At 43.5% G+C, this 1,153,433-nt stretch overlaps 2 protein-coding genes across 4 annotated transcripts in view; both read left to right on the top strand.

Annotated features, from left to right (window-relative positions):
• Nucleotides 1-224,567: 224,567 nt before the first annotated feature.
• Nucleotides 224,568-811,403, top strand: NLGN1 (neuroligin 1). 3 transcript variants are annotated; one of them, XM_063131963.1, is made up of 7 exons: nt 224,568-225,400; nt 225,866-225,925; nt 417,436-417,495; nt 436,981-437,133; nt 796,270-796,455; nt 807,023-807,812; nt 810,463-811,403. In XM_063131963.1, exons 1-7 carry the CDS (start codon nt 224,908-224,910, stop codon nt 811,295-811,297), a joined length of 2,577 nt encoding a protein of 858 aa, XP_062988033.1. In that variant the 5' UTR covers nt 224,568-224,907; the 3' UTR covers nt 811,298-811,403. The 3 variants fall into 3 exon arrangements, with proteins under 3 accessions (XP_062988033.1, XP_062988035.1, XP_062988034.1); XM_063131965.1 differs by lacking the exon at nt 225,866-225,925; XM_063131964.1 differs by lacking the exon at nt 225,866-225,925 and having other exon boundaries at nt 796,270-796,482.
• A 324,590-nt stretch (nt 811,404-1,135,993) lies between these two features.
• Nucleotides 1,135,994-1,153,433, top strand: part of NAALADL2 (N-acetylated alpha-linked acidic dipeptidase like 2) — a 762,753-nt gene continuing 745,313 nt past the window's right edge. Inside the window, exon 1 of the mRNA XM_063131966.1 lies at nt 1,135,994-1,136,221. Coding sequence (XP_062988036.1) covers nt 1,136,179-1,136,221 — 43 coding nt within the window. The 5' untranslated portion in view covers nt 1,135,994-1,136,178. The remainder of the gene's footprint in view (nt 1,136,222-1,153,433) is intronic.

Below are 1,153,433 nucleotides of genomic sequence, written 5' to 3'. Positions count from 1 at the left end.
TAGAGGACACTCCACTAGCAGCTCTTCAAATAGAGAACTGTCCTCTGAAAGAGAGGACACATGGCCATTCTACTTCTTTGTCCTAAGTCCAACCCTCTATCCACTGCACCTCACAATCATCGCAGAAAAAGATGCACTTACAAGACCCGAGAGACCTTCATAGGTTTTAGCCTTGTATGAAATGCAACAGCAGAAAGAGCTGTTAAAACTCAGGAGCCTCCGTCTGGTGTCTACGCAGACTAGAACTGAGTTGGGGGACTTGCAACCAGTTGTGCAAATGCAGTAGAAGAGCCTCACTGGTTTCTCCTGAGTCTCTCCCACCCCCACCCAGCATTTCTCAGTAGCAACCCTCCATTCTCCATGCATTCTCCAGCCCGTTTACTAACAGGGACTGGCCGACGAGATCACATCACAACAGTTCTTTTACAACTTCATTGGCTGCCAGTCCAGGTCTGGGCCCCGATTCAAAGTGCTGGTATTGACATTTAAAGCCCTAAACGGTTTGGGGCCAGGTTATCTGAAGGAACGCCTCCTCCCATATGTACCTACCTGGACCTTAAGATCAGCTACAAGGGCCCTTCTCCGTGAGCCCCTGCCAAAGGAAGTGAGGCAGGTGGCTACTAGGAGGAGGGCTTTCTCCGCTGTGGCACCCCGGTTGTGGAATGAGCTCCCCAGAGAGGTCCGCCTGGCGCCTACACTGTACTCCTTTCGTCGCCAGCTGAAGACCTTTTTATTCACTCAGTATTTTAACACTTAATTTTAACTTAAATTTAAATTATACTGTTTTAACTCTGTATTTTAACCTTATATCAATTTTGCTGCGTGGTTTTATCCTGGTTGTGCTTTTTATATTGTATTTTGTATTTGTGTTTTTAACTTGTTGGTTGTTTTATGATGGTTTTAATTTTTGTGAACCGCCCTGAGAGCTTCGGCTATTGGGCGGTATAAAAATGTAATAAATAAATAAATAAATAAATAAATTTGAGTCTACCTTGTCTCAGACTCTATGGCAGTCTGATGCTGTTTTCAAAGGACTTCGATGCTGAAGAGCCAGGTCCAAACTCCTTATATTTCTCTGGGCTTAAATCACAATTTTTTCCTGGCTGTCTAAGAAGGCACCACATGTTTGGGATGGCTAGCCAGATTTCAGGTTCAGAGCCCGCGATGTCATGCGGACTCCAGGGCTGAACAAAATGGCCATCTCCACATAGAAGGGTGATGTCTTTTGGAATCTCCTCAGAATGGCCAGACTGCCTCATATCTAATGCCACCATTACAGAGCACAATATTCCATTCCGTCTGTTCCTCCCATTGCAGTGATTGAACAGTTGGTCTACATTGCCTTTCTCATAAAGAGCTCTTGGTGTATATTTGTAGGAGCTAAGAGGAACCTGGATTGTACTCAGATTGGCACATTATGTCTACGCCACTGATGTCCAAATGGTTGGTCAAGTCCCACCTGCAGGCCATCAGAGCCTTGTGGATTGTATACCAGGCTGCTGGCATTGGTGGCAACATAGCTGAAGAGTTCTAGCTGTTGGATTCATCATAAAGCATCCCCAAGCAGTTACACAGGGTCCCCATTTGTCATCCATTTAGAACAGGGGTGGGAAACACATGTCCCGTGGGCTACATGCAGCCCGCCATGGCTGTCTTTGCTCACAGACCCACTATGTTCCTCTGCTGCTGCTGAATTTATTTATTTATTTATTTATTTATTTATTTATTTATTTATTTATTTATTATATTTTTATACTGCTCAACAGTTGAGGCTCCTGGGCACTTCACAATTTAAACCATAAAATACAACAAGTCAGAATAAATTTTAAACATTAAAAGTGTTTTTTTTTTAAGTCAATAAAAAAACCATATAAGTTATAGTCCAGGGAAAGCCTGTGTGAAAAGATGTTTTCAGGAGGTGCTTAAAGGATGCTACATTTCCCACCTCCCAAATTGCATGAGGTAGGGTTTTCCAGATGGTGGGTGCTGCTACAGAGAAGGTGCACCGTTGAGATTCCTCATGGCCACATTCCATTCATCTTGGAATGACGAGCAGGACCTCCTCTGAAGATCATAGACGTCATCTGGGTGACTATAAGGGAAGGTGGTCTCCTAGGTCTCCTGGTCCCAAGTTGTTTAGGGCTTTATAGGGTAACAACAACACCTTGTATGTGACTCAGTAGCTAACAGTGCTGCAGGGGCAAGAAAAATCATGGTGATTTTGTGGCAAAATAAGGCACAAAGGTTGCATATTCCTTGTCTGCAAGCAGAAGCATGCACCCAGAAGCCTCCCAAAGGTATGGCTGCAATTTTTGCCACTGTCGCAAATTTGCCGGTGGTGGCAAATTTGGTGGGGTGAGTGGGCTCCCTTGGCTTCCAGGGGGCAAGGCAGCCCCCAGCTCCCAGAAGCTGCTCACCCCTGATTTAGGGTCCCTGAAAAGTGTCACCAGTTCATTCCATTATAGTGTCTCTTACAATGGGGTTCAACAGAGCAACAACATTCCCCCAATTTTGCCTGTGTAAAGAAATACATATCCAGTGAATTGCAGTTCACTTTTGCGTTGCTAATACTAATGCACTTCGAATGAAGCAGGATGATGTGTTGATGGGGTATATAAACACCACAAGAGAAGTGCAAACAGCAGCTAAAGTCTGGACAGGCACCACTAATGCAAAAAATACAGAATGGAAGCAAGAAAAGCCAAACAATCTTTCCACTTTGCATTTCCGTGTTGCAAAGCAGGACCTAATTGCTAAGGGGTCTCTTACACTTATTATTGCTCCAGGACCGTCAGCAGCTTTAATCTGAAGAACCATGGGAGATTTATTCTGGAACCAACAAGTAGGTTACAACACAAAAACAACGTTCTCCCAGGAGGTCCTCTTTGGAAGACTCAAGCTCAGAACACAAGAAATCTATCTTTATTCTGTAATCCGTTTTAGTAGTCTTACAGTAAGCATGTTGGTATCTTAGAAACAGGGTTCTGACCATGTTTGTGAACAAGGGGGGGATCCCTCATACTGTATTGCAATGTTATTTTGTCACTTGCAACTACCTACACAGAATCTATTCTCAACTGCTCTGATTGCCTCAAAACTGTAAGGAAAATGGTATATAGTGCCATTTGCTTCAAAAATATGTAACATTTTGAAAAAATAAATCTGAAGAGGTGTGTGTGTGTGTGTGTGTGTGTGTGTGTCTGGAAATCACTACCCTAAGCAGTCTCAGGTCAGGCTGTGATGATTCCCCGCTTGTTTTTGAACCCCAGTTGACTGAACAGTGAGAACTCCAGGGTTGGAAGTATTTTCCCAGGGTTTTGTTTTTCTTTGAACTAGGTCACTGGAGGTGTACAGTAGGGCCGGTGATGACAGACCCAGGTAAGGGGGTGGGGGTGGGGTTGGCTTACCTGGTGCCACCACCATTGTCCATGTGGTGGCGGCAGCGGAGCCAGATCAGGCCATGAAGTGGATTGGGGGGTCCGTGCACAGCCCTAGTGTACAGTGTTTATGTGATATATGGATCATTTACACATCTATACAGGATGAGCATAGATGGAGGTTCACAACAGCTACTGCCCCCATTAGGTTTCTTTCTTGGCTATTGCACCCTAAAAATGCTTTCAGGCTGCAGCTTCTGAATAATTTTTAAAGGCAATGTAGAGTGCACTGCAGTTATCTAAGTTGGAGGTTACCTGAGCCAAGTTATCCCTGTCCAGAGAGAGGCAGAGTTGGGCCACTAATCAAAGCTGGTAGAAGCCACTCTGTGACACTGAGGCCACCTGAGCCTCAAGTGACAAAGATAGTTCCAGAAGAACCCCCAAACTATGAACCTGCTCCTTCAGGGGTAATATATAACACCATACAGAACAGGTTGAGCACCCTTCATCCGGTCAGAAGAAGCACCCACTAATAACATCTCAATCTTCACTAGATGGACCTTCAGTTCAGTGGCCCTCATCCAGTCCATGGTCAAAGCCCAGATTCAATCTAGCACATCCACAGCCTCACATGACAAATAGGAAAAGAAGAAATAGAGCTGCATGTCATCAGCATGCTGATGACAACACACTCCAGAACTCCAGATGACCGCACTCAACGGTTTCATGTAGATGTTAAATACCGGGGGAGGGGGCTTCCAGATGGCCTGGGAACACTCCTTCCATTGAGGAGCTCTAATTAACCCCTTGACCCAGCTGGCTGTCCCCCCAACCCTGCCAGTTTTCATAAGCCAAGAGAGGCAAGGATCCAATAAAGAAGATGTTGCATAAACTTGGCCAAGCACCTTGTCAATGTCCTCTAGCTGTACCAACTAAAACTCATCTCTGGCCCCGCCAAAATCAGGACAGGGCTGTACTCTGGATACCTCATATCATTCACCTGCTGTAACACGGGAATCTAAATCCTGGTGGATGCAAAACATTTTATCTTGGAAGTGCCTGGCAAGAGTATTACCATGTCCTTCAGATGGATCCACAGCACCCTTAGGGCCAGCATGTAATAAGCCCCGGATGACCTTGAATAGCTCTGCTGAGTGGCACAAAGAGGATAGAGGCAGTCAGATATTGGGCCTGTTCAGACAACACACTAAGCCATGGTTAGGCTTCTAACGCTGTTACAGCAAATGGTTAGTGAGTATGTTTAAACCATGGTTATGTAGCCACCATGGTTGGGAATAGTTCACACGACACGCTAATAGTTCACATGATGCACTAAGCCATAATGTTTAGCTCAAAATGCTTAACCACTGTGGCTTACCGTGTTGTCTGAACAGGGTCATTATCACTCTCACTGCCTCTGAACGTACATGACCATAGGCACACACCAGTGTTTGATTGTATCTGCTAGGACTTTTTCTCCATCTCAAGCCATCTCCTCTTTCGCTCCATCGCTTTCAGCTCTGGAGTGTATACCATGGAGCTTCATGAGCTATACTCTAGAGGTCTACTCAGGTGCAATCATGTCAATTGCCCAGGTCGTTTCTGCATTCCACAGATCGACCAGGGTGGACCTGAGGTCTGACCTAGCTGGGCTCTTATGTACTTACTGGCAGTGGGGAAATGCCTTCCTGTAAAAATTATCTCCCCACCTTCAATCTATAGTACACTTTCCCTACCAGGTCATGTGTGGGAAACAGAAAAGAACATGCCCCACATGTAGCACAGAAGTCCCTCCCCCAATCACTAGCATGCTCCAATCACTCACACACATGCACACATGGGTGGCCACTTACATATCACCGGAAGACTGGGGCTGCAGAAAGGGATAGTTCTTGGAGCAGGGCCAGTGTCAAGGGTAAGTATGGTTGGTCACCTGCCAAGGTACCACACCCCAGCAAGGGCCCACTGACAAGAGCTCCCTGAACTTGTTCCTCCTGTGCACCATTGCAACCTGCCTTTACTTTGGCCCAGGCAATGGTGGTGGTGGTGGTGGTGGTAAGGAGCAGCAGCAGTTGCTACTGCTTGCTTGCTCACTGGCTTTCTGCCCATGAGGTGGACAAGTCATAGCAATGAGGAGGAAGAAGATGAGGACTAGAAGCTGGTGACAATGGTGGTGGGAAGGAGACTCACTGAGGGAGGGGGGTCATTGAGGGTGACTTGTTCGAAGACCCTCAAAAACCTGGAGGTGGCACTGGTCCAGAGATTGAGTTTGATGCGGGGTCCCCTGAAAGACTCTGTTGCAGCTGGGGAAAGTAGTAGCGCCTCCAAAAGCGGAAATGTGTCACCCCAAAAAAGAGCAAGAGAGAATACAGAGCTGTATGAAGTTGATGCATGCATAACTAATTTTTATGTATTGATGCCTGTTTAGAAACTGATTTAAATGGAAACACAATACCACAGTAGGGAAGATTGTGACCGAGGGACCTGTGTGCCTTATCACTCTCCTCTCCCTCTCTTGCACAATTCTTGCACACTTGCACAAATCATACTACACATATGAGCTGGGTTGTAGCATAATGGCAAAGAAAGTGGATGATGAACCTGGGCTCCTCCAGTTTGAATCTTGCTTCTGCCTAGAATTCACTAGGAGCTTCTCTGTATAAGCATTTTATTGCACGCTTATGATTGGCCACTTACAGAAGTTTGCGGGTCCTTTAAATGACACCATCAACTTCCAGGATGTCTGCCACACTTTCCCCCCAGTAATCTCATTTAAAAAAAATTGACATAATGCAGTATTTAAAATAATTGCAGGATTATTTCCACCACTAGATGGCAGTGTTTAATTGAACTTTATGGAGCACTGCCCAGAGAGGGGAAGTTTTCAATTATGAATTGCATAGTCACCATTGGTCACTGTCTAAAGGAGCCCATAGTAAATGCAGAAAAAAAGCCTGGTAAGGATGCAGATTTTTTCCCTTAATGTAGCGTTAGGTCATGTGTGTTGAACCTCTTTCAGACCAGGGGCTGAATTCCACTTTGGAGAAGCTCTGGGGACTCCATTTCTGTGGTGGGTGGGGTTGTAGGCAAAAGGGCAGGGCAAAGTACCCCAAATGACAGCAAATGTAAAGCTCTTCCCGCCTGTAACTAGGAGAGGCATTGCAACCAAAAGCTTGGAGAGGTCATGGGCCACACATGGGAGGGGGCACGGCCACCTGGTAAATCCAGGAGGGCTGGATTGGGATACCCCAGGCCTGGCTTTCTGCATTCCCGCCTTAGGCAAACTACAGCTTCAGTTTACCACTTCTGCAAGATGGGGGTGGGGGAAGATCATCATATTTCAGCAGCCTTCTCTCAAGCTGTTTTGGACTCAAACACTCAGCCTTCCTAACCACTGGCCATGGTGAGCGATGAAATCCCAAACATCTGGAGGGCACCAGGTCAGGGAAGCCTGCCTTACAAGGTTGTTGTAAGGACGTGCCATTTAGACAATGCACGGGAAGCCCTTTAGGACACTTGAAAGTGCTCTGTAAGTGTTAAGTATTATCACCATCACCTTCATCCGTTGCTACCCACTAACTCTTTCTTGATGCTCTGTCTCTGAAAGAGGTGTGTGTGTGTGTGCATGCGTGCGTGCTCGAATGAGACTTTAGTACCAGAAGAGCATTAGCCAGTGGAGGCTGGTAGCACTGATTCCAGTGGGGTTGTAAATCCAATCTGGGTTTCAGTCAGGGTCAGCCGGAAGTCTGAAGGAGCTATCCATGGTGCTGAACCCTGCCCCCAAATCGGCTCAGCGCCTCGCATAGCTCCTTTAGAGTCCTGGCTGGTTTTGACTGAAACCAAGAGCAGAGTCTCAACCCCGCCAGCATCCACTGACATTAGCAAAACCGGCTGCTGCTGCTGCTGTTTTCGCCACCTCTTTTTTCTCACTCACTCCCGCACACATTCATCTGTGCGGGTTCTCCGCCACGAAAAACAACTCATTATTACTATTTCCCGGTTCCGCGTCGCACTTGACGTTGGGCCCTTTCTCGCCCCTCGGTGCTGCCGCCGCCGCCACGCCGCTGCCGGCCAAAAGCGGGGAGAGCGCGGCGGGGTTCGGGGAGTGCAGGGGGACAGCGGGGGCGGGTGGACGTGTGCGCACGCGCACGGCAGGCAGGGAGGCAGGCAGGCGCGCGCACACACACACATACGTGCGCGCGCGCGCCTTTACGCATCCACACACAAACACATACGGGGGATCCCCTCACTTCCCCGGCCCGGAGGAGTGTTCCCCCCCCCCACAACCCCAAATCACGGGGTGGGGTTGGGGGTCGGTCCATAAAGGCCTAGAGAGAGAGAGATTGAGGAGGGACGCGGGAGCAAAAAGGAAAAGCCCATTTGCTATTGCTGCTGCTGCCGCCGCCGTCCACACGCGTCCGCGCGTACTTCGCGCCGTCGGGAGGCTGCTCTGTGTGCGGGCGTCATGTGCGGGCGCGCGCGCGGGGGGTGCGTGCCCGCGCCGGAGCGTGCCCGCGCCTCCCTCTTATGTCTACAGGTAGCAGCAGCAGCAGCAAAGGAAGTGGGGGAAAAAGGCAACTCAGCTGCAGGAGCGTCTTGCTCGGATTTGGAAGCGACTCTCTTTGCGCACACGGATCGGATGTATAGCTAAGGAGAGCTTTCCCTGGTCTGCCTGCTCCGGTCTCCTTTGGCCAGTGTGTGTGTTTCTTCTTCGGCATCCCCTTTTTCTCTCCCCTTCCTTTTTTTAAAAAAATCATCCTGGGAATTCTGTATATATGTGTGCGCGAGTGTGATTTCCGCCTTTTGCAAACGACTTTTTTAAAAAAAAAAATTAAAAAAGAATTAATTATCCTTCTGAGTAGGAAACCCGTGGATACGTTTGGCTTGCCAAGTTTGGAGCGAGACACGTCTTCTGAAATTTCTCTCTCTCTCCCACTTATTATTATTATTATTATTATTATTATTATTATTATTGAGGCGGGGAGGGGGCGTTAGATCTACCACCGTAACCCCTGCTGTACGTAGAGACACGGAATTCGATTTTTCTTCCATCTGCCCCCCCTCCTCTTTCCACCAAATTCTCTTTAATATCCCCCCCGCCCCGCGCGCCTCCTCCTCTCACCGCTTCTCTTTCAAGACACTTGGAATCCTCTAGGGAGCTAATGGATACTAAGGAATCGGCTTTACACTGTGTTTCGTCGAGTCCCTTTTCCAAAAGAGAGTCACTGAAGACATACACGTCGCTTTTTAAAATATAAATAGCTATTTTTTAAGAGAGAAAGAGAGAGGGGTGTGTGTGTTGAGAAGCCTCCAGCCGTCAACTTAGCCTCCTCGTCTCCAGGTATTTATGATTGCAGATCAGGTACTAAGGAGGAGTAGTTTGATAAGGTAAGGCATCTATTTCTGTCCTTTCCGACGCCAGCATGTTATATATCTTGGCTTTCCAATAACTTGTTCGTTCTCTCCTTCCCCGTCTCGGTCCTAGCTCATTTTCCCAATGCAATTCCCTCTTGTGCCTTTTGATATCTGGATTGTTTTTGCTTCCACTCTAGAGTGAAATCTGAGCAACCCCCTTTTCTCTCTCCGCCCCCCCCCCGCTAATATTTTAGGAGTTTATGTCTGCTCCACACATGTTTTGTCTATATTGAAGAGCTGGGTTTCAATAACACCAATACCTTCTGATCAAAGGAACAAATAGAGTCCCCCCTCCCTCCCCCTTTTCTGGGGTTTACTTCCTCTTCCCTAGCAGTCTGTATTAACACAGCATACATAAGCAGCATGGAAAAGCCTGCCTTATTATTATTATTATTATTATTATTATTATTATCATTATCATTATTATCATCATTTTTTGGTCCAGGATAACTTGAGAAGTGGAACTAAAAAGTGTTCAGATACACACATACATGCAGGCACACACATGTATCAAGGTGTTCTCTGCAGCTCTGTCAGCACACTCAGTTTGAAGAAGTCCTTTCAGCAGAGCCAGTTAGAATAGGATGGAGGAGATGGCTTGGTTCCTGTAGGAACGGGGTTGGGTGGGGGGATGTGTATTGATTCAGGCTTTGGTTGAAGGGTTGGGACTCTGTGCATCTTTAACCTCAGGGGAGAGGAAGTCCATCAGCCTTGCTTCCAAATGCCATGAGCAGCACTCAGATGTCTGGTTCCCCAGTACATCCCCCCCATTTGCCTTCTAACTTCTCCCTCTGCCTTGAAAATGCACACATTCGTCTTGACCCGGCTCTCCTGCTGAGGTTCTCAGCCTCTGTCTGCAACCTTTTATGTTATGCTTCACCTAGGTTTGACTCCTCAGCGACCCACTCCATGTGTGTGTGTGTGTGTGTGTGTGTGTGTTTGGGAGGGACAGAAAAAAGTCTTGTTGGGGGACAGATGGGTGTCCCCAGAGGGGGCTGCATTTGTGGGGGCCAAAGAGGAAAAAAAACCCACCGAGAGAGGCGTGGTGTGTAGGGTGTGAGAAGATCAGGCGAGTGCTGGTGAGAACCACAGGGATGCCAATTTAAATCCTCTGTGCAGAGTGCTGTTTGCTGGCAGCTGAAGGATGACTGGGAAAAAACAGCCAGGAACAGGAGGAGGAAGGAAAGAGGATGTAGAAGAAATATAGAGGAATCAGACAAGTCCATGGGTGGAGAGAGAAAGGAAGGCATAGGATAAAAAAACAATGTGTAAGCTTTTCAGTCACACAAGGTTCCTTTTCATCAGGCAGAACTGTTAAAAAAAAACTCTGTTTTTTTAAGCCCAGCTAAGCACAGTGAATTGTCAGTCATTTGGAGGTAGCTGAATAGATGCTGCTGGTATGTGCGCAAGTGTGCATGCACTCATGTGTGTGCACTAAAAGCTGCCTTACTGGCTATAGAGAGACAGGTGAAAGCATCACACGAGGAAACAGCACTCACTCCAGTTTTGTTTCCTTTCTCCGGATCTGGCGCCAACCCAAAGCTGGCCTCGTCTTTTTCGTAACATTGCTGTTATTTACATTATACCATCCCTCTCCAGGATTACGTTATACCATCCCTCTCCAGGATTTCCTCCTGGGTTAGTTTCTAGCGGGCAGTTGTCATCTGAAAAAAGGTTCCGTAGAAGTCTTACTCTTGTCTCACGAGGGGCAAGTTGTGGGGTAGAGAAAGGGATGACGGGAAACATCCAGTCATTTTTTTCCCTTTACATTGCAAAGCATCATTTGAACTGGAATTAACTTTCCCAAGGCTAGAGCTACATATTTCCCATGAAAGCTATTAGAACTGAGGCAAGGGAAAGGTGACAAAAAGGGGGAGAGAGAGAGAGAGAGAGAGAGAGATTAGGCTTGGCTTTTCAACAATATAGTTTCTTGTTCTCCCATCAATGTGCTCTTTGGGCCATGTTTTATATCCCAGGTTCATACTTGGGAAAGAGCATGGCTTTCAGCAAGCAGCTAATTGCAGAAATATTCTGCATTTTATGGGATGTAATGGTCGTCTTCTTCTTCTTTTTTTTGGTGTGTCTTAAAATGAAATCTCTCTGTGCTAATAAAGCAGACTGTATCTGTCACAAATGACTCCTGCTTCTCTAAGGATAAATGTTAACCTTTTTAATGCATCTCTTCCCCAAATAATTAATTGCTGTGAACAATTACTAAAAGGTTCATGGTAATAAAGGTGTCGTCAAGAAATGGTGGATGGTTATAGATCTTTTGCTCAGATTTCCTTTCTTTCCTTTCCTTTCATAAATAATGCTGGTTCTGTGTCACTGGACCACCAGTGGGAACTGAGGACACATTTGATGAGAAGAACGTGGTGATTAGGAAGAAGGGCTCATGCACCCAAAAAGGCACCCAAAATTTACATTGTCCTTGGCTCAGACAAAGAGCTAAGTCACCTGAAAGACTGCTTTTAGTGACTTACACAAACCCAAGGGGGAAATCACCGTTTGGACCATCTGATTCTATGTTTTGATTAAAAGGGGGTGGGGTGAAACGTTGTTGTAAGCCGGCTGGTTCTGGTGTTAGCCTTTGCAATCCTCTTAAATAAAAAGCAAGAGCTGTGGCATTCACTTTTTCAGCAGAATATATTTAATGCTCCTGCAGTGCTGGAGGAAGTGGTGATGGTAGCTTATATACATTCTATCCTTATATTCGATCCCGTCTGCCTTGATTTTTATAATTCCTTTATTAATGGGATTTTCTGGGGAAATTCTCCCCCCCACACACACACTTCTTTCCTCCTTTTTAATTTATTATTTGCATTTAGAATGAACAATAATATGAAACAAAACAAAAACAACCCTGAATGCTATTCTTTTGACAAATTGAGAAGGCCCAGCTGCTGAAGTCTTTGCTATTATTATTATTTCAAAAATAAAAGAACCCAGCAAAAGATTTTATGCTTACCCAAGTCTTCCCTGCCCTCCCCTTCTGTTGCTTCTTTAAAACATGCTGTAACTCATGTTCTAGATGTATTGGACTACACCTCCCATCATCCACAAGTGATAGTCCAAAACATCTGGGAGGTGCCAGGGCTGCTGGAGCTGACGCAAGAGATAACAGTTGTATATCTGATTACCTCCAATCATTTGTTTTAACTGTATCACGCCATGTTTCAGCTGGAGTTCCATTTAACAGTATTGACAAATCATTCATTGTGGGAAAACATCATTAGAAATGTAGGCTCCATTCATCACGTGAGCTCTCTAGGCCACCCGTGTATTGAATATAATTAATCAATGAAACTAATTTCTTAACTAGAGAATTACCTTGTAGCTTTTCTGTGAAATATTTTTGTGGCTTTGGATAATAGCTTGGGAGGCCTGCTCAGGTGGTCAGGGGCTATGGCGCTGCTTGGGCAGAGGGGTATTTATTTATTTATTTATTTATTTATTATTGGTTTATTTCATTTATGACTGCTTAGCCCGTTGGGAAGGTTTTTATGGATTGCAATCCTTAGACTGCTTACTCTAGCACAGAGTTCCACTGACTGAGCTGTGAACCAGGAAGTCAGTCCCTGATTCAAATCTTGCCTTTAATCTGAAGCTACTGCATGGGCTTTGGCCAAAGCATATTAAGACTATAAGAAGAGTCATGCTGGATCAGACCAAGGGTTCTAGTTCACACATTGGCCAACCAAGTGCCCATGGGAAACCCACTAGCAGGACATGAGTACAACAGCACCCTCCCACCAAGGTTCCCCAGCAAGTGGTGTACATAGGTGTTGGAAAAGTGCAATTTTTGCAACATAGGCATACCGCCTCTGATACTTGAAGTAACTTATAGACATCGGGATTAGTAGCCATTGATGGCCTTCTCCTCCTCTCTCTTTTAAAGCCATCCAAATTGGTGCCCATCTCTACGTCTTGTAGTAGCGAATTCCATAATTTAACTCTGTGCCATCTCTGCTTTTTGTCTGCAATGTACAACGTTCCTGCCTGACTTTCCCAACACTCTGGGGAAGTTCACATGCTGAAAGAAAGCATGAGGGCCTCTGCAGGCTGGTACAAGCATGCTGAGGTCTTGCCCTCCCACCCACTGTGACCCATGATGGAAAATCTTCCCAACCCTCTAAGTGTTTGGGCACATGGGAAAGGGCTGTCCATGCATATTGATACACATGAGTAGGGCTTCTCCATGTGAGGAGGAGTTCTGGCTTAATCAGGGCTGGAGCCCATTCCCAAATTGTTTAACGATGGACAGTGGGGAAGCTTTTGTGCCACAGGTGATGGTAACTGGGCCTGTGGAGGCTAGGGGAGGGGCTAACCTGTGGGGTTGTCTCCTGACAAGAAGCAGAACCCAGGATGGGACTGTGCATATAGGTGTCTCCTAGATTTTCAATGTCTGGGGTCACCATGGGCAGAAGCAGATATAGGTCAATTCTAATGGTCAGCATTGGTCCTAGATCAAATGGCATCCCAGGCAAAAAGCATCCTTGCTGCCCCCTCAATTCCTTCAGCTTTCAGATACCTTATTCTCTATGGCATTTGCGTTTAATGACTTTGATGCACGACCTACATGCATGATTTATCCTTGTCATACCATATGATAAATTTGTAAGCTAGGAGCTGTAAATCTGTATTTATTCAGGCTACATGAACTTTTCGTACTATTTGTATCAACTACTGAGTGGAGAGTGAGATAGGCCCCTGATGGGTGCCTTTGCCCCCAGCCCCAGCCCAGTCGGTTTCCTGGGACACAGGCCCTGAAATCTGGCCCTGCCAATGTGTCCCTGGCTGTACCTCTTTAGTGAACTAAGCAAACGGATGCCATTAATTTTTATGGGGAAAAGGAAAGAAATGTGCCTCTTGGCACCCAAAAGCTGGAGAGAAGAAGAGCTCTGCTAGATCAGGCCAAAGGCTTATTTAGTACAATGTCATCTTTCAGTGCTGGCTCCAGGATTTTGAAGGCCCTTGGGCAAGTTCTCCTCAATGACCCCTCTTCCCCAGTGACTTTACCTTCCCCCCATCTTTGTTACCAGCTGCTATTTCTTCTCTGCCTCTTTCTCATCATTGCTACCACTTGCTTGTTTGACAGGCAGGGAACCAGGAGGCAATTGCATCTCCTCCTCCTCCTCTTCACCATCACCATCACCATCACCATCACCATCACCATTGCATGGACCAGAGTGAGAGGCAGGTGAAGAAGTGGGTTGCAATGATGAAGAGGTGACACAAGTCCAAGGAGCTGTTGTTGGTGGACCGTTGGTGATGACTTGGCTCTTGGCAAATGCCTGACCATGCCTACCTGTGACGCTGGTCCTACCCTCTTTCCCAGTGGCCAGCCAGAGACCTTTGGGGAATTTGGAGAAGTTGGTCAGGTCAAGTCCACCCTATGGGGAATTTGGAGAAGTTGGTCAGGTCAAGTCCACCCAACTACTCCACTTGTGTAGCTAGGCATATTGAATGGTAGAGTAGGGGATGGCTGGAAGAATTTCTCTTCTCCTACTTATTAGTCACTATGGCAGTTGTAATTGTGGCATGTGGAGCAAGGGGTGGGATAGTGGCTGTGGCAACTATTGAGTTGCCAACTCTTGAGATGAAAAATACTAGAGGCTTCAGAACCGGCAGGAAAGGCTTTGTTTGTCTAAGATGTACAACACTTGCTGCATGATTTCCTTGCCTCTAAGGAATACCATCCATACATGATGTCAGGGCAAAGCCCCAGTAAACAACACCAATTCCAACTGCAACTGGGCCATAAAAATCAGAAAGCAAGAAATAGACTGCAGAGCAGGTAACTCAAAGGAAGTGAGCCGAGCCACAAACTATATGGCTCATCACAGACATGTGTTGCATATGGACAGGAATTATGCACCAAGAAAACATTTATTTATTTTTTACATTTCTATGCTGCCCGATAGTCCATGCTCTCTAGGCAGTTCTCCCAAAATAACCTGGAGCCAACTAGTTTTCCAAAGGGTAATATGTGATTTCATAGTTGAGAACTCAAAACACATGCCTAGGGAAGATCAGTCAAGAAAATGAGCTGAGGTCCCTCCCTCCTACCCCACCCCACCCCACCATGTAATGCTACCACCTTGTCCATCCTTTTGTTGACTAGGGTGGCCGTGGGTTGTGTCCAACTTTACAGAGGACAGCCCCTTATTTTGAATGGCTGTCAATAGAACAGTCCCAATTTGAAAGCGTCTCCTCTGTGAAAGGGCTCTCCAGTCAAAGATCGATTTAAAGATTAAAAAAACAAAGTAATAATAATCAAGACTTGAGAACAGGTACTGTTGTCACTGCTCCACAGTTAGCCAGCTGGACAGTTGACTAAGCAGGCAGGCAGAAAAGTCTTCTGGTTACAGCCTTCCCCATGATGATGAGATGTATTTCTGTTTAACACAATCACTTATAACTTATGCAGATCTATGTCCTCTTTTATGGTGATGCAATTCCTCTTTGTGTGTGTGTGGCGGGGAGGGCACCCAAGCTGACTTAGCTGTGCCTGTATTGTGCCTCCTCCTCCTTTGCTTATGGATCCAAGAGGCTGCCTTATATTGAATGAAGCTATTGGTTGGTTCCTCTAGCCCATGTTGTCTTCTCTGCCTGATAGTGTTTCTCCAAGGCCTTACACAGAGGTTTCTCTCCAAGCCTGGCTGCCTGAGATGCTTCTAACTCAAGGTGCTGGGGATCAATCTTTGGGGCTGCATGCAAAGTCTAAGCTCAACCACTGAGCTATGGGCCCTTGCCATGGGGATGTAGAGTCATGCAGCTAAAAGGCAAGGCAGGTGTTGGGTTGGTGGCCGGAGACCTCTCAGGTGGGTCTGGGCTTAAGGCATGAGCAGCACAGCAGTGTACCATAGCTCCTCCTTGCCCTCCATCTCCTACTCCTCCTTTGTCACTGCCATGCCACTTTCAGGCTTGCCTCCATCCCAATACAGCTTCATTGTGGAGGATCAGAGAGATGAACGATGGCTGGATATGGTGGGCATTTGAATCCGGAGGTGCTACATGTGCACAAAGATGGCATGGTCAAGATAAACATACTAAAAAGGAAAGAACACCTGTGAGGTGGTTGGGTTATGTGGGCTTGGGACTATTCTACAGAGGACAGAATGGCCTCAGCGGAAGTGGCTGTTCTTCATCTGAAGAATTCCTGGCAGTTGTTTGTCCAGCCTTTGTTCTAAACGCTCCAAGGAGAAAGGTTCCATAGCCATCCTCAGCCTTTGAAGCCTTGCTCTCTGGTTTGCCACTAAGAGATGCAATGTAGTTTTAGTGTGATGATTTTATTTGGTATTATATTTTGTTGTGAATCTTTGTACACCACCTCATGTGGGCAAATGTGTCCTGAAGGGCCATTTTAATATCTGTTAATAAATCAATACAAATAGAAAATGTTCAGTTGCTGAACATATCATTTCTGTTGTACGTACTCTTTCTATAACAAAATATTATGTTGGGCGAGGGGCAGAAAGGCTGAAAGGAAAACTAGTGATGGGCTGAAATAGTTATTTGTGTGCCCAAAATTTTCATCATTTTCACAAGTTACATAAATTAGCACAAAATTCAGCTGTAATTTGCGCACCATAAAAATATGAAAAATTAAGTTAGGTTCCCTACTGGAAGGTGGGCTGAAGTCCAGGGACAGGGGTGAACCAGCTTTACCCCACAAATGAAATGCTCTGATGTTCCTATCTAGTGCTTTCTAGGGCTTTTGGACTTCAGCTCCCAGAATTCCTGGGAATGCCCCATCTTTTGAAAATTACTTTGAGTTCTCCCACTGAAACTGGGCAGCATGTTGTCAAATTCAGAGAAAAGATTTTCTGAAAAATGCAGATCTTCATATAGTGAGTCTGATAGTGTTGGAATAATGAGAATAGTAGGGTACTGTTAGCAGAACTAGTGTTTTGTTTGTATTCACTCTCTTTGTATACAGCTGACTCAGCTTTCTGGAAGACTTGTCTGTAGGGTACCAGGAAATCTTTTAGGTCCCTGTGCTCATGAATGCGGCAATAACAAGAGATCCTTAAATGACAGTGAATTGCAGGCAAACGCTAAAGTTCACCAGGTCAACTCAGCAATTCATTATTGCATCGGGAACATTGCTGATCTAGGTGTATGGTAAATTAAATCTCTTAAGGGTAACTTCTGGTAGAGGTAAAATACTGGTTCCCCATTTGCTCTCGTCGTTAAGCTAGCAAAAGAAGTTTCTTTAGAATGGGAAAGGGGAAGGCTGTGGAATTGCGCACAACTCCTGACCCCATGTGCTGAATGAACCCCACCAGCCATACATTATAGACTGCTTCGTACAACTTTCTCCCTGCTGTTGCAGCCCGAAGCAGGCAGCAAAACCAAGGGTTGTATCAAGTCTTTGATGGACAGGAAGTCGGGGAGATAGGTCCGAAGTTTGTGCAAGCCCTGGTTACTGGGGCCTGATTCAATTCAAAAGGAAAGCTGTCTAGGAATATCCATGGTCTTGTACAAAGGAAGAGCTGTGCCCATCCATTCATTTCCAGATGGTTGCCTTGGCCTAATCCCGTTTTAAACTGGTACTGATAATGCTTTGCATGTAAGTGGCAGTTTCTGGTTGAGCCTCTCAAATCATTTTGCAATTGGCCTAGAGTAGCCTTCCCCAACATTTTGCTCTCCAGCTGTGCCATACGACAAGTCCTATAATCCCCAGCTAGCATGGCTATGCTGGCCGAGTTGTAATATGACACATCTGGAGGGTGCTGAGATCAGGAAAGGTGCCCTAGAGACAGGAAGCAGAGTAGAAAGCAGGAAGCATCTAAGGGCGTTGCTAGACGAGGCCTTAGCACGCCTTGAGAACTGGTTTCCTTGCTGTGCTTCCACATGACGCACAGGGGAATCCGGCCCCATGCCACACTGAAGCCTCCTCTAACGCGCCATAAGCGAAGTCGCTTATGGCGCGCCTTTTCCCCAGCCCTGGCCTGAGGCCGGGGCTGGGGAACGTCTAGCTACTTCTTTGGCTTTTTGCGGCTACTCGCTTACTTGCGAGTAGCCACAAAAAGCCGCGGACTGGCCACAGCGCTGAGCGCTGTGCCCATAGGCCGGGGGGAGATCCCAGGAGGGAGAAGGAGGAGAGACGACACAGGACACACACACACACAGAGGGAAGACGACACAGGACACACACACACACACGGAGGGAGGAGGAGGAGAGACGACACACGGGACATGGAGGGAGAGAAAGATCAGGAAGGGATCAGGAGCGGATGGGGGGGTTAACTAAAAAAAACCCTTACCTTCTCTGCAGTCTTCGGGCCGCACGTGGCCCCTTTAAACTTAAAAAAAATGGCCGACGCTGCAGGGATCCCGATGTCCCTGCGGGTCCCGTGTCTGGAAGCCTGGGCGGCGCGCACTAACGTCAGCGTGCCGTCGCCCCGCCTCCCTGCCGGCTTATCCCGGCAGGTCTAGCGAGGCCCCAAGCTAGCTGCTCCATTCTGCTGGTCTTGATGGCTAAAGCTGCCCCAGCGTGTGCTACTCTTTTTCAAAGAGGATGTGGCTGAGAAGAAAAATCAGTAATGATGGACCATCTATCCTGAAATATGGTTGACCAGTGTTTACAACTGGTTTATCTTCCCCTGCAATGTGGAGTTGCCAGATATATTGCAGCAGTGCCAGAAGTGACCCAGTTTCCTCAGCAGATGCCTAGGGACTCCATGGCAGGATGATAGACGTGGAACAGGTTTCTGTGGGGGTTACCTCACAATTGATTATATTGTATATGTCTAGATTAGTATGTCTTGTAAGTAGGGAATATTAGAACTGAGTGGGTGTGGTTTATGATATAAGAGGTGGGGTGAAGAGGAGTATATAAGGAGTGTGTTGGGAGTTTTTGAGGTGTTTGTGTGTTTTTAGGTTTTGTTTTTCTTGTGTTTCTTTGTTTGTAAAGAAAGAAAAGTTTAGATTCTAGGGACTTAGGATTGGTGTAAAGAGAGGGAAGTGGTTGGTGTGTAGAGAGTTTAGATTAGACAGAATTGAAAGTATTATATTTTTATTTAAAGTTTTTAAATAAAAATAAAGTTTTTATTATTTTGTTAGCTACCAAATACCACGTGTCAGCTTGGCATTATTTACCTGCCTTACAGTTATTAAACACCCACCCCATATTATACCCACATTATATTTAGAGCAGATCCTGAATTAAACCTGTTTCCCTCATAGCTAGGGGAAAGGTTTTAATTAACCCTCCTTCAGGTTTTCAAGTAGTGGTGCTTGGCTTGAGAAGGGATTATGCGACGGGCCTAGTGTAAGGGTTTGTTACGTCACAGTTTCCTAAGGTCAGGAAGTTGGCAACCACTGGCTTAGGCCTTCCATGCCATCATAGGCTTGATTTTCAGTGGCCATGCTTAAGCGAATGCCGAGTGTTTTCACTTCTTGAAATCAGATGTTTTCTTTTGGTCTGCAACCTTTGCTAAACCAGGTAAATTAATTAGGGTGACCATATGACTGGATTTGCCTGGATTTGTTCAGGTTTTTGGTGACAAATCCGGGAGTGGGAGGGAAAATCCGAATTGTTCCAATCTTCCCCAGCCAAAGAGCAGCTCTAATGGGAATTAACAAAAATGCTTATAACTCTGTCATTTTTAAAGATAAAGACATGAAACTTGGCACGATGGTAGCTCTTAGGAAGGGCTTTAGACATTCCAAATTTGAAACAGATCCGTTCATCCATTGATTTTTTAGGAATTTTTTAATAATTGAGGTTTTAAAATTATTATTTTTAAAATTGTCATTTTTAAAGATAAAGAGATGAAACTTCACACCATGATAGGTTTTAGGTAGAGCTTTAGCCATACCAAATTTGAAACAGATCCATTCATCCATTGATTTTTTTTAGGAATTTTTTAAAAATTGAGGTTTTAAAATTATTTTGTAGAACAGATTTGTCTTAAATGTGTGCTGTAAAATCAGACATGTGACCAAGGCTATGTTTGGGTGGGCATGCCCCCTTGGTGCTAGACATGCCCCCTTGGGGGCTGACCATGTTGTCCTCCTTTTTGGTTTCCAAAATATGGTCACCCTAAATTAATCAATTAAAAACATTTAATTGATTAAAAAGTCATCCTTGATTAATTGGTCAATACCTAGATATAGATAATCTCTCTCTCTCTCTCTCTCTCTCTCTCTCTGTGTGTGTGTGATTGGATCCAGATTTAAGCTGGATCAACTGTGCTGGTGGAAGTGGAGTTCCCCACCCTTCCCACTGGCAGCCTCCCCAGTCCCCTGAAAATGCTATACAGAGAGTCCAGAGACCCTGCTGAAGAGGGTCAGCTGTGGTGTGGGGACGAAGGGGGTCCCCAAAAATTGAGTAGAGGGACTCCCTTCCTCTCATGGAAGGCAGATCCTGGATCCAACCCAACATAAGTCAGAGGTGAAGAACCTTTCTCCTGTCAAGATCCACATTACCAATTTGAATCCTCATTCCAGCAATGGACATGGCCAGAGCCAAAAGTATGTGGAACAAGAACCAAAAGTGGGCAGTGATGGATATGATGCTTACCTCTGTTCAGTGTGCAATGGGAGAAAGATATTTGCATACAGGCAATCTGCTTCCTTCTCCTACTTGTGCAAGGTTCTCTCCATCAGCTTTATAGGTGGTGGGCAAAGAAGCAAGGAGTAAAGATCATCAGTTAGGGAGAGCGGGGCCAGTGAGAAAGCAGGGCCTGTGTAGAGGGTCCAGATGTCCAGACTAAGAGGAACATAGAATGCTGTCTTATATTGAGTGAGACTGTTGGTCTGTCTAGCCCAGTATTGTCGATACGCATGGGCAGCCGCTTTCTAGGGTTTCAGGAAGAATTTTTTCCTAATGCTATTTGGAGATTCTGGGCAGGGCCGGTGTTACCATCAGTTTCCCAGACGACCTTTTCTTCTGTCACCCCCAGATTGTGGAATGGCCTGCCAGAAGAGATTCGTAAAATTAACTCTCTGTGTGATGTTAAGGCGGCTTTAAAAACTAGCCTTTTCCAGCAGGCCTATCCAGATCAATGTAAAATCAAGAATTTTTAAGATGTATTGATTCCTGTTCTAATGTTGTTCCCCGCCTCGATCCAAAGGGAGAGGCGGGTAAGAAATAAATAAAGAAATTTATTATTATTATTATTATTATTATTAATAATAACAATAATATTAGGCCAACTAGACAGCCGCCTAGGGCGCAGACCTCACAGGGGCGCAGTACTGCCCTTTAAGGGTCACAGTTTTATACAAATTAGCTGTTTTAAGAAAAAAACAGAATAAAAGGAAAATATATTTCCTTTTATATATATTTGTGAACCGCCCAGAGAGCTTCGGCTATTGGGTGGTATAAAAATGTAATTTATTAATAAATAAATAAATAAATATAATAGTTCAGAAACTCTTCTTGAACAGCTGAATCAAAGTTGGCAATTTCGTGTGTGTGTGTGTGCAAGTAGCTCACATTGCCTAGGGCACAAAACAGTCTGACACCGGCCCTGATTCTGGGGATTGAACCTAGGACCTTCTGCATCTAAAGCAGGTTTCTCTACCACTGAGCTATTATGCCCCCTCCTGGGGGGTCCTTACCTGCTCCTTAGGCTAGAGATTCCCCATCCTTGATATAAGTGGATAAAACTACAGATCAAGAGTACCTTTCTCTCACACATGGGAAAGCACTGCTCCTGGGGGAGAAATGCTGTACCATAAAGGGTGAGCTATTCCACCTGCTCCCCTGGAGCTGAAGGTTGGGAGGCGCTGCTTCAGGGGGTGAAATGCTGTTCTAACCAAGCTTTTTTCTTTCTTTTTAAAAATCTTATCTGGTTTGTTTTGCTGTACACGTGTATTTAGTATATTTTTGAATATTATTGTGATGTTGCTGATTAGTATATTGTTAAATATTGTTGTAGTTTTGATTTTTGTAAACCGCCCAGCGAGCTTCGGCTATTGGGTGGTATAAAAATGCAATAAATGAATAAAATGAATGAAATGAAGCATACCTCTTCTAAGAGTGTGACTGCTGTGACCATGAAAGCATCAACGAAGTATGCTTTCCCCCATTTGCATATGTAAAGGTATGCACATTTAATGGATTAATCAATCAATGAAAAGTCAATTAATTAATAGACCAGGGTTTCTTCAATCAGAGGGCAGCCCTACTTTATCCGATATATTTCATACCCCAATTTGGTTTAAACATCTTAAATGTTTACATTACCGAAGGAAATGAGCTCCACACCAAAACAGTGGAAAATTGAAATTGCTCATAGATTCCTAAAAAGAAATGTAGAGCTGGGACCAGGAGGTCAAGTGTTGTTTTGCCACAAAGGGCGATTTGTTAAAGTGTCCCTTTTAAGTGCTGGTGGATCTGGAATTGATTGCACCACCCAATCAATAAGGAAACTCGAGGGACCAGTGCATCTGGTCTGGACTGAGGACGCACTGTTGGCCTGACCCGAGATGTAATTATTCCAGTAGCTCAACTGATTCATTTGCAAAACCTGAAAATGGATTTCCATCTCTGTGTCGTATTTAATCTGCTTGGTTTAGTATCCTTTTTCGTTGAATCGTCAGTTCGAGATGTCCAAGGAAAAATGTTACTGGTAAAGTACAAGAATGGAGTATTCCAATCGTCATCATACCACTGAAATAGTTTATAGCAGGGATGGGGAACCTCTTTCAGTCTGAGGGCCATATTCAGTTTTGGAGTAGCTCTCGGGGGCTACATTCCAGTGATGGGCAGGCCTGAAGGAAAAAGGGGCGGGGCAAAACTACAAAAACAAAACAAACTACCACCCCAGCATGTTGTAGCTTAAAATTGTTACTACCAGTGACTAAGGCCTAACTACACCAAGTAGGATATTGCACTATGAAAGCAGTATGAAAGTGGCATATAAAAGGCTGGAGCCACACCACTGCTTTATAGTGGTGTATAGTGGTATTGAAGTGCACTGACAACTGTTGGGTCCCATTGACACATACCATATACCACTTTCTTCCTGCTTTCATAATGTTATATACTGCTTGGTGTACCTTAGGAGAGGCAGAATGGGGAACACAAGCTAGGAAACCATGCATTGATTGGGATTGGAGGAAGGGGGCGACAGGCAGGGGAAGGCTGAGTGACCCTTTAGTGATCCCCAGAGGGCCAGATTAGAATACCAGGAGAGCCAGATTTGGTCCTCACACCTGTGGTTCTTCACCCCTAGTTTATAGTCTAACAGCACCCTGTAAGTACAAATACTTTGTAATTGCAGAGTGCTGTATGATGAAATGCATTTAATATTAATATTAATAGGCATGATCCAGCCATGGTTAAGAATTTAGGAAGAATGTGGCTGCAAAAAAAGGCAAATGCTATTTTGGGCTGCATTAATAGAAGTATAGCTTCCAAATCACGCGAGGTACTGGTTCTCCTCTATTTGGCACTGCTTGAGCCTCATCTTGAGTACTGTGTCCAGTTCGGGGCACCACACTTCAAGAAGCATGCAGACAAGCTGGAGGGTGTTCAGAGGAGGGCAACAAGGATGATCAGGGATCTGGATACAAAGCCCTATGAGGAGAGACTGAAAGAACTGGGCATGTTTAGCCTGGAGAAGAGGAGACTGAGGGGAGACATGATAGCACTCTTCAAATGCAGTACTTGAAAGGTTGTCACACAGAGGAGGGCCAGGATCTATTCTCAATCATCCCTGAGTGCAGGACACGGAATAATAGGCTCAAGTTACAGGAAGCCAGATTCTAGCTGGACATCAGAAAAACTTCCTGGCTGTTAGAGCAGTACAACAATGGAACCAATGACCTAGGGAGGTCATGGGCTTTCTCACACTAGAGGCCTTCAAGAAGCAGCTGGACATCCATCTGTCAGGGATGCTTTAAGGTGGATTGCTGCATTGAGCAGGAGGTTGGACTCGATGGCCTTGTAGGCCCCTTCCAACTCAACTATTCTATGATTCTATAAACATTGCTGTGATAGACCAAAGGTTAATCTAGTGCAGCATCCTGTTTCCCACAGTAGCCAACCAGATGCCTATGGGAAATCCACAAGCAGGACATGAGGGCATTAGCCCTCTCCCACACTTGTTTCCCAACGACAACATCCTAGAGCAATCATATAAGCATCATGACTAGCAGCCATGAATGGTCTTAACTTCCATGCATTTGTCTAACCCGCTCTTAAAGCTGTGTAAATTGGTGGCCATCAAAATGTCCTTTAATAGGGAATCCTAGAGATTAACAATGTACAAATCCAAATTAGTTTGGATTTCTAGGAAGTCAACCTGTGAGTTCTGCAGCAGATCAGCTTTTTCCAAGTCACACAAACTTGCAGGACATTTTTAAAAACTTTTTCTTTGCGGGGTGGGTTGGGGGGTTTGCACACCTTCACACTTGTGCCAATATGCATTAGCGGAAGTGATCATTAGCACCAATGCACATACGTGCAAGTTTGAATTAGCGCTAAGGTGCATTAGTGCAGATGTGCACTTGTGTTAATTGACATTAATGCTAATTGCACTTGCACTAATGCTAATGTATACTAATTCACACTTGTGCTAACACTTGTGTGACTGCATACTTGCCCAAGTGGTATGAAATACTCGACCATCCCTAAAAATAATAATCTAATGTCATCAATGTTGACATTGTTGACGGCATGAAAGACAGCTGACACTCCACGAAACTCAGATGGAGCAGATTTAACAAAACCATAAACCCCTAACTTTGTGAAGAAGTGCTTACTTTTGTCTCTCCTGGATCTCCCATTGTTCAGCTTCATTGGATGAATGTGCATTGCTTTACATTTACTTACTTTGAATAACGTTTGCCATTTTAATTCCCATTCCTCCCACTTGAAGAGATCTTTCTGGAACTCTAAGCAATCTCATTTTGTTTTTATCACTGTTAATAGTTTGGAATCATCTGCAAACTGAGCCATCTCACTGTTCACCCCTAACTCCAGATCACCTATGAACAAGTTAAAAAGTCTCAGTACAGATGCTGCTTCAGTGATCCCACTGTTTGCAACTTTTGATTGTGATAGCTTCCAGATGAAGCTTCTATTGTATAAGTCCACTGCTTCATACACAGAATTTTAGGAAGGGATCCAGATGTCATTGCCCTCAGTTTGTAACCCTCCTGTGCTTTCCCACTGTTTCTTCCATCTTTTTTTCTGACCCATTGACAATCATCATTGCAACCTGCTTCTTCACTTACCTTTCTGTCGCTCTGGCCCAGACAACAGTCATGGCGGTGAGGAGGAGGAGCAGTAGATGCCCTTGTGTTGAGTTTGGGTTCTGGTTCTGCCAGATGCAAACTCAACCAAAGGACCAGATTGAGTTTGGAGCTGGAAGAACCAGAACCCAAACTCAACACATCCTTTGCCTGTTTGCTCACTGGCTCTCTGACTGTCAAGCATACAAGTGGTAGCAATGATCAGAAAGAAGCTGAGGAGCAACAGCATCTGGTGACATTGGCAATGAGAAGGTAGATTCAGTGAAGGAGGGACCCATGGAGGGTGTGATGCCCAAGGGCCTTCAAAAACCTGGAGTCAGCACTGTGCGGGACAAAACTACCTCCCCCATGCATTCAATGCTACATCAGTCTTCATCCTAAGTTAGAGATCAGAACCCTGCTTTTCTTAAAGCCTTACTGTAGAAAACTATTTCATAGGACAAGGGGGAATTATTATTATTATTATTATTATTATTATTATTATTATTATTATTATTATTTTCCACCTTTTCCCCAGTACTATATCTACAGGCCCATTGGATATCCAGCAGGGAGCTCCTCTTGCATTCTTTTTGAAGTCCGTAGGAGGCACACATTGTTTAAACCTGGGGAAGTTGACAAAAATATTATGCAATGCCATCTACATTAATGCACAAGATTCCTCTCTCTTCTTCCCAGAATTAATGGAATGAAACTTTAACTCGTCAGACTTAGAAAGTTCCAATAAAAGGAACTTAATGCAATTACACTCTTTAAGGGCTCCACATTAGCTGATGGTATTTGATGGTGACTACTTCTTGTCTCATATTTTCGCTTTGAGTTCAGCATTTTCTTCTGCAGAATTAACTTATCTTGCTGTTTTCAATAAAGTCCCACCTCCAGCTGAGAAATGTTTAGCGTAAAAAAAAAAAAAACTTTAAAGAAGGAAGAAAGGGGGAAAATCCTCTGTGCCACTAATTAAGCATATTTATTAGAAAATTAAAGTTAAAAGGGGCTTAACTGCAGATGAAACTCCAGCGAAAGCCATATCCGGCTGGCAATTTTTATTGTTAAATTGGTGGTACGGTGAAAATGAAAAGTCACTCTGTTAAGGGAGAAGAGCTTTTAGATCTATTCAGAGGAGCTTTATTGTTAGTTACTGCTCATGTTTCAGGGGCACTCAGAGGCCTCTCTAAAACTCATCAACGTGCTGGGCCTAGCTGTGTGCAAATACTTAATGCAAACCTGTCTAGTGAAGAGGTGCCTCACCAGGCTAAGAGATAGGTTGGCATCTCTAAAGGGCATATTGGACATATGCAGTAAGTGGGCTATGGTGATTTCAAGTCAAGGTCTTGAAATCATTTTACTCTCATAATATGAGAGTAAGGATGTGTGAAACACTAGTTCGTTTCAAGCATGCATGTGTGTTTGTGCATGTGAAAGTAGTGCTTTCTGGCTGGTGGTAGTGAAACATTTCTAGAAAAGGCCTTAATTATGAGATCCTTCTTCCTTTTTTTTTTTTTTTTTTGGTTTTGACCTGTTTGCTCCTATTGTTTCTGTATTCTTCTGATGCTTCAGCATCTTTTCTGTTATTTAATTTGCTGCATCCTCTTCTTCCTGGTTTAAGCACATGGGCAATCCCAGCCAATTGGGCAATCATGTATTGCACGGGGGTGGGGGGTGTCATCATATCCTAATATTAGTTTTGGCTGCTGTCCAGTGGAGGCTAGTGGCTCTGGTTTCAAGTGGGGCTGTGATACGATTCTGGGTTTCAGCCAGAACTAGCCAGACCTTTATCCAAGATGCTGAATCCCTTTGGGGGATAGAGTTCAGCACCTTGGACTGCTTCTTTAGGGCTCTGGGTGGTTCTGACTGAAATCAAAGGGACAGACAAAAAGGATGTTTTATTCAACGGAAACAAATCCAGCATGTTTCAGACCATACACAGGTCCTTCTTAAGGGCAGTAAAAAACCCCCACAAGACATAATTTTTATAGACTCACCAATCTACTGTGTGCAATTCCAGGTAAGAATTAAGCATCCTTTTTATCTACAACTTTGCTTTTTGGCTTTTTTTTGGGGGGGGCATTCCTCAGAGTTTCCTTTTTGTTGGCTCCTGGTTCTGACTAAAACCCAGAATGGAATCACAGCCCCTCTGAAATCGGAGCCACCAGACTCGGCTGCTGCAGCTATTGCCAACGAGGGCAATGAATGTAATTGAAAGCAAGAGATGGTATCACAAGAATACATAGACAGCCAGTTTTAGCTATGTGCTAATGTCATTGGGGGAAACAAAGCCAGTTTAGGAAGCATTACCTTCAATCTGAATGGTCGCACCCTTTCAATTTGTTTCAAAACTATTTCTGAAAAAAAAAATCACCCAAAGGGGGCTGTTTTCGATCCTGCCAAAATATGTTTGCAAGAGGTGCAGAGGATAAAATGATACACGGGACACACAGGACACACAGGACAGCCCTCTGGAATCTAGATGTCTTGGGCCATAGCTAGACAGGGTGAAATCCCAGGGCGATCCCTGGGATCGTCCCTATGAGTCCACATGATCCCGAGACTGCGGAACGTGTGGGCAGGTGATAGTCCTAATTTATAGAGAAATGGTTCAGAATCTCTTGATTGCTGCCGGGATTTTGGTTGCCAGAAACTGGAGGAGTAATGCTATCCCCACGCTAAAAGAATGGCTGTGCAAAGTCTGGAAAGTAGCAGAAATGACCAAGCTAACGGAATACGCTCGTCTAAGAGACGGAAGTCTAAAAACTGCTTGTTTTTCCAATGCTTGGCACCCTTTCATTGTCTATATGAGAGACAGATATAATTTAGACATCGATAGATATAGCTGCGTTTCCCTGTTATAGCTAGACCAAAGGGGGAAGCGCCCTATAACCTCTGTAGTCAGCACCACTTTATACCTTTGTTAATTTAAAAATCTATTGATGTTAAATGCTATTGCGGCTTTCTTATTAATTTTGAAGGAAATCAATTTTCAGTTTTTTCGTTGATCTTATTTAAAGATCTGCTATTGGATGTAAATGAACGATGTAAAGACTTTGATTTGTTTGCATTGAACTCCTACAGTTGAACTCTATCAGTACTCTAGTAGATGACTGTTCCAGGCTGTTGTGTTTCATTTGGCTTCTGGATATGAAACTTCTGATATGTAATTTATGAATGCCAAAATGTATATATTAAAATTAATAATAATAAAAAACCTTTAAAATGTTTGCAAGAGGTGTAGAGGATAAAATGAAACACAGGACACACAGAACAGGTCTCTAGAATCTAGATGTCTTGGGCCATAGCTAGACAGGGTGAAATTCCGGGGCATATCCTGGGATCGCGAGGAGCTGGAACCCGTGCACGGGGCACAGAGCAACTCAGGAGCTCTGCACCCATCGGGGGTGGAGTGGGGGAAGGGGGGAAATTAAATTTAAATTTTAAAAAACCTACCTTTCTGTGCACGAACATTCATGCACTCTTCTTCTTTACACATGGCAGATCTTCCCCTCTGCCGCGTGTAAACAGAGGGGGAGATCTCATGATAAAAACATAGTGAGATCTTCACCCCTCCATCCTGCTAGACTGCTAGCTCTAGCTGAGGCCTTGGACTATACTCTCCCATAATACTAGAACCTGGGGTCATCCCATGAAACTGATTGATGAGAGATTCAGGACAGATAAAGGAAGGAGTTCTTCACACAGCACATAGTTAAACAATGGAATTCACTACCAGAAGATGTGCTGATGGGGTGTTTAAATTCCTGGAGGAGAAGGCTATAAATGGCTACTAGTTGTGATGGCTAAGTGCAACCTCCAGTATCAGAGGCAGTAAGCCCATATACACCAGTTGTTGGGGAACATGGGTGGGAGGGTACTGTTGCACCATGTCCTGCTTGTGGTTCCTGGTCAGCTGGTAGGCTACTGTGTGAACAGAGTTCTGGAATAGATGGACCCTTGGACTGATCCAGCATGGCTCTTCTTATGTTCTTATGTTCTTGCGCCCTACATCCCCAGCCAGCACAGTCATTTACTGTGCTGGCTGAGGATGGTGGGAGTTGTTGTCTAACACATCTGGTGGGTTTCAGGTTGCAGAAGGCTGAACTAGATGTTATATATGGGAGCATGTAGCAATATCAGTCTTAAAAATTGAATGGAGCATTGGGAATAGTGCACGTGCATACATTGGCCTTTCCCTACCAGCTGTATTCTGCAGTGCATGTTAATGGGGGTGGGGTGTCTTTTTGTTTTTGTTTTTGTGAAATTAAAATTAGTGTTCTGCTGAAAATTTCAATAATTCAGTTTTTGGCATTTTGTGGTCTGGGTGGGTGGGGAAAAGATGAAAACTCTGGTGACAGAGGCAGGGGGAGGTGAGAATTTCAGAGAATTTTCTTCTTGGGGAGGAGGACAGGGTTTCCGTATACCTTTTAAAGTGTAGCTGGTTGTTGAGGGGTCTTCTTTCTTGGGAGTTCTTTCTGAATGCCTATTGGAGAGGGTTAGGTCACATGGTCTCCAATAGACATACAGGAAGAACTGTCAGGCTCCATTAAATGCTGGGGCTGTTTGAAAAGAAAAGAAAGAACCCCTCAACAACTGGCTACATTTTAAAAAGGTGTGTGAGTGGAAATGATGTCTGCTTCCTTAAGGAGAAAATTCTCTAAAATTCTCCCTCTCCCTGCAAAAGAGGCAGAAAAGGCAATGACTCTTTCACATGGAGAGAAAAAGTTCCCAAAAATAGGGGGCAGGATTCAGTACAGCACTAATTAAAACAGAGCTTTGCCCTTGGTCTCCAATGGATCGTTTTTGACTGTTGCTGATGAAAAATATATATAAAAAAATGGAGAGCCATTTCTAAATGAAATGCAAGCTCTAATCAAGGTGGCTCTTTTATTTGGTCATTGGACATGGGAAATTCAGAGATCATTGTTTCATGCCCCTTATCAAAGTACCGTAGCGTCGTCCTGTCCTTTGCAAAGTGGCAAGACTCCTATCATGCTCCGCCTTGATCACTGAGCTCCCCAGAGAAAGAAAAAGGTAGAATGATCCTTTTCTTCCCTTTCCTTGAATAGAATTCAGTTGCCTCCTAGGGTAAACACTGGATGTTCTAACATGGCCAGCCTCATTTTTGTACAGCTTCATGGATATTGATCCTATTTCTGCTTGGACTCCTGAGATGGTGCCTGCTTTTGAACCTGTTCCTTCAGTGCCAGAAGGGAAGAGCTGTTTTTGTGCAGGACTTCTTACACCCCATCCCTGCATTTCTGTGCACTTTAGCTATTCTATCAACCTTCATGTGATGCAAACGTACATGAGTTGCTATCTTAGGAGCAACCCTGAATCGTAGCTTCAGATCTCAACGATTCCTGCACCACAGGTTGCTGGCCCTGGACCAGTTCAGACATTTGGCTTCCAGGGAGGAAAGTGAGAAGTCTGGCTGTAGAACAGATGAAAAGAATCCACTTTGTCTCTGGAAATTCCTCTGGCTTTTTAGGGCAGCAACCAAGAAGAACCATTCCAACATAGTGTGAAATAGGCTTTTTTAATCAGTTGTAATAACTGTGGTGAGAGACTCTGAAAAGGAAACATACTCTAAAGCACACTTCCCCAACCTGGTGCCCTCCAGAGATTTTGGACTACAACTGTCAGCATACCTGACCATTGACCGTGTTGTCTGGGGATGATGGGAGTTGAAGTCCAAAACATCTGGAGAGCATCAGTTTGGGGAAGGCTGTTCTAAAATATGTGAGTTGCACACTGTTTAGGGACCCATAGAGTAACATGTTAAACTATGCCTAGGAGGAAGTCAGACACGATTCCAGTCCCCACCATAATATGGCTCAAGTGATTGAAGGCGTGCACTTTTAAAATAAGTAATTTCTTCCTTGGTCACCTGGAGGTGACTTTATTCACTAGTGGTGACCAAAGAAGTGGTTTTTTTACAAGTCTGCAATACAGATAAGGGAATAAAAGGATGCTTCCAGACAAGTGCTAGTGCAACTTTAGCCCAAACTGGGCATTATGCACCAATATTTGTGCTTGCATTTTAACATTCTTTTAGGGTCCAATCCTATGTATGTTTAGTTAGGAAAAATCCCTACAACTCACAGACTGCCCCCTTTAAGCATTCTTAAATGAGATCTTAAACATAGGCCTTAGCTAGACCTACCTGTTCGGCCTTAGCTAGACCTAAGGTTTATCCCAGGATCGTCCTGGGGTTGTCCCTGCCTGCTCCCGGGATCCCCTGTGTGTCATTTACATGAACAGGGATCACCCCGGGATGATCCCGGGATAAACCTTAGGTCTAGCTAAGGCCTTAGTCAGCAATGGAGGGGTGAAGATCTTGTGACGGTTTTATTGTGAGATCCCCCCCTCTGTTTACACATGGCACGTGACGACCTCAGATGGAGAGGCGTCGTGCCCACCATTTTTTTTGCAGTTAAAGGGCCAGCAGCGCACGAACGCTCGTGCACAAAAGGGAAGTTATTTTTTTTAAAAAATAATTACTTCCCCCGCTCCCCCCATCCCATCCCCGATAGGTGCAGTGCTCCTGAGGAGTTCTGTGCCCCATGCACAGGTCCTGGCTCCTCGCGAGGAATCGCAAGGAGCTGGGACAAACTGTGGCACCCGGCCACACGTTCTGCGGTCTCGGGTTCAGCCCGAGACCGTGGAAAAACCAGGCCTAAAGGGGAGGGCAAGATCCTGGGGCAAGGGAGGGATCATCCCTCCCTGATCCTTGGATCCCTTGTGCATCATCTGAATGCACAGGGACAATCCCAGGGATCATCCTGGGATTTCACCCCATCTAGCTATGGCCTTACTCTGGGGTCTGTGTATGTAGAGCAGAATGATATATAAAATATTTCGTTTCCCAGCTGGCAAACTGAACTGACAATTTTTTCTCTCTAATCCCATTGACAAATTTTTAACAATTGCAAATTAAATGATTGCACGCCTTCAGGCATCACAGAGCTGTGCGGTAAAGGCAGCACTAATGTTCGTGGTCATAAGACCTTCCTCTGCACAAAAATTTTAACGTGAAACTTAGTGTGCCTCTGGCATATTCAGGCATGTGGCATCCCTTCCAGAAAATCCAGCAAGTGATGTCTTGACGATGCCTTTGATTTTACTTTGAAGATAGTAGTTGGGCATGTCATCTAATAAGTCTGAAGAGCTAGAGTTTTAAAACTGGCTGCAATCATATACCCATTTACCTGGGAGTAAGATGCATTGAGCTCAATAAGATTGGCATTGGGGTTGACATGTATCGGATGGTGCTGTTCATTGATTAGAACAGGTGGTATATCCTTAATGCATCAGTAACTATTTGTTTTCTTATGCCTTAGACTCCTCCGCACACATCAAGGTAGAGGTAGAAAGGGATCCTGGTAACACACATCATGATATCACTCCACTGAAAAGCAGCCGCTTGAGTATTACCAGGATCAGGTCCCGGGGGGGGGGGGAGTACATAGCAAACATGCATAGCCCAGACTATGCATTTTGCTGTGTTTAAAGTCTGGAAATGAAGTGAATGGTCATTCTAAACTCTTCCATTCTCACTATTTTCTCCTCTCCTCTTTTTTGTCACGACGGTATATTTAATACGATTTTCTAACAAAAATATATATATCAGATAATGTGAAGCAATGCCACCAATAGGATGATATAATGGGCTGCCTTCTTATGCAGCTTTCAGAACTGTAAATAAAGAGACAATGTTGAAAGTTCGTAATTGCATTTTGAAGTTTAATCTGTGGTTCTCCTGATTCTGCTAAGTGGTGTCTCCCTAACTATCTGGGAGAAGAAATTTTATGACGTTGATAGAGGTTTTGGCACCAGAGGGAGCCACTTGCTCACCTCTTGGTGAGAGAAAAACTTTTGTGATGGGAACTGGCAAATAATAAATGACACCATTTAATCAATGGGACATTCTGTGTGTTTTGCATTTAAATCCAAAGTTGCACATGGAAGAGCTGAATGCTGAGTATATCAAGATATTGTTCTTTAATATTTCGTCGGTAAACGGTGGTGATCACTCCATACTGCACAGCTACAAGAAATCAACAGATCAAAAATGATTTAGGGATCTGAATGACAGTGACTAATATGTAATTGTTGGCCATCTTTTACTGTGCAAAGACAACAGGGCATTCTAATTTATTATTAAAAATAATACATGCAGCAGCAACTTGTGTTGTGCAAATATTTTAATAAGTCTTGACCTATATTAGAAACGATATCCACTATAGAATGGGATGGTAGAGGCCTAAATATTTATTATATCTATGTGATGAAGTGCTGTGCAGGATACACATGCGGCCAATTTCAAAAGTTCTAGTGTGTCAGATAAATCTTTACTTTGGGCCACTATGGCATAAAGAGAATCAAATGGTGAAGGTATTCTTTGACACTACTCTTCAGGCTGCGGATGGAGGCATGCTCCCTTAAGAGAACAATATGGCTTCTGCAAAGGCAAGTCCTGTCTCACCAATCTACTAGAATTCTTTGAGAGTGTCAACAAACATGTAGACGGGGTGATCTGGTAGACTCTTTTTTCTTTTCTTTTTTGGACTTCCAAAAGGCTTTTGATAAAGTCCCCCACTAAAGACTCCTGAACAAACTTAGTAGTCATGGAATAAGAGTCATGGAATAAGAGCAGAGAGTAGGAATAAATGGTCAATTCTCCCAATGGAGGGAAGCAAGTGGGGTCCCACAGGGATTGATAGTGGGACCAATTCTTTCTTATTCATAAATGATCTGGAATTAGGAGTGAGCAGTGAAGTGGCCAAGTTTGCCGATGACACCGAATTATTTAAGGTCGTTAAAACACAAAGGGATTGTGAAGAGCTCCAAAGGGATCTCTCCAAGCTGGGAGAGTGGACATCCAAATGGCAGATGTGGTTCAATGTAAGCAAGTGTAAGGTGATACACACTGGGGCAAAAAAATCCAACCAAGTATAACCTAATGGGATCTGAGCTTGAGAACTGCCAGTATCATACTGCTGGATTCCAACTTCCATCATTCATGGTCATGCTAGTTGAAGATGTTGGGAATGGTAGCCCAAGAACATCTGGAGCTTTAAGGCTGGGTATTGCTGTGTAGGGGAGTGGCATCTATCATATTTCCTCCCTACCATTGTCTGAAGTCCCCGTTCCTCTTATACTGTTCACTCACAGATATATCTGTGCTTGCCAGACACTACTAAGTACAAGAGGCTCTAGGGCTACACCAGCTCTTTTTCATAAGTTCCAGGAATCAGATCTTTCTTGATTGAGCAATGTATTTTCTGATTCAGCATTGATGTGACATAATTTACCCAGCATGCCATGCTCCTATGAACATCTTATCCATAGGGGACACAGGCACGGCTGCTGCGTATGGACTTCTCTTTTCAACCTTTTCCTCTCCCCTTAATCCCTTGCTCTCATATGTCATTGGCAGGGCTGTCACCGACTTCAATAGTGCGGAGCAGAGCCGAAGCCGTATTGAAAGACTCCAGCGCATTCTGAGTGTGCCGGTTATGTTGTATTTGATAAGAGAAATCAGAATTGCCTAATTTATTCTCCGCAGCGAGTTTGGAAATGGACAGGCATGCTTGCCAATTTCATATATTTGGGCTAAATCAAGTATGAAATGCATTGCTTCCTCAGCTCAAGACTGTACAAGTTGTGCTGCTAGATTTAAATGATGAAGGCTGTAATCCTATACCTGGGAGTAAGCCTCATTTAACACAATAGGACTTACATCTGAGTAGACATGTGGAGTGTTGCACTGTTAGTCTGAGTATTGCCTCTCAGAGAGTGAAGAGAACAAAAGTGGCCAGGTTTCTTAAATAGTCCCCCACCCCACTTTCCATGTTTGTCTTCTTATGAAAACTTCATTTGTTCTGATCCTGCTCTGTCTCCAAACACAGCCATGGATTAGCCAGGTATTCCCAAACTTTGGTCCATATCCCCCTGGCTGTTGTTTATAAACCTCTTTAAAAGTGTTGAATGCAGATATTGGGAGAAATATGTTGTTGTTGTTGTTGTTGTTGTTATCATGATGATTCCAAAACAACTACAATAAAATTGGTGAGTGTGCTGATTCTGCATGCCTCAGTTTGTACATCACATTTCCCAAACTCTTTTTTTAAGTGGAGGCACTGTATTTTATGGATTAAAATGGAAGGCACGGAAGGTAGATACGCATGTTCTTAATCAGCTCCTGGAATACACCAATTTGGATGGCTTTAAAGGGGGATTGGACCAATTCCTGAAGGAGAAGGTTATCAGAAGACTATCAGTGGCTTCTTGTCCTGATAGCTATACTACCTCTGGTATCAGTATGCCTATGTACACCAGCTGCTGGGGAACTTGGGTGGGAGGCTGCTGTTGCACTCATGTCCTGCTTGTGGGTCTCCTGTGGACAGCTGGTCAGCCACTGTATGAACAGAATGCTGGACTAGATAGATCTTGGGCTGGTCTTGTCATGTTCAGCCCTTGGATTAATTTCAGAAGCCCTCTGGAAGTGATCATTTCAGTCCTCTGGCAAGAGTAAATTGTCTCTCTTCTGTCAGCCTGCTGAGTGGTAGAAAGACAGAATGGGTGAATGGGTGGTAGAAAGACAGACATCTGTCCAGTTAAGTGACATTCAAGTGCTCTGAATGAGGTTGCACTCCTGCAGAAGAAGCAAGTTCATAGTCTGGGGAAGCTCATAAATCCAGCTCTGTCATTTGAGGCCCAATTGGCCTCAGTGTCATGAAGTCTTTCTATCAGCTTCATCTGGTATGCCAGCTACAACCCCACCAGCTACAGAGACAACCTAGCTGCACTTACCCATGCATGGTAACCTCCTGCTTGCAGTGCATGATACATGGGATGGGAATGCCTCTGAAGAGGTCTGAAAACTTCACTTAGTGCAGAACAGAGCAGCGAGGCTGCTGACTGGCACTGTCCTCTCCAAACATATTATTCCAGTGCTGCATCAACTGCACTGGTTGCCGTTCAGTTTCTAGGCTTGATTCAAAGTGTCCATTCTGAACATTAAAGCCCTAAAATGGCTTAGGATTAGTCTACCTGAAGGAGCACCTTCTCCCATATGTTCCTGCCCAATTGCTAAGATCTTCAGAGGCTCTTCTCTGGATGTTGCCAACCTCAAAGGTGTGACCGGTGGCTACCAGTGAAGGAGCCTTCTCTGTAGTGGTCCCCTATCTGTGGAATGCCTTTCCCAGTGAGAACTGTCTAACATCACTATTGTATTCACTTAGATGCCTGGTTAAGACTTAGTTTCTAATCTGGGCTAGATCTACATTACTGGTTTATAGCAGTATTGAAGTGAGCTAATAATAATTGTTGGGGCACATTGTACATTCCATATATTGGTTATTTTGTGTTATTTCCTGCTTTTTATTCCACGTTATCCAAAATACTGCAACAAATATCATTGTGCATCCGAAGACGTATAAATGTGCTGGAAGGATATCGTGTTACCATGATGGGGTCGTAATGATTTGGAACAAGGTGTAGATCTGGCCCTGGTACTCAGATTATTTAAAGTGTCTCTTTCATATTTAAAACATTTTAACCTTTTGATATCTTCATTGTTGCGACTATTGTTTTGTTTGTTATTTATTCTTCTTTTGGTATCTTTTTTTTTAAATGAATGTAAACCACTCCAATTTCATCTACCAGTTTGATGGAATATATATTAGCTAACTAACTAATGAAATTATCTGCTCCCTGATCCTTGTAACAAGAGATGCAGGGATTGAACCCGGAACCTTGTGCATGAAATGCATGTGTTTTACCATTGAGCTACGACTCCTTCCGAAACAGTACTCATTTCTACTAGATGTTGTTATTATTTATTTATTTATTTATTTATTTATTTATTTATATAGCACCATCAATGTACATGGTGCTGTACAGAGTAAAACAATAAATAGCAATGTTGCAGAGAGATGATCTAAATGTATGGCTGGTGTTTTTGATGGCAGCCGTGCATTTAGCTTAATATCTCGCTTGTCTCTCAAACAGAAGGTTCGCCCTGCAGTCATTGTGCAGGTCCAGAAGGTCTATCAGCAGAAGTGAGGAAGGTGTTAATAAACAGGCATGGAAGGAGCTGTTTTGGTCTAAGAAGCACTGCCATCGCACAGTCTGTGTGGGCTTTGAATCATTTCTCCTTTTTTTGGCTTCCGACAACTGGAATTGTAACGACTATGGGAATGCAGCACACAAGTTAATCAGAGAGAGGGGAATAAAAAAAGCTGGTGACTATTTTTTTAAAGATATTGATTTAACAGATCTGTTTCTCAGATGACAAGTTCATGGATTTCAAACAAATTGTATTCAATCAGCTCACCACCGAATTTGGTTATGAGCTGTTCAAGTGCTTACTATAAGCCATCATGTTTCCAGCAAAATCCTATATGTTATAGTAATGAGTGCTTTGGGGATGTCTAATATGTAAAGATAAAATGCTAGAGAGGAAGAGAGGGAGAGAAAGCCAATCCACAAACCATAAAGAAAAAGCTTGATTTTTTTCTTTCTGGAATAAGTGTGTGGCCAATACAAAGGCACAGAGATTGGTGTTGGGGAGAGGACGTGGTGGCTTGGTGAGGTTGGATCCAGAAGTGATGAGGTGCTCAGAAAAGTGAGTGCGCTCCTACACTGTGGGGAAGCTTTCCAGCTATGGACTTTCCTGGTGAGAACGGCAGACAGCTGTGAAGCCGCCATTTTAAATGTCCCATAATTCCCCAGTGCTGTGGTACATTTCTTGAAATTTCAAATGGTGGTTTCCCAGACCCAATCACCCAGCTAGGAGGCCCAGGGTAAGCATCACTATTTATTTATTTATTTATTTATTTAGAATATTTATATACCGCTCCCCATTGAAAAATTTAGGAGCCGTGTACAAGGTAAAATGAAAATAAAAACAGAATAAAACAGTTAAAACAAAATTTAAAAAGAAGCAAAAAACAGAAATCCAAGGCTGCATGTTAAAGAAAGGCTTCTTGGAATAAAGATGTTTTCAGGAGGCGCCGAAAGGAGTACAAGGTCGGAGCCTGCCTGACCTCCAGAGGCAGGGAATTCCACAGGAGGGGTGCCACCACGCTGAAGGCTCTTCCCCTGGTGGATTCCAATCGGAGGATGGATCTAGGTGGAACTACCAGGAGCAGGCCCTCGGATGACCTCAGTGACCGGGCAGGTTGGTAAGGGAGAAGGCGCTCTCTCAGGTATCCTGGTCCCAAGTTGTTTAGGGCTTTGTACACAAGTACAAGAACCATAAACCTGGACTGGTAGCGAATAGGCAGCCAGTGCAGTTCCCTCAGCAGAGGAGTTACATGCTGGAAAGGGGCAGCTCCAGACAACAGCTGAGCTGCAGCATTCTGCTCTAGCTCCAGCTTCCGGAGCAGCTTCAAGGGCAGCCTCACATAGAGCGCGTTGCAGTAATCCAATCTTGAGGTTACCAATGCCTGTACCACCGTGGTCAAGCTATCCCTATCCAGGAGAGGCCGTAGTTGGTGAACCAACCGAAGATGGTAAAAGGCACTCCGAGCCGTGGCGGCTACTTGAGCCTCCAATGACAGAAATGGGTCTAAGAGTACCCCCAAACTACAAACCTGTTCTTTCAGAGGCAGAGCAACCTCATCCAGAACAGGCAATGAGCCTGTCTCCCGGACTCGGGAACCACTCACCCACAGGGCTTCCGTCTTGCCAGGATTCAGTCTCAGTTTATTGGCCCATATCCAGCCCGTTACTGAGTCTAGGCACTGGTTCAGGACCTGCACAGCCTCACCTGATTCAGTTGTCACAGGGAGATAGAGCTGCGTGTCATCAGCGTATTGATGGCATTTAGCTCCAAATCCCCTAATGACTGCTCCCAACGGCTTCATATAGATGTTAAATAACATTGGGGACAAGATGGTGCCCTGCGGCACTCCATAGTTCAATTGCCAAGAGGCTGAGGACTGGTCACCCATTGGAAACCAAAAAGGAGGATACCCAGTGGGGGGCAGGGTATATATGGGTGGGAAAGCATGATTTCTGGGGCCTCTGGAAAGCACATCATTCCCCCAGCCACATTAGTGGTGGCCGTGTGGCAGGGGGACTCCTTCTCTCTATATAAAGGGGGGGGGGATGATACACTTCCCAGAGGCCTTGGAAAGTGCACTTTCCTTTCATTCACTCCAATTGGGGTCTTAAAGGCCCTGATTGGAATGAAGGAGGGGAAAGCATGTCATTCCCACTCACCCACCCACCCACTGCTCAAATCACAGTCTTTTTATAATATTCAGGATCTTTATATAATATTTATAATTTCTCCTTTAAAGCCCCAATTGGAGCGGGGGGAGGGGGGATGACATGCCTCTGGAAAGTACGTTATCCTCCCTCCTGCCATGCTAATGGTGGCCTTAAAAGGGAAAGCATGTCATTCCTGGACATTATAGAAAATTACAGAAACACCCCCCTGACATCCAGGATAGAACAAAAACCTGGACAAATCCGGGGAAATCTTAATGGTTGGTCACCCTACTGGTACTGATGTTGGGGCTGTGATTTGGGCTGAATTTGCCAGTTTACAAAAACATATCTACAATTCTCCCTTTCCCTTCCTCTCTTTCAGGCACATACAGATAGAGAGGTACGTCTGTACCCAAAAACTGTAGTAATGTAATGGCAGTGGTGTAGTAAAGTCAGGATTCACAGGGATGAAGCATCTGAACTTGTTTTGTTAGTGGATGTCATCTGCCGCCCCCTCCACCTCAGAATTCTATATGCCCTTTGAACCTATCTGCAACCCTCACAGTAGCTGATGTAGGGGGGAATAGATTATCCCAGCAATGATGTATTGTTCCCGGTGGTAATGCAAAGTATTTTGGGGTGGCCTAGTCTTGAATAGAGAGCTTTGGCTATTGGGTGGTATAAAAATGCAATAAATAAATCAACAAACAATAAAAATAGGAAAGTAAGACCCATTAGCTTTACTAAAAACCTCCTGATGGAGAAGAAAACTCTTAGGGCCTTGCTAGATGATGCCAGATAAGCCGGCAGGGAGCCAGGGCAACGGCACGCTAACTTTAGCGCGCGCCTCCCTGCCTCCTACATGCATGACGCGCAGGGACTCCGGAAGCCCTGCAGCGTCGGCCATTTTTTTTGTTTGTTTGTTAAAGGGGCCACGTGCGCCCCGAAGACTCCGGAGAAGGTAAGTGGTTTTTTTACTTAAGCCCCCCCGTCCGCTCCTGATTCCCCTTCCATGCCTCCTGCCAACTCTGTCCCCGCCCTCTGTCCCTGTCCCCGATCTGTGCCACCCTCTGCCATCCCTCCCTGTCCCCAATCTGTGCCGCCCTCTGCCATCCCTCCCCGATCTGTGCCACCCTCCGCCCTCTCTCCCAGTCCCCAATCTGTGCCGCCCTCCGCCATCCCCCTCTCCTGCCGGTCCGGCCTCCCCCCCTATCTCCCCCCCCGGCCCGATGGGCACAGTGCTTGTGTGAGCGCTGTGCCCAGTCCGTGGCTTTTCCTGGCTACTCGCGAGTAAGTGAGTAGCCGCAAAAAGCCACGGACCTTGCTAGACGTTCCGCAGCCCCGGCCTCAGGCCGGGTCTGCGGAAAAGGCGTGCCATAAGCGACTTCACTTATGGCGCGTTAAGGCAGGCTTCAGCGCGGCCTGACCCTGGATTCCCCTGTGCGTCATCTGGACGCACAGCAGGGAAACCGGGCCTCACAGCGCGCTAAGGCCTCGTCTAGAAAGGCCCTTAGAACCAATTTGTTTACATGGTTCAACACAGCTATATGGATTTTTGGACTCTTGAGGGTGTGGCTATGGAGACTGTCATGATGAGCGCCTGCAGTGCAAAAATACAAATGATGCCAAATGCAGCCGAAAGGTTGCTGATCAGTGCTGGTTAGTGGACCCATGATGAAACACAAGTATTTAAGGAGCTACACTGTTACTCATTTGTTCTTGGGCTCAGGTCAGACTGGTTGGCTTTTGACCTTTAAAGCCCTTCACTATACCAGGAGTGACTCCTCCCATAATGCCTCTCTTCTCCCAGTGCCTTGAGGTCATCTGGGGAGCCCCACTGTGGCTTTCCCTGCCATCTGAAGTTGAGCTGGTGGTTATTATAGATCAGGCCTTCTCCATTATGGCACCTTCCCCCAGGAATGCCCTGCTGAAGTAGGTCCACCTGTCTGTCTGCATCACTCCCTTCTAGCAACAGCTTTCTCAGAAAACTTTTTGTGGCCAGACTGACACTATTGCCATTTTCCACTGGATATTCTTGATAGTTTACTTCATCCTTCTCTAACCTGGTGCCCTCCAGAACCACAAGCCTGCAGGTCAAATCTGGACCAACTGGTGTCCCAATCTACCCCTCTGAGGTTCTGCAGATGGCCACACAACCCTTTCTTTAGCTCTTCTCTCTTTACCTTGACTGCTGATCACGTGGTGGTTAGTACAGTTTTTCCCATTCTAAAAGGTTGAAATGTTTCTTCTAAGGCTTGGTTGCTGACGGAAATATTTTTAAAAGCTAAAATATGCTGGTATTTTTAGTAGTTTGGCCCTGCACCTTATACCTGTGGTTCACCTCCTTTGCCTTCAGGCCTGGCCATCATTGGAATATAGCCCTGAGAGCTTCTCTGACATTGGATGTGGCCCTCAGGTTGAAATAGGTTCAACCCCCCTGTGCTAGAACTTGTCGATACCAAGGGAAGAATGGTGCCCCAGATTCAATCCCCATCATTTTTATTTGTGTGAAGTAAGATTTATACCAAGTTCCAAAGGCCTGCTCTTGGACATGCACTCAAATTGCAAAAGATAGCAAACTATTGAGGGGAGACGTGGTAGCACTCTTCAAATACTTAAAAGGTTGTCACACAGAGGAGGGCCAGGATCTCTTCTCGATTCTCCCAGAGTGCAGGACACGGAATAACGGGTTCAAGTTACAGGAAGCCAGATTCCAGCTGGACATCAGGAAAAACTTCCTGACTGTTAGAGCAGTACGACAATGGAATCAGTTACCTAGGGAAGTTGTGGGCTCTCCTACACTAGTGGCCTTCAAGAGGCAGCTGGACAACCATCTGTCAGGGATGATTTAGGGTGGATTCCTGCATTGAGCAGGGGGTTGGAATTGATGGCCTTGTAGGCCCCTTCCAACTCTGCTATTCTATGATTCTATGATTCTATTTTGAGAGCATTTGTTGTGGATCTTAGCAAAAGAAATGCATGTTACTTACAACTGGGGATTGCTTGGGGTTTGAAGCACAAGAGCGGAGAGTCTGCTCACTGTGACCTCCAAAATGGCACCCTTGCTAGGGAAACAAGCACTAGGCACATGGTGCTTTCACTTTCCTGTGGTTGTAGAAAAGATAATTCATACAGTTTCTCTGTTACAAGATTGAGAGTTGAGCTGGATGATCTCTCAGGACACCTTCCATCTCTTTGTTTCTCTGTTTGTAACAAAAGACTGTGGAAATTGGTCAAGTGGATGAGCAAGCTCAGCCCGGCCAATTCTCTTACATCATGGAGATTATCTGATAGCTGTCATCAATGGCCAGTGAATATCTGAATGGGATGCCTCTTCCCTCATTCCAAGGAATGTGATAATCAGGGTCTCTTTAAAAGGAGGAAATAGAATAACACTTTTTTTTGTGGGGGGGAAATACAGACTAAAAGAGAAAGTAAGTTTCTCTCTGCAAGGATCTGAAGGTGATGGCTGTGGGGTTGGGGTGGTTGGGGGAATCTGATGAAGAAGCAGTGAACTTCCAGCAAGTGTGGTGTGGTGTAGTGGCTAGAGTGTTGGACTGGGAGTCAGGAGATCTGGGTTCTAATCCCCACTCAGCCATGGAAGCTCACTGGGTGACTTTGGGCCAGTCACACAGTCTCAGCCCAGCTCAGCTCAGCTTACCTCTCAGGGTTGTTGTTGTTGTTGTGAGGATAAATTGGAGAGGAGGAGCTTTATGTACACCATCTTGGGTTCCTTGGAGGAAAAAAAGGTGGGATATAAATAAATAAAGAAAGAAAGAAAGAAAGAAAGAAAGAAAGAAAAAAAGAAACTTTGGAGTGTTAAGAACTTCCATCTATGCTCAAACTGTGTATTTGTACTATTACAAAACACCGTAAACCCAACTCAGCCTATTTATTTATTTACTAAATTTATATCCCACTTCCCCAGCAAAAACGATGCTCATCGCAGTAGAATCCCTGAAACCTCTCACTGCTCAGAAAATTGGGCTGTAGCCCTTCTCAACTGTTGACCCTGATGAAGCAGGACTTATAGTGCAGCTATACAGAGACATGGGATGATAATGTTTTTATGAGGTGCTTTCAGACAGAGGAGTCCTAATTCTAGCAATCTGATGTCATTGTCCAGTTGTTCTGACTTTTTCTCCTTAATGGCCTTCCTGCACTAAGGAAAAAGACAGAAGGAAACACAGGAGGATCATGAGTTGAAGACGTCATCATCTGGACATTCCCGTAAATTTCCATGAATGGGGCAGAGTGATGTTGCCATAAAAGCCTTGACTGGAAACCCACATGGTGCTTTGTGTATGTATGCAAGCGAGGAAAGAAAGGAGAAAGAAACCACCATGATTTTCTCCTGGATCCTTCTTTCTTGCTTCTGAGAAACCACAACTGCCACCCACACATGATTTTCTCCTGGATCCTTCTTTCTTGCTTCTGAGAAACCACCACCCACACATCTGGATTAGGCATAAAGGCATCCAGGTCAAAGGCCATGGCCACAAGGCAGGCTTTTGCCTTGACAGTTACCTTGCCTTTGTGGGTTCTTTTTTTACCAATTAAACACAGCATTTTACCAAACTTTTAGATGCAACTGCATCCCCGAAAGCCAGATGATTAGGGCCAGATCTACACCAAGCAGGATACAACACTTTAAAAACGGTTTGAAAACGGTATATGTAATGTGTCCTGGGCCTGAACAGTTGTCAAAACCATTATAAACTGTTATAAGCAGTAGTGTTGATCTTGCCTGGGAAGCAGAGGTCAGCATCTCTCCATTCCTCCCCTCCCTTACCCACACGGGCACTTTTTAAAGATCAAGGGACATTCTTCCCTTGAAGCAGAAAGGGGAAAAAAGCATTCACTTTGAAACATGTGAAAATGGAAGCCATTCTATGAAAATAGCTGCTTTTGCCATCCAATCCACAGCGTAAATCCTTCTAAGATTATTATTATTATTATTATTATTATTATTATTATTTATTTATTTATTTATTTATTTATATAGCACCATCAATGTACATGGTGCTGTACAGAGTAATAGCAAGGCCCTGCCGAAGATGCTCCCAAATGCCATGTCTGAAAGGTCTGTCTAATGCATAAAACTAATTGGAACATTTTGAAGGAGATGCCTCCTAGTGCATCTTCTTTTACGGATGTTTGAAGTAGCTAAGGAGGGTGTGTGTGTCACACAACCACCATGTATGTGGGTGGCCTTAGCGAATTGTTTGAAATCACTACACATGTTGTCTCCAGGGTTGCTACCTTGCTATATGCGCACAGCTGATGCCTGCTTTTGGAAAAATGTGCACGAAAGTACATCACGCGGAAAGAAAGAAAAATGCACAAAATACAGTACAAACATAAGTCAGAATGAACTTTGGGATTTTGCTGTTTTTCACATCTTTCCTGGGACCTGCCATCTTTCCCCCTTCCTCATTTGATGGTCATCTCACTGGAAAACCTGTTAGCTTAGCAAAGGCGAGAGGTGGGCAGCCCACAGTACTGGAGTGAGAACAGGTGAAAGGAACTCTCATTGCCTTGTGTTCTGCTTTAGTGAGGCGTTTAAGGATCTTGGTTTGGTGTCCTAGATCACCACCCCGATTGGTTTCCTGTCAGTTGGGAACTGGTTGTGTGTAAGGGCTGACAATCACAGGCAGTGGAGGCTGGTGACTCTAATGTCAGTGAATCTGCTCTGAGTTTCGGTCAGAACCAGTCAGAATTCCAAAAGAGTTAGCCAAGGAACTGACCCCATTTTGGGGCTAGGTTTCAACACTTTGGATAGCTCCATTAGAGTTCTGAATGAAACCAGGAGTTGATTTACAGCCCCACTGACATCAGAGCCACCAGCCTCCACTGAATACAGGATCAGGGCTCTTTTCACACTACTGCAAACCCAAACAAAGTGTAGTTTTACAGTCTTTCATGCTGCAGTCAATGGATTGGTTTGACGACTCCCCTGCACTGCCTTGTGGAAGGCCTTTTTAAGTTGGCGCATGCCTCTTTAATTTGCTTTATGTTGTTAAATTGAAATTGCAGAAGAGTGACATGCTGGGAGGTGCTTTGGCGTAAGATTCAACTCTTACAGCCTGGCTTCCAAGAAGGGTTAAGGGATGTGGTTAGAGATGAATGCAACTCAAAGTTGTAGACTGTAGTAATAGTCAGTCTCCAGTTGTGGAGGAACCAATGTAATACGCCTGTTCAGACAACACGCTAAGCCATGGTTAGGCCACTAACTCTTTTACAGCAAATGGCTAGTGAGCATGTTTAAACTGTAGTTATGTTGCCACCATGGTTAGGAATGGTTCACAAGATACACCAGGGCCTCAGTTAGACCTACCGGTTATAGCGCAATGGAGAGGTGAGGATCTCACGATTTTTTTATCGTGAGATCTCCCCCTCTGTTTACATGTGATGCACGACAACCTCGGAGGGAGAGGACGTCATGCATGCCATTTTGTTTTGTTTTTTGTTAAAGGAGAAGAGTGCATGAACGCTCATGGGCAAAAGGTATTTTTTATTTTAAATATTTTTTCCTGCTCCTGCACCCCACCCCTGATCGGTGCAGAGCTCCTGAAGAGCTCTGTGCCCCATGCATGGGTCCTGGCTCCTTGCGAGTAAATGTGAGGTGCTGGGACAAACTGAGCACCCGCCCACACGTTCCATGGTCTCAGGATCAGCCCGAGATGGTGGAAGAAGCAGGATCAAAAGGTAGGGCGTGATCCCGGGGAAAGGGAGGGATTATCCCTCCCTGCTTCCAGGATCCTCTGTGCGTCATGTGGACGCACAGGGATGATCCCGGGGATTGCCTCATCTAGCTATGGCCTAAGTCATAAAGTATAGCTCAAAACGCTTAACCATCATGGTTTAGCATGTTGCCATTGTTTTCCCCTGCTGTCGCTAGGCAGATATGAGAATCATTCAATTTTGCTTTCTCCTACATTAATTTTTTTTTACTCCTCCCAAATTTTGGTAAAATCTTATTAAAAAGAAAAGACCTGAAATTAAATCATGGTCTATCTACAATGGCCAAATTGAACAGGTATGGCTATTCCCAGCATGGAGGAGACCAGGATGTTCCTGCATGCCATAGAACAGTTCAAGATAAGATGCCTGTCAAGTAAAAAGAGGTAGCAACCCTAATTCGGTACCATAAACTAGGGGTGTGCACGGGCCCCCCCAATCCGCCCTGCGGGCCGATCCGAAAATTTCGGATCAGGCCCGCTCCGCTCCGTGCCGCTCTGCCCATAGTCCACTCATCTTCGCTGCGGAGCTCTGGCTCTGAATCGGAGCTCCGCAGTGGAGGGGAGTGGCGCCAGGTAAGGCCCCCTCCCTCCTCTCCCTTACTTGCAGAGCTCGGTAAGGGACCAAGGGGGAGGGGGGCCTTACCTGCGTCCATCCGCGGTCCCTCGGCTTCTTCAATTGAGCCCGTGGCTCAACCAGGAAGTCTGGGCCGTGCAGCCTAGACTTCCTGGTTGAGCTGCGGGCTCAATTGAAGTAGCCGAGGGACCGCTGACAGACGCAGGTAAGGGAGAGGAGGGAGGGGGGGTTTACCGGGCCCTGCCGCTGTCGCCGCATGGGCAACAGCGGCAGGGCCCAGTAGACCCCACTTACCTTTCTTGCGGAGCTCCAGATCGAGGCGAAGGATCCGCCTTCACCTCGATCCTCTTCGCAACGCTCCGCCGGCCCCCCAATCCTCTTCACCTCCGCTTTAAGGGGAGGCGAAGCACCCCGCTCCGCTTCTAATTCGCCGGTCCGATTAGAAGCGGAGCACATCCCTACCATAAACATGGTTGACTACACAGGGATAAAACCCAAGACTTTTAGGAGCCAAGCTCTAAAAGCCCGGATGGATGAATCTATCAGTTTTGGATTCTCCCACATTTGAACTTTATTAACCTCAAGTTCTTTTTGTCCTAAATATGGAAAGCTTTGCAAATTTGGAGACATTCTTATGAAAACTACTGGAACAAATTTCTCACCCATCCCTAGACACTGCCAATGGATTGGATTGAGGTACTCATGAGGTTCTCTGTTCACTTTCTGTAATAATTATCACTTTTCCTTGTATACACGACACTGAGTTGAAAGGCCAATTTTGCTCTACCAAACCTGTTTATGCATTTTCCCATCACCTTAATGTTGGAACAAATACAGGGAGGGAAAGAGAAAGAACTGGGTGTTATAAATAGTACAGAGGTGTTTACAATGCTTTGTGGGCTTAGAATTAAACCAGTAATAAGTTGTAATAGCTTTTTGATTAACTCCTTGGCACTGCAAGTAAAATTTTACCTGGTTGCAAGACTCTCTTTCTGGCAGCAGATGCACCAGAAACCACCTGCTTCGATGGATTAATTCTGTAATTGAATTTCAGATCACTTCAGTGAATGTGCTTATGTTGTGTTAGGTCCAGATTGCAGCTATCCCTAAAGTGGGCATAGGAAAGGAAGGTTAAACTGAAACATCTATCAACCTCCTGGAGGTTGAAATGTTACTAAGGTATTGGTCGATTGAAATTGGCCCCATCATACACAAATCTCAATCTCTCTCTCTCTCTCTCTCCTCCCTCTCCCTCTCTGTGACACACACACAGCTGAAATCAGCCTGTTGTTTAACCATAGCCTTTTCTCCAGTCATTGGCTGAGCCACTGATGTGTTATGAAATGTTAACAGATGCATGTCAGCAATAGAATGATGATAACAATTCAGTTTGTGGCAGGGAAATGAAAGGTCAGTTTGGCTGGGATAAAAATAGATCTGCCGAAAGGTGCAGATCTAATTATGTGGCACCATCAATTTACACGGCAAGTTAAAGCATAGATAACTCCCTGCGCCAAGGAACTTACAACCTAAACTTAAGAGGCAAGGATAATAAACCAGTACACAGAGGACAGGAAGTGGGGAAGTAGAGGGAAGAAGGGATAAATGCGAACTTTTAAAAGCACACCTTCCTGGTGCACATGCTAGACATGAGAAGGATCCAAAGGTCATTGGAATACAAGTGGCGAGCTCACCGGTGGAAAGGGGCAAATGCCTTACGCAGATGGCCATTGGCTAAGGCAGGGTCTCAGCCACGTGGGGATGTCTTTTAAAAGGTATACATTTATGTCCTGTAATGGGAGAAAACAATATTTAGAAATCCTGGGATCGTCCAGGGGTCGCCCCTGCCTTCTCCCGGGATCCCCTGTGTGTCATTTACAGGAACAGGGATGACACCGGGACGATCTCGGGATAAACCTTAGGTCTAGCTAAGGCCGAAGTCAATAGTGCCTGCTTCTTAGAGGTCAAGAATAATAAAAAAAAATAGCTGACAGTCATCTGGATAAAGGGCAAGACAAAACGGGAGACCATCTGCCACCCACTTACTTTTCTAAGGCTATTTGCATCATCTGGATCCCTGTACTAAAAAAACAAAAACAACGCTAGTCATCTAGGGTACTTAAGAATTTTTGTTCAATCCACATTTGGAAGCCAACTGACTTGATGCACACTCCCCAAATGAATGTGTGTGGTGGAAAGCATTTATCTCTCAGATTTCACACTTCTCTGAATTTTGTGATGCAGATCTCAGCTCATAAAAAGGGGGGAATGCATTACAATAACATATTTGGGTTAATATATATATATGCAGAAACGTGTAGTTTGACTGAAAATATGTTTAGAAATGTGTAGTTTAAGAGAAAATGTGTATTTAAATATGATTTTTGGGGGGCATGGATTCATTTTAACACACACACACACACGAGAGAGAGAGAGAGAGAGAGAGACAGACAGACAGACAGACAGACAGACAGACATAGGACAGTATGGACTTTTGAATGGACACATACAACATTTCCATGAGCTGGGAATAGACTAACCTGTCCATCCTTATATCATCATTATCATCTTATTCACCGAGGACTCCAGTTCTATTTTGAAAACTGAATGGAAAGAAGACCCTGTTTAAATACACCTGAACATATGAATATCTTTTATTGTATTTTATTTACAATATTTTTATACCGTTCCACATCCAAAAGTTTTGCAAACAGTGAAGAACAGATAGAATAAAAGAATAAAAGCACCATATTAAAATTACTGTTTTTAGTTTAGTTTATTAAATGCATAGTATTATCCAAAGCAGTTCACAACAAATTTCAGTACAATGCAATAAAGCATAAATAGACAATTAAAACCCAGATAACCAAAAAAATAATAATGAATCCCAGTCTAAAAACATATAGAATAGAAAAGGCAGGTAGGAAAACATCAGAAGCAATAACAATGGCAGTATATGAATGAAACTACTTGTAGTGAGATAGGTTGCTCTCCCCCAGTATTGTCCAGTAGCATCCACCTTCCAGAGCCTCAGGCAGGGAACTTTTCCATTGCTTGCTACCAGAGCCGTTTTGGTTGGAGATACCAGGGATCTTCAGCATGCAGACTGTATGACTGAGTTCACAACACACTAGCCCACACTCAGTGGTTGAGCATTGGTTGTTGTTGCACTGCAGGTTAACTTGTTGTCCGATCACAGAGCATTTTCTACAGGGTGACTTTTTAATCATGCACGGTGTCTTATTTTTCTCACACAAGCCAAGCCACCTTGAGAACCCATTGTTGGGTTGTTCTGGGTAGTTGACAAGCCACACTGCATGTTTAACAAGCTACCCTATGGAAAATGTCCTGGGTTCCCACAACAGGCTAACCCACAGCTCAACAACAACAGTTCAATCACTGAGTGTGGGTCAGCAGGTTGTGGGAACAGCCCCTATGTGCCTTACCACTAAGCTCCGGCCCTTTTCTGTCACCACCCTGAACATGATATGCAGCTAATTTCTAATTCAAGGGACACAAGCGTGGGATTAATTCTGGGAGGTGTTCCCAAAATGCAGATCCTAATTCAATCTGGAAATATTTAGTAATTCCATTTCCTCTCCACTTAGTTCTTTCTCTTCAAAAAGGAATTAAGATTTCCCAAGTTACCAAAGCATAATTAGGATTTATGCAATTAGTTGGCCTAGCACCATGGTGGCAATGACTTGGCTTTTGTGACTTGAGGGACTAATGTTTTGGTTTTGCATAATCTGTCCCAATGGCAGGGATGGCCATGATGTTCGTCTGTTAAGGATGAAAAATAGCAAGTGTCAAGATTACACTTGACACTTGTTTGGCAGGCCTTGAACCAAACTGTAACAAACTATATTAATGGCCTCATGGCTGAAGACCTTGGCTGTGATTCCCGTACTGCTTCTTCTCTGGTGATGGACAGTGCCTAAAGAATTCTGCTTTCTCTTGAAGTGCATCCTATATCTATGACCACATCAGCAAAGGCAATCATGTCATTAGGCCCTAAAGATAAGCTTGTGTGCCCAATTATTGACATGCCTGACTGATATTTGTTCATTATTAACATTTAAATACCACATTATTTGCTAAAGAATGAGGGGGAAGCAGCAGCCAGGCACCTCTCCATCATGCCTGGGTCCAGCTCCAGCTGAGAGCCCCCTCCCTCCTGCTACCAACTGTCTCTGCAGAGGCCACCAGTGAGGGAGGAAGTAGCAGTCAGGCACCTCTCCATCGTGCCTGGGTCCAGCTCCAGCTCCAGCTCCAGCCGAGAGCCCCCTCCCTGCTGCTGCCAACTGTCAACTGTCACTGCTGAACTTTGCAACTAAAGCCATAGCTAGACCTAAGGTTTATCCCTGGATCATCCAGGGGTCAAACCTGTTCATCTAGGTGACACACAGGGGATCCAGTGCTCAGGCAGGGACGAACCCTGGATGATCCCAGGATAAACCTTAGGTCTAGCTGTGGCCTAAGATTGTAGTGCCTGAATTTCCTTTCCTTTCCCCCCTCTTCCTCCCTCCCATGTCTTTTAGATTGTCTTTTAGATTAATAAATAAATAAATAGCCATCAAGGCGGCGTACAGCAATTTAAAAGAAGAAAACCTTAATGCAATTAAAAACAACAATACCCAAGAACATTAAAAACAGCAAGACATTAAAACATGAGCATAACTACATCACAGAGGGAACAACCCTATGCATGTTTAGACCGGAAAAAAAGTCCTACCACTCCCAGCATGCTGGCTAGGGAATGCTGGGAGTCGTAGGACTTTTTTCTGTTTAAACATGCATAGGATTGCATGGGGTTGCACTCCCCCTGAAGGAGCAGGTTCGTAGCTTGGGGGTTCTCCTAGATCCATCTCTGTCACTTGAGGCCCAAGTGGCCTCGGTGGCATGGAGTGCTTTTTACCAACTCTGGTTGGTGGCCCAGCTACGCCCCTATCTGGACAGGGATGACCTGGCTGTAGTTGTCTACACTCTGGTAACCTCTAAATTAGATTACTGCAATGCACTCTACATGGGGCTGCCTTTGAAGACGGTTTGGAAGCTGCAGCTTGTGCAAAATGCAGTGGCCAGATTGATAACTGGGACTAGAAGGTTCGAGCATATAAGACCCACTCTGGCCTGCTTGCATTGGCTGCCTGTATGTTTCCGAGCCCAATTCAAGGTGCTGGTTTTAACCTACAAAGCCTTACACGGCTTGGGACCACAATACCTGATGGAACACCTTTCCTGACATGAACCTACTCGAAACTACGTTTAACATCTAAGATCCTCTTCCGGGTGCCTGCCCCGAGGGAAGCTTGGAGAATGTTAACCAGGGAGAGGGCCTTTTCAGTGGTGGCAATTGTCGAATAATCTCCCTGATGAGACTCACCTGGTGCCAACATTGTTATCTTTTCAATACCAGGTCAAGACTTTTCTCTTCTCCCAGGCATTTAGCAATATGTAATGACTGTGGGTCTGGGTTTTGTTTTTGTTTTTTGGCTTATCGTTTTAAAAGTTGTTATAGTGGTTTTAAATGTATGTGTATTTTGCTTGTTTTTGTGGTTTTTAATCTTTGTATATTGTTTTTAAGTGTTTTTATCTTATGTGAACCACCCAGAGAGCTTCGGCTATGGGGCGGTATACAAATGTAATAATAATAATAATAATAATAATAATAATAATAATAATAATAATAATAATAATTTAAATTAAAAAGGTGTGACTTCACACCCTTTCTGGGGCCCATTCATACTTCTTTAGGGAGCACATTCCACAGTTTGGGAGCAGCACAGGACATGTGCCCAACAAATGGTGCTCCGTTTCTACTAGGGTCTCAAGAGTGACTCTCCAGGAGATCTTAATAACTGAGCGGGTTCATAACAAGATAGGCTGCCCCTTAGATAGCCAGGTCCTAAGCTGTTTACTTATGATGTTCTCATAATTAGGGATGTACAAGAAATTCATTTCAGAACTTGTCCCATTCACAGCTCCAAATGTGAATGGGAGCGCATATCTCAGCCAAAGCTCCCATGTTCTTGAGCTTGTGTCCACGTTCAAACAATATGTTCTCTAGAGAGAGAGAAAACACTTTAAAACTGGGCATTTTGACACGTTTTCATGCTTTAGTCCCTGGGGGAGAAGTACACATTTTGGGTGCATGCTTAAAAAAATGTGCAGCCAAATGCACACCTTTTCCATGGCAGAGGGAGAGAAAGAAAAATAAGCTTGCGTTCAGGAACAGGAAAAGGGTGGAAAGAGTTTTGGGTTAGAAATCAGAGCATCTCAAGTCTCACTGCTTCCCCTGTCTCTACTCGTAGTTGTGTTGTAGACTATAATTTCAGTCTAGCTGCAATAGCCACCATGTTGGGACCATTAGCACCCGCTGGCTCAGCTGGGCCCGAAGCCCTGCCCAAGAAGGGGAAGTTTCCACCACCCACTTCCCAACCCTTTGCGCCTTCCGATCTACAACCCAACCCAGGCCCTTGTAATTTTCAGCCTCTTAATTGATATTTTTTAACTAATTAGCAGCACAGCTCTACCACTGTTGCTGTAATTATTAATGATCAATTAAAGCAGTGTAGGATGCTTTGAGTAGGAACACAAAGAAAATTAAACTCTCTCTAGCATGAAGACATAATGAATTTTGCGGAAGTCTCAGTTGCCATGGCTACTTGATTTGCTCATTCCCAGAGCTTCAGTCGCCTTTAAAAAACAACAAAAACAACAACACCAAACTCGGCCAAATTCTGCAGGTGCTGGACAACCCAATTAAATGTGGAATGTGATTCTTCTAAGGGAGCTAACTTTTAATCCCACCGGTGTTTGGTTTTTTGTTTTCTGATGCTCTAGTCTTTTCTTGCTGATCCTGGGAAGAGGATTGTATGCTGATGGATGGCATATCATGACTAATTAGATAATGTTAGGTTGTAAGCCCTAATAGACACAATGCATCTTTAAGATTAGTTGTTTCTTCTGAAAAGGGCAGCACACACACTGATGGAACAAAGCCATTCATTTTAGATCTGTTCCATTTGCAAGCCATCCTTCACTTGAAATGGAAACAAGGTGTATGACATGCCAATTAACACATGTTAAGAATGCTGGAGCTTTTTCTCCAATCCCCTAGTGCCACCGTGACTGCCTGATGATAAAGAGGCTGATTTAAATGAGGGAGCCAATATATGGGGAAATGGGGGCATTGGCTCAGTTCCGACAACACATACAGTAAATGCAATAAATAAATAAATAAATAGTCAATGCAGTGTGAAAACTCCACTCAACGGTTGAGTTTTTAGGAGGTACTCCCCACGCAACATGTTATAACTCCACCGTTGTGTGACCGTGAGCTACCATGCAGCTGAGTAAAATTCCAACATGGTGTTCAGTTGACAGTTCCTCCACCCTCTCTCCTCCCCCGATCCTCCTGATGGTATCCCATCAGCAATTGCTGCATATATATATATCCTGGCAGCTCTCCTAGAGTGGCACTCCCTCCTTTCGCCGCTCTTGACAGAGAACTCTGTAGCCAGTGGGAAAAGTCAACTCAATGCAATGGAAAACGCCACTGAGCCCTCCACACAATGCAATGGTTGTGCAGGAACTCTCCTCTGCACAGCATGGATATTCAGCGGGGAGTGTTTTTTTTTTTTAAAAAAAAAACCCACCTCCACCATTTCGTGGAGTTTCTCCCAGACAACACATTTCTCAACGGTGGTGTAAAAACTCCACCGTGGAGTTTTAAAACCACCATTGAGAAATGTGTTGTCTGAAATGAGCCAAGGTGTCTTCGGAAGGGGGGAAAGCTATGACCTGCAATCTACAATGTGCAGTGCCAACAATTAATGGTCAAAGTCATGGATGTTGATAACTCATCCCGGCAATTCAAAATGGTCTAGGGCAACTGGGCAAGAGAATCAGAACTTTCCCAGTAAGGTAAAAGAAAACTTCAAAGAATGTCTTATTCACTTCTCTCTCTCTCTCTCTCATCATTGCTATTGGGTGGCTTTAAACAAGGGGGAGGGAACAGAAGGAGGGGATTAGTTTCCTGCTGCGGATTGGAAGATAATGAATGGAATGTTGAGAGATTTGCAAAAGAAGAGAGAGAGAGAGAGAGACTGTTTCGACTCAAAACTGCTTCCCGCCACCCCATTGTCCACGAGCCTTTGCTACCACATGGGTAGCTGCCATGTAGAACTGGGTTAGACAAGGTTGTGTTTGTGTGTATTCACGGAGACAACTGTGCCTTCCGATTCCAGAAAACATTGGAGCGTTTTGTGAAGATCATGGCTTTTGGGGGAAGAGAGGGTGTTTGGGTTTTCAGCGTAACAATGTCAGCTGAGTGCTCTGAATTCTTGAGCAGTTGAAGGGAAGGCAGGTGGGTGGGTGCGAAGGCCTTGTGGATTAAGATCACAGAGAGTAAAACGGTGCGGCGCAATGGGGCTGCTAGAGTTTGTAAAGAGGTTGTCTCCAGAATGCCGAAAAGCTTTCCTTCCCCTCTCCCTACAAGAAATAATCTTCCGACAGCCTCTTTCAGCATTTCCTCCCCCCACTCCTCTGGCCATGGCGAAATGTGTGCTGCATTTTCCACAGCTGGTGCAGTGCCAAGAGACTAATAACACAGTGTTCCCTTTAATGAGGTGGCAGCCTTCCTATTTCGGAAAATTAGGAATGTCAGTTTGCAGTAATCTCTGCCCTGGAGAAGCTGTGCTCATATCACCGTCTCCCAGCAGCACCCGGAATAAAGCTCGGCTACTATTTTCATTCCCAGGTCAAGCTTGAATTCCTACACTGAATATATCTTTAGCTCACCAATCTAGTAAACAGCCCCTGCTATACAATGTGGAGAGGTAATTCTTTCTTGCGCAGAAGTCAGTATCGGCAGTTCTTCCCACACTGGTTCCATAATGTAACAATGGCAAAACCAGGAAAGGTGATAATGCCATCAGGCCAACCGAAAGAACCATGCAAAGTTTTGAGGAACACTGAATTCTTACACAGCTTTACTCAATGATGTAGAGTTACCCACAATGTGAAAATGCATATGTAAATGTATATGTATAGTTGAACATTGAGCAATAATAATGTATTTAAATAGAAAGACAATACATCTCACCACAGTAGAGATGACAGATTAGATGGACCCTGTGTCTATTGCTTGGTCTGCTGACTATTGATGAGCAACTTTGTGGTTTCTGCTGCTCTCCATTTCTTATGGTGCTTTGACCTTGAACCAGATTTGGATTGGACAGCCCATCAAATAGAGGACACTTTCAAATAGAGGACGGTTCTCTGCCAGCTCTCCAGAATAGAGGGCTGTCCTCTGTAAAGTAAGACACCTGGCATTTGTTGTTGCCTTGTCCTAAGCCATTTCATCCAGTGCTCTCAGATTTGACTGTTGTGAGCTTTTCATGGTCTCGGGAAGAGATTTCTCCCAGATCTCTGGTCCACTTAACTGCGTATGCTGGGATTAGAACCATGGGCAAAACTTGTGCTCTGTCACTTAGCTTTGCCTCCCATCATTTTAGAAATTTATTTATTTATGTAGAGGTAAGAGATGTGCTAATGATGAGAACTCTCGCCTTCTGAAGAAGAAGGCAAATTGTTCACACGTCTGCTTCCCTGATTTAAGGTAGGAATCCACAGAAGATGAATAAAATAATGTAGAACTCAGCTTTTCGCATGGAATATATAAAGCTGCCTTATGCTGAATTGTACCATTGGCTCATCTAGCCCAGTGCTGCCTACTTTGACAGGCAGCAGTTCTCCAAGGTCCCAGGCAGATGTCATTCAAAGCCCTGCAGCCAGAATTCCATTTAGCTGGAGATGCCAGGAATGAAACTCAGCACCTTCTGAAATTGAAGCATGTGCTCCAGGACTCAGCCATGGGACCTTGCCTTATCTTCATCTATTGGCTGTTCCAAGAGACCAAAGGAGATAACAGAAAAATATGCAGTGGCAAGATGGATTCCTGTTGTTGGAGAGTTAACAGCAGAGGCGGAGAACCTCTTTCAGCCCAAGAGCCAAATTCAATTTTGGAGATGCTCTTGAGGTTCACATTCTAGAGGCAAAAGGGGTGGGGCACGGCTGACCCCGGGAGGGCTGGATTTGGGCCCCGGGCCTGTAGTTTCCCAACCCTAGCTTACAGTCATGGCGAGCAATCCTACGTGTGTTTTCTTGGAAGTACATCTCCCAGTATTCCATGGAACTTACTATGGGCCTTGCTAGACTACCATAAATTCTGAGCATGTGGAGGGGCCAGTCCGCGCTAGAAGTAGCGCGTGCTGTCACTCCTATCCACATGTTGATGCGACAGGGTAAAGGAAAGCCCTGTCATGTCCGCCATTTTCTTCAATCTTTTAAAGGGGCCATGTGCGCAGGAGTGCACCAATGAGAAAGGTAGGGTTTTTTTAATTAAAAAAAAGGGTTCCCCACCCCCTGCCCCCGATTTCCCCCCCACGATGTCTGATCCCACCCACCCACCTGCCCGCGAGGTCTGATCCCCATCCCCCCATCCCCGGCTCCGTTTTCCCCACATCTCCACACCCTGCCTTGATGGTAAATGCGGTAGCCGGGAAAAGCGGTGGAAGGGGCTGCACCCAGCTACAGTTCAAGTGGGTATAGTCCTCCCCTAAGCCACACTGGATAAATAACAATTCTTTTATTATTAAGTAACAGTAACAATTCATGTTCTAAAATCAGATAATAAAACCAGCACACACGAAGATACCACACTCCTTTTCCCTCCTTTTGCTTCTCACTCCTTGTAACCCGAACTGCCAAAACTGGATCTCTCTTTCTCCTTCAATTTTCAGCCCCCACAGACCAATCCCAATTCAGGAATGAAGCTTAATTACCATAAAGTTCAACCATCAGTACAGCTAAGCCCAGCAATACATGTAATCTGAAGTGTGGCATAGTAGGATTTGGCACGTGGCACTAGCTGAGAAGCTCACTCATCACCGAAGATGGATTATAGCACTGGCCAAGCAAGATGGTTTCCTAAAGACCTGACTTCGATTTTTGACAGAGATCATTTTGGAGAGATCTAATGCCTTAAGCCTTATGCAACTCTTTCTATTTAGAGTAACTTTGGCACTACAAAAGTGAATGGGCATGTTTATACAGTATAATAAGCTCTTGTACTCTAAAGTATTGTTAGAAGTTTTGTTTATCTGTTTAATGGATATATACATACACACACACAAACATGCATACACTCACCCCCAACTGTTCCCCATTTTCTGCACTTACTCCCATGTAAGTGCACATAGGATTGCAGCTCAAATCATGATGTAATTTAGAAGACCACAGAATGCAAATGATTTGTTCAGAATAGAAGTGTAGATGACTTACAGTGCGATCCTATACATATTTATTAGGGGTGTGCACGGACCCCCCGCTCCGCTTCACTTGCAGATCCGCCATTTTTCGGAGCGGGTCGCTCCGCCCCGCCCCCGCTCCGCCCACTTCCGCTCCGCTCCGCTCGGAGCTCCGGATCGGATCCGGAGCTCCGTTTTTGCCCCCCCATAGGCTTGCATTGAAAGCTAAAAAAGTAAACAACTTTTTTTCCGTTGAAGTTAGAAACCTCACGTTTGGCACCATGACACCTCATGGGCGTATACACACACACGCCAAGTTTCAAGGCAATCCCATCATCCCCTGATTTTTGGCGAATTTTTGAAAATCGGGCACCCCATTCACACCCCTTGGGATAGCTCCGTCAATTTGCATGTTACAAACCTCAAACTCGGCACCAGGGCAGCTTATCCATGTGTCCACATGCACGCCAAGTTGCAAGCAAATCCCATCATCCCCTGATTTTTGGCGCGGCTCTACCCTCTAACGCACCTCCCATAACCCTAATTCACACCCCTTTAGATAGCTCCGTCAATTTGCACGTTAGAAACCTCAAACTCAGCACCATGATAGCTTATCCACGTGTCCACATGCACGCCAAGTTTCAAGGCAATCCCATCATCCCCTGATTTTTGGGGAATTTATGAAAATCGGGCACCCCATTCACACCCCTTGGGATAGCTCCGTCAATTTGCATGTTAGAAACCTCAAACTCGGCACCAGGAGAGCTTATCCATGTGTCCACATGCACGCCAAGTTGCAAGCAAATCCCATCATCCCCTGATTTTTGGCATGGCTTAACTCACCCCAAATTGTCCCATTCTACAACTACGTCAATTTGCACGTTAGAAACCTCAAACTCAGCACCATGATAGCTTATCCACGTGTCCACATGCACGCCAAGTTTCAAGGCAATCCCATCATCCCCTGATTTTTGGGGAATTTATGAAAATCGGGCACCCCATTCACACCCCTTGGGATAGCTCCGTCAATTTGCATGTTAGAAACCTCAAACTCGGCACCAGGAGAGCTTATCCATGTGTCCACATGCACGCCAAGTTGCAAGCAAATCCCATCATCCCCTGATTTTTGGCGCGGCTTAAACTTTTTAACTCACCCCAAATCAAGTCCCATTCTACAACTACGTCAATTTGCACGTTAGAAACCTATCCTTTGGTCCCATGACAGCTTACCCATGTGTCCCCATGGACACCAAGTTTCAAGGCAATCCCATCATCCCCTGATGTTAGGGGAACTTTTGAAATTTGAACACTCCAGTATGTCAGGGATTTAAAGTTGCAATTGCAGACAGCTCAATGGGGCCAGTTCCAAGGCAATCCCAACATGCCACGAGATAACCCTAAATCTTCTGGCACATTTGAAAAAGGGATTATTGAATTTGATAAAGTCTAAGTGAGCGCAGGAAGGACTTCTCCCCTGAGTCAAAGCAAGACACATACACCATCGCTGCAAGGCGGGAAGGGGAGAATTATTATTATTATTATTATTTATTTATATAGCACCATCAATGGAAAGCAGGCAGGCAGCATGCATTGTAGTGCCGCAAGGATGGCTTGAGCACTAACGCATAGCAAACCAACCCATAAGTGGGCGCAAAGTGAGGCAAAGATGGCTGGTTGTTTCTTTCTAAGCCAGCAGTTACGCCTTGAGGGGCACAGAGGAGGACGATTGGGAGCAAACCAGGCACCAGGCGGGCAGAGAGGCAGGCAGAGTAGGCGAGGAGTCAGTCCTGGCAGATGCCCCACCACAGCAGCACCCCGGGGGAGGCGGGCAGGCAGGCAGGCAGGCTGCGGGCATTTCTGGGGGCACAAGGAAGTGATGGCTGGTTTCTAAGCCAGCATTGCAGTTAGTCACGCATTGCAAACGCAAACCATCCCAGCGAGTCGGTCACCGAGGAGGACAGGCTAGCAGAGGGGCAGGCAGAGTGACATGTCATAGATCTAGTATTGGGGAGGAGTCAGTCCCGGCAGATGCCCCAACACAGTAGCACCCTGGGTGGGCATTGGAAAACGCCATCTTGTGGGTCAATACTTCCCCCACCCCATGTCCTGCAGGGTTGCCTGCCTAACCCTTGTGGGGATGGGAGATGGAGAGCTTAGAGTGGCAGTGCCAGCAGCAGCCTTCGGCTTTCCCCTGGAACCAGTCGCCTTGCCCGCCTCTTTCCCCAGCAAGATCGCCTGGTGCTGCCTATGAAGATGCATCTTCATGCTGCTGGTTCCATAATGCCCTGTCGATGAACCCCTGCTTAGGCTGAGTTTGCAGTGGCGACAGACAGCAAAGCGGGGATCCGCTCCCAACTCAAAGTGGTCCCACACGATGCTTGTCTTTCGTTTCTGTGGTGACACCACCAATTGCCCGCCTGAGCTCTCTGGTGTTGCCACAGAAACAGGGGTGTGGGATGAGACTGGGGAGAGAGCCTCGGCCTGCTGCTGCTCCTCCTCAGCCCCCACATCCTGGAGGCCCACCGCCTCCTCCTCCTCCCCCCCCTCCACTGTGCTGAGGACCTCGTCTAGGTCCATCAGCGGGCTCGTGGGCTGAAAGGAGAATGAAGGAGTTGGGGATACTCCTCCTCCTCTAATGGCACTGCTGCCACGTGCCTCTTGCAAACGGGCACTTTTCCCATTCCCACCCTCAAAAAGAGAACGCCGGGCACAAGTTGCAGAAGAGAGTGGCTCTGCCTGCTGCTTGTCCTGCTTCTGTTTTGGAGCAGTCAGCCAAGGAGTTGCCCGTTTGAGTTTCACAGGAGGAGAGGAAGCCCTGCTGGCAGACTGAGCCTTGCTGCTTTCAGCACGCCTGCTTTCTCTTTTCATGATGACTAACAAAATATTAATACTACTAATACTATGTATAAGGTACTACTAAGAATATGTATAAGAAGAATATAATATGTTTAAATGTAGGGAAATGGGACAAGAACAATAAAATATACTACTACTAATATGTATGAGAATATACTACTAAGAATATCTACAAGAATATAATAATATGTTTTAGAATATTACTAATAAATGTAGGGAAATGGGACAAGAAATGGGACAACCACTACTATAAGAAGAACAAAATATGAATACTACTACTAATATGTATGAGAATGTATACTAATAGACTACTAAGACTATGTCAAAGAATATAATAATAATATGTTTAAGAATAGGGAAATGGTGTGCGTATGCTTTCCCCAAAATGCTCAATCTGTGGCTGCCTGTTGAACTTGACAAAAGCAGCCCACTCCGTCGAAGTTACACAGAGAAGAAAAAGAGAATCCAATTTTTTTGGTATATTTGGTATATAGAAGATAGAAGGAAACACAATCAGGATTTAAGAGAGGGGAGGGGGAAAAAGAACCAACCACTACTATAAGAAGAACAAAATATGAATACTAATATAATATGTATGAGAATATATACTAATGGACTATGTGAAAGAATATAATAAAATATGTTTAAGAATATAAATGTAGGGAAATGGGACAAAAAGTGTGTGTATGCTTTCAAAAGAAAGCTTTCACAAAAGCAGAACAGTCAGGCTTTAATACAGGGAAGGGGGGGGCAACCAACCCAACCACACACTCCAAAATTCAAAAATAAAGTTTATATTAAATCAAAGTAAGGGGAAAACACAGGGCAAACTAAGCTACAAGTCAGAAAGAAGCAAACAAACACACACACGCGCCAAACTAAACCTATATTAAATTAATCTATCTCCAAAGCAGGAGCACTAGCTAAGTAAGTGTTCCCTCCACGAACGCCAACCCACAAAGAGACACAAAACAGAAAGTTCTCAGGGTGGGTCTGCCTTAGTCCCCCCTCCAACGCTGGGATTGGAGGAGGATGCTTTCTGAGGAGATGAATTCTCATCAGGATTGGGAGTTGAATGTGCCTGTCATCGCTTCCAAAAAAATAATAATAATAAAAAAAAAAAACCCAAACCCCGATTTTTAAAAAAATATTGCACGTGAACCACAGCACGCAGAAAGTTGAGAGTGGTCTCAAAATGACCCCCATCCACGACTCTCTGTGCACAAGAATTTTCAGAACGATAGCTTAAACCCCCCCCCAGTTATCCCCGATTCTTTCCCTCAATGCAATCCTATGGGCGAAAAGCCGAAACGCCGTTTGAGCCCTGCGGTTAACCCGATTTTTAAAAAAATATTGCACGTGAACCACAGCACGCAGAAAGTTGAGAGTGGTCTCAAAATGACCCCCATCCACGACTCTCTGTGCACAAGAATTTTCAGAACGATAGCTTAAACCCCCCCCCAGTTATCCCCGATTCTTTCCCTCAATGCAATCCTATGGGCGAAAAGCCGAAACGCAGTTTGAGCCCCGCGGTTGACCCGATTTTTAAAAAAATATTGCACGTGAACCACAGCACGCAGAGAGGTGAGAGTGGTCTCAAAATGACCCCCATCCACGACTCTCTGTGCACAAGAATTTCCAGAACGATAGCTTCAAAAACAACGTAGTTATGCGCGATTATTTGCCGCAATGCAATCCTATGGCGAAATGTTTTCAAGATGGCGACCGGAGCGCTCCGACTGAACTCGGAGCTCCGAAAAATGGTCGCTTCTCTTCGCCTTGCTTCTAGGGGGTCCGCGGTCCGCTCCTACTCCGCCTCTGGGTAAGGCGGAGCAGGCCAATCCGCTACTGCTTCTACGCTCCTAATCGGAGCGGAGCACATCCCTAATATTTATTCAGGAGTAAGTTCCACTGTATTCAATGGGGTTTACTCTGTCATATGTGTATTGGAGATTTGATGGATTTTAGCTCAGCGATCAACTCAGAGGATCAATCTTTGGCACCTCGTAGGATTGGGAAAGGCTCCTGCCTGAAACCCTGGAGAACTGCTTCTGTTAGCCAAAAAGCCAGGAACTTTTTCTAGGAGACAGCCAAAACTCTCGTAAGAACGCACAGAGTCCCAAGTCAGGTATAACACACCTTTATTTCTGATCACAGTTGGCCGAGTGTGTGACTCTCTCTAGCTAAGTGCTGGGAAGAGAGTAACTCATGGGTTATTTTGGAGCTTCCTATATAGTAAAACAACTTACATTGTAACATACATTGTGGTTTCATGTCAGCACATTCCTACAAAGACAGAATATAGAATTTTGTTTGAGCTGCCTCAATTATTAACTCATGGTGGGGGTTGTTCGTTATTCCAGCAACTAAAACAGAGCAAACAATAACTTTCCAAGCGTCTCTTTGTCAATCAGCTATAGAGATAAGGTATCAACTATAGAAGAACAATGGTTCATGCAAGCAAAGGTCAGTACACATCTTGGAGCATCTTGTGATTAGAATACACATCAGCTGAATTCCTCATACCTTAGTAAGCATGTTTCTCTTAAATGCAGGAGAGAGGGGTACATATGGAAACAGCAAAATATAGCTGAACATTGGCTCATTAACAAAGATGGGGTCCCCTTAGCTAACACTTCCACTGAGTGAAGACAAGACTGAACAAAATGGATCCAAGATCTAACTTGGCAGGCAGTACTCTATGGTCCTACACTGGAGCCTAAGACTGCACTTCTATGTGTGGTTGCCCAGAGTTAAGCTTTGTTGAGCACAGTGGGACTTAGGCCATTGCTAGACAAGGCAGTAGCCCGGTGTGAGGCCCGGTCTCCCTCCTGTGCATCCAGATGACGCACAGGGGATTCCGGGGTCAGGCCGGGCTAATGCCTCCCTTGAACCAGGATAAGCGGATTCGCTTATGGCCTGGCTTTTCCGCAGCTCCGGCCTCAGGCTGGGGCTGCGGAAAGTCTAGCAACTTCAGTGGCTTTTCCCGGCTGCTCGCTTACTCATGAGTAGCCAGGAGAAGCCACGGACTGGGCACAGCGCTTGGGCCGGGGGGGGGGGGGAATTATAGGGGGGGAGATGTGGGCCGGGGGAAAGACCGGACCCAGCGGGGGGGGGAAGAAGGACGGGGACAGGGCCTGGCGAGCGGGGACAGCTATGGCGGTCGGGGGGTGGGGGAAGAAGAACGGGGATGGGCATCGGGGACGGGGGGCGGGCGGGAGAAGAACAGGGATGGGGACAGCCATGGCGGACGGGGGGAGGATGGGCAAGCGAGTGGGCAGGGGGGGCATAAGACATCGTGTGTGGGGGGGAATCAGGGGGAGCGGGGAACCCTTTATTATTTTTTAAAAACACTTACCTTCTTCGGTGGTGTGCTCCTGCGCACATGGCCCTTTAAGGGGGAAAAACCGGAGCACGCGATGGGGCGTGTTAACATCTGGAAAAGGGCGACGGCGCGCACTAGCTGTAGCGTGCCGTCGCCCCTCCTCCCAGACGGATTATCTCCTAGGTCTAGCAAGGCCCTTACTCATGAATAACTATGCAATGGAGTGATCTACACCCTACTGAAGTCAAAAGCAAATCTCCCATTGATTTGCCCGGTTGTGGACTGCATGCATCATTTGTAGAATAAATATTAATTGCCACATAGCAGATGATCAATTTGTACTTAAAGCAATCAAGGAGTTCAGGAACTTAGCATTGAAGGGGATTTGTGAAGAAATTCTGGGGGAGGGTTTTGTGATTGATCTGAGAATTTGATTACATGTTGTGTTATAATATTACTAGAACCTAAAGCTGCAGTGAAATGATTCCAGAAGTTTGCATTTCATTTTTAATTTTGGCAAAACAAAACAAAAAACAAACAAAAACACAAACCTTTGTTTTTCAACAGGAAAAATTAGTTGATTTTCCTCCTACATTTTAAAGATGTAAATTGCCAGCTGGGCCCAGTACCTCACTCTGAGGAGCCCTTCCTCAAAGTGAGGCATTTGGTGGGCATTCCAGATAGCCCCATCCTTATTTTTCTGCCGTGGAAAATGACACAGCAGAAAAGTTCTCCAGAGTGCCTGCCAGTCCCAAATAAGGCCTCTCACCAAGGGTACTTCCTCAGCTTGTGGGCATTGTGGACGAGGTAGCCTAGGAAGGGATCTACACTAGTCAAGTTAGAACGTGTCTTACCGTTTTTAAGTGTGCATTTGCTAGTATTTCGCCACATGACGTTCAGTTTGAGACGTTTTATTGTCTGTTCTCCATTTTTATTTTGAACTTCTCTGAAATAAGTCGTTCTATTTGGTATGATGTGGCCAATTTCATCGTATTAAATGGGTTTCCTGTAATTCTTAATGAGCCAATCACATTCCTGGGGGGGCATGTTTATGTAATTTCCATGCCCAAAGTTGGAGCCGTGTTTTTTTTCCCAAGCCTCTTTTTTGCAAACATTTTTTAGTTTCAGTTTTGAGAGGCTGCTTCCTGGTTTGTTTGCCGGTGGAGAGAAGAGGAAGTGGGAGGGGAAATTGGCAGATGGGGCAAAAAGAACAAACGGATTTGTTTTCTTATTGTGGCCAAAAGGAATGCATTCCCACGGAAAGAGAAAAGTAAGTAAACGTTTTAAAAACTGCTACGTTTTAAGTCGTTCAAAAACAAAATGTTCAATGACTGTAAAAACAACATTTCATGTACTAGTGTGGATCCCCTCCTGGGCCACGTCTACACAGCGTTCCGAAGGCGCCCCGAAGCCCCTTGAGGGCGCTCCGAAAACGCTCGTGTAGTACGTACCTTAATCATCCCCAGAAGAGGCGGAGGAGGAGGCGTGCTTGGGCAGTGCAGACTGCGGGCGGGCTGCTCCAGGCTCCGTTTCCCTTTAGCCAGCAGGCCCTGCGAGAGCTCCCAGCAGCGGGGCTGGGTCATGGGAGGGAAGAGAGCGGACAGGCGAGGAAAGGGGAGGGTGCCTCCCACGCCCCCGGGACCGCGCAGGGGCCGCCGCCACCGCCGCCCCTTTCCTCGCCCATCCGCTCTCTTCCCTCCCACGACCCAGCCCCGCTACTGGGAGCTCTCGCAGGGCCTGCTGGCTAAAGGGAAATGGAGCCTGGAGCAGCCCGCCCGCAGTCTGCACTGCCCAAGCATGCCTCCTCCTCCTCCTCTTCTGGGGACGATTAAGGTACGTACGTATTGATGGGCAAGGCCACCTGCTCTAGGTGGCAGGGCATCTTATGGTGGCACTGGCTGTGTGTCATTCTGAACTTTCTTTCTCTACCTTTGTGGCATCAACAAAGCTTGTTGATATGAAAGGGAAGAGAAAACAGGAAAGGTCAGAGGGGGAAAGATGGAGCAAAGCAGAAAGGCTGTGTTTTTATTTATGGTTTTACTAAGAGGTGCAGGGTCAAGGAACTGGGCTCCAACTATTCCCTGGAGAGTTCTGTCATTTGAGTCTGACCCATGATATGGGGTGACTCACAAGTATGACATCATAATGATATATTCAAAGGAGCAGCTGCTGACAATCAGGATAACAAGATGGACTTGCCCACATAGGATACCATGGATAAATGTGATAGCTGAATCTGCTCTGTATAATCTTGAAGCTACTCATTGGCATATGATCTAGGGTGAGCATATGAAAAGGAGGACAGGGCTCCTGTATCTTTAACAGTTGTATTGAAAAGGGAATTTCAGCAGGTGTCATTGATATATATGGGGAACCTGGTGAAATTTCCTCTTCATCACAACAGTTAAAATTGCAGGTATCCTGCCCTCTTTTAAATCTGGTCACTAGTATAGCTCCTGCAGCTTTAACTGCTGTGATGAAGAAGGAATTTCACCAGTTTCTCCATATATACAAAATAATACCTGCTGAAATTCCCTTTTCTATGCAACTGTTAAAGTTATAGGAGCCCTGTCCTCCTTTTCATATGGTCACCCTAATTATGATCATTACAACTTTGTGCTAAACTTTTAGACTTGGAACATGGAACTTTTAAAACTTAGAATTTCTTGGTAAACTGAGAAATTGTCTTTTCTACAAAGAAAAGAAAACAATTAAATAAAGTATGAAGTGCTTTTCAATTTGTTCTTCGTAAGAGTTAACTTCAAGGCAATTTCCTCTCCTGTTGAGAGGCCCATATTATTATTTTTTGAAAACAAAAGAGAATAAAAAGCAAGCAGCATTATTCATCACCAAATCTTTCAGCCTATGTGTAATCCAAACAAAATTATGTTTTTAATTTGCTTCCTTTAACATTTTCTTTAGGTTTTATGATGAAGTGTGCGCCCTGTGAACTTTGTCATTAAATGCTATATCCTGCCATATAGCCTGCATTGATTTTTTTTCTGGAGTTATTATAAATTATACAATCAATAAGATAAATAGGTTATATTAAACGAAGGATATTATTAATGTTTACATATTTTGTAGTTGATATTAATCATTCAGCATAGTATGAGTGGCTATGGCAGGTGTCACCAAGGAATATTTAAACCAAGACCATATGAATAATTCCTTCAGCTTAACAAATAGTTCATTGGCTAGTTTAGATGTTTGCAAATGATCATGCACAACACCTGGGTTTACTTGAAAGTAAGGAGAGAGAAATCTTCCTCAATCACCCTAGAACAAACCACAGTTGCCCACAGCATGAATTTTGGTAACCATGACTTGTTCTAATCACAGTTAGTTTGGCTCACAGCATGGGGTGACATCTTGGTTTGTTAACTAACTGTGATTGGAAGAAGCAAGAGTTCTAACTGTGGTAAATAACAGAGAACTGTGGGTTGTTCTGAAGTGAAAGTGGACTTTTTCTCCCTCCTACTCTCATGCAGAAAAGTGGATGAAAGGGAAGACCTGCAACCTCAACATCAGTGAGGTGCTCAGGCACCTGCTGGGGTTCATGTGCACCACCAGGGCCCACTGGAGTTGATTCCTTGCCTTGTTCCCCACTACCACCTCTCTCCACCCATCTGGAGTGCCACCTGCTATGATCGGTGCTTGGCGGGGGGGTTACTGTTATGGTTTAAGTCCCACAATGTGATGAACAGTGTCTGATGTCCCCTGCAAGGCATTGCACTACGAGACAAAGAACATGGCAGCTATCTGAAACTGATCAAAGCTGTGGCCGCACAACTCTCAGCCCATTAAGAACATCAGAACATAAGAAGAGCCATGCTGGATCAGACCAAGGGTCCATCTAGTTCAGCATTCTGTTCACACAGTGGCCAACCAGCTTTTGACCAGGACATGAATGTAATAGTACCTTTCCGCACATATTTCCTAGCAACTGGTGCACATAGGTTTAACTGCCTCTGCTATTGAAGGTAGCACGTAATATTGAGTAGCCATTAAAGTACCACCAGGTAAACAGGTCAACTGACAGGGAGGCTGGAGATTGAAGCAGGACTGTTGGTGTTGTTGGAGCCCAGAAACAATGCTGGCACTGGTCAACACTAGGGTGAGGGTGGGGTAGGATTGGTACCTGGGTCTAGTCACCAGTCCTGCTGACTACACCAAGGCCTCATAGCTTCATCATGATTGCTGTGTCACATGTCTTAAACTCCCATGTAGGAATGTGTAGACATTTGCATTAAGATCTTTCTGTTAAAATTCCTTGGATGTTTAGGCTAAACAGAAACATCCAATTTACATCAAAATGTCACGTAGGGTGACATTCATTGCAATAATTTTGTTGTAAGCTGCATAACAGCAGCTTGACATGGAGGAATTACGTAGGTGAGTTTTCCCCCAACATACAGAGAGGTGAGAAGGAAGTCTTCACTTGCTCAATCACTCTGCATCTGGCTGCTGGAGAATGCAGTGATGGGCCAGGCCCCCCAAGTCCGATTTGTAATTGGTCTGTCAAGACAAATGAATGAAGAGGACATTTGCTAGATGTCTGAAGTGAATCAATGTTTAATGGATCAGTTATGCTTCAGGGAGGGCTCTAGGCCCTAGAGCCTTCCTGATAGTAACAGAATTGCCCTGGTGACTAGCAATTTCCGCATTCTCTCCCCATCTTCTGACAGGGACAGGATCATCATCCCTGTTGCTTTCTACTACTTATTGGTGGCAAGAGGCATTAGAAAGGATTCCATCCAGGATAGGAGGGAGGCAAGCTAAAGGCAAACCTTCTATCCGGGTTCCTTTTATGACCTGGACCCTCAGAGTGACTTCTTAAGGATCTGTTGCCTCCTTAAGCATCCCACATTTGTTCTTTTTTTTACCTTCTCCTTCCCGGTAATGTGGGGTTTAGGCTGTAGACGTGGGGTGAGTGACACTCCAGACACTCCAGGTTTAACATGTTTACTAGTAAAGTAAAACAAGCAACTTACAACTAAAGGTATTCAGTTAATTGAGCTAAGTGACACCAAGGCATTAAAAGAAAATAAAAGTTGCAAAAAATGCAAGTTCTTTTACCCTAAGCTGCACTTAGACTTCTTCAAGCCACATCCTCCTGCTTCTTCCTCATGGTCTGGTCGTCCCTAGTGGCTCTGATCTGTCTCTCTCTGGTCTTCCCAGGCTCTCTCATTCTTTTATACACTTTCCCCCCAAAAGAGAAAGTACTGTTCCAACCTTGAAGAAATGAAACTTAATTAGACAAATGAATCATAACTAGGGAATGAATATAACTGGAGAAATGAAACTACTCTCAGAGATACCCCCTCCTCACAGAACCCCCCCCCCCACAACCCCAGGCCTCTAAAGCCTGACTTTATTACCTTGCCTCTGTAGGCTCAAAGCTTTCACAACTTCATTGCCCCGTGCCCTTTGTGAAGCATCTGATGTATTCATGGTTCATGGATGCTCTTTGCAGTACTGGATCCAGGATTCTGTGGGTACCTTGAGTGCCCCCCCCCCCCACAATCTGGAAGAGGCAGGACATACATGATGAGAATTCTTCTAGGCTGCATCTGAGGCCTTAGCTAGACCAGGCTTTATCACGAGGCAAACCCCAGGATCGTCCCTGTGCGTCCACATGATGCACAGGGGATCCCGGGATCAGGGAGGGATCATCCCTCCCTTGCTCCATGATAGAGCCCTCTCCTTTGGGCCTGCTTTTTCCACGGTCTTGGGCTCAGCCCGAGACCGTGGAACATGTGGCCCATTGCCATGGTTTGACCCGGCTCCGCATGATTACTCGCACGGAGCACCGAGCTGCACACAGGATGCAGCTCTACTCAGGAGTGCTGCACCCATCAGGAGTAGGGTGGGGGAAGCGGGGAAATTAAATTAAATTAAAAAAAAACCACTTACCTTCAGCGCACGAGCATTCGTGCGCTGCTTCTCCTTTAAAAATTAAAAAATAGTGGGCACGATGCCTCTCTTCCTGAGGTCATTGCGCCTCATGTGTAAACGGGGGAGGGATCTTGCATTAAACACAATGTGAGATCTTCCCTCCTCCGTCCTGGATTATAATGTAAGTCTAGCTAAGGCCTGATCTTCTTGAATACTTTGTGCAAAGTGGAAATCATAGCACCATCAGAGTGGTGGGTCCTTTGGTGATTTTGGGTCCCTGACAAATGCTCCCAAACATTGTAACCCTCTGATTGACTGGAAGCAAGTTCAGTGTTTTCCCAGGAAATATTTCAGACAATCAGATTTCATCCTTAGGCAGGACCATAACTGTCCCTTATCTTTCCAGTCACCAACCCTGGTGTAACACTACAACTTGGGAATGCCCAGGTGCAAAGGCCCTTGTACCTGATCCTGTTCATCTTCTCCTTGTATAAAAAGGCCATTGGATGAGTCTATATCTTCCAGATATATCCCAACTTCCATCATTTAACTACTCGGCCATGCAGCCTGCCAAATTTCTGCAATAGGAGTACACTGTACATTTTCTTGTTTTGATTTTTTGTACCTTGTTATTTTCTCGGCAGTGAGACCATCTTGTGAAGGAAACCCCTCCCCCTTCCAAAAATACCCCCAAATGCTACTTGGCTTTAGCAATTATATGCTTGATCGCCCAACCAAGGCAATCTCTTTATATCCTACTGTACAGCAAGTAAGTGTATCAAACAGGGAACACTGTCATGCTTATGAACAAATTTATTTTATGTTCTCTTCCCTTTTTTTTGGTATGTAATGCAGTCTTTGAAGTGGAAAACTTTCCCAGTGACTCCCCCTCCCCTCTTTTTTTCATTTTTCAATTTTTTATTTAACCTTTTGATGGAGCTCAAAGATCTAATGCATCTTTGTGTGAACATCCCTGCTAGTGCTCTTCACCACTAGAGAACATATTTGCCTTTCTCTGGGAATTGAGGATGACAGTTTGCTGTTCCTTCCATGTGCTCAGTTGACCTATCTAAACATGTTTTTAGTATAGACAAGTTGATAAAAAAAAGGTTTGCCTAATAGATGCCATTTCTCTTTGTCATATTTTTTTTACTGTGCTTTTCTATATGGATAGAAAGCAAAGCAAACTCTAGAAAATATATAATTATAATGTAATAATAATAATAATAATAATAATGACAAAACAATACCTTGCAACTGACCAGACATAAAGGTCATAGACAAAAAAGAAAAACACACATACCTCATCGACATAGCAATACTAAATGACAAAAATGTTGTTGAAAAGGAAGAGGAAAAGAGAAAAATATATACACCACTGGACATGGAAGTCATAGAACTATGGCAACAGGAAAAGGTCACAACTATTCCTTTAGTCATATCAGTCTTTGGCATCACATCAAAAAAGTATACAGAAAACCTTCAGAAACTGGGCCTACCAAAATACATCCACACCAGAAAGCAGTCATAATCAAAACATGCTAAATAGTCAGGAAATTCCTGAATCTGTAAAAGACAGCATGACTTGGCAGAGCCTGTCATGTCCATCTAGCAAAAACGCCATGAGCAAGGAAGAGATATAATAATAATAAATGTAGAAATCCAAAATTCATCACTAACTTTTGGTTGTTTTTGAAAAGCCCTGCAAAATAAGTCTGTCTCCAGGCTCTTCCTAAAAATAGGAAGGGATAGATCTGATGACCTTCTCAGGAAACGATGTTCATAAGTTTTAAAGCAATATGGGGTAGCAGATTGGCCATATACAACTCATCCAATAAAAGGGCAGCAAAGGATTCCCAAATGTCCAGAGTTGTTAACAGGCTAGATGAGGGAGAATAAGCTGAACCATTATCTAGATAAAGTGGAGCTGTTGATGGTGGATGGGCCAGTTGACCTAAGACCAAGTGGATTGTGCACTCTAGAAAGCTACCATTGTGTAGTTCAGGATCTACCGTATTTCTTTGATTGTAAGATGCCATCGATTGTAAGACGCACACTAATTTCAGTATCACCAACAGGAAAAAAAAACCCTAAGACACGTCCGCGATTCTAAGATGCACCCCATTTTTAGAGATGTTTATATGGGAAAAAAAGTGTGTCTTAGAATCGAAGAAATAGGGTAACTGTGCCCATGTGGCAGATGGAAGGAACAAACCAGATACACAACATAAATGGGTTATATTCAATTGGCCACAACTTTATTATTTGTTCAGAATGGTTGGTGGAGACACAGGGCATGGATCTTGCTATCAAGCAATGTGGCTACTGTCTGATTCCCACCCCACCCCCGGCCCATCTGCCAAGAGCATTGGTGAACCTCTTTTCCCCCACCCAGGATGTGGCAAACTCACAACCACCATGTTGGCCTGGTCTTGATGCCGCATCCCCAGGATTCCATAAGCCCAATCCCGCTCCCCCTCTCCCTCTCAAATTGATGCAGCCCAATGCCTATCAGGCCCACAATGTTGTGATATGAACAAGATACAAAGCAGCGCTCAATGTATAGCTCAATGTATTTACACGGGGAATAACATTGCAGTGAGGGAGGCGAAAACCTCGCCTCCTGTTCACCAATTTGAAAGCAGGTAAAAATTCTTTCTCAGCCCTGATGACTGGTGCCTAACTTTCATCCACTACAAGATCTACTGCTACGCGGTGTGGGTGGGTGGGTTTGTCAGCAACGGCAATGGCCAAGCTGCCCTTTTATGGGCCCTGGGGTGGGGGGACAGAATGAGAACTGCCACAGCAGCTCTCACTCTGGTCCACCCACCCCCCTTTGGCCCTAATTTGCCTTCCAATTGGCTCGGTGTTTTCGCCATTGGCATGTGTTGCACCCCCAGATTCCTTCCTGTGCACATCCACAAATACAGATAAGCAGGGGATTTGGTTTCCTTGAAGGAGCTACTTGTGGGCATTTCTCAGGAAAGACAACATAGCCATTGTTATATATGCCACATTTGGAGCACTGTAAGGTGGCCATGTTGGCTGGGGCTAATGGGAGCTGGAGTCCAACAACATCCTGAGGTTTCCCAACGGCACGCACCCTAATTACTCTGGGACTAATCCTAACGGCAGCATTAAACATTCAGGGCAGGCTTAGCAGATCACATTGCTTCTTTTGCTCCTCACCGGTTGAATGCGAACAGAATACTGGGGGACTTTTTCTGGAGGGCAGCGTGAGGCCATATTGCCCAGTATATAAAGATATGTGACAAGGAAGTGCATGTTATCAGTACCTGCCGATTAGACATTTTCTCATGCAGCTGCAGAAAAGAATTGCAGTCAGAAGAACCTCCTATGGTGGCTGTGGCTGAAGGATTTTGGAGTCCAACCATATCTGAAGGGCCACACATTCCCCACCCTTGGTATCTCAGCACTGATTGCTTGCTTATTTATTTATTTATTACATTTCTATACCAACCCAAAAACTCTTTGGGCAGTTCACAAAAAAATCCTTACACTCTAGGTGGGCAGCGCCCAATGTACGGCATTGTTAAAGCAAGGATTTTCATGGGCTGCTCATGCCACAGAAAAGAATCTTGCTATCAAGAAAGAATTAAAACATTTGGTGTGCATAAATCTAATCACATATACGCTACAGATACAGTTACGTACATAGTGTAATATTTGCAAAAATCAATGTATTACAATTACATTCTCTGTCTGCTCTGAGTGGCAGGACAGGAGCCCCCATGGGTCACAGGCATAGGGTTTTCTTTCCCATCACCTGCTACCTGATCCGGTTAAAGCTGGAAATATAAATAGGATGGAATCTGGCAAAAGATATTATCAGAAACACAATAACTTTCTGTGAACCTCTGGATGTTATTGTTAGGCTGGTTGAAAGATGTGGTGTTAAAAATAGACTTTATCCTGAATGCATTGCCATTAATAAAAATAGAAACAGCTTTAAAATGGAAGTCACCCGATATCCTTAAAGGAGCCGATATTTTATGGACGATGTGGACTCTTTCAGGAATGCAAAACCTGCTGAGAATTCAAAATCGATGGTTGGTGATAGGCATGGAAAGAAGATGGAAAACTTTCTTTTTTCAGAACAGACTCATGAGATTTCAGCAGACGTCACCATTGACTTATGTGTCATCTCATGATATGAACTAGTGGAAATCTTTGCTCGTCTCATGCCTATCGATTTTGGATGGGTTTTTTTGTTTTCTTTTGGTCTCCTTGTTATATTGTCACCTGGTTTTGGGGTAGTATTGACTTTCCCTTTTTGCTTTTGTACTCTTTATGATATGCATATAATTTGAAAGAGAGAAATCCGAAAGTAACCAGTCGTAAAATTATCTGAGTTCTAAAAGGACACTGGCTCTCGTCTTCCAGTGGGAAAGTCTTTATAAGTGTGGAGGTTGGGTTTGTTTGCTTTAAATAGTATTTGAAGGTTTCCAGTGGATTACTCAAATGGGTTTACCTGTTAGGGAATTCCACAGGGAGTGTACAAAGGGGGTACCCTAATAGGGTTTTTAATTACATAAAGCTAAGCATCTGGACAGAAAGCTGCAATCAGAGCCCAAATGGGTGCAAACCAATCAGGGTGGGTGGGTTGATAGTGCCCTTGACTTATGATGGCTACACAGCTCAGATAAGACCAGCAATTTGCAAACATTGGCATCTTCTATTAGAGGTTGCTTACATGCAATAGAAATTACCCTGTTTTTGCATATAAACATGCACCCAATTTGAGGGATGTACTTGTACATAACACATTGAGAGCTCCTCCTACCTTAGTACTCTCTAATAACAATGGTGGAATGATTGTGGGAAATTGCCCTCAGGGCTGTACCACTTCAGACTGCAGGTGGGAACAGACCTGATGTGTCTTCCTCCATCCAGAATTAAAAGTAAACCAACACCTTGACATAGAAAACCATATACTGAGTGTCATTAGACAGGGGGAGGAATTGTGTTTCCCTACGGTCACTTTTCTGTCCCACAGTAGGGACAAGGAGCTTCCTCTTTCTTCACATAGGGAAGAAAGAGGAAGCCAACAACAAGCACATGGCCCGATCAGTGGGCGTTTTTATCCCGCTGTTTCTCCTGCACACAGCAGGAAATGGTGGCACCTTTCACTACACGCAAAAAAGACGGATTTTCCAGTTCTTTTTTTGTGATGGGAAAACAAGGAGAAGGAGCGGGAGATGTGCAGAAGGTGGACAGCATTGTGAAAAGGACCCATGAAAATCCGTGAGTGCCCAGTAACAAGTGTGCTATAAAATGCTTGTCTGATGACGACCATTAAGAAGGAGGAGTCTAAAGTGGTACAGCCCAGATAGAAGTTTATCTATTGTCAAGTACTAGGCCTACCCAAGAGTCAGTGAAGGTTTTTTTGCTTTTGTTTTGGTCCTGTCTGTGCTCAGTTAGCTTGCATTCAAAGGCAATACCTACCGTATGACCCAGGAGATTGCCAAATGTGTACCCTTTCAACTGCGCTAGAATTTCAGTGGGAAACAACATTTTCAAAGCATTGCATCAAATATGGCACAGGCCAGGTTTGCTCACTACAGTTAGATCACCTGGTTATTTAACACAGTCTCGATCTGTGGTCCGACTGTCAAAAAGCACTGCTTTATAGGGCAGGTGAAATGATAAGTTCTTTCTGTGGTGTTTCATATCTGTGGTTGCCCATTTGCACATGCAAGTCACTTGAGTGAATCGGCCCTGACAGAGTTAAGACGTCTCTATGAGACAGCAGATGCTGCTGTTCGATAAGGACAATATAGACTGCAACGTGGCCAATTGCGCAGGTCATTTATGACTATCACACCTAATGAACTATTTATTTGTAATGTTAATTTCTACACAGCATGGTAGGGAGTTTGGAAGATGTGAAGTGGGTCCTAATGGGTTTTGGGTGTGTGTGTGTGTGTGTGTGTGTGTGTGTGTGTGTTTTAGAAAAGGCCAAGTAAGATCTGTTCTGAGACAGAAAAGCTGCATAGATGTTCAGTGTAACCCAAAGCATGACTTCAGCATGATATTCCAGTTGGCAAGAAATGATCAGACAGCAAAAGCTCTCCATCCTTTCTGTCCTTGACTTGACGCTCTTTGCAAGCCCAACTTTCAAGTTTGCATTTTAAATTCTCCCAACCAAGGAGGAAAAAAGATCAGCTTCCACATCAGCTTACTTTGAAGTAGAACTAAAGCCAGAAGAAAAACATTGTATGAATTCAGAAGCCAGCAGCATTGATTGCTGGTCTGGTCTTTGGGCTGGACCATGGAACCGTTTCATATATTTTGGCAAGATATGAGAGAGAGAGAGAGAGAGAGAGAGAGAGAGAGAGAGAGAGAGAGAGAGAGAGAGATTCAACTTTATGTTTTAGAGCAATATGAGCCCTGTTCGTATGATATATTGTTGGACATGAATGTGTGAACAGGGGAATAACCCTCTGGTCCTTTCCCCAATTCCTGCATGTTAAGCCAAATGCCTAGGGTGGCCAGTTATGTTTTGGCAAAAAAGAGGAAATGCATCCCCCCAAAAGAGGACAAAAGATGGTCACAATCTGCATAACATTTGCACCTGCAATTGTATGTAAAAAGGTGCGAATTCAGAAATAACCATTACATAAATAGAAATAAATGGAGGAGAATGACTAAGGGACCGGGGCATCTGATCAGTCTGCTGCCCAGGTGCCAAGTGTTGATGGATAATTTCTGTTTCCAGCTTTGATTGCTGATCTCGTCCCATTATTTTTTCTTTTCATTTCTATATAGCAAAATAGCATTCATTTGCTCTAAAAAAAATGGAAAACACAAAAGCGCTGCAACTGCATTTTCTTACCGACTCCCCCCACCACACACAAACACCGCCCAGAGAGCTTGTGAACTGCCCAGAGAGCTTCGGCTATTGGGCAGTACAAAAATGTAATAAATAAATAAATAAATAAATAATGTCTGAATAAAAACTGGCAGAAAACACCAAAAACACTGGAATGCCATGATCTGGCAATGACAATGTCTGGATTCTCTATAAGAAGTGTGTGAATGAAGGACGGCAATTCCAGAGAAAAATGCTAATATGCAAGCAATACTTGCTTTTTATTTGATTTTATTTTAAATCCTGGGCTGCCTTTCAGGGCAAGAACTTTCCCAACATGGCTTACACAATAAAGTCCCATCCCGTAAAACAAGCAAACACAGAATGACTAATCAGCAAAAAATTAATAACATCAGTAATAACATCAACAAATACCAGCAATAAAACTTTTAACCTAGGGCATGTCTACACCTCCTGACATTTTGGGAGGGAGCGGGTAGGATCTCGCGATTTTCTGATTGCAGGATCCTCCCCTTTGGACAGATGACATGCGTGACATCCTGGGAGGAATGAGGGATGTTGTGCCTGCCATTTTCTTTTCTCGGGACGATCCCTAGTCCATGGAAAAGATCAGGCTAAAAGCCGTCCCAGTTATCTTGGGGAAATGGAGGGATCATCCCTCCCTGCCCCTGGGAACCCCTGTGCGTCATGTGGATGCATAGGGATGATCCTGGGGCGATCCCCAGGATAAGGCATGGTCTAGACATGCCCCAAGACACTACTCAAATCTAAAACTCAATTGTCCCTCCCACAACTCCCACCAGAAGGGCTTCTGAGGAGCATCTTTCCCTGAGGAAATGGGAGAAAAAAGTAGAAACATCATGGTGAGCTGCCACCATTTAGCTCCCAGTGGTGGCCCCTCCCTTCCCCAACTGCCACCAGAAGGACCTCTGAGGAAACCTCTTGCCCTGAGGGAATGTGAGAAAAAAACAGATTAGGCTTGAACTCAAAAGAAGAGGAACTTCAGAAGAGAAGAAAGGCAAGAGAGCTTCAGCTATCAGGCGGTATAAAAATGTAATAAATAAATAGGATTAGGCCAGCAAAGAACCAGCCAGCCCAGAAGGACAACAGATGCAGTGCAAACCTGAATTCAATTGATATATTCCCATCCATCCAGACATCTGAGTCAAGCATCACCATCACACTTTTTTCCGCCTCCACTCTCCCAGTCCCTTTCCTTGTATTTTGTGTCTTTTTATATTATGAGTCTGATTGCTGATTCTTGTAAACTGTTCTGAAATCTTTTGACTTAAGAGTGGACCAGAAATGTGTTGAATCAGTAAATGAATAAAATTGCAGCAGAAGATCAAGACAGTGTGGTATAGAATGATCAGGAAAAGGTCAGAATAAAGATATACATTTTCAGGACCTTCTGAAAAGCTTGCAGTGATGGGATCTGAAGGACCCTAAAATGGCAACCATTTCCAGAAGTGTGGGGACACAATAGAATCATAGAATAGTAGAGTTGGAAGGGGGCTATAAAGCCATCGAGTCCAACTCCCTGCTCAATGCAGGAATCCACCTTAAAGCATACCTGACAGATGGCTGTCCAGCTGCCATTTGAATACCTCTAGTGTGGGAGAGCCCACAACCTCCCTAGGTCATTGGTTCCATTGTCATACTGCTCTAACAGTCAGGAAGTTTTTTCCTGATGTCCAGATTCTGGCTTCCTGTAACTTGAGCCCATTATTCCGTGTCCTGCACTCTGGGATGATCCTGGCCCTCCTCTTTGTGACAACCTTTTAAGTATTTGAAGAGTGCTATCATGTCTGCCCTCCTCTTTTTTACTTGCCTGCCTAACTGCCACCAAAGGGGGGCAATTAAGAAGCAGTGCCTGTGAGCTCTGAGGGCTTTTGACCTGGCATCTGCCTTTCCTGCTTTATTTCACAGAAGCTGCTCAGAGGTTGGGACCAAAGGGAGCTCATGTCCTCAGGTATGCCTATATTCCAAGGCTCTGGTTGAGGTTAAGGAAGAAAGAGTGGTACCCAGCCGCTGTATAGTCAAATCTCTTCAAAAACAACACCAACTACCCAAAAGATAAAGTGATGTTCACTCTGCTCTCTGATTACATCGTATTAACTTGTGACACACGATGACGCGACGTGCTCAAATGCCAATAATCAAGGTTTGGCCTTGTAACTTGTTGTAAGCTAAATCGATAGCTGTTTGTAATTTATCTGCCGGAAATCTCGAGAAGATCTGTTGAGGATAGCTTCTGCATGCAAACCACTTCCCCCGTTAATTATGCAGTCCCTTATCGGACGCTCTGAGCTCTTTGGATAAGTCTTGCTTGATTGTTTAGTAATGAAGCTTTTTGATAATGTACAATCACACTGCCAGATTCCATGCCTCTTCATTCATGTTCTGCTTATGAGGAGGCAAAGCAAGATCAATTGGGTATTAACTAATTACTATATTGGACTATCACTACAAGATACTTGTAGTGGAATACTCAGTTGTGCATTGCACGTTCATTACGTTGGGCCTCTTCAGCTGGCCGACTATTTAAAGAACCTGTCGGTGGCTAAATATCGTATTGATTTCTCCAAGGCCAGATGCAATGTTTATTCTATTGAATTACTTTGGGGCACATATGCTGGTGTCCCTTATCAGGAACGACGGTGCCCCTGTAGGAATATGGAAGTGGAGACGATAGAGCATATCCTTCTGTCCTGTAGCTTTTATAATCAGGCCCGTCATCTTATGATCACCCCATTGTTGAGTAAACTGTCCAGAAGTTCAGACAAATTTTATGTTAAGTTTCTGTTGGAAGATAAGTCTTCAAAAGTAACTTTGGCTGTTGCTAAATTTCTTACAGTGGCAGCCAGGATTAGAGCTCTCTGTGTATTAGACGAAAGTTGACAATAGCTCTAACTGTCTGATGTTTCATGTTTGATTCTTGTTTTTTCACGGATCTATGGATCGCAATAAAGATGTATGGTATGGAATACTCAGCAGATCTCACACTCCTCCTTTTAACTTAGTAGCAAATATTTCCTGGGGGGAAATAAGCTTGTTTCAAAATAAAGCAATTCTGATCTCAGCTGCACCAGATTTTGAAGCCTTTTCAGGTATAATCTGCAGTGCAGATAAAATATTGCTAAGATCTATTTGAGAGACCTATGGATATGAAGGGAAGCAATGTTTATCTAAGAACAGTTGGCCAAGAATTTCCGGCACCATTTTTCTGTTAACTTCTGCTTAAGTTGTTGTGTTGTTGTTGTTGTTGTTGTTGTTTTCCATCTTATTGCTTAACTTCCATTCTTCAGATTCTAGTGCTCTGAATAGTTCCATACAAGTTAAGGCTGCCCCCAAACTACCTCTGTTTGTACCATTTCAAGCTGTCGGTTCTGCTAATGTTCTGCACTGTGGCCTGGGTTGCGGGATTATGCTTTGGGTCAGATCTTTAGCAGGGGTCTGGTTAGGTCAGGTTTTGCAGAGAAGAAAGGTGGGAAGAGATTAACACCATGGAAAGCTCCAAGTGGTGATGGAGACCAGACATGTGTGTCTGTATATTGCTCCAACAAGGAACAAATTAAGAATGAGCCTTAAGTAGCAGTTTGGCTGATTTTAGGTTGGTTGACTCCACCTCCACCTCTATACTGATTGAGACATTGTCTCTTATAGGGACCTGGCTTGTTCCAGCAGTCTTAGGCTGGAATGATGTAGGAGTGGCTGTAGCATGCAAACATTCTCACAGCCAGAGTATCCAGAGTATGAAGATAACAAGGCAATCTCCTTTGGACACAGGGGAGCCAACCTCCAGGATCTTTCTGGAGAACTAGGTTTTGGGGAGATGGGAGCTTCATTATGCTTTTCTGTGAACAATCCTCTTTCTGAACTGTTAACTCTGGAGCCTCCTTTGAGGACAAGGGGTTGGGGTTCTCTGAGGATGAGAGTTTGGGGTTCTGGTACATGACACTGACATTCCTTTGTGTTTGAGCCATTCCATGAAGTGTTGTTGATTTTGGGAACCATATTTTCATAGGTGTTTAGGAGCTTTCAAATTACAGCCTGCCTAACACAAGTTATTTTTTGCATGTTCATTCACAGTAACTGTTGGCATAATCCATTTATAAAAAAGGCAGCAGAAGATTCAGATGACATGCAAATTATACATATGGCAGGATATAATGCAAGTTTTAGACATGGACACGATCCAACAACACAAAGTATAACTTTTAATGCAAATATAATGCAGATTGACTGGAATCTATCCAGGTAAATGTGGCATAAGGTATTAGGTGATGTAAGAAATAATCAAAACAAATTAATCTATTCAGAGCAGGACAGAACAAAATTCAGACCTGCTGTTGGACAGACTTTAACTTCTGAATGAAATCTGAAATGGCATCCATGATGGCTTCTAGGTTTTCTCACCGACCTTTCATGTACAGGCATCTTTGAACATAGCCCATGAACTATGCACTCCCTAAATTTTTCCCCACTGGCATGGGGGCTACAAAACAGAGTTAATGGATCAGGAACTTCAAGTCAGCCCTTTGCTATGAGCTTCTGGAGGGCCAAACCAGACTTTAATAGTGTGGTTAGCAACCACATCTGGACTTAAAAAGAAGAAAAAAAGTATGTGCAGAGGTCCTGGTTCTTATCGGGCCAGAGTGTGTGGGATTGTAGCCCTTCCTGGCTGCGATTATGAGAAACCCCTCACCCAGTGTTGAAATTAGTGTTAAAAAGGAAGTTCCCATTGGCCCCGATGGGAACTTTTCTTTCTAATGTTAATTGCCATATGGGAGGGTGAGTTTTGATGGCATCATGGCTGAGCAGTGAAGGGTGAAAACCATCTCTCCACATAGAATCATAGAATAGTAGAGTCGGAAGGGGCCTACAAGGCCATCATGTCCAACCCCCTGCTCAATGCAGGAATCCACCCCAAAGCATCCATGACAGTTGATTGTCCAGCTGCCTCTCAAAGGCTTCTAGTGAGGGAGAGCCCACAACCTCATTAGGTCATTGGTTCCATTGTTGTACCACTCTAACAGTCAGGAAGATTTTCCTGATATCCAGCCAGAATCTGGCTTCCTGTAACTTGAGCCTATTATTTTGTGTCCTGCACTTTGGGAGGACCGAGAAGAGATCCTGGCCCTCCTCTGTGTTACAACCTTTCCAGTCCTTGAAGAGTGCTATCATGTCTCCCCTCAGTCTTTTCTTCTCCAGGCTAAACATGCCCAGTTCTTTCAGTCTCTCGTCATTGGGCTTTGTTTCCAGACCCCTGATCATCCTTGTTGCCCTCCTCTGAACACCCTCCAGCTTGTCTGCATCTTTCTTGAAGTGTGGTGCCCAGGACTGGACATAATACTCAGGATGAGAATTATGGCTCCCATACTATAAAACTCTTAGAAAGCCACATGGGCTGACCATGTTGCATAAAGTAACCTCTGATTTAGCCATAAGTGGCCTCAGGCAGCTCCCTGACTCAGCTCTTCAAACCACAATTGGAGATAATAACAACATTGTCCTTATGCACTTGTTCTATGGCTCACAACAATATTGCGTGTACATATGTAGCTTTTCAGAGTAACTAAGAACCTTTTAATTGCATTTTATTGCATGTATTGTAAGTTGCCCTGAAACCACTCTGATCATGTGGATACTGTATCCACATGATTAGAAAATACTGTTCTGTGCACCCCAATATTCCAAGTAATGAGGTTTCAGTAGTTCCAGTGCTTACCCTGGGTTAGTTTCCTTTGAAGGAGGTCACAGAAGACTTACTGTTGTTTTGAAGCATTTGCATTTATTGACAAATATAGAAGTTAAACATGGATGGAAATTCACAGCATTAACACCCCAACAGGTATTGCTCCTCCATCAGATTTCTCGGGGAATCACCAATTCCCCAACTCAACTCTCTCTGCATCTTTTCCAGTCTCACTCCTAAACTATGGGCTCACCATTTTGCTTTCTGCTTAGACCTGACTCATCTCCTCTTCCAGGTAGGTGTGTGTGTGTGTGTGTGTGTGTGTGATGAGTCATCTCTGCCCATCACCTATGTTTTCTTCAGCCATTTTCACTCCCCATGAGCCACATTACCTGAATAATACAGGAAAGCCTGTTATCTGGTTCTGAGGCATTGCCTCGGGGTACCCCACACTGATAGACAACAATACTTACCAAAACCTTAGAGTCAAGTATCACAGAGTCAGAAGAGATCCAGAGAAGTTATTTGGATTAACACCCAGTCCATAATGATATTGTTACTCATAGAAATGGATTCATTCATAGCAGGTCTGCACCGATCACCAAATCAAATACAGCCCACTAGCAAGCATGTATGATGGCCCACCAAGAGCATGATAAACTTCCCATTTTTGCAGCCTGCCTGGGAATTCCAAACCATAATAGAACCAGGCAAAGAATTATGTTTACCTGGTTGGCTACATTTGTCTGGTGAACTGTGCAGACCTCATTATGGTGTGCCAGTTAGCACAGCATGCTTCAGTATAGCATGATGTACTTCAATATAGCAAACCCTGTTGGCTTCAAGTAAGCACTAAGAAGGACATAAGAACATAAGAAGAGCCATACTGGATCAGACCAAGGGTCCATCTAGTCTAGCACTCTAGTCACACAGTGACCAACTAGGGGCCCACAGAAAACCCACCAGCAGGACCTGAGTGCAACAGCACCCTCCTGCCCTTGTTCCCCACAACATGGTGTACGTAAGCAAACTGCCTCTGATACTGGAGGAGGTAGCATATAGCCATCAGGACTAGTAGCCAGTGATCCTCCATTTATTTGTCCAATCCTCCTTTAAAGCCTTCCAAATTGGTGGCCATGACTACATCTTGTGGTAGCAAATTTCACAGTTTAACTGCGCTGTGTGAAAAAGTACTTCCAGAATCTCCGGGCTCATCTACACCAAGCAGGATATTCCATTATGAAAGTGATATATAAAAGGCAGGAGCCACACTTCTGCTTTATAGCAGTATTGAAGTGTACTGCCACTGTTGGGGCCCATTGACACATACCATATACTGTTTTCATACTGCTTTCATAGTGCTATATCCTGCTTGGTGTAGATGTGTCATGGGCCTCAATAGTTGTCAGTGCACTTCAGTACTACTATAAGGCAGTAGTGTAGACCCTACAGTGCCCTTCAATACAAAGCAGTAGTGTGGCTCCTGCCTTTTATATACCGCTTTCATACCGCTTTCATAGTGGAATATCCTGCTTGGTGTAGATGAGCCCTCCCACTAATCAGCTTCATGGGTTGACCCCACTTGGTATTATGAAAGAGGGAGAAGAATCCCTCCCTATTCACTTTCTCCACACCATGCATAATTTTGTTCGCCTCTATCATGTGTCCCCTCACTCACCTTTTCTCCAAACTGAACAATCCCAGCTGTTGTAACCTTCCCTCATAGGGGAGTTGTTCCAGCTTCTTGATCAATTTAATATCTCTTTTCATCCTTTCTCAGCCCATCATTCTTTCCAAGCACGAAGCAAGGAAGGCAGTTTACACATTCATCCTTCTGTTTATAACAAAGGGGGAGGGGAAACACAGTTTAAACTCAATGCATGTCCCAGGTACCTCAGTTGCCATGTAATGTCATCACCACTAACAAGCAATGCCTCAAGTAGGGGGCACAGGATTGGGATGCGATAGAAATAGTTCTGGAGCAGAGGAGGTTCAGAACCTTAGGAAGGACTGAAGGTGTTGACTCAAGGTTTATTGGCTCAGCACCATGGACAGCAATCCTACAGCTAGGTATGACAAACTCCCCCAACCCTAACTTTGAGCAACTGACAGGGCTTTTATAGCCTTATGGGAACTGTGCCTCCTGAAGTGCTGCATTTGTTTTTGTTTGTTTTTAAAGGGTCAGTGCTCCATCCCACAGTTTCTTACTTCTCATGAACGGTGAACATCTAGGGAATGTAGAGTAGGTTGGGGAAAGCTACCTAGGGCCACTCTGCTTAGTGGAGGAGTCTGAGGTCCACTTTTCAGAGTCAGAGGTCAGCTGCGCGTCCTGGGAATTACTGCCACTGGAAAACTCAGTCTCAGAGAGCTCTCAGTTCTGGACCTTCACATCTGTAATCTGTGGTCATCTTCATTTACAGCAAAACGCATGCTGTGCAAATCCACCCTTTTTCACCGCCTCCTATCCGACATCATCTTTCTTTCGAAATTAAATCTTAACTCTAAATCTTTCAGGCATATGAGTTGTACTCACTGACCTTTTCCAACATATCAGATCTCACATGAACTTGACATGTAACAGCAAAGACAGAAAAAAATAAAATGAAAGGAGGGGATTAGATATGCTTGGTGACCACAGTGGCTCTTCCGTCCTATCTCCCTTGTATGTCAAGGTATTGAAGGCAGGGAGGGGTGTAAAGGGGACAGCTGTATTATCAGATCAATTTTGATTCATCTGCTCTAACTGTGGGAGAGGAATTGTGCCTGGGAGGGAGCTCCAGGCATGTTCAAACTGTCTACCCAATTGCAAGGTGCTCTTTTGCTTCCGAATGAGACAGCCTAGAGACACTCAGGGAGCCTGAAGGGAAAATGAACATGTTGTTTCTTAATTAGGACACCTTCTGAGCAGCAACATGCAAAAATGACGGGGGACGTTTCTGCCTACACCAGCCATTTTTAATCTGTGGCTTGGGACAAGCCTTTGCGTCCCACAAAGCTGGAGCAGAGCCAAGGGTACATCAGCAAGTTCCTGCCACTCGAAAGGTCAAAGGAGCATCATGCTCCTGTGCGCGGTCCATAAATATGTCAAGGGGAAAAAGTGCTGAGGTGTGTGCCCTTGTGGTGTAAATCTGCAATGGAGATGAGAGGGTATCTGCATTGCATTAATGCACAGTCTCTCATGACAGTGACAGTGACGAGAGTGGAAAAGGCCATAACCCCATCCCCTTTGTGTGCGCATGTGTCACCGTGTAACCTGCCAACCTTCTTTGCCAGTACATGAAACAGAGTGATGGTGGGCTGGCCAGTTCTGAAGCCTATGTCTATTCTTTCCATGGTTCTTCCTGCATTACTGATTGATTGGCTGCATTTTTACCCCGCTTTTCCAGCAGTTATTGTTTCCCCGAAGTGCCTCATGTTAATTAAAAAGAAGAAGAAGAAGAAGAAGAAGAAGAGAGTCAGGCTCTCTCTTTACAAATTAGAGTGATAAGGCAGACAAGGGAAGGGGAGCAATGGGGGAAGGAGGTGGGTAGGTGGGGGATGGGGAGATCATTTTTATTAAAAGCCAGAACAAGGCTGTGCATTGAGGCCGCCCTGCCTATTTCCCAGTGAAAATACTTCTTCTGTAAGGCCTTTCCCACAGCAGACAACACTTTCCATCACACACACACACACACACACATACACACACACACACACACACACACGCAATAATGCTGTCACCAGGACCTTTGCCTCAGGTGCAACACCTTTACCTGTAGGGATGTGAGAATGCCCTGGCTTGTTATTCTGACACATATGACTTTCTTATCCCTTTTACCCTTTGGTAGCCATGAGCCATAGGCTTTTGAAAAGCAAAGAAATATTTATTATTTACAGAATTAAGGTAGGGTGACCATATGAAAAGGTGGACAGGGCTCCTGTATCTTTAACAGTTGTATTGAAAAGGGAATTTCAGCAGGTGTCATTTGTATATATGGAGAACCTGGTGAAATTTCCTCTTCTTCACCCCAGTAAAGCTGCAGGTGCCCTGCCCTCCTTTAAATCTGGTCACTCTAGTATAGCTCCTGCCTGGTCACTGAGGTCATCCAAGTCCACCAGGGGAAGAGCCTTCAGCATGATGGCTCCCCTCCTATGGAATTCCCTGCCTCTGGAAGTCAGGCAGGCTCCAACCTTGTACTCCTTTTGGCGCCTCCTGAAAACATCTTTATTCCAGGGAGCCTTTCCTTAATATGCAGCCTTGAATTTCTGTATTTGCTTTTTTAAAAAAATTGTTTTAACTGTTTTATTCTGTTTTTGTTTTCATTTTATCTTGTACACCGCTCCGAAATTTTCAATGGGGAGCGGTATATAAATATTCTAAATAAATAAATAAATACAAATGACACCTGCTGAAATTCCCTTTTCTATGCAACTGTTAAAGATACAGGAGCCCTGTCCTCCTTTCCATATGGTCACCCTGATTAAGGTGTTAAACAGTAAATAACTACCTTACTCCCCTCCTGCTCATAAATATTTGAGTTACAGTAATAAGTCACTTTAAAACTTTCTATGTACTTTCTATGTATCCCGCCCTCTCTCACACACACCACACACTCAATCCCCACTCTAACCCTATAAACACAGACCTTAGGCAATCTCCATCTCTTCCCTATCCTATTTAAACTGCACAGGCACTACTCCCTCTCCCTGTTTATATATCACACACCAGTTCACACATGTCCTGCTCACTCAGCCAATCATCTCACACATGCAAATACAGAATACCTCTGTCACCCATACCACTCACTCTCTAGATCTACTTACCCGAAAATACAGAGTCATAACATTGTATACAGATTCATAACATACAGTATATACATTTGACGTCACATGAGCAGTAAGTGGGAGTTCAGTGCACCTCAGGCTAGGCTGATCTTTGCTTGCTGGTGAATGACCCTCTTTTAGCTTGGGTAAATGGATTGGGGCCAAAGTTGTCTTTCCCCTTACTTCCGCCGTCCCAGTTGGAGCTTCATCCCATGTCTCCGTTTCCCGTGAATTATCCCCATAGCGTAAATCTGTTGTTGTTGTTAGTTAAATCACACCCTGGGCAGTGGCACTCCTAAGATCCTTTGCATACCAGGAAAAGGGTTTAAGGGGGGGGGGGGGAATGTAAAAAATCATAAAATATCAATGGATGACCCGATCTGATTCAAATCTGGTATGCTGAAAGCCCTCCTTAATATCTATTACTGTGCCAATTTTGATGACTTTATCTTTAAAACTTATGCAGATGTAAGCACTTGTTTAATTTGCTGTTTAAAAATATCAAATCATACTCCTGTGCCCCTGGTGGCCACTCAGAGAACAACAAAAGATTCATTCTTTAAAAAAAGTCCAAAATACGTTGGTTCTTTTGGCTAAGAAGCACAATTAAAGCAGGATGCATGGGAGTACTTCACAGTAAAAGCAGATTATAAGATGGAAAACTTCAGAGTCCTTTGCATGCAATTCGCAGTGATTGCACAGTGTAACGTTGGTGTGATGAAGCTATTGGAATCCGAGTGCTCTTTTGGTCAGGGAAGGAGAAGTGAGTTCCCTGTGACTGCCCATTCTCTGGCTGGTGAGTGGGTCACGTTGTTGCCCCCCCTTGCCTTGGTGTCACTCCTGGGAAGCAGGGGGTTTAAGGCTCCCACTGTCTCTCAGTCCCCTGGCTGATGACAAAAGCCAGAGAGTTTGAGTCACTTACCTGCAAAAGCAGAGAGGCAATTTTTGTAGCACAGATTCACATCACTGCTGTGCTTAGCATGTGTGGTCTTATTCACAACTGCAGTAATCACATATTTGGATGCACAGACATCTCTCTAAGGAGGATAATGAAGTCTGAGTCATTTTGCATTGTGTATTTACTACCACTACTACTACTACTACTACTACTTATTATTATTATTAATAATAATATATTGTCCCTCTTCTTATTAAAGTTCTTGTTGGTTTTGCAACCTCTGTGTGCCCTTCTAGTCATGATGCATAATTATTATTATTACTAGTAGCAATAGCAGCAGCAGCAGCAATTAGCTTAATTGCAAATCATGTTGTGCCTCCACTTGCTGACTTTTTCATAGATTTAACATAATAATAATTCCCAGAATTGCTGCACATTTAGGACACTTATAAGCAACAACAAATAGGGTGTTTTTTTGCATTAGGAACAGAAAATCATAGATACTCAGTATCTCCAATGAGGGGGCAGAGAAACCCAATTACTTTTCACGAAGCCAACAATATGGGGTGTTGTTCTGCAATTCTTTGCAATCCTTTGCATTCGTCACATTGTTACAGACCAAGGGTGCACTCCAGGGTGCGTGTGATCCAAAAAAACTTATTGTCTGCTCCCCAAGTCTCCCATACAAGTGCTCTGTGTATGGCTGCCAGATCGTCTCCTAGAAGACAATCTGGCAGCTGGAGTCAGAGAGGTCTATGACTCTCTGCTCTCTGAGAACTGCTAATGTAAGAACATAAGAAGAGCCATGCTGGATCAGACCAAGTGTCCATCTAGCCCTGCACTCTGTTCACACAGTGGTCAACTAGCTGTTGACCAGAGACCCACAATCAGGAAATGGTGCAATAGCACCTGCCTACCCATGTTCCACAGCAACTGGTGTATATAGGTTTACTGCCTCTGACACAGCTGTTTTGGCTGCTTGAGACGAGCACCATTTTTGAAAGCAAGATGAGAATTTTGCTTTCAATGAAACTCGGAGACCCTCAGCTTGGTGGAGTGGAGGAGTGTTGATCTGAGGGAAAAGGAAACATTCATTAACTTATAAAATTAAATGAAATTGCCTAATTGGGGGGAAAAGGTGGAGGTAGAGGGATACCAATTGAAAAATACACCTCTAAAAGGAGTTAAATGATAATGAATAAATGTGTACCTGTGCAAACTTCTACCTCTAGCCTCCTGATGACACTGGATGCAGCCCTTGGGACCAAAAAGGCTGTATAAAAAAGGCTGTTATAGACCTTGTGTTCTCAACTAGGGATGTATGAGTAATTAATTTCAGTTCATTTATGACCAAAATTTACCCCATTCACACCTGAACAGGAACACAAGCCGAAGCTTGCAATACGGTTGGCGGCAGGGAAAATGTGTTCGAAAAAATGCATACATTAGAAAATGCACAGGTAGAAATGCACACTTTTTAAAAGTATGCACAAGTATGCTTTAATCAATGGGAGAAGATTCGGTACTTTTGAATGTGTACCCGAGTATGTACCTACATACTGTACATTTCCAAGTACTTTGCGATTTTCATGTGAAAATAAAAAACTCACCATCTGATAAGGACACAAGTTGGATTGAGCTTCGCAATGAAACTTGGAGAACCTCAGCTTGGAGTTTCATTGAATCATAGAATAGTAGAGTTGGAAGGGGCCTATAAGGCCATCAAGTCCAACCCCCTGCTTAATGCAGGAATCCACCCTAAAGCATACCTGACAGATGGTTGTCCAGCTGCCTCTTGAATGCCTCTAGTGTGGGATTGCCCACAACCTCCCTAGGTAACTGGTTCCATTGTTGTACTGCTCTAACAGTCAGGAACTTTTTCCTGATGTCCAGCCGGAATCTGGCTTCCTGTAACTTGAACCCATTATTCCATGTCCTGCACTCTGGGAGAATCGAGAAGAGATCCTGGCCCTCCTCTGTGTGACAACCTTTTAAGTATTTGAAGAGTGCTATCATCTTCTCTTCTCCAGGCTAAACATGCCCAGTTCTTTCAGTCTCTCTTCATAGGGCTTTGTTACCAGATCCCTGATCATCCTGGTTGCCCTCCTCTGTACACGCTCCAGCTTGTCTGTGTCCTTCTTGAATTGTGGAGCCCAGAACTGGATGCAATACTCTAGATGAGGCCTAACCGAGGCTGAATAGAGAGGAACCAGTACCTCACGCAATTTGGAAGCTATTCTTCTATTAATGCAGCCCAAAATAGCATTTGCCTTTCTTGCAGCCATATTGGAAAAATGGCTGATTTCCATATTTCCATAGTTTGCTGATTTCCACAACTCTACCAACCTCCTCCATCACTTCCCTGATACAAGAGTATAAGCTGTTCACATTTCCAATGATCAACTGTCAGTTGATGCCACTTTTTAGTATGTTAGTGTGGATACAAAAATCGTTAGCACGCCAACATACTGTTCAAACATAACATGTGAATGGCCGGGAACTCCATCAATCCCTCCAGTATGGAGTTATTTTGGATGTGGATCTAGCATGGAATTAGATCTGTGTGGCGTAGGTTTGCACATTACAATTTCCCCTACACATATGCAGAGGCGAAAGTTGCCCACAGGGTTCTGTCATTATTTCCCTTTATAGGGCTGGCCTTTTAACTGTAGGGACTGTATGCAATGTGAAAATGCCATGTTATTAGAGAGAGAGACCATTGACATTTGTTAAAATTGCTGCCTGATCTACCCTGTCATAAAGCTAAGGGCTTCTACTTCTTAATGGATAAAATATAAAGGTACACCACTGAAATACATGAATATTCTTTCCCATAGCATGGACCTGAACATCCAGTAATTCAAATGGGAGCTTGCAGTTTCCGTGTCTTGTAAAGAACATAAGAAGAGCCACAATAGATAAGTCCAAAGATTACTAGTCCAGCATTCTATTCCCACTGTGGCCAACCAGATGCCTATGGGAAGCAGGTTATGAGTGCCACAGCACCAGCTGGCCTGACATACAGAGACATAATGCACCTGATACTGGAGGTAATATATAATCGTTGTGATGGGAAACCATGGATAGCCTTCCCCTCCATTAATCTAATCCCCCTTCAAAGCCATCCAAGACAGCGGCCATCACTACACTACTCATGACCTTCATTTTGGCTCTCCATGGATGCCTTGACTGCCCTTTTGACTGCTGCTGTTGAATTTCCTCCCCCAGAAATCCTGATGAAGACCACTTTTTCCTGCTGCTGCTAACAGCAAGGAAAGAATGATTTGTATTGAGATCATTGAGTGAGTGACTGAGGCAGTTTCTACACCTGCCTTTTTCCCTGGGATAGTCCCAGGATCAGCCCTGTGCATCCAAATGACACACAGCCCATAGCTAGACCAGGCGAAATCCTGGGGTGATACCCAGGATTGTCCCTGTGTGACCACATGACGCACAGGGGATCCCGGGATCAGGGAGGGATGATCCCTCCCTTGCCCCAGGATCTCGTCCTCCCCTTTGGCTCCAGTTTTTCCACTGTCCCAGGCTTAGCCTGTGACCATGGAACGTGTGGCTGGGTGCCGTGGGTTGACCCGGCACCGCGTGATTCCTCACAAGGAGCTGGGAACGCTGCACCCATCAGGGGTAGGGTCGGGGGAGCAGGGAAAATAATTTAAATTGAAACAACAACACACTTACCTTTAGCACACGAGCATTCGTGCACTGCTGCCCCTTTAATAAATTAAAAAATGGCAGGCGCTATGCTTCTCCTTCTGAGGACATCGCATCTTGCGTGTAAACAAAGGAGGGATCTCGTGTTAAACACAATGTGAGATCTTCCCTCCTCCTTCGCGGGCTGTCAGGTAGGTCTAGCTAAGGCCACAGGGGATCCTGGGAGCAGGCAGGGACGATCCCTCCATTTGCCTGGGATAATTCTTCGGTGTAGAAAGGGCCTGAGTGAAGAGGAAAGAGAGGTCTGTATCAAAATTGCTTGTGGTGTGTGTGTGTGTATGTGTGTGTGTGTGTGCATTTGTATGCAGCCCTTGGGGTTGAAAATGGTTGTCCCCTGTGTTTGAACACAGGACACATCCTAGCAAATCACGTTCATTTGGGCAGGGTGTGGAGAGGCTTCCCATTCAGATTTATGGTAGGCTGCCAAAAAGAAGATAAAAGAGGGCCGTGATTTGCATAACCTTTGCATGTGCTAATTTATATGTACAGATGCCAATTTGGAAATAATTATTGTAATTATTGTAAACTGGACAGAGATAGCCTAGCTACAGTTATCCGTGCTCTGATAACCTCTTGTCTGGATTACTGCAATGCGTTATACATGGGGCTGCCTTTGAAAATGGTTCAGAAACTTCAGCTGGTACAAAACAGGGCAGCACGTTAACTAACAGGGACTGGACAACAAGACCACATCATCCCAATCTTTTACCAGCTTCACTGGCTGCTAGTCCAGGTCTGGGCCTGATTCCAAGTGCTGGTATTAACATTCAAAGGCCTAAACAGCTTGGAGCCAGGCTTTCTGTAAGAACACCTCTTCCTATATGTACCTGCCCAGCAGGGCTGGTGCCAGACTATTTTGCGCCCCAGGCAAGGTGAGCTGCTTTCACCCCCCCAAAAAATGCCAACTTTGATTTTTAAGAACATATGTTTCCTAGAAAAAATAAGAAGCACAAAACTTGAAACTGCTAAATTTATTTTAAAGTAGAAGAAATACATCAAACAAATCGGAAAGGAACGTCTATGGGTCTAAAATGCATTATTTAATAGGAATATCACTTCCAAATAATCCCCTCCAACTCACACGCGCGCGCACACACACACACTCAGCATCACTTACTCCAAACAAACACATGCATTCACTCAAAGACCCCATGCACCCATACATTCTCTCTCTCTCTCTCTCTTCTGGGCACATTCTGGAAGTCCGAACGTGGAGCCACCCCACCCCCACCCCAGCGTCCCTGGCTTCGCTTCGGCTGGGTGGGCATGGGGTGCCATCTCGCCTGCCCAGGCCTAGCTGAATCCTCGGGCCAGCCCGGCTCACAGCCAATGTGCGTGAGTGCTGCACTGTGCCCAGCACCCCTCTCAGCTTGGCGCTCTAGGCAGCCACCTGAGTGGCCTCTATGGTAGCACCGGCCCTGCTGCCCAGACCCTAAGGTCATCCTTAGAGGTCCTTCTCCATGAGCCCCTGCCAAAGGAAGTGAGGCTGGTGGCTACCAGGAGGAGGGCCTTCTCTGCTGTGGCATCCCGGCTATGGAATGAGCTCCCTAAAGCGGCTTGCCTGGCATCTACACTATACTTTTTTTAGATGCCAGGTGAAGGACTTTTTAGTTACTCAGCATTTTAACAGTCTATTAACTTAATTTTAACTTTGCTGTTTTAAATTTGTATTTTAAATCTGTATTAAGTTCTGCATTGCTGCTCAATTTTATCCTGGTTTTGTTTTTATATTGTATTTTATATTATGCTTTTGTACTCTTTGTTTTATAGTTTGAATGGTTTCCATGGTTTTAATTTTTGTTACCCACCCAGAGAGCTTCGGCTATTGGGCAGTATAAAAATGCAATAAACGAAATAAATAAATAAATAAACGAAATGCAGATGGGACGGATTTTGCAAGCTCTTGACATCTCTACTCATGGCCGCATCTTATGGCCATGAATTCTCAGAAGACCAGTGGTATTCTTTCCCTTGGTAGTCTTTTTCACAGGTGTTTTGTTTTAAACCCTTTGGCTGCTGATGACAATTCACCATAAGGTCCTTTAGAATAAAGTGGTTTTTTCCCGACAATATGGGATTATTGGATATGGTGCATCTTCTGTATCCCTAAAAGATCAGCAGTATATCTGGTTGAGAAAGGCTTGGGCTTAACATTCGATTCTTCCTCTGGTTTCCGGGACCAGAAGTTGGCCTCGTGCCCAACATTTGTTGGGCTAAAAATACCACGTGTTTCATGAAATCCAAGGCAGGTGGTCAGCCTACTGTTATCAGTAACCTTATTCACTGTCTTCAAGAGTTCTGGCATGTGTTTCAGCTGTCCTTTAATTACAGTTGTTTGGTTATGAAGTGATGGAATAAAAATGACAGATTGCAGCATTCCTCAATGTAACAAATATTCTACAGGCGAGATCAAAGTTGCTGTTAATTATTGCCAGTTTCTGTGTGGCGTGCTTTTGATCATTATTTCCTCTCCACAAAGATCTCTGACTTCCAGGCAAAAGAGAGAGGGAGAGAGGGAGGGTGTGAAGAAACACATTGTAGATTTTTTTCCCATTATAGATCTTGCTTTTGTTGTTTTAAAATTACATAATGCACAGAGGCTAGAGGAAAATTAAGTGTTAGTTTGCTTTTGATAAATTTAATGCAACATCTTGTGTGATGTGGCTGTCACTTCAATAAACATCTAGGAGGTGGTACACGCTAAGCAAGCTGTCTCGGAAAAGATCGATCTTTTGTGATGTGTTGAGCTAATCATTCCATTTTTCCATCTTAAAATATAATTAGCAGAGAAAATGTCCAACAAATGCCAAAGCGCCAGGGCCACGGTTAGATCTCACTGGAAGGAGTTTGATGTAAGGCCGCCTTCTCCAATCTGGAGAATTCTACAGATCACTGTACTACAGCTTCCATCATCCCCATCCAGTATGACCAGTGCTGAATATAGGAGGATGGGAGTTGTAATTAAGGATGACAGAGAAATCTACAATGAAACCAAATGAGTTCACATTTTTATGAATCCAACCCCTGGATTCTGCTGCTGCTGAGCTTTTCCCCTGTTGGGCAGAGTCCAAAGACTTGCAGACCATTTCCCTAAGCCTTGGGAATTTTGTGCAAATTTTGTCATAGAAAAATACACAAATTTTTCAAAATACCTGGACAAAAAATGCGCAGTTCCTTCACAGGCTAAAGCGTGATGGTGCACATTTGGGGGGAATTTCCACACTTTGGGGGAACTGGGAAAAAATCTGATTCTGCCAGTGGGTGCCTGACAGTCCACGAAACACAGAACCGATTTGGCACAATCCATATATCCCTACTTGTTGTTCTACACATCAGGAGGGTCCCAAATTGGAGAAGGGTAATGTAAGGCAGCCAGATGCAAAAGAATGCAGTATCTTGAAAGATGGCATAGAAGAGCAAACCTAGGCAAAGGCATCATTTCTCATGCCTGTGCTGTGGATTCCCAGTTTCAAAACCCCCAAAAAACATTAAAGCAGGACTGTTGTGACCCAGCAAGCCAAGGGTAGCCCACCAACAAGGTATGCCAACTCACCAGGAGCGTGATAATTGTTTTTTGCCCTAAGAACACAAGAAGAGCCATGCTGGATCAGACCAAAGGCTCATCTACACCAAGCCGGATATTGCAGTATGAAAGTGGTATGAAAGCGGTATATAAAAGGGAAGAGCCACACCAAGCAGGATATAGCGATATGAAAGCGGTACATGGTATGTGTCATTGGGCCCCAACAGTTGTCAGTGCACTTCAATACCACTAGAAAGCAGCAGTGTGGCTCCTGCCTTTTATATACCACTTTCATACCATGTTCATAGTGGAATATCCAGCCTGGTGTAGCTGGGCCCCAAGGATCCATCTAGCCCAGCAGTCTGTTCACACAGTGGCCAACCAGCTGCCCATGGGACACCCAAAAGCAGGACATGAGTGCAACAGCACCCTCCCACCCATGTTCCTCAGCAAGCGGAGTACATAGTCATATTGCCCCTGATACTGGAGGTGCCATATAGTCATCAGGACTAGTAGCCATTGATGGCCTTATCCTCTAGGACTTTGTCCAATCCCCTTTTCCAGCCATCCAAATTGGTGGCCATCACTACATCTTGTGGTAGTGATTGCAAAACAGGAACATATGAAGATTCCTTACAGTGGGGCTGAGAGCCAGGGGGTTCTGGCAACTCCCTAGTGCATTGCCATAATTTGTGAGGGGCTGTGGGACTGCCATCTGTGCATTTAGAGAGCTTAAGGTTCTTTACGCCCATACCAGTGTCCCTGTGTTGAGATCTTCCAGCAAGGAGGCACTCTGGCCCAATCAGGGCCTTCCGCGTATGAAGGAGTTCTGTGCACATACTTTGGGACATGCAAAGAGCCCCTTCTGGTGTATTCTGAATTCATGGATGGCAACAGGCATAGCTGACAGGTGGCTGGTTGGGGTGGAGGATTAGTCAGCCTTCCTCAGATGTTCTTTCAATACATGGTGGGTTGTCTTGAGCCCTGCCACATGAATTCTGTGCACTGGATGCACAACTTACAAGCATGGTTTGCCACTGTCATATAAGATGAGAAATTTGCACGCCTGGGTCTAATGACAATCACTCCGAAGCAGTCCACTCAACAGCCACTAATGGCATACCCTTTCGTGTCAATAAATAAGAAGAAACACTGGTTCCCCCAAAGGTCGTGCCCCCTTCTTTTAGCCCCACCCCTTTTCCCCAACTGCCAATCACTTAGGGATTTCCCAGCTTCTGTGCAGCGTCCCCCTGCCCTGTTCTAAAAGGTTGAACTGCCTTCCCTAAGGCTAACAATAAGACATTAAGGCAAAATGTGGTGACTTTGGGGTTATTTTGGCAACACCCCTTTTCATGTTGGGCTCCACCAGGGGAGGGGACCACAAGAGTTGCTTGAAAATGGAATTCAACCCTCATGCTGGAAGACGTTCTGCTGTAGTTCTTATAAGAAAAGAGTCACAACAAATGCTCTTCAAATAGGCTTCTTCTCTCCTCCCCTTCCTCAAGTATTTAACTTGGAACGTTTATTGATTCTGGAAAAAATGACATCAGGCCTTGTTCCTCTGCCATGAAATCTGAAAGAGAGACTCTGTTTAAGAACGTATGAGGAAAGGTGCAGAATGGAACATTATCAGTACTTTGGTCCGGTTTCCCACGCACATCCCCTCCCCCTCCCAATTTTAATTATTTTTGATGACTTGACCCTAATCTCTCTTTCTCTTCCCCTCCCTCCCCTCCCTGTCTCTTTTCCTCTCTTACCATCACAAAGAATGTGCAAAGTTTGAAACCATTAGCAACCTCGGTAAGAGAAAAACAAAATCCGGAACGCTTCGGGAGAATAGAGCGGGTGCATTGTATCACCTCCTGTAGCATCTTTGAGAACAAATGGGCCCTGCCAACAGAATAATTGGGATCCGTGGCCAACCCCCTGAAATTGCTTGGCATCCAAGGGCAGGGAGGCCTCTAGCATTACCCTTACACAACCCACTCTATCGTGCTGGGGGTAATTTTAACAAAATCACTTTGCATTGATGTGAACAGAGGCTGTTCCTGGCCTGGCCACTGTGACTCTGCCAAGAGAGACCATTTTGGCAGGTGTCAGAGCCTTTAAAATTCATTTCTAGAATTCAAACAAGTCATAAAAAGCCAATGGGCTTAGAAGAACACCTATGCTATTATAGAACAATGGGGAATGAAATGCTCATGGTCCAAGAGAAGGGGTGGGGCTTGGGGCGCAGAAATGGAATTTGGACTCACTTGATTCCTTAGTGATATGGTAACAAATTGAAAACTGGAATTTCAAGTTTTTCTCTCTTCCATTAAGAGGCTACGCAATAGGTTTTCAAGTATTGGCAGTTTTGCAGAATATACATGTTGTAGGCTAGCAACCTTGCACGGATGAACATGTCAGTGCGGTGTAGTGGCGAGAGTGTTGGACTGGGAGTCGGGAGATCTGGGTTCTAGTCCCCACCCGGCCATGGAAACCCACTAGGTGACTTTGGGCCAGTCACAGACTCTCAGCACAACCCACCTCACAGGGTGGTTGTTGTGAGGATAACAGGAGGAGGAGGATTATGTACGCCGCCTTGGGTTCCTTGAAGGAAAAAAGGTGGGATACAAATGCAATAAATAAATAATGTCAGCTGGCTGGATATCATGGCTACGGCTGGCAATTTGTAACTGCAATCACTTTTACTAGGTGCTGCCGTAATGGGAATTGTTGCTGGCTCGCTCATCACTAGGGATGGGTGGGTGAACTCACCTGTGCCTGATCTGTCAGATGCTTGCCCTGCTACCGTCTGCCCCCACTCATTGGGCTGCATGAGCTTCCTTGGAGACTCAGAGAGCGCACAGCAGCCATCCGCTCTTGCTACAGAGATTTCTCATTCTCCCCCACCATTGCATAAATGGTGATGTCAAAGGCCAATTTTTACACAAGAGTAAAGGTGCGAATGCCCCATTTGTGCCTTTATTCCACGGACACACAGTGAATCTGTGGCAGAAGACTTGCACATCCAAATTCACCACTGCTCCCATTGAATGTTACTCGTTGAAGATGCAAGGATCAATAGTAGGGATGTTGGAAAAATCCGTTTTAGGGGTGGAGCTTGGCAGGTTTTTGCCAGCTCACCCCCCACCCCCCAGATACCAGCTTGCAGATCCCTGAACTTCCTGACTCGGTGCACGCCAAGTTGGGCAAACTCATGGTTTCCAATTTTTTCACGAGCTGCCATTTTGTGCGAAATCACAGTGAATAGCCTGATTTGCGCAAATCGTGCTATTTATGGTTGTGATTTGCGCATATCGTGATTTTCACCAATAGCTATATTCGCTTTTCAGATGGGTTGCAAAATGGTGGCTCATGGAAAAGCGGGTAACCATGAGCTGTCACCGGGAATCCGCAGACTGTCTGGCAACTCACCAGGTTCAGGCAAGTGCTAGGATTTATTTATTTATTTTATTTATTTGAAACATTTGTATCCCGCCCTATATCATTAAGATCTAAGGGTGGCGTACAGATAAAAGCATACAGTATAAAACAATAAATATACACAGGATTCTGGTGAGCGGCATGTGAACAGGGCATGGGGGAGTTCTCCCACCCCTAATATATTGTGATATCCTCTTGATGCCAGGGCAGGTGCTCCTCTGACCCTATTAGCCATGAGCTGGATCCCATCCATAAACAATGACAAGGTGTTGCCACCTGGGTTTTGCACGGTGACGTGACTGAAGCTCCAACCTGGAATATCCAGCATACTCCAGGTGGTGAATTCTTGGGAGAAATGAGTGTTCGAGCACAAAACCTTACTTTGTTGGACTTACAGTGATAGTTGTACCAGCAACCTCGGTGGACTTGGGCACTGCTGGTTAGTAGTTAAGGGAAGAGTTATTGATTGTTTTACAGAGTAAGAAGTCTTTAGCGAGTTGTAAAACTGGGGCATTTGGATCCTTTGGGTCCCTCTTCTACGCACACGGTTGTAAATGGTGTCCAATGCATTAATGAATGAGGCCCCAAGTACCCTCGGTGGTGCTTATGCACCAGATGGTGCCATATACCTTATTGGTCAACAGAGCAGGATTACAATGAAGACAAATTGAGCTAATAAAGTAGAACACACTTGTGAATTCCAAATAAGGCTGTGTACACAGCAACGCATCAGGATAACAAGGCCATCGCTGTTTTAAAAAAAGGGTGGTTGGTTGGGTGGGGAAAGAACCCCATCTAAAGTATGCAAAGGGTAGATGTAAACAAAGCCTCGGGGTTAACAGGAAAAGGATCATCCATATTAGAATATTTGAAAACAAATACGTAACAAGCAAGCGTGTTTGCAATGCTAATGGCGGCCAGGCGGCCTGTTTTCCCCAGCTGTGAATCTGGAATATGGCAGGAAAATTAGAGACTGCAGTTATAATGGAGCATTTGATTTGCAATTAATTTTAATTTGACAATTACAAAGGTAATTGATTTAGGAACATAAGAACAGCCCCAGAGAATCTAGATGCTGCCGAGCTGCGTCTCTGATCCTGTGAGGTGTTCGAATCATGAGGAATATCCCCACCGGCAAGTTCGTTCATGAGAAGTGCCCACTTCTCATGATGCTTGGACCCAGGCATCATGGGGCTAGGGGTGGCCAGGTGTCCTACGTTACAGAGGACAAACCTCTATTTTGGAGAGCTGGCAGAGGACAGTCCTCTGTTTGAAGGTGTCCTCTCATTGATGGGCTGCCCAGTCTAATTTTGGTTTAAAGAAGGGAATTTTGGTTAGGAGGGAGAGCAGGGGCCCCCAACATGGCCCATCAATAGTTAACGCCTTGTTAGCAGACACACAGCTCACTACTATAGTGAGGTGTCTTCAATTTCTATCTAAATAATTTTATTATTCCTACCATTGCACCTGTGCATAGGCATTTGTATGTACAAATTGGTGTCCTCTGGTGCCCTCTTTCCTGAGCAGCCACCGGAAGGACAGGGGTTCACAAAGTTTGGTTGATCTTGCCAGATGGTAGTCATTGCTTCTAGGAGCCAGTGAGCTTCTGATTTCTCACTTCCTGCTCCCCAGAGGCAAAGGAAGTGATCGGGATGAAAAGGGACTTTGACCTTTGAGAATTCCTCTACAGAGTGACCTGATCCTGTAATGTATGGGTAGAAACCATTTCCTGGTTATCATACTTCTTGGAATCTTGTGATGTAGTCTTTGTCTGTTTAAAACGTCTCAAAATATTGATTGATTACATTTATAGCCCACCTTCCTTCCATTGTGGAACTCAAGATGGCTACATGGGATTCCCGTGTGGTCTCCCCTCCAAGTACTGACCAGACCCAGACCTGCTTAGCTTCTGCAAGGGGGCTGCTTCATGTGCCTTCAGGCCACCTCCAAGACCCAAGAAATGGGCACAAAATATGCATTTTAAATATTTTTTTGAAAGGAAATCAACATTTAGATATACATTCAAATATGCTTTTGAGGAAAAAGTAATTTGAAGATTAATATGAAAGCTGAATGGAATAATGATTTTTTTAAAAAAAAAAGTTCAAAAGTGACCTGGACTGGGTCACTCATCCCTTCTGTACCTGCTGCCCAGTGGAGATTTCTAGGGAAAGAGCAGCTTGCAGTGTGTGTGAGTATGTGGCAATCTCTCCCCTCCCTCCCGACCCATGGCATGAATGCCATGGACTAGCACAAGACTCAGCCTGGCAGTACTTTGGAAGGGGCGCTCTGTGCCTCCCCTATACCGCCAGTTGCTTTTTCCTCTGCTGGAGTATAGAGGATTCTCTTACCGCATGCCGGAATTAAAATTATGGTCATCATTAGTGAACTGGTGGACGCCGAAGGTAACGGCTCTCCTCAGAATCACCTTCATTGCCCCTGTTAAGTACCAAATCCATGGTTGCATTCGCATGAACCTAAGGGATGAGGCATTAGCTACTTACAAGGTGGTTATTTAGGAAACTACTTTATGGTCTGTTTGTCCATCTTGCCCAGTATATCTGATTGGCTCTGGGTTGTCTTATTTATTTATTTATTTATTGCATTTATATATCTCCATAAGGAACTCAAGGACGATTACATAATCCTCCTCCTCCTCCTCCTCCTCCTCTCCATTTTATCCTCACAACAACAACCCTGTGGGGTAGGTTGGGCTGAGAGTCTGTGACTGGCCCAAAGTCACCTAGTGAGCTTCATGGCCAAGTGAGGACTAGAACCTGGACCACCCAAGTCCCAGTCCAACACTCTAACCACTACACCACACTTCTTTAGGTGAAGATTTTGCACATTGCCTGCTGCACGCACCCTTTGTTTAACTAGAGGTGTCAGGGGGCATTCTGCCTGTCAAGTATATACTCTACCCAACTCCAGCTCAATTTCGCAATGTTGTTCTTTGCCCCCTTCCGCTGACTTTATGATAAAATTGTATCATCACAAGCCTACCATTAGGCTTTTCCTAGGGGCAATATCCAACGGTGTCATTCTGCAAACTCATATAGCACTAGCAGAACTCTACCAAATCTTTTGGTTGCCCAAGTAGTTGTACATTACAGTTGCACAACCACTTGTACAACTGGTTGTGCAAGCACAATCTGCAACCGCTTGCACAACTGTGTTTGTGCAAACACAACTGGGGTTCTCCTCTTTGTATAGTTGGGAACCTATTTTCCACTAGTATAATGTCATTTGTGCTAGCAGAATGATACAATTGGATACTGCCCAGGGAATGAACTCCCTGTCTCATGTCATTTGGAGATGTTACCTGAACAGCTAGTCTTGTTCAATTAGGACAGCTGCCAATAAGAAGCTAATGTTAAATGTCAAAAAAAAAAAAAAAAAAAAAGTAGAAGTGGAAGCATCCTCTCCCTATAAAAAGGCATATTCACCTAGAATCTCCAGCATCCAAGACATTTCAGCTGTGTGAGAGAGATAACTGATTTGGACATGGGAGAAGTTCCTCATCTGGAAGGATCTGAACATACGAACACACACACATACACACACTCTCTCTCTCTCTCTCTCTCTCACACACACACACCTAGCCTTTTCCAATTGTGGAAGCACCAGATGTTTGGGTTCCAATTGGTGAATGCTTTCAATCCAAGATGGATGAGTCAAAGCCAAAGAAATAGGACCTGGCCTGAAGATGACTCTAGAAAGGCTCCTTGGCTCCTGAAGCGTCTTCATAGCATCAGATGGCTGAACACAAAATCTGGCTAGCCTAATGGCAATATTTATGACAACTTTCAAAATTTTCTGCATATCTACACTGCTCAAGCTTCAGCTTAAAAATAAAAGAAGAGAAAAATCAGTCTGGTCGATCTTAAGTAATAAGCCTTACGCTACAGTATTCTTATATAAAATGGTTGTAAGTTAGCTTTGCAAACATGGGTTGCCAAACTGGCAGGTGCGGAAGGAGCATTTTTTTTGAGAGAGAGAATCAGCAGGTGAGATGAGAGGATCATCTACCATGGACTGATGCCTAGCCTCGAATTTTTAAATAAATAAATAAATAAATATCATTTCATCTGTGACAGACACGACCAAGTGCAAGATACATTTCTATTTTGTGACCAATGAAATGTTCTAAATGCGGATTGAGTCTTTGACTTTGTGACTTGAGCCAGTCTTTTAATAAAAATGCACAGCCAGAGATGAATCAATTAAGTGAGTGTCTGATATGCCCAACACTCTCGGCACTGATGAAATGAAACCCATGTGGAGAAAGCAAGAGGGTGAATCTACTTTGCATAAATTTCCTATTGCATGAAATTTATGAGTCATCATTGACTTTATGTTAGGGCCCCACTTGATACATGGGCAGCTGTGTACCGCTAACTCCGTGGTGACAGATCACAGGTAGATGAAAATGAGTGCTGGAGGAAAGGTGGATTTCTGTTCTAAAATCCTGAAAACTTATTCTTGACTTGTGGCTTTATCTAGCAGTGCAGTCCTAAAAATAGAACTACCACATTCATAATTATGAGAGCACAGTATACGGTTGCTTATGGCCATGAATCTATAGCAAGGCCTGTGCATCTGAGATCCAAGTTGCACTTATTCTTGCATTTTCACAACTACAAAATGCTGTCCAATTCATTGTCTGAAGACTAGTTCCTGTGCTCAAAGCACAAAAGCATTATTTTCCATACTTATTCAAATGAATTCGGATTTCGAAGAATCCAACCTGTAGAAACCACTGCAGACTGGTCTCCCCAGGCTGCAAGGACTCTGCGGCCTTCCCATTTTTTAAAGAAAAACTTTCTTGAAATTTATGAAAAGTTATTTGCAGGAAAACTCACAAGTTTCTTCTAAGACATATGCCATGCTAGAAAATATATGTGGGGAACATACCTTATGTAAATTGTTATGAACTTTCTTACAGAATTATTTATGTATTTTTCTGTATCATGGGAAAAAAAATCAAATCTGTCCGTGAACAGACGCTGGGACGAATGACACTGCACAATCCATGAAACATATTCGGGGTGGATTTCCCAAAATCTACACATCCCAGATTAGAACATATGTAGGAAGCTCTCATTTGAACAACTGCATGTGCAGAGAACTCTGCCTGCATGATTGGGAACCCAGCTTTTCTGTAGTGACTCTCTAAAGATATTGTGATTATTGCAAATCTGTTGGGAGAAAATTTGCCCTTGCAATACCACTACTCTCTCTCTCTCTCTCTCTCTCTCTCTCTCTCTCTCTCTCTCTCTCACACACACACACACACACACACACACACACACACACACACACCACTGCTCATTTATTAGAATGCATGAATGTGGCTGTGGTGTAACAAACATGTCAAAGTATGGGTGAAATCTACACAGAGCTTCCAACAGTCACATACATACATTAGAGAGCTCTTGCCTCAGTAGGGCTTCCAGATGCATGCACATGAATGTTCAGTGGGAGAGAGCACATGGTTTATGCATGGAAAAGATCCCCAGTCTCAATGGCTGTTCTCTCCGGATAGGACAGGGAAAGACTCCTGTCTGAAACCTTAGAGAACTGCTGCCAGTCAGAGTTGGTATGGAGTTAGATGGACTAATTATCTGGCCTAATATACACCTGCAGCCCTTTGTGGGGTAGGGAGAGATGTTTGTGGGGTTTCCAGCTTCTGAGATCATCACTCAAGGGCCACACATCAATGAGTTCTCCCGGAATTAAAGGAGAGCTGTCCCAGGTGAAGGTTTTTTTTTTACTACTCCTGACACCTGCGCAAGAGCAGAGTTGCGATCCTGCGCGAAGCTGTGATTTAAAAACAAAACAAAAACAAACACCCTTGGTGCTGGAAGCTGCCGAGACCCATCCAAAACGTGGCGAAAATGCTCTCCCCCTCACCCCTGATACCCATGGGCTTGCCCTTGGTTGCCTGTTCGCTGATCCCCGCTACTCGTGAGGAACAGCGATGACCTCAGGAGCGGGTCACACCACCCACGGACCTTGGGATTGTCCTGAGGGGGGGGGAAATAGGGGGAACAGTCAGCAGCATCCTAGGAAAACAGAGTGTTCATCCCTGGATCACTGCAGGATCAGCTGTGCATCATGTGGCCCAGTAGGGATGACTTCAATACTATCCTGGGATAAATGGCAGGCGTAGATTAGGCCTCTGGCTTGATAGAATCATAGAATAGTAGAGTTGTAAGGGGTCTATAAGGCCATCAAGTCCAACCCCCTGCTCAATATAAGGCAGCTTCCTTAGAGAAGGTTGAAGAAGCATATATGTCATTCACACTCCCCATCTTTAATGTCAGAAACCCTGGTGTAACACTCTGGGTTGGTTCCAGATAGGCATGTGTACCTGGGCTGGCAGAAGCAGACTTTGTCCGCATGGAAGCCTCTCCAACCTCCTGAAAAAGCTGTGTAGAGGATTGCACCCCCCTGAAGGCAGTGAGCTGTCAGGTCTAGGAGAGGAGAAAGAATCCCCAAAAATTGCCCAGAAGAACTTCCTGTGTGTAGAACCCTCCTATCATGGATCCAACCCTATGATTGTAGCAAGGTGTGGAGCCACCATGATACTAGGATTTTTTTAGAATACATATTTGTGCCTTGCTTGAAAGAACAAGATTTCTAGCTGAACCTAGCCCAACAGCCATACTTGGTGGTCTCTGAGAGAACCAATCAGGTTTAAAGGTTGAACTAGAACTGAAAAGACTAGGTCTAGATCTATTCTAGTGCTTTTTATTAGGGGTGTGCACCATTTTGGGCCCAAACCCTGAACATGAACTGAGGTGGGGAAATTTGGCTTGTGTCAGCCCAAATCCAGATTGAGACCTGATCAGGCCAAGGTGGTCTGAAGTGATTCAGGCTGCCTCAACCTGACTCGGGGCAATGGTGAGCCTCTGCCCCTGCCCACCCTGCCACCCATGGGACTTACCTGAGCCATCTGGCAGCTGCCCATCCTTGATATGGGGTCTCTGGAGTTTCCTAGATCTAAGGTCTCAAACTACTGCAACCATAAAGAGCCATTTCTGGATGGTGGGTACCTGGGAATCTGCAATAGCAAATCTACTTTGTGTTCTTACTTCGGATCCAGATGTGGAGAAGGTCGGGCTGGGCCTGAATCTCCCTGAGTCAAAGTGAATCAGGAGGGCATGCACAGCCCTACTTTTTATCAATATTGAAGTGTATTGATAACTATTGGGGCACATTATGCATCTCCTGCATTTTATTCTGTATTATGCAAAATACCACCACAGGTCTCATTGGGTATGCTGAGAGTTATAAATGCACAAAAGGGCTACAGCATCACCATGATGGGATCATATAGATATAACACAAGGAGTAGGTCTGGCCATGGTTTATTTTCTACTCTAACTGGCAGCAGTGACTCTCAGGCCTCAACTAGACCTACGGATCTAGCACAGCGGAGGGCTGAGGATCTTGCGATATTTTTATTGTGAGATCTCACCCTCTGTTTACACGTGGCGCGCGACGGCTTCGGACGAACAGGACGTCGTGCCCGCCATTTTGTTTTGTTTTTAAGAAATAGAAGGAGTGCACGAGTAAGTTTTTTTTTTTACAAAAATAATAATTACCCTGCTCACCCCACCCCACCCCCGATGGACGCAGAGCACCTGAGAAGTTCTGCGCCCTGTGTGTGGTTCCCAGCTCCTCGCGAGTAACCATGAAGGGGTCGGGACAAACTGTGACACCCACCCACATGTTCCGCGCACTTGGGATCATCCTGAGACTGCAGAAAAAGCGGGCTGAAAGGGTAGGGCCATATCCCAGGCAAAGGGAGGGATCATCCCTCCCTGCTCACGGGATCCCCTGTGCATCATGTGGATGCACAGGGATGATCCCAGGGATCGCCCCCAGAATATCGCCCCATCTAGTTATGGTCTCATACACGTTTTTTCCCCACCATTACAAGCTACCTGATCCTTTTTTAAATTAGAGATGGCCAGGATTGAACCTGGGGTCTTCTACATGCAAAGCACATGCTCTATCACAGGACTATGGCACATTTTAATGATGAGGCAAGGCAGCCCTATAATTCTTCCATGTTTAAGGGCCATGTAACTACGCTCTTAGACATCAAAAGACATCCCCTTGTTTCAGTCACCGACAACGTTCAATGCCTGAAATTCAGCATTCTACCACATGGGGTGCAGTTACACAGTTGGTAAAATATGGCTACATTTCAGCATTTTCCAACTTCCTGGTCCAGAATGGGCAATCAAAGAAGATGAAGAAAAGAAAAGAGATATTCACTCGTATTTTACACCAGCTTGAGATGTGCTCCAAAGAAGCTTTGTCAGTGTGCATAAAAGGCACTGTCGTTTCATTTGTGTGAAAGAGTCATATTTTGCTTCCTTGCTGGGCATTACTCATTTCTGGGTTGGTTCACGGGCTGTATTATTATTCCACCATTTTTGGTACTGAGAGCTCCGATCTTGTGACAAAGTAGAAACTCATGGAGGAATGGTGAGAGAGATTACAATGCGGCTTTGTGACCTTTTACACAATATAGCAATTTATCCAAGATATATATATCTGTTAAAGAACCTGTTTAAGCAACGTTTATTTACAAAAAGTCTGGTTTTAGACTCAGTGGGGACGGTTTTTGCAAAGTGAAATGATTCAAAGCAGTAACAGCTTCCTGGCTGTAATATCATGGGTACTATGGCGTGTTGGATATAAATTAAGTTGCATTCTGTGCAGCTGAGATGGTGTACTGTGAGAGGTTTATTTTATTTACAAAAACATCTGAGTCAGCGTCGTACTCTGACATGCGCTGCCTTAATGTCCCCAATATATGCAGCCACAGAGCATTTACCCATTTCCACTAAATATGATCAATGCGCATCTTCTTCTGGTGCAAATTTGTTCGGTGCTGTAAGTTAATAATAATTGCATTTTCCAGATGTCAGTCCACTTAAGATGTAGTATTCCTCTCCTTATTTAACAATGGGTTATGCTGAGGCCAAAACTGTATTTCAGCTCTTAATGGTCTAGGCCACCCTTCAGTTTTAGACATTGCTACCACCATAGTGTCTGGCCTAATTAATATACAGCATGTTAATAGCTTTTCTTCCTGTGGCCTCAAAAAAAGAAAGAAATTGGGCCGGGTGACTTTAAAACGGGTTATTTTCGTCGAGGCTGTCTTTAAATTCATGGAGAAGCAGAACTTCTTTCTGCTGATATACGCCAAATACCTGTCTCTCATACTTGCTGACTTCACTTCAGTTTTAACATGCTGTAAACAGTAATTTTAGTACAGGTAGAATGCTTACGATTTTCGGGATTTAAGAGATTCTGCTGATATGGCACCGCTTCTATATAGCTTCCTGGGTCTCCAGAAAGGGAGGGAGGACAGACAACTTTTAACTCTGTAGGGCCTTTATTTTTTTTGTTGAAAGGGCAAAAGCGGAGTTGGATCAAACAGTTTTTGAAAAACAAGAGCTTTGCAGTGCTCTCCCGTAATGCATTGAAGCAGCGGGTCTGCATTTTCCTGTTTTGCCAAAGTGTCACTGAATTCTGTACAGTAATTGGAAGTTATATGTATAGAAGTTATATGAATCTTTACACTCTTCTCTTATAAGGTGGCTACTTATGCATGATCAAAAAAAGAAAAGAAAAAAAAGAAAGAGAAAATGCATCATCCGAGAAGAGGACACAGATTTGCCCAGACATTGCACATACTGTTTTATGGGTTCAATTTTAGAAAGAATTGCTGTAACGCAAGTCAAAATACAATACCTCTCCCCATAGTGGGAAAGAAAATGACGGGAATACCAGTGTGCCAGCTCAGTGCGTTAGGCTCCTGTCTTATGGTTCCTCATCTTTAAACCAGACTTGGACTGGACAGCCCTTAGGGGACACCCTCAGAATGAGGACTGTACTCTGAGAGGCCTTCCAAGAAGGACTGACCTCTGTAGAGGAGGACAAATAGACACCCTGTCATTTGCACCGTGTCCTTCCGGTTTGCACAGTGGAGGCTGGTGTCTCTGATGTCAGTGGGGTGCTGAATTCGTTCTGGATTTCAGTCAGAATCAGTCAGTACTTTAAAGGAGCTCTCCTTTGGGTGCCTTTTTAAAGTTCCTTTTTTTTTTTTTTCTAAATCAGCAATTTGCAAATGCAAGCTCAGAAATGTGTGAGCTTTTACTGTAAACTGTGCTCCCATTTGCGTTTGGGGTTGGAAGCAATGCAAATTTGAGTAAAACACGAAGAAAAACACATTTCTTGTACATCCCTCGATCTGGGCAAAGGTATATCTGACCTGTCTGTTTGGAGAGGTTCCATTTCTGGAAGCTCCATCCCTGAACTGTTTTTTGAAACTTCTCTGGGACTGGAGCTGCCAGAAAGAAAACTCAGACACTGAGAAAAAAAAAAGGCATGTGTGCACCAGATGGTGGTAAAACTGAGCAGTTAAGGTCAAGCTATAAGCTTCAATGCATTTTTGGACCATGTTCTCAACATGCTGTCAAGGAGAGCTTGGGTAGGCAGGTGGTGGCAATGCCAGTTCGTGTTTTTTTCATAAGGAGAGGTGAGAACCCAACCATCTGCCCTGGAACAGAGGCCTGCTGGTTAGTTTTGTGTGTAACGGGGCAGACAGTCATGGTTGCTCACCTCTGTGGGAAAGGAAGGCACTCTGTACATGCTCAGTGGTGTTTCGCTTTATTACTTCTTATCTGTTTCTTAAAGAAAGGGTCCTTTCCTTACTTTCTGAGGAATTTCTGGACTAATCTATTTGTTGTATAACAGGTCTTTTTTTGCATTTATTAAAACTGGGTAGCTTCGGGGGTGGGCAGATGCAGGGGCAAATTTCAAAGACGCCCCCCCCCAGAAGAGCCCATGTGGCACACACGTCTCTCCGCTGCTGAAATTTGGCAACAGTAGCAGCATAACAATCGGCAGTTTGCCTCCGAATTTCATCAGCTAACCACAACGGTGGCCCCAAAAGGCCAAATTTAGCATTAAAACAAGTGGCGCCAAAATTTCGTGGCACACTGATGATTGTTTTGCCACCGCTTGCCACAGCACCAATGGCAAACTCAGCTGCAAGGGGGTGGGGGTACATTTAAAGTCATGGGGGCAGCCATGCCTATAGTCCAGCACTGTCCTGAAGCAACCAACAATATTCATTCACTCCCGGAATTATTTTTGCATCCTGGCAATCTTGCATCAGGCTTGGTGTTAACACACGGGAACTCCCGTGGTGTTAACACACGGGAACTACCCAGTTCCCCAATGGAACCCACCACTGATGCCTGCTCTGAGTCCTCTCAAAGGAATGCTAGGCGGCCCCCAGTAAAGGCCTGGCATTTCCTAAAGCCCTTGAAGTAGCATCAAGAACATAAGAACTAGGGGTGTGCACAGACCCCCCGCTCCGCCTCGTGGGCCGATCCAAAAATTTCGGATCTGCCCGCTCCGCTCTGCGCTGCTCCGCCCATACTCCGCTCCTCTTCGCCGCGGAGCTCCGGCTCCGAATCAGAGCTCCGCAGTGGAGGGGAGTGGTGCCAGGTAAGGCCGGGAGAGGAGGGCGGGGGGGGGGTTACCGGGCCCTGCCGCCGTCACCGCCCATGCGGCGATGGCGGCAGAGCCCAGTAAGGGACCAAGGGGGAGGGGGGCCTTACCTGCCTCCATCCGCGGTCCGTCGGCTTCTTCAATTGAGCCCGCGGTTCAGCCAGGAAGTCTGGGCCGCAAGTGCAGCCTAGACTTCCTGGTTGAACCGCGGGCTCAATTGAAGAAGCCGAGGGACCGCGGACGGAGGCAGGTAAGGGAGAGGAGGGGGGGGTTACCGGGCCCTGCCACTGTCGCCACATGGGCGACAGCAATAGCGGCAGGGCCCAGTTAACCCCACTTACCTTTCCGGCGGAGCTCCGGATCAAGGCGAAGGATCTGCCTTCACCTCGATCCTCTTCGCCACGCTCTGCCGGCCCCCCAATCCTCTTCGCCTCCGCCTTAAGGGGAGGCGAAGCACCCCGCTCCGCTTCTAATTCGCCGGTCCAATTAGAAGCAGAGCACATCCCTAATAAGAACATAAGAAGAGCCCTGCTGGATCAGTCCAAGGGTCCATCTAGTCCAGCATTCGGTTCACACAGTGGCCTACCAGTTGTCCATGGGAAACTCACGAGTGTGACATAAGTGCAACATGGGAATCTCACAAGCAGGACAGTGTAGTGTAGTGGTTAGAGTTTTGGCCTGGGAGTCAGGAGATCCTGTTCCAGCCCCCAGCCTGCCACCCTAGCTCATTTTTATAGGCAATGTATTGCAATGTGAAGACACTAGGAGCTTCTTCATTAGGGCCTCCTATACATCACTTTTCCATTTCCCCCAGTTGTCCCTGCGAGTCGTCATTTCAATTCTGCTTCACGGCCTCTTTGCTTCTCAATCATTTCGGGGGCTTCTGCCTTTCAGCACAGGACAATGGAAAAGCGAAGTGGCTCGGGGCTTGCCTATCTTATTCAAATGCCTCTAACGCCTCCGAGAAACGTGGCATTTCAGAGTCGGGAGTTATATTGCATGTAGAAAAGCGGGTAGAGATCACGGAGGGAAAACAAGGGAAGGAAAGGATGCAAAATATTCATTGTACAAAATAGAAATGATTCAAACTATAGAATGCTTCCACAGGAACTAGGAGTAACAAACAAGTGGTATCTGCAACAAAATGGTGTTGCGTGGGGAGCTGTTGTTCAGGCTTCTTACCCCGCCTCCTGGTTTCCCATTCCTCCCCTTACCCAATAATCAGTCAACATTCTGTGGCTGCTAAGAATGCTCAGGCCTCACCGCATTGTTTTGGAGGATTCCAGCTTTTAGGATTTCCCAACCCCCTTAAAGAATATATATTAATGCAAATCTCAAGGTTCCCCCAAGTCTGCTGATACTTTTCTCTTCTGCATGGCTGGTGCCCTTTTGGTTACAAAACCAATGACACCCATGCCTTTAGAGAAGAACTATAGCGAACGACAACTGGGAAACTGCAACAAAATGTTGCAGTATGGAATGCTGTTATTCAGGATTCCAGTCACATTACCCCATTGCCATTTTTCTGTTCCCCCTTCTGACATTAGTTAGCATTTTGTAGACACTTTACATTCTCAGTCCTTGGCAGTTTCTACGCCTGCCTCCCCCCATCCCCAGGATCATCCCGGGATTATCCCTGTGCATGCAAATGACACACAGGGAATCCTGGGAACAGGCAGGGATGATCCCTCCATTTGTCTGGGATAATCCTTAGGTGTAGAAAGGGCCCTTGTCGGGCTGTTTTGGGGAGGTTTTCCTCTTTAGGGTTCCTCCTGCCCCAAAGATGGTTTGTGCATCTCCAAAAGTTTCTCCCAAGCCCAATGAGATCTTTCCCTCTTGGATGCGGGTGCTGCTGTTTGGGCCACTTAAGTAATGGCACTCACATCCTGCATATCAGAAACAGAGGGGATGATGATGGGTCACCATGAGTTTTGAAAGCAGTATATAAATACAACCAGGGTTGGATTTGGCATTATGCTGACTACACAAAAGACTAGCAGCACTGTCTGAATGTGCTGGGTGAAGGCTGACGCGTGCTAAATTATGCATTCTGCTGTGTGCCCTTTGAAATTGGATTCCCTAAAGTGGCCTGTGCAGAATTCTAAATCTGAGATCCCTCCTGCCAGATTTGCAACACAACAGGGGATGCAATTGCATGCGAGGGTCATTTGCATGCCCCCTCATTCTAAAAAGACAGGGAAAGAGAATCTGTGTACAACATCCATTCATAGGTGCCCTCATCACATATTACATTGTAGACATGGTAGAAGCGCACAAGTCTTCATGCTTACCTAGCTGCTTTCAGAGAGGATCAGGATCAAGCTTATCTTTGACCACAGTTCGAGGGCCAAATTCCATTTCAGAGAAGCTTCTAGTGGTGGGTGGGACCAAAGGCAAACTGGGTGGAGCCGAGGGACCACAGTCTTTGCTGACTAGGGCCCTTTCTACACCTATCACAGGAAAACGGAGGGATCGTCCCTGCCTGCTCCCAGGATCCCCTGTGTGTCACTTGGATGCACAGGGATGATCCTGGAATGATCCCGGGGGAAAAGGCAGGTGTAGAAACAGCCTATGTAACATGCCAAGAGTGACTTAATATATTATGACACTCCCTTGTCCTTCCCAATTCTTATAATAGTGTAAACTGGGGCTCTGCACACACCCCTATTCATTTTAGAAGGTGATTTGGAGCTCCCACATCAGCCCAGATTCAACTTAGGGTGCTTTGGGCCCAAGCCAGCCCACTTTGGATCTGGAGCCGAAGTGAGATCCAGACCCCCCAAAGCGGGTCAGCCATTCTGGGATCATGGGTATCCGTGGTACAGCTGCTCAACAGGCGCCTGGGGAAGCTGGGTGTGAGGCCAACCTGGAGTCCATTGGACTCTCCCCTCATCCCCCTCCCCACTAGCCCCCGAACCCAGAGCCCCTGCCCCTGCCCACCTACATAACTTACCTGAGCCATCTTCCACATTTAGGCTAAAATTGACACAATGCATATGTGTACCTGTACTGACATAAAGAAGAACAGAAAAGAGAGGAACAGCTAGTGCAGGCTATTTCTGGACCTTCTGCAAGATCCATTCCATCCCACATTAATACACAGCTTTTTGAAGAAGAAAATCCACATGAAAATGTGCTTTTAAAAACTTATCTAAATGTGCATTTTGATATGTTTTTTTTGAGACAAGAACTGCATCACAAAATTTGGAGGGGTGCAAAATCAGAAGCATGGTTGGATTCCGATCGACACATCAGTGTGGGACATGTGGATCAGGTCATTTCACTTTGAAATGCAGACCAAACAAAACCCTCTGGCATCCTTAGGCATAGCAGAGAGCATGCGTAGAATGTACAGCATCCCATATCCCTGGCATCTGTATGTATGTATGCATTAAAACACACACACACACCTTTTCAGCTGAAAAAGTCTCCCAGAAGAGCTTACATGAGATCAATAAAAACAAGACAAGTTGAAAAGATCAAGTAACAGGTGGTCTGAATGACCTTTCAGTTAGATCCCAGCCTTCCCCAACATGGGGTCCTCCAGATATTTGTTCGTTTTATTTGATTCGGGCAGTATCCAACTATGTCATCCTGTTAGAGTGAATGATGTTGTGCTAGCAGAAACTAGGTTCTGAACTTTGTGCAAGAGAAGATTCGAACTAAGGTGATGCTTGTGAAATATGTTGCGCAACCCATTGTGCAACCAGTTGCACATTCTGCTTGGATTACAACTCACTGTGCAGACCACTGTGTTTGTGGAAGAGAAATGGGCAACCGCTTGCCCAACAGAAAGATTCAACAGGACTTCTCTAGCCCTATTTGAGTTTGTGGAATGTCACCATTGGATACTGCCCTTTGTACCTCACTTTTCTACTAAGGAAATGGCACTCATAGGAACACAGGAAGCTGCCTTATACTGAGTCAGACCATTGGTCCATCTAGTCCAGTGTTGTTGACACAGACTGGCAGCAGTACTCCAGGCTTTCAGGCAGGAGTTTTTCCAGCCAGATGTCGGGGATCGAATCTGGGACCTTGTGCATGCAAAGCATCCACTCTACCACTGAGTCAGATTTAAACAATAACAAACACACACACACTGAAAGCGCAATTAAAATCAACAATAACAGAATAAAAACAGCACTCAATCCAACAGGACTGCTCACACACCAAAAGCCTGCTTGAATAAAGATATTTTTGACTGCTGGTGGAAGGAGAGAGAGAATGTTTTTGACAGCATCTATGGCCTGGGTGGGACTAATGGGAGTTGTAGTTCCAAATAACTGGTGGGCTACGAGGTTGGGGATGGCTACGAGTTCTGCCAGTCAGAATTGGCAATACTGGGCCAAGATAGACCAATGGTCTGACTCAAGACAAGCTAGTTTTGTAGGAAACGACAAAGATGCTTAGCTTTGGGCACAGGTAGATGCCATTTCTCCTCCTTCCCATTGTCAAGTAGCCCCACCTGATAAACAGCTGTCTTTGGAAGGAGAGGCAATGGGAAGTAAGCATCCATCACAGCCTCCCCCCACAATGGGCCAAGGCTGGTGCACATTTCAACTAAGTAGATGGTTCTGCACTACCGCAGCGAGCATGGGGAGGTGCTGTTGAATTTCAGGAGCTAATCTCTTCTAAATGCAGGTAAGCAACCTCATAATTTGTATGCTTGAGGATGATTTAGTGGAGCGACACATCCAAAAGCACAAAAGATCCCTGATGGGAAAGAGATAAGCAACATGCCTTAAGTACAATCTTCTCACAGGGCCTTTAGTGTTAATAGGATATTTTGTAGGAATCTCATTAGACTGTAACTGGAATTTACATATTGAACAATACAGGAGCTAAATCTTTCCTTCAGGGGGCGGTGGGGGGGGAAGTGATAGGTACAGCTGGCTCCTTGCAGACTTAAAATACACCCTAGAAATTGCTTTATTTTTTGGAGATTAGCTTGAGTGCACCTCTTCTCCCACAGACTACATTGCGCTCAATTCATTCTCAGGACTGGCAGAAATACACTCCATTGATTCCCAAGGCCAAACACAGCTTCTGAATAGGCGTTGCTTATTCATTCATTAGTTTATTTAGGATGCTATCCTAGGCATGTTTAGACCTATAACTCCCAGGCTCAGAACTCACAGTAAGCCCCAGATAGCCACGGTGGGCCATGCTAAGGTTCCAGCAGCTATACGAGGACAGCATGCATTGGCACTCGGTCTGCTGGCTGTGCATTATGTCATTTATGTTCAATCTGCATCAATCTGATAGATTGCAGAGCAAGGCATTCTCTGTCATAGCACCCACTTCGAAGTGCTCCTATAAGGCTATCGAGTCCAACCCTCTGCTCAGTGCAGGAATCCACTTTAAAGCACACCTGACAGATGGTTGTCCAGCTGCCTCTTGAATGTCTGTAGTGTGGGAGAGTCCACTACTTCCCTCGGTCATTGGTTCCATTGTTGTACTGCTCTAACAGGAAGTTTTTCCTGATGTCCAGCTGGAATCTGGCTTCCTTTAACTTGAACCCATTATTCATAGAATCATAGAATAGCAGAGTTGGAAGGGGCCTACAAGGCCATTGAGTCCAACCCCCTGCTCAATGCAGGAATCCACCCTAAAGCATCCCTGACAGATGGTTGTCCAGCTGCCTCTTGAATGCCTCTAGTGTGGGAGAGCCCACAACTTCCCTAGGTAGCTGATTCCATGTCCTGCATTCTGGGATGACCAAGAAGAGATCCTGGCCCTCCTCTGTGTGACAGCCTTTCAAGTATTTGAAGGGTCCTATCATGTCTCCCCTCAGTCTTCTCTTCTCAAGGCTAAACATGCCCATTATGTGAAGTCATTTTTTTGTTTTGATTTTTTGCTTGTTTGTTTTGTGGATGTTTTTGGCTGCTGTGATCTTTGTTACAATTTTATTGTCTCACATCTCATTTTCTAGAATGAAAAGGTGTGTATTGCCTTCTTGGCCCCATAGCCATAAAGGTGCCTAAGAGGTTTTACAAACAGATAGATGGACTTTTTCAATGATGCTTTGTGTCATTTAAGAAGAGATGGCTGAAGTCTCTCTTTAGCAGGTACTGCGGGGAAAGTTCAAAGGGAAAGACAAGCAGAATTATTGAGGAAGGAAAATTAGAATTCAACTTCTTAATTATGAGAAGAGCTTTTGCATGCGAGCAGTGCAGATCTGTGTTTCCTGTGTGCACACTTAGCAAATGGGGAATTGATTTCATGGCTACATTTCAAGGTTGCGCAAGAGCCCCGCACATTGGATGTATGGCAAATGCCGCCCTTTTCCACTATCAAGGTTACTGAGCTTCAGATTCACTTTTCCTTCTGAGTTTACAAATCAATTAGACTGGAAGAACAAAGCGCCCCCTCTTTCCCCTCCCTTTCTTTTATTTCCCACCATGCTAGAGAAATAGTGCTCATTAAATTTTGGCTTAAGGTAGAAAGACAGGTGATTCTCATCTCAATATGTATGAAATTAATTGCTCCTTTTTTCTTTTCTTTTGCAGCATTCCTCAGTATTCTCTCTCTCTCTCTCTCTCTCTCTCTCTCTCTCTCTCTCTCTCTCTCTCTCTCATTATAAGGTTAGACTGTGTTAAAAGATTAAACCCATGGGCAAAATCCAACCCAAATAAAGTGTTTGGTGAGCCCCATTGCTTTCAGCAGGAGAGAGGCAGCCTGATCCTATGCCTATTTATAAGTAAGCACCTCTGGTTTACTGGAGCTTACTCACAAGTAAGTGTGCATAGGATTGTAGCCTTAAGCAAGTGTTTTAAGCAGCAATCTTAAACCAACCTAGATGGGAGTAACCCCCATTGAACTTAGTGGTGCTTATTTTTGAGCTGGCATGTGTAGAATTGCTCTGTCTGGCTGCAATGCTATCCACGCTTATCTGGGAGAATACCCTATTGAATTAAGTAGGAGTTACCTTTAAGTAAACATGCTTAGGATTGTGCCAAATTGCTCTTTCTGTGAAAGCAGTAGGAATTAAAAAGTGTTTAATTTGGGCTGTATGATCTGATTATGTGCTGTCAGACCTGTAGCCTTATTTCCATATAGTAATGAGAAGTATCCAGATTTAGTCATGCTTAGAGTCGGCCCATTGACATCAGTGGGAGGTAAATTAGTAACGACTTGCGTGGATTGCTTTCAGTGGCTCTACTTTAAGCATGGCTAAATTTTGATCCAACCCAGAATTTTATTTTTCTATATGAGACTGTTTATACAATGATCCCCTCACTTTTCTTTCCATGCATGAGAATAAGATTCCTATCTGGGAGAAACTCTGGCCTCAGTTAGACCTACGGGTCTAGCTCGACAGAGGGGTGAAGATCTTGCGATATTGTTATCATGAGATCTCCCCCTCTGTTTACACCTCGGAGGGAGAGGACGTTGCCCTGACATCATTATTTTTTTAAAGCAACAACAACACAGAAGCAGCACATGACTGTTCATGCGCTAAAAGATAGCCTTTTTTAAAATAAATAAATAAAATAAATTAAATTTCCCCGCTCTTCCCACCCCACCCCCAATGGGTGCAGCCAGGAGTACCCAGGAAAAACCGTGACACCCACCCACACATTCTGCGGTCTTGGGACCATCCCGAGACCATGGAAAAAGTGGGCTGAAAGGGAAGGGCAAGATCCCGGGGCAAGGGGTGGATCTTCCCTCCCTGCTCTCGGGATCCCCTGTGTATCATGTGGACACACAGGGGTGATCCTGGGGATTGCCCCTGGAATATTGCCCCGTCTAGCTATGGCTTCTGATGGACACCACCATATTTGAAAAGTTCCTTCATAGAAATTTTCTTTTTGACATGGAGAAAAACAACAGCACTCGAATGAATGTATGTATATTTGGGCAGTTTTCCCAGGGAAATCATTGCACCAGCTAACAGTATTCACATTGCCCTAGAGTAGTTGATGCTGGTGCAAAGAAAGTTTCATTAGCAGTTGTGCCCTGTTGGATACAGCCTAATGCATTTGGATGGATGGACAGATAAAAAACACGTTGCCATTTTCTTTCCATAAGAAAGACAGACAAGGCAACCAGCAAAAACATTTTATTTTTTTTATTTTATACTGTAGTTTTAAACTTTTAGGCTTTTATATTGTTTTGATCATGTTGTATTTTATGGGTTTAATTGATGTGAACCACCCAGACAGCTTCAGCTATTGGGCGATATAGAAATGCAATAAATAAATAAATAAAAGCAAATTAAGGCTGGCCAATTTGTTCTAAGCATTTATTCAGAGCATCACGTTCTAAAAGGAAAGAAGCAGGACATTCTAGAACAAAAAACAGTGTTTCTTTAATGTTCATGGTTCTTCTGATTGTCAATATAGAATGAATTGTTTGGGAATGAATAGTTTCCTAGTGTTGGAAGTTACATGGAACTAAAATGGATACTGATACTTGACATCAAATTCTGGTTGGTGCTTGTGGCTTGAATTCTCAGGTCTTGTGGTGAAGCCATGCCATATTTTGGTGGATATGTGTGTGCGTGTGCAGAGCTCAATATTTTTGATCGGCATGAAGGCAGACCTGGAAGTTCCTGGCCAATCCCAGAGCACAGCCACCACAAAAGTGGTGTGTGTATTATTCATCAAAGGCAGCATGAGCCATGTTTAAGAGCCAGTGTGGTGTAGTGGCTAAAGTGTTGGACTGGGAGTCAGGAGATCCAGGTTCTAGTCCCCACTCGGCCATGAAAACCCACTGGGTGACTTTGGTCCAGTCACAGACTCCCAGCCCAACCTACCTCACAGGGTTGTTGTTGTGAGGATAAAATGGAGAGGAAGAGGATTGTGTATGCCGCTTTGGGTTCCTTGGAGGAAAAAAAGGTGGGGTATGAATGCAATAATAAAATAAATAAATGAGTCATGTTTAAATGTAATAATAATAATAATAGGAAAGATCACAGCACAGACTCAGAAATCCTTTTAATTTAATTGAACAATGTTTTATGGAAACTTGTTCTACATTTTACAGGATTAAATCTCTGCATTTCAGGGGGTGCATGAAATAGTTTGCAACAGAAAGGCAATGCCTCCTGTTCTCCCGGGCAGCTTTGTGCAGGGAAGGGAAAGTGAAGGGATTCTTATGCAAAATAGACCATTTCGTGCCCATTATTCTGAGATGTAGAGATGAAATCTTGAAAAGGAAAAGTGAATCCTGGATGCTGTCCAGGCATATGTTTTAAAAGCTTTATTAAAAGTGTGGCATAATGTTAGACTGGGACTTGGGAGATCATGTACATTGATGGTGCTATATAAATAAATAAATAAATAAATAATAATAATAATAATAATAATAATAATAATAACCTACCTTACAGGGTTGTTATTGTGAGGGTACAATGGAGAAGAGAAGGAGGATCATGTAAGCTGCTTTGGATTCCTTACAAGAGGGGAAGGGGGGGTATAAATGTCATCATTATCATCCCCCCGCCCCACAATTTACATGATTTTAGTCTAAATCTTTTGTAAACCGCCCAGAAAGCTCTGGCTATGGGATGTTATAGAATTGTAGATGATGATGATGATAGATTGTTTATTTCAGGATGAGTCAAATCAGAATACATATGTGATTGTGCATTAATGCCATGATAGAAATGGCTCAAACGGTCATATACTGGTTCCTGGGGTGGGGGTGGGAAGTGTTTGTGACTGCTAGAGATTCTCTCAGCACTAAACCTGTCAAGGGACTGAGTTATTAACTTAACCTTTTGTGTGTGCGTGTGTGTGTGTGTGTGTGTGTTGCTATTGTTGGGCTGTTGGTATGGTTTTAAAAAAAGAACACAGACCATAAGACTGATTCATTGCAAATTACACACATCACTATTGCATAGAAATACCATGATCCTAAATTTCAAAAGAAATTGGGCCAAGAGCTTGGCTGACATAAATCCCTATAACAATGTTGAATGTAGAGTCATTTTCACATACTCTCCTCTCCAGCCAACCCCTATTTACCAGATGGGATATTTTGGTCCTCAGACAAACAGTAGCTCTGTTTTGTTCTGATTTTTGCCTTAAAATTCAGGGATGATGTTAACATTTTTTGTTAGTGTACATCATGTTCCCCTCTATTCGGCACGGGTTAGGCCTCATCTCAAGTATTGCGTCCAGTTCTGGGCACCACACTTCAAGAAGGATGCAGACAAGCTGGAGGGGGTTCAGAGGAGAGCAACGAGGATAAGGGGTCTCAAAACAAAGCCCTATGGGGAGAGACTGAAAGAACTGGACATGTTTAGCCTGGAGAAGAGAAGGCTGAGGGGAGACATGATAGCACTCAAATACTTGAAAGGTTATCATCACACACTGAATTTAGGTCAGTGTCTCACCTTCCCCCCCACCCCTGATGACCTAGATTAGATCAGTCTTTCTCAACCTGGTGCAATTGGCTGTGCTAGCTGGGAATTATAGGAGTTGTAGTGCAGCACATTTGGAGGGTACTACATTGGAGAAGGCTGCCCTAGAACATCCATTCTCTCCTACACAACAAATGGGTGGAATCCACCTACAGAGCCTCCTCTTAAAAACTCCAGTGTCTTGCATTTGTCGCAGCATCCTACCTCCACAGTTTTAGCTTTCTGGGTCAATCAGAGTTGAGGAAATCCTGAATGAGATCATGTATTAGAGCTGAATCACTTCACCACTGATGGGTAACAAACTGATTAACATTTTAATTGAGACTCCTAGTAGGGAGGACAGACTAGATATAATCCACATATTTAGCTCCTGTGTGCAACAGACTGGACTGCATTAAGATGTAGATCTTAATATTTCTGGAAGGCACTCTACAGTTCTCTTTCCCAGATTGTTCTCTGTACTACCAATCTAGTAGAAATCATGGGATTGATTAGCTTGTAATGAACTCAGGGAATTTTGGAATTCTGAATTAGATTGAAGAATTGATCCATCACAAACTACAACACTAACCTTGTCAAAGAGGCCAGGGCTATGACAGTTTAAAGGTGGGATGCCATTACATTTTGTTCGGTGGCTAAATTTTCCTTGTGCCTAGGGTCTGCGTCATTAGCCTATTTGAGGCTGAGAAAGAGTTTTGTCTCGGGTTACATTACCATCAGATGAAGAGTGCAAGTTGTTGTAGTTTTAGGGTTGAGTTGAAAAGGTGTGTGTGAATGTGTACCTAATGTCTTTGAATGAGTTGAAATCCCCAGGGCCTGATGGACTGCATCCTAGAGTAATGAAGGAGCTAGCAGAAGAACTTTCAGAACCACTGTCTATTATCTTTGCAAAATCATGGAAGACGGGTGAGGTGCCAGACGACTGGAGGAGGGCTAACATTGTCCCTATCTTCAAAAAGGGCAAAAAGGAGGAACCTGGGGTCTACAGACCAGTCAGTCTGACATCCATCCATGGCAAAATTTTGGAGAAGATTATAAAGAAGTCAATTTGTAAGCATCTTGAAAACAGTGCAGTGATTACTAGAAGCCAGCATGGATTTGTCAAGAATAAATCCTGTCAGGCTAATCTGATCTCATTTTTTTGATCAGGTAACCTCCCTTGTGGACTGCGGGAATGCTGTGGACATAATATATCTTGATTTCAGCAAAGCTTTTGATGAAGTGCCCCATGATATTCTAATTAACAAACTTGCTAAAAGTGGGCGAGATGGAACAACTATTAGGTGGATTCATAGCTGGCTACAGAACCGGACTCAAAGTTTACGTATCAACTGTACCTTCTCAAACTTGGGGAGGTAATGAGTGGGGTACCACAGGGCTTAGTCCTGGGCCCTGTGCTCTTCTACATTTTTATTAATGATTTGGATGAGGAAGTGTAGGGAACGCTTATCAAATTTGCAGATGACACAAAATTAGGCTGGATAACTAATACCGTGGAAGACAGAAACAAACTTCAAAGAGATCTTGATAGGCTGGAGTGCTGGGCTGAAAACAACAAAATGAAATTTAATAGGGATAAATGCCAAGTTCTACATCTAGGAAAAAGAAACCAAATGCAGTTACAAGATTGGGGATACTTGGGTCAGCAATACTACAAATGAAAAGGATCTTGGAATTGTTGTAGATCACAAGCTGAATATGAGCCAACAGTGTGATGTGGCTGCAAATTCTATTTTCGGATGTGTTAATACAGAGTGACCATATGAAAAGGAGGACAGGGCTCCTGTATCTTTAACTATTGTGATGAAGAGGGGATTTCACCAGGTGCTACATGCATACAAACAACAGCTGCTGAAATTCCCCTTTCAATACAACTGTTAAAGATACAGGAGCTCTGTCCTCTTTTCCATATGGTTGCCCTAATTAATGGAAGTATAGCTTACAAATCACGTGAGTTACTGGTCCCCCTCTATTCCGGACTGGTTAGGCCTCATCTAGAGTACTGTGTCCAGTTCTGGGCACCACACTTCAAGACGGATGTGAACTGCCCAGAGAGCTCCAGCTATTGGGCGGTATAGAAATGTAATAAATAAATAAATAAATAAGCTGGAGCATGTTCAGAGGAGGGAAACGAGGATGATCAGGGGTCTGGAAACAAAGCCCTATGAGGAGAGACTGAAAGAACTGGGCATGTTTAGCCTTGAGAAAAGAAGATTGAGGGGAGACATGATATCACTCTTCAAATACTTGAAAGATTGTCATACAGAGGAGGGCCAGGATCTCTTCTCAATCATCTCAGAATGCAGGACACAGACTAATGGGCTCAAGTTACAGGAATCCAGATCTGGCTGGACATTAGGAAAAACTTCCTGACAGTTAGAGCAGTACTACAATCGAACCAGTTACAAGGGGAGGTTGTGGGCTCTCCTACAGTAGAGGCTTTCAAGAGGCAGCTGGACAATCTTCTGTCAGGTATGCTTTAAGGTGGATTCCTGCATTGAGCAGGGGGTTTGACTCGATGGCCTTATAGGCCCCTTCCAACTCTACTGTTCTATGATTCTATGTATATGAGAGAGAGAGAGAGAGAGAGAGAGAGAGAGAGAGAGAGAGAGAGAGAGAGAGAGAGAATGCCCTGCAAATCACTGCACCCTATTTGGTGATTGGGGGCAGCTGTAAAACAAGCAAAATATCTGTCAATACTGAATGAAGGCAGGAATAATTGCCCTCATTCCTATTTGGCTTGTGACCTTGTCACATAGTCAAATCTGATTGGCTCCTTACATTATGAAGTGATGTTATCTTTGTAATCTCTGGTTGGTTGCTGGCAGCTCAGGATGTTGTTCCCAATGATTTGGATTTTATTTATTTATTTGAAGGCAAAGGATCTGCAGGAGAAAGAAGCAGTTGTGAACAGGCATGGAAGATAGGTGAAATCCTGGTGCATCCCTATTTTTTATTTTGCTTTCTACATACTGTGTTCCTTTCCTTAACTACATTTGAGGCTCATATGTCATCTTTATCAGAATTGCCATTCTCTAAAGTAATTTGATGGAATAAATGCATTTTAAATCTTTGAAGAATGTATTAAAGGGCCCTTCAGAATTTGTATTGTGCATCGTTTCTTCCTAGCTTGCCAAATGTTTTGCTTTCTTGTTGTTTTTGGACAATAGAAATGATCAATGCATTTGACATTTATCCTTTTGCCAAGTTAGAGAGTAAAAGCCTCAATGAAATGTTACATAGAGGCTGTTTCCATGTGCGGAGAAGTGTGTAGTACTTTTGTTTCGCTAGCTAGGTGAAATTCTATTCATGGTCAAGTTGTCATTTTCCACTTTTTCAACCATGGATCACAGTAGAGCAAACCACAACTTCACCAAGTTTAGAAAGGCAGGTGATGACAGTCCAGATTGCCTTCTGTGGTCTTGAAAAACAGTTCAGACTACCAGTTCTTGCTGAAAAGGGTTTTACACAGACTAAAACAGCAGTAGCAGCAGAAGCAGCTGCAGCAGCAACAACAACAGAGTGATCATATGAAAAGGAGGACAGGGTTCCTGTATCTTTAACAGTTGCACAGAAAAGGGAATTTCAGCAGGTGTCAATTGTGTGCATGCAGCACCTGGTGAAATTCCCTCTTCATCACAACAGTTAAAGCTGCAGGAGCCCTGCCCCCTTTTGTATCTGGTCACTTTATAAAAAGGGCACGGCTCCTGCAGCTTTAACTGTTGTGGTGAAGAGGGAATTTCACCAGGTGCTACATGCATACAAACAACACCTGTTGAAATTCCCCTTTCAATACAACTGTTAAAGATACAGGAGCTCTGTCCTCTTTTCCATATGGTCACCCTAAACAACAGCAGCAGGAGCAGCAACACAAACCTGGAATTGGCAGATGTGACTTTGGGAACTGGCCCTTTACTGATAATACAATGGCTTTTACCCACCCCATTTATATTGTTTTCAATTATAATGCTTGTAGATAGTGGTGGGGAACCCCACCTATCAAGAATCAACAACTCCATGTCTCCTGGAAACCATAAAGGCAATGGTAGCAGAAGGGACGGGGAGATTATGGGTAGGGAGACAGAGCTTTGACCAGGAAGTAAGGCACATTCTGAGACGGGTGGTTTCTACACGAGCCTGAAAATCCAGGCTGGTCATGGCCGAGTCCTTGTGTGTCCAAATGATGCACAGGTCTCCTGGGGGCGGGGACGAGCATGCATTTACCCAGGGATAAATAATCCCTGGGAAAACCCGATTCCTCCCACGGACTCAGAATCGTCCCGAGACTGCGGGAGGTGTGGGTGCCCACCCCAGCTTCCTCCCTCCTTCCTGTGGGTAGTGGGGATCAGTAGAGGGAGGGAGCCAGGCCAGGAGGGATCAGGGGTGGGAGGAGCAAGGTCGGGGCTTTTCCACTTACCTTTTGCTGGAGTGTGATCTCGCTCCAGCTCCTTGCCCCTTTAAAAAAAATATGGCCACTGTGACTTGCACAACATCCCTCCTCCCATCCTGGATGTCATGTTGGCCATTTGAACACGGGGGACGATTCCAGAAGAAGGTAAGTCTGGGATGGCCCCCCTCCCTCCCTCTACACCTGTATGGTGTAGAAAGGGCCACAGGATGCTGAGGAAGGTTAGGAGCTATGAACCTATCTTGCCTGGAGTAGAAGTTGGCTCAGGGAACACATGGTCTGATTGCTTCCCTTTGTATTGTGAGAACTACAGTACCTCTTGCGTCTGCCACCAGGAGCCAAAAGTCATCAGCAGTGGCAACCAGGTGAGGAAGGCCCACCTGTGATGGACTAACGCAGGGGTGCAGACTCATTTAAGATGGGAGGGGGGTGAATCCTCCCCTGGGATGTCCAGAACTGGGAAATATGGCCCCTTTGGGGATTGCCAGATTTCTGCAGTGCCCCTGACTCGGCTTGCAAGCCAAGCAGCAGGGTTTTCCAGGAACTTTTTCTGTTATTTTTTATATTCGCATAAATAGAAATCTGCACAAATTGCAACTGCATTTTGAGTAATTGGTGGAAATTTCGGCTGCAATTAGCAGGAATTACAGTAAAAAATTGTGCAATTTGTGCACATTTTTATTTATGCAATTATTTTTTTTTTAAAAAAAAACCCTAAGAAATGGGAAATCCACAAACTGTCCGAAGCCGACTTGATACTCATTGAGTTGAGCCTCCTTGTGGGAAACGGACCGAAGTTTAGGGGCCCAAGCTATTGAAAGCTTGTTGAACATAACCTTTTAGATGGATTGCTCCAACTTCGCTCCCCTACCCCAGTCCTGCTGTGACCCAGAGAAGCAGGGTAGCAGTTGGAATGTGGGAGGCATGTCAGTGACTTGCAGACACCCACAGTATATTTGCCAGCTGGAGCCAAACCTGTGAGAGACATCACAGCTTGGGTGAGGAAGACCCAACCAGTAGCTTTGAGATCTTTCATTGAGGCCCAGAGATTCAAAAGCAGAGGAACAGCTGGAACATCTGAAGTCTGAGGGGAAATCGTGTGCACAACGGCCCCCTGTATCACTGCTGTCTGTTTAGTTGTGTTTAAAATACACTGGCCTGATTTGTAAGCTGTACATTTGCACGTGATTTTTTGTTTTGTTTTTAACCCCTGGGTTGTTGTGAATGTGGAAAGTGGATAGCCTGATCTTCCATGGATTTTCCTAACCCCTCCTTAAAAACCAACTCAGTTGGTGGCCATTGCCACATCTTGTGGCAGTGAATTCCATAATTCAAATATGCGCTATGCGAAGAACCAGTTCCTTTTACCTCTTTGTAGCTGTTGCTTTGGAAACCATGGTGGACAGCCAATTGGCGCCATCTATAGATGGCTTGACAACAAACTTGCAAACCCCTTTTCAGAGCTTTACCTTGGAGAGGTAGAATCATAGAATCATGACATCATAGAATTGTGGAGTTGGAAGGGACCATGAGGACCATCTAGTCCAACCCTCTGCAATGCGCAGAGAAACCAATTAAATCATCCATGAGAGATGGCTGTCCAGCCACTTCTTAAAAACCTCCAGAGACAGAGAACCCACAACCTCCATAGATAGACTGTTCCACTGTTGTTCAAACCTTACTGTCAGGAAGTTTTTTCTTATATTTAATTGATATGCAGAGAGAGAGAGAGAGAGATGGAAGGATAGACTAACAGAAGTATATTCAGACTGAACACTTGGCGGATACTTCCATTTTGCCCTTGCGATGTTTGACTTGATTCTTCTGTTGCACATGAACTGCTTTCGAAAGAGGCTTGTATTTTCCCTCTCGGACTGATTTGCTTTATGAAGAACAATCCCGTTAATTGCAGGTTTCATTTCCTCCTGTTCTCTGAGTCTTCCTTCATATCTGCATGTCATGTCTTTAGGCAAAAACAGGTGCCCTCTTCTGTTTCAAAAGGCAGGTGCAGAAGCAATTGCTATAAAGGCGCCTTCCTATTCCTTCACAGTCCATCGCTTCTCTTTCCCGCCATCAGTCGCTCAGTGTATAATTATGCTTAAAATGTTCTTTGGTATTAGCCGAGATTCTCAGCACTATTCGATGCTCATTTTTCAATTTGGCTTCCTCAAGTATTTTTGATTGCCTCAGGCTCTTGGCATCATTTACATAATCCTCCTGTTTCCCACATCCTCTGTACTCTTTAAGGCTGCCTTTTTTATCCTTGATATAGGCTTCTTCCTTCTTCATCTTCTCCCATTGACTTCTTCCTCTCCTCCGTTGTGAAAAATACTGCCGGCATTTTATTGGGACAAGGAGAGAGTTGAACATTCTTTTTTACTGCGCTTCGCTTTTAGTCCGTGCTTGTTTCATATCAATTTTCTCCATCTCATTTCATAGGGGAGGGAATCAGAGGCAGCATATTTTAAGTCTGTGGGTTGGGTGGTGGGTGGGGAGGATTATTTCTGAAAATATTTGGGTAACTGTCTTCAGTAACATATTCCAAAATTCGAAGTAGCCTCTGTAGCACATGTGCAGAAGCTATTTCAATTCAAGGGCCAAATTCCATCTCAGAGAAACCAAAGGCAAAAGAGCAAAAATCCCCCCCCCCAAAAAATACCAGTCTGTTTTAGCTTAAAGTTCTTACTGCCAGTAGGGGTGGGGGAACTCACCTGTGATCACCTTGGCAGGTGCTTGCCCTGTCGCCAGTTGCTGGGCTGTGTAAGCCTCAGAAGATGCTGAAAAGGCCCTGGCAAGCACTTGCCAGCTGTCCACCCACATGCCAAAATCGTGCACTTCCCCTTCCTGCATCAGGGACGTTGTTGCAGGGAAGTGTGCAATTTTGGCATGTGGGCAGGCTTCTGAGCGCTCGCCAGGCCTTGTGAGTGCTTTGGTGGGGGTCCTTGTCTGTGTCAGGAATGCTCAACTGGGTCCAGGGGGATAGACCTGGGGCAGTGTCTGGAGGACTCCCAGACCTAGTCAGGTGTTCATGGCATCCCTAACTGCCAGTAACTAAGCCTTAGTAGAAGTGTTTCAGGTGCTTTTAGAATGGGGAAAAATGGCAGAAAAGCTGAGAAACTACAAAACAGTCCATGGTTGGGAGGAAGAGGGTGGGGCCAAGCGAAAGGAACCACATAGGTCCAGTTTGGGACTCCTGAAGGACCAGGCGGCACCTGGGCCTGGGTTTCTGCACTCTTGTTCTCAAGAAAGGCTTCTCAATAATTCTCTTGGATGTCTGCCACCCCTTGTCCCACACCCCAAAATTGTGATAACATTATGAGGCCATTTTATCACTCTTGGTCATGCAATACCATAAGGGCCAGCTTCTTTTCTTGGTTCTCAGGGCTTCGCTTCAGCCATTTTCCATGGGCTACATTTGGTGGGCCAGATCCGTTTCATCAATGGGCAGACAAGTTTACTCAACGTGGAGACGGGGTGATCCAATTAAAGTTAGGGTCAGACAAAGCTCTGAGGAATGGGAAGTTTATGTTGGGGAGAAAGTTGAAGCCACTTAAGATGGTTCCAACTTAAAGGTCACCATGATCATATCATCTCTCTATACAACATATCTATAGAGGAACAAGAGGTGAAGCAACTGTGTGCCAGCTAATCTATATACTGTACACAAAGAAGCTTAAAAGCTTAGTCACTGCAGTAAGAGCTTTAAATGGAATATGCTGATATTTTGGCTTCACCTCTTTTGCTTTTAACCCTGCCCACTAATGGAATGTGGCCCCAAAAATGAATTCGGCCCTCGGGCTGAGAAAGTTTCATCACCCCTGGGTGAAATGTAAGGACTAAATGTAGGTTCGCTGTGGTGGCAAACTGTCCCCCCCCCCCCAACTCAGCTATTGCAGCTGTACAACTAGCCTGGCAGGGGGTGAGAGCAACTGGATATCATTGTTGGCAAGGCGTTTCCATGACCACTGCAGATCTGGTGGGGGGCATCTCTTCCTCATTGAGAATCATCTGTCTTACCACTATTCCAAGCCAGATTTATAGGAATAGGCAGCTGGTGTGATCCACTGCAGGTCATAAGAACAGAAGCATCTGCGATGGATTAGTGCCACCACCTTGTCCGGCCTTTTGTTTCCGAAAGCTAGCAGTCAGGCAACACTGGGAAGCTTAAAAGCAAGGCCTGATGGTTATGCTCTATTGCCTGTCCCCAGCCTCTGGTATTGAGAGGTGCATTGCATCTGAACATGGAGGTTCTGTTTAGATATCCTGCTGAATAGCCATGGGTAGACCTATCCCCCACATCTCTTTTAAAAGATCTCGTATCCAGGGACGTGTGAAGAGCTGCAACTAGCCCTGGCGGATTGGAATGGGCTGCAAAAAGAAGGTGAATGAGCAGTAAAGACATAGAAAAGACGGGATTTGATTTCACTTCCTTATTTGGAAACCTATTTGTCTTTGCTTTTCTACCCGAGTGCCTAATTAAATACTCCAGTGGAAGGAGTGACATAATGTTCCTGCATGCTCCTATCTTGGGCTGTATCACTTTGGCTTCCTTCCCCACAATTTTGTTCATCTTGGGATATGGTTATTACCCAGAGCTAACGGCTAGCCCCACCTCGCTGTAGTATTTACTGGTGTCACGGAACGCTCTGTACCATAAGCTGAAGATCAGCAAACACTGGATAAAATTCAAGTGGTTCCAGGGATAGTTGAGCTGTTATTGCTGGCTACAGGAAAGTCACACTCTCTGATTTATTTTCATTTCTCATTTGACCCAAGAGGCGAACTGCCTCTCTAGGATCGATAGACCAGAGTAAGATGCTTGAGGATCTCTGATATCTGATGTACCGGAGCGAACAAAACAGATCTAGAGCAACAAATATTGAGTTGTATCCACTGTTAGTTTAACTTAAATCCCCATCATTTCAATGGGTCTAATCTAAGACCCATTATGTTCTACACAACAATATAATTAGGATTATCGACACGGATGCCACGTATACAAGGATTCAAAATGGATATCCGAGATCATGTGGTACAGTGATGTTTGCAACTAAGTAATAAATATGTAATGTTTTGTTTTTGATATAGAAGAGTTTGCATGTGTTTCAGTTTGTTGGAGGCTTAGTAAGGGCAGTAGGTCATTCAGAGGAATGTTATGCAGTTTTTCATTAGTTCTGTACCTTCAGCCCAACACAGTAAGGCACATTCAACTATTGAATAGTGCTGCTCTGGGAGAAGTCAACTGGGGATATGTTGTTCTGAACAACATCTTCCAGCTTGAAGGAGCATCTCCACCCATATTGACAATAAGTTCATTATATGAGAGTGCCCTCCTCCAGGCAGTGCCAGCTCCAAGCTTTTTGAGGGCCCCGGGACAGACATGAATGGGCCCTCTCACTCAGCAAGTCTACCATCTCACCCCCATGGTCACTCCTAGCTGCTCTTTCTCATCATTGCTGCCACTTGCTTGCCTGATAGGCAGAGAACCAATGAGCAAGGAGGCCGTGGCATTTACTGCTCCTCCATCTCACTACCTCTGTTCGCTGGCCCAGAGCAAGAAGCAGGTAAATCACCTGGTCCGGATCTACACTACTGCTTTAAAGCGCTTTAGAACAGTTTTGACAACTGTATACCAGAGTGGGTCCTGGGCCCCAACAGTTGTCAAGACTGTTCTAAAGCGCTTTTAAAGCAATAGTGTAGATCCTGCGCTGGTAAAGAGGAGGAAGAAATACAAGGGGCTTTTGTCAGTGGGACCTGCTGAAGTGTGTGTGGACCCTTGGCAAGAGCCCTAACATGCCTACTATTGATGCCATGCCTCCCATTGGTGCCCCTGCCAAATGAAGTGAGGTGGTTCGCTACAAGGTCTTTTCAGTAGCATTGCCCTTTCTGTGAAACACCCTCCCCAGGGGAGGCTCACCTCCAAATTACCTCCCACCTTTCCGGCACTGTCTGAAGGCTTTTTGATTTCCCCAGGCACTTGAGGAACCGTTTTAGTGCTTTTTTGATTTCTGCACCGTTTTATCCTTGCAGCTGATTTTCCATGAGGTTTAATTATGTGCTACATTGTTTTTATTCCTGATGTTGGCTTTATCGTGGGCTGCTTTGCTGCGATTTTGTTTTATAGATTTCTGATATGATATCATGCAAAACGTTGGCTTGTCAGGCTTGGGGAACTTTGGTTAATCAGGTGAAAAACGTAAACAAACCCACAAACCTCCCACCCAGGAGTTCCAGTGGGCTAGATTTAACGTTGGTTTTACTGTTGAACTGTTAGTGTTGTCTTGATTATTCTGATTGAAGGACGACCTGGGAATCTTTTAGACAAGATAAAATAAAACGAATTATGTGGCCTTGAGCTTCTGATGTTACCCTGGCAATTCAAGAACATGCCATGTTTCAGTGGCTCCCACAGTTGTTGGCGTGACTCAAAAAGGCCCCTTAGTGTCAAGAGGGTTTGGCTGCCGTCCCTGTATGAAATATTCAAAGTGTCTGTAGGCGCTCTCCCAACACTTTCTTTGTGTGGCATCCGAGGCTCACCTATGCCACTTCAAGCCTGGATTTTCTTTCCATCGGGCCAAATAATTAGGATGGCCACTTATGAATTGCTAGAAAAGAGGAAGCCTGTCACCAAAAACCGAGAACAGAAGAGGATACAATTTGTATGAATTTATCTGTACGCCGCCCTGAGATCCTGATGATATAGGGCAGGATGCAGGAATGCCCTCTGCAAAAAAGGAGAAGAAGAAGAGGAGGACACATGGCCACCCTATGTTGGCATCTCTACGTTCATGTGGGAGGGCCCACAATGCATTTCCTTTTCACACCACTTTGGCTTTTCTCAGGAACTGGAGCCATCCTAACTGAAAGGAAATGCAGTCTAGTATGCTTAAGGTGGCCACAGAGGACAGTCCTCTATTTGAAAGAGTCCTCTCTTTGAAGGGCTGTCCAATCCAAATCCAGTTTACAGACAAATAATTATAAGGAGGGAGAATAGAGGCCTTGACGTTGCCCATCAACACTTAGCACCTGCATAGCAAGTGGAGCAAGCACACACAGGTCACCCACTAAGGTGAGATATGTCTTGTTCCTATTTAATTTATAGTAATTCTATGTAAATTTAAAGTATAAAATAGCACATTCAAAGTTTATGCAAACCCACATCATCTTTGGTCCTCTTGTTCAATGATGCAAATCACACGAAGAAGAAGAAGAAGAAGAAGAAGAAGAAGAAGAAGAAGAAGAAGAAGAAGAGGAGGAGGAGGAGGAGGAGGAGGAGGAGGAGGCCACCCTACGTCTGCTCCCACATGGTCTTGGACTTCCAATATTACAAAGATATGCAGGAAGAACCCCACACCGAAGCAACTGCTTTTAATGAGAAGATTGGAAGGGGTCTGTCTGCCTTAAAGAGGTCCATCATAGCTTTTAGAGAGCCCATAGTCTGCAGGGAACATACCTTTAAGCTGGAAACACCCTATTTACAACTGCATTGAGGCAATCCTTCTTGCTGAAATTGAGATAAAGTAGCAATTCCACTTGCTCTTGAACACCGTTCTTGAATTTACATTCAGCAGACATGGCCATATTGCCACATTGTTATTGGCTTGTAAAAAATAAATAAATTAAAAAAGGACACTAATGCTCCCTGACACAATTACCTTGATGTTCTTTTCGGAAAAAAATTCGACCTGCTTTTTAAAGTATACCTTCCAAGGTGCCTTACAAAACGCATCAGAATGCAAATGTGGTTCCGCCCCTTACTTTCCCCCTAAAGTAATATTTAGAAACTCACAATTAGGGATGAACAAAGATAAGCGAGATTCTTCTAGACCCTTGACCCCATGCATAAATTTGCGTGTATTTGAATAAATTTGAATAAATGCATATATTTGAAAATTGCATATTTCTAGAACACACCAAGGACTGTGGGTCTGCATTCCATCTCATTTGTGTTAAACATATGCTTTCCTTGTTCATGTATAAAATGTGTGTGTGTGTGTATTATTATTATTATTATTATTATTATTATTATTATTATTAACATTTCTATACCGCCCCATTGCCGAAGCTCTCTGGGCAGTTTACAGAAGATTAAAACAATTAAAAACAATATACAAAATTTTAAAACACGAAACATGCAACATACACAGAAACATATATCTAAAAACAACTATAAACAACTATAAAAACAGATCCAGGGTCATTGTTTAAATGGTGGTGGTAAAGGCCCCATTTATGCAAGAATAAAGATGCAAATTGGGGGGGGTACATAATTTTTGGAGCCTGGATGAAGGCAAACGGCTGAAGAGCACTCATCAGATCACGCAGGTGCTTGGCGTGGGTCTGCGAACTCACTGTGGGTGCCCAACTAGGTCTAGGAAGGGTCAATGTGGGGGGGGGGAGTCTCATCAGACTCCCAGACTCATTTGGGCGTCCGCAACATCCCTACAGGTGAAGACCTTTTAAAAAAAGATTCCCTGGTTTTTTTAGCCCTTCCGTTAAAAAAAAAGGAAAAAAAAGGCAATACTGCATTTTTAGAGCTTTGCATTGCTGTTGCCTTTTCTCTTAGTTGTTACTTTGGTTTTATTCTTTTTTTTTTAATGAATGGTTTTACATTCTGTTTTATGAGGTTATTCTATTTTATGGTTTTAGGCTTTGTCTTGTAAACCGCCCAGACAGCTTCGGCTAATGGGCGGTGCAGAAATGTAATAAATAAATAAATGAATAAAATGCAAATTCGCATGCCGAATCTCTCTTTCCTGTTTCCTTTCCCAAACGCACAGCAGCCAGGCCCTATCCACAACACCATGAGAGGTTCAAAGGTGACTGAAGCCTGGCACACTAATAAATGAATTAATAAACGGATCCGTAAATCTTGCTCTCCTGCCTTCCGTGATCCCTGCTCTTCAGCTCCCCTTGCTGCCTCTGGAGTTGAAAGGGCGAGCCTTGTCCGTTCCTTCTGCATTGGCTTATGCTGGTATGGTTGGAACAGGATGGACTAAGCTGGAACAGCTGCTGCCAAAGCTTCTGCAGGTGCCTGGGCAGAAGCTGGATGATCTCCTTTCCTTCAGCTCATGCCTGGATAAACCGGGACCTGCCAAGGTAGGCAGCGTCTCTCTGGGACTCACTGAACTTCCTAGTTTCCGTCGCCCACCTGGCTTTCCCAAAACAGGAAAAGGCCACATTAGACGACAGCTGGACAGCATGCAGTGACAAACTGTGCAGCCTGTGTGGCCATTTACGTATTGTCAAGGACAGGAGAAATGCATCCAGCACCAAAACTAAGAGAGGGCGGAAAAAGAGGATGCAGATTTGCATGAAGTTGGCAGAGGACAACTCATATGGCCAGATGCAAATTGAGAAAGAATACAATTTAAAGAGCGTTACAATTCATCCCAGCCTTATGGTGACCAGGATACCTGTGCGCTTGTTCAGTCGGTTGTCCAGTGCTAAGTGTGGATGGGCAGGGGTGAGGATCCTGCTGTCCCTTCCTCTGGCTCTTTATCTTTTAACTGAGCTTGGACGGGGCAGTGCTTCAAAAGAAAATGCCTTCAAACAGAGGACTGTCCTCTGTAAAGTAGGGCACAGGGCCACCCTAGCAGCCCACCTGCTCCAGCTACAGGACAATACCTTCTCTGTCCAGAGCCACAAGGCACTGGCAGCTTTTACACCTGTATCATTAGGCAGTCCATAATAGGGTAGCCATGCACCCTCTATTACAAAGGACAATCCTCTATTTGAAGCACTACCAGAGGACTGCCCAGTGAAGGCTGGTGGCTCCATTTTCAGTGGGGCTGTGAATCCGTTCTGGGTTTTAATCAGAACCAGCCAGAACTTGAAAGGAGCTATCCAAAGTGCTGAACCTATTTGGGGGGTTTGGGGTTCAGCACTTTGGATAGCTCCTTTAGAGTTTTGGCTGGTTCTGACTGAAACCCAGAATGGATTTAGTGCCCCACTGATATCGCAGCCAGCAGCCTCCACTGAAATTGTCCTTTATCTGAAGGGCTCCCCTGTCCAATTTCAGTTTAAATGTAAGAACTGTTGCTTGCCGCCAGTTAGCTCCTGGACAACGGACTAAACAGACTGGCAGACAGTTCACCTGGTCACAGCTTTCCATAGTATGGTGAAATGCACTGTATTTCTATCTAAATTATAATGATACTTTCTTTCTAAATTTTCACTCATACTTATAAATTAGCACATGCAAATTTTATGAAGACGTGTGTCCTTTTTTGTCCTCTCTTTGGGTGATGCATTTCATCTTTTTTTCCTCTTCCTTTTTCCAATTCATAAGCGCCTGTCGTAGTGCACCACTGTCATTTGCTGCAAAATAGCAGCTATTCTTTTTGAGCTAACAGGGCGGAGGAAATCCACAGGTACGCCAGTGAAGTTCCCCGGCTGCGATAAAAGATGTGGCGTCTCGCCCTTTGGAAATGGAGAGGGCAGACAGTAGGCCTAAAGGCATGACTCCACCTGGCTCTTGCCTTTTTTCAGAGGTGAAATTAACAGCTCCCTAGATTGCTGACTGTTTGGTTTAATAGTGGGGTCAGTTATTTTTTTGCTTCTGACTTTTCATCAGGAAGCAAAAATACTGTGGTGCAACCTTTGCTTCGGGGCAGGGACACACCATTTATTACGCTAGCTTTGCAGTATTGATCATTGTCTGAGAAGCACAGCATTGTTTTCTTTTATCTTTTTCTTTAAAACACACACACACACACATACCTTTAAAAAGATTTGTCATTGGTTTCAGGAAACTCCAAGGAAACGAATACATGGAAATGCAAGTCTTTTGGGCAGGGCTGTGCAAGCTGGCATCGGAATTCCAAAGCAGTGATGGCCATTTTATGGAGAATCCGCCATTTCGTGTAGGGCTGTGCACGGTCCCTCCAATCTGCTCCGGATCCCGATCCACTCCTTTTGGATTGGGTCCGCTCCACTCTGTGTCGATCTGCCTCTGCTCCACTCTGCTCCACTCCGGAGCTCCGGATCCGGATCGAAGCTCCGCTTTCCCCCCAATAGACTTGCATTGCAAAGGTGAAACACCTATAACTTTTTTAGTTTTTTAGTTAGAAACATCAAAATGGGCACCATGGTAGCTTCTAAATATATCCTTATTCATGCTAATTTTGAAGGAAATCAGATCATGCCCTGATTTTTTGGGAATTGTTAAAATATTTTCCCCCATTTACAGAAATGCAGTTATCTCCGTTATTTTTAAAGATACGCACATGGAACTGGGCACCATGATAGCTTACACAAAGTGACCATAGGCATGGCCACTTTGAAGGAAATCAAATCATGCCCTGATTTGGGGGGAATATTTAAAGTTAAACCTAAATCAGAAACTTCCTCACAGGTTAAACACTTCAAAAATGAACACATGGAACTTCAAGAAAACTTAAACAGGATGACCACAGTAGCACATACAAAATGCAACTGCCTTTTCATCATGAGGAAGGACTAACGCCTTGAGTCAAAGCAAGACATGCACAAACCGGCCTTCTGAGGCGGGCACAGAGAAGAAGAGGCAGCAGGCGGCTATGCCCCTGAAGCACTGGGAGCAAGCATGGCATAGGCTTGTGGGGTTGACCCACCCAGCCCATCTACATCTCCCTGGCACCAGGAGGGCAGAGAGGCAGGCAGAGGCTGGCAGAAAGGGGCTGGTATGTTGCACGAGTAAGCAATACATCTGTGGGTAAATCCTACCAGATGTGGCTACCCCACAATGCGGGAACCCGGGGAGGCGGGCAGGCAGCAGATAGCTCTGCGGGCACAAGTCAGTGAGCCAAGGATTGTTTCCAGGCCATTCAAAGGCAGAAACACAAAACGTCCCTGTGAGGCAGGAACAGCACAGAGAGATGCCTTAAATAACCCCATAAATAATAGGAGGCTAGCAGGACAACAGTAAAGCTTTGTGCTCCTTGCTTCAAAGTTGATTGACTACACAGCCATTGTTAAATCATCATCATCATCATCATCATCATCATCACAACAACAAGAAGAATTAGAACAAAGAGGCTGACTGACTTTATTACCAGTATTGGAAAGTGGACGTGCCCAGTGCCCTTGAGGAAACAGTGGACTGTGCCACTGTAGTCTACCTCTCGGTCCTTTGGCTGCTCCTGTCTAGGTTCCTGCCTTTGAGAAGCCACGTCACACATCAACTTGTGCAACTCATTGATTAGGTAGACTACAGTGGCACAGTCCACTGTTTCCCCTTTAGAGGGTTCTGACTGTCCTCAAGGGCAGTAGGCACTGTGCACGCCGACATGCCATACAGCACATCATCCACTTCCACCACTGCTATCCAGTTGTCCACCAAGGTTGCTGTGGTTACCTTGCAGTGCTGTGCTGCCTATCTTTTATTTTACTTTGTATATTACTTAAAACATTGGTAGTGGGTTCCTTTACTGGAGCAACGTAAGGTTGTGTGAGTTTGCTTGGGCTACTGTTTGCCAATCCACTCCTCACTGACCAAAGTCCTACCCAAAGACAAAGAAAGAAAAGTTTCTCTGTATGCCTTTTGCTTATTCTCTCCCCCCCTCCAAAATTGGGATTGGAGGATGCGTCACATGCAGTGATCACTCAGCATGATTGGGAGATGAAGCTGTCTATCAACGCCGAAAAAGGCTTATTTCTCCCTCCTGCTTACCCATTCAATAAAAATTCATTGCAACCCAACCACTGAACGGTTTTTTTTCTGAAAATCAACACAAATGACCCCCAATCATCAATCTCTAAGCACAGTAAGTTTCAGGGATCTAGCTTTAAAAACAAAGAAGTTATAGGCGTGTTTTCGCCCAATACAATCCTATGTAAAAAAACCATCCAAAATGGTGATTGGAACTCTGGATCAAGATGAAGTGCTTCGCAACTGAGCGAACCACTTCACCTCAATCCGCTGCCCCCTGACCCGATTCAGATCCGCCTTTGGCGGAGGTGGATCGGGTCGCTGCGCTCCTGATCCGCCGATCTGAAACGGAGCGGAGTACAGGCCTAATTTTGTGCACAGCCCTAGTGTCCATCAAAGGTCGTACAATTCCCAGCATGCTTTGTTAGGGAGGGAGGGACTTACCGGGATCCTGGAGCAATGGGAGTTTGTGGCCTCTTTTACACCTCCGATATTGTGGAACTTTTGTATATGGCCATTGTGCGCAAGATACTTTCTGTGCACTTTAAGGGGCCCGACATCGATGAGGAGCAGAGAGAAGTGTGCAGCTCTCAGGGGAGGCTGATGGCTGTAGGGCGCTTGGGGACCCTGCTGCAAGCCATGCAAGGTCTCGCTCGGCCCCAATCACACAGGTTGGTGGGCAATCGACTGGCAGCAGAAGTGAGGCCACATGCTCCCATTGCTCCCAGACCAGCTAAGTCTGTCCCTCCCTAGCAAAGCATGCTGGGAGTTGTAGGACCTTTCTTCAGTAGATACTAGTGCTGTTCATGAAAAGGTGGATTCTCCATAAAATGGACGCCAATGCTTTGGTATTTCAAAGCTGAAGCTTGCACAGCCCTATGGGAGATCTATACAATATAATAAAATGACAAAGGACTGTTGTCTATAAAGGAGGACACATGGCTAAAAAAGAAGAAGCAAATATTAGTCTGTATCTTCAGCGTTCCTGGCATCAACCACCGCCTACTCTGTTGTGTTGAGATTCTCAACTGATGGATAAAAAAGGGACACACAGCATTCTCTCAGTGTGTGTTTAAGTGCAAAGCCAATTTCTGTGCCACCGCCCCCATACGGACACTGCAGAAGAGCCTCCCCGCTCCGTGCTGTGGATGTTGAATGTGAAAAGCTCTTCGCTCGGTGCATCTTCCCAATCATGAGCAGCCCCTGCCTGTCCACAGTGTATATTATTGGCAGCGATGCGTGCCAGGTATAAAACCTCAGCTCAGGAACCAGAAAGCGACAGAGTAAGTCAACTTCACAGAGGAAGGGAAAGTGCCTGCTTTCAGACTGGACTCCTGTTTTGGCAGCTTGGCAACACTGGCTTTTGCAACGTCTTGGCAGAGATATCTGATGCATCGTTTCAAGAAACTAAAAGATACAAAGTAGGATATCATCTCACTTTAAAAAAAAAAAAAACTTCTTGGATATCAAATCCACAATCCCTACCTCATCCCAATTTTTGCATGGCTCTCATTTAAATCAGAGTGCCGAACAGATGTCAATTTTTCATCCCCCACCCCATTCTACCTGTCACAGAACCTGATCTCCTTTGCCATACAGGTGTAAAAATGTTTCTCCCCTCTTAGCCTTCAACGGGACAGTAGGATTTATTGGATCCTATTGCGGTGTGCCCAGAGCTTATGTCACTGAGGTCACCCTTTAATTTATTTGGACTGAAGTCAGAATGGATTTTGTAATATTCCAGCGCACATATTGAAGCCATGACAAATGCATCTTAAGACCTTGTGTAGATGTCAGCGATGATAAAATTGAGCTTTGGGAAATGGACCTCTTGTTTGCCCAACACACACTCACACACTCAGTGCATAGGCTGACTTTCCCTAGTCTAAATATCTTTGCATTTCTCAGGATGTTTTCTAGAAAACATGGAGTTTGCTGTTTGCCTGAAAGCAACATCTTTAGCTTTGTTGAGGCTTTCTTCCCTCCTAATACACAAGACTAGATTTCTGAAATGTATATGTTGGCCTCTTGGGGGAAGTGTTTTCAGAAAGCAGGGAAAATGGATTTGAACGAACCTGGTCGTCATCGTCATCATCATCATCATCATCATCATCATCATCATTATTATTTAGAATATTTGTATCATAATATATTAGGCTCCCCTCTGCACACAGCTTCTTCTGCTTGTGAATGTTTTTTGATGGGTAATCAAATAACAAGCAGAAAGTTTCAGAGTAAGAAATTAAGATTAACAATCCTATCTACACTGACCTAAATGCAATCGGTCTGACATCTGAGTCAATGTCCATGGGATTGCATTGTGAGACTGCAAACTCCCACCCCAGGAGTGGGCAACCTGTGGTTCTAGAGTTGCACACGGCCATCAGCCTAATTTCCAAAGCCCCCTGCCTGTGATCAAGTCAGGCCTCTGGGAAGAATCTACTGTCCCTCTCCCGGCAGTCTGCTGCACAGAGAGGAAAGGTTGTCAGAAAGAGAGAAAAAGGATTGGGAAAGAGATAGAAATGGGATGCTACCTTTAGCTTCGTCCATCATGGCCACCACGTTTATGTGGTCACCAGTAGATTACTCCAGTGGGAATCTCATCCTTGCTGTATACACTTACCCAGGGGATTTACGTCTGTGTATAAATGTGTAGGATTGTACTGTTAAGATCACACTAACCTTTTTGAGTTCTCTGAGAGTGTCAATCAATATGTGAACAGCAGTGAGGCAGTCGACAATCAACATCATTTACTTGGACATTCAAAAAGTTTTGGACAAAGGCCCTTGACAAAGACCTCTGAGCAAACTTAGCAGTCATGGAATATGAGGTGAGCATTCATGAGGAGAGAATCCCAGCGGAGGGGTGCCAAAACAGAAAAGGCCCCATCCTGGGTCATAAAATTCCTTAATGTAGCAGGGACGAGGACCCACACCAGGGCCTAGAATGAGAATCATAATGTCCAGGCAGCTTTGTGTGGAAAAAGCCAGTCCTTGAGCTATAATGTATTTACATGATATTATAGAATGTAATATAAAATAAATGGCTAGCAACAAGAACAAAAATACCTGTGCCTCATCCATCCCAGTTTCTCTGATGGATACCCAAAGCTGAATAAAGTAAGAATGAAGCAGTGGGCATGGTGGGAGGAAGTTCCCACATGATTAAATTTAAGCTCCCTGCAAGTACAAGCATAGCAGGGAGCATGTTAAGCTCCAAGCTGATGGGCTAGTTTTCTAAGTTGCAGGGAGTTGTGCTGTTGGTTGTTGTTGTTGTTAGTGTTGTGATGAATCTCATAATAACCAATCCAAGACCTTATAGTGGGGGGTGGCACACCATGTTTATTGGTATATTTGTCCCAATAAGTACCACATCCATGCTGCTAATCCGGCATCCATGCTGCTAATCAGGCTAGATCTACACTACTGCTTTATCGCGGTATTGAAATGCACTGATAATTGTTGGGGCAAAATCCACATTCCACATACCGCTTTCATAGTGTTATATCCTGCTTTTTATTCCACATTCGTAATGATTTGACACAACGTAAGAACATATGAAGTGCCATGCTGGATCAGACCAAGGGTCCATCTAGTCCAGCACTCTGTTCACACAGTGGCCAACCAGCCATCGACCAGGGATGAACAAGCAAGACATGGTGCAACAGCACCCTCCCACCCATGTTCCCAGGCCTATTGCCTCAAATACTGGAGACAGCACACAACTATCAGGGCTAGTAGCCTTTGCTTCCAGGAATCTATCCAACCCCCTTTTAAAGCCATCTAGCTTGGTGGCCATCACTACATTTGTAGATCTGGCCTAGTCCCTCATAATTGCCTAACCTGTTGCCTGCTAACTCCCAGTGGCCAATCGCAGGACTCAGGAAGATTCAGCTGGGTGGGCATTGCTCTGGAACAAGAGCTCCTGTTGCTAGAATAGTGAGTGCTGCTTTTTACTCTCCCCACCCGCACCCTGCCGCCCTTGCTGCCGACCACCAGCGTCATCTTTGGGAGCCAGGCCATCTTTGTCTTCAGGATTCTCTTCTCCTTGATTTTCCTGTTTTGCACATAACGGACAACTCATCATGGCTGCCCTTGGCCTGTGGTTCTTATGTTCTTATGATTGATTTTACGGCTCCTCTTCAGCCTTCGCATCAGCAAGCGTTTGGGAATACAGCTGATGTCTTTTACCAATTCTTGGTGTCAGCAGGTTTTCTGGGTAAACAGTCTCATACTCTCTCTCTGTCTCATGCACACACACAAACACACACTCACACAGGTTCCTGCAAAAACCAATATGGCTTCTCTTAAGCTAAGCATAAGCAAAGCCTACGAAAGGTGCTATCTTAGTAGGATTCTAAAGTACTGCATCATCATCATTATTATTGTTATTATTATGTCCACAAAAATATTTCTCTAAAGATAATTGACATACTTATAAATATTCCTCTAAATAAACAATCCATCCTAAATTGGACCATTAAGTTATCCCTAACAACATGTATGGATGTATGGTATCTTTAACCTTTTTATTCCAATAAGATATAAACAAATGCCATTTTCCCTATCAACTTTAGGGTACAGTGGTACAGTCCATTCCACCACCTCAGGAACTCTATGTCCTCATTTTCTACTTCACTCTGCTGCATTTGTGGATGTGGCATGTCTTATCTATCTGGACTGCAAGAAAGGGGATGTGCAAATGTGCATATGAACAGAGTGAATAACAATATATGTATGCTTTCTGTATTAAAAGTATCAATCATTTCTAGAAATCTGACATACAGAACAACAGAAATATGAGACTAGTAAAGCCAAGGCAAGAAAGCTCCTGCAGTCATGAAAATCAAATGTGTTTGGTTCAATCTAAACTGTAACTCAAACTGAACTCTACAAAGAGTTGCCACTACCCACTACCAACAACAACAACAACAACCCTATTGCTGGCTGGCTGAAGGTCTCCTGCAAGTTTAGAGCTTGGCCACTCAAGTTCTCCACTGAAATGAATGGTGCAATTCAATTTTTCTTTTTTTTTTATCCAGGCTTTAGACCTTTGCTTTCTAGTAACTAGCATGGAAGTTGTTAAAACTTGACAGTAATGAATTTGGATGGCCAATGGATCTGTGGTCAAAAAGGAACAATAATAGTGTCAGCAGCTGGTGATGATGAACAGCTCGTGAAAGATGGTAGCCCTAGATAGATCATTAGTGATGACTGATGTTCCAGGAGGAACCTAAAAGCAATATACCAAAGTGATATATCAGGTCACCATATGACGCTCCTCTTAGCCTGCAAATTGCACCGCCAATCACTCTCTTCTGAAGGTCTTTTCTGCCACTAGCGAGGAGGACCTGATATAAGTCTCCATTCCTAGACTGATGAATGATGATTGAACTTGTGCCCGTTTCAGTCTCAAGTATCTGGAGGTATTTAGATCAACGGCATTCATCCTTATAAAGCAATGGGGCAATGAACTGGAGGGTGCTATTGCACTTACGTCTTACTCGTAGGCTTCCCACAGGCAGCTGGTTGGCCACTGTGTGAACAGAATGCTGGACTAGATGGACCCTTGGTCTGATTCAGCAGGGCTCTTCTTATGTTCTTATGACTTGTGGGGCACTCAGTGAGATTCAAGGGGAAGTTGCTCGCCCAAAATTATCTGAACTGGGTGGCTGCTAATCTCCCCCACCCCATGTAATAAGACTCCCACACAGAATATTATGAAATTCTACTAGAATTCTGCTGGTGGGATTGTAGGTTCTATAACTAGCTGACCCCAAGATGAAATGAGTGTCAACTAAAGGCCTCCTGCACTGGTTACTGGCTTTGAAGGCCTGATTAAAGAGAAACTAGGTCAACTGTACTCCATCACAGATGAGGTTCATGGAGGAAAAGACTATCAGTGGCTACTGGTTATCACAGACATAGGTTGCATCCAGTATCAGAGGCACAGTGCCTCGGAATGACACTGGATAGAGAACATGACTGGGAGCGTGCTGTTGCACTCATATCCTGCTTGTGGTCTTCTCATGGGTACTTGGTTGGTGACTGGTTGACAAATGGAATGTTGGACGAGATAAAGCTTTGGTCTGATCCAGCATGGCTCTTCTTATGTTCTTATCAGCATAAACGCAAAAGAGAGCCTGAGATTCATTGGTTTGCCATTTGCTAGGTTTTAATACTTCCTCTGTATTCCTACTCAAGCCCTGAGATCATCATCAGAGACCTTGCTCCAAAAGCCCTTGTGTGTTGAGGCAAAGGGGGCTGGCTAGGAGAAGGTCTTTTTCAGTTGCCCTCTAATTCTGCAATGTCCTCCCCAAAGATGTATGTCTGATGACTAGTTTCTTGTGTTTTTATTCAGGCCTTTTAATCCTCTGTAATGCTACGTTGTGCTTTTAGGTCGTTTAATAACCATTGGAATTTTTAGATCTTCTTGTACTGCCAGTTTTAGTCCCTGCTGCTTGTAATTGATGGCTGTTTTTTTTAATTGATTGGCTGATTACATTGTTTTTTATTTGATTTGTATGGATTTGGGATTTTATTTGGTTCTGATTGTACATGGCCCTAAGAGGCATTAGCTGCAGGACAACTAATAAATCATCTTGGGGCAGCGCATCTGACCATCAACCCTATTTTTTACCATTGCGAGGACACTATGAGCCAAGTTAAGTCGAAAGAGTAAATGACTGACTCAAGGTCAGGCAGTGAGTTTCATGGCTCAGTGGGGATTTAAACCTTTGCCTTCCTGGTCCAAGTGCAACATTTTCACCACTGCACACCACTGGCTCTGTGATAAGTCTTGTGATACTTCAGGGATCTAGTCAAACTTCCCTTCAGGATGTCAGAACCCCCCCCTTCTCTCCAAACTACTGTTGTGGAGGCTAGGGAGACTTCACGGATTGCATTACTTATTTATTTATGCCAAACATACAATACTTCCTTATAAAGAATAGCACCCTGTATGGTGTATTCCAACTGGCAACAGATCTGTAACATCCCAGGCAGGGGTTTTCCCTAGCCTTGCTAGCCTGATTAGGGATGTTGCAAGAGTCGACAGGGGGTAATGGAGTCCAATGGACTCCTCCACACTCAGCCTCCTAGACCCTGCTTGCCAAGTTATGGGGCACTCACAGACTCGCCCGTAAAATGGGAGTTCTGGCTTTTCTGGGAAGGTGATGTTGCAGAAATGACAGCTGTAAAGGGGTCATTTATGCAACATAACAGGCATGAACGCTCCATTCATACCTGCAATGTTGTGTATAAGGGTCCTATACGGCCTCCATTTACATAACATTACCTTCCCGGAAAAGCCCGAGCTCCCATTTTTAAACAAAGTGGTGGCTCGCTAAGAGGATAGATGGCTCCCACGGTGCTGTGAGGGGCTTCACCACACTGCCCAGAAGCACATGTGGCATGGCGAGCAGGGATGGGCAGCAGCAGCAGCAGCTTGGTGGCCATCTGGCAAAACTGAGCATGGGTGAGTCTGCCATCCCTAAGCCTGATTTTTTTTTAAAAAAAATGGAGACATCGGAAATGGAATCTAGGACCATGTGCATGCGAAGTAGGGTGGCCATTTGGCCTCTTTTACAGACAGCAACCCTCTATTTGAAAGGCTGCCAGAGGATTTGAAGGTGTCATCTATTTGGACGGCTATCAGGTCCAATTTCAGTTTGAAGATGAAGAAACATAAGAATGGTTACTCTTCAACAGTTAATACCTGGATTATGGAATGATCTCCCCAATGAGGCCCATCTGGTGCCAGCACTGTTATCTTTTTAGTGCCAGGTCAAGACATTACTTTGCTCCCAGGCATTTAACAGCATACGTTGTTAACTGACTTTGGCCTGGCTGAGAGTTTAAAAATGGTTTTAAATGTCAGCTGTTTTTATATTTTTAGGGTTTTAAATTTTGTATCTTGATTTTTAATGTCCAGTCTTTTAATCTTTGTAAACCCCTCCCCCCCCGAGAGCTTCGGCTGTGGGGCGGTATATAAATGCAATGAATGAATGAATGAATAAAATACCTGGACAGCAGGCTGAACAGGCAGGCACAGAGGACACTATGGTGAGGTTTAATATATTTCTACTTAAAGTATAATATTTTTTTCTAAATTTGCATCATTAGATGTAAATTAGCTTTCGCAAATTTCATACAAATGTATGCACATTGTGCTCAACATCTAAGGGTTTCCTCGGAGGGTGAGGGCCTTCTTGGTGGTGAACCCCCAATTGACATTGTTATCTTTTTGGCATCAGGTTAATAACTTTCTCTTTTCCCAAGCATTTGGCAGCATATGATGTGTTTTAATCAGATCCTGGTTTTGCCTTACTGGTTTTGGGTTAATTGTTCAAAGTTGTTTTAGATATATGTTGTGTCTGTATGTACTATCTCTTTGTGTGTTTTTATGGAAATAGTTTTTAAACTTTGTATACTATATTTTAATGGTTTTTAATTTTGGCTATGTGTCGGTATAGAAACGTTGTTGTTGTTGTAATCATTGCCTTCTTTTGTCCTCTTTTTTGTGATTCATTCATGGTCACCCTCATGGAAAGTAAACCTTCTACTGTGATACATGCATCCCTGTGCTATATGCATCCTTTCAGTTGGAGTGTGTGCATCGTATGATATTCCTATGTAAAGGATAGGAATATGTAAAAATTCCTATGTAAAAATGATTTGCCTTTGGCAAAATGTTATCAAAACATAACTTGTTATTAATACAGTGTATCCCCCTAACTCGCTTCTCAATCAGGATGTTGATCATAGGTGTGTGCAGCACATTTTATTAGGTGGTTCGGCCAGGGATATTTTTTTTAAGGTAAACATTGATGTTTAAGGTAAACACTGATACAGTAATAAAGGAATTTTTTTTTCATTCATCAAACAAACGAAATAAATGAAAACTGAAGTAAACCGTATTTTTTTAATTAACCAATAATCTGTACTGCACTGTTGTAATTATTTGATTGGGACTGAAGTAGAGGAGCACTAATTTTACTGTATTTATTGTCTTTAAATATGGTTAAATATCCCACAGTTACCTTGCTATTCTATTTCTACAATTCTTTTTCTCCTGTCTTTTTTTCATCCTCTCTTCGTTTTCAGGCTGTATCCTATGCACATTTACCTCCGAGTAATTTTGATTGATCTCAGTGGGGCTTACTTCTGAGCAGACATACATAGGACTGTGCTGCAGCTCTGTTTTAAAGTGACACAAGATACCATGTTTACCAAAAGAACGGCTTGAAAAAAGGGGGTTGGACACCCCAAAATAAGCAAGGGCAGATATGAATTGTTTTTGCAAGCATTCTGAAAAAGGTCCTGCTGAATGAACCCTCCTTAGCCAGGAGGTCCTGGGCGGCATTGCAGTTCTCCCCCCTTCCCCCTTTCTTTTGTCTTGCTGGAGTCCAGACTGGGGGGGGGGGCAGCGATGAGGAGAGAAGGCACGTAAACATACAGCTTCTCTCTCTCTCTCTCTTTCTCCCAAACATTACAGAACCTGCAGGGCTGATGATGAGAGGAGGGCAGCAGCTCCGAAGGGGGGAGGGCAATCTTACTACTTACAGAAACAGTCCCCTCCTCGGCTCCTCCACGTGCTGCTTCCTGGCCTGGCATGGCTGCTGCTCCCACCTTGTTCAGCAACTATCGCGAGAGGTCAGGCAGAGCAGCTGGGAGCAGGGAGCGGCTGAGTGAGTGAGTGAAAGAGCGAGCGAGCGAGTGGGAGGGGGGCAGCGGCTGCACTCGTGAAAAATGCCTTCCAGAGGAGGAGAGGGGTGGGGAGCAGCTGAATTTGTCACTCTTTCCTACAGCTCCAGCTATTGGACGGTATAGAAATGTAATTAATAAAATTAATTAATTAATTAATTAGCTAGCTAGCACCAGCCCTGCTACTGCAACATGGCGGCGGCGGATTAGGGTGTTCAACTGAACCCTTTGAACCTGTTGTCCGCATGCCAATGATGTTGATGCTAATCAGTGAATGGTCTAAAAGTGAGAAGAGGGCTGGTGAATAACTTTACCTGGTGCTGAGGAGCTCCTACATGAACAGTCGCTCAAAATATTTATAACAAAGCAAGAATGGAAAGGGCGGAGGAAGAAAGGGCCCTTTTATGACACATGCTGGGCTTTGTCTGTAAGAGCTGCTGAAAGCACGAAATGTACTACAGAAGCAGTCCCTGCCAAAAGAAGACGAAATGACAATCTAAACTAGACAGACGGCGAACATGTACGATGCCCTGAGAAGCCCAGAGGAGAAAATGTGTATGAGAGTTCTTACATTATTAATATCATAGACTCACAGAGGCTCTGGAATGGCTGACTGTCAGGTAATCTTTTGGAATTACCTTCCCCCCTCCCCCCTTGGGGAATGGTATTTGTCTTAGTTGCCTGGGAATCAAAATCAAAAGATCGGAGGAACATGAATGTGGCTGAGCAGGTCGGCGAGAGGAAAAGAAAGAAGAGCCTTGGCTTCCACACATGGAGAAGGAGCTTCCACACATGGAGAAGGAGCAGGGGAGTTCTGCTGCTGGTCTCCACCCCACTGCTGGCTGCACCACCAGGTGTCCAAGCATTGGCATTGTTTGCTTGCATCGAGAAAGCCTGTGCGCAAGAACACTGGACCGGCGAAGTCCCTTGGATAGGCAGACGACTGACAGGAGAGCAGATGTAGTGAAGTAGTCTGGTGTAGCACATGGGGACCTAGTGGTCTCCCTCAGTGACATTGACCAGGCGAAGAAAAGCAGCAGATGGAAGAGCTTCATATCAGACATTAAGCACCATATTGGCCCTCTGATTCTAAGCTGTTGTATGAGTATCCCACCCACAGTTCCCTCTTCCATCTAGCAGTCCTGGTAATGCAGAGAACCAGGAGTACCTGATCTGTAGGGCTCCTGGCTTGAGCCAGGGCCAGCGTCAAGGGTAGGCATGGTTAGGCACCTGCTGAGGACCCGCACCACAGCAGGGGCCCATTGACAAGAGCTCCCTGGAGTTGCTCTTCCTCTTTGCTGCTGCAATCTGCTTGTTCACCTGCCTCTCACTTTGGCCCAGACAATTTTGGCCATAAGAAAGAGGAGCAGTAGATTCCCCTGCCTACTTGCTCACCGGTTCCCTACCTGTCAAGCAAACAAGGGATAGCAATGATGAGGAAGAGGAGGAGGAGGAGGAGCAGTAGCAGCAGCTGACAGCAGTAGTGAGAAGGGAGACTCACCGAGGCAGGGGCCCATGGAGGGTGCCTTGTCTGAGGGCCCTTCAGAACCTGGAGCTGGCACTGACTTGGGCCACACGGCACCAGATATCTGAATGTGTGACTGCTTGTTGTTCCTCCCCCACTTTGCTTCTAAAAGAATGGGGCTGAGGGTCCAAACAACTCCCCCATGTGGAGAGCTCTTCTAACAGAAGCAGAGACCCTGATTGGGCCAGGAGAAACTTTACCGGCATTTATGTGCAGGCACATCTGTATGTGTGTAGACACCATTCTCACCCTGGCCAGGCCCCATTGGATTGTGTAGTGATACAAGATGTACAGGTAGTGGGGTGTGTGGCTGCTGTGTTTTAGCAGTGGGAGCAGGGCTAAACCACATCATGACCCCCTGCCCCTCATGTCACGTGAGGTACTGGTTCCTCTCTATTCGGCCCTGGTTAGGCCTCATCTAGAGTATTGTGTCCAGTTCTGGGCTCCACAATTCAAGAAGGATGCAGACAAGCTGGAGCGTGTTCAGAGGAGGGCAACCAGGATGATCAGGGGTCTAGAAACAAAGCCCTATGAAGAGAGACTGAAAGAACTGGGCATGTTTAGCCTGGAGAGGAGAAGATGGAGGGGAGACATGAGAGCACTCTTCAAACACTTAAAAGGTTGTCACACAGAGGAGGGCAAGGATCTCTTCTCGATCCTCCCAGAGTGCAGGACACAGAATAATGGACTCAAGTTACAGGAAGCCAGATTCCGACTGGACATCAGGAAAAACTTCCTGACTGTTAGACCAGTACGACAATAGAACCAGTTACCTAGGGAGATCGTGGGCTCTCCCGCACTAGAGACATTCAAGAGGCAGTTGGACAACCATCTGTCAGGGATGCTTTAGGGTGGATTCCTGTATTGAGCAGGGGGTTGGACTCGATGGCCTTGTAGGCCCCTTCCAACTCTGCTATTCTATGATTCTATGATTCTATGATTCTTCGTGGAGGATTGCCTGAATACTCCTGTTGTGTGATGGCTCTACTGTGTGGCTGGGTTGCGACTGGGTTCACCTGTGAACAATTGACAAATAAAATGACAAATTAAAGGGTGTGCTTCTTCATACACAGCACATAGTTAAATTACGAAACTCACGACCACAAGATGTAGTGATGGCCACCAATTTGGATGGCTTTAAAAGGGGGTTGGATAAATTCCTGGAGGAGAAGGCTATCAATGGCTACTAGTCCTAATGGTTGTGTGCTACCTCCAGTATTTAAGACAGTATTTATTTATTTATTTATTTATTTTATTACGTTTATATACCGCCCCACAGCCGAAGCTCTCTGGGCAGTTTACAACAATTAAAAATAGTAAACATTAAAAGTATACAAAATTTAAAAACCATCAAAAACATAAAAAAAAGTATAAAAACAACAGTATCCATTTAAAGACAACAATTTTGGGGTCCATTAAAAACAAACTTAACGTTGTTAAATGCTGTTAAAATGCCTGGGAGAAGAGAAAAGTCTTGACCTAGCGCTGAAAAGATAACAGTGTTGCCTGTGTGCACCAGTTGCTGGAGAACATGGGTGGGAGGGTGCTGTTGCACCATGTCCTGCTTGTTCCTCCCTGCCCAATGGCTGGTTGGCCACTGTGTGAACAGAGTGCTGGACTAGATGGACCCTTGGTCTGATCCAGCATTGTATTTCTTATGTTCTTAATATTATGCCCGGTGCTTTCAGACCCAGCCCACTTCTCTTTTATGATAGCCCCTCCCCCTCAGCTACCGTGGGGTGAGAAGCATGATTTGGCCTTCATTGGAATAGCCGGGTAATCGAGGATTTCATTGTTTTGCATTGTGGCCCCACTCATTTTGCTGCCAGGGGAATGTGCCCCCCAAATGCTTCTTCAGGTTGAAAGAGGTTCATCACCCCTGCATTGAAGGCTCCCCAGAGCAGAGTATTCATACAACTCCACCAGGACTGCGACGAGTAAGCATTTAGCTGTGTGCTTGGAGAGCATCTTGGGGGAAAGGATCATGCCCAAGGGGGTGGGGGTTGAGTCTGGACAACATTCATTTCTTTACCTGCATCCTTCTCTTTGTTTCATGTTCTGTTTCTTTAGCTTCTTCATACACATCTGAAGAAGTGGGCTGCTGCCATTCCCTTGGGACATTATCACACTGAATAACAGGTCTCATTATGGGGAGGCAATGCTCCCAATCAACCCAACTTTCCTGTTGGGTTATTTATTTTCCCTTTCCTACGAGTAATATCCTAAATTACTTTCTGCCTTTTGGTGCCTACACCTCCTTTAATTTTGCTAATGGCAACTCTTATATGACCGTCGTCGTCCTCCACTTATGTTAAAAGTGTCCCACTTGGGTTTAAAAAAGTAGCACGATGGAGAAGCAAAGAGGGAAGATCAAGAAACTCAGGGGAATATCAGAGAAGAGGGAGCGAAAGATGGCACAGTGGTATTTCTGGAACAGTAGAGAGAGGAACCCAGGACTGAAGCAGGCTGAGGAGGAAGGGCAGGAGTGAAAATGGGATGAGGTAATGTTATGGGCCTTTTCCAAGTCCAAAACTAATGCAAAGCCACTCAGTGAGGGCAATAAAATAGCAACAATGCAGCCAGACCATTAGCATAAACAATAAAGAGCAGCACCAAAGGGTATATTTGAAAAACCATAGTAAGTAGTCCATGGTCTCACTCAGGCCATAGCTAGACCTAAGGTTTATCCCTGGATCATCCAGGGGTCAAACCTGTTCATCTAGGTGACACACAGGGGATCCAGTGCTCAGGCAGGGGTGAACCCTGGATGATCCCAGGATAAACCTTAGGTCTAGCTGTGGCCTCAGTGGTGGAAGACCAGTGCTGAGGTAGCCTAGCAGAACTCAGAGATGGCTCTACATTTGGGGTGAATGGGGCAGTGACCCTATGCCTTTCCCCTGCCCACTTGTGGCAGAGAAATGACCCCACAACCTGGTACATTTGCTTCAAGGCAAAGCATGCAGTTGCCCATTGCTACACATGAAATTCTCCGGCCCTCCTCTGACAATCTCAGTAGAATGCTGAGTACCTGCCCTGCTCTCTGGCCCACCAGCTCCAATGTCCACCAGCTGACAGTGGCAAAACTCCCTGGGAAATGGGTTCCACAAAGATGGACACTGCCACCAGAAAGCTTCTGATCATCAACTAGCCATTGATATGGGCAGGCCTGGTGTCATGGTAAGGCTAATGCCAGGACTCCCAGGGATCCAGGAGGGCAACGGCAGGACTAGTTAACATTGAGATGAACTCTTGATGGGTTCCAAATGTTTTCCAGGGATGACGGCATACCCAACAGCTGGGAGCGCTTTGGATCCTTCAGATGCTTGGCCAATCTCTTCCCACCTACTAGAACAACCCTGACATGCCCATTCCACCCCACCATACAACAGGAGTGGGGAATCTCTTTCAGCCCATGGGCCAAACCCAATTTCTGAGAAGCTCATGGTGGTGGCAAAGTGGGTGTGGCTAAAAGCACAAGGAGTGGGGGCAAACTTACCAAAAATGCAAGCCTATTTTAGCTTTACATGCTGACTGCTAGTAATGAAACCTTAGAAGAGGCATTTCAACCTTTTAGCTTTGGGGGAGGGGGGAAAACTGCACAGAAGCTGGGAAATCACCCCAAAAATGGTAGTTCAAGGGAAATGGGCTGGACCAGGGGAAGCCCTTGTGGCCATCTCAGAAACCCAAATAGTCCAGATTTGACTACCAGGGCTGAAGTTCCCCACTCCTGTGATAGGGTGGCTGGGCAGAGCCAATATGAGGGCTCTGACATAGGTTGTGTCCTGCCACCGTGGGATTCTTCCAAGGACAACGGGAAATGGCAGGTTGCAGGCCAGGGTGAAGGGACTAGCACAGTAACAGCTCCAAAGTCCTCACTCCTTGAGAGTGATCACTGCCCTGCTGCAGCCCCTCTGTCGGATTCAGAGAACATATGAACATAAGAAGAGCCATGCTGGATCAGACCGAGGGTCCATCAAGTCCAGCACTCTGATCACACAGCGGCCAACCAGCTGTCTACCAGGCACCCACAAAGCAGGATATGGTGCAACTGCGCCCTCCCACCCATGTTCCCCAGCAACTGGTGCACACAAGCTTACTGCGTTGGATGCTGAAGGTAGCACATAACCAGCTAGTAGCCATTGATAACCTTCTCCTCCAGGAATTTGTCCAACTCCCCTTTAAAGCCATCCAAATTGGGGGCCATCACTACAGTGGACCATGTTCTGCTGATCCCAGCAGAGCAAAGGAGGCTTCATGTAAAAAAGCAATGGAGGCACATGTTGGTTGGTTTAAGGCAAAAGGGCTTCCAAAAGATGGGGGATTAATTGTCAGCAGCTGCTCCAGGATGCTGAACTTAAAAGCAGCCAGAATTTACAAGATGATCACTGAAGATAAAACATCGTATCTGTATGCCGGATCTCATCAGCCTGATCTTAGACCCTGAGCCTTGCCCTCACCTTCATGCCTTCAATTCCTTGGATTTGGGTACTGGATTGCCTCACTGAATTTACTTCATTGAACTGATAAACTTCCCAGCCCTGCTTATAGCCTCACTTCACCTTGCCCTCTCTCCTTTCTGGCCTTGATGGGTTTATTGTCTGGCTTATTGCAAGAGATTTATTCCAGTCCTTGCAATTCAGCTTTGGTCAGCCAACAAAGCCTGACAGGTTGACACTTTTTCTTGGAGGGCTTTCCTGAAGAATCCTGTGGCCCCTGGACACTAGGGGCATAGAGTGGCTCTCTTAGGGCACAATTCTATGGATGTTTGAACAGAAAAAATGTCCTACAACTCCCAACATGCCCCATGCTGGAGTTGTAGGACTTTTTTTCTGTTCAAACAACCATAGGATCACACCCTTAGTTATTTAGAATGACTATATGAAAAGGAGGACAGGGATCCTGTAACTTCAACAGTTGTATATAAAAGGGAATTACAGCCGTGTCATTTGTATGCAGGCAGCACCTGATGAAATTCCCTCTTCATCACAACAGTTAAAGCTACTCTCTTAGAGTGGCCAGATACAAAAGAGGGCACAGCTCCTGCAGCTTTAACTGTTGTTATGCAGAGGGAGTTTCACCAGGTGCTGCATGACTACAAATGACACCTGCTGAAATTTCCCTTTTCTATACAACTTTTAAAGATACAGGAACCCTGTCCTCCTTTCCATATGGTCACTCTATATTTACTATTTATATCTCCCATAACTGCAAATGATGATGATACCGATTTTTCTTTGAATTCCCTTCACCATGTCTACCTACTGTTTGGGGAGGCCCAGCGTATAAAGCCAACATTTGACTTATATGTGCATCAGAGGAGACGACTTCACCCTGTTCCTAATTCCTGCTTCCCTGAACTGAGAGAAGTTCAGGCTAGGCTTTCCAGTAACCATCACCTCTGGAGAAAGCAACCCTGGAGATGTACAGCAGATTTACCAAAATCTATTTATTTACAAATATACAGGCTGAGAAGGAATAATAGCATCTCCTCTAACGTTTGACAAAGGAAAATAAGCACACTGGTTTTATGTTAAGTGAACAAGGGACTCATCGGAGGAGAGCCAGCCAGCCAAATGAGCTTCTGCAGGATATTGCGGCATGCTCTGCGAACTTTTGAAATATTAACGTCTTTGGAATTTACATTTCCCTACTATGCAGAGTGCACATTTTCACATTTAGAGCTTATAAATGTGAGCGCTTTTTTTATCGCAGCAATTTTGCTCCCAAATCACTAAGGATTAGTACAGATGGAATGATGACAATTACTTAAACACTATTAAGCATGTATTTCCCCTTCCCTTCAGGAATGGGGTCGAAGTCTCCCCCAGACGCGCACGCACGCACACACACACACGGCTTACTTCTGGCTGTTTTCTGAGCAAGGACATTAGCTACGATCAGGACTAATCAAGGTTCCTGACTTAACACGGGCTCTGAAACCACAGTTCGATGCTGGTTTTCTGGGAATCTGATGGCAAATGTCGGGTGTCTGGTGGAAACCTCTATCTGGACAAAGCCCTCATCTATAGGGCAGAGGTGATGGAGGAAGACTTGAGGGTGGAAGGGGAGCACAAAGGAAGCTGTGGTCCCTTCATGGAGCTGTAGGATAGCTGCTTATGAATCACCAAAAAAAGAGGAACTAATTTGCATAAAAAGTGTATATGTCAATATATATCCATAGATGCAAATTTAGATCTAATTACTATAATTTGTTGTCAAAGTGTTTCCAAATGAAGTTGAAGAGTGTACATAGGCAGTAAGCTTATATATACAAGTTGCTGAGGAAAACAGAAGGGAGGGTGCTTTGGCACCCATGTCCTGCTGGTGGGTTTCTGGTCAACCGTTGGTTGGCCACTGTGTGAACAGAATGCTGGACTAGATGGATCCTTGGACTGATCCAGCATGGTTTTTATTATGTTCTTATCTGGGTCTGACCATCTGAGAAATCTCGGGAAGGTTCAAAACCCTTCATTTCAGATACTGGGTTTCTGGATATGCCTTGCCCCATTATAGGTCACTTCTGTTAGGTCTGTAATAAAGTCTTCCATGGCTTCAGGTGTTTGAAGGTCCTTGGGCAAGGCACCTTCAATGCTCCCCTTCCCTCAGTGAGTGCACCTTCTCACTGCCATTGTTCCTCACCCTCTTCTCTTGCTCATCGCCGTCTTTCTTATGACTTGCATGCTTGACAGGCAGAGAGTCAGTGAGCAAGTAGGCAATGTCATCTCTTGTTCCTCCTTGTCTGAGCCAGGGAAAGACGCAGGTGAGCAAGCTGGTTGTAGTGGAGAAGAGGAGGAGCAATTCCAGGGATTCTTGTCAAGTGGACCGCTGCTTGGATGCGGCTCCACAGCAGGTGCCCAACTATGCCTACATTTGATGCCAGCCCTGCTGTCTTCTACTCATGGCCTGAAGGACAATCCTGATTTATTTATTTATTTTAACCAGGGGAAGAGTAGATGATGTAGCAGCATCAATTTCTTCAGATTACCAAGAAAACTTGCAATTTTTGAATTTTCTGGGAAGGGCCATAGCTTGGTGGTAGAGTGCATTCTAATGGTCCCAGATCCAAACACCAGCCTCTCATAAGAACAGAAGAGCCCTGCTGGATCAGACCAAATGCCTACAATGTGCAGCATTCTGATCTGACTGTGCCCAACCAGATGCCTCTGGAAAGCCCACAAACAGGACATGAGTACAATAGCACCCTCCAAGGAGGACTCCAAGGAGAACTGGAAGAGTCTCTTGCCTGAAACAGCTGCTGCCAGACAATGTAGACTAGCCTTCTCCTTCCTGGTTCCCTCCAGATGTTTTGGACTACAATTCCCGGGATTCATGGCCATGTTGGCAGGGGCTGCTGAAAATTGAAGTCCAAAACTTCTAGAGAGTTTTGTGGATGGCCATTTAGGAAAATGCCATGCTAGATGCACCAATGGTCTGATTTGGTACATAGAGCAGCTTCCTATCTCCCTTGGCATGAATAATATCCCCCTTCCATGCAGCTGTTGCCAGGAGCTTGCAACCATAAGCAAATCAGATGAGAAACCGTCTTCCAAATTTCAGACTTGATGCTTTCTCAACGCATCAGGTTTTCCTGCATGCGATGGTTCTCAAAAACACCCACAAAAGCCTGGAACTGCTTCTCATCTGATGGCTTAGTATGAATATTGTCTGTACAGTTGGATTCCAGTCTGGACATCTCAGGAGCTGCTTCATCCTAATTAGTTCCCCAGGCTCTTCTTAGGCCTTTATTTGGGTAAACTTACTTCGAGTGCTGTCAAGAAGCCATGGGGCCATTATCTACCTGATAAATGAAATCTTGCCCAAGTAGGGGAATTCCCCAGAGATGCCTCGTGTCAGCCAGGCTCTTCTTTGATGGTTTTCATCATTTGCCTGGTTTCCTTCTCCAGAATTAAACTTCCTGTCAATGGCCCTCAATTCCCAATTGCACATTAGGGAAGAAATATGTGAAATGGGAGAGTGGTGGCCAGTTTGTATCAGGGAAAAGCCATTTCTGGTGAGGCCAGTTGAGACTGGGGAAGCAGGCACTAGGGAGGGGCACCCAATCCTTTCTTTACTTGTTGTTTCCTTGTTCCAAATGCTTCCCCCCCCCAGCAGCTTCCCCTGATAAAGTTTTATATATGCATTTAACCGGGGGGGGGGAAGGATAGCAGGCAGAGAAAAGCTTTGCTTCCACCTCCCCAGCTTTCTTACCATCAACCCCCCCCCCCCTCCACTGGAAGTGTCCTACTCCAACTAGGTCTGGCTCTTTGCTATGCAAATACAATAGGGAAGTTGATTTAGCAGCTAAATAAACAAACACAGTTTTCCCAGGCAAGTTGGGATTTTTCAAAAAGAGTTCTGAGGTGTAGCCAAGGTCAAACACACAGGAGATTAGTCAACTAGAAATACAGTCCAAAAGCAGCATCAGACAGGAGTCCAGACGCCAGTTGCATAGAGGACCAAACAGAAATCAAGGTCAGTGTAACAAGAGACTGAAACTAAAGATACAACGTTGTTTTCAGCAATGGCTAGATAGATACTGCAGGCTTACATATATTATCAGAGCCTCTTGAGCCCCACCCAGGGCTCAGCTGCAGTTCATTATAGCCTTGGTCCTGAGGAATCACTTGCTCTTCATAGCCTTCCTTTGTAGTCAAGCACGTCTTCTTAAAGGAGCCGTACTGGCCTGCCTCTTGAAGTGACGACGCTCTCACAGATTGGGAGCTCAGCTTTTGCCTCAGATGAAGAACTCCCCTACAGTTGTGGGGACAGATCAACCATCCTCTCCTCACAGGGCCTAGGCTCCCCCAGGTCTCCTAGCAGGTGTGGCCCTGTTGCATCATCTGTTTCTGAGAGTTCTAGCTTCTCAGAGTAGAAGGATCCCTCCAGGGGAGGCATGACAAGAAATACCTTTTCAGATCTAAATGCACTGCCATCGGATGCATCTGTGTGTAATGTGTTGTTTGGGCCTTGGGTTTCAGTGATAGTAATCGAAGATGCTCTTTAGTCCTCATACCATGCTTGAATATGGCTCTTCTACTCCATAGGCTATGTTTTGCTATCTTGCTTCCATTCAGGACTTATAACCCGATGCAGCTTTGCTTGTATTCTCTAGGATAATAAGCATAAGGAGTTGATCACTGGCAAATCAGCTTTACCCACTGACTTAACTAACTTTTTACCCTGCCGCAATTAATGCCAAGTGTGTTACATTTAGCACTGTTACTTCTAACTTGGGAAGTGGGTGCTGACTATTATGCATTCATGTTTACTAATTGCATGATCTTGTTTCGGTGTTATAGATGCTATTATTGTTTGTTAATTAGCCTAAGCCATCTCTAAATCCTCCCTCACCAACTAAGATAGAGCTCCGCCTAACTTCAAGCCATATCTTACCTGTATATACATTTCCTGTACACTAAATACATTTATATTAAGTTAATAAAACAGATTAGCATAATAAGCAGGTGATTTTGTCACATAATGATAGACTGATATATTCAGTTGGGCAATAAGATTTGGCCCACAGACCCGAGGTTCAATGCCCCAGATAGGATTCTTCTTAGCATGCCCTCCATAGCTCACAAGCAGACATAGGCATGCACAAGGGGTATGCCGGGTGTGCCCAGGCACACCCTAATGTCTCAAGCAATATGTGCCAAATTGAAGGGGCCATTGAGTAGGGATCCAGATGCAGTGGAACAGTCCTCCAGCTGCTCTGCTGCCGTGCCGAAGAACTACTGCCCCCAAGAGAGCACCTCTTCTTGCTCCCAACAGCAAGAGCAAAAAGGAATTACTTTGCTTGGAGCCTCTCTGCCAGGAGCTGTGCTTCAAAGAGGCCAGGAGGAGGTCCCCTGAAGGCTAATACCACCACGTAAGCCCCTCCTCCGGCCAGTGTCACCACAATGTTCCACCAATGCTGGGGCTTGAGGAGCATCTTCTCATTCTCTCCCCCACGCCTGCCTCACCTGCAATGACCCTCCCACAGTCTGGCAATCAGTGTCTACAGTGTTTAATAAATGAATGAATAAAAATAACGTCCTTTATGACTGAGTATTCAATAAATGTTCTCCATTAAAAGAATGATTCCCTGGGTGCACATCTCTGTGGTGGCACTCCAACTGTGGAATGCCCTCCCCTTGGAGGCCCGATTGGTGCCAACATTGATTTCATTCTGACACCAAGTAAAAACATGGCTTTTTAACAAAGCCTTTGATGGTTAAACTCACTGGCACATTGTTGTTGTTGTTGTTGTTGTTGTTGGTATTATTATTATTATTATTATTATTATTATTATTATTATTATTATATTTATTTGTATCCCGCCTTTTGCCCAATGCTGGGCCTCAAGGCGGCCTTACACAGATTAAAACATACATTGGGGTGGGGGAACAAAACCATAAACATTTAAAATACACAATAAAATTATAAGACATTAACATAGATGGAAGGCCAGATTATTCTCCAAAGGCCTGCTGGAACAAAAAAGTTTAACTGTTTTAACTGTATCTATTGCTTTTAAATTATATATTGTTTTAACTTGGATCATGGTTTAATTTGTTTTTAACTGTGTATATTTATTGTTTTATACTGTATGCTTTTATCTGTACGCCGCCCTGAGATCTTAGTGATATAGGGCGGGATATAAATATTTTAAATAATAATAATAATAATAATAATAATAATAATGATGATGATGATGATGATGATGCAATGTGCTGCCCACGCCTATGCAAGCAGAGCACCTGCTTTGTGTGTAGAAGGTCCCAGGTTTAGTCCCTGGTACCTCCAGATAAGCTTAGAAAACCCACCTCTCTGACATCCTAAACAATTGAACTCAACAGGTTAATTTTGAGACTTTGAAGATGGCAGCTTCCTACATCATAGAATCATAGAATAGCAGAGTTGGAAGGGGCCTACAAGACCATCGAGTCTAACCCCCTGCTCAATACAGGAATCCACCCTCACATCCCTGAGTGAGTCTTTGGTCTACTTATCCCGGTGCACTCTATGCTAACTGACCATAGTTCAGGCAGAGAGCTTCTTTCCAACTCCATTACCCAACAGGCTTTGAATCTGAGATGGCAGGGAGAGACAGACCCCTTCCAGAGAGCGAACCACAATTCTTGCCCAAGACGAACACATGGCAGTCTTGCCCCCAAAAAGCTCCTTTAAAAATAAATGCACAAATGGTTAATCTGCTGCGTTCTGCTAGCACGACTTACACTCCCCTGCTCATTAGCATGTCTGACTCCTCCTCTTTTTATGTGCAGAAGGCTGCCAGCCCAATTTCTCATCAATGACTCATTTCCTCTCCTAAGATGTAAAGAGCCTGATTAATTATCTTAAAACAGTAATTTATGATTTAAAGGCACATTGTGTGCTCTTCCACCTACCATAAATTATGTAAAATGTGCATCAGGACCTGACAATTTCCCTAGTCTTTATTAATAGGGCTGTCTCAGAACAGAATTAATGATACCTTTTCACCGAATAATAATAATAATAATAATAATAATAATAATAATAATAATTTTGGAGGCGTTGCAGTCTAAACCTTATATTTATCCCAATTCATGTTTGTGGGGCCAGTCCAATATATATTAAGTTTTGTTCTTATGGTGTGTGAAAGTTAATGTTTTGAGATTTTCTTCCCCATACTATTTCTGCTGCAAGCAGGAAGCTCAGATTCTGTACAACAGGAGTTTATTTAATTTACTGCTTTACAGTATTTATGCTGCCTTTCAGGCCCAAAACCTCCTAGGTGGCTTACAAAAGATAACTAGCTTTATATACATAGCAGGAATGTTGTGCTCTGAAATGATTTGTAGTATAATCCACATATAATCAGTGGAGGCTGGTGTCTCCGATGTCAGTGGGGTTGTGAATCCGCTCTGGGTTTGAGTCAGAACCAATCAAAACATCTAAATGAGGTGTCCAAGGTGCTGAACCGGAGACCCAAAATAGGTTCAGCACCTTGGACAGCTCATTTAGAGTTCTGACTGGTTTTGACTGAAATTCAAAAAAGATTCATAGCCCCACTGACGTCAGGGCCACCAGCCTCCACTGCACTTTCCTGGCAGCTGGTTCTGCTGGTTGCAGACAGGCGGCTATTATTTATTTATTTATTAAAATATTTGTATCCCACCCTATATCACTGGGATCTCAGGGCAGCGTACAGATAAAATCAGAACAATGTAAACATAAACATGCACAGCTAAAAAAGTATTTAATAGTTAACAAGTTAAAACCAGTAGATTTTTTTTTAAAAGCAATAAAAATAATTTTAAACAATTAAAACTGTGTGTGACCACGGAGGATTTAGCCCTCAGAGGGTTTGATAAAGAGCCATGTTTTAACCCAGCGCTGAAATGAAACCAGTGTCGGCATCAGTCGGATCTCCGAGAGGAGGGTATTCCACAGTGGGGGTCTCACATTGGTGGGAGGCAAAGGAGGGCTCTGTGGCGTTACACCCCACAAGTCTGTTCCCAAATGTATGTCTGCAGTTTGTAAGTCTGTGGGTTTTAGAATGTTGGCCTGAATGGGTGGAGGTAGAATGTCTTGGGAGGGGGGAGGAGTGATATATAAGGGAAGGACTGAGGGGGTTGTGGGGGACTTGTTAGGTACTCTTAGATTCTTTAGTGCTCTCTGTGTTTAGGGTACTTAAGTTCTGGGAAATTTGAGGGTCAGTGTAGAGAGTGGTGTCTTTGGAGTGTGGTGTGCACATAGTTGATGTATATTAATCAATACTGATAATAAAGAAAGTTCAAGATTGATTGTGTGAGAAAAAGGAAAGCGCGTATGTGAATGAGTGAAAGGATTGGATGAAAGGTTTCAAAAAGGTTTTTAAATGTTTTATTTGAAACAAAGCTTGTGAACTTTTAAAAATAATTTTTAATTATTTGGTTTTTAACTACTACAAAAATCCCACATTTCTGTTTGGCATTTATCTTTTGAAGTTTACACATTTAGCACCCACTCTGACAATCATTCACCTCAGCACATATAACCCACAGTGTTTTATTTTATATATTAAAATCCTTCTCCATTTAAACCCTTTTCTCCACATAGTTTGGAGGAAGGTGGTTTTTATCCCTTGCCTCAGGCATATCAAGCGGTGGTGCTTGGCTTGAGCAGGGAGTAGCCGCGGCCAGGCTTAGTGTTCAGAGCCTGTGTCGTGGCAGGCCCCTCTGTCGGATCTCAAATCTCAGGCAGGCAGGACTTTTCCAGCCGTGCTGGGAAATGCCAGGGACTGAGTCTGGGACCACTATTTGCATACGATGCATGAGATCTAATAATAATAATAATACATTTATTTCTTACCTATCTCTCCATTTTGATTGAGGCAGGGAACAACAGTAAACAGTAAAATACATAAAACTGAGTTAAAACATAATATACATTGTTAAAGCATCCTAAAAACATTCTAAAAAATCTTAAAATTCCACTGGATGAGCCTGCTGGAAAAGATCAGCCTTTATAGCTTTCTTGAATGCTAGTAGACTGTTAAGTTGACGAGTCTCTTCCGGCAGGCCATTCCACAGTCTGGGAGCAGCAGAAGAGAAGGTCCTCTGGGTAACAGTTGTCAATCTAGTTTTTGCTAGCTAAAGTAGATTTTTCTCAGAGGACCTGAGTGTGCGGGGCAGATTTACGGGAGAAGGCAATCCCACAGTGCTGCAGCCATTTCTCAACACCTGATCCCTGATCCTTTAACTTGGAGATGCCCAAGTTTGTACCAGGATACACTGTCACTAACCTAGGGCCCTTTCCTGTAACATATTATTCTCGAGATAGGTTCCATGCTTTATTGCAAACCTAATATTGGTAAGGCTCAGCGCTGCTCCTCATTAAACACTGAAGTCTTGACACTGCTTGCAAGTGTTCAGACATAGTTTATTTATTTCCCTTAGGGCCACAACCTTTAATCCCAGGCCAGCACTACCATTAGGCAAGGTGATACAGCCTGCCTCAGGTAGCGCATTCTGGGGCGCCATTAAAGGGCAGCGAGCTGTCAATTATTTAGTTTATATTTATTTTAGCACTATGATGGTGCCATTTGGATTTTGTTTTGCCTCTGGCACCAGAAAGTATTGGAATATCTTGTTTCAGTCTAAACTAAAAGATTTAGTTGATAACGTGTCGAGAGGCAGTTCCGATCTGCGAGGCTGTGAGTTATTTCATGCGTGTCGCCGTGACGAAATTGTAATAGAACTTGAGTATTGTCGCACATCCAGGGCATGGTTAAAGAAAAATATTTTGCAATGATAAATCTGTATTACATTTTAAAAAAAATCAACTTAAGGGAAACAGTTGCCCTCATGTATAAGATTTTGTGGAGCAATCATATAATATACAAGCATGCCAACCATATTACTTGAATAACTTGGGAGTGCATATGTGGTTGCTTTCTAGAAGCTGAGACCTCCCACCCCTTTTTCCTGGCATTCCTTCTCTACTACCTGAGCTTTCCATCTGATGTTGCGCCTTTAGTGTTGCCTGATGGAGTGTAAGCAACACCCTGCATAAGGCAATCTTGTCGGCCTGGTCTAATTGGCTCCTGCAGAAGGAGACCCTGACTCAAGTTGAAAATGCCTGTACTCTGATTGTAAGCCTATGCGGCAGGGTCTTGCTATTTACTGTTTTACTCTGTACAGCACCATGTACATTGATGGTGCTATATAAATAAATAATAATAATAATAATAATAATAATAAGCTTCCTGGACAGGGACTCCATTGTGCCTGAGCCTTACCCGGCAACTCAGCAACACATAGCTTTATCACACCAGTGTTATACTGTGCAGTCACTGCAAATTGTGTGCAAAGGACTCCGAAGTTTTCCAGTTTATAATCTGCTTTGACTGTGAAGTACTCCCATGCGTCCTGCTTTAATTGCGCTATAAAGGGAAAAGAATCAACCTATTTTGCTACTAATTTTCGAGCGAATAATTTGTTGTTTTCCGAGTGGCCACTGGGGGCGCAGGAGCAGGATTTGATATGTTTCAAGAAAAAATAAACAAATGCTTACATCTGCGTAAGTTTTAAAGATAAAAACATCAAAATTGGCACAGTAATAGATATTAAGGAGAGCTTTAAGCAGACCAAATTTGAATCGGATTGGGTCATCCGTTGTTTTTTTATGAATTTTTACATTTCGCCCCTTAAACCCATTTCCTGGTATGCAAAGGATCTTAGGAGCGCTGCCACCCAGGGTGTGATTTAGCTAACAACAACAACAACAACAGCAGCAACAGCTTAGTGCTGTAGGGGATAATTTGAGGGAAACAGGTACGTGGGATGAAGCTCACAGCTCCAAAAGCGTCCTATAAATATGTGAATGTCAGGGAGCAACCAACAGACCTCAGATCCATCACTGACCAGGCTGCACAGACTCTCCTGTGGACTGAACTTATCTGAGGCTTGGCTGTGACCATGAGCTACTTGTTCACGGAACCTGCCACAATCAACTATGCCTTTGAGAAGGGTCCCCTAAGTCCTTGTTTCCGTGGGGAGCATGCCTTGCCCAGATACCCATCTGGAGAGGAGAGGCACATTGCTTGCAAGCTCAGGCCATCACTGCTCAGGCCATCACTGTTGAGGCAGGGCCCCCTGCTGATGGCAGCCCCCGGAAGGGGATTGTCTCTTGGTAGCAGAGCATATTGAAAATCCTAAGTTTATCTCCCAGTTTGTCAACTTATTTTATTTATTTATTTACTTATTTGCAGGTTTTATAGAATGCTCTATATCTAATAAGATTCCTGAGTGGTGAACAATAAAAAGAAGAAAGTATCGCATACAGAATTAAAATGTTTAAAATCAAATTGTGCCAATAAAACCATGGCTGGCAAGTCAGGGAAGGCTTGTTTAAATAAAATTTGTCTTCAGTGAAACAACATCAGTGCCTGCCTGCCATCAGAGTTCTACAGAGAAGGATCCGATACACTGATGGTCTTCTAGGAGCCTTGCTCCCAGCTGCTGTGTGAATGCATTAGAAATGCAGTAAAGGGATATTCCCCTTGGTCAAATATGGGTAAAAGACCCATATTGTGGTGGTGCACATGCTTTGCATGCGAAAGATCATAGAATCATAGAATAGTAGCATTGTAAGGGGCCTATAAGGCCATCTAGTCCAACCCCCTGCACAATGCAGGAATCTACCTTAAAGCATTCCTGACAAATGGTTGTCCAGCTGCATGTTGAAGGCCTCTAGTGTGGGAAAGACCATGATTCCCGTTGTCCAGCTGGAATCTGGCTTCCTGTAACTTGAGCCCATTATTCTGTGTCCTGTAGTCTGGGATGATCGAGAAGAGATCCTGGCCGTCCTCTGTGTGACAACCTTTCAAGTATTTGAAGAGTGCTATCATGTCTCCCCTCAGCCTTCTCCTCTCAGGTTCAACCCCCGGCATCTCTAGGTAGGGCAGATACGACTCCTCTCTGAAATCCTGGGAAGCTGCTAACAGTCAATAGAAACAGTATTGAGCCAGGTGGATCAATTATCTGACTCAGTGAAGCGGTTCACACCTGCGTGGGTTGTTAATAAGCCATGGTGGCTTATTTACCATTTCTGTGTATGCCACGCTTATTAACTGCTCAAGTGGGTGCAAACCTGGTCAAAACAAGGGAGCTTGCAATGTTGAGTGTTGTAAACCACCGAGAGAGCTTTGGCAGTTGGGTGGTGTACAGATGTAATAAATAAATATATACGCTTCTGAAATCTTACCTGCAAACTGAAGTGAAGATAAATTGTTGGAGATTTCCGGCCCACAATTCATTTCAGCTCTAAATCTGGAGACTGATCAGAGATCTAATATTTATGCTTGTTCACTTTTGCTGCTGCTATTTCAGTTAGTAGGAAAATAATTTCTTCCTTTCTTTCTTTACAATATTTATATACCGCTCCCCATTCAAAATTTTGGAGCGGTGTACAAAATAAAATAAAATAAAAACAGAATAAAACACTTTAAAATAGATTTTAAAAGAAGCAAAATGAAAAGTGAACCGTGGCTGGTCGTTAGAATAACAACAACACCCCATAACCCTTAGGAATATTGAAGAGGGGATACCACCACTAATGGTGAGCCCTCTGTTGGAAACTGCTGCAGACATTTCCCCTCAACAGAAAATACGAAACCCTCCCAATTTTACCTCATGTGGATAAGGTAGAGAGTTTTGTGTGAGGCCATTTTCCTTCAGCAAAACTGTCTCTCTGTCCTGGCTCTTTGTTTTTTCTGCATTTAGAATGAAAAGGGAGGTAGAAAGAAAAAACGTGGAATATAAAACATTGGTCAAAGAAGCAACGTTGATGTATGTGTTCGTCTTCTTGGAGATGCCTGCTGCTCTGTGTTAAAAGCAATCATTGGGGTGGGGGAATAAATGTTGGCTCAGTTTTTGACAGCCATGGAAGGCCCAGAGAGCGTTGCTTCTAAAAGGATGGCCCAGCATTGTGTAATAACGTTGTTCATTGAGCGAGCGTGAGCTGCGAAAATTAGTATTCTTAAAAATGTTGCTCCATAGCCAAAAGCTGCCTTTCTAAAGATTTGTAAATTCAAATGCAAGGTATCTGTCACGCCTTTTTGGGGAAGTGGGAACCAATTTAGCCACAGATATATATTTTAAAAGCATTCCTGCTGGTTCCATTGTGAAGGCTTCCGCGGCAAGCTGATTGTGAAGGGCGGGGGGAAAAAAAGACTGATTGAAAAGTGCCCCTTATAGATGCAGTAATACGGCCATATCGCACGTGGAACAATACCTTTCTACAGGGCCGGTCATCAAGTGAATTACATTTTTTCAGGTTATTATAGAACCTTGCTATATTCGCATGTGCGTGTGTGTGAAAGCCCTTCCAACTTTTTGTACAAAAAGAGTTAATGCTACGAACTACGCTTGGTTTAACTGTGCCTAGTTTTTGCCTGTGCCTACAAAATTCCTCCTTTGCATGGAATGCATAGGGGGAAAGAATTACCTGTTACACATACACATGTGTGACAAAACTCTGATTGCTACATCTGGGGGGAGTGTTCCATAGGGTGACCATATGAAAAAGAGGACAGGGCTCCTGTAACTTTAACGGTTGTATAGAAAAGGGAATTTCAGCAGGTGTCATTTGTATATATGGAGAACCTGGTGAAATTCCCTCTTCATCACAACAGTTACAGCTGCAGGTGCCCTGCCCTCTTTTAAATCTGGTCACTCTAGAATAGCTCCTGCAGCATTAACTGTGGTGATGAAGAGGGAATTTCACCAGGTTCTCCATATATACAAATGACACCTGCTGAAATTCCTTTTTCTATGCAACTGTTAAAGGTAAAGGAGCCCTGTCCTCCTTTCCATATGGTCACCCTAGTGTTCCATCATGGAGGGGGAACCACCAAGAAGTCCCTATCACTTACTGCCATCTTCCAAACCTCCCTGGGAATTGGCCTCAGATGATGAGAATAGTATATGGGTATGTTTAAATTTGGCAATACCAGGGATTAAACCTGGAGCTGTTACATGCAAGGGATGTGTTTTACCATGGAGCTCCATACCGTGGCTTTTCCAAAGCAAAGGGATTTTGGGATACGAACCCCCAAAGCTCCATAATTTGGAGCAGAGGAACAACAGTGGGGAAAAAGATGCTTAACCCTTCTCCCACCAACTGGGTTTTCGTTATGACTCCAGCCCGAAAATGCGGGCTGGTCACGGCCGAGTCCCTGTGCGTTTGAATGAAACACAGGGATTCCCGGGGGCGACGAGTGATAAATAATCCCTGGGAAAATCCAATTCTTCCCGCGGTCTTGTGATCATCCCGAGACTGCGGGAGGTGTGGCCGCCCGTCCAGCCTTCTTCCCTCCTCTCCGCAAGTAGGGGGAGCAGTAGATGAAGGAGCCAAGCCAGGAGGAATAGGGGGTGGGGGGGGGAGAGGGGTAAAGGCTTCTTTTTTTAAAAAAACACTGTTCGTTGGAGCACACGTGCGTTCAGGTCCTTTAAAAATAAAAATGGTGGGTGTGACATCCTCCTTCCTCTCGGGACGTCACACCCCATGTGGACTAAGGGGAGGATCTCGCGATCAGGATCTCGTGAGATCCTCCCCACCCCCTCTAAACTGGGCTGGTGTAGAAATGTCCAGAGAGAGAGATTGCAGTAGTAAACAAACTGTGACCCAAAGGTTGCACTATTTTGATGGGGCCCTTGAGCTAATTTCTAAAGCGCTCCACAAGCCAGAGAGATCCGTCTTTTTCCTGTCAGCTGGCTGGGTGGGGAGGAAGAAGAAGACTGGGGGAGAGAAGGGGGTGATAGACAGGGTAAGAGAGGTAAAATGGGATGGCAGAGAAAGAGAGAGACAGGAAAATTGTGCCTCCACCCACTTTTAACTCTGGCTCCACCTACCACTGGCTTGAGCTCCACCTGCCTTCTGGCCTGCAGCACCTGACAGATGAACCTTGAGGGAATATTGGTCCTCTACAGGAAACAGGCTCCCTCCCCCCACCCTCCCTGGATCTATTGTGAGCGATTGCCACCAGCCACCGTAAAAACCTAAATTCAAGAATGTAAATGCCACCGTACAACACTGGAACATTTGTTCAGTTTTACTCATTTTGGAAAAGTACCCATGATGGCAGGCAGGCTTAGAAGAGGGGTCAGTAGGTTTCTTACTGAAGACCAACAGATTCCAATCAAGGCAGAGAGATTGGAAGCAAAACCAGTTTCCTTTTGCCAAGTCATATTAGACTGACTTTTAAAAATGGGTACGGGAGCTATTTTCCTCAATGCAGGGAGTGCGAGGGCCAAATGGTTTGCATAAGCTTAAATTCTCCCAAGAACTGAAGACTGTGAAAAGCTCTCTCTCTCTCTCTCTCTTGGCAGGAAGAGGAATGTAGGGAGAACGATTGGAATTATATAACAGAATCATAGGTACAATCAACATCTCTTTCAGAGCAACAGTGACATTCACATTTTTAAAAATTGCAACCTGGATTCTTAAACATGTGGTACATCTTCAAAACACAAACGATTCAACTCATAAAGGGTTCCAGATTTTATTTGTTCCCAGTCAACAATGAAAAACTATTATGGCTGCCTTGCTTTCTGTGGAGCTCTTGGAGTTATAGTCTTGGGGAATTGGGTTAGATTTCAGGGGTGGCCCTAGAGTCTAGGGTGACCATATGGAAAGGAGGACAGGGCTTCTGTATCTTTAACACTTGCATAGAAAAGGGAATTTCAGCAGGTGTCATTTGTATATATGGAGAACCTGGTGAAATTTCCTCTTCATCACAACAGTTAAAGCTGCAGGAGCCCTGCCCCCTTTTGTATCTAGTCACTCTAGTATAGTTCCTGCAGCTTTAACTGTTGCGACGAAGAGGGGATCTCACCAAGTGCTGCATGCCTACCAATGACATCTGCTGAACTTCCCTTTTCAGTGCAACTGTTAAAGATACAGGAGCCCTGTCCTCCTTTCCATAGGGTCACTCTACTAGAGTCACATGCAGCCATTGGGCTAATTTCAAAAGCCCTCTGCACTCAATAGGTTCAGACATCTAGCAAGAGGGATCAGTCTGGTCCTTCCACCAACATGGTGGATGGGGAGGAACTGGGCATAGAAGGGGTGTTACAGGGCCAACGTCAAGGGTAGGCATGGTTGGGCAACTGCCAGGTGCTTATACTGCAGGAGGGGCCCATGGATAAGACCCCTCTGGACCTGCTCCTTCTCTTCATCATTACAACTTGCTGGTTCACCTGCCTCTTGCCCTGGCCTAGACAATGGCACCAGCAAGAAAGAGTAGTGGTAGATGCCGCTGCCTACTTGCTCACTGACTCACTGGCAAGCAAGTGGTAGCAAAGAAATAGCAGCTGGAGACTATGGGCCCATCTACAACAAGCAGTATATTCCACTATGAAAGAGGTATGAAAGCGGTACATAAAAGGCAGGAGCCACACTACTGCTTTAGTTTACAGCAATATTGAAGTGCACTGACAACTGTTGGGGTCCATTGACACATACCATTTACCACTTTCATAGCATTATATCCTGTTTGGTGTAGATGTGTCATGGGCCCCAATATTTCTCAGTGCACTTCAGTACCACTATAAGGCAATAGTGTAGATCCTGCAGTGCACTTCAATACTGCTATAAAGCAGTAGGGCTATGTGCCACGACACAGGCTCTGAACACCAGACTTCACGTCTGCCACCACTTCTTATGGGGCGACACAGACTCTGAACAACAGACCCGGCCGAGGCTACTCCCTGCTCAAGCCAAGCACCACCGCTTGATACGTCTGAGGCAAGGGATAAAAACCACCTTCCTCCAAACTATGTGGAGAAAGGGGTTTAAAATGGAGAAGGATTTTAATATATATAATAATGCGCTGTGAGTTATATCTGCTTAGGTGAATGATTGTCAGAGTGGGTGCTGAATGTGTAAACTTAAGATGATAAATGCCAAACAGACACGTGGGACTTTTGTGGTAGTTTAAAAACAAAACAATCAAAATTTTTTTTTTTTAAAGTTCATAAGCTTTGTTTCAAATAACAACATTTAAAAACCTTTTTGAAACCTTTCATACAATCCGGTCACTCATTCACATTTGCGCTTTCCTTTTTCTCACACAATCACTCTTGAACTTTCTTTATTATCAGTATTGATTAATATACTTCCACTACGTGCACACCACACTCTAAAGACACCACTCACTACACTGACTCTCAAATTTCCCAGAACTTAAGTACCATCAACACAGAGAGTACTACAGACTCTAAGAGTAACTAACAAGTCTCCCTGAAAAGCTTTTCTGAAAAGAACTCTCTGAAAAGAACTCTCAATCCCCTCAGTCATTCCCTTATATATCACTCCTCCCCCCTCCCAAGACATTCTAACTCCGCCCACTCAGGCCAACATTCTAAAAACCACAGACTTACCAACTGCAGACATACATTTGGAATTGACTTGTGGGGTGTAACGCCACACTGTGCTCCGCTCCCATTCGGATCGCGAATCTGGAGAGGAGCGACCCGATCCGCCTCTGCCAAAGGCAGATCCAGATTGGGTCGGGGGAGCTGCAGATTGAGGCGAAGCGGTTCGCCTCCCTCTGGAGCTCCGAAGGCAGGTAAGGGGGGAGGGGGGCTCACCTGGTGCCGCCGTGACAGAGCCATGTAAGGGACAGGGGACAGGGGGGCTTACCTGTGTCCTTCGTGGTCCAGCGCAGTCTTCAACTGAGGCCCAGGCCTCAAAGCAGAAGCAGGGGTGAGGGGGGCTTACCTAACTACGCCGCCGCAGTCCATGCGGCAACAGCGGCAGAGCCAGGTAAGGGGGCAGGGGGAGGGGGGCTTATTCGGCCCCCATTTTGCCCCCCTCCCCACTTACCTGCCTCCGCCATCTGCCATGGTGGAGTAAGTAGGAACAGGAGGCAAAATGTCGATCCTCCCGTGTGGATCTCGCTCCGCGGAGCGGAGCAGGGGAGGGGCGGATTGGCCCGAAGCGGTTCAGGGGGTCTCTGCACAGCCCTATAAAGCAGTAGTGTGACTCCTGCCTTTTATATACCACTTTTATACCGCTTTTATAGTGGAATATCCTGCTTGGTGTAGATGAGCCCCATGACAGTGAGAAGATAGACTTACTGAATGAGGGGGGTAATGAAGGTGTCTTGCCCCAAGGGATCTCTAAAACCTTGAGCTGGCACTGGGGTGTCAAGAAGAGATGGTGGGGGGAGAGAGAGAGAGAGAGAGAGAGAGAGAGAATGAAAATATGGGGTGGCAGAAAGAGAGAAAAGGGGTGGCCCTACCCATTTTTGCCTATGTCCCTGCCCACCGTTGGCTTTGTCCTCAACCGCTGCTGGCATTTGACCATGATAGATCATAGAATAGTTGAGCTGGAAGGGGCCTATAAGGCCATCTAGTCCAACCCCCTACTCAGTGCAGGAATCCACCTTAAAGCATACCTGACACATTCAAGCATGCCTGACAGATTACCCCAAGGAAATGAAGCCAGCATGAAAGAAATGCTACTTGTTCCCTGACCCTATCTTAGAACTACTCTGCAACCTTGCAATAATCTCCATACTGTCCGAAGACATCTTGCTGCCTGAGATAAGCGACAAGATGGCGCCCTTTCCCCCCGCCCACTTGTCCCCCTTGGCAGTGGGATCTTAATTCAATGCATAGGACAGCCTCCTCCACTGCATCTGTGAGCAGCAGGTGAGGTCAGGGCGGCATTAGCTAGGCTGTGTGGCACACACTGCTGTATCCACGGACTCCTTGCCACCTCTCCCCACCCTCCAAATTCTGCTGCCTAAGGCAACCGCTTCACTCTGCCTATTGGTAGGGTCGGCTCTGCCAGAGCTGACGGAAGGGGAGCCGTGGCTGTTTCGGTTTGTAAGGCAGACTCTTCTGTGGTCGCAATGTACAGCTGTTAAGAAACGGCAGGGAAGAGTGTTTACATCTGTGGAAGTGAAGAGGCTAAGGAAGGATGGCGAAGCATTTGTTATGTAACAATTCGTGAACTTTAAGATATGATTCAGTCCTTCTAAATAAAGCACCAAGGCAACAATTTCATCCAACGGAACAGACTGGATACAATCCAAATACTCTGCGCATTGTGCAAATGGCTCTGGAGGGGTTGAGCTCCTTTTGTCGTCGTGATGATGATGCTCAGCTCCCTATGTGCCCACTTTGATGCCTGACTCTTTGTGTTCAGGCTTATTAAGCATGGAGGGGTTTTTGTTTGTTTTTGGCTCTTTTCCCTAATTTGAGCTTTGTTGGTTGCTAGGTATATAAGTCGGGTGGAATTTGGTGTAGACGTTGCTAACATTTCAAAGGCACTGATGGCTAGGGATGTTCAAGGAATTCGATCTCGGGGGAATGCCAGTATGAGCAGACATGATCGTCACCTTCTGGTCTGTTGCTGATGGGCTTTTAATTGGTTGGAGTGGTGTTTATTCCTTCTTTTGTCTTGCTTTTAATTCCATTTTAAAATCTATTTGCTTTTAAGTTATGTTTTAATTGAGATTTTGGTTTTTAATCTGTCCATTATTGTCAGTCGCCTCGAGCGACCTTTTTTGAGGGGCGGAAAGGCAAGGTATAAAATAAATAAGTACCAAATAAATAGCAGGTGTAAATTGCAGGGACATGGGACTATGTCCAAAAGCCCCAGTGCTGTGTGCCCTGCTGCTGGCTGTGAGGAATTTGGAAGGGGAACTTCTACACGTACCGCCAGTGAAGGCTGGTGGCTCCGATGTTGTGTTGAATCTGCTCTGGGGTTTAGTCAGAACCAGTCAGAACTCTAAAGGGTTCAGCACCTTGGAGAGATCCTTTAAAGTTTTGACTGGTGCCCAGAGTGAATTGAACGCCCCACTGACTTCGGAGCCACCAGACTCCACTGCTAGATACATGTAGGATCCCTACTGTACAACATACATGCAAGATTGCAGGGAAGGGTCCTGATTCTGTGAGAGCCTACATGCAAGTGGAAGGGGCAATGGGATGCATAATATGGGGGGTCAGGGCTGGTTGGTGTGTTCTTGCTGCCCCCTCCCCACATTAGATGTACCTATGGAAGAGATCAGTTGGATACCCCAGCTGTGAAGCTAATCTTGCCATGCCTTCCACGAAGTGGGCTGGCGAATCGGGGGCAGCACGGATCAAAATGGCCATTCCCCATTTCGACATCCCACTTGCAGGTAGCGAATTAGCGGAGCTTGTCTTGGAGCCATTGGCTAAGAGAGAGATTCCAAAAGTTCACAACAGAGCTGGAGCACCAAACGGTTACTGGACTTATTCTGTAGTTCCTTCAGCAGCATGGCAGCAGCAAGGAAAGAAGGGCAGTCGCCCAGGCGGTAACTTTTAAATGTTGCCTGGGGGGGGGGAGGGGAAGAGGGAGAAAAGGGAAATGGTTTTTACAAAGAACATTTTTTAAAAGCTAAGACTGAGAAATTCTCCTAAGCTTGACTTGGAGCTTAAAAGTTATGGTGCAGACAGACAGACAGACAGACAGTACACTACCTTGGTACCGAATCTCAAAGCTGAGTTGGGACTGAATTGGACTGCCTTGGCCCGAAGCAGCTGGAGTACTTCAGGTAGCTTCAGCCCAATGGCAAGCCACTGCCCCTCGCCCACCTGCAGGACTTATCTGAACTCTCTGCTTGTGCTGGCAAGCCACCTGTCCTCCAGGAGAGCTGCTCTGGCCTGTGGTAGATCTACTGTTGCAAACTATGGCTGCCAGAAAAGGCCGTTTCTGGAAATGGTCTTTTCCAGCCACCACACTTTGCAACAGTAGATCTATGGCAGGTGAGAGCTGCCACCTTCCTTAAAGAAGGCAGCTCTCCTGGAGGATGGGCAGCTCACAGGTATGAGTGGCATAGGCATATGCAGCACATTTCATTAGGGTGTGCTCCCAGGAAATTTAATTTTTTTTAAAGGTGAACATTTATTGAATACTCAATTATAAAGGACTAAATAAATTTATTTATTAAACACTATGGACGCTGATGCCCTACTACGTGTTCAGCTTGCCTGACTGTGGGATGGCATTGCAGGTGAGGGAAGGATTGAGGAGAAGCTTATTGTTTCAGACATTAGGGTGTGCCTGGGCACACCCAGCACACCCCTTGGGCACACCTATGATGAGCAGACAGGTCAAGTAAGTCCTACAGGCAGGCAGGGGGCAGCGGCTTGCCTAGTACCGGGGGGGGGCAAGTTGTATGGACTCTTTGTCGGCCTTGCGCAGGCCCCTGGGAAACTGCAAAAGCTGCTCCTCTTTGGATTCAGATCAGGATCCAAAGTGGGCAGGGGCAGTTCCAAGGTGCCCTGAGTTGAACTGGGGCCAATTCGAAAGCTCCAAATTGGCCTCCAAGGCAAATTGAGAGTGGGGCTGTGCACAGCCCTATTTAAAAATAGAAGTAGGTACCAGAGCGTCTCCCTGGGGGATGGCGATTTTCCTACAGGAATTGTATAAAAATCCTGGTCCACTCCCAACCACTTTGTATCTCTGTAGGTTCCACAATGGGCTCATGTGACGTTGCTGTAGATCAGGGGTGGGGAAAATGTGGCCCTCCAGATGTTGATGGACTGCAACTCCCATCAGCCCTAGCCAGCATGGCCAATGATGAGAAATGTGTGAGTTGCCGTTGCAGTCCAACATCTGGGGAGGGGGCACACTTCCTCTTTCCCCACTATAGATCATCTGACCACCTGCTAAGTCACCTGCTTCTCCTCTAGAGCGACATGGAAACCATATGTCATATCATTGTTCTCAGGAACAATTTCTTTGGATTCTGTTCTGGTCTTTTTGCTTCATGGGATTCTTTTTCTTTACACGGCGGTCTCATTTATAAGTCTATTACAAGCCAAGATTGTTTTAAAAGGATTTTCTTCCTAGGCGTGACCCCCTCATTCCGATCTTGTCAAGAGTGCAGAAAGAGCCTCATCACTTCCTTGAGCTGATTTTATTTCTGGCTATGAGGAAGGCAGAGATATAAAAGATGCTGACACACCACCCACCATGGGGTCCATGTCAAGTAACCAATACTTAAAAGATTGTCACACAGAGGAGGGCCAGGATCTCTTCTCGATCCTCCCAGAGTGCAGGACACGGAATAACGGGCTCAAGTTAAAGGAAGCCAGATTCCAGCTGGACATCAGGAAAAACTTCCTGACTGTTAGAGCAGTACGACAATGGAATCAGTTGCCTGGTGAGGTTGTGGGCTCTCCCACACTAGAGGCCTTCAAGAGGCAGCTGGACAACCATTTGTCAGGGATGCTTTAGGGTGGATTCCTGCATTGAGCAGGGGGTTGGACTCGATGGCCTTGTAGGCCCCTTCCAACTCTGCTATTCTATGATTCTATGATTCTAAGTCAGAGGGCAGGATTCGCCGCAGCTACAATGTTGGCTGTAAGGGCAGCACTTAACTCTGCCGCACCCCTACATAGGAATGAATGACACCCATTCATTTCTATAGAAGGAAGGAAGTAAATGGTGGGGAGGGGTGCCCATTGGGTTGGGGTTACACCTGCTCCAGATGAGTCTGAGACAAGTGTTTCCCCTTTAAAACTGTGCACCAGTCTGATGCCTGTTTTCTGTGTCTCATAGAACCTTGGAACTATGGTGATCAAACCTGCACCTGTGGAGCTAGCTGTACCTGGTCACTTGCATAGCCATCCTTGGCCTAATCTACACCAAGCAGGACGTTGCACTTTGAAAGCGGTATGAAAGTGATATAGAAAAGGAAGGAGCCTCACCGAGCAAGATATAGTTCTGACTTTATACTGTTAGTTTTACCGTACCCAATGCCTGTTTGCATTCTCTTCCCCTCCTTATTGTTTTATTATGATTTTATTAGAATGTAAGCCTATGCGGCAGAGTCTTGCTATTTACTGTTTTACTCTGTACAGCACCATGTACATTGATGGTGCTATATAAATAAATAATAATAATAATAATAATAATAATAATAATAATAATAATAGTATAAAAGCAGTATGAAAGCGGTATGTGTCAGTTGTCAGTGCACTTCAATATCGTTATAAAGTGGTAGTGTGGCTCCTGCCTTTTATATACCGCTTTCATACCACTTCCATAATGCAATATCCTGCTTTGTGTGGCTCCTGCCTTTTATATACTGCTTTCATAACACTCACATAGTGCTATATCCTGCGTGGTGTGGCTTCTGCCTTTTATACACACTTTCATACCACTGCCATAGTGAAATATCCTGCTTGGTGTATATTAGGCCCTTGACTCTGTTTCTTGGTTTTACTGGAGTATGGGAGAACCATGGGAGTGTGTGTGTGCGTGCGTGCAGAAATTCTATAATGCATCTATAGAAGTCACAAAGCTAGGGTTGTTAAAGGGTGCACTTCTGTTCAAGTGCTCTTCAATAATTATGTTTGGGAAAATCTAAGTTTAGCACCGTGTGCTCTCACCATGTCCATCAAATTTTACTCCAGCTCGTTCCCGTCTACAGTGCAGGACTTCTGCAATATTTGGCACTGCAAGATGAAACTCCTACCTGACAATCAATACAAGCCAACTGCTTAGTTGTTCGTTTTTGATTAAGCAGCTTATTGATGTTGCATAGCTGACTCTTCCTGTAAAAAAAAAAAAAAAAAAAAACATTAAAAAAATAATCTTTGCTTCCAAGGCAATTTATTACCCAGACCTGTGATATTTACACATCTTTGAATTCCAAGAATCAAAAAGGCTTTCTAAAATTAAACTCCAAATGTGCCCGACTGTTTGGGATGGGGGGGCGGTGGTTGTTAAAGTCTACTCCAAGCCTTGAAGAGAAATTATATTGAGGTGGATATCTTGAAATGGCCCCACCACCAGGATAAAAGGGGTCATTGTCACGAGCACTGGAAATGGTGCTGAAAAGGACAACCAAAATGATCAAGCACTTGGAGCACCTTCCCTGCAAGGAAGGATGAAAGGGCCTGGGGAGTTTTAGGCCATGGCTAGACCAGGCCTATATCCTGGGATTGTCCCGGGATCATCCCTGTGCATCTAAGTGACACACAGGGGATCCCGGGAGCAGGCAGGGACGACCCCTCCATTTGCTTGGGATAATCCTAAGGTCTAGCTAAGGCCTTAGTGTGGAAGAAGAATGGCCAAGGATGGACATGATAGACATTTATAACTTTATGAATGATGTGGAGAAAGTGGGGAGAAATATATTTTTCTTGGGTTGCCATGTGTCCTACTTTACAGAAGACAGTCCTCTATTTAAAAGGGTCCTCTATTTGATGGGCTGTCACCTGCATAGCTATCTTTGACTCTGTTTCCAAGTCCAGTTTAAAGATAGAGCTATAAGAAGAGAGAAGGTACCAATTTTCCCGATGATGGTGAGATCTATTGGATGGATTTCCACTTTCTTTCTTATTTATTTATTTATTTATTTATTACTTTTATTTATTACATTTATTACATTTATTTATTACATTTATATACAGCCCCATAGCCAAAGCTCTCTGGGTGATTTACAAAAGTTAAAAACAATGAACATTAAAAACAGATATACAAAATTTTAAACCACCAAAAGTATAAAAACAAGAGTATCCATTTAAAACAACCATTTCTTTCTTAATCTGCATCCATCCCTACAAATCAGCACATGTAATTTTTATGCAAATCTGTGTCCTCTTTTGTTCTCTTTTTTTGGGGAAGCATTTCCTCTTTTTGGGCAATTCATTTATGGCCATACTACTCAGTCTTTTCGGGGTGGTGGGGGTGATGCTTAAGTGGCAACCCTTTTTTCCAACTCAAATAACACTAGAATTTGGTGGGGTGGGTGGGTGATGCAATAAACCTGGGAGCTGATCTACAAGTCAGGCAGAATGAGATGCTAAAGGGTGGAGCTCTTAGACTGTATGACATCAAGAGTGGCGGGAAAGGGGACCGCATTTTTAAATGCTCATCCATAAATTCCCTTCATACAGGAAATTAACAAAATAGGGAGAGATGTTTCATTCAGCCTTCTTGTTGATGTACCACTTACTACATGCAAGGAGTTTTTTGTTTTGTTTTTACAAAAGATAGCATTAAAAAATATGACCAGCCAACTCAAAGGTTGCAAAAATTTGTAAGCTTTTGAGATGTCCGGATCTCCTCATTATAGAAGGTGTTACAAAAAGGCAGGTTGGTGAAGCTGGAGGCAAAGGGGCAAAGAAAGGATGGTTGTTGTACCCAGGATATCTGCATAGACAGAGCATTATGATGATATGAAGAAGGAGGGTTTGCAAACATTCAGATGAGACTTCCATCTGGTGGAATGGTTCCAGGTGCTGCAAGGACTATTAGAAACAAGAACGTACTGAAGGTTCGTGGTTCTGATGAATCTGCTCTGGGTCAGAACCAGTCAGAATTCTAAAGAACCTATCTAAGGTGTGAAGCCTTGGATAGCTCCTTTAGAGTTCTGACTAGTTCTGACGGAAACCAGGAACAGATTCACTGCCCCACTGACATCAGAGCCACCAGCCACCACTGCAAGAAAGTAACAGACAATTGCTACCCTCCATTTCTGAAAATATAAATCCACCTGTTAACTCAAAATCATTAACTGTTAACAGCTGTATTTTATATTTTCAGGAATGAGAATCGACGATTGCTGTGATCTTTGTGTTGGCCTAATAAAGGTATTACACTGTATGGTTTTCAGGTTTTGTTGTCGTCGTCGTTTTTTATGGCTGACATGGTTGCCTATGTTCAGTGTGCAGAATAGCTCTAACCAGCTGTAGATTCAGGAGAAACAAAAGGAAATATTTCACACTATGCTTAACTTGATTATGATTCATCTGCAAGATGTGTTGATGACCACTAGCTTAACTAAGCTTTTAAGGTTTAGAAAAATCCAACGTCAAAGAAAAAGGCTATTAACCATGACAGCTAAATGGGACCTCCATGTATGCTGACAAGATACCAGATGGTTAGAATAAGAATAGGTGAGATGGTTCCCTACACACACAGACACAAACACATCATAGTCTACTTGTGATCTTCCTAAGAATGCTTTCCTGATGGACCTTGGCCTATTCCAGCAAAGCAGTCGTTATGTGACTAATATGGTTAGCAAAATAACTGTTTCAGCTAGTCAAATCCAATAAAAATGACAGAGCAGTTTTTATTAGCACTGGATTAAAGTTACTCAAGGTGCCCTGCTCTCTTTTGTATCTGATCACTCTAGTATAGTTCCTGCAGCTTTGTGATGAAGAGGGAATTTCACCAGGAGCTGCAATAGGGGTGTGCATGGACCCCCCACTCTGCCCCGCAGGCCGATCCAAAAATTTTGGATCAACCCGCTCCGCTCTGCACCGCTCCGCCCATACTCCGCTCCTCTTCGCCGCGGAGCTCCGGCTCCGAATTGGAGCTCCGCAGTGGAGGGGAGTGGTGCCAGGTAAGGCTGGGAGAGGAGGGCGGGGGGGGGGTTACCGGGCCCTGCCGCCGTCGGCGCAATGTGGCGACGGCGGCAGAGCCTGGTAAGGGACCAAGGGGGAGGGGGGGCCTTACCTGCCTCTGTCCGCGGTCCGTCGGCTTCTTCAATTGAGCCCGCGGTTCAACCAGGAAGTCTGGGCCGCAAGTGCGGCCTAGACTTCCTGGTTGAACCGCGGGCTCAATTGAAGAAGCTGATGGACTGCGGACGGATGCAGGTAAGGGAGAGGAGGGGGGTTTTACCGGGCCCTGCCGCTGTCGCCGCATGGGCGACAGCGACAGCGGCAGCGGCAGGGCCTGGTAAACCCCACTTACCTTTCCGGCGGAGCGCCGGTTCAAGGCGAAGGATCCGCCTTCACCTCGATCCTCTTCACCACGCTCCGCCGGCCCCCCAATCCTCTTCGCCTCCGCCTTAAGGGGAGGCGAAGCACCCTGCTCCGCTTCTAATTCGCCGGTCCGATTAGAAGCGGAGCACATCCCTAATACAAATGACACCTGCTGAAATTCCCTTTTCTATACAACTGTTAAAGACACAGGAGCCCTGTCCTCCTTTCCATATGGTCACCCTAGGACTGGAATGATAGTAATTTATCCAATGCCAGCTTCAGGTTTTTGAGGTCTCTTGGGCAAGACACTGCTAGTGGGGACCCTCCTTCAGTGAGTGAGACTACCTTCTCATCACCGTCATCACCAGCTGCTATTGCTCCTCAGCCTCTTTCTCCTCACGGGCTTGCTTGACAAGCAGAGGGCCAGTGAGCAAATTGGCTGTGGCATCTACTGCTCTTCCTTTTCAACACCACAGTTGCCCAGGCCAGAGGCAGGTAAACATGCAGGTTGCAACAGTGAATAGGAGGAGCAACTCCATGCAGTCCTCATCAGTGTGGCATTGCTGGTGTGTAGGCCCTTGGTAGTTTTCCAACCATGCCTACCTTCGATGTTGGCCCGGGATTTATCCCAAGTATATGGTATTTTAAAACAAGCAAATGGACCCTGCTTTGCACGGGTTGGAATAGCCTTTCATTTGATGCAACAAAGCCTGCTGGCACCCCTAGGCAGGGCCCCGGTCATGGTGCACACTGATAGCCCCCTGAGTGAGGGGTCTGTCCACTCCATTCCCCTGAGGGAATTCTGTCCCTCAGAATACTCCCTCATGGCATCAAACTGTATTGACCGCTGCATTGGTTAGGAAAGTCTGCTACCTAGTGACTTCAGATGGTACTGCATGCTTCAAACACATGGGCACATGTCAATTAATTTAAATTAATTGATGTGTTTTAGAAAACAAATAACCCTCAGGTGCAGACTTTCCTGTCCCCTTAGTATGCACACCAAGTTTAAGCTGTCTAGGGCCATGGCTAGACGAGGGGTTTGTACGGCGACGATCTTGCAATTTTATGATCACGAGATCATCGCCCTCATCTACATGCGGCATGCGACATCGCCATTTTGAATTGGTTACTCATGAGACGCCAGGACAACTTGCAACGTCCGGCCACACATTCCGTGGATCATCCTGAGACCATGGGGAAAAGGGCCTGCCGATATTCCGGGGCAAGGGAGGGATCCCTCCCTGCTCCCGGGATGCCTTGTGCATCATGTGGACGCACAGGGATGACCCCGGGGCGATCCCCAGGATATCAGCTGGTCTAGCTATGCCCTAGGTTTCATGATCATGGAGCTATGGTGCAGACAGACAGACAGACAGACAGACAGACAGACAGACACACACACACACACACACACACACACACACACACACACATCCTCTTTTATTATTCTAGATGATCAGCATTGCTGACAAGCTCTCTCTTAAGCGCCCCACATCCTGCATGAATCCTGAGTGACACAGTGTGTATGTGTTGATTATTGTCAAACCGGACCTCTTCTACTCTCCACAGCAAAGCTTTGACAGTATGGGCACTGTCTCCTGCCTACCTTTAGTGAGATGTCACCTACCCTACCACACAATACTTACACCCTAGTCCAATAATGTAGTGAATATCAATACCTGTATTGGAGCCATGCTATTCTCTTAACTAGTCTAGGGGCAGGAAATGTCTAGACCTCCTCACATTGGTCACACCATCAGTAGTGCCCAGTGTGGTCTAATGGGTAGAGTGCTGGATTCCGACTGGGAAGGCTTAAATTCAAATCCCCACTCCATTCACAGAGCACTATTTCTGCCCAACCTACCTCACAGGGTTGTTATGAAGTTAAAATGGGTGAAAGAGACACTGCTTTGAATTACTTACTGTTGTGTTTCCTTACAAGTGAAACTATGAACAAACTCTTCTCTCTCTCTTTTTAAGCGTAGATTGATTACAATTTGGTAGGGCCCACAGGGGCTAGAGAAAGGTGATAAAGTGGCCGGATCTGGTCCAGCATGGGCTGTCATGTAGCAATATTTTCAACTATGTGATGGTAGTGGGAATGTTTCCGGGAGGCCCTGCCAAAGGAAGCTGAGGAGGGTGGCTACCAAGAAGGCCTTTTCTGTAGTGGAATGGATTGAGCTTCCTAGAGAGGCTCACCTGGCACCTACATTGTGTTCTTTCCAGCACCAGGTGAAGAACTTTTTATTTCCCCATGTATTATAGTACTTAGTTTATTAAATCTGTTATTTTAAATTTCTTTGTTTTAAATCTGTTATTTTAAATTTCTGTGTTGTTGCTAGATTCTATTCCGGCTGTACTGCTATACTGTAGTTTTATTGTCATTTAATTTTTTAAAATGTTTTAATATTGGAATATGTTTAATATACTTTTAACTTTTGTATATCTCCATTTATAGGTTTTTAATGTATATGTTTTAAATTTTGTGATTCCGCGTTGAGGCCCAGCACTGGGCAAAAGGCGGGATATAAATATAATAATAATAATAATAATAATAATAATAATAATAATAATAATAATAATTTTAAACCTTTTTTAATCTAGTATTTGATGCTGTGTTTTGTGGTTTTAATTGTTGTGAACCACCCAGAGAGCTTTATAGAAATGTAATAAATATATAAGAATGTGGATTGCAAACTTATTTATATAGATTCTAAAAAAGGAAGATTGACTGCATACTTGTAGTAAAACTCAAGTATTGACAAGTTGCTTTTGCAGTTCACTAGTGTCCATTCCGTTCCATAATCCAGTCTTGCCCAAAGTGGTGAACTCCAGGTGTTTTGGACCACAGTTCCCATCATCCTGGACCACTGGCTTGCTGGAGCTGCCAGGAGTGGTAGTCTATCTGGAGAGACCACCATGTTGGGGAACAGAGTGTGAGTTTGTGCCTTCCTGTGATTTCTGCAAACATTTCAGCACCAATGGAAGCTGTTAATGCTTCAAAATGTACACAAACAAGCCCTAGACTGCAAATCTTTATTGTAGCGTGCTGCATTCAAAATACACGCAGGGCATTGTGGTTCCAATATTTCGGGGAAGCTAGACAAACAATTTGCCCGAAATTCTTTAGTCTCTGCCACAAACATTCATCTGCAGCTGTCTGCCACCAAATCTTAAAGCAGAAAGGAGTTTATCAAATTTCCTGGCACCTTTAGACCTTGCCTGAGGTTTTGTGCACACTGGACTTGTAATTGTGAATGCATTTGGGATGCCTGGCTGAATATGAGTAGCTTGGAGATGTGACAGTTTGGTAAAATCATCCTCCTCCTCCTCCTCCTCCTCCTCCTCATCATCTTTAACTTATTGTGTGTGAGCAGGAGCAAGAAGCCTGCCTCTTTGTGGGCTTGATATATTAGTGGTTTCCCAGAACAAGACTATTTAATGGCTACTTTTTAGCCCATTTATTGACTGCAGGGTGCAGATGGCTTTGAAATGGGGTTAGACAAATTCAAAGAGGCTATGTCTATGGCTATTAACCATGATTTCTAAGTGGATCCTCCATGTACAGAGGCAGTATATCTTGGAATGTCAGGTGCCACGGAAAAGTGTGTGTGTGTGTGGGACTATTACCTTTCTGGGCTTTCTAGAAGCAGCTGGCAGTCCGCTGCTTGAAAGACAATAGTGGATCAAATGGACCCAGCATTTGATCCAGTGGGAGTCTTCTGTTTTGAATTTCTCTCCTTTCATCTATCGAAAAGTGTCCCTTTATTCAAAAAGAGGGGTGTAGGGCATAGAGAATTGGATCCAGTTTAGTCATGCTTAAAATAGGCCCACGGAAATCAATGGGGCTTTTGTTAGCCATGACTAAACTTAAGTCCCATTGATTTCAATGAGTTTAAGCTTGACTAATAACTTGACAATGAGCATCTCTACATGAGGGATTTATCGTGCACTCGTGATTGTTGATTCATGGACATTCGCTGGTCCTTTTCATGACGCCGTCAACCTCCAGTGCCTTGTGCATTGTTTTCAAGGGATAACTCGTCTTTTTAAAACTCACCAAAAAGGCAGTAATAAACCTAAATCACGTGATAAAACAGCAGCATCTGCTGACAGTATCAATGACATATATGGGAGGGAAGCAGCCAAAACTAGGATGCAGGAGGAGCCTGTGTTTTTTACTGATTGTTAAAGAAAGACTCCCGAAGAGAAAGTCTCAGTAAGTCTGTGGGATTTTCACTAAATGTAGAGAAACCAAATAACTCTTGACAATAACTCTAAGCTTGAGTAAGTCTGGATACAGTGGGGTGTAGTGGTTAAAATCTTGGACTGGGGGCCTTGCTAGACCAGGGATTAGCGCGGTGCGAAGCCCATGCTCGCCCCTGTGCGTCCAAATGATGCACAGGGGATCCCGGCCTCAGCCAGGGTTCAAGCCGCCCTGGAACCGCGCTAACCAGAACCACTTGTAGCGCGGTTCTTCCTGCGGTCCCGGCCTCACTACCACACTTACGCGTGAGTAGCCAGGAAAAGCAGCGGACGGGCTGCAGCGCTCCCACTGCCACCAAGTCCCCAGCCTCCGTTTCCCGCCCTCCCCATGTCCCCGACCTGTGATGGCCTCTGCCGCCAAGTCCCCGGCCTGTGATGCCTGGAGTGCAGGACATGGAATAACAGGCTCAAGTTAAAGGAAGCCAGATTCCGGCTGGACATCAGGAAAAACTTCCTGACTGTTAGAGCAGTGTGACGGTGGAATCAGTTACCTAGGGAGGTTGTGGGCTCTCCCACACTAGAGGCATTCAAGAGGCAGCTGGACAAGCATCTGTCAGGGATGCTTTAGGGTGGATTCCTGCATTGAGCAGGGGGTTGGACTAGATGGCCTTGTAGGCCACTTCCAACTCTGCTATTCTATGATCTCCCGGCCGGGCATCACAGGCCGGGGACATGGGGGGGGCGGGAAACGGAGGCTGGGGACATTGGGATGGCGGGAAATGGAGACCGGGGACATGGGGGGAATTGCGGGTGGGAGACATCGGGTGTGGGATTGGACATCGCGGGTGGGGGGCAGGTGAGAGAAGGAGAACAGGGAGGGGGAAAGAAGGAGACTTAAAAAAACTACTTACCTTTCCTGGCTCCTGCTGCGTCTTTAAAAATATAAAAAAATGGCGGCCGCAACAGCTTTCCTCCAGAGCTTGTTGCGTCTCCCGTCTAAATAAGGGTGAGATCTTGCGTTATTCCTAACGCGAGATCTCCCCTCCTCTCCTCCGGATTATCAGGTAGGTCTAGCAAGGCCCTGGGACTCAAGAGATCTGGGTTCTAGTCCCCACTCAGCCATGAAGTTCACTTGGTGACTTTGGGACAGTCACTGACTTTTCAATCTAACCTACGTCATAGGGTCGTTGTGAAGATAAAATGGAGAGGAGGAGGAGGACCATGTAAGCTGCCTTGAGTTCCTTGCAAAAGGGCTGAAAGGCCGTAACAAATAATGGAAATAAAATCCGACACACAAGTATAGATTGAATTCAGAATCAAGAAAAAGAAGCAACAAATATTCACAGATATTTCTGCTTTTTTCTCCAATCGGCCAAAAGTCCAATAGCGATGAAAGTCTAACCTAGCTTTTCCCAACCTGGGGGGCTCCAGATGTTTTGGATTACAACTCGTAGCATTCCTAATCATTGACCATGCTGGTTGGGGCTGATGGGAGTTGAACTCCAAAACTTCTGGAAGGCATCAGGTCGGTGAAGCCTGACTGTTAACTTATGCTGGAGGTATAAACAGTATAATGAGAGTGATAACACTCAAACCACAAGGATAGCAAAATAGCTTTCATAAATGAATATTTCAGAAATTTTTACAAATATAAAATACAGGCACAACAACAATATTTCACAAATGTCAACATACAATCTACATAGGTGAATTATTCACATGAAGCGTCTTTTATATAAACAGAAGTCCGGTACTATTATGCTGTTTCGAGGGTTCTTCTTCAGTATAACGCTGAAAAGTAATTAAAAAACACCATACTCAGCATTTATAAGCAATAGTATATTATTATGGAAAGCAAACAGAGATTAAGTATAAACAGAGCAGGTCTTCAGGTATATCTCAGCTGTATTCTCCAGCCAGCTGGGGGTACATGCATATTGCTTGTCAGCAACTACTTTCATTGGAAACTCACTCTGAGAAGGTTCAGCATTGCATGGAGACCCCAAGGGTCTACTAGCAGGTCCCATTGCCACAGGCACATCTCCCCCTTCCACCATGCTCCAGTTTTGTCTCTAGAACAGGGGTGGGCCGCTTTCAGCCCTTGGCCTAATCTCAAAAGCCCTCCTCATATAAACAGTCCAGACCTCTGTTAGGAAGGCATCTGTTAGCCTGCTGGGAAGGAAAAAAGAAAGCGAGAGAAAGGAAAGAAGGTGGCAGAAAGAGAAAAGGAGAGACTGAAAGAGCTGGGCAAGTTTAGCCTTGAGAAGAGAAGACTGAGGGGAGACATGATAGCACTCTTCAAGGACTTGAAAGGTTGTCACAAAGAGGAGGGTCAGGATTGCTTCTTGATCATCCCAGAGTGCAGGACATGGAATAATGGGCTCAAGTTACAGGATGCCAGATTTCGGCTGGACATCAAAAAAACCTTCCTGACTGTTAGAGTACGACAATGGAACCAATGACGTAAGGAGGTAGTGGGCTCTCCCACTCTAGAGGCATTCAAGATACAGCTGGACAACCATCTGTCAGGGATGCTTTAAGGTGTATTCCTGCATTGAGCAGGGGGTGTTGTGTTTCTAAGCCCTCCCACCAAAGTGCAAAACAAAGAGGTCTGCCAAGTACTCCACAAAGCTTTTTTCAGCAAATAAACATCTCTTTGCACCTCAAGCGAGTTTAAACCCTAGGAACTTTCCTCTAGGCTAACACTTGGCTAAACTAAGGCCACAGCTAGACCTAAGGTTTATCCTGGGATCACCCAGGGTTCGCCCCTGCCTGAGCACTGGATCCCGTGTGTCACCTAGATGAACAGGTCCGATCCCTGGACGATCCAGGGATAGACCTTAGGTCTAGCTATGGCCTAAGTGAGACAACTTTCTTTTCAACAAAAGGGAAAGCCTTTTCCCTAAGCCCCCTTTAACTTCAAGAAGGATTCCTCTGAAGAAGCCTTTGGCGAGAAGCTAGCTGAGCCAGTCGCCTCTCACCTGGTTTTAGCTCTGCCCATTTGAGACTGCCATGGACTCTAGGATCAGCCCACTCTGAAGTTCCTTCCCCCTCTGAAGATTGCTGATTTCCAACAGTCTGTGTGTTGATAATATTTTGACTGATAAGATAAGGCAAAGGTTCATCCCCAGCTGGTGAAGAGACTGTGAGAATCACCTCCCCCACCTCCTGTGTAGGCCAGAATGTTTCTGGCCCTGTCTCTTTTGCTTCAGAATCTAATTCCGATTGATAGCCTGAAACGTCTTTCCCCACCCTAAGGGGAACAGGCCTGGTCACGGCAGGGGGTTGGACTCGATGGCTTTAGAGGCCCCTTCCAGCTCAACTCTTCTGATTCTAGGATTCTGTGACCCACCCACTTTTGCTCTGACCGTGTCCACCACTGGCTTCCATCCTACCTACCACTGACCTGCAGCCCCCAACAGATTACCCCTGAGGGAATGTGGCCCTCAAATGGCAAAAGGAGCTCCACACTGCCCAGTTGAGGATTTGTATATCCATTCTGGTTTTTAATCAGTACCAGCCAGAAGTCTAAATGAGCTATGCAAGGTGCTGAACCTGTTTTGGGATAGGGTTCAGCAATTTGGAAAGCTTCTTTAGAGTTCTGGCTGGTTCTGACTGAAACCCAGAGTGGATTCACCGCCCCAGCAAAATTGGAGCCAACAGCCTACGCTGACCCCAATTCTAGATTTACATGGGGTGGCTCCTTCCCCAGAATAGTATTGCCCAAGGATGCCCTCATTGCCAATCCACATTTTAGATGCTCCTGGCAGATAATTTACATTCTGTACTATTATAATGCTAGGGCTACAGCAGTTTATCAAGATGAACTGATTGAAAACATTCTGGTTGACTAACCAGATGGAAAGTTTTTTTCTTTTCTTTTTAAACAATACCTTTCTTCTTATTTTTTTTTAATACAAATAGTTATAAAAACTTCATTTGCCAAATACCATGTGAGAAGAGGCATTCCCCTTCTCCCTCACACAGATGGGAATGCCTGTTTTAGGTTATGTTGCTTGTGATACAGAAGAAAGTATGATCCCTCCTGAAAAGCTATTGTTATCATCCTGATATGCAAATTTATGCAGATTTATGGCACAGTTCTATGCATGTTTAGACAGAAAAATGTCCTACAATCCCAGCATTCCTCAGCCAGCTAAACATACATAGGATTGCACAATCAATCAATCAATCAATCAAAACTCAAACTATGAGGCTGAAGTACTATACATATTTACCAGGGAGTGAGACTTCACTGGCACTTATTTCTGAGTAAAATAGGCACATGATTCTTTGGTTAATCAACTAAGCTTTATTTAACTGGGTGCTGCCCCTAATCAAAACCAACAAATTTTCACTTTGTTTTAAAATCCGCTGACATTTGTATGACATTTGCATAGTATTTTGAACCAGAGGGCATGAACGTATTTAGTGCAAAAAATAAAATAAATACCCCACCATGAAACATTTTCCATGTAACATAATAAGGTTTATTTCAAAAGTATTAATATATATTATCCATGTTTGCATAATTAAGTGCTAAGCGATTATAGGGAGACTACTTGTCTTTGTAGATTTCCTTGTATAACATAATCCAGTGTTAAGAACAGTCATTTCTTTCAGGCTGATCCTATCACTCACTCCTTCTAACAGTGAACTTAGGTGGTGTGTGCCAACAAGATTAATGCCAAACCTGGCTCACTGGGAAACAAAAGGGAGGTTATATAGGCATGCTTGAGGGACCTCTGACATGCATAGGGTACATGAAAGGGCAACAGAAAACAGAAAACCTAAAAGTGCAATCCTATGCATGTTTAGACAGAAAAAAGTCCTACAACTCCCAGCATTCCCTAGCCAGCATGTCTAGGCAGGGGATGCTGGGAGCTGAAGGACTTTTTTGTTCTGTGCATAGGATTGTGCCCTGAGAAAGCCAACCCTTCCCATAAAACAGCCCAATAAGAATAGCTTAGCCACAGAATATAGAGTCATAATTGGAAAAGAAAAATATATATGAAAGTGACGAGGGAGTAAAATGCCATTCTTTGACAGAGAGGCTGACTGGAAACCTGAACAGGAACATTCATGTTACGACTGAGGATACACTGTAATGTTGGGTTGCAGGCCCCACTTGTACCATTTTAACTCTGGGCCTGTTCAGAAGAAACCTTAAACCCTGCTGGTTTAGGCTTTTGGTTAAGCAGCAGGGTTTAAGGTGTCTGGTGTGATGCGTCTTGCTAAACCCTGCTTACTCACTAACCACAGTCAGACCGTCTGCAGCTGGATTAGCGGCTCTAACCATGGCTTAAAGTGTTGTGTGCTACAGCACGGCTTGTGGTTAGTGCTAACCCCAGAGAACCATAGTTCCACTAACCACAGAGGCTGAAGTGTCATCTGAACTCTGTGTTGAACAGGGCAGTTAGATTTAGTTTAGGTATTCAACAGATTGAACTGGTGAGATTTTGTTTGCTCTGTGGACTGTACCACTGCAAGGTGCAAGCGGGGGTGTTGCAGGTTGGCATGCTTTGCTTTGAAAAACAACAATTCCACACAGAGAGCGAAGGGTGGGCAGATAGTATGTCTGAGGAAAGGTGAGAGCGAAACCTTCAGCCTTGTGTTGACTGTATAAACTGGTCCTTAATTCCTAGTGGGTGCATTTAGCATTGCAGACTTTGGATTAGTCCCTGGTGTGAAATTCAGTATGCAATACTATCCATCCATCCATCCATCCATCCATCTATCTATTTATCTATCTATCTATCTATCTAATCTGCACAGCTAAGTAGCAAGAGAAAAATCCTAAAGTTCCTGTTCTTTAGGCCGGGTGCTATTCAAATTTATTCTTCTAACCAGCAGCATGGCTCATTACTAAGGCTGAATAGCCATCTTATCGTGATTCCACTAAGCAAAGGGCTATCTTGAAAGAAAAAGAAGAAAAAAGAAGGAAAAGAAAAAAAGAAGGAAAAGAAAAAAAAGAAAGGGAAAAAGAAGGAGGGGGAGTTAGTGGGATACCGTGTTGTTCGCCTCTTGGCCACTAGGGGTATCTTTGTACCATTTTTCATCTAGCAGCAATTTGGAGTTGAAACCTATAATAGGGGAAAACCAAGGTTCTTGGCATTTTTTCCCCTTTTAGTGAGCCGTGCATCCAGGATCCAAAAAGAGGAACAAAATATTTCTTTTTTAAAAACAACAACAACTACACACACACACATATACTCACACACTTCTTCAGTCCCCGCGTGCTGTGAAATCGCACAACTGGACATCCAGCAAAGGAGATTCATCTGGAGGGCAATTTCAAATCGAGATAAATCTATTGGATTAGTCGGATTATCTGATTGCAGCCGAAAAGAAGTAACGTTTGATCATTTCGAGTTCTTGCCTGATGGTCGGATTTAAATGGAGGTGGCGGCGGCGGCGGCTCGTTTCAGATGCCTGAAGCGGATGAATTCCGGATAGGCTTTTGGGGGAGCTTTTCTCTTTCGCAGTCTGGGGAAGAAGAGAGAGGGGAGAATAAAATTCTATCAATCGATACAATTTGGAAGTGTCCAAGGGATGATTTAAGAACCTCGGGGGTTACAGCTGCTTAAGGAAGGAGAACGCCTGGAAGCCAAAGAATCGCGGTTTTTAGCGGTGGACATGCATTAAAGGGGGGAAGAAAACGACCCTTTGCGAATTGGTAAATACTTTGCTTCTTTCTTTCTTTTTTCTTTTTAAAGCGGGGTGTGTGTTTTTAATCCCCCCCCCTCATAGGGCTATAGAAAAGGGGAAAAAGACAGTCACTCCTTGTGTTATCTGGGCACAGGCAGGGAGGAATGGGGGGGGGGGCGGTATTACTTACAGCTTCTTTTGCAAAGGGAAGAAAAATGTCATTTTATATATACAGCTGTTACATATTCCTCCACATATATCAGGGACGGGCGTGTAGGTGCTTAGGGTGGTTGGAAATAGGGGATAATTTCTCCGATCAGGACGGGAGGGGAGGGGGGGCGAAGGATTGTCAGTCGTCGTCGGCCAGGGCTTGTGACTTGCAAAACATTGTCGGTACGTGAAGCGGGGGCTGAAAGGACCGGGTGGGGAGTGGGGGGGGGGCGGAGGGCGAAAGGAAGAGCATTCGATCTCCCGCAACTTTGCGCTGTTGTCACTGAACCATCCAGGATGGTTTTGCACCGGCACCCACTGGTGTGTGTGTGTGTGTGATATCTGGCGTGTATGTAATTAATCAGAGAGAGAGAGAGAGAGAGAGAGAGAGAGAGAGAGAAGGGGGCTGGGGGGGCGACGGGAGGGACACACACACGGCGCAGGGCTGAGCTCTCGTCTCCTGCTGCTTAGAGAAATCTTTGCAAGCGTGGGATGATGGGTGGTGGGTGAGGAGGGGGCTGGCTGCTTAATAGACAGCCTCCCCCCTTCGTGGGTGCAGGGGAGGGTGTGCGTGTGCGTGTGAAGGGAGAGGAGGGGAAACCCGGCGCCCGGCAGGATCGGCTTCCCGGCCTTTCTTTGGCCCTTGTTTGCTCTCCTCGCTCGCAGATGCAGCTAAACTTTGCTTGCCAGTAAGTCGGAGGCTGCAGCCTGGCTGTTGCTGTTATTACCGCCAGTCGTCAAATGCCCGTCCTTAGAAAAAACGGGCGGTGTGGATGTATGTGTGCGTAGAGGTATACGCGGCTCGTATACTGCAAGGATCTTGAAGGGAGAGGGGGGTGTTCGTGCGAAATAAAGATTGCATGCGTCCACGCGCGCGCTCATTGGCGATCGGGCCTGGGCGACCCAGTGTCGGGGCGATCTGCAGGGTCTGTAAGCATGCCCCCCCGCCGCCGCCAAAGCGCGCCTCATTACTTTGATCCATAGAGGTGAACGGCAACCGTGCGCTTCCTCGGGAAGGAGTGCAATGGGTGCACACAGGGACAACGTGGGGGGGAGGGAGGGGGAGTCGAACCTGCTTCCACCCCCCCCCCCTTACCCCAGCCATTAAAGCAAACCAGCTCGTCCTCTCTTCCTAGCCCCGCCCCTTCATCTGCATAAACTCACTCGAGCTTCTGTTTCTTGGTCACGCCGAAGTCGGATGCGACGTTTGGAACGGGCTCTGGGGGGCGGGGAGGGGGGAGAGAGAGAGAAGATCTCCAAGCTGCTCCATTCCCAGGTCCCCGAAGAGCCGGACGTGGCTTCTTAATGCATCTGCCCAAATGCAGGGCTTTGAGATCTCATGTAGGGCTCCAGAGAGAGGACAGGGAGGCTTCTTTGGGGAAGAATGGCGCGGTGCTCCATGCCCATAGACTGGAAAGTGTTGAGACGTGGGGTAGGGTGGGGTGGTGGCCTAGAAAAAAAAAAGGGGGGGTACCTTGCAGTTCTTAACCTGCAAGGCAATTAGGCTGCCAATGGGGAAGGAGAGGTCAGGCCAATGAAAGAATGGGGAATGGCCCAGACATTGCAGTGGGGAGTTTTGTTTTGTGAATAGAGTAGTCGAATCTGAGTTCGAATTTGCACCTTTGCAGTCTTCTTGTGGCCTTTGATGGGGGTGGGGGTGGGGGTGGTTGGCTCACATTTTGCCCTTTGACCCAGCTGGTTTGCAAAGGTGCAACTTTCAGATGGGATAAGACCACTGAGTTAACAGGGATGACACGATCTACACCAAGCAGGATATAACACTTTTAAAACAGTATGAAAACGGTATATGTAATGTGTCCTGGGCCTGAACAGTTGTCATAACCCTTATAAACCGTTATAAGCAGTAGTGTCGATCCTGCCCAGGATGCCATGGTGGAGAGATGCAATGATAAGAATAGAATTTCACTGAACCAAGTATGTTACCAACAGGTTGAAAAGTGCCTATGAGGCAGGCATTATTAAGATCCAAATTGGGATGCCTAGGAATTATATTGCAAGCACCAGAAATGGTAATTGTCCCTCCCTCTGTTTCCTTCCCATTCCTAACCTCCAATTTATGAAATTGGCCTAGAAATTATGACTTTGAGGCTGCTCAATATGGTTTAGCAGTTTATTTACTGGTCTTTATAAGATCAGTTAATTTTAACATTGTCTTGTAAAACTGAGGCTTAAAATGAGGAGTTTGAAAATCATCTTTGACAATATCTCTGATCGGGGGAGGGGGACACGACTGTAATGCTGTGCACATTGACATGGAACAAAATCTTTGAATTTATTGCTAGGTAGGAATGGGCTGCAGGGGTGTAATCATTTGACACTTACTTTGGAGTAAATCCCATCAAAGTCTGTAGCAAAACAGGCAAAGGACTGGGATGCAAGACTACAGAGCTGTATTTAGCTTGCATGCTTGAAAATTGTACGGATTCCAGCCTTTGCAGTGTTAATCTCTAAGTCTTACTGGGGGAGTTTGGGTGTGTGTGTGGATAAACCTCTGTAAAAACATTTCTCTTAAGACATTGTCAAATGTGTCTAGATATTAATTTTAAACAGTTTTAGACTATTTGCAGTTTCATCCTTTTCTGTTATAAGTAAGATGATTCAAACTTTTTAAAACAAACAAAAGCAGGCATTAGTTTGCAGCAGAAATGTAAGTATTTAGTGGCAGTTTCTTTCTTTTTCACTGGAGATTGTATTAGAACCTCATCTTTGCTTCGCTGAAGGAAAATCAATTTTCAGCAGGTTTAATTAAAATTAGTCAGATTACTTAATATTAATTGACTTTTAATTAAAGCTAAAAGTTACCTTGGAATCCGGAGAAAGGGCATTATCTCAAATCATTTTAAGGGTGCATGCTGTTGCAGAGCAATTAAGTTAAAATAATTAATTTATTTAAGCAGTTCAATTTTAACTGTGGCAATATTCTTCCTTCAGGAAACATTACCTTCATAAACCACCGTGATCCTTCTCAGACTCTTTTTGCAGCCCTTTTTTATTTTAAAGATTTCAATAAAAAGGCTGTTTCTCTAAGGTTTGAGAAGGCTTTCTTTAAAAATACAGGCTTTCTTTTAAAAATAGGACGCTTTAGACATGTTTGAGCTCCTTTGTGATGTTGAGATGAAACACTTGGCTATTACATTTAGCAAATATTTTTCAGGCAACAGTGTTCTATTCAAAAATCATTTATTATCTTCGTTTTTGCATTTATACAGCTGCCTGTTCCTTGTAAATAAACATAGGTAATTCACACTAGAAAACATTTATTCATGAACAGATTGTAAACCACATTTCAACCATTTTGAACATCTGGCTGCTTGATTGTTGTAGCTATTTTGGTCAACAGGATAGAATGTTGGACTTGGTTTACGGCGATCGGAGATCTAGTCATTGCTTGGCCATGAGGATGGTTCATCAGTTCTCAGCTGTTGGCTGCCCAGTATAATTGAAGTATAATTGAAAGTAAAAGTAATCAACTGGTCATTTTAAATGTTGAGGAGAGGAGCAACTCTGAGATCTCATCAAATGTTCCACAGGTTTTTCTTCCTTCTCATGTCAGGTAAAACTTGTGGGTTGGATCCAGATATAATTAGACATGTTTTAATGCGCCCTTCTCTAGCCTGGTACCAAAGAGATGTTTCAGACTTTGATTCCCATCAGCCCCAGCGAGCATAGCCAATAATCAGGAATGCTGGGGATTGTAACAGCTGGAGGGCACAAGGTTGCAGAAGACTGTTGGAGATCAGTTGGACTTAACTTAGTTATGACAAACGTGTCCCATTGGTTTCAATGGGACTAAAGCATGACCCACTTCGATTGGATGCAGTCTTAATATTTTGGAGCTGTATTCAAGCCACTGAACAGTAGCTAAGCTTTTGCATTCAGACATTTGGAGACCTGGGAAAAATCTCTGGCAGAGGTCTTGAAACACCACTCCCAGTAAGTACAGATGATGCTAATAATGGTCTCATTTAATATCAGCAGCTCTTATATCGTTATGCAACAGAGGACCAAAAGAGGTGTGACAATGAAAATATATGGTCTAGATTTCCCAATATTTGTGTTTGCTTTAAAGTAGCAGTGGAGTTGGGACAGAAGGCTTCAATTTTGATTGGAGCAGTCTGCTTGTCAATCACACCAGACAAACTAGTTAATCTTAACTATGGTTTGTTAGAAGGAAGCCAACTTCGAACCATGCTTCGGATAAAACACTAAACTGTGATGAATTGAAATCAGAAGGGAATGTTGTTGTTGTTGTTTAGGGTGACCATATGGAAAAGAGGACAGGGTTCCCTACAGAAAAGGGAATTTCAGCAGGTGTCATTTGTAAGCCTGTCGCAGCTGGTGAAATTCCCTCTTCATCACAACAGTTAAAGCTGCAGGAGCCCTGCCCTCTTTTATAGAGTGATCAGATACAAAAGAGGACAGGGCCCCTGCAGCTTTAACTGTTGTGATGAAGAGGGAATTTCACCAGGTGCTGCATGCATACAAATGTTACCTGCTGAAATTCCCTTTTCTATACAACTGTTAAAGATACAGGAGCCCAGTCCTCCTTTTCATATGGTCACCCTAACAAATTGTGTCATCCTACCATAACCAACGTTTCTTGTAGTATTAGTCCTTCCCCAAATTAACACCTAGGCTGTAAAACTTTACGGGAAAAAAATGTAGAAGCTAGACGTCTTAAGAGTCTTGAAAAGTTACAAGTTGTAGTCAGTTCCAATATCATTATTGATATACGTGGCAAGCACTGTCCAGAACAACATCAACCAGAATGTTTTGGTTGCTTCCTAAAACTCAGCATCCTCTGTACCCTTGCTTCTCTTCAGTGTTAGTGGCTGCTCAGCTAAGTTCACAGCAGTTACTGTCCCATGAGAACTTATACCTCTCTGACTGCTTTCCCCACATGTAACCTGTGTTAGCCATTTGAGGCCTGAAAGAAACTTGGAAAATGCCTTAGCCCGGTGTCTAGAAGGCCGTTCTTACTACAGAAGGCATAGATAAATGTCTCAATTTTAATTTCAGTCAGTTTCCCAATCTCGTTCATGCCAAATGTTGGGAATTTTTTCAACCTTGAGTTTGGTTTGGCCCAAACATTGAGAAAAAGTTCACACAAAAATCAATAATAACTTCTTCTAATGCATCCATTCTGTATGCAATTTTGCCCGATATACACATTTCCCCCCTAATATATGCAGTTTTGAATGAGCTTTTTAAATTGGAGAACTCCACTGCAAAATGTAGAGACCTATGAAGGATAAACTTATTAGTTCAAAATTGCTAAATTTGCTAAGCATTAATTTAGGTAAGAATTAGGTAAGTTGGCATTAAAATGCCACCATCCCTACTATGGACAAATAGATGAGGGGATATTTAGAACGCTGTTTGAAAAGATCCTTTTTTTTTATCTGCCAAGTTATTGCAAGCTGTCCTACTTTGAGAAAGAGACAACCTTATAGCTCAAAGGCTTACTTATTTCCCACTGTTATTTGCTGCACAGATAACATCAACAGGTTCCTTGAAAGAAGGGCAATGAATTCCACACAAACATTTTCATGGCTAGTTTGCAATAGAGGGAAAAACACACACAAAATAAATAAATCCCGGGCTGTATTAGAAGAACATAGAGGGGATATATTTATCCTGGTTTGCTGATCTTAACACCAATTTAGGTTCTTTTACAAGAGATGCTAGCAGTTCCTCTTCGTATTGAACTTACTTTTTAAATATATAAATGTGTGCGTTTGTGTATGTATTTAAATTTTATATATGGTGGATATGGGACGCAATACAAGAAATAGCTATTTTTAACTCCAACATATGGTCCCTCGACATGTGGTCATTTCGTCTTAATTCCAGCTGCCACTCAATTAAGTACAAAATAAATAAATTTGTTTTGCCATAAGCCATGGAACCTCACTAAAACATTAATACTAATTAAAATCTAAGAGCATGGTACATTGTATGTATCTCACAATTAAATAATACTTCATAGATTAATCAAAGCGGCATGAATTTTCTTCAGAATAAAACCAATACTTCTGAAGAAAAAGGGAATGTTTTCTTTGGACTGTTATGTCATTGCAGGCATTATCACAGAAGAGACTTCTCTTAAGATGGCGATCACCACTTCTCATTGTTTTTAAGGAGTTGGATTAAAAATGGGATTTGCAGAGCAGAGTCAATCTGGGTCTGCAGCCAAAGGTAGGCGGAGCTGTATCTCAGGATGGGCAGAGTTAGAACCCGAAGTGAGCAGAGCTGGAGCGAAAAGTGGGTGGAGTTGGCAGTGCTGCAGGATTGCATAGTGTGCGTGCTCTCTCTCTCTCTCTCTCTCTCTCTCTCTCTGAGCTATCATCCATCTCTCTCTGTCTAAGGCAGCCTTCCTCCACCTGGGGCACTCCAGATGTGTTGGACTGCATCTCCCAGAATGCCCCAGCCAGCTGGCTGGGGCATTCTGGGAGTTGTAGTCCAACACATCTGGAGTGCCCCAGGTGGAGGAAGGCTGGTCTAAGGCCATAGCTAGACTGGGGAATCCCCAGGATCGTCCCTGTGCATCCACATGATGCACAGGAGATCCCGGGAGCAGGGAGGGATGATCCCTCCCTTTCCCTGGGATCTCACCCTACACTTTAAGCGTGCTTTTTCTGTGGTCTCAGGACGATCCCAAGACCGCAGAACATGTGGGCGTGCATTGCGGTTTGTCCCTGCTCCTCGTGAGTAACTGTGAGGAGCCGGGAACCGTGCACGGGGCACAGAGATGTCCTCAGGAGCTCTGTGCCCATCGGTGGTGGGGTGGGGGGAGCGCTCGTGCACTCGGTTAAAAAAACAAAACAAAATGGCAGGCTCGATGTCGCGCACCACATGTAAACAGGGGGATGAACTCGCAATCATAATATCGTGAGATCCTCACCCCCCCCTGTAGGTCTAGCTGAGGCCTAAGACTATAAATACGTAAAAAGAGATATGCTGCATCAAACAAAGGGCCTATCATGTTCAGCATTCTGTTTTCACAGATTCCTATGGGAAACCTACAAATAGGGCACAAGTGTAATAGCGCCCTCCCACACATATTTCCTGGCTACTCGTACTCGTACATCCCTCTGATACAAGTAGCCATTGATGGCATCTCCTTTGTGAAACAGCCTTTTCCTCCTCTATGGACCACCCCATCATTTTCTCTTTCTCATTGCCATCCCACGTGAATTTCGTCCCAATGGCTCTGCAGCCCATGGGCTGTAAGGCTGCCACCCCAGATTTAGATGATCTGGTGGGCCTTTTCTTTTGACACCGAGGCTTCGGTCCTACGCCCACTTACCTGGGAGGAAGCCTCATTGAACACAATGGGTGCTGCTTTTGAGGTGACGTGTATATGATTGCACAGTGTGATGTAGCTGTTTCATACCTGCATACCTATCATTTCTCAGCACTTTGCGTACACACCGACTGATAAAGGAATGTGTCACTTTAAAAGTATTGCATTTGAAGTGATTTGAATTATGAAAGTAAAATCAAAGTTGTATCTGTGATGTTAGACCTGTGATGATGAGTTCTCTTGCAACAGAACAGCCTTCCCCAAGTTGGTACCCTTGTTTGTTTTGAACTACAACTCCCAGCATTCCTGGACATTGGGCATGCTGCCTGGGGCTGATGGAAGTTGAAATCCCAAACATATGGATGGCACCAGATTAGACTAGTAGGACCGCCTACTGTTCTAAAAGATGGGGAAATGTATGTGACAAGTGGATGTAATATCATGAAGCTGATGTTGGAAACACATGCACATGTATACACATGTTAATTCAATTTGCATGTAACGACTAACTATGGGTTAAACAATCCATAGTGAGTATGCTGCCTCCTCTGCACTCACTGCTTCCACTCTGAATCCTTTTTATCAAACAACCCAGAAATCCTGTTCATGGGTTGTTTGATGTGATGTCCAAAGCCAGTGAAGGGCAAATCACCCAGGGTGTGTGCCCATGGTTTATTGTTAGATTCAAAATCTGGGTGGTTTGCCTCTCAACATCCTAGAGCTCCAGGTTCAGATGGGTTCATCAGTTGTGCGGAAGTGGAGAGTGGGTGGCAGGCTGGCTCCACTGTGGGCCCAAATGCCTGTGGGTCGTTTAACCCATAGTTAGTTGTTATGTGCAAACTGGGTCATTAATGGCACAATTCTATGCATAGCTAGCTGGGGAATGCTGGGAGTTGTAGGACTTTTGGTTGTCTAAACATGCATAGGATTGTGCCCTTAGTCTCTTTTGAAAGTTACTTATTTAGGCAAGTTTGTTGAAATTAATTTGCAGTGAGTTCTAGCAAAAAGCTTCGGTTTGATCTCCTGCACAGATTCTGCAAGGCGTGTTTAGGTGAGACCTTCTGAGGGCACTACAGTAAATCATTACAAAAAGTCATGGTTGGAAGTGGGCTGTTGGCTGTGAAGAATCATGCCATGCAACAAGCCTTTCAGTCTTGGTACTTCAGTCCACCCCCTCTTTTTCACACAAATGTTTCATCAGATGATTAAAGTAGAACAGAAGTTTTGCTAATGGTAGACAGCCTGGTTTCTCCAGATGTTTTTGGACTACAATTCCCATCAGCATCAGCCAGCATGGCTAGTGCAGGATATGGAATAATTGGCTCAAGTGACAGGAAGCCAGATTCCAGCTGGACATCAGGAAAAACTTCCTGACTGTTAGAGCAGTACGACAATGGAACCAGTTCCCTAGGGAGGTTGTGGGCTCTCCCACACTAGAGGCCTTCAAGATGCAGCTGGACAACCATCTTTCAAGGATGCTTTAAGGTGGCTTCCTGCATTGAGCAGGGGGTTGGACTCCATGGCCTTATAGGCCCTTCCAACTTTACTATTCTATGATTCTATGGTGAGGGACTGTGGGAGTTGCATTCCAAAATATTGGGAGGGCTCTAGTTTGCTTTAACTGGAGTCCTAGATCCAGGGAACGCCCATGGTTTCCATTTTGGTGGGATGGAGATTCCATTCTAGGTTTCAGTTACAACCAGCCAGAAGTCTAAAGCTGATATCCAAGGTGCTGGATCTATTATGGGAATAGGGTCCAGCACTTTGGATAGCTCCTTTAGACTTCCGGCTGGTTGTAAATAAAACCCAGAACGGTATCTCTGCCTCACCAGAATTTGAGCCACCACCCTCTCCTTCCTAGAGCACAACCCACCCTGCTGTTCTATAACCTGCGTGGAAAGGAATGGGATTTCTGCAACGCCACTGCCTGACTCCTATTCTGCACCATACTTAAGAAAATAGCCTTGCCCTAGAAGAAAGTGGAACATGTCCTCTTTATTTCTGGAATGTGAACCATATGCGGAAATTGACCAGGGGAAAAAAAGGATACATTTGGGGATGATTGTATTAAGCCTGCTTGAGTGGAGAATGTAGCTGTTGACCTCTGTTTGGGATGATTAACCGAAACAAAGAGATCTAGCAAAAGACATCATTAAAGAGCAAGAGAGCAAGGAGGCCTGGTTGAAACGGGCTAAGGAGGAGGCGCCCTCCTAGTCAGGCTGACGCTGTGACAATATTTTGATAATGTTGCATTCAGTATCGCAAACAAGCTGGAGGTGGGGCTCAGAGAGGTCCTTTTGGATTATTTGATTGGAGACAGATGAAAAACCCTGAAGGGGCCGATTTTAAAGGCTGGAGTAGAGCAGGAGGCTGAGAAATTGACCCGGGAGTTGATGGTGCTACAGGATGATGGTGCTAATTTTGTTTAGATCTATTTGCATATTTCATAACCACTGACTCATCAGCAGGCACAAGTGCTGGCATTGTTCGACCTGAGTAGAGAGCAGGAGGAGGACGAGGGGAGGAATACAGAGCAACGAGCTGTAACTAACAGTTGATACTTGTTTATAATTATTTTAAAGAGAGTTTATTTCCTTCGTTAGTAGACAAAGGCACATTTCCTTTTCATCACGTGCAGCGTTTTTATTGCAATTGTCTGACTTCATTTGAATAATTTGTTAGATGCCCTATTGATGGTGCTTTGTTGGACACATAAAAAGAGAACTCTTTTGTAGTGAATAAAAAGGAGGATCAGCATGACATGGTGAGTCATTGGAACGACAGCGGTAGATAGTCGTGGATTCATTAGAAAATACTATCGGTGAAGATCCTTTCCTTTAAAAGAAATAGAAAAGCTGCAGAAATGCAGTTTAATTCCCCCCACCCTGGTAAATAGCACCATGGTCCATTATTCAACATTTTAACAATTCATACAACCATCCAGGATTGCAGCGATTCATACTCAAGGAAAAGACTGTAACAAAAGGAAAGGATTAGGTATTTAAAGATTGGTGATGGTGGTTATTTTGTCTAGTCTTAAACCAAATCAACATGCTACTTTTTTTTTGTACAGATGTGGCGAAGATTTTATCAAAAGAAAAGCAAGGGGGGAGTCTATACCAGCTGTTTATTGCAGGGTTGTATCACAGTTGTCACTTACAAGGCACATGACGTTGACCTGCTCCAGTGGTGATCTGGGATCCATCTTTCAATTATACCAGAATATCCCTGACTGCTTTTGTTGCGTTTTTTCCCAGCTCTGGCTTGTCCATTCCGAAGAATGTTTGTGGTGTGCCTCCCCTCCTTCGCGAAGTCGTTGCTGTTTGCTGCTAGTTCCAGACTCAGCGAACAGCCAATCAGCTGTGAGGGGTGTGTGCATGGGTGTCGGAGATGTGTGCGAGTGGCCCTGTCCACCGTTTCTGCCACATGTTTTGGATGGGTATTGGCATGTTTTACCGCCGAATGTGCTTGGTATTTTTTTTAAATGTAAACATATCTCTGCGCAGGAGTGCATATTCAAAAGAGTTCATATTCCCCCATGTGTTGCTGAGCGTCTGCGCTCCTGCGCATGCCTCACGGGTCATAAAAAACAATCCGTAGCCGCATCATGTGCTCAGCACCGCCCACTTTTGCCAATCCACATGCGGAACCAGCGGAACGGGGCACACGTGCTCCTGTAACGGCACTCCTGTAATTGCGGTAAACATCGGTTGCATGTGCCCTGTGAGGACCGATTGCAGAAGCGGGGAACATTCAGAACCAGCCCTCTTCTGTTGTGAAAGGCCTGCAGGTGTAGATTAGGCCTAGGTTTCTCTGGTAGTTTTGCTAAAAATGGAAGGGAAGTTAGTGGAAAGGGGGCGTGATCCAGAGAAGGAAATCTGCTTGCATTAATAGGATTATGTACATGTAAACACACTTGCATACACACATATAATGTCTAGATAGGAACCAATGGGCATAAATCAGAAAAGCCTCTAAGGATGCAATCCTAGACACATTAAAGGACATGGAATAACGGGCTCAAGTTAAAGGAAGCCAGATTCCAGCTGGACATCAGGAAAAACTTCCTGACTTTTAGAGCAGTATGACAATGGAATCAGTTACCTAGGGAGGTTGTGGGCTCTCCCACACTAGAGGCCTTCAAGAGGCAGCTGGACAGCCATCTGTCAGGGATGCTTTAGGGTGGATTCCTGCATTGAGCAGGGGGTTGGACTCGATGGCCTTGTAGGCCCCTTCCAATTCTATGATTCTATATAGGGAGCAGTAACCCCAGGTGAACACAATGGGAGTTACTTCTGAGTAGACATGCATAGGATTGTGCATGAGATGAGGATGCAGTTTGCATTTCGTGCAATGTGGCAGATCAGGGTCAAAGAATGCATTGGTGCAGGGAACTCCAGCAACCGCAGGAAACCGAAAGGCCTCCCTATGGCTTTCATAACAACCAGCAGGACTAAATCTCCTTCAACAACTGAGTGTGAAATTACTGGTATTCAGAGGAAATCATGTTGACTTTTATAGTGACTCAGCTCTGCCTTTTGCACCTGCCTTTGAAGATCTACATGTTTTCCCAACACACTCTGCTTTTCATAATTATTGACTTAATCGCTAATGCTGTGCAGTGCATTGAAACTTCAGGCAGCAGTTGGGAGTGGGTGGGGTTGACTACTAAGCAAAAAAAGCACGTGTTCCAATTTTTAGGCACTCACAGTAACAGAATCTAATAGACATTATTACTATTATTTATTTATATAGCACCATCAATGTACATGGTGCTGTACAGAGTAAAACAGTAAATAGCAAGTCCCTGCCGCATAGGCTTACATTCTAATAAAGTCATAGTAAAGCAATAAGGAGTGGGAGAGAATGCAAACAGGCACAGGGTAGGGAAAAACTAACAGTATAACTAACAGTCTAAAGTCCGAGTAACATCAAGTTTTAAAAGCTTTAGGGAAAAGAAAAGTTTTTAGCTGAGCCTGTGTCCCCCAGTCCTAGGGGTCTACGGACTTAAATCCTTTCCATCTATGTTTCGTGGATTATAAGGCATCTTTCATTTTGTCGTCCGCTCATTAAAGGAATCGTATTTTTTGGGGGGGGGGATAGGAGAATTTTGTTCTGCTTGTGCTTATTTGCATTAACTAATGTGCATTAGCGATAATGGAGATTAGTTAATTTGTGCAAATGTCCCCAAAAGTGTGTGTGGGGGGGGGATGGAAAAATGCACAAATCCCCATCCAATCTGCATTTTCAAGCTTTAGTTTATGTGGGGGGGGGGGAGAATGCACATTTTGGGTTGGTGTTCCCCTCTCCCCAATATTTTTGAATGACTACATTTATGTATAATTCCAGAAAGTAAAAAAAAAAGGAAAAAAGTGTACAAATCCACAGAATCTGAGCTGCTCAAAAAAGAAAAAAAGAAAAGAAAAAGCTGTTTTGCTGTGGAATCCATGGCTCAGATTCATAGAAATCTAAACTAATTTGAATTCATTGCCGATTTCTCTGACATTCCTACTTCAGCCCTTGGTAACAGAGGTCCAGTCAACAATGAGGCATATATTTTAATCCCGCTTTGTGAAATTATTCTTTTTTTTTATTTATAATTTTTTTTATTTTCTACAATACTTAAACATACACCAATACAATTAAAGCAAAAACAACATACTACATAAATGTTGAATAACATCAATATCATCTCTATATAACATAATCAACTTAACATATACGTGCACCCCCCCATCTCGGGATCTCATTCCTGATTCCAAAATCTCATACTTTCTTCTACTGGTGGTTTCCTACTTCCCTTAGAAAACACAAATATTAGGAACTGTTTCCAAATTCCTTCAAAATCATTTGTTTTAGCTATACCTCTTCTCCATTTAATATTACAAGTCAATTTATCATTAATAGCTATATCCCATACTTCTTTGTCCCATTCTTCAATAGAATATTCCCCTTGAATCTTCCAGTTCCTAGCTACAATCAATCTTGCTGCAGTCAGCAAATTTGTTATCAATTCCTTAATTTCTTTTTTACATTTTAAATCTTCAAATAGTGACAGTAATGCAACTTTTGGTGTTCGTTCTATCTTCATTCCCACAATTTCTTCAATCTCCAAAAACACCATCTTCCACAATTTTTGTACATATTTGCATTCCCACCACATATGTAAATACGTTCCTTTTCCCCCACATCCTCTCCAACAATTTGCTGAATGCTGATTATTTATCTTATTTAATCTAACCGGGGTTAGGTACCACCTCCATATAATTTTAAAGTAATTCTCTTTTATTCTTACTGACATATTTCTCAACGCTCTTTGTTTCCATAGTCCCTCCCAGCTCTGTTGTCCTATTTGTACATTCAAGTCTGTCTCCCAAACCATTTTACCTGAACTATCCATCAACCCTTTCTCCACCAATATTCTATATATTTCACTCATTAACCCCTTTAATGCTATTCTTTTTCCCTTATCATTTTCTTTCTTAACTATTAATTCCTCAAACTTCGTCAATTCTCTACAATCTCCATTTTCTCTTACCCACTTTTTAGTCCACTGTTCTAATTGCCAATAATTTAACAAAGTTAATTTTTTATCTTTTAAAACCTCTTCCAAATCCTCTGTTGTATTCATTTCTCTTAACCATTCCCTTAATTTCATTTTATTTTTTTCTATTAAAACTTTACTTAATCTACTCTTTAATTCCTCCGGGAAATTCTTTAGCATTATTACCGGTGATAGAGGTGAGTTGCTCAGGAGCAACTCCCCTTTATATTTACTCCAAATTTCCCAGTGAAACCTCAAGAGTGGGTTACCTATACTTTCCACCCATTTTTTCCCCTTCCCTAAAAAATACATTTTCCAAATTAATCTCTATATTACTTGTAGTTTGTAGAACTACAAGTTTGTAGAACTACAAACTACAAGTTTGTAGAACTATATTACTTGTAGTTTGTAGAATTACTTGTAGAAATTAAATAATTTCTAGAATAATTTGGTAGAATAAAATTATTTAATTTCTAAGCAAATTATTAGAAATTATTCTACCAAAGTCAGTGCGTTAAAATATTGATCAATATCTTCAGATCAATGTGCCAGAATACTCTACCCAAGTCAATGTGTTAAACACCTGGAAACCAAAAGAAAGATTTTTTCCCCTGAATCAGTTGATTCTCTGTGATATTATTTATGCATCTCTTTTACAGTGCATGTCCCCATAGATCACTCCAGAATCCAATATAAACTTCTCCTGCTGACCTTCAAAGCTCTTCACGGTCTAGCTCCTGCCTATCTCTCCTCTCTCATCTCAAACTATCGCCCCGCTCGTGCTCTCCGCTCCTCTGATGCCATGCTTCTCACCTGCCCAAGGACCTCCACTTCCCTTACTCGGCTTCGTCCTTTTTCTTCTGCTGCCCCTTACGCCTGGAACGCTCTTCCAGAACACTTGAGAACTACAAACTCAATCACTGCTTTTAAAACTCAGCTAAAAACTTTTCTTTTCCCTATAGCCTTCAAATATTGAGTTTGTTCTGACTCTATACTGTTAGCTTCACCCTACCCGGTGCCTGTTTACACTTCCCTGTGCCTGTTTGCATTCTCCTTCCCTCTTTATTGTTTACTACAACTTATTAGATTGTAAGCCTATGCGGCAGGGTCTTGCTATTTACTGTGTTATCTGTACAGCACCATGTACACTGATGGTGCTATATAAATAAATAATAATAATAATAATAATAATAATAATAATAATAATAATAATCAGGCAGCTGTGATGATCCATACTGACAAACCAGTTCTAACAGTTTTCATTTCCATCAGGTTGCCAATGCAAGCCACCACCGTGGCTTCTGTATCCACCCTACAATCGCTCTTGCAAGCTGTGGGTTGGAGGGTGGGTAAGAAGCCACTCCCCTCACACTGTGCACTGGGTTTGGACAACATGGCAACCTACACTGCATCATGGATAATTATGCAATTGGCATGCGTGGGAGCAGGAGAAGAACCCACAATGGCTTCTTTGAGCCACATGATCATCTGAACCCTACCACAATGTGTGGTCCTTCTGGTTGGCAAGTCATCAACCAGTCGTCAACCCATGGGCTGTTTTAGGGTTGTTGATGGCTTATCAGCCATCCCAACAACCTACCCTCACCAGGTTCCCATGTAACGAGAAGCTACGGTATGTCCCCTCCACACCCTGAACATTCAAAATGGCACCTGCTACCATGACAAAAAACAAAAAAACAAGGATATTCATCCACAGAGGGTTCTCATTATGTGAAAACTGGGCCGCTGGCTCTAGTTCTGAATTTCCTGTGTGAAACAGAAAGTTGAATTAGAATGGCATAAAAGTTTTGGTTTAGTTTTACAATTCCGTGAAAGAGTGAGAACAAATTTGTTCCAATGTTATCAGCTCACCTATTAGTAATATATATTTGGCTTCTGTTATTAGGTTATACACCAAATTATATTTCTTCCAAAGGCCTGTCATCAAAGAATAAATCGAATTGTGCTCCAACAGTTTTCTGACTCAGCATTTATGTGCTGAGGCTTTCTTTTGCTAATTCTGCATAGGTGGCTTTGGGTTTTCTTTAACTGAAGTTCTTGTTAATAATGTAACTCTGGTCCTCCAACCAACATTTCTTAAATCATCATTGAGCCTCTGTGGGTGTCGAAAACAATAACGACTTATTTATTTAATAAATTTATAGAGAAATTTAGAGATATTTTTTTAAAAAGAATTTTACAAAGTTCACACAAGAGAATACATTAATGTGGATTAACATACATCAAAATTAAATGTCTGTAAACCTATTAAAACCCAGTATTCACAGTTCCGTAATTAACAAACAGATTGGCATTTGTCAAGAGAGGTTTTTTTTTAAACTGGCACTTAATTGGGAAATGATGGGTGTTGCTGTCCAACACATCCAGAGGGCTCCTGGTGAGCAAAGGGAGAATTAGTGCATTGCAAGTGTTCAGAGTAATTCATATTCATTTTGTCAGTAATCCTCTCGCAATATCATTGTAAATGCAGCACCTGGAGAATTTCCCTCTTCATCACAGCCATTAAAGGTGCAGGAGCCCTGCCCTCTTGACCAGATACAAAAGAGGGCACGGCTCCTGCAGAGGGAATTTCACCAGGTGCTGCCTGCATACAAATGACACCTGAAATTCCCTTTTCTGCATAACTGTTAAAGATACAGGAGCCCTGTCCTCCTTCTCATATGGTCACCCTAACCTAGTGGGAACTTCTGGCTGTCATTGGTGCAGTGCAGTCGTATGTTTAAAGCAAGTAAATCCTGCTATGTTTGATGTGGTTTACTCCCTTAAGGTGTTTTGCATAGGATTGTGCATGGAATTGTGCATAGGATTGCAGCCTTAGCTGTTGTAGATAGTTGTGCATGGAATTGTGCATAGGATTGCAGCCTTAGCTGTTATAGATAGAGTTGTGCATGGAATTGTGCATAGGATTGCAGCCTTAGCTGTTGTAGATAGAGTTGTGCATAGGATTGCAGCCTTAGCTGTTGTAGATAGAGTTGTGCATGGAATTGTGCATAGGATTGCAGCCTTAGCTGTTTTAGATAGAGTTGTGCATAAGATTTCAGCCTTAGTTGTATGTAGGATTGTGCATAAGATCTTGCATAGGATTGCAGCTTTAGCTAATGCGCATAGGACTGCAGACTCAGCTATTATGCCACAATAAGTATCTGGTCATTGTAAAAACCAGTCTCTCTAAAAAAAAAGGGGGATTTATAGTAGTTTTACTGAGTCACCTGCACGTGGGTGAATTGTCCCGAAGGCCCCCAAACAGCAGCATCAAGAGCCCTAGCTGTGTCGCTTACAGCAGGAATAATGAAGAGGACCTGCAGAACGTGACCATAATATGGCTTGAAATTAGTTTATTTGCTTTTTAAATGTCTTTTGTCACACAAAAACTGGAGGAAATAGAAAACAAGGCAGCCCGCTTGGATAATAAGAACTTAGCATGAATTCAGGGGGAAATAGTAAATCATTGTTGAGTTTTTATACAAAAGCTTTGGGGAAATTTTATTTGAATTTTCTTTTGGTGGCAATAATAAATGCAGTCTCTGCTCTACCTATTTCTTTTTTCATGTGTGAGAGAAAAATCCCCAGTCTGTGGCACAACGCTTTACCGCTGTCATTACTGCAGACTTTATAGATCAGAGATGTGTCAGCATGTTAGCTTTAGCTGTAATGCCTTTTTGTGTGAAACCTTATGGGCCTTGCAGCCGCTTTCTCATACTGAAACTCATAAAAATGTTCAGGCTGCCGTATTTATTATTTAATTTTCTCCCTATATAAAGCGCACAAGAATATATATTGGAACACACACATGCCCCTACGTGCACTCACACACAAAATTGAACCTAGAAATGTAGACAAGCGAAGAGTGAATAGGGCTAATGAGTCTTAATAATACACGTAGTGGAGGCGGCTAAAAGGAGGTTTTAATTAAGAAAAACAAGCTAAGCATGAAATTCGTTTTTTGGGAACAAACACAAGCGAAGTTCAGCTACAGAGGGAAAAGGGAGGGATGAGACTTCAGCTCAGTGGCAGAGCGCACAAGCTTTGCGAGCAGGAGAACCCAGGTTCAGTCTTTAGCAACTCTCCTTAAGGGCACAATCCTATGGGAATGGCTGTCAACCTCCAAACCCAAAGGTTTATGGCTATCCAATGCAGAGTGGGAGGAACAGTGGAGGTGATCCTTGCCTCCATGCTCCACCCACTCTCTGAGCTCCATCAGACAAGCGTTTTATTGCACGCGCATTACTGGGCACTCGCGGGTTTTCGTGAGGGGTCCATCTCACGAAGTCGTCTGCCTACCACACGCCTCCCCCCCTTTTAGTCTTCTTTGGGCAGCAACTTGCAAGTTGTTTACTTCCGTTTTCAAAAGAGGAAGTAATGAGGGACAAACGTGTGGGCGGAGAAGCGATGGTAAGCAACTGTGATTTTCTCCTGTGATGATGCTCTCTATTTCAGCTAGACAGGCTTTTTCTCCTGTCTAGCCGAGGTGTTGGGTAGGGAAAGAAAAAAAGGTTAGGGAGGCCAGAGGATTCTTCATAAGCTGGCCTCCCCAGTATCCTATCCTCTTTACCTTCCTTCTGAGATCACTTTTTCGACCTTAGAGAGGCAGCCAGGGTGGTTCTCTTCACCCCACTGCATGGTGGAGTGGGCATGTAGCCCACTCCTGGGTCTGAGCTCGGTGCACTGACTCTGACCTTGGATCCAGCATGTCGGGTTAAGCTCCATGTGTGTAAGGAGACAACTGTGCAGAACTTTCCCCTCCATCAAAGTGAATGGGAGCACAAGGTTATAGACCAATACTGTACTTTGAAGAAGCTGTGTATGCATGTCTTCAAGATGGGGATATTAAAATTATATCCTTAAAACTGCCCCTGTTCTCTGTTTCCTATCCCTGGCAAATTTGTCTCTCTCTCATTCTTGCCTTTGAGGGATGTCTTGTTCAAAACTTTATTAATGTGATTTGCTGAAGTTATCCTTTTTGAGAAATTCCTGAGTTTCTGAGAGTTAATTGTCAAAGACAATTGGAAACAACTTACCAGGCAGGACGTTCAGTTGAACTTGGTGAGACTTCTAAGTAAACATGTAGAGCATCAGGCTGCGAGTGGATAATGGTCATAGGCGTGCATGGATTGTACAACATTCCTTCCTTCTGTGTTTCACAGATTGTCAGGTGCTTTTCGTTCCATCATCCCCGCATTTACAGAATCAGATTTTTTTCTGTTTCCGAATTTATGCCAACGCAAATTGGTGGAAATTTGCATGTGCACAAATCCCCCCCCCCAAATGTGCAAATTCCCCCAAAATAGGTCGGAGCACTTTAATCTATGGGGGAAATGTACATTTCCCCCTGCTTTTTTATTTTTGTATTTTTCTATGATAAAATTTAGAAAAGCAGTTGACAAGTCTGCCTGACAGGAGAAAAGTCAATCTGCTGCAGATGCCATAGGTCAGATTCATAAAAATCCAAACTTATTTGGTTCCATTGCAGATTTCTACTACATCCCTAGTAATGGATGCATCTTGTTTGTAGTATTTATTTATTTATTTACTGCATTTGTATACCGCCCCATAGCTGAAGCTCACTGGGAGGTTCACATATGATAAAAACATGTGCAGAAATGCTAAGTTGTCTTTGAGTTCCACACTGCAGCTGTTTCCTTCTTATTAACAAGTTACTGGGGGAGGGGGGTATGATTAAAACTACCCTGCTTGGCGTGTTTCTTAAATACTAAAGAGAAAGCTTAGATTTATTTGCTGAACAGAATATTAGAGGGTCAAATCCTGCTTGCCCCATTCTATGATTAGTCCTAGTCTGACTGAAGTTAGTTCTAATTATAACACTTAATCCTTCACTCACCGATGGCTAAAATTCCTAGCAACTTCTAGGGGTGCTTACCGAAGAAGACAGGACCCGAGTGATTTCTAACAAGGGGGGGAATGCTTCTCAATGCAAGTTCATTCAAGTTTGAAATACCAGTTCTTCACTATTGACTTGGGATGGGCTATGTTTATGATTAATAAATAATAATAATAATAATAATAATAATAATAATAATAATAATACACCATCCAGGAATCCAAGCCCTGCCTGGAAATTATAAGCACTATAAGTGGAGCAAAATTATACTCTTCACACCATCATTTCATCTTATTAGATGTACATATTAAGGCTAAATGGCTTGGCTTATAGATTCCTTATGGACCACTTTTTCCTCATGTGCTACATTAAACATATGGGGTCTTGGTCTCTGTGCCCCTGCTAAGTAAATTGCAGGGTATGGCAACTAGGAACAGAGCCTTCTCAACAGTGGTACTATTACTGTGGAATACCCTCCTAAAGAACCCCCCCCCCTCTGGACCCAATGCTGTGTGCCTTCAAATAGCAGACAAAAAAAATGCCTCTTCAAGAAGACCTTTAGATTGATTTTTGTTGTTTCACTCAGGGGGTTACTTTTCTGTTCAGGCTATTAGTAGTTTTAGCATTCTGTTGAAACAATTCTGTTTATCTGTTCTTCTGCTGTTCATGTCCTTTTGATGCTTGTACTAGAGTCACATTTATTGTCTTTAGAGACTTTGTTAGCCATGTTGGAGTTTTCCATAAATAAAGCAGGGTATGCAATTTTTAAATTAATTATGTTTAGTAATAGGAAAAAGAGCAATAGCTGATTCAAGATGGAGGTGCTCACACTAAATTTGGTTCTCTGTTCTGTTGGCAAAGGAGGAGATTGTATTGAGGGGCATGCACTCAGCACAATCTCAGAGGCACTCTCATCTTTACATATTCAAGGTTGTAACCTGGCAATGACTACATTTTTGTGGGGAGGTTCCTGGGATGCTGATGAGCAGAGAGAGAAGATGAAACTGGGATTAGGAATAGGCTGGTAAATGAGTAAGAAAAAAAATCTTTACCTTGGCTGTTATAAACCTCTCCTACATCCTTTCTGGTGTCATGTCTTAAAGATACTGCCTTCTTCATTTTAGCCCACTGCATAAGGCCTAGAAACACACATATATGCACACATTTTTAAAAAATGAAGTCTTGGAGGGGATCTACACTATTATATGAAACGTTTTTACAGTCATTAAATGTTTGGTTTTTGAACAATTTAAAACGTAGCAGTTTTTAAAACGTTTACTTACTTTTCTCTTTCCATGGGAATGCATTCCTTTTGGCCACACTAAGAAAAGAAATCTGTTTGTAATTTCCCCTCCCACTTCCTCTTCTCTCCAAGACAATCCTCCACCAGCCAGCAGCTTCCCAAAAGTGAAACTAACAAATGTCTGCAAAAAAGAGGCTTGAAAGAAAAAAAAAACGGCTCCAACTTTGGGCACGGAATTACATAAACACGGCCCCCAGGAATGTGATTGGCTAATTAAGAACTACAGGAAACCCATTTAATACGATGAAATCGGCCACATCATACCAAATAGAATGACTTATTTCAGAGAAGTTCAAAATAAAAACCGGAGAACAGACAACAAGAAAACATCACAAACTGAATGTCATGTGGCGAAATACTACCAAATGCACACTTAAAAATGGTAAGACACGGTCTAACTTTACTAGTGTAGATCCTGTCTTGGATTCCTGGGAATGTAATGCACTGCCAGATCCCACATAATTTGGAGTTGCCCATGTTAGCAGAACCACCTCCATTTTTAACAGGAAACTGTAAAATCTCCATTGCACTCCAAGCAAAATGTCAAAATGCCCTGTATGAGAATGTCTCCTTGTGTGCGTCCTTGCATCCTTGATTACTAATATAAACAAGAGTCCTGGCTCCAGCTGTCTGTGTTGAAGTTAACTCTCTGTAACTTACTGTCAGGCCAAAGGTATTGTTTACAGGACTGTTTAGCATAATTAACTATGCCTCAGTGTTATGTTCTGATTGGTTAATGCTGCTACTGGGCCCTGCCCCTTGAAAGCTTTAATACTGTACCATATTCCCTATGTCTTTTGTCTGATTGCTCCCTTTGAAGAGACCAGGCCTTGATTACTAATCAATAAAGCGCTTTTGAACCCTCTGTCGTTGGAATGGTGGAGTCGTGCTTAAGGGCTGTTTGGATCTCGTCCTTGGGTGAAAAGAACATTGATCTAACACCCATTCATAAGATCTTTGACCAAGGAAACCTGTATGGGTTCTCTCCCTCCCCCTCCCTCATAAAGGGGCTATTTTAAAACAAAACAAAACATTCTGTCTACTTTTCAAGATCATCCCAAATATTCTGTATGACCAGGAGCATTGCTGCTACATATACACACACTGACCTCGCTGTATACTGCAGCTAGTAGCACATTTACAAATCTGAAAATTGACTATAATATTCGGACCGTTTAAGAGTTAACCACAAACTGCTAAAAGGAATAAACATTCACTTCAGTACCCATTATATTCCAAGCCAGCGCATCTGTCATTTTTAATTTAAATCTGTATTACTTAGCTGTCTAAAACTTTGCACATAAGTGACAAGAGTTATCCATTCTTTCTGTTATGGGGGAAATCACAGGGTTTTTTTTGCTGCCTACTTAGTGGGCAAAATGTCACAGTTCTGCTGCACATTAGGAAACTCAGAAAATAAAAAAAAATCATCTAGGAATACAAATAATTACTTCTTCTAAAAGTAGAGTTTTGTTTTAATAGGAAAAGAGGATGCCAATAAAACTTAAATGACACAATCCTGTAAAAGCTTATTTTGTGTATGACTTGGAAACATTACGATACTAAAGTAGGGTCATTTTTAGTAACTTGATCAAACAGAAGATCTTGATGCTACTAATTAAGTAGAAGAAAAAGAAAGAAAAACAGTTTCACACAATAACTCAAAAAGACAAAATTGCAATAATTTCATAAAAAATAGATTTAAAATGTCCTGCGTTAAAATAGCTTTCTTTGGACGTTCATCCTTAAATAAGTATAACAGCAAGGAAAAAAAAAGATAATGTGCAATAGCGATTAAATAACTACATATGTTTTTTTTTAAATAAAATCTTGCCAGTTTAAGATCAGAGTTAAGGCTCTCTCATGGTAGCTGAAGTTCTACAAAGCCCAGAAACTGGAAGCTAAGGCTGATACTTCAACATATGTGCCACACAATCGATAATGAGTTTGTTGGAACTAAGATTTTTTTAAAAAATGATTAAAATGAATAAATAAATCAGGAATGATGTTACATTATGTCACAAATTGTGCTGGCATGCAACATACCCTCCATGGACTCCCATTTTTTCTTGTCCTATTGTTGTCCCATCTCTTCCCACGGATTCCCATTTTTTCTTAGCATATTTATTATTATATCATGTATGACTAGATTTATATTACTGGGATGCCAAGTTCCTATTCAGAAGACTCCTTTGCTTCAAGAAGTAATTGCGGAGTGGCAGCCTTCTGCTGTTAAAGAGCTGAAGCAATGGAGACTCTTGCAAGAAATTTCCTTTCTTTTTAAAATCTCTCTTGAGTTATGATGCAGAATGGCTTTGGCGCTTTTCATGAATGTATTGGCTTTTCATGAGCTGTGTTTTGCCAGTGTCAGTGATTCTCAAAAAGCCAATTTTGAGGTCTGAAGGTCAAGTCGGATGGGCTCATCTTAACTTGCATTGCTGTTGCATTACCTCACTCTGCTGTTGCCCAATGTGAGGGCAATGCCCTCTTTATATAGGTTCGTTTCCTTGGTTGCTACCAGCACAATGGCTTAGCTAAAGGGAAAGGGGCGTAGTAGCCTCTGTAGGGTGTGACATTTACCCCTAGCAAGGCATGAATGTAAAAGTAAGGAATACTCACAGAATAATTAGGATATGTTAGTAACAAAGAGAACGGGCTCTTATTGAGTAATGTCATTCTGTCTATTATAATTATCTAGTTTAGCTTTCATTATAGCCATGTATTTTGATATTAGATTATTTTATTTAATATTTATGCCTCAGTTTTCTATTAAGATGATGACCAAAGTGACTTGCCATAACAAGCTAGTGTAGTGTAGTGGTTAGAGTGTTGGACTGTGATGTGGGAGATCCGGGTTCTAGTCTCCACCAGGCCATGAAACTAACTGGGTGCCTTTGGGTCAGTCACTGACTCTCAGCCTAATCAATCCCACAAGGTTGTTGTGAAGATAAAATGGAAAGGAGGGGAAACATGTAGGCTGCCTTGGGTTCCTTGCAGGAGGAAAAACGGTGGGATATAAATGGAATAAATAAATAAGACAATTCATTGTGACAATATAGCAATAAAATCGCTCATTCAAATCAAAGCAAGGGACAATATCCAGCAGGGTCACTGCACTTCCATTAACTGTGTTGCACTGGCAGGAGTGACCGCTGGTGCAACAGGGATTTAACGCTTCCTAAAGCAAACCTTGAAACATGTGGAAATGTCCGTTTCTGGACTGGGACAAGTCAACACAGCTCCCTTCTGCAAGCTCTGTTGACTTGCCTTGTTTTGGAAATGAAGGTTTCAGCTCATTTAGGAGTTTGCTTTATAAAGCACTAATTCCATGTTGCACCACAGTTGTTCCCACTGTTACATGGCACAATAGGATATTGCCCATTGAAACAAACAAACAAACCCAAATAATAAGGAGTTAATTTCTTTTCTTTTCCTTTTTACAGAAGTGATTAATTTCTGTATAATGGATTTACGATGAGAAGGTAGTTCTGTGTGTGTATGTGTGTAGATATGAGTATGTACATAGTTCTGATTTGACACATATGACATGACACAATCCCTCCCACGGTATGTACTGCCAGGTGCAGCTGGATCACATATTGGTCCATCTTGCCCAATATTATTTACTTTGGGAATTGGTGACTTTCCGGGGCCTCAGAGAGTAGTGGTGGTGGTGTATTCCCCTAGCATCTGCTTCCTCCTTTTAAGTTAGTGTGGTGTAGTGGCTAAGGTGTCGGACTGGGAGTTGGGAGATCCGGGTTCTAGTCCCCACTCGGCCATGGAAACCCACTGGGTGACTTTGGGCCAGTCATATACTCTCAGCCCAACCTACCTCACGGGGTTGTTGTTGTGAGGATAACATGGAGAGGAGGAGGATTATGTATGCTGCCTTGGGTTCCTTTGAAGAAAAAAGGTGGGATATAAATGTAATAAATAAAATAAATAAATAAAGTCAAAATGCCATAGATTGCACCCATGACTTGCAAAGCCTGCCTTCTATCACCGAGTCCTTTCTTTCCCCTCCTTAGCCTATGTAGGGATGTTGGAGAAATCCGTAACAGAATCAAGTGAGTTCAGATTTCCATGAAACTGACAAGCAGATTCCACAGTGGACTGGTTTTTCCTGGGTTAGCAGGGATTCTTTGCACTTGCGGACCATTTTTGTTTTTTGTTTTATTCTCCAGGACGTTACACAAATTTCATCACTGGAAAATACGTAAAATAAAATAAAATAATAACAATTTTTTTTAAAAAAAAAAACACTGGCCAACAAAAGCACATTTCCCCCATATGCTAAAGCATGAAAATGTACATTGGGGGAGGGAATTTATTTATTTATTTATTTATTTATTTATTACATTTTTATACCGCCCAATAGCTGAAGCTCTCTGGGAGGTTCACAAAAATTAAAACCATAATAAAACAACCAACAGTTTAAAAAGACAAATACAAAATACAGGATAAAACCATGCAGCAAAAATTGATATAAGATTAAAATACAAAGTTAGAAGAGTAAAATTTAAATTTAAGTTAAAATTAAGTGTTAAAATACTGAGAGAATAAAAAGATCTTCAGCTGGAGATGAAAGGAGTTCAGTGTAGGCGCCAGGCGGACCTCTCTGGGGAGCTCATTCCAGGGGTGCCACAGCGGAGAAAGGGAATTTGCATATCTTGAGAACTGACACATTTCAGGGGTATATGTGCATTTGGGCGAATGTGAACATACACAAATGCAAACTTGTGCAAATTCAGGAAATTGGAAAGATATTGAATTACGCTGATCAGTAGACAACAGAACAGACACGTGACAATCCGCAAAACGAAGACAGAGCAGATTTTACAAAATCTATACATCCCTAAGCCTATGTGCAGAAGGATAAATATACAGTGTCTGTTCCAGGTTGTACATCACTGGCCTGGCCAGTGTCTCGTGTGAAAACTAAGGCCTTAGCTAGACCTAAGGTTTATCCCGGGATCGTCCCTGCCTGCTCCCAGGATATTCTGTGTGTCATTTACATGAACAGGGATGACCCTGGGGCAATCCTGGGATAAACCTTAGGTCTAGCTAAGGCCTAAGTGTGCTACCTACAATATCTCCTAGTATCCTCTGCAATTTACCAAGGTTCCGTGGGACTCTTCCAGCAGACATATGGATTTGGAAACTCAGAAATGAAAAAAGAATTTCTTTGAGAATTAAGGAGCAAGAACGTGACTGAAAGTAATTGTTGCTTAAGCACTATGACCATTGCTTTGTGTTTGAACTGATCTAGCTTTTCCAAAATTGTGCTTTTGCTGATCTAGCTTTCTATCCTTCTAGCTTTTCCAAAATTGGAAGTGGGAGGAGAAATAGTTTACCCTTTTGGGAACTGATTCTCTGTGATGATTCGGCGTTGCTACGGTAATCTTTGGATTCCAGGGACCATATCATTGGGGGTGGTAGTCATGCGGATCCTCCCTCCTGGCTGGGTGACAATCAGGTGGGAAGAACTCAGGATGGCTGCCCTTGATCACATGGCTGTGTCCTGCATTTAGGTGCTTATCACAGTGTCTTCAGCACCTCACCATGGAGAGAGTCTACATAGTATGCTCATTGAGTAGCCTATAGATGAGGAATAGCTCTTTATTTATTTATTTTATATATTTATTTACATTTTTATATCACCCAATAACCAAAGCTCTCTGGGTGGTTACTGTGGTGTAAATGTACACAGACCCAGTTCATATCATGACCACTGCACATCAGGAGGGGAGTGTTAAACATTTCCCCTCTACTATATTTTTCCTGAAGTCACCCTCCTTGGGGTGGGGTTAAAAAAAGGGGGGGAATTCTCCATTAGCTTCTATTTCTTTTTTAACCCTTCTTGTGTATGTGAGGTGGGGAGAAATTTCAGGAACAAAATGGTGGTAGGAAAGGTTTAATGGTGATCTCAGATTGAATCGGGGTAGCGCAGGACTGCAGGAGAGTAATTAAAAGCAAATCTTCAACTATATGCTGTGTGATTAGTGTAACATGTCATTTGGCTCCTAGTCATGCTCGAATGTGATACAAAAACATCACAAAATGCTTAAAATGTTTGGAACAGACTAAATTTTTTTATAATTGGAATGCACGGTTTGCCTTCTCTATGTTTCCCCATAATTAGCTTGCTGTCCTCAAACTAAAAGTTTATGAAAAAGAAAGAGCCTTGAAGATATAACAGTGTCCAGCTGGTACGCTAGACAAGTGTATGAAGTTGTATTTAAATGCATGCACTATCCTGCAAAAAGAAAAAAAAAAGAAAGCAAGAAAAAAGATTTTGTGCAGCTGAATCTCCGTGTTCCTGACAAATCCTTCAACTCCAATGTGGAAGAATGAAGGACATAAGCCTGCCTTAATATGGTTTCACGGCAAAGATTTTATTAAAATTAGAGGAGAGATGGAGCATGAGTGAAATTGTCAAAAAGCTCCATCTATCTCCTTATTGCTTTCTGAGATAGATTGTTCAACTCGGAGGAATTGCTAAATGTGCACCAAATTGTCTGCTGTTCTATGCAGCTTTTACAATCTCCTTTTTTTAATAGGCTAAATGCAGGGCAGATGGACTGTAAGGCCTATTGTCCTTTGAACTTCCTCTCCAAAATTACATAAAGAAGTGATAAAGTAAATTCTTATTAGAAGTTGCTAACTTTCCATTTAAAAAAAGGGTATGTGTGTGTGCATACATACACATAATGCACTGCTTTTTTAATTGTTGCAATTGTCAAACTTGGTGGAGGAATGTGTATTCTCCAAAGTTTTACATTATATTTACTTTGTTATAATGTAGAGATTGAAAAAACCCCAAACACCTGCAACTCTAGAATTTTGGAACACAAGATTGCCAGCTATGGAGCTAAGGGGATAAGATGCAACTCCTAAAGCATGGATAGGGGACCTTTCCATAATTAGTTCTGCATTACTATCAGGATCCACATTTGAGAAGTGGGCACGAGAATTTTCATTCCTCTTTGCATGTCATGTGAACACACCCTGTACACACCCTGATTACGTGAATGTGAGCAGGAACAGAATTCTCAATATATATATTTTGCAACTTCCCAAACTCGTGTTCATGTTCAAAAGTGTGTATTTGCACAAATTCTTCAGAAAATGTGCATTTGTGCAAATGTCCCCCCATCCACATTTCCATGCTATAGGTTGGGGGGATGTGCATCTTTAGGGGGGTGGGATGTATATACTGGTTCTATGCTGATCCCCTTTTGATGCCTGCCTATCTTTGAAAATTATTCTCCCTAACTTGGAAGTTTCTGCCAGCTGTAGAATTCACCTATATCTGTCACTCTTAAATCTATCAAAGGACCCCCTAGGAGCCTTAATAAATTAATCTGAAAGAAGATGAATGCCTACACGAATATTGGTGTTATTGTTGACTCAGGCCTACTTATTTACAGAATACCTTTGTCCAAACTGAAGGCCATGACAAAATACCAAGATTTTATGCCATGAAACTATAAGCTCATAAACTCATAAACAGAGCCCATACTAGTTATTTTAAAAAATAAATCATTAGAATGTAGCCTTATAAAATCAAAGGTGACAGTTATCGTAAAGCAGTCAAGTACATGCTTGGCTAAAAATGTTTGATGCTCTTTTACAGCAGCGTAAGCAAAGGAACCCACTTCTTCGGTGAACAACTCAGTTAACAAAACCTCTGTCTACTACTGAGGTAACCGTTTGCCGTTTGCTGTACAATAAATAATAGACCTGGTTATTTTGATCTTAGGGCTTTATATACTGAGCAAATAGTGCTGTGAATCTTCCACAGAACCTTCTTGGCAAATGTAACATCCCATGTGGTGACAGAAATGTTTCTATGTCTGCCTTCCAGGTCATGCTGAAAGTAAAGCCATTAAAATGAGCTGTATCGGGCGCTCTGCATCTGGGATCTAGGCCAGAACAGGCCCTAGCAATGATAAAGATCTCAGGTGACCAAAGATAGATCGGGTAAACATATGTGAAGCATGTTGGCAGCTTTAATGTCAAACCACAACAGCAGTCTGTGGCTGGGACAGGAAAACTGAGGAGAGGGAGACGTATAGGCAGAGCTCACCAAGAGGGGAAGCCAGCCCAGAACAAGACATTTTGTTGCCCGGGGCAGAGGACAAGATGACTTCCTCCCCATTCCATGTAAAGGAGTGTACCAGACTGACAGCTGAATCTTTCTTCAACACTGGTGATAGGACAGTCTCTTCCAGTGCCCCTGTGGGCAGTGGACTAGCTTATAGGGTAGGCCACATGTCATATGCATCTCTGAAAGCTTGTTGCTGTTCCTCACCCTGCCCCACCACCACCATCTGCTGTTTGAGCAATCTCTTCACTCTGCCTCATGGTGGGGGGTGGCCCTGAGAGGAAGGAATTAGAATTTCCAAATTGGGCTATAACAACAAGATGGGTAAACCTTGGTGGAGAATGACAATAGTCATAGTGGAAATCATGCAAAAAAGGGGAGAGTATATATTTAAGTTTTTAATTTGTGTGTTTATTTAAATTATTTCTATCCCACTTTTCAGGATACCAATCCTTTCAAGTTGGCCTACAAGTAAGAGAAAGATACATTAATAAAATCACTATAAATAATATTTAAAAACCACCACTCATAAGGATGGGTCCCACTGGGCAGTTGATGGCAGAAACCCAGTGGGAGAAGGAAGGGACAGTCTTTGCCTGTTTGCCTGCCTCCATCGCTCTCCTGGGATCCTTCCCACAAGGCAGTTGGTGATAATGGCCCTGTGGGTGGAAGGAAAAGTGGATCTGGAGGAGGGGTGTGAGGTGGTCTTTGTCTCCCTGCCTCCCTCCCTCTCCATGAATTCACAATCCCACTGTAATTAACAGCTGCGTTGTACATTGTCATACGGAGTATACAGATGATTACAAATGAGCCACACACACCGATTAGTTGTCCTGGAAAAGTCACTGCTGATTGGGAGGCAGCACTCATAATAACTTCCATGCTCTACTATAGTGTTGTATCTTACTAAGCCCATAACACCATTGCATCAGGCATGGTTGTATATTTCCACTATTGGTGTCTATGTGTTGAATGTGATGTCTATGTGTTGAATATGTTTTCTTGGGGACAGAAGTAATCAGACTACTTTTTGAAGACCGAAACCTCCTTGAAATAAATTTGTGAGAACCACTGCTTTCTATTCAACGTGAAGGAAAAGCAAGAAATGCTAAACTGAAGTACTTACAAAGTTAATGGAGGGGGTGGGGAGAAAGACTGCTGTTTCATAAGATAAATGTGAGCACACCCTACCAAAAAAGTTGCCAAGGGATTATGTCATCTCAAATAATGGTAGTCTAGAAAAGGAATTGAGAATAAATCTGCAAGTATCATACTGCCTTTATATAAATCTATGTGTGCAGCACAGTTAGAATACTGTGTACAATTTTGGTCACAACATCTTAAAAGGAAGAAAATAAAATAAAGAAAGATATTGTAGAGCTGCAAAAAGTGCATAAAAGGGCAACAAAATGTTCTAGAGGCTGGAGCATTTCCCCTATGAGGAAATTGTTTAGCTTGGAAAAAAAGGATGACAAGGGGAGACGTGATAGAGGTGTGGAGAATGTGGACAGAAAGACATTTTTCTCCCTCTCTCATAATACTCAAACCTGGGGGTCATTCCATGGAGGTGATTGTTGGGCAATTCAGAACAGATAAAAGGCAGTACGATATGGAATTCACTATCATAGGATGTAATATTGGCCACCAATTTGGATGGCTTTAAAATGGGGTTGGATACATTCCAGGAGGAGAAGGCTATCAATAACTACTAGTCCTGATGGCTATGTGCTACCTCCGGTATCAGAGTCACTGGAGAACAAGGGTGGTAGGGTGCTGTTACACCGTGTTCTGCTTGTGGATTCCTGGTTAACAGCTGTGAACAGAGTACAGGATTAGATGGACGTTTGGTCTGATCCAGCATGGCTCTTCTTATATTTTTATCTAACGAAAGATGTTGAGCTGGGAGGTCTAATCCTCTGTGGCACCATGCTTCTCAGTTGTATATTTCCAGGCATGTGAAGGCATCTGATGGGCTTTTTATGCACCACTAATTTTGGTTATGGTCTGCACTTATGTTTAATTAGGTTGTTTTATTATGTTTTGGTGTTCTTACATTCTGTATGTTTTAATAATTGTGTTTAACGCTGCCTTGGGGCTTTTTAAGGAGAAAGGTGACTAAGAAATGAAGTTAGAAGAAACACCAAGCGTAGCATTGTTATCAATGTATGAAAAACTTAAATGTAATCAAATGAGAATAGAATTAATAATGAAGTTGTTAACAGACGCAAGGTTAATGATATCCAGAAATTGGAAGGTTCAAGGGGATTATGATATAGAAGACTGGTATAAAGAAATATGGGATATTGCGATAAATGATAAATTAACATGTAATAGAGTTAGAAGGGGAATAATAAAAAATAACGATTTTGAAGAGATATAGAAATTGTTCTTAGAATATGTATTAGTAAAAGGGGGAGGAAGAACACCTCCAGGGGATTCAATGCAATTTTGGAAAGTAGAATAAGATCCCGGTGGTTGGGGTGCACTTATTAATGTGAGTTTGTTTAAGAAGTATAACTTATAGTTAAGAATTGAAGATGAATATTTTTTTATATATATGTATATGATTTATTATTTGTAACTATAGAAAAATCAAAATAATAATAATAATAATAGGTCAATTTTGAAAAGAATGTCTGCTATGAGTAACCAAGGAAGAAGAGGAAATGCACCACTAAAAGGAGGACAGATATTTACATGACATTATGCTAATTTGAATATATAAATGGAAATTTAGTAAGAATTACTATAATTTAAATAGAAATACAATACCTCTCACCATAGTAGGGAAGAGTGTGACCAGATGGTCTATGTGCCTGCTCACATAGCTGCTGCCTGTTGATGTGTGATTTGAAGGCCTCTGCTATCCCTTCTTACGTTTGATCATCATTAGACTGGCCCTGGACAGGCCTTCAAACAGAGGACCGTCTTAATTAAAATAGGGCACATGACCACCCTAAACCTGTGGTGCCTGCTTCACATGCAGATGGCAGTGTAGGAGTTGCTTCCATGTGTTGCAATCCCATTTTGCTGCAATGTGTATTATTATTATTATTATTATTATTATTATTATTATTATTATTATTATTTTCATTTCTATATACCCGAGGCTCTCTGGGCGGTTCACAACAATTCACAAAAAAAAAAAAAACCCTACAAAAACTACAACATTATAAACATTGTAATACAACATTATAATAAAACAGAATAAAAAAAATAAGGTACAAATATTTTAAAATTAAATAGTATTTAACTACTCTCTGGGTTGGACCAACTGAATAGTTCTTCTAATACCTTTGGTGCGCTCCAGAGTCCAGCTATCAGAAAAGTGGGAAAGGCCCATATGACTGGCTACACCCACATGGTTATAGATTCACACACATACTCACCACTAGTTTAGGTTCACTTCATGGGGGAGCATGTGTGTGTGTATGAAGGAACCAGAGAAGAGCAATTGAGACAACCCTATGCTCATATTAGAATGTGTGTTGAGTTACTTCAGATTAATGCTGTACAATCACAATTGTGATTCCAGAGGTTATTTCAGAATTGTTATCCTGAGTCAGCTAGCTACACGGAGAGAAAATTCAGCCATACCTCTTTGCAGATGGTCTTAGAACTTTCCACAGGTCACTGGGTCTCTCTCTGGAACTTTTTAGTCCACTTTGTATTTACTCCATCTCTTAAGGTTGTATAAAATTGTAATTGATTTGTGGTTCCTATTAAACCGTCCTCCGGTAACAAGTTTAAAATTGATTGCAAGTCCCTTTGAGACGTATTAAGAAATGTAACATTAAAACACACATACTTAATCCGGCTTTTGATCCATGTGTTTGGTTTCAGAAAAGTAAAATTTTAAGCTGCACTTCTGTGAAGTCTCTATCAACTCAGCAGGTGACATCATAAATAACCTGGTAATCAGTATTTTACCTGTCATTTCAAGGAACCATAAACTACTTATAGTATAATTTTACTTACATGGCTCTGGCAACTATTAATATATGTACAGTAACTTGTAAAACATCGACTTCTTATTCTGCCCATATTAGCTCTTTCATACTAATGATTTATTTTTCATTTTCTCCAGGATATAGACCTGCAGCTAACTGGAATTGATTTATAAGTGGGGAATCTGCAGTAAATGGATGCTCTCTTCATATTCCTATTGTGGAAAACAGAATTGTCAATTGAATGTTGTCTGATAAATGGGGCTGAGTGAAGATACTGCCTCGGCGAGAATGAAATCAATGGAAGATGCTTGTCGTGTGAAGACCTTTTTGAGAGTTTTCTGACGGGCTCACTTTCTGGACGCCCAATTCATACATTTCATTTCCCGGTCCCTTGAGAAGAGCACCACTTTACCCTCTCCCTCCCTGTCAAGTGGATACAAATAAGACTGTTTTCACCATAGCTATACAACTGATGTGGGACCATGGCCTTGCCAAGATCCATGTGGCTGAACTGCGTGTGGAGAGCCATGCTAGTCCGCCTGTTGCACATGGGATTGGATGCAACGTTCACTCTTTGCGTCCTTGGGTTCTTGCTTCATGCTGCTGCTGTGTCGTCACAAAAATTGGATGATACCGACCCAGTCGTGACCACCAACTTTGGAAAGGTCAGAGGGATGAAGAAGGAATTGAACAATGAAATTTTGGGGCCTGTCGTTCAGTTTCTCGGAGTTCCTTATGCCGCCCCGCCAGTTGGGGAACGTCGATTTCAACCTCCCGAACCACCGTCTCCCTGGCCAGATATCAAAAATGCTACACAGTTTGCACCAGTTTGTCCCCAGAACATTATAGAGGGAAGGTTACCGGAAGTCATGCTTCCAGTCTGGTTTACTAATAACTTGGATATAGTTTCTACCTATGTGCAAGATCAGAATGAAGATTGCCTCTATTTGAATATATATGTCCCAACTGAAGATGGTGAGTTACTTAGAGGAGAAGCAGGGAGGATTTTTTGTTTTTACTTTCCTATTTGAAGTTTTTTACTATTAAATCATGTTTACTGGTAGCCAGCACGGCTTTCTCGTCTGCATGCTAGCGTCCCCCCTCCTTTTTACATGTATGCATGTTGCTTTTTCTATGTATGCATCAGTTCTTAGCCTCTACTCCTCTTCTCTTGTCTATATACTCATTTTCTTTGTCCTTCAGCACGTGTATTCTTAGGTCAAAGTTGGTACCTAATTCTCATTCCCACCCATTGACTTCTGGGAAAGATGCATTCTTGATCCATTGCATGGGTAGGCAAAAGGAGCTGAGATTCTCCTGCACTGAACCAATAAATAAATACATAAGAAGGCCATCTCGAAGTGAGTTAGTGGTATTGCATGCTCCTACTGTCTGTCACGGAGCTCCATGTTATTTTCTAGTCTTCTATTCATTTTTCAGTCAAAAGAATATCCAAGGAATGTGCCAGAAAACCCGGCAAGAAAATTTGTAGAAAAGGAGGTATGTATAAAGTGGACACCAAACGAAATCTGGGATGGAAAAAAATAACATTAAAGCCATGCAGAGGAAAAACAGGTTAACGGCATCTTTAAGGAACTTTAGGGTGCTATTGTTGATGGTTATTGTACAGGAGGAAAAAGCATGGTTTGCAATTAATGAGCTTGGAAACCAGTTCAACAGGGGGACGTTTACAAAGCAATGAAAGAATAATTGTTCCCTCCCCACTCCTGAACCATAAAGACCGAGTATCCTTCCTTTTCCCCCTTGTACTGGTGGATTTGAGAGTTTATTTGTACAGTAGTCTGATAGAGGAATGGTGTTCATCTGCAGCTTGTGTGTTTTATATGTGATGTAGCATAGTGTCCAGTGAGTTGAAGAATTTAAACCTTGGATCTCTGTGATCCCAGCAGAAACCATTTTTTGCAGTTGCTCTATGACATCCCATATCTTTGATTAATGATCGCTCACATATTTCGTTTTTTGTTAGCTTGATGGAAAGGCTGAATACTATTTCCAGAAGAGTAGAATATATGCTGTGTTTATATGTTGGCATTATGTTTATTACACTTGTTATTCTATATTATTTATATAGCAACAGTAATATACATGGCACTTTATGCTAGGCTTCATTACTGCTAGTATTATGGAGTTACGTATCTGAAACTAGGCCATGGGTATACCAGATGGATACATATACAGTTATCAGTTATAGAGCTGCAATAGAGAGAATCTCAAGGCTTCAGAATTGAACAGAATGTTTGAGATATCTAAGGGTATACAGAGGAATCACAATTAAGATTTGAAACTTAACTCCTCATGTTTTCCAGAATCCTTGCCTATTCAGGTTTGGGATGCAAAACTTCAGATCTAGAATTCTTCAATAATATGAATAGTAGTGTTTTCTGGGGAATGGTGTGTCCTGCCAATGAAATCTAAGTATGAATTTCAGTCATGTAAGGGCTGGTGGATTAATTGTGCATAGATTACAGCAGAGGGGGAATTAATAATTTCACCCTTGTGCGATAGACTGCTGTGGTTAGGTTGGCGCAACTGATGGGAATATGTAAGATTGGTGTTTTCCCACCGGTGGTATAACAACTATAAAATGTAATTCTCCCATCCCACCAAAGCTGACGATGTCAGATAAATTATTTATACTGTGCTCATTATTCTAGAAGATCTCTTATCTAAAATATATTTTGAATTTTAAAAGTCAGATAGGCTTGCTTATTGCATTTCTCTCTATTAATTGAAAAGTCTTTAAAAGGCATTGTAGGATATTTGTGATATTGTAAGCTGCTGTATTTAGCTGCTACTTGTACTTTCTTATACCGTCATTCTCCTTGCTAGCATAATCGAACTTGGGAAAAATGTTTTTGACATTTGAAAAATGTCAGTTTAGCAATTTGCTTGCAGATTGCTAAACTGACATCATACATTTTTATGTACATGTTTTATTTAAAACAAACAAACAGTGACCTGATTCACACATAATGCTAGCTCATGGTTTATTTAACCCATGGGTTGTTGAATTCATGGTTGTCATGATGTGCAAACCCAGTCATGCTAACAAACCATTGTTTGTTAACCACAAACAAACCAGATGGAAAACCCATGGTTTGTTGTTGGGTTGTGAATTCTGTGTTGCTTAAACCATGGCTTGTCATTACATGTGAACCCAGAACTGTGGATTGTTCATGGGTTGTTTAACCAGGTTACAGAGGTGGTAGGCAAGAGTGATTAAAAAAAAACCCTACCCAGCTGTTGTGCTTGCCAGTACTCTGGTGCTGCACAGGCATTTGGGAGACAGGGAGGGAGAGGGAGAATGAGGAGGAAAAGAACCCAGGGATTGAGAAAGCAAACTACAGGTCCCCCCCCCCAATTGTCTGCTAGATTAACCCTGGGCAAGACAACAAACCATGAGTTAATCATGGGTTAAATAAACCATGGGTTTTAACCAGGTTGGTGAAATTATCTTTCGTTCACAAGCAACTGTAATTTTTAACCTAACACCAAAGCATCCACATCTATAGCAACTTGTATCATTTCTTTAGAAACTTACAAGTGTGAAAGAGCCTGTCTGAAAAAAAAAGACTACCAAAGGCCAATCTGCATATTAAAAAAGGTACATGGTACAGTTATCTTGAAATTGTACATCTTCAGAATGTGGAGGTTGATTGCATATTGGAATGTTCCCCTACCCAAAGCAGCTAAAGCACCTTCTCCCTGACATGCTGTCTGTTAATCAGCAGTATGTTAGATGTTCGGAAACTGTTATTCATTCAGTTCTCATGCTTAGAGGTGCAACATTTCAGTAATGTGGAAGCTATGGGCAAAATGTACCCCCTCCATTGTTGTCTTTCTAGGGATGGACTTAGAGTGGGTGGGAAACGAAATATATGTACTGCTTGCTTAATGTCTTTAAGAACATGAAACATGTGCATAATCAGCAGTGTAAGCCTATGCAAGTTTCTCAGAAATAAGTTGTACTGCGTTTCACAGGATTTACTTCCATGTACGTATGCATAGGGTTTCAGCCTTAACAAATATTGTTATGCTATATAAATTATGAATGTATTAACGTTATTTAAACTGTAATTGCACATATAGTTGAAGGTAGAGATGGAAGTGGTTAGATATTAGTTTATGAAACCTGGGAAAATAGGACTACAATGGAACTAGGAAGCATCATAATTACAGTTTAAAAAGGAAGGATGTGTTATCTAGGCTTGGAAATAGTTGGTACCTGCATAGAACCCTTTCCCCCATTACTGAAATAATGGATGGCAGGTGTTATATGGCCACTGGGTGTGTTGGGTATTTGAAGAGTGCTATCATGTCTCCCCTCAATTTTCTCTTCTCCAGGCTAAACATGCCCAGTTCTTTCAGTTTCTCTACATAGGGCTTTGTTTCCAGACCCCTGATCATCCTGGTTGCCCTCCTCTGAACATGCTCCAGCTTGTCTGCATCCTTCTTGAATTGTGGAGCCCAGAACTGGACGCAATACTCTAGAGAGCTTCGGCTATTGGGCGGTATAAAAATGTAATAAATAAATAAATAAATAAATAAATGAGGCCTAACCAGGGCCGAATAGAGAGGAACCAGTACCTCACATGATTTGGAAGCTATACTTCTATTAATGCAGCCCAAAATAGCATTGGCCTTTCTTGCAGTCATATCGCACTGTTGGCTCATATTCAGCTTGTGATCCACAACAATTCCAAGATCCTTCTCGTTTGTAGTATTGTTGAGCCAAGTATCCCCCCTTCTTGTAACTGTGCCTTTGGTTTCTATTTCCTAAATGTAGAACTTGGCATTTATCCCTATTAAATTTCATCCTGTTGTTTTCAGCCCAGCACTCCAGCCTATCAAGATCACTTTGAAGTTTGTTTCTGTCTTCCAGGGTATTAGCTATCCCACCCAATTTTGTGTCATCTGCAAATTTGATCAGCGTTCCCTGCACCTCCTCGTCCAAATCATTAATAAAAATGTTGAAGAGCACTGGGCCCAGGACTGATCCCTGCGGTACCCCACTCGTTGGCTCTCCCCAGTTTGAGAAGGTTCCATTGATAAGTACTCTTTGAATCCGATTCTGTAGCCAACTGTGAATCCACCTAATAGTTGTTCCATCTAGCCCACTTTTAGCTAGTTTGTTAATCAGAATATCATGGGGCACTTTGTCAAAAGCTTTGCTGAAGTCAAGATATATGACATCCACAGCATTCCCACAGTCCACAAGGGAGGTTACCCGATCAAAAAATGAGATCAAATTAGTCTGACAGGACTTGTTCCTGACAAATCCATGAGTTTGTTAGTAGGCAGAAAGATGGACTTCACAGAGTTGCAAAATGCTGGTAGTAGACCTGTGTAATTTGGCACAGTCAGTAGATTTTAGCAGGCTTTAGCTAACAAAAGGCAGGCCCCATTAGATAGGCATCTTATAGTTATCTTACCCTTTTCTCATAGAGTCTTATCTTAAGATGAGCTGGGAGGTTTCCATTCCTAACCAGGCCCTGGGAAAGGCAATTAACTCTCCAAGCTTGATGCTTTGGGAAGGTGTGAGAGGGAGCCCCCGTGCTTCTTCTGGGGGGGATGTAGCCTGTCAGCTCTGCAGAGGGAGGGAGGCATAGAGCAGAGGAGCCTTTAAGATCCAATCTGCAGGTTTTGTGCTTTGGTCTTGCTTCAGGGGGCAATGTGCATGGTCAGCCTGGAGAGCTCTTGTGGCTCAAGGAATGGCTTCTGCCTATCAAGGCGGCCCTGATACCCAGTTATGTGAGCTTAATTAGCTGGAAGGAGGTGTGGACTTTCTTTGCATGTATATATTCTGCATACATTTTCTATCAATAAACTGTAATCTTTTTGCACAAGTGGTTTGTTTCATCTTGGAAACTAAAACAATTGGATCGATGACTGGGAGCTGGCAGAGCCAGAACCCAGATCTAACACAACAGGCTTAATCTTGCAGCACTAGAAATGCATGAAGAGATTGCTAAGATGGGGATCTCTATATACCTGAACACCCAATCAGAACCAATAGCTGCTACCAGCCAACCAGAGGTTTCTGACAGCCTACAGGCTTTTTAAAGGTCCTCTATGTGAAATGAACTTCTGTCCATTTCTTATTGAACTGCCCATTCCTAGTTTTAGAAGCAACATGTAAGGCTGGTCTTAATTGAACTTTAGCGGATTCTACAAAAACGAATATAAATTACATTTATCTCCACAAAACTTAATTCTGTTATGGCCTTTTCTTTATGTTTGGTGTTGTGAAGATGCCATTTATTACCTTCCGGGGTTGCATATGACCAAACTAACGTGTACCAAGGGAAATTAGGGTACTCTTCTGAATAGCACCATCTTGCATTCCTAGATTTCCATCGTCTGGGAATAACTGCAGTAATTTACATGCCTTGTCTAACGTGCAGTGCAGTAGTGGCTGTTGTTATGCTGTTCATCAAGCATGTGTAATTAGCTGAGTGACTTTCGCCTTCTATTACCAGGCATTGATTTTACATAGTCATAAATAAAGATACAGGGTTCCGTCGCTTTTTAATGTACAAAAGCCTACCAGACTTTTTTTTAAAAAAAAATGCCCCAGAGCAATAGGAAAATGAGAAGGTTGAAAGGATGTGTGTGCAGTTGAGAAGCAGTTGAACTTGGCGGTGGGGGAGAGAATAAAAAGGCTTTTCTTCTAAATGCTCTTCTAATGTTTTTTAATGCATCCACAGAGGCTAAGCTGAATGTTCGTTAGGGAACTCTTTCAGTGAAGGTCTTTTTAGGGGAAAGTTTGCATGAACCCCCCCCCATCCTTTTTGTCACCTGTTTATGACCCTGGTTGGCGGTGATGACAGTCTCTGGTTGGCGGCTCCAAAAGATGTCTCCATTGACTGGAGGTGCCTGCAAATATATGGTTTCCGCCTTTAATCTGGAAATTTAATAGCGGGATCAATGCTCCGTGGTAGCGCATATGCATGCTTCACATGCAGAGGGATCTGGGTTCAATTCTTGGCATCCCTAGTTTTTAATGAAAGGATCAGGTAGCAAGAGTTGGGAAAAGGCCTCTGCTGGACACCCTGGAGAGTGACTGTGAGTCACAATACCTAACACCGGGCTAGACGGACAGATATTCTGACCTGGGGTATAAGGCAACTTCGTTTAATCCTAGTTAATGGCTGCTGTAGCTAATTCCAACACCAGTGAGGCAAAGTGCGTCGAGCGTGGCAACAAGAGTCAAAAACATCAAGACGCTTGCTGTAAGCACCCTATCATCACGGGTAACTACTCACATCTTCATTTTGATTATTAAATATGGAGCTGGAAAACAGATCATTAAAATCTAATGATCATTTCAACTCTATGTTTTCAATTTCAGTTTTTAGACTTGGCGTGACAAACACCACTCTGCAATATATTTCAACAAAGCCGTTTGCCTTCATTAGTTTGTGTGTGTGTGTGTAAGTTAAACATTTTTTCCTGTTGCTCTTGGTTGCTTCTGCAAGCCCCCTTTCCTCCCGCAAATATACATTTGAAGACAAAGGCAATACTGATAAAAGATTGTTCAGACATGCATTTTTTTGCCTTCACATAAAGCATTTTTCATTCCATTTCTTCTTTTTTTAAAGGATATATCTCATGACATCAACTCTGTCCATCATACGTTTTTTATTCTATGTTGTATGAGCTTCATGTGTGCAATGGAGTGAATATCAGCTGCAGAAGAATGGGGCTATCCATAAATCCACTTCAAATAGCAATCCTTTGGAAGTAGTAATCTTAAAATGTCTCAGGGATGGGCAAAAGATGGGAACTACTGATAGATCAGTGGATGATCTGAAGTAGGTTGGTAAAAGATTTCTAATTGTTTAACACTGGTAACAATAAAATCACACCCCATTATATTGCTAAAATAAGAATGGGGGGTCGGGGGCATTTAACCAGGAGTGGATTTTTGCATGAATGCATTCAGTTTACCACTGGTACTCAAAATAAATTTCTGGGCTCAGAGTTCTTTAATTCTATGGATATCTCCAGGTTCCAGCTAGTGGATTGTGGGGTTCTATGGGGGGGAAAAAAAGGAGATTGTTGTACCTCATTCTTGCTGCAAAATGGATGTCTGGCCACCCTGACTCTAAACCAAACTTTGGTATGACAAGAATGAGAGCTCCATCAGATGAGTGTTTTATTGCACACTCGTTGCTGGACGCTCACGGATTTTCACGGGTCCCTCTCATGATGTCATCTGCCTCCCACCCCTTCTAGCCTTCTTCATGCCTCAAAAAATCACCACAGTAAGTCCAACTTATTTTTAAAGTCAGAAGTTGCCGCTATCTCCTTCTGTGTGCAGGAGAAGCAGCGGGATCAAAACAGTCCACTGAATAGGCCATGTGCTGGTTGTTAATTCCTCTTTGAGAAGAGGAAGTAATGAGGGACAAACGCACGGGTGTAGAAATGATGGTAAGCCAACATGATTCCCACTGTGTGATGACGCTCTGAGTCATAGCAAACTTCAGGTTTGGGCCTTTCTCCTGCTCTGGCTTGGAAATGGGAAGCTTTCACTTTCAATTAACCACAGTTTAGAACGTCATCCAAACCCTAAGCAGTGGTTAATGGCAGGGCTGCCGTCGGTGGGCTCTTGCCCCAAAAGGCAGCCTAGAATTTTCTTTTTCTTTTTCTTGGCATTCTGTTTCTCTCCCCCCCCCCTTTTTAAAAAAGTATAATAATTTTTAAAATGGTGTTTTATTCTTTTATCCTGTTTTTGTATCTTTTATTGTTCACCATTCCAGAATCTGCCTGGATGGGGAGCAGTGTATAAATGTTGTAAATAAATAAATAGAAATATAATAAATGAATAAATAAGCACAATCTAAATTATGGTCGGCTGGAAAAAAGCCAGCTTCCTAAACCATGGTTAGTGCTCAGGATATATGCATGCAGCTTCAGATAAGTCTTGGCCCCATTCAGGCATTTAGAATCCACATTCGGTTAACACACCTAGTGGGAGGACAGGAGGCCTCTATCTACATGGTCCGGAACACTGTGACCCATTGGGTTTCAGGTCTGTGGACAGAACCCTCTTTCTGTGCATGCAATGCTATGCATTGGGGCTCAATTCAGGCATTCATTCAACAAGTGTGGGGTGGGTGGGTGAGGAGAACAGTGCCCTTTCCTTATATCTGTCTATTAAGTGTGCAGTTTCTGAGCTCCCAAGTGGGGCTTCTCCTTATCTCCAAGTGGTTTCCACCCTATCCAATTATGGTGACTGTGCAGGGGTGGGGAACCTCTTACCCACAGGCCTAATCAGGCCTGCAGAGGTTTCTCATCTGGCCTGCAGAGGCTTGAGCTCCCTCCATAGGCCCTTCCCCACCCCAAGCCCTGGAGGCTACTGGGGGCTTGGAGAGCAGACAGGGAAAGAAATTCCTGTTATCTCTGATCTGTGATTGGACATAAGGAGACTCAATGGGAATCACAGAAAGGGAATCACGGATCAGAGGTAACAAGGGGGATCCCCTGGGGATGTGGCATATTAAGTGCTGCATGTTCAGCTGATGTGCCAGGTGCGTTGTGCTCCTGCTTTTTGTTACCTGTGCAGAGAAGGTGAAGGATGAGCAAAGCCAGCTGCTCACATAGCAGCTGCAAGTGCCAACAAGGGAGAGGGCCTTTTCAGTGGTGGCCCCCCCATTATGGAATGTTCTCCCCAATGAGGCTTGCCTGGCACCAACATTGTTATCTTTTCAGCTCCAGGTCAAGACTTTTCTCTTTTCCCAGGCATTTAACAGCATTTAACAATGCTAAGTTTTTTTTTAAACAGACCCCAGAACTGTTGTTTTAAATGGATACCATTGTTTTTATACTGTTTATGTTTTTGATGGTTTTAAATTTTGTATAGTTTTTAATGTTCACTGTTTTTAACTTTTGTAAAATGCTCAGCTTTGGCTGTGGGGCGGTATATAAATGCAATAAATCAGGGGGGAATCCGCACGTCGTTCTGAGATCGCTTCTAAGCAACCCCAGTGTGGCGTGAAAGCGAGCGTGTAACTTGCCTTTTGAAGAGCCGACGAAGAGACGTCCTTCCCGCCGCCGCCGCCACCCAACTCCCTCCTCGCCGGCTGGGACGGAGAGCTCAGGGGAAGAAGGTGGGGTGGAGAGCTTCTTCCACTCTCAACCCCGCCTTCTTCAGCCGAGCTCTCCTCGCCGGTTGGCGAGGAGGTCTGTGGGTGGTGGCGGCGGCGGCGGCGGGAAGGACGTCTCTTCATTGGCTCTTCCAAAGGCCCGTTACACGCTCGCTTTCATGCCGCACTGGGGTCGCTTAGAAGCGATCTCGGAACGACGTGCAGATTCCCCCCAAGTCAATCAATCAATCAATCAATCAATCAATCAATCAGAGATCCTTCCCTTTGCACTCCATTCACCTCTCCAGTCAGAATGGTGAGCAGCTCATGATGGAGACACCTGACCAGCTTGGCTTCCCCTGCCTCTTTATTTGGCCTGAGGACCAGATGCTCCCTCCCCACATGTTGAAGCAATGCTTCAGGGATTGCAGGGCTCCATGGGCTAGCCACACTCTTGTCCTCAATGCCCGCAGAAGCCACATCCTTTCCCCCACTGCCCATACATTCATGGGGCATTGCGCATGTCCCAATGTACGTACGTAGAACTTCCCCATGTGAGGGGGAATCAGAACTAATCAGGTTCCTCCTTCCTCAATCTGAAGGAACTCTACATACATACACTTCCCATTTGGCTAAAAATGCTGTGGCATGGCCAGTGCACATATCATTGGCAGGGGCCATAGGTCCTCTCACACAGTTCCTCACAAACTGGGGAAAATGGCAGCAGCAAACTGGTAGCAACAGAAGCAGGAAGCGCAAGGGCAGCTACCCAGATGGTGGATATACTGGCAGTTGTGATCATTGGTGTGCAGACAGTGAGAGGTTTACCATATCTTCTTTAGCATTCTGCTATTTGAACACAAAGGCCCTGAAAGATGAACATTGGCTCTGTCCCTAGTTAGTCCTTCTAAGCAATATTAAAAAGAAGCATTAGAGGATTAGAGACGTAAATGATCCAAGATCCAAGGCCATAAGCAAGAAACAAAATACAGGCTCTTCTGACAGTTACTATGGCTCTATTATATGTCTATACCGAGGAACCAATTCATAAACTCAAAAGACCTCCTCCTATTGGATGGCAAGCAAAAGCATCTTTTTCCTTCCCCTTCATGCGTCTCTTGTGTCTACTTCACTGCACCAACTCCAGATAACATTTGGCCAGCGTTAATTAATTATTCAGACCCAAGTTAAGACCATGAATGGTGGAGTGGGGATCTGTCAACGGCTGTTTTCCTACAGCAAATAATGAGTGCAGATGTAGCAGATCTGGAGCCGTTCCAGAGACCCTTTAAATCCTGTGTAAGGACCATCTGTGGCCCTGTCTCCTTAGCCATGATGGTGTCCTAATGGATATTGTCTAGAACAGCTGAGCTGTGCCTCCACGAGTCACGTCGATTGCTTGTTGCGTACCCTTGGTGCAATCCCTGGTGTCCGTGCAAGGGGACAGCTTGTTTCTTGCACCAGTGTTGCTGCAGAAAGAGGCCAAATGCTTCCAGTTGGGAGACCTTACTGCTAGATTTCAGTGAAAATATAAGCACATCTGCCCCTTAACATCTGTCTAGAGAAGTATAGATTTTATGCCAGTGAGAAGTATATGTTTGTTGTAGTTGGAAAGGGAGGAGGAAAGGGAGAGGAGAAGGCACAGTCTAAATAATAATAATAATAATAATAATAATAATAATAATAATAATAATAATAATAATAATCCTATTTTATGAAGATGTTTCAATAATCATAAAACATGGAGCAACGTGGAACACTGCAAGTTGGTTCTCTGTAGACTTTGCAGTGTATGAACATGATAGTGGGTTGAGACGCTACCTCCTTGCTCTATCTCCTGACAGCACCCAACCTCCTGTGTTTCCTTAGAGGGCCTATGGAACCATGGAAGGTCTATTGTGCCTGCCTCCAAGACATCAGCCATGCAACCTATATCTTGCATAGGGTATTGGTCATATGAAGGGAGTCTTAAATGCACTGGGGGTAGATGTGGTCAGAATGGGATCTCAAGTAGGGCCAGGGCCAGTGGATACTATCCTAAGATCACAGCACTATGCATACAATATTCCCATTCAGTCTCAGAGCGTGATGACTGTTAAACAAGGCCCTGGGGGACCCAGGTTCAAATTCTTACTCAGCCATTGAGCTCATTCAGTGACTCACTTTTTCTAACCTAGAGCATCATCAGATGAGCGTTTTATTCCATGCTCGTTACTGCCCACTCATGGTTTTTCATGGGTGCTTTTGATGCTGCCATCTACTTCTTGCACTTCTCCTGCTCCTTTTGGTCTTCTTTTCACAACAAATAAGACCCCAGAAAATCCTTTTTTTTTTTAGGGCGAGGAAGTGAAATGTGCCCCCATTTCCTGCTGTGTGCAGGAAAAGCAGGGCAGCGTGGTCATTGTTTATTCCTCTTTCTTCCCCGTGTGAAGAAAGAGGAAGTATTGTGGGACAGAAGCAAGGGAAAAGTGACAGTAAGGAAATGCGATGACGTTCCTTAGGTCTGATCTACACCAAGCAGGATATGACACTTTTAAAACAGTTTGAAAACTGTATATGCAGGTTGTCCTGGGCCCCAACAGTTGTCAAAACTGTTATAAACAATTTAAAGCAGTAGTGTAGATCCTGCCTTAGTTAGCCTAGCCTATCTCACTAGGTTGTTGTGAGGTTAAAATTGGAGGGGGTAACACCCTTGAGATCCTTGAAATATGGGTGGCATAAACTACTACTACTACTACTACTAATAATAATAATGTATGTATGGATATGCCTCGCCTTAGCTATACATCTGGTTGAAACCATTTATGAACAACAAAAGTCAGTTAATATTGTAATGGAAGATGCTAAGACCTGCCTAGCATGGAAGTGAACTTTTGTAGAGAAACTGTACGTCTCTCTGTGTGTGGCTGAATGATATTGGTATTAAAACCAGGAGGAAAATATTGAGAGCAATTACTTTCGCTGCAGAAAGGCAAGGACTCTGTGTGGCCTTAACGTAAACCTGATGGGAAAGTTAGCATTTCTAGTAATGCATGTCAGCATAAAAATCCATTATTTAACTTGGTAGCACCGTGTCTGCTTCTTTCTGTCTTCTCCAGCCTGTTAGTTTTACATTCCTTGGCATCCCTTGATTTGCTGTCAGAGCCAGAATAGCCTGGTAAATATGTCATAGTCTATTATGTTCCCTGACTTTCATGCCGAGAGTTCATGTGATGTTTTGATAATGTTGTTTCTCTGCTTAATATTTCTCACCTGCTCATTAAAGTGCCTGTCTGCGTTGCACCTCAACATGCAATTTGCTTGATTTTTATTCCAACGAGGGAGAAATTGAAACTATAAATGACTTATACCCTGCTACTTTAGGGGAGCACGAGTATTTCTATGTGCCACCATCCTGTACTATGCTGTAGAATTCCTTCATATTTATATATGCCATTGTAAAGCACATTACGGGTGTCTTTACATTAAGGGAAAACCGCGTTGCTTACCCAGGGCATTTGTGCTTCCTGCTTGTTGGCAGGATTATTATGGGCTTAATTTCATGGACATAGTGGTTTGAATTGAATACCACCCCTCCGTTCAGTTCCATTCAGTTCCATTGAGACAGCACCATCTAGTGGCACCTTTTTCAGATGTTACCACTTTACAAGTGGTTCTTTCCATGACAGAATTTCCAATGGGTGCTGCTGGAGACATCCTGGTCATTCATAATGTCATTTAAAAGACCCACAAACTTTCATGAGTGGCCAATCACAAGCATGCAATAAATCCCTTATTTAGAGGAGCCCTATAGGCATATAAGAATGTATTTCCCTGTGGTTACTGGTTTTTCATAGTCTAAACCAGAGGTGGGGGACCATTTTCCAGCCTAAGGACCAAATTCAGTTTTGGAGAATCTCTCGGGAGCCACATTCCAGTGTTGAGCAGAGCTATAGAACAAAGGGATAATTACAGCCCCTCCCTCAGCATAATCCAGTTTAAACTCTTACTGCTGGCTGGACATCAGGAAAAACTTCCTGACTGTTAGAGCAGTATGACAATGGTACCAGTTACCTAGGGAGGTTGTGGGCTCTCCCACACTAGAGGCCTTCAAGAGGCAGCTGGACAACCACCTGTCAGGTATGGTTTAAAGTGGATTCCTGCACTGAGCAGGGGGTTGGACTCGATGGCCTTGTAGGCCCCTTCCAGCTCTGCTATTCTATGATTCTATGATTCTGTGCCAGTAACTAAGCCTTACAAGAGGCATTTCAACCTTTTAGAATAGGAATGTGAGCCCTCTTCACTCCCTGTTCCCTTCAAAAACAAAAACTTTGGAAAATGTTAGAGCAGTCCTCTTTCTCTCCCTGTCTAGACTTGATGTGTCTATCCCCTCTACTTCTTTAGCTCACTGTTTCTTTCCCTCTTGGCCTGTAACCTTGCCCTTTCTCTCCTCTCTACCCCTTTGCCCCATCTCCCAGCCTCTAGTTTTGCTATTTCTCCCCCCCATCATCACCTCTTTAGCTCACTTTTGACTCACCACTTCTCCATGGGAGCCATTTTGCGGTGGTGCCCACACCAGTTTCTCAAATTCCCAATGTCCCCAACAGTCCAAAAGGGTTGGGGACCCCTAAGTTACGCATTGGCAAAGAAGAGGAAATATATCACCAAAAAAGAGAAAAGAGGACATCGATTTGCATATGCTAATTGATACATACAGATGCAAATTTAGAAATGACTATAATTTAAATAGAAATGCAATACATCTCACCATAGTGGGGGAGGACTGTGACCTCTCAGCCTGCTGACCAGCTACTAAGTGCCAATGGGCAATTTCAAGGCTATCTCCCGTCTTATGGCTCCTTACTTTAAACTAGACTTGGATTGGACAGCTCTTCAAATAGAGGACACCTTTGGACAGAGCATTGTCATCTGACAGTTCTCCAAAATAGAAGACTGCCCTCTGAAAGTAGGTCACATGGCCACCCTAGCCACCTCTCCCGTCGCAACTGGATTCTAAGACCATGTTTCTCAATCTAGTGGGGAACAGATATTGACGGATATCTACATCCAGATATGGTCAAAACTGGTGTAGAGTGAAAATGGCAGGGAGATGGAAAGTTAGGCACAGCCTCTCAGCTCTTGCTTCAGCTCTGGCAAGGGCCCTTCCTAGGACTGGGGATTTGGGGTTTGCTGCCAATCAGTGGTGTAATGGAGAAGAAACCTTGGTGAGGGGCACTGCTTCAGTATTATTTTCACAGCACGAAAGATGACAATTTTCTGGAGTGGTATTCAGCAGTATTTTAAGCCTGGAGGGCTGGAGGACAGGTCTAGCCCTTCATTAGGTAAGCTAAGCTCAGACTGTGACCTGCTCAAAGTCACCCAGTGAACTTCATGGTTGACCAGTGATGTGACCCCAGATCTTCCCAGCCAACTGTCACCTGGACCCAATAATTTGTAGTCTGGAGCATCTGGAAGACTCAAGTTTGGGGAAGGTGCCCTAAAGGATCATGTCCACAGTCTGTGGTTGTTTATAGATCTGGTATTGTCACTCAAGACTCAGGTGGCTTTTGGGCTCAAAGCCCCTTTTATCAGCTTTGGCTGATGCACCAGCTGTGACTACACCTGGATGGTGGTAGCTTGGGCACAGTAACCCATGCTACCCGTTTGGACTAGTGCAATTATAACCCTGCTCGTTGGGATACAAAAAATGGGTCGACACATCTGCCTGCATTTTTTTTTTACTCTTCTTGGGGCCATCGCTATGGGGATTGTGATGATGAGAAACTATACCAATATACCACTGCAGCTGACCCGCCATTTAAATTTAAATTTCTCTTTCTCTCTCTCTCTCTCTCTCTCTGTGACCATTTCTACACCTGCCTTTTTTCCTGGGATCATCCCAGGATCATCTTTGTATGTCCAAATGACACAGAGGGGATCCCAGGAGCAGGCAGAGATGATCCCTCCATCTTCCTGGGATAAGCCTTAGGTGTGGAAAGGGCCTGTGTGTGTGTGTGTGTGTGTGTTTTGCAACTCTGAAGCCAAATTCATTCTGGAAGATCATCAAAAATAAATTTGGCCTCATAATTTCCAGCAGTGCTGCGGCAAACTACCGAGCACATCTATTTTGTTATCGATGTTTCAAGAGTTGCTTGTTCCAGATTTATTTTTCTTTTCTTTTTAAAAAAACTTTTAAAATACCACAGAGGCCTTTCCTGTCAAGGTTTTTGTTGTTGTTGCTAGTAATATACACAGTAAGATAATGAACCAAACATGGTCTGCGACAGGACTTTTATCCCTACACAATTTGAAGCCGTTGCTATCAGACAGTCGGCAGTATTTTCCAAAGGACTCGAGATAGCTTAATGTCACTTCTTTCTTTCTTTTTCTGAAATAACATAAAATGCTTAAACGAGCATCCTTTTGTGGATTCATCTTTCTGGAAAATGGTATTGCTGCCAGACTTTAAATGTGAAAATGCCAGCCATTTCTCTTCTCTGTACTGAATGAAGTCATGTTTAAGAATTAAGTCTGAACTGATTCAACTCCTGCTTTTCTTTCTTTTCATTTGCTTTTTTCCTTCTTTCTGCCTTTTTAAAAAAAATGCAGTGCCGTGCCTACTAACTAGAGCGTACACGGTGTTGGGGGAAGGTTAAATCCGTGTATTCAAGACACAGGCCTCAGCTGGACCAGTGACGATGTTGTGATTTTATGATCGCAAGATTGTTGCCCTGGTCTACACATGGCGCGCGACATTGCAGCTGCCATTTTTTTTTGTTAAAGCAGATGGAGTGCATTAGCGTTCATGCGAGAAATGGTGAGATTGTTTTTAAAATTACTTCCCCGCTCCCCCCACCCCACCCCCGCCCCATCTAGCTATGGCCTTAATGATCCTAATATATGCACAATGGGTTATATCCAAACTTACGACAGTATTCTTAAGTCTGGATCATTAGCTGTAGCAGAATGACACAACTGGATATTACCTCCTAGTCATACTGTAGGTAGACCCATTGAAATAAATGTAACTTTAAGCATGACTAAGTCTTGATACAACCCCATACGTTTGGTGTTTTAAACCCTATCCATTGTCTTGTGCATCTTGTCTGTCATCTTCTGTTCCCAGTTGGAAAACCTGTTTTGGTGTAGTCAGGGACCATGCACAAACATTTCTTCAAGTTCTCAGAATCCATTTGTCGGTAATGGAGTGTTGATAAACATTTCTACGATGCAAGTGAAAGGTTGATTTGGATCAGGAAACATTTTGCATTCTGTCTACCATGGTCCCTGGTATCTTTGTTGTGGCTTTTGCAACTGCAGTCCTCCATCTTAATTATTTCATTGGGCATCAGGACTTTGTGATGGCTGATGGCTGGAGCAATGACATTCCTGTCCAAACTTCTATGCCCAGTCCTACCAACAACATTTGAAAATATAAGTAGTAGATTTATATTCTTAGCTGCCTGTCTGTTTATCTTGAGGCAACCACCTGAAGCATGTCTCTGAAATGAAATAAATCTGTATCTAATCATTCTTTATTTGCATTTACACACATCTAATATTCTTTTCAAGATCCATGTCACTAAAAGCAACAATCCACCAATACCAACTTTTAATTCACTTAGTCCTTTCCATCAAAACTGGCACTGTTCCTAGCAATTCTTTAAGTATTCGGAGGCACATGGCTTAAATATTCTAATAAGCCATTTCTTTGAGAACATCTCTTTTATTCAAATGTTGTTAATAATCTACTTAGAGCTTAACCAGTGCCACAAAATCCTTTATTTAAAAAATGTTTGGTTCTTTTAGGCCTTTTCACTGAATGCTGTCAGATTACATGTTTTACATTTCCTTTCCATGCTCTTTCTGTTTCCTCAAGTTGATATTTGCAGTGTTGTTGATTGTATTTTTTATTCATACTCATTTTACTTGTTAAACTTAACATCAGTGTAGTTTGCACATTAAGGGCTGGTTGGGATGTAAGGAACTAGACTTAGGATCATATGTTCTGTTTTCCACTCTGTTCTCCCCTCTGTGGCAAGAATTTTCCTCTCTTTTCCCTTGTTGACATTAGCCATGGTTTAGTGGTACATCTGCAACTTCAGAAACCATGGCTGAGGCTAACCATTTTTTCACTATAGTCAGATTTGGTACCAGAAGTTTGAAGAATATTTGCTCAACTTGACTAAGGAGAAAACTCAACTCATTCAAAGAAGGCAGGTGGGAATAGCTAGCAGTTTGTGACATGTAGAGTGTTGGGCCTAATGTACGTATTTCAGCAGTGTGGTTGGTGCAAAAACCCATTTCCATGGTGGTCAAGCTCTTAGACAACATCTTTAGGACACAATGTTTTATATTATAAAAGCAAAAATCATGGGGATTATGTGGTTTCTTCTTCTTTTAGAGACTTAAATGTTACTAATGTAATACAAGAATCCAAGCAAGGGAAGGGGTAGATATTTTGGCAGCAATCATACTGCAGGAGTAATATGGGCCATGAGTAGCCATGTGCAACCCATGTAATTTTGTTGATGACATTGCAATGCTACAGGTGATATGGTATCATGGATGTCCTCATCTACATGTATATAATAACAATACACTCATGTACCTGAACAGCAGGTGTTGAGTTCTTTAACCTTGAGTCACAATGTGCCCTAACAAAATAGATGCGATTGGAAGGGGAAATAGACAAGACAATGAGCCTGAGTCTAGGGCATTTGAATTAGGGTACTTGAGCAAGTGCATAGGTAGTGTTTAGACTGGCAATGATTTGGCTAAAACTATAGAGAAGGCATGAGATGGGAAAGACTGAATGGGTCAGAGCAACATGCAGGTATTATAGGAACGCTGGGGAAACTAATGTCAAATAAGGAGATAGGAGGGAAATAGGAGTCAGATGGACATGGGGAGGAACCAAATTAGGGTGGAGAAAGGGACCAAAATGTAAATAGCACCTTTGCTGTTGGTGGCATGGGTAGCTGCTTGGAGGGCTAAAAAAAGACACAAGAAGGGTATGATTAAGAAAGAAGAAAAGGCTGTTACCTTTTCCAAGACAGAGGGGATGGAAAGGGGTCTTCTGTGAACTGGGAGACTGTTCTTTGTACCAAGATGGCTGTACCAGTGCCTGTATGCTAGTTTCAGAGGCAGTATCTTTGAATACCAGTTGCTGGGGGACATGAGCATTAGGGAGCCAATGCGTTCACGTCCTGCTTGTGGGCTTCCCATGGGCATCTGGTTGGCTCCTTTGGGAGCAGAATACTGGACTCGACAGGCTGTTGGTGTGATCCAGCATGGCTCATCTTATGTTTTACTGACGACTCGGACACCTTCTGCAATTTATTACTTCCGAATATCTTGGGAAAAGGCAGTGATGGGAAAGCTCCAACGAGCCTTTGGATTTCCTCTAAGTCCTCTACAAAAGAGGGCACCATGGGTGCTGAAGGGCCGAGGGGTCTCCTGGAGCCCTCGCAAAGCTAGAGCAAAAACTGGAACAGAATGAAGGGAGAAAAGAAGCCAAAGCAAAACTGGAATAAGAGGAAACCAAAAATTAAATGTTTTCTCTTATGTGAACCGCCTAGAGAGCTTTGGCTATGGGGTGGTATATAAATGCAATAACTAAAACAAACAAACAAACAAACCCTTAGCTCACAGTTCTAAGCGGAGTCCTTTCTTAAATACTCAGGTGCTGAAGTATACAAAAAGGGTACAGTATAAATGGTGTTAGCAGACAATATCCCCCCCTTGCATGGGTGTTGGATGCAAATGACTGTCATGTGCATCTTTTTGGTGCAGGGTCCCAACTTGGATGGGTGGTAAGGCATTCAGAGTATTGTTTTAACCAGGACTGGCTCAAGAGACTTTGCTGGCTGAAGCAAAGGACAAGAGGGTGCTCACCCCATTCTATGTAGAGAAGCATGTGTCCTCCACCACAGCTGAGGGTAGCAGGCTAGTTCACGGGGTGCGGCCACATGCCATGTACAACTCTAATGGAGCGGAATGGCCAGGGAACTTGGGAGGACTGATTGAGGGGCTGCCACTCCTGTCCCTCCAGTATCTGCCACCTGATGCAGTTGCCTCACTCTGCCTAATGGTAGGGGCAGCCCTGGTTCTTACTGTGGGTTTCACTTTTTGCTCCATGATCATTACTTCTGAGGGCTTTTGGTAGACAATCCGGCACCCTCCAGATGTTTTGGATTACAACTCCCACAATCCCTGTCCATTGGCTGTGATGGCTGGGGATGATGGGAGTTGTAGTCCAAATCGTTTGGAGGCCACCACATTGCCTATCCTTGCAATGTGGTGGCTTCCAAATGGTTTGGACTACAAGATTGAAGCCAGGTGGGGAGACAGGGCATTTATGCTTTATCAGAGGTTCCATGCCTGTTGAGTAGAGCAGGGCAATCTCTCCCTTTACCCAGGACAATAGAGAAAAACTGCTGTACTGTTGCAACCCAATTTGCTCTGCATGGCCAGTTCTAAACATGGCCTTTCGGGCAATAATGGAGACTTTGCAAAGTCAAGGGGCTAGGGAGACGCTTTAAGATGGCGTGGGACATAGTTCCTTGGCTCCAGCATGCCAGCAAAGTCCTGTGGCTCACCTCAGTCAATCTGGTTGAGCAACAGTGTGGGAAAATGAGGCAGGGCACTGTGGTGGCAAAGAAGGAAGATGTTACTGAGAAAATACAACATCAAGGGAGACAAACAGGGAGGCAAATAGCATGGAAGCAATGGCGATGTTCCAACAGGTGCGTGGCTTTTCCTCCTTTTGACTGAAGGAGAGTTGGCATGAGAGTCAGTGTGGTGTGGGTTGGATCAGGACTGTGGAGATCCAGGTTCAACTGCCTACTCAGCCATGAAGCTCACTCTGTCACCATGAGCCAATCACTATTTCTATGTCTAACCTTCCTCTCACATGGTGGTTCTTAGAATAATGGAAGAGAGGAGAATCATGTACATTGCCTTAAGCTCCTTGGGGGAAAGGTGCAATATAAACATAATTAATAAGTATACAAATAAACTGCCTTCATCAAATGTTCATCAGAACCCCTGAATGCTTCCATTGTCCTGCCTCCCTTTCGCCTTGTGTGTAATGAGAAGTTGCCCCACAACATGCCCAATATTTCTTTTACTTGCAGGAGAAGATCTGAAGTGATGGGCAAGGTAGCTTGTCCAAAAGTGCTGGTCCTTATGTGGAGAATACCCTAATAAGTTTACAATGAAACCCAGGCAGGGTCCCCTCGAGCACATTTTGAGAAATGCTGAATTCATGGCTCATTTTTAGTCCTCCGGTGGAGCTGAGAGATAGATTTCAGATAGACATGAAGACCGAACACTGTGATAAGTTTTTGACAGCTTGTTATAAAATGTCCCAGTATGGTGGTTTGGTTAGAGGTGGGAAAAAAGTGTGTGTGTGTGTGGGGGGGGGGCAGATTTAATAGGATGAAATCATACGCCATATCAATAAATGTAAATGTATATCTTTCATTTGCTGACAAGCTGCTGTAGATGACATTTTACCAGTTTTGCAAGAGGCTTCTTATAAGCAAGTGTTCGCTGAAAATCAGGTATTTATGCAATTACTGTAATTATATCTATGCATCTGCTGTGGTGTGCCTATAATTATTTCATTAAAAACGGCAATTATAACATAATTGTACGTGATAATGATGTATTTGGAGTGCATTACAAAAAATCCTTAATAAACTGGCATTGGTGAACTTGGTGCAGTTCTAAAAAAAACCCGGTACATTATTTTAATGGAAATGTCAGAAATTATCAGCATGGACTGCCAACTGGCTGCAAAAAATTCTGTGAAAAATCATAATCCTTTTCCTGTCCCCGTTGGACAAAAACATAAACTCCAAGCCAACATTTCAGAAGTCGCTTTGAGGGGTGTGTGTGTATAAAGGATGAACGGAAAGTAGAATAAACAATTGGCCTTCTGTTTCCGTTATATACTTTGGCGGGTTGAGACATAACCAACCATAGTTTGCTCTCATGAGCACAACCAGGAACAAGCCTTGGGCTCTCATGCTCCTTTTCTTCCTTTCTCCTTCCTTTGTATATTAGAGAAGGAGAAAAGAAGCTTCCAGTTGTGGTTAAGAAAAAATCCGATTGTGGTTTATTGCTAACCACAAAATCAGATAGGGCAAATGGTTTATAGTAGAGAAATAAGGACAACTTTGGGACATCCAGGACTCTCAGCAATTCTACTTTCAACTTCAGTTTCACAGTTCTTCTTACAGTTCTTCAGTTTCACAGTTCTTCTTACAGTTCTTCTTACATAGCACAATGTAAATGACTAGACCGATAAACACTCTTATGGAAGAGCTCTCAAATAATGCTTATCAAAACAGTGGGCATTATTGCAGTGCCACCTGCATTCCTCCCCTCCCTGCTCCCAAAATTTATATTTCATTGATTTTTCTTAGCTCAGGTTAAGATTACAGTGACAAAGTGCTTCAATTTTCAGACTTGCCCTGGAGGACTGAGACAATTTACAACCATTGCTACAGTAAAATTACTACCTCGTGATATTGACCTACACAATGTGGCTTTGGTGAACAAATATGGGAGAATGAAGATTGTGCCTTTCTATTTTTCTAAAATGAAATCTGTTACATTATTATTGTCAAGCCTTGTTCCAACTCTCCAAAATTACTGTGCTGGATGAAAGAAAGGTGGGAAATTTATGGGGGGGGCGGGAAGCTTTCTTGCTAACATGTTTAAAATAAAGTGAAGAGGTGGTCCATAGATAACTGGTCTATCACTAGGAATAGGCAAATATGTGATGTTCAAGCTTGTCCGAATTCCTTCTCAGAGCTGATTTTCCTTGTTCACATTCCTGAAAATGAGCATTTTGTTTTTCTGATCCAAAGAAATGCACTTTTTAATAGGAAGAAATGCACATTTTTAAATTGTGCACCTAAAATGCATACTTCCTCCCATACGCTAAAGTGTGAAAATGTGGATTTGGGGGAGTGCACATTTTGGGAGTGTGCAGTTGTGCAAGTGAAATACATAACAGTTTCAGAAGCCAATGCAATATGGCTGAAGTCAGTTCTCCACCAGCTGTAGAAGAACGCACAGACAAAAATCCTTGTGCAAGCACAACAACGAAGTCCTGAGCATTTATTCACAAGTAAGTCCCATTATTTTTAGTGAGGGTTATGCCCAAGTAAGTATGCATAGGTTCGCTGTGTAAGGTTGCAATCCTAAATATACTTACATGGAAGTAAATCCCATTAAATTCAGCCGGCCTTACCCTCTGAGTAAACCTTCTTAGTGCTGGATGTTCAGCATGTTAGAAGGATACAAATGTGCCCCTATTTCCATTTATAAAAATCTTCAGGGGAAATTTCCCTCCCCTCTCTGAATGGTAGGAGATTCAGGAGAGATAAAAGGAAGTTCTTCTTTCTATAGCGCATAGCTAAACTATGGAACTTGCTACCATAAGATGTGGTGACCAACTTGGATACCTTTAAAAGGGGATTAGACAAATGGATGGAAGACATGATTGTCAATGGCTTCTAGTTCTGATGGCTATATGCTACCTCCAGCATAAGCCAGCAGCCAGGGAATATGAGTGGGAGAATGCTGTTGCACCCATGTCCTGCTTGTGGGCTTCACACATGCATCTCGTTGGCCACTGTGAAAACAGAATGCTGGACAAGATAGGCCTTTGGTCAAATCCAGCATGGCCCTTGTGTTCTGTACTTCAAATGTACCGGGATTTTCTTCGTCTTTCTTTTAACCATTAAAAGAAGAAAGGGGACGAACGACATCAGGAAGACAAAGTAAGACCCAAGCAACAACATAGCACTCAAGCACTACGAAGGCTCCTTTCTTCCTTGCTGCCTCGAAGTGTATTATCCAATCACTTTGGCATCCAGAGTTGCCAGCAGTGCTAGTACAAGGACCCAAAAATAACCAGTGAATTGCTTTCCTCAAAACTCCAGAGAGATTGGATGTCTGCCAAGGAAGCATGATAAAACAAAGGTCCATAAATAAATTAAAGTCACTAACTACTGTAAATGTTTTCACTGCATTGGCTTGTCCCTCTCTTCTGGTTTTAAGCTTCCTTGTGCAACCCAACAGCTTTGGGATGCTCCCTCCACTCTCATGCTTCACCTCTACTTATGTGCGTGTTCATGCCATGCTCTCTTTCATCACATGGATATGCCCTCCTCACAGTTACTTATCTTATAAATAGAGAAGAGAAACTGTGTTAGTCTGTGCTAGCAAAATCCAGGCCCCACTCCAAGGGGTGTGTCAGGCTGCAGCAGAGGGAGAGATGGGATTGCAGGTCCTCCCCCATAGGCTCTGCAAAAAGACCAGCTCTATCAGGGTCCTCCCTTAACTGTCACCTACTAGTGCGCATTCCATCAGGCTGCAGCAGAGGGAGAGATGGGAGTGCAGAGCCTCTCTATCAGTTTTGCTTCATGCGGTCCTAAGAACTGGCCCCTGACTTTACTTTCCCCCTCATCACCCCGTTTTCAGCAGGTGTTATTTATATGCACGCAGCACCCGATGAAATTCCCTCTTCATCACAACAGCTAAAGCTGCAGGAGCGCTGCTCTCCTGACCAGATACAAAAGACAGCAGGGCTCCTGCAGCTTTAACTGTTGTGATGAAGGGGGAATTTCACCTGGTGCTGCATGCATACAAATGACACCTGCTGAAATTCCCTTTTCTGTACAACTGTTAAAGATACAGGAACCCTGTCCTCTTTTCCATATGGTCACCACGGTCATGAAAGTGAAACAGCTTATCTGCATGTAACTTTCATCCCATGTTGCCTTTCTTTGCCTCTCCCCATTGTGAACATTTCCATTGCATAAGGTCTTTGGGATAGGGATCTGTCTTTTACCTTATGTATATTGACATCATTGAATAGCCATACCTCAGTGGTAGATGGGGATAGGGGAGCAATTTCTTTGCTTCACAATTTAATGCAAACTAACCAAATCCATACTTTCCAAATGAACTGGGATGCAATTATTCTCCAGTTTTTGTCCCTCTCCAAATTTTTCAATGCAGTTTTCCAACAAAAAATGCATACATTAGGGAAAAAATGCACCCCGAGATGCAATTTAGAGGAAAATACTCAAAAATAAGGCATATGTTAGGGGAGATCATGTAGAAAAAACTGTACTTTTTTATGGAAACAAAAAATATAAAACTTTTCATGAATAATTTTTTAAAAAAACTATTCACAAACTGCGGCTGAATACGATGAATTGAACTTGTACTTGAATTTTTTTTTAGTGCTTTTCCACATGTGATGTTTATTCTATGCTTATCATTCCCTATTCATGGTTGTTTATGGGTTCTTTAGACAATGTTGTGACCCTTCAGTTTCACTTCTTTGTCTAAAGAACACTTTCAGTGAGGTTTTTTTTTTTTTAGACTAGGGAAAATACAATATTATTTGTGAAAGTGACAGTAAATGCTCCTTTTTCACGTGTGTGTTTCTACTATTCCACAGTTCCACAGTGCCACCTAGAGGTTATGTTGTGGAAAAGCAGGAAAGGAAACACTCGTCGTGTACTGCTCGGGTTTCAATTTGCGACAAAACCAAAAGTACATACAGCACATTAACAGCCTTGTGTAGAAAATCCTGTAGAAAACAAAAGAGAGGAGCAATGCAGAAAGTCCCAGTTTCAACTCCTGCCATGTCTAGCTCTAGCATGTGAAAGGCGCTTGCTTGAGACCCCGTAGAGTTGCTATCAGGGAGAGTAAAACACTGCAAGATTGACCAATGGCCTGTCTCAGGGTAAGGCGGTTTCATATGTTCACACATAATATGCATGCATGCTAACCTTCTGCTGAATCTGCTTAACAGCTTGTTGCTAATTTTAAAAGCAATTTTTGATGTACACATGCCATATGAAACACTGGTTTCTATGGAAATGGTTTGAGCTCAATGAGTCCTAAATAGATGGGTATTTTGAAAAATAATTAGGCAGAGGTTTTAAATAAATCCATTGGGATGATGCGTAACACTGGGGTACATTTCAGCCCAATGTGTCCAGATGAGATAACGATTCACTTTGTAACCAACTTTGTGAGACCGACTTTCCTTTTTAATTTATTTCTGACAAAAGTGCAAATGCTTTCCCCCACCCTCACCCTCCATTTCTTCATAAGCAAATGAAATTTGCATTTGTGTAAATTTGAGATCTGTAGAGTCCTATAACTTCATAATTTAGAATGGTGTCGATGAGGAATGTATGCCAGGTCCAGCTGGTCAGACATACTTATTAAGGGCATGTACAGTTGCCCCAATTCACCCCCAATTTGACCCAGAGGCACCTTGGAACCGCCCCATCCCACTTCAGATTTGGTTCTGAATCCGAAGCAGGGTGGCTGTTGTGGTTTCCTGGGTCCACGGTTGACCAGGATTCCATAGGACTCCCCCCCCCTGCTCACACGTCCCCTCTCGTTCACCCCACCACTCCTGCTCACCCCCCTTCCTGCTCACCCCCAAACCCAACAAACTGCTGCCCCCACTTGTGGGACTTACCTGAAGCCTCTGCTTGCACTGGCCAGTCACCCATCCTCCAGGAGAGCCATTCTGCCCTGCCTTCGATCTACTGTTGTAAACTACAGTGGCTGGAAATGGCCCTTTTTGGATGCTGTAGTTTATAACAATAGGTCTACGGCAGGGGAGAGCAGCTCTTCTGGAGGACCAGAAGCTCACTAGCATAAGTGGAGACTTCAGGTAAGTCCTGCAGGTGGGTAGGTTGGGAGCAGTAGCTGGCCATGGGGCCAAATTGGCCCGAAGCACTTTGGCTGCTTCAAGCCGAGGCAGCCCAATCCAGTCCCAAAACGGATTCAGGTGAAGGCAGGCAGAATTGGTCTCCTTCGGTTCAGATTTGGGGTTCAGGACTGAGGCAAAGCACACCCCTGCTTATGCACTTCTACACAGATATCAAAGGTACAGAAGCCCTCACCTCTCCCTATTTAACCTGGTCACTCTAAACAAATTCAACCCATTGATGGCCTGATGCAAGAAAGCATGTAGACCTGGCTTGTCTAAATGCAAATCTGGCCCTTCAGGGTTTCCACCCCCTTCCTCTGGCACCACCCGTCCTCCAACGTCCAATAGTTTGATGGTTTCCTGGCATCCCTCCCTCCACCCCATTGTGAAAGGTTGAAATTCCTCTCCTAACCCCTTGTAATGGGCAGTATGTGCTTTCAGCTACAATAGGCTGGCGTTTTTGGTGCCACCCACCACTGGGATGTGCCTACCCTGAGAGCTTCTCCAAAACTGAATCCAGCTCATAGGCTGAATGGGGTTGAATACCCTTGACTTTAGAGAGCTTGCCTTCTCCTACAGCGGCTGCTTTTTCAAATGGACCCCGAAGCAATGCCTTTCACAGTGGCTTGAGCTGCAGCTGTAAATAACAATGATTCCCCAGCCACGAAAACTGCTGATCACCTGCTAAATGCGGCAAGCTCAAGCCAGTATTCAAAAGGCACAGCTGCAGCTGCCAACAGAACATTTGGCAATGCATCTCTTTTCATGGCAAGGGTCCTGTGTCTTTCACACCTGCATGAGAGGTAAATATTCACCAAGGGATTGCATCTTCTTGCCAGGGATAACTGCGCTTGTTGAATTTCGGTCTGAAATTCAGCTGTTAACAGTTACAGGATCTCCAGCAGATTATATTTTTGGGGGTGGTGGGAATCTAATTGTATGTCAGCATGGGCTATGTATCGTCATCCTCACTCTCTGCCATCCAACTAAATGATCTTGAAAAATAGGCCCTTGGTTCCAAATAAATATGTTTGGGATTGAAGCAATTATCTCAATTGGAAGTTGATTCATGCCTAGACATATATTTATGTTCTTGTGTAGAGTACATAAGTGAACGCACTTTAATCCTAGTAATCCAAGCTCTTAAGAAAATACATCCCTCCCCCTAAATGCTATGTCTTCAGATCTGGCCATGCGCGGTATTAGCATACAGCTCAACAAAGTGTTGAAACCCAAGTTGAAACCCAATTAGCCTCCAATGCAAACAGGGTTGATGCCTCCAGTGCTGACATCACTTATCAGGACACTTACCAGCTGATCAGCGCAGTTGGCAGCTAACAGCTGATCAACGTTGTTGGTGTTTATACTGCTATTTAGTGTTGGTAGCTGCAGCACATCCATCATTCCCCCTGATTGAAGCCTAACAGCTGTTAAAGAGCAAGAAACAGGGGATATCTTGAGCCTGGGGGTGGGGAGGATTCTGAAAGAGGCTAATATGTTGCATTTGGATAATAGACCAATCCACAAAACAGTGTGACAGTTTCTTTGTTACATTTCAGGTTTAATCCTACCAGCTCCTGAAGGTTTACAGTTGCTATATAACGATCATCACCACTTTTCGTGGATTTAGTGCCAATGGTATATACAAGAGAGAAGTGAAATTGGCCATACCAGATGGCTCGCAGCAACCTTCCCTAACCAGTTGCCTCCCAGGTGTTGTAGACTTCAATTCCCATCAGCCCCAGCCAATGGACATGAAATCTGGGAGTTCTAGTCCAAAACATCTGAAAGGCATCAGGTTGGAGAATGCTGGACTACAGCATGTCTTGAACCAGCTCATGAACTCTTCTACTGGGGGCTGCCATGACCAGAGACTCAGGGGAAGGGTTGTACCTTAGAGGTGGAACATATGCTTTGTATGCAAAAGGCCACAGGTTCAATCCTTCATATCTCTAGTTTAAAAGCACCATATTAAGAGGTCTGGAAAAATTTGGGCCCAAGATCTTGGAAAGAGAATGCTGCCAGTCAGAGTGGGGTGGGCAGCTTGTGCCCACCCAAATGTTTTGGACTGTAATTCCCATCAGACCTTGCTAGCATAGTCAAGGCTGAGGGATCATGGGATTTGTAGGTGAAAACATATGAAGCACCACAAGGTGCCCACCTGAGACTTCATGGACAAATGGCCAGGTTTGCATGATCACTGCAGCCCAACATGGCTTATTTAAACTATGGTGAGTTGTGGTGCCTGCCGGGCAACTTTTGAATATTCAAGCCACAACCACAGCTTGTTGTGTCATCTGAACCCAGTTACCACCCAGAACCCATGGGCTGTTTTAGTGTTGTTGGTGGTTTCTTAATTATGACGACAATCCACCCATGGATGGCATGACAAGCCATGGTTGTGGCTTGAATATTCAAAATGGCAGCCTGCACACCGTCCAACCCACCATGGCTTAAATAAGCCTTGCTGGGATGCTTGATGGTGCAAACTGGCATGAAAAGGCATATATGAATCACTTTGTCATAGCTTCATCAGTTGAGGAGGAACCAAAGCTCAGTGTCAGAGCACAGGCTTTGCATGCAGAAAGGTCTTAGGTTCCAGACCCAGCATCTCCAGGTAGAGCAAGAAAAACTCATTCTCATGGCTATGCACTACCTGCAGTAGCAGAGGCAGCCAGCTTATGTACACCAGTTGCTGGGGAACATGGTTGGGAGGGTGCTGTTGCACTTGTGTCCAGCTTATAGGTTCCTGGTCAATAGCTGGTTGGCCCCTGTGTGAACACAGCACTGCACTAGATGGACTCTTGGTCTGATCCAGCATGGCACTGAAGAAATTTCATTTCTTATGTTCAAATGAAATTCTTGAGAGCTGCTGCCAGTCAGTGTCAACAATGCTGGGCTAGTTGGACCAACGGCCTGACTCAGGATAAGGGAGTTTCCTATGTTCCCAGCCTCAGGCCTGAGAGCCCAATCTGGCCCTCCTGGGATGCCGATCTGGTGCACGTCATGCAGAAAGGAACTCAGCTGGGCTTTCCGGAACCGACTCATACCACCCCAACCAGGTGGTGCAGCGAAATCTCCATCTTATATCTAAATCCCTGATCAGAGATAACAAAGGGATTCCCTTTTGAGCCACTTATTCTCTGATGGAGAGTAAGTGGCACTCAGAGATAATGGGGGCATTTCTCTCCCCAGGGGGCAGGGGCTTGCGGAGGGAGGGCAGGGAGTGGGACCCATGGAGGGTGCTCAACCCTCTGTGGTCCAGATTGGTGTTGGCCAGAGGTTGCCCTCTGCCAATCAGGGGGGAACCATGTTGGAGAAGGGTAACTTGTCAACAAAGACTTGAAAGGACAAGCTCCCCATTCCCCAACAGGGATGTTGTGTGCAAGCTTACTTTGGAGTAAGCCCCTTTATTGTGTACATGCTTATTTTGGAGAAAGCCCCATTCAACTCGATGGGATTTAATTCTGAGTAAGCATGCAAGAGGTCAGGCTGGAAATCCCATTAAAATCATTCCAGCTCAGCCTGTGTTTATGTCTGAATTCCATCGAGGTACCAGTATTATGACTCATGGCCTTCACTTTTCCCAGTTCCTCTCTGGTGGATGTCTTTCTTCTTCCTCAGAGCCATCCTGAAAGCTCTTCTCATTCCAGGCACCAATGTAATATTCATTAAAAATTTAGATGCCGTAGAAAATCATAGAAATCTTCTTATCTTCTCTCTCTCTCTCTCTCTCTCTCTCTCTCTCTCTCTCTCATGTTACACATGATTGGATGATATAATATCCAGGTTCATAGAGCTCTTAAGACAGTGGAATAAAGTGGATGCGTGTCGAGCCGTGTTTTCAGTAATATTGGCAGGCATCCTTTCACTGGCTTTCCCCATTCTAATGTTCACTTCCTATTCTGATCCTGAACTGACCTTACCGTGCTGTCATTTTGATGTAGCCTAAATGTCTGATGAGATCTCACTTCCTTTCCCACTGAAAAGGGGATGTTCGCTTTCTCCCATTCATAAAGGCACTAAAACACAATCCGCCGCTCAAGGGAAGCCACTTTGACTGCCTCAAGGGGCCAAAGTTCTTAACTCTCTTTGGGGAGGTGAATATTTTTTTTCCAGTCTTAGTTCTTTAATGGCTTTTTGTTTTGTTTTGTTTGCAAATACACACAAACACACACACGGTTTTAAATTGGATACGTCACTGTTACTGAAACATGTCCAACCATTGGCGACCTGTGCCTTAAAAACAATGTAGGAGGTCCATTTGAATGCTTACCTGAATGGAAAAATATTTAGATAGGATCTATTGTAGGATCTGTTGTAGCGGAATATGCATTGTAGTGGGTAGAATGGATAAGAATTGATTGCATCTTGTAGGTGTGGCTAGTTATGTATGTATGTATTGGGAGATAACTATGAGTAATGTTTTATCCTGTTTTATCCTGGTTGTGCTTTTTATATTGTATTTTGTATTTGTATTTTTAACTTGTTGGTTGTTTTATGATGGTTTTAATTTTTGTGAACCGCCCAGAGAGCTTCGGCTATTGGGCGGTATAAAAATGTAATAAATAAATAAATAAATAAATAAATAAATAAAATAATGGAATATATTCTTGGAAATGCAGGGAGGCTGCTACAAATGTCAAGTGCTGGAAGCAGCACGTAGCTTAACTTAGCAGGGATACCTCCATCTGGGTGTTACTGATATCAGTGGCAGACTGGGCTACATTGAGAAAAATGGGAATGGTGGTAAGACCAGGTCTAAAACTAAAGATGAAGTCATTGCCATCATGGGAGTTATAAAGCCCGGGGTTTGATTAGTTTGAGAGAGAGAGAGAGAGATCCTGTGAGAATGAGAAATCTGTCATACTTGCTGGCTTCACCCACCATGCCTTCCATTTAGGTCAATATGAAACTTTGATATTGACCTAAAAACCAAGGTTTTACTAGGGTGACCATATGAAAAGCAGTACAGGGCACCTGTATCTTTAACTGTTGTGATGAAGAGGGAATTTCAGCAGGTGTCATTTGTATGCATGTAGCACCTGGTAAAATTCCTTCTTCATCCCAACAGTGAAAGCTGCAGGAGCCCTGTCCTGTTTTGTAACTGGTCAAGACGGCAGGGCTCCTGCAACTTTCACTGTTGGGATGAAAAGGGAACTTCACCAGGTGCTGCATGTATTATTATGATTAGAAATGTTAAGTTCACATTGGCCCTAAAGTGTTAATTAAATTACTTCCACATGGAAGTAATTTTCTTCAACCATGTCAAAAGCCGGATCTACACCAAGCAGGATATAACCCTTCAAAAACGTTTTGAAAACTGTACGTAGTGTGTCCTGGACCTAAACAGTTGTCCACTACTGTTATAAACCATTATAAAGCTGTAGGGTAGATCCTGTGTGAGTCACCCAAATATTGTGCCAAGAAAAGCTCAAATTTGTAATTGCAATTACGCCAGTTAAAGATATTGGGGCCATGGAGCACTGGGAGGGGGGGTTGGTGTATATCTATTCAAAATAGAAGGAAACTAAGGAAGGCAAGAGGGTCCAAGGGGGTGGGGGTGGGGGTGGGGGTGGTGAATGGAACTAGTCTGCTTTCCAGGGAATCCCGTGTCCTGGAGTCTTTCCTCTAGACAGGAGCTCCTCTACCCCACATGCCAATTTAACACTGCCTGCCAAAAGCATATCTAGAAGTGATTGGGCTCAAACCCTGGAGGACTTCCATGGCTGAAAAGCTCAACATTTTGTCAATTGTGATGTCACTTCATAGCTCCATTGCTTTGTGGGAGCACAGCTAGGTTGCACGCATGCTATATAAGTAACCCCTTAAATAGTTAACTCAGCCTGGAGTGCAGCCAACTAATGATTGTTTTAGAGATTGGGAAAGGAACTAAGTGCTGCTTACTTTGTTGATTGCTCTCTTTTATTCTTGTATATTCGAGCCCTATGCAGATAGGTATTAAGAAGAGTGAATTAATTCGGGTGTGTGTGTGTGTGAGAAAGTGGTAACAACCCCCACCCCGTCTCCATACATAGATTGTGTCTTGTGCAATGAATCTAGAGGCCCGTTTGGACATTTGAGCCTCACGTGTTCTCCGTTACTTGAGGGGGAAACTGGGGGTATACTTGCTAGTGCTGTCCCCTTGGTCCTGCTGGCATGCCCTGACCATGCAGGGGATGAAATTCCAAAATGGGGTGCGGCTCCATGTGTTAGGATGTTTTTTAGGATGTTTTAATAATGTATACTATGTTTTTAATTCAGTGTTATGTATTTTATACTTACTGTTGTTCCCTGCCTCGATCCAAACGGAGAGGCGGGTAAGAAATAAATTATTATTATTATTATTATTATTATTATTATTATTATTATTATTCTGCACAATTTGGAACCCAGGGTTCTAAGGGTAGCATCCAACTGTGTCGTTCTGCTAGCACTTAAGTGCAAGGGGAGAATCCAACTAAAGTTTCACTTGCATTACAAAAGGTTGCACAGCCACTTTCAAGAGTGGACAATGCCCTCTTGTAGCGCATGTTCCCCTAGTGCAATGCACAAGCACTTGAGCAACTGAAAGATTCAGTCGAGCCCCACTAGCACGATTTGATTTTGCAGAATGACACCATTGGATACTGCCCCAAATTGCACGGGGAGCTTACTCCTCATAAATAGGCTCCCTGTGTAATTTAGTAACCTGTGTAGAGTAGGCTCCCCATTTCATTAGTTCAGCCCCCATGAATGGAGGGTGATCATAGAATCATAGAATAGTAGACGGCCTGTTAGGCCATCTAATCCAACCCCCTGTTCAATGCAGGCCAACCCCCTGCTCAATGGGGCCACACAGTTGGGAATGTGATGAATGGGGTGTGGTAGTGAAAACACCCCTGGCTGCTTCCCTCATGTGATGGGGAATATGTGTAGAGAACAATCGAACAGGGCTTTGAGTCTATACAGGTTGTATGTGTGCAGACACTAAGGACAAGGCATGATCTATACATGGAGGTCAGTGGCAGGATCTGCTGCCATAATTCTCCTTTCCCTTTTCCCAGGGATGGCTTCAAGATTTGAGGGGGGAACCTTAGCAGAATTCCCTATATTCTCCTGGGCCCAGGTAGGCTTAGCAGGAGAGGTGTAGCAGCAACAGCGTTGCAATTAGCACCAAGAGGATGGGTCTAAGACACCATCTAAATTTCCACAATACCATATTGCAGGCATTGTGACAAATTAAAATAGTGTGATGATGATGATGATGATGATGATGATGATGATGACAGCTTTTCTACAGAAGCCAAAACCAATATTCCAGGGAACTCTCCTAAAATAAATAAATAAATAGAAATGATGATGACATAAAAAGGAAAACTGAAAGATAAAGAGAACTGGGGTCAAGTTGTTCAGGCTGGTGAGAGCCAGTGTGGTGTAGTGGCTAAAGTGTTGGACTGGGAGTTTGTTTGTTTGTTTGTTTATTTATTTCATGTCTATACTGCCCAATAGCTGAAGCTCTCTGGGCAGAGATCCAGGTTCTAGTCCTCAATCAGCCATGGAAACCCACTGGGTGACTTTGGGCCAGTCACAGACTCTCAGCCCAACACTCCTCACAGGGTTGTTGTTGTGAGGATAAAATGGAGAGGAGGAAGAGGATTATGTACACCGCCTTGGGTTCCTTGGAGGAAAAATGGTGGGATATAAATGCAATAATAAATAATAAATCAATAAGGCAGACATCTTCTAACTCTGCATCTTCCATGTGTGAGAAATGAAGAGCTACCCGTGCATCTGTTTGGAGTCGTTTTAGCTAGACCTGCTAAAAGGTACTGAGCAAGCTGGCGACGCACAAGCCTTAGGGACCACGGAGAAATTAAATACTGGTGCTGCTTTTAAGGAGACAAATCTGTACCCTGCTGATATTGTTTATTTACCTGCTGAGCCAGGAACCTTTCTCTCTCGAAAGCCCAAAGAAAGCTATTGATGTACTCTGTGCACAACAACTTTACAGGCCCAAGAAGGAAGCTGTTAAAGGCACCCATTTTGACCCATATTGAATTACTCTTCTTCTTAAACATTTTTGTTTGGAGAGAGATTAAAAACAAAGCAAAACCCAAAAGCAAACCCAACAACCTTTGTTTTCTATAATTTCTAGTTCTTGTGTTTGTAACTGTATTTCCTGTACAGAAAATAACTGTTTTATGGAAAATGTCATAGTTCACAGGGATGGCCAAATCTGCCCATTTCAGTTTCTCCTGCAATCATTAAAAAACAAAAAACAAAAACACCCCTCAAGTTCTTTCTTTTTTCAAATATGGAGAACTTTGCAAGTTTTGGTAAATACTTGTAAAAAATGAACTGAAACCAATTTCTCACTCATCTGCAAGAGGTGCAGCTATTCCCAGCATGGAGAAGGACCATGACACACCTGCTTGCCTAATAGCTGTTTAAGATCAAGAGACTGTCAGAAAAAAAGAGGTGGCAACCCTGATTAAGCACTGGCATGGCTGAATATATGGAGATTAAACCCAGGCTTTTCAGAGAAAAGTACTCAAAGCCCTGAGCCTGGAAAGATGATGATTATCAGTAGCAGGCCATTTCTACACCAGCCCGATAGTCCGGGCTGGACACGGCCAAATCCCTGTGCATCCAAATGACACACAGGGACTCCCAGGGGCAGGGGGGGAATGGGCATGGGTTTTCCCAGGGATAAAAAACCCTGAGAAAACCCAATTCTTCCCGCAGTCTCAGGACGGTCCCAAGACCATGGGAGGTGTGGGTGCCCATCCCACTTGGTGTCTGTCATGGGCTGGGCCCATGGTTCCTTTAAGAGAACATTTTTTGCTTCATCCTAGGGAGAGGGGTTTCTTTGTGTCCGAAAAGGGAGTAGCAAGTAAAATGCCAAGGCTGTGCTGTACGAGAAGCGCCTGGCATCTGATAATGCCTCCCCGGGCTGGTACCGGGGGGAGAGTAACAAGTTGCAGCTGTGCAATGTCTGGGAGCATTCCCCCTCCCTTCGGGTGAGGTGTGGGTTGCAATGGGGTTTCTATTGGTCAGGGTGGGTCTGGTGACAAGGGGGTCCCAGAAAGGGATAAAAAGCTTGGGCACCCAAGGGTCTGGTCTCTTTCCTGTGGGTGTCAGGAGTCCAGTGTGTGCGTGGTGAGCCAGAGCATCCACGCCGGGCCGGTTGGATGGCGGAAGCTCCATGTGGCTGCTGAGGGAAGGAGTCTAGTTCGAGTGGTGTGAAGCCGAGTTGAAGTGAGCAACAAAGTGGTTGAGTTGCAGTGTTAAGTATTTGTTATGTTTTAGATTAGGTTTGGGTACAAGTGGGCAAGGGACCTTGCCGGAGTTACGGCTGGTGGGTGGTTAAGTGGGGAGTGAGTGTGGATTCAGTTGGCTTGAGTGTGTAAAGGGGGAGGGGGAGGTATTAGTCCCTGCTGTCCTGAGTGTGTTATTCCTTTGTCCTTCTCTCCCCCGCCCCAACCTCTTACGTGTTTACCTTAATGTGTGGACCCTTATGGAAGTGTGTTGTGTGAAGAATAAAAGTGTTTGGTCCCTATCTCCGGAGCTTGGTGTCATTTCCTTGAGAACCTAGACTTCAAAGGGTTAAGAAGCGGCAGTGAAGGGGCGTGTGTCTGGGCTGGCTGAGTCAGACCCCCCCTTCTCCAGCGGGGAATCGCTGAGTCAAGCCGAGCAGTTCCACCACAGTGTCGAGCTTATTCGCGAGTAAGTGCGGCACCAGAAATGGACATGGAGCCACATGGCGTGGCTCCGTGCCCATCATGGGAGGAAGTGGCAGCAATTTTGCCACCCCTGGGATGGCAGGGAGGGGGCTTGAGGGGTGGTTTTGTGTGTTTGTTTTTTAACTACTCACTTTTTCGTTGGAGTGGGGCCTCACTTTTACATGACTGGTCCTGCTCATGGAAAAGAGAGTGGCGGCCATGACATGCCTCTTTCCTCCCAGTTTAGCACGCACCACTTGTGCACCTTGGGGGACGTTCTCTCAATAAGGGTGTTGCAAGATCCTCCCTCTACCCTCCCGGAAGGTTGGGAGGTATAGAAAGGGTCTGTGCCAGTTTTGATCTCATATTCATTTTTTTTTAAAAAAAGTTTCAAGTTCTTTTTGTCCTCAGTATGGAGAATTTTGGTAAATTTTGATCAAAGCCAAACTGAAATGACCATTCTCGACCATCCCTACTCGGATGTAGTACCCATGCTTTGCATGCACGAAGGTCTCAGGTTGGATCCTTGGCATTCCTATTGAAGAAGGATCAGGTAGCACCTGATGGGAAAGACCTTGGCCTGAGAACCTCCAGAGAGCCTCTGCCAAGCATGGCCACTTACTCATCACCGAAAAGGTGGATACCAATTCACATCATATTTGCATATGCAAAGATAGGTGTATAAGTGCCCATTTAGAAAGTAATAATTGTTATTTGAATAGAAATGCAAGACATCTCAAGATGGTGGAGGAGACTGACTGAGTGATCAGTGTGTCTACTTAGCCTGCTGTCCAGGTGCTGAGTGTTATTGAGCAACTTCAAGGCCCCTGTGGCTCTCCCTCCTGATGGTCCTTTGACTTTAAACCAGACTTAGAAGGAACAGCTCTTCAAATAGAGGATTGTCCCCTTCTGGGTCTGCGAAATAGAGAACTGTCCTTTGTGAAGTAGGACACCTGGCCACTGCACCCTTGCCAGCCAGAGAAGACACTATTGGGCTAGAAGTGCAGGCCCAAAATTTGACCTGGTGAAAGGCAGCCTCCTAGCTTCCTTTGGTTCTCCCTGTTAAGGTGCAAGCGTATGCATGTATAGACAGGAAAAAAGTCCTACAACTCCCAGCATTCTCCAGCCAGCAGGACTTTTTTTTTCTGTCTAAACATGCATAGGATTACACCCTTAGATATTATTGCTACTGAAGATGAAGTATACAAATAAGTAGAAATCATAAAAATATAGAAGTAGAAAAGCAACACAGATCTCTCTCTCTCTTGTAAATACAGATAAGAATCACAGAGCAATATATCTCTATGATGCCCTGGTTCCAGTGAGGGTTGCAGTTTCCCAAAATCTGATACGAAAACATATATGGTATCACAATTTTTCTGGACTTCATGTGGGTTAGTAGTTTGTTTGTTGACTTACCTGTTTTAGGCACCGCCTGAACCCCTCAACGAGTGACTAAATCAGATGCTAGAAGAAAGCAGGGGATCTTTCCCGTCTTCTTCTTGCTCCTGAATTCCTACTGTTCCTTCCTCCCCCCCTTGGTAAAAAGAAAAAAAGAGAAGCAATAGGTTGAAGCACACTTTATTGATTCTGAGCCAAGATCTTACTGCCTTAAGCTTGTTCAGATGGTTAGTAGAGCACTGTACTAAGATATATATATATATATATATATATATATATATATATATATATACATACACACACACACACACACACACACACACACACACACACACATATAGGCTGTGCAGATCCGGGCCTCAAATTTGAATAATCGAATCAGGATGGCCATTTCATGACAGATCCACCATTTCATGACGGATCCGCCATTTTAATTCACAGCCCTAGGCCTCCATAAAGAAGGAACAGCCTACAACTCCCAACATGCACTGCCTGGGAGGGCTGAACTTACCAGAGCCCAGGGACAGTGGGCACTCATGTCCTCCCTGCTGCCTCCATCTCAATACCCCGCTTGCAAATGCGATCACTAACTCACCGTTGCGATCAGCCACCTGCCGCCATGATCACCCACTCCCTGACGCAATCCAGGATACTCCAGTCTCTGGAGGGCTCCTCATGTGTTCCAGAGGTGCCCCACAGCTGCCTGTTTCAGCTCTTGGAGGAAGCAGGCGCCTGCGGAACAGACGAGGACCCCTCCATGGACTGGAGTATCCTGGATCGTGTCAGGGAGTGGGTGATCATGGTGGTGGCAGTGGGGAGGGTACGAGTGCCCACTGTCCCTGGGCTCTGATAGGTTCAGCCCTCCCAGGCAGTGCATGCTGGGAATTGTAGTCAGTTTTTTTTTTTTTTTTTTTTTTTTACGGAGGCCTAGCGCTGTGAATTAAAATGGTGGATCCATCATGAAATGGCTGTCATGATTTGAATATATGTCTGAGATATATATATATATATATATATATATATATATGACAGACAAAGGAAAGGCTATCCTTTCTTAGTAGGCTCACTCCCTCTGTAAGTGTCCCTAGGATGCAGTGGGCCCAAAACAATAGTGAGGAGTTTTTGTACTAATATATACTTACGTACAGTATAAATCCAAACATTCAGTCATTTTCCCACTGCCTGGACAATACTGCGGTAGCTATACCAGGTGACTAATGAAACACCACGCCAGGCTTCCCATTAAATGGGCCTTTATCCTTCCTGTGCTCCTAAGGCAACCCGAGGAATGCAAAGCACTTTTTCCAGTATACAATGAATCACTCTGTAAGCCTCCACTGATACTTGCAGAACATTTGTTGCAGATATTACAGCAGTTGGAGCAAGCCACATATCTAACAAGGACAGATTGTGGCCACCTTGGCTGAGCAATGACCTTTCCATTTGTCAGACCTTAGACAAAATATTTGTAGTGGCTTTCCTAGAGAAACAGAGTTGTGCCGCTGGTTCTTTTTCTGAAGAAAATCTCATGGCAAAGCTATAACGCTGTATGGAGGATGTAGTTGGGTTTCGCTGCTATTAGGAAAAGCTAGTCGTGGATTGTATGCAACATATGGAAACTTGATGCATTGAACTAGGCTTGTAGACTCATGGAAAACATCTCTGTATTAAGTAGCTAGTCTTAGCCTGAAGTTCTGCACAGACCAGGGCTAGCCCAGCACATTTTGCTGCCTGAGAGACAAAGGCCGTTGCTAGACGAGGAGTTAGCCCGGTGTGAGGCCCGGTCTCCCTCCTGTGCATCCAGATGACGCACAGGGGATCCCAGGGTCAGGCTGGGCTAAGTCCTCCTTTGAACTGGGATAAGCGGATCCACTTATGGCCTGGCTTTTCCGCAGCCCCGGCCTGAGGCTGGGGCTGCGGAAGGTCTAGCAGGGTCCGTGGCTTTTCCCAGCTGCTCACTTACTCACGAGTAGCTGGGAGAAGCCACAGACTGGGCACAGCATTCCATAGGAGCGCTGTGCCCATCGGGCTGGGGGGAGAATCACGGTGGGGGGAGATGGGGGCCAGGGGAAAGAACGGACCCGGCAGGAGAGATGGGGGGAGAAAGAAGAATGGGGACAGGCATGGCGGACGGGGACAGGGGAAGAAGAACGGGGACGGGGGACAGGCATGGCGGATGGGGGGAAAGAAAAACAGGGATGGGGGACAGCCATGGCGGATGGGAGGAAGAAGAATGGGGACGGGGGACAGGCATGGCGGATGGGGGACAGGGGAAGAAGAATGGGTATGGGGACGGGGGACAGGCATGGCGGATGGGGGGAGGACGGGCGAGCGGGGACAGGGCATGGCAGACGGGGAAGGGCATGGCAGTTGGGGGAGGACGGGCGAGCAAGCGGGCAGGGGGGGCATCAGACATCGTGGGGGGAAATCAGGGGAGCAGGGAACCCTTTATTTTTATTAAAAAACAGTTACCTTTTTCATGGGTGCGCTCCTGCGCACATGGCCCTTTAAGAGAAAAAAAAACTGGAGCACACGACGGGGCTTTCCCTTGCCCCGTCACGTGTTTACGTCTAGCTAGGGGCGATGGCGTGCGCTAGCTGCAGCGCAGCCTCGCCCCGACTCCCAACCGGATTATCTGGTAGGTCTAGCAAGGCCCAAAGAATAAGATAGCGACTCCTCTTCCATGTACAGAAGCAGACCACTGTAGGAGTTGAAACTAACTTCAACACCAGCAATGGGATGTATCCACCACCACAATTGAGGACAGTAGACTAGTTTAGGTAGGGTGACCATGTGGAAAGGAGGACAGGGCTCCTGTATCTTTAACAGTTGTCTAGAAAAGGGAATTTCAGCAGGTGTCATTTGTACGCATGCAACACCTGGTGAAATCCCCTCTTCATCACAACAATTAAGCCGCAGGAGCCTTGCTCTCTTTTGTATCTGGTCACTCTACTATAGCTCCTGCACCTTAAACTGTTGTGATGGAGAGGGAATTTCACCAGGTGCTGCATGCGTACAAATGACACCTGCTGAAATTCCTTTTTCTATACAACTGTTGAAGATACAGGAGCCCTGTCCTCCTTTCCATATGGTCACCCTACTTTAGAGGACTCTGGAGGATGGCTCCCCCCACAGCATCTGCCTGAGGTAGCTGCCTTATTTTTGCTCACGATAGGGCTGGTCCTGCCAAAGTCCTTCAAGATTGGGGATTAGTAAGTGCCCAACTGCAAATTGGTTCCACCATTTTATTTTCCAGAGGAATAAATACAAATGAAAGGAGTGCTTTCACTGTCTGATAGTCCTGACTTTCGAGTAGAATTCAAAACACTGAAGTAGAAGGCCAGTTACCCCATATGATGTATAAAGAGATTGTTCTTTGTAATTGGCCTGTCATAGATGGATTTCCATTGGTTATTTCTTTTGTGAGAAAAATGATGTCAACATTTTCAGATTCCCAGGTCGCTGCTATATAGCTGAAGAATGGAATAGATACTCCTGATATGTCTTCTGTCCAGCAGCTATGTAGCAGTATGACCAATAAAATACACCAATTAAAAGCCATTCAATTTATCTGAATTTTCAAAGCCCCTTTTAAATACTGCAACTCAAAGGGCTAACTGCACATCACTTGGGAGGGTTACAGCAAGTAACATCTATGCTGTGTAGAGACATACTAGGGAGTTTGTTATATAATTAAAGTAGATTTGATGAATGCGTAAGTACAAGACGAGTCTGAATGAATTAATTCAAGTTTAATGCTCAGGAAATTGAAGATCTTCCTTTTCACCAATGTTGAAGGGTAAATGCTGGACATTGCCTGAATTTATTGTGATGGTTGGACATCTGTAGAGGGAAACCTACATATATGTACTCTGGATCAAAAAGCCCAGTTGCTCTGGATTCCAGATGCCATGGAGGATCTATGCATGTGTTGCTGAACCTTGTTGTGGCTGATACAGCCCTTGAGTAAATTATGGTAGAATCCAGCAAAAGTCCTACTTAGAGTAGATCCAGTAAAATGAATGGGACTAAATTAGGCCTTAGCTAGACCTACCGGTTAGTCCACGACAGAGGAGGGAAGATCTCACATTGTATTTATCGCGAGATCCCTCCTCGGTTTACATGCGACGCGCGACGACCTCAGAAGGAGAGGCGTTGCGCTCGCCATATTTTTTAAACTTAAAGGGGCAGCAGCTCATGAACGCTCATGCGCAAACGGTAAGGATTTTTTAAAATGTAAATTACTTTCCCTGCTCCCCCCAACCTACTTCCGATAGGCACAGCACTCCTGAGGAGCGCTGCGCCCCGTGCGCAGCTCCTGGCTCCTCATGAGGAATTGCGCGGAGCCGGGTCACCCTGCGGCACCCGGCCACATGTTCTGTGGTCTCGAGCTGGGGCCAAAGTGGAGGGCGAGATCCCAGGGCAAGGGAGGGGTCATCCCTTCCTGTCCCGGGATCCCCTGTGCATCATGTGGACACACAGGGACGATCCCTGGGATCACTTGGGATAAAGCCCAGTCTAGTTATGGCCTTAGACACAACTAACTTAAGCCCCATTCATTTCAATAAGTCTACTGTAAGTAGGACTTTAGTTGGATTCTACCTTATTTATTGAAAACTATCTGTCCAACATGGTTTTCAAGACCTTCACACACATCTCCACCATTGTAGACAAGCCAAGCCACATGTTCAAAATGCCATGTGGTCCAGCCGTTCTGGGTCTTTAGACTGCATGATATCACATATTTGATTCCTGCCCCACACTCAAAAAATGTCATCTACAGAAAAGCCAGCATGTCTTGAGAAGGCTCCTCATTTAGCTTTCTCCTTGACATGCTCGTTTTCTATCCGTAGAGAGTTTATGATCCTCCACTTGCATTTTACCCTGGTATCCTCCCAGAAGTGCTGCACCAGATGAATGTCCAAATAGCCTTTTGACTAAAGTAGATGTGACAGTAGATAGACAGCATGCAGAATTTTAAAGTGCGGCATTGTCCCAGCCATGTTACGTCTAGCTGAGTCCTTAATTCAGCTGTTAGCCAAGTATGCAAACATCTGCAATTACATATGGGAGAAGTTGAGTGGTGGTGCTTCCGGGGGGTGGGGGAGAGAATTGCTTCATTCCCCCCTTGTAAATATTGTAAGTTAATCGTATTGTAGTATTAGAAACTGTACAACAGCTGGATTTGAAAGAACAGGGCAGGGGGTGGGTTTGAACTGCTGGGGCACTTATCTATCACTCCAAATAACGTATTACTACTTGGATAATCAGTTTCCTCATATGTATTCCACTGGTCACACTTGGTAGCTCATTCATATGTCTCTTTGCTTCGAGACTTCGCTTCCATTTGAATGTATTCCTGCTAAGAGACTACTTTGTCATAATAATTATATATCTATATGTGTTTGAAAATTAGGGGAAATGAACAGGCGCTGAGACTATTTCCCCCACTCTGCCCCCTGCTCCCTGAAGTACTGGACCTGGGTTTTTAACAGTAAGAGAAGGTTAATGCAAAATTGATGCGTGGCCAATTTTGTCAGGGGTAAAGGGCATAATAAATGCCAGAAGCATATGATTATGGTTTAGTTCTCTGTTAATTAGATATGATCCGCTTCCTGTTAATTAAATTCCGCTGAGGGTTGGTTGCTGAAGGCATAAATCTGCCGGGACTTAAGTAAGTTCGTAGATTTGTGGTCCCCACCCATCCCCCCCGCCCTTCCCCTGGTTTTGGTGCAACACCTATTCTGCCGTTTTAGCCAAGCTGCTTGACAAAACTCCCAGCCCACGATCTGGTACAACAGTAACATGCATGCATGTCTCACTGATATCAACAGGGCTCTGCAATAAGTAACTCTGTATAAGATGCTGGGTTTCTTGCATCAGGAACTCTGGCACTGGGACCTAGGCACCTTACTCTCTGGGCTGCCCTGGGAATTCGCCAGATATGGAAGCTGCTCACTTGCTCTCAGCCCCTAAAGGGATCGATGAGGCCAGTAAGCGATGAAGTGTGAACTCAGACCAGGTGAGACTCAGGCTCTTTCTACACCTATAGGTGTAGAGGGAGGGAGAGGGAGTGATCCTGGACTTACCTGCTTCTGGGATCCTCACCCTGTGTCCACACAGCTGCGCGACATCCTGGAAGGGGCCCATTGCGACCATCTTTCTTTTTTCTTTTTCTTGTTTTAAAAAAGAAAGAACAGGAACTGGAGCACACCTGTGCTCCAGCAAAAGGTAAGTAAAAAAAAAGAAGGCCCAACCCTGCTCCCCACCCCATCCCGATGTCCCTCAACTGCCCTGGCCCAGCTCCTTCCCTCTGCTGACCCCTGCTACTTGTGGGGAGGGAAGAAGCCGGGACAGGTGACCATACGTCCTGTGGTCTTGGGACAATCCTGAGACCACGGGAAGAATCAGGTTTTCCCAGGATGATTTATCCCTGGGAAAACGCATGCTCGTCCCCCCTTGCCTCCGGGAGTCCCTGTGCATCATTTGGATGCACAAGGACTCAGCCGTGACAAGCCCGGATTCTTGGGCTGGTGTAGAAAAAGCCTGAGACTCAGACCCCAAACACTGGTGTCCCTACAATAGGTTCACCTATATCCTGCTGGGCTCACACTTGCAGGACAGAAGGGAGTGTGGTGTCTGTGTGTTTTCCTTTTCCCTATTCTCTCTCTTAAACTCTTTCCCTCTCATTGAAAACAACTGAAGCGAAATGAACTAGCCCTGGAGCTGGTGTCATTCTCCCCCTCTTCCAGTGGTGTGTTGCGGACAGGGCTATGCAGAGCTCCCCTTGATTCACCTTGGAGGCTGATTCAGAGGTTCCAAATTAGCCCTAATTTGACTCGGGGCACTTTGGAAGTGCCCCAGCCCACTTTGGATTCAGTTCCAAATCCAAAGCAGTTGTTGCAGTTTCCTGGGCATGAAGCTGACTGGGAGTCCATAGGTCTCCCCTCCCCTCTTGCTTGTCCCCAAACCCAACAAATTGCTGCCTCCCCCACCTGCAAGACTTATTTGAAGCCTCCGTTCACACTAGAAAGCCACCTGACCTCCAGGAAAGCCACTCTGACCTGCCATAAATCTACTGGCGTAAACTATGGTGGCCAAAAATGCCCATTTCCAGCCACCATAGTCTACAACAGTAGATCTACGGCAGGGCAGAGCAGCTCTTGGGGAGGATGGGAGGCTCTCCAGGATAAGTGGAGGTAAGTCCCGTGGGCAGTTGGACAGGCAAGGGCAGTGATGCTTTGGGCCGAGGCAGCTCAATTTCAACAAGAACCAGATTTTGGGCAAGTCAGGCTGAATCTGCCTGTTTCAGGTTTGGGGTTCTGGACTGAGGCAAAGCACACCCCTAGTTGGGAACACTTTGGGCATGGCTAAACGGGGCAATATCCTGGGGATCGCCCCGGGATCATCCCTGTGCATCCATATGACGCACAGGGGATCCCGGGGGCAGGGAGGGATGATCCCTCCCTTTCCCCAGGATAGCCGGGACGGCTTTAATCTCGGTTTTTCCCACAGTCCCGGGATGATCCTGAGACTGTGGGACGTGTGGGCAAATGTTCCGGTTTGTTCCCAGCGCCTCGTAACAGCGAGGAGCTGGGCATGGGGCACAGAGCTCCTGGAGCTCCATGCACATCTGGGGTGGGGTGGGGTGAGCAGGAAGGGTTGAGTTTTTTTTTAAAAAAAACTTTTTCGGTGGAGCACTCCTGCGCTCATTTTCGATACAAAAACACAAAAACAAAATGGCGGGTGTGACGTCCTCTTCCTCCTGGCACATCGCATGCTACGTGTAGACTGAGGGGGAGGATCTTGCGATCAGCATATCACGAGATCCTCCCCCTCCGCCCCCCTGGTCTAGACATGCCCTTTGTTTTTCTGATGTTGTAGAACAGGGGTCAGGAACATCTTTCAACATGAGGGCTGGTTTCAGTTTGGAGAAGCTCTCACAGGTCACCTTCTCATGGTTCGCAGGGCCTATATACCACCAAAACAAACAAACAGAAACCACCAGCATATATTCTAGTTTAAAGCTCTTATTGCTAATAACTAAGCTAAACTACCAAATGATTTGTGGTTGGGGAAAAGGGTTTGCAGCCATCTTGGGGGTCCTGGAGGTCCGAATGGGATCCTGGGAGGGCCAAATTAGGCTCTTGGGCCTGAGATTCCCCACCCCTGTTCTAGAAGCTCTGACTGTGAGCATTTCTGCAGCCTCATGGAGGAGGCTTGTGAGGTTGCGTCTCCCTCTCCCAACCTTCAGAGGGGGGATCCAAAAAATCATATGGGATGCCCACCCAGGAACCATAGGATTGCAGTCTTAATGTGCTCATTAAACGTGCTGTTCTTTATTATATTTTGTCTATGTATCATATTGTGAGTTGTTTGTTTGTTTTGGGGAATCTGTTCCTGGAAGCTTACTGAAGGATAATATTTCATTCATTCATTCATTCAATTTATACCCTGCCTTTTCACCAAGAAAATGGCACTCAACTGGAATAAATCTTTCAAATAATAATAATAATAAGTATATTTTCGCAGAAATAGGATCCATTGTCGAATTCAGCTTTGTTTTTGGCTTTTTTAAGGTTTTCACTGTGATATCAGATTGATAAAGTGCGTTTTGCAAGCAAATGTGGTATTTTAGGGGTTTAAAATCCCACTTCTTCTCAAGCAGGTTTTATGCTTTCCTTTCTGTGGTAATGAGACGGGGGTGGGTGGGGTGCCCTACATTTGCCTTCCATTACTTGGAGCAATGCCATCTAAAATAGTCTGATTTATTAATAAGTAATTGGATTCAGTATTCAAAATACCATCATCTCTTTGATCTTTAAAAATTATCTTCTCTTTCTTGTTTTGGAAAACAAACAAACAGGTGGAAGCAGGTAGAAGTTATGGAATTCTCCTTAAGGAAAGCATGTTGGGTTAGACATGGGAAGTTTACTTTACATCACATTTTGGCAGAATTCAGCTATAGATTAGGAATGTACTCAAACTGCATTCCCAACAAAGCCTCCGCATATCAACAGCAACCAAAGAAACATGTTTCTTATTTTTCACTTTCACCAACTGTCGGAGTAACCAGTGATGTGTTTTTTTCTGAAAAAAATCGAATTGGAAAATTTTCTGAGGCTCTAGAGGGATCAAATGCAGTATGTTTATTTTTTTTGTATTTAATAAACAAAAAAGCTTTTTAAATAAATAAATAAATAAATACCCCATGTTAATTTTTGGCACAATACATCACAAACATTTCACCTGATATATTTGAGGGGAAAAACTAAAGTTAGTTAATGTGATTTAAATAAGAACATAGGAAGAGTCATGCTGGATGAGACCCAGGGTCCATCTAGTCCAGCAGCCTCCAACCCATATTCATAGAATCATAGAATAGCAGAGTTGGAAGGGGCCTATAAGGCCATCTAGTCACCCACCCACCCCGCTAAATGCAGGAATCCACTCTAAAGCATACTTGACAGATGGTTGTCCAGCTGCCTCGTGAATGCCTCTATTGTGGGAGAGCCCACAACCTCCCTAGGTAACTGGTTCCATTGTCATACTGCTCTAACTGTCAGGAAGTTTCTCCTGATGTCCAGCCGGAATCTGGCTTCCTGTAACTTCAGCCCGTTATTCCGTGTCCTGCACTCTGGGATGATTGAGAAGAGATTTGAAGAGTGCTGTCATGTCTCCCCTTAATCTTCTCTTCTCCAGGCTAAACATGCCCAGTTGTTTCAGTCTCTCTCCATAGGGCTTTGTTTCCAGACCCCTAATCATCCTGGTTGCCCTCCTCTGAACACGCTCCAGCAACATGCTCCAGGCTTAATGTGTCTGATACTGGATGTTATATTACATAGAAAGTTTTATTGGAATACTTGTAAAAAATTAAAGACAACAGCATGTACTTTCCTTTCATTGTTTAGATTTAGGGGAAACCCACCATCACCACAAAGATACTGAAAACTATTGACCTCTAATTAGTTATAGCAACCCAAAGCATTGCATGGTATCATGAACAATCACTCATCCACTTCAACAGCTGAACTCAACACTTTTCTACTAAAGTTGTTCAGCCACCTTCAGTTTCGCTGTCACTCTTTAATAGTTCCATTTCACTCTGAAATATATACGTATTTCAGTGATATATATATATATATATATATATATATATATATATATATATATATTCACGTATTTGCTAGAGATAAACACTTGATAAACATGAATTACAACTGTGAAACTGCCAAGCTTGCTTCATATTGTATTTGCAATTGGCAGACATTCATTTTTTACTAATGAACTTATGAAATGGAACATTTCCCAGGAAAAAGAAAGTACTGTAAATTTTTCTGGAACATTTTCTGCCCCATGTCACTGGGTGCTGCTTTAAGTGCAGAACTTACCCCATTAGGGGTAAGTCCTCCTACCTATCATTATTTGAAGCACAGGGATTCCTTCCCCCCTTTCAGAATCACAGCAGGGCAGGGACGGCTTAAATCTCCCTCCACCCTCTGCAGTCTAGATGAGAAACAGGGCTGTAACACCTAGTATTAATTCTAAGGAAATATCCAATGTCGCTGCAAGCAGCAGAATTAAAAATGCATGTAGTCAGGACCTTAGAAACGGTGGATTGTAAAATGCCTGATGATTGTCCTCTTTTTAAATAAAATAAAATAAAATGAATTACTATAATGCTACTTTCCCCAACCTGGCATTACATTACAAATCCCATCAAACCCTGCCAACATGGCAGCAAATGCTTAGTAGTGATGCGTAGTAGCTGGTATTTATAGTTGCAGTTTTCCCTATAATAATGCTTTTTTTTAATGTATTGCATTGTGTTTGGTGTTGTTCCCCGCCTTGATCCAGAGGGAGAGGCGAGAAATAAATAAATTAAATTATTATTATTATTATTTGTGCATACCTTTCCCCTAATATATGCATGTTGGTGTGCACCTTCCTTTAATATACCCCTTTTTGTATGAATTTTTTATTTGCAAACTGTATTGTAACAATTAGAAAACTGAAGATATCACCAAATAAATGTGTTCCAGTTCATGTATAGGCACAGGAGGTGCAAATTTGTTAAATTTGCATTATTATGCAAACCGGACATGTTTCTTACTCATAGAATCCGCCGCCGCAGATGGCAGAGGCACCAGGTAAGCCCCCTTCCCACTTACCTGCATCCGCCATCCGCTGCCGGCTTACATCCGGCAGCTTCCGCTGCCAATGATGCTGAAGCCCAGAAGTAGGCCACGGCCTACTTCCAGGCTTCAGCATCTTTGGAGTGGAAGCTGCTGGATGCAAGCCAGCGGCGGCGGCGGCGGCAGCAGACCCAGGTAAGTGGGGAGGGGGGATAGAGCTAATTGGGGAAGGGAGGAGGGCGGCTTAGCTGCGTCCACCGCTGCCATCTTTCTTCTGGCTGCTTCCAGTGCCGTCAGCGGAAATGAAAGGGACTAGGTTGCACAATATCTTAAAATCGTGTGGCCTACTCCCTTTCATTTCTGGCAGTGGCACCGGAAGCTGCCAGAAGAAAGATGGTGGTGGCAATGGAGGCAGCAGGTAAGGAGACTGGTTTTGGGTGGGGTGGGGGGCCCAAAGCGCCAAGGCAGCCCGAAGCTTCTGAGCCAATTGGCTTTGGCTTTGGGCTGCTTTGGCCTTTGCCTGAAACATCTCAGATCTGGTTCAGATGGGTCGGAACCACCCAAATCTGCTTCGGATGCAGGGTTTGGATCCAAGGTGGTGCACAGCCCTACTGCTGACTGGGGAATGCTGGGAGTTGTACACTTATTTTACCTGGCAGTAGGACCAATTTACCTGAGAGTAAACCTTGCTGAGCTCAAGGGGACCTTCTTCTGAGTAGACCTGTATGGGATTACACTATAAAGGGAATTTCACAAACTACTAGTGATTGCTTTGCAAATCACTAGTAGTTTGAGGACTGAGATCTATGACTTTTATTCAGTTTCCCAAACTGAATAAAAGTCATAGATCTCAGTCGTCAAACCACATTTTTCAAAGTCGTTCCAGGCTTAAATAAATGGGAATGTTCCCGAATTAATCTAGATCAGGTTACTTCGAGGGATTTAGTTTTCAATGATAAATTGTATTGCATTCAGTTGTATTGCATTCAGTATTAATTGACCAATAAATCAATTACACAAAATCTAGCAGAACATAAATACAGTTTTATATGACAAAATTCATTGGTATTTTTACTCTTCAGTGAACTTATTCTTTTAAAGCATTAATTGATGAATAGGGCCAATTAAATCTAATGGCTCGACCCCAATATTAGACAGTATAAAAATAATAATATTCATTTTGAAACAGACAAAGATAAATTAAATCTATAGCTGATGCTTCATTTTGGAATTCTATTGGATTGTATTGAAAAATTCTGTGTTATAAAAGATCAGGACCCAAGTCTAGCTGGGTGTTAAATTTAAAATGAGCAGCAACATCCCTTCCCCTTCGCCCTGCAGACCTCAAAACTATTTTCAATTTGAGGAGTTTATATAAAATTGGATGCTGGTCAAAAGAGCACCAGCTCTAAATGTAAACATCATTATGGCTCAAGATGAAAGATGCATTATATATGAATAATACGCCACACCATAACTCACATGATTTCACCAGGCTCAGGAAAGGTAGGCTATGTATTATCTAAAAACGTCAACTTTGATCAACATTGCTTCATTATTATACATTTTTTCTGTGCCTGAACTTTCTGGTTTAGATGTAAATGACTTATTTTCATGTTAGAAGGGCTGAGGGTTCTTTTCTCTCTCTCCCCCTATGAGGAGAGCTTGTAATACTAATCTCTTTTGATCTCTGGCATTTTCACAAAGAATATTAGTGTACGGCCTAAAAATAGCAAGATGAAACTCCCAGGGAAGGTGGTCAAAGCAGCTCCAAACATTAGACTAATGGCATTGTTTCGTAAATATGATGGCTAAATTCTGCCATAACGTGCATTTTATATGGACAAAGATGTAATAGTGGATGTATATCTGATGAGCTAGTCCCAAAACAGTGGACATCTTCGGACGTGCCTAGGCACATCTGAGAAGAGTACCCTGCCTTTGAAGTGGAAGTAATGCATTTCTGGGTTAGCTTCAGGGCACATCACAATGTGTATATTACGGGTGAATTCTGAACTTGGAACACATCTGGATCTGCCTAAATAAATGCAGAAATGACTCCAAATTAGAACAAGCACAGAAGAGATGCTTGTTTTGTTTTGAGCAGAAATATCTAAAGGCACTCCGAAATACATTTGCATTGCAGATCCGCAGTAGGAAAGATGGGGGTAGACATTGAAGCATCTTCTGAGGCCTTCTTCCAGGCACCTCCACCAAATGAGATGAGGCAGGTGGCTACAAGAAAGAGGTCCGGTTCAGTGATGGCACCCTGTCTGTGGAGTGCTTTCTCCAGAGAAGCTCACTTGGCACCTGCATTATGGTCTTTCAGTGCCAGGTGAAGACTCCTATTCTCCCAGGCTTTTGAAGAACTGCTTTTGTTACTCTGTTCTGCTTCTTCAGACTGGTTTTATGACATTGTAACGGTTTCATTCCTTGCCACTGGTTTTATACTGTGCTGGTGTTGTTGTTGTTTGTACTATTATCCATACTATACATTTTAATGTATTGTACATTGTCCAGGAACATTGGTTATTGAGCAGTTTAAAAGTACAGTAAATAAATAATTTTTTAAAAAAAATAGTTTGTGCTATTCTGCCCATTATGCTAGCATTATGTACTCTCATATGTTATTACATTTATATCCCAACTTTCTTCCAAGGAGCTCAAGGATGAGTTTGTAGCCTCCGCTCCCTCCAATGTAATGTTCACACCAACCTGGTGAGATATCCTATTTTTATTATTTATTGCACTTGTATACCACTCCATAGCTGAAGCTCTTTGGGGAGTTTACATAAGATTGAGACACTTAAAAACAATATGCAAAAATTAAAAACCACAGAAATGTACAATATACACGTACATTTAAAACCACTATAACAACTTAAAAAAACTATGAGTCTAAAAAAACAGACCCAGGCTCATCACATATTGCTAAATGCCTGGGAGAAGAGAAAAGTCTTGACCTGGTACTGAAAAGATAACAATGTTGGCCCCAGGTTGGCATCATCAGGCAGATTTCTCCACAGTTGGGGGGCCACCACAGAGAAGGCCCTCTCTCTTGTTGCCTAGGCTATGTGAGTGTATTTTATTGCTGTTAGCCACTTTAAGCACCAAGTGGAGAAGAATATATATATATACACACCCAACATCACCCAGCAAGCTTCATAGCTGACTAAGAATTTGTACCTGGGTGTCCCCAGCCTTAGTCTGCCACTCTAACCATTATACCACACTATCTTTCCCATGTCACATCATACCTACTGTGCATATGTTGCCTTGAAAATCCACACATTGAAGACCATGTATTTTTTACATTAATAAGTCGCCTCAGGAAGCTGCAGTGTGGAGCAAAGGAGCCTCCTGAGACAGCTCTTTAGTTGGACAAAAAGGCAGGACCAGGGCCAGATCTACACCAAGCAGGATACAACACTTTGAAAACGTTTTGAAAACTGGATATGGAGTGTTTCCTGGGCCCCAACAGTTGTCACTACTGTTATAAACCATTTTAAAGAAGTAGTGTAGATCCTGCCTAGGTTACATGAATTGGAATATAAATGTAATTGAAATATATGGGTTGCTCCTTTGGCTCAGCATGAAAGCACCCATCTGGAATCCAGAACCTGCCCAAGAGATTTTCCTGCCTGTGGCAGAGCAGCAAATAGCCAAGGTGCAAAGAACCTAAGGTAGATATGTCAGAGAAATCTGTTTGGGTGGGTGGGTTTAGTAGGCTGGGTTTTCTGTGCACCCCCTCACTAGATGCTGTACCACTTCCTATTGTGTCAGGCTTTCTGGGTATTTCATGCATTTTCAGAGCAATTTGTGCAAATTTTGGCACCTGAGGCCGATAAATACACAAGTCCTAATGTCCCTCCCCAACAATTATTATTATTATTATTATTATTATTATTATTATTATTATTATTATTATTTGCACTTTGCTGTGTTTTCATGATACCCAGATTTAAAGCTAATGGAAGACTAACTCTGCAGGGATCGGAGGAAGACTTGGGGTAGATTCTTATTTGACACTACCAATGTGGCCCGTAGCATAATGCCCATAGTGTTTACTGTCATGATGGGTTTCCAGGAAAAATGCTATTGCTGCTGTCCTAGAGATCAGTCATGCTAGTGCAATGAAATTGACGTTGGTGGCGTCGTCAAATAGGATACTTCCTATTCAGATGCCGCTCACATTTTTGGGGGTGGGAGTGAAGACACCTTTCACACCAGCCCAGAATGAGCCTGTGTCTCGGTGAGTTGTGATCAACTGCATAACCTATGGCTTGTCTTTTATTTTCTCTTCTTCCCCTGTTCCCGTTGTTGTTGTTGTTTCAGCACTGTAAAGGGTTTGCCCAGGAATCTGTTCGTACGTTTTATTGTTAAGAGCATGACCTGTGAGGTGGAAAGTTCCCAGTTTACATTTCTGCTCAACCATGAACTTCTTTGCAATGGGGAGGGATAATAACACTAACTTACCTTGCAGGGCTGTCATGTCAGGAGGACTGAGATCATGTCCATGAATTTGACTGTATACTTCAGAGATGAGCAGCTTGTAGCCCTCCAGATTTTTGGCCTACAACTCTTCTCAGTCATAGGCCATTTCTACACCAGCCTGAAAATACGGGCTAGTCACGGCCGAGTCCCTGTGCATCTAAACGATGCACAGGGACTCCCAGGAGGAAAGAGGGATGAGAATGGGTTTTCCCAGGATAAGTACTCCCTGGGAAAATCCGATTCTTCCCACAGTCTCGGGATCGTCCCGAGACCATGGGAGGTGTGGTCACCTGTCCCGGCTTCTCCCCTTCTCTCCTCGAGAAGTGGGGAGCAGTAGAGGAAAGGAACTGGGCCGGGAGGAATCAGGGGTGGGGGAAGTGCGATTGGGGCTTTTAAAAAACAAAGCAACCCCCCCTCACATTCTTTGGAGCGCATGTGAACTCAGTTCCTTTAAAAAAATAATAGTACAAAATGGCAGGCACGACACCTTCCTCACTCTCGGGATGTTGCACCCACATTTAGACTAAGGAGAGGATCTCGTGATCAGAATATCATGAGCTCCTCCCCCATCCCTCCCTCTACACTGGGCTGGTGTAGAAATGGCCATACTCAGCATAGCCAATGATGAGGGATCATGGGAGTGGTAGGCCAGAACATCTGTAGGGCCACCAGTTCCCCGCACCTGATATACTTTGATGATTCCCAGGGCCAATGAACCCGGTCAACCATCCTTTCTATTAAGGGGTATTGGGAGGGCTAGAGAATTAAATCCAAGGGTAAATGTTGTTCTAGTCCTGCATCCTGTATAGCAAAATCTGTTGCCAGGCCTGGACGGAGGTGTTCCATAGAATTGTAGCGCACCACATTATTCTGAGCATATTTGAGTTTCAGTGCAGGGTTCTTAATATATTGAAGTGCCAAACGATTTAGCAAATGCTTTTGTTGTCTTGTCATAAATGCCATATCCAAGTATTGGGCTGGAAAATGAGTAGCTGCTGGAGTGTTTGCGTGTTTAAAGGTGTCACCATAGGTGTCTGCCTGCTGCTTTTTTGCTTCTGGCATATAGGAGAGATGTTCATCATTATGGTTGATATTTAAAATGTCAGAGGACCTGAGCATGAAGAAAAAGGTTTCAAGGGAAAACCCCTGCTGTATCAGGCTTGCTAATAAGCAGGCAGGTGAAGGAAGCTCACCTTAGTTTTTAATGCAGCAGAATTATATGTCAGCTCAAACCAGCGTGGCAACAAGAAGCAATGACAAGAGGCAGCTGAAGACTATGTGTCTTGGATTGTTCCACTACACTGACTGTCTTGTTTCCAAGACCCAGCACAATGTTTGTGCAAGGATCAAGCTAAGAATTTAGCCACCTCTCTGTTCTGCTTACCTGGTTGCTTCAACAGCAGGGCTCCTCCAGATAGGTCCCTCTCCAAGTTCTCCACTCCTGACATTGAAAGAAGGAATCCTTCTCTGTTGGACTTCAGGGCTTGTCCTTAACTGGCCGATGGTTTGGTAGGAAAATGTCCACTCCAGGTAGCCAACAGGAAGAGGCCATACACTTTTAGGTATTGATTTGATACATACTCTGCCTTTCCACTAAACAAAATGGTGCTCGCATTGGCTAGCTATAATAAAAACCAAGATTAAAACAGTCATACATTAAAAACAACTGTAAATAACAAACAGATTAAAAACACAGCCATCAAACACACAAGAGTAAAAGAAATAATAACAGCACTGAAGCCAAAAGAACCCATCTCAGCAACAGTTTATATGCCAAAGGCCTGCATGAATGAAAGGATTTTTGCCTGCTGGAGTACGACAGCAGAGACAAAGCCAACTTAGCCTCCCTAGGCAGGGAGTTGCGGAGCCTGGGAGCAGCTACCGAGAAGGCCATCTCTTGTGCCCCCACCAAATGTGGCTCCAATGGTGGTGGGATTGAGAGAAGGGCCTCCCCAGAAGATCTTAAAACCTCAGTAGACTTGTATTATTAAGCTCCACCATCCCTAGATGTTTTACATTAAAACACCACCCAAGAAGAACCTTGATGCCATCCTACATATGATGCACCAGGACTGCTCTATTGCAGTCTTTCGTCAATGCACAAGACGAGAACACATGCATATCAGCCAGCACAGTGGGAACCGAAACAACAAGTTGCAATGTATTCTCCCTTTCAACAGAAGTGCACTTCTTCGGGGTTCCAGCCAGCTGTTCCCTCCAAACAGAGCATTTCACTCCCCCCCCCCCACGTTTCTTTTTTCATCTGTCAATCAAGATTCTGTACCTACTGAGAAAGCTCAATCCTCATTGGACTGGCGAGGGTGTTGTTGTTGTTGTTGTTTGAGGAGGAAGGGTTACCCTTTTAGGCTTTTTAAAATTATGTTTTTATGTGCTTTTAGAAACCTCAGGGTTTCCCCCAGCAGTTAGATCTTTCCCTCTTGCTTCTCACAGGTCCCATTTTTCTTACAATCCTGATGGCATTTACCATCCAGACAAGACACTATATGTGCAATTAGCGTCTGAGTGTTTAAAAGCAAATTGCCTGGGCTTTGATCCAGATTGAGAATCATGGTTTGGAGGTGTAGAGGGCATTGGGGGAAAAGCACCCATTCGCCTAGGTTTGGCTTCAGCTTGCGATTGGAAAGAGTGAATTTTCTAACTAAAGTGGAATTTGGGAAGAGTGGAATGCAAAAGAAAATGAACCCATGGAACAATAAAGAATGACTGGACCAGGAGAAACCCTCTGATCCCTAGCTGTCATTGAGGTTGCCAACTGACCCCCCCCAAATAGCTCTTGTGTATTTAACAGCAGCTTCTGCCGAAATTCACAGGTGGAAATACCACTTGCTTATGTGTGTACATTAAGCTGTTATTAAAGGCATAGCTGCAGAGGCTGGCTAAACAACTGGCAACCCTGACTGTAACCCATTTTATAAATGCTGCTATCATATCCGGTATAATGAATACACACGTGAAAGGTCTAGGTAGCTTGTTAAAGCACTGGGGGAAAGCCAAGCAGATAAATCCTTTCTTACTTACTGCTGATCTTCAGAGGTAATTAGTAACTTGAAATCCATCTGCTTTGCTAGATGTATTCACTGCCCATTAACCTCAGGCAGATTTGACAAACAATACAGTGGATGCAATCTTATGTGATGCTTAATTGTAAGTAAGGCCTGCTGAAACCTTTAACACAACTTCAGAGAAAGGTGCATAGGAATGGATATTCGGATATTTGTGTGCATCCTTCTGGCCAGGTTCATATTGCTATGTGGTTCAGAAGCTGATTGGTAGGAGATTCAAGACAAGTAAGAGGAAGTACTTGATGCAGTGCATGGTTAAATTATGGAACTCGCTACCACAATTTGGATGGCTTGAAAATGGGGGTGGATAAATTCCTGAAAGAGAAAGGCTATCAATGGCTACTAGCCCTAATGGTTGTGTCCTATCTCCAGTATTCGAGGCAGAAGCCTGTGTGCACCAGTTGCTGGGGAACATGGGTGGGAGGGTGCTGTTTCACCATGTCCTGCTTTGTCGGGCCCTGGTCGACAGCTGGTTGGCCACTGTGTGAACAGAGTGCTGGACTAGATGGACCCTTGGTCTGATCCAGCATGGTACTCATTATGTTCTCATGTTCTTAGAAGACCTCCAGTTATAAAGTGTTCCAGTGTTAACAAAATTGCATAGCTCTACACAGAATTATTAGCCTAGTGATGCGTGAACCATTCTATTTTCATTCTATTTCTTTCACCTGTGTTCACTTCACCCACAAGTCCATTCGTCTTGTTTCCACGTTTATTTGCAATTTAAAGCAAACAAACAGTCCACATGAAAATTTGCATTTAGGTAGTATTTAAAAGTGAATTTTGAAATGTGAAGTTTCTCTCTATGCACTTATATTGAAAAAAAAAATTTTTTTTGGAGCCAAAATCTATATTGGAACATTCAGGAAGTGTGAAAGCCAATGTATAACTGTGTTGTGTTCCATGCATTAGGTTGTGTGGATCAGGGTGGCTCCCAAAGATTGAATTCCCCAAGTATCACTTTATTCTGTCACAGCATCAAATGGCATTTCTCCCCCTCCTGGGTCCTTTCACTGCTATTGTCACATGATCCTTTTACACATTATTGCAGAAAAAAAGACATAACATCTAAGCACTGAAGGCGCTGGAGGGCTGTATGTAAGTGATGCAGTGGCATTGCATGATCTGCCCACCACCACATCACCCAAAGGCCTGGAACACCAGCTCTGTGATCTTCCTAGCTCTGACATACCAGTGTGAAACCGAAAACCTGAGGTTATGTTCAAATTCAGATCTCACTCCGCTGGGCAGTGGGTTATGCTCCAAGCTATCATGCCTACCTGATTTTGAAGGAAAAGGTTATAGTACATGAACGGGCTAATGCAAGGGAGGCCTGTTACTTTATTTGTTAAATTCCCTCTATTTATGTTAGGGATGTATGAGAATTTCATTTTTGCTCACACAACATGCGAGCATGCCCTGATCGAAGCCTCATATGCAAGGGCGATCACGAGTCCACCCAAAATGGACATGTCCTCACGTTCGATTTACGCATATTTACCAGTTCGATTTACTAATTTGACACAAATGTGCCAGTACACTGTATCAGCCCATTTCAGCCTATGGAAGACATTTGCGCAAATTTTATGTTGGCTCTCTGCTTGATTTGTGCAGTTTTCCCATTCACACAGAGCGAGCGGCAATCACAAACACAGACAGGAATCGGGCACATGATGAGCAGCGAGACAATGCTCAGAGAATCCGAGTGATCACAGACATCATTTGTACGCCCATCCCATATGTGTGTGTGTGTGTGTATGTGTGTGAGAGAGAGAGATACGTGTGCAAGCTTTTTTCTTATACCTCCAGATGACAAAATCTTTCTTTTCTTTGTAAGGCAGATAGATTGAGAAAGCAGATCCAAAAGAAGAAATAGTTTATTTTTGCCCTTTTATTTTATTAATTGTTCTATCAAAAAACAAACACCCTCAAGACCATATGCAGCTATATGACTAAGAGAGCCCATTTTAAAAAGGTTTGAGCAAGAAAAGCAGGACACCCAGAAACAGTGGAGATATTGCACAACCATATATTCAGCCTTTATATTATAAATTAAGGAGATGGGGAAACATTTCAGCCTGAGGACCCAATCCCATTTTCAAAAAGCTTTTGAGGGCCATATCCATTATTTATTTATTTATTGCATTTCTATACCGCCCAATAGCCAAAGCTCTCTAGCTAGTGGTCGGTGGGGCCCAAGGAAAAGGAGGTTTTTTTGGGGGGGGGGGGTTTTACAAAAGAATATCAGTATAATGTAGTTTAAAGTTCTTACTGTCAGTAACTCAGCCTTAGGGGTGGCATTCCAACTTCTGAGAGTGGGGAACAGCTGTACCTATGGGAGAAACACAATCTGGCCAGAGTAAAGAGTGTGGTTTCCAAACTGCCCCCCCCTTCCTGGAGAGCTCCCAGGACTACTGTTCTCCACCTCTGCTATAAGGTTTATAGAATCTTTAAACACAACCAGTGACATGGCACCCTGGGGGAGTTGCTCCTGAATATAGACGGGTAGAGTAATCCTAAGCGGTGTTGGGGAGATGGAAGTGAATTGCAAAGTAGATGATCATGGGTCTGGAAACCAAGCCCTATGAGGAGAGACTGGGCATGTTTAGCCTGGAGAAGAGAAGACTGAGGGGAGATATGATAGCACTCTTCAAATACTTGAAAGGCTGTCACCCAGAGGAGGACCAGGATCTCTTCTTGGGCATCCCAGAATGCAGGACAGGGAATAACGGGCTCAAGTTACAGGAAGCCAGATTCTGGCAGGACATCAGGAAAAACTTCCTGACTGTTAGAGCAGTATGACAATGGAGGTCGTGGGCTCTCCCACACTAGAGGCCTTCAAGAGGCAGCTGGACAACCATCAGGGATGCTTTAAGGTGGATTCCTGCATGGATCAAGGGGGTGGACTGAATGGCCTTATAGGCCCCTTCCAACTCTACTATTCTATGATGCTATGATCATGCACCACTTCTAAAGCTCTGCTGGCTTGCACCAGCCAGGGCAGGCCACTTTTCATTATTGCTGTTAGGTTTGTTTGTCTATTTTCTCTCCCATTGCTTCCATCTCCCACTCTATTTTTGCTGTTCTGTATTCACTGAGCATGCTCAGTGAGCTGCTTTGAGACCCCTTTGGGGTTGGAATCCCAATTAAAAAAAATCTGAGCCTTGACACTGAAAGTAATGTGTAGGACAGAAACCTGTGAAACACGTCAGACTGCCTTCTCCCATATAAGCCTAATTGCATGTTAAGAACATAAGAAGAGCCATGCTGGATCGGACCATGGGACCATCTATTTTCACACAGTTGCTGTGCAGCTGTCCACAGGAAACCCACAGGCAGGACATGAGTGCAACAGCATCCTCTCCCCTACGTTCCCCAGCAACTGGTCTACCTAGGCTTACTGCCTCTGATGATGGAGGTAGCACAGAATCTTTCTTAGAGGTCCTATTATGCATCTGAGATATTCTGGGTGGCTAGATGGACTAGGGGATTGGGCTAGAGATCGTTGATGTTAGTGTAAAGTCTTTTACATTAGCAATAGTGTTGAGTTCGATACTGTCTATTCAGAATGTTCAGATCAGCCCTAGCAAACTTCAAGGCATGGATCAATTCCCATCATATGCAAACCCAAAGTGCAGATGTTGCTTAAAGCAGATGGGATTAGGTATTCAGGTCCAAAGCATGACCTAGGGATGGGGGGAAATGTGAAATTGGAGTTTGCTGAGGTTCTCCAAATGATTCCTCGAAGCTCATTTTGCGTTCTCGAATGCAAGCATCTTTTTCTCCCAATCAAGAAAAATGTGCATTTTAAAAGTGCACATTTTTCCCTGTTGAAAAGAAAACACACTTTAAAAAAACACCACATGTGCAATTTTCCCATTCGAAAATGCACGTTCCTTCCAATAGGCGAAAGCAGTGGTCCCCGACCTTTTTGGCACCAGGGACTGGTTTTGTGGAAGACAATTTTTCCACGGACCGGGGGGGTTGGTTGGTTAGGGAGGGGCCAAGGGGTGGGCCTCCCCTTTCCTTGCCAGCCGCAGCCACCCTCCCTCCCTCCTTCTCCCACCAGGCATCAGCCCAAGCTGCAAACTGCTCCGCGTTCGGAGTGCCGACGGCGCCGTGGGCCTCCAGCCCATCCACGCGCAAGGCCCGCTCCTGCCTGCAAAGGGCGGTGGCCAGGGTCATGCCCACCTGGTCCCCGAGAGGGAGGAGCAGAGCTGCGGCAGCCTCCCCACCCCCGCCGCTGCACCCGGAAGCCGATTTCCCACAGCGGCTCTGAGATGCTGGAGTGGGGCGGCGGGCGTGGCTTTGCTTTGGCTGGGTGGGCGCCCAGTTGAAGCGAAGCCAGGACGCTGGTGCGGATGGGCAGCTTCGGAATGGCACGCCCGGAAGTTGCTCTCCTAGAGCGGCTTCCAGCTGGCACGCTGTTCCGAAGCTGCCCACCCCCACCCCAGCGTCCTAGCTTCACTTTGGCTGGGCAGGCGAGATGGCACCCCGTGCCCAGGTATGCTGGGGTGGGGGTGGGTGGGTGGGTGAAAGCAGCTCACCTGCATGACCCAGTTCCTAACAGGCCACGGAACGGGAACGGTCCGCGGACCAGGGGTTGGGGACCCCTGGGCTAAAGCATGGAAATGTAGATTTTGGAGGCTATTGTGGAAGTGCTCTCTTTGGAATATGCATGCAAGTTAGGGAAGTCACAAAAAATTCCCAGGAATTGCATTCCTGCTGGCATTCTCATTTGGGATTGCGAATGGGATGGACATATTTGCATGATTTGTGAACAAGAATGAAATGCTTGTACATCCCTACCATTTCAAAAAGGGCTGTCAAGGCAACATTGAAGAGTGTAAACCTGACAGTCGCTGGTCACGATGCATTTAATATACTTACCTCTGCTCGAGTTGTTGCTGGGAATATCGTGGATGTCCCTAGAGTGATGGGATAGAAAAGGTGTTTGCCACTCCAGTTTTACTCACGGGCCATTAGGCCGTCTCTTGAGACGACATTTTGGAACCGTCAGCTGTAGGAGCCACGTTGGAAGATGTCAATACTTCTAATTCATTTAATGTGTAATCATCTCTTGTCAATCACGTGACTTGCCAATAAAGGGTAGATCTCAGAAAACTAGTAACTCTGCTCAGTGTCTCTTATTCATAGGTGCTAAATGTTTAGGTGCTCCCCCCCCTGCCCCCAATTACTTAGCTATGGTGCAGTGATGGAATTTTAAATGTAAAGATGATTTGCCACAATTTTGACACATTTCCCACTGCTTCATTAAAAGGGGGAAAAAAACTGGTGAAAGTAAACAAGGCCATTTGTTCTGACATCTTTTAAAATTCATTTTTTGTTCCTTCTGTCCCTGTTTTCCAGTTTTAATGAGATACCTATAACAATGAATAATGAAGTAATATATAAACACCACAACAAAGTCCCCTTACTCCACACACACAATTTCAGCCTAGCCAACTTACAAAAAAAAAACAAAAAAACAAAAAAACAACAACACCCAAAACACTGGCAAGGTTTAGGTTTTTTTTACAAAAATAGAAATATGTTCTTTATTAAACGGCGAGATACACCAGAATGGAACACATTAATGTGGTATACTTGTAAAATCATCCATATCATCTAATATCATATTCAGAGGTTTTTGCTGCCACAGAAGAGATCTGTACTGGATTATTTAAGGGGTCACACTCTTAGAAAGCAATCCTATGCCCCCTAGACACTATCTGAGGGGACATAGGATTGTTCGTTTTCTCGGATCCAAGGTCGGAAACAGGCTCTGACCTTGAGGCCGAGAAACCACACACCCTGCCACTCTCCCTCATAGTTCATAGAATCATAGAATAGTAGAGTTGGAAGGGGCCTATAAGGCCATCGAGTCCAACCCCCTGCTCAATGCAGGAATCCACCTTAAAGCATACCTGAAAGATTGCTGTCCAGCTGCCTCTTGAAGGCCTCTAGTGTGGGAGAGCCCATGACTACGCTGGGTAACTGGTTCCATTGTCGTACTGCTCTAACAGTCAGGAAGTTTTTCCTGATGTCCAGCCGGAATCTGACTTCCTGTAACTTGAGACCGTTATTCCATGTCCTGCACTCTGGGAGGATTGAGAAGAGATCCTGGCCCTCCTCTGTGTGACAACCTTTTAAGTATTTGAAGAGTGCTATCATGTCTCCCCTCAATCTTCTCTTCTCCAGGCTAAACATGCCCAGTTCTTTCAGTCTCTCTTCACAGGGCTTTGTTTCCAGATCCCTGATCATCCTGGTTACCCTCCTCTGAACACGTATGGTTATGGCCACATCTCTGCACTCAGAAATGGAGCGTGGAGATGTGGGAAAGGGGGTGCCCCTGGGGTCAGGGAGGGGAGGAAAACAGGGTAGCTGCATTATGAAGCTTCCTATGCAGATCCCTTCTTCCCTCCTGACCAGAAGTGCTGCAGTGGTGGCTAGAGCATGGAGGTGAGGATCACCTGTGTGCTCCAGCTGCCCTTTACTAGATCCTCAGCAGCCCCGACTATGGAGGATTCCGATTAGCTCCATAGGATTGCACACTTAATGTCTTGAATGTCTAATTCTTTATGCTGCAAGAAATTAGTTAAGACACAATTCTATGCATGTTCGGACAGAAAAAAGTCTTCCACCCCCCAATGCTGGAAGTTGAAGGACGTTGTTCTGTGTGAACATGGATAGGATTTCTCCTTTAATTTATTAGCGAGGATAGAAGTGAATTCAAATAAGTTGCCCACCCCTGATCTCACCCATGCGGACTTCTGAGTGGCTGCAGTTTTCTAAGGGCTGGGGCAGAGGTCCTTTCTAGCCATTGTCTCCTGTCATAATGGGAGATGCCAGGGATTGTGTAAATATTCCATAAAAATACCAGTTAGAGATGAAATTCCTTGTGGTTAATTTTTACGTACCGACTTCTTCTTGTCACCTTTATTTTGTTAACCTTATTTAAAAACAAAGTAAAATTTCATGAGAAAAAGAAGAAGATCAAGGTAAAAATAATAGGTATTTAAGGCGTTCGTAAAAGCCTGCAATGACAAAGCATGGCGGACCTCCGATGGGAGCTTGTTCCCAAAGTGAGGGGCCATGGCAAAGAAGGCCCTCTCCCACGTGATCACCCACCTAATTGCTCTCACAGGTGGACAAATGAGAAGGGCCTCTCTTTTTGATCTTAAAGTGCGGGCAGGCTGATATGGGTGATGGCGGTCCTTCAAGTAACTTGGTCCCAAACTAAGGCTTTAAAGCTCAAACTTTTGTCCCTTGCAATTCTTTGGGTTCTTTTTTATCTGTCCCCCCCCAATCATTGGTTCCAATGGAGTGAAAACAGTTATATCCAGCGGATCCAAGGCCATCTCTGTCCTGCCCCAGAATACCCTGTTTTAGGGCTACTGCCAGTAAACACCACCACTGGTTTAGTTATGCCCATGGAGCTTTGTACATGTGTAATTGGGGCCTCCAGGGCAGATGTAACTCCCCATGCTTGTGAAACTCATCTCTACTAGTTGACAAGCATCACTGTGCCATCCAAAACCCAAGGATTCCTGGAGTATTGTCCTGCCAATCATCTAAGAGGGCACGACCCATCAACAAAAATGCTCAGGTAAACAGTATGAGAGCAGAACCATTTGAAACAGGCAGATCTTCAGGCGGCCTGTACCATTTCAACCTGAAGTTGGAGAATTTCATGTTTGATTTTTTAAAATGTAAGCTATAATCCTTGAATCTACAGAAAATAAGGAACTAGGGTAGACTAGATCTCTTTCATGCGGCATATTACATTTGCTTGTGCAGAGCAGGTATGCAATTTATATTGTTTCATATTGCTTAGTTGTTATGTGTGCTTTCTTAAAAGTATGTATTTATTGTGAGTTTGATTGTTGTTAGCCAACTTGGGCATTTTTGATCAGTGTAATAAATAAATAAAGGCTGAAATGGTAAAGCGTGTTGACAGATAACATCCTGCAGGTGCTGTTCTGCTTTTAGACAATCAGTATTTTAGCAATACTGGGATTGCTAGTGATTTTCACAACAGAGGATCAATACAGGTGGTGCTATTAATGCAACAATAGGTGTAGCTATAGTCAACAGTTTCTAATTAGAACAGATGCTTTTCGAGAACATCATTGTGTTATCTCCATTTCAAATGTGTTCATTTCAGATCATTGATCCACCAAGCCCAGTGCTTACTCTTCTGACTGGCAGCAATCCCCTGGGATCCCAGCAGGGCCGGCCCTACCATTTGGCAGAATGAAGTAGATGCTTCAGGCAGCAGATGCTGGTAGTGGTGGGGAGTCATGGCCAGATATTGGAGGCCAGAGCTTTGTGTGTCATTTGACTTGTCCTGTGCCGCCTAAGCTAGCCTGCTGCCCTCAGATGGAGTAGAGGATCCCATCCATTCACCAGTGTTAAGATGGAAATGTCAGTTTGGATCTGCATATGGAATGGGGAGGGGAGACAGCTTGTCCATCACCTCAGGGAGCAAAACATCCTTTTTTTGTGATGAAAGCCCTGAGTTCTAATGCTGAACTTTGGCTCAGCCTTGGTATTCTATGTAGATACAGGGAAACTATGAAGATACAGGGAATGGGCACAGAGAAATATGAAAAGCTTGTTAGGATATGGACTTAGTCTGTTTTCCTGTGTGGGAGCTTTGTTTCCAGGTTCCAGTAAGCCCAGAAGGCCTGAAGTTGAAAGTATCGCTAATTGTGATGCCTCATAAATCATTGCTAGAGTGAAAGGCGCATGCATCGCTGGATGGGGAGCTGACCATCAGGTCAATGTTTCCACCTGATTTCAAAAGAGACCGCCTGCCTAATTTTTACAAAGGGGGATTTACCGAGGAAATGTTCTCATGCTTAAAATAGAACAGGAGGCAGGAGTTTTAGCTCACCTCAGGATTGGAACTTTGTGCCACTGCAATAAAAGGAAATGCTCCCCCCAAAAGAAGGGGGAGTCAGTATGACATCGTAAGTGCTAAGATGGAAAACTGTAGAAATCGGCCCGTGATCTAGAGTTCAAAATGGCTTCTAATGTAGGAAAACTGGGGATTCAGATGGAACAAAATCGAGTCGTCTGATGGGGACAGGTTTTATGTTCAATTTTGGGGTGAATCGTTCCTATGGAAATGGCACTAGGCATGAAGGGGATAGCTGACTAGTGGTTGCTATGTACTCAAGTCACAGTTCAGGAAAGAAAAAGAAAATAAGGCAGGGTATCATGGAGGTACAATAGAGAAGTATTAGAGCAAGGGTGTACCACCTTTTTGGCCCCAAGGGCTGCATCTGGTGTTTGTGAAGATTGCACATGTGTGCATGCATATGCATGCACACACACACTGGGGTGGGGGAAGGCTTAACTTCCCCTCTCCCAGCAATCCTGAGCAAGTTTTCTGGTGAGCAGGTGGGAGGCTGCTTCAAGTTCACTGGTGAAGGAGAGAAAGAGGATTTAGCCTTGTTGTTATGCCCCCACTGAAGGAATCCTCCTCAGAGGAAGAGCTGGAGATCCCAGAAAGTGAGAGTACCCCAGTCCCTCAAGAGAAAGTCACTCCTCATGAGTAGGGTTCTGAACAGAGAGTTCTAATGTACTGCAGCTGAGCCCTGGGTGGGGCTGCAGGCTTTGTTCAATGGCGGGCTAGCCAGTGTTGGAAACAACCCTGTTCTTCCAACTCTTGTGCCTTCTACTTTGCCTCCTGGACCTTGCCCTGTGATTGATGGTCTATGCTACTGACCCTTGGACTGTGTAACATATCTGACTACCTAACTGTATATTGACCTCTGCCTTCTACCTTGACCACCCCTGCTTTACCTGACCCCACTTATCTGACTGCTTGCCTGTGTGTTGACCTTCACCTGCTATCTTGACCACTCCTGCCTAGTCTGAAATCCATTGGACTGAAACATGTGTGCTTGAACATTTGCAGGCCACATTGGTTTACTTCTTGGTTGGCCCTGCAGTCAGAGTCTTTTGCAATCAACACAGGGTACTCTTCCCCTTCCAGTGACCCAGACAGGCAATGTGGAGGCACAGACACCAATTGTGGGACAGATTGGGGGCATGTTTCTGTGCTGGGCATTGAGAGAACTTCTTTCTAAAAGCCGAGCAAGTTACCAGCTTGGCAGCCCAGTGTGTGTCTGAGTTGAGTCCTGAGCAAGGGAAGTCTCTTTCTCAGCACCTAGCACAGGAGCTAGAGGAAGGAATAGATTGCTCTGAGCTGTAGTGAGTGTGAGTGGGGTGGAGTTGGGCTTGCAATAGTTTAAACTCCAGGCAATGCTGGGCTGTGGAAGCACCTCAGAGCCAAGTCTTCCCATGTGCAATGGGAAGGAGCATAGCTCAGTGGTGGAGCACACACTTGGACTGCAGAAGATCCCAGGTACAATCACTGGCATCTCTACTTAAAAAGGACCAGGTAGCAAGTGACAGAAAAGGTGTGTGCCAGAGACCCTGGCACAGTGCCATCAATCAGAGAAGATGATGCTGGACACACATGGACACACAGTCCGACCTGGTACAAAGTAGCTTCCTCTGCCTATAAGGGCTTCTTGCAGTGTTCTTGCAGTGTTGCAGTATAAGGGCTTCATGCATGCTCCAATGCATGAAGATAGACAACTGTTTGGCCTTTCTCAGGCCCTGTCATGCATCAGGGGTGTGGAATCCAGCCCACCTGGGGGTCCCATCCAGCCTTCTGGGATTCCCAAAATGGCTATGCTCTGTTTCCCTGGCCTCACATGTTTCCCTCCAACTGCGACGTGTTCAGTGATTTCCCAGCTTTTGTACAGTGCCCCGCCCCTCTAAAATGATAAAATGCCTCTCCTAAGGCTCATTCACTGGCAGCATGAGTCTTGAGGGAAAACAGGCTGGTATTTTGCCCCTGCCCCTTTCCACTTCAGCCCTGGCCACCACTGGAATGCACCTCCCGAGGTCCCATGACGCTGAGCTGCAATAGACTTGGCTACCTGGGCAAGTACCTCTCCTTGTGACAGTGGCCAAAAGAAGTGAAATATATCTCATTGGACTGAGATGGGGGCAGAGGGAATGCCACGCAGTGACACGGTGTGTTTAATTCTAATTCCTCTTGCACAAAGAGATACCAGGTGGTGTTGTCGTATTTGGAGTAAAGTGCTGTGGAGGATGTCATTCAGAAGTTAGGATGCCCGCGGGACGCGTGATGTTCACATAGTGAGAGGGAAGTATGACAGCTGTTTAAAATTGATTCTACCATTAAAATCCCAGGATGTGATGTCTCCGACTTTGCCAGAACTTGTCTGGAAATGTGTGGGTGGTTGGGTGTGCATGGGCTTAGAGGTATATTTATTTTAAAGGGGGCACAGCCATTTTCTGAGGAAGAAGGAGTTAAAATAGCCTTCCAGAATATGGTGCCCTCTTGATTAGGGATGCTGTGAGTGCCTGACTGGGTCCAGGAGTCCGGCTGCCCTCGCCCCCTCATCTGGCCCCCAGACCCAGTTGCGCCCCCCCCCCCCGGCATGAGTGCGGACCCCCATCTGAGTGCTCTGGAGGCCCCAGTGAGTGCTCGGCAGCCACACACTCACCGAAATCACACACTTCCCCTTCCTGGGTCAATGGCGGCTGATATTGACGCAGGAAGGGGAAATGTGCCATTTTGACAAGTGGATAGGTGGGTGGCTGCCACACGCTTGGCCCGGCGAGCAAGGGGTGAGTGCCCGCCAAGGTGAGCGCTCTGAGTTTGCCCAACCCTATGTCCAGATGTTTTGGACTCCCATTAACCCTAGGCACTGTGGTTAAAGGACAGGAATGCTGGGAGTTGTAGTTCAAAACATCTGGAGAGCATCAGGGTGGGGAAGTCTGAGCTAAGACATGACTCATCCCAGGAAACAAATTCCTGGTGGAGCATTGTAGCCAGAATTATGTATCCAGTGCAAATCTCAGCTCAGCTTCACTAGGTGAGGTTAAACAAGTGGTACTCCTGGCCTGGGTGGCCCTCCAATTGGCAAAATGAAAATAATATCACCGGGCGACCCTACAGTGATAGTGTAAGGATTTCCGGGATTATGTAGTGAATTGCTTTGGCCAGGTAATCCCATTTACATGCCATATGTTTTTAAATATTTGATATTATGTTGTACTGCATAGTTTTACATTAGGGAAAGCAATATTCAATCACCCAGCTAAACAATATATATCCAGAAGAGCCAAAGACAAGATATACAAATTAGTAAAATAAAGCTATCAACTCAATAGTTGCTTCTCCATCAATTCTATCCCTTTATAAGAAATAAAGCAATGATAATTTTTCAAAAGTCAGTACTGGTAGAATCGTAATGTACTCCTTAGGACTGCATAAATAATCTGAATTGCCCCATGAATGAGATTAATTCTTCTTCATTTCCCTTCTCAAACAATTTGATAATCGTCGGTGTATCTAAACCATGCCAAACCTTAATTAGCTATTGCTTTACTTGATGTAATTTCTTCTGATTTCCAATTTCTCATTTTTGCCATTATTGACTGGTTAATATTAATTGAATATACCTTATCTAGAAATAAGTCTGTTCAAATACCCTAATGAAATAGCTACTAGATCCATAAGAATTTCCCCCCTGTTATATATTTAGGCAGTTTGCATGATTGGCAGGATGGTTAACAAGCAATGATGGCTTCCTTTTACAGTCTCTAGACACCTTTCTTTGTACCTCCCATCAAGGTTCCCTGCCCCTCCCACTTTTTCTTTAAAAAACCAACATTTTTATTTATTTATTGCATTTTTATACCACCTAAGAGCGGAAGCTCTCTGGGCGGTTCACAAAAATTAAAACAATTCAAAGTTTAAAATGAACAGTATAAAAACGGGATATAAAATACAATATAAAAGCACAACCAGGATAAAATCAGCAGCAGTTCAGAAATACAAATTTAAAATACAAATTTAAAACAGCAAAGTTAAAATTAATTTTATAGGCTGTTAAAATGCTGAGAGAATAAAAAGGTCTTCACTTGATGTCTGAAAGAATATAGTGTAGGTCCCAGGCGAACCTCCTTAGGGAGCTCATTCCACAGCCGGGGTGCCACAGCAGAGAAGGCCCTCCTCCTGGTAGCCACCTGCCTCACTTCCTTTGGCAGGGGCTCACGGAGAAGGACCCCCCGAGGATGACCTTAGGGTCCGGGCAGGGACATATGGGAGGAGGCGTTCTTTCAGATAGCCTGGCCCCAAGCTGTTTAGGGCTTTAAATGTTAAGACCAGCACTTTAAATTGGGCCCAGACCTGGACCGGCAGCCAGTGAAGTTGGAAAAGGACTGGCGTGATGTGGTCTCGTTCTTCCTGTTAGCTTGAATTGCTCTGAAATAAGTTTCTGTTGCTGTTGAAAACTGTGGGTTCAAAGGACATGTTTAGTGTGTTAGGGCTCAGATCCCACCTCTGCTTTGTACTTGGTCTTCGGGGCAGGTTGCTTGTCCCTTGTCATGCCGCCATTTTGTGGTGTTGCCCAGGACAGTTTCTTAAATTGCCAAATGTGCCCATGGCCCAAAATGTTTTCCTCCCCCTGACCTCAAGCATACATTTACTCTTGCCACCAGGGATGCTGCTGAAAATGGCATCCTCATAGGGAGCATGCATGTGTGCGCACCTGTGTGGTGCAATATCCCCATCAACAGCCATCAGGTTCCAGAAGAGGCACATTCCCAATGGCTTGTAGAGGACTTGCTCCAGCATTTGTAGGGCAGGAATAATGTGTGTTCCTTCTTGTAGGGTCAACAAGTCGAGGCGGCGAGAGATATGTGGTTAGATCTCCTATGGGTATTTTAATATGCAAACGCAGACATGGGGATGGCAGTGTAATTTAGATTGGGTATGCAGTGCAAGGTGAGGGGGAATCATCTGTTGTCCCAGTTGAAATCTCTCTTCCCAATGCTGCTATTTGTATGCTGTTTGGGGCAAAGTAGACTATTGACTGTATGATTCCTTGGCTTCTATGAGCTTCTTCAGATGAGCATTTTGTAGCATGCTTGTGACTCGCCACTCATGGATGTTTGCAGGTCATTTTAACAACACAGTGATCCTCCTGAGTGTCTCCTGCTCCTTCTGCTCTTTTTTCTGTCAGAAAATAAGATCCCCAAACTCCATTTTTTCTGAGCTATAGCGATATTTGCCGCTATTTCCTGCCCTGTGCAAGAGAAGTTGTGTTATAAAATGCCCACTAGAGGGCACTGTCCCACTAAACTAAACAGTCCATGTGGTTGCTGCTTCCCCCCCCCCGTTCCCCCCCCCCCGTATGATTCTGCTCATCCCTATTGCAAAACAGGAAGTGGAGCGACAGCAAGGAAACACAATTTCCCACCTGTCTGAAAATCCTCTATAAATGTATTGCTCTAGTAGAATCATCATAGAATAGTAGAAGTGGAAGGGGCTTGTAAGACCATCGAGTCCAACCCCCTGCTTAATGCAGGAATCCATCTTAAAGCATGCCTGACAGATGGTTGTCCAGCTGCCTCTTGAATGCCTCTAGTGTGGGAAAGCCCACCACCTCCCTCGGTAACTGGGTCCATTGTCGTACTGCTCTAACAGTCAGGAGATTTTTCCTGATGTCCAGCCGGAATCTGGCTTCCTGTAACTTGAGCCCATTATTCCATGTCCTGCACTCTGGGATGATCGAGAAGAAATCCTGGCCCTCCTCTGTGTGACGACGTTTCAAGTAGTCACATCACTCCATCCACTAAACCACCCTTTCCTTCCCCATGCCTTTTGTTGCTGGCTTTATGCAGTTAACTAAGGACTCTGCCACACCAACCTTTCCCCTAGAACTGAAAATTTGGCTGTGAGCCACAAACCAGTAGGAATAACCAAGCTTCTATCCAAATAGCAGCCAAACGTTTCTGGAGTGTAAAAGCCGTTCATGTGGTCATGATCTTAAAATGTAGGAAAATTTATCTTTTTTGTTGCTGCTGCTGCTAGGATTTACCATAAACTAGTCAACTGTGCTTGAATTCACATATCATAGCAACCACTTCAGCCTTAAATTATTGACAAAATGCTTTCTATCTAATTGACCGTGAGTTAGCAGAACATATATATTTAACTTCCAACACTGCATAGGCTTCCCCTCTCCACAAAAGTCTCTTCCTCAAACTACATTAGATCTTTCATCTGTCTTTTTTTCTTGCTTTGCCATAACTTCATCCTCCTCTCCCCTAGACTTCAGCAAACGTTTCAAGTATGCCGATATTTTCAAATATTTCTGGGAAATTCAGAAATTGAACAAGTTCCCAATTTGTAAATCCTTCTCAGCAAAACCAAGATTCCTCTGGCAACATAAAGACTGAACATGTGTCCTATGACATTGTGATGCCTCAACTTAGCTCTGAAACATCCAGTCTTGATGTTGTCAGACAAGGATTAGAAGGAAAAGAGATGTGGTCAAAGATGGGGTGGAAGTTAGTTACTGCATCCAGCAGACGAGGAAAAAAATGTCCAGAGGCAATAGATGTGGTCACAAACAGGCTAGTGGTCAGGAACTTGATCAGGGAGTTCGGGATCAAAGGGTTGGGCAGTGGTGTGGGTCACACACAACCCCTGCCACACCACTGAATAGTGGCAACACACCCACCCACCCACCCTTCTACACAAAACCTGGGAGTGTGAGCACTACAAAATGCTAAAATGGTCAAATATAGCTTAAGAACTAAACTTGCCCATTTTAGTGCTCAGTTGTCTGATTTTGGTGGCCAACCAAAGATTGGGGGGGGGGGGAGATCCCTGTGGAGTGTGTTGCACCCTACAGAATGTGGCCCATGGAAGAGGGGTCTGAAGGGGTGAAAATGCCCTCTGGATCCCCCAAGTTTGCCCACTGCAGCTCTAGAGCCAAGTGTGGAATAAGGGCCAGGCAAAAGCTCAGATTCCAAGGAAGCAATAAGAAGCTGAAGAGAACGAAAGCAAATGTGAGGTCCATCAGGAATCCTGGGTGAAACAGTGGAGAGCCAATGCTGCCAGTCATAGTCAACAATACTGGGCTAGATGGACCAAAGTCTGACTCAGTATAAGGCAGCTTCCTATGTTCCTAGTCTTGAGGCCCAATGCTGACAGATGAAATCCCAGCCTGCCCTGTGCCTTTCCATTCTCGCACTGTGCACAGGGCAGGCTGGGATTTCACCTGCCAGCAATGGGTCTCAGTGTCATGGCCACAACCAAACTCCACCTAGTCAAAGCCATTGAAGTGCAAAGGCGGAAAGGAGTGTGTGTGCTGTCCGTGGTCCTGATTTTTCTCTCTGGTGACTCACATTATTGCTACCGCATTAACTCTGAATAACTATGTCAATAAGTCCTGCCTTCCCAGCAAAAGCAGACAGACAGACACACACACACACACACACACACACAAACACATTTCACAAAGTACGTATAAATACAATTAACAGCAAGACCTGCAGCAAAGTCCTTGGATATCTTTTGCAGCTAAACGAATATAGGAACACAAACAGACAGAACAGCCTGTTCCTCTGCAGTGTTGTGAACTGCAGATCATTGGTAAGCAGGTACTCACATGCTTATAGTGAGCATAAACAAAGCGGAGTGATAAAAAATAATAATCCCTCTTTAAAAAAGATGTTAGGCATAGGTAACAGAGACTGTACTATGTGTTCTCTAGAAGCACTGAACCACAGATGGGTTCCCAGAATTCCTTTCTTCTTGATGCATTTTAAAAACACACACATATGGTAACATTTCACTTTCCTTTCTCTAGATTGGGCACACAGAAATTAATGCCGTTGTGCTGTACTTCTCCCATTCAGTTTAGTGAGGCTTATCTGGTAAATCTGCCCAATTATTTGTTAAAAAAAGTATGTCTATATCAGGCAATAACCAAAACTCTCTGGGCAGTTTATAAAATAAAACTTAAAACCATACAATATAGTAGGGTAATAAAATAAATCATAATGTAAAAACATGCCAGAGTGGGGACTAGAACTCAGATATCCCGACTCCCAGTCCAACACTCTAGCCACTACACCACACTGGCTCTCAAGGATTCCTTTAAACTCCAAACTCCTACCTGAGGCCTGTATGGATTCCATTATATCATTGAAGAGGACCAGCATGTATGAAGCTCTTTTATTTATTTATTTATTTATTTATTTATTTATTTATTTATTACATTTCTATACCGCCCAATAGGCAGAGCTCTCTAGGTAGTTTTTTCACTACCATTATATGTCCCACCACTAAAAGAAGTTTGGCTTGGAAAAGTGAGGCAGGGCTTTTTGTGTGCGTGGGAGCACTCCAGTTATGGGGTTGCCTCTCAAAGGAGCTGAGAGCTAGCTTCATCCCTGATGACACTTTTGTGGATAGTGAAAACATTCTTACTCTGCTTGCTTTTAGGGTGCATCCCTATTGGGTTGCTACCTGCTAGATAAAAGTCTTTGACGTTGGAGGCTTCCAGGTGTCCTGTGCCCTGACACGCTGCTGTTGCTGGCACAGTAGAAGGAGCGATGGAGGTGATTTTTGCCTCTCCATCCTCCTTTTAATTTTTTCCCCACTAGGTAGGTCTCTGAGCCCATCTAGTGGAGTCGCGCTGGTGAGGGCAGGCTCAGGGTTGGAGAGGCCACAGGATACAGCATATCCTGGCCTATCCTCCTACCAATCCACCGGCGCTCCCTCTTTTTCCTCTTCCTGAGGTGATGACACCAACCTTGATCAAGGACCTGTCACAAGTTTTCTATGGTGGCTGTGAGGGGGGGGGCAGGGATGAAGATCTGAGCAGTGGTTTTCTCCTCCCAGGTCGTAGCTCTGTCTACAGCCTTGGAGATCAAAATCCTCAGTAACCTCTGGCCCATCACACAATGGGCATGTCTAGATGATGCCTTATCCCAGGGATCACCCCAGGATCATCCCTGTGTGCCCACATGATGCACAGGGGATCCTGCTGGTAGGGAGGGATGATCCCTCCATTTCCTTGGGATTACCCGGACAGCTTTTATCCCGATCCCGGCAGCCGTCCCGGTTTCGTACCGGCTCCTTGAGAGTAAACACGAGGAGCCGGGAACTGGGCACGGAGCTCTTCAGGCGCTCCATGCCCATTGGTGGTAGGGAGGGGAGCGGTTTTTGTTTGTTTGTTTTACCTTGGAATTTTTGCTGGAGTACTTGTGCACACCAGCTCTTCTTGTTTTTTTTTAAAAAAATGGCCGCCGCACCAGACACGATGCCCAGGACGTCGTGTGGCCCATGTGGACTGAGGGGGAGGATCTCGTGATTACTATATCGCAAGATCCTCCCCCTCCCCTCCTCTGGTGTAGACATGCCCAATGTCTAAGGGCCATAGGATAGTATCTTCAGAGGTTTTTAATATATGATTGAAATTTGAACTCTGCTCCTTTTAATTTTAAGGCCTTAATTTTAATTTCTGTTATTCAATGTTTCTTTATTATTTATTTAGAGTATTTTTTGTCCTGCACCTCAGCCCCAAAGGCTCCCAGAGCGGCTTACAACGGATCAGTAAAGAGGACAGTCCCTGCCCTCAGGCTTACATTCTAAAAAAAGACATAGAACACAAGGAAAAGGGGATGGGGAGGGCAGAGGAAGAAAAGAAAAAGACTGTTCAGGCTGGTGGGGAGGCCCTGCTTCCCTCTCTCATCTCCCAGTGGAAGGGCAGACCAAGAGCTCCTTCTTCTTCCCCACAGGGTCAAGATGACAATTAGCCCTGTGTGTGGTGGTGGTGGTGGTGGTGGTATCCAACTGAAGCAGGCCCTGATGGTCTCTGCCTGCTCCTGTCTCCCTCGCTTCTTCTTTCTGTCTGTCTTTGTTTCTGCTATGTAAACCACTTATGGAGGGGAGGGGTCTTGTTAGGACTAACGTGCAACACAAAATATCTTTACGTGTAAAGAAAAATAAAAGCTGCTTTATGCGGATTCAGATCATTTATCTGTTTAGTCCAGTATTATTTTACACTGAGTGGCATTGGCTTTCCAGCGACACAGGCAAGGGTCTTTCCTCCTCTGCGACCCAAGCTCCTTTAACTGGAGATGTCTGAGACTGAACCTGGGATGTTCTGCAAATGACTCATGCCCTCCGCCACTGAGTGGTACCACCTCTTCCTCGTGAATTCCGTGTGGTCAGAGTATTGGTATTAGAAAGAGTTCTGGATTCATATCTCTACTCCTCCATGAATCTCCCCAGATGTTCTCGGGCAAAACTCTCTCTCCCATCCTAACTTATTTCACTGGTTTGTGAGGATAGAATGGAAGGGGGGACTGTAGGATATAAATGTGGAAGGCTTAACGAGTGCGTAGACAGCAGTTGGAATAAACAAGTCCGTTAAGACTTATGGTAAAGGTAAAAAAGAAAGCAATAAACAGCTTTATTCTAAGTAAAAGTATACATACGTCGTCATCTCAGGCACTGGATACCAGAGAAGCAAAAATAAACAAACCTCATTCCAAAGCGAGGAGGTAAGAGATAAGAAACAGAGAACTGAAGGCAGAGCAGATTAGAAAGGGAGTGGTCAAGATATAGGAGCGGAAGAAAGGGCAGAACCAATGAAGGCAATAAAGACAAATTAAAGGAAGGTTAATCAGGTTAACCCTTTCCAGACAAACAAACAACTTCGTTGCCATTTCCAACAAAAACTCTGTAGACTCCCGTAAGTATCCCCAAGGAAAAGCGAGATAAAAATGTAGTCAATTGTGCAAATGTGGATATTGGTGACCTCAGCTATATTGTGACATCTTAAGGCAGGGAGTGGATGTCTCAAACCATTTTTTATTGGGAGTTGAATTGCCCCCCCCCCCCCAAGTCCTCCATAGGCTGGGTGATATCAGTGGGAAATGGGCCCCTTTATGGCTGCTATTTGCACAAAATATCTTGCTATGCAAAAGGCCGAGCCGCCATTTTGCAGCTTGGTGGACCGTGGGGACTGTCAACCTTGGAGTTCCATTTTTATGGAGCTTTTGAGGTAGCTCTCCCGTGATGTGGGTTTCTCCCTTTAAGCAGAACCTTGATGTGACTGCATTCTCTTGGTATCCCTTGTTGGTATGCAGGGGGAGCTGCAGACTCCAGTGCAGGGGCCGAGCTAGTGAAAAATTGCGGAGCTTCGAGCCCCAACCAGACGCCCACAACATCCCTAGTCAAAACTCTTTTGTTGCTTCTGTTGAAATTCCACAGATGCCTCACCCAGGCAGGAACCTTGAAATTTGCCTCCACTTAAGCAGAACTGAGTGGCAGCCGTAGCTACCAATGCCATGGTTTCTTTCTAGAGGTCATCACTATGTAGGAGCAACACATTCATTTGCAGAGGATTCAATTTTTATGGAGCTTTTGAGGCAATTCTCCCCTTACGGGTGTTTCTCCCTTTAAGCAGAACCTTGATGTGACTGTATTCTCTTGGTATCCCTTGTAACCAGCTGTCTTCACCCCTCACCTCAACACCACCCCCACCCCCACCCCCACACCCCTATCATTCCCCCCCTCTCAACCACCTCAGCATGGACTATTCTGAATCTCTCTAAGGCCATGAACCATTCTGCTGCTACTGACTGATGTGACAAGATGTGACAGGAAATTCCACAGAATAAAGCAAATTATACATTTAGAGATGTGCTGAACGGACTGAAAACAATTTGGACACCAGGCCGTAAGGAGGGAGTTGAGAAGGTTGTTATGACTAATGCAATTTTCTTTTGATGACTTCCTTCCTTCCTTCCTTCCTTCCTTCCTTCCTTCCTTCCAAAACATTACTTTAAGGTGCAGTTCTACCACGTCCACTGAGGAGTAAGAACTACTGAGTTCAATGGGACTTACACCCAGCTAAGTGTATACAGCAGCCTTTTTCAACCTGAGGCCCTCCAGTTTGTGACTACAATTTCCAACATGCCTCACAATTGGCCATGCTGGCAGGAGGTGATGGGAGTTGCAGTCCAAAACATCTGCAGGGCACCAGATTAGGGAAGGCTAGTATACTGGATTGCAATTTTACAGTAGGGGTGTGCACGGACCCCCCGCTCCGTTTCACTTGCAGATCCGCCATTTTCCGGATCGGGCCGCTCCGCCCCACCCCCGCTCCGCCCACTTCCGCTCCGCTCCGCCCGGAGCTCCGGATCCGGATCCGGAGCTCCGTTTCCCCTCCCCCATAGGCTTGCATTGAAAGCTAAAAAATTATACAACTTTTTTTCTGTTCAAGTTAGAAACCTCATGTTTGGCACCATGACACCTCATGGGGATATACACACGCATGCCAAGTTTCAAAGCAATCCCATCATCCCCTGATTTTTGGCGAATTTTTGAAAATCGGGCACCCCACACACAACATCCCTGCGAGGTGGGCAGGGGAGGAGGGAGGGAAGGCAGGCAGGCATGCAGCTGGCATTTCTGGGGGCATAAGGAAGTGAGCCAAGGATAAGCCAGTAATGCATATAAAATGGAATAAATCAATCAATAAACAAAGGAGGGGTGGAATTAAAAGCAGCAGTGTTGCTCAATAAACAACAAGAAGAACTTTTTTTAAAAGGCTATATCTGTCTTTTACCAGCAATAGGGGGACGTGCCCGGGGGAGGGGGAAGTAGCTGCCAGTTCAAGACACTGACAGCCACAGCTCCGAGAAGAAGTAAAACGCTCACTTCGACTCAGAACAGGCATTGCTCCACCACTGAAAAGTGACCATTCACTTCAACTCATGAGAGGCATTGCTCCACCGTTTTACTCTCTTTGGAAGGCTCTATGGCCTTCCAGTGCAGGAGAGAGTGGGGGCACGTCCACGATGAGATGCCCTAGGGGAGCTCATCCCCTTGCACCACATCGATTCAGTTGTTCACCAAGGTTAGGGTGGGGAGCAGTGCTGTGTTTCTATCTCTTATTCTTGGCTTAGTATATGATTTCAGGTTGTGTTTGTGCATTTGGTGGGGCTACTGTGTTAAAAAACACGGGGAAAAGCCCGTTCAGATGAAGAAAGAGAAGTTTCCCAGAATCCCAAGTTACCTGTTTTGCCTATGCCCTCCTCCAACTTTGGGATCATCATGACCGGGAGCTGACTCTGCCCCTCAGCCCTTTGAAAAAGGTATTTTTCCCGCCGATTTTTTAAAAACTTCTAGCCCGCGACCCGTACGATGCAGAAAGTTGAGAGTGGTCTCAAAATGACCCCCATCCACGACTCTCTGTGCACAAGAATTTTCAGAATGATAGCTTAACCCCCCCCCCAGTTATCCCCGATTCTTTCCCTCAATGCAATCCTATGGGCGAAAAGCCGAAAACGCAGTTTGAGCCGTGCGGTTGACCCGATTTTCACAAAAACATTGCACGTGAACCACAGCACGCAGAAAGTTGAGAGTAGTCTCAAAATGACCCCCATCCACGACTCTCTGTGCACAAGAATTTTCAGAACGATAGCTTAAACCCCCCCCCAGTTATCCCCGATTCTTTCCCTCAATGCAATCCTATGGGCGAAAAGCCGAAACGCAGTTTGAGCCGCGCGGTTGACCCGATTTTCACAAAAATATAGCACACGACACGGACAACGCAGAGAGGTGAGAGTGGTCTCAAAATGACCCCCATCCACAACTCTCTGAGCACAAGAATTTCCAGAGCGATAGCTTCAAAAACAACGTAGTTATGCGCGATTATTTGCCGCAATGCAATCCTATGGCGAAATGTTTTCAAGATGGCGACCGGAGCGCTCCGCCTGAACTCGGAGCTCCGAAAAATGGGCGCTTCTCTTCGCCTTGCTTCTAGGGGGTCCACGGTCCGCTCCTACTCCGCCTCTGGGTAAGGCGGAGCAGGCCAATCCGCTACTGCTTCTACGCTCCTAATCGGAGCGGAGCACATCCCTATTTTACAGTGCAATTCTATGAAAAGTAATTTCTATTGAGTTCAATAAGGCTCACTCGCAGGAAACTCGATATAGGATTGCTAGGATTGCAGCCTTAATATAGCAGGGCAAGACACATATGTGTGACTTAAGAGACTGAATGTTGCATTTGGATAAGATACATATGTGCGATGTAAGAGATGGAAGATGCCATTTGGATTCTACTTCTTTGGGGCAGTAACTTAACTGAATGACCCTGGAATTCCCTTGTGAAAAATATGAAATTCTCTCTCTCTCTCTTTCTTGGAGGGGAGGGGCACCATAGTAATTATATTTGGGTATTACAGCTCCTAATGTTGAGAGCATCCCAGCTTTGAGTATTTATGCAAAATATGTTCAGTGAAAAGCTCTCCCAGGGATGCCGTCCTTAGCAATGGTTTAGCCTGATATCCCAAAATCATCATGCCTGTTTGAGTCTCACTGAGATGTTTCCAGGATTGTTGTGAGGATAAAATGTTGTGGGAGGGGGGAGCAGGGAAGAACTATGCATGCACTTCTAAGTTCTTCAAAGGAAGGGTAGGATCTAAATGTAATAAATAAATAACATATCAGGATCCTGTGGGTTGGCCTTCTTGTAGTTCTTGCATTTGACCAGAACTGGGTGACTGTTCACAAGCCAAATTACTGAGGTTCAAGACTTGCTTTGGGCTTGAGTCTTGACACATGTGCAGGAACTTCTTGATTTGTGATGGCTTCTTCCTAGTTGGCAGGGTGGTCTAATGGAGTCTTCCCCAAGATGGTCCAATGCAGACGTGTTGGACTACAGTTCTTATAGTCCCCAGCCACTGTGCCCAAGGGCCATGCTAGCTGAAGATGATGGGAATTGTAGTCTAATCCATCTTGAGGGCACAAGTGGATATTGCTACCTGGAACTTGGTACCCGGAACTAGCCTAAGTTTATTAAAGAAAGTGATGGACTGGAATGTGAAAGAAAAATTAAGCTCTCTCTTACAAGGAACTCATAGGGATAGAAGAATCAACAATGTTCAAACTTGCCAAGATTCTTCAAATATCATTTTACTGCTTGTCTCTCCTTGATTTGCATTCACTTTTGCAATCGCTGATTGTTGTGCATGAATGGGAGAATTGTGGGAAATGGACCACTAACGACTATGGAAGTTGCACAAAAAATTTGAGAAGTTGTGCAAATTTCTGAAGCATGCATGAATTAAAAGTTGTGCATGTTAAGAAATGGATGCATTTTTCAAAATTTGCACAGTTTGAAAGAGTTGTGGATTTTGAGAAAGTTGTGGATTTTTCCAAGTACACATTTTGCAAACATGAATGCAAGTTCTGGAATTTGCAAACATTTTGAGCAAAAATGTGTTCCCATCCACATTCAGGATTGTGAATGGGGCATTTCTGAGTGATTTGTGAACTGAAACAAAATTCTCATATAGTCCTAGGAACTAACCAGTATGTAACTCAAGAGAGTAGCTTCCTTTGCAGTAAAGGCTTTCAGCCTTAAAAATAAGGTATCTGCAGTCCATCTCAGTTAACGGTGGTGAGAATTCTGAGCTTTGAAGATATAAAACTCATGTTGGTATGCACTTGCTCAATTTTTGAATTTTATTGCTTATTGCTTTTAGAATATCCCTAATCTTAATTCTCATTTTTGTTTAAGTGAAGCCCAAATACATTTTGTCCTATGTACTTTTATATGGAGTTTGAAATGTATTTTAGTTTCTTCTCTTTTAATATAAGGTGTGTGGTTTTATGTTTACATTTATGTGGAATTTTAAATGTATTTTATCTTGTTCTCTTTGATATGTTTTTTGGACGATTTCAATTAACTCTATTCTATTCAAGTGGATGGCATATGACTTGGAACTGGCATGCCTCCATTCAAATCACAAACTCATATAATTTATTGGTGGCTTTGACAGGTCTCTCTCTCTCTCTCTCTCTCTCTCTCTCTCTCTCTCTCTCTCTCTCTCTCTCTCTTCCAGCTTCATTTCCTAGTAAAAATGGAAATATTAATGACTGCCCGCTAGATGAATGAGCTAAGGATTGTTTTGTAAATCCCTCTCTATGCTGAAATGCTTACTAGTTGGGAAATACAATATTTTGCAGACTTCAGGAAGGGAAGGATTTGAGCATTCTTGCCATGTTTCACAATGTACATAAAACTATCCTCAGGAAAGCAACTTCGAGATCTAAATCCTGATCAAAATAAAGCAGGACATCTGGCTGCACTATTTGGCACCTGGGAGCAAGAATATCAGGTCAGGAATGTAGGTCATGATGGACTATGCTTCCTGAGCCTGAAAAATCAGGCTAGCGTTGTGTAGATGGTCGCTTCAGTATTAGATTTGTTGTCTAGAGAATGAGGCTAATCTCCCTTACTGTGTTGTCAACCAAAGCAGTGATGCAGGAAAAAAAAAAAAAGACTAGCTGAAATTGCATCTTGAAAAGCACCAAGCACCATGAAGAATGGGTGCAAAATGTTTGTGGAATTGGGAACCAAATGATAATTGAGTCAATTTTTGCCTCAGTAGCAGCTGTTGTATAGAACATTTTGATGGTTGAAAGTACTTTGCATGTATTAGCTCTGTAAACCTTACAACAACCCTGTAATGTAGGTCGGTATCTGTATACCCATACTGCAGTTGGTGAGGGGGTGGGAGTAAAGGCCTAAGGCCATGTACTACATTCATCACCGAGGTGAGATTTGAATTGGTGACATCTTGGTTCATAGCTCATCTACACCAAGCAGGATATTCCAGTATGAAAGTGGTATATAAAAGGCAGGAGCCACACTACTGCTTTATAGTGGTATTGAAGTACACTGACAACTGTTGGGACCCATGACACAGACCATGTACTGCTTTCATACCACTTTCATAGTGTTATATCCTGCTTGGTGTAGATGTGTCATCGGCCCCAGCAGTTGTCACTGCACTTCAGTACCACTATAAAGCAGTAGTGTAGATTCTGCAGTGCGCTTCAATACCTCTATAAAGCAATAGTGTGGCTCCTGCCTTTTATATCCTTCTTTCATAGTGGAATATCCTCCTTGGTGTAGATGAGCCCTTAGTCTCTAAGCTGCTCTATTCTTCATTCTCTTTCTACTTCTTTGTGTTAGCAAAGGAATAGTTGGCTATCAGATATTTCCTATCAGATCACATATATTTGTACTAGATGAAATTCTGCCATGATGAAAACATGATCAGCAGTTACATATGGTATTCTAACAGCCACACTTTTATAATACTTGTTTAAAAGCAGAAACACAAATAGTGGCCTCTGAGCATCTAAAGATCCAAGGGTTCTCCCCCACTTTGAACTTCACAACAACCCTGTGAAGTAGGGACATGAAATGCTGCCATATGCCAGGCCAGACTATCTGTCCACCCAGCCCAGTATCGTTTGATGGGCAGTAGTACTCAGGCTGTTGTTTCTTATTGAACCTGGGATCCTCTGCAGGGAAAGGATGTGCTCAACCACTGAGTTTAGGAGGGTGAGAGATGGTGACCGTCCCAAGGTCACCCAGTGTGCTTTATAGCTACTGTAAATGGTGATAAAACCCCTGATCTCTCTGAGCCAAAATACATAAGATTTGGCTCATAAAGTTAAAAAGGCCTTTGGGGTGAGCCAATGAGTGAAGTCTGAGATCACCAGGGTCAAGTCTGGACCTGGCGATATCCCTGGGATCGCCCCGGGATCATCCCTCTGCATCCACATGATGCACAGGGGATCCCGGGGGCAGGGAGGGATGATCCCTCCCTTTTCCCGGGATAAGCGGGACGGCTTTAATCCTGGCTTTTCCTGCGGTTTTGGGATCATCCCGAGACTGCGGGATGTGTGGGCAACTGTCCTGGTTTCTTCCCGGCTCCTCGTGAGTAAATGCGAGGAGTTGGGAACCGGGCATGGGGCTCTTCAGCAGCTCTATGCCCTTTGGGGGTGGGGGGAACACAAGGTTTTTGTTTTGTTTTTAAATTACCTTTTCGAAGGAGCGCTCCTGCTAGGGTGACCATATGAAAAGGAGGACAGGGCTCCTGTATCTTTAACAGTTGCACAGAAAAGGGAATTTCAGCAGGTGTCAATTGTATATATGGAGAACCTGGGGAAATTTCCTCTTCATCACAACAGTTAAAGCTGCAGGTGCCCTGCCCTCTTTTAAATCTGGTCACAGTATAGCTGCAGTATAGCTCCTGCAGCTTTAACTGTTGTGATGAAGAGGAAATTTCACCAGGTGCGACATGCATACGAATGACACCTGCTGAAATTTCATTTTCTATGCAACTATTAAAGATACAGGAGCCTTGTCCTCCTTTTCATATGGTCACCCTAGCTCCTGCGCTCATCTTCAATTAAAAAAACAAAAACAAAATGGCAACTGTGACGTTCTCCGTCCTCTCAGGACGTCGCGCTCCACATGTAGACTGAGAGGGAGGACCTCGTGATCACCATATCGTGAGATCCTCCCTCTCCACCCCCCTGGTGTAGACTTGCCCCAGGTTTCTCCAAACATCATCTCGCCACTTGTCTTGTGCCTGATTCCTGTTGGCGTTTGCGATCACTGCTCGCTTTGCGCAAAGAAGGATAATTGCGCAAACAGAGCAGCGATCGAGTGGGGAATTTGTGCAAATTTCCTTCATGGGCTAAAGCGGGGCTGATTCAGTCTGCAGAAGAAATTTGCACAAATCAGAAGGGGGATGTGGACTAGATGAAGGTGAGCACAACAACTGTGAATATTTTAAGCGGACACGTGCTTGCCTTGCGGTCGGAGCTTTGAATGGGGAATGCTCGCAGGTTTTGCGAGCAAAAATGAAATTTTCATACATCCCTAAAATATGTTTTTGTTAGCTAGGATTGAATTGTCACTCGGGCTTGACGTTTTTTGCTAAGTACAGGTCTTTGGCCTGTCCCCATCTGCCTCTCTTGTAGCACCTGATTCCCTCCTTCTCCTTCACAGATAGTTCATTTTGGTACATGCTCCGTTGTGGTTTTAATTTAGGGCAACATGTGTATACAGCCTGAGTCTGAGAAGATCCTCATTAGCAAACAGCTCTTGGAACTGTATCATTCAAAGCTTCTCGGAATGATCCTATTTTATCAACAATGTGGCCGAGGAAGGGGGGGGGGCAGGCAGGCTGGCGAGAAACCCTTGAATGCCAATATTAATTCCCAGGGATTTTTTTTTAAATACCCAGTGTTAAATGTTAAGTGCTAACCGTGAATCTATGGAGAGGGGTGTCATATTTGCAGTCTCGGTACTTTTTAAGTAGCAGGAGGTCTTTCCATGTAATTAGCAGAAAATATTGAACCTGGCCAGAAATATGGGATTTGTCATTAAATTTAGAGGCTGCTTTATCTCTGCAAGTCTAATCATGTGTGCAGAAGACTAATTGTTAATGGCATGGTCTTATTGCTCATAGCTTTCTTTTATTTTAAGTGGAATGGCCTGCTTTGTGAGAAATAATTAGGTTTTATAGTCCTACCTGCATAAAGCCTTTTGTTTAAATGCCTTCTGGTTTTCCCAATTGAAATCCTAAGAGCAATTAGCAGCAATGCTGATACTTTTCTTTAAATCACATACACATTGTGTCATTGCCATAAAATAAACCTTTTTGTTCTCTACCATCCAGCTCTGAATTTTCTGTTTGGTTGAGTTTTTAATAACCAAATCCCTGTTTGGTTGAGTTTTTAATAACGAATATAGGAAAACGAGATCTTTACGAATGATTCTTAATAAAGTAAGGGCATGTCTAGACCTAGGGATGGGAGGGGGAGGATCTTGCAATATGGTAATCATGAGATCCTCCCCCTCAGTCCACATGCGGCGCACGACATCTTGGGAGGAAGAGGACATCATGCCCGCCATTTTGGATTTTTTTATTTATCGAAAATGAGCGCACGAGTGCTCCAGCAATACAGGTAGGGTAATTTTTTTAAAAAAGATCCCGCTCCCCCTCCCACCCCCAGATGGGCACGGAGCTCTTGAGGAGCTCTGTGCCTGGTTCCTTGTTCCTCACGTTTACTCGCAAGGAGCTGGGACGAAACCGGGATGGCTGCACACATGTCCCATGGTCTCGGGACGATTCCAAGAATGCAGGAAAAGTAAGGATTAAAGCCATCCCAGTTATCACGGGGAAAGGGAGGGATCATCCCTCCCTGCCCCCAAGATCCCCTGTGCGTCATGTGATCCTCGGTGATCCCGGGATAAGCCCTCATCTAGACATGCCCTAAGAATCTGTGGTTGTTCAGTGTAGTTGGGAACCAAACACAGTCCAAACAAGATAAAAGCATATAAAATGGTATAGTATGCAATTCTAAATGGGTCTTTAGGTGATTATCTTGTGTTTTTATACACATAATCATTATCTCTTCTATTAAAGTATCCTGTATGTTGTTTATATATTTTTCTCCTTAACTTTGGTTTTTGGTGGCGTAGATTTCTGTCTAGGATAGGGTGACCATATGGAAAGGAGGACAGGGTTCCCGTATCTTTAACAGTTGTATTGAAAAGAGAATTTCAGCAGGTGTCATTTCTATGCATGCAGCACCTGGTGAAATTCCCTCTTCATCACAACAGTTAAAGCTGCAGGAGCTATAGAAGAGTGACCAGATACAAGAGGGCAGGGCTCCTGCAGCTTTAACTGTTGTGATGAAGAATACAAATGACACCTGCTGAAATTCCTTTCTCTATACAACTGTTAAAGACCAGGAGCCCTGTCCAGCTTTCCATATGGTCACTCTAGTCAAGGGCCATCTTTTGCCATTTGAGCCTGTTCATATGACACACTAAGCCATGGTTAGGCCACAAACCCTTTTGCAGCAAATGACTAGTGAGTGTGTTTAAGCCATGGTTATGTAGCCACCATGGTTAGGAATGGTTCATAATGACACACTAAGCCATAATGTTTATCTCAAAATGCTTAACCACCATGGCTTAGCATGCCATCTGAACAGGATCTTTATTTGTTGCAAAATGTAATCTGTTGGCCTTGATCCCCACCCTCTACCCCCTTCTACTTAAAATGACCAGTGGTGATTTTGGGGGGAATTGCATAAGCTATGGATGATTCCTTTACATTGGGGAGGGGGACCGGTGGCTCTAAATATTGTTGACCTACAACTCTAATCATCATCGTCTTCCACGCTTTCCTGGAAGTGAAATACTAATTTCTCTTCCATGGTAGAGAATGCAAATACAAATAGAAGCTTCCCATTTTACAGCATACAGACACAGAGAACATAAACACACGGTGAAGCTCTCTTTGAATGTAAACGGGTGCACGCAAGTGTACTAGAGACAAGATACATCCATTACCCGACTTGGAAGTTTATTTTATAGAGACCCTGGGGAGGGCGTCTGAAGATTGACACCAACTCTTATAACATATTAAACTTTAAAAATGTAGGCTGACCATATGGAAAGGAGGACAGGGCTCCTGTATTTTTAAAAGTTGTATTGAAAGGGGAATTTAATTAGGTGTCATTTGTATGCATGCAGCATCTGGTGAAATTTCCTCTCCATCACAACAGGGCTCCTGCAGCTTTAACTGTTGTGATGAAGAAGGAATTTCACCAGGTGCTGCATGCATACAAATGACATTTTTTAAATTTGAAACTGGAAATCTAGGCTAGCTACTGGGCTCACTGAGATCAGAGACTGGCAACGTAGAGTGGTACCATTAGTTCTCATGATCCAGTCACTATACTTCTGTTGTTGCAAGCTAGAATTGCATTAGCCTTTTGTATGGCAAAGTCTGATTGATAGGCTTTAGAGAACTCATGGGGTGGGGGCACCCTGTGAGTTCACTGCACTCTACTCACATGGCCCAGCTCCAAGGAGCACTTGGGAAGCTACACAAGCTTCACAAGCCCTTGGCAAAGTGCACTTTTGGGGGCCTCTGGAAAGTGTGCAATTTCACCGGCTATGCCATTAGTGTGACCAGGAGAATTGCGCACTTTTCAGAGGCTCCGGAAAGCATGCTTTGCCTCCCCCCCCCCATGCCACCCTTAAAGGCCCCTTTAACTTTACATTAACCTTCACTATGTTGATGAAGAGCCATTGATAAGTATTCTTTGGTTGGTGATATGATTCATCCACCAACTACAAACCCACCCAACAGTGGAATGTCTAGCCACATTTTACCAGCTTGTCAACATGAATAACTGTTGTGGACTTTGTTGAAAGCCCTGTAGTTTAAGCCAACAAGTAGATCAGCAAGAAGTAGATCAGCTTAGTCTATCCCAGTGGACTTCAACCGGTGGGTCGCGACCCAAAAGTGGGTCGCGAGATCAGTCCAGATGGGTCATGGCATAGTAGTTGTTGCCATGTTGGACAATGGTGAAAGTGGGTTCAGTGCTGCAGGTTGGGAGTCCAAGGTGGGTCTTGGGACTGAACCAATTGAAGACCACTGGTCTAGCCTGACTTGTTCTTGAAAAAGCTGTGCTGAGTATTTGGGATCACAGAATCCTTTTCTAAACTCTCACAGACTGACTGATTTGTTCTAGAACTTTCCAGGTATCTACGTCAGCCTGACCAACTGGTAGTTGCCTGGATCCTTTACCACCACCACCCTTTTAGAAGATGAGGACAAATTTGGATCCATCCAGTCTTGTGGAACTTCACTTGTTCTTCACGTATTCCTCAAAAATTATAGATAGAGGCTTTGAGATTACAATGGCAAGTTTTATTAGTACCCTAGGATGCAAGTCTTCAGGCTTTGAAGACTTAAATTCATTTAGAATAGCTAGATGCTCCCATAGCATCTCTTTCACATTTCTTAGGGTGCATCTCCTTCCCTTCTTTTGATCTTCTTTTGAAGCACAGTTTTCCTTTTAGGAGAAGACTGAAGCAAAGTAGACCTTGAACAATTCCACTTTCTCTCCATCACCTGCTAACATTGCTCCACCTTCTTTTCATTCTCCACCCCCTACAGGCCTTAACATCTAAACAAGGGTAATACATAACTGAATGGGTGATGTTTAGGGCTGGATGGGAGGACAGATGGTGGCAGCCCAACATCACAGCCTGGTTACTGGTGCAGTACATAAGTTGACAAGCCAGAATCACAGTCATAGGGCATGCGATACAGTTACAACCCCTCTCCTACGATCTATGACTTCAAAATGAAGGAGAGAAGTTCTATGAATGAGAGACAATCAGGGACCTTGAAAAGTCAAACCATACATATTCGACTTGTAATTATTAGAATCAGAAGGCCCAGGGAATGGTATTCTGGCATATGGTGTGATTTTACTATTAGTGCTCAGCAGTACTATTTCAATAAACTGCCTGGACAGGAGACCATGTGGGAACCATTTGTGAAATGTTCTGAGGAAGATTAGGTCACAAGTAGAGGAAGAGTAGGTTGCACATAAAATTGGTGGGACTGCACTGATCAAAATATAAATATTTTCTGCACTTTTATGTGGAATGGACCTTTGGACCTGTCTCTGAATCTTGCCCCATCCACCTTTTAAAATCTGAAAAAAGTCTCTCTGCATGAGACACAGTTAGTATTGCACCATCATGATATTATGATTTGTGGCATTGCACTTCTAATGCAATCCCATGCAATCCCTTTCCAGTGACAGACCCTAACTGGCAATTATCCTGTTATATCTTCAAACAAGCCTGGGAGTAGGCAGTGCTGAAAGACAGTGAGTGGCCCATGGTCAGCCTGCTTCAAGATTGACTGGATTTTAACCCAGGTCTCTTCTAGTTCGAGGCCAACTCTCTTATCCACTACATTGGCCTACTGTCTTGATATCACCCCCCCCCACCCCCCCCCCATGAAGGTACCAACCACAGTCTTAAAGTGATGGCCACCAATTTGGATGGCTTTAAAAGGGGTAAGAAAATTTCCTGGAAGAGATACCTATCAATGGCTATTAGTCCTGATGGCTATATATAATGTCCAGTGTCAGAGGCAAAGATGCCTAGGTATGCCAGTTGCTGGGGAACATGGGTGGGAGAGTGCTGTTGTACTCAGGTCCTCCTGCTTGGGGGTTTCCCACAGGCAGCTGGTTGGCCTCTGTGTGAACAGAATGCTGGATGAAATGGGCCCTTGGTCTGATCCAGGAGGGCTCTTCTTATAACAGGTAAAAGGAAGGGATAAAATCTCTAAGTGCACATGTTTGTTTGTTTTCAATGCGTCCCAATGGGTTTCAGAGATCGTTCTTCTGCAGGGACGTTCTGTCATAACAGGATTGAGATTAGTTCTTCAAGAGTGCCCCTGCAGAAGAATTTGTGCATCTGGAGCATACCTTCCTTTCATCTTTCCTGTTTTGATGTGGCTCAATGGGACTCATGCTCGTGAAGTGATTAGGATATCAGGCTGAATTCATCACTAAGGACAACATCCTTGGGAGAACTTTGGATTTGCTCAGGTTAAATATTCGGATGCTCTGAAACAGCAGGAGTTGTGATCCCAAGGTTTCATCTGGCTGTGAAACTCCTGAATCCCCCCCCCCATCAGTACACACACATCCACACACACACAATTGTAAAAAAGCACACTGTATTTCATAGGAAAATGGATACATGGCAGAGATGAACTCTTGGCATTGCTCAAGGAGAAGGTTTTGGTGCCCTGCATAGCCTTCTATCCCTCGCTATGACTAACATAAAATGTCATGCAAATTTGGTTTACATTGTAACGTGTATGGCGGTTTCAGAAATTCATCTCTTTCGGGTATAGAATTTGGATTGGCTTGAAGCAGGATGTCATTTCTGAGCAGAATGCAGGCTGATTTTGGATGTCCCAAAAGTTTACTGCAGTTGTCGGTCTCCTGCCAAATAGGTAAATAGGTTCCTGGATTTTTATAATGCATTTATCATATACTTAAAAAAGAAATCAAATGGAGAGAAGGGGGTGGGCGAAACCAAGCAAACAGAGGGAAACACTTTTCTACCCATATGATGGAATAGTTAAATTAATGGATAAATCTAATTAGCAACCTGCAAAATTATAGTTTGCTGGCTGCCAATACTGAATCCAATGGGCTGTGAGATTATTTTGGAATGGAGTTGCCGGAACTGTCCCACCACTGGTGAGTTTTACTGTGGTTCTGCCACCTGCCCTTGGAAATAAAATAATCCTAGCAATTATGGTTCATAATTTGCGAGTGGATTGTAGCACAGTGCTTTGACTACAGTAGCTGATTTATCATATGTTGACAAAGAGCAGGCAGAATGAAGAGCTGACAGATAACAACAATTTGCATTCGGAAGGTGTTGATATTTATTTTAATTGCCTGACAAATTATTTTCTTTTACAAGCGCATTCAAAGGAGTGGCATTGTCAGCCTATTGTAGCAAAAAATCACAGGAGTCTAATGACACTTAGCAAACAGCTACCATCTTGCAGTGTGAGCTTTTGTAAGCAATGAGCTTATTGCTGCATCAGTTGAGGGATTTCTCTTCCTGGAAAATCCAATTTGTTTTTGGCTTGACGGAGTTTCACGGCGCATACAGCTCACTTTGCGCCTGTGAGCCAAAAAGCAGGTTGTTCCCCAAACTCTGGAAACTTTTTGGCACGTTTGTTTTTGCAAATGTTGGCCATAATTTGCGCAAATTGCTCACTTTGCACAAATTGCCCACCAAGATGCGCAAAATGGCATAGTAGCTTGTCTCACTGCAGATCGAGTCGGGAGCTGCAGCAGGAACTGAAACAAAATCTAGGGGGGTGGGCGCATAAGAAACTCACAAAACTCTACCCCCCTGGATTTCTCCAACACCCCTACATCAGATGCATGAAACTGACCATGAAGGTGCTTGACATTATATATATAAGCCAGGGCGTCCATCCCTACTGTGGGTCCTATGGCCCCACAAGAAGAATCCCATAGGGGGCTACAGTACGTGGGGCTACATATACATAGACGGGGAATCTTATTTTTACATTCTGAGATTAAGTGACAAAGCAGTGATGCTGCACATTATTCAGGCCACTAAAATCAACAAGATACTTTTTATTTATTTTATAAGAATTATTCTGCTCCTTAGCCAAAATAAATGGCTCCTGAAGCAGCTTACACTCAATCGGGAAAAGACAGTCCCTGCTTGCAGGCTTACAGTCTGAAAGGACACGACACACAAGGGAAAATGGGTGGAGAGGCAAGACTGTCAGCAGGGCTGGGCGAGAGGTTTTGCTCCTGCTCTCATCTCCTGGACATCGCCCTGATCTTCCCTCTGCCTGCTCCTGTCTCCTGATGGGAGAAAATGTCTTCCCCTGGGCTTTTAACTGAAGTACAGGAAGCTGAGGAGTAGGGATGTCAGAGGAACCTAGTTCGGAGGAAGAGCTCAGGGCATTTTTGCCAGCTCTGCCCCCTGGGCGCCAACTCACAAATCCCAGAGCAGTCTTGACTTGGGGCTCTTCCACACGTCGTACTGAGGCTGCTTCTATGCGACCCCAGTGCGACCCCAAAACGATCGTGCAACTTGCCTTTGGAAGAGCCAAGGAAGAGGCGTCCTTGCCGCCGCTGCTGCCACCCACAGACCTCCTCGCCGGCTGGTGAGTAGAGCTCGGCTGAAGAAGGCGGGGTGGAGAGCGGAAGAAGCTCTCCACCCCGCCTTCTTCCCTCGAGCTCTCCATCCCAGCCGGCGATGAGGTCTGTGGGTGGCGGCGGCGGCGGCAAGGACGCTGGCTCTTCGGCTCTTCCAAAGGCAAGTTACACGATCGCTTTCATGTTGCACTGGGGTTGCTTAGAAGCGGTCTCGGTACGACATGCGGAAGAGCCCTTGGTGTGTCTCCAGTCTGGCAAGCTTGCCATGTCCCACTTTTTTATATATATGTGCAAACCCTGGCCATAAATGGTGCCATTTGCACAAAATTGCTGGCATACATTGCCCTTTACACCTGCAATGTTACACAAATCACTCCGTGGCTGCGATTTTGCACAAATTACGATTTCTTTACTTTTTTCTCATGGACTAAAAAAAGAAGACGGAAGTTCTCGCTGGGCACCCGCGGACCATCCGGCAGCTCACCCCTCCCACTCACTGGAGGTGGGCCACCGGCAGGAGCCTGGCGAGCAGAGCACGAACGGGATGCGGGGGAGCTGGCCCGTCCCTAGCGAGGCGACAGACTACCGGAGAGATGATTGCACAACAAAAGGCAGCATGATCACATACATGTTTCAGCCATAAATAAAGTAAGCACAAGAACACTGACTCATGAGAATTTGTGCAATTTTTCAAAAGCGAATGGCTTTCTATCAAATGGAATGAGTGGCTGAAATAACATGTGGATGAAATTTTCAGCAGAGCCCTTGTTCTGAGAGCTGCCAGAGCCTCCTTCCGTCCCTTTTCCAGCAGTCATTTTCCCTGTTCTTCAGTGCTGCTTCAAGAAGAAGAAGAAGAAGAAGAAGAAGAAGAGCTGATAGCTGCTATAGTCACTTGGAGTCTTCTAAAAATGTGGGGGCTCATTCAAGGGCCAGTTCACAAAGGTGCCCCTTGATGGAACAAATCCTTAGATCTACATGTGCTCATGCACACATCAAGACTTGTAGGCTGGTTCTCAGTCTGCTTATTCCAATGTATAAACTATTTAGTATTTGTGGTAAATTAACTCTTTACTCAGACCAAAAAATAAATCACTCTAAACTGATCAGTCTTTCAGGGTTATTTTAAAGGTCATAATAAAGGGGGGGGGGAGTTAAGTGTTTTAACCCACGAATGGGCAGAAAATAGATCTCCAGATGCTTTGGACTTCAGTTCCCAGAAGCCCTTGTGTCAGGGTTCCTTCTATGACTGAGACCTGTAGAGCAACTCTTTAAGGATCTCTGACTCCTCGAGAGTCTCACATTCCTTCTTTTTTCTTCCCCTTCCCAATAGTGTGGGGTTTAGGCTGTAGATGTGGGGTGATTGACACTCCAGATACTTGTGTCTTAACACAACCTTTTACTAGTGAATTAAAACAAGGAAATTACAATTAAAGGTATTTAGTCAGTAGAGCTGAATGACACAAAAGGCATTGAAAGAAAATAAAAGTCGCAAAAATGCAAGTTCTTTTACCCTGAGCTGCACCAAGACTTCTTCAGGCTGCTTCTTTCTGTTCCTTCCTTGTGCTCTGGTCTTTTCTGGCTTTCTCTCTCTGGATGCCTTTTTCTCTCCAAAACCGAGAGTACTGTTTGAACCGTGAAGAAATGAAACTTAACTAGAGAAATGAAACTTAACCAGGGAAATGAATCTTAAACAAAATAATTTTTTTTAAAAAAGAAACTACTTCTCTCAGGGATATCCACTCCCAACAGAAAAACTCAAGGCGCCTAAGGCCTAACCTTTATGCTTTGCCTCTGTAGGTCTCAAACCTTCACACCTTGCCAGCATGGCTAATGGTCAGGAAGCTGGGAGTTGAAGTCCAAAACATCTAGAGTTCCGCTTTTTACCCACCACTGCTTTAACATATCTTAAACAGCAGATAAAATGTGTTTTACCATTTAACAGCATTGGCTAGCATCGCCTCTTCATTTTGGAGTGGCACATTTAGTTTCACATTCTGTGAGTTGACCTTTTTTGCTCAAGGACTCTTCTTTCCCATATTCGGATACCTGCTTCCTGTATGCATTTCAAGGACCGCCTCAGCTACTTGTGCAGATGATGGCGATGTGAAGCATATACCCCCTACTTTAGCAACAACAACAAAAAAATGGTGTTTGAAAATGAGATTTTGTGTGATCATCTGTCATCAGTTTAGCACATCCTTCAGCTGCATGTTGATGGAGAATGCGGACATGATGTTAGCCTGCAGCCAGTTACTAAGTTTAGTTCGTTTGGTAGGGTTCAGCTTAGTTCACTTGCTCGCCTTGCATTGTTTGTGTGTGTGTGTGTGTGTGTGCGTGTGCGTGCGCGCATGTGTGAGTGACAGAAATATGATTATAAAAATAAATGCCAGTCTTGAAGTAGCACCGGCTGTTGATCTGCTTTTGGGTATTTTGATACTTAAAAAACAAATGTGGCACTCACTCCACTTGTATAATTCATGCTGGGAAACCAGGATAGTTGCAGGCAGGATAGGGGAAAGCAGAGATGCTTCCAGACAGAGAGCTACCCATCAAAAGGTGTTGTGGAGCTTCCTCTGGCTTTTCTTCCTTAATGGAAGAAGTGGTGGGAAAATACAGGCTGATTATGAGTAGAAGGCGGTATCTGGAGCCCTGGTAAAATGCCACGAAACAGGCAGGGCGATGGTGCGATAATAGCCTTGGCCTGGAAGCACCCTAGAATTCTTATTTATTTATTTATTTATTTATTTATTACATTTCTATACCGCCCAATAGCCGAAGCTCTCTGGGCGGTTCACAAAAGGGCGGTTCTTGAGACCAGATTTTGGGTTCCAGTTTAGCTCAAGCATTTCTAAGTGATCATTGGCAATCTCTCGGCCTCCTTTTCACACCTGTAAAATGGGAATCTTCCTTACAGGGGCATTGTGGGAATGTGAGACAGAGGTGAGGAATGTTTTTTGATCCAAGGCCCAAATTGCCTCCAGGCATGTGCACAGGTGGCCAAATCTCTCTCTCTCTCTCTCTCTCTCTCTCTCTCTCTCTCTCTCTCTCTCTCTGTCTCACACACACACACACACACACACACACACACACATAGGGGCAGGGCCAAATCTCTCTCACACACACAGAATAGGTTTGACTGTAAATTCCTTGGGGCAGGGGCCTGAACCTTTGTATGTGTTACTTTGTAGGATGCTTGTGTACACCCAAGGCACTATCTAAATAATACGTCTATTTACACACAAAGGGGCATTTTAATGTGGCTCTTGACACGGCCACCATCAGGCAAGGTGGAAGAGGAAAGACCTTGCTACACCATGAGGGAAGAACAAAAGAACCTGGTGGTTTGTCCCTGTACAATCCCTGACCACTTCCCTTGACAGAAAATCTATACCTATTCATGACCCAAGTGTGCAACATGAGAGCCCTTTTCAGTGTTAAAAGGGATGAAAAAGTGTGTGAGGCACTTGCAGCCCCCGTTCAAAAGGGCTACCACAGTGCTCCCCTGCCCCAAATCCTAATAGTGGCTCATTTTATGTCACTGGCCAAAAGCTGTAGTCGGGGTTTCCTTGCCTATTTTTTTCTTTCTGTTAATTTGTTAGCTTCCTATCCGCCTCCACTGCAACATCTACAGCAGGGGATAGGATCAAGCTGCTTGTGTCATTGTGGAGCTGTTTATATTCCTTTCCCTCCAACCCCAGTCTAGTCCTCCAGGAGGTTCAAAGAATGCATTGTTCATCATGTTCCTCAGTAAAGTAAATAATAACACCACTGCATTCAGGAATTTGGTAGCAGGGTTCCATCTTCCTTGCTGATGTTCAAAGATAAAGCAGTACTCTCAAACGCTGTGAGCTAAACCTCATGCACAGACCCGGTATTTGGATGCCATTTCTTCCTCACCCTGGGAACGCTTACTTCGAGGCAGGCATAGACGCCGTGGCACTTAAGAACCATTTCATGTGAGGCTTGCAAAGCTCCCATTCTTACCGTTGCCAAAACATCCCCCTGTGACTTCAGTGGTGTGTCTCTTTGTCAAAAGTGTTTGCTTTTATTCATTTCTTCCATTTCTTTTTTTAAAAGAGAACTTCTGGCATTCAGAATGTCAGGCTGTATATTTTCATACCTGCAGATCAGAATTAGGAGATTTCTTTTTTTTTAAGGGTTGGTAAATGGTTTCTTTCCAAGATGGAAGGATGAGTCAGGATGTCAGAGGATTGCTGTTGCTTTCAGCACTGTTGGACAGACAAATAAATGAGAGCATGTGTGTAGAGGGAACGGGTATGGATCGCTTTCAGGGACACTGAGGGATGGCAGGGACAAACAAGGGGAAGCCGTTTGCGTATTAGGCATGGATGAAACTGACTGTTTTGGTTTCTCCCACATTCAATTTTTCTTAAATCTCAACTTTGTTCTGTCCCAACTATGAAGAAAATTGCAGCGTTTTGGTAAATTCTCATCAGACACCAGCTGAAACCAAATCCTCACCTATCTGTAGATGTAGCTCCTAAGAGATCGAGCTACCAATCAGGAATTCCCTGGTTTGGATCTTGGCTCACCATGAACTCAGTAGGTAGCCTTAGAGAAATCACTCCCTCTTGGCCTCAGCCTCTGCACGTGTAATATAGGGGTAAGAATGCCCATTGCAGAAGCAGAACTGGTTTGAGAATGTACTCAGCAAAGAGCCTTCTGGTGGGTCCTTTGGTGGATGCCAAGCAGCACTGCTCTAATGGAGACACCATTTTAATTTCCCACTATGCTCACACCATGTCACTCTGGGGCACCTGGTTCTCATCGGATCAGGGTCCTGGACAAAGGAAGTTCTGTGGCAGGTATCAGTGGTCGTCCATTTATGCCTGAAATGTTGAGTAAATGGCTCTGTTATGACCACTATTTGCATAACATCTGAACGCAAGTCCCCATTTTTACGCAAAAGGGTGAGCCACTGAAGGGAAGGACAGCTGCCAGGCACTCGCAGACAGGTCCAGTAAGGGCTGGGGGCTCATAAGTGGGTCCATGGGAAATAAAGATGGCAGTGGCTGAAGGCCCTTACTTTACTTTGAAGCAACTGCAACTGCTGATAAGAATACTCAACTAATTATTGCTTTAAAAATAGTGGGAAGGTAGGCACCTTGGCAAGTGCCATGAAAAGTGTCTGGTGCCCATGGGCACCACATTGCCTACTCCTGACTTATGTGGACAAGGAATAAATGAAGAATAAAAATGGAGTGTTGTGAAAATGCTTGCTCTCTACGTCAACAATCAGAGGCAGTTGTATGCCAGTTGCTAGGGAACAAGGGTGGGAGGGTGCTGTTGCACCTATGTCCTGCTTGGGGGGGTGGTGCTGTCAGCAGATGGTCAGACACTATGTGAACAGAGTGCTGTGCTAGATGGACCCTTTGACTGATCCAGCATGGCTCTTCGCATGCTCTTAGGATGCCATCTTGTTATTTGCCTCAGCCAGCAAAATACCTTGGGCCAGTCCTGCTTCCAACATACCAGTCCTGTGAGCCAGATCTAGAAAAGTCAACTATCACAGCACTGAAGCCTTGGTGTACTCATCAGGGCTGCTGACTAGACTCATGTACTAATCCTACCCCCAACCCCCACTCCAGTGCTAACCACCGCCAGCATTGTTCCTGGGCCCCAACACCACCAACAGTGCTCCTCCAATCTCCCGTCCCACAGGTGGGCTGGCCTGTTCACCTCATAGTACCTTAATGGCTACTCAAGGCTACAATTCCTAAAAGCTATGTGCTACTTTCAATAGCAGAGGCAGTTAAGCCTATGTGTACCAGCCACTGGGAAACATGGGTGGGAAGGTGCTATTATATTTGTGTCCCACTTGTGGGTTGCTGGGAAAGGCCTGGATGGCCGCTGTGTGAAGAGAATGCTGGATTAGATGGACCCTTGATCTCATCCATTATTGCTCTTCTTATGTTCTTATTCAACGTTACTGTTGTTTTATGTTGTTGGCGGTAGCATTTTCCTTTCATTTTACATTTCTTTACTGGAAACTGCTTTGCAAGTCTAGAGATAACACCAGCAACTCAGTCCAGATGAATCCAAGTTTCATTAATGAACCAAGGTGATCTGTAATAGCAAGAATTCCTCACTCTTCACACCTCACATCCTCCTCACATCTCCCCTTCCCTCTCTCCCTGGGAGTAGTTTTTATTTTTGCTTAATTGCCTTCTCTTTGAAATAATGCTGTGGAAGAGCAGGAATAAGGAGTGGTTAAAGCCATCTGTTCATTCACAGTCATTTAATAAAAAGTAACTTGCAGTGGTAGCTGGAGGGGAAATCAAATAATAGAAATGAATTCAGACCAGCAAATCGAAGCAGCAGTTTCATTAGCGCCCATCAAAACAAATGGTTGGGCTGAGGGGCCTTTGCGTTCATCGCTGCCTCTCCAGTCCTCTGCAGTCACAAAAGCCTCCAAAAGAAATGTAGCAATTATTCATATTAGACTCTCTCTCAGGCAATCGAACAGGACTGCAGAAGGGAAGATTCCTAAGAAATACATGAACGCTAATAGTGTGCCATGGGAATTGTGTACTTTCCAGAAGCCCCAGTAAGTGTGCTTTGCCTTCCCCCTCCCCTCCCTAATCACGGACTTAAAGGCTGTCTTAATCCAAGAGGGCCTTTAAGGCCACGATTGGGGGTGGGGGGGATGTGATTTCTCCAAGCCTGGGGAAAACATGTATTTTTCCCCTCCACTTTGGGGAAATCACATTTCTCTACCCATCCACCCCAGTGATGGGGGTCTTAAAGTCTCTGTTAATAGGGCCTTTAAGGCACCCATCAGCATTGTGGGGAAAGAAACACAATTTCCCCAGCCTTGGGAAACTGCATATTTCCACCTGCTGCATTAATGGTGGCTGCAATTAACACAGTGGGGAAAAGCACAACTGAGTTCCGCCTGGATCTGCGCCCCCTTTATCCAGAATCCCGTGATGGGGTGAAAATCCATTGGATGCAGGAGTGTTCACTACCCTCGCGGGCCCAGGTAAATTTTGGCCCCATTGCTACTCCTAAATGGGCCATATGAGAGAATAGTATATATGCAGCATCTATGGGAGACCCTCAGTAGGGATGTGCGAATCAGCAAAACGTATTTATTTTTTATTTATTTAATTTATATCCCACCTTTTTCCTCCAAGGAACCCAAGGTGGCATACATAATCCTCCTCCTCTCCGTTTTATCCTCACCTCTCCATTTTATCCTCACAACAACAACCCTATGTTGTGAGGATAAAATGAGCATACAAATGGCGAAAAATAGAAACTGAATGAAACAGAAGTGGATGGATGGGTCTGACCCTACTTTAGAGGAAAAGCAGGGTATAAATATGGCAGATGTGAAATCAAAAGCTATTTTTACAATCCATCGTAAAGAAAATAGTAATCTTAATGTTTATGGCAATCTTAGGCCTTAGCTAGACCAGGCTTTATCCCAGGTTGAACCCCAGGATCATCCCTGTGTGTCCAGATGATGCACAGGGGATCCCAGGATCAGGGAGGGATCATCCCTCCCTTGCCCTGGGATAGAGCCCTCACCTTTGGGCCTGCTTTTTCCACAGTCTCCGCAGAATGTGTGGCCCATTTCCGTGGTTTGACCCGGCTCCGCACGATTACTCACGTGGAACCGAGCACTGCGCCCATCGGGGGTAGGGTGGGGGGAGTGGGGAAACTAAATTAAATTTTTAAAAACTCTTACCTTCAGCGCACAAGTGTTCATGCGCTCCATCTTCTTTAAAAAAATTAAAATGGCGGGCGCGACGCCTCTCTTCCTGAGGTTGTCGCTCCTCACGTGTAAATGGAGGAGGGATCTCGCATTAATCACAATGCGAGATCTTCCCTCCTCCGTCGCGGAACAAAAGGTATGTCCAGCTAAGGCCAAGCTGCCTTATAACAGATCACATAAGTAGGACATTAAAGGCAATCCTATGCATGTTTAGAAAGAAAAAAGGCTTTTTCCCCCTATCTAAACATGCACAAGATTGTGCCCATATTGCTCTGGTTGCCAGCTGCTTTCAATTATCTCAGGAAGAAATTTATTTATTTATTTATTTATTTATTACATTTTTATACCGCCCAATAGCCGAAGCTCTCTGGGCGGTTCACAAAAATTAAAACCACAGTAAAACACCCAACAGGTTAAAACACAATTATGAAATACAATATAAAAAGCACAACCAGGATAAAACCACACAGCAAAGTTGATATGAGATTAAAATACAGAGTTAAAACAGTAAAATTTAAATTTAAGTTAAAATTAAGTGTTAAAATACTGAGTGAATAAAAAGGTCTTCAGCTGGCGACGAAAGCAGTACAGTGTAGGCGCCAGGCGGACCTCTCTGGGGAGCTCGTTCCACAACCGGGGTGCCACAGCGGAGAAAGCCCTCCTCCTAGTAGCCACAAATTTCAAGGTTTGAACCCAGACAATTCTGCTTGCAAAGCATGTGCTTCTTCACTGAGCCTGAGAGGATTCTCCATAGGGATGTGCTCCGCTCCGATTAGGAGCGTAGAAGCAGTAGCGGATTGGCCTGCTCCGCCTTACCCAGAGGCGGAGTAGGAGCGGACCGCGGACCCCCTAGAAGCAAGGCGAAGAGAAGCGACCATTTTTCGGAGCTCCGAGTTCAGTCGGAGCGCTCCGGTCGCCATCTTGAAAACATTTCGCCATAGGATTGCATTGCGGCAAATAATCGCGCATAACTACGTTGTTTTTGAAGCTATCGTTCTGGAAATTCTTGTGCACAGAGAGTCGTGGATGGGGGTCATTTTGAGACCACTCTCACCTCTCTGCGTGCTGTGGTTCACGTGCAATATTTTTTTAAAAATCGGGTCAACCGCGGGGCTCAAACTGCGTTTCGGCTTTTCGCCCATAGGATTGCATTGAGGGAAAGAATCGGGGATAACTGGGGGGGGGGTTTAAGCTATCGTTCTGAAAATTCTTGTGCACAGAGAGTCGTGGATGGGGGTCATTTTGAGACCACTCTCAACTTTCTGCGTGCTGTGGTTCACGTGCAATATTTTTTTAAAAATCGGGTCAACCGCAGGGCTCAAACGGCGTTTCGGCTTTTCGCCCATAGGATTGCATTGAGGGAAAGAATCGGGGATAACTGGGGGGGGTTTAAGCTATCGTTCTGAAAATTCTTGTGCACAGAGAGTCGTGGATGGGGGTCATTTTGAGACCACTCTCAACTTTCTGCGTGCTGTGGTTCACGTGCAATATTTTTTTAAAAATCGGGGTTTGGGTTTTTTTTTTTTATTATTATTATTTTTTTGGAAGCGATGACAGGCACATTCAACTCCCAATCCTGATGAGAATTCATCTCCTCAGAAAGCATCCTCCTCCAATCCCAGCGTTGGAGGGGGGACTAAGGCAGACCCACCCTGAGAACTTTCTGTTTTGTGTCTCTTTGTGGGTTGGCGTTCGTGGAGGGAACACTTACTTAGCTAGTGCTCCTGCTTTGGAGATAGATTAATTTAATATAGGTTTAGTTTGGCGCGTGTGTGTGTTTGTTTGCTTCTTTCTGACTTGTAGCTTAGTTTGCCCTGTGTTTTCCCCTTACTTTGATTTAATATAAACTTTATTTTTGAATTTTGGAGTGTGTGGTTGGGTTGGTTGCCCCCCCCCTTCCCTGTATTAAAGCCTGACTGTTCTGCTTTTGTGAAAGCTTTCTTTTGAAAGCATACACACACTTTTTGTCCCATTTCCCTACATTTATATTCTTAAACATATTTTATTATATTCTTTCACATAGTCCATTAGTATATATTCTCATACATATTATATTAGTATTCATATTTTGTTCTTCTTATAGTAGTGGTTGGTTCTTTTTCCCCCTCCCCTCTCTTAAATCCTGATTGTGTTTCCTTCTATCTTCTATATACCAAATATACCAAAAAAATTGGATTCTCTTTTTCTTCTCTGTGTAACTTCGACGGAGTGGGCTGCTTTTGTCAAGTTCAACAGGCAGCCACAGATTGAGCATTTTGGGGAAAGCATACGCACACCATTTCCCTATTCTTAAACATATTATTATTATATTCTTTGACATAGTCTTAGTAGTCTATTAGTATACATTCTCATACATATTAGTAGTAGTATTCATATTTTGTTCTTCTTATAGTAGTGGTTGTCCCATTTCTTGTCCCATTTCCCTACATTTATTAGTAATATTCTAAAACATATTATTATATTCTTGTAGATATTCTTAGTAGTATATTCTCATACATATTAGTAGTAGTATATTTTATTGTTCTTGTCCCATTTCCCTACATTTAAACATATTATATTCTTCTTATACATATTCTTAGTAGTACCTTATACATAGTATTAGTAGTATTAATATTTTGTTAGTCATCATGAAAAGAGAAAGCAGGCGTGCTGAAAGCAGCAAGGCTCAGTCTGCCAGCAGGGCTTCCTCTCCTCCTGTGAAACTCAAACGGGCAACTCCTTGGCTGACTGCTCCAAAACAGAAGCAGGACAAGCAGCAGGCAGAGCCACTCTCTTCTGCAACTTGTGCCCGGCGTTCTCTTTTTGAGGGTGGGAATGGGAAAAGTGCCCGTTTGCAAGAGGCACGTGGCAGCAGTGCCATTAGAGGAGGAGGAGTATCCCCAACTCCTTCATTCTCCTTTCAGCCCACGAGCCCGCTGATGGACCTAGACGAGGTCCTCAGCACAGTGGAGGGGGGGGAGGAGGAGGAGGCGGTGGGCCTCCAGGATGTGGGGGCTGAGGAGGAGCAGCAGCAGGCCGAGGCTCTCTCCCCAGTCTCATCCCACACCCCTGTTTCTGTGGCAACACCAGAGAGCTCAGGCGGGCAATTGGTGGTGTCACCACAGAAACGAAAGACAAGCATCGTGTGGGACCACTTTGAGTTGGGAGCGGATCCCCGCTTTGCTGTCTGTCGCCACTGCAAACTCAGCCTAAGCAGGGGTTCATCGACAGGGCATTATGGAACCAGCAGCATGAAGATGCATCTTCATAGGCAGCACCAGGCGATCTTGCTGGGGAAAGAGGCGGGCAAGGCGACTGGTTCCAGGGGAAAGCCGAAGGCTGCTGCTGGCACTGCCACTCTAAGCTCTCCATCTCCCATCCCCACAAGGGTTAGGCAGGCAACCCTGCAGGACATGGGGTGGGGGAAGTATTGACCCACAAGATGGCGTTTTCCAATGCCCACCCAGGGTGCTACTGTGTTGGGGCATCTGCCGGGACTGACTCCTCCCCAATACTAGATCTATGACATGTCACTCTGCCTGCCCCTCTGCTAGCCTGTCCTCCTCGGTGACCGACTCGCTGGGATGGTTTGCGTTTGCAATGCGTGACTAACTGCAATGCTGGCTTAGAAACCAGCCATCACTTCCTTGTGCCCCCAGAAATGCCCGCAGCCTGCCTGCCTGCCTGCCCGCCTCCCCCGGGGTGCTGCTGTGGTGGGGCATCTGCCAGGACTGACTCCTCGCCTACTCTGCCTGCCTCTCTGCCCGCCTGGTGCCTGGTTTGCTCCCAATCGTCCTCCTCTGTGCCCCTCAAGGCGTAACTGCTGGCTTAGAAAGAAACAACCAGCCATCTTTGCCTCACTTTGCGCCCACTTATGGGTTGGTTTGCTATGCGTTAGTGCTCAAGCCATCCTTGCGGCACTACAATGCATGCTGCCTGCCTGCTTTCCATTGATGGTGCTATATAAATAAATAATAATAATAATAATAATTCTCCCCTTCCCGCCTTGCAGCGATGGTGTATGTGTCTTGCTTTGACTAAGGGGAGAAGTCCTTCCTGCGCTCACTTAGACTTTATCAAATTCAATAATCCCTTTTTCAAATGTGCCAGAAGATTTAGGGTTATCTCGTGGCATGTTGGGATTGCCTTGGAACTGGCCCCATTGAGCTGTCTGCAATTGCAACTTTAAATCCCTGACATACTGGAGTGTTCAAATTTCAAAAGTTCCCCTAACATCAGGGGATGATGGGATTGCCTTGAAACTTGGTGTCCATGGGGACACATGGGTAAGCTGTCATGGGACCAAAGGATAGGTTTCTAACGTGCAAATTGACGTAGTTGTAGAATGGGACTTGATTTGGGGTGAGTTAAAAAGTTTAAGCCGCGCCAAAAATCAGGGGATGATGGGATTTGCTTGCAACTTGGCGTGCATGTGGACACATGGATAAGCTCTCCTGGTGCCGAGTTTGAGGTTTCTAACATGCAAATTGACGGAGCTATCCCAAGGGGTGTGAATGGGGTGCCCGATTTTCATAAATTCCCCAAAAATCAGGGGATGATGGGATTGCCTTGAAACTTGGCGTGCATGTGGACACGTGGATAAGCTCTCCTGGTGCCGAGTTTGAGGTTTCTAACATGCAAATTGACGGAGCTATCCCAAGGGGTGTGAATGGGGTGCCCGATTTTCATAAATTCCCCAAAAATCAGGGGATGATGGGATTGCCTTGAAACTTGGCGTGCATGTGGACACGTGGATAAGCTATCATGGTGCTGAGTTTGAGGTTTCTAACGTGCAAATTGACGGAGCTATCTAAAGGGGTGTGAATTAGGGTTATGGGAGGTGCGTTAGAGGGTAGAGCCGCGCCAAAAATCAGGGGATGATGGGATTTGCTTGCAACTTGGCGTGCATGTGGACACATGGATAAGCTGCCCTGGTGCCGAGTTTGAGGTTTGTAACATGCAAATTGACGGAGCTATCCCAAGGGGTGTGAATGGGGTGCCCGATTTTCAAAAATTCGCCAAAAATCAGGGGATGATGGGATTGCCTTGAAACTTGGCGTGTGTGTGTATACGCCCATGAGGTGTCATGGTGCCAAACGTGAGGTTTCTAACTTCAACGGAAAAAAAGTTGTTTACTTTTTTAGCTTTCAATGCAAGCCTATGGGGGGGCAAAAACGGAGCTCCGGATCCGATCCGGAGCTCCGGGCGGAGCGGAGCGGAAGTGGGCGGAGCGGGGGCGGGGCGGAGCGACCCGCTCCGAAAAATGGCGGATCTGCAAGTGAAGCGGAGCGGGGGGTCCGTGCACACCCCTAATTCTCCAGATGTAGGGATGGGTGAAAGTGTTAAAGCAGATCTGTCTCGATACAAATTTACCCAAATTTGCAAAGTTCACTATATTGGGATCAAAAAGAAATTGAGGTTTTAAAAAACCCAAATGTGTAAGGAAGCCAAAACTAACAGATTCATCCATCAATGCCCAGAGCTTTGAGGGCATAGCTCTTAAAAGTTTAGATTTGAATTCCTGTGTATTCCGTCAGGTTAGTGCTGAACTAGGGTTGCCACCTCTTTTTTTCTGAAGGGGTTCCTCCTCTTTAACAGCTCTATGGAAGGCATCCTAGGAAAAGTTGTACCTACTGAATTTGTTTGGTACAGATGGATGAGAATGTCAGTTCCATTCATTTTCTAAGATTTTATCAAAATTCGCAATATTCTTCATATTCTGGAGAAAAACAAAACTTGAGCTTTAAATAATTCAAATAAGGGAGGAAGTGAAAATGACAGATTCACCCATTCCTAATTGGATTATACCCTATTAATGTCTTACTGAATAACAGTGATAATATCAGTAAAATACATTGATTTGTGCTTTTAATAACTCTCCCAAGACTTGTGGGGGGGGGATTCTAATAAAACATAACAGTGCGCCTATAAATGATGTACAATTAACTTCCTTTAAAGGGGCACCAATTACGCTATCTGCTTCAGTGGGAGAATTTGCTTGGCAGATTCTTGAGAAAACGGCCACAATTTCAAAGGGGCATCAAAGTCCAATGGCTTTTGGCAATTAAACTCAGCAAAATATCCCTTCCAGTAAAATGAGCTGCAGAAAATGTAGCACTTCAATGCTGTTTGAGAGCTTTCTTTTCGCACTACAGCAATTTAGCTTTCAAAAGAGGGAGAACAATTTGGAGAGTTTAAACGGTTTTTTATTTTATTTTTTGCTTTGCTTTGTTAATATTAATACATACTTGCTACAAAGTCAGAATTGGCCTAGCTCAGACAGAACAAGAAAACACAGTTTCCCACTACATGAATATCCTCCCAGTGAAGTGCACATCCTCCCTCCTTCTCAATTACAGCTGTGAGTAGTTGGGAAGCTTTCAGGTCCAGTTTCAAATTATTCACACTACCCTGTGATTGCTGAACACAGGGAACTGTGGTTTGTTCAAACTATGGTTTAAGAACAAGCCAGAATCTGAAAACATGGTTTGATCCTGGCTTATTTTCACCAACCAGAGGTGTCTGTGTTTTCTCCACCCTACTGGACTAACAGGGTCTTTGAGGGGGAAATGGTGGCCATGAGGTAGTGGGTACAGGGAGGAGCTTTATGGTAGTTAATCTGAGTTTTCCCCACTCCCAAATAGCCAGAAATGCCCCATAATTTCACCACTGACAGGGAGTCTAGGGAAAGGGGGCAGGGGCAGTTTTGATGCAGCACTACATTAAACTATTATGGCTTATCCAAAAGAGCAAAAGGAACTATAGTTTGTTTACAGGTCAGAACCTTCTCAATTGCTGTACTGGGAGTGTGAAATGCACAGTCCAGGGAACCCTGTCTGGTTTCTTTCTCAATAAAATATGGCATGTGGGGGAGGCTTCAGGGAAGGATGGTTGCTAGTGGCTCTTTTCTGTCCCTTTGATGGAGATGGATTCCCACTTCTTTAATGGTCTTATACCAGAAGATGTAGAGATGACCACCAATTTGGATGGCTTTATAGGTGGGTTGGATAAATTCCTGGAGGCAAAGGCTATCAATGGTTACTAGCCCTGATGGTTGTGTGCTATCTCCGGTATTCAAGGCAATAAGCCTGCGTGCACCAGTTGCTGGGGAACATGGGTGGGAGGGTGCTGTTGCATCATATCCTGCTTGTTCATGCCTGGCCAATGGCTGGTTGGCCACTGTGTGAACAGAGTGCTGGACTAGATGGACCCTTGGGCCTTAGCTAGACTTAAGGTTTATCCCGGGATCGTCCCGGGGTCATCCCTGTTCATGTAAATGACACACAGGATATTCTGGGAGCAGGGAGAGATGACCCGGGACGATCCTGGGATAAACCTTAGGTCTACCTAAGGCCTTGGTCTGATCCAGCATGGCTCATCTGATGTTCTAACGTTGCTCTTTGCGGTCCTTCTGCTTTTAGTTGGATCAATTGTCTGCTTCTTATTATTTCTGTTTTTATGATTGTCTTTATTACTTGTGCTTTATTATTTTACTTTAAGTAACTTTCATTTTGTTTTGTTTTTAATAGAGGAAAATGAAGTGAAAATCCTTAAAATCTATCCATCCATCCATCAGCCATGAAAAATAGGCTTTTGAATAGGCTCTTTCTTTGCCATAAACCCTGTCACAAGATAAGAGCTCCCAGAACCACACAGAATCATAAAAGCAAAATTAGGTTGAAATGGGCTTATATCTGTAATAGTCTTTAGCAGGTCCATAGCTGTGCTAGGACTTCAGCTTAGATATGAGCACCAGGCATAGAATCATAGAATAGTAGAGTTGGAAGGGGCCTACGAGGTCATCAAGGAATCCACCTTAAAGCATCCTTCACAGATGGTTGTTCAGCTGCCTCTTGAATGCCTCTATTTTGGGAGAAGCCACAACCTCCCTAGGTAATTGGTTCCTTTGTCATACTGCTCTAACAGTTAGGAAGTTTTTCCTGGTGTCCAGCTGGAATCTGATTTCCTGTAATTTGAGCCTATTATTCCAGAGCCAGCATGTCCACAGAGTCCCACTGACTCAAGGGAGGGGGTAATATCTATGCCAGCCCTGTGCTGGCATCTTTTGGTCACTCTTGTGGGCATGTCCTGGGAATGAGGGGGCTTTGGATCCTGCGGATCCACAACCAGTGGAGGCTGGTGGCTCCACTTTCGGTGGGGCTGTACATCCATTCCAGGTTTCACTCAGAAGCAGCCGGAACTCTAAAGAAGCTATCAAAAGTCCAGCACCTTGGATAGATCCTTTAGCATTCTGGCTGGTTCTGAGTCAAACCTGGAATGGATTCACAGCCCCACCAAAATCAGAGCTACCAGCCTACACTGTCCACAACCACCCCCAAATACCTGATTTTTGTCCTCCAACACCAGGAGAAGGGACATCTAACCCTTGAAGACAATTCCAGAACCTTACTGGGGTGGGTGTGGGTGGGAGGCCCCAGTGGCACAGGCATCCATCAACCAAGGGACCTCCCTCTCTGATGATGGGGCAGTACTTGCATCGCCCTTCCTACATCTGCTCAATCAGTCTCTCAACAAAGCCAGGACTGCCCTGAAGTCTTTTGCTCTTTGCTCCATAGTTCATCTCAGTTCAGCAAAGGGGGTGCTTTTCAGGGCCAGCCCATGAAAGAGTTCCCCACATTTCCCCCTCCTTGGGCTCTGCCCTACTGCTAGCCCCCTGTGATTCCTCAAAGTATCTGGAGCACTGGATCTCTACAGATTACGCAGCAGTTCAGGCTCTGTCAGTTTCCTCCTTCCCAGTGCAATTCCAACACCATTTTCAATAAGCCGGCGAACAACAGAGCCACATCCATTATCCATGAACTGCATATTAATACATAATTTATAAATGGAACCCTTTATTTCAGAATGTTGCCAATTAACTAAACAACCACTGCATTTGCAATTAAACCACAGTCCCCACAAAACTGCCAGGCACAAATTGCCAAGACTATAACCTTTAGCAAAGCGTAATGCATAAAAAGCAAGGGAAGAGGCGACATAAAATGGAGTGTGGTGGGGGTAGGAGAGAGGAAGACTCTTACTAACTTCAGGATGATGTGGACATTCCACAGCACTGCTGATGGACTCTTATCACTGGGAAAGCAACATTGAAGCCCTTCATGTTGAAATCTAGGTGCCTTGTCTTAAGAACATAAGAAGAGCCATGCTGGATCAGACCAAGGGTCCATCTAGTCCAACACTCTGTTCCCACAGTGGCCAACCAGTTGCCAACCAGGGACCCACAAGCAGGACAGAATATATATATATATATATATATATATATATATATATATATATATATATATATATATAAGCACTTCACGTGGATGAGCCTCCAGTTACTAAGCATCTTTGTAGTTCCTGACCTGAACAGCACCTTACACATAATGGAGTTTTGCTCTCCAAGAACTTGGCAATTCTTCTTGTGGGAACTCTTCACTCCCAGTAAATTACAGAATCGAAACTAGTAAGAATGCAAGAAGAGCCCTGCTGGATCAGACCAAAAGCCTATCTAGTCTAGCATTCTGTGGGAGGCCAGCCAGTGGCCAGCCAGCTGTCTGTGGGAGGCCCAGAAGCAGGAATTGAGCATAACAGCATCTTTACTCTCACTCATGTTCTACAACAACTGGAATTTAGAGGCATCCTGCCTCTGATAGTAGAGGAAATATGTTGCCATTAGCACTAGTTGCCACTGAGAGCCTTTTCACCCATGACTTTGTCTAATCCCCTTTTAAAGCCATCCAGGTTGGTGGCCATCATTCACTTCTGGTAGCGAATCCCATAATTTAACATTCATGCATAAACCTCTTCACAGAATTCTTCCACTTAGTGTCAAGGGAGGGAAGGTAAGACCAGTGGAGGCAGCAGCATAACTTTCCAGCCATGTTCATGTCAAGGGTGGGGAGGGAAGGGAGGGGGAGGGAGGGAAAATTACAGGTAGAGATGTCACGGGTGCCCAACTAAGTCTGGGAGTCCGATGGACCCCTCTGCATCTGCCTCCCCACACCCAGTTGGGTGCCCACCTGTGCTCCAAGCTCCATGAGGCTCAACAAGTGCTTGGCAGCCATCTGCCCTTGCCTGGAGCCCCCATTCTACGCCACAATGGAGGCTCCACAAATTGCGCATTTTCCCCACTGCGTAAATGGCAGCCATCAAGGTCACATATATGTATGTGTCCGTACCTTTAGTCTTGCATAAATGGGGCTTTACAGCCACCATTTACCCAACGGGTGGGAATACATAGTTTCCAGAGGATCTGGTGAACGGCTGCCAAGTGCCCATCAGGCCTCGCCAAGCCTCACAAGAAGCTTGTGCAGGCCAACGAGCAGAGGCGCATGGCAGCAGCAGCAGCGGGACAAGCGTATGCTGAATCAGACGCAGGTGAGTTTGCCCATGCCAAATTTCATAGCAGGCAACTATGTGAATATCCTTTATTTCTTCCGGATTAAAGGAAAGCTACAGGAGGACTCTTGGGTGTTGACTTAGCAGCCACATACATAATTCTGCATAGCATCTCTTCCCCTCTTATCCAGGTTGAGCATTTCATCTAAGCAGCTGGTATGATATCAGCTACAAAATTATGCTGCTGCCTCCACTGTGGTTTCTACCATGCCTACCTGCTAATACCTTGCTGATGGGAGGAGCAACAGCAACAACCCTTCCCCTACAGCAAGTATGCTGGTAGTATATGTACCAGGAAGGGGGAGTGCTTTTAGCACTACAAGGAAGTGCATTATCCAATGGTTAGGAGTGCCATTTTCCTACTGGCTAATCTTGTTATTGTCTAGGGCACTAAACACATGTATTCATTCTTCCTTAGGGATGTGTCCACCGCCAGGAAATTTGGCCCTTTTTGGGTTCGCCAGATGTCCACGGCTCACCCAACTTAGCTTGGATTTGCGAGCCAAGCCACACACTTTCCCCGAATTCCAGAGACTTTTTTTCTGTATTTTTTTCCCCATTTTCGGAAATGGACTTTTGCACTTTCATCAGCTAGACTCCCTGGATTCTGTTCCAAATTCCACCAGTTGGCGGATTTCCCCCTTTTAAAAACAAATGTGCAAATAGACATTTTGCGCAAGTTGCAGCTCTAATCTGTGTAATTTGCGCAAATTCTGGCCACAATTTGAGCAACATGCAGCCAACATTTGTGCAGACTATGTAGATTGGATCTGCAATTTGCACAAGATACTTAGCAACTGAAGGCTCATCCACGTGAAGTGCTTTTTTAAAAATAATAATATATACATTCTGTCCTGCTTGTGGGTCCCTGGCTGATGGCTGGTTGGGCACTGTGTGAACAGAGTGTTGGACTAGATGGACCCTTGGTCTGATCCAGGAGGGCTCTTCTTATGTTCTTAAGACAAGGCACCTAGATTTCAACATGAAGGGCTTCTCCGTGAGCCCCTGCCAAAGGAAGTGAGGCAGGTGGCTACCAAGAGGAGGGCCTTCTCTGCTGTGGCACCCCGGCTGTGGAATGAGCTCCACATTCCTACTCTATATTCTTTCAGATGCCAGGTGAAGACCTTTTTATTCTCTCAGCATTTTAACAGCCTACAAATTTAATTTTAACTTTGCTGTTTTAAATTTGTATTTCAAGTTTGTATTTCTGCACTGCTGCTGATTTTACCCTGGTGGTGCTTTTATATTGTATTTTATATCACATTTTATACTGTTTGTTTTATACTTTGAATGGTTTTAATTTATATGAACTGCCCAGGGAGCTTTGTCTATTGGGCGGTATAAAAATGCAATAAATAAATAAATTACAAGGCAGAATTAGGGATGTGCATATCAGCGAAACCTGAGCTCAATGATGGTCTGAATAATAAGTATTAATCTGAAGTGAGAAGAGGATTTTTTTAAAAAACAGAAAGTCCTCCAGCTGGCCTGACTCGCTGCAGACTGAGTCAGGCCAGCCGGTGGAAGACAGACTGGAGTCCAGGGAGTCGAGGCGACAAAAGTGCATCAGGCTCCACCTCCCAACCACATTGGAGTTTAGGGAAAGAAGAGGAGGAAGCTCTCACTTTTCACTTCCTCCTTCTCATTTGCCTTGACTACGTAAGCGTGCTGGGGCATAAAGTCTGGAAGATCATGGGGGGTGTAGTTCTCCTGTGGTTTCCAGACGTCATCCCCATGCATGCTGTTATGCAGGGTATCAGGAACATGAAGAAAGATGGAGGGAGAGGGTGAACCTCCTCCTATCACACTGTGCTCTGTTGCTGCTGATCCTGCCACCCCTGCCGGTTCATAGGTAGGTGAATGCAAAGAGGGGAGTGTGTTTTGGGGAATAGGAAGAGCATTGAAGGATTGTAGAGTCCAACAGGCATTTTTTCGCGCTGAGCCTTTAGATTAGGTTGGGAAAACTATGGAAGTTTCACACACACGCCCCAAGCAATTCAGGTCACAGAACCGTGGCAAGCTTGCCTATGAGGCTTCTTCAGACTGCAGGGGTGGGATCGCGTTTCCCTCCCGTCACTTCACCTCGTGAGACTGTCCCCCAATAGGTCATGCAACTTCCTCTTTTTTCACATCCTGAAGAAAGAGGAAGTAAACAAAGACTCTTTGTCCCATTCAGTGGGCAGTTTTATGGCACTGCTTTTCCTGCACACAGCAGGAAACGGCGTCACATTTCGCTGTAGGAGGGGGGGAAAGAGAGGATTTTCTGAAGTCTTTTTTTAAAAACAACAACAGGAAAACAAGCAGAAGGAGCAGGAGGCGTGCAGAAGGTGGATGGCATTGTGAAAAGGGCCTGCGGAGATCTGTGAGTGCCCAGTAACGAGCGTGCTATAAAACGCTCGTCTGATGATCTAACTAAGGTATGGTTCTGAAAATGGTTGATTAAGGATTTCATTGTTTTCATGGGGCCATGGAACATTGGCTTTGGACCAAGTGCAATCACCCCATAGATCCAGATTGTACTTTAGCTTACAACTTGAACCACAGGCAGGGTTGCTCGCAGCCCAGCAGAATTAACGTCGATATCTTCCAGGAGCCCTGATGGTGTCAGAAACCTGCCTCAACCCCAACATCCACCTCTTTGCTTTTCTGATATAAACCTCTCAGTGACCCCTTTCTGGCAGAATCAAACCAGCAAGGTCTGCAGACCTGGACTCTTGAATTATTTTAATGGCTCTGCTACGCATTTCTTGGCCCGTCCACACTGTACTGCCAATTACCAAAGCCTGCTAGGGATAACTGAGTGCTGCACTGCCCACACAATGCACTAACTCTCTGCTTTATGGAATATGTGGCTGTCACGGCTTACATACAACTGTGTTTAAAAGCAGGGAAATAGCTGCACATACCTCTTAAAGCACGCAGGTCTGTATTAAAAACAGGGCATTAGAACTGCACATTTTGCAGAAAAGAACAGTTTTATTGCTCTTTTTATTGCTTACAAAATGCAAGGAAAGTTTAAAATTAATAGCAACCAATGTACAGTAACAGAATGGAAAATAAAAGATACATTTATTGCAGAGAAGCAGCTGTATTCACCTTACCTTCCTTCCAGAGGAACAGAGAAGCTTTATGCCTTGGCAAAGAAAGAACAATGTTTTTTTTTCCCCATTTCCCTTGGCAGAACACCAGAGGGTTTTGTTTTTTTGGTGGATTATTATTTTTAACCTCCTTATCTTCTTGCAATCAAAGTTTGCAAAAAGCAGAGGTACATTGAGAAAAGAAATCCAAATTGACTATGAAAGATGGCAACTTTGGGTGTAGGATACAATATGGAGGCATAGGACCAGAAGGGAGTAGAAAATTATAATTATGACGTTCTGATCTGAGGCTGGGTCCTCTACGGCCATAGCTTGACCTAACATTTATCCCTGGATCGTCCAGGGGTCAAACTTGTTCACCTAGGTGACACGCAGGGGATCCAGTGCTCAGGCAGGGGCGAACCCTGGATGATCCCAGGATAAACCTTAGGTCTAGCTGTGGCCTACATATCCATTCCTCTTCTCACTTCAGATTAATACTTATTATTCAGACCATCATTGAGCTCAGGTTTCGCTGATATGCACATCCCTAATTCTGCCTTGTAATTTATTTATTTATTTATTGCATTTTTATACCGCCCAATAGACAAAGCTCCCTGGGCAGTTCATATAAATTAAAACCATTCAAAGTATAAAACAAACAGTATAAAACATGATATAAAATACAATATAAAAGCACCACCAGGATAAAATCGGCAGCAGTGCAGAAATACAAACTTAAAATACAAATTTTAAACAGCAAAGTTAAAATTAAATTTATAGGCTGTTAAAATGCTGAGAGAATAAAAAGGTCTTCACCTGGCATCTGAAAGAATATAGAGTAGGAATGTGGAGCTCATTCCACAGCCGGGGTGCCACAGCAGAGAAGGCCCTCCTCTTGGTAGCCACCTGCCTCACTTCCTTTGGCAGGGGCTCACGGAGAAGGACCCCTGAGTATGACCTCAGGGTCTAGGCAGGTACATATGGGAGGAGACGTTCCTTCAGATAGCCTGGCCTCAAGCCATTTAGGGCTTTAAATGTTCATGGTTGGGCTTAGCTGATGCAATGTCATTTTTTTTTGGTTCGAGTTATTTATTTTAGATATGTATGTGCCACCCTATAACCAAGTTCTCAGAGTGGCTTATATTAAGAATACAAACCAATTACAAACATGTAACATGAAATAGATTAGCAGCAAAAGATAAAAGATGTACAAAAACATTGGCAATCCATTCCTCCTGCCCTTCCAAAATCAAATTAGAGCCGGAAGACATTAAAAAATATGGGGTGGGGGGAGGAATAGGTGCCAGGTGAACAACTTTGGGGAAGGAGCTCTTGGAATCAAACACTGAGCAAAGAGAGCAGTGTTTGCGTTGGAAATAGGGTGACCATCTGAAAAGGAGGACAGGGCTCCTATATCTTTAAAAGTTGCATAGAAAAGGGAAGTTCAGCAGGTGTCATTTGTATTTATGGAGAACCTGGTGAGATTCCCTCTTCATCACAACAGATAAAGGTGCAGGAGCTATACTAGAGTGACCAGATTTAAAAGAGGACAGGGCACCTGCAGCTTTAACTGTTGTGATGAAGAGGGAATTTCACCAGGTTCTCCATACCCTGTTTCCCTGAAAATAAGACAGTGTCTTATATTAATTTTTGCTCCCAAAGATGCGCTAGGTCTTATTTTCAGGGGATGTCTTATTTTTCCATGAAGAATACGGTACACATTTATTGTTGAACAAAAAAAAAAGGTCTTATTTTCGGGGGGATGCCTTATATTACAGCGAGAGGCAAAACTGGAAGTAGGTCTTATTTTCGGGGGATGTCTTACTTTCGGGGAAACAGGGTATATACAAATTACACCTGCTGAACTTCCCTTTTCTATGTCACTGTTAAAGATACAGGAGCCCTGTCCTCCTTTTCATATGGTCACCCTAGTTGGAAAGAACCATGTTTGTTTCACAATGGGTTTGGAGGTACTGACTGGAGAGTTATTTTCAGCAAGTTTTTCTTTAGGAGTTGAAATCCTGAGGGCACTTTTAAAAAAAAATTCTTTAAATTGTTCTAGCGAAGAACATAAGCTGTGTAGGTGTAAGAGACAGGCAATCAGGCTGTGTTATAAAAGCAATCCACATGCTGTTTGAGATCTGCTAATAGTTCTTCCTTTCTCCTGGGTGTCACTGGAGGAAATGCAAATGCAAATGCATTCTGTCGTTCTGATTTGTACTTTTTGTGACAGATGCACATCAATATAAGGCACTTTTTTTTCTTTTTTAAATGTGCACATGGAAAAAAACACACAGATTTATTACACCTATAATTGGGATAATTAAAAATGAGTGAACGTTCCAATTATTGTGGTGTGTGTGTGTTTTAAAGATATATTTAGAGTGCAGTTGAGGGACCCTATACCTGAATTTCTCAACAAATGTGCACGTATTGTGATTTGCAACTTTCTAAAGTTTGAAAATATTTCAATATCTTGGGGTGAGTTTTGTAGCTAGCAACTTTGTAAGTTTAACGTTTAAAAGGTCAATGTAGCAGACAAATTAGTTGTCCAAGGAAGAGAAAATGCATCACACCCTCCCCCAAAAGGAGAGCAAAAGGGGACACAGATTTGCATAAAAAGTACATATAAATCAGCATATGCAAATTTAGAGATAAATATTCTAATTTGAAGAGAAATTCAATTTCACCGTAGTGGGAAGACCAGTGAGCAGGTGACTTGTGTGTCTACCTATTCTTTCTGCTGCCCAGCCGCTAACAGATGATGGGGCTCCACTCTCCTTTCTTGTGGTTCTTTGCCTTTTAAGTGGAATTAGACAGGGCAGATCCTCAAATAGAGGACATCTTCAAATCCAGGACTGTAAAAGAGGACACAGTGGAGGCTGGTGGCTCTGGTTTTGGTGGGGCTGTGAATCCATTCTGAGTTTCAGTCAGAACCAGCTAGTATGCTAAAGGAGATATCTGAGGTGCTGAAAATCTAGAGTCACAGATAAATGGAATTCCAGTTCTGAAGACTGGGCATCAATTGGCTAGGGAGGAGACACAAATGACTAGATGCAGCAACCAGTGTTAGTCAAGCAGACAGAGATGGGAGGGGCTTCATGGATGTAGAAGCTCCCAACATCCCCTCATGTTAGGATGGACACTTATACATCACAGGAGGAGGAGGAGGAGGAGGAGGAGGAGGAGGAGGAGATGGAGATGCATCACCAAAGAAAAAGGGCACAGATTCGCATAACAATTGCATGTGCTAACTGATAGGTAGAGATGCAAATTTAGAAATAATGCCTATCATTTAAATCACAATGCAATCTCTCTCCACATTTCTCTCCACAGTGGGGAAGACTGTGACCAGTGATTGTCTGTGCGCCTGCTCATTGTCCAGGTTCTAAGTGCTGATGGGCAGATTTCAGTTCCCTGCTCTGCCTTCTTTATCTTTAAACCAGAGTGGTGCTGGGCAGTCCTTCAAGCAGAGCTCTGCCCTCTGATCCCTCTACAGATAATGGGCTGTCCTCTCCTCCATATAGTAGGACACCTAGCCACCAGGGGAGGCTGGTGGCTCTGATTTCAGTGGGGCTGTAAATCCATTCTGAGTTTCAGTCAGAAACAGCCAGAACTCTAAAGAAACTATGAAAGGTGTCTGAAACTATTTGGGGGTAGGGTTCATCACTGTGGATACATCCTTTGGAGTTCTGACTGGTTCTGACTGAAACACCAGCCTTCACCAATGGCTGCCCTTTTGAAGTGTACTCAGTAAACACACCTGTGAAAATTGACTCCCCCTCCCCTGCCCCCAAGAGGCCAGCCAGTGATTTAATCCAGTGAGTCACTGTTGTAGCCCGTCTCTAGGCTGGAAAAGATCTAAATATGGTCCATAGCTTAATGATAGAACACATGCTTTGGGTGCAGAAGGCCCCACTTTTAGGCCCTTCCATCTCTAATTAAAAGGATCTCAGGTCAGATGGCTAGGAAGGATTTATGCCCAAGGTCTTGGAGAGTCACTGCTCTTTGGAGTAGACAGTATTGGGCTAGATAGATTATCATTTGACTTCGTACAAGCCAGAGTCCAATGCATATGTGTTTCTATTGGTACCCCTGGTGATAGTATCTGGTACCTTAACAACCAATGTCACTTCAGGTCTGCTTCCTGTTCCCATTCCCTGTCATAGCACAAGGTTGAAGAGGCTGGGCTGCTGATACCCTTTGTAAAAACTCCTCTGTCTCCTTCAAATATGCAGGATTGTGCTTCAGTTGCAGCTGTATACATTCATTCTCGCATAACTGCAGTTGTGAGAGCTGAGCTATATAAAGAGATGAAACATTGTGCAACCTTCCTTGGACAGTCTCACTTCAGCCTGCAGGTGGGGTATCTCATGTCTGGGCGTCGGCTCAAGTGCTTCTCTCTGACATTTAGGGTTCTACATGCAGGTAGGGACGCTTGAGGAATTTGACCCTTGTGAACTCTGGTATGAAGTGATGTGACCTGAACCTCCCCGTCAAATGTGCAGATTGGAACTTGGTCATCTGCTGGGTTTTACACTTCTGAATTATCCCAATGCAGTCCTCAGATCAAATAACATAGAATCATAGGATCGAACAGTTGGAAGGGACCGTGAAGGTTATGTCATCCAACTCCTTGGTCAATACAGGATCAGCAATTCAGGATGCAACTAGACTTTCCCTCTGCTTAAATACCTCCAGTGCAGGAGAACCCACCCCCTTCCGAAGCAGCCAGTTCCACTGTCAACCAGCTCTTTTTATCAGGATGTTTCTCCTAATGTTTAGCCAAAATATGCCTCCTTGCAATTTCCTCCATTGGCTCTAGTCTCTATTGGCCCTCTGGATAACAATTCTGCTCTATCTTCTGCATGGAAGTTGTTCAGCTATTTGAAGGCTGCTATAATATCTCTTCTTCATCTCTTCTCCAGGCTAAAAATATTAGCACTGTGCCAAATCCTTTTCCCTCCTTGTGAAAGAGGCATTTTTTCCCCTCCTTGGGGGAGGGGAACAGGGTTTCCACATATCTTTTTAAGTGTAGCCATTTGTTGAGGGAGGAAGTTCTTCCTGAATGCCTATTGGGCACCATGTGACCTTACCCTCTCCAATAGGCATTCAGGAAGAATTCCTCGGCTCCTCCAAGTGTTGTGGGTGGGGTTTTTTTTAAAGAAAAAGAAAGAAGACCCCTCAACAACTGCCTACACTTTTAAAAGTATGTGGAAACCCTGTCCCCTTATTCAAGAAAAAGCACACCCTCAAATTTTAACCTCTCCCAACCTCTTTCGCCAGAGTTTTCATTTTCCCTCCACGAAACCCTGAAAATTGAATAATTGAAATTTTTGGCACAGCACCATTCCTCGTAGAACTTGATTTCAAGATCCCTCACCTTGGTTATCCTTCTTCGGATATGCTTCAATTTATCAATGTCAGTCTTAAAAATGTGACCTGAACAATGCAGAATACTTTATTATTTATTTACATTATTTATATACCTCTCCCCATTCAACATTTCAGAGCAGCGTACCAGATAAAATGAAATAAAAACAGAAGAAAACACCTTAAAATAGATTTTTAAAAGAAGCAAAATGAAAAGTGAACCGTGAACCGTGGCTAGTCATTAAGGAAAGGCTTCATGGAACAAGAATAGAATGGAACTCTTATTTCTTGTGATTTGAGCACCATGCTTCTGTTAACGTAGGCCAAGATTGGATTCACTTTTCTTTTTTTTAGCAGCCACTAAAATACATTTTGAAATGTGTGTTTTGAGGGGACGGGATAGTTTTGAAATGTGTATTTTGAGAAAAAGGAGGTATAAAATATGAATTTAGTGTACATTTTTGTGCAGATTTTTTAAAATGCAGATAAAAGCAGAAATGGGATGGAATAAACTTATGGGTAAACACATACTAAAGTGACACGGAACTGATTCACTCATCCCTGCATGCAGGCAATAGTTTTACAAGCAGTTGAATTCAAACGTAAGATCCCCCCATCTGCACTCTGTAGTCCCAGCAATGCTGTGATAGATGACTTTTCTAGATCTGGCCCACAGGACTGATGTGTTGGAAGCAGGACTAGCCCAAGGTATTTTGCTGGCTGAGGCAAATAACAAGATGGCATTGTAAGAACATAAGAAGAGCCATGCTGGATCAATCCAAGGGTCCTTCTAGTCCAGCACTCTGTTCACACAGTGGCCAAATAGCTGTCAACTAGTGACTCACAAGCAGGACATGGTGCAACAGCACTCTCCCACCCATGTTCCCCAGCAACTGGTGTATATATATATATAAGCATGCCCCTCCAGTATGCACAAAAGCTGACTGGACTAGCAGATGAATCTGTCTTCAAGTCAGATGATGGCACAGCTTCCTTCATTGCACTTGAAGACAGCAGCAATGTTAGAGGGTGCAGAGGAGGCCACATTGCACACAGGTCTCTTCTCTACCATCTTGCTGACTCCTCCCAACACCTGCCACCTGACGTGACTGACTGCTTTGTTCGACCTAATGGTAGGGCCAGTGGTGGTTAGAAGACTTTCGTAGCATGGGTGGTCTAATAGACAAGAGATGTATCAAAACAACATTTTCAAAATAGCTGCTACAGTGGCCACACACTGCAGAGAGCCTCCTTCCACACAAGCTGTCCTTGTGTTTTCCAATAACATTTAAGAAATTAGGACAGGGCTAACTCTATTATAAGGAACGTGCAGGCGTGTTTTTTTTTCTTCAGAAGAAGAAGAACTTAAATATATACGTGCCATCTGGTATTTTCAGGTGTATTCCAAAGAGAAGAGCAATTTTAAGTGTGTGTTTTTCCACCTTCAAGAGACAAAGAGACATCTGCAGGTCGGGCTGTGGATGATGAATGTTCATAAACCGATTTTGATACAGAGCTTCATCGCACTACCATTATAGCCTGCTATCATGGCACAATCCATGCAAAGGACTCCCATGACGCTCACATTATTGTCTGCTATCATGGCGAAGGACTCGGATGATGTTGACTATGTCCTGTCCTGATTGCGGTTTTTCCTCCCCTTGTAGCGAAGTATTTTGAAGCTCATTAAGGGCGTTACTAGACGAGGCTCTAGCGCGCGTTACCTTCCGCAGTCACGTCGAGGCTTCCAGATGACGTTCACGAGGATCCGCCGTTATCCCGCGGTGAAGCCTCTTTCTCCCGACTTTAAAAAAGTGAGTTTTAGGACGCCTTTTCCTGCTGTCCCGCAGTAATTCGGAGTACGTGTGGGAGGATGTGAGGTCACTGCGGTCCGCACTGGGCAGGAAAAGGCGTGCTAAGGGGGAGTGGTCAGCGGCTTCGGTCAAGCCGCCTCCGCCATTTGCGCGCAGTCCGGCAGCTGGGGCAGCGCGGCGGAGCGGCTTTTTTTTTTTATTTCCCCAGTGACAGTTTGCGCAGGAACGGAGGACCGGAAAAGTGGCTGGTGACTCCTTGCGGTGGGCAGCTACCGTGGCCGCATAATGGCGGTGCTGTACGCTGCCTGTTAGTGTGGGTACCAGGCTGGCAGAGGGCAGAGCTGTTTGTGGGCTGCTGCCATGGCTACGGCCAGATGTGGGTTGGCTCCTTGGGATGGGGCAGAGGGCACAGAGGCGATCATCGCCGCCGACACCTCAGAGGCATGATGGGAGATGTAGGCACAGAGTGGCCATGCAGACGATTGACCTCGGGTCATATGACACCCGCCACGACCCCCATCAGGAAGTGAGCGCATCAATGTTGACCCTCAACAGCACCAGCAGCACTTCGGCTGGCACTGGCACTGCCGCCGCTGCCGCCGCCAGGGCCGGCGGCGGCATCGCTGACGGCTGCGCAAGTTTGCGGTCTTTCGGACGTGCGCAAACCGTGCAGCGAGCGAAAAAAAAAGCCGCGGCAATCAGGCCGGTGTGGCTGCGCAACCGTTCTCGCGGTGGCAGCAGCACAACCGGCGCAAACTTCCGCCACAAATCGAAGGCAGGTGTGGATGATGAGGCGTCACGGCTGAACGGGAAAAGCCGCTTTCACCGCTCCTCAACGACGGAACACCCGGTACGTCTAGCAACGCCCTAAGTGTGATTCTTCTTGAGCGGCCACTGGGGGTGCAGAAGGATGACGAGGGGCAGAGCCACCTGGCCGGCACCTTCGCTAGTCCCCAAATGAGCGCCATGGAGCCTGGAGCAGGCCCAGCCCTTGGAGGGCACGCACGGATTAGCAAGATAAGGGGCAGGGTCATCTGACCACCTCCCTCGCCAGCCCCAAGCAAATGCCATGGAGCCAGCCCAGCCCTCCCGGGGTGCATGCTGGAGCAGGGCAGAGGCACGTGTGATGGAGCTTGTTGACAACAACAACTGCTTTGCATGGATTACACCGTAATGGCAGGCTAGAATGGTAGTGTGATGAAGCTCACAGAGCAAAGTAAAGAATATGCGAGAAAAGATGTGCCTCTTCTGTCCTCCCACCTCAACCTTCATTCTCTGAGATGATACTGCCCTCTGATTTGTATTTGTGGTCTTCTAAGGAAGGGCCAATGCCACTGGTGGATTTTCCCCATATTTTGGGGGAAAGCGCATAGCTGGGCTCACTAATGCAGGCTGAGTTGGGGGCTCCAAGGAAACCTTAGGAGCCCTCAAAAGGCTGGAGTTCCCCACATCAGCCATCCCTAGATGCAGCATTCATGTCCTTTAGTTCATTCATATAGTCCCCTCTTCACATCAACTACAGTACCAAATGCTGCAAACTGCATATGTAAAACATTGAAAAACATACATAATCATACTTGATCCTACAGAAATATTGTTTTTTTGCAGGGTTTGACAGTGTATAGGTACATCTTTGTAACAGCCATCAGTGTGGGGAAGATGCAAATCAGATGAATAAACTGAAAATGTTAGCTAGCATTCTGGATCAGGAATTAATTTTAGGAATTCTCCTAGTCAAACTGGTATTTGGCTATTGGGCGGTATAAAAATGTAATAAATAAATAAATAATAAATAATTATATTTGGGAAGACTGGAATGGAAGACAGTACAAACTAGGGATGGGCAAATCAGACTTTTTCTAGTTCTTGTCACTGTTGCATGATTAATTCCTAAACCCATTTCTGCATTAAATTGCACTTTGGAGGGAGGGAAATCACATTCATATTGGAAACATATTTTATCTCAAAATACACATTTAAAGTGTATTTTGAGTCAAGAACTTTGACAGAACATTAGGAAAGTGTTAACATCAGGGGAGAACTAAGTTTGGATCTGCACATTTGGCCAGAAAGGGCGGATCAGTACAGTTTGTATTGGAATTTGCAAAGATTAAATTCCTCAAGCACCCTTAGAGCAAAAGCACAGAATACTAATGGAATAGAACAGAGGGAAACTGCTCTTCTTTAGTTTTGACTGGGGCCTGACAAAAAAACTAATGTAGTCGAGTCCTGTATCATCTTAGTTGGTGACTGAGTTGGGCCTCGGTTAGAAAAATACAAATTACTGATAGATGAATCAGTCTGTTTACAATCAGTATCAATTTTGCATTTATTTATTTGTTGGTACATCCTATGCTATATGCATCAATCTGCAGATTTCTTCAAAATTTTAACATGTTGTTTTTGAATGTACATTTTCACAAAACACCTTTCTGAACACATTTGACCCTAAATGTACATTTTTGTATGCATTTTACCCTACAACATGCATTTTATACACATTTTACCCTAAACTGCAACATTTTATACACATTTAGGGAAGGGATTTTTTTTTTGGGGGGGGGAGCCAAAAAACTCCATCATGACATTCAGAGGAATTAGAAAACTGAAGGGTCACGGCATTTCAATCTGCATATTAATCTAGGAAGTGCAAATCAGGTTGTACACTGAAGAAAATCCTCAAGCAGCCCTAATGTAAATACACACACCAACCTATATAATGTTGTCTCTGGGCGTTCTGATTTGCTTGGTTGCATGCATGCTGAAAAAGTGTTGGCTTCCACATGGCTGCTTACAGATTAGTTTGATGTATGTTTAAGTACTTCATAATACTGTTGGATGCCTCATGCAGTCTTCTGACCTGAGAGTGTCGATCCATCATGAAGCTTGAGTAGGTGCGGCTTTGTCGGAATAATAAGATTGAGGTTATCTTGGATATTCAGGCATAAAGGTCTCTCTGTGGTTGTCGGCTGTGTTCTGCAAAATCCTAGGCATGCTTTGTTAAGCTTTTGCACTATATATATATTAGAAGGGTTTGTTTGTTTGTTTACTGTATTTACGTAGCCATTCCATAAGACAAGTTCTCTGGTGGCTCGTGGAACAAACCCAGCTTTAAAATACAATATAAAACAATAAAAAAATATTAAAATGAAAATGCAAGTGAAACACAGTTTTTAAACTGAGAGGCCCATGCTACAAAACAAATCATTTTCTGTTAAACCTGGGTAATAGGGAATCTGCTACAAAGAAAGGCTGCCAAAGTCATAACTCACAGTGATTTGGATCTGCATGGCGAAAATTGCATATTTTAGTTCTTACAGGTAAGTTTCCCCAATATGTGATGTTGGCACAGGAAGGCAGAAATATCAGCAACCAAGGAGGCCCACTATACATACAATAAAATACAGTTAAAACACTACAGTAGCAACAGTCCCATAACAATGAATAAAAACAATCCATCAAATTATCAATAATCTCTGCCAAGGTAGTAAAATAATGTGCTAGCACAAGTAGGATAAAATCACCTAGGACAGTCATCCTCTGCCAAGACAAATGCTCACCTGAACAGTGGTGTCTTAACCCGGCACCTGAAAACAGTAGTGTCTTAATCTGGAAGCTAAAGACAAGTAAGGAGAGAGCTATGAATATCTGTTAGTTCAGCAAATTACAATGCTCAAGCACCCCTCTAAATAGCCCCTCATGTGTACCTCTACCCAGCTGGTGGTAGGAACTCAATGTGCAGATAGGTTGGCATGGCAGTTCTTCAGATATCCTGGCCTTAGGACCAGGGCAGAAAGATTCCAGGTTTACAGGTGTGTTTTTTAATAGAATCCTGAGATCAACGAATTGCAGCCTGGTGCAAATGAGATACCCTTCGAATTAAAGAATTCTGAGCTCAGGATTTTGTTTTGAATACCAGAACAATCTGCCTCCCTTTGACTTAAGGCTTTGAAAGCAAGAACCAGCTCTTTGAAGTGGTCTTCAAAACAAATCTGGAGCTGATGTAGATGTCATAATATCGCTTCTTTAATGATCTGAGAGATGTGACCCCATCATAATTCTAGCTGTCATATTCTGTACCAACTGAGGTTTTCAGACACTTCAAAGGTAGCCCTGCAGTGTGTCATTTGCACTCATCGAATCTAGATTTGACCAAGGCATGTGTGATGGTGGCTCAGTCCACCTTTTCCAGGGAAAAGTGCAGCTGCATTACCAGATGACGAGGAGCGGAAATGTCCCTGTCCACCACTGCCATCTAGAAACAATGATGGTCCCAAGTGTTTGTGCAGAGGTTGCTTGCATTAGAGTGCCTTCAGCACTTCCCCCAATCCACAACACATAGGCACACTACTGACTTGTAACTTATACAAGGAGAATATAATGCTTCGGAAAAAGCATAGGATACAACTAGAGATATACAGACTTTGTTAAATCCATTCCATCTGTGTTTCGTGGATTGTCAGGTGTCATTCATTCCATTGTCCACTCATTGACGGAATCTTTTGATTATTTCTTTTTTTAAGAATGTATGAAAATTTAATTCCACTTGCACTAAAGTGCATTAGCACATATGTTAATTTGAATAACCCCTCCCCTGAAAAAGTTTTTTTTTTTAAAAAAAGTCCACAAGTGTGCAACACAGAAGAAGCTGGTCTCCTGCAGAATCTGCAAGTCAGATTCACAGAAATCAGAATCCATTTAAACCCTTTGCAGATTTTTCTGAGATCCCTAGTTCCAGCCTGAAGCAAGCTGCAAGGCCTCAAAAACGGAATGGGCAAACAGAGGTCCCAAACAGATAATAAAACACATAGGGATTTATCCAGTGGTGTCATTCTGCCAGCAGAAGGGAAACCAGTAATGGAATGAATTTCCTCTCCCCCCGCAGGCTCCCCCATTTAGAGCAGATTTGAGGGCATGCGGGGGCTGTGGGAGGGACATAGACATCCCACTGGAGGAGTGAATGTCTGCTTGTGCGACTGTGCGACTGTTGGATCTAACCCTTACACTAGAAATATTTTCTTTTTCTGAAATGAAGCCCCTCTGATTGCTTTCCACATCACGTTCCTAACAAAAACTGTGGTGCTTTAGCCATTACTTGGTTGCCTTGGATACACAGTCTATGTAGGCCTTAGATGATTCTGTCAGAGCCACTTTCAAGCCATGGTTGTAAGTGCTGGTTGTTGTTGTAAGATGGAGTTGCAGGAGGAAAAATATTATACATTTGGAAACAAAGTAGGTCTTGAGGACGTGGACAGCTTAATTATAATGCTTGTAATATTGCTGCTTGTAAAACACAGGAGTAGTTCCAGTGTAACATTTTGCAGTCAAGAAGTGCTATTGGATATGTTTTCCCATTGCTGTATACCAGGAATAGGGAACATGTGACTTCCATCATCCCACATCCTTGGCTATTGTGGCTAGGGCTGCTGGGAGTTGCAGTGATTACATTGGCCGTGTTCCAGAAGACACCTTAAACCATGGCTTTAACCACAGTGAATAAGGCTTTTTGCTTTACACACCGTGGTTAAAGCCGTGGTTTATGGTGTCTTCTGAACACAGCCATTGAATGTAATGGGTCATCCATACAATGCGCCTTGGAACATTCATGTGATGCCCAACTGTATACAAACAAAGTAGTGGGCCATAGCTAAAGTCTTATGGGTGATCCATTTGCACCGTAACTTCTGAAGTGCAGGAAATCATAGGATTGCTTCCTCTTATGTTCTAACTTACAAAAACCTAAAAAGAGGAGACTTGGTGTGATGCCAAGCAATTCATGATTGCTACTTGTAGTTTCATTGTATGTCCTTGAACGTTCCTAGGTGTTGGGAGTTGAGCTCCACAAGAAAAAAATAATTAAGGGACCCCCAGTTCACTTGGGGAATCATATGTGCATATTGGTCTCTTGATTCTGATGCTAATATTTTAGGGCAACTGAAATATGTAAATAATATTAATGTAACTGATAGTAATTTGGAATCTCATCTTACCAAAGTGCTTCATTGATCTGCTACAGGTAATTTTCCAGAACATAATTTTGCATCCTCAGTACATGAAATGTAGTTGAGTACAGTTTTTCTCCTTGTGTGTAAGTAAAAAGTGAAAGGAAAAAATATGAAAGAAAATGTTAAATAAATTCTGTTTTTCACTTATCATGGAGAAACAACAGCCAAACATTAGGATAAAGAATACCCCAGTGTAGAATTAAAGATGTGCAGCACGTTTAACAAGGGAGATTGCCTCCTGCTAACTGCAATTATAACAGGAGGCAGGCACAATGGTTTATTGCACATATGCGATTGCGTGAGGCTGAGCACAAATTAATACTCCACCCATTGGGCTCTTCAGAATTCCGTCTCTAGTTAAACTGAGGCATTCCATTACCTATCAGAAGGGATTATTTGAGATTCCAGAGTTCTGTGTCAAAAGTAAAGATGGTGAGGAATGAGTCAAGGATAGATCCCATGGCAACATGAAGTAGCACATAATCCCAAACCGATGTCACTTGCTTTGGTGGTAAAACATTCAAGAACAGAATGCAAATTGAATCGTTGTTTCGGACAGCCTACACATTTGCTTTCCAGTAGCTCAAGATTTAATCCTAGACAGACAAGAATAACCAGAGGACCTACAGCCATGATATCAAATCCCTTTTGGAGAAAGTCTTTCTGGCTTAGACCAAAAAGAAAAAAAAAGGGGGGGGGTTCCTAAAGAATTCATAACTAAACAGACGTTAGGAAACATTGTATACTGTAAGGAGAAAAGAGAGAGATGTGCTAAAATGCCATGCGGGATACTGTATATCATGGTAATTGCAGTCAGTTGACCCATTCACTTTGTTTGTCTTCACCATTAGGACTATCTCTGGAAATATGATCTTGTGGAAACTGTCTGATGTGTCCATCCAGGCCCAGGACTTTGAGCACACAGCTCTTAAAAGTCTGGGGTTGAATCCTGTGCGTTCAACCATGTTCGTGCTGAATTGGGGTTTCCACCTCTTTTTTTCTGGCTCCTTATCATTGGCCAGATTTGGACTATGAAAGCAGTATGAAAGCAGTATATAAGACGCAGGAGCCACACTTTTGCTTTATTGTGGTATTGAAGTTCACTGACAACTGTTAGAGCCCATTGACACATACCATATACCACTTTCATACCGCTTTCATAGTGTTATAACCTGCTTGGTGTAGATGTGTCATGGGCCTCAACAGTTGTCAGTGCACTTCAGTACCACTATAAAGCAGTAGTGTAGATCCTGCAGTGCACTTCAATACCTCTATAAAGCAGCAGTGTGGCTCCTGCCTTTTATATACCGCTTTCTTAGTGGAATATCTTGCTTGGTGTACATGAGCCCTTTGACAGCTATTTGGGAGGCAGGTACATCATGGTCTATTTTATGCTGGGAATATCTGTACTTAATAAATTTGGCTGGTGCTAGCAGATGAGAATTTCATTGCAGTTAATATTTTATCAGAATTGACCAAAATTCACAAACATATGGGGTCGAAAAAACTCAAGAGTTTAAAAACCTCAATGCAGGAGAAACTGAAACTGACAGATTTGTCCATCACAACAGAAAGGGTTAACAGTGTTCGCTAGAATTCGTTTAGCACTTCCTGGAGCCAGAATTGAAATAACTTGTGTATGTATCCATGGTGTGTTTGATACTTTTTTTTTAACTGGTGTGTTTGATACATATTTTTTTTTCTTGCAATCAAATTCTCTGTACTGCAGGACAGTCTCCTAGGGAGAAAATTGTCTCCAAATGACTGATTGGCCCAGAGTTTTAGAGACGGTCTACGCATTACACAGAATGTGGTGGTAGAATTCTGAACTGATTTCAGACTGCAGGCGGTAACTCATATTTTTGAATGCTCACTTACATTAAACACTTTTAATGTAGGAGTTTTCAAAAATGCCCATCACCCCATGCTTACCTCTGACTTTCCTCTACCAATTCAATTTCCTTTCATTCTACATAAAAAAGTAAAGCAGTTCATAACTTCTGTGACATTTCATTTGTCTTTCGTTGAATGATATCCTGATACCATTTTCTCTAAGTAAATTATGTGAATTACCATAGTTTATGGGAAGGTTCATTTGGAAGGTTTTTTAGATATTGTTTGTCCTACAATTGTGGCAATGGAGGAGGGAAAAGAGAAATGGAACTGTAAAGCTGATTGCAAAATACCCAGGTTTAACTCAAAGATATTAGAAGGATTTCGTAAGATCTCTATGGGTAATGTATAAGACGGTACAAATTTAGCCTTAAAAATAAGGGGTCTGGCAATGTAGGAGATGCGGGACAATGGCTGGGAATGAACATAGCATGAGGCATTGCTTCAGATCAATCACAGGAAACTTTGTACCTCTTTAATGTCTTCTTTGCTGATTGATTGTAAGCTGCTCTGGGAGTCTTTTTTTCCATTTTTTTGGCTGAATGGGTTAAAAATACAATACATAAATAAATAATAAATAAATACATAACAGGCCTGTTCAGACAACATGCGAAGCCATGGTTAGGCCGCTAACCCTTTTGCAGCAAATGGTTAGTGAGTATGGGCTCATCTACACCAAGCAGGATATTCCACTATGAAAGTGGTATATAAAAGGCAGGAGCCACACCAAGCAGTATATAGCAGTATGAAGGGGGTACATAGTATGTCTCAAAGGCCCTCAACAATTGACAGTGCACTTCAATACCTCTATAAAGCAGTAGTGTGGCTCCTGCCTTTTATATACCACTTTCATAGTGGAATATCCTGCTTGGTGTAGATGAGCCCTATGTTTAAAGTGTAGTTATGTAGCCACCATGGTTAGGAATGGTCCACATGACATGCTAAGCCATAACATTTGGCTCAAAATGCTTATCCACCATGGCTTAGCATGTTGTCTGAACAGGGTCAATGAAGTGCAGGGTTTTGTGCAAAAAAATGGAAGTGAAGTGCTAAGTAGGAAAACAAAAAAGGACAGATCATGGGGGCACAGTACAAACTGTACTACCTCCTGCTTTGAGTACTATCTGCTGAAGGTCAAGACCTTTCTCTTCTCCCAGGCATTTTAACAGCATTTAATAACGTTAAGTTTGTTTTAATGGACCCCAGAATTGTTGTTTTAAATGGATACTGTTGTTGTTTTTATACTGTTTTTATTCTTTTTAAAAATTTTGTATACTTTTAATGTTTACTATTTTTAATTGTTGTAAACCGCCCAGAGAGCTTCGGCTGGGGGGCGGTATATAAATGTAATAAAATAAATAAATAAATAAATAAATAAATAAATAATAAGGAGGAATTTGGATCCAACTCTATAAGTTGACTGGATTGCAAATAGGGATGCATGAAAAATTCATTTCAGGTCAATTTTGATTAAGATTTACCCAGTTTGCACCTTCTGGACTGAACATGGACTCAGATGCAATCTGTGGTTGAAGTCTGTACATTTCTGAGCTTGCAATGTGGTTCGGGACCAAAGAAAAATGTTTTCGACAGCATTTGTACATTTGAAAAATACACTCGAAAAATGGTGTATTTCTGAAAAATGTTCATCAATATTGTTTAATCTATGGGAGAAGAATGTGTACACATCAAAGATGTGCAGAACTGATGAATACATCTTCAAATAGAGGACTATCCTATGCTAGCTCTCCAAAATCTATGGCTGTCCTATGTAAAGTTAGAGGACTTGCAAGGCTTTCTGCAACAGGCAAGGACTCCTCTATATTCTAACATTCGCCAATGATATCAGCATGCCAAGACCAAGGCCTCAGCTAGACCTACCTGGTCTAGCATGACAGAGGGGTGAAGATCTCGCAATATTTTTATCATGAGATCTCCCCCTCTGTTTACATGCTGTGCGTGATGACCTCCGAGGGAGAGGACGTCGCGCCCGCCATTTTGTGTTGTTGTTTTTTTGTTAAAGGAGAAGAGCACATGAATGCTCGTGCACAAAAGGTAAGGTTTTTTTTATTTTAAATAATTTCCCCTGCTCCCTCCACTGTGCCCTGCATGCAGGTCCAAACTCCTCACAAGTAACTCCAAGGAGCCGTGACAAACCGCGACACCCACCCACCCGTTCTGCAGTCTTGAAATCAGCTCAAGATCACAGAAAAAGCAGGTTCAAAGGCTAGGGCGAGATCTGGGGGCAAGGGAGGGATCATCCCTCCCTGCTCCCGGGATCCCCTGTGTGTCATGTGGACACACAGAGACGATCCCGGGGATTTCGCCCTGGGATTTTGTCCCATCTAGTTATGACCCAAGATGTATCTGAGCCAGACTTTCAGAACACCTGAGTTACTGGCAGATGTCCAGAGACATCTTCTTGAAAGTTTGAAACTAAAATCTTTACTTGCCCTGCATCAGGTTATTCTTTTTGCCATTTATCATGTGTCATTTTTATGGCAAATATTAGGGCTGAGCAGAAAATTTTTTTTGGCTGAAATTGGAGGGGTCTTGGGAAAGGTGTGATGAAAGGTCCCCCCCCCATTTTACCTGCCTCCACACATTTCACTGTGTTGGTGGTGGCAGGATTGGTGCTCCTTGGGGCATTGCCCTTCTTCTGATCTAATTACAATGCTGTGTCATGTGATGTCATCTTCAAGCAAATTAGAGTGAGGGCAGCATGTCCTGCCCTTAACCTTACAGCATCCTGAGATGAAAATGGCAGCCACCATCCACCAATACTCTGAGGAGCTCCGCCACTGCCGGCAAGAAGTTTGCCATTGACTTGAGCCCGCTTCTGCACTCCACCCCAGAAATTACTGAAACGATTCTTCCCCCAACCCCCTGCAGTTCACTTCTTTTTTGGTTCAGCCTTTGTTGGTTCAGTACATTGCATCGTAAAATACTAGAGGTGCTGAAAAAATGGAAAGGCACTAAAATGAATTTTGATTTCTAAGGATCTGACTTGTGGAATCCACTGCAGACTTGCCTCCCCAGGCTGCATGAGGTCCTTGGACTTCCAGATTTTATTTATCTTTCACTTTCCCGAAATTTACGCAAATTTGTTCTCAGGAAGATGTGTCTGCTGAGACATATGCCATGCTTGAAAATATATTCAGAGAAAGCTGAATGGAATGGGGGACAATATGCTAAATGTTACGGACTAACACAAATTACGCAAACTTTTGCGAACTTTCTTATTTGCGTATTTTCCAACATAACAGGAAAGAAAAAATAGAATCTGTCTGTGAATGGATGCCGGTACGACCGATACAGCACAATCCATGAAACACAGGTGGAATGGATTTCACAAAATCCAGGAATCCCTACAAAATACTATCAAACAAATAGGGATTGAACTGTGAGGTTTATTCAGAACTTCACTGTGAACAACACTAATGTTTAATTTGAGGGGAGGGGTTTAATCTTTTGAAGATAATGAGTGTTTTGTTCAACCCTTGTTCATCTGACACTCTATTTTGATTGCCCTGCTGTTGTTGAGATTTGGCTAAGCTTTTGGTCTATTTGGTTTTGGATTTATTCTTTAGACTTGAATTGTTTTAATTGTTAATTGCTTTAATTTATTTTGGTTATAAACCACTAGGGAGCCATTATGACTGAAAGGCAAACTATAAATAGAGTAAGAAAATAAACAGAGGCTGCAATCCAATACAAACCTACTTGGGAGTAAGTCTCGTTGAGTTCAATGGGATTTACCTCTGAGTAGACATGCATAAGATTATGCTGTGAATATGTGAAGGGTTGCCAGGCTACACTGCAGCCTACTTACTCTGTACACTTTTTCTTAACCTGAATTATCTAGTAAATTGTTAGTATAATTTGCTAGATAATTATAATCTGAATTATCTAATAAAGTGCTGCCATAAATCTATAGAATTTACATTGCTCTATGGCTGAATTTTCACATTTTGCAGTAACAAAAGAACTTTTACTCAAAAATAAATTCCTCATTGAGCAGTACGAAACTGACAATTGTCTTCTGAGCTCTTAATTGAATATATTTTTCGCATTAATGTTTTATGTCTATGTTAATATTTAAAATCATAATACCTAACAAGTGTAGAGTGTAGGCGAACAGAATACAAATTGGCTTGTTTAAGCACTCCAGAGACAAATGCTGGAATTTTCTCTTATCTTTGGTTTCTTCTGTAGTGCTGTGTTAAGTCTCTGTCACTGTGCAGGAGTGGTGAATTACTATTGTTAGATTTGTCTTAGGTGGGTATATTTCACTTAAATATTCCCCGCAGGTAATTATAAGTCTGCACTTGATTAAAGACTTGGTTATAGCTGAATAACAGGTTATAACAATCTATATTGTGATACACTAAGGAGTTTTGTGTTGGTAGTGACCAAGCCTCTGGAAATGATTGGCTAAGTTGCCCTGATGTCACAGAAGGGCAAAGGTAGGCAGGAGAATCGCTGGCTTCTTATTGGTTGAGCTACAATGATACTTTTGAGAAGGGAACCCCAACCTTTTCAGCCCCGAGGACTACATCATGTATCTGCTGGCATGGCAGGGGCTGAACATGCATGCACATTCATCCACAGCTCACATGCCCCCTGTTCTTGTCTTTAAGACAGGTGGGCAATTTATGCTGCATTCCCTTAGAGGCAGTTTACCTGTACAGCACCATGTACATTGATGGTGCTATATAAATAAATAAATAATAATAATAATAATAGTTTTAGTCCGAACCAGTCAGAACTCTAAAGGAGCTATCTAGAGTGGTGAACCCTACCCCTAGGGTGACCATATGAAAAGGAGGACAGGGCTCCTGTATCTTTAACAGTTGCATAGAAAAAGGGAATTTCAGGAGGTGTCATGTGTATATATGGAGAACCTGGTGAAATCTCCTCTTCATCACAACAGTTAAAGCTTCAGGCGCTATACTAGAGTGACCAGATTTAAAACCTTTCCCCCCTTTTCATTGTCAGCTGATGCTGGGGCTAGACCTTATGGCAAGGGCTGACAGACAGGGTTTATGTGTGCGTGGGTCAGGGAGGGGCACTGCCTGCATCCTACACATTTTACAGCCTGCTTTAGAGAGACAGAATAAGCAAAACAGGCTGTGGACGGAAGAGTAAGAAATAGAGGACCTCCAAACGATGGTGGCAGATGGAGTAAGGGCAGGAGGCAAAAGAATCAGGGGACTTGGGAAAGAAGAGTTGATGAGGAGAAAGAAGAATGACCCAAATGAATGAGGAGAAAAGGGAGCAACAGGGAGAGGCATGTGAAGGAAAGTAGCTGACAGAGAGGATGGGCAAAAAGGAGAGAGGCACATGAGATGAACATGAGATGCTGAGCTAAGGATGGCTAATGTCCACATATTGATTTGGAAGAACTAACCACTTTTGTGTTTCTAGTAGACTCTTTATTTTTCTCCTATAAATCCTTATCCTGATTCACCAAAGGCTTGCCGGTTCTAATTAACTGAATTAATTAGAATCTTCCCACTTAAACTGAAGAACACATTTTCTTCTCAGCAGCTGCGATTGCTGTGAAATATGTTTCTGTTGATGCTGAAAACTGTGGGTTCAAAGGAGTTGTTTAGTGTATTGGGTTTCCGACCCCAACTCCGCTTTGTGCCCACAGGACATACGTTGCCTACCACTGTTCTAGCATTTAAAGAAAGGCCTCTGCAGGCCTTAGTCTGAAGGTGTGTCATGAGGCTGAGCCTTATTGAGGCTAAGCAGGTCTAGAACTAGCCAGTGCCTGGATGGGTCTGAAGTTGCTGAGCTCCGGTGCAAACAATACCAAGCTAGATGAACCAATAATTGGACAGACCAATCATCAGTATAAAGGCAGCTTTCTAAGGCTTTCTCTTCAGTCACCATCTGCTTCGTGTGGATGGGAGACATCTGTGGATGGGAGACATCTGAGAGCCATGTTACAGGATGATACATGACAAGGGGCTGAAAAACACACACACATATATATTTTCCTGTCATGGGGATATGACAATACCATTGAACTTTTTTCCCCATGCAGTTGCTAGACATACACCCAGTATAAGGGGAAAGGTGGTGACATTAAGGACTATTCTTCTGCAAGAGTATGGTGCATGCTGCAGAGTTTACCTTCCAACAGGGAGCTGCAGCCAATTCTGGTTCTCTAATGAGTGTTTCTGTGCAATACACATCACTGAAAATACCTCTTTTACGTATTTGCGTATTTCCTTTTTAGGTGTACAACTAAAGTGAGTCCAGGTAGGGCAGTGAACCTCACAAACCTGAGTGAAGGTTAGGTGAATGAGGCTGAGGGCCAAGGAAATGAAGGAATGGAAAAGAGGACCATTTAGAAATGGGCAGGCTGAATTGCAAAAATGCTTGATTGAACTGCACTGTCCATATTTTGAGGACTGCGACGAGATGCAGCCTTTGGAGAATGAAGGTACAAGGTACATTTTTGCATGCAAAAGGTCTCCTTTGGTTCAATCCCTGGCATCTCCATGTAGGCCTGGGGAGGAAAGCCCTCTCTGGAGCCCTGGAGAACTGCTTCCAGTCAATATAGGATGTATTGAGTTAGATGAACCGAGGGTCTCGCTTAGTATAAAGCAGAAGCTTATATTCCTGGGACTGCAGCCAACAACTGACCAGCCCTTGCAATGGCCCAGGTGAGAGAGAACATCCTTGCTCCTTACTATTCGGCATGTGGCTGTCATGAATTGACAGCGGGACCACGGGCCTGCTGCTCCGTTTTGCAGATTGACTGAGTGTGCTTGTAGTGGCGGTTCCTCATCTGTTGGGAAGTTGCCGATAAATCTCCCCATGTTGCCTGTTCTCGCTGGAAAGCATCATATAAATCTCTCTGGGTTGCTTGTCCCGGCGGCTGAAGGCTCTATAAATCTTCCCCTGCCCCCTGTCTCTACCACCAAGGTGCCGATAGCTCTCTCTGTGCCACCTTTCCCCAATGCAGTACGTTGAGGCACAAAGATTTATTGTGGGGGAATCTGGTGCCGAATATATATATATATATATATATATATATATATATTCAAGGAAGAGATGAGACAAGGTATTTAGAATAGCATGTTGTTTGCTTTAGGTGGTAAGTTGGTATCCAGACCTCATTTAGCAGGTGCTTCCTAAAGAGCAATTAAGCTATTAACTTCCTAGCTTTAAGTTGAGTGGCATCTGATTAGCTAATACACTCTATGGATATCCAGCAGTCGCTTTTCCAGACCAAAATTTACTAGTAATGGCCTGGCGGTGACATCTGAGATGTGCCATTCGTTTCCTTTTCTAATTACAGAGTAGTAGGGATTATCAGACTTTATCACTGCAGTGATGTATGTGGGAAGGCAGCGGACGAGGCCTGGAACAGGGCCTCCACTGGCAAAAGCAAAGCAGAATGACTCCCCACTCCCCCCTCTTTGAGAATCTTTTTATTATTATTATTATTACTGCGTTTTATTTTTTAATGTATTGTACGCTGCCTGGAGAACTCCAGTTACTGGGTGGTTTAAAGGTTGAGTAAATAAATAAAACAAGAGTCATCATTGCAGAGATTTGGGCCATTTCTACGCCTGCCTTTCCCCCCAGGATCGTTCCGGGATCATCCCTGTGCATCCAAATGCCACACAGGGGATCCCAGGAGCAGGCAGGGATGATCCCTCCATTTTCCTGGGATAACCCTTAGGTGTAGAAAAGGCCTTGGAAGGCCTAGTTCTACCTGAAGCGACCAACCTGTCTCTAGGCTGTGCAGGTGGGAGCGCAAAGCACCAAATGTTCGTCTTTACTAATAAATGAAGTTTATTACCCTACGATCATCCTCAGGGGTCCTCCTCCAGGAACCCCTGCCAAAGGTAGTGAGGCAGGTGGCTACCAGGAAGCGAGCCTTTCTGCTGTGGCACCCCTGCTGTGCAATGAGTTCCCTAGAGAGGTTTGCCTGGCATCTACGTTGTACTCCTTTCGGTGCCAGGAGAAGGCCTTTTTATTTTCCCAGTATTTTAACATTTTAGCTTCCTAGTCTTTTAGCTCTGCTGTTTTAGATTTGTATTTTAAACCTGCATTTTGAGAGCTTCATCACACCAGGGTTATACTGTGCAATCGCTGTGAATTGCGTGCAAAGGACTCAGAAGTTTTCCAGCTTATGATCTGCTTCGACTGTGAAGTACTCCCATGCATCCTGCTTTAATTGTGCTTTAAAGCCCAAAGACCCGACCTATTTTGCTACCTGTTTAGGAGCGAATCATTTGATGTTTTCCAAGTGGCCACTGGGGGCGCAGGAGGAGGATTTGATATGGTTAAACTACCAATTAAACAAATGCTTACTTCTGTGAAAGTTTTAAAGCTAAAGACATCAAAATGGGCACAGTAATAGATATTACGGAGAGCTTTAATCATACCAAATTTGAAATGGACTGGGTCATCTGTTGATTTTTTATGATTTTTTTTTACGTTTCCCCCCTTAAACCCTTTTCCTGGTATGCAAAGGATCTTAGGAGTGTTGCCACCCGGGGTGTGATTTATCTAACAACAACAACAGCTTTCCACTACAGGGGATAATTCGAGAGAAACAGGTACGTGGGATGAGGGCCTAAATCTCTCCATTGCTGCTTGGTTTTATTCTGTTAATGCCTTCATATTGTGGTGTTAAGCTTCCAAATTTTATACTTTATGTAGGAATGTAGGGTTTTAATTTTTGTGAACTACCCAGAGAGCTTCGGCTATTGGGCGGTATAAAGATCAAGTAAATAAAATAAATTCCTTGCATAGAGAAACAAGCATGTCAGGGCGGAGTGGTGAGGCCTTGCCTTATCCTGGATATGATCGCTTTCTATATTCAGGGGGTTATTTTTATGTAGAGGAGGTTTCTAGCCTGAGATCCCCACCCCACCCGCCATCTGAAGTGCTACAGTTACTAGGATTTATTGAAATGGAGATGGGATCATCACTGCTTTTAATTAGGCATGAGTACCTTGGACTGATGCTCACGTTGGTTTTTCTTACTGTTGGATAAACATCAATTGAATGGGGTTCTTTACATCATCAAGACCATCTTTATCATCTGGATTGATAGAAGTGAGACCTGCAAAATAATAAAGGGAGAGGAGGGACAAAGGCTCACCTTCACTCAGTGGGGGTTGGAGGCTCCGATTTCAGTGGGGCTGTGCATCCATTCTCGCTTTCAGTCAAAACCAGACAGAACTTTAAGGGAGCTATCAAAGGAGTTGAGCCCAATCCCTACCATAGGTTCAGCACCTTGGATAACTCCTTTAGGATTCTGGCTGGTTGGGGTTGTGACAGAAACCCAGAATGGATTCACAGCCCCACTGAAATAGGAGCCACCAGGCCCCACTGCCTTTGTCTGTTCAAAACCTATCCCCGTCTTTGCTGTATATTGCTAGAGGGCTCAGTGTTAGGGTCTGCTGCTGCCAACCTTAAACCTGAACATTTAATTGCTTTGTAATTGGGCAGGGTTGGTTGGTTCTGGTGAGTGGGAAAGGGAAAATATGTCCTTTGCCCTTGTTGCTGAAATAATTGTCGTATCGATAGAACAAACGGATCCGGCTTATACCAATCAGGCTGTAGTTCCATTTATTATTCCAGTATTGTATGCTGTGAGATCGGTAGCAGCAGCTTCCTGGGGTCTCAGACAGGGGTCTCCTTGCTGCCTGTGGTCCTTTAACTGGAGATGCCAAGGGTGACACATAGGACCTCCGACATGCAAAGCACACACTCTACTATTGAGCTATGGCCTTCTCCTGGTAGCCAGAGCACATCCCAGAAGCTGTTTCTGAAGGCTGCAGTAGCACACAGCAACAGCAACAGTCCTGCAGCATGTGCTGGGCCCCAAAAACGAAAATGCATAAGAATTGCAGGATCAGACCTATTCTATTCACCTTCTGTGGAACTAGTGATTACGCTAACTATCTGCAGGGAAACACAAAAACTCCACATTTCATGCCCTGCTTTAGTTGCATTATTCTTTTTGTCTGTCTTTTGATGGGGGGGAGGGGGAGAGGGAAGGGTCTTGAATTCCAGTCATTGCTGCTTCAAAGTGGCACAATAGAAAACTGCAGCAAAAGCTTTTCAGATAATGGTTTCAAAAAGCACTTTATTCTCACCAAACATAATAAAATAGAGAAGAAGAAGAAGAAGAAGAAGAAGAAGAAGAAGAAGAAGAAGAAGAAGAAGAAGAAGAAGAAGGAGAAGATCTTCTTAATGAAAAGTGGTTAGGATCAGCGCAGGGAAAAACAAAGAGGAAGGAATAAAAATGCATGGCATTATAGTGAGTTGTACACAGCAATGCTCGGCTTATATAAGAGAGATAATAGATTTTTGTGCTATACTGTTGTTAGAAATGCATCCAGCAGCAGTTGCTAAGATAGCTGTCTTCATCTTTGTGTTGGTTATTCAAAATTATACAATTGGGACCTCGTTGTCTCCTGGGTTATTAGGGTGTTTGTTGGGGAACTTATACCATAACTGCAATCACAAGTGACTGAAAAAAATATCTAATTTTAGAAGGTGGACATAGTTTCATGGTAGAGCACATCATCTGCATGTATAAACTTCTGGGGTTAGTTCTTAGCATCTCTTGTTTGAGGAATCCCAAGTAACGTTACTGGGATTGGGACCACTAGTGTTTGCCTTAGAAGACTTCTGAGTTACGTTGTGGCTAAAGATGAGTGAGCATTTTATTTGGTTCATAAGAGCTGATCAAAATTCACATATTTCTTCATAAACAGAATGGGGGGGGGAACTTGAGATATCCATCAAAAAACAAAACAAAAAACATTTGGGAGAAAGCAAAGCTGTCGAGAATCGTTCATCCCTATGTGTGACCCATTCAGTTGAACACATTCCACTGGCCATGTCTGGTGGCATCTCAGGGGTTCATTAGTCCTCCTGCTTTGGCTGCAAAAAATAAAATAAAAATAAATGGCAGGCTTGTCAAATCTGGGCAGGCTACATATATTTGGATGTGTCCTATGCAGTGAATCACACATTGTGTGGGACTGTCCCAGCTCCAGTCTCAGGCCTTAGCTAGACCTAAGGTTTATCCCAGGATCATCCAGGGGTCATCCCTGCCTGCTCCTGGGATCCCCTGTGTGTCATTTAAATGAACAGGGATGACCCCGGGACGATCCCGGGATAAACCTTAGGTCTAGCTAAGGTCTCAGTCAACGGATGTCCTGAGCTGGTATAAGCAACTTTGTACATCTTACCTGTGGTCAGGTACAGCTTCTCCTCAAATCAGGTCATTAGACTGATAACAGACAGCAGGCTTTCTGACAATGTCAGGATGGCACTTCATGAACACGTGGCCTGCCTCTCACAATTCAAAGAGAGACTACAAGAGAGTGAAAGGTCAGAGTTTTTACCAGGACAAGGAGAAGCATTTTTTCTTCCTTTTTCTCTTGCTAGGCAAGACTGCAGGAGCGCAAAGTCTCTTGAGAGAAAGAGTCGATGTGGGTGGTACGGGAGCTTGGAAATGCCAGCTTTAAATCATGCACGTAGGTGGATATCCAGATTTTTCTGCTCCTGGCCTCCTCGCTTCCCCCCTAACCACTTTGGCTGAGCTGTACTGGGGCAGGGGTGGGCGGGGTGGGATGGGGGGGGGAGAGAGAAAAGCAGCTGAACATAATCTGACTAAATATGTTCCTGACATTAGACTCTTCCACACGGATTTGTGAGAAATAGGATAGGGAAGGAATAATAATAAGCTTATATATTTATCCTACATGCATAAAGGGCTGCCTGTCAGAATCCATTTGTCATTTTGCCAGTTACGACTTAAGGTGCCTTTCTACCACTGCGGCTCTTCCTACTCGCTTTACCTATTTTACCTGGGGGGTAATTGTACAGACATTATGCGCGATTGTGTGCAACTTGTATGCCTTAATTAAGAGGCTGCTGGCATTTCCAGAATGCTCAGTAGTATTTCTGTGGCTTGGAACCCTCACCGTGGGCTTCAGGCTGGATGTTGACAGGCAGGGTGGTTTTTTTTAAAGCCATGAAGCATTTACTTTCCCAGATTTTATTGAAGCCCACTTGAGCATTGTTTTGTTTTTGTGGCTATTTCGATGGGTAAAAGATTAATTATGGGCTTGGATTTGTTTCATCCTCGTTTTTTAAGCCCATACATTGTTTGTGATTTAATGTGATACAGGGTGCAAAGCCATGCATTTTAGACAGAAAAACGCCCTACTACTCCTAGTATTGCCCAGAGAGCACTGCATTGGGGAATATTGGGAGTTGTAGGGCTTTGTTTTGGTCTAAACATGCATAGGATTGTGCCTTTAGGATGCAATGCTAAACACACAAGGGAGTAAAGCCTTGGAAACATGCATGGAACTGGAAACATGCATAGAATTGCAGCTGTTAACTCCTGTTCTTTTCAGACAAAGGAGTTTCATGGTTGGGATGTAATGACCGTGTCCAGTCAGCACGCTAAGCCATGGTGGTTAAGCATTATGAACTAAACTTTATGGCTTAGCGTGTTGCAGGAACTGTGACTTAGCACGTTGTGTGAACGTTCCTAACCATGGTAGCTACGTAACCATGGTTTAAACATGCTCACTAACCATTTGGTTCATAAGAGTTAGCATCCTAACCATGGTTTCGCATGTTGTCTGAACAGGCCCATAGCCAGAGAGCTCTTAACCAAGGTTAGGAATAAGTGGCAGGGTTGAAGCTTTCTCCCTCCTGTTTTGGAAATGGTTAAGCAATATGGCAGCATTGGCATTAGCTACATTTAAAGCTAACGTTATTCTTTGCTTTTAAATAGAGGCAGAAACATGTTAAGAACCCCGGTTGAATGCAATACATTTATTCGTAGATACAGATAACATCAGGGCCAATGCTCCTTAACTACAGTTAAGACAGATGGGGGAATTTTGCTCTGGGAAAGAGCTGTGGGCAGAGAGTTCGGGATCCTGCAGCCCAATCCCAATCCCTTAACCAAAGCTTCAGAGAGTCCTAATGTGTAACCATCTCAAAGTGAGGAAGGAACAGTACAGATATTTCTTTAAAGAAGAGGCTATACTGAACTGTTTATGAATGGTCTGTTCATGCAAACACTATTAGGGTAGGCTCTGTTCTTCCATCTTTCTTTCTACACACACCCCTCACCACAAAAGTCCATTAAGGAAGAAAAGTCGCAATAGCTGTGCAATATGTTTTCATGGGTATCACTCAGAAATTGTCCATCTGGAAACACCCTGAATATTTAAGTGAATTACATATCTTAATTGTTCTATAGCCGCCATTGTAAAAGCCAGTTTGTTGATCACCTTTATAATGAGGCCCTAATCAAACAGAAGAAACAGAAATAAGGATACATGATTCTCTTTGCCCTATGAAGATAGCAGATTTTTGAAGGTATTTCAGCACCCCAGACAAAGAAAAGAAACTCTTCTCTAAAAAGGCCATGGGGCTGGTGCTCTCTCTTTCAATTGCTTTGATAAAAACCTAGATTGATGTCCCATTATCTACATCGTTTTCTCCCTGCAGCCCCACCCACTCATGGTCTTTTGAGAAAGGGAACAAACAGTGACACTTGAATGCAAAATATGGTATTTTGGTTTGTAGGTTTGGAGGACGTCAGTAGGATGTGTGGAAGACAATATGTTCCCCATGAGCTTAGACTGAGGATCCAGGAAGAAGAGGAAGCCAGATTAAAGGGCTTTCTTCACCTGGTCAAATATGGCAAAAGATGGGCCCAATTTTGGGAATAGGAATGTAAGATGAAGAGATGTTACCTACCTTTTGAAAGTAATGTGGGGTTTTGCGGGGGTGGAGGTTGTCTCTGTGTGTGTTTTGGTGAGAGCAGCAAATTTGAGTGGGTAGCTTAATCAGTGATTAATAGGTAGATTAATCAGCGATTAAACACTAATGGTTCATCTACACCAAGCTGGATATTCCTCTATGAAAGCGGTATGAAAGTGGTATATAAAATGCAGGAGCCACACTACTGCTTTATAGCGGTATTGAACTGCACTGCAGGACCTACGCTACTGCTTTATAGTGGTACTAAAGTACACTGACAACTGTTGGGGCCCATGACACACATCTACACCAAGCAGGATATAGCACTATGATGGTATAAATAGTATGTGTCAATGGGCCCCGACTGTTGTCAGTGCACTTCAATACCGCTATAAAGCAGTAGTGTGGCTCTTGTCTTTTATATACCACTTTCATACAGCTTTCATAGTGGAATATCCTGCTTGGTGTAGAGCCCCATGAAGAAATTTGGACCAGTGAGGGCAAATTTCAGTTGAATGGGATGCATGTTAAGGCCACACTTGCTTATGCATTGGAGTTATTTTTAGATCTGGTGCATTCCTTCATTATAGGGCAGTCACTTATGCATTGGCAAAAAAGAGGAAATGCATCACCCCCTCCCCACTTCCAAAATGAAGAAAAAAGAAGAAAGGTCTAAAGAGGACAAGGATTTGCATAAAAATGCATAGGCTAATTTACATGTTTAGATACAAATTTAGAAAGAGCTACAGTTTAAATCTAAATGCAATATCTCTGACCATAATGGGGAAGCCTGTGGCAAGGTGAACTGTAGATGGGCAGCGTCTGCAGTCCACGCGAGATACTGGAGCCAGTGGAAGATAAGTGAGGGTTAAGTGAACAAGACATGGGAGCATTCTTGAATCATTTCCTTTTAACTAAAAAGGAACAATGGGAACCTGAAGATTTGGTTGGGGTGGTGGTAGGAAGGGAAGAGTACTACTCCAAGGGTCCCGCTCTCTCTTCTTACAGGTCTTCATCTTGAAATTAAACTTGGACTGGGCATCGCTTCAAATGAAGGATTGTTCCCTGTAAAGTAGGACATCTGGCCACCTTACTTCATTATGGAACGAGAAAGAAAGGAGGGCCATCTTTAATATTTCGCTAACGACAAGTGGCAGCTTTTGTTTATGGTTTGTTAAGGCCAACCTAGATGGAGGCACCGGTTCTCCTTACAGTTTCTTTTTTTGCTGAAAAGCAGCTGTGGGGAGCTGTACATTTGATCAGAATGGCAGTAGGGAGGGGCAGCATGCTTAATTCTTACTTAGTTGGTTCCTTTTCCCAATAAAAATCTTTCTCCTTATCTGCTCTTAAACTGTGGAGGACCACTGGGGGATCTGATCATCCTATGGAATGAGAGCTTAGTACTCCTCTCCTTTCTGCCATAGCTTCACTCAAATCCAGATTCTCATAGTTAAAAAGACATGTTGAGAGACTGCTCCCATGTCGACTCCTGTTTAGCCCACAGTTAGAGCACGTCTACACCTAAGGGTGTAGAGGGAGGGAGCAGGGAGGATCGCGGACTTACCTGCTTCCGCAATCCTCCCTCAGCGTCTTGATGGCCGTGTGACGTCCCAGAAGGAAAGAGGGGCGTCGCAGCCACCATCCCCCCCCCAGAACGGAGACGGAGCACAATTGTGCTCCAGCTCATGAAATTATTATTTTTTAAAAAAACACACCTAGCAACTGCTACCCACCTCCCACCCCCGATGGGCATGAACTGCCACTGCGTAGCTTTGAGCCCGTTTCCAGAACCCCACTACTCATGGCGAAGAAGAGACAATCCAGGAGCAGCGGTCATAATGTCTGCGCTCCTCGGGATGGTCCCAGGACTGTGGAAATATCAGGAAATCCACATTGCCAGATATCCCCGAAAAGTCCCTGGTCATCTCGGGCTGCCCCCCGGGATCCCCTGTGTGTCATGTGGGCACACAGGGATGACCTAGAGACATGCCCCTTAGTTATCTTCCACTCATTTCAATATCTCTGCATTGAGATTTGGGCAACATGAAGATGCATTTAATTAGCTTAAGCAACCAAAGGCAGATGATTAATCAAGCAAAGCACTTAATCAATGGAAAGCCCTAGTCTTTGCAGACATTCAAAGACATGTTGCTACTACTTGAATGCAGAACTCTTCCCATTCACCAGTGTTCATGCAGTGACTGACGGACCAATGCCCATGAACCAGAGTATTAAATGAGATTTATCGCTTGCTTTATCCCAAGGCAGAGAGTCCTTGATATTGTTGCATGATAACTGTTGCACACGAGTCAGTGCACACAAATCTTCCATTGCTGAAGACATGAGAAGAACTTTATTCAATCGCATACAAAGCAGGTGCTAACCTTAACCAAACACTATACGCTTCAAAACCAAGAAAGTTAAGGTAATAATGAATGTATGGAGAAGTTTTTGTATTAAAGTAAAATACAAAAAATATTTTTTAAAAAATATAGAGAGAATATAAAGAGCACTCACAATGTGCAATATTCAAGCGGTTAAAAATACAATATAAAAGTGCTCCGTAAACTTTGAAAGTCCTGGTCAGACGCGTTTCGACTGGAAGTCTTCGTCAATGGCCTATTACACCACTATTTCACATTCTAGGAACTAGCTTCAAAATGGGGGCTGACTAGGGAATTCCCAAAGATAAAGGATGAAATGCATCACTCCCCTGTAGTAGTAAGTCAAGGATAACAGCTACCGTGAGTGACAAACTATCATCTATTAGTTTGTCGCTCAGTTATTACCTTAACTGTCCTGGTTTTTAAGCACAACTTTATTCAGACAACTGCAGCCCCTTTCTAAACTTCAGCTACCCCTTCTTCCCCGTATTCTCACTTCTTTCTCATTTTAGTTGCCCTTTCCTGCACTTTTTCCAGCTCTACAATACCATTTTTTAGGTGTGGTGACCAAAACTGTACACAGTAGTCTAAGTATGGTCGCACCATAGATTTGTATAAAGGCAGTATGATACTGGCAGTCCTATTCTCAATTCCTTTTTCAATAATGCCTAGCAAGGAGTTTGCATTCTTTACAGAGGCCAGACACAGGGTGGACATTTTCATCGAGCTGTTCACCACAATCCCAAGACCTCTTTCTTGGTCTCCCACCACCATTTCAGATCCCATCAGGTTATACTTGAAGTTGGTGGGTTTTTTGTCCCAACATGCATTACTTTACACTTGATTTCATTGTACCATTGCAGATATGTGTGTGAATGTTCCCCTCCCAAGTTAAAATCTTCCCATATGTTGAAAAGACTGAGAAAGGCCTTTATGATACAGATGTCCATAGCACACCAAGACTGAGCTGACTCCAGCATTTAGCTTGTTTAGAAAGATAGATTTCAGTCCAACTCTGCCTACTCAATCACAAGCATTTCTGTGGTGGTGAACCAAAGCCTTTTTAGAGTCAAGAAAGATATAAAAGCACACTCCATTACATCAGACATATTCACACCAGCTGCTTTAATTTTATGAAAAAAGGTACATCAGCATCACCGAAGTATTTTTTTTTGTAATACTGCCCCCCCCCTCCAATGTTCTAGTTCAAAAGGAATACGTAGACGGCTTTCAGTCTTTCTGTGATTGTTCAAGGGAAAATAGAAGCAGAGCCAGCAGAGGAGGAACAGAACAGAACAGAACAGAACAGAAAAGAATGAGGGCTTCTCACCTCACTAAGTCTTAGTGGTTTCATAAAACTCATTTTGCTTTTGGGATGTCAATGATAATGAAGTATCAAGCCCAGCAAGAAATCTTTGCTGTGTGAGTAGCAGTTTGCTTTTTCATGAGAGATATAAAAAATATTTTCTTCCAAGGTGAAAAAGAATTAAGGAATTATCCAGTTTTGTTTTGTTAAACACACACACACACACACACACACACACACACACACACACACACACATACACAGCAACACTCTTCTCACTATTGCAGAAAGTGTAAATTGTTGTTGTTTGTTATTAGTATTATTATTTCACCACCATCAATGTGCATGGCACATTACAGAATACAACAGGACAGGTCCCTGCCCCAAGGGGCTTATAACATAAAATTCAACTCTGGTGAAACAACAGAGGACGAGAAGGGAAGTGGAGGCACAAGGGAAGCATGGATTACTATTTTAGATTTACATACTAAAGGTCGAAACAGACATTGCATTATTTATTTATTTATTTATTTATTACATTTTTATACCGCCCAATAGCCGAAGCTCTCTGGGCGGTTCACAAAAATTAAAACCATAATAAAACAACCAACAGGTTAAAAGTACAAATACAAAATACAGTATAAAAAGCACAACCAGGATAAAAACCACGCAGCAAAATTGATGTAAAATTAAAATACAGAGTTAAAACAGTAAAATTTAAATTTAAGTTAAAATTAAGTGTTAAAATACTGAGAGAATAAAAAGGTCTTCAGCTAGTGATGAAAGGAGTACAGTGTAGGTGCCAGGCGGACCTCTCTGGGCAGCTCATTCCACAAACGGGGTGCCACAGCAGAGAAATCCATACCTGGCAGCTACATCTTCCTTTCATTTTTACCCTAGCGTATGTGCAGGGACCATGATCCAGATTGGGGCCTTAGTATATTGGGAGGATAGGGAGATTTTAAGGATCAGGTCAGGACTCCAGTACCTACTCTAGAGTTAAAAAAAGAAGGGATTGATTTCTGTTTTGGCCCTAACAGTTGGTTATATTAGGAGGCTGAATATGCAACTTGTGCCCTGGAATATTTATTTATTTATTTTATTACATTTATATACCGCCCCACAGCCGAAGCTCTCTGGGCGGTTTACAACATTATTGTAAATGTTGTAAATTGGCATTCCATGGCAATCTGATTTGCACAGAATGCAATTGCACACAGCCTACACAGCAAAAGACATCAGCAAATATTCATCCCATTGGTCCATCACAGGAGTCCAAAACAAAAGCCATATTCATCCATTCAGTCTATCCATGCTTATTTACATTGGTCTATATTGATCCTGTCTGTATGCAGTCTATGGGCTCATCTACACCAAGCAGGATATTCCACTATGAAAGCGGTATATAAGAGGCAGGAGCCACACCAAGCAGCATATAGCAGTATGAAAGCAGTATATAGAATGTCTCAATTGGCCCTAACAGTTGTCAGTGCACTTCAGTACCGCTATAAAGCAGAAGTGTGGCTGCTGCCTTTTATATACCGCTTTCATAGTGGAATATCCTGCTTGGTGTAGATGAGCCCTATGGAGACCATCAAATTAATGTGCATAGATTGGGGTAGCAACAGTGCATGTGGTCTCTCCCGCTCCCGTCCCAACTGTGTGTTGAGTTTCCAAAGGAGTGAATAAGCCTCAAGTCTGTTTTGTATGGAACAAATGTTGTGTGCATTTAGTGAACATGGATGAAAGGCACGTAGTGAATTTCACTCTAGAATATTGAGAAGGAAACTGCATTACCTGGGAACATAGGTGATGTCATGATATGAAACATGGTGGATCTATGCTAGGCAAATCCAGGATGGTTTCATTTCAAACTAAAAGAATGCTACAGATCACAATGTTTTCAAACTATCAAAAGTCCACTTTGCTTCTGTACTACTGATGTTTTTGCAGGTAGGGATATTAGAGACTGCATATGCTGAAAGATCAGAACAAAGAAAAAGATATCTGGAAAGGTAGGCTCTGGCCACATGGTTTTAGGCCAGATCTGTGCGAAAATGGCCTCTTTAAATTATCCACCCTATACTGGACAGAGAAATTTGGAAGACAATTTTGCTGAAATCCTCTAGAGTTTCTCACAGGTAGTACTGACCATTGGAAAGTGTTATAGCACAGCTTTTTCTCCCCCCTCCCGCAAGGGTTTTCAGTTTGGGGCATTACCACAGCAAGCCGAAACAGCGCCAACTGTGCTGGCATCCTGGGCTCCATTTTGCAGCCTTCACAATGCAGGTGTGAGGGGGGGGGCAGTCTTATATCAGCTTCCGGGAAGAGGTAGAGCTGGTGCTGTACAAACATTTCTTCACCAATTTCCTGAAAGTTTTCTTCTCCCATTAGAAAGAAGCTTCCATTTTTTTCCTGCCTCATTCTTGAGGCTTTTTGAATTTTATTTTGGTGATTTTTTTTAGCTGACCTAATCACTGTGATTTGGCCAACAGTGCTGGGTGTGTTTTATCTTACTGTTAAACATTTCTTCATTGCTCTTCAGCCTCCCAGGCTGCCTGCGCTGCTTGCTCTGAAAAAGCCTTATGGGAGGAATGATGAGGTCTTCCTCCAAGTGTGGGATGCCGAGGAGGCTACAGGCTGCTGGAGAGATAATTATATAATGAAAGACCGGATTCTTGTGTATGCTTCTCAGCCACCTCATAAGTAAAATAAGCTCAAGAGACTTGAACCCAATCCATGATAATGTTCCTGAATTTATTTATTTCTTGTCCTTTGAATTTCTTTTTTGAAAACAAGATCTTTACTATCAATTGATTGAGAATTTCCATGAAATGACTTTTACTCCTTTAGTGCAGGAGTAGGAAACAGTGGTCCTACGAACATGGACATTACTCCCAGCTGGCATGGACAATGCTCAGGAATGATGAGATTTAAAAAATAACCTAGTCTTGCCCTAATGAATATATTTACAAATTTGGTTGATGGATTTTTTTCTTTCTTAAATCTGCTTTTAACGTCTGCATGCTATTTATTTATATCATCTTGTGTTGTGAGGGCTTTTTTTAAGGTTTAGAATTAGGCATTTATTATTATTATTATTATTATTATTATTATTATTATTATTAAAATGTTAATTGGCATCTCTCTGTCTTTTTCTAGTCTATATCAAATACTTTGTTAGCCTTCTGTTCTCTGAAGTTTAGACTCTCATTTTAGAACAGCTTCATTCCAATTTATATTCCTAGCCCTGAGTCACTTTGGTTGACATCTGTTGCATATTTTCAGACTCTGCAATATGCTTCCTATAATCTGTCTGCCAAAACTGCAAACAAGTACTTCAAATATTATCTCGTTAGTGGATGCAAAAAAGGCCCCAGAAGTTATCACAGAAGTGTTAAGACTCCTGATCTTGTCAAAACACCACCCAAGAAGACAGAAAGATCTCAATGCAAAGTGCCTGTCTGTGACTAAGATACTTTACAAAATTGCTCGACTTGTTTTGATTACATTCCCATATATACAGTATATATATATATATATATATATATATATATATATATATGGCATCTCTAAACAAGACCTGTATAAGCCTGTATGAACCACCAAGCTGACTGTATCCCACCTGCAATGTGTTGCGCCTTCCGTATGCTTATTAAGCTCCACCTTAAGATCAAGAGCATTATCAAACCTGAGATAGTCTGCCATATATGTATGCTAAGGTGACCATAGGAAAAGGAGGACAGGGCTCCTGTATCTTTAATAGTTCCATAGAAAAGGGAATTTCAGCAGGTGTCATTTGTATATATGGAGAACCTGGGGAAATTCCCTCTTCATCACACCAGTTAAAGCTGCAGGTGCCCTGCCCTTCACTAGGTTCTTCATATATACAAATGACACCTGCTGAAATTTCCTTTTCAATACAACTGTTAAAGATACAGGAGCCCTGTCCTCCTTTTCATATGGTCACCCTACCCAGGCAGCATGGTCAATGGACAGTAATGATGGGAATTCAAGTCCAAAACATCTGGAGATATACTTTCTGCCCACCCCTGATCCAGAGAAATAGGATGACCAAGGCACAACCAGTGACTGGGCTCTTCAAAATGGCGTTGAAAAGAAAGTTTCTTTACTGAGCAGCACATTACTTGCAGCACCTGCTGAGATGTCATATCCTGAATAGCTACAATAAATTAAGAGCCATGCTGGATGAGACCAAGGGCCTTCCTAGACGAGGCCTTAGCGCGCCTTCCGACCCGGCTTCCCTGCTGTGCGTCCAGATGACGCAAAGGGGAATCCGGAGACAGGCCGCGCTGAGGCCTGGTCTTACGCGCCATAAGCCAATGCGCTTATGGCGCGCTTTTTCCCCAGCTCCGGCCTCAGGCCGGGGCTGGGGAAAGTGTGGAGACTTCCGTGGCTTTTCGCGGCTCCTCGCTCGCGAGGAGCCGCGAAAAGCCGCGGACCTGGCACATCACTCATAGGAGCGCTGTGCCCATCGGCGGGGGGGGGGGAAGGATGGCAGGGGCAAGGATGGGAGGGTGGGTGGCACGGGGGGAGGGCGGGTGCGATCGCGCCGCCGCTGCCCGAGCAAGCAGGCAAGCACGCTTGCCCGGGCAATGCTGCCCCATCCCAGGCATTGCCCGGGCAAGCGCCGCTCGGCTGCTTGCTCGGGAAGCGGCGGCGCGATCGCACCCGCCCTCCCCCTGTGCCACCCACCCTCCCATCCTTTGCCCCCCCCTTTTTTTTAAAAAAAGTCAAAAAGCCACTTACCGTCTCCGGAGTCTTCGGGCCAAACGTGGCCCCTTTAAACAAAACAAAACAAAAAAGGCGGACGACGCAGGGCTTCCGTCCTCCCTGCGTCTCTGCCGTCTGGAAGCCTGGGGGAGGTGCGCCGGCAGGTCTAGCAAGGCCCCAAGGGTCCATCTAGTCCAGCATTCTGTTCATGCAGTGGCCAACCAGCTGTTGACCAGGAACCCACAAGCAGGACACAAGTACAACAGTACCCTGCCAGTACCTTCCCCAGCACCTTCCCCAGCAACTGGTGTACATGGGGTTTCTGTCTCTGCTACTGGATTCATGTCTCCCATTCTTTTTGATCAACCTGTATGGAACCTAACTGTTGTATCTCTGCAGTAGGTAGGTGTGTTGTGTACATCCAAAGCTTGGAAACAACTAGTGACCATACGTATGTATTTTATATCTTACCTTTCTTAATACGGTGTGGGTGGGGCTCCCATGTGGCCTCCAGTCCAAGCACTGACCAGATGTAGTGCTGGTTAGGTGCAGCAAACATGAGTATGTTGTTTCTTTAGACCATTCAGCGGTGTAGAGGAGCCAGGGATGCAACGCTAGCACTTCTTTACAAAAAATAATAGTATTATTAGTGGGGATGCTATCATTATCTGTCACCTGTCTCAGAAGTCCCTGTTCCTTCTGTGCTTACCTGCAATATTCACAGTAGCTGGGGGAAATCAATTTTCCCAGCAACAATAGAGTTCCCTATTGCAATGCAAAGATTGGTCTTGAACAGGCAATTAAGACCCATTTTACATAAGACCTGCTTCTGCCGGAGATGAGAACTGCTAGAACTGATTTGTTGATATGGATCAATACAGTTGCCTGAATTCTTGAACTCTCTTTCGGGGTGGGGGGGGTGGGAGCGACGGCGGTATAAAGATTGTCATGATGAGCACCTCCACTTTAAAATTTAGCATTTCACTACTGAGACCAGGGATAGAGAAAGTGTGTGGCCATCCAAATGTTGGTGGACTGCAACTCCCATCAATCCTAGCCAGCATAGCCAGTGGTGAGGAATGGCAGGAGCTGCAGTCCAATAACAGCAGTCCAACATTGAAAGGTAGAGTGCTGTAGTGGCTAGAATGTACACTGATGGTGCTATATAAATTATTATTATTATTATTATTATTATTATTATTATTAATAATAATAATAATAATAATAATATTGGCCTGGGAGTTGGGAAACCCAATCTAGTCACAGACTCTCAGCCCAACCTACCTCACAGGGTTGTTGTTGTGGCACTTAAACGGAGAGGAGGAGGAATACATGCCCTGCCTAGGATTCCATAAGGAGGAAAAAAGGCGGGATGTAAATGGAACGAATGAATGTAATAAATATAAATACAACATCTGTAGGGCCACATGTTCCCCATCCCTGCTTCAGATCATGCCTTGATACTGGGGCATCTTTATTCATGGTTTCTAAGTGCAAAAGTTCAAAACCCTTGGTCATCAACTTCAGTGTGGTATAGTCGAGAGAGTGTTGGACTTTTGTCAGGAGCATCTGGGTTCAAATTCCCATTTGGCTATGGAGCTCCCTGGATGTCCATCCTCCATTACTCCACCTAGCCCACCTCACAATTTAATTAATTTAATTAATTAAATTAAAGGAGTGGGCCATGTGTGCATCCCTAAACCTCTTGGAGGAAGGGTGGAATAATAATGTAATTTGAAACAAAGACATGTCAAATATGTGGCGATATGATCCAAAAGCGAAGAAGAAGAAGAAGAAGAAGAAGAAGAAGAAGAAGAAGAAGAAGAAGAAGAAGAAGAAGAAGAAGAAGAAATGGAAGTACCTTATAATTTAGTGGCTCTGTGCCAGTAACTGCCTGTCTTGCTTGTTTTTAAATTTGACCAGAGGACAAATGAGAGTAACCTCATAAAAATTCTATATTTCTCTTTGATGAATATATCAATCATTACGATTGGCCAGCACAGAAACAAAATCCATAACACATTTTTATTAGTCACCTTAATGTGGTTTCCAATCGTTAAAAAGGAGAGAAGAACAGATTTCAAAAAATGTTGTTGGAAAGACTCCAGTTTTCCTTACAGTGATACTAATTAAGCTTTTGACTAATTTTCTTGCTGCTTAACCTCAAAAATAACGAGGTGGGGGCATTGGAGTCGGGTAGGTGCCATTTGCTGCAATAGTGCTTTTACTTCTTAAACTGACATTTCCCCCCCCCCCCCATGCTTGTCATTCTCATTGCTGGGTTTTTTTGTTTGTTTATTCATTCAGTCCCTTCAGACTCTTCGTGACTTCATGGACCAGCCCACGCCAGAGCTTTCTGTTGGCCGTTGCCACCCCCAGCTCCCCCAAGGTCAAGTCTGTCCCCTCCAGAATATCATCCATCCATCTTGCCCTTGGTCGGCCCCTCTTCCTTTTGCCTTCCACTTTCCCTAGCATCAGCCTCTTCTCCAGGGTATCCTGTCTTCTCATTATGTGGCCAAAGTACTTCAGTTTTGCCTTTAATACCATTCCCTCAAGTGAGCAGTCTGGCTTTATTTCCTGGAGTATGGACTAGTTTGATCTTCTTGCAGTCCAAGGCACTTTCAGAATTTTCTCATCTCACACTATTGCCCCGCTCGTGCTCTTCACTCCTCTGATGCCATGTTTCTCGCCTGCCCAAGGGTCTCTACTTCCCTTGCTCGGCTTCGTCCATTTTCTTCTGCTGCCCCTTATGCCTGGAACGCTCTACCAGAACATTTGAGAACTACAAGTTCAACCGCAGCTTTTAAAGCTCAGCTAAAAACTTTTCTTTTTCCTAAAGCTTTTAAAACTTGATTTTGTTCTGACTTTATACTGTTAGTTTTACCCTACCCAGTGCCTGTTTACCCTACCCTGTGCCTGTTTGCTTTCTCTTCCCCTCCGTATTGTTTTATTATGGTTTTATTAGAATGTAAGCCTATGCGGCAGGGTCTTGCTGTTTACTGTTTTACTCTGTACAGCACCATGTACATTGATGGTGCTATATAAATAAATAAATAAATAAATAAATAAATAAATAATAATAATAATAATAATAATAATTTCCTCCAACACCACAGTTCAAAAGCATCTATCTTCCTTCGCTCAGCTTTCCTTATGGTCCAGCTCTTGCAGCCATAGGTTACTACGGGGAATACCATTGCTTTAACTATGCGGACCTTTGTTGTCAGTGTGGTGTCTGTGCTCTTAACTATTTTATCGAGATTTGTCATTGCTCTCCTCCCAAGAAGTAAACTTTCTGGGGCTGGTGTGGGGTAATATACAATCCAGCCAAAGTTGAGTTGCGGAAGTAGAAGGCGAAATAACGAGATGAAACAACAATGTTGGATTTGAAATAGGGCCACATTTATTAAAGTTGAGCAAATGTTGATGGAGGCCTAAACGGACATCCTAACTAGGACACTTACAGGCCGTATTGGGATTGGGAGAGCCCCTGGTATCCAGATGGGTGGTGCTTGTATGTCACCACTCATCCGATTCCCCTTTAGGGATAGGGAGACCTTCCGATGTCTGTTAGTTTTACTCTACCCTGTGCCTGTTTGGTGCATTCTCTTCCCCTTCTTATTGTTTTATTATGATTCTATTATTATTATTATTATTATTATTATTATTATTATTATTATTATAGAATGTAAGCCTATGTGGCAGGGTTTTGCTATTTTACTGTATTACTCTGTACAACACCATGTACACTGATGGTGCTATATAAATAAATAATAATAATAATAATAATAATAATAACTCCCACTCACATTGCGAAACTCTAAGTAAGTGAGTAAGGTTGGCCTCAAAGGTAGCCCTTATCCCGTCATCTGGTGTCGCAGGACTCCCAACTGAGGGCCTCAGATGTTACCAATCACCTCAATGGTGCCTAAAAAAGGGGCTCACCAAACCTAACCTTGTTCCTGATGCCTGTACACCTGCCCCCAAGATAAATGCAGCCGAATAAAGCCAAATCAACTTAATTAATACTCCCCTGCTGTCTTACAATGTGAAGTAGGCAAAAAAACTCCCGATCATAAAGACATTTGACAGAAAAAAACCCTACTTGGCCCCCTGAAGGGCAACCAGTGAATGCACACTGTCTACAGGGAGGGAGGAAGGGAGCCGCGAAATGAAGGAGAGGCCAAAGGGAGGGCGATCCTCCTTATAAATGATCACCCATGCCACCCGCCTTGTGACCTGATAAGGAGGCAACCAAGCAGGTGCCGCCACGCCTCGCCTCGTTCGCCCGCCACCCGCAACTGCATCACCATGCCCTGGCAGGGCCGGGCATGGCTGTAATGGCCTTTCCGTTGATTTCATTTGTGGGAGAGATGCAAGCAGATGCTCAGCACTCCCATCAGAATCCATAGGACTTAATATGAAGGGCCTCTCATTGGCTGCTTCAAGCCCTTGTATTTCTAACCCTACACCTCCTCAAGTTAATTTTTACTGGTACGCTTCTACATTGCCTTTCGTTCCACAGCAGCAGTTTTATTGGTCTGAAACATGAGGCTCCGGAATCGCAACTTTATTCTCCAATAAAATATTATAAAATCCAAATGCAGCATGGCACTTTGTGCTCCAGTAATGAGTGCACAGTTTTCAGTGAAAGCGACCTCATCAGTCATCTTGTCCAGCCCCCTGTTGATGCAACAGATCCCCCTGTTAGCTGTGTTACCAGATTTCCCACTCAGGGTATCTATGTACCGATAATTAAGGGTAGGATTAATCGCTCACATTAGGCTCAGACTCGATGATGCAGTAGGGAACGGAGCCTGGAACACGACGGGTGGTACCTAGCAGATCAGGGCCTGGCCTCCTGATGGAATAGGAGTGGAGTTAAATGGCACTTGGTAGAAGCAAGGGTGACACCTGGTGAGTAGGACAGCTTCCTCCAACTTGGTGCCTTCTAGATGTTTTGGATTAAAACTCCCAGCATTTCCTAACCATTGCCCATGTTGGCTTGGGCTGAGGAGAGTTCAATCCCCAAAGACGGGAAAGCCATCAAGTTGGGGGAAGGCTACTACAAGGTGTCAGGGGCTTGACCTGGTCAATTCTTTTTTTTTCCCCTTCTGCCCTCCATTTTCTTTTTCTTCTTCTGTTTCTGGGCTTTCTGGGAATGCACACTGACTCACATAGACCTCTGATTTCACAATGCTACCAATCGTATGTATAGAGGAGCCTTTGCACATTGAACTGAGTGCACATAGGTTTCCCCTTCAGACCTTCCACCCTACACCCTCCAGTGGGATTGGAGCTGGTAGGGATGATGATATTGGAGGCAGAGCTAATGCATGCAGCCCTCGAGGGAATCAAGTCATGGAAGGCTGGATTGGGCGTAGAATATGGGGCGATATCCCAGGAATCACCCTGGGATCGTGCCCTGTGCATCCACGTGATGCACAGGGCATCCCAGAAGCCGGGCGGGATGATGCCTGCCTCTCCCCGGGATATCACCCTACCCTTCCATCCCGGTTTTCCCCATGGTCTTGGGATGATCCCGAGACCGCAGGATGTGTGGCCCGCCATCGCGGATTTGTCCTGGCTCCTTGCGAGTAAACGTGAAGAGCCGGGAACCGGGCACAGGGCATGGAGCTCCACAGGAGCTCTGTGCCCATCGGGGGTGGGGTGGGGGAGTGGGAGCAGGGTTTTTTTGTTTTAAAAACTCACATTTTGAGCAGGAGCGCTCCTGCGCTCTTCTCCGATTGGGAAAAAACCCACAAAATGGCGGCCGCGACAACTTCTTCCTCCTGAGACATCGCGTGCCACGTGTAGACGGGGAGGATGATCTCATAATCATAAAATCACGAGATCATACCACTCCACCCCCCTCGTCTAGACATGCCCATGGAGTCTGATGAACAAGAACAGGGCATGTTTAGCCTGGAGAAAAGAAGATTAAGGGGAGACATAATAGCACTCTTCAAATACTTGAAAGGTTGTCACACAGAGGAGGGCCAGGATCTCTTCTCGATCCTCCCACAGTGCAGGATAACAGTGCACAGTGCAGAATAACGGGCTCAAGTTAAAGGAAGCCAGATTCCAGCTGGAGATCAGGAAAAACTTCCTGACTGTTAGAGCAGTATGACAATAGAACCAGTTACCTAGGGAGGTTGTGGGCTCTCCCACACTAGAGGCCTTCAAGAAGCAGCTGAACAACCATCTGTCAGGGATGTTTTAGGGTGGAATCCTGCATTGAGCAGGGGGTTGGACTCGATGGCCTTGTAGGCCCCTTCCAACTCTGCTATTCTATGATTCTATGAAGCCGAGAACAGAGTGAAGAGCAAAAATTCTTAAGCCATGTACAAAATACTCTGCCTTCATGATTCCCACCCCTCACCCTGAGCATTGATTCATCCACCTGGAGACAAAGGCTAAACTTCTGCCTGTGAGACCTTACAGTCTTAATTATAGGTGATCTTTTTGTGGAGGACGAGAATTAGAATTAGCCCATAGACTTCATGGACTCCATCACGTACTTGCGTGTGATGATTAGTGGCATCCAATGTGGAAGTGTCTCAATCAAAAGACACATCCAGTTAGCTCAGTGAGGCCCAGAGGAGTGTCATGCTGCAATAACAGATGTGACTGCACATTGCAATATGCATCTATTTTGGCTGTTCGTGCAGAGCTCTGCTTTTTGCACACAAAACTCCCTTGCTGGGTCAGGGTACATCGCTATAGAAAGTGGTGGTTTTCAATACAGCAACATCTGGACTAAGCAACCCTTTCTGATATTTAAATCAAGCAAGATTTTAAAGAATCTTTACTAAATGGAATGGCTAAGCCAGCAACACACACACAAAAGTCAGACGTTGGGCTAATTAAACTATGTGCAAATATGTGAAATTCTACCTATTTATTTCTACTCATATTTCCATCTCTTAATCTCAGACAAAAGGGGCATAACTGTCTGATCTTTAATTCTTTCTCAGTGACTGTTCTGTGGGCTTTGGGTTTGACATTTAGCTCTGCTTTGTATTTTAGATTAATAAAATCTTCAAATAAGGTCGCAGAATGTGGCACATTATCAAATTGTGCTGACCTACTGCGATCTGGTGTTAGGCCAGGATATTTGACTTTGATATTTCTCAGAACCAGACCATTCTTTGTCATCCCCTCTTTATATTTGTGCAAGGGTGCACCCTTCAAGTTGTATTAAATAGCCGTGGGGTGTCTTTCAGCTACAGGGAAATAGACTTCAGTTGTTGGGAATTAACACGGTCTCTATAAGGAATTTCTGTGAACTGAGGATCGTCTTTATTTATACTCAGCAGCTATTAGCCCCCTAATAATAATCTCAATTGAATATATTAAATTAGTAGGGATGTGCTCCGATTAGAATCGGAGAATTAGAAGCGAATTGGCCTGCTCCGCCTTGCCCAGAGGCGGAGTAGAAGCGGACCGCGGACCCTTAGAAACAAGGCAAAGAGAAGCACCCATAGGCGGAGCGCTTCTCTTTTCGCGGAGCGCTCCGATCACCATTTTGAAAAATTTCGCCCATAGGATTGCATTGCGGAAAAGAATAGGGGATAACTGTGTTGTTTTTTAAGCTATCTTTATGAAATTTCTTGTGCTTAGAGAGTCGTGGGTGGGGGTCGTTTTGAGCCGCACTCTGCATGGTGCGGTTCGCTTGCTATATTTTTAAAAAAAATCGGGGGGGGGGAAGCGGGAGAGGTACCTTTTTGAACTGCTGAGAGGCAGATTCATGATCACATGATCCCAAAGTTGGAGGAGGGGATAGGCAAAATGGGACTTGGGATACTGGGAATCTTCTCTTTCTTAGTCTGTGAACGGACTTTTCCCAGTGTTTTTTAAAACAGTAGCCCCACCAAATGCACAAACACAACCTGAAATCATATACTAAGCAAATAAATAACAGATAGGAAACACAGCACTGCTACCCACCCTAACCTTGGTGAACAACTGAATAGATGTGGTGCAAGGGGATGAGGTCCCCTAGGGCATGTGGACGTGCCCAGTGCACAGACACTGTGTCCTGTCCTGGAGGGTCATCAGAGCCTTCCAAAGGTTAACCAGCGGACAGACTGAAGCTAATGCCTGTCATGAGTTGAAGTGACAGGTGGCTTCTTAACACTGACACTTACTTAGGGCCAGTCAACAATTGGCACAGTTCCCCCTCCCCCTGGGCACATCCACTTTCCTCTTACTGGTAAAAGACAGACATAGCCTTTAAAAAAAATTATTGTTGTTGTTTATTCAGCAAGACTGCTGCTTTTAATTCCACCCCTCCTTTGTTTATTTATTTATTTATTTATTCCATTTTATATTTACACCCCATAGCCCAAGCTCTCCTGGCTTTTCCTCTTCAGTGAAGTCAGGCAGGCTTTCATTGTGGTTCAACTCCTTATTGTTGTTGTTATTATTATTGCTATTAATATTAATTAGTACTACTATTATTAACATTATTATTTTGTTGTTCTTTAATAATGGCTGTGATCACAGTGCAGTCAATCAACTCTGAAGCAAGGATCACAAAGCTTTACTCTTATCCTCTTAGCCTCCTAGTTATGGGATGCAAAAGAAAAGGCATCTCTCTGTGCTGCTCCCACCTCACAGGGATGGTTTGGCTTTGAAACTATCCTTACCGCACTTCCTTGTGCCCCCAGAAATGTCTGCTGCCTGCCTGCCTTCCCTCCCTCCTCCCCTGCCCACCTCGCAGGGATGATTTGTGTGTGTCTTGCTTTGACTCAGGGGATAAGTCCTTCCTGGGCTCACTTAGACTTTTTGAAGTTCCAAATCAATTTTTCAAGTATGGAAGAAGATTCATATTTAGGTTTATCTCTACTCCCCAATTCATGGCATGTTGGGGTTTCCTTTGAAATGGCCCCATTGATCTGTCTGCAGCTTTAAATCCCTGAGATACTGGGGTGTCCGATTTTCAAAAATCCCCCCAAAATCAGGGGAGGCTTGGATTGGCTTGAGTCTTGGCATGTGTGTGTATACATCCATGAGGTGTCATGGTGCCAAACTTGAGGTTTCTAACATGAAAATTGACGTAGTTCTAGCATGGGACTTGATTTGGGGTGAGTTAAAAGGTTAAAGCCCCGCCAAAAATCAGGGGATGATGGGATTTGCTTGAAACTTGGCATGAATGTAGATCTAGATGGTATCTGTGAGGGTGCCCACTTCAATTTATGTTATCTGTCAAAATGTCAGAGCAATTCCCATGTTTGATAATGGGGTGTCCGATTTTCATAAATTCCCCAAAAATCAAGGGATGATGGGATTGGCTTGAGTCTTTGCATGCATATGTATCCATGGATAAGCTATCATGGTGCCATGTTTGAGGTTTCTAACATAAAAATTGACAGAGATATCAAAAGGGGTGTGATTTGGGGTTATGGGTGGTGCGTTGGAGGTTAAAGCCCCGCCAAAAATCAGGGGATGATGGGATTTGCTTGAAACTTGGCATGAATTTGGATCTAGATGGCATCTGTGAGAGTGCCCACTTCCAATTTTTTTATCTGTCAAAATGTCAGAGAACAGTCCATGTCTGAAAATGGGGTGTCCGATTTTCATAAATTCCCCAAAAATCAGGGTATGATGGGATTGGCTTGAGTCTTGGCATGCATGTGTATCCATGGAAAAGCTATCATAGTGCTGAGTTTGAGGATTCTAACGTAAAAATTGACAGAGATATCGAAAGGAGTGTGATTTGGGGTTATGGGTGGTGCGTTAGAGGTTAAAGCCCCGCCAAAAATCAGGGGATGATGGGATTTGCTTGAAACTTGGCATGAATGTGGATCTAGATGGCATCTGTGAGGGTGCCCACTTCAAAAAATTTTATCTGTCAAAATGTCAGAGAACAGTCCATGTCTGAAAATGGGGTGTCCGATTTTCATAAATTCCCCAAAAATCAGGGGACGCTTGGATTGACTTGAATCTTGGCATGCATGTGTATATGTCCATGAGGTGTCATGGTGCCAAACTTGAGGTTTCTAGCTTTAACACAAAAAACGTTGTAGACTTTTTTGGATTTCAATGCAAGCCTATGGGGGGGAAAAGCGGAGCTCCGATCCGGATCCGGAGCTCCGCAGCAGAGCGGAGCGGACGATAGGCGGGGCAGGGTGGAGCGAAGCAGCCCGATCCGGAAATTGCAGATCTGGAAGAGAAGCGGATCGGGGGGTCCGTGCACACCCCTATAAATTAGTGATCAACTAGTATCATGAGTATTGCTTCGAAAATCTGCCTCTCTATACGTGGCTTCCTTGCAAACAACTTATTTATTTCACTTTTTCCTGTTTTGAAATCTCTTTTTAAGTGAAAACGTGTGTGTATGCGTGTGTGTATATATTAGTGTTCTGATCACCTGTTCTCTCGTATAATTATATTTATTTGCGCAGAAGCAGTTGTTAAACTTCTAAATGCTTGCTTATAATTGTTGTTGTAAAGTTAAGTTGCATCTGAGAGCAAAAGCAGAAAAAGTGTTTTTGCTGTTGTTATTGTTTTACCCTGTGCTGCGGTCTTGCCAAGAGTTGCCCCCTCTGAAGCTGCTGTTTGCTCTGGGCAAGATGTTTCAATTGCCCCCAATGACAGCTTCCCTCCCATGCAAATAGCAGCTTGGGGTGGGGCGGGTGGGAGAGGATTTTTGCTAGCTTGTGCGGAATGTATTTTGCTCTTGGTCTCCCTCCCTCCCTGAGTTTCTGTTTAAAGAACCACCAAGAAGAGAGGCCACACATCTCAAGATGCTGTTGTTAATTCATTTGGGATATGGCTCTCATTTTAATGTATATGTTGGGTTGGGGTGTGTGTGCAGTTGTGTGTGTTTCCTATCTAAAGACCAAACCCCAGGCATGTTAAATGTTTAGACACTTTTTACACTGCACACTGGCCCTATTCAGACGACACCTTAAACCATGGCTTTAACCATGGTGGATGAAGCAAAAAGCCTTACTCACCACAGTTAAAGCCATGGTTTAAGGTGTCTTCTGAAAATGGCCCAGCTTTCTAGCTTAACCACTGTGGTTAAAGTCATGGCTTAAGGTGTCTTCTGAACAGGGCCAATGATACATGCGGACTGCAGCTTTAGGGGTGGGGGGAGGTTAAAGCCATCTTTCCGGACATCGTAGTCCTGATCCTTACCCTACCATCACCTTTCCCCAGATCCAACTACATGGCCATCTATCCTAGTAGTGGCAATAACTCTCTCAAGCAGAGGTCTATCCCATCAGTTCCTACCTGATTCCTTTAATGGGGCTGGGAGTGGAATTGAATCTGGGACATTCTGCATATAGAGCCTGTGCCCTGCTACTGAGCAATGGTCCCTCCCTGTAGTCCTGGATTTCTCCATGGATCTCTGCCTTCTCTGTGGGAGAGTAGCTTGCAGGAGCCTTTAGCTTATCAATGTATTTCTTGCGGCACACCAGAAGTCAGGGCTGGCGCCAGGGGATGGCATCACCAGGTATGTGCTGAAGTCCACACCGCAGCAGGAAGCCCACTGCTAGGGACATGTGCATCAGCAAAGCTTGAGTTCTCCAGATTCTATCTTAAAGCTCCTTTTAACTTGAATCCGTTATCAGAATGTAAGAGTGGTGTTTTTCCTTTCCGCATGAAAATCTGAGCTATTTCCTTATTTATTTTTCCAAATGTACACATCAATTGTGCACATCAATTGTACACATTTTCCTCTCCATAGGGGTGTGTGAACTCACCCAGGCCAAGCTCAGGGGTGCTTGCCCTGTTGTCGCTGCTGTCCGCTGGGCCACACAAGCACTTTTGAGGCTTGGCTTGGCCCGGCACGCTCTCGGCAGCTGCCCACACACGCACCAAAAACACACACTTCCCCTTCCTGCATCAATGGCAGACGCTAATGATACAAGGCGGTCAAGGGCGCAATCTGGGGCAGGAATCTTGCGAGCACTCGGGGGGCATCCATGCTCACAAAAGAAGTGCCCCACTGGGTCAGGGGGGGTGTTGGATGCAAGGGGGTCCGCTGGGCTCCTGGACCCAGTTGGGTGCTTCTGACAACCCTAATTAACGCATTATTTGTGTGCATTTTCTTCACATGAATATGCTTTGTGGGGGTAGCACCAGCCGCAATTGCGTCAGCCAGGTTTGGGTCTGGGGCAGAGAGGCTTGTGTGGTTGCTGGGCAAGGTATTCATTTTGGGAATAAATTAAATTAATATATTTACATGTCATATGGGAGTAATTGAGGTATAATTGACCCGATTTGAAGAGAAGCTGTTTAGGTTGGGCACACATGGAGGAATTTGAGGTGATTTGAATGAGTTAGCTTGCCTTCATGAAATGTACGTTCTAGTAACTCCAAGCTTCCATATACACATACAAAGCAGCTTATGTAAATTAGAAGCAATTTGTCTCTGGGCCCAGCCCCCCACATCTTTTGGGTACCTCTCAGTGCCCCTGCTGAGAGCTGTATTCAGTTTCAGAAAAGCTCTCGGTGGGGGGGAGGTGCATTCCAGTGGTGGACCGGGCCAAAGGCAAAAGGGATTTGGGCCACAAATACCAGAAATCCCCAAACTACCAGGATATTTTAGCTTAAAGCTCTTAAGCCTTAGGAGAGGCATGGCAATCTTTTATAATGTGGGGAGAAACTCTGCAACAGCTGGGGAACAGACAATTGGGAGAAAGGGGCAAGATAATCTGGGGAACCCCAGAGGGACAGATTGGAACCTCAGCCTGACCAGATTTGGCCCATGGGTTTGAGCTTCAACATAAGACATCTCTTTATCAGGGCTGGCCTAAGACATTCTGCTGCCTGAAGCAAAGGAGAAGATGACGCCCCCTCCCATTCCATGGACAAAAGCTGACTGGACTAGCAGTTGAAGCTACCTTCAACACTGCCTATGGGGCAACAACTTCTACTGCATCAGAAGGCAGCAGGCTAACTTAGGGGGCACAGGGAAGGGTGTATTCCATTCAGCCCTTTCCTTTTACTTTTTGCTGCCACTACCCAGCAACTGCCGCCTGAGGAGATTGCCTCACTCTGCCTAACACCAGGGCCGGCCCTGCCTTTTAAAGTTCTTCACAAGTCTGAATGTCTTATTTTGAAAGGGTGCTTTCTGATGAAATTGAATTGCCAGGGTCCAGTCAGTTTGCTATAAATATTACTTTTTTTTAACATTATTTCATTGTATAATCTGAATTCCAAACTCAGACCCTTGATATGCCCAGATGTTCATTGAGCTATACGCTTTCTCATCTTCTAGAAATATGGTTTTCAAGGCAGAACTTGTGGGAAATAAATTTCAAGACAGCTCTACTGACAGGCATTCAGTGTGATTCATCATAAACATAGTAGTTATTTTCTCCATCAACCCCTGCAAAATGTGTATTTTGCAGGAAACTGGAGGCTGTGAAATACACAATTTTCCCTTATGGGAAATTAACATTCATTTTTCAATTAGCACTTTGGGTGCAGATTTTGCCAACATTGCAACACACCATCCTAAGCATGGTTTCAGAGGGGCTCACTCCTGATTAAGACTGCAGAGGGCTCTTGCCATAATTAGGCTTCATTCTTTGTTTCTGTGATCCTAATAAAGTAGGGGAACTCCTTTACCATATGTGAAACTATTTGGACTTTCTAGCCCAGTATGTCTATAACAGGGATTCCCAACCTTGTGACCTCAGGTGTTGCTGCTGACTATGAATCTCATCAACCCATCCAGCATGACCAATGGTCAGTAAGGATGGAAATAGCCGTCCACCAAACCTGGGGACACAATTTGGGGAATCACTGGATTGCCACTCTGTTCTTGCTGGATGTACAAGCAAGACATTGGATGTAACATTGACTCATGGCTTTTTCTACTGAAACAGGGTTGGGCAGACATGAACCTCCAGATGTTGTTGGACTGCAACCCCCATCAGACATACTTAGCATAGCCAATGGTGAAGGATGATGGGAGTTGCAGTCCAGCAACATCTAGAAGGCCATCCTCCTCCCACTCTCCTAAAGGACCTAATGTGCTAGTAGATTGCAGCATCTTTTGGCTTGTTTGCAGGCATTTCTCCATCAAGCAAAGATATAAGTTCTATAATACTATCATGATGGACCATCTTGGCAAAAAAATCCAAAAATGAACTTATAAAAATGAAGTCCTTCTTGAAAAGGCAAGTTATGAGGTATTGCCCAACAAGAAAGCTTTACAAACACCGAATCTCTTTTTTGACAGTATTCTTTCGGGTCAAACTATGTGCTCCTTTATTGTTATTTAGAAACGAAAACAAGATTAACCCTGCCACTTTGATTCTGTAGAAAAAGTACCTGGCATGCCCCCAAATTGGCACTATGCTCCCAGTTGGTGACTCACAAACTCACAGAGCATTGTCTGGCTGTGGCCTCTCTCTCCTCAGGCCGGAATCAGTGGGTGATGTCCTCAACTATTTCCTGGCTCCTCTCAGGAAGCACAACCCATCTAGGCAAAATCCAGCAGTTTTTTTTTATATGCCCACCAAAAGTCCCTCACTTCTTTTTATCTCTGAGGATACTATTTGCACGTGTGATTTTAGTGTATGGGTTTGACCCCCATGATTTCAGCACACCACAGGCAAACTGGAAATGATCAAGATTTTGAAATAACCAAAAGTTCTTACAAGGGCCAGCTTTTCTGGACTGAGCTCCTACTCTGTAATGTAAGCTGGTTAAGGGGAAGCGATTTTTATTGAGTAGGATGTCATAAAGCTGTTAGAGCTTCCTTTCCCCCTTACAACAAAATGCAAAGCGAGTGAAGTTAATTCTCCATGTACATTAGGATGGTCTTTCCAAATGTAAGAATGCTTGAGTGGAGCTGCCTGGAAAATTACAAAATGTTGCTTAATTTAGAGGTTTTTAGGGTGAAGCTGGTTAAAGATTTATCAAGAATAGATTACCTGCAACAGATGGTTGATAGTACTGGAGAGTGTCTCTGTTTATGATATAAGATCCTCAGTAGCTTGTCCCTTGCTCATATATTTTCCTTTAGAGATCAGCCATGAACAATGCATTTGTAATGATATGTTATTGGTTTCAGTGATCACAGTAGATGGCTGATAGATGATGATGATGATGCTTATAGAATCATAGATTAGTAGAGTTGGAAGGGGCCTATAAGGCCATCGAGTCCAACCCCTGCTCAGTGCAGGAATCCACCCTAAAGCATCCCTGACAGATGGTTGTCCAGTTGCCTTTTGAATGCCTCTAGTGTGGGAGAGCCCACAACCTCCCTAGGTAACTGGTTCCATTGTCGTACTGCTCTAACAGTCAGGACATTTTCCTGCTGTCCAGCTGGAATCTGGCTTCCTGTAACTTGAGCCCATTATTCTGTGTCCTGCACTTTGGGAGGATTGAGAAGAGATCCTGGCCCTCCTCTGTGTGACACCCTTTCAAGTATTTGAAGAGTGCTATCATGTCTCCCCTCAATCGTCTCTTCTCCAGGCTAAACATGCCCAGTTCTTTCAGTCTCTCTTTATAGGGCTTTTTTTTCCAGACCCCTGATCATCCTGGTTGCCCTCCTCTGAACACGCTCCAGCTTGTCTGTGTCCGTCTTGAATTGTGGAGCCCAGAACTGGACACAATACTCAAGATAAGGCCTAACCAGGGCTGAATAGAGAGGAACCAGTACCTCACGTGATTTGGAAGCTATACTTCTATTAATGCAACCCAAAATAGCATGATGATGATGATGATGATGATGATGATAATGATGATTCAATAAAAGACAGTATGACTTGTCAAAGCCCATCATGTCCCTCTTGAAAATCCACCATGAGTGAGAAAAGAGAGAAAATGATATTAAAATAATAATAATAATAATAATAATAATAATAATAATTTTTGTTTTATTACCTCCTCCTCCTCCTCCTCCTCCTCCTTCTTTTTCTTGTTGTTGTTGTTGTTGTTGTTGTTGTTGTTGTTGTTGTTGTTGTTAAATAGTCCCCCCTTCCTCCTCCACCTCTTCCTCCTTCAATAAATTCAGATAAGTTGTGAAGAATACTATTCAGGGCACATTCTTAGCCACGTTTAGATATTTTTACAAAGTCCTACAATTCCCAGTGTTCCCCAGCCAGTATGGCTGTCTGGAAAATACTGGGAGTTGTGGGATTTTTATTTTTTAAAAAAATCTAAATATGCAAAGAGTTGTGTCCCAAAGGTCTTTTAGTTTTGTTAATTTGTATTCACATAGAGTTCTGTTGGGTTTACTTCTTTTCTCATCATCATCTGGCAAACCGGCAGCATGAAAGGCAGGGGACATATGGCATATGAAGGATCATTCTATACATGCTTTGCATGTTGTAAAAGGAGAGTTGGCATCTCATTTTAGTGGGCAAGTAGCAATAGAGGTGTTTCTCCCCACCCACCCCAAAGCATTAGAAAAAAACCAATGGGAGGGAAGCATCTGCCCACTTCTTCGTTACCTTGAGCCTGATGGACTGTTTGTTCGCTGCTTGGAAGCTAATGAATTCTCAGCCGGAGCAAAAAGAAAGAATTTCCCTGTCTGTAAACTAGAAGTAATTTTGGAATTGCTATCTTCTGTCCACACCCCCATGACTCTTGATGGCATGCGGCGACTTGAAAGACTGTACATCTGAGGAAGTCTGAAATAATGATGAAACGGGATATATAACTGGAATCCTGTAATAATAATTAATAACTTAGCACATTGAAAATATAATTCAGTCTGTTGTTATAATTTTATTGTCAAGGTATCACAAAAAGCTACCATTTGCCTTATGTTTTGTCATCCCTACAATTTTGTATGATTGAACTGTTCAAATTGATATAATTATATAAAATAGAAGTCATTATTTTGACTCTTGATACTACTATTGTCTGATTCAGTTTTTAAAATTGTTATGCAGTTGTGTGCCTGTTGGCATTCCTTATAATTGATTATGTAGTGATGGCCACCAGCTTAGCTTTAAAAGGGGATTAGATACATGCCTGGAGGATAAGCGATCATTGACCAGGATCCATTGTATTATCTCCAGGGTCAGAGGCACCATGCCTCTGAATACCAGTTGCTTGGAACAGTGGGAAGGTTCTGTTGCTCCAATGTCCTGTTTGTGGGCTTCCAATGGGCATCTGTTGTCCACTGTTGGAAATAGGATGCTGGACTAGATAGGCCTTTGATCTGATCCACCAAGGATGTTCTTATATACAGGAAGAGGTATATGTAACTGTGGTAGCTCTGGATGCCTGATCCAGACTTTGGATTGGAGACTTAAAGGGATGTGTACACACATTTATTGAGCATGAAGGAAAGGCGGGAGCTTAGTGTTAGATATGAATGAGAGAATCAGTGAGGAACACACTCATCAGGGTTCTCCCAGATCCACCTCAAAGCTTGGCCTACCTCGTTCCCATTTTCAATTACAATCTGCTTTTTTTAATCCACTCATAACCATGGCTTAGTGTGTTGTCTAAACAGGCCCCTTATGTTTTAAAAGGAGGATAAAGAAGTCGTATCAGAAAGACAAGGATTGTTGTATCTGGTCAATTAGGAGGACCAAAGCTGCATTTGTAGGAGCTGTGGACACGTAGAATTTGCTGTGCAGAAACTGGATGATGCAGAAAGTGGGCAAGGACACACTTAAATGCTGAACATCTTTCAGGCCATAGTAAAGATGTAAAACCTCCAGCCTGCATCTGAATTTGGCCACCCAAGCCTTTCAATCCAGCCTGCAAGTGGTTCCACTGAGCTGAGTAATACGATATAGGGGAGATTGTGATCTCCATCTCAGGCTGCCAACTACTATGTGTCTATATATATGTCTCTATATGTGTTTGTTTGTGTTAGTAAAAGGGTGTGTGTCCACCCAAACAAACATAGGGGACTCATGCTGGCAAGGGGGGGAGGAGATCCTGCTCACTGTTGGCATGCAGCCCTCAACATGCTTGCCCAGAGCCAATGTGGCCCTTGGCCAAAAATGACTCCCTAGTGCTGACCTAGGGCTACAATGTCAACCAAAGGGTGACCTTTGGTGACTTCAATGTCCCAGTCATCACCTGAGATATTTCAGGTATTATCCTTTCCCCTTTACCCCAGAAATTGCTCCAGGAGTTCTCGTTGTTTCAATTAAAATATATAAAGAATCTAAATAAAAGCTTATTGAAACCCCCCCGAATCTTTTACATTCCCATATAAAGCCCTTGAGTGATAATCCTTTTAAATTCAAACCTTGTTCGGGGGGAAAAAGTGTTGTTCGGGTTATGTACTAAACAGAAGATATTCCAATGTTACCCTGGGCACCATTTTCCAAGACAGATGGTTATTAATGATGTGCTTAATGCTTTTATGTCTGTGGTTATTACATAAAGCAATTCTTTTACCTCATGGAGTGTTAATATAGTTTTTGTTATTAAAGGGACACATCAGCAGATCATATGGCTAATTCGTACGTAGAGCGGCTAATGCTGTTTTAATCAAATCAACTCCTTGCTGGGCTAGAACAATAGGACTGATCCTTTCATCCCATAGAGGAACCATCATTAAAAGAAAGTTCCAGCAGAAAAGTTGAAATTCACCTTCTGTTGTCTTAAGTAGACGATTTCTTTTGTTATTCCTTAGGGGGTGGCTATAAGCACCTGCCTTCATGGCAACACAATTAACGATGGGTAAGAAACCTGGCTGGTTTGCATTTCAATGCAAACTCAATGAACTTTTACTTCTGGAACATGAACACAAACTGGAATGAAGTTAGATGTCGAGATCCATGCTTAAAAACAAAATGTGAATCCATACACAATTGTAAATTTGAAAAAAACAACACCTCACACTGTGAATTCACAATCACACTGTGAGTGTGAGTGTGAACTCCTTTTCACAAATGGGTGTGAACTCATTTTCACACTGTGAAAAATGTGTGCATTTGGAAAGCTGCACGCAAAATGTACATTTGGAAAAAATGCACACTGACATTTTGGCCACAGCTAGACCTAAGGTTTATCCTGGGATCATCCAGGGTTTGCCCCTGCCTGAGCACTGGATCCCCTGTGTGTCACTTAGATGAACAGGTTTGACCCCTGGATGATCCAGGGATAAACCTTAGGTCTAGCTAAGGCCCCAGTTCCATAGAGAAAGCGCTTACAAAAATGTGTGCAATTGAATGCATCTATTTCGGAAAAAAATGTGGACAAAACATGTAGTTCATGAGAACTACAAAAATTGCAATCCTTTGCAGGAATGTGACAGAACAAATTTAGTGGTGGAAAAGGGATAACCTGAACAAAAATCAAGCAAGATAGATTTGCCTACTGCTAAGGATAATAAAATGAACAGCGGCAAACTTCACGATGCGAATGGAGGCAGTGCACATTTTCCCTTACGCATCCCTTCCTGCAGCTTCTAGCGATTAATGAGAGGTTGCCTTCCACCATGGAACATCCCCCAGTGCAGCGCCCAAGCAGGACAGACAGAGGCCTTAGCAAGATGGGGCGAAATCCCGGAGCGACGTCCGGGATCGTCCCTGTGCATCCACATGACGCACAGGGGATCCCAGGATCAGGGAGGGATCATCCCTCCCTTGCCCCGGGATCTCACCCTACACTTTAGGCCCGCTTTTTGCGTGGTCTCAGGACAATCCCGAGACCACAGAACATGTGGGCGCGCATCACGGGTTGCCCCAGTTCCTCGTGGTTCCTCACAAGGAGCCGGGACCCACGCATGGGGCGCAGACCTACTCAGGAGCTCTACACCCATTGGGAATGGGGTGGGGAGGGGAAAAATTAAGTTTAAATTTAAAAAAAAACAATCTTTCTGCGCACGAGTGTTCATGCGCTATTCTTTAAGAAAAGTTAAAAATGGTGGCCGCGACATCATCACGCACCACGTGTAAACAGAGGGGGAGATCTTGTGATAAAAATATAGCGGGATTTCCCCCCTCCGTCCCGCTAGACTGGTAGGTCTAGCTGAAGCCAGAGAACAGATCCCAGACTTTTCTGCTGTGGCTCTTTGGCTATTTTCCCAGAGTGGCTCCGAATTGGTAGCTGCATCATATAACCAATGCAGCATGTATTCAGAGCCACCCTAGGGCTTCCAGAGTGTATCGACGGCTCCCAAGTCAGAGTATTTGTCCGACTAGCCCAATATTGTCTATTGTGACTTGTAGCATCCTCCCAGGGTCTTTCCTATCACCGGCTCCTTGATTCTTTTAACCAGAGATGCCAAGGATTAACCCTGAGACCTTCCTCATGCAAAGTGTGCACTCTCCCATTGAGCTACAGCCCTTTCCAGTGACCCACTGGCAAAAGTAATGGAACTGCAAAGGGCAATGAGTCTTTCTGGATTATGGATTTGCAGCCTCAGAATGATTGTGAGTGTGTCATTGTTTTGTATCCTATAAAATAAATGTTTGTCTGTTACCTTGTCTGAATATTTAAAAAAGCAATTGTGCTTGCATGAGCATTTTGATACTCACTTACTCTTTGAATGTAGTGTGTTAATTTATATCAGGTATGTATGTATATGTGTGTCTGAGAGCCAGTATTGTATGTACTGCCCATAAACAAGTTTCCAGGGGCCTCTCCCACTCTAAAATTTGTATTTTACCTGTTTTAGGTTGCATCACGTTGGCTTGGGAGGATCTGGGTTCTAGTTCCTGAGAGTCACTACTATTTACATACTTGGCCCATGTGCCTTTCACAGGCAGCCAAGTTGGAAGGAGGCATTTGGGGGATTTTCAAGTGTGAGGGCAAAGGCTGTGTGAAACATACTGGCAGAACTAAAAGTGGGCTAGATGGAACAACTATTAGGTGGATTCACAATTGGCTACAGAATCGGACTCAAAGAGTACTTATCAATGGAACCTTCTCAAACTGGGGAGAGGCAACAAGTGGGGTGCCGCAGGGCTCAGTCCTGGGCCCAGTGCTCTTCAACATTTGTATTAATGATTTGGATGAGGAGGTGCAGGGAACGCTGATCAAATTTGCAGATGACACAAAATTGGGTGGGATAGCTAATACCCTGGAAGACAGAAAAAAACTTCAAAGTGATCTTGATAGGCTGGAGTGCTGGGCTGAAAACAACAGAATGAAATTTAATAGGGATAAATAGAAACCAAATGCACAGTTACAAGATGGGGGATACTTGGCTCAGCAACACTACAAACAAAAAGGATCTTGGAATTGTTGTAGATCGCAAGCTGAATATGAGCCAACAGTGTGATATGGCTGCAAGAAAGGCAAATGCTATTTTGGGCTGCATTAATAGAAGTATAGCTTCCAAATCATGTGAAGTACTGGTTCCTCGCTATTCGGCCCTGGTTAGGCCTCATCTAGAGTATTGCGTCCAGTTCTGGGCTCCACAATTCAAGAAGGACGCAGACAAGCTGCAGCGTGTTCAGAGGAGGGCAACCAGGATGATCAGGGGTCTGTAAACAAAGCCCTATGAAGAGAGACTGAAAGAACTGGGCATGTTTAGCCTGGAGAAGAGAAGATTGAGGGGAGACATAATAGCACTCTTCAAATACTTAAAAGGTTGTTACACAGAGGAGGGCCAGGATCTCTTCTCGATCCTCCCAGAGTGCAGGACACGGAATAACAGGCTCAAGTTAAAGGAAGCCAGATTCCAGCTGGACAATTTTTGTGAACCGCCCAGAAAGCTCCAGCTATTGGGCAGTATAGAAATGTAATTAATTAAATAATAAATAAAATAAAATGTTGGCCATTCTGTGTAGAATCCACCATTTTGTGCAGAACCCTATTGTGAGGGAAGAGAAAAAAGGGATTAAAACCTCTGTAGCTTGAGTGATGATGTGGCATTTAGAGAATAGAAAGGGGAAGTTTAGAAAAGTTAAGAAAACGACACATGACTTTTTAGACTGATACAGCACATAAACACCTCCCACTTCAGAATTTCATCTGACACACCCTCCTTTTCTTCAGAATCCCATTTATGGAATTCCATAAATGTGTTCTTGTGTAGTTTGCATAAATTTGCATAAAATGTGTTTTTGTGTAGTTTGTATAAATGTGTTCTTTTGTAGTTTGCATAAATGTTCTTGTGTAGTTTGCATAAATTAGGAGGTGTTTATGTGCTGCTTCAATCTAAAGAGTCATGTGTAATTTTCTTAACTTTCCCGTTCTATTCTCTAAATGTCATACCACTCAAACTACATAGCCTTAGTCCCTTATTCTCTAAATGCCACATCATCACTCAATCTGCAAAGGCTTAGTAGATTAATTCCAATGAGAAGACAATGCTGCTCTCTGACTGGCTGCAATGCATGCTGTGAGGTGTAGGACTTTTCTCTCTCCTCACAATAGGGCTGTGCACAAAATGGCGGATTCTACAGAAAATGGCCACCATTCTTCAGAATTCCTAATCTTGCACAACCCTGTTAGGAAGAGCCCCACCGTGAACACTGTTGTTAATTAACTAGAAATAAAAAAGAAAGAGAGTGATGAGCTGGGGGTGTTTAGGGGGAACGTTTCGCATGTACACATCTTAACTCCCGAATTTCAGCTGGAATTTTTCATTTGAGAACTTTCAGCCCAGGTTTATGTGTGATCTGTCTAGCTCATGAGTTCTGGACCAATTGAAGGCTATGAGAAGTCATCAGGGATAGCCCTTGAACAATGTTTTACAGTAGTCAACTGGAAGTAAGATGCCTACATGACCATTATCATCCCAAATGTGTGTAGGAGTATGTGCACCTATCTACCTGATATATCGCTTTACCAATATGGGCAGGAGGGGTCCTGTCAGAAAGCAGGGGAAAGTAACAGGATGCAATGTGTTTCAGGAACTTATGATTTCTCGCTTAGTACAGAGCCTCCCCAATAAATGCCTCATCACCTCAGATAGACAAGTAACGGAATGATTCTCTCAGTACACAGTGAAAAAAGTGACAGCAGCCGGCAGTAGCTGATGAATCTACAGGTGGAAGCAAGGGCAATTGGCCAATCCTTGCCCTCTGCCCTATCTGTATGTTTGGACAGTCATGAAATGAGCAGCCAATGAGCCAATCATTTTTCACTGTCCTCTTCTCTATTTACCTATTTGAACATTCCAAGCTCACAGTGACAATCTGGGCCAGAATGCCAATGTCAAAGCGTTGCATGATCAGCACAGCGGTTGCCTGGCCAGAAGGATGGAGAACCTCCAGTCCTAATTTGGCCCACAGAGGTTCCCCGTCCGGCCTCCAAGCCCTGCCTCCTGGAGGAATCCCCACTTTCATATCTGACATTAGATCCTCTCAGTGGCAGCCAAGTCGATTCACACCCTGCCCAAAGCTGGGGAATTGCCCACACAAGACCTTCCCCCTTTGGAGAAGATACAGCATAGGCAAAGTGACAAAGCATTCTCAGCCCAAGCTGAGGACAAATGGTGCTTTTCTGCATCAGGGAGTATGGGGCACTACTGAGGCAGCCGCAACGTTGCCCAGTCTGCATTTTCCCCCATTGTGGAGGATGGCCGCAATGTTCCTCTTCCTTTCTGGGTTGTTGTGCGGCTGTCTAGATCCTGGGGGAGGATCGCAGAAGCAGGTAAGTCCATGATCCTTCCCCCCTCCCTCCTGCTACACCCGTAGGTGCAGACATGCCCATTGTCTGGGGCAGAGTGAGAGGCAGGTGAACATGCAGGCTGCAATAGTGAAGAGGAGGAACAACTCTGGAGGTCTCTTGTTAGTGGGGTCTTGCAAGGTGTGGGCCCTCAGCAGGGACCCAACCATGCCTACCCTTCTCCCCAGCCCAGGGGGAAAAGAAGCATTATCCAGTATCACGCTGGCTTGAATTATTTATTTATTTATTTATTTATCATATTTATACCCCGCTCCTCAGCCAAAAAAGGCTCTCGGAGCGGCTTACACTTAGCAAAAAAGACAATCCCTGCCCTCAGGCTTACAGTCTAATAAAATTAGAATTAGAGATATACAAACAAATGAACAAACAGAAAAGAGCTTGCATCAAAATATTAAACTGCTAGAAAAGGTCTGGTGTATTTGTGAAATGATTAAATGCCAATGTCTTGATTTTGAACTGCATCTGTGAACTTTGAACAGTTGTTTGAAAGGAACACATTTCTCTCCGTTTACCATTCTTCCTGCTTGGGGAAAAAAAATGCTTTCACATTACAGTTGTATGGAACATGAAACAATTCAGGATAGGAGAGGGGTTGGTGGTGGGGGGAAGAGAAAGAGATCCAATATACTATATAGATCTTTCAACAGCATGCTGTTTCTTATCCTGTATTGACCCCAAAATTCCAATAAAGAGATTAAAATTATTGAGAGAAATGCTTCTTTAAGAGGGCTCCCTTGTTCGGGAGATGGAATGGCTTCGTCCCCCACCCTCCCTTCCAGGTCTAAGACTGAAAGAAACTCAGTTTAGGATCAAATCATTTCCCCCACGTTGCAACATTCTGCTTGAAAAATAATAAGAATCACAACATAATTACAGCAGCTTTCGGTGTGTGTGTGTGTGTGTGTGTGTTTGTATTTAATAGCATTATCCAAGAGTGATGTATTTACAGAAAACTGCCTTGCAGCCATGTACTTAATGCATTACCTTTTAAATACAATGTAAACACGGCATAATTATGTCCCTGCCTCTGTGTTAAAATAGATATCTTCCGGCAGCAGGGTGGTAGGGATTGAATGGGGAAAGAAATCTTTTGTTAAGGTGTTCCTAGATAGAGGGAGTTTAGCAGACTTTGAATCAGTGATTCTGACACCTGGAGTCTGCGAAAGGACTGTAGCGATCCTTGCCACTAGTCCAAATGAACGAACAAGGATCAACACAGATGGCCCAGCGAGGGTGGTGCCAAATCATCTGCTGTAATGCCAATATTCTATCTCCTTCCACAGTCCTCTTTTGGATTGCCAGCTCCCCTTATGTTTAGACTAGGGGTGTGCACGGACCCCCCGCTCTGCTTCACTTCCAGATCCGCGATTTGTGGATCGGGCCGCTTCGCTCCACCCCCGCTCCTTCTATGTCCGCTCCACTCCGCTGCGGAGCTCCGGATCCGGATCAGAGCTCCGTTTCCCCCCCCCCATAGGCTTGCATTAAGCTTAAAAAGTATACAACTTTTTTTCTGTGAAAGTTAGAAACCTCACGTTTGGCACCATGACACCTCATGGAGGTATACACACGCACGCCAAGACTCAAGGCAATCCCATCATCCCCTGAATTTTGGGGAATTTATGAAAATCCAACACCCCATTCACACCCCTTTCAATAGCTCCGTCAATTTGCACGTTAAAAACCGCAAACTCACCACCATGATAGCTTATCCAGGGATACACATGCATGCCCAGACTCAAGGCAGTCCCATCATCCCCTGATTTTTGGGGAATTTATGAAAATCGGGCACCCCATTCACACCCCTTTCGAGAGCTCTGTCAATTTGCATGTTAAAAACCTCAAACTCACCACCATGATAGCTTATCCAGGGATACACACACATGCCCAGACTCAAGGCAGTCCCATCATCCCCTGTTTTTTGGCGGTGCTTAAACCTGCAGACATGTCAATGGGGCCATTTCAAAGGAAATCCCAACATGCCATGAATTGGGGAGTGGAGATAAACCTATATGAATCTTCTTCCACACTTGAGAAATGGATTTGGAACTTCCAAAACTCCAAGTGAGCGCAGGAAGGACTTCTCCCCTGAGTCAAAGCCAGACACACACAACATCCCTGCGAGGCGGGCAGGGGAGGAGAGAGGGAAGGCAGGCAGGCAGCAGACATTTCTGGGGGCATAAGGAAGTGAGCCAAGGATAAGCCAGTAATGCATATAAAATGGAATAAATAAATAAATAAACAAAGGAGGGGTGGAATTAAAAGCAGCAGTGTTGCTGAATAAACAACAAGAAGAACTTTTAAAAAAAGGCTATATCTGTCTTTTACCAGCAATAGGGGGACGTGCCCAGGGGAGGGGGAAGCAGCTGCCAGTTCAACTCATGAAAGCCATTGCTTCACCACGAGAGCTGAGGAGTAGAACTCTCACTTCAACTCATGATAGGCATTGCTCCACCGGGTTACTCTCTTTGGAGGGCTCTGATTGCCCTCCAAGTACAGGAGAGAGTGAGGGCACATCCACATGGGATGCCCTAGGGGAGCTCATCCCCTTGCACCACATCTTTTCAGTTGTTCCCCAAAGTTAGGGTGGGTAGCAATGCTCTCTTATTATTGGCTTAGTATATGATTTCAGGTTGTGTTTGTGCATTTGGTGGGGCTACTGTTTTAAAAAACACAGGGAAAAGTCTGTTCAGAATAAGAAAGAGAAGTTCCCAGAATCCCAAGTTACCCGTTTTGCCTATCCCCTCCTCCAACTTTGGGATCATGTGATCATGACTGGGAGTTGACTCTGCCCCTCAGCCCTTCAGAAAAGGTATTTTCCCGCCGGTTTTTTAAAAAATTCTAGCACACGAACCGCAGCACGCAGAGAGCTGAGCGTAGGCTCAAAATGACCCCCATCCACGACTCTCCAAGCACAAGAATTTTCAGAAAGAAAATTAGCTTCAAAAACAACACAGTTATCCCCCTTTCTTTTCTGCAATGCAATCCTATGGGCAAAATGTTTCAAGATGGCGATCGGATCGGACCGTGGAAACCGGAGCGCTCCGAAAATGGGCGCTTCTCTTCGCCTTGCTTCTAGGGGTCCACGGTCCGCTTCTACTCTGCCTCTGGGCAAGGTGGAGCAGGCCAATTCGCTCCTGCTTCTGCGCTTCTAATCGGAGCGGAGCACATGCCTAGTTTAGACCGGGGTGCCACATGCTTACTCCCCCACCCCACCCCGCCACTCAAGGCCTTTGCTGTGGTTCCCAGACACACCACCACTGAACTTCCCACCTCCTCTACTCTACTTCCTCCCGCAGAGGTCTTCATAGTATAGATTGCTCTTTCTGTGCTGCTGCTAGCAACGATGATAGAGCAATTTCCATCAGGATTGCTGGGATGTGTACAAATACGTGCACATGTTTATATGTGTGCATATGCACATATGGACCCAACACCCAAGCCATCACATGCAGGCCTTGGAGCCAAACAGGTTATGTACACCTGGTTTAGACGTTGAAACCCCAGGAGTGGTAGCTGATGGGCAGGAGGCAGAGCCTGCCTCTCTCTCTCTCTCTCTCTCTCTCTCTCTCTCTCTCTCTCTCTCACACACACACACACACACACACACACACACACACACACACACACACAGTGTAAGTCTGCTTCCTATGTGTGGATAATAGTGCTTTGTAGCAGGGAGCGTATAACAGCATACAATAATAGTAATTCTTATCAATGATTTTTGATACCTTTCCTTCTTTCTCTCTCTCTCTCTCTCTCTCAAACACACACACACAAAGAAGGAAAAGTATCAACAAAACCATTCATAAGAGTTACTATTATTGCATGCTGTTATAAGCTCCCTGCTACAAAGCACTGTTATCCACACATGGGAAGCAGGCTTACACTCTCTCTCTCTCTCTCTCTCTCTCTCTCTCTCTCTCTGCGTGTGTGTGTGTGTCAGGAGATATAAAAGAAAGAAGGACCTGTTAATCCTCGCCACCACCTAGGTTATTAGGACACTGGCAGTGACACCAGCACTTGCTGCAGAAGACTCCTCCTCCTCCTCCTCCTCCTCCTCCTCCTCCTCCTCCTCCTCCTCCTCCTCCTCCTCCTCCTCCTCTTCTTCTTCTTCTTCTTCTTCTTCTTCTTCTTCTTCTTCTTCTTCTTCTTCTTCTTCTTCTAGGCACATTGATGGACAGTGAACTCCACATTTCTGCCCACTATTTAAATTTTCCAGAGTGATTCATAGGCACTCTGGGTTCGACTGTGGAGCTTCACTCTACAGCAGTGTGCCTACTCTGGAAAAATATATTAAAGGGAAAAAATAGAGCGAAGTAGAAAGGAGATGTTGCCAGTATGATTTGGGGCCCCTCTTGGCTGTGCTTGGAGGTCTGGCCCTGGTAACACCATGGAAGCTCTGCATAGCATAAAAAGCTTTAAGCATCCATATGTATGGCCACCAGAGCTACAACACGCTAAACTGACCAACCGTCATTGCAACTGTGCTGAAAACATCTCAAATAACAAATGTGTCTTTACGACATATATTTCTCCCCATTCTGCTGTTCTGTTTTGCTGAAGCCCTAAGATGGTTTGAATGTTGAGTTTATCAGTTTGCGAATGAGCCAGTTGGATAAAGCATTGGTCTTCAAAGTGTCTACTGTCATGGAACATTTTCTACATCAACCCATCTGCTATGGGAGTGCTACACTTGTCATACTCAGTTCTCCTAGTCTTTATACTCGACCTCTCTGTGGCAGGGCATTACAGGGAAAGATCAGTAGAGGTGGACATTAAGACATTTTACAGAGCCACTTATCCACAATTACTGATTTCCTCAGTGACGAACCCCTGATTAGCTTCCAGGTAATTCCAGCCTTCCCCAGAATACGTTCTAAAGACATCTAGGAAAAAATATTGTGTGCTAATGTGAAAGGCTTAGATCTTCAGTCACTGGAATCCTTCTTCTTTCTAAAGCAATCCAAGCCAATCAGGGATCACATAATGATGACAGCATGACAGAATGTAGCCAATCAGATGTGGTTGCATGGCTACACTGTTGATGTTGAACAATGCTGACTGAGTGTTCAGGCAATGCTTCCTGCATCAGTCGCAGTTGATCCTAGATAAATGGATCATCAATATGCCCTCTGTGATGGTGAATACTTTTATCCTCTTTGGATGCAAACCCTGAAAAATCACTAAAAGTGGGTGGCTTATTGTCTCAGCTCTAACCTTTCACTTATCACACACAGTTCTTTTTTGTGGACCAATAAACAAGTCAAAGGTTGAAATGTTTTGCGCACTGAAAAATGTTATTGTAATGATGAGAACAATGATCATAATGTTTTCATTATAATTATTTATTAGTCTATGAAGTGCAGATTCTGATACTTCCTGCTTATATGGTAGCAACTTTTGAAGAGCCGCTGTTTACAGCTTGAAAAACATAAATGACAGTTTGATATTTTTTAAATATATTTTTGATCTGAGCTGAATTTTTGGAGTTTTGTGGAAGTGTGTTTGGACAGGAGGGGAAAATAAAATAAAATAAAATAAAACTAACCTGGACAGATAGTTTAATCTCAGCTTTATTTTAAGACAAGCTACCCCTCTACCACCCCTTGCCTTGGTTGCAGAGAATATGGTGGTACAGTATTTCTTGAACCACTTTTTGATGCCAACCACTCTGTTCATACAATCTCATAATGTTTATGACTTGTGGATTCCCTCCACCCCCATTTTGATGCCTTTTCCATGCAAGGTCCATTTCACTTGACCTTTATGATCCTACTCGGACTTCTCACTATTCACTTGCTTTCACTGGAAAATAGATTTACCAGTGCTGATGAGGTAAGGGCCACCCTGTGCCACTAGAAAAGTTTGTTGATGGGGGTGCTCTTTCAATGCTCAGGCCAAACTAGATGTGATGTTAAAGGCATCACATATTAGGGTTGCTGTTGTTTCAGTTCATACCAGGTAGGTGGGAGTGGGTGGGTGGATTTTAATCATGATTGCAAGGTGGAGGGAGGAGAGGCTTAATAATTTCCTCCCCACCCCCCGTCCTGACCCCCCCCACCTCAATCTGCTATTAAGCCAAGAAAAAGTCTCACTGGCACCAATAAGAGCTTTCTTCCTAGAGCTAAGAACACCCATAGAAGGAGTGATTTTTATCAGAACTACGGCAGGGGAGGGAAGGTTATATCTCTCTTCTGTGGCTTGGATCAAGAATCTCCCTTCTACGAGGAAGGGCTCTGTTTGAAGAAGGTCTCTCTGGCAGATTTTTGGGGATCCCCTCTCCCTCCAACACACTCACCACAAATCTGGTTCCAACCCCGCCATGTGCTGTGTTTCTGATGAAAATTGGTTACTACTATTACATTATCGTTATTATCACCATCATCAATTATCATCATCATCTCTTTTCTCGCTCGTTTCTGTTTTTCTAGATGGACAAGATGGGATTTGCCAAGTCATGCTGTCATTATTATTATTATTATTATTTATTATTATTTCAAAAACACTGACGTGTTTACTAAAAGATGTGCAACACATCTAGTTTAGCCTTCGGTAGGGGAAGCTTAGAAATTGGTGCGAGGGAAGGAAAGTTTCACATCAAGTTTCCAGGACTTGTGCTAGGATATATTGAAGATACTGTTGCCCCAACGTAGTATATTTTAAGAGCAATGGCTATTTCTGCCTTTAGGTGAAGCCGCTCCTAAACCATTGGGCTGCTTGTCGTGTGCTTCATCATATTACCTTTAATGCTTGTTTGCTCTCTCGGCATGCAAGTGAACATGAGAACTCTATTCTTTGCAGCTTATTCTCCTGCTGTCTGTTGGGGGGGAAAAAAGATATTTGGGGTAGGGTGAGGCATGGTGAAATAATACAGTCACAGCCAGCAATTAGCTTAATTAACTCTGATTATGGGTTGGAGCGCTCATGCAAGTTGGAGGGAAAGGTAGTGACTTGGGAGAGCTAAATACATTTGCAAATTCAACTCCGTCTGCAGAGCGAGCACCTGCAGAAGGTTCGACATTTCCCAGCTCAGTCGTAAGACATTAGAACATTTTAGCATCACCACTCTCAAGGCAGGCAGAGAGGGTTTTGTTGCTGTTGTTTTCCTCAGCACCATCCACAAAGTATTTATTAGGTCTTTGAAAAGAAAAGAAAAGAAAAGAAAAATAACCAGATCAGATCTGAGACTAGATTCACATTTCAGTGCTGGTTTTCTCTGTTCTCCTCTTAAGTGCACAGGATAAGATATGCAAGAGTTAAATTTCAGCAATCACTGTTCAGGAAAGCTTGAAAACATACAGTGTTCTGTCCATTTACGCACATTAATTTACTAATCCTTACAATAGCCTCCCACAACTTTGCAACTTCCGGATGAGCTGGACTGCAAATAATAATAATAATAATAATAATAATAATAATAATAATAATAATAATAATAATAATATAATTTATGTCTTACCCATCTCTCCATTTTGATCAAGGTGAGGAACAACAGTAAATACACAAAACTGAATTAAGAACATAATATACATTGTTAAAACTTCCTAAAAGCATTCTAAAAACATCCTAAAATTCCTTTGGATAGGCCTGCCGGAAGAGCTCAGTCTTGATAGCTTTCTTGAATGCTAATAGACTGTCCAGTTGATGAGTCTCCTCCAGCAGGCTATTCCACAGTCTGGGAGCAGCAGAAGAGAAGCACCAGAACTCTCAGCCAGTATGGCCACTGGGGTGCTGACTGGGAATTTTGGGAGTTGCAGTCCAATGGCCATACTGGCTGGGGATTTGAGGAGTTCAGGCCAGCACATCTAGCTGTAACATCCTTATACAGGAAGAGTAGTAAACATTTAATACTCTTTTGTAGTAAGTCTTGGGCAGGATCTACGCTACTCCTTTATAACAACTGTTGACACACTCAACATACGGTTTTCAAACCACTTTCAAAGTGTTAGATCCTGCTTGGTGTAGATCTGGCCCAGGTGTGTCCTGAAAGAGACTATAGGGTACTTACGTGTGATTCATCCTCAGCATCAATTGTCCACATTTTTGAAATATATGCCTTCCCCCCTCCCCATTGTGATTGTGTGCATTCCCCCCCCCCCAAACACACACAGGTAGGGATGTATGAGAAATCCATTTCAATTCATTTTTTTTTTTTTAACCAGAATTTACCCAGTTTGCACCTTCCGGAACCAAATAGTCTTGGATGCAATATGTGGCCAAAGTCTGTACATTTCTTCATTTGTGGTATGAGAAGAAAAAAAAACGCATTCTGAAATGCACCTGAAAAATGCTTGCTCTTGAAGAATGCACACCCCCCCCACAAACTTAAATCAATGCAAAAAGGCATACATTTCAAAAATGTGGACAATTGATGCATTCATTAGAGAAGTTTGCACAAAAGTACGCACAAAGTTTTGTGCGAAAATGAACACACACACCCATGTCACCAGCTGATATGGACATGAGTCAGAACAGTTTCGAAGTGGAATTCTGAGAATCTCTGCAAACTCATTTTTGCTGATTTGCACCTCGCTGACCACAGGCAGGGTACTTACTTCCCTGTGTGGCCCTGCTCAACCTGCACCACCATAGTCTTTGAAACCAGAATGTCACAACCCTAGATCCTTCCTTTTATCGTTGCTGTTACGGTCCAGTTAGCATGTTGGCCCTCTAAGTGGACAACCCTATGCATGCTTGGGACGAGAAAATGTCCTACAATTCTCACCTGGGGAGTGCTGTGAATTGTAGGGCTTTTTTCTGCCTAAACATGTATAAGATTGTGCCATAACTGCCTTTGTTCTGTTTATTCTTCCATTGCATTTTCAGTAAAGACCAATGATGTATTTCCTTGCAAAAGAGCCCCACACACACACACACACCAGCCCCAAATCCCTTCTGACTGCCAATTGGCTGTTGGGGTTAGTTAAACAGAAAGCCTATACAAATTTGTTGTAAATATTAATTTCCTTTTTTATTTGAGGCAGAGGAATGGATAGAGCCATGGGTGTAAAGGAGAAGCACTGATTAAAAAGAGCTCCCGCTGGGTTATTCTGTTTGCAAAGGAACTGATAAACAGCAATTGGTGTATTTTAATCTCTCTCCATCTGACCATGCACTGCTTTTAAACAAGACCTTCGTTCCTTTACGGGAATACAAATGACTGCTTTTCTGTGTCATTAAACAGAAAATAATTGTGTGCTCCGAAATAATTAAAGCCAATCCGTATCATGACAGAGATACCTTGCCTACGTGATATGGACCCTTGAATGTGTTCCTGCAGGTGCCACTGTCAAGTACTGAAAGGTTAAAATGTGGTGTGTCCTCCTTTCAAAATCTGGTTTCTTTAAAGCTAGAGTTAAAAGGTTGAGTTATGTTTTTAGTGATGGTAGACCAAGCAGCACACTGAAATTAAATGAGTTCAGAGTTCATTGGGAGTTCCCCATTCACATACAGTAGTCCTCTTGTTTCTGCAGTGAGGCTATTCATTGCTTTGATGAGACACAAAATGCAGTCATCCTTTTTGCTCCATTTCCCACCCACCCCCACAGCTGAAACGAGGGTCCATTTTCTCGGTCGTGCTAATGAGAATCATGAGCCTGCTGTTGTGGGAGGTTGAACCTGGCCGGGTCACTTGATTAAAAAAGAAATCACCTCTGGATCAGCATTGTGGAAGCTGAGAGTAGTTGCTTAGTTTGCTGATACATCGTGGAATGTTTATATTATATGACATTGCAGAATATCGCTTAATTAAAAAAATGATTTGGAGCTGTTTGCTGGGTTGGGTGTGTGTGAAAATATTCGAGGGGAGGGTCATAACTCATTGATAAAGCACCTGCTTTGAATGCAGAATGTTAAGAACATAAGAAGAGCCATGGTGGATCAGACCGAGGGTCCATCTAGCCTAGCATTCTGTTCACATGGTGGCCAACCAGCAGTCAACCAGGGACCCACAAGCAGGACATGGTGTAACAGCACCTTCCCACCCATATTCCCCAGCAACTGATGTATATAGGTTTACTGCCTCTGATATGGGATGAGTTCCAGATGAGTTCCTGGTATCTCAACCCAATGATGTCTGTCTGGCACGCCCAGAGAACTGCAGCCACTCAGAGTAGGCAATGTTGTGTTATACTGCCTTCTCCAACCTGATGCTCTCCAGATGGCCATGCTGCCTGGGGATGTTGGGAGTTGTGATCCAACACATCTGGAGGACACCAGGGTGGAGAAAGGTGGGTTAGACCAACCAATGATCTGGTCAGTGCAAGGCAGCTTTTTAATGTTCAGAGCTATTGCTTTAAACCGCACACCCAATTTTTATTTTAACGAGAGGGGGAATATTATTCACTTATATGATATTATATCTGATATTTTCTACTGTTAGTTTTTCCCTACCCAGTGCCTGCTTACCCTACCCTGTACCTGTTTGCATTCTCTTCCCCTCCTTATTGTTTTACTATGATTTTATTAGATTGTAAGCCTATGCGGCAGGGTCTTGCTATTTACTGTTTTACTCTGTACAGCACCATGTACATTGATGGTGCTATATAAATAAATAATAATAATAATAATAATCATGTCACCTGTAATCCCATCCTATACACAGTCACGTGGGAGTAAGTCCTATTTAACTCAGCAGGGATTACTTCTGAGTAGAGAAGCATAGGATTGCACTTTAAGAGGTTCTGAATATAACAATAAGGCTGAACCAAGAGCTCCATCACACCAGCGATTTATCACACTCTCGCCATACCTGATACGTGTTTTTGCAGCTCAGTACTCACATGACGTCCCTGTCCTGCACTCATCTTGCCTCTTCCCCTCCCTTTTCTGTCTTATTTTGGACCGGGGAAAGTCCGTTTCCCCCGTCAGTGTGCAATAAAGCCACTCCTTTGTCCCGTGTATTCCTGTCCTTGCGCTATATTGGACCATCCCGTTTTTTTGTTGGGTGTGTGTGTGTCGAAGGGCAGTCTTGCTGACAAAAGAGGAGGGTGGGGCGGTTCTCTGCACAACTGCTCAACCATGAAGGGGGAGGGAGAGAGGGAGCCTGAACACCCTGCAGAGAAGTGGAGCGAGGCTGCCACCCATGCCCAGACTCGGTCCCAATCAACTCTATGGTTCTTATTCCTGAGTAGGCGTGTCTAGTTTTCCTGACCACAACAATGTCAGCTCCCCGTTGCCATGCCAACATCGACCACAGACTTCTCCAGAAGCTATTTGTAATACTTCTCTTCACTTACATTGTTTAATATAATCTTAGGGGAAAGCATAGTGTGTTGTTTTACAGTAATTGTGCACTTTCAGGCTGCCGTACTATTGTATTTGCGCAGGAATAAATAAATATTTAAACTTCAGGGGGGAGAAGAACCTAGGGGGTGGGAGATTTCGCCAGCACAGCAGCGATACAGGTGAAAAGTTACATGAGCGGAAATAGCGCAACAACGTACAGACATGAAAGGGCCCAGTGCTCGACTTGCTATGGAGAACGGAGGGGGAAACAGCGGACTGAAAGCAGGGGGTGGGGAAGTAGGTGTGATGGAGCTCTAAGAGTAAGTCCCATTGTACTCATGGGGCATACTTCTGATAGATCTGCACAACTAGAAACTCATTCAGTCCAGATCTCTTCCAGAAATTCAAAACAAGGTCAATTTTTCTCTTTTAACGTTTTCCCATTCCTCTCTCCTTTCCCTATACCTAATTAAATGCAACCACATTATCAACAAAAAGAGTGTCCGTGGTTTGTTAATCAAGGTTTCAACTGAAATATCATTTGATTTCAATTTAGATCCTCACTCCTTTCGAGCAGTAACAAGTGCATTGTTTTTTAATAGTTGGACCTGTGGTTCACAACAGCATCCTTTATGCGTCCTGAAACTTTGATTAACTTAACAAAAGGTTGTAGCCTGCCAGATCTTTAATTTACATTAGCAGCATCCCGTTTTGGAATTCCTTTGCTTTATTGCAGCCCATCACCTACACATCTCAACTATGAATGCATTGAACCAAGGAGATCCTCCCCCCGCTTCATCTTACTGGAGTCTTGTACCACCAACACAACAGTTTAAAATAAGAGGGGGCTAATTTGGGTGGTCCAGGGGCATTTTGGCCCCAGACCCCATCCCCATCGGGCAACACTGTATCAAAAATAAATGATGTAAAAAAATGGTGGGAGAAGTGTCCAGAGAGGTATGAAATGCTGAAAATGTCAAACAGATTGTTTGGAAGCTAAGTTTGACACTTCTGGGGTTCTGTAGCAGCTATGCAGCCCTGAGAGGGTCAAATCTAGCTTGCAAACAAGATAGATTTGACATTTTCAGCATTTCATAGTGCTCTGGTTGCCAATTAAAGGGGGAAAAAAACATTCTTTTTAGGGAGGCGTTGTGTGGCAGGGGATGCATGTTGCCGACACATTTTTAAATGCAATACTTTAAGATCCTTTGAGACTGAATGCTTCAAATAACCAGCTAATTTGTATTCAGATTTCTATGATCAATGAGGAGTTTTGAGTTGATATTGAATTTTGTCTCTGCGACAGTTAGGAGAGTACTGTTGTTGGGGATATGGTTTGTGCATCTTCAGCTAGAGTTTCTGGCAATCTTTCTGTGGCATTGATGGCTGCATGATAGGCACACATTCAACAGGTACAGCTTTTCCTAGCATGATGATGCAGTGAAGGGGATAAGTTTCAGGGGTCCTTGCCAGTCATGCAGCCGTAAAAGGCAGCGGAGCCCAGCCAGAAATATGGCGGCATTCATGCTTTAACAAACACACACACACACACTGGGAGGGAGAATTGCATTTTATTTATTTATTTATTTATTTATTTATTACATTTCTATACCACCCAATAGCCGGAGCTCTCTGGGCGGTTCACAAAAATTATGCTGGTATTTTCAGAGCCAAAAGACATACTGCAGTTTGAGCGCTGGAAAATATAATATCCTTGCAACTTTGTTATATGTGGAGTCTTCACAGCAAAAGATAGAAAGACAGAGGAAAGTCAACAACTTCACATGTATGTAATTGTCTAGTCCTAGCTTTGCTGAGCTTGGCATTTTCCCAAGGCAGTGTAGATTCATTTAAAGCAGACATTTCATAGTTAGAGATGTTTGTTTGTTTGTTTGTTTTTGCATTTATCTCCCACCTTCTTTTCTCCAATGAACCCAAGGTGACGTACCTAATCCTCCTCCTCTCGATTTTATTCACACAACAACCCTGTGAGGTAGGCTGGGCTGAGGGTCTGTGACTGGCCCAAAGTCACCCAGTGGTTTTCCATGGCTGAGTGGGGACTAGAACCTGGATCTCCCGACTCCAGGTCCAACACTTTAGCCACTACTCCACACTGCCTGTCATGAAGATGGCTTTGTTTATTCCCATTGTCTGTCCCCTAGCATTTTAGCTTCAGGAATGTGTGGTTTTGAGCAGTGCGCACATTCCGGTGGGCAGGAGAGAGGTAACCCACCGTCCTGACCTTTTGTGATGTCCGCTTTAGCTAGTCTTTTTAAAAGCCTATCTAGGGGACTGATTTGGTAGAAGTCAGGGGAGAGGCTTGTGGAATTAATTAAGAGCCCCTTCCTCCCATCCCATTTGAGCACCCATTTGAACATGCTTTATATTTTCATACTTTTAAAATGCATTTACCAGCCCTGCTTTAAAAGGGTAGGGTGGATTGTGAGACACCAGTCTTAAAATCTTAAGACACCAGTCTTAAAATCTCTAAACTAGCTGCCAATTAGTTTCCAGGCGAAGTATAAAGTGTTGGTTATCACCTTTAAAGCCCTACATGGTTTGGGTCCAGGCTACCTGCGGGACTGCCTTCTCCCGTACAATCCGCCCCACACACTCAGGTCCTCTGGGAAGAATTTACTTCAGCCAACAAAAACAAGGCTGACAACTATTACCCAGAGGACCTTTTCTTCTGCTGCTCCCAGTTTGTGGAATGGCTTGCTGGGAGAGATTCGTCAACTTACCAGTCTTCCAGAATTTAAGAAAGCCATAAAGACTGAACTCTTCAGCCTACCCAGCTGAATTTTAAGATGCCTTTTTTTAATAGTGTGCTGCTTTTAATGATGCACTGGTTTTAAACGTTTGAATTAGTTTTATGTACTTTATGGTGTTTTTATTTGTGTTGTACCCCACCTCGATCCAGAGGGAGAGGTGGGTAACAAATAAATATATTATTATATTATTATTATTATGAATAAGAGTGAATCCATATTTAAAGAACCTTTGTTTTAAGTACTGCTGCTGGTAATGCTGATTTATTATGCATATTTTACGCATACTTTGCTTAGGCTATAGCTAGACAGGGCAATATCCCGAGGATTGCCCCGGGATCGTCCCTGTGCATTCACATGATGCACAGGGCATCCCGGGAGCAGGGAGGGATGATCCTCCATTTCCCTGGGATTTTGCCCTACCCTTCTAGCCCGGTTTTTCTGTGGTCCCAGCTGATCCCGAGACTGCGGAACGTGTGGCCGGGCATCACGGCTTGTCCCTGCTCCTCACAATTAACCACGGAAGCCGGGAATGGAGCAAAGGCTTCTCAGGAGCTAGTCACATGATGGCTGCCACGGCTAGTCGAAAGTGAGGTAAAGACGGATGGGGGAGAGAGTAGCAAGGCAAGAGGTAGGGAGAAATAGTAATGCAAAGGGGTAGAGGAGAGAGAAAGAGCAAGGCTGGAGGGTGGGAGAGGAAAGAAACAGCAAGGTAAACATATGTGGAGAGAGATAATGGAGTCATGTGGGAATCGTTGGTGGAGATAATGGGTGTAAGAAGGTGAGCAATATAAAATTATACTCACCCTTGGAAAATCATCATCATCATCATCATCACCCCATAGCTGAAGCTCTCTGGGCAGTTTACAAAGTTTTAAAACAGTGAACCTTAAAAACAAATATACAAAATTTAAAACCATTAAAAGCATAAAACCAGACAATATCCATTTAAAACAACTATCCTGGGGTCCGTTAAAAAAAGCTTAGCATGTGTTGTTAAATGCCTGGGAGAAGAGAAAAGTCTTGACCTGGCGCCGAAATAATATCAATGTTGGCACCAGGAGAGCCTCGTCAGGGAGACTGGGGGGCCACCACAGAAAAGGCTCTTTCCCTCATTGCCATCCTCCAAGCTTCCCTCAGAGTAGGCTTCCGGAGGAGGACCTTAGATGTTGAGCACAGTGTACGGGTAGGTTCATGTCGGGAGAGGCGTCCGTCAGGTATTGTGGTCCCCAGCCGTGTAAGGCTTTATAGGTTAAAAACAGCACTTTGAATTGGGCTCGGAAACATACAGGCGAGTAGCAGTGAGTAGTTGGAGTGAAAAAAAGTGAGCTTCCTTTGTGTGGTTCTGTTTCTTCCCCCACCCCTCATAATTCTTTAGTCCTATACTCATGAGATCGTAGTTACTAGAAGACAAAAGAGGAAACTGGATCAGTCCTTACCTAACCAAAGCAAGTTGTCAAACTATTTTGCTCCAGTAAAGGAACCAAAGATAAAGAAGAAGTGTTTTACTCCAAGGTTAAAAGAGTGTTTGGCCTCCAAAACAAACGTAGATCAGGCACCTCGGCACCAACCTGAGCATTGCTTGACTTTAATTGAAGACTGTGCTGAGAATTTAGACAAGGTACCTCTGCACCGAGCAGAGCACCTTTCCATCTACAAATAGGGAAGCGAGAGGCTGAGAGCAGAGGGGAAACTGCAGGGCAAAAGCGTTGAGAGAGAGCAAGGCTAGAGGCTCAGCGGGGGGAGAAACAGTGAGTTAAAGAGGTTGGGGGAAATAGTGAGGCTGAGAGGAAGCGGAATACAGCAAGGGTTGAAGGGAGAGAACAGCAAGGCTAGAGGCTAGAAAGGGGGAGGAAGAAGACTGCTATAAGGTTTTCCGAGGTTGCTGGGGAGAGCTTCATGGGTCCCATTGGTGGTGCCGTGTTGGGGCACCCAGGTGAAAGGTATTGTCAAAGCCGGTCATCTGGCAGCAAGCGGATTGTCGAGCCAGGAAGCAGTCACACAGGTAAGTGGGACTGAGCCATTGGAAGGTTGTTCACCCAGCCCCAGAACAACTGAATTGCTCAAGCCAAGGAACTGGAGCAAAGTCAGTCTCTTCATAGGACCTTGTGGAGCCCTCCTGGTTCCCTACATCTGCTGGGCAGGATCGACACTACTGCTGTATGATGGTACGGAAGTGCACTAACAACTCTTGGGACCCATTGACACATCCCACATACTGTTTCCAAATGGCTTTCATAGTGTTGTATCCGGCTTGGTGTAGACCTGGACCTGGTAGCTGTAATTGTACCACCCTCAGGCTACCCACAGAAGTGGTGCTGAAGTGTAGCAGCGACCAGCTACTCCAGTGGGGCAGAGAGTAAGGAACCTGGATCCTTTTGCAATCTGGCCACACCCCTTTCCTGTGGACCCCAATGATTTGGTGTCTTTTTAGTTTCTGCACATCCCCCCCTACCCCCCCCCCCCCAATTCTAAAAAGTGCAAATGTCTCACCTAAGGCTTTGTCACTAGCCATAAGAACCTTAAGCTAAAATATGCTGGTATTTTTTGGACTTTGTCGTTTTGCCCCACCTACTTTTGCCTTCAGCCACATCCTTTTGCTGATGGCCCTGCCCACTACTGGAATGTCATCCCCCCCCCCCGGAAATCTACTCTGAAATTGAATTGAGCTCTCAGGCTGAAAGAAGTCCACCCCCCACCCCTTTCCCAAGGCCTTAGGAGGCTTCCAGGTTGAAGGATCCTAGCGCTACCATTCAGAAGGCGCTGTGCAGCAATTCTGCCTACTTTCCCTTAATGGATTTTCCACATTAAGGAAAGAGATTGGCGAAGCAAAACACAGGAGGGTTGGGAGTGGAAGATGTCGTCACCTTGACCCTCTGTAAAATTCCTTCAAGGAGGCAGAGTGATGATACGATAAGAGCTTCATCTGGAAGCACACTTACAGGTATGTCACTGATTTATGTTCGTCATACGATACGATGTCCATTTCGCTCAGGGCCCATCCTACCATTAAGCAGAATGAGGCGGCTGCTTGTGTCAGCAGATGCTGGGGAGGTGTTGGAGGATACAACTGTGTCTGCTGTGCAGCCTGCCATGCGTCCCTTAAATGATCCTTGCTGCCCCAGGTGTGCTATTCCATTGCTGGCGGTGTTGAAAGAAGACCCAACTCCCAGCCGGCTTCTGTACATGGAATTGAGAATGGAAGATGCCATCTTGTCCTTTGCCTGAGGCAGAAAATGTCTTGGTCTGGCTGTGGTAATATCTCAAGATCACTCATGGGTTGGATGCATTTCTGAAACACCCATGGACAATGTTGTGGCATCTCCCTTGATTTCCATAGAACTACTCCAAAAGGTAACATTCAGAGCACTCTCTATTCCAAAAGGTAGCATTCAGAGTAGGCTGGCAGCCCCAGTGTCAACGGGGGTGGTGAATCCTCTCCAGGTTTCAGTCAGAACCAGTCAGAACTCTAAAAGAGCTCTCCAAGGTGCTGAAGGATAGTTCCATTAGACATCAGACTGGTTCTGACTGAAACCCAAAGCGGATTCACCACCCCACTGACATTGGAGCCACCAGCCTCCACTGGGAGCATTCCTGTTCACATTGCAGATTTCATGTTGGTTTCTAGTGTACAATCACATAAAAAGGACAAAGGAACCAAGAGTTTTTCAAATACAAATGTTTCAACATTTCTGTGAGCTGATGCATGCCTCTTGCCTAACCACGCTCTAGGTACCAAGATACACCTTTCATCTTGGGGTGGGTTTTTTTATTATTTTTGTCCCTTTGTTTCCTTCTGCTGTTATTTTATGCATGAGATGCTCTTCTTTCCTTTTCAGCTTTGTGCTTGGCTGACTGTTTAAACTTAAAAGTTCAGGGTTATACTGGTTTTCTAGGAAGGGGGGCAGGATGGCATGTGTGTGTATTGCATGCAGATTACAGAAAGTCATGGAACTGTGTTAGTTCTAAAAGAGAGAGAACTATACAATACAGTTTTTCTTTGTGCTTTAAAGTGTGAGAAATACGTGACATATGGAAATGATATTTTTGATGGCCTTTGACTTTCTTTCTGGGGCATTAGAAAAAGAATTACTGTCTATGCTGTGCTCTGTGAAAAGGGTCACATGCACACACCCCGCACAAAGTGTGATTAATCTCCTAACACTTGTTAATAGTATCTCTGTCCTGGCCATGGAATTATATTAAGTCTTAAATTCCTTTATTCTTAGGAATCGATTATATGATAATACCTTGACCTGCTGAGACTGTAATCAACTCTATGAAAGGAGCCCTTCTAATATCTGAGGTTTAATCCCATTTTGGTACCTCTTATTTTTAACACATGTGTCAGCAGGTATCCAAAGATTTGAAAGGATGCCTCTATTCAGGCTTGTATTTAAATTGTAAACTGATGAATGAACTGAACAAAATCCAGTCCATGCTTCTCCCTGGAAAGCAGTAGCTACCGTGCACAACTGGATTTACAAAATTCAATTTGCATTTCACATAATATTTCTTTTGCGGCAAACACTAAGGCCCATTCCTTTCAACCAGAAATGTCCCAAATCAAAACCAAGAACTAAATTTCCACCCCATTATTGGTTTACATTTTAGAAAATGAATCAGTAGATTAAGTAGAAGAAAATACTCCTTAGTTATTTTTACATATGGTGGGTATGTTTTGGTTTGTGTGTGTGGCTGTTTTTTATATATATATATAAAAATATATATTTTTATATATATATCAATATAACATTTTTATCAATATAACATTGGATGTTGTTTCATTAATTATTAGTATAATTTATCGGGTGCATATTCACTTTTTACATTAGATACTTGTAAAGAATATATGTATATGTTCAGTAAGGGATATTTTGCTGGAAAATCCTTTTTCGAAATCAAAAATAAATACTCTCCCTGAGTGTTTTTCTTGAAACGTCCTTGCAAGTTTAATATTGACTATTTTTTTGCTCAGTCTTGTATATTCTTGAATTGTCTTTTTCCTCCATTTTCTCCGTTCTCAATCCTAGGTCCCCTAACAAAGAAACAGACAGATGATTTAGGTGATAATGAAGGTGCGGAGGATGAAGGTATTTTTTTTTCCCGCCAAACTGATTTGCATGACAAGGACTCCCTTGAAAAATCTTTTTTCTCCCCTCTTTTTCGTTTTGTTTTTTGACTTCTTGTCTTTTTTTGAAGATTTGTTTTTTAATTCCCATTTTTGATGTGTTTTGTCTTCTTGCTTGTTGTTACATATTTTATTTTTTTCTTAAAAGAAAGAATGTTGTTAAGTTCTTACGATAAGAGTGTTTAAAAGAAACGGAGAGCATTTTACTTTTGTTTCCTTGGAGCAGATTCTTGCTATGTTGCATCCCCACTTTTGACTGAATTTTGTCCGTAATAACTAACACGCTTTGGAAACAGACTCTCTCTGTACACCTTCTTGCATGACTTCTAACCTCTATTTCGATATATATATATATATATATACATATTTCACTGAATACAACGATGACGTGTTTTTGTTTCTTTCTGTCACCCACTTATCTCCATTTAATCAATATTGGGAATGTTGTGTTTGAGGAGGAAGGAGTGATAAATGCTGTTATAAAAGTGTATCCCAAGCAACTGAATTGTTGAATTGTTTTGATGGCAGCTGTGTTTACTTTTGCTTCAAGTCCCAAAATGATATCCTGAACTCGCTTAAAATTTAATAGAAGGAGAGTAAGATATGATACCATGACACCATGTGCTCACCTTTTTGTAGCTTGGGAACATTTACATGGAATGCTGTACAACCACCTCATTTTTGGGTGTGGTTGTTGTGAAAGACTTGGATTTTTATAAATGACAATAATTTCAGCTTGATCCCATTGCAAAACCCTTCTTTCTTATTGAAATTACTTTAATTTCCCTTCAAATTTCTGTAAACGTTTAACAAAGCCTTATATCCCCTCCCTAGACAGTCAGCTAACTATCCATCTCCTTTAGGAGGTCCACTTACACAAGGCCAAAAAAGAGGAAACACATCACCCCCCCCCAAAAAAAAAATGTTATGCAAAAAAAAATAATGTTTGCATAACATTTGCATATGAGTCTCCTAAACTCTGGTCACTTTAAGCTAACATACTGCCACCAGGAGCAGGACTCTTTTTTTAAAATGGAATGTGCCACTATCTCCTGCTGTGTCCAGGAAAAGTGGTGCGATAAAAATGGCTCCTGAATGGGCCACAAGGTCTTTGTTTACTTCCTCTTTCCCCTCCAGGCAGAATGAGGAAGTAAAGAAGGACAAATGCAGGGGTGGAGAAGGAACGGTAAGGAAACATGATTTTTTCCCCCCATGGGATGATGCTCAGAATTTTCATTTCTATACCATCCAATAGTTTTGTGGACTGCTCTCTAGGCGGCCCACAAAACTTTCAAGACAGAAATACAAGATAATAAAAACGTCATATAAATTTCTAAAAGCTAAAAACAGTTATAGTAAGATAACAGACATAAATGCCCCATCATATGCCATCCAATGCCTGGGAGTAGAGGACAGTCCTAATCTGGTGCAGGAAAGATGATCATGTTGGTGCCAAGTGGACCTCAGGAGAAACAGCTTTCCACAATTGGAAATCTACACTACTACTTTATAGCAACATCGAAATGCACTGATAACTGCTTGGGCATATTACACATTCCATGTACCATTTTCAGAGTGTTATTTCCTGCTTTCTTTTCCACATTCTCATCAAAACCAAACATAAACAGATTTCTCATACACAGCTTGCCTAGGAATGGGAGAACAAGGTTTCAGAGTTCCCCAAGCTTCTCTGAACTCCACTTTGTAGCTCAGCTCACCACACTCCTGTTTTCATTTGCGACCTGTTTTTCTTTTCGTTTGAATGGGGAAAGTGCACATTGTTGTATAGATTTCTCAAAAGCCCACATTTTCTCCAATTGGCTAAAGCGTTAAAATGTGTATTTTTAAGGCCTGTTTCAACATGGGCATTTAAAAAAAAATGTGATTACAAGTTGAGGAATTTGAAAACTTCTTTGTCTTTAATGCTCCTGTTTGCATTCAGGATTACGAGGGGAGCAAGTTTGAATGATTTGCAAACTGAAACAAAATTCTCACACACACCCAACGTAGCCTCCTTACATTTGGCTTGTTAAGGGTAGGGCTGCTCTAGCGTGAGGTCCAAAACAGTGACTTTTGGATTCAGCCCATTATTATTATTATTATTATTATTATTATTATTATTATTATTATTTCAACAACTTGGCTCATGCTTTTGATCCACCACTTTATTTTCATATACTTTCTGTTCCATGTTATTAGTTATTCCTGCTACCCTATTAACATTCAAAGCTGTGACAGCGTTTCCTTCATTAATAGTGGCCCTTCCTGGCAACGTCGGAAATTAATCAAAGAATATTGTACGATGCCACACTTAGAGGTTTATAAGCACAGTTTTTATTCAATTAGCAGCCGGGAAAGCCAGTGTTACTCACAGATAATTTTGAGGAATCGTTTCAAACCCGAGCCATTCACTCAGCGGACCTTTGTAACTCCCCTAATTTGCCACATAATTGCTAGGGCAGGCTCTAATAGCTAAAATCTGTTGAGTTAATCAGTACCTTTCACTCTTTGAAAAAGCAGAACATTCAGACATATCAGCTCAAATCCAGCTTCAATTGGCAGTGACAGGATGGTGAGTATCAGAGGGCGGTTGCGTAGCTTGCATGAAATTAGTTGGACGGCATCTCTTCTGGTTGTGATGGATCCTTCCTATTAATACTAGGGATGCTGAAGGAGTTCTCCTCAACTTGGCTCAGACTCTAAGTTCAGGGCCTTGTATAAAGCCAGCCTGAAAAGAGAGGTGAGGTTTACAAGACCGTGGGTTCGTCTTCTGCCCCAACCTGATGCCCTCCATGTGTGCTGGATTGCAACTCCCATGATTCCCAGCCAGCATGGCCAATGAGAGAAGTTGCATTCCAACACATTTGAAGGACCCCAGATCGGGGAAGGCCATGCTAGTGAGTTCACTAGCTTGGTTATTAGTTACTATTATAGGGGTGGGAGAATTCACCCATGTTTCACTCAGCAGACACTTCTCCTCCCCACTATCCGCCCCCATCTTTGGCCTGTGCGAGGTTCTTTTGAGGCTCAACCTGGCCTGGTGAGTGCTTGGCAGTCCTCCACCCTCACTGCTGAAATTGAGCACTCGCCCATCCGCTTTGTCAATGGCGGCCACCATTGATGCAGCAGGGGTGAGTGCACAAATTCAGCAGTGAAGGTGGAGGGCTGCTGAGTACTTGTGGGGTGTCACTTGCATCAAATGCACCCAAGTGGGTCTGGAGGAGCAGTCTTGGGGGACTCCGTTGGACTCCCAGACTCAGTTGGGCGTGCACAACATCCTTCATTATTGAGTTATTTCTCATGGCTGCAGAGCAGTGGTGTCGAACCTCTTTTAGCCCAAAAGCCAAATCCAATTACAGAGAAGCACTCAGGGGACGCATTCCGGTGCTGTATTTCATCCCAAACTACCTAAAATGCCAATATATTTGGCTTAAAGTTCTTACAGCTTTTGTGCATGTCTAGACCTCCCGGTGTTCCGCGAGGGAGGGGAGAGGATCTTGTGGTATTGTGCTCCCGAGATCCTCCCCTTTGGACAGATGGCATGTGCGACATCCCAGGAGGAATGAGGGATGTCACAGCTGCCTTTTTCTTTTTTTTTTAAAGAAGATGAGCGCACAAGCACCCCAACGAAAAAGTAAGGTTTTTTTAAAACAACAACACCCAATCGTGCTCCCCCACTCCCACCCCCGATGGGCACGGAGTGCCTGAAGAGCTCCGTGCCCCATGCCCAGTTTTCGCCTCCTCGCGTTTACTTGTGAGTAACTGGGATGAAACTGGGACGGCTGCCCACACCTCCCACAGTCTCAGGACAAGTCGGGATTAAAGCCGTCCCAGTTATCCCAGGGAAATGGAGGGATCATCCCTCCCTCCCCCTGGGATCCCCTTTGCGTCATGTGGATGCACAGGGATGATCCTAGGACGATCCCCAGGATAAGGCATGGTGTGGACATGCCCTTTAAATAACCAATTCAAGCTTTTAGAGTGGGAAAATACAGTGCAAAAATTGGGCAACCAACAGAAGACCATTGGTTGGGGAAAGGGGCCTGTGAGGCTGAGGCTAGTGGGCATGGCCCTCTGGGTAACCCCAGATGGCTGGATTCAGCCCACAGACCTGAGGTTCAACGCACCTGTTATGGAGGGAAGCATCAGGGGTACTGTTTTTGTCCGTGGCCCGTGCCTCTCGTAACATCTAGCTCTGCCCTGAGAGATTGTAAATCGAATGTCTGACTTCCAAGGAGAAATGAGACCCAGAGCTAATAAATCATAAAATTTGACAGCAAGGAAACTAACTAAAGCTGCTTAGCAAATTCAAGGAGCATAAATCCAGCTCCGTAATAAAATTCATATCAGTAGATCACTCAGATATTATACTTCCAGCCCATTTCAGAGCACCACTCTAGCAATGAAGGGTACTTCAACCACATCTGTAATAATAATAGGTGAACCATTTGCCTTCCAATGTTCCTTTGCATTTTTTTGCTTTAAAGGAAAATGACAGTCACTGCCCCATGTCCGATTTTCCCCAATCCGTATAGCATGGAGCAGCAACAGAACCTGGGGCTGTACCACTAACCCAGCCCTAATTAGATCATTTTTCATGTTTGTTTTCCAAAGACCCCAAAGGAACCTAGTTCACATTACAAGCTAATGAACTGGAGTTCTACAGTTTTGTAAAAACAAACCCACCACATTCTTTTTTTTTTTTTTAAAGAGTGCACAAAGTAGCTCTATCATTTTTTTCCTTTTGCCTACCAATCGGTATGTTTTCTATGGACATTATTAACATAAATACATCATAGAGTAATGAATACCTAAATAATTAAACAAAGCTGGGTGGGGGGATTATTCACCGTTCTTTGCTGCATTTGCCACCACTGTTAGTTTTTTCAGAAGCAGCAAGGAGAGCTCTTCTGGAGGCCACTATTTGTAGCCCTTGTAGCCACTATTTGTAGCCCATAGTATTGTCTTCAGGTGACTTCAGGGGTGGGGAGGAGAATGGAGGCTATCAGGGAGAAATATCCTTGCTATTGCTGAGAGTTCCCATCCCCCATTCACCCCATTTCATCTACACATATTCACTTAGGCTGCGATGCTGTGCTTGCTTACCTGGCAGTAAGCACCATTGAATTCAATGGGGCATACTTATGAGCAGTCATGAATAGGATTGTGCCATTAATGTCCCTCCCTATTTTACCAATCCTGTCTTGTGAAAACAGAGAACATAAGAACATAAGAAGTGTCATGCTGGGTCAGACCAAGGGTCCATCTAGTCCAGCACTCTGTTCACACAGTGGCCAACCAGCCATTGCCCGGGGATGAACAAGCAGGACATGGTGCAACAGCACCCTCCCACCCATGTTCCCCAGCAACTGGTGCACACAGACTTACTGCCTCGAATACTGGAGATAGCACACAACCATCAGGACTAGTTGATAGCCTTCACCTCCAGGAATTTATCCAACCCATTTTAAAGCCATACAAATAGGTGGCCATCACTATAACTTGTGGTAGTGAGTTCCATAATTTAACTATACACTGTGTGAAGAAGTACTTCCTCTTATTTGTCCTGGATCTCCCACCAATCAGCTTCATGGGATGACCCCATTGGGTTCTAGTATTTTGAGAGAGAGAGAGAGAGAGAAATGTCTCCCTATCCACATTCTCCATACCATGCATAAGAGACATAGGCCACAGCTAGACCTAAGGTTTATCCTGGGATCATCCAGGGTTCGCCCCTGCCTGAGCACTGGATCCTCTGTGTGTCACCTAAATGAACAGGTTTGACTCCTGGACGATCCAGGGATAAACCTTAGGTCTAGCTATGGCCCGGATTTCTCCATAGTGGGGAGAGAAAGCGTGAGGCAGGGGAAGCTGGTTCCTAGTGGCCATATTAGGAGGAACATCTGAGGTGCCATGAACCAAATGATGCCATGGGGCATGGGCACACCTTGTTTACATCAGGATATGGGTCCATGCCCCATGGCATCATGCGGCTCACGGCAGGCTGAATGGGCTGCTTGCCCCTACTGTATTCATTCTCCCCTCTGCATGCAATTGCAGCCTTCACATGCATTTCCTATTTTACACACTTAGGACATGCCATCCTACATGGGTGGCTGCAGACAGCAGAGACAGGCTTGATATTCAAGGCCCACAGAACAAGCAGGTTTGGAACTTCAAGGTACCATCTGAACCATCCTAGAACGACCTGGCAATGCTAAGGTGTCAGTGAGGACCAAGTGATGGGTGATCTCAACTAGGTCCGACTCGTCTGATGTTGCTACTGCTGCTATTTCACTCTGCTCATGTGCTGCGCAAGCTTATTTGACAGTTTGGCGAGCATCCAACGAGCACCCAGTAGCCGTCTGCCCCCTTCAGGAGCCTCTGTTGTGGCACACAATGAAGGCTCCAGAAATTATGTAATTCCCTCTGCTGTATAACTTAGGGTGACCATATTTATTTATTTATTTAAAACATTTATATCCTGCCCTATATCAATAAGATCTCAGGGCGGCGTACAGATAAAAGCATACAGTATAAAAACGGGCCCACAATCACGGTCTGAGCACCTGACTGGCTGGATGGGGCAGATGCAGAAGAGTCCGTTGGACCCCTGGACCCAGCCGGGTGCCTACGACATCCCTATATATTATTTTGAGCCAGCTAGGCAAGTCCTTAGTTGTAGGCTTCCACTGCACATTTATATTGCGCAAGCTGATCATGCAAAAGAGCCTTTTGTCTCCCATTTTATGACCATGAAAATACCCAAGTTAAAATTTCAAATTATTTGTGCTTTCCATTTTGCTATCAGTTATGTTTTCCTTTCCAACAAAGATAGAGCTTATACTGAATTATCATAATTGTGTTGGTAACACTTGAAAATATGGGGAGAATAAGCCCTGACAAAGCTTTCAGGAAAGTAGCTTCCATATAATTATAGGCAATGAAGGGGCTGTCAGCATTTCCATTGTGTGGCCTGTGTTTCCAGCAGCAGGTAAGGTATAGGAGAGCTCTTGTCTCACTCTAATTAAGAACGTCTGCAGCAGCTTCCTTTTAAAAGTCTAGAACTCGCCCCTTGCATATTCCACAATTTAAATTTATTCTGTATTATTATTAATCTCGGAAAAGGGCCGGCAACTTGTCCAGTAGGTAGACTCAGAGCTCAACTTCACTATTAACCAGCCAGTAACTAATTTGACAACTTCCAGTTGCCCACAATTAATCTCTTATCTGTCATTTTCATCATGACCTGCTAAGCTGAAATGAGATACCACTGGGTCTAGTTTATTTATTTTATTTATTTATTTATTACATTTCTATACCGCCCAATAGCCGGAGCTCTCTGGGCGGTTCACAAAAATTAAAAACATTCGAAGTATAAAACAACAGTATAAAACCATAGTACAAAACACAATATAAAAGCTCAACCAGATAAAAACAGCAGCAATGCAAAATTACAAATTTAAAACACCAAGTTAAAATTTATTTATAGACTGTTAAAATACTGGGAGAATAAAAAAGGTCTTCACCTGGCGTCTAAAAGCATATATTGTAGGTGCCAAGCGAACCTCCTTAGGGAGCTCATTCCACAGCCGGGGTGCCACAGCAGAGAAGGCCCTGCTCCTGGTAGCCACCTGCCTCACTTCCTTTGGCAGGCGCTCGCGGAGAAGGACCCCTGAGGATGACCTTAGGGTCCGGGCAGGTTCATATGGGAGGAGGCGTTCCTTCAGATAACCTGGCCCCAAGCCGTTGGGCCGCCTTGGCGTCACTGGCCCAAGATTTTCCGACATTGAAACAGGGATCAGGAAGAAAAAAAATTAACAGTGCCTCACATAAAGTTCTGTTATCCTGGACTTATCCTGCCTACCAGTGGCACCACTACGGCTGGACCACAAGGTGCTATTCTGGGGCCCTTGAAACCCTCACACTCCCCTGACAAGTGGCTGTGGCATCTCTTCCTCCTCCTGGCCAAGCACTTGCAAATGGAAATGCTTTGGCATAGAGATGGATGTCCACACTGCACCCTGCTTGCTGAAACCCTGCCGCTCACCCCCCTATTTGCCAGACAGGTGCCCACTGAATGATGCACAGCTTCACAGTGCTGCCATTTTGTGAAAAAATGGCAGCTCTTTGCTTTGTGAATGTAATGCTGCATAAATGGCAGCTGTAAAGGGGTCATTGACACAATGTTATACACGCAATGTTGTGTAAGTAGTCCCTTTACAGCTGCCATGTCTGCAACATTACGTTTACAAAGAAACTGAGCTGCCGTGTTTTCCCACAAAATGGTGGCTTCGTGCACCAGCGAGGACCGCTGCACTTGCCCGACTAGGCACAGCTTCAGTTTAGCAAGCACAGCAGTCCACGGACTGGAGTCTAGGAGGCCAAGAGCGGGAGGGAGTCTGCTAGACTCCACCCCCTTCCTGGACTCCCATGCCATCCCTACTTTGGCAGTGACCCATTACAGCTGCAGCCCTGTGATGCACCATGCTAAATGCAAGGATGTTTCCTCTTTAACTTTGAATAACAGTGAGCTAAACCAATCAGGCACTGCCTCTGAGGGAACACAGCCAATGAGGGCACAGGAGCAGTATAAAGACTGCGAATTCATTTCTCCTGTGTTTTTATGGGCCGTAACCACCACCACCCCTCTAAAGGCAGTGTCTGACTGGTTCAGCTTGTGGCTATTAAAAGTTAAGAAAGAAAGAAAGAAAAAACACCCTTTAAAATGGCATGCCACCAGTCTGCAGCCTTGGCTGACTAGCTACCCCAGTGCTTCCTTTTATAAGTGAGTTGGCCAGGAGGAGGGGATGCCACAACCAGGTAAAAATAAGAAGGAAAAATGAGAGGTTGCCATTAGATTATCACAGGGAAAATATGGCTGAAAAATGGCCTAGTTTATGGCATTTGTGGCAGTAAAGCACTTCCTTCTATGTAAATTTTGGTGTAAATGGCTGCATTTACATAGAAGGAAGTATTTTATGGCCCAGATTTCCCCATGGTGAACCCCCACCCCCCCGCTGCCCCCTGAACCGGACTGGATGTCAGGAGCTTTCGTACATCCCTAGTTGAAAGGATTAGGCTAGAGCATGGATGTGAAGTGCTGTCAACCCTTGGATGTACTATGTTAATGATGATGTCAGGTCCTTGCCCCAAGGAGCGTGAAATCTAAATTATACAGATCCCAAATAACACCGGATATATATCTAAAATGCAAGAGCAAGGTGATGAGATTTCCTTGAGGGACGTTCTTGGGATGCCAGGGCTGACATCTCTGAAAAGAGATTATGTAATGCGATTTTTAATGAAAGTTTTCAGAGTCAGATTTGCAGTGGCTATTAAAATGAAGAGGGAAATACCAAGAGTCTCCCAGATCTCTGCTGATGTACAATTGGGTAGGAAGAGCTCTGATGCTCTTATGGTAATACTGGCACCTGACTCCTAATTACACCCCACGCCTTGGAAATACATTTTGAAATGTCCAGAGTACAACCTTATGATGGGCCACATAAATATATTCTTGAGCTCCTACTTCAGTTTCTGGAAGGTCCTGACAGAACTGATACGCAGGGGTGAAGGAGGTCGAAATAGGGTTGTCGCAGGCATCTGACTGGGTCCAGAAAGCTGATAGGAAAACACACACACACACCGATGTCCAGTCCTCCCGGACCCAGTCAGGCATGCTCATTGCAAGCATGGACCCATGTCCAGGCACTTGCAAAGCAACCGCGAGTGCTTGACAGCCGCCGGCCTGGCTGTCAACTTCACACATTCCCCGCCCGCTGAGGGAAATGTGCAATTTCCGGACCCTCCAGAAATCGTGCACTTCCCCCACCCACTGTATTAATTGCATTAATGGGACTCCCCTTGCATGAATGGGCCCTTTGCAGCTGTCATTGACACAGCAGGGCGAAGTGTGTGATTTCTGGAGCAGTTCCCCCCATTTTGTTAATGACAGCCACCATTAACATGGGGGGAAGGGCGCAATTTCAGGGTGGCTGTCGAGCGTTCACCAGGCCAAGCTGAGCCCCAAAAGAAGCAGGGGGCGGATGGAGGCAGAGGCAAAGGGTGAGTGTCCACAGAGGCGGACACAGGTGATTTCACCCACTCATAGGTAGAAGGGGAGGCGGCATGGGCTTTCCGTTAAGTAACCGGACCAGGTCGGTGCAGAAGACATCTCACTCATTCAAACAAGTTCCCCAAAACAGTGAGCATAATTACTTTGCAAGGGATCCTCATCCATTGTTTAAATAAAACAAGAACAATGGCAATTTCTTTCCCCTAGTCAAATTTATTTATTTATTTATTTATTTGTTTGTTTATTTATTTATTTATTTCACTTATATACCGCCCCCATAGCCAGGGCTCTCTGGGCGGTTTACAGAAATTCTAAAAAATTAAGATAAAAACAAGTATACAAAATTTAAAATTCTAAAACACAAGAACATACACACATAAAGCATTACATGAAGGTCCATAAACACTTCTGATTTAAAATGAGACTAAAAGATTTTATTGTAATTAAAAATAAGCAAGTCACTCATAGGATTGAGCATTCATTGTATTGCATTATACAATATGAAGGGGGGGAAAAACATTCTTCTTCCAATATGCTCAGAATCAATTCTGATCCAAGAATAAGCCTGAATGAAACATGGGATGGGGGTGGGTAGGTGGGTGGGTGAAATTACAAAATACATACCTTATTTATTAACGTAAAACTTTCAAGAGGAATGTAGAGAAACATAGTATTTGGGCATGTCCAGACCAACTGGCAGAGGGATGAAGATCTCGCAATATGGTGATCGCGAGATCCTCCCCCTCAGTCTACACGCGGTGTGTGACGTCCCGGGAGGAAGATGATGTTGCGCCCACCATTTTTTTTTTATCAAAAACTAGCAAAAAGGCCCATCATACGACAGGTGTAGAGGAGCAGTCTGGTGAGGTTAGTGGTTTTTGGCCCCTCTGCTAGGCCGTAAGCTTCTGACAGTTATCTTTTTCAGAACTTGGAACTTCCATAGAAGGCCGCAGTTCCGAGAAACGTTCCTAGATGGCGCCAGAGGGCAAAAACTATTTCTCGGAACTTGGAACTTCCATAGAAGGCCGCAGTTCTGAGGAACGTCCGTAGATGGTGCCAGAGGGCAAAAACTATAACTGGCTTAGCTGAGCAGTCTGGGCTTTTATATAGATAGATGAGCTCAGGAGCGCTCCAGCGAAAAAGGTATTTCTTTTTAAAAAACAACAACCTCCTGCTCACCCCACCCCACTCCACCCCCATGCCCAGTTCCCAGCTCTTCACAGGTACTCGCGAGTAGCCGGGATGAAACCGGAACAGCGGCCCACACCTCCCACGGTCTCGGGATGATCCCAAGGCCGCTGGAAAAACCAGGACAAAAGTGTAGGGCAATATCCTGGGGAAATGCAGGGATCTTCCCTCCCTGCTCCCAGGATCCCCTGTGTGTCATGTGGATGCACAGGGATGATCCCAGGGCGATCCCCGGGATATCCCATCATCTAGTCATTCTCTTTCTTTCACACTGGGATATATAATAATTCCTCTTCCTCCTCCTCCTCCTCCTCCTCCTCCTCCTTCTCCTCCTCCTCCTCCTTCTCCTCCTTCTTCTTCCCAATGAAAGGTTTTCACTTTTCTTTAAAGGTGTCCGATGTCTGGGATATCTCAATTAACCCACTATATATTCCGATATAATGCATTAATTTAGTCATCACTGCTAGGTTCCACATTCTATTGTGCCATCCTTCACAGAGGGAAGTTTCTGAGATTGCCCATTCTTCACAGGCAATCTCCTAGCAGTAGTAGTAGCAGCAGAAAATATATAAGACATTAATTCCTTGTGCTCTTGAACTACTGACCCCTCAATAAAGTTTTTTTTTCTTTTCTTTTTTTAAAGAAAAAATTACCAGGTCAAAAGGAATTTCATAACCTAAAATCTTTCCTCTAATAAGTTCATTCATCTCCGGTATTTTTGAGCTCAGGAACATTTCCACAGTAGATGAAAATAATCTGTCTTTACACTTCCAACAAATAGGAGAGGGTTTTGGGGGTTTTTTGCTTAGAAAAACTGGTACAAAATATCACCTTGTCATTATTTGTATAACAATTTTCTCTTACTGTCATGTTCAAAGAGAAATTATGACTTTTCCTCCAAATACCCCTCCCCTATATTTTGATTGACACATTCTTGTCCTCTATCTGGTTCCTATTTGGTCATATAATCTTCTACCTAGGGTCGTCTGTCACTAAGAAATCCATTTCTTTTCTTTTTTTGGCTTGACAGAGTTCCACGGGGTGTATGACTTATTTTGTGTCTGTGAGCCAAGCTGCAGGCTGTTCCAAAAGTCCTAGAAATTCTTTGTACATTTTTTAATTCTGTAAATTACACAATTTAAGTTGTGTAAATTTCTGAACAATTTATGCAAATTACGGCATAATAATAATAATAATAATAATAATAATAATAATAATAATAATTTTTTTTCTTACCTGCCTCTCCATTCTGATCAACAGCAAATATAAAATACATAAAACTGAATTAAAACATAATATAAATTGTTAAAGCATCCCAAAAACACCCTAATGCATGCAAATTATGCAAATTTGCCCAAATTTGCAGAACCTTCCCGCCAAATGTTCAAAATTCCTAGAAAAACTGCAAACTGGCTGAAACAATGTCTTAGTGGGGGGGGGCAAGCTGAGGAAAACCCATCAGACCCCACCCCCCAAATGGATTTCTCTAATATCCCTACTTCTACCTGTTACAAGCATTTCTATTAGGTCTAATGCCAACCTTCCTTATTATTATTATTATTATTATTATTATTATTATTATTATTATTGTTATCATTATTATTTACATTTATATACCGCCCCATAGCCAAAGCTGTCTGGACAGTTTACAAGTATTAAAAAGATTAGATTAAAAAGACTGAACATTAGAAACCAATATACAAAATTTAAAAACAAAAACATAAAAACAGCTAACGTTTAAAACAATTTTTAAACACTCAGCCAGGCCAAAGCTTGTTTTGGAGTCGGTTAAAACTCAACATATGGTGTTAAATGCCTGGGAGAAAAGGAAAGTCTTAACCTGGCACCAAAAAGATAACAGTGTTGGTGCCAGGCGTGCCTCATTGGGGAGATAGTTCCATAATTGGGGGTCCACCACAGAAAAGGCCTTTTCCCTTGTTGTCATCCTCTGAGCTTCCCTTGGAGTAGGCACTCGGAGGAGGATCTACTCCGATGGTGAGAGTAGTGTATGGTTAAGTTCATGTAGGGAGAGGTGTTCCGTCAGATATTGCGGTCCCAAGCCGTGTAAGGCTTTATAGGTTAAAAACCAGCACCTTGAATTGGGCTCGGAAACATACAGGCAGCCAATGCAATGTAGTTGTCAAGATTAAGCAGCTGGCAGCTGGGGAGTCCTAATTCCCATAGAATGTTAAACTAACATACAAAGGGATCTCAGCGTCCCCCTCTCCCCCCACCCCTGCACACAGAGAGACTAGAGGATCACAGCCTAGAGAGCTTCAGCTATGGGGCGCTATATAAATGCAATAAATAAGATAAACAAAATTTTCCTCTTGCACTGAAATCTCTGTTTCTGGGCTGCATTGGGCCACATCTATAGTCCTACATTGTCAGATCATGAATACTTTGCTTTGGGGTGAGCACTCAATAGGGAGATAGACAGATAGATCAGGATTAACTCTTAAACAGATCTTATTTATGGGAAAATGTCATGTAAAGAAATATCAAGCTAACTAGTGCTGTTTTACTAATGCTATATACTTTTTTAAAAAAAACAACAATAACCCACAAACCCCTTCAAAACCAGGGATCTTATCTCTAGAACCTAATCCTAACTTAAGAACCACAATTCTTTTCATTTATTACATTTCTATGGTGTCCAATAGCCAAAACTCCCTGGGGTGGGGGGAGGTATTACAAAAATTAAAATCTTAGAAATATTATATCATAACACACACACACACACACACACACACACACACACACACACACTTCTATGCTAAGAAAATAAACTATTTAACAATCAACACTGAGAAATCCCATGACCAATCAAACACCCTATCATCCGATCTCAAAAGCCTGAGAGTAGAGGAAGGTCTTTATCTGGTGCCAAAAAGATGCCCATGTTGTTGCCAGGTGGGGTCTCACTGCAAATCTCATTCCATAATCAGGCTGGGAAGCACCATGGACAATCCATTTCAGGACTGCCCTATCATGATTTACTCTTTTGTCTGAACTAAGTAAACGCTGGTTTGTCCAAAGTATAATTTGCTGGGTCCGAATGAAAGGGCAAGGAGGTATGATTTGATGCCCTACCTAGGCAGGATCTACACTACTGCTTTAAAATGGTTTATAACAGTTTTGACAACTGTTGGTGCCCAGGACACACCCCATGTACAGTTTTCAAACCATTTTTGAAGTGTTTTATCCTGTTTGGTGTAGATCTGGCCCATATATTATAGAATCACAGGGACTGAAGGGAACACAAAGATAATCTAGTCTACACCCCTTCCAATGAAGAAAATCCACTAATACAGCATCCCTGATAGGTGGCCATCTGCTCGAAAACCTCTAACAAAGGAGAATCCACCATCTTCTACAGAAGTCTTTTCTATTATCAAACAGCTTGTACTTCAGGAATATCTTCCTAATTTTTAGTTGGAATCCTTTTTTTCTTAATTGGAATCCATCAGTTTGGATCTTATTCTCTGGAACAAGAGAAAACAATTTTGCCCCATCATCTATGTGGCAGCACTTCAAATATTTGAAGATAGACAGTATGTCACCCCTTAATCATCTCTGTTCCATGGTAAAAAACTCTTTCAACCTGTTCTTATAAGGCTTGGTTCTCATCATCTTTGTCACACTCTCCTGGACATGTTCCACTTTGTTGATATCATTCTTAAACTGCGATGCCCAATCTGGCTAAACCAGAATTGAGTGGTACCATGACTTCTTGCAGTCTGGACACTATACATCTGTTGATGCATCCTAGAATTTTGTTAGAATTTTCATTTCCGTATCGCACTGCCAGCTCATATTTATCTTGTGAACTAGTAAAACCTCTGGATCCTTACCATATGTATTGCTGTCAAACCAGTTGTCACCCACTCTGTATTTCTTCCTACTTAAATGCAGAGGATTGCATTTATCTTGATTGGAAACCATTTTGTTAGTTGGGCCCTGTGCTTCACCCCATCAAGGTGCAGAAGTGGGGTGGTTTTTTTTGCTGCATAAGGAAGTGAGGGGGAAAATGGCTCATAATGCTACACTATCGTTCAGAGTTTATGTCTGCATGCTGCCTCCATCTTCTTTCAAGCCTCCAGGGAAATGGATCAGCAACAGTAAAATTCGTACTGCTCACATTTTCTGAGTGGAAAGAACCACCTCTCTGTTCACAGAAGGAGTGGATTTCCTGTAGGTCAGTGCTGAGATCTTTGACAGTGCAGCATGGAGAAAATTTATATCATCTCTATTCTTATCTGCTGTGGCATGTGGATAAATTGAGAGGAGTTTGCCGTACTGCCTGTCCTTAACCTTTTTGGAGCATAATATTGAGAAGGAAGTCATAAAAAAGGCATTATGTAGGCTGAATTTATTCAGAGAATCTTTTATACCTTGAACTTATGTTGGAATGTAAGACTTATTATTTTCTTTGAGTAAAGCTGCCCCATTTCTTTAAAATACCCCAGTATTTTTTTTAAAAAATGCCCAGATAAACCAAACCAAGCTACCAAGTTTTCATTTCTATTCACAGTTGGTGCTCTGTAATTCTATGTAATTTTAATTAAAGATGAATTCTTAAACAATCTCCTCCTGTGCTACCTCCAAGCAGACAATTAGCCGTGTACAGTTTCTGCTGCGAACAGTCATTTAGCGGTTTCAAATTAATAATATATTATTGGGTCCTTCATTTTGTGTCCATGGTAGCAAAATAAGAAGCCAACGCTGCAGGTAAATAGCCATCCATAGCTATACTTTGAAGGAACTGGAAATGGGCTGCAGGCATCCTAGTCTCAGAAACAAACATTTGATTCCATAGGAAATTAATTCTCCTTTCAACATTCAGCATGAAACACAAATGTGGAGAATAGAATCATAGAATCATAGATTAGTAGAGTTGGAAGGGGCCTATAAGGCCATCGAGTCCAACCCCCTGCTCAATGCAGGAATCCACCTTAAGCATCCCTGACAGATGGTTGTCCAGCTGCCTCTTGAATGCCTTTAGTGTGGGAGAGCCCACAACCTCCCTAGGTAACTGGTTCCATTGTCATACTGCTCTAACAGTCAGGAAGTTTTTCCTGATGTCCAGGTGGAATCTGGCTTCCTGTAACTTGAGCCCGTTATCCCATGTCCTGCATTCTGGGATGATTGAGAAGAGATCCTGGCCCTCCTCTGTGTGACAATCTTTTAAGTATTTGAAGAGTGCTATCATGTCTCCCCTCAGTCTTCTCTTCTTCAGACTAAACATGCCCAGTTCTTTCAGTCTCTCTTCATAGGGCTTTGTTTCCAGACCCCTGATCCTCCTGGTTGCCCTCCTCTGAACACGCTCCAGCTTGTCTGAGTCTTTCTTGAAGTGTGGTGCCCAGAACTAGATGCAATACTCTAGATGAACTTCAACTGTCTCTCGGGTGGTCACTTTTGTACTCTCCCACCCCTCTTGCGTAAGAGACAGATTTGCACTGAAATTGCTTATGGCAATTTAGAAATTATTACTATAATTTAAATAGGCATACACTATATCTCACCATAGTGTGGAGAATGCTAAACAGATGACATATGTGCCCAGTCTGTCAGCTGTCCAGGTGCTATTTATTTATTTATTTATTTGATGTATTCTTAAAGTACCTCTCCACTCAATGTGTGTTCACATGAGTTTACCGTAAATCTATAAAAAGAATAAAATGTAATCATTGCAAAAAACTAAAATAAATAAATCAACAAAACAGATAAAATACATGCATTGCAATAAAAAAAAGGAGAAACCCTCTAAAATCATGGAGCACCACCGAAAACCTGGCAGAATGGTATAGTTTTTTACCAGCTATTTAATGACCAAATACAAGAGAGCCATGTTAGCCCTACTGCGGAATGAGTTCCACAATTGGGGTGCTGCTATACAAAAGGCTCTGTCCCAAGTCCCCAACAATCCAACCTTTCTAGGAGATAGGACAAATCATAGGACCTCAAATGATGACCACAAATTACAGACAAATCTTTTTTTCTCCTTTTTCCCAATTCCAGCCAAAGAGTACTTTTTCTTTTCTCCTGACTGGTTCTGCCTTAGATGCTCACCCAATTTTTTAAAAAGAGAAAAAAATCCTGTAATTAAAAAAAAAATGCATGTTAAATGGACAGATTTCAAAGGACAACCTTCTCAGTATTATCAGATTGATTAAAACGACAAGAACAACAATAATAACTATGTCAATTTTCCTCCAGTAAAGACATTAACCATCAATCCTTCGCTAAGGGAAAACAACCAACTCTCCCTCCCAGCTACATGAGGGTGTTAAGCTAGCCAGTTGGCAACTCTCATGACCCAACCATGACATTAATGCCAAGCCATGATCTAGTGTGACATAATTCTTAGATATAGATTATTTTAGATAACTTCAATTGGTTTTTTAGGGTTTTTCGTTTTGCTTTCTCCCCTATAAACTATTGCCCTAGTATGCTCTCTTGGCTTAGCTGGTGATCCAGTTCTTAAATTAATTTGATTCTATTGGTGGTGAAGTTATTATTGACTATGCACTAGTGGGATTCTACTTACAAAATTGCTAGCTAACCCTTTCCCACTTCTAACCTATTGTGATAGCTATTGTAAATTGGTCATTCACAATCTATAGTATTAGTTAGAATATTGGGGAAGGGGTGGTACCAGTTTTGCTTATATAAGCTCTTTCAACAGGAAAAGTAACAAATAAATAAGCATGGCAAATGTATTTTACTAGTGTGTGCACATACATGTACACACCTTAAAATGCTACACTGGCTCCAAACACATGAATAATTCTATAAGATGGATTGTTAATAATCTTGTTACCCTGCTTTGTCCAAAGACCAGCATTCCAGTTAATCCATATGATCATCTTCGTCACTGAGCTGAAGTTACTTATCTCTTTTTGTGCCCTGAACATACCTATCATGGCAGCTATGGTTTGGTCAAAGCAACCTATCTGGTCAACTGCAGTTGCCCGCTGTTTTGATTTGCACAGAGGTTGCCCACATGCAGGGCAGGCATCAGGTTTATATGAGGACATAAGGAGAGCCATGTTGGATCAGACCAAGGGCTCATCTACACCTATGAGCCTTCTGGGATGGGGGGAGGATCTTGGGCTTACCAGCTTCTGGGATCCTCCCCCAGTGTCCAAATGCCAGCACGTCATCCTGAAAGCCAAGAGGGATGTTCCCGAGTGGCTTGTTGTTGTTGTTTTGGGGGGGAGAAGGAGCCAATTTCACAATCGTGCAGCCCCGATCCTCCAAAAAAGTAAATAATTAAAAAAACTTAAAAATTCATCACCGAAAAGCGTTGGCAGCCATCCTGGGGATGGCGAAATTGCTCCCCTCCACCCCGATGGGCATGGAGTCACCCTGTGCAGATGTCCATTTAGAGAGCCCCACTACTTGTGGGGAGGAGGGAGGACCCGGGTGCCCACCACCACGCTGCCCATGGTCCTCAAGGTTGTCCCGGGACTGCGGGAAAAACTGGAATAAAAGTCATCCATTTTATCCTGGGGAAAGTGAGTGATCATCCCTGGTTGACCCCGGGATCCACTGTGTGTCATTTGGATGCACAGGGACAACCTTGAGCTGACCCCGGGATAAATGGATGGAGTAGGCATGCCCCAAGGGTCCATTTATTCTGTTCACACAGTAGCCAAACAGCTGCCCACAGGTAACCCACAAGCAAAAGATGAATACAACAGTGCCCTCCTGCCCATGATTCCTAGCAACCGGTGTACAAAGGCATACTGGCCCTGATACTGGAGCTGGTATATAGCCATCAGGACTAGTACCCTTGGTAGCCTTCTCCTCCATGAATTTCTCCAATTCCCTTTTGAAGCTATCCTATTTCATGGTAATCCGAAATCTTGTAGAGAATTCCATAGTTTTGAGATTCCATTGTTTTCCAGAGGCTTGCAGGAGGCCCTTGGCAAAGTGCCCTTTGGCAAGCCCCAATAATTCCTAACTTGAAAATTTGACCCAGTGGCATCTTCCTTTTCCCGCACCCCTTTTTTTTCTTTTGGTCATATTTTCCCTTGACGTTGTGTTCATTCATATGTGTTGCTTGGGAAACATTTTTTTTAAAGAACAGCTTAGGAAAGAACGAAAACGAACTAGGAATTTGGTGTGCATCACAACATTCTTTGCATAACATGTTTCTCAATGTTTTTCTTCCAGACATTCGAGATAGTGGGGGGCCCAAACCAGTGATGGTGTATATTCATGGAGGGTCCTACATGGAAGGCACTGGAAATTTATATGATGGCAGTGTGCTGGCAAGTTATGGCAATGTGATAGTCATCACCGTCAACTACCGGCTTGGGGTACTTGGTAAGAAAGCATCAGATTTTAATTCGTTCTTGCCTTGCGCAACACTCTGTGTATTGGTTAGAAGTCGATGTATAGATGTGTCTGCTTTGCTTTTCCTTTTTGGCAAGGCTGCTTCTTTTTAAAAGAGGAAAAGGTTCGTATTCTGTGGATTTCAATTTGTTATTACTAACCTGCAATTATACTCCGCTTTGATGGCAGAAATACAGTGCAGATGCTCTCGGAATGATACACGGCATTGTTGTCTCCATGTCTCCTGTATTAACATTACAGTAATTAGTTGTACATATTGTCGAGGGATTTGAAACAAATGGCAAGAGCAAACTGAGATGCAATTGTTTCTGTTTGCAAGGAGACAGAAGCCTGGATATTGTGCTGACAGATTCATTATGCTTTTCTGGACTTCTGAATAGTAAGCACATTTGGAAAATGTTATCCGCTGCCAATTTTGGGTTCTGCATTTAGCTTGGTGCCTTTAAACTGAAAGCACGAGTCCAGTTTAGGATGTATCCAGAGACGATGAGCTAGTTAAGGGGGACAATACTTCGTAGCATTGGTCTTGGAGAAATCTGTTGTGCGAATTATGTTTTATACAGCCCACATGAATGCATTTTAATGCAAAACCATGTTTGGAGTAAACTTTTGTTTCCAGAATATTGCAACAATTAGATTAGATTATGGTTTAGATTGTTTGTTATAGATTGTGGCAAAGAGAGAGTTTGATGTGAAATGTTGTGTTGTTCTGAATATTCCCCACTGAACACATATCTAATTCTAGAGTCTGAAATTATCAACATTTTATGGAGGCATAAATGCAACACTTACCCAAGTAGATTGGGCAAGAGGTGGTGTGTGATTTATAAGCTGCAGTTTGCCTTACAGGACCGTTTTGATTTTCTTAGTACTAAGAAAAGACAACTTGGACATTAGCTTGTCCCTTAGTTTCTGTCGAAACATAATTTCCTCAAAAACCCATCGTTAGAATGTACCTTGTGTTATTGGATTTTTAGGGGAAAACATTCATCTGCTTTTACCTGGTGATTAAAAAGGAATGATGCAATGGCAGGAAAATGATTTTTACTTGCTCGGTGCTCTTGGCCGTGGTTAGATTTGAATGCAATCAAACTCCAGTCCTTGAAACGTGGTGTAATATTTGTCGCTTCACCTGATAATCCTTCCCCATTTCCCTGGCACACTGAGCAGTGCAATTTAATAGCTGTGTGTGACACAATGTTCAATGTCCAGGCCCTGCTTTGATTTATATCAGATTCCTTCGCATTGCTACCTGGTATCTTCTTTGCTTTCTCGGCACAATTAAATATTGACTTGGAATCTCTAGGGCCATGTTGTGCATTAATTTACAATTCACTTTTGTAGTCGGTATGCAAGATGAACTTTTTGATTAGCATATGCTTCTTGTTTTTGATTTGTGTGCATATGTTTGTGTGTGGCGGATCTATTTACGATGTATCTACCTGCTACATTTCCAATGTATTATGCTGGATAGGCAGTCAAATAATATGTTGCCTGATGATTGCATGACTAATTATGAATTCAGAGGCAGCTTCCTACTAATCATGGCAGGTGCAACTCCATACCCATGGTCAATAATCCACAAGATGGTGACCAAATCAGTAATCCAACTGACCCCTCTTGATTTCCCTGACTCACTGGACCAAGTACTGATTTACAGTAGTGATGCTGCCAAACTGGACAGGGAAGAAGCTCGTAACAGTGAATTCAGGGGCTCTCCTCTGAGCCCATCATGAGCCAAGCCACAGTTTTACTGACATTCAGCCCCAGCTCATAATGGGCTCACCACCAGCACTCCCTGCTGATTCTCCTACTCATTTTCTAACCAAACCTACTGTTGAGTAGAGACCTGGTGGCAGGGAAGGCTGGCTAGTGGTGGCAGAGGCCATATAGGACCTATCCTTAAGACCTAGTTGGTTTTGAGTATGCTCAGAAATGTCTCCTGGAATGCATGGGTTCAAAGCAGCAGCTCAGTGAAATTGATGGAAGCCATGGAAACTCTGCATTATTGACTCTTTCCAGGACTTTAGAACAGCTAGCCCTCCATACTTCCAGTTGTTCTTCCCACCACCTTTGTATGTGTAAGTGTATTTCAGGAAGAGGACTGGCAGGGAGTTCCCTCCAGATATGTCAACATTCTGAACTTTCTTGGAGAAAAAGGCTCTGTTAAAATAAGAAATCAAGTGTTCTTTAAGAAAGCTCTAAAAAAAAAAAAACCCTAGCTAATTACAATGAAGGAGCTCACCCGTCATTCATTTGTACCTAGGTTGTCCACAGATGGCCATTCGGTTCGAAATGTGAAGTTCCCACTTTCAGTCATTTGCTGCCACTATTTGGTCTGTGTATCTGTCTTGATCAAATTCTCTGATGGAGAACCAAAGCAGGCTAGTCCCTGCTCAGATAAAACAATGCCTATCTCTGTCGGTTTACTGAAAAGAATGAAAAGGTGAATCATAATTTTCCTGTCTCTGTGATTCCAAATTAGAGAGCTGTGCATCCTTGATTCAGTTAAGACCCCAAAGAGGGCATCCCAGGTCCTTTGGCGAAAATCCAGTGTTATGTAGTGGACACTGACTTAAAGGAGACTTCAAGTTCCTCATCAGCTACTAGAGAGCCTTTACTCAGTTGCTGTCTGCCTAACCTACCTCTCATGGTTCTTTAGATGATAAAATGGGGTGTGGGAAATGGCAGCACCAGGGAAAAAATATCTGGGTGGGTACAGAAGGGGAAAATTATATTTCTAGGTGGGTGAGATATGTCCCAGATGTTAAGATCTCTGAAACAAAAATAATGGCATATTCCACATTAAAACTTCTATCCTAAACATATTATTTCTTAAATAAAAGGAGGAAAGGTTACTTCTTCCTTCTACCACAGAAGGAGAGATTATTTTTAATTTTGAAAAAACACACACCATTGATTTGTGGTTAGAATTTCTTTCTTGTTCTTTATTTTTTCTTATTAGGCACCCCAAATATAAATAATAAATTCAGTTAATTTTATCTGCTGCATATCAGATACTTTTCCTTTTCCCTTAGTGGATTGTGTCACTAGTCTGCTGGCATTTAGATGAGTATGTCAGTAGCTGCAAAATGTGCAGCCTTTGTTGGATCAAGAGCTGCATCTGAGCTATAGAAGAAGAGCTACAGAGATGATAATATAGGATGCATGTGTATATGTGAAAAATGCCTTTCCTTCGAGTAATGACTGGAGTCCAACAATGGTGTGGGGAGTGGGGTGGGTAGCTTCTTGTTTGGGGAGGGCCTTGCGCCTCCTGCCCACTGTGTCATCACCCCACAATTGATTATCTTGTATAAGTCTAGATTAGTATGGCCTGGTTCAGACATCATGCTAAACCATGCATCCTAACCACAAAATGGTTAATGGAATGCATTAAGGTCAATGCGTTCCGTTAACCATTTTGTGGTTAAGCAGCATGGTTTAGCGTGTTGTCTGAACCAGGCCAGAGTCTGGTAAGTATGGAATGTTAGAACTGAGTGGGTGTGGTTTATGATGTAATAGGTGGTGGTGGGGAAGGAATATATAAGGAGAGTGTTGGGCGTATGTGAGGCATGTGAGTTTGATTGTGTGTGAAGAGAGTTGTTTAGTTGTAGAGTAAGAAGAATTTAGATTCTCGGGACTTAGGATTGGTGTGAAGAGAGCGAGGTAGTTGGTGTGTGGAGAGTTTAGATCAAGCAGGATTGAAAGTATTATATTTTGATTTAAAGCTTTTAAACAACAATAAACTTATTATTTTTTGTTAGCTACCAAATACCATGTGTCAGTTTGGCATTATTTACCTGCCTTACAGTTATTAAACACTCACAGCAGAGTATTCCCACAGTATATTTTGAGAGATCCTATATTAAACCTGTTTCCCTCAAAGCTAGGGGAAAGGTTTTATTTAACCCTCCCTCAGGTTTTCAAGTGGTGGCGCTTGGCCTGAGAAGGGTTTATGTTATGCAACGGGCCTAGTGTAAAGGTCTGTTATGTCGCACCCACCCTTTGGTGTCCCCCATCAGCATGTAAGCTATTCTGTTCCTTGGAGGACAGGCAAGGACAAACCTAGCCTTATGCCACGTGGTAATTTCAACATGGAAAGAACTCAGTGTGAATGGATAGCATGGTCTCCTGATATGGCTCTGTGGGCATGGATGTGGGTTGGATCAACAGAATGCCTTGATCAGGAACTCTTTCAAAGTACATCAGAATGGGCCACCATTTTGCCATATGGGACACAGCCATCTTCTACTTATTCCACATTCACTTTAGGAATGGAGTTGAAAACTAGCCCTTGGTTACGTGAGAACTAGCTGTTGGTTATGACGAAATAAAAATCTTTACCCTGAGATTATTCTGAAGTCATTTTCTAGGATGGAGCCAAACTTGGAGGTGCTTTCATGTAAAATGCATTTCTAACATTCATTCATTTTGTTCCATGTCTGGTTTTTCATGTGGCTACAGTATGAAATGTTTCTTTAATTGATCAAGTTAATTACCCTAATCTATCTCTCTGTGTCTCTCATACGTGTACACACACACACACACACACAGCATATATAAGAACATGTTTAGATTGTTAATTAAAAATTGACCAAGTGTCCCTGTGCTGTGAGAACAGACATATTTTCTTGCCTAAAATATGACAAATTTCCTGATCTGTGGCTGAGGGTTAATGTTCCTGGGTAACTCTTATGATAATGATCTTGAGAAGAAACCGGGCCTCATGCTATACGACTTCTGCAGTCTGGTGATTTAGGAAATAACAATCGTCATGTCTCTGCTCTGCCTTGCCTCATTATGCTCTCAGCAGATACTGCTTAAGAGAACTACAATCCTTGGGATTCTTTTTGCTATCTCAGAGTATAGTGACATAATTTTAAATGTTCACTGAAGCATCAACAGGTCTTTTTTTAAAAAAAAGAAAGACAATGTTGAAGATTCTGCCCCCCCCCCCGGTTTTCGGAATGTATATGTTACCACTGCCTCCACTCCACCATCACCACTTCTGACTTCACCTGGCCAAGCTAGGTTCCCCAAGGAAGCAGTGGTGGCAATGCAGGTGGCTTGAGGACCAGGGGGATCACAGCCCTGATTATTTATTTATTTATTTAAAATATTTGGATCCTGCACTATATCACTAAGATCTTAGGGCAGCACACAAATAAAATTATGCAACAATATAAACTATAAATATATACAGCTAAAGACAAATTAAACCATTAAACAAGCTAAAACCAGTATAGAATTTAAAAGCAGTAAAAACCAATGAAAACAGTTAAAACAGTGTGCAAGCTTGGTGAATTCATTAGTGAAGAGAGATGATCAACAAGAAACCCATTTATTATTATACCAAAGTTATAAAAAGGCTGATGTATCCCATAGTTGTTTAACAATAGTGGTGTTGGGTACTATAATACAATTATATTCCTACTTAAAGACTAGACTTGTATAGTCTTTAAGTAGGAATATCATTCCAATTATTGGTTTATTGTATTATAGTACCCAACACCACTATTGTTAAACAACTGTGGGATACATCAGCCTTTTTATAACTTTGGTATAATAATAAATGGGTTTCTTGTTGATCATCTCTCTTCACTATTATTATTATTATTATTATTATTATTATTTATTTATTTATTTATATAGCACCATCAATGTACATGGTGCTGTACAGATTACACAGTAAATAGCAAGACCCTGCCGCATAGGCTTACAATCTAATAAAGTTGTAGTAAACAATAAGGAGGGAACGAGAGTGCAAACAGGCACAGGGAAGTGTAAACAGGCACCGGGTAGGGTGAAGCTGACAGTATAGGGTCAGAACAAACTTAATATTTAAAAGCTATAGGGAAAAGAAAAGTTTTTAGCTGAGTTTTAAAAGCTGTGATTGAGTTTGTAGTTCTCAAGTGTTCTGGAAGAGCTTTCCAGGCGTAAGGGGCAGCAGAAGAAAAAGGACAAAGCCGAGTAAGGGAAGTAGAGGTCCTTGGGCAGGCGAGAAGCATGGCATCTGAGGAGCGGAGAGCACGAGCGGGGCAATAGTGTGAGATGAGAGAGGAGAGATAGGCAGGAGCTAGACCGTGAAAAGCTTTGAAGGTCAACAGGAGAAGTTTATATTGGATTCTGGAGTGAATTGGAAGCCAATGAAGAGATTTCAGAAGTGGAATGACATGGTCAGAGCGGCGGGCCAAGAAGATGATCTTGGCGGCAGAGTGGTGGACAGAGACCAGTGGACTGATGTGAGACGAAGGAAGGCCAGAGAGAAGAAGGTTGCAGTAGTCCAACCGAGAGATAACCAGTGCGTGAACAAGAGTCTTGGCAGAAGAGACAGACAAAAATGGTCGAATCCTGGCAATATTATACAGGAAGAAACGACAGGATTTAGCTACTGCCTCAATATGAGGAATAAAGGAGAGCGAGGAATCAAAAGACTACGAGCTTCCTTGACCAGAGTAAGCGTGACATCGTTGACAGTAAGAGAGAATGAGAGGTGAGGAGAAGGTTTAGGAGGAAAAACAAGCAGTTCAGTTTTTGGCATATTAAGTGGTTTGGGTAGTTGTGTGCTTTCAGACACCTAATATATATTAGTCATTTAAAAACTACTGCCTTCTATTTATTTGTGAGCTTGGTGTATTCAGCCATCAAAGGCTTTGTTAAAAAGCCATGTCTTAACTTGGCGTTGGAATGAAGTCCACGCTGGCACCAGTCGGGCCTCCAAAGGGAGGGCATTCCACAGTCGGGGTTGACACAACAGAGAGAGCATCCACTCACAGTTTTGATCCTCCTTATGAGTAATCAATCAGGGGAATTCACATTTGAGAGTCCCCAAATTGGTTTCTTCAGACTAGGAATGTTGGAGGAATCCATTTGGGGTATGGAGCTTCCCCTGCCATAGCTAAGCAGTTAGGAGTTTCCATGATCAAACACACTAAAGGATATTCTGCATGGTTTTATCCCAGCTAGGGATGGACTGACTCACCTGGGTCCGGAGGCATGTGCGCTTGTGTGAACTGAGCCACGTGAGCCCCTGAATTGTAAAGGGCCCCTTTTACAACTCTAATCTTGCGGAAGTGGCCATTTATGCAGCCATTGTGTGTAAGATCAGATCCTCACACTTTCAGGAGCCCAGCTTTTATGGAAAATGTTAGCTCACAGGGAGAAGTGGGGGGCTGTGGGGCACTCATGGATTACGCAACACTCGATGAGCGGGCATATAAGTTCCCCGTGGCTTCGTGGTCTGAGGATCCAGATGGGGAACTACCCATGGGATTCCCAGGCCCAACTGGATGCCTGCAAAATCCCTAATTCTAACACCCAGTCCCACACATCTGGGGCTGTTAGACCGAGCATAAAGTGTTTTTTCTAGGTACAGTCCACAATCTTTTTGTGATAGTTTACATTCTAAGAAACCTCTGTGGTTGTGAATAGCTGGCAACGGAGGTTCTAGTGTCAAAATTGGACAGTGTAAATCAAGGAGGTCACAATGGTCAGGTCATGAGAAATAACAGCCATAAACTAGGGATGTTATCAGCCCAGGAAGGGATGCTTGAAATGGGAAACATTGCATTGCCCAGACTAAAACACAAACATAACTACTTTGAGAAAATTGATTCATTTGTCACTGACATATCAGTTCCATATTATGATGATCACGATGTTGTCTCAAAGGCAGGTTTTGTAGCTAGAAAACCCAGTTTTGAGACCAGGAGATGTAGATTTTTAGGTAGATTTAGTAATGTGTTTATATTTCTATTGTATGATGAGGAAATACAACATCTGAATGTGCATAAGCAAATGAACATGTGTAAAAATGTGTAAAAGGCAGTCCAGTGATCCTAAATTTCAGTTTTCTATGGGAGAAGTCACTTTCTTTGTTTGATTTGGGAAGACTGTTAAGATGTCTTATTTAGTAAGATGTTTTGCTCTTCATAGGCCTTGTTAATAGAAATGTACCTGAAAGTTGTTTTAATATTTGCTTGTAACAGCGTTGCATGCTTAGTGTTTATTCTGTACTATGGATCTACTTAAAATAAGTAAAAGACAAAAAAATAATAATTACTGACCTAAAATTCTGTGCATCTAATGCCAGAAGTCATTAAAAAACTGGATTCCTAGTGGGAAATTGAGTAGGAATTTATACCTGGTGGTATAGGCCACCCAAAATACTGTAATTCCATCCCATACAATTCGAGATTTCTCACAATTTGTTGTGTAAAATCTGTTATTCCCATTCAGCTGCATCAGAAGATGCTATACAGAGAACTCTTCCTTTACAGGTCACATCTGTATTTAATAATAATATTTATTATTATTATTATTTATATCCCGCTTTTTGTCCTATACTGGGCCTCAAGGTCATCCAAGGGGCCTGCTCCTGGTGGTTCCACATAGATCCATCCTCCGATTGGAATCCACCAGGGGAAGAGCCTTCAGCGTGGTGGCCCCCCTCCTGTGGAATTCCCTGCCTCTGGAGGTCAGGCAGGTGCCAACCTTGTACTCCTTTCAGCACCTCCTGAAAACATCTTTATTCCAAGAAGCCTTTCCTTAATATGCAGCCTTGAATCTCTGTTTTTGCTTCTTTTAAATTTTGTTTTAACTGTTTTATTCTGGTTTTATTTTCATTTTATCTTGTACACCGCTCTGAAATTTTTCAATGGGGAGTGGTATATAAATATTCTAAATAAATAAATAAATAAAGTGGCATCACAAAATTTAAAACATATACATTAAAAACCTATAAATAGAGTTATTGCTTCTGCTGCTGTTTTTATGCTTTTAAATTTTTGTATATTTGTTTTTAATGTTCATTGTTTTTAACTTTTGTAAACTGCCCAGAGAGCTTCGGCTATGGGGCGGTATATAAATGTAATGAATAAATAAATATATACAAAAGTTAAAAGTATATTAAACATATATTACTCATCTTTTCCCCCTAAATGAAACAGTCCTAAACATTGTAAATTTTCTGCATAGGGGAGCTGTTCCAGCTCTTAAGCATGCTTGTCGCCCTTTTCTATACCTTTTCCAACTCTATAATACCCTTTTTGACGTGTGATGACCAGGGCCGGATCTACACTATTGCTTTAAAGCGCTTTATAACTGTTATAAAGAGCTTCAAAGGAGTAGTGTAGATCCAGCCCAGAACTGCACACAGTATTCCCAACGTGGTTGCACTATGGATTTATATAAGGACAGTATGATATTAGGTGTTTTATTTTTCAATCCATTTTCTAATTACACCCACCATAGATTTTGCCTTTTTCACCACAACTGCACACTGGTCAGTCATTGGCTGCCAGCTCAGTTTCCATCAGCGTATACGTGAAATTGGCTGGGTTCTTTTGTTTTGCCCCAACGTGCATACACTTGCTTACATTGAATTGCATCTGCTATTTTAATGCCATTCTCAAAGTTTGGAGTTATCTTTTGGGAGCTCATCGAATCCCTTCCTTTTCTTAACCATCCAGCTGTATTGGCAGGAAAAGACACCAATTGCAACCACTGTGCCAATGACAATGTCTGTGCCAGTGGTGGGACTGGATCTAATTCAAGTGCCCACTTAAGGGTACTAGTTACCCCCAAATCTCTCTTTTAGGAACCCATTGCGAATTCCTCCTATCTGCTGTACTTATACAGTGGCTCATAATTGTTAAAGTATTTAGGACTGCAAGCATACCATACCTCACCACACTCCAGAAAAACAGTCACCTTCACTTCGAGGCTTGCTTTCCAGCTATTCTCCGCTTATTCCTGACTGCTTGCTCATCCCCCGCCAGAAACGGTGAGAGGTGACGAAATGATAAGCAAATGAATATGTACCTTTGATGCCTCTGTGACCACTCTGTTCTGTTGAAATGCAAACCCCGTGCGAGCTGTCTTTTCAGTGATGGATAGTACATAGGAAAGCCTGATATCCTTGAACTCCCGGGTCTCCGAAGAAAAGCTCTGCATTAAGAGTTAAGATGATTGTGTGGTTTATTTTTTGTTCTTTAAAAGAGAAATGACTTGCAAAAGGGCATCAACACAGAAATGGGAGAAAATTTGAGGTCAACTGCTTGAAGCCCTGTAGAAAGTTCTTTCTGCTGTAACCAGAATTAAATTTTAGCGAGGGCAAGGAGGATGGGTTTTCTTTGTCTTTCATTCATTCATTAAAGAAAGAAAGGAACCCAATAGTTTACTTTCACAGCATTCAAACTGATAAACGGGGTGCCTGTGTGTGTATATCACACACAAGTAAGGTCCGCCTAAATATATAAATCAAGAAATAAATTTCAGTGCATCCCCGGTGTCTGTTCCCCTGGACCCAGTTGGGTGCCCGAGGTGCATTCTTGGGACCACGGGTCAAGCACCCGCGCAACATGACAAGTGCCCAACAGTGGTCCACCTTCACCTGGAACCTCCATTGTGCACGACTATGGAGCCTCCAGAAATTATATAATTTTTCCTGCTGTGTAAATGGAAGCCATAAAGTTCCCATTTACCCAGTGAGGAAAATGCACAATTTCCTGAGCCTTCATCATTGCTCACAGGATACTTACTATAGGTCAGCCACGGCCAACGTTGTGCTGTCCAGATGTTTCTGGATTACAACTACCATCATCTCCAACAGAAGTCAGGGATAATTGCAGTGGAACTCCAACAGTAATTTTCTTTTACTTCAGAAATGTACATCCTCTGGCAGAAGTATGTAAACATCGCAATCTTATTCTTGGGCATCCCCATTTTGCTTCTAAACTGATATGCACTCACCACCCGAGTTTGCTATTAGATGGTATAATGATATATCCTTTGTCAAACCAATATTAATTTGAACAGTGGAGTCTGGTGGCTCCAATGTCAGTGGGGTGGTGAATCTGCTCCGGGTTTCAGTCACACCTTGGATAGCTCCTTTAGAGATCTGGGTGGTTTTGACTGAAGCCTGGAACAGATTCACTGCCCTACTGACATTGGAACCACCAGCTTCCACTGCATTGAAATGAATCTCAGTGTGCAGTGTTGTTTCAACTCTCCTGTTTGAAAAGGAATAGTTCAAAGAGGAAAAGGTTTTTGTCATCCTCGATGGATAAGCTTTGCCATCTGTCTAACTTGGCACTGCCAAGATTACTGATACCAATTGGCCTTGAGTGCTGAATATCCAGCCTTCTTTTCTTGCATTACATTTTCTTTCTGCAGCTCTTGGATGGATTTCTCCCCTTCGAAGAACGGTAATGGGACTCCAAGGGAAAGAATGTTTAGGAAACCTTTACTCCAACTCATCAGTAAATCGCCTTGTGGTTACCAGGGTGATTCATGGGATTTTTTTTTCCATATTGCAAACACTAGGCACAGTTTTGTTTTTGTTTTGGATTCTCCCCCCCCCCTCTTTCAAACAAGTAGAGATTTAGTCAAAGACACAAGTATATCCACTCTCCCAAATGTCTAGCATCTTGATTTTGATTGGTTTACTTGGAAGTAAGTGAGACACACTCAAAGACAGTATCACACATGATTTGCTTTCCACTTCTTCCTATTTAATGTTGGAATGGGAATTTGCATTGCGGGAAACACAAACTTTTCTAATCCTGTGCAACGTAGACACGTGCAGGATGCAGGTTCTGCTTGCCGTCTCTGTGGTTGGCCAGAAGAACATCTAGTTTTCCATACTGGATCAGATCTTACTCATGATTCACTTTCCAACAGTGAGTAACGTAGGCACTTATGGGCAGCTGCTGATGCTCAAGCCCTCTGGAAGGCCCACCTACACCAATGAATGCCTTGGCTGCACAGATGCTCACACCTGCTTTGATCCTCCCATCTGCTTATTCCTCTAACTGCTGGCTTACCTGGTGGCAGAGCCTGGGTTTGCGAAGCCACTTGTCATTCTAAATTTTCCACAAGACTCAGAGCACCCAATCCCATAGCATCATTCTGGTACAGTGTCATCCTCCAGGGTTCTAAATGTGGCAGGGGCCCCATTTGAGTAGAAATGGTTCCCTTCTACAGATAGGATGGCCATGTGACCTCTTTTACAGAGGATGGACATCTATTTGAAGGTGTCCTACATCACTATTATTATTATTATTATTATTATTATATAATGAACCAGTGTGGTATAGTGGCTAAAGTGTTGGGAGTCAAGAGATCCGGGTTCTAGTCCCCACTCAGCCATAGAGACCCACTGGGTGACTTTGGGCCAGTCACAGACTCTCAGCCCAACTCACCTCACAGGGTTGTTGTTGTGAGGATAAAATGGAGAGGAGGAGGAGGATTATGTATGCCACCTTGGGTTCCTTGGAGGAAAAAAGGTGGGATATAAATGCAATAATAAATAAAATAAATAAAATAAACATAGCGCCCTATAGCCAAAGCTCTCTGGGCGATTTACAAAGATTAAAACACTGAACATTAAAAATCGATATGCAAAATTTTAAACCATAAAAAGCATAGAAACGGATTAGATACAATCAGTTGTTTATTATTATTATTATTATTATTATTATTATTATTATTATTATTATTATGCTCACAGTTTGCCACCTAAGATAAGAACGTAAGAAGAGCCATGCTGGGTCAAATCAAGGTCCATCTAGTCCAGCAATCTGTTCACACAATGGCCAACCAGCTGTTGGCCAGGAACCCACAAACAGGAAATGGGTGAAATAGCACCCTTCCGCCCAGGTTTCCCAGCGACTGGTATATACAGGCCTACAGCCTCTGATATTAGAGGTAGCACCTAGCCATCAGGACTTGTAGCCATTGATGACCTTCTCCTCCAGGAATGTATCTAACGCCCCTTAAAGCCATCTAAATTGATGGCCATCACTTCATCTTGTGGTATACTCTTGTCCAGCAGGTATACTCTGATTTATACTGTATTTATATTTAAATTGTAATGATTATTTCTAAATTTGCATATATATATATATATTATATTAGCATATATAACTTTTATGCAAATCTATATTCTTGTTGGAACTCTTTTTTTGATGATGGATGTCATCTGTGTGTGTGTGTGTGTGTGTGTGTGTGTGAGAGAGAGAGAGAGAGAGAGAGAGAGAGAGAGAGAGAGAGAGAGAGAGATTCAGATGTGGCCACCCTGGCTGCAGAAGTTTGGCCCCCAACATGTCAAACGCAGGAGGAATGGTGTTGGGGACATGGGGAAGTGGGAGTGGCCAAGTAGCTCGTCCTTGCATCCCTCCCCCCATATATGAAGGGAAAATGGGGAAAATGCCCAATAGGGCGAATGTCAAACGATGATCAAGGATTTAAAGCAAACATGTGTTAGAACTGTACAGCTGTCTTTTCTCCTGGAACCACAATTGCAGTCCAGACAGATACAAGATGTGATTAAATGAACATTAAACAAATACAGCAAGCAGAGCAACTATAAAAGACAAACATCCATTTTGTAATGAAATGTTGGTTATGGGGCAGGCCGAAATTTACTTCAAAATGTGAATCCACACCCCTGCAAGCTGAAGGAGTACATAACTCCCAATCTCGCCTTGCTACTACCTGACCTCATGATGCAATTAAAATACTGGCTGTCACCCCAACAAAGACATTCTCAGCCTCATGGAATAACTGACAATATCTGACCAGTTGATTGACTAATACCCCAGCCCTGTGCATCTCCCTTGCATGAGTTTGTGCTTTGGATATTATGATGGAAGAGGAAAACAACAACATTGCAACTCATTTACACTTGCCAATACCTCTGGTAAATAATGTATGAAGGGCTCAAGGTAGCATTTTCTAGGCCATCTTCCACCAGTGTTCTAATCTTGAATGGGATGAGGAAGCTACACACCAAAGACTCCTGAAAGCATTATTATGACTCAAGGAGCATGACAAGGACTTGGGAGCAGAGCTTAGCAAAGTCATGATATTCATTAATCCTCTAACACGAAGAGACAACACACACCTGCATTTGCACTGACAGGGAATATGCAACTGGAAGCCTGAGGTTTCTCAACTGGCCCTCAGAATAGCCCCTTATTTCAAGGATCCCCCTCAATTTACATTCACGCACAAACATACACAACTCTTTATCTTGCCCCTCACTAATGTGAACAGCAAAAAGTCTCTACCAAAGGTTCACTTGCATGAGCAAACCAACATGAAGGCCAATGGGAGCGAGCAATTACTGGGGTGCATAGGTACAGGGATGGAAGAACCAGTAATTTTCATGCACATTTACATTTTCCAAACTTCACTTCAAATCCCATTTCAGCTTGCTTCTATTTTCATTTTTGATGTTTTTTGGCTCATTCGAACAGGAAACGTGCACATTTTGAATGGAAAAAAGCTCACATTTCTGTGCATATTTTTTTAAAATGTGCACTTTCCCCCAATTGACTAAAAAAATGAAAAGGCATTTTTTTGGGAGGAAAAAGTGCAGTTTTGCAGATTTTCAAAGTGTGAATCCCCCCCCCCCAAAAAATGATTTTTAAAAAATTTGACTGCAGATTTAGGAATTTGCAAACATTCGTCTGAAGGAAAAATACTCCTGCTTGCATTCATATTTGGGATTACGAACACAACATGTTCACATGATTTGCAAACAGAAAGGAAATCCTCATACATCTAGGGATGGGTGAACAAGCGGTGTTTGAATTCGCCAGGATTCTCCCAACATCATCCTGCTATTCATCTCATTTCTGAGTCCTTTTTGTAATCACTGGTTGCTCTGCACGAATGGGAAACCTGCATAAATTGAGCAGCAATTGAATGGGAGATTTGCTCATGCTTCTCCAAATTTGTATAAATTTCCCCAAATTTGTGCAATTTCCCCCAAATTTGCACAAACTTCCTCCATAAACTAAAGTTGGGCAGATTCAATCCATGGAGGAAATTTATGCAAATCAGTCAATTTGTGCAAACTTACCTGAGACTTGGAAACAAAATGAATGTGAGCATGTATTCTGTTATTTAAGAATATTTTCAGCAGAGATGTGCCGGCGGTCGTATTTGGAGCTTTGACCTGGACATACTCACATGTTTTGCAAACAAAAATGAAATTCTCATATAACCCTATATACATTCCCACATCAGGGAAGAACTTTGCCAAAACAAGTGTTGTAGTTCACTCGAGGTGAAAGGAGTCATTTATGTACTTTGGTTCAGGGAGTGCTTGTTGCTGGCCTTTTAGCTCTCAGTCAATTCAATGCCCTGTTAGGAATTAGTTGCCAGCCAGGAGGATCAACTCTCTGTTCGTCAGACAAATGTATACTCGGAATTCTCTCAACACAGCATGAATTATATTTAGCTTCTCTTAATGTCCGCCATCCCCTCTTAATTATGTCCAAATGCTGTGTTCTAGTGTTATTTCAGCCAAGTGCTTTAGAAAATGTTGTATATTAATGTTAATAAACAAGAAAGGGTGATGGTCGAGATAGGTATTGCCATTTTTTTGGTTTTCTGAAATGCCCTTAGACACCTTTCAGTGTCTTTTTGTGCTTGATGAAATGAACAAACAGCTTTTACGAATCTTCATTTTCTATATGGCAGCTCAGGAGGCCTTGAGTGCTGGCTGGTTAATAAGACCCGAATGGGTATTTCGGCCCTGATCAGTACTTCATATGGATTTAATCTCACCACCCCATGGCATATGGGTATGAAATAGTTGTTGACTGAAACCTCTGTCATTTATTTTGGTTAATTTTATTAATGTTTCTCATGGATTTTGTTTGAAGCCTATGTTAAAATAAGTAGCCCTTTCATGTCCTCTTTCCTATAGTTAAATTACATACTTGAAAAAGGCCGAAGACATTATGGGGGCCATCATTTGTGTGTCTGCCCCCTTTGTAGAGATTTGTTCTTTGTGAATTCTCATACAAATAGACCTTATCCCATATAATCATGCAGATTAGATTGAAGAGATTCTTTGGGTTTCTCATTTCTTGAATTTTTGTGATACAGATCTGGGCTGAAAAACATCCCCAAATTTGTATTAATGTGCATATTTTCAGACATAAGTGCATATTTTGAGAGAAATGGAACCAATTACCTAGGGAGGTTGTGGGCTCTCCCACACTAGAGGCCTTCAAGAGGCAGCTGGACAACCATCTGTCAGGGATGCTTTAGGGTGGATTCCTTCACTGAGCAAGGGGTTGGACTGGATGGCTTTATAGGCCCCTTCCAACTCTACTATTCTATGATTCTATGGAGGTGCTAGGCAGCAAGTAAGGGTTATGCACTCAGTCTGACTGCCCCACCTGCCCCATGAAGTATACCAGTGGGGCCTTGATTCTGACCATCCTTATGGTCATAATTATTCCTCCCAAGAAGGACTGTGACATGGAATTCTTTGTGCTGCAAAGTGAATGCTGCCCTGTCTTAACTAGGGATGCATGAGAAATTTCCGTTCATTTTTTATCAGGATGTTAGTCAGTTCACCCCTTTTCGACCAAGGGCAGATTCAGATGCAATCTGAGGTCAAAGTCCATCCCTTTCTGAGCTTGCAATATGCTTTGCAGAACAAAAATGAATGCCTTCAACAGCATGGGTAGATTTGAAAAAGAATGTGCATAACCAAATGTGTACTTTTGAAAAATGGGTACAAATATGCTTTAATCGGTTTCAAAAATAAGCACAATTGATGCAAAAAATGTGCACTAAAATATGAACAGGTTTTCATTTAAAGGGCAAAAAAAAAGCAAAGCTCAGGATCTCACAGAGCTCATCTCGTTGGAATGAGCTCTGAGATGGATTTTGGAGAACTTTGGCAAGCATGGGTTTTGCATATTCACACATTTTCAAAGGTTTGTGTTCCTGTCTTTTGCTTTCCATTTTATATTTACTTGCACCATGCTAAGACTCCGTGTCCGTGATGAGGCTTCTGATAATGACGTTTATCCTTGGCAATGCCTTCGAATTTACTTTCCTTTTTTTTTCCTTTCCTTTTTTCTTTTTTTACAATTCATACTATAATATGAAGTAAAGCTTAGGAAAATGTTAAATCATTAGCATGTGAATGACTGGCACATCCATTATCTTTTATGACACATTAAAGGTGCTGTCAAGAGCTGGCATTTTATTTAGTCTCCCTCTGCAGTGCCACCCCAGGCTTTCCAACCCCCACTTTGAGCAGAAATGATAAATGAATGGAAGATTATATATTATTGCCTAATTAAAGGTACATTAAAGTGAAAGTAAAGATGGGAAATTAATAGCAAAACACATCAATATGCAGCAGTAATAGAAACTGCCTTATTTGAGCTTCTTGCGTTTCAAGAGCAGGCGGCAATTGCAATTTATAACTCTATCTGAGCTCCCTTAACAATGACATTTGAGCAGGGTTTTTCTTGGTTATTTGCACACTCTGCAACCTGCTTTATTTGATGACCACCTTTCTGTTTAACTTGGGACAAGAGTTCATCTGAAACACGGGAGTCACTCCAAAAGGACGTGTTCTCAATACTGTGCTTGCCAAGGCTTCTCTAGTGAACCTGTTTGGGTATATTCTGTAGGGTTACCATGCAAGCGTGAGGACTTACTAGATGTTAGGGTGACTACGTATGAATCACCCAAAACTAGGAATGGCATCCCCCAAAAGTCAGGACAACCCTCCACAAATTTGCATAAAAATTGCATATGCTATATGCAAATTTATGAATCATAGAATAGCAGAGTTGGAAGGGGCCCATAAGGCCACCAAGTCCAACCACCTGCTCAATGCAAGAATCCATGATAAAGCATACCTGAAAGATGGTTGTCCAGCTGCCTTTGAATGCCTAGTGTGGGAGAGCCCACGACCTCCCTAGGTCATTGGTTCCATTGTCATACTGCTCTAACAGCCAGGAAGTTTTTCCTGATGTCCAGCTGGAATCTGGCGTCCTATGACTTTTATTTATTTATTTATTGACTTGAGCCCATTATCCCATGTCCTGCACTCTGGGATGATCGAGAAGAGATCCTGGCCCTCCTCTGTGTTTGAAGAGTGCTATCATGTCTCCCCTCAATCTTCTCTTAAATGATTAATCTTAAATGATTAACGTGATGTCATCATGTTTAGCATTTCCCCGTCTGGCATTAATCCACCCCTCCAGTTCACTGGCTGCCACGTCCAAGTGACAGCAAAATGGTGAATGCAGTTATACCCTATCACACATTTTTTATTTTTGTTTTTACTAGAAGTGACTGGGGAGATGCATGGGCGAGATGTGGTTTGGCACATCTGTCTCAGGATCCAAAGCTTAGGGTATGATCTGTCCTCCTCAGAATCTCAAATAGACGGTGCAATCCTATACATGCCTATTAAGAAACAAGTACCATTGAATTAAGTTGGGCTTACTCCCATGTACATGGTGAAAAGATCTCAGTCCTGTTCAATATAGGGGCCATCAAACTAAACACCAAGTACATGACAACCACCACATTCATTCTTGCTATTCCACTCTTACAGACTGTGTTTGAGCTTTCTGTCTGTAGTCTGGCACATTGGGAGCATTTATCTACCTATCTGCCACCTATGAGCAGATGAAACACCTTGGATTGTTTCATGGGTTGCAATCCATGTATTGTGCTAGAGTAATTATAGTACAGGAATCATTGAATCCATTTCTTTCATTTATTAATACAAATATAAATTCCCATTTCAAATGCAAGTAGTGTAGTATTTAAAGCAATTAAAGCTCGACCTGGAATAATCCAACGTCACACCTGTTCATTACTCAAATAAACATTTTGGCCTAAGTGATAGGCCATTAAACCAGCATTTTCTCTTTGGATACCATCCAGGTCATCTTGACCATTATTTTTATGACAGTTACCCAGAACTCATTGTGAACTTGCTCGTTAACCTGCATCTTCTTTTAATACAATTTACTTTATTATTTATTTGTATCTCTGGATTTTCAGTTACCTTCTATGCAACATGCTTAATTCTTTGAGACTTGCAACTCCAAGACAAGACAGCTTTTGCTGGTGGGGGTGAGGGGGAATAGTCATTTTCTTCAGTAATCATTTCAGCCACATTGAGGATATTTCATGGCATATCCATGGCACCAGGCGGGCTACAAAACAAACAAACAAAAAAACAGGCTCCTAAGGAGTTGGGTCTAATGGGGTGGGTTATTGACAAGCAGGTAGTTTAAAAGGCCCCGCTCAGTAGTTTGGTTTTCATAGAGACTGGCCTTAGCTAGACCAGGCTTTATCCTGGGGCGAACCCTGGGATCATCCCTGTGCATCCAGGTGATGCACAGGGGATCCCGTGATCAGGGAGGGATCATCCCTCCCTTGCCCCAGGATACAGGCCTCCGCTTTGGGCCCACTTTTTCTACAGTCTCGGGCTGAGCTCGAGACCGTGGAACATGTGGCCTGTTTCCACAGGTTTACCTCGCTCCATGCAATAATTTGCGTGGAGCTGGGACCCGCGCATGGGGTGCAGCACTCCTCAGAAGCGCTGCCCCCATTGGGGGTAGGGTGGGGGGAGCGAGGAAAGTAGTTAGAATTTTTAAAAAACTTACCTTTGCGCACGAGCGTTCGTGCGCTCCGTCCCCTTTAAGAAATTAAAAAATGCTAGGCACGACACCTCTCTTCTTGAGGTCGTCACGCCTTACGTGTAAACGGAGGAGGGATCTCATGTTAATTGCAACGTGAGATCTCCCCTCCTCCGTCCCGGACTTTTGGGTAGGTAAGGCCTGTGAGTGAGAAGGGACTGAAGATCCAAATAAACCCTTTTCTTTTCATTCTTTCTGGGAATGGCTTTGAAAATATTTGAACGTAACGTTGATGTGGCATGTGTGTGTGTGTGTGTGTGTGTGTGTGTGTGTAAAGTGCCTTGACATCCAACTGACAATATTGTGTAAGTGTGCAGTATAGAAATACAATTAATTCATATTTCTTATTGTTTATTCCAAGTCAGTACAGAATTTAGGTTGCCGCACTACAGAATTTGGACATTTTGATTTTATTTTTTGGCAGAGAGGATACCCAACCTTCCCTAAGATCAATGAAAGAGACACAGTTTTCCTCATGAAACCCTGTTTTCATCTGAGGTGCAGGAGCTGGCTGATCAAAGGCAGCAGCATAATTTAAGGGAGAGGCAGGGATCAAAGGCCTGTGAATAATAGATGGTTGCTCTGTTGTCTTCCAGTGCTGTCAGTAAACCCAACACCATCAGGATCTTACCTCTGGTCTAGATCACTGCAATGTGCTCTGTGTGGGGCTGCCTTCAAAGAGGGCTCAGAAGATGCAGCTTGTGCATCCCACCCTCTCTTGAGGACATGCCTCAAACAGCAACTCTTATCACTTTAGCTCAACTGTACTGGTTGCCTGTAAGTTTCCAGCCCCATTTTACCATGTTGGTATTTATGTTTTGACTGGCTTTGGCCACTGTATCTTAGGGGACAGCTTCACTCATATGTTCCTTCTTGTTATCTTTATAAGAAGATGAGGAGATCCCTGTTGGATCAGACTGTGGGTCCATCTATTCTAGCATCCTGTTTCCAGTGTACAACCAGGGCCTTTACATTTGTATCCCATGGAAGACTGCCTGGTCTCTTCCTTGATGATGCCTGGTCAAGACCTCACCTGTGGTGTTCCTACCTCTTCCCAGTGAGAATTCCCCTTCATTAAGGCCTTTTTCACCCCAGCAGGAAACACCTTCCCCACACACTGTCACACTGCCATCAGGACCTTTAAAGCTCAGGTCCAACCCTTTACTTTGTCCTCAAGCTATGAGGACCCACTTGTTTATATTTACACCTGTATTGTTTCTGTTATTGCCTTCCCTTTACATAGTGAAGAGCAGAAGGCATAGGATTTGTATAAAGAAATAAAACATTATTAATTACAGCTATAAGTTGTGAATAGTAAGTAATGGTTAACAGTTCTACGCGTGTATGTTCACTCATATACAGTACTCCAGATCTCACTCTCCATCAAGCTTTGCCCAATCACTACAGACCTTCACTATATCTCTAAATCATCCAGTCCTTTTCTCTTTAATCCAAACCCTAACCCTGACCTAAACTATCTCACATCAATTTCCTCTCTGATTCATGCAACACGACACACCCACTTCATCTCCCCTTCGTACACTCAGCCAATCATCACATATATGCAAATTCACCATTCTTCCACCCACTCAACTTATTCTCACCACAGAAATAATCACCACAAGACACAAAAATATAGAGAAATACATAACCATAACCATAGACCCATAACAGGAACACACTACTATACTTGGAAATTCCATATGAACAGATGTGTAACGTCACCTCTGCCTTATATTTAGGTTTTTGGATGAGTTCATTTTCCTTTAGCCTCATGGGAAATGAATTGTGACACTCACCATAGCAGCCATTTTGCAATCGGGCCAGCCCCCTCATGACAACCATTTTGTGAGAACACCCTCTTAAAGGTCAAAATGTGCCCAGTGACCCCAAAAGGTTTGGGTCCCCCTGTACTAATGTAACCAGGAAAAAAATGACCATATGCTCCCACATTTTTGGACACACATAGGAGGCAACTGGATGATCTATCCATACATGTACAGGTAATGATGGACAGGGAGGAACCTGTGTGTGCTTGTTCACCTCCATGCATTTGGCCGGTTTGTGGGTGTGTGCAGGAAAGAGCATCATTGGAACACTCTGTTCAGAAAAGTGTATTAGTGGGAATTTTACTGGCATCGCATGACGGCATTTTAACTGTGTTGATGTTCAGTACTGCATCTTATGTTTGATTAGATTAATTGTTTTTTGTAGTTATTATTCTATTGTTGTTTTAGAAGGGATGCTGTTTTCTGTTTTCAGTAGGTATTCATGCCTATTGTGTTTTGCCTCAGTTACTGTCACCTTCCCCAACTGATATTAAAAAAAAAAAAACCAAAATGATAAATCATGTGTATTATCTGCATGTTAAATGCACAACACAGTCTAACCACTGGAGGCTGATGGCTATGATTTCGGTGGAGCTGTGAATCCATTCTGGGCTTTAGTCAGAACAGTCAGAATTCTAAATGAGCTATTCGAGGTTCTGAACCTCTTTTGGGGATCGGGTTCAATACCTTGAATAGTTCCTTTAGAGTTCTGGCTGGTAGTGACTGAAACACGGAATAGATTCACAGACCCACCAAAATAGGAGCACCAGCCTCCATTGCATTTGTCATATCCAGTGCGGCCCTTTGTTTTCCTTTAGCTTTTAAGGGTTGAACTACACATCCCATCCCATTGTGGCAGGTAGTGCTGCTCAGAAGTCTCTAAAATAAATTAGCGCTATGCAAGAAGTGCAGGCTGCCGCATGTGCTGCCATGATAGGAGTGATGTATTGGCAAGAGCAGCAGCCTTATGAGACCATGCAAACACTGCCACATTCTCCAGTGGTCCACGATCAGACGTTTAATGGTTTCCAAACAGCTGTTTGGGTTGCTAACTTTTGATGCACAAGAAAAAATACCGACCCCTTGGAGGGGTCTGGAGTTGAAGCTGGTGTAAGCAGAACTAGGAGAAAACCTAGTGGACTCAGGCAGAATCTGGTGATAGTTTGAAGGCACATGATGCATGATGGGAGAATGCCTGCAGGCACCCTACATACGCTGCCTTGATTTCCATGAGGGAAGACTCAAATATTGGCCATGGCTAGATGAGGGGGTTTGAGGGTGACGATCTCGCAATTTTATGATCGCAAGATCGTTGCCCTCGTCTACACGTAGTGCGCGATGTCCCAGGAGGAAAAGGATGTCGTGCCCACCATTTATTTTGTTTTCAATCGGAGAAGAGCGCATGAGCACTCATGTTCAAAAGGTGAGTTTTTTCCTTGCTCCCCCGCCACCCCCGATAGGCACAGAGCTCCTGAGGGGTCCTGGCTCCTCGCAGTTACTCACGAGGAATTGGGACAACCTGCAATGCCCGGCTACACATTCTGCAGTCTCGGGATCTTCCTGAGAACATGGGAAAAAGGGTAGGGTGATATCTCAGGCCAAGGGAGGGATAATCCCTCCCTGTTCCTGGGATGCCCTGTGCATCATGGGATGATCCCGGGGCGATCACTGGGATATCACCTGGTCTAGCCATGGCCATTAGTTGCCAGAATGTAGTTTCATGGGTTGTTCCATTCCTGCAGGGTGGAAAGAGAGTGATGCCAGAGCAGGTGGTTGCTGAGTGCTTGCAAGAGGCTCTTGAGCATTCAAGCACGGTTCCGCCCTCTCGCCAAGTGTGTCCAACTGGGTCCATGAGGGTTGGATGCAGGGGGTGGTGGTGGGCTGGCGCTGGCCTCCCAGAACCAGTCAGAAGCTTGTGACAAACCTAATTACACGGAAAGGGAAATGGGGGGAAAGGACAACTTTGTATTCTGCATCCTGCTCCACTCATAATCATTCAGAGGTCTGGACTGAGGGGGAGGAAGAAAGAAAAAGAGCTGATGAATAGAGGAGCCCTTAATGAAATCCAGAAACCTCACCTCCTGACTCCCCCTACCATGTAAAGCAAATCACCCTCCCCACAGGCTTGTAAACACAGTAGCTGAAAGGGATCTCATGAAACATAGGGAGGCAGATGTGTGTGTGTGTGCTCTCCTGGTATCCTTGTAATTCAAGCACCAAATTGATGTCATCTCTGAAAACTTGTATCTACATGCCCGTTTGTGTGGATAGTGTCATTATGTAGTTAGTCACTAGGTGATATTGAACATAATTGTATCTGGGTGGAGTCAAGAGTTTCCTGTTCTTGTTCTGTTCATGTTAGATTGGGGCCAGATCTACACCAAACAGGCTATAGCACTATGAAAGCAGTATGAAAGCGGTATATGGTCTGTGTCAATGGGCCCCAACAGTTGTCAGTGCACTTCAATACCGCTGTAAAACAGTAGTGTGGCTCCTGTCTCTAATATACTGCTTTCATACCACTTTCATAGTGCTATATATCCTGTTTGGTGTAGGTCTGGTCAAAGCCAATACTGTCTGGCTTCCTGGTCCTCTAAACATCCCATACAGAGTCCAATCTATAAACGTTTTTCTAGAGTTAAGGATGCACCCAACTTCACACATCATTCTTTATTTTTCTTTTTTGGCATTTTGCACTGAATAGGAAGTAGAATTAACCAAATGCATTTGAAAACAGTCTTGCAAACAGACACTCACCGGCTGTGAGAATCGCTTCCGTTAGGTAAGCTTTTGCACATTGAAAAATTTGGATCTTCTTTTTTTGGGGCCAGTAGGTTCCATAGACTGATTTTCAAAGCTGCTTAAGGAAAAGCAAGGATCTTTTGTTGTGCATTCAAGGCTAAGACGGTATCCCAGTCCTGCAGGGTGAAAGGGCAACGGTTGGCATGGGACAACCAGCATGGGATGAAATTGCAGCACAGCTGAAATGCACAGGTTGAATGGCCCTAAAATATGCCAGTAGGTGACTATTGTCCTCCTTCTGTCTGATCTTGGTAGCCACCTAGCTGTGTCTGCGCTCTTCGTTTACTTAAAAGGGAACTCATTTGAAATGCTGAGCACAGATGTGACCCTTCTTTCTATAATATATGGCTCAACCTCGGGATAACCTAGATCATATGGGACTTCAACCACTGCTCACCTAGATTTACAATGCCCCGATTTCATAGGTCAGTTAATAGGATTAGCATTCAGCTCTCAGACCTGATTTAATTCATCGCATTAAAGTGGGTCTTTACAATATGACACTAGCCAAAGGGAGTCATGTATGTAGGGAAGTGGAGCGAGACGAGGCGATTGGCATGCTTGAATCTGTACCATCAAAATGACAAAATGGGCTTACAGTAAACAATGGCTTATTGACGAGAGACGCTTAAGGGGCTGACTACTGAGCACTGCAGGCTAAATACGTATGAAATGGACTCCCTGAATATATTGTGTGCTGGGAAAATGAAATGTTTCTTTTCTTTTGCCTCCTCTCCCCACCCCCACCCACCCTCACTCCAACTTCCGGGCATACAACACCGATCAGTTTATTTTAACTGATGAACAGGCTCCTGCTTTTACCAAAATATATATATAAATAAATCAGCCATAGTGACCCAAAGAGTTGTGACTTTCCTCGGTTGCTTAAGCAGCTATTTTTCAGAGTTACTTGCAGGGGTGCGCAGAAAGCTTGCAAAATCAATATCGTTTTTCTTGTTTTTAAACTTGAGGTCCACCAATCAGAGCCAGGTGCAAAATGGGGGCTCAGGAGGTGGGGCCAACTACCTATTGCACCCCATGAGCTATATTCTGGGACAACCTGCATATACAAGTATAGATTAGGGGTACGACAAAAATCTGCCAGGGCCTGCGAGCTCACAGGACACCCTATGGTTGGCCCTCTCGGGTCCGGGCGAACACACCTGGTGTATTTTGACGCCATGGTTCCTTTGTGAACCATGGGGGGGGGGTGCTGGTCCTGTCGGGCGTGGGGAAAAATACACAATTTCCTCAGCCTTGGGGAAATTGTGGTAGTTCTTCCCACCCCGCCTATGGCCTCCCTGCCCTGCTGAGGGGGGACTTAAAGCCCCTAAGGCTTCCCCCCCACACCCATAGGGGCCTGAAAGGGCCTCTTAACACTTACGTCAAGGGGGAGGAGGAGCCTCTTGATGTTGTCTATTGGAGGACAGGCCACTATCTGTCTGGTAGTGTGCTGTCTCAGAAAACTAGCACCTTTGCCCAATTAAGAGGTGCTGCTATATATAACTTAGGAACCCTGGCCTAGTACTGGAGTGTCACTGTAAGGTTTCGTGGAAGAATCGAGAGCTGTGACTTCAGGACTCAGCACAGAAAAGTTTTATTAGATGAAAGGCAAAAGAAGGATCAGTCTATGAAACAAGTGCAAGTTGGAAGGGCATCCTAAAAGGAAGGAGTGTTTGTGTGTGTGTGTGTGTGTGGGAGAGGGAGAGGGAGATGGGGGGAGAGAGAGAGAGAGAGAGAGAGAGAGAGAGAGAGAGAGAGAGAGAGAGAGGATGAACTGAAATGCAGGGAAGTAAGGGAAGACAAAGATGGCTTCTTACTTATCCGTAGTCTGCTGAATCAGATGGAAACAGGGAATCCTCAGTGGTAGATCAATAAATGTTTTACATATGCTCCAGGATTTGTCGATCCAGGTAGCAACTCCAACCTGAAGACATAGAAGATCCATGAAGTACTGGTTCAAAGTGGCATCTTTTGAAATCTTAGCTGTCTGTTACAGCCCATAATGACACCTCTTACTGGCTTCAAACAAGTTATATATCAGACAATAAATTCATAAGTTCCAGGACCCCAAACTCTCCTGAGCGTGCTAAGGGCAAAACAGAGCCTGGAATTATTTCCCACATTTTGATGGGTGGTCCCTGGGTAACTGTCTGCTGTAGAAGTCAGGGATGGAAAATTGTACAGCATAATGGAGCAATTTGCATTAAACTCCAGCTGAGAATAAACAAGACTGCAATTTTTTGACGTGCCTTATTCTTAACTTGCACCCCTCAAATTCCTGTCAAGGAAATAATACACTTTTTGCTTAGAAGTGACCTCAGATGTATAATTACATGACAGGCTGTTAGAATACCAAGGAATTTATTTGAGTCTGTGGGGTAAATTACGTGCAGATATTTTTTAAGAGTCCCTCCAGTACATGTTATGAAAATTGCCTAAAGCCTTATTTACATAATAAGCACTAACACCTCTTTCTGAAGCATTTTGAAGATCACTAGCATAGTGTTTCTACCACTGGCACGCTAAAAGCTACTTAGACAAAACAATACACAGGTCTTTGATGCTTTCTCTCTTTTCAAAGCTGTACATATAATGAGCAGCAGTGTGAGATGAGTTAAGGCTAATGGCACATTTCAGTATACCCCGTTATCATCTTTTATAGGATTTGAAATACTTAAAAGTGATGGTCTGAATTCTGCCGCGCTTACAATTTAGGCCTTAGCTAGACCAGCCTTTATCCTGGAGCGAACCCTGGGATCGTCCCCGTGCGTCCACATGACGCACAGGGGATCCCGGGATCAGGGAGGGATCATCCTTCCCTGGCCCTGGGATATAGCCCTACACTTTAGGCCTGCTTTTCCTGCAGACCCGGCCTGGTCCGGGACTGCGGAAGGTGTGGCCCATGGCTGCAGCTTGAGTCGGCTCCGTGTGATTACTCATGCGGAGACAGGAGCTGCGATCATCAGGGGTTGGGTGGGGGAGTGGGGAAACCTTCATGTTCTCCTCTTCGTTTAAAAATTTTAAAAATGGTGGGCGCGACGCCTCTCTTCCTGAGGTCGTCGCACCTTACGTGTTAATGGGGGTGACATCTCATGTTAATTCCAACACAACATCTCCCCTCCTCTGCCCCGGACTTTCAGGTAGGTCTAGCTAAGGCCTTATAGACACATAAGCTGTCTCCACCATGTTTACAGGGCTGTCTTTGCATCCATAATGGCTAGAAACTATCTATCTATCTATCTATCTATCTATCTATCTATCTATCTATCTATCTATCTGAATGAGATAAAGCTTTATTGTTTCAACCAGTGGTTACAACAAGCCTAGTAAAAACAATGGTAAAATAAATCATACACTCTTCAAGGTCGGAAATATTGCTCTCTACATTTGAGCTCTAAGAGCGAAGTTGGCCAATGCCAATAAGACAGTGTTGCTATCGCATGTAAACAAAAAGTGTATTCTTTCTGAATTGAACCAGCTAGGCTTTTTCTCAAGAAAACCATCTAAATATTTAGAATGAATTTGGGAATAGATAGGGCAGGAGAACAAATAATGAGGCAGATGCTCCACTTTGCCACTAAGGCAAGGGCAGAATCTCGAGGCGTAAGGGATTTTATTGAAACGCCCTTCTAGAACTGCTGTTTTCATTCACACACACACACACACACACACACACACACACACACACACACATATATATATATATATATATATATATATATATATACATATATATATATATATGTATATATGTATATATATATCCCACGACTTTCTCAGGATTTGACATTCCACATCCCATGCCAATTTCATACTTGCTTGGTGCCTTTACCGTTGCTCAGAAAGAGAAATGGCGATTGCTGAGCCAATGGATTTTGTACTAAAGTTGTTGTTTTTGGTACTGGCCTATATCTCAGGGCTCCTAAGGGAGCATATAAAAATATGGTGAGCAAGCAGTCCTCCTCTGAGTGATTTACATCACATGCAAAAGCCCCACTGATACAAGCAACAGCTTTCCGTGCTGTGTATTTCTATCACCTATAGCAAGTTTGACTTCCCAAACTCATTCGAAATTCAACAGAAACGGTTACATCTTCCCCCTCTCCTTCTCACACCTTTCAACAGTGCTTACTGTGAGGGATTTCATATTACCAGGATTGCATGGAAATACACTGTAGCTGATGAACAGAAATGGTGTATGTGTGTGTGTTTGTGTGTGTGTGTGTGTGCGTGTGTGTTTTACCAAAGGAGCTCTTAGAGTCATGTAAGAAGCAGATGGAAATGCTAGCAAGAAGCAAAACACTTCTGTAAAAATGAAGTGAGGGGTGGGGGCAGCCCCATTACGGAGCTCTGCTACATTAGTCTTGTTTAAAGAAGGGTAGCACAACCATTCTCCTACATTTGATGTGAATTTACCAAATGTAAGCCATTACTTAGGCCTTTGTTAGACCAGGCTATATCCCGGGGTGATACCCGGGATTGTCCCTGTGCATCCAGATCAGGCAGGGATCAACCCTCCCTGGCCCCAGGATATAGCCTACCCCTTCAAGCCTGCTTTTTCCCACAGTCTCTGGCTGAGCCCGAGGCTGCGAGCATGTGGCCCGTTTTTGCGGCTTTCCCCGGCTCCACGTGATTACTCACGTGGAGCCAGGAGCTGCACACAGGGTGCCCCATTAGGGGCAGGGTGGGGGGAGCGGGAAAATCATTTTTTTTAAAAAAAGCTTACCTTCGTGCACAAGCGTTCATGTGCATTGTCCCCTTTAAAAGTTAAAAAATGGCGGGCACGTCAGCTCTCTTCTTGAGTCGCCTCGCCTTATGTGTAAACGTGGGCGGGATCTTGTGTTATTGACAACACGAGATCACCCCTCCTCCATTCTGGGATATCCTGTAAGTCTAGCAAAGCCCTTAGATGGAAGAGGACTTAACCCAAGGAGCCTTATGTCAGCCTCATACCCAGTGGCCATGCCAGCTGGGGATAGCGGGAGTTGTAGTCCAGAACGTCTCGGAGGCACCAGGATGGGAAAGGTGACTTTTTGTAGAACTCTGATAGTGTGGATTCTTTAAACATCAGCAATAACATGTTGGGGGAAAGTATTTAACTAGACCTGAGTACCTGTTTTCTGAAAATCCCCTTTCATGACTGAGCTTGTTTGCTGGACTAGCTTACTAAGTGGATGTGACAACATAAGAAGACCTGTTCGGATCAAACCCCTACCTAGTTCAGCATTCTGTTCACTATGGCCTAATCTACACCAAGCAAGATAATGCACTATGAAAGAGGTATATAAGAGGCAGGAGCCACACTACTGCTTTATAGCAGCATTGAAGTGCCCTGACAACTGTTGGGGCTAGAGATGTGAAGGCCTGGAAAAAAACTAGGAAAATTCAGAAAGAACCCGTTCCCCCCACCCCCGGTTTTTTCCAAAAGAATTGGAAAAGTTGGAGAAAAAATGAAGAAAAAAAGGATTACGGGATGTTTTATTTTAGCATGATGAATAAAATGTTTAAGACAAGGTGTTCAGATATTTACTTCTCCAAATGATTTCTAAAAACTGTACAGTATCAGATTATTACAATTTCTGTGCACTGAGGACAAGCAAGTCCTAGGTTGCAAGCTGAGACTACAACTCTCAAATGCAAGAGCATCATGCATTTCTGCCTCTAGGGGGCACCACTGCCATTGAAGCAGAGAATGAAACTGATAGTGATAGCTATAGCTCAGAATATGAGTCTGACTAAATTTCATGCATATTCATTGAACCTTGGTTTCCCCCTTTTTCTCAGTTCTTTTTATGGAATGGGTGCTTTAAGTCTTGACACTGGAGGACTAGCGGAAACATAAATATTTTTCTTTGTTACTAATGTTGGTGGTTTCTTCTTCTTCTTCTTCTTCTTCTTCTTCTTCTTCTTCTTCTGTTGTTGTTTTTGTTATTGTTGTTGTTGTTGTTTTAAAATGACTTTTTGCCTGCTCCTCATAAACTGGCAGAACCAAAGAGGTTCCTTAGAGTTCAGCTGTTCCTAACAGTTCAGGAGCTTGTAGTTCCTTTGTTGCCAAAAAAGGTAAAAAAAGTAAATTAAATTTGTAATAATTGTTTGAATACACTGTACTTGTAATATACCAAATGTAATAATTTTATGCCAAACCAACTTGGACATAATTACATTTTATGTTACTAAAGTAACAAACTGACTTTCAGTCTGTAAAAGTGCTAATATTGCATTATTTCAATTTTCCTGAAAATTTCCATTTTTTCCGGGAACCCCCCCCCCCCCCCCCCGGAAAAAACCCTGTTTTTTTCCACATGGCTTCAAAATTTCCAGAAATTTTACATCTCTAGTTGGGGCCCATTGACACATACCATATATGGCTTTCATACCACTGTATCCTGCTCGGTGTGGCTCCTGCCTTTCAGACCACTTTCATAGTGCAATATCCTGCTTGGTGTAGATTAGGCCTCAGTGTGGCCAACCAGATGTCTACAACCAGGTAAAAGTGGGCAAACTAACTTGCACCCACCTTGGTGGGAGTTCGTGCCACTGCTATCCACCACCGCTCACCGAGTTACGCAAGCCTCTTCTGAGGATTGTCTTTGTCCTAACAAGAGATCAGCAGCTGCTCGCCCAGCTCCCACTATCCCCAGCCACCACGGCCATTGGGTATGAGGTTTATTTATTTATTTATTTATTTATTGCATTTTTATACCGCCCAATAGCCGAAGCTCTCTGGGTGGTTCACAAAAATTAAAACCATAATAAAACAACCAACAGGTTAAAAGCACAAATACAAAATGATGAAGGCTGACATAAAGGCTCCCTGTGTTAAGCCCTCTGCCATCTAAGTAATGGCTTACATATGCACTTGCCCCTGCTGTGTCAATGGTGGCCATAAAGTCCCCATTTATGCAAGGGTAAAGGCACGAATGCAGGGGGTGCAGAGGGGAAGTGCACAATTTTGGTGTGAGGGTGGGGGCTGCTGAGCACTCTAGGGGCCTCGCCAGTGGTGCCTTAATGGGTACGGGGAGCGGACGCAGGGGTGTCCACCAGACTCCCGGACCCAGTTGGGTGCTCATGTCATCCCTACAACCAGGACATGAGGGTAATTGCAATGCTACTCTAATGCAGGGATGGGTGATTTGTGGTCCTCTATATATTTTGTCCTATAACTCCCATCAGCCCCAGCTAGCATAGCCAATGGCTCAAGGGATTATAGCCCTCTGGATGTTTTGCCTATAGGTTGCCCACCCTGCGCTAATGTTTCATAGGTAAGAATTGCTTATTTTCACAGATGACAAGTCCCAGCCTCTCCATTATCACACATTGCTGAGGACTCTTTACCACTGGGCTGCATGCTTTATTCGTTTATATTCAGCATTAGCCTTGCCCTCCCCAGATTTAAATGCCCAGATTACATGCTTAAACCTATACTAGGAAAATATCTATATAATTGTCCTAAAACAGTGGTTCATAATACAACACACCAGCTACAGTACTTGAAATGTCAGGCGCTGCGCTGCTCAGATGCTCATGAGCATCCATTTACCTACATTTGCACTAGAGACAAAATGCCTTTCTACTGCTGCGTGCTGGCCCTGTCATGCTTCCTGTACACCACTCTTGGCCTACCTTGTATCCTCCAGACGGGTTGGATGACAACTCTCATAATTTCCAGACAGCATGCTGGCAGGGAATTTTGAGAGTTGCAGTCCAACTCATCTAGAGGACACCAGGTAGGGGGAAGCTGTTCTAATCTTGGTCATGCATGGCTGCCATCCCAGATGGTGTTGGGACTGGTCCAGGGAACCCATGGTTCTCTGCACAGTTGCCCCACATGGGTGACACACCAAGGCTGCAGTTTAGAGCATGCCCCTGCATGTTAAAGGGTTCCCAGGCAACTGACTATACCCTTCCAGCCTGGCTACTATTGGCTATCCTCAATAGGAAGGGCTAGGAAAGTTTCCTGGTTAAGACTGAGACCTGGCCTGAGAAACAATTCTCCCGCAAGTTCTCTAAGGATGGGAGAACTCCCTCTGCTTCCTGTTTGTGCTCTGCTCACCCAACTCCCACTGGTACTCCGACCCTGACACATGTATGGGGTGAGCCGCCAAACAGTCCACAGGCAGCTGGCAAGCGCTTATAATTTTAGTTTAATCCTTGAGCATGATTTTGCATGAAATTGCAGGTGGGAGTATTTATAGGAATTATGACTTGCGCAAATTCACAGCTGAAAACAGAGTCATTTGTGGAAAATTTCAGGTGTAAAGGATTTGAGCAAATCATAATTTGCACACACACACACACACACACACATGTGGGAAACTGTGAGCTTGCCCAATTCAGTTTGCACTAAGTCGAGTCAGCTCAGGGATCTGCAAGCTGGCATCTGGAGGTGGGGGAGAGATGCTGAAAACCCATGGAGCTCCACCCCCAAACCTGTTTCCTGGTCCCAACTCAACAGATGACTATGACTACACATTATGCAGTTCTGGCCTGTGTCACTACCTGAGTGTGGTGCCAAACATGAGCAAACAGTGTGATGTGGCTGCAAAAAAAAAAAAAAAAAAAAGCAAATGGTATTTTGGGCTGCATTAATAGAAGTATAGTTTCTGAATTGTGCAAAGTACTGGTTCCCTTGTATTTGTCACTGTAGATCTTGAGTGCTACATCCACTGCTGGACACCACACTTCAAGAAGGATGTAGACAAGATGGAAGGGGTTCAGAGGAGGGCAACAAGGATGATGAGGGGTCTAGAAATGAAGCCTTGTGAAGAGAGACTGAAGGAACTGGGCATGTTTAGCCTTGAGAAGAGAAGATTGAGGGGAGACATGATACTTTAATACTTGAAAGGTCTTGAATACTTGAAAGGTAAATACTTGAAAGGTTGTCACACAGAGGAGGGCCAGGGTTTTTTCTCAATCATCCCATGGTGTAGAACACGGGATAATGGGCTCAAGTTACAGGAAGCCAGATTCTGGCTGGACATCAGGAAAAACTTCCTGACTGTTAGAGCAATACAACAATGGAACCAATTATCTAGGGAGGTTGTGGGCTCTCCCACACTAGAGGCATTCAAGAGGCAGCTGGACAACCATCTGGTGGATTCATGCATTGAGCAGGGAGTTGGAGTCAATAGCATTATAGGGTCCTTCCAACTCTACTATGATTCTATGAAACTAGACCATTGGGTTGGGCTTATTAAGGAAAGAGAAATCTTGACAAGCATTTTCTTGCCTCCCTGTGCACTGACAAGGAGCAAAAGCAAAAGGACACAGTTGAATTCTAACCAGGATTAATTCAAGTGTTTAAATTCCCTAACAGTAATGTAGATGGAGCTTCTCCTATCACTCTTCTGCAGGGAAAAGAGGAATCATGTGTGACAGATTCACCCCCTCCTCCCACATCACATAGCTACCAAAGGCACAAAAGCCCTCTTGAGGTCATGGTTTGCAACCTTAGCACATGCGGATGCTTCCATAAATATGAACCTATGGATCAGGCGTGAGCAACACATGGCCTGCAGCCTACGTGAGACCCCTGACACCTCCCAGTGTAGCCTCCACTGCCCCCATCACCTCCTAAAAGTCAGAGTAAACAAATAGTGGTTGGCCACTGTAATTTAGCAGGGAAGTGCTGCAGATGCTTACTGAGGGCAGATTTAACTTGTCTTCAAGCTAAATCTGTCCTCAGTAAGCCTGTGTAGCAGTTAAACCACGATCAGCCAGTGAGAGGGCAGGGATTGGCCAGCACACCACCCAGAGTTTCCCACTCCTGCTATACATAAAACAGAACATCCTGGTTGTGAATTACGTGAGTTATTCTCCAACAAATCTGGGAGATGCCGGATAGGTGAACGCTGGTGTATAGGGAGCACGACAGGGTGAGCACTCAGGAGGAGGAGTGCATTTTGTCTCTAGTGTAGCTCTCTGTTTTGTGGCTTTGATAGAACCACATGAGAAACACTTTGGCATAACTGAAAGTACTTGAGCATTTGAGCATGAAGTGTTTATTAAGGCACGGGGACATTATCGGGCATACTTTATAGATCCATTAATGCATGCCTCATGTGTGTTGGGAAACATAAGGCCAAAGGCCTTGTACTTTCAGCTGCCCACATACTGTATTAATGATGCTGTAAAAATACCCAGGAGCCTCTTAATGCTATTATAATAAGGACCTTTATTATTACATAGCCTTTTGAATGGAAAGAAAGAAAATAAAGAGGCCTCTTCTTTTTCACACTTCTCATTGCTTTTAACCAAGTAGGCTGCACCATTGGATGAGAGTTCAGAAGAAAAATGTTCCATAAACAGGAAGAATAACATTTTACTTTGCTGTCTTTATCTTTGCCGGATTTTGAAAAGGCTCTTTAAATATCTCACATCTATATTGGGTCTGTCTTGCCCTGCACCGTTTTCATTTTGCTAACTACGCAAAATGATTAATGAGCATCTCAGCGCATAGTGGCTGTGGAAAAATGCCTCGCTGGAGTTACGTTCCAGTTTCATCCGTTTATGGTGATACAGTCATAGGAAGGGATGGATGCATCGGTCTATTTCCAGTCAGTGTCACTTTCACATGTGTTCACCCATAAATCCGTTCCATCCCATTTCCGCATTAATCTGCAATTTAATTAATGCTTAAATATGTATTAAAATACATATTTTAAAACCCTTTTCTCTCTCTCAAAAGGCATGCTTCTGAATGTATTTCCTCTCAAAGTCACTGGTGTTGTGGACTCAGGGCTCACTTTTGGATTAGCAGAGACGTGGTCATGATCTGCCACCCTCCTCAGAATTCCCTGTTCTTTCTGAACTTAGCTGCAATGTTCACCGTAGCTGGTGGCGGTGGGAGAGATATGAATTTTCTGAGCAATACTATATAGTTGTGTACTATCATTGAGGGGCTGGGTTGGTCTTGAGTGGGCATTTAAGACTAGAGATGGCCATCATTTGCAAATCTGGGCCTTTTGGGGACTGATGGATTCACACTTCCCACCCGGCTTGATTTACATTTGCGAGCTGAGCTGTGGGCTTTTCCCGAAATCTGGGAACATTTTTTGTTGCCCCCCCCCCCCTAAATAGAAAGTTTGTCTAAATTTGGTTGTAATTTCTATAATTCGTGCAATTTGCAGCTACAATTTTGCCAATTGCAACCAGAATTTGCAAAAAAAAAAAAAAAATCAGCCATTTGCAGGTGAGATTTGTTATGCAAATTACAGCTGCAAATTTTGCAACTTTCGATTTACAAAAAAAACCCCAACCCAGAATAGCTGGCATAACTTGATGCAGATTGAATTGGACCAGCTCATGGGGAAGTGACACAATGTCCCGGGGGCCAAGCTGATGAAAGCCCAACAAGCCCCGCCCCCTGGATGGATTTGTCTGGCATCCCCAAGTAAGACCCATTAGCTTTGCAAAATACCTGCTTCTAGAGGGAATGAAAGCTGCTAGAATGCTGATCTGGATCCCCAGAGCTGCTTACATTTAGGGCCTTTCTTTCATGGGCCTGAGTATGGGGCGTTTCTTGATGAGTGCCTTCACTTCAAAATTTACCACAACCCACTGCTTAATTTACGCATTTAAAAATATACATCGGAGCCTTTTCTTTAAAATGTCAATTGGAGTACTTAGGAGCCAATATTTTGCTGGAATATTCAGGAAATGCGAAAGCCAATGGAAAAGTGATCCAGCCTGCACATTAGTTCAGGAGATGTGGATCAGGATGGTTTGTATTGGAGTTTACAAATATCAAATTCCTCAAGCATCCCTAGTAGGAAGTAGCATTGGGTCATTTCTCACAGCAGTGATGAGGCTTGTAGTACAGCACCATCACCCTCTGTGAGCAAAGTGATTCAAGGAGTCTCTCTCTCTCTCAGAGCATCACCAGAAGAGAGGCTAGGTGGCCTCATTCCATCATCGCTAGAAGAGCCCTCCTGTGCCTGTTATGAAGCTTCCCTCCCACTTTAGATAGGGACAGGAGTAGCAGGTAAAGGAAGTCCATGTGGGTGAGGACAGTATCAAGGTGGGGAACTGCTTCAGGTCAGCTGGGCCCATTTCGATTCTGTTTGTGGTGTCTGCATCATTGTGCATCACTGCACTTAATTCTCAACCTATCCCCCTACTCATAAAACACAGTCATTATTTAGAGTGAGTGGGGAATGGGATACCCAGTTAAGCAACATGGTGTCAAAATGAGGCTTGGGCTCCCTGGTGTAGATTCCGAATTGGAAACAGAGGCTGGAAAAGAAGACCAGCCAAGACAGGAAGTGGGAGAGGAGATTCTCCAACACTCCAGGGGTCATCTTCCCAGGAGGTCCAGGGTCAGGGATCATCTCCCCCCTCCCCTCCCAGGAACTCAATTCTTTGTCAGAGGGGGAGGGAGCATCGGAATTGACTGATCCCCAAATCTGCCACAGGGTCAAGCAGGTGGAGTTGAGAGGAGGTGGGAGGCCAGAGTAGCTACATGGCAGAAGTTACAGCTTGAAGACCCTCCCTGAAGGAGAGATCTGGTAAAAGCCTGTCAGGCATGGCGAGAAACCATCCATTTAGTTGATAGGCAACTGCCTTACTTTGTTAGACTAATTAAGCTTACAACACAGTTCCTAGCATTCACGCTGCCTTCAGGTGTGAAGAGGAGTCTATTTACTGAACAAAGCTTTTGTACGTTGTACAGCAGACCTTTTTATTGTCTCACATCTTGGTGGGAGGTTTTGGAACCACGACAAATGGGTAATATTGGCATGACCCAGACCCACAGGGTAACATCTGCATATCCTTTTTTTATTTTGCCCCAAACCACCGTGCAGAAAAGCAGAACTCCCAATGGGGAAAAAAGAGAGAGAGAGTTTTACGTATCCCAAACTTTTACACCGGTGTTTCTGTTTTCTCTTGCTGGTGCTTGTAGACCCCCTGAGAGTCGAGTTGAATCACCGGATCAACATTTTTAAGCTGAGGGGCATCACAATGCAGCATAGTCCATGCTGCAAGCACTAAGAAATTGCCCTCTGGAATTTGTTAAGGAGACAGTCAAAGCCCAATTAAGAAACAGTGTATTGATTTGCTGCTAGGGTAATAAAAGTCCTTTAAATGTCTTATAGCACTTTTAAAACCAATAAAAGTGCATTTTAGCATACTTCTCCATTTCTGAATGCACATTAATGCGCTTTTGGTGCTAAAAGGGAGATGAGAGCGCCATTCCCGCATGGTGTGGCCCAGTGTAATTTCAAAGGCCTCCTCCTCTCTCCCTGCATTCTGTTTTGATCCCTAAGAGCAACCAGCAGCGCCTTTTGAAGTGTTAATGCATGTTGAAAATAGATATCTCCTCGGGGGTTGTGCCAAAGTGCTGGAATTCCCATTCGTCATGAGGTTCACCGCCTCCGAGTATTCTCCACAGGTGAGCATGTCTACCTGCCTTATGCTGAGTCAGATCACTGCTCTATTTTGCCGGCATTCTCTACTTTGATTCAGAGCAGCCCTCAACGCTCCAGGGTGAAGACGTATTTTCCCAGGCCTCTTCTTTGAGATTCTTTAACTAGAGATGCCAAGGATCGAAACTTTAGTGGTAGGCATAAAAAGTATGGGGCTGTTCACACAACACGCTAACCCACACTCAGTGGTTGAGTGTGGGTTGTTGTTAGGGATGGATGGACTCACCTGCATCTGATTCGTTGGATGCTCACCCCACCGCCTGTCCCCACCTGAAGTGCTGTGTGGACTTCCTTTGAGGCTTGGTGAGTGATCGATGACAATTGCCCTCGTTTAGAGCCTCCGTTTTGGAGGCTCCAGAAAATACATATTTTCCCTATTGCGAAAGTGGCAGCTATAAATTATTATTATTATTATTATTATTATTATTATTATTATTATTATTATTATTATTATTATTATTTGTATACCCCCCCCCTAGCCGAGGCTCTCTGGGTGGTTTACATAAAGGCCCCATTTGTGCAAGAGTAAAGGCATGAGTGGAGCCATGGATAGACCCTTTACAGTTCTGACTGAAAGCTGGAGCAGATTCATTGCCCCATGGACATCAGAGCAACAAGCCTCCATTGGGGCAAGGGATGACTGGGTGGAATGGCCAGGTCTTTTGATGAACAGGCATTAGGACATCATGGGCACCTACCCTAGGTGTTCCTGTTCCCTCCCATTTTTCCCATCAACAATATATTGTTCCCTGTAGTAATGAAAAGTATTTTGGAGTGTCTTGGGGCTCTTCTACACCAAGCACGATATTCCACTATGAAACCGGTATATAAAAGGCAGGAGCCACACTACTGCTTTATAGCAGTATTGAAGTGCACTGGCACATCTACGCCAAGCAGGCTATTCCACTATGAAAGTGGTATGAAAGCAGTATATAAAAGGCAGGACCCACACCAAGCAGGATATAGCAGTATGAAAGCTGTATATCGTATGTGTCAATGGGCCCCAACAGTTGTCCGTGCACTCCAATACCGTTATAAAGCAGTAGTTTGGCTCCTGCCTTTTATCTGTATGCCGTCCTGAGATCTTATTGATATAGGACGGGATATAAATGTTTTAAATAAATAAATAAATAAATCTACCCCTTTCATACCCCTTTCATAGTGAGATATCCTGCTTGGTGTAGATGATAGGGATGTGCTCCACTTCTAATCGGACCGGAGAAGCAGGAGCGGAGCGGGGGGCTTCGCCTGCCCTTAAGGTGGACGTGAAGAGGATTGGGGGGCCGGCGGAGCGTGGCGAAGAGGATTGAGGTGAAGGCGGATCCTTCGCCTCGATCCGGAGCTCTGCCAGAAAGGTAAGTGGGGTTTACTTACCTTTACTTACCTTTACTTACCCATGCAGCGACGGCGGCAGGGCCCAGTAACCCCCCCTCCCCGCCCTCCTCTCCCTTACCTGCCTCCGTCCGCGGTCCATCGGCGTCTTCAATTGAGCTTGCGGCCCAGACTTCCTGGTGGAACCGCGGGCTCAATTGAAGACGGCGACGGATCACAGACGGAGGCAGGTAAGGCCTCCCTCTCCCTTGGTCCCTTACTGGGCTCTGCCGCTGGGACTGCCTTGAGTCTTGGCGTGCATATGTATCCCTGGACAAGCTATCATGGTGGCGAGTTTGAGGTTTCTAAAGTGCAAATTGACAGAGCTATGGAAAGGGATGTGAATGGGGTGCCCGGTTTTCATAAATTCCCCAAAAATCAGGGGATGATGTGATTGCCTTGAGTCTTGGCGTGCGTGTGTATACCTCCATGAGGTGTCATGGTGCCAAACTTGAGGTTTCTAACTTTCACAGAAAAAAAGTTGTATACTTTTTTAGCTTAATGCAAACCTATGGGGGGGGGGGGGAAACGGAGCTCTGATCCGGATCCGGAGCTCCGAGCGGAGCGGAGTGGACATAGGCGGAGCGGGGGCGGGGTGGAGCGGCCTGATCCGCAAATTGCGGATCTGGAAGTGAAGCGGAGCGGGGGGTCCATGCACACCCCTAGGAGATGAGCCCTTGGTGTTGAATGGGCAATTAAACTTATCAGCTTTTAAGAAGTCCTCCTCCTGATGGAGGATGCAAGCTGGGCTGCCAACACAGTGAGTGCTACTTCCACTTGCAGCAGCAGTGCAGTAAAACAAAACAAAACAGACAAACGGTAGGGAAAAAGAAAGAAGTGGTGCTACAGAACCCTGCCAGTGGTAACGACGAGAAACTGGGAGGATTTCTTCTCCTCCTGGAGAATTTGGTGAAATTCTCCCCCTCCCCCAGTTTTTCCGCCTATAACTAGGGTAGAGAATTTTGAGAGGCCGTTTTCGCGTGCAGCTCAAGGTAAAATACCTTCGTCCCTCTTCTATTCTTCTACAGCTTTATATCTGCTATTGTGCTAAGAGTACGAAACTACCCACCACACCTACTGATGCTGAACAGCACTGTCCTGATTTATTAGATCCAATAATCAATTAACCTTCTTTCCTTCCCACAGTAAATTTGCAAAATTTTGCTTTCCCAGACATCTAATTTGGATCATCATTTGTAGTATCCTCTTGCCCCCAGCCCAAGGTCATGACTATGGCTTATCATCATATAATTAAGATTACATTTCTTACATGCACTTGGTGGCAACTCGACCATAAGGTGCTACCTTACACCTGGTTAAACTCATGGTCTGCCTTGCCTGGTATAATCTAACCCTCCCGCCCATATTCCCCAGCAACAGGGTTGTAGGCATATCGCCTCTGTTAGTGGAGGTAGCTTATAGCCATCAGGACTAGTAGCCATAGCCTACTCCTCCAGCCCCCTATTAAAGCCATCCAAATTGGTGGCTATCGCTACATCTTGTAATAGTGAATTCCATAGTTTGTCTATGTGCTGTTTGAAGAAGTCCTTCCTTTTATCTGTCCTGAATCTCCCACCAATCAGCTTCATGGGATGACCTCATTGGGCTCTGGTATTCTGAGAGAGGGGGAAAATATCTCCCTATCCACATTCTCCACACCATACATAGATTTATACACATTGTTTTCTTCTGGAAAAGCTAGATACGTAGCTCTTAGGGAACTGGACATCAGGAAAAAATTCCTGACTGTTAGAGCAGTACAACAATGGAATCAGTTACCTAGGGAGGTTGTGGGCTCTCCCACACTAGAGGCCTTCAAGAGGCGGCTGGACAACCGTCTGTCAGGGATGCTTTAGGGTGGATTCCTGCATTGATCAGGGGGTTGGACTCGATGGCCTTGTAGGCCCCTTCCAACTCTGCTATTCTATGATTCTATGATTCTATGTGACAAGCATGTGGCAAGTATGTGATTCCCACCTACCCCTCCATTGGGAAATGAATATCATAGATAGGCATCTGACCTGCTAATAGCTGGGGTTGAACCTGAGACTTTTTATAACCCAGTGTTGTAAAACTGCCTTCCCCCAAGATTACTAATTTTCTAATTCAGGGTGTTTAAAATGGTGATCATGGTTGGAATTAGGTTCAGGTTGTGGACAAGGACAGCTACATGCCATCTGAAATCTGTCTGCTCAGTAGGCAAACGCTCACTCAAAATTCATTTATAAAATTCTCAATGCCAAAGATGTCACTTAAACGCAGCATCAGTCAGGAGCAGAGAGGAATTAAATTGGCCAATTAGAGTTGATAACATTTTGAAAATGACATTCATGAAGCAGGCTTTTAATAGTTTGTTCTAAGTGTATAGCTGTATGGCATGTTGTGATATGAAGCAACTACAAAACGTTTGGAGTTAAACGTCTATGATAATAAAAGAGGGTGTGTGTTGTCCGTCTGTCAGCGCCGTAACACCAAGACTGTGAATCTTGGCATGCCTACTATGGGGACCTCGGGGTGTGCACCTCAGGGTTATTGTAATAACACGGGTTGTAATAACACTGAAGGCACAGTCCTATCAGGATACTCATAAAGATCTAACAATCCAATGCAGGGCTGACAGAATACAGAGGGGACCCGCTCCACCATGCTCTGCCCACATGGCAGTTTTTGCTAGATGCTTGATTTTGAGTATTTAGCTGGGAAGATTCAGAGCAGGAGGGGGGATGCTACACGGTGCATGGGAAGCTGCATGTAGGAGGTCCTGTGGTCTCCTGCCCTCCCCCTGGGCATGCCCTCTTTTCAGCTCTTCGCACTCTGCATTGGCTACAAGGTGGCAGGGCAGGCGGAGGGCCTGAGCGGTTTCTAGGACCTCGTTGCTGGTTCTGACCTCAGTTTCCAGAAACCAAAAAATCCGACAGCCACCTAGAGAGTGTCTCAATTCAATTATTAGTTATTATGATCACAGACCAGCCAAATCAATATAAAATATACCAAAGAGAGATAAAAAGTGACATGCAAATAAATCAAAGCATTGTAGAGTTCCATCTCTCTGGAGGATTGCAACATCCCCACCACCACCAATTTGCACTGAGGTCGTAAAAAAACTTAGAGACCCTTTCAGTAATATGGGAGGACACATCCCTTAAATTGATACCAAAGTTCATAAAATCGTGGAATCATAGAATAGTAGAGTTGGAAGGGGCCTATAAGGCCATCGAGTCCAACCCTCTGCTCAATGCAGGAATCCACCCTAAAGCATACCTGAAAGATGGTTGTCCAGCTGCCTCTTGAATGCTTCTAGTGTGGGAGAGCCCACCACCACCCTAAGTAACTGGTTCCATTGTCATACTGCTCTAACAGTCAGGAAGTTTTTCCTGATGTCCAGCTGGAATCTGGCTTCCTGTAACTTGAGCCTGTTATTCTGTGTCCTGCACTCTGGGAGGATTGAGAAGAGATCCTGGCCCTCCTCTGTGTGACAACCTTTTAAATATTTGAAGAGTGCTATCATGTCTCCCCTCAATCTTCTCTTCTCCAGGCTAAACATGCCCAGTTGTTTCAGTCTCTCTTCATATGGTTTTGTTTCCAGACCCCTGATCATCCTGGTTGTGGGCTTACGCTGTTAATAATGGAAAGATTAGGTTTTTTCTGCATTCCTTATACATGTTACAATGCGAAAGGACATGTTTGACAGATTCTATTGTTCTAGTGCCACCTGGACAGTGTCTAGTGGCCGTAGCATTGCTCCCTTATTTAATTTTAGTTAATTTAAATATACCTGCATGGTTGAAACCTGCAGTTACATCTTCAGCCATGAGGGGCAGATTTCCTTAACCAGCACATAGCTTTGCAGTGCAGACTGTTGGAAGGTATGAAAGATTAGTAGGCTTAGGGACGGAGTTATAGGCCTATCCCCTCCAAGTGCTGTGGGGCAGGCCCTCCCTCAGGGGAATGGGGTGGACAGACCCCTCTCACATTTTCAGTCACTAGGGGCAGACTTCCCTATACAGTGCATAGATTATTTGCAGTCAATATAGTGTGAAGCTGGGCGAGATCATTAGGCTGAGTGCCTATGCCTGTTACTTCCCACCCTGTTGTGGGACAACCCCTCCCCCAGGAAAATTGAGCGGGAAGACCTCTCCCTCAGGGGACTATGGAGTGCATCATGAAATCATAGGCGGGCCAGCTGGCATGGCTTCAATTATACAGGGCAAGTACAATGCGTCCAGCTCTAAGAGCTGTGTAGGTTTGCCTTCAATATATCAACATTAGAATTAATCCCTTGTGAAGCTCAGTCTGTTTGCTAGTAAGAACTTAAGAAGAGCTCTTCTGGATCTGATCAAAGACTTATCTAGTCCAGTGTTCAGTTTCTCCCAGTGGCCTACCGAATGTCTGTGGGAAGCCCATAAACAGCCGTGTCCCACTGCTGCTCCCCCAGCAAGTGGTATTCAGAGGCATGCTACCTCTGGACCCTATAGCACATAGCCAAAATAACTAATAGCCATTGATAGTCTTATCTTCCATGAATTTGTGTATTCCCCTTTTAAAGAGTTGCTCCAGCCCCCTGATCAATTTGCTTGCCTTTTTCTGCCTTTCACTTAGTAATTTGGAGAATACTCAAGGGCCAGTTTCGGGATAGGCTTACAGCTGGAGTAACTGCATGCAGTGCATCAAGTAGGCTTCATTCTCTCTCTCTCTCTCTCTCTCTCTCTCTCTCTCTCTCTCTCTCTCTCTCTGTGTGTGTGTGTGTGTGTGTGTGTGTGTATATGTAGGCTAAAATTGGGAGGCTTCAGGGATTTGGGTTTGTGATTTCATGAATGGGCCCCTCCCTGTCCCCATATAATTCAAACACTGTTCCATTTACTACCGTTTTGAACTGGTTTGTCAGTCCATTGGAACCAGGAAGCCCCCACTGGACACCACAGTGTCCCCTTTGGTGATATTGGTGGATGTTCAATGACTGGGGTGATGAGAGTTGTAGTCCAACACATCTTCAGGGTGCCATGTTGAAGAAGGCTGTTTTAAAGGATCACATGTTAGTTTCTGGTGTCAAAAAGCTATTGGCCAAACTTGGGCACCCTTGGGAGTGGCCTCCAATATGGGAAGATGAGTTGGAAATAGGAGAAAAATAGGGACAGCCCCAGGGTACACAAATAAGTATGTGTGTATATTTAAGGGCTCTTCAGACCAGAGCATGGGGATAGGTGATTTATGGTCCATGGATGAGATATGTTTGGCCAAAGGTTTTCTGATGCTCATTCCAAAGTGCTGGAAAGTACCTTGGTGGATGGGTACCATAAAGTAACAAGTGGCCCAGACTGAGGAGTTTATAGCAAGCAATAATGTGGAATTGGTTCTCTGAGATCACCAGATTCCAAAGAAAATTCTGGGTTATGGTGCCACTGTCCCAGTGGAACAGCCTATAGTATCTTCTACCATCCATGGCCCTCATGGTGTGAGAAAGTAGGGAATCAACATTTGTCCTGAAGAATTCCCTGTCAATTTCATTAATAAGAAAATTTTAAGAAGTAGATGCTTGCATTTTCCCCAAGTATACATATCTGGGATCCTACATTGGCAGGTTTCTTCAGAGACCTGCCTTTTAAGTCTTCCAAAAATAAATTGCAGCATTAAAGAGAAGAAAGGGGGAGTTAGAGAGCCTAGCTTGGGGTGATAAAAGCCTGCAATATACTGTTAAGTGTTCCCACTAATGGTTATGCACTTACAGATGTTGACAAACTGGATCAAATGAACCCAACTAAAATGTAGTTTTCCTCTCTTCGCCCAAATTTGTTCTGCCTATTAAGTTGCTTGTTTTGTGGGAAGGATGAATTTGTATAATTAAAGTTGAGAGAAGGCACCCAAGACATGGAGAAAGCCAGTTTGAATGTTTGTGAAAAGGAATGATCTTTTCATAGCAATAAGTCTTTCTGAAGCATTTCCGTGCTATTTTTCTCAATGTGCTTTAAAGTACACTAGGTAGATATAGTTGAAAGGTTAAGAGCATTATAAACAAAGGCTGCAGTACAAGTTTGATGGAAAAGACTGGCGGATAAAGTACATTAAAAAAGACCACCCGTGACCCATCCAAAGTTACCCATCGGAACTTTGGATGAGTAATTGATAATCCACTGCTAATAATGCAAATGAGACTCATGCATGGTGAACCACCCCTAAGTGTGCTTCTAGATGGAAGGCCCCTAGGACTAACTATTAGGAGGAACTGTGCAACTATCCTGTCTTTTCTTCCTTAATGGATAAGAACAAAGATGGAAGACGTGGCAGGAAACACTGGAGGGTTACAAGTGGTAGACCACATCATTTATTTATTTATTTTAAACATTTGTATCCCACCCTATATCACTAGGATCTCAGGGTGGTGTACAGATAAAATCATACAATGTAAAACAATAAATATACACAGCTAAAAACAAATTAAACCATTGATCAAGTTAAAACCAATATTTATTTATTTATTTATTTATTTATTAAGTTGATATACCGCCCCCTAGCAGAAGCTCTCTGGGTGGTTTACAATTTAAAAGCAGTAAAAACAATTAAAACAGTTAAAACAATGTGCAAGCCAGGTGAATTTAACCATTAAAGTCTTTATTAAAAAGCCATGTTTTTACTTGGCACCGGAATAGAGTCAGCATTGGCGCCAGTTGGGCCTCCAAGGGGAGGGCATTCCACAGTCGGGTTGCCACAACAGAGAAAGCCCTCTCCCATGTCTCACCATAGCGTATGTGTTGCGTTGATGGGATGCGAAGGGCTCCTCCAACATCTGGACCGCCTCTGTTAGGTGGGGCAATGGCGGATTAGAAGCCTCATCTGGAAGCACCCTGAATATGAGGCCAACTGGAGAATACAACCCCTGTGTGGTACAGCTTCACCAAGTCAGAAAAAAATAAAAATAAGGAAGTATCAGCATGATGGAGTACCAACAGAATCACTGCCATTCCTGTGATATGATGCTTATAAGCCTTGTCTTTTGCTGCATTGGTGTGCATTTCTTTTAAAAGTTGAGAAATTCAGTTCAACATCTCTGTGATTTTCAATTCACCAGACCTCTCCCTTGATGTGTTTTTACACATATTTCTATCAAGATGATTTTCAATGACATATGGCTGTTAAAACTTGGATCCCTTTTTAAATATGCCAATATCCTTTAATTACATTCTCAACCTGGTTTGACCTGACAATATAGATCATGGAGCCCAGATTCATATTTCAAGAAGAATATCATTTTGCCCTTGATGGACGTCTTCCTGAGCTAAGCTACGTGGGTTCTGATCATTATTTTAGAGTTATCTGTCAAAAAATCCTTCATCGCCAGCGGAAGGTATCTTCAAAGCTTCCATTTACAAAGCAAAGTAAAATAAGTGCTTCTTTTTTTCTTTTTAAAAAAAGATAGTTTACAAATCTAAGTCAGAAATTAGATTAATATACTATGCTTGATCTTTTTGCACAATTTTCATGCAAAATGAAAAATAAATAAATAAGCAAAGCTCACAATTTGATAACGGACTCGAGTTGGCACCAGCTTTGAGATGGAATTTGGAGAATTTTGGTAAACTCAGGTTTTGCTCGTTCACAAATTCCTAGACTAGAACCAATAGGCAATTCCTTCGGTACCAGCTCAAAACCTTTTTATTTACCAATGTGCTTTAATTGATCAATTTTGTTTGTTCTGTTCTATTTGCTCCTTCTCTGCTGCTTTCTCTGTCCATCACAAAAAACCTGTAAGCTACCATGCCTAGGTGTGCCCAGGTTCATGTTCAGGATTCTTCGCGAAAGCATAAGCATGCAATAAACAGCAATAATAAAACCATGCAGGGGCTGAGTATGAGCCTGAAGAATGTATGCTCAGCTCATGCTGCAGGAAGAAGAGGAGTGAGTCATGGTTTAGGCCAGGGTACTGCCATTATACCACTGCTTCAACAGCTAGGATCATGTCCCCCTGATGCAAGCACCATTCTAAAAACAGTCAGTGATAATACATTAAAGTCCGCTGCAGAGATTCCCCACTCTATATGCACCAGATACAGGGAGGGGAAAGTGGGATTGTCACGCACCCAGATGCTGATGTGTTGTCCGGCTACAGTATGCAACAGCCTTTTGTTAGTATGAAAGCTGCCCTGCATGAGTAACCTCCATACAACTGGGAGCTATGTCCAAATCAGTCTCCTAGTCACATGACAGAACCCCATGCTCTTTTCCATGCTAATACCAAATGAGCAGCAAATGATGAACCAACAGAAGTCATTAATTTTTGTGAACCGCCCAGAGAGCTCCGGCTATTGGGCGGTATAGAAATGTAATAAATAAATAAATAAATCAGTGATCCAGCGTAAATCAGTAGGTTGCAAAGCATGGTTGAGAGCCAGGGCTCATCTACACCAAGCAGGATATTCCACTACGAAAGCGGTATAGAAAAGACAGGAGCCACACTACTGCTTTATAGTGGTATTGAAGTGCACTACAGGATCTACACTACTGCTTTATTGTGGTACTGAAGTGCACTGACAACAGTTGGGGCCCATGACACATCTACACCAAGCAGGATATAACACTATGAAAGTGGCATGAAAGCAGTACATGGTATGTGTCATGGGTCCTAACAGTTGTCAGTGCACTTCAATACCACTATAAAGCAGTAGTGTGGCTCCTGTCTTTTATATATCACTTTCATACCACTTTCATAGTGCAATATCTACTTGGTGTAGATGAGACCCCAGTGTGATGTAAGGGTTGGAGTGTTGGACTGGGAGTTGGGAGATCCGGGTTCTGGTCCCCACTTGGCCATGGAAACCCACTGGTTGACTTTGGGCCAGTCACAGACTCTCAGCCCAACCCACCTCACAGGGTTGTTGTTGTGAGGATAAAATGGAGAGGAGGAGGTTTATATATGCTGCCTTGGGTTCCTTGGAGGAAAAAAGGCAGGCTGTAAATGCAAAAATAAATAAATAAATTGGTAGCCAATATGGAACTTATGAAGAAATGGACAAACCAGAATTGTGGGTCTGCCTGCTTCCCTACTTCTACAGCCGTGTATGAACCAGTTCTCAAACAACCTAATTATTTTCTCACTTTTGTTCTCTTAGATAGGGAGTTTCAGCACAAAAACAGTAGAATAGCAACCATGACCTAACCCCTGATCCTTGATTGCATAACTAAGACTATGGATGGATGGTATATTAAAGAAATTGAAGTGGAGAGGGGAAGACTTAGCGTGAAAATATTGGTAAACAGCTCGGAGAAAGGGACGATGGATTGAAAAACACTGTATTAATTTTACTTGTGCTTCCTTAGCTAGACCAAATGTCACTGCACATTTTTTGTCCAAGTGTTTCTTAATGATACTTGTATAACCAGTGACCTTCAGTTTTACTTTGTTCTTTGTTTTCTTTTCTTTTTATGTCAGTGTGGGAAAAACAAAATAAGCTCATTGATCTGCATTTCCAAGGACAACATCGGAGTTATTCTAAAATGTTCTGTGCAGTTTTTACCTGGACTTCATATCACTTTGATTCTTTGTAACAAAATTCGAGAAGGAACCCATTCCGATGCATTTCTTCATTCACATATGCAGAGTCCCTAATCAATACCTATGGATCAGGAGAGGTCTGTCACTGGGCTTGTAGTTGGGCAGCACTCACATTGACGTTGGTTTGGGGGGAATTGGAGCTTCCACGTGCTATGATTTGCACAACTTCAACAGCCCTTTTCTGACCATTAAAGTTGGGCAAACCACAGTGGGTGCATTTCTAGTCCTTATGAGAAAGTGCTCTTTTCACAAACAGCGATTCTCTTGAGCATAGCCTGGCAGGAACCAGGGGTTTTCCTGATTCACACCTCCCTACTGATGTGGGGTTGCTGTTCCCCACATGCTCCTCTGGGGTCCACCATGAATGTGTACAGCTCAATGAGATGGGATGTTACTAGATTTTCTTTCTCATGATTTGTACAGGAGTAGCATTCCATTTTTACTTAGCCTTCCAAATTGACACGGTGCATCAGAGAATGTGTAACATTGGCCCCCAAAGAAGAAAAGTAGTACAATATTGGCCTCTGAGGCTGTAATTTAGGCTTTTCTGTCACTGGCCTGGAATACTATGTTGAATTGTGTGTCATGAGGGGAATGAGCTAGGAAGCGTAGTGCATGGGAGGGCTGAATAAACCAGCTTTCTTTTGGCCTTAAAGGCAATATATGGCTGGAGAAACACAATACAGTCCATCTGCTTTTCAAGAGCTCTTTTTATATAGCTTGCTGCCATAGTTTAGAAAAATGTAACCCTTCCTAAGTATAACTCACATATTGATCTATGTGAGCAAATGTGGTTCAGGAGAAAGAGCAGGGAACGGGAAACTCAGTCCAGAGAGCCAATATGGTCATATATCTTTTTCGCACAAATGACTTTGGCATTGTTGGGCCTTGTTAATTCCTATAATGGCCCTTTGAGGCAGATTAGTTTGAGATAGGAGGGGGTTTCAGACACTTCCTATCATGTGTTCAAGGAACTCCTGAGGGGGTCATGGGGCCACACAGGCTAGCCCTACCAACCTCCAATGCCAGAACTCCTTCCCCAGCAGCCACACCCACTTCCTGTCTGCACATCCAGTGTGTGATCCCACCAGCCATATCCTCTCCCTTATTGAGATAGTTGTGAACGAAGCCCACACACAGAAGACTCAGTAGCCAACCTTTTGATTAACTCTTATTCTAGAGCCTACACGTTTTCCCAGACTTGAGTATGCCGGAACAGCTTGGTACGGACATTGCTGTCCATTTGTCATCAAGAAATATTTCGAGTGAGGAACATGCATTGTACTTGCCACCCAAAATACATAAACGTGAGAGAGCAGAGAGCACCACCAAGCAGACCTAATTTTATCTGGCTCAAATTCAGGACATGAACCCTTGGCTAAATGCGTGGACCATTTTTGGAGCCCTGTTGTACCTTGGACCTGTTCCTTTGGAAGGGTACTTCTGACTTTAGAGATTGACAGTAGCTCAGTGTGTTAGAGGTCTCTGGTTTGATCCCTGGCTGCTTCTGGTAGGACAATGAAAGAATCCTGCATGAAACCCTAGAGAGCTGCTGCCAGCCAGTGTAGACAATACCGGGCTAGATGGGCCAAGAGTGTGACTTTCTATATGGCAGCTTCTTATGTTCATATGTTTGTTGGAATGAAAGGGGCTCAATGTAGGTATGTAAAGCTCTTCTACATAGTTTAAGTCAGAATCCCCCTTTTCTACAGGATCTCTGTATTCGTAAGTACACGTGTATGCAAAGTCCCTTATTATGTCCTCTGAGCATACCAATGGTAGAGTCGTGGGCATGGTCTAGTCCAATTGGCCCCACATGCCCTTGTATGAACACACACACACCAGGATGGTCATAATCGTGGTGGCTTAGTGGTCATATTATGCTAATCAAGTAGGGCTGTGCACCTGAATTTACCCTGAACCGCTTCGTGGCCCAATCCGGAACTTCCAAATCAGGCCCGAACTGCTTTGGGTCGATCCGCCAGTCCCCCACTCTGCTCTGCGGAGCAAGATCCGTAGGGGTGGCTCAAGATTTTGCCCCCCTTCCCCACTTCCTTGCCTCCACGGTGGATGGCAGAGGCAGGTAAGGGGGTAAGGGGGGGGCAAAATGGGGGCTGAATAACCCCCCTCCCCCCTTACCTGTGTCCGTCATGGTCCATCGCGGGCTTCAGTTCAGGCCCTGGCTTGAAGCCGGAAGAGAAGGCCATGGCCTCTTCCAGCTTGAAGCCAGGGCCTCTACTGAAGCCCACGATGGACACAGGTAAGCCCCCCTGCCCCCTTACCTGGCTCCGCCGCTGTTGCCACATGGACTGCGGTGGCAGCAGCAGAGCCAGGTAAGTGGAAATCCCCCACCCCCTTACCTGGCTCCATCGTGGTCCGTCGCAGGCTTCAACTGAGGCCTGGACCTCAGTTGAAGCTCACAACGGACAGCAACAGGAGGTAAACCCCCCTCCCCCTGCTCCCTTACCTGGCTCCACCGCCATCGCTGCATGGACAGCAGTGGTGGAGCCAGGTAAGCCAAACTCCCCCCGCCCCCTTACCTGTGTCCGTCGCGGGCTTCAATTGAGGTCCCAGCTTCAAGCTGGATGAGAAGGCCACAGTGGACACAATTGAAGCCCACGGCGGACACAGGTAAGCCCCCCCCTGCCTGCCCCCTTACCTGGCTCCATTGCCGTTGCTGCATGGACTGCGGCGCCAGCGCCAGCGCCAGGTGAGTCCCCCTCCCCCCACTTACCTGTGTCCGGAGCTCCGGATCGAGGCAAACTGCTTCACCTCGATCCACAGCCCCCCGACCTGATTCGTCTCCGCCTTTGTCAGAGGCGCATCAGGCCACTCCGCTATTGCTTCTACAAACTGAAGAGAAGTGGAGCACAGCCCTAATATAAAGCATCATAATTGTGGCATTGTCCAACATATTTGTGTCGACTCTGTGAAACCACCACCAAAACTTGAGGAATTATCAGACAAATCATCTTTTTACCTGACCGTTTGCAAAATTAAAGGCCTAGACTTTAGCTCTAGCTGCCAATATTGTAGAATAGCATGAGAGGCATTCCATCATTAAACAAACAAACAACCAAAAACCCGAACTACAACTACTGCTACTTTTTGCATGAAATAAGATCTGAGTGAGAAAAAACATGAATTGCTATCTATGCTGCTAGTACTGTTTTCCAGTGCATTATACCTTTACCATCCCGTCATTACTATTAATAATAATTGTTTTATCCTGTTCTTCCTACAAAGCGCTTAAGATGGCATATAGACTCTGCTCCACCTTTATGCTCAGAATGATCCCAGCAAATAGGTTAGGCTAAGACTGTGATTTGCCAAGATAATGGAGTAAGCTCCATGGATGACTGAGGATATGAACCCGGGTCTCTGCGGTCTGAGACCAGCGCTATTCTCATGACCTTTTCAACCTGGTGTAGGGCTCTGACAAGTGCCCAACCATGTCCATCTGCCCCCTGGACATGATTGGGTGCCTGCAGCACGTTTGCGGATCCGTGCTTGAGCGGGACCACAATGCTCGTCAGCCGTCCACCCTCATCCAGAGCCTCCATTTTGTGCCACAATGGAGCAGTTCCTGCAGCTGAAACTCTCCCCACAGCCTGAGTTCGATCCCAGCGGAAGCTGGTTTCAGGCAGCCGGCTCGGGTCGACTCAGCCTTCCATCCTCCCGAGGTCGGTAAAATGAGTACCCAGTTAGCTGGGGGAAAGGTAATAACGGCCGGGGAAGGCAACAGCAAACCACCCTGCTATAAGGCCTGCCAAGAAAACGTCAGCGAAAGCTGGCGTCCCTCCAAGAGTCAGTAATGACTCAGTGCATGCACAAGAGGTTCCTTTCCTTTCCTTCCCACTGCATAAATGTAAACCGCCCAGAGAGCCCTGGCTAAGGGAGCGGTATATAAGTGCAATAAATAAATAAATAAATAAAGGCCCTATTTATGCAAGGGTAAAAGCGTGAAAGGAGCATTTGCGCCTTTACCCTTGCGCGAATGGGTTCTTTACAGCCGCCATGTATGCAGCAGGGAGAAATGCACAATTTCTGGAGTGTTTGTTGAGCCAAGCCTCAAACGATGTGTTGTACAAATCAGATGCGGGTGGGATCGCCTACCCTAGTCTGGTGTAAACTCAAAGTAAGAGAAGCTTCTGCAGAAGAGCATCCCAATTAACCGACATAACAATAAGCAGGATTGTGTTTTCTTATTTATTTTTTCATGTTTCCATTCTCTCTCCCTCTCTCTTTCTCTGTTCTTTCTCATACACACAGCTCAGTAATGATCTATACCAATAATATTTCAATATTTTGTTTGGATAGTACCGAAATTGAAGCACCCCAGGCTACCTGATATTGTAGCATTAAGCCAAGCTGCCAATGTGAAATATGTCATTAGGCATACAATGAGATTGAGAAAAAATATAAAAGAAACAATATCAGTTTTCTTCTTGTTGTTGTTTTTAACTTCCATCCTGCTCCAATTTAATGATTTTTTTTTTTTACTCTGCTACTTCAATTACAGTAGTTTATGAAGTTAGCGGGGGATATGAAGAAGAGAGAGAAAAGGGTGATGTGTGTTTCTGTTGATACAGTATTAGATTTCTACTTGATTTATTGGGCTTTTGTGCACATCAAGATTCATAGACGGAAGAGCTTAACTGAGGCCTGGGCTTATCCAAGGCTCAGTCGACCTCCAACCCCCCTCCCCCCCCCCACACACACTCCAAAACAGAAGAGAGTGTGAATGTGCTTACATTGGTTACATTATGCAAAAGTGGAAACACTTTCTAACTTCTTTGCTTAAGGGCTGATTCACACACTACATTTTAAAAGGATATCTCAGAATTTTTGAAGTGTATGGATTGACATGCGTGCAACTGTAAAGAAAGGTGTGTTTGCAAACACATATCTGATGCAGAGAGAAGAGCTGCACCTCTCTCTCTCTCTCTCTCTCTCACACACACACACACACACACATTCACTAAACACTCCAAATGCTATCCGTACAATAAGAAAGGACCTGTAGAGTTGTATGTGTTTCTTGCTCTTCCTTGCAATTGGAGAATCTGGGCCAGTCATGTTTCTTGGTTGTTTTTATACTGTTGTTTTTATGTTTCTGATGTTCTTTTTTAAAAAAAAATTGTATAATTTTTAATGTTTACTGTTTTAACTTTTGTGAACCGCCCAGAGAGCTTCGGCTGTGGGGAGGTATATAAATGTAATAAAATAAATAAATAAAAAAGCATCATTCAGGGATACAGCTGTGATGTCCATGTGTGTGGCCTTTCTCATTAATGCCAGATGCATGTCCAACCAGGACACATGAACGTGTTGCCACCATCCCTTCATGCGTACATTGAATCCATTAGCGAACATAATTTAACCCATTTATATCCAGCCTTTCCTGAAAGGTTAAGGCAAATGTAATCTCTGTTTATATGGTCGGATCATTCACAGAGGAATAGAAGAACCATATTCTGTGCTTAGTGATAGCTAGTTTCTGTTGGCGATCAGTCTTCTTCATAAACAAGCTGGAGCCATGTACCATGTATACAGCAAATGGGGGGTGGCTATTGGAGAGGAAGTAAACACAAAGAACAGATGGAGTAGAGTGGGGGTCACCAATATTTTTGGGCCAGAGGGCACATTTTGAATTGGGTGTCCTCACAAAATGGCTGCCATGGCCAGTCACCTAGCACCCAGGAGGCAAACTGTAGAGGCTAAAAGAAAGATAAGTGGTTCCACAGCAAGACAGAGACAGAGTTAGAGTTCCAAAACACAAAAGCATTATTTTGAGCCCACCATTTTCTGCTCCAACGAACAGCTGTTTCAGAAAAGGAAAACAGATGATGCTCAGAGGCATGTAACTTGGCAAGGAAACTAAATATGAGGCAGAGAGGTAGAGGCTGTGGCCCAAATGGCAAATCACAAATTTGCATTCGCAAAGCACAACAAAATACCAATTTTTCAGAAGGCAGACTTTGATGCATGAGAAACACTGACACACACATGCCCTGCCCCCCCCCCACAGAGAGGGAGGGAGAACAGGCAAAACATCTCCCCTTCCACACTATTTCCTCTACCCCTCTAAGATCCACCCTCTAACTTACTTTTCACTTTTTTCCCGAACAGCTGGACGTGCGTCAAAACAAAGTACTAGTCTGAAGCTCCCCACCATTTCATTTTCTCAGAATGCCTATGGAACCCATGTGGGGCCTAGAGGCATTCTTGGAAATAACAATGGCGCTGGAGGCCAGCGCTTCACTTGGGTATGCTCCAGCCATTGGTGCATGGGGCTTTCTCAGAAGCTCAAGCCCTTTCATCTATCTTTTGAGAAAATACCACACCACACCCTGGTTTTCTGGCACAGGTGATGTGGATGTTTTCCGAAAAGTCTTTCTCCTGCCCTCAGTGCTATGAGTGTAGCTAGTCTTGATGTCTTCTGTGTAAGACCATAATGAGCAGCAATTGTTCATAATGACCATAATGAGTGAGAACAGGTGAGCATGTCAGATATAGTGAAGCTGAGAATCATCCCCTGTGGGTCACCCATGGTTTGCTGTAGCTGGTAGAAGTGGTATAATGGGAGCTCTGCTCCTTCTAGAAGCGTTTGAAAAGGCACATCATTCATCCAGGGAGTGTATTTGATTGCTCAGCCAAAGCTTTGACATCCTGCTTGTTAAAAGGTGAGATTTGTCAGGGCGGGGAGGTAAAATGAAGGAGCTGTTTGTTCTGATTTTAAACTTGGCACAATGAAGTTGCACCAAACACAATAAGCTCTTTTAACAACAACCAAACAGAAAAATGCTGAAATCTGTCTACTTCCTGCACAGGCAAACTGTTAGAGGCTGAATCCAATGCCGTTGGACATGATCTCATATATTATATGAGGTTGTGTCTGTCCTTCCATGTGTCAGGAAACCTAGATACCTGAAATGTGACATGTATACTAAGAGGACCCTAAGGGTGTGCATCTCAGGGTTATCTTTTTAAAAACCAGTTATCCCATTTAAATTAATTCCCCATGTGGTTGAAGCATGCAGTAACATCTTCAGCCACTAGGAGCCACTTTTCCTAACCAGCATGTAGCTTTGCAAGCCATATAGTCGGTGGTCAGGGGAAATTAGAAGATAGACGGACAGAGTTCTAGTCCTGCCCATTCCTCTTCCTGTTGGGCATCTGTCCTGTTGGAATGGCCAGAGCCCTCCCACAGGGGGCTATAGGGCTTCACAATGGCAAGGGCCTAGGTATGCCAGTAATTATTATTATTATTATTATCATAGCTTCATTCAGATGTGGGGGGGGGGAGCAACACATCCTTCTCTCACAGCTGTATAAGTTTGCTTGAAGCCATTGACATATCAAACGATAGGCTAGTTCATCCTGTGAGAAGACAGCTCTGTTTTCGCATGTGTGTGTATTGCATGTGTGTGTACCCAATTAAAGATGAGTGAGTATCCTTTGGTTTGTCTCCAAAAGCTCTTGATCCTTTATTAGTTCCCCATGTGAATGCTTGCAAAACATCTCACAGGTGTTCAATGCACATCCACCTCCACCTTCCCCTGCTCCCCTTAAAATAGTACAAAAGTAGAAAAAAGCTACCAAACAGCTCATTTGCCCTTAACTTCACATCCATCTTTTGTCTGATCTACCCTGCCTGGTGTCCAGACTCCCAGTAATATGTATTATTCTTTGTAGGCTTAACCCCAATAATTTCCAAGGAAAATGAGACATCTCTTCAATAATCCATTTTCCATCCCTTTGGTTTATTTTCAGCATTCAGTATTACTTACAGCACAATCCTATGCAGGTTTATTCAGAACTAAGTTCCACTGATTCGTATTCTGCCATCTAGTAAGTCTGCATTGGGTTCTATCTTGAAGGTTCTTCTCTTAACTGAGCTGTTTTTTTCTATATTAGCGTAAGATGCATCTGAAGACCCTTTGCCCCTGAGGAAGACGTGCAACCAGAAGACTTTGGCCATTCTTCATAAAACAAATTACTATTTTCTAGCATGAGCTCGAGGCCTGTTTTCTTTAATTTTATTTATTTGTTTATCAATCATACTTTTGGACTGTCCAATAATAACCGATGTTCTCTGGGCAGTGTACATGCACAGGTAAATCAAAAAGATAAAATAGTAGAACAGTGATAAAAACAGCACATAATAAAACCAAGAGAAAACCACCAGCAAGGGGTAAAAACAAGGCAGCACAACAACAACAACACCTAACATATTAAAGGAATGTGAAGATCTAGTAGCAGTCAAGGCATATGTTTAAATTCCGGGAAGAATAAAACGGTCCTTTTTTTAAAGCGGTCTTGATGGGGATCATGAGAGAGAAGCTCTGAGGGTCTTCTCAGTGGTGCCCCCCCCAATTGTGGAATGATCTCCCTGACGAGGCTCGCCTGGTGCCAACATTGTTATCTTTTTGGTGCCTGGTTAAGACTTTTCTCTTCTCCCAGGCAGTTAAGAACATACACTGAATTTTTAATTGACCCCAGAATAGTTGTTTTAAGTTGTTATTGGTTTTAAATCAATATTGTTTTTATGCTTTTGATGGTTTTAATTTTTTCTATAACTTTTTAATGTTCATTATTTTTAACTTTTCTAAACCGCCCAGAGAGGTTTATAAATGTAATAAAATAAATAAATAAAACAAAACTTTATGACCCCCAGAAATCTGAATGGTAGACCACCCTCCTTCAGGATCACTGGGAGAGTGGCGTTGAAGAATCTCCATCCTACCCCACAGCAGTCCTGATCAGAGAAGTTGCCGATGTATGAGAGAGTGAATGAATGTGTGTGTGTGTGTGTGTGTGTGTGTGTGTGTGTGTGAGAGAGAGAGAGAGAGAGAGAGAGAGAGAGAGAGAGAGAGAGAGAGAGAGAGATTAATGTGTACGTCATAGATTATAGAAAAATAGAGTTGGAAGGGGCTTACAAGGCCATCAGATCCAACCCCCTGCTCAATGCAGGAATCTACATGTGTGTGTGTCCCCCCTGGCTTCACCCACTGCTGTCCCACACACCAGTGTCCCAACCCCCTCATGCAGCCCCCAAACTTAGAAGGGAGTCCACCCCAGATATAAGTGAGTGGTTTCCACTCATCCCTGGAAGGCACAGTAAAGCGATATGCCTGGCAATACTTTAGTGGTGAGGGCCAATCCTGTCCCCACTCCCTGACCCTGGGGGTGTCTATGGGTTAAGAGTACTCGGTAAGTAACTTCTGTACCCCTTGCAAGATACAAGCCTTTCCTTCACACCCAAGCCACCCATCACATAACCCGTCTCCATGACCATGTTGCTATTTATACACATACTACAATAATCATGTATGTTTTCATTTAGGGCTGGTTTCCAAACGCCCTCCATTGCCCGGAGTGCAAAAAAGCTGGCATGGCGACCCTCAACCCTTCCTTGCTGCTTGATAATCTGTCCTTTCACATAATGCCTATTCATGTATCGAGTTGATTTCCCCTGCCCCTTCAGCAAGACACACCTTGGGTTTTTTTCCTCAGGCTCATCATAAGATGTGTGGCTTCCATTAATTTATTGGCGTTGCTTTTGGAATTTTATTTATTTATATTGTCAGCTATTTCATGATTATTATTACTGAAGCTCTTAGACCTTAGATCTGTTGGAGCAGCCCTTCTCCGCATCCCACCAATGCAACTTATATATTATGATGGGACAAGGGAGAGGGCTTTCTCTGTGGTGGCACCCCGACTGTGGAATGCCCTCCCCTTGGAGGCCCGATTGGCGCCAACATTGATTGCATTTCGACGCCAAGTAAAAACATGGCTTTTTAACAAAGCCTTTGATGGTTAAACTCACTGGCACATTGTTTTAATTGTTTTAACTGCATCTTTTGCTTTTAAATTATATATTGTTTTAACTTGGATCATGGTTTAATTTGTTTTTAACTGTATATTTATTGTTTTATACTGTATGCTTTTATCTGTATGCCGCCCTGAGATCTTAGTGATACAGGGCGGGATATAGATATTTTAAATAAATAAATAAACAATGTTATGACATTAGACATGGATCACAATGGGAAAAAAAGCTGATCATGTGAATTGTCTCTTATTATTGATTTCAGTGGACGGCAAGCCCTGGGCTCATGAAACCATGCACTATTGTCTCTTACTGCCCTCCTTCCATTTTTCCAACACTTGATTGGTAAAAAGATGCAACTCTCCATTATATAAAGAAGCCCGATGCCTTTTGTGTTATCTGTGCAGAAACATCAATCTCTGGAAATCGTTTTTGTTTCTAAGCTACTGTTGACTTTGGGTCATAGAGAGAGTAGTAAAATTCATGGCCAGCTTTTAAGAAAAGAAAGAGCTCGTTGGTCTTTCAATTAGACAGGTCAGATAAGTAAAGTTCTTCTAGTTGTGTCTGCAATTTATGAGATTCAAGCTCAGTTCTGGTTGGCCATTATAACTAGCCAAGTTTGAATATAAAGTAGCAAATAATGAAGCGTTAAATTTGGCTCCTCATTCTTCCTAAACTACATTTGTGACAGCGCAGTGGGGATGGATGAACCTGTCAATTTCAATTCTGTTTAGTTTCTCATGTTTCCAAATTAAGCTTATTCCCTCCTATTTCCACGTCAGTTTGTGATTTAAAAAAAATGCCCAAAAGTGTGTACGGCTTTTCACATGCATTTCTCCTAATAAACTCATTTTTGTAAGCGTTTTTCCTAATATATACATTTTTGCAACAAAATTCCCCTAATAAAATGTATTTTTGTGCACATGTTTCCCTAATAGGTACATCTCTGTTTTTGACTTGTGAACTGCATCACAAAATTTAGAAAAGTGCTCATTTCGATAGTATTGTCTACTGAATTAATTTCTCACCCATCCTTACAGGAGTGACATGTGTGAGTGTTGTAATGTGAATGCCTATGTTCCAACCAAGAGTGCAATTTTTATTGAATTGTGCTCTATATTAGGGTGTCCTAAACTTTGTGCCAGAGCATCCTCCACACTTAATTTTGGATCAGTGCGCTATCGTTTAAAAATGTGAAATGTCTATGTGCATATTATTTGAAAGAAACATGGCAGCAGAAATGAAACCACTGGGGATTGAAGGGGAAATGGTGATGGCACAGTAATAGCTAGTGGAGGGTGATGGCTCAGATTTCAGTGGGGCTGGAAATCCATTCTGAGTTTCAGTCAGAACCAGCAAGAACTTTAAAGAAGCAATCCAAGGTGCTGAACCTTACCCCCAAATAGGTTCAGAACCTTGGATAACTCTTTTTGAGTTCTGGCTGGTTCTGAGTGAAACCCAGAATGTGGATTCAGAGTCCCACTGTAATCGGAGCCACCAGCCTCCAGTGGATAGCAAGGCAGCCTATGGCTATTAGCCATGATAGCTAAACCTCCATGAAATTGTCTAATTCCTTTTTTGAAACCACCTAAACTAATTGCCATCAACACTACTAATGGCAGCATGTGCTGTATGTTCATTGTGTGTTGTGTGAAGGATTTCCACCAAAGCTACTGCCTGTGGATTTTGCTTGGTGACCCCATGTTCTAGTGATAGGAAGATGGGAGAAAATGTCTCTCTAGAACTAATTTCTCCGCACCATGTGGTACCTCTCACGTCTCTACTATGCCTCAGTTGGTGTGCCCTTTTTGTTCCAAAGGATGGTTTGCCTCCTTGATTACCTCCTGGAGGGGGGGCACACTTGATGTCAGGTGGGTGGGATGAAAGGCCAAAGTGAGTAGGGTCCCCCCCTCACACACACATCATTCATACACACATTGACAGACACACATCCTATTCTCTCTCCCCCCTCTCTCTCTCACCCCCCCCCCCACTCACACATGAACATGCACACATATACATGATTCATACACATGCCATGGAAAGTCATACAAGCCATCTGGCAATGGAAGAAGCCAGTCTGTCTATGAATTGGATATATAATGCCCATAGCCAGATCATTCCATTTTCCTCTCTGTGCACAGAGAAAAGGGAAGAAGTTTAATCTGTTCTCATAGGGAAGGTGCTCTGCTCTAGCGCGCTTGATACGATGAGCTTCATAACATGCTGCTAAGAAATTCTATGGGCAAGACGTTTAAACTGTTTTGTTCTTTTTGAAATACTTCATCTATGATTATTTTTTCATTTTTAATGCACGTGCACACATACACAGTGTCGCCGTGCATGGGCAAAAGAGCGGGCTCTGAATGACAAAGAGCCCTGTTAAATGGCTGTGCCTCATTCTTCTTTTGATACCTCTCATTTGATCTTGACAGATTGGGGAGTTCTCCTTGTGTTCTGTGTCACTTCCGGTGCTTCCTGAAAAACAGCTGTTTTCCAGGAAGCATTCCCTAACTAACCAGTCACAGTTTTTATGGCAGTATGTTCTTTTAAAAGAATAATTTTTAATTTGGTGTTTTAAACTTTTTATGGGTTTACCTCTTTTGTTCACCACTCCAGAATCTGCTTTAGATATGGAGCAGCATACAAATGTTGTAAATAAATAAATAAATAAATAAATAAATGCTTATGAGAGGCTTCCCCATCTCTATCTACACCCCACATCCCAATACACTGAAATCTGTGCCCATCTTGAAACCAGAGATGGTACACCTGACTGTAGGCTGACCTGATCTTCAGGTGTATTTAGATTTACTGTACGCTAATATTTCCCTTCTCCCATGTTCAAAATAATAGTTTGCATGCAGTGTTCACAATGAAAACTGTCCTTACCTGTAACTAATATTTCCTTCCCTATTTTTCTCCCCACTGTATTCTCATCAAAATGAACAAAGGTAGAACGTCTCCTGCAGGCATAGAAATGATTTGTCCTAAAAATAGGCATTAAAAAACAAATCACCTGCTGTTGTTTTCTGTTTTCATCAAGGGTTCACATTAACTATTTATATATATATATATATATATATATATATATATATATATATTGCATTAATTACCATTTGATTGGCTGTCTGTTAAGCTCTTCATTTGTCCTGCAGATTCTGTTTGTGAACGGAAGTAAAAAATGAAGGAAACAAATTATAGGTCAACAGTGTGAATTAGACAAAAAACGCAGATTAAATAGGTCCTGTTGCATTTTAAAAAATATTTGCAGTTGCAAGCAGTCATGGTAGGCCCCCAAACATATTCAGGTATTATAGGGTAGAACTGTGCATTATAAAAATCATGGTGCTGCCATTAAAAATGGCAGCTCTGTGTTATCCACGTAGTAATGTTTAGTAAACTTCACACATGGCTTGGTGTCATCATATTGTGAGTCTCCCTTTACCTACAGGAGCCTCTGATGGTGTGTATTTGGGTTAGGAAAATGGCACAGCAAAATGATGGAGATAAGGTGTTACAAAGAGAATTCAGCACAGTGATACCATTTTTGCTGGCAGTCCTGTGTTTCTCATAATGTGTCGTTCTACCGGTGCACTCCAAAATTCAGAATTATATTCCAGTATTCCAAATTCCAGCATACACAGGTCTGGCTGTTGTTAACCCTTCACTATATTTTTCATGTTATACAGAGACATGAGCAATTGTGTTGCCGGTACTTCCAAACCTCTAGATCTTCCCTTTGAGATAAATGTAGATATAGTAGCAGCCTCTATGGATAATTCAATGCACTTTTAACAGAGAGGCAAAGACAAACACATCTTGCATATTCATTTTATTGTTGTTTCTACATGGCTTGTCTTACAATAAAGTTGAAATGAGCCTAGTTGGGTGCTAACTTTATATATATCAAGTAAAACAAATAGCAGAAATGGACATTAATCTTCCAGTATCCAAATCACAGTGTTCATGTTTTGACTTGAAAATCTTCTTTACACCAAAGTGAATAGAGAATCAAATCCCTTAGCCGCTTAAAACAAATAATAATCAAGGTTCATTTCAAAGATAGTCTTTTCTTTCCCTGCACTGCTTTAGGTTCTTTGTAGTCAGGTGATATTATGCAGCATGCCAGGAGTGATGTGACATTGTGGGTTGATATACGATGTAGTTGCCACATGGGTCGGAACTGCAAATGGCAGACATGCAGGCATGATGTAATGACAGAATTATATGCTGACATCAGAGGGAGTTCAGGGCTGAGACTTGCAATAAGTCATGGTGCTGAATTTTAGAATAGGGGAAATGCACATTGGCATGTACGTTGATGGATTTGTGCCCACGGGACCCAATCTAAATTGGCCTCAATCTCTTCCATATTCCAGTTTAGAATAGGTTTGCCCTGCTGTCAGCCTTCCTCTACTATCACTGCCCCTTTCTTTCTCACCTGAACTTACCTCAGGACAACCACAGGGAGGGCTAGTGACAGAAGCTCTATTATTCTCCAGAATGCTGTATCCTAGGCACTAGGAGCTTTGGAAAGTGTAGTCCCCTGGCCTCCTGAGTCCATGCAAGAGGCATTGCAAACCCTAGGAACTATTTTTTTCCCTATGGTTTCCGGCATTCTGCAAACATGAACACGTGCTTGCAACAGCAACCCAAATGCCAGAATGTAGTTCCCAGTGCTTCTTAGCTAACACTTAGTGACCCAGGAATCCTAGAGAATGAATACTTTGAGTGGGGATAGTTGTAATGCTGAGAAGCAAGTGACCGATTCAGCCATTTCAGCTGTCCACTGAAGAGGCTATTGAATCAAAAGCCTTAGCTAGACGGGGCAAAATCCCAGGGCGATCCCCAGGATTGTGGCTGTGCATTCACATGACACACAGGGGATCCTGGGACCAGGGAGGGATGATCCCTCCCTTGCCCCGGAATCTCGCCCTACCCTTTGAGCTCAGTTTTTCCGCGGTCCCAGGCTGAGCATTGTGGTTTGTCCTGGTTTCTCACGGTTACTCGCGATGAGCCAGGACTTGCGCACGGGGTGCAGAGCTACTCAGGAGCACTGCACCCATCAGGGGTTGGGTCAGGGTAGCGGGGAATATATATATATTGCACACGAACGCTCATACGCATCTTCCTGTTTAAGAAAAAACAAAATGGCGGGCGCAACACCTCTCCCTCTGAGGTTGGTGCGTGCCACATGTGAATAGATGGGGAGATCTCGCAATAAAAATATCACGAGATCTTCACCCCTCCATCCCACTAGACCGGTAGCTCTAGCTAAGGCCTAAGTCTCTGTTGCCCAACAAAGTGAGGTCTTATGCCGAGGGAAGACCCCTATCACAAATAACATCCGAATGCAGTTCGTCCATGGAGCTTGAGGCCCATAGCCTTTAGGGGTGAAACTGGTGTGCATTGACTGGTGCTACAAGAGAAACCTGTGTTTGAAATGGATTTGGCATTTCTGAAGGTAGTAAAAATATGTGGTGGTGGCAGGGGGGAAGGAAAACTTCTGTGAAAGGGAACTTGTAAATATGGAACATGTTCATGACTTTTAATGCATGCGCCTTTAATATAGAAATGTGTTATTATACCGGAGTGCACTAAAATTTGATGAGCGGTTTGAGACACCAAGGATTTCCTCCCTCTCGCCCTCCTTCCCTTTCTTTCATTAGTGTAATAATGGCTCAAACAGAATATTCAGCAATCTCTTCTTGAGCAGAGATTTTCTTTTTCATATCAACTAAGGTTACTGCTCTTCCCTTTAAGTTTTTTTTTTTTTTAGTTGCTCTGATGTGGCCTTCACTCTTTAATATTCTAAAAGTATATTTCTTACTCAGGGCATGAGATAATCTCTTTAGGGATTAGGCATTGGCAGAGTATAGAATTTGAGGAAAAAGGCAGTGCCTCCTGGTACCACCTCCCTTTCTCCGCTAGCATTTCAAGCCAGAACAGGGGGTCCCGAGAGGGAAATTTGGCTTATCTCCCACTTTGTTACCCGGAATTCACCCAGCAGGCCGTCGGCGTCTTTGCAGGCCTAATAAATCCACTGCTGTGCCACAGCCTCATATTGCCATAAATCATTTATGTAGCCCTTTTAATATGCAAATTGATTTAATGGTGGGGCTCCCCCCACCCATAAAAATAGGGCTCACTACCACAGCAACTCTCTGAGGTAGGTCATTATTATTCCATTATTATGTCAAATGCACCTGTCCCTTCAACAGCAGCTTGATCTACAGACGTGGGTAGGTGACAACAGGGACCTGTAACAAAAGGTGGTGGTGTCATGTACTCAAGTTGACGTTTCCAGCTAGACAAACTTGTCTTCTTTCAGTATATACCGTTCCATCCCCCTGTTGTTGATTTTAATCCTCCGACAATCAGTTTTCTGTGCCTTCTCTGAGTGAAGCTCGGAGGATGGCAACAAGGGAGTGGGCCTTTTCAGTGGTGCCCCCCCCAATTATGGAATGATCTCCCCAATGAGGCTCCCCTGGTGCCAACATTGTTATCTTTTCAGCGCCAGGTTAAGACCTTTCTCTTCTCCCAGGCATTTAACAGCATTTAACAGCATATGCTGAGTTTGTTTTTAATGGACCCCAGAACAGCTGTTTTTATAAGGATACTGTGTTTTTATACTTTTTATGTTTTTAAACTTAGTATATTTGCTTTAATGTTTACTGTTTTAAACTTTTGTAAACCACCCAGAGAGCTTCGGCTATCGGGCAGTATATAAATGCAATAGATAAATAAATACATTGTCAGGCTTTGAGGGTTGGGGTCCCTCCCAGGGCTCTTTTCCCTACAGCAAACTTTGGGGTTCCCTGCTGACATAGCTCCCTCTTTTGTGTGGATGGTGATTTACCTTAAAAATCTTCATCATAAGTTGGATTTAGGATGCTTCCAGATGATGCTTTTATAATGCAATCACCTTGCCTCATTCACAGTGTGTGACCATGTCCAGACAACACGGACTTCCATTTGTAACCCTCGTGTTTCCCCACCACTTCTCCATCCTTTCTTCTTTCCACATTTTGTCGTTTTAGAAGTGTTTACATTTTGCAGTTTTAGTTTCTGAAATTACAGCACGTTATCATATATACACACTTAACAAAGACAAAATAACTTCGTTATTTCCTATTCTGTATTCTCAACAGGATCCAAAAGGATGACAAAAAGCTGGCATTAAAACATACACATGCACTCACATAACCAAGCTTGAATTGTTACCAAATCTTTCACATTCAGATTTTGTTGTTTTCTGACGCAATCTTATATGCTATTGAATGTGAGTAAGCTGGTAAAAAATGGTTAATTTTTTTTTATTGCTGATTGTTATCCTACTCTAACCTCTCACACTTTAATTTTCTGAGGTGTATTTGTACTTGAATTCCTACAGTAATCCTCACCCTTCATGTCTTTTTTCATTACCTTTTTGAATGTCAGATTTAAACCTTTAAATATTGAGTCTGAATGATTTTTATTATTATTATTGAAGTCCCTTATGGAGTGAATAGGCTCCATATTTACAAATGAATGTCAACACAGAGACACATATTCTCTCTCTCTCTCTCTCTCTCTCTCTCACTCTCTTTCTCTGAGTGTGTGTGTGTGTGTGTGTGTGTGTGCGTGTGTGTGTGTGAGAGAGAAAAAGCGGGACAAAAAGAGAGAGGTAGGTTTGCTCTCCTATCACTTGTTAATGGCAGAACAATCTAGTATCTTCATGCAGTGGCTCACACATTTAAGTATTTTAAACATCATCTTTAGCCAAAACAGCTTCAAAAAGAGTGGCTTACGAAGATCAGAAAAAATATTATCCCTGCTCATAGGCTTACAGTCTACAAGACATGGCACAAAAGGAAAAGGGGATTGGAAGGGAGGAGGGGAAAAAATCAAACTCAGGCACTAGATTGTTAGTTACAGAGTTCAGCAGGTAGTAATTTACCACACCCCAGAGCTGGATCTAATCACAGTGGAAAGGCTTCTTCTTCTTCTTCTTCTTCACATTCAGGTGGCTTCAATGATTGCAGTCGATAGATGGAGGGAGGGATGCATTATGCTGGACCTATATCGAGGCATGATGAAGGGTGCCTAAATGCTGCTTCCTCTTCCTCTGGTGGGTTCAATAAGTGGTACATAGTATCTGGAAAACAGTGGCAGATGGAGAAAGTGTTGGACTAGATGGACCCTTGGTCTGATGCAGCATGACTCTCCTTATGATCTAATAGCTTCATCCCATGTACCTGTTTCCCTCAAATTATCCCCTACAGCGCTAAGCTGTTGGCGTTGTTGTTGTTGTTGCTAAATCACACCCTGGTCGGCAGCACTCCTAAGGTCCTTTGCAAAGGGTTTAAGGGGGGAAATGTAAAAAAAAAAATCATAAAAAAATCAACGGATGTCCCAATCCATTTCAAATTTGGTGTGCTGAAAGCTCTCCTTGATATCTATTACTGTGCCAATTTTGAAGCCTTTATCTTTAAAGCTTATTCAGATGTAAGCATTTGTTTAATTCATATCAAATCCTGCTCCTGCGCCCCAGTGGCTGCTCGGAAAACACGCTCGGAAACTAGTAGCTAAATACCTCAATTCTTTTACCTTTATAGCACAATTAAAGCAGAATGCATGGGAGTACTTCATAGTCAAAGCAGATTATAAACTGGAAAACTTCAGAGTAATTCATAATAAAAGCAGATTATAATATGGAAAACTTCGGAGTCCTTTGCACACAATTCACAGTGATTGCACAGTATAACGCTGGTATGATAAAGCTCTAAAAGGAGGGCTCTCAGCTGGGGCTCTGTCCAGGCACTGTCCTGTTTCAAGGCTGGCAAGTGCCCTGGTCAAAGCTCAGTTAGTCCCAGGTGTAAAGAAAGAGAGAAGCCAGTCCGGTTCGAGGTCATAAACAGGAATCCAAATGGAGCGGTAACAGAAGGCAGGGGCGAGGTCAAAATCAGTCCAGAGGTCAATTCGCAGAATTTATTTGTGCCAAATGTTGAAGACAATCAGAGATTTTTCAAGAGGGTGGTCCAGGTGGGTTGTTGAGGATCCAGGAATCTGTATTTATGCGAATTTTTCAAAAGTGTGCATTTTTTCATACATGTTTTTCAAATGTACACATGCTATCGAATGTCATTTGTAAAGCAAGTTGCAAATCTGAACTCACAGCAGAGATGAGGAATCTGTGACCATTGCTAGACGAGGCTTTATCCAAGGGCAATCCCCAGGATCGTCCCTCTGCGTTCACATGATCCCTCCCTTGCCTCGGGATCTCGCCCTACACTTTAGGCCTGCTTAATGTGGGCGGGCGTCATGGTTTGTCCCAGCTCCTTGAGGTTACTCCAAGGAGCTGGGACCCGCGCATCAGGGGTGGGGTGGGGGGAGCAAGATTTTTTTAAAAAAACAAAACACTTAGCTTTTTCGCACAAGCTTGCTTGTGCGCTCCTTCCTCTTTAAAAAAACAAAACAAAACAAAATAGCAGCTGTGATGACCTCTCCCTCTGAGGTCATCGTGTGCCATGTGTAAACAGAGGGGGAGATCTCTCGATAAAAATATCATGAGATCTTCACCGTCCGTTGCACTAGACCGGTAGATCTAACTGAGGCCTGAGACTGCCGTTAAGAATGTTGCACCTACCTTTACCTTTAGTGGAAAACACACACACACACACACACACACACACACACACACACTAGTCTGTTACCTTCTTATCTAAAATGTTTGCCCTGAATTTCCATATTTGTAAAGTGCTATCCATTGTCTCCCATCATATAACATGACAGTAAAAATTACCTTTGTCTTTGCTGTGGAAATGAGATGTAAGCAATGTTGAAGAAATTTGTTGCAGTTCATTGCCATGACAGCTAATAGATGTACATATTGGCAATTTGCTTAGTAGATTATCATTTACTGTCACATTTTTTAATTAGAATGTGATCTTCCATTGTCTTTAATCTATTTGCATCACGGGTGACAAATTTCTTCTCCTTAGGCATTGTATTCTCTTATCGCAAGATGATTTTTACCCTAACCATTACACGCTTTAAAGGGGAAAACCCCGGCGTTGTAAGTATTTGACTTCTGCTCACTTGGGAGCAATAACAGATTTTTAAATGGTTGATTTATCATCATTGTCAGGGCACTAGTTCTTCTAGCAGTTCTAACCTTTTGCAGCAGTTACAAAATATAACCCATGTACTGTAATTGCTTTGAATCTTCAGATCTCTATCGTCGATGGTTCAGACTAAACTGCTTTGCTGCAGTCACTGCTGTGTAACTGGAAAAGGCCAAAAAATGATAATAGGAAGTTCTTCTTGGTTAGAAAGGGACGAAGGGTTTCTCTACACAATCATCTATTGTGGGAAAACTCTCTATTTGCCTACATTTCTGACTTGTTTATGCGATTGAGAGGTCAACTAGAAGCTGAGTCAATTTGTAAGTGGGGAAAGGTGTGTTAGCTCCAACATAATCGTAAAGTTTAGCATTAATGTAGTGCTTCCATGTCTTCAAAACACTTTGCTTTATTGAATGGTTGGTACAAAGAAGAACAGAAGGGGCAGGAGAGATTGTTACACAATGCCTAGCATTGGCAGCCCATGCCTGTGTATTTTATTTATTTATTTGTAACATTTCTATACCTCTGAATATAATAGAATCTCTTAGGATAGAATCTCTAAAGTCATATCTCAATATTGCAGATGCATTATGAGTCTGAGAGAGAGAAAGCCTTCTTGGAGGCTAGCTAATGTATGCCTGCAACTTCTTGGTTCGTGGTCAGTTTGTTGGGCATTATGGTATACTAGTTCTCTACACTGCAATCCTGCCTCTTGGGCAGGATTGCGAAGATGGGACGATGACAACCATTGTCCAGAGGACCTTCTCTTCTGCCACCCCCAGACTGTGGAATGGCCTACCGGGAGAGATCCACCAACTTAACAGTCTTTCCAAATTTAAGAAAGCCATAAAGACTGATCTCTTCCAGCAGGCCTACCCAGTTGAATTTTAAGAAGTCTGACTGTTATTTTAATAGTGTATTAGTTTTATATATTTTTAATCAGTTTTATGTATTTTATAGTATTTTTGTATTCAATGTTGTTCCCCGTTTCGATCCAGAGAGTGAGGTGGATAACAAATCGTCATCATCGTCATCTAATCCTGAACTACAACTGAAGCTAACATTTTAGTGGTTCTTCTCCCTTGATATTCACATAATTATACGTGGGGCTGCCTTTGAAAACGGTCCGGAAGCTTCAGCTGGTACAAAACAGGGCAGCCCGTTTACTAACAGGGACTGGCTGGCGAGATCACATTACGCCAGTCCTTTTACAACTTCATTGGCTGCCAGTCCAGGTCCGGGCCCGATTCAAAGTGCTGGTATTGACATTTAAAGCCCTAAACGGTTTGGGACCAGGTTATTTGAAGGAACGCCTCCTCCCATATGTACCTACCCGGACCTTAAGATCATCTACAGGGGCCCTTCTCCGTGAGCCCCTGCCAAAGGAAGTGAGGCAGGTGGCTACTAGGAGGAGGGCTTTCTCCGCTGTGGCACCCCGGTTGTGGAATGAGCTCCCCAGAGAGGTCCGCCTGGCGCCTACACTGTACTCCTTTCGTCGCCAGCTGAAGACCTTTTTATTCACTCAGTATTTTAACACTTAATTTTAACTTAAATTTAAATGATACTGTTTTAACTCTGTATTTTAACCTTATATCAATTTTGCTGCGTGGTTTTATCCTGGTTGTGCTTTTTATATTGTATTTTGTATTTGTATTTTTAACTTGTTGGTTGTTTTATGATGATTTTAATTTTTGTGAACCGCCCAGAGAGCCTCGGCTATTGGGCGGTATAAAAATGTAATAAATAAATAAATAAATAAATAATTTACATATTTTCAAGTATGGTTTTTATGTATTCATCTTCTAGATGTTGGCGTACACCAAAAGCATGAGTGTCTAAAAACGTTAATGCAGGAACTGCCCCTCAATACTATACTTTTTATAGGCATGTTGAAATCCTGCAAGCATAAACCAAACAGCCAATTTTGTCTCGTGGCCATTTTTCTCAAGTGCATATTTCCGCCTTTAAGGCACAAGAGTGATGGCTTTTAAGTGAGTAATACTTAATCCATTATATAGAATTCTCCTCCAACTTGCCATTAAACTTCTTTCTGAAATGTAGTTTGCTTACTTTGTGAAAATCTGGAGCAGTTAAATGCGCCAATAACTGATGAGGAACAATAAAGCAAATAAAGTGGACGCAAAGTGAAGTATCTGTCACTTGCAGGGAGAAAAAGTGAGATTTGGCAGCAGGCGGCAAACATACCCAGCCCCTCATTTTGATGAGTAATACTGTGTTTTCATAATTTTTCCTGATTTAATTATGCTGACATTATGAAGGCATTTAACCACAGTAATTGAATCAGTGTCAGAAGCTAGAAGTTAGTGGGGCTAAGGCTTAAGGCAAGCAGACTCGCAAAATGAGAAGGGCAGGCAGTGATCAATTCTCCTACATTTTTAGGCAGAACTGTGGGTCTGGTGGGGTTTTCTACACAAGGAAAACAGCTCCACATCTCAGCTTCAGGGAAAGACAGCACTTCCTGCTCAGCCTTGGGTTCTCCAGATGTTGTTGGAGTGCAGCGCCCATCGTTTTTGACCATTGGCCATGCTGGCTACAGATGATAAGAACTGTAGTCCAAGAACATCTGGGGACCCAAGGTTGTGAACAAGTCTTTCTAGTTGAAGTCAAGGTCCCTCTAATCCAACAGTGGTCAGCTAGATGTTTCTGGAAATTCAAAAGCTTGGTTTGATGCACCGTCTCTACCATTCCCTGTAAAGTATCCATTAACAGTCATTTATAAATATGTTGCCTTCAACAACAGTAATGCCTTCTTGTAGGCATTTCAGACCTCCTGGGGGCTATCTACACGGATAGAAAGCCCCAGAGGGGGTGCATGGTGGCACTGTACCAATTATACAATGCAGCAGCCACCACACAGCCAGCCCAGGGCTTTCCAGCGAAGCCGTGAAGAAAAAGAAATCTGGAGACTTATCCCAACTTTTTTCTCTGGAGCGAGGCAAGTACAGCGCAACCGCCATCTACTTTTGCTCCAGAATCGCAGTGGAGGTGTGGCTGGGTGGAAGGTGACCTCCAACTGGTCACCATCTGCCCAGGCCCGGGGCAGGCCCAGCAGGCCTAATGGCCCCCCAGAAAGCCCACACTGCATCCTCAGTCTGCATTAGTCGCCGCCACCCCACACCAGCGATACCGCAGGGTTTGGCAGTGGAGCGGCTCCAACTCAGCGCTGTGCAGGCAGCCCCCCTGCTATGTGATCCTCTTAGCTGGATTTGCCAGGGATTTAACCTTGGGACAATCTGCATGCAAAAAACCCCACAGTGCTCTGCCGCTGAGCTATGGTCCCTCCACCTCTACCAAAAAAGGGGCAATAAGAAGGCTCAACTGGAAAGGGAATGCAGGGAGAAGGAGATTGGGCCTACAGCACCTTCTACCTCCTATCTGACTTCCCTTACAGTAGTCTGTTATTTGATGAGCAGGGGGTTCATCTTACTACTTATTTGTCTGTTTGCTGCTCAGATTAAAATTCTCTTTTCTACAGCCCTCATTTCACCCTGCTGCCATCATTTCCCACAGTTTCCACTTCTTCTGCTTTCTTCATCTTCACCATCTTTTCACAAAGTGTGGTGCGTAAGGTTAGGACTGCACACAGTCCATCCGCCAAAGCACTCCGGGCAGCTCACAACAATGAAAACCATAAGATACAACACAGTAAAAGGCAGTATAGACATGTAAACATTTAGAACCATGCTAAATCATCATCATCATCATCATCATCATCATCATATAGCATCAGTGCAAAGATTAAACATACAGCAATACCTTTAAAACTGGAAGACGAAAATGCTTGGGAAAATAAGACAGTCTTCTTCACCTAGTGCCCCAAAGAGCTCCACATAGGCACCTGGTGAGTACAATGTCTTGAAACTCTTTTTTGATGAAAGCACAGATTAATTTTCCAAGTAAAGAGATAATTGGGCATTAAGCTGATGGGCCTTCTCTTTTGTCTAACCCCACCTTGTATACTGCCTCTGAATGTGGAAACCAAGGTATTCTTGTGGCACCTTGAAGACTAATATTTTTTGTAGCATGTTCGTGGACCAGATGCATGGAATATTATCCTCACTGGGCATAGGTATGTGTGGATGGATAGATAGAGTGGGATCACAATTCAGTCCACCCGGTATAGTTCCAGGGGGACAGGAAGCATGTACAATTGTGCCAGATGGGAAGGTCTTCCTCCTCCCATTCTTTTACTTTAGTTTCTACCTCTCACTTAAAAAAAGACTTTTAAGAGCCACTGGAAAAGGTGATGGCTTTGTCAGTATGGCAGCGCTGGAAGAGCACTGGCTGTTGTCATTCATCTAGGAAAGTGATAATCGTGTGTGCCTCAGGGAAGGAAAATAGCAGTGGGGGCAGCCAGGGCTCTACCATTACCAAAGCCATTGTCTTAAGGGGGGGGAATAAAGGTTTTGTTAAAGGAGAGCTGGAAGGACCCCTTCTCTGGCATAGTTGTAAGCCCTTTCCCCCCCTCCAAACCATTTTGTCCCCTTCTTTTTGTTTCATTTCAGGGTGTGGTCAAGAGGTCTCTCCCACTAATTTGGCTGAATCTCTGAAATGAAACAAAAGGAAATCAGCCCATGTGCTGTGTGTGTAGTGTGTTGTTGTTTATTCGTTCAGTCGCTTCTGACTCTTCGTGACTTCATGGACTAGCCCATGCCAGAGCTTTCTGTCGGCTGTCGCCACCCCCAGCTCCCCCAAGGTCAAGTCTGTCCCCTCCAGAACATCATCCATCCATCTTGCCCTTGGTCGGCCCCTCTTCCTTTTGCCTTCCACTTTCCCTAGCATACAGGTGGGCAAAAGGTAGATTGGGATCTACAGGGAAATCTCTAGATTTATTTATTTATTTATTTATTTATTTATTACATTTTTATACCGCCCAATAGCCGAAGCTCTGTGGGCGGTTCACAAAAATTAGATGATATGCAGTAGATCTTCCAGGATTTTCAACTTCTAACAGTTTACAATAGCAACAACAAAAGTCCTCCCCTCTCCTAAATTAGGCTGCTGAGATCAAGAAAACAGAGGTAGATCCCTGTGTGAAAGGATTTGTACATGAGTGGTAGGTCTGGTACTTAAAACTAATTCCTAGATTGCTCAGAAGCATACCTTATCCCATAATTCTATGGGCTCCTCTCAATGAACGATTTATTGCATGCTCGTTATTGACCACTCATGGAAGTTTTCGGGTCTATTACACAACATTGTCAATGACCAGGATGTCTCCTGTGCTATCCCCTGGAAATCCCACTTTTAAAAGAACCACAGATAGTGTGGTCATATCTGGAAAAGATGGGATCTCCCATTGTGTAAACTGAGTGTAGCACAATAATTTCGCCACTAGATGTCAACATCTCAATGGAAGTGAGCGGAGCACACAGAGAAGTATTCAATTCAGATCACGTGGACATCTGTGGCCACCCATGACTGCCCATGGCTGCATGGACCAACACATCCACCATTCCAGAAATCTGTACGTGGAGGTTTCATTTAGGTATCACAGCTAGAAGCAATCAATGCATCTATCATGCAAGCTATACATGTCTTACATGGGCTGCCTGTGACCAGCATTTAACATTCACACAGGCCCCTACATTTCTGCATGACAAGGATCATAAGAATCACAGGGATAGTAAGGAAGCAAAGGTGTGAGTCTCTCCAGATTTAACCTCCACCCACACACCATCCATTAAAGTATCTAAAAGCTTAGCACTCATCATCCAGATTATTTTGGGCTCAGGTAATAGCAGCTGCTCAGAGAGATTTTCAACCGGAATTGATCCATGACCCATAGCAGCCTAGCTTTTTGTGCTGTTTAATACTGAATGGGCCATGTATGAGTGAAGCATCTGGAAAATTACAGGCACAGCCTGTTCTGCAATATTTTGTATCTTATGGGGGGAAACCCTGCAATTTTGTCATTCTGTAGAGGGTGTCTGGGAAAAGTTACTTTGACAGCATTGTCATATATTATAACTGGGTTCTGTTCCAAATATAATAGGAGTTAGACCCCAAAGTTTCCAGGGACCCCTCAGAGGTGACCCCTCTGTGCAGTTCTGCCAAAATGTTTGGGGTTAACTAAACTTAGCCCTCAGGCAAATGTTAGAAATTCTTCTTGTCCCACTAAAAGCCCTACAGCTTGCTTCCAGGTCCTTGGTCTCTTGCCGCAGCCAACGTCAGGGCTTAGCAAGCAAAGAGAAGGTTTTGTTGTGTTTCGTTCTGTGTGTTAATATTTAAAGAGTGGCTCTCATGAATACAGTCATGTTCTGTGCCCTGTTAAAAACTGCACCCGTAGATTTATTTTGTGCACACATATATCCATAGAAGCTGAATCATAGCGCCATAGACCTGGAGGCCTTCGAATCCTATCATCTTCTTGATGTAGGTAATCCAGAGCGAATTCAGTGAACACATGAAAGGAGCGAGTGGGTTGGGATCCTATGACCACCCCGAGTAAGTCTCCAATGCTGAATATCTAACTTCTGTGCGAAGAGGGGAGTGCAAAACAATATTAGTGTAGATTGTTGTTGAATATTTGGTGTGGGGGAGAACATCTTAATTGTGCATTTCTCCCATTACATAAATGGTGGGCATAAAAGCCCCATTTATGCAATGCTTGAAAATACATAATTTCTGGAGCATTCATTGTTGTGGACTATGGAGGCTCTGGATGAAGGCGGCTTGTGGCATTGTCAAACACTCGCTGAAACTCAAAAGAAGCTCGTACGGTGACGTGAGCTGGGGCAGGCAGGGGCAGGGCGAATGTCCGATGAAACAGACGTGGGCGAGTCCATCCATCCTTAGATAGCCGCATGCTCAGGGGAGCACAAAGGAAGACACAACAGAACACTGGGAGGGGGAAGTGGAATGGCCTGCTTCCATGCCTTCCACTGTGGGCCTTGTCTAAATGCAATGCTTAAATCTCATGATGCCTGCAGTTCCCTTGCAATGCTTTTGCTGATTTCTAATGTGTAAAATGGATGGTGATGCATCCAGTTTCCTGGTTTCTAACTCAGGAATCTACCTCAGGAAGTCTGTGATAGCTTGGCATGCTATCCGATTTGCATGACAAATGTAACATTTACATTAAATTCGCAAGGGACATAGCTCAAGCGAAGGTTATTTGCCCACCAGAACAGCTTGTCTGGCAGCCAGAGTGATTGATACTGTGGAAACAATTGGGCAATTGTTTTTCTGGGGTTTCATTCAATGTCCGAGCACAAATGGCTGAAGTTAGTTGGCCGGCCTGAGCAAAGTGGCCATATTTGTAAAAGGCAGACAAGGGCCTAATCTACACCAAGCAGGATATAGCAGTATGAAAGTGGTATGGAAGCAGTGTATGGTCTGTGTCAATGGGCCCCAACAGTTGTCAGTGCACTTCAATACCGCTATAAAGCAGTAGTGTGGCTCCTGCCTTTTATATACCACTTTCATAGTGCAATATCTTGCTTGCTGTAGATTAGGCAACTATGTCAGCCTTTCCCACCTTGGTGCCTTCCAGATGTGGCCTTGCACCCATCAGCTAGATTGCCTTGGGGAGGCTGGGAGCTGTAATCCAAGACATTTGGAGAAGGGTGGGGAAAGCTCTACTGTGGATGTGGACGTCTTTAAGCGCCATCACACCGGGGTTTAACAATCTCCCTACCTTCGCTTCTCCTTGGGTGTTTTCGTTCCTCAGTTACTTCCTCTTTTCAAAAGAGGAAGTACAGAACGCGCACGAAGCCCATTGAGTCCGCTGTTCTAATGGTGCTGCTTCTCCTGCACACAGCAGGAGAGAGCAGCGATTCCGAGTTTTAAAAAAAACATCAGACTTAATGAGGGGTGTTTTTTTTGTTGTTTCACAAGGAAGGCCAGAAGGGGCAGACGTTATGTGAGGGATCTGAGCAAACTCCGTGAGTGCCCGGTAACGAGCATGCAATAAAACGCTTGTCGGATGGAGCTTTTTATTACACTGCAAACTGTGCTTGATGCTTCCCCTCACAGGTCTTTAAAGAACACCCAAAACTGGGTTTGACAACAGAATACATCATTAATCATACAAGAACTGTCTGGAGCAAGCAACGTATGTGGCAATCTTACAACTCCCTTTCAATTCCATCACCTACAATGTGGTAAATGTAATGGCTAGATCTAGCCTTACAGTATCCTGGAGGAGGGCTTGGCTGTCTGTGTGGAACCTCAAACATGAACTCTCCTATTAGGGAGTCATAACATACTGCAACATTGTGTTGCAGGTCACACTTGTATAAATCCAGATCCATACTCCTAGGAAAATCACAAAAACAGACCCAATTGCTTTCTACTTTTACTTTTGCTTTGGTAGTTTGTAACTCTAAGGCCTTTGCTAGACCTACCTGGAAATCCGTGTGGGAAAAGGGGCGAGCCTGCGGTGCAGCTACCGTGGGCTGTTGCTCCAATCCACATGTCAGATGCGACAGGCTAAAGGAAAGCCCCGTCGCATTGCCATTTTTCTTTTCAATTAAAGGGCCGGATGTGCACAAATGCTTGTGCGCTTAGGTAAGTTTTTTTAAAAAATGATTCTCCCCATTCTCCCCCTACCCTGATCTCCCCCCTGCCCCAATCTCCTCACCCTGCCCTAATAGCCGCAATGCTCCTGTGGAGTGCTGCGCCCCGTCTGCTGCTTTTCCCGGCTACTTGCAATTGCGGTAGCCGGGAAAAGTGGCAGAATGGGCTACATGCTTGCGGTCTTGGGCCAGGCCAAAAGTGGTGCCCATTATCCCGGGCCAGGGAGGGTTGACCCCTGCTTGAGCCCAGGATCCCCTGTGCGTCATCTGGTCTAGCAAAGGCCTAAATATCTGAGCATCATGGTTTTTTGTTTTTCTCATGGCCAGAGTGCTCGCTTTTAATACTTGCCCAGGAGCAAAAGTTCAACAGGTTATGCTTTACACAACACAGGTTACTAAATGCACTAGGGGCTCATCTACACCAAGAAGGATATTCAACTATGAAAGTGGTATGAAAGTGGTATATAAAAGGCAAGAGCCACACTACTGCTTTAGTGTGATATTGAAGTGCACTGTCAACTGTTGGGGCCCATAGACACAGACCATATACCACTATCATACCACTTTCATTGTGCAATATCCAGCTTGGCGTAGATGTGTCATGGGCCCTAACAGTTTTCAGTGCACTTCAGTACCACTATAAAGCAGTAGTTTGGCTCCTGCCTTTTATTTACTGCTTTCATAGTGGAATATTCTGCTTGGTGTAGGTGAGTCCTAGGAATCAAATTAATGAGCAAACCTGAACATTTATTTTTCACTCCGTGTTATGGTATGCAAAACTATTCCATGACACATAGGAAAACTGTCTGAATGATCTCTGGGATAGTTTTTTTTTTGGTGTTAGTCTACCACAGATTGTAGGTGTTTAGAAAACCACCACTGCCACTGATTTTGTTGAGTGTTCGTGTACATGTATGTGAGAGAGACAGAAGAGAGACAGAGGCTGTGTCTATATGACACCACTTTGCCTTCTGGTTCCCTTCAAACCCTGCAGCATTGCTGCTCCAAAGTGGCAATGACAGAGTTACATGCAGGAAAAATCACTGTACCAATTTTTTTTTTTTAAAAAAAAAACATATGTTGCCGATTTCACGCTGGAAGACAATAGGTTGTCTTGAGTAGGGAAAGAAGTCTGCCTCCTTTCACCCCCCACTCCAAAAAGGAAGGCCAACCCCCCACCCCCCCGGCAGTTGCTCTCTGAAGAGAAGTCACAATGCAGGCGCCTATCTTAAAAATAAAATAAAAACAAATATTTTAATGGAGAGGGAGATGGGAGTGAAGGAGGAAACAGCAGAGTCACTTGCCAGAGAAATGAAGTCCCACAAAAACTGCCGCATCGGGGGCCATTTTGTTTATCAAGCCTGTCTCCCCCACCCCATCCTGCATTCCTGCACTTACCCTGGACTTTGAGCCAACCTCAGCAACGTCCACTTCCTTAAATCAAACCGAGGCCACCACTGACAGACGAAGAAACAATGTGGTGACCTCAGAGCACTTGAAAAAGCTGTGGTAAAATGACACCACATAAAAGCACAGTTTCAGGGGGGAAAGCATGATGTGACTGCGAGTTGGTGTCTGTGTCATATAAACAACACAGTGCCACTGCACAGCCATAATGGAGTATACAGGGCATATAGACAAGCCCATAGAGGGAAAACTGAAATTATGCAGGGGCTAAGAAACATTAGCTGCCATCCATTATTAATTTCCCCAAACCATCAGCAACTGAAAATAACTATTTTTCTTAATGAAGTGCTTAATTTGATTAAATAGCCTGTCCATTATGGCCACTTTTAATTGCTCTGTTCTTTGTATTAGCCTAGCTAGACCCTCCAAAAAGGTCCTGATTTAATGCGAAGGGAACCACGCAGAAGAGCAGCCTCCTTTGTAACAAAAGGGAGCACATGGGGGCTTTAAAAAACTAATTAGCTAAATGAATTAACACCAGGGTCACTGGAGCAGGTGAAGATGGCAGCTGTTATTGCCATGTTCCTGCTACTCCTGTTGGTGCAATTTGATGTCTCTGGTTACTTTTTATGACTTGAAGGAAGGAAAAAAAATATCATAATGGAAAACATCTCATACTCTTTTGAATTGGGCTGAAATTGCACACGACACCCAGTTTCATCAAAGTCTGCTCCAGCCACCACCACAACCAAAGAAGCTATAGTCTGAAGTGGAAGATTGGACAGGGTCATTTTTTTTCATGCCAAAAGATACTGTTTTCCTTACACTGTACAGCCTACAGGATGCAAAGTAGCTTTGAGGATGCTTTTGACAGAAAAATGGCACACAAAATGAAGATGATGATGGTTATTGTGAACCACTTAAAAGAGCTTCAGCTATTGGGTGGTATAGAACTGCAATAAATAAATAAATAAATATTATAAAATGTGTATATTCTATCGAATGGTGCCCGAGGTGGCTAATGACAAAGTTCAAAATAAAACAGACTTATAAAATATATACCGTATTTCTTCGATTGTAAGACACCATCGATTGTAAGATGCACACTAATTTCAGTACCACCAACAGAAAAAAAAATCCCTAAGACACATCCGCGATTCTAAGACGCACCCCATTTTTAGAGATGTTTATATGGGAAAAAAGTGTGTCTTAGAACTGAAGAAATAGGGTAACAGTGGCCTTAGCTAGACCTAAGGTTTATCCCGGGGTCGTCCCTGCCTGCTCCCGGGATGTCCTGTGTGTCATTTACATGAACAGGGATGACCCTGGGATGATCCCAGGATAAACCTTAGGTCTAGCTAAGGCCAGTGTCTAGAACAAGAGCAGGTAAAAACAGACCATGAAAACAACCACCAATTAAAACCTGTTTCCAAAAACAACGGCAGCAAATTCAAAACAGGCTAAAAGACTGTCTTAAAATGTTTTAGCTGCCTGTAGAGCATCGTCAAGAAGAGGGTAAATGGGGTACCCTTGGAAGGGAGTGCCTCAGCCTGGGTAAAGCCCCTGAAAAGGATGTCTCTGTCTTCAGATCCTGCTAAACTTGTTTCAGATGCTGGTGGGACAGGAAATATGGTGTTTCCCAAGGATTATGCATAGGAGAAGGTGTTCTTATTCAGCTTTAGACTGTAGCTTCTCCCAGCTATTATGATTTTTTTTAAAAAAAAAGTTGGGGGAAATATTCATGTGACTTAGCATCATGTGTAGTTTGACTCTAAATTCCAGATCCCTGTGGAATCAAAAAAGATCATTATTTCCTCAACTGCATTGCTTCCTTCTGTATTGCTTTAACATAAAGTATCATACTGTCTGTCCGCCATCTTTGCTGGTGTCAGGGAGCACTTTGAATCGCCTTTATATTACTACACCTAGAGTCCCATGTTTAATGATATAGATTTTATTGATTAGGACCAGCTCATCTATTGAACAAATGTTCGATTTGTCCCAGAAATCAACCCAGACATAGCAGTGAAGCATCCATTATCTGTGAGGTGGGGAACTGTCGGGAAAAGCAGCACGATACTTCATAGGACACACACGGGGGGGGGGGGCAAAGTGTGGCCATGCTGTGCATCCTGATGTGGTCCTGGTGCTGAGTCTTCCCTCTCTCATCATCAACTCAGCACCCACCCTCACAAGCCATTGTGTCCTTCATGTCCTTCATGTGGGCTCCTGTTGGAAACTAGATGGACTTGATCTGACGGGGCTCTTATGTCCTTAGGAACTTACGGTGTGGATTTGAGAGTGGAAGGGAAAGGACAAAGGTATCAAAAGAATCATTGCATGAGATATCACAAAAAAAGGTGCATGGCTGCCTGCTTAACAATGACTAGGAGTTTACTCACAAGTGCACACAAACTTTTTTTTAACATGTGCAAGCTGGCATGGAATACATGCCTTTGTTTCTGATATCAGACTTGTTTAAGGCATGTCTCCTTAGTTTATAGATCGTAGTTATGAGGCATTGTATGCTATAAGAACATAAGATCATAAGAAGAGCCATGCTGGATCAGATCAAGAGTCCATGTAGTCCAGCACTCTGTTCACACAGTGGCCAACCAGCTGTCGACCAGGGACCAACAAAGCAGGACAAGGTGCAACAGCACCCTCTCTCCCATGTCCCCCAGCAACTGGTATATACAGGCTTACTTCCTCTAATACTGGAGGTAGCACGTAGCCATCAGGCCTAGTAGCCATTGATAGGCTTCTGCTCTAGGAATTTTAAATTCCACCCCCTTTTTAATCCATCCAAATTGGTGGCCATCACCACATCTTGGGGTAGTGAATCCCATAGTTTAACTATGCATTGTGTGAAGAAGTGCTTCCTTTTATCTGTCCTGAATTTCTATGTTTTTATATATCTTCGTGCTGGTTCACACTTGCTATATCCCTCATGTAAAAACTGTGGAAATATCCAGGGGCCACTTCTGCGCTCACAACCAAGGCAGGATCTACACTACTGCATATAATGGTTTATAATGGTTTTGACAACAGTTCAGGCCCAGGACACATTACATATACAGTTTTCAAAACATTTTAAAGTGTTGTATCCTGCTTGGTGTAGATCTGCCCCAGGCGGCACTCAAATGGAGAAGTTTGTGGGAACTGGCTCTTTTGAAGAAGAGGGGCTATCCAGGCAGCCAACGCCAAATTGCCTCCAATGGTGGAGAGGCCACGTTTGTAGCCTCGATGAGGTGGTCCCACTCCTCACAAGCAGTATCTCTATAAGAGTGGAATCCTGGACCTAATCTACACCAAGCAGGATATTGCACTATGAAAGCAGTATATAAAAGGCAGGAGCCACACTACTGTTTTATAGTGGTACTGAAGTGCACTGCCATCAGTTGGGGCCCATTGACACATACCATATACAGCTTTCATCCTGCTTTCATACCGCTATATTCTGCTTGGTGTGGCTCCTGCCTTTTATATACCACTTTCATCCCTCTTTCATAGTGCAATATCCTGCTTGGTATAAATCTGGCCCTGCTGTGGCCCCAGCACATTCTGAAGGCACTTGTGGGACAAACGTGAACTAGACCTTAGATAAAGCCATGACTCGCAAGAATTATCTTCAAAAACTAATGTAGGGAGCAGGCCTTTATCTCTTGCTAAGCCTATGCAGACTGTGCCAGGCACTTCTGTTCATAAAGTATATACAAAAAGCTCCCTTCAGCTCATGTTGTTGCTAAATAACAGCTGTCTGCAGCATAATCTGTGGTGGATAAGGCAGTCTGGGAGATTATAATCAAGAGGGAAGTGGTGAGAGCAACCCTGAACATGGAGAGATGGATACAACAAGTGATGGATATGATGGTATCCAGAGGATAGTCAAGAGAGGATACCAGAGTGCTCACTTTGTAAAACAAGATCAGATTTAAGGCAGTTCTCATGGGACTTGGCTCTTTTTTTTTTTCAGGTTTGGAAGTCACAGATGCTACAGATGGATGCTGAAGTGTGAATTCCAAATCTAGCACGTCCCCTGATCTAGTAAATTATTTAAGAATACACGCTATTGGGAAGCATTCTAATGCTCCGAGAAATAAAGCATCTTTTTTCCCCCTTCACCTGTTTTGCTTGTTTCTGCTTCAGGCGCTTTTGGGAGGGGAAGCAGGACATTTTCTAAAGCTGCTCAGCTGCCCCTTTTCCTCATCAAGCAAAATTCTCTTTTCATTCTTATCTTCCCTCTTTTCCTTCTTTTTTAGCTTGTTCCTTTGCATTTAGACATTTAGCATCATCCTATGCATACCTACCTGCTCCCTTTCCCCGTCTCTCTTTGTCGGATTGCCTACACTGCTGTGCTTAGAAGGCAGATGGTGTCCTGTGAACTAGAATGGTCATTCTCTTCCATGGAGATGAGTTGTGTCAGTCAGCACAGCTCAGGCAATGCACTGAACATAGGCAGCCAATCCCTGGCAAAATGGCCCAACACACCGTTGAGTGACAAGTGCAAATGTGCACATTTATGTTTTGTTGATAACACTCTACACGCCTTGAATCAGAAAACCAGTTATTGCAAAGTAGCCCCATTAACTTTGATGTGGCTGCTTGAGAACTGAAGCCAAAATGCTTTCTGCTATTATAACAAGTGCACAAGATATTGTCTGGATGCCACCTCTTTTCCCCCCTAATATTATTGCCTGCAGTATATAACATTTTTATTGACATTGGAAAATGTTGTTCTTAATTTTTTTGATGAATTTAATTAAATTAACCAATGCCCAGCAACAACACTTCACTAGCTGTCCATATCTAGAGGAACGGATAACCTCTATTTCTTCAGAGAGAGTTTTCTGCACACTATGTTGTATGATGGGACTATATGCCTCTGGCACTTTAATTAGAAAACAACACACGGGACACACATGGAACATCACATTTGCCAAGATACAGCCCTGTATAGGCCCTGTTTAAGACTCCAAGAGTGCTTATTCAAGTTTACTTGGAAGTAAGTCCAAGTACCAGGGATTACGCCCAAGTAAGTACACATAGGATTGTAACCTGAGAGGTCAGGGGGCAGACGGTTGATTTGTAATTCCCCTCTCCTTCTTGCTACATTCTGCATCAGTTCTGCTTTTGCAAAGCTGGAAGTGTTCACATTCAACAATATCATTTACTTCCTCAGTACTGTTTGTTGATGTGGTCCCTCCGAGCTTTATCACACCAGCGTTATACTGTGCAATCACTGCGAATTTCATGCAAAGGACTCCGAAGTTTTCCAGCTTATAATCTGCTTTTATTGTGAAGTACTCCCATGCATCCTGCTTTAATTGTGCTATAAAAGCAAAAGACTCGCCGTATTTTGATACTAGATTTCGAGCATATCATCCGAGCGCAGGAACAGGATTTGATATGAATTAAACAAATGCTTTAAAGATAAAGACTTCAAAATTGGCACAGTAATAGATATTAAGGAGAGCTTTAAGCAGACCAAATTTGAATCGGATTGGGTCATCAATTGATTTTTTAATTATTTATTTACATTCCCCCCCTTAAACCCACTTCCTGGTATGCAAAGGATCTTGCCGCCCGGTAGCAACAACAACAACAACAACGCCGACAGCTTAGCACTGTAGGGGATAATTTGAACGAAACAGGTATGTGGGATGAAGCTATCCGTTTGCCTGGCTAGGGGCAGTTCTACATTCTAAACAGGAATCTTAAGTCTTGAGGGTTCTGTGTCATTTCGAATCCATGAGGAGGTTCCACAGCCTGGGAACAGCCACAAAGAAGGCCCCATCTTGCAACACCACGAACATGCCGTTGAAGGTGGCGATCCCAAAAGAAGGGCCTCTCCTGAAGATCTTAAAACCAGGACAGGCTCATATGGCAGAAGGTAGTCTTTTAGGTAGCTTGGTCCCAAGCTATATCAGACTTTATAAGTCATGACCAGATTTTATGCCAAAAAACAGAGTAGTAGCCATTAAAGGTCTTGTAACAATGGAGTCATGTGATCTCTGTAACTGAGTGTGGTCAACACTCTGGCTGCAACATTTTGGACCAGCAGAAGTTGCGGAGCAGTTTGCAAAGGCAGCACCACAGTGAGTGCATTCCAGTAGTCCAAATTGGATGTAACTAAGGCACTGGTGACCACGGCCAAATCAGACATCTATAGGAAAGTGTAGTAGGGATGTCACAGGCATCCAGTTGGGGCTCAAAGGCCTGCGATTTCTCACTAGCTCAGTCCCCAGATGCCAGTCAACAGAACCCGATGCTTGCCGCCATTCACACAAAATGCCTGTATGAAAAAAGCCAAGCTAACTTTTGTGAACCGCCCAGAGAGCTTCGGCTATTGGGCGGTATAAAAATGTAATAAATAAATAAAAATAAATAAATAAATAAGCTAACACTTTTGCGTAAAATAGTTGCTTTGCGAGATAGAGAGAGGTTGTTCTGGTCACCCTTGGACTGCCCGGTTGCTTGGTGTGGGTCCGGCACACAATGCAGGCGGAGATGGTTCTGTCCATCCCTAGAGAGCTAGGCTTGAGGAATGAACAGTCTAAAGCAGGTGATGCCAACGGCCAATTGTGCCACGTTGCGTATTCCAAAACTGAGCCCTGACTTTGAAAGTGACTGTAGCGGATGAGCCCTGGCTAAAATTAAGCCACGCTTTTTTTGTGTGTGTGCCAGAAGACTTTTTTCAACTGAGCTGGAGAAAGTGTCAGCTCCTAGTTCTTCCCTCTCTGAGCCAAGCACAGCACAGGGGGCTCCAGGCAGGATGGCTCATACATTTAATAATAATAATAATAATAATAATAATAATAATAATAATAATAATAATACAGTATTCTAGCTTTCTTTTGTTGTGTTTCCCCTTTACTAGCCTGTGTCTGGTTGGAGAGCCGGCGGCCACTTTTTACGCTTCCTCTTTCTTTCTTTTTCTTTCTCTTTCTCTTTCTCCCCCCTCCCGCCATGTCATCTGAGACTTTTGCCTCTAGCTCTTGTGTCTCGCTATTCAGCCAACTTTTCTTTCTTTCTTTCTTTCTTTTTTTATATTATTCTTGTTCTATTTATACGTGATCGCCCCGGGACTTGGAATTGTGATATCTTGTGACATTTGAAAGAATTCTTGACAATTATGCACACGTTTAGTTGTCATTTATTTTACAAATTGCCAGCTGTTGAAAAGAATCGCTGCAGCCAGGAATGTTCACTTTCAAAGGCTAAGCCCGTAACGCTGAGTTGGAAGCGGCACAGGAAAGGCAGAAAGAGAACGCCATTTCAAAGTATGACCTCATAGTGTTCTGTGCTGCATCCGGCATGCTATGAATTATTGAAACTCTCCTTTTGAAACACAGCGATCTCCATTGCCTGGAGGTGCTGCCTCCAATGAGAATTGCAAATTTTCAGGAGAGCCAGAAAAGAAAGAAAGAAACCCTATCTTTTGTATAGGATTGAACCACCAACCCAGTGGTTTAAAGCTGTTTTCTGGTACATGGTTATTATCAGACTGCATTCTGTGTATGCTCACGAGGCTTCTGCGTGATGAATTCAAATTGTAGTTCTTGGTTTCTGCTCTGATCATAGTCCAAAATTACATTGGTTGGCATCCTAATGTGGTCCTCCATCCACATTGAAGAGACAAGCAGGTTTGGGGGAGACACAGGGGGTGCGGAGGGGAGATTGGGGTGGCCCCTTGCACATTGCCCCCCCCTCAAAAGAAGAAATGCATCACCAAAAAGGTGATACAGATTTGCATATGCTAATTTAGAGGAATAGATATAACTTTAGAAACAATTGCTATAAAAATATAGTACAGTTTACCATAGATAGGGATTGATTGATTTGATTTATTACATTTCTATACCGCCTCATAGCTGAAGCTCTCTGGGCAGTTTACAAAATTTAAAAACAGTGAACATTAAAAAGTATACAAAATTTAAAACCATCAAAAACATAAACAGTATAAAAACAACGGTATCCATTTAAAACAACAGTTCTGGGGTCTGTTAAAAAACGAACAAACTTAGCGTTGTTAAATGCTGTTAAACGCCTGGGAAAAGAGAAAAGTCTTGACCTTGCACTGAAAAGATAACAATGTTGGTGCGAGGCAAGCTTCATCGGGGAGATCATTCCATAATTGGGGGGCCACCACTGAAAAGGCCCTACCCAGGCCCAATTTGCAAGCTGCTCGCCAGACCCTTGCCGCCTGCCTGACCCACTTGCCATGCAGGGCAAGCCACCAGATGGGCTGTGGGTGAGCGGTGTGCTGTGCAGCATCCCATTGCTCCAGTGGCCACCATTTTGTGCAATACGTAGGCTCGGTAATTTCCATCAATTGCCATTTTGCGCAAATTGCTTCTATAAAAAGGCCTATTTACACCCAACATTTGTGCAAAATGGTGATTTATGGAAATCGCTGAACTGCCAATTTGTGCAAAATAGTGGCTTGGCGCTGCAGCGGGGACCACCACGCTTGCCCGACTTGGTTTGCACTGAGTCAGGCAAGTATGCAGGTCCACAAACTGGCATCCAGGGCAGGGAAACAGATGGATTCCTGCTGGACTCCACCTCCTTCCCTGGATATCTGCAACATTCCTAAGTGGGGAAGACTGACCAGGTGACCTATGTCACAGATAGCCTGCTCAGTCTTGTTGACCGAATGCATTGATGGACAACTTCAAGGCCCCTACTCTCTTCTAATGATTCTTTGTCTTTAAACCGGACTTGGGCGGGCCAAACTTTCAAATAGAGGACTCTCCTCTGTAAAATAGGACACATGGCCACACTAGAGAAAAGTGGGAGAGTCCTATTCTGTGAACGTGAACTGTGTTCCATTAAAGGAAGGGAAGTTAGGCTCAAAGCTGCTGGAGCTGATTTTTTTTGTAATGTAATGGGTTTGTTATGGCACTAATCTAGCAAAGAAATCAATCATATATCTAATTTAAAGCAACATAAACTGGCACATTGAAAAACTGGGTTTCATGATTCTGGGAAGCTTTTGCATTAGGGAAGGCCCCAGGTGCTATTTTGCTGAAACTTTCACAAGACATGCAGGGACATGTGGATAGACTGGGGGTTCATATTTCCCCTGTTTGCCCAGTGTTAAGAAATGCATGGAGAGAGACAGATGGTCTGTCTATCATGACCAATTTACACTGTATTTAGCTCTTCATTTTCATATCCTCAAGCCAGTACTAGAAATAATGTTTATTCAGCTATAACTCACAAACTTCTTAGTGACATTAAAAAAAAATTCTGATATTGGATATCATATTCATGGTGATTCTCTCCCTCTACTGTGTGACCAAATTAGGAGTGCAAGATTCGGTATAATGTGGCTAAATATTGGGCCCCCAAGATGCGGTTTTTTATATATATCGTTCCCAATATATCATTCCCAGAAAGGTTCACCATCACAATGGGGCAGATGAAAGAAGTTTAGGCCAGGCCTGTACAACTGATGGCCTGCTAAGTCAAACATGAAGCTGTACTATTTAAATTATAATAATTATTTCTAAATTTACATCTATTTATATATCTATAAATTGGCATGCACAAATTTTATGAAAATCATTGTCCTCTTTTTTGTGATACATTTTCTTTTTGGGGGTGATTCATAAATAGCCACCCTACAAACTTGGCTTACCAAGTCATGGGTGGTAGCCTACCAAGACCTCAATAACCCTTCTGTTTTTGTAACTTCCTGGAACTGCATCAAGGAGATGTCAAGCACCTGGTAGGCCATAACACATGGCTCAAGGGTTGCATTCGGTTTGGTGGATCAAAGGTCGTACAGGCCTGTTTTAAAGACGTGCCTTCAAAGTCTTGATCGCTTGGTAAATGGATGACTTGGTCAGCCTCATTAGCTCATTCTAGACCATTCTGGACCACGTATAAGTGTTTCATCAGGCAACAGGGCTCTGTGGTTCCGTCAAGGCACCCCAACTGTGGAATGCCCTCCCCTTGGAGGCCTGATTGGTGCCAACATTGTTTTAATTTCAACGCCAAGTAAAAACATGGCTTTTTAACAAAGCCTTTGATGGTTAAACTCATTGTTTTAACTGTCACGAAGAGTCGGAAGCGACTGAACGAATAAACAACAACATTGCTTTTAAATTATATATTGTTTTACCTTGGATCATGGTTTAATTTGTTTTTAACTGTGTATATCTATTGTTTTATACTGTATGTTTTTATCTGTACGCCGCGCTGAGAACTTAGTGATATAGGGCGGGATATAAATAGTTTAAATAAATAAATAAATTCCAAACCAAAAATGTAATCCAGTGAGGCCTCCTTTTATTGAAACAGACAGATTTAAGCAGGTGATGTTTTCAACACTTGTTAATCATACTACAAAAGCAACAAAGAAATAGTTGTGCAAAGATTAATTTACAACTTTGTGGAAAATAATTGGGAAAAAACTAAACATCTATTAGGAACCACTTAGACTTTCTGCTGATAACCAAAGTAATTCAGTAAAAAACCAGACACAACACATTGTTATAACTAATCCATTTATTTTCAAATTATGAGAGAGAAAGCTCTCTCATCATTGTTATTAAGAAACATGTTTGCTGGGAAATATTTCAATAATGTAATTATCAAATACTTCAAACTGAAACTCTGTTTTGGGGAGGGGGAACCCACATTTGTGGACTGAAATATTCTTGATTTTTAGTTTGCCAAAGTTCTTAAAGAAAGCTGAATGTTATTAGCTTTAAATGGCTGAACTTATAGGACATACCCAAAGAAGCCTAATTTTGTTTCTTTTTCTTTTCTTCTTCTTATCATTTAAACATCCAAAGTAGATGTGTTAACAGAGATGTAATTTACCCTACCCAGTGCCTGTTTACCCTACCCTGTGCCTGTTTGCTTTCTCTTCCCCTCCTTATTGTTTTATTATGGTTTTATTAGAATGTAAGCCTGTGCAGCAGGGTCTTGCTATTTACTGTTTTACTCTGTACAGCACCATGTACATTGATGGCGCTATATAAATAAATAATAACAATAGTAATAATTTGTTGAGCATTCCAAAACTGGTAAAAACCATTTCCATTCTTGTTTGAAACTGATACAAGATCTCCCTCCCTGACTAGCCAAAATATAATCCAAATTAATTTGTCTAGAATTGTGAGGTCTCATAACTTGATGAACTGTTGTCTAATTCTTGAGATTTGGTTAGATTTGCAATAATTCACATGCACTGCTCTGGGATCCATAAAGTGTTTCTTTATCCTTATTAAGTTGTCCTTTAAATTATGTTAAAAAGAAGGTCTTCGGTTTAAGAGGCAACATTATTATTATTATTATTATTATTATTATTATTATTATTTATATAGCACCAACAATGTACTTGGTGCTGTACAAATCTCTATGGTCTTATCTCTATCTCTGTGGTCTTATCTATTCAATTGATATTGGTGCATTGCCACCAACAATGATTAAAAACACACACACCCAAGAAACCTCTCAGTATTTTGTTCTGCAAATTGCATTGCAAGCTCAGAAAGGAATGGACTCCAATCGCCAATTGCATTCCGGTCCATGCTTGGTTCTGGGAGGTGTGAACTGGGTCAATTCTAGTCAAAAATGAACTGGAACAAATTTCTCATAATATCCCTAACATTAGCTTCATCTATCATCTGAAGTTGTAGCATAATAGGCATTGTAGAGGGTAGAATTGATAAGAAAAAAAAATATTGTATCTTCTGCAGGGAAACTTTCTGGGTGTAACTGGCAGTAGGGGTGGGCGAATTCACCTGCGTTTGCCTCGACGGGCACTTGTCCTACTGCTACAGCTGCCTGAACCTGCTCGCCAGGTCGTATGAGCCTCAAAGAAGCATTTGCGCTTGCATCCTTGCGTCAATGGGCCTTGAAGGCTGCCATTGACACATGGGGGGAGTACACAATTTACGGAGGCTCTGGAAATTACGCAACCCCCCACCATTGCAGCAGTGGTGGCCACCATTGATGCAGCAAGGGGAAATGTGGTGTAGTGTGGCATAGTGGCTAAAATGTCAGACTGGGAGTGGCTAGCCAGTGTGGTGTAGAGGCTAAAGTGTCAGACTGGGAGTCGGGAAGTCCGGGTTCTAATCCCCACTCAGTCATGGAAAACCACTGGGTGACTTTGGGCCAGTCACAGACTCTCAGCCCAACCCACCTCACAGGGTTGTTGTTGTGTTGATAAAAATGGAGAGGAGGAGGATTTTGTACGCTGCCTTGGGTTCCTTGGAGGAAGACAGGCAGAATATAAATGCAAAAATAAATAAATGTGTGATTTTAGCTCATGGGTGGGCGGTTACCAAGAGCTTGCTGGGCCCTTGCAAGCGCTTGAGTGGGGGTCCATGCCCATGTTGGAAGCACCCGGCTGGATCAGGGAGATAGACGCCAGGGGGCCCGCAAGACTCCCAGGGCCAGACAGGGGCTCGCGGTATCCCTAATCAGTGGCAGACCTGACTACATTGAGAGAAATGGGGGTATGGTATGGTCATTGGCATCATGAGCTTTATAAAAAGCCAGGGTTTGACCCTGGAGCAATGAGAAACTTGACATCCATATTTATTTATTTATTTAAAATATTTATATCCCGCCCTATATTAATAAGATCTCAGGGCGGTGTACAGATAAAAGCAAACTTAGGCTGTCTTCACCCACCAGGCCCTCCATTTAGGTAAATATGAACCTTTGATGTTGACTGTTAACATGAGAGGAACCCAAATTTACTATGCTATCAATATGCTTTCTACTATCTTCATTGTACTTTTAGTGATTATAACTTTTGTGTATTTAGGAATGTTTGTGATCTGCCTCATCTTAGCTTGTTATTCCCTTAGACTGTTTGAGCAATAAAAGATGCATTCTTTGATGCCATAATTGCATTGTCTGGCTAGAGAGAACTTTCAGGGACCACTACCCATATATTTTAATTCTTCAAGCCCAAAACACTTGGTAAAGTTTTGCAAATCTATCACCGAATAGGGTCTGTCCTTTAAGGCCATTGTATTCTCTCTGGATCTGGTCAATCTCAGATGCACCCATTCAAGTTTGGGAAGCAGGCTAATCAATGTTGCGAGACGCAGTTACTTGTCTCAGAGTAGTATAGCTGCTTCCCGTGAATGGGAGTGTGTGTGTGTGGGGGGAAATCTAAGCTTGCGTTCTGAGTACAGCTGTGACTTCATTAGGACATGCTGTATGCCTATCAGGGAGAAATGTCTGCAGAGACTCCCTAATGCCATTCATGGATGAGCCAGCAGGGGACATCAAAGAGAAATGCAGCCTGTGTTTTGCAATCTCTGGAGCCAAGGCTTACATTCACTGCTGTTCTGCCGTTGCTGGCACAAAAATGTAAGGTCCCAGCACTGTTCCCCAGCTTTGAGTCTTCCATATGGCATGACATGGCATTGTCACCAGAGCCAGCAGGAACAAATCTAATTGATCCTGACATGCAGCATCACAATTAAGTGTAAAGGGGGGCGGCAATAGCCAGTTTTGCATGGCAGCCATGTTTAGGAGTCACATCTTTGATTCCAGCAACTTTGTTCAAGGCAAAGAGTAGGGACATAGCTAGATCTAAGGTTTATCCCTGGATCGTCCAGGGGTCAAACCTGTTCATCTAGTGACACACAGGGGATCCAGTGCTCAGGCAGGGGAGAACCCTGGATGATCCCAGGATAAACCTTAGGTCTAGCTGTGGCCAAAGTAATTATAACAAGGGCATTCAAGCTAAATATAAGCACGTGGGGATTGATGAGCCCTTAGGAATAAAGATTTAAGGAAGAAGGTAGGGAAAATGCATCTTTAAAAGCCAGATGGTGGTGCAAACAAGATCCAAAAGGCAAGGAAAATACCAGTGTAGCTTAACAATTTACTCTTGCCCCAACTGCATGCTTCATTGGTGCATGCGAACAGTTACCTGATGTATCCTAAGTCTCTTATGATGGTGAGTCTCTGGAGGCCAAACTACATATTACAATTTACAACTGAGACCTGTGCATATATTTCCATCTCTGTGCCTTCTGGAGTGGGGCAGTTAGATGGGGGAGGTTAATACTCCCCTACCCATGTGCCGTTTGCAATTTTCCTGATGAAAATTATCTCTCCCTAGTTACAGAAGGGATATTTTTTGTTCTAGGGTTAATATTTGGTTTTGGACTGTGTGTGATTTAAATCAGCGCATGAGCGCATGGGCAAAGGGTCATGCTGCCTCCCTAGGGGTAGGCGAACTCACTCACATCTGACACAGTGGACACTCACTCCATTGTCCTCACCATCCGCCCCTGCTCACGGGGCCGTGCGAGCTTCTTTTGAGGCTCAGCTTGGCCTTGGTGAGCGCTGAGCCACCATCTGTCCTCGCTGCCGAAATTGCGCACTTCCCCCCCACACACACTGCATCAATGGTGGCTGTAAAGGGTAAAGGCGTGATCGCTCCATTCACACTTTTACCTTTGCATAAATGGGACCTTTACGGCCACCATTGTTGCAGCAGGGGAAGTGTGTGATTTCCAGAGAGCCTCCATTGTGCGCTAGAAGTTGGACGCTGCCCCCAGCTGTGTCAATGACAGTTGCCAAAGGGAAGTGGGCAATTTCGGCAGCATGGGCAGGGCAGCTGCTGAGCATTGTAGACCCTCAAGCATGGGTCTGTACTCATCCCAAGTGTACCCAACAGGGTCCAGGGGGCGGACTCGGGGGAATCCGTCAGACTCCCGGACTCAGTCGGGCGCTCATGACATTCTCAACATCTCCCCAGCACTACCACCATGACTCACATCCAAATTGGTGTGTGTGTGTGTGTGTGTGTGTGTGTGTGTGTGCTCTTGGAAAAGGGAAAAAAAGACAGGAATAACTCCAGTCACAGATCTCCCATGTCACATCTAACGGAGCTCTGGTTTCTGTTGGGGTGGAGGGAGGCAAAGAGTTTCCTCTGTAATGATGCCAACCCAGACCCAGGAACACTCATTGTTGTAAGGCTAGTGCGGGGGGAGGCCTGTCACTTTCTATCTGCAGTGTGATGGCCGGTTTTTTGTGTGTTTTTTTACAATCAGCAGAGCCAAGTGAAAGCTCTTCCATTAACCAAACCACTTTAGGTTACAGGTTGGCAGGGGACGGGGTATATGTTTGAATGATCCTCCTTAGCAGAGGGAAGAAAAGGCAAAAGGGGGGGAATCATGTTGAAAAGCCACACTAGAGAGAAGGTCAAGCTAAACCCATTTCTCGTGTGTGAATTCTCTATGTTCAGGTTTTTGGGGGGTGGGGGGTGGAGGAGGGGGGATCCAGACACACAGCCTCCAGGCTCCTGTCCTAGCAGCCTAACATGATGCATTCTGGAATCTGCTGGTTGTCAAAACTCTCCTGACAAATGGCTGGGGAAGAAAAGTAGGAGGAAGGGAATTCCAAAAGCAGGAATGCCATTAACTAGGGGCAGGGAAACAGCCTGGCTCCATCTTGTTCGGGGTCAGTTGCCAGAACGGCTAGTGGCATGGCAATTGTTGTGAACTGCCAAGGGAGTTTTGGCTATTGGACAGCATAGAAATGTGTAACAAAATGAATGAATGAATGAATGAATGAATGAATGAATGATTCTGGCAGGGTCTTTCCCCAGCCCACCCCAAGACAAGTCTGTTTTTAAATGTACGTATTAAGAAAGCACATTTTTCTTTCTTCTCTGCTGCAACATCTGCCCCGAACCACTGAGCTCAGCCCTCTGAGCAGCGTAGCTTTACCTCCAGCTCACCTCCTGCACAAGGTTGTAATGATTATTTCTTTCAACCACTGTCCGATATTTAGTTAATAAACCAGGTTTACTATCTAAACCCAGCCCCAAGGTTGAGGAAGGCTGACATACACCATGATGGAACCCTCATCAGCCAGTCATTTATAGGGAGGGGGGAGATTATGACAGTTGCGATCCAACACAAGGCTGCGGTATATGACTAAGGGCACAATCCTATGTGATCCGCCCTGAGTATTTGTAAGCCTCCGACCTCAAAGGCTTACAAGTATCCTGTGCAGAGTGGATAGGGAGATATTATTATTCTTCTCCCATAATCCTACAACCCGGATTAATCCCATGAAGCTGACTGGTGGGAGATTCAAGACAGATGAAAGGAAGAACTTCTTCACACAGCACATAGACAAACTATGGAATTCACTATCACAAGATGTAGTGATGGCCTCCAATCTGGATGGCTTTAAAAGTGGGGTTGGATAAATTCCTGGAGAAGAAGGCTATCAATGGCTATGTGCTACCTCCAGTATCCAAGGCAGTAAGCCTATATGCACCAGTTGCTGGGGAACATGAATGGGAGGGTTGCATCATGTCTTGCCTTGGTGGTCCCTGGCCAACAGCTATGCTGAATTAGATGGACCCTCAGTCTGATCCAACATGGCATTTCTTACGTTCTTATGTTCATTGCACCTCCCACTTTGCACTTATGCTAGACAGGCATTTTTGCCTGTCTAGCAGTGACTTCGGGGATGGGGAGAGAAGGAGGCTGGGGCAGCCATAGAATTTGTCATATTGCGGACGTCCTGGTGTTCTCCTGCCCCCCCGGTCCCAGGAAACCCCCCCTTTCCCCCTTCTCTGCACTCTATTTCCCAAGTGCAGAGAGGTAGCCTGTGAAGTTCTCTCCATTCCAGCTACAAAGAGTAAGGGTAGGAGCAGGGTGTGTGGTTTCCTGTGTCCGAGGTTGGAGTCATGTTTCATACCTCAGAGCCAGGAAACTAAACAGTCCTACAATCCCCCTGCCCCCAAGATGCTTTCTAGCAGACATACGGTTGCTCTCTAAAATTGAATAACATCATTACTATAAGAGAAGGTAGCCCACAGACAATTGCTTCGTTGAGGAATGAAGTATTTGTGTAATGATTTGGAATATCGAAGTACGAGATACTCCTTTTCTCTATTAGACGTTAAATAGGATATTATTTCCATTGTGGCCGATTCTGCTTTATTATTTGAACAATATAATTTACTTGCTTCGTTCTGTTTTAGCGCCTGGTAAGAGAAATGTATTTGTGGATTACTTATATAAACAAGTCGACTGTTTATATACGTATTCAAGAAATAAATAAATGTAATAGTAATTATATTCATATAAAATATAAACGTGGTGTGATTATTGCATTTAAAGTGTGAGGTAAATAAAGTACTTGCTTACAAATAATTTGCTGTGCCATAGATCACACTCTTGGGAATTGCCATGTTTCTTCGGCAGAACTATATTACCAGGCTTGTATAACCTAGGGGGCTTTATATGCATGCCTTATTTGGTATAAATAAGTCCAGGTCCGGGCCCGATTCAAAGTGCTGGTATTGACATTTAAAGCCCTAAACGGTTTGGGGCCAGGTTATTTGAAGGAACACCTCCTCCCATATGTACCTACCCGGAACTTAAGATCATCTACAGGGGCCCTTTTCCGTGAGCCCCTGCCAAGGGAAGTGAGGCAGGTGGCTACTAGGAGGAGGGCTTTCTCCGCTATGGCACCCCGGTTGTGGAATGAGCTCCCCAGAGAGGTCCGCCTGGCGCCTACACTGTACTCCTTTCGTCGCCAGCTGAAGACCTTTTTATTCACTCAGTATTTAAACACTTAATTTTAACTTAAATTTAAATGATACTGTTTTAACTCTGTATTTTAACCTTATATCAATTTTGCTGCGTGGTTTTATCCTGGTTGTGCTTTTTATACTGTATTTTGTATTTGTGTTTTTAACCTGTTGGTTGTTTTATGATGGTTTTAATTTTTGTGAACCGCCCAGAGAGCCTCGGCTATTGGGCGGTATAAAAATGTAATAAATAAATAAATAAATAAATAAATAAATATAAAGAGCATAGCAAGGGCCTTTCATTGGCTCAGTCAACTAGTTCTTCAAAAAAAATTGAATTTCTTCTGCAGGCAAGAATGTTCAGCACAACAATAACAACAACAAAATTCTGATAAGGTAACATCTTAACATGTCCAGGCAGGGGCTTCAATTGTGCCCAACTTCACAGTCTTCTCTCACCTTGTCACTTTTCTTTTCAGAGCATCAAGGTGACCAACAGGCAGGCCTGAGCATGTAGGACTTTTCCCCATTTCTCTCCTGACTTTCTTCTCCTCAAAATGGACTTTTCTTTGTGACAAAAAAGTGGTTATTCCCCTGATGACCTGGCTTGACAAATGGAATCGGGGGAGGGAAGGAAGAGAGAGAGAGAGAGAGAGAGAGAGAGAGAGAGAGATTTTGGAGGGATGTGATATGTATTACTGACTATATCATTTACGGGCGGTACCATATGACCTAATGCATAGTTGGGGAGAGAAATCATGAATTCCTGTCAGGTGGGTCAACCTGTCCCTGGCAGCCATCTTGCTGTTTTGACCTTGCTTGCTGCGTAACACCATTTTTTATTCAGATGTATCCATCCTCTTTCAGAAGAACTTGCCAATCAGAGCAGGCAGGAAGGTATCGGAGGTCAGCGTGTGCATCCCAGGAGGGTCTTGCTTTATATTCTGTAAACTCCAGCAGTGAAGCAGAAACATGTTATTTTCAAGCAGTTGCAGGCTGTGAAATAAAAGGGAGCTTACCAATTTTTGCTTCATTTGGAACCGTGCCCAGCATAAGTCCTACTTAGAGTAGACTCGTTTAAATGAAATGGGTCATGAACTTAAGTCCTATTCATTTCAATGTCTATTCTAAGTAGAACTTACATTGGATTTTAGCCTGTATTTTTTTACATGTAGCACATTATGAATTTTATTTAAGAACAATGGCCTCTCTTGAAAAGCCTGCCACTCTATCAGATGAAGATTTTTTTTTTAAGAAAGGGTTTCAGAATCAGTGTTTATGCATTGTGTAGCAAATACAGTTTAATTGGGTTGATTTGCAATTTTTCTTGCTTCTGAAGAAGGTTAAGATATGCATACCAGCAAGAAATCGAACTATTACAACCGTTGATGTGACACTCTGTTCCATATAATTTGATTCAAGGGGTTGTGTCATGAGGCAGGGGGTTATACACCCACATACACAAGGGCCATGTAACTTCTCTTCATGCAATTGGGTACATGACCCTGTGGAGAACATGAACTGATGGCACAAGAAATTGCTGGAGTAGTTCTCTTGCTCACAACAACTGGAAAAGAGTACAAATACAGTCTTGAAATGGCTGTCCCAGCTGTCCTTGTGAATTTTACCTAGTTCTTATAGTTTTTTCATGTGGTTGTCTATGCACATAATCCTGAGGAGAAAATAAGAAAGACTTATGTGTGTGGACTATCTCATAGTGCAGTCAGAAGGATGGACAAATATGTTTCCACTTTGCATCAGCTTCACATGTATACAGCCCTAAATCTGTTTGGTCAAATTTTTGGATCAGTTCTCAAAAAAAAAAAAAAAAAAAAAAATTGAAAGGGGGAAAAAAGGCACATGAAAATTAGCTTTTATTTTCATATACAATTTCCTCTTGTGTACTCATTTGTAAGGCAATGCAAGATTCGGCCATGGCTTTGAAAATGTGAAGCATGGAGGCCATTTTATGGTGGATCTGCCATTTTATGATGGATCTGCCATTTCCTCGCACAGGCCTAGGCCCCTGTGCAGCCTACAACTCCAAGCATGCAGTGTCTGGGAGTGCTGTACGTACTGGGCCCCAGGAGCAGAGGCTATACATTAGGGATGTGCTCCGCTTCTCTTCGGTTCAGAGAAGCAGGAGCGAGGCGGCCTAATTCGCCTCCGGAAAAGGCGGAGGCGCAGAGAGTCAGGGGGGCTGCGGATTGAGGCAAAGAGGATCGCCTCAATCCGGAGCTTCACCAGCAGGTAAGTGGGGGGGATGGGGGACTCATCTGGCGCTGCTGGCGCCGCCATCCATGCGGTGGTGGTGGCGGTGGCACCAGGTGAGGGAGCAGGGAGGAGGGACGCTTACCTGCCTCCGTCGCGGGCTTCAATTGAGGCCCCGGTTGAAGGCGGAAGTGAAGGCCAAGGCCTATTCCGGCTTCAACCAGGGCCTAAATTGAAGCCCGTGACGGATACAGGTAAGGGGGCGGGTGGGTGGCTTATCTTGCGCCGCCGCTGCTGCCGGCGTCCATGTAACGACGGCGGCGATGCCGGATCTCGCTCTGCGGAGCGAAGCAGGAGACGGGCGGAGCGGCGCGAAGAGGAACGGGCCCGATCCGGATTTTCCGGATTGGGCCACAAAGCGAATTGGGGGGTCCGTGCACACCCCTACTATACATATCCTCGCCCTGGCCGTTGTCCGCTCCTTGGCAAAATCCCCGGCTCCTCTCGGGTGCGATCACTGGACTCTCCTGGGCACAATCACCGGTGTCACCTCCTCGCTAGTTTGCCAGTGTCACGGCCCCATGAGATCACTGGGGAAGCTGGTGATCTCGCAGGGACGCAATGCCGTTGATCTCGCAAGGACATCACACCGGCGATCGTGCCCAGGTGGAGCCAGCGATCTTGCCCAGGAGCAGGCAGTGGCAGCGGTGAAGACATGTATAGCCTCTGCTCCTTGGGCTCGGTATGTACAGCCCTCCCATTCACTGCATGCCGGGAGTTGTAGGTAGGGGTGTGCACTGACCCCCCCCCCGCTCCGCTTCTCTTCCAGATCCACGATTTGCAGATCGGGCCACTTCGCCCTGCCCCCGCTCCACCCATGCCTACTCCACTCTGCTGCGGAGCTCTGGATCCGGATCGGAGCTCCGTTTCCCCCCCCCCCCCATAGGCTTGCATTAAGCTAAAAAAGTATACAACTTTTTTCTGTGAAAGTTAGAAACCTCATGTTTGGCATCATGACACCTCATGAAGGTATACACATGCACGCCCAGACTCAAGGCAGTCCCATCATCCCCTGATTTTTGGGGAATTTATGAAAATCCAACACCCCGTTCACACCCCTTTCGATAGCTCCGTCAATTTGCACATGAAAAATCTCAAACTCACCACCATGATAGCTTATCCAGGGATGCACACGCACGCCAAGACTCAAGGCAGTCCCATCATCCCCTGATTTTTGGGGAATTTATGAAAATCCAACACCCCATTCACACCCCTTTTGATAGCTCCGTCAATTTGCAAGTGAAAAATCTCAAACTCGCCACCATGATAGCTTATCCAGGGATACACACGCACGCCCAGACTCAAGGCACTCCCATCATCCCCTGTTTTTGGCGGGTCTTAAACCTGCAGACATCTCAATGGGGCCATTTCAAAGGAAATCCCAAGATGCCATGAATTGGGGAGTAGAGATCAACCTAAATGAATCTTCTTCCACACTTGAAAAATGGATTTGGAACTTCCAAAACTCTTAAGTGAGCGCAGGAAGGACTTCTCCCCTGAGTCAAAGCCAGACACACACAACATACCTGCGAGGCGGGCAGGGGAGGAGGGAGGGAAGGTAAGAAGGCAGCAGACATTTCTGGGGGCATAAGGAAGTGAGCCAAGGATAAGCCAGTAATACATATAAAATGGAATAAATAAATAAATAAACAAAGGAGGGGTGGAATTAAAAGCAGGAGTGTTGCTGAATAAACAACAAGAAGAACTTTTTTTAAAAGGCTATATCTGTCTTTTACCAACAATAGGGGAACGTGCCCAGGGGAGGAGGAAGCAGCTGCCAATTTGACTGGTCCTAGTGACCAGTCTTTTAAGAAGCAACGCTGTCAGTTCAACTCATTAAAGCCATTGCTCCAACACGAGAGCTCTGAGGAGTAGAGCTCTCACTTCAACTCATGATAGGCATTGCTCCACCGGGTTACTCTCTTTGGAGGGCTCTGATGGCCCTCCAAGTACAGGAGAGAGTGAGGGCACGTCCACATGGGATGCCCTAGGGGAGCTCATCCCCTTGCACCACATCTTTTCAGTTGTTCCCCAAAGTTAGGGTGGGTAGCACTGCTGTGTGTTTCCTATCTTTTTGTATAATTTCAGGTTGTGTTTGTGCATTTGGTGGAGCTACTGTTTTAAAAAAAAACACTGGGAAAACTCCGTTCAGAGTGGAAAGAGAAGTTTCCCAGAATCCCAAGTTACCCATTTTGCCTTTCCCCTCCTCCAACTTTGGGATCATGTGATCATGACCGGGAGTTGACTCTGCCCCTCAGCCCTTTGGAAAAGGTATTTTTCCCGCCGGTTTTTAAAAAAATTCTAGCACACGAACCGCAGCAATGTACTAATGTACTAAAGAGCACATGCCTAGTTGTAGGCTGCATGGGAGCCTAGGCTTGTGCCCATAAAATGGCTTCTGCTCTTTGCATTTTTGGAGCCAAGGCCGAATGCTGCACAACCCTACTCATTTGTGTATGCAGCTTTCCATCATATATCTAGATATGTGCAAATCAGCAAAACTCAACATTGCTAAAGTTCTTCGAATTCTACATCAGAGCTTCTATCCCGTGTCTATAAGAGATTGTAAGTTTTGGTTCCCCCCTCCCCTTTTTGCATGAAAATCCATGTGTATTTTTTCCAAACATAGGCATCAGTTGTGGACACCTTAGAAATTTACGCATTCTTTTTCCATTGATTAAAGCATATTTGTGCACAATTTTTAAAAGTACGCATCCTTTATGTGCATTTTTCAAGTGTGTGCATCCTGTCAAATGCATTTTTCTTGATCTGTATATCACACTGCAAGCTCAGAAATGTATAAATTTTGACCACAGATTGCATCCACGTCCGTGTTCAAATCAGGAGGTTTGAATTGGGTAAATTCTGATAAAAAATGAACTGAAATAAATTTCTTATAAATTCCTATTAGGAATTCCTTGGCTCTATGACACATCTCTCAACACCTGCCTTCAACCCTTTCATGGCTCATTAAATCCCATGACTTGATCCTGATAAGATTGCCCAGTCGCTGATGCCACTGGAAGTTTTGAGGCAGAAGTAAGGACTCATCCTCTGAGCACTCCCAAAGATGGAGATATGGTGCTTTGACTGCTATTTCTTTCATGGAAGTGGTGGGCTCTCCCACACTAGAGACATTCAAGATGCAGCTGGACAACCATCTGTCAGGGTTGCTTTAAGGTCGATTCCTGCATTGAGCAGGGGGTTGGACTTGATGGCCTTATAGGCCTCTTCCAACTCTACTATTCTATGATTCTATGTTCAGCTTAGGTGGAAAGGTGTCTCTCTGTGTGTGTGTGTGTGTGTGTGTGTGTGTGAGAGAGAGAGAGAGAGAGAGAGAGAGAGAGAGAGAGAGAGGCAGAGAGAGAGGCAGACAGACAGAAAGACAGATAGACAGACAGACAGAGAAAATGTACTAATGTACTAAAGAGCTTTGGCTATTGGGTGATATAGAAATGCAATAAATAAATAAATATTCTGGCATGGTTTCCTGATATTACCATAGAATTATCGCCACTTAAAAATTTCTGTTTGCTTGCAAAGCAAATCTGACGATTGAGCCACCGTAAACTTTTCATGTGGATTCTCTAGCAGCAACTGGAAACATGAAGTTAATGTGCTTGTTAAGTGTGTCCACTTACAAACTACCTTTGATGTGAAAATCTCCAAAGGATTTCATTAACATTTAATTAATCTCTTTGTCACCCATGTGAAGTAGGTCAACTTCGTTATTCCAAAAGTCTGGGGAGGTGCAGAGGGCAAGGATCAAGCGAGCAAAGGGTTGTGTGCACATAACTTACCACTTTGAGAGCTTAAGAACGATGTATGACAAGAATCTGTCTTGTGTTCGCTTCATTCAAAATGCATGTCTGCTGCCAATGAGCCATAAACTCAGTGTGCATGCAACTCAAGGAGAACATGGCTCTCTAAACCTGGAACTAGTTGTTCCAGCTGACCTGCGGCTGATCTGAATGCCGGAGCCCTGCGTCTCTTCCTCCTTTTATAATGTTTGGCAAAGTAGAAGACACGATGCAACATCATCACAAGTTTCCCTACTTCCATGAGCAGCAGACAACAAAGTGGAGCAGCGATGTGGCAGAGCACCTCCTCAGCATGCAGAAAGTCCCAGGTTCAATCTCTGACATCTCCAAGTAGCTGCCTGAAACCCTGGACAGCTGCTGCCAGTCAGTGTTGACAATACTGAGCTAGACGGACTGTTTCAGAATAAGGCAACTTCCTACGTTCCTAGTTGCAATGCAATGACATCTCATTACAGAGGGAGAAGAGAAGAAGTTACAGGGCTGCTTCTTTTTGATGGTAGCCATAACCATGTGCTGGCTTGACTTTATCCCAATTACACTAACCAACAAGAAAAGGTAAAGGAAAGCTGTGCCTCCCTAAACATTGGACAAAACTCCTGCCAATCAAAAATGGCCCTTCCCAATTTGTTGCCAGCTTTTCAGGTGTCAAATTGGGGAGGCAGGAGGCTTGGTGGTTGTGGATGGGGACGGCGTGGTCAGGTTAAAGTTTGTGGCTGTTTATCCCATTGCAAAGATGGTTCCCTGACTTCTTTATATATTGCTACCATCAGCAGTGACAGAAATAACTAAACAAATGAAGGGGACATTGCTGCCTTCCCAATGGAGGAAGCCATTCCGACGCTTGGGGCAGATTCTACTTTTTCTCACACTCAACCTTGAATTTCAAGCCAAATGTTCCCCTTGGATGGTTTTTAGTTTAGTCCTAGACAAAACCTGCACAGACAGGTTGGTTTACTCTTGCCCTAGTCCAAAGCCAGGCATATTTAAGAAAGAAGGAGATAAAACAGGGCCATAAGGAGAACATCCCTCAGGCACACACTATCTAGAAGCATAAAGGCCTCCAAAACAAGTTTATTGAGCCACCCAGTACATGTCATGTAAAAGAAATCCTGTCAGGCCTTTAACAAATGAGAAGAGCTGACTCTATTGTAATAAGCCTTCAGTGCAGCACTATCTGAAGGTGAATACTTTTTGTCATCTCATTTTTATAGTAACGTCCACTCAGATTTTTTTTTTTTTAAAAAAAAACTGGATGTACCTTAAGCTTTCAATTAGTGAGCAGATGTCTAAAGCAAAGAGTAGCTGGAACCGAGAGCTCAATGACAGCTACTAATCCAGTAAAGGTCTGAGCAAAGACTGGGGGTGTATATATTTGTTGTCCCTGACTCATCCATTGTAGCTGGGGTTGCTTCTTCACTGGCTGTGATGGGTCTTCCTCCTCATGAGTAGGCACTCATTCCCTTGTAGACCTTTTCTTCCTGAGTAAACTGAAAGGGTCTTCTGGTAGCCAAGGCATGTCTAGAGGGGATGATATCCCAGGGAATTATCCCTGTGTGTCCACATGATGCACAGGGCATCCCGGGAGCAGGGAGGGATGATCCCTCCTTTGCCCTGGGATATTGCCCCACCCTTTAATTCTGATGTGTGGCCCGCTGTTGTGGTTTGGTCCTGGCTCCTTGTGAGTAATCACAAGGAGCCAGGAGCTGGGCATGGGGCACAGAGCTCTTCAGGAGTTCAATGCCCATTGGGGGGGGGGGAGTATATTTTTTAAAAAAATACTTTTGAGAAGGAGTGCTAAAGAGCTCATCTTGAGTTTTTTTAAAAAAATCCAAAATGGTGGGCATGATGTCCTCTTCCTCTTGGGACGTTGTGCACCATGTGTAGACGGGGGGGATGATCTCGCCATCATAAAATCATGAGATCATTGCCTTCCAACCCCCTCATCTAGCCATGCCCTAAGTTGGCCCTCTGATGATGACTATGAGCTAGGGATGTCCAGACTTCATGAAATCCATCCCATGTCTGTTTCGTGGATTGTGTGGTGTCATTCGTTCCCACATTCAATCACAGACAGATTCAATTTTTTTGTCGGTTATGCAGAAAAATATATAAATACTTCACAACAATTTACACAATTTATCTTAGTATGTAACACTTAGCATATTGTCCCCCATTCCATTCACCTTTACTCCATGTATATTTCCCAGCATGACATATGTCTCAAGAGAAACTTGCGTATTTTCCGGCGAATGAATGTGTGTAAATTTCGGGAAAGTAAAAAGTAAAAAACTGGAAGTCTGCGGAGGCTGGTCTGTAGCAGATTACGCAACTTGGATTCTTAGAAATTTGATCTGAGATTTCTCCAGCAACCCTACTCTGAGCATCCCACCTCATCTGTCATCACTGGTGCTCCAGGGAGCTGTGGGATGAGGGAGTAGAGTCAGGAACCCCAGCAGGGTGAAGGATGTAGATGGAGGGGTTCTTTGGGACCTCAGGTGAGACATCCCTGTTGCAGGACTCCTCAGGTTGCCTGATGTCTTCTGTAGGAGTGGGGTTTTCTGAGAAATCCAAATCAACCTCCTCCCAAGAGGTCTCCTCTGAGCTTCGGTCAACCAGGAGCCTGACAGCAGCAGAAGATAATCAGACACCACTTCAGATGGCCTGCTTTGGCTTACCATCACCAAGACTCATCTTCTAGAGCCAAATGGAGACATTTTGCATGGAGAGAGAAGTCAAAGGAATGCTCAGAGTATGATGCCCCCCCCCAAAAAAAACAGGTGGCATTGATATGCCCACTACCATAATGCATGCTTGAGACTATCTCCCACCTGCTTGACCATGTGTAACAAACTCTGGGATCTGCCAACCCCAATGTCCTCTCCCCTTCAGACTGAGGCTGAGTTCTCAGTAGTTGAAGGAGGATGGTCTCTGAGCCATCTGCATTCTGACAATAAGCTCATGGGAAGATTCGTCCTTGACTCCTGAAGAGTCTTGGGCCACAGCTAGACGTAAGGTTTATCCTGGGATCATCCAGGGTTCGCCCCTGCCTGAGCACTGGATCCCCTGTGTGTCACCTAGATGAACAGGTTTGACCCCTGGACGATCCAGGGATAAACCTTAGGTCTAGCTATGGCCTTGGAGAATCTCCTCTCCTGCTTCTTGTGTTGGTTGGTGAATTTCTGGCCCTTCTTCTTCAGATTCTGAGTCCGATAAGACTCCCCACCGGAAACCCCTTCTCCCACACTAGGGAGAACAGGCCTGAGCCTGACAAAATGCTTTAGATGGGCAGGGCTGGGTGGTTTCTGGCACTGAACCAACAGTTAAAGCTGGTTGCCCCCATTATACAGAGCAAAGATTTGTAGTGACCTCTCCTGTTTCTGCTTTTCTTTCCCAGACATTCCTGGCTTCTGCTTATTATATCATGCTTCGTAGTAAAAGGTGTAATTGCATGTCTTGTCCATATGATTTTCTTTAGTGGGATTGAGTGTGGCAACCTTCATACTTCAACCACTACAGAAGACAGTGTGGTCAAAACACAGTTGCCCATTAGACCCCTTCCTCGTGACTTTTTGCTTAAATACACTCTGTGTTCCATATGAATAAATGCTTGTACATATTCCAAGAGCCTTTACCCTGACCTTTAGATTGTTTCTCATGGTTGTGTGTGGCTGGTGGCAGGTCCGTTACCTGGGTTCTTTAATTCACTCCACATGGTGACTGTGAGTGCACAAGGAACCCTTACTGTGCAGTGGCTCGCTATGCAGATTAGGAACAATATTATGCACACCATTGCAGGCTTCTAGTTTTTTGAGGTAGTGAAGGCAAACGTTCCCATGGAGAACTGCTGCTCATGGAATGATTAAAAAGAGCCTGCACAAGAACCAATGTTTCCCTTTCATAAATAGAAAGAGTCTGTGGACAGGAGAGGAGGGGAGGCAGTTATGCCAATTCCCCTGCACCATCTTCCATGCTGTTCCTGCAGGCTTCCCCTCTGCTGGATTCTGTGAACAGAAAGGCACACTAGGAGCGTATCTACATTAAAGGAAGTTGTGTTGTTTTGCTGGGGCTTTTGTGCTTCCTGATTCTTTGGAGCAATTGTTGTGGGCTGCATTACATGGGAGGAGAGGGGAGACAAGGGGTCTGAATTGAATACTTCCCCTCTATCCAGTTTCACTAAGTTCTACTGAGGCAGTGACATCTAGTGGTGAAAGATCCTGCTGTTTCCTGACTATTACCACTTTAACAGTGGTTCTTTTTATCCTGGGATTTCCGGAGAGTTCCATGGGAGATGTCCTGGTTGTTGATGATGTCCTGAAATTGACCCGGAAATGTCCATGAGCGGCCAATCACAAGTGTGCAATTAATTGCTCATTTAGACGAGCTCAACTGTGTATGGCCTTAGCTAGACCTAAGGTTTATCCTGGGATCATCCCAGGGTCATCCCTGTTCATGTAAATGAGACACAGGGGATCCCAGAAGCAGGCAGGGACGATCACGGGATAAACCTTAGGTCTAGCTAAGGCCTATCTCTCCATGCTCATTTCATCACACTGAAACCAGAGGAAACTATTTGCCCTTATTCTGGCCATTTTTTTTTGGTCATATGTGAATTGTGGGGGCAAGGTTTAACCTATGTTTCTATTTGAGTGTGCCGTTTCACTTTTACCAAACCTCTGTAACGCTGGCAACACCTTCAATCACATTGTGTTGAGTCCGGAATGGGATAGAGAAGAGAACGTCTGGATATGGGCAGGCATGTTTGTTTTAGCAACATCTTTTTTCTGTTGGGAGTGGGGAGGGCACCAAAATAAAGTGTGAGATTTTCTCTCCTGTCTTCTCCTCTCAAGAGAGCTTATCGAGGCCAAAACGCAACTCGCAGCTGCTGGCTTGCACAGATGCCACCTGCTACACTGGCCTTTGTGGTCGGGGAGGCCAGTCCGTTATCTCTTCCCTTTGGAAATCATCAACCTCATTCGTCCTTTGTCAACCAGGGCTCTGCCAGAACGTGAGCTTTTCAGCTGGAATAACATCACGGGTGCCACAATGACCCTGGATTCTGATATTTTGATCAGGCTTCTGGCAGTGGAGTAACCCAGTTTGGATGTACATAATTTAAAGATATTAGTTGTCCTGAACTTTTCGCATTGGGTTGGATATGAATATTTCATCTCTTTAACCTCCACTAAACTCTTCCCTCTCTCACTTTCCTTCATGGCTCTGCTCTCCTTAAAGACAGATTCAAGGCTGTCTTTGTTGTTTTTAAAATTCCCTAACCTAACTGGGGCCATTTCGACACCTGCCTTTTTTCCAGGGATCATCCCGGGATCATCCCTGTGCATGCAAATGACACACAGGGGATCCCGGGAGCAGGCAGGGATGATCCCTCCATTTTCCTGGGATAATCCTTAGGTGTAGAAAGGGCCTGGGTTTCTCTCTCTCTCTCTCTCTCTCCCTCCCTCCCTCCCTTCATTCCTTCCTTCATACTGATCTATCAGCCCCCTTCATATGTCATCTAATAATAAAATACGTATTTTATTGTAGTGTACTGGTGTTTGCCTTTCCCCCAAATCCCACACTATTTAACGTGGCAAGTTACTTAAGGTACAATGTTTAGGGTACAATGCTTAGGCAGAAAAGAAATTCCCCCATGCTGGGAGTTGTAGGACTTTTCTCTTCTTCTGTCTAAACATGCATAGAATTGCACCCAGATTTAAAACATTTTTAGATCACCCTTCATCCTTTCTGTAACGCTGGCGACACCTAAGAAATGCTTACAATTTGAATGCAGTAAAATAATAGCAACAACAATCATGATAAAAGATATCAGATTAAAAAAAAATCAAGGCAGACTAAGAGATTATACAAACTAAAATGCCTCGATAAATAGAAATGTCTGAAGCTGCTGCCAGAAAGATTCTAAAGGAGATGTCAGGCAGCTCTTTAGGGAGGGCATTTCAAAGCTGGAGTGCGATGCTCAGGCCTTTCCTTTGTGATTACATTTAAGGAAATTACTTACTACTTACAATAAGGAATGCACTAAGGAATTATGCATGAGTAAGGCTATGTACACCTTTTGCTGGGGAACATGGGTGGGAGGGTGCTAGTGCACTCCTATCCTGCTTTTGGGTTCCTGGTCCACATCTGGTGGGCCACTGTGTGAACAGAATGCTGAACTAGATGGACCCTTGGTATGATCCAGCAGGGCTCTTCTTGTGGCCTTAATTAGTACAGGGGTAGACCACCTTTGGTGGCCATTAGGAAATGTGTGAAATAGTGCTGGACACAACCGTTAAATGACTGCCCCGGGTGGGCAAGGCGATTCACAGAGGAAAAGTAAGCTGTCCAGAGGCCTACAGGGGGAATTAAGATGGGAGCAGCTAAAGGCTCACACTGCTTTGAAGCAACCCCAGCTGCCAGTAAGAAAATATAACAATAATTAAAAAATTGGGAGAAGGAGTGTCATAAGAACATAAGAAGAGCCATGCTGGATCTAGTCCAGCACTCTGTTCACACCATGGCCAACCAGCTGCCGAATAATAAAGCAAGACATGGTGCAACAGTGCCCTCCCACCCATGTTCCCCAGCAACTGGTTCACACAGGCTTACTGTCCCTCAGAAAGCTTGAAGAAAGGTATCTGGGGGTACACTGATGCCCATGCACACCACATTGTCTACTCCTGAATTAGCATGTGCAGACTTTATGCAAATCTGCACCCTCCTTTGTCTTCTTTTTGAATGGTTTGTTTCCTCTTCTTTGGAAATGGGTAAATGGCCACTCTGTTGTTACAGGAAGTTTCCACTTCAGCTCCATTGGTGACAAGAGAGGTGCAGAACTGTTATAACATCCTATACCTGGTGCAGTCACCTTTCCCAACCTGATGTTTTGGATTTGGGATGTAGTCGATGTCAACTCATCAACCCCAACCAGCCTGGCCAATGGTTAGGAATGCTGGGAGTTTCCCCACCTGATGCCCTCCAGATGTCATCCAAAACATCTGGAGGGGACCAAGTTGGAGAAACTCCCCCTCTCTGTCTTGGGCCATAGCTAGTCAGGACTTTATTCCGGGGTGATCCCTGTGCGTCCACATGGCACACAGGGGATCCCCAGATCAGGGAGGGATGATCCCTCCCCTGCCCCGGGATATCGCTCTCCCCTTTGGCCCAGGTTTTTCCAGAGTCCCGGGCTGAACCTGAGACCATGGAACATGTGGCTGAGTGCCGTGGGTTGACCCAGTTCCGCTCGATTCCTCATGAGGAGCTGGGAGCTGCGCACAGGGCACAGGGCTTCTCAGGAATGCTGCGCCCATTGGGGGTAGGGTGGGGGAGCAGGGAAAGTAATTTAAGTTTAAAAAAGTACTCACCTTTTGCGCACGAGCGTTTGTGCGCTGCTGGCCCTTTAATAAATAAAAAATGGTGGGCGCGACACCTCTCCTTCTGAGGTCGTCATGCATCGCATGTAAACAGAGGAGGGAGCTTGTGTTAAACACAATGCAAGATCTTCCCTCCTCCGTTGCGGAATAACAGGTAAGTCTAGCTAAGGCCACAGTCTTGCTCTTGTCTTTTAGATCCACCCTCAAACCTTAAAAAACAAACAAACAAACAAAACCATCTTCTGAAATACCTTATCTGTTGGTTAATTGGCCCAACATCTCTCCCTCATTAGCTTTTCTCATTTCTGTACATCTTCCTCCACTCCGAACTTGTCGGTCCTACATTGCAATCCCTCTGGGCAGGAATTCTGTAACTCTTGTGTCTTGTGCATTGCCTAGCACACCGCTGATTCTAAATAAATCTTCAGCAGGCAGCAGTACAGTAAGTAGAATGTAAATAAATAAACGTAGCAGTAGTGCTAGACCACTTTTCATTCAGCTTAGTAGCACTGAGAAGGTGCTCCAAAGCTTATAGACCAAGGGCTCAAGAAAAATTCATCGCTGATAGCAGATAGTGAATTCAGATGCACTCTCTGCACCAGATAACAGAATATGTTCCTGTGAATCATTTAGAAGGAGAGGAACTTATTTGCAGCTGAGATGGGCCATGCATGCCGTGCTTGTATACAGTAGGGTGACCAACTGTCAGGATTTCCCCGGATTTGTCCTGGTTTTTGTTCTTTCCATGGTGTCAGGGGGGATTTTCTATAATTTTCAATAATGTCCTGGAATGACACACCTTCCTCTTTAAGGCTGCCATTAGCAGGGCAAGGAGTTGCTGAAGAGTTTGGGTTTGTGTAATGGTGCAAGTTTGGAAGAAGCAGGTGGGAACGGAAGTGAAGCTGGGGCGTCTGGGATGTAATAACTTTGATAACTGATAATGAGATAATAGTACATAAATTTTGTAAAAGCATAGAGATCTTGCCATTAGCATGGCAGGAGGGAATGACATGCTTTCTTGAGGCACATCATTCCCCCACCCCGAGCTCCAATTGAGGTCTTAAAGGGGAAAGTGGGTCATTCGTGGACATTATAGAAAAGGCCCCAATTGGAGTGGATGGTGGTGGTGCAGAATGAAAACTTTCCCCCTCCTCCACTCCAATCGGGTTCTTTAAGGTGGCGGGGGAATAATGTACTTTCTGCAGGACTCAGAAAGCTGCTTCCCCCCCACACACACTAGGTGTCCTCTTTTTTGGTTTCCCAAATATGGTCACCCTAGTATACAGGGGAAAAAAACTAGTCTTTTTCCTGCTAAGAGGCAAGCTGCTTTGGTGAAGCACAGTCTGAGCTTGTTACAAGCTAATTCTAACTTCCCATACCAATAGAGTGTGGGCTAGCATGTTGTGTGAACCCAATCTTGTCTGCAATTCTATGCACACGTATGTGGGAATAGGAGCTCCATTGAACCTGGGTTTGAATCAGAGTAAATACACTCAAGAATAGGCTACTGATTATACAAGTAATTAGGGTTTTTTGAGTTTTTTGTTTTGTTTTTAAGGAAATCTGTTTTTAAAATTCTCCATTGTAGCTCCATCAGGAAACTGTTGTAATGAATGGCTGCTCAGTACATAAGATGAACTTGAGATGCTTTTCCTGTTTGAGGTCCTCTATAGTTGGGTGTTTCCCCTTTTTTATTTATTTTTTATTTTTTAAACTCAATGGAAACAGAAAGATTTTGAGCTCCATCACACCTGGGAAAAGACCGTGGCTTCTCCACTTCTGGTTTAGTCGCTCAGTTGCTTCCTGATTGAAAACAGGAAGTAAACAATGAACATGAGGCCCATCCAGTCAGGCGTTGTAATCATTATTATTATTATTATTATTATTATTATTATTATTATTATTTATTTATTTATTTATATAGCACCATCAATGTACATGGTGCTGTACAGAGTAAAACAATAAATAGCAAGACCCTGCCGCATAGATAAAACAATAAGGAGGGGAAGAGAATGCACCAAACAGGCAGTATAAAAGTCAGAGCAAAATCAAGTTTTAAAAGCTTTAGGAAAAAGAATCATGCTGCTTCTCCCACACACAGCAGGAGGGAGCAGCAACTTCCAGTTTTAAAAATATTTCAGACTTTTTCTGGCTTTTCTTGCGGCACAAGGAAGGCCAGAAGGGGCAGAAGGCGTGCAGGAGGCAAACGATGTCATGTGAGGGACCTGCGAAAAATCCGTGAGTGCGCTGTAACGAGCGTGCAATAAAACGCTTGTCTGATGAAGCCCTTTGAGAAGTCAGTTTGATTAATTGATTCAGGGGACCAAATTTGGCAGTTTAAAGATGAAAAAAATATATTTTAAAGATTGTGCATTCAGTCGCCATCTCTTATGGAGTCTCACTGAATTACTCTGAAAGCCCAAAGAGTTACGACGCTGCCCTTCGTAAGCCTGGTGATGATTTGCTCAGAGCGCGTCTGCACAGTGGCTCCCATCACAAATTGTGTCATTTGTCTCAAATCATTATCCTGTGAGGTGACTATAGAGGTTCAATCTGTCAAACTGAATGCTGCTTCCGTGATTATCCAATTTTAATGATTATGTGTGCTGGAGAAAGTGAAGGCTTCGTAGGCTAGCCAAATCCAACTCACAGGCAACCTCTCAAAATCGTGCGCAAGTGCCAGTCTGAAAATCGGCACATGGATTGAGTTTGTCCTTGAGGCTGAAGGAGTCAGCGACTGAAGATTGGGCAGCAGGACTTCCATTTTGAGATTGGGTTTAGATCAGAGGTGCACAATCCTGCTGGAGTGGCAGGGGGCAGCATATGCACACATACACCTGCACCCACGTGTACATTCATGTGCAATTCACATCACAATCAAACCCTTCCTCTCTGCATTGCAGGAAGGTCAGGGTGAGCACAAGTTCGGGCCTGTGACCTTGAAGATAGACTCACTTCGTGCAGAGCTGGAAATGCTGCTCATCTGGCATGGGCACGTTCTCCAACCTGCGAAAATGGGGTGACGATTCGGTAATTTCTTCTGGGAGCCTGGGAGAAGTTCTAGCAATTTGCAGGAAAGGTGGCTTATCGCGAGCAGCAGTGATGGCTTCTCCCTGTTACTCCTTTAAACTTAACTCTTTCATTGCTGTGAGTGGGAAAAGATCTGTGTGATCAGAGAGACCCTGTGGAAGCATTAAAACTGCCACCTAAAAAGACCCACGGTCTAGGAATGGGCTCTATGGTCCATTTGTTTTATTTTGTATTTTTACCCATACACTTTGTTATTTTATTGCTGTGTACAATCCCGAGTGCCTCGAGCTGGAAAGACAGTAAAGAAATCACAGAAATCAAATCAATTGTTAAAACAAACAAAGAAAGAAACTTTAAGCTTCAAAAGTGCACCTAAAATGCTAACACACATCTTTAAAATAAATTGTGCAGATTGGACCCTGCACACAATGATGAGTTTTACCTGGGAAGTAGCCTCCGTGCACTGCAAAAAGATCTATTTGCATAAGAAAGGTTTGCTCAAGGAAGGTTTGCTCCATTTTAGGATGAAGTCCTAGTTCTGTCTAAAGCAATAAAGTGCTATTTTTAGCCACCACTGCACAAATGTCAATGTAATTTTTATTAAAATATTCTAATTAAGAGAGGCTCTCCACATTTAGCTTCACTCTGCCCCTTGACATGCATGTCTTGGTTTCTATTAATGCCACTGAGAGGCTGAGTACCTGTTAACCGATGAAGAGGTCTTCTTTTTTTAATCTTCAAAACTGAGGAAATGTAATTTATCATACCCATATAGAAAAGCAAAGTAGGGTACATTTATCAGAGATTAAACTTGAGTGATCTGTGCCTTGAAATGTCATTATAGTGCCGTTTCAAAAAGATAGCTTAATAAAGACTAATATTATTTTATCAGGAAGTTAACTACAATTCTGTACAGGATCCACTTTGAAACTTTAATTGATAATTAAGGCTGGCGTTTTGCCTTACCTTTTAACAAAATAATAATGCCAATTCATACTCTGTTCATTTTTTTCCTCCATCATCAAACACAATTTGAATGAAAAGCATGCTGGACCTTTTATAAGACAAATCCAGGTACACTCCAATTTTAGGGGACTGAGATTTGGAGTACACTTCTTCACCAAAGTTTTCTTAGTATAACCACCCCACACATACACCAAATTGTAACGTTTGTAATTATTATTTCCCCAAGTGATTATTTTGTACCATCAGATGGACACTGTATTTTTGATTTTGGGCTTCCATTTAGGCACACTATTGCAACAGCTCTTGAGGACCTGCTGGTGATCTTGGGGGTTCTTTAAATGAGGTATTTATAACATGCTCAAGTCTGACCACTCATGGATGTCCATGGGTGATTTTGACAAGACTGAGCCTCCTGCACATCTCCCACTCCATTTCCCAGCTTTATTACCCAAAAAAGTAGGCATGTGCTCTGCTCCGATTAGAAGCGTAGAAGCAGGAGCGAATTGGCCTGCTCCACCTTGCCCAGAGGCGGAGTAGAAGCGGACCGCAGACCCCTAGAAGCAAGGCGAAGAGAAGTGGCCATTTTCGGAGCGCTCCTCTTTCCGCAGTCCGGTCCGATCGCCATCTTGAAACATTTCGCCCGTAGGATTGCATTGCGGAAAAGAAAGGGGGATAACTGTGTTGTTTTTGAAGCTATCCTTCTGAAAATTCTTGTGCTTAGAGAGTCGTGGATGGGGGTCATTTTGAGCCTACTCTCAGCTCTCTGCATGGTGCGGTTCATGTGCTAGAATTTTTTAAAAAGTAGGGTAAAGGCGGGAAAAAGGTTACCTGTTTCGATTGCTGAGGGGCAGAGTCAACTCCCGGTCATGATCGCACGATCCCAAAGTTGGAGGAGGGGATAGGCAAAATGGGTAACTTGGGATTCTGGGAACTTCTCTTTCTTAGTCTGAACGGACTTTTCCCAGTGTTTTTTAAAACAGTAGCCCCACCAAATGCACAAACACAACCTGAAATCATATACTAAGCCAATAATAAGAGAGCACTGCTACCCACCCTAACTTTGGAGAACAACTGAAAAGATGTGGTGCAAGGAGATGAGCTCCCCTAGGTCATGCCATGTGGATGTGCCCCCACTCTCTCCTGTACTTGGAGGGCTATCAGAGCCCTCCAAAGAGAGTTACCTGGTGGAGCAATGCCTATCATGAGTTGAAGTGAGAGCTTGACTTCTTAGTTGAGCTCTCGTGGTGGAGCAATGACTTTCATGAGTTGAACTGACAGCGTTGCTTCTTAAAAGACTGGTCACTAGGACCAGTCAAATTGGCAGCTGCTTCCCCCTCCCCTGAGCACGTCCCCCTATTACTGGTAAAAGACAGATATAGCCTTTTTTAAAAAGTTCTTCTTCTTGTTTATTCAGCAACACTGCTGCTTTTAATTCCACCCCTCCCTTGTTTGTTTGTTTATTTATTTATTTATTCCATTTTATATCCATTACTGGCTTATCCTTGGCTCACTTCCTTATGCCCCCAGAAATGTCTGCTGCCTGCCTGCCTTCCTTCCCTCCTCCCCTGCCCGCCTCGCAGGGATGTTGTGTGTGTCTGGCTTTGACTCAGGGGATAAGTCTTTCCTGCGCTCACTTGGAGTTTTGGAAGTTCCAAATCCATTTTTCAAGTGTGGAAAAAGATTCATAGGTTTATCTCTACTCCCCAATTCATGGCATGTTGGGATTTCCTTTGAAATGGCCCCATTGAGCTGTCTGCAGGTTTAAGCCCCACCAAAAAACAGGGGATGATGGGATTGCATTGTACCTTGGCAAGATTGTGGGTCTAGATGGCATCTGTGAGTTTGCTCACTTCCCTTTTTTTTATCTGTCCAAATGTCAGACAGTCCACGTCTGCAAATGGGGTGCCTGATTTTCATAAATTCCCCAAAATCAGGGGATGGTGGGACTGCCTTGAGTCTGGGCGTGCATGTGTATCCCTGGATAAGCTGTCATGGTGGCGAGTTTGAGGTTTCTAACGTGCACATTGACGGAGCTATCGAAAGGGGTATGAATGGGGTGCCCGATTTTCATAAATTCCCAAAAAATCAGGGGATGATGGAACTGCCTTGAGTCTGGGTGTGCATGTGTATCCCTGGATAAGCTGTCATGGTGGTGAGTTTGAGGTTTCTAACGTGCAAATTGACGGAGCTATGGAAAGGGGTGTGAATGGGGTGCCCGATTTTCATAAATTCCCCAAAAATCAGTGGATGATGGGATTGCCTTGAGTCTTGGCGTGTGTGTGTATACCTCCATGAGGTGTCATGTTGCCAAACTTGAGGTTTCTAACTTTAAAAAAAAAAGTTGTATACTTTTTTAGCTTAATGCAAACCTATGGGGGGGAAACGGAGCTCCGATCCAGATCCGGAGCTCCGCAGCGGGCATGGGCGGAGCGGGGGTGGAGCGAAGCGGCCCGATCTGCAAATCGCGGATCTGGAAGAGAAGCAGAGCAGGGGGTCCGTGCACACCCCTACAAAAAAGTAAGCCTCAGAAAACCCAACACTTTTGAAATATGCTGGGATTTCTCTGGATTTCCTGCTGTGTGCAGGTGAAGTTGTGCTATAAAACACCCACTAGAGTGTGCTGTCCCATTGAACTGTATGGCCCATGTTGTCACTGCTCTCTTCCCTGTGTAATTTCAGCTCATTTCAAATGTGGAAGAGAAGCAGGAAACAGAGTGATGGTAAGGAAATATGATTTCTCCCTGTCTGAAAGTCCTCATAGAATGTCTGGATCTATAGAATGGGACCAGTCAGGGCACATTGGTTCCTCTACAAAAGTGGCCTGCTTCTGCGTGGTGCTTCTGGGGAGATTAATTTTTGCCTATTCCCCTTCAACCCTTCAAAAACTAGGGCCAGCAGCCATAGGGTCCTTGTCTTTCTCCAAGATCTCATTTTTTTCTGGGTTGTCCTGACAGAAAGATGGTGGGTAATGACATGCATCACTGGCATCACCTTACCTGACATAGCTTCTTCCACAACAAACAAACAAAAAATGCAGTTCTGTGTTGGGCTGAATCAAATCTTTTCCCCTCACTTGCTGGAAATAAGACTTTTGGGGACAAATAGAAGGTTGTATATGTTTATAGAAGGTTCTATAAAATGGAACAGAAGGAAAAGATAACCCACACACACTTGCACTATAGTCCTAATCTAGACCCCCTCTTCCTTCAGTGGATGCTTTTATTTAAAAAGAAAAGAACCGTGTGTTAAACATGTAAGAAGAAACATACTACTAATGTAACACTCTACTAATGTGGCATGTTGGCCATAGCTAGATGGGGCAATATCCCGGGGCAATCCCCGGGATCGTCCCTGTGCATCCACATGATGCACAGGAGATCCCGAGAGTAGGGAGGGATGATCTTTCCCTGGGGTATCACCCTACACTTTCAGCCCCCTTTTTCCATGATCTCAGGATGATACCGAGACCACGGAACATGTTGGTGGGCGTCGCGGTTTGTCCTGGCTTGTCGTGGTTACTTGCGAGGAGTCGGGAACTGCGCACGGGGCACAGAGCTCCTCAGGAGCTCTGCGCCCATCGGGGCTGGGGTGGGGTAACCAGGAAAAATTGTTTAAAAGAACCCCTTACCTTTTGCACATGAGCGCTTGTGCATCGTCTCCTTTAGGGAAAAAACCCTCAAAATTGCCGGTGCAACATCCTGTTCTTCTGAGGTCATCGCACGCTGCATGTAAACAGAGGGGGAGATCTCACGATAAAAATATTGTGAGATTATCACCCCTCCATCGTGCTAGACCCGTAGGTCTAGCTGAGGCTTTAGTTTAGCCCTAAATCTCACTGTATCAAATCAGACATTCATAGGTAAGGGGTGCAGAGGATTACAACTTGAACAACCTTTTAGCCGTTAAGCATTTTATACAGCAGGGATGGTGTATGAGGCCTGAGCCAGCATAGCCAATAGTGGGGGGATAATGGGAGTTGCAGTCCAAGCAGGTCTGGAGTGCCACACATTTCCCATTTTTGTTATACACCAACAAGTTCCATAGGAGTGATTGTCAATATTTTTATGCATTAAAATTTGAGAACATTCTGCACAAACAGAAGGAATTCCAAAGATAGCACAATTTCAATTCCCTAAAAAGGTGCATCGTTTTTAATATATCGATGGTCTTGTGATAATATCTTGGGTAAGGCAACATATTAAACAGCCGTAGATTTAGGAGGAAAAGGGAAAATGTTTAGATGTATGAATTTATAAGAAACTGTTTTAGCCATTATAAGGTCTGCTGCTTCTCTCGCCTATAGCTCCCCTCCTTCCAGCTCTGCAAACCTTTGCAGTTTATCTCAATTATTAACCAATATGAAAATAGTTAGACCTGAAATAAATCCATATTAACCTCTGTTGGAATAGCTTTTAAAACAAGGAGCCAAAAACCTCATCCGTTTGCAAGGAGGGGAGGGGGAGGAGGAGATGCATTTAAAACATATAAAAGAGCCATCCCTTCTACACGCTGGCAATTAAAACAGCAAGGACTAGCCAAGCAGGGATAACGTATTTGTGCGTGGACATCTTGCACCACAAGACGGCAAATGTCAGCAAACCTTCCAATTAAGTTCATTCTCGTTGCAAGCTCAGGATGAAAAAAAAGAGAGAGGGGGGATTGAGAAAAGACTTGAAGTGTGTTGGTGGGCGGCGCCGGCAGGCGGGCTGGTATGTATGAATAAATAAATAAATAAATAAATAAATACAGCACCTTCTAAGCCATCTAGGCAAACAGAATGCTTAGCAAAGACAGGACTAATTTGTCATAGTGTGGTCGCCATGGCAACAACAGTTCTTGGCGATCATGTGACCCAAGGCAGTTTCTGTTGACTGGTTCTGACTCACTATCAGTTTAGCAAAGGTTCCTCTGTTTACCAAGTGAAAGGGAAGGATCTCGCATTGATACTTGTTGAAAAGGCACGAAATCGTAGCATATGAAAGCATCTCTTTGTCTGGGCCGTGTTTGTTTCTGTTAATCTTAAAGCCCCCTCTACAAAGCCCCCCCCTTATTTATTCAACCTTTAAAAATGTGTTTCTCTGCTCACTGAGAAGGAATGTCAACTACAGTGGCTACAAAACCTCCTGGCCCAACAATCGGAACAAAACCTCCTGGCCCAACAATCGGAAACCCTTTCATACCTTGCAACATGTATCTACAATCGCTGTTCCCCCATTATGTAAACTGCTTGCTGATATTTGCTTACTTATTAGGCTGAATGGTGGAGAAGTGCCTCTCGTATGTGCTTGTGCAGCTAGAATACTAGTTGGCTTTGAATGTGCCAACTGTTCTGAACGTCCTTTGATTTCCTTCTCCCCCACCAATGTTTTGCTTAGTTTGAACTAAACAGAATACAGGGAAATGGGTTATTCAGGCAAATGTGCATAGGGATTAAATAAAAAGAAAGCACTCACGCACACACACACTGGGGAGTAGAGATGAATGAATCAGTCAGTTTTGCTTTCTTTTGTTCTTTTTTAATCTCATGTTCTTTCTGCCCTGTAAATGTGTGAACTTCAGTAAATTCTTCTCAAAAACAAACCAAGCCAAACTTCTCAAATATCTTCCCTAGCCAAATTTAGTAGGTTACAGCTATTCGCAGCATGGGCTATGGCTAGATCTACCGGGTCTAGCACGACGGAGGGGGGAGGATCTCACAATATGGTTATTGCGAGATCTCCCCCTCTATCTAAATGCAGCACGTGACGTCCTAGGAGGAAGAGGACCTTTTTTTTTTTAAGGAGTAGGAGCGCAGGAGTGCTCAAACACAAAATGTGAGTGTTTTTTTTAAAAAAAAAATAATTTCCCCACTCCTCTTACCCTACCCCCGATAGGCACAGAGCTCCTGAACAGCCCTGTGCCCGGGGCCCGGCTCCTCGCAGATACTCATGAGTAGCCGGGACAACCCACGACACTCGGCTGCACATTCCAAGGTCTCGGATCATCCCGAGATCACAGAAAAAACGCAACAGAAGGGAAGGGCGATATCCCTGGCCAAGGGAGGGATCATCCCTCCCTGCTCCTGGGATGCCCTGTGCAGTAAGGGCCCTAGAAACCAGGAGACACAAAGAGAGAGTACACCTGAGAGTACACCTTTCTACACCTAAGGGTAATCCCAGGGAAATGGAGGGATTGTCCCTGCCTGCTCCCAGGATCCTGTGTGGCATTTGGATGCACAGGAATGATCCAGGGACTATCCTGGGGGAAAAGGCAGGTGTAGAATCACCCTAAGCTTATAGAGGGACACAGGGGAGACTATCCTGGGATTTCCAGCTTCCAGGATCATCGCCCTACGTCTAAACAGCTGTGTGACGTCCCGGAAGTGAAGAGGGATGGCTTGTGAATCTCAGCCATTTTGCTTGAATCCTCTGTAGCCCATGCAGTGAGAACAGTGAATACCCGCATGAACCCAACCAAAATGAATGAGAGGTTTGCTGGCAGAGAGATTTGTGAGTTGGAGCCAACATCTTTCAGAAGTCCTCGCTGTCAAAGAGAGAGAAAAGCAACAGTTTCCACCAAGGTTGCTTTTAAAATTACAACAAATAAGCCACTGAGGTCAAATCAACCTGTCAGATACAGACACAGAATAACAAGGCCCCAATATGTAGGTAGCTGTCACCATAGCTCTATTAAAACAATGTCTGCTTTTGGCTTTGATGGTCATTGTACATAACATAGCTGAGGGGCCTGCCTCTGGCACAGAAGCCGGTTTAATTATTTTTGTGGTTGTTCTATTGTGCTGCTCATCTTCAATTCTGTTCAGTGCTTTACAGTAGCTTCTGAAAATCTCTCTTTCCAAGTCAATTTGAAACAGCAGTCTGGTTCGCACATCACAGCAACTCACACATTTTTAGGTTTGCAGGTTGTTTGGAATGAGGTAGCATGCCAATGTGCACTAACTGATCACTCCCACTGCAGACTGAAGCAGCTAAACCCAGGGATGGAACATTTATTCATGTGTCTGAACCAGGACCTCTGGCTTGCTTCACCTCTGTAGGAGAGGCCAAAATTCTTCATTTCAAAGATCAGTTTGCCTCACTCCTTGTTTTTAACCTGTTTTGTTTTTTGTTTTGTTTCATTTGAAAGGGAAAAGTGCATTTTTCAAAAAGTGCACACTCCCCCCCCCCACTGATTTTGGCATGAAAGTGCTAAATTTAAAGGCACACATTTTTAAAACTGTACATTTTTAGAAGTGTGCATTTTTCTTTAAAAAAAACCACCCTTTTGAAAATGCATACTTAAAGTGTGCATTTCTTTAAAAACAACTTGCATTTCTTAACATGCACATTTTAAAAGTGCACATTTTTTTAAAGTGTACATTTTGCAAATGCAAACACAGTTTCAAGAGTTTCCAGAGAACATGTGCTCCTATTTAGGGTGGTTGAACGCTCATGTGCTCGCCTTGGTGGGTGCTTTTCCCCACCGCCACATCCGCCCACCGCCTTCTCCTAATTTGCATTCAGCATATCTTGTGAAAAAGCCTGTATTTGTACAAACCATCAGCACATGGGTGCTTTCCGCACTATCAGGGACCCTGCAAAAAGCAACGACTTCGTTTCTAGGACTTGGATGGAAAAGTAGAGAAACACTTTTTTTCAGTGCTGCTTCATTTAACATACAAATGTCAACATGACACTTAGCTCAGCACTAACAGGATTTATTAGGGAAGGATTTGCCAATAAAACAGCAAATATCATAATGACTTTATCCCTATATTTAGTTTGACCGCGTTTGGAATACTCTGTTCAGTTTTGTCCACCCACAATTTGAAAAATATAGAGGTCTAACAAGTACAGACAGGTACAATTAAAATGATATGGGGATGAAGCAGCTTTATGATTTATTATTATTATTATTATTATTATTATTATTATTATGGTCATTTTTTATTCTGGTCAGTTTTATAACTATTTTAGCTGCAGATTTTATTTTATGCTGGTTATCCATCCTATATTGCTACATGGCTCCTTTGGTGGTTTAATTATTAATTAAATTATTAATTAATTATTAATTAATTAATTTAATAATTTGTAATTATTAATAATTTGTAATAAGTCTGCCTATGAGGGTCAACTAGTCATGTCCGTTGCTGGTAAATCCAGTTATTTTTTTGGCCTCAACAGAGTTCTGTGTCTGTGAGCTGGGCTGAGGGCCCTTACCCTAAACTCCAGGAACATTTTTTGTGTAGTTGTTTTTTAAAGGTTCTGCAGTTTGTCCCAATTTCTGACCAATTGCACAAATTATGTGCAAATTTGCAGAAATGCAAATTTGGCTCAAATCTGTGGAAATTGCTCAGAAATTTGCATATTATCAGAAAGTTAAGCATTTTAAAGAATTTGTCCATTTTGAAAAAAAGTACACACTTTCAAGTTCATATTTTGCAGGCATGAAGACAAGTTTGGGGATTTGTGAAAAATTTCAGAAAGAAAATGGACAATTTCTTTAAAATGCTTAACTTCTGAAAATATGCAACTTTCTCAAAATGTGCAACTTTCCAAAAATACACAAATTTCCCAAATACACATATTTCTTAAAATACACAACTGTCTCAGAATGCACACTTCTGAAATCACCGATACTTAAGTTTAGGGGGAAAATTTTCACAGTATTGGAATTTTGCACAAATTTGCTAATTTTGCAGAACTTTCACATTGGATATCTGTCAATTTTGTATAATTTCATGCAAAACGAACAGTGATTGCAAATATGAGCACAAATCGAGGAAAGACAAGTGCCAAGCTGATGTATGGAGAATCTTGGCAAGCCTGAACATCACTGATTCACCCACCCCTAACCACAATTCACCTCCTTCATATGGGTCATCACCAGTGTCACACAACAAAATCTGGATCCAACCCATAGGGATTTTATAATTTATGAACAAAGTGGGAGTGATGGCCATCACCATTAGACTCATCTTGTGACCCTCGCGGAAGCAGTTCACTACTTGAGTAACAGTTCTGGGATTGAACCTGGGACCTCTTTCATGTCAAGCATGTTCTCAGATGCTTAGCTCCAGCCCTTCCCTCAAGCCTGTGATGTGTCTATGCTAATGCTGACCTCAGGGACATTACATGGCTCCATTGACTCCACCTGTCTCACCGGCTTTCTCACATCATAAAGTCCTAATGTTTCCATTCCCCATCAGTAAAGCCATGGACCGTTTTGCCTTGCCATGCTTAAACTCTGTAAGGGTGGACATTTCCAAATAGGTTTAAGCCTGAAGAATCCAAAAAGCAATCTCCACCCTCACAGGGAGTTCACTTCAGCAAATTGTGACTCCAATTTTACATTCGGCTTTACAAGGAATCTAAAGTGATAAAGGTAGAATTGTGCTTGGTTTAGACAGCTACAAATGATTGTTTTATCTCGTCGATGTCCAGGAATTGCTTTGTGCCCAGCAATTTATCACAATTTTTCCCTCTCTACAGACCATCAGTTACTTTTGTTTGACTGCAAAAAATGCAAACATTTTCCCTCTTTTCTTCTTTTTTTTCAAATAAAGAGAGAGAGAGAGAGACAGAGAGAGAGAGAGAGAGACTAATTAATATGCATCAGAAAGTAATTAGTTTATTGAGGCAGAGGAGAGAAAGACATATTGTGGACATAGACGCTTAATATTGAGCAAATTTTGAACAAAGAATCACGACTACAAATTTTTCTACTTTAAATTTTACTATTTAAAAACAATTAAAGATCTACAATTTTGCCATGCAGTTTATTTATTTATTAAATGTATATACCGTCCCATAGCCAAAGCTCTCTGGGCTGTTTACAAAAGTTTAAAACAGTGAACATTAAAAAGTATATAAAATTTTAAACCATCAAAAACATAAAAACAACAGTATCCATTTAATCAACAACAGTTCTGGGGTCCATTAAAAACGAACAAACTTAGCATATGTTGTTAAATGCTGTTAAATGCCTGTTGTACCAAAATGTCTAGTTTTGGTACAATAGCTAGACGAATTGTAATTTGACCTTCTTGGTCCATTCCGGATTTCTTCTTGCCAGCTTTGTGCCAATAGCCAGTGATCACACTGATGACAATAGTATTCCTAGACATCCCACTTCCTGTACTAATAGTTTGTAGGAATGAAAGGGGTGCTATATACTAAAAACCACTTAGGCCTGATCAGGATCCTTGTGGATAATAAATGCAAATGACCGCATGAAACTTCTATGCTAAGTGCTATAGCGATCATGTAGGTCTCTAATCACAGCTATTTGAGTTCTGGGAGCCTTGTATATGGGATTCAGCCACCTCACTCCCTGTGCCTTCAGGGAGGGTTGGCCTCAAGGGTAGGCATAGTTGGCCACCTGCCAAGGGCCCACACCCCAGCAAGGACCCACTGACAACCTCTTCATCCCTAACCATGGTGGCTGCATAACCATGGTTTAAATATGCTCACTAACCATTTGCTGCAAAAGGGTTAGCAGCCTAACCATGGCTTAGCGTGTTGCCTGAACAGGCCAGCTGTGGTGTGATGGTTGGTATGTTGGACTGGGAGTTGGAAGATCTGGGTTCCAGTTGCCACCCAGTCACAGACTTGCAGCCCAACCTACCTTACAGGGTTATTGTGAGGATAAAATTGAGAGGAGGAGGATTATGTGCATTGCCTTGGGTTCCTTGAAGGGAAAAAGGAGAGATATAAGTGTAATAAACTGAATTGGCATCTTTTAACACTCCGTAAAGCTACCAATCCTCTCCCCCCGCCACACCCACATGCAGCACTGAGGCCCATGTAGTGGCCACTGGTTGCCTGTTGCCCATCCCTGATTTAGATAAATGTGCATGAAAATATGTACATGTTTTCATGCTGACTTGAGAAACAAAACAAATTCACATACTGGTGTGGAAACAGGACAGAATGAACTTAATATAGGAAAAGTGTGAAACGGAGAGGAATCAAACTTGATAGATTCTTCCATCCCTTGGAAGAATCCTGACTGTGGTGAAGGTAAACCTGAGTGAGGATTGCGTGTAAGATTTGAAGTGATACTGCAAATGACTGTAGAATTTGCACAACCATTTTTGGTTCATTTTCAACATCAATGCTTTAATTGCTGGCACAGTGTTCAGCTGCCAGCTGAATCATTCATGAAATTATGATGCACATATATCATGGCCAGCCCAAGACATTTAGCTGCTTGAGGTGGAACAGCACATGGTGCCTAATGCACCCCCCACCCACCGCAGGCTAAGCAGCATATACCAAAGGATGGCCAAGTTATTTTGGCACTTCAGTCAGAAAATATCTCTCGCTCCCTGGCAGTAAAAACGCAATAATAATAAATTTAAAAACTAACAATTTGCTGTCCTTTCATGACACCACAATTAGCTGCCTGAGGTATCTTCCTTATTCTGCCTCACAACATCTCTGCTCAACATGAGTTGATTTGAAATAAATCCCCCTGATGTTCTTAAGACTAAACCAATGTCTCGTTCTAACGCAGCTTTCTCCAACCTGTCACCCTTCTGATGTTTTGGACTTCAACTCCCATCAGCCCCACCAACATGGCCAATGGTCAGGAATGATGGGAGTTACAGACCAAAAAATATGGAGGGCACCAGGTTGAGGGAGGCTAAACTAACCTGTTTAGGTGACTTGGGCCTCAGCTAGACTTAGCAGTTTAGCGAGACGGAAGGATGAAGATCTCGTGACGTTGCAGCCACCATTTTTAATTATTCCTTAAAGAAGAGCACATGAACGCTTTTTAAATTGTAAACTTATTTTTCTCCATTGCGGGACAACCGGCGATGCCCACCCACATGTTCCGCAGTCTCAGGATCATCCCAAGACCGTGGAAAAAACGGGCCTAAAGTGTAGGGCAAGATTCCGGGGCAAGGGAGGGATCTTCCCTCCCTAATCCCAGGATCCCCTGTGTGTCATGTGGATGCACAGGAATGATCCCAGGGATCGCCCCAGGATTTCGCCCTGTCTAGCTAAGGCCTTGGAGACACTTAACAGGGAGTGGCTTGGTTTCTTCACTAACTAGTCTGTGGTCAGACCCAGGTCTTGTCCGGTCAAGGATAAAGTGAAACAACAAAGAAAAGCACTAAGCAGAGGAAGGGGTGAATGTGACAGTGTGTCTGCAGAACTCTTCATTGCTCAGCTTGGAAGGGATGTATGAGAAATTTCTTTCAGTTTGTTACTGAGCAGAATTTACTCTATTTGCACCTCCCGGAACTGAATGCAGACCCACTCTGTGGCCAAAGTCTGAGCTTGAGATGTGATTCATGGAATCAACAAACAAACAAATAGCATTTGGAAAAATGTGCATGAAAACATGGCTACTTTTGGGGAAAAGTGTCCACAAATATGCTTTAATCAAAATCAAAATTGTGACAAATTTGCTAGGCACTTTGAGGACAAAATCATTTGTCTTTGTAGTGATCTAAATGAGATAGACCCTGTTGCACCAAGTTATTCAGTTTTCTAGGATCAATTTCTGTTGTTGAGGTCTACAAGAAACTTGCAATGATCCAGATGATGTGGAAGATCCCATTTATGCAGCATTAATTTTCAGAAATACCCGAACTTGAGCTTCACACATGATGGTTTATTAGGTCTAGCTGCGAAGGTCTGACCAGGTGGGTCCAGGGAGTAGCGAATGCACTTCTACTTGATGGTGCCAGCTGCCTTTAAAGGGATGATTGTGCAACCCCCCTTGGAAAAGCCATCTTTGGTCTGCCGCCCAGTTACAAATATCCCCTTCTAGGGCAAGATGCTGGAGAGAATGGTGGTGGTGCATCTGCAGAGGCTCTTAGAGGATACAGAGTATGTGGACCCATTTCAAGCTGACCTCTTGTTTGGCATTGGGTCCAGACTTGATGGATGTCCTTTACCAGGAAGTGTGGGGATATATGGACCTACCACTGTCCATTCCTGCCAGGCACTCACTGAGCCATCATAGCTGCCTGCCTGCCTGCACAAGCAGTGACACACGACCTGTGGGACGACCCAGCAAGGCCCTGGCAATCACTGTGAGGCCACCTGTCTTCCTAATGAGCAACCATCTTTGTGCAGAAATGGTGGCTCGGGTGTGTACGGAAATCAATGTTGCATAAATGGCCTCTTTACAGATCTCATTTATGTAGGGTGACCATATGAAAAGGAGGACAGGGCTCCTGTATCTTTAACAGTAGAATAGAAAAGGGAATTTCAGCAGGTGTCATTTGTATGCATGGTGAAATTCCCTCTTCATCACAACAGTTAAAGTCGCAGGAGCCCTGCCCTCTTTTGTATCTGATCACTCTAGTATAGCTCCTGCAGCTTTAACTGTGGTGATGAAGATGGAATTTCAGCAGGTTCTCCATATACACAAATGACACCTGCTGAAATTCCCTTTTCTATGCAACTGTTAAAGAGACAGGAGCCCTGTCCTCCTTTTCATATGGTCACCCTAATTTATGCAACCTTAATTTTCATAAATTCTCGAACTGCCATTTCTGTACAAAATGGCGGCTTGCTAGGAGGACAGGGTGCCATCAGCACGCATGGATGGGTCCAGTGGTAACTGGTGGGCAGCTTGGTGAGCAGGGTCCAGAATGCTGAATGGCGGGGGGGGGGGGATTCCGACAGACTCCACCTCCTGCTCGAACTCCCATGACATCCCTAGAAGAGGGACGGGGCGACTGTGACTCGGTTGCTTCAGCTTGATCTCTCAGCAGCTTTTGATACCATCGGCCTTGTTATTCTCCCGGACCAGTTGTATTTCAACCCAGATGGTCTGTTTTAGAGAGTGGGATTTGCGAATTGTGCCTCGGCCCCCTGGCAATTGTGTTGTTGTGTGCCGCAGGGCACAATCCTCTCACCAACTCTTTTTATACATTTCTATGAAGCTATTGGGTGTGGTCATTAGGGGATTTGAGGCAAGATGTCATCAATAAGCAGATGAAACCCAGCTCTATTTCTCTGTTACTCTGAGTCAGGTGTTATTTCTCTGAGTCAGGTGTGGCTGTGCATGACCTGGATGTGTTTGGATGCGGTGGTGGGATGGATGAGGGCCTACCAGTTGAAACTGAATGCTGATAATATGGAGACTCTATGGTGTGAGCAGTTCCCAAGTTCAAGCATTGTGGATAATTTAGCTGCCCTGGATGGGATCGGCATTGGATTAATTTCTGTCACTTGAAACTTGGTAGCAAAGAGCACTTATTACTAGGGCTGTGTATCTCTACCACGAACTGGTTCGGGCCCAATCCGGAACTTTCGGGTTGGGCCCGAAACGGTTCAGGTCGATCCGTCCCTCCCCTGATCCACTCCTGAACCAGATCTGGAATCAGATGCGAAGGGACAGATTGAGTTTCGGCCCCCATTTTGCCCCCTTCCCCACTTACTTGCCTCCGCGGTGATTACTTGCCTCCGCGAAAGTGCGTGATTACTTGCCTCCATGGTGGATGGCGGAGGTAGGTAAGTGGGGAAGGGTGGACAAAATGGGGGGCAAATAGGTCCCTCTTCCCCTTACCTGGCTTGGCCATCTGCCACTGTACAGACCGCGGTGGCGGAACCAGGTAAGCCTCCCTCCCCCCACTTACCTGGCGCTGCTGCCACCATCACCGCACAGTCAGCAGCAGCGCCAGGTAAACCCCCTCCTCCCCACTTACCTGCGTCCGTAGCGGTCTGGGTGGCGGCTTCAACTGCGGCCCAGGCCTCAAGGCAGAAACAGGCTGTGGCCTGTTTCCACCTTGAGGCCTGGGTTGCAGTTGAAGCTGCTGCCCAGACTGCTACAGACGCAGGTAAGCCCCCTGCCCCCTTACCTGGCTCTGCCACCATCACCGCATGGACTGTGGCGGTGGTGGAGCCAGGTAAGTTCCCTCCCCCCACTTACCTGCTGCATCTGTTGCGGTCCAGGTGGAGGCTTCAACTGAGGCCCAGGCCTCAAGTCAGAAGCAGGCCTGCTTCCGCCTTGAAGCCTGGGCCTTAGTTGAAGCCACCGCTGGGACCGCGACGGATGCAGGTAAGCCCCCTCCCCCCTGCCCCCTTACCTGGCTCTGCTACCATCACCGCACGGACTGTGGCGGCACCAGGTAAGCCTCCCTCCCCCCACTTACCTGCATCCGGACCTTCAGCCCATTCCAAACCGCTCCACGCTGATCTGCTTCGGAACCGGGCTTCAGAGGTGTGGATCAGCCCGCTCTGCTTCAGATTCAGGGATCCGAAATAGAGCGGAGCACCGCCCTACTTATTACCAGCTTAGACTGGTACAACAGCTGTGACCATTCCTGGACAGGCAGATTCTGGCTACAGTTATCCATGTATTGGTAACCTCAAGATTGTACCATTATAATGTTCTTTACGTGGGGCTGTCCTTGAGATTGTTTGAAAGCTGCAGCTAGAGCTGAACGTGGTGGCTAGATTACTCACTAGAGTTTCTTACATATGAATCCTGTGCTGAAAGCTCACTGCCTGCCAATTAGCTACCGAGCTATGTTCAAGGATATATTACAGCTGATATATAAAGCTCAGGGTCAGACCAAACTGGAGAACACCCAAAATAACCTGATGGAAAAGAGAGAACTTGAAAACTTTCTCATGATGTAGAAAAAAGAAAGTTTTATTATACAAAGAAGCTCTATTTTCCTACATCCTGAAAGCTCAGGGCCAGGTTATATGAGAGAGTTCCTTCTAATGTATAGGGTGCCCCAGTCTTTATGTTCCAATGAGGGAGGACTTGTTGACTGAAGCAGAAGCTCATGCCCAGGGTGCAGAGGAAGGCCTTCTGAATTGTGGAATGACCTACTCAGTGAGATCAAGTGGGCTCCTAATTGTCTGCCCAGGCATTTTCCTGGCCACTCATTTAGGGTTGATGTGAGCATCCAACTGGGTCCATGAAGGCAGCAGATGCCTCTGTAGTTAGACATGCTCAGTGCGAGCGCAGACACATGCCCGAGTGCTCGTGAGCCCCTTGTGACCACTTGGTACTTGCCAACCATGGCTTCCCTTTCTTTCCCTGCATTAATGGCAGCCGCCATTAATGCAGTGGGGAGGGAAGTGCATGATTTCTGGATGGTGTGGAATTTGCGCACTCCCCCCTTCAACTCTAATGGAGACAACCATTAACCCAGTGTGGGAAGCCAGGGTAGGAGCTTGACGAGGATTTGCGGGTCTTGTGAGTGCTCAGCAGAGGCTTGCAGGGCCTGGCTTGTGGGGGCAGGCGACAGCAGTGGAGGGCAAGCCCCCATGGGATGATCGCACACCAATTTCACACATCCTACCGCTCATATTGTCAGCTACCCCTAGTTCTTTTATGGTTTTTACTCATGGGTTTTATTGTTTTAATGATTGCTATCCTTGGTGATATCGTGATTTTATATTGTAAACAGCTTTGGGATTTATTCATATATATATATTTTAATGAAAAGTGGTATAGGGTGGTTTTGGTTTTGTAAACGAAATAGATAACCAATGAGAGAAAACATATATGTGATTTTTTTTAATGCATACAATTGCTTTGGATAATTGGGGAAAATGTGCACAAAAATGCATATGGATTTTCATTAGGGATGTGCTCCGCTTCTAATCGGACCGGCGAATTAGAAGCGGAGCGGGGGGCTTCGCCTGCCCTTAAGGCGGAGGCGAAGAGGATTGGGGGGCCGGCGGAGCGTAGCGAAGAGGATCGAGGTGAAGGCGGATCCTTCGCCTCGATCCGGAACTCCGCCAGAAAGGTAAGTGGGGTTTACCGGGCCCTGCCGCTGTCGCTGTCACCCATGCGGCGACGGCGGCAGGGCCCGGTAACCCCCCCGCCCTCCTCTCCCTTACCTGCCTCCATCCGCGGTCCGTCGGCGTCTTCAATTGAGCCCCCGGTAAACCTCCTGCCCTCCTCTCCCGGCCTTACCTGGCGCCACTCCCCTTCACTGCAGAGCTCCGATTTGGAGCCGGAGCTCCGTGGCGAAGAGCAGCGGAGTATGGGCAGAGCAGAGCAGAGCAGAGCGGGCCGATCCGAAATTTTCGGATCGGCCCGCGGGGCGGAGCAGGGGGTCCGTGCACACCCCTAATTTTCATGCAAAATAATAAAAAGAAAGAGCAAAGAACAAAGCTTGCAGTATGAAAAGGATGCAAGTAGGTATCAGCTTTGAGGTGGAATTAAGAGAACTTGATTCACATATCCTTACAGCTTGATGAGCAAGCTTGAACAGACCTCTCTTATAGGGGTTGCCATATCACCTGATGGACAGGCTCACCTTCATCTGACTTGTCGGGTGTTTGCCCTGGTGTCGCCTGGCTGCGCAACCTTCTTTGAACATCCAATGACATCGCGAGCCCATCTGTCCTCATCCAGAACCTCCATTGCACAAAATAGTAGATGCTCCAGAAATTGCATATTTCCCCTGTTGCATAAATGGCAGCTGTAAAAGCCCCATTTATGCAAGATTAATCAGGTGTAAATGTGGCCTTTACAGACACCATTTATGCAACAGGGAAAATACATAATTTGTGTATCCATTGAGGCATGCAGTGGAGGCTCCAGACGAGGGAAGATGTCTGCCAGGTGCTCTTCAGGATGTGAAGGCGCTCAAAGCAGTCAGCGAGCTGGATTGGGAGGGTGGACACGGGGGAGTCTGCTGGACTCCCTGCCCCAGTTGGGCGCCCATGACATCCATATCAAGGAGACTTTGTTGGCTGATAAAACTTCTTTGCGGTTCTCTACATTTTCCAGAAGACCTAGGCCATAGCTAGATGGGGCTTTATCCCGGGGTGATCCCCAGGATTATCCCTGTGCGTCCACATGATCCACAGGGGATCCCAAGATCCCCTTGCCACAGGATCTCACCCTACACTTTAGGCCTGCTTTTTCTGTGGTCTCAGGATGATCCCGAGACCGTGGAAAGTGTGGCCCACTATCATGGTTTGTCTCTGCTCCTCGTGGTTACTCGTGAGGAACTGGGACCCTCACATGTGACCATCCTCAAGAGCTCTGTGCCCACCGGAGGTGGGGTGGGGGGAGCGGGAAAATTTCAAAAAATTAAAAAACACTTACCTTTTGTGCACAAGCACTCATGCACTCCTTCCTCTTTAAAAATAACAAAATGGTGGGCGCGATGTCCTCTCCCTCTGAGGTCGTTGCGCGCCACGCGTAAACAGAGGGGAGATCTCATGATAAAAATATCACGAAATCTTCAGCCCTCCGTTGCGCTAGATCACGTAGGTCTAGCTGAGCCTTAGACAATGGTGAACACATTAAATAACCCCCTGATATCATTCACAACCCCAACTGGATACTTGTCGGAGACCTAAGCCCTGAAACCAGCAGAGAAATAGAGCAAGCCAGGAACCCACCTTCTGCTTATTTATTCCTCTTTTAGAATGGCTAAAGGTCCAAAGTACAATAAGACTTGTTTTGCCAGGAAGGATGGTAAAGCTTGTAGATATCATATAGACAATCTGCCTCCTCTGCCTCTAGCTTCCATGTTTAGCACGAGCAGCTCAAAGAGAATTATTTAGTCCTTGTTTGCATAGTAAGTTCTGATAAATAATTCAGCGACGTATGGCCTAAAGTTTTTTAAGGCATTGCCTAGGGGGGAAAACACACACCGTTGAGTTCCTGCCTTAACAAGGAGCCTGGAAACCCGGCAGAGTTGCTGGTGGTGTTCTCGCAGTTCCTTGGACACTTTTTAGCCTGAAAGGTGCAGAGAATTGTGCAAGCAGAGGACTTGAAGGTATTTCAGGGGAGTTGTCGAGTAGGAAATACGACCCTGCAACACAAATAACGTTTGCATATTGTGCACAAGAGAAATTGCAGGCTTGGAAGATAGATGTTTAGTAACTCGGTTTAATAGAGTAATCCATTAAATCAAACGTCTCCAGGGCAGTGTTCTGAAAGGGAATCTTTGCCTTATCTCAACAAGATGCTTTATGCAGCCTGGCTGACAGTAAGTGCTTAAAATTAACTCTCCGCTCTCTCTCCCCCAGAATATTTAGCATCTTAAAATGATCCTGATTAAGCAATGAAGATGATTTCATTGTTTTGGCTGCAATTTTCCTTTTACGTTTCCTGTTTCGAAAGGAGGTCACCACAAGTGCTGTAATCCTGATACAGCAGTTACACCACTCAGTTTATTTATTTTTTTACTTATCTATTTATTACATTTATATAACGCCCCATAGCCGAAGCTCTCTGGGTGGTTTACAAAGGTTAAAATCAGTGAACAAATATAATGAATAAATAAAAACAGTGCACAAATATATATAAAATTAAAACCATCAAAAGCATAAGAACAACAATATCCATGCAAAACAACTATGTTATATCTAGGCACCAACATTCTTGCTAACTATAGTTCCCATCAAATCATAGTTTGCACATCATCGTCAGCAGATTTGCAGACTACCGTTTGGACTAACTTTGAATAGCAAAAATGTCAGTGGAGACATGTTGCTAAGATCAGCTCAAAAACTGAAAAAGGAGAAATTAACGTCTTTGTAAGTCGGGACCAGGGAGAGGAAGGAATGTGTGAGCCTGAGGGACTCTACCCATCTTCTCACCAATGTTCTTCTTCACCTTCTGATTTAGTCACCTGAAAAGCCCCTGGCTGTCAGCTTTTTAAAAAGCATTTGCTGATACTCGGTAACATGGGACAGTTGGATTTGGTACAATAGAAGCTGAAAAAGACCAAGTGTCTTAGCAGGTGTTGCCTCATTGAGCAACACATTGTTGAATATGTTTGCCTGAAGATGTATACACTAATGAAAACAGTTTGGTATTGAGGGACATTGTGGGAGAAAAGGACAAAGTGAACTATGGATTTTCAGTTGGAGCGGAGTGTTTCATACAGGTCTCATTAGCGGACTGCTGAAATGTACCTGCAGGTATGATACTTCTGTTTCAAGAATTGTTGTTTTCATCCAAGTAGATTATTCATCTCTTTGAATTTCAGAAATGAGAAAGGGATTGGCAGTATTCATTTCCTCCATAATCATTGTCCCTAGAACTCTCTTTGATATATGGGAATCCTTTAAAAAAACAAATAGGCGCTTTGCTCATTTTAAAACCAAGGTATAGCTCCACCAATGTGACTTTCCTGCAGCCTGTTCAATGCATAAGATCCATGTGGCAAAATGATAATTTACAGAGCAATCCTATTGCCACTGGGAGAGCATCACAGGGACCATAGGATTGGTTGGATTCTTCTGCCTCCCCCTCAGAGTCATAGACATTCCATGACATCAATGGATCATTCCCTCCTTCCTCCTCGCAGCCACCACAGAAAGCACTATGGCAGCTTCTTTCTGATGATCTTGTGGAAGTTACAAAAGAGACATTCTGGAAGGGAGGGAGGGGAGAGGAGAGGCCAGGATCCACAAGACCTTATGGCCTCTCCATCACCAGCCCGACCTACAATACATTAGGTCTACTAAACTGGCTCAGAGGTCCATCTAGCTGAATATTTTATTTTCAGAGAGGGATGGGAGGCAAAATAGCCTCACTCTTCCTTCCACCTTGCCTGGTTCTTCCTGGCTTGGCATAGGATAGACAGAAGGTTCAGATCTCTTAAAATGTTCTATTTATCTCTAGGGTTGGATGAATCTGCCAAATTCAGTTTTCCTTCCCATTTCCACATTTGAAAATTTGCTATTCTCAAAAAAAAATCCACATAAAATGTGTAGTTATTTTTGTGAGCATATCTCAAAATGTACACATTTTTCAAATTATATGCATGTTTGCAGGCAAAAAAAAAGATAAAAAAGATTAAAGCAGTTTTGTGCATGCTTCCTATGATAGACACATTTTTGCACACTTTTCTGTACCGTTTGTCCACATATTATTTTGATGTATGAACTTTGATAGCAAACGTTGTAAAAGTGCAGATATTGGTCTTTGACAGCATTCCAATTTGTGTCCAGGTTTGGGTAGTGTGGATTTGATAGATTATCACAAAAATGTGAACTGAACAAATTTCAACCCCATCCCTATGAATCATCAGACTCATTCATGATGTCTGTCACTTAACATGATGGTCAAACTGGATGCAATCTGGGAGATCTGTGATAAGATCATCTGCCATAGGGGTTGAAAGGGGGGTGAATTAGATCAGGGCTGTTGCCCCCGGTTGAGTGCATGGTCAAGCACCGTTTTCCTGATTTAAATCCATCCCCCAAAGCTGTTGTTTGCTATGCTGAGGACTTTTCCCAGCAGGGCAAGTAACACCTTTGGGGGGGGGATTTAAATGCAGAGGAGGGGCTTTCTCCCCTCCCCAATTCAGAAGCCTGTCATTTGGAAAAGATAGGAATCTTACATCCATCACTGGGACTATTCAAAAGTGTGCTTGATCCTTTTGGGGGGGGAGTGTAAAGGCAAATCTGTGACCCCGAACAGCTTATAAAGGAAAGTTTTGAAGCCCTTCACACATAGTCCAATAGCTCAGTATTTGAGTTTATAAACCCATGCATGGGTTTATAGAATTAGGCCACATCGAATCATGTCAGGCTACTTCAGAAATTCACCATGAGATGACTTTCACATACTAAAGAGGTCTTCTCAATGGCCTCCACATGGCATGAGTACAAGCAACAGCAATCTTGAAAAACACTTTAAAAAAGAGCATTTTTTATGACATAGTAAATCTGTGACAATAATATCACACCAATGTGATTTAACAAGATAAGTTAAAGTCATCTTCAATACAGTATTGTAATGTATTATTGTTGTTGTTATTATTATGCCCAGAGAACGCTTGTTATTGGAGTAAAATAATAAGAAATGAAATGAAATAAAATGAATCTCTTGTTGATTCCATTAGCCTGTTTTAGCACACCTGATCAGGGCTAGAATTGTTGAGAATTCTGGCTTACAGTGAATGAGCATGCATGTGGTTGAACATTGCTCAATTGGATGGTCTTAAAAGAGGGTTGGATAAATTCCTGGAGGAGAAAGCTATCAATGGCTACTAGTTCCGTTGGCTATGTGCTTCCTCCAGTATCAAAAGGCAGTAAGCCTGTATACACCAATTGCTGGGGAACATGGTTGAGAGGGTGCTGCTGCACCCATGTCCTGCTTGTGGTTTCCTGATCAACAGCTGCTTGGCCACTATGTGAATAGAGTGCTGGACTAGATGGACCCTTAGCTCTTCTTATGATCTTCTGCTCCACCTGTCAAAAAGAATGGCTCAACAAACCAGGGAACCTGCATCTGTGGTTCATTTAGTGTTTTATCTGAACCAGGATCTCTGGATTATTGCCCTACTAACAAGTCAGAGTCATAAATGTGGGTTCATTCTCAGTAATTCTGGCTTATTGTGACTTCTGAACTGTCCCATCAATTAGAACTGGACAATCATCCTCCATTTGTTCTGGCACAGCCTGCCTTTAGAGAAGTAAGCATCTGCCTATCTTACAGCTTGCTATGAACACGTTTTACTGATAAGATAGATTATGAATCTAAAATAAATAAATTATACCATCCAATAATAACCAATTAGTTTGTTACCTGATTATGATTCTGTACATGCCATCTGTTGTCTGTGATACTACAGCAGGGCTCGATCATAAAAGTTGCAGTACTGATGGTAAATGAGCCATTGCTGAAAAGTTTTATAGAGCTTCTTTTTTCTTTAAAAAAAAATGCATTTATGCAAATTATTTTATGATCTGATTTACAAATTTCAAACATTTCGGTTGATGCTAATCATTTTTTGCTTGTGCTCATTTAGGCATTCCCTTTACAGGCCTGGGACCAAACCAGATATGGCAGCCATAGGGTCTGTGTTTAACTACAGATTCACTTCAATCACATACAAAGGAGAGTTGGGGGTATTATTATTATTATTATTATTATTATTATTATTATTATTATTATTATTATTATTATTATTATTATTACATTTAAGTAGGCCTGACTCCAATGGGAGGGTTTTTTTCCAAATCCAAAATGCTACACCAGGGGAATGGCATGTTTGTGTATGTGTTGTGTGTGAGAATGGGTTGGTGTTAGAGCTCTGGGAGTATGTATGAATGTGCGTTGGATGTTATAAGTGAAAATGTGTGTTTGTGACTTATGTGTGGATGTTAATGAATGTATGTGTGTGTGTGAAAGAGAAAAAGAGAGTTGCTTGGACCCATTTATTTTTTGAGAGGTCCACCCATCTCTGGCATGCACACGATGGAAGATTAGTCACGGGTGAGAGTAGTGCTTGGTCCAGAAAAGGTCCCCACCCCAGGCTGAACTGACTGTCAGTAGGTCTGGAGTCTAGAGACCTGCATTAGGGAGAGATGGACTCACTCATATCTGACTCATCAGATGCTTTGCAAGCTGCCACCCGCCCTTGCTCACTGCAACATGCAAGCTCCTTTGAGGCTCGGTGAGTGTCCAATGTAGTTGCAAGACCGTCCACCCTCACCTGGAGCCTCCATTGCTGTGTGCAATGGAGGCTCTGGAAATTACAAATTTCCTACTTTGTATAAATGGGGCCTTTGTGTCCCCCATTTACACAAAGTAGGAAATTGTGTATTTCCCACATTCTGTCAACGGTGGCCGTAAAGGCCCTATTTACACAAGATGAAAGGTGTGAAAGCTTAACACTAGTGATCAGTGAACTTAACCCAGGTGAATTCCTAATGTCCTTGGATAATACAAATTCGCCCACATGAGCTGGGATGAGAGTTGTCCCTTAAAATAAACTCTCATTCCCCGTAGACAAGCTTTTACACATTCACAATATCAAAGGGCATCATAGGAGCTGTAGTCTGGAAACGCATAGTGCATCATGACGCCATGCAACACCACATCATGCACCCCCTTCCTCATGGATGGTTCTCGCATGGCATTTTGCAGAAACATTCCATCTACCAGCAGCAGTAAGAAAAGTATATTTTATTTACCGAACACAATAAAAGAAAGTACTACACAAACAATGACCACCCAAGTCCAATGCAAAGAGAATTGGAGGGAGAATGCGAAATAGGAAACCTACCTGAATAGGAAACCAAACCATGTGTGAGAATAAAATATACACCTACATGGATGCTTCTTTGAATGTGATTGTTTGTGGGGTAAAGTTGCATTATCACAGTTTACTGTAAGGGGTGGGGGAAAGGTTAATAGAATCAGTGCATGCTCAGAATCTCACAATCAGTTCTGAACTTAATAGTGAATTCATAAAACACCAGTCCAGCCTGAGCGTTACGAACAGGTGAAGTTCAACCAGTAAGCCAACTAATTACAAAATTTGGCAGCATAACTAATTAACATGTAGAGCTGGGGTGGGGGAACATCTGGCTTGCAGACTGATCCTGCCAGGTCTCTCAGTCTGCGCCTCCAGATCCTCCCCTTGGTGTGGTGTGATAATCGTCACTGACCCTGTTCACTCTGTCTCCACCAGCTCTGTTCGGCTCTGCTCATTTATTACTGGAAGTGCTAGAAATGAGAACATAAAATCCAACGACTGTCAGCAAGGAATGGTGGTTGGCACTGATGAATGGAACCTTGAAAAAGTTGTTGTTAGTTGTTGTTGTTGTTGTTGTTGTTGTTGTTGTTATTATTATTATTATTATTATTATTATTATTATTATTATTTATTGCATTTTTATACTGCCCGATAGCCAAGCTCCCTGGGCGGTTCACAAAAACTAAAACCATTCAAAGTATAAAACAAGCGGTATAAAAACATATAAAATACACATTAAAAACTGATTAAAAACATGCCATACATGATTAAAACATATTTAAAACATCCTTAAAACATCCTGAAAACATGGTTTTCATGTTCTGCAACATGAGAGGATGAGATGAAACACATGGATGAAAAGACATTGAAGAAAATTACTTTTATGGGGCGTTTTGGGGAGGGAGCAGAGTGAATTACCAAAAGCTACCTTTGTCTTTCCTCAGTAGAGGGAAGAGAACTGGAAAGGGGCAGTGAAGAGAGGTGCCAGAAAAGGCTAGAAAGGAAGCCTTTTGTCTTTCCCTGGCTGAAATGAGTCCCTTGAAATGTGATGTTGAATACACCAATGGAGATCGAGATTGCAATTGAGTGTTCCGAACAAAGGCAAGAGTCGCATCCATTACTTATCCCACTCTAATGTCTGGCCCCATCCATTTTGGGGTCAAGACCTACAAATTCCTGGAATATGCCTCCAAGAAGTTTTCATCAAGGTGATGCTGTCCTCAGCAATAAAAAGATGTAGCTGTAGAGGTCAGAGAGAGGGATGCCAAAGGAATCCATCCTGAGCGGGCATTGGGTAAATTGAGCGGGCTTTGGGCATGTCTAGACCAGGGGAGGGAGGATCTCATGATATTCTGCTCATGAGATCCTCCCCTTTGGACAGACGCACACGCAACATCCTGGAAGGAATGAAGGATGTCGTACCTACCATTTTTTTTAACTGAAGATGAGTGCACATGCGCTCCAATGGAAAAGTAAGTTTTTTTTTCCCTTTAAAAACAACCCAATCCTGCTTTTCCCCCTCGATGGGCATGGAGCACCTGAAGAGCCCCGTGCCGGTTCCCACCTCCTCGTGTTTACTCGTGAGGAAGTAGGACGAAACCGGGAGAGCTGTCCACACCTCCTATGGTCTCAGGACGATCCCAAGACCACGGGAAAAAACAGGCTAAAAGCCATCCCAGTTATCCCAGGGAAATGAAGGGATCACCCCTCCCTGCCCCCGGGATCCCCTGTGTGTGATGTGTGGTCACACAGGGATGATCCTGGCATGATCCCCGGGGTAAGGCATTATGTAGAGATGCCCTTTGGCTCACTTTCCCGTGAGCTGGCCTGACTTGATCTGCATTGTGTTGGGGCAGCTCATGGATTTCCATTTTAAAAAATTCATGTAAAGCAAATTACGCCGGCCATTTGCTCAAATTACACAAATCTCAATCATAATTTTTGCAATTTACACAAATTATGCCCATAATTTGCTTAATTTGTACACGTTGCGGCTGTAATTTGCATAATTTGTGCAACTTAGGGCCAGAATTTGTGTTATTTTAGCAAATTGCAGCTACACTTTGTGCAAATTCCTGTTCCCTGAAACCACCCATCCAGCCCCCCCCCCCCCAAAAGTCCCCAGATTCCGGGAACAAACTCCTGGCTCAGGGCTGGATTTCCCATTGATGGACAACCCTAGCTCCAGATCACCTCATTTTCCGATCAAGCGCCAAACCTTCTTTTGCCTGAGCAAATTTGAACAGGGGAGAAAGACTGGTGTTTGCACTGCTGAAATCCCCCAATAATTTTTGAGTTCCAGGAATGTTAATCCACGGCAACCATATATTTCAAAGCCACAAATCTGGATGGTGTTTCAAGTAAGCGATGCCAACATTATAATGTTTCAGGGGGAAATGTGTTAATCTTATAAGCACATTCAAAGTCTCAATGTGTTTCTGATCATCCCTCCCTCCTTCTGGTAATTATTTGATATGGAATACAGAAAGAAAGAATATTCAAATATGCCCAGCTACCTGCCAAACACCCCACCCAAAAGTCTCAATTGTGTAGTTATCTTCTTGGCTTTCATACAGCAAATGTTTCTTTCTGACTGCTTCCCACCTTCTATTCCCCAAAATTCAAGGCATAATTTTGTTCCTGGAATCGGAGAATGTTAATGATTAGTTTCAGGCTATAATTTTAAGAAATAAATACTTTTTAGACATAAATTTCAGCAGATACTGCCTTCTGCTAGATCACTTTTCATGGCATTTTGCAAGATGCCGTTCAGAAGCTGCAGCTCTAAACCCTGCTTTAAAAGTTAAATATCTCACATTTTAAAAGTGTAATCCGGGTGGTGCCCCAGGGCCTGAGACCCTGTGATGCATGAAACTCTTCAGACGAAAGTGTTAAACTTGCAGGCGAAGCTGTTATTTTCTTATTTTCTTCTTCGTGACATCGATTTGTATGGCTAACATTTTAGTAATAAAAGGCATAATGTAAAGCCGCAGCCCGCTGCGAGGGGAAGTCTACACATTGAGTGAACACTGCGGGGCCTATTCATAAATATTCATTTAAGTCCTGCTTCATTGAAAATGAAATTTAAGTACTTAGGATAATGGGATAAAAGTGGGTGGAAGGCTCTTTCACATAGGCTGGGGAAAGCAGGCTCAGGAGTAGACAAACAAAGAGGAGACGAAAAACGTGTGGTTACTTTTCAGATGAAAACCTGACTTCTTCATCATTATAGGGTTAAAGGAACTGAGACAGATACAACACGCCTAAACTGAAATGCCTCCTCATATTGGAGTCAAAGGAAACTTTGAATTGTCCTGCTTTCTGCGGAAATAGCTCCAGGTTTGAGGAGGCACTGGACAGAGTGCCTGGTTGTAAGCCCCCTCCCATGTAAGGGGACCCTAAGGAGTTATGGCAGCTCTTAGGGCAGCAGTCCAAGCAGTGCTGAGTGGCTGTGACAGAACACTCTCTTAATTTGCCATTATTGTAGTGTCCCTCAGGCATAGGGACCATACGGGTGAGCTTACCTGCTCAGCCTGCCACTTGCCCCTAGACTACCAGGCAATAACTTCAGAGTCTTTTCCTTGCTGGATTCTTTTATTACTAAAACCTCCTAGAACAGTGACACTCCAAACTCCCTGTAGCAAGGCCCACACCACCAACTGGAAGAAACAGAGGCTCCGCCCAGGCCTTCGATGAGGACCTGGAGACTAGCTGCTACAATTATGTCCTGAGGTGATGTTAGGCCTGAGGCAGTGTGGGAAATCCAGTCACCTGGCGTCACTTGGACTACAGGGCTGGAAAAATAACATAATGATGATGGTGATAGCAGTCACGGCAGGCATTAGCAGTGGTGTCCACCAGGGTGCTGAGAACCTGAAGACTGCCAAAGGTGCTAGGTCATAACGCTGGCTCTGAATGTCTCGTTCTTGTTTGGGAAACCTTTGATTGTTTAGGGCCAGTACTTTCATGCCCTCCTTATTGCCTTCTTGTCATTCTTCTTCGCGTCCAGGAGGCATCTGCCTGGAAATGGAACTAGATTAGATGCGGGGTTGGCTCCAAGTTTGAGTGGGGGCCTGAGCAATGTTTTTTCAGGTGGTCCCACTCTACTTTCACTGGTCAGCAGCAGGAGCATTTTGAGCAGCCCTAAGTGGCTGGGCCTAGCCCACATTTCAATTTCCCTACAATACTACTATGAGGGGCATTAAGGAAAAAATTAGTGGTGGCTAAAACCAACCCCAGGGTGATTATCGAAGTGGCAGGCAAGGGGAACAATTCTGTGTATAGCTCAAAATAAATAATGACCATCTGCAACTGCAATAATTTGTAATGTAACACAAGCATCCCTGTTTTGCTACGTTAATTATAAACAGTAATGGGATTGGAAATTATTTTGTCTTTCCAAACCTAAGCAAATAGAAGCAAACTTCTTGATTAGTTCTAATTCAGCAATTTCACACTGGAATCTCAAAGATCAGCAAAAAAAGATCCGGCAGAGAAACCAAGGAAGCAGATAATTTCAAACTCAAAGATCCCCAAAAACATTCTGAAAGAAGTGTGTGTGTGTGTGTGTGTGTGTGTGTGTGCATTTATTTCACTTTCAAATTGCCCAATACCCCAAGTTTTGTGGGTGGTGCACAATACAGTAAAAAGATAAAATACAAACAGTCAAATAATGAATAAAGAGCACAGCCTTCGCTCAGCATCAAAGGATCAGCAGGCAAAGGGTGTAATTAATTCCCCTGGAGGACATTCAAGAAGTGTATTGGCACTTTTTGTGAAGAAGGTCCTGTGCACTGTAAACCTCCCTCATATGGATTCATCCTAAATGTTTTAGGAAAATTGGAAGCTGCCTTATTTCAGGTCAGATCATTGGTCTATCTAGCTTAGTACTGTCTACACTTACTGGCTGCTCTCCAGGGTTTTCAGAGAGGGGTCTGTCTCAGCTTGCCTGGAGATGCTCAGCCATGGAACAAGTCACATTGCAAATTGTTCCTGCATGGAAAAGGTAAGAATAAGGATGTGGGCATCAGCAAAACTAGAGCTCATCAAAGTCCTTTGGGTTTAAGCTCGAATCTTGTTCTGACTAGAGTCCGTATCAGATTACAAGCTTAATTTTTCTTCTTCTTTTTGGATGAAAATCCAAATGTATTTTCATGCATATTTTCCCCAAAATGTACACATCATTTGTGCAAATCTTTGAAAAGTAGGCGTTCTTCCATTGATTAAACTGTACTTGTGCACGTTTTTCAGAAGTGGCATTTATCAAATGTACACATGCTATTGAATACATATTCTTTGAGTCCACACATCACATTGCAAACTCAGAAATGTACAGACTTCAATTTCAGATTGTGTCTCAGTCCATGTTTGGTCCAGAAGGTGCAAACTGGATAAATCCTGATTAAATATGAACTGAAATGAATTCCTCATACATCCCTACCTAAGGATCTTCAACCAGCCTGGATGAGTTGCTGTCTGTCTGCTTGGACAGAGCCATTGGTTTTGAAAGAGAAGGTTCCCAGTTCCAGCCATGCTCAGAAGGAGAGCAAAAGCAGAGTAACTTGAATGCATCACCCAATTATCTATTTCTCCTACTGAATTTTCAGCAATTGCATAGGGAATTACAAGCCTTTTGCCTTCTCGTTTTTCTAGTCTTCCAATACGGGTTGGCTCAGATCAAGTAGATACATTTCTTCCTCACATGCCCAAGGCAAGCTAATACCCACTGTGCACCCATAGCAAAGAATGACAAAGTAGATGTCTTCTGAAAAACTGAAAAATACATATGAAAACAATAAAAATAATATGGGTGAATCATGTGCTATTGAAAGACTAGCTATGGCTTTATTCCTGAAACAGAATGCTTGCATGTAATCCCACTGACTTGGGTAGAGACTGAGGCAATTCCCAAAGAAGTCTTCTTTAGACTATCACAGGGCTCATCTACACCAAGCTGGATATTCCGCTATGAAAGAAGTATGAAAGTGGTATATAAAAGGCAGGAGCCACACTAGTGCTTTATAGTGGTATTGAAGTGCACTGACAACTGTTGGGGGCTCTGACCTATACCATATACCACTTTCATACCACTTTATCCTGCTTGGTGTTGCTCCTGCCTTTTATATACCGCTTGCATACCACTTTCATACTGCAATATCCTGCTTGGTATAGATGAGCCCTAAGATAAGTCAGGAGGTTGATGGAACTCCCTCCAGATTTTCCCACCCATGGGCATGGAGCTGTCTCAATGTGTTCAAACCCCCACAGTGGCTGGAAGTCAGTGCTGCATCAGTTATATGATGCAGCTGCAGATTCACTGCCACCACAGCGGTTTTCCTTGAATGCACTGTTACCCAGACATTTTCATTGGAAGAGAGGTCACCCTTGCTCTTCTGTCATCCGGGATGTGGCCAATCTAGGGTGTTGTCCTGGTGGATGGAGACCGCTGGAAGCCAGGAAGAAGGCCGGGGGGGGGGGGGCAGTGGATCTAGTACCAGATGACTGCCAGAAACTCCACTCTCCCTCCTTGGCATGGGGATTATCCACACAACCCCGCAGGAGCGAAACTCTGAGGTTTAGGGGGAAAGCGGCACAAATGTGGTGCCAATGCAGCTCCATCAAGGCAGCCCCAAAATACTTTGTTTTTTTTTGTTTCAGATGCTTGAAAGCCCCCTCAAAAGGTTTCAGGTGCTTGAATGGAATGTTCAGAAAAAATCGATGTATTTTTAGGTGAGCACAAGTCTGTTTGCCTCAACACCATTTGTCCCTTGATTCGTTTCCAAACGCACTTCACCAAAAGGCGAGCTCAAAAGAATGCCCCCTATTTAAATACTGATGGGTTGAACTTGTGGAAAGCAGCTATTGTTACCCCCAAACGGCCAGGAAAAGAAAAAAAAAAGATATGCAAAGTAAGAAAAAGTAATTTGCGAAGTAAGACAAATAATAGGAATTTGTGTAATTGTCATGATTCATCCATGGCGCTGTGTTTAATTACCTTGATGTAGAATTTGGAAGTGTTTTGTTTTGTTTTAGTGGTAAATGCACATAGGCCACAGAACATGCCATCCTTTATTCATCTAGGTTTTTTTTCCAAATACCAAATGGTGAATCAGCACTCAAGTGAGTAGAATGCACATTTATTTTCAAGTGTAAACTAACTTAACTTAAGGATATTTATTTTGTAAAATAAATAAATAAATGGCATTGTAAGCTTTTTTGTTTTAAACGTCGTTTCAATTAATACTTCCTCTATGCAGATGAGAAAACTTGAAAATACCAAGTCCTTGACATTTTTTCCCCCTTGTAGCGTGTAACTAAAGTTTCTAAATTGCCATTCTCAGCTGAGGATGTTCCACAAGATTGAAGAAATGACCTTTACAGTGCAATAACAGTCCTCAGCCGTCAGGAATTAGCACGTTACATCTATCATTCTTGCACGCCTTTAAGGTATGTGCACAGTTCTGTTATGCCATTCCTGTAATGATGTTATAGCCTTGAGAGATTCTTTGCTCTCCTCAGTGCAGTTATAGCCCAGAAATTGGTACTCATGTTACTGCGTTATATTATTACCACCATGTGTTATGTAACAACATAGACTTTTCTTAATTTTTTTTTTTAAAAAGTCTGTAATTGTACTGACACAATATTTCATTGATTGGTGATTCTAGTGCACTCTGTTCTGAAAGCTCAGATAAGGCATGAATCTGAGGCAAATATCTCCATTATGGAGATATTCAGACTGCCTCTGAATCTAAGGCAACTCAGGTCCGATATGAAGCCTTTCAAATACGCAGTACTGACAGAATGGTGTAAGAAGAAGCTTTGCTACTGGGGTAATGAAATGAGAATTGGCTCTTAACCTCCGTTGTACATTGGCTTACACTGGTATATTCTGCTCTTGGTAATCTACCTCAGTAAGGGCACAGATAGGCAATCCTGTTGTCTAGCTGCTAAACTCATCAAAGATAAATCCACATGTGCCCTATGCAGACGTAACGCTTAAACAATGTTTGTTTGGATGTAAACATGTGAATTCCTAAATCAGGGTTAGGATTTGGCAATCAGCCAAGATGTGAATGCATGGCTTGAAGTTGGTTGAGAAACAATGGTCTTTGTTAATTATAGTTAGGTGTTGTACTGGTATTTTATGGGTACCAAGCGGAAGATTTTGCCGTGCCATCCTTATTTGTGCCCTCTAGAGATGGGTGTGTTGGTTAAATCTATTAAGTATTTTAACTAGAACTCTGAAGTCCGTCAGGTGCAAAAGTGCAACTAAGGAAGCTGGGGGTGCTTGAAGGACATACACTTCGAATTAAGGAACGGGATGACTCTGAGCACATGCTCAGCTCAGGAATTCATCCTGGGATGGAGAACCTCTTTCAGCCTGAGGGCCATATTCAATCTCAGAGAAGCTCCCGGGGGCCATATTACACTGGTGGGTGGGACCAAAGGCAAAGGAGGCAGGGCCAAAGACAAAAGAGGTGTGGCCAAAATAGGGGAAAATACTGACATATTGTAGCTAAGCTTTAGGAGAGGCATTTCAACCTTTTAAAGTTGGGGAAATCCACAAAAGGTGTGGAGCCACCAAACAATCAGTGGTTGTGGAAAAGGGTGTGTGGCCACACTAAGAGGTCAATGATCATCTGGGGATTAGGATTCCCAGGCTGGACGGATTTGTCCCCAGACTTGTAGGTCTCCGCCCCGTTGTAGTCCTTTCACACATAAATCTGTTCTTGGGGCATGTCTACACTATGTCTATATCCCTGGGTCATCTCTAGATCATCCCTGTGCATCCAAATGACACACAGGGGATCCCGGGGGTTTTCCGTGGACCTGGGACAACCCCGATGACCGCAGCTGGTGTTGCAAAGTCTCCTGGGTCCTCAAATGGGCACGGAGCTGTGTGGGGTGGCTCCATGCCCATGGGGGGGGAACAATTTCACCATCCCTGGGATGGCAGGGGGTTGGGCACGGAGTTTGGAGGGAGGGCAGGGTTTAACTTGAAAGCTGTATCACTGCTTTACTGTATGAAATCTTAACCAGGATTAAGACAATGGCCACGTTCAGACAACACACCAAACCATGCTGCTTAACCACAAAATGGTTAATGGTTTTAATAATTAATAATAATAATAATAATAATAATAATAATAATAATAATAATGGTTTTAATGGTTTTAATTTTTGTGAACTGCCCAGAGAGTTTCAGCTATTGGGCGGTATAAAAATGTAATAAATAAATAAATAAATAAATAAATAAATAAATAAATATTAACCATTTTGTGGTTAAGCAGCATGGTTTAGCGTGTTGTCTGAATGAGGCCAAGCGCCTTCTAGTGGGCATTTTGTAATACTACCTCCCCTCTACATGGCAGGAAATCCTGGCAAACCTGACATATTGCAGAAGAGTCAGGGTTTTTGAGGTTTATTTTGTGACGCTAAAATTGAGAAAAGGAACAGGAGACAGACAGGAGGCTGACAGTCTCTCAAAATGACCTGCGAACACCCGTGAGTGGCCAGTCACAAGTGTGCTATAGATCATTCATTTAAAGGAGCTCTGAGTCAGTGCCATGCTGCAAAGTCTATCGCAGTAGTTTATTCTTTAGTTATAGCTATTTTTCTTTTCTTTTTTGTACTAGGAGGCCGCACATTTTAGATTCAGCACGTGACAGTAACTTGAAATTACAACTCGGAATAAAATAATCTGTAAAGCTGCTTGTGAAAGGTTTTAAGGCTTCTGTCTACAAAGGCCTTCTGGTGAAGCACTTTTATTTATTTGAGCAAGACCTGCACAGGAGTAGTGCTCTACTGATGGTACCTCAGATCTTTGCCATAATGATTGAAATGTCCAAAGAGGACATTTCTAGATTCATTGGGCTATTTTGTTAGCCGGACTTATTAACTGAACCTTTAGGATTGGATTGACTATTAAATCGGCATATATATTGCGTTGGGCTCAGGAAATCCTTACTCTTCCCCTTAATGTACTTGCCAAACTTTCAATGCAGGAGCTAATAAAAAAAGGGAATTTACTTAACCAACCAGCCATTAATGCAAGAAAAGATTTTTATTTGCCCAAGTTTAAAAGTAGTCGCAGGGAAACAAATAACAATGCAGTTAAATATACGTCTGCAGTATATTTAACTGAGTTTATTTCATGTGCCACATGGATCAAAATCTGATTACATTTTATTTTATTATAGTAATTAAACTGCAGGTGTCATTAGAATGAGCTTCGCTTAGGCTTGTAAAGTGTAAGGTGCCCTACTGACTGGAAGCACTCACCCTGTGAAAATTGTTAAGAGACCCAAAGGAGCAGAAGCTGCGTGCTTTGCTCCGGTGACAGCTGTCAGAATGGGTTTGGCCTGCGAAAAGCGAGCAGGATTGTTAGAGTGACGTGGCTCTTGCCAAAGGCAACTAGCAAAAGCAAAGTTAGACCAGCAGTTCGCAAATGTTTCAGGCTAACAGGCTGCAATATGCATCCAGGGGATGTAACACACCAAGGGAGCAGTATGACCAAATCACCTTCTAAATTAGGCCTTCATAAGGCACAATCAAAAGGCATTGTACAGCCTTCTCTTGTCTTTTTCTTGTAACATATATCTTTAGATCAGGCGACATAAACTGTGTGCTCCTGAAAGCAGGGACCTCTTTCGCCCACCGCCCACCCAACTTTTGCTTATACGACTCTATGAATAACCATGTCCATTGATGATACTGTGTAAAGTCAGTACGGCATTTCATTTTGTTTGGTTTAGTCTAATTTCTGTACCATCCGAGAGCGAAAGCCTTACAGAGATTGAAACTCTAAAAACACATAATGTAACATCATTTACATGCAATAATACAAAACAATTTTAAACAAACATCAATAAGAATTCCAGGACTGGATAACCATTAGCGTGGCTGGGGGAAATGTGCACTTTCCGGAGGCTCCAGAAACTACCCCCTCACCTCCCCGAGCCATTGGTGCAAGGGAAAGGCAAACACGTGATTTCCAGAGTGTTGGGAAATGGTTCATTTCCCCACCCCCACCTCCACGGTAATGGCAGGCAGTTGCCATCAGTAGTGCAGGGGGAAAGGACAGGCAGTTGTCGAGGGCTTAAGAGGCTCATGACCCTCCTGAGCACTTGGAGGGGCTCATGCAGCCCGGCTCATTAGCTTCACCCTACCCGGTGCCTATTTACACTTCCCTGTGCCTGTTTGCATTCTCTTTCCCTCCTTATTGTTTACTACAACTTTATTAGATTGTAAGCCTATGCGGCAGGGTCTTGCTATTTACTGTGTAATCTGTACAGCACCATGTACATTGATGGTGCTATATAAATAAATAATAATAATAATAATAATAATAATAATAATAATAATAATAATAAACATGTGCATGGGGGGGGACCCGTGAGGTAGACAATGCGAGATCTGTAAAAGCCTAATGATAAAATATGGCAGCTAGGTTGCTGGTGGGAGTGAGGCGTTTTGGCCATACTGTGACAATCATAGTTGAGTTACACTGACCACCGGTTTGTTTAACTCAAAGTACTGGTGGTAATGTTCAATGCCCTAAACAGCATGGGCGTCCATGACCTTAAGAACCAGGTTTTTCCATGGGTTCCTCTCTACATGGCAGTAAAAAAGGGGAGGAAAAGGTTCTCAAGATGCTAAAAATACTTTATTTCAAAGCCCAAAGCGTTTCATCCTGTGTTCTTTCAAAGGCCTTCCTCAGGGGGCTATAATATTAAAAATGCATTAAATTACATTTGTGGGACTACACTATCACATTGCCACAAAGGCCTATGCCCATATGTAAGATTTTTTTAAAAATAATAATATTGGTACTGCATGAAGGCTCATGCAGTATCAATATATATATTTTTTCAAAAAATAGGAGGAATTAGAAATGATCTCCTGATGTGTGTGTGTATGTGTGTGTGGAGGGGGTGGGATTTGACCATTGATGACTCCAGTGTCTCCCCTGTCCCATCATGAGATTCTCCTATTTCCACCTCAAAGCTTGTTTCGATTCATGTCTTTATCAGGTTTTAAGCTTTGGTTTCCTTTTCCTTTTCACAGGGCAATCCATACATATTTTGGGCCAGATTTTGCCAAATGTGTACATCATTTTTGAAATGTATGTTTTTCTCTCAGGCAAGTTTGTGTACCTTTTTCAAATAAATACATTTTTTTCAGAGACATTTTCTTGTTGTAGTTTGACAAATTGAATCCAAAAGGCATAAATGTATGGACTTCAGACCACAGATTATTTTAGGGTCCACGTTCAGGTCCAGAGTGTGCAAATTGGATAAATTCAAAGGAAAATCGAAACAAATACATTTAGATCATAGAATCATAGAATCATAGAATAGTACAGTTGGAAAGGGCCTATAAAGCCATTGAGTCCAACCCCCTGCTCAATGCAGGAATCCACCCTAAAGCATACCTGGCAGATGGTTGTTCAGCTGCATCTTGAATGCCTCTAGTGTGGTAGAGCCCACAACCTCCCTAGGTAACTGGTTCCATTGTCGTACTGCTCTAACAGGAAGTTTTTCCTGATGTCCGGCCGGAATCAGACTTCCTGTAACTTGAGCTCATTATTCCATGTCCTGCAGTCTGGGATGATTGAGAAGAGATCCTGGCCCTCCTCTGTGTGACAACCTTTTAAGTATTTGAAGAGTGCGATCATATCTCCCCTGAGAACTCCATCACAGCATTCAGAGAAGAGCAAAGTGCATTAGTCCAAGATCAGATTATTCGTATCAGAATTCACAAAAGTGGAATTTCTTAAGAATCCCTCAAAAATACCTCACACTGTTTCCTTTTGTATTAATTTCCCATTTGTTGCTATTGTCTTCTTGTGGCATGTTGGCCATCAGGATGAATGGAAAGAACAAAGCCTCTTAGCTATCTTACTTGTAACTGTCCACACAAAACAAATCTGTATAAAAGACGCATCTGAAGATTTATAATTGCGAATAAAAATATGAAGCCTTTTTTCAGCTTAACAATCGGAAACAAACTCAATAGGCTTTATTGATTCATTGTGGGCTTTTATTTTCTGGTCTTTAATGGAGAACAATAAACTTTTGAGCCACTACAGGGGAGGAAATCTAAGAAGCACTTTGCATGAGCGTTCATGTTTGTCTGCATTTATCTTCTCAGCTAAAATAATTCATTGATCACTAATCACCTGTGGTTGTTTGCACACAACACTTTCCCATGTGTAGCACAAAACGGCAGTGGGGATTTAGCGGTGCCACGGGAAGCAATCAATGAGGGTTCATGACGTTCTTAATGATAAGACACCAGACGGCTTTTTTCTTTGTGGAGTAGAGTGAAAATGGTTATGAAAACAAACACCCCCTTTTGATTGCTAGGAAATGTCTCTCTTTCTCTGCCCCCCTCAGCTCCTTCACTTCACACAGCAGGAATCAAATCCACCCCTTCCTTCTTCTTCATGGTAACATTAAAGATGGTTGACTTTTTCCTTCTTTCCCTAAAGCTAGTACAAATCTTGCAGGGATTTTTTTTTTTTTACATTTGATTGATGGGTGGATGGATTGAAAGGCATTTATACCTTACCATTCATAAATATGTATCCCAAGACCATTTACAATGCAAACTAAGACAACAGCAGCAGCAATGTATACAACAATACAATTATAATCAATGCAACCACACAACCACATTGCAATTGAAATGACAGAATGGAGAACTACATTTCCAGTGTTTTAAAAAAACAAATTCCTTTCAATAGTTACCCCACCCCCACACTCATCAACACTGCCGAGAAGTCCCACTGAGTTCCATGGGACTTACTCCCTGTAAGTGTGCATGGGATTGCATCCTAAAATGTCCAAGAGATTTAAAATGTCTGAACCTAAACACCACCAAATCTCCTTGGGGAATTAGTTCCACAGATGAAAAAACCTCTTCTCCGTTGCCACCCAGTTGATATCTGATGGTGGAGGCACCTTGAGTATGCCCTAAGTGAAAGATCTTAATGCTTTGGCATTGATATGAAAAAAAAAAGGATTCCTTAGGCTTCATGTTCCCAAGCCATCAAGGTTGCAAACAGTACATTGAACTGAACATGGAAACAAACTGTCGAAATGTGTCCCCAGCGAGCGGTCCCACTTGAAATCCTGGCAGCTGTATTTTGAATTCATTGCGCCTTCTGAACCATCTTCAAGAGCAGCCATGTCTACAATGCATGACAGTAGTCTAAACAGGATGTTACCAGAGAATGGGTCACCATTGCCAGATCATCCCTGTCCAGGAGAAATCACAGCTGACAGAGCATAAGCTGCTAAAAAGAATTCCATGCCACATAGGATACCTGCACCCCAAGGGACAAAGCTTTCAGAAGAAATTAATCCTTTTCCCAGATGAGGGAACCACCTATTTATAATGTCTCCATTTTACTGAAATTGATTTTCAGTTTATTTCTGAGGTCAGATGATAATTAAGCTCTTCTACTCTTTCTCCTACTCCCAATCCTATCCCTATATTCTTGGGAGTAAGAGTCATTGAAATCAGTGGTCTTACTTTTAAGTAGAAATATAGAATTGCTCTGTTAGTTGCCAAGGAGAAACAGAGCAGAGGGTCATTGTAGACAAGAAGAAACACTGTGAGTTTCCATCAAATAACATTGTTCTGATCAGTTATCGCCCCAAAACTACCCTTCCAATTTTCTAATGAATAGTCGAAAAGTATCAACTGTTACCTAAACAATTTCACTTTTGTGTGTTGTTTTGGTTTTCTTTCAGTCCCCAAAGTGACAACCAGAATATTAATTTTCACTGCATATGATGCCAACTGTGGTTTTAGATTGGGATATTAAAGTCAGTCCTATGGATTTCAGTGTGATTAATTAACTTGCGGGTTTAATGTTATGAATGCAGTGGCAGTAAAGATTATAATCACAGTGCCCTAGCACTACAAAATAAAATAACAACAACAACATGTTGTGAAACTGAGTTTTTGGGGTACAAAAACCTCACAGCCTTCTAAATGCACCCATCCCCAAACACTTCTGTAGCCAAAATGATAGTTTTTGCCTCCATTGTGGGATGGCTATTTATCTCCCAGTGAGAACATCCATTTTCCAGTTCCCTAAGCAATGTGGAGACATTTCAGTCTAACCATCATAAATATGGATATTTTGCTAGTGGAGATAATAAAACTGATTCACCTTACAGATCTGCAATAAGGATAACTGATTCAGATGGGGGAAATCACGTTCCCTTACTGTGGCTCTGCTTCCAGCATCTCTTCTGCTTCTGCAATGAGCTGTAATTACACAAGGGAGAGAGCAGGAAGTGAGCAGCAACCATGTTGCTTGTATAGCCTCAATACAGTTTAATGGGATACTGCCCTCTGGGGGACATTTTATAGCACAACTCCTATGCACAGCAGGAAATATCGATAAATACTAATGTTATTCAGAAGACCCTTTTCTGACCCTTTTTTAAAATCACTAAAATTGGGAAATGGAGTGGGAGACACACAGGAGGATTATTGCATTATCAAAATGACCCACAAACGTCTGTGAGTGGCCAGTCATGAGCATGCTATAAAACTCTCATTTGAAGAAGCTCACAGTGTTTAAAAGACTTAAAACAGTATACAGTACTTTTGTAGCACTAGCATTATCACTTTGTTTTATGTCAGTTATCATTAGCAATTTTACATGACTAATTGATTTGTAAATTATATGAGTTAGTATTTGGCAATTTGCCCTCTGTAACTTAACATATGAGGAATGTGCTATCACTTAAAAATAATATCTTAAAGCCCACTGTCATGCTTATAATTTTCTCCCTTTTCTCCCTGATGTGCTAGTTTGTACTTGCAGATTTATTTATTTATTTCTGTTTACAAGAGGAATCATTCATAAAATGATACACCCACCCTCCAATTTGAAGTAGTACAGTACAATCACCCACCCATTGATGTATACACCAATCTTTCCTTACATCTGAGGTGCTTACAGGTAAAAAATAATAATAGAGAATTCAAGATTGATCAGATTTTCAGAGTAAATATGGCTGCATGCTATGCATGCTTAACTCAGAGACAAGCATAGGATTGTTTTGCACCACCTACCCCCATTAACAGTACAATGCCAATTGAAAATCACAATCCATCTTCAAATTTCAACCATGCAATAACAAACCTACAATAACTACACACTGTCTGTGTGCGTAAATACAATGCCGTGTATTTCCTTGTTATATTATTATGTATAATAAGTGGCATAACCCTATGCATTTGATGGACTGTCAAAATATCAGAACCTAAACTTATTATCTCCAGCAAAGGGGATCATTACCTTGTTGGGGTGCTGGATCTTGAGCACCTCAAGGATGCCATGAGCTAAACCATGAAGGGCTACCCAAGACAGGAAGGTCATGGTAGAGAGGTCAGACTAAATACGATCCCTGGAGAAGGTAACGGCAACCCACCCCAGTATTCTTGCCGTGAAAACTAAATGGATCAGTACAACCAGAGATATGTCGGTATACCATCGGAAGATGGGACTCCCAGGTCGGAAGATGGGATGGCCAACAGAAAGCTCATGAAGAGTCGGAAGCGACTGAACGAATAAACAACAAAACTTATTATCTCACCCATTCAGCTGTTTTAATTATTCTCAGGAAGATGGAGATATCTTTAATGGCGGAGGAGTGTTTGGACAGAATTTCTACGTTATTTATATGGAAAATAATGGCCTGCTCCCAAATGTTAAGCTGAATAAGAAAGTCAGATTTCCTCTGACTGATCGTGCAGATGCAGAGAGACTTTGGGGATGTCAGTTAATATTTGCATGCTGGATAGTTCAGCGTGCCGCTCCAATTATCCGAGACTCGATCACTGTGTGTAATCATAATTTGTTCACCAAACTACCCAGGCCTGTCAGAGCAGTGCCTGAAATTAAGCCTCTGCTGCATGCACACAGCTTATGAAAAATTGAATGGCACTCCATTTTCACAAAACATGACAAACACAAAAGAAAATTACGAATTAATTTTAAACCCTCCTAACAGCGCCTTATCAAGCCGAGGGAGCCTTTGTCTTATTGAAGACTGGCATCCAGGCTGATATGCTTAATTAGTCTCAAGCATCTCTAAATGGCTGCTGACTGACAGTCAAAATCAGTCAGTGCCCTAACTCCTAACCTGCTGCAAGTTGGAGTTAAGAACGTAAAAATTGGCTTATGTAGGGAGACTAAATGGATTCCGCCCACATGGCCAGGGAATTAAACACACATCGGTTGAAGCGTGTGCCCAACACCTCGCAATCCACAGGGCAATTCAAATCTGGCATAATTTCTGGACTGGAATGCCGTAGGATGTGGTTGAGGTGGTGACTGGCTTAGCTAGCTTGAAAAGTGGGTTCGACAAATCTGTGGATAAATTGATGGTTTGCAAATGAATCATGGACATGATGGCTATATGGAACCTCCATGTTTAGAGAGAAGCAAACCATGGAACTCCCACATTCAGGGGGAAGCAAAAGGGAGAAGGCTAATGCCTTCATATCCTGCTTGTAGGCTTCTCAAACAGGCCACTGTTTGAGGACAGGATGATAAGATAGATGGATCATGGGTATTCTTATAATCAAAAGCCTTCATCTGCTGTCCCCAACACCTTTGAAGGGTGTCAGGTTGAAGTGGCTTATTTATGTGGCTACTAGGAGGAGGGTTGTCTCTGCTGTGGCACCCTGGCTGTGGAACGAGCTCCGCAGAGAGGTTCGGCTGGTGCCTACACTGCATTCCTTCCGTTGCCAACTGAAGACATTTTTATTTTCTCAGGATTTTAACACCTATTAACTTAAATTTAAAACTTTGCTGTTTTAATTCCATATTTTAACCTATATCAATTTTTGCTGTGTGGTTTTATCCTGGTTGTGCTTTTTATATTGTATTTTGTATTTGTGTTTTTAGATTGTTGGTAGTTTTTATGCTCTTCATGATTTTAATTTTTGTGAACCTCCCAGAGAGCTTCGGCTATTGGGCGGTATAAAAATGAAATAAATAAATATGCTCAGCTTTGAAACAAAACAAAAAGAGGAAGGACCTCAACTGAAAATGCTTACCAGATTAGTGGGACCACAAAGTTTGTAATATAATCAAATAAAATGCTGCTAGCGATTGTAAGGTTCACAATAAATGATGATAACAAATGTGCATGAATGATAATACTTAACAATAGTACACAAACTCATTCATTATATTAGTAAATTGAGTAGATACGGGATCTACCAGAAGTAGGTCCATCTAGTCCAGCATTTTATTCACACAGTGGCCAACCATCTGCAATATCCTGCTTGGTATAGATTAGGCCTCAGTCTTGGTGTGACTGTACATTCCGTTTTTTTAAACAGATGTGCACATTTTCTCTTGAGCACTGGTAAAAACACACACACCACAAAACCATGGTGGATTTTCATTGCAGATTTTCATGCAGAGGTTTGGAAATCAGCAGAAAGTTGAACTAGATGAACTTTGAGGTCCTTCCAACTCTACAATTATATTAATTTTGATACATTTTAAAAGGAAAATACCAGATTAAGCATTAAAGAAACTGTGCGTATGCGTATGTGTACACACACACACACACACACACACACACACACACAAAAGGAAACCCAAATAAAGAAAAAATGAAACTACCTCTGTAGTCTTTAAAAGTGCATACAATAGAATTAGCAGAGGCAGCACCATTAATAATCTGTTATATTGCTCCATCAATTACCTGGCTCAGCGTGCCATTTAAGAAAGGACTCTAATAAATTCTATTTCCTGCTGTTGAGGGATGTTAGCCATCCATTTGCAGGGAGGTTTTAATTTACAGGGATGTGAAGCGATGTTTGACCCAGTGGTTATTAAATGGAAGGCAATGGAAGATATAAATGGCTATCTAATTTTGTTTAATACTTCAGACAAATAATTAAAAAAAAAAGCAGTACCAATAGTTGACCTTGGCATTTCGAATTTATTTCTGAAGATTCACAGGCTCTGGTAATGTGAGGTGAAGAGAAATGTGAGCTCCCAATGCTAAAGTGACAGAAAGTCATTTTAATACACGAGCATCCTTATTTCTTGCTTTTTATTACAGTTGAGGTTGAGGCATGAAATACAAAGTGTGAGTACGTATTTTAAAGGGCTGTGAACGTATATTGATCTACTAGACGTACACTGCTGCTGGACCTACCGCCCCCTCATCACTCCTCTTCTCTGTCACCCCTCTTGGTCAACCCCCCCACACACACAGAGACAAAGAGAAAGTCTCACACAGACACACACACACACTGTGTGTGTGGGGGGGGGGGGGTTACTCACCTTCTTGTTCTGTGTGCCTTCTGGCTTTCTCCTTCATTGTCTTCCTAGCACACCCATTGCCATCTCCCTGGGCTCATCTACACCAAGCAGGATATTCCATTATGAAAGCAGTATGAAAGCAGTATATAAAAGGCAGGCGCCACACTACTGCTTTATAGTGGTATTGAAGTGCACTGACAACTGTTGGGGCCCATGACACATCTACTCCAAGCAGGATATTCCACTATGAAAGTGGTATGAAAGCAGTATATGGTATGTGTCAATGGGCCCCAACAGCTGTCAGTGTACTTCAGTACCACTATAAAGCAGTAGTGTGGCTCTTGCCTTTTATATACCACATTCATACTGCTTTCATAGTGGAATATCCAGCTTGGTGTAGTTTATTTACTTATTTATTTATTTATTACATTTTTATACCGCCCAATAGCCGAAGCTCTCTGGGTGGTTCACAAAAATTAAAACCATCATAAAACAACCAACAAGTTAAAAAACACAAATACAAAATACAATATAAAAAGCACAACCAGGATAAAACCACGCAGCAAAATTGATATAAGGTTAAAATACAGAGTTAAAACAGTATCATTTAAGTTAAAAATTAAGTGTTAAAATACTGAGTGAATAAAAAGGTCTTCAGCTGGTGACAAAAGGAGTACAGTGTGGGCACCAGGCGAACCTCTCTGGGGAGCTCATTCCACAACCGGGGTGCCACAGCGGAGAAAGCCCTCCTCCTAGTAGCCACCTGCCTCACTTCCTTTGGCAGGGGCTCACGGAGAAGGGCCCCTGTAAATGATCTTAAGGTCCGGGTAGGTACATATGGGAGGAGGCGTTCCTTCTAATAACCTGGCCCCAAACCGTTTAGGGCTTTAAATGTCAATACCAGCACTTTGAATCGGGCCCGGACCTGGACTGGCAGCCAATGAAGTTGTAAAAGGACTGGCGTAATGTGATCTCGCCAGCCAGTCCCTGTTAGTAAACGGGCTGCCCTGTTTTGTACCAGCTGAAGCTTCCGGACCATTTTCAAAGGCAGCCCCATGTATAACGCATTGCAGTAATCCAAACGAGAGGTTATCAGAGCATGGATAACTGTAGCTAGGCTATCACTGTCCAGATAAGGGTGCAATTGGTATATCAGCCTAAGCTGATAAAAGGTGCTCTTTGCCACTGAGTTCACCTGTGCCTCAAGTGACAGTTCTGGATCCAAGAGCACCCCCAAACTACGGACCCGATCCTTTAGGGAGAGTGCAACCCTGTCCAGGACAGGGCAAACATCACCTCGCCGGACAAATGAACCACCCGCTAACAGTACCTCCGTCTTGTCTGGATTGAGTCTCAGTTTGTTAGCCCTCATCCAGTCCATTACCGTGCCCAGGCACTGGTTCAGAACAGTCACTGCCTCACCTGGGTTTGATGAAAAGGAAAGGCAGAGCTGGGTATCATCCGCATATTGATGACACCTCAGTCCACATCTCCGGATAACCTCCCCCAGCGGCTTCATGTATATGTTAAACAGCATAGGGGATAAAATAGAGCCCTGCGGAACCCCATGGCTTAGGAGCCACGGCACAGAGCAATAATCCCCCAGCACCACCTTCTGGAATCGGCCATCCAAGTAGGAGCGGAACCACTGCAACGCAGTACCTCCAACTCCCAGCTCAGACAACCTATCCAGAAGGATACCATGGTCGATGGTATTGAAGGCCGCTGAGAGGTCTAGGAGAACCAACAGGGTCGCACTCCCCCTGTCTCTCTCCTGACAGAGGTCATCCCACAGGGCGACCAAGGCAGTTTCCGTTCCAAAACCAGGCCTGAAACCCGATTGAAATGGATCTAGATAATCCGTTTCATTCAAGAGTGCCTGGAGTTGTCCTGCAACCACCCGCTCAAGCACCTTGCCCAGGAAAGGGATATTAGCCACCGGCCTGTAGTTGTTAACATCCTCTGGGTCCAGATTAGGCTTCTTCAGGAGTGGTCTAATTGCCGCCTCTTTTAAAGAGGCCGGCACCACTCCCTCTCTCAAGGAGGCATTTACAACCTCCTGGACCCAGCCGGCGATCCCCTCCTTATTTGATGTAATGAGCCACGAGGGGCAAGGGTCAAGCACACAGGTGGTCGACCGGACTTGGCCAAGCACCTTGTCCACATCCTCGGGCCTCACTAACTGAAACTCATCCAATAAAACTGAGCCGGACGGCGCTCTGAACGCCTCTACTAGTGGTGCTGCATTAAGTGTGGTGTCCAATTCATGACGAATCTGAGCGACTTTATCTTCAAAGTGCCGTGCAAACTCGTCACAGTGTCCTACCGAGGGTTCAACTATCTCACGCCCTGGCCCAGAGTGTAACAGGCCACAAACCACCCGGAAAAGCTCCACCGGACAACACTGAGAAGATGCAATGCTGGTGGAAAAGAACTGCCTCTTTGCCACCCTCACCGCCACAGAGTAGGCTCGATAGTGAGCTCTAACCCGTGTTCAATCAGACCCAGCACGAGTCTTCCTCCACCTGCGTTCTAGCCGTCTCCCCTCTTGCTTCATCGCCCTCAGCTCAGGTGTATACCAAGGGGCTGACCGGGCTCTGCTCAGAGGGAGAGGACGCTTGGGCGCGATCGTGTCAACCGCCCGAGTCATCTCTGCATTCCACAGAGTGACCTGGGCTTCGACAGGAGCACCGGCCATATCAGCAGGAAAATCCCCCAGAGCCCTCTGGAATCCATCGGAGTCCATTAGCCTCCGGGGGCGGACCATTTTAATAGGCCCCCCACCCTTGCAGAGGGGAAAGGCTGCCGAGAGTCTAAACCTCAGTAGGAAGTGATCTGACCATGACAAGGGGGTAGATGTTAGTTCCCCCACTTCCAGATCACCATCCTCCTGCCCAGTTGAGAAAACCAGATCAAGCGTGTGTCCCTTTGCATGTGTTGGGCCGATGACATGTTGAGACAGCCCCATGGTTGTCATGGCAGCCATGAAGTCCTGAGCCGCTCCGGATACAGCAGCCTCGGCATGGAAGTTGAGATCCCCCAGAACCACCATCCTGGGGGTCCTCAACACCAGGTCCGAGACAACCTCCGTCAGCTCAGGCAGGGAGACTGTTGGGCAGCGGGGTGGACGGTACACCAGCAGAATCCCTAATCTGTCTTGAGTACCCAACACACAGTACAAACACTAGTTGAGCCCGAAGTCTCCTGACACTCACATCACACTGCTTTCCCCGCCCCTGCCCTTGCCTGGTCATTCCATCCTTCCCCCCCCCGTCTCCACTGCCCCTCCTCCCCCTTTCACTCCATTTTCCCTCCTTCCACATCAGTCACTTCTTTCCTCCTGCACCCCATCTGCTCTGCTTTCCTTCATCACCCTGCTTTCTATCCTTCTTTCCAAAAGGGTCCTTTCCACACCTCCCATCATTCTGCTTCCCCCCTTTCCTCCTCATTCTCCTTTACCCTCTTTCTTACTGGAGCAGGCAACAGTGCTTCTCTAAGGGAGCTGTTTGGCTCCCACTGTCCCAAAGTGCTGGCCCTTTTATACCCCCCCCCCATGCACTGTCCATCTTCATCTCAGGTAAGGACGTTTGGGTGTCTGGGGCAGGTAAAATCTGGTGGGCACTGGGTCTACTTGAATGAACACAAGAAGATTTTACAGTAGTACCCCAACTTAGGGTTTGATTAGAGTTTTCACAAACATAGATTTCTCCTCTTACACATCTCCCCCACATTTCCCATTCGTTCAACAATTGGAATTGTATAGAAAAGAAGATGGCTTCCTCTATCTTTTCAATACAATGTTGTCATATAACATAATTCCCAGGGGCATTCTGGCCCAGTAGGAAAGTGTGTGGCAGAAGCCAAGCTTCTTAGTTGCTTGGAGCAGCTCTTACCTTTGGGGGAGTACTTTTTAAAACAAAAACAAAAGCAGAAGCCCTTGATCCACCTGGTAATTGTAAGTTTTCGAAGAAGAAGAAGAAGAAGAAGAAGAAGAAGAAGAAGAAGAAGAAGAAGAAAGGCAGTCTCCCACCTTAATGTCTGTCTTGATGGTTTTCAGGAGTGTTTTCTCCCCCAACCCCTGAAAACTTTGTCTGGTTAAACATTTAGCCCAGCTCTACTAAAATGGTGTATTCTTCTTGATTCCCTAAATAAATGTTCAATTTTTAAGAATATTTAGCTTTGTCTTGCTTCTTCAATAGATCTCACTGATGCCCTATAAGCCTCTACTGCTGGATTCATTGCTACTTGGAAGTAGGATGTCTTTAGAAGTTAGGCTGGGATATTCAAAAGCCCTCTTTTAAAATCCAGGTACAATGTATTCCCAGGTATGGATGAAGTCCAGGCAGCCACTATGAGTTCAGATGGCAATGAACTCCATCACACCAGCATTTTACCGCACTTTCGTCATGCCTGGTTTGTGGTTTTGCAACGTGGTACTTGCATGGTGTCCTCACTGTCCTGCACTCATTTTGCCTCTTTCGCTCCCTTTTCCATTTTATTTTGGAGTGGGGAAAGTCTGGTTTATTTCCTCCATGCAGGATTAAAGCACCCTTCCATCCCCGTGTATTGCTGTCCTCATGTGTGTGTTTTTTTTCTTTTGTTGGGGGCATGTGCTTTGAACATATTCTTGATGACGAAAGAGAAGGGTGAGGTGGTTCTCCTCCTCCAGCACACTGTGTGGACAAAACTGAGCTGGTCGAACAGGCTTCTGCTCCTCCAACCCCATCCTCCTTGCCTCCTTGCCTGCAGAAATGGCACCCAGCCAATTAAATGTTGAATCGGTAAAATACTAGACAACAAAGCCAGAGCGAGGGGGAAGGGGAGGCTCCCACGTCCATCTCCCGACAAGAACCAAAGAAGTGGAGGGGGAAGGAGAGGGGGTGGGGTGGGGTGGGGCGGGCACAATAATGGGAGAGCAAACAAGTGAAAAGAGAGTCCCCTGGTATAGCTATGATAGTGAAAGGGACCAGCACTTGAGGCGCTAAAGAAATGGCGTTCAAAATCGCGGGTGCATACCAGGGAAAAAAGGAAAGTGTAATGAAGCTGAGTAAGTATAAGCACTGATAAGATTATTTGTTTTAAGAGTCATCCCATACCTGAATCTGTTGAATGAGCACGTTGGCTCAGTGAGACCATCCCATATCACCAAAATGTGATGCCCAAATCTCAATATTTAAACATTAATTGTATGACAGAGAAGCCAGTAAGATTTGCTTTATTTTTAAAGAACCTTTTTTGTTGGTGAAATTATTTTACTTGCTAATCCTAATAAATGTTACTTAAATTGGGATTTAAGCAAACGTTAATATTGTATCCAATAACTTATCTCTTATAAAAGGCCAAGGCCAAATGCTTAACTAAAGTTATCAGTATCCATACACACATACACATCATGTTGACACTCAAAGTCTTTAAAACAAAACAATTAACCTTGTTCAACATGCTACAGTGATGGGCATTCTTTATTAGTTGAGAATCATAGTGCTAATTAGTCATCTCTTAACACATCTCTTTATGGTTCTCACAATAGGAAGGATATTTTCCCAACTATTTCAATGCATGCTTTGGGGAAATTCTAAGCTTATCAAATCTTTGGAGATTCTTATCATCTGTTCATTTATTTGCATACAGTAGAATTGAACACTACAGCTGTCCCATACTACAGAAGTCTTTCCCCAGACTCTGACCCTGTTCAGATGAAATGCTAAGCCACAATGGTTAAAAACATTGAAGTAAATATTATGGCTTAGTGTGCTGTGTGGACCATTCCTAACCATGGTAGCTACATAACCACAGTTTAAACATACTCACTATTTGCTGCAAAAGAGTTAGTGACCTAACCATGGCTTAGTGTGTTGTCTGAACTGGCCTTCTATCTGAATGTTCCCCCCAATAGTGAAGTGGTACATAACTCTGCTGAAAACTAGCATCTCAAGGAGATGGCTTATTAGCCTAGCTACTCCCTGATGACATGCATTTATATAGTTATTTCTAGGATGGGGGAGAAATTCATTTAGGTCAAATTAAAATGTGAGCTTAAAATGCAAATTTACCTAATTTTGCACTTTCAAACTGCTGTGCAAACCAAAACCCAGTTATACTTTGAAATCCACACTTCTCCAAATATTGTAATGGTGTTCTCTAAACAAAAATGTGTGTACAAAATTGCACATCTTAAGGGAAGTAATGTTACAAGATTCATTATATTAGGAAAATTGCTTGTTGCAAATGCTACAATACTCCCTGCAAGTAGCAAGCTAGCACAGCACTCACAAAGTTGGCTGGGCTACAAATTCTCTCCCTGATTTTGCAAGGAATTTTTCTGCTTCCAAAAATGCCACACACACCTGTTTTTATCAGCCTACAGTGATACCTGTCTGCACCATGAGAGATATCTGGACTCACACATCTCATTTTGCTGCCTGTTTAAGTGAGCCCATAAGATTGTACAAGAAAGGACTGGAAGTTATCCTGATCTTTTTACTATGAAGTACAAAGAGGATGTGATCTTGTATATGTGATTTTAAACATCTCTAACATTGCTCTTGACAAATCTGAGGCACAACTGCTGTTGTGTATAAAGAGAAGCAATTATAATGGCTCTATCTATCTATCTATCTATCTATCTATCTATCTATCTATCTATGTATCTATCTACACCCAACGGCCACAGTTAGAATCAGATATAAAAGATGGACAGAGGCTAATGCAAAACTATCAATGATTGCTATGAAGATGCTTACTCTTTCAAAGATGTCTAGGCCTTTGAGTTCCATTCCCATTTTTATTTTTATTTTTTTCAATAACAAGTGACAGGAGGCTGGATTTTAGTATTATTTACTGTGTTGCAATTAAATTGTTGATCATATATGCAGGCTTGGCAGGAGCAGTGCATTAATTTATGAAATGATACAAGAAAAACTGAGAGCAGCCTTGGCAAATTCAGGTCTAGTGGAACAGCAATGACCATTACTGAAGAAAAGGAGGGAGCTTTCTTTCTTTCTTTCTTTCTTTCTTTCTTTCTTTCTTTCCTTTTTTAGGAAAGAGAGACAGGTTCCCAATACATGGTATTCTTGCAGGCACAAACCTCTCTACCACCATCCATTCATTAACTTGAATAGGGTGAATAGTACTATGTCCCCAGCCCAGTCAAAGGCATCTCCCACTTTGTTCATAATGAAATGGTTCACAAATGGACATGTTCCAGGGCCTGTTTACATGGTGAATTGTCCAGGGTTAACAACCCCTGAACTCACCTTGATTCCTGATTTGTTCTCAGAGCCATGGGCCAAATTAGAGATTAAAATTAGCTGAAAGAGATGGATGTGGTGGTTGGCTGGAGGTAAATACCAGAAAGGTGTATACTGTAAAAGCCAGTGGAAGTGGTTTTGATGCCTATTTTCTGTCATGAAAATCAATATCTTGGAATGCAGGGGATCTTTAGCCAAACATTCAGCCTGCTCATGTGAAGCCTGCCCACTAACCCTGCTGCAGATGGTCCGACATCTGCTGCGGTTTGTGAGTGAGCAGGGTTTAGCAAAATACATCGCACAAGATGCCTTAAACCCTGCTGCTTAAACCAAGAGCAGGGTTTAAGGTGTCTTCTGAACAGGCCCACTCTCTTGAATGTGCGTAGAAGCTTCCACACAACCTCGATACAGCAGGGTTCCTGATCATGGGGAGGGGCTTCTTCTCAAGGCAAACACAAGAAGAAGCCTCAATTAGACCATCCCCCTCAACATAGGAAGTTTGGGCACTGAGCTGGTGGGGACGGGTCATTAACTATATTCCATGTACTTTAATACACTATGTTATCTACTGACAGCATTTGAATGGGGATGTAGGAGGACTATGTTTTGCCTCAGGCCCTGGGTTACCTCACTGCACCCATACCCAGTTGTGTACTAAGGACAGGACTTAGGGACAGAAGTCTAGGCTTAGGGCTAGCAGAAGGAACAGGAGGTGGGCCCAATTGCAATCGGGTTAGCTTGTCACATTTGAAGTAAGTGAAGCATCACCATCTAAACAGGGGGGAGGGGGATAAGACCATTAAAATAGGGTGACCATATTTTGGAAACCAAAAAGGACAACATGGTCGCCCCACCCGAACATAGCCTTGGTCACATATCTGATTTTACAGCACACATTTAAGACAAATCTGTTCTACATAACATCTTAATGTTAAAATCACTGAAATAAAGAACAAGTGAGAGATTCAATGTATCTGAAATTAACTTCACTCGCTCCTACTTTTGTAGGTTTTGCTGTACTTTGAAGCTTTGCTATACTCTGTGTGTTACATTCTCCCCTTCCCTCAAATATCTTTTCTGACTGTATCTTCACTCATTGCAAGATGCTGTTGTTAACAGGGTTTGCTACTGGTCCCAGATCTGTTTCAAATTTGGTATGGCTAAAGCTCTACCTAAAAGCTATCATGGTGCCAACTTTCAGCTCTTTATCTTTAAAAATGACAGGTTTTTAAAAAAAATTTAAACCTCATTTTTTTAAAAAAAAAATCCTAAAAAAATCAATGGATGAATGGATCTGTTTCAAATTTGGTGTGGCTAAAGCTCTACCTAAATCCTATCATGGTACAAAGTTTCATCTCTTTATCTTTAAAAATGATGATTTTAAAAATAATTTTAAAACCTGAATTTTTAAAAAATTCCTAAAAAATCAATGAATTAACATATCTGTTTCAAATTTGGTGTGGCTAAAGCTCTACCTAAATCCTATCATGGTACAAAGTTTCATCTCTTTAATTTTAAAAATGACGATTTTAAAAATAATAATTTTAAAACCTCAATTTTTTAAAAAATCCTAAAAAATCAATGGATGAACGGATCTGTTTCAAATTTGGTATGACTAAAGCCCTTCCTAAGAGCTACCATTGTGCCAAGTTTCATGTCTTTATCTTAAAAAATGATGGAGTTATAAGCATTTTTGTTAATTCCCATTAGAGCTGCTCTTTGAAAAAAATCCGGATTTCCCTCCCACTCCCGGATTTGCCATCAAAACCCTGGACAAATCCGGGCAAATCTGGTCATATGGTCACCCTAATTAAATCCAATCCTGCCCTCCCATAAGATCATGATGCCCAAGGTTTAAAACTACCTATGTGCACTGCCACTTGTTCCCACGGGCATGGGGAACATTTTATTAATTTACAAATTAATTAATTAAGTTACATGAATAAATGGCCGATTTATACTGAGGGCACATTAGCAACAGTTTTACTGTTAGGAAAATTCTTCCTAGACCCTTTGCATTTTATGATGTGCAACATGGAAGCAACAGACAAAGTAGACATGTGCCTGAGTTCCTGGCTCTATACAGGGCTTTTCCCACTTTGAGTCTGAAAGTGTTGTGTATGTGTTTACTCATACACTTTTTTGCGTGCTTAGTTAGATTGTTCTTTTGGCTGAATGATGCATTGCTGCACATTAGTTACATTTCACACACAGCCCAAAGTTAGATTGACTGTGCTGCAAAGCATTTCTGCTTCTATTCCATATCCCAAGCTGCCAATCAAATATGCTGCAAAGAACAAGTGTGAGAGATCACATCTATAGAGAACATATTTGAATGACAGGTCAGTGTATAAGTTACACATGGATTTTGATGTGGCGAACATGCATAACACTTTTGGGCATTGGAGAGGAGCATTGCCTCTCAGGAAGAGAGGAGAAAGGTGTGATTCTTCGCAGGGCCAGCAAGCAGTCCCGCCAAAGTGGCAAGATGAAATTGTAGGCTAGAGGATCAAAGGCAGGAAGTGTTACAAACAAAAATTCTGGTGGGCATAACAATGGAGGTGAAAGCTAGCAAGGCCAAGGAACAAAGCAGGAGAAACTGAAGTTCTGGTGGGGATAACAAGTTGAACACCAGCAAGGCCTAAGAGCACAGAAGGAAAAGGCAGGGAGTGAAACTTTGTTGCACAGGCATAGACCTAGGCCATCTCTAGACCTAAGGTTTATCCCTGGATCGCCCAGGGGTCAAACCTGTTCATCTAGGTGACACACAGGGGATCCAGTGCTCAGGCAGGGGCGAACCCTGGATGATCCCAGGATAAACCTAAGGTCTAGCTGTGGCCCTAGTTTACAAATGCAGCAGAATGGGGAGATGTCCCACTTCAGATTGGAGAGGCGGTTAGCATTTTTAAACACTCCTGGGTATACATGGTTTTGTGGGAAGAGAAAACTTCCTTACCAGAAAGAAAGGTTCTAACCAGCCCTCTGTCTTTTAGGAAGGTGTTTATTTGTTACTTTTACATACAGGAGTATTCAAATATGATTTCCCCACCTGCCATCCAAAGTGGCAGAATCCATTCTAGCAACTCAATATTGTGCCATTTCATTAAGAACATAAGAACAGCCATGCTGTTGGATCATTGGATCCAACCATTGGATCAGACCAATGGTCTGTCTAGTCCAGCACTCTGTTCACACAGTGGACAACCAGCTGTCGACCAAGGAACCACAGGCAGAACATGGTGCAACAGCACCCTCCCATCCATGTTCCCCAACAACTGGTGTATACAGGCTTACTGTCTCTGCTACTGGAGGTTGCACTTAGCCATCAGGACTAGTGGTCATTGATAGCCTTCTCCTCCAGGAATTATCCACTCCCTTTTAAAGCCATCCAAATTGGTGGCCATCACCACATCTTGTGGTCCTGAATTCCAGAGTTCAGCTATGCGCTATTTGAATAACGACTTCCTTTTATTCCTATCTAATTATGCTACAGATACAGCCCCAATCTGCTAACAGCAAGGGGACGTATGTATAGAATCAGGAAAGGGCAGTGACCAAACGTGGTGGGGGCAGGGTAAAACAAGGCAATGAGCTGCTGAAGCTACCTAAGCTACAAGGACCTTGTTTTTGTGTGTTGTTGTTGTTGTTGTTTATTGGGGGGGGGTTTGACAGAAATGTACTAGCTCAAGAAAAAGTAGTCAAATCCAATTCAAAGTTTTGCAGCTCAAGTCCGCTCATGGCTGAGGAACTGTGGATAGATTGTCTTAGACAGGATTTTTCTGTCCACACACGTGTGTGTGTGTGTGTGTGTGTGTGTGAACAGTTAGGGTGGCCATTTCTGCAAGGCCAAATAACAATCATAATTACTATAATGTAAATAGAAACTCAATACATCAAAAACAGCATGGAAGATTGTGACTAGGTGATGGAAGTGAACATCTGTTCATGCAATTGCAATTTCTTTCCAGCCCTCCACCCACAGCTCCCCACACATTCCAAATCTGATCTAGAGGGTCCCCCAACACTCTGGAGCACATCCATGGGAGGGGAAATTCCATCCGTTCTGCTGGTGGAAGGGCACCTTTGGATGCAATCCTCAGTTTGTCATGCAAGTGCTAAGTATCAATGGCCAACTTCAAGATTCCTGCTCCTCCTTCCTAAGATTCTATTTCTCTTATTATTTATTGCATTTATATCCCACCTTTTTCCTCCAAGGAACCCAAGGCGGTGTACTTAATCCTCCTCTTCTCCATTTTATCCTCACAGCAATAACCCTGTGAGGTAGGTTGGGCTGAGAGTCTGTGACTGGCCCAAAGTCACCCAGTGGGTCTCCATGGCCAATTGGGGACTAGAACTCAGATCTCCTGACTCCCAGTCCAATACTTTAGCCACTACTCCACATGTAGTAAATGTACTATGCTAAATAGCCCTTCAAATGGAGGAAACCTCTCAATATAGAACTGTACTCTGTAAAGTATGGCACATGACCATCTTATAAACAGCAAGAGTGTTCAGTTGACTGTGGACTGAACTCTGGCAACTGCATCTGAAGAGATGTATTAGTATAGCACTCTAGCTGTTTTGTAGGATTTGATATACGTTGGACTGCCTGCCCATGTTACTTTTGTGATAGTTGCTGTTTATTATTAATGGAGGACAAAAGGGACGGCATCTCTAAATGGTGGAATGAAAGGACAGGAAACCTCAACGGTGGACAGAAGACAATATATTGCCAAACACACATCAAGTATTAAACCCCTTTGCAAAGAAACCAAACAATTAAAAATGACCTTATTTTGAGATGGCATGGAAGACAGTTTTGGTTGCCCTTTCAAAGGGCAGTTTTGATTCTCAAAACCCATCACAATAAAATTGTCTTCTGTTCAGCTTTGAGGTCTCATTTGCTTCCACCTTTGATTATTGCTGTCACTCTACTTTAGCTTATTACCTAGAGATATGACACAACAGTGACAATACATGTGTGAGAATCTCTGGACATGCCTTATCCAGGGGATCCCAGGTGAAGGGAGGGAAGATCCTGCATTTCCCTGGGATAACTGGGACAGCTTTTAGCACAATTTTTCCCATGGTCTTGGGATCGTCCCGAGCCCATGGGAGGTATGGGCGGCCATCCTGGTTTTGTCCTGCCTCCTCACAAGTAAACGCAAGGAGCTGGGAACTGTGCATAGGGCACAGAGCTCTTCAGGTGGGGTGGGATGGGGGGGAACGAGATCGGGTTGAGTTTTTTTTTTTAACCTTTTACTTTTTGCTGGAGTGCGAGTGCGCTCCAGCTCTTCAGGTTGGTAAAAGAAAATGGCCGCAACGTGGACGATGCCTGGGATGCTGCGCAGCCCATGTGGACTGAGGGGGAGGATCTCGCGATTAGCATATCACGAGATCCTCCCCCTCCCCTCCTCTGTTGTAGACATGCCCTCTGTGTTGTGTACATTGCAGTACATCATGTTGGAGTGCTTTTCTGTACCTTGGGTCTTTCTTTCTTTCTTTCTTTCTTTCTCTAGGTGTAAATATGAGACTACAGCCACAGTCTTCTGGATGTGTGATGTGTCAATTTATGATTGTTACCCACGAACATATACATTTTTAAGGTGCCCTAACTCTGGGAGAAAAAAATGTTTTATGCATAGCTGCATGGGATGTATTATGCCTTTTGCTTCCGGCACCTGGCATGCAAGGTCTAGGGATGCAAAGGGACAGCAAGCATTGCTTCCTGAGCAACTCACATGTGAGCTTATGAATTTCACAATGTTTTTACCACTAATGTCAGACTAGGTGACTTGCATAATGAGCCCTGTCAAATTTACAATGGAGCATGTTTTATTCAGCATGATGACCTAGAAATTCTTCTATTATTTCTAAGACCTAATACAGAGTTGCAGAAACTTTTTTTCAGCATCTTGGAAAAGGAGAGAGAGAGAGAGAGAGAGAGAGAGAGAGAGAGAGAGAGAGAGAGAGAGAGAGAGAGAGATCCATTATTAAAGAGATTCCAAGGAAGAAAAAGTACAAGATTTATTTATTTTTCTCTTATTGTGATATTTTTTGGGGGAGGGGTATAGATCCCCCCTTTTTACATCATCACTAACATGGCATTTCCAAACCTGCCAGTCACATGAGAATTAAAATGGGAGGCACATTTCGCTTATACACCAGAAATGGTTTCTTTTTAGAGTATGCAAGAGAAAGAGTTCTTCGAGGAAGGGTTTTAACTCAGTGGCCCTGTTCAGAAGCATGGTGGCTAAGGCTTTTTTTGTTAACCGCTGTGTTTTAAGGTGTCTTCTGAACAGGGCCAGTGAGAGCCAAAGGTCCCAAGTTCAATCCCCAGCATATCTAGGTAGGGCTGGAAAATACCTATCTCTGAAAATGTGGAGAGATCCAGGCCATGGCTAGATCTGGCAATATCCCAGGGATCGGCCCAGGATCATCCATGTGCATCCGCATGATGCACAGAGGATCCCGAGGGCAGAGAGCGCTGATGACTCCCTTTTCCCGGGATAGCTGGGACGGCTTTAATCCCAGCTTTTCCCATGGTCTCAAGATCGTCCCGAGACCGCGGGACGTGTGGGCAGCCATCCCGGTTTGTTCCCGGCTCCTTGCAAGTAAACGCGAGGAGCCGGGCACCAGGCATGGAGCCCTTCAGGAGTTCCATGCCCCGGGGGGGGGGGCGGGTAGGGAGTGTGAGGTTGTTGGGTGTTGTTGTTTTTTAAAACCTTTTTGAAGGAGCGCTGCTGTGCTTGTCTTCAATTTAAAAAAAATAAAGAAATGGAAGCCACAATGTCCTCTGTCCTCCCAGGACGTTACGCACTGCGTGTAGACTGAAGGGGAAGATCTTACGATCACCATATCGTGAGATCCTCCCCCTCCACTCCGCTGGTGTAGACATGCCCTCAGTCAGTCTAGTCCAAGGGTGAGGCAGTTCTTTGAACTTGAAGGTAAATTTGGCAGGGCCAAAAGCAAATGGAATGAGGGCAAAAATGCCAAAAATACCAAAATAGTTTAGATTAAGGCTCTTACTGCTAAGAACTAAGCCTCAGGAGGGGCTTTCATCCTTTTAGAATAGGGGTGGGGGAGAATGACACAAAAGCTGGGAGACCACAAATGGTTGTGAGAAAGAGGGGCAGAATGTAGCCATCTAGGGAATCCCAGAAGGCAGTTCTGGGACCCTCTGGTGTAGACACTATTGAACTAAATGAACCAGTGGTCTGATTAATGGGCTCAAGTTACAGGAAGCCAGATTCCGGCTAGACATTAGGAAAAAGTTCCTGACTGTTAGAGCAGTACGGCAATGGAACTAATTACCCAGGGAAGTGGTGGGCTCTCCCAGACTAGAGGACTTCAAGATGCAACTGGAGAGTCATCTGTCAGGAATGCTTTAAGGTGGATTTCTGCATTTAGCGGAGTGGGTGGGTGACTAGATGGCCTTATAGACCCCTTCCAACTCTACTATTCTATGATTGTATGACTAGGCCTAGGGTAGTGCCTGATGACCTAGAAGCTTGTTGCCCTTGGTCAAGCTTGCCTAGGGTGACCATATAAAAAGGAGGACAGGGCTCCTGTATCTTTAACAGTTACATAGAAAAGGGAATTTCAGCAGGTGTCATTTGTATATATGGAGAACCTGGTGAGATTCCCTCTTCATCACAACAGTTAAAGTGCAGGAGCTATACTAGAGTGACCAGATTTTAAAGAGGGCAGGGCACCTGCAGCTTTAACTGTTGTGATGACCTAGCCTTTACATTTCTTTTAGTATGTTTGAACACTATCAAATATCCATTGAACAAAATAACTTTCGTCTTTATTCCCAATATGTCCCATTAGCTATTCTCTTCAGATGATTAAAACAACAACAACTCACCGTTACAGAATATGTGTTAGTGCTGGCAAGTTCCATGTCTCTACCTTGGTCTGAATCACTTATTTTACATCTTTTTTTTCAGTTCTGTGTTTACTTCATTAGATTTTGTTTCTACTTCACTAATCAGGAGCACTTCAAGACTCAACAACAAAGGTTTCAAGGAAGTTGGTGGCACCCAGTGAACATCGCCTGTTCATTAGGATGTGAAACATTTAACGTTTATTTCAAGTGCTCAACTTTTAGTGCACTTTGAGGCTGCAAAAAAGAGTAATGACTGGAGGGCTACAATGAAAGACAAAGACACAGTTACTTTAAACGGAATGGGTTTCTACAATCCCAGAGATGTATCCATGTCCAGATAAGCACATTTTCAGAGGCTAGTACCCATTTCTTATGGACATAAGGAACCTCCCAAGAAGTACCATAATGAAACGCTCTTCATTCCCTTTGGAACGAAAATAAAAAACACCTCAGGTTTTTCTCTCCTGTGGGAACCTTGAAGTGTCTCTTTGTTTGCACTTCTCCAATTTTTGTCGTATAGTATTTGGCTCAAAAAACTACCAAAGCACATGTAAAAATGAGCATTTTAGTTTAAAATACATGCAAAAAGATGTCGTTTAGGTTACAATCTGTAGAAAAATGCTTGTTATGATAAAATGCATATTTTAGGGACAAAAACACCTCAGATTTTTCTCTCTTGTGGGAACATCGAAACACCACTTTGTTTGCACTTATCCAATTTTTGTCGCATAGTATTTGGCTCAAAAAACTACCAAAGCACAAATAAAAATGAACATTTTAGTTTAAAATGCATGCAAAAGGGTCTAGTTTAGGTTGCAATCTGTCGAAAAATGCTTGTGAGGATAAAATGCATATTTTAAGGAGAAATAATGACCCTGTTCAGATGACACGCTAAGCCATGGTGGTTAAACATTTTGAGTTAAACTGTATGGCTTAGTGCATCATGTGAACCCTAACCATGGTTTAAACCAGTGGTTCCCAAACTTTTTCAGGTAACCGCCCCCTTGGTCCCACAAACTCATGCCCAGCGCCCCCTACCTTACACTATAAAAATCATTATTCAGAATAGCGGTTTTCAACGACCCACTAAGGAAGATTATTTATTTATTTATTGCATTTCTATATCACCCAATAGCCGAAGCTCTCTGGGCGGTTTACAAAATAATAAAAATAATAATAAAAATTATAAATAATAAAAATGATAAAAACAATAACAATAAAATTCAAAACAGTAACAATTAATTGAATATTTATTCAAAATCCAATTGGTGAATCAAGTCCATAATTGATGGACTTGATCCAGTGATATCATCTTTTCAAAGTCTGATAGTCATTTAGCAAGAATATTAGATATTACATTTAGTAACTAGGGTAGAATACCTCACTATTCCATAAATTCTTAATGTGATGGATGGGCTTCTTAAACTGTATTAATACATGTGTGGATTCTTCCCCTATATGGCTTGGGACCAAACTACCTTCTCCCATAAAAATGTCCCTGGGTTTTAAGACCTTTTGGAGAGGCGCTTCTCGGAAAAGACCACTTCAAGCGCCCCCCTCTCGCCCCTTTGCCTCTTAGCGCCCCCTGCTGCCCCCTTGCCTCTTAGCGCCCCCTTATGCAATCCCACCGCCCCCAAGGGGGCAGTACCGCCCACTTTGGGAACCACTGGTTTAAACACACTCATGATTTGCTGCAGAAGGGTTAGTGGCCTAACCATGGTTTGGATGGTTGTCTGAACAGGCCCAATGTGATCTCTTAAAAATAATAATCATAGATTGATAAGGGCACTGGACAGAATGGACTTACAAATTAAAAATATGCAAAACCGATATGGACAAGATGTACTGGTCCCTGCCTCCCTAATCCCCACCCAAATAAGGAACCTTAGAATTCAGAGATGGCAGCGACTGAGCAGTACCCAATGCATTGTAGGCCCTGACTAGGGCTAGAGCTACATCGTGTGTCAAATCACTACAAATGTGGAATAGAAAGCAGGATATAACACTATGAAAGCAGTATACAGAATGTGGATTGTTCCCCAACAGTTATCAGTACACTTCAATACCGCCATAAATAGCAAACGAAGAAGTCTCAGGGTGCCTGCCCTGTGAATTCACAAAGTATTGCTTGGCCAGCCCTGTTCCAGGAGCCGGCCCAGCTGAGCACTTGGCAATGCACACTTTCCAGAGGCCCCAGTAAGTGTACTTTGCATCTCTAACCCTGGCGGCGATTGGTAGGGAAGCGAACACAATTTCCCCAAGCCTGGAGAAATTTTGTATTCCCCCCCACACTCTAAAATCCCTGTAAATTTGTGTATTTTATCCTTACCATTGTTCCCCGCCTCGGTGAAAATGGAGAGGTGGATAAGAAATAAAATTATTATTATTATTATTATTATTATTATTATTATTATTATTATTATTATTATTATTATATGATTTCCCCAGCGTTTCTCCCCTGATAGGGGCCTAGACTGGAGGGAGAAAATACACAACTTCCTCAGCCTTGGGGAAATTGCATATTTTTCCATTAATGCAGCGGGGAAAAGACAAAGGGCACATGTAGGTCAGGCCGGAAGTGAGTTTCTCTCAGACCTGTGCCCCCCTTTGCCCTGCAGCCAGTGATAGGGCAAAAATCTGTCAGCTGTGTCCGTTATGGCCCAGAAGGGCTGGTCACAGGGGTGTCCGCTGCCCTCACAGGCCCAGGCAGATTTTTGCCTCATCACTAGCCATAAAGCAGTAGGTTTAGATCTAGCTGTAGTGTCATGACTCATTCCCAACCAGTGATGGGAGTGGGCCTACACAATTTGTGTTATTCCTGCCAGATAGGAAGCCCTCTGCCCATGGAGGGCCTGGTGATAGTAACACAAATAACATACTTTTCTCACTGTGGATGATAGGACTAGTAGTTGCTCCCACTGCTGAGAAAGATGCCCTGCTGGTGTCTCCATGGTGCCCATTGCAAATATTGCCACTGTCTTTCCCTGCCCTGTGGTTAGTCATTCGTACTGCTGTGCCGAAATGTTTGCTTCTTCTAGTTTTGCATTTTGGGGGTGGGGGATGAAACCTTTAGTGTGGGGAAGTGAGAGTTTTGAGTAATTTTCTCCTTGGGGAAGAGGACTGGTCTTCGCCTTCCCTTTTTAAGTTAGGTGGTGGCTAAGGTTCTTTTATTTATGTATTTATTTATTAAATTTATTTTACTTTAAAAACACACACACACATCACCAACCATACTTGCAAGAGCCCAGGACTCTTCTCCAGCATGGAAGCTCTTTCTGAATTCTGAATGCCCAGGAGACCATGTGACCTCTCCCCCTCCTGTAGGCATTCAGGAGGGGCTCCCAAGCTGCAGAAGCTCTGGAAAGCAAAGCAAACAGGATTTTAGGGCTTTAGAAACATTCGCTTCTTCCTTGCAGCATCAAAGAGCAAGCAAGAGAAGACACCACCCCACACACAAGTTCTAAAAACCAACTGGGATTCCTTGAAAAGCTTCTGCAGCCTGGGAGTTCTTCCTGAATGCCTATTGGAGTGAGTGTGATCATGTATTCTCATAGGAGTCTTCAAGTACTTGAAAGGTTGTCACACAGAGGAGGGCCAGGATCTCTTCTCAATCACCCCAGAGTGCAGGGCAGGATCTACACTACTACTTATAACAGTTTATAAGGGTTATGACAACTGTTCAGGCCCAGGACACATTACATATACCGTTTTAAAAGTGTTATATCCTGCTTGGTGTAGATCGGACCCAGGACATGGAATAATGTGTTCAAGTGACAGGAAGCCAGATTCCGGCTGGACATCAGGAAAAACTCCCTGACTGTTAAAGCAGTACAACAATGGAACCAATTACCTAAGTAGGTAGTGGGCTCTCCCACACTAGAGGCATTCAAGAGGCAGCTGGACAGCCATCTGCCAGGTATGCTTTAGGGTGGGTTCCTGTGTTGAGCAGGGGGTTGGACTCAATGGCCTTATAGGCCCCTTCCAACTTGACTGTTCTATGATAAGTGCTGCTGGGCTGGAAAAGCCTCTTTGTAAAGAGTCTCATGCTGGGCTCATTTTTCAAATAAATAAAATAAGTAGAAAGAAGACCTTTCAGTCACCTGGCAAGCTTGAAAAAGTACATAGAAACTCAGTCCTCCTCCCCAAGAAGAACATTATCTGAAATTCTCCCCCTCCCTACAAAAAAGGCAGAAAAGACAATGCCTATTTTGCAGGGAGAGAGAAAAAACCTGTAATTAGGGGGCCAGATTCAGCACACTACTCTTGAGACTGGACCAACGAGAGATGGTGGTGGCGGATTGAGGCAAGCAGGGCTATGTGAGCAGGGCCCTGCTCACCTAGAGCATTATCACAAGGGGGGAAATCGTGTTTGCTTACTGTCGCTTCTCCATCCGCGCGTTTGTCCCTCATTACTTCCTCTTTTGAAAGAGGAAGTAATCAACGTCCACGTGGCCCATTCAGTGGGCCATTTTGGTCTCACTCCGGCAACTTCCATCTTTTGTGAACTGCCCAGAGAGCTTTGGCTATTGGACAGTATAAAACTGTAATAAATAAATAATATAAATAATTTTTTAAAAAATTCAGACTTACTGGGGTCTTTTTTTGTCACGCAGCAAAGCCTAGAAGGGGCGGGGATGGTGTAAGAGGGACCTGCGGAAATCAGTGAGTGGCCACTAATGACTGTGCAATAAAACACTCATTTGATGGAGCTCCTAACTCCTGCTCATAAGCATTCGGACAGGAATGCTCCTTTGTTTCCTTTCCTTTCTTTGAGTGCCCATATTCAAATGGTTGTGCCTTCCCTTGCAAGCCCATGTCCAAGATGTGCCTATGGAAGCATTCCTATCGATCAACCTTGGTTGCATTCCTATGGGATTGATGCCCAGTGGACCAATTCCTATGGGATTAATTCCCAATTCCAATTGATTCACCTAGGGTGCATTCCTATGAGAGTCATGATCAGTGGGGAGCCCTCCGTCCATCCTAACCAGCAAGAACTGTACAGGGTAGATTGCCTTGCTGTCCTCCTTTGCAATGATTTATGCTAGAGAGGATTCTCAGCCTGTGTAACTCCTGTGTTATTGCTTGGAATCAAGTCTACATTAATATGAGTCCAAACCAGAGTGTGAGCCAATGCAACAATTTGCCGTTATTATTCTTCCATTCCTGATGCTGTTATTCCACCGTCTTGTTTATCTCGTAAAGTTTTAATGTCTGGGTGAATGACATTGGCACATGTTTATTATCCAAGTAAGCAGCTTGATTTCCAAGCTTCTTTTAAAAATGCACCACTACCTGCTCTTCTTTCTTAGATGCCTGTGCTTGCAGATGAACTGTAATGAAATTTGCTAAGTGCATAATGTGTAGGATCTGTTTTACAGCCAGATGGTGCACTTTGTATGCTGTGTACAAGAGCAGGCACTCTGGGTAGTTCATTATTACAGCAACCAACATGAATTATGCACATCCATCCTCCATGACCATAGATCAGAAGTTGCACAATAATCTCCTTTTTTGCATCACTAGTTTTTTCGGCTGAACCCTGTAAGCAAAGACGAGGCAAAGATTTCTCATTGGCTCAATGTGCTTCAATGGTAATATTTCTCCGAGTTTCACTGGCGTGGCTCAAAACATATTTCAAAGAAAATGGGCTGTAAAGAACAGAGTTGCCATGGGATTTTCTTTGAATTTCAAGGCAAATTGGAGGTTCCTGCTAGCAGTGTGCCAAAACCTGTTCGCCATTTGCCCTGAAAATTTTCTTTCCCTGTGAGGATAGCTTCTGTTTTTCTGCCCCATTCTCAGGGTGCTTTAGAATGTCTTTTGCTTTGCTTTTGATAGTGATTTTGAACTTACCTAACCATTATAAGACGGCCATGGGTGATGTGTGTTCCCCACCTTTCTCTCACACATCCCTCCATCGTTCTGCAGATCAACTTGCCATTCCTGATTTGGGATTACATAGAATCATAGAATTTTGGAGTGGGACGGGACCACGAGGGTCATCTAGTCCAACCCTCTGCAATGTGCAGGAAAACCAGTTAAACCATCCACAAGAGGTGGCTGTCCAGGCACTTCTCAAAAACCTCCAGAGATGGAGAACCCACAACCTCCATAGATAAGACTCTTCCACTGTTGTACAGATCTTACTGTTAGGAAGTTTTTCCTTATATTTAATCAAAATCTAGGTAGCTCTAACCAATTATTCCCAATTTCTGTGCCCTAGAGCGGCACTCACTCCTTTCGCCACTCTTGCCAGGGAACTCTGTAGCCAGTGGGAAAAGTCAACGCAACGGAAAACTCCACGGAGCCCTCCACACAACACGCAACACAACGGTTGTGCAGGAACTTTCCTCTGCACATCATGGATATTCTGCGTGGAGTGTTTTTAAAAAATACCTTCACTGTGGGGTGGAGTTTTCCCGCCACACAACACATTTCTCAATGGTGGTGTAAAAACTCCAGTATGGAGTTCTAAAACTACCATTGAGAGACATGTTGTCTAAGCTGAGCCATGTTCAGATTGCTGTCAATGATAGCACGATGTCTTCCCTAGGGCTTTAATTGCACTGTAGGAAGGTGGGGGGGGGACTGCAGACCACTGGAGAGACAGTTGTACAGTGAAATACAGGACACTCACACACACCTCTCAGGCAAATTTGTGCAAAATCCCCGAACGTTAGAAAAATGGTCCTCACGTTTGCAGACTCTGCCCAACAGGGGAAAAGCTGGTCCATTCTGGATACCATGAGTCGGATTCATAAAAATCCAAACTCATTTGGTTCCATTGTGGATTTCTCTGACATCCCTAGGCAGAGCGCACACAAAAAAGAGTGCTACACAGCAGAGGCTGAAGAGAGATCAGAGATGTATAAAATGGTCTAATTCACCCCCTTTTTTTTTAAAAAAAAGAAAGGTATATGTGCATATTTCCCACTACCTTTCATATTTCCGTGAAACTAAATTTGTGTACGGCTCTGGAAAGTTAAACAAAACACATCCCCAATTCCAGGAAATTCACATGGCTCAGAAGATGCCAATCCTTTGCGGAATTTGCAGGTTGGATTCACAGAAATTTGAACCCATTTGAATTTGGTTCCGATTTCTCAAAAAAAAACCTCTTTGCAGCCCCATTTACTTTCACAAAATCTTTCCTCAGTAAAGTCTTTGTGGATTTAGACTGTTTAGCATTACGAGCTGGATGCCTCCATTTTAAATGTCTCAACCAGCCTAAGTGCCATCACTCCAAACCAAACAGAACATCATTTGGAATGGCCTGTTGATGCAGTGGTTGAAATGCCCCATGCCTATTTATTTGCTGTCCCAGCTAGCCCCTGGGTTGGGCCAGTTGGCTTATACTAAATGAGTAAAAGACAAATGTACTGTTTTATGTCATCTATAATTTCGTTTTAATCTTGAGTGGGAAATTGCAGTCACACCTAATGAGCTTTAGTTGCTTCTTTTTTAATGTAAGGCTTGAAATAACTTGATACTTGATAGAGAAATAAATATTTTGACTATTCATTTGCACACAAAAGTTGTTTTGCTACATTGCTGCAATGTATGGGAATTATTACTAACTGGTAAATTATTATTAAGGATAAAGTGTGAATTTTATTTCTCCCCCCCCCCAAAAAAAAAAAAAACCCTGGAGAGCTGCAAAATTATACACACACACACACACACACACACACACACACACCAGTTTAGTTGTTGAACCACAGTGGAATTCTAAGGCATGCACAGGGGTTCAATTCAGCTCTGGGAGATGGTGCTCTGTCATGTGCAACAGAAACACAAAGCATTGGTCTTGCTGATGAGCTCATCTTGAGTATTGTGTCCAGTTCTGGGCACCACACTTAAAAAAGGATGCAGACAAGCTGGAGCGTGTTCAAAGGAGGGCAACGAGGACGATCAGGGGTCTGGACAGAAAGCCCTATAAGGCGAGTCTAAAAGAACTGGGCATAGTTAACCTTGAAAAGAGAAGACTGAGGGGAGACATGATAGCACTCTTCAAGTACTTGAAAGGTTGTCACACAGAGGAAGGCCAGAGTGCAGGACACGGAAGAATGGGCTGAAGTTACAGGAAGCCAGATTCTGAGTAGACATCAGGAAAAACATCAGGAAAAACTACCTGACTGTTAGAGCAGTATGATAGTGGAACCAATTACCTAGGGAGGTCATGGGCTCTCCCACACTAAAGGCATTCAAGAGAAAGCTGGACAGCCATCTGTCAGGGATGCTTTAAGGTGGATTCCTGCATGGATCAGGGGGTTGGACTTGATGGCTTCATGGGCCCCTTTCAACTCTGCTATTCTATGATTCTCTGTTGGAGCCCCTACAGGGATCATGGACCCATCAACAGGTTGTGGGGACAGCAGAGAGTGGGGGAAGCCAATATATCATTGAAAAATTGTTTCCTTTCTAATGCTTCCCCATGCTGGCTGGGGAATGCTGGGAGTTCTAGGTCATTTTTCTGTCTAAACATGCATAAGGGCCGGATCTGCACTACTGATTTAAAATGCTTTATAACAGTTTTGACAACGGTATATGGAGTGTGTCCTGGGCCCCAACAGTTGTCAAAACTCTTATAAAGCGTTTTAAAGCAGTTATGTAGAACCTGCCGGAATAGGTTCTAAATGCTGTACAAGGCACTTGCAAAGTGCATCTTGTTGCAAGGATGAATAAAGTAAAGATTGTAAGGCAGATTACTCATTGTACTGATTTTTTTTAATGGCTAGAGTAACTGCATGTAATTACCAAGGCAGGATCTACACTACGGCTTTAAAATGGTTTATAACAGTAGTGACAACTGTCAGAGCCCAGGACACACTCCCTATACAGTTTTCAAAATTGCTGTTTTGACCTATAAAGCCTTACACGGCTTGGGACCACAATACCTGATGGAATGCCTCTCCCTACGTGAATATACCCAGTCACTACGTTCAACATCTAAGGTCCTCCTCCGGGTGCCTACTCCGAGAGAGGCTCGGAGTGTGGCAACGAGGGACAGGGCCTTTTCGGTGGTGGCCCCCAGACTATGGAATGATCTCCCTGACGAGGCTCGCCTGGCACCAACGCTGCTATCTTTCCGGCGCCAGGTTAAGACTTTCCTCTTTGCCCAGGCATATGGCGGCACATCTTAATCACCCACATGTTTAGGTTTTTTTTAATGGTTTTTAATGCTTTATGTGTGTATGTTCTGTGTTTTAGAATTTTAAATTTTGTATACTCGTTTTTATCTTAATTTTAGAATTCCGGTAAACCGCCCAGAGAGCTCTGGCTACGGGGGCGGTATATAAGTGTAATAAATAAATAAACCATTTTCAAAGTGCCATATTCTGCTTGGTGTAGATCAGCCCCAAGGGAGTAGGACCCTTGTTTATGAGGATGATCTGGCTCAGAGATAAGTATGATGCTTTCTATGTTAAGCATTTTTGTGGGTACTGCAGGTCAAAGGATAAACGTTGTTTGGGAAAGGAACTGATATAATATTCCCATCTGCGTAGACACAATACTCATGCATTTAGTTAGGTAGCCACAAGAGAGGTACTGGTTCCTCTCTATTCGGCTCTGGTTAGGCCTCATCTAGAGTATTGTGTACAGTTCTGGACACCACAGTTCAAGAAGGACGTAGACAAGCTGGAGCGTGTTCAGAGGAGGGCAACCAGGATGATCAGGGGTCTGGAAACAAAGCCCTATGAAGAGAGACTGAAAGAACTGGGCATGTTTAGCCTGGAGAAGAGAAGATTGAGGGGAGACATGAGAGCACTCTTCAAATACTTAAAAGGTTGTTACACAGAGGAGGGCCAGGATCTCTTCTTGATCCTCCCAGAGTGCAGGATACAGAATAACGGGCTCAAGTTAAAGGAAGCCAGATTCCAGCTGGACATCAGGAAAAACTTCCTGACTGTTAGAGCAGTATGACAATGGAATCAGTTGCCTGGTGAGGTTGTGGGCTCTCCCACACTAGAGGCCTTCAAGAGGCACCTGGACAACCATTTGTCAGGGATGGTTTAGGGTGGATTCCTGCATTGAGCAGGGGGTTGGACTTGATGGCCTTGTAGGCCCCTTCCAATTCTGCTATTCTATGATTCTATGATTCTATGAAGTGTCAATGCTCTTTGTTCAATAGCGACTGAACTAGTCCCTTAGTGCACATACCATTTTCTGGTGTTCACCCTTATATTGAAGCAGCTTACCTGCTACCTCATTTGCTTTGGCTGGTGTCACTTTTCTCTTCCATGATTTTCCATCTCTTGATTACGTTAGTAGGGCTGTGCTTTGCCTTAGTCCGGAAGCCCAAATCTGAGCCGAAGTGGGCTGATTTGGCCTACCTCAGCCCAAATCATGTTCAGCACAAGTTTGGGCCACCTCAGGCCAAAGCAGCAGAACCACAATGGGCTGATTCAGGCCAATGGCTAGGAGCTGGCCCCTGCCTACCCAACTACCCGTGGGACTTACCTGAGGACTCTGCACATGCCGGCAAGCTGCTCAGGCTCCTCTCTGGACTGCCACAGGTTTAGTGTTGTAAACTATTGCAGCTGGAAATAGCCTGGGAAACCACAGCACATGCCCTTGCTTCAGATTCAAAATTGAAGCCGAAGTGAGGCAGCCCAGCACCGAGGTGCCCCAAGTCAAATCGGGGCTTATTTGGAAGCCCCGAATTGACCTCCGAATCAAATCGGAATCGGGGCTTTGTACAGCCCTAATTGAAATCTGGCCTTTTAGCAATGTTGTGGGCATAAATAATTTATAATATCTAGCAGTTCATTCCTATATATGTCTGCTTGGAAGTAAGTTTTACTGAGTTCGATGAGACTTACCTCTAGGTAAGTGTGCATGGCACTGCAGCCTAAATGTACCAATTGAATCAATATATTTTATTTATTTATTTTAGCTAAAATTGATGGGACCTGCCACCAAAGCCCATGGTTACAAACTCGCTTGTGATTGCATTCACCTAAATATTCACTGGATTTCTTTTTTAAAAAAGCAGTTCTTTTCTTTTAAATATCCCTCTCTCTTGAATCCATTAATGATGCCGATTATCATACAAACAACTAATCTTCAGAATTAAGGACTCAAGCAAGAGAATCCAAAAGCTCTTCTAATTGGGTTGATGCATGGGCTAGCAGAATAATTGATTGACACCGTGATCGCTTAAGCACACAGAGAGCTAACAGAATCAGATTAATGAAAACATATGGTAATTACAACTGTGGAAAAACAAGTTATAATCTATAATGGAGCCTAAGGGTAAATAAGCGAAAATGTGATCTAGCAATGATTAGAGTTTAAAAAGAAAATAATTTCTGAAGGGTATGTTTCCTGAGTTCTTACAGTGTTTAAACAATAGGTCTCCTCTTCTGTTTTATGAAGAATAGAGATGTGTGATTCTATGAGACAATATTGATTCTTAAAGAAACATACACACACACACACACACACATCCTTTAGTAATATTATGGCATATGATGACTTTGCGATATATCCAATGGTGTTCATCTGCCAACGGAATAGATAACACAGTTGTATTGGATTCCCCCTCATCGCTGCACTTCTGTGCAGTCTCGGATCTGCTCCGGAGGATTGATTGACCCTCTGGAGAAGATTTGAGGGTGGGAGCAGGGAGAAGGAGAAGACAAAGAGGTCCCAATGTGTGAGCATAAATCAGCTCACATGACATTTATTTATGTCTCCTGCATTATCCAATCTTCCCATCCACTGGCTGAATTGCTGTGTTTTCCATGGAATATAAACATTACTGTCATGGTTCAAGGGAAAGCAACCACCAATGGAAAATAGATAAACAGTGTGGTTTCTGTGGGAGGAAAAGTTACAAAAGGACAAAATGTTACATGGGGACAAAAGGAGCATTGTCAAGGAGATATGTACATGGAGCTATGTACACAACATGTATGTCCCATCCTGTCTTTTATTTAGAACATGATAGAGCAGAAAATAATTGGATAATTTATTTGATATGCATTTGTTAATTCTATATCGTGGCTTTCCACTATATGGTGCTCAAGGTATGCTGAAATCCCCACCTTGCATGCAGTCTATCTGTAGCAAATCAACCTGAAGTCCAGGAAGGCATTGGTAGGTAGGTAGGTAGGTAGGTAGGGTAAGAGGATGTGCTAATTTCCAGGGTATGGGGGAGGGGAGGATCCCGCGTTGTGCCTTTTCAAACATTGGGTTGGTTCCAGATTTAGTCATATTGAAGGGGCACAAGGTAGTCACGACAAATATTTAAGTTTCCTTGATTTTTATGGGTCTTTTCCAAGTATGACTGAATCAGGGAATTGGAACCAACACATTATAATCTTTGGTAAATAGTCACCACTTCCTATCCTGCATATAAATTTGACTGTAGTAAAAATGTATAGAGTCAAGTGTAGCATGGGCAGGCACCTGCCGCAGGTCCATACACCAGCATGGGCCCAATGACAAGAGTCCCATGGGCTAGCCCCTCTCTAGCCTAGAGAAGAAAAGAATGAGGGGAGACATGATAGCACTCTTCAAATACTTAAAAGGTTGTCACAGAGAGGAAGGCCAGGATCTCTTCTCGATCATCCCAGAGTGCAGGGCATGGAATAACGGGCTCAAGTTACAGGAAGCCAGATTCCAGCTATTTATTTATTTATTTATTTATTACATTTCTATACCACCCAATAGCTGAAGCTCTCTGGGCGGTTCACAAAAGAGAGCCCAGAGACATCAGAAAAAACTTCCTCACTGTTAGAGCAGTATAATAGAACCAGTTACCTAGGGAGGTTGTGGGCTCTTCCACACTAGAGGCCTTCAAGATGCAGCTGGACAACCATCTGTCAGGTATGCTTTAGGGTGGATTCCTGCATTGAGCTTGATGGCCTTATAGGCCCCTTCCAACTCAACTCTTCTATGATTCTACACCATTGCAACCTGCTTGTTCAACTGCCTCTCATTCTGGGGTGCAGTGGATGATTCTGCCTACTTGCTCCCTGGCCAATCAAGTAAATGGTGGCAATACTGAGAAAGAAGCTGAGGAGCAAGAGTGGTAGGTGTCAGTGGCAGGAAGATGGTGGACTCTCTGAAGGATGGTGCTCATTGAGAGCATCTTGCTCGAACACTCTCAAAATCTGTAGCTGGTACTGCATATATTATTATTAATATGTAATTATTAATATATAATATAATTATTATTGCCATCCAGTGTCTTGAGAGTGGGGTGATCTCCCATTCCATCCAATAGGTGGCAGGTTCTACTGCAGTTACAGGCACCTCCCACTTCCTACCGAGATCAGGTTGCTCTCCTTCTTCTACAGGCTGTTCTCTGACAACGTTGCTTATTTTTGTGTGTCTCTTCCTGTTAAGCGGGATGTGGGGATGCATATCTGTATATAAAGAAAGTGAATGAAATGTGTTAATCATGCTTTTTATCTTGGTTGTCTGCCGTGAGTAGATTCTACAGGTATCACGGCAATCGTCTATGCAATTGGCAACTTGATTAATCACTCTTCTCCAGGTAGATATATAACAATACAGAAACCTTCTTGAGATAATGGCACTTTGATTTGAAACAGGAATCAGTAAACATTCCATAGCTGTGCTTGGCGCAAAATGGGTTTGTAATCTTGAATATTTCATACAGCAACAATTTTTATTAATTTTGTTTTGTGGGAAGAAACAAGCAAGGGACATTTTGTAAATAGATGTTTAGCAAATAATGCAGTTGGCTTTTGACAGTTTGTTTGTGTATGATTTTCAAGGTGCATGAGACTGAGGGCCTTGCTAGACGAGGCCTTAGCGCGCCTTCCGACCCGGTTTCCCTGCTGTGCGTCCAGATGACGCACAGGGGAATCCGGAGGCAGGCCGCGCTGAGGCCTCCTCCAACGCGCCATAAGCGAATACGCTTATGGCGCGCCTTTTCCCCAGCTCCGGCCTCAGGCCGGAGTTGGGGAATGTCTAGGGACTTCCACGGCTTTTTGCGGCTACTCGCTTACTCACGAGTAGCCGTGAAAAGCCGCGGACCTGCCTGGCACAGCGCTCATACAAGCGCTGTGCCCATCGGCCCGGGGGGGGGGAGAAGAGAGGGGAGGGCGAAGGATGGCAGGGTGGGTGGCACGGGGGCAGAGCAGGTGCGATCGCGCCATGCGCCGCCCGAGCAAGCAGGCGAGCGGCACTTGCCCGGGCAATGCCGCCCCATGCCAGGCATTGCCCGGGCAAGTGCCGCTCGCCTGCTTGCTCGGGCGGCGCGTGGCGCGATCGCACCCGCCCTGCCCCCGTTCCACCCACCCTGCCATCCTTCCCCCCCCCATAAAAATAACCCCCCAAAAATGGACTTACCAGTCCGCCGTCTTCGGGCCGCACCCGGCCCCTTTAACAACAACAACAAAAAAAAAAAAAATGGCGGACGCCGCAGGGACTCGACGTCCCTGTGTGTCGTGCGTTTGGAAGCCTGGGGGAGGCACGCTAACGTAAGCCGGCAGGTCTAGCAAGGCCCTGAGGCTGATATCCTATACATATTTTCATGGGAGTAATTGCATTGAACTCAATTAGGTTTACATCTCAGGCCTTAGCTAAACCTAAGGATTATCCAAGGCAAATGGAGGGGTCATCCTTGCCTGCTCCAGGGATCCCCTGTGTGTCATTTGGATGCACAGGGATGATCCTGGGATATTGGCCTGGTCTTGCTATGGCCTCAGTAGACATGTATAGGATGGTTCTATGAATATATTTTCATTCCTTGGAATGCCTTTTATGATATCAGAAGAGTCCCACTGGGGATTGTTGATGCCAAAAGTTAAGCTCCACTTTCACCAGTTTCCAAATTATCCCATTCATTTCAGAGGTCGTTGTGTGTCCCAATACTCCCCAGTATCAGAACAGGAATACATACTTTTTTGGGATTTGTAGTGAAACGTTAATTTTAAAGTAGGTAATGGAACATCAGCATAGAAAATAAATAAATAAATAAATAAATATTTAAATCAATGGATAGGTGGATTGTTATAATTAAAGTCACGAAGAGTCAGAAGCGACTGAACGAATAAACAACAAATATTACCCAATCATTGATTTGTTAAACCCTATGACCATGTACTTAGTACACTGTTCACCTATGCTGCCAAGTCTGAGCCTATGCCAAGAAAGAGATAAAGCCACAAACTGGATCCATCTTTCTTTCTTTCTTTCTTTCTTTCTTTCTTTCTTTCTTTCTTCTGCCCTACAATCAAATCCACAAGCAAAACAACTCACCTATTTCAATAGGTGAAAACAACTCACCTATTGGAAGTCTTTGGGACCTGTAGAACTACTTTGACACCTGTGTCCAGATGAAACTTTGCCCCATAGTGTTGAGCCATAGCTCAGGAGAAGAGTGAGAGCTTTGCATGTCTATGGTGCCAGTTTGATCATTGGCATCTGTAGTTAGAAGGATCTCAGGCAGAAGGGCTAGTAAAGAACTCTGCCTGAAACTCTGGAGAGTCACCTACCACCCATACAATAGACAAAAAGGAGGCTAGATGGACCAGTGGTCTAACTCAGCATAAGGTAATTTCGTAAGTTCACGTATGGCAGCTCTTGCTCCCCTATCCTACCTTAGAAGAATGGTTGCATCTACATATCATTATACTGTTGTGGCATCCTGCTGGGATGTGGACATCAAAATATTGCATCAGGTCCTTGCCAAAGGAATGACCTCAGCTTTGTAGGATCTGAAGATGGTTCCCCCCCCCCCACTTGATGTCCTATGCGCCCTGACATACTGCTCCACAGATGACATAGCAATTTTTTCCAAATGACCTGAATTCGGGGAGCCTTTAAGGTATGTTCACCAAGAGCACTTGGAGTGAAAATGCCAGGTGGTCAGCAAGTTAAAAGTAGAAATCCGACCAGCCATGCCTCATTAAGTCTTCTTCAATCAAGCACTTCTCCACTGAACCTTTAAGAGAAAGAAAGAGTCCCTTAGGCTGCCAAGATTGCCAAGTAGGCCAAGCGTTCAGGTCACAGAGGCATTTTGCATGGAGCGCTGGACCGGATTTGTATTCTACTGCAAGTATGTCTCCATACTTGGAATGAATTTTGCACTTCCTGTTAGGGGGAACCTCATATTTCACCTATGTCATGATGACATTAGAAGGCCTGATTTGTTGAATAAAGAGAAAACATACATTCGTCGCACTCTTAAACAATGTGTGCAGCTCTATTCATATAAACAATTACCTGATTCTAATTGCTAGGGTCTTGGTTGGTGATCCAGTAATTCACAGCCTTATACTACCACTATTCAAGAATTCACTAACCCAAAAGATGAGAGTGGGACTGTGCTTGCTTGACCCTGCTCCCTCGGTTGCATCCACGCTGAACCCCACCCCCATCCATACATTAGTGGGTTGGGAAGGTCTGAAATGGATTGCTGTATGTACATAGACTCCCTGCATGATTTAGAACACTCCATGATCAGGATTGTAAATATGTCTAGGGACACGATGCACATACAGGAGGGGCTGTAGCTCAGAGTGATGGAGCACACACCTGGTCCCAGGTTCAGTCCCTGACTTCTCCAGGTAGGGTGAGGAAAGGAATCCCACCGGAAACCCAGGAGAGGCATTGCTGCCTGTCAGTGTTGACAATACTGGGCTAGATGAAACCAGGGTCTGACTCAATGTAAGGCAACTTCCTATGTTCTTATGTTCCTACAGCAAGTTCCCTATTTTAGACTCCACACACACACAGGTCATAGCTAGACGAGGGCTTATCCCGGGGATCACCCCAGGATCATCCCTGTGTGTCCAGATGATGCACAGGGGATCCCGGGAGCAGCGAGGGATGACCTCTCCATTTCCCCGGGATTTTGGCCTTAGCTAGACCTAAGGTTTATCCCAAGATCATCCCGCGGTCATCCCTGCCTGCTCCTGGGATATCCCGTGTGTCATTTACATTAACAGGGATGGCCCTGGGACGATCCCAGGATAAACCTTAAGTCTAGCTAAGGCCTAAGTCCTACCCTTCTATCCCAGTTTTTCCGCAGTCCTGGGCTGATCCTGAGACTGCGGAACGTGTGGCCAGGTGTCACAGTTTGTCCTGACTCCTTGCGAGCAACTGTGAGGAGCCAGGAGACGTGCATGGGGCACACACACACACACACACACACACACACACACACACACACACACACACAGGGATGGCAGCAGGTGAAGAAGTGAGGATGCAGTGGAGGCCGGAGTGCAGAGCCAGTAAACACATCTACAAGAGCTGGGAAAAACAAACAAACGACAACAACCCAAACCCTTAAGCTACATAATCCATGCCCATTACACAGCAGAATACACTTAACAGGAACAAATGCTTTTAACAAATTGCTGTGCTGGATAGGTCCCAGGTTCCATGCCCAGTGACTACGTATGTCGGGATTTTCTAAAATCCGTTCCGTCTGTGTTTTGCAAATTGTCCGGTGCATTTCGTTCCATCTTCCGCTCAATGATGGAATTGATTCCCCCACCCACCCAATTTCCTGAATTTGCACAAACTCACATTTGTGCAAATTTGCACTGGTGAAAATGTGTGAATCTCCACCCAAAAGAACCCATACGTATAGTCACTATAACTCTGGTATATGAGATTCTGGGACCAAATGAGAGGGGGGAAAGCCATTCCCTTCCACGTACTGCTTGTGGTTGCGCAGAGGCAATATGGGTTGCTACCACTGGAAATAAGATTTTGGAATCCATGGAAGCAATTTCAAACATGGATTTGCCATTCTGAATCAAGTACAAAATGTCAAAATGTCCCTTGCAGATAAGTAAACCTTTTGGCATCCCAGGCTCCTTTTTTTTCAGAATAGTAAGTTGATACCACACAAAATATTATTAAGTACTACTATTAAACATTCCTCTGAAATATCTCTTTATGCTGCCCATTCATTCCAGTAATATCCCGTCACATGCTCTCTGCAGCCTGCAAATGCTTGTTTATAACATGAGTTGTACCCCAGATTGATCATGATTTGGCTGAGCTATATATACACGCCCATAATGCCTTATCTTTCTTCATAAGTCACTCTCTCCAGATTTGTAATTATGTTAATTGCTCTTCTCTCGTTCCCTTCAATTTACCAAGCACTTCATAAGAGTAAAGTAAACAGAAATGAATGCCTTATTCTAGATGTGCAATTATACAAGGGCTGTATTAAGAGGGACAATTGCTTTCTGAAATCCGTAATACAGTGGTTGCCTTTAAAAACCATTGCAGGAGAAGCAATTGCACATGGGGAAAAAAGGATGCAATGTTGAACACGGTCAAAGTTTTGCACACCAAATATATTTATCTTACTTTTTCTTGGCAAGGGTTGTTTTCTTTATACTCGCTACCAAAGTGAGGCAATTAAAATTAATGGTGATATAGTTTAATGGGACAAAAGGATCTTCAGTCCCTGTGGATAAATGATTTCTCAATGCAATTTATTTTTCCTCCTGTTTCTTGTTAAAATATGTAAATAAGCATAGGACACCCTGCAGTCATTTTCATTAGCTTTTTTGGTATCACTGGAGATATGTTAGCATTGTTATGATGAGTGACCTACATGCAGTACAGAAGCAACCCATCAGTAATTGTGCATCGGAATCTAGGGTGATCGCTACAGCAGTGGGTCAGAACGTGAGCAAATAAACAACTATTGTTTATTCCACAACTCGATAAAGAAATTTAAAAGTTTGGGATGGCACCTCTTTACTTTGTTTCATATGACCTAATGGGAGTTACTCAACATGAAACTAGCCTCTTTTTGCAAAGCTCCACCCTGGGTTGTTTGCTCGATTACGTGTGTGTGTGTGTGTCATAATGGGTGTCTATGCACCCTATTAATCCCATAGTGGCTGTGCAGTGGTCCTGTGTTGTTTATATGATGCAGCTGCCAACTCACAGCCACATCTAGCCTTTTTCTTCCCCGTAAACTGCACATTTTCGAAGTCTTGATTTACCATGACTTTTCAATTTGCTCTGAGGTCATCACGCTGTTTCTTGTGTCTGGTGGCTTCAGTTCAGGTTTCTTGTGTCTGGTGGCTTAAGTTCAGGTTATCTACAAGTGTGCATAGCTCTGGGTAGGCAGAAGAATGTAGGGATGGCTGCCGGCACTGCATTGTTTCCTGGCCGGATTATCTGCACTAGGGTGACCTTATGAAAAGGAAGACAGGGCTCCTGTATCTTTAACAGTTGCATAGAAAAGGGAATTTCAGCAGGTGTCATTTGTATATATGGAGAGCCTGGTGAAATTTCTTCTTCATCACAACAGTTAAAGATACAGGAGCCCTGTCCTCTGTTTCTTATGGTCACCCCAATCTGCACTCCCTCCTGCTGTCTAGCTTCATTGCTTTTGCCTTACAGCAGTGATACCATTGGTTTTTTGGGAATCACTACCAACATGGCGCCATATAGATACCCACATAGTCACCATTTCCCTAAGTGTAGTGAGGGCAAAAATATTTAGTCTCTTCTTCTTCTTCTTCTTCTTCTTCTTCTTCTTCTTCTTCTTCTTCTTCTTCTTCTTCTTTTTGGGGTTGTTGGTGGTGAAAATCCCCCCATGATGGGATTAATCATCAAGAGGCAGGCCTTTCAGTTAGTGGTGCTTTAAGGTTGAAGTGGCCAGAGATCAAGGTGGGGTTGGGGGGAGAATATTTATTGCAACTTCAAATGGTGACTCAGCTGCCCACAACAGCCTGGTGGAATTTCCTTTGCAATTTGGGGCATAATAGCCTATTAGAATTAGCTCTCAGAATGCTGTGACGGTGGTCCAGGGCCTAATATAGGCCACACCACCAAGCCGTCTCATTGCTGTTGCTAACCAAGTAAGTTTTAGCAGAAACAGGGATGTACAAACTCACTCTAGATCAGCCTACAAATTAATCAGTGTTTTCCAGTGATCCAGCTAACTGGTGAAGATAACCTCATGGTATTTGTGCTGCCTTCAATACCCACATTTGACAATCTGATTTCCCACCAATTCCCTGTTACCTGCTAATCCTTCCCCACTTTCCCAGAGTCCAAAAAGCCTCACCTCCAGGAAAGGGGAAGGTGTTACAAGCCGTAGAGAGCACCCTTTCAGACTTCTAGAGTTTGGGAGGCAAGGGGAGTGCTATGGAAAGAAGTAGCTATGAAGCCAGGGAGTGAAACCCAGCTTGAGTTGGGTTCATCTCAAACGGGGTTGGGGTGGATTTGAAATGTGGCCAGATTCTTTGACTGAGGGTGTGTGTGTGGGGCGGGAGAGGTTGAATCATCCCTTCCCCAGTTGAAATCCAGCAATAATCCCTAGCACAATATGTGATAATTAGTGGAAGTTGAGTTTCCCTGAGCTAAGTTTGGAATGAGTTCACCAAAACCAAGATAATTAGGTCTCAGTTTAGATCAAATCCAAATTCATTAATTTTTGCTTAGACCCATTCTGAGCTCAAAGTCTTGTCACAATCCCAGGGCCAGCATTGAAAACAACCCCAACTTCAAGTATAACCTAATGTAATCTGAGCTGGCAGTGACCAAACAAGAAAGAGATCTTGGGATAGTGGTGGACAGCTCGATGAAAATGTCCACCCAGTGTGCAGCTGCTGTAAAAAAGGCAAACACCATGTTAGGCATTATAAGAAAAGGAATTGAGAATAAAACTGTCAGTATCATACTGCCATTATACAAATCTATGCTGCGACCACACTTAGGCCTCAGCTAGACCTACGGGTCTAGCACGACGGAGGGGTGAGGATCTTGAGATATTGTTAATGCAAGATCTCCCCCTCTGTTTACATGCGGTGTGCAACAGCCTCGGAGGAACAGGATGTTGCACGCCGTCAGGAAAGGTTACACAACTGGGATTGTTTAGCTTGGAAAAATGGAGGCTAAGGGGAAACCTGATAGAGGTGTACAAAATTATGCATGGTACGGAGAATGTGGACAGGGAGACATTTTTCTCCCTCTCTCAAAATACTAGAACCCGGGGCCATCCCATGAAGCTGGTTGGTGGGCGATTCAGGACAAATAAAAGGAAGTCCTTCACATAATGCGTAGTTAAATTATGGAACTCACTACCACAAGATGTGGTGATGGCCACCAATTTGGATGGCTTTAAAAGTGGAGTTGGATAAATTCCTGGAGGCGAAGGATATCTGAGGCAGGAAGCCTGTGTGCACCAGTTGCCAGGGTACATAGGTGGGAGGGTGCTGTTGTACCATGGCTTGCTTTGGTGGTCCATGGTCAACTGCTGGTTGGCCACTGTGTGAACAGAGTGCTGGACTAGATGGACCCTTGGTCTGATCCAGCATGGCACTTCTTATGTTCTTAACACAACAAAGGACAGTGGCCACCCGACTCCTCAAGAATCTTCCACTGTCTCTGTCAGCTTCCCCAGTCCTGTCCACATTTTGAGTGACCCCTCTCCCCCTTCCATTCCCTGCTAGGGCAGCCTTCCCCAGCTTGGCATCCACCAGATATGTTGGACCACAACTCCCATCATCTCCAACCAGGCCAGGGAAACTCACCCTCTAATTATCCACCTATTGCAGGCAGAAGGCCGGGTGAATTCACAGAAATGGCAACAATCGAGCCTTGAATTTTGTGGCTTACTGCTCAGTCTCTTCACTTCACTGTTACATTATAATAAGCCTTTGCGACATAATGGAGATATTCCTTACTTTAGAAATGCAGCACCATGGAAAAGGCTCCGAGAGTCTCTTGTGTCTGGACTGTTGACAATGGCCTCCATTATATGCTACCCTCTTCTGTTTGTATTTCTGCACTGTGACATCTATATTAAGGACTAGGCAGGTTCTCCCAGATCTGGGCTGCAGTGCGGTGATTCTGCTAGAGTGTAGGCTTTAAATACTGTTTGTAACTAGCTAAGGAAGGTCGTCAGATGGATTTTCTATTCAACTTTCAGATGACTGCTGTAGGAGCATTTGGTCAGTAGATGGAGCAGCAGGTCACAAACTTGACAGTTTCCCCATGTGGCATTTTTCTGATGATCGTTGCTCAAGATGATCACATAAAAGAAGAATATTCAGTTATTCCAGGTTTTATGCCCCCCCCTCCCCTGCTCACTCATTAGTGCCTGGTATATGGAAGAGACCCATTTCTATGGAGATATCTACATAAACCCGTTGAGCAATTATTCCCACAAGACTGAATATTCAGTGTTGTTAAAATTTAGAAATGTTGAATATTTATCAACAGGAAAGTTGTTAGTATGCAGGAAAGCACACAGAGTTAACAATTGCAGATCTTTAACAAAGCTATTGAACTCCTTGTAGAAATTCTTTTCTCTCTCTTTTTCTAAGAGCATGTCTGCTTTGACGACTTTATCTTTTTGTTTTTTAAGAAGCCCTGTGGTTTGTTGGCTAAGATATACCCAGATTAGTATTTTTAAATACATCAAATTCCTGATGGTTTCAAGTGGTCAATCTGTATAGATGGGCTGCTTATACTGTGGTGAATTTTGCTCGAAAGAATCTTGTTCGGCCCTGCCTGCTTGATTAAATCTTAAAGTACATGAAAAGGCTCTTATACTAATCTCTAACATGAAATCAAGAGCTAGCAAGTCAGTCTAGTAATTAAGAACCAAACACATCAATTAGTATCTACTAAAACTCAGCTTCTGTACTGTTTTAATTACGTGTTGCCCAAGTGTCTGGTTTCCTTTTGTATTAAAGGATTCCTGCCTTATCTACACTGAAGTCTGGGATGATATAGTAAGAGCTTGTTTATGTTATCATTTATCCTAGGATAACAACTCCTGCACTCATTTCAACCTTGAATTTGTTTGCACATCCAATGGATAAGTCTGAGAAGACACCTTAAACCATGGCTTTAACCACAGTGGTTAAGCCAGAAAGCCAGGCTGTGTTCAGAAAACACCTTAAACCATGGCTTTAACCATGGTGAATAAAGCAAAAAGCCTTATTTGCTGTGGTTAAAGCCATGGTTTAAGGTGTCTTCTGAACACGGCCTAGCTTTCTGGCTTAACCACCGTGGTTAAAGCTGTGGTTTAAGGTGTCTTCTAAACATGGTCTAGCTTTCTGGCTTAACCACCATGGTTAAAGCCATGGTTTAAGGTGTCTTCTGAACAGGCTGAAAGTGGAGTGGGTAGGGATGCTGCATCCTCTTGACATGAGTGTGACTCCTGCCTGAGTGCTTGCGAGGCTCCGGTGAGTGGTCTGCACCCGCCCGCCCATGTGCCAAAATCGTGCACTTCCCCTTCCTGTGTCAATGGCGACCACCATTAATGCAGAAAGGAAATTTCATGATGTCAGTGGGTGGGGTGGGTGGGTGGCTGTCAAGCGTTGGCCAAGCTGAGCCACAGAAGAGGTTCATGTGGGGTGGGGGTGGCAGTGGCGGGGCAAGCGCCTGCTAAGGTGAGCACAGGTGAGTTTGCCCACCCCTAGGAGTAAAGAAAAAGTCAACACCCTCTAGGGAAATCAGAGCTTCTTTCAGCCCTGTAGCGCTAACCAGAAAAATGATATGAGGGCTTTAAAAATAATAAAGTTTCCATTTCCACAAAGAAGCAGTGATCTGGGGATGCCCCAAGCTGGTTAGAACTGTGGTGCGATTGAAACACTCTGGAATTCTTTGCTATTTTTGATACTGACCATAAGATAACATCTGAAAACACACTCCTATGCATGACTTGGAGATGCCTGAGAAATTCATTTCTGTTCACAAATCATGAGAACATGTCGCATCTGCAATCCCAAATGTGAACATGAGTAGGAGCACTTTTTTTAAAAAAGAAATGCTTGGAAATTCCTGAATTTGCACTCAGATTTATATATAGTCAAATGAGCACTTTGAAATGCACATTTTCAAACAAGAGCTACTACTACTACTACTACTTTTTTTTTTTAAAAAAAGAAGTACTTTCATGCCTCAGTCAATGGAGGGAAAGTGAGCAATTTTGGAAAATACTCACAAAATTGGCACTTTCCCCACTCATTTTTTTTTAATTAGGAATTTTGGAGAGCACAGAAATTTCTCGTTCTCCCATCCCTCTGTATGACTACTCAGACATAAGCTCCATTGAAGTTTAATTAGGCTTACTTGCAGGTACAGGTGTATAGGATTGTGGGGTGAACAGATTGCTCTAATTAGGCAGCCTAATTAGAGAGGGCAAGGTCACATGGGCTCCAGTAGGTGTTCAGTAAGAACTGCTGGGCTCATCCAAATGATGGGTAAAGGGGATGTTTTTGAAAAAGAAAAAAGAAAGCCCCTCAGAAACCAGCTACACTTAAAAAAGGTACGTGGAAACCCTGTCCCCTTCCTCAAGGAGAAAAATTCTCTGAATTTCACCCCCTCCCTATAAAAGAGGCAGAAAAATCAATGCCTCTTTCACAGGGAGAGAGAAAGTTCCCGAAAAGAGGCAGTAGGTTTAGTAGGGTGACCATATGAAAAGGAGGACAGGGCTCCTGTATCTTTAACAGTTGTATTGAGAAGGGAATTTCAGCAGGTGTCATCTGTATATATATGGAGAACCTGGTGAAATTCCCTCTTCATCACAGCAGTTAAAGCTGCAGGAGCCATACTAGAGTGACCAGATTTAAAAGAGGGCAGGGCTCCTGCAGCTTTAAATGTTGTGATGAAGACGGAATTTCACCAGGTTCTCCATATATACAAATAGCTCCTGCTGAAATTCCCTTTTCAATACAACTGTTAAAGATACAGGAGCCCTGTTCTCCTTTTCATATGGTCATCCTAGGTTTAGGCCCAGCACTAGACTGAATTAAGATAAGACTGCTTCCTGTGTTTCTTTCTATTCCAGTTTATATGTTCAAATGAATATGAATTACAATTGTAATCATGGCCACATTAACCACAGCAGGAGAAAAAGTTTTGCTGTCTTGTGATCCATAGCAGCATGCCTATTGTGGATGGGAATGTTGCCCCCATCACTTGTTATTCATGAAAAATGACCTGTAACGGAATGAAAGCTTTATGCCTTCTTATTAAGTTTTTGGCCTTTCTTTAAAAAAAAATGTTTGTGGAGCTCTTCTGGAGCACAAATCAATACACGCTGGTCAATAAAGTTGAAATGAACTGGCTCATTTTGATTTCTCATATTGGATTTCGGTATCTCTGTGCTTCTGTGCGTATTTGCATTTCAAATCACGGTCCCATATGAAGTCTGAAGTGACCATTTGAATCTCCTTTTCAGATAGAAATGATTCTGCCTTTGCACTGCTAGTGCAGCACCAAAGGAAAAAAAGCGAAAACAAAAGCAACAGACAAAGAAGGCACAGATTTGCAGGGGGGGGGGAATTCTTCTTCTTCTTCTTCTTCTTCTTCTTCTTCTTCTTCTTCTTCTTCTTCTTCTTCATCATCATCATCATATCATACATAATGTTTATTTATTTAATTAATTTAATTTCTATACTACCCAATAGCTGAAGCTCTCTGGATGGTTTACAATATAAGACAATAAAATACATCATTAAAGTACAGCATAAAAATTAGATATCCAAAATTTAAAACAATTTAAAAACTAAAAGCAGTTTCAATACAATACTAGACCTGTTTAGATGTCTGGCATAAATGCTCCATCATATTTTTTTTTATTTTTTTATTTTATTTAAAATATTTATATCCCGCCCTATATCACTAAGATCTCAGGGCGGCGTACAGATAAAAACATACAGTATAAAACAATAAATATACACAGTTAAAAACAAATTAAACCATGATCCAAGTTAAAACAATATATAATTTAAAAGCAATAGATGCAGTTAAAACAGTTAAAACAATGTGCCAGTGAGTTTAACCATCAAAGGCTTTGTTAAAAAGCCATGTTTTTACTTGGCGTCGAAATGCAATCAATGTTGGCGCCAATCGGGCCTCCAAGGGGAGGGCATTCCACAGTCGGGGTGCCACCACAGAGAAAGCCCTCTCCCTTGTCCCATCATAACGTATATGTTGCATTGGTGGGATGCAGAGAAGGCCTCCTCCAACAAATCTAAGGTCTCGGGCAGGCATATATAAGGAGAGGCGCTCTCTCAAGTATCGAGGTCCCAAGCCATTTAGGGCTTTAAACGTCATTACCAGCACCTTGAATTCCGACCGGAAGCATATAGGCAGCCAGTGCAGTTCCTTTAAAACCAGTGTTATATGGGCTCTGTAGCATCATATAGCATCAAATGCTTGGGAGTAGAGGACAGTCTTAACCTGGCGTCGAAAGGATGACAGTGTTGGTGACAGGTGAGCCTCTGGGAGGAGCTCATTCCATAATTGGGGGGGGCACCACTGAGAAGTCCCTCTACCTTCTTGCCACCTTTCGAGCCTTGCCAACCCATATATTGATCGTAGTGTCTGGGTATGTTCAGGTCAGGAGAGACATTCCATCAGGTATTGGGGTCCAGGCTTTATAGGTTAAAGGTTTCAAGAAAAGCCGACCAGATATCCATATATTTATCCACTTGCAAGTTACGCCTATATAACACCCATTCAAAAGTTGATAGTGTTATTAGGTCCTTGATCCATCTCCCTCCCCCTTTTTTTTAATGAATAATACATATGATGGGAAATGACGATAATATTATATACGTAATGTATGGGTTCCCCCCTTCATTTTCACGATGTATTTTATGTTATGTTTTGTTGATATTCACAATAAAACAAATGAGATTTATTTCTGGCGGTGGGGGGGGGGGAAGGGGGAAGGCTTTATACATTAAAACCAGCACCTTGAATTGGTCTTGGAAACATACAGGCAGCCAATATGCTGATTTATATGTAAAGTTGTGTATTTAAAAATAATGACTATAATTTAAATAGCAATATAATACATTTCACCATCACAGGAAGAAAGGGCAAAAGGTTGTCCTATGTGCCTGTCAACTTAGTCTGCTGTCCAAGTGCTAAGTGTTGATGAGTGTCTCCCTCCTATAGTTCTTCATCTTTAATCCAGACTTTATATTTATAAATATAGCAAGCATTTCCACCCTTCTTTCCCCTTTACACACATTTTCTAGATCTGTTGTGAGACAGCCAACATTGGAAGATTCTATAACATTTCCAGGAGAGAGACAGATCTAGGCCTAATCTACACCAAACACTATGGAAGAATTATGAAAGCTGTATATAAAAGGCAGGAGCCACACCAAGCAGGATATAGCACTATGGAAGTGGAATGAAAGTGGTTGATGGTATGTGTCAATGGGCCCCAGCAGTTGTCAGTGCACTTCAATACTGCTATAAAGCAGTAGTGTGGCTCCTGCCTTTTATATACCACTTTCATAGTGTAATATCCTGCTTGGTGTAGTTTAGGCCATGGTTCATACATTCGCAGGGGTTGCTGCTCTTTTCATGTATTGGAGAAATGAGCTCATGCCTTCCACATTGAAATAATACAAAGTGTTGGGCACTCCATGGCAACGTCCATCTTCTGCTTTGCGGAAGAAGCATCACATAAAGTGAGCTGCAGGTTCACAGTAGAGCAGCCTTCCCTAACAGAGACCTTAGCTAGACCCAGGGTTTATCCCGGGGTCATCCCGGGGTCGTCCCTGCCTGCTCCCAGGATCCCCTGTGTGTCATTTATATGAACAGGGATGACCCCGGGACGATCCCGGGATAAACCTTAGGTCTAGTTAAGGCCCAAGTGCCCTCCAGTTGCTTTGGACTACATTCCTCATCCTACCTGACTGTTGTCATGCTAGCTGAGGGCCATGGGAGCTGTGGTTCTTAAGGTTGTGGTAGCCAGAGGCAGGGAAAGGAACCCCTCGAGGCTTACCTGGAGCACCCCATTTTAATTGGAGGGCTTAAGGAGAGGGTGAGTCAGGGAAGTGGGAGGAGGGTTCCTGCAAGGAAAAAGTGTCTGGCTAGATATAAGGAATGCTTGCACATGAGGCAGTGTGGGGAGAAGGTTGCAAGGACACTCCTGCCTCATTCTATTCCTGTCCAGCAATCGGCTTGCTACAGATCTTCATGTAATAAGGTAATGCAGTTTTGGCCCTTTCACCCAATACCTGTGTCTGCCCTCATTCTTGCAGGTAATGGGTGAAATAGGAATTGAGAGTTTATAAGAGTAGCATGTCAGCTTTATTCAAAAATGTTGTTAATGAAAAGTACTTGGAATGATACTTGGAATTTGGCAGGAAAGATTGCCAACGAACATTAATTCACATATGGACATCTCTCTCTCTCTCACACACACACACACATGCACATATATGTATTTCTCTCAAATAAATATTTATACAGAATTAGAAATTGGCTTCATTATTGAAGTTGCAGCTCATTCCTTCCAGATGCACCACATTCTGGAGCCTGAGCCAGTTTTTATAGATATTAAGCACTTGACTGGAAACATGCCCAATTAAACATCCCGTGAGAGAGCCTGTGGATTGATTATGTTCAGGCTCTGACTGATTGCCATACTTTTTTTAAAAAAAAGCTACATGAAAATTCACATTATATATATGCATATTTTCCTCTCAAAACACATAGTTGCAAACATATTTTCTTTTAAAACGTGCATTTCTAAATCATAGAATCATAGAATCATAGAATAGCTGAGTTGGAAGGGGCCTACAAGGCCATCGAGTCCAACCCCCTGCTCAATGCAGGAATCCACCCTAAAGCATCCCTGACAGATGGTTGTCCAGCTGCCTCTTGAAGGCCTCTAGTGTGGGAGAGCCCACAACCTCCCTAGGTAACTGATTCAATTGTCGTACTGCTCTAACAGTCAGGAAGTTTTTCCTGATGTCTAGCTGGAATCTGGCTTCCTTTAACTTGAGCCCGTTATTCCGTGTCCTGCATTCTGGGAGGATCGAGAAGAGATCCTGGCCCTCCTCTGTGTGACAACCTTTTAAGTCTCTCTCTCTCTCTCTCTCTCTCTCTCTCAATATGCATATTTAAAAGCATTTTGATACATATTTTGAGCTGGGAATTTAATTGCAAAACTTGGAGAAAACTTTGAAATTCAAAGGATAACTGTGTTCTGATCCACACATTATCCCGGGATATGTGGGTCAGGTTAGTTTGTATCAGAATTCTCAAGCTTCCCAGCTTGTAGCACACTGTGTTCCAAAGATGGACATATCTGTCAATTCCAATTTCTCTCAGTTTCTCATTTTTTCCAATCCCATTTTGTCCCGAAATGTGACAATTCTTCCAACCTTAAATTTAGTTCATCCCAAACCATTCATTTTAGTGCACAATTTCTCCTAATATATGCATTTTCTGCAAATAATTTTCCTAATACAATGCATTTCTGCATTTTATTTTCCCTAAAATACACATTTTTTTGCATATTTTTTGCATATTTTTTGCATAATATACACATTTTGCATGTATTTTTTTATATATTTTTGCATAATATACACATTTTGCATGTTTCCCCCAGCATATACTTTTTTGATGGACAACTCAATTGTAATATTCAGGAAAGTGCAAACGTCAAAGGATAACTGTGTTTCAGTTCACAGACTGGTTTGAAAATGTGAAATCAGAAACTAGTTTCTCCCGCTTTTGTGTTCTGGATTCATAAGCTGCTGTGCATTGGGATGACTGGAAGGATGACCCTGGCAGGATCTACACTACTACTTTATAACAGTTTATAATGGTTTTGACAACTGTTCAGGCCCAGGACACATTACATATACAGCTTTTAAACCATTTTCAAGTGTTATATCCTGCTTGGTGTAGATCTAGTCTCAAAACTCGGAAGTAGCATCAATGCTCTTTACTTCTTTTGACCTCTACAGTTTTGTGATTTCCAGTAGCAGCTGTTCCCTCCAAAGCATGGCAGGTGTTCCCTCCAATTAGTGTTGCGTGTGGGAATTTATGGTGGGGCGACTGAGGAGTGCAGTTCTTAATCACATTGAAGACAGCCACCATTGTGGAATTCTCATCAAACCTTCAGCAATCCATTATATTTGCCAGAGCCCTTTCCAGATTCCTTTCCCAGTCTGATGGGATTATAATGAATGTTGCATGGATGGACAAGGAAGCTACTACCCTTGTTAGCTGAGTGCCTTTCCAGCACACAACCTGTCATATATGTCATGATGCGGAACCTTCTAGACTCAGAGACACCTGGAATGGTTGAAGTTCAAAGTCATCATGGAGTCATAAGCCCAATTTGACCACCCAAAACACACCGTTTGTTTGTTTTATTTAAAATATTCATAGAACCACTCTTCAGCAGATTCTAGGGCAGTGAAAAGTAAATATATCCTAAAATATACAAGAAAACAATACCAAAAACATTTAAAGGAGGCAGCAACTGAAAGCATACATCAAGCCAAGGCATAGCTGAACCTAGCACTGAAAAGAATGTAATGTAGGTGATAATTCCACTGCTTTAGGACTCCACCTGTGGTTCAACCACCCAAAAGTACCTCTCCTTTGTTGTCCTGTCCTGAACTTCCAATGAGGAAAGCTGCAGCAAAAAATCTCAAAACACAGACTCTGGGCATGTCTAGACCACTGTTTATCCCAAGGATCATCCCGGGATCATCCCTGTGCATCCACATGATGCGCAGGGGATCCCAGGAGCAGGGAGGGATGATCCTTCATTTCCCCAGGATAAGTGGGACCACTTTTAGCCCGATTCTTCCCGTGGTCTTGGGATCGTCCCAAGACTGTGGGAGGTGTGGATTTAAGGTGGATTCCTGCATTGAGCTGGGGGTTGGACTCGATGGCCTCATAGGCCCCTTCCAACTCTACCATTCTATGAGACTATGATTCTAGATACTGATTTTCCCTGGTGTAACAAGCACTGAAGTTGGACATTATCTAGCAGAAGCAAATTATATGCACCAGGGCTTATTGGGGAAGTGTTTAAAAATCCAGTCAACCAGTGAAGTTTCTTTTCACAGTCTGTAGTTTCTGCTGTTTTACACACTCTAGGAATTCCGTTGTCCAGATATATGCACAACAGCCCTAATAATAGTCCGCAGACAAATAGGAAAAGAAATAAAAGACAATTGAACCAACTTTTCAAAGAATGGCAAATAATGGCAGGGACATAATTTCCAGTTCAGATGCAAGCTCAGAATGACATTTGTTCAGAAGACTGTGTATTTACTTATTTGACTTGTACTCCACTTTTCTGACAAAAATGTCACTCGAGTTGTCTTACAAACTCTAATAAAACTTGATAAAAACAATAATAAAGCAAGTACTTTAAACATAATGAAACACAATTAAAATCATAACAGTTACAGATTAAAAACAGCCTCCAGTCCAACAGACTAGATTACACACCAAAGGCCCACATGAATAAAGCAGTATTTGCCTGCTGGCAAAAAGACAGCAGAGAGGGAGTGAACCTAACTTTTCTATGCAACTGTTAAAGATGCAGGAGCCCTGCCTTCCTTTCCATATGGTCTCCCTATCAACAATCCCATCTAAATGGGATTTCTTCTGGGGTACAGAAGAAACTGCTACTTCTTCTGGGGTACTAAACCTGGAACCATTTTTACCAAAGAAAGTGTCTGTCTTTTAATTTGTTCTTACAAATCTTCTCTATTTCATTCTTTCAACCTCCATGCTGTGGACCACCAGGCCAAACAATATTTGAAGTTTTGTACTCAGCAAATCCAAATTTCGCACTACGGATAAATAAACAAAGCACTCACAGGCAGGATGCTTGAGCAGTTAGTTGGTGTTGCAGCCAGAGCCACAGTCCATGAGATCCATCATTGTGGGTAGGGGTGTGCACGGACCCCCCGCTCCGCTTCTCTTCCAGATCCATGATTTGCGGATCGGGCCACTTCGCTCCACCCCCGCTCCGCCTATGTTCGCTCCGCTGCGGAGCTCCGGATCCGGATCGGAGCTCCGTTTCCCCCCCCCCATAGGCTTGCATTAAGCTAAAAAAGTATACAACTTTTTTTCTGTTAAAGTTAGAAACCTCAAGTTTGGCACCATGACACCTCATGGAGGTATACACACGCACGCCAAGACTCAAGGCAATCCCATCATCCCCTGATTTTTGGGGGACTCTAGGAAGGGGTGCAGTTGGCATATCAGCTGAAACTGATAATAGGCACTCCTGAGTGTCGCATCTATCTAAGCTGCCATTTGGAGCGACATATCCAGGAGCAGCCCCAAGCTGCGAACACAGTCATTCAGGGAGAGTGTAACCCCATCCAGAAATGGTTAACACACCTCCAAACCTAGGTTGGGGCCTTTGACAGTAAGCGCCTCCATCTTGTCTGGATCGGACTTACCCCAAATTGTAACTATTATTATTTTATGTATTTATTTGAAATATTTCCCCACCCTTCAGCAATGTACTTTCAAGGAGGCTCACAGTCAATCAACAAGAATAGAGCCACACACAACAGCAGTAACAACAACTAGAACAGTTGAAAAGGGGAGAAGCAATATCAGACAAACAGAATAAAAACAACTCCAGATGATGTTTAAATTAATGATCTGGGATTGATTGATTTATTTTTAAAGTGTCTTCGCCTGGCGCCTAAAGGATATCAAAGCAAGTGATCTAGGAAAGATTGTTTCAAAAATGTAGTGCCTTAGCTAGGAATGGGATATATATATATATATATATATATATATATATATATATATATGTGTGTGTGTGTGTGTGTGTGTGTGTGTGTGTGTGTGTGTGTGTGTGTTGATATATCCAACATTGTCCGAGTCCCTGAATTATGTGTATTTGATAAATAACAAATATGTCTGTGACTTATTCATCTTTAAGTTGGTAGGAGATTTTCATTTCAGCAAGGAGCGTAGGGGAGCGGCTCTGGGTAGCTTCAAAGGCTGAACACTCAGGCCTTGAGAAATAGATTCTGTGTCTCATTCATGCCCCGCCCCCAAGCATCCCCGCACACCTGGCTGCCTCAGAAAACTTTGTGCACTGAGGTCTGCATAGGGATTTGTAAGCTCATTAAGGGAAGAAAAAATACCTCTACAAACCATCTATACGAAGAGGTAGGATAGTTGCATAGTAACCTAGTGGGAGGTGGGAGGACTCATCAAAGTACTAAAGCTTCCTCTGGCCACAGGAAGCCTTGTGAAACCAGAAGTATGGTGGGTTGCTTCATCTTCCCACCCACTGGAATTCTGTTTGCATATCTTGTGCTGATCATTTGACAGTCTACCTCCATGCATTCATTTGGAGTTATGCACAGAGCCTAGGACCCTACAGGTTAAAACTGCATAGACATTAAGCATGTCTACACCATGCCTTAACCCGGGGATCATCCCGGGATCATCCTTGTGCGTCCACAAGATGCACAGGGGATCCCGGGGGTGGGGAAGTAAGATCTCTCCATTTCCCTGGCATAACTAGGACAGCTTTTAGCCCAATTTTTCCCACGGTCTTGGGATTGTCATAAGGGAGGTGTGGGCAGCCATCCCAGTTTCATCCCAGCTCCTCGCGAGTAACCGGGAACCGGGTACAGGCCACAAAGCTCTTCAGGCGTTCCATGCCCATCAGGAGTGGGGAGGGGAGCAGGGTTTGGGGTTTGTTTTTCACCTTGAAATTTTCACTGGAGTGCTCGTGTGCTCCAGCTCTAAGTGTTTACTTTTTTTAAAAAAATGGCTGCCACTACAGGCCTGATGCCTGGAACATCGCGCAACCCATGTGGACTAAGGGGGAGGATCTCGTGATTAGCATCCCCTCCCCTGGTGTAGACTTGCCCTTCGTGTAAGAAGTGCAAACCAGACTTAACTGCTGGGTATGTTTTGAATCATTGCACAACTGTGGGAGAATTTTTAACACACACACACACACACACACACACACACACACACACACACACACTAATTTGAGCATTTCCTATGAACGAGTCTTTTCTGCCATGAATGACTTCATGGCATTCCCTTCCAGGAAATCTTTTGACATGACAGTTCTGCACTTTTCCCTTGTAGCTGATCAGAATAGCATCCTGTTAAGCATCTATGAGGTACTGCTGCCATGTGTGTTTGTCTGCACGCGCATGCATTTCCGGGAACGCAGTCCCTAAAACCTGATACAGGATCCTATATACTTCTTTGAGGTATCCATTTCAGCCAATCACTCCTCCAAATTAAAAAGCCATCACTTGTAATTTGACTCAATTAACAATTTTATAGGTAGCAATTAAGTTTATTGTTAATTGATTCCTCATGAACAAAATGCTGAGGGGAAACATGCACATAGTTTTATATTTAAAGTGCTAGGAAAATGCACATAATTTTTTATGTTTATGCCAATGTGGAGAGTATTTTAACACCAGCTTTACTATAAAAACATTATTTGTTTGAGGATAAAAAAAAAACATTTAGTGGCTGCCACATTATCCATTCAGAAATGCATAATGTCCTTTGTAAATTCACAACATTCATCTGAGTGGTGCTTCAAAAAATGAAATAAATACCAGCTTTAAAAGAATAACATATAAAAATAAGAATAAAGAGGAAGCGGAGAGGACAGACAGAGAGAGGAGAGAGAGAACATTACTGCTGCCACACCACCAAAATTCACAGTAGAAAACAACAACAACACACCACCCATTTGCCATCGAAAATCAGTGCCAAAACATTATAAAATGTTCTAGGGCCCCAATTTATCTTATTTTCAAAGTACACTTGGGCAGAAGTCCACAGGGTGGTGGTGGTGGCAGAAGTGTAGACCACAGGGGAGGACTAGGAAGTGAAAATGCCCACTGGACCAGTAGAAGCTGGTGGCTCCTATTTCTGTGAGGCAATGAATCCTCTCTGGGTTTCAGTCAGAATGGGTCAGAACTCTAAACGAGCTGTTCAAAGTGCTTAACCCTATGCCCAAAATGGTTTCTGTAACTTAGATAGCCCATTTAGACTTCTGACTGGTTCTGACTGAAACCCAGAATGGTTTCATGCCTCACTGAAATAAGAACCACCAACCTCCATTGCCTGGGCCTCCAAAAGTGGCCTAACCCTGCCATACACACTATCACTATGGTCAGGTCATTTTTTTGGTCGGGGGGAGGGGACTAAGTTACTACTGCCACCACTGCAACTCATGTGGCTCAGCTGGGTGGCATTATTGTCCAGGCAGGTGTGAGGAGCTCCCCAAACGTGGACCGTGGCCTGACCATGGAGTAGATTGTATGGAGGGGCCAGGGGAAAGTTGTATGAAATGAATGTTGCCTTTCTTCAGTTGAGAACTGAGGAGGAAAGTCCTGCCATCTCCAGAATTATCATGATATGTTCTTCTCCTGAAGCTATGCCACTAAATGGAACTCACCATTGGTGGCATGTGGTTGTTATTGTTGTTATTTTTGTCCTCTTCCCATCCACAGTTTCCCTAAACAGCCAGCCTTTCTGTTTAGGGCCATTGACTTTCCATTCAGTGGACTGACCCTTGCTAGCCAATCTAAACGTCAACAGCAGGGAATGTGCATTCTGCAGTTTCTTGCCATGGGCACCAGAAAGGAAAATGGATCCCCCAAGAGAGTCAAGGTTTAATAATGCAACAGCCTGCAGAGCAATGGAGTTTAAATAATGTTATCCAGCAAAAAACACTAGTTACTAATTACTACAAGTGAGGGAATTGCAGTGGAAAACTTTCAGCAGTTTGTCATTCCACCGTGACAGTATTATAAGGCTGGCTTGCTCTTGCCATATAAAATCCTGATTTCAAATTGATTAACAAAAACAAACAAACAAAACCCCTATTAGAGACAGGAGCTCTAACATTGGAATTCAATATTGGGGGGGGGGATATACAATAACCGCCTAAGTAATAAGCAGCACAATGAAAATGTGTTGAGCTGTTTCCATGGCATGGCTGGAAAAAAGAGAGAGCGTTAATTTTCAGAAGTACTGAGCACCTGCAACTCCAGCTGACTATCAAAAGACTTGTGGGATCTCAGGATGTCTGAAAAATAGGGCTTTCGTATTCCAGGTTGATTTCTGTTTCTAGGAGAAGCATGATATTCAAAGGCATTAAAATAAATGATATAATTAAAGCTGAAGCAGTGATCCAATTTGCTTTGGGTTTATTGATATTCAGAAGCATTTAGAAGAATTTCACAACCAGAATTTATGAACATGGTCAAAGAAGGTGTTGCCATCTAAGAACACAACCCTGATCATTTGGCAGTTTTCCACAATACAGTCAACTAATAGAGTGTTTCCAAGGCAAACTTGGGCCATAGCTAGACAGAGTGAAATCCCGGGGCGATCCCCAGGATTGTACCTGTCCATTCACATGATGCACAGGGGATCCCGGGATCAGGGAGGGATGTTCCCTCCCTTGCCCTGGGATCTCACCCTACCCCTTGAGCCCAGTTTTTCTGCAGTCCCGGGCTGATCCCGAGACCGCGGAATGTGTGGCCACGCATCGCGGTTTGTCCCAGTTCCTCGCAGCTCCTTGCGAGGAGCTGGAACCTGCGCACGGGAGCACTGCGCCCATCAAGAGTGGGGTGGGGGGAGCGGGGAATATATATATATATATATATATATATATATATATATATATATCTTTGAGCACATGAGTGCTCATGTGCATCTTCTTCTTTAAGAAAAAAAAGTAAAATGGCGGGCGCAATGCCTCTCCCTCCGAGGTTGTCGCGTACCGCATGTGAACAGAGGGGGAGATCTCGCGATAAAAATATCACGAGATCCTCACCCCTCTTTCCCACTAGACCAGTAGGTCTAGCTAAGGCCAAGGAAAAACAACTATTGGTGATGAGACTGCATAAATACTCATGCTTGGATAAACATTTAAGGCTCACTATATTTATGCTTCATCCAGCACACATACTTTGAACTAGTTGTAAAATGAATGGGCAGTGAAGTGCAAGAGCCTTGTGGGATCTCTGCTGCCATCTGGCCTGATTGTACAGTCAGTGGCCCTGTTCATATACCATGCTAAGCCACGTTTAGGCCACTTTGTAGTATACGATTAGTGAGTGTGTCTAAACTGTAGTTATGTAGCCATCATGGTTAGGAACGGTTCACACACCATTCATGTGAACCATTCCTAACCATGGTGCCTTCAAAAGTCATGGTTCACATGACAGTGCAAGTGATGGTTCACACGACACACTAAGCCATGATGCTTAGCTCAAAATGCTTGACCATTATGGCTTAGCATGTCATCTAAACAGGGTCTCAGTATGCTAGTGCCGTGCCAAAAAAAACCTCCCACATATTTTTTGACCATTCTCATTCTATTTGATAGAAAATAAATGGGTTTCAAAAAGAAATTCAAAGGAGACGATATTTTGGAGAAATTTGCATGGATTTGGTTCAAGGCTTTTGTGCTTACCTTACTTATGAGACAGCTGAGAAGTCTGTGTGAATGTCCTGTCTTTCCTTGTACAATCACATTTTCCCCAGCCTGTAGCCTTCTTGGCTTCCTGCACTTCCTGCCCAGGAGAAGACATCATTAATTTATTCCTCTCATCAGGCCTTTTCAGCTCAAGAAATGCAGGCAGACTGGGAGACTGTAAAGCAATGGTGAGATGTAGAATAGAAATAAAAATGCAGACAGTACCCTCAGCCACCTTACAGTGATGAGGTAAGGTTAAAAAATGCCACCAACACACATTCAAAATAAATTCTAAAAATGCCCTGAGAATAAGGCAGAAAAACTGAGTTCTTTTTCATAGGGGAATAAAACTTTCAGGAAATTGGAGGGCAAATTTTGGCACAGTTTTAGCTCCACTCTTTCCCTAGAGGTAGACACAACACTGAAACACCCATCCACCCACCCACCCACACACCTCACACCTGCTACAGGGCTTTCAGGGAAGGCACAGTGTTACATTAGAGGAAAAGATGCATCCACAATCACACTTCAGAAATTTTACATTTGGAAGACACCTGAGAAGGTGCTTGAACCCTGAAGAATGACAACTAGAAATGAGACAAAAATTCTCAGAATACATGTTTTTTCAGAAAATCCTGAGAACTTTTTTTCTTTGCCCCTAGAAATAGAAGGAGACACTGCAGAATTTTTCCATTTTGGGGGGGGGGCGTGGCGGGAGTGGCTGCATTCCCTTCCCCGACCCCTGCCATGTCCTGAAATAATGTTAGCTACATGGAGTATTGTGGAGGATGCAAAACGGGGGCCAGGCTGCCAACACAGTTGTTTCTGGTGCCATCTGCAATGGCAGTGCCGAAAAATCCAAAAGCCATAGGGGAAAAACACACACATACTAAGAAGCTGTTCTACAAACTTTGCCAGTGGTAATGCTTCCCTGTGAGAAATTGTTGGAGAATTTCTTCTCCCCCTGGAGAAATTCAATGAAATTGCACCCCGCCCCCCAGTTTCTCTACCCATAAATAGGGTGGTGAATTTCAAGAGGCCACTTGCCCACAGCTCTAATATATGCTCACGGGTATGGTACAGGTCATGGAGCTAAAGCCCAACCCTTTGAAAGCTACAAAGGCTGTAGCTTGCACATATCGGGCCTTATCCAAAAGTGTCATTCTTGAAATGCAAAAAACATTATTATTATTATTACTTATTATTATTATTATTATTATTATTATTATTATTACTAGTAGTAGTATCCCACCTTTTGCCCAATACTGTGTCTCAAGGCGGACTTACAAAATTTAAAGCATATAAATTTTAAAACCTATGAAAAGAAATATACAGAAGTTAAAAACAATTTAAAAATATTACAATATTAAAACATTAAACATTTAAAATACACGACAATTTAACAAGTCCTTAACATAGACGGAGGCCCAGATTAGTCGCCAAAGGCCTGCTGGAACAAAGAAGTTTTTGCATGCTTCTGAAAGCACATCAAGGAGGGAGCCAGTCTAGCTTCCCCTGGGAAGAGAGTTCCAGAGCACTGGAGCAGCCACCGAGAAGGCCCTCTCCCATGTTCCCACCTGTGAAGATGGTGGGACTGAAAGAAGGGCTTCCCCAGAAGGTCCCAAAGTGCAGGCAGGCTCATAAGGGAGAATACGGTCTTTCAGATAACCTGGACCTGAGCTGGCTCCAACAAATCTTTCCACTGTTGGTTGCCCATTACATTAGCACAAGCATTGTGCAAGGAACTGTGCACAATCAGTTGGCTTTCACAACATGTTGTACCAAAGTTATTTATTTATTTATTTATTTATTGCATTTCTATACCGCCCAATAGCTGAAGCTCTCTGGGCAGTTTACAATGCGCAATGGGTTACACAAGCATGATGCACAAACCGCTTGCACAACTGCACTTGCACAAATGTAACTTTAGTAGGGTTGCGCATAGTTCAGAACCTAGTTTCCCCTAGCCCAATGTCATTTGTGTTAATGGAATGATGCAGTTGGATCATGCCCATAGAGTGTGCAACTGTCCTGTACAACACTGTGTGGGGTGGTACACGTGGTCAATTAAGCATAAATCTCACATGCAATCTAAAAGAGATGGTCCGGGAGAGTAATACAATGTTTAACAGACAAGGCAAACACCGCTGATGAAAAGGAATGCTAAATGAGGTGAGGGCCGGGGATGGAGCCATATGGAACAGAATATTCTTTGATATCCAGCTGCCTAAATTGCACATGATGATTCCAGGAAAGGAGAGACATCAATATTTTAGGTCAGTAAAGCGGCAGCGAGGCTTTGCTTCACTCTGCAGCATGGAAGAGACAGGTGGAGAGAGATGGAAGAGATCAAGAATGAGAAATGAAGTGTGAGATGACATGGAAATAAGCAGAACCAAGGGGTGTGTGGACCCAATGACCTCTACTTACAGGGCACATGCTGGGGTGGCCACTTAGAAATCATCCCCAAAGAGAACACACGTTTGCACAAAATTTACATGCGCTAATGCATATGCATAGATGCAAATTTAGAAATAGTTATTGTGATTAAAGTGGACATATAGTTCACTCACCATAGTGACCTTTGTGTCCGCATGTTCAGTCTGCTGCCCAGATGCTCACTGCTGATCAGTAACAGCTCCTTTGGTTCTTCGTCTTTGAAAGGGACTTCGGCAGGATCTACACTAGTACTTTAAAATGAGGCCCAGAACACACTCCAAATACAGTTTTCAAAATGTTTCCAAAGTGTCATATCCTGCTTGGTGTGGATATGTCAGGGCAGCCATTCAAAAAGAAGACTCCTTCAAACAGATTGTGGTCCTCTGTCAGCCCTTTAAATAGAAGATGGTCTTCTGAAAAAGAGGACATATGACTTAGCTTAGCACATGCCTGTAACTTCCTCAGGCAACTGCACAGGGAGGTTTAAGTCAATCAGATGTAGACCAACAAAGCAAAAACTCAATGCGAGAGTCAGGGTTGATGCACAGAGCAGGAGAAAGCAGTAACTCCATTCTGTCAGGTTTCCTCTCAGGTGGGAAACTCACTTTGATAAAAAAAGCAAAATTTCGCAGCTGGGGGCGGGGTGTCTCACACATCTTTAAGATACCAGCAAAGTCCACCTGCGAAGGTAGCCACATTCAAGTGGAAGCTGGAAAATGGAAACGTCTTCTTGGGCAAAAACACCTGTGAAATTTTGAGGAAAGCTCAAAGAACTTTCCTCAAAAGGTGGCTACTAGGAGGAGGGCTTTCTCCACTGTGGCACCCCGGCTGTGGAATGAGCTCCCCAGAGAGGTCCGCCTGGCGCCTACACTGTACTGCTTTCATCGCCAGCTGAAGACCTTTTTATTCTCTCAGTACTTTAACATTTAATTTTAACTTAAATTTAAATTTTACTGTTCTAACTCTGTATTTTAATCTTACATCAATTTTGCTGCGTGGTTTTATCCTGGTTGTGCTTTTTATACTGTATTTTGTATTTGTGTTTTTAACCTGTTGGTTGTTTTATTATGGTTTTAATTTTTGTGAACTGCCCAGAGAGCTTCGGCTATTGGGTGGTATCAAAATGTAAGAAAGAAAGAAAGAAAGAAAGAAAGAAAACTTGATGAGCCCAGGAGAATCCCCTTGGGTATTTTGCATATGCCAAACGTTATTTGTAGCATAGGAGCTGTCTTTTATTTACTCCCTGTATGTCATCCTGCCAGATGGTGAGAGTAGCTTCTATTCCATTTGTAATGGAATAGAAATGTGGCAAAGTGGGCATGTAGTAAAACATGTCTTGCTCTCTCTCCAGATTCTACAGACTATCAGGGGGTACTAAAGTACCTTTTGTAAAATGAGGCCTGCTGCAACTAGGATCTTCCAATGTCGCTCAGTAAATGGACAATCAAAGACATGGGAGGAGACCATGGCCGGATCTACACTAGTCTTATAACGTTGTTAGTGTCCCTTTCTAATATGGTAATAGTCATAAGCACACACAAACTCACTCCCTCCCAAAACATCTTAATGCAAGTCCCAGAGAATTGCCTGAATGCATAGGAGCCAGCTACTTTGCTGAAGCTAAGCAGGGCTGGGTCTGGTCAGGGTTGGGATGGGAGACCAAATTGAAAAGTTTTAGCAGCAGCCGCATTTAAGCTCTGCTGGTCATGAGTTTTGGTCTTTAGACCCTTGTTAATTTTCCTGCATGGAGCTACAGCGATCCTTTGAGCGCTCCTCAGCTCCTTTGCAAAGAGGGGGGAAATGTTTTTAAAAAAATCATAAAAAATCAACCGATGACCCAATTTGATTCAAATTTTAAGGCAGGATGCATGGGAGTACTTCACAATAAAAGCAGATTCTAAGGTGGAAAACTTCTGAGTCCTTTGCATGCAATTGTCAGTGATTGCACAGTATAACACTGGTGTGATTTATCTGCTGTAGCAGATAAGATAGCAAACGGGGTGAAGGAAGGAGAACAGGAAGTGGGCGGAGAGGAAAATTACCGGTAGGACGAGGCACATGAATCTGTAGCCACGCTGGAACTAAGAAACAGAACCTGTAAGTACGACTCATTTACAACGTTGGAGACCCAGGGTCACGTGACGCTATGCGTCACAGTAACCCATTCAAAACGTTAGAATAACACCAATGTAGATTCCCACCATGCTGACCTGACCTCCGACGTTGAGCAATAAATGGGACGCAAACTGTTAAGAGGAGGCACTGGAGAGCTCTGGAGGGCCATGGAGTCATAGATCCTGGCATGGATACTTACCGTGGAGCCATTAAACTCACCACAGAAAACCTCACAATTTCCTGCTTCTGAACAGCATGGGAAAAGTCCCTCTGCAGCAATTCTCATGCTGCTAAAGAGACTAAAGAGACTGGGCGGTTTCTGAAAACTGCCCAGAGAGCCCTGGCTATGGGAGTGGTATATAAGTTTAATAAATAAATAAATAAATACCAGAACATGGCCCCATATGAGTTGCGTTCAGCCCATGGTGAGTTTCCAAGTGGCCACGATGCCAGAAAGAGTAGCCCTAATACTCTCTCTTTTCCTTGACTGAGTGTCTCTCCCACCCCCACCCAGCACATACCTTTCCCCCCTGTAAACTCTGCTTGAAGCTTAAGGGATCCCAAGCAGATCCACAGTGGCTTATTAATGTCAATTTTTGACTTGCAGCTGCACACTCTTATTGAGATATTACTGTACCTTCTTCAAAGCGTTGATGGTGGAGCCAGCAGGGAAATGTAAAGTGTGGCTACCACTTAAAGCTCCTTTCTATCTTGTCTGTCAGGTATGGGCTAATTTACCCAAAGCATTCATTTATAACAAGGCAGGACACAAATTTGCCATGCCGGCTACAGCGCATAAGCATAGAGAAGTGTTTCTCCTTTTGTTCTTCAGAATACCACGGGCCCATCTGGGGACTTCATTAGAGGGTTAACACAAGATTCTTTCTATTAGTTTCTTCAGCAAAGGGGGGCGGGCTCCCGGGATGGATTTGTAATTTAAAATGAGTAATGTGCAAAGTTTGGAAGGGATTGAAATATAGAGCAATACAACAGGTCAGTGTTCCGAAGAAGATGAAAAGAGTGTCAAAACACGTCTTACAATTCTTGTTTGGGAGAATATGAAAGGGAAGGGGGAGCTAAAAAGAATCCCTGCATCAATTTATTAGTTGATAGAGAATCTAATATGGGGGGGGGTGCTAGTGTGAAAAATGCCTTACGTCATTCATTCTTTAAACGAGTCCTCTTGTATTCCATTATGATCTCGAAGAGCCATAGAGGACAATCCTCTTAACAATAACATTCTTTTTCATTTTGTAGATAGCAAAGGGTTCTACAGAGAGGTGACCAGTGAAACTCTGTATGAAGCACATCACCTCTAACAGGGGATAAGAGTCTACCTGGTTCTGAGGAGCAATTGGATGGATGGAGATAGACCAGGGCTATGTGGCATCTATTTTGATTTTCACTGATGTCAACCAACTGGAAAGAAGTGAAAAAAGTGTGGCTCAGGAAGGAAGGCATAAAATTTTGGAACATCATGCCTCTGAACATGTGCTCAGCCCAGGAATTGCTTGCACACACATTGTTTCTGACATAAATCCATAGCTTCCAGAAGGGTAGCTATGTTGCAGCAAAAACTACAACTCCTGGCATCTTTAAGACTAGCAGATTTATTATGGCATACATTTTTGTGGACAGGAATCCACTTCATCAGATGCATCAAGTTTTAGTCCAACTTGCAATGTCCTATTGGTGCGTAGGGAGTAAATAGGAACATCACAGGGAAATGGCATGCAGAAAGTACAGACATGGATAAATACGTACAGTGGAGGCTGGTGGCTCTCATGTATGCTCTATGTTTCAGTCAGAACTCTAAAACAGCTATCCAAGGTGCTGAGCCATATCCCCCAAATGGGTTAAACATCTTGGATAGTTCCTTTAGAGTTCTGACTTGTTCTGACTGATACCCAAAGCAAATGCATTGCCCCACTGGCATCAGAGCCACCAGCCTCCACTGAATCTTTGTTATGCGTATTAATGGGAGCCATTCACATAATTTAAGTATTTCCCTCCTCTCATGCTTTCTTGATGTCAGCAGCCTAATTTAGGAGGGGGGAGTATGCTGGTTTTGATTTTGTTTGAACTCTACAAGTCTGAAATTCTTCCTGATCTACTGCAAATCCCCCAGAAACTCAGCACTGTGGTGGCAAAAATATCAGACAGCAACTGGTATGCAGACTCAAAAGCACCAAGTGCAGCCTATTTTCAAGCAAAATGTGGCCCTTTTGAGTGTTTCACCTAGCTTGCCAACATATTATTTTTTGGTCCTTTCAGGCAATGCTGCAACAGAATTGCAGCCCCCGGAAGACTCTGGGGCATGGAAATTATGCCCCAGATTTCCTGACGGTGCCCACCCCTGCTCTAGAGCTATACAAATCTGTCAATTACAGTTCCTCTCAGTTTCTCCTTTTCCCAAAAATTCAAGAATATTGAAAGGTTTTTTTTAAAAAAAGTTCACATAAAAAAATGTTACACGTAGTTGCAGGCATTTCTCCTAATACCTGCATTCTAATGCAATTTTGCCTAATGTACACATTTTTTCAAAGCCATTTTCCTAATGCAATGCATTTTTAACATGAGAGCCAGTGTGGTGTAGTGGCTAAGGTGTTGGACTGGGAGTCGGGAGATCTGGGTTTTAGTCCCCACTCGGCCATGGAAACCCACTGGGTGACTTTGGGCCAGTCACAGACTCTCAGCCCAACCTACCTCACAGGGTTGTTGTTGTGAGGATAACATGGAGAGGAGGAGGATTATGTACGCCGCCTTGGGTTCCTTGGAGGATAAAAGGTGGGATATAAATGAAATAAATAAATAAAAGCTCGCAATTATGTTAAAACCCCATTATATTAGGATAATGTAGAATTTCACTCCCTTTCCTCCACTTTGGCCACTGTTTTTTATTCATTTAAACCAATTAATTCCCACTGAAACCAGGGCTGGTGTTGATTATTGGCTGGTTTGTAGGCATGGCAAGAGCCAGGGGAGGTGTGGATTCATTACATCCATCGTCTCTTCTAGGCTTCCCCTTGCCACACTTCTTTTCCCTCTTCTCCAAAGTCAGAACTGTAACATTAGAGAGGTAAGGGGGATGGGTATTCCACAGGGGCTGGGTCGGGAAACTGAGATTGTTGTCCCAGGGACCACTGGATTGCACTATAACAATGTTGCCTCTATCATGGTAAACTTAGGAATTTATAAGATGAAATCGCAATTAATTTGTCCTGTAACGGTTGATTTCCATCAGTGTATACGGATGTGAGGGAGTGTGTTTAATAGATATTTAATTAAGTCAAATAAAACTATTTCATAATTAAGATTAATTATTTGATGATTGACATTTTGTGCCAATTTCTACTCTCCTCTTTCTTAATTACACGTAGACCGCAATCCTATGCATTTTTAGACAGAAAAAAGTCCTACAACCCAACATTCCCCAGCTAACATGGCTGGCTGGTGCTTGCTGGGAGTTGGATGACTTTTTTCTGTCCAAACATGCATAGGATTGTGCCCTTAAAATTGCATAATCAATAATAGCTTCATAAAAACAATACTCAAGGTATTGTGGCTATAAACTGATGTTTTGAATATCTTTCTCTCTTTCTCTAACAAATAAATGCACACATATATTTACATACACACAAACACACACACACCCTTATTGCAATCTAGTGCTTATTAGTGATGGAGAGAAAACCCACCATGAATATAATTGGTTTTAAATTAGTCTTAAATTGTAATTAGAGCAGAAGTGAAATAAGTCATAACTTGTGTATTTTTTTCTCTCACAACAACATTAAGCGGGGTTGATCTGACATTTAGTAATGATGAATAGTTCGGATGTGCTGAGTTGGGTCAAAAAGAGAGAGAGATTGAGAGAGAGAGAGAGAGAGAAGAAAATATATATGCATCAATACAGGCTACCCAAGAAAGTTACTATCAGTAGTGTAAGGCCTTAGTTAAACCTAAGGTTTATCCCAGGATCGTCCCAGGGTCATCCCTGTTCATGTAAATGACACACAGGATATCCCGGGAGCAGGCAGGGATGACCCCGGGATGATCCTGGGATAAACCTTTGGTCTAGCTAAGGCCTGAGAGACCACCATCAGAGCTTTGAGCATAAGTACAATGTCTAAATACTTTTTTTTTCACCATGGAAGGACCCCTATGCCTAATAACTGCACAATAGACCAAAAAAGCTACGTATATATATTTCCTTCCAATCATTTCAGGGCTATTCAGTAGGCATGTGCTCCGCTCCGATTAGAAGCGCAGAAGCAGGAGCGAATTGGCCTGCTCCGCCTTGCCCAGAGGCGGAGTAGAAGCGGACCGCGGACCCCTAGAAGCAAGGCGAAGAGTAGCGCCCATTTTCGGAGCGCTCCGGTTTCCGCAGTCCGATCCGATCGCCATCTTGAAACATTTTGCCCATAGGATTGCATTGCGGAAAAGAAAGGGGGATAACTGTGTTGTTTTTGAAGCTATCTTTCTGAAAATTCTTGTGCTTGGAGAGTCGTGGATGGGGGTCATTTTGAGCCTACTCTCAGCTCTCTGCGTGCTGCGGTTCATGTGCTAGAATTTTTTTAAAAACCGGCGGGAAAATACCTTTTCCGAAGGGCTGAGGGGCAGAGTCAACTCCCGGTCATGATCACATGATCCCAAAGTTGGAGGAGGGGATAGGCAAAACGGGTAACTTGGGATTCTGGGAACTTCTCTTTCTTAGTCTGAACGGACTTTTCCCAGTGTTTTTTAAAACAGTAGCCCCACCAAATGCACAAACACAACCTGTGAAATCATATACTAAGCCAATAATAAGAGATAGAACACAGCACTGCTACCCACCCTAACTTTGGGGAACAACTGAAAAGATGTGGTGCAAGGGGATGAGCTCCCCTAGGGCATCCCATGTAAATGTGCCCCCACTCTCTCCTGTACTTGGAGGGCAATCAGAGCCCTCCAAAGAGAGTAACCCGGTGGAGCAATGCCTATCATGTGTTGAAGTGAGAGCTCTACTCCTCAGCTCTCGTGGTGAAGCAATGGCTTTCATGAGTTAAACTGGCAGCTGCTTCCCCCTCCCCTGGGCACGGTAAAAGACAATTGCTGGTAAAAGACAATTATAGCCTTCTTTAAAAAGTTCTTCTTGTTGTTTATTCAGCAACACTGCTGCTTTTAATTCCACCCCTCCTTTGTTTATTTATTTATTTATTCCATTTTATATGCATTACTGGCTTATCCTTGGCTCACTTCCTTATGCCCCCAGAAATGTCTGCTGCCTGCCTTCCCTCTCTCCTCCCCTGCCCGCCTCACAGGGATGTTGTGTGTGTCTGGCTTTGACTCAGGGGAGAAGTCCTTCCTGCGCTCACTTGGAGTTTTGGAAGTTCAAAATCCATTTTTCAAGTGTGGAAGAAGATTCATATAGGTTTATCTCTACTCCCCAATTCATGGCATGTTGGGATTTCCTTTGAAATGGCCCCATTGAGCTGTCTGCAGGTTTAAGCCCCGCCAAAAAACAGGGGATGATGGGACTGCCTTGAGTCTGGGCGTGCGTGTGTATCCCTGGATAAGCTATCATGGTGGTGAGTTTGAGGTTTTTAACGTGCAAATTGACGGAGCTATCGAAAGGGGTGTGAATGGGGTGTTGGATTTTCATAAATTCCCCAAAATTCAGGGGATGATGGGATTGCCTTGAGTCTTGGTGTGCGTGTGTATACCTCCATGAGGTGTCATGGTGCCAAATGTGAGGTTTCTAACTTTCACAGAAAAAAAGTTGTATACTTTTAAAGCTTAATGCAAGCCTATGGGGGGGGGAACGGAACTCCAATCCGGATCCGGAGCTCCACAGCGGAGCGGGCATGAGCGGAGCGGGGGCAGAGCGAAGCGGCCCGATCCGCAAATCGTGGATCTGGAAGTGAAGCAGAGCGGGGGGTCTGTGCACACCCCTACTATTCAGACAATATGCTAAACCACTGTTAGGCTGCTAACTCCTTTGCAGCAAACGGTTAGTGAGTTTCCATAATTAGGAATGGTTCTCACAACATGCCAAGTCACAGTTTACACAACACGCTAAGCCTTCAGCACGGTAGCCCCCCCTCCTATGGGATTCCCTGCCTCTGGAGGTTTGGCAGGCGCCAACTTTGTACTCCTTCTGGTGCCTCCTGAACACGTCATTGTTCCAGGAAGCCTTTCCTTAATGACTAGCCACGGTTCACTTTGCTTCTTTTAAAGTCTCTTTTAAAGTGTTTTATTCTGTTTTTATTTTATTTTATCTTGTACACCGCTCCGAAATTTTGAATGGGGAGCTTTATATAAATATTGTCAATGAATAAATAAATAAATTAATAAAATAAGCCATGATGTTTAACTCACCATGTACATTGATGGTGCTATATAAATAAATAAATAATAATAATAAAATGCTTAACCACCATGGCTTAACATGTTGTCTGAACAAGGTCTATATCGCTATGATGAATTAATGAAATAAAGACAAAAATACTAGGGGTGTGCACGGACCCCCCGCTCCGCTTCACTTGCAGATCCGCCATTTTCCGGATCGGGCCGCTCCGCCCCGCCCCCGCTCCGCCCACTTCCGCTCCGCTCCGCCCGGAGCTCCGGATCCGGATCCGGAGCTCCGTTTCCCCCCCCCCCATAGGCTTGCATTGAAAGCTAAAAAATTATACAACTTTTTTTCTGTTCAAGTTAGAAACCTCATGTTTGGCACCATGACACCTCATGGGGATATACACACGCACGCCAAGTTTCAAAGCAATCCCATCATCCCCTGATTTTTGGCGAATTTTTGAAAATCGGGCACCCCACACACAACATCCCTGCGAGGTGGGCAGGGGAGGAGGGAGGGAAGGCAGGCAGGCATGCAGCTGGCATTTCTGGGGGCATAAGGAAGTGAGCCAAGGATAAGCCAGTAATGCATATAAAATGGAATAAATCAATCAATAAACAAAGGAGGGGTGGAATTAAAAGCAGCAGTGTTGCTCAATAAACAGCAAGAAGAATTTTTTTAAAAAGGCTATATCTGTCTTTTACCAGCAATAGGGGGACGTGCCCGGGGGAGGGGGAAGTAGCTGCCAGTTCAAGACACTGACAGCCACCAACAGCTCTGAGAAGAAGTAAAACGCTCACTTCGACTCATAACAGGCATTGCTCCACCACTGAAAAGTGACCATTCACTTCAACTCATGATAGGCATTGCTCCACCGTTTTACTCTCTTTGGAAGGCTCTAATGGCCTTCCAGTGCAGGAGAGAGTGGGGGCACGTCCACGATGAGATGCCCTAGGGGAGCTCATCCCCTTGCACCACATCGATTCAGTTGTTCACCAAGGTTAGGGTGGGGAGCAGTGCTGTGTTTCTATCTCTTATTCTTGGCTTAGTATATGATTTCAGGTTGTGTTTGTGCATTTGGTGGGGCTACTGTTTTAAAAAACACGGGGAAAAGCCCGTTCAGATGAAGAAAGAGAAGTTTCCCAGAATCCCAAGTTACTGTTTTGCCTATGCCCTCCTCCAACTTTGGGATCATCATGACCGGGAGCTGACTCTGCCCCTCAGCCCTTTGAAAAAGGTATTTTTCCCGCCGATTTTTTAAAAACTTCTAGCCCGCGACCCGTACGATGCAGAAAGTTGAGAGTGGTCTCAAAATGACCCCCATCCACGACTCTCTGTGCACAAGAATTTTCAGAATGATAGCTTAAACCCCCCCCAGTTATCCCCGATTCTTTCCCTCAATGCAATCCTATGGGCGAAAAGCCGAAAACGCAGTTTGAGCCGCGCGGTTGACCCGATTTTCACAAAAATATAGCCCGCGACCCAGACAACGCAGAGAGGTGAGAGTGGTCTCAAAATGACCCCCATCCACGACTCTCTGTGCACAAGAATTTTCAGAACGATAGCTTAAACCCCCCCCCCCCAGTTATCCCCGATTCTTTCCCTCAATGCAATCCTATGGGCGAAAAGCCGAAAACGCAGTTTGAGCTGCGCGGTTGACCCGATTTTCACAAAAATATAGCCCGCGACCCAGACAACGCAGAGAGGTGAGAGTGGTCTCAAAATGACCCCCATCCACGACTCTCTGTGCACAAGAATTTTCAGAATGATAGCTTCAAAAACAACGTAGTTATGCGTGATTATTTGCCGCAATGCAATCCTATGGCGAAATGTTTTCAAGATGGCGACCGGAGCGCTCCGCCTGAACTCGGAGCTCCGAAAAATGGGCGCTTCTCTTCGCCTTGCTTCTAGGGGGTCCGCGGTCCGCTCCTACTCCGCCTCTGGGTAAGGCGGAGCAGGCCAATCCGCTACTGCTTCTACGCTCCTAATCGGAGCGGAGCACATCCCTAAAAAATACAGATTGCAATGCTACAATCCTGTACCCATTTACCTGGAAGTAAACCTCATTGAACTTGACAGAACTTATTTTGAGTGGGCATATGTAGGATTTAAGGATGTCAAAGAATTCTGTTTGGATAGTGAAGTTTGACAGATTGTATATAGTTTGGCCCTGCAGATTCCATTCTGTTTCCCTTTCCTGGTATCGACTTGCAATTTGCACCTTAAAAAACAGGTTTCCTCCATTTGCAGAAATAGCAATTTGTGCAAAAAATGGATCTTGAAATGTGCACAAATGTTACTGTAATAAATGATTTCAATAGCGTGCGTACATTTAAAAAAAATGCAGAAAAAATGTACTTTTGAAAAATGCAGACAAATATACTTTAATCAATGGGAGAAGAATGTGTACATTTCAAAGATGTGCACAAGTGATGCATACATTTTGAAAAATATGTACATGAAAATACTGGCGGGTTTTCATGCAAAAAAGAAAAGAAGCTCAAAAACTGGTAGGACTTGAGAATTTCTGCAAGAATTTCTTTGGAGAATTTCAAAGAATTTCTTTGGAGAATTTCAGCAAGCTCAAATTTCATTGATTCGCACATCCGCACATTTTTCTTTCTTTAATTGGTTTTCTTGGGTAAGGAAAAAGACAGAAGAGGTGGTGGGAAAGCATGGAAGGGTTGCAAATGGAAGATAACACCATCTGCCCCCCTTCAAATTCCATGAATGAAGCAGAGCAATTGGAAAATAAATGTGTTGTCTGGAAACACCCAGAGGGACAGACGAAGGGTGGGAGAAAAGAATATAGTAAAATCACCTTCTCAGTCCATTCTCTGAGTTCGTTCTCCAAGTGAGGTTCAGAAGGAGAGATTGATGGGCTCTGGATTGTGGAATGTTCTCCCCAGTGAGGCCCACCTGTCATCAACATTGTTATATTTTGGGCGCACAGTTAAGCCTTGCATGTACTCCCAAGAATATGATGGCATATGATGGAGATTTTTAATGTTAGTTACTTTTTCTGAGTCCTGGTAGTGTATTCTTAATTGTTTTTAGCTGTTTTGAACTGTTCTATTTTTTCTGCAGTAAAGGTGGGTTTTTGTAGGGCTGTGCACACCCTGCCCGAACCAGTTCGGGTCAATCTGGACCTCCCCCGATCCACTCCGGAACCAGATCCAGAGTGAGATCCGGAGGTCTGGATCGATATGTGGACACCATTTTGCCCCCCCCTCCCCACTTACTTGCCTCTGCAGCAGACGGTGGAGGCAGGTAAGTGGGGAAGCAGGGACAAAATGGGGGCTGAATAAGCCCCCTCCCCCCTTACCTGGCTCACCATCCGCCGCCACATGGACTGGCGGATGGCAGAGCCAAGTAAGCCCCCTCCCCCACTTACCTGGCTCTGCAGTCCAACGTTGCTGCAGTCTGTGTGGCGGCTTTGACTGTGTGCCGCGGCCTATTTCCGGCCTTAGGCTTGGGCAGCAGTCAAAGCCACCACACAGACCGTGGTGGACAACAGAGCCAGGTAAGCCCCCCTCCCCTCTTGCTGCACAGACCGTTGCGGCAGTGAACGGGGGAGCCAGGTAAGCTCCCCTCCCCACTTACCTGGCTCCAAAGCTTCGAAATGGTCCGAATCACTTCGGACCTTTCCAAACCGCTTCGGTCCGATCCAGACCTCCCCCGATCCTCTTCAAAACCGGGCTTAGGAGGTCCAGATCAGCCTGCTCCACTTCAGATCCGGGGATCTGTAATGGAGTGGATCACACCCCTAGTTTTTTTCTTTTCTTTTCTTTTCTTTTCTTTTTGTTATTTTTGTATTTTAGGGTTTAAATGTTTGTGAATCACCCAGAGAGCTTCAGTTATTGGATAGTATAGAAATGGAATGAATGAATGAAATGCCATGACATGTATTTAAACTTTGATTTCAGGTTGGGAATAAAGATTTCTTCAGGAGGGGGGAAAGATGTGTGGAGGACTAAACCTGTTTTGGGACAGAGGGGGACCTCCACAGATATATTAGCCAGTTATTTAGGCTATTATGCAAACCGCAATTCTTTTATGTGAAAGCAGAAAGGGGTTTGGTAAACCATTATCCAGTTGAAGCGGCTGTTGCTTGACTTCTAGTGAATTGTCTTGCAATCTGTTGTGGGGCAAATATTGGATGATAGGTTTGACATGTGTTTTCTGGACCAAGAGTACTACCAATTTTATAACTGGTGACAAGAGTGACTTCAGTCAGGTGACTTCAGTTTCCACACGTAACACCTCTCTATATGGCATTTGTGTAGCAGAAATCATGATGGTTCTAAGAAATGTGTTGTGTGCTCTAGAGATATTGAGGAATTGGTTCTGTTCACATTTTAATTTGTATTCACTCAGTTTCATATTTTCAAGCCATAATGCAAATCAAAATTGAGACATCCTTCACAATTCACACTGCTCTGAATTTTGGGAAGGATTTCCCCACTCCATACCATGTTTTTGTTTTCTTCTATAATTATGCAACTTTAAAAAGTTAATCAGTGAGGATATCCTGGATATTCTCCTTTTTGAGAGTGCTTTCTATTCACACCTATGAATTGAACAGAAGTCTATGAACTTAACCCAGCTATTTCCAGGCTGGAGAAAATATGTGAGCTTATGTCTGTCCACTGGTCTATCACATGCATGATATTTATTACATATAAAGTGACTTATTAAACCCAGGGTTATACACAAATAAGATATTATTTGAATGTAACACTGTTTTCTTGGTTTCTAAAATCCTATTTTAAATCAATGGGGAAATCTATTCTTGAACATGAATCATAGAACCCAGTCATCAAAAAATTGTATTAGACTGAGCCTGCTCTTTTCTGACTGTCACTGTCAAACTAAACTGGTAATCAGGACTGTAAAATCTAGAAGATTAATGTAAACTTAAGCACCTCGTACATTCATTTGTATGTACATTGATTTGAGTGTTCCCATGCCAAGATTTATTATCTTTCTGCCATTCAGATGGTTCTCTAAATGACCCATTGCATTTATTAGCTTCTGACAGAATGAGAAATCCCATTTTCCCCTCCCTGAAAACGTTTTCTCAATTACATCTAGCTAACCAATGACATCCTCCAGATCCCCTCTCCCACTTTGCATGGGTAGCTCAGGGGATCACAGCTAAATGCAATGATTTTGTAAATTATTCCTCCACCGGGTTCCTCTATCTCTTTAAATGAAGTCCCGATGCTCTCTCTTCGAGTAGTGCTTGAAAAGTTCTCGCCTGGGATCTGCTGTGACCTTGGTGTTGTGTGCCATTTGTGCATCATTAAAAGGTTGTAATGATGTTCTGCCGCACACAGATTGTAAAAGGTCAAGCAGAAAGTTGGGAGCCAATGAGGTTGGGAAGAAAAATTGTGCTGGCGGCAGAGGTTGAGGGATTCATTATATTGATGCTGTGGGGTTTTCAGCAGAGTAATAACTGGGTTAGCAATAGAATGTAAATCTTCTCAGCCACTTAGTCGGAGTCTGCTGCTTCTTGATTTGTGAGGATATATTTTTAGTGGAGTACAGGAAAAGTCATTACACTTCTCAGGAAAGCCCCTGGAAGTGGTTAATGCGTTGTAGGCAGAGAGACGCAAGGCAAACAGGTGGGATGTTGCTTGTTGCTTACTGGTATCTTCAGAGCAGACAGCATTGTATGCTGAATGAAATAGTTCAGCAGTGAACTCAAAGTGAAATGGTTTCAATAAATAAGTTGAACAACCAAATCAAATAAAATCAAAGATCAAACAAAATGACTATCATGATGACAGGTCATTCTTCTTATTATTATTGTATTATTATTATTATTTTTATTATTATTATTATTATTATTATTATTATTATTATTATTATTATTATTATTTTACACCACCTAATAGTCAATGCTCTCTGGATGGTTTACAAAAGATTAAAACCTTTAAAATACAATATAAAAATTCAGTACATCCCCCCCCCCCCCGTTGTGATAAGTTGTACTCTCCAGGGGATTAAATCGAGAATAAACCATCTTAAAAATACAATGCAACATGAAAGCAAAAGTTAAAAGAGGCTGTGTGATGTAGTGGTTAGGGTGTTGGATTGGAACAGAAGAGACCCAGGTTCAAGAGCGTTAAAACAGTAAAACAGTTTAAAATGTTAAACCTACACATTTTAAAATACTGAATTGAAAAGATGCAACTTCACACCTTTTCTGAAGGCTAAGAGAGTAGGGGCCAATTGTAACTCTGGAGGGAGCACATTCCATAGTTAGAGAACAAGTCAGGAGAGCTGTTTCATGTAGGGATGTGCATGGCCTTGGTCCTGAACCCAGAATCCTAGTTGAAGTGGGCCAAATGGGCCTGCCTTGACCCGAATCAGAGTCGGGATCAGATCGAGCCACCTAGGATTGGAACCTCCAAATCAGCCTCCAAGGCACAGCCCTAGTTTCGTGCATGCATGAGAAATATGCCTCTGCAGGTAACAGTGCCCTCAATAGAGCCTCTCTTGCAGATCTCAATATCTGGGCCAGTTCATAGCAAGACAGGTAATCCCTTAGATGGGCATGTTCAAACTGTTAAAAACTCTGAACATAGGAAGCTGCTTTATTGGTCCATCATTGGTCCATCTAGCCCAGTACTAATGACATAGATGGGCAGCAATGACTCTCCAGCGTTTCAGGTGGGATTCTTTCCTTGCTCTGTCTGGAGATTCTGGAGATTGAACCTGGGACCGTTCGCGTGCAGAAGCAGGTGCTTTTCCCTCTGAGCTATGTTTTCTCTTCTACTGAGCTACAGATCTGATAACCCTCTGATAACTCTTCAAGTAGATGACTGTCCTCAGTAAAGCAGGATACATGGCTACCCTGATAGGGAGGGAGGTTTTAAGGAAGCAGAGGATCTTCAGGTGTGTGAGGGGAGCTTGATAAATGAAGAACACAAGCAAGATTTTATTAGGATATAAGAGCAGAGAGCATGGACGGGTAGAGTTCTGCAGGTAAGAACAAGGAGCTTGTGCGAAATCCTGAAGAAGACAGGAAGCCCATGTAGGGGAATAAGTAGAAGTGTAACAATGATTGTTTGTGTTTAATTCTGTACAATAAGAATTAAGTAGCAGCCATTTATGATTTGTACACTTTAATATTTGGAATATTTGGGAGACATTTTTATTCATAGCATATCCACATCTATTTCCTTGGAAAAATGGTGAAATTTACAGTAGCTATTATTTCATAAATATGACTCATAAATACACATTTCCATCCATTGTGAAATATGTGTACTTTTCATGTTTACTGAACAAAGAAGGTTCCCTCACTGAGTAACTCATTATATATTAGACTCTGGAAACAAGAATGCAGATGATCAAACAATGATTCTCTCAAAGCGTGGTTGGGGGGGGATGGAATTTTAATAATATATTAACGTCAGCAAATCCTATGCTGGTTTGTGGATGTTGGGAGTTGTAGGGCTTTTTCTGTCTAAACACACAAAGGAGTGTGCCCTAATTTTGATTCATTTCAATGGGCTTCTATATATCTACTGGTTGGGGGCCCACGCCAGTAGTTCTTTGAAAGGGGTAGAAGGGTGGCAGCCAGGAACATACCTATGATTTTAGAATATAGGGTAGGATCCTGCCAGCCATGACCTGCCCCTTCCAGAAATGAGTGTTTCTGCTCATTTGGGGGCTTGGCCATCACCACCAGGATTAGAAGCTGAGACTGAAATGGGACCGGTGAGGCTAGCCATTCACAAAAGGCCCCTGTTGGATCCTGCTCAGAAATTATTTTTTATACATGTGTGCATACTTATACAAAATATGAACTCTCCCCCCAAATTTAAGGAAAAGCTAGTTGGTTAATCATCTGAATTGTAGTTGATCAATCATTTTACAGTGCAGTTTTATATATGTCTCAGTCGGAAGTAAGTCAAAGGGACTTACTGAAGCTGGCAATCCTAAACACCCTTACATGGGAGTCAACCTCACTGAATTCAATGAGGCATCCTTCTGAGTAGAGATGTGTAAGATTGTACTGCTAAACAACATATGAAGAGGGAAAACAAGAGTTCTAAAGAAAATACGCACATTTCTGTTTCAGCTGATAAAATAAAAAGCAGATAAAATAAAACAAAATAATAAATAAATAATAATTTGGACTTCATCTAAGAGGGGGTGTCTCCAACATGGTGACACCTCTTGGCACCCATCAAGGGCCCGACCCGTCTTGAGTGTCTTATGGCTGGCCAGCACGACAGCCATTTTATGAATGGGTGAGTCTCCCCATAGTAGCCATTTTGTGAGAATGTCACAATGCTCTCAAAGTTCCAAATGTGCCCACTGCTCCCAAAAGGGTTGAGAATCCCTAAATTGATGACTGTGCGTCTTTTAAGCCCACACTTGCTGCCTGCAATGTTGTACTTGTGCTAAATAAAATCAAATCAGGTAAGAGATACTGTCGGATTAACTGTGGGAACCTTTTAGTTGGTTGCAATATTTTAAATTGATGAATGTAACTCTCTCTCACCCGCCCTCCCCCCTTGCCATCCCCCCTTGCCATCCTTCCCCCTGCCCCTCTCTTCCCCCCCTCCCGGGCTGATGGGCACAACGCTTGTATGAGCGCTATGCCAAGTCTGCAGCTTTTCGCAGATACTCGCGAGTAAGCGAGTAGCCGCAAAAAGCCACGGACCTTCCTAGACATTTCGCAGCTCCGGCCTGAGGCCGGGGCTGCGAAAAAGGCGCGCCATAAGCGACTTTGCTTATGGCGCATTGGAGGAGGCCTCAGTGCGGCCTGGGCCCAGATTCCCCTGTGCGTCATGTGGACGCACAGCAGGGAAACCGGGTCTCAAGGTGTGCTAAGGCCTCGTCTAGGAACGCCCTAAATGTTGCATTCCTGGTTTGTTTTTTTTTTTAAAAAATGGAAATAATCTTTTTAACATGGAATTGATCAAGAAAACAGTTTTCTTCTTGATAGCCACATCTGCTAAATCTAAATGTACTGATGGCGTGTGAGCACTTCTTTGCTTAATGACACCCACTGTCAACCAACGTGGTGTTTTACATCTCTCCACCACTCAGCTCATATTTACTAAACCAAATAAACCTGGGATTATGTTTCTTAATTACTAAATGCCTTTGATGTGCTGTGATGTGTGCGGAGAAAATTGGGTCATGATACGTGATACCACTCAGTCACACTTTGTGTCGCTAGTAACTAAGGATCTAGTTCATTAACAAGTAGGATTCTCAGAGCAGGGAAGATATGTAAATACACCTTTTAGCAGTGGAGGCTGGTGGCGCTGATGTCAGTGGGAAAGTGAATCCGCTCCTGGTTTCAGTCCGAACCAGTCAGAACCCTAAACTCATGGTACCCAAGTTGTTTAGCAAAAAGGTGGACAATTTCATCCCTATAAGCTTGTTCTCACATGCATATACATCTCTTTAATTTCTCACTGCCAGATTACTCAGAATTTGATTATGAGATCTGAATGTGTGAACATATTAAAACAACAACTAAACAACTTGGGACCAGGATACATGAGAGGGCACCTTCTCCCTTACCAACCTGCCCAGTCACTGAGGTCATTGGAGGGCATGCTCCTGGTGGTTCCACATGGCCCGATGGCCTGATTGGAATTCATCAGGAGAAGAGCCTTTCATGTGGTGACCCCTTTTCTTTGGAGATCAGGAAGGTGCCAAAACTATGCTGCTTTCCTATGGCGTAAGACCAATGGAGTGTAAGCAATTGCCCACTTGCCTGATAGCCATCCTATAAGTTTCTATATTAGGATAGTACTAGTGTTGGAAAATAAAGCTTAGCAGCCTTTGGAGCTACATTTATGGAATATTGTGAATGATGTAAAAAGAGGGCTACCATGTTCACACAGTTGTAAGAATTTACAGCACATAGTGAATCTGTCACTTTCACTTTCTCCCATAGACAGATTTTTTAAAATCTCAAGTTCTTTGTCTCTCAAATATGAAGAATGGTCACCCTGTCATCTGTGTTGACCCCTGTGTTGACCCCTGAAACACCCTGCACATCTGGAATACAAGCATCCAAAGTGTTACTTCAACTAATATGTCTTCTGCAGGAACAATAGTCTATAGCAAGGGCGCCAGAAGGTAGTTCTCCAGATGTTTGGGATTTCAACTCCCAGAAACCCCTGCAAGCATGAACAATGGTCAGGAATGTTAGGAGTTGAGGTTCAAAACATCTGGACATCTACTTTCCTCCCAACTTTGGTCTATAGCAGCCTTTCACAACCTGGTGCCTTCCCAGATGTTTTAGGTGACAACTCTTGACAATTGTCCATGTTAGTTGAACGCACACAAAACATCTGTTGGGTACCAAGTTGGAGAAGGCTAGTTTGGGCCATCTGGATGTGCCTTGCGCTGGGACTTAGTGTCATAGTATTACATGGATAGTTTCATAACTTCTGTAGGTCTATAAATGAGGATTTGGAGGGAGGGAAGAATGTTCCTTTGACCTTGCAGGATTTAGCCTCATGTGCCAAAAACTGAAGATGATTCAACTGCTTCAAGAATGCTCAGCTAGACAGCATATTAACATCAAGGAATTAGCGCATGTAATGCAAAGTGACGCACTATTAAAATGGCTTTCAACCATAAATACATCACAGCTGCTGTTCCAGTGACAAGATATCTATCCCCATCACTCAAATTTCCGCACTTATCACACAAAGGACCCGTGTTTACAACGAAGGCCTGAAGATATCAAAGAGAAAGTGCAGAGGAAAGAGAGAACCTCATTTGCAGCGCTTGAGGCACTCTCAAATAGATTACACTCCCGTCTCCCCTTGACTGACAGATCTCAGGAAGGCAGCCGCAGACATTTCTATAAAAAATGTATAAACAAAGATTATACAGCTGTTCACTTAACGGGCGACCAATTATTCAAAACTCTATGAAAAGCACAAAAGTCATTTGAGGCTTGCAAACTTGCCAGTGAGATGACCCGGAACAGAACTGTGTGAATTCTTTCTTTCTTTTTCAAAATTGGCAACCAAGCAGCCTTCAGGAAGAAAAGGGAAAAAAGCAAGACAGATTTCTCTGATAAAACTTTAAAGTAGCAAATTGCTTAGAAAATAAGCCATTTGTCAATGTAAGATACAGTAGATCACAGTGATAGTCTTCTGGCATTCTGATTTAAACTAGCAACTTATTTGACAAAGACTCTGTTCAGGTGACATGCTAAACTATGGTGGTTAAGCATTTTGAGCTAAACATTATGGCTTAGCATGTGATGTGAACCATTCCTAATCGTGGTGGATACATAACCATGATTTAAACATACACATTAACCATTTGCTGCAAAAGGGTTAGCAGCCTTACCATGGCTTAACGTGTTGCCTGAACCGGCTCAGAGCAGGGCAATCAGTTATAGAGTGTTGAGTGATCCAAGTGGTGATCCCAAAAATGCTTACACTGGAGTAATTCCAATATCCTTAATGGGTTTACTCAATGTTCTGAGCAAAACTTTTCAGCTGTTTGTCCTAATCCAATAAAAGGATAACCAATTTCTATCTGATGCCTCCCCTTTTTTCTGGAGAAATCTGGACATGGTAGATGGTTAATTTCGGCCCATACAGAATCATAGAATAGCAGAGTTGGAAGGGGCCTACAAGGCCATCAAGTCCAACCCCCTGCTCAATGCAGGAATCTACCCTAAAGCATCCCTGACAGATGGTTGTCCAGCTGCCTCTTGAATGCCTCTAGTGTGGGAGAGCCCACAATGGAATCACAATGGAATCAGTTACCCTAGGGAACTGATTCCATTGTTGTACTGCTCTAACAGTCAGGAAGTTTTTCCTGATATCTAGCTGGAATCCGGCTTCCTGTAACTTGAGCCCATTATTCCGTGTCCTGCACTCTGGGAGGATCGAGAAGAGATCCTGGTCCTCCTCTGTGTGACAACCTTTCAAATATTTGAAGAGTGCTATCATGTCTCCCCTCAATCTTCTCTTCTCCAGGCTAAGCATGCCCAGTTCTTTCAGTCTCTCTTCATAGGGCTTTGTTTCCAGACCCCTGACCATCCTGGTTGCCCTCCTCTGAACACGCTCCAGCTTGTCTGCGTCCTTCTTGAATTGTGGAGCCCAGAACTGGATGCAATACTCTATGCTAGGGTTGCAATAATTTGTAATGGCAAAATAGGGACAGTCCTGCCATTCACCATGCCAGTAGGACAAAAAACAAATAGGCCATCAAGGGGGATATGGTAACTACAATGTTGTTATGGATATTTCTAGTTATATCATTTTTTTAAAATAATAATAATTAAATACCAAGGTACAATTGAATTACTAAATATAGGAACATAGCAGTCAGACCTCTCCATCTAGCCCAGTTTTATCAATGCTGACTGCCATTTTCCAGTCATCCCTGAAGATAGGGATGGTGGAAGAATCCATCTGGAGGAGGGGGTCAAGTCCACTGAGCTTTTGGCAGATCAGCTCCACGAACTCTGGCTCATTTGTCTGCAAGCTGGCCGACTCAACCTGTGCCGCAATGGACCAACTTGCGGACTTCCATTGCAAGCACCACCGTGCACAAACCCCTCATGCTCTCCTTGCTGATGCTGGCCCTGGCAAGGAGAGTGTGAGGGTTTGCGCATCGTGGCAGTGGTCCCCATTGCCACCAGCTGCTGCCCAGCAATGGCGGCACTACCGCCTCTGAGCACAACCGCTTGCGCTCTCCTCGCTGCCACTGGCCAGGACAGTCTGAGGGGTTTGTGCCTGGCAGTGGCAGGAGTCCCTGCTGCCGCCTGCCACTGTGTGCAAATGTCTCCTTCTCCTTCCAAGGACCCAGGAGGGAGAAGGAGACATTTGTGCCCAGGGAGGTTGCTGTGCACATCTCTCTCCTTCTCCCTCTTGGGCCCTGCAAAGGAGAAGGAAGGACTCACACACAGCAACCCCGCTGCTGGGCACAGATGTCTATCTCCCCTCTCCTGTGTCTCAGAGGGAAAGGGAGACCTGTGCAAAGTGACCCTGCCCCTGTGCAGAGTCTGCAAGGAGCAGCCCACTGACCTTGTTAGTGCAAGCTGAGCCAGGAGCTCAGGGGAAATCCATCATGTCTGAAGAAGGCCATAGTTCCCTGTGCTGGACCTCCCTGCTTGGAGTTACTGGGAATTGAACCTGGGACCTTCTGCTTGTAACCCATGTGTTCTACCACTGATCTAAGGCTGATGGAGATGGGATATGGAAAAGAGGTTGCTGTTGTCTAATCATCAGTATAGTATTCAATGAAGCAATTTATGTTCTCAGAATGGGTATGACAAAAGAAAATGTCACCTCTGTGCCTTATATTTGTGTGAGACAATTAGCCAGTGCTCTTTATTGTTGTGAAGGGAGCCAGAGGCATCGGTCTGATTGTTCTCTCCTGCCTACAGATGTCTTTATTCCTCCATGAAGGCAGGACTGATTTCAATTTCTTTGGACTTATTGTTCTACCAACACAAACGCTGTCAATAAACTACACTGGTAGGGCTGTACCCAATGTAACGCTAGCAGGGGAAAACTCAAGAGGTGGGCTTGTTGCACAAGTGCTCGCGAAACAACTAGTGCAAGCAGCACTTCACATGACAAACTCATAATAGCATGCACTGGCGTTTGTGAAAGTGCCGTGGTAGGGCGGCCACTTACGCATTACCCCAAAGCATCAGCCCAATAAAGGACAAAGGATTGATACATTTGCCTAACATTTACATAGGCTAATTTATCTGTATAGAGGCACCTTTGGAAAGAATGCGTCTACTTTAAATAGAAAAACTATGCTGTCTGACCGTAGTGGTCAGATGACCCATGTGCCTACTGAATCTGTGGTCAAGATGCTAAGTGATGATGGACAGTTGTCCATGCCGCCTTCCCCCCCCCTTATAGTTCTTGATCTCTAAACCACAGCTGAACTAGACAGCCCTTCAAATAGAACAGGGGTGGGGAGTGTGTGGTCCTATGAATGTTGTTGAAGTGCAGGTCCCATCAACTCTAGCCAGCATAGTCAATGGTGAAAGTGGATGGGAATTGTAGTCCAACAAACATCTAGAGGGCCCTACATTTCCCCTCATTTAAACAGAGGTTGCCTTCAATTAGTCCCTGCTCTCTGATAGCCCTTCAAATAGAGGACTGTCCTCTGTTAAATAGGACACAAGGCCACCCTACGCCTAGATTGAAATGTGGTAGGGACTGGTCTGGATGCTACTGATTACCATCCCTGCTTTAAAGTACAACTTCCACAATTTCGCAGATCAGGTAACCCTTGTTTATATCAGACACTGGATTTCTGTACTCATGGTGAAGAAGAAAAAAAACACATTTGCACAATGCTTCATAAATACAGTCTATGTACACTTTAACCTCTGTGTAGATAATTGAAGCACATAAAGATGCCTTGAAAGTCCTCATCAAAGTGAGGACTTCTCCAGATAAGAAAGTGCTGATCAAGTGTTCATCCACTCAGAGGACTGTAAACCATCTTTCAGTAGGTCTTAAGTGTCATTAGAAGTAATGGCATAAACAAAGCAATTCAGATAACAAGGGTGTTGATGAAATGCACCCTGTGCGACTAATCTGAAACTTGCTACTTCTCAGAGGACGAAAATATGCTCCTCCCCAAGACATATACTTTTTCTACACCCCACAATAGTTCAGACAGGTCTATTGATGTGACGTTCACTCCACTCAAAGGCTATTGTGCTCAGAAATTGCTTCTTGTCCTATTTATTTATTTATTTATCTATTGCATTTTTATACCACCCAATAGCCGAAGCTCCCTGGGTGGTTCACAATTTATAATGATTTGTAACTAGTTCTGTTGAATAACTTCAGAACAACAACAACAACTTCTGATATAACAGCATCACAAACATCCACTTATTGGTAACCACAGCTGGATTAAATGTCAGTGTACATAAGTGAAGGCATGGGCAGTGAGGGCAAAGAAGAAAAGGGAAATGGTGCTGAGGAGAAGAAGCCACCAGGGGAACAAAGAGCGCTGACCTGCATTGATGCAGCACACCTGCTCAGCAAGATCTTTCACTGTATTTCCCCCTAACATGGTCACATATCTCTAAATTAGAGAATAAACAGCACAGACATAATAATAAGTGACTAAGCTACCTCCCTGGACACACATTGCTGAAGGTGTTTCCAATGTCTTTATACTGCATTCATTTAATGCTACAACTTCTTAGCATTTAGAATCATAGAATCATAGAATAGTAGAGTTGGAAGGGGCCTATAAGGCCACAGAGTCCAACCCCGTGCTCAATGAAGGAATCCACCTTAAAGCATCCCTGACAGATGGTTGTCCAGCTGCCTTTTGAAGGCCTTTAGTGTGGGAGAGCCCACAACCTCCCAAGGTCATTGGTTCCATTGTCGTGCTGCTCTAACAGTCAGGAAGTTCTCCCTGATGTCCAGCTGGAATCTGGCTTCCTGTAACTTGAGCCCATTATTCCGTGTCCTGCACTCTGGGATGGTCGTGAAGATATCCTGGCCCTCCTCTGTGTGACAACCTTTCAAGTACTTAAAGGGTGCTATCATGTCTCCCCTCAGTCTTCTCTTCTCCAGGGTAAACATGCCCAGTTCTTTCAGTCTCTCCTTATAGGACTTCGTTTCCAGACCCCTGACCATCCTTGTTGCCCTCCTCTGAACCCTCTTCCAGCTTGTCTGCATCCTTCTTGGTGTGGTGCACAGAACTGGATGCAACGCTCAAGACGAGGCCTAACCAGTGTTGAATAGAGGGGAACCAGTACCCTGCACAATTTGGAAGCTACACTTCTATTAATGCAGCCACATCGCACTGTTTGTCCACTACCAACTAGGTACTAGGTACTATACAGAACACAGCTATTAGATATTCTCTGCCCACCTACCATACATGCATATTTCTCTAACAGGCATACATGATGGAGACACTGAGGGCCAAACTATTCATGATGTTAAACATGTTTTTGCATTTAACTTGCAGGATTTTTAAAAAGAATTGCACATATTATCAGCTAGGTCCAGAGGCTGATAATGATCAGGATCCCATCAGGCTTGGAGGGGGAATTTAATCCTTTTCTCCCTGACTGCAATCCTGAAGATAATTTCTCCTCTGAAGCTGGTATTTGCTTTGGGGGGAAAAGCTTCCATTGGTGCCATTTAACATCATGCCTAGTTTGGCCATACCAGCTTCCCAGGAAGGCTTTGAATGATGCATGTAAAAGTATTATCTTCCCCTGGACTAAAGACGTTTGGATCTGATAAGAGATCTGTCACCCCAATCTAAAACCAATTTATCCAGACATTAGCTCCATTGCTTTCAATGAATAGGTAAGCACACGTAGGATTGAAACCCCTAGAATTGGGTTGTTGGCAACAGAGTAAGATTCTAGGATGGGACAGCTGGCTCTTCCTCTCTTATCAAAGGTTAGTACTGGAACAAGTGCCTATTAGTCAACTGAACCACATAACCATGATCCTGAACCAAGCCATTAAAGGATGTGGAATAGATGTAGTTTATCTCCATCAATCACCCCAGCTGAGGATCAAGGTCTTCTGTGTATGTATATCTTAATCATGACTCTTCTCTTAGAGTGGGGTGAATATCTAACAACAGATAGACTGTTTGAGCACCAATAAAGCACATTTAAATGCTGGTTCAAGCATGTTGGGAATCACAGCCTGATACTCCCCACTGAGGGCTTTAGTTTACCCATAAAAGTCTTCCGAGACATGAAAAATTCATGGGATAGAGTTTCAATTTGCAGCAGATCTAAGATTTGGACAAACCTGTATTTACTTATCAATATTATCTCCTTTGATCCAGTAAGGGGAGGGGGAAATCAAGAGTCAAAACAAATCCCAATTTCTACCATCCACACAATGCAAGGCGTTAATGAATTGCCTATTGTTGCTTGCGGAGTGTGAACATCATTTGCAAAAGATCTTTTTTTTTATGATGTGTGATTTCTGCATGAGAAACTGTGGGCGTTGCTAGACGAGGCCTTGAGAGCCGGTTCCCCTGCTGTGCTTCCACATGACGCACAGGGGAATCCGGCCCCAGGCCGCACTGAAGCCTCCTCTAACGTGCCATAAGAGAAGTCGCTTATGGCGCGCCTTTTCCACAGCTCTGGCCTGAGGCCGTGGCTGCAGAACGTCTAGAGACTTCTGTGGCTTTTTGCGGCTACTCGCTCACGAGTAGCCGCAAAAAGCCGCGGACTGGGCACAGAGCTCAGCGCTGTGCCCATCGGCCGGGGGAGATCCCGGGAGGGAGAAGGAGGAGAGATGACACAGGACACACACACACACGGAGGGAGGAGGAGAGATGACACAGGACACACACACACATGGAGGGAAGACGACATAGGACACACACACACACACACACAGAGGGAGAAGGAGGAGAGACGACACAGGACACACACACACGGAGGGGAGACGACACAGGACACACACACACACGGAGGGAGAAGGAGGAGAGACGACACATGGGACATGGAGGGAGAGAAAGATCACGAAGGGATCAGGAGCGGATGGTGGGGGTTAACTAAGAAAAACCCCTTACCTTCTCTGCAGTCTTCGGGCTGCACGTGGCCCCTTTAAACTTTTAAAAAATGGCCGACGCTGCAGGGCTTCCGTTGTCCCTGCACGTCGTGCGTCTAGGAGGCTGAGCGGCACGCGTTAAAGTTAGCGTGCCGTCGCCCCGCCTCCCTGCCGGCTTATCCCGGCAGGTCTAGCAAGGCCCTGTATCTCTATAAGAGCTAAGCTGCAGTGGATTTTGCATGCAGCTTTATATCAGCCACCCTTTGGAACCCAACCACCAGCAAGTAGTTAATGTACTGTCCCAAACAACCAGGTGCTCCCTCCAGCCTCTGATCTGTCTGCTAAGTTGAAGGGTCGTTGCAATACAACCCTGAACCTTTTGTTCCTGGTGCCTGGCCTCCAACCCCTGACAAAGGTCACAGTAGTGATAGTTCTTTTCCCTTGCTTTCTGGGGATTAATTTGTAACTTTGCTTGAATGCACAGATACTTTGAAAACCTCTGACTCGCCTCGCACAGCATATGCCAGCTGAGATTACCTTGTATCTGATTCCTTCCACATTGCAGTGCTAGTGAGGCACTATCCTGGATAAAACCAAGTCAGTGAAGGCTTTAACTGCCGCTGGGCACCGAGTGACCTTTTGAGCTTTTCTGTCACAAATGCCTTCTTTGGAGAGTTGTTTTATATTGACAAAATTCTGGAACTGTAGGTCTACGGTGTGGTCTCTGAAGTTGTTCCTATGGTCTAATTTCTCCCTCGGCTACCCAAGACATCCCTTGTCCACAGAACTGTCAGGACATTGCATCTTGTTTCAAACCTTTGAGTTTTATTTTTATAATGTCTAGTGGAAGGGTCCTAAGGTCTGAACTGCAAGCATCACATACCAAATTTTCACAGTGTTTTCCTATCAATGTAAGGGGTGGGTGAAGACAGAAGAGTGGTACTTAAGGTGCATGGACATTGTTTATACTGCTGGATCAAGAAAGAGAACAATACTAGGGCCCTAGTCTGCATCTGAGGTGGCAAATGGTGCTGCAGGTCTCTTCTTCTGAGGTTGGAGACATAAGTTTGGCCTCTAAGGAGATATGATCATGAATCCTTCCAATGACCATGGAAAGCTCCACAACAGGTCCTCTCTGAAGGTCTGAAGTCCAACCACAGGAAGATGATGGAGAGGGAGGGAAGGGGACATGCCAATGGGTGGAGTATGGTGGGAAGAGGAGAGGCCATAGATCTACTGGATCCACAGGTTTCTCAGCTCCCACCTGCAGCAAAATAGATGAGTTAGTCCATGAGGGACCATAGCTCAGTGGCAGTGTACCATGTTTGTTTGTTATTTTAAATACAGAAGGTTCCTGTTTTGAATCCCAGCATCTCTAGTGGAAAGGACCTTGGGATGCAATGTTGGATATGAGCTCTATATCTGAGGCATTGCTGTGACATTGCCAGGCAGGGTAGACAACATTGGGGAGGAGAAACTAGGTGATGAACTACAACTCCCAACATCGCTGACCATTGGTCTGGCTGACCAAGGCGAATAAGAATTAGGCTGGATTCACACAACACACTAACCCACTGAAGGAGCCCTGCCCTCTTGACCAGATACAAAAGAGGGCAGGGCTCCTGCAGCGTTAACTGTTGTGATAGGGAGGGAATTTCATCAGGTGCTGCAGGCATAGAATCATAGAATCATAGAATAGCAGAGTTGGAAGGGGCCTACAAGGCCATCGAGTCCAACCCCCTGCTCAATGCAGGAATCCACCTTAAAGCATCCCTGACAGATGGTTGTCCAACTGCCTCTTGAATGCCTCTAGTGTGGGAGAGCCCACAACCTCCCTAGGTAACTGATTCCACTGTCGTACTGCTCTAACAGTCAGGAAGTTTTTCCTGATGTCCAGCCGGAATCTGGCTTCCTTTATCTTGAGCCCGTTATTCCGTGTCCTGCACTCTGGGAGGATCGAGAAGAGATCCTGGCCCTCCTCTGTGTGACAACCTTTTAAGTATTTGAAGAGTGCTATCATGTCTCCCTTCAATCTTCTCTTCTCCAGGCTAAACATGCCCAGATCTTTCAGTCTCTCTTCGGCCGTAGCTAGACCTAAGGTTTATCCCAGGATTGTCCTAGGGTCAAACCTGTTCATCTAAGTGCCACACAGGGCATCCAGTGCTCAGGCAGGGACGAACCTGGGATGATCCTGGGATAAACCTTAGGTCTAGCTATGGCCTTCATAGGGCTTTGTTTCCAGACCCCTGATCATCCTGGTTGATCAATGACACCTGCTGAAATTCCCTTTCCTACATAACAGTTAAAGATACAGGAGCCCTGTCCTCCTTTCCATATGGTCACCCTACCTTCCCCATGCTTTGCTTTCTCTTTTTCCTTATTGCCATCCACAACATTGCTGTGATTCCATTGTAAAGTTAACCATCGTTTTTAGCAGTTTTGAAATCACATCTGTGATAATGCTGATTTTTGCATAAATGCTTATTGAGCTTTAATTGTAAATCAAAGAGTCAGCCACTTTGCAGCAAGGGATTTCTCTCTCTCTTTCTCTCTCATTGGAATAGAAGCATGCCTCTTAGAGGATTCAAATCTCCTGTCAGTCAAGATTTGTTTCCAGCAAAACCTAATTAATCTAAGAACAGCGAGTGAAATCTTCTGGTATGTTGTGTTATTTTCTAGAAGATAAATGATTGAGGTCCCCCACCCCACAATCCCTCCCTTGATTTCTGTAAACAAATTTTATTTCACATTCAGAACATTCAAGACAAAATGCGATAACTCGCTCATCCCATACCGCATGAAACAATAACCTTCTGAAACATTTAGTAACATTTTACAAAATTTTACTGATTTAAATGTGTGTGTTTAGTTCAGGTTTACAGCTTAGTTTTCATTTATTTTAGTTAATATTTAAATAATATATAACCGAAGTGGCTTACAGTAAATAGAGAATACGATATTACACTATAAAATAAAAATAATAAACAACAATAGTTTATTGTTAACTATTGTTGTTGTTTTGGGATATGAATATTGCTATAAGCAGAGGGCAATCCTAACAGATGGCATCAGAGTGCTTCAACATTGGAGAATCAGACACGTCCAACACTCTGGCCCTGATCAGAAGATATCTTAAACCATGGCTTTAACCATGGTGGTTAAGGCACAAAGCCAGACCGTGTTCAGAAGACACTTTAAACCACAGCTTTAACCATGGTAACTAAGGCCTTAGCTAGACCTACCTGTTATTGCGCCATGAAGGGGTGAAGATCTCACAATGTTTTTATTGTGAGATCCCCCCTCTGTATACATGTGGCACGCAATGACCTCAGAGGGAGAGGCATCACACCTGCCATTTTGTTTTGGTTTTTTTTTTAAAAAAGGGGAAGATGCGCACAAGCGCTCATGCGCAAAAGGTAAGGTTGTTGTTGTTTTAAAAAAACTTATTTTCCCCGCTCCACCCACTCCACCCCTGATGGTCGCAGTGCTCCTGAGGGGCTCTGCAACCTGTGCAAAGGTCCTGGCTGCTCCCAAGGGACCACAAGGAGCCGGGACAAACTGTGGTGCCCGGCCAGAGTTCCGTGGTCTGGGACTCAGCCCGAGACCAGAGAAAAACCAGGCTTAAAGGGTAGGACGAGAGGATTCCCTGTGCATCATGTGGATGCACAGGGACGATCCCAGGGGTCGCCCCAGGATTTTGCCCCATCTAGCTCTGGCCTAAGGCAAAAAGACTTATCACCATGTTTAAACCCATACTTTAAAGTGTCTTCTGAATATGGCCCGGCTTTCTGGCTTAAACACCACGTTAAAGCTGTGGTTTAAGGTTGGCCTCCTTTTACCTGGGCAGAACAAAGAGGGAAAGAGCATTCATTGGTCTTCTTCCTGAGTTGTTGCATTTTTTAAAAGTCATTGTCCTCCTATTGCAAGCAATGGAAGGGAACGATTTTTGATGAGTTCTAGGACTAGAGTAATTTTTTGACCCAATTGATGGTTTAGTCGATGGCTGGGTGGGCTTTGGATCCTGCAGATCCACAGACTCTACCACTCTGCCCCCACCATGCTCCTGATCCTGGCCCCTTTTCCCCTCTCTGATATCAGAGCTGTGATGCTGGAGAGGCGAGTGGGGTATTGATCTTCCCACTGTGGCTGAGGTCTCCTCCCCTGAACTCTGGCTCCCAACTTGGAGGGAGATTTCCATTCCAATCCGCCCTATAGCCAGCCCATGTGATGCCGTCGCTAGAGCTGCAGCCTTAAACATCAAGATAATTAACACATCATGAGGCAGCGATACTAACACTTCGTAAAACAGCAGAGCACTTATTAATCACTAGCTTGAATTTTACCGATATATGTTTTCCATCAAAAGACTGAAAGAGTTCAATCCTCTCAAATCTCCACCAGAGAGATTTAATCACCACTAAGGCCACAGCTAGACCTAAGGTTTATCCTGGGATCATCCCGGGTTCGCCCCTGCTTGAGCACTGGATCCCCTGTGTGTCACCTAGATGAACAGGTTTGACCCCTGGACGATCCAGGGATAAACCTTAGGTCTAGCTATGGCCTAAGAAGGCCCTCTTTCTTGTACCTGATCTCACATATGGAAGGAACAGAGACCAGGGCCTCTAAGGCCAGTCTGAGAAGGTTTGTTTTATTTATATATTTATTTAATGGATTTTTATGCTACGTTTTAGGATAGACTATCCTCTCAAGGCAGTTTACACTAGTGAATAAAAGTATATAATAAGATTATACAAAGCAACCTTAAAATATTCTAACATAATAAAACTACAACTATAACATACATCAATAAAACAATCAGGTAAAAAAAAAAAACCAGCAGCAAATAAATCAACATTAAAATAATGGCAGCAGATGAAACCGTTACAGCGCCACAATCATTCAACAACTGACTGGGATTTAAAAGAACCTACCTAAAGGCCAACAAGGAGGAGGGACATACTTCTCTGCGGAGGGTATTCCAGAGATGTGGGGCTACCATGGAAAAGGCCTCGAGCCTGGTGCTTCCCTGAGCAACAGCTCTTAGTGATGGTTTACAGAGCAGGCAATGAGATGCCAATCTTAAGGCTCAGGCAGCCACATATGAGTGCAAGTGATCCTTTGGATAGCCTGGTTCCCAGACGTTTAGTGCTTTAAAGGATAGTACCAGCATACTAAATTGGAAATGAATAGGCAGCCAATGTGCAATGTGCCCATAAAATTTAAAACCTTGTTTTGACAAGTTATCCACATGTTTGTGTGTTTGTAGCATATAACATTTGTGAACACTTTTAAAACACACACATACACACACACACAGGCTGTTGATGAGAGTATATGGCCACCATTTTTATTTTTTATTTTTTTGCATGAATTTTTACTTACCAGATGTTGCAGTGGCAAAGGGAAGAAGAGACACAGGTCTAGTTGTGGTGCGTAGGTTGATAAATGAGAGACGAGACATGTACAGTTTGGATTTAAACAGGGCCACATTTATTTAAGATCTGCAAAGGGGGTGATATCCTATAGGGCATCCAGTAAGGCCTGAAACAGGCCCATCTAAGTTGGGTGAACCATTCATGGCCTGTGGGTTGGCGCTGCCACGTTCACCCTCCCCACGGGCCTACTCCTTGTGGGGTAGGGAGACCTTCCGGCGTCACCCCTGACTCTGGCCGCAGGGCTCTGAGTGGGTGAGAAGAGTTGGCCTCAAAGGTAAGCCTTATCTCTCAGCTAGGCCACGGGGCTCACAGCTGAGAGCCTCAGAACTTACCAATCACCATAACAGTGCCTGAATGCTCACCAATCCTAAATTCCTCTCTGGAATGCCCGTACCTAGCTGCCTATAAGCAAATGTGACCAAATTGAGAATCACCAAATCAATCTATTTAATGCTCCCTAGCTGTCTTACAGTGTGGAGGCGAAAAAACTCATGAGCAATTCAGAAAATGAGTAAAAAATTCCAACTCGGCCCCCTAATGGCAACCAGCAAGCTCACACTGCCAACAGGGAGGGAGGGAGCCGTGCAAACAAAGAGGAGGCCAGGAGGGGTAAGTTCCTTTTTATACACACTTAGACACCTCCCAGCCTGGTGGCACCATACTGTGCTCAGCCTATGGCTAGCGGGCACATCTCCTCTCTCTCCCCTGCCTGCAAAGGCTTCCCCATGCCCAGGCTGTGCCGGGCGTGGCAGAAATGCACTTTTGGGGGCAGTCACACATCTCTGGTGGTGTCTTGATCCACCCTGAATCTTTCAAAAATCTCTAAACACATCACTCACCATTGAGTGTTGTTTAAGCTGCCCTTTAATTTGTAAGTTCATGTTTTTCTTTAAACAATAAAATAAAATTGCAGATTTGAAATAGATTACAAAGAGGACATATGAAGAAGAATAGTGACTGTCTCTTTAAAAAAAAAAATCAATAGCATTCCAAACCCAAGGCAGCTTCTTTGATGAGATTAATAAAGGCTGAGAATCCATTCTGAATGCATACGATGACTTCTATTACAAGGGGAAAATGAAAAAGCTGCTATTACTGACATAGTCAATAGATTGCACCTCGGTGTATACTGTACTTTCTGCATTTTTAATATAAATTCATAGTGCTCTAGTCCCAGAGCATGATCGGCATTCATTTAACTTCAGGCCATAACGCAAAAGAAGTTAAGTGTTATGCAATAAAATAGATAACTTGACTTTATGAGCCCCTATTCAACAAAGATTTATCCAGTTCTTATTTACACATCTCTGTGCAGGTTTATTTTTGATGAAGCACACTCCTGTGGGATTTTTTTTTTTTTTAAAAAAAACTAACTTCCTGACCCTGTACAAATTTAATTGGGAGTTAGTCTCCTTGATTTCAAAGGAGATTATTGCTAAGTAATGGGACACCCCTGAGATGTACAGCACCCTTCCCCAAGAAATTTAAACTTTATTTTGCTTCACCAAAAAGATAAAATAAAAACTAAAGAAAAACAAAAACTCCTTGGGCATTTTTTCCCCAAGCAGGAACTTTCACATCCATCTCAAATATCACTTTAGGTGGGAATTTGATGGCAACTTCAGTTATATGTTTGGGGCAGAGCTGGTTGACCTTTTCAAAGAGAATCTTGTGTAGTTTCAGATGAGTTCTAAATGCAGTTTTCTTATGATTCAGCAATACCCCAAACCTTGCACATGCAGGAACATTACATCCTCTTCTATGAAAGGAAAATCTCTCCATGTACATTGTGATTTCCCACTGCGCACTAGAAGTGTATGATTTCCCACTGCACAGAGTACAAGGAAGCCTCTGCATTTATGGAGCAGCTGAAGTTCCAGCATGCATGAATACACAGTCATAGTTCTTGTCTTCACCTGGCTCTAGTGAGCCTTCTTAAGTGTCTTGACATAACATGTGTCAAGCTATGGATTGTTCTCCTTCCTGTTGTAAGCCAAGCTGGAGAAAAAGTAGGACAGGATCTACTAGTAGATCACTGGATGATTCAAAGTAGATTGACAACAATTTCTGCTTTTCAATTTTTACCTTTGTCAACAGTAAAAATGCCACATACTCACATACCCAGCAAAAACACACATCAAAAAGTTAAGTCATTAGAATAGAGTGACCATATTTTGAAAACCAAAAAGGAGGACAATATGGCTGCCCTCAGGAGGCGTGGCCACCCCAAATGTCTGGTCCCCAACAGGGCGTGGCCTCAGTCAGCATCCATTGTCAGCATCACCATCATTAGCAGCAGCAGCAGCATTATCAATATCACCATCATCTTAGCATTATCAGCATCCATTATCACCATCACCGTTATTAGCAGCAGCAGCAGCATTATCAATATCAGCATCAGCATCCATTATCATTTGGGTTTTTAGATTGTTGGATGTTTTGTTATGTTCTTAATGGTTTTAATTTTTGTGAACCGCCCAGAGAGCTTCGGCTATTGGGTGGTATAAAAATGTAATAAATAAATAAATAAATAAATAAATAATAAAATAAATTATCAGCATCACCATCATTATCAGCCACATTATTATCAATATCAGCATCAGCATCCATTATCATCATCACCATCATTATCAGCAGTAGCAACATTATCATTATCAGCACTATTTTCATCATCACCTTCATTAGCAGCAGCAGCCGCTGTCCTCCCGGTACCTCCACCGCTGTCCTCTTTCGCCGCCGCTGTGCACCGCCTGGGTGGTCTGGGCCACTGCCAGCAGGGCGGGGAGTGAACTGACCCCCGCTCCTTTGGTCTCATCACATGCGACAAGACCCAAGGGGTGGGGCTTCATGTTCGCTACCCATCCCGGCCTTCTGGGCCTGGCCCAGCCGGCCAGAGCAGGAAGGAAACTGCTGCGCTGACACGATTGCGTCAGTGCAGCAGAACGGCTATATCGGCCCTGGGGGGAGGCGGACTGGGAGACACCATCCCGGAAGTCCAAGATCGCGTCTTCCAGCTCTTCCCCCCCCCCCCCGACGATGCAGGCCTTCTCCTGTGTGTTGGCGCAGTTGTGCCAGCACAGAGGAGAAGGCTAGATCGTTACTGGGGGGCAGGAGCTGGGGAACGCATTCTCAGAAGTCCAAGAATGCATCTTCCAGCTCCTCCCCCCCCCCCGGGCAATGCAGGCCTTCTCCTGTGTGGTGGTGTGCTGGCGCCAGCACAGAGGAGAGGCTAGATTGTCACTGGGGGTAGGGCTGGGAGACACTTCCCGGAAGTCCACTTGGAGAATAAAAGGAATAGATCCAACAAGGTCCACCCATACATATTGTAGCCAATTCACTATAACCTGATAAGGGTTGAGGTATGTAATAATATAAAGTATTCAGTAGCCAGGTTATCATTCTACCTGCAGAACATTTAGATCAGAAAGCAAGAGAGAGACCCCTCCACAATAGGTGATAGTTAGCCAGCAATTTTTCTAAGTACTGCCTTATTCTATACAATCAAAAAGTCAGGGGAGTGAGGTATACGGCATTGATTTGCAGGTTCATCAAGGGATGACATTGACTTCTTTAGCAAAAGGTACAAAGGTAGCGCTTTAAGAGGAGTTGGAACAGAGCATGACATTAAAGACAAATTAATCTTGAAATTACTGGCTCAAATTCTAAGGGGAAGCTGTGAAGGTTCTTTGTAGGTTATGGATCAAGTGCCCACACAGTCGTCCTAATATTAAGAATAATAAACTAAATCTGGCAAGACTGGTCAAAGCAATACCAGCTAATTAGAGGTCTAAAGAAAGAGCTCTGAAGGGAACACATGAAATAGCTTGTGGTTAAAAGAGACAGAGCATCTGCAAATGAGAAGTGTAATTTTTATTAAAAGATAGCCAGCAGTTTTTCCCTATGGTCGAATCAGATTTTTTCTTAAAAGGATTATGTGCAGAAGTGTTTAGAAATGAAAACTAGTCTACAGAAAAAAAGACGGAAGCACTAATTACCCCTTTGCTGCTTTTTTCAGCATTAAGACGTCTCCCTTTGGCCCTTGTTTGCACTGAAATAGTTCCTGTTTCACTGATGTGGACTTAAGCAGACTTCACCGGCATTTCAAAACAACAGTAAAATACAGCAAGGATTCCAAAGCGCCACCATTTTGAGCTTTAAGCCCTGCTCCTCTGACGGTGGGGCACAGAAGCTATTCTGCAGTTTGTTAGGCAAGAAGTAATTCTGTGGTGCTGAGGCATGAGGTTGGAGCTTCCTCATGGGCCTGTTGCACCACAACTGAGTAGTCAGGGATGGATAATTCTTATACGGAGCCTGGTGGCATCAACTCCTAGAATTGCTCGGGGCCAGGATCCAAGTAGATGTTAGACTTGTCTCCTTTTCTAGGTATGGTGGATGGATTGGAATCTGGGAGCTGTTAACCAGATGCTGGATCTCCTGAGCTTCAGTCTAGGCAGATCATCATTACTGTTCTTAAGGTCCTGGGGGTGATGAAGGGTGTGTGTGTGTTCAGAACTTGGGTGAGGTCCTGATAAAGGGCAGTGGGCACACCAGTTTTGGAGCTCCTTCAGTTGGGTATCATCTGAGGAAGTGCCTTCTGATAGTACCTCAGGGGGTATGGAGTCAGGGTGCTGGGGATGCTACAGGATCTAGCTCCTCCTCTTTGGAGGAGGAGGAGGACTTGTTGGATTTGAGGTTTGAGTACTGGCAGGCCCTTACAGGAGGAGCAGGTGCTCCCATTCCATTTCACTGTGATTCCAGAGGGTGATTTTGTTCCCCACACTCTGCTCTCTCTGCCTTCTGGTTTAACTTAATAGAATTTCTAAGATGGAGTTTCAAACGGTATATCACAGTTTGCCACATACCATGCTCATAGGTGCATTGACTAAATCATGCGGCAAAAAGCATTTTTTTAAACAGTTTATTCTTCAACCAACCATAATAAAAGAAGCACAAAGTCCTAACTGTTGATTTATACCTTTACATCCGCAGTTATACAGATCTTGATTCAATAGGCAAGGTATCGCTTGCTGCAAAGCATAGGCGTGTGTGCAGCATATTTCGTTACGGTGTGCACCCAAGGATTTTTTAAAAAAGGTGAACATTTATTGAATACTTAATCATAAAGGACCTTATTTTTATTCATTTATTTATTAAACGCTGTAGACACTGATGCCCTGCTCTACGTTTGGGCTACCTGACCACAGGAGGGCCATTGCAGGTGAGGGGCAGCGTAATGAAGAGATGCTCCTCAAGCCAAAGCATTAGCGGGGCTTTGTGGTGACACTGGCTGGAAGAGGACCTTACGAGGTGATATTAGCCTTTGGGGCCCTCCTCCTAGCCTCTTTGAGGCATGGCTCCCGGCAGAGCGGCTCCCAGCAGAGCAATTCCTCTTTGCTGCTGCTGGTGGGAGCAACAGTGCCGTTCTTTGGCACAGCGGTGCAGCACCTGAAGGGCAACTGGAGGACTGTCCCTGTACCCCAATGGATCCCTACTCAATGGCCCCCTGAATTCATGCTTATTGCGTGAGACATTAGGGTGTACCTGGGCACACCCAGCACACCCCTTGCGCATGCCTACGCTGCAAAGATGTTGAAGAGGTCAGGTCTTGTTTTCCTTTATTTTATTTTTTTGTAGTGTTGCTACTTATTTTACTTATTTTATTTTCTAATTACATTTATATGCAGCTTCCCTCCCCCCCCTTGCAAGGAACCCAAGGTGGCATTCACACATTTTAATCAATAGGCATCATATGTGCTTCTGGGCCTTTGTAACCCGTAAGGAAAATTAAAGGTGTGACCTGAAAACTGGAGCAAACCCTGAATACAGAGATCTAAACGAAGTCCATATAAATGTTAGAATTGAGGATCACTAATTCATTGATGTCAATTTTAAAACAAGATCAATTAATTCAGATCCTAAGAACTGAGAAATGTATATGCGGAGAATCTTATTACCATCCATATCTGCAGGCACCGGAAAATGTTGAGCCATTCACTTTGCTACTGCTGTGAGCCTCCTTCTACAACAATTTGTTATCTAAGTGAGACTGCAGATTATACACTACTCACAATAATAGGTATAGTAGAAGCCAGACCCATTTTCCCAAACAGAACTACAATATCAATATCATGAGATTTGTTTCCAAAATAGTTTTTTTTTTTTTTTTTTACATATCTATCTATCTACCATGCTTGTTGGGATAAATGATGATTAATGCAGAAATTTTGCATGGCTACTATCTATCTGAAAGATAGATAATGCAATCTTCTTTTTAAATGAAGACACAGAGTGTGCAATTTACAGAAGTTTAAATTATCAACTGGCATCAACCTGCCATATCAAAAGGGCACCCTAATGTGAAAGTTCTATTTGGAATCCATTCCAAACAGGGCAGGTACTTCTTCTAAGTTCTTCAAATCAATAGCTAAATAATTTAAGTATGTGGAGCAGAGGAGGACACTGAAGTGGCATTGGAACAATTATGAAGCTGAGATGTGGTGTAATGGAGCTGGCAGCTGTTCAGATGTCCCTAATGTCATTTTGGGATACCTCTACCTCTAAAAGTGGGATACTAAATAGCATTGGTGGGTAGACTGGTGAACAGCAGGGGAATAGGATTTTACTTAGTTACTGAATTTATATCCTGCCTTTATATCCTGTCTTCAAGGCAGTCAACAGTAGTCAATAAAATACAGAACAATGGGATAAAAATTAGCAAAGCCAGCAAATAAAGGTATTTAAAATATCTTTAAATGGCAAGAGCCAGGAAAGGTGGGGAGAAAAATGGAGATGATTTTTCCTCCCATTCCTCCTCCTCCTCAAAATCAAATTCAGCTAGATGGGCCTCTGAGCCTGTCTAGCACATTTATTGGCTGTGGGCAGGATGCCATAGGATCCTATTGCTCCATGCTTCTCCTCTCCCCTGCCACTGAAACACCCCCTTCCTGATCTCTCTGAGGTTGTGCGGATTCATAATTGTGATCTCAGAAGACCAGCTGCCTCAGGGCTTTCTGCAGTGGCCTTGAGGAGGAAGGGACGGGGTCAGGCCTCTGATTCCCTTTCCTGAGGTTGTAGAAGTAACTATGGCCTTAGAAGAGGGATTTCCCAAATCCTATGGTTCCTGGAATGCTCTTCTACGGGCCATATGATTGCTCTGTAAATACCATGAAAAGCAAAAGAGAACAGGTCAGACATCACCAGGCACCTAGGGAGAGAGTTGCATAGTTGGGGCCCACTATAGAAAAGTCTTATCTCCTTTGGCCGTCTCCTTGACTACATAATGAAGGTGTACATGGAGAAGGTTCTCTGATATGGATCAGAACTGGTGGACAGATTCTTATGGACATGTGGTAAAGATATTATTAATTCCTGACAAAGAATTGGAGATAAAGACTTGGCAACCTAAGGTATGTTGTTTACCCCTACTAATGAAAATGACAGGAGGGAAAGATGAGTTCAAGGAACATCGAGAGAATTGATTGGAAAATGCTCATGGTATGGGTATAAGAAATTTTCTGGAAAGTTTGGCAAGTATACTAGAACCAGAGACAATAAATTCTGCCTTGGTCATTTTGTGGCTAGAGGCAGCCTTCACATTCAAGAAATTCCTCAGGAGGTTAGACTTGCATTTTAAACAAACTGAGATTCTTATGCATGGGTTATACAATTGGACACAAATTTAACATGTGCTGTAACACCTCGTCCTTCTGCGTCTCCTCATGTCGCACACTTACAACAACCAGTTTAGAGTGCTCGAACAAAAGGACTATGAAAAAGTTATAGCCCAGGAGAAAGCCTCGTATGGACATGAAATCTGAAAAGACAAGTTTCAGGAGGGTTTAGAAGGTGACAAACAATATGTTTTCTGTCATCTCCTCCTCTTTTCACAATAGACCAAAGCTCATATTATATTCTTCCAAGCTGTTTGCTTGTGAGATTTTGTGAGGGGGAGAGCTCACATTCATGCAGATTCTGCATGCCATATTGTGTTCAGCTGAGACATTTTGTGGTGAAAATGTTAGCAGATGAAACTAATCCCAAATAAACGTAATTTTCAATGTCCTGACATATAGCATCCTTTATATGAAATCTTTGCTGAATGCTTTCTGATTTGCTGTGATTAGGGCTGCATGGGTTTTGTTAAATCTCTTCCATCTGTGTTTTGCAGATTCTCTGGCATCTTTCATCTCATTGTCTTCTCATTGATGGAATCATTTTTTGTTATTGTTTTTAGGGATGTACAGAAATTTAATTCCAGTTCCGCAAGTGCGCATTAACACAAGTGTGAATCCCTTGCCAAAGTAAAACAAAAACAGTCCAAACACAGAAATGGTGTGACTTGGGGTGAGGGGAGAGACTGGTTCACTGTAGAGTCTGCAGGACAGATTCATGGAAATCTGAACTTATTTGAATCTAGTTCTAGGTCTGATGCACTGAAAATTAATGACTCTATTATTTGAATAATTAACTAAAAACATATGGGAAATCCTAACAGCAGCCTACTTTTCCTTTGCAACCCCCCCCCAACTTCCTTTGTGAAATTGGTACCTATCTTTGTTATTTCAAGAGGACTGGAACTTTAAATAAGAATATTCAACATAACTGTAGTGCTTGTTGGAACAGCGATGGCAGGGGATCAAACCAAATAAAGATACAAGCTAAGGGTTAATGCGTTCTTAGGATCTTTAAAACAGTTAGTCAATGTGGTCACAGGGGCCGCTCAGAATGCAGAGTTAATTAGGGTGACCATATGGAAAGGAGGACAGGGCTCCTGTATCTTTAACAGTTGTATAGAAAAGGGCATTTCAGCAGGTGTCATTTGTATGCATGCAGCACCTGGTGAAATTCCCTCTTTATCACAACAGTTAAAGCTGCACGAGCTATACTAGAGTGACCAGATACAATAGAGGGCAGGGCTCCTGCAGTTGTAATGGTTGTGATGAAGAGGGAATTTCACCAGGTTCTGCATGCATACATAAGACACCTGCTGAAATCCCCTTTCCTATACAATTGTTGAAGATACAGGAGCCCTGTCCTCTTTTTTCATATGGTCACCCTGGAGTTAATTAAAAGAACCTTGGGTACAAACAGGGCTCACAGACAAGAGAGAGTGTTGCATACTAGTCAGGTCAAGCCAAATACATTTTCTTTATGGCTTTTTTCGGGCCGGGGGGGGGCATTCGATGTGTTCTTTTAGTAGTGGTGGTTTTATTCTGTTAGAAGCCTGGCCTGATTTGTTCTGCCATTTCTGACTCAGTAAAGTTTGGCAAAACCTCTCACTTTCTGGATTCATTCAGCTTTGTTGAGCCACTTTTGCTAACTGTGGCCATTGTCCTTCCTGTTTCTTCTTTGTTGTCTGGAATGGCATGATTTATTTACAAATACACAAATATCCACATGCCATAAAGGCCCTTGATCCAAATCGAGTAAATAAGCCCCCCTCATCTCTTGCAAAATGACAGCTGTCAGGACCATTCTCATCCCTTTTATCTCTTGTTTCTTTTCACACAAACCAATCCCTAAGAAAGTCAGAAAATGCTAGTGTCTGTGGTTTCTTTTCTTCTGGCATTGTAATTCTATGCCATTTATCCCTTTTTTAAAAAAAAAGAGGGCAAAGAATGAAACTGCTCATATATATGAATGACATGGCAGAAAAATTGCACAGCTGAAATTAATAAAGAACTTTCTACAACTTGATTAATTTGTTTGCTTTGACAGGCACCAAATGTTTATGGTGTCAGCTTATTTTCAAACATTACAGGTGCAGAAAAGAGGCAGAAATAGCTTTGCACGAAATTATGCCCTGCCAACAGACAACCCAATCCTGCTTTCAATCACAGGCATATCTCCTTTCAAGTACAGTCGTTAAGATATGAAAGGCCCCATTCAGATGCTAAGCAGAGAGGGGCGGGGAGGAAAGGTTGGAATAGAAATTTCTCCTGAAAGGCAGTGGAAAAAGCGCAGCAGATACCCATAGGTAGAGGGGGCGGGGAGTACCTTGTACCGGGTTTTCAGGGAGATACATAATTGAAGTTGTTATCAACGTGTTGATTGGCTGATTGGGCAGCCCTGGAGGTGTCAACAAGCTGTCAGTCCGGGGGATTCAAGTTAATAGACAACTAATCTGATGATTGAACGGTAAAAGTGGAGTCTGATCTCTTTGACGATGGAAAATCAATAGTCTATTAGATTCATAGGGAGGACAGAAAGGGAAGGGGGAGAGAAAGGGGGGAGACCACTGGATTTTCTCATATTGCCTGGGCTGTACTAATTAAGTGCCCGTCTTAAGATGGAGGGTTGCCTAGAGAATTGAAGTAGTAATGAGATTCCGTCTTGGAGTAAATGAAGCAACTGCACCATAAGGCACACTGACAGACAATTAAACCTCTTTATCAATGCAGCTCCTTCCCTGAAATAAGATCTCATATGGCAGCTATAAAATAAACTTTGAAGGTGGGGGGATCACTGTAGATCTTGTATCACAGCGTTCTCCGTTCATCTTACTACTGACCGGGGCATTCCGGATTCTGAATATATGGACGTATGTTCTTATTCAGAGACCAGCTGCAGGGGCTGGTATGGGGTGTTCAGATGCAGAATTTGCCCTGCAAATCGGTTGTTTGTATTAGGGCTGTGCACGGACCCCCCGATCCTCTTCGTGGCCCAATCTGCAACTTCCAGATTGGGCCAATCCGCCCCGCCACGATCCGGCTGTGGCCCGGTCCGCTTTGTTACCGAGCTCCGGATCCAAATCGGAGCTCTGTTTCCCCCCCACCCATAGACTTACCTGGCTGCGCCACTATCGCCACACAAACTGCAGCAGCGGCAGCAGGGCCAGGTAAGCCCCCCCCCTCGCACACACCACTTACCAGGTCCGTCATGGCCCATCGCCAGCTTCACTTCAGCCCATGGCTCAACCCAGAACTGTAGGCCCCTCTTGGCGCCTACACTTCCAGGTTGAGCTGCGAGCTCAAGTGAAGCTGGTGATGGGCTGCGACGGACCAGGTAAGCCCCCCCTCCTCCCTGCCCACTTACCTGGCTCTGCCGCCGTCGCTGCATGGGTGGTGGCAGCACCAGGTAAGTCCCCCTTACCTTTTTTTCGGAGCTCCAGAACGAGGTGAAGGATCCGCCTTCATCTCGATCCGCTCCGTAAGGCTCCGCTGCCCCCCCCCCCAATCCTCTTCGCCTCCACCTTAAGGGGAGGTGAAGCACCCTGATCCACTTCTGCTTCTCCGACCCGAGGACAGAGCACAGACCTAGTTTTAAAATAAGCCCTTTGAAAGATGACGGATGAAGCGTGGAAGAAGTATTTCCCACAAGTCAGGGGCAGGGAACCGGTGGCCCTCCAAATATCATTGGACTACAACTCTCAACATTTCTGACTGTTGGCTGGGGCTGATGGGAGTTAGACTTGAACAATAACTTTACACTCTATGTGGGGCTGCCTTTGAAGATGGTTCAGAAGCTGCAGCTTGTGCAAAATGCAGCAGACAGATTGGTAACAGCGACCAAGAGGTTGAACATATAAGACTCACTCTGACCTGTTTGCATTGGGTACCTGTACGTTTCCAAGCCCGATTCAAGGTGCTGGTTTTAACCTATAAAGCCTTACATGGCTTGGGACCACAATACCTGACAGAACGCTTCTCCTGACATGAACCTACCCATACACTACGCTCAACATCTAAGGTCCTCCTCCGAGTGCCTCCTCCGAGGGAAGCTCTGAAGATGACAACAAGGGAGAGGGCCTTTTCAGTGGTGGCCCACCAGTTATGGAATGATCTCCCAATCAGGCTCGCCTGGTGCCAACATTGTTATGTTTTCGGCACCAGATCAAGACTTTTCTCTTCTCCCAGACATCTAACATCTTATGTTGAGTTTTAACTGACTCCAAAATGAGCTTTGGCCTGGCTGAGTGTTTAAAAATGGTTTTTTATGTTTTTGTTTTTATGTTTTTATGTTGTATTTTATACTATGGTTCTTGGTGGTATGGGGATACCACCAAGAACCATATGGGGATACCACCAAGAACCAAAACTGTTGTTTTATACTTTGAATGTTTTTAATTTTTGTGAACCGCCCAGAGAGCTCCGGCCATTGGGCGGTATAGAAATGTAATAAATAAATAAATAAATAAATAAAGTTTTTGAGCTTCGGCTATGAGGTAGTATATAAATATACTACCTCATGTTAATGTTTCTTCCTGCAATTTTAACTCCAGCCTTGGATTCGTCAAGCCCAGCACGTCGCATGATGTGTTCTGCATACAAGTTGAATAGGTAAGGTGAGAGTATACAGCCCTGCCGTACTCCTTTCCCAATCTTAAACCAGTCCGATGTTCCGTGGTCTGTTCTTACCGTTGCTACTTGTTCGTTATACAGATTCCTCAGGAGGCAGACAAGATGACTTGGTATCCCCATACCACCAAGAACTTGCCACAGTTATGATCCACACAGTCAAAGGCTTTAGAATAGTCAATAAAACAGAAATAGACGTCTTTCTGGAACTCCCTGGCTCGGCATTAAAATGCTCTGACACCAGTTGGAGCCCATTGACACATACCATATACTGCTTTCATAGTGCTATATTCTGCTTGGTGCAGATGTGTCATGGGCACCAATAGTTGGCAGTGCTCTTCAGTACCACTATAAAGCAGTAGTGTGGCTCCTGCCTTTTATATATCGGTTCACACCTCTTTCTTAGTGGAATATCCTGCTTGGTGTAGATGATCTCTCTCTCTCTCTCTCTCTCTCTCTCTCTCTCTCTCTCTCTCTCTCTCTCTCTCTCTCTCTCTCTCTCATACACACACATACTGAGACCACTTTCCTGGCAGTTGCTATGTTCCCCAAGCCAGAATGGGTATCTGATGCAAACTTATTGAAGGACTGCCAACTATTTCCCACTGTTAGCTGCCATTGAAGAGACATCACCAGCCTACTGGGGTATTAATCAGCAGTCTATCAAAGAAAGGGATGATGGCTGAAGCTGTAATATTAAGCAAACACTTAGCACTACATATACCAGTGATAAGTGACCTAGGGGTGTGAAAACTAGGGAGGGATACAAAAGTACAAGGGGGGAAATGGTGCCCAGAGCTGCTACAGGGCACCTAAAGTGTCAATATTAGCTTGTTCGCAAGCTAATTCTGACTCTTTGGGGATGCTGTAGCAGCGACCCCTGAATTCCAGGGAGTGACTGACAGGACTGTCCTTCAGGGATGGGGAAGCTACATGCGGCCTCTGAGCCCCATGTTCTCCCCCTTCCCAGTATGGATATGGAGCACAGTCTAAGTGCAATGACGCAATCCAAAACATGTTTCCGGATTTGCCGTAACATTGCTGTGATATTGCAGGCAGATTTGGCGTCAAAACCTTTTCAGAGTGAGCTGTTATGAATCTGGCTTGTTACTTAGATTCCTGTGGGGTTCCCTCTACCTTCTATGAAAATGAGTCAATTCGTGGAAATGCCTTGGGTGTTTCTCCTGTACAGCCCACAGTAAAATATATGGAATGTGCGCAAGATCGCACTGCTGCTCTTTTGAAAGTTCCACCCATCACAATGGGGCTCTCACAGGAGAGAGGCTCCTGTGACGTGGCGTCATCTGTGCTAGCTGCATGCCCCAAAGTGCATTGTCATGTTCTATCTGCTATTGACAGAAGAGAAATGTGGCATGGTGGCTTGCTCACATTGATAATTCTTGTTTTAACAGCAAGTATGTTATTGAGATAAAGTAATATCTTTTCTCCATCTGATTCAGGCCGTTTCTAAACCAGCCTGAAAATGTGGGCTGGTCATGGCCAAGTCCCTGTGCATCGAAATGAGATTCCTGGGGGCAGGGGGGGGATGAGCACGGGTTTTCCCAGGGATAAATAATCCCTGGGAGAACCCAATTCCTTCCTCAATCTCAGGATCATCCCCAGATTACGGGAGGTGTGTGGCCACCCATCCTGGCTTCTTCCTTCCGCCCTGCGAGTAGTGTGAACCGCCCAGAGAGCTTCGGCTATTGGGCGGTATAAAAATGTAATAAATAAATAAATAAATAAAAATAAATAGAGGGAAGGAATTGGGCCAGGGGGAGTGGGGGATTTGTTTGTTTTTTCACTTACCTTTCGCTGGAGGGCAAGTGCGCTCCAGCTCCTGTACCTTTTAAAAAATGGCCGCCTCCACTTGCGCAACATCCCTCCTCCTATCCCGGATGTTGCGCTGGCCATGTCGACATGAGGGATGATCCCAGCAGGAGGTAAGTCTGGGATCGACCCCCTCCCTCTACACCTGTGTGGGGTAGAAAGGGCCTCAGTTTCTCCTTCTTTTGCTCCTGTCTAAGGGCTCATCTACACCAAGCAGATATTCCACTATGTGAAAGTGGTATGAAAGCAGTATATAAAACACAGGAGCCACACTTTATAGTGATATTGAAGTGCATTGACAACTGTTGGGGCCCATTGACACATTCGATATACCACTTTCATAATGTTTTATCCTGCTTGGTGTAGATGTGTCATGGTCCCCCACAGTTGTCAGTGCACTTCAGTACCACTATAAAGCAATAGTGCGGCTCCTGCCTTTTATATACCGCTTTCATAGTGGAATATCCTGCTTGGTGTAGATGAGCCCTAGGATAGCATCCATGGGGAAAGGAGATGCTTAGGAGCTTAAGGCCTTAGCTAAATGAGGGGTTATCCCGGGCTGATACCTGGGATCGCCCCTGTGCGTCCAGATGATGCACAGGGGATCCCAGGCTCAGGCAGAGATCAACCCTTCCTTGCCCCAGGATAATGGGGACCACTTTTGGCACTGTATTTCCTGCGGTCTCTGGCTGAGCCCGAGACTGCGAGCACGTGGCCCGTGTAAGCGTTTTTCCCCGGCTCCGCGCACGATTACTAGCAAGGAGCTGGGAGCCACTCACGGGGCGCAGCACTCCTCAGGAGCTCTGTGCCCATCGGGGGCAAGGTGGGGGGATTGGGGGCAGGTGGGGGGATGGGGAAACCTTTTTTTAAAAAAACTTACCTGCGCGCACGAGCGTTCGTGTGCATCCAGCCCTTGAAAAACAAAAACAAATGGCAGGCACAATGGCTCTCCTCCAGAGCTCGTCATGTCTTAGGTCTAGCCTATGGTGAGATCCCGCGATAGTTGCATCGCGGGATCTTCCTTCCTCTCACCTGGATTTTTGTTTAGGTCTAGCAAAGGCCTTAGAGTCCTGTGTAGTGATGGGTGGAACTGTTTCTAAGGATTACCTCCTTTTCCCTAGGGGTGTATGAGAAATTAGTTTCAGTTTATTTTTGACCAGAATTTACCCATTTCGCACTTCCTAGACCTGAACACAATCTGCAGTCGAAGGCCGTATGTTTCTGAGCTGGGAAAAAGCAGAACAAAATACAATGCCTTAGGGGGAAAAAAGTTTATGTTTGAGAAATGCACAAGGAAAAATAAAGCATGCTTTTGAAAAATGCACACAAACACACCGTAATCAATGGGAGAAAATGTTTTCTTTTTTAAAAAAAGTGCAGAACTGGTTAGGAAAATGGGAAATGTGGGGAAATGGGCCTGAAAATACACGTGCATTGAAATGCAAAAAGAGAAAAAATGTAAAGAAAACTCACAATCTGATATGAACATGAGTCCAGATGAGCTTTGATGAGGGGGCCTTCGGAGAACCTCATCAAGCCTGGATTTTGCTGATTTGCAGATCCCCACTTTTTCCGCTTCTAAGCTTGTTCAATACTGGTTCTGTTTGTGTTACAGAAAAAAGCACACAGATCTGTTTGCATTTGTGTGAATTTTTGTGTGCATTCTTTGTACACAACCACACATTCACTAAAGTATCTATTATGCATTATTTAAATGTCCATGTTTTCCATTGCACACTTTTCAATTGTGCACATTTTGGGGCATGCATGCATCTTGGAAGTTGCATGCACGGTTTGCAGAATGCAGCACATGTCAGGAAATGCATGGATTTCCAGATACAAATTGCCTCTCATCTGCATCTATTTCCAGGTGGTGTGGACTGGAGAAATCCACCAACTACCAAAATAAATAAATATTTTTTTTAAAAAAAATCAGATGGAGGGGATTGCTCACACAACCCCTGTCTTGTAGGTAACGACAGCTACCCCAATAGCACAAGATCCACTTATTTCTCTTTCCTCCTCTTCCTCCTCCTCCTCCTCCTCCTCCTCCTCCTCCTCCTCCTCCTCCTCCTCCTCCTCCCCTCCTTCTTCTTGATTTTGCCATTGGGGTGGGCAGCATGGGATGACAAATAATGAACTGGTGATGATCTCAGCCAATTCAAATGGTGATATTAATACTTCTGGTTCTTCCAAATGAATCCACTGTCTTTAGAGTTCAACAGTGTTTAAAGCAGTTCAGTCACTTGCTGCTGTTAAGCTGTCCCCTGGGAGGTTTTAAACAGTTTCTTGAATTTTATATCCCCCCCCCCCAACGTTTACAATTAAGTGGTTTATTCCAGAATTGCTTTCCAATTGCCAAAGCTTGGTAACAGAAGGAGTCATAGGCTTGGAAAGTCTGGTCACCATTAAAGCACTCCTGAAGTCACCCTGAAAGTAACAGCAGGGTATATTTAGCAATGGGAGAAGGCACTTTCCCACTTCAAGAAGCTCAATGGGCCCCTTAAGGCAACATCATTAGCCTCTTTGTGGGAGTTTGGGAGTTACGAGAATGCACTACTTCTGATGTGTATGGGACCCCAGGCATGCGATGACATCCCCTGACACTTCTGTGTAACTCAGCTTTATGCACATGTACAATCATGTAATGGCCCAATGAGCTCCATTTTTTTTCAAGCAGTCTATTCTTAGAGAAAACTAGATGAATCCCTTGTTAATACCAGCGGCAGTGGACATTTCCAAATCTAGGTTTTATTTTGGAATCATTCCCATCATTTCTTGGTATAGTGGAGGGCCAACTTTTCTTTTCAGCTGAAGAACAGAGATTTGACTACAGATCCTCAGATCCCCAGCAGGAAAATACATCCCCCATTAGTTCTCAATGAGTAGGATCTGGGGAAGGGGGGAGGGGGAGGAAGTAGCAGAGAGTGCTCCATAGGGCTTTTCTAGTGTTCTAATAAAACACCCAGAAAGTCCAAGGCCAGCCCCACCATTAGGCAGAGTGAGGCAGTCGCCTCAGGTTGCAGATGCTGGGAGGTGGCAGCAAGTTGTGGGAGAACAGAGTAGTGTGCCGAGTGACCTGCCTCCAGGTGCATTATCGAGGAAAGATTCAACTGCCTGTCCAATTAGTTTTTTGTATATGGAGTGGGAGATGGCACCATTTTGTATGTCACCACAGGCAGCAAAGGGGCTTTGACCATGAGAAAGTCCCTCAAAGACTTGGGCTCACCACCTCCCAAGACAGTTTGTTCCCAGTTGACTAGGGGCATGTCTACACCTTAAGGGTGTAGAGCAGTGGTTCTCAACCTTCCTAATGCCGCGACCCTTTAAAACAGTTCCTCATGTTGTGGTGACCCCCAACCATAAAATTATTTTCGTTCTTCTCTATACGATCCATTGTCATGGGATGGTTTGCTAATGAAAATAATACATAACAATAGCTTTTATAATACAAAAGATGATACATGACATAGTTCAGTCAATACAGTTTCCTAAGACCATCGGAAATATGTGTTTTCCGATGGTCTTAGGCGACCCCTGTGAAAGGGTCATTCGACCCCCAAAGGGGTCCCGACCCACAGGTTGAGAACCACTGGTGTAGAGGGAGGTAGGGAAGGGGAGGGTCATGGACTTACCTGCTTCTCTGATCCTCCCCCAGCATCTTGACAGCCATGCAATGTCCCGGAAGAACATCACAGCTGCCATTTTCAAAAATTAATAATGGAGAAGAGCGTAATTGCACTCCACTGAAAAGTGAGCTATTATTATTATTATTATTTAAAAAATGAACCCTCTCCCCATGCCTGGTGGGCTCAGACTGCCCCTGCACATCTCCGTGCCCATTTTAAGTGCCTCACTTCTCGCGTAGAGGACAGAATGACCCAGGAGCATACAGCCCGTGCTCCTTGGGATGGTCCCGGGACCTCAAAAAACTTGTGTTTTCCACAGTCCCAGTCAATCCAAGGAAAGTCTCGGGTTGCCCCCAGAATCCCCTGTGCATCAGATGGATGCACAGGGACAATTTCAGGGACTACCCCAGGATATAGGACTGTTGTAGACATGCCCTAGCACTTACCTAGTATTTTGCTGCTGTTTGCTTCACTCTAATTTCTGTCTATCCATTCTAGCCTGCCTCCTGGACCATTCCTATCTATAAAAGGGAGAGTGGAGCCTAATCTACACCAAGCAGGATATTGCACTATGAAAGCGGTATATAAACGGCAGGAGCCACACTACTGCTTTATAGCAGTATGAGCCCATTGACACATGCCATATACCACTTTCATAGTGGAATATCCTGCTTGGTGTAGATTTGGCCTGGGAGAAGCATTTGGCAGCTCTCAAACACCGTTGATTATCATTACTTATTCAAATGGGTTTCTGGGAGACTTCAGTTAGGAGCTCAAGTCTTGTAAAAATATGGCCCATGACGGTAAGGAAATACATAGAGGGGGTGAAATTAACTTTGAAAGGTTTTAGGGAAATGAAAAATATTTGGGAAGACAGACCAGGAAGACTTCATAAAGTAGGGACACTTTTTCATGGATGTGCCATAATTATTCTGAGCAACATTTGTGTTTATAATCTCTTATATTTCTAAGACTTACTGAAAAATACTGTGTGTATGCAATTAGGTGAAGGATTTCTTATATTCAATTCCCCTTTTGTGTCCCTTTTCAGTAAATTCCTTCCATTGCCTGGCTTCCCAGGGATACTTATTATTGTACTGCTTTCCTCCCAGATTACATAACTGTAGACCAGGTAAATCTCTAAGAGTTTTCATGCTTCATTCTTTAAAGCCACAAATGCTTTCTCGGAAGGTTTCCCTTTACTAGAGCTTCACCCTTATTTTGAAGTTATTAAATTCAATTCCACCGGGTATTGTATTTTATTGGGGTTTATCTCTACATAGGTTCCACCTCCTTTTTCCTCATATCAAAACCCCAGCTGCTCTGACACAATGTAATCTATTGTGTTACTTCCTTCTATTACTGGCTCTAGTTAAAACCCAGCCTGCATTAACAGAGGTTACAATTTTATTGTGAGTTTGCTTCAGATTGGGCTCTTGGCTCCTTATAGAGACAATCTCTCTGGGTTCAGAGGCCGCTTCTCTGAGGAAAAGCTGAGAGATGTGTAGCTCTTTTAAGAAGTTGTTTGCTCTGATCTACTTTACGTAACCCTGACTCTTTTCCTTACACAATTTGTCATTTTATATTGCACCGGGACGCACTTGTGGTGAACCAATAAAGCCTATGACACCTCTTCTCAGCCTCGAGGGAGACCAACTTTTGACCCAATGTGAGCTTCTGTGCTTCTTAATAGCTGCAAAAAGGGGAGAAAATTTGAACAGGCATACCTTCTCCCATCAGATTGATAACCTTCCCCTGCCTTGTATCTATTAAAAGCCATGGGAGAGTCCCAGAAGAGGAACCAATATTCCTGCTGAACCTGTACCTTCACCATCACTATCGACAAACTTTCATCCACACCTGGTTTATAATATTTGACAGCAAACCATGGCCTTAGCTAGACCTAAGGTTTATCCCGGGGTCATCCCTGCCTGCTCCCGGGATATCCTGTGTGTCATTTACATGAACAGGATGACCCCGGGATGATCCTGGGATAAACCTTAAGTCTAGCTAAGGTCCCAGCTTTCCTGGTTTTCTCCCTCCCATCCCCATCCATTAATTTTAGTGAGAGGCCATGAATTTTCCATGTGAGGTCACATAAGTTCATGTGTATCAACCCCTCCCCTCAGGAAATTTCACTAGTCTTAAGAAACTAGTTCAAGCTCATTGAGGCATTCTGAATTCTTCCTTGTAGCTCATTTCACCTTGTTTGCATTTCCGAATGCTAGTGGCTTTCCTTTTTTCCAATTGGGAAAAATGTGCATTTCCCCTCATTGGACAGAGCGTGAAAATGCAGATGGAGGGATTTGAACATGTGTGCAGATGTGCACATGCACAAGTACACATTTTAGGAAGTGTGTGAATGTGCATTTTCAGAAGGGGACACTCATACATATGCGCACTTTCCTAACAATCACATTCCTGCTCACATTTGCATTTGGGGCGGCAAACAGGACATGTTTGCACAATTTGCGAACCAGAATGAAATTCACGTACATCCCTACTTTTAGCAACCCTTGGAAGACTTCTGATTTTCAAGTACTCCTATATTCACCTTGAATGTTGTCTTCACTCAAATTCAGTGGCAACTCTACTCTAAGACAATAGGCCTACAAGTTTCTGCAGCCCCAGCGCATTCTTAAGAGACATGTCCATCTCTTGAAAACTTCTAAGCCTATTCCTAAGGTTGGGGAGTTTCCAAAGAAGAACTGGACATGACTTCCTGACTTGGCTGGAGACTGCACAGCCCTTTCTCCCATGGCTTTGTAGGTCTGCGCCATAAGTTGCCGGCTTTTTCAACCAAAAATCTACATGTCAAAATGTCATCTTTTGATATGAAAATATAAACTCTAAAAATGTCATTGAAACATAAAGTTGGGATCTAGAATCCCATTACTTACAAGATTCAGAGGGCTCAAATGCAATTTAACGTAAATAAAACTGGACTTCAATAAAATGCAATTTGATTTATTTATTTATTTATTTATTACATTTTTATACTGCCCAATAGCCGAAGCTCTCTGGGCAGTTCACAAAAATTAAAACCACAATAAAACAACCAACAGGTTAAAAGCACAATTACAAAATACAGTATAAAAAGCACAACCAGGATAAAACCACGCAGCAAAATTGATATAAGATTAAAATACAGAGTTAAAACAGTAAAATTTAAATTTTAATTTTTTAACACTTAAAATTAAGTGTTAAAATATTGAGAGAATAAAAAGGTCTTCAGCTGGCGACGAAAGCAGTACAGTGTGGGCACCAGGCGGATCTCTCTAGGGAGCTCATTCCACAACCGGGGTGCCACAGCGGAGAAAGCCCTCCTTCTAGTAGCCACCTGCCTCACTTCCTTTGGCAGGGGCTCACGGAGAAGGGCTCCTGTAGATGATCTTAAGGTCCGGGCAGGTACATATGGGAGGAGGCGTTCCTTCAAATAACCTGGCCCCAAACCGTTTAGGGCTTTAAATGTCAATACCAGCACTTTGAATCAGGCCCGGACCTGGACTGGCAGCCAATGAAGCTGGAAAAGGACTGGCGTAATGTGATCTCGCCGGCCAGTCCCTGTTAGTAAACGGGCTGCCCTGTTTTGTACCAGCTGAAGCTTCCAGACCGTTTTCAAAGGCAGCCCCACGTATAATGCATTGCAGTAATCCAAGTGAGAGATTATCAGAGCATGGATAACTGTAGCTAGGCTATCTCTGTCCAGATAAGGGCGCAGTTGGTATATCAGCCTAAGCTGATAAAAGGTGCTCTTTGCCACTGAGTTCACCTGTGCCTCAAGTGACAGTTCTGGATCCAAGAGCACCCCCAAACTACGGACCCGATCCTTTAGGGAGAGTGCAACCCCGGATTGCACCATTATAATGGCAATGGATTGCACCATTATAATGGCAATGAGATGATCCTAATCTTACTTTTTGTGCAAACAGAGAGTCCGCAATGGAACACAACATTAAACCTGTTTATAAGCTCAGTGGAGTTAAGCTTGTTTAATTATGGGTTGGATAGTGGCATGCCAAATGTTCTACGAATGCAGTGTTCCAAAATGCAGTACTCTGAAACACGTCATCATTTCAGCATTGCGGGGATGTTATGCCCATAGATATAGTGGTGTTTAAATTTAGGCTATATTTCACTTGTAGTTCTTCATCCACACTGGGGGGGGGGGAGTTCTAAGAAAAGAAAAAGTTTCCTGGTTTTTTTCCTAATAAATAAATAAATAAATTCCAAGACTTTCACCAATTTGCATATGCAATAATAAATTCCATCTCATTATGCTTATCTGAATGTATGTGGCACTGATTGTAGTATATCGTGCTGTGCATCAGACAAGGAAGTGTGGTGCATTGAGCTAACTCTTTATAAGTTAACATTCTCTTTAGGTAATGCCTAATGCAATTCAGTTTATTAGTGCTTTGGTACGTATGCGGCATTCTTCGAGGTTGGCAGCAATCCATGTCCATTCTGGAAAGGGTTTTTCTTTTTTTTATCCCCTTCCCCTTCTTCTTCTTCTTGTTCTTCTTCTGACCTTGAATTTGACTTTAGGATAGTACATTTGCAAAGACTGAAGGCAAAATGATACCATGAGAGTCATATAATTTAAATTGCAAATATTGCCTAATGTCTCTATTACGAAACATTTCAAAGCTCATAACATTTCGTAGATGAAGGGTGTGTGTGTCTAGGAGAACTCCACCTCTTCCTCCTGCCATTATTTCTGCCCCCAAGAAGAATGGAATACATAGCATTGTCTCCCCCATTGAGCTAAGCTTGATACATTGCCTTCTTCCTCTTCTAGCCAGATGTCAGGAGGAGAGCTGAACGTCAGAAATTCATAGCATCTGGAATTATATCTGGGTCAACACGCTTTGGATTTTACACATATACACACTATTCAAACATTACACCTACATCTCAACGTCTGGTGAAGTTAGACCATAGCTAGATTGGGCGATATCCCGGGGATTGTCCCAGGATCGTCCCTGTGCGTCCACATGATGCACAGGGGATCCTGGGAGCAGGGAAGGATGATCCGTCCATTTCCTCGGGATCTCGCCCTACCCTTTGAGCCTGTTTTTTCCACTGTCTCGGGCTGATCCCAAGACCGTGGAACATGTGTGTGGGTGTTGCGGTTTGTCCTGGCTCCTTGAGGTTACTCGCAAGGAGCTGGGACCTGCACACAGGGTGCAGAGGTCCTCAGGAGCTCTGCACCCATTGGGGGTGAGGTGGGGGGAGCGGGAAAATAATTTAAAGTAAAAAACCTGACCTTTTGCGCATGAGTGTTCATGCACTCTTCTCCTTTAATAAAAAACAAAAACAAAATGGTGGGTGCGACATCCTCTCCCTCCAAGGTTGTCACACACTGCATGTAAACAGAGGGGGAGATCTCATGATAAAAATATCACAAGATCCTCACCCCGCCGTCGTGCTAGACCCGGTAGGTCTAGCTGAGGCTTTAGAGTTGGAACAGGCATACTCCTCGGGGTGGGGGTGAGGTTTGGGGAAGGTACACACTTGCTCTCCACCATGTCTAAGAGAGAAACTCAGGGGATATATTGTTAGATCCAGACCCAAAAAACTAGAACTTTGAGAAATGGTTATTAGTAGTGCTGTGCCGAAAATTTGTCCCAGGAGAATTTCGACTGTTCTCATTCAATTTGACAAAAAAGAAATTCCTTTCGAAAAGAATTGAAAGAAGAAGACATTTCGGAGAAATTCTCATGGGTTTGGTTAGGAGGGAACAACATCATGAATTTATTCCTCTCATTGGGCCTTTTCAGATCAGGAAGTGCAGGCATTGTAGAGCAATGGTGAGACGTGTAATAGAAAGAAAAATATAGACCGCCTCGTAGTGGTTAGTTAAGGTCAGAAACACCAACACACAATCAAAATAAATTATAAACTGCCCTGAGAAATGAAGCAGAAAAATGGAAGCCCCTTTCATAGGGAAATAAAACTTTTGGGAAATTCCTGTTGTTTTTCTTTTCTTACCTTCTAGAAACTATAGGACCCTTTTCAGAATTTTCTCCACGTTTTCTTCACCATTATTTTTTGTGCTGGCTGCATTCTCTCCCCTCAACTCCCTGGAGTGATGCTAGTTTATGGGGTATTGTGGAGGATGGAAAATGGGGGCCAGGCTGCCAACACAGTTGATGCTGTTGCCACTTGCAGTGGGAGTGCACAAAAAAACCCCAAAAAACACTTAGGGAAAAAACAGAAAGGAGCTGTTCTATAACCCTTGCTAATGGTGATGCTTACCTGTGAGAAACGGCTGGAGAATTTATTTTCCCCTGGAGAAATTCTGTGAAATTGTCCCTCCAATTTCACTACCCACAAATAGGGTGAAGAAATTTCAGAGGCCACTTTTGCACAGCTCTAGTTATTAGGTATATGCAAGTGTAGGGTGACCATATGAAAAGGAGGACAGGGCTCCTGTATCTTTAACAGTTGCATGGAAAAGGGAATTGCAGCAGGTGTCATTTATATGCATGTCACACCTGGTGAAATTCCCTCTTCATCACAACAGTTCAAGCTGCAGGAGCTATAGTAGAGTGACCAGATTTAAAAGAGGGCAGGGCACCTGCAGCTTGAACTGTTATGATGAAGAGGAAAATTCACCAGGCTCTCCATATATACAAATGACACCTGCTGAAATTCCCTTTTCTATGCAACTGTTAAAGATGCAGGAGCCCTGTCCTCCTTTTCATATGGTCACCCTATGCAAGTGGAACCTGCAACACAATGTATTAAAATGAGTGTTCCTCTTCAGGGTTCTAGCCAGCATTCCTTCAAAGCAAGATGTTGCAGACACACACCCCAGTTTCCTAGTTTTATTTTCCAGCAGTCACTCAGTATCCCGTGACTACTGAGCATGCTCAGCCTTCAGAGGACTATTGTGTGGAGGTGCTGTCCCCTCATGGGTTTCCCTCCCAGAATTTATACTTCAGTTTCCTCAAGCATGCTAAGAACATAACTCTCTGACGCCTTAGCATAGGCTGAGCAACCCTCTGACCCTCAGGAGTGCCGTCACCTCAAGCAACAAGCCAGTAGGCCTTCTGTAAGAAGGAGTGCTCAGTTGCAAAACAGTCTCCTTGGGCGAAAGCAACTCCTCCAGAGTAGGGCTCTGGCCGGAGAGCTCTGATGGACAGCAGCTGAGCCTGGGGGCAGCCTTTGTGGATAAAAGCCAGCAGTGAGAGCTTGCAGGTTGCTGGAAACAGGGTTTTGCCAGCCTTGTGTCCTGAGCTGGCTTTGTTCTTGAACCTCTGTGTTATGACCTTGGATGTCTGCTTGACCCTGCTACTGGATTATGTATGTAATGGACTGCCTTGCTGTGTTTGACTCTTTGCCTGTTTGACTACTTCTGCATTTGCTTGAACTTAAAGCTTGTCTGCTGGAACATTGGTCTGGGGTATTACTTGGCTTGGTGATCAGCTGCATAACCTAGAATGCTACAGGCAGTGCAGGATAGTGTGTGTGTGTTTTATTCTGCATTTGATCATTGCTTAATCAACCTCCTTCTCCCCCCCACCTGCAATTTCTTTTTTTTAAAAGAATCCATGTATTTGATTTTTAGAGATGTTTTATTCCTTGAGTCCCTATCTGACTTCATATTGTGATGCAGACATTTGTGGAGCCTCAGTGCTGGTCAGAAGGGAGTGGGGAGGGGTGCAGGAGAAGAGCCCCATTGCACTGGGAAAGTGGGTGGGAAGGAAGAATATTTTGAGGAAAGTTTTCCCCTCCTTTGCCCACACTACTCTGGCAAACCAGGCTGACTGGGAATCACAATATGGATATATACTGCCTAGGCTTGGGAGTGATGCCAGCCAGACAATATGCAAAACAAGTGTGGCATACACCAGTTAAGGAACACTGGAAGATGGGTTTGCTCTTATAGCCATAAGCCCTATTTGCACAGGCATTACAAATTCTGGCACCTTTGTTCACAATCCACCTAGAATCTCCTTTTCTCAAGTCCTATTGAAATGAATGGGCATTGAGCAAGAATAGCACTGCACCTGGTGCTTCTACAGAAAAGTCTCTTAGTGGGTCGATCCTACAGACAAAATAAATATCTACTTTGATGCTATTGATTAGAAGCAGAGGTACCACTGAACTTCATAATTAATCAATGCATTTGTCAAAACACTTGTGTTCCTAATGCTCACCTGTTTGTGTTCAAAATGGGCCCATCTAGCTTGGATGTCTTACAAATTAATCAGGATTTCATTATTAATTTTGGAGCAATTTGAATTGCAAGGTTTGGCGTGTGCACAGTCCTCACCTAAATTATGGTATTTCTGCACATGTGCTGAGTTGGTTGGTTTAACCCTTTTCCTACATTATGTAGGAAGGTTGCAAGGAAACAAACAGTCATGAAAGGGTACATAACGTGGTGATGCATGGCATTATGACACATTACACAACTAGAAATTACAGCTCCCAAGATGCAGTTTGATATTGTGAGTGCTTAAAAACTCATATACATAAAATGATATCTCAAATTAAAGGAGAACTCTTGTCTGAGATTACATAGAAGAATTCCTTACTTTCTGATGAAATAATGGATTCACCCATCACTAGTTAGGTCACATATGATCCTGGCCAGGGGTAGTCTGGTTCAAAGCTCTGGTTTATAGTAGTTTATTAGTTTTCAAACCTTGTGCTGGAAATACAAGATTTGCATGTCATACTTCATTCCCCCCCACCACCACAAAAAAGTAAATAAAAATGATCTAAAGCAATCATGTTTTGGGGAATGCAGGAATATAGGAAGCCTTTCCTTGTCTCCAGAAACCCAAGTCTATAGATCAGTGGTTCTTTACCTTTTTGGTGTCACACCTCCCTTGTGAAAAATCTTATGACCCACGCCTCCCGGGTGTTAACGGCCCAAAATTTAGGCTTAGGCAGGACGAGTTTGCATTTTTTAGTTCTGTCTCTGGACTAAAAAAAATGCATATCCAGTGAAATGAACACAAGCAATGAACAGTTTTGTGGAAATAAAACCTGTATTTAAAGAGTATTTCTAATAGCTACACACATAAAAGAAGGTTAATTTCAAAATAACTTCAATGTGATCGGTTGCTGTTTGTGCTCAGCAAGAATAGTTATTCGAGGGACAATGTTAGATAATTCTAGGCGCATATCATCTCCGGCATCCAAACGATTTCTAGCTTTGGTTTTTGTGCTGACGAGTTGAAAAGCATTTAAGAGGTAACAGCATTTAACAATGCTAAGTTTGTTTTCTAATGCCCCCCCAGAAATGTTGTTTTTAAATGGATACTGGTGTTTTTATACTGTTTTTTATGTCTCTGATGGTTTTTAAATTTTGTATACTTTTTATTGTTTACTGTTTTAACTTTTGTGAACCGTCCAGAGAGTTTCGGCTGTGGGGCAGTATATAAATGTAATAAATAAATAAATAAATATCCAGATTCACACAGATAGGTGGTTGGAAATGGAATTAATGATGAAATAGCTTTCTTTGCCAGAACAGGATATGCAGCCATTTGAGAGCACCAAAATTCATCAAGCTTTTGATTGAAGAAATCCAATCAAGTTTAGGGAGAAAAGGCCTATGCTGGGAGTTGTAGGCCTTTTCTCCTGTGCTCCTAGGCCAGCAATTGGAGACAGTGTGACCTCACCCTCTTCGAACAGCATTCAGATAGAACTCTGGGGCTGCTGCATTTTCAAGGGGTGCTTTTAAAAATATTTTAAAAATTGGAAGAAGAAAGGAACAATTGCCTAAACTTCAAGAGGTGGAAACCCTGTCCTTTTCCCCAAGGAGAAATTCTCCGAAAATTTCTCCTTTCCCCAGCCTTTTTCTCCAGAGTTTTCGTTTTCCTCCCACCCTCCACAAAATGCCAAAAAATTGAACAATCGAAACTTTCAGCCTGACTCTACTTTTTGCAATAAACCGGGGGGGGGGGGGGGAAGTGACTTAGAACAAAGCAGTCGCTTTCCTTGAAAGATTGATTGTTCTTCACGAACGCTAACGCACATGTAGCAGGCAATGATAACTACGATAACGCACGTGGTGTACAAATGAGCTACGTCGTAGCTCCCAAGATTAGTAGAAAGAAATAAGGTTGGGCCAAGCTGCACTGCTATGTACTTGTAAAATAAACAATTTATAGTTGAGAGGCTATTCACACCTCCCCTGGAGTCGGTCCAAACCTCCCCTGGGGAGGTGTACCCCACTGGTATAGATGTACACCCCTGGGGAGGTGTACCACTCCTGCTATAGATGTTGAATACTTTCCACATAACCTGATTGCATGCTGATTTTGAAAACATATTTTCAAAAGGTCTAAAACTACAGATAATTGGAAACTACACTGAATTATGAAAATGGGCTAGAGGAGATCTGAAGGAGTGCGCAGAATTGGAAACTCTAGTGAAGGGAATTCAGTGGGCCTAGAGGAGATGAGTTAATGTGCACAAAACGGGAGGTGAAATTCAAGCATTCGTATTGATTTGAATGACGACAACACAGGCCATCTATCAAGTAGGTCTACAAGAACATTAGTTCTATTACTGTCAGGACCAGGGCCACCATTAGTCAAATTAGCAAGTGTCCGGGGAGGAAAAGAAGAAAGCAGTGTCTTATTCATTCATTCATTTCTAAATATGTATCTCACTTTTATTCTAAAGCTTCAGAGCAGCTAACAATAGTAAATATAACACACACAAACACACTTGCTTTAGAGTGGATTCCTGGGTTGAGCGGGAGGTTGGACTTTATGGCCTTTTAGGCTCCTTCCAACTCTACTATTCTATGATTTTAAACCTACTGAAACATTGGCAGATAAGAACAGAAAGCAGCCAAGAAGAGTCAATATAATTCAGGGCAGGAGGGTGAGCACCAAAATCGTTCAATCAAGTGAAGGCACAATCCTATGCATGCTTGCACAGAGGGCTTGTCTACACCTAAGGGTGTAGAGGGAGGGATCGAGGACTTACCTGCTTTCATGATCCTACCCCAGCATCCAAACAGCAGTGTAGCATCCTAAAGGTAAAGAAGGACATTGTGGCCAACTTTTGTTTTTTTTCCAGAAGAGGAGCCCCGTGCGTGCATAGCAAAAAAGTGTTGTTTAAAACAAACAAAAACATGCTCTAACCCCACCCACCCCCGTGCCATCCTGGGGATGGTGAAATTGATGCCCCCCACCCCCATGGGCATGGAGCCACCCTGCGTGGCTCTGTGCCCGTTTCAGGCCCTGGGAGCTCATGGCACACCGCCTGCAATCCTCGGGATGGTCTCGGGACTGTGGGGGAAATTGGGATAACTGGGCATTTGGATACCCAGGGACGATCCCGGGGGGAAAGCATGGTGTTGATATGCCCAGAAAAAAAGTCCCACAACTCCCAGCATTCCCCAGGTAACATGAGGGTTGTAAGACTTTTTTCTGTCTAAACATGGATAAAATTGTGCCCAAAATGTCATTAATAGCTTTTGAGAAGAGGGCAAATTTGGCCAGGTGCGTAAAAATAGCAACAACACAAGAAGCAGCATGCTGGACCAAGGGTCCATCTAGTCCAGCATTCTGTTCACACAGTGGCCAACCAGCTACCCGTGTGAAGCCCACGAGTGGGGCATGAGTACAATAACACCCTCTAACTCATGTTCCCCAGCAACTGGTACACATAGGCATGCTGCCTCCAATGCTAGAGGCAGCTTATCAATCATAACGAAGGCACTTGGTGAACATGGCGTTCAAGAGCTTTGGCTCCATCATAGATAGGACTCTTTCTCCAGTACCGCCTTCCTGAACCTGAGATGGCAAAAGCACTTGGAGACAGGCCTCCAAAGAAGGATCTTAGCAACTGGACAGGTTAGTGTAGGTCCTACACAGTAGGAGAAAGCATTCCGTAAGACACTCGTCTTCCAGGGCATTCAGCATTTTAAAAAGGCATCTGATATAGTAGTAGGGTGGCTACTTTCACACCATCAGAAAAGGGTGAGATGCATTTCCCCAAAAGAGAGCAATGCTTTGCATAATGTATTTATTTATTTCATTTCTATATCGCCCAAGAGCAAAAGCTCTCTGGGCAGGTTCACAAAAATTAACATTTGTTGGTGCTATTTTCCGGCACAGATTCAAATGCAAAAATATGTATTTGTTTTTATTTATTAAAACATGTGCACCCCGCCCTATAGCATTGGGATCTCAGGGTGGCATACAGATGAAATCAATACAAAACAATAAATAATGTACACAGTTAAAAACATATTGAACCATTAACAAGGTAGAACCAGTAGAAAATTTGAAAGCAAAAAACTCAAAACAACAACAACAATTAAAACTTCAGACAAATTTAGCCCTCAAAGGCTTTGATAAAAAGCTGTGTTTAACTTGGGGCAGAAACGAAGTAGTCAGTCGGGCCTCCAGGGGGAGGGCATTCCACAACCTGGGTGCAATGACAGAGAAATTATCATTGAAATAGAAGTACAATCTGTCTTACTGTAGTGGGAAAGATTGGTGCCAGCTGACCTGCACTGCTGCTCAGTCTCCTGCACAGATACTGATTGTGCACAGGCAACTTCAGGAGGTCTGCTCTCCCTTCTTACGGTTCTTTAAGCTGGACTTGGACTGGACAACCCTACAAATAGAGAATGCTTTCAACCAGAATTCTGTCTCCTGTTAAGTAGAACATATGACCACCCTGTCTGTTAAGGAACAGGCAGCTGGCAGCCTGGGGGCTGAGTTGGACCTTCATATGATTAACTTCTGGGCCCCAGCATAGCCATCAATCACACCTCTGACCTTTCAGCTTTACTCTTCTGCATATGCAAGCAGAGGGCTCATTAACGGCTTTCTCCCCGATGTGAACTATAAGAAAAGTTCTAGCAGGTTTCCCCTCTGGAGTGGACTGATACAGGAAGTGAGCAGCTGAAGTCTGTAAGAACAGAACCTCTGTTGCTGCTCACCCTGTGAAGGAGGACTAAAGGGCCCACTGTCTGTGTGTGAATTGAGGATGACAAGGAGCCAATGTTCATTCATGGATGATAAAACTATAAGAACATAAGAGGAGCCCTGCTGGATCACACCAAAGGCCCATCTAGTTCAGCACTCTGTTCACACCGTAGCCAATCAGCTGTCACCCAGGGACCCACAAGCAGGACATGATGCAACAGCACCCTCCCACCCATGTTCCCCAACAGGCTTACTGCGTCTGATACTGGAGGTAGTACATATCAATGGCTACTAATTCTGATGGCTATATGCTAGTTCAGTATCAGATGCAATATGGCTATGTTCGTTCATCAGTTGCTGGGGAACTTGGGTGGGAGTGTGCCGTTACGCTCATGTCCTGCTCATGGTTTTCCTGTGGGCAGCTGGTTGGCCACTGTATGAACAGAATGATGGACTAGATGGACCCTTGGAGTGATCCAGCATGGCTCTTCTTGTGTTCTTATGTTGTTGGCTTAAGCCCTTGTTCCATTGAAAATATGTTGTCTTTTCAAGAGTCTTTGCTAATCAAGCTGATTCTTCCTGTGTCAATACTTAAGTAAATTCTGCTGTGACCTGGGAGGAATCAATCGACATAGGATGAATCCACATGGTTCTGGGACCTTCCTCCCAGGTAAGTGTGTATATGAGGAATGGGGGGGGGCTGTTCTGGAGCCAGGGGCAGAATTGTCTCTCAGGGCACCCTCCCCACAGGGGCCAGGTGATGTCAAGAGGTGCTGCCTCCCTCCTAAATTCCCAGCTCCTCATTTCATTGCTGCCTTTCTCCAGTACTGAACAGGGAACCCCCCTGAGTAGAGTGGAGCTTAGGAGAGAGATAAAAACTTATGGGTTGGATGGAGCTGGATAGGGAACTCCCAGAGACGAGAGGTTTCCCATCCACGATGTATACAATTGCAGCTCCATTCTGCTACCCCAACTTAATTAAATTGTAGAGGGAATTCGTCCCCTGCAATAGAAAGTTTCACCCATTTGGTTCTATGTGAGTGCTTGCTAATTAAGATGCATTCATTCTCCTTTTAAAAATAATAATAATAAAAAAATGCTACCATTTCCAGACAATTCCCATGTTCCATAGCATAAGTATATATTCTCCAGTTTGAGACAGGAAAAACAAAACAAAGCCTGTTAAAAAGGAAAAGAAAAAAGAACACTCACTGAAAATAACTTCTTCTGTTATTTCAAAAGGAATATGATTTGAATTGAATCTTAAGATAGCTTTACAGAAGAAAAGAAAAGAAAAGGGTGGTTTTTAAAAAACAAAAAAAAACTGCATTCTCCTTTGGGAATTAAACTGCTGCCTGTCACATCATGGATTAGGTGTTTGGAAGTTTGCCAGTCCATCATACTGAGTGTGTGATTTCTTTGATGTCACTAGCATTAGCATTCTGCTAAATATGCCGAATACCTAGTAAACTAGAATGAATTGAGGTCAGCGTACCAGTTGGCTATCCAGCAGTGTGTCTGCTTTCATATTAAGATCCACGCTCTGTGGGATATGGGCTAGGATTCAAAGCCATGGAGTGAATACACAGGGAGACGCCATCTCCCGCCATGCTAAAGTTGTGTTCCAAAGCACTGCCAGCGAGATATGTTGCTCTTTTTGGTTGCAGCCCTTAATATTTTACCTTGGTAACAGAATAGGCAGAAACTGGGAAATCTTTTTGGGCAGAAAAAGCCTCATTTTCCCTTATAAAGTTCTGTTAAAAGAAAGAAAATGAGAGGAACAAAAATGTGGCAATATTAAATTCTGTGCTTACATATGAAGTGTGTGTGTGTGTGTGTGTGTGTGTGTGTGTGTGTGAGAGAGAGAGAGAGAGAGAGAGAGAGAGAGAGAGAGAGAGAGAGAGAGAAAGAAAGAATACAGCTTTCTAAGAACCAGACATAAACTTCAACAAAAAGAGCCAGTGTGGTATAGTGGCTAAGGTGTTGGACTGGGAGTCAGGAGAAATGGGTTCTAGTCCCCACCCGGTCATGGAAACCCACTGGGTGACTTTGGGCCAGTCACAGACTCTCAGCCCAACCTACCTCACGGGGTTGTTGTTGTGAGAATAACATGGAGAGGAGGAGGATTATGTATGGCATCTGTCACTTGAGGCACAGGTGAACTCAGTGGCAAAGAGCACCTTTTATCAGCTTAGGCTGATATGTCAACTGCACCCTTATCTGGATGGAGATAGCCTAGCTACAGTTATCCATGCTCTGATAACTTCTCCTTTGGATTACTGCAATGCGTTATACGTGGAAGAAACTTCAACTGGTACAAAACAGGGCAGCACGGTTACTAACAGGGACTGGCCGACAAGACCACATCACGCCAGTCCTTTTCCAGCTTCATTGGCTGCCAGTCCAGGTCTGGGCCTGATTCAAAGTGCTGGTATTAACATTTAAAGCTCTAAATGGCTTGGGGCCAGGCTATCTAAAGGAACACCTCCTCCCATATGTACCTGCCCGGACCCTAAGGTCATCCTCAGGGGTCCTTCTCCGCGAGCCCCTGCCAAAGGAAGTGAGGCAGGTGGCTACCAGGAGGAGGGCCTTCTCTGCTGTAGCACCCCAACTGTGGAATGTGCTCCCTAAGGAGGTTCACTTGGCACCTAGATGCCAGGTGAAGACCTTTTTATTCTCCCAGCATTTTAAGTCTATAAATAAATTTTAACTGGTGTTTTAAATTTGTAATTTTGCATTGCTGCTGTTTTTATCTGGCTGAGCTTTTATATTGTATTTTTTATTATGGTTTTATACTGTTGTTTTTATACTTTGAATGTTTTTAATTTTTGTGAACCGCCCAGAGAGCTCCGGCTATTGGGCGGTATAGAAATGCAATAAATAAATAAATAAATAAATAAATGCCGCCTTGGGTTCCTTGGAGGAAAAAAGGCGGGATATAAATGTAATAAATAAAATAAGTAAATAAACAAACAAAAGCAGACCAACTAGTCAAATAAGTATCCATTCACAATTGCCATCTATACACTGCCCATTGAAATGTACACAGTGTTGTAAGGTCAGTTCAGCCTGCTCCCACATCAGTTTGAATCTTCCTTCTACTTTTTTAAGTTTGCATGAGAATTCATATGCACTTTTTTCCTAATACAGACATTTTTGTAAACAATAGTATGTAATATATGCATTTCTGCAAGCACGTTTCCCCAAATATAATGCATTTGGGACATTTTTCCTCCACTTCTTGTGTTCTCACTCCAGCTTCTTTGGTCCATGCTAGAATTTTGGCAGACCAGAAGGAAACCTTTTCATTCTCCAGCAGACTTCAGCAGAGCAGAACTCGGGGGGTTTATCTCATCCCTGTACACGAACTCTGCTGGTCTGATAGAATTGCCAAAGTACATTATCAAATATTCTAATTCTCATGCAAGGTCTGGGGATGCAGCGCTCTGGATAGGGGGGTGGAACCAACCATTTTTGGTGGGTCCATCGCCTGAGCTCAGTGGTATACAGTGTTAGATGGATGTAAAAGGTTTCCCCTTAGTTTTCTGGAAACCTCTCCTAAAACAAACAATCAATCAAAGGGATGGATGAATCTATTTCCAGTCTGTGTCATTTGGGCATGTTTTACCCATGGTTCCATTTCATTGCATTCCATGTACACATTAATCTCCATTTTTAATTTTTAAAAGTGTGTGTTTGCTCTTGAAACATAAATGATTCCTTTCATGTGTTTAAATTGCCAAGAATTGTATTGCAAAGTTCAAAGCAGTGCAAAAAAAAAAAGGGGGGGCGATAGCCAAGTTCCGATCGTTCGAGAGGTGCAAACTATCACCCATGATGCCTTCAAAATGTCCAGGCCATTTTGTTTTTCTTTCTGGCTACTCACTAAGCCAAATGCTGCTCACCAGACATGTATGGCTGATCACTGTGGATTCAATATATCTCCCATTGTTTGCTGTCTGGCTGGGACTGGAAAAACTGGACTGTGTGTGTGAATAGTTAATGTGTTGGGCTTGATGGATTACAACTTGTGTGGCCTGCTATAGGTAATTGTGGTGGAATTTTCTTCCTTTGTAACTGAATCTGTCATTGAGGCAAGCTTCCAAAGCTAACCTTCAAATCTCCTATAGAGGCTTCAAAGATGTAATCTCAACAAACATGCATTAATGCTTTATGTGAGACTCAGAACCCTTGAGATGCTTGTCCCAAGTGCTGTCTGTCTGTTATTCCACTATCAGCCTAGCTCTATAAGGGAAAACAGGCTCAAGTATTAAATGCCATTCCTACTTCACAAGCAAGGAAGAAGGGAAAGTAAACTATAGTTCCCCAGGTAGCCTCTGGAGCATCAATCAACCTTGTAAAAATAAACTGATTGACATTGAAGCTTGTTGGGTGACTAATAGAGGAACTAGCAGTTCGGAACCTTAAGGACATTTTCAGAAGTACCAGAGAATTAATCCCAGCTTTTCTCCTTGTAAAATAAACTCAGCCAACCCTGAAGTCTGCCCCATAGGTTAACTGAAAAGTCAGATTGCCCAAGGCTGTTTCACCAGATGCAAAACTGTGACAGATGAAAAATAAAACAATGTTCCCAACTAACTCTTGGACATTTCTAAAACTCGGTTTTTAAAAGTGCAATCCTATGTGTCTTTAGACAGAAAAAAAAGTCCCACAAATCGCAACTTCCCCCAGCCTGCATATTCTTTCCATCCTTGATCTAACTGCAGCCTTTGACACGGTTGATCATGATCTTCTTTTAGATTCCTTCCAAGACCTTGGATTTTGTGGCTCTGTCTATAACTGGTTTGCCTCCTATCTAGCGGGTCGCTCTTTCAGTGTGTTGGCTAATGGCAGCTCGTCTTCTTCTTTTCCCCTTTCTGTAGGGGTTCCCCAAGGCTCGGTGCTTGGTCCGTTGTTGTTTTCTTTATACATGTTGCCCTTGGGTAATCTTATTCAATCTCATGGCCTCCAATATCATCTGTATGCCGATGATACACAATTATATCTTTCATCTCCGGATCTTTCTCCTGATGTTCACGATCGTATCTCGGCATGTCTTTCAGATATCTCAGCTTGGTTGCTTCATCGTCGTTTGAAACTTAACATGGCAAAGACTGAATTGCTTGTTTTTCCTCCTAAACCTTCTCATCTCTCATTTTCTCTTACTGTCAATGATGTTACGCTTACTCCAGTCAAGGAAGCTCGTAGTCTTGGCTTTATATTTGATTCCTTGCTCTCCTTTATTCCTCATATTGAGACAGTAGCTAAATCCTGTCATTTTTTCCTGTATAATATTGCCAGGATCCGACCATTTTTGTCTGTCTCTTCTGCCAAGACTCTTGTTCATGCATTGGTTATTTCTTGGTTGGACTACTGCAACCTTCTCACTGGCCTTCCTTCTTCTCACATCAGTCCGTTGGTTTCTGTTCACCACTCTGCTGCTAAGATCATCTTCGCCGCTCTGACCATGTAACTCCACTTCTGAAATCTCTTCATTGGCTTCCAATTCACTTCAGAATCCAATATAAACTTCTCCTGTTGACCTACAAAGCTTTTCACTGTCTAGCTCCTTCCTATCTCTCCTCTCTCATCTCACACTATTGCCCCGCTCGTGCTCTTCGCTCCTCTGATGCCATGTTTCTCACCTGCCCAAGGGTCTCTACTTCCCTTGCTCGGCTTCGTCCATTTTCTTCTGCTGCCCCTTATGCCTGGAACGCTCTTCCAGAACATTTGAGAAGTACAAGTTCAACCACAGCTTTTAAAGCTCAGCTGAAAACTTTTCTTTTTCCTAAAGCTTTTAAAACTTGATTTTGTTCTGACTTTATACTGTTAGTTTTACCCTACCCAGTGCCTGTTTACCCTACCCTGTGCCTGTTTGCATTCTCTTCCCCTCCTTATTGTTTTATCATGGTTTTATTAGAATGTAAGCCTATGCGGCAGGGTCTCGCTATTTACTGTTTTACTCTGTACAGCACCATGTACATTGATGGTGCTATATAAATAATAATAATAATAATAATAATAATAATAATAATAATATGAAGAACTTTGCAAAGCTTGGTAAATTCTAATCAAAACCAAACTGAAACAAAAAATTTCAGCTATCCCTAATTGCAGCCTAAGTAAGCATCCACCCCATGCTTTTTTTTTCATGTATGAATTGGGAAAGTTACAACAGCTGGGTTTGTTTAAAGGAGGCTAAGGGTAGACATGATAGAGGTGAACAAAATTGTGCATGGTGTGGAGAATGTGGATAGGGAGACATTTTTCTCCCTCTCTGAAAATACTAGAACCCAAAGGGGTCATCCCATGAAGCTGATTGGTGGGCGATACAGGACAAATAAAAGGAAGTCCTTCTTCACACAGCACATAGTTTAATTATGGAATTCACTACCACAAGTATGTAGTGCTGGCCACCAATTTGGATGGCTTCAAAAGGGAGTTGGATTATTTTCTGGAAGAGAAGGCTATCAATGGCTACTAGCCCTGATGGTTATGTGCTACCTCCAGTATCCAAGGCAGTAAGCCTGTGTGCACCAGTTGCTGGGGAACATGGGTGGGAGGGTGCTGTTGCACCATGGCCTGCTTTGTTGGTCCCTTGTCAACAGCTGGATGGCCACTGTGTGAACCGAGTGCTGGACTAGATGGACCCTCAGTCTGATCCAGCATGGCCCTTCTTATGTTCTTATGAATTTGACCAGAGTGAGGCCTCATTCACACACCGATGGAAGTGAAGAAATGGAATCATTTGTATGTTTTTTCTTATTCTTGCCACCCTTAAGGGAATGATTCTTTCTTTCCTTCCTTTAACCTCCCTGTTGATAATCCTGCAGCCTCGCTCAGTAATAACCTCTCCTAGGAAAAGAAGGGGGTGGAATGGAATTTGGAATACCCCTATGACTATTGTGTGCCAAATTTGTCCTTCAAGCTTAGCGGTGACTTTGTTTTACACTATTATCAGGAGCTAGACTTCCCAAAGCAATGCAAGCCCCTCGTCCTTTTTGCACTTCTTATATGGATGATCATTAATGTTCATAAAAGAGAGACAAGGACAACATTTCATCAGCTGCCTTTGCTCGGTGTATGACCTGGATAATATAAGAGATCACTTTTGCTCCTTTAGCTATAAGGAACCTGCCGGGAAGGATGCCCCCCATCACGGGGCATTCAATATGTTCAGGTCACAGAAGGGTTTCACTTAGCTTAATGAGTACAAGAGCTGATACACCTACAATGTGGAGACGGAATGAAACCATGATTAAACAGGTAGCTTGGAATCAAAAACGCCTCCTAATATAGAATCTGGAGAATGAAATTCAAAAGGTCAGGCAATCGCAGGGCCAGGGGGAACCCAACATGGCAATAGCCTATATTTATATGAAATAGATTGTGTCTAGGGAAAGTAAGAACAGGAAAATGTGGGGTGATCCCCACTTTCTCATGATACCAGAGCTCAGAGTCTTCCCAATGAAGCTGATTGGCAATAGGTGTATTTATTTATTTATTTCATTGGTACACTACTTTTCTACCAAGAAACAGCACTCAGGGTGGTTTACAGGCACAATTAAAATTGATTAAAAATAAAACAGTACATTAAAATACAATACAAACATAATGATTAGGGGGGGATAAAACTTCAAATCAGCACCCAACAGACCAAATTCTTTGTCTGCCAATGGAAGGACAGCAGAGAAGGAGCAAAGTTAGCTGTGGACTTCATTGCCAAAAAAAATATGGAAGTAGTCATTAGTCTTCTCCAATTCAGTGTCCTCCAGAAGTGTTGGACTACAACTCCCACAGTGCAGCCTGCTATGTTAGACGGTACTGGCTTTGTGAACCGCCCAGAGAGCTTCGGCTATTGGGCGGTATAAAAATGTAATAAATAAATAAATAATAAATAAATAATAAAAGATGTTAAACAAGGCAGGATCTACACTGTTGCTTTATGACGGTTTATAACATTGACAACTCTTGGGGCCCAGGACACGTTCCACATACCATTTTCAAACTTTCAAAGTGTTATATCCTGGTTGATGTAGATCTGGCCCAAGTAAAATGGAACCTCCTCCTTGGTCTGTGGCAGTATAGAGCCACAATAGCTACCTATGGGCAGTTAAAGGTTCTGCTAAAAGATCACAGGCAGTATATCTCTGCAGAAGATGAGTTTCTGGAGGGATGGGGGACAATGGAATGAGGAACTTGTTGCTTTCATGCCTAATTTGTGGACTTCCTGGAAGGCAGCTGGCTGAACAATCAGAAAAAGGATGGTGGGCTAGATGACCCTTGGGTCTGATCCAACAGAACTCTTCTTAATTATATGAACAGTTCTATGCTCAAGTGTCACATGACCATCACAACAAGCAGCACTCACAGCTAAGGTGTCCTATTCTACAGAGGACAGTCCTCTATTTGAGGGCATCCTCTCTTTGAAGGGCTCTCCAGTCCAAGTCCAGTTTAAAGTTAAAGAACCCTAAGATAGGAAAGCAAGGGCTTTGATGTTACCTGGGGCCTGGAAAGCAGACTGGTCACAGTCTTCTCTGTTATGGTGAAATCCATTGAATTTCTATTTAAACTATAACAGTTGTTCACCATGTGCATCTATATGAATTTGCAACATGTATGAAAATCTACATGGATTTGCAACATGTGTTCTCTCTCCCCCCCCCCCTTTTGATGATGCATTTGCAGATTTGACAGGATCATTAGAATTGGCTGAGGCCGTTATTACACCTGCCTTTTTTCTAGGGATCATCCCTGTGCATGCAAATGACACACAGGGGATCCCGGGAGCAGGCAGGGACAATCCATCCATTTTCCTGGGATAATCCTTAGGTGTAGAAAGGGCCTGAGTATTTCAGATATGTAGAAAAAACTGGGAGAAGCCATAGCTCAATGATATTATACACACTTTGGTGCAATCACCACAATCTCCATTAGCAAAGATCTCAAGTAGCAGTGATGGGCACAGGGATGGGTAAGAAATGAGTTTGATTCAAATTTCAAAGCAAACCTACCAAATTTGCACTTGGGGAACATGGGTAGGAGGGTGCTGCTGCACCATATCCTCCTTTGTTGGTCCATGGTTGACAACTGGTTGGCCACTGTGTGAACAGAGTGCTGGGCTGGATGGACCCCCGGTCTGATCCAGCATGGCTCTTCTTATGTTCTTAACCTGAATTGGAACACCGTTATATATTGAAATCTGTACTTTTCAGAATTTTCTGACACACTTCACATTTAAAAAGTATACAAATGTGTACATTTGAAAAACACACACGCACACACACACAATGCATACATCTCAAGCAGTGTATAAAAGTGCATATATTTGCACAGAAAAACATTATTCAATGGAAAAAAGCATTTGCAAGCAATGCGTACAGTTCAAAGTGTGTGAACAGAAATACATTCATTTGAAGCAAATAAAAAAAAAAGCACAAATGCATACATTTTGAAAAATAAACATGAAATGTGTACAATTTTTTTGTGAGGACTAAACAAACAACAAGCAAACAAAATCACCGTCTGATGCAGAAATGGGAGGCAATAAACGTAGAAGTGGGGAAATTAGAACTTGAGCAAAATTGAATATGACAGACTTGTTTGTTCATCCCTAGCTAGGAATGACCTCTTTCTAACCAAGTCCTTAGAGTTTTGCTGCAAGTTGTTGTAGGCAGTACTTGGTGAGACTCAAGCAGAAGTCAGTTTCATAAGAAAAACTGAACAGGTGTCAGGTTTATAAAGGGTATTTCTATGAATATCCTGGTAATGACACACATTATGTTAATTCCATTTTGATATCAGCTTGTCTGCAGTTCCTTTTCACAGGAGATCAAACCTGGGGACCGCAGCCAACAATCAAATGTTTATTAAAGGAACACTATGGAAAAACAGGCTTACATTGCAGTTCATTTTAGTGCCTGAGTTGCCAAACCTTTCAAGTATATGCTGAGCCAGCCCTTTAATATTTGGCTGTCCACACACTCAGGAACACATGCAAACAAAAAAGACTTTTATTCAAGGCATCAGAAATTATTCCCTAGAAACATGCCAAAATCTATTCTCCAATTTCCTGAAAGCTTTCTTCTCCTAGGAAAACATCTTCCATTTTTCTGCCTCATTCTTATGGTGGTTTAGAATTCCTTTTGGTGGCGCTTTTGAGATCAAGAGCATCATCAGAGGACTGTTTTATTGCACGCTCGCTATGGCCCACTTACAGACGTTCACACGTCCTTTAGATGACCTCGTCTGCCTCCCGCGTGCCTCCTGTTCCTTCCACTTCATTTTTCCATCACAAAATATATCTTTTTTTAACCCATTCTTTTTTTAAATGGAATGTGCTACCATTTCCTGCTGTGAGCAGAAAAAAAGGCACAATAAAAATGGCCTCTGAATGGGCCATGTGATCATTCCTGGTTCGTCTTTCTCTCCCTGTGTAAAGAGATCGTCATTATTGTGGGACAGCAGCAGAAGGCCATAGCGAAGGTAGGGAAAAATGAAAATCCATCTGTCTGATGACACTGTAACATATAGCTGCAAGGGGCGAAAGCCCTGCCTTCACAGCACTGAGTTGGTGCCACGTTCCTCCTAAACCCTGCAGTTTCACTAATCCCTATGCCATGACAGAGCTCTGAGTTTCTGGTGGTCATCCGAGTATTAGAGTTGCCCCCTGCCCCTTCTGTCGTTCACCTGGAATGCCCCTCAGATCAACCATGAAGAACGTCAGACAGCAGAAGAGCCAAGGTAACCTTGCTCCCAACAGAAAAGTCAGGGAGAGTCCCCAACTTTTTAACAGTGCAGCTTTGTGGAAAAGCTCCACAGTGGCTGTGAAGCTGCGTCTGCATCGTATAACTGATGAAGTGTAAATTCGCAGCCACCAGGGGGCTTTGAACACGTATAGACAGCCTCCAAATGCTATGTTTTCTTTATATTGCACATGTAATATGCATGCATCTGTCACTCTGCAGCCTCCTTCACTGCCTCAGGCTGCTGACCTGAAAATTTATTTATTTATTTATTTCTATACCGCCCAATAGCCGAAGCTCTCTGGGCAGTTCACAAAAATTAAAACCATGAAGAGCATAATAAAACAACAAACAATTTAAAAACACAAATACAAAATACAATATAAAAGGCCTCATGGGAAGAATTGCCTCATGATGTCTTCCTTTGAGCTTTAATTGAAGCCCAGGGGAAGACATCTTGAACCAGGAAGCCTGCAGACCAGTAGACAGATTATTGTACCATGGAAGAAAGGGCACTCACACATAGCTTTGTAATGAGGGTAAGAATATGAGATCCAGAGCATGGTCTGAAGACAAAGGAGGCAGCCATTTTGCTGAAGATGAGCAGGGCTGGATCTGGTCAATGTTTGGAGGGGAGACCACCCGGGAATTACATATAGCTACCTTAAGTTCCATGATGGAAGGAAGGAAGTATATAAATGAAATACATACTCCACCTATGAGAATTTATCCAAACTTTTCTCTCCTTTTAAATTATTTTCAAAAGCAAATTGTTTTCTATTAAATTGAATGAGAATGTTTAAAAAATGCAGATGAATGTTTTAGTTCAGCACCACTGTTGTAGCTGGGAATGTATTCTTCAGGGATCTTATAGCCACAATCCAATTGTTCCTTTCCTGTACTCAACAACAATGACGACAACAACAACATGGCCACTGTGACAAACTGGTATGTCTGCACCTCCAGCTCTGCAATGTAAGACAGGCTGCAAGACACCTTTGCGTATCTGCAATATCCCTTAGCATCCCCATGTAAGACTACAGGCTCATGGCTTTTATGTAGAGAGGAGGCTAGGCCCTTTCCCAGAGTTTCCTTTAACTTCCTTAGCAACCCGGTTGTCATGGTGGCCAAGCAATCCTGTGCATGGATGAAGCCAAACCTCAGACTAGAGCAGAGAATCAAATCAACCCCAACTTCCATTTTGGTATATTTGTTAAAGAACCAAGCAGAGAGAAGTATCCAATATCGGAGGCAGTAATCCTGTATACATCAGTTGCTCGGGAACATGGGTGGGAGGGTGCTGTTGCACCCATGTCCTGCATGTGGGTTCCTGTCAACAGTTGGTTGGCCATTGTATGAACAGAGTGCTGGACTAGATGGACCCTTGGTCTGACCCAGCATGGCTCTTCTTACATTCAGAAAGAGTACGTGGCTTTTAAACACAAAGGAGACGGCTAACTAGGTCACTAGCGCTCACTTATCTGGATTGTAAGAATAATTCACTAAAACAGCTCAGGTAGAGGAAGGTTGAGGCTCACACCTGGGACTCCTGGTATAGCTTAAGTTGGTGTTGCCTCTTTGCTCTCCGTGCAAAGTCCAAGGGAGATTTCAAAGACCAAACTTATTTCTGTGGGACTGGGCAGTTCCCAGGAAAGGAAATTCGTATGCCCAAGAACCAGGTGGGAGAACCAGGTGATTTCTGTAATACTGTAATTCTGTTCTACTTTGCATAATGCTGAGTCAGCCAGGAATATGTATAGATGTACATTTTAGGGTCTATTGCAGTCTGGCCACTGTCACCGTTCAGAGGCCTTTCCAGAAAAAAAAGTGGGGGCAGGGAGGGAGTTTGGATTTGTTAGAACCCCAGGAGAAGAACCACAAGTGTTGCAATGATTCACTGCACTGCAGGTTTCTCACAGATCACATAGTGATCTGCCTTTGCACACAGTTGTTTGTTTTGTTGGCTAACATATTCAGCAATATTGAGCTGCTTGCCAAACTAGAATCTAAAGGAGAGAGAATAAAAATGGGCATTTTCCTTCAGCATGCACCCCAATCCAAGTTGCGGTTGTTGGTGGTGATGATGATAACATTTCTCAGACGCCTCTCTCAGACAACAAATTAAAACTAAAAAATGATTCCAAATAAAATATCACAGCCCAATAAAACAGCTATATATATATAAAAATAATTGGGAGGAGTCATGGCTCAGTGGTAGAGCATGAGCTTTGCATGCAGAAGGTCCCAGGTTTGATACCAGGTTTCTCCAGGTCAGACAAGAAAATAATCTTGCCTGAAACCCTAAGGAGCTTCTGCCAGTCAGTGTTGACAGTACTGGGTTAGATGGACCCATGGTCTGACTCAGTATAAGGCAGTTTCCTATATTCCTGAAGAACCCCATCCTATCCCTTCAAATACCCAGGAGAAGAGGAAAGTCTTAACCAAAACGATGACTATATTTATTTATTTATTTATTTATTACATTTTTATACCGCCCATTAGCCGAAGCTCTCTGGGCGGCTCACAAAAATTAAAACCACAATAAAACAACCAACAGGTTAAAAGCACAATTACAACATACAGTATAAGAAGCACAACCAGGATAAAACCACACAGCAACATTGATATAAGATTAAAATACAAAGTTAAAACAGTAAGATTTAAATTTAAGTTAAAATTAAGTGTTAAAATATTGAGAGAATAAAAAGGTCTTCAGCTGGCGACGAAAGCAGTACAGTGTAGGCGCCAGGCGGACCTCTCTGGGGAGCTCATTCCACAACCGGGGTGCCACAGCAGAGAAAGCCCTATCTTTGTGCAAAGCAAACCACACTTAGGCCATAGCTAGACCTATGGTTTATCCCTGGATCGTCCAGGGGTCAAACGTGTTCATCTAGGTGACACACAGGGGATCCAGTGCTCAGGCAGGTGTGAACCCTGGATGATCCCAGGATAAACCTTAGGTCTAGCTGTGGCCTCAGAAGTGCATTTCACAACTGGGGGGAGGCACCACTGAAAAAGCCCATTCCATTGTTGCCTTTGTCTGAAGGAGACACACCGAAGAGGACCTCAGATGCTGATTATAGTTTATGGGTAGGTTGTTGCAGGAATAGGGATTCTGATGCAGGCATAGATCTCATGGGGCTTTCTACGCTCACCAATATGAAAAGAGCAGTTCCTTCTGAACATTCTTCTAAGTGCACAGAGCACCCTCAGGCAAAATGGCAGCCTCTATGCTTCTGCAACCTGGTGCCCACCAGATGTTTTGGACTTCAACTTCCATCAGCCACAGCCAGCATGGCCTAATGGTCAGGAATCCTGAGAGGTGTCATCAAAAAATATCTGGACCAGGTTGGGAGACCTCTGATTGCACACTGGAGAGCGCATGGATATCTGGTGGATAAGGATTTCACCTTCTCAATACTAGAATCCAGGATCATCCTATGAAGCTGATTGGTGGGAGATTCAGGACAGATTAAAGGAAGGACTTGTTCACACAGCGCATAGACAAACTATGGAATTCACTACCACAAGATGTAGTGATGGCTACCAATTTGGATGTCTTTAAATAGGAATTAGAGAAATTCCTGGGGCCGATCTACACCAAGCAGGATATAACACTTTTAAAATGTTATGAAAACAGTATACGTAATGTGTCCTGGGCCTGAACAGTTGTATAAACCATTATAAGCAGTAGTGTAGATCCTGCCCTGGAGGAGAAGGCTATCAATGACTAGCTACTAGTCCTAATGTGTCTATACTAGCTCTGATATCAGAGGCAGTAAGCCTATGTGCATCACTTGCTGGGGAACATGGGTGAGAGGGTGCTGTTGCACTCATGCCATGCTTGTGAGTTTGCCATTGACAGCTGGCCAGCCACTGTTTAAACAGAGTGCTGGACTAGATGGACCCTTAGTCTGATCCAGCAGAGCTCTTCTTATGTTCTTATGGAGGCTCATTTCCTGTTGGTGGATCACAGCACAAACATTAATGGGGCAGTTGTAAGAGCACTACACATCTTCAATTCATTGGTCTGTTATTTTGTTCCATAAAAATGAATGGGGACTTAAGAATATATACATATGCAGAATATATCCAGCTTTTTACGGTATGAGCAAGAGTTTGCAGAACCTTCTTTATAGCTCTGTGACACCCCTATTGTGTGCTTGTCCCTGGTGTGGAACTGAAAGCCGCCTGATTATTCAGGAGGACAAAAAGAGAGGTAATGAATCATGAAATGAGCCCATTTCGTTCAATAAGGCCCACTCTCTGCTTTCTTTCCACACGGGAAAACAGCCATTCACACCATGAATGGCGCACAGAATACTCCATCGAGAGATACCCAAGGGCAGTAGGGCATAGGTGATCCAAACTCCTTTGTGTTTCAAAAGTATGACAAAATTCAATTAAACACTATGGATGTTTGGACATTTGCTTAATAAAAGCAAGGATGGAAAGAAGTGGCAGTGCGTGTGTTTGTCTGTACATGTTGCCTGAAAACGTGTTACAGGTCTGTCAGTTATCCTCCGACACACACATACCACAGCATAGGGCCCTTCCAAACGACACATTTTAAAATCTGTTAATAGCAGCTGTCTCTTGTCAGGGAACTATAGTTCTATGAAGAAAAGAAGAACTTATGAGCCATGCTGGATATTTATTTATTTATTTATTTATTTATTTATTTATTTATTTATTGCATTTCTATACCGCCCAATAGCCAAAGCTCTCTGGGCGGTTCACAAAATACCAAGGGTTCATCTAGTCCAGCATTCTGTTCACACAGTGGCCAAGTCGTTATTGACCAGGAAGCCACAAGCAGGACACAACTGCAATAACACCCTCCCATCCATGTTCCCCAGCAACTGGTGTATATAGGCATACTGTCTCTGATACCAGAAGTATCACAAAAAGTGTACAAAATTATGCATGGTGTGGAGAATGTGGATAGGGAGACATTTCTCTCTGTCTCTCTGCCATAATAGTAGAATCTGGGGTCATCCCATGAAGCTGATTGGTGGGAGATTCAGGACAGATAAAAGGAAGGACTTCTCCACACAGCACATGGTTAAACTATGGAATTCACTACCACAAGATGTGGTGATGGGAGGTTAGGAGGATGGCAACATTAATAAAGGCTTTTGTCGGTGGTGGCCCCTCCTCTACAATTGCCAATGAATTCCACCTTGTGCCAACATAGGGCCTTGCTAGACGATGCCAGATAAGCCGGCAGGGAGGTGGGGCGATGGCGCACTAACTTTAGCGCATGCCGCCCCGACTCCTAGAAGCACGATGCGCAGGGACTACGGAAGCCCTGCAGCGTCGGCCATTTTTTAATTTTTGTTTGTTAAAGGGGCCACGTGCACCCCGAAGACTCCAGACAAGGTAAGCGTTTTTTTTTTTTACTTAAGCCCCCCCATCCGCTCCTGATCCCCTCCCATGCCTCCTGCCCACTCTTTCTCTGTCCCGTCCCCGATCTGTGCCACCCTCGGCCCTCCCTCCCGTCCCCGATCTGTGCCACCCTCGGCCCTCCCTCCCATGTCTGTGCCACCCTCCACCCTCCCCCTCTCCTGCCGGTCCAGCCTTCCCCCCCATCTCCCCCCCCGGGATCCCCCCGGCCCGATGGGCACAGCGCTCGTATGAGCGCTGTGCCCAGTCCATGGCTTTTCCCGGCTACTTGCGAGTAAGCGAGTAGCCACAAAAAGCCACGGACCTTGCTAGATGTTCGAATTCACTTATGGCGCGTTAAGAGAGGTCTGAGCACAGCTTGACCCCGGATTCCCCTGTGCATCATCTGGACGCACAGCAGGGAAACTGGGCCTCAAAGCCTAGCAAGGCCCATAGTCATCTTTTTGGTGCCTGGTTAAGACTTTTTGCTACTTCCAGGCATTTGGTAGCATATAATAGGGCTTTTTAATCTTAATTGTTTTATCTGGTCATGGGATTTTCCTGGTTGCTTTTTAGTTCTTTCAAACTGTTTGAACTTCTTTATGTTAAAGATTTTATATTATGTTTTTACTATGTTGTATTTTAGGCTTTTAATTTTTATGAATTGCTCAGAGAGCTTTGGAACTTGAAGTATAGAAATTTAACGAATGAATGCATGAAAAGTATTACAGCTACCTCTGACCTTAGCACGAAGAGTCAGTCTTCATAAATCATATTCCATAGGATTTCCACCCCAGTTTTCACCCTGAGTTTGTGAGCGTTGGAATCCAGCATCACAGATGATGTATCATGTTTTGGGAATAACACAGATGTGAGGTCATGTTGTCACACAGGGTGAGGTCATGTTCAAAGAGAAGTTGGTAAATGTTACTTTTCTCCTCTGAATGTTTTGGCATATCATCAGATTTTTTTTATTTTTAAAAATGTACTCCAAGGAATCAAAGTCAAGCAGCTGGAATGGCTCTTTGGAGGACAGATTTATATGTGACTGACAACAGTGAAGATTGAGGCATTTACCCACTTACCTTGTCGGTTGATAAGATCACTCTCACAGACCTGTTTTAAGAAATACTGCAAGATGAAAGCATCACCCTTTCAGGCAATGGAGATAAGAGACGTTGTATTTATTTATTACATTTTATCCCGCCCAATAGCCAAAGCTCTCTGGGCGGTTCACAAAAATTAAAACCACAATAAAACAACCAACAGGTTAAAAGCACAATTACAAAATACAGTATAAAAAGCACAACCAGGATAAAACCACACAGCAAAATTGATATAAGATTAAAATACAGAGTTAAAACGGTAAGATTTAAATTTAAGTTAAAATTAAGTGTTAAAATATTGAGAGAATAAAAAGGTCTTCAGCTGGTGTGACTTACCTAGTGTGGCTCTTAAGTAAAAGTGCTTCATTGACACTGTCTTTGCCAAAGAAGCACTTCTTTATTTTTAAAAGCAAAAATATCAAAAATACATATAAAATAAGAGTAAGACTATCTTTCATAACATCAATCCATAATGAGGTTTTCTAGAAAGAAAAAAGAAATTATATTAATACTAACAATGTATATGAGTGTGACATGAAACTTATAATTCCAGTACATTATAAACAAGCTCCATTTCTCAATAAAGTGGTCCATTTGACTTGTCTATTTAATAAACGGGTCCATTTGTATGGTTAAATTCACAACAAGTAGGTTTAACCATATAGACAATTTTCAAAAATTTCAGATACTCTTCATCAATTGATGGTGAATTGATTCCCCATCACACACTTTTTTGCTTCTGAGCAGGCATGTAGCAGATAATAAATGAATCAGCATCCCAGGTTCCTTTACATTTACAGAATTTAAGAGTGAAAGACTGCTATAGATTTCTACATCCAAATTCTCCTTGGGCTATAATAGCTGAAGTTGCCCTCTTGGAAATTATATATGCCTGGTTCAGAGATAAACAGTGTTGTGGTCCTCCCTTATCACACCATAGCAGAAAACTTCAGGTGTTTCTTAAACCAGTTTTGCATTCCAACTGAACTGGGAAACTGTGGTTTACTTGCTGATTTCCATCAAGGATATCAAACCGTAGCACTAAAATCATAATTCCCAACTATCTCTGCCGGTATTTTTCTTTCCCTGCATAAGGGGGAGGCAGTGTTTACTTATACTGTGACTACCTAAACAGGAAGTCCTCCACCTCTGTCATGTACACATACAGGTCCTGACATTTTAATGGGCACCATGCCTGCCTTACCTTCACGGTGCTCACTTATGCTTAAAAGATGGTCACACTTGGAATAAAATAAGGGGGGGGGGATATTCCATTTAACCTATTGGGTAAAAGGTTGCTGCAGGCCTTTGCTTCTGTGCTGCAAACCAGGCCTGTGGGCAGAGAGAGAGAGAGAGAGAGAGAGAGAAGAATTATACACACATATTTTGATCTTTTCCTTCTTTGGTCTTTCAAATATGATGTCTTTGCTGAGAGACAAAAACAAGTTTGAAGGTAGGAAATTTAGGGCTGTGCATGGACCCCCTGATCTGCTCTGGATCCCAATCCACAACTTTTGGATTGGGTCTGCTCCGCTTTGGGACAATCCACCTCCATTCCGTTCCACTCCACGGCAGATCCAGATCCGGAGCTCTGCTCCCCCCCCCCCCCATTGACTTGCATTGAAAATGTCAAACACCTATAACATTTTTAGCTTTCAAGTTAGAAACATGAAAATGGGCACCATGATAGCTTCTAAATATGTCATTAGGCATGGCAACTTTGAAGGAAATAGGATCATCCCCTGATTTTGAGGGAATTTTTAAAAGATTTTCCCCCATTTACAGAAATGCATGTATCTCCGTTATTTTGTAAGCTACACTCATCTAACTGTGTAGCTTCCACATAGGATCTTAGGCATGATAGCTTCCACATAGGACCTTAGGCATGGCCACTTTGAAACAAATCAGGTCATGCCCAGATTTTGGGGGAATTTTTAAAGTTAAACCTAAATCAGAATCTTCCTCTCAGGTTAACCACTTCAAAAATTAACAAAGGGAACTTCAAGATAGAAAATTATTAAACTGGGTGAGCGTACAGCACATACCTGGTCATGGGATAAACAACTCAGACCTTGCGTTGCCACGCTTGGGTCGCAACACTTCTAAAAACTTAATTTCTTTCATGCCATCCACACATTCCAAAGTGCTATAATGTGTTGTTTTTCAAGATGCTGCACATCAAACAGAGATGCTGTTGAATAGACGATCCTTTCAGGCTCCATCACAGTTCACACACTCTAGGGTATGCCCAGCCAATAATTGTAATTACAATAGCAATAATAATAATACGAATAATGAGCCTACATTGTCGCAGAGGATTCAGTCATCAGGGCAGCAGGCAGCACATACAAAATGCAGCTGCCTTTTCATGATGAGGAAGGAAGGACTAATACCCTGAGTCAAAGCAAGACACACACAAACCGGCCCTCTGAGGCAGGCACAGAGGAGGAGAGGCAGCAGGCGGCTATGCCCCTGAAGCACTGGGAGCAAGCATGCCATAGGCTTGTGGGGTTGACCCACACTGCCCATCTACATCACCCAGGCACCGGGAGGGTAGAGAGGCTGGCAGAGGCAGGCAGAAAGGGGCTGGTATGTTGCACGGGTAAGCTATAGATCTCTGGGAATCTCCCGCTACCCAACAACGACGGCACCCAGGGAGGCATGCAGGCAGCAGGCATCTCTGCGGGCACAAGTCAGTGAGCCAAGGATTGTTTCCAGGCCGTTCAAAGGCAGAAACACAAAACGGCCCTGTGAGGGGAGAACAGCACAGAGAGATACCTTTGCATCCCATAAATAATAGGAGGCTAGCAGGACAACAGTAAAGCTTTGTGCTCCTTGCTTCAGAGTTGATTGACTACACAGCCATTATATAATAATAATAATAATAATAATAATAATAATAATAATAATAATGATAATGATAACGACAACAACAACTATTATTACTATAGAACAAAAAGGCTGCCTGACTTTATTACCAGTGTTGGAGTGGATGTGCCCAGTGCCCTGGAGGAAACAGTGGATTGTGCCACTACCTCCAGCGCTTTGGCTGCTCCTGTCTAGGTGCCTGCCTTTGAGAAGCCACGTCACACATCTGCTCGTTGGTTTCCACTGGTTCCCCTTTGGAGGGTCCTGACTACCCTCAAGGACAGCGGGCATTGGGCACATCCACATGCCGTATAGCACATCATCCACTTGCACCACTGCTATCCAGTTGTTCACCAAGTTATTGTGGGTACCATGCAGTGCTGTGTTGCCTATCTGTTATTTTGCTTTGTATATTATTTAAGGTTGTGTGTGAGTTTGTTCGGGCTACTGCTTCACCAACCCACTACACACTGAAAAAAGTCTGAGCCAAAGACAAAGAAAGAAAACTTACTCAGTATCCCTATTTGCTTACTCCCCCACTCCAACATTGGGATTGGAGGATGCTTCACATGGGCTGATCACTTTTCATGATTGGGAGATGAACCTGTCTATCAAAGCTGGGGGGGGGGGAAAGGTTCCCCCCTCCTGTTTTTACCCATTCTATAAAAATTAATTGCAAGCAAACCGCTGAATGTAGATTTTTGAAAATTGACACAAATGACCCCCAATCATCAATGTCTAAGCACAGTAATTTTCAGGGATGTAGCTTTAACAACAAAGAAGTTATAGGCATTTTTTCACCCAATGCAATCCTATGGAAAAAGTCCAAAATGGTGGATGGAGCTCCGAAACAATGCGGAGCACTCCGCAAATGAGTGAACCACTCCGCTGCCCCCCCCCGACCCGATTCGCCTCCACCTTTCTATGACCCGAAATGGAGCGGAGCACAGACCTAAGGAAATTATACACCTGAAATGTGAAAGAAGTGGACAGTAAAATGAAAAATGGTGTATTTCATTCTTTTCCCCAGTCGAACTGTTACTTTCTAAAATGGAGAAGGGTGCTCTATCCTGCCCTGACATACTACGGAGTTTTGTTCCCAGTGGGTTCAGTTTAATCTGCAATTTCTCGCTCCTTTAAGGACTGGCCTAGACATCCTAGAAGTGGGTTGAACTGCTAAGAGGGTGAAAGTCTGACGAAATTGGGGGCTGTTGTGTGGTGGTGAAAGAGGTGATGAAATCATGCCCTTTCTTTTGCATTTTCAGGGGAGGTGGGAGGAATTTGAGACAAGTGCCTCCCACTATTTTTTAATTCCACAGGATGCTGTGGAATAATCCTACAACATGAGCTGGCATCACTAAGAGGCACATTCGGGGAAGACCCCTCAGAACGATGCTTTGACATATCCCTTTTTCTGGGGTGTTCTGAGGAATTAAAAATGGCTGCTGGCAGTAGCAAGAAGGCATGTCTACACCACAAGGGTGTAGGGGAGAGGATCATGGACTTACCGGCTTCCGCGATCCTCTCTGGGTGTCCAGATGGCCGCACAACGTCCCGGAAGGATGACGCGGCTGCCATTTTTAAAAAAAATGAGAGAGAGGAGTGCACATGCACTCCAAAAAAAAAGGTAAGAAAAGACCCTGACCCCTCCCCCCCCCAGATGGGCATGGAACACCTGAAGAGCTCCATGACCTGTGCCTGGTTCCCACGTCCTCGCATTTACTGTGGGAGATGTGGGACGGCCACCCACATGTCCCGCAGTGTGGGGAATGGTCTCGAGACCATAAGAAAAATTGGGCTAAAGGATGTCCCATTTATCCTGGGAAATGGAGGGATCTTTCCCCCTCCTGCCCCCGGGAGCCCCTGTAGGTCATGTAGATGCACAGGGATGATCCCGGGACAATCCCCAGGATAAGGACTCATATAGACATGCCCAAGAGAAGCATCATGGCTTTCCCACTTAGTAGTTTACCTCACCCCCAATACCAAACTCTTAGCTTTTGCAAAGTTAATTAAATAAGATGGAACTTCCAGACAGGAAACCAAGCTAGGATTTCTCCGAGGAAGAGAATTGTAACTCTACAAACTGTTATTGGGATTTTGGTCATCACTACCTGAGTCATCTTTTCAAATGCAATTGCAAACCTGAACCATTTCTTCCCCAGCTTAATTGCCCTGTTCTATCTTTGAAGAGCCTTGGTTAGTCATTTTCATTATGAAAGGGCAATTTAATGTTCTGCTGAAATTCTAAGATTATCCATGCTATTCCCCCAAATGTCATTACATCTGCTACCCTTCTTATCGACCCACATAATGCTGCTTTCCTTTATGTTTCTTACCCTTAATTTCATGGAAATAGACAATTTGTCGGAAGAAGTTCTCTGCTCTTTTAATGGTAGGCTGCCATTTCATAATCTCTCTTACCATGGCTCCCATCACACATGCTGATTGGTTTGGAATTCACATGGTGCCAAGCTGTTGCTGAAAAGATTGGACTTTATCATGATGGGAAATTGGCTTAATGGGACAATATCTTGAGCGATAAATCACTCTTCCCCTCTTTTCTTCCTTGGCCTGGCAATAATTGTTCAGAACCATTACATTATTTGGGCCACTTATCTGTAGTTGCAAGTATGTGCTTTTTGCTCTCCTAGATGAAGATTGCAAATATCCAGTCAGGCCTGACTGAGTCTGTGGCAATACCCACCTTTCTGTCCCTTAGGTATGTCTGCGTTTGTATATCTAGCAAGTGCAGAATGTTTGACTGAGGGGGTGTGGCTAGTGATGCGGTGAGAGAGGGGGAGGGAGGAGTACACATAGTTTGGCTGAGGGGATTGTGTTTTAGTGTGGTTGGTTTTGGGTTGGTTTTAGTCTGGGTTTTTTTAGTTCAGCTTGTGCTTCAGGAGAGTGTTTGGTGTGTGAGGAGTGAGGAGAGATAGGATTTTAAGGGACTTGGGATTGTTGTTTTAAATATAAAAATAAGCAGGTTTGATCTAAATTGAAATACCAAAGATCTGTTAAATTTCAATAAACGTTACTTTGTTTTCTGTTACCACAAACCACATGTCAGCTTGGATTAATTACCTTGGATTAAAAACACCTATCTATACACCTGCAGTTCAATACCTCAACAATAGAACCTATTTTCCAAAACCCTTTACCTTGTTCCCTCACATATAGGGGAAAGGTTGTGTTGTTTTTACCCTTTCCTCAGGCTTTTCAAGAGGTGGCGCTTGGCTTGAGAAGGGTGTGCTAGGCAAGGCCTTCTGTGTGAGGTCGGTGTCGTTGCACAGTCCTTGGGCATAAAGAGAAAAAACAGTGAGAGAAGAAGTGAATGAAACCGCAGATGTATAACTGAAGAAACTTTGTGAGGTCATAGCTTCAACTATAAGACCACATTCTCACAACCCCCTTTTAAGTCAGCCCATGGAGACTTTGGCTCTGCAGTCATATGCTGAGCCAACTGTGTGAATATTGTTATTACGTGTTCGAAAACAGAGGAAGCAGCTCACCTAGCTCAGAAGAGACCTAGGTGGAGAGCATGGGGAGCACATGGTCAGTGGCCACTTCCTAGAGAAGGTGTGGCAAAATTGTGGGTGGCCTGATGTCTCCACCTAGCCCTCCATTGGCTGAATGACAAAAGAGGATGTGGTCACACCCCTGATATAAGTGGGCAGGGTCACGTTCTTGACATCATTAAGTCCCTGGCTGAAGCACTGCCTGAAGCTCCTTCAGGCAGCACTTTGGACAGGGATCCAGCATTCCTGCAAGTGGGCTTTCTCTGGCCAGCAAATGCCCATGTACAGTGAAGCTGCCCCAAGTGAAGCATTGGCTCGAAGAGAGTTCATGCAGCCAGTTGAGAACCCAGCTTTGCTGCATGTCAGTTTTCCCTGGCTGCCCAAATTGGCCCAGTGGCCAAGGTTCCCCATCCCAGCCTTACAGTTTCAGACAGAAGTCTTTCCCAATCCTACCTGAGGATGCCAGAGATTGAACCTGGACTTTTTATATGCAATGCATTTTCTCTACCATTGAGCTATAATCTTAGCATGTTATCAAAACCACAGAGTTTTGAGTGTTGGTCAATGCCAGGGTGGATTCCTGCACTGAGCAGGGGGTTGGACTTGATGGCCTTATAGGCCCCTTCCAACTCTACTATTCTTTGATTCTATATGATTCTATGGAAGCCAATCCATACTGGCTTCTGTGTCTTTTAGCAGCATTCACATGTGCAGCTCAGCACCACAACTAGAAGGCAGCTGTAGATGGACCAAGAACCATTGTTGCCATATGCCAAAAAGGTCTTGAGGACAGGTCCTATTGCAAAAACCCGTCAGTCTGACACAGCAAAGGGGAAAGGAGCAGACATAGTGGCAAATGACTGACGTCACACAGATCAGGAGTGCAGAATCCTTTTAAGCCTAAGGGTCGAATTCCACTTGAGCGGTGGGCAAGGACAGAAGCAAAAGTGGCAAAACCAAAGGCAAAGGGTGTGTGCCCAAAATATCAAGAATACCAGCATAGTTTTGCTTAAAGCTCTTTGTGCCAGTAAGCCAGCCTTAGGAGGCATTTCCGTAATGAGTGAAACACCCAGGAAACTGCCAAATGGTTGGTAGTTGGGGGAAACACGTTCAGGCCAGAGGAAGGGGGCATTTAGGGAGCCCTGAAGGGCTAGGTTGGGCCCCCAGGTCTGGATGTTCTGCACCCCTGACGTAGAGCTGGAGCTGGAGCTGGAGGCTGTTACCTAGATGTAAGTTCGGAAGCCTGCCAAATTTTCCAATGTGCCCAAATAATGAGTATTCTAATTGAGGTATTCCCTCATGCCTCACCTAGGCAGGTCAATGATACAAAGTAGGGCAACTGTGTCAACATCAGGGACCTATGAGGTCTTGTAGGCCCCTTACAACTCTACTATTCTATGATTCTAGGTAGGGAGAGGCAGTGCTTGGACCAGGTGTGGGATTCCTGCACCACAGATTATCCAGACGCTGCTTCCTCACCCAACTGATAATCAACACTGTGAAAGCACTGCCCCAGTTGAGCTACGAAGCCAGAGCGCTACACAACCCTCACTCGTTCAGCTGGGCATCTGCTCTAGGACCTATGACACTGCTCAGAGGCAGCTCTATGTTTGTGGAGAATAAGGCAGCCACCCTTGACTTCTCCCCCACTTGTGGCAGAGAAATCCCCCCACAATTAGGGACTTTTGCTTCAGTGCACATCATGCAACTGCTGATCGCCACGCATGACCTTCTCCAGCAATCTCAGTAGACTAGTACTTGCCCTGCCCTCCGCTCCACCAGTCCCACAGAGCAACAGCCGCCGTGGACACTATGTCAGACCACAGTCCCCCTAACCCACCATTGTCTAAAACAGCCTTCCCTAACCTTGCACCCTCCAGATGTTTTGGACTACAACTCCCAGGATTCCAAACCACTGGCCATGCTGCCTGGGGCTGATGGGAGCTGAATTCCAACATTTATGGAAGAAAGTTGGTCTGCGCTGACTGGCTCCCCAGGGCCTCAGGCCAAGTCCTCATCGTCTCCAGCCCTTTGACCTGGGCTATTTCTACACCATTCCGGTGTAGAGGGGGGGAGGGGGGATGATCTCGCGAGATCCTCCCCTTAGTCCACATTCAGGCGCGACATCCTGGGAGGAAGGAGGGTGTCACGCCCACCTTCCCCCCCCAAAGCTGAGCGCACGTGCGCTCCAACTCAAACGTAAGTAAAAAACCAAAAAAACCAGCCCCGACCTCGCTCCCCTCCCGGCCCGGTTCAATTACAAGAGTTAGTAACCCTACCAGTGGCTGAACGTCATCATTACATTAACAAAACCAAACAAGAAAAGATCTCAGAAGATAATTTGGCACTAGGCCATTGGATGTGCTCACCTAATCACTCGGCTCTTTAATGGCTGCTTGGGCATTGCCAAAACTAGCATATTTGTCAATGGGGATGTTAAGGAGAGTGACCTTTCCACAGATCGTAAGTTGCCTGAAGCATCGCACTTGGCTGCCACAAGAGCGTCTTCATTTTGTCTGTGCTCATTTGGATGGAAAAGGGGGAGGGCAATTAATGCTACTTTAATGGTAAAAGCACAGTGTGAGGGAAGTGTATTCTAAAATGTTTACTGACTTGGAAGTGCTAGAATTATTCAAGACAAAGGCACGGGGGGGATATTTCAACAAGATCATCTTCAGAAGGGGAAGCTGATCTTTTTAAAATGTATTATTCTTGGCTACAGTTCCATCCATGTTATGCACAATTTGAATTCCAGCAACTGCACAAATTATACTGACCCCCCCCTTTTTCCCCTTATTTTTGCAAGGTCACCCCTTGAGTTAAGCAGGGGAGTCAGTTAGGGAAAGAGCAATCCTATAACCCCTGGGGGAGCTGTCTGGGCACCATAGGATTGCTTGGGGAAATGCTTCTGAGATCAGAGAGAATGCTCTGATCCAGGAAGGGGGAGTCAGAGATTGGCCCTCTTCCCCCACCACTCACGGTCAGTGTGGAGAGCACCATACCGGCTGCCTCCTGAAGTTGGAAAAGTGACCTTGGATAAGGAGGAAGAACGGTGGCATTCTGCTGGGCAGGGAGGGGAGGAGAGCAGAGAGGCCAGGATATGAGATATCCTGAGCATCCTCCCCTTCCAAACCACCCAGAAAACCCTGTCTAGCAAAAAATCACCGAAGATGGTGGTCAGGGAAGTGAGGATCGCCTCTGCAGCCCCACCTGCCTGGCCAACTTCAGCCCAGAAGGACATAGAAATCTCAGAAGCTGCTGAGTCCGGGAGCTTTCGAGCAACGAGAGTGTAATCAGTAGAGTTGCACACTTAGATTATTATATTTTTACTATCAAGGGTGGGGAAACTGCCATTTATTTATTTAAAACATTTGTATCCAGCCTATATCACTAGGACCTCAGGGCAGTGTACAGATAAAATCATACAATGTAAAACAATAAACATACACAGCTAAAAACAAATTGAACCATTAATCAAGTTAATATTTTACTTCTCATCACACATCAAGATAGATGTCATAGATAAACATGGAAAAAGGAAATAAAATCCATGTTTTAAAGCACCTCAAATTGTTAGCAAAACCGGCGGTTAAAATTACTCACTTTTTTGAACATATTTTTGATAACCGAAAAACATCACTCCACCCACCCCTTGGTGATGGGGCAATTTGTCTGTGCTCTTTGTGCAAATCTTGATTTACTTTGCTCTCAGTTTTGTTTCCCCTCGCTTGCCTTCAGCTATGTCATGTAGCCAAATCTGATTGGCCCACACAGCATTGCGATGGCATGGTATTAATCTCCAATTGGGTTGTATCAAATGCATAGGTTGTGACTAATCAGAAAGCACCAGTTCTGTGTGTTGTGTGTGTCCGGGGGGGGGGGGGGAATGGGGTTGAATGGGTTGGAAAACTAGTGCATATCTTAATATCTTAAAGTAATCCCACTATGGGGAGTGAGACTGAGAGCAGAGGATCCACCATATCCAATAGGAAGGAGGAGTGAGATTTTCATTCCGCCCCCTTTCTGAGTCCCTCCCATTGATTCCAATGGGGGGGGGATAATTTACACCAGCCCCAGGGCTCCAGCGCTGGTGTAGATTTGCTGCAGAACAAATTTATTTATTTATTTATTTTATTTCTCTACTGCCCAAATTTATTTATTTATTTATTTATTTATTTATTTATTTATTTATTTATTTCATTTCTCTACTGCTCTCTAGGTGGTTTGCAAAAGGTAAAACCATAAGGAACAGTGTAAAATATAAAATAGAGAAGCTTAAAACCACAATTTTAAAACCACAATATAAAAGTACAACAAAAATAAAACCAAGCAGCAATGCAGAGATTTAAAATACAGATTTAAAACAGCAGAGTTAAAAGACTAGGATGATCAAATGCTAAAATACTTGGGAAAGAAAAAGGAACCTGGTGTTGAAAAGAATATAACATATGTGCCAGGTGAGTTTCTCTAGGGAGCTCATTCCACAGCCAGGGTGCCATAGCAGAAAAGGGCCTCCTCCTGGTAGCCACCCGCCTAACTTCACAGGGGCTCATGAAGAAGGCAGGTACATATGGGAGGGGGTGATCTTTCAGATAACTTGGTCCAAGCCATTTAGGGCTTTGAATGTTAATACCAGCACTTTGAATCAGGCCTGGACATCGACTGGAAGCCAGTGCAGCTGGAGAAGTACTGGCATAATGTGGACACAATGGCTAGCCCCCCTTAACAATCTTGCTTCCCTGTTTAGGATCAGCTGAAGTTTCCAGACCATTTTCAGAGGTAGCCCCATGTTTAACCCATTGGAGTAATCAAAGCCTTCCTCACAGAATCTCCACTGTTTGCTTCTATTGATATCAGATCTCGGACCTTGATGAGGGTAGGACTGTGGTGGTTTCTGTTGCATCTGAGCATGGGTTGGATCTCACCCTCCATGGGCTGATCTCTTCCTCTACTTTGAGAGGGGTGATCCAGTGCCTGAGACACCCTCCCACGGACCACAGGATTGCAGCTTAAGTGTTTTGCAGGAAGAATTCTACCCCATCAAAGTGACTAGCTTCTGCGCAACATTGGAATTGGGAGAATATTCTGCACAGTCTAATTAAAGGATGTTAAGGAGTAGCTGAGCTGCGTTACGATGTTGCCTATGCACTGTACAAAATCCAACAGTGCACAGTTGATTTGGCAGCATTGAACGGATTTTAACACTGTGCGCTATTTCTTCACTTAAGATGCATCGTGCTGCTATGGAAAATAAAAATGAAGAGCAAATCTGTACTTAGTGGCAGAGCTGAAACTCCCCGCCCTTCCCTAATTCAACCTTAGCTTCAGCAACTGCATTTATGCATGCTGAAATGTGGTGACAGTATTTCATTTCCTTTGGTATAAATTAGAGCGACTCTTCTGAAGTCTATGAAATGGCTCGAGATTTATGCCGGTGTCATTAAAGGCACAACTGGCCCATTATGATTTCATTATGGTGATGCATGCGGTGCTGTAGGAGACCCAATTAAAAACTATCACTGCTTATAGGCTAAAAAGACAAATGCTTGTAAGATTTACCAGGCTGCTCCAAGGAATATGGTAACTTGGAAAATGGTAAAAGTTCATGTTGTCTTTTGCTTTTCTTGCAATTTCCTCTCTCTACAGCGGCATTATCTGCAAAGGAGGTGAGGAAAGCTACACTTGCTGAAATCTGCACAGTTACTAATGGCACAGAAACCCATCCTAGTCAGGGACTACAAGTCAATGGTAGAGTCCATGCATTTACATCAGTGGTGCACAAACTTTTTGACTGTGCATCAGCAAAGTAAATGATAAAAGTTCCCTCCATAAATGTGCAGGGATGAATTAATGCAGAATCAGGTGTGTGGGGGGGTTTGAGGGTTTGTTTGTTTTTTTAAAAAAACAACAACCTAAAAATCAAGGGTGAAGGAGTGTGCTTTAAACATGGCCTGCCTAAAGGTGTACTTAAGAGCTATCATGCTGCCAAGTTTCATTTCTTTAGCTTTAAAAATGACCAAGATGTACATACATTTTTGTTAATTCCCACTGATGATAATAGCACGGTTCTCTAAAAAACAGAGTGGTTTTCTGACAAGTAATCTGGTGGTGTGGAGAGATGGACCCCCTCCAAAAATTGGAGCTGAAAACCCCCTCAACAGAGCTCTGCCCTGAATTTCAGAGTGGAGAAGGCCCACTCTGCACACTCCTATAATCCATCTCTCTCTCTCTCTCTCTCTCTCTCTCTCTCTCTCTCTCTCTCTCTCTCTCTCTCTCTCTCTCTAATGTTGTTCCCTGCCTCAATCCAAAGGGAGAGGTGGATAAGAAATGCTTCAGCTAGCAAAAACTAGATTAACAACTGTTACCCAGAGGACCTTCTCTTCTGCTGCTCCCAGACTGTGGAATGGCCTGCCGGAAGAGACTCGTCAACTTAACAGTCTACTAGCATTCAAGAAAGCTATAAAGACTGATCTCTTCCGGCAGGCCTATCCAGTGGGATTTTAAGATGTTTTTAAAATGTTTTTAGGATGTTTTTTAGGATGTTTTTAAGGATGTTTTTAACAATGTATGTTATGGTTTAATTGAGCATCATTTATTCTTGTTCCCCGCCTTGATCAAAATGGAGAGGCGGGTAAGAAATCAATATATATATATATATATATATATATATATATGATAACTCTGTTGCAAAATTCAGAATAGTGTGAATTTTGAAGGATAACTAAGTTTCAATTCACATCATTGTTCAAAAGTGCAAAATTGTTCAAAAGTGCAAACTTACCCCCATTCCTACCCCAGCCAGACTTGGAGGAGCAGACACATGGCGTGCAAGACTAAATGCATGCTTCTGGGTGGTAGATGTGGTGGTGGTGGAATAGGTTACAGATGACAATAGGTTTCAACTCGAATGCCAGTTTCTGGCTTCTCGAGTGAAGAAAAAGAATCCCCGCACATTCAGCCTTTGTAATATATGAAACCGCATCATGTTATAATCAAACTGCGCCCTGTCATGTCCTCTAGTGATACACTGAAATAAAAAGTGACAAGAACCTTTGTAAAATACCAGAGTGCAGTAACCCATTTCAATACTGTCATCGTACAGTATAGTCACAGGTAGTGACAAATCTAACGGAGCATCCAACAGGGGCAGAAAATCACCTGCAGTGTTTCGTTAGCATCTGAATCTGTTTGGATGTCCCCGTAGCTTTAATCTCAAGATATCAGAACTTCTTATGAACAGAGCGATGCCTAATATTGGTTTCTCTGATAGGATTGTTTTCATTCAAGGTCTCATTACTTAGGGTAGGAAGGGTCCGCAAGAAGTCATTTTTAACAGGTATTCCTCCTGTGATATTTGGGCAGTCATGATTTTGTGTTTTTTTTTGCAGCTCATTCTTACTGACAGTCAGAGGCAAAAAAAACCAGGCACTTGGTCCATCACAATGCTGTTTAGAACTCTTGGTTATCTGTAGAAACTAAAGCCCTCCTCAGGCATTCCTTCAGGACTGCATGAAGGGATTGTAAGAATGAACGGGCCTAGTTCTATACCCCTGATGATGTCTGCATGCTAGATGCCTCTCAGCCAATGCGTCACTGTCTTGTGACAGAAAGGAACCGGCTTTGGAACATGCAGGCTTTACAACACAGGGACAGGAAACCTGAACAATCAGGTTGAAGACAGTTTTGCTTCTGTCAAACCTGATTTTCACTTTCAGTGCCTTAACAAATTGGCTTCGACTCCACCAGGAAGTCAACCCTCAGAGTTGCAGGTGCAGTTATACCTATTTTATATATCAATGAAATATTGTATCTAGGATTTATTAGGGGTGTGCTTCGTCTTGGTCCGGAACCCCGAATCTGGGTCAAAGCAGGCTGATTCAGCCCACCACGACCTGAATCCAGTTCAGGAGTAGATTGGGCCACCTTGGCCTGAAGCAGCTGAAGCACTTCAGGCCAATTCAGCCTTATGGCTAGCCACTGGCTCCCACCCGCCTACCCACCCACCCGAAGTGCTTACCTGGAGCCTCTGCTTACTCTGGGGAGCCACAATGGCCTGCTGTAGATCTACTGCTGTAAACTACAGCAGCTGGAAAACCACAAAAGCCACCCCCACTTCAGATTTGGAACTGAAGTGGGCTGGGGCAATCCCAAGGTGCCCAGAGTCAAATCGGGACTGATTTGAAAGCTCTGAATTGGCCTCCGAGGTGAATCAGGGGGTGGCTGTGCACAGCCCCAGCATTTAGTAGTAGTCGTACTAGTAGAAGAATTTCTTTTCTATGACTTTGCCATTAGAATCGCTACGGTTTAGCCACTTATTCTGCATATAATTTGGTACATTTTTATGTGTGGTTCATACTCTGCTTGTAGGAATTCCTGGACCGTCTGCCAGATCCATGGTGTAGGGGAGTGTGATGGTGAGGGAAACTGTGTACACAGCTCTGGAGAAGATATAAGCAACTGGAGCACAGCTTGCCTTGTTTGAATGAGACAATGGAAGGTGGGCTCTGGGCTCTGCGTTACGGTGCCAGAGGGTAACTGTGGTGTAATGTTCTTTTAAGATTAAGTGTGTCCCAGCACAGCTGAATAGTATTTAAGTAATCAAGGATTGGTGGTTAGCTGTTCCTTGTATGGAGAGTGGGCGGCTGCTTTGCTCTGGATGCTGTCAGACAAAGGAGAAATAAAGTGGTTTTGTTTGCCCTATTGGAGGCGTCATTCTTTTGGATTCTTCTCCATAAATCCCTTCTAAGAGCCTGGCATTCCATGGTGTCAGAAGTCAGAGTTGCATACTCGGTTGATTATGGCCATAGCTAGACAGGGCTTTATGCCAGGGCGGGGATCCGCACAGGGGATCCCGGGATCAGGGTGGGATGATCTCTCCCTTGCCCTGGGATATCACCTTCCCTTTTGGCCCCAGTTTTTCTCCGGTCCTGGGCTGAGCCGGAGACTGTGGAACATGGGGGATGAGGACTGTGTGCTGTTGATGGGATGGAGAGACGAGGAGGACTGAACTTCAAATACTGACTGAAAACCAGCCACCAAACCTTTGGCTACAGTTGTCGAGTAAACAAAGCAATTAGGTAAAACCAGTCATCCATTAAGTATCTATATGTGGTGTGTTCCTTATTTTGTCAGCTCTTGTCTTGTCTCCATGGTTGCTTAGAGGTGCCTGGCCTTTCTGTGAGGAAGGGAACATTCCCAGAAAAAAGCTCTTCATTCTAAGCCCACCGGACTGGCAGTGTTCAATAAAGCTCAGCATCTGACCAATATCTAGTTTTGCAATAAACAGAAGCTGAAGGATAATTCTATAAGAATTGTTTATTCATCTTCACCATAGGGATTTCTCCTGTACTATTGAAATACTAGCTAACATGTTGACAAGCAGCTTATTTCTTTTCGCCCACCTCATAATTTCTAAAATGTATTTCATTCAGTCTTCAGGACTTAGAATTAATAGTGTGTGATACTGGAATTACTTCACAGGCATCCAAACAGGAGAAGCTAACCATAAGAGGACCCCCTCTGACCCAAATCTATTCCAGTATAAATTAAGTGAATACTGAGAGAGGAAGGCCTAATCCACACCTGCCATTTATCCCAGGATAGCATTGAGGTCGTCCCTACTGGGCCACATGACGCTCAGCTGATCCCGCAGTGATCCAGGGATGACCACTCTGTTTTCCTGGGATATCGCTAACTGCTTTCCCCCCAGTTTTTCCCCCTCTCTTGGGACAATCCTGAGGTCCGCGGGTGGTGTGGCCCCCTCCCGAAGTCATCCCTGTTCCTCGCGAGTAGCGGGGATCAATGAACAGGCAACCAGAGGTGAGCCCATGGGTATTGGGGGGAGAGGGGGAGAGCATTTTTGCCACGTTTTGGATGGTTCTTGGTGTCTTCCAGCACCAAGGGTGTTTGTTTTAAAAAATCATAGCTTTGCGCAGGATCGCAACTCTGCTCTTGCGCAAACATCAGGAGTAGTAAAAAAAGAAGAAGAAAATGTTGCCCGGGATGGTTCTCCTTTAATTCCCAGAGAACTCACTGATGTGTGGCCCCTGAGAGATGATCTCAGAAGCTGGAAACCCCACAATTATCCCTCCCCACTCCCCAAAGGGCAGCAGGTGTAGATTAGGCCAAAGTAATTTAGCCAGTTTCAATGCCAGTCAGTTGCAAGAGCAATATTGCCTGCTGGTTGTTACATTTCTTTCCAAGTTCTCATAAAATATAACTTATTTCCTCATTTATATATTATTTGTCATAATATGTAGCATTAAGCAATGTTGTCATGGATTTTTGCATAAGAGAGGAATGTGCGGATCACTCACTGTGCAGTCCACATCAGTTTTGCATATGTTAATTTGGAATTCCACTCCTGTCCACTTACTCATTAATCTGTGTTTATTTGGGGGGGGGGGAATCTGCGAGAACTTTTGTGCACATTTTATTTGCATTTTACTGTAAAATAAATTGTATATGTTTTATCATAAATTGCACGTTTCATATGCAATTTATCATAAAATGTGTTTTTTAAAGCATGTTACCGTAAAATACATATTTTATGTGCATCTTAGCATCAAGTGGACATTTTATATTTTGGAGCTCATTTACACCTAAGGTTGTAGTGGGAGGGAGGAAGAGGATCACAGACGGACCTGCTTCCGCGATCCTCCTCCATTGTCTATACGGCTGTGCGACATCCCAGAAGGGAAGAGGGGATGTCACAGGTGCCTTCCCCCCCCTTTTTTTTGGAAGAGAAGACTGTCGCATGGTGAAAAAGTGAGGAACCTCCCCACCATCCTAGTGATTGAAAAGTTGCTGCCCCCCCCTCAATGGGCATGGAGCCACCCCGTGCAGCTCTGTGCCCATTTTATGTCCTGGGAGGTCACACCACACCAGCCATGGTCCTCGGGGTTGTCCCAAGACCATGGAAAAACCGTGAAATCCCCAGTTGCAGTTATCCCAGGGAAAGTCTGTGGTCATCCCCAGTTGACCCTGGGATCTGCTGTGCATCATTTGGATGCACAGGGACAACCTAGGGATGACCCTGGGGTAACTGATTGGTGTAAATATGCCCCAAGTTTGTTTTTAAAGCCCCAGACTGCATCACAACATCCAAAGATGCGCAAAATTGGAAGGATAAATGCATTCCAATCTGCACGTTACTTAGGTGCAAATCAGGCCACTGTGAATCAGCCTGGTTCATTTAAAAATGCACAGTGAAGGGAAATTCTTGAGCATCCCCAGGAAACAGAAGAATCAATGAATTCTTTAAAATGGGACGAGGCAGAAGCACCAAAAGTTTCTCACTTGACAACTTTCAGCTCACCTATGATACATATCCAAAAGAAGCTTGGTAAATGTGGTAAATGTTGAGACTTTTTCACTAGCCTCCTAAAAGAGTACCAATTACTAAATAGGTATTCCTGAGTGAGAAATGTTAGCCACACAAATGAAGTATTTGCAGCTTGGACGTCTTCTCCAATTCTGGTGTGTGAGTTGGTCTCAGATGTGGCCAAGAGTTGGCAAAGAAATTTGGCTAAAGGAAGCTTTTAAGGCAAATTTGGAAGCTCCTGTGCAGGCAAAACATAAGAGGAATTCTGAGTCAAGCAACCAAAGAATTTCACAGTAATGTTTGTATGATGAGATTTCCACCCAGTCTTGGACACTAGTGCCATATGGAATTGCCAGAAGACTGCCCCCATTTGTTCTGAAGAAAAGTCCTAGACAATAATACCAGAGTATCAATTTGACATAGGGCGATGTTAGATTTATATAAAAACATCATGCAAGCATGCTGTTAGTGAATTTAAAAAAGAATTGCTCCACCAAAATTCCTACCGCTTCCAGTTCAAAAGATGCAAAATACATACTCTGTGGTGACCTGTAGGGATGTCATGGGTGGAGCCTCCATTTGCACCAAAATGGAGGCTCTGCAACATATGTATTCCCTGCCATTGCATAAATGGCAGCCACAAAGGCCCCATTTACTCCAGAGAAAGGTGCAAATGCTCTATTTGCACCTTTTCTCTTGTGTAAATGGGGCCTTTACGTAGGGTGACCATATGAAAAGGAGGACAGGGCTTCTGTATCTTTAACAGTTGTATTGAAAAGGAAATTTCAGCAGGTGTCATTTGTATATATGGGGAACCTAGTGAAATTCCCTCTTCATCACAACAGTTAAAGCTGCAGGTGCTCTGCCCTCTTTTAAATCTGGTCACTCTAGTATAGCTCCTGCAGCTTTAACTGTGGTGATGAAGAGGAAATTTAACCAGGTTCTCCATATATACAAATGACACCTGCTGAAATTTCCTTTTTTATTCAACTGTTAAAGATACAGGAGCCCTGTCCTCCTTTTCATATGGTCACCCAGCTTCATGGCCACCATTTATGCAACAGGGAAATCCGTAAGTTGGGGTGGATGGTAACCAAGTGCTTGTTGGGCCTTGGTGAACCTCAAAAGAAGCTCACGTGGCATAAGGGGCAGACCGCAGCGGTGAGGGTGGTGAGCATCTGGACAACCACCTGTCAGGTATGCTTTAAAGTGGATTTCTGCATTGAGCAAGGGGTTGGACTCGATGGCCTTGTAGGCCCCTTCCAATTCTACTATTCTATTATTCTATGACATGTGTGAGTTTGCCCATCCTTAGACTACTGGAGTACTTACATAGAAATGTTTGTAAATAAAGGGTAGACCAAAATGTCCGCTCCCATTTTTGCTGCCCCACTTGCAGGTGGTGAATTGGGGAGGAATGTTTCAGGGATTTTGGAGGTTATGGGCAAAATTTGATGGAGGTGGAGGTTGCTCACTCTCAAATTTGAGATGAACATTTTCAGAACAAAACTTCCATCGCAGCTCTAAAAATAATCTGATACGCATGTAGTGCCAGCATCTGATTTTCTTTGGGCGATGTTTTTGAGGTTACCTTATCGTTGCAAGATGGTCAAAGGTGATCTGTGCATTTTTCTTTCAATCTGTCGATTGCTCTGCAGTCTCCCCAGCTGCCTGCACTTCCTGATCTGACAAAAGCCCATGGGAGGAGTTAATTTATGATGTCTTCCCCTGGGATTTCATTGAAGTGCAGGAAGCCAGGGAGGCTGCAGACCACCATGGAAATGATTGTCTAGTGAAAGAGAGGATAGTCATACACACCCCTTGACCACCTCATAATTAAAGTTAAACACAAGAACCCAATCCATAAGAAATTTATTCTTCAGAATTTTTTAAAGACACTTTTTTCCTATCAAACTGTTCAATAATGGTCCCCCAAAAAAGGAGTGAAAGAACTTTTCAGCATAGCACTAGTTATTAGGCTCTTTAATGTGAATTCTTGCAGTAGTATAACTCCCTGGAGGAGACAGACTTCATACTTTAAGACAAATTATAAGCAGACGTCATACTTTCAGGCAGGAGATACAGAGACACCCCTGTTAACCAACTGTATACATGCTTGTATTTCTTTCTCCCCCTAGAAGCTGTCCATTGTTCCCCTTAAATGCAAAGTGTATTGGAAGAATTTTAATATGCCACCATAAAGCATTCTCTTAGATTTTGGCAGATTATATAAGAAAAAAAAGAAAGGTACAACCTGTCCTTATGCAATGAATCATTGCACAGTTCACGCCTAACCTTCTGCCACTATCTTTAGAAATGAGTGGAAGTTAGTAATTACTCCTAAATGGCAGGCCTCTTCCCATTACTTAGGAGAAGAAGAAGAAAAGATGGATCGCATTTGGCAGTAGTCATTTCAACTTTGAATGTTTTAAGCAGAAAAAGCAATCTGAGATAATTTATTGGGGAACGGCATGAATGTCAAAAGTTTGTCCAATGCTGCCACACTTCAGAAGTAGGCCATTTTAGAATATTGTCCTATTTCCACAGAACATCTGAGAGCCAGTGTGGTGTAGTGGCTAAAGTGTTAGACTGGGAGTCGGGAGATCCGGGTTCTAGTCCCCACCAGGTCATGGAAACCCACTGGGTGACTTTGGGCCAGTCACAGACTCTCAGCCCAACCTACCTCACGGGGTTATTGTTGTGAGGATAACATGGAGCAGAGGAGGAGGATTATGTATACCGCCTTGGGTTCCTTTGAGGAAAAAGTCAGGATATAAATGTAATAAATAAATAAATAAATAAATAAATAAAGCCAGCACTGGAGAGAAATGGGTGCAGTGGGAGGTGAGAACTTGGGACTTTACCATCAACCACTTGAGTGACATGTTTCTGCATGTGAAACCTTGACTTGCTCAGTCATTCACAGCCAATTATAGAAACTCTTTTCAAGATCCTCAAGCTCACTAGAGATGGGTGACCGATCTGAAGCGCTTGTTGGATTAACTTGGAAATTACCCCCAAATTCATCCAGAAAGAAATTAGGTAATTTCCCAAACCAGTCCAAGGACTCCAAAGCCTCTGGCCTTTTCTTGTCCCTATATAAACTAGTGCTGTGCCAAAATTTTCGTTCAGTTCATGGTTTTCTATGAACCGCCATTCTACTTCACATCCAAGGACTCTGTACTGTTGAAAGGGCCTACAACTCCCAGCATGCGCGGCTGGAAGGATCGACTTACTGGGGCCCAAGAACAGCAGGCACTCATGGCCTCGCTGCTGCCATGATCACCTGTCTGCCAGTGCAATTGCTCACCCTCCAGTGCAATACAGGATGTGCCAGTCCCTGGAGGGGTCGCTGTGTGTTCTGCAGGCACCCTGCAGCCACCTGTTTTCCCCCAGAGCCAACCACTTCTGATAGCCCAGTGCTGCTGAGCTAAAATAAACCTTGCTCTTTCTCGAGGGCAGCCAAGACCTAATGAAGATGGGCGATCTAGATTTTCTTATATCCAATGCTGTGCACAACAGTGGCTGAAAAGGGCCATTTCCACAAATTGGGGGCTGCGGGGCATTCCCAGATGGGACTGGTAACTCCCAGCTACTCATTCAGCTTGGTGGGTGGGGACAGCAGCTTACCGAGCGGAGTTCAGGGGAGTGAGCGGGGGGAGTCCGACGGACTCCTGGACTGAATTCGACTCTCACAACATCCCTACTGGGGACCAATTTAAGTCATCTGCAGAAGTTGAGCTCCACCCCACAACCAGATTTCTCTGGCATCCCTATGACCAAGCAAGGTTTAAGGGATTATTACAGACATATAAAGCCATAAACAACTTAAGACCAGGTGATGCCAACAATTTGGATGGCTTTAAAAGTGGGTAGGATAAATAATAATAATAATAATAATAATAATAATAATAATAATAATAATAATAATTCTGCCTTTTGTCCAATGCTGGGCCTCAAGGCAGCATTACAAAATTTTAAACATATTCATTTAAAACCTATATACATTTAAAATCTATAAAACTTCCTGGACTAGAAAGCTATCAACGGCTACTAGCCCTGATGGTTACGCGCTACCTTTAGTATCCAAGGCAGTAAGCCTGTGTGCACCACTTGCTGAGGAACATGGGTGGGAGGGTGCTGTTGCACCATGTCCTGCTTTGTTGGTCCCTGGTCGACAGCTGGTTGGTCTCTGTGGGAACAGAATTCTGGACTAGATTGACCCTCAGTCTGATCCAGCATGACACTTCTCATGTTATGTTCTTCTGTACCTGCAAGATTGTCTTCCCATATATGGACCCGTGAGGTCGCTACAGGGTTCAGGGATGGTCGTGCTGTCTATGCCACAACTTGCTGAGTCCCATCCGGTAGCAACATGGCCTCTGGCCTTCTCTGCGGTGGTGCCCCCGTGGCATGACCTCCCCTCTGCAATACGTCAGAGACCAGCGATTATGTCCTTCAAGGATGTCTAAAAATGTACTTGTTTACTGTCTTTCCCCAACCATTAACTTATCTAGAGGCTGTTAAGCTTTTATTGATGCATTTTTTAATACTGGCCACCTTGAGGCCCAGTATTGGGCAAAAGGCAGGATAATAATAATAATAATAATAATAATAATAATAATAATAATAATAATAATTTGTTACCCACCTCTCCCTCTGGATTGAGGCGGGGTACAACAGAAATGCAAGCACCATAAAATACATATAACAAATTAAAACATTTAAAACTAATACATTATTAAAAGCAGCACATTATTAAAAAAACGCATCTTAAAATTCAACTAGGTAGGCCTGCCGGCAGAGATCAGTCTTTATGGCTTTCTTAAATTCTGGAAGACTCTTAAGTTGACAAATCTCTCCTGGCAAGCCATTCCACTGACTGGGAGTGACAAAAGAAAAGGTCCTCTGGGTAATAGTTGTCAGCCTTCTTTTTGTTGGCTGGAGTAAATTCTTCCCAGAGGCCCTGAGTGTCCAGGGCAGTTTGTACGGGAGAAGGCGATCCCGCAGGTAGCCTGGACCCAAACCATGTAGGGCTTTAAAGGTGATAAAAAGGCCCGGCGCTGCCATAGAGGCAACTCAGGTGGCGGCCTAGAGCGCCAAGCAAATGAGGGCGCCGAACAGTGCACCCGGAAGCTGCTCTCCTAGAGCGGCTTCTGGGTGTGCTGTTCCAAAGCCGCTGCCCCACCACCGCCCAACCCCAGCGTCCTGGCTCCTTTGAAGCCAGGATGCTGGGGTTGGAGGCGGAGGCTTCCAGGCCACTTCCAGGCACGCTGCTTCAAAGCCTCCACCCCGCCCCCCCAACCCCAGCATCCTGGCTTCAAAGCCGGGAGCGGGCGTGGAGGGGGCGGGGCAGAGGCTTCAGCACAGCGCGCCAGGAAGCCACTTCCGGGTGCGCCACTTCAAAGCCTCCGCCCCGCCCCCCAACCCCAGCGTCCTGGCTTCAAAGCTGGGAGTGGAAGGGAGCGGAAGGGAGCGGGCGAGCGAGGGCGGGCGGGGGGGTGAGTGAGCGAGCAAGCGAGGGGGGGCGAGAGCGGGTGAGCGAGGGCGGGAGCAAGAGAAGGGGGCGCGAGCGAGCGGGGTGTGTGGAGGCTTCAGAACGTGCCTGCCTAGGGCGCAATATAGTCTGGCGCCGGCCCTGGTGATAACCAATACTTTATACTTCGCCCAGAAACTAATTGGCAGCCAGTAAAGAGATTTTAAAACTGGTGTAATGTGGTCACCCCTAGGTGTACCAGTGACCAGCCTGGCTGCCATATTTTGAACTAGTTGAAGTTTCCGGACTAGGCACAAAGGTAGCCCTATGTAGAGCGCATTGCAGAAGTTGAGCCTCAAAGTTACCAGTGCATGCACTGCCGTCTTTAGAATAATAATAATAATAATAATAATAATAATAATAATAATAATAAGTTGTTCTGAACCGGTTTTGGAATTCATAAAACATGAAGTGGCATATTAATGCTCTTAAAATAAATAATAAATTGATAAGCAAATGCAGTCCCTTGCAATGGCAGGCATTTTGCTGTTCTATAAATGTTAAAGAGGATTGGAGAGAGAGAGAATGACATAGGGGTCGATGAGCTGCAAAACCACAGAATAGGGTTCAGCAAAGAGCCTTGTATCCTGTAATCTAGTGCTGAGCACAACAAGGAACATTAAAACACGCACACACACAGAGAGAAGAATAAAAGTTCTCTGGTGAAGTTTGATTAGAAGTAACGAGGAATCTGAAGTGCTGCTGAACTAAAATGAACCTTGCTCTTTCTTGAGGGCAGCCAAGACCTAATGAAACACGGCCACTTAACAGGAGAGTGGAAGCTGAAAGCTGATCACTGCGGGTTTCCTCAGTTCTCTACAGCAGCTTTTCCCAACCTGGTGCCCACCAGATGTGTTAGACTCCCACCATCCCAGCCTCCATACTGGCTGGGGATTATGGGAGTTGTAATCCAACACATCTGGCAGGCACCAGGTTTGGGAAGGATGCTCTAGAACAATCAAACAAAACTGTGGATGTGTAAAAGAAGAAGATTATATAAGTAGGGAGCTCCTCCATGATTGATGATGATGATGATGATGGTGATGATGATAGTGATGATGATACCAGAGTATGGGATGACTATGCCAGCCATCATCTTTGACAGCAGATTGAAATCCCTGCCATTTTCATGTCTAAAAGCTTATCTTGAATTCCATTTTCTACCCTCGGATTTCAATGAGAATGAAAACCATCCCCTTTTCCTGCCTTTCTGTGTCTTCCGCCCACCCGTCAAAGCCAAAGCATTCATACTCTAGGGTAGAGTTTGCGTTTCTTCTTTCCAAAGACATTTGACAGCTCCTCCTGGGAGAAGGTCTTGGGCTTTTAAAATTTTTATTAGGCTGCAATATTTGGTATTTTTAAGGCTAGACTTCTGTCTTTGAGGCAGCACATTTGATGGTATAAATTTTTTAAGCTGCAGCAACAGCAGAGGATGAGGATTGTCGGTTTGTTCCATATCATTTGTCGGAGTGTACGTGTGTGTAGAAGGGAGGCTATAAGGCTTTTGTGAGCCAGATACAGACAAGGCAGATATATATTTTCCAGGACAAGTATTAGGCATGATTGGGTGTTATACTTACGCAGGCACAAGGTCTCTCGCCCCCTGGGGCAATTCACCGCTCCTCCTGCTCTGCCACCTGATGTGGGCGTCTCACCCAGCTTCATCGGTGGGCCAGTCTTGTACTTATGGGACTTCTATAGGATATGTAAAACTAGAAATACAGAGTGGGGTTAATGGGAAGTCAGCTAAAACTACAACACCCCAAACCTCCTGGTCTAAGGATGAACAGAGATTCAATATTTTAATTGTTACCAGGCTAGTCCTTCTCCAGTGGCATGATCCAAGCTTTGTTAAACTACATGCTACTCAGAAACATATGCGCTTAAGCCCCAATTAGGGAGGAATCTAGTTTAAGAGAGGAGATTTGTGAATTTTCAACAGCTGGGCCCTCTGGATGCAGATTGCTGAACGGTCCCAATTTGGCATGCACCAAGTTGGGCAAGCTCATGCTGTCCCATCTTTTTCTTTTTTGTGTAAAAATTGCAGGTATAAATATTTCAGAAACCATGATTTTGCACAAAATTGTGGCCATGAATAGCACAATTTGCACAAAATTAGACCATTTTTGCTTGCAATTTTGTGCAAATTGTGCTATGTATGGCCATGATCTTGTGCAAATTGCATTTTCTGTAATATTTATACCCACAATTTTTGCCCAAAATCATGGCTCGTGGGGAAAAGAGCAGTTGCGAGCTCTCGTTGGACACTTGAGTACCATCTGGTGGCTCGCAGGCCATGGCATGCAGACTGTGAACAGGATGCAGAGGAGTTCACCCATCCCTCCCTCTGGGGGAAAATAAACTGCTTCAGAATGGGAACATTGTCAGTGGAAAAGTGTGTGTGTGTTGGAGTAGTCAACGTTCCCTTGCCCAATACTTCTACTTCTGCTTCAGGGTTCCAGATAGAAATAAGAACATCAGAAGACCCCTGCTGGTTCAGACCAAGGGTCCATCTAGTCCAGCACTCTGTTCACACAGTGGCCAACCAGCTATCGACCAGGGACCCACAAGCAGGACATAGTGAAACAGCTCCCTCCCACCCATGTTCCCCAGCAACTGGTGCATGCAGGCTTACTGCCTCAGATACTGGGGATAGCTTGTAGCCATCAGGAGTGGTAGCCATCAATAGCCTTCTCCTCCATGAATTTATCCAACCCCCTTTTAAAGCCATCCAAATCAGTGGCCATCACTACATCTTGTGATAGTGAATTCCATAGTTTGACTATATGTGTTGTGTGAAGAAGGGCAGGATCTACACTACTGCTTATAATGGTTTATAATGGTTTTGACAACTATTCAGACCCAGGACACATTACATATACAGTTTCATACCGTTTTGAAGTGTTATATCCTGCTTGGTATAGATCGGTCCAAGGACTTCCTTTTATTTGTCCTGATTCTCCCACCAATCAGCTTCATGGGAAGATATCTGAAAGTTCCAGGGGAGGGGTATGGGGCAAATAGTGGGTGAGGGAGGGATAAGTACATCTCTCCCACACATACACACTCCTCTGCTGAAAATACCCCCTCCCTCCTCAATCCATTACACACAACCCAGTTAATCAACAACTGAGTTATCACATCAGCAATACCCAGTGAAGCGTAGCTGATCTGAATACGTCATATCTGTTTTTGGAAGGGGAGAAGAGAGTTGGTTTGCCCCTCCCTACTCAGTGTCCTGCAGTGGTATTGGGAGCTCTTCCAGGGATGAAGGCCAGCAATATAGACCTTCTCCTTTCTGTCCTGAACCCTTAATTAGCATCCTCAGCTTTCTACAGGGATGTTTGAGGTCAGTAATAAGACAGTACTAATGTTTCAAGCTGTTGAATTAATATAATTTTCAATAAAAAAAACAAAGACTACCAAATCTATTCCAGCATAAAATGATACGGACTGTAGCACACTTCATCAGATGCATGGAGTAATGTAGAGTGTTACAGCTCTTTTATACTGTACATACGGTAGGAAGGGCATGGGAAGAATTGTGAAGAGTAAGGTCAGAAGGAAATTAAATGCAGGAAATGACAATCCCATTAATAATTGTGGCCATCCACAGCCCAGCTGTTGCTGGTAATACAAACATCCTGGCATTAGGTAAGCCAATGAAGACATGTATTGTGTGTTTTAAAAAAAATCCACCATTGTCCCAATTCAGGCCTCTGGCATAATTTTGAATTTTACCATAATTGAATATAATTGGATTTTAGTATACTTTGGAATGCTTGTGAGATTATAGTGAAAGAGGTAGAGAGAAGTATATGTGTTGCTATTTATAGGGAAAAGATATATGTCTATTCAGACCGCAGGACATCTGTAGCAGCTAATATATAAATAAGTAGCATTTGAGTAAAATGTGAACCAACCAGAGAGCTTCGGCTATGGGGTGATATAGAAATTTAATAATTAAATAAATAAGTAAAATTCTTCTTTCAGCAAAATATTTCCCAGTTCCTGTGGCCCTCGGTGCTTAGGTGTTGATTCCTTGGGTTTATGCTATATAAATGAATAAATAAATAAATAATAATAATAATAATACCAAAAGCCATCTCGTGGAGGGCTATTAAAAATGCTCACAGGTATAACATCTATTCATTGGATTCACAATCTGGCCAGGCAAACCCTTGATGTATCAGAAGAAGCCGGCATTGCAGCGCACAGTGGCACTTTGAAGATATACGGTGGTGGTTCATCATCAGGGCCCCCTTTTCTGCGATGATGTATAGCCTCTTCGGAACACCGGCTAGCAAGGGGGGAAATGTGTTTCCAATAGACTTTGTTTAAGTGCACATTCAAAAGAGCAAACCTGTTGGGATCTGCTGGTGACGAGCTCTCAAGGCTTAAGGTGGAGTTAAAGGCATTTCAGAATCGTTGGCGGCAATCACTGGGCAAGTGAGGAATTCCAAACATCCATTAATTTGGAGTCCACATTTTGACCCTCCACTCCATATAAACAGAACCTACATGTGTACAACCTGACTGTGTGTGCAAGGTCTCTACAAAACCTATACATGAACATGTAGAGGTCAGAGCAGGGTCGCTGGGCATTAGGGTGACCGTATGGAAAGGAGGACAGGCCTCCTGCATCTTTTATGAGTCACAAAAGCTCAAGAAACAGCATCCACTAGCGCTCCAAAAAAAGAATGGAATAGTATTGCTCTTGGAGATAAAAAGAACATAAAACAGCTCCTGAAGAAGGAGGTATTCCCTCCAAAATGTGTAGAGATTAATAAATTTTCTTTTTGTCCTGAGCACCGGAGTTTTTCTCCTCCTTCATCATGGGTTTACGGTGCCTTTTCCTCCACATTTCTGTGAAATTTCCTCTCCACCACAACAGTTAAAACTGCAGGAGCTATACTAGGGTGGCCACATACAAAAGAGGGCAGGGCTCCTGCAGCTTTAACTGTTGTGATGGAGAGGGAATTCTACCAGGTGCTGCATGCATATAAATGACACCTGCTGAAATTTCCTTTTCTATGCAACTGTTAAAAGTACAGGAGCCCTGACCTCTTTTCCATATGGTCACCCTACTGGGCATGATCCAGATTCCTCTCAGCCATCCACATATATAATGGGACTAGAGCGTCTCTATTTCTGATGCAATTGTATTGCACCCTATTTTGCATTCCATCCCAGCGGGTGGTTCATAACCCACCAGGTAAAAACCAATGTCCCAACAAAGGTATTTTCTGTCCTTGTGATATCAAGCCTCCCTCAGTCATAATGCTAATGGAGTGGTACTATGCAAATGTAACTTATACAAATGTTAGAATCAGTAAGCAGTTTGTTCTCATCCTCCCTGTCATCATAATCCATCAAACAATAACTCATTTGTCAAAGAGACGACAGTTCATTAGTATTCAACAACCGTTTGGAAAGAATCAAACAGCAACAGTGTAAAAATTGATGTTGCAAGGCTTAACAAATGAGAGAATAAGGAAAGTGCAGTTCAGGAAATTGCAGACCTGCCCTCGAGGGGCATTTTTTAGGTCAGTTGTCTGCATTTTAATATTACATTTGTTTTAGAGGTGGACGCTAAGTTATTAGGTTGGGAGAGAAGCCAATTTACAGCTAGGTGACTTTAATATCAAGGGAATTTAGTAAATGAGAACATAACAACTTCTGGGACACAGTCTGGGTCAAAAAGGTGCAACACATCCAATCACAGAATTATAATTCAATTTTACAATTAAATTACCAAATGACTCAGAGGGTGGTCTTTCATTCCTCCCTTACTATCTAAGTGCATATGTCATGGTTAATGTGACTTGAGTAGAGAATGTGCATTAAAAACAGCCATTGTGCACATTTGTTGGATATCATGGAAAAAGTGTGTACATTTGCAGCACTGAAGGGACTGTGGGTATTGCCCAGTGAATGTGCATAGTCTCCAAATGATATTGGAGAATATGCAGAGAACCTTAACATCAATAGAGTATTTCATATATTGCCCAACCAAACTAATATGCATATTCTACATCTGGAGGCTATGCAGTTTCACCATATGTCCAGTGATGTCTCTTTGATGTCCAGTGAATGTGCACAGCACCCATTTTTATACACATTCTCAAACCACTCACATTAATCCTGGTATATATAACAAACTTCGGGTGACCATATGGAAAGGAGAACAGGGTTCTTGTATCTTTAACAGTTGTATAGAAAACGGAATTTCAGCAAGTGTCATTTGTATGCAATGCAGCACCGGGTGAGATTCCGTCTTTATCACAACAGTTAAAGTGGCAGGAGCTGACTAGAGTGACCAGATTCAAAAGAGGGCAGGGAAATAAACAGTGGGTGTAGACTCCTCCTAGGTTTCTCCTTTCCAGCTGGGCTTGGCATTACTTGTTACATCTATTAGCACATCATATGTACCGAGCCTTCAAAGGGAAAGGGAAAGGCCAACATCAGCCCTGAGCATCCACAAAGCAAAGTTGGATTTGTGAACCTCACTGGGAAGCACCTTCATGGAATCCTTTCCAGACTCCTTGCAGGCTGCCATGTTGCCAATCATCTATAGATAGGCATCTTACATTCCGTGACATCTGACAAATCCCCATTACAGTTATTGGATTTCTAGTTGCCAGCTGCCAGTGAACCAACAAACCTAGTCGAAAAGAGTGCTGCATGAATCATAGATACAAAATCAGGACGTCCCCAAAGCTGCATGCATACCTCGATCAAAAGAGATCATTTTCATTTCTTAGCTCTAAGATCTCTAAAATAACAGTGGGCTGTGTTAGTTACAAAGTTTGCCCAGCTGGCATATTGCTTTCTGTAAAGTCAGTCCAACTTATTTTATTTTACTTTCAATATTTACAGCCTTTCAATTATAAGAGATGCCAGTCTGCTTTCAACTTCCCAAATCTTGACTTTTCCAGGCTTTTAAACTATTAAAATGCAGATTAATTCAACTTCAAGCAGATTTATTTCAGATAGCTCCTTCAAATCCATTAGGATTACCACCCCCTGGACATCATTTCCAAGCCTTGTAGGGGTTCATTAAGGAAGGATTTGAATGTGTCAGGGAGGAGAGGGCCAGTAGGAATTGCATTTTGAAAATAATCCATGTGATCACACCTGATACGGCAGAACAGTTTTGCATTCAAGGGACTCTTGTCCTGTCCCTGGCGCTGTGTGTGTATCACAGCGTTGTTTACAAAATCAGAGCATCCATCTAATGGCCTTTTGCAAGCAGTTCCGTGGCTTTGTTCACAGTCACACCAGAAACAATAGCATTATAATACAGATAATTTATTCTCTAAATTGCAGAAACCTTCAGTAATTTCCTTTAAGGAGTGCCTTGAGATTCCAACTGGAGTTTTTCACTAGGTTGCCATCATCTATAACCCATTTCAAATTGCAATTAGCTGGAGGGTGAATCTAAGGCTCCCCTCCCCTCTGCTACGGGTTTTCACATTGGAAAAAGGAGAGGTTTCGAATTATATATGTTTTAATAATTGTGCTAGCACATGTTTTGCTAATTGGCTGGGGAAGCTCTTCGAGACAGACACAGTCAGAGCTGTGTGTGCAGTTTAATAACAAATTAATGTTTTGCCTGACTTCAACTATAGAAAACAGACCTGTGCCCAGCAAAATCTCTTAAGGGTGCAATTCTATGCATATTGATAGAGGAAAGAAGTCATACATTCCTCAGCAAACAGCCATGTTGGCTGGGGAATTCTAGAAGCTGTGGCACTTTCCCCCCCCTGTCTAAACATGCATAAGACTGCAGCCTGAATAAGAGACTCATCACACAGGGGGAAATCACATTTGCTTACCGTTGCTTCTCCGCTCATGTGTTTGTCCCTCATTACTTCCTCTTTTGAAAGAGGAAGTAAACAACATGCATGTGGCTCATTGGCTGTTTTGATCCTGCTGCTTCTCCTGCACACAGCAGGAGATAGAGGCAGCTTGTATCTTTAAAAATGAATCAGACTTACTGGGGTGTTCTTTTGTGGTGCGTAGAAGGCTAGAAGGGGCAGGAGGCATCAGGAGGTAAACAATGTTGTGAGAGGGACCCACAAAAATCCGTGAGTGCCCAGTAATAAGCGTGCAATAAAACGCTCGTCTGCTGGAGCTCTAAATGAAGATTAAGCCCTCAGACAACAAAGATATTGTTACGATTAGGCTTGCTAGGTTGTAAACTGGATATTATCCATGCATATTTAACTCAGATGGACCAAAAGAAAGAGCAGTTATGGTTCCTCACACCCAGTTCCTTCCCTCCTCTCTGGTTTAACATCAGGCAGTTGCTCCAATAGGCTTTAGTGGAAGTGGAGGGGGATTTCTTCATGAGGCTTTTATCCCACATGTTTTACCAACACATCCATTCTGTATTTGTCTTAAGATTGGCTCTTTTACATTTCCCCCCCTATGGGGCTTCCTTCTCTGCCTTTCTATATGTTCTATGATACAACCACTAGGTGACACTGTGGTATAGTGAAATTGCACAATTACATGAGTTTCCTATATTGCCATTGAGAAAAATTCCAGACTTTCCTCTTTAGGGAAAAATATATATGTAATGGTAGTTGCAAAGCAATCAAGGATGGCATCATGTAAAGGACCCACAAACTTCTGTGAGTGAGCAATAACGAGGGCACAATAAAAGCTTTGTGTAGGAAGGCCCAGTGTGAGAGAGAGTGAAAGGACCTGATGGAATGTCAAGTAGGGGAAGCCTTGGGCTCAGGATTTTTGTTGCTACAAATACATATCACACATATACGTACATACCCACAGATACAGTAGCTACCTATACAACATGTGCTTAGTAAGACAGGATCACAACCCATTGTTTATTTTGGCATGTTTTAATAAATCATAGCTTAAGCTAATCAAAGTTTGTCCTTTTCTGATGGAACCATAAATCACTAGTAGTGAAAAACAAATCTCTACTTGTGGCTACAGCACAGGAGGCGAAGGGAGTGGGGAGCATGGGTACTCAAGTCTCATTTGATTTATTTGATTTATTATATTTTTAATTCACCCAGTAACCAATATTCTCTGGGCGGAGACATATAGCACTCATCTATAGCGGACAAAAAGGGGTCAGGGCTGACATCTATTCACTAGAACTAATGAAAGTTGAGTTTATAAACAGAAGAATAAATTTCTCGTCCATCTTGTTAGGTTAACCAAAGTTTTCATTCAAAATATTAGGCATTGAACACTCTGATTGGCTTTCAGATGGCATTGCATTGCAATTAACGATGGAAGGGTGGCTGGAGTATTTTGCCCAATTTTGGATTTTATCCCCAAAATTGGATGTGATTTCCCCTCCCCACTGAACCAGGAAAAGCATCACTGAAATGGCCATCCCCATTCCCCCCCCCTTCCCAATTTTCAGGTAGAAAGTAGCAATCCTGAATTGGTAGAAATTTTCCCCTTACCCGAAATTGTGCACATGTTCACCTTTATTCAGTCATATTCAGCTCTGTGGTTTTTGCTGGTTTCTCTTGCTTTATTGATATTTCCCCCTAGCTGCTGCTATCTTTTCGCTCTTCACTCGATTAGTTTCATCGGAGATCCCACCTAATTAGTGATCATAGAATAAGTGGGATTGATCATAATATGAACAGCCAATCAAATTTGGTTGGGGATGTCTCTGGAGGCAAGTGAATACTGTTGAGAGTGAGGGCAAGCAAAGGCAATGTAAATGAATAAGTGAACTGAACATTTCCCCAAGGAGTGCTAAAAAGAGGCACACAAATTTAAGCACTGCTAAGAGCTGTGTAAAAAACAGCAAGTAACTAGTTTGGACTTAGCACTAGTTATAATGCCTCTACCTTTGAACTCACTCAAATCATTTTCCAGCTATCTAAGCTGTGCACTTCACCAGTTTCCTGTTCAGTTTTTTGGTTTCTCTCCTTGCTCAAACTGGCTTTTCGCAAGATTACAAGCCACCCACCAGAATCCCTGGAATGAAATATGCATACTCCACCTGTGTGGACCAAAGCACACCATCCGCTGAACTTAAATGAAAACAAGCCACAAGAAAGAATGGCAACAAACCTTGGGGTGAATTTATTTGTAATGTATTTACTAAAATATATTTCTACATTGCCTTTGTGCCAAAGGGGCCCTCTAGGGCAAGATAAAACTTTAAAAAACAACACAATCACACTTACTAGAGAGCAAGCCATCTTTAAAACATCTTACACTCGGGCCATTTCTACACCTGCCTTTTCCCCCAGGATCTTCCCGGGATCATCCTTGTGCATCCAAATAACACACAGGGGATCCAAGGAGCAGGCAGGGATGATCCCTCCATTTTCCTGGGATAATCCTTAGGTGTAAAAAGGCCCATAGTGTTATTTCCTGCTTGGTGTAGATGTGTCATGGCCTCCAACAGTTGTCAGTGCATTTCAGTACCACTATAAAGCAGTAGTGTAGATCCTGCAGTGCACTTCAATACTGCTATAGAGCAGTAGTGTGGCTTCTGCATTTTATATTCCGCTTTCATAGTGGAATATCCTGCTTGGTGTAGATGAGTCCACAGGGGATCCCAGAAGCAGGAAGGGACAATCCCTCCATTTTCCTGGGATAATCCTTAGGTCACAAATGCCAGTGCTGTATTGTACAGCAGCAGTCTACATGGAACTCTTCCTCCTTTTCACCTTTGCAACCTGACGGTTCATCTGCCTCTCACTCTGGCCCAGAAAACAGTGGTGGCCAGGAGGAGAAGGAGAAGGAGATGTCACTCCTTACATGCTCGCTCTTGGTGTGTGCAAAAGGATGTTGTTTAAAGGCTGCGTGCCAAAGAACAACTTCCTTAAATGCCAGCTAATTGGCAGTAAAGCTATTAAATTGTGTTACAGATCTGCAGCCATCGCTCCAAAGGCTCATAAACGAAGAATCTGTAGCAAAGTCACTTGGCATTGCCGTCTGTGATTGACTCAGTCTCATTCATAAAACAGAAAGCGCTGGATGGGTAGTGCGAGTTTCATTCACAAGCAGAAACCATCGGGGTCGTTTCAGTTTTTATGGCTACAGTTGGAAAATGCAGGACCACATTCTATCAAAAGCAACCTGGGCAGAATCTACACTACTGCTTTAAAATGGTTTATAACAGTAGTGACAACTGTTGGGGCCCAGGACACACTCCCTAGACAGTCTTCAAAACATTTTTAAAATGTAATATCCTGCTTAGTGTAGCTCTGGCCCTGGTGTGGGTGGGTGTGATCCTAATCACCTTGCATGTTTTTCAACACTCAGAAAGCAGATGATTGAGCAGCTCACCATTAGGAAAGAAGCAGCGTCTTTCTGGACCCAATCCCCGTGCCATCATTGCACCAGAGAAGCTGCAGTTGTGCCTAAGCACTCCTTCACATCCTAGGGTGTTGCTAGCAGAAACCAAGGGTAGTCATGTTCAGGCACCTGCCCACTCACAAGAGTCCCCGCCATGGAACTCCTTCTTTTCACCATTGCAACCTGATGGTTCACCTGCAACTCAATCCAGCCCAGACAACAGTGGTAGGGAGAAGGGGGAGGGGGAGAAGATGGAGATGCCACTCCCTATCTGCTCACTGCCTCTCTGCCTCTCAAGCAATCAAGTGAGAACAATGATGAGAAAGAGAGGATGAGGAGCAATAGAAGCTGATGACAATGGCGGCAAGAAGGTCGACTCACTGAGGGAGGGTGCCTATTGAGGGTGTCTTGGACAAGAGTCTTCAAACACCTAGAGACGGCTCTGGTCAGAGTAGGCGATACTGATTTAGACAAGCCAATCATCTGACCTGGTCGAACATGGCTTCCTAAAGGCTACAGCCCTCTCTTACTGTTGCTACCCAGCAACTAGTCTTCAGCGGCTAGCTGCTTCTGCACCTGGAGATTCCATATAGCCATGACGATAACTAATAGCCATTGGCAGACCCATCTTCTGTTAATTTGCCTTGCCCACCCTGCTTTAAAGCCATCTAAGCTAGCTGCCATCCCCATGTGTTGTGAACTTCCCAGTGGGCCTGGAGTTCTTGCGGTGGCTGGGACAGAATTCGTCCTAAAAGCCTTCCCTGTTCCTTCTCTCCTTACAACAAACTGCAACTGGGGCTACTTGGCCTGCCTGACCAATCTTATCTCTATTGCTGCCTGAACATAAAAAAAAAAAACATTTACCTTACTGCAATGGGTTTAGACTCCCTTACAGTACTGCTTGTCGTCTTCCCTAAGCACAGCTTGGCATCTCCATTCAGCTCAGCTTGGCGCCCCTCCTCAGCTCAGCTTGGCGCCCCTCCTCAGCTCAGCTTGGCGCCCCTCCTCAGCTCAGCTTGGCACCCCTCCTCAGCTCAGCTTGGCACTCCTACTCAGCTCAGCTTGGTGCTCCTACTCAGCTCAGCTTGGCACTCCTATTCAGCTCAGCTTGGCGCTCCTATTCAGCTCAGCTTGGTACTGCTCCTCAGCTTGCTTGCTGCAGCCCAGACGACACTGGTGGTGGCAGGGAGGAGGAGGAGATGCCACTCCCTACATGCTCACTGGCTCTCTACCTGTCTAGCAGGTAAGCAAGTGAGAGCAATGATGAGAAAGAGGAGGCAGAGCAAGAGCAGCTGATGACAATGGTGGTGAAAAAGTAGACTCATTGAGGGACCAGGGACCATTCAGGGTGTCTTGCCCAGGGGCCCTCAAAAACCTTGAACCAGCACCATTGTTATATCTAAAAAAAAAATTAAAAATCATTGTAGAATTTCAACAAAGCAAGGGAAGAAAAGAAAAGAAAATGTAGCCTAGCAACTAGTATTGGTTGCTAGGTACTTAAAAGATTTGGGTGACAGCCACAGAACAAATAACTGCATTGCCTACCTTATATCTACATATGCAAATGTAGAAATAATTGTGAGGATTTTTAAAAAATTACAGGAGGAAAATCCAGCCATTACATTTTTCATCCGATTCCTCTCAAATGAAATAAATTCTTCAGTTAATTTGCACCCTTCCCCAGAGAAATTCAAATTAAATGGGGAAAAAAGCATTATTAATAAGTTTAATTTCCATGCAGGGGAAGATTTTGGGGTTGGGGGGGGTCAGCACATGGCAAGGGGGGAGTTCACCCTTCCGTCCCCAGCTGCAGTCCCTCTTGAAAATTGTCCCCCCCCCCCGCATGGCAATTAAACTGAGAGATATCGGGAAAAGAGTCCCAGGGTTCACTTTGGATTCATCTGTTTCAGAGCATCTTAAAATGAGCATTTTTAGCACACTCATTACTGGCCACTCACGGATGTTCGCGAGTCATTCTGATGAAGCCGTCAGCCTACTGCGCATCTCCTGCTCCATTTTCCCGTTCTAGAGCTAAAAATAAAACCTCAGAAAACCCGACTGTTCTGGGATAAATCAATATTTGTCGGGTTTTCCTGCCATGTGCAGGCAAAGTTGAACTATAAAATGCCCACTAGAGGGTGCTGTCCCATTCAACTGCACTGAGGCTGTACAAGCCACATGGTCGCTGCTGTCTTCCTCATGCAATTACAGCTCATTGCAGGGGTGGAAAAGATGTAGGAAGCAGAGCCACGGTAAGGGAATGTGATTTCCCCCTGTCTGAAGGAGCTCTCAGAGATCTCTGCAGGCATGTCTTATGAAAACTGACCCCTGAAGAAGGCCTGTACTCAGGGCCAAAACACATAGAACTACTTCTTGGAATAAAACCACATATATTTTTTTCAACATACCAACACTTTGTCTCCTTATTTCATCTGATCACAGCCATCAGGAGCCCTTCTGCACTTTTTTTTTTTTTGGTAGGACAAACCAAATGAGTCTGCAAGTTTATCACACTCCTACGTGTTTAAACAAACAAACAAGAACTAAAAAAGAGGCCATACACTCATCATTGTCTTTCCAACATTTTCCAGCCAGATGCTTGCAGGAAACCCACAAGTAGGACATTAAAAATAACTGCTCCAACCCTATTCCCGCCATTGTTTATCTCTAGTAACTCTGATTCAGAATAATATTGCTTCTAAAAATGGAAGTTTCCATTAGCTGCCTTGACTAATTGCCACTGATAGAGCTGTCCTTAGATATATCTGATCATTTTTTGAAAGCCCATCACCACGCTGGAATTTTGCATTGCCTAGAAGTATTTCTTCCAAATATTTGTGTGGTATGAATAGTGTTCTACCCTCCAGGTGAATCTGGTTTTTCCCTGCTTCATGCTTTTCAGTTCAGACAGTGACCATGAGATTTGTACTTGAAAACATTCCCTCTGGGCAATGCTCCATAAAGTTCAATGAAATATTGTCATCTTTTAAATACTTCATTATCTCCCTTCCCCCCTTTTAAAGTGAGATTACTGGGGGAAAGTGTGTGAGATGTCCTGGAGGGTGGCAGCATCATGTAAAGAACCCACAAACTTCTGGTGGCCAATCATGAACATACAATGAATTGCTCACGTAGAGAAGCTCTGTGATTTTCTATGTCCAAGAGATTGAGAGCTGATGCTTTTTCATTTGCTGCTGAAAATAGGATCTCCATTCTGAGTCCTTCCCTTCCTTCTCCATAATATGCCATGTTGCTTATTCTAGGTTGCATCCAATGTTAGTCCTACTAGAAGCAGACCCATTGAAATGAATGGGGCTTAAGTTAGACTAACGTTGGATAAAACCCACTGGATACAACTCTCTATTCATGACATCGTGGTGTTGCTCCACAGCATTGGCTTCTGCTGGAAATTGGGAAATGCCCAATGCCATATAACAACATGTGGTAATACATTTGTGGAAGAGGATGGGGGCGGACATTACAAGACAGAGGGCTTCAATCTTTGGAAGCATCTCCATGTATTCCATAACATTAAAGTCCAGCTTAGATCGCAACACTACAGAAGATTCAAAGTGCACACCAAGAAGAAGCACACCATACACCAAGGCCATAGCTAGACCTAAGGTTTATCCCTGGATCGTCCAGGGGTCAAACCTGTTCATCTAGGTGACACACAGGGGATGCAATGCTTAGGCAGGGGCAAACCCTGGATGATCCCAAGATAAACCTTAGGTCTAGCTGTGGCCCTAATCTCATTGTGTCTCACTCTCCCAGAATTCTTCTAGTGGCTCTTGAGAACAGCTGCATGGTATGAAACCATCAATCCTGGTGTACCAAGAAGGGAATGTGTTTTATTCATTCTCTCTTCTGCCCTGTTGGCCTTCTGCTAACAGAAATGACCACAGGATGCTAATGAGTTACTACAGCTTCTATCTGTAGTGATCCTTCCCCTGGTTGCCTGCAGTTATTTATGATAGCAGAAAGCCACAGTGTGACGGGAGATTGATCACGGCGCTTGCTCCCTTCAGCCTAAGATGCTCCATGCAAGAAAACTCCGTGATTGAACCAGCAGATTGTACTAATAACCTTTTCATCCAGCCCTTCTATTTTATTTTTGTTCGTTTGTTTTTTGTTTTAATTTTCTTTCCCCCTTGTCCAGTTCAATTGGTTTGCTCAGGGATTTGATTGCCCAGCCATTCCACTGCTGCCACATATGGATGGTATGTAAAGGAAGTCTATATAGGCGACACATATTGGATTATTCATGCCAAGTTTTTGTCTAATGCTGTTCTAGATACCTTTCAATAGGGCTGCTCCCTAGGTGGCTTTCACACATTGAAAATAATGAATGGCTTCCTTTTCAGGTGTAATAAGAACCTCTCCCTGCCCCCAATACTACATCTTTTACAGTCTATGGGCCATGCTAGACCATGCTGGATAAGCCGGCATGGAGGCGGGGCGACGGCACACTAACTTTCACGCGCGCCGCCCCGCCTCCTAGACGGCCGACGCGCAGGGACTACGGAAGCCCTGCAGCGTCGGCCATTTTTTGTTGTTGTTAAAGGGGCCACGTGCAGCCTGAAGACTCCGGACAAGGTAAGGTTTTTTTTTTACTTAATCCCCCCACCCTTTTTTTAAATTAAGCCCCCTGCCCCCTGCCCCCTGCCCACTCTTTCCCCGCCCTCCCTCCCCATCCCCGTCTCCCTTGTCGCCCTCCCCCCATCCCCCTCTGTCTCCCTTGTTGCCCTCCGCCATCCCCCTCCGTCTCCCTTGTCGCCCTCCGCCATCCCACTCTGTCTCCCTTGTCACCCTCTGCCATCCCCCTCCATCTCCCTTGTTGCCCTCCGCCATCCCCCTCCGTCTCCCTTGTCGCCCTCCGCCATCCCACTCTCCTGCCGGTCCGGCCTAAAGGAGGCTTCAGTGCGCCTTGACCCCGGATTCCCCTGTGCGTCATCTGGACGCACAGCAGGGAAACCGGGCCTCAAAGCGCGCCAAGGCCTCGTCTAGCAAGGCCCTATCTTTCCAGTGCCAGAATCCCCTTAAAACTAGTCTGAACATTTTGGGTGTTACGTATCAATAGTCAGCCAGCAGTCCTCAACATGCTGCCCATGGACTCTTCCAATTGTGCCCATGAAGGGGTCCCCGATGTGATGCCTGCAAAGCTTTTTAGTTTTTTAAATAAAAATCCTTTGGGGTTTCTTTTGGATTTGTTTATTTTTTAAAAATTTATGTACACAGATTTTGTATATGTCCATACAATGAATACATGCACAGAGCTTTCTACAATTATACATAAGCTTCAATAAGATGTCCAAATAAGTATCCATTTGAAGGTGCATCTATATGCCGCCCATTCAGATGTTTAGCATTTTGTGAGGTCCTCAAACCATTGCATTATAGGAGCTGAGTATTTATCCTTCCAGTGTTGTAATATCAGTCTTTTAGCTGTCAAAAGGGCATGGAGATAAGATCCAGGGATCCACTGCATGAATTGGGCAATGCACATTGGATAGTACATGCATATTGGGATTACACAATCATGGGTGAAGGGCTGGTGGTATCCGTGGTAGGCAGGGTGGCCAGGGATCCTACTTTACAGAGAAAGTCCTCTATGTTGAAGAGCTGACAGAGGGCAGTCTTCTGTTTGAAGATGTCCTCTAGTTGAAGAGGTGTCCTGTCCAAGTCTGGTTTTAAGTGAAAGAAACAGAAAAAGGGAGAGCAACAGGGGTCTTCAAGTTGACCAACAACACTTAGCACCTGGAAAGCAGGCTGAGTAGACACATGGGAGAAAGCTTTCAGTGGCTACTAGTCCTGATGGCTAGTAGCCATCCAGTATCAGAGGCAGTAAGCCTATATACACTAGTTGCTGGGGAGCATGGGCAGTAGGATGCTGTTGCACCGTGTCCTTCTTGTGGGTTCCTGATCGACAGTTGGTTGGCCACTGTGAGAGTAGAATGATGGACTAGATGGTCCCTTGGTCTGACCCAGCTTGTCTCTTCTTATGTTTTTAGTCTTCTTCAAGATGGTGACAGATATTGCATTCCTATTTAAGTTGTAGTTATTTCTAAAATGTGTCTAACCGTATATGTTTGTTTATGCAAATATTATGCAGATGAATGTCCTTTTTTTTTTTTTGGTGATGCATTTCCTATTTATTTATTGGCAATGGGTAAATGGGCACCCTAGGGACCAGGCAGTGAGTGGGTAGAAAAGCAAAGTGCTCTCCCAATCTTGCTCACCACCATGCATAGGGGAGTGATCAGGTGAAGTACTGTCTGATCTGCCCCACTGATAAACATCCAGGAGAGCATTGAAAAAGCAAAATGATCTGTTAATGGCTTGCGTGTTTTGTGAAAGACACAGTTAGAAAAGAGCACTATAACAACCATTTGTATGTTTACTTTGCCTATTGCTTTCCCCCTTTCCTTTCCTTTTTTTTTTTTTTTTTTACAGATAAGTCTATTATATAAAGTCACTCATGTAGAATAAATAGGACGCAAAAGTAGGATTTATCTGTCTTGAGCCCCGTGGGTTGCAAACAGCACAGGAAAATCCAATTAGAACTGCAGGGAGGCTGTTCAGACTCTTAACGGTCAGGGCAGCACTACAGATGAATGACCTCACCACCAACTTAAACTTTTTGCAAGTCTGTGTTTCTGGTGATGGCCCTCTTCATTGCCAGTCCATCCTAACAACATGGCCCCAGCAGAAAAGGCCCTCTTCCGGTAGCCACTCACCTCACTTCCTTTGTCGGGTCTCCAGGAGTAGGACCACAGAGACTGATTTTTAAACCCCCAAGCTTTCAAGTGAAGGCCATGTGACATCTGGCCCAGCAAAGAAGCTTTTGGGGGCTGGACATCATTGCAGTTGTGAGCAGGGCCAAAGGCAGAAAGCGGCAGGGCCAAAAATATGAGCCATGCCAGCATATTTTAGCATCAAGCTCTTACTGTTAGCAACTGAGCATCAAGACAGTCATTTCAACTTTTTGGTACAAACGTCAGGAAACCACTCAATAATATGTGGTTGGGGAAGTGGGTGGAGCTAGGGGAAGTGGGTGGAGCCAGGGGAAGTGGGCGTGGCCATCAGGGCTTGGGGTTCTGTATCCCTGCTCTAAATGATGCTTTGTAGTGTTAAAAGCATTCTGATCAGACCAAAAGCTGAACTGGTTTTCTCCTTGAGGGAGCACCCTTTGGGACCATCCTCTTCTCTACCCTATTTGGGTGATGTCATTTAGAGCCCAAAGGAGGCATTTCCTACGAAAGGCTCCCTGTTTATGGAATTCCTTGGGAAAAGATACCCACCTGACTCCTACTTCGGAAAAGCAGTTTGTTTTCCGGAACATCAACAGTGGTCCCAAGGAAGCTTTCACTGAAGACTAGTAGACTAGACTAGACTAGACTAATCAAAATAAGAGATGTTTATTGTTTCCCCCTTGTTTTATCTCATGGTTGGTGGAAATTTACCTACCCAATGAGTGGCAATGTTTGTTTTTTCTGAAGTATGCCTGTCCCACCATCCCAGAGGATGCCCAAAAGCTGTTGTAGAACCATAAAGCAGTACAATCAACAAATAACAGTAAAAAAAAAAAAAACAGCATATGATTGAATAAATTTAGGATGATTCTGTAGCCTTACTCTTCTTCTGAATTTGATTGGTTCTGTTGAACTGGATCCAGACAGAATTAGTGGAAGTTACATTTCATTGAAATCAGTGGGATAACTTAAACATAAATTAAGTCCCATTGAAATCATTGGGGGCTAAGTACAACTAATGTAGTCTGGATGCAACTTCTATAACTGATGTAATCTTAACATTGTTGTTGTTTTAAGAAAAAATGAGTGCATGTCTTTTGAGTGCATGTCTGAGCAGTGCAGTGTCACCCATGTAAATAAATAAAGAGCCAAGTGTCTTTTAAGCCAAGTCACCTTTCAGTCCAGTAACCTCCTCCCCCCACCTTTTTTTTTTTTAACTGTGAGAAGCAAAAAAAAAGTATGGCTCTAAACATGAAATACATTCATTTCCTTCATTGTGCAACCATGATGTGACCCATATATCCTGGATCAAACGGCCAAGTTTCCCAGTAAGTTTTAATCCCAGAATCTACTTTTTATTTGGAAATTAACCAATGCACCACAGTGTGTTTCTTTCCCCCACTCCACTAAGCAGAATTATTCCATTAGCATCAATTGCAGTTTATTTTCTACCATAGTACATCCAATATCTGTTTCCAAGTGCGATACAGTTGACTTGATTTTATAGTACATTAGCTTTGCCCAAATGCATTTATTATATTGAAACCCCTATTAGGTACCTGCAGTGGGAGCAAAGCCTTGCGATTTTTCTTTTTCTGTGGGAAATTAAATGTTTTGAGTACAAAGAGATCCATGGGTGAAAAGTTCAGTCTTATGCCCCCCCCCCGACATATAGTCAATAGCAGAGGCAGCTGTTACAGTAATTTAAAAATGGATGCAATAGACCACTACCTTGATGAATTCACCGCCTCCACACCACCACTGCATAATTTGATATGGTAAACATATGCAGTGTGGATTGGTTATGAAATAATAAATGATTTATTTCATAACAAACACTCTCCTCAATCTATTAATCACGACGGAACAAACTGCTCCAGGGCTTCGGTATAAAATGCATCCGAGGAATGTTTACGCAACGGCAAGCATCGGGAGGTGTGCTGGTTTCTGAGCAGAAAACGTGTTTCTAGCTCGGATATGAAACTATTTACACCTTTTCCAATTCGGCCTGACCCAAATATAGGCTTTGGTCTCACACTGAGTTCTACTAAGGGTGAATCATGCAATCAGTTTCGATAATAACAAGCTTATGACAGGCTTTTGTAACTAAGTATTTGCTGCCAACATTGACAATAAAAAAGAATTTGGGTCGAACGTTACAATTCCAGCACTCTTGAATTTTGTTCCAGAAGTTCTGGGAGTGAGAGCTCACTCCAAAGGCTGGCATGATTTCCCATGATCCAAAGAGAAGCAAGGGGCCTTCCAATCCAATAGGGCCACTGTCCTCACTTCGTAAGGGACAGCTGAGAAGCCTAGAGGAAGCATGTTTGGATTCTTGCTTTGTGCACCCCAACACCTTCAGGTTAATGGAACCCCTGGGAGATGCTTTACCCAGAAGGCACCAAAATGCTGGATCCTGCATTTTTAGCGGCCATCCCCAAGACCATCTGCTTTCAGTGAATCTGCTGTTAATCCCCAACCAGAACATTAACTTTGTTCTCACAAGGTGGCTTATTTTCTTCTGTGATCATGTGAGTCTGCTCAGTGTCTCCTAGGAAGCTCCCTTATTTTGAATCAAATGGCTGGTCCATCCAGCTTTGCATTGTCTTCACTGACTAGCAATGGCTGCGTCCAGACATCACAACCACCCAGGTGAGGGTCCCCCCCCCCCAATGAATGATGTGGAAGCGAATGAGCATCCTAGCTGCCGTGATCCTATCACTCCTTTGCAAGTGGGAGGAGCTAAACATCTCCTTTTTCATCCATCTGTAGCGATGGCTTTTCAGAAGGTGAAGAAAGGAGACTGGAAGAGGCTCATGAGGAGTCATATCCCGGCCTCCCCAGTCTCATCCCCTCCCCACCTGTGCCCCCTTTCCCCCTCAGGTTGATTTTCTGTCCTCTGAGGGCAGCCAGTGTGGTTCCTTCTGTGCCAGCTGTGAGGGGGCAAATCTCCAACTCCCCTTTCAGAAGCTGGAGCACTGACTCCGATTTCGGAGAGGGGAATCCCCACTATCCCATGGCCCCTCATATAATGTCTAGGAACCATAAGATTGCTCTGTTAATAATATATATATATATATATATATATATATATATATATACACACACACACACACACACACACACACACACACACAGAGAGAGAGAGAGAGAGAGAGAGAGAGAGAGAGAGAGAGAGGAATCCTTTGCATGCCTACTCAGACAAAACTCCCACTGAGCTCCATGAATCTTCCTCCCAGGTAAGCATGTATAGGACTACAGAAATGGGATGAAAGTGATAGTGATATCCCTACTGCCAACCCTCTCTTGTCAATCCCCCCCCCCCCCGCCAAGCAAAACTGTGAAAGTTGGCACAGAGTTGACTCTGGCTTCTCAAAGGCAAGCAGTATTTATTAAGAAAGTGTCCCTTACAGGAAGAACAGACGCCCTGCCCTTTATTATCAGCCATGAAAATGCATTTCTTCAGTGAAACACAAAGCAAATTAAAATTGGCCTCTACATTTTTTGATGCAGCAAGTATCATTTTTATTGCTCCGGTGCTCATTAAAATCAACCAGAGGAATGGCACTGCAAAGGGTTTGCACACAGATTTGCAACTGGAATAGAGAGGGATCATGAATGTCATCCGTTGGTGCTATAAACGGTGCTTTGTAGTATTACAGGAAACGATGCAGGTCCTTTGGGGATTGCTTTTGAAGCCCAACTTGTTTTCTGGGAAGTGGTTACACTGAGTCCAATGGCCCTTACCCCCTAAGCTTGCTAGAAATGCCATGGTTTCCCCACCCCCACAGCCAATACTCCTTGTCATAGATTGTAAGCCTATGCGGCAGGGTCTTGCTATTTACTGTTTTACTCTGTACAGCACCATGTACATTGATGGTGCTATATAAATAAATAATAATAATAATAATAATAATAATAATAATAATAATGTGCAAGGAGAGCAGAGTCACTAGTACAGCCTTCCCCCAACTTGGCATTTTCCAGATGTTTTGGACTGCAACTCCCATAATACTTAGCCACCATGGCCATTGCCCATGCTGGCTGGGAATTATGGGAGTTCCAAAGCTACACATTGAAAAGGCACCATGCTGGAGAATGCTGCATGAGAACAATGTTTAAAGCAGGGCTGGACAACTTGTGGCCCTTTAGATTTTTCAGTCTACAATTCCCATCAGCCCTAGGCAGCATAGCTAATAGGGACTGATGCGAGTTGTAAGCCAAAACAGCCACAAATGCCCCACCCCTGATTTAAAGTAGAACGTAGTGGTGAAATGGAAAATATATATATTTGAATCGACATCGTATTATGGTTCTTTCCATCTTCTCTCATCCACGGGATGATATTTTGGATTTCAAGATACATGTTTAGTTCATGAGTGAGGAATCTATAGTCCAAAGAACACTTTCAGATCTGGGCCTACTTTCATGTGGCCCTCAGCCCACTTTGCAAACTCCATCCACTTTGATAATGGTTCTGATGCCTTTGGTTTCAGCTCTTTCTACTTTTGTCCCTGGCCACAACCATGGCTAGAATGCAGGCCCTGACAGGTTTTGGCTAACAAGGCCACTTACGAGTAGCCGAAAAGATGAATTGTCTCACCCAAGCAGATGATAAAAGGATGCTGATTTCCATAAATTCTGCATATGCTGATTCATATAGATAGTTGCAAATTTAGAAAGGATTATTATAATTTAAATGGAAACACAATACATCTCACCATGGTATGGAAAAATGAGACATGATGATCTGTGTGCCTATGTGTTCAGTCTGCTGTTCTGGTGCTCACTGTTGATGAGCTCAGATGGGTTCTGGTCTTTAAAGTGGAATTGGACTTTAAAATAGAGGATGATTCGCTGTACAATAGGGCACATGGCCAGCCTAGTGTTGACGGAGGTAATATGAACCACAGCAGGAAAATCTGTTTTAGTTGACACAGATTAGACTTAGGAAAAGATCCACTTTAGGTTACTTTCATACTAGGACTTCTTAGCATTTTAGAAACATTACAATTAGTTGGAAATGCAATTAATAATGTGACTGATGTGGCACATATATTGTTGAATTACCCAGCAATGCCCTTCCCTGTGAGCAGGATCTTTCTATAAAATTTATTCACAAGTTAAGTCATGTTCATCCAAGTTCCCCTACAGTGTTAATTAGTACCTTCTTACTTGCCGCTTCATCCCACTTTTTATTGCTTTGTTTTCACCACAGCATTACTAATGAATAGCCTCTTCATTCCCTCTTAATCATTCTGTCCGTATTCTGGGAAGGGAGTGGGCTTTAATTACTGGTTTCCTTTTATTATTTCTTTTATAGAAAAATAGTAGGGCATAACCTGCAAAGAGGAAGCTTTGTACTAGACTTTGCTTGTCCACATTGTCAGGTTGGCACCACAATTGTGTTTCACTGCAGGAAAAAAAAGAGCACTTCAAATCATCTCTCGGGCGAGATGGGGGAATTTACAGAGGGCCAGACAGAAAAGAGCAGAATGCAATTATGTGGCATGGACATCTTCTTCGTTCTTTGTTAAAAGTGTGTGAACCAAAGGGCGATAATTTCAGAGGAAACAGCTAGTAAAATAAATGTTCATTCTTTATTATACATTTTATTTTATTACTCTGCTGCAAGCTTTGAAATAATAAATAAATATTCTTCTAAAACTTTAAGGCAGGGATGGCTAATAGATGGCATGTAGGTCTCCATGGCTGTTTGTGCATTTCCCCACATGTTCCCCGGTTTTACCCTTATCCCAGTGTTACTACTTAGTATGACTGGGATGGGGGCAAGGTTAAGCCCTCCCACTCCAACAATCTGGTGTGTGTGTGTGTGTGTGTGTGTGTGTGTGTGTGTGTGTGTGTGTGTGAGAGAGAGAGAGAGAGAGAGAGAGAGAGAGAGAGAGAGAGAGAGAGAGAGAGAGAGAGAGAGAGAGAGAGATTTGTATTTATGTTTAGGAGTGTGTGTGTGTGTGTGAGAGAGAGAGAGAGAGACACACACACACACACACACACACACACACAGAGAGACACAGAGATTTGTATTTATGTTTAGGAGTGTGTGTGTGTGTGTGTGTGTGTGTGAGAGAGAGAGACAGAGAGATTTGTATTTATGTTTAGGAGAGAGAGTGTGTGTGTGTGGGAGAGAGAGAGAGAGAGAGAGAGATTTGTATTTATGTTTAGGAGTGTGTGTGTGTGTGTGTGTGTGTGTGTGTGTCCTCCATCCATCTATCCAACACTCTATGTAGCCCATGACACACACACACACACACCGGGAAGTTGCCTAACCCTATTGTAAGGTTAGGACTACCTACAATTAAAAAAAAATACAAAGTGTCCTGCTTCAACTAACTTTAGCTCTTGGCTATGCAAACACAAAGCTAATTGCAATAGAGAAGTCAAAGCAAGCCAATATGAAAGCACAGTTTACCAGCAAACATGGATTTTCCAGAGGGGAGTCTGAAACATAGCCAAGATGAAACACATGGAATATCAGACAAGGATAGTCAGAGTTCCAGAAAACGACACCATGCAGAAGTCCAAAGGTCAATAACACAGTGAGCCATACAAAAGTCAGGGTACAAGATTCAGGAGCTGCAACAATATTGTTGTTGTCAACAAAGGGTATATTAAGCAGGCAGGCTGATGTTACCAGGACCTCCTGAGCCCCACCCAAGGCGCAGCTGCAATAAATTACAAAGCTTGGTCCTGAGGAGTACCTTCCTCTTGAAGAGTCCTACTTTGGAGTCAGGTGCTTCTCCTTACAGTCAGGTGCTTCTCCTGATTTGCTTCTTAAGGCAATAACGTTCTCTGGGACTGGGTGGTCATTCAGTCTCTAACTGTGAAGCAGAACACCCCTCTTCCTGCAGGGATGGGCCTATGGTCCTCTCTCCCAAGTACCCAGGCTCCCCTGATATGGGTGGTTCTATGGTGTCACCAATCTCTGGAAGTTCCAGCTCCTCATAGGAGAAAGATTTCTCCAGCGAGGGCATGGCCCAAAATAATAATAAAGTGCCACTAAGCATGTGCTAGCCAGAAATGGTTATTATAGGAAACATATTGTTTAGGTCAGAAGTTGAGGTTTCCAAAGAAACCCCCTCCCTTTTGAGAATTTCACAAAGTAAGGCAATATTACTACACCTTACAGCAATGCTATAAAATCCCCGAGAACAGTTTTAGTCTTGGTCCTCTTTCCATTGTGAGGCATGATAATATTGTATAGCTTCAGGCATCACCTAAGGGTTCACCGTGTGGCAGAGTTCATCTTTATCTTTGAGGGTGGTGAAGGAGGAACTGCTAAGATTCCCCACATTCCCTCTGACCTGATAACATTTTCAATTCTTCTCACAGGGCTGTTTCTCACAAATGGCTCATGGTGTTAAAAGAAGGTTGGCAAAGTACAGCATGAGAATATATATATATGAGAGAAAGCATATGAACCGGTCCTTTGTGTAACATAACAAGATTAGTCATGGATGTAACATTTATATTGCTGGTGTGGTGAGATGTTTATATTGCACTGTGCCTAAAGAGACCAGCTGTGAATCAGGAAGGCGCCTTTAGCCTCAGACCCAACCCATCAGCTGTAATCTGGGGGACAGTGATGTTAGGGTGACCAACTGTCAGGATTTCCCCAGATTTGTCCTGGTTTTTGTTCTTTCCATGGTGTCAGGGGGGATTTTCTATAATTTTCAATAATGTCCTGGAATGACACACCTTCCCCTTCAAGGCTGCCATTAGTATGGAAGGAGGGAATGACATGCTTTCTAGAGCCACATCATTCCCCCACCCCGAGCTCCAATTGAGGTCTTAAAGGGGAAAGTGGGTCATTCGTGGACATGATAGAAAAGGCCCCAATTGGAGTGGATGGTGGTGGTGCAGAATGAAATCCTTTCCCCTCCTCCACTCCAATCGGGTTCTTTAAGGTGGCGGGGGAATAATGTACTTTCTGCAGGACTCAGAAAGCTGCTTCCCCACACACACACTAGGTGTCCTCTTTTTTGGTTTCCCAAATATGGTCACCCTAAGTGATGTTAACTTAACTTACAGCATGGGTGTCATACCGCTCTCAGCCCGTGGGCCAAATTCCGTTTCAGAGAACCTCTCAGGGGCTGCATTCTGGTGGTGGACAATGACAAAGACAAAAACGGGTCAGGCCAAAGGCAAAAAGAGTAGGGCTAAAATATCAGCATGTTTTAGCTTAAAACTTTTACATCCAGCCTTAAGAAAGGCATTTGCAAGCAGAGAAGGAACTGAAGAAATAATGACACAGACACCAGAGCTTGGGATAAATGAGGGCCTCTTTATTTAAGGTGGATCATTTGCCCCTCCTGGAAACCTTTCTACAGGCCACTAGTCTGTCTTTTGGGTGAGCCACTCTGCCAAAGTCAGGAGTCAGGTAAAACCCACCCCCTTTCTTAAGCTACACTTCCAAATAAGTGGGGGGAGACCACCGTCTGTCACCCCACCCAGTCTTGCACAGCTCTGAGTAGGTGAGACAGGAAGGTCCCCAAAGGCAAGCCGTATCCTGACACAAGTGCCTCACAGCCCCCAAAGAGCAGGTCTCCAAACCTCCAATCACTGTAAAGTTGCCACTGAGTGCTCAGCAAACCTATTCTATTATCCTAAAACTGATTTACTCACCCTCTTAAAAAATAATTCCGGTATGAAGTAGGCAAAACAAACAAACAAACAAAAAACTGTACACAAAAGCCAAACCCTGGCAAATAAAAAATCCTCCTGGGCTCTTCTAAAGGAAGTGATTGGCTAACCACATACTGGCTATAGGGAGGGATGGTGGGAGCTCAAAAGCAAAAGGTGCAGAGGAAAAGCCTTGGATGTTATCAATATAATTTTCTCAAGATAATTTTGATCATCAACATATCAAGGGTTATTGGAAAGCTGACATGGATTTGCACACTTAGGCCACAGCTAGACCTAAGGTTTATCCTGGGATCATCCAGGGTTCGCCCCTGCCTGAGCACTGGATCCCCTGTGTGTCACCTAGATGAACAGGTTTGACCACTGGACGATCCAGGGATAAACCTTCGGTCTAGCTATGGCCTTACATTCTCAGCAGATGGCTTCATGGCAGATACACCTTTTTGTCAGACATTGACAGAAAAGCCATAAATGAAGACGAGATGAAGAACATGAAAGGCCTGAACATGCATTTTTAAGGATATTGGGAAACTGGACAGTTTTGCTGAATATTTCAGTGATTTTGCTTTTGCAGTTTAATAATAACTGAAGTGGATAAATGCCATTCCTAGAGTTACACTGAAAATTTGAAAAGTCCAAAGAGGTGTGTCCCAGAATAATACTATCTTAGCTGTTTTAATGAGACAGAAAACATTTCTCCAGAAGGACCCATACTTTGCTGCAAACAAATTATGTGCTTCAGTTTGAGTAAGCAGGACGGAATTAAAGACTCAATAATTAATCTAAATAATCTCAGAAGAGACTAAATTGAGACCCCATAGCCATTCTGTACTGTAATTCATGTGCCATCTGTTTTGGGCAAATTAGAACAGATGAAATTTTGCTTCCACTCACCTGCCAGCGCAAAGTACCCTTCAGGATACTTGAGGTCTTGGCTAACAGGGTTACATTGGTGTGGTGTGCATCTCACCTCTGCAATGAATTTCAGCTATACAAAGAAACTCTTTCCCTGGTATGATGGGAATGTTTTTGTACGAAATTCTGGCAGGTTTAGAACTGTGAGAATTGCTGGGAGAAGGGTGAGAATTGTGATCGAGGTACAATTTTTAACAAGCACGCCCATGCAAGGTTATTTAATGCAGCGGCACCCTCATCTTTCCTCTTCGGCTTCACTTTGGGGTGATCTGCCATCGGCATAATCCTACGTACGAACAGCGAACTCATTCTCCGAGTGCCAGTCATTATGTACCCAAAATAGCACCATCCACACACAAGAGGGAGGTGTCAGTAGGAGTGAACTTTAATGTTTGTAGAAGTGCAGTGTGTGTGTGTGTGTGTGTGTGTGTGTGTGTGTGTGTGTGTGAGAGAGAGAGAGAGAGAGAGAGAGAGAGACTCAAAAAACAGAGATGCAGAATTGGGGGGGGGTAAATCCAGTCTTCTGGGGTGCCCTAAAATGGCCATGCCCCTGTTACATGGAGCCCTGATTGTTTAGTGCTTTCTCAGATCTTGTGTCTCCCCCCCCCTTCTGAAATGCATCTCCTAAGGCTGAGTTATTGGCAGAAAGAGCTTTAAGCTCTTTCTGTAGCCAAAATACGAAACTCTGCTGGTATTTTTGGTAATTTGGCCGCAACCATTTTGCCTTTGGTGCCACCCACCACTGCAATGTGCCCCCCAAGAGTTTCTACAAAATGGAATCCCATCCTTGGATTTTTTTTAAAAAAAGGTTTCCCACCCTGATCTAAGTAAAGGAGCCAGAAGGCTAATTGCGACGTGCCATATAGTTGCACCCCAGATGTTCCTTATTGTAGGGTGACCCTATGAAAAGGAGGACAGGACTGTTTTTTTTAATAGTTGCATAGAAAATGGAATTTCAGCAGGTGTCATTTGTAGGCATGCAGCACCTGGTGAAATCCCCTCTTCATCACAACAGTTCAAGCTGCAGGAGCCCTGCCCTCTTTTGTATCTGGCCGCTCTACATATGGTCACCCATATATGGTCGCTCTGTTCAATTGCATTTTTGGAGGGGGGCTGGTTTCTTTTCTGGTTCTGCAATTGTTGTGTGGTTTCTTTTGGAAGGTGGGCGAGCATGGTTGTGCAATTCTAACTGCTTGTGATCTTACTTGAAGATCAGACGATTGTGCTTTTCGGTAGGTGTCATTTTAAATATAATTGCAGGTTAGACTGTGACATTTGCAAATCTTGCCAGTAGAAACAATGTGGTGTTATGACAGCAATAATCTTTGTTAACTGTGCATAATTTGGAATGCCTGTTTTCTCTTATTCACTATGCCCCGGGTTCCATGGGGGAAACACATGGTATTTCATGCAGATTTTGAATGCCAAATTATACCCAGTTTTTAAATTCCAAATAATCCAGGTTTGGTTTTGCTTTGAAAAAGCAATATCTTAGTCTTCATGACTCCATAGACCTCAATTAAATGAAATAGGTAGGCAACAAACACAATTGTAACATGATCCAAACACCTCGCCCCCACAAGGTTCCTGGCACCTGACGTTTCTAAGATATCTTCAAAGGCATTATGGTAGTCTAGTGCAGATGTCAAAAGCTAAGCATTGGTGTTTTCTGATCAGTGATGGCTGAACAAATTGAGCTAATACCACGGAGCAGATGGCTCCCAGGTTCTGATCAAATCCTCAGGCTCTGACTGCACACATCGCAATCCTGCGCTTTGATGTGCATTCAAACTTCCCTCACCGTGATAGCGGTCACTTTTTATTTTAGGTATCCAGACAACATAATGCTTTGAAACGGACAGATCTTTTTCGGAAATAAAGACCATCCACAATAATTTGTCTTTAGCTAGAGTGCAACACCCCCCCCCCCTCCATCCTGCCTTTCCAAAGGCCATGCGCAACACATTATTACAGCCTCTGGTCATCTCATGGACTGACAGGTGCTGAAACATCAGTTCTGCCATGGTATTCACAAAGTAGAGTTTATTTTGGGGAGCTGTCGCAATCTATTGGTATTCCTCCCCCCCCCCCACACACACCATTTACTGTTGGTGTTTTCTGCTCTGTATTCAGGATTCCCTGGCTCTGTTGATCTTCAAAATCATACATATAAAATAGGTCACATGCAAGATGGTTTCCTTTGGGCAGCTCTGCAGCAGCTTCAAGTCACTGATTTCCAATGGAAATAGATCTGCTGATGTCAGGAGAAAATCCTGCCATCTGAGCTTTCCTGGATCTCTAGTACCCTTCCTACCAGATCAACGGGCTTGTTACAGATCATTTTTGTCCCTCAATGTCTCAAAAAGAGATCGTCATACATTTCCTAGACACATCCATTTCCTTAGCCTGAAGCCGTGGGCTCGAGTTTTTAATTTCCTCTTTCCTCATCAATACTCACCTGCGTTCACATGGCAATGATCATAAGCATAAATGGAACATGACCTGGTACACAGCCAAGGTAACTTTAAGTCAGGATTCTGGAGTGACCTGTTTTAGCTTTGGTTGAAAGAAGTTATTTAAAGAAATTGTTGAAGTGAAGACATGAAACGGCCTTATACAGAGTCAAAAGTTCTAGCCTATGATTGACTACTCTGATAGCAGTGACTCTTCAGAGTCCCTGGCATTGACCTTTCCCACCAATTTGGAGATGAGTTACTGACAGAGATGGGTGAAATGAGACAGAATTGCATCCCAACACCTGCATTTTTGCAGGCTTTTCAATGCAGCTTATCTCAGGGAAAACGCAGGCATGTATGTGCATATTATGGGAACATACACAGGATGCACATACTTGAGAAAAGTGTGCACAAAAACGTATTTGCACAAACAGTATAAAGTATTTGGGGGAAATGTACATGTTTTTAAAATGCACATAAAATGAGTACATTAGGGAAGACGTGCACAAAAAGTACACATTTCTGTACCTTTTTTTAAAAAAATTGCACACTCCCATGGAAATGATTGGAACAAACTTGGCCTTGAAAAAACAGAACTATCCCATAGTTACTGACAATTGGGTGATTGTCGGTAGAGGTTGGTGGCTTCAATGCCAATGGTGGGTGAATCCCTTCTGGATTTCAGTCAGAACTCTAATGGAGCTGTCCAGTGTTCTGATGGGTTCTGACAAAACTCGGAGTGGATTCACTGCCCCAATTATATCAGAGCCACCAGCCTCCACTGGTGATTGTATTAGCCTCAGTAAAGGGACCTCTCTTCCTCCTAGCTATACTAATTATCAAGCAAGGTGAGGAACGCCAAGAGAAAGGTACAATGGCTGACAAAAGGAGAAGGTTGGCTCATGGATTGGCACAGGTACAATTCCAAATTAATTGGACCTAATATTTTAATAGATTCAGAGAATATTAACCAACTAATTGTACTGAGTAATTGATAAAGATTCCCTGTTGATTTTTAGTTTTTATTGTGAATTTGACAAAACATAACAGAAAACAAATTGTGGAAAAAGAAAACAGAACAAGCATTACATCCATAGGAAATACCATTCATTAGGAGAGTTATGCATAGGTTTCAAGAAGAGCAGGCCAAATATCCATGTATTTGTCCATGCGCGGCGTCTATATACCACCTGTTCAAATGTTGATAGTGTTGTTAAACTCTCAGTTCATTGCATTAAGGGAGGTGAACATTCATCCTTCTAACGTGATAATGAGAGCCAGTGTGGTGTAGTGGCTAAAGTGTTGGACTGGGTGTCGGGAGATCCAGGTTGTAGTCCCCACTCGGCCATGGAAACCCACTGGGTGACTTTGGGCTAGTCACAAACTCTCAGCCCAACCTGCTTCACAGGGTTGTTGTTGTGAGGATAAAATGGAGAGGAGGAGGATTACGTACACCACCTTGGGTTCCTTGGAGGAAAAAAGGTGGGATATAAATGCAATGAATCCATAAAATATCCGTCTTTTAGCTGTCGTAAGGGCTCGGAAAATCCATTTGCACTGACCATGCGTTAACTTCTAAGAAACCGGATGGTAATTTAGGAGGACATACACATCTTTCCATATTAAAGACTAGTTCAGTACAAGGTTTATCCTTATTATAACCTCCTCCCCAAAGGGGGCAACTATTGGGCATTGCCGAAACATATAAATAAAAGAAGTATTAGGTGTGTTACATAAATGATAAAGATTACAGCCCTACTACCCACCACTGCATGTCAACTATCAAATACAGCAAAATGTTGGCTATTAACTATTGAAACCAGGCATCATTGAGTGTCAAAGGCTAATATTCAAGAGTTGGAGAATGTATAGCAAATTTTAGAGTATCTAGAGAATGTTTGCCATCCGAGTTTCCGAAGGAGAATCTTGCGGTCGGGTTTTTAAAAGGAAATCGTTTCGCATGTACTAAGTTCCACTCATATCTTATGCTAGAGGCTCACTGTTGAGCAGAGGAATCCTGTGGTCTCTAGTAGAGCTTAATGTTATGCTGTGATGTCTAAGGGAACCAGAAAGTAGTCTCGGAGGAGGGGAGGGGGGTAGAGGAAAATCAAGCACAGAAGGAAACCAACAAATTGAGATCCTCACTAAATTGCTCACTAGTACTCCAGAGGCCCACTTTGAGTTAATCGGTAATTTTTCACAGACGACATCTAATCTATGAGTATAAATTACTTTGCACTCTTATTATTCCTTAATTGAAGTGCACCAATGTGAAATTTCCATACATGTAGCAGGAATGATTCTAGCTTCAATTAACTGGAATGAAATCGAAACCTCTCTTTTTCTGTTTTATTTCTCTTCGTTCCTCCCTGAATATGGGAGTATTGTTTGACATCTTGTATTTATTTAAATGGTCACAAAAAATTAGAAAGAGGGAGGTTTGGACACAATAGTCCAAACAGTTTGCTCTAAGTATAATGGTAAGCCTTGTATTAAAATATATTAACATGTACTTAAGAGCTGTTGTGTATATATTTATAGAGGTGTGGGTGATAACTTTAAAAGGGGGTTAGACAAATTTCCTGTAGGATGAGGCTATAATTGGCTACATCATGTCATTATGGCTATATGCTTACTCCAGGATCAGTAGTAGTTTGCCTCTGAACAGTGCCGGCTCCAGATTTCTGAAGTAGGGTGACCATAGGAAAAGGAGGGCAGTTGTATAGAAAAGGGAATTTCAGCAGGTGTCCTTTGTATGCATGCAGCACCTGATGAAATTCCCTCTTCGCTGCAACGGTTAAAGCTGCAGGAGCACTGCCCTCTTGACTAGATAGAGGGCAGGGGTCCTGCAGCTTTCGCGGCTGTGATGAAAAGGGAATTTCACCAGGTTCTGCCTGCATACAAATGACACTTGCTGAAATTCCCTTTTCTATATAGGAGCCCTGACCTTCTTTTCATATGGTCACCCTAGAGTTGATAGGGTCTTCTGGTATGTTGAGGAGCTATCTATCCTATTTTTCAATTCTCTCTCAGAAGGGCTGTCAGAGGACAGTCCTCTGTTTGGAAGTATCATTTCTTTGAAGAGCTGCCCAGTCCAATTCAAATTTAAAGCCTTGTATTAAACAGCAAGAAAGAAGAGGAGGGAGCTTGAAGTTGCCCTTCAGCAGTTCGCATCTGGACAGCAAGCTGAGCAGCACACCTGTCACCTGGTCACAGTCTCCCCCTCCCCCCAACCCGACTTGGATGAGATGTATTGTATTTCTATTTAATGTTTATTGTCTAAATGTGCAGCTACATATATACATTAGCACAGGGGCAGGCACACCTGTTTGGGCCACGGACACATTTGGCAATTTGAGAATGGCTCTTCTTATGTTCTTATCCACTGTATCCTGTATAATATTGCCAGGATTCGATCATTTTTGTCTGTCTCTTCTGCCAAGACTCTTGTTCATGCACTGGTTATTTCTCGGTTGGACTACTGCAACCTTCTTCTCACTGGCCTTCCTTCTTCTCACACCAGTCCATTGGTTTCTGTTCACCACTCTGCTGCTAAGATCATCTTCTTGGCTCGCCGCTCTGACCATGTTACTCCACTTCTGAAATTTCTTCATTGGCTTCTAATTCACTTCAGAATCCAATATAAACTTCTCCTGTTGACCTACAAAGCTTTTCACTGTCTAGCTCCTTCCTATCTTTCCTCTCTCATCTCACACTATTGCCCCGCTCATGCTCTTCGCTCCTCTGATGCCATGTTTCTCACCTGCCCAAGGGTCTCTACTTCCCTTGCTCGCTTCGTCCATTTTCTTCGGCTGCCCCTTACGCCTGGAATGCTCTTCCAGAACATTTGAGAACTACAAGTTCAATCGCAGCTTTTAAAGCTCAGCTAAAAACTTTTCTTTTTCCTAAAGCTTTTAAAACTTGATTTTGCTCTGACTTTTATACTGCCTGTTTGGTGCATTCTCTTCCCCTCCTTATTGTTTTATTATGATTTTATTAGAATGTAAGCCTATGTGGCAGGGTCTTGCTATTTATTGTTTTACTCTGTACAGCACCATGTACATTGATGGTGCTATATAAATAAATAAATAAATAATAATAATAATAATAATAATAATAATAATAATAATAATAATTCCGGGAAAGGCCCTGTCCGCAGTCACCTCCTGCCTAATCTCAGAAGCTGGGAGCATGCCGAACAGGGCCTCCAAAGAAGATTTCAAGGCCCCGGCAAGTTGACATGGGATCCAGGAGTGTTCAAATGGAGAAAGATGTGAGATCAGGTTTAAATGCCTCGTGGTGTCAACAGCAGAGATGACACAGTTGGGCATCTGCTTTGAGACCCCTGTTAACATCCCTTCTTTTTACAATGAAGCTCTGTGTCTGTTTCACCTTGATATATATTATTTCTAAAATGAGAGAGGCTGAAATTGAATCTATGCTTTATCTGCTCCTCTGCTTTATGAAAAGCGATTCCCATTCTCCTTAAGTGAAAACTGAAATAGCCGTAAGCAGAGCAACTGCAAACAAGGCAAGATTTTTGATAAAAGACAAATTTGCTGGTGAGTTTTGTTTTTCTCTCTCTTTAAAGTAGGAGAGGTGTGTGTGTGTGGTTTTTTTTTTAAGTATGGGATAGAAATATTACCACAGATTCCCTCTGAAGGGTTTACTCTGCAAAAACAAAACAAAACCACCCGTCCCTATATATTCATTCATTATAGCACAAGATATTTCAGATGGCTGAGAAAACACACACACACACATCAGCTTGAATGACTTCTATCAAACAGTGTGCGTGCATTTATATCTGAAATCTACCTCTTCCTAGAGGAGCCTTGTTTAATGCTAGTACAAAATAAAAGACCATAACAAGGGACAAATGAAGTAATTCTTTGTTGCCCTGCTCAGCAACAACGTTGTTGTTGTTGTTGTTGTTGTTGTTGTATGTCAGAGTGCCGCATAGACAAAAGGTCTGCAGGGTGAAAATTGAGCCACCACATCATAAAAATGTCCATGTTTCCACAGCCACCCTCTCCTTCACACCTCTCTTCAATTCTGTATTGGCAGGTGTGGATCACTCGACATCAATGATGAGACCAGATTTGGTTTAGGAGGCAGATGACCTCTTTGGTGAAATAATCTGTGCCCAAACAGGAGCCAAACTAGTGATGGGAAAAAGTCCCCCAGTCCGGATTGTAGTAGCTTGATTTATTCTAGGAGAGAGGACTTGATTTCTTCTTTGACTTCTATTAAAATATAAGCTGGAGAAGAAATTTCAGAGCCCCTTAATCACCTTCGAGGCAAGTGCTATGAGCTGCCGAAATTCATATTTCTGAACCAGGGTTTACAAAACACCCCCTAAGCCCAAAAGCAAAAGCAACTGGGAGAGGATGGGTTAAGCACTTCAATATGTCTGAAGCAAAGTGTCCCTTCCTGAAGGCACTTTTCAATGGAGAAAGGGTATGTTGGGGCTTTATTATATGTAGATACAGTACAGCTTGTGGCTTTCATTTATTTAATTTTGGCTGTGATTGTGGTGTTAATGAATTCTAAACCTAAAAATTTTAAGATGTCCTGATTGTTATTTTAATATTGTATTGATTCTAGGCGCTCATTTAATCAGTTTAATGCATTTGATTTATATTGTATTGTATTTAATGCTGTTCCCCGCCTCGATCCAAAGGAGAGGTGGGTAAGAAATAAATCATAGAATCATAGAATAGTAGAGTTGGAAGGGTCCTATAAGGCCATCAAGTCCAACCCCCCCCCCTGCTCATTGCAGGAATCTACCTTAAAGCATACCTGACAGATGGTTGTCCAGCTGCCTCTTGAATGCCTTTAGTGTGGGAGAGCCCACAACATCCCTAGGTCATTGGTTCCATTGTTGTACTGCTGTAACAGTCAGGAAGTTTTTCCTGATGTCCAGCCGGAATCTGGTTTCCTGTAACTTGAGCCCATTATTCCGTGTCCTGCACTCTGAGATGATCAAGAAGAGATCCAGGCCCTCTTCTGTGTGACAACCTTTCAAATATTTGAAAAGTGCTATCGTGTCTCCCCTCAATCTTCTCTTCTCCAGGCTAAACATGCTCAGTTCTTTCAGACTCTCTTTATAGGGCTTTGTTTCCAGACCCCTGATCATCCTTGTCGCCCTCCTCCGAACCCTCTCCAGCTTGTTTGCATATTATTATTATTATTATTATTATTATTATTATTATTATTATTATTATTATTATTTCATTCTCAACTGTGGTGTTTTTTCTAGATGGACATGACGGGCATTGCCAAGTCATGCTGTCTTTTACAGATTCAGGAATTTCCTGACCATTGAACATGTTTTAAGTACGATTGCTTTCTGGATGTTGGTGTGAATATATTTTGGTAGGCCCAGTTTCTGAAAGTTTTCTGTATAGTTTTTGATGTGATACCGTGACTGATGTTACTAATGGAATAATTGTGATCTTTTCTTATTATTATCATCATCATCATCATCATTGAGCATCATCACACGGGGAAATCGTGTTTGCTTACCATTGCTTCTCCGCCCACGCGTTTGTCCCTCATTACTTAATCTTTTGAAAGGGAAGTAAACAACATGCCCATTTAACCTTTCAAAAGATTAAGTAATGAGGGACAGATTTTGATTGCGCTGCTTCTCCTGCACACAGGAGATAGCGGCAACTTCCATCTTTAAAACAAGTTTGACTTATTGGGGTGCTTTTTTGTGGTGGGAAGAAGACTAGAAGGGGCAGGGGGCAGGCAGGAGGCAAACAGTGTTGTGTGAGGGACCCACAGAAATCCGTGAGTACCTCCAGTAACAAGCATGCAATAAAACTCTGATCAGGTGGAGCTCAGTGTGCTGGTACCCATCTCAGCAAATCAGGGTAGGGTGGGGAGTAGAATTGCTAGTCAAGTCAAGCAAAGGTGAACACCAGCTTCCAGCCCACTCCCCATACCCATTGCAAAGAAAATCTCTAAGCCCAGGCAGCACATGGAAGTCACTGAGGGGAAGAGTAATGGTTTGTTCAGAAAACATGGCATCAGATCCTCCGGGAAGGGAGCCTGTGCAATGTTAAAAGACAGCAAGATTGTTTGTACTAGGTTACTCTGCAGCCGAAGTGAGCAAGATCGATATTGCTTTGAAACTGATGTAGGTTGCATTGGGACACCAGGTCTCCACCGGTGGTGATGTATCTACACCACTACACAGCCGCAGAGGCACAATAAATAAATAATAATAACACACACAGTGTACATTGGTTGTGCAGATTGGAGATTCCCTAGAAAGGGATGCTTCTTTCTCTGCTTCAAAATCCACAGTAGGGTAGGCCTTTGGGTTTTAAACTCCCACAAAATGAAAAGGAATTAATAAGATGCTCCCTGAAGAAATTGATATTCGACTTTTGATTTTTGTAATTGCAAAAGAGGCTATAGACCAGTTGGGACCTCATTCACCCAAACTACTTAACAGAAATTACTTCTCAAGGGAGGACCTTGGGAATTCTAGCCTGTTTTGGAGATTTTAGGTTTGATTAAGACCGTAAGAACATCAGAAGAGCCATGCTGGATCAGACCAACAGTCCATCTAGTCCAACACTCTGTTCACACAGAAGCCAACCAACAAAGCAGGACATAGTGCAACAGCACCCTCCTACCCATGTTCCTTAGCAAGTGGTGTATATAGGTTTACTGTCTCTGATACTGGAGGTAGCACATAGCCATCAGAGCTAGTAGCCATTGATAGACTTTTCCTCAAGTACTGGAGACCTGCCTTCTTTTGTATCTGGTCACTCTACTATAGTTCCTGCAGCTTTAACTGTTGTGATGAAGAGGAAATTTCACCAGGTGTTGTATGCATACACATGGCACCTGCTGAAATTCCATTTTCTATGCACTGTTAAAGATACAGGAGCCCTGTCCTCCTTTTCATATGGTCAACCAAAGAGCAAAGCATTTTTCTCCCTCTCCCATAATACTAGAACTCAAAGGGATCATCCCATGAAGCTAATTGATTGGAGATTCATGTCAGATACCAGGAAGTGCTTCTTCAGATAGAGCATATGTAAACTATGCTACCACAAGATGTAGTGATGGCCACCAATTTGGATGGCTTTAGAAAGGGGGGTGGATAAATGCCTGGAGGAGAAGGCTAGCCATGGCTACTAGTCCTGATGGCTGAGTGCAATCTCCAGTATCAGAGTCAGTAAGCCCGTATATACCAGTTGCTGGGGAACATGGGTGGGAGGGTGCTGTTGCACCCGTCCTGTCCTAGTTGACAGCTGGTTGGCCACTGTGTGAACATAGTGCTGGACTAGATGGACCCTTGGTCTGATCCAGCATGGTTCTTCTGGTGTTCTTATGAACATGGCTCACTCTAACACTAACCAAGTATAGCAGCTTGCTGGCTACTGCAGTTGAATACATCCTGCCCAGGATAGATTGCTGCTGCTCTTGTTTGTAACTGAATTATAAGTTTAATAAAGCCATGCCCCTAGTTTACCCCAATCACCTGTGTCTCATCTCTTTATTCTTAAGTGCGGATGCAAAAAAAACTCACCACCTTACAGAAACTGTTGCTTCTTTCCTTTTTTTTTTTTTTTTAAAAGAGTTGTGGCTCTTTTCATAAGAATTTTATGGCATGGCTAGAAGGTTTATTTTATTTCTTTTGTTTTGTCTTATTTTCCTCTTGGCGGGCATTAACCTTTGCTGGGTATACCTCTCTCATCTCCATGGAACGAAGTGAAACAACACGGATTGCCTGGATGTAACCTCAGTGCATTGTTCAAGGTGATCCTGATGGGGTGAGGGGAAGGGATTTGACTGACAGGCCTCCGGAGGCACCCAAACTAAAGCAAAAGTGGATGCCAAATTCAATGCACACCTAACTGTAGCACTAACTGTCCTCCTGTATTTTTGATATGCTGATACCTACTCATAGCTCCATCCCTTGTCTGTTAGTAGAATATATTAAGGACATGCTGAGCTGGGTGGTTTTTTTTCCTCCCCCAACTGGCACAGTCAGCAAAGTGAGGCTCACCATTTCTACGCTATGAATATAATATGCGCCTTAATATTCACAGTAGGGCTAACTACCTAATAAACCCTGATGGGGGAATTGGTCTACACTCCCAATAGATGCCCATCGTAGAAACAAAATGTGTTCTTTGAAATTAATCACATGATTTATGTCAAGCTTTTAATCATACAGATCTCCCGAGTGGAGGGCTGCAATATAAAGGAAACATGTGTGTCTTCTCTCTCTCTCTCTCTCTCTCTCTCTCTCTCTCTCTCTCTCTCTCTCTCTGTGTGTGAAAGCCATTCAGAGATTATATATACCAAAGCCGATTCTGTTAAGTAACTGGAAACTCAAAGGTGTGTAGGGTTTTTCTTCCTGCAATTCCTCTGAGTGCATGCTAGGTGTGCACAGCCATGGTTGCCGACTCCAGCTAGGGGAATTGTGCTCAGGGCAGCTGGTGGTTCATTCTGATACCTACTCATGGGTATCGTGAGCGAGGGATGTCGGGACTGCCCAAGTGCATCTGCCCTCTCGGACCCAGCTTGTTTGGCCACAGTGCGCTCGTGGGCCTGCTCTTTGAGTGCGCAGTGGATGTCCAGCCTTGTCCAGAGCTTCCATTGCTGCACACAATGGAGGCTCCAGAGATTTGTGTATTTCCTGCCTTGCGTAATGGCGGATGTAAAGGCCCCGTTTATGCAAAGCGGGAAATACTCAATTTCCAGAGCCTCCATTGTTGTGCACCAAGGAGGCTCCAGAAATTGCACATTTCCCATGTTGTGCAAATGGCAGCTGTAAAGGCCGCATTTAATCAGGATTAAAGGCTGCAAGGGGGGGCAGACAGCAGTGGCTTTGCAAGCATCCGACCTTGCTGGATGCAGGTGCATCCGTCCATCCCTAGTCTGAGCAGGGTGTTGGATTTTCCCCCTCTAAGTGGCACAGTCAGCAAGTGAACCTCACCATGTTCTCTGCTATGATTGTAATACATGCCTTAATATCCTCAACAGGGCCATCTGCCTAATAAGCCCTGAATGAAAATGGTATGGAGGATCAGCCTTCCCCAACCTTGTCCTATCCAGAAGTTTGGGGCTTCAACTCCTACAAGCCCTAACCAGCATGGCCAATGGTCAGGAATTCTAGGAGTTGTAGTCCAAAACAACTCAAGGGCACCAGGTTGGGAAAGACTGGTGGAGATCGTAGAAATATCTCTAGGCTGTAAACCTGCAAAATGTCGGAAGGGTAGGTGCAAGGCCCAAAGAGTTACCATTAATGAAAAACAGCTTAAGGCTTACTTATTTTCTACTCTGTTGGCTCCAAAGTCACAGGAAGTACAGCATGACACGAGTGGGTGATGGTTGTGGGACATACAGTGGCAGAGACAAAGGATGTGAACACTGTGCATTATCCAAGCAAGCATCCGATGCTACACCCTCCCAGGTCCCACGGGCTTTGCAAACACTCTTTTAACAGACACACTCCTGGAAGTCCTGTCATATATTCCTCCAGCGTTCCTGCCCCAAAGCACTGGACAGCCCTGATCAAATTAAAAACCATCCCTTGTTGCAATTAGAAGCCAGAGCTGTCAGGTGCAAAACTGTTCCACAAGCCTATTGCTGATTGACTAAGAATTATCATCCGTGTGTTTCTTTATTTCTTTACTACTCCTATTATATTACTTTGTATGTGTGTGTATTTTCCTGTCTTGACCTTCTTTTTTTAAAAAAATCCTTTACATCAAAATAAAATTCTATGTACAAAATAATGTTGCTCTCATTTCTGTTCTGGAGTAGAACTTGAAGAACAGTGTGGCAAGTCAGCTAAGGGCACAACCAATTCATAACCCAGAGAGCTTCGGCTATGGGGCGGTATATAAATTAAATAAATAAATAAATAAAAATAAAATATTTAGACCTTTTTCTGTCTGAACATGCATAGGATGGCACCTGAAGTTGTGTCTGAAGCACTTCGACTATCACTTCTAGTCTAGTTCTTTGGGTATCTTTCGCCAGTTGGTAAAGGCATTTCTGTTCTGGCAGGTTTTTCTCTTCCTGCAGACATTTTTATCCCAGGAAGGGCAAATTAGCTACTGGCCTAGACTTATTTTCCACTTCTGTATCCAGCTTAGATTTCTTCAGGAACAGTATGGATTCCTACTTCTTTTATAGCGGCTGGTATCACCCCCTTTCTCAAGGAGGAATTTACAACCTCCTGGATTCAAGCTGGCCATCACCCCTTCCTTATTAGATGTAGCAAGAGCCAATGTGGTATAGCAGTTAGAGTGTTGGACTGGGACTCATGAGATCCGGGTTCTAATCCCCACTTGATCATGACATTAACTGGATGATTTTTGGCCAGTCACCCTAATCTACCTCACATGGTTGTTAGGAGCATAACATGTAGAGGAAGAAGATCATGTGACACACCTTGGGTTCCTTGCATATAAATGCAATAATAATAAAAAATAAAAGATGAGCAAAGGTCATACATGCAGGTGGTAAGCCCAACCCATGCAAGAATCTTCTGTGTTAGGTCTGAAATTTTTTTTATTATCATTTATTTACTTACTTGATAGTTTACAGGATTTACAAACCACTTCAATAAAATAATAATAAAAAAGAAGCGTCCAGGATGATTCACAACACTAGCATAAAACACAACTTTACAAAAAGCATTAAATCATTCAGATATCTTGAGCTAAAAGTCCAGTCTTCTATTTGTGACTGAGGACATAATGATATTAGTACAATTCAAGATTTTCCTTTAAATTGCTCAGGGCAGACATAGCCCCAGAATTGCTTCCCCACTCCCCCGTCCTTATTACGGTTTGTTAATAAGATGCCATTGCTATCACCCATTATGAAAAGGGCACCATAGATAGGCCATCTCCTTTTTGATTAAAGAGTGGAATGGAAATTGTCCAGTCCTCATCATAATTAAAGGTTGTTTCTTCATTTTCTGTAATTAAACCCAGTTATGAACAGAAGTACCTTTTTTTATTTTAACTTAATGAAAGGTCTACAAATTTTCAGTCTTTCTAAAGTATCCTGCAGCGTGTTGCCCTCTGGAAAAGTTGAGGGATTTATTCCAAGTGCTCCTTGCCTTTGATGGATGAGCTAGAAGGTTAAAGACCAACACTTGCAATTTCCACAGCCATATCTGCGCCACTTAAACAAAGTTAGCTAATACGATCAGATGAAGCTTTCCAACTCCACACACCAAAGTTTGGAATCGGCTAGGAATGCACACATATATTAAATCAAGCACACATGAACAACGGCTGTGTGTCTCTGTGTGGGTGTGTTTGTGAAAATACAGTATTCTTATACAATGCTGCCTTTTAATGCCCTTTGAGCAAGACACCCTCTCTCAGAGACTTTACCTTCTCACTGCCATTGTCACCAGCTGCTATGGTTCCTCCTTGACCTTCTCATCATTGCTACCACTGTCTTGCTTGCCAAGCAGAAAGCCAAGGAGCAAGTAGAAAGTGGCATCTATTGCTGCTCCTTCTCACCACCTCCATTGTCTGGGCCAGAGGAAGAGACTGGTTGCAATGGTGAAGAGAAGGGGAAACTCCATGGGGTTTCTTGTTAGTGGACTCCTGCTGGGTGTGGTCCCTCAGTAGTTGCCCAACCATGCCTATCCTTGACATTGGCCCTGTTCTTATATATTTACAAGTATGTATAGGACCAATTCTCAGCATTCCATGACAGTCTAAGCCCTGTTCAGGGGATCTCATACCACGTTCAATCAATGGATGAGGAGAGGGAGTGCTTTAGCTCTCCTTCTCTCCATTGTTGTATCTGTCACCCCATATTCATGGAGGGTGACAGTCTGAAGAGTGCTTCCTGCATCTGTGGAGGCACTCCACTCAGTTAAGAACCCTGATTCCCCAGGATTCATAATCATGTGGAGAGTTTCTTCTCTTCAGACCTTCATCCACACAGGGTGATGGATGCAATGATGGAGGGGCTGGAGCATACTTCCTGTCCTCATGAGTTGATTGACCATGGTGAGAGAACATCTGAAGAGGCCTGTAGTGTGATGGAGAAACAAAGCCAGGATGGGGCTAAGGAGATGAAGAGGTGGGCCTATTCAGATAGGACCAGCCTTGGTTCTCAATGGCGGGGGACACCAAGGACAAGAATCAGGTTTAATCCATACTCTGGTGTTGTCTCAAACTGCAGGCCAATACGGTGTAAGTGTTGTTATTCTTTCCAATCTGAAAACAGAAACCATTGTGCTTGGGGACACTGGCACTATACATTTGATATTGATTGACCAGCAAGGCTCTGTGTCAATGCTTGTGCAGTGGGTTCAATCATATCCGTGTACATAATGCACAGGCATCTGCTGCACTATACTCCCTAGAGTTCCTTGCAAGATATAAACTCTTCTTCTGCACACACAAACACTTTCCATCACTAATTAGATAATCATATGCATTTTGCTAGAAAAGAAAGCATTAGAAGAAGCTACATAGTATTGCATAGCTTGACCCACGGGAGGGGGTCGACGGCATGATGGGAGGGGCCTTAGCTCAATGGTAGAGCACATGCTTTGCATGCAGAAGGTCACAGGTTCTCTCCTTGGCATCTCCAGGAAGGGCTGGAAGAAAATGGCCAGGGTTGCTGGAAGGCGGAGGTCTGAACTAGAACTGCAGGGCAGGAAAAAGGCCTTCCTGAAACCTTGGAGAGCTGCTGCCAGTCAGTGTTGGCAATGCTTTATCCTTGAACCATGGTGGAAAGAGAGATCTGAAGCAATGTCTGAGGATTATGACCTCACTAGGGACAGTTGATTTTGGGTCAAGGATATAGTGTTCTTTGAAGACTCCAACTGGGATAATGAAAATTTCTAGCAAACACCAGGTTTTCTTTGTGGTATAGAGGCATATAAATCACACCCTGCAGCAGTATTTATATGGCCTTATATTTCCTTTCTTAAGAAAGGCTGCATTTTCAAACTATGCGTATGGCTTATTTGGAAGGTTCTATGGGACAAATGTCTCTGAATTTGTGGGGAGCAGGAGGTGGAAGATATCTGTTATTATTTGTTGTACTTCCCAACATTTAGAACACCAGAGAGAGATTTTTATCCTGTTATTTTTTTCTTATCCTGAGATGACAGATTTTGAGGAAAAAATGGACACTTTTAGCTGCTCAGACCAAATTTGTTGCGTACCAAGTTTCATTGCTTGCAATAGCTGCTTTCAAAATTAGACAGTGTGATGTACAATTATATATAGAAGTGATTGAGATTGTTTTAAATGATGGTTTATTGCGGATTTGTTTTGGTGTTTCCCCTTTCTTCTCTCCATGTTTTGTGATGACCTTTGGCTTTAAGCAAATAAAGATTGAACTGATTCCTGAGAACTGATCAGTCAATATTGCCAATACAGTGCTAGATGGACCACTGGTTTTGACTCAGCGTTAAGAAGCTTCCTACATCCCTAACAGCAAGATTTCAACATACTTATATATTTATTTTTCTGATCCTTCCTCATCTCCATTATAGATGGAAATAAATATGTTAAATTGGGGTGGGTACAAGTTAGGTGGTGGTCCATCACTGTACCAGTTTTGGTGGATCACCTTTGCTGGACTCTGACCAAAAAAAAAAAAAGCTAAACTAGGTAGATCTCTTTCTCTCTCTGCTTCCCTCTCGGTGCATCATATAAGTGATCCTTAGGGGCCTAATGGCTTTGGACACGGAGCCCACACTGTAAAGCAGATTGCAGGAGAATTTAGCATCCCATTCGGTCCTGAAATCAGCCTTTCTTCCTCAAAAGGGCCTGCATAATGTATGCAATCATTTATCATGCATAACGTTGTTATAATAAACACCGAAAGATTTGTAGTGGGAATGAGGAGTCTCTTGTAAATTGTTGCCAAGTGGATAAAGAACACAATGTATTTACATAGTGCTTAACTCCTGTTACATTTGAAAGCAGCCGTCTGATGATAACGGCACAAAACAAGCGTAATCTGAAATATGACATGCTCTAAATCCTTTTCTTTTCTCTCTCTCCTTTTTCAACTTGCAGGTTTCTTGAGTACGGGGGATCAAGCAGCTAAAGGGAACTATGGCCTCCTTGATCTCATTCAGGCCTTGAGGTGGACTAGTGAAAATATTGGGTTCTTTGGGGGCGACCCGCTGAGAATAACTGTTTTTGGATCTGGAGCTGGAGGTTCATGCGTCAATCTCTTGACTTTATCCCATTATTCTGAAGGTAACCGTTGGAGCAATTCAACCAAAGGTATTATTGCAGGTTGCAAATTTTGACGATTTTGGTGTCTGCATGCCACCACCATGACTTCTCTGTGATGCTCTTGTATATATGTATCTTGATGTATCTAGGGAATACCAAAGTCAACTCAATAATTAACTGACCTTAATTCTCCTACCCTTTCAGGGTTATAAATGTCGCACACCCCTCTGCTAATCTATACAACTTTGTCCTCCTGATATTCTCCTACCAGAAAGAGCCTGAAATAAATTTGAGGTTTTGATCCGAGGTGCACACACAGACACGTACACATGAGCACCTCAGTGAACTGCTTTTGCTAGCAGAAGTGTGGAAAGATCAATTTGTATCAGGATCACTGGGGGGGGGGGGTGGGAGAGAGGAGAGAGGTGAAAGAGCAATCTATATTAGTGGGGGCTGGAATTTGGAGGCGGTGAGCTCAGGGCACTTGCCTTTGTGTGTGTCCCACAAATAAAGCCTTGGGGGCTGCATGTGGCCCATGGCCAATGGGTTGTGCACCCCTTTTTTTAATTTAAAATATGCCATTGGAATCATTGAGACCCCAAATAATGTGAATGGAAGAAAGTGAACAACAGCATGTGCAATACCAGGGGGGTGGATCTAAATATTGAAGAGAAGGCTCCAATATTGAATACCACAATTGTACCAGTGAAAACAGAGAGAGGTATTAACCATTCAGGAGTTTTTTTAATATATATTTTCATTCATACAAAATCCAGGAGATTTTGAGTTGAAGGGGAAAAGTATATGAGTAAGGTATATATTCAGGTTTATTATGTAATGATTATTTATTTAATAATTAATGTAATTATTTATTTGTTTATTTAATGTATTTCTATACCATATTTCCAGGCAGAAAAACCCTCAAGGTGTTTAATGATTTTCTTTAACGCAAAAATAAAATACCAGTACAAGATCCCATAAGAATTAATATTGTAACAGACACACAATATCCCTGATTTATATAAGCTATAATAAAAAAATTCTTGGTTGTTGTTTGTTTTCGTTAAATTCGAGTCATTATCAAACACAACTCAATTTAGAATTATGACCAAATTGTGGTCTATTTGACCCCAGCATCTGATTAGTTAAAGGGCTTTTTATAGGCCTAGGAGGTTGTGAACAGGTTGTGCTCATTGCTTCCCCCGTCTTCTCCTGCCAATAGCTCTTTTGGGCCTCTTTAAATTATGTAGTATGTAGAGAAACTGGATAGAGAGACACTCTTCTCCCTCTCTCAAAATATGACAGAACCCATCATCATTCCATGAAGCTGAATGGTGGGAGCTTCAGAGCAGACAAAAGGAAGGACCTCTCCACACGGGCCGTAGTTAAATGGTGGGATTCACTCCCTCAAGATGTGGCGATGGCCGCTTTCAACGAACCTTAGACAAATTAATGGAGGATGAGGCTATCAATGGCTGGCTACCCATCATGATGGCTAAATGCTACCTTATTGGTAGCAATATGGCTCTGAATACCAGTTGCTGGGAAACAATATCAGGAGGAACTGTTGCCCTCCTATTTCACTCATTAGTTTTCCATAAGTATCTGCTTAACAATTGTGGAAAACTAGATACTGGATTAGACAGGCCTTTGGTTTGGTTGACTTTAGGTTAATTTGGAGTAGCTTCCTTCCTGTTTCCTGTTGAACTTGGTGAAAATTCTTGTACTCTAGACTTCATGATAGCAAAACTGAAAATAGTCACACACACACACACACACACACACACACACACACACATACACCTCCCTCTCTCTCTCTCTCTCTCTCTCTCTCTCTCCATATATCTCCTTAGGGTGCCTTCTTTGGAAAGTGAGTCAGTGACATTCACAGTATACATGAAGCCAACTTTATTTCATCAGCCGTCTTGCTCCTGTTTAGTTTTTTATGAGCAGAAATGTCTGGAGGAAAGTTCAAGCGACAAAGCTCTCTGTTTCAAAGCTAATGACAGAGCTGCTGCAAACTGTTATCTACTGCGATGAAAATGGGCTCACGGTTCAGAAGGCCTTTGTCTGAATCTGTTATGATGTTCACTCGGTGCCACCCAAGGAAAAAGCGAGTGGTGGTATTTTGGGATTTTTTATTTTGCCTGTGTGATCCAAAATTGTCAAAGTATCAAGGTCGCTCCAGTATGTCTTTTCCTGCTCTGTAACTAGCACCTCTCTTCTGTAGTTAGGAAAAAAGAAGCAACAAGAGAAAAGACAAGCAAATGCTCTCTTCGGCCACCCACACTTCCTCTTCCCCCCTTTTGGCATCCCCATACCATTTGCAGGAAGCCTCCCCGTCTTACACCATTCAGCATCATTTTCAGGGTGGATTCCTGCGACTTAGTTCTCCTTGTTTTGTTTATTCGTTGGGTTTATTTTATTTATAACCTGCTTTTTAGGGGTTGATTACTAAAAGATAGATTGAACAATAGATAAGGGTGACCATATGGAAAGGAGGATAGGGCTCCTGTATCTTTAACAGTTGTATAGAAAAGGAAATTTCAGCAGGCGTCATTTGTAGGCATGCAGCACCTGGTGAAATTCCCTCTTCATCACAACAGTTAAAGCTGCAGGCGCTAGAGTGACCAGATTCAAAAGAGGGCAGGGCTCCTGCACCTTTAACTGTTGCGATGAAGAGGGAATTTCACCAGGTGCTGCACGCATATAAATGACACCTACTGAAATTCCCTTTTCTATGAAACTGTTGAAGATACAGGAGCTTGTCCTCTAGCTTTGTTGGTCCCTGGTCAACAGCTGGTTGGCCACTGTTTGAACAGAGTGCTGAACTAGATGGACCCTCAGTCTGATCCGGCATGGCTCATCTTATGTCCTTATGTTCTTAAAAGGGGACATACATCATTAAAAAGGGGGTAAAAGATTATGCTATTTGCATAATATTTTCATATTACTAATTTACATGGATATATGCAAATTTAGAAATAATTATTAAAATTTAAATAGAATAAATACAGTGTGTTTCACCTTAGTGGGAAAGACTATGACCAGGTGACCCGTGTGCCTGGTCAGTCTGCTGTCCAGATGCTAACTGTTAATGGGCAACTCCAAGGCCCTTTAGCTCTTTCTTCTGATTATAATTATTAATAATAACTAGAGATGCCTTCAAAATGTATAATAGTCCTCTGGTAGACCTTCAAATAGAGGACTGTCCTCATGGGGCACACGCAAGGGAGGTTTCCTGCAGGTAAAGGGAGCCATTGCAGGAGGACATGTGCCCTGTGATGGTGGTTCTGAATGGGTATCAAAAGAAGTGGGTGGGACTAGACAGATGGGTATGGGGAACTATTTTTTTAATACCTCCGAGATGCGCACCAACGCAGACATAGCAACGCAGTGTTGAAGATGCGCATCAATATGTTTGTGTAAAAAGAAAAAAAGGAACACTCAGTGATGAAGCATGCCAATGCCCATGCACACTCCCCTGACATGGTGTATTTAGATTGGCTGTTCGCTGGGCTTAGAAGCTCATGCCAAACAGCAACAGCTTCGTGAAGGGGGAACAAACCGGTCACAGACTCCAAGATTGTAGCGAGAGTGCTGAAAAAGCTGTGACAAAAGCAGTCAGCGATATTCCTGAATATGTGAGGACTCCACCCGAGATCACCGCAGTAGTAGGTGAATATCATGTAGGGATGAGTGCGATATTATTCAGGAATAAACGGCTGGCATAGACAAAGCCTTAGACTGAGGTTCTGAGACAGGTAATTTGAGTGGTCTCTTCTGTTAAACAAGCGTTTCACAGAATTTATTCTATTTGGCCAATAGTGTATTTAGATGCCCTTTACCGCCGCCATTTCTGCAAATGGCCATCTACAAAAAATACTTCGCAGCCAGTTTGCCACAAAATGACAGCTTGCTAAGGGCGTGGGAGGCTGCATGCCACTTGCTGAGCACCTGTGGACTGCCCAGCAGATCACTGTGTACAGAAAACAGGGTCAGCTGGCTGGCAGGGTACATCAAGTGACATGCAAACCAACCGGCAGTGAGCTTGTCCACCCCTACACCTACCAGTGGTTAGGAGAAAGGGAGTGGAGATGGCTAGTTGGCTATTGTGTGAACGGAATGGTGGACTAGATGGAACTTGGTCTGACCCAATAGGGCTCTTCTGTTTTTATGAAGGTGGCACAGCCATTTGGGGACACCCAGAGGGCCACACTGGGACCCTAGAAGGCCCCACCAAGCCTGAGCTTCCCCGTGCCTGCCCTAAATCATGGGCGGAAGGTCGTTATGTCTACCGGACATCCTTTGAAAATAGTAAAGGCAGATTTTTGCAGTTCTCCTTTTCATCCTCCTCCACCATTTTATAAAAGATCCACCTCTCCCATTGGATAGTTTAATATGCAGAAGATGGGAGATGACTGATGTTCTGCCCTTAAAATCCATCCAAGGATTCCCAGTGCATTTTGAGAAGTGAGAGGCACATCGATCGGGATCCACGAAACCTTGGGTGCAAAACCGTCCTGATTCGGTGCAGCCAGCACTTGCCGCTACATGGGGACTTTGTTGATGCACACTACTGTTGAGGCGCAGCATGGGTGGCATGTGCTCACTTCATGCATGCTATCACATCACTTGGGGGGCTTACGAAAATTCTTAACTACTCAATACTCAGTTCCTTACAGCCGAGGCTGGTGAAAAAACACCATAGTTTTCAAGAGAGTTGGAAGTAGCTAAGAGAGGCATTGCTCCCCATACTGTCAACACATTTCTTTGGTCTCCCTATTGCTTCTGGTCAAATAGCTTTTGCAGGTTTGAAACAATACCAAAGCCTGCAAAGCCTGTTTGCCTGAGGCTCATACACCATGAGCAACAGTCCTTCCATGCTCTCTTCAACCCTTTGGGGAAAAAAATATCTTTCTCTCTTCAGAGTGTGAATTGCAGAGCTGAAAGAAAATCCCCACATGTGCCCAGGCCATGAGGAGGACAGCTTTTCCGGGATGGGGGTGCTCATTTCAGGGGGAAGGGGAAGACTCTTACTGGAGCTTTGTTGCCACAACGTTGGCTGGCAACTGCCATCTTTCCTCCTTTAAACAGAATGCTGGGAATTGTAGGACTTCTTCCTGTCTAAACATGCATCAGAGCATGCCTTAATGTTGGAAAATATCAATAAACAAATCTAGACCTGAATTTATACCAGTGCATTACCCTGACGTTTGGGCATCAGCCAGTCAAAGTTAGCACTTAGCGCTGGGCTGAATTCCACCCCCTATTTTTGGGAACTTTCTCCCTCTGAAAGAAGCATTGTTTTTTCTTCCTCTTTCACAGGTTGGGGGAAGATCTAGAGAATTTTCTCCTTGGGGAGGAGACAGGGTTTCCACATACCTGTTTTGTTTGTTTTTAAGTGTAGCCAATTGCTGAGGGGCCTTCTTCCTATTTTTTGCTTTTTCAAAAAAGCACTCCCATTTGGATGAGCCCAGCAGTTCTTAGTGAATGCCTATTTGACACAATGTGACCTCACCCTCTCCAATAAGCATCCAGTAAGCACACCTGGGCTCCTAAAAATGCCAGAGGTGTTTTTTTAAAAAAAGAAAAAGAAAGAAAGAACACCCCTCAACAACTGGCTACATTTAAAAAGGGTATGTGGAAAACCTGTTCCCCTCCCCAAAAAGAAAATTATCCAAAATTCTCACTTCCCCCAGACTCTTTCACCCGAGTTTTCATTTCTCCCCCACTCCCCAGAAAACGCCGAAAATGGAATGGTCATTTTTTGGGGGGCATGGCACTAATTAAAACCCATTCAGCATAATGGAACTTACTTTTAACTAAACATGCATCAGATGGGGCTTCAAAGTCCACTGATTTCAGTACTCTCCTGCTGAAAGTTACAGTGACTTCAAAATGCTGGAAATTGGCTGAATCATGCCCTTTACTTTTAAGCGTAGTTACTCGCTGTGCAAAAGCTACATTCCCCTAACCATTTACTCTCAAGCCGTGCCTCTGATTTTGATGAAACAACTTCAGAGAAAGTGGCTTTGAGGGTTAAAGTGGAACATTTCTTCCATCCCTTTCAACTGCTTTTCACTATCACAGTTCAATAATAATAAAAAAAGTTCTTTAAAGTAGCTGAATCAAGCTTTATGTTTTGAGGACTTCGACCACTTTTAACTCAATCTGGTCTTTAATGGAGCATTTAACAAGTGCGTCTGTTTATATCAGCACTTTTGGAATGGGAGGCTTTCTTTACACTCTCATCTACATCCCAGTTAAGCAGAAGTAACTGGGATTTAAGCTGATATAGGCTGCAATCATACAACTAGGGATGTCTGTCTCTGGGAAATCTGGATCTTTTTGGACTGGACAGAGTTCCATGGAGTGTACGGCTCAGTTGACATTTGCAAGCTGAGCTGTGGGCTTTTCCACGAATCCCAGGAATTTCCCTCCCTCATGTTCAGCAATTTGCGCAAATCTCTGTGTGCAAATTCAGCAGTAATTTGAGAAAATTGCTCAGGAATTCGCACAAATTTTGGAACCTGCAGTGTGGGGGCGGGATTGCTCAAAATGCCTGAACTGGCCTGACTCATTGCAGATTGAGTCAGGAGCTGCAGTAGGAACCAAAACAAATTCCAGGGGAGGTACCTAGGAAACCTCATTAGACTCCACCCCAAATAGATGTCCCCAAAATCCCTACCTACAACCCATCAGCTGGCCTCCAATGGCCTTTAGGATGTTGCAGAACCATTGCTGTGCTGGTGAAGAGGAGCTCCACCAGTGGTCCCCAGGAGTGACCAGTATGCTAGCTGAATGGTCCATTGGCTTAGGTGATGGTGGTGTTCCACTTGTGTCTGGGGTGGATTGGTGCAGGCCATCTATCCACTGGATCCAAAGCTACCGCATTTTCCCAACAGAGGAAATTAAAAACTGGAAAACAGAGGGGACGTCAGTACCCATAACCAGAAATGTCAGTACCTGTAAGCAGAGATTTTTTGCCCATTCCCACGAGATTATTCTGCCAATCCTATTCCCATCAGTGAAAATACAAAATGGGTTGGATCCAAATTACTCATTAGAATAAATGGCACTTAAGTACAGTGCATTGCATTTGTTACTTTCTCCTAGTAAGAAAAGGGGGAGCCCTACGTTTACCTGAGGATTTCTCTGGGCTGAGTCTTCTCCATGGAATGGGAAATTGCTCTGAATTTCCAACTCAGTGAATGATAGTGTCCTTTCCACTCAAGTGAATGCCGAAGCCTGCTTAGGGATGTGTGGAATCTGTCCATGTGATTTATTTATTTATTACCCGTAATTCTGTTTCACTTACCCATAATTTTCACATTCATCTAGGATTCTTTTTTTTAAAAAAAGTCTTAAAATGTGTATTCCAATACCCACTTTCTCTAACAATATATGTTCACCAGTGTGTTTTCTGTCCATATACGTGTTTAAATAAGATTTTCAATCAAAATTCAGTTTTGAATCAAATGCTTCATGCATCCCTAAAGCCATTATAAGAACAAGGGGGAAAACATCTCTAAATGATCTGATTCCCTCAGTGTTGGGCAAGTTTCAAAGCAAAACTCTTAGTCCAAATCAAGGGTAATTCTATAAGAAACAACTGCCCAAATTTATTCATATAAATACATTCCAGAGAATCATTCAGAAGTTGAATTTGGATGCCGTTGACAAAATATATTGATTTGTACCATGCTGGTGATATTAAGCACCGTAATGTAATATTCAAAGCAATGTTTGAAATGGGTCATATTGATTGAATAATGTAATTCAATCAATATGAATCAATTCGGCCCTGGTTAGGCCTCATCTAGAGTATTGCATCCAGTTCTGGGTTCCACAATTCAAGAAGGACGCAGCCAAGCTGGAGCGTGTTCAGAGGAGGGCAACCAGGGTGATCTGGAAACAAAGCCCTATGAAGAGAGACTGAAAGAACTGGGCATATTTAGCCTGGAGAAGAGAAGATTGAGGAGAGACATGATAGCACTCTTCAAATACTTAAAAGGTTGTCACACAGAGGAGGGCCAGGATCTCTTCTCGATCCTCCCAGAGTGCAGGACACGGAATAATGGGCTCAAGTTAAAGGAAGCCAGATTCCAGATGGACGTCAGGAAAAACTTCCTGACTGCTAGAGCAGTACGACAATGGAATCAGTTACCTAGGGAGGTGGTGGGCTCTCCCACACTAGAGGCCTTCAAGAGGCAGCTGGACAAACATCCTTCAAGAAGCAGCAGGGATGCTTTAGGGTGGATTCCTGCATTGAGCAGGGGGTTGGACTCGATGGCCTTGTAGGCCCCTTCCAATTCTACTATTCTATGATTGTATGATTCTATGATCAATGTGAAATATATTGGCTGCATTTCTCAGTTGAAATCTTATTGATTTCAATGAGGTTTCCCTGGGACTTCTTCAAGTGCTGCATCCTGGGGAGAGTACTAAATAAATAATAATTGACTGATGTGCCCCTGAAAGAATGGATATTTAAAATCAGGTGCCTCTGTTCAAATAAACAAGGTACACCCTCCTTGGTAATTACTTTCTCCCATCAGGAAGGAGAGGGACGCACGTCTGATGCCTGGAAAAATACTGGGTTCAGCATTTTCCTTGCAATGCTTAAAAGGGTCCATAGAATTGGTGTTCTGTGTGCTTGAAGAACTATTGCAGTCAATTCAGTTCTATATATTAATCAAGACTTGTGAAAAGTGGGGAAAGTATTTATTTTTAAAATGAATGAAAAAGTTGATGAGCAATGTGTCAGTAAGCAAATGAGGAAATAAACAAAGTAGAAAGAATTACGTCCTTGAAGCAGAAACTTATGAGGTTTTCCTGCAAACCAGAAATTGGCAACTTGTGGCCCTCCAGATGTTTTGGTTTATAACTTCTCCTCTCCCTCCCCCTCCCCACTGGCTATGCTGGCTAGGGCTCATGGGAGTTGTAGGCCAAAACTTCTGGAAGACCACACCTTGCTCAGACCTGCTCGAAATGAACACTTCTCCGGCCATCATGGCCTATTTTGTATAACTATTTTGTTGAAACTAAGTCACATTCTTCATGGATAAATGATGACCTCGAAGGCAGCAAAATGTAGGGTGACCATATTTGGGAAACCAAAAAAGAGGACACCTAGTGTGTGTGTGGGGAAGCAGCTTTCTGAGTCCTGCAGAAAGTACGTTATTCCCCCGCCACCTTAAAGAACCTGATTGGAGTGGAGGAGGGGAAAGGACTTCATTCTGCACCATCACCATCCACTCCAATTGGGGCCTTTTCTATAATGTCCGTGAATGACCCACTTTCCCCTTTAAGACTCAATTGGAGCTCGGGGTAGGGGAATGATGTGCCTCAAGAAAGCATGTCATTCCCTCCTGCCATGCTAATGGCAGCCTTAAAGGGGAAGGTGTGTCATTCCAGGACATTATTGAAAATTATAGAAAATCCCCCCTGACACCATGGAAAGAACAAAAACCAGGACAAATCCGGGGAAATCCTGACAGTTGGTCACCCTAGAAAAATGTCTGTGCCCGTTAATCCTGGGTAACCTCCCTTCAGCCTGTGCTCTATCCACTGGCCCATGTGCACAGTGCCAGATTTAGGAACAAGCCAAGTAAGCCATGGCTTAGGGCCTTGTATTCTGAGGGGCCTCTAAATATGTTAGAGATGACTATGATGCATTATGATTGAAATCGCTTCGGCTTAAATATGTCGGGAAGTCTAGTGTGACTTATAGCAGAATTGCTTTAGGTAGAGAAAGCATGGCAACACAGTATTGGAATATTGGAGGCAATAAGCGCAGACTAGAGCCAGTTTAAAAGACATTCAAATCAACTTACTTCATGAAATGCTTTTATACACATCTTCAGAGAAGGCTATCTAACACTGTTTAACTAAAAGTACCCCCTAATGGTGGGTGGTGGCCTTCCCTTACCCTTTCTATTATAAGGTACTACAGTCCCCCCCTTTATTCCTCTGATATGGGGTCTCAGCATGTCTTAATCTCGCCCTGCATGTGCAGGAGAACAGAGCAGCAATGTGCAAACAATGACACCCAATTCCTCATATTTCTTTTTCTTCCCAATTTAATATTTCAGGATCGACATTTTGTTTGGTGGCTATGGGTAGATTGCCACTTGCTTTAGTCCTGTTGGCTCATTAGTCTGCAATAAATTATACATAGTTTATATTTGGACACTACCGCATTATATGATTTAAGTGCACATATACCAGCCCATCAGCCACAGTGCCACCTCCTCTACTTCCTCCTCCTCCTCCTCCTCCTCCTCCTCCACCACCACCACCACCACCTCTTCCTCTTCCTTCTCATTATTACCTAATAATGATATTGTAATTGTAAGGGCAGGATCTACACTACGGCTTTATAAATGTTTATAACAACATTGACAACTGTTGGGGCCATTGACACATTCCACATACCGATTTCAAACTGCTTTCAAAGTGTTATATTCTGCTTGGTGTAGATCTGGCCCAGGTCTTCCCCTTCCTTAATTCAAATATTTTAAGCATGTATCTACTTCTATTTCTTTAGTGTCTCACCTTGTCCTCTATCTCCCCCCCCCCCCAGGACTTTTTCAAAGGGCAATAGCTCAAAGCGGAACGGCTCTCTCCAGCTGGGCAGTCAGTTTTCAGCCTGCAAAGTACGCCAGGATGTTGGCTACAAAAGTCGGTTGCAACGTGTCCGACACTGTAGAATTAGTGGAGTGTCTACAGAAGAAACCCTACAGAGAACTCGTCGATCAAGATATTCAACCAGCCCGATACCACATAGCCTTTGGTCCAGTCATCGATGGGGATGTGATACCCGATGACCCTCAGATATTGATGGAGCAAGGAGAGTTCCTCAACTACGACATCATGTTGGGAGTTAACCAAGGAGAAGGGCTCAAATTCGTTGAAAACATCGTTGACAGTGAAGATGGCATATCTGCTAGTGATTTTGACTTTGCCGTTTCCAACTTTGTCGATAACTTGTATGGATACCCTGAAGGCAAAGATATACTGAGAGAAACTATTAAATTTATGTACACCGACTGGGCAGACAGACACAATCCTGAGACAAGAAGGAAAACACTGTTGGCTTTGTTTACCGATCATCAGTGGGTTGCGCCAGCAGTGGCTACAGCTGATCTTCATTCCAATTTTGGATCACCCACATATTTCTATGCCTTCTACCATCATTGCCAAACAGACCAGGTACCTGCATGGGCAGATGCCGCTCATGGGGACGAGGTTCCTTATGTATTAGGAATCCCAATGATTGGTCCTACTGAATTGTTTCCTTGCAACTTTTCTAAAAACGACGTCATGCTAAGTGCAGTGGTGATGACATACTGGACAAACTTTGCAAAAACTGGGTAAGTACTTAATAATAATAAAGAAGTTGGTCAAATCAGTGACTATCCTTTCTCATGGCACCCAGAGCACATAGAAGAAATATTTATAAACATAAGTGCTTCCACAGTGGTACTTGTAGTAGTCTTCTGTAAGTCTTCAAAACATCACCATTCAGCTAAGAGCAACACATGAGAAATGGTCAAGAAGGGACACTGTGAAGCCTGGATGACTTAAACACTTCCAGGGAGTTCTTAACTTGAACTTGGCTCCCCCACCAAGAGTCTGTTTTGTCCGGTCCTCACATGGGTAGCCCTGACATGTGGCATTCGGTTAGCTTCTGATGTGCTTCCATCACCTCAGCTTTCTCCAGCCTGGTGCCTTCCAGATGTTTTGGACTAGAACTTCTAGAATTCCTGACTATTGGCCATATTGGCTGGGACTGATGGGAGTTGCAGTCCAAAACATTTGGAGGACACCAGGTTGGGGAAGGATTGGTTAGGGTATTTGTGCCTTTTGCAGATGCTGGGGTAGAGGAATAGGGACCAACAAGAATACAATTCCTTGTCCAGTCTTCTGCAACAGGCAACATGGAGTAACTTACAGAGTGGTGAGGAGAGGAACAGCTGGATCTCTATATGGAAAGATTATACTGACATCCTAGTGTAAATAATGGCCAACATATAAACTCATACAACCAGGAGGGGGAAGGTTGGAAGAGGACCCTGCTGAGTGCTAGGCTGGTAGGATCCCACAGGTACAGAATGAATCATGCCTATGGTGCATAATAAACTGTAGCACTTTGAATATTTAACTGTCTTGGGAGCAAGGTGTGTGACGAGAAAACATGTGTGTTTATTATACTGAAATATAAGGGATTGATCTTTTGAAGACTATTTCTAAACATCTTCAGCTGGGCATGTCTGAAGCTCTGCTATGAAAAAACTAGGTGGCCTTAGGAAAGCAACTCCATCTCTCAGCCCCACCTCATCCACATCTGCAATTTAGGAATAATTTTGCTCTACTTTACAAAGTTTTTGTAAGGATTACAAAAGATGATGAATATTAAGTGCTTTGAATGCTCAAAAAGTGCTATATAGATGATGGTGGTGGTAGTGATGATGATGATGATGATGATGATGATGATGATGATGATGATGATGATTGCCAACAAACGTTATGGTAGCAGTAGGTTCATTTAACTCAATCGTTATTCATGCATGAATCCCTAGTGCATTTAACATAATATTACTTAAAAGGCTTTAAAAGGGGGAATTAGTCTGATTCATAGAAGGTAGGTTAGCTTTGTGGCTAAGTGAAAGCTCAGTCTCTGGAAGCAGTGGCCTGGTTTGCAAGGCATGACAACCCATGGGTTAAAGAACCCATGGGTTGCCAGGGACGAGTGGGAGAAAGTGGGCATGCTGCTTGCAGCAACCCACCACTTCTGTTTTTACTTAGCAACCCATGACTGGCTTCTTCATAGTTTGCTTAGTGTGTCATCTGAACCCAGATCACTGGGTTGCTTAGGGGCTACACAACCCAGCAGCTAAACCATGGCTTGTTGTTGGGTTAACTGCTGGGTTGATTAGCCCCTAAACAACCAACATGCTCCACATCCTATGAAGGAACCGCTCGTGGTTTGCTGAGTAAAAGTGGAAATGGCGGGCGGGCTGCAGACAGTGCATCTGCTCTCACCTGCTTGTACCCAACAGCCCATGGGTTGTTTAAGCCATAAGCTGTCATTTCATGCAAACTGGCCCACTATCCCACTGAATCCATATTGGTGGAATGGGGGACAGAATAAAAAGGGGCTATTGGCTTTATACCCTGCATGTTGCTATAGACTGTTATATATTTTATTTTACCAAGTGATGAAAGGTATGAAATTACTAGAGATGAACACTTGCGTCATGATTTTGCTGCATGTGTATTTGGGATCTTAGTAAAAGTCAATGGGTTGAATCTATTGTATTTGTTTATTTATTACATTTTCATACTACCCATCAGCCAAGGATCTCTGGGCAGTGCACAATTAAAACCATAAAATACAACAAGTATAGATACATTTAAAAAGTTGAAAGTTTTTTTTTTAAAAAGCATTATACAACCAGCTGAATCCAGAGAAAGTCTGTGTGAGAATGTATGTTTTCAGGAGGTGTTTAAAAGATGTTGTGTTTTCCACCTCCCAAACTGCACAAGGGACAATTTTCCAGAGGGTGGGTGCTGCTACAGCGAAGGCCCGTCATTGAGGTTCTTCATGGTGACAGTCCACTCATTTTGGAATGGTCAACAGGACCTCCTCTGAGGATCGTAGCTGTCATTCGGGTGCATATAAGGGAAGGCGATCTGCTAGGTATGCTGGTCCCAAGTTGCTTAGGGCTTTGTAGGATAACAAGATAACCTTGTATGTGGCTTGGTAGCTAACAGGCATAGAGTGCAGTTCAATCTAGTCTTAGTGATAGGGTAGATCCATTGAAATCAATGGGGTGCAAGTTAGTCAATGGGACTAACTTGTCCCATTGTTTTCAGTGGGTCTACTCAAATCATAACTAAGTCTGGATACAGCCCAGTTTCATGGTGTGTTTTGAAAATGCTGATATTATGTGACTGGTTTTTTTTCCAAAACTGAAACAATTTCCTAAAAGGTTTAATATGCCCACTTTTACCTTCTAGGGATCCAAATCAACCAGTCCCACAAGATACTAAGTTCATTCACACAAAACCCAATCGTTTTGAGGAAGTAGCATGGACCAGATACTCTCAGAAAGATCAACTTTATCTTCACATTGGATTAAAACCACGAGTGAAAGAACATTACAGGGCCAACAAGGTGAACCTGTGGTTGGAACTGGTACCTCACCTGCACAATCTTAATGACATTTCACAGTATACCTCTACAACAACTAAAGTGCCATCAACTGATATTACTTTCAGGCCAACCCGGAAAAATTTGGTACCCGTAACGTCAGCCTTTCCTACAGCTAAGCAAGATGATCCCAAACAACCACCGAGCCTAATTTCAGGAGATCAAAGAGACTATTCCACGGAGTTGAGTGTAACTATTGCTGTTGGAGCATCTTTGCTGTTCCTGAACATTTTAGCCTTTGCGGCACTGTATTACAAAAAGGACAAGAGGAGACATGATGTCCATCGGAGATGTAGCCCACAGCGTACAACCACCAATGATCTCACCCATGCACAAGAAGAGGAAATAATGTCCCTCCAAATGAAGCACACTGACTTGGGTCATGAATGTGAATCCATCCATCCACATGAGGTGGTTCTCAGGACCGCCTGCCCCCCAGACTACACACTAGCGATGAGGCGGTCACCTGATGATATTCCTTTAATGACCCCCAACACCATTACAATGATTCCCAACACTATACCTGGAATTCAACCCCTACACACATTTAATACATTTACCGGTGGACAGAATAACACTCTGCCCCATCCTCACCCACACCCACACCCACACCCTCATTCACATTCGACAACTAGGGTATAGCCAAACAAGATGAAACAAACTTTTATTTTTTGGTGGATTATAGTGGGTTATAATTACAGAAGAATTCCCTTGGCTTTCAACCTACAAGACTCTTACTATTTAAATATGGAGGAATATTATGTGAATATACATATCAAGAACTTTGGGGATTTTGGGGGGGGAAATGAATTGTACATATATACAGATGAACTTTTAAAACAAAAAGTATAACTTTTTGCAATTGCTTGAAGCAATTGTCCTGAATGATACTTTTTACATTCACATTCAAGTATTAATTTTTGAGGATTTAAGTTACATAATGAAATTAGGCATGTTCCACACAGAAGTGAGAAAGAAAACTATGACTGGTTTATTTGTTTGTTTGTTTGTTTAAAAAAAAATCTATGAATATGCACAAGGGACACATTAATGGAATGTCAGAAAATTTTCACCAGTTTTTATTTGGAACTGTTTTCTTGTGTAGACCATATTTACATATTTGGATAAGTATACAAAGCACCAATGCTGTTAAAGGCCTTAGAAAGAGGGTCAAATGCTGAGATCTGCCAGTAGAAAAAAAAGGAAAAGAAGAAAAAAAAAAGGAAAAGAGTTTTATAGCCTGGCAGGTACAACATTATCACATAAGTGCTGTCAGTATAAACGTTGTGGGAATAAAAGAAACTGGATATTTTTAGCACGATGTGCATGGTAATTTATTATGCTTGGTGGCTGTGCTGCTGATTGAGCCATAATTAAAATTCCTCTCATCTCATTGGAGTTCTCAGTAAAAGCTTTGCCCCTGAATTGGCGAAACTTAAAGAAGGTCTGTTTTCAAGGTTAAAAAAAAAAAAACCTATTGGCTAGTGCCCAAATTACCAGTAGCTCCCCAGTAATAGAAGGCGATACAGAAGTTCTTAAAGGTGTTTGATGGTACTCTCAGTGCACAGCAGTGAACGCATGCAGATAGGAATCCTAAAAGAAAACAAAGACATCTCTGTATGTTTCTGTTATTCTCTTTTCTTTTCAACCAGTTAAGTTGATAGTGCTTACGATGTCAATCTTTCAATTCCGTGTTTACCATTTTGATCCGGTTTCATTACAATCTCTTACATTTATATCAGTAATATTTTTTTAAAAAAACAACAACAACAATTGTCCAAAGATTTATTTGCAAGGAAGATTTTGCAATATGTAAAGGTGTCCCACCCACTCAAAAACAAACAAAAACAAAAACAAAAAAACATCACAACAATTATAGCTTTTATTTATTCTTTTGACTAATCATATTGCATGCGATTATTGTATTTCCAAGGTATTCCCTTTTTGCTCTGCGTATCTTCGGCGTTTCTGTGAGCTGACTGCAAATTCTTAAAGGAGATCTCTGCAGAGTTTACAAATATTGATACAGAGGCAATATGAGACATGGAGTTCCCATCTGGAAAGGTTTCAGTTCCGCATCTTACTTAACATTGACTTGATTTGAAAGAAATGGCCTAAAATGACAAGAAGGTCTTTGTCCTGTGCCCCCTGTTACTTTTGAATTAAAAAAAATAGTATGTCACGGTCATTTAAAAAACAAAATGTTTGTATGTATAATCAGATGTACATTTATATAAAAAAGAGAAAAAAAATTGAGATGGACTGAAGAGCACACCCCTGGTGAATACATCCTCTCTTTTCCTGTATTATATTTCTATTAGAGTAAAGTTATGTGATTTTTATTTTATTTTGCATTTTTTCAAATTACTAGCAATTTTGATAGTTTGTAAGATAACGCGCAGAACTTTCTCTGACAAACTAACTGCAGTAACAGAAATGTTTGTTTTCAGTTACTCTTTTTCAAGACTGAAAGCTTATTACACACACAGCAAATTGTATACTACTTGATGGGGGGAAATTCTTTGTACTTCTGGGCCATTCATGTTGGCCCCACTGAGTGAAAAAAATAAAGCTAATCTGGATAATGAATATTATAATTATTCCAATGCTAAGAGACCTGATATTTGCTCATTAAAGAGCTCAAATGTTTATTGCTGTTTTGTCATTTTTTAAAAATGAAGTAATGCTAACTGTCTCAGAATAAAGAGTTTTTTCTTGAGGCCAATCTGGCTTTTGAAGACTTTGGTACGCCTTCTGTAGATAAATATGTGTATATTTCATGTCTGCCAACTTTTGAATGGTGACCGCACAATTGAGTTCCTTATGAAAAATGGTCACACTGTGAATGCAGAAGTCATAAACTGCAATCCATTGCATGCTCACAAGAGAGTAAGCACCATGGAAAAAGGCTGACTATCTTCTGAGTCAACATGTATAGGATTGAGCTTCATGTTTTCTGATCAATATTTACAACATCCCTGCCAAAAAGTTAGTGGTTCCTAGAAACAACAACTTAAGAATTATTTAAAATGTAAACACACACACACACACACACACACTTATTTTATCTAATATTTCCAGCAACTTAAAAGGGGTTACACAGCAAATACACATCCACAAAGCCAGTTCTTCTTAGCACATCAAGCATGGGGTTTAAAAATTAAAATGGAAAATAGATCTTTTTTTCCAATTTAAAGCACTTTCTTTACTTTTACTTTAATTTTTTTAAAAAAAAACAAAACAAAACCCACACAATTGTTAATGCAGCATAGAGTGATGCCCCCCACCCAGATATCAAAATATTTTTTCCCCCGTAGAAGATGCAACAGGGAAAGTCTTCAAAATTCAGGATGGTCTATGTGCAATTTCTGCCTGACGTGGTTGTGACTGTGACCTGCGAAATGTAAACCAATAAAAAGAATTGTTTGCCATCGGATAACTATTGTTTAATCAGAAAAGTGTATTTTGCTATTTAATTAATGAAAAAAAACCCAACAAAAATATAAATGGATGGCCATAAAGCAAGATTACACATTGAAAAGAAGGATCGGGGGAAGGAAATAATTTTGATCATGTGGATATTATCAGCACCAAATAGCTTCCTAAGCTAGGTTCATGGTAGCCGTATATCTCACTATGGTTCTCTATATATAAAGTGTCTGATCAATGTTACTTCTATTAGTTAAGAAATAAATGTTAGGTAAAACTGAGCGTGACACTATACTTACCCCCTCATTTGCAACGGTCAATAAATTGCATTATAACTGTGAATGATGATGGAGGTGGTAATGCAATTATATAACTTTTTTTTTACCTGTTCACAAAACCAGGGGACACAGCTTGGGTTCACTACCTGCCCCTCCCTACTTCATCCAGTTTCCTTCAGTCCTAAAGAGCCATGGCGTGTACAAAGGTAAAGCACATACTCAGCCAGACATCATTTTTGAGATCGGATGATCATCTGGCTAAACATTCAAGTGGATTTTAATTTAGGGTGGTCAGGTGTCCTCCTTTACAGAGGGTAGTCCTCGATTTCAGAGGGCTGGCAGAGGTCAGTCTTCTAGTTTAACAGCTGTTCAGTCCAGGTATAGTTTAAAAAGAAAGATCCATTAGAAGGCAGAACAGGAACCTTGAAGTTTCTCACAAAGAGTTAGCACCTGGACAGCAGAAGCAGCAACACAGGTCACAGTGTGGGTCTTTTTCTCTACAGTAAGCTGTCTTGTATTTCCATTTAAATCATAGTGATTATTTCTAAATGTGCACCTGTAAATATAGATTGGCATATGCAAGTGTTATGCAAATTCATGCCCTCTTTTGGGGTGGTGCACACCCTCCTTTTTTTGACAATGTGCAACTGGCCACTCTGTTTTAATTGGAAAATGCAAGTGACTAAACACTTTCAAAACACCTCCAGCTCTGTGTATGCTTCTAAGAAAACAGGAAGATCCCTGTTGGATCAGAGCAAGGGCCTATCCAGACCAACATCCTGTGTTCCATAATGGCTAATCAGATGCTTCCAGGATATTGACATGCAGGTGATGAAGGCAAAAGGCCTTCAATGCTGTTGGACCATAGTTGCTGGTATTCAGTGTCATATTGCCCACCTGTGTCACTGTCTTGAATGATGGCTTTGGAGCCAAAATAAAGAAATACAGCATTTCAATGTTGATCAGCGTTAGTCCTAGAGTTGTCAAGATAGGGGACAGGCTCTGTGATTTGGTTTCAGATTCTGAGTCATAGAATCATACAATAGTTGAGTTGGAAGGAACCAATAAGGCCATTGAGTCTGCTCAGTGCAGGAATCCACCCTAAAGCACACCTAAGAGATGTCTGTCCAGCTGCATCTTGAGTGCCTCTACTGTGGGAGAGCCCACAACCTCCCTAGGTAACTGGTTCCATTGTCGTACTGCTCTAACAGTCAGGAAGTTTTTCCTGATGTCCAGCCAGAATCTGGCTTCTTGTAACTTGAGCCTGTTATTCCGAGATGATTGAGAAGAGATCCTGGCAATCCTCCGTGTGACAACCATTCAAGTGCTAACATGTCTCCCATCAATCTTCTTTTCTCAAGGCTAAACGTGCCCAGTTCTTTCAGTCTCTCCTCATAAGGCTTTGTTTCCAGACCCCTGATCATCCTCGTTGCCCTCGTCTGAACCCAGTACAAATTGTCTTTATCCTTCATGAAGTGTGGTGCCCAGAACTGGATGCAATATTCAAGATGAGGCCTAACCAGTGCTGAATAGAGGGGAATCAGTACCTTGCACGATTTGGAAGCTATACTTCTATGCAGTCAGACTCAGAGACATAGCTAGAAGAAGCCTTTAGCTAATTCTAATTGATACATTTGTCTTCTTCTGTCATGCCTATATGTAACAATGTACCAATACATCAATGCTGGAAGTTGTGCAGTTTTCCAGATTTTTAGCTATTGCACTGTGAGCTGCCATTATCATGAACACAATTTTTAGGGTTTTTGAGGAAATTGCAAAGAATTTGAATAATGTAATTTCTCTGGTGAAAATGGTGGGGTGGAATAGGATGCTCTAGTTAACACTAATTGTTAAATTAGTTATTATAAATATATATTTTAAATGGAATGCCGGCAACTTAAATGATAGGTGGGTTTTCTCCTTGTGTAAGCATGTGTGCCTGTGTATGCACATGCACAATACTCACATACAATAAATAAAACCCTAAAATAAATGTGTAACAACTTTAAATACAGAACAAAGACATTTCTTTGGGTTTGCCTGTAACTTTACCAGAATTATCCTGAAATGGTCCAGCAGAGGTGGAAATGTCCGGAAGTTTGTGGCACTGTTTTTTGATGTTTTGTTGTAAATTGTTCCTCCTCTAAGAATAGTTCAAAGTATTAGCCTTTTTCACCTTTCCAATAATAAACTGTTATAGACAGTTGCTGTCTAATGTAAGCGCACATTAAATGATGTTATGATTATTGTGAAATAATAAGCGTACTAATCCGAAGTAAATTTTAAAAGAGCGGACATTTCCTGGCTTAGTACCCCCCGCCGCGACTCGTTTTTAATTTCATTCTTTCTGCTAGCTTGTCAAGATTTCTGCTGCAGCTGTGGGTGAGAATTACATTTCTTCTTTCACTTGAAATGAAAACACACCATTTAGCCATCCTTCTGTGGTCTCCAAAGAAATTTTCCTCCTTTGAAACACACATCGTTGAAGCAGATTTATTTTCTGATTGGATTTAATTCTGGCACAATGCTGTTCTGGAATGGGGGATAACAATCAGCTATGTTTGATAAATTGTTCAGCTAACATATCAAGAAGAATCAATGGATAAAGCACAAACAGTGGACTTTTTTGTTGTTGTTAAGGCTATTTTGTAATTGATTTCTTATTTGCAGATTCAGGGAGAGATCATTGGAGTGATGTGGTAAGAACAGAATGACGTTATGCAAAGCTAAGCATGGAGGAAAGCGAGTGCATGAAATCACCTACATCATAGAATCATAGAATAGCAGAGTTGGAAGGGGCCTACAAGGCCATCTAGTCCAACCCCCTGCTCAATGCAGGAATCCACCCTAAAGCATCCCTGACAGATGGTTGTCCAGCTGCCTCTTGAAGGCCTCTAGTGTGGGAGAGCCCACAACCTCCCTAGGTAACTGATTCCACCGTCGCACTGCTCTAACAGTCAGGAAGTTTTTCCTGATGTCCAGCCGGAATCTGGCTTCCTTTAACTTGAGCCCGTTATTCCGTGTCCTGCACTCTGGAAGGATCGAGAAGAGATCCTGGCCCTCCTCTGTGTGACAACCTCTTAAGTATTTGAAGAGTGCTCTCATGTCTCCCCTCAATCTTCTCTTCTCCAGGCTAAACATGCCCAGTTCTTTCAGTCTCTCTTCATAGGGCTTTGTTTCCAGATCATCCTGGTTGCCCTCCTCTGAACACGCTCCAGCTTGTCTGCATCCTTCTTGAATTGTGGAGCCCAGAACTGGACACAATACTCTAGATGAGGCCTAACCAGGGCCGAATAGAGAGGAACTAGTACCTCACGTGATTTGGAAGCTATACTTCTATTAATGCATGTTTAATGCGAAACCCAAGCTCTTTCCATTTGCCTAGAAATTGTTTGCACAAAGACAAGAATGAAGAATCAGAAACACCCCCCCCCCCCTCTAGTGCAGATGACTTATTTATTTATTTATTTATTTATTAGATTTCCATACTGCCTAGCTGGCAAGTGTCCTTGGGGTGGTTTGCAATCATAAAACCAAACAACAACAGCAGCAACAACAACAACACAATACAAGTGTTAAACATTAAAAATATTTAGGCCATTGAAGACATTGAGGACCCACAGGTAAAATAAAAAAACGAACAGATTTGAAGTTAAATGCCTGCTTAAGGAGAATGTCTTTAGCCGGCATCTAAACACATTCAATGAGGAGAGCAGGTGGATCTCCCTGGGAAGGTCATTCCATAGTTACTTTAACATTATTAATTAACGTGATGTTCAGTGGGGAATTCAAACCGTTATTAATTGAACTATTATTATTATTATTATTATTATTATTATTATTATTATTATTATTATTTTACAAAATTTCTATACCTCTCCACATCTGAAAAAGATTCTGGAGCAGTGACTATAAGAAGTAAAACAGTAAAAGATACAAAAAATTTAAATACCATTAAAATAATACTTTTTCAAAAAGAGAACGGCAACAAAAATGATAGCTGTCAGTTAGGGAATGCTTCCTGGAAAAGAGCTGTTTTTGGGAGGTGCTGGAAGAAACACAGTGTTGCCGTCTGCCTGATCTCCAGGGGCAGGGAGTTCCAAAGTGCCAAAGAACGAGGGTAATCTTGCTGAAGGCTCTTCTCCTGGTGGACATCAATCAGGCCATATGTCCATGCAGAACCACCAGGAGCATGTCCGACAACCTCAGTTATCGGGCAGGTTGGAGAAGGCGCTCCCTCTAGTATCCTGGTCCCACCTCCATTTTCTGTTCCAGATACTATCCTATCATGGTTGGAGGCATCCTTTAACCATTACATCTCTATATTTGAGGTACTACTCAGGGGTGCAGAATGTCTTTCAGCTCAAGGACTGAATTCCATTTTGGAGTAGCTTTCAGAGGCCACATTTCAGTGGCGGGTGGGGTGGCATGGCTGAAGGCAAAGGAGGGGGAAGGTGAAAATGTCCACACCAAAAAATACCAAGAATATCAGCATATTTTATCTTAAAGCACTTAACTGCCAGTAACTAAGCCTTAGAGTAGGGTGACCATATGAAAAAGAGGACAGGGCTGCTGTATCTTTAACAGTTGCATAGAGAAGGGAATTTCAGCAGGTGTCATTTGTATATATGGAGAACCTGGTGAAATTCCCTCTTCATCACAACAGTTAAAGGCGCAGGAGCTATACTAGAGTGACCAGATTTAAAAGAGGGCAGGGCACCTGCAGCTTTAACTGTTAAGATGAAGAAGAAATTTCACCAGTTTCTCCATATATACAAATGATACCTGCAGAAATTCCCTTTTCAATACAATTGTTAAAGATACAGGAGCCCTGTCCTCCTTTCCATATGGTCATCCTGCCTTAGAGGAGGCATGTCAACCTTTCAGAATGGGCGGGAAATGGCACAAAATCCAGGAAATGACTAAGCAATTGGTAGTTGGGGGAAAGGGGTAGGACTAGATGAAGGAGGGCATGGGCAACTGGGGAATGATGGGGAGCAAGACTGAGACCCCAGGAGCACAGGATTTGTCCCCTGGGCTGAGGTTCTGCAGCCCTGCCCTACATGTTTGTGATTGGCTCCTCCCAAGTAACACATTACAACAGGGGTCGCCAACCTTTTTGGACCCACATTTGGTAATTTGAGGAACAGTCATGGGCACTACCACAAAATGGCTCCCATGGAAGATGATGTAGCTATTCACATAATGGCTGCCGTGGGTGGCAGGACAGTCGAATGTGAACTAAAGAGAGGTGGGGAAGAGAAATAGTGAAGCTAGAGGCTGTGGGGGAGGGTAAACAGTAAGGCAAAGAGGTAGAGGAAGAGCAAAGCTAGTGGCTAGAGAGGGAGAGAAAGGACATTTTCCAAGGTTTTTAATAAAAAAATTAATTTCGGGAAGGGAATGGAGATCTTTGTAGGTGCTGATGGAGGTCCCCAGGGGCCATGGCGCCTGTGGGTGGTATGTTGAGGACTCCTGCAGTACAAGACATATTGAGGAAGGCCCAGATGATTCACCATGTACCATCGTATAAGGTTTGGGGTTGGCCAGGTGTACAGACCCCAAGTAGATTCCTGTTTTTGTTCCACTGAACCCAGTAACCCAGAACAATGCCTGGGGAATTTGCCCTATTCCTCACTTTTCATCTTTGCCATGGCTGGACATCAGGAAAAACATCCTGACTGTAAGTGCAGTACGACAATGGAACCAGTTACCTAGGGAGGTTGTGGGCTCTCCCACACTAGAGACCTTCAAAAGGCAGCTGGACAACCATCTGTCAGGGATGCTTTAAGGTGGATTCCTGCATTGAGCAGGGGGTTGGACTTGATGGCCTTGTAGGCCCCTTCCAACTCTACTATTCTGTGATTCTAAGTTGCCTCAGGTTCCCTGCTCTCCATTATCTCTTTAACCTGCACTGACTCTGCCACCTAATATAATAGTCTGGAGTCACTGGAAAAGGAAAAGGAAACCCTTCAAGCTTCCTATTTGGCCCCAAAGTCAACCAGCTAGGCCCACACTAGGATGGCTTACTGAGTTCAATGCAAAATGGACCAGGAGGTGGGCCGATAGGTTTAAATGCCTGGGACCAAGTCATCCTCCCATTGGCTACTCTTTATGTAGCGGGGTTGATGCCAGCAAGACTTATTGATAGTGGAGGAGTAAAAATCCAGCCAGACTTTTCCTTCCTTCAGTTTCCCAATTCCCCCCCCCCTCCTGTGAATGAGGCTACCATTTTCCTCCCATTTTTCTTAGGGTGCTCTAGAATTTCCTGCAGCAGTGTTTTTGAGCCTACCTTATTGTGCAAGGGTGCTGACAGTGCCTCGTGTGGGTGGGTGTTCCCTCCCTTTCTATTTCACATCTCCCTGTTGCTCTGCAGCCACTCCAGCCACCCACGCTTCCTGATCTGAAAAACGCCTTAAAGGAAGAATTACCTCACAATGTCTTTCCCTGGGCTTCCCCTGAATGCCAGAGATGGTGGTACAGTGAAAGACAGGGCACTCAACATACACCCCTTGGCCACCTTGTAACGAAAATAAGTGTCAGAACACCCAAATGTTCTCCTGCTTTGCGGGGTTTTTAAAGCAATTTCTTTTCTATCAGACTGAATGAGAACAGTTGGAAAAACAAAAACACAGAAGTGCATGTCAGTGCAGTGCTAGGAAACTTCAGACTGACCAAGACAGCCTCTCGGCACAGAGGCGAGCAACAAATTGCCTGTGTAGGATCATCGTATGGGGTGATCTATATGCTGGTTTATGAAACTACATACAAGTTGAAACTGAATCTACGTGGCAACTGCTCCTATGGAATTTGGAACTTCCCAGGGCTGGCCTTAGGGTAAATAGCACTCCAGGCACTATGCAGGACTACCTGGAAAGTTTATAGGACCTAGTGCAGGTTTGATGTTGGCACCCCCCACTCTGCTTGCCCCTCCTAACTGTGTTTCCCCCACCCTCAGCTCAGCATGGCACCCCCTTCAGCTCAGCTTGCCCATGCCAAAGGCCAGCCCTGGAGCTGCCACGGCTGCTGTGTGATTCCCCCTCTGCTGCCATTAAAAGGAAAGCAAAAAGAAAAAGAAACCTTAGGGAAAGCCATATGACGTGCCTCTTGAGTATGTACAGTGTGCCTGTGTGGGGAACACAGGCACCATCAAGACACGCAGCTATTTTTGTGGGGTGGACGGGTAGGAAAACAGATGGGTTGAAATCATAACTCCGGCAGTGAGGGCTCATCTACACCAAGCAGGATATTGCACTATGAAAGCGGTATGAAAGCGGTATATAAGAGGCAGGAGCCACACTACTGCTTTATAGCAGTACTGAAGTGCACTAACAACTGTTGGGGTCCATTGATACATATTATTATTATTATTATTATTATTATTATTATTATTATTATTATTATTTTATATATCACCATCCATGTACATGGTGTTGTACAGAGTAAAACAGTAAATAGCAAGACCCTGCCGCATAGGCTTACATAAAATCATAATAAAACAATAAGGAGGGGAAGAGAATGCAAACAGGCACAGGGTAGGGTAAACAGGCACTGGGTAGGGTAAAACTAACAGTATAAAGTCAGAACAAAATCAAGTTTTAAAAGCTTTAGGAAAAAGAAAAGTTTTTAGCTGAGCTTTAAAAGCTGCGGTTGAACTTGTAGTTCTCAAATGTTCTGGAAGAGCGTTCCAGGCATAAGGGGCAGCAGAAGAAAATGGACGAAGCCGAGCAAGGGAAGTAGAGACCCATACCCTACACCACTTTCATAGTTCCATATCCTCCTTGGTGTAGAGGTGTCCTGGGCCCCAACAGTTGTCAGTGCACTTCAGTACCACTATTAAGCAATAGTGGAGCTCCTGCATTTTATATAACACTTTCATAGTGGAAAATCCTGCTTGGTGTAGATGAGCCCCATGTCTAAAGATCTTTTACTCAAGTCAAGGATATACCTTACCCACATACCTTTTTGATTGGAGGAACATGTTTTATGAACATGGGAAGGTGCCTCATACCGAGTCAGATCATGCGTTCATCTAGCCCAGTATTGCTGACACTGACTGGCAGCAGCAGCCTTCAAGCAAGAACTTGTCCTGTCCTACCTGGAGCTGTCAGGGATTGAACCTTGGACCTTCTGCATGCAAAGTGGGTGCTCTACCACTGAGCTATGGCCCTTCTCCCTTCAGGGAGCTGGCCACATCAACAATAATAAATCCACCAATACAATAAATAACCACAAAATCCAAACTAAGCAACACAAAAGTGTAAGTACAAGGTGATTGAACCTTGGACCTTCTGGACTTAAAGCCTGTGCTCTACCACTGAGACACAGTTCATTCCCTTCACATAACTTTGGGGAGGATGTAATAACCTGGGATTACATAAAGCCCTTTCCTTTGTTTTCTTTTGCAAAGAGAAGTGGATGGTTTACCAAGCAGCTAGCATGAAGTGATACATAATTCATTCTACTGTCAGATCATTGGCCTATTAAGCCAAGTATTCTCTATTCTAATTAGCATTTCTCTATCATGGCTCGCTGTAGCTCCTGCTGAGAGCCCCCTTCTTCCAGCTCCCTCTGCCACTGTGAAAACCACCAGAAGAAGAGGAAGCAGCAGCCCTGCCATTGTGTTTCTAATCAGCTCTATGACCTTCTGAAATTTAGGACAAATAATCTAGTGACCAAGTTTGCAGTTTTCCTTCTCCCTCCCAACTCCCATTCCTTTTGTGTTGTATCTTTTAGATTGTATGCCTGTGGGCAGGGAATGGCTGCCTTATTTCTGATCTTGTAAGTTAGTCTTTTTGGAGTTTTTATAGCTGGTGAAAAAGACTTTAAATAAATAAAATAAAATAACAAGCAGTGGTCTTTGCCAGACTTTCTTTTTCAGTATCTTAAATAGAGATGTGAGGGACTGTGTACATTTAAGGCCATGTGGCTTACCTTTGAGTTATTTATTAATCAATTAATTAATTGTTAAGATTTATATCCTGCTCTTTTAAAAGATGTGCTACATGGATTTATATCTATAGGCTCAGTGCTGCTTGTCATGTGTATTCCCCCACCCCCTAAAGGTTAATAGTCTTGTATCCAAGGGGCTTAGAATCTAAGGGAATCAAATTATATGAGAGATAAAAGGTATCAATTGAACTGAATTCAACTGAAAAAGTGGATATCCAGACTTTCAGATGTGTGGGACAATAACATAAGAGCCAGTGTGTTGTAGTGGTCAGAGTGCTAGACTGGGACTCGGAAATCCAGGTTCTAGTCCCTTTTGTTGTTGTTTATTCGTTCAGTCGTTTCCGACTCTTCGTGACTTCATGGACCAGCCCACACCAGAGCTTTCTGTCGGCTGTCGCCACCCCCAGCTCCCCCAAGGTCAAGTCTGTCCCCTCCAGAACATCATCCATCCATCTTGCCCTTGGTCGGTCCCTCTTCCTTTTGCCTTCCACTTTCCCTAGCATCAGCCTCTTCTCCAGGGTATCCTGTCTTCTCATTATGTGGCCAAAGTACTTCAGTTTTGCCTTTAATACCATTCCCTCAAGTGAGCAGTCTGGCTTTATTTCCTGGAGTATGGACTGGTTTGATCTTCTTGCAGTCCAAGGCACTCTCAGAATTTTCCTCCAACACCACAGTTTAAAAGCATCGATCTTCCTTCGCTCAGCTTTCCTTATGGTCCAGCTCTCGCAGCCACAGGTTACTATGGGGAATACCATTGCTTTAACTATGCGGACCTTTGTTGTCAGTGTGGTGTCTCTGCTCTTAACTATTTTATCAAGATTTGTCATTGCTCTCCTCCCAAGAAGTAAACGTCTTCTGATTTCCTGGCTGCAGTCAGCGTCTGCAGTAATCTTTGCGCCCAGAAATACAAAGTCTGTCACTGCCTCCACGTTTTCTCCCCCTATTTGCCAGTTATCAATCAAGCTGGTTGCCATAATCTTGGTTTTTTTGAGGTTTAACTGCAACCCAGCTTTTGCACTTTCTCCTTTCACCTTTGTCGTAAGGCTCTTCAGCTCCTCCTCGCTTTCAGCCATCAAAGTGGTGTCATCTGCATATCTGAGATTGTTAATGTTTCTTCCTGCAGTTTTAACTCCAGCCTTGGATTCGTCAAGCCCAGCACGTCGCATGATGTGTTCTGCATACATGTTGAATAGGTAAGGTGAGCGTATACAACCCGGCCGTACTCCTTTCCCAATCTTAAACCAGTCCGTTGTTCCGTGGTCTGTTCTTACGGTTGCTACTTGTTCGTTATACAGATTCCTCAGGAGGCAGACAAGATGACTTGGTATCCCCATACCACCAAGAACTTGCCACAGTTTGTTATGATCCACACAGTCAAAGGCTTTAGAATAGTCAATAAAACAGAAATAGATGTTTTTCTGGAACTCCCTGGCTTTCTCCATTATCCAGCGGATATTGGCAATTTGGTCTCTAGTTCCTCTGCCTTTTCTAAACCCAGCTTGTACATCTGGCAATTCTCGCTCCATGAATTGCTGGAGTCTACCTTGCAGGATCTTGAGCATTACCTTGCTGGCATGTGAAATAAGTGCCACTGTCCGATAGTTTGAACATTCTTTAGTGTTTCCCTTTTTTGGTATGGGGATATAAGTTGATTTTTTCCAGTCTGATGGCCATTCTTGTGTTTTCCAAATTTGCTGGCATATGGCATGCATCACCTTGACAGCATCATCTTGCAATATTTTAAACAGTTCAGCTGGGATACCATCGTCTCCTGCTGCCTTGTTATTAGCAATGCTTCTTAAGGCCCATTCAACCTCACTCTTCAGGATGTCTGGCTCTAACTCACTGACCACACCGTCTGAGCTATCCCCGATATTATTATCCTTCCTATACAGATCTTCCGTATATTCTTGCCACCTTTTCTTGATCTCTTCTGTTTCTGTTAGGTCCTTGCCATCTTTGTTTTTGATCATACCCATTTTTGCCTGGAATTTACCTCCGATGTTTCTAATTTTCTGGAAGAGGTCTCTTGTCCTTCCTATTCTATTGTCTTCTTCCACTTCCGCACATTGCTTGTTTAAAAATAATTCCTTATCTCTTCTGGATAACCTCTGGAATTTTGCATTTAATTGTGCATATCTCCCCTTATCACTGTTGCCTTTTGCTTTCCTTCTTTCTTGGGCTACTTCCAGTGTCTCAGCAGACAGCCATCTTGCCTTCTTGGTTTTCTTTTTCTTTGGGACGTTTTTTGTTGCCATCTCTTGGACAATGTTGCGAACTTCTGCCCATAGTTCTTCCGGGACCCTATCTACTAAATCTAGTCCCTTAAATCTATTCTTCACTTCCACTGCATATTCATTAGGAATATTAGTGAGCTCATATCTAACTGATCTCTGGGTCTTCCCTATTCTCTTTAGTTTGATTCTAAATTGTGCAATAAGAAGTTCGTGATCTGAACTACAGTCAGCTCCAGGTCTTGTTTTTACTGTCTGTATAGATGTCCGCCACCTTTGGCTGCAAAGGATATAGTCAATCTGATTTCGGTGTCGGCCGTCTGGTGAAGTCCATGTATAAAGCCGTCTTTTCGGTTGTTGGAAGAGAGTGTTTGTTATGCACAGTGAGTTGTCCTGGCAGAATTCTATCAGCCTATGTCCCCCTTCATTTTGTTCTCCTAGACCATGCTTACCTGTAATTCCAGATGTCATTTGACTGCCCACCTTAGCGTTCCAGTCTCCTGTAACGAAAATAACATCTCTTTTTGGTGTATTATCCAGTAGGTGCTGCAGATCCTCATAGAACTGATCTACTTCTGCTTCTTCAGCATCTGTGGTTGGGGCATATATTTGGATCACTGTGATGTTAAATGGCTTACCCTGAATTCGAATTGAGATCATTCTATCATTTTTTTGGATTGTATCCAAGCACTGCTTTAGCCACTTTATTATTAATTATGAAGGCTACTCCATTTCTTCTGTGATCCTCTTGTCCACAGTTGTAGATCTGGTGGTGATCTGATGTGAAGTGGCCCATTCCAGTCCATTTCAGTTCACTGACACCCAATATATCTATATTTAATCTTGACATCTCACCAATAACCACATCCAATTTGCCCTGGCTCATAGATCTTACATTCCAGGTTCCTATGGTGTGTTGATCTTTAGAACATCGGATTCGTCGTTCACCACCAGCACCGTCGGCCGCTAGCCGTCCTTTCGGCTTTGAGCTAGCTGCGTCATCACATCTGGGGCTAGTTGAACTTATCCTCTGTTCCTCCCCAGTAGCATTTTGACCATCTTCCGACCTGGGGGTCCCATCTTCCGATGGTATACCGACATATCTCTGGTTGTACTGATCCATTTAGTTTTCATGGCAAGAATACTGGGGTGGGTTGCCATTACCTTCCCCAGGGATCGTATTTAGTCTGACCTCTCTACCATGACCTTCCTGTCTTGGGTGTCCCTTCACGGTTTAGCTCATGGCATCCTTGAGGTGCTCAAGCCAGACTGACACTGACTCTCAGCCTAACCTAGGGTGACCATATGAAAAGGAGGACAGGGCTCCTGCATCTTTAACAGTTGCATAAGAAAGGGAATTTCAGCAGGTGTCATTTGTATGCATGTTGCACCTGGTGAAATTTCCTCTTCATCACAACAGTTAAAGCTGCAGGAGCTATACTGCAGCTATACTGTGACCAGATTTAAAAGAGGGCAGGGTACCTGCAGCTTTCACTGTTGTGATGAAGAAGGAATTTCACCAGGTTCCCCATATATACAAATGACACCTGCTGAAATTCCCTTTTCAATACAACTGTTAAAGATACAGGAGCCCTGTCCTTCTTTTCATATGGTCACCCTACCTAACCTTAGGGTGACCAACCTGCCTGGGAAATCCCAGTTGAGTTTTGGAGTCCAGAAACTACTCTATTGAGAAAATCTCCAGAGAAATCAGGTTGGGTTGTGTCCCTCACTGTCTCCTGAACTGGCTCAGAAGACAGCCTGGGACGGAGCATCAAAAAACCCGGAAGTGTAGTCTCAGTTCTCGCAAGACTTCTGGCAAGACCCAACTTCCCAGAAGTCTCACAAGATTTGAGACTCCTGGGAAAGGCAAGCACACATACACCAAACAGGAAGGAGCAGCAGTGGCAGAGGACGCTCCAAGCAGGGCCAGAAGTGAGGCGGACATGGAGATGGAGAAGGAGGAAGAGGAGAAGCAGAAGCAGCAGCAGCACTGGCAGGACGGAGAAGGAAACATCACCCACCAGCAGTGCCGGAGGAGCAACTCTGGAGGATCCCCACCACCCATGGGCTAGGCCAGGTGCAGTGGTGACAGAGGAGAAGCGGCCGTGACAGTGGCAGCAACGAGAGGACCATGGCCCACAGCAGGCAAAGATGGAAGGTGAGGAGGCGGGGGCCAGCAGCAGCACTCATGGCTTGCTCCAGCTCTGGCCAGCATGGCCTCCTTGTTCAGCTGTGCCATGCATAGTTTAATTTGCTCCCTGGGTCTGCCTGGTCCAGCAAAAAGTTTGTTTCATTATGGGCTGTGAAATCAGACATGTGACCAAGGCCATGCTCTGGTGGGCGCGCCCCCCTGGGGGATGGACACGTTGGTGAGCATTTTCCCCTTGAGGGGCAGCCATGTTGTCCTTTTTGGTTTCCAAAATATGGTCAGCCTACCTAACCTACATCACAGGATTGTTGTGAGGATAAAAGAGAGAAGAGGATGATCATGTAAGCTGCGTTGGGTTCTCTGGAGGAAAGGCAAGTTTTAAATATACTAAATAAAATCAGTACATAAGCACCATGTACACTGATGGTGCTATATAAATAAATAAATAATAATAATAATAATAATAATAATAATAATAATAATAATAATATGATTATTTAAAATATATTGATGGCTTTTCTAAAAGTCAAGTCATTACTATGTTCAAAACCTGGAAATACAATAAATGAACTAAAACAGAGCTGACTATTTAAAAAAGTTAGCTTTAATTGTGCAATCCTAGTACCAACTCAAATCAATGTCTAAATAAAAAACCAACAAACCACAGAATAGTCCTTGAAGATCTCAATAGTCCAAAAAGCTCGCTACAATCCTTTTTCTTGTAGCGATTTGGTAGTTAGATCCCATTCTAGGACTCTCTTCTCTCTCTTCTCTTCCCTCATCATGAGAGGCTGCTTTAGGCAAGACACAGATGGTAAGCGCTCTTTTCCGTGCTCCCGTTGGAACAGTTTAGCCTCATTTTGAGTCCATAATAGCACATTCCCAAAATGTTGTTAGTCTCAGGTACACACTCAGGCTTAAGATGCCTACTGGAGGAAAACAGCAGTTGGAGCTGAATCGGAATGTATTAATGATAACACCCTTTCCCCAGGTAGCTGAGGCAGTCCCCGTGTTGCCTCACGGCCTCCTCAGGCAGCTGCCGGGATCCCAGGATTACGTCCTCCTTTTGTCTCTTTCCCACTTGGGCCTGCTGTTTTAATCTTTCACACTGCCTCACAGCGATGCTACACTCAGTGCATTGTGGGAAATTAAAATGGCAGCTGCCTGGCCCTGCTTGGATGTATATCACCAGTAGGTAAGCACACTGGGTGAGGATGAGAAGGGACACTCAAGTCTAGAACTAGACCTGTGCCACATTTTTTCTCGGAATAAGCTTGTGAGACAGGTTAGCCTGAGTGATGGCAGATGCCACAAGGTCACTCAAAGGTCTTCATGGCTGGGTGAAGATTTGAGCTCCATGCTCAAAGTCCTACTTAATAATAATAATAATAATTTTATTTCTTACCCGCCTCTCCACTTTGATTGAGGCGGGGAACAACAGCAAGTATAAAATACATAAAATGCTGATTTAAAACAGTATACTTTGTTAAAACATCCTTTAAAAAATCCTAAAAGCATCCTAAAATTCCACTAGATAGGTCTGCTGGAAGAGATCAGTCTTTATAGCTTTCTTAAATGCTAAAAGACAGTTAAGTTGACAAATCTCCTCCGGCAGGCCATTCCACAGTCTTGGAGCAGGAAAAGAAAAGGTCCTCTGGGTAGTACATGTCAGCCTAATTTTGGCTGGCTGAAGGAAATTCTTCCCAGAGGACCTGAGTGTGTGGGGCGGATTGTACAGGAGAAGGTGATCCCGCAGGTAGCCTGGACCCAAACCATGTAGGGCTTTAAAGGTGATAACTTCCACACAGTGATAACTTCTACTTCTACATAGTGCACAATGCTAGCTTTCCTGAAACACCCTAAAAATGTGGCACACTGGTTGCTGGTGAGGCCATGGGGGCTTAACATCTTTGAATGTTACTATAAAAATATTATAAATAAATAAATAACATCTCCCAGCATTTGACTACTTCTGAGTCTTTATCCTTAACTTGGTGTTCTAATGGCTTCTTAAAACTCTCCATACTATTTGTGGGCAGAAAAACTCTATCCAGGAGACAAGAAATTCCCCAATAGTGTCTTGGGGGTGAGGCCCACCATTAGCATGTGACAGTAGTACTCATTAGGGATGTGCAGAGTGTGTCTGCTCCTCCCCAAAATTTGGGGCAGAGCTCCAATAAGGCAATTCCCCACCCCGACTTTTGGTGCAGCTCTTTCTTCCCACACCACTGGATTACTTGTAAAACCACTCTGTTTCTGGAGAACTGCGCTATTATTGTCAATGGGAATTAACAAAAATGTATACATCTCTGTCATTTTTAAAGATAAAGGGAAGAAACTCGGCAGTCTGGTAGTTCTTACATAGGTATTTAGTCATGGCAATTTTAAAGCAGATCCCTCCATCCCTTGATTTTTAAGTTGTTGGTTTTTTGTTTTGTTTTTTTAAAAAACCTTCAAACCCCAGACACACACACACACACACACACACACACAACTATACAGAACCTTTTATCCTTTACTTTGCTGATGCACAGTTGTGCATCTTCAGTTTATAAAAATAGGGATGTTCTTCAGTTTATAAAAATAGAGATCTGTTCCCTGACCGTTTGCTCTAATGTAGTGGAAGGGTGTGTGTGTGCTGACCCTATAAGATGTCAGACAAGAATAAACATGAATAATATATTTGTTGTTTATTCGTTCAGTCGCTTCCGACTCTTCGTGACTTCATGGACCAGGCCATGCCAGAGCTTTCTGTCGGCTGTCGCCACCCCTAGCTCCCCCAAGGTCAAGTCTGTCACCTCCGGAATATCATCCATCCATCTTGCCCTTGGTCGGCCCCTCTTCCTTTTGCCTTCCACTTTCCCTAGCATCAGCCTCTTCTCCAGGGTATCCTGTCTTCTCATTATGTGGCCAAAGTACTTCAGTTTTGCCTTTAATACCATTCCCTCAAGTGAGCAGTCTGGCTTTATTTCCTGGTGTATGGACTGGTTTGATCTTCTTGCAGTCCAAGGCACTCTCAGGATTTTCCTCCAACACCACAGTTCAAAAGCATCTATCTTCCTTCGCTCAGCTTTCCTTATGGTCCAGCTCTCGCAGCCATAGGTTACTACGGGGAATACCATTGCTTTAACTATGCAGACCTTTGTTGTCAGTGTGGTGTCTCTGCTCTTAACTATTTTATCAAGATTTGTCATTGCTCTCCTCCCAAGAAGTAAACGTCTTCTGATTTCCTGGCTGCAGTCAGCATCTGCAGTAATCTTTGCGCCCAGAAATACAAAGTCTGTCACTGCCTCCACGTTTTCTCCCTCTATTTGCCAGTTATCAATCAAGCTGGTTGCCATAATCTTGGTTTTTTTGAGGTTTAACTGCAACCCAGCTTTTGCACTTTCTTCTTTCACCTTTGTCATAAGGCTCTTCAGCTCCTCCTCGCTTTCAGCCATCAAAGTGGTGTCATCTGCATATCTGAGGTTGTTAATGTTTCTTCCTGCAATTTTAACTCCAGCCTTGGATTCGTCAAGCCCAGCACGTCGGAGGATGTGTTCTGCATACAAGTTGAATAGGTAAGGTGAGAGTATACAACCCTGCCGAACTCCTTTCCCAATCTTAAACCAGTCCGTTGTTCCGTGGTCTGTTCTTACCGTTGCTACTTGATCGTTATACAGATTCCTCAGGAGGCAGACAAGATGACTTGGTATCCCCATACCAAGCATATAAACTTGAGTCCTGTCTTCAAAACAGGAGATATACTAGTACAAGCAATAGCAAACTTTCCTCTCGCCTCCCCTTCTTCTCTTGACTTTATAAGTCTCTTGACTTATAAGTCTCTTGACTTATTTATTTATTTTTTTATTTATTACATTTCTATACCGCCCAATAGCTGGAGCTCTCTGGGCGGTTCACTTGCAGTACACAGATCAGCCTTTGGTACAAGATTCTTTTCCATATCCTAATATTGGCTTGTGAGACTGTATGGATTTACACTGCCTGCCAGTCATCATCACTTCCTGGGACAACTGTTTTACATGGAATGGTTTTCATTATTTTCTTAATGTGAGCAATTTTTCCGAAATTCTTCCTTTCAGACAACATCAATAGTGCATACAGGGAGTGGAAGTTGGACTCTTTCTTGCTCCATGAGTTAGCAAACAAATGAGTTCAAGGGCGGGGAAAAATAGGTTATATCATTTGTAATCCCTCCCCCTAAACACTGTGATTGGGGGTGGGGGACAGGGAGGAAGCTTTGGCTATTGGTTGGCCGCAGATGACAATCTCAAAACTACCCCTTCTTCACCCATCAGCAAAATGGCTGTGCTCCACTCCATTCTGGATCCCTGGATCCGGAACAGATCGGGCTGATCCAGACCCCCTAAATTCAGATTCGAATTGGGTTCGGGGAGGTCTGGATAGGTCCGAAGAGCCATGCTGGGTCAGACCAAAGTTCCATCTAGTCCAGCATTCTGTTCACACAGTGCCAATCAGCTGTCGACCTTGGACCAGCAAAGCAGGGCATGGTCCAACAGCACCCTCCCACCCATGTTCCCCAGCAACTGGTGCAAACAGGCTTACTGCCTCTGATACTGAACTCTAATCTGCAATGTAACCTTTTGAGATGAGTAACCTAGATTTGATTTCCCAAATATGTGTTGTCATTCCAAGTAAATGTATCACAAATCTTGGATTCATACAACCCCAAGATGACTTCAATCAAGAAAAGAATGGGCCTGTGCATCTATCATAAGTGAACAATGGAACGAGTGAATTGGTGAGACTTTACATCTCCAGCTTATGGTCTATGACTCATGGAAGCCTCATGAAAAAACCATTTGAAGTGTTCCTGCCTTGCACTGTCTGTTTGCAAAGTAGGCCATGAAAATAACACGGAGGGATGCTTTTCTCGCCCACCCCCACCCCCATGCCTCCTAATACTGCATGAAAATAGCTTCTCGTTTTTTGGTAGATTAACAAGACTTCCCTGGGATCCATTAACATGTCATATGGCATTATTTTTCTTCAATCTCTGATACAGCTTAACTCTCTCTTAATCATTGCGCTCCACTATATTCTATTGACAGAAACTCCAGGGCACTTTTGCATTTTACTGCCACCCATATACTATTGTGATGCCCTTCCAGATAGCAGCACTGCTTGGGGTTTCATAAACTCTATTACCTGTGATTTACTTTTTGCGGGTGGAAAATGGAGGACGGTAAAAGCAGAACAATGAAATGGTGCTGTTTCCATTGCTCTCCAGCCACTTGGGTATCTATAAGGATAGTCGGCATAACTCATTCCAGCAATTGAGACTCATGCCTAGAGAGTTGGGAAAGCACCAGCACTATTATCTTGAATCTAGATGGTGAACTACAGCTTCATGCTCCCTGCCCTGGGAGCTGCAATCCACCCACCCCCGCAATCAATCCCCCACAGGCCAATAAGACTTGAAAAATAACCCTCTGTTGGCATCAATGGAGACTTTTCTGTTAATCCCAACTGGGCTGGGTTTATAGGAAGCAAATGATGGGGGCGGGGAGAGGTTTCATCCTCTACTCTTGGTGCATGGTCCCCTTGATCTGAATCAGAGCTGTACGAACTAAAGAAAAAGTCAACCCTGAGTTGCACACTTTGTGTTAGAGTTGTACAAAATTATGCATAGTATGGAGAATGTGGGTAGGGAGACATTTTTCTCCCTGTCTCAAAATACTAGAACCCGGGGTCATCCCATGAAGCTGATCGGTGGGAGATCCAGGATGAAAAAAGGAAGTCCTTCTTCACACAGTGCATAGTTTAATTATGGAAGTCACTGCCATGAGATGTGGTGATGGCCACCAATTTGGATGGCTTTAAAATGGGGTTGGATCAGTGGCTACTAGCCCTGATCGTTATGTGCTACCTCCAATATCTGAGGCAGTAAGCCTGTGTGCACCAGTTGCTGGGGAACATGGGCAGGAGGGTGCTGTTGCACCGTGTCCTGCTTTGTTGGTCCCTGGCTGATGGCTGGTTGGCCACTGTGTGAACTGAGTGCTGGACTAGATGGACCCTTGTTCTGATCCAGCAGGGCTCTTCTTATGTTCTTATGATTTAAATCACGCTTCGTGATTTTGTGCAGTTTAGCTCTCATTTTGTTCATCAATGCCGTTTTGCCTTCTCTTTTTTATGATCTTAGGCAGTGCTGATTCAACATGGTTCACATTAGCTCATTTCCCCACTGCCTAAAATCTCCTCTCATTGCATGGCTTCTTCCTCCCATTGAGCTTTTTGTCCTGTTCCACCTACTATTGTCTAGTTTCGAAAGTGATGGCACACCATTTCAAAAACTATTATTAGATGACAACACAATACTTGTGGAGGTGTGTGACATACTGATCTCTCATTATCATCTCCCCTTTCTTATTACTAGGTTTAGTATATTCAAACTTATAACAAACTTATAATTAAATGCATTGGCACAAAGGTCTGCATTTTCCACCCATGTTAAAATGGCTATGTGCAATGCCCACCTGCATTGCACATAGTTTCCCCCTCCCAGAACTGACAAAAAGAGGTGCTCCTTCAAACAATGCATAACTAACCTATGGAACTCAATGCCACAGGTAGTAAAGGCTACAATCTTGGATGTCTTTTTAAAAGGAAGAGAAAAAGTCACCGAGTTCAGGTCAATCATGAAAAGTAGCTGTGCTCTGTCATGCTTCCTAAAGCCCCAGGCTATGGGCTTTTCTAGATGAGGCTTTTAACCCACAACTTTATCGTGGCTTCTGCTTCCATATTCTTTGTGGGATTAAGATCGAGTCCTCTACACACTTTCCCCTTGTTTTTCCCCCTTCTCTGCCTTTCTATTATGTTCTGCTACATTACCTGTAGGTGGCACTGTGGTCTAGTGGAATTGTGCAACTACACTAGTGTTTCATTCTGCCATTACCCCAAATACTGGACTTTCCCCAGATCAAACCCCCACAGATATACCCACGAAAATGCTTGGAAAGCATTGGAGAGTGCCAGAAGGATGACATTGTCTAAAGTAGGGATGTGCTCCGCTCCGATTAGGAGCGTAGAAGCAGTAGCGGATTGGCCTGCTCCGCCTTACCCAGAGGCGGAGTAGGAGCGGACCGCGGACCCCCTAGAAGCAAGGCGAAGAGAAGCGACCATTTTTCGGAGCTCCGAGTTCAGTCGGAGCGCTCCGGTCGCCATCTTGAAAACATTTCGCCATAGGATTGCATTGCGGCAAATAATCGCGCATAACTACGTTGTTTTTGAAGCTATCGTTCTGGAAATTCTTGTGCACAGAGAGTCGTGGATGGGGGTCATTTTGAGACCACTCTCACCTCTCTGCGTGCTGTGGTTCACGTGCAATATTTTTTTAAAAATCGGGTCAACCGCGGGGCTCAAACTGCGTTTCGGCTTTTCGCCCATAGGATTGCATTGAGGGAAAGAATCGGGGATAACTGGGGGGGGGTTTAAGCTATCGTTCTGAAAATTCTTGTGCACAGAGAGTCGTGGATGGGGGTCATTTTGAGACCACTCTCAACTTTCTGCGTGCTGTGGTTCACGTGCAATATTTTTTTAAAAATCGGGTCAACCGCAGGGCTCAAACGGCGTTTCGGCTTTTCGCCCATAGGATTGCATTGAGGGAAAGAATCGGGGATAACTGGGGGGGGGTTTAAGCTATCGTTCTGAAAATTCTTGTGCACAGAGAGTCGTGGATGGGGGTCATTTTGAGACCACTCTCAACTTTCTGCGTGCTGTGGTTCACGTGCAATATTTTTTTAAAAATCGGGGTTTGGGTTTTTTTTTTTTATTATTATTATTTTTTTGGAAGCGATGACAGGCACATTCAACTCCCAATCCTGATGAGAATTCATCTCCTCAGAAAGCATCCTCCTCCAATCCCAGCGTTGGAGGGGGGACTAAGGCAGACCCACCCTGAGAACTTTCTGTTTTGTGTCTCTTTGTGGGTTGGCGTTCGTGGAGGGAACACTTACTTAGCTAGTGCTCCTGCTTTGGAGATAGATTAATTTAATATAGGTTTAGTTTGGCGCGTGTGTGTGTTTGTTTGCTTCTTTCTGACTTGTAGCTTAGTTTGCCCTGTGTTTTCCCCTTACTTTGATTTAATATAAACTTTATTTTTGAATTTTGGAGTGTGTGGTTGGGTTGGTTGCCCCCCCCTTCCCTGTATTAAAGCCTGACTGTTCTGCTTTTGTGAAAGCTTTCTTTTGAAAGCATACACACACTTTTTGTCCCATTTCCCTACATTTATATTCTTAAACATATTTTATTATATTCTTTCACATAGTCCATTAGTATATATTCTCATACATATTATATTAGTATTCATATTTTGTTCTTCTTATAGTAGTGGTTGGTTCTTTTTCCCCCTCCCCTCTCTTAAATCCTGATTGTGTTTCCTTCTATCTTCTATATACCAAATATACCAAAAAAATTGGATTCTCTTTTTCTTCTCTGTGTAACTTCGACGGAGTGGGCTGCTTTTGTCAAGTTCAACAGGCAGCCACAGATTGAGCATTTTGGGGAAAGCATACGCACACCATTTCCCTATTCTTAAACATATTATTATTATATTCTTTGACATAGTCTTAGTAGTCTATTAGTATACATTCTCATACATATTAGTAGTAGTATTCATATTTTGTTCTTCTTATAGTAGTGGTTGTCCCATTTCTTGTCCCATTTCCCTACATTTATTAGTAATATTCTAAAACATATTATTATATTCTTGTAGATATTCTTAGTAGTATATTCTCATACATATTAGTAGTAGTATATTTTATTGTTCTTGTCCCATTTCCCTACATTTAAACATATTATATTCTTCTTATACATATTCTTAGTAGTACCTTATACATAGTATTAGTAGTATTAATATTTTGTTAGTCATCATGAAAAGAGAAAGCAGGCGTGCTGAAAGCAGCAAGGCTCAGTCTGCCAGCAGGGCTTCCTCTCCTCCTGTGAAACTCAAACGGGCAACTCCTTGGCTGACTGCTCCAAAACAGAAGCAGGACAAGCAGCAGGCAGAGCCACTCTCTTCTGCAACTTGTGCCCGGCGTTCTCTTTTTGAGGGTGGGAATGGGAAAAGTGCCCGTTTGCAAGAGGCACGTGGCAGCAGTGCCATTAGAGGAGGAGGAGTATCCCCAACTCCTTCATTCTCCTTTCAGCCCACGAGCCCGCTGATGGACCTAGACGAGGTCCTCAGCACAGTGGAGGGGGGGGAGGAGGAGGAGGCGGTGGGCCTCCAGGATGTGGGGGCTGAGGAGGAGCAGCAGCAGGCCGAGGCTCTCTCCCCAGTCTCATCCCACACCCCTGTTTCTGTGGCAACACCAGAGAGCTCAGGCGGGCAATTGGTGGTGTCACCACAGAAACGAAAGACAAGCATCGTGTGGGACCACTTTGAGTTGGGAGCGGATCCCCGCTTTGCTGTCTGTCGCCACTGCAAACTCAGCCTAAGCAGGGGTTCATCGACAGGGCATTATGGAACCAGCAGCATGAAGATGCATCTTCATAGGCAGCACCAGGCGATCTTGCTGGGGAAAGAGGCGGGCAAGGCGACTGGTTCCAGGGGAAAGCCGAAGGCTGCTGCTGGCACTGCCACTCTAAGCTCTCCATCTCCCATCCCCACAAGGGTTAGGCAGGCAACCCTGCAGGACATGGGGTGGGGGAAGTATTGACCCACAAGATGGCGTTTTCCAATGCCCACCCAGGGTGCTACTGTGTTGGGGCATCTGCCGGGACTGACTCCTCCCCAATACTAGATCTATGACATGTCACTCTGCCTGCCCCTCTGCTAGCCTGTCCTCCTCGGTGACCGACTCGCTGGGATGGTTTGCGTTTGCAATGCGTGACTAACTGCAATGCTGGCTTAGAAACCAGCCATCACTTCCTTGTGCCCCCAGAAATGCCCGCAGCCTGCCTGCCTGCCTGCCCGCCTCCCCCGGGGTGCTGCTGTGGTGGGGCATCTGCCAGGACTGACTCCTCGCCTACTCTGCCTGCCTCTCTGCCCGCCTGGTGCCTGGTTTGCTCCCAATCGTCCTCCTCTGTGCCCCTCAAGGCGTAACTGCTGGCTTAGAAAGAAACAACCAGCCATCTTTGCCTCACTTTGCGCCCACTTATGGGTTGGTTTGCTATGCGTTAGTGCTCAAGCCATCCTTGCGGCACTACAATGCATGCTGCCTGCCTGCTTTCCATTGATGGTGCTATATAAATAAATAATAATAATAATAATAATTCTCCCCTTCCCGCCTTGCAGCGATGGTGTATGTGTCTTGCTTTGACTAAGGGGAGAAGTCCTTCCTGCGCTCACTTAGACTTTATCAAATTCAATAATCCCTTTTTCAAATGTGCCAGAAGATTTAGGGTTATCTCGTGGCATGTTGGGATTGCCTTGGAACTGGCCCCATTGAGCTGTCTGCAATTGCAACTTTAAATCCCTGACATACTGGAGTGTTCAAATTTCAAAAGTTCCCCTAACATCAGGGGATGATGGGATTGCCTTGAAACTTGGTGTCCATGGGGACACATGGGTAAGCTGTCATGGGACCAAAGGATAGGTTTCTAACGTGCAAATTGACGTAGTTGTAGAATGGGACTTGATTTGGGGTGAGTTAAAAAGTTTAAGCCGCGCCAAAAATCAGGGGATGATGGGATTTGCTTGCAACTTGGCGTGCATGTGGACACATGGATAAGCTCTCCTGGTGCCGAGTTTGAGGTTTCTAACATGCAAATTGACGGAGCTATCCCAAGGGGTGTGAATGGGGTGCCCGATTTTCATAAATTCCCCAAAAATCAGGGGATGATGGGATTGCCTTGAAACTTGGCGTGCATGTGGACACGTGGATAAGCTATCATGGTGCTGAGTTTGAGGTTTCTAACGTGCAAATTGACGTAGTTGTAGAATGGGACAATTTGGGGTGAGTTAAGCCATGCCAAAAATCAGGGGATGATGGGATTTGCTTGCAACTTGGCGTGCATGTGGACACATGGATAAGCTCTCCTGGTGCCGAGTTTGAGGTTTCTAACATGCAAATTGACGGAGCTATCCCAAGGGGTGTGAATGGGGTGCCCGATTTTCATAAATTCCCCAAAAATCAGGGGATGATGGGATTGCCTTGAAACTTGGCGTGCATGTGGACACGTGGATAAGCTATCATGGTGCTGAGTTTGAGGTTTCTAACGTGCAAATTGACGGAGCTATCTAAAGGGGTGTGAATTAGGGTTATGGGAGGTGCGTTAGAGGGTAGAGCCGCGCCAAAAATCAGGGGATGATGGGATTTGCTTGCAACTTGGCGTGCATGTGGACACATGGATAAGCTGCCCTGGTGCCGAGTTTGAGGTTTGTAACATGCAAATTGACGGAGCTATCCCAAGGGGTGTGAATGGGGTGCCCGATTTTCAAAAATTCGCCAAAAATCAGGGGATGATGGGATTGCCTTGAAACTTGGCGTGTGTGTGTATACGCCCATGAGGTGTCATGGTGCCAAACGTGAGGTTTCTAACTTCAACGGAAAAAAAGTTGTTTACTTTTTTAGCTTTCAATGCAAGCCTATGGGGGGGCAAAAACGGAGCTCCGGATCCGATCCGGAGCTCCGGGCGGAGCGGAGCGGAAGTGGGCGGAGCGGGGGCGGGGCGGAGCGACCCGCTCCGAAAAATGGCGGATCTGCAAGTGAAGCGGAGCGGGGGGTCCGTGCACACCCCTAGTCTAAAGTGCTCACAAACTACCAGTAAATGTCTCATGTAGAAAAACGCAACAATCTCCTAATTCCCCTTCTCCAAACTTACTCTGTGAAAACCATTGCTGGAAGCAGCCCAACTGTCCCACTCTCTTCATTCCCTGGAGCGTGGTGGTGGTGTGGTGGTGGTGGGGACATGAGTGATGCAGTAGCTCAACAGCAAAGCAAATTCTTAAATTCAATCCCCAGCATTTCCAGATAGGACTAACAAAGAATTCTGCCTGAAAGGATGAAGGCGATCAATGGTTACTAGCCCTGATGGTTGTGTGCTATCTCCAGTATTCGAGGCAGTAAGCCTGTGTGCAGCAGTTGCTGGGGAACATGGGTGGGAGTGTGCTGTTGCATCATGTCCTGCCTTGATGGTCCCTGGGGAATGCCTGGTTGGCTACTATGTGAACAGAGTGCTGGACTAGATGGACCCTCGGTCTGATCCAGCATGGCTCTTACATTCTTATGTTCTTAAGAGTCAACCTACAGGGAGATTTCAGAAGGATGCTGTGAGAAAAGGGAAGGCACCCAATGGAAAGAAAAGGTGAAACAGGCTCAGTTGCTGGATTCTCCTGCCTTTTTTTATTTTTATTTTAAATCAACTATTCAACTTACAGGAACCATTTCTCTTTTTCCTCTGCTCAGTTTATGAGCAGCTTGGGAAGAGAGCAGATTTCTGTGTGTTTGTATATGTGTGACGCTCAGGCAAGTGTCTATTGAACAAATATTCTCTATGCCTCATGACTTCTTATTAAAAAAAAATGTTGCCCCTCCTCTCATTCTGCCCCCCCTCCCCAAATAAAATATCTCTCTCTCTCTCTCTCTCTCCTGTTTAATATCTATGGCTATCGCTAGGCACTGCAACTAATTTTTCATAACTTTCCTTTCTCATTTCTGCCTTTCATTTTCACCTAGCAAAGAATATTCCCTTTGCACGTACAATGGAGATAATTAATCAGTCAGCTGCCTATTTTGGAGGGAACAATAGCTTTTGCTAAAAATAGGGAACTTTCTGGTGAGCACAGGAAATTGCAAAAAAAATCAAAAAAAATCTTTGCATTTGCCTTTCAGAAAGCTCAAGTGAGAGTGGGCAAAGCCATTTAGCAAAGCAGGTACCTAACTTAAAACCCTTATTTTAACTGATGCGGGGGGTAGAGGTTGGTTGAAAATTGCCTCTTTTGATGAAGTATTATTCACTTCATCACACATGTGATCTTCAATTTTGTTCCTGAGGTGAAGAAATTATGCTCTTTCCCTCTTTCTCCATTCTCTCTCTGTCATTTACTCCACCACCCTGAATTCCCCCAGCATATGCCAGTGTACAGCTGTATAACCCCACTGTCAAGATAATTATTTTAGTTATATACTCATAATGGGGATGACTATGGCACAAAAAGACAGTGGTTTTCAAACATTTTAACTCCACTGAACACTTTCCACGTGTCTGTGTCTGTTATGGAACTCTGCTTAATGCAGATAAATTTGGGGTGTACTCCAGGCCTCCTTGAATATTCCAATCAAGCCTTGAAAACCTTAGGGGTAGGGTGGGTGTGTTAAAGGTTCCTAGGAATACCTTATGGCCCCTAATTTCCAGTGGGTGGTTGAGAAGGGATGGAGCTCTCCCTCCTCTGTGGCCATTTTGGCTGCCTCTTTCCAATTCAACAATATCTTTTTTTTTTTTTTTTTTTGGTGGTGCGGCAACCAGTGGAAAGCACAGATGGCCAAACATTTGGGGTGAGTGGGTACATTTGGAATTTTGAGAGAATTTTGTAGGCACCTCCACAAAATGGCTGTCAGGGGAGTGGGTTTGCCCATTCATAAAATGGTTGCCATGATAGGCAGGGCCAGTCATAAAACACTCATTTCCCAGGAAGTGGACTGGTGAGACTGTAAGAACATTTGGTCAAGAAACTAAGTACAAGGCAGTGGCCTGAGCACCAAAAGACAAAACCACTCTTTTGAACAAAAGTGTATATATCTATATCTATATCTATATCTATATCTTCTTAAACAGATTTCTTAATAGAGGTGTCTCTAAGCACCACACTGGAGACTCCAGGTGTAAAGGTATTATAATGGAAATATTGCACAATTATAGACTTCATCAGTTAGATCACAGATGACAAGTTTCAAGTTATTAGCTCAACTGCTGCCATCTTTATAAGCATTAGGATTTTGAGGCTCATAATGGCAGAACTTTCTTTCTTTTTCAGCTCAGCTTAAGTTCTCCTTCTGAGGCCCTTCTCTTGGTATCCTCACCAGATGATGGCCCCATTCAGACGTTAATCATTAAACAGTTAACGGTGTCATCTGACACGTGTTTTCCCTAACCATGCACACCTGTTAACCACATTGTGGTCAGCCTCACTAACCACGTTATGCAGCATAGTTAGCGACACTGTGGCCTGGTTCAGACAACACGCTAAACCATGCTGCTTAACCACAAAATTGTTAAGTCCTGGGTCGTATAGCGTTGGGGATGCCTAATACTGCTGGGCGATCTTATTGCAATGCACATAGCACAGGAATCGCTAACTTTATGGACTGATTAATACACGTAATGGCTACTGACACTGCAGATTGACCTAAAATGTCGGGTGCAACTGCCAGGGCTCCTAGCACAAGGATTGCTGGGATACCAGGTGGAGATTTTGGAGGACTCAGGAACTCATCTAACTGGTTTGTGGTTAGTGTGTGGTTAAGGAAAACTTAACCACAAAAGGGTTAACAGTGTCACTTGCTAGAGTTCTGCATGTGGTTAGTATTAACCACAGCTGAACGTGGTTAAGCTAACCACAAAGCTCTGAGTGTCATCTGAACGGGGCTGATGTATAGCAGATGGCTACAAGGGAAAGAGCTTTTCAGTGGCTGGCCCCGGAAAATTCTCCCCAGTCGCCAAGCACCTACCTTGATGCAATTTCGGTGCCAGACAATAATAATATTATTATTATTATTATTATTATTATTATTATTATTATTATTTCTAGGGTTTTTTAATTTGTTCCTTCCCTTTGGTTGTTTTGCTGCTTTTAAAATATGTTTTACTGATTTATATGTGTCTTTCTAATCTAGCAAAGCAAGCACAAACCACACAGCCTTCAGAACTTGCTTTCTGAATTAGCCTCATTCTGAATTAGCATCCCAAACAAGCAACTTTTTAGTGAATCAGGATCCACAACTGCAAACGGATGCTGTAAAAAATGGGACCTGATTTTAAATTGCCAAAAACTGGTAATGAACGGATGCTGTGAGGGTAGAAAACGATGCAATGTTGTGTACAGTGATCCATGTTAGCTTTGATATACACACGTATTCCCTAACAAATTGTTAACTTGACTAGCATTGACAGCTGCCCATAATGATATATGGAATCGGGCCACAGCTCTCCTCTGCAAGTGGTCTTTTCCCATCTCATCTGATGGAGATGGAGGTAGCTCTCTGCCAGGATCTATTTACATAATGCCAGCTCAATGAATTGTGTAATATGGAGAATCTGGTAAGTTGGACAAAATCATGCAGAATCTCAGGATATGTAACACACACACACATACACATACTTACAAGAAAGATTGAAAGAATAACAACAGATATATAGATATATATATATATATCACTGTTTCAGCTTCCGCCATCGTCAGTAGCTGTGCTGTTAAATGGATACTAGGAGTGGCAGCTTGGAATGCCAGGAAATGAAAAGTCCTTAGGAGAAAAAAAACAGAGGTACGACTGGTATAATGCTTATGAAATTTCCCCCAGATTAAGGCCATTTGGACTAAGAGTTGTGAGCCTGTAGATCCAGAGGTTTTTCCTTTTGTCAATCATGTCAGTGTTGTTTGTTCTGTTGGAAGCAACTGGAAGTTCAGGTGAGTCGAAATGTCTTGCAACAGGCTGCTCCAGCAGATTTATGGTTACCGAATCTTGTCCGTTGTAGTTTCCCCTACATATTGCACATAACATCCTTTTTATTTTTATTTTTTACATTCATTTAAATAAACCACTTTAGTGGGAGTGCACATTCCCTAAAGTTTAATACAATACATTTTGTTAGTAATTGTGCTCCTGAAAGAAGTGGTTTCTTGCAGGGAACTGCAGCTAATGTAACACACTGGCCCCATTCAGAAGACACCTTAAACCATGGCTTTAACCGCAGTGGTTAAGCCAGAAAGCCGGGCTGTGTTCAGAAGACACGTTAAACCACAGCTTTAACCATGGTGGTTAAGCCAAAAAGCCTTATTCTCTGTGGTTAAAATCATGGTTTAAGGTGTCTTCTGAACACAGCCTGGCTTTCTGGCTTAACCCCCCATGGTTAAAGCCATGGTTTAAGGTGTCTTCTGAATGGGCCCACTGATTGACATTGGTTTGCCATATATACAAGCATGTTCTTGATCTTTCTGTTTGTCAAGCAAAGCCATTTGCGATTTTCTTTTTGTTTTAAAAGTTAAAGAATCAGGGAACATCTTGTTGGATCATCCAGGGGTCAAAGGGATCAGAGACGTGTACACTTAGTGCAGAAATGTTGCTGCTTTGCCCATGCACTTGTGCACTGTTGTGGTATACAAATGGATTTTCCAGGGTTGGTGGACCAAGGATAGAAATGGGACTTATTCCAAGTCAGGCCAAGGGTCTGTCTAGCTCAATATTGTCTACACTGATGCTCAAGTGGATCATTTGGGTTTTCACACCCATGTCTTTCCCATCCCTACATGGAGATGCTGGGGATTGAACCCAGGATCTTTAGAATGCAAAGCAGGTGCTCTACCAATGGGCTACAGCACCTCTGCCATGGGAAGGATGGGAGATGGGAGAGGCTGTGGCTGGTTAGCTGCAACTACCTTGCCCATTTGTTTCTGGTGCCTTGAGCCTTTCTTCTGCACTAATCCGTCATAATGGGACTGCTTGGTGAATGGGCAAGGCTAAGTACAGTTGCTGCATTCAAGGGCGGAGGATTCTAGCTTTCTTTCTTTTCATGTTTCAGTCAATGTGACATAAGATAATGAAGACATCTTGGGAAAGTCACACAGCAGAGGCCTATGCCGCTGCATTGCCTGCCTGTGGATTTCAGGACAGATTCACTGAATAAGAAGAGAATTAAAAAGCTTGGACGAACATTGTTGGAACAGTACCCTCATGTGTAAAAATCAGCAGGACGTGGGATTTATTTTACAGAAATAGACGAAGCAGAGAAGGGCAAATGCCGTCTATGTTATCCTAGAAAAGCTAGTAAAATAATACCACCACATCGTTGACTGGAACAACATCATCATGACAGTACTACTGCTCACTAACTTGGCATTATAGGTTTCCCCCTCTCTCCCACTTTCCCCCATCTCTCTATCTCCCCCCTCTCTCTCTGTGTGTGTAGGCCATTGTTAACTACAGAAATAACAACAGAATCTGCATTATAGTGAGACATCAGAGGGCAAATTTCACTGAGTGGAAGAAATATCAACATGTAAACAAATGCCTCAGCTGTAAATTATAGCAAGGCCAGGCTTGTTCTACATTCAAAGAATTCTGATTTAGCCAAGAAAATATTCTGGATTACATCCTCTCTCTTTTAATACATTTCAGATTGAAGAGCAGGAAACTAAACAAACAAATGGAATTGGCTTTGTTCCATTATACAGAGTAGGGCTGTGTACCCCCTCCCTGAACCGGTTCGGGTCGATCTGGACCTCTGTCGATCCACTCCGGAACTGGATCCGGAGTGAGATCCGGAGGTCTGGATCAATATTCAGCCCCCATTTTGCCCCCCTTCCCCACTTACTTGCCTCCGCAGCAGTGGCAGAGCCAGGTAAGTGGGGAAGGGGGGACAAAATGGGGGCCAAGTAAGTCTCCCTCCCCCTTACATGGGTCCTCCATCCACTGCTGCATGGACCATGGCGGCGGCTGGCGGTGGAGCCAGGTAAGCCTCCCTCCCCTGTCCCCTTACCTGCATCCGTAGCAGTCCAGGCGGCAGCTTAAACTGCGGCCCAGGCGTCAAGCTGGAAGCAGGCTGCAGCCTGTTTCTGGCCTGAGGCCTGGGCCGCAGTTGAAGCCACCATCCAGAGTGCTACGGATGCAGGTAAGCCCCCTCCCCCTTGCCCCCTTACCTGGCTCTGCCACCATCACTTACCTGCAGCAGCAGGTAAGCCCTCTCCCCCCACTTACCTGGTTCCGGAGCTTCAGAACATTCCAAATCACTTCGGACTGCTCTGGGCCCATCCGGACCTCCCCCCAACCGCTCCAGAACTGGGCTTTGGAGGTCCGTATCAGCCCACTCTGCTTTGGATCCAGGGATCCGTAACGGAGTGGAGCATACCCCTAATACAGAGTTCACAATCAATTTTGAGATATTGAATGACCCCTAGTAGCAGTGGACAATTCAAGTTTGTGGGTTGGTTTGTTCATTGATAACATCTATACATTGCCGTTGTGCCAGTGCAGTTCACAGTTTTAAGTGATGACAGAGAATTTAGCAGACACATTACAAAATAGGAAATGGGTAGAGAGGAATGAGGAAAATAAGCAAGTTCAGGAAGCATGGCTACTGAATGACATTGTTTTGCAAGGAGCAGAAGCCAAATGGCAGGTGTTCCCAGGTGATCTGATGGAGGGGGAGACCGCTGTCTCACCACTCCTTTCATAGCAACCAAGCAGAATCACTCCTGATTAAGTTTTATGAGAGGAGGAACTAAACTTCTGAGACAAGCCAAAGGAGTGGGTCTCATGTTTCATCTCACCCTGAGGCAAGCCAATGGGTGGGTGGGGTTCTCCTGTCTCATCTCTCCCTGAGACAAACTGATGGAGGGGTTCTCCTGTCTCATCTCTCCCTGAGACAAACTGATGGAGGGGTTCTCCTGTCTCATCTTTCCCTGAGACAAACTGATGGAGGGGTTTTCCTGTCTCATCTTTCCCTGAGACAAACTGATGGAGGGGTCCTCCTGTCTCATCTCTCCATGAGACAAACTGATGGAGGGGGGGTCCTGTTTCATTTCTTCCCAAGTCAAGATGGAAGGGGCCTCCTATCTCATTTCTCCCAAGGCAAGCTGATGGAAGGGACTTCCTGTCTCATCTCGTCCTGAGACAAACCAATGGAGTGAGCCTCCTGTCTCATCACTTCCTGAGACAAGATAGAGGGGGACTCCTATCTCACCTCTCCCTCTGAAGCTGCCAAGTTAGCCTTTACAGGAATATAAAATCTTTGAAAGAATAGTGGATTGCCATCAAGGGATGGACCAGATGATAATTGTCCTTGATGCAGGTGGAGGAGAGCAAGTGCACTCCTTTCTTCTTTGCCCACCTGCTGTTCCTGTACTGTCAATATCCCAATCAACAACAACAACAACCGGAAATCAACTATGCTTTGGATTTTATGCATTTGCCTACTGGCATTGGATTTTATTCAAAGGGTGTGCCCCATGCAGGGGAAGAACCGGCATGCCAGACTGGTAGAGAAGGAAGGTGTGCTTTCACTCCCCGTTACACCAAGAAGAGCAAGGACAATCAACTGCAGTAGTTGCTGCTACACCCTCTATGCTCCCTTTGTCTTCATACATGCTCTCAAAGCTCAGTTGAAGAAAATTCAGTTGAGGAGTGGAGTTCTTTGGCAAACTAGTTCTATTTACCAGACCCCAGTGTCCTGTGGGGAGTGAGTTCTCCAGCCTTATCTAGTAATGTACCAGTCATCTAAAGGTCCGTCTGCCCATTTGTCCACCACTGTCTTCTTTCTGAACTGCTTCGATGGCACAGTGATGGGCCTGACCTCCTGACAACACTTGCCAATTTGCAGTGATGGACTGAAAGGGATTATATTAATGATAAGTTTCAGCCCCACAGAGCAGTCTTTTCTCTCTCACAGAACAGTCCTGGCCCTAAGCCAGCTTTGTCTAAGCTGCCATGATGTTATATTTTAAAAGCTCTGACAGGCACTTTAGACGTAGAATCATAGAGTTGGAACGACCTCGAAGACTGTCTAGTCCAACTCCCTGCTAATGCGGGAAACCCACTATGACAGCACCCTTGAAAGGTGGCCATGATCCAGCCTCTGCTTAAAAGCCTCTAATGAAAAGGACTCCATTGCCCAGTCTCTTCCACTGTCAAACAGCTTGTAGTATCACAGAAATTACAGAGCTGGAAAAAGTGCTGAACAGGGCAACTAAAATTATCAAGGCACTGGAGCAGATCCTCTATGAGGGGAGGTTACAACAACTGGGATTATTTAACTTGGGGGAACATAGGCTAAGGGGAGACATGATAGAGGTTTACAAAATTATGCATGGTGTGGAGAATGTGGATAGGGAGACATTCCCCCCCCCTCTCAAAATACTAGAACCCAAAGGGGTCATCCCACGAAGCTGATTGGTGGGAGATTCAGGACAAATAAAGGGAAGTCCTTCTTCACACAGTGCATAGTTAAACTATGGAATTTTCTACCACAAGATGTAGTGATGGCCACCAATTTGGATGGCTTTAAAAGGGTTGGATAAATTCCTGGAGGAGAAGGCTATCTATGGTTACTAGCCATGATGGTTGTGTGCTATCTCCAGTATCAGAAGCAGTAAGTCTTTATGCACCAGTTGCTGTGGAACATGGGTAGGAGTGTGCTGTTGTACCCATGTCCTGCTTTGCTGGTCCCTGGCAGATAGCTGGTTGGCCACTGTATGAACAGAGTGCTGGACTAGATGGACCCTTGGTCTGATCCAGCAGGGCTCTTCGTATGTTCTTGCGCTCTTCCTAATGGGTAGTGTTGTTTTTTGTTTGCTTGCTTGTTTTTGTTTTAAAGCCATTCTTTTCATTCCAACTCATTTGTTGGGCCTCTCACTGGAAAACAAATGTGCTGCTCCATCATCTCAGCGGGATATAACACTTTGAAAACCGTTTGAAAATGGTATACGTGATGTGTCTTCATCCTGAACGGTTGTCAAAACTGTTATAAACTGTTATAAAGCAGTAGTGTGGATCCTGCCTATGTGACAATTCTTCAAATATTTTAATATGGCAGCAGGAGCAAAGAACTCAATGAGAGGTGTATTAACAAAGGAACATTCTGGCAGAAGACTGATAACTTATATACTGTCTCTGAACCATGACTTGCAGCTGGGTCTACTTCTTCATTGGCTTCAGTTGGGTCTTTCTCCCTACAAGTAGACCCTGTGTTTTATATAGGTCTCTGGGCTCTTTGGGAGGGAGAGCTGGATATAAATCAACTAAATAAATAACATGGGTGGGGTGTTGTTTTGTTGTGGCTTGCCAAAAGATGCTGCAATGACTATGCCGTTTCAAGCCAATCAGTACTGAACTGTTTCACTTCATTGATTCCTGTTGATGACTGTTTATTTCTGTAGATTTAAAACTCAATGCTTTGATCCTCCATGGACACCTTAATCATTAAAATTGTGAGTACCTATTGAATTTTTTTTGAGGGAGTGTGCATCTAGTTTAAAGAAGCAACTATATGCACAAGCACATGAGCATGAATTTATCTTAAAGATACACCATATTTCCCACTGGGAAGCTCACCTCCTGGTGGTATAAAATGCACATTTTTAGGCTGACCATATGAAAAGGAGGACATGGCTCCTGGATCTTTAACAGTTGTATTGAGAAGGGAATTTTTGCAGGTGTCATTTGGATATATGGAGAACCTGGTGAAATTTCCTCTTATCACACCAATTAAAGCTGCAGTTGCCCTGCCCTCTTTTAAATCTGGTCACTTTAGTATCGCTCCTGCAGCTTTAACTGTTGTAATGTAGAGGGAATTTCACCAAGTTCTTATATAAAAAAATGACACCTGCTGAAATTCCCTTTTCTATGCAACTGTGAAAGATACAGGAGCCCTGTCAATTTAGCTAGTGCCAAATCAGTAGTGAAAGAGAGGCTGCTTGATATAGATATGCAAGTCCTTCAGTGTGCTTCACGGGGCCCATGTTCCCCCCTGTCCCTAGGACTACCAGCCTCTTTTTGTAAAGATGGGATGCCTTATCTACGCTGGTTGACTATTCCTAAATACAGGAGAGCATTTTCATTAGCCAGACTTAATGTCCTTCCCTCCAAACTTCTGGAGGGCGGATTTAATAAAATTCCAGTGCTCAACAGATGCTGCCCCTGCAACAATAGTGAAGTGGAAACTGTATCTCATGTTTTACTGTTTTGTAGATTTTATCTAGGGTCTAGAAACGATCTTCTAAACCCTATTTTACAATCTTATCCTGGTCACCCAACTGAATTCTTAACGTTTCTTTTACTTTGTAATATAGACAAATCAATCACTGAGCAAGTGGCCAAGTTTTTGAACTTGGCCATTTCTTTTAGATCTTCTATGATCGCCTGACTTTTAATAGTTAATGGTATGTTCAGTTTGCTTGTATGTAAAAAATTTATTTGCTGGAATGGTCTATTGACCGCAATAAACTGTTGTTGTTGTTGTTGTTGAAGGAGCCCTGTCCTCCTTTTCATATGGTCACCCTACACATTTTGAACTTCCATCATGTTTCCTACTATGTAGTACATCTCTGCATGTTGGAAACATGGGCTACAGCTAGACCTAAGGTTTATCCTGGGATCATCCAGGGTTCGCCCCTGCCTGAGCACTGAATCCCCTGTGTGTCACCTAGATGAAAGGGTTTGACCCCTGGATGATCCAGGGATAAACCTTAGGTCTAGCTATGGCCATGGATTAATGTTGCTGGCTTAAAGCTGCATCATGTTTCCCACTGGATGATGCCATTTTTATGCAGTGTACAAGCTATGATCTGAAATCTAGAGTTCAGAGCACTTGAGAAGGAACCTATTCGCTAATGTTTCCCACCGTTCCACATGAAACTGTAGGTGCAATTATTGCGTTTTCTCTCCTTTTCCTTGCAGTTACGATGACAATATTCTTGAGGCTGCCATTTATCCAAAATATTTATCTATGAAAGCAGATATGTGTTATTCCCAAAGGAATCTGTAAATAGCTTACATTTGCAGCATTTCTACCTGGATATGCACTTACTTTACCAGGGGGGATTCTACATGTCGTACTGAGGGCGCTTCAATGCGCCCCCAGTGCGCCCCCAAAGCGATCGTGTAGCTTGCCTGGAAGAGACGAGGAAGAGGCATCCTTGCCGCCGCCGCCACCCACCTACCTCCTCGCCGGCGGAAGCTCTCCACCCTGCCTTCTTCGGCCGAGCTCTCTGACCCGGCTGGCGAGGAGGTAGGTGGGTGGCGGTGGCGGCAAGGACGCCTCTTCCTTGTCTCTTCGAACAGGCAAGCTACACGATCGCTTTGGGGGCGCACTGGGGGCACATTGAAGCGCCCTCAGTACGACGTGTGGAATCCCCCCAGATCTCATCCCCACAGGTTCTACATTTAATAGGGTTTCATACAGGCCCAACTTTTTCAATGGGAAAAAAGTACAGCAAAGCTAAAAAAACAAAAAACAAAAATGAACCCGGGCATATCCAACATACTTATTTTTTCAGTAAAGACTCCAGTTGGGTGCTCAGATTATGTTGATACCCTATTTACATTTCAAAGAGATGCTACTTTTCAGTACAACAAAATAAGTCCTAATTAGGACCCTGGTTTTTGTTTTTAAGCACACACTTCTTCTATAGTAATGGGAATAGTGTTATTTTCATTGTGCTTCAGATACCAGTCTGAACTGTACTGCAAAACTTCCCTTCCTTGCGACAAGTTTCTTGCTTAGTGCGGTTGCGACCTCTGCAACTTTGAGCTACTCCTCATCTGGATGGCTGCCTTCATGCTATCCGAGGGAATTCTTCTAAAAATATTCCCTCCTTCCCAAATCTTCCTCTAATGATTTTGTTATTTTAATGAAGCGATTAGGTCTCCTTATCCCTGCTGTGGATGCTATTAAGCCAAGTACAAATACAGAGCCTGCTGGGGCTACCCTCCAGGCTAAACTCAAATGACCCTCTCATGAGTCCAAGTATTATCAGATGACTTTCTTTGCCCTTGGTAATTTCACAACCATGATGAAAAGTTGCCCTGTTGGGGTGGCCTGGAGTCCTGCTTTACAGAGGACAGTCCTGTATTTGAGAGAGCTGTCAGAGGACAGTCCTCCATTTGAAGGTGTCCTCTATTTGATGGGCTGCCCAGTCTATGTCTGGTTTAAAGTCAAAGAAAAATAAGGAGGGAAAGCAACAGGGGGCTTGAAGTTGTCCATCAACATTTAGCACTGGGACAATAGACTGATCAGGCACACCTAGCCAGCCTTCTCTACTATGGCCAGATGTAATGTTTGCTTTCATATGCAAATGTTATGCAGATTGGTGGTGTATCCAATGTCAGTCCTACTTAAGAGTAATCTCTAAGTAAGGTTAACCCTGGATACAACTCCTTTTTGGCGATGCTTAAGTGGCCACTCTAAGAGCGTTATTATTATTATTATTATTATACCATCAGTGTACATGGTGCTGTACAGAGTAAAACAATAAAATAGCAAACCCCTGCCGCATAGGCTTACATTCTAATAGAATCATAATGAAACAATAAGAAGGGGAAGAGAATGCACCAAACAGGCACAGGCTAGAGTAAAACTAACAGTATAAAAGTCAGATCAAAATCAAGTTCTAAAAGCTTTAGGAAAAAAGCTTTCCCTCAGCCGGAGGGAATATCACATTTCCCTACCATCGCTTTGGCCTCCTCCTGCTGTCCCACAGTAGGGACGTGCAGTTTCCTCTTCCTTCACGTGGGGAAGAAAGAGGAAGCAGCAATGGCCACGTGGCCCATTCAGTGGCCATTTTTATCATGCTGCTTTTTCTGAACACAGCAGACAATGGCGGCAAGTTTCATTTTTTTAAAAAATGGATTTACCGGGTCTTAGTTTTTGATGGAAAAAAGACCAGGAGGAGTGGGAGATGCATGGGAGGCGGATGTCGACATCAAAAGGACCTGTGGAAAACCGTGACTGGCCAGTAATAAGCATGCGAAAAAACACTAGTCTGATGATGTGCTACCAATGTGTGATCCTCTAGGACAACCAGAACCATGGAGGGTGGCTCTTGTGGTTCATTAAACACCCTGGTTTTTGTTGTTGCTGCTGTTGTGCCCACCTGGTTCTGCAAATGTAGAGTTGTGTGACAAGAACCCCTTAGGTCACCATGTATGACTGATAGGCTGCTTTTCGTTTGGTAGGTCATAAGGGTTGGTTCTACAAAGAACATTTTTCCATCCTCTCCTCGGACAGGAGATGCTGTTCCTGAGCCAATTTCTTCTCCTTCACTTTAACAGCACTGGTATTGCTTAAAACCCACTACTTCAGCTTTAATGTTGTTGTTTTTTCCTCTCTGGATATAAATCAGCTTGCTGGTATCCAGTCTGATTTCCTTAATAGTACTTGGCAGAATTCTCCTCTGTCTAGCCATGGCCTAGCACCTTGCAAACTGTGAAATGGATACAAATGCACTCATCTACACATTAGCTTCATTCAGTTTTTTATATGAAAGTGAGTTCTTTTGGAAGTAAGGGTTCAACACATGTCTGTAGTTTCCAATTCCTTAACTAAAAGGACAAATCACAACTACAGATATTTATTTATTTATTTATATAGCACCAACAGTGTACTTGGTGCTGTACAGATAGAGGTCTTGAATAAAGCTACAGGTTTCTTAACAAATATGGAGGGTCTTTGAAAAAAATAATAATGAAAGAATGTTCCCTCATTGCAAAAAGATGTTGCAGAATTAAATATAGCCTATGGAGCAATAGCTGGCACTCTGAACAATAGCAGTCCAGTTAATACCTTAGTGTGGCCACTTTGACATTACCAAAAAAGAGTAAATATATCATCAAGAAACAAAAAAGGGCACAAATTTGCATAGCAGTTGCATATGCCAATATGCAAATTTAGAAATATGGATTTAATGTTTAAATGGAAATTCAAGACATTTCACTGCAGTAGACTGACTAGGTGAACTGCTGAAAAGGTGCTAACTGTTGATGAGCAACTTCAAGGAATTTGCTCTACATCCTTATTGTTGTTTGATTTCAAACCGAAGGCCGGGGCGGAACCAAGGATGATCTCAAAAAATATTATTTGTTTGAAAAAAGATTTATTGAAGATAGCCTACGCGTTTCGGATTTCATTGCTTTTTGAGCAGACAACTGTAACATTTGAATTGCTCTGAGGAAGGATGTTTTTTTTCCAAAACGCATAGGCTATCTCCAATAAATCTTTTTTCAAACATTTTTTTTTTTTGAGATCATCCTTGGTTCTACCCCTGCCTTCGGCTTGTTTTCTCCCTCCCTCACAGGGTTTCCCTTCTCCTCCTGCATCTGATTTCAAACCAGACTTGGGGCAGATCTACACTAACGGTTTATAATGTTAAGGAAGGGTTCCAATAACTTATTGGGTCACATGATGCTCACTTTCTTACATTTTATCATCATTGTATTCTCCTTCATTCTTTTGTTTCATTCATTCCGTTGTTACGTTTAAATACCATTGGAAGTGTTCGTACGTAGCCCCGTATGTCGTAATAGGTTTTGCCGATTGACTTTTGAATCGTCGCTTGTCAGCCAATCGCTTTCATGGGAGTGTGGAAACTTCCTTTTGGCACCTAAATCAGAATGCAGAGATAGCACTAGATGGGGAGGAGGGAGAATGGAGGAGAAGAGGAAGTGGGCGGAGCACAGAACAAACCAAAGCTGGGAACCTCAAACGTACAGTGTTAGAAGACACAGTGTGACCCGGTTTAATGAATTAATAATGGGAAGGAGAAAGGGAAGTAGCATTTTAATGACTCAGTGTGCCCCGTGACGTTTTAAACCTGTACAACATATTATGTTATCAGAGGAACTATACTATGTTATAAACAATGGTGTAGATCTGCCCTTGGATTGAATACCTCTTCAGATAGAGGGCACCTTCAAACAAGAGGAGTGTGTTCTTGGCCAGTTTTCCAAAGCAGGCGCCCTACATTTCTATGATGTAGGACACTTGCCCCCTAATTTGAATGCAATCTTGGATGGGCATCAGCAATTCAAAGGGGGTATAGAATGAGGAATGAGATCAGCACTAGTAAGCTGAGTTCCCTTCTAAACAGGGAGCTGTGATTTGTGTAGGTGTGCAGGCCTGCAGAGAAGGGAGAAAGGCTGCACAGCTTCAGCAGCAGCATCTCCATCCCAGGAGGGGACTGCTGAGCCAAAGAGGTTGGCGCAGGGGTGGGGCCAAAGAGGTGGACGCAGCAGAGCGAAATCTGTTCTGACCTCAGTTCATCCTAAGGCTTCTAAAGGCAGGCCTCCCATGTGGCATGGATGGGGTGGGAGAGTTTAATCCTTTCTCCCACTGTTGTGGCCCCAACACGCCAGAAGCTCCTATTTGGATTGGGAATGAAGCCTCTTTTGGTATCAACAGAGACTTTCTTCCTTATGCAAATAGCAGCATCCAGGGGTGATTTTCATCAGTACCACAGGGGGATCAATTACCCCTTTTCACCACCATAGTCCTGATGTTGCTCATTCAGCCCTGGACAACTACTATCTACATTGTTTAAAATGTGTGTGTTAATTGCATTCGTGCAATTAATACTATATCCAGCTTGCCCCTCCCTCCCTCCCTGCCTCCCTCCCCCCCTCTGTCTTTTTACGAAGGGAAGAATATGCACACATGAATGTGGATTTCTGTAAAATAAAAAAAATAAAAAAATGAAAGAAATAAAGTAGGTTTTATGTGCCTTTAAATGAAGGGTAGGGGAACAAACAAGGTGAGGATGCAAATTAACACATTGGAAATCCTGCCTTCTCAAAGATCTGACCTTCATCCTTGCAGATAAATGTCCAGTACATGTAAAAATTACAGAGAAGGTTTTGCACATCCCTAGTAGAAAACTGGTGTCTCTCTCAAAAATATCTGCAGGAAGCAAGATAAAATACCTTCTCTACAACAATAGTAAATCAAATTATGGGACACAGCGATTATGTCTAAATTGACAAACTACGTGCAGGTTAAGGAAGACAGAAAACAAACTTTTTATTTGAAAAATGGGCACCTTTTATTCAATACTAGAATACACATTGTAAATGAATACAGAACAAAGGAACTGTTTTGTCATGCTATAAGATTGATTAGCTGATATTTCTTTCATTTTTCCTTTGTTGTCAGAGAATTGCAGGCTGGGTATAAACATGTTAACCTAGAAGTAAATCCCACCATGTTCACTGGAGGTTGCTCTCAGGTAAGCCATGCCTGGGATTCTAGCTGGGTAAAGATGAAGGACCTAGATTGTGTAGATTCGATCTCCTAATATTAGTCCAATAAGTATATTTTGTATTCAAATGTAATCCTCCCATGATTTGGTGGAGCTGAATATATTTCTTTAGATAGATACAATTCTTTGATGTAAACAACTAAATACTGATGAAGATATAATCAGAAACAGAATATAAAATCTAGAGTTACTGTCTGTTTATGTTATGTATTACATTAATTGTAAAATTTGCATCTGTTTATGTTATGTATCACATCAATTGTAAAATATGTATCATATGTATATGTTAGAATCATACCAATTTACGATTACATACATGTTAAGAGGTACAGTAATTGCATTGAATTTGTAAAAGCTTTGTTGTAAAAGTTTTGTATTATACTAATAACAATCAGTAACACACTATATATTAGGGATGTGCTCCGCTTCTAATCAGACCGGAGAAGCAGTAGCGGAGCGGGGGGCTTCGCATCCCCTTAAGGCGGAGGTGAAGAGGATTGGGGGGCCGGCGGACCGTGGCGAAGAGGATCGAGGTGAAGGCGGATTCTTCGCCTTGATCCGGAGCTCCGCCGGAAAGGTAAGTGGGGTTTACCGGGCCCTGCCGCTGTCGCTGTCGCCCATGCGGCGATGGCGGCAGGGCCTGGTAACCCCCCTCCCCGCCTTCCTCTCCCTTACCTGCCTCCGTCCGCGGTCTGTCGGCGTCTTCAATTGAGCCCGCGGTTCCACCAGGAAGCCTGGGCCGCTTGAGGCCCAGACTTCCTGGTGGAACCGCGGGCTCAATTGAAGACAGCGACGGACCACGGATGGAGGCAGGTAAGGCCCCCCTCTCCCTTGGTCCCTTACCGGGCTCTGCTGCCGTCGCCGCATGGGCGGCGACGGCGGCAGGGCCCGGTAACCTCCCCCCGACCTCCTCTCCCTTACCTGCCTCCGTCCGCGGTCCGTCAGCGTCTTCAATTGAGCCCGCGGTTCCAATAGCGGCCCAGACTTCCTGGTGGAACCGCGGGCTCAATTGAAGATGGCGACGGACTACAGACGGAGGCAGGTAAGGTCCCCCTCTCCCTTGGTCCTTTACCGGGCTCTGCTGCTGGGACTGCCATGAGTCTTGGCATGCATATGTATCCCTGGACAAGCTATCATGGTGGCGTGTTTGAGGTTTCTAAAGTGCAAATTGACGGAGCTATGGAAAGGGGTGTGAATGGGGTGCCTGGTTTTCATAAATTCCCCAAAAATCAGGGGATGATTGGACTGCCTTGAGTCTTGGCGTGCGTGTGCACCCCTGGATAAGCTTTCATGGTGGCGAGTTTGAGATTTTTAACATGCAAATTGACGGAGCTATGGAAAGGGGTGTGAATGGGGTGCCCGATTTTCATAAATTCCCCAAAAATCAGAGGATGATGGGACTGCCTTGAGTCTTGGCATGCTTATGTATCCCTGGATAAGCTTTCATGGTGGCGAGTTTGAGATTTTTAACGTGCAAATTGACGGAGCTATGGAAAGGGGTGTGAATGGGGTGCCCGATTTTCATAAATTCCCCCAAAATCAGGGGATGATGGGACTGCCTTGAGTCTTGGCATGCATCTGTATCCCTGGATAAGCTTTCATGGTGGTGAGTTTGAGATTTTTAACGTGCAAATTGACGGAGCTATGGAAAGGGGTGTGAATGGGTGCCCGGTTTTCATAAATTCCCCCAAAATCAGGGGATGATGGGATTGCCTTGAGTCTTGGCATGCATGTGTATACCTCCATGAGGTGTCATGGTGCCAAACTTGAGGTTTCTAACTTTAACAGAAAAAAAGTTGTATACTTTTTTAGCTTAATGCAAGCCTATGGGGGGGGGGGGGGGAAACGGAGCTCCGATCTGGATCCGGAGCTCCGAGTGGAGCGGAGTGGACATAGGCGGAGTGGGGGCAGGGCAGAGCGGCCCGATCCGCAAATCGTGGATCTGGAAGTGAAGCGGAGCGCGGGGTCCGTGCACACCCCTACTATATATATGAAAATTACACTTGGATACAAAGTATATTTATTAGGAGATTTAATCTACACAATATAAGTCCTTGGAATTGTTGTAGATCGCAAGCTGAATATGAGCCAACAGTGCGATATGGCTGCAAGAAAGGCAAATGCTATTTTGGGCTGCATTAATAGAAGTATAGCTTCCAAATCACGTGAGGTACTGGTTTCTCTCTATTCGGCCCTGGTTAGGCCTCATCTAGAGTATTGCGTCCAGTTCTGGGCTCCACAATTCAAGAAGGATGCAGACAAGCTGGAGATTGTTCAGAGGAGGGCAACCAGGATGATCAGGGGTCTGGAAACAAAGCCCTATGAAGAGAGACTGAAAGAACTGGGCATGTTTAGCCTGGAGAAGAGAAGATTGAGGGGAGACATGATAGCACTCTTCAAATACTTAAAAGGTTGTCACACAGAGGAGGGCCAGGATCTCTTCTCGATCCTCCCAGAGTGCAGGACACAGAATAATGGACTCAAGTTAAAGGAAGCCAGATTCCAGCTGGACATCAGGAAAAACTTCCTGACTGTTAGAGCAGTGTGACAATGGAATCAGTTGCCTAGGGAGGTTGTGGGCTCTCCCACACTAGAGGCCTTCAAGAGGCAGCTGGACAAGCATCTGTCAGGGATGCTTTAGGGTGGATTCCTGCATTGAGCAGGGGGTTGGACTTGATGGCGTTGTAGGCCCCTTCCAACTCTGCTATTCTATGATTCATCTTTACTCAACAACAGTGAGGGCCCCTCCCCTTTTTCCTTGTGTTGGGATTCTAGCTGTGCAGCCCAGTTCTATTAATTTGGACTCAGAAGTAAGACGCATTGAACTCAAGAGTCAGTGTATACAGGACTTGGTCATTCCATTGCAATTCTTTGCATGTTGAACACAGTTGGACTTCATTCTGTATAGAGCAGCAATAATAATAATAATAATAATAATAATAATAATAATAATAATAATAATAATAATAATAATTCTTACCCACCTCTCTGATTGGATCGAGGTGAGGAACAACAGCAATCATAAAATACATAAAATACTGATTAAAAACATAGCATACACTGTTAAAAACATCCTAAAAGCATCCTAAAATTCTACTGGATTGGCCTGCCAGAAGAGATCGGTCTTGATAGCTTTCTTGAATGCTAAAAGACTGTCAAGCTGATGAGTCTCCTCCGGCAGGCTATTCCACAGTCTGGGAGCAGCAGAAGGAAAGGTCCTCTGGGTAACAGTTGCTAATCTAGTCTTTGCTGACTGAAGTAGATTCTTCCCAGAGGACCTGAGTGTGTGGGGCAGATTGTATGGCAGAAGGCAATCCTGCAGGTAGCCTGGACCCAAACCATATAAGGCTTTAAAATGTAATAACCAACCCTTTATACTTCGCCCGGAAACTAATTGGCAGCCAGTGAAGAGATTTTAAGACTGGTGTAATGTGATCACCCCTAGATGTACTGAGTTCAATGGGGATTACTTTCTGTAACATTTAGCATTGCTGTCTTAGAAAACTGGATATTTGCAAGAATATATGCATACATCTTAAAATCAATCATTTGTTTTCAAAAATCCATCAAAAGTTCTCCAGCCATTCTCCATGCACTTACATTATGACTCCCACTTTTCAAAACCAGCTCACTCCAGAATAGTTATCTTGTGCCGTGCACTCTCGCCCATTATATAAATAAATCAAACAATTTAATAAGCTCCTCAGTACACAAAGGCTTCCTGTAGGTATGAATTAAGCAACAAATACCTTTTGTTGGAACCAAGAAGGAGTCAGGTCTTAATGTACAATGGTAACGCACTTCAATCGCCCATCCACCTTTGGAGTATTCTTAGCCACAGGAAATAATACTATAAGCAAAAGGAATGGAGGGTGTTGGAAATTGCTAAATGACCCTCATTACCAACCAATATCAGACTTGGAGAAGAGATTAACTCCCCATGGGTCTGTCTTGAGAGCCTCCTGCTTCTCTGTTTATCTCAGCTCATTTTCAGATTTCATTCACACCATCTGGAAACACAGTGTGTGTCTCCAGGTACCAATCCCAGAATGTCTCATGGAAGACCACCATTTTGAAAGGGAGGGGAGGGAAAGGAAGAAGGTGCGGAGAAAGGAGAAGAGAAAAGCAGAAATCTCTTCTCCCAGCTCACCATCAGCTTTGGAAGTATTCTATTTATCGTGATGGTTTTTAAAGTATGTTTTCTGCCAAGGCCAGCATTAAAGAAATCATGCGGGATTCAGATTCAAGCGTTCTCATCTAAATAGCAATCACAGACGTGTGTTTGAAATTATAAGGCTTTAATAATAGCTCAATTGCTTTAGACTGCATTAGGATGAATGAGTCAGACTCAGGACTGTTCAGGGAAAAGAAAACCCCAGCAGATTAAATCGGCTAAGCTGCCGTTTAATTTTGGCTGGGGAAGGAAGGCGGGGGGGGGGGGGGGATGAGGGTGGCAATGAAAGAAGGGAGCAAATTGAGACCTGACATGAACAGATGCAACTCTAATAAAGTTGACAGAATTGGAGTCACTTCCACCAGTTTGGCCTCCTAGGCCTTCCCTGAAAGTGATTATGTATGCCGTATAAACGATGCAAGTGCCAATATTTGTTCCCCGATGCATGCAAATATCTCTGGCTGATGTTTAAAAAGAGTGAGTTGAACCAATCCATTTACCCCAAGGAATTTGTAAATGCTTATGATGCAGTTGGTTTCATGTAAATTATTCTGAATGGAGTGGTAAAACAAAAGACAAAGACTTTGAGCCTGGAAAAATTCAGAAAGCAAGGGGTGACTGGGTGTGCAGGAATCCTCATATCAAATCTGACAATTGTCTACTAAGAATATCTAACTTTGTCTATGGCTGTTAAAAATGGTCCATGGCAATATGGTTCTGGCTGAAAAATACACAATGTTTTTAACCCAGTTGCAGTAACGAACCATTGTTTGTTAACCACAAACAGTGCACAGCACACAACCCAACTACAAACCATGGGTTGTCCTCATGGGTTGTTTGTGTTTAACAAAACCATGGTTTGTTAGCACGGCTGGCTTCAGACAACACAATAACCCATGTTTCAACAACAACCATGGTTAGGGATGTCGCCAGCGAGGGCAGTGGACACCCCACATCCAGTCCTTGCGGACGTAACCGGATGCACCCAGTGCAAGGGTGGACCTGCGTCTGAGCTCTTGCAAGCCCCCACAAGCACTCAGGTGCCGGTCTGCCCTGGATTCTGGGATTACGCCCTTTGTCTTTTTCATGAGTGCTCAACAGGGGCTTGTGAGGCCCAGTTCATGGCTAACAGTGGTGGGGCAAGTGTTCCCTGAATTCCCTACCCACATTTTAATTATGAACCACATTTATCCCATACACAACACTTGAGTGTAGGTTATCATGTTGTCTGAACCTAGTCACTGTGTTCCTGATCCTGATTGCTCCTCTACCTGCTGTTTCTTTTCCTTGTTTTCTTTCTTTCTTCTTTTAAATCTAATGTGGAACCCTATTGTGCATATCTCACATTATCTGCTTTGGCTAAAGCTTACGTTTCTATTGTAAAATGAATGCTTGCTTGCTTTCCACCACACTACATGACTTCAGATCCAGTTGGCTTACTAATAACACCTTTGAAGACAGACACATATCCAAATTATACCTTACAGGATGGATGGGAAAATCAGTGAACTTTAAACTTGTCAAGATTTTCCAAGCTCCACCTTAAACCTCAGTTTGCCTTGCTTCCATTTTCAATTGTGTTCTGTTTTTCTTTTCATGCAAACAAGAATGTTTTCCCCACCAAAAAATTGCTCACTGAAATGCACTTTCCCCTACAGAGAAGGGCTTCTCTACATAAATAATTATTGCATGTTCGTGATTGTCCACTCACATGACGCTGTCAACCTCCAGGATGTCTCCCATGCCCCAGTAATCTCGCTTTTAAAAAGAACAGAGATAATGTACTATTTAAAATTATCACAGAATATTGTGAGATATCCTCAGTGCGTAAAGTTGGCATTGCACTATAATAGAGCCACTAGATGGTGCTGTTTCACTGAACATTATGGAGCATTGCTGAGAGGAGAAGTTTTCAATTACAAATCACATAGTCACCATTGGTTGCGGTATAAAGAGCCCATAATAAACACAAAAATACCCCATAAGACGAAAGGCTGGTAAGGATGAGGTTTTAACATAGAGACACTCTAAAGCACGAAAATACATTTATTTTTTTAAGAAATGCACATTTTTCTAAAGTGTGGATTTTATAAACACAAGTGCAAGCTTCGGAACGTACGAACTTTCTCTGAAAACTGTGCTCCGGTTTTGGGTTGGAAAAGGGGCAAATTCAAGTTCAAAATGAATCAAAATGAAATGTGTGTAGGTTAAGGCAAGTAGGTTGGTGTCTTGTAGATGAAGTGGCTATTCCTTTGTGGCCCTCCCGCCTCACTCCCCACACATACAAAAGAATTGCAGCCTGCTATTTTTGGCTAGTTGCTTCTTATCTCCATTTTGCATGCTTCCGTAACGGCTGCCCTCTTCTCTCCTCTCTTCCCAGTTGCTGCAAGGGAAGGATGTAAATAGAATTGGGTAAAATCCACTTAGGTATGATGCAAAATCTGTGTCTGAACCCTTTAGTCGGTAAAGAGGATTTTGTTTTATCCCAAATAAAATCATAATGGCTACTCATAGGATCAAAGAACTCACACTTGGGGAATGCAGAGGTCAGTTCGTGCACTGCAGTTGCAAAACAATAACTACGGGATTAAATCAAGGTTGAGATTCCATTTCTCAGTATGCCTCACAAATGTTATGTAGGCTATGGCTACACCAGCTCGATAGTCTGTGTGTTCACCTGTGTGTTCATCTGGGGGCTGAGTCCCTGTCCGGGGGCAGGAATGGATGGGGACAGGTTTTCCCAAGGACAACACACACACACCAGGAAAACCCAATTCTTCCCACCCATCTCGACTTTTCCCCTCCTCCTCTTGAGTAGTGGGGGTCAGTAGAGGCAAAGAGCCGGGCTGGGAGGCACGCAGGGACATCGGGGAGGGGGGAGCGGGGTTGGGGCTTTTTTTTTAACCTTGCTTTTTACTGGAGCACAAATGTTCCACTTTTTCAGAAGTAAGTCCCACTGGCGGTGGGGGTGGGGGTGGGGTGGGGTGGAGGGAGGGAAGCAATACATCTTTACTTCCAAGTCTGAAATTCTGCTGGTGAGTCTCTGTAAACCAATCATGATTTTATCAGGATAATATAGGCCATGGGTTGGGCTCAGAGGCAATCAAACCTAGAATGGACCCATTGAAATCAATGGGACATAAGTTAGCCATGACTTACTTTAGCACCATAGACTTCAATGTGTCTGTTCTAAGTATGACTGAGGCCTTATCTACACCAAGCAGGATACTGCACTATGAAAGTGGTATATAAAAAGGCAGGAGCCAAACCAAGCATGATATAGCACTATGAAAGTGGTATATGGTATGTGTCAATGAGCCCCAGCTGATGGCAGTGCACTTCAATACCACTATAAAGTAATAGTCTAGCTCCTGCCTTTTATATACTGCTTTCATAGTGCAGTACCCTGCTTGGTGTTGATTAGGCCCAAGTCTGGATCCAATTTAGGAATTAGCAAAAATTTTTTACTAACTACTAAGTCTGCATCCGACTTAGTAATTAGCAAACCCATCGTTAAAGTGTGTGGGGTGAGTGAGTGTACATGGGGGTGGGGTGGGGGGCAGAGGAAAGGTTTTTTTATGATTAGCAACTGGAACCTGACCTAAAGGGCTTATATTTTAATACAACACAAAGAGATACAAACCTAGACAAATTCAGAAGAGTGACTTCCTATTGCAGCTGGGATGAAATGGAAGGGGATTAAATGTTGCACTTTCTGTGATTATGTTTACACAGTCCACATGGCCTAAGCTCCTAAAGGACTGGAACATTTTAATTCTATAGATATTCTTTAATTCTCTCTGCTCCTGCACATGGTTCAGTTTGCAATTTGCAGTGGGTTACCAAAGGCATATCCCTTGCCACGGCCTTTAGTAACCCCACTGCCTTCTCCCGTCTCCTCTTTTTAATTCAGCTGCTTTATTTGTATAGGGTGACCATATGGAAAGGAGGTCAGGGCTCCTGTATCTTTAACAGTTGTATTGAAAAGGGAATTTCAGCAGGTGTCATCTGTATGCATACATCACCTGGTGAAATTCCCTCTTCATCACACTAGTTAAATCTGCAGGAGCTATACTAGAGTGACCAGAGAAAAAGAGGGCAGGGCTCCTGCAGCTCGAACTGTTGTGATGAAGAGGGAATTTCACCAGGTGCTGCATGCCTACAAATGACACCTGCTGCAATCCCCTTTTCTATGCAACTGCTAAAGATACAGGAGCCGTGTCCTCTTTTCCACATGGTCACCCTAAGTTTGTAGCATGGTGTTTTTCTTAATTTTGTCCTCTCTCCAGCCTTCAATTTTCCATGTGGTTATTCAAAAAAAGAAAGAAAGAAAGTTCAGTTGACTACATATTTTCTACACAAATGGTTGGGCTCTTGCCACTGGTGAACCTGGAATTTTAATTAAATTTAATATTACATTCCATTATCTTGTATTAATTAATTAATTAATTAATTAATTATATTAATTAATTACAACTGCATCCACATTGTTTCCTCCAAGTAAACCAAGTTGGCTTACGTAATCCTCCTCCTCTCTACTTTATCCTCACAACAACCCTGTGAGGTAGGTTAGACTGAGAATCAGTGACTGGCCCAAAGGCAGAGTTGAGGCTTGAACCTGGATCTCCTGAATCTCAGTCCAGCACTCTAACCACTACACCACACTTCCCCCATACTGAATTTTAAGTATAATGCTTGATTCTTGTCTCCTTTTCCACAGGGAGAGTCCCAGCAACAACATTCACCCCTCAATGGAAGTTCCACTAGTCTTATGCAGACACATTTTGAAATTGTTCAGATGGTTTACCCATGTAGGAACCCCCACATTCATTTTCAGCATCCTTTACACCATCCCTGATTGGCTAGGATGCACTGGAATAGAAGCCAGCAAAATCCAGTGATAATTCTAGGTATACCCCTTCAACTAGGCTACAATTGTTAGTGTGCCTTTGAAAGCCACAATGTAAAAGAAAACCAAAAGGCATGACTGAATTAAAAATGCTGTCTTGAGCTTATAGTGGCGTGCATTACAATTCCAAATGTCTCAAGCAAACTCAGGAGGAGCCCATTTCAGAAGACAATTAAGGTCAATTAATTGCATGGAACACTCCTCTGGATTTTGCAGGAAAGATGGTGGACAGCACCAAGAAAGATGTTCATATATTTTTCATGTGACATTCACATGGCCTTCATACCACTAGAACATTACTGGTTGCATTAGGACCAATCTCTAGTTTCCTTAGAGCTGAAAAAAGGCAGCACCACCTGAGGGGTGGGTAGGCAGGAGGATGGTAATTCTTTTTTTGTGGTGAAGGGCCTTGAAAAGGGGTGAAAATATTCACGGGTGATGCTACCGTTGCTAAAGTAATCGTGCTGGGGTTTTCTGTCTTGCTAATGCAGTACAGTACAGTTGCCTTGGCAATGGAGAAATATCCCCTCCCCAACACCGATTGAAAGTTAGTTGAGAAGTTATGGCAAAGTATTGGTTTTCTCACACCATGATGTCAGCAAATTTCATTGTGTACAGAGCACCATGACAACATCACACTCACTACATGAACCCTGATTGGCTAGGATCAGTTAGGGAAGGATCAAAATGGGTGTGTGTGTGCTGCTTTCAGACATTAAAGGGTATAATCCTCTGTGTGTTTTGTCAGGAAAAAAAGTCTTAAAGATTGGCTTGGAGATGCTGGGAGTTATAGGACTTTTTTTCTGCTTGAACATGCATAGGATTGCACATGGATGACTCAAAACAGCCAGAGAGGAGCGCTGTGAAGGAGGTTTTGGCGGAAACATCCCTCCCCCTGAAAACATTTACAGGTGAATATTCAGCACGGCCCTAATGAATATTACCTGTTTTGTCATCTTCTGACTTCCAGTTCATAATATGCCTGTCTATCCCTGTAATAAAAACCTGCAATCACATCCCCTGGCTCTCCTCTCTCTGCATTTTATGGTTAGATAACTCTTCTTCTGCTAGACCAGTGCTCATTTTATATTCAAATACATTATTGAATGGGGTGATACTAGATTTTCTATTACAATGGGAGCAGAATGAGAGGAATGAAATAAATGACACCAAGGATAGCCATATCTAGTTTCCATAGACCCTAAAGGAGCCTGTGGCTCTACCTCTTGAACGACACTTCCACACCCATTTCTAATGAAGCACCACTTTACTTATAACACCACTTGTAAGGAAACGCCTCAGTCCTTTCAGCAGGGAACTCATGCTCTTTCTCTACTTTATCCTCACAAAAACCCTGTAGACTGGGCTGAGAGATTGGGACTGTCCCAAGAATAACACCAATCCATAGTATGAGTTGAGTATGGGTTGTCGTTAAATCACAGATTGTTGTTAAATCATGGGTTGTCATTACATGCAAACCCTGCACTTAACCACCTTAAACCACAGCGGTTAAGGCTCTTTTTGTTAACAAAAAACCCTTAACCATGGTGGTTAAAGGTGTCTTCTGAACAGGGCCTATGAGTTCTTTACCACAAACAACCCAGGAAGAGAACCATAGTTTGTTGTTGGGTTGTGAAAACTAGGTTGTTATTTATTTATTTGGTTCATAAAACTGAGCCCTCCACATAGAATAACTCTGTTATTTTAAATGGTGTCCCAATTTAGATGTGGGTGTGTGAGTGTGATTAATATATTGTTGCCCACCTAAAGACCTTAGGAAGGATGGAGCTTGGAAAATTTGACCAATAAGTAGCAATAATTTATTTATTTGTAATTAGTATGTCTAAACACAATATTTATAGTTTGGATTCCCTGCCCCTTTGCCATATTTTATTTCAGGAACAAATTCGGATGAGAGTATCAGTATTGCTGCATTTATGATATAAGTGGGGAACTGAACAATTATGAGTCAGGTTTTAGACTGGTGATATATCACATAACGGGATGGATGCCTTACATGTCTGGACAGCTTATCAGTGAATTCTGCAATCTTGTAGATGTCCTCAACTGTATATGCAGGTCTAGATCGCACAATTAGACAAGACCTCCTGAAAACTCTTAAATTTAGCATGCATCAATAGCAATTAATTAAGTCAACAATAAGAATGCCCAGCCACCTAGGGCAGTATGGATTATGCATGCCTTCATAATGCTATGAAATGCTGAATATTTATTGCTTAGCCAGAACTCCCTTAATGTCAGTACGTAAAATTTGATCTTGAATCCAATGAGCCCCATTACGATACAGTCCACTTGTATGAAAAGAATTTCCTCAAGGCAGACTAATGACTTAGTTCTACTTGAAATCATTTCGTCATTCACTCTGTCCTGAGTCTGCAATTTGTTCTCTATTCCAGTCTTTGAATTGAACATGCAAGCTATAGAGTTCAGCAGTCCATAAGAAAGAGAAATAAAGCTCGGTTTAATTCCGTTGCCTCAAGTGATGGTTAGGAGAGGATTGTTTAATTCAAGGGAACTAGTGAGAGAGGTGACAGCCGAAAACTAGGAACCTTGGAGGCTTCTCCTGTATTACTGCCTTTCCTTAGCAACTCCTTCCCAGCCCAAAGATTAGGAAAGGAATCTCTCTCTCTCTCTCTCTCTCTCTCTCTCTCTCTCTCTCTCTCTCTCTCTCTCTCTCTCTCTCTTTCTCTCTCTCTCGGGAGACTATATGGAAAAGAGGACAGGGCTCCTGTATCATTTGTATCTGGTCACTCTAGTATAGCTCCTGCAGCTTTGACTGTTGCGATGAAGAGGGAATTTCACCAGGTGCTGCATGCATTCAAATGACACCTGCTGAAATTCCCTTTTCAATACAACTGTTAAAAATACAGGAACCCCGTCCTCTTTTCCATATGGTCACCCTCTCCTTCTCCTTCTTGTAGAGACCTCATCAAGACCCATCCATGCCTCTTCCCTGATGTTTATTTAATTGCCTGATCGTTCTTAATGCAATAAAGAATGTGGGAGAGAGACATTTGCAATGTGAATGAGTTTTCTGGTAAATTCAGGCCTTTATTTATTTATTTTATTACATTTCTCTACCATCCAATAGCCAAAGCCCATTTATCTATCTATTTATTTATTTCATTTCATTTAAACTTTTTTTTAACATGCCAACCATTAGTCAGGGTATCTGGATTTCTCCTCATTTTCCTCAGAGCTTCAGCTGATGTACATAAGGATTGCTATTGCTACTTCAGGGTACAAGAGAGAATACATCACATGGTCAGTTTCCTGTATTTCTTTATATAAAAATATTTAAGCAACCACAATGATTTTATTTATTTATTTATTTATTTATTTATTTATTTGTTTGTTTATTTATTTATTACTTTTTTATATACTGCCCAATAGCCGAGGCTCTCTGGGCAGTTCACAATTAAAACCATAAAATACAACAAGTCAGAAGAAATTTAAAACTTCGAAAGTTAAAAATGCCATATAAAATCAAATTAAGTTATGGTCGAGTGAAAGGTTGTGTGGAAATATATGTTTTCAGGAGGCATTTAAAAGATGTTATATTTCCCTCCTCCCGAACTGCAGAAGGGAGGGTTTTTCCAGATGGCCATTGCCGCTACAGAGATATCTACCACCGTAAAGGAGAAAGTTTAAAACCGACTGGACTGCAAGTGATCACTTGACACCTTACAGGGTCCACGTTAACAGTTAATAATCTTAGTACAGGCAGGGTAGCTTTCACATGGTTAGTGTTACTAGTGTTTTCTTGGGTTTTGTTAATGTCTACTCCCATTGACAATTAGATGGGTAATTCGTTCCAGATGAAGAAACAAACATTGCCTTTTCTGTAGGCATTCACAGCTATTAGATGGAAGGACTGTGTGTAACATTTCTTAACTCATCTTAGGTGCTCTACAGCTATAGACTTTTCTCCACCTGTTTTAAACAAGAACGGATAAATGCTGCAAAAGGACCAATGGAGGCTATGTAATTGCTTTGCTTCATCAAGAGCTGGTGTCAGAAGCATTGAGGAATCAACCAGAAACAAATTTCTCTCTCCCTCTACTGGTGTCAGATTAACAGGGTACAACAAGTCAGATTGTCCTATTTATTTATTCATTACTTATTTATTACAGCCAGTGTGGTGTAGTGGTTAAAGTGTTGGTCTGGGAGTTGGAAGATCAGAGTTCTAGTCCCCACTTGGCCATGGGAACCCACTGGGTGACTTTGGGCCAGTCACAGACTCTCAGCCCAACCTACCTCACAGGGTTGTTGTTGTGAGGATAAAAATGAAGAGGAGGAGGATTATGTATGCCTTCTTGGGTTCCTTGGAGGAAAAAAACGTGGGATATGGATGCAATAAATAAATAAATAAAATACATCCTGCCTTACCCCCTCCCTAAAGACTCCAAGCGGGTGTATGTAATCTTCCTCCTCTTAAGAATGTAAGAACATCAGAAGAGCCCTACTGGATCAGACCAAAGTTTCATCTAGTCCAGCACTCTGTTCACACAGTGGCCAACCAGCAACCCTGTGAGGTTGGTTGGGCTGAGAGTCTGTGATTGGCCCAAAGTCACCCAGTGAGTTTTCATGGCTAAGTGGAGATTAGAACCCAGATCTCCCAATAGTGGGGGTTGCTCGCATAAAAAACCATTAAGATCTGGCAATTTGTGGCAAGAAGGTGCTACTATGCTCACATTTACTTTAGGCCCATATAAGTCATTTAAGATCCCCCCCCAAAAAATAAATAAATTAGAAATCAATATGGGGGCCATCTTTCAAAATGGTGGACTCTATCTTAAAAATGGTGTAGATAAGCAGTTGAGGTGTCTTTTATAACTTTTTTTTGGCAAAAAGTTCAATGGTACTACCTTAAAGTAGATATTTTAATAAATTTGCTTAAAAAAAAACCTTGAAGAAGATGGAAGAAACCTCTATCATACATTCATCAAGCAACGACTTTCAAAGAATCAAAGTATAAGTGTTTCCAGTCCTCTTAAGATGAACAACAGGAAGTTATTAGTAGATCTAGAGGCAAGACTGATCCCTAGACATATTAAAGTCATAAAAGCTCTGAAAAACGACATCCAACTATTTTCAAAGCTTTTCATTGCTGCCCAATACTGTGAGTTGGATCTAGACACATTTTTCCAGCATGCGAATCAGCCGTTTCCCCCTTCTCTTTCTTTGGATGGAGGAATTTGGTCGTGTGTAAAATCAGGACTAGCTTCCATTCTTGAAAACGTAGCAGATGGAAGTGATGATTTCACAGGTCAATGCGATGCTATTGTGTTTGATGGTGCAACTCTTATCAACATGCTCCGTCCAAGGACATCAAAAACATTTGGAGAATACTGCACATGTGAGTTTCAACAGTACACTGCAAAAGAAATTTGACAACCAGGCTGTAAAACGGGCTGATTTCGTCTGGGATACTTACTCTGGAGATAGCATCAAGAAGCCTACACAGGAGAAAAGAGGTCTTGGGGTTCACTGACATGTGACTGAAGGAGGCCTTGTTCCGAAAAACTGGGCTAGCTTCCTTAGAAATAATAAAAACAAAGAAGAAGTTTTTGGTTTGTTAGCTAGAGGGACAAGATGGGTTTTGAGGTTGTAACGAATGATGGCGGAATATTTTTATCATTGTGCTCAAATGCTTCTCTCCATGGGACATTTTCGATACTAGAAGCTGATGGTCGCATAATACTTCACACTGCGGATATTGTTGCTCATGGCACAGTCGATGTTATGATCAGAACTGTAGATACGGATGTGCTTGCCCTCTCTATATCTTACTATCACTACCTAAAAAGCCTTGGCCTTAAGAGACTGTGGATTTTGTTCGGTGTTGGCAACCAGAAGCGCCATATATCTGCGCCCAACATCGCAGAGGTTCTAGGGGAATCAAAGGCTGTTGCCCTAAGAGGCTTCCACGCTTTACTACATCACCATTTTCTGCTAATGGAAAACGAAGTGCCTGGAATTGCTGGATAAAATTTGAAGATGCTACAAGCTCATTTCTTGCACTTTCAAACCCTATGCCATATCTAAGCCCAGAACTTCAGCAGAAACTTCAAACTTATGTTGTTCTGCTTTACAGGACAGAATGTGCTGGCGTGTCCATCAGTGAAGCCAGGAAAATGCTGTTTACATCAAAAGGTAGACTGCTAGAAAATGCAGCTGCCTTGCAAAAGCACATTCTACGGGCTGCTTATCAGGGTGGACATGTGAGGGCAATCTCATATTGCAAATCTAGTCTTACCTCCACCTTCAGAGTGGGGTTGGATAAAAACTGATGGTATATGGACACCATTGTGGACATCTCTTCCAGCAATATGGGAGAGTTGCAGAGAGTTGGTCCGCTGCAACTGTAAATCAGGATGCCAGTCATGCTGCAGTTGCAGAAATGCTGGGGTCCCATGTACACTGCTGTGTAAGAACTGTAAGGCAAAGTGCTTGACGTCTACCAACTCAATAGTAGAAGAAGAACCATTTGAGGACAGTGATGTTGAATTTTAATATTTAAGTGCCTAAACATCAAAGACAATGATTTCATTTAATTATTTATTAAACGTACTTTAATTTACATATACTTCAATATATACCAATGTTACCCATTAAATTTAGAAATGAGGAATAACAGTTAATAGTTAATATTTTTAGTTGTTTCCCCCCTATATAAATAATAAAAAGATATATTTTAAACATTGGATGGGGCTGTTAAATGTTTGATTAGTGAAGACATTTTACAATAAAAAATTATTTATTTATTTTATTTTTCTCATTGTTAAAGCAAATTTATTAAAATACCTACTTTTAAATAGTACCATTGAATTTTTTGACCAAAAAACAAACAAACAAACAACACATTATTAAACACACCACAACTGCTTATCTATGCCATTTTTATGAAAGAGTCTGCCATTTTGAAAGATGGCCACCATATTGATTTCTAATTGACTTTTTTTTTTTAGGTCCCCGTCTTAAATAACTTATATAGGCCTAAAGTAAATGTGATCAAAGTAGCACCTTCTTACCACAAATTGAGAGATACTTATATGAACAGACCCATCTACAACTCCCAGTCCAACTCTAGCCACTACACATGTTTAGTCTGGAGAAGAGAAGATTCAGGGGATACATAATAGCACTCTTCAAATACTTGAAAGGTTGTCACTCAGCCATCCCAGAGTGCAGGACACAGAATAATGGGCTCAAGTTACAGGAAGCCATATTCCAGTTGGACATCAGGAAAAACTTCCTGTTACACCAAGCAGGGTATAACACTTTGAAAACAGTATATGTAATGTGTCCTAGGCCTGAACAGTTGTCAAAACTTCTGTAAAACATTATAAATCAGTAGTGTAGATCCTGCCCCGTATGACAATGGAACCAATTGCCTAGGGAGGTCGTGGGCTCTCCCACACTGGAGGCATTTAAGGGGCAGCTGGACAACCATCTGTCAGGTATGCTTTAAGGTGGATTCCTGCAGTGAGCAGGGGCTTGGAGCTGATAGCCTTGTAGGCCCCTTCCAACTCTACTATTCTATTATTCTATCCTATGGCCAGCCCTGAGTAGGGTTGATAATAGGATCCTATACAGGTTTAAACAGAAAAAAAGCCCTGCAACTCCCAGGATTTCCCAGCCAGTAGGACTTTTTTCTGTCTAAACATGCGTAGGATTGCACCATTGTATTTATACTTCTGTCACTTGGTTTGGGTGGTTCTTATTTTGTTTCTAGTTATTGAATTGATGGGTTTTTTTTTAATTATTATTGAGGGTCCATGAGGGGAAGAGCCATTGCTGAGTGGTAATGCACCTGCTTTCCTTGCAGAAGTTCCCAGGTTCAATTCCTGGCATCTCCTGACAGGGCAGGAGAAACTCCTGCTTGAAAGCCTGTAATGCTGCTGCTGCTGCCAGTCAGTGTCGACAATACTGGCCTTGATGGGCCAATGTCCTGACTCAGTATAAGGCAGTTTAATATATTTCTAGGACTATTTCTAGAGTTGCCAGATTCTTATTTGTTCCACTCCCATGGTTTTAACTTCAGCATGACACACTGAAGCTAAGCTGCTGAAGAAGAGCCATAGCTCTTTATCGCCATGGCAGGAAAGACTTCAGCTGTGAACATTTTGCCTGTCAGGTTCAGAAAGAAGGTCAGTAGCAGAGTTACTCTAAATTCTAAAAACTAGGAATAGACAACTCTGTCAAGCTAAGATTCACTGAGGTTCTCATTTTTCCGCTTAGTTTATTCCATCTTGGTTTTGCACTGCATTGTAATTTTGTTTTTAGTTCACACCAAAACCCGCATAGTTTTGTACACTTTTTTCTTCAAATATGCACATTTTTGTCTGCCTTGTTCAAATGCACACATTTTACAAAGTGATTTTTCTATTGAATAAAGTGATTTTGTGCACACTTCCCCAAATATATGCATTTTCCATATGCACTGTTTGAAATGTACACTGTGTGTGTGTGTGTGTGTGTGTGTGTGCACCTTTTCAGATGTACTTTAGGAAAAAAATATGGATTTTGATTTCTAACTGCGTTCTGGCTCATGTTCATGTTTGAGCAGTGTGGCTTTGATACGTTTCCATTGAAAGGTGAACCAAATTTCTCATTCATCCTTCCCAGGAGCCCTTTACTAACCAGAGAATATTCCACCCTGTAGCCAGTGTCCTCTCCATATAGAAGCAATATAACACTGCTCACTGGGTTCTTCTTACTCCTAGCAGTTCCTGAAAATGTCTTACCTAACCTGGATCCATGTACTCAGACTGAACTGGGGGTTGTCTATATGAGGGGAGTCTCCCGGGGTGGCTCTGAAGTGGCACTTGGTCATTTATATGACACAGCAGCCATTGAGGAGCCATCCCAGGGCTTTCCCCTGAAACACCGCTTTTAAAAAGTTGGGGACTCACCTTGACTTTTTTCTGTCGAGCAAGGTGATGACAGTGCATCTCCGCCTGTTGCCTTGTACCAGACTTGCAGCTGAGACATGTTCTGGCCAATGGCGACCTCTGATTGATCGCCATCAGCTGGACAGGGACAAGGGGAAAGGCCAGCGAGTCGAATGGCTGCTGGAACACCTCTGCATGTCCTGGGGAGGAGGAATGAATGTTGAAGTCTTCCCCCAACTCTACTGCACAAGGTAAGGGAGTGGGGAACTGGGGAAGGCCATGCTGAGGTGCAGAAGGGCTCCTGCGGTGGCACGGCAGAGCGGCTCCTTGCTCCGCTCCTGAGGTTACAAACACCGTGCTCGCTCCTTGGCATGGGGACAAGTGCAGGGAGTTGAAGAGCAGGGTTTTGGGGGCTCACGCCGCCAATGCACCATCATCAAGACAGCCCCTTGGGGTTCTTTGCATTGATGTGTCTTGAGTCTGCCCAGCCCTGATCGTAGGATTTACCATCTCAGTCCTATAAAGACCCCAGCTGGCCCCTGACAGTAGTTCATAGTCAGTCCCACCATCAAAGGTGAGATTGCTTGTAAAGCTGCACAAAGACTTGCTACCAAATTGGGTATCTTTAAAAGTGTGGGGGGGAGAGAAACAGCTTGTTCCTGGGAACATGCTATTTAGAAGACTGCATGGCTTGCGGAAGACAAGACTAGAATGTCCCAATGACCGAGGCACCATTTGGTGTGTTAAAAAGACAATGACCTGCAGAGTCTGCAGGGTGTAATTTACTTCCGAGGACGGGTGCTTGAAGCCTGTGATTTTAATGATTGCCTAAGAATGGGTCATTTTGTCAAGTACCAAACAAAACTCAGTTCAGCTAAACATTATCTTCTGATTCTCCAGTGAGGCAGTATTGCATCTGATTATTTCAGAGACTGCTTTTATTATTGGTTCAGTGTTTAAGGTGAAAAAGAGAAGGCCGATTCCCTGTTTCCAAAACCAAAGGATGCTTAAAAGAAAACAAGTAAGAAGAATATTTTATGTTTTTTAAGTTATATTTTTAATAGAGACATAGAAAATTGAATTGCTTATTCCTTCATCTGCGTTTGTTCACATATTTCTTTAGGCAGCATATTATTCATTGCGTCTTCACCTATGTGGCTCTGCTTAGAGATGGAGAATCAGCAAAGCTCAAGCTGGTCAGGGTTCTCTGAGTTCCGTCTCAAAGCCTTCTCTGCCTCATTCCAGCTCCCAAGCTTGCTTCACCCTTGTTCTAATAGGGGAAAAGCATATGTTTAGGTGCACTTTTTTTAAAAAAGTATGCATATGAATGTATACTCTCTCCCCCCTCCCCGCTGCCAATTGACTAATGTGTGAAAATCTGGGTTTTTTTACGTGTGCGTTTTTCTAATGTAGACATTTTGCCACCGGGGTTCTTTAAACAAGGGATTTATAGCATGCTTGTGACTGGCCACCCACAGATGTACACAGGTCATTTTGACAACCCTGTGAGCCTCCTGCCTGTCTGCTACTCTTTTCCCCATTTTTTCCATAAAAATAATAATCATAGAACATAAGAAGAGCCCTGCTGGATCAGACCAAGGGTCCAACTAGTCCAGCACTCTGTTCACACAGTGGCCAACCAGCTGTCAGACAGGAACCCACAAAGCAGGACATGGTGCAACAGCATCCTCCTGCCCATGTTCCTCAGTAACTGCTGCTGGGGATCATAGAATCGTAGAGTTGGAAGGGGCCTATAAGGCCATCGAGTCCAACCCCAATGCATGAATAAACCTCAGAAACCCCAATTCTTCTGATATACATCAGGATTTGTTTTGTTGCTTCATAAAGGCATTGTGGGCAATTGAAATTCAAGGTTAAAACCAGAGATATAGGTGGGCAGGTGGACTCATTCTCCACAGCCCACATTAGCAGTGGTACTACCTGGGGATGCTGATCCTGTTGCCAGAACCATCCAGTTTGCAACCTATTCCACCCACTGGCTACTCTCTGGACAACAAGCCAGACAATTCTACAGTGCAATAGTATGCATGTTTTACAAGAATTAAATCTCAGTGTGTTCAATGGAGCTTATTCTTATATAAGTGTGCATAGGACCACAGCCTAAGACTGCAGTTGTACATACACGTACCTAGGAGAAAGTACCATTGAACTGAATTGGACTTCTCTCTGAGTAGACATGCATAGGATCACACTGTAAGCGACCTGGGTTTTTTATTTTTGCTGCAATCCTATGCATGCTTAAGACAGAAAAAAGTCCAATGACTCCCAGCATTCCCTAGCCAGTATGAAGAAAACTTTAGACTTTCTGTCTAAACAGGATTTTTTCTCTCTGTCCAAACATGCGTAGGATTGCATCCTTAAAAAGAATGAATGCTAAAATTGGCAAATCGTAGCAGCAGAAATGTGGCATCCCTTGACCCGAATGAAATATCCAGGTTGGATGTGACTTCCTTTGGAGGGCTTTCTCCGCTGTGGCACCCCGGTTGTGGAACGAGCTCCCCAGAGAGGTCCGCTTGGTGCCTACACTGTACTGCTTTCGTCGCCAGCTGAAGACCTTTTTATTCACTCAGTATTTTAACACTTAATTTTAACTTAAATTTAAATTTTACTGTTTTAACTCTGTATTTTAATCCTATATCAACTTTGCTGTGTGGTTTTATCCTGGTTGCGCTTTTTATACTGTATTTCGTAATTGTGTTTTAAACTGTTGGGTGTTTTATTGTGGTTTTAATTTTTGTGAACCGCCCAGAGAGCTTCGGCTATTGGGCGGTATAGAAATGTAATAAATAAATAAATAAAATAAATAAATAAATTGTAAGATCCAGTAAATTAAGCAGACTGCCCCAATTTTATTTTATTAAAAATAAATCACCACTGACTAATCTTATGTATGTCTACTCAGAAGTAAGTATCACAAAGTTCAAAGGAATTTATTCCCCAGTAAGTGTGTTTAGGATTGCAGCCTCAAGACTTTATGGATGGCTGCCTTCCAACCTTTTATTATATATTTTCTTCAGAATTTGAACAATTACGTGCAGGAGAAGAAGTTTTTAAAGGAGAAACAGATTGGAGTGTGTAGGTGGTAGCGGCTGATAGGTGTAAAAAGAAAGAAAAAGAGGTGAAAAAATGCATTGTAGCAGGGTGGGGGAAGTGAGGAACAGAAGTGTGACTTTGTTGTATGCTGTTTCAGCTTTATGCAGAGTTCTCATCTTTTGTGCACAGGTTTTCCAGGCAAACCTCCATTTTCTTATCAGGAACCAGTGTTGTGTGGCAGTTAAGAGTGTTAGACTAGACTGGGGAGATGAAGGTTCTCCAGTCACCCAGCTCTCTGCCTATCCCACCTCACAGGGTTGTTGTAATGATAACAGGGACAGAAGAGAAGAACCATATATACTTCCTTGGAGGAATGAAGGGCTCTAAATGTAATGAATAAATAAACAAACTGAGTGGCAAGTAGAAGTCCAATTGCTGAAACTTCCCCATCATTGCATCTCCACAGAGGTGAAAGCCATCCGCAGATTTCGAAGTGCAGGAGCTCAGCATGACAGCCCTGAGTTCAGATGTGCAGGTAGCTCCGTAGATCCATTACATACCGCCCCATCCATGAGCACAGGGCACCCCATCAGCACAACTTCTTAGCATCAACCGACCGTCCTAGAATAGGGAGCTGGCAAAAGGGTGGCGGAGCAGCTGAGTTTTCATTGGGCGGGGTTCACATGGGTGGCCTTGGGGTTCACCAGCCAAGCCTAACCTACCTCGCAGGGCTATTCTTAGGATAACGTCAGAGCAGTGGAGGCTGGTGGCTCCGATTTCGGTGGGGCTGTGAATCCATTCCGGGTCAGCCAGAACTCTGTCGGAGTCACCAGCTTCCAGTGTGTCAGGGTAAACTGCGCCTATTCCATCCTTAAAAGCTCAGGAGTACCTTACCGTACCAAACCAAGGTCTGACCATCCCCAATTCTCTTCTCTCCCCGCCCTTCTCCTCTAGCCCTTTCCTCCCTGTTCCTTTTGATTCCTTTTCTTTGGTCCGACTTGTTCCGCTCCGAGCTTCCTCTCGCCCTCGTTTCCATTCTCCCCCCACTTCTGTTGCTCGAAAGGTCCTGCCCTCTTGGCAGGAGGAGGTCGCCATTCACTACCCAGCCACCCCCCCCCCTCCCGCTCTCCCTCTCTCCCTCTCTCTCTCTTTCATGGGCCGGGCTGCGAATGCCAAACTGGGCAGTTGATCCCTTGTACATAAGCCCCAAAGCGGCTACACCGGGGGAGGAGGCGCGGGGGAGGGCGAGAGGGAGGGAGAAAGAGGCCAGCGCTTCTCTCCGCTTTACGGCTGCTGAAAACCCCCCCGAGGGGGAGAGCGAGAGCGAGAGCTCAGCGCCGCCGTACAGCGCCCCGGCTCCCTCCTCTCCAAGGTAAATGGATCCGCCGCAGAGGGTGGGGAGGGGGGAGAAGGAGGAGCGGAGCAGAGTTGGTGGGTAGAAAGTTGGCGAAGTCCAGGCGAGGCGCGCGCAGGTAGCGGCAACAGCAGCAAGCAAGCAAGCGCGGGACGGCTTCGGAGGCGCCAGCCCGGCAGGGGAGAGCGAGAGCGCGTGCGCGCGCGAGAGAGAGAGAGATTGAGAGAGAGAGAGAGAGAGACGCTGCCCCCGCCGCCCCTGCGCTGTTCCAGCCCAGGCGCCGCTCTCGCCTTGAAGAGTTCTTCCCCCGGGAACTCTCCCCTTCATCCAACCCGTCTTTGCCTTCTTTCTTCCGCACTCTTCCCCCCCACCCCTGCAAGCGCCTGTAATGGGCTGACCCGGCTGATCCACGCAACAGGGGAGGCAGAGGTTGAGGCCAGAAGTTTGGCGGCTGGTTTCCAGCAAAGCGTGGGGGGGGGGGAGAGTGGAGGGGGCACCAAGGGAGTGGCTCCGAGAGGCTTCAGGTGGGAAGCCGGCGGGGAGCCGCACCCCGGGGAGATCCGAGGGGGTAAAGGAAATGCAAAGCAAGAGTCCACACACACACCCCGCCCGCCTTCCACGAGCGCACACGCGTCAGGGTTGCCGAGTCTTTAGCAGATTTCTCACGCCGCGTGTTTGTACGGAACACGGAAGCGCCTCTGCAGAGCCCAGAGCGGGCGTTCGGACTCTCCACGCGCGCGCGCGCGCAAGCGAAAGCTGCTGGCAAACCCGTGGGCGGTTGTGTAATCCTTCACGCACCAGGGCACAAACAGGCGGATCAGCTGAGCCACGTCTGGAATTTAGCCAGTTTGGTTCCCTTTCCAGACAAGTCGCCACCGTAGGGCAGGGCTAGGGAAATAATAATAATAATAATAAAAAGGGGGGGGAGCAGTGCAGGCTGGTGGCTCACTGGGGCTCTGGTTTTCAGTCAGAACCCTAAAAGGAGCGATCCAAGCTAGCCAAGATTGCGTTCAGCACCTTGGATAGCTCCTTTAGAGTTCTGTCTGGAAACCCAGAGTGGGTGCACAGCCCCATTATTTATTTATTTATTTATTTATTTATATAGCACCATCAATGTACATGGTGCTGTACATAGTAAAAGAATAAACCTGCAACGCCCTGCCACATGGGCTTACATTCTAATAAAATCATAATAAAACGATAAGAAAGGGAAGGGAATGCACCAAATAGACACAGGGGACAATTAAACGAACAGTGTGAAAGTAAGAACAAAGTCAATTTCTAAAAGCTGTAGAAAAAAGAAAAGTTTTCAATAGAGCTTTAAAAACAGTAATTGCCCTCAGAGCCACCAGCCTCCACTGGGGCGGGGGGGGGGGGAAGAAAAGGAAGCCAAAGGTTTCTTGTGCCACGTGGTTCCCCCTCTTCCTATTTTCTACAGTCATTTTCCAGGTTTAAACTTGACTGGGGTAGAGCATAGGCTCCCAGCCTCAAAAAAGAAACATCCCAGGAAAAACATACAAACAAATGATGGAGGCTGCATCCAGCCTTCCTCAGAAAGGTGCCTTCTGGAAGGATTGGACTATGGCTCCCATAATCCTGAGGTGGCTGGGATGATGGGAGTTGTAGTCCAGCATATCTGAAAAGATGCCAAGATGCTGTAACCCGATGTATTCTCAGGGGAACTTCTGAGTAAATTTGCAGAGGTTTGGGCAATTCCGAGGATGCTTCCTGATGGATCCTATGCTTGTTACTCAAGTAAAGCCTATAGCACTCACTGGGTTTTACACAGAGAGAGAGAGAGTAAGTGTGCAAAGGATTGCAGCCTTACTAAGCTGTAAGCCCCATTGAACTCAGTTCTATGTGCTTATGTAGGAGTAAGACCCGTTGGAATCAAGGGGACTTAGTTTCATGTAAATATCTATAGGGTTGGGATGTAAAGCTGGCAGCCCCCTGGGCTGATGGATGCATAAAACCTACTGAATCCCATTTTTGCAGTTATTCTCTGAATGAAATCCCATGAAGTGTGAGCCATAAGCTTGTGTTGATTAAATCCCTGTCCATTGTACAAACTGTCCACTGCGTCTACTGGTTGGTTGGGTTTATGAGGGCTTTGGATTGACCCCAGTGGGGGTTCGTCAAGCTCTGAAAAGATGGTTGAATTTGACTACCTGTTCAGGAATAAAAGGAATATCCAGCTTTCCAATCTTGTGCACGTTGTCTCAGAAAGTTAAATATGCATGACAGTTCAATGGAAGTTCCTCCTTGGTAGGCGTGCATAAGATTGTGGCCTTAAAAGTGCCTGGATCATGCCCATAATTGCTTGAAGCTTCCATATCAGGACTCGATTTACCGCTAAATTTGTTTGCCAATTACACCAACTCAGCAAAATGCTTGTCTGGTTCTCACTGTTGCATGGTATATTTGCTTCAGATAAAACTGGAAATTAATTGTTCTGACATTTTTATCTGCATAATACAAATAAACGGTGATTCATCCAACACAAAGGCATATTATTTTTAACTCGGCATGATTTCCTTATTTTTCACTGGATCTTAAATGCCGTCCTGAATTCATTAAATGGTTGCAGTGTAGCTGGAAATCTGCAAACGGGCTTCACGTTAATATGATTGGTGGTACTGTCACAGGGATTTTTTTGCTTTCTTTTTTAACCTCATTGCCTTCAGTTATTCATTCAGAAAGGTATTTAATTATTTGTTTTCAGCATGACAGCGATGTAGTTTTTAAATTCATGTGCAATTAATGGTGAATAGATTATGTTGCCTTTTTGAACTGAAGCTTCCGCCCCCCCCCCCCCCCCCCGTGAATTTGGACAAATTAAACTGTCCACTATTTCCTCCCAGTCAGACATAATAGTCTGCCCTGTCCTAGTGGCACAGGGAAAGTAATGACAATCTACTTCGGATCCACTAAAGATTTTTGTTTGTTTGTCTTAGTGGTGGTGACACCTGTGGCAGTGGTTAGCCATGATCCTACAAGAGGGCAGAGTAGGCAGAACGCCTTGGGGACAGAGGAATGGATTAGCCTTGAGACTAGGAAAGAAGGAGGCAGGCACCTAAATAGGCCAGCCTACAGTGCAACCATATGCAGGTCTATTCAGAAGTAAATCCCATTGAGTTCAGTGAGATGTACTCCCAGGTAAATGTGTACAGGATTGCTGTCTTAGGAAAGCAAAGGAGAGAGCTAGGATCAGGGAGTATTAAGAACATAAGAGGAGCCATGATGGATCAGACCAAGGGTCCATCTAGTCCAGCATTCTGTTCACACAGTGCTCTATCAGCTGTTGATCAATATCCCAGAGGAATGAGGAGAAGCTGAGGAGGAGGACCAATAAGACTTTCCGCACCAGTTGCTAGGGAACATGGGCAGGAGGGTGCTGTTGCACCATGTCCTGCTTGTTCATCCCTGGCCGATGGCTGGTTGGCCACTGTGGGAACAGAGTGCTGGACTAGATGGACCCTTGGTCTGATCCAGCAGGGCTCTTCTGATGTTCTTAACTGGAAGAGTGAATGAAGGAGTGCTCTAAATGGGGGAGGGGGCACTTCAGGCTTGCGGGATCTGCTTTTTTTCTTTTCTTTTTTTTACTGGACACCCAATATCCACTAACCAGAGCTAGGTGCATAAAGCATACACTTAAAATTAAAGAATTTTGAGCCCAGGCATTTGTCTTGCATTCCAGAACTGAACAGAACTCACAGCCCTTCCTTACAAAAATCTTATCTTGGTTATCCCAAGTGTATAACGTAAAAGTGGAGAAATTTGGTTGCTGCTATTATTAAGCAGTGAGATCTTTGCCAATCTATCTAGTCCCAAATCACCCAGAAATCTCCAGTAGATCCTGATCTCCCGTCTGCCTACACCTGAAACTGTGTGAGATGAGGAAGGCTGGACTTCTCTTCCCGAGTTTAACTACACTGCCTGATTTGAACTACAACCTGACAAATCATGGGTTGCAGCCATCTAGTCTGTATACTAATAAGGAACTAGGAAGTGGAGACGTGAATTATTTCCTGACGACATCATTATACAGGGAGGAACATACATTGAAGTTTTGCAGAAAATGCTTGCTCAGTATTATAGCCCCAATATTCACACACATCCTTAAAAAAGTGACCGTTTGGAGACTACCCAACTAGACATTTGGTGCAGTCATAGACAGGCTTCCCTACACAGCCCCAGACTGGATCCAAAGTTGGGAAGAAAGATTGGTCTGCTTGTTCTAATCCTTTTAAGTATAATATATATGAATTACGGCTTACCAAAAATGTCTGTCTGGCCTGTCATGTGTAGAACAGTAATTCCAACATACAATATTTTCAGCTAAAGTTGCTAGGATAAACAAAGCATTGCTACAGTGGATTTTATCTGTCAATTTTTCCGTTTCAGCCTTCTCCCATGCCCTGATTTTGCCATTCCCAATTGCTGTAGTAGATGCTGTTTTCCAGTACAGTGAGTCCAGGCAATCTTTCCGGCAGCCAAGAGATTTTGCAATAGTAAATTCATAACTCTTTGATGGTCATCATCACAAACATCCCACACTGGACTTAATTATGCCAATTTTGAAATCACAGCCTTTTTATTTAGAATATTACTCTTACTTCTAGATTCTAATGTGCTTGTATATTAGGGCAGCAGCACCTTTACGGGTAAAAATCTAAATGATCATTATGACATTTCCACCACTTGCTCATGTTTGCCTTTAAGATTTTATTTAGTCTTACTGAGGTAATGTATCCCCACAACCCCACATTTTATAAAGACCTTTGCAGGAGGTACACAATGCTAGTTATGAATACTTTCTCGAGTCTTGTCCAATATTGTGTTTGTAACATACTGAGGTTTCTTATCCAGGGAGCTGCAAAATTGCAGAGGGAGCATGGCCCCTTAATAACCGGTGCCTGGCTGCGACAATGGACTGGATGAAGGCTAATAAACTGAAACTCAATCCAGACAAGACTGAGATGCTGCTGGTGGGTGGTTCTTCTGACCGGATTTGGGGTGTGTGTGTTCAACCAGTTCTGGATGGGGTTGCACTCCCCCTGAAGGAGCAGGTTCGTAGCTTGAGGGATCTCCTAGAACCATCTCTGTCACTTGAGGCTCAGGCGGCCTTGGTGGCACGGCGTGCTTTCTACCAGCTTCGGCTGGTGGCCCAGCTACGCCCCTATCTGGACAGGGATGACCTAGCTTCAGTTGTCCAGACTCTGGTAACCTCCAAATTAGATTACTGTGACGCCCTGTACATGGGGCAGCCTTTGGAGATGGTTCGGAAGCTGCAGCTTGGGCAAAATGCAGCTGCCAGATTGATAGCTGGAACAGGGAGGTTTGAACATATAACACCGATTCTGGCCCGCTTGCATTGGCTGCCTATACGTTTCCGAGCCCAATTCAAGGAGTTGGTTTTAACCTATAAAGCCCTACATGGCTTGGGACCACAATACCTGATGGAACGCCTCTCCTGACATGAACCTACCCGTGCACTGCACTCAATATCTAAGGTCCTACTCCAAGGGAAGCTTGGAGGGTGGCAACAAGGGAGAGGGCCTTTTTGGTGGTGGCCCCCCGACTGTGGAATGATCTACCCGATGAGGCTCGCCTGGCACCAACACTGTTATCTTTCAGGCACCAGGTCAAGACTTTTCTCTTCTCCCAGGCATTTAATAGCATTTAACAATGCTAAGTTTGTTTTTAATGGACCCCAGGACTGTTGTTTTTAAATGGATAATGTTGGTTTAATATTGTTGTCTATATGTTTCTGATGTTTTTTTTTTAAAAAAAATGTATACTTTTTTAATGTTTACTGTTTTTAACTGTTGTAAACCACCCAGAGAGCTTCAGCTGTGGGGCAGTATATAAATGTAATAAATAAATAAGTAACATCATGGTTGCCCTCAGCACCAGGCATCCTTGGCCACTGCTGGTACCTGTCCTGAGCCCCCCTTTATTTATTTACTTTTTCCTGACCCAGGACTGCAAGCAGAGCTTTCGTATCCTCACACACACAGCATTGTTGGATGGAGTTAGTTCACCCAGTTAGATGCTAGTCATCAAATGTACTAGAGAGAAATCAAGGGGCATTCATGCTTGTGTGTGCCAGCTCCCAAAGGATATCCTGGATGTTCACAAATGGTGTTTCATCTTGTTTATTAATAGTGGGCCTTCCTGTTTCTTCCCAAACTTCATGCCCTCCAGATATGCTGGAACACAACTTCCAGAGCAGGGATTCCAGCTTGAATGGAGGTCTCCATTTGTACAGTTGTAATGTCATAGGTGATGCTAGTATTATTATTTTTGATGATTTAAGGCACAATCCTTTAAAAAAGAAGTCCTGCAACTCCCAGCATTTTCCAGTCTGCCATGCTGGCTGTGGAATACTGGCAGTCGTAGGTCTTTTTCTGTCTAAATATGCATAACATTGCACCCTTAATAGATATGATACTATCCAAAATGCCTAAGAAATGGGTAACCTACTGGAGCAGGTCTTTGGGGGGGGGGAAGAATCTTACATTGAGATTTTACCTTACATAAGAATGCAAGAAGAGCCATCTGGATCAGATCAGGAGTCCATCTAGCCCAGCACTCTGCTCACTCAGTGGCCAACCAGCTGTTGACCAGGGACCCACAAGCAGGACACTGTGCACCTTGCATCAAGATAGGTTGTGTATCTTTTGCCCTTGGACATATCTTCCACTCACAGGAAACCTGGGCACTCAATTACAGTGACCCTGTTCAGACAACACACTAAGCCACGGCGGTTAAGCATTTTGAGCTAAATATTATGGCTTAGTGTTTTGTGTGAACCATGACTTAGTGTGTCATGTGGACCCTTCCTAACCATGGTGGCTACATAACCACAGTTTAAACATGCTCACTAACCATTTGCTGTAAAGGTGTTAGTGGACTAACCATGGTTTAGCATGTTGTCTGAACAGGCCCAATGTTTGGTATTTCCTGCATTAAAACAAATTGCACAATGCAACATCACATCTTTTTAATTATTATTTGCAACTTGAAACACGATCCTATCCATGTGTACTTGGAAGCAAGTTCTCACTGGATTCAATGGGACTTACTCCCAAGTAAGGATGTGTAGGATTGCAGCTGTGTTCTTGCATTATTGATAAATGCAGATATTTAAGAAGTGGTCTTAAGAAATAGATTTGGAAGGGTCATCAGTGTTCTTCTCATTCAACTTCCTACCAGTGCAAGAAATATTCTACTTCTGCATGCTTGATTGGTGGCCATCCAGCCTTTTCATAAAAGCTGTAATGGAGAACAGTTCACCAGTTTCCAGGAAAGTCAGTTTCACTGCCAAACAGATTTTACTGCCAGGAGGTTCTTCCTAGTGTTATCAAGAAGAAATAGCTTTGCTATTTGGGCACACACTATGAAAGTAAAAAAATAAATAAATCTCCATTTTGACCTGGAAGGCTGGCTAAGCAAGGTGTTTAGAATCAGCCATGGCAAGAGATCTAGCATTTGCGCTTGCTAGAATGGAGAGTCTGGAACTTGCAAATGTCTTTCTGATTGCTGACTTAATCAAGCTGCTCACACTAAATACTGAATCAGCCAATCCAAAACCCTGGCAGGAAAAATGCTCGATTCAGTTAGCCTTGTGTGGTGCAGAGCGGTAAAGCAGCAGTTTCTGCAGCTGAAACTCTCCCCACGGCCTGAGTTCGATTCCAGCGGAAGCTGGTTTCAGGCAGCCAGCTCGGGTCGACTCAGACTTCCATCCTCCTGAGGTCGGTAAAATGAGTACCCAGCTAGCTGGGGGAAAGGGAATAACGGCCGGGGAAGGCAACAGCAAACCACCCCACTATAAGGCCTGCCAAGAAAATGTCAGCGAAAGCTGGCGTCCCTCCAAGAGTCAGTAATGACTCAGTGCTTGCATGAGAGGTTCCTTTCCTTTCCCACCATTGATGGCCCATTAACAGTTGTTAGGAGCCATTACAGACAAGGAAGCTACATGCCAATATTTGTGCACAACACTTTTTGCAACTTATGGCAGTGGCACCCAGAATTCTTGTCTGTTTTGCACCCAGAATTCTTGTCCAGTACCCTCAATTCCCTTTGATTAGCTACAAACAACCCACGTCCTAAAGTTTTAAAGTAGGTAGTGCAGACAATTAGGAACTGGACTTGGAATTAGCTAGTCTTGCTGCTACTTCCTATCCTCCTTCTTCAGTCTTCTTCCCTTTCAGCAAGTTCCTGTGTTGGGGACATTGCTTATTAAAGTTCCCTATATTGAAAATGGCCAGCCATGGCCTGAAACAGAATGAATTGAAGCTGACAGAAACAAGGGGAGCTTTTGTCTAAAATACAACACTTGCAGATGCTGATAAAACAGAATGATTACAATAGATAGAGGGAGACACAGAAGGTAACTTTTAAAAAAGCCAGCAGGGAGCTAGTTTTCTTATGGAACTGACAGATGGACAGGCATGGCCATAGGACATGAAGGAATTAACACTGGAAGGAAGCAAATACTATTCCCATAAGAGGAAGAAGAGCACCAGCTATCAATCCAGATGGAACCCAGGGGGATGGGATAAGGGACCAGGATCATGATGTATTGAACTTTATTTACCAACTGTGGGTAAATAAAGAATTGGCAAACCAATCTTGTGTGAGGTTGACCTAGCAAGATGTTCAACAGTCCATATAAAAATCTAGAAAAGTCCTTAAAGGTACTGATGAGCATTTTAATACCCCACGAAGACAGTGGAACGTGTGGATCAAATGAATGCTGATTCATGCGACGCATTTTACAGGGTGGAAATGATATGTGGCAGCTTTGGGTTTGGTGAATTGATCTTGTAAATGTAAAGATGCTTGTTGAGAACATGGTTCACTATGGCCTTAGCTAGACCGGGCTTTATCACGGGGTGAACTCCAGGATCATCTCTGTGTGTCCACATGACACACAGGGGATCCCGGGATCAGGGAGGGATCATCCCTCCCTTGTCCCGGGATAGAGCCCTCCACTTTGGGCCCAGTTTTTTTGTGGTCTTGGGCCCTCAGGAGCACTGGGCCCATCAGGGTTAGGGTGGGGGGAGTGGGGAAAGTATTTTTTTTTAAAAAAACTTACCTTCAGCGCACGAGCGTTCGTGCACTCCGTCCTCTTTAAAAATAAAAATAAAAATGGCTCTCTTCCCGAGATCGTCATGCCTCATGTGTAAACTGAGGAGGGATCTTGCATTAAACACAATGTGAGATCTTCCCTCTAAGGCCTATATCTTAGGTAAGCATCATATTGTGAGTTTGATCCAATGTATGGTAGGTTGGGATCTTGATATGGGTTTGGTCACTCAAAGCATTAGTTAAAACTTGCAGAAAACTCCTGAACAGGTCATCTTGCTGAGACTACCTTGTCTAATATAAATTATCACAGAATTGTCCCTGAATGTACTGTAAGAATATTTAATGCAACTTGATGTAAATTATTACAAATCTTGTTGAGGATGTTAATGGACCCTTGTGTCAAAAGAGCCTTTAAGCCACCCATTGGCACAGGGGGAGGGATGTGTGATTTTCCAAGGCTCTAGAAATTGCTATTTACGCAAAAGGGGCCCACTAATAACATGGAGGCAGGAAGTGCAAAATTTTGGCAGGGGCTGTGAGCGTCTGCTGAGGCCTTGCAAGTGCTCATCAGTGGTCCACACTGGGCATGTGCTTTGCTCCGATTAGAACCGGAGAATCAGAAGCGAATTGGCCTGCTCCACCTTGCCCAGAGGCAGAGTAGAAGCGGACCGCGGACCCCTAGAAGCAAGGCGAAGAGAAGCACCCATTTTCGGAGCGATCCTCTTTCCGCGGACTGATCCGATCGCCATTTTGAAACATTTTGCCCATAGGATTACATTGCGGAAAAGAAAAGGGGATAACTGTGTTGTTTTTGAAGCTATCTTTCTGAAACTTCTTGTGCTTAGAGAGTCATGGCTGGGGGTCATTTTGAGCCTACTCTCAGCTCTCCGCGTGGTGCGGTTCGCTTGCTAGAATTTTTTAAAAAGTAGGGTAAAGGCAGGAAAAAGATTATCTTTTCGATTGCTGAGGGGTAGAGTCAACTCCCGGTCATGATCACATGATCCCAAAGTTGGAGGAGTGGATAGGCAAAACAGGTAACTTGGGATTCTGGGAACTTCTCTTTCTTAGTCTGAACGGACTTTTCCCAGTGTTTTTTAAAACAGTAGCCGCACCAAATGCACAAACACAACCTGAAATCATATACTAAGCCAATAATAAGAGATAGGAAAAAACACAGCACTGCTACCCACCCTTACTTTGGGGAACAACTGAATAGATGTGGTGCAAGGGGGTGAGCTCCCCTAGGGCATGTGGACGTGCCCTCAATCTCCTGTACTTGGAGGGCCATCAGAGCCCTCCAAAGAGTAACCCAGTGAAGCAATGCCTATCATGAGTTGAAGTGAGTGTTTGCTTCTTAAAGACTTGTACCTAGACAGGACCAGTCAAATTGGCAGATGCTTCCCCCTTTGGGCACGTCCACACCCCCCCTCTTACTGGTAAAAGACAGATATAGCCTTTTTTAAAAAGTTCTTCTTGTTGTTTATTCAGCAACACTGTTGCTTTTAATTCCACCCCTACTTTGTTTATTTATTTATTTATTTATTCCATTTTATATGCATTACTGGCTTATCCTTGGCTCACTTTCTTATGCCCCCAGAAATGTCTGCTGCCTGCCTGCCTTCCCTCCCTCTTCCCCTGCCCGCCTCGCAGGGATGGTTTGTGTCTGGCTTTGACTCAGGGGAGAAGTCCTTCCTGCGCTCAATTAGACTTTTGGAAGTTCCAAATCCATTTTTCAAGTGTGGAAGAAGATTCATATTTAGGTTGATCTCTACTCCCCAATTCATGGCATCTTGGGATTTCCTTTGAAATGGCCCCATTGAGCTGTCTGCAGGTTTAAGCTCCGCCAAAAATCAGGGGATGATGGCATTGCCTTGTACCTTGGCATGATTGTGGGTCTAGATGGCATCTGTGAGTGTGCCCACTTCCCTTTTTTTAATCTGTCCAAATGTCAGAGAACAGTCCACGTCTTCAAATGGGGTGCCCGATTTTCATAAATTCCCCAAAAATCAGGGGATGATGGGACTGCCTTCAGTCTTGGCTTGCATGTGTATCCCTGGATAAGCTATCATGGTGGTGAGTTTGAGGTTTCTAACGTGCAAATTGATGGAGCTATTGAAAGGGGTGTGAATGGGGTGCCAGATTTTCATAAATTCCCCAAAAATCAGGGGATGATGGGACTGCCTTGAGTCTTGGCATGCATGTGTATCCCTGAATAAGCTATCATGGTGGCGAGTTTGAGGTTTCTAACATTCAAATTGATGGAGCTATCGAAAGGGGAATGAATGGGGTGCCCGATTTTCATAAATTCCCCCCAAATCAGGGGATAATGGGATTGCCTTGAGACTTGGCGTGCGTGTGTATACATCCACGAGGTGTCATGGTGCCAAACTTGAGGTTTCTAACTTCAACAGAAAAAAAGTTGTATACTTTTTTACCTTAATGCAAGCCTACGGGGGGGGGGGGGAAACGGAGCTCCGATCCGGATCCGGAGCTCCGCAGCGGAGCGGAGCGGACATAGGCGGAGTGGGGGCGGAGCGAAGCGGCCCGATCCGCAAATCGCGGATCTGGAAGAGAAGCGGAGCTGGGGGTCCGTGCACACCCTTAGTCCACACATGCTGATGGAGTGCCCAACTGGGCCCATGAAGGCCAGATGTCTGCTGCTCTCACGGACTCAGTCAGATGCTTGCGGCAACCCTATTAGTGGCTCTATGAACTTTGACCTCTGGCATCTTGGCTGTAGCTGCCTTTATATTTATACAAATGAATGCTGATTCATGTGACACATTTTTACAAGGTGAAATTTGGCCAACCAATTCATGTGACACATTTTACAGGGTGAAACATCACGGCGACATTCTGTTAATTTTGGGATGATCAGCAAGGCCATTTCTGGTGATTCTAAGCATCACCTGGGGATATATTTGTGAACCGCGGAGAGCTTCGGCTATTGGGCGGTATAAAAATGTAATAAATATAAATAAATAAATAAATAAATAAATAAATATATAAGGGAAGGCAGCCTGTTAGGTATCCTGGTCTCGAGTTGTTTAAGGTTTAACAAGCAAAGGTCATAAGAACTTTCCCCATAATTAGTTTTAGCCTACTTCTTGATGCAGTGAGTTACTTTATTTATTTATTTGTGGCATGTATATACTACTGAATATAGTAAACCCCCTCACTGGTTTGCAATATTAAAATACATTTAGATACAATATTAAAAATACAACATTGGAAACACAACAGTAAAACAACTACAGTAAAAACTATTCAGGAGCAGCAAAATGGAGCGCCGTGGTTATTTTACTTACAGCCTAAGGAAAGCCTGTGCGAAACGGGACTTTTTTAGTAGGCATTTGAAAATGACAGATTTTCTGCTTCCCAAACTGCATGGGGGAGGGTTTTCTGGAGGATGGGGGCCACTACAGAGCAGGCCTGCTGTTGGGTACATCACGGCAACATTCTTTTCATTTTGGAATGATCAGCAAGGCCTCCTCTGATGATTTTAAGCTTCACCTGGGGGTATATAAAGGAAGGCTGCCTGATAGGTATCCTGGTCTCAAGTTGTTTAAGGTTTTATAGGATAACAACATCACCTTGTACATGGCTCAGTAGCTAATAGGCAGCCAGTGCAGTTCTTTTAACACATGTGAGCATAGCTAGGTGTCTTTGCCTGGTAGAAAAGGAAAGCCTTAACCTCGCATGGAAAAGATGACAATCTTGTTGTCAAGCAGTCTTCACTGGGAAGAATTGGGGGGGGGTCACCACTGAGGGAGCCCTCTCCCTTGTTGCCATCATCCAAACCTCAGAGGTGCTCAGAGGAAGGCCTCAGATCTTGAACATAATGTACAGGTAGGTCCATCTTGGGTAGGTTTATACATCTAAACCACTGGTAAATAACTCTTGAACTCTTCTTGCAGTGTAAACAGCAAAAGGAACTTTGATAGAGCCTTTCCATCCTTTTATCTTGCTCACCGCTCACTTTCATGAACAAGCCACAACATAGAAAGTGATAAGGCATGGCTGCAGTGCCTAAAGGAGAGAGGGTGCCAAATCTTCTGTTACTGTGTCCTTTCTGTGGATTGGGGTTAAAGAGCCTCTTACCTGGGGGCGTCTTTACATTAAGGTGGAATCACATTACTGACCCAGGGCATGTGTGCTTCCTGCTTTTTGGCATGATTGCTATGGGCTGCATTACGTGGGTGGAGAGGAGTGACCATGGGGTTTGAATTGAATACTTTCTCTCCATTCAGTTCTATTAGTTGTGGAAGATCCTATTTTTTTCAGGATCTGGTGTTTTTCATGGCAGAATTTCAAACGAAGACATCCTGGTCATTGACAATGTTGTGTAAAAGACCCACAAACTTTCATGAGTAACAAATCACAAGTGTGCAATAAATCACTCATTTAGAGGAACCCTTTGTCTCTTGGTTGAGTGGAAGTGAGTTATTGGATTGAGCCAATATGGCTGGCCCTTCTGTTCTTGCTCAGTGGTAAATATGTCCCCTGTTAGAAACTGGTCACTTTCTCTTATTTGTGGTAGTGGCCACAGCCAGTGGTAGAGCACATGTTTTCCCTGCATCAGAAGGTCCCAGGTTTAATCCCTGGTGTCTCCAATTTTGTTTTGCTTTTTAAAATCATATAGATGGACTAATAGTCTGAGTTGACATAAGGCAGATCCTTGTGTTGTTATGACTCTGGCTAGCCATTCTTCACTCCAGTGACAGCTAGGACCCAGACTTGTGAGTGCTTCAGAAATTGAACAGAACCAGGTGCTTTCAATACTGTAGCAAATAAGCTATTGGAATGTACTTCTGTTTTCAGCTCTATCCATTTTTATATGTCTTCAGCCTTTGACTTGGTGGAAATGTAAGCAGCATTAGGGAGAAATGAAAGAGCTATGAATAAGAATCACCAAACCGCTTCTTGACATATAAGTTTGACAAGCAGAGCAGAAATCAAGTTGAAAGGTGAAGTCAGATAAGCTGTTAGGTGTCTCGTATGAATTCCTCGCCTCCTCTCTGGAGAGGATCTTTAGCAGCCATAGTAAAAGCGGAAGGAGAAGGTCATTGAGATAAATGAAATGTGCCTGGGTCATCCCAGATTGCTAAGTGATGCTGACATTTTTGTGTTCTGAGCTCTTAAGATCATGAGGCAGTGATTGGAGAGGGCTGATTGTACAGGAATATTATGCAGAAGATGGCCAAAAGAGCAAAGAGAATGACTTTTCAAACGTGTCTGACAAGGGCTAGTTGGTACAAAGTGTTCAAAAGTAAGGTGAAAAGAATTCATGCCCAAAGAATAAGGATTGCTAAATGTGCTGGGAAATAATGCCTTGTAAACAAATCAATCTGGAGTCTGGATTCAAGGTGTTGGTGTTGACTTTAAAGCCCTAAAGAAGCTTGGGACCAGAGCACTTCCTTCCATATGTACTTGATTTTCTCCTCTCGTATGTACCTGTTGGGACTCTTAGGGCATATTCAGAGGCCCTCTTCTGCGTGTCTCTGCTGAAGGAAGTTAGGCAGGCGGCCACAAGACAGAGGGCTTTTTCAGTTGTGGTACCCTATGTATGGAATGCCCTCCCACAAAGAGGCTCTTCTGGTGCCAATGCTGTTAGGGTGACCATATGGAAAGGAAGACAGGGCTCTTGTATCTTTAACAGTTGTATTGAAAGGGGAATTTCAGCAGGCGTCATGTGTATGCAGGCAGCACCTGGTGAAATTCCCTCTTCATTACAACAGTTAAAGCTGTAGGAGCCCTGTCCTCCTTTACATATGGTCACCCTAAACATTTATCTTTTCAATGCCAGGAAACCCCCAGCCCCCTTTTCCCCCCATGCATTTTACAGACTTTGTTTTGGTTTTTTTAGATGTTTAGATGTCTTCTTATATAACTTTATTGGTCCCTGTCCTGTTTGTCATTTTGTATTGTATATTATCCTTTCAAATAATTGCATTTTATTCTTCTAACTGTTTGTAATCCTCCCAGAGAACACTTGTTATTTCAAAATCAATCAATCAAGTGAGAATTACTGTATTTCAGGAGCCAGAGGCCTGACATATTACTGTAGTTTTCCCTCCGTGAATGCCCCCTCCTTTGTGTGACTTATGAGAAGTAGGGGCAGACATCTGAATATATTGGTTCCTGCCCTGAAACCTGATGTAGAATCTGAAGTCCTGGGTATTGTTCCACATGCATAGGGTGACCATACCGAAAGGAGGACAGGGCTTCTGTATCTTTAACAGTTGCATAGAAAAGGGGATTTCAGCAGGTGTCATTTGTATGCATGCAGCGCCTGGTGAAATTTCGTCTTCATCACAACAGTTAAAACTGCAGGAGCTATATTAGAGTGGTCAGACAGAAAAGAGGGCAGGGCTCCTGCACCTTTAACTGTTGTGACGAAGAGGGAATTTCACCAGGTGCTGCCTGCCTACAAATGACATCTGCTGAAATTCCCTTTTCAATGCAACTGTTAAAAATACAGGAGTCCTGTCCATTTTACCATATAGTCACCCTTCACATGCAAACAATATCCTGTGAAGTTGGCTGACTGTTTTGAAATGGACCTTAAGATCTGGATGTTCCATCCTGCTGTTATACAAAGGGATGCCCATTTTTATTTTATGTTTTAGTACTATGTGCTGTTTTTAGTTTTACATGCTGCTGTTTTAGTTCATTGTATTTTGTATTTGACTTTAAAATGTTACTTTGTAAACCGCCTTGAGGAAGCTTTGCTCAAAGGGAGTATAAACATATTGTTAAGTAATATTAAAACACACACACAAATGAGTGCTTCATTAGGGTGTCCACTAGGGTTGCCAACTGATCCCCAAAGCACTGCTCTGGTCCCCTAGTATATTAACAGCATGATCTGCAGAAATCACTAGGAGCCTGCACAGAGATAAGCAGCAGGTGTTCAAGGCACAGGAGAGGAGTTGGATAGATCTGATTTAATATTTCATAGCTGAATATCTCATTCTCTTTCTGAAAATTGTGTTTCCTGTCTTTTGCATTATGTACTTTTGTTAATAAAGATAATGTTTTCTCTTTTAAAGAGCCGGTCCATAGACCAATTCATCAGTTCACCATCCTTAGCTGGGCTTCCATTATGAGGCAAATTTTGTTGCTCAGGTCTTGACTAGTTTGTATAATTATATCTGTATGCGGCCCTGAGATCCTGGTGATATAGGGCAGGATATGAACGTATAAATAAATAAATAAATAAATAAATAAAATATGAGGTGTGACCATGCCTCATATGGGCCACTCAGGTGCCATTTTTTTTGATAGGAAAGCAGGGTACAAATCAAATAAATAAATAAATAAATAAATAATAATAAATAAATTTTCAATCACTTGCTATGCCTGGCCCAGGATTTCTCAGGAAAGACATAATTTGCCTTTCATTCAGACTTTACATTCATACTTGATTGTAGGCCAAATTTCAGTGCTATGTATGTGGCCTGTATTATGTGAGGTACACTTGTTTTGAAGGAGAGGTGTGCTAATATCCCATTTTCAGATTTGTCTAACGCACAGGTTGCTCTGTGTTTTATATAGCTATTTTCATGTATCTAATTCAGCAGGGTAGCAGGATATGCCCTACCATTTTCAGTACCCCCTTGAGTGAACCACTGAGACCTCAGGATCTTATAATATATTGCTGTGCAATAATATCAAAAGCAGGCAAAATGCTAATAGTTTAGATGCCGTTTGCTCTCTCCTACTGCAAAAGGAGCTTTGGAAGGCATCTATTATAAAGACAAATTTCTAAACCCCTGCTGAATAGTTAGTAGTTAGGAAAGGATTACTTTGACAAAACTCTAACTAGGTATCTACATAAGATAATTAGTGAGGAATGGGATTTCGGCTTGAGAGGAAGCCACATGTGTATTAAGCAGTTTTCATGTGGAGTCAAGCATATTTTATCTGCCTCTTGCTCGTCTTATTTAAAGGTATGCTAGCATGCCAAGCATGGGGCAAGGGGAAATTTATTTGACCATATGTTTCTGTCTTCACAGTGTTCTGCGTAAAGTGCGTAATTCTGTTCCATTAGAATAGCCTTCCCCAACCTGGTACCCTCCAGCATCCCTGGCTGAGGGATTCTGAGAGGTGCAGTCCATCACATCTCGGCACCAGGTTGCACCAGAAACAAGTTGAGAAGGAGGATGGAGGAGGAGTGTGATTTTACTTCCCCTCAAAAGATGCTCTATTTATATATTCATTATTTGAGGGCGAGAGCATGAGCAGATGGTGCTTGTAGAGAAGGCTTCAGCTACGTGTTTTTGTAGGTTGGAAACGTTGCATCGTTCTGCCAGAAGTGAAAACAGAGATGCTTCTATATCATAAGTGACAGGTGTGTGTTTGCAATTATCAACCTGAACTCCCTTTTCTTTGTGGGAGATGTAGGTTCTCAGTTTGTATTGTTGGCTTTCCGGGGGGGTGGGGGGGTGGGGTTCGTTTGAATTGTGTGTGTTTTCTTCTCCCCTCTTTGTTTCGCTCACTTCCCTGTTCGACATTTGCATTTTCCTTTATCAAATAGCTGCCAAGGTTTCAGTACGGTGGTTAAAAGCGAGGCTTGCTGGTGTTTTTGACACTTGTATTAGAAAAGTGCTTCATCTTTTGAAATGGCTATAGGAACCTGGAGGAGGTTTGGTGCGCCTTTATTAATTATTGTTGTGTGTTCCCCACTTCCTTGAGTGGTGAGAAGTTTCAAGAATCACTGTCTTTTCTGAGAGAACACTAGAGACCTATGGCAGTTTGGTAATATTTGCAGGCCCTCAGAGAGACTCTGTTCAGATAGCATGGCAAGCCAAAGTGGTTAAGCATTTTGAACTTAGCTTGTTGTGTGAACCATGACTTATGGTTCCGGCTATTGGGCGGAACAGAAATGTAATAAATAAATAAAATAAAATAAAAAAATATGTATTGTGTGAACCACTCCTAGCCATGGTGGCTACATAACCATGGTTTTAACATGCTCACTAACTATCTGTTGCAAAAGGATTAGCAGCCTAACCATGACCCTTTCTACACCTAAGGTAGGGTGACCATATGAAAAGGAGGACAGGGCTCCTGTATCTTTAACAGTTGCATAGAAAAGGGAATTTCAGCGGGTGTCATTTGTATGCATGCAACACCTGCTGAAATCTCCTCTTCATCACAACAGTTAAAGGTGTAGGAGCTATACTAGACTGACCAGATTTAAAAGAGGGCAGGGCACCTGCAGCTTTAACTGTTGTGATAAAGAGGGAATTTCACCAGGTGCTGCATGCATACAAATGACACCTACTGAAATTCTCCCTTCAATACAACTGTTAAAGATACAGGAGCCCTGTCCTCCTTTCCATATGGTCACCCTACCTAAGGATTATCCCAGGAAAATGGAGGAATCGTCCCTACCTGCTCCCAGGATCCCCTGTGTGTCATTTGCATGCACAGGGATGATCCGGGGGGGGGGGGGGAGACAGGTGTAGAAACAGCCCATGGCTCATCTGAGCAGGCCCAGAGAGAGCCTGCACTTTTAAGGTGCTTTTAGCCAACTCTGTAGCTTCCCCCCACCCGTTCTCAGCTGTTTTCACACACATGCACATACAAACACACCTTGTTCAGGAGGGGTAGGCAAGCTGGAGCACGAGCTGGTGCCGTCCAGATATTTTGGATTCCAACACCCCTAAGCTGCAGCCAACATGGCCAATGGTCAGTGATTATGGGAGTTGTAGTCCAAAACACCTGGAGGGCACCGGGTGGAGTACCTTTAGGTGAATCAATGTATGTCAGGGACATGTGGGTAGGGAATGTACAGATCGTGTAAAATCCATTCTGTTCACATTTCATATACTGGTGGGTGCCTTTCATTCCCCTCCTGCTCCAAAATGGTAATCTGATGGCTGGTTCAAATGGCGGGTTTGACAAAGTGAACTGTGTCCAGGAGGACCACCAATGGAGCTGCAGGCCACCAAGTACAGATTGGTTGAGCAAATTAATATTTACTAGGTTGCTTCTGGCAGAGGCCTTTTATAGGCATAAACGTTTGTATCTGGATCGCTGGGGTAGCACTCTGGGAGGGGGGTCTTTCCCCAGCTACAGCCTGCCCCCACCCCCAGTGTTCCTGATATCTGCCAATCCCTGCCACAGTTTTGTTGTTGTAAATGTAATAGCCTTGTGCGTGTGCAGATGTAGAAAGGCATTTTCCATAGGAAAGCAAACACTGCAGCAACACTGATCAGGCTGTCAGGAGCTTTGTGACACGATGAGAGCAGCCAGTGGAAGGGACTGCTGGGTGGTTCCCTGCTGACAAGCCCATTCGGGTTCTCAGACTCATGACCCAGAGTGGCAGGCACATCTGTAGTAGCCTTGCGCCTTTCCGACTTCAGGATTGGGGTGCCATGGTGCTTTGTGTTCGAACAAGGCCAAGCTAACTTTATGCTTTCCATTGTCTGTCCTAGTACTTTTGTCTATTTAATCCTCATTTTAAAAAATGCAGAGTATTCAGATGCAAATGGAATGTGGCATCTGCAGGGACCCAGTCCCTGGGGAAGGACAGCCTTGGCCATCCATGTAGCCAGGCCAACCCAGCTTTGAAACACAGAAAATATTAAGTCAGCCTTCCTTCTGGGAGTAAAAAAAAACAAACCCATGCTGATGGATTGACACTTGCAAATTGCGAAACATCAGGGTAACAACGCTTTGCATTGAATTGCTGCCTACGTTGAGTTTAATTGGCTTTACATAGTACTCCCTTGTTTCCTTTCCTTTCTTCCTTTTGTCCTTTCCTTTTTTAAAAAATAACAATGCACCAAACAGTCTCGCTATTGGAGAGCCTGGCTGGGAATCGTTTAGCTTCTTCAGTCGTTAATAGCAGAAAGAGAAACTGTGCTGGCTGAGAATATCTGCAGGCACCCAGGTTGATGGGAGGGGATGAGCTTGGCATATGCTAAACCTTAAAAATAGGGGAAGGATTATGAGAGGCTCACAGGCTGGCTTTTCCCAATCTCGCCACCCCAAGGCTTTATCCTCTGCATGTCCCACTGAAGTGAATGGGGGCTGCTGGGCCTTTGTATAGATCCCATTCCTTTTAATGGGCCTTGCAAAGAGTTTCCTACTGGATTGTAGTGTTTTTGCTCACCACGCTAATTTAAGTTGGACTTGCACCAGAGAACTGCATAAATATTTTGGTTTCCTTTTCTCAAGAATCCTAGATTTTGGCCACGATTATTAGGAAGTTGTGAGAATGCTGGCATTAAATAGCTACAAATGGCTTATGCACTTAAGGATACCTGAAGGGGCTGATTTATAGTACAATCCTAAGCATGTTCACTCACAAGAAAGTCCCAATGTGTTCAGTGAGACTTACTCCCTAGGCTAGGGTTTCAGCCGCCATGTTGATATCCTTAATAGACAACAACAACAATCTCAGACCAAATTTTCATGATCATTTTTGGAAGAGATAAGTAGGGCAAATTCCAGATCCCATTGTGTGGTGGTAGTGGCCACTGTGCAAAGCTAACCAATGAAGGTAAAATCAGCGCGGTGATATCACATCAAAAGTGGCGATTTCTTAGCTTGGTGATATCATGGTTTTGTGACTCTCATGAATGAACTTAACTTGCTTTGACAACAATTTTGCAAAGCTGGTCAGTATTATTGCCATTTCATAGATTTTAAATATAAGGGTTTGTAATGAACTTAAGAGAGCAGAAGCAGCAGCTGCAGCCACAGAGGATACAGTGAGATACCAGGATCTCAGTGGTCACACAAGAGAATATATTCTCACCTTTTCCTGAAACAGAGAACAGGCTATGTCTGCTGCACTAAGGGTACAGTGGTTGTTGGTATTGTTATATATATGGGACACTTTTCCAGGTTGCCAGGCTAAGTGAAACCAAAGGATCAACCTGAAAAAGTGCAGACTTCTGCCCAAAAGGGGAGACAAAAGGTTTTCTTATTATGGCACATTGGGACCATGATATGGAACCTCTTCTGCTAGCAACAGCAGAAATCTATTTGAACATAAGAACATACCAAGGGTCCATCTAGTCCATCACCCTGTTCACACAGTGGCCAACAAGCTGTCGACCAGGAACCCATAGGTAGGACATGGGTACAACAGTATTCTCTCACCCATGTTCCTCAGCAATTGGTGTATATAGGCTTACTGCCTCTGATACCAGAGGTAGCACATATCCATCAGGACTTGTAGCCATGGATAGCCTTCTCCTCCAGGAATTTATTCGCCTCCCCCCCCCACACACACTTTTAAAACCATCCAAATTGGTGGCCATTGCTACATCTTGTGGCGAATGCCATTGTTTAATTATGCTCTGTATGAAGGAGTCCTTCCTTTTATCTGACTGGAATCTCCCACCAATCAGCTTCATAGGATGACCCCAGGTTCTAGTATTATGGGAGAGGGAGAAAAATGTTTCCCTGTTCTCATTCTCCACAACGTACATACTTTTGCACACCTCTATCACGTCTCCCCCTACCCTTCATTCCCACCCCCCAAGCTAAACAATCCCAGCTGTTGTAACCGTTGCTCATAGGAGAGATGATCCAGTCCCTTGATTATTTTAGTTGCCCTTTTTTGCACTTTTCCAGCTCTACAATCTCTTTTTTTAGGTGTGGTGACCAGAACTGTACACACTCTTTTGATGGCTCAAGTGTAGTGCTACTTGGATAAATGTCTTTTGCTATAGGGCTCATCTACACCAAGCAGGATATCCCACTATGAAAGCGGTATGAAAGAGGTATATAAAAGGCAGGAGCCACACTAATGCTTTATAGCGGTATTGAAGTGCACTGACAACTATTGGGGCCCATTAACACAGACCATATATGGCTTTCATACGACTTTCATAATGTGCTTGGTGAAAATGTGTCATAGGCCACAACAGTTGTGAATGTACTTCAGTACTGTTATAAAGTAATAGTGTAGATCTTGCAGTGCACTTCAATACCACTGTAAAGCAATAGTGTGGCTCCTGCCTTTTATATACCGCTTTCATACCAGTTTCACAGTGGAATATCCTGCTTGGTGTAGATTTGCCCATAGACTTAAATTCTTTCTCCTGTTCTCAGTGGTCATCTCCATAACTGGAAGAATTTGCATTTGTATTCACTTAGTGGTGGAAAAGAGCATGTGATAGTTACTCTGAAAGGATGCTGAAAGAAACAAGGCCTCATTGAATCATAGAATCATAGAATAGCAGAGTTGGAAGGGGCCTACAAGGCCATCGAGTCCAACCCCCTGCTCAATGCAGGAATCCACCTCAAAGCATCCCTGACAGATGCTTGTCCAGCTGCCTCTGAAATGACTCTAGTGTGGGAGAGCCCACAACCTCCCTAGGTAACTGATTCCATTATCATACTGCTCTAACAGTCAGGAAGTTTTTTCTGATGTCCAGCTGGAATCTGGTTTCCGTTAACCTGAGCCCGTTATTCCATGTCCTGCACTCTGGGAGAATCGAGAAGAGATCCTGGCCCTCCTCTGTGTGACAACCTTTTAAGTATTTGAAGAGTGCTATCATGTCTCTCCTCAATCTTCTCTTCTCCAGGCTAAACATGCCCAGTTCTTTCAGTCTCTCTTCATAGGGCTTTGTTTCCAGACCCCTGATCATCCTGGTTGCCCTCCTCTGAACACGCTCCAGCTTGTCTGCGTCCTTCTTGAATTGTGAAGCCCAGAACTGGACGCAGTACTCTAGATGAGGCCTAACCAGGGCTGAATAGAGAGGAACCAGTACCTCACGTGATTTGGAAGCTATACTTCTATTAATGCAGCCCAAAATAGCATTTGCCTTTCTTGCAGCCATATCGCACTGTTGGCTCATATTCAGCTTGCAATCTACAACAATTCCAAGATCTTTCTCGTTTGTAGTATTGCTGAGCCAAGTGTCCCCCATCTTGTAACTGTGCCTTTGGTTTCTATTTCCTAAATGTAGAAGTTGGCATTTATCCCTATTAAATTTCATCCTGTTGTTTTCAGCCCAGCACTCCAGCCTATCAAGATCACTTTGAAGTTTGTTTCTGTCTTCCAGGGTATTAGCTATCCCACCCAATTTTGTGTCATCTGCAAATTTGATCAGCGTTCCCTGCACCTCATGTCAATATGATTTTAGTGCTTTGCTTCTGTGATTTCTTGAGATGAACTGCAACTTTGTTTAGGACACAGTTCATTGTTTGGTTTTTGACCACTGTTTCAACAACACATTTTGTTTGACTTTTCTTTGCTGGTGTCCCTCCAAGATTTGTGTGTGTGTGTGTGTGTGTGTGTATAAAACTTGATAACGTTGGGTGAGGTTTTCTATTTCTAAATTGTTGTGCTCCTTCACCCATACATTTTCATGAGTAAATGTATTTTAAATGAGTTTTGTTCTCCTTGTAAATATTGAAGAGCATCCACTACTGCTCTGCAATATCTAGATGCTTGTATAGCCCCCAAAATGTGAAAAGTAAGCACTTCACTTTGGCCCTTGCTTTGTAGTCCTACGTGGAGATTTTAAATATATAAATTTGAATTAAATTGGCCATTAGCTTTGAAGTTATGAATATTTAAACTTAGCAATTTTACACATGCATATTGCATGGGCTGGTTTTTAAAAGACACATTTCTAATACACCCTTTTTCACTTCTAATGCTCCTAAGATACATTTAAGAAAAAGTTGAGTAGAAATGAACGTTAGCAGAAAAAAGATGCTATTAATTCAGCAATTAGTCATACCAAACTAAAACAGTAAGCAATCATTCCAGCTGAAACAGAATCCATATTTTGAGGTTATGGAATCATTTCAGACAAGTGCCTTTTCTAATTCAGTTTTCTTTATTTTGAGGTACAAATTACTATTGAGCAATTGTTTGCATTGGGTTTCATGATAAAGAATGGCCTGGTTCAGACGCCACTCTGGGCTTTGTGGTTAGCTTAACCATGTTCAGCTGTGGTTAACGCTAACCACATGCGGAATGCTTGCAGACAACACTTAACCCCTTTGTGGTTAAGTTTGCCTTACTGAGCCTAACCACAGTGTGGTTAACGGGCAGATGCCTAGGGAAAACGTGTGTCAGACGACACCGTAAACCATGGTTAAGCATTCCATAAACCATTTTGTGGTTAAGCAGCATGATTTAGGGGGTTGTCTAAACGGGGTCAATGTTTTATCATGAGCCTAGGTGTGAGTCAGGGTCACATGCTCCCCTCTCCTTCCAAAGGGGAACTCTGGAGGGTCTTGCTTCTGTCTTTGATTACCTGCAGCTTGCTGTGTCATGTGAACATGACAAACTGTGGTTCATTTTAACTATTCTTTGTTTGAAACAAAGCAGCATGGAATTATGGGCTATGGAGATTGCTTGCTTCAACTAACCTTAGTTAAGATTCATGCTTAACAGATAATGCTAAACTGTGCACAAATGAATTTGGAAGCAAACACTTCTTATCTCCTGCTGGCCATGCTGAAGGAGGAAAGGGATTGTCTGTCGATGTGAGCCCAATGCTCACCTAGGCTTGTTTTCATAGAATCATAGAATAGCAGAGTTGGAAGGGGCCTACAAGGCGATCAAGTCCAACCCCCTGCTCAATGCAGGAATCCACCCTAAAGCATCCCTGACAGATGGTTGTCCAGCTGCCTCTTGAAGGCCTCTAGTGTGGGAGCACCGACAACCTCCAAAGGTAACTGATTCCACCGTCACACTGCTCTAACAGTCAGGAAGTTTTTCCTGATGTCCAGCCGGAATCTGGCTTCCTTTAACTTGAGCCCGCTATTCCGTGTCCTGCACTCTGGTAGGATCGAGATCCTGGCCCTCCTCTGTGTGACAACCTTTTAAGTATTTGAAGAGTGCTATCATGTCTCCCCTCAATCTTCTCTTCTCCAGGCTAAACATGCCCAGTTCTTTCAGTCTCTCTTCATAGGGCTTTGTTTCTAGACCTCTGATCATCCTGGTTGCCCATTTCTGAACACGCTCCAGCTTGTCTGCGTCCTTCTTGAATTGTGGAGCCCAGAACTGGACACAATACTCTAGATGAGGCCTAACCAGGGCCGAATAGAGAGGAACCAGTACCTCACGTGATTTGGAAGCTATACTTCTATTAATGCATCCCAAAATAGCATTTGCCTTTCTTGCAGCCATATCGCACTGTTGGCTCATATTCAGCTTGCGATCTACAACAATTCCAAGATCTTTCTCGTTTATAGTATTGCTGAGCCAAGTGTCCCCCATCTTGTAACTGTGCATTTGGTTTCTATTCCCTAAATGTAGAAGTTGGCATTTATCCCTATTAAATTTCATTCTGTTGTTTTCAGCCCAGCACTCCAGCCTATCAAGATCACTTTGAAGTTTGTTTCTGTATTCTAGGGTATTAGCTATCCCACCCAATTTTGTGTCATCTGCAGATTTGATCAGCGTTCCCTGCACCTCCTTGTCCAAATCATTAATAAAAATGTTGAAGAGCACTGGGCCCAGGACTGAGCCCTGCGGCACCCCACTCGTTGCCTCTCCCCAGTTTGAGAACGTTCCATTGATAAGTACTCTTTGAGTCCGATTCTATAGCCAGCTGTGGATCCACCTAATAGTTGTTCCATCTAGCCCACTTTTAGCTAGTTTGTTAATCAGAATGTCATGTGGTACTTTGTCAAAAGCTTTGCTGAAGTCAAGATATATGACATCCACAGCATTCCCACAGTCCACAAGGGAGGTTATCCTATCAAAAAATGAGATCAAATTAGTCTGACAGGATTTGTTCCTGACAAATCCATGTTGGCTTCTAGTAATCACTGCATTGATTTCAAGGTGTTTACAGATTGACTTCTTTATAATCTGCTCCAGAATTTTCCCAGGGATGGATGTCAGACTGACTGGTCTGTAGTTCCCAGGTTCCTCCTTTTTGCCCTTTTTGAAGATAGGGACAACGTTAGCCCTCCTCCAGTCGTCCGGCACCTCACCCGTCTTCCATGATTTTGCAAAGATAATAGACAAAGGTTCTGAGAGTTCTTCTGCTAGCTCCTTCATTACTCTTGGATGCAGTTCATCGGGCCCTGGAGATTTAAACTCATTCAAGGAAATTAGGTGTTCTTTGACCATTTGTTGATCAATCTCAAACTGCAATCCTGCCCCCTCAACTTCTGCTTCACTTTTTCCAGGGGGGTCATAGACCCGCTTTTGGGAGAAGACCGAGGCAAAGTAGGAATTGAGCATTTCAGCCTTTTTTTTTTTTGTCGTCTGTTATCAATTTGCCATCCTCATTAAGCAGTTGAACCACCATTTCTTTCATCTGTCTTTTACTACTCACGTATCTGAAGAAAGCCTTTTTATTGCATTTAGCATCCCTCGCTAATCTCAGCTCATTCACAGCTTTAGCCTTCCTGACGCCATTTCGGCACTTCTGCGCCACTTGTCTGTACTCTTCTTTTCTAGCCTGGCCTTCCTTCCACTTCCTATATGTATCCCTTTTTGTTTTCAGTTCATCAATAAGCTTTTTGTGGAGCCACATTGGTTTCCTCTGTTGTCTTCTATCTTTTCTCCTTGTTGGAATTGTTTGTAACTGTGCCTTTAAAATTTCATTTTTTAGATACTCCCACCCATCCTGCACTCCTTTTCTTTTTAGGCTCCCTTGCCACGGGACCTTACTTATTATAGTTCTGAGTTTATTAAAATCAGCTTTCCTAAAATCCAGAGTACGTGTACGGCTACGCTCGACTTTTGTCTCCTTCATAATCAAGAATTCAAGTATGACATGGTCACTTTCCCCCAGAGTTCCTGTAACTGCCACTTTATCCACTAAGTCATCCCTATTGGTCAATAACAAGTCAAGGATTGCCGATCCTCTAGTTCCTTCCACCACTTTCTGTAGGAGAAAGTTATCACCCATACATGTCAGGAATTTCTTGGAAGGGCCGCTTTTGGCAGTAATGGTCTCCCAACAGATATCAGGGTAATTGAAGTCCCCCATCACTACTACTTTTCATAGTTCACTGTGACATCCAAATGTGCCACTATATCAGCAAATGGACTAAGTAAGTAACATAGCTTTATTGTGCCCTGCTTGGTTTATAGTGGCCAAAATTAAGTTGAAAGAACAGCAATGAGTAGGAATCATCTTGAGGTTCAGAAATCAAGGGATACCTTAACTAGTTCCCTTCTTTGCTGATATAACAAGGGTCAGTATTCAAAGCCCACCTGCCTTGTACCAGAAATGAGCATTTTTGCTTGTTTTGGGTTGCCCTCAGAAGTGCTGAATTTCCATTGCACAAGCAGTGGGCACTGCTTGTACAACAGAATCACAGGGCTGGCAGCTCATGGGTGGTCACCATTGGATATTGCACAAGTTTGTAGACAAGGGAAAAGCAGCCTAAATAATATACCTGAAGGTTGGCAAAGCGTTTAACCTAATTTAATCCCTACATACCTTGCAAGAAAGCCTAAGAGAGTAGGGATTTTCATGAGTTCCTAGTGTCTTACTACTAGTATTAGATGATGATGATGATGATGATGATTGAGTTGCAACAGAATTCGGGGCAAATTTCGAGGTGCTTGCTTGGATGAGGAAGTTGAATGGGGGCATGGAATTTCACAAAAAGCAAAAAAGAAAAGAAAGTTTTATTAAGACTAGGAGAAAAAAAATCAGGTGTGGGTATTTTCACTGATTTAGAAGGGAGTCTGGCAGTCAGGTTGGGGCAAAACTGCGCAGTAAATTCACTGTGCCTGACTACAACACCGTTCCAAAGCAGAAACGGGAGAATTTCATTTGTAAACTGGTCTGATTTGCACTTCCCAGACTAATAAGTGTTTTGGAATACAAGTATTCTTCGGATTACATACTTCTCCAAACCTTATGGTGCAGTTCTCAGCTCAAAAAGTGTATAGAAATGTGTGTATTAGGAAAATTTGTGTACAAAATGTGTTTGTTAGGAACATTAAATATGGAAGTAAATACATATTTTCATGCATATATTTATATATATATATATATATATATATTAAAAAGAAATACAGTTGGATGTGGAAATTGGACAGAATGGACTTTTAATTGAATATTGACACAGACTTGAAAAAAACTTATTCATCCATCCCTATGGCAAAGCAAATTTTAATACACCTGCTCAGCTGAAATATCTAGGGTGATGGGAGGGAAGCAAAGGAAGTTTTGATAAACTAAGCAAAGTCCTAAGGAGTGTTGCACACATTCTCTCTCTCCTCCTCTCTTTTTCTCCCTCTTCAACAGCTCAGAGGGAAGGAAACGGGTGTTTGTTCCCTGCCAGTTGACTTGGTAAACTAGGAGCTAAGAACTGCTATAGAAATATTGCCCTCCATTGATAGATTGGGCTATGTCATTATTAACAATACAGTGGCATTGTGTTTTGGATTGCGGGCTCTGTATCTACTTTCATTGCCAACAATCTTCCTAGGGAGGTTGGTCTCTGAAGTGAATTCCCTAGGAGAATTGGTGATAATTCCATGCATAAATAATAATTTGCAATTAGCTCTAAAAACACACACATTAAAAAAAAAGGATTCATTGATCTGAACATGGATGCCATAGTTTTAAGCAGGCCCTGGAGACTGCTAACAATTTTATAACACTCGGCTCATGCTGGGAATATCAAAAAACGAGTCCCCTCTGACACGCCGGTCTTTTGTTTAGTGCTGTGAACGTTGTCTCCCGCGTTCTCGCTTGAGGATTTATTGGCACCAAATAAAAGTTTGGAGATTTGGAGCGCTGGATTTAGGGTTCAGCTGCTGGGGAAGGATAAGATGTAGGAGTGTTATCTTGCTAGGCAATGAAATAGAACCCTGAGGGGGTGAAACAATGAATGCCTTTTTCTGCAAACACCTGACTGAGAGCACAGAGGCAGCGAGGTTGGTTTATAATATGGAGAATACAAGGCCCAACATCAGCCATGCCAACTCTGCCTTTAAAGGGGAGTCAGTTATGTGATGTTGTTGCCCCTCAACCAGGGGTTAAAGGCTTGCTACGCCGGCGTGTTAGTAGCCAATGAAACACAGGAGGCTGGAGAATACTCTTAATCCATTTACTTCAGATACTGTCATAGGTTATATTCGATGCTCCATTGGTTGAAAGTTTTCCTCTTTGTCTGCTAGAACATGATGTCCACCATCAAGGAATGCAAATCTGCCATGTAGCCAGAGATCACATTACGCCAGTCCTTTTACAACTTCATTGGCTGCCAGTCCAGGTCCGGGCCCGATTCAAAGTGCTGGTATTGACATTTAAAGCCCTAAACGGTTTGGGGCCAGGTTATTTGAAGGAACGCCTCCTCCCATATGTACCTACCCGGACCTTAAGATCATCTACAGGGGCCCTTCTCCGTGAGCCCCTGCCAAAGGAAGTGAGGCAGGTGGCTACTAGGAGGAGGGCTTTCTCCTCTGTGGCACCCCGGTTGTGGAACGAGCTCCCCAGAGAGGTCCGCCTGGCGCCTACACTGTACTGCTTTCGTCGCCAGCTGAAGACCTTTTTATTCACTCAGTATTTTAACACTTAATTTTAACTTAAATTTAAATTTTACTGTTTTAACTCTGTATTTTAACCTTATATCAATTTTGCTGCGTGGTTTTATCCTGGTTGTGCTTTTTATATTGTATTTTGTATTTGTATTTTTAACTTGTTGGTTGTTTTATGATGGTTTTAATTTTTGTGAACCGCCCAGAGAGCTTCGGCTATTGGGCGGTATAAAAATGTAATAAATAAATAAATAAAAATAAATAAATAGCCACCTGTAGCCACCCTTTGGCAGGGAAGCCATCTTTAATCCTTGGCACATTACATTCTTAGGCAAGATGAAATCTCTTCCTGCCTCTATCAATGTGATATAATGCGTTGTACAGGTTGGTAGATATGGATATAGATATAGATATAGATGGCTTGGGACCTTGATACTTGAGGGAGCGCCTCTCCTTATATATGCCTGCCTGAGACTTGAGGTCTGTTGGAGGAGCCCTCCACCACATCCCACTGTTGTCCCTCAACCAGGGATTTAAAGGCCCACTACTCCGGCGTGTTAATAGCCAATCAAACACACGAGGCTGGAAAATACTCTTAATCCATTTACTTCCGATACTGCAGTACGGGAGTGCTCTCCGGTTCCATAAAATGGAGGTGCCCCGAACAAAGGAATCTCACAGTATATATAGGCCCTGACTACAAGAGGGTGTTAGTCTCCTTTTAACCTTTCTATTGGTCAATTCTGGATTAGCAAGTTAAGTTACGTTCAATTTTCAAGTTAAGGTGCACAATCTCAATGAGTCATAGGTAACATTCGATGTTCAATTGGTCAAAAGTTTTCCCCTTTGTCTGCTGGGATGTGATGCCCACCATTAAGGAATGCAAATCTGGCATGTAGCCACCTGTAGCCACCCTTTGGCGGAGAAGCCATCTTTTAACCTTTGGCACATTACATTCATCAGAGAGATGGAATCTCTCCCTGGGTCTATCACCACCAACACAACACATATGATATGGTGGGACATGGGAGGGGGCTTTCTCTGTGGTGGCACCCCGACTGTGGAATGCCCTCCCCTTGGAGGCTCGACTGGCACCAACGCTGACTTTATTCCGGTGCCAAGTAAAAACACGGCTCTTTTTTTTTTTAACAAAGCCTTTAATGGTTAAATTCACCTGGCTTGCACATTGTTTAAACTGTTTTAATTGTTTTTACTGTTCTTAAATTATATACTGGTTTTAACTTGATTCATGATTTAATTTGTTTTTAGCTGTGTATATTTATTGTTTTATACTGTACGCTTTTATCTGTACGCTGCCCTGAGATCCTAGTGATATAGGGCGAGATAAAAATGTTTTAAATAAATAAATAAATGTTGTCAATCTTAGTTATATAGAGTGAATACAGTGAGGTAAGGGGGGGCGGGGTTGTGAGTGAATGCAATGTTGGTGTGCTGGTGACTGATTGGTGGAGAGCATGAGGTAACTGTGTTTTAAAATAAGAGTGTCTGGAGTCAGAGTCAGTTATAGAGCAAGTTTGTGTCAGACAGCACAAGGGCGAGTTGCTTGCTATTTGCTAGTTAGAGGTTGAGGGAGGAGTAGAGAATAGAATAGGTATAATCGAAATCGAAACAATAACTTCAGTGCTTTATTGAACACACACAAATACATCTTATCTACTGTTTTAAGGTGTTTTGAATAAATAATCATTGAATTTGTTCATCAACATCCAGTGTGGTATCTATCATTCAAAATAGTCGATGTGAGACAATAGGCATCTTGTTGGGAATATTATGGTGACAGTGGTATTGAGAGTGGTCAAAGTGTGGTAGGAAAAGCCATAGTAGGAGAGCCAGTGTGGTGTAGTGGCTAAGGTGTTGGACTGCCAGTAGGTCTTTTTTCTGTCTAAACATGCATAGGATTGCACCCTTGTATTTATACTTCCGTGTCACTTGGTTTGGGTGGTTCTTATTTTGTTTTTAGTTATTGAATTGATGGATTTATTATTATTGATGTGGCCAGCTGCCTTGAGGGTCCATGAGGGGAAGAGCCATCGCTGAGTGGTAGCGTACCTGCATTCCAGGCAGAAGGTCCCAGGTTCAGTTCCTGGCATCTCCTGGTAGGGCTAGGAAAGTAATCTGCCTGAAACCCTGAAGGGCTGCTGCCAGTCAGTGGTGGCAATACTGGCCTAGATGGGCCAATGTTCTGACTCAGTATAAAGCAGTTTCTTGTGATTCTAAGGCTATTTCAAGAGTTGTCAGTTTCTTATTTGTTCCACTCCCATGCTTTTAACTTCAGCCTGACATACTGAAGCTAAGCAGCTGATGGAGAGCCGTAGCTCTTTATCGCCCTGGCAGGAAAGACTTCAGCTGTGAACACTTTGCCTGTTAGTTTCAGAAAGAAGACCAGTATGCGCTGGCAACTCAAGTTCAGAAACAGGATCCTGATGGACTACTGACTAGTTGTGCCTTTTAGTTGATCTCTGCCACTCTGTGAGCCTTTCACTGGGCCTCTGTCTTCACGGCCCATGGCCAACCCATGAATCAACAGGCATAGGAAGCCAAAAACTGGAGGTCAAGGATTTGACAAAATAAATACTGGACTCACTACACAACCTGACCCAAAGCTTTTCTTCTCCTTCCTCATCAGGGGGAGCTAATAGCAGAGTTACTTTGCTTTTTTTTTTAGGATGCTTTTAACAATGTATATTATGTTTTAATTGAGTATTTTGTATTTTATCGTTTATTGTTGTTCTCCGCCTCGATCAAAATGGAGAGGCGGGCAAAAAATAAAATTATTATCATTATTGTTATTATTTATTTATTTATTTATTTATTTATTTATTTATTTATTACATTTCTATACTGCCCAATAGCCGGAGCTCTCTGGGCGGTTCACAAAAATTAAAAACATTCAAAGTATAAAACAACAGTATAAAACCATAATATAAAATACAATATAAAAGCTCAACCAGATAAAAACAGCAGATAAAATGCTGGGAGAATAAAAAGGTGTCTAAAAGCATATAATGTAGGTGCGAAGCGAACCTCCTTAGGGAGCTCATTCCACAGCCGGGGTGCCACAGCAGAGAAGGCCCTCCTCCTGGTAGCCACCTGCCTCACTTCCTTTGGCAGGGGCTCATGGAGAAGGACCCCTGAGGATGACCTTAGGGTCCGGGCAGGTACATACGGGAGGAGGCGTTCCTCCCGTATGTACCTGCATTCTGTTATTAAAGCAGTGAGCAAGGGACAGGGAAATGTGTCAAGTTTGAATCACACAATCAAGTCCCTTGGAAATCTCCTTTAGAGTTCTGACTGATTCTAACTAAACCCTGAGCAGATCTTTTACCCCACTGACATCTGAGCCAACATCCTCCTCTGATACACATACACACCCACACCCACCCACACCCACACCCCAACAGCATACAGGTACATTAAATGTGATCACACATTTAACATATTGTGTCGCTTGGAGCCCTCAGTATTATTTGCCAATGAATTCAGTGGGGCAAACTCCCCCAGTAAGTGTGCAGCCATAATCTCAAATCTAATGAAAACCAACACAAAAGCTTACTCAGAGACTTGCTTCTCTCTGATGACTGACTGACAGCCTGTGGATGCTATCTGCATTTTTGTTGTTTGATGTTTCAGGTTTTTGGCTAAACCTGCAGCAGTTCTTTTACTACAGCAATGCACAAAAGGCAGTTGAGTTTTTTTAAGTCTTGGTCCCGAAATACCCAGCTCATGAACCATCTCTTAAAGAGAAACTGTTCTGTATTTTTATCCTGATGTGACAAAATGAAAAGGTGGAAAGATCCCTCGGTACAAATTCACCATCACTATCTCCATAATCTCTACTTCAATGAGCTCCATCCAAGTGCGAAAATGAAAAATTTTAACCTGCCAAGCATCAGTGGCAGGCTGAAATGAAAAAAATGGCAAGTTAATAACAGCAATGCCTCCTAAAAAATTGCTGGCCAATTTAGCGTTGTTGTTTTTTTGTCCAAGGTCACATTTAGGTGTTTAGTTTTATTTACTTTTGCCATGGAAAGTCCAGAGCAAAGTAGTGGCAGGCAAGTTTTTAATGCTCAAGGTTATCTGATGTCCAAAATAAGTGATGCTTCCAGCTTTATTTGCTTAAAAGTGGACAGAGGAATCCTTTTCACAGCAATGAAGTGGAAAGCCTGTGCTATTCTTTACGGTAATGATAAAGTCAATGGAACATAAAATCTGAACGGGAGGGGAAGGAGAAAGAGAAAAGGGAAAGATCTGAATTATGTCTTCTAAAGCAATATTTCACCTTCACAATGGACATCAGATAATATATACCTGACAGCATAGTTTAGAAAGTACAGCTTCTTCAGCCACTGCAGAAAGTGATGATCCAGTTCACAGGTAGGCTGTTGCTAGTTTGAGTGCCCCGACACTGCCTATCAACAGTCTTCTGGGTACAATGCATTGTGCTTAATTAATTTACTCTATAAACCAGGAGCAAGCAACTTGTGGCTCTCCCAGATGTTTTGACCTACCACTTCCATGATCCCACACTATTGGCTATGTTGGCTAGGACTGATGGGAGTTGTAGGCCAAAACACCCATCAGTTGCCCACCCTTGCTATGAACCCATAAATGTGCTTTGATTCAGTGTGTCTTGGGCATCATAGTCTTCACTGTTTCATAGTCACTAAGGTCAGCCTTTATAGTAGCCTCTATGTTCTAGGCAGGTTTTTGATGGTCTCTCCCAAGATTTGGTATTTCTTTCTTTTATTTTCTTTTTTAAAGAAAGCCCAAGCTTGATTTTCTTCTGGAGGTGGCACATCTTCTTTAATTGGTCAAATTCATGTGGCAATGGTTGAACAGGGAGTTAGCTTAGTTGTTTTTTTGTTGCTTTACTTGAAACTTTTATGTGTTTGTCTGGAAACAGGGTTAGTTGAACATAGCCTACAAAAACGAAGAACTCCACAGGAACTGGCAAAAAAGCCAAGGGCACAGGGGTAGGGGAAAAAAGGATGTTTAATATAAAAGAGTGCTGATTTATTTATTTATTTATTTATTTATTTATTTATTTATTTATTTATTTATTACATTTTTATACCACCCAATAGCTGAAGCTCACTGGGCGGTACTCAAAAGTTAAAATCATGAAGAGCATAAAAACAACCAGCCATCTAAAAACACAAATACAAAATACAATATAAAAAGCACAACCAGGATAAAACCACACAGCAAAAATTGATATAGGTTAAAATATGGAATTAAAACAGCAAAGTTTAAACTTAAGTTAATAGGTGTTAAAATACTGAGAAAATAAAAAAGGTCTTCAGCTGGCGACGGAAGAAATACAGTGTAGGCGCCAGGTGAACCTCTCTGGGGAGCTGTGATCCCTTTGGGACCCTTGGGGCCTTCTTCTGGGTATTCATAAAAGACAATGCATGTTCATATACTGACTTGTCCACCATTGTAAATCACACAAATCATACAAATGTGCATCATTGTATAAAATCATGCATTTAAAAAAGACAAACACATAAGGAATGAGAGGCTCAAAGCATGCAAGCGATGTGGAGACATTCACATATCTGAAGGATAAAGTGACTCACTTGTGACAATGTAACATAATAAAATTATAAATTTATAAAATGATAATTCTTAAAGAGTGAAACATACAAACTATTTACAAACATTCTCATATCTAGAAGATAAACTGACTCACTTGTAAGAAAGCAATGTGTATCGTTCACTCCACATCCCCAGTTTCTTATGGTATGTTCACTCTAAGAGTAATCACCAGGTATTTAAATACACAGGAGATAATTAGAAATAGCTGGGGGGGGGTTACATGGAGCATCCCCAGCTATTCCGGGAATTCTATGAAGGGTGGTGTGTAAATGCCTTGAATAAATAAATGAACAAAGGAATAAACTTTGTTATTCCATATCTTGTAATGGAGAAGAATCAACTACATACAGTACATGGGACTGAAACTGTTAGATTAGATAATCTAGTTCCAGATTAATGCGCAGCTGGATTCTAAAGACATATTGTGGTCACAATAATAGCAGGCCTTAATCACAGCCAAGTCCTATCCATAGAATCTATTTTCAAGCCAAAAATGTGCTCCTTTTTTGCATGTGTATCCGACTCTTCCTCCAAACAGCTCCAGGGAGCTTCTAGGTGGCCTTCCAGCCTGGTATTGGTCAAGCCCGTACCTGCTTAGTTTCAGAAATGCATCCAATCAGAGTTAGATGAGTCACTTCATATTATGCCACTGCCCAGTGGTGCATGCAGAAGGTCCCAGGCTCAATCCTTGGCATCTCCAGGTAGGGCTAGGAAAGAATCTTGCATGAAAGAATCTTGCACGAAAGAGCTGTGCTAACTCCAGTATCCAAAGCAGTAAGCCACCAGCTTACTGGGGGACATGGACGGTAGGGTGATATTGCACCCATATGATGTTCCCCACCTCGATCCAATCGGAGAGGTGGGTAAGAAATATATTATTATTATTATTATTATTATTATTATTATTATTATTATTATTATTATTATTATATCTTACTTGTGGGTCTGTGGTTGACAGCTGGTTGGCCACTGTGTGAACAGAATGCTGTACTAGATGGACTCATGGTCTGATCCAGCAGGGCTCTTCTAATGTTTGTATGAAACCCTGGAGAACCACTGCCAGGCGGTATTAACAATAGTGGGCGAGTGTGGTCTGACTTGGAGCAGTGGCCTGACCCAATATAAGGCAGCTTCCTATCTTCCTATACAACCTGTACAATTTCAAGTAGACCTTGCACTTCAATGGGTAGTTTGAAGCACAGAAGAACTCTCATCTCTCTGTCTGTCTGTCTGTCTCCCTCTCTTTCTGTCTCTGTCTCCCTCTCTCTTTTTCTCTCTTTTATGTAGCAGTTGGGCCTGTAAGCAACTTTCCCACTCCATTGCTAACATCCTTTGGATACTTTGGCGTCTGAGATCCGATGAGATCAGAGCTTGAGGGCTTTTAATTTTCCTTGCTGTCATATAATATAGCGTATCAAGTCAGTTCAGCAGCCCTAATCTATTGCGCACTGCAATGCAACCGTAAATGTATCAATCAATATGTATTAAAGTGCATGTAAAATTGGGTGAAGGGAGCAGCCTTCTAGGTATCAGTAGTTTCTTGACAACGTCTGTCCGTTTCTTTCCCTTGCCTCTTTATTTTTCCCTTGTCTCTTTATCCTGGACCAAAAATGTCTCTTAAAAGTTTAAAAGTTTCTACATTCTTCAGAATCGTAAACGTTGTCTGCAGTCATTAGATCATCTTGATGCCAGCAGCTTTCTTCCTTGCCAAAGATGGTCCTTGCCAGTTTGTTAGGTTAATCGACTGTGCCCTTGTAGAAGAAAGAGACCACATCTCTACTGACCCAGCAAGGCACTGGGGGGGGGGGGAGGCTGAATGGGCGAGACAATAAGAGAGTTCAACCTCAGTTCATTTCCTGTCCTGCCAGAACTCTTTTGATGTTCTCCTCATAACTGAAGTCTGGATTGTTGATCAAGTCCTCATTCTTGTTGCGTGGTGTTATCCTGAACCTCTCCTTAGGGGAATGCATGAGAAATTTGATTCAGATCATTTTTTTTATTAAGATTTACCCAGTTTGCATCTTCCAGACTATTTGGATTTAATCTGTGGTCAAAGTCCATACATTTCTGAGCTTTAAATGTGATGCACAGACCCCAAAATATTGCATTTGACAGCTTGCATATATCTGAAAAAAGGAGCATGAAAGAAAACATGTACTTTTGAAAAATGGACACTACTACACTTTAATCAACGAGAGAATAATGTGTACACTTCAAAGATGCACACAATTTGGGAAAAATATGCACAAAAATACACACGGATTTTCATGCAAAAAGAACAAAGCAAAATTTGCCATCTGGTATGGATTTGAGTCCAAAGGAGCTTCAAAATGGAACTTGAAGAACTTTGGTGAGTTCATTTTGCTGATTTGCACATCCCTACCTCTTTTTCACCTCTCTAATACTGATTATAGGTGGTCCTGTGGTCTTGTTCACATGCGACTGATTATGTAAATTGTATATGCAGTGGACTATGGGAGTAAGCCTTGGGATTTCAGGCTCCCACCTGGACCATGGGTAGAATGTTTAGCATGAGCTAAGATGATTTATTTATTTATTTAAAAAAACATTTGTGTAATTGAATTAGAGAAAATAGCACAGAACAATCTTCTGTCATCTTGAATTTTATTTATGTATTTATGTATGTATTTATTTATTTATTTAAAACATTTATATCCTGCCCTATATCAATAAGATCTCAGGGCAGCATACAGATTTTTGTCATCACAGAACTTCACAGTTATTGTGCACAAGTCAGACCTACTTCTCAGACCTCCATCCCGTCCCCCGCCCCCACTGGGGCTTAGGGTCCCAGGTTAAGGAAGACAGTTCTAGGGCAACATAAGCCCAGAGATCCAGACCTTGACCTGCCTTTGTCTGTTCTTAGTTCCATAAGGTCTGAATGTCTGGGCATATGTTACCTTTTCCTATCCTAAGCTGTTACTTTCCCATCAGCCTGTTAGGATCAGTCTCAGTCTCCCTGGTGTGGATCCTAAATTGGACTCAGAGGCTGAAGAAGAAGGCCAGCCAAGAAAAGGAGCAGGGGAGGAAATTTTCCAAGGCTCTCCAGGAGTCAAGGAGGACTCTTCCTAAGAGCTTATAGAAAATGAGGTTTAGGCTCAGAAATCATCTCTCCCCCCCCTTCTCTCCCTCCCTGCAAACTCAAGTCTTCATTGTTGGGAGAGGAAGCATCAGAATTGACAGATCCCAGAGCCTGCCACAGAGTCAAGTGAGCAGAGTTGAGAGGAGTGGGAGGCAGTCCACTAGACTAGCCACACAGTAGAGGTAACAGCTTAAAGACCCTCCCTGAAGGAGGGCCTATTGGGCATGGTTGAAAACTGCCCATTTAGTTGATGCTTTGTTTAGTTGAAGCAACTGCCCTTGCTTTGTTAGGCTAATTAAGCTTAGAGGATAGCTCCTAGCATTTACACTCCCTTCAGTTATGAAGAAAGCTTTTTGTACAAAAAGTCTATTGCACAATTGACTTTTTATATTGTCTCACATCTCAGCAGGAGAGCTTAGAAACATGGCAGTGCCACAGCCAGCATGCGGAATAGTGGTAGTTGTAATCCAAAACATGTAGAGGACACCAGATTGGGGAAGGCTGTCCCTGAACATCCAAGATTGAACTGACTCAGAAGGGTACCTAGGTAATGAAGGCCTGTGAGATCCTGCAAAAATAAGGAAATGCCAAGACATTCAACACTTACAAGGTCTTCCAAGATGGCTAGTAGATGAAAGGTTTTGGCTCCAAAAATGAAGGCTGCAAGATCTGCTCTTGCTAGGGCCAGCACTAGCACTTGTACTTACCCGACACAATGACATCCTTAACACATGTTCTGCAGCAAAGTTCCATTTGTTTCAGTGGATAGAAGTTGCTGGCACACTGGTTGAGAAATTTGGGATTACTTGCCAAGAAGGAAAAAACAACAACAAAGCCTAAGACTAAGTATTCTAACAAACAGGCTATGTTCTGGGAGTTTCACTTTCCGGTGGTTCCCCATAAAGGCTGCTGCAAAACAAGACCTTCCCTTTGTAGTCTTTTTAAAGAGGTCTATCGAACACATCGTCTGAGGCTGAGATGCAGAAAACCATGTCTTCCGAGAGTTAAGAAGTGAGAATTAATAGGAGGGAATATATGGTGTCATGGGAAAAGGTTAAGCAGATTCATGAATGCAAAACCAATAGAAAAAACACACAACCCTACGTTCGTCTTAAGCAAAAGTCAGCAGTGTAAGTTAAATCGGATACAAGCATGACTTTTTCTTTGAGACAGCTCGCGGATGGGCATGTCAGAATCTCAGATGTGTCCTTTGTTAAGATAAATGGGTTTAGTTCCATTTTTGAAGGAAAGCAATTGATTATGCTAAGGGAACCTGCATCCTTTCTGTGTATAAGAGGTTTCACTAGCCTGCTGTTGGACCAAACAAGTCTTTAGTGTTGGGAGCAGGGCCATGACATAATCACTAGACCACAAGGACAGTATTCTTAACTCATTGCATTGCACACACTAAGCCTCTTAACACGTTGCATTGCACACACATGCAGTAGTGGGCAGAAATACAGACTTAGGCTACAGTGTCTATGCACTCTGCTTTATAGAAAACAGTCCTCTTTTTGAAGGAGAGGGCAATCCTCTATTTGCAGGCATGGACTGTTTGAAAGGCTGTGTTAGGGGCGAGCCCAGGCCCCTTGAGATGTCTGATGACTCTGATTCTGAATCAGAGTTGGAACAGCTAGATCAGAGCATGGGGGAGGAACTTCCCCCAGAGCCCAAAAGGGAATGAGAGAGTCTTCCCAAAGCCTTGACAGACAGATGAGTGAGGCCAAGTTGTTGCCTCTCGCCACCACCGTGAGAGCTCAAGTTCCTGAGAAGGAGGAGGAGGAGGAAGAGGAAGATCAGCATGACTTGAGAGATGCTAGAGCACATTGCAAGTCTAAGCGGGTGGATTCAGGAATGGGTCTAAGATGCTCTGCCAGGATAGCCACTCTTAGAAGCCAACACAGAAAGGAGCTGCCTAAGGGAGGGACATCAGTGTGAGGCAGGTCTGATGGTGAGTGTCCACTACCTATGGGATTGTCTTCCTTAATAGAGATCTTAGATTAGTCATTCAGAGCCTGGGGCAGTCAGAAAGCTTCCTTGAATCTGCATTGTAGAAAGGCTTTCCTTTAGCATAATAAAGCTGTAATAGCTAGAAGATGTGAGATTCCAGGTTGTTGATTGTGAAGTGGGAGGACAATCAACTGTGACAGGCTGTGCAGTCTAAGTCTAGTTTAAAGATAAACTAGTCAGGGACTCAGCTGGCCCTGGGAGGAACCACTATTCCTTCCAGTGCCAATGGAGTCTCTTTCCTACCATGGAGAAAGGCATGGAGGACCGCTTGGCCTCCACTCTAATATAGTTCTGCACTGCTGGCATCCATCATACCATGAGATAGTAGAAAAGACAAGAGGTTCTTTTATTAGCTTTGTCACAACATTTTTTATTAGTTGTGTTCTCATTTTAGGCTGGGGTGATATAGGGCTGGGGTGTTAAAACTATAAAACACACTTAAGTTTTATATATGTGGGCCGGTCAGAACAGAAACAGAGAAGTAATGGAATAGGAAGATGTGAAGTGAAGACAACTGAGCATGCTGTAGTGCACATAATCATGCCTATTGTGTGGCAGTGCATGCAGCAAGGAAGGCCTTCTTTGCCACCAGCATTGAGCCCTTGAGTAGCAGCCTACTCAATGGGGGTTGTATTTATTTATTTATTTATTTATTTATTTATTTATTTATTTATTTATTTATTTATATAGCACCATCAATGTGCATGGTGCTGTACAGAGTAAAACAGTACCTCTACAGTGAATGGAGCCCTGAACGTGTCAAGGACCCACTGTGACCTTTTTGCACCACACTTAGAGGACAAAATCGCTTTGCTCTGCTTGGCCACAGTGGAACAGGCATGAGTAACCTCAAGATAGGGCTACAGCAATGCACTAAATGTGGGGCTGCCCTTGAGGCTGGTCCAGAAGCTGCGGCTAATACAAAATGCAGTGGCTTGGCTGTTATCAGGAGCTGCCCCTTTTCAGCATACAAGTCCTTTGCTAAGGAAACTACACTGGCTGCCTAATCGCTATGGAACCAGGTTTAAGGTTTTGGTACTATTTATTTTATTTATTTATTTAAGTATTTTTATGCCGCCATTCAGCCAAAAAAGGCTCTCATGGCGGCTTACAAAAGTATTTCTTGTACTAGTGTCTAAAGCCCTAAACAACTTGAGACCATGATACTTGAGAGAGCGCTTTCTCCCTTACCAACCCGACTGGTAACTGAGGTCATCAAATAAGGTGTTCTTGGTAGTTCCACAAGGACCTATAGGCCAGGTTGTAATCCACTTGGAGCAGAGCCTTTAGTGTGGTAGCTCCCTCTCTGTGGAACTCCCTGCCTCTGGATGTCAGGCAGGTGCCAACATGGTTTGGTTTCCAGCACCTGCTGAAAATACTTTTTATTTCAACAATCTTTCCCCAAATTATTGGTATTCTGTATTGTTTTGTTTCTTAATTTTTAATATTGAGTTTTATTCTTTTATCTTTTATTGTTTACTGCTCCAGAATCGGTTTAGATGTAGAGCAGTATATAAATGTAATTTTTTTTAAAAAAAAAATGCTTGAAAAACTCCAAGAACAAATTAACTGCTGGCTTGCGCCTTCATTCATTGTCAACCCCTGTCATCGTAATTCTAGCACTGAGAAGGGAGGCACTCATGTCTTATTCCCTGTAAGTGCTGATTTTGACCCCAGCCCAAGCTTGCTGTATACTTCAACGTTCTTTGCTGTCCCTCCACAATGTCTCTGGTCTTTCTTTTGCCTCTGATATTACCACCATTCCCCCCCAGTTCTGCTACTGTTTTTTCAAGTATTCTGCTTGTTTGCAGAAACCAAACAGGCCAAAACTATTCAAATCTCCAAAGTTGTTGTTCTTTCCCCAAGCAGGTTTGCTAATTCAGAACTAAGACATGGTGAGCCTGTTCAGACAACACACTAAGCCACGGTTAGGCTGCTAACCCTTTTGCAGTAAATGCTTTGTGAGCATGTTTAAACCGAGGTTATATAGCCCCATGGTTAGGAATGGTTCACATGGCATGCTAAACCATAATATTTAGCTCAAAGTGCTTAACCACCGTGGCTTAGCGAGTTGTCTGAACAGGGTCACAGTGGCCTGACTTTGTCTTTTGTGGGTTTTATCTCCATTCCTGTGCATATCCCTAACCTCCAATGCAAAACACATTAGATAAAGGAAGTATTAATTTCAGCAGACACACAGCTTCTGCAGTCTTTGGAAGAAGGGATGATTACCATTGTCATCAGTGCAGGTATTGATGACTTAAAAATGACTTCCCTGATAATTAAAAGAAATTGCTCTTTGTTCAGAAGTCTGTAATTACTATTTATTAACATGCAAATATACTAGGTTACAGCTATGTTCTGATATGAGGAATTAATTAATATTTCCAAATAACTTTTGGAATCTTACCTTGAAGTTTAACCCTTCTGCATATATGCTTTTATTAAAGCAAACGCTATCGCTTTTCTGGTGGACTGAGTCCTGTAGAATGGCAAAATTAAGACTGGTATTAGCTGCAGTGGCAGTGGACAAAGGAGAAAATGGGACATCAAGTAACAGGCCTGTGGAAACAGAAGAGATGAGGGCACCTTCTCCAGATCCAGCAGCTGAAATGTTTTTCTGATGTGTCCATTGGTTTTGCAGTGGTCAGTGGTCGCCCCCAGTCTATCATGGGTGGCAATGCTTAACTGCGGCTATGAAATCAAATGGAATTCGTCTTTGGCAAGGCCCTATGTCCTCAGTGCCAGTTTTCCCCCATCCCCCAAAAAACAAAGCAGGGGTGCAGAATCTTAGGCCAGGGGGGCAAAACAGGCCATCCAGGGGATTCTCCAGATGGCCCCACCTCCTTCCCCAAGCCCCACCCCCTTACTCCTGACCACTGGTCGTTTGGTGGTTTCCCAACTTTTTGTGCAATTTCCCCTCCTATTCCGAAAGGTTGAAATGCCTCTCCTAAGTCTTAGCTACTGGCAGTAAAAGCTTTAAGCTACAGCATGCTTGTCTGATGATCCTGGCACTTTTGCCTTTGGCCCAGCAGTTAATGGAATACAGCCACTGAATCTACCTTCACCGAAATGGAATCCAGTCCTTCAGCTAAAAGAGGTTCAACACCTCTATAATATTGGGATAATAACAGTGAACAACTACAGTATATAGGGGTGGCATAAGGGTCACAGAACTCAAAAAAACACTACACATATGCATTCTCATCACCATCATAGAATAGTAGAGTTGGAAGGGGCCTATAAGGCCATCTAGTCAACCCTCCTGCTCAATGCAGGAATCCACCTTAAAGCATACCTGAGAGATGGCTGTCCAGCTGCCTCTTGAATACCTCTAGTGTGGGAGAGCCCATGACCTCTCTCAGTCATTGGTTCCATTGTCATACTGCTCTAACAGTCAGGAAGTTTTTCCTGATGTCCAGCCGGAATCTGGCTTCCTGTAACTTGACCCCATTCTGTGTCCTGCAGTCTGGGATGACCGAGAAGAGATCCCGGCCCTCCTCTGGGTGACAACCTATCATCATCATCATCATCATCATCATCATCATCATCATAAGCATCATCATCATTGTCACCTATCAGTACATCACAGTCACCAGCTTGACTCATTTTCAAACCCGTCTTAATTTGTAAAACTATCCACCAGCACTTGAACTGTATTTTAGCACTCAGTACTGTAACATGAGGTGGAATTCTTACAGACAAGAAAGGCAATATATTTTGTATTCCAGCACATCCTGCCTGCTTTGCTTTATGATGTTTACACGAAGGATAGCTTTCGGGTACAGAAATATGGAATCATCAGTTTCGAAGGAAGGATAATAGAGTCCCAGCTTTCCCTCCTGAGACATTTTTAAGCAAGCTCTTTACGTTCCACCAGAGCTTTTGATGGCAGAGTTAGGAGACAGCGTTACATTTGAAAACAAGGTCCAAATGCCAACAATAACCGAACATCATCAAGATTGACTATACTGAACTTGCCGGATGAGGCAAAAACTGATAAAATACTAATCCCATCTCATGGGATTTCACTCCCTGCTGGAACTAATCTCATTAAGTTAAACCACCTGAGGCTTAAAAGAGAGACATACACTGCCATGAGAAATTATATTTATCCCAAACCGAGAGAAGGAGAAGGGAGGTAGGGAAGACACACAAGTTTATACCTTGCTTTTGACTTTGCCGATCTTGAATTACCAGGTCATTTGTATCCCTTGAGAAAGTTATTATGTCATCTAGCTGCACAATCATGTATCTTGTCTAAACTTTGGTTATATGCCTGCTCAATTTCACGGTTTGCCTTTTTCTTTTCTTTGAGCTGCTCCTTTTTGAAATGATTTCCTAAAGAAAATAACAATTGGGAACTAACACAAGAAAACGGCAGCTGATTACTTAGAAATATACAAGGTCCTCCTTTCCTCGAATCAAGATGCAGTATGAAAAATGCTTTGTCATTTGGCAGCAAGTCCTAGTGAGGAATCCGGGGGTGGGGGTGGGGGGCTGTAATGTGCAATTATTATAACCAACGTTAAGACTCTTAAAAAGGAAATAGACCACTAAGCTGTAGCTAGCATTTATTATTTCTGATACGCTGTCCTATTGCACACTTTTATGATTTTTCTTTTGCACCTGTGCAAACCATAGCTTGCTGTTGTATCTGAACTAACAAACAATGGTTGCACTTGCTCTCCAAACCAGGATTGCAAAGGAGCTTGAAAGGCAGCTCATTTCGGTAGTGTTAAACCTTGGGTTGGCATTTCATTTGGACCAAGCCATAGTCTTGGGTGTAGCAGGAGGAAGCATTAAAGTGCCTTCATAATGAGGCCTCATTATTGCAAAGGTAAAGCTCCCCCCCACCCAAAGCCAGCCCTTTTAAAATAGGTTGAGTTAATAGATTGCCTATAGAGGCAACACTTAGTCAAGAACAATTGTGGATTAATTAAAACAATAATAAATGTGAACTTAAAACCCATCCTTCTTGTCTCAGATTGATGACTTATCAATTTATTGCAGAAAAATAGGGAATTTTAAGGCAGCCCATGGAAGCATTAACACTGATTTAATAAGAGTAAAAAAAAAAGGGGGAGGGGGAATAAAACATAATTTTGGCTATGAGGTAGTATATAAATGCAATGAATAAATAAATACATAAACTTAATTGCTTGGAGAAACATAGAATAGTTGAGTTGGAAGGGGCCTTTGAGGCCATCAAGTCCAACCCCCTGCTCAGCTCAATGCAGGAATCCACCTTAAAGCATCCCTGACAGATGGCTGTCTAGCTTCATCTTGAATGCCTCTAGGGTGGGAGAGTCCATGACCACCCTAGGTAACTGGTTCCATTGTCATACCGCTCTAGCAGTCAGGATTTTTTTCCTGGTGTCCAGCCGGAACCTGGCTTCCTATAACTTATGCCCATTATTCCATGACTGGGAAGAGATCCTGGCCCTCCTCTGTGTGACACCCTTTCAAGTATTTGAAGAGTGCTTCCTCATTTCTCCTCGATCATCTATTCTCCTGGCTAAAGATGCCCAGATCGTTCAGTCTCTCCTCATAGAGGTTTGTTTCCAGACCTCTGATCATCCTCATTGACCTTCTCTGAACTAATCTGTTCTATGATATCGCACGAACTGTATAGTTCAAGTCATTTTGGGTGGGGTATCCAACAATTTCTTACCAATGCTGTGTGATTTGAGGCATGTAAAATTAAAGTCCTTGGAAGAAACCTGGTGTCTCAGAGTCTGGTGTTTAAAGCCCTGTTGGAAGTCAGCATTGTGACTGAGCATTTGAACTTCAAATGCAGTGGTTTAAAAACATCCTATCTTCACAGGAGACCTTTCCACACCACTGCATCTGCTGAGAATGCCCAGCATAGTTTAGAGAGCTCTGTGAGATGTTCTAAGATGCATTCACAGTACATGCAAGACCTCACCATTGCCCTCTACAATGTGAGAATATTCACTGTAATGTCCCCAATGCACTGTTGTGGCTGTGCATTGGAGGGGAAGTTGGGTCATTCAGGGAAGCTTACATAAAAATAACAACTAGTAAGGTTTGCAGTTTCACGACATTGATTTTCTCTCAGAGGAAAGCTTTGCTTTGATAAGCTTCTGAGGAACCCCAGGGTTCCTAGGAACACAGCTTGAAAACCACTGAAAACTCAGGGTTGCAACAATGCTAAAATTCAAAGTATATATTAAATGGAACATCAGATGTTCATGGTTTCACTTTTTTTTCCTAATTTTATTTTCTAAGCCAGGCCAGATGGCAGATGTACCATAAAGTCAAATTCTCGGGGCATTGTAGTTTGCTCCAATAAACTTTTGTGCATCTCTACTGTTCTCCTTGAAATGAAGATGCAGGTGTAAAAGGAAACATGGGGACCATGGCTTTTCCTGGGGATCGTCCCTGTGCATCCACATGACACACAGGGATCCCAGGGGCAGGAGGGAAGATCCCTCCATTTCCCCAGGATAACCGGGATGGCTGTTAGCCCAATTTTTCCAGTGGTCTCTGGCGGCCATCCTGGTTTCATCCCTGCTCCTTGTGAGTAAACACAAGGAGCCAGGAGCCGGGTACGGGGCTCTTCAGGCACTCCGTGCCCATTGGGGGTGGGGTGGGGTGAGCAGGATCATTTTTTAAAAATGACCTTTTGGTTGGAGTGCTTGTGCGCTCACCTTCAGAGAAAAAAATGGTGGTCACGACATCCCCCTTCCTACCTGGATGTCGTGTGCCGCGTGTGGACAAAGGGAGGATCAGCATATCGCAAGATCCTCCCCCCTTACCTCCTCAGTGTAGACATGCCAATGGTCTTAATCCAACAGGACTATTGTTGAATTTCCGCTTGATGCACCCTGCTCTTTTCTGGCCTGTTTGACTCCTCCTTTCAGCTCTCCATCTAACATTTTTCTCTCGCTCACTGTGTGATCCTAACCTATTGGAGATCATCACATAGTGGGTGAGATGGCACCTTGAGGGTACTTAGCAGATGAGATGTGGCTATGTACAGTGGTCTCACTAGTGGAGGCTGGAGGCTCCAATTTCGGTGGTGCTGAGCTTCCATCCTTCACTTTAATCAGAACTAACTAAAGGAGTTATCCAAGGTGCTGAACCCCAACCCCAAAATGGTTTCAGTACCTTGGTTAGCTCCCTTAGGGTTCTGGGTGGCTCTGTCTGAAACCCAGAATGGAATCACAGCTCTGCCAAAATCGGGGCCACCAGCCTTCATTGGCAAACGGCATTTCTATCACCAATGGAGGTGAAGAGACATGTGTCTCTTTGCTGCTGTGGTAACACAGTGATAGTTTAATTTAGGGTGCAGAAATGCACTGCAGGACTTTGGATCCTTGCTCCACACAAGGGGCAAGTATTTTCAGCCCTATTGCATGGTACTCATTGTCAAAAGAGAGGCCTGTGTGAATGGAATGAAAGGTTTTGACTCAGCTCAATTATTCTGTGCTCAGATTCCAAGGCAGGATCTACACTACTGCTTTATAACAGTTTATAATGATATTGACAACTGTTCGGGCCCAGGACACATTCCATATACTGTTTTCAAAGTGTTATATCCTGTTTGGTGTAGATCTGGCCCAAGTTTATGTACACTTGCTTTTAAAAGCAACTGTTTCCACAGCTCAAACAAAGAAAAAGAAAACGGGCCATTGCCTGGCAAATTCAAGAACATACCAGGTCAGTCTTGCAAGGATTCTGATGTATAATACAGAATATTCACCTGACCACACAGTGACCAGTGTGTGTGTGTTTGTGTGTGTGTGTGTATGATGAAGTATAGGCCATTGGAATCACAGTTCATTGAATGTGATTTTTGTTGTGTGAGTTTTTGCCCCCCGTAATCACCCATAAGGCAAATTCCGTAAGGGAAATATAAGCTCTCCAGTAACAATCAAGAACAATGCAAACACACTGAGTTGTTTTGGCAGGCACTTTAAAAAATCATGACAACACTCAAAGTGGAGGGAGCGAGAGCGAGAGAGCCATGGACACTGATTATTCTACAAGGTGGGCTTGTACATTCCTTGCAGACCTGAGATCTCATTTTCTTCAGCAGAATTACATACTGAGTAAGATAGCTGACATACCGGCAAAATGGGTGGAACTGTGCCAGAAGATAATCAATGTTCGGTACTATTTACATTACTGAAGTACAAATACTACTTTGTGGTTTTCTTAAATTATTATTAGAGGAAGACAAGTTGAGCTAGGCGCAATGGACTAGGAAACCGGCAAAGGGCGAGGTGGGTGTTTCGGTACCTCACTTGCTCTCCTGCCCCAAATTAGGGCCATGGCAGGCTAAGAGTGAATGAGCAGAGGAGAAAAAAAGTGTCAGAGTGGTCTTAACGCAGAATCTCATTAAAGGAACTGCCAGAATTCCTCTATTTTGCCATCACCTCTTCGATTCCGTAAGAGGCAACTGTCGTTTTGAGTGAGTGTCCTGCCAAAGAGGCATTTACAAATAAATGAAAAATGTCACAATTGATTTTGCTCCTTTTGGAAGACTGCATGTCAGCTTTGTCACAAACTGTCTTTGTTACTTTCTCTTTCAGATTTCTCAGGTGGACATTGGGAAATAGCTTTTGATGGTTCTGGACCTTTTAAATTTGACCTGGGTAAGTTCTTTGTCTCTGACCTTTTGTTTACTACCAAATTAACCATTTGGGGGAATGCTGCAAAAGCCTTTTCCTGCTTTCCCTAGGCGTAGACTCTTCCAGGAACAACCAAAGAAAAGCAATATTCTCCATAATGACTTTAGAGTGACAGTCCTTGTAGAGAAAATGTTGCAGAAAAGATGATAATATTTCATAACGGATGGTTCCCCACCCCCTGGTATTTTGAAGCATTAGAGGTTTTATTTATGGAATATTGCAAACAGCAGCTGTTTGTTAAAGTAAATCACATTGCAGTCTTTTATATTCCTGAATGTGTAATATTCAGGTTCTTCAAATTTGATTATTGGTAATTCTTTTATGGTGCATTTTCCTATAGAAAAAATATATTCCGTACATTTTATGGCCCATAAAAAATGCCGAAGAGCAAGCTGCATTTAAAACCTCCTTTGATCAGAAAAGAAAAATGGATTATTTCATAATCATTATTCATTTCTTAGGTTTGCACCCTGCCTTTCAGCCAGACTGATTCCCAAGCTGCCTTGCAAATGTTAGAAACCAATGTAACCGTTAAAAAAAAAAACCCATAAAATAAAATGGCCACACAGACTCAGGCAGCTCCAAGAAACACCAGCAGTGCTAGATTAACCATTAAAAAGTCTTCTAAGTTTGCACTGCTATAGACCTTGGAATGGTGTCACAAGTCTAAGCCCCTTCTTCACCTGCAGAGAGGGAGGTTCATGTGAAGAGAAGGAGGTCTGTCTTTGCAAGCCTCCCCATGGCAGACACAGAAACCTCTGCTATCCTTGCCAGTCCACTGAACTCCTCGGTAATGGCAAAAACAGGACAGAAACTTACATGCTCACAGAATTAGGGCAGGGAATATATTATTATTATTATTATTATTATTATTATTATTATTATTTATTTATTTATTTATTTATATAGCACCATCAGTGTACATGGTGCTGTACAGAGTAAAACAGTAAATAGCAAGACCCTGCCGCATAGGCTTACAATCTAAACAGGTACAGGGTAGGGTAAGCCCTGGAACTGGCACCCTTTCGACCTTCTGCCCTGCTGGTGCAAGCTTGGCAGGTCATTAGATTGGGCTTTGGATGTGCTGTACAGGGGACAATTCTGATTTCTCTGACGTTGACGTGACCTGCCTTGGAAGAGGTGTTCCTAGACAACCCAACTGGCTAATTGTCAGTGGGAGAGGCCGTGCATGGGTGGAAGTTTGGCTAGCCGCCCTTGTCCACCTGAAAGCAATTGTGGCATTTCTAAAGGAAGTGGGAGCTGGCTGTCACATGCAGCTAAGGAGCCCAAGCCACAAAGGGAACCAAAGACAGAAGAAAAGTGGTAGAGGAAGAAGAAGACGACGACCACGATGGAGTCCTTTGTGTGAAGCCATACAACACACAGGCAAGTTTTGTTTTAAGCAACTCATTGAGCCTATGGCTAACTATGAAAAAAAAATCAGCCTCTAGGATGAGCCAGCTATTCCTTGTTTCAAGCTGGAAAAAAAATACTTAGCTTTCTGAAAAAAACTGAGAAAAATTAAACTATCTGAGAGGCAGTATCTATAATAACTTATCACAGTTAGATATGGGTAGTCTTGAGTAGGGACATTTTTTCTCCCTCTCCCATAGTACTAGAACCCAAAGGGGTCATCACATGAAGCTGATTGGTGGGAGATTCAGGACAGATAAAAGGAAGGACTTCTTCACAAAGCACACAGTTAAATTATGGTGTTTGCTACCACAAGATGGTATTTGCTACCACAAGACGTAGTGATGGCCATCAATTTGGATGTCTTGAAAAGGCGGTTGGATAAATTCCTGGAGGAGAAGGCTACTAGTTCTGATAGATATGTGCTACCTCCAGTATCAGAGGCAATAAGCCTATATACACCAATTGCTGGGGAACATGGGTGGGAGGAAACTGTTGCACCCGTGTCTTGCTTTTGGGTTCCTGGTCAACGGTAAATTGGCCACTGTGTGAACAGAGTGCTGGTCTACATGGGCCTTTTTTGTGATCCAGCAGAAAATAGTTTCTTTCTTCGTGAAGAAAAACAAATTGAACAACAACAGAATGCCTAATCATTGTGGTATTGGGGCACAAAATAACTATTAAAGGAAATGGAATACTTGAGAAACTAACAATGTATTGTTTTGCATGTTTATTTGGAAGTTCTACTATGTTCTGTAGGGCTGACTCCTAGGCAAGTGTGTATAAGATTGCAGCCTACACAGAGTTATATGTGCCAAAGGGGGTATACTGATTTTTCTCTTTGTTTTTTAGCAGCCAAAAGTGGGGCAAATATTTTGGTAAAAGGAAACACACACACACACACACACACACACACACACACACACACACACATACACACACACACACTTGATTAACCATGCAGACTTTACGGGAGGGAGTTCTTTAGCAGCTCCTGTTTTTGAAATGATAATGCTGGATTTAAATTTTCAATGAATGACATCCATTTTTTCTTGCAAAACCCCCCCCCCCCCCATTTCAATGCTTGTGAAACATTGAAACCTCTCTTTTGGTAATGGAATGGTGTGAATGGTAATATTGATTTGCAAGTAGTGTGATTTTGTTAGAGCTGCAGGGTACTTCACTCATGACAGTCACTCTTGGAGTGGGCAGTCCTATATCATGAAGAAAAATCAGAATCCAAAATGAGGGAGCATTCCTAACCGCTATATCTGCTGGCTGGAGGGGGCTAGGATAGGGCAGATATGCCACTTCCCAGACATAGATCTATCGCCAGTGGTGTTTCTGCCAGCAATAGACCTGGAAACAAGTATTTCCACCAGCAGTAGGCTCACTGGATCCAAAGTCCCTTGTTGCCCCAAGACGTCCCAGGATCAACCCCATTGCCTATGCCAAACTGGCGTTGGTGTAGATAACTTCCTCCCTAAATCAATCAAATCTACTAATTCATACACACACACACAAATTCTGTAAGCCAGGGCATGGTCTGAAGGCACATGATGCACCATCCTTAATGAAGCTAAGCAGATCTGGGGTTGGTCAGTGCCTGGAAGGGAGACCTGGGAAGCCCACGTATGCTATCCCGAGTTCCATGATAGATGAAAAGTGGGATATAAATGAAATGAGATGAAATAAACCTTGTAAGAGTGATAAGCAACTGCAAAGTATATTACAAACTTGTCCAGTGGAGGAATGGGCACACCACACTTCCCTCCTCCCACCTCAGTAGCATTTGGTGCTCCACGTGACAGCTTGCACATGAGATAGTCCAATCAGTGTGATGTTCCTCTCCTCTTTTTTTTTTTTTTTTTTGTATGGGGAGATTTCCAAATGATGGTTATGTAACACATGCTCATTTAACTGAGCGTCATCTCACATTCAAAACCACATACTTTTAAAATCTGTATAATAGGGAGTGAATCATTGCATGGCCGGTGCCTTTAATTACACAACACCTTGAGCAATTAAGGTGCTCCTTTTCATCGATATGCCAAAAACATTCTGAAGCCTTAAGCCTCATAATATATGGATCAGAAAACCATGGATATTATGACATCTATGAGGCAGACTATACCTTAATTTAATAATCATGATTTTATCATTTTAAAGTTTCTGAAGAACCTAACGCCGTTCGTGTTAACAGTGTAATACCAACAACATGTGATTTATTTCTTTGGATAACTGTTTTGGGATATACTGCACAAGCTATGTAAGGATTTATGTAAGAAAGCTATTCATGTGAGAATTTGTATCTGGGTTTTCTTTAATTGCCCTGTTTCCTCCCCATATGCTTTCTCTTTCTATTGTATCCATTGGATTGTAAGCCTCTGGGCAGGGCCTGTGTTGTTTTGTTTTTGTACATTGCCTAGAAATATTAGCAAAAGCAACAAACACATTTGTAGTCCCTTATAGACTTAACACATTTATTTTGGAATAATAAGCTTTTGTGGACTAGAAAGTCTGCTTCATCAGATGCAGCTGATGCACCTTAAAGTCTCTAGTCCACAAGGGTTGTGATACACTACGTTTGTTATTCTTTAAGGTGTTACAATAGTGTGTTGTAGTGATCAGAATGTTTGACTAGAGGTAGATCGACACTACTGCTTTACGGCGGCTTTGAAGTGCACTGATAACTGTTGGGACACAATCTATATTGCATATACTGCTTTCATGGTGTTATATCCTACTTTTTATTCAACGTTTGGAATGATCTGAAACAAGGCGTAGATCTGTGCTTAGACTGCAGAATCCCAGGTTCCAAAAACTCACACAGCCTTGAAGTTAGGCCTCTTGGCTTAACCTATGTTGACTTAGGCCTCTTGGGCCAGATCTACACTAGTCTTATAATGTTGTTAGTGTCCCTTTCTAACGTGGTTCTCTGTAACGGTTCTCTGTATCACAGGGCACACTAGCGTTACATACGTTTAGCTGCAACGGTACTTCAGGATACCTTTCCGTTCTGCCTCTTCTCTGAGAGTAAGCAGAGCTGTTCGGTTTGCTCCGCCCGCTTCCTGCCTCGTTCCTAGCCAGCAACAGTCATAAGTAGGGATGTGCTCTGCTTCTCTTCGGTTGAGAGAAGCAGGAGCGAGGCGGCCTAATTCGCCTCCGGAAAAGGCAGAGGCGAAGAGAGTCAGGGGGGCTGCGGATCGAGGCGAAGAGGATCGCCTCAATCTGGAGCTTCACCTGCAGGTAAGTGGGGGGGAGGGGGACTCATCTGGTGCTGCCGGCGCCGCCATCCATGTGGCGGTGGCGGTAGTGGCAGCAGCGCCAGGTAAGGGAGCAGGGAGGAGGGATGCTTACCTGCCTCCATCGCGGGCTTCAATTGAGGCCCCAGTTGAAGGTGGAAGTGAAAGCTGAGGCCTCTTCCAGCTTCAACCGGGGCCTCAATTGAAGCCTGTGACAGATGCAGGTAAGGGGGCGGGGGGTTGGCTTATTTTGCACCGCTGCCGCTGCCGCCGTCCTTGTAGCGATGGCGGTGAAGCTGGATCTCGCTTCGCGGAGCGGGAGGCTGGCAGAGCGGTGCAAAGAGGATCGGGTCTGATCCGGAAAATCCGAATCGGGCCATGAAGAGGATTGGGGGGTCCGTGCACACCCCTAGTCATAAGCACACATAAACTCCCTCCCAAAACATCTTAATACAAGTCCCCGGGAATAGCCTGAATGCATAAGAGCCAACCACTTTGCTGAAGCTAATACGGGCTGGGTCTGGTCAGGGTTTGGATGGGTGACCAAGTTGAAAAGTTTTAGCAGCAGCCCCAGCTGGTGAGATTATTTCAAACACACCATTTAAGCCCCGCCGGTCATGAGTTTTGGACTGGGAGCAGAGACCCTTGTTAATTTTCCTGCACAGAGCTACAGCGCTCCTTTGAGCGCTCCTCAGCTCCTTTGCAAAGAGGGGGGAAATGTTAAAAAAAAATCATAAAAAATTAACCAATGACCTAATTCAATTAAAATTTGGTATTTGAATTACTGTGCCAATTTTGGTGTCTTTATCTATAAAGCTTACGCAGATGTAAGCATTTGTTTAAAATCCTGCTCCTGTGCCAACAGCAGCGGCTTGGGCGAATCTTTTGCAAAAGAAGCACAATTAATGCTGTATGCATGGGACTACTTCACAATAAAAGCAGATTTTAAGGTGGAAAACTTCTGAGTCCTTTGCATGCAATTGTCAGTGATTGCACAGTATAACGCTGTTGTGATTTATCTGCTGTAGATAAGATAGCAAACGGGGCGAAGGAAGGAGAACAGGAAGTGGGCGGAGCAAACCCAGCAGCTCTGCTACTCTCAGAGAAGAGGAAGAGGAAAATTACTGGTAGAAGGAGGCACATGAATCAGTAGCCGCGCTGCAACTACGAAATAGAACCAGTAAGTACAACTCATTTACAACGTTGGAGACCCAGGGTCACGTGACGCTGTGCGTCACAGTAACCCATTCAAAACATTAGAATAACATCAGTGTAGATTCCCACTTGGTCTAACCTACCTCACAGGGTTGTTGTGAAGATAGAACAGAAGGGGTAAACTATATACCTTAGCCCTGAGCTCCTTGAAGGAAAGTTAGGATGCAAATGTAGAAGTAGGTAAGATGTTTTTACTACAACAAGCTGACATGACTTTTCCATTAGAAATGTTGGACATCATCTCCTACCTAGTGATGCTCATTAGAAAAAGGGAGAAAAGGATTTTTGTAGTGTGTACAAAGCAGTAAAGCCATATGCTGTGATCTAAAGTCCACTTGCTTGAAAGGAACTTCCATTGAGATAAGTGGGATTTTGCTTGTGAGCTGCTGTGTGCAAGTTGTGCTGCAAGTGCTGCATTTTTAGATCGCCTATTTGATCTTTGTCAATTAATGCTCATTTTCAAATGCTTGTTCAAGTATAATTTTTAATTGCTCGTAAAATGCATTTAAAATGTTCTTATAGCAATGGTTTGATTTTTACAGCCAGTTATGGCTTCCAAATAAAGTGTTAATCGCTAGAAAAGACTACAGAGAACGCTTTTTGGTCACTTGAAATGAGTGTCTGAAAGAGGATTCCCTTGATAGTCAGAGAGAACCTCTTGCACAGAAAATAGTGCAAAAAGTGCCATGTATGTGCTGTGCATGTTTTGAAAATTCAGCTTTCTCCAATTAAGTGTGAGAGCCATGCCTACGGCTTAACTTTTTCATTAATACTATGGAAAATTGTCAGGATCTGTCCTGCAGCAGCACCTGTCCTGGTAGCCACAGTGCACCTGGTTGGCCTCAGAGTAGTTGCAGGATCCAGGCTCATATCATAAGGCACTCACAGATGGCCTGATGCAGACCAGCTGGGAGCAGCCAGGAAAGGGCTATATAAGAACTGCATCTCCCTATGGAAAGGAGAACAAGGTTCCTGTATCTTTCATATACATCTGTTAAAGATACAAAAAGAGGGCAGGTCTCCTAAAGCTTTTACTGTTGTGATGAAGAGGAAATTTCACCAGGTGTTGCATTCATACAAGTGACACCTGCTGAAATTCCCTTTTCTATGCGGCTGCAAAAAAATAAATAAATACAGGAGCCCTGTCCTCCTTTCCAAATGGTCACCGCACCCTGTACAATTCAAAACATGTCCATGTTGCCAAAGGTGAGGAATTCTATTGTAGCCTTAATTGAATCCCTGTCTGACCTGACTCCATTTCTGACTATAATCCTCTGGCAGTCCTGTCCACCTTACCCTTACAAAGTGCTGACTGACAAGATGAGGAGAGTTCTCTGGCAGGCCTACTGCCTCTTGATTTCTGTCGGTGGTCCAGGTCAGCCATACTATACATGTAAAACAAACATCTTCATAGTTCTGCCATCTTGGATATCGCCAGTCACCCTACTGCACATTTATAGTCAGCTCTGTAGCTGACTGCAGATACTTCACAATGAGGGGTGTGTGATTACAAAAATAAATAAATAGGGATGGTGAGGTACAGAATACACAGTCAGGGAAGGATTTGCTTTTTAAAAAGGGAAGGCAAGGCATCTTGATACAAAGAGGAGGAAGGCTGTTCCAGGCATGGAATGGAGCCATGGCACAGAGGTAGGGAGCATGCATTACATGCCAAAGTTTCCAGATGCAATATCCTGTCTGAAGGATCCTTTCTGAAATTTTGAAGAGCTGCTGCCAGCCAGTATAGACAATATTGAGTTAGATGCTCCTGTCTGGTCTTAAGATTGGGGCCGTAGCTAGACCTAAGGTTTATTCCAGGATCATCCCGGGTTTGTCCCTGCCTGAGTGCTGGATGCCCAGTGTGACACTTAGATGAACAGGATTGACCCCAGAACAATCCTGGGATAAACCTTAGGTCTAGCTACGGCCTGGGTTGCAATAGCAGTATTGCCTGAAAAGGGTGGGTCGCGTGTGCCACAGCAAAGCTAGATCCGATGAGATGAGACCCTGGAGAGATCACACATCAAAACTCACTACAAAGACAGTTGTCTCAGCAACATGCAAAGGCCTTCAGATATCTTATGACCTGCTGTTAACTCTACCCTCTTTGAGGATCTGGCTGCTTCTTAAAGGGTGATTGTCTGATTCTGCAGCTGCTGGCTCCTATGTTGTGGGAGGCAGTGAGAATGGCATTGGAGGAGTTTCTTCTGAGTCTGAGATGTCTAGGACAGCCACACCTTATGAACTGGAATGCCCAAGAGTTGCAGATGATGGGTTACAAGATGAAGCATCTTCCCACTCTGAGCCATCCTTTGAACCAGTCAGCTGGCTGGAGAACACGAGAGGACCAATGGTCTGACTGGTATAATGTTTGGAGAGCATATGAAAAGGACAAGGCCCCTGTAATAATTGTATAGAAAAGGGAATTTCAGAAGGTGTCATTTGTATGCATGCAGCACCTGGTGAAATTCCCTCTTCATCACAACAGTTAAAGTGAGCCCCTGCCAAAGGAAGTGAGGCAGGTGGCTACTAGGAGGAGGGCTTTCTCCACTGTGGCACCCTGGTTGTGGAATGAGCTCCCCAGAGAGGTCCGCCTGGTGCCTACACTGTACTCCTTTCGTCGCCAGCTGAAGACCTTTTTATTCTCTCAGTATTTTAACACTTAATTTTAACTTAAATTTAAATTTTACTGTTCTAACTCTGTATTTTAATCTTATATCAATTTTGCTGTGTGGTTTTATCCTGGTTCTGCTTTTTATACTGTATTTTGTATTTGTGCTTTTAATCTGTTGGTTGTTTTATGATGGTTTTAATTTTTGTGAACCGCCCAGAGAGCTTTGGCTATTGGACGGTATAAAAATGTAATAAATGTAATAAATAAATGAATAAATAAATAAATAAAGCTTCAGGAACCCTGCTCTACTGACCAAATACAAAAGAGGGCAGGGTTCCTGGAGTTTTAACTGTTGTGATGAAGAGGGAATTTCACCAAATGCTGCATGTATACAAATGACACCTGCTGAAATTCCCTTTTCTATGCAACTGTTAAAGATACAGGAGCCCTGTCCTCCTTTTCATATGGTCACCCTACCTTAGGTGTAGAAAGGGCCATCGTTAGGCTGCTAATCCTTTTGCAACAGATGGTTAGTGAACATGTTTAAACCATGGTTATGTAGCCAACGTGGCTAGGTGTGGTTCACACAATGAACATAAGTTTCTATTTTCCAACATGAGAGACTATCTCTTCTTTTCCATTGCATCCTATATAATGCAACTTCTCATGTTCAATGGCAGAAAGCAAAAAGTCAGAAGATGAAAGAAGGTTATAACAGTAGTATTGTTGTATCTGGTGAGTCTACAGAATTGCCTCTTGAACAAAACTGAAATTTGAAAGAAATAACAATAACAACAAAAATGTAGTTATGACGTTACAAAATTAAAGTGACTGCTCCATCTCAGTCACAGTGATAAATGTAAGATTTGCTTATGAGCCACTCACTTTTAGTGTTGGGGTGAAAATCCGCCTGTGCCCGTGAGGGCAGTGCATGTCCCTGTACCCAGCTCTCACAAGCCCAAGCAGATGCGCCTGATGGATTTCCCCCCAACACTGTGATTAATACTTTTGACGAGTGGTTCCACCCCCTTTGCCCTTTGCCCCCATTGCGTTAATGGTAGGGTGACCATATGAAAGAAGGACAGGGCTCCTATATCTTTAACAGTTGTATTGAAAAGGGAATTTCTGCAGGTCTCATTTGTATATATGGAGAACCTGGTGAAATTCCTTCTTCATCACAACAGTTAAAGCTGCAGGTGCCCTGCCCTCTTTTGTATCTGGACACTCTAGTATAGCTTCTGCAGCTTTAACTGCTGTGATGAAGAGGGAATTTCACCAGGTTCTCCATATATACAAATGACACCTGCTGAAATTCCCTTTTCTATGCAAGTGTTAAAGATACAGGAGCCCTGTCCTCCTTTTCATATGGTCACACTAGTTAATGGTCACACTAGTTATTATTAATAAAATAATAATAATGGCACTAGGTATGAAATTTCCCCAGCCTTGGGGAAATTGTGATTCTCTCTCCCCCCTCATGCCAACTCTGACCTGATACCATTCCTTAGGTTAAATTGCTGTCAACTGTAACTGCTGAACTTTGCAACTAAGATTGTAGTGCCTGAATTTGCTTTCCTTTTCCCCCCCCTCCTCCTCCCTCCCAATCCCCTTTCCTTTTGTGTCATGTCTTTTAGATTTTAAGCCTGTGGGCAGGGACTGTCAAGAAATACTTTTGTAAGCTGCCGTGAGAGCCTTTTTTGGCTAAATGGCGGCATAAAAATCCTTAAATAAATAAATAAATTCAAGTTGCTCTTAGTCCCATGTTGACTTCTACCTGCTTGCCTCTTTCAACTCCAAATGCCCAGCCCAGATATACAATGTGGTGCCATGTAATCTGAAACTTTAGTGCAGCACTGTAGTCCGTTCCAAGCTTCCATTCTTCTAATGAACACCCAGAGCAGCAATAGGTAGAAATCTACTGTGGATACTTGTTTAATTTACTGCTTCTTTTCTTCTTCTGATCATTTGAAAAGGACAATTGGATGTCTGAGAATTATGGGCCTTATAGTCCAAAACATCTGAAGGGTACCAGGTTGGGGAAGGCTTGTTTACAGTAACAACCTCAACAATTAACAAAAACAGTAAGAACAAACAAATGTAGGTGGTTGAAACAAAAACTCAGTTATAGACCAGAAAGGGGGTCAGTCTAGATGACCTCCTTGGGTTTATGCTGACTTAATAGGGACAATAATTTACCTTCCATTTGTGTGGCTCTGCCTTGAAAAACAGGGCAACTGTATCTATTGTTCTCCAACCATTGTTGTGACAATTGCTTGTTACAATGCTAGATGTTTTTAGAGGTGTTAGTTGGGAAGGAGAAATTGGCAACACTTTTTTAGCTGAAAAGCACATTGTTATAGCTGTTAGTCATCATTGCACATTCAATTATGTCCGAGAAGGTTAAACATAAAGCACCGAAGTGTGATGGCACTTAGTTGCAAGGGGGGACAGGGCTGAGTTGGAGGAAGCAAGCAAAAACAGAGTTGAAGAAGTAATTATTTCTATCACTATTGTCCTCATATGCAAAGACATGTTGGGCTGTATACATTTTTTAAAAAATACATTAGTGGTGTGCACTAGAAATCATCCAGGCCACAACCCAGCACAAATGAAGTTACAGGTGAGGATGGCTCCAGCAGAGTTCCATAATAACACTCCCCTCTCTTGGGAAGTTGCTCTCCTAGACTTATCATTTCAGTTGAAAGAACACAATCCAACCCAACCAGGTAGTTTAAACTTTTCAGTGGGCCTATTCAGACGACGCGCCAAGCTCTGTGGTTAGTGAAACTGTGGTTCTCTAGCGGTACCGCAAGCTGTGTTGTCACATTTTTGTCTGTCTCTACTGCCAAAGCTCTTGTTCATGCATTGGTTATTTCTCGGTTGGACTACTGCAACCTTCTTCTCACTGGCCTTCCTTCTTCTCACATCAGTTCGTTGGTTTCTGTTCACCACTCTGCTGCTAAGATCATCTTCTTGGCTCGCCGCTCTGACCATGTTACTCCACTTCTGAAATCTCTTCATTGGCTTCCAATTCACCACAGAGTCTAATATAAACTCCTGTTGACCTACAAAGCTTTTCACATTCTAACTCCTTCCTATCTTTCCTCTCTCATCTCACACTATTGCCCTGCTCGTGCTCTTCGCTCCTCTCATGCCATGTTTCTCACCTGCCCAAGGGTCTCTACTTCCCTTGCTCGGCTTCGTCCATTTTCTTCTGCTGCCCCTTACGCCTGGAACGCTCTTCCAGAACATTTGCAAACTACAAGTTCAATCGCAGTTTTTAAAGCTCAGCTAAAAACTTTTCTTTTTTCTAAAGCTTTTAAAACTTGATTTTGTTCTGACTTTTATACTGTTAGTTTTACTCTACCCTGTGCATGTTTGGTGCATTCTCTTCCCCTTCTTATTGTTTTATTATGATTTTATTAGAATGTAAGCCTATGCGGCAGGTTTTTGCTATTTTATTGTTTTACTCTGTACAGCACCATGTACACTGATGGTGCAATATGAATAAATAAATAATAAAAAACACTTTAAGCCACGGTTAGAGCCACTAACCCTGCTGTGGTTAGTGAGTGAGCAGGGTTTAGCAAGATGCATTGCACAAGTCACCTTAAACCCTGCTGTTTAATCAAAACTCTTAACAAGCAGGGTTTAAGGTGTTTTCTGAACAGGCCTATAGTGTTTTCTGGGAGCACCTGGCACCTCATTCCTCCCTAGCTCCGTTCCCTTTGCTTTATGTCAGTTTTATTGGAGATCACCCATCCATCCACCAGCAGCATTTACATGGAGGGCTGTAGGATGTCATCTCCTTGAGAGCTGAAAGAGGGATCTGCCAGGTGAGAAGCAGTACCTCATGCCTTGCTTTTTGGCGTAGACAGCATTACATATTGAAAAAAGTATTAGAAAGAATCAGAGTAAAGGTTGGATCCAGCTCAGAGGTCAACAATAGCTCATCTAGAGTAAAAGTAGGGAAGATATGGCGAGAATTAAAAATATTAGGAATGCAAATACTAGGCCCTGATGACTGCAGTGCAAACCATTAATGTAACACACATACCCTCTAATTATTTTTCTGGAGAATCAGTGCAGAAGTATTAAACAGTTGCTCTAGTGCTAAATATATGAATACAATCACAGGCTGTTACTTTGGAGAGTTTGGATTAAAAAAAAACTAAAGTGATGGGTTTATTGGGGGGGGGGAGTGAGAAGCTGCAATTCAAAAGATGCCATAATGCAGCATCTTAAAAGGACCCATAAGGCAACAAAATATTTTCTTCAAATGTTGTAGCTATTTGTTTTCCTGTTGAGCATCACAAGTAATTAAAAGGAGCCATAACATAATCCTTTAGCATTGCATATTAAATCCAAAAAGGGGTGAATTAATCTTTCCTGATTGCATGGTAATTCACAGCTCAGAATGGCAATACTAGAAGGCTATACATTAATCCTGTAGAATAATATAGGGTCCACACACACGAATAGCCCAGTTCCTTTAGATACCACACAAATGTAATAAAACTCTATAAGGACTAATCAGGCTTACGGTAGTGATCGTAATTCAAGTGACAATATTTACCTTGGTTATTATCCTAAGCAAACATACCTGGAACTAAATTCCTGACTGACACAGTCTATCTTTTAATTGTATTGTTAGTTTTTTTTCCATCCTTTTTCATCATTCTATATTGTATTTTAAATGTTGGAGTTGTTTTGTGAGCCAACCAGAGAACTTGCGGTATGGAATGGCCAAACAAAGTTAGTAAATCAAACCAACCAACCATCCCAACTTGGCCATTCTGACAGCTAAAATTCCATATTGAAGGAAATTGGACCCTTGGAGCACAATCCATTGCAGGTTTACTCAAAAACAAGCCCACTGTGTTCAATGGGGCTTGCTTCCTGGTAGGTACATATAGGATTGCAGCCTAGGTTTTATTGCTGAGAAGATCAGCCAAGATGGCTTTTGTACATGGGTATTTTGTATTTGTGTTGGCATTATTCTATCCCCTTGTCCAATATGTCTTCTGTTCTGGGAAAGACTGCATGGGGAGGCTCTCATGACAGCTAGGATCAAGAGGATTCTGATGGTAGAATGTGAGGCTACCTGCCTTTATTGTCACCGAAGTTCATTGACTGGTATGTTCTCAGCTGTAACTTCATCAAAGAGAAGTTGCCCTTCTGCAGTATGGAAAGCTGGTATAGGGGTTAGAGTGTTGGAATTGAACTCAGGAGATCCAGGTTCTAGTCCCCACTCAGCCATGTAAAGTCACTGGGTGACTTTGGGCCAGTCACTGACTCTCAGCTTAACCTACCCCAGAGAATTATTGCTGTGAGGATAAAACAGAAATGTGGAAGAGGACCATGGGCTAATCTACACCAAGCAGATATTCCACTATGAAAGTGGTATATAAAAGACAGGAGCCACACTACTGCTTTATAGTGGTATTGAAGTGCACTGACAACTGCTGTGGCCCATTGACACATACCATATACTACTTTCTTACCACTTTTATGGTGTTATATCCTGCTTGGTGTAGATGTGTCATGGGCCCCAACAGTTGTCTGTATTTCAATATCACTATAAAGCAGTAGTGTGGTTCCTGCCTTTTATATACCACTTTCATAGTGGAATATCCTGCTTGGTGTAGATGAGCCCCATGTAAGCTTCCTTGGTTTCTTTGCAAGAGGAAAAAGGGTGGGATATAAATCAAGGTAATGCCTTCCTGACTGCCATGTGACCACCCTAGTTGAGCATCCACAAGAGTGCCTTTCCACTGGCCAATCTAAAGCCTCGGTGGAAAAGGTGGTCCAATTCTGAAGCATTCTCATCTCATTTCAAGTTGGATCAGTGTGTTAAAGCATCATCTGGACACCCCTTTTGTTACCCTTTTGTTCTGAATACCACTCCCTAATTATCTGTGGGAGATCTAGCAGTAGACTCAGAGATACCTTCTGCTCACCCCTGCTTATCTGGTCTTCAACCAGGAACTCACCTTTAATTCCTGCCTGAAACTTGGGATCAGCATTTTATTTTTAACTTGTTCTTTTTCTTAAAAAACCAAACCAAAAAACATTCTAAACAACGACAACAAAAAGGTGGTGGTAATAATGCTACTGCTGTGTCCCAGCTCAGTTACACTGGGTCCTCACCCACTTGTGGGTCTTCACCCACCACTTGAAGACCAATAATCTAAACCACAGTTCCCAATTCTCCCAAACAGGTCCCCAAATGGTGATCCGAAATAGTCCAGAAAATCTAAAGATATCCAGGTGGATGCATGACCCTGCAGTTAGAAAAGTTGGAATGACCTTTTTATGTTGAAGTCATGTTTTAGACTTCAACTCACATCAGCCCCATCCAGCATGGGCAATTTTCAAGAATACTGGGAGTTGTAGTCCAAAACAACTGGAGGGTGCTGCGATGTTGGTCTCTGGTTGAAAGCTGGTTGGCCATTTTCCTGGACATCAGGAAAAACTTCCTGACTGTTAGAGCAGTACGACAATGGAACCAGTTACCTAGGGAGGTTGTGGGCTCTCCTACACTAGAGGCATTCAAGAGGCAGCTGGACAACCATCTCTCAAGTGTGCTGTATGGTGGATTCTTGCATTGAGCAGGGGGTTGGACTCAATGGCCTTTTAGACCCCTTCCAACACTATTATTCTATGATTCTATGAACAAGGTGCTGGACTAGATGGATCCTTGGTCTGATCCAGCATGACCCTTCTTATGTGGGTACCAGGTTGGGGCCACCTTAGACCCAGAATGATCTAGGCTGAAGGTAAAAGACACCTTACAAATTTAGTTGTGTGGAGTAAAAAATATGCATGAAAGGGAACTGGGAACTGATATCGGGGGTGGGGAGCATATGTACATGTGCTCTCTTTTCTGTCCTTCTGGGCACCCCCCTATTTTGCTTAAAGTAAAGGCCCAACTGTATGTCTTGGCAGGAAGCAAAAGGAAACAGCTGTTAATACATGCAGATTTGCCTGTCTCAACATTGCCCAGAGTTGGGGGAGTTTGTGTTCTGGTTTAAGTGAAATCTTATGAGGGAGATAGCTGGTTCATAGAAGCATGCAAATGAGAAGCACTGGGAGTTGAAGATCTTGCCCATAAAAATCAAATTAGGGATGCTGCAAAGTAGGATTTAAGTACATAGACTGATTGACCTGGAAGATCACACAACTCATCATTTTGATGGGGGAAAGTATTTCATAATGTGGTGGCATCAAGCAGAAGATGCAGGGACTTCTTGGGACTTTTAGGAGTCCCAAATGTGGCTCATAGAATCCCTTCCACACAACACAAATTATTAACCATCTCAAGGGCTAGGAACCAGGAACTTCGATCATCCTAGCAACAAAATCTCTTGTCTCTGCAGCAAACCTGATGCTGTTTTTAGAACAGTTGCATTTGAGGTGCCTGTTGCTACCATCTGCCCAATTTCGTGGGATCAATTCCAGTTGCCGCAGCCTGACAGTGTGGACAAGGTGCTTGCAGCAATGTGACCAACAATGTGCCCTCTCGATTCCTGTCCCTCCTGGCTAATAAAAGCTAGCCAAGGGGATGTCTGGGGGTGGGCCCAGGAAGTGATAAATGTTTCCCTTTGATCACACTACTGCCTCCTTAATAAGACTCATCTGGACCCAATGATACTAGACAACTACTTCCCAGTTGCAAGTGCCCCTTTTCTAGTGAAGGTACTTGAGAGGGTCATGGAGGAACAACTGCAGGCACTCTTGAAGGATACTGATTATCCAGACCCATTCCAGTCCGGGTTTTGATTTGGTTATGAGAATGAATCAGCCTTGGTTGCCCTGATGGGTGACTTTTATCAAGAGAGGGATGAAGGAAGAGCAACCCTGCTATTTCTGCTCAGTCTCTCATCTGCCTTTGACTTATTGACCATGGTATCCTGGATCGATTTCATAAGATGAGTGTAGGAGGCACTGTGCTACAGTGGTTCCAGTTCTACTTGTGGGGCTGATTTCAGAGAATAGCATTGGGTGATTATTCCATGGTCCCTTGGCAATTGAGCTATGGGGTTCTGCAAGGTGCTGTCTTGTCCCCAATGTTGTTTAACATCTATATGAAGCCGCTGGTAGCAGTATTAGGAGATTTGGAGCCAAATGCCATCAGAATGCTGATGACACCCAGCTCTATCTCCCTGTGACATCTGAATCAGGTGAGGCTGTGAAAGTCCCGGACCAGTGCCTAGACTCAGTAATGGACTAGATGAGGGCCAATAAACTGAAACTGAATCCTGGCAAGATGGAAGCTCTGTGGGTGAGTGGTTCCAAAGTCCAGGAGATAGGTCCATTGCCTGTTTTGGATGGGATTGCACTTCCCTTGAAAGATCAGGTTCATAGTCTGGAGGTACACCGAGATTCATCACTGTCACTGGAAGCCCAAGTGGCCACAGCAGCTTGGAGTGCCCTTTGCCAGCTTTGGCTTTCCTGGACAGGGCTGGCTTGATCATAATGGTACAATTATTACTAACCTCAAGAATTTCAATGTACTCCATGTGGGGCTGCACTTAAGGCTGCTCCAGAAGGTGGAGCAAATGCAGAACACAGCAGCTTGGCAGTTGTTGGAAGTTGCCTCTTTTCAGCATGCAATCCCTGTCTAGAGGGAACTGCAATGGCTATTCGCGTCTGGGCCAGGTTTAAGGTTTTGGTACTAGTATACAAAGCCCTAAACAACTTGGGACCAGGATATGTCAGAGAGTGTATTCTTCCTTACCAATATGCCTGTTCACAGAGGTCATCAGAGGGCTTGCTCCTGGTGGTTCTCCACCAGGAGAAGAGCCTTCCTATGTAATCCTATGCCTTTGGAGGTCAGGCATGTGCCAACATAGTGTTGATTATGGCGCCTTCTGAAAACCTTCCTTCTGGCTGTGCCCGAGCTAATTGGTGGACGGTTAGGGACAGATAAAAGGAAGGACTTCTTCACCAGAGCATAGTTAAACTATGGGATTCACTACCACAAGATGTAGTGATGGCCACCAATTTGGATGGTTTTAAAAGGGGGTTGGATAAATTCCTGGAGGAGAAGACTATCAATGGCTACTAGTCCTGATGGCTATGTGCTACCTCTAGTATCAGAGGCAGTAAGCCTACATACACCAGTTGCTGGGGAACATGGGTGGGAGGATACTGTTGCACTGTATCCTACTTGGGGGTCTCTGGTCCACAGCTGGTTGTCCACTGTGTGAACAGGGTGCTGGATTAGATGGACCCTTGGTCTGATACAGCAAGGCTCTTATGTTCCCATGTTCTTATCTACCATCTTGCTCCCCTACCTCCTCCTTTAGAGGGATACTTTTAGCAAAACAGTCTAGTGAGTGGCCCAGGATAAAGGAGGAACTGAGGATGCCAATTGATTAAAAGAAGGAAAGTACTCTAGCCATGCTAGGATTTAGGTCTTGGTCTTGGTCTTGGTCTTGGTCTTGGTCTCGGTCTCGGTCTCGGTCTCTCTCTCTCTCTCTCTCTCTCTCTCTCTCTCTCTCTCTCTCTCGTTTTAAATCTCCATGAGTGAGCTCATTTTGTTGTTCCACTGTGAGAAAGCAATAAAAACTTTATAACTTTTTCAAATTGCATTTGTACCCAGCTGGAATTAACCTGAGACCCAACAGTGAAGCTAAGGTGAATCTTTAGTCCATTTTGCAAAGCCTAATTAAAAGGCCTTTGGGGGCATAAATGCATGTTCCTTTGAGAGGGTACACTTTCTGCTGTGAATCTCATGTGCTTTGATTATTTCTATTACAAGATCACCTTGGTTGCTTCAGTATAGAAGGCTTATGTGAATTAACAGCAACCGATTTATATATAGCATTATGGCCTTCATTTATTACAGTAGGTTGATGTCAGTCCAGTTCTGGAATAGGTGCAAGAATTTCATTTCGGTTTGCAAATCACCCAAGAAATGCCCTATGTAGAACCTCGATCATGAGCGGAAGTGCATGCTCTCCGAAAACGTTTGGAATTTTTCAAACTTGCGTTTGCATTTAAAAAATGCTCACTTTTCAGAAATGCACACTTTTAAAAATGCATTTTCACACTTTAGTCAATGGGGGGGAAGTGTGCACTTTTGAGAAATGTGGACTTTCCCCGTGTGAATGAAAGAAGGGAAAAAACTTGTTCACTAACTAGAACTCAAATGAGCAGAACCAAGCTTTGAAGTGAAGTTCTGAGAATTTTGGTGAGACGAGCATCCCTGATTCTCCCATCCCTGGGGAAGGAATAGTTTATGGCAGGCTGCTTTGTGGAGCTAGTACAGAGAATATTGAAACTGTAACTCTTGTCTTTTGTACTTTCCTGGCAAATGCAGGACTGGGTAGAGAATCTGACATATAAGAACCTCTGTTTCAGTTTTCCGTTCCTTTACCACTGAGAAATCTGTGCAAATACAGTTTTGGTTTTGTTTGTTGTTCTTTAACGCAACACATAAGGTACCTCAGTGCAAATCTATTATTTAAGAATTTACAGGTGGAGACAGCATGACAGGAAAGCAAGAGCAAGGAGATGCATTTGTATTCCCAAGGCAGAACATGTGCAGATCTTAGAGCAAAGGGCTAGTTCACACATACATGGCCATGACTTGACTTCTCTATATCTAATGTCGAGCAGTTGAATTTGCACTGATACTACAGACACACATTACAGTGGAGTTGGCACTGGGTGTGTTGTTATGTCTGTGATAGCTCATTCACACATTCACATCAATATTTCCGGGTGGACATGCATGTCTGATAGTCTACATTATTTATTTATTTATTTACAATATTTATATACCGCCCCCCAATGAAAATTTTGGAGCGGTGTACAAGATAAAATGAAAATAAAACAGAATAAAACACTTAAAACAGATTTTAAAAGAAGCAAATACAGTGACTCATGGCTGGACATTAAGGAAAGGCTTCCTGGAATAATGATGTTTTCAGGAGGTGCTGAAAGGAGTACAAAGTTGGCGCCTGGGAATTCCATGCGAGGGGGGCCACCACATTGAAGGCTCTTCCCGTGGTGGACTCCAATCGGAGGATGGGTCTATGAGGGACACATTTAGCTGCTAGGACTCAAGCGATGATCATCAATCACTTGAACCTCAGCATCCAACCCAGACAATGAGGTCTGCCTATCAAAGGTGACTACAATGTGTATTTTTGTTCTTGCAGTTGCATCTGACACAAGACCAGTTATTTATTTTACATGTAAAATTAATAATCAGACAGTGCAATGAGTCAGTAATAAAACAATAAATTCATTATTGGCCTAGGCCAGAATGAACTGACCCAACAAAAAGCTTTTAAATTCAATTATCAGTCATCCAAATGCGCTTATTTCCCTTGCGTTCCAGTCAGTTTTAGTAGATTTTGGGTAATTCTGGTTAAAGTGATAGAGCTGAATTGTTAATGAATGCCTTTAAAATGTCACATCGTCAATTTCCTTCCCAAAAGGGTAAACTGAAAATACTGAACTACCACAGAGAACCTTAGTGTAATTTGGTGTCTGGTAATGTTGTGCTTATACGGTAAAATTTACTTAGCCCAAAGTACTTAAAAACTGTGTGGGGCATTTTAGATGTCAGACTAGATTACATCTAAAGAAGCGGTAAAAGGGGTAAAAATGTAACTTCTAAAAGTAAGTAATGTCTTCAGATAGTCACAAAATGTATAATGGCTGCATACCAACATGCTTGCATGTGTAATTTACGGTGACAAATCTAACTGAATCAGTTCAAGGAGTCTCATGGCAAATATACAACAAAACAGAAGATGTATTACAGGAAAGTGATTTTTTGGGAAAAACACACATGGGCCTTAGCTAGACCTACCTGAAAGTCCGGGACGGAGGAGTGAAGATCTCGTGTTGTGATTAACATGAGATCCCTCCTCTGTTTACACGTGAGGCGCGACAACCTCAGGAAGCGAAGCATCACATCCACCATTTTTAAAATTTTCTTAAAGGACCAGCAGCGCACGAATGGTTGTGAGCAAAGGTAAATGTTTTTTTTTTAAAAAAAATAAATTAAATTCCCCACCCCCCACCCTACGCCCGTGTGTGACTCCCAGCTCCGTGTAAATAATCACGTGGAGCAGGGTCAAGCCGTGGAAATGGGCTACACGTTCCATGGTCTCAGGCTCAGCCCAGGCCCATGGAAAAAGTGGGCCCAAAGGGGAGGGCAAGATCCCAGGGCAAGGGAGGGATGATCCCTCCCTGATCCCGGGATCCCCTGTGAGTCATGTGGATGCACAGGGACGATCCCGGGTTTTGCCCCTGGATATAGCCTGGTCTAGCTAAGGCCATGGTCTCATCATATGTGTCAAGAAAACAGCAAGACAGAAATGCACTTATGTGTGTGACACATTTGGAGAAAGGTAAATGCCCCCTGAGGAAGGAAAGTTATTTCTGAAACATGTTGGGCATAATAAACTTCTTTTTCAGACATTTGAAAATATTTTCTTCTGTTTTGTATCATCATAAGTGTCACAAATTAGATGTAGTCTGGCATGTCGGTTCATGGAGGTGTGAAGGTTTGAGGCCTACTGAGGCAAGGTGATAAAGTCAGGTCTTAGAGGCCTGGTTTTGTTTTGTTTTTGTGTTGGCAGGGAATATCACTGAGAGGAGTAGTTTCATTTCTTCAGTTAAGATTCATTCCCTGGTTAGGTTTAATTTCTTCAAAGTGGGAACTCACTAACCATTTGCTGCAAAAGGGTTAGCAGCCTAACCATGGCTTAGGGTGTTGTCTGAACAGGTCTTTTGTGTGGTAGAGGAGCTGGAGAAAGGTAAGTGCACCCTGAGGATGTAGTACGGTAAAGTTTAGAAGGGCTCTACATATTTAGCCATACGCAGAAAGGCCAATTATCATGATTCCTTTTCCTTGAAAACTGGGTGGGGGAGTTTGCCTAAATTGGGCGTTACTGCATATGGCTAGCTGTGTGAAGTCCTTATGTGAGAAGATACTTTGAGTATTCAAAAGAGGGTACATGCCTGTTCCTACTCCACACAAAGATGATTCTCAGCCCAGGTATGAAGTGGATCTGAGTAGCAATATCCTGTCACAATGGTCCGTCAATCTCTGAGGGTGGACCATCACACGACGTAGGATATTCCACTATGAAAGTGGTTTGAAAGTTGTATATAAAAGGCAGGAGCCACACTACTGCTTTATAGTGGTCCTGGAGTGCACTGACAACTATTGGGGCCCATGACACATCTACACCAAGCAGGAAATAACACTCTGAAAGTGGTATGAAAGCAATATATGGTCTGTGTCAATGGGCCCCAACAGTTGTCAGTGCATTTCAATACCACTATAAAGCAGCAGTGTGGCTCCTGCCTTTTCATAGTGGAATATTCTACTTGGTGTGGATGAGCCCTTGGTTTCCCACACCTGCAGAGGTTACAGGAAGCTTGAAGGTCAAAACTGATCAGATAATCTGTCCATTCCGGAGTCACTGCTGCCCCTCCCCCCCAAGATCATTTCCTCCCAGTCCTGTACAGGAAACCAGATCTCCCACTCTAAGTGACATAGTTCCAAGGCATATTTTCTTCAATATTAAATGCCATGGATGTCCTTCTGCTTCTATGTTTATTCCATATATATTTTTCATGACTAGTGTAAGGAAAAGAAAATCTTACAAATATATTGTTCCTGTGCGGGAAAAGAGTAATCTTTGCCAGCTTTAAAATTCACACTTTAAGAAATAGAAAGAAAAAAAAATAGATCAACCAAATCTGAATTTTTGCCTCCTGCTGTTGCTCCCCCAGGGAAGAGGTGCTGGAGCTACATAAGGCAGCTATGAAACCAGTTCTTTAAAAACCTAAACAAATCTTTTTTTCCTTCTAGTTGTTTTAATTTATGTGCTTTTTTAAAAGTTTCTTTGGCAGGGTTTTTTGAACAGGTTTCCCCCCACCACACACACACACACACACACACACACACTCATTCCTTTCCACTTTTGCAAAAGTTTATTTCCAGCTGGTGATCACAGGTGGATGCATTTGTTTGGGGCAAAGAAACCCCAGAGGTCCTTTGCTCTTTGGAAAGTGAAAATATGTTTTTCCTTCACTGTCATGTTATGATTCATAATTCACAGCAAGTTGTTTTATACACACTTGCAGAGAGAGAGAGAGAGAGAGAGAGAGAGAGAGAGAGATTGGTGCTGCTCTTTGTTACATAATGTAAGGCATCTGTTTCCAAGAAAGAGGTGTGTCAATTTCTGTTAGGCTGCACAGATTATGTTGTCAATTGGGATGAGGAAAAAATTAGTGCAGCTCACCTTTTTATGTAAAGCTACCAAATTCACTACGGAAAACACACACGGAATGTACATGAACTGGAATGCAGTTAAATCTTGATATCCACACTTTTCTGAAGTTTGCAATCAAAGTTTACACAGAAAAGAAAAGATACATATTGAATGTGTACAAGCTAGGGAATGAGCGTGGAAATACACATGTGGTTTCACATGGACTTTTTTTAAAAAAATAAATAATTCACAAACTGATGCTGAAATAAAGGACAGAATGAACTTAATATTGGAAAAATGAGAAAATTATCAGTAGCAGATCCCTGTACTTTAAGAGCACGCACTGCATTCTTTTTAAACACCAGCCTCTCTATCTGATGTGTCAGCTCTGAAAGTTAGCAAATGTAGGCTTTTACATTTAATGAATTACCTGAAATCTGTATTTCAGTCTTTCTCCCAACCTGGTGCCCTCTAGATGCTTTGGACTACCAGTCCCATCATTCCTACCTAGTATGGCTATTGACCATGCTGGCTGGGAGGTTTTGTAGTCCAACACATCTAAAAGTTGGAGAACTCATTGTAGTCTAAGATTATTTTTCCTTGTAAAGATTTAATGTGATGCTTTGATTTTTTTTTGGATAGTAGATAATGCAATGACTGCATCTGGATAATATAATTACATTTATTTCATTTTAGCTTTCCACTAAAAGTAAGTTGCTAGATCTCATGACTGTAGGCTCCACTAAATGCCCCTTCAGGCTCAGAAACTAGAACAGAAAAGACACAGGCTATCAAATTTCTCATGAAATGTAACCGTCTAAGTAGGATGGTAGAGCACATGGTTTTGGCAATAACTTATTGTATTTTATATCATGTTTTTGTACTGTTTGTTTTACATTTTGAATGGTTTAAATTTTTGTGACCCACCCAGGGAGCTTTGGCTATTGAGTGGTATAAAAATGCAATAAATAAATAAATAAAATTAGTGAAATCACATCTGATGGATTTGTCCATTCCTAGTTGTCATGTAGAAAAGCAAGGATTACACTCTGGGCCAGAACTACGTGCCATGTGGGGCCATAGCTAGACCTAAGGTTTATCCCTGGAACGTCCAGGGGTCAAACCTGTTCATCTAAGTGCCACACAGGGGATCCAGTGCTCAGGCAGGGGCAAACCCTGGATGATCCCAGGATAAACCTTAGGTCTAGCTGTGGCCTTAGTGAAAGAAGGTGCTGTAGCACCTGTCTGGACAAATTTGGGAGGCCCGTGGTGTGACCGTGGTGTGATCCTTGCATTTCAGGTAGTAGTGATCTAAACAGCCCAGACTCTGCTTTTGCGGAAAAAGTGCCAATAAGGACACAGGAGCTAGCATGGCTGTCCTAGTTAGGAGGAGGAGCTGTCATTGCTAGATGTAAGGGAAGAAAGGAAGGAAAAAAGGAAGAGATGGCTGACTGGCAGATTTGGAGGGTGGTAATGTGGATTTGGAAGGCCTCATTGGCAGCTCTGTTGTGAGGGCCCATTGGAAGCTGGCAATGGCCATGTTTTAAAGTAGTTTGAGTTTTTATGGATTGGATTTTAAATGTCGGTCGCTGGCCTAAACTTTTTTTTTTCTCTCTCTCTCCCAATTTACGCTGTTGTTTTAAATTACTATATGCAACTTTGGGTGCCACTTTGGAAGCAGAGCATGTAATGCATAAATTTCAATGGGAATAATACTTCCATAGTAAATGTGATCAGATTAGATGGCGTTGATGCAAGACAGTCAACTTTCCTCTGGGATTTTGTTCAGGCACAATTTTTAACATTTTTTTTTATGACCTAATGGCAAAATTCCCCTGGATTTTAATGGGACTATGATTTACTCGACTGAGATTCTTTTTTTAAAAAAAATTATGTAAACACTTATTGGTGCTTAAAGCAAAAATTTCATGCCATCCTACTATGAGCATTTTAATTACTTTACTTCTCCATGCATCAAGAAAGGAATGTTCATCTCCAGTGAACCAAATATTTTGCACCTGTTTTTATTTTTATACAGTTAATTGGACTGGTACCAATTTATTCTTAGGGAGAGAGAGAGAAAACACAAGCAAGAAACATTGACCCAATTTATTTCTACTCATTAACTGCATATCTACATTAACTGTATCTATAGATTTGCTTACTAGTGGTGACACAAAATTTAAATTTAAAAGAACAATTCACATTTTAAAAGATCTGTTAAAATCTATGAGAGGACAGAATAAATATTGAATCTATGATTGTTCCAGATGGAACAACAACCACGACAAAATTGTGCCTCCCGCTCTGCATTTTAGCTAGCTGGGAGATTTCACCCATTGAGCAGAGGCTTCTGGGAGTGGGGGCAGGGAGAAGGCTTGAGATGACTTGTAAACCCACATTCCCAGTCTCCTCCCCTCCCTGCACATGGGAACCCCCTCTTTCACCCCTATGAGCTTGTGTTTACAAGCTTGGAGCAGCAACCAGCACAGTTTCCCTGTTTCTAAGCTTGGAGCCTGGAAACAAAAATACCATTCGTCCCTCAGACGCTGTCTAGGGGGCATCGGATTGCTCTTTTTAAAGCTTTATTATATTGGAGACCTTTTCTATGGAATTGTCTGAATCAAAGTTAGTAATGTGTGTTTCTTTGTTTATTTTAATTTAAACTTTTAGATACTGTCTTATCTGCTAAAAAAAAAGCTATCGCGGCAGTGCACAACAATTTACAACAATAAAATCCTACAAAAATAGAAACAGAACATCATCATCATCATATTATTATTAATAATAATAATTAAAAAGCATTTGAACATTAAAACTGCACTTTTTAAAAGGCTAAATGGAAAAGATGTGTCTATACCCTTTCTAAAGGCCAAGAAACCAGGAATAATTCTTGAGGAAGTACATTCCATAGTTTGGGGGAAGGGGCAACCTCACACGTGCCTGATAAATGGGCCTTTACAGGTAATCGTGCCCTCAGGAGAGCCACTCCTGCAGATCTTTGTGCTTGCTCTGGTTCATAGTTCTGCAGAGGCCACCAGTGAGGGAGGAAGCAGCAGCAGCCAGGCACCTCTCCACCGTGCCTGGGTCCAGCTCCAGCTGAGAGCCCCCTCCCTCCTGCTACCAACTGTAACTGCTGAACTCTCCAACTAAGATTGTAGTGCCTGAGTTTGCTTTACTTTTCCCCCTCCTCCTCCTCCCTCCCAATCCCCTTTCCTTTTGTGTCATGTCTTTTAGATTGTAAGCCTGTGGGCAGGGACTGTCAAGAAATACTTTTGTAAGCCGCCGTGAGAGCCTTTTTTGGCTGAATGGCGGCATAAAAATCCTTAAATAAATAAATAAATAAATAAATAAATAAATAGTGAGACAGGTGGTCCATTGCTAGAACCTTGGCTTCTTCCTATGTGGAACATCACCCCACCCACCACCCACCCCTGTTACCATTTTAAGCCATTTACTTTGTCTCTCTCCAGAATATTTGATTTACACACGTTGTGCTTTCAGTACAGAAAGCAATAGAAGGCAGGTTTTACCATTCCCCCAAAAGTAATTGTATAATTACATGAAGAAATAAAATTAGCTCAAGAGAGAAATTGTTCTCTTAAGAGCTTGGGTTATGTACATACACAATGGCTCACTCACTTTTAAAGAATGGTGGAGGAGGGGGAGGGGGAGGGGGAGTAATGTCGGCTTCATAATAAGAGAGCTCATTTTGCAACTTGAAAAAAAATGTCCCCAATTATACAACTCTGGGGGAAATAAAATAGGTGTAAATGTCATCAGAAAACCTACCAAATAATGTGTGTGTGTGAGAGAGAGAGAGAGAGGGAGAGAGAGAGAGAGAGAGAGAGAGAGAGAGAGAGGCCCTATTCATACAACACGCTAAACTGTGATGGTTGTGTGAACCATTCCTAGCCATGGAGGCTAAATAACCACACTTTAAACACACTCACTAACCACTTGCTGCAAAACAGTTAGTGGCCTAACTGTGGCTTAGCATGATGTCTCAAAAGGCCCAGTGACATAGACAGAGGTTTGCAGGGAACGGTCTTTCACAGTAACTCTCCCAACCTGATGTTCTCCAGATGTTTTGGACTTCAATTCCCATCAATCAGCCTAAACCAGTGTGGTCAATGGTAAGGAATGCTGGGACTACAGTTCAAAACAACTAGAGGGCAGCGGATTAGAAAAAGCTGTCCTACCTGATTCTTTTTTTAATGGGAGAAGTTAGGGATAGGATCTTGGAACATCTGCCTTGGGGCTGCAGTCTCATCTCCAGGGGCTGTTGAATTTTGCAATGTGATTCACAGGAGAAAGGAGATTTGGGGAATTGCTTGCACGGAGAAACCAAAACAACAAAATGATTATGTGACCTGTAAAGCAGGAGCAGGACAACCCCTTTTGTATTGAGTGCTGCATCCTCTCATGGACAAACTGTCAGGTGCCACATGCTGACAGTGGGTGGGGCTGACACCAGAGGTGGGCAAGGCCAAAACCACTGGCTTTTTCTGCCACCTGCTTTTCTCTCTCTCCATGTCCCATCCCACCCAGTAGGGTCTTCTTCTGGGAAGGTGTTCCTATGCTCTAGGACAGTAATATCCAACCTGGTGCCCTCCAGATGTTTTGACTATAACTCCTAGCAGGTGCAGCCAGCCTGGCCAATGTTCATGAATGATAGGAATTGTAGGCCAAAACATATGGAGGGTACCAGGTTGGGAAGGGCTGCTTTCAGAAATGGTGAATATGCCGTTTCTTGAACTTCGACAGCGAGCAAAGAAAGGGTCGGTGTGACCTCACTCCTGAGAGAAAGAGAGAGAAAAAGAGAGATGTAGAAAATCAAAATTTGACACTTTTATGGGGAGGCACCCTAGGCTTTCAGTTTCTGGAAGCTGCTTTGACACTTATCAGAGCCATAGCATCTCCCCCACCCCAAGCCATTGTGCTGGAGAGATTTTCCTTCCTTCCTCTTGCAATAAGAAATACCTGTTCAAACATTTCTATTGCTTTTTTATGATAGGCATTTCGGGTGCCTGCTGCAGAATAAATAAAACTGTCCTCCTAAATTAAAGGCACTAGTTAAACAAGGTAGAGAAAGCAACCTTTGCTGCAGTAGAGGAGATGATTGGCTGTCAAAGCCAAGGAGATGGCTTCCCATTGAAATGAAACAATAATCATTCTAAGCCGTTCTCGGGACTTGGGAACTATTACTTAAATCTCTCCATAGATGTATTATCACTAACAAGGTCTCTGGAGAGAGATGGCAAAACTGCTAAGTTATCAACTCAAGAGCTGAATGGCGACATTCCCAAGGGTTTGCCTTGCTTTGGAAATAAATGGGGAAGAGTTGAAGAAATATTAGGCAATCCGGCGAAGGAACAGCAACATAATTCCAGTGGTCTTCGGAGTAGTCACACCTAAGCAGAAAAAGACAGAGCGTTAACCCACAATATAGGTAGCATTGTAAAACACTTGCACCCAAGTTTGCTGGCTTTATAGTTTCACAACATTTTTTTTTTACTGCAGAACCCGTCTCGTTCTGATCACTTGACTGTGCTTCTCAAATGCTAAGCAGGCCTCCTAACAACAGCAGATAGTTTCCTGGGGATGGGTGGTTGCTATACGAAGAATTGCAAACTGCCTCATCTCTTGCCATCACAACCCGGCTTTCATTTGTGTTTGGCTTGGGTGAAAAGGCGAAATAACAACTTGAACCCTTTCTCTCCTGGTGCAATGAAACAGTTGGATAGAGGAGACATTCACTAGCTAAGATGAATGACAAGGCTCATCATATTCAAAGTTGAGCAATCCTTTTCGTTTTCTGTTTTGTTGGATGCCAATGATGAGAGGAAGGTAAAGAACAAATCTCAACATCTGAGGGTGTGAGGAGGAGGAGGAGGAGATGGTGGTGGTGATGTAGGTGGTGGCTAGTCTTGGATTATACCTGACACATATGTAGTATTTATATTTGTCTTCTTACATCCCAGCTGCTGGGGTTAGTTTAGGGTGACCATATGAAAAAGAGGACTGGGCTCCTGTATCTTTACCAGTTGTAGTGAAAGGGGAATTTCAGCAGGTGTCATTTGTAGGTATGTGACACCTGGTGAAATTTCCTCTTCGTCACAACAGTGAAAGCTGCAGGAGCTACTACTAGGGTGCCCATGTGAGAAGGAGGACAGGGCGCCTGTATCTTTAACTGTTGTGATGAAGAGGGGATTTCACCAGGTTCTGCATGCATACAAGTGACACCTGCTGAAATTCCTCTTTCAGTACAATACAAGAGCCCTGTCCTCCTTCCCGTATGGTCAGCCTAGGTTAGTTCATTACATTCTTCTTATCGTTGGTATCCTGCTTATTAACTCTGTTTCTCTTGCGCTGTGCCTCAAGCCACTGCCTACTCGGTCCGCTTCAGATGTTTGATGCCTTTAGAAGCTCATGTCCTACCTGGCCTCCAAGGAGCCACGTCCCTTGCTTCTCCCCACCCACCTCTTTGAATATATGTTGCCCTCAGTAATACCTGATAGGTTGTCCCCAAGATTACAAAGCTTGGCAAATTATCACACCTTTGGGCACCTATAGAAATTAGCTTTTAATAAAAGCTAATTAATGTCATTAACCTTGGCTTTCATGCCCAGCTTTAATAACTATTCATGTACACACATGAGGCTGTAATTTAATCAATGTGCTTTAAATGAATGCTAGACTTGTCGGCCACCTAGGCTTTGTCTTGCTATCAGAATCTGTGTAAAAATCAGCGCGCCTAGGAGGGCACAGTCCTGTATACGTTGAAGCAGAAAAAAAGTTCTACTAGTCCCAGCATTTCCCAGCCAGCCACGAAGGAGAGGGCACTCAAACACACACCTCAGCTACTTTGAAAGTGAGATAAGTGCCAGAATCCTGAACCCAACCCATGAGAATTTCTTCAAAAAATTCTTCTTTGAATTTCGTTTTGGAAGCTCATTGAATGAGAATGGTGAGGTGGGGGTGGAATAATGTATTGACTCAGCACTCATTCGCATCGACACAAATTGCAGGGCTCTAAGCCAGTCTACACCACACCTAAAACAAGATATTGTGGAGCTGGAAAAGGTGCAGAAAACGGCAAATGATCAAGGGACTGGAGCACCATGTCCTGCTTGTGGATCCCAGGTCGACAGCTGGTTGGCCACTGTGCGAACAGGGTGCTGGATTAGATGGACCCTGGGTCTGATCCAGCAGGGCTCTTGTGTTCTTAAATGGAGCTGAATCAAATGGAGCCATTTTACCACTTCACAATACAGACACAGGATTGGATGTTCCCTCATTAGACCCCACACATATCTAGTAAGCCAGGTTCTGGCTGACCTTCTCCTTGCAAAGATAACAACAACAACAACAACAATGTTATAATAAATTTATTTCTTACCCACCTCTCCATTTGGATCGAGACAGGGAACAACAATAAGTATAAAATACAAAAAACTGAATTAAAAATGTACTATACATTATTAAAACATCCTAATAACACCCTAAAATTCCACTGGATAGGCCTGCCGGAATAGATCAGTCTTTATAGCTTTCTTAAATGCTAAAAGACTGTTAAGTTGATGAGTTATTTCTCTGCATTGGTTTTATCAGTGTAGGCCACCTAATGGTTTCTTGGGAGAGGTTAAGCTTGGAACTCGGGACTTTCTCATTCCGAAGCATCTCTTAACCATTATGCTGCATTAGATCTCCTACTAGTAGTTATACCACTCAAAAGGCATCCAGCCGAAGATGTCTCATTCAATGAGGATGCATTATATTACGGTGACCATATGAAAAAGAGGACGGGGTTCTTGTATCTTTACCAGTACAGAAAGGGAAATTTCAGCAGGTGTCATTTGTATGCATGCAGCACCTGGTGAAATTCCCTCTTCATCACAACAGTGAAAGCTGCAGGAGCTATACTAAGGTGACTATGTGAAAAGGAGGACAGAGCTCCTGTATCTTTAACTGTTGTGATGAAGAAGGGATGTCACCAGGTGCTGCATGCATACAGATGACACCTGCTGAAATCCCCCTTTCAATACAACTGCTAATGATACAGGAACCCTGTCCTCCTTTCCATATGGTCACCCTAACTATATTATCATGCTCTTCATTATTGTAACAAGCTGCAGCGTAATATTCAGATTCGGAAATGAGGTTGGAAGTTATCAGCAGCATCTTCGTTTTCTTTCAAGAAGGAACGGTTGAAGTCGTGGGGTTTCCATAGCGCTGGCAATTTCGCCTTCGTCAGTGCTTACTCATCTGTCGTTGTGGGTAAAATTCATATCAATTTAATGATGCTCAAATGGCCTGTCAAGTTGCACAAGTGCAGCTAAAACCAAAGATCCGCAGCCCGGCCGTACTTCCACAAAGACGGTTACGTTACTCTGGTGAACGAAGGACTTCGTTCTAGTCCTTCCCAAATGTGTGCCTCAGCTTGTTAGTAGATCTCCTGGGCGTAATCTGTTATTACTCTAATAGTTTGCCCACAGATGACAAGAGACTCGCTGCTATTAGCAGGCGACTGTGTTTTCCTTTTTATGTCAAGGCCTTTGTTTATGGACCTGAAGGAACCGAATCAAAGCTCTGTTCCCTAGGTATGCGGCTGTGTGTGATTTATACAGTAATTGTGCCTGCTATTGGCAGCACACTGAATTTGGCTGGAGCACCCGGCCAAGCTGATGAGTTGCCCCTTGCTTGTCCTCCAGCATTTTGACACAGGGAATAAATAACAGGTGTTTTATGCTGGGTATGCAACAGTATGGTAAACCCACGTGGGAGGTGAGGGTCTGTCGGGACAGCATTTCAAATTCTGTGCATGGCAGGGTGTGGACGGTGTCTCACTAAGGTGCAAAGGCATCTTGCAAGATGTGTTGAGTTGCAAAGAGTGCTGTATTTCAAGAGCATGTCTTGCTGTTAGTTTATACCTGATAGCAACTATTCCACAGTTATCAATGCAATTTGAACTTTTTGAAGGTGTTCCCCCCACCCCCTTTGGTATGCATGTCTTAAATAAAAGCTGATATACAATAAAAAATAGTGACTATCTACAATTGTGAGCTGAGCCGATATTAGGGGTGTGTGCATTCATTTAGTAACAAGTTAGAAGTGCAGAAAAGGGCAACAAACATGATTAAGGGGCTGGAGCATCTCCCCTATGAGGGAAGGTTACAACAGCTGGGATTTAGCTTGGGGGAAAAGAGGCTAAGGGGAGACATGATAGAGGTGTACAAAATTATGCATGGTGTCGAGACTATGGATGGGGAGACGTTTTTTCCCCCTCTATCATAATACTAGTACTGATTGGTGGGAGATTCAGGACAGAGAAAAGGAAGCACTTCTTCACACAGCATGTAGTTAAACTACGGAATCCACTGCAACAAGATATAGTGATGGCCACCAATTTGGATGGCTTTAAAAGGGGATGCATAAATTCATTGAGGAGAAGGCTACCAATGGCTACTAGTTGTGATGACTATGTGCTACCTCAGAGGCAGTAAGCCTATATACACCAGTTGCTGGGGAGCATGGGTGGGAGAGTGCTGTTGCACCGTGTCCTGCTTTGTTGGTCCCTGGCTGACAGTTGGTGGGCCACTGTGTGAACAGAGTGCTGGACTAGATGGAGAGGGCTCTTCTTATGTTCTTAAGTTCAAATGAATGAAGTTCATTTGTTTCATTTGTTACAGCAAAGGAACAGATTTCAGAGTTATGAGTAATGTTATGAGTTCTGAATGTCCTATATTAACCTTTCCCAATCTAGTGCCTTCCAGATATATTGGAATGCAACTCCCACTGGCCATGCTGGCTGGGAATGATGGGAGTTGCAGTCCAAAACACCAGGTTACCAGGTTGGGGTAAAGCTGTCCTACATTCTATTGCTTGTTTATTTGTTACTTATTTGGAATTCATTTGGTTTCCCTTAACAGCAAGACTAAGGCCATAGCTAGACCTAAGGTTTATCCCAGGATTGTCCTGGGGTCAAACCTGTTCATCTAGGTGACACACAGGGCATCCAGCACTCAGGCAGGGACGAACCCAGGATGATCCTTGGATAAACCTTAGGTCTAGCTACGGCCTGGGTCAGGTGGAGGTTAGAAGGGGGAGAGCAGGGAAATGGAAACTTACATGCCATCTAACTTTGGACTCAAACACATCTCTACCATGTTGATAGGTCTTTGGGCATGGAATATCCCAGTTTCAGCAGCAAAAGAGGACCTTGTAGAAAGCTATTAAAGAGGAAATCCTTTTTGTGTGTTTTTAGCAGCACGAGTTCTTTCTCTCTAGCCTAGGGGTGGGTGACTTCTGGGGGTAAAGTGGCCTCATCTTTCCCTTGGAACCACCCTCCCTGCCCCGGAACCCCCTGCCAAGATTGCCAGGGATATGAAGTGGCAATTTTGGAAAGAAGGTGTATAAGGGAGCCTGTCCCTTGGTTACAAGGAGAATTGCACACTGGGAGGCTTCCATGGATGTGATTCTGCTTCCATTCAAGGCACATATGCCTTGTTGTATTGCAAAACCAGCACTTTTTGCCACTGTTGCTGTGGCGGTGATTGCAAATTCATCTGTGGAGGTGGTGGCGAGGAGTTGCAAAAATGGCTGTGAGGACGCCTCCCCCCACCCGCCTTGGAGATTCAATCCTTATTTTGGGGTTCTATTCCTCCATGTGTGTGAGGAATGTGCAGACAAGCCAGCTAGCTCAATCCATCACTGTTATCGCCATCCTCGCAAGTTGGAGGATGAACGTCTGCAGCAGGAAGCTGGCTCGACTCATGTAGCCCCTCCTGAAGGAACCTTTGTCCCTGCTCCCCCTCATGCGTTTCTAATTGTGTAAGGCAGCCTTCTCCATCATGTTTTGGGCTAGAACTCTCTGAATTTTGGACCATTGGATATGCTTGCTGTGGCTGCTGTTTGCTGAGGTCCACAATGACTGGAGAACACCAGATTGGGAAGGACAAGTGTAGAGGATTTGTAGGCCCAAATAGAGCTTGAGGGTTTGCAGATTTCTCTGTGGGTCTTTGTTCCTTGTCTCTGTGCAAAAGCAGTTGCCACCCAGTCACCCCTTACAGTTCCTTTAAACGGACAATAGCCAACGGGGCACAAACACTAATGCAAATTATGTTACACAAGTGTCATCTACTCTGGCTCAATTTCCCTGGGAAATGCGCACACCACTGACACCACTGGTGTTGTGCTACTGTGGTTTCCACCAGCACAGTGTAACTTACATTAGTGTTTGCACCCTGTTGGATACTGCCCAATGTTTTCCAACAGTTTAGCTGATGGCAGAGTGGAGCCTTCTGGGAATGTGGGCAGAGACTAGTGGTGGCCCCACAGAACAGGGTCCAGGGGGTTTTCTGGGGCCAAAGCTAAAGGCTAGGATTGTGCGGGATTCCAGTGGCAGAACCTTTCTACTCAGCTTCGTTTGCCTACATGTTATTGGCAGAATGGGTTTAAACCTTTACATATGTAGTGTTACTCAACCTGTTTTTGTACACAAGACTGAACTAATAAACTGTTTGCTATTGAGCGACCAATATAGTTATTCACACATACACCTCAGCATTTGAACTGTGTGCGTTTTCACTCCACACCTTTTTCTCTGCTTTCCTTTGCTCTTTTATCCCTGGGCTTCTATTGTTCAAAATCTCTTTTATTTCTACACAATCAACACATTCGCTTTTGCTCGGGTCTTTCATGTCCCTTGTGTTTTTAATTAACATTTCAAAATCTCAGCTTCTTTCACTATTTTGAATAATCCAAACTCATCTGCATTTCAATAGCATACCTCTAAAACTGTACAGGTTTCATATTAAACACCAATTAACATTTTTCTTTCTCTGCCTGGGAATGGGCCTAGTCTCCCTGAAAAAGTTTAATCACAACCCTTGCATTCATATGACACTTAAAATATTTAAACAAAGGGTATTAGAGGTGGAAGAAATTAAAGCCAAATAGCTAGTCTGAGCAAGGAGTAATAAATGTATTATGTTAAGCCATATTATTTATAATGATATAGCCTAGCTATCGTTTCTGCTTTATTTAAATAGATACATTCTGACTCACAGCATTTATTTTATTTACTTGTAGATGATATTTAAAAATATAAACTTCGGAATCTATCATCCGGAACTTATGAGGATATAAGAAATAGTGCTGTGCCAAATCCTGTTCCTTACTTTCAGAAACCTTTTCCTCTCCCTGTAAAAGAGCCCTTGTTTCCGCTGCCCCTTTAGCAGAGAGAGAGGGAATTTTGCAGAATTTTCTCATTCGGATTTCCCCCCTCCTTTAATTGTAGCCAGTTTTTGAGGAGTCCTCTTCCTATTTTTTTAATTCATTTTTTAAAACACTCCCAGCAGTTCTTCCTGAATGCCTGTTGCAGACATGTGACCTTGCCCTTTCCAATGGGCATTCAGGAAGAACTCCTGGGCTCCTGCAAATGTCAGGGGTGGTTTTTTTTTTAAAATTAGAAAGAAGACTCCTCAAAACTTCCTACACTTAAAAAGATATATGGAAACCGTGCCCCCCTCCCCAAGGAGAAAATTCTTCAAAATTCTCACCATTCTCAGCCTCTTTCACAAGAATTTTCATTTTTCCCTACCACCCACAAAATGCCAAAAATGGAAATTTGGCATAGCACTAGAATGAAACAAAGAAAAGTGTGTGTGTGGGGGGGGGAGAAGATTCAGGACACAATCCTATGGTTTGTGCCCATGTATGAAATGTTCTGACAAGCTGCTGCCGGCAGGGCAGGAGGAGGACAGAGGTGATTTTCACCACTATGCCCTGTGTGTGTTTTTGTTTTTGTTTTGTTTTCTCTCTAGATGGGCCTTTGAGCCCATCGAGAGAAGGGGTGCTGATGGGGCTGGGGATGGGGCTGGAGAGGTCATATCTTTGCTTCTCCTCTACCGTACCCTCCCTGCCCACTGGAACATCCCCCTTCCTTCCCTGTGAAACTGCATTTCTGATCGTAGGAAGCAGCCGACATGGTTCTTTCCTTGGGGAAGAATTGGATACGGCAGTCTCCCTATCAAGGTTGTAGCCATTTTTACTAGGGATGTGCTCCGCTTCTAATCGGACCGGCGAATTAGAAGCGGAGCGGGGTGCTTCGCCTCCCCTTAAAGCGGAGGCGAAGAGGATTGGGGGGCCGGCGGAGCGTTGCGAAGAGGATTGAGGTGAAGGTGGATCCTTCGCCTCAATCCGGAGCTCTGCAAGAAAGGTAAATGGGGTTTACCGGGCCCTGCCGCTGTCACTGTTGCCCATGCGGTGGCGGCGGTGGGGCCCGGTAACCCCCCCTCCCTCCTCTCCCTTACCTGCGTCCGTCTGCGGTCCCTTGGCTTCTTCAATTGAGCCCGCGGCTCAACCAGGAAGTCTAGGCCGCAGTCTTTGGCTGATGACATCCAAAGTCCACTTGGTGGCCCAGCTTCATCCCTATCTGGACAGGGATAACCTAGCTTCAGTCATCCATGCTCTGATAACCTCCAAATTAGATTACTGCAATGCCCTCTATGTGGAGCAGCCTTTGAAGATGGTTCAGAAGCTACAGCTTGTGCAAAATGCAGCAGACAGATTGATAACTGGAACCAGAAGGTTCAAGCACATAACAGCAATTCTGGCCCACTTGCATTGGCTGCCTGTACATTTCCGAGCCCAATTCAAGGTGCTGGTTTTAACCTATAAAGCCTTACACGGCTTGGGACCACAATACCTGACGGAACGCCTCTCCCAACATGAACCTACCCGTACACTGCACTCAACATCTAAGGTCCTCCTCTGAGTGCCTACTCCGAGAGAAGCTCGGAGGATTGCAACAAGGGAGAGGGCCTTCTCAGTCATGTTGTATAGCTAGTGCTATGTCAAAGAAGTTGTTATTGTTGTTAAACCAAGAGCTACATTGGAACACTTTGGGGATGGCAAAATCCATTGGATAATTATGTTCTGGGAGGTGAGTGTAAATTCATCTCCCAGAACTTAATTAAGGAAGGTGAATGTGAATTAAGTTCATATTAATCTGGGAGGGAGGGATCAGGTTAATTCATATCACTGTCCGTAAAGAACAGAATCTCTAGTAGGTATATCTTGGATTGAATCCTGAGTGGTCTGGATTGTTTCGTGTGTGTGTGTGTGTGTATGTTTTAAATTAATTTAATGACACCAGAAAAGGGAAATCTAGCCCTGGGAATACTGCACAATGCAGCATCAAGACTCTGTTTTCAGCTAATTATAGATTACGCTTAAGGGCCTTGATAAATGATGGTTTTGTTTTTACTTGCTTTTTGCCTTGCATATGTACATCTGTCTTCCTGTACACAATCTACAGTGCAGTTGAGAACAGCAGGCATCACCATTTCATTAACAAATGAAATGAAGAACAAAAATACCCCACAAAATCTTTGCCTTATGCTGCTGGTTTCGATTTCTCAAGGCCTCAGCAAGATGAATCGGACTTCTCTTTTGCAAATCACAAGGGTGGGCCACACTGAATAAAGAAGATACTGTCCGTACTGAACAGGATGGTGTCACCTTTCTAGGCCAATATTTTTCTATATTAAAAAGCTGCTATTCTTTTCTGTGTGGGGTGTGTGTGTGTGTGTGCTGTTTTTCTTCTTTAAAAACAAATGTACTGTAGCCCTATTCAAGCAATATGCTATGGGAAGGGTGGGGGGACTTTTTGCTTTTTTGTTGGGGGGGGCAAATATCCTTCAGAAACAATCTGTAGAGAGCCATTTCTGGCAGTAAGTGGGGCCAAAGTCAGTGGAGGATAGGGAAAAGTAAAAAGTGGACAGGAGAAGTTGTATTTCTGACACCCCTTCTCTCTCTCTCTCTCTCTCCTTCTTCGTATTATACTAGAAATCAATGGAGTCATCCCATGAAGCTGATCGGTGGGAGATTCAGGACAGATAAAAGGAAGGACATCTCCACACAGTGCATAACTATGGAACTCACTACCACAAGATGTGGTGATGGCCATCAATTTGGATGGCTTTAAAAGAGGGTTGGTTTAATTCCTGGAGGAGAAGGCTATCAATGGCTACTAGTTAAGATGGCGTTGTGCTACCTCCAGTATCAGAGGCAGTATGCCTGTATCCACCAGTAATTGGGGAACATGGGTGGGAAAGTGCTATTGCACCATATCCTGCTGATGGGTCCCAGCTGGTTGGCCATGGTGTGAGTGAAGTGCTGGACTAGATAGATCCTTGATCTGCTCCAACAGGGCTTTTCTGATGTTCTCCCTCCCTCCTCACACAGGAAGCTGTTCAGGGAAGATCTTATTATTCTTACCAGAGGTCTGAACTGATTGCTTGGAAAGGACTTTAGTAACTAGGCCATGTGCCAAAGGTTACCCACTGATGCTTGTGGAGGGAGTCACACCACACAGATTAGTCCTGCCCGTGAGTGGGGAGGAAGAAGGCGAGCCCTCCAAATGTTTTGGATTACAACTTCCAGAACTCCTCACCATTGGCCATGATGGCAAGGGCTGATGGGAAATAAAGGCCAAAACATCTGGAGGGCACTAAAGAGGCTGATTTAGCTGATTGATGGCTTTGCAATTTGATAGGCAGGGCTACTGAAGAAAAATATTATATAAGAGCTCCGCAACACCAGCGTTTTATCACACTTTTGTCCTGCCTTGTTTACCGTTTTGTCCATGACCCTCACATGATGTCGTTCCTGTCATGCAGTCATCTTGCCTCTTCCCCTCCTTTATCCGTGTATTTCTACGGCAGAGAAAATGCAGTATTTTTTCTCCAGATGGGATAAAACTGCCCTTCCGACTCCATGTATTGCTGTCCTCTCGTTACATTGCATAACTACCTTCTTGGGGGCGTGTGCACTGAAGGGTGGTCTTGCTGACCAAAGAGGAGGCTGTGGGTGGTTCTTCTCCAGTGTACCAAGTTGGTCAAATGGACTTTTGCTGCCCAACCCTACTCTCATTGCTCTATCATCCACCCATTTCAACTGCCCTCTTTTTTTGCCCACTGTATGAGGTGCCCAGCTGCTAAAACGCCAAATCGCTAAACTTTAGACAACAAAACCAGAGTGAGGGGGATCAGAATGTCCATCAGAATGTCCATCAACCACAAGAACCAATAAACTGGAGGGGGAAGGAGAAGGGGCAGCAATACCAGGAAGTGCAAACTGGCACAGGTGAAAAAGGTAAACAAGGTGAAATAGTGCAACAACGTAAAAGTGACCAGTGCTTGATGAGCTAATGAAATGGAGGTGGAAATCGCAGATGCGTACCAGGAAAAAAAGTAGGTGTAATGGAGCTCTAAGTCTCTTAATTTGAAGCCCTTTATTGACTGATGCAGTGTGGCTCACAAGGAGATGCAAACTGCCACGTTCCCCCTATCATCCTTTGAAATATGTATAGTTATTACTAGACAAGAAATACTAATGCATTTCAAGAACTGGAGTTAAAGAGAGAATCGTAAAAATATATAATTATGTTGGATGGATAAACTGAATAGTTTTGTAAAATTGATGAAAAAATTGCTGGTTCTGTGGACATGATTAAAGACAATTGATTATTCTGAGGCCATTCTCTCCAAACTCACACAAATGTATAATATTGACAATCTCATCTCGTTCACTCATTTTCTATCAGATCCTTGAAGATAATGAACTCTTTTTGTGATCTCTGGATTCAGTAAGGAAGGAAACAAGCCAATAGAAATGTGGGATGCAAATATCTAAAAATATCTATCTATCTATTTTAAAAAAGAGACAACCCAGGACCGGATTAAAAATTATATGCTGCAAAATATCTGAGAGAGGAGAGGCTGGACTAAATGGACCCTTGGTCTGATCCAGCATGGGACTTCTTAAGTTCTTGTGTTCTTTTGTGTGTGGCCAAAGCAGTGCGTACACAGTCCAATATATACTTTGGGGCAAAGCACTACACACAATACACTTGTTTTCCATTTGTTGTTGTTTATTCGTTCAGTCACTTCCGACTCTTCGTGACTTCATGGACCAGCCCACACCAGAGCTTTCTGTCGGCTGTCGCCACCCCTAGTTTCCCCAAGGTCAAGTCTGTCACCTCCAGAATATCATCCATCCATCTTGCCCTTGGTCGGCCCCTCTTCTTTTTGCCTTCCACTTTCCCTAGCATCAGCCTCTTCTCCAGGGTATCCTGTCTTCTCATTATGTGGCCAAAGTACTTCAGTTTTGCCTTTAATACCATTCCCTCAAGTGAGCAGTCTGGCTTTATTTCCTGGCGTATGGACTGGTTTGATCTTCTTGCAGTCCAAGGCACTCTCAGAATTTTCCTCCAACACCACAGTTCAAAAGCATCTATCTTCCTTCGCTCAGCTTTCCTTATGGTCCAGCTCTCGCAGCCATAGGTTACTACGGGGAATACCATTGCTTTAACTATGCGGACCTTTGTTGTCAGTGTGGTGTCTGTGCTCTTAACTATTTTATCAAGATTTGTCATTGCTCTCCTCCCAAGAAGTAAACGTCTTCTGATTTCCTGGCTGCAGTCAGCATCTGCAGTAATCTTTGTGCCCAGAAATACAAAGTCTGTCACGGCCTCCACGTTTTCTCCCTCTATTTGCCAGTTATCAATCAAGCTGGTTGCCATAATCTTGGTTTTTTTGATCAAATGACCATAAGATGAATATGATCGGGGTGGGCTTTAAGCATTCCCCCTCCCCAAATATTTGCTTCGTCTTATCCTTCCTTTTACAAATGGGAAAAAGGGCTCCCAAAATGCTCAGGGGCTGGAACAACTCCTCTGTAATAAAAAGGCTTAATTTTTTTGGGTTTTTTATATAAGGGGGGGAAAAAAGCCCAGGTAATGTGTATTGCAGCCAAAGAGAGTTTTAACTTTTTCTTCCCTTAATGAGAGCCTCAGGACATGCAGTGAAGCTGAATAATAGCAGAAGATTCAGGACAGACAAAAGGAAAGAATTTCAAAAAAACCTACACCAGAGATTAGGGGTGGTGTCCTCCTAATTGTCACATTAAACAGGATCTGATTAGGAACTCTGATCCCCTCTGAGTCTCAACAATTTGTTTTTTTAAGCTTTTGTTTTACGTTTTGAGAAAAGGAAAATTTCCACAGGGCTACCAGAAAAGCTACTGGAGCTAAGTGTCTGAAATAGGGTGACCATATGGAAAGGAGTACAGGGCTCCTGTATCTTTAACAGTTGTATGAAAGGGGATTTCAGCAGGCGTCATAGTTATGCATGCAGCACCTGGTGAAATTCCCTCTGCATCCCAACAGTTAAAGCTGCAGGAGACATGCCCTCTTTTGTATCTGTTCAGGAGGGCAGGGCTCCTGCAACTTTAATGATGGTGGTGAAGAGGGAATTTTTGTAAATGTTGGCCATCCCCAATCCATTGCCTTTCAGATGTGTTGGACTTAGGGATGGATAATGAATCTGTTTCAGTTTGGTTTGGATCAGGATTTAACCTTCCATACTAAACAAGGCCTCGGACGTAATCTGTGATAGAATTCCATGCATTTTTGAGCTTGCAGTGTGATTTGTAGACAAAAATAAATGTGTTTGATAACATGCATACCTTTGAAAAATCCACAGAAATATGCTTTAATTCATGGGAGAAGAATGAATACATTTCAAAGAGGCACATAAGTGATGTGTACATATGCACAAAAATACGCATGGGTTTTCATGCGAATGGGAAAAAAATGTCTCAAAGTGCTACAAACTTGAGTCAGAACAAGTCTGTAGCATTTTGAGATGGGATTCAGAGAAGTTTGCTGAGGTCATGTTTTGCTGGTTCACACATCCCTAGTTGGACTACGTTATGGGAACTGTAATCCAACACATTTTGAGGGCACCAGGTTGAGGACGGCAGCTGCATACATTCATTCAGTTCTCTCATATAGAATCTCCTGAGGTGAGGCTAGGCTGAACTTTGTGACCTAGTAGGGAATTGAACCCAGGCTGTTGAAGTCCAAGGTACTGTGCAGGCTATTGTTGAAGGCTACTTAAAAGAAAGAGGAATGAACAACCTGAAGGCTTAACTTCCAGCTCAAATGTGCATGATTTCCCTGGCAGGCTGCAATGTAATCTCCTAGCTCTGCTAAATAATCTCAGAGCTGTCCTAATTGTAATCACCGACTTTCTCCTTCTGTTTAGGAAGACTGAAACAGTGTTGGACAGGAAAGGGAGAGAAAGGAAAGAAGCATAGCACAAGTGAATTGGGTTTAAGCATTCACGACCTTTTCTGTCTTGCATATCAGATTCATTTTTCTCCTCTGGTTTCTGCATTGTGCTTCATTTTAATTTCACATCGCATATTCTTTCTTCATTATATAGCCCTGGTAATAACGCAAAATTACATTTTTAATTCCCAGCGATACCTTAATCTAACATTGCATTTACCTCTCTTTTTTAACTAATCTTCTGCCCTCCTGAGCAGACTTGATTAAAATTGTTGCATTTATTTAAAAAAAAGCCCCCCTAAAATAGATCAACTTGAATATTGCGATGCATAAGACCAAGCAGCCCTTATTAAGGGTGGCTCAATATGCAAAAGGGTGTATAAGAATATCATCCGGCATTGCTTGCCTGCAGGGACTACTAATTCACACATACCTTTTTGCGTGTGCTCTGGTGGATCTTGTTACAGCCAGTTTGCACCAACAGAGCAATGCACATAATTTTTAAATTAATGATTCAAACATTCGTCATATATGTAGCTCCAACTCAGTGGAGGCTGGTGGCTCCGATTTCGGTGGGGCTGTGAATCCATTCCAGGTTTCACTCAGAACCAGCAAGAACACTAAAGGAGCTATCCAAGGTGCTAAACCCTGTCCTAAAAAAAAATTGCACCTTCAATCGCTCTTTTAGAGTTCTGGCTGGTTCTGAGTGAAACCGGGAATGGATTCACAGCCCCACCAAAATTAGAGCCACCAGCCTCCAGTGGTCCAATTGAAAACTGGAAGATGGACTGCCTGAAATAGTGCAATGTCCCTTGAGCCCCAGTTTCAGTAATATATTGGATACTGGACTGCTGTTGCTCAGAGGAACTCATGCTATATTGCTCATGCAGCCATTTTCATTGTTTATGGTGACTACCTGCAACTACTGCTACTAATACTGGTGTAGATTTTCTTTATCCAATATGTTATCTTCCCAGTGGTTGCAGTGACAAGGAGCATCTTTTATAATCTTTGGCCAGTTCACCTCCACCAGCCATTCCTGGATAGGAAGAATTTAGCTACAGTGATTCATGCATTGGTAACTTCACCTCTTGACTACTGTAACATGTTCTATGTGGGTCTGCCCTTATCTGTGGTCCAGAAGCTACCACTAGTGCAGAAGGCAGTGTGGAGACTTTTGGATAATGCATCTAGCTGTTGCCTTATGACACCATTGTTGGAGGAAAAACACCCTGTACTGATTGCCAATTTGCTATTGGGCGAGGTTTAAGGGTTTATTAACCTACAAATGCCAATGTGAGTGAATGGCTTCTCCTATACAGCCCTGCCTGGCCCCTGCAGTCATCAACGGAGGCCTTTCTGGTTGTGCTGTTGTCCATCAGGCAACAACCAAGAAGAGAGCCTTTTCTTTGGTGGCACCCACTGTCTGGAATACCCTTCCCCCAGAAATAAAACATGCATTATCTCTGATGCAGTTCAGGTGCATTTCGAAGACTTTCATATTCACTTCAGTTTTTCTTGATATTTAATTCCAAACAATTTGATTTTCTGTTTGTGATGGCCATTGGTTATGTTTTAATGTGTTTTAGTTACCTTGTATATTTATTTTATGTATATATTGTGGTTTTCATTCTCTTATACATTGTGGGATGATTACCTAGTTTATTCCTTGTAACATCTTGTTCCTAACTTTTGCCAACTCAATCAGGGATCAGGGTTGTGACAATATTTTCTGAGCAATGCTGATGCTTCTGGAATTCACCTGCTAACTATTTATTTATTTATTTATTACATTTTTATACCGCCCAATAGCCGAAGCTCTCTGGGCGGTTCACAAAAATTAAAACCACAGTAAAACACCCAACAGGTTAAAACACAATTACGAAATACAGTATAAAAAGCGCAACCAGGATAAAACCACACAGCAAAGTTGATATAAGATTAAAATACAGAGTTAAAACAGTAAAATTTAAATTTAAGTTAAAATTAAGTGTTAAAATACTGAGTGAATAAAAACTATCAGCTTTAGCATAGCTGCATCAAGGAATTCCAGCACACCTTTCTTGCATAGTGATGGTGTCACTCTCTCCAGATTAGCAGAAAACAACTAGTGCTTACAAGGGACATAGCGTACTGGGAACATCCTACACAGCAGCTCAGTTATTCAAGGCACGCTCACGTCTCTCTTGTGGCACCTAGTTTGTGAATCATTACTGCAGATGTAATAGATTTAGGCCATTAATATATATAAAAATTGAGCATTAACAGACAGCTTTCAAATTGACAAGATCAAGCAAGTTAAGTGCAAGCTTTCATTCATAGCGTTGCAAAAAATGGTGGCAACCTTCATTTGCCCTGCTTTGCCCTGCGGTGGAATTCTTTCCCCCATCTCTCTGGAAAATGATCTTAAAAGATGCTTTTAAAGTACAGAGACGTTTAAGTAGTTAACTGAAGCAGCAGCAGCAGCACGAGCTGCTGTTTACAGCACTGCAAATTTGGAATGGAATACATTAATTTCAAAGGCTAAGACATTAGAGGGGATGAGATTTGGTTGTGGATTGTAAATTGTGGCCAGTAATATATCATTGACCGCTGTGACAATTTCAAGGAAATTTCTAGCCCTCCTGTTTCTAAAATAACAGATGGCTTTTGTGAGCACCATCTCCAAAGACGGGCTGAGCAAAGCTTCCAGTGATCCTCTTATTATTATTATTATTATTATTATTATTATTATTATTATTATTATTTATTTATATAGCACCATCAATGTACATGGTGCTGTACAGGTAACACAGTAAATAGCAAGACCCTGCCGCATAGGCTTACAATCTAATAAGTTGTAGTAAACAATAAAGAGGGAAGGAGAATGCAAACAGGCACAGGGAAGTGTAAACAGGCACCGGGTAGGGAGAAGCTAACAGTATAGAGTCAGAACAAACTCAATATTTGAAGGCTATAGGGAAAAGAAAAGTTTTTTCTTATGATCCCTTGTTCACTTACTTTGTAGCTACCTGTCTGACCCTGTCCTAAGCTGAGAACTTGCACGGCAAAGTGTAAAACTTACAGAAGTGGCTTAGCAGTATTAGGCACAGCCACTCCCCTGGAAGGCCTGCAGTCTCGGAAGAGGGGTCTTCTTTGGATGAACTAAGTTCAGGACGTTGGATAGCTCCAAGGCCAGCAACTCCCTGCAATGACACTCAGCACCTGATTGAAATAGTATGTTGCAGCAGGCTTTTTGAAGATGATGCAAAATTGGGTGGGATAGCTAATACCCTGGAAGACAGAAAGAAACTTCAAAGTGAGCGAAAGAAACTTGAGCGCTGGGCTGAAAACAACAGAATGAAATTTAATAGGGATAAATGCCAAGTTCGACATCTAGGGGAAAAAAACACCAAACACACAGTTACAAGATGGGGTATACTTGGCTCAGCAATACTACAAACGAGGAGGATCTTGGAATTGTTGTAGATCACAAGCTGAATATGAGCCAACAGTGTGATGTGGCTGCAAAAAAAACAAACACTATTTTGGGCTGCATTAATAGAAGTATAGGTTCCAAATCACATGAGGTACTGGTTCCCCTCTGTTTGGCCCTGGTTAGGCTTAATCTTGAGTATTGGGTCCAGCTCTGGGCACCACACTTCAAGAAGGATGCAGACAAGCTGGAGGTGGTTCAGAGGAGGGCAATGAGGATGACCAGGGGTCTGGAAACAAATCTCTATGAGAAGAGGCTGAAAGAAATGGGCATGTTAAGCCTGGATAAAAGAAGATTGAGGGGAGACAAGATAGCACTCTTCAAATACTTAAAAAGTTGTTACAGAGAGGAGGGCCAGGATCTCTTTTTGAACAGTCCAAAGTGCAGGACACAGAATAATGGGCTCAAATTACAGGAATTCAGATTCTGGCTGGCCATCAGGAAAAACTTCCTGACTGTTAGAGCAGTATGACAATGGAACCAGTTACCTAGGGAGGTTATGGGCTCTCCCACACTAGAGGCAGCTGGACAACCATTTGTCAGGTATGCTTTAGGGTGGATTCCTGCATTGAGCATTGGGTGGGACTCGATGGCCTTATAGGCTCCTTCCAACTCTGCTATGATTCTATGCTTCTGCCAAATAAGGGATGCCCCCTTAAAGAGCCTGCATTTTTGCCCAAAGTCTCTGTGAAAATGTAGGAACCATGAGTTAAGAAGATGGGTCCTCTTATGATCTGATAACTGGTTAAAGCAGTGGTGCAAAACCTGGACAAAGAAAAGAAATGCCCCCCACGGTCCCAATCTTGGCTTCCCCGAAATGCCAGGCCTCTTTCCCTGGTTCATTTTTGCATTTCATGGGGGCTGGGGGTGAGGAACAAAACCTCAGGCGAAAGATGCTGCCCCACTGGATTGACTGGCCTATGCATGTTTTCTATAGCTGCCTTCTCACAGTAAATTATTATTATTATTATTATTATTATTATTATTATTATTATTATTATTATTATTATTACATTTATATACCACCCCATAGCCAAAGCTCTCAGGCAGTGGCTGGAGAGGAGTGACACAGCATGTACTGATTTCTCCGTCTTCTGCAGTACTGTGGCGTCATTGCAATGGAACGAAGATCTCAGGTGGAAACATTGCCTATGTTGCGTTTCAAAGATCCATCAAATCCCACTGGCTTTTTTGGAGCTAGTTAGCAAAACCACTATCTTTCAGCAAATGCAAATGCTTTGTGATCAATTCAACCCCTCATCTCTCTCTTTCCAGCCCTGTGGAAAGGTTTTGTTCCTAAAATGGCACCCACACAGGGAACTCAAGAAACCGACTTTGTGAAGGGCAAAGCCTTACCTTTGGAAGCAGTTTAGCTTATCTCTTATATTTATATTTTTGTTTTGCTTTGCAGGGGTGTGTGAGAGAGTTTTTCTAGACAAATTACTGTGTATTTAATTTACTCTGAGTGTAAATCTGGATTCTTTTGCTCAGGGAGAGAGAAGAGAAATCCAAGCACTTCATCTCTTCACAATTTAATTAGAAAACACACTGCTCATTTCAAACCATTTAGTACAATTACCAGAATTAATTCTGGGACAAAGACTGACAAACAGATAAACAATATAAAAGATGAACAACAAAAAAAAAGTGGGCTTGAGCAGAAATAATGAAATTAGCACTAACAATACTTGTCTGTTTCCTTCAGGTTATTTCTCCTCTTCGTTGCCTTTTCCCATCTTAGCAGGTTCCCATTGTAAGTCCTATTAACTGAATGAAAAGGTACCCCTTGGAACAAGGGTAGGCAGCTGATACCTTCCAATATAACTCCTATAACAGCTGGGGCTGATAGGAGTTGTAGTCCAAAGCATCTGGAGGACATCAGGTTTCCAACCTCTGCCTTAGAGTCTGACCATATCCAATTTAAAATTCCGAACGTTCAGCGACTTCAATAAATGGAACCATGTTTTGTTCCATAGACTTCCATATGGGGTTATCATTTAATACAGAATGATATAGAAATGCACTCAACATTTAGGTTCCTGGTATTTATTTATTTATTTATTTATTGCATTTGTATCTCACCTTTTTTCCTCCAAGGAACCCAAGGTGGCATACATCCTCCTCTTCCCCATTTTAGCCTCACAACAACAACTCTGTGAGGTAGGCTGGACTGATGTTCTGTGACTGGCCCGAAGTCACCCAGTAAATTTCCTTGGCTGACTGTGGACTAGAATCCAGATCTCCCAACTCCCAGTCTGACATTTTAGCAACTACACCACACTGACTCTCCCAGTAGGTAACACCAATGCTTTTTTAATCACGTCATTGACCTGTTCAGCCTGCAAACCTCTGCTGAAAATGTGGAACCAAAATATAGCCCCGAGGGCAAGAATATGTCTAGTAAAAGCCATGCAATCCCCACATATAACCTTAAGGAGCAAAGCCCAGGGAAGAAACTGAGCAGTCCTTGAGCCATCACTGAAGACCAAAGCTTTGGGAAGCTCCCTAAATCCAAGTTGGAGAAATTCCCTTTCAACCTAAATTTCAGGGTTGCATAGACTCCTTGTGGATTTTCTCAGAATCCACAGGACTCCTTGTTTTACACTGTAATCTTTTTCCCAAGCCATTTGGTGGTACAAGCAGATTCTGAAGATATCCTAATTTGGAAAGAATTGTGGTCAGGGGCATAAAGCCCAATATAAATAGGGTGACCCCACACCAGTAAACGAAACTTAAAACCACAAAGGACAACCTAAAGTATAAAACTTAAACCCCAGTATAAAATCACAATTTAAAAGTACACTATTAAAGCACAACCAGAATAAAACCAAGCAGCAATGCAGAAATTTCAAATACAAATTTCAAATGTTAAAATACTGGGGAAATAAAAAAAGCTCTTTACCCTACGCAAAACTATGCAAACTAAGCAAGACAATTATCTGCTCAAGAAGAATAGGAAGCCCTTTCCCAAACGTCCGTAACTTCAGAGAGCCTGGTGCGGAGGCAGGTTCTGGCGCAATTCTAGTCGGACCGACTCTCTCACTCCTTCCTTCTGCTCCGTATGTTTGAGCATCCAGCGGACCCTAGCATCAGCTAGCTTGTTGGGATGCTCTTCTCTGGAAGAAAGCTCACTTCCCACTGAGTGTGTAGGATTTGGCCTTGAGGAGATAAGCTCTGGAGAGGGCTGACTCCCAGCTGAGGAATCAATCTCCCATGAGAGCTTCCTCCCCCACTGGTACAGGCTGGCTGGTGTCTGGCGCTGCCTCCTCTATTTCCGAATCTGATTCTGACTGATTACCTGAAACACCTTCTCCCAAAACAGGGGCAGTAGGATTAGACATGACACCATATTCCTTAGAACAGCTAATACCACTCTAAATATGAAATAAATGTGGGTGGTGAGAGAAAAGGTGCCTCTGCCGCTTAATAACATCGCCGGGTTACTTTCCAATTGAAAACTTGGTTTCCAGATTGATGCAGTTATTGAGAATCTCATTTTGCTACTGGAAAATTTAGCTGCAAATTGTCTGATGCGTATTGTCTTTTATCCTAGTTTATTTTATGTTTGATTGCTACTTCCTGAATATTTAAGCTAAACATTGCTCTGATTGCCATCTAACAAACAGCACATGTAGCAGCCTCTGATTACCTGACCATCATGGTTATGTCTCAAATTATTGTTTGCTCGATAAAAAGCAGAAAAGAAAAATGGCTGAAGGGGAAAAAACCAGTGGAAACTCTTCAAGGAGCACGCGTGCACACACACACACACACACACACACACGTTACTAACGTACTTATTTCACTGAGCATTTTCCCCCTATGCATATGGCCTTCACAAAATTGTTGCATGTTTGTCTAGGAAGCAACTCAGTTAAATTATTAGGGTTGTGCACAGACACCCTACCGGCTTGCCACAGGGGCCATTATGGAGACTCCAAAACAGCCCTGATTCAACTCAGGTTGCTTCAGGAGTGCCTGCCTTGCCTCGGCACTGAAGCCCAGGCAAGATTCACCCCCTTGAAGTGGTTCAGCCTTGCAGGTTCCTTATTGCCAGCCACATGGATGGCACCCAGGAATGCTGGGAGCAAGGCTGACCGGGAGTCCATTGGACTACCAACTCCTCACTGCCCCCTCATCCTGCCTCTCACTGCCCCCTCATCCCCCCAACTAGGACTTAGCTGGGAAATGTGTACTCCCCCACCCCTAAGAGCCAGGTTGTGATTTAAAATTTATCATGGGGGCTCTCTGATTTTACTATATCTATGGATAAAAACTATGATGGCCATAAAGGGCCATTTCCCCTTTATGGCGGCCTCACCTCAAATTAGCCCGCCTCATCTCAGATCTAGGGATTCAGCCCAAGGCGGTGCACAGCCGTATAAATTAAATAATGAATTTTCTATCCAGTTTAACAATTTTTTTTAATTATGTCCAAAACACTGTAGTATGTAATAATACTGCTAAAAACAGCACGTAGTTCATAAAACCACAAAGCTAATTAGTCGTGGCTCCATGAAAATAATGTAGTTTTCTAGATGCAGATTAATTTAGAGGTATAAATGGTCCTCAATATAAATATAAACATGAAGTTCTAAGATTCCAGGATTTCAGGCTCTTGGATGTCCTTTCTTGATTGTCAACAGTTCAGTTGCGACTGGCTTCCAAGCTGAAAAATGGAACCTAGGAATTGCACAAGTACTAGGGGTGGGCAAACTCACCTGAGCCAGGACACAGAATAATGGGCTCAAGTTGCAGGAAGCCAGATTCTGTTTGGACATCATGGAAAACTTCCTGACTGTTAGGTCAGTATGACAATGGAATCAATGACCCAGGGAGGTGGTGGGCTCTCCCACCCTAGAGACATTCAAGAAGCAGCTGGACAAACATCTGTCAGATATGCTTTGAAGTGGATTCCTGCAATGAGCAGGGGGTTGGACTCAATGGCCTTATAGGCCCCTTCCAAGTCTACTATTCTATGAGTCTATGAGAGTAAGCTTGATTCTTAAAAGCTGAGCTCCCTAAAACCATGGGAAATGGTTAACTGGAGACCATCCCTTTACTTTGCCCCCCATATGAGTGAATGACATTAGAGCCAAATTACCAATTAAATTACTTGTGCCCCATGTAGCTGAGACTGGACTTATTTTTTACTCTTGTGTATGTGCATGTGAACCTGATTCTGCTTGAGATCACAACACTCTGGGAGAAGAGGGTTAAACTTTGCCCCCACCATTTTCTCAAAATCCCCCCCCCCCTTTACTGGGAAGGGATTTAAAGAAACGCTTACATTGACTCCAATGGATACTTTTTTCTTTTACTGCCCACAGGACATGACTTCACCCTGGAGTGCCATGGTTGTGAACTTAATTGGAACCATGTATGCTTACATGAGAGTAAAAAAATAATAATAAGATCAACTACAGCTACACACTCTGTGATTAGCTTAATGTGTAATTTGCCCTTAGGTTTACGTAACTGATGAGGATTATAAATGCTCAACCCCAAATGAGTGTATTGTATGTGTTGTATCCTTGCTGTTACTGTTGGCTACTCTGGGTTTATCCATGTTTGTATAATTTGGAATCTGCCACTTACTTCTGTGTCTTTTTTGTTGTTGGTGGCAGCGGTCGTCAATTTAGTTAATGATATTTGCTAAGAAGCATGATGTCACATGATGAACCAATTGGCTGCGTTTCTCACGAAATACCCCGCTTCATTGGCTGGCAGGGTTTCGCAATGGCTTTCTTCCAGGGCTTGTAGCTCTCCAGCAGGCCGTTCTCTGCTGAAACATTTAGCTTCTGTTTTATCTTCTTTTCCCCATCCTCCTTCCCATTGTTTAGATGATTAATTGAATTGAAAGTGTCTGTTACTGCTCCTCAGCTATTAAACCTATTCCTGGAAACTCATTCTTATGGGATTTTGTACTGCCTGCAATGGCATTCCAGAACCCTTTTGTCAAGCACCCATTAAGAAGGTTGGCTTCCCATTTGTTAAACACTCTTCAGCTAGGTAATTAACAAGTGTCAGCTTTTATGGCATTACCCCCCTTAAAATAAAAAAGTCTGCTGACACTTTCCATCATTTGCATTCATTTCCTGCCTAACAGCCCCCTCCCTTTTCATGCTATGCAGAAGGGATAAAGCTAAAATTATTACCAAAGGCTGGAATGATGATCTCAAGAGCGCTATTCGGGCCTCCCTGTACCAAGTTCTATGAACACACGGTTGGGGATTGTGGTCATGTTGCTATCCCCGTACCTAACCTCAAACGTAGCACCAGTGGAGGCTGAAGGCCCCAGTTTCAGTGGGGCAGTGAATCTGCTCTGGTTTTCAGTCAGAACCAGCCAGAAATCTAAAGGGTCCACCCACGGTACTGAACCCCAGCCCTAAAATAGGCTCAGCATCATGGATAGCTCCTTTAGTCTTCTGCTGCTTCTCGCTGAAAACCCAGAGTTGATTCACAACTCCACCAAAATTGGAGCCACCAGCTTCCACTGCAAGGCACATCACCTCATCCTTGCCCGCGACACATTTGTGGACATCTGCAAAGGGGAAGCTCCTGCACCTATAGATGAACATGGTAGGTCTCCTGTTTGCAAACGTCCTTGCTCTATGTGTGGATGCCAAGGATGGGGCAACTTTATTTATTTATTTATTTATTTGTTACATTTATATACTGCCCCATAGCCAAAGCTCTCTGGGCGGTTTACAAAGATTAAAAAGATTAGATTAAAAAAACCCGTAACATTAAAAATCAATATACGAAATTTAAAAACAAAAGCAATAAAAACAGCTAACATTTTAAACAAGTTTTGAACACTCAGCCAGGCCAAAGCTCGTTTTGGAGTCAGTTAAAAACTCAACATATGCTGTTACATGCCTGGGAAAAAAGGAAACTCTTAACCTGGCATGGAAAAGATAACAATGTTGGTGCCAGGTGGGCCTCATCGAGGAGATTGTTCCATAATTGGGGGGCCCACCACAGAAAAGGCTCTCTCCATTGTTGCCATTCTCCGACCTTCCCTTGATATAGGCACCCGGAGGAGGACCTTAGATGTTGAGCGTAGTTGTCATGTCGGAAGAGGCATTCCATCAGGTATTGTGGTCCCATGCTGTGTAAGGGTTTATAGGTTAAATCCAGCACCTTGAATCGGGCTTGGAAACGTACAGGCAGTGTGTGATAATGTTAGGGACAGGACTTTTATTTTATTTTGTTTTATTGTATTTTTTCCAGAGGATTTCTATTCTTTCTTTCTTTCTTTCTTTCTTTCTTTCTTTCTTTCTTTCTTTCTTTCTTTTAAAAATTAAACTGCACAGTGGTTCACAAGATAAAATGGTGATAAAACACAATAGAACCAAACAAGAAAACAACAAGAAAACAATAAAATCTCATTTATATAACCAGGGGTAGCTGGGAATGCCAGCAGTTAGGAAGATGCCTTGGCATACAAATGTCTTTTAAGTCTGCGGCAGAAATATTCCATGTTAGAAGCCTGTGTGATGTCAGTGGGGAGATCTTTCCAAATTGTGGTTGCCAGGGAGGGGCTCTAGCTCAGTGTGATAGAGCACATGCCTGGCATGCAGAACGTCCCAGGTTCAATCCCCGGCTTCTCCAAGTAGGGCAAGGAAAGGAATCCTGCCTGAAATCCTGGAGAGCCGCTGCCAGACAGTGTTGACAATATTGGGCTAGGATGGATCAAGGGCCTGACTCAGTATAAGGCAGCTTCCTACGTTCCACAACTGAGAAAGCCCTCCTGTGCACCATGGCCAAATGAGTATCAACAGGCCGAGAGAGGGGGAAAGCAAGGCCTCACTTCCTTTGGCAGGGGCTCATGGAAAAGAACCCCTGAGGGTGACCTTAGGGTCTGGGCAGGTACATATGGGAGGAGGCGTTCCTTCAGATAGCCTGGCCCCAAGCTGTTTAGGGCTTTAAATGTTAATATCAGCAATTTGAATGCACGGTGCTGGTATTAACATGCACAGATTGGGCCTATTCAGACGACACTTCAGGCTCTGTAGTTAGCGAAACTGTGGTTCTCTGGGGTTAGCACTAACCACAAGCCTTGCTGTCCCACACAACGCTTTAAGCCACGGTTAGAGCCACTAACCCTGCTATGGACAGTCCAACTCTGGTTAGTGAGTGAGCAGGGTTAGCAAAACGCATGGAACAAGACACCTTAAACCTTGCTACTTAACCAAAAGCCGAATCAGCAGGGTTTGAGGTGTGTTATGATCAGGTCCATCATCATAGGCCTTAGCTAGACCTAAGGTTTACCCCAGGATTGTACCAGGGTCGTCCCTGCCTGCCAGGATATCCTGTGTGTCATTTACATGAACAGACATGACCCCGCGATGATCCTGGGATAAACCTTAGGTCTAGCTAAGGCCAAAGTAAGGCAAGGGCCATTTTACATCATTTTGAATGTTGCTTCCAGTTTCTACAGCTGAAACTCGGTTTCAGGCAGCCGGCTCGGGTCGACTCTGCCTTCCATCCTCCCGAGGTTGGTAAAATGAGTACCCAGTTAGCTGGGGGAAAGGTAATAAAGGCTGGGGAAGGCAATGGCAAACCACCCCGCTATAAGGCCTGCCAAGAAAATGTCAGCGAAAGCTGGCGTCCCTCCAAGAGTCAGTAATGACTCAGTGCTTGCATGAGAGGTTCTTTTCCTTTCCTTTTCCCATAAACTAAACTGAATCAAATGATCAGCTCTTTAATATCAGATGACTGATAGGGGTATGTTTGTTTCTCCTGAAAGAAAGGGTGCCTGTGATTATGTTCTTTAGTAACTGAGTGTCTGGAATTCTTGGGTGTATTACAGTGAGACTGACGGTAGAAAGCTGTATCAGTCTTTTGTTGGGGGTACTAGAGAGAGAGAGCATAATACTGCAGCGTCTTGCTGCCTAGGGAATGGAAAGGCATTTGAGAATTCAGAGCTCTGTCTTTGTTTGCCACAAGTCTGTTTTACAACCCAAGGTGCCTCATTTTATTTCAACTGTAAGCAATAGACTTTTAAAAGGAAAAGAAACAACTACTACTACTTCAAGAATAAAATCTTTAGGGCAAGGTCTGTCGGAATGAAAAACCGGTTGCTGTTGTTGTGACGGAAGCGGCCAATGCACCCAGCTGGATCACTCACTTATTCTAAATAAACCTGAACCATCACAAGGACAAATAAATGGGGGGGGGGGAGAGAATTACCAGTCTGCTCCTCTTCTTTAGTTTCAGACGAGTTTTCTTTCCTCTGTCTGGAAAATGAAATCAGAAGGAAGATGAATGCCCCAATTGGAATGAAGTGAGGGGCAGGGGAGTGAAAAAAGGAGGCAGAAGAAGAGAAGCAAGTCAGATATGCAAGGAGGAAACCAAAGTGGATTGTGGTAAGATACAAAGCAGGGGCCTACGAGAATTTATTTTTGATTCGTTTGTGACCAGAACCTGCCCTGTTCATACCACTGAATGAGAATAAAAACGTGAGTGTGTTTGCAAGCAAAGCTTGCACTTTCCCAATGCTGGTTCAAACAGTGTACATTTTGGAACACTTTCAAGTGCATGCTTTGATGCTTTCGCCCATGGAGGAAAATCCTACATTTGGGTACATGGCTCATAAAATGTGCACTGAAATGTGCCCGTCTCCGGTTCAAAAAGAGAAAAAGAAGAAACGTCGTGTTCATGGAGGGGAACAATCCGACTGAGCTTCAAAGTGGAAACTGGAGAACCACAACGAGCTCTGGCCACAGTGATTTTCCTATCCCTAAGACAAGGATGCTAAGAGAACACAAAATGCAGGTATTTCAGATCCTTTGGTCCATCTGCATTTCTCTCCATTGGTTGCATGATGAAACCACTGCTTGATCAAAACAGCAAGTTTGATGTGATGATATATGTGGGCAACTAGTGGCCCTAGGGACGCATGCAGCCCTTGACCACTTTTCATGCAGCCTTCAGCCTAATCTCAAAAACCCTCTGCAAGAGGTCAGTTCTGGCAAGAGTAACAGGCAATAGCCTGCGAAGTGGGGAGGGAGACAGATAAAGAGAGAACAGGGTCAGAAAGAGAGAGGAAGAGCTGGCAGAGAAGGAGGGAGAGAAAGGGGTGGGTGGGTCCTTACCCTCTTTTGGCTCTAGCCCTGCCTATCACTGACTTTCCCCGTCCTGTTACATAAGATGGCATTTAGATTTATTTATTTTTGTGCAGTGTTTTACTGAGATGTACACATCTGCTCCTACATATTGGTAAAACACCACACAAAGAGACTCTCAAAACAATCCTATGTACAAACATATGGAGTTGTTGTTTTTAATGGACTTTTATCAGTGCATAGAAGTGAAGGCATGCATCAGTGAAACGCTACACAAAAAGAACCTTTACATGAATGTGTAGAATCACAACAAGAATGGGGATTTTCGGGGAGGAGGGGCAGTATTTTATCCATGAACATGTGTACACAGGCAAGGTAAAGGGAGGAGAAGTTCTGAAACAAGTGAAGGAATGGAAAGCTACGCCCACTTCTCATGCAGGGATTTTGTCAAAACTCAGAAGCAAATTTCTAATACATTGGTTCCATGTGGTCATATATTACTATCACAACTACTAGCCATTGACAGGAAGATGCAGAACTGGGCTTGCTTCTTCTTGTATAAATGGATAGATCCCAAATATGGTAATAAGAAAGTGCTTTCTTTTTCTTCACAAAAAAGAAAGAAAGAAATTTCCAGTATTTAAATGGAGCAGGTAAATGGCAGGGGAGAGACACTCAGCACAGAGGAAGAACCAGAGCTGCTGTCTTTCTAGAAGCTCAGGAGAACAGCTACTACATCAGGGCACCTTGTTGAGAGTTGAACACTGTTCCCCCCCCCCCCCCGGCCGCCTTTTTCAGCCCTCGTTGAATATATTATCAATAAAAACCCACCCTGAAGAAACAAAGGTTAAAAAAAAATTGAATTACTTTGGATTAAGTGGATTAATTTCCCAACCAAATGTAAAAAGAGCTCTGTGGAAGGGGGGTTAATGATGAAGATTTGGTCTCCGGGGAACTGGGCTTTTGTACTCTGCATCTCTGCAAATACAGGCTGAATGACTTCATAATGAAGTCCCTAATGCTGAGCAGCTGTACCTTTGAAAGGGCTGATGGAGCTCTGAGTTCCGTATGGATTTCTTTCATTGAAGGATAATGTGATTGCTTAAGTTCTCAACTTGACAATGAGGACCACTCCACCACTGCCACCCCTGAAATGTTGAGATTCGTGCGAAGAGTGGGTAGTCATGATAGAGGTGTACAAAATTCCAAGTGGTGTGGAAAATGTGGATAGGGAGACATTTTTCTCCCTCTCTCAAAATACTAGAACCCAATGAGGTCATCCCATGAAGCTGATTGGTGGGAGATTCGGGACAGATGAAAGGAAGTCCTTCTTCACACAGCGCATAGTTAAATTATGGAACTCACTACCACAAGATGTAGTGATGGCCACCAATTTGGATGGCTTTAAAAGGGGGTTGGATAAATTCCTGGAGGAGAAGGCTATCAATGGCTATTAGCCGTGATGGTTATGTGCCACCTCCAGTATCCAAGGCAGTAAGCCTGTGTGCACTAGTGGCTGGGGAACATGGGTGGGAGGGTGCTATTGCACCATGTCCTGCTTTGTTGGTCCCTGGTCAACAGCTGGTTGGCCACTGTGTGAACAGAGTGCTGGACTAGATGGACCCTTGGTCTGATCCAGCATGGCCCTTCTTATGTTCTTATGGTCTTATGTCTCAAGTGGTGGGAGGAGAGGGATCTGCCGCTACCGAGTGGCAAGTAAGATGATCCCCAAAACCTGTCTGAGGGTTAATCAGGAGCTTATCTGCAATAATAAGAGAAGGTGCCTGTCTTTCTGTCTGACTGTCAGTGCCATAACACCAAGACTTTGAATCCAATATACTTGAAACTCACCATACATAATAAGGGGACCCTAGGGGTATGTGCCTCAGGGTTATTTCCCCTCCCCCCACTTGTATTAATTTAATTAATTTTAATATGTCCCTGATGTTGAAGCCTGCAATAACACCTTCAGTCAGTAGGGGCAAACTTCCCAAACCAACATATACCTTTGTAGTCTACCTTGCTTGAACTCAAGGGTGATCAGTTGGCCAAGAGATACAGTTGTACAGCTGCCCTTTCCCCCCTGCAAGGGATGGACTGGGCAGATCCCTCCTTCAGGGGGCTACAGGGGTGTACCATGGCAGGGGGGCATGGCTTCACTCAGACAGAGCAGGCAAAATGTGTCCAACTCTGATAGCTGTGTAAGTGATTGCTTGAAGGCTTTGCTGAAAGGGCTATTCCAAGCCCGGTCCATTCTCTTAAATCAGATCAAAGATGATCAAATCCAACCTCCTGTTTCCCACAGTGGCAAACCAGATGCATCCAGGAAGCCCACAAGCTGGACATCAGGGCAAGAGCAGCCTTCCTGTTCTATGCCTCAGCAAATCACCTCTGATCCTGGAGGAAGCATGTTGCCGTCATGTCTAGTCGCCATGGATAGTTTTATTTTAAAGCCCTTCCAAAGTGGCCTGTTAACAACTGTATGTTCTGCTAGTAAATCCCATGATTTAACTAGGGGGTGGGGGGGTAGCCTAGTAGTAAGAGCACCTGCTTTGCATGCAGAATGTCCCAGGTTCAATCCCCAGTATCTCAAAGTCAGTCTGGAAAAAGCTCCTGCCTGAAACCCTGGAGAGCCATTGCTGCCAGTCAGTGTTGACAATACCAGACTAGATGGACCAATGGTCCAGTTCAGTAAAGGACAGCTTCCCATTTTCCTAATTATGTGCTGGGTTAAGTAGTGCTTCCATTAGTCTCGTTTGGATTACTGCAATGCGTTATATGTGGGGCTGCCTTTGAAAACGGTCCGGAAGCTTTAGCTGGTACAAAACAGGGCAGCCCGTTTACTAACAGGGACTGGCTGGCGAGATCACATTACGCCAGTCCTTTTACAACTTCATTGGCTGCCAGTCCAGGTTCGGGCCCGATTCAAAGTGCTGGTATTGACATTCAAAGCCCTAAACGGTTTGGGGCCAGGTTATTTGAAGGAACACCTCCTCCCATATGTGCCTGCCCAGACCCTAAGGTCATCCTCAGGGGTCCTTCTCCGTGAGCCCCTGCCAAAGGAAGTGAGGCAGGTGGCTACTAGGAGGAGGGCTTTCTCTGCTGTGGCACCCCGGTTGTGGAATGAGCTCCCCAGAGAGGTCCGCTTGGCGCCTACACTGTACTCCTTTCGTCGCCAGCTGAAGACCTTTTTATTCTCTCAGTATTTTAACATTTAATTTTAACTTAAATTTAAATTTACTGTTTTAATTCTGTATTTTAATTTTATATCAATTTTTCTGTGTGGTTTTTATCCTGGTTGTGCTTTTTATACTGTATTTTGTATTTGTGCTTTTAACCTGTTGGTTGTTTTATTATGGTTTTAATTTTTGTGAACCGCCCAGAGAGCTTCGGCTATTGGGCGGTATAAAAATGTAATAAATAAATAAATAAATAAATAAATAATAAATAAATAGTCTCAAGGTCACCCTGAGCATTTTGATCAGAGGGGCAATTTGGGGCTTGGTATTGCTGTTCCCTGGAGGAGTCTGCTCCTTTTGAGATCTCTGCTTTGTTTGACGTGATGCCCTCTTCCTTGTACAAAGTGACACCACCTCTTCTCTGTCCTTTCTATGTTGTTTGTATCCAGAGAAGAGGTTTGTCTCCTTCAAGCTAACACATAGGGAAGCAAGAGAACAGGAGTGAGGGTTCTGCTAACTTTGCCCCACTCTCAGCTTAACTGCACCTAGTTTTGATTGGTGAAGGAAGGCAGAAGAGGTTTAGAAAGGTGTCCACATTGAAAAAAAACTCTATTTTAATGAAGGGAAATCAAATGAGATAAGGGGCATGTCTAGATCAGGCGTTATCCCAGGGATCATCCTGGGATTGTCCCTGTGCATCCAGATAACACACAGGAGATCCCAGGAGTGGGGAGGGATGATCCCTCTATTTCCCCAGGATCCCTCTATTTCCCCATCAGCATACACTTTTTTTCCTGGTTTTTCCCGTGGTCCCAGGACGATCCGAAGGACCGCAGGTGGTGTGGCTACTCATCCCAGCTTCTTCCCTCTTCCCCATGAGTAGTGGGGGTCATCAGAGAGAAGGAGCTGGGCTGGGGGGGGGAGTCCAGGGCCATTGGGGATGGGGGGAGAGGGGTCAGTGCTTTTTTTTTTTTTTACCTCTTCCTCTTTAAAAAATAATGTTGTGTGCGATGTCCTGCTTCCTCCCTGGATGTTGCATGCCACATGTGAACCCAGGGGGAGGATCTCACAATCAGCATATTGCGAGATCCTCCCCCTCCCCTGGTCTAGACATCCATGGTTCAGTGGGTGTTGGGACTGTCCGTCTGACAACATGCCATGTGCATGCTGTCAGTGGTTGCCATTTGGAGACTTACGGTTGTGCCACCATGCACCATGTCACAAGTTCCTTCTCTGTTGTTGTGTGACAAATCGTTCTTGCACGGCTTGTCAATGGTGACAGTTGAGGCTTTTTTGCTTAGATGCCTTGACAGTGCTTGTATTAAACAGCCAGAGCCCTACACTCCATTAAGTTTTTGTAAAATGAACTGCCTGTAACTTGCTGTTTCCCTGATCATGGCAGCGATGGCAATGGTTGCAAGCTAATCCTCTCCAGTTGGTTGGTTTAGTTTAGTGAGAGCCTTCAGTCATACGACAGGTAGCAGATCTTTTTCAACATCTTGTGCAGTGACTTCAGGGCTAAATATTAACCATGATAGACAAGAAGTAATTTAATCTGGAGCAGGCTTTTTAAAGAATGGCAGTGTACTCTAAACTGGAACTAAATAATAGAGGCTAGTTCAGTAAATAGAAAGGCTACAAGGTATGTTTCTAATTCACACACTACCTGGGAAATAGACATTTCCCACTGAAATATATACTATATATACAACATATATACAAATAGAAAACTTGCTATGTAAAGTGTGGGTCCTTATGTAACCAAAATGGCAACATCCATGCACATGAGAGAGGTATCAGCAGGCTACATTTCAAAAACAGAGGGTGCTGAGGTTGAGGGCTCTCCAATGGGAATCTCTGGGCATGTCTACACCAGGGTAGAGGAGGGGGAGGATCTTGCAATATGGTGATCACTAGATCCTCTCCCTCAGTCCACAGGTGGTGCGCGGCATCCCAGGAGGAAGGAGGATGTCGTGCCCGCCATTTTTTTTCTATTGAAGGTGAGCACACTAGTGCTCCATCGAAAAGGTTACTTCTTGTTGTTTTTAAAAAAGATCCTGCTCCCCCCTTCCACCCCTTATGGGCACGGAGCTCCAGAAGAGCTCTGTGCCCCATGCCCGGTTCTCGGCTCCTCGTGTAACTCGTGAGGAGCCAGGATGAAACCAGGATGGCCACCCACACATGCTGCATTCTCAGGACAATCCCAAGACCATAGGAAGAACTGGGGTATCCCATTTTTTCCCTTAGTTGATCCCTCCCTTTTCCCAGTTATCCCAGGGAATGGGAGGCATCATCCCTCCCTGCCCCGGGATTCCCTATGCATCATGTGGATGTACAGGGGTGATCCCCGGGATAAGGCATGGTGTAGACATGCCCTCTGTCAACCAATATTAGATCTATTGGACCCTGCTGTGGTTAGAGAGATGCCCACTGCACATACCCAAAGTTGCTGTGTTCTTACTTCTCATATTCAGGGTAGAACTCTGTCATTTCATGTCTGGCACACTTCTGCCATGACTGACAATCAGATCACATGGTAGCATGAATTATACAACTGCAGAGGAGTAAGGATTACAATAATTTTGTTTCAGTTCATTGAGCATCAGAACGTGCCCCATTCACATCCCCAAGGTTTCAATCGCTTTCGCAAAATGTCTTTGTTAGAAAAATGCCCAGTTTAAAGTTTGTGGGGAGAAAAATGCATTTCACCACATAGTCAGTGAGGAAAAGTAACATTTGGGCGCATCCTTTAAGAAAAAATGTTTATATTAGGCAAAAATGCACTGACAAATGTTTGTATCAGGAGAAATTTGCACAATAATGCTTATGATTTTCATGCAAACTTTTAAAAAAGATTCTTGACATTCAGGATAAAGCAAACTTAAGATTGGCAAAATGAGAAAAATCAATATTTACAGATTTACTTATTTACTTACTTCATTTATACCCTGCTTTTTACCAAAAATGATACTCAAGGCAGCTAGGGATTTGTCCATTTCTACTTCAGATTGTCTGTGTATTTTAAGTGAAGTACCCACCAAAGTTTGAAGAAAGGGGAATACCTTTTCCAAAGGTGCATGGATGTGTGTGTGTATCTCTCTCTCTCTCTCTCTCTCTCTCTCTCTCTCTCTCTCTCTCTCTCTCACACACACACACACACACACACACACACACACACACACACACACACAGAGAGAGAGAGGAGTTCCAAGCTGGACTTGCCTGAAACTGGTGGTGACATTTTGGGAATTTCTCTGTGGCAAATCCATCACCTCATGAGAGTGCTTATTCGACACTATTTGTGCTATGCTTGTATATTTTATTGTGATAAAAGCAAATATTACAGAGATACTTCAAGTCTTTAGTCATCCAAAGAGAACAAAACCCATTTGTGTTGTCCCAGGAATATCTCACTAATTTGGCAGAGTGGGGAGTATGGTGTTGATATTTGTTGCTGAGCCTTGGTCCGGAATACACCTGGGTACTTGGATTGTAGTACAGCACTGTATAATGGTGTAATGGTGGTATACACAAACCAAGGGAATCACTTCTTTCTCCTCACTACCCACTTTCAGTATCACACTACAAAACAAAAGACCTGGGGCTAGGACTATATAGTTTACTTCTTGATATGCCTCTGTGGTTCCCATTAATGCTAATATATGAGTTATGGGGTGACACAAGACATGATTTACTATTCAAATGGTTTGTTCTGTCGTAACTGGATGTTACTGAAATTAGGGTGCAGTGTTCTGAGGCACAGGAGCTTGAGTAATGAAAGTTGGATGTGGCCTCGAAATTTCAACTCTTCATGCCTTTACAGTGGCATAGTCTGTCCCTCCTTCACTTCACTGTGTAATAAAAATGGAGGGTGGGGGGAGGCAGATGCAAAAGATGGTGGGACTTTGGCACCTTTAATATTGCACAAAAGAAATGTCAGCAAATGTAGCTTGTATGACAAGGTGCCTGTGGGTAGAAGTGTCTCTTGAGGTAACCCAGCAGTTCTTCACATTGCCATTGAGTTCTGCCTACAGCAAAATCTAAAGCAAATGACAATTTAAAGGAAATCTAAAACAGTTTCCTTGCTCATCATCTAATTGTCCCAGATGGCCATTTTGAGAAAGGTTTGAGGGACCATGGCCAGACAGTCCAGTTGCCACCAACTCCATTTTCTCCACACCTGTTTTTAATCACCAGATTGGCAATTGGAAGGGAAGACAGTATCTCCACTTGTGGACGCTTATCTCTACGTTCGTTCAAAATTTAGCTAAGCAAATACAATAGGAAATCCAAGGAGAATTTGGTGATGAAGTATCTTCAGCTGAAGCTGCAGTTCCCAAGCTTGGGTCACCAGACATTGTACTGCAACTCCCATCTTTGCCAGCCAGCATGGCCAATGCTTATGAATGATGGGCATTGAAGTCCAAGGTTAGAACCATCAAACATAATATTTCTGGAAGCCTATTACATGTGAACATCTGTCAGGACATAGGCAGAACTCCTTTGGCACAACGGAATTGCAGTCTTTCTAATTTTCATAGTGCTCAGGAAGGACGTACTAATATAGAATTTATATAGCAGCTTGCTATATAAAAGAAAATAATAGTAGTTGTGGAACACCTTCGTATTGTAGAATCTTCCATTTCTGGTCCTTCTTCTCTTCTTCTCTCCAGGGAACTTTGGGAGAACATTAATAGATTAGAAAATTCAAAAGATTCTGGAGAACAGTTTCTACCCATGGCTGTTTATACCATCATTTCCTTCAAATAGTTTCTTCTGTTGATAAAAGAAGAGTTTGAAGTAACTTCAGGATATCAGGTCTTTTGTCACTGACCAGTTTCCATGGAAATGTAACACTGATAGCCTTTCCCCAGCTGAGAGAGAACTTCATTTTCTAAAAATATTATAGGCAAATCTGTAGCTTCTCTTTAAAATCTAAGTATTGCACACTAGAAATAGATATAAAGTCTAAACTCAGGTGTAAAGACTATTTCTTAGGGTGATATGTTTCAGACAGGCAGCCCCGTTAGCCTATAGGGAATGGGGGGGGGGGCAACATTTTTTTTTTCTACTGAGTGCCACATTCCATTGTTGGTAATCAGTCAGAGGTCACATGTCGGCAGCCAGGGCATTGGAGCCTAAAGAGAAGAAGGACCAGAAATGGAAGATTCTGCAAAATGAGGGTGTTCCAAAATGGCTATTATTTAGGGTGACCATATGGAAAGGAGGACAGGGCTCCTGTATCTTTAACAGTTGTATAGAAAAGGGAGTTTCAGCAGTCTTTGCATGCATACAAATGAAAAGGGAGTGTCATTTGTATGCATGCAGCACCTGGTAACATTCCCCTTCATCACAACAGTTAAAGTTGCAGGAGTCCTTCCCTCTTTTGTATCTGTTCACTCTAGTATAGCTCCTGCAGCTTTAACTGTTGTGTTGAAGAGGGAATTTCACCAGGTGCTGCATACATACAAATGGCACCTGCTGAAATTCCCTTTTCTATACAACTGTTAAAAATACAGGAGCCCTGTCCTCCTTTCCATATGGTCACCCTATATTATTTTCTTTTGAAATTAGGCTGAGGGCCACATGAAAGTAGCCCAAGGGTTGCATGCACCCCTGATGGAAGTTACACAACCAGTTGTTGACCTTATGGAAAGACAGCATTTAAAAACAAACAGAAAATCTACCAACTGAAGTCGAGAGGGCCTTTGGTAGAGTGACCTGAGGATTGGGATCTTGCAGCTCCTAAATTACTTAGGTGCTCTTGATATTTTTACACAAAGTCTCATAAATTAACTCATTAATCAAGCATTAATGGCCTAGTCAAGGCAGATGTTGAATCCAGCTGCTAAACATGGTTTTAATGGGCTTCTCTGTCTCTCTCTCTTTTTATAGAGCCAATTAATTCCAGTATAATCTAGGGGAAAATGTGTAGTGTTTGTCAGCCAGAGAAGACAACAGCAGTAGTTTTTGAACAATCATTATTTAGTGACTTAAGGTTAGTTAGACTGCATGTTAATTCTAGCATTATTCATAGAGTATTAAGTCCTCCAAGTAGATCTGTTGGGCAACCCTCATGAATAAGCATGATTTTTGTATGAGATTATCGCCACAGTTTGGTTATCATTTAATTCCAAAACTGTCATTAGAAGGCATTTACCATTTTCTCAAGTAATCGAGGCCCCGTTCAAAAGACACCTTAAACCACAGCTTTAAACACAGTAGTTAAGCCAGAAAGTCGGACTGTGTTCAGAAGGCACCTTAAACCATGGCTTTAACCATGGTGATTAAGGCTTTCTGGCTTAACCACCATGGTTAAAGCCGTGGTTTAAAGTGTATTTTGAACACAGCCTGGCTTTCTGGCTTAACCACTGTGGTTAAAGCCGTGGTTTAAGGTGTCTTCTGAACAAAGCCCGGCTTTCTGGCTTAACCACCATGGTTAAAGCTGTGGTTTAAGGTGTCTTCTGAACACAGCCCGACTTTCTGGCTTAACCACCATGGTCAAAGCTGTGTTTTAAGGTGTATTCTGAACACAGCCCAGTTTTCTGGCTTAACCTCCATGGTTAAAGCTGTGGTTTAATGTGTCTTCTGAATGGGCCCCCTGAGTCCTCTTGTCTTGTGCATACAAAGTGAACCTGTAACATACCTTACTGAAATACTTCTAATTTCCCACAAACTTCTGATCTATACTAATCAAAACCATTGAATCTATACCAGATTGGGGAGAGTGAGGGTAACATGCAAAGAATAAGCATGTGCAGGCTTAGTTTCAGTAAGAGATGAAAACTTTCATTGGAGAGGCAAGCTTTGGGCAGGATAGTGAAAAAAAATATAGGTCAGGTGGCACCATGTAGGTATCCTAGAAGGCAACACAGGCAAAAGAGACAGCAAGGAAGAAAGGCTGTTGAAGGTGATAAAGCTTTAGAAGCCAAAGTCATGGGAAAGCATAGAGAGATAAGGGAGGACAAGGGCCAGATATACACCAAGCGGAATATAACACTTAAAATAGGGTGATGATTTGAAAAGGAGGACAGGGTTCTTTATCTTTAACAGTTATATTGAAAAGAGAATTTCAGCAGGTGTCATTTGTAGGCATGCAGCATCTGGTGAATTGGGAGGCTCACATGTCTGTGGAATTAGCTTGATCCCCAGATGCTGGTCTGGCATAGAATTTGTGGACCGGACTGCAAGAAATCTGGAATCAGTTGAGTCTTTCTGTGAATTTCTCCACCATCCCTAATTAGCATAGGGTTCTGGATACATATCTGTCCAGGTTTTGTTTAGAGATGGGTAAAACTTGTTCTTTCCAGTTTTGTGTTTTTTTAATCAGATTTACTCAATTTGTACATTCTGGAATTGAACACAGAGCAAAGTGTAGTTTGCATTGGGAAATCCATTCAAATCTGAGCTTGTGATTGTAAAAATGCACATTCTAAAAATGCTCATAGGAGCTGGGTACATTTCTAAAATGCAAACAAAAATCTTTAGTCATTGAGTACATGTGAACAAAAATGCATAGATTTGAAAAGCACGCATAATAATATGTATGAATTCCTCTGCAGAAAAAGAAGACGCTCACATAGAGCCAGGATGGAATGAGCGTGGGCATAGACAAATGTGAACATTGACAAGCTGTAACTTGATAGGGTCACCCATCCAAATTCTGATATTAACTTTTGGAAGGAGAATAAAGACTGTAGTTATTGTGGTGGAGTCTAACTGGTCCACATAGCAGTATCAGAGCCGTGGAAGTAGGGACATAAGAGAATTTTGTGTCTGTTTGTTAAGCATCAGAACATGTCTGCTTCACAATATCAAACAGGATTTTTTTTTCTCAGCTGAACTTCACATATTCCTTAGCATTCAATCAATGTATTTGCTAGAAAAGTGTCCACTTTTAAAAATGTGCATTTGGGGCAGGTGGAGGCATTTTCACACTTTAGTCAATGGTAGAATAGGACACATTTGGCTGCATGTTTTGTTTTGTTTTAAAGTTGCACCCCAATATGGCCTTTCCATATATAGAGAGGGGGGGGAGGGGGGAAGAAAGAAAGAAAGAAAGAAAGAAAGAAAGAAAGAAAGAAAGAAAGAAAGAGAAAAGGCTTTGTGTTCAGGAATGCAAACAAGTCAAAACAGAATTCGAGGTGGAAATTGGGAATCCATGATAAATTTGAACTTTCTTGATCCTCCCACCCCTAGTTGGAAGGAACCTTAGAGTCATATCCATGTAAATTAGGGTGACCATATGAAAAGGAGGACAGGGCTCCTGTATCTTTAACATTTGTATTGAAAAAGGGAAATTCAGCAGGTGTCCTTTGTATATATGGAGAACCTGGTGAAATTCCCTCTTCATCACTACAGTTAAAGCTGCAGGTGCCCTGCCCTCTTTTAAATCTGGTCACTCTAGTATAGCTCCTTCAGCTTTAACTGTGGTGATGAAGAGGGAATTTCACCAGGTTCTCCATATATACAAATGACACCTGTTGAAATTCCCTTTTCTATGCAACTGTTAAAGATACAGGAGCCCTGTCCTCCTTTTCATATGGTCACCATATGTAAATAATTACAACCAGAAAGTGAAGACAACTTTTGACTTGTTCCATGAATGTTTGGTGTATTGGTTAGACTATTGGACTAGTACCGGAAGCGGGGGACCGCTCTTCGAATCCCCACTCACCCATGTAGCTTACTGGGTGACCTCTCAGCCTAACCTACCTCACAGGGTTGTTGCAAGGATAAAATCTGTCAAGGAAGAACCATAGAATCATAGAATCATAGAAAAGCAGAGTTGGAAGGGGCCTACAAGGCCATCGAGCCCAACCCCCTGCTCAATGCAGGAATCCACCCTAAAGCATCCCTGACAGTTGGTTGTCCAGCTGCCTCTTGAAGGCCTCGAGTGTGTATGTAGTCCTGAACCCCTTGGAGGAAAGGCAGAATATCAATGTCATAGATCAATGTCATACAAGCAACAGCAGCAGGCGGCAACCAGAGAAGCAGAACTGGGAACTTCCATTTATGTCAGCTTGATGATTTGGTAGAGATAACCTCATCCAGCCAGTGGGACTTCGGGCCAATCATAGCATGATCTCTGTTGGCACCAGGTGGAGCTTGAAACTTAATTAGCTATTCATATTAAGGCAACAATGGACAAAAATAAAAATGGAAAGGATTACATGTTTCTCCCTGTGGTGTAAAATGGTAAAACCCGCTGAATGGTATAGGTCTTTGATTAGCCTTAATGGCCTATTACTGGCTTGGGAAGGGAGGCATAATAGCAAATACACTGAACAGGTTTGATCAAAGGGCAAGAACGCAACAAAAGGTGGTTAAATGAACCTGCATTTACATTTCTGATGTGTAAGTTCAAAGGGAAAGACAGTGATTACTTCAAGCTGTGTCAGGCTGGCAGCTTTTCCTGGCTGAAAGAAGCCAAACAGAATAGCCAAAAAGGTTTTAATAGCAGCATACTTAGGAGTCCATTTTCGCCACATGGGATATTCAAATGAAATGTTTACCATATGAAATTGACTAAATAAAGAAAAAAAAACCTCTCTTCTTTTATATATCTGATGTGAGAATCAGACCTGTGCTGTTGATGCAAAAGAGAGGGAATAGTGAAAGTGAAGTTACCTGTGTAAACATGACCTTCTTTGTCTCTTCCTGAGTGTGTGCATGTGTTTGCAGCTGAACATTGCAGGAGTAAAATATTGTTTCCACAATACCTCTTACAGTGGTACTTCATGTACAATGCAATCCTATGTTTGGTCACTCAGAAGGAAATCCCTCTGTGTTTAATGGGTCTTACCTTCTAGCCAATGGCCTGTTACAGGCATAATGATAAACTATGGTTTGGAATTAAGTGCATGATCAGTAATGAACCTCAGGCTCATGCACTCCCTCTCCTCCTCATAAGGCCATGAGGAAGACACAAAAGCATCCATTTCTGCTTTTAAATTAACTTAAGTTTCTTGGGAGGATCAAACCATGGCTTATGATTCTGGCTTGTTCTCAAATGATAAGTTAAACCATGGATAGAGGAACTGTGCCCTCTCCAGATGTTGTTCAACTCCCATCAGTCCAAGCCAGCCTGGCCAGTGATCAATAGTGACAGGAGCAGAGGTTCAACCATGCCATCATCATCATCATCATCATCATCATTTCTAACCTGCCTCTCCATCCTGATCGAGGCAGGGAACAGCAACAAGTATAAAATACATAAAATATTTTTCAAAAAACAATATGTAAAACTTCCTAAAAACATACTAAAAGCATCCTAAAATTCCACTGAATAGGCCTGCCGGAAGAGATCAGTCTTTATAGCTTTCTTTAATGCTAAAAGACTGTTAAGTTGACGAATCTCCTCCGGCAGGCCATTCCACAGTCTGGGAGCAGCAGAGGAAAAGGTTCTCTGGGTATCAGTTGTTAATCTAGTTTTGGCTGGCTGAAGGAGGTTCTTCCCAGAGGACCTGAGTGTGCAGGGCAGATTGTATGGGAGAAGACGATCCCGCAGGTAGCCTGGACCCAAACTATGTAGGGCTTTAAAGGTGATAACCAACACTTTATACTTCACCCAGAAACTAATCTGCAGCCAGTGAAGAAATTTTAAAAGAGCTACAGGTTCCCAGCTGCTGGTTTAAATTAACCAGAATTCTCCTGAGTTCCGTCATAATGGCTTGTTCAGACAATGCACTAAGCTATGGTTAGTCCACTAAACCTTTTTGCAGCAAATGGTTAGTGAGCTTGTTTAAACCATGGTTATGTAGCCACCATGGCTACATGTGAACAATGACTTAGCATATCACACGATATGCTAAGTCATTGTTCACATGAAACGCTAAGCCGTAATGCTTAATGACCATGGCTTAGCGTCTCAGCTGAGCAGGGTCAATGAGAAACTCTTGTTAGTTTAAAAGTGGAAATGGGTGCTTCTGGTCTCCTCCTCATGGGCACACCCCAATTGTTTAGTCTTATGTCTAAACTTATGTTGTGTTGGACTACCTTCTTGTGGCATTCCTTTGAATGGCCCATGAGCTTTGCTGACACATGTAATTGAAAACTACAGCAGGGAAAGGGCTTTAAGAGTTGCCCACCCAGCTGTTTCCAAGCAGTCCTTTCAGGGGCACAGAGAGAGAGAGAGAGAGAGAGAGAGAGAGAGAGAGAGAGAGAGAGAGAGAATTGACGACCGTTCAGTGCTAAGAGGATTTTGGTGACTAGAAAGAGAACTTTAACGCATACATTGCTTTCAAAGGAAAAAAAGGGAATCAATGTCGATGTGAGGTTAGATCATTTACTGCAAGATTAAAGTACTTACCACAGGGCCTGCTCCTATTATTGCAAGGTTCATACACTTTAACCGTTATCCCTTTTTGACTACGCTCAGTACAATATGAGGTGGGGTGCCTGAGTGTGGCCTCTCTCCTTTGAAACAGGTTTTTTTCATTACCACAGCCATAATGTAGGAATATATTTAACTTAATACACCCACGGTGCAATCCATCCTTCAATGAAGTCAGTAGGAAGATTCCTTTTGATCTGAAAGCTGGTTCACCTGTTGACCTCTTAATTAATGCAAGGGGCCCTAAAAGGCTTTAGGTCAGTGGGCACACCTGGAATTTTGAGATACTGTAAGGTGTGCTTTCACAAAATGGCTACCATGGGGGACTTGCCCATTCATAAAATGGCTGCCAATGTGAGCACGGCCAGTCACAAAACATTCATTCCTCAGAAGGTAAGTTGGTGGGACTAAAAGGAAAGTTCACTTGCCCAAGGACCTAGGTACAAAGCATCAGTTGGGGGCTGAGCTCCAAAACACAGAACCACTTTTTAAAACTCAAGTAAAGATGACGCAGGAGGGCAGCGCTTTGGTTAGCACCATGCCAGCCTCCCAGTAAACAGACAAACCAACCCACAATAATTGGTCAGTTTGGTCTGTGGAGCCCACCTCTGCAGCAGGAGATAGTGTTCTGCGCATACCAACATATGGAACTGCTTGGTATTTTGAGAATATGTTTTAACCTTAACAATTTTAATGACCAATTTTAATTGGTGATTATAGTATTGTTATGTGATCTTTGTGCCTTGGTTTTGTGCTGCTATGGTCTGCAAATGTTATTCATTCACCACAGCCTCCATCACCACCACCACCACCAAAACAACAGCAAAGCTTAAGAAATAAAAGAAGATTCAGGAGAGCCAGGTAGGCAGGAAAATAGGCATCTGTGGTCACCACCTTATTGGAGTCCTCTGTATTTGCTAGCTGCTGCTGCTTCAAATAGCCAGCATAAATGTACACAGCTCTCTCTAACAAAAGAGCTGCCATTACTGTGTGGCTGGGGAAATTGCACACTTTCCAGAAGCCCTGGGAAATGCACTCTGCCTCCCTCCCCCACCTCCCACATGCATCAATCAGGACCTTAAAGGCCCTCAGAATCCAAGGTTTTAAGAGGGCCTCTAAGGTCAAGATTGGCATGGGGGGAGGAAGGCAAAGCACACTTTCCCGGCTTTCAGGGAGTGCACAATTGCCCGTCTGTGCTATTGGCATGCCGGGGGAATTGCCCACTTTTCTAAGGTGACCAGATGAAAAGGAGGACAGGGCTTCTGTATCTTTAACAGCTGAATAGAAAAGGGAATTTCAGCAGTTGTCAATTGTATGCATGCAGCACCTGGTGAAATTCCCTCTCCATCAGAACAGTTAAAGCTGCAGGAGTCCTGCCCTTTTTTGTATCTGGTCACTCTAGTATCGCTCCTGCAGCTTTAACTGTTGAGATGAAGAGGGAGTTTCACCAGATGTTGCATGCCTACAAATGACACCTGCTGAAATTCTCTTTTCAATATAACTGTTAAAGATACAGGAACCCTGTCCTCCTTTTCAAATGGTCACCCTACACTTTTCAGAGGCCCCAGAAAGTGTGCTTTGCCAAGTGCTCAGCCAGGCTGGCTCCCAGAACTTTGCCAGCCAAACAACACTTGGAAAACTCATGGGAGAAGTGTCCCATGAGTTCTCCATCCCTAGCAACAGCTATCCTTTTTTGCAGAATTGATTGAGAAAAGCAGGGTAAAGCAGCCAGTGCCATAGACACCACCCTAACCATTCAACCGACCAGTCTGCTTTTGGAAAGTTGGTTGAAAAATACAGTTGAACACAGGAGGGAAAAATAATAACCCAACCACAAGTGGAATATCGATCATGTGAATTGGCTATGAGTTCACCAACATAGGGAGAACATCACACATAAGAACGTAAGAAGTGCCATGCTGAATCAGACTGAGGGTCCATCTAGTCCAGCACTCTGTTCACATAGTGGCCAACCAGCTGTCAACACACTTTTCATAAGTACCTTATGGAGTATCTGTGTAGTGCAGGCAGTGTCAGAGATAAATATCTTCAATAGCTGAATATGCATTCTTCCATAAATTGAAGAAAAGAGGCATTTTTTTTGGTGAACTGCCCAGAGAGCGGTATAGAAATAAAATAAATTATTTCATAAGAACATAAGAAGTTCCATGCTGAATCAGACCAAGGGTCCATCTAGTCCAGCACTCTGTCCACACAGTGGCCAACCAGCCATTGGCCAGGGATGAACAAGCAGGACATGGTGCAACAGAACCCTCACACCCATGTTCCCCAGCAACTGGTGGGGACATAAAGTTTGTTAAAAAAAAAATAGTGCAGATAATCTCCTCTGACCAAATCCTATGGAACTCCCTGCCTCTGGAGGTCGGGCAGGCACCAACTTTGGATTCCTTTCAGTGCCTCCTGAAAAACACCATTATTCCAGGAAGTTTTCCCTGAATGACCAGCCATATTTTGCTTCTTTTAAAAATCTATTTTTAATGTGTTTGTATTCTGTTTTTATTTGATCTTATCTTGTACATTGCTCAAACTTTGAATCGGGATGGATACATAAATATTGTAAATAAATAAAATACTGGCCAAGTGTTTGCAAATGCTCACCCAACTCTAAAGGAAGGATGGTTTGGGGAATAGCTTTGTTGCACTGCTGACAGATTTCAGAGAGGGATGGCCTGCTATTATAGTAATGCACATCTCCTGATGTGTGTCAGCAGTGAGTCAAATCAGCTTTTGCCGATTATCTTGCTAACATGCTGAGAGGGGGGCTGAGTCAATGGCTGACCAGGGTTTGTTGTGCCAGGAGAGCTACGAGTGACTTTGATGTAGGCTGCTGCTAGAATATGGACAAAGCATTTAAGGCAAATAGGATTCACCATAAGGAGCTTTCTCTTGGACAGCTGTGATGGAGGGCAGGCACACTAAGACAGCGTTCATGGAAGACAGAAACCAGAGATAGGGAAATGGTTCATCACTGAGGGAATCTGCTGAGAATGGGGAATGCAGAAGCGCTGGTAGGGTGAGCGGCATGAAAAAGAGATCCCAGCAGAGGATGGAGAGGAGAGGGAAGAACTATATAACCCTAATGGAATGATAACTGCGGACCAAGAGAAGTCTGCATTGCCATCTCTTGGTAGGAGCAGAGAACTGCCAGAGTTTGGCTGTGGTGAGAATTTGCATATGGCACTCAGTTTCTGTTTTGCATTTTGGGCTTTGAGCAACTCAAGCATTCAAACTCAACATACAAAGAGAAATGAGTTCCATATGCAAATTACCCTCACAGCCAGTCCAGAAATCGTTGTCTGAAAGTTTTAAGACTTAAAACAGGTCAAGGGCAGCTCAAGGGCAGCTTACTGCATTCTTAGGGTGACCATGTGGAAAAGAGGACAGGGCTCCTGTATCTGGCAGAGAAAAGGGAATTTCAGCAGGTGTCATTTGTAGGCATGCAGCACCTGGTGTAACTCCCTCTTCATCACAACAGTTAAAGCTGCAGGAGCCCTATCCTCTTTTGTATCTGGTCACTCTAGTGTAGCTCCTGCAGCTTTAACTGTTGTGATGAAGAGGGAATTTCACCAGGGTGTCATCAGCTTGACTAACAAATCGATATTTAATGCTTTATGTAAGTCCAACTGGAGATGTGTGGGGCACAGGATGTATGGTTATATCAAATAGTTGCAATGAAGAGGAAATTTCAGCAGGTGTAACTTGCATAAAAAGATCCCTCTCCTCTTTTGCACCTGCCCAGCCTAGCAGAAAGTATTGGAATAGTTTCACCACCTCAGACTTCTTTTTTCTATTGCTTGGAAATTCCTCTGATATTTTGCCCAAATGGGAACCACTACATTCATCTTGAAACATTTTATTTATTTAGTACATTTATAGTCCACCTTTCTTCCATCTTGAAACTCAAGGCAGCTTCTTAGGTGGTCTCCCATCCTTTCACTGACCAAACCCAAAGCAACTTAGCTTCAGCAAGGTTGCTGCAACATCTCCCCTCAGACTGCCCTGGAGAGTACTTTATTTGGCATAACTCTAATGTTAACCAGGGAGATGAACTTCCTTTGTTTGTTTTAGTATTCTCAGTTGCTTTTCTAGCTGTAGGCCACCAAAACAGTTAAACTGTTTGTTTGTTTGTTTGTTTGTTTAAAAAAGCCCCAATTAAAATAATTGCAAATACATAAAGTAACAACAGGAAAAGCAAACATCATAATATGACAGTAAATCTATCATCATCATCATCAAAATCAGGTAGGAGGGAGAGTTCTTTGGAGGGGGAGAGAGTTCTACAAACTAGGTGCCACTACGAAGAAGTCCGTGCCTGATGCTAAAATAGGTTTGAGATCAGGGTGGGAGGACTTTTTTCTCATGAAGCGTTGATCCACAAGAAAAAATATTTATTTATTTATTTATTTATTACATTTCTATACCGCCCAATAGCCGGAGCTCTCTGGTGATTCACAAAAATTAAAAACATTCAAAGTATAAAACAACAGTACAAAACCATAACATAAAACACAATATAAAAGCTCAACCAGATAAAAACAGCAGCAATGCAAAATTACAAATTTAAAACACCAAGTTAAAATTTATTTATAGACTGTTAAAATGCTGAGAGAATAAAAAGGTCTTCACCTGGCGTCTAAAAGCATATAATGTAGGTGCCAAGCTATTGTGAGCAGATAAGGGGAAATAAATAGACGAGACACACAAGTGTGGTATGAAATTGGGTCACATTTTTTCAATTAGAATGGCAAAGGAATAATTGGGTGGGCAACTAAATTCACCAGCATCTAGCTAGGCTTATATCAGGGGAAAACATTCCATTCCTATTGGGTGGCGTCTGTTAGATTGCCACCACCAGGACTGCCCCTTTTGGGGAGGGGAGGCCTTCAAGTGTTACCCCCTCCCGGGCCACAAAACACTGAGTGGGTGAGGCCTCATAGGTAACTCTTATCCCCCACTGGGGCCACAAAACCCTCAGCAGGAGGGTCCCCCATTGTGTCCCCATAATAATGAGTCCTCCATTGTGCCCACCCCAGCTAGCCTAACTGAAATTGTGACCAATTAACCTAACAATTGAAAGCCAACCCCAGATTAGCCTAAGACACTCCCACCCCACTAACAGTGTGATGTAGGCAAAAAGTTTCATAGCCCAGGCCAATCAGACTAGGAGCCAAAAATTCCTACTCAGCCCCCAAATAGTGACCAGCGGACACCCACACTGCATACTGAGAGGGAGGGAGCCATGATCTAAAGAGGCTGAGGGTGGGATCTCACTGGCTAATAACGCCTTGTAGACCCCTCCCCCAGCTGATGGCACCACATTGCCTCCACCAATGGAGACAGGACAAGTGTCTCGCTCTCCTCCTCCCACCTGCAACAGTGGCCCCCACTGCTAGGCAAGCCAGACGTGGGGTGTGGCTGTCATGACTGCTCCCTTTAGGTCTCCTTTTTACCTCTTTCTATAAAAGGATCCCAACCATGGACCCAGTCAAAAGACTGCTGCTCACGGGTTCTGTGTTTCACTGACTCTACTTTGCCCCACAGCAACCAGCCCAGCACTCTGTGCTCCGCTCCATTCACCCTTTTACTTCACCGCTGCCACCATATATCTCAGTACCTTACCTCAGGTACTTCAAGAATCCACCAGTTTATTAAACAAAACAACTGTTATTTAACAATAAGTAAGTTCATGCCATTTATCTATGTTGTGGTTTCATTTGTTTCAATACTTGTTTGTTATAATACAATATATATCATGTATTCTTGCCTACTCTACCCACTAGTCAGTTTTATCTCCTCCTATTCCCACTTTTCCCCCAAACAATGAAACACTGATCCTACTCTGTTCTAACCCCTTCAGCAGACAAACCCAGACTCTCTCTCTCTCTCTCACTTTGTCAACTCTCCACACTCAACTCACACTGCTTCTAACTGCTGTCAGTCCCCTTCAAACCCTTGAATCTAACAGCCAATCAGTATTCACCCCAACATTCCATTCACTCACTCCCCCTCCCAACAGAATTAACCATTTACCATCCTTACCATTCGAAGTCCAAACAGCATTTACATCATAGATACATAGCAATAACAGTAAAACATCACAGTGCCAGTATGTGGAGATTGCCGGATTGCATAACTTTCACACTCTGTACACCATTGCTGTAAATGGTGCCACAAATACGAACATGCATTTTCCTGGAAGTGTGCCTTTATTTGGTAGAAGGCAAAGAGATTTACATTCATCAACATTTTGTACACTCTGATAACTTAATAACCTGCTGAACTTTAAAAGAAACACAAGTACAGCTTCTTTTTTTTAAGCATTCCTCTTGGGCTAATTTTCTGAAATAACTTGCAGCCTACAGCAGATTTTAAGTGGTTTCGTTATAAACCCCAAGAGATGCTGATCCAGTCTTAAGTACTCCGTACAAACTGTGTCACGCTCTAATAAATGCAAAGGTATGTTTGTAGTTCAATGTTTCCATTTGCCAGTCTTTTGCATCTTTCCCTGTAGGTAGCACCTCCCCCCGCTTTTTTTGTTCCTTCACTGGGAAAGAACAATGAGAAAAGAAAGGAATATGATCATGTTGATTATTATCCAGATTTAAAATCTGGCCTTTTAGGGTCACGCAAAAGCATTGTGCGTGTTGACTTTCATTAGCTGCACGCTAATCTCTTTCAGCTATTGAAAAAAAAAAGGGGGAGTAAAAAACACTGTCTTTGAATTTGTGCGTGCGAAATGATATAATTATAGTCATATAATTATAGTGATTATAAAGCCAAGGGGAAAAATGAATATATATTTTTTCCAATTTTCTTAATGATCTTTGAGTTGAACAATAATAAAAAGAGTGTTTAATTTCTTGGATCTTACAGAACATGAGAAGTTATGCATTCACTCCCCACCCCACCCCTACTTCAAATATTTATCAGTCATTCCTAGACATGTTGTATATAAAAGTAATGAATAAAACACAACAAGAGCAGTAAAAGGACCAAGTTTTAATGCATTGCACATGAACACTCACAGTTGCAGGATGCAATAACTGGTTCCTGCATTATTTAAGGGGAAGTAATCTACAGAGTCCCACCCCACCCCCCAGGGAAGGATTGTGTTGGATTTACTCTATTTCTGAGTGAAGTTATGTTGTTTTGTTTTTCCTTCCTGTGGCTGGGAGCTATTTTGCAATAGCTTTATTTAAAGAAAAAGATATCCTCTTTGGCTTGTGGTAGAAAACTAATTCTTGAGAGCTGATGAGAAATCAGGGTCACATTCAAACCAAGATGGAGTCAGGTAAAATAGTTGTAGAGTCGGACACATCTAGAATCATATAATATAGAAACTCTATCATCTATCTATCTATCTATCTATCTATCCACAGAGACACAGGATGTGGTGATAGCTCAGTGGTAGAGCATCTACTTGACATGTCAAAGGTCGCAAATTGAACCCTGGCATCTCCAGGTAAAAGAATCAGGTAGTAGGTGATAAGAAAGAACTCTTCTGTAGAACCACTGCCAGTCACAATAAACAACAGTGAGATAAATGGACAGATGGTCTGACATGGTATTTTAGAATAGTAGAGTTGGAAGGGGCCTAAAACACCAGCCAGGGTCCTTCTCCATGAGCCCCTGCCAAAGGAAGTGAGGCAGGTGGCTACTAGGAGGAGGGCTTTCTCTGCTGTGGCACCCCGGCTGTGGAATGAGCTCCCCAGAAAGGTTCGCTTGGTGCCTACATTGTTTTCCTTTCGTCACCAGCTGAAGACCTTTTTATTTTCTCAGTATTTTAACACCTAATTTAACTTAAATTTAAACTCTGCTGTTTTAATTTCACATTTTAACCTATATCAATTTTTGCTGTGTGGTTTTATCCTGGTCGTGCTTTTTCAATTGTATTTTGTATTTGTGTTTTTAAAATGTTGGTTGTTTTATTATGCTCTTCATTGTTTTAATTTTTGTGAACCACTCAGAGAGCTTCGGCTATTGGGAGGTATAGAAATGAAATGAAACAAACAAATAAATAAATAAATCGAGTCCAACCCCCTGCTCAATGCAGGAATCCACCTTAAAGCACACCTGACAGATGGATGTCCATCTGCCACTTGAATTCCTCTAGTGTGGGAGAGTCCACGACCTCCCTAGATCATTGGTTTAATTGTTGTACTGCTCTAGCAGGAAGTTTTTCCTGATGTCCAGCCTGTAACTTGAGCCCGTTATTCCATGTCCTGCATTCTAGGTTGATCGAGAAGAGATCTTGGCCCTTCTCTGTGTGACAACATTTCAAGTATTTGAATAGTGCTATCACGTCTTCCCTCAGTCTTCTCTTCTCATGGTTAAATAAGCCCTGTTCTTTCAGTCTCTCTTCATAGGGCATTGTTTCCAGACCACTGATCAACCTCATTGCCCTAATCTGAAGCCCCTCCAGCTTAAGGCTACTAGCCCTGATGGTTGTGTGCTATCTCCAGTAGGTGGAGATAGGTGGCCAGCCAGCATTGGCCTCTGAGTTTGAGATGGTGCTAATTACATCTTGAGGGCCTTGAGTCCCTTGCGCATAACATTGTGGGGTGCTGCTTGTGTTGGGGGACCTTGAGGCAGGGAGAGATCCAATCCAACACACCCTAACCACTACACCATATTGGCTTTCGAGTGTGACATATCTGATCCTTCCAAGCCACCATCAGGGGCCAAGGTCATGTCACATGTTCTGGGTTATAAATTACTGTAATATTATAGGTTTATAGGTTAGTTTTAAAGGATTCGGAACTTGCATTGACTATTTTAATACTTTTGTTTCCTTGTACCATTGTAAATAGCATTGGAGATTGCAGGCAACTCTTCCAGATGCCTCCAGAAGGTTGAAAGCTTTTGGTTGCCTCTTTTCTCTATATTTATGGACGTTTTCTCTTTGCACGTAAATCAAAGATTAGGTGCTGTCAGTGCTTATCAGTGATTGTACATGCTTATCTACAATCCTGCCAGTTAAACCTAGGAGGGAGAATTCTTGAAAAATAATATTCAGTCTCAGTCTCAGCCTCCCTCCCTCTCTCTCTCTCTCTCTCTCTCTCTCTCTCTCTCTCTCTCTCTCTCCAGAGTTTGTGATAACACCATCTTTTGTATATTTCTACCATCTCCCTCATGTAAGAATCTAAAGTTAGTGCAGAAGATTTATGGCAGAGCGAGGGGAAATTGAACTTCAAGACAGATTTCTGCCATTAAACCAGTCTTTCCTTATGTTATATCATCAGGTAGTTGTTTATTGTTGGCCTTGTTGTTCTTCTACTCTCTACTACTCCAACAGAAGCTCAATACACTATATATATTTTCTACAATTTACATGTACATTATTAACAAAGAAAAATGAAAGAGACAAAACTTTTACTCACCATACATCATACACACAGAGAGAGAAATCAGTGTGTCTCCAAGTTCCCCATGATCTCTTTTCTCCTATTAGAAACAACCTCTAATTCTATGGCATATCTGTGTGTTTGTGTGTGTGTGTGTGTCTTGCAAAGTTTATACATTTCACCCATGTAAATTTCCCTTAGTCATTTTACTAATTTTAATGAGGTGAGATCTTCCCTTGTCATAAATGCCTGTATTTTCTGTTCATTATATTACAGCCCTTTCCTGGTGTTCAGGGCATCTGTGAATCTCCATGGGTTGAGGATGCTGCATCTCTTTATCAGGCTTCCTTGCTGACCTGCATCCATTAGAATGTGTGAAGACAATCCCTGTATTTGTGAAATACTCTCTCTGTGCTATCCCAAACCCTGCCTTTGCTTTTGCTGGGTTTCCACCCAAGCCCTGAAGATCTAAAAAATAGGGTTATATTAATTTCTTCCAAAATCTTGAAGAGACGAGTTTTGCTACTAAGAAAAAATACTAATTTTTGTTTTGTTTGTTAAATACTTTCCTATTGGTCATGTTTCCCCAACCACATGGCAAAGGTGATATTATTATTATTATTATTATTATTATTATTATTATTATTTATTTATTTATTTATATAGCACCATCAATGTACATGGTGCTGTACAGAGTAAAACAGTAAATAGCAAGACCCTGCCGCATAGGCTTACAATCTAATATGTACTTATTTGTTAAATATATTTCTTGGCCTCTTTTTTTAAAAAAGAGATTCAGCATGAGATCAGAGACAATTCCCCACCACTGAAGGAAGGAGGGATGTGTCCATTGGTACATTAACCAAAATTTGGGAAGTCCAGCCTTATAACATAATAGATCTGTTAGTCATTAAGGTGCCACATGAAATCCTCGCTTACCTTGTTTTTAAGAAGAGACACCACAGCCATCATCTTTAGTAGTGTTGATTCGGATTAAAATTTCCAAAATCCACAGCACCATAATACTTTTATTAGACCAACTCAAAGGCCATAAAGTACTGTGCAAACTTTTGAGTTCTGTAGAACTCAATGTACATTGTACTCCATCAATGTACATTGATGGTGCTATATAAATAAATAAATAATAATAATAATAATAATAATAACTCTCCATCAGACAGCACGGTAAACAAAGTCAAAGGAGGGGTCAATGACTGATGTTCAAGCCATTGGAAGCTGCATTTGAGTAAGGTCTTAAGATGGAAGGTGGGAGAAGGCTGTGGATACTCAAATTAGATGCAGAGATGCTTTCAGGTTGCACGTGGGACCCTCCTGGGAAGAAAAATCAAGGTAACAATGGTCAGTCTCTCATTTTTGAAAATATAAAATCTAGCTGTTACCCAAAAATCACTTCCATCCTTAGGTGAGATGCATAGCTTCCTTCACAGGTGGAAAACAGAAGTAGAGAGAAATGCAATTGTTTTTCTGTTGACAATCCTGAAGATGGTTTCAGATGGTGTACTAGGTAATGATAATAATAAAAAAGCCAATGGAAGCCAAAGTGAGTAGCTTTACCTTCTAGATGGAGGGAATGTGCCTCAGATAATACATACCTCAGAGCTTCAGGCGGTGAAAAACATCCCAGTGCCTAATGTTTGTATTTATCATATTTCCTTTTCCTTTTCTAATTTTATTATCTGACTGATAATGCAATTCTTTGCATGCCTACTGAATTCCATGGGAAAGTTTGCATCCTTTGTCAACTGTACTTTTGAAAGCAACATTTACTTTCTTCTGTCTGCAAAGGTCACATTTCCTTTGGATAATTTTAAACTGGGCATTTAGTACAACAGCTTGGTTGTGTGGCTCACAATAAGATCCTTGTTTGTTCCCTTTTAGAACTGTAGATCTTTGGTTCTTCATAAGAGCTGTTTGCCAAGTGGCCTGGAGCCAGGGAGAAATTACTTTTCTCTGAAAGCTGCACCTTTACAAATAGCATGTGAAATTACTAAAAAAAAATGTATTTAGTTTTAAAAAACACACAAGAACAGCAACAGCAAAAAGTGAAGAAAATCGATGGGAAAGAAATGCAAGATATTCTAGATCTTGTAGAACGGCTAATGATGCCAAAGTTTCTTCTTCCTTTCTGCATTTCTGTTAAAGGAATGGATCATTTTAGAATATTGGCCCAGTTTCTGCATGCATTTTTGCCCTTTAGTGTTCACATTTGCTCTTGCTTTTAGTCTTCGTACATGTAACTCTTTGCAAATCAGTTGCACAGCATGTGAAAAGAGGGCTTAATGGGCCAGCGAAATAGGCCCACACACGCACGTAATCCTAATTGAGGGGGATTTCATCGTAACCCGCATTTCATCTTATTTCTAAATTCCATTTTAAGGCTTTGAGGCCATGTCGGTCACTGCAGAAATGTTTCAGCTGCTTAACAAGGTTTTTCCACCCCTGGTATTTCAGTGATTTGGCTATGGAACATTACATGGAAATTTTCTTCTGGCTTTGATTCTGTCAAAGAAAATGCAAAATTGGGATGGGGGACAAATGGGAGGGGATAGGAAATCATGGTGTGTGTGTACGTGTGTGTTTTTAACAGTAGTCATACTTAAAAGAAATGAAAGAACCCAGTTCTGCATTCACTGGTTTCCATTACCTGTCTTGAAGGAAAGTGAACTGCATAGGTATTATTCCCTCTACTTCGTTCCTTCTCTTTCCAATGGTCAGAATGTGCAGGATGTTACTTGTTATACAGCACAAAATGGTGCCATCCTCATGCAAGGAGGGGGAGGACTCAAAAAAGCAGCCTTCTTCAACTGAGCAGCCACCATTTTTCATAGGTTCTTCCTTTTAAAATGATTTTAATTTGCTGTTTTAATACATTTTTAAAAAATAAAATAAAACTTTTTTATTTCTATGTTCACCACTCTACAGTCTATTTCAGATATGGAGCAGTACATAAACATTGTAATGAAATCTGGGGCTTTTCTAAAAGTAGGGAAATAGAAAGGGTCCAAAACCGTTTCTTTCATATGATTCTAGGGGTTGCATTTGCCTGTCCAGCATACGTGCTTAGATCAGAATTTGGTATCTTGGCTGTTTTAGACCAAATACATTGCAGGCTATTTAATTATTGGTTTAAGCTAGTTTTGGTGAATGAGGCCAGGCTTCCAAAGATGTGTCTTCTCGAGCAGATGGCCAAACCTTTAAAAACTTCCTGGCTTTATAAATTTAGTAAGATGCTACCAAACTATGGCTTTAGTTTGCAGGCACTTAGCATTTCAAACACCAATATAAGAAATGCCGTTAAACTTAGGATTTCAGATATTAGAAGGCAGTCTGATATAGCGGCAGTGTCAAAATCAAGGGCCATGAAATGGCTAGCCAAAACAAAATTCCATTTCAAAGAAGAAAAATATTTGTTTTTTGTTATGAAACGGGCCCATCGAGTAGCCTTTACCCGGCTTCGATTCGAGGTGATGGACACAATGATGTTACAGGGTAGATTCCAAGGTATTCCATCGAAAGATAGACTATGTATATGTGGCAACCCTGAAATTGAAGATTTAACCCACTATTTACTTGAATGTTGTTTATATTCAAAATGTAGAGAACATTATCTATCTATGTTTTAATACGCATGAGAGACTGGTCAGCCAAGGATAAATTGGCCTTTCTCCTACGTGGTTCTAACTATTTTGTGACCCAGAGGGTTGCTCTCTTCGCTCTTAAAGCAGCCAGCATAAGGAAAAAAGAATTAGAAAAAATGGATTAATTAATAAGTTTTTATCAAATGTTGCAATATATGTGGGGTTTTATTAACTGTTAGTCATATATAATGTATTAATTATGAACTGTATATTGTTTTAGAATTTTAAATCATAAATTTTAAGTACTTGTTTGTTTTTAATAATATGTGATTTTTTGAAATGGTCAGTAGACTTATTCAATAAAGGTATTCATTCATTCATTCATTCATTCATTCATTCATTCATAAACATTGTAAATAAATAAAACAGAGACAAAGGCCATAGCTAGATGGGGCAATATCCCGGGGATCGCCCCGTGATCGTCCCTGTGTGTTCACATGACACAAAGGGGATCCCTGGAGCAGGGAGGGATGATCCCTCCCTTTCCCTGGGATCTTGCCCTACACTTCTAGACCATTTTTTCCACAGTTTCGGAAAATGTGGCCGGGCATTCGTCCCAGCTCCTCGCGAGTAACCACGAGGAGCCGGGAACCACGCACGGGGCACATTGCTCCCCAGGAGCTCTGTGTCTATCGGGGGTGGGGTGGGGGGAGAGGTAGGGTTTTTTTTTTTTTAAACAACTAACTTTTTGCACTCAACTGCTTGAGCACTCCTTCCCCTTCAAAACACAAAGAAAAAAAATCACAAAATGGCAGGTGCAACATCCTCCTCCTCCTAGGACATCATGTGCTGCGTGTAGACAGAGGGGGAGATCTCCGGATCATAAAATCACGAGATCCTTCCCCCTCCATCACGCTAGACCTATAGGTCTAGCTATGGTCCAAGTGGCTGGAACCAAAAGACGTTGGGAACCAAAGTGTTGCCTGCCTTGCATTAGAGGAGATTATCTTTTGCTTTGTTTTCCCCCCTTTGCTTTGCCAATGCCAAACGTTGTCATAGTAAATTCAGACTGACTGTGCAGCCTTTCCCTTGTAAGGGAGATGCCAGGAAGGGTTGGGAGGAGTGGTCACTGAGAGCCAGCCAGCCAGCCATGTAATTGGCAGAGCTATCTGTCAATGGAATAGTGTCTGGCATTGCCCACAGAGCTGAAAAGGGACAGCTGGAACTTTTTAAATTGTTCCGACTTTAAAAGTGGATGACACAAAACCCCTTGGACCTATTTGACATTTGGTAGGTCTCATTCCCGCAGAAGAGGCTGCCATTTCTGCAAATTCTCCACTGACCTTCACAAATGGATTTTACGGAAGGTGGGGTAACTGCCAGTCTGCTCATATAAATCCGTTGCTGAAGGACCCAAGGAGAAGAATACTGTATGTGTTTCCAATAGGCAGCTAGTTGGCTACGGTATAAAGAGAATGCTGGACTAGATGGACCCTTGGTTTGATCTAGTATCTCTCTCTTATGCAATAATAATAATAATAATAATAATAATAATAATAATAATAATAATAAATTTCTTACCTGACTCTCCACTTGGATCGAGGCGGGGAACAACAATGAATATAAAACACCTTAAAAACTGATTAAAAACAGCATACATGATTAAAACATCCTTAAAACATCCTAAAAGCATTCATTCTTTCTTATTTATTTATTTATTTATTTATTTATTTATTTATTGCATTTCTATACTGCCCAATAGCCAGAGCTCTCTGAGCGGTTCACAAAAATTAAAAAAAACATTCAAAGTACAACAGTATAAAACCCTAATATAAAATACAAAATAAAAGCTCAACCAGATAAAAACAACAGCAATGCAAAATGACAAGGCTTATGTTCTTATGGCATGGGAGGAAAGGGGGGGATATATGCCATCTAAACGTGGACCTTTGAATTACTATTTTTAGTACTGCAAGAAGTGCTTCCCAAGCCCAGGAGTTTTTTGAGGTGAGGACCCTCTATGATCAGCTGATAATACCTCAAACACAATAGCTTCACGCATGAACGTTTCAACTAGTGCCGTGCCAAAAAATTTCTCCCACAGTATTTTCGACCGTTCTTATTCATTTCGATAGAAAAGGAACTGCTTCTGGAAAGAAAATTAAAACAGAAGAAGTTTTGGAGAAGTTCTCATGGTTTGGGTCCAGGGTTGTTGTGCTTCCTTTTCTTACGAGGTGGCTGAGGGTCGTGTCCGGTCTTTCATTGTATAATCATCTCTCTATACCTGCATTAGAGATAAGATGTATCCACAATGACATCTCAGAAAGTCAGCATATGGAAATTCTTGGGGACAGTGCTGAACTCCAAAGAACGACAATCAGAGCTGAGCCAACATTTCCCAGTGGCTATTTTTTCTTAGAAAAGCCCTCAGATTTTTCTTTTTCTTACTCTGCTTTAAAAAAAAGAAAAAGGCCACTTTGCAGAATTCCACCAAATTTTCTTCCCCTGCTCTTGGTGGGTTTTCCCTTCCCTGTCATCACCATCCCATATTCTGGAATGATGCCAGGTGTAGGGTATTGTGGGAAATGGGGGGCAGGCCGCCAGCACACTTGCTGCTGTTGCCACTTGCAGTGGCAGTGCAATTCTCCCCCACAAGAAATCTAAAACCCATAGGCAAAAAAGAAAGAAGTTCTTCTACAACCCTTGCCAATGGTGATGCCTACCTATGAGAAATTGTTGGGTAGATTTGCACAGATTTGGTGAAATTCTCCTCCCAATTTTTCTGCCCACATGGACTCTGGCAAATCCACACACCATTCCTAGTGTGTGGATTTGCAGCACGGTACTCACATGATGGTGTCCTTGTTCTGCACTTATCTCACCCATCTCTCCCCCCCCCCCCCGGTTCTGTTTTATTTTGGTGTAAGAAAACTCTGGATTATTTTCCCCTCTTGTTTTCCCTTTGTTGTGGGTGTGTGCTAATGGAGTCTTGCTGATGAAAGGAGAGGGTGGGGCGGTCCTCATTCTCCAGCACATCATTATAGGGACTTGTTAGTTGGTTAAATGGAGTTTTTAGTGCTCCCCCCCCCCATTGCCTGCAGAAAAGGAGTCCAGGTGAAACCTTAGAAGTAATTGCTAGATTACAAAGCCAGAGTCAGGGGGGGAAAGAACCCACACCCATCAGAGTACCACAACCAATGAACTGGAGGAGGAAGGAGAAGGGATGGGGTGGAGTGGAAGAGCAAACAAGCGAAAACCCACAGAAAAGGGACTGTGTGTGATGAAGCCCTTGACATACTTATGAAACAGAGGTAGAAAACATGGATACAAACCAGAGGGGGGGGGGAATAGGTGTGATGGAGCCCTGTGGGAAATGAGTTTCAGAAGATCTGGCACATTATATCCTCGGATGTCAATTATACACTGAAAGTAGAGCCGATTATTTAGATCCCTTTTAAAATAAAATGAAATTTTGGGATAAATTTTGGCTAAAGTGTTGGACTGGGAGTCGGGAGATCTGGGTTCTAGTCCCCACTCAGCCCTGGAAACCCACTGGGTGACTTTGGGCCAGTCACACACTCTCAGCCCAACCCACCTCACAGGGTTGTTGTTGTGAGGATAAAATGGAGAGGAGGAGGAGGAGGATTATGTCTGCCGCCTTGGGTTCCTTGGAGGAAAAAAGACGGGATATAAATGCAATAATAAATAAAATATAAAGAAGAAAGTGGGATTTCTGCTGCAAGAAACTAACTGATATGTGGTTTGGAGGGGTGCTTCTTTCACAGTAAAGTCCACTAAACGTAGGGAGAAGTATGTAAACTCCATTGCTGTAAATTGTCAGGGAGATTCTGAAATATGAGAAATGTATTCTGATTCGAGTTTATAATGTTATGTATTTTATAAGCAACACTTGTTATTTTAGGAATATGTTTTCATCTTAATAATTTTAATGACTGGTTTTAACCAGCAGCCCATGTTTTAACCTTCATTATTTTACCGACTACTTCTAATTGGGAATCATTGTATTACAAACGTACGTAATCTTTGTTTCTCGGTTGTGTGCTTCTGCGGTCTAAGGACTAATGCTATAAATGTGATTGTTTGATTGATTGATTGATTGATTGCCCACAAATAAGATGGAGAATTTAGAGAGGTCATTTGTGTACAGCTCTAGTTTCAACTGTCAGTCATCATTGTTGGCCCGATGTGTGTGTTTGTGTGTGCACACATGAGAAAAACTGAGCAACCACACACACACACACACATGAGAAAAACTCTCAGCAATCAGAAGGTGTGAGAACATAAATGAGAGTTTGTTGTTGTTCTCTTTTTAAAGGAATAATAATAATAATAATAATAATATGTAGAGATCTGAGTACTTTTGTTTCCTTTAAGGCACGATCCATTAAAAAAGAGCTTTACATCGGTGAGAGCAGAAAACGTTGATCCGCTTCTTTTTGCAGTAAAACCATTTGAAGAAGAGAGTTGCTTTCTGTTCTCTTCTCCCCCTCCCGTGTTTTTTGTTGTTATTTAAATTCCCCCCACCCACCACCCTCCCATCAGCCTTCTTCCCCTGTTGTGTCAAAACATTTCAGACTGGCAAGGTTTGTCCTTTGCATCCGTTAGAACAATGTGTCTTAGGCATCGCTTTATGTATTTGAGAAGTCTTTATTATACAGCACTGCACTAAGTAGACAGCCCATTAAGGAGTGTGCATTGAATTCGAGCATACAGCTGATGAAATAACATCAGCAGAACTCCCTCAAGGACGCCCATCACAAAGACAAATGCAAGGGTGCGGTGCGACGATTGCCGTGGTTAAGATACCACAGGAAGTGATGTGCTTCATATATCTGTTTTCTAGCTCACTGCTCATAGAGCGAAGAAGAGAGCTTTGACCACAGGAAGTAATGGAGCAAGTTATCCCCAGTCAGTTCTGTGGGAGACAGGGTAGGGTCCCGTATCAGGGAAAGTGTTTAGGAGGATTGTGAATTTGTGAATGGGTGTATATGAGTGGTTGTGTGTATAAGGGGGTATTTGTTTGTGTGAATGGTCTGACGGAAATATGCTGTGTGAGAGGTATGTGTGTACGGACAGAAGTAAATAGAAAAGTAATTGCAAAAAGTAAAATAAAAATGTAGCTGAATTTTTGTGGTCTCCACCTCTCTCCCTGTCTCTGTATGTGTGTGTGTTTACATAAGGCATGTTTACATCACAAGGGTGTAGGGGGAGGAACACAGAGTTACTGTCTTCCGCGATCCTCCCTGGGTGTCTAGATGGCTGCGCGACATCCTGGAAGGATCCCCTGTGCATTGTGGATGCTCAGGGATGATCCAAGGACTACCCTGGGATATAGGCATGGTGTAGACATGCCCATAGATGGAGAGAGAAAGAGAGAGAGAGAGAGAGAGAGATTCTGTCCATGCATCCAAATGCTGGATTTTTAATTGGACCCATAGGCATCACTTCTGGTAGGGGTTGTAAAATAGGCAAGATACTCTACCCATCAAACCCACCACAAACTGAGTTCCATCATCCAGATATTATAATATGTCACATGCAAGGGGCAGGAGCAAAGAAGGGGTACCAGATCAAGGTGGCTTTGGAGGAGATGCCTCTGTATGTTATCAGGAAAATGTAATGGAAGAGTGAATAATATATCATAGTTGGAATTGGAGAACTATGAATGTGACGTGGCAGTTCTGAAATTTCTGAGTAATAGCTTAGACCCTATTCTTAGCCCGGGCCTGATGGCAAAGTACTTATTGTCTAAAGCTCCAGCTTCGCTGCAGTTCAGTGGTTTCATAACACGCAGAAAGGGAGCAGAAATAACTATTTATACTTTGTCTGAACCCAGTGCATGGCCAAAGTTCTAGAGTTGCCAATAAGCATCTTTCAGTTAAAATTAAATTCAAGGTCTGCATTCAAACCCTGGGATGAAAATAACTGTGAAGTATATAAATGTAGTATATAACGAGATAACCACATATGGAACCTGCCAGACTGCTGAGATGTTCTTCTGAACTCAGAGTGCTCCTACCTTTGGAAGTGAGGTGGTGAGTGACCAAGGACACTGGCATCTCCTCTCTGGAACTATTTATCTTTACCCAAATGTAAGGCTTGTTCTCTGATAGTTTATCAAAAGCATCTAAAACACTTCTTTTTGAAATGTGGTTGAAATGTGCTGCTGGAGTGGATTTGATTCTTGCCATGATCTGTGAATTTTTGCAGTGGCAGTATTTATTTATTTATTTATTACATTTTTTCCTTCAAGGAACTCAAGGTGGCATACACAATCCTCCTGCTATCCATTTTCTCCCTCACAACAACAACCTTGTGAGGTAGGTTAGGCTGAGAGTCTCTTATCTGTATCTGTGGACAGATGCAGATAAGTTTCGCAGGAGCCAACGCTTGGTAAAATCATTACTACCAGTTTAAATTTGGGGGGGGGATCTACACTATTGCTTTTAAAGCGCTTTAAAGCACTTTGAAAACGTTTTGAAAACTGTATATGCAGTGTGTCCTGGGCTCCAACAGTTGTCAAAACTAGGGGTGTGCACGGACCCCCCAATCTGCTTCGTGGCCCGATCCGGAAAATCTGGATCGGGCCCGAACCTCTTCGCGCCGCTCCGCCTGTCTGCGGAGCGAAATCCGACTTCGCCGCCGTCACTATATGGGCGGTGGCGGTGGCGGCAGCGCAAGAGAAACCACCCACCCACCCCGCCCCCTTACCTTCCTCCGTTGCGGGATTCAATTGAGGCCCTGGTTGAAGCCGGAAGAGGTCACTTCCGGCTTCAACCGGGGCCTCAATTGAAGCCTGTGACAGAGGAAGGTAAGCGTCCCTCCTCCCTGCTCCCTTACCTGGTGCTGCCGCCGCCACCACCGCATGGATGGCGGTGCCGGCAGCACCAGATTAGTCCCCCTCCCCCCCACTTACCTTCAGGCGAAGCTCCGGATTGGGGTGATCCTCTTTGCCTCGATCCGCAGCCCCCCTGACTCTCTTCGCCTCCGCCTTTTCGGGAGGCGAATTAGGCCGCCTCGCTCCTTCTTCTCTGAACCGAAGAGAAGCGGAGCACATCCCTAGTCAAAACTGTTATAAAGCGCTTTAAAGCTGTAGTGTAGATCCCCTAATTTGGGGAAAGTACCAATAGGCCTTGGTTATCAATCGCTTTTTGTTTCTGTTTCTGCTTTGCAGGTCCAAATGGAATCACTGAGATAATTAAAATATTTTGTATTTGAGGCTAGAATGCTGTAATTATTTTTAATCCCACTGACGAAAACCTTGTGGGTCTAAACGCATTTCGGATAGCTGTATGTTTTATGTTTGTGGACCATTTAGTTTGTATTTCAATTTTATGTATCTGTTATTAAATATTTACATTACCAAGTGTTAATTAATACCTTTTATGGATTAGTTATTTTATTTTAGCATGCATAGCTCTATTTGAACCTTGAACATTGTATCATATCAATTTTCTTAAACCCTTTTCGTTTTGGGAGTGGGGAGTAGAACCTAGATTTTCATACTCCCAGTCCAACACTCTAACCACTACACCACACTGGATTCTTGGCTAAGAGGTCATCCTTGTGATTGAGGAGCAGGATGTAAATATTTTAAATGCATAAATAAGTCGGTTCTGGAAATGGCAATGTCTTGTTTGCAAATGGGCAAAGGCCCTTCAAGAGATTTGGGTTGTCTGCATATAGATTTCTTGTCTGCATATAGGTATCAATTGGGAAAGAGTAACATGGTTGGTCAAAGCGATAAAGCAATTTGTGTTTTAGGAATTACGTCCAGGATGATTGCTAGGGGCCCTTCCACACGCCGTACTGAAGGCGCATGCATGCGCCCCAAGTATGACCCCAAAACGATAGTGTGTACTACAGCCAGAAGAGACGGAGGAGGAGGGGGCTGGGGAATCCAGGTGTGTCCTTGCCGCCGCCACCGCCTCCCCGCCGGCCTCCTGCTGCCGGGGTAAGAGCGACCCGATTTGGAGAGCTCGGCGGAAGCGGAAGCTGAGCTCTCCGACCCGGGTCGCTCTTACCCAGGCAGCAGGAAGCCGGCGGGGAGGCGGCGGCGGCAAGGACACGCCCGGATTCCCCAGCTGCCGCCTCCTCCGTCTCTTCTGGCTGTAGTACACACTATTGTTTTGGGGTCGTACTTGGGGCGCATGCATGCGCCTTTAGTACGGCGTGTGGAAGGGCCCCAGGAAGCCTTTTCCTTTCCCTTCCCATATTATGTGAGCCTGAAGAAGACGCATTTCTGATATTGTACAAGTGTAAACGTGTATTCTTAGGAGGAATAATAAAAAAATTTAAAGGATTTGTGTTGGGTTTTTTTAAAAAAAAGAAAGAAAAAGATTTGCTTTTTCTTCCTGAGCTAAAATAAGAATGCTCTGTCTGGACATGAAAATGAATGCAAAGATATTGCATAAACTATTAGAAGGGCTGATAGAACTATTGCACTGATGAATGGCTGCATCCACTGGCATTAAAGAAAATTTATGTTAGAGCAACTGTCACTAAAAACATTAATTAATCAAAAGCACTTGCACACTGCTCCCTAATTTGATTTCTATTAGTGAGCTATCAATACTACATTAGCTAATCCTTGTGTTTAATGACAATCATCAACCTCCCCCCACCCCAAAATGAAAAGGAGCTCAGCAAACTTTCTAATTTCCCTTTTTATTATGACTCATCTTGGATTTTGATGGTATTCCTGCAGATTAATATTTATCAGCCCTGAACACCCCATAGTCACCCAATGCGTTGCTCGAAGTTGAGCCCAACTCTAATTGATCCATAGTAGTAGCCTCTCACAGTCTCCAAACTCTGGTTTTTAAGTGAATTCCTCCTTCTTTCTTGCATGGGTCTATAAGCCACACAGAGATGTGCCCAATCGTGTAATGAAATGCTCATGCAACCAGTAGTCAGGGCTGAGTCATTAGGGTGATGTTAGTAGAGAGCCAGGAACAATAGTGCAGCTAGGGCTGGACCTTGGGGCAAAAGCCCAGAAACCCATGGTCATAGGAATATAGGAAGCTTTCTTCCTTCTACTTAGTTAGACCCTTGGTCCATCTAACCTAGTATTGTCAACTCTGACTGGCAGTGGCTTTCCAGGGTTTCAGGCAGGATTCTGTCCTTGCCCTACCTGGAGATATTGGGGATTGAATCTGTGACCTTGTGTGTGCAAAGCATCTGCTCTATCACTGAGCCATGACCCTACCCTCTGCCCACCACCAAATGACTACCCAGAGATCACCAGGTAATGGGGAGGGTGACCATATGGGAAGGTGGACAGGGGTCCTTTATCTTCAACAGTTGAATAGAAAAGGGAATTTCAGCAGGTGTCATTTGAATGAATGCAGCACATGATGAAATTCCTTCTTCATCACAACAGTTAAAACTGCAGGAGCCCTTCCCTCTTTTGTAGAGTGACCAGGTTTAAAAGAGGGCAGGGCTCCTGCAGCTCTAACTGTTGTGATGAAGAGGGAATTTCACCAGGTGCTGCATGCATACAAATGGCACCTGCTGAAATTCCCTTTTCAATATAGCTGTTAAAATACAGGAGCCCTGTCCTCCTTTCCATAGGGTCACCCTAGCCACAGGCCTCTAGCACATGCTCGCCACAGCTCCCTTTCCTTTCCACAGCACCTTTTCCTTTGCCAGGCATGTACATGACTATGGACAATAACATCATTCTTTTTACATTTTAAAGTATATTTAAGGATATATGAAAAAATCATTTCAGTTTATTTTTGACCGCAATTTATCCAGTTAAGACCTCCCTGGTGGGAATCTACACTGGTATTATCCTAGCGTTTTGAATGGGTTACTGTGACGCACAGCGTCATGTGACCCTGGGTCTCCAGTGTTGTAAACGAGTCGTACTGCATTTGAAAAAAATGTGCATGAAAAGAAATGTGTACTTTTGAAAAATGCACATGAGAAATTGCGTCCATTTGAAAAATTCACACTAATCTCATTTAATCAATCTGTGCATGACATAAATGTGGGCAATTGATGCATACATTTGAGGAAATGTTCATGAAAATGTGGAGACTTTTTTGTGCAGAGAGAAAAAAAAGTAATGTCCCCACTCTGCTTATGGACATGAGTCAGAACAAGCTTTGAGATGGACTTTGAAGAACCTCAATGAGCTTGGGAATTGTTGATTTGCTCAACCCTAAATATATTATCCTTGTCTAAAACAAAATAGTGCTTATTCCTAAATGAGCAACAGAAACACACCCCATTGTATTCCTATAGTCATAATAATGCTCTGATTTCAGTGAGTTTAAAATGTGAAATTTCACAAGCACAGAGTATTTCTTTTCTTCTTTTCTTTCTCTTCTCTTTTCTTCTTCTTTTTTTAAATCAGTGTTGGCAGACTTCTTCTTTTTTTGATCTAACATATCTGGAGAAGTGGCTGTGTGGGCAGAGGAAGAGAAATGTTAGTGGTGTGCTTCCTAGCTGAAGTAACACACGTGGCCATAGGTCCTCCCATAACACTACTGTGTCCAGAGTCTAAAATTACCTAGATGTACCACTGGCTAGAAACCAGGAGCTAGAAACTGTGCCAGGCAATCAAGACCAATTGTGCCAGAGGGGGATCAAAGCAACAGTCAAGAGCTGAATAATACACAGAAACACATAAGACTCAGGAAGACTGTTGTTCCTCAGGCAAAGCCCCAGGCTAAACAAGAAGGTCTTTATAGTCTTTCCTATCTGGGAAGGTCCCCAATTCTTAGTATAGGGATGTCAGAGTATTCCAGTTTGGGAGTGGAGCTTGGTGGGTTTACACCCACTCTGCCTCTCAGATGCCAGCTTGTACTAAATCAGGCAAGCTCACGTTTTCCTGGCTTCCCCTCCCCCCGCCCCATGAACTGCCATTTTGAGTAAAAATTCCAGGTATAAATAACAAAAATCATGGATTTTGCACAAAATGGCAAGCATTAATAGTGCCATTTCTGCAAATGTACAGATGCAAATGGTCTAATTAGATTTTTGCACAAAATGGTGGCTTGCCATTTATTTATTTATTTAATTTTATTTTATTTATTACATTTCTATACCGCCCAATAGCCTAAGCTCTCTGGGCGGTTCACAACACCATTTGTGAGGTCTGGGTGCCTATAGACTGCATGCTGGCTCACCCTATGTGGTCGCCAGGCTCTGGCAACTGGTGGGAGTCTGGTGAGCAGACCATGAGCAGGTCATGATGGAATTCGCCCATCCTTACAAGAATGCTACACACAGACTGCCAATGACACACAGAGCCTCTTTTCTAGCCCCAATGATTCCTGGCTAGGGATGTCTGTCACTGAGAAATCCATCCCTTTTTAGTCTCACTGGACTTCCATGGCATATCTGACTTGGCTTGCTTTTGCAAGCTGAAATGCACAGATTCCTAGAATTCTGTGGAGTCTAAACTTTTTTAAAACAGCAATAAAAAACAACAACACAATGTTTGTGATATTTTACACAAATAGAGAGCAATGGAAATTATGACTGCAAATTATTCAAATTACAGCCAAAATCTGAGAAATATGTGGAAATCACGGCTGAGATTTACGAAAATTCAAAATACGAAAGATCTGCTAGCTCACCCGACTCACTACGGGCTGCATCGGGCCATCTAGCAGAAGGTGGAACTGAGTGCGAGGGCTGAGCTGCACCATTTCCTGATTCCATCAAACTTCGTTTCCCAATCCAATCTGAAGTAGGCATGTTTGGATTGTGTGAAAGCCATCCCGTGTATGTTTCATGGATTGTGCAGTGTCGTTCCTTCTGGGATCCATTCACAGCTGGATTCAATTTTTCCCCCATTATGCAGAAAAATGGTTTATGTCTCCGGAGAGGTAATAAGGAGTGCCCCTAGGCACACAACCACGTAACAGTTGAATCAAACAATATTTATACTGAATTTCAAAACAGTGACAGTTTGTAATAATAACAATTATAAGGCAGTTCAATCAAACAGATTAGTAATGTCAATTATACAGTTGGATCCTTTATGCAACACCTTCCTTCTACAGGAATTCTCTTTTGCCCCGGCTAAGAATTTATTAGCTTCAAGTCGGTGAAACAGCAATTCATTTCCTGCAAAATAAATTTGTGTACATTTTTGAGATCATCATCATCATCATCATCATCATCATCATCATCATCATCATCATCCAGAAATCTGTGGAGTCCACGCGGCCTACTGAGGGCTGTCCATAGTGAATTCTGCAGTCTGATAAATTTTTACTTATATGTTGCAAGCAGCATTGGACATCTTTTTAGGATGGAAGTGTGGGATATCAATGTTTAGAGTAATTAAAAAAGAAAAGAAAACATAGACAAAATTGAATTCCCAAATCAGCTGCACCCTCCTGTGAATGACAGCTTCCCAGGATTTCTCAGATGCATGGTTGGATTTTCCAGTGGTAATTAAATAAGATTTGGTACTAGTCTACTGCTTGTGAAGAGCCAATAGAGTGAACAGTCACAGTCCCATCCATAAACTACCGGTAAAGTGCAAATGCAAACCATATTGACGTTTTCTCTGTTGTGCTGTATTCCTTTCTCAGCAAACGTGTTGTTGATTTCATTACATTACCTCCAATCAGTTCTACTGATGATGCCACTGTCCAATGTAATAGCATTTCAATATTGATTTTCTAGACAGTCCTAAATAATGCTGTCATATTAATAACCTCCGAGGCATTCACAGGGTCAGGCTCCATGTATCTTCTTTAAGATAACACAATTGCAATGATCACCATTCTTTAGAAGTCTCCAGGTCAACAACATGTTATTTAACCCAACAGATTATTACATAAACAGCTTGCACCATCAATATATTAAACTGACATATTTGTTTAGTTTAGTGTGATGTAATGTAATGTTGTTGCTTTAAAAAGAAAAGAGTTGGTGTGTGCATCAATCTATTGGTGTGCAGCTTATGGAGAATAATGCAATGGAGACATCCTCACCAGCACCCTTACCTCTTCCCATTTTGTTTCACCTTTGTCCCTCCTTGTCCTGGTACTATGGTCTGTTTCTTACATTATCTGGAGCAAATATCCCATGATTGCTCTTAAACTGCACCCAATAATTTCTTCCAATACATGGTTAGGGCAAACAGTGTGAGTAGTGTGGGTATAATAGCCATGCCCACCCTGTTTGGGCATCTGTTGTGAGCATGGCACATAACCATTTGGTTTATTATTTATTTTTATTTATGAAAAGTATGTATAACTTGCTTTGAGGGTCCCCCTGGGATTTTCAACGCAATGTCCAGTTAACGGCAACATTCTAATAAGGCACTAAAATCACAACAACAAAAGCAAACAGAAAGAAAATATTCTTTAAACTAGGACCAAACGACATCCATCAGAGGCCTGGGTAAATGGTTCAGTCTTTACTGGCTGTCTGAAATTCAATAGGGATGGAGCCAACTGCATCTTCCTTGGAAGGGAGTTCCATAATTGAGGTGCTGCTACTAAATGGGCCCTGTCTCATGTACAACCTAGCCTCTTTCAGTGTTGGATCATACAACAGGGCCTTTGATGAAAATCACAGATTACAGGCAGGCTCACAGAGGAGGTGGGGATATATCTGTTGTGTTTCTCAGAAAGCTCCTGCTTTCGATGGGAGACAAATGACAAGGCCTGCTAGGTAATCCACAAGGCTTTTATTAAGCAGCAAACATCTCTTCTACCTGAAGAGGGTCTAATCTCGTGGAAACTTTCCCCTAGGCAAAACTATGCAAACTAAGCGAGACAATTGTCTGACCAAGGAGTAACTTCAGAGAGCCTGGTGCAGAGGCAGGTTCTGGCACAATCCTAGTTGGACTGACTTTCTCATGCCTTCCTTCCGCTCTGTGCGTTTTAGCTTCCAGCGGACCCTAGCATCAGCTAGCTTGTCGGGGCACTCTCCAACGGAAGAAAGCTCACTTCACATTGAGTGTGCAGGATCTGGCCTTGAGGAGATAAGCTTTGGAGAGGGCTGACTCCCAGCTGAGGAATCTCCCATGAGAGCTTCCTCCCCCACTGGTACAGGCTGGCTGGTGTCTGGCACCTCCTCCTCTAGGTGCAAATCTGATTCTGATTACCTGAAACACCTTCTCCCAAAACAGGGGCAGTAGGGTTAGACATCACAATATCAGATATATGCTGGCCCCAAGCAATTTTGGTCTTTATAGATCAAAACCAGCACCCTGAACTGGACTCAGAAACAAACTGGAAGTTATTATTGTGGCTGCCACATTTTTCACCTTCTGGAGTTTCCAAACATTTCTTAAGGGTAGCCCCACATGGATCACCTTGTAATAGTCTAAATGATAGGTAAAATTGAGGTACGGATCACTGTGGTCACCTTCACCTCCCCCAGTATAGGACAAATCTCATGCCCTAGCTGAAGCTGGGCAAAAGCAGTTCTGGCCACAGCAGCCACATGACCCTCCAGAGGAAATGATGGGTCAGAAAGCCCTGACAGTCCAACATGCAAATGAAGTTCTTTAGAGAGGGTGCAACACAATCCAGAATAGACTGTGCCCCCAATTCAATTATTTCTCCTGATCATCAGAGCTTATATCTTGTCTGGATTGAGCTGTAGTACATCCAATCCTTCACAGTGGATCCAAACAGTGTTCGGGACTTTGCCGTCTTCTTGACATCCATTGAGAAAGAGATGTTGCTGCTTGTCAACAGCAGAGTGATGAGACCCAACCAGAAACTCCAGATGACCTTCCTCACAGGCTTCATGTAGATGTCAAAAAGCATTTGTTGTTTATTCGTTCAGTCGTTTCCGACTCTTCATGACTTCATGGACCAGCCCACGCCAGAGCTTTCTGTCGGCCGTTGCCACCCCCAGCTCCCCCAAGGTCAAGTCTGTCACCTCCAGAATATCATCCATCCATCTTGCCCTTGGTCGGCCCCTCTTCCTTTTGCCTTCCACTTTCCCTAGCATCAGCCTCTTCTCCAGGGTATCCTGTCTTCTCATTATGTGGCCAAAGTACTTCAGTTTTGCCTTTAATACCATTCCCTCAAGTGAGCAGTCTGGCTTTATTTCCTGGAGTATGGACTGGTTTGATCTTCTTGCAGTCCAAGGCACTCTCAGAATTTTCCTCCAACACCACAGTTCAAAAGCATCTATCTTCCTTCGCTCAGCTTTCCTTATGGTCCAGCTCATAAAAAGCCCCGAGGAACCGCAAGGCTGGGTAATAATCCCACAGCACAGACTTCTGGGAATGTTCAGCCCAATCAGACTGGAACCAGCCCTAAACAATGACCTTGAATGTCACCCTAATCAATGGTACTGAATTCTGCTGAGAGGTCCATCAGAACTTTGGGCCAGTGACTGACTCTCAGCCCCACCTAACTCGCAGGGTCATTGGGAGTATAAAATGGAGGGGAGGAGGGTCATGTACACCATTATGGGGATCCTTGGAGTAAAAGGTGGGATATTTTTTTTTTTAAAAAAATAGTTTTTTAAAAAATTCTTCAGAATAGGCTCAGTGCAGTATGGTTACCACCAACAAGTTGCTCTCACGTGGCTTGTTCCATAGTAACGGATGAATTTGCTAATGCGTTCCCCAAGGTTGTTTTATCATTTTCATGATGCTTCTACAAAGACCCAACCTTGCAACCATACCATAAGGCGACCGTGCAATAATATTTTACAGCAATGGAAGGATCACCTAGGAGGGAGGATCACATTTTTCCAGCACAAAATTTTGCATTTTGTGTGTTGAGATAATATGGTGTTGGGAAATGCAATGTCACAGGAAGATGAATAGGGTTTATGCAGCCAAGGAGTAACAAATGTAGTCTGCAAACAAGCATCAGCTCTGGAATGGGTGTGTGAGTGTGTGTGTGTGTAACAGTTTCCTCTCATTGCTAATTCTTGATAATTATCAGTGGTAAAAAAGTGTAGCATCAGCTGCTTTAATTATTTTCACGCCCACAAGGAAACTTAACAGAAGATTAATTGGAAAGAATTAATAAAACTTGCAAGCATCAACTTTGAAGGTGTTGGCACTCTTTCTCAAGCAGACATTGCAGCTGTTCCATGAGAGATAACAAAGATGTTGGGGAAGAGATCCGAGGAAATCATTATACATATTTTAATTATGTATTTATGGACAGGATTTTAGACCCTACCATTTAGTTATGAACCTTCAGGGTGGCTTATACAGTATAGAATGAAAATGCAAGCATGTCTAAAACATGTGGTACAGCCTAAAAAGAAAATACCAGTGGCTTGTTTGCTGACCAGTCTACATGGCAGCATAATATAGATATCTGAAGGCACAACTAAAGAGCCAGTGTGGTGTAGTGGTCAGAGTGCTGGACTGGGAGTCTGGAGATCTAGGTTCTAGTCCCCACTCAGCCATGGAAGCCCACTGGGTGACTTTGGGCCAGTCACAGACTCTCAGCCCAACCTATCTCACAGGGTTGTTGTTGGGAGGCTAAAATGAAGAGGAGGACAATTATGTATGCCACCTTGGGTTCCTTGGAGGAAAAAAAGGAGGGGTATAAATGCAATAAATTAATAAATAAACAGCCACGCCTTTGAGGGCACAACTAGACTGAACACTGACCCTGGGGTTTGAACTAGATTGCATGGCCTTGCTCCTAAGGATGTGCAAATCAGCAAAACTTGAGCTTGCTGAAATTCTCTGAATCCCATCTTGAAGTGGGTTCTGACTCGAGTCCATATCAGATTATCGTTCTTTTCCCTTCTGTTTGCATGAAAGTCTGTGCGTATTTTTGTGCATTTTTTTTCAAATGTATGCATCCATTGTGCATATCTTTGAGATGTACACATTTTTCAGCCATGGATTCAAGCTTCTTTGTGCTGTTGCACCATGTCCTGCATGTGGGTCCCTGGCTGACAGCTGGCTGGCCACTGTGTGAACAGAGTGATGGATTAGATGGACTCATGGTCTGATCCAGCAGAGCTCTTCTTAAGTTCTTATGTTCAGACTGCATCCAAGTCTGTGTTTGGTCTGGAAGGTGCAAATTGGGTAAATCCTGATTAAAAAAGGAATTACAACAAATTTCCCATGCATCACTACTTGGTGTGCAATACACATGTACAGTGAATATCTGTGTGGTGGGGGCATTTCTGAATAGGTCTATAAGCATCCCTCAAACAGCCTTTTCTTCAAAGCAGCACAGTATTTCAAATGTACAAGTGGGGTGGGGTTTAATCATCTTTATGAGTTTTGCACGCGTTTGTGAAGAAAAGCTCTAGGAATGGAGAATAGACCAAAGGCTGTGTGTGCTCTAAGTTAAATAAAATGAAAATTCTAAATTGGAATTCTACCCCAAGCAAAGATGGATTCTGCAGCTTATATGCATAATTGCTGTTATTTTGGATAATTTATTCTGAAATGACCGCTGTTTTGTGCATGACTTGTTTTGCTAACCACAAGGAAAAATAACAATCTTTGTGAGCCTCTGGCATCAGAGCACTCGATACCTTATTCAGCAATTCTGACGTCTCAGTTTTTAGTAGGCATTGGCCAGTGGCCACGCACTATGAAGCAATTTGTCCCAAGGACTTGAAACTTGTTTTGTGATTCTCAGGAACCTACATTCTGCATCTTGTGCATTCTGAAAACTCTGTGGAACCATGGCATACACACAGCACTGGCCATATCTGAAGTGTTAGGACATTAAAGGAGAAGTTGAAATGATACTGGGCACAGAAATAATTTCCCTCTAAAATAGTCAACTATTGCAGTAAACCTTCATAAGAATTTTCCTCATGGGGGAAAAAGCTGTTGGAGGTAATATTCATGAAGGACATCCTTATGTTTCTTTTGCTTTTATTAACAAAACAAATGAACGGTTCACCTAAAAGGGAAACATTGGCCACTTTCCACAGTCAACATGTATCTCCATTTTGGCAGCAATAAGACCCACATCGGTAATTGTCCTCATAATAAATATTTGGCTACTGAGAACATGTTTCTGGAAGGAAGGAAGGAAGGAAGGAAGGAAGGAAGGAAGGAAAGAAAGAGAAAGAGTTGGTGCCATCCAGCCATAGCAGCTTGCTTGCTGTTCCCTGCAAATTAATGGGATCAACCATGTCCTCACAATGTTTATATATTTCCGCCCACTACTGAGAATGCAATGCAGTTTCACCTCATAATACTTCCCTTCTTTTAGATGCATGAAACTCAGCTCATTCAAAGCGCCTTCTGTGATGTCATTCTTCTTCCCTCTGCCCACAATATGGATATTTGCAGGTATAAGTAAAAATCTCTGCTATACGGAAAATGTTGTCCATTTGATTTTTGACATTTCATTGGGGATGAAGGGGGGGAAATATCTCTGGCGAAAGAGGCTGGGAGGGGTGAGAATTTCAGAGAATTTTCTCCTTGAGGAAAGGGACAGGGTTTCTACATGCCTTTTTAGGTGTAGGAAGTTTTGAGGGCCTTCTTTCTGGTGTTCTTTAAAAACAAAAACAAAATAAAAACAAAATAATAATCACCCCTGGCACTTGCAGGAGCCCAGGAGTTCTTCCTGAATGCCTGTTGGAGAGGGTGGGGTCAAAATAAAAATAAAAATAGAAAGAAGACCCCAAAAGAACGGGCTACATTTTTAGAACATATGTGGAAATGCTGTCCCCTTCCCCCAAGGAGAAAAATTCTCTGAAATACTCCACTTCCCTATGAAAGAGGCAGAAAAATAACCTCTTTTTCAGGGAGAGAGAAAAATCCCAAAAATAGGGAGCAGGACAGCACTACTAAAAGTTAGCACTGGGGCAAAAATCCACCTGGACCTGCTTGGACAGTGTCGGCAATGCGTCGGGCCCTCATGGGCCCGGGTGCAGCCAGCCACCCAGCACTAGGACAGCCATGTGCCTGGCTGCTCCCAAGCCTTTGAGAGCAGTTGGGTCTGTGTCCACCCTGATTTGTGTCCTCTGTCCCTTTCCCCCAGCTGTGTTAATGGTGGCCGTAATTAATGCAATGGGAGAAAATATGCAGTTTCCCCAAGGCTGGGGAAATTGTGTATTTTCTCCCTCCGCTCCAAAGTAAAATATGTGAATATATATACCATTTTTAAACACACACACACACACACACACACACACACACACACATACACACACCATCTTATATGTCTCTGATCTTTCTCCAGCCTCTGCTGTGCAGCAATCTTGTGTATGTGTGTGTGTGTGTGTGTGTGTGTGTGCCTGTGTGCTCATTGATTGGACACTGATATATGCAACATGTTATGTGTCAGTGAAAGCTCTGTAAATTTGTGGCAGACTTTTTTGGTGTACTTTTCCAAAGTGTGCGTAAATGTGGGGAAAGAACCCCAATTCTGTCAACGAGCAGATGGTGGTGCAAAAGATGCCTGCCGATCTATGAAACACAGACGGCACCCATTTCACAAAATCTGTACATCCTTACCTCCACCCATCAGTGCCATCCCCAGACGATTCCTTCCTCTCTGTACAGCCTTGCATCAAAAATGTTGCATAAGAGCTTTTTGACCATTCAGTATGACTCAAATGGCCACGGAGGCCGGGATGATAGCAATGATATGATTAGCAGTCCAACACATCTGGAAGGTGCCTCTTTGGGGAAAACAGTTGTCCATCATTTTTATGTGTTTCTTCATTATATGTATAGCCCACCTTCCTTCCTTTGTGGAACTCAAGGTGGCTACTTGTGATTCCCAGGTGGTCTCTCCTCCAAGCATTGACCAGACCCAGACATGCTTAGCTTCAGCAAGGGGGCTACCTCCTGTGCCTTCAGCATTGCGGCCTAAATCTCCCAACGGGACTCACATAGGGAAATGGAGAAGCACTGACGTACATAATGTGCAGTGTCTACAGCAGAGGAGGGGAGGATCTCGTGATATGCTGATCGCAAGATCCTCCCCCTCAGTCCACATGGGCCATGCGACATCCCAGGCATCACACCCATCATGGTGGCCATTTTTTTTTACAGAGAGAAGAGCTGGAGCACACGAGCGCTCCAGCGAAAATAAAAAGTTTAAAACACTTTTGGTGGATCCCACTCCCCTCCCCGCCCCCAATGGGCATGGAGCGACCTGAAGAGATCTGTGCCCTGTGCCTGGTTCTCGGCTCCTCGCATTTATTTGTGAGGAGCCAGGACAAAACTGGGACAGCCAGCCACATCTCCCATGGTCTCGATCCCGAGACTGTGGGAAAAATCAGGATACAAGTGGTGCTGGTTAACCTGGGGAAATGGAGGGATCATCCTTCCCTGTCTCTGGGATCCCTTGTGCATCATGTGGACGCACAGGAACGATCCTGGGGCAATCCCTGGGATAAGGCATGGTCTAGACATGCCCTAGGTTTCAGTTTGAAGTCTAATGGAGCTATCTAAGGTGCTCCACAGAACCCATCAGGTGAATTCTGACTGGCTCTGACTGAACCCCAGAGTGGATTCGCTGCCCCACTGACATTGGGGCCACCAGCCTCCACTGATAAAATCCATCAGCATGAGACTTTAAAGAGTCCACATTCATCTACCAATAAGGACACTGCATGAATTGGCTGTGGAGCTGCTTCATACGGATGAATCCCCTCCCACCCACCCACCCTATGATTTGGTTTACGTGATCATTGAATTATTCTACTTAGTTTGGTGTCTCGGTTTCATTTATAGACATCTGCTTGGTTGGTTGGAAACTGTGGTTCAATTAGGCTACTTTTTAGCATGGAGAAGTCTCGGGAGTGTTACAACCAATGGCTGTTATGCATGGTGCATGCTCTGGGCTTTGACTTTCCACTCAAAGGTAAACAGGAGAGAACATTTATTACAGTCAATGCAAAGGCCTTGCCCTCTAAGATGCACTCAGCCACTTTAGTATCAGAAAGGTTAGAACAAGCTGAGAAGCAAGCAAATGAGTAAGAAACCAGCAACACTGAACAACAAACACTTTAAAAGTTTGGTGTGTGTGTGTGGAGTGAAAAGAAGAGTCAACGGGGGAAATGCATTGGGCCAATTTATAGAAAATGGCCATCTTTAATCTTTTTAAATTATGGACAATCCAGCCATAGAGAGTGTGATTGGGGCAACATCAGTAGGACCTCAAGAGCTTAGGGGGACCAAATAGCTATCTAATCACAATTATCAAAGCCAATTAAGGAACATGTCACTAATACAAAATAGACAACGAACAGAATGCTAATGTCCATTATATTATTTTACAAATGGACCTAGGGATGCATAAGGAATTCACTCCATTAAGTAGGGTGACCATATGAAAAGGAGGACAGGGCTCCTGTATCTTTAACAGTTGCTTAGAAAAGGGAATTTCAGCAGGCGTCATTTGTATATATGGAGAACCTGGTGAAATTTCCTTTTCATCAGAACAGTTAAAGCTGCAGGAGCTATACTAGAGTGACCAGATTTAAAAGAGGGCAGGGCACCTGCAGCTTTAACTGGTGTGGTGAAGAGGAAATATCCCCACGTTCCCCATATATACAAATGACACCTGCTGAAATTCTCTTTTCAATATAACTGTTAAAGATACAGGAGCCCTGTCCTCTTTTTTGTATGGTCACCCTACCATTAAGGCCTCTTCCTCTTCCTCCTCCTCCTCCTCCTCCTCCTCCTCCTCCTCCTGCTCCTCCTCCTTCTGGCAATGTGTAAATGCCCATGTTATGCTCTCCTTATGCATGATTTTGGCCGAGGCCTTTACCTATACATGGTGCTTAATACCTACAGAACCCAGAATCAGCAGGAGATGACAGCTTCTACCATGTTACGCTCCCGAGATCCTTTAAAGGTCTTCCCCTCCTGACAGTTCAAGGAGACAGTGTTCTTCCTTTGCTCCTTGGAAAGTAACATGAAGGGGCAGAAACAGCTGGGAGGGATGCATTTGCATAGCTGTGTGTCTTCAGGTTGTGGGGCCTCTTATGCTCTGACATTACTGACCATGGGCAGGTGGACATCCAAGGCAGCTGTAGGTCTCAGAATACCCAGATGCTTTTACATGCAAAATAACCTGTCAAGATTTATTGAACATGCATAAACCATTGTAAGTATTTGTAGAGAACTCTTGGAAAGAAACCCTCTTTCTCTGCACTCCCCAAGTTCTAACTGGATGCATAACACCGTTGATGGTAATATCACATCTATTTTACCCATCAGCTATGCCAATGATACCACTTGCATTGAACACCTAAAGAATCTGGTAGGAAGACTTATCTTTCCCCACTGCACACTAAAAATAGGGAGTAGGAGTAAGAATACCTGTGTTTGCAAGGCGGAAGATCTAACTCCATGACGGAGAAGTTTAGGGTCTGATCTGAAATGGATTAGGGGACAAGTTTTGGATCCTTCTAATTTCCAGTTTGGAATTTCCTTCCATTACTGGTAGAAGGCCAAACCCAGTGCCCCTCCAGATGTTTTGATATACAGCTCCAATCAACCCTGCTCCTAATGGCCAGTGGTCAGGGATGATGGGGGTTGTAGTCCAAACATCTGGAGAGTACCAGGTTGGGGAAAGTTGGTCAAATGTGGTTGATAGATATTACTGAACATTTCAGTTAATAGAGGAGAGTTATCACTGCCAAATGGATTTGAGAATCCCAGGGGCTTTTACCACTGAGCTATGGGACTTTTTGCATGCAGAGGGTCCCAGGTTCAATCTTTGGCATCTCCATGTAGAGCTGGAAAAGAATCTTGCCTGGAATCCTGGAAGAGCTGCTGCCAGTCAGTGTTGACAATACTGGCCTAGATAGACTAATGGTCTAAATCAGCATAATGCAGCTTTCTGCTGGGGATTCTGGGTTTTGATCACCATTGCTCAAGCAACATATTTACGAGAGCTGAGCATATCAAGTGGTTCAGAGGCTTATTGGTGCCTGAATGCAGCTGAGGTGAGGAAGTTCAGAACTACAGAGTACACTTAGCTAGAATGAGGATAGTGCTGCCCTTGTTCCCTGTGAAATAAGAGAGAGAGAGAGAGAAATCCATTGATGTGATGTTTCCTCCCAGAAAAAACAAAATCCCTAAAGTGCATTAAATGTAATCCCCCCAAAGAACACTTCCCTTAGTGCCAAGGAGAGGCCATTAAAGCATACATTCTGTGCATAACAAGCAGGGCTTAAAGCAAGAAGGAGAAGCCAGCTGCCAGATGTTAATGGGTCACTAGGAACAGCACGCACAGGCTTGCTCCTTAAAGTCAGCCAAGAAGTTATAGTCCATTGGCAATGGGTTTAAATGCAGATACTAAAATAATCACTCCGTTAATTACCAAGGACTGGGGCAGTGGCGGGGGACCTTTGAAATCCATTCGTAAGCTTTGGGTGGACAAATTAGGAAAATGCCTCCCAAAGAGATCAACCAGAGATTTCAGGGGAGGGGAAGGAACAGGTTGGAGCAATTATTCTTTCCTAAGGCCTTGCTTAACTTGGAAGTCATTAAATCATTCTTTGCGGAGTGAAAAAATCTCCTGGCTTGAAATCTGCCAATGCACAGATGTTGGGAGCGAAGATAATCATGTCCGAGACAAGCCCTTCTTACAGGCTCCACCCCACAACAGAAAAGCCATTTTAAAATGGTGAATGTCTCATGCATTGCAGGCCAAGGCCATAGCTAGACCTAAGGTTTATCCCTGGATCATCCAGGGGTCAAACCTGTTCATCTAGGTTTAGCTGTGGCCCAAAACTCTTGAACTTCATAGTACTTTCTAATCAACAAATGGTTTTCTGAGGATATGTCAGATCCTAGGCAGGGCTACTCTGGTGTAGTCCAAGTATTTTTTGTTGTTTATTCGTTCAGTCGTTTCCGACTCTTCGTGACTTCATGGACCAGCCCACGCCAGAGCTTTCTGTCGGCTGTCGCCACCCCCAGCTCCCCCAAGGTCAAGTCTGTCACCTCCAGAATATCATCCATCCATCTTGCCCTTGGTCGGCCCCTCTTCCTTTTGCCTTCCACTTTCCCTAGCATCAGCCTCTTCTCCAGGGTATCCTGTCTTCTCATTATGTGGCCAAAGTACTTCAGTTTTGCCTTTAATACCATTCCCTCAAGTGAGCAGTCTGGCTTTATTTCCTGGAGTATGGACTGGTTTGATCTTCTTGCAGTCCAAGGCACTCTCAGAATTTTCCTCCAACACCACAGTTCAAAAGCATCTATCTTCCTTCACTCAGCCTTCCTTATGGTCCAGCTCTCGCAGCTGTAGGTTACTACAGGGAATACCATTGCTTTAACTATGCGGACCTTTGTTGTCAGTGTGGTGTCTCTGCTCTTAACTATTTTATCAAGATTTGTCATTGCTCTCCTCCCAAGAAGTAAACGTCTTCTGATTTCCTGGCTGCAGTCAGCGTCTGCAGTAATCTTTGCACCCAGAAATACAAAGTCTGTCACTGCCTCCATGTTTTCTCCCTCTATTTGCCAGTTATCAATCAAGCTGGTTGCCATAATCTTGGTTTTTTTTTAGGTTTAACTGCAACCCGGCTTTTGCACTTTCTTCTTTCACCTTTGTCATAAGGCTCCTCAGCTCCTCCTCGCTTTCAGCCATCAAAGTGGTGTCATCTGCATATCTGAGGTTGTTAATGTTTCTTACTGCAATTTTAACTCCAGCCTTGGATTCGTCAAGCCCAGCACGTCGCATGATGTGTTCTGCATACAAGTTAAATAGATAAGGTGAGAGTATACAACCCTGCCGTACTCCTTTCCCAATCTTAAACCAGTGCGTTGTTCCGTGGTCTGTTCTTACCGTTGCTACTTGTTCGTTATACAGATTCCTCAGGAGGCAGACAAGATGACTTGGTATCCCCATACCACCAAGAACTTGCCACAGTTTGTTATGATCCACACAGTCAAAGGCTTTAGAATAGTCGATAAAACAGAAATAGATGTTTTTCTGGAACTCCCTGGCTTTCTCCATTATCCAGCGGATATTGGCAATTTGGTCTCTAGTTCCTCTGCCTTTTCTAAACCCAGCTTGTACATCTGGCAATTCTCTCTCCATGAATTGCTGGAGTCTACCTTGCAGGATCTTGAGCATTACCTTGCTGGCATGTGAAATTTGCATATATTTCAATAGCATTTTAAAGTTCTGATCCAGCTAAATATTTAGAACAATCCTATGCATATTTGCTCTGATGTCCTCTTCACTTTGATGAGGCTAACTGATGGATGATTCCCCAACCCCACCCCAGTACAGTTTTGAGAAGAATTTGCCAAAATTCTCAACCGTCTCCATACTTGGCACAAAAAGAACTTGAGCTTTAAAAAGAAGTCAAATGTGGGTGAAACCAAAAAACCTGACGGATTCATCCATCCAAGCCTCCAGTTGGATTTTGATAAGAAATTACCAAAATTTAAGTTCTTCATGATTGGGAATCAAAGAACTTGACCCTTTTTTAAAAAAAAAATCAAAAACAAATTAAATTCAGGAGAAAGTGAAATGGACAGGTTTGGCCACCCCTCATTTAGGATTCCAACCGAAGTCCCACTGAAACCGATGAAAATAAAAGTCAGTGGTAACAAACTTCAGTTCTGTTGCTTTCAATGGGGACTTCACCATGGTGAACTTTTCCTGTTTAGGGGGCCTTTTATAGAGAGTGTTGTACTTGTCACCAAAATTACTTCACAAGCAGAACCAGGAGAGGTTTGCCATCACAGACAGGTGTAGTGTGGACATCTAATCAACATGAGAGAAAAGGGACATCTTTACAGTGAATCAGAAAAAAAAAAACACTTTGCACAATCTGTGAAATATATATATTTCACAGATTCTGCAAAGTGCATTGGGGGAAGCAGGCTTTGTTTTACATATTGGTTTTCTGAGAGAGAGAGAGAGAGAGAGAGAGAGAGAGAGAGAGAGAGAGAGAGAGAAATAAGTATGTTTGATATGAATGTTCCCATCCTGAACATCTTTCCTCTGAAGTCTCGTTTGATTTTGTTGGAGTTAGCTCTCAAATAAAGAGGCTTAGAATTGCAGCCTTATTTGAATTTCCAATTTATATTTCACTTGTAATTTGTATGTGAATGCCGTCTTTCTTCAAGAAGAAACAGGAGTCCAGCCATTGGTGGGCTGGGCTGGGGTGAGCTACTTGTCTCGTCACCCTCTTACCCCCCCCCCCCCCCCCGGTACTGCTTTTATGAATTCCACACATGGCTAGATTGGCAAGGATCTATTTATTCTTCCTTACAACAACCCGGTTAGGTAGATTGCTGTTGTTCTACAAAGTAAGATCAAACCTGAGGGAATAATGGTTTCTCAGGACCACACATTGAGCCTGTTCAGACAATATGCAAAGCCATCATTAGCCTTTTGCAGGAAATGGTTAGTGAGCACATTTAAACTGTGGTTATGTAGCCACCATGGTTAAGAATGGTTCATGCGACACATTGGGGCCAGTTCTACACCTTGTGTCAAACCATTACGAATGTGGAATAAAAAGCAGGAAATAACACCATGAATGCGGCATGTGGAATGTGGATAGTGCCCCGATTATCAGTGCATTTCAATACTGCTATAAAGCAGTAGTGTAGATCTAGCTTAAATCATGGTTCATATGACATGCTAAGCCATAATGTTTAGCCCAAAATGCTGAACCACCATGACTTAGCATGTTGTCTGAACGTTGTTGTTCCAATTTTTTTTAGAATGTTTTTAGGATGCTTTACCAATGTATATTATGTTCTTAATTCAGTTTTATGTATTTTGTATTTACTGTTGTTCCCCGCCTTGATCAGAATGGAGAGGCAGGTAAGAAATACTATTATTATTATTATTATTATTATTATTATTATTATTATTACCACTTTCCACAGAGGTATCAAAGCTGTGGGGAAAAAAAGAAGTACCATCAAAGCAACAATAAAGTATAAAAATCAAACACCACAATAGTAAAACCACACAGTAAAACCACACACACCGTAGTGTGCTACAAACCATAGCAGCCTGGGTCACACTTCAGGGAAATCCTGTGTGAAGAGATGCATGTTGGAAAGATAGACATCAAACCTGTGGGGGGGGGGGGGCTGTCTAATGACAGTTCCTAAAGTGTTCCAGGAGGTGCTGCAATAAAAATAAATGCTCTACTGTAAGTGGGCCAAACATATCACACCACGTATATTCTCTTTTCAATATGTGTTGATGTTTCTCCCCCCACATCAGCAGAGCATTTTTTTTTAAAGAAGACAGATCACAGTTATAAACTCTATTCTGACAGTTTCCAGCAGAACAGTAGCTTATGTACCCAAGAACAAATTGGGTACTTAAATTAAGTTATGTCTGTACAGGGGATTATATATATATATATATATATATATATATATATATATATATATATATATATATATATATATATATATATATGGGGGCAGGTTGTCGACTTGTAATGAGTGATTCTGAAATTCTGGTTTTAACCTTGTTCCTTGGTTTGTCACATTGATCCACTTCAGTCTAATATGAAAAGACAGCTTTTGTGAGCCACGCTGCTGGGAGACATAGTAAACCACTAGGAAGCAATCAGGAATGCCAAACACCCACAGCCCCATACAAAGAACAAGAAGTCAATAATGGAAACAGCAATGCTCTTGTAGAATTGCTTTGCACCCAAGGGTGAAACAACAGGCTCCAATCAATAAAAGACTGGTTGTAGCATCTTCTGAAGGCCCTGTTCCTCTAAATGTGAACCACCACCCCGCACTGTCCGATTAGACCAACCAAGGGGGTTGAAGACAGCTTAACTTGGGCTTTACTGAGATAGGTCCTTCTGCACTTTCATCGATCTTATAGAAGTCCAGAGTGCAGATCTGTATCATTTCTCTCCATGCACACAAACTCTATCCAGCTGTTTTGCACAGAGATTGATACCAGCCCTGATGATCCCCCCTTTTCAGTGGTTATTGGTACGCCAGCCTTCGCCAACATGGTGCCTTCCAGATGTTTTGGACCACAACTCCCAGAACTCCTGACCATTGGCCTTGCTGGCTTGGGCTGACTATTGGTCAGGTTGGGGAAGACCGAGTTAGGGCTTGTGGGTTTCTTAGAGCATGTCTAGACCTCCCAGCATTCCAGGAGGGAGGGGGGAGGATCTCACAGTATTCTGCTTGTGAGATCCTCCCTCTCAGTCCACATGCAGTGCACGAAGTCCCAGGAGGAAGGAGGACATCGCACACACTATTTTTTTTTAAAAAAAAAAGAACAGGAGCTGGAGCTCACCTGTGCTCCAGCTAAAAAGTAAGTAAAAAAAAAAGCCCTGACCCCACTCCCCTCCCCACCCCCGATGGGCACGGAGCACTTGAAGTGCTCCATGCCCCGTGCCTGGTTCCCAGCTCCATGCATTTACCTGTGGGGAGCCAGGACGAAACCAGGATGGCTACCCATGCCTCCTGCAGTCTTGGGACGATCCTAAGACCATGGGAAAAACCGAGGTAAAAGCCATCCCAGTTATCCTGGGAAAATGGAGGGATCATCCCTTCCTGCCCCCGGGATCCCCTGTGTATCATGTGGACGCACAGGGGCGATCCCTGGGATAAGGCATGGTGTAGACATGCCTTTAGCCAGGTTCATCCTCTCTTATGTTATACCATTCAGCTGTAAGCCTTGCAGATGAAAGCAAGAATATCAATAGATCTAGTAATGTTTTTGATACACACGCACATACACACACAATTTAGTACATGTCATTTGCTTTTTTAAAAAATAAATAAAATAAAGACCATAGTAGCCATCATCACTTTTCATTTTAGCATAATAAAATGAGCTTGGCAAAAGGCATTCCTAGGGATTAATGGCTGGCTGAGGTTAATGGCCCTTGGTTACACTCTGGGCCATCAACTTCTCCCTGCTAGTCATTAATCTAGCTAAAAATGCCCTGCACAAAGATGATTATAGCTTTATAGAATCATAGAATCATAGAATAGTAGAGTTGGAAGGGGGCTATAAGGTCATCTAGTCCACCCCCTGCTCAATGCAGGAATCCACCATAAAGCATACCTGACAGATTGTTGTCCAACTGCCTCCTGAATGCCCAAGACTTCCCTAGGTAACTGGTTCCATTGTCATACTGCTCTAACAGTCAGGAAGTTTTTCCTGATGTTCAGCCGGAATCTGGCTTCCTGTAACTTGAGCCCGTGATTCCGTAGCCTGCACTCTGGAAGGATCGAGAAGAGATCCTGGCCCTCCTCTGTGTGACAACCTTTTAAGTATTTGAAGAGTGCTATCATATCTCCCCTCAATCTTCTCTTCTCCAGGCTAAACATGCCCAGTTGCTTCAGTCTCTCTTCATAGGGCTTTGTTTCCAGACTCCTGATCATCCTGGTTGCCCTCCTCTGAACACGCTCCAGCTTATCTGCATCCTTCTTGATGTGTGGTCCCCAGAACTGGATGCAATATTCTAGATGAGGCCTAACCAGGGCTGAATAGAGTTCTTCGTTTAGAGTAGAATTTGGGAGCCCTCCATACTCTAAAATGCATGAAAACCCTGCCGCTTTTAGCCCTGTCTAGTCCTTACAGTGCTGCATCTTTTAACGTTTGCTGATATTTCTGCTTATTGACAGCCCAACAGTATTGTGCTTTAGAGCCTTTAAAAATACATGTGTGCATACATCCCTGACTTAGGGAACTGTTGGAGAATGAATACCCTATCTGGATGTTTGCTGAGAAGTTGATTGAGGCCGCTTACCAAGGTAGGCAACATCTGTGTACTAGAAGAACACACAGTTCTCACGTAGGGATGGGCAAACCAGCAATGTTCAGGGTCACTAGACTTCTCCTAACATTGTCTCACCCCTCATCTCACGCTCAATTCCTGTTTGCATTTGCGACAGCTCCTTGCTTTGAGTGAATGGGAGATTTGTGCAAATCAAGCAGCTCTCGAATGGGACGTTTAGTCTCCTGAAATTTGCACCTTTCCCTTAATTTCAGCAAATTTCCTCCACAGACAAAAGAGGGGCTAGGTTTTTTTTACTGGGAAATTTGCACAAATCAGTCTTGGAATCAGGAACGAGATGAATGCGAGCACGTGATCAAAAAAGTTGCAAACATTGGGCATAGTAAAGACAAAATGATAACAAACCATTACATCCTTAAACACCTGATTAAGATAATTTGTTAATCAAATGTATGCATTTAGGATCTTTGGAAAAGGCCACAATTATCCTCTAGTTCAAGAACTGTCAGGTTCAATTCCAGCTTAAAGAAGAAATAATAATAATAATAATAATAATAATAATAATAACAACAACAACAACAACAACAACAACAATAATAACAATCAGACGTATGGTTTAAATTATAGTCATTCTTTCTAAGTTTCATCAATTGATATAAATTAGCATATACAATTCTATAGATACAAATTAGTGTATACTTTTTTAAAAATTGAAATTAGCGCCCTCTGTTTTTCATTGATGCATTTCATCTTTTTGGGGTCAAAAAGTCAAAATAATTCTCTTAATTCCAACATCAAACACCATTTAGAGTGCAGTCCTAAGGGATTGCCTCTCAGTAGACAGACGGCTCTGTGATTGGAGCCCTCTGTCTATCCCACACCTTGCCAGCAAGAGCCAGGCAGGGCAGCAGGAGGAAAATGCACCCTGTTCCTCCTTTTCTTTACAGTTTAGCTAGATAAGCCTCTCAGCTTGTCTAGCTGACCTACCTTGTTGTAGGCTAGATGGGCAATGGTCTTTAGGATTCTATGGCCATGGCTAGACCTACCCAGCCTAGCTCGACAGAGGAGGGAAGATCTCGCAATATGGTTATTGCAAGATCTCCCCCTCTGTCTACACGCAACGTGCGACGTCCTAGGAGGAAGAAGACATTGCACCTGCCGTTTTGTGTTTTTTTCTTAAAGGAGAAGGAGTGCACGAGCACTCGATTGCAAAATATAAGATTTTTTAAATAAATAAATAAATTTCCTCACTTCTCCCACCCCACATCTGACGAGGAGCCGGGACAACCCGTGACGCCCACACACAAATTCCGCCGTCTCGAGATCATCCTGAGACCACAGAAAAAGTCGGGAGAAAGGCTATGCCAATATCCTGGGGCAAGGAAGGGATCATCCCTTCCTGCTCCCAGGATCTCCTGTGCATCATGTGAATGCACAGAGATGATCCTGGGGTGATCCCTGGGATATCCTGGAATATCCCTGGGATATCAGCAGGCCTATGTATCCTGGCCTTTTCTCTCCTCTTCCTTCTCCATGCTCCATCCTGCTCCCTTTCGCCTCTTCCGAAACTCTTCTGAGGTTGCTGATGCCTTGGAAAAACAGCCATGGTGATCTCAGATACCCCCTTTTGAGGTCATAGCATAGCCTCAGAGGGTGAAATTCACCATGTTCTTCCAGGGACCGTAGGATTATTCTGCCAAGAAGCTAAATTAGGATTTGTTGTGGGGTCTGAATCAGCAAGCAGTGATTTGTGACCAGCCAACAAACCAGAATCCGAAAGCATATCTTTAAAATCCACTTCAAATGTATGGTTTGGTGCGGTTATAGCTTTTGCTCTGCACTTCTCTTGGGCTTCTAGGTGCATCTGGTTGGCCATTATGGGGCTAGATGGATCTTTGGTGCTATCAGTAGGACTCTCCCACTTAAAACCATACATGACGTCAATAAAATCAATTTAATGCAAGTAGGAAATAGAAGAGGAATACATAAAACTCAAAAGCAGTTAAAATCCAGGTATAAAAGTTTGCCTTTTTTTTTTTAAACCAGCCTTTGGAAAGAAACCAATAAATGTGTTAGTTGGTTCAGAGTAAAAAGATGGGTGAATGAGTCATCATTCATACTTCCTTGCCATCCCTGAAAGGAGAATTATAAACAGAACCTGAGGCTAGCAAGATCTTGTTTTCCTCAAGTTATCTATAATTTAGGATCTTTGTTCAATTCCCACCAGGTTCCTCAGAACATATTTATTTAGCTTCGCCAAGCTTGCTTGGTAAGTAATAAACATTGCAGTTCAAGTTGGTGAACTTTGGATGTCAGAGGCTCAGATCTCCCAATAAAGAACACTTCCTCTTGTAATTAAACTTTAGATGGGTCAGTTTACCTTCGTTGTCTGTAAGCAGCTTGACTTGACTTCTGTCACACTTGACTTCTTTGTAAAGAATGACCTTCGGGTCTTGCCGGCAATTTAATGAACTGTTAAACTAAGACCTTGTGTAAAGAGGGCAGTCATATAATAACTCAAACAATATGCATTTTAGAAGCACGAAATGTGAACAAAATACAGAGCCCGTCACTTTTCTTGTTTTAGCACAGATTCACCATATACAGTAGACAAGATTCTTCATGTTCTTTTAGGTAGTTCAGAAATCCCACGACTCTAGTGCAGCTACGGTAGAGTGTGCCTCATTCTCTGTAAAAAAATATTGTATGGCTGATATGATAACCACAATATGATACGGACATCTGTTGGAATGAGCAAAGATGTGGAAATCAGAAAACCTTGACAAACCCAGACTTTACTGATTCCCCCATCCATGATTTGTTTCAATCTCAGTGAGATAGATTTTCACAGGTAGATTTTCCACCTTAGAACAAATGAACAGGCTCCCTTTGTCCTATACCTGACGTGGAACCATGTCAGAGCCCCAATTCCTTCTGGAGTTACCTTCTTAGTACCTTCACCGTTGATTCATAATTAAACATTTGTGAAAAGGGGTACCCTATTTATAATATTCTCCATGACCAAATGCACATGCACACATATGCACACCCCTGCCCATTTTCCATTTTTAAAGTACTTCTTAATTATGGATCTTGCCTTCACCTTTCAAAGAGCGGCTCATAGAAGGACCTGCGCTCCTTGTAAAGTCTTTAACTTTCATGAAGAAGATATGCTCATTGTTTTACCCTTCAGTTTTTATTTTATTTATTATTTATTTATTTTAAATTGTTTTTAGACCACCTTTAAATGAATAAACCTCTCAAGACAGCAGGCAAGAAAAAAGCAGTACAATGCAAGACAAATACATTAACATTCAATAAATAGATAGATAGTGTAAACCCTATAAAATGGAATGTGTCTTACTTGAGTTGAAGTGTTCAATGTTTCAATCTTCATTTAAAGAAAATGATTAAATGTTGAGAAGCATCTTTTAGCTTTTACTCCCTTACCAATCTGCCCGATCACTGAGGTCATCAGAGGGCATACTCCTGGTGGTTCCATGTAGACCTGATTGGAATCCACCAGGAGAAGAGCCTTTAGTGCAGTGGCCCCTTCTCTGTGAAAGTCCCTGCCCCTGGAGGTCAAGCAGGCACCAAAACTAGGCTGCTTCCGGTGCCTCCAGAAAACAACTCCATTTTGAAAAGCCTTCCCCAACTGACTAACCACTGTTTTTTCTCCCCTGGTCTTTATTTTAAATTGAACCATTTTAGTTTGCTTCCTTCTTTTTACTATTTATACCTATGTTCACTGCTCTGGAATCTGTGTTAGATAATTGAGTGGTATATAAATATTGTAAATAATAATAATAATAATAATAATAATAATAATAATAATAATAATATAGAAAATGAAAGCAAAAGTTGGCTGCGCTGCACCATCACAGAAGCACCTGGCTCTAGAATCAGGTGTGCAGCCTTGTCCTGCCTCCAGGTGTCAATGGCCCTTTCTACACCTAAGAGTTATCCCAGGAAAATGGGGTGATCATCCCTGCCTGCTCCTGGGATCCCTGTTGTGGCCTTTAGATGCACAGGAATGATCCAGGGATGATCCTGGGGGGGAAGGCAGGTGTAGAAATGGCCAATGTGTTAGTCTGGTTGTCTTCAATAGAGTAGCTTACATGTAAACAGTAAAGAATCTGTAAAGAGATTAGGGAATTTCTATAAACTCTTCATGACATTTTATATTAGAAAAATGCTCAGGAAAGGGGATATGTTAGAGGCGCATACAATGATGAATGGTGTGGATTGTGAGAAGCTCCAGAAGGGTCTTTCCAAACTGGGAGAATGGGCATCCCAATGGCAAATGTGGTTTAATGTAAGCAAGTGTAAAGCAATGCAAGTTGGGACAAAAAAAATCCCTACTTTGGGTATATGCTGATGGGATCTGAGCTAGCATTGACCAACCAAGAAAGAGATCTTGGGGCTGTGGTGGACAGCCTGATGAACATGTCAACCGAGCGTGCAGCTGCTGTGAAAAAAGGTAAACCACACCTACTATTAATGGATGTTAGATTTTAATTCCAACGATGGGGGCAATAAGGGGCCAATTCACATTTATTTTGATTTCCATGAGGTCACCTCGAGAATGTGGAGGGGCCACCAAGGCTCAAAGCATGGTGAAACACTCCCACCCCATATCAGCTTCTCTCTATAGGGCTGGTAACATAGCTGCTGCGAATTGATCAACCAGAACAGGCTGATAAAAGTCAGCCATGATCATGCTGTGCAGCCTCATCAGGTGGAAGCAGTGGTTCTCCAAAATGGTGCCTAAGGCCAGATCTACACCAAGCAGGATATAACACTATGAAAGTGGTATGAGAGCGGTATATAAAAGGCAGGAGCCACAGTACTGCTTTAGAGTGGTATTGAAGTGCACTGACAACTGTTGGGGCCCATTGACACATGACGATATATCGCTTTCATGCTGCTTTCATAGTGCGATATCCTTCTTGGTGTAGATGTGTCGTGGGCCACAACAGTTGTCAGTGCCTTTCAATACACTATAAAGCAGTAGTGTAGATCCTGCCTCTGTGTGAATGCTGATTAGGAACAAGGGAATATAGGGGCATGGCTAGACGAGGTGGATGGAGGGCAATGATCTCGCTATTTTATGATCGTGAGATTGTCGCCCTTGTCTACATGGGAGGAAGAGGACGTTGCGCCCGTCATTTGTTTTTTCTTTCTAATCAGAAAAGAGCTCAGGAGTGCTCCTGTGCAGAACATAAGTTGTTGTTGTTGTTTAAAAAAACCTCCCACTCCACCACTCCACCCCCGATGGGCACAGAGCTCCTAAGGAACTCCGTGCCCCATGTCCGGGTCCCAGCTCCTCGCAGTTACTCGCGAGGAGTTGGGACAAAAACAGGACAGTGGGCCAGATGTTCTGCGGTCTTGGGATCATGCAATCTAAATACAGAAGAAAGGGAGCAATAAAAATGAAACATTAAATCAAAAAAGAAAGAAAGAAAGAAAGATGCTTAATTGATGACAAAAAGATAAGCTGGTTATTAATCTGATGGGTTTGTTGATTAGAATAAAAACAACGCAAGCCCCACATGAAATCAATAAAACAAAATTCGTTCTAGAGAGAAAAAACATGCCAGAATGCATGTTCTTGTTGTGCAAAATTATCCTGTATCAGTGTGCAGAACCCACATTCTCTTGTGAATCCCAGGATAACTATCTCCCCCATGCCTTCTTTGGTTCTTATAGTAAGGCTACAGAGCAGTCCGTTAGAGGAGTGGGGGCTACTGGCTGTGGAATATATCTATATCTATATCTATATCTATATATATCAGTAAATATTCAACCTGAAAAGATGGATCATATGTGAACCACCCAGAGCTTCAGCTATTGGGCGGTATAAAAATGTAATAAATAAATAAAAATAAAATAAATAAGCTTCCAAGTGAAACTTTTTGGTTCTTGCTAATGCTGTTTGCTTTCTTCTTCCTCTTCCTCTTCCTCTTCCTCTTCTTCCTCCTCCTCCTCCTCATTGTCCATCTTCATCTTCATCAGTTCCCAAAGAGCCTCATTAAGGGGTTGCAGACTGGAAGAAGGACAATTGATTCGGAAAGATTAGATACTAGGTTTGCCTTTTAGGGGGTGAGAGTCATATTGCAGATGACAAAGGCATGTATTTCCCAATAATAAGGAAGGCTAAAACTAATTAGCAGCCATGTGAGCAAAGATCAAGTGAATAATCTGTCAGGTAAGTACAGTAAAGTCCTTCATTTTGTGATAATTTGCTAGAGATTGTCAACGTATTTGCCAACCTTCATTAGGGAGATGTAGGCAGCTGCCAGGGAAGGGCAGAATTCTTTCTAGCACTTCCCATCCATTGATTGATTAGGGCAGGAGGTAGAGCATCAACTCAACCCTTATCCTGTGCAGTAATTGAGATGGTATATTCCATCATTTACTTGATTCCCAGTGTAATGAGCCATTCTGCAAAGTTTCATCTCCCCCCTCACACACATAATCTTTCTTTCAGGTTTGGATCGAAATATACGGTTTTCCCCAATCAGAATAATCTTCCAAAACTGCAGGAAGCCTTGCTGATACTTTTCCTAATCACTAATCAGCTGCTTGTTCATTCAGCCATTGCTCGTGCTCTTAAGTTCAGCTGTAGAGAGAGCAGTGATCATTCTGTGTTCTTGTGATAACTCTGTTCTCGTGAGATTTGCCCCATTAAAGCCGTCCAGGTAATCTTGCTTAGTCCCACAATGTCATTTTTCTAGGCCAAGAACAACCAGGTTGAAATGCACATGTAAACGAACAGCATATAGTTAAACTAAGGAATTCGCCACCACAAGAAGTAATGATGTCCACCACTTTTGACGTCTTTAAAAGGGGTTAGACAAATTGCTGGAGGATAAGGCTACTAGTCCTGATGGCTATGTGCCATCTCCAGAATCAGAGGTAGTATACCCATGTACAGCAGTTGCTGGGGAACATGGACAGGAGGGTGCTGTTGCACTCAGGTCCTTTTGGTAGGTCCCCCATGGGCAGATGGTTAGCCACACTGTGTAGACAGAATGCTGAACTAGATGGACCCTTGGTCTGATCCAGCATGACACATTGTAATGTGTCTTAAGTGTGTGTTTGATTGCAACCTAAGACTACAAAACCTATGGTGCCATGCAATGGTGTATGGCAATATGTGCCTGAAAACATTTAGTGTCTTGAATTCAAGAAAACAGTTTAAATCTTCAACATTCAGGAAAGCAAAGAAAAATAGAAGCTGAGTTTCCAAGCTGGCAATAGATTATTGTTGGAGGTATGTTGCATGGGGCCAGGAGAATCAAATGGGAAATGGAGTACTATGTGGTATACCTTGAAAGCCCACATATACACCAACTTGCTGATATGTGATCATTTCATTTGCAGATGAGCACTTTTTCATTTGCCCAAGTTTGTTTTTATCTATTCTTAGGCCAGATCTACACCTTCCATGAGTATGGAATAAGAAGCAGAATACAATACTATGAAAGTGGTATATGGCATGTGGATTGTGTCCTAACAGTTATCAGTGCACTTCAACACTGCTATTAAGCAATAGCGTAGATCAAGCACCATTACACATTTTCAGTACCCTCCTGCCTCTGGATTTTAAGAGCTCCTTCTGGTTTTAATATTTGGCCGTTTTATATTTGAATATTGATAATTGATCTTTTTAACTGATTGCTTTCATTCTTAGTTACCCTGAAAATCCTTTGGGAGTGAAGACAAGGTACAAATATCAAAAGCAAATCAGTAGAGAAGGAGAAAGTGAGAAACAGAATTTGAGGATTAAGTTCTGAATGTAGAATTAGCAATCTTTCTGAAACGTGTGAAAATAAGTTTATGTTATGGACAAGTTTGAATAAGTTATTGGTGTTGCCAATGGGTCCTTATCTCTGTGTGCCAAATTCAAAGTGCAGGTCTTAAGATTCGAAACCTTAACGAATTGCAGCAAGCTCACCTGAAGAATCATCTCCTCCCATATACACCTTCCTGGACTCTAAAGTAATCTTCAGCTGTCCTTCCCACCAAAGGAATGGCTACTCAGGAGAGAGCCTTTTCTGTTGTGACACCCCAGTTATGCAATGAGCTTCTCAGAGAGGCTTGCAAGGCATCGACGTTGTGCTCTTTTCAATGCCAGGTGAACACTTTATATTGCATTCCATCATCCTGTATTTGATGGTTTTAATTGTTGCAAATCGCCCAGAGAGCTTTGGCTATTGGTGGTACAGACACACACACTCAATGATATGATCCAGTAGAACTCATACTTAGCTCATGGGGTGGTGGTGGAGTTGGAACATCATTAATCAGCTATTGGATGGTGAAGGTACTTGTGATCATCCACACTTCTCTTCTTGAGAAAGTTGATTGGTGTGTTGCTTTTTTTTAAGGTCTATCTCTGTGCAGAAAGTTCCTCTGTTGGAAAACCACACACAAGGCACTTATTTGTATATGTGATTTCCTTCCAGCTAGTGATACACCCAGAGAAGCCTGTTTCCTTGTGCAAATTGCTTGTAGCTGCATCATGACAGAGATGTTTATTTTATGAGGAATTGCTACAGTCATTTTGCAAAGTACAGGGTCTTCTACACAAGTCTTTCCTTTTGCAGGTCCCAAGATTCCACGAGATCTTGGTTTGCAAGTTTAAAGAGAAGTAGTAGAATCTGAGCAGTGCTGCAGGAATGAATACTGGACAAAGAAAAATGCTTCTAAGCAGGCTGTGTGTGTGTATATATATAATGAAAAATATTTGTTATCCTGCAAGTGGGGCACTGGGATGCAAATGGGACAGCTGTATTCTTTAATTGTAGCTGGATTAATAAAATGTAATTTTTACAGCCCATTTGCAACGGACCGCTGGGGAATACATTTTATTACCACTCTGGGTGTCTTCTAGTTAATAAATTCGTGTCTTTTGAGCATAAGCGTTTGGCTTCAAATCCCAGATACAAGTTTATTAAAATTGTAATAGTTCTTGGAGACTATAAAATGAAATGAAGTGCACAAAATGTGCATTTCCAGTGCATGGCTTTCAAACCATTTTTTACATGACTAATTTCAACATTTCCAGCACAAGGCACTGTGATGTGGCTGAATTTAAATAATAAATATTTAACCAACAGCAGATCTTCATCAGTATGCATTCCAAAAGGGAGATTTTGCCCCCCTTAAAATCTTATTTACATTTGTTACTTGAAATGTAAACATGATGGCATTATTGAAATATTAGGCAGAGTTAGTATAAAGCTCTGAGCAGTTTGATGTAAAGTAAGACAAAATTTAACGTTAAATTATTATGGAACATAGTACTAGGGTTACTATATGGAAAGGAGGACAGGGCTCCTGTATCTTTAGCTGTCGTATTGAAAAGGGAATTTCAGCAGGTGTCATTTGTAGGCATACAGCACTGGGTGAAATTCCCTCTTCATCACAACAGTGAAAGCTGCAGGAGCTAGAGTAACCAGATGCAAAAGACTACAGGGCTCCTACATAGTACATCAATAGTGTATGTTTTGTTAAGGCTAGGGTAACCATATGGAAAGGAGGACAAGGCTCCTGTACCTTTACACAGAAAAGTGTATTTCAGCAGGTGTCATTTGTGTGCATGCAGCACCTGGTGAAATCCCCTTTTCATCACAACAGTTAAAGCTGAAGGGGTATAACAGAGTGACCAGATACAAAAGAGGGCAGGGCTCCTGCAGCTTTAACTGTCATAATGAAGAGGGAGTTTCACCAGGTGCTGCATGCCTAGAAATGACACCTGCTGAAATACACTTTTCTATACAAGTGTTAAAGATACAGGAGCTCTGTCCTCCTTTCCATATGGTCACCCTAATGTATGGCTGCCATTCAGAAATAGGAAGTTTGCAAGGCCCCATTGCAAAAAATTGCCCCAAACCATTGTTCCTGGAGGCACCGGATGCATTTGAAAGCAGGCAGAGCAGTATCTAGAGTGTCAGGACTCAGGGGGATTGAAGGGACAAGGGTACTACATTTCCAAAGTCCTTTAGGACTGGGATACTGTGGTAATTGAAGTGTCTCCATGGCTGTTGCCGCTGGCAGGAAAGTTTTGAGGGAAGTGACGGGGCATTGCGAGTGGGGTTGCAGATTGTGGAAGACTGATGGCAGGTTCTACCCATGACTTAATTAGGAGTGCAGTGGAGCCCAAACTTCAGAATGGGCTCATTAAAAAGCTATTCATCCTATTTTAAAAGAATAATTCTACCCTGGTTGATTATGAATCAAGTTGAGAGAGAGAGAGAGAGAGAGAGAGAGAGAGAGAGAGAGAGAGAGAGAGAGAGAGATTGGTCACCACTAGGGAAAGTGTCGCAGTGGGCAAACACACAGCAATGCTTTGGTCTCCCAAGCGTCACAATATTTAAGCCTTCCTCTACACATACATCTTGTCTGTCATAAAGACGGGCACCTATTTTGGTTTTCTTCAATATTTACAAAGCTTTAGATTCTAAAATACATCTCAGTATACAAACATGATTAGTGTATTCTTACTAACAGAGGGGGAAAAGTCAGCTACGTGCTGCTAATTTCTTCGAGATGCGTCAGTCAATACTTTCGTCATATTGATTGACATATTTCTTCTGTAACCTTTACTCAGAGGCTCCCTTCAATTGAATGCAGCGTCTCAATATTATTTTGTCCTCTGTGATATTCTTGCCAGAGATTCTCTATGAAAAAGCCTTCACATACAACCCTTGACCCTGAAGTTTTACTGGTATTCATGTTTTACGGTTTTCAAGGGCAAGGGCTATATTTTAGTGATAGAGATCAGGCTTGGCCTGCAGAAGATCCCAGGTCCAATAAGGATGGGTAGATAACTCTACATCTGCCCATGTCTCTTTAACATATAGGTCAATTTCATTCTGTCCATTTCCACGTCAATCTATTATTATTATTATTATTATTTAAAAAATTAAAATTAAACAGTAATGACTGCAGGATAATTCACATTCAAATGTGTGTGTGTGTGTGTGTGTGTGTGTGTGTGTGTGTGTGTGTGTATTTTCTCTAAATACTCATTTAAATACATTGAGGCAAGAGCAGTGTTACAACATTTGGAGAAGTAGATAGGTAGCTATGGTGCTATCTGTGCATTAGTCTGGCAAGTGTGGGCCAAGACAGTTCATATTGGAATGTAAAACAATATCAGCAAAAGTTAAAGAGCTCACTCTGAAAATCACTCACAGGTGGTATATCACTCCTGTTAGACTGCACCATATTAGTGCTAATATATCCCCGCACTGTTGGCGTGGTTGCTCCGTTCCTGGCACTTATATTCATCTTTGGTGGGAATGTCAACAGGTCAAAACTTTTTGGTCAAGGGTTTTCCAAACCATTACAAACATTATTCATGTTGAAGTAGAAACTGACCCAGCACTGGCTCTACTTTCTATTTTTAGGAATGCCAATAGAAACATTATTCCCAAAGCCTTGGTCACCCATTTGCTGGTTGCAGCCAGGTGGGAAATTGCCCAATTCTGGAAAAGCGACAGACCTTTTGACCATCAACGCTGGTTTGATAAGATTTGGAAACTAGCTTTAAATGATGAATTGACACAACATAGCAGGTTAGCAAGAGGAGAAATAACATCAGACACATTTGTGGAAAACTGGTTGGACTTTTTCACATTTCTTAATATGAATCCTGGCGAACCTAGACCCCCAATGACTCAAGAATCCTTTTGGTCAGAGGTTCTAACTTAACCTGCATCTTTTTCTGTACCAAGTGCTTATTGAAGGAATGAGCACCCATGCTTTTTTTATAGTGGTGCTATGGGAACATCTATATTGTTGTTGAGTGTTTTCTTTTACTCTGTGTATTTATTGTATTTGTCCTTACTTGAAAATCAATAAAAATAGTATTAAAAAAAAAAAAGATCCAATTGCACAGCCACTCCTGAAGGTTTGCACCACTCACTTTCCTTCTGTTCTCTTGTGCAGGCAATGCTGCAAATTCTTGAGATACTTGGAGGTTGTGGATTGGGCTGACCTGGCGCTGCAGAAGAGGCCTCAGAGTAAGGTAATGGCAAAGCTAACGATTTATAAGATGTGATGTGCTGATTGCTCAGTCCTATCTGAAAACCGTCCCATTTGACTTGGAAGCACCCTGTCCTCCATTTCCAGACTTATAAAGACAGGCGGTACTTAATTAAGAAGAAAATGAAGTCTGCACATACTCAGAGGCATTTTTTCTTATTACTTTTCATATTCCTTTCTCACGGGTTGAAAGTGCAACCGACATAATATTCCCCCCTTTTTTTTAAAAAAAAGTCCTGAATCTATGCCCTTTGATAAAACTCACATCCCCTAACAGCAAGAGCCTGTGGTGCCCCATTATTTAGTGATGGGAAGGCATTCTCTATGTGCTCAGAGGCATTCCATTATCCAACCAACTTGCACATGGAAAGACAAAACGAAAATGACCCTATGAAACCCTCAATTTAGGACTGAGCCAATGAGAAGCTACATTAAAACATGCTGAGTAAGAGACTTTAAATGTTTCATGGATGATGCACAAGTGCTACTATGTGTCTTCTTAAGTACCGCATTCTCTCTTTCAGCTTAGCATAGTCACATTCTTTTATTCTGCGATGGGTATGTATAAAGAGGCAGATGCTGTCCATTACTGTGGTCGTTTAATGCCAATGTTAATTGGCAGCTTCATTTATGTGTGCTTGCTGGCAAACGCATGTTAAACCATGTGGGGAAGTCGATTCCAAGGTACAACAAATTATGGAGAAACACTTTGGGGCATTGTGAGTGTCTTAGGCGCACGTGAAACCATCTGTCTCTTGATAACACAGCACACTTCATATCCATGTAGCATGCTGCAAAATTTAAAACTGGGTGGCACTGCTTGGCTATTGGCCCAACTACTTTTGAATTCCTAATTCAATCTGGCCATGTTCTCTTAAACTTTTGAGTAAGCCTGAGTGCCTCCCCAGAAAAAAATATCCTTGTGCACATGCACGGTAGCATGGTAGCAATGTTACGCATGTGTGTAACTAAATCGAATGGATTCCTGGCTGGTGGTGTCCATCTTGCTTGGGAGCCATCAGCAAATGCCACCAAATGCTGGCATACCATCTTCTAACTTCAGTGTGGTTGCAAAGGGGATATCTGGAGCAAAACCTCAACCTGCCATAAGGTTTGTTCTTAGATAGCCTCCTCTTCAAACTAACAGATGTTGCTTGCTTAATTACATTGTTCTAGGAGCACCATGTAATATTCATTGTGGATGAAATGGCTCCGATAGTTGTAAAGGGTATCTTGGGGCATGGACAAGGATAATCCTTATAGTGTAATGCAATTTCCAAGCTGTTCCTTCACATTTTGTCGGAACAGACATTCTGTATCTCCTGGGCTGGACACACGTTGGACCCTGTTTAAGGGTTAACCAAACTTCCTCTCTTCTTCTTCTTCTTCTTCTTCTTCTTCTTCTTCTTCTTCTTCTTCTTCTTCTTCTTCTTCTTCTTCTTCTTCTTCTTCTTCTTCTTCCATTTCACAAAGCCTTTGAGGGCAGAAGCTGATTGCTGGTACCAGATACCTGTGTTTTCTTTCTTATTGGTAAATATCTAGGTGTCATTTTCCAAGCATCAAGAAGGAAAACGGCACAGATCAATTATATCTCCTCACTTGCCAAGAAGAGTTCAGCAGCCATTCTGAGGTTCTTTCGTACATGAGGAGGAAATTTTATTCCAGCCGCAATTAAACTGTTTGTGTTAAAATCGAGAGCACAGCTCTTGCATGGAGCACAACTGGGACCATTTTCCAACTTAGCCATATATGAGAAAATACAATCGGGCTTCTTAAGGTCATTATTTCTGACACCAAGAAGTGTCTCCAATGCGACATTATGAATGGAGAGTGGATTAATTAGAACTGAAGCTAATGTGTGGCAAATTACTATATTTACCTGGCTTAGACTTAAGCTGACCCCAGTGGGGCTGCTACCCCTTATTTTACAAGACAATTATCAGATGAAATGGTGGAACATTATCAAAGAGAAATTATGCACATATGGGCTCTCTACAGAACATCTACTAGCCATAGGCTTAGAAAAAAGCCAAAGATTTGTTAAGCAGCATATTTGGGATATTGAATTGCAGAACGATCTAAGCCAAATCCTATATATTTACCGTTCTCCTCAACATATACAGGGTGGTGGACCTGCGGCCTATCTGTATTATAAATACAGGTGGGCGTTTACTAGGGCTCGCTATAATGTTCTCCCTTCCAAGTTCACAGAAGGCAGATATCAAGGAATTCCAGTCTCTCAAAGGTTATGCCCATGTGATTCAGGTGAGATAGAGACATCCTCTCATGTGCTTTTACACTGCTCGTTCTACTCAGAGGCCCGGTCAGGCTTAATCCATCCTCTACTACAGGACTTTCCAGGTAACACCAAAGAATTTTATACCAAGTTCCTCCTTGCCGATAGAAATCCCTCAGTTAAGGTTGCTAAATTCTGCCACTTGGCTATGAGGACACATCATAACCTATTAACCTCAGAGGAGTGTTAAATCTCTGGGAGATGGGAACTAAGGCTCTGTACTACTTTGTATGGTTGCTGTTGCTGAATTAATGTTGTGCTGGTCTCGGACCATAATAAAGTGATTGATTGATTGATTCTTTCTTATTGGTGTTTGGGAGGGATGTCGCTAGAGTCCGCAGGGTGAGAGTTTGGGTGGGATGGAATCTGATGGACTCCCCCATGCATACTCTCACGGACCCTGCTTACAGAGCCACATAGAGCTCATGGACCCAATGGCTCAGTAAGAGGACAGATAGTCCCATGGCTTCATTGGGCTCTCAGTGAGCTGTTGACAAGCTCATGCATCAGCGGCAAGCAGCCAACGAAGTGGTTGAGTCCATCCATGCCTTGTGTTGGGATTCAATGGAGATTTTCATTGCTAATTTTCATTGGACATTTGAACTTTCTATAAAGGGCTATTTTTATTGCATGGTTTGAATAGTTTAGAGAGATGGATTGTATTTTATGTAAGCCACCATGGGGTTCCTCAGCTGAAATTCAGTGACTGCATGAATAAATGAATGATGTAACATTGTTGCAGAGAAACAGGAGGCATGGAAGAGTTGTACGTCCTCTTCCTGCAAGTAACCTCTAATATCAGTTGAAATTAGACATCTGTTGCAATTTTCAATGCAGTAGCATCCTATCAGTCCAGCTTCCAGTATCAGAGGCAGTAAGCCTATATACACCAGTTGCTGGGGAACATGGGTGGGAGGGTGCTGTTGCACTGTGCCCTGCTCTGGCTGACAGCTGCTTGGCCCTGTGTGAACAGAGTGTTGGACTAGATGGACTCTTGGTTTGATCCTGCATGGTAATTATGTTCTTATGGTTGGAACTCCATTCATTTGTGCCTCTCACAATAATATGAATCATCAATATCAATCCAGTGCAAATAAGCACCAATTTTATGCACTCCAATCTGCAGTAATATCCTTCATTTTGCTGAGAATGTTGGGACTGCTTGCATCTAGCACCATGCAAATGATGTCATGTTTCATCCAGGTAAAAACCTCACCATACGTGTGATCCATTCCCCTCCTGAAAGGAGCAAAAAGAAAATGTGATCATACATAATGCCATTGGCACGAGTATCAGGAGCACATGGGCAGGATCTACACTACTGCTTTATAATGGTTGATAATGGCATTGACAACTGTTGAGGCCCATGACACATTACATATATACCATTTTCAAACTGCTTTCAAAGTGTTATATCCTGCTTAGTGTAGATCTGGCAATGCTCTCATTCCTGGTCCTTACCATACAGAGGGCACAACCACAGAACTAAATGTCCAAACTGGGCCAAGGACTTAAGGCCAGTTCCAGTCCCCAAATTGGTGCAGTCAAAACTAGGTTGAGCATTGAGGCATCAGCTCTGAACAGTACACGGAGCTCATTCTGCAACGAGCCAACGTGGAATACATTCCAATCCCATTTTTAGCCTGTCAAAAGAGAGGTCCTAGAGGTATTTGATATTTGCTTTTTCTGAGATGAACTGATCCCTGATCTGCACCTCCTAAATCTATGTATAGATCAGCATGTGCTACCTCCAATATCAGAAGCAGTAAACCTATGTATATCAGTTGCTGGGGAACATGAGTGGAGTGTGTGTCGTGTTGCGCTCCTGTCCTGCTTGTGAGCTTCCTGAGGGCAGCTGGTTGGCCACTGAATGAACAGAAAGCTGGACTGGATAGACCCTTGGTCTGATCCAGGATGGCTCTTCTTACATTCTTATGATAGCTAGCTGTTGGATTTCACACTTATCTGATGGTGCAAACACAATTGTCATATTCTTTTTAATGTATTAAAATGCATTTTGAAAAGGTGAATTTTGAGATAAAATACAGTTGAGAAAATCTGTTTAAAACAGGATTATGAGCTGATTTGTTATCCAGATTTTAAAAATAAATAAATCACAGATCAATATGGAGAAAGGGACGGAACAGATTTATGACAGTAAGCATAGGTGAAAGTGATATAGACCAGAAATAGGCTGATTCATTCATCCTTATCTGTCAATTGGATTTGTTGGGTGAATTGGCTGGAAAAGACTTGCTTCAATTGAGGGAGGGGGAGAATCCTGTATATGATATTTATCATGCATTCTGTTATATGTGTTAAAGGCAAGGGAGGGAAGCAAAACACTGGAGACCATTTGGTTATAGCCAAATTAAGAGAAGAAACACAACAGTATTACATCCAGTCTGATTCTTGGTTAAAACACACATAAAGAAATGACAATCTTTTGGAAGATTAAATTACTGTTAACTAATCAACACCACTTAGTCACTCGCTAACCGCCTTGTGTGATTTCTAATTACGTCTGTAGTTTGTCCTTGTTTAAAACAATCAAAGCTAATTGACCAAGGATATTTTTTGTTTGTTTGGTGATATTATTGTAGGCTGCAACAACACTTTTAGTGTTATGGTTCCCGTTTCGTTTTAAACACCCCAAACTTCTCTGCATCGTTAAATCTTAAATTGGAATTTGAAAAGAAGCATATTTTATTGCAATAATCAAATGGCAAAGGAATATCACTGCTTGGTTAAAAAAATGAACTAAGAGGATAAGTGTCAGGGTCTTTATTTCATGGTTAGTGGTCATTCTTTGCACATCAACATTTTCTCTTAAATGGAGCATTGATTTAAATGAGTTTGTATCTTATAATAGGGCTATTATAAAAGTAAAAAAGCAAGAGCAGGACCTAGTATTAAGTGGGCATCACTGATTCTCCTTTGAGTGAAAAATATTAATGTTTGAGTATGATAATCATAATAGAGAACTCCTAGTGAGCTGGACACATATATTTGTAGTGCTGTGCTGTGCTGTCTGCATTGACTATTTTTACAAGTTTCTTTCTTTCCCCTCCTGTTCGTGTCACAGAGCCGAAATAAATGTTCTTTTTAATCATGCATAGCGGACCTATGCAAGGCCAGTTCTACACCGAGCAGGATATTGCACTATGAAAGCGGTATGAAAGCAGTATATAAGAGGCAAGAGCCACACGACTGCTTTATGGCAGTATTGAAGTGCACTGACAACTGTTGGGGCGCATGGCACATACCATATACCACTTTCATACCACTTTCATGCCACTTTTATAGTGCTATAACCTGCTTGGTGTGGCTCCTGCCTCTTATATGCCATTTTCATGCCACTTTCATAGTGCTATATCCTGCTTGGGGTAGATCTGGCCCAAGATTGGTTTCTAGATCTCAGGTGGTTCTTGCTGCTTATATGAAGTTCCATTGAGGCAGGAAAAGCTCAGGCACTCCGTCCAGTCCAGGAGAAGCCAATGCTTGGTGTTGGCTGGAATCAATCCAGAACGTACTTCACAGAGAACCTGCACTGACACAGCTTGTCATGTAGGGTAGTAGTACGTCCTAATCCTCTAGAACAGCCTTCCTCCAGGGGTTTTGGACTCCTAATCATTGGCTGTGCTGACTATGGCCTAATGTACACCAAGCAGGATATTGCACTGTGAAAGCAGTATGAAAGCGGTATATCAGAGGCAGGAGCCACAGTACCGCTTCATAGTGTTATTGAAGTGCACCGACAACTGTTGGGGCCCATTGACATATACCACATACCACTTTCATTGTACTGTATCCTGCCTGGTGTGGCTCCTGCCTTTTATATACCGCTTTCATACCGCTTTCATAGTGCAATATCCTGCTTGGTGTAGATTAGGCCTAGCGCTGATGGGAGTTGACACTGAAAACATCTGGAGGGCACCAGGCTGGTGAAGGCTGTATTTTAATCTTATATCAACTTTGCTGTGTGGTTTTATCCTGGTTGCGCTTTTTATACTGTATTTTATACTGTACTGTTTTAAACTGTTGGGTGTTTTACTGTGGTTTAAATTTTTGTGAACTGCCCAGAGAGCTTCGGCTATTGGGCGGTATAAAAATGTAATAAATAAATAAATAAATAAATAAATAAATAAATAAAGGCTGCTCTAGACAACCTTGGGGAGGAGCCTTGTGGTTCAGTTTAGGGCTTTTGGAAGGGTGAGGCTGAGGAAGGTGGGGTGAGTGGGTGGGAGAAATCTAGGCCATAGCTACAGTAGACAGGGTGATATCCCAGGGTGATCCCCGGGATCGTCCTTGTGCTTCCATATGATGCACAGGGGATCCCAGGAGCAGGGAAGGATGATCTCGCCCAGGATCTCACCCTAGCCTTTGAGCCCACTTTTTCCATGGTCTCGGGCTGATCCTGAGTATTGTTCCGGCTCCTCGTGATTTGTACCAGCTCCTCACAGTTACTCGTGAAGAGCCGGGACCTGCGCATGGGGCGCAGAGCTTCACAGGAGCTCTGTGCCCATTGGGGGTGGGGTGGGGTGGGGTGAGCGGTTGGACCGGGACCTTAGCTATTGCTCTTTTTTAAAAAAAGATTTCTTTAGCAATGCCAGATAAGTGGCAGAAGCGGGTGGGTTTCCCCCCCCCCACCCCCATAGCAGTGACAAACTTGAATTATTAGAATGTTCAAAAATACAAGGCCAAAGTCTCGACTGGTGTAAATTGTCGCCACTCGGCTGAAATCAATTTTACATCGGCAGAGAATCTGGCGAAAAGCCCTCTAAGGTTACTTGATTAATACTTTGACAGAGCTGGAAAATTATTAGAACATTCAGGGGGCTCTTCTGTCATTCTATGGAGCCCTTGACATTTATTGTAATTAAAAATCAAAATGCCTACAAAACATTTCTCTTGTTTAAATGGTAAAGAAGTAATGCTCTTGTCACTTGAAAACACCCAATACATCTTGACCCTGAGCGTGGGAGTTTAATTAATATAAGAAGGTAGTTGAGGAATTTAGAGAAGAACAGTTACATCACCCTTTTCTTTTTTTACTTTTTTTTTAAAGTGCCTGTTTATTAAGTTGACATTCACAGACTGTTAGTGGTTCGCTCTGGGTCATTCACCCATCTTTGTTATGTTCTGTCATAGTCTATTTAAATTGTCCTGAATGCTGGGAACTAAGAATAAGCAACTGAGCAAGAACCTGGCTTTACAGTTGCGACAAAATGTTGCTTAAAAAGAAATGTAAAGTAAATGCGGGGTTTCCTCCTCAAAAGTAGGCATGGGAGAAGTTTCTTTCATTTTGCATTTTTGGTAAGAAGAGAGAGTACAGATTTTGTTAAACACTGTTCCAACTGTGTTTCCTAGATTCTCAGGCATGTTACATCCCATCATACACTATTTTTATATATAATTTTAATAATAATAATAATAATAATAATAATAATAATAATAATAATAATAATTTATTTGTTACCCGCCTCTCCCTCTGGATCGAGGCGGGGTAATGTTTTATTTTAGATTTAACAGAAAACAGAAAAGTCCCCTAGCAATTGGGGCTTAATGAGCTGTTACAGAAAACGTGGTTAATACAATTTTTTTGGGGGGGGGGACAAGAGAAAGGAAAGGGGGTAGAAAGAAAAGGAAAAAGAAATAAACTTATAAACAAAACAAAATTGTGCTGTGCAATCTTCATTTGTTGTTATAATTAGGGATGTGCACGGACCCCCCGATCCGCTTCTCTTCCAGATCCGCAATTTGTGGATTGGGCCGCTTCGCTCCGCCCCGCTCCGCCTATAGTCCGCTCCGCTGCAGAGCTCCGGATCCGGATCGGAGCTCCGCTTTTTCCTCTCATAGGGTTGCATTGAAAGCCAAAAAAGTATACAACTTTTTTTCTGTTAAAGTTAGAAACCTCAAGTTTGGCACTATGACACCTCATGGATGTATACACATGCATGCCAAGACTCAAGCCAATCCAAGCCTCCCCTGATTTTTGGGGAATTTATGAAAATCGGACACCCATTTTCAGACATGGACTGTTCTCCGACATTTTGACAGGTAAAAAAAATTGAAGCAGGCAACCTCACAGATGCCATCTAGATCCACATTCATGGCAAGTTTCAAGCAAATCCCATCATCCCCTGATTTTTGGCAGGGCTTAAACCTTTTAACTCACCCCAAATCACACGCCAAGTTTCAAACCAATCCCATCATCCCCTGATTTTTTTGGGGGGAATTTATGAAAATCGGACACCCCATTTTCAGACATGGACTGTTCTCCGGCATTTTGACAAGACTCAATCAAATCCCATCATCCCCTGTTTTTTGGCCGGGCTCTAACCTCTAACGCACCACCCATAACCCCAATTCACACCCCTTTCAATATCTCTGTCAATTTTCATGTTAGAAACCTCAAACTTGGCACCATGATAGATTATCCAGGGATACACATGCATGCCGAGACTCAAGCCAATGCCATCATCCCCTGATTTTTGGGGAATTTATGAAAATCGGACACCCCATTTTCAGACATGGACTGTTCTCCGACGTTTTGACAGATAAAAAAAATTGAAGTGGGTACCCCCACAGATGCCATCTAGATCCACATTCATGGCAAGTTTCAATCAAATCCCATCATCCCCTGGTTTTTGGCGGGGCTTAAACCTTTTAACTCACCCCAAATCAAGTCCCATGCTACAACTATGTCAATTTGCATGTCAGAAATCTCACGTTCAGTCCCGTGACAGCTTATCCATGTGTCCATATGGACATCAAGTTTCAAGTCAATCCCATCATCCCCTGATTTGGGGGGAATTTGTGAAAATTGGACACCCCATTTGCAGACATGGACTGTTCTCCGATGTTTTGACAGATAAAAAAATTGAAGTGGGCACCCTCACAGATGCCATCTAGATCCACAATCATGCCAAGTTTCAAGCAAATCCCATCATCCCCTGATTTTTGGCAGGGCTTAAACCTTTTAACTCACCCCAAAACAAGTCCCATGCTACAACTACGTCAATTTGCACATCAGAAACCTCACATTCGGTCCCATTACAACTTATCCATGTGTCCACATGGACGCCAAGTTTCAAACCAATCCCATCATCCCCTGATTTTTTGGGGGGGAATTTATGAAAATCGGACACCCCATTTTCAGACATGGACTGTTCTCCGGCATTTTGACAGATAAAAAAACTTGGAAGCAGGCACCCTTACAGATGCCATCTAGAGCCACATTCATGGCAAGACTCAATCAAATCCCATCATCCCCTGGTTTTTGGCCAGGCTCTAATCTCTAACGTACCACCCATAACCCCAATTCACACTCCTTTCGATATCTCTGTCAATTTTCATGTTAGAAATCTCAAACTCGGCACCATGATAGATTAACCAGGGATACACATGCATGTCAAGCCTCAAGCCAATCCCATCATCCCCTGATTTTTTGGGAATTTATGAAAATCGGACACCCCATTTGCAGACATGGACTGTTCTCCAAAGTTTTGACAGATAAAAAAATTGAAGTGGGCACCCTCACAGATGCCATCTAGAGCCACATTCATGGCAAGACTCAATCAAATCCCATCATCCCCTGGTTTTTGGCAGGGCTCTATCATTTTAACTCACCCCACTAATACTAATAATATGTATAAGAATATAATACTAATACTAATAATAATATGTATAAGAATTATAATACTAATAATAATATGTATTAGAATATTACTAATACTATATGTAGGGAAATGGGACAAGAAGTGTGTATGCTTTGCCCAAACAGGATTTGAAATACTCAATCTGTGGCTGTTGCACTTCACAAACAGTGCACACAGCACACTCACACAATAACACAGTCACACACACAGTCCAAGTAACAGAGAGAAGAAATAGAGAATAATTTTTTGGGGGTATTTTTTTGTATATAGAAGAAAGAAGGAAGATGAAACACAGTCAGGCTTTAAGAGAGGGAAAGGGGGGGGGAACCAAACAAACAAACAAACACTCCAAAATTTAAAAATAAAGTTTATATTAAATCAAAGAAAGGGAAAAACACAGCGCAAACTAAGCAAAAAGTCAGGAAGAAGCAAACACACACTAAATCCTAATCTATCTCCTCCAACAAACACAGCAGCAGCAGCACCTAACTAACTCTTCTCCCCACGATCGCCAAACCCACAAAGACGCTGAGAGCTCAAAGCTCTCAGGGTGGCTCTGCCTTAGTCCCCCCCCCTCCAACATTGGGATTGGAGGATGCTTCATGAGGTGATCAATTCTCATCAGCATTGGGAGTTGAATGTGCCTGTCATCGCTACAAAACAAAAAACAAAAAAAACCCTGCCGGTTTACCCGCTGTCCCGTTTTTTTACCCGATTTTTCCAAAAATTATAGCAAGCGAACCGCAGCACGCAGAGAGCTGAGAGTAGTCTCAAAATGACCCCCATCCACGACTCTCTAAGCACAAGAAGTTTCAGAAAGATAGCTTAAAAAACAACACAGCTATCCCCTATTCTTTTCCACAATGCAATCCTATGGACGAAATTTTTCAAAATGGCGATCGGAGCACTCCGCGGAAAGAGAAGCGCTCCGCCTATGGGCGCTTCTCTTCACCTTGCTTCTAGGGGTCCATGGTTCGCTTCTACTCCGCCTCTGGGCAAGGCGGAGCAAGCCAATACGCTTCTGATTCTCCGCTTCTAATCGGAGCGGAGCACATCCCTAGTTATAATGTCCACATGCTTAGAGTGGAAGCGGGCATATGTTGTTGTAAGTCTGGTTGTGATATATGTTGAATGATACACTAATTGACAGAATTAGGTTTTGTTTTTAGTTTCCCAAATAGGCAAATCCCACCCACCCCTGCCAATTTTCATGCTTTGGTCTATTGCAGAACCTTTTCCTTTTTCACTCAGTGGTTTGTTTGTTTGCATTGCATTTTCGTACAACTAAGTTCCTGTACCATCTCAGAAAGTTACAGAAGATGGTCCACAAATCCATAGAATCTGCACAACTCAGAAAAAGCTGATGTGCCGCAGAATCCCCAGGTAGGGATGGATGGACCTATCCCCATCTGGTTTTGCTGGGCACCCGATGAACCATTGCTGCCATTCATCCCTGCGTGCTGGGCTGCATGAGCCCATGGAGGGCTTGGCCAGTGGTCTGGAAGCGCCCTGCTGCCATCTGCTCCTAGAAGTGAACTGCCATTTTTGTGGAAGATCAAGGCTCTGTCTTTTTCATATATTTATGTTGCACAAAATGGTGGCCATGAAATGGCAATTCTGCAATATTGGAGGCATAGTGGTGACTGCACCATCCTTATCCTCAGGTCAGATTTATAGAAATCCAAACTCATTTGAATCTGTTACAGATTTTTCCAACATCCCTACCCCAGTTCAATATGTGAACTGAAACACAGCTATTCTATGAGATTTGCACTTCTCTGAATGTTTCAATGCGGTTCTCTGAGCAAACATTTTGCACAAAAAATGTTATATTGAGGAAAGGTGAGCACAAAAATGTGTATATTAGTAGAAGATGTACCCCCCCCCCAAAGCATTATATAAGGTAGGGTGACCATATGAAAAGGACGACAGGGCTCCTGTATCTTTAACAGTTGCATAGAAAAGGGAATTTCAGCAGGTGTCATTTGTATGCATGCAGCACCTGGTGAAATTCCCTCTTCATCACAACAGTTAAAGCTTCAGCAGCTATACTAGAGTGACCAGATAAAAAAGAGGGCAGGGGTCCTGCAGCTTTCATTGTTGTGATGAAGAGGAAATTTCACCTTGTGCTGAATGCCTACAAATGACACCTGCTCAAATTCCCTTTTCTGTGGAACTGTTAAAGATACAGGAGCCCTGTCCTCTTTTCTATATGGTCCTTTCTCCTTTCCAATATAAGGGGAAGCTGCTTCAAAACGATGTGTGCATTAGGCAAAAATCAATATAAAAAGTGTATATTAGGAGAAAGTAACATGAAAATGCATATGTATTTTCATACAGACTTCTTTATTAAAAAACAACACACGGAATGGAAACAAGTGATGATTGAAAAAATGAGAAACGGAGAAAAAACACACACCCAGAATTGACGTATTTGTCTTTCTCTACTCAGAAACATATGTGGAGAAAGTTTTTGTTTTTTTAATAAGACTAGCAAATATTTGAAGGATACTTTGTATTTCTTCAGCCTTAGCTAGACCTAAAGTTTATCCCGGGATTGTCCCGGGGTCATCCCTGTTCATGTAAATGACACACAGGGGATCCCGGGAGCAGGCAGGGACAACCCCGGGATGATCCCGGGATAAACCTTAGGTCTAGCTAAGGCCTTCTTTTCACCTTTCTTCCCCACCCTACCCCTTTTTTTTTAAAAAAAAAAAAAATCAGTTTTATTTTTCTCATCCATCTGCACTGGGCAAATTCAATAGGTAGAGCAATTCCCATTGTGGAGTGGACTAAGCTCCATCAGATGAGCATTTTATTGCATGCTCTTTACTGGGCACTAATGGATTTTTGAGAGTTTCTCTCACGATGTCATCTGCCTCCTGCCTGCCTCCAGCCCCTTGTAGACTTCTTCGCACCACAAAAAACAACAACACCCCAGTAAGTCTGACTTGTTTTAAAGATGGAAGTTGTCGCCATCTCCTGCTTTGTGCAGGAGAAGCAGCACAATCAAAATGGCCCACTGATTGGGCCATGTACAAGTTGTTTACTTCCTCTTTCAAAAGAAGAAGTAATGAGGGACAAATGCATGGGCGGGCAGAGAAGCAATGGTAAGCAAACACAATTTTCCTCTGTGTGATGAGTCTCAAAGTTGCGCTTGCTTGACATGAGGAGCTTGTCTGAAAAAGAAGTGGCAATCCTAACTCAGCACTAACATGGTTGAATACGCAGGGATTCAAACCAAGACTTTTAAGAGCTAAGCGCTCAAAGCCCAGATGGATGAATCTGTCAGTGTTGTTTTCTCTCACATTTGATTTTTTTTTTAATCCCAAGTTCTTTCCATCCCAAATATGAAGAAATTTGTGCATTTTGGTAAATCCTTATAAAAAATGAATGGAGATGAGACGCTCACCCATCCCTAGTGTTTACTAGCAGAGAGAACGCATACAGGAAACTACTGACAACTTTTGACTTCTTCTGGAAAAGACTTCGGATCACTCCAGGGAATTTGAAAAATGGAAAAAGTTAGACTGGTTTTCTGCTGCTCTTCTGTATCAGCTCTAAAGAGTGCCATCCTCAAAAGAGACAACCCAGTGTTTGAAATATGAATGGACCAATGTTACTTGTTGATTCTTGTATATAAAATAGTAGTTGTAATATTATTTTTAGACTGCCATCATCTATTCAGACAACACTCTAAGCCATGGTTAGGCTGTTAACCCTTTTGCAGCAAATGGTTAATGAGCGTGTTTATACTGTGGTTATGTAGTCATCATGTTTAGGAATGGTTCTCACAACACACTAAGGGCTTTGCTAGACCTGCCGGGATAAGCTGGCAGGGAGGCGGGGCGACGGCGCGCTAACTTTAAAGCGCGCTGCCCAGCCTCCTAGACGGACGACGTTCAGGGACGACGCAAGCCCTGCAGCGTCGGCCATTTTTTTTTCTGGTTAAAGGGGCCACGTGCGGCCCGAAGCCAAAGGCAAGGTAAGGGTTTTTTTATACAAAAAATTAAGGCCCCCTGTCCGCCCCATCTCCCCCCTCCGAATGCCTGATGACCCCCTCCCCCCTCACTTGCCCATCCTCCCCCCCGTGTCCGATGCATGGCCTCCCCTCGCCCCTGTGCCAGCCCCGTGTGCCCGGCTGCTTTTCCCTCGCCCCCTGTGCCGTACCCGGCTGCCTTTCCCTCGCCCCGTGTGCCTGGCTGGTTTTCCCTCACCCCCTGTGCCGTGCCTGGCTGCCTTTCCCTCGCCCCCTGTGCCAGCCCTCCACCCTCCTCCGTCGTCGCCCTGTGCCAGCCCCAGTCGTCTCCCATGCTGCCCTCCACCCTCCTCCGTCGTCGCCCTGTGCCAGCCCCCGTCGTCTCCCCCTGGATCCTCCCTCCTGGCCCGATGTGCACAGCGCTCAGCGCTGTGGCCAATCTGCTGCTTTTTGTGGCTACCCGCGAGTAAGCGAGTAGCCGCAAAAAGCCACGGAAGTCTCTAGATGTTCCGCAGCTCCGGCCTCAGGCCGGAGCTGCGGAAAAGGCGTGCCATAAGCGACTTCACTTATGGCGCGTTAGAGGAGGCTTCAGTGTGGCCTGTAACCGGATTCCCCTGTGCGTCATGTGGAAGCACAGCAGGGAAACCGGCTCTCAAGGCATGCTAAGGCCTCGTCTAGGAACGCCCTTAGTCATGGTTCACATGACTTGCTTAGCCATAATGTTTAGCTGAAAATGCTCAACCACCGTGGCCTAGTGCTTATCTACAGCAAGCAGGATATTCCACTATAAAAATAGTATGGAAGTGGTAAAAGGCAAGAGCCACGCTACTGATTTATAGAGGTATTGAAGTGCACTGCAGGATCTACACTACTGCTTTATAGTGGTACCAAAATGCACTGACAACTGTTGGGGCCCATGACACAGCTACACCAAGCAAGGTATAACACTCTGAAAGTGGTATGAAAGCGGTATATGGTCTGTGTCAATGGGCCCCAACAGTTGTCAGTGCAACTCAATACCTCTATAAAGCAGTAGTGTGGCTCCTGCCTTTTATATGCCCCTTTCATAGTGGAATATCCTGCTTGGTGTAGATGAGCCCCCAGTGTGTTGTCTGAACAGGGTCAGACTCTGGACTGGGCCTTGGAGGTTAATTTCCATGTTTAAAAATTGACACGTGAAGCTGCCCTCAAAGGCAACATGTAAGAGTGCAATACGTTTAGAGCCATTTTGTGATATTCCTGTTTCACATGCCTACAAGAGAGGATTCTGAGTGGTGCTTAGAGGATATGATCTTGTAATGAAGGTTTGTTACCTTTTCTTTTAATAAATGCTAGCTTCGTCCACTCAGTCAGGGAGCGAAAACATGATTGAAGGAAGGGTCTTATGCACCCTTCTGGAGTGCATTCTGCATGCACAACAGTCAATCTTTCTGTCTGTGAGAGTACTGTGGGGCAATTAATCTACAACAATAGGCACAATATTTATAGATGCAATATAAATGTTAATATAAATGCAGGTTTTGTGTGCACAAGACAAAAAGGTCAGATTTCCCCTGTGATCACCTGGGACAATTTGATAATGAACATTTAATAATGTCAAACTTACATTACTTATTCAGTAGATATGGGGTATCATGGAAGTCTATCACCAATGATAAAATCATCAACTTAGCTGAATGGGAAGAAAGCCAGCCAGTCATTTGGGATGATTTATTTAGATAACTTTTAACATGAGAAAGACCAAGAGGTGGTTTCCTGACTTAAATTATTTCATTCATACTCATGTTTTTTTGCTTCTCCTTTCTCATTCCATTTCTTTTTCAATATTTACAACCAAAATATATCTGACTGACAATCTGAGGCCTTAGCAAGACCAGCCTTTATGCTGGGGCGAACCCCGGGATCATCCCTATGGGTCCAGATGACGCACAGGGGATCCCGGGATCAGGGAGGGATCATCCCTCCCTGGCCCTGGGATACAGCACTACACTTTGGGCCCGCTTTTTCCATGGTCCCGAGCCCAGGACCATGGAAGGTGTGGCCTGTTGCCGCGGCTTGAGCCAGCTGCCGGGAGCTGTGCTCGGGGTGCAGCGCTCCTCAGGGGTAGGGTAGGGGAGCAGGGGAAATCTTTTTTTTAAATAAACACTCACAGTTAGTCGCTTGAGTGCTCCTGCACTCCTGTCTCTTTAAAAATAAAAAATGGCGGGCGCGACGCCTCTCTTCCAGAGGTTGCTGTGCCTGATGTGTAAATGAGGGTGAGATGTCGCGTTAATCGCAACGCGAGATCACCCCTCCCCCATCCAGGATTATCTGGTAGGTCTAGCTAAGGCCCGAGACATCTATTCCTTTAAGGTTTTAGGCTACTCGCAACATATGGGTGATGGGTTTTTAATCCTTTGACAGAAGTAACTCCCTCTCTTGTTTGCAAACAAAACAACCCTCCTTCCAAATTGCCTTTTTTGAGAAGAGGGATCGGACAGGGCTTTGTGAGTCACAGAACCTCCACCCCACCCTGAAGTTTTGCCAGAGTGCTTGCAATTCTCGAATATCTTTTTCATTCAAACAGGGATCTCTACATCGAACAGAGCTTAGGTTTTGAAATGCTGGAGAGAGAGAGAGAGAGAGAGAGATGTTGTAAAGCTACAGGTGACTAATCAAGCCCTTTGCTTTACATTCCTTTAGAAGAAGGCAATGATGGTTCATCTCATGGCTAGTAGGAAGAGTTGTGTGCTACCTGCCAAAATTGCACTGCAAACACCAGAATATTCCATTCTGTTTATGAATGATGTCAAGTGGACCTCCCCCACACCTCGCGTTAATATATTTTCATAAGAGATTTCTTGCCGTAGTGTTCCAGATCACCAATGGGAGATGATTGGCTATTTTCAGTGACTGGTGTTAAATGGCAATTATTTTTAATGCATGTTTTAATATTTTAAGCAAAGCAAAGTGTGTGTATAGTTCTAAAACTATTTAATGTTTTGGTAAAATGATAGATGATCAACTAAGAGCTGTTTCTTTTCAGATGTTATCATTACTCTCTTGCCATCAAAATTATTCAAACACATTAAAATGTATTTTTGAAATGGAGAGGGGTGTTTTTGTTTCTGTGTGTGTGTGTGTGTGTGTGTGTGTGTGTGTTTTGCCTACCATCCATTTTGCACTGAGGAAAAGCAACAACTACCTTTGCACCAACATATAAACACACTGTGTATTAGGGTGACCATATGGAAAGGAGGACAGGGCTCCTATATCTTTAACAGTTGTATTGAAAAGGGAATTTCAGCAAGTGTCATTTCTATATATGGGGAACCTGGTGAAATTCCCTCTTCATCACAACAGTTAAAGCTGCAGGTGCCCTGCCCTCTTTTAAATCTGGCCACTCTAGTATAGCTCCTGCAGCTTTAACTGTTGTGATGAAGAGGGAATTTCCCCAGGTTCCCCATATATAGAAATGACACCTACTGAAATTCCCTTTCCTATGCAACTGTTAAAGATACAGGAGCCCTGCCCTCCTTTTCATATGGTCACCCTATGTACTGTCCAGAGCAACTTAGTCCCAACATCGTCCTTAAACCTTTCTCTCTCTCTCTCTCTCTCTCTCTCTCACACACACACACACACACACCATCACAGTTAATTCTTTTCTCTCTCTCAAAGGAACCTTGTTTGAACAAAATCCATTTTTTATGACTATTTTCTTTGCAAACTGAACCACAAAAACAGAGATAAAAGAAACACATGGCCATCACACGTCAAAGCCATGTTGGGTAACAAAGGTCCTCACACAAGAACAGTGAGTGAAATATTGCAAATTACTGCTGTTCAGCATTCAGAGAATTTCTGCTGATGAGATTTTAGCATCAACCATGGTTTGGACAACTTCCCACTGATTCAGACATATTGTATTTTAATGGCTACCCCTTTTGTGTGTGTGTGTGTGTTTTTTAAAGGGCCACTCTAAAGTGTTGAACAATTCATGCAAAAAGTCTAATCAAAAGCATCAGGAGAGATATAAGCATGCCTAATGCATTCCTTGTCTCTTTCGAAAGCTGTGTTGAACACTCCCAAACTGCTGAACAATTTGAGCAAAAAGGAAGTGTAGTATATAGAATGCACATCTGCACTAACACTTTTTGACAGAATTGTCTTTGTTGTGCTTATTATTCATTCATTTTTCACATGACAACCTAGTTAGTGCATTGCAGTTTAGTGTCTTTGCCTGATATTCTGGTGAGGTCAAACTCCCTCCCCCAATGCCTGCATCTGAAGCTTTTTCTAGAAGCCAATGAAGAGTTTTACCTCCTGTGCCAGTAATCCTTCTGAAAATCAACTAAAATGGCCTCCTTCCATGAATGGGGTAGTGAAATGGTGGTGTGTATATGTGTACTGAGAGACAAAATAGTGGGTCAGCCTTAGAAAAGCAGGATAGGAATACAGGAAGCTGTCTTATAATGTGTCAAAATATAGGTCCATCTGACTGCCAGGGGCTAGCCAGTTTTCCAGGCAGGAATTTTCCCAGCCCCACCTTGAGATGACGGGGCTTGGACCTTTTGCATTCAAAACACTTCTTGGGAATCTTTTTAGTTTGTTGCACCTATCTCAGTAGAAGACATGCTCAACAACACAACAGTTCTTCTGGCATAGACTTCACCACCAGCATTCAGTCTAGAGATAATGGATGTGTGAAGGTCAGGGCAGAAGGTCTGTACACCACCTTCCAGAACACTCATTACTCTTTGACTGAATACCAAGAAAAGGGCTTCTCTTAAAAATAATTGTCTGTCTCCAACCTAAGGGCAGAATGGGACATAGCACTGGATATGGGGCTGCCCCTGAAAACAGCAGTCCCATGTGGACTTATCACTGCTGCTCCCTATACTGTGAAATTCCGGTTGTGACATCATGATTCCATTCTTTCTTTATCACCACCATCCTGCTAACTAGCTACTACTGAGAGGAGCAAGGAGACATGGGTAAATGACAGACATAACTTTGCCTAGCAGCTAGATCAGGGTGCTTGAAGCTCTCACTGCTATTAACTAAGCTACAGAAGACAGATTTCAACCTTTTACAATAGGGAAAAATACTGGCATGTAGATCGCCTTGATCCCCAACCCTGACTCCAAGTTGAAGCAGGATGACTCAGCCCACCTTGATCCAAATCCTATTCTTGACTGGATTGGGCCACCTCAGCCTGAAGCAGCCAAACTACCTTGGGCCGATTCAGCCTGCCCACCAGCCTGCCTGTAGGACTTAACTGAGGCCTCTCCTCACACCAGCGAGCCACCCATCCTCCAGGAGAACTACTCTGACATACTGTAGATTTACTGTTGCAAACTATGGTGGCAGGAAAAGGCCATTTCTGGCTGTCGGAATTTGAAACAGTAGATCTAAAGCAGGTCAGAGTGGCTCTCCTGGAGAGTGGGCAGCTTGCTGGCATCAGCAGAAGCTTCAGGTAAGTCCCACAGGTATGGGGGAGCAGCTCACCAGTTTCAAGGTGTGAGCAGTAGAGGAGAGGCGAGAGTGAAGGGAACCCACAACAGCCCACCATCTTCAAATTCAGAACCAAATGTGAAGTGATTTGGAGTAGTTCCAAGGCACCCCGAATCAAAATGGGGCTGATTTGGAAGCTCCGAATCAGCCTCTGAGGAAAATCTGGGTGGGGGCTGTGTGCCGTCCTAGAAAACACTGCACCAAAGTTGGGAAACCATGAAATTATCAGTATTTGGAAAAAAGGGGGTGTAGCCATCTGGGGAAACCTGGAGGTCTGGATTGGGCCCCCAGATGGGCTGAATTTGGTCCCTGGACCTGTCTTTCTGCACCCCTGAGTTATTACAGATGGAGGGGCTCAACAGAGACTTTCTTTTTCAGCAGTAGCTCCATGTCAAGTGTTATATCCATTTCTATCCGAATAAAGGAATATAACTACCTTCTCAGATACATTGAGTTTGAGTGGGGGGGCGGGGGTTGGCCTTTAATGCTTGTGTAAATGGGAGCAAATCCAGTGGCATTTACATCACTCCTAACTGTGGCTTGACCCTACAAGTTTGTTCCTGTGTTGTTACATATGCAGAGCTTATTAGCAAGACACCCACAGACTTCTGTATTGATCGGCTGCATAACAAAATGCACATCAGGCAATCAGAGTTTGTGAAAGGATCAGGGGAAGGGAGGGGGGAAAAACCCTCCACATTATTATCAGCAGGAGCCTGGAGTCATTATGCAGTTAGCGTCTGGCTTTGATCTGAAATCTCGTTTCCACCAAATTTACGCCAGTGACTTTAAGGGAAATTGTCCTTTAATTAGACTGGTGTAAACGAGAGGTAGAAACGGACCCTTTTTTCCCTATCCTTCACTCTGTAAAATGATTATAACTCACTCTTCCGTAGCCTTTTAACAAGTCAAATTACATTCCGTGTCTAGTTAAATACAAATGTTTCTCTATAGAATGGGTCTGGATGGTGAGTGCTTAAGGATGTTTGTGTATTGAAGTAGTATGTTCAACAATATTCATTTCATGTTTTCCGTTCTATATTTCTATTCTGGGGAGTGTATTCTCTCTCTTCCTTTTTGTTTGGTTATGCTATTCTGATGTCCTCTTTGCTCCACCTACTGGAATATTGACTTATTTTTCTAGGTCATACTCTTTTTTTTTTTTTTAAAAAAAAGAGGGGGGTTCATATGATTTATATTGGCACATGCTGGTGACATTATAGTTTAAAGCAGCTGGCTCTTAGAAAAACTTCAGATAACGTTAATACATCAATTAGAATGTAGGGATATGTGGGCATATGGACTCCCCCATGCCCCTGGACATAGCTCACTGAGCCACTGTGCATTTGGTGGCCCGCTCTTCGAGTGCCCCGTGGGTCAGTGACCACCCAGCAGCCACCCACCCCTGTCTGGACCTGGAATTGTGCCCAACAATGACAATTCCGGAAATTGCGTATTTCCAAATTTGCGGAAATCATGGCTGTAAAGGCTCCATTTACGCAACTCTAAAGATGTGAATGCTCCATTTCGTTGGATGCTTGCCTGAGGCAGCTGGAGGTGGGTAATCAAATCCTGGATGGAGATCAGGCTTCAGAGGTGCAGAACCTAACAGGCAGGGGGCTTATCCACCTCTCCTGGGGGCCCAATTTACTCCTCTAGAGTTCTCCAGATGGTCACTCTTTTTCCAACAACCACTGATGGTTGGGGGATTTCCCAGATTTTGTGCAGTTTTTACCCATTCTCCAAATTTGAAATGCTTTCATTAAGCGTTAATTACTGGCAACAAGAGCTTGCAGATAAAAATGGTGGTACTTCTGATACTTTGACAGCACCCCTTTTGCTTTCACCTCCAAAGAAGTATTGAACCCCTGCTCTAGCCCTATACTTGAACACCTGTACGGCTTGAACACCTGTATAGAGTTAGAGCAGGGAGAATGGGATGTGCTTGCTGGCCAGCCTCACCTCCTCTGCTGCCATCTTGATGGCACAGCTCCACCACTCTCCAGGAGTCGGCGCTGAGTTTCTGAAGTGCTGGGCATGCTATCCGCAGACTAGGTAGACCCTCAGTCTGATCAAGCATAGCACCAAAGCCTTTTCCTGGAAATAATTCTAGAATCAGCGATGATTGTTCTGGGGTCTAAACCATGTAGGGATTCTTCAGGAACATAGTACAGATATTTTCCCTCCAACGTGTGGAAGTTGGCAGGGCTGGCGGACAGCAATGAGACAGAGGGACTAGAGCCAACAAGCACAAATGCTTATCACTTTGTGAAGGGGAGCACCGGAACAGGCCTTCTTGTGGAGTATTTTGCTCACTCTCAGCAGTGTCTTTATGGACAACAAATAGAAGTAATTCTTCACACAGCCCATAGTGAAAATATGACCCTGGGTTCTAGTATTATGGAAGAGGGAGAAAAATGTCTCCCTATCACTTTCTCCACACCACATATCATTTTGTACACCTCTATCATGTCTCCCCTCACTCACCTTTTCTCTAAGCTAAAAAATCCCAGGTATTGTAACCTTTCCTCATAGAAGGACTGCTCCAGCCCCTTGACCATTTTAGTTGCTCTTTCCTGCACTTTTCCCCACTCTACAATAAGCTTTTTTAGGTGTGGTGACCAGAACTGCACACAGTATTCTAAGTGTGGTCACACTATACATATGATCAAGGACATTACAATATTGGAAGTTTTACTTTTACTTTACTTTCCTAATTATGCCCAACATAGAATTTGCCTTTTTCATGGCAGCCACACACTGGGTTAACATTTTCATTGAGCTGTCCACCAAACCACCAAGATCTCTTTCTTGGGCCATGTGTACACCAGTCTGATAGTCCGGGCTGGTCACGGCTGAGTCCCTGTGCCTCCAAATGATGCACAGGGACTCCTGGGGGCAGGAGGGGACAAGCACGGATTTTCCCAAGGATAAAGAAACCCTGGGGAAACCCAATTCTTCCCATGGTGTCAGGAGGTGTGGGTGCCCATCCCGCCTGGTGCCACACTTACTCATGAGTAAGCATGGCACCAGAAATGGGCACAGAGCCACACAACACAGCTCTGTGCCCATCAGGGGAGGGGGGCAGCAATTTTGCCACCCCTGGGCTGGTGGGGAAGGGGTTTGGGGGGGCAGTTTGGTGTTTTTTTAAAAAAAAACCTAAACACCTACTCACTTTTTTGCTGGAGTGGGGCCTCACTCTTGTGCAACCGGCCCTACTCATGTGGAAAAAATGGTGGCCGTGATGTGCCTCTTTCCTGCCGGCACATCATGCACCATGTGTGCACCCTGGGGGAGGATCTTGTGATCAGGATCTTGTGAGATCCTCCCTCCTCCCTCCCAGAAGGCTGAGAGGTGTAGTAAAGTCCTTAATCAGTCACTGCTAGTTTAGACTTCATCAACATATATGTGAAATTGGGATATATATCCCCAACATGCATCACTTTACATTTGCTTACGTTGAAGAGATCATTTTGGAGTTCTTCACAATCCATTTTTGTTTAAAACACTCTAACTATTTTGGTGTCATCAGCAAATTTGGCCACATCGTTGCTCACTCCTAATTCCATATCATTTATGAACAAGTTGAAAAGCATTGTTTACAACAGATATCCCTGTAAAACACTGCTCTTTACATCCCTACATTTGGGAGAAGCTACCATTTATTCCTACTCCCTGCTCTTTAATCAGTGAAAGCAGAACCCATAGCCAGCCCTGTCTAACCCAGTTGTCTGGGACTGGCCCTGTCTCCCTGGTCATATATGAGTTCTGTCTTCACCAAGACAGGGCAAGGCAGAGGGGGAGTGATGGTGCTATGCCACCCTGAGCACCCTGAAGAAAGAGTGGGATAAATAAGAAAATAAGCAAAGCTTTTAATAATGGAACTAATACAAATTAGAACATGATTCATTTGAGAAATATACCTTTCCTAGTCCTGAAGGCTATGGGCTGGTAATGCTGTATTAAAAGCATGTATACTATAGCCAATTAAAATAAATGAAATAGATAAAACATAACAAGCTTAACCCCGCCATCAATTTATTCATTTGTTTATTTCTGGACTTCTTTAGCGCAAAGGAGACACAGTAAAATGCAAGGAGCGCAATAAAATGTCCAATTAACAAAACACAATAAACATGCCCAATTACAAAACCAAGAAAATAAAGCATGCTAAAAACTGATTCCCTGTTAAAAAGCTTTAAAAAGCCTGCCGCCAAAAGCCAGCCCATGTAGATGATGATGATGATGATTGATTTATTGCATTTTTATACTGCCCAACAACCAAAGCTCCCTGGGCGGTTCACAAAAACCGCTCTTAGAAACATTTCAAACAATTGCTCAGGTTTGCACTGTGGTGTGTTCCATAGGAAATTCAGTTACATAGCTGTAAGCCTGTTTGCACCAGTTGCTGGGGAACATGGGTGGGAGGGTGCTGTTGCACCGTGTCCTACTTTGTTGGTCCCCGGTTGACAGCTAGTTGCCCACTGTGTGAACAGAGTGCTGGACTAGGTAGACCCTCAGTCTGATCCAGCATAGCACCAAAGCCTTTTCCTGGAAATAATTCTAGAATCAGCGATGATCAATTTAATTGGGAGAGACATAGGTACGTCTTCCAAACTGGATAGGTGAGACTCCCAAAAGGGGTTCAGTGATTGTTTTTGTATATTGGCAGGATTTGGTGGTAAGAAGATTTTTTCTTTTCTTTTTCCAATGCTCCCCTAATTTACCTACCTATTTGTGGGATATGGCCATTTCAGCTGATGGGTGGGTGGGGGAGGATTGGAGTGTCGAGGAGAACCTCACCCCCTGCTTCCAGAGTTTTGCCCTACCCATGTTTTGCTTCCTGAAATTTGGCAGGGGGGATTGCCCCCATTTCACCCTTTATGCCCCGGGGGGGGGGGATCACAAAGTTCTCATGTGAACATGTTTAGTGTAGACCTTTTTTTCTTTTTTAGCATGCCTTCACTTTGACTGGATCATTCTCCATGGTCCAATGTAAGGGTATTCCCGCCAATGAAACAGGGGAGTAACACCTCATAGAATCATAGAATAGTACAGTTGGAAGGGGCCTATAGGGCCATCGAGTGCAGCCCCCTGCTCAATGCAGGAATCTACCTTAAAGCATCCCTGACAGATGGTTGTCCAGCTGCCTCTTGAAGGCCTCTACTGTAGGAGAACCCACGACCTCCTTAGGTCATTGGTTCCATTGTCGTGCTGCTCTAACAGTCAGGAAGTTCTGCCTGATGTCCAGCCGGAAACTGGCTTCCTGTCACTTGAGCCCATTATTCCGTGTCCTGTACTCTGGGATGATTTTATGTTTTGAGGTGATTTTATGCTTATGATTTTATATTTCAACCTTTTATGTTTTGGACTACTACTTCCACAACCGGTTGCACAAGAGTAACGGGCAACTGTGTGCACAACGGAAATATCTGGCAAAGCTCTGCTAGCACTGTTTGAGTTTGTGGAACAACACCTCTGGATACTGCCCACTCTCTGCCTTATTTCCATTGATTGCAAGGAAGCCTCTGGCAGCAGCTTTTGGATCTTTGCCCCCCACACTCATAAACCCCTTGCCCCCACCCCCAATAAACATCCTTTCTCTGTGCCTCCCCCTCCCACAAGCTGGAATGGAGCCCCTGTAGAGAACATTTGCCTTTCATGTATTCAGATTGCCTGGTTGCTCTTGCCACTTTCAAACTTCATATGGCTTATTCTCCGGCTGTGTTGCTCTAAACCTCCAAAATCTTTCTTTTTGCCTTTGAATCAAAGCCTAGATTGTGACAAGAAACAGCCTGAGATTGTCACTGGCCTTTTGAAATCAACAAGAAAGAAACCTTATGGGATCCTATTAAGTACAGAAATGATAGGTAATAAAGTTTCTCTTCTTTCTTTCTTTCTTTTTTTCCCCTTGGGTACAATATTATTCAACTATTTGATATTAGGCACTAGTTTCACCCCCCTTTTCTTCCTCCATCTCCCCATCTTAGTAAATAATAACATTATTTTTGTCCTTGTGTTATCGAGGCAAGACAGAGATATTTGTCCCTTTGATGGGTTACACATCGCATTATACATATTTTCCCCCTTTATGATTTTACAGGCGTTATCTCAAAGACAAAAGCTACACTGTAAATGTAGGTTCAAGCTAACTCCTAGCTTAGGGTCAGTTTATACATCCAATAAGATCAAGTAGTAATGCTTTTCCTGGAGTCTGTCACTTTGGACTGCTGTGAGGAGTGAGGAGTATTGACTCTCATTTGTAAGTACTCCTCAATGGCTGAAGGGGTGGTGGTGGAGGAGAATCACTTTATGAAAACAGAATAATAGCATGTAAAGGACAAGGCAGGGGGTTGGACTTGATGGCCTTGTAGGCCCCTTCCAACTCTGCTATTCTATGATTCTATGACCCACTTCTCCCTCACATGCTCATTTTTTTTCTATGCAGGATTCTTTTCCCCATAATAAAATAAACTCCCTTATACTAGATCAGATTGTCTGCCAAGCCCAGGGGGGTTATACCTCTTCCAACACAAGGTCTGGTTTCAATTTCAGAAAACCTCCCATGTATTCCAGTGGTGGGAGGAGCCTAAGGCATTACAAGGTGGAGCAAAAAAAAAAAAACACACAAAATGACAGCACACTGTAACTTAAAGGTCCTTCTGCCAGTAATTAAGACTTAGGAGAGGTGTTTCGACCTTTTATGATGGAAAAAATAACTGCAAAAGCTGGGAACCAAACAAACGTTCACAGTGGTAAGGGAGAGGCGGCCGGGGGACATTTGGAGAAACCCTGAGGGCCACATTGGAAGGTCAACCAGTGCTGTGCCAAAACTTTCAACTATTCCATTTTTGGCATTTTGTGGGAGTGGGGTAAAAATAAAAACTTGGGCAGAAGAGGCTGGGGGAGGTGAGAATTTCAGAGAATTTTCTCCTTGGGGAGGGAGACAGGTTTTCCATATACCTTTTTTAATGTAGTCGTTGTTGAGAGGTCTTTTCTTTCTTTCTTTTTTAAAAAACTTCCCCGGTGTTTTTAGGAGCCCAGGAGTTCTTCCTGAATTAGGGTGACCATATGACCCCCAAAGAGCAGCTCTAATGGGAATTAACAAAAATGCTTATAACTCCGTCATTTTTTAAGATAAAGACATGAAACTTGGCACAATGGTAGCTCTTAGGGAGGGCTTTAGTCAGACCAAATTTGAAACAGATCCATTTATCCATTGATTTTTTAGGAATTTTTTTTTAAAATTGAGGTTTTAAAAGTATTATTTTTAAAATCGTCATTTTTAAAGATAAAGAGATGAAACTTTGTACCATGATAGGATTTAGGTAGAGCTTTAGCCACACCAAATTTGAAACAGATCCATTCATCCATTGATTTTTTAGGATTTTTTTTTAAATGAGGTTTTAAAATTATTATTTTTAAAACTGTCATTTTTAAAGATAAAGAGCTGAAAGTTGGCACCATGATAGCTTTTAGGTAGAGCTTTAGCCATACCAAATTTGAAATGATTCTGGGGCCAGTAGCAAACCCTGTTAACAACAACAGCAGCTTGCAATGAGTGAAGATACAGTCAGAAAAGATATTTGAGGGAAGGGGAAAATGTATCACACAGAGTATAGCAAAAGCTTCAAAGTACAGCAAAACCTACAAAAGTAGGAGTGAGTGAAGTTAATTTCAGATACATTGAATATCTCACTTGTTCTTTATTTCAGTGATTTTAACATTAAGATGTTATGTAGAACAGATTTGTCTTAAATGTGTGCTGTAAAATCAGACATGTGACCAAGGCTATGCTCGGGTGGGCATGCCCCCTCTTGGGGGCGACCATGTTGTCCTCCTTTTTGGTTTCCAAAATATGGTCACCCTACCTGAATGCTAGCCCATTAGTATCTACTCTGATTAGCAGTGATAGTCAAGAAAAAATATATCCCATCACTGACTTCCTAACTGATCCTGGGATTGATCCTCATGAGAACGTCTGCAAAAAAAAAAATTCTCTATGGTCTACCACTGAACTATAGTCCCTCCCAATGAGAGAACAGTCATCCATATAACCCCTGAAAGGCATTGACATGCTTTGAGCTAAATATTACGGCTTAGTGTGTTGTGTGAACGATGACTTAGTGTATTACGTGAACCATTCCTAACCATGGTGGCTACATAACCATGGTTTACACATGTTCACTAAACATTTACTGCAAAGGGGTTAGCAGCCTAACCATGGCATGGCATGTTGTCTGCACAGGCCCTATGTGGGCCCAAATGGTGGCATCCAGGAACCAACGTTACCCTCAATTTTACTGAAAATGTAAACTAGCCTTCCAAACTGTGCTGTGGTGAATGCTGGTTCCTTGGAAGCTTATCTCCCCAATGATGATTAGCAAACGGCCAACACTAGGGTGACCATATGAAAAGGAGGACAGGGATCCTGTATCTTTAACAGTTGTACTGAAAACAGAATTTCAGCAGATGTCATTTGTATATATGCAGAAACGTGTTGAAATTCCCTCTTCATCACAACAGTTAAAGCTGCAGGTCACTCTAGTATAGCTCCTGCAGCTTTAACTGTTGTGATGAAGAGGGAATTTCAACACGTTTCTGCATATATACAAATGACATCTGCTGAAATTCCCTTTTCTATGCCCCTGTTAAAGCTACAGGAGCCCTGACCTCCTTTTCATATGGTCACCCTACATTTCTCAATTCTAAATGATTGAAATTCTTTGACCCAGTCCTAATTAATAGAAGTAAGAGCTTTAAGGTCAGATATTGTAGCGTTTTGGCACTGCCAGTTTTGCCTTTGGCTCTACCCACCACTGGAATGTGGCCACCAAGAGCTTCTCTGAAATTGAATTTGGCCCTCAGGCTGAAAGAGGTTTCAACATCCCGATCTAGGATGACAGTGGAGAGGCCTGGCCCTGGCCATCAGTCGAAGCAGACTGGGTGTTTTTGGAAAGATTTCTCAGAAGGGAGAAAGTTTGAAAAAAAGTGAACGCTTAGCGTGAGGCCTTCCTTATTTTTACGCAACTGATTCCCCAGAGAACTTAAAACAGAGGAGTGTTTGACGAAAGAAACAAAGCCGTCCTAGAGGGGGGTTCCCTCTGAAATTGCCGTCTGGTTCCGCCACGCACCTGGCAGTCATCAGAGCAGTTCATCTATCACATTGCAAATGCTGCTGGGATTTGAATTGCACTACTTGATTCCAGCTATTGATTTCTGCATGTGGCTGCGCTCCTCTTTTTTTGAAGTGGAACAGGAACATGTAAGATGACTATTAGTCTTCCTCCTGAAGATCAAAGTTGGAAGGGGGGAGAAATTAAGTAGTGGAGTGTTTTTTCCCCTCCTACAGTCTCTTTCGTTGCAAAGAACGAAAGAGTCGGAAACATCCCCCAGTTCTGCACAAGAGAAGAGATTGATGGAGCTTCCAGCTGCATCAAACTAGCTGACGTTTGAGCTTAGGAGACTATTGAAGCCGTGAAGTTTGGCTTTTTGGCTAAGGAGGAGGGATTTGCTTTAGGCAATCCCCTGCTTCCAGTCCACAGCTTTCTTTATGGAGTAATATCCTGGAAGGAAAGAGCCTAAGGGATGGCATCATCTCTTAGAAAACTTTTGCTTAAAATTGTGTCTTGAATTTGGTGGGAAATATGCTTTCTAACTGGATTGTTGACCAGGTATTTTTTGATACAAGTAGAACATCAAACCTACGGCGACCATATGAAAAGGAGGACAGGGCTCCTGTATCTTTAACAGTTGTATTGAAGAGGGAATTTCAGCAGGTGTCATTTGTCTGTATGGGGAACCTGGTGAAATTTCCTCTTCATCACAACAGTTAATGCTGCAGGAGCCCTGCCCTCTTTTAAATCTGGTCACTCTAGTATAGCTCCTGAGCTTTAACTGTTGGGATGAAGAGGGAATTTCACCAGGTTCTCCATATATACAAATGACACCTGCTGAAATTCCCTTGTCTACATAACCGTTAAAGATACAGGAGCACTGTCCTCTTTCTCATATGGTCACCCTAATCAAACCCTGAGCTTTGATTATGGGAGCCTCTTCATGAATTAAAATCATGGAAATAGCATTTTTTTAATAAATAAATAAATAAATAAATGACAAGGTGAGAAGGAGAACTTGAGCCATAATCTCTGAGCATCTCTGACTCGGCTTAGACTGATGAATCTACTGCAGCTTTAATTGGCTAATCTACCAATTAAGCCAATTAAAGCCTGCAACTCTAAGAATAATCACTCATCCTACTGTGAAGAAAGCTATAACTCTGTGGTACAGCACATGCTTTGCATGAACAAAGTCACAGATTCAATCTCTGGCATCTCTTGGCAGGGTTGAGACTTCTGACGGTAGGGAAGGGCGAGCGCCCCAAGTCCTGTTCATGCTCTGCTTGCCACACTCCAGCTAGTATGCATGTGAGGTGAACTGCCAGACAGTTTGCAGCCACCTGGCAAGTGCTCACATCAGCTTTTTGGGGGGTGGGTGGGTTGGACACTAGCTGTGGTTTGTGCATATTTACAGAAATCACGATTTGTGCAAAATCACAGCCATGAGTAGAACAAATTGCGTAAAAATGCAGGAATAAAGGACCATTTACATCTGCAATTTTGCAGATATTGTGCTATTTATAGCTGCAGATTTGCACAAATCACAACTTCCATAAACGTTACCTGCCACAAATTTACACAAATCAAAATTTGTACAAAAACACCAAGCAGGAAAATGCGAGCTTCCCCAATTCAGCATGTGCTGAGCCAAGCCAGGGGGCTGAGCTTTTAAAAACTCGCCAATCTTCACTCCCAAACCGGATTCCTCCAGCATCCTTATCTGAAGACTGTCAGTCAATGAGCTAAGTGGGACATTGGTCTGACTTGGTATAGATCAGCTTCTGATATTCCAAGGGCAGGGCCGGTGCTACCATAGAGGCCACTCAAGTGGCCGCCTAGAGCGCCAAGCTAAGAGGGGCACCGGGCATAGTGCAGCACTCACACACGTTGGCTGTGAGCCAGCCCGGCCCGAGGATTCAGCTGGGCCTGGGCGGGCGAGATGGCACCCCGCGCCCACCCAGCTGAAGTGGAGCCAGGAACGCTGGGGTGGGGCGGCTCCATGTTCAGACTTCCAGAACGCGCCCGGAAGAGAGAGAGAGAGAGAGAGAGAGAGAGAGAATGTATGGGTGAATGGGTTGCATAGGAGTGAATGCATGTGTTCATGCATGTGTTTGTTTGGAGTGAGTGATGCTGAGTGTGTGTGTGTGTGCGCGCATGTGAGTTGGGGGGGATGATTTGGAGGTGATATTCCTATTAAGTAATGCATTTTAGACCCATAGACGTTCCTTTCCAATTTGTTTGCTATAATTGGCATGACGTATTTCTTGCACATTAAAATAAATTTAGCAGTTTCAAGTTTTGTGCTTCTTATTTTTTCCAGGAAATATATGTTCTTAAAAATCAAAGTTGGCATTTTTGGGGTGTGTGTGAAAGTAGCTCACCTTGCCTAGGGCACAAAATAGTCTGGCACCGGCCCTGTCCAAGGGGAGTATCCAACCGTGTCATTCCATTACGGCAAATGAAGTTGCAGTAGCAGAAACTAGGTTCTGAAGTATGTGAAAATTCCATTTGCGCTTGTGCCACCCATTGGCCAATCAGTTGTACATAACTGTTCTGCAACTGGTTGTGCATTCTGGTTGTGCAACTGATTACATGACCTCTTGTGCAAGCGTAATGGGCAAGCACTTGTGCAATAAAAAGATTCAGGGGAGTTCTGCTAGCCCTGTTTGAGTTTGCGAAAAGATTCTGTTGGATACCACCCTCCTCCTCCTCCTCCTCCACCTCTCTGGCAAAAGCAACCAACTCCTACATTTCCAAAAGCTTTTTGGAATTAAATTAAAAAATTTCTTTTTGCAGAAATGCAGGAAGCTGAAAGGAACACAGTCAATCTGCTTGCCCCCATCCTAGTGCCAGTTTCTTGTCACTCATCAAAAAAAGCTTCTTATGATGGTATTCTAGTGTCTTCTTATGCAACTTGTCTTCCCACACCCTTTCTCTGGTAAACCACAAATTTCCGGATTTTATTCTGTCCGCGCTCAAGGTAATAACACTTCAAAGTCAGAAAATGGAATTCACGAGGCAAAAATGAGGACTTTTCTCAAGTGAAAATTCATATTGTTAAAACTAAATTTCCCTTCCTAATAACAGGGGAGCTTATTAGGGCTGAAGTACTCAAAAACCTAATTTACATTTCTGCTCTATTTTTAGCTCCGTAAAGCATTTCTCTCACTTCAGAGGACTGTGGACTAATCAGGTTCAGTCATTCCTCCCCCTCCCTCCCTCCCTCCCTCTCTCCCTCCTCTGTCTGTCTTTACTGTGGAGAAAACATTGTGTTGGCTTCCAAAAAAGTATGTTGTCATAGATGAGAGGGAGACCATTTGCCTATGTGGGATACCGCCTGAGTTCCTGCTTCCTAAAAGCATACATTTCAGTTCACATTTAATCTGACGGTGTCATTTTAGAAAAGCAAAATTTGTTGTGAACTGTTGAAAATCCGTTGTCAGATGGTCACAGCCATGGATGTTATTTTTGTCCACTCTTAAGCTCTGCATTAGGTCATATCAGCAAGAGAGTAAAGCACTTAGATAAGCTGCAAAGCTGTGCAATCCTTTATTCCTCCCCAAACCAGATCATTTCTTTTGCTTCTTTTTTATTTTTATGTTTGTTGCCTATCTAAGTTTCACACACTCATATGCACACAGTCTAGTGGAAAGTCTTGTTAACACCGGGAGCGTTCATCCAGTAGTGGCTATCCACACATGCTTTGTGTGGATATTTATTTATTTATTACATTTTCCTACCTCCCAAGAGTCAAAGCTGTCTGGGCAGTTGGCAATAAAATACGAAACGATAAAACATAGGTGATAAAACACAATATAAAAATTTAAAACAATATAAAAATAAAATAATCAAACAGAGACACCAGCCAAAAATTTAAAATACCGTACCAGATAAATACAAACTAAAAAACCCAAAATGCTTGGGAGACTGAAATGCTCTTCACCTGGTGCCGAAATGAACACAATGTAGGCATCTGGCGAACCTCATTGGGAAGCTCATTCCGCAACTGGGGTGTCACCACAGAAAAAGCCCTGTATAAAAGGCCTTGGCATATCCAGTTCAAGGAACTAGAGGAATGAAAGCAAAATCTTGAAGCAAATTTGGAAGATCCTTTTCAGGAGAAGGCTAAGAAGAATTTAAAGGGATTTTTTTTTTAAAAAAAAATATGTACATAAATCTTGGGGGATGGCGTTCTATATGCACACCTTTAGGATTAATCTCAGCTGCATACCAGCCTCAATTGCAAAGAGCCCCTCTACAAAAGGAATGCCGCTTATGTTCTCAGTTACGTAATTTGCAGGTGCATGGCGTATGCCCAGTCTCCTGCCGTGTAGGGATAAGTGTCACTTGATTACATTTCTATTGCAGTTCTGAAACCTGTAATCTTTAGGCTCCAGGAACATTTAATGCATAGCGGAAGGCTAGGTTGTGTCTGTGACTCTGAATAGGCGGAATATAAAAGGGGCCAATATTTGTCAAGGATAATTTATCACCTGATTAAAGAGGAAGAATGCGACACTGAGACGCAACTATTCAAGGCTCCTTTTGAATAGCTTCTGATTCAAATTGAGTGAAAAGGATATCAATTAATTTTCAGAGGTGTGTCGTGGTTGTTTCTTTTCCCCCCTTTTTTCAAACGAACATGGGTTATAATTTAAAAAAGGAAAAGAAAAGGTCATGTCGGAAGCTTAGCGGTGTTTTGCTTCAAAGAGTACTTTGAAGGGGGAAAAATCTTGCCATAAAAAGCCCGCTACCAACATTCCATTGCACTCTTTTGGTATGAATAAGGAATCAGGATGAGGCCATAGATGTAGGCCATAGCTAGATGGGGCAAAATCCCGGGGTGATCCCTGGTATCGTCCCTGTGCATCCACATGACGCTCAAGGGATCCCAGGATTAGGGACGGATGATCCCTCCTTTGCCCTAGGATCTCGCCCTACCCTTTAGGCCCAGTTTTTCCACTGTCTCGGGTGCCATGGTTTGTCCCTTCTCCTTGCGATTCCTCACAAGAAGCCAGGACCTGCGCATGGGGCACAGAGCTCCTCAGGAGCACTGTGCCAATTGGGGCTGGAGTTGGGGGGAGTGGGGACACTTATGCCAGCCATCAAAACAGGTTTACTATTCTATTGAAACTGTTTTAGTTGTCTAAACTGTTTTAAATTTTTTGTATTGATATCGTTATGCCGTATTTTATCCTATGAACTTTGACTACTTGTCAACCATGGAAAGAGTACCAAAAAAATGAAATAACTACATAAATTAGCTCTTAAAATGGATTCCCTGCTCAATATGGTTCCTTTGCTTTTCGTTAAACCATACGTTCAAAGCACACACACCCTCCAAAGTCCTGCTCCTTCGCACGATCTGAATGCCTCCCATTACAAATTGCTAAACTAATCTGCGACCCATCAGCCATGAAATGTGGGGCTCCGTAAGCTGCATCTTCATAACTAGAGAGACGCTGTCATGATGGATTGTAAGTGACATCTGATCCAAGCTGTCAGCTATATTCCATTTTCTCCATTTTGCCTCCTTCAGTCGCCATAAGCGGGTTCGCTGGTACACAATTATTGTGCAATGTGGAGATGGGTACAGATTGAATGCAGTTAGGCTAGAGCATTTAAATAAGCTTATATCCCTCCTCCACAGCTGAGTGCAGAGAAAAAACAACAACCCTGAGTCAAAGCTTGTCATAGTGAGTTTCCTTAGGTCACAGGGAAGGGAGAATTTATTTGAGCATCTGCAAGCTGAATAACACCTGCAGAATAACGATGGCAGAGGCTGCTTTATGCCAAGTTTATACCAGTGGTACATGTGAAAAGGACCTCAGTATTCTGGAGGATCAAAAGCTGAATACGAGCCAATGCGGCAGTTAAGAAAGTTAATGAAATATTGGGCTGCATTAAGGCCATAGCTAGACAGGGCTTTATTCCGGGGTGATCCCCGGGATCGTCCCTGTGCGTCCACATGATGAACAGGGGATCCCAGGATCAGGAAGGGATGATCCCTCCCTTGGCCTGGAACCTCGCCCTCCACTTTGGCCCCAGTTTTTCTGTGATCCTGGGCTGAGCCCGAGACCGCAGAACATGTGGCCAGGCGCCTCGGGTTGACCCAGCTCCACGCAATTCCTCGTGAGGAGCCGGGAGCCGTGCATGGGCGCAGCACTCCTCAGGACCACTGTGCCCATAGGGGGTAGGGTGGGTGGAGTGGGGAAAGTAATTTAAATTAAAAAAAATACTTACCATTTGTGCATGAGCGTTTGTGTGCTGCTGCCCCTTCAAGTTAAAAAAATGGCGGGCGCGACGCCTTTCCTTCTGGGGTCATCGCACGTCACATGTAAACAGAGGAGGGATCGCACGATAAACACATTGCGAGATCTTCCCTCCTCTATCACAGGCTAACCAGTAGGTCTAGCTAAGGCCTAAGAGAAGCATAGTGTCCAGGGCAGGATTTACACTACTGCTTTAAATGGTTTATAACAGCACTGACAACTGTTGGGACCCAGGACACATGCCATATACCGTTTTCAAACCACTTTCAAAGTGTTACGGCCTGCTGGGTGTAGATCTGGCTCAAGTCATGGGAAGGAATAGTTCTGCTCCATTCCACATTAGTCAGCCTGCATTTATAGTATTGTGTCCATTTCTGGCTGTCTCATTTTAACAAGGACATTGACAAGTTGGAGCAAGTATGGAGAAGAACCACCATGAAAGTGGTTGAAACCAAGTATGGAAACCAAGGCCAGATCTACACCAAGCAGGATAGAGCACTTTGAAAGTGATATGAAAATGGTATATAGATCTGTTTTGTAGCGGTATTGAAGTGCACTGACAAATGTTGGGGCCCATTGACACAGACCATTCACTGTTTTCATACCACTTTCATAGAGCTATATCCAGCTTAGTGTGGCTCCTGCCTTTTATATGCTGCTTTCATACTGTAATATCCTGCTTGGTGTAGATTAGGCCTTGGAGAGCGTGTCTTTGCATTGAAATGGCCCCATGTTCAGGCCGTGCCATCATCAGTTCAGAATGCCTATCAGGTAGGCTGAAAGGAGTCCATATAACATCATAATTGGCAGGCTTTTATTTTTCCAATCAGCCTAGGAAAAATCAGGTCAAAGGGAGAATAATCAAGCAGGCTTAGACCAAAACAATTCCAATTCCTAGGGGGAATACCGTAGCGAAGCAAAGAAAGGGGAAGACTTGCAGCCAATTAATCTAACCAATCTAATTGGACAGCACATTGCTGCAGACCCACTGGAAAGACGTGATGTTCCAAATTTACCATAACAGCTTTAGCGTGACTTTTGAAAAGTATTGGAGCTCTGCCCCAGCTGAAGCTAATTAGTTTGCACACTAAGGTTGTTCCAGATGAGCAGGTTGATCAGATGAGTGTCCTAGAGTTCTAAGAGATGGCCAGCTTCAGAGCTACAGAAAATAGCCAGAAGTTCACATCGTGAAGCAGAAATGGAAAATGGTGGAGAGGGACCCAACATTCTGCAGGAGAACGACTGCCTCCCCTCCACCCCAAATGAAAGGTCCTAGCCATTAATGGCTATATGGCAGGCAGACATTTCCACAACATAGGGAGGCCGTGGGGAAGTGTGTAAACTCCCCATATAATTCCACTGGTTCTATTCATTCTTCTTTTGGGGTGGGGAGAGCTTTCCCTGCAATTTATTAGATGATTTGCCTAAACAGGGACATCCAACTCTCTACTATCAACAAAACGTAGCGGCAATTTTAGGGATGTGTGAATTTCCCCCGGAGCAATTGTGAATTCATATGTTTTTGCTCCCTTCAGACTTTGCTGTATGTTTAGCCATGGTTGACAAAATAGTAATTTCTTTTTTAAAAAAGGTGTAGGGTATAACTTTTTGTTTTTTGTTTTTATTTTAAATTACATACCACACATTTCTCATTTCTAAATTGGCCTGCTAAAATTAAATCTGAATAAAACCATATTAAACCAACACTGTATGGATTTTGTTAAAATTTGTATGATCTGTATTTCATGGATTGCTATCTGCCTTTTGTTCCATTGTCTGCTAATTGACAAATAGGATTTTTTTCCAATTTACTAAATTTGTGCAAATCCACATTTGTACCAATTTGCATTTGTGAAAACATGCAAATCCCCTTCCCCCAATCTTGTATTTTCTTGCCCTAGCCTATAGGGAAAATCCACATTTTAGGCCAGCGTTTTCTCTCTCTCTTATTATTATTTTTCTATGACTAAATTTGTGTAAAATTCCAGAAAGTAAAATAAAAATCTGGTCTTCAAGCCCCCAGGATCTATCCAACTCGGGAAAGCAGGTCCATTGTGGAATCTGCAGGTGGGATCCATATAAATCTAACTTTATTTGATTGTGGATTTCTCTGACATTTCAACTTATTACCTCTCAGAAGGAAATCAATAGCCCTTTATCAAACATATTGGATTAAAGTACAGATGGGAGAACAAGGCATGCTTGAACTTAGAGCTCTGCTTAGAAAGTCAGTTCGTCTACCTGCCATTTTGTTTGCAACCCGTATTTCTTCTTGTTCGCATAAGGAAAGTACACATTTCAAATGGGAAAACTGTGCATTTTTGTGCACATTTTTAAAAAGTGTGTTCTTTTCACCATTGAATAGAGAGTGAAATACATTTTTTTTTCAAAAAAAAATATCACATTTTAAAATGCATATTTTCAATAAATAAATAAATAACTCATTTTTCAAGTGTTATTGTAAGTTTGGGAACGTGCAAGCTGTTCCCTGAAAACTGTGCTCCTGTTTGCATTTGGGGTTGTGAATGAGGCATGCCCAGATGAAATGAAATAAAGTTCTTGTACACTCGCTAAGGTTAAAATAGGGATGGGTGAGAATTTCCTTCAGCTCATTTTTTGATAAGAACTTAACAAAATTCACACTTCTTTTTTCATAAACAGGACAGAGAGAAATTGACACACACACACAAATGAATGTGTAAAAAATCAAAACCAACAGATTTGTCCATCCAGGCAGAGGGCATTTTGAGGACTTAGCCTTAAACATCTGGAAATCATGGTGTATCACACCATATTTGTAGGGCTGATTCAAGATTGCCACTTCTTCAGACCGGCTCCTTAACTTTAGCTGCTACACCACAGGCATAACTCCTCATGCTAGGAATCACCATACCTATTGAATTTGCCCAGAAGAGGTGCATGAGAATTTTATTTGGTTCGATATTTTTTTTATATATATAAGGGTTTAGCAAAAAATTAAAAATAAAAATCCACAAATTTCTTCACTCATGAGATGGAAAGAACTTGAGGTTTAAAACATTTAAATGTGGGAGAAAGCAGAACTGATGGCTCCATCAATCCTTATTAGAGGATGCTTTTTTAAAATGCAAGTGAAAAACCATGGGGATTTTTTTTAAAATGGTGAAGCATTAGAAATATTTCACAGTAGATCATATTTCATATGCATTAGATGATGATGATGATGATGATGATGATGATGATGATGATGATGATGGGATAGATACTGAGGATCTGTTTCTTGACGTTAGGGGATGCCACAGTGTGAATCACTAGCAGTTCCATCCTATTATGCTGACCCCATTCTTCTTTTATACTTCTATTTTTATGCTCTCTCCAGTTGAGGTTGGCAATTTGGTTGGCCACTCCACTCTTTATACAATAAGGACATATCCATTCATCTTATGAAAATAAACCACTCAACCACTAAGTAGTAGTCTTTTTTTTAGGAATGAACACAATATGCCAAGTTCCACTTGGTTTTTCATTTTTTTTCCATATTAAGTTTATTTCATCCCATTTCTGCACCAGTTTGTGAATATTATTTTTTTTTAAAGTGCACACCAATTTTTGTAAAAATGTTTGTGCATATTTATCTAAATGTATGTATTTTAGGACATACACTTTTTGGTAAGAAGGGAGGCTGCAGTTGCTCAGTCATGGAGGGGCTATAGCTCAGTGTGATAGAGCACGTGCTTTGCATCCAGAAGGTCCCAGCTTTCATCCCCGGCTTCTCCAGGTTGGGCAAGGAAAGGATTCCTGGGTGAAACCCTGGAGAGCCATTGCTGCCAGTCAGTGTCCACAGTACTGGGCTGGATGGACCAATGGTCTGATTCAATATAAGGGCAGCTTCCTATGTTTCTATGGTGAGGTGAAAGCACTTTGCATAGGACCACATATACTCTAAGATTATGCATTATTATTATTTTGCTTAAAAATCATGAACCTGGACTACTTACATTACTGTTCAGTCTTCCTTAGCTGTAAAATAGGACCAATGTCCATGCCCTTCCCACTATGTGTAGGATGTCTGTCAGCCTCCAAGTTCAAGGCTGATGGGCATCCCGATAGGATTGCACCCTTAAAAGAAATACACTCTACATAATTTATATGGAATACTTCAAATATACCCTTTATAATTTAATAGGTGAAGTGGCCCCACATGTTTGTATAAAATGAGTTTGATGGTTGTGCATGTATTATTTATTTGAAGTCTTTGGCCACAGAACAAGAGAATCTGAGCTTATTAATAATTTGAATATTGTTCAGGAGAGAGGTTGAATCGTAATAATACTCAATCAGCCAGTGGTGTCATGGCAAATTTTGAAGAGCAAATGCACATCATGACAGCCTTCATAGGTACACGTAGGGTGACTATATGAAAAGGAGGACAGGGCTCCTGTATCTTTAACAGTTGTATTGAACGAATTTCTGCAGGTGTCATATATGGAGAACCTGGTGAAATTCCCTCTTCATCACAACTGTTAAAGGTGCAGGTGCCCTGCCCTCTTTTAAATTTGGTCACTCTAGTATAGCTCCTGCAGCTTTAACTGTTGTGATGAAGAGGGAATTTCACCAGCTTCTCCATATATTCAAATGACACCTGCTGAAATTCCCTTTTCTATGCAACTGTTAAAGATACAGGAGCCCTGTCCTCCTTTCCATATGGTCACCCTAAGTACACCCCCAAGGAGAGACCAAAATTGCTGGAAGCAGTATTGATCTATATCAAGCAACCAGTTCTAGAAGATTCATCCTTCTGTTTTGTAAAGCTGATGGGTCCTAACTGCCTATCCAAGACCAAGCAGGTCTGGCAGCCACCCATCCCCATAGTGAGATGCCATTTGTGTAGAAATGGTAGCTCGGGGATTTTCATGAAAGTAATGCCGTACAAATCTGTATTTAACTGTATTTAACTAATACAAATCTGTATTAACTCTGTATTTTAACCTTATATCAATTGTGCTGCGTGGTTTTATCCTGGTTGTGCTTTTTATATTGTATTTTGTATTTGTATTTTTAACTTGTTGGTTGTTTTATGATGGTTTTAATTTTTGTGAACCGCCCAGAGAGCTTCGGCTATTGGGCGGTATAAAAATGTAATAAATAAATAAATAAATAAATAAATGGCCACCATAAAGAAGCCATTTACAGGCAATGCTGCATAAACATCTTATTTTCAGCCACCATTTGTGCAGCATTACTTTCATGGAAATCCCCCAGCTGCCATTTCTACACAAATGGCAGCTCAAATAGGGATGGGCAGGTGCCAGACTCACTCGTTGGGTGTATGACTGCTCAGTGATTGGGTCCAAGGGGGTGAGTGAGGGCTAAGGGACAGGCACAGGGGAGTCCACCAGACTCCTGAACCCAGCCGGGTGCTCATAACATTAGGGTGACCAACTGTCAGGATTTCCCCGGATTTGTCCTGGTTTTTGTTCTTTCCATGGTGTCAGGGGGAATTTTCTATAATTTTCAATAATGTCCTGGAATGACACACCTTCCCCTTTAAGGCTGCCATTAGCATGGCAGGAGGGAATGACATGCTTTCTTGAGGCACATCATTCCCCCACCCCGAGCTCCAATTGAGGTCTTAAAGGGGAAAGTGGGTCATTCGTGGACATTATAGAAAAGGCCCCAATTGGAGTGGATGGTGGTGGTACAGAATGAAATCCTTTCCCCTCCTCCACTCCAATCGGGTTCTTTAAGGTGGCAGGGGAATAACGTACTTTCTGCAGGACTCAGAAAGCTGCTTCCACACACACACACACACTAGGTGTCCTCTTTTTTGGTTTCCCAAATATGGTCACTCTACATAACATCCCTAGTCACAGTGAACCCTGGCTCCACTATGCCACCGTATTTAGCATTAACCTACCACTTCAAAGCATTTCCCATACATTTGCCTAGTCTTTACAACAGCCTAGGAAATTAGCCCAGTATTGTTATCCCCACGTTGAAGATGGGGAGAGACTACATTTTATTGTCATGTAGCACAGAGGCAATTGGCTGTGCCCGAGAGCCACCATTTTGATTCTGGCTTGGCTCTCCAGCTATTATGTTTTATCCAGGCTCCATTTATTACACCTTGGGGTACCTGGCAACAAACAAAATAGATCCTACAAAATTCAAGTCTGCCCACTGTAGATGATTGTGCTTTGGTTGTATCTTGGAAGCCAGTGAGCTTGAGAGAATCACTGGGAAATCAGTTAATGTTTTTAATAGGCTCATGGTATTGAATTCTTAGACAAAAGATGAGCATTGCACGTGGATAGCAGGCTTGCTTAATGATTATGTTTTTCTCAGTAGACACATTGAAATCCTTGTTGTAGTAGTGACTTCCCCAAACGCCAGCTTCGGGTGTCTAACATCCACTCTTGAGTTCTACTTCCTAACCTTTCGTTAAGGGTGTTGTATTCTGAATATTCCACAAGAGATCATTGGGATGGAGGTTTTAATCTCTTATGCTTCATCATTGCAGCCATAAAACTGTGAGGCAGAAGAATTGCTTTAAATTGCAACTTCGATCTTTGTTGTAGTGAGGAAAGAGACCCACTGATGGACCATAGAGAGGACTGTGTGTTTGTGTGTGTGTGTGTGTAGTGCTAGTAAAAAAGCAAACAATGAGTGTAATATATGTTCCTACACACATTTCCATTTCAAAGTCCTCTTATTTTAAAGGAGAAAAATAAAAGGAGAACAAACTATACAGGGACTTGTTTGTGGCTGTCAATGAATTTTTCCTTTACCAAATGAAACGTACTCCTGCCTTCAGCATTTTAAACTCCCTTTGCTTTGATTTTTATTGTCACCTTAATTGTCTTCCTGTCATAAGGGGCCCTGTGCTTTGAAGGGCAAAATAAAATTTAGCTATTGCTTTGCCTTGCGCTTTCACTTTTCGAGAACACTGCTGTATTTTATATTACAGGTTGCTTTGCTTGGCTGATCTCCCTTCTAATGAAAGTACCTGGTGATTGAGCAGAGCTAGAATTTGCTACCGTACGTGGCTACTTCATTCTGCATGGTTTAAGGATGGTTTTGAAATATGTATTGAGGGGAGTAGAAGGGAAATGCTTCCTATATACAATAGAAGGAACTACAGCTGATGATTGCATTATATATACCTACGAATATGCCTCCAAACCCAGGAATAGGGATGTATGAATCAGCCCATATTTGGCCTGTCACGCTTGCCTGTATTAAATGAGAAGTCAATTCCATCCAATTTCCCCATCATTCTATGAATCGTATACATCTTTCCCAACTGTACACATTTTTTGTAGGTATCTTTCCCTAGCATATGCCTTTTGTGTGTTTCTTTCTATAATGCACACTTCTTTGTACACAATCTTTGAGCTGATAACTGCACTGCAAATTTTGGAGAAGTGCCGAATACAATGGTTAGCTGTATCTGATCCACCTACTAGTCCCCCCAAAAATGTGTGTTCAGTTGGTTTGCTTAAAAATTCAGACAAAACAAAATTTCTCCAACGTCGCTACCCAGGAGTACCGTATGGAATTAGAAGTTCTCTGTATATAGATTTCCCCCTCTCAGAAAAGCTTCCATTAATTTCAGTAGAGGGAACCCAATATCCATGCGTACACACTGGATGGACTCAGTAATGGATAGACTAATTCCATTGAAATGAACAAAGTCTATTGCACATGAGCTATGGTAGTACATTGTTTTCCTTTTTCTATTGCATCACCTTCCAATCCAGGGCGGCCATCCCAGCATCATCCCAACAACTCGTGAATAAACGCGAGGAGGCAGGAACCAACAAAGGACACGGAGCGGGATTGGGTTTGATTGTTTGTTTTTAGAAAACTTACTTATGCATTGGAGCACTTCTGCTCTCATCTTCAGTAAAAAAAAAAAAAAAATGGTGGGCAAAACATCCCTCTTTCCTCCCGGGATGTTGTGTACACGTCTGTCCAAAGGGGAGGATCTCGTGATCAGCATATCGCAAGATCCTCCCCTCCTCCCCGGTGTAGACATGCCAAAAGTGCACAGTTATCATCCACTTGGTGTCATACTGGAGGCTACAGATGTCCAGTGGCTTCTGCAAACCACATAGTCCCTATACTAGATTGGAAAGCATTGTTCAAGAGGACTTATCTGTAACATTGTTGTTGTTGGTTTTTTTTAAAAAAAGAAATAGAAAAAAAGCTCAAGTTCTTTCTCTCTTGAATGTGAAGAAACCGGTCGATTTGGGTCAATTCTTACCAAAAATGAACTGGAAGGAAGTTCTCAACCATCTGCACCAGTCAAATTCAATAGGAACAGCTGTTCCCAGTGTGGAGAGGACTGTGGTGCACTTGCCTGTCATTTTGTTGTCAAAGTTAAGGATCTTGTAAGAAAAACATGGCGACAACCCAAATTCAGGACTAACATCATTGAAGACTGAGGCCTTAGCTAGACCAACGGTTATCCCAGGCTGATACCCGGGATCGCCCCAGTGCGTCCAGATGATGCACAGGGGATCCTGGGATCAAGGAGGGATCAGCCCTCCCTGGCCTCGGGATAAAGCCTTACACTTTGGTCCCAGATTTTCCTACGGTCTTGGGTTGAGGCTGAGACCGCGAGCGTGTGGCCCGTTTCTGCGGCTTTCCCCGCCTCTGCATGTTTACTCGCATGGAGCTGGGAGTTGCGCCCATGGGGGCTAGGGTGGGGGAGTGGGGAAATCATTTTTTAAAAACAACAACAACAACAACCCACTTATCTTTCTGCTCATGCGCAACCGGCCCTTTTTTTTTTTACAAAAATGGTGGGCGTGATGCCTCTCTTCTGGAGCTTGGCATGCCTTGCGTGTAAACGAGGGCGAGATCTCATGTTATTCACAATGCGAGGTCTCCCCTCCTCTCCCCCAGATTTTCAGGTAGGTCTAGCAAAGGCCTCAGATTGAAATCCAGACTTTTAAGAACTAAGCATCCAAAGCCCTGAGCTTATATGACGAACCTGTCATTTTCAGTTTCTCCCACAGTCATTGTTTAAAAAAACCTCATGGTCTTTTTGTCCTAAATATGGAAAGCTTCATGAATTTTGGTAAATTATTATCAAAACTGAACTGAAACTAAATTCCCACCCATCCATATACACCCACCCTCCTGCCGGCTTTCAGCTAGGTGTAGGTTTGCTCTGTTACACTAATTCTAATAATTGGAGATAATATCAAAGCCTTTCAGAAATACCTCTTTTAGGAGGACTGTTTTATCCCCCCCTTCTGAGTAGTGGTTTCTCACAGAAATTGCAACTTGTAATATCACTGTATCCTCCCCAATGCAGCAATTACATGAGTAATGTGGGTTGCTTGAGAAACTTTAGCCATTTTTTTAAAAAATGAAAAGAAAAACCCAGAACCTGATATTACATTGATCAGAATGGAAATAATCTTATTTCCCACTATGGTTGCATATATATGTGTGTGTGTGTGCGTGTGTGTGTGTGTGTGTGTGTGTGTGTGTGTGTGTGTGTGTATATATATATATATATATATATATATATATAAAACCCAGGGAAATAAACCTTGATGGTTGTTAATGTCTAATGCATAGGCTTAACAATGCACTCATGGTTGCTTGGCAACCAAGGAAGATATACTGAAATCCCAGAGGAATAAACAGAAGATTCACCAACAGTGGGGTCATCTTCAGAGCAGACAATGAAGAAACATCTCTCCTTAGACTGATTATGTAACTTTTTAATGACTTAATGACAGATGAGTTCATTTTACATTTTGCTCATTTTCTAGGTGTTAATCCAAGTCACAAGTGGGGCAACAATTCCAGTGATATTTAGAAATGAAACTCTGAGGTTGCATTCCCTGGCCTTTTCTCCCTAAGGTTTCTGACAAGGGCGGTGGCAGCGGGGGAGCACACTACCACTTCTCCACATTGGTGGCCTTGGAGTATGTGTGGCAGTGGCCTAGACCAGCTCAGCATGTCTTATATATGATAATCAGGCATTGCACACACTTCAAGGACTCTGACTGGAGGAGGGAAATACATTCATCTTTCCACATCAGGGCCAGCCCTACCATGAGGCAGAGTGAAGTGACCTCCTCAAGTGGCAGATGCTGGAGGGCAATGGTGGCAGGCTCCAAGCCATTCCTCACAAACTCTTTGGCCATTGCTAGACCAGGCGTTAGCCTGGTGTGAGGCCCAGTCTCCCTCCTGTGCATCCAGATGACGCACGGGATTCTGGGGTCAGGCCGGGCTAATGCCTCCCTTAAGCCGGGCTAAGCGGATTCGCTTATGGGCCGGCTTATGGGCCGGCTTATGGGCCGGCTTTTCCCTGCGGAAAGTCTAGCAGGGTCCGTGGCTTTCCCCGGCTGCTCGCTCGCGAGTAGCCAGGAGAAGCCACGGACTGGGCACAGCTCTCATAGGAGCACTGTGCCCATCGGGCCGGGGGGAGGAAATCATGGGGTGGGAGATAGGGGCTGGGGGAAAGGCCGGACCCAGCAGGAGGGGGGGAAGAAGAACGGGCATGGGCATCGGGGAAGGGGGATGGGGGGGAAAGAAGGACAGGGCATTGGGCATCGGGGAAGGGGGATGGGGAAAGAAGGACAGGGCATTGGGCATTGCGGAAGGGGGTTGGGGGAAGAAGGACAGGGCATCGTGGAAGGGGGAGGATGGGCGAGCGTGCGGGCAGGGGGAGTATCAGGCATTGTGTGTGGGGGGGAAATCAGGGGCAGGGGGAGCAGGGGACCCTGTATCTATTTTTTTAAAAACTTACCTTGTCCGGCGGCGGTGCGCTCCTGCGCACATGGCCCTTTAAGGTTTAAAACAAATGGCGGATGCGACAGGAAAAGGGTGACGGCACGCGCTAGTTGCAGCACGCCGTTGCCCTGACTCCCGGCCGGATTATCCAGCAGGTCTAGCCAGGCCCTCTGTCTGCTCCATTTCGTTGCAGGGTGTAGCTGTGTTTGCCTCAGAAGCTTCCTGAACGCCCTAGACTAGCCTGCTCCATTCAGCTTCTGTATGTGGACTTGTTGTCCCCCATTTATAGAATCCATTCCAGAAATTATTTCCCCTCCCCATGAACTGGTACCTATTTCCATCCCAGTTCACCTACCAGAGTGGATCTCTTTGGTTTCCTTATAGTGGAACAGTTACAGATGAAGCTATATAAGTGCTGAAGTCTTAACATTGGAAGGCTGTTCTTCCGCAGTGACAGGTTGTTCTCCTGACCTGTGTGGATCCATTTGATTGTCTGAAGGATGCCCCCATGTGTACTACTGGAGAGGCTGACGATTTTCACCATGTGATCAGGAGCCCTGGAAAAGCAAGATTCCCGAGTACATAGAGCCCATCTGTGTGTACAATTGTAGGCATAGCACTCTGATCAAATGTTCAAATAAACGTATGTAGGGGCAAAGCCTGCTGATTTGATTCTGTGTTTCCATCTGTGTTCATTCAAATATATCAAAGGTAAAAGTAGCCTTGGAGGCAGGAGAATGGATTTTAAAACAGAAAAAGAAGGTAAATAAAATTTTAAAAAACAGAGTCTCCTTTTGTTGTCTTATGTTTTAAAGAAGTAAAGCACAAATGCCTCAGCAATAATTGATTGGGGGTTGGGGGTTGGGGAATGAAAACAAAAGGAAGAATTTATAATCCCCATAAACACATCATGGAAAATACAAGTATGGCATCGTTTATCAATTTCCATGGAGCACTATGCGCTCATATACTTCAGATCAATAGGCAGAACAGCTATTAAAAGAGCTGATCATGTTTGCGTTCTCCATAATGAAATTTGAGTTTAATGTAAAATGTCTTGAAAACGATTCCCTGGTAAGGTATAGAATAGGCAATTACCACAAGCTGGAGTAAAAATATAGAAGGAGAGGCTCTGTGTTGGTGCTAAAATTCCTTTTATAGCTGTGTTTTATCATATTTATTGCCTAAAGTGTGTTAACAAAAATAAGTGTAAAAAGTATCCATGAAAGACAATGAAGTTCAATGTAAACAAACTTCTATCATGGTTCAACGAGCAAAAAAAAAAAGCCTTCAAGCCTGTTATGGCCAGGAGCGCTTGCCCCATTTATGTCTTTTGCCCCTACAACATAAGAAAAGCCTTAATGAATCAGACCAAGGGTCCATCTAGTCCTCCATTGTGCATTCTTTGGTTTTTGACCGTAACTAATGACTGTGAGGTGAATGTGGGTACTATATATATATATCTTTCTATTGTGTGCACCACCCAGAGAGCTTCGGCTATTGGGCGGTATAAAATTAATTAAATAAATAAATAAATTACATGTCTCACTTACAGTATTTTAGGCTGCCTGCACTTCATGATCAGAAAAAGCCCTATAGGAGGAATGAATTTAGGATAGCTTCTCATGGTGAGAAATGTGTGAAGCTAAGGAGGGCACAGGCTGTCAGAGAGATGACTGTACAATGAAAGAAAGGACACACACACACACAACACACACACACACACACACACACACACTCCTCAGTCACCTCATAAGTAAAGTAAGCACAAGAACCCGGAACCAAACCCATGATAATTTCTCTGAAATCTGTTCACCTTGGAATTTCTTTTTGAAAGCAATTTCTTTTCTATCAAATTGAATGAGAACGGTCAACATTTTCGTGGGTGAAATTTTCAGCGCAGCACTAGAATATAGTGCCAACCTCTGTACCTAAGGACCTATTAAAAAGAATCTCATTGGAAAACCCTATAAGCCCATATGGAGATGGCAGTATTGAAACAGTAGCTCATGGATTACTATTTTGCACTTTTTACAGAGATTTGACAAAGGAGGTGATTACTCTATTGCTGGTATCTTTTCCAGAGCGGTCAATTAATGCTTCTGTAATTTTTCTTCTCACCGATCAAAATAATCTGGTGAGAGCAAAGATTGCAAAATTTTTAGCAGGTGCTGTTTAAAAAAAAGATCTACTATTTAATCAGAGTCTTAATTTCACACAGTTCCTTCGACTGATTAGAAGTAGGTTTGTTTATTTATTTTTCTATTTTTATGTTAAAAGGACTTTGTATTAATCCTGGCATTTGAGATGATGTAAATTTTTAGAATGCAATTTGGATAACTTCAGTCAATTATAATCTTGTTTCTATTGTTTGTGCATTTTATTTTAAATGCAAAAGCCTGTGGCTGATGCCAATAAAGGAATCTCTTAGAAACGGAAATGGATAGATTAATCCATCCAGATCCAGGGCTTTTGACTGCTTTGCTCCTATAAATCTGGATTTGGCTCCCTGTGTATTCAACCATACTAGTGTTGAATTAGGGTTACCAGCTCTTTTTTCTTACAGGCTCCTCTTCTTTAATAGCCCATACATTTCCAAGCTTAGAATGTGATTTGTGCACTGAAAAAACCAATGTGTTTGGCAGCATGCATGCATTTGACAAATATGCAAGAAAATGCATACTTTTGGAAAATGCACACGAACCCGCTCTAATTCATGGGAGAAGAGTACATGCATATCAAAGATATGCACAACTGATGTTACATGTGGGAAGATGTGCATGAAAGTACCCACAGATGTTGATGCAAAAAGAAAAAAAGGAAAAATAACACAATCTGATAAGGACACAAAAGGAATTCAGCTTCTAGGTGGAATTTGGAGGACTTTGACAGGCTGAAGTTTTGTGGGTTTGTTCATCCTATCCCTAGTTGACACTCAGTGTCTTTCACAACATGAACCTCTGCAATCGGAAGTAAGCACCACTGAGTTCAATGGTGCTTAGTCCATGGAAACTATGCGTAAGATTCAGGCCTTAGCTAGACCTACCTATTATTGCGCAATGGAGGGGTGAAGATCTCATGATGTTTTTATCGCAAGATCCCCCCTCTGTTTACATGCTGTGTGTGAAAGCCTAGGAAGGAGAGGATGTTATGCCTGCCATTTTCTTTTTTTAAAAAGTCAGAGAAGATGCGCGTGAGTGCTAATGCTCAAAAGACACATTGTTGTGGTTGTTTTTTAAAAATATTTCCCCCACTCACCCCACCCCCAATGAGCACAGAGCTCCTGAGGAGGTCTGCGCCCCATGCACGGGTCCCGGCTCCTTGTGAGGAACCACGAGGAACCAGGACAAACTGCGACGTGTGACCACAAGTTCTGCGGTCTCGGGCTCAGCCCAAGACTGTGGAAAAGCAGGCATAAAGTGGAGGGCAATATCATGGGGCAATGGAGGGATCATCCCCCCGATCCTGGGAACCCCTGTGCATCATGTGAATGCACAGGGACGATCCTGGGGATCGCCCTGGGATTTCACCCTGTCTAGCTATGGCCTCAGTCACTGTGATCTTAACACATTGGGAGCCAGTGTGGCGTAGTGGCTTAGGTCTTGGACTGTGAGTTGGAAGGTCTGGGTTCTCATCCCCACTCGGCCATGGAAACCCACTGGGTGACTTTGGGCCAATCACAGACTCTCAGCTCAACCCACCTCACAGGCTTGTTGTGGTGAGGATAAAGTGGCGAGGAGGAGGATTATGTACACTGCCTTGGGTTCTTTGGAGGAAAAAAAGTGGGCTATAAATGCAATAATAAATCAATACATACTGTGCTCTGTATTGCTGCTCATTCGTGTTTCTGCTTGCATTTTGGGACTGTCCTTGGGGGCCTGGCAATGGACTCTCCTTGGAGCTTTAGCTACGAAGCTGTAGTAGTGACATCCTGCACTTCAAAATGTGCCACTACAATATTGAGTACCAATCTGTATTCACAACAACAGTCTGACCATATCTTGTCTCCATTTCTTCTGTGGATTTTGATATTTTCATGGATTGCTGACCTATGTTAAAGCTTACTTTTAAAAGAACAAAGCTGATTGTGTTCAAAGAACATGAAAAAGAGAGAGAAAAGAACACCGAGTAAAGCAGCTTCTAAGAAAGTATCAACATGAATGTCCAGAGGATAATGGCCTTTTTTTTTTTTTTTGGCAGAAATTCAATTACTAGTTATGTTTTTATACCTGTTGGCAAGCTAGATTTTTTTCCTTCCTCTTCTTTTAGGTACAAGAGAAGGATATAGCACCTTTAATGGGAGTCTCTGGTAATTGAACAATCAACAGTCTGCTGTATCAGCATTCCGTAATCTTAAATTTGTGACTTCTATAATATAATAAATGTTGTAACAGAGAGATATGTCTCTAATATATCCCACCCAGTAGTTTCGTATTATGTAGATCTTGTGTTTTACACCAATGGGATTGTGTTGTGCTCTAGGGAAGTGTAGAACCATCCTTCCCTTACTTTCGCCATTGTTTTCATGACCATTTCAAAGCTAGCTTGTTTCAACCTTTTCATTTGTTTTCACTTTCCCACTGATTTTGATGGAGACAGCTATTAGAATGTATTAATCCCTCAAGATTCTGCCATCTCATCAGGCAGGTTGAGATGTCTTCCCTATGAGTTCAAATAACACATGAGGGGGTCTTCGGACTTAAGTGCGCTAGACCCTTCCACTACCAATGTGTCTGGTGGCTGTGTCATCCCCACCATCCACATGGAGATGTACACAGCACCCAGAGCTCTTCCACTTCCAGTCATACCCAGACTTTGAACCTAAGGTCTCCTTGGAGGAGAGGCATGTCGTGGAGCAAGACCACAGGGAAGGGTCCCTTAGCTCAGTGGCAGGGCAATGCTTTGCATGCACATGGTCCTATTTTCATTGCTCAATTGGACTAGGCAAGACTCCCACTGGAGAGCCACTGTCAGTAAGTGGAGTCTCTAACATGGTGCCCTTCTCCTTGGTGCCTGTAAGAAGGGCCTCTATGCATGAAGAGATCATCCTGGGGGAATCTACACTAGTCAAGTTAGAACGTGTCTTAGCATTTTTAAGTGTGCATTTGGTAGTATTTCGCCACATGCTGTATATTTTGTGACGTTTTATTGTTGTCTGTTCTCCGGTTTTTATTTTGAACTTCTCTGAAATAAGTCATTCTATTTGGTATGATGTGGCCGATTTCATCGTATTAAATGGGTTTCCTGTAGTTCTTTAGCCAATCGCATTCCTGGGGGGGGGGATGTTTATGTAATTTCCCACCCAAAGTTGGAGCCGTTTTTTTCTTTCAAGCCTCTTTTTTGCAACCACTTCCAGTTTCACTTTTGGGAGGCTGCTTGCTGAATTGTTTGTAGGTGGAGGATTGTCTTGGAGAGAAGAGGAAGTGGGAGGGGAAATTGGCAGATGGGGAAATAGAACAAACAGATTTATTTTCTTAGTGTGGTCAAAAGGAATGCATTCCCATGGAAAGAGAAAAGTAAGTAAATGTTTTAAAAACTGCTACGTTTTAAATTGTTCAAAAACAAAATGTTCAATGACTGTAAAAACAACATTTCATATACTAGTGTAGATCCCATCCTGGTCCCACTCATGTGCTTCCAGTTACTGGTCTGGAAGGGGCAGACGGTACGAACCTGAAAGCAGACTGAGAACAAGGAGGTGCTTGGGAAATCTTATTTCTTTAGATTTTTTAAAAGTAACCTGGTATGCTGTAAAGTGATGTGCTGCCCTCCAATGCCATCTTCATTTGTGTTTCAAAGAGTGGTTTCATGTTTTCGGGCTCATTCCCCACCTCTGCCTTATACATAGGTTTTTGGGCAGGTATTTTTTCCCCCACACAGCTTTGCAACCCCTTCATACATTCTTTGAACATGGGAGTGGAGCATAGAAAACTCTTCATCAAATAACATTTAGTCCCCAACCTCCAATTAGCAGTTTCTATGGGAGGAGAGAAAAGGAGCTCTGTGTTCATGCTTACCAGCATTGTGGAATGAGGAGTGTGGGAAATAATGAGGCAAACACAAGAATTGGGGTATAAACAGGGCCACATTTTATTGATAGGTCTGCAGAAGGGAAACCTAAGCAGGCATCTTCCTCTTGAAAGGCATACATCCGTTAATTGAAAGGGCAAGACAATCACAGCCAAGGGGCGGTGCCTCAACATTCGCCACCTCCTAGCTTCCCCTTCTGGGGTAGGGAGGTCTTCCGTGTCACCTCCTCGAGGCATGAGACTGCGAGTCAGTGAGAAAGATTGGCCTCAGAGGTAACCCTTATTTCACCAGCTGGGCCATGGGACTTGCAGCTGGTAAGCCTCAGGTATTACCAATCCCTGCCAGGTGCCTTAGAATGCTCACTGTCCCTTGCTAGCTAAAGATGCCTGCACGTACCTGCCATTAACATGACCAAATTAATAATTGCCAATTAACCTAATTATTGCTCCCTACCTATCTTGCAGTATGAAGTAGGTGAAAAACTCACAACCAATGAGAGATTATGAGCAAAAAAATCATATTTGGCTTCCATTAACGGACAACCAGCAAGCCCACGCTGCCTATAGGGAAGGGAGAGAGTTGCATTGCAAAGAGGAGGCAGGGAGGGGTGAGAGCCGCTTAAATAGACTCCTCCCCATCTTAAAATTACCCCAACATAAAAATCACTCCACTGGCTGCCAATTAATTTCCGGCCAAAGTACAAAGTGTTGGTCATTATCTTTAAAGCCCTAAATGGTTTGGGTCCAGGATACCTGCGGGATTGCCTTCTCCCATATAGTCTGCCCCACACACTCAGGCCCTCTGGGGTGAACTTACTTCAGTCAGCTAAAACTAGGCTGACGTCAGTTTCCCAGAGGACCTTTTCTTTTGTCGCCCCCAGATTGTGGAATGGCCTACCGGAGGAGATTCGTAAAATTAATTCTGTGTGATTTTAAGGCAGCTTTAAAGACTAGACTTTTCTGGCAGGCCTATCCAGATCAATGTAAAATCAAGAATTTTTAAGATGTATTGATTCTGTACTAATGTTGTTCCCCGCCTTGATCCAAAGGGAGAGATGGGTAAGAAGAAATAATAATAATAATAATAATAATAATAATAATAATAATAATAATAATAATATAGCTCTCCCCATCTCTGTGGAAAGATGATGAGGCCATCAATTGCTGGCTTCCACACCTCGCTTCCCCCACCCCAAACAACAGCCTCACCCCACCCAAGCTACGCCGGATGGGGCATAGGGCGTTTAACAGAGCACAACGAGCATAAACAGAGCCCACTGACTGAGAAGTGGCAGTGCTGCTACTCTCCGATAACACTGGGGCATTGCACACAGAATTGGGTACCATCTTCCTCAAGGGGAGCTATGTTGCTAGTCCCCGTTCTGCTTGCATTAATCAAGTTGGATGGTTTGTTTTTATGAACAACCCTATTCAGTTTGTCACCACATATTTACTCCTGTCCAGATTTCAAACATGGCAGTTTCTTCATTCCCCATCCCCCCCGCACACACAATAAAAGTATTTGCAAATGTAACAACAACAGTAATGACATCAACCCAAAGAGCATGGGTTGAGGACCATGAAAGAGAGGGGGCAAGAAGAGAAGAGGGGAAAGGAATGGCATGACAAAAACATATTGTTTACATCATCCTTATTTATTTATTTATTTTTAAAACAAGGAATGAAAAAGAGGAGAAAAAGGATTTGACGTTCCTATTTCAAGTATACATATCAATATAAGCAGCCCATATATCTAAATAAGCATCCATATGAAATTGGAGATGCATTCAAATGTAGCAAGAGCAGTAAGATATTCAGACCATTGAATGATAAGTGGTGGGTATTTATCCTTCCAAGCTTGAAGAATGAGTCTCTTTGCAATTGTAAGGACACTCAGTCCCCACGTTTGCTATCTATCTGTTAATCCCCACATCATAGGGATGAACATAAAAGCACATGAACATTCACTGTTATCACAGATTTTTCAAGAACACAATTTATACAAGCAAGGAGTTCTAACCAAAAAGAAGCCACTAGAGCATATGCCCACATCATATGCCTCAAAGAGGCATTGTCCTCATTACATTGCCAGCAGCTGACATAGCTTCTGGCTTCTTCTTAGAAAGCTTCTGTGAAATATGTGAAGCTGCTTCTTCTTCTTCTTCTTCTTCTTCTTCTTCTTCTTCTTCTTCTTCTTCTTCTTCTTCTTCTTCTTCTTCTTCTTCTTCTTCCATTTAAATCTTCAGAAATAGTACATATGGAAACTAGGACAACTGTCCACTGATTATACTGTATAGAGTATCCCAACTCCCTATTTAATTCCCCACTGACATTCTGGATGTCTACTTTATTACATTTCAAAAGATTCATATAAACAGGTATTGTAGACCCCACTTTGATTCGATGAATAGTAATGAAAGGCACTGATTGCCAGCAGAGAAGGAAGTGAAGAAATAACTAGGGCCTCCTAGTTACCCCTCCCTGGATCTGCATGTGAGAGTGGGGGAATCTAATCAGTCCTTTCTCCAGGCAACAAGCCTGCTTTATGTGTAGGTGAGTCCCATAGGAGTAGGCTGCACAGCCCCGTAGGAGTAGGCCTCTGAACTTTCCAATCACCATAAAGGTGCCAACGAATGCTCACCAAACCTTTGCTAATATCCTAAGGCTGGCCCTGTTCAGAAGATACCTTAAACCATGGCTTTAACCACAGTGAATAAGGCTTTTTGCTTTATTCGCCAGTTTTATAGGCTTGTCCCACCCAAATCTCTGCTGCACACATGCTAGGAACATGTGCAGCGTCCCTTCCTCCTTCCTGCCCGCAAATTCTGCTTCCCATCCTAGGCATCCTGCCAGTGTGGGAACTGGCTTATGTACATATTAGAGTTGGAATGAAAGTTTGAATGTGTGGACTTTCAGCTCACCTTTGGGGTGCTTCGTGGGGCAAAACTCACATACCTCTTTTGACCACCACCACTCCCAGCTTCATTGTGCTCCTTGCATCCATCGGTGTGTGGCTCTCATTTTCTCCCCCATCTTGCCCTTTCAAGTGATGCTACTTCACCAGCCATATTAAACCAACTATAGCTGGTTGGCCATACACTCAAGAACATTGTTATCTGCCCGTTAGTAACAACATGGTAAGAAGTTTGTAAATTGTTGTTCTAGGGACTGTTTCTTGATTTGATCTTTGCTTCCCTATAACAACTGCAAAAATATGATCAAGATGACTGTGTTGAATTTGCCTTGTTTACCATCTAATCTTGATGTGCTGTTCCCACCCTCTCCCATATCTTATATTCTAGTTTATCAGATACTAAAGCTTTTTATTGATTACAGCAAAAAGTAGAAATATGAGGGAGCATATGTTTTTTATATGATTTTCTCTGTGTTAACTTTATATCTGAAAAAAAACCCACCCAGAAAGCTATAGAAATCTATTGAAACAATACTGTGTCTCTGTGCTAGAAATGCACATGGCTAACTGCAGTGCTAATGTATAAAATACTTGAAAATGGGAGGAGTGAGACATTTTCCTGCAGAACTGAGAAAAATGGCAGATCTATGGCTATCTAAAGTTAGATTTTTCTCTGGTTGTTAGGCAGTAAACTTTAACTCTTTTGAAATTACCTATTGATTGGTTCTCAGGGAGATTTCACATCTTCTGTAATCCTTAATCAGATACTATGGAGAAAAAGGAATATTAATTCATAGATGACATTCAGATTCCTTTTAGGATCTTGATGGTGTTACACGGGTTATTTAAACATATATATATATATATATGTGGGAGGGAGAGAAGGAGGAGAAATTAATTCTGTTCACATTTTAATGCAAACCTAATCTACCTGTTTTTGCACTTTTGAACCCACGGTGTGAACCAAAACTCAATTATCCTTCGAAATATGTACTTCATCAAATTTTCCTGGGAGTCCTTTGTTATTATTATTATTATTTTAAAAAATACATACAAATATATGCATGAGTAAAAATAACATTAAAATGCATTGTATTAGTAAAATTGCTTGCAAAAATTGCTATATTAAAATGCTTTCATCAGGAGAAATGTGAACAAACATGCTTATGGATTTTCATGTGAACTTTGAAAAAAAATCTCAAGGTTCGGGATGAACTGAAACTAGGGCTGGAGAAATTTTCAAAGTTCAAGAACCAAATTTAAGATTGGAAAAAAGTAGAAACAGACACAAGCCAATATTGACATATTTGTCCATCATTAAAGGCACCTTTTTGATTTCAAACTTTTGAAAGAAGGACACCATTCAGTAGATACTTTCACATCGAACGAAATCAAACCATAAACAAAACAATTGGTTTTGCCCAATTGCTTCTTAATTTTCTGTTGATAGCAAGAGGGCTGGTTGAATAATTGCTGCCCGCATACAAAATCTGAAATGCCCTGGTCCCACCACATATAAAATAGTTGGTGTAAACTTCTTATTTACAGCACCAAGCACTTAACATGGACCGTCTTCTGATTTGGTTTGACTAGTTGTTGATAATCAAAGACTCGGATTGAAAACATCTTCTATATCAGAGGAGATGCCCAATGGAGCCTCCACTTCCAGTGTGCACCAGCTTGCAACTATCTTCTGAATGTGGCTGGTATCTACTGGAGCTGGTACTGAATTTTGAGAGTTCTTCTTCATACACGAAGTTGAGGAGAAATGAGAACACAAGCTAAAGACACAATAGGTTGTTGCTTCAGCACAACAGAATGCAAATATATTTCAGTGAGTCTCATAAAGGTCCAGGCCCGATTCAAAGTGCTGGTATTAACATTTAAAGCCCTAAATGGCTTGGGGCCAGGCTATCTGAAGGAATGCCTCCTCCCATATGTACCTGCCCGGACCTTAAGATCATCCACAGGGGTCCTTCTCCGTGAGCCCCTGCCAAAGGAAGTGAGGCTGGTGGCTACCAGGAGGGGAGGGCCTTCTCTGCTGTGGCACCTCGGCTGTGGAATGAGCTCCCTAAGGAGGTTTGCCTGGCACCTACACTACATTCTTTTAGATGCCAGATGAAGACATTTTTATTCTCTCAGTATTTTAACAGTCTATAAATTAATTTTATCTTGGTTGTTTTAAAATTGTATTTTAAATTTGTTTTTCTGCACTGCTGCTGATTTTATCTTGGTTGTGCTTTTGTATTGTATTTTATATCATGATTTTATACTGTTGTTTTATACTTTGAATGGTTTTAATTTTTGTGAACCGCCGAGAGAGCGTTGGCTATTGGGAGGTATAGAAATGCAATAAATAAATAAATAAATAAATAAATAAATAAATAAATAAATTAAAATAGATGAGAGACGTTGGGATTTGTAGAATCCTCCTAAGAAATTTCCATATTCTTCCGGAACTTTTTTCCCTTTTTCTTTTTACCTTTCTTCAGACGTTTGGCACCGTTAGGTGTTTCTAAATTTGCCTTGGAATTTTGAACATGGTACATTGTGTAGGTAGTACATTAATACAACAGAATTAATATTTTTAAAAGACTTTTAAAACTAACCATTTTGCATTGTTAATTCTTCCTCTCTCCCCCCCCCCCCTCCGGTAGCTCTGGGCCACATTCATTAAAAAGGAAATCTTGACGTAATTTGGTTTTCATTAATTTAACAACTTGTGCATAAGTCAGGACTTATTTCTGAACCAACAAGCCTTCTTTATAAGGATCAAAACAAGAAAATCCCAGGGGGCTGGTTAGGTATGACATGGAGATCTCTAAATTAATTTTCCTGCCTTAGATGGGGCATCAGCTGTTTCAAAGTATGACTGATGTAGCAGCAAAGAAATAGTGACTCTATATAAAGGATTTAAAATCTTTCTCTTGTACAAGCACTTAGGCTGTTTCTACAACTGCCTTTTCCCCCAGGATCATCCCTGGATCATCCCTGTGCATCCAAATGCCACACAGGGGATCCCGGGAGCAGGCAGGGATGATCCCTCCATTTTCCTGGGATAACCCTTAGGTGTAGAAAGGGCGTTAGATGGCTTTAAAAGGGGATTAGTCAGATTCATAGTGGATAGTGCTATCACTGGCTGCTAGTCAGGCTAACTCTTTAATAGTTTTAGGGAGCAATGCTTGGATCTTAGACTGTGTCTTAAACATAGGTCCTAAAAAAACTTGGGACCAGGATACCTGAGAGAGTGCCTTCTCCATTATCAACCTACCTGATCACTGAGGATGTTTGGGAGCATGTTCCTGGTGGTTCCCCATGGACGTATGGTCCAACTGGAGTCCACCAGGGGAAGAGCCTTCCATGTGGTGGCCCCCTTTCTATGGAATTCCCTGCCTCTGGAGGTCAGGGAGGCATCAACATTGTGTTGCTTTCAGTGAGTCCTGAAAACCTCATTGTTTCAGGAAGCTTTCTGTGAATGCCTGCCTTCCGTTGATCAGAACTTAGGTTTAATGAGAACTCTGTTCTTTTTAAAATAGTAACTTTTAATATAGTGTTTTTATTATTTTATTTTACTTGTCCACTGCTCCAAAATCTTTTGGATGTAGAGCAGTATATAAACATTGTAAATAAATAAATAAATATTATGGATCCCCAGGTCTAAGGACAGAGACAGCGCTCTGACATCAGAGCTGGGGATTGGAACTCCATCTCCCAACCCTGCATAACATGGAAAGGACCACACCAGCTGCTCTCAGACATCAGGTCGGAGATGGGGGCATACTAGTGATTGGGGAGGAGACCAGAGAAGATCAGATATGAGCTATCCTGGGGCCTCCACAACCTCCTTCCCTCACCCTCTGGAATGCCCTAGCTAGTATCATACTGCCCTTATACAAATCTATGGTGCGACCACACTTAGAATACTGTGTACAGTTCTGGTCACCACACCTAAAAAAGGATATTATAGAACTGGAAAAAGAGCAGAAAAGGGCAACTAAAATGATTAAGGGGATGGAGCATTTCTCCTACGAGGGAAGGTTACATCAGCTGGGATTGTTTAGCTTGGAAAAAAGGAGGCTAAGGGGAGACATGATAGAAGTGTATAAAATTATGCATGGTATAGAGAACGTGGGTAGGGAGACATTTTTCTCCCTCTCTCAAAATACTAGAACCCGGGGTCATCCCATGAAGCTGATTGATAGGAGATCCAGGACAAATAAAAGGAAGTCCTTCTTCACACAGCGCATAGTTAAATTATGGAACTCACTACCACAAGCTGTAGTGATGGCCACCAATCTGGATTCCTTTAAAAGGGGGTTGGATAAATTCCTGGAGGCAAAGGCTATCCATGGCTACTAGCCCTGATGGTTGTGTGCTATCTCCAGTATTTGAGGCAATAAGCCTATGTGTACCAGTTGCTGGGGAACATGGGTGGGAGGGTGCTGTTGCATCATGTCCTGCTTGTTCATCCCTGGCTGATGGCTGGTTGGCCACTGTGTGAACAGAGTGCTGGACTAGGTGGACCCTTGGTCTGGTCCAGAATGGCACTTCTTATGTTCTTATGTTCTTATATGGGCAAAAAACCCATCTAGCGTAAATGCAGAGTGGGAGGAGAGGTGAAGTGAAGATTGCTTCCACCACTCCTCCCTCTCTGGATTGGATGACTATGAGTCTCTGAGTTCAGAGGGTTGTGGTCATCGCAATAGGATTTTGTCCTTAAAGTGTTTACTATGGGGTCACCCTATGAAGCTGAATGATGGGAAAGTCAGAATACATATGAGACATGTTAATATCTTAATATTTGCATTGATTATAATATTTTTCAGTTGTTATTTTTTTTGGTTGGGGGATTTGTTTTTTGTTTTTTTCTGTTTGTGAACCACCCTGAGGGCATTAGTCAGTTGGGCAGCATATACATCTAATGAATGGATGGACGGATTGATGACTGAATAAAGAAATAAATAAAGGAACTATGGGTTGGATTCAGACTTAGTCATGCTTAAGTAGATCCATTAAAATAAACAGGACAAGTTTATCATGGCTAGCATATGTCCCATTGATTTCAGTGGGTCTACACTAAGCTTGAATAAGACTGGATCAAATCCATTATTTATATATTCATTTGTTTAATTCATTTCTGTACTGCCCAGTAGCCAAAGCTCTCTGGGTGGTTCACCAAAATCAAAATGACAAGGTATAGCATAAAATGTAAAATGTGGAAGCTTAAAACCACAACATAAAAGTAAAACCAGAATAATGCAGAGGTTTAAGATACAGATTTAAAACACCAGAGCTAAAAGAAAAGGATGCTAAAATGCTAAAATACAGGGGAAATAAAAGGGTGTTCCCCATGGTGCCAGAAGGCGTGCAATGTAGGTTCTCAGCAAAATTGTCTAGGGAGCTCATCCCACAGCCAGGGGGCCACAGCAGGAAAGGCCCTCTCTCTCTTAGCGTCCACCTCACTTCCTTTGGCCCAATAACATACCTCAGAGATGGAATAAAGCTGAGTATGTCTTTTCCCACAGACTTGGGCACTAGAGCCTCGTGTGGCGCAGAGTGGTAAGCGGCAGTTACTGCAGCCGAAACTCTCCCCACGGCCTGAGTTCGATCCCAGCGGAAGCTGGTTCTCAGGCAGCCGGCTCAGGTCGACTCAGCCTTCCATCCTTCCGAGGTCGGTAAAATGAGTACCCAGCTAGCTGGGGGAAAGGTAACTGTGACTGGGGAAGGCAATGGCAAACCACCCTGCTATAAAGTCTGCCAAGAAAACATCAGCGAAAGCAAGCGTCCCTCTAGGAGTCAGCAATGACTCAAGTGCTTGCACGAGAGGTTCCTTTCTTTTTCCTGGGCACTGCATTCAGGGTCCATATGTATAAAAGTGTTCTTTCTATATCCATAAACATATCTCCTGTGCTGGACTGGGCCACATTTCCTCCTTTATTTCCCTTCTAGTAACCTCCTCCTTGCTTTCTCTCCCCCCTGCCCCCTTGTTTTCTTTCATAGATGGACCTAATTAAAATGTTCTGTATGAGAGAGTTTCTTTACAACCTTGTTAAATATCTTTCAGTTATCCCTTGTTCTTTTTTAAAAACAAAAACAAAAACTCGGCCAAAAAGTGTTGTTTTTTTCTAGAGGAGGGTGAAAAAAAACCCAAATGTGTTGCAATGGAGTTGAATATATAAAAAGAAGAGCTTTGTGCTCTTCCAAAACACCTACACGCACAGAGCTGTCGCTTTTTTGGAGCCTCACAGACTGTTTTCAGCATATATAGATAATTGCTGGAGAAAATGTATTGCGAACGCTAGTTTATATGTGAATGTATGAAACTTTAATGTGTTTCAACACAGCATGAGATATCAAAGCAAAACCTAGACATTTCTTCTACTTTTGTGCCCAAGGATATACAGATTTGGTTAAATCCATTCTATTTGTTTTTTGTGGGTTGTCAGGTATCTTTCATCCCATCGTCCAATCATTGACAGAGTCAGATTTTTTTTTTTTTTTTTTGTAGGAGAATTTCATTCATTTGCACAACTACACATTTGCACACTCGCCCTCCCCAAGTTTTTTTTTTTAATGGCCCACTAGTCTGGTCCAATCTTCCTTGAATCCAATAATAATAATAATAATAATAATAATAATAATAATAATAATAATAATGATAATAATAATTTAATTTCTCACCTGCCTCTCCTTTTGGATTGAGGCGGGGTACAACACAAATACAAAACACCATAAAATACATATAAATGATTAAAAACATACAGTACAAAACTAATACTTTATTAAAAGGCAGCACATTATTAAGAAGGCATATTAAAATTCAATTGGGTAGGCCTGCCAGAAGAGATCAATCTTTATGGCTTTCTTAAATGCTGGAAGACTGTTAAGTTGATGAATCTCTCCCAGCAGGCCATTCCACAGTCTGGGAGCGGCAGACTGGGTAACGGTTGTCAGCCTAGTTTTTGCTGACTAGAGAAAATTCTTCCCAGAGGACCTGGCTGTGAGGCGGAATGCATTGGAGGAGGCGATCCCGCAGGTAACCTAGAGGAGATCTACACTAGTCAAGTTAGAACGTGTCTTACCATTTTTAAGTGTGCATTTCATAGTATTACGCCACATGACGTATAGTTTGTGATGTTTTATTGTTGTCTGTTCTCCGGTTTTTATTTTGAACTTCTCTGAAATAAGTCATTATATTTGGTATGATGTGGCCGATTTTATTGTATTAAATGGGTTTCCTGTATTTCTTAATTAGCCAATCACATTCCTGGGGGATGGGGTGTTTATATAATTTCCGTGCCCAAAGTTGGAGCTCTTTTTTTTCTTTCAAGCCTCTTTTTTGCAACCACTTCCAGTTTCACTTTTGGGAGGCTGCTTGTTGGATTGTTTGTAGGTGGAGAGGCAATTGAAGCAGAGAGAAGAGGAAGTAGGAAGGGAAATTGTCAGACAGGGAAATAGAACAAACGGATTTATTTTCTTAGTGTGGCCAAAAAGAATGCATTCCCATGGAAAGAGAAAACGTAAGTAAACGTTTTAAAAACCGCTACGTTTTAAATAGTTCAAAAACAAAACGTTCAATGACTGTAAAAACAACGTTTCATATACTAATGTAGATCCCCTCCTAGACCCAAACCATGTAGGGCTTTAAAGGTAATGAGCATCACTTTATATGTTGCCTGGAAACTAATTGGCAGCCAATGTAGTGATTTTAAAGCTGATGTAATCTAGTTGAAGTTTCCGCACTAGGCACAAAGGTAGCCCTATGTACAGCACATTGCAGAAGTCAAGCCTCGGTGTTACCAGTGCGTGCATTTCTCCGACATCCCTATTTGTGCCTCTCAACTCTGGTTCATACACAGAAATGGAGAATCTCTAGTTATAACACAACTAAATACAAAGTATTCTAATTTGTGGAAGTAAAAGCAATGGATTCAGTTACTTTAACGCAATTAATCTCTTCATTGGCTTCCAATTCACTTCAGAATCCAATATAAACTTCTCCTGTTGACCTACAAAGCTTTTCACGGTCTAGCTCCTTCCTATCTCTCCTCTCTCATCTCACACTATTGCCCCGCTCGTGCTCTTCGCTCCTCTGATGCCATGTTTCTCGCCTGCCCAAGGGTCTCTACTTCCCTTGCTCGGCTTCGTCCATTTTCTTCTGCTGCCCCTTATGCCTGGAACGCTCTTCCAGAATATTAGAGAACTACAAGTTCAACCACAGCTTTTAAAGCTCAGCTAAAAACTTTTCTTTTTCCTAAAGCTTTTAAAACTTGATTTTGTTCTGACTTTATACTGTTAGTTTTACCCTACCCTGTGCCTGTTTGCTTTCTCTTCCCCTCCTTATTGCTTTACTATGATTTTAGTAGAATGTAAGCCTATGCGGCAGGGTCTTGCTATTTACTGTTTTACTCTGTACAGCACCATGTACATTGATGGTGCTATATAAAATAATAATAATAATAATAATAATAATAATAATAATAATAATAATAATAATGTTTCAGTAACATTTTGGAAATAAGTGCAAGTGCCTAATTGCCTGGCATTCATTACAGAACTTTTTTCTCCCTGTTTCAACATGAATAGGATTGCACCCTTAGAAAGCTATTTTAGTAACCCAGCATTTGGAAACTGCTTGTCTTATAGAGAATCAAAATTCTTTTCAAATCAATGAACTGTATTAATAATCCTCCTCTTCCTCCTCCTCCTCCTCCTCCTCCTCCTCCTCCTCCTCCTCCTCCTCCTCCTCCTCCTCCTCCTCCTCCTCCTCCTCCTCCTCCTCCTCCTCCTCCTCCTCTTCTTCTTCTTCTTCTTCTTCTTCTTCTTCTTCTTCTTCTTCTTCTTCTTCTTCTTCTTCTTCTTCTTCTTCCCTCCTCATGTTTTCTGTGAGCTGGTATTCTTTTATTTGTTCAGGACTTGCATTACCAGTCTCTTTGATAATAATACTGTGCTACCTCCAGTATTCGAGGCAGTAAGCCTGTGTGCACCAGTTGCTGGGGAACATGGGTGGGAGGGTGGTGTTGCACCATGTCCTGCTTTGTTGCTCCCTGGCCGATGGCTGGTTGGCCACTGTGTGAACAGAGTGCTGGGCTAGATGGACCCTCGGTCTGATCCAGCATGGATACTTTTTATGTTCCTGTGACCCAGAATGGTCTATGATCCACAGCATCAGTGCTATTATTAAGCAGAATGGGGAGGCTTGAGAGGAGGGGGAAGGTTTTCAGGGATTATTAAAGGGCAGCACACTGTCTATTATTTGATTATATTATTATGTTGTTACCACCAGGGGGTGCCATTTGGATTTTGCACTGTTTCTGTATGACCAGGCGCTCAATTCATTGATCCTACTTGCTAGCATGAATGCAAAAAACCTGAGCAGACATTGGAGTTATGATTTTCTAAATAGTTAGCACTTTATTCACATTTACTTTGATGAGACACCAGAGGCAGAGTTTAAAGTCCATCATTTTTTGTGAGTGTAGACCCCTTTCTGGATTGTACAAAACGATACTTTTTGTGGAGAAAAGTGGATAGGGATGACAGGGTCATCCCATGAAGCTGAGTGGTGGGAGATTCAGGGCAGGTAACAGCGCATTGTTAAATTATGGAATTCATTACCACAAGATGTATTGACGGCCACCAATTTGGATGGCTTTAAAATGGGATTGGACAAAGTCATGGAGGTTAAGGTTAAGTGGCTACTAATCCTGATGGATATATGCTACCTCTTACGTCAGAGGCAGCGTGCCTATGTACCCCAGCTGCTGGGGAACATGAGTGGGAGGGTGCTGTTGCACCATGTCCTGCATTGTTGCTCCCTGGCCGATGGCTGGTTGGCCACTGTGCGAACAGAATGCTGGACTAGATGGATGTTTGGTCTGATCCAGCAGAGCTCTTCTTATGTTCTTATGGAAGGGGAACATGCGAAGCGGAAGAAGGAAGCATTATATTTATTTATTTATTTGTTGTTGTTCTATACTCTTCTGAATGTGGTGATATAAAATGATAGCATCAGAAGATTAAAAATGGATAAAATATTGGTAGAAAAAGTGCAAGATATTGTAAGAACTAGTGCACTGTTAGACATTTCTTGCAGTTACGTTATTTGTGTGAAAACAACAACATCAGCAACGTCAACCACCACAGACCAAGAACGTAGGATAAGGCTATCACTGGCTGTTAGTCATGATGGCTATATATTATCTCCAGTATCAAAACAGTATGCCTCTGAATAGTAATTGCTAGGGAACAGGAGCAGAGGGTTGCTGTAACTTCCATGTCCTGCTTGAGGGCTTCCAATGGGCTTCTGGTTGGCCACTGTGGGAACAGGATGCTGGACAAAGAAGTCCTCTCTTCCCCAGCCTGTCCTCCCAAGCACTATTCCTCAGTATTTCAAGGGAAGGGTACCCAAATATTTCTGTTTTAAGATTCTCTTGGAAAGTTAGCCCTAGATGGTGTGAAGTAGATCACACCTAATGCTAGCGGTCTTCAAGAGGAAAGAGAGTTATGTCATCACACAGGGAAATTGCATTTGCTTACCATCACTTCTCTGCCCACACGTTTGCCCCTCATCACTTACTCTTTTCAATGGGGAAGTAAACAACGTGCACGTGGACCATTCAGTGGGCCATTTTGCTCCTGTTGCTTCTCCTGCACACAGCAGGAGATAGTGGCAGCTTCCATCTTTAAAAATAAGTCAGATTTACTGGGGTGTTTTTCGGTTGGGCAAAGAAGGCTAGAAGAAGCGGGAGGCATGTGGGAGGCAGTCAGTGTTGTGAGGGGGACATGCAAAAATCTGTGTGTGCTCAGTAATGAACATGCAATAAAATGCTCATCTGATGGAGCTCAAAGAGACAGACAGAGAGAGAGAGAGAGAGAGAGAGAGAGAGAGAGAGAGAGAAGGCATATCTACACCAGCTATTTACCCCGGGGTAAACTTGAGGTTGTTCCTGTGCATCTAAATTATGCACAGGGGATCCCAGGGTCAACTGGGCATGACCTCTTATTTGTCCTGGGATAAAATGGACTGGATATATTACGTTGTAGATCGCAAGCTGAATATGACCCAACAGTGTGATGTGGCTGCAAAAAAAGCAAATGCTATTTTGGGCTGCATCCCACACTAGAGGCATTCAAGAGGCAGCTGGACAACTGTCACATATGCTTTAGGGTGGATTCCTGCACTGAGCAGGGGGTTGGACTTGATGGCCTTATAGGCCCCTTCTATGATTCTATGATTTTTCCTGCAGTCCCAGGACAACCTTGAGGACTGTGGGTGGGGTGGGGTGGGCGCCCGGGTCCTGTCTCCTCCCTGTGAGTAGGACCCCAGCAAATGGGCACAGAGCTGTCCAGGGAGATTCCGTGCCCATCGGGGTGAGGTGGGGGCAGTGGTTTTGCCATCCCTTGGAGGGCTCTTGCCGTCTTTGGGTTTTGAGGTGTTTTTTTTAACTTACTTTTGTGCAACATGGTATCTGGAACGTTCCTCTTCATTCCCGGGATGAAGTGCAGGGTTGTGCATGCTGGGAGATGATCCAGGAAGTGGGAAAGCCGGTGATCCTCCTCTCCACCATCCTGGAAAGCCTGTAGCTGTAGACATGACAAGAGAGAGAGAGAGACAGAGACAGAGACAGAGAGACAGAGAGAGAGAGAATCAGCAGTCAACTGGCTTTGATTCAGCAAGAGACTACTTGCCCCAAATGTTGGTACAGTCATCATGTACTCCAAATGTCTGTGTTACATCATGCTAATATGGGCTCCTTGCACAAATTAACATGAATTACCTTGTTTGAGTGGCAAGAATGACAGCTTTAGATGTAGGGGGAGAGTGGGGGGAAATAAAGTGAAGCCATCTTGTCTCAAAAGCAAAGTCCTAAATTACCACTTTAATGGGTTTTTTATTGCAAGCAATATAACCAGTTGTTAGCACCTCCAGAGTACAACTTGGAAGCACTGCATTTTAATTGTTCTACGTGTTACTGAGATGTTTTCTACTGATCCTCAACCCGGCCTCCCATCTATTACAAGTGTTAAAGAAGTGAATTATCAGGGCCCAAGGAGCTCTGATAATGGCACTGTGTGACTAGTTCAGATGTCATCAACAGCGAAAGGAATAGCTTAGCTGCTCAGCTGCTTCCCGCAAATGTCCAAAATGGCAGTGAGGGTGGGGAGGGAACATCATTGACAGACAGATGTTACCATCACAGGTGTTTTAGGAACTGAGGGTTGGGATGTCACAAGAATCCACAGGGGTGGTGGTGGCCATGGAGTCCAAGGGATGCCCCCAAGCTCGGCCTCCCAGACCTACTTGTTGAACCACAGGGCATTCATGGAGCTGCCATTTTGCACAGAAATGGTGGTTCATGCTTTTCTGCAAATTTAATGTTACATAAATGGCAGCTGTAAAGGGGCCATTTATGCAACATTACAGGCGGGAAAGCTCCATTCACACCTGTAATGTTGCATAAATGGCCCCTTTACAGCTGTCATTTACATAACATTAAATTAATGGGAAAGCATGAGCTACCATTTCTACACAAAATGGTGGCTCACTGCAGTCTCCGGGTGCTTTCCGGGCTCTCTGGAAGCTCTGGCGGTACGGCAAGCAGGGATTGGTGGTGGGTTGGCGAGCACGCTGTTAAACCTGGGATGGGTGAGTCCTTCCATCCCTAACTGAGAGCACTATTTTCAACTGCAGTTCAAAAGGTTGTGCTTGCTGGCTTTAGAACTGAACTAGCACTCAGTGTCTGTACTTTAGGTATCCCCTAGACAGAAGAAGTGTGGCCAAGGACATTGCCACAATGGCAGATGCCACTGCCCCATTTTTCAGGTTTTTTTCTTTAGCAAGCACCTAAAACTCTAAGCAGCTCATTCAAGACCAGCTCCAATTCTGAATGGGGCCTTGGGAAAAGCGCTGTCCCGTGGACCCCTCCTCCATCAGTCAGAAGGAGCACTACAACTAATCCTCTTACCAGCCCAGGCAGCTGCCATTTAAATTTACCACACTTAGACTGATGTAAGATTGCCCCAGGGCATTGTGGGAAATTAAAATGGTGGGTGGACCCTCCTTCCCGGCATTGCTTGGAGCGTTGTGCTGGGTTATAACTTTTTTAAAAAAGGTGACGGCAGACATCATCACTAGGCCCTGCATCTTTCCAAAGCTGTCATGGGTTGATGCTGGCCCTCACCTCGCTGGTTCTGTGTCCTGAGCAACAGTTGCTCTCAGCAATTAAATGGACCTATGTACTAGGCCTGCAAGAATTCGTTTGCTTTTCTCGACATGTATTGATAACATTGTTAAAGTTAATAAAACTGCAGCACTGATTAAATACACTGCTTTTTTGTACTCATGTAGGTCTCTAGTTCAAAACAGATTGCATTTTTAAAATGCAGCAACATACACTCACAACCACCACCACAACAGAGTTGATATTAAAACATTAGATATCTCTCCGTAAAAAGGGAAGTATATTTCTGTTCACTAAAAGTATTTATTCATTACACATGTTCTGCTTCTCCTCTGAGAGCATATGGCATCCAGGTTATCTCCTACCAAGAAAGTGATCAGTGTCAGACTTGCTTTGTTTTAACATAAAAACTGCTTCTTGTGCCATGTCTGGGTCATCTTGAAACTGTAAAGCTGGGTGGCCTTGTTGATGAACACAGGATCAAAGGCTGACAAGTAATAAGTGAGGCTGAGACACTGGTGCAGGAGGCCCAAATGAAGAATACTTTTACAGCAGTTCAGGTAAATGCTGATTTTTTAATTTATCTGTTTTAAATTACATTTATATGCTGCCTTATCGCATATAGCACCCCAAAGGTGGGGGTACACTTTCCACGCTATGTAAACTGAAAGTATATAAACTGCCTGAATGCATTGTTCTGGGTCCAGCTGCCTTTAGAGAGAGAGCCTTCAGTCTGTGACCTGCTTGCAAGCAACTAATAAAAACTCTGAGTTGAATCCTCTAAAGATTGGCCGTGTCTTCTTAGGGGCCATTGGCCTCGTCCCTAGAAGGAAGAACAGGACAATTTGTCCAACAATGTGGTGCACAATCATTTAAAACCTTCAAACAAATATATACATACAAGAACATTAAAAACAGTAAAAACTTTAAACATTAACTACATAATTTGTAAGGCTGAATTTAAAATTCATTCATTCATTTATTTCATTTCTATACCTCTCAATAGCCGAAGCTCTCTGGGTGTTTCACAAAAAATTATAACCATAGAGTACAACTTGAAGTATAAAATATGGAAACTTAAATCACAATAGAAAACCACAATTTAAAACAACGATATAAAAGTACAACCAGAATAAAACTGAGCAGCAATGCAGAGGTTTTACAGATCTGAAGTACAGATTTGAAACAACAGAGTTAAAAGATTAGGATGCTAAAATGCTAAAATACTGGGAAAGAAAAAAGGTATTCACTTGGCAGCAGAAAAAAATACAATGTTGGTGCCAGGCAACCTCTCTAAAAGATCTGCTTCACACCTGTTCTAGAAACCAAAACGGGTTGGGTCCAATCACATTTCCTGAGAGTGTGCATCCCACTGTTTGGGAATGACATGGGACAAAGTCCTTTCACATGAGCCCAACAAATAAGCTTCTGCAGGTAATAGTGCCTTCAACATGATGTCTTCTGCAAATCTTCATAACTGGACAGGTCCTTTAAAGGCCTAAATGGCTAACTAAGCCATTTAGGCCTTTAAAGGTTACAACGAACACCATGAACTGAGACCGAAAAGCAATTGGCAGCTAGTGTAGATCTTTTAAGACAGGTGTAATGTGGTCTGGATTCCATGCACTGGTTAGTTGCCTAGTTGCTATATGATAGCAGTCACCATTTCTGCCCCACAGGAAAACAAAATGGTGGCCAACCCACCGAGAGAGGAGAGATCCAGACTTCCGTGTGTCTCTAGGGAAATGAGTTTGACTGTATGACTGCCACTAAGGCGGACATCTCTAGATATACCTACTGCACAAACTTACAGAAGGATTTGGTGGCATGTCTGAACCTATGAGAATAATCAGAGTTTTGAATAAATACATACTAAAACCAAAGTGGGACTACTAGGTGGGGCGCACAGAAAATTCAGGCAAACAGAAAGTTCCTCTCTGCATAAAGCTTGAATAATGACAGTTATTCTGTCCTTGTGGGTTTGGGATTGCAGCAACGTAGGAATCTGGGATGTCAAAAACAGAGCATTTCTGTCTACTCAGCCCTTCTGGAAGAGGTCTTAAGGGGCTGGAAACAACCCCTTTTCTGGGTTATAATAGCATCTCTTCTCAGCAGAATCTACATTTTGGCTTGGCATCATTGAGGCTGAGCATGCCAAAGGACAGCATTTACTTTCAGAGTTCTGGGAGGTGAGCCGAAACACTGAGCACAAATCACACTTCATGGCACAGTTTCATTGGGTGGCTAGCACAATCCAAGCTTCCTTTTCCTGGATGGCTAGCCATACAAACCAAGCCCTTTCCCTCTCCAAAATTAGGGGTATCCATGCCAGGAAGTAGATACTTTGCTTATTCATACTTATTGCATCTTGTTTTCTTGATTCTCCCTTGTGAAATAAGAGGTGGTGTCTGCCAACTTAAGGACTATGAAGTAGGTGTAAATAAACTGATCAAACTAGCATTTATTATTATTGCTGAAGTTACGGAGAAGTCTAAATTAGGCACAATGCACTAGCAACGTGCAAATCAGCAAAACTCAGTCTCATCAATGTTCTACAAATTCCACCTTCAAGCTTGTTCCAACTTGTGTCAAATTCAAATCGTGACCTTTGGGGGGGGGGAGGGGGGGTTTCCATGAAAATCCATGCAGATTTTAGTGCAGTTTTCCCCAAATGTATGCCTCAGTTGTGTGTACACATCCTTCTCCCATTGATGAAAGCATGTTTGTGGTCATTTTTTTTTTCAAAGGCGTGCATTTTTCATATGCATTTTCAAATGCATGCATTTGTTGAACGCAAGTTTTGGTTTTGCAAATTGTACTTAGGAATAAGCGAACCTTCCAATGCCCACCCCATGTGCCAATTGCCAGATTCCCACCACTTACTCAACTCCAGCGGGTACATGGAGTGAGCTGGAAGATGGTCCATGGGCACCTGGTGAAAGGCGTGTGCCGTCCCTTCCTCTCCACAAGTGCCATTTTGCATAAAAATGGCAGCTAAGCTTTTTATGCAAATCCCCATTTTGCGCAAAATGGCAGGCATAAATTACAAGTGTAGGTCTGTAATTTTGAGTAAATGGCCCTATTTACAGATGCCACTTGCCCAAAATAGGGATTTACAGGGGGGGGGAGTGCATGGTTTTCTGCGAAACGGTGGCTCGTAGCTAAGCGAGGATTCCTGCACTTGCCTGACCCAGTGTGTTCTCAGTCAGAGAAGCAGGGGGTTCCATGGATTGGCATCTGGTGGGGCATCTGGTGGAAGCCCGCTGAGCTCAAGCCCCAACTGGATCTCCTTTGGTATCCCTAATTACACTGGAAGTTCATAAATCTACTGTTTTTGACTGTGGGTTGAGTTGAATTCTATGTTCAGGTCTGGAAGGATTTTCCATGGAACTACTAACCCTCCCTGCAAACACAGAGGCAATGCAATCAGGCAGTTTGATCTACTGCGCCTCCTTCTTACCTTCTGCCTAGGCCAGCACGTGAGGTGGTTGAATGAGCAGGTTGCAATGGAGAACAAATGGAGCAGGTCCAAGAAGCTCCTGTCAGTAGGCCCACTTCTGGGATATGGGCCCACAGCAAGTGCCCAACCATGCCAACCCTTGGGGCGAATTCCAGTCTTGGAACCACAACACAGTGGAAGACATTCTTTTCTGCACCTTCATCATCTACCTGTCCTGTTGCTTTTATGTGGCAGAGAGCGTTCTATTTCAGTGCTGGTGCTTGATTCAAATATTCCGTCCAACATGTCGTTAAGGATAGTCTTGGGGATAGATAGATGAAACATTCATAGTCCCGGGGAAGTGCTATTCCACACTCAACCATGTGTTGAAATTCCTGTGTGCCTGGGACGATGTAGCCTTGCAAAATAAATGGGCTTTGTTCGCTCTGGAAATGTGCTTGAATTCCTTCCGATATTGAATTAATAAAAGGGTTTTTATAAAATTTAGATGAAAGGTAAGTATGATCATATCTAGAGCTTAAATACCACTTTTTAATAGCTGACTTTGTTCCACAGTCTCTAGGGAAATCTGATTACAAACATCCATCTGATGTTTCGTGTACTGTATGTGTCTATATGCGTTAGCATTTTCCACTATGGCCCAGTTCTCCACATCTGGGTTTTACACTTCACACCTCAGGTGTGATAAGCGTGTTCCTCCACGTAGAAAGAAATTCAATGCAAATGGACCGCTAGCATGTCAGGGAGAAGGTTTCTTGCTGAGTCCTAGTTTTCCATGTTCAAGGTTGGGACCGACTGAAATGGCAGCCCACATTTCACCCCACATTGGCAGGTGAAAAACTCAGGGCATTTTGTTGCCATGTAGCGGGGCTGAGATTTGACCTCAAAGTGGTTTCAAGGAGGAGAAACAGGGAGACAAAGGAGGCTTCCTTCATGTTTTTTATTTGTAAAAATGAAGAGCAGAAGTGGCAAAGCTCCAGCCAGAATGCCTCTCAGATTGCCTCTTGGAAGGAAGATGAAGGTGGCCAGCCAGAGTTCAATCACTGCTCTTTCCAAACTATTTTTTTTTAAAAAAAAGGAAAAAAAAGGGAAAAAAGAAATAAAGAAAAAGGAAGAACCCACCAGCAGCATTTAAGCAACCCTTTCTCCCTTGCAAAATGGCACAAAGTTTTCCCCATTTTGGGATTTGCCCAAAGTGCCCCACTCCCTCACAAAATAAGGGAAATCTAGAGAATCCTGAAATGGAAAGAAAATGCCAGTCCTAATTACATGTGCATGTGTGTGTGTATGGATATTGCACAATATGTGGCCGCAGCTTCAGTCTGAAGTGGTACCACCCGAACCATTTCAGTGAAAACTATGCCACTGTCTCAAATCATGTTTTAATCCAATATTTGCGTCAAGGGAAAATTATCAACATCATCATCACCTCTCTTTTCTCGCTCATGGCGGTTTTTCTAGATGAACATGACGGGCTTTGCAAGTCATGCTGTCTTTTACTGATTCAGGAATTTCCTGAATATTGGACATGTTTACATGTGTACAGTTCTGGTCACCACACCTAAAAAAAGGATATTATAGACCTGGAAAAAGTGCAGAAAAGGGCAACTAAAATGATTAAGGGGTTGGAGCATCTCCCCTATGAGGGAAGGTTACATCAGCTGGGATTGTTTAGCTTGGAGAAAATGAGGCTGAGGGGAGACATGATAGAGGTGTACAAAATTATGCATGTTATGGAGAATGTGGATAGGGAGTCATTTTTCTCCCTCTCTCAAAATACTAGAACCCAATGGGGTCATCCCATGAAACTGATTGGTAGGAGATTCAAGACAAACAAAAGGAAGTCCTTCACACAGCACATAGTTAAATTATGGAACTCACTACCATAGTGATTGCTACCAATTTGGATGGCTTTAAAAGGGGGTTGGATAAATTCTTGGAGGCGAAGGCTATCAATGGCTACTAGCCCTGATGGTTGTGTGCTATCTCCAGTATTTGAGGCAGTAAGCCTGTGTGCACCAGTTGCTGGGGAACATGGGTGGGAGGGTGCTGTTGCACCATGTCCTGCTTGTTCATCCCCGGGCAATGGCTGGTTGGCCACTGTGTGAACAGAGTGCTGGACTAGATGGACCCTTGGTCTGATCCAGCAGGGCTCTTCTTATGTTCTTATGTTTTGAGTATAACTGCTTTCTGGATGTTGGTGTGGATGTATTTTGGCAGGCCCAGTTTCTCAAGGTTTTCTGTATAGTTTTTTTGATGTGATGCTGGTAAGTGATGTGACTAACGGAATAATTGTGACCTTTTTCTGCTGTCATAGTTCTTTAATTTTGATAGGAAATGGTGTACATTTTCCTCTCTTTTCCATTTCTACAACATTTTTGTCATTAGGTATTGCTATGTCAGTGAGGTATGTGTTGTTGTTGTTGTTGTTGTTGTTACATTTATTTCCCTACATTCCCCCTCTTGCAAGGAACTCAAGGAGGCTTACCTGGTTCTCCTCCTCTCCATTTTACCTTCACAACAACCCTGTAGGTTACGTTAGGCTAAGAGTCAGTGACTGATCCAAAGTCATCCGGAGAGCTCCACAGCCAAGTGGAAACTAGAATCCAGATCTCCCAAGTCCCAGTCCAACACTATTCACTACACCACACTGCCTTTCTAATTGGGTGCATATATGGTGCTAATCAATAAACCCTGGACAGATCCCAAATTCTGTGTCAAACCACACACATACACCCGAATTCTGTCTTTTGCCTCACTTGTGCAAACTGAGCCAATTTCTTTCTTTTATCTTATTGTGCAAAATTTAGTCTTTTGTTTTAGCATTTTGCACACTTTATTCTGCCTTTGCTAGGTGTCTGGAAAGATAAGGAGCTATGCAGGCCCTGAAGCCATGCCCCAAACTGCTGTTCACCACACATACAGTAGTCGGCCATTTCACACATTATAGCTGCCACGTGGGTGTTGCTTTCCACCAGTTCCTCGTGGCTTTTGTAACTAGAGATGGGGGAACCAGCCATTTTTGAGGTTGCCTAAATTCTCTGAAAATCACTCTGAAGCTTGTTTTGGCTTCCTTCCATTTTCATTTTCAACCTCATTCAAACAAGGAAGTGCACATTTTGAATGGGAAAACTTCACACTTCTGTGCATACTTTTTCAAAAGTGTGCACAATCCCACTCCCCCCCCATTCAATAAATGTGCTGGTGCGTGTCATTTGAACACCTCCATGGATCCACGGACATGTGGTGGATTATTTTTAAATGGCATCCATCTCTCGGTTGTAAAATGTGCAAAACAACTACAAAGGGGGAAGGCAGAAGCCTTGAAAAGAAATGCAAGTGTAAAAAGGCTTTCAGCCTCATCCTACCCTCATCGCCTTTCCCAAGTCAAAGAAGAAAAATCCACGCTAACGCTTCCGTAGCCCCTGAAAAGCTTAAGTAAATATATAAAATAAGTCAAGGGAAGGTAATGTGATAAATTTTTGAGGGTTTAAAAGTCACAGAGTGCATTTGTATGTGTTAAAAGCTTTAAAAAACAGCCTACTGCTTAAAATGGAATGTCAACAGTCAACAGCTGTGCATTTAGTTCCCTCATGGTCGGCTTAGACACTCTTTTGTACTGCCTAGAAAAGAAAACAACCACCAAAAAACATGGTTCTCTGTCAGATTTTGCACCGAAGAAAACGTATATCTTGTTAAAAGGGAGGCACAAAACATGCATGTACTCCTTAAGTGGCATTCGGAACCATGTCAGAAAGCAGGATTTAAATATTTTAGTCCCTCAAGAACTTGGCGATTATTATATTATGGGAGGCAGGTGCAATCGTTGTTTTCTGTCACATGCCTGCACAAGAAGTTAATTGCAAAATACTTTACGCATGCTTTGCAATGGGAAAATTAATTTGGATCCAAGAGTTAATTGTTTTTCAGTGATAGTATCTTTAACACCAATCAAGTATTAATTGTGAAGCAAACCATGTGCCATATATTTTTTCATTTTTTTTTGGTCAGGAGTGACTCCACAGCTTAGTAGGTTCTCATCCATGGAAACGCAGAGTGCCATTAGATAACACCTGATATTTTCCACACTGAAAACTATTTGAAAGAACATAGGAGTCAGGAAAGCAAGAACCCACTGTCATTAGGAATATGTAGAGCATGCTTGAGGGATGCAGTTGCTTGTTGCTTTTAACTATAACGTGCTGAAAGAATTTAGCTGCCAATTTTCCTTCCCATCCTCATATAGGGTGACCATATGAAAAAGAGGACAGGGCTCTTGTATCTTTAACAGTTGTGTAGAAAAGGGAATTTCAGCAGGTGTCATCTGCATATATGGGGAACCTGGTGAAATTCCCTCTTCATCACAACAGTTAAAGCTGCAGGAGCTATAATAGAGTGACCAGATTTAAAAGAGGGCAGGGCTCTTGCAGCTTTAACTGTTGCGATGAAGAGGGAATTTCACCAGGTTCCCCGTATATACAAATGGCACCTGCTGAAATTTCCTTTTCAATACAACTGTTGTAGATACAGGAGCCCTGTCCAACTTTTCATATGGTCACCCTAATGTCATACACCAGACATTTCAATATACCATGGCAGGCACCACCCAGTTGTGGAATGCTCTCTCTAGAGTGATCTGCCTGGCACCAACTTGTCATCTTTTTGGTGCCAGATTATTTATTTATTTATTTATTTATTTATTTATTTATTACATTTTTATACCACCCAATAGCCGAAGCTTAAGACTTTCCTCTGTTCCAGTCATTCAATGGCATGTGATGGGCTGTTGAATGCATCTGTCAAACTTTGTATGGGTGTTACTGATGTTTTAATTAGGGGAGTGGATTTTAATGGATACTTGTTAGAGCTGTTTAAATGTTGTATACTTCAATTTTATTGTAAGTCACCTTGAGATTTTTTTGTTATTTCTGCAAAACTTAAATAATAATGATAATAATGATAATAACAATGATATCAACTACAGCAGCAGCATCTTGCATCCCAGATCTATGGCTCCTTGAAACTTGTGCTTCTGTGAGCATTTGCGGGCTGTAAGGAACTACAAAACTCTATATATGCCAGTTCCTTGGGAACATGGGTGGGAGGATGCTGTTGCACCATGTCCTGTTTGCAGGTCTCTGGTTGACAGCTGGTTGGCCACTATGTGAGCAGAGTGCTGGACTAGATGGACCCTTGGTCTGATCAAGCATGGCTCCCCTTACGTTCATTTATTTATTATAGTACTTTTATCCTACCCTTTATCCAAAAAAGGCTCTCAAGGTGGCTTACAAGAATATTTCTTAAGACAGGCCCTGCCCACAGGCTTACAATCTAAAAAAAAATGACACAAAAGGAAAGGGGATTGAGGGGGAGGAGGGCAAATTAGAAGCAAATCCAGGCACTTGATTCTTAGTTGCAGAGTTCATCTGTTGCTTCCTTTCCCTCTGATGGCTTTAGCAGCGACAGTCAGTAGCAGGAGAGAGGGGGCTCTCAGCTGGAGCTGGACCCAGGCACAATGGAGAGGTGCCTGGCTGCTGCTTCCTTTCCCTCCAATGTTCATCTTTGCTCCCACACCACAAAAAACATCTTTGTTCCAAGATAAGATCCTCAGTACACAGGTTGGCTGGTATACTTGAGAATTCAGACCACGTTGTGTTTTGTAAGCAGGAGCCATTAGCCAAGCAGGCTTTTGACCTCTATCACCAGAGGAGAAGTCTTTGCTACCTGCTCATTACCACATCGGCCAGCAGGTGTTTCATAGAATCATAGAATCATAGAATAGCAGAGTTGGAAGGGGCCTACAAGGCCATCGAGTCCAACCCCCTGCTCAATGCAGGAATCCACCCTAAAGCATCCCTGACAGATTGTTGTCCAGCTGCCTCTTGAATGCCTCTAGTGTGGACCCTGTTCCTGCCAAAACCTGGAATGGAGGGCTTGTGTCTACTTCCCTCTGCAGCTCATTGGAAAGGCTTACTCTGCCACTGCTGATGCCACCTGGGGCAGAACTCTGTTTCTTTCTTGCTAGTAATAGAATTGTTAATTCATTATGATATTGTTGATATTGGTGTTTTATTGTGTATTTTTGCCATCATGAAACCACTTTGACTTGTCTTGTGTAGATATGGGTAGCTACGTGTTGTTGTTTTGCCATGCTTTTGCTAGTACATGCTTTGAGCATAGTGGGGAGAACATTGACCGGATGACTGACCGGCAATCCTTATTTGGTTTGCTGTTGAGGTGCACACAAGCCACCCGGACTGGCAGTTGAATCTCACTTCAAAACTGATGACATGATTGACAGCATCCTCCACTGTACCTATGAGCAGCAGGGTAGTTTAACGGGTACAGAGTGGTGTGAAAGCCAGCAGCGCACACACTTAGGACATGTCTACACCATGCCTTATCCCAGGGATCATCCTGGGAACATCCGTGTGTCCACATGATGCACAGGGGATCCGGGGGGCAGGGAGGGATGATCCCTCCATTTCCCCAGGATAACTGGGATGGGTTTTAGCCTGATTTTTCCTGTGGTCTCGGGATCATCCTGAGACCGTGGGAGGTGTGGGCAGCCGTCCTGGTTTCATCCCGGCTCCTTGCGAGTAAACACGAGAAGGCATGAACCGGGCATAGGGCATGGAGTTCTTCAGGCACTCCATGCCCATCGGGGGTGAGTGGGGGGAGCAGGAGTGGGTGTTTTTATTAATTTATTTCTTACCTTTGGAGGAGGAGCACATGTGCGCTCCTCTCCTTGTTTTTTAAAAATGGTGGCTGCAATGTTCTTCCAGGATGTCGTGCGGCCATCTGGACACCCAGGGAGGATTGAGGAAGCTGGTAAGTCCATGATCCTCCCCTTTCACCCTTTGTGGTGTAGACATGCCCTTTGTCACCATTGAAGCATTGGCAAAGGAGTGTGGGGATGGCTGGAGTATGGGGTTGCCTCTATTCCCCAGCACTTGCTGTCTGAGATGCCTGCCTCATTCTGTTGAATACTAGAGCCAGTGCTGTACCCTTAGATTAAAGTAAGAGTTACTGTTGAGCCCAGGGTTACTCTGTTAAAATTGGACAGCTCCATTTATTTCCAGGCTTGTCTGTTCTGCATGCGTTTTTTCACAAATCTGTTCTGCCCTGCTTCCACACCACACTGCTTTGACTGGAGGAAAAAAAATCATAAAAATTCATATTGGATTTTTGAACACATTTTCTCGCAAAATAAGAAAAAACAAAACACTTTCTCTCAAAGTATCCATTTCTAATAGTGATGGCTGAACTTTCCCCAACAGAAATCGTACTTGGTTTGTCAAGTTGGATGAAAGTTCTCCATTATCCTGAGATCTCAATGTGTGTGTACAAATTGCTGGGCATGCAGGTCAACAAAGTGCATCTTGGGAAGTGTAATATGGCATCATGCAATGCAAATCATGTCATCATGCTGCACAACATTATGTTCTTCCCTCTGTTAGGCTCTTTCCACATGCCCTACTGTTTATCCTAAAGTCAATATGGAGCTGCTGGAGCCAATGTGAGTGGTTACAGTTTGAGCAGCTGCAATGTGAATGTGTGAATAGGAGCCAGGGAAAATCGCCTACTTGCATGCCAGCTTTCCCAGGCTGCACCTCTCCTTTCCTGAACTCCTCCTTGGATTCCCTTTCTAGTAGACCTCACATTGCCACCTACCAGGATCCAGGTTTAAAGTAAACTTTTAAGGCAGTATCCAATGGGGCTGTTCCATCTCTGCCAATCCTGTTGCACTTGTGAGACCCATCATGTGTGCACTGGGGCTTTTACACTTCTAAATATAATTCACTTCTGGATTGGTACAGCTTCTGCAACCTCTGCTGACCTACCCCATTCCAGAAATGAGTGTTACTGCTTGTTTCAGGTTACGTTTACAACTGCAAAAGCATCATTGCACAAGCCGTGGGTTCAACAGATGCACAACATGATGCACAATATGATACTACTCAATCTTACCAAACAAGAAGACAAACAAACACCTGTCTGATACCACAGAGAAATGGCCTCAATTGACTAGCTGGATACAGAAAGGAAACAAAGTCATGAGTGAAAACAGGACATTGATTGAGAGGTGGTTGCTAACCAACATGGATGTTTCTTCAAACGGAATTGGTTCGTTGAAGGATTTCTTCTCCAAACTTTTACATGGATAGGTTTGGAAAAGAGTCACTAAAGGGTTAATTGATACCATTCCATGAGCATGAGCATTGCACATGGGGTTAAACCAAGCATCATCAGGACATGCATAGAAGTGGCAGACTTTAGATGCTTTTGTCATGCAGAAATCAACCTTGGCTTAAATAACAAAAATACGAATGTTTGTTAGATAGCCATGCAAGCTCAGTACACATTCAGGCGTTACAGAAATACAAGATTCTACCAACCAACCATCCCATTTTGAGTTTCAGCACGTTCCCTAACTTCTGTTGTTATTTTTATCTTAAAAGATGCATTTTTACATGCATTTTGGAATGTTTTCCAAAATTATCTATAACATTTCTATACCGCCCAATAGCAAAACTCTCTGGGCATGTTATCCAAGCCAAGAATTTGCAGATTAGTTTGGGAGGTGACAATCAGGTTGGTTCACCTTGAAGTGTGAACTGAACAAAATTCTTGAGTGTTCCTATAATCTATGAGCTTTATGCCTAAGCGGGGATCTCCATCCCAAGAAGAGCTTTATCCCATTGAAACCACCCTGGTTCCCAGTCCATTAAGTATTACACACCCCTTACCATAGTGTAGGAAAACCATCTGAGCCTTGGCTTCTCCCCACTATTCATGCTAAACAAATATGACAGAAATGAGCTATTCTCTCTTGTTCGAACCTGCTCAGGTGTGGTCTGTACCGGCTGTGTCAGATGAAAGATTAAATTCTATCTTGAAATCAGATTCCTCCACAAAGAATGTGTCTCTTGGAACTCCACAGTGGCAGCTATGTAGACTGTGGGAACCATGCAAACGAAGAATGGGAAGCATTTCTCAGGGTGGATTCACCTGTGAAGAGGGAAAGATTTGCAATGGAAGCTTCTGTGGCAAGCTCCTCCCAGCTTTTATTATTATTATTATTATTATTTCCTGAAGAAGCAGTGGGTGAATGCCAGCCACCATCTTACACATTCCATCAGAGTCAATGGGGAGGGATTTTAGCAGGTGCTTAACTCTCCCACTGAAATCAGTGGGACGTTCAAATACTGAACTTTTGACTGGTTTCTGCCTATTGAGTGCCATCGGTCTATTATATTGTTGTAAGGCCTCAGCTAGACCTAGTGGTCTAGCATGATGGAGGGATGAAGATCCCATGTGGCGCGTCGCAACCTCAGAGGGAGAGGTGTCGCACCCGCCCTTTTGTTTTCTGTTTTAAAGAGGCAGGAGCGCTCGTGCGCAAAAGGCAAGTCCTTTTTTAAAAAAAGAAAAAAAGTCCCCTACTTCCTGGCTTCAGCGTCCTCGGTGGAAGCCGCTGGATGCAAGCCAGCGGCAGCGATGGCAGACCCAGGTAATAGGGGCAGGGGGGAGGGGGCTTACCTGCTGCCTCCATCGCCGCTGCCATCTTTCTTCTGGCAGCTTCTGGTGCCGCCAGAAATGAAAGGGAGTAGGCCACACAATAACTTAAAATCATGTGGCCTATTCCCTTTCATTTCCGCCAGTGGCACCGGAAGCTGCCAGAAGAAAGATGGCGGTGGCGATGGGGGCAGCAGGTAAAGAGATTGGGGGGGGGCAGCTCCAAAGCGCAGAGGCAGCCTGAAGCTTTGGAGCCAATTGGCTTAATCTTTGGGCCAGCTTGGCCTTCGCCCGAACCGCCTCGGATCCGGTTCGGAAGGGTCTGAACCACCCTGATCCACTTCAGATTCGGGGTTCGGGTCCGAGGCGGTGCACAGCCCTACTTTATTCAAAGGCTTTATTCAAAGGAGATTTATTTATTTTTATTTTTTTGCTAGAAGACACTGTCTTCCAAAAACCCCTGAGGAAGGCCTTTGAATGCTGTGATGCAAAGTATTTGCAGGGTGGCCTTGATCTTGATTGGGCAATGAAGAACCATTAGCATTACAAAAGGCCTGCTCCTGGAGGTAATGAAAAGGGCCATAACTGGCTGTTGGTGTCAATCAACATAGCAGCCTGCATTTTTGGAATTTTCTTGAGGATCTTGGCTATATCCTGATAAATGCTTGAATTTCTAAAGTTACCACTTCAGCACTTACCTGGAGAAGTCTGCTCTATGTTCTCTGGTGCTTTCAGGGGTATTGGAGACCCCTGGCATGATCATCTGCTGCTCTTCTCTTTGACGTTCTCCCTTTCTAGACCTGCTGTTTCATCTCATGATTTGTTTCATTGTATTTTGTAAGCTCCCTTGATGCCAGTGAGTGAACCAGGCTATAACCGTGTTTAAATGCTAACTGTTAAAATGTCAGAGTAGGATCTTGTTGATCCAGGTTCAAAGCCCAAATGGTGGGGTGTGTTTTTTAAAAAACAAACATTTATACAATTTCAGTTTATATCCCACGTATATAAAAAATACCGTCAGACATGAATCTTTGAACAGTCACACTTTCTCAGACTAACCTCACAGGGTTGCTTTGAGGTTAGGAGTGGCAGGAGGAAAAGTTGGAGGAATTTTGGAGGAAAAGTTAAATATTGGTGTAATAAATAAATAGACTGCAGTTGAGGCTGGTGGGTCCAATTTTGGTGGGGCCGTGACTCCATTCTGGGTTTCAGACAGAACAAGCCAGAACTCTAACGGAGCTATTCAAGCTATCCCCAAAATAGAACTAGCAACTTGGATAGCCCCTTTATATTTCTGGCTGGCTCTGAATGAAGCCCAGAATGGATGCCCAGCCCCACCGAAATCAGAAACCCCAGCCTCCACTGATTGAATTGCTCTCTCTCTCTCTCTCTCTCTCTCTCTCTCTCTCTCTCTCTCTCTCTCTGTGTGTGTGTGTGTGTGTGTGTGTGTGTGTGTGTGTGTGTGTGTTTTGCAAAAGAATGTAAGCCTATGCGTCAGGGTCTTGCTATTTACTGTTTTACTCTGTACAGCACCATGTACATTGATGGTGCTATATAAATAAATAATAATAATAATAAGGTGGTCTACATTCTGCAAGGGTGTGTGTTTGTGTGTAAAAATAGAGGAAGACATAAGAACTCTGCAAAAATGAAACATGACCCATTCTCTTGTCTCAGACTAGAATTATTGCAGCCTGGGAGAATATTGTGTAAGTTAGAAACAAAACAGAAAACAAAGAAAAACAGCCTGCTTCTTCCTTCATTGCATAATAGCGCTCAGCCTTCATAATTAGATGACATTTTACAGAATGCTCTAAATGGGAATAAATGACTTTTGGCACACGTGCAGTGTAGTATTTTACTGTGCATATTAGTTTAATACGCAGGGTATTTGCACAATAAGGTTGTAAGCCTGTTTACATTGCTCCAGTTGATAGCTCTGTAAACGCCAAAATAAAATAAATCTTATGGTTCGGTTTTGTTTTGTTTTTAAAAAAATCAAATTGCTCATTACCAATTTACTGCACAAGTACATTTCAACAGGCCCGTGATTCCTGCAATGTGTGTGGAAAAAGTAAATATTTCCTCAGAACACAAACTTGCGACTCTGATAAGATTATCTTTGCATTGCTGTCCTTGGGCTAAAAGGAGAAGGGTAGACGAGCTGCTTTATTTTATTTTTCTTTGTCCTCTCTTGTAATGCTTTGCCTCCCTTTCTAATGTTAGAGGCAAGGCAATCTTGCAATTGAGGTACAGAGGTAAATCGTTCTTCTTGGAGATAATCTTCACAAAAGATCAAGTTTTCCTCTTGGGGCCCAAATTTTAGGCGTTGGTTACGTATCTTCTAGAACCTTTTACTGGGCTTTTGCAACGCTTTCACCCCAGCCTATCTATATCAGATGGCAGCATTATCAGCCAGGGCCTGATGTTTGTCTCAACAGGGCTTTGGTAGGAGAGGGGTAGCTTTTTCTGGTCAGCTGTCCTCCAGATGTGTGGGATTACAATTCTCAACTGTACAGTTGCAGTAGTCCCAGTGCCAGAGCAGGCTCTACCATGAAGCGACAGGAAGCGGGTGCAGCAGGTGGCAGATTATGGGAAGAGTGCGTTCTCCCCCTCTGAAGAGTCTGCCCTTCTTGGTCCTGCACGGCCAGCCATGCAGGAAGCCAGCAGGACCAAGAAGCAGCTGCTCGCTTGCCCGTGTGTCTCCCACTTTACCTTTCCTGCATTCACTCACCTGCCCCAAGTGTGTGCCTCCCAACCCACCTGCCCCCGCTCATCTGGCTGTCAGAGCCAGCAGGCTTAATTTTCCTAGCATGGATACGTATACCCGCCCTGCCAGCATGCTGCCTGTAAAGTTTTTCCGCCCTCAGAGGTCAGGCAATTGTGAGAAGTTCTGGGATCTCCTGTCATACTTTGCCAGACACACTGGTGCAGCACAGCTCCTGAAGGTGAAAACAGCTTAAGGGCAATGCCCTGGCAAGGCTCATGTGTGTGTCTACACCACAAAAAGTGAGCTACCTGGCAGCGGGCAGATCAGGGGAGCGGTGGTGGCATGGCAGTTCTCACTTCAGGCAGTGACCTGCCTTGGCCAGCATCATTTTGCGACACTGTGTTACAGGCCCGTTGTCATTGTGGGACAGTGTGTGTGTGTGTGTGTGTGTGTGTGTGCGTGTGTGCAGGAGGGTGATATCTATCATCCAAAAATGGTGGCAAATATTCAGTGATAATTCTGCAAAGTCAGAATTGTCACTGAATATTTCCTTATTCCCCTTTTCATAAATGAGGAAAGGAAAAATGTCACAAACATCACCTGTGAAATGTTAGCTTTGCTTTACCTGAACCCCCAATTGCATTATGCAATTTAATCTGGCATCTATCTAAGAGTGGGCCTTAACCAGTTGGATATATTCCCCACCTACCCCCACACTTTTATGGGAACGTAGTTGCCTGCCCGTTGAAGTCCAGTTGTTGTTGCGTTTTCTATCAAGTTTAAATTCCGGGGCTTATAAAAACAACCAGAAACATTCACTAGAAATCCCAAGCCTTCAGTGTTCCAACTTGTAGCACTGGCTGCTAATAATGAACCTTGCGCAAGCAGCTTTCTTCCTAAAAGTGAAAGTAACAGAGGAGAGGATTAAAACAGAGAGAGAGAGAGAGAGAGAGAGAGAGAGAGAGAGATTGAATAGGAGGGTCCAAAGTAAGACAACTGCCGTGTTGTCCGAAGCACATGTTAATTCAGCAGAGGAGATCAAAGGATATGATGTCATTTTATGGAGAAACAGGTCAGGCGAGCCCAGGTAACTCAGGAAGGCAGGTTGCTAATTATTCTCAGAAGAAAGTAAGGTGTACGGTTACAGTGCTGCAGTAGGAAGTCAGGAGGTCAAACTTTCCCAGTAACCGACTCAACTGGGCACTGCCTGGATCCTTCCTAAAGATCCTGCTGCCTGCCTCATCCCCACTATATTTAGGAAATGGGAGAGAATGAAACGAGCTTCCCAAATCCTCCCTTGCAAGGTAAGTGCAAGCAAACGGCGAGATCACCTTCGTTGTCTGTGAGGAGCCGGGATTAGGCTCAAGACAGTTAATGTTTAGCTTTCAGCAAGTACAGGTAGAAGGCTGTCTGTCATGCCCTGGTGGAGCGTTGCCTTTGCACGTGGTTGTGTTTGTGGGGAAAGAGGGGGAAACCCCACGCCCTCCGTGCAATCCTGGTATGTTTTTGTTTTTCTTGGAAATGCCGCCTTGATTCAGAGAACTGTTGGGAAATGATCCTGCTGTGTTTTAACAGGGCTGGAGAGGTGCCATTATTGGAGGAAGTTCAACATTAAACGTCTCGTTAGTAGTGGATTTTGCAGTTGTATTTTGTGAAGGGTTGTTTTTGTAGAGGGAAGGAGTATACCCCCAAATAGTTTATTTTCCAGTTAGAAAAAGTTAATGGGGATAGTGTAACGAAGTCCTGTAACATATAGATACTTGCAAGTTAACTGGTGCTTCTATGAACAGAAGGAATATTTTGACCCATAAGTAACAGTCATTTAGCAGAACAAGTTAGCCCAGTCTGAAACATATTTTCATAGTAGCAAGATCAACTTCCTGGGCAGTTAAGATGTGATTTGCAGTCTGTGTCTCAAGATCTGCAAGCTCTAAACAGTTGGAAGTGAGAAGAGCTAAGGAAATCAGAGAGATTCAGAAAAGAAGAGAAAATAAATAAATAAAAGAAACTTAATTTAGGTGGAGTGAGAAGCGTAATCCTTGGAAATTAAAGCATCACCATGTACAGAAAATTCAAGATGTATGTAGTTCCAGAGCTTAGGAGCACCAGCATGAGTACATACATCATCAAACGATGACAGTATATGTTAAAGAACCATGGCAGAAAATTTTGTAATGGCATTTTGGACCTTACAACATAATCCCATGAATAATAATAATAATAATAATAATAATAATAATAATAATAATCATCATCAATATATTTATTTATTTCTTACCTTCCTCTCCCTCTGGATTGAGGTGGGGAACAACATTAAATACAAAACTATCATAAAATGCATAAAATTTATTTAAAACATATACAACTGATACAATATTAAAATAACAATCAGACATCTTAAAATTCATCTGGGTAGGTCTGCTGGAAGAGACCTACCCAGATGGCTTTCTTAAATTCGGAAAGACTCTTAAATTGACAAATCTCTCCCAGCAGGCCATTCCACAGTCTGGGAGCCGCAGAAGAGAAGGTCCTCTGGGTAACGATTGTCAGCCTCGTTTTGGCTGACTGGAGTAAATTCTTCCCAGAGGACCTGAGTGTGTGGGTCAGATTGTACTGGGGAAGGCGATCCCACAGTTAACCTGGACCCAAACCACATAGGGCTTTAAAGGTAATACTTTATACTTCACCTGAAAACTAATTGGCAGCCAGTGAAGTGATTTTGAAGTTGGTGAAATATGGTCACCCCCAGGTGACCAACCTGGCTGTCATAGTTTGAACTAGTTGTGAAGTTTTCAAACTAGGTACAAAGGTAGCCCTATGTACATTGCAGAAGTTGAGCCTCGAAGTTACCAACACAAGCACTACCGTCTTTAGGTCTTCTAAGTCTAGGAAGTGCTGCAGCTGGCGTATCAGCCGAAGCTGATAGTAGGAATGTCTGGCCATCACATCTATCTGGGCTGTCATTTATTCACATGGAAGTCCCAATTTGCAAGCTTACTCCCAAGTAAGTGTGCAGAGGATTGAAGAATTGTTTATGTTATTGCACATGGTTTTGCTTTGGCCAAGGAGTACTTCACACAGCACATAGTTAAACTATGGAATTCGCTACCACAAGATGTAGTGACGGCCACCAATTTGGATGACTTTAAAAGGGGTGGTGGTGGATAAATGCCTGAAAGAGAAGGCTACCAATGGCTCTAGTTCTGATGGCTATGTACTACCTCCATTATCAGAGGCAGTAAGCCTGTACACCAGTTGATGGGGAACATGGGTGGGAGGGTGCTGTTGCACCATGTCCTGCTTGTGGGTCCCTGGTCAACAGCTGGTTGGCCACTGTGTGAACCGAGTGCTGGACTAGACTGATCCTCAGTCTGATCCAACAGGCTCTTCTTATGTTCTTAATTCTCCCCACTGACCCCCATCACTGTAGTTTTGCCATGCTAATTGATGAACTCATGTAGCTTTTGCTTTCTAGTATTCCTTCTTGACTGGGTTGCTTTTTGTTATTCATGGTGAATGTATCCAAAGTTCTATATGCTAAGTAGCACTTGTGAGTGTATTGGAAGAGAGACATTAGAAAGGCAGGTCCTGCAGTTCTGCTTAAAGTTCCATTTCAAAGAGGCTGGTCAGGGCCATTTCAATGGGGGGGGGAGGGAATGCATATGTCTGGGAACAATCTTGTCTCTTCGGAAGGAATATTTCACCCTGGCAGAAAATGCCGTTTCTTTACCCAACTTGTATGCATTTCTAGTTCTTTCTCTAGGATCTCTCTGAATGCCTCAAGCAATAAAGCTTTTTTGAGATGCTAATCCATAGCTTCATGGATCATACTCTTTTGGATAATCACCCCCAATTATTCTTTCCAGGTGATTCATTCCAACTTTCTCCTTAATCTCTCCTGCGTGTGTAAGTTAGAGTGTTGTGATTTAGTGGACACCCCAGCCATGGGAAAAGACCTACAAAGTTTGGGTCATCAAAGCCATTTTGCCCTATGTAGTTGTTTGACGCAACTCCCTAGAAGTCAGAGAGGGATGAAGAATATTCTTAGATAATGTATTTTTTGATGGAGGCTACACTGTGGTTAATAAAATAGAAACAAAAACTTCCAGTCGTCTCACAGCAGCATCAGAGGAAGAGAGAGGAGGGAAGAATACATGAACAAGGGTGAAGGCCAGGATGGCTTATTGTGATGTCCAGTGCCCTCCACATCATCATCATCATCATCATCATCATCATCATCATCATCATCATCATCTTATTTGTTACCCGTCTCTCCCTCTGGATCGAGGCTGGGTACAACACAAATGAAAACACTATAAAATACGTATAACTAATTAAAACATTTAAAACTAATACATTATTAAAAGCAGCACATTATTAAAAAAGGCATCTTAAAATTCAACTGGGTAAGCCTGCAGGCAGAGATCAGTCTTTATGGTTTTCTTAAATTCTGGAAGGCTGTTAAGTTGACGAATCTCTCCTGGCAAGCCATTCCACTGACTGGGAGCGGCAGAAGAAAAGGTCCTCTGGGTAATAGTTGTCAGCCTTGTTTTTGCTGGCTGGAGTAAATTCTTCCCAGAGGACCTGAGTGTGTGGGGCGGATTGTACAGGAGAAGGCGATCCTGCAGGTAGCCTGGACCCAAACCATAACCAACACTTTATACTTCCCTCTATATAGAAAAGTAGCATTACAAGGAGAAGGGTAGACAAAAAGTCTTCTTCCTGACTTCTAGTTTTCTATGTGAGGGGATTTTGAACATTTTGTTTGGAATAACATTCCATCATTTGAAATCCTCTCCTACAGTTAGGGTATAAAATCCCTAAAATAAAAGTAAAACAACAACAACAACAGAACTAGTTCAGGACCGTTCCAGCTTTGCAGTGAAGATGAGGTAGCAATGGGGCAAAATCTGCCTGGACCTGCAAAGGCAGTGGACACCCCTGTGTCCAACCTTCCCAGGCCCCGATGGGCATACCTGGTGGATCTTCACCCCATTGCTGCTGCAGAACAAAGGGGGTGCAGGTCCGGATGGAACTCACTTCAGCCCTGACCTGTGCATGCCTTTTCTCCTCTCCCCTGCTCTGGCAATGGCGGCCACCATTAATACAGCAGGGGAAAATATGCAATTTCCTCCTTTCTGCTGATGGGGGCCTTTAAGGGTATTTAAGGCCCCCATCAGTAGAGGCAAGGCAGAAATGTGATTGCCCCAAAGCTGGGGAAATCACATATTTCCCCTCCACTCTAATGGCAGCAATCACCATTAGAGTGGAGGGGGAAAATAGTACATGATTTCCACAGCCTTGGGGGCAACATGTTTCCCTCCCACCCTGCTCATGGCAATTGTGCCCTTAAAAACCCTCTTGGATTAAGAGGGCCTTTAAGGGCACAACTTTAAGGCCTTAAAGGCCTTTAAGGGCGCAACAAGGGAGAGGGCCTTTTCAGTGGTTGCCCTCCGACTGTGGAATGATCTCCCCGATGAGGCTCGCCTGGCGCCAACGTTGTTATCTTTTCGGCACCAGGTCAAGACTTTTCTCTTCTCCCAGGCATTTTAACAGCATTTAACAACGTTAAGTTTGTTTTTAATGGACCCCAGAATTGTTGTTTTTAAATGGATACTGTTTTTATACTGTTTTTATGTTGTTGTTTTTTAATGTATACTTTTAATGTTTACTATTTTTAATGTTGTAAACCACCCAGAGAGCTTCGGCTGTGGGGCGGTATATAAATGTAATAAAATAAATAAATAAATAAACTGGAGTGGGGTGGAGAGGAAGGGAAAGTGCGCTTTCCAGGATCTCCAGAAAATGCGCAAATCCCCAGGGAGGCTAATGCAGTGCCAGGGGGAACTCTGCATTTTCTAGAGGCCCTGGAATATGCGCATTACCGAGTGCTCGGCCAGGCTGACTCCTAGAACAGGGCTGGCGAGTTCTTCATTTCCCAAGATAAGGCCAAAGGCAAAGAAGACCTTCCATTCTTAAGAGTGTAGGTTGTATGCATTTGGTTGCGAATCTGTTCCATCTCTGTTTTGCAGACCATCAGGCGTCTTTCATTCCATCATCAGCTCACTGACAGAATTGGATTTTTCTCAATTTCACAAACTTACATTCGTGGTAGAAAGTAGGCACTTCCAGTTCCAAAATCCTACATTTCATTTTCTTTTTTTAGCCTATGGGGAGAAATGCACATTTTTGGTTGGGGATTTTTCTCCTTCTCTTTTTGTACGACTAAATTTGTGTACAATTTTGTGTACAAGTTTTTTTTTAAAAAAAAAGTACTACTGGCAATGCCACAGATTCCATATGACTCAGAAAAAGCTGCTCTGCCATGGAAAATGCAGCTCATAGAAATTAAAACTAATTTGAACCCATATTTCTCTGACATCCCTAACTGAAAACTACTTCATACATGAGCTAGAAGAGTCATGAACCTAGCTTGCAACTCTTTGCTGTTCCCTTTTTTCTACTATTCCCTTATTTATTTATTTATTACATTTTTATACCACCCAATAGCCGAAGCTCTCTGGGTGATTTCCTACAGTTAAAACCATAAAATGTAAAAGTTTAACAGTTGACAACTATAGTAGAAAACCAAAGTAAAAAAATAAAACCCAGAACAACACAAAGAAGCAGTGGAAAGATTTAAAATACGGTAAGGCTTCCTTTGAGAACTTCCCTCTGTATAAATGTTGCAATACGCTTTTCACCTACTAACACATTGCTTTATACAGGACACGATAGCAACTAGGGGTGTGCACGGACCCCCCGCTCCGCTTCACTTGCAGATCCGCCATTTTCCGGATCGGGCCGCTCCGCCCCGCCCCCGCTCCGCCCACTTCCGCTCCGCTCCGCCCGGAGCTCCGGATCCGGATCCGGAGCTCCGTTTCCCCCCCCCATAGGCTTGCATTGAAAGCTAAAAAATTATACAACTTTTTTTCTGTTCAAGTTAGAAACCTCATGTTTGGCACCATGACACCTCATGGGGATATACACACGCATGCCAAGTTTCAAAGCAATCCCATCATCCCCTGATTTTTGGCGAATTTTTGAAAATCGGGCACCCCACACACAACATCCCTGCGAGGTGGGCAGGGGAGGAGGGAGGGAAGGCAGGCAGGCATGCAGCTGGCATTTCTGGGGGCATAAGGAAGTGAGCCAAGGATAAGCCAGTAATGCATATAAAATGGAATAAATCAATCAATAAACAAAGGAGGGGTGGAATTAAAAGCAGCAGTGTTGCTCAATAAACAACAAGAAGAACTTTTTTTAAAAGGCTATATCTGTCTTTTACCAGCAATAGGGGGACGTGCCCGGGGGAGGGGGAAGTAGCTGCCAGTTCAAGACACTGACAGCCACAGCTCCGAGAAGAAGTAAAACGCTCACTTCGACTCATAACAGGCATTGCTCCACCACTGAAAAGTGACCATTCACTTCAACTCATGATAGGCATTGCTCCACCGTTTTACTCTCTTTGGAAGGCTCTATGGCCTTCCAGTGCAGGAGAGAGTGGGGGCACGTCCACGATGAGATGCCCTAGGGGAGCTCATCCCCTTGCACCACATCGATTCAGTTGTTCCCCAAGGTTAGGGTGGGGAGCAGTGCTGTGTTTCTATCTCTTATTCTTGGCTTAGTATATGATTTCAGGTTGTGTTTGTGCATTTGGTGGGGCTACTGTGTTAAAAAACACGGGGAAAAGCCCGTTCAGATGAAGAAAGAGAAGTTTCCCAGAATCCCAAGTTACCTGTTTTGCCTATGCCCTCCTCCAACTTTGGGATCATCATGACCGGGAGCTGACTCTGCCCCTCAGCCCTTTGAAAAAGGTATTTTTCCCGCCGATTTTTTAAAAACGTCTAGCCCGCGACCCGTACGATGCAGAAAGTTGAGAGTGGTCTCAAAATGACCCCCATCCACGACTCTCTGTGCACAAGAATTTTCAGAACGATAGCTTAAACCCCCCCCCAGTTATCCCCGATTCTTTCCCTCAATGCAATCCTATGGGCGAAAAGCCGAAAACGCAGTTTGAGCCGTGCGGTTGACCCGATTTTCAAAAAAACATTGCACGTGAACCACAGCACGCAGAAAGTTGAGAGTAGTCTCAAAATGCCCCCCATCCACGACTCTCTGTGCACAAGAATTTTCAGAACGATAGCTTAAACCCCCCCCCCCCCAGTTATCCCCGATTCTTTCCCTCAATGCAATCCTATGGGCGAAAAGCCGAAACGCAGTTTGAGCCGCGCGGTTGACCCGATTTTCAAAAAAATATAGCACGCGACACGGACAACGCAGAGAGGTGAGAGTGGTCTCAAAATGACCCCCATCCATGACTCTCTGAGCACAAGAATTTCCAGAGCGATAGCTTCAAAAACAACGTAGTTATGCGCGATTATTTGCCGCAATGCAATCCTATGGCGAAATGTTTTCAAGATGGCGACCGGAGCGCTCCGCCTGAACTCGGAGCTCCGAAAAATGGTCGCTTCTCTTCGCCTTGCTTCTAGGGGGTCCACGGTCCGCTCCTACTCCGCCTCTGGGTAAGGCGGAGCAGGCCAATCCGCTACTGCTTCTACGCTCCTAATCGGAGCGGAGCACATCCCTAATAGCAACACAAACTGTTAACGTCTCTTCCCTTGTCCCAATGTGTGTGGTGCTTTATTTTTCAGCCCCTATTGCACCATTGGCACGGTGAACAGTTCAACCTGACTTTGTTTGCTGTGGACGAAAGTGATGATTTTTGCATGTTTGTTCACGTAGTTATTATTTGTGCTTATAGTCACCTATAAAACAAGTTATTGTACGAGTCACTGTACATTTTTTTAAAAGAAAAAAAACCACTCAAAAATCCAAAAACACAAGAGTAAAATCAACACAATAAAAATGTAGAAGTGGAAAGGTCAACATGATAAAAAAAAAAACGCAATACAAAGCTAATTTGATAGAATACAGTAAAAATACATAAATGACTACCTAAAACTAGTGATAGGTAGTGAACTTAACCTGAGTGAATTTGCTATTTATTTATTTATTACATTTTTATACCGCCCAATAGCCGAAGCTCTCTGGGCAGGTCACAATATAATGGGAACATAATGAACCCTCCCATTTAGACTTGAGCCTTTTCTACACCACTGATGTTTTTCCTGGGGTAATCCCGGGGTCGTCCCTGTGCACCCTGGGGAAACCCCAGGAAAACGGAAACCAGGTATTTCCCATTTTTTCTACAGTCCTGGGACCATCCCGGGACCATGCGAAATGTGTGGCCACCTGCCTTGCTTCATCCTGCCTCCTTGTGAGTAAATGTGAGGAGGCAGGAAAAGGGCATGGAGCTCCATTGGGGGGGGATTTTTGTTGGAGTGCGATTGTGCTCATCTCCCTGGATGTTGCACACTGTGTGTGACTCCAGGGGGACGAATTCACAAGCAGAATATCACGAGATCCTCCCCCCACTCTCAGAAGGCCGATAGGTATAGAAAGGGACTTGGAGAAATGTTCTCCCTTGAAGTAAACTCTCTACATAAACAAGCTTTTTTTACAGGCGCAAAAACAAAGTGCATCTTGGAAGCTGTAGGTTGGAATCAAGTAGAGCCTGTAGCAAGAGCTACAGTGGTAGCAGCAGCAATAAGGGAAGCCATTTAAAGGGACTTCAGGATGACTCAAAATTTAGGGGTGGTGGTGGAGGTCGCTGCTGAGCCCTCTTTCTTTTTGCAGAGCCAGAACAGTGGTGGCAAGGAGGGAAGCAGCATCAGACGAGGCAAGGAAAGGGTTAATCGAATCAACCTCGCACATGCACAGAAATGGCATTGTTTAGATGCAGACTGCGCATGCCCAGAAGGTCTCAATCAAGTCTGAAATGAATAGCGAATTTGTAAACTTCCAGTCCAGACTCGTTAAAATAATGAGCATTGTGAGTGGGCAAAGTTTGACCAGTGAAACAACTAATTATGAAACTTCGTGGCATCACTACCAAAAACTAGGAATGGGAGAACCAGGGAAGTCTGAGTCACTCTGTTTTTTGTTTGCAACATGTTTTTTCAGTTTGTTCAAGTGGAAAAAAAATGCACATTACGAATAGGAAAAGTGTGCATTTCTGTGCCATTTTTAAAAGATCCGCACTTTTCTCTGGTTGACTAAAGTGGGCGATATGGATTTCGGACTGCATATTTTTCAAAAAATGTGTATTTTTAAAAATATGATTGCTAATTTAGTAATGTGCAAATGTAAAAAAAAAAAAAAAAAAAAACCCTCCAAAAAAAGGGGGGGAGTGCTCCTGTTTGTATTTGGGTTCGGGATTGTGAATGGGACAAATTCAGATTATTTGTGAGTTGAACTGAAATTCCTGTACATCCCTATCTAAAACCAACCAAGAAATATTTAAACCACCAATGCATAAGAAGGATTAAAAGAGTGAAGACTCGGCAGGCCTGAAAGTACAAAAAAAATCTTAACCAGATGACGGATATAAAACAATGTTGGTGTCAGTTGATTTTTTCTGGGTAACACATTCTGAAAATGGTGGGACATAACTGAGAAGGTCCTCTCTATAGTAGCCAACTTCTGGGCTTCAGAAAGAAGCAGCATTTGGAGAACGGAATCTGGGTAGGCCTGCATTTGAGAAGGTGTTCCATCAGATACTAAGGCACCAAGCCATAAAGGACTTTATAGCTCTGTAATACAAGCCACATTACGAAGGTTGTTGATAAGTATACAAAATAACGGCTTGTATTCATGTGAAATGATTCATGACAGGTATGTGCCTAGACACTTCTTTGGAAACCTTCAAAGAATAACATTGCTTCTTGGCAACCAGGCAAGCTATACCGAAGCTTTTGAGTTTCCACTCACCCAATTTCATGTCACACCTGACTAACAGTGGCCTGTGTGAGCAGGTAAGCTGATAAGAACTCCTATGGGTCTTTTTTGGACTGAGAAGGTGAATGGTATAGAGTGGAAAGCCCTAGCCATGTTGAAGCAAGACACAAAATTATTGTTGTTGTGGGTTTGTTTGTTTTTTCATGAGACTCTAATAGAGTTGTACTTTTCAGGGACAAACTAGATACATAGCATCCAGCTATTTATCTTGTTTTCCCTTAAATAATAATTACAGGTGTGGGAGAGGGTGATTCTTACTGGGAAATCAACCTACAAGGAAGGGAAGACATATCTCTTCCCATGTCCACCACAAAAAATTCCCAACCACCTGTTGAGCTTGGAGCCTTAAAAAAAAGTCCCAAAATTGGCACAAACAATAATAATTTCCCTTAAGCTCAACATTGCAATGGTGGGGAGGGAGACGGATGGTTGTTATAGTCACAGTGAGTAACCTCCTCTCCCCAAGACTGTATTCTTGTTGCAATATTTTCATCCAAAGGTGCAAATTATGGTTTAAGAGTGCTTGTCTAGTTAGGCTTATTTAACCTAGTCTGTTGGTGGAAGGCGTTTTTTTTTTTTTTTTTAATTGGTTGGTGCTGTTTATTTCTTTAATTGTTATGTTTTTACTGGCATTTTTAATTTATTTGTTCTTATGTTATGTTTTAATTAAGGTTTCCTTTCTAATTTGGATTTTATTGTTAGCCATATTGAATGCCATTGTTTTGGGCGGAAAGGCAGGATATTAAATAAATTAATTAACAAATTGCAGGTGGGTGCCATGCCTTTATGAAATTACCTGGGGCAATCCCGTTTTCCATCCCGACCTAAGAGCAGTGAGGCCTGTCGCATTTATTGAATCCAGGACTGGCTCCACCTTTGGGGAGCCCTTGTAGCTTAGGAGGCTCTGTAATGATTTGGGGAACTTAGGGTGGAGGCATGGCCAAAGGGATGAAGGGTATCTTACGTAAGAGGATGTCCCAGATCTCTCTATACCATCACAGGGAGTTATGGGTGGCATAGTGTGGTGTAGTGGCTAAAGTGTTGGACTGGGCATCAGGAGATCTGGGTTTTAGTCCTTACTCAGCCATGGAAACCCACTGGGTGACTTTGGGCCAGTCACAGACTCTCAGCCCAACCTACCTCACAGGGTTGTTGTTGTGAGGATAAAATGGAGAGGAGGATTATGTACACCGCCTTGGGCTCCTTGGAGGAAAAAAAGGCAGGATATAAATGCAATAATAAATAAATAAATAAATAAAGGCAAAACCATTGCAACATTTTTAAGTAAACCAGATCAAATGCCAAGAGATAGCCAAGCCAACATGCCAGCCATGTCTCCTGGTGGGTGAGCCCCTAAATGGTCACGCCAGTGGCCACGACCCTATGAATCTCTGCCACCAGCCATGCATTATTCAAAGCAGCCAGCAGCATGGGCTGCATTCAACCCGGGGGGGGGGGGGGGTCTACACTATTGCTTTTAAAGCGCTTTAAAGCACTTTGAAAATGTTTTGAAAACTGTATATGCAGTGTGTCCTGGGCTCCAACAGTTGTCAAAACTGTTATAAAGCGCTTTAAAGCGCTTTAAAGCTGTAGTGTAGATCCCCCCCAGGTTTGCTTCTTTGTCAGTTTGTGGTTTATCTGTATCAGAATCCCCTATCCATGCTATTTTCATGTAGTTTTCAAAAGCATGTTGGTGACAGCCTGAAGATGGGTGCAAGACCACATGCACATAGCCCCCCAAAAGAGGAAAGGCACAACCAAACAAAATGACCCAAGATGGCCCCAATTCATTAGAAACTAATATTTAAATATGTATCTGTCCGGACCCTAAGATCAGCTTCAGTGATCTTTCTCCAGAAGCCCCTGTCAAAAGTAGTGAGGCAGGTGGCTATGAAGAGGGCCTTTTCTGCTGTGGCACCCCGACTGTGGAATGAGCTTCCCAGAGGGGTTCGCCTGGCACCTGCATTGTGCTTTTTCCAGCGCCAGATTAAGTAATTTTTATTTCCCCAGGCCTTTTAGTCTTCTACTCCTGTGGTTTTAAATTTGATGTTGTATTTTAAAGCTCTTCATTGCTGTTAGGTTTTATTTTGGTTTTACTTTTATATTGTAGCTTTAAACTTGCAAATGGTATATTGCATTTTATGTAGTATTCTGTGGTTTTAATGGTTGTATTCTGTGCACTGCCCAATAGAAATGTAATAAATCAATATAACAAAATAAGACAGAAATTCCAGGCATCTCACCATAGTGGAGAAGACTGAGTAGGTGACCTGTGTACCCACTGTCTAGGTCCTAACTGTGATCAGGCAACTTGGACAGACCATCAAATATAGGACACCTTCAAATAGAGGAAAGTAGGATCCAAGTTGTTCCTGTTCAAAGAGGCCCAAAGACATTCTACACTAGGGTCACATTTCACTAAACTCTAGCTTTTATATCTTTGCTATCTCTCAGTTCTCATCTGTTAAACCAATGGGCAATTCACCAGGTCACTCTTGTTATTCTCTTGTATAACACACCCAGGGTGGTAAAAATGTGGGGAGGGGGAAGAAGTATGTGATTATGATAGCAGGTTCTACTTCTTTCTACACATGTGAGGGGTTTTTGGGTTCAGGTTGGTTACTCCTGGTTCCCTGAGGATGATGTGTGTACAAGCCACATCCCCTGCATGTTCAGCCATAGGAATGGGTACTAGCCACATTGCCCAAGGCTTCTACATGCAAGAGAGAATCCCAATCGGCCTGCATTCTTCCATGCATGGAGCAGCCCTGAGTGTGTACACTGGTATGTGTGCAGGACTATTTCACACAGCCACCAGATGTGGGGATGAAGTTGCTAGTCTGTACATCATCAACAGAGGGCTAGGGTCTTGCTGGGGTAACCCTGCAACCACTCACATGTACTTCTGCCATTGAGGAAGGTTGTGTGAACATCTCTCAGTAGACTGCAAATACAACCTACGCAGATTCAATGAACACACCTAGGCATTAGGGTGGCCTCTTATGTATTGCTCCAGAAGAGGAAATCCATTGCCACAAAAGAGGGCACTGATTTGCATAACATTTGCATCTGCACACTTCTAAGTAGAGGTGCACATTTTGAAAGAATGATTGTTATTTAAACAGAAATACAAGACATCTCACCATAGTAGAGAAGACTGACTAAGTGATTTGTATGCCTGTTCAGTCTACTGCCAGACAGAATAACTGTTGATAAGCAACTTCAAGGGCTCTCTTCTCCCTTCTATTTTTTTTTAAAATCTTTAAACCAGATTGAGTTTGGTTTACTGGATACCTTCAAACAGAGGACTGTCCTCTGCCATCTCTCCAAAATAGAGGACTGTCCTCTGTAAAGTAGGCCACCTTTCCACCTTATGCGTGCACAGTTGGGGCCCTTGCTTTTGGCAGCAGGTCCAGGCAAGTGTCTAGAGCTTAGGAGGATCCATGGAGGATCTTTTCACAAAATTTATTAAATGCACATAGATGGGTGGGTGGGTGGCTACCATGAGAGCCCTACCAATGTTTGTTCATGCGCCCTGGATGTGTTGTGTGAAAAGGGATCTAGCAACATAGCATCAGAAGGAGACATTTGTCCTTCCTTTGCTGTTTGGTTGCCAATCTTATCTCTTCCCCTCCTTAAGCAATTAATGCAGACTGGGATGGCGAAACGGGGAGAGTTTAATTTTGGCCTGCCTTCGCATGGGGCCTGGAGCCAGCAGGGCGTGGTTTTTGGAACAGCTAGAAAGTAAACACTGAAGAATAGGCCTTTTGATGGCTGCTTGTTTCAAATTGGCCCACAATTCAAAGAGTGTATCCACCTGAGGAAGTTGAAGTAATTGCTTTTTAACACTTGCAGCATCAGTTGACTCCACTGACATGCAAGTTTGTCCACTGGACCCCACTTTTTTCTTTTTCTTTTTTACGCTCTGCCATTTCTACTGGGTCAGGGATAAAATGTCCTGCTTGTCAAAGGATCTCTCACATAAATGAAGGCTAATTAGGAATGTGCTATCTCTGCGGCGACAATAGGAACAATTCCGGCGCAAGCCCTTTGCCACCTGCGCCAGGTTCCTGCAGCGTGAGGAAATGGCATGCATGTGATGAAAACGCTTTGACTGGGTTTTTTGTTTGGATTCCCAGTTAGACTATGGCAGTGTAAGACTAGCGTGCTTTGAAAAAGAGTCATATGTCAAGGAGAACTCTGCTTCTAACAAGATTTGTATGAAGATGTGAAAACCGTAAATACATGCGTATTCATTGCCTTTGTTTACCTGGGAGATTGTCCTATTTTTCTCCTTGTCAACCTCATCATCATCATTGTTACTATCATAATTTGTTTATAATGTCTCACATTTCTGCCATGGTTGGATCCCGAAGCACATAGCAATAAAAAAAATCCATTACGAAGTACAATATAATGAAGGACATGTAGAGTGTTTATGGCTATCTCTTCTGGCCACTGGCAATTAATGACAATAGGGGTGTTCACCCAATGCCACTCCATGCATGCACCCCACATTCATGGAGGCAACGGTGAGACAGTCCTACCCAGTCTTGCCTAGGGATGGTGGAGAAATTCGAGATAAACTAAAATGAGTTTGGATTTCGAAGTATCCAACCTGTGGAATCTGCTGCTGACTGAATCTCCTCAGGCACGTGGAGTCTGCAGACTATCAGATTCTTAAAAACAAACAAAAAACTTTCCTGAAATTTATGCAAATTTATTCACAGGAAAATACGCAAATTTCTCCTGAGACATATGCCATCCGGGGGAAAAGTTGAATGGAATACGGTACAATACACTAATGTATGTACTAAGATCAATTATGTACATTGTTGCAAACTTTCTGACAGGAATTATTTACGTATTTTTCTGCATAATGGGGGGGAAAATCAAAACTGTCTTTGAGCAGACACTGGAACGAACAACATCGCACAGTCTGTGAAACACCTGCCAGAAAGATTTCACAAAATCCGAACTGCCTAGTCTTGCCCAACTGCAATACCCCCCACACACACCCCTGATATCTCCACACTCAATGTGATGTGAAAGGGAAATCTGTGCACTTGACTCCCCATTCAAAAGACAAGCTGAGCATGCAGATGGTGAGCGTGGGGTGAGAGAGTTGCATGGTGCTGAGGACTGATTGCAAGGAAGTAAACCACGGAAGCAGCTTTCCATTGATGTGCAGTCTCCGGACTTTTCAGCATCTCCCCGCCCCCCCGCCCCCCCGGCCTCAACATGTTAGCATGTGGTACAAATGGGCAAATCCATCTCTTTCTGTTTCATGCCAGTTTCACATTTGTTCACATCTAACTCCACCCTGTTCCATTTCCACATTAATTTGTGACATATATGTAATTCACAAAAAAATCTTGTTTAAACTGGTATTTAAATGTGCATTTGAGATGGGTTTACTCTGAAACGTATTTCCTTTCTAAACTTATCTTGATGCATTTTTTGAGTAGAGAACTCTGTTAGAACATTGGGGAACCATGAAACTTGTGTAAGGCCTAATCTACACCAAGCAGGATATTGGACTATGAACGCAGTATGTAAAAGGCAGGAGTCACACCAAGCAGGATATAGCACTATGAAAGTGGATTCCTGCATTGAGCAGGGGGTTGGACTCATTGGCCTTATAGGCCCCTTCCAACTCTACTACTCTGTGATTCTATGAAAGTGATATATAGTCTGTGGCCTTAGCTAGACCTAAGGTTTATCCCGGGGTCGTCCCTGCCTGCTCCTGGGATCCCCTGTGTGTCATTTACATGAACAGGGATGACCCCGGGACGATCCCGGGATAAACCTTAGGTCTAGCTAAGTCCTGTTTCAATGGGCCTCAACAGTTGTCAGTGTACTTCAATACCACTGTTCAGCAGTAGTGTGGCTCCTGACTCTTATATACTACTTTCATACCACTTTCACAGTGCAATATCCTGCTTGGTGTAGATCTGGGCTAAGTCTCAATCCACTCATTAGTGCAGGAGGTGCAGACCACCAGGGCAGGATCTACACTACTGCTTATAACAGTTTATAATGGTTATGACAACTGTTCAGGCCCAGGACACATTACATATACCGTTTTTATACTGTTTTAAAAGTGTTATATCCTGCTTGGTGTAGATTGGCCGCAAGTCCGCATCGTCGTTGCAAAGATCCTGTTCCTCAAATGTCCTTTGAGTGTGTCCACACCTATGCATTAGAGCAGCAATTCCAAGATATGTGCTGTGAGAGTACTCCTACTGTGCCATGACAAATAAGTGAATTAAATAACTAGAGGTGACAGGCTATTTCAGAGTAAATGAAGAAAGCCTTCAGCAACATGTAATAGAATTGGTGTGTGTGTGTGTTGGGGAATGATCCTATTCTCTGATGAGAATAAGGGTGTCCCTATGTTCAAATGTGAAATGTTGGAAGGTTATGGGCTCGCTCTGAGTTAATTTCATAATCATGGTGGAAAAATAAATGACTCTTTAATTGAGCTCCAGGGCTTACTTGCTTCCTAGCCATTAGGCAAGCAAAGAGCTACCGTGGCTCATTCCTGCAGGCAAGGAACAGCAGATATTCTCTTCTGTGTTGCCAAAAGGAAAGGGAAACCCATTTTTCTGTGCTGGGAATGTGGGTGGGGAGAGACCATCACTTAATGGTCCACCACTGGTCCCCAATTCAGCCCCATCGGAAGGAGCTCAGTGTGGAACGAAAGACCATTGCCTGACCACACTGGAGAGCCAAACTGTCAGGGTAGGCGGTACTCAGTATATTCTAGTATAAGGTAGGGATCGATAAATCTCTCAGTTTCTCATTTAAATCTGTTTGTTTGTTTTTAATAAAAAATGTATTTCACATTTCTTCTGTTAAAGATGAGGAGTGTGTTAGACAAAAGAAGGAGGTGGCAAAAGAAATTAAGCACCACAATCACACTCAGAGATTCAACTCAGAGATTCACACCCAGGCTTTAAAGGCCTAAGCCAGCCTTCCTCAACCTGGGGCGCTCCAGATGTGTTGGACTGCATCTCCCAGAATGCCCCAGCCTGGGAGTTGTAGTCCAACACATCTGGAGCGCCCCAGGTTGAGGAAGGCTGGTAGAGCCCTGGGCCTGGTTGGTCCAAGTTGTCCATTTCGATTTCTCTCATACATTCTGTTCAAAGGAGCCACTCCCAATTTCAACTAAACGGTGTGTTTTATTACTGCGCTCTCCTTGCCTCCCCAACATGCTGCCTCTGCTTCCTGTTCCTCCTTCAAACTCCACTCTCTGGTACTGTTGGTTTTACTGCCATATGTATCATGTTGCCACAGACGGGAAAGATTGCTCACGCCAGAGCTCTGAACCAATGGCACGTGGAGGGCTTTTGAAATTAGGCTGAGGGCCGCAGGCTGCCCACCCGTGACTTAGCATTTCCGAAAGACAGGATGTGCAGTCTTATGCCTTTGCTAGACCTACTTGAAAATCCGGGGGAAGAGGAGGGGAGACCTCACATTTTGAATAACATGTTGTGCCTCATTTACACGCAAGGCACAACGAGCTCCAGAGGAGAGGCGTCATGCCAGCCATTTTTTAAAACAATCTTAAAGGGCTGGTTGCACATGAGTGAAAAGGAAAGGGTTGTGTTTTATTTTTTAAAAAAATGATTTCCCCACTCCCCCACCCTAGCC

Source organism: Elgaria multicarinata, chromosome 8, assembly GCF_023053635.1.
Source record: "Elgaria multicarinata webbii isolate HBS135686 ecotype San Diego chromosome 8, rElgMul1.1.pri, whole genome shotgun sequence".
NCBI lineage: Eukaryota > Metazoa > Chordata > Lepidosauria > Squamata > Anguidae > Elgaria > Elgaria multicarinata.
The sequence above is the reverse complement of the archived record's forward strand: the minus strand, read 5'-3'. Positions and strand labels throughout refer to the sequence as shown.

Coding starts and splice junctions, on each gene's coding strand:
- NLGN1 (XM_063131963.1), top strand. CDS start 224,908: ATGGCCTTGCCAAGATCCATGTGGCTGAACTGCGTGTGGAGAGCCATG. Junction 417,496..436,980: donor TGAAGGTGCGGAGGATGAAG/GTATTTTTTTTT, acceptor TTTTTCTTCCAG/ACATTCGAGATAGTGGGGGG. Junction 796,456..807,022: donor TTTATCCCATTATTCTGAAG/GTAACCGTTGGA, acceptor CCCCCCCCCCAG/GACTTTTTCAAAGGGCAATA.